Consider the following 1,085,982-nt stretch of genomic DNA (forward strand, 5'->3'; position numbering starts at 1 on the left):
AACTCAGATTATTTATCTTTTTTCCCCACAGCACTACACAATTTATTTAAACCTAAAAAACATGGAGTAGGGAGAAAAAGAATATTGTACTGAGACAATTATAGCACAGAAACAAGAAGATACTAAAACATCATTATCTAGTCACATTCTGTTTGAACACAACAATGATTTGCAAGTATTTTTTGTACAATTATATCAACACTTTCTTGGAAATTCCAGGAATTAGTTTTTCCTATTCTAATAAATCCATACTAAAAAGAGGAGAAAGTGTTTGCCTTTAGATCACAGAAAATTTGGTGTTGAGTAAAATAGTAGGAAATAAATCAAAATTGACTACAGAATACTTTGGGGATTCTTTTATTTTTTTCCAATTTGAAAATTTTTATATTTAATGCTAGAAAGAGTACTTTGGGGAAGCTGTCATGGACTGAGTTGAACCTGCTGCTGTTACTCATACCTTGCTGCAGTTGTGCCAGCTTCATAAAAAAAAGAAAGTGCTAACTAGAGCAAAGTATGATGGGATTTGAAGTTCAGATTGCAGCACTTTCTGTTCCAGTTGCTGCTTCTGGGATCTCAGGTGTTGGCTCTTTTCTGCAGGCAATGGCTGCAGAATGTGTGGGAGTCAGGCAGCTGCTGGTTTGGTGCTCTGGTTTATGCTGTTTGTTGTTTTGGGCTATTTTTCCCTATATGTTTCACTGTACTTCTTCTGCAAATAGGCTAAGCTAAGGTAATCATGTATTGTATTATTAGGTTAATTAGATTATTAGCTCAGGTAATTATACATTGTGATTACATCTTATATTAAATTCTTATCGCTCTATCTCAGCCCTGAGTTGTGTGTGTTACTCTTGTGTGCTGGGGGAGCAGGCAAGCTAGATCTTGTGCTAAAACATTACCAGTGCACAGAGTAGAGAGTTATTCTTATATTTGAGCCATGACCATGAAGTATAGGATCCATTCATATTCACTGGTTGTGCTTTCACCAGTTCATGTTAGACATTGTGCTGCCTTGAATTTTGTGCATTGACAGTAGTTGTGTTACTGATACCGATCTCCAAAATATTTCATAGAATCATCACAGAATGAAAAAGTAGTTTGGCTGGAAGGGATCTTCACACCTACTCCAAGCACTCTGCCATGAGCAGGGATGCCTCTCAAGTAGATTTGTTTGCACAAGGACTCATTCAACATGGCTTTGAACAAGTCCATGGAGGGGGCATCTACAACTTGTCTGGGCAGCCTATTCCAGTGTCTCACCACCCTTATACTGAAAAACTTTCTAAGATCCAGTCTAAACCTACTCTCCCACACCTTAAAACCATTCCCCCTTTTGAATAGACTAGACTAGACTAGACTAGACTAGACTAGACTAGACTAGACTAGAATAGAATAGAATAGAATAGAATAAAATAGAATAGAATAGCATTATCCGGGTTGGAAGAGACCTTAGAGACCAAGGAGTTCAACGTATCATCCAACACTATCTAATCAACTAAACTATGGCACCAATTTCCCCCAAAATCTCTGCTTAAACACCTCCAGTGATGGCGACTCCACTACCTCCCCGGGCAGCCCATTCTAATGGTCAATCATTGTTTCTATGAAGAAATTCTTCCTAACATCTATGCTAAACCTCCCCTGGTGCAGCTTGAGACTGTGTCCTCTTGCTCAGGTGCTGGTTGCATGGGAGAAGAGACCAACCCCCACCTGGCTACAAGCACCTTTCAGGTAGTTGTAGACAGCAATAAGATCTCCCCTGAACCTCCTCCAAGCTCCCTCAGCCTCTTCTCATAGGGCTTGTGCTCCATACCCCTCACCAGCTTTGTTGCCTTCCTCTGGATATGTTACAGCAACTCAACATCTTTCCTAAACTGAGGGGCCCATAACTGGACACAGGACTCAAGGTGTCGACTATCCAGTTCAGTGTACAGGGCTCCTTATGGCCACACTATTCCTGATGGAGGTCAGGATGCCATTGGCCTTCTTGGCCACCTGAGCACACTGCTGGCTCATGTTCAGCCTACTATCAACCACTACCCCCAGGTCCCTTCCGGCCTGGCCGCTCTCCAGCCACTCTGACCCCAGCCTGTAGCACTGCATGGGGTTGTTGTGGCCAATGTGCAGAACCCAGCACTTGGATGTATTAAATCTCATGCTGTTGGACTCTGCCCATCTGTCCAGCCTGTCGAGGTCCCTCTGTCGAGGTCCCTCTCTACCCTCCAGCAGATCAACTCCTGCCGCCAGCTTGGTGTCGTCCTCAAATTTACTGATGATCGACTCAATGCCCTCATGCAGATCATCAATAAAGATATGGAACAGGATTGCACCCAACACTGATCCCTGGGGGACACCACTAGTGACTGGCCGCCAGCTGGATGTGGCACCATTCACCACCACTCTCTGGGCTCAGCCATCCAGCCAGTTCCTAACCCAGCACAGAGTGCTCCTATCCAAGCCACAGGCTGACAGCTTGGCCAGCAGTTTGCTATGGGGCACAGTGTCAAAGGCCTTGCTGAAGTCCAGGTAGACTACATCCACAGCCTTCCCCACATCCACCAGGCAGTCACCTGATCATAGAAGGAGATCAGGTTGGTGAGGCAGGACCTGCCCTTCCTAGATCCATGCTTCCTGGACCTGATTCCTTGGCCATCCTGTAAGTGCTGTGTGATTCCACTCAAGATGACCTGTTCCATAATCTTGCCTGGCACTGAGGTCAGGCTGACAGGCCTATAATTCCCTGGCTAATCCAACTGGCCCTTCTTGTGGATGGGCATCACGTTGGCCAGCTTCCAGTCATCTGGGATCTCTCCAGTGAGCCAGGACTGCTGAAAAATGATGGAGAGTGTCTTGGCCAGCTCATCTGCCAGCTCTCTCAGCACCCTAGGATGGATCCCATCCGGTCCCATGGATTTGTGGGAATCCAAGTGGCTGAGCAGTTCTAACTGCTTCCTACTGGATTACAGGGGAACTATACTGCTCCCTGACTCCATCTGCCAGCTCAGGAGGCCAGCTGTCTGAAAGACAACCTACATTGCTATTAAAGATTGAGGCAAAAAAGGTGTTAAATACCTCTGCCTTTTCCTCACCTTTTGTTACAATATTCCCCTCCATGTCCACCAAGGAGTGGAGGTTGTCCTTGCCCCTCCTTTTGCCATTAATATATTCATAAAAACATTTTTTGTTGTCCTTCACAGCAGTGGCCAGTCTAAGCTCTAAATGAGTTTTTGCCTCTCTAATTTTTTTCCTACGTGACCTAGCAGCATCCTCAAACATTCCATGGGTTGCCTCACCTTTCTTCCAAACATGATACACCCTCTTTTTTTCCCCTTAATTCATTTAGAAGTTCATTGCCTATCCAGGCTGTCTGTCTGCCCTGCCGGCTCATCTTCTGGCACATGGGCACAGCCTGTTCCTGCACCTCCAAGTTTTCTTTCTTGGAGTAAGTCTAGCCCTCCTGGACCCCTTTGTTTTTAAAGGCTGTTTCCCAAGCTACATTCTGAGTTAGTTCCTTGAGTAACCAGAAGTCCTTCCTCTGGAAGTCCAGAGTGGAGGTTTTGTTGCTGTCCCTCTTAGCTTGACTGCATATTGGAAACTCGATTATTTTGTGGTCACTGGACCCCAGACAGCCTCCAACCACATCTCCCACCAGCCCTTTTCTATTGGTAAAAGGAAGGTCAAGCAAAGCCTTACCCCTGGTAGACTCACACAGCGGCTGGGATAAGAAGCTATCCTCCATACACTCTAAGAACCTTCTAGACTGCCTCCTCTCTGCTGTGTTGAGTTTCCAGCAGATATCAGGCAGGTTGAAATCGCCCATAAGATCTTGATCTTGAGACAGCCTCTAGCTGCCTGTAGAATAATTCATCAACTTCTTCATCCTGGTTGGGTGGTCTATAACAGACTCCAACCAGGATGTCTCCTTTGTTGGTTTTCCTTCTAATTCTCACCCACAGGCACTCAACCTGGTCATCCCTGATCTCTATTTCCATAGAATCTAGTACTTCCCTGATGTGCAGGGCCACCCCTCCACCCCTTCTCCCTCACCTGTCTCTCCTGAAGAGTGTGTAGCCATCAGTTACAGTGCTCCAGTCATGTGAGTTGTCCCACCACGTCTCTGTGATGGCAACTACATCATAACTTTCTTGCTGTAATAAGGCTTCCAGCTCCTCTTGTTTGTTACCCATGCTTCGTGCAATAGTGTACATTAACTTTAGCTGGGCTACTGGTTTCACCCCAGACTCCTTTCTGGGGGGACTAGTTTCAGCCCCTTCTCCATTTAAAAGGGGCTTAAACTATCCTACTGATAGACACCCCTACAAAAAGTCCCTCATTAGCATTCCTAATGGCTCCCCTCCACTACTGGAAGGCTACTAGAAGGTCCCTTTAGTGTCTTCTTCAGCTTGAAAAACCCCAGCTCCCTCATCCTATCCTCATAGCAGAGGTGTTTCAGCCTATGGATCATCTTTGTGGCCCTCTTCTGGACTCGCTCCAACAGTTCCATGTCCTTCCTATGGTGGGGACACCATAGTATGCAGTATTGTAGATGGGGTCCCTCAAGAGCAGAGTAAAGGAGAAGAATCACTTTGCTTGAACTTCTGGCTGCACTCCTCTTGATGCAGCCTAGGATACAGTATGCCTTTTGGACTGCATGAGCACACTGTCAGCTCATATTGAGCTTCTCATCTTCACATATCTACTCTGAGCTCACTTCTATGCCCAGCATGTATTTGTGCCTCATATTGGCCTGACTCAGATGCAGAACCTTGCACTTTGACTTGTTGAACCTCATGCAGTTTGCACTGGCTTACTTCTAAAGCCCAAACTGCACACAGTTCCTATGCTGGAAAAATCATAAAGCCATTGCATTCCAGCACCATAGAAATGTTGGAGGAAATAAACTTATAAAAACTACTTCAAAGTCACAGTCAGAGTAAATTGCCCCTGAGTCAGCCGAGTTATGGAATTCTCTGATAATGGGTGTTGCACAAACTTCCTTGAGTAACCTGCTTCAGTGCTGTAATATCCACTTGGTGAAAGTCTTCCCTAATGTACAGCCTGAACCTCCTACATCCCTCCTTGTTGCTGTTACTTTTTCTGTATCATCTGATACTAGAGAGAAGCTCATCACTCATCTTTGTAGTTATCCTTCAGTTAGTTATAATGTTTCTTTAGATCATCCTCAGTTCATCTTATCTGGGTTAAAGAAACCAAATTCCCTCACCCCTCCTGAGTCATGACCTACTTACTAGATTTCAGTTAGACTTTCTTGAGTTTCACCTCAGCTCAGTACGGAGGGCCAAAACTTGATGAAATATTCCAGATGCAGTTTCACCAGTAGCAAGCAGAGTACAAAAGTACAAGATCTACAGAGTAGATCAATGTTCCTTGGCCATGAACAAGCTCAGCACACAATTTGCGCTTCCATGACAAGAGTGAATTGTTGGTTCATGCTCAGTTCAGGTTCCTTTTCAGCATGGCTGCTTCTCAATCACCTGGCCGCCCAGAGCTATTGTACTTGTCACGCAAAACTCCATGGTTCCCCCTGTTGAATTTTATAAGGGATTTTTGCTGGTCCAGTCCTCTAGTTTATCAGGACTTGCCCTTTGTTACAGTAATTGCACCCTCTAATTAAAATTTGCTGAGGCTACACTCTGAAATCATCCAGGTCTTTGATGAATATGCTAAACAATAAGGGCTCCAGTATCAACCTCTGGGATATTCTTCTAGGTGCTGACCACCATCCAAATATCAAACCATTAATTATTGCCCTCTGAACCTGACTAAACCAGAATAAAATTAGGGAGGCTAAGGCCCAGCTGGAACTGAAGCTGGCCACCTCAGTCAAAGACAATAAAAAGCATTTTTATAAATATATTAACAATAAGAAGAGGGGCAGGAAGAACCTGAACTCCCTAGTGGACCTGGAGGGGAACACAGTTACTGAGGATGAGGATAAAGCTGAGGTCCTGAACACCTTCTTTGCCTCAATGTTTAACAGCAAGGCAGGAGTTCAGGACGAGTGGTCTCCGGAGCTGGGCGTTGGGGTCGGGGAGCAGAGTAATACCCTGGAAATCCATGAGGGGTTAGTTCGGGACCTGCTGAGCCACTTGGATATCCACAAGTCCATGGGACCAGACGGGATCCATCCTAGGGTGCTGAGAGAGCTGGCGGATGTGCTAGCTAGGCCACTCTCCATCATTTTCCTCCAGTCCTGGCTCACCGGTGAGGTCCCAGATGACTGGAAACTGGCCAACGTGGTCCCCATCCACAAGAAGGGTTGGATGGAGGAACCTGGAAACTACAGGCCGGTCAGCCTGACCTCAGTGCCAGGGAAAGTGATGGAGCAGATAATCCTGCCGGCAATAACTGCGCACCTGAAGGATGGCCAAGGGCTCAGGTCCAGCCAACATGGATTCAGGAAGGGCAGGTCCTGCCTCTCCAACCTGATCTCTTTCTGTGATCAGGTGACCCGCCTGGTGGATGTGGGGAGGCCTGTGGATGTGGTCTACCTGGACTTCAGCAAGGCCTTTGACACCATCCCCCACAGCAAACTGCTGACTAAGCTGTCAGCCCGTGGATTGGACCATTACACTCTGTGCTGGGTTAGGAACTGGCTGGAGGGCCGGGCCCAGAGAGTGGTGGTGAATGGTGCCACATCCAGCTGGAGGCCAGTCACCAGTGGTGTCCCCCAGGGATCAGTGCTGGGCCCTGTCCTCTTCAACATATTCGTTGATGATCTGGATGAAGGGGTAGAGTCAGTCATCAGCAAGTTTGCAGATGACACAAAGTTAGGGGCAGATGTTAGTCAGTTAGAGGGTAGAAAGGCTCTGCAGAGGGACCTCGACTGACTGGACAGATGGGCAGAGTCCAATGGGATGGCTTTCAACAAGTCCAAGTGCCGAGTGCTGCACTTTGGCTACGGCAATCCCATGCAGAGCTATAGGCTGGGGTCGGAGTGGCTGGTGAGCTCCCAAACAGAGAGGGACCTGGGGGTGCTGATCGACAGCCACCTGAATATGAGCCAGCAGTGTGCCCAGGTGGCCAGGAGGGCCAATAGCATTCTGGCCTGCATTAGGAATAGTGTGGCCAGCAGGAGCAGGGAGGTCATAGTGCCCCTGTACTCTGCTTTGGTTAGGCCGCACCTTGAGTACTGTGTCCAGTTCTGGGCTCCTCAGTTTAAGAAGGACATTGAGACACTTGAGCGTGTCCAGAGAAGGGCAACAAGGCTGGTGAGAGGCCTTGAACACAAGCCCTATGAGGAGAGGCTGAGGGAGCTGGGATTGTTTAGCCTGGAGAAGAGGAGGCTCAGGGGTGACCTCATTGCCCTCTACAACTACCTGAAAGGTGGTTGTAGCCAGGAGGGGGTTGGCCTCTTCTCCCAGGCAACCAGCACCAGAACAAGGGGACACAGTCTCAAGCTGCGCCAGGGGAGGTTCAGACTCAAGGTGAGGAGGAAGTTCTTCACCGAGCGAGTCATTCGGCATTGGAACGGGTTGCCCAGGGAGGTGGTTGAGTCATCGACCCTGGAGGCGTTCAAGGGGAGATTGGACGTGGCACTTGGTGCCATGGTCTAGTCATGGGGTCTGTGTTGATAGGTTGGACTCGATGATCCTAGAGGTCCTTTCCAACCTAAGTGATACTGTGATACTGTGATATGCCAGTTCAACTCTGTTATTTCCTGTATTCTTCAAAGCCTTAAATTAAAGCTAGTTGATGGGGAAAGAAATTACATGTGGGTGCTTTTCTGCCATTCCTACTCTGAATAGCACCCATTTAACATAAAACAGTTAAAACCAGGCCCTTTTTTTTTTTGTTGTTGAAGCTAATGGAAAATGTGTAAGCAAATGGCTGTAGAACGGAAGCAATCATCTTATTGTGACTAAACAAGCCACTGCTTCTTTGCCAAGCTGTGATAAAAGAAACACATTAGATCAAACCACCAGTTAAACCACAGGTCCTTGATGGTGATTTTCTTATGCACAGTTTCATAGTGGTTTAAGCTAATGGATTTTACTTACCAAATGGATTCTAAGGTGTGCACTTTGCCAGTTACCACCACTCAGCTGCTGAATAGCAATCAAATAACACAAGGTAATTAAATAATTTTTTGAACTTGTAAGTACATCATGTGTATGGATAGATGTTGACCTCACTACTAACAATTTTATTCAGAAGATCAGGTAAAGCTGTTTTAGTTGATGCCTTGGCATGCTGAACCAAGATTAGGAGGGCCTGAAAGTAGAGAATGCTGTCTTTGGAGGGTTTTCATGAAAAACTTAAATTCTAGATGTGGCATTCTACAGATTTAAATCAGAATCATGGAATCATAAATTCGAGACATAATCAGAGTATGGCAGTATTCATGTAATGGCAGAATTTGCATACAAGTATTTTAGAAACAGTGTTACTTGCTATATACTTAGGGCCATAGATATTGTGATACATGCCTTTGGGGGCAGGGGGCGGGGGAAAGTATGCCAATAACTTCTTTTCAATAATAACAGCATTTTTTGTTTCCTCTCCTGACATTATTAGGATATATTTAAGGAGAGTAAACAATAAATTTTTAACATAACTTAAGATGAATATTGAAAACATGTTCCAGCTTTCTACAGCTGCTGACTATAAAAGCTGTCACACAGGAGTGCTATAATTATGTCTTAGGAGTGTAATACTGTTAGATATTTTGATAATTCCATTCAATTGTGAATGACATGATTGGTTTGCTCACTAGAGTTGGAGCCTTGGAGAGGGAATGTAACTCCAAGATTTAATTGCTGGATAGACTTGGCCAAAAGAATTAAGCTGTAGTTATCACAGCACACTTGTCTTGCTTTTAGAGGACCCATTTAATCTAACTAAACAGCCAGTAAAATCCTTATCCTTATCCTCCTTATCCTCCCACCTGCTCATTTAGGACCCAAAGATGGAAAGGAAGGTAGGAAAGTATTGCATGCATGCTGTGTTTTTGTTCCTGAACCTACTTTTGATCTTCTACTGAAATAATCTTGCTAGTTTACAAGGATTGGATTTGGCACTTACATAATTTTTTGGGGGTTTAATTTATTTTATATTTTTAAAGAGCTACTACTCTATTTTTAAGTAAATAGCCTTAAAATGTTCTTGAGCTAACTTTTTCTTTGTACAACTGTTATTGATATTTTGATGCTTTAGAAGTTTTGCCAGTAGAGTTCACAGAGTTAAGCTGATTCTTATGCAAAGGGTAGTTTCAGGCAAGCTGGAATGAGCATCATAACACAAATATTTTGAGTCTGTAGCTTCAATTTGGGAAATCTGTTGAACAGGCTTCTACATGCAATCTGTAGGAATTGCTGTTGAAACTGATCTGAGAAGTTGAGTGCGTTAGATATTTTGCAGCACTTTAGCAAAACTAAAAAAAAAAAAAATTAAAAAATCCCTCAGCACATTCATTTGTTATTATATTATGAAAAAGATCACTGTCTGCTAGTCTTACTGGTTCTACTGTGCCATCTGTGCTTGTAAAAGTAATAATAAGCAACAAATTGCATATGCCATCTGTAGTCAGATCTTTAATAACAATTAGGTAATAATAATCCCCATGAAATCACTTGTTAACTGTGAAAATTGATTAAATGTAATTATTTTGTATAATAAACTCTAATCAATGCTTTACAATTCTGATAATGTCTTTCCCCCTTTTCTTTCTGTAGTAAATGCCCCAGCATGTTTGAGCAGCTGCGTAAGAAAATTACTGATTTTCCTGTGTTAAAGACTGATTTCCTACCCAATCGAAATCCAAGACATGCTCTGCTAGCTTTAGAATTAGTTTTTACTTTTTTTTTTCTCCTGAACAAGGTACAGTGTAAATATAAAGGAACATTTGGCAAAAGTCATTACTTCAGAACAGCTCCCTATAAGTTTAAAGATGAACAAGTAGAAAGTGCATTGCAGTGCACCACAGTATGAATGTTTTGTAGCAAAGGTGTTTCCCCACAGAACTGGTGATAAGAAATAATAAAGAATCAACAAACTACCTGTTTTAGAAGGTAGTTTGTTGATTCCCTTTTTTTTCTTATCAGCAGACATACAAGGTAGTTTGTTGATCTGATTACAGATCCAATCCTAAAGCTCCAGTTTTGCAAGGACTTCGATTCTAAATCAAGTGAGGTAGTCCATCATTTGATTAATGCCAGTATGTGCCTGAATTTCCAATTCAAAGTTGAATTTCAGTGATCTAATGACTTGAATCTTCACAGTCATACTTAATTCTGCACAGATGAGTAGGGTTTTATTTTCCTATGGCATATTCAGTTGCATAAACCTAAGCTCAAGCAACAGCATTTGTGAGATGAGGAACTACATCTGAACAGCAAATTGTGGAATGTATGTCTCAGGAAAAAAACAAACAAACTAACTAACAAAAAAAACCAAAAAAACAATGACCTGAGAAGTGTTCAGACATGCCTCCCCAGGAACATGGCAAGCTATATATTTATATAATAGACTACGGCAGTTGGAAAAAAGGACTCTTTGTTTAGTTACTATAACAATATTAATCTGTTCTGAATGACTAATGTAATTAAATCACATACACAGATGTAAAAACGTCTTCTGGATTTTCAGGTTGTTTTCAGGTCGGGTTGTTTTGTTCTGTTTTGTTTGGTTTGGTTTTTTATTCTCTCTGAGTTTATAGTCTTGCAACTGGCCTCCCTAATTTGTACCAAATTTGTGCATAGATCATGAACTAGGTGGAGTATGAGGAAGACATTACTCTTAATATGCTTATGGTGAGTACTTTTTTTTTTTTTTTCAGAAACAGATATACACAGAAAAGCTTATTCTTATTTACTATTCTGTAGAGACCCAAAAAGATATTTAATGTTTTTGCAATGTATTATTTATGTGTCTTAAGAAGTAAATTTTTTTTTTCACCCAGGGCAAATGATGGCTAAATATATAAACGATCTGCATATATTACTTGCCTGAAATTCTAATTCAACAGAAATCACATTTACTTCTTCTTTCCGGAAAGTAATCACTTGATCTTAAAGTGATCCTAAATTTCATTTATGGCTGCACTTGCGTTTTGAGTCTATTTCAGGCTGACTTTCAACTTCCGAATTTTAAACAAGTTTTTCTGGAAGAGATGTTCCATGTATATTTAAAAATGAGGAGATTCACAGCCCATCTGTTTTACATTTTCCTAGTATGTCCCATGAGTGTTTTAAATTCACAGGGCTTCCAGTATTATTCTGCATACACTATTTTCAAATAAATACTTTGGGCATACAGATGTCATATAAATGTTAATACAATGATATAATTCCCTGTGTTTTTCAATTCAGGGCAAATATTTCTTACACTGTGTTTAATAATGGTTGTACTTAGTGTTATTTATTTATTTGCTGTATTTTCATGGATGTGCTAAATAAAGGAAGTCAAGGAAAAATACTTATCAAACATTTTATATTTTACTTTTCTCTGTAATTTTTGTTTTAAAATAGATATAAAGACTGCTGCTTGTGGCTTAAACTCAATCTCAGAAATTAACTACCTTACAGGTTTGTTATATTCCCAGCATTTTTATCCTAATGTAAATATAACTGTCAAAAAAGAAAATATGCAGAAACAATTATAACCTACAGCAAAGATTGCACACTTGTGTAATCTCATTCTTCTCTTGATAATATGCAGAATATTGTGTTACCCAAAAAATGGAGATAGACACAAAAGTATTTGAAGAAGCATGAAAGGTTTTTCTGAGTTTTCTTAGCTCAACTGAAATGAAGGTACCAGACCACAGCATAGTTTTGATATCAACATATTTAAAATAGCTTGCCTGTTTTCTTGTTGTACCTAAAGTGATTTGCCTTATACAGCCTTCTAGGAACAAAAGGAAAGAATGGATGATTTCCTGTATTGCTAAACCCTCTATTTCAGCAAGCTGACATGAGAATATATGAGCCCCATCCCCAACAGCATAAGACAGGATAATTAGTAGTATACCTGACAGGAGTAGGAGAAGGTTAAAGTAATAGACCTACATTTTCATAGAGCACAGCCAGTGCTATCGATGGTAACACAGACAGCGTGTCCATCAGCAACTGTACAGTACTTAAAGTTTAACAGATAGAAAGGAGCCAATTTACAGGTAAAGACCTGTCATGGTGACAGGCAAACACTTTGCACAGAAACTCAGCCACTTGATTCTCTTGGTCTGTAATTGCAGTGTGAAAGATGCATTTTCCCAAGTAGATCCACAGTTTAGAACAGTATGTGATGCACATTATTGCTTTACTTTGCAAGATGGTTAATTTCAGAAGGAGTGAAGAAGTTCCCAGCAAACATAATTTATTAGGATAGTTTCTTATGGTATGATTTACATAGCCAGACTATCCATTATGGAGGGGTTTGAGAGGTGGTTCTCAGTTTTGACAGCTTTATTGTTGTTTTACATTAACATAAATAGCATAAATACTGAAACACTGATGACATTTTCAGACTATAAGTGTTACAAAGCAATAGTTAATAATATTGTGGGTACCTACTTGGCTTTAATTTTGTAAACTTAAATCTTTATTCTCTTAATATGGTGGATTGGAAGACATTACAGCTCATTCTTTTCACCTAAAGTCATTATGAATGTGTTGGAAGGACTCTTTAAACACCTGTCTGTGGGCTGCACAAGCAAGCAGGTTTTGACCTGAGAGAAGACAAGACATGAATTGGTGTGTTTTTTGGTTTTTAGCACAGAGGAAAGGAGGGGTAGGATAAGCAGACTGAGCCAGAATTTGGCAGAATAGAGTGGAATAAACCAGGCATGAAACTGCATAATGCCTAGTCCAGTAACAAACCTCTGGCCAGCAATGGGAAGCTACAGTGGAAGTTTTCTACTTTACCACTGTTTCCCACCATGGAAAAGAGCAAGAAGAGTTTTCTGTGATAGCACGAAGGGCTCATTTGATATTGTCAAGCAGGTCAGTGTATGCATAAAATCTCTGACCTGCTTTTTTGTGTGCCAAGACACCAGCCTAGGCTCTTGGCAAGGGACAGTAGCTGGTACCATATACTGCTAGAATGTGTAGAGGCTAATAGGGGTCTGTGTCAGCTGGAAAGGCTATACCACAACCATTCCAAAAAGCTAAAGGGAGATGGTTGGTGATAAAAATTCCTGAGAGGGAGTAAAAGGGACTTCAGGCAGAAGACTCTAAAAGGTTCAAAAGGAGAATGCCTTCCTTAAAATAAGCTTAAGAAGGATGATAATATGATTCCTCAGAACTGCAAGAAGGGAGAAACAAAAAGTGAATTTTGAGGCTGTTTTTTCTGGGCTATTTTCCTTTTTCTGTTTAGTTTTCAACTAGTTTTGGAAGTCAATTCATGAGGAAAAGAATCTATAAAATTATGGTACTTAAATTGTTGCATTAATCTCAGGTAATAAATTCATAACCCTTGTAGAGAATGGTAAAACATCAAAGTCAAGACAGTAATCATAGCTACAGCTGTCAGGAATCTGTCCCAGATTTCCCCATCAATGTTTACAACAGAGTACTAGGTTACTCTGGTGTGGCCACTGCCAGCTGGTAGTGTAGGAGAGAAAACCTTTGTCTTATCCCTGAATGTTCAGCTGCAGTTTGCACGAAATGTAGTTCTTGATGATGACTGAGATCACAACGTCACACTGGCACACATCAGAAAATTAGTGCAAAACATGACTATGTAGGGAAGGCAAAACCAAACAGATAAACTTAAAGTGTCCAGGCTCAACCATACACTAAATCAACAACTATTGGAAGATCAGTTGAAAGCAATTTTTTATGAAATAAGCATCAGTCAAAGTACTTTTATTCATATGTTATTGTGTAAAATGCAAAGTATTCCCTGCCTGAGGAGTCAGATGGAGAAAAAGGTGACTTTTAGGACAGAATCATCTGCCATGAATTTGTCTGTTGAAGCTTTAAAGACTAAATACTTTTCCAAAATTGTACAGGTACAGTTGGCTCCTTTTCTTTATTGCCTCCCTTTTGCCAAAATCAGAATCTCAGATGGTACATATCTACCTCAAATCCACATTAAAAAAATAATTATTCACGCACTCCTGGACTTCCACTCCTTCTCTACCAGCTTTACCTTGTTTCTCCACCTTCTTCTTCACAAAACTAACATATAATTAATTTGCTTCTTACACATCTATTGGAAAAGTAAAGTTTATTTTGTAGGAGTTGTGCATGATAAATAACACACCAGTTCTGGGAGATTTTATGGTAACCAGTGCATTGCAAAAAATGCAGATGTTTTGATTCAAAACCTTGGGGAAGCCAAAAATCCCAAAGGCATTTATGAAGTTTAGAAATAAGGCTTAAGTGAAAGTTATACTTAGAATTGCTTTATGAATCAGGATGACACCAAATCTGATCAATACTATTCAGGAGAGAGTGGCCCAAGAGACAGAGCTGAACCCATGCAAATGATGGTGATTCACAAGGAAATCTGAGAAGAGTGACACAAAAATTGCTATGTCTCCAGCAATTAGCCAATGTTTCAGGGCTCTCTGTGTTAAGAGAAACTGATGTTGAAGTCAGATACTTGTTTTACACAATCCTTTGCATCAGCAGAAAATTTTCATATGGGCAATCCTCCTAAATTGTGCAGCAAATTCAGTAGGCTGCAGTTGCTTTGTCACCTGTTGTAAGTCTTTCTCCACTTCCACCACAAGATTTTTAATGTTTTTCAGGAGTTTATTGAACTGCTTTTACATTCTTTGTGCACATTTTGTGCTGACTGTCTCACCAGCAACCAGTCACAAAATGACAGGATGGTTTGTGTTGAAAAGGACTTTAAACATCATCCAGTCCTCCTTTTTGCTTTTCTCTTGGTGTGCACTCTGTCTGCACTCAACATGTTTCTGCTGCTTATTTTTCACATTTTACACATTTACAACTAACCAGTCCTTCTTACTTCACAGCACCAAATGGTATTTGTTGAATTGTATTAGCTAGTCCTTGCCTACTGTTCTGCAGTAGCCTCCATTACTTCAACTATTCTCAACCTAAGGGGAATGTAATTGCCCCCTCACGTAGACTGGAAGGAAGTATGAAATTGAAGTATAACCACACAAATGAGTACACTGGCAGATTTGGCACAAATTCCAGGTAAAAGCTTATTAACACAAAAAGAAATTCTTCAGCTGCAGGGACAGAGTGGAAGGGCTGAATTTCAAATGGTACAGACTTCAAATCTATTAAAATCTGCTTGACTCATGCACACTAGTGAAAATGCAGGCCTGTACCTATACAAGAAGAAATGCATGGCTTTACCTCAGATACAGACTTCACAACAGAATCACTGAATCACAAAATGGTAGCGTCTGGAAGGAACTGCTGGAGAGAACTTAGTCCAACCTCCCCCGATAAAGCACGTTCACCTAGTTCAGGTTGCACTGGAACATGTCCTTAAGGTCAAGTGAAACTTTTTGTGTCCTATCACTGGGCACCACTCAAAAGAGCCCAGCCCCATTCTCATGACCTCCACCTTTTAGATATTTATATGCATTCATAAGATCCCCCAGTCTTCTCTTCTGCAGGTTAAACATTCACAGGTGCCTCAGTCTTTCCTTGTAAGAGAGATGCTCCAGTCCCCTCATCATCTTTGTTACCCCCTAATTGGACTCTCTCCAGTAGTTCCCTGTCCCTTTTGAACTGGGGAGCCCAGAACTGGACACAATGCTCCAGGTGAGACCTCACCAGGGCAGAGCAGAGAGAGAGAAGAACCTTCATCGATTTGCTGGTCACATTCTTCTTAATGGACCCCAGAATACCATTGGCCTTCTTGGTCACAAGGACACATTGCTGGCTTGTGGTGAACTTGTTGCCCACCAGCACTCACAGGTCCTTCTCCACAGAGTTCTTTTCAGTGTTTTATGATAAATGTTGACCATGATTCAACACTTAGGAGAGAAAAAGGTTGTGACAAAAGATGTGCCAGTTGTTCCTCTTCTATAAAAAGAGCATATATTAATTTCTTGTTAATTTAGTCCTGCTGGCCAACTTCATGTAAACAATGCTTTCTTCCACTGTCTGAAAGGTCATGTGACAGAAAGAGCTGGTATGCACTCTGTAATCTAGATTTTCCCCATGCCCTACAAAAAACATCATGCTTGCAGATATATACTTCTCTATGTAGGTTGCAGAGCACTTTCCCATTATTATTATAGCAGGGAAAATCAGCTCTTACAGTATGATGGTTGTCAGAATCAGGGCATTCATTTCACTGATTTGGCAATTTATGCCAAATTCCTTCCTCTGCATTAGTGTTTTGATTTGAAGCAACATTGTAGTCCTCAAAGACTGTGTCCTTGATCGTCCCTTTGTATTCATTTGATTTGCGAAGTGGTTTTGCTGCACAAGTGAAATTCCTTTCGGCAGAATGAAAGCTTTAATCTTGGTTCTAGATGCATATCTTCATATTAAAACCACAAGGAATGGTCTCCACTAGGAATGGTCCAGAGTGATAAAGGAGAAAAAAAACCCAAAACTATAGATGGAGAAGCCTGGAGGCTGCCTAGCAACACACCTACAGAATGTGACTTCTCTCTGGAGAGCCCCTGATTCCAGGTGAAACCCATCACAGTTATCTCTGCACAGAAGTTTCACAGATTCATCCTTTGAATCCTGTCAGTTACCTCTGAGGACCTACAAAGAGCATTTCACTATTGGGGTTTACATTGTGGTTTTCTTCCCTCTTGTCATTCATGTTTTATATTCTGATTTTGAAATTGTATGTTTCCTTATCCTCTGGATAAGACAAAATCTTACACAAAATTCAAACAAGAATAATTACAAGATTCATCAAGCTAATGACATTCAGGCCAAGCTGTAAAATAAAATCAGTGTCAGTTGCAGCCTTTCATAATCTGTTTACTTCCTGACTGTGTCATGCTATTAAAATGCTTCATCTCCAAGTAATCTTGTTGGCCTTTGCATTTATGCTATGGCTGACAGGATTAGCTCCAAGAAGCACTTACATATTACCTGCGATATAAACAAGTAGATTAGCAGATGGTGCTTTGGACTGAGACTATTACTTCCTCTGTAATTTATGTATTGGATTCCAGGAGCAGAACATATCTTCTTGTAGAGGTAAAACATTTGTCACACATGCAGACATTCTGGAAAGAACTTACTCCTCTTAGATGCCTTTTCAAAACTTTTCTGTGAGGAAAATCTCTACTCCCTTGAATTTTCAGCAACAGACTATTTGAACAGCTGGTGCCACTGTAGCTGGTCCAGCAGTGAGCTCCAAAAAGTGCAAGGAAATAGGAAGGCAACAAGCTGACGTGGTTTTCACCCACTCTGTTTGTCTAGCAGAAATGTAGGGCCTTTTCCACATTCTGAATTTTATCCTTCTAGAAAGTAAACTTTTCTTAAAACCTTAACTGTCCATGAACAATACAATCCAGAAATTCAGGAAGCTACTGTTTTGCTAGAGATCACAGCATATACTTACTAAATTTGGGAGATACAAGACATTGGTTATGTGATACATCATACATGATATTGTAAATATGTAGGCACAGTGAACCATATCTTCCATGCATCCATTCACGTAACTTGATAAAGAAATCTTATGCATATACAAATGTATATGTGTGTGTATATATGTGTGTGTATATATATACATGTAAACTAGAGAGGATATTCTGCTAAGGAGCTCTTTTTTATTAGTCTGGTACTCCTTTTCAGCTAAATTTTCTCTGTAATTTACTATGTAAGTTGATATCCTTGACACTTGCATAATCAGTATGCCTCTCACTCCAGTCATTCTAGTCATACTATTATACATTCATTAAAAGTTTTCTCTCATTCTTTTCCTTATGTTTACCAGCAAAGGTATATTCTTCAACTTAAGATACTAGGTGACAAGGTCGGCTTTCTAAAGCAGGATAATTTTTTTCTTTCCTGCAGTGCTACGCATTCACCCTTTTGTCACTTCCTTGGCTTAAACTGCTGAGGTTCTTTTGAGATCCATTTTCACCTCCTGTTTAAATCATATGACTGCTGGTTGAAATCCAGCTTGGGTCAGTAATTCTGCCATATATGTGAAACAAGTTCTTGGCCCAAGTTGATTATTTCTGTTGAAGAGGGTGTCACGATATAGGGGAACAATCGCAGTTCCTTTGGCATTCTTCCTACCATCTTCCCTGCAGACTTTAGTACAGAGGTGTACAGGATGATCCCTTGAAATGAGGACTGAGAATTGTAGACTGAGAAGTGCAATACCTTTATAAAAGCCCTGCAGAAAAACTTTAAAAGCCTTTCATTGCAAAAGTGAGAGAATCTACAGACTAATAACAAGTCCAAATTTTTATTTTCTTACAGTTGCAATTCTATTTTAAAATTTAATTTTATAAATGAAAATAGCGACTTGTTGACTGTGATGAATCTTTAAGAGAAATAAGAACTAATAGAAAAGAAAAATAATTACTTTAAATCCACTAATATTAGCAATGGCCCTCTCTCTTAATGTTTTCTTTCTTGCTTTAAAAAAAATATATTCTTTGTCCTACACTGATGTCTTTGTTCCAATCAGGTACAGTGGCAAGCAATGTCTAATTGATTTTTGTCAAGCAGGTGATTAGATTAGTAAATGCTGACAAGCTCCATTGTGTGACCATTTTTAACCTGGAGGGGGTCTTTACACTTAGAGGACATTTTAATCTTGATAGCACATGCCTAGGCATCAGGGAGCCCTTTCTGTCAGGTTCACACCTCAAATTAAGCCTGGAGGCTTTTTTTTTCTTCTTCTTTTAACGTGTGTTTCCAGTACATGTTTTAATTTTATCCCCCGGTGTATAGTTTTGTCGTTGTGAAACCTGGTGTTGTCTTTTGCTAAAGGTGAGGCCAATGTCAGGCCATGATTGTGGCAGTGTGCAGCAAGAGGACAGCTGGCATTTGCCGCTCACCACTCACCCCTTTGGGAATATGGATGTGGATGTTCTTGTGACAATATACGATGGGACCGGTCCTGCACCTGGTTTCCACAGCTGCCAGCATGATGTGCTCGGGCTGCCACACTGCTTTAGAGCACCCTGCACTAAGAGCCATCCTAAAGAGTTAACACAAACAGCCTTGTGGTCCCTTAGTTGAGATGAAGGGTCTTGCTTCCCAGAAAGAACACTGCTGTGTTGTCATGCTCCGCAGTGCAGCAAGGTGCAGTCTGTTTGATATCTGGGAAGCATGATAGTGCCAGGGGTGGGAAAGAATGGAGGCTTCCCTGCAGTAGCTCAATCCCTGGCTTGTCCACGCTGCAGGCTCAGGGTCGCCCAAAGATGTGCTGGATCTGCTGTACTACTGGGAAGGCATTTCACCATCTCCTTTCCAACCCAGCTAACTGGAGGACGTTTAATGCAGAGGAAAAAGCAAGTTTTACAGTATCAAGGGTTTCCTGCCATCAACCAGCCAGCAACCATATACCCAAGAGGGCCTCTGATGCATTTCTGTGAAAATGCAGGAGCTTAAGTGGAGCTGATAATCTGCCCCTTTGCGTGACACTCCAGAAGTTATCTGGATACTCACTAACTCCAAAAACAACATGGGATCCTAATAAATAAATAATGAAATAAGCCTTGTACCATTTATAAGTAATGAAAATGGAATATGCCTGATAATGTGAACCCATCACTAAGCAATAATGCTTTAAAAAGACACAATCAGAGTCAATAGGCCAGAAACCTGAACTTTAATTCTGGTCTCTCTTTATAAGAGCATGTAGATCTCATAATATGAACTTACATGTTTGGAACAGCCTCATTTTTCTATAACAACTAAAGCAGCGTTGGTTTTATAAGGAAATAAAGAAAATATGTCAATATTAGCATTTCTGCAGTCACGAGCTTTCCTGCAGAATAATTAATAAGGCATAAATCAGCAAATGATAGAGCACTATAAGACATACAAGTAAAATGTCTTTTCATATTTTGAAGGACATCAGGCTACTCACTACAACTGTAATTTCATACTTCAAGCCATGTACATTTATGCATTTTGAATCTGATTCATGAAAGAAGCAGTGAGGTCTTACGGCTTTATGAAAGACAGACACTTCAGCTGCTGCCTTCTTCTGAATCTGCTCTGTGTGCAATGGGCTTGATATTCTGACACCTTGTAAGAGCAGCAGAATCTGCAGATGAAATATAAAGACCAAAAATATAAATTGCAAACACTTTGGGAATATGTGATTAATTATTTAGCAGATGAAATAGACAGCACAGATGTATGCTTCTACTACCTAATGGCCTGAACTTTATGGTGGAGTCAAAATTTGAGACTGAAAATTGGATTAATTTGGATGTGAATATTTATTTAAAAGAAATTACTAGATTGGTCTTAGGGGTAAGATAATTTTGGAAGATACAGAAAGCATTTTATAATATTTTATTTGATTTCCAGAGGTCTATTTGAAAACAGAGTTTATTTTCTTATGTTACATATTGTAATAAAAGGCCTTAGAAGCAAACAGATTATGTTTAATTGCTTCTTACTTTTAAAAGTAACTTTAAAGTAGCAATATAAGGAACTATTCAACTGTTGCAGAGGGATAAGTAAACATCTCATCAAATACGGATTTCAAGATGCATTTTTCCCTATTTTTACACTTAGAAAGCTGAAAAAAAAGAAAAAGCAATTCTCTCCTCACACAACTTCTTTGTTGAAAATAAATATGAATATCTTGCATGCAAGGAATCATTCTTTCAGTAATTCTGCTGAGAAATAGAGATTCTGAATAGGCATGGTTTCCTGGCTGTAGTGGTAGCAGAGCTATTAAAACAAATGTGATCAATGTTCAATAAAGTTTTAAGCAGGATCACTAATGACAAAGAATGTCAAATAGCCATTAAATTTCTGAAAATTAAAACCATCTGTCCATTACCTTCTCACTGAATCTAGCTCAACATGTCATTTTAAAGTGTTCTGTCAAGCTACATCCGTCACTTTTCATTATACTACTTCTTCAACATCCAGAGATATGGCAGGCACTGCCTGGAGCTGTGCCTGCCCTGGCTCAGCTTTTCTACAGCTTTTTGAATGCCCAACTTCCCATCAATATTTTTAGTTCATTTTAGAGGCCTGATCCTGCAAATCCTAGGCATACATTTCAATTTTAAGGGCTTTAATAAACTCCTACTCTGACAATTTCCTAAGCAAACTCTCATTGACTTCCCAGGAGGCTTGGCTGACTGACAACTCATAAAGCAAAGTAAAAGCTTTACCCAATTAGTAAACTACATAGGGTTTAGTCCACTTTTTTTCAGTGTAACTAATAAGAGCTATTTACCTGAATAAGGGAAGAAAATATATGACATCAAGTCATAATTCTGCAGGCATTTGTTACAACACCTATGGCTTACAGTTTGAATAATGTAATTTGAAAACATTGTTTTAATCTTAAAAAGTGTCATACTTTAAAAAAATATTAAGGAAGACATATATGAGGGGATTGAGAGCACCCTTAGTAAGTTTGCAGATGACACTAAATTGAGTGGGAGTGTTGATCTTTCTGAGGGTAGGAGGGCTCTACAGAAGGATCTGGAGAGATTGGATCAATGGGCTGAGGTCAGCTGCAAGAAGTTTAACAAGGGCTAGCGCCAGGTGCTGCACTTGGGTCAAAACAACCTCAGGGAATGCTGCAGACTTGGAGTGCAGTGTCTGGAAAGCTGCCTGGCAGAAAAGGATCTGGGAGTGGTGGTGGACTGCTATGTGAATATCAGCCAGTAGTGTGCCCAGGTAGCCAAGAAGACCAACAGCATCTTGGCCTGCATAAAAAATAGCGTGTCCAGCAAGAATAATGAAGTGGTTGTGCCCTTCTTAGCACTGGTGAGGCCACAGCATGGGTACTGTGTTCAGCTTTGGATGATACAGTATGAGAGAGACATTGAGCTGCTAGAGCATTTCCAGAAAAGGACAACAAAGGTGAGGAGGGGTCTGGAAAACAGGAAACACTGAGGGAGCTGGGATTGTTTAGTATGGAGAAGAGAAGGCTGAGGGGTGACCTTAGTGCTGGCTACAGCTACCTGAAGGGAGGCTGTAGTGGGAGGGATGTTGGCCTCTTCTCTCAAGTAACTAGAGGTAGAACAAGAGGAAATGGCCTCAAGTTGTACCAGGGGTGGCTTAGATTGGATATTTGGAAAAAATTCTTTACTGAAAGAGTGGTCAGACATTGGAACAAGCTGCCCAGGAAAATGGTGGCGTCACCATCCCTGAAGGTGTTAAAAACAATGTAGATATGGCACTTCAGGATATGGTTTAGCAGTCATGGAAGTGTTTGACTTGATGATCCTATAGGTCTTTTCCAACATTAATGATTCTATGATTCTATACTTTTCTATCTTCAGAAGAAAAAAGGCTATTGTGTCAAAAGGCCTGAAATATCTTACATGACAAAAGGGAAGCAAGCCACAATGAGACATGTCATGTTAGAAATGCCTAATTGCTATGCAAGAAGTATTCTTGTTGCAATATTTTGGTATCTCTGCAATATTTCTCTTGTTTAAGCAGAGAAAGAAGTATTCTCCTTGCCTGTGTACAACAAGCAAGTTTTCCTGCTTCTGATGGATTTTGAATGGATGAATAAATTATGGAAAACAAACCTATTTTAAATATGCATGTATTCAAATGAAGATTAATTGGATTACAGCTGTAAGTCATATACACCTCCTGTATTTGCCATATGACTTTTTAATTATTTTTTAAAAATATGTTGGTTTGGCAAAATCGTTGCAAGTTTTTGGCTAGTAAAGTCACATTTCTCATGTGAGTTTCCTTGAAAGAGAAAGCCTACAATGAATCAAAAGAAGCATGGACAGCAGATCAAGACAGGTGATTCTGCCGCTCCACTCCGGCAAGACCTTACTTGGAGTGCCATATCTACCTATGGGACCCGCAACAGAAGAGTGACAGACCTGCCGCAGCAGCTCTAGAGGATGGCCACAAAGCAGATCAGAGGGTTGGAGAACCTCTTCTAGAAAGACAGGCTGAAAGAATTGGTGCTGTTCAGCCTGCAGAATAGAGGGCTCTAGAGACACCTTATAGCTTAATTTCAGTGGCCTACAGGAAGTCTGGGGAAGGACAGTTTAGAAGGGCTTGTAGCAATAGGATAAAGGGCAATAGTTTTAAACTGGAACAGGGTAGATTTAGGTTGGGCATAAGGAGGAACTTTACCATGGCAGTGATAAAATATTGGAATGGGTTGTCCAGGGATGTGCTTGAGGCCCTGGCTCTGGAGACATTCAAGATCAAACTTGATGTGGCCCTGGGCAGCCTAACCTATTTGGAGGTGTCCCTGCTCACTGCAGTGGGGTTGGACAAGATGGCACTTGAGCATCTCTTTCAACCTAATACAGTCTGTTAATCTGTGAATATAAAAGATAAATAGTTCAAATGTTATTTATCAAAAGTTTGTAATTTTAGATTTGATACTGGTGAGAAAATAATTATTTTAACAGCATATAGGAGCAATTACTCCTAACTGAAAGTCAGGGTGTTTCATCAACTTTAAAAATCATTAGTGAAATTAATTGAAAGTCAGGTTGCTGCATTTTTTGTTGCCAGTTTAAGCACCATAGACTAGCCTCAATCATACCACAACACACTGAATTATTTTGTACAGTAGTATAATTCAGAAACTTTCAAGACCTCAAAACTATAAAATTTTCCTGTGTGAATTATTTTAGACTAGTAAGCACTTCAAAAAAATCACATACAAGCTCCAGGTAAGAAGTCAGTGTGGTCTTTCCAGTCATAAAACAAACTTGAGTAGTATATCTGATGATCTATGCAGATTGGAAGCAGCCTGCTTCCAGTTTGCATATGGAAAGTTTGCAAAGGAAACTGTAGGAATTTAAGGATTATTAAAATGTGCTAGAAACAGTGTTTGATCCAAATTATAATATCAGTTAACTGAAGAAGAAAAACAAAACAAACCAAACCAAAAAGCAACTGACAATTTACAGGAAAAAACTTTCTGTTCTGGGGTTGGTGGCACTGAAATGCCCCTCCATTGCTGCTGGCTTTTTGCATTGTTTTGCTAGTACATTTCAAGTCCTTGAATAAAAACTAGTTTGCTCTGTTACTGCTTCTTGCCAAGAGTAAGGATCTGCTAGTTCACATACTATGAATTTAGTAAAAACAATGTTAGGCAATGAAACCTAGCGATGGATATTTTAGACACACCTTCTTTCATTCTTTTCCTTGTCCTTTTTGGATGCAGTAGCATTAATGTTTATTTTCAATATAAATCAAAGCATTATCACATTATGACCTCAAAGACAGTTAACCAGACAAAGACTGGGTAAGGAATATTGTGCATTTCAAGTATTCAATCAGTACAAGGCAATAAAATAATGAGAATTACCCTTAGCCACAGACCAGCAAGTAGTAGTATTTGAGAATCCACCAAAAGAATCTTGCAAATTCCTTATTTAGTATCTTTTAAGTATTTGACCATTACAATCATTCATGAGGTACACAGGCTATATCTTTATAAAGCTCAGGTCATCACCATAAAAGAGGAAGTGGTCAGTAATCTGCTATGCCGCTTAGACACACACAGGTCTATGGGGCCGGATGGGCTACACCTAAGGGTGCTAAGAGAGTTAGCAGATGTGCTTACCAAGCCACTTTCCATTATTTACTTGAAGTCCTGGCTAACTGGGAAGGTCCCAAGGGACTGGAGAGTAGCAAATATAACATCCATCTCCAAGAAAGGAAGAAAGGAGGATCCAGGAAACTATAGACCTGAGAGTCTGACCTCAGTACCAAGGAAGGTCATGGAGCAGATCATCCCAAGTGCCATTACACAACATAGAGAGAACAACCAGAGGATCAGGCTCAGTCAGCATGGGCTTATGAAGGGCAGATCCTGCCTGACCAACCTGATCTCTTTCCATGACAGGATGACCCAACTGCTGGATGAGGGAAAGGCCGTGGATACTGTCTAAATAGACTTTTGAGAAGCCTTTGACTTAGCTGTTTCCCACAGAATTCTTGTGGACAGATGGGCTGCTTGTGGCTTGGATGAGCACACACTCTGCTGGATAAAGCACTGGCTGGGCAAATGGGCCCAAAGAGTGGTGGTCAATGGAGGCAAATCCAGCTGGTAGCTGGTCACCAGTGGTGTTCCTCTGGGCTCAGTGTTGGGACCACTTCTGTTTAACATCTTTATAGATAACCTTGATGAAGACATAGAGTGTGTCATCATGCAGATGACATCAAGTTAGGTGAGAGTGTTGATCTGCATGAGGGTAGGGAGGTTCTACAGAGGGACTTGGATATATTAGATCAATGGGCCAACGTTAATGGCCCACTGCCATCGCCAACAAGGCCAAATGCCAGGTCCTGCACTTGGCTCACAACAACTCCAAGCAACACTACAGGTTTGGGGAAGTGTGTCTGGAAAGCTGTCTGGCAGAAAGGGACCTGGGGGTGTTAATCAACAAGCAGCTGAATATGAGCAAGCAGTGTGCCCAGGTGGCCAAGAAAGCCAATAGCATCCTGGCTTGTATCAGAAGTGCTGTGTCCAGCAGCAGTAGGGAGGTGATTGTCCCCTTATACTCCGCTCTGGTGAGGCCACACCTCAAGTATTGTGGCCAGTTTTGGGCACACCAGTACAGGAGAGATGTGGAGGTGCTGGAGCAAATGCAGAGGAGGGCAATGAACCTGGTGAAGGGCCTGGAGAGTAAATCTTATGAGTAATGATTGAAGGAGCTGGGGCTGTTCAGTTTGGAAAAGAGGAGACTGAGGAGAGACCTCATTGTTCTCCACAACTACCTGAAAGGATGTTGTAGAGAGGCAGTGCTGGTCTCTTCTCAGAGGTATTAATGACAGAACAAGAGGGAATGGTCTAAAGCTATGACTGGGTAGGATTAGAATGCACATTAGGAAGAAGTTTTTCACAGAAAGAGTGGTCAGGCATTGGAATGTGCTGCCTAGGGAGGTGGTTGAATCGCCAACCCTGGATGAGTTTAAAGGTTGTTTAGAGGTGGTACTTGGGGATATGGTTTAGGGGTGAACTTTTTAGAGTAGGGTTGATGATTGGACTTGGTGAGGTCTTTTCCAACCTGAATGTTTTTGTGATTCTGTGACTTTCTAATTTCTGGTACGCTCACCTATTTGACAAGAGCCAACAGTTTTTTGAACAAAACAGGAAAACAAAAAATTCAAAAAGAGGCTTACAGACTGCAACAATCCATGATGGTAATTTAGACTGGCCATCCATATACAATGGATTGGATGACCCATAATTATCTTAATCATAACTTCTGAGATGGATGTTACTGTGCCAATGAAGGACTCAGAGTGTTTTTTCTCACTTCATCATTCAGTTGCAGCCTTCCCATGTCTCGCTGTGACTGGTCATGTCATTAGCTATTTTAACAAAGACATGTCATGAATAAATGCTGTAAATCTTGCCTCAGTGAGTGTCCAACGGGAATGTAATGGTGGGGCTTCACAAAACAATAGATCAGTAGAAACAGCAGTAACATAATGGACACAACAAGATGGGTTATTTCTGTAGGTTAAGTAGCATGAATATGCAGAACACTAGGCTGTTTCAAGATTTTATGTATTGACAGGTTTTGCAAGAATAAATCTAGGGTGTTTGGTTAGCATGGAGAAAACACTATGATTTGGGAAGTGTGGAAGAAAGCACAGAAATAATTTTCAAACCAACTCAAAAGAGGCAATACAAAAGTGAACATCTTCAGCGTGGACCGCAAAAGTGAGTTTAATAAAGGCTGTCTATCAAAAGCACCACACAATATACAGCAAAGAAAGCTATGTACACAAATTGCCTACTAACAGTGTCTTTATCTTGTATTTAGAGAGGCCCATAAAGGGAGTGTGAAATAGCTGCATTCCTAATTTAGGCATCCCTGATAATCCCATAATTACACAAGACGAATTCAGAACCTTATGCCTCTTAACAATGCAGGACTGGCTGCAATTTCACCCTGCAGGGAGAGAGACACAGAAATGTAGAGATCAGTTAAGACCTCAGCATACAATGTCCACTTCTGCTGTGTTCAGAGGCTGATCCTTCTCCCTAGGTTTTGTCCCACACTATGGGCAGATCATGCTGCCTTCTGAAGCTGAAACACACTAAACATGTCACTATGACATGAGTCTGCTACTAAGAAGGACATCGAAACACTTGAACGTGTCCAGGGAAGGGTAACAAGGCTGGTGAGAGGCCTTGAGCACAAGCCCTATGAGGAGAGGCTGAGGGAGCTGGGATTGTTCAGCCTGGAGAAGAGGAGGTTCAGGGGTGACCTCATTGCTCTCTACAACTACCTGAAAGGTGGTTGTAGCCGGGAAGGGGTTGATCTCTTCTCCCAGGCAATCAGCACCAGAACAAGGGGACACAGTCTCAAGCTGCACTAGGGGAGGTTTAGACTCAAGGTGAGGAGAAAGTTCTTCACCGAGCGAGTCATTCGTCATTGGAATGGGCTGCCCAGGGAGGTGGTTGAGTCACTGTCCCTGGAGGTGTTCAAGAGATTGGACGTGGCACTTGGTGCCATGGTCTAGTCATGAGGTCTGTGTTGATAGGTTGGACTCAATGATCCTCGAGGTCTCTTCCAACCTTAGTTATACTGTGATACTGTGATATGTCAGCACTGTCATTATGTATAACCACCACTCTTTACTTCTCTTGCCTGTGTTGGATGATGTCTTTGAGGTTCTTTGAAAGCCACTGGTGCTCAAACTTGTTCTTTTTTGCATCTCAGAATATTCACTTCTTTAACTTTCACAACCAAGAGGTACACAGGATTCAGGTGAGAACAGCTTTCTGTTGTTTGTTTAGAAATACACACTTCACTCATGAATTTCCATCTCTGTTCTAATAAAAGCACTTCTCCAGGTGAATTAAAATTGATTGCATCAATATTCATAGACAAAGAAAAAATGTTAGTTTATACATAACAGGATTGCATATACTTGTTTGCAAATAGATTTTCCTAAGTATTAACACAGTTCTTCTTGAGAAGATAAAATCAGCACACTCTTTTATCTCTCTTCTATAATGCAAATCAGAATATCTTACATTCCTTTTAAGCATTTCCATTGATGTGTACCCCATTACCATGGTCATCACTGTGTTATGCAATCCTTGGCAGCATGGCAGGCATAAAATTGTTTTCATGCTCATGTTTCATACAGAAAACTGATGTTAAAAGACTTGTTGAAGCATGTTCTGAATATCTGGACCAGAATAAGCAATTAAAGTCAAACCTTCCACTTTCACTGTCAGTGATATCTCCACAGTTTTAATTGCATCTAGTATCTTTGACAAAAACTCAGCTTTCTCCCCACCACTTTATTTTACCAAGGGAAAAAGAAATAAAAATCACTTTTAGCCTGATATCCTACCGAAGGCAAAGTTACCAAACTCTATAGTTTTTCATAGAACCATAGAATTGTTAGGGTTGGAAAGGACCTCAAGGATCATCTAGTTCCAACCCCCCTGCCATGGGTAGGGACACCTCACACTAAATTAGATTGCTCAGAGCCATATCCAGCCTAGCCTTAAAGACCTCCAGGGATGGGGCTTCCACCACCTCCCTGGGCAACCTGTTGCAGAGTCTCACCACCCTCATGGTGAAAAACTTCTTCCTAACACCCAATCTGAATCTACCCATTTCTATTTTTTTTCCATGCCCCCTAATCCTATAATTACCTGACACCCTAAAAGTCCCTTACCAGCTTTCTTTTCAGCCCCCTTAAGATACTGGAAGGCCACAATAAGGTCTCTTCAGAGCTTTCTCTTCTCCAGACAGAATAGCCCCAACTCCTTCAGTCTGTCCTCATAAGGAGAGGCACTCCAGCCCTCTGATCATCCTCATGGCCCTTCTCTGGACATGTTCCAGGACGTCCAGATCCTTCCTCTAATAGTGGTTCCAGAACTGGATGCAGTGCTCCAGGTGGGGTCTCACCAGAGTGGAGTAGAGGGGAGAATCACCTCCCTTGACCTGCTGGTTATGCTTCTCTTGATACAGCCCAAGAACCATCTTTTTTGTTGAGCAGTCTTTTTCCAGAGCCAATAAGCCAGAGGTATTGTACTGGGAAGTACAAGGGAAAAGTGTGCAGGTATTTTGGTATGCATAAGAAATGTCAGAAGATCATAGAATGGTTTGGGTTGGAATGGGCCTTGAAAGAACCACAGAATCACAGAAACATTCAGGTTGGAAAAGACCCTCAGGATTACCAAGTCCAACCAATAACCCTACTCTGCAAAGTTTGCCCCCAAACCATAACCCCAAGCACCACTTCAAAACAACCTTTAAACATATCCAGGGTTGGTGAGTCAACCATCTCCCTGGACAGCACATTCAAATGGCTGACCACTCTTTCTGTGATTTTTTTTTTTTCCTAATGTCCAGTCTAAACCTACCCAGTCATAGCTTTAGGCCATTCCCCAATTCCCCTAAAGTTCCAAACCCCATGCCATAGTCAGTGTCGCCTTTCACTAGACCAGGTTGTTACAATCTAGTCTTGAACACTTCCACAGATGGGGCATCCATAACCCCTCTGTACCGCCTATTCCAGTGTCTCACCACCCTCACAGTGAAGAACATCTTCCTTATATCTAATTTAAATCTACCCTCTTTCAGTTTAAAGCCATTACCCTTTGTCTTATCACTACATGCCCTAGTAAAATGTCCCTCTCCAGCTTTCTTGTAGGTCCACTGGAAGGCTGCTATAACGTTTCCTTGGAGCCTTTTATAGGCTGAATAACTCCAACTCTTTCCCCCTGACCATCTTCATGGCTTTCTTCTGAACTTCAATATGTCAGTTTTTCTTATGTTGGAGGGCCCGGAGGGGCACTAGTTTTTAACACATTTATCATAAAATTGCAGAAACAGGATTCACCATTGTAAATACAGTAATTATTGAATCTTCTTTTCTTTCATAATAAGCTTATCAGATATTGCAAGAACCTTTCTTGAACCAAATGCAGTACTCCTTGAGGTCTCTGACAAGTGACAGGAATTTATAGATTGATACCTGACATCTTTCAGTCACAGCAGAATCCATTTTTCCCAAGAGCTGTTCCAGATAGTGGTCCATGAATAGTTTATTGGACAGAAATATCTAACACAAATGGCCATGCTTAATCTAATAGAATAAAATAGCTGGATTTTGTTTCAATTTTTGTCATCCACAAATTTTTCAAATTATAAAGAGTCATTTAAATTGAGACAAAAATAAAGAGGTCAATATTCTTTCAGAAAAATAATTGGGATTTTATAAACAAAATAATCTTAACCATATAAAAACTTGGTTCCCTTAGCTCTTATCTTCTTTAATCACAGACTTACATATTTTTTGACATGATGGGCTTAATAGAACATAGATTGCTTATACAAGCTAATATGAATTCAACTACATGGGCTCCAATGAACAGATGTTCTTTACTCTGCAGTGTTGATGAGAATGCTCATCAATAAGTGGATAGATTTATTCCTGAAAATTGCATTCTGATGTTTATTGAAAATAATTAAAGCAAGATAGTTATTTTAATTTTGAGGGCTTGTTTGTTTGTGTGGTAGAGATTCCATATAAAAGTCTGGTTTCCTTTTTCTGGCATTAAATGAAGTTGTTCAAAATGTGCCTGCTGCGCAGTGACAGACTATTGCAATATGCTTCTAATGAAGGAGTTAAATACATTAAATAACCTTTTGACAGCTTTTTGTCGGCAGTGGTGGTTGGATAGGTGTTTGGTTTTGTTTATCTTTTTTAACTTATTCAGATCAAATTGTCAAAAAAACACCCAAAACTGAACAAACCCTGAGCCTATGAAATCCATTCATGAAAAAACCCTACATAATATAGTTTAAGGAAAAGACAAACAGTGCTTTTAAAGATAATTTTACAAATGGTCACATTGACATTTCTTTTTTACTTGACAGAAATAGTCCATTTAGAATGTATTACAGAAAATGTTTGACCTGTGAACTAAACCGAACATGCTGTAAAAATAGTGGGATCTTTAATAATGTAAATTAGAAAGCCCGAATATTTTGTTGCACAGGGGTCAGCTGGAAACCCTGTAATCTAATTACTCTTCTGTTTCATTTATGTGCACAGACATTTGCTCCTATAACAGGGAAGACTGTTTCTTTTGGCAGCAGCCACTATGTGGAAGCCTCCAGTATTTGCAGGCTGATAATAGGACTAATGTGCTGGCGCCCTGACAGAGGGCACAGGAGGGCATGCTATTAGATAAGTGTTTCTGCTACATTACCCAGACAGCATTGCCCTTCACAGAATGTTCCAGCCATTGTGCAGTTTGATATCACACAGCTATAGAATGTTAATGCCAACATAATTATGTATTTTGGCTTCCTTTTTGGCAATAGTCTGTACTTAAGCAAAATTTAGTACCATCTTATATGCTCCTACAGCTGGATAATTAAAGGGCATTTCAGTTTTCAGAACAGGGAACTAATGATATGAAGATCAGTGGCTATTTAAAGTTATTCTCTGTGCTTAGGGAGTCTTGATGATTAGGTCTGTTTTCAGGGACAAAACATTTAGTAACAAAAGAATGACAGTTAGTGCAATTTACCCAAATTTATTTCTCCTGGGTTAATGCATATGTCACATAGGCTTCCTCATATTTACACACCCACCCCCCCCAAAGAAAACTTGCTCTTAAGCAGAATTTGCAGGTGCACAGCTTTAGCTTGAATGTGTGACAAATGTTATGTAACAGAGCTCCAGGAAACAGAGAATTAAGACTGTATTTTAAAAAAAATGACAAGGACTGGTAGTGAAGGAAGAATGAGATGCTTGCTTTTGCCCCAAAGGAATATGATGTTCTCACTGATCAATTTAAGGAAGTCTCTTTGCAGTACCAGGATATCTTAAAATGAGATAAATCTGCAAAGAGGTGAAAGTATTAATTTGATTTATGGACTGCCTTTCTGACTTGTCCTCATGAGCATTCAGCAAGAAAGTTATTTTTGATTCTTATCTATTGGTGAATATCAGTACAGAGATGTCCACAGAACACAGCTGAGAACTGTGTGCATATTAACATGCTGTGAGCAAAACACAGTCACTTTGCACAGTCATTTTGCACAAAATTCTGCATAGAGTCTTGTTTGCAATGGATCTTGAAGTAACTCTTTATCATGCGGAGCTATAAGAATCAGTATATTATAGCTGGTATCCTCAGCTGTTCAGTCCTGCAGAGAATGAAATGAATGCAATTCTGCCACCTTCTTCATTCTTCTGATACGTGATTTTTTGATACACAGATTCAGTAAGGTATAACTCATCAAGTAAGGTATACCTAACCAAAAATTCTTTCATTCAGTGCTGTGCTTATTTGGCAAAATTATGTCATCAGCTCTAAAAACAAAAAATAAAGTATTATATAACTATATAACAAGAAGCCATGCTCACTAATTTCCTTTGACAGGGGGAAGAAGTGAGTGATCTCCCCATTCTGTGATGGGTAAAGCCTACTAGGAAAGCACAGCAGAAATGGAAACAAAGTCACCAGCCAGTAAACTCTAATGAAATGCTGTTTCTGAATATTATTATATCAGCTTGGATCAGGCTTACTAGTAGTCACCATTAATAAAGGAAAGGTGTCCATTATTGTAAATTATTCACCTATGCTTCTGGGAACATAACAAAAAACAAACAGTATCATTAACTAGGGACCACACAGTGTCTCATTTTTAAAGTTTTGTCTTGTCTTTTTCAAAAGAAGCTACACTTCCATGCTGCTATGGCTTGAAGAGGGAAAGGAGCTGTGCAAAGTGACAAGGGTTGTTGCAGTCTTAGAAGCCACAGGAGGGTCTCCTGTTTCCTTCCAACACCTCTCCCACTCCTGTTCTTCCCTGCTGCTCTCCCCCAGTAAATCTGGTAGCAAGTACAACTCTCTGAGCAGATGGGTAGTAAATACAGAGCTGGAGATTATGTCTGACAATAAAAATAAAAGTGTCTGACTCATCATTATGAGTTATATTGTCTAAAGACCTCGTACCGGACTTCTATTTTAAATGCCTACATTTTCTAAGTGTGAGCTTTTTTTTTCCTGACTAACCTTTTAAGAAAGTGCAGTGTTTGGAGATACCTACCTTCCAGAGTGCCAAATGATACCATATAAGGGTCTGTTTTATAGATGGAGCCAAGAGCACTCCTTCTCAAGGCAGGCCCCTCACTGCAGCCCCACAGTGGGCACTGGTTCCCTGGTCCCCAAGCAGCATTCCAGCCCTTGGCTCACACTTTTATCTGCTCCAGCAACTCAGTGCACACAAGTGTGAGGCAGTACACCTGCAAAAGCAGTTGGTCCCTATAAATTTTACAAGTGCAAATTCTTACACTTACGTGCTCCACTGCTGCTGCCACTGCTGCTGCTGCTACTGCTGCTGCACCATTAGCAGTGTTTATTCTCAACAATCACAGGCAGGTTCAAATGTAAAAAAAATAACACATTTATGAGTGAATGCTCAACTCAGTGCCAAATATTCTGCCACAATGCCATTATTAGAGCTCCCCACCTTGCACCATTCTACACCAATGCTAACAGTGCTTGTGCTGAATAAGTCTTCAGCAAGAGTGGCTTGCAAGTTTTTTTCTAGTACTCATAAGGTGGGAGGTATCACCAGCCAACAGAGATTTTTGGTTTGTGTTTACTGAAAATACAAAGTCTGTTAACCTTGGCAGAAAACAATAAGATCTATCCCCAAACCCAACGAAATGTGACACACACAACTCTCAAAAACTCGGCAGCATTTCATAATGAGGCATGTCATTGCATTTGAGGTTTCTGAGCAGTTTTGTCTTGTTTTCTTTACTGACTTGGCATTTTTCTAACGCTATGTGCAGATGACAACACTAGACGAATTTAAAGGCTATATGACTTAAAAGTTGCACAATGTAGTTTTTTTCTGGCCTGATAGCCACAAGCAGAATTGAGAACAGGAATAAGTCTTTCATAAGAGTAGAATTCATACCTGCCAGCCAGCAGAAACTGGAACCAGCTTGTTCCTGGATTTATTTTTCTAATTGGATACAGTTTGAGCAGATGCTTGTAAAAAGCCATTATGAGGAGAGGCTGAGGGAGCTGGGGTTGCTTAGCCTGGAGAAGAGGAAGCTCAGGGGAGACCTTATTGCTGTCTACAACTACTGTCTCTTCTCCCAGGCAACCAGCACCAGAACAAGAGGACACAGTCTCAAGCTGCTCCAGGGGAGGTTTAGGCTGGATGTCAGGAAGTTCATAGAAATAGTGATTGGCCATTGGAGTGGGCTGCCCAGGGAGGTGGTAGAGACATCATCACAGGAGGTGTTTAGGAAGTGACTTGATGGGGTGCTTGGTGCCATGGTTTATTTGATTAGATAGTGTTGGATGATAGGTTGGACTTGATCACCTCAAAGATCTCTTTCAATCTGGCTAATTCTATTCTGTTCTATTCTATAGTAGTTAATTAGAAGGACATTGTGAGGCATTTAAATGCTGCTACAAACAGAAATTTAAAGGGCTAAATTCAGACTTTTAATAGACAAAATGGTTGTAAAAGCGATGAATACATTTCTCCATACAATTCTTTCCTTTTTGAAGAGAAAGTGAAATCTAGACAAAATCAGTAATAAATATCAGCAATATTCCGCTTTCTCCTCTGCTGAATGTTGAGCCACTGAAAGCATCTGGGATGTGTCAAACACCTTCATCTATTGAAGTGTCTTTGCACCATCTTTTTCTGCCATATAAAAACTGTTTCATCATTCCATTTATAACAGTAGTAGACTTGGCTCAGTCTCTGTAAGTTTTTTTGTCCCCTTCGTCCTTATTATTCTTAGCTCTCTTTCTCTGTGATTAAACCTTAGTAACTTTTAACTGAGAAGTTCAGTTTCAACCTCCTGTCACTGTTTTCCTCTTCTGCTCTTTCTCTAACTCTTGTTGCTCAGTGTGCTCTGCTGTCCTGACTTCTCCTTGTTGTTCATAGTTCTTGCTTCATTTTTCTGCCCTTCACATGATCATAGGGCTTAGGCCACTGTGGCTCCAGTCTTCTATCTGCACCAGTGCTCTCAATGACATCTGTGCGGCTTGTGAGGTCTCCAGCTGAAGGAATTGCCTACATATTCAAACATCTTTCTGCTTTCAGTAGCTACTTTGTCAAGGCCTTCTCCTTGACTTGTAAGCTTTTTGTTAGCTCTTCAGAGGCCCCTTCCAACTCCTGCCATTCTGTGGTTCTGTGGGACTTCTGAACCGCCATGCTATCTTCTCTTCTTCACAGTTGGATATTGTTCTTTTAGTTCATATTCTATCTCCATAGTAAAATAACCACAATATATTTTTCTCATTTGCAAACCTGCTTAAATTAAAAACAAGTTAAAAATAATAATATATTTTTTAAATTGCTTCAGAACTGCAAAAGGTATCACAGAGATAAACACTCCAACATAGCGCCTATAAAGCATGTTTACCATAGCATTGAATTGCAAACAACAAAGGGTATTCAGCTTATCTCAAAAGGCTATTTGTAATCTATTCCTCCTCAAAACTCTCTCCTCTGCTGCTGATACAGGTTTTAAATTCTTGTATGACCAAAAAAACATAGTTTTGCACACTTTTATTTCAATGACTTTTGCACATTTGGATTTTGTGTTTGGCTCAATCTTATTACATCAAAATTAGGACAGACTGGCACTGTTTCAGAAGGCAGAAACCAATAGCTGAGAGCTGATAAGAAGCAGCTTCTTAAAACTACCTCCTACCTGCTCCTGAGTTTGTGAGCACTATCTTCCTGTTCCATTTTGAAATCAAACAGCTTTAGAGAGCCAATCATTTAAGCTAACCTCTTTGCCTTTCTACTGGATCAGAAGAGATAGAAGGAGAGAATCTCATCTAGATTTAGCAATCCCATGTTCTGTAGGTATGAATGAGTGCCACTGGGAACAAGCCACCATTCCCAGTTGGCCCTCACCCTTGAGGTTTCATTTTCATGGGCATGCAGGAGCAAGCTGGAGAAGGCTGATGTGCAGATCTGGTTTTGGTGCAGAATTAGGATATGGCAAGAGCACATAGCCCAGCTCAGAAACATGGAAATGCTCTCAGATTTGGGAATGTAGGTGTAACTGCAGCCATGAGATTGTCTCAACTGAGGTGCAGAGAATCTTGGCAACCCCAGGATTATAGCTGCTATTTTCTATCCTTCCCTCCAAGTTTCTTTTACTTGTTCAGGGAGTTCTAGCTATGCTGCAATATGGAAAGAGTTCCTTCTGATCTCCAGCCTCCCACAGGAAGAGTCAAGAAAAAAAATAAAAAATGGTCAGCAGACACACCTGAAGGTCATCATGGATATACTTGTCTATCTAAGCTCCCAGGGAATGACAGGGTTGCTTGATGACCATCAATTATTAGAACATGTAAAGAAGGTCAGAGAAACCCTGGAATATCTGCTTCACTAAATAAAACACATCAACAGGCTGAAACCCAATATTATGTGCGGAGAGTCAGGACTTGTGTGACTATCACAGCTGAACCCAGACAAAGTGAACCAGACAGCAGTTTAAATAAAAAAGGGAGAAAAGAGAAAATCAAGCATAATCTTCTTCTGGGAAACAATAAGCTTACTTTATTACATTTTGTGCAAGTGACCTTGTAGAATATTTCTGTATTTCAGAGAGTAACATTCTATGTCATAAAAACAGTTGGGAAAAGAACAAAGGAGAAGGAATTAAGTCTTGCCTGGGGTAAACAGTTACTACTGAAGCTGTGCCAGTTCATACTATGACTTTGGTAAAATTTTCTTGTTATCAACAAACAAAAATAAAAATAAACAAACAAAGCACCACCAAAACTTGGGCTGAAAAAGCCCAGCTCCACAACAGTGAGCCTAGTACACCAATACAAAGCTGATCTGCAGAGCACTCAGATTTATTCCGTAGGGAGCAACCTTTGCTGACCAAGGCACAGATTGCATGACCTAAAGTGCCTTTTCCATTTATTTCGGTGATGCACAGTTATTTTAGCAGCTTCGTTTCTTTTCTCCTCCGCCGGGTAATAGCATTAGCGGCAGAGGAAACCAGGGCTCTCCGGCGGCTGCAAAAATAGCCTGATGAGGCATTCGAGGCACGTAACCCAGAACCTCCCGCCGGCCAAGGGGCGAGCTGGGAGAGACAGGAATTTAGGGTGGGCTGTCACCCCTTGTGAGGCAGCCGTCGCTGGAGGCTGCCTCCGCGATCCCTCGGGCCGGGCGAGGGGCGGGCCCCGAGCCTCATGTGCGCTTGTTTACTACGGGCTGCTGCCCGGTTTGTTGCCTGACTGTTGTGCTCCCACTCATTCTCTCGCCTGTTTGTTTATTCTGCAGCATTTACGGATCTCCCTTTGGGGATCTAAGGAATCGCATTAAGGACTCGTCTATCTTATCACGGGAGACAAGCTTTGTACTCCGGAGGCTCTCTCCGGCAGGCCCCCGGAGCCGACGAGAGGCTCGGGGAGAGGCAAGACGAGATGGCAGGCAGCGTTAAACGCCGCTCACTTTAACTCTTTCCTTGCGGAAGACTTCTCGAGCAGAGATAAAACAATATCCCCCTCCACCCCCGTTCTAATTTCAGGCTGAAGTAGCCTAGGAAAACTCGGCAGGGAGGCTTTAAAGGCGGGTGAATCAGGGTGACTGCCAAAGGCACAATCCTAAAAAGTAATACAGGAATGCTTCAGCTGTGTATGTGAGGAGCCTGTATTTCAGACCCTGCCACCACCCCAAGACTCTTTCCATCTTTGAAAGGAGACAGTTCTTCATGCACTGATTGCTGTTACAAAGCCGAAGGGAATGAAACCTGCAAACCTCCTTCGGTACAATGCCACTCCCAAGCCCAGAATAAAGTCAAGGCTGGACCTTTTCCTGTTGTAAATCTGCTTATCTCCTGATTTACACTTAAGAGAAATGTATATATGGGCTAGCGTACAGACTGCACCATCTCATCCTTATACACTACTTTTATCAGGATATGGGAGATTATGTGAGTAGTTCACGCGCTCATGCAAACATGCAGCAGTGCAATTACAGGCTAGAGTGTACAACGCAAACAGCCACCAGCAGAATGGGCAGAGGGCAAATACATGTTTTAGCTCTTGGCTCTTTTCTAGAGTACTAATAACACAGCAGTCATCCAGCTGAAACAATGGAAAGAAGTGTGTGATTCACCTCTGCGTGACTGAGACAGTTGGGACTAGTCAGTCTGGAGAAGAGAAGGTTCCAAGGAGAGCTTATTGTGGCCTTCCAGTATCTTAAGGGGGCCTACAAGAAAGCTGGTGAAGGATTTTTTAGGGTGTCAGGTAATGATAGGACTAGAGGGAATGGGAAAAAAATAGAAATGGGTAGATTCAGATTGGATGTTAGAAAGAAATCCTTCACCATGAGGGTGGTGAGACACTGGAACAGGTTGCCCAGGGAAGTGGTAGGAACCTCATCCCTGGAGGTTTTTAAGGCCAGGCTGGATGTGGCTCTTAGCAACCTAATCTAGTGTGAGATGTCCCTGCCCATGGCAGGGGAGTTGGAACTAGATGATCCTTGAGGTCCTTTCCAACTCTAACAATTCTGTGATTCTATGTGTCATATTCTTCCCTTTCTGAAACCAGAAGGGCCCAAAGTATCCTAGGAATCCTTCTGTGCATAACAGAAGTCTCTCTCTTTGGACTATGAAATAAGCTCCCTTCTTCTACCTGTGGATTTCCTTTGAACAGCCCAGGCCTGAAAAACTGCTGAATTCTCTGCAACAGCTTTGTAGTGATTGTAAATGCACAAGACAAAAGATCCTTCAAAAATATCCTACCTTACTAGCTGTTTAAATAAAAAAAATTAAAAGGGGCTGAAATATCAGGAGAGATGTTTCCATATAAAACAGAACTCATCTTTTAGTGTATAATTTCTACAAAGCTAAAATAGCTTGCTTGTTTAAAAATGTATTTTAGTTGACAACATAAAGGGCAAGAAACAGAAAGCCCACTGCAGAAATCAGCAGTGTCCTGTAACAGTACTGTGATCAGACCACCACAGCTCTAACATTAGTGCAGGGAAGACACTTGTCTGTCTGCAGAACCTCTCCAGTCCCCAAGTATGGCTAGGAACAAGGGCCCTGTGGATGCTTTGCTTTGTTCCTAAATTGTATTTTTAGACAGCATAAAGCATGGCATAATAAGGGAAGCTGTGCTGAAGGACATGACGGTTCCCTAGCTGAGTGAACACTACCCTTTACTATTACAAGACACCAGGAAGATTGCTGATTTGCAGCCCTTTCCTACTGCAACCTTAAGCAAACAGATTTTGATTAGATCAATGATGATCAAAGTTACTTTGTGCAGGGAGGACTTTCGGTTCCTTTAATCGTGATGAATCCACTGCCTCAGAAAGAAAAACAGAAAAGAGAAAGTCAGGGGATTTTTGCCAACCCTAATCATTTGGAATAGTTTTGTTGTTCTCTTTGGTTCAAAACGCTGGGTCCTGTCACAATAGCTCTTTGATATCGGACACTGATATTGATCTGGGTGCATCTGTCTTGCTCAGCAGCTGATAATGACAGCACACGTGATTTCCTGTTATTGAAGCCCCACAGACATTTCTGGAGCCAGAGCTTGGCAGCTCCGGGGATCATTTCCCATCAGCAGCCTAGTGTCTGATGCTGTCATTGCCTTTCAGACGATGTAAGGAGGATAACGCTGCAGCCCTGCTGAGTTGTAAACAACTTGTTTACCTCCTTCTTGGTGTAATCTGTCCCTGATTCTATCCGCTCCTGTGGCATCAACAGAGCATTAAAACACCCCGAGCTCATAAGTTGATGCACAGAAAACAACCCAAGGAGCCTTTCAAGGCTCTTACTTTGTAGGGCACAGAAGGTTATTTATACCTGTTGTTTCCAGTCAGCCAAAGCAGTCCTGCTTTTGCATGTGGTTAGCTTTGATGAAAGCTAGTTTTTGACCTTCATTCTGCTGGCATGAAAGTGTAAGTAGTGTGGGCCCTATACTGCAGAAGGCTGGTTTGAGGGGCAAATTTCCTGTAGATTTTGACCAAGGAGGGAAATGTAAAAACATTTAGAGAGTCTTGAGTCTGTCCCTTCCATACTCCAGACCAGGACTTTGAAACAACTGCCTAAGACCTTGACCCAGAAACAACTTCACTGGCAGTGAATGGGGAGTAATAGGGCTCCAGTATGAATGTGCTCAATTTGTATGGGAGATGCAGAGCAGCTCTCAAATGTCTCAGAGAGAAAGATCCTGCTCCCCTTGAAATCCAGGGCAACTCTCCAAGCAGATTTGGGGATTTTAAGAAGTGATGGATGTTTGTGGAGCCCAGATTCAAAGTTGGCTGTAGTTCATATTGCCCTAAGCTCATTCATATGAGACACTCCTGTACCCATGCAGGTGGAAACTCCCTGTCAGCCTCACATCTGCAGAGCACAGAGGCACAATAATAGGCAACTCTTCGGGGGCATGCTCTTTAATAGTGATTTGGCATTACTTTTGAAAACTTGTTCTGGGAAGTAGTTGCTCTTAACATAAAAATATATTTCCTTGTGTTTTATAGTACCTGCTTGTACAGTTTGGTGAAAATATTAAAATGCTACAGAATAAAGACCAAACAGTTACTTCTAGTGCTCATGCTTAAAAATAGAAACTTGAGTTTGATAAAAACTGGCTTCTGTCACCCTCAGGCACAACAATGTTGAGGCTTTTTGATATCCAAATAGAACTGGAGCTGTTGTAAGATCATGATGGTGTATTTAGCAGAATAACCTGAACAGGGTGATAATTCAGGTAACCTCATTTAGGTATTGCCTAATCTAGGGCAGAAGCTCCTGGGAGAGGGTGTGTGTTGGAGGGGAGGATGAAGAAGCAACTCATCTGCCTCAACAGAATTGACTAGATTCACCAGTCTGTCAAAAGGAAGAGGGGGAAACTGACAGAGAATGCTAGTGTCCAAGGCATGGGCACATTCCTAGGACCACCTGTGCAAGCTCAAGAGGGTGGTCCAACCCTTTGTTAGGCATCAGCCTCTAATGTTGATTAAGATCTTGTACTGGATAAATACTATTTTTACCTCTTCTCTTTAAGCTTGGTCACTGTTTTAGCTGGTTTGACACTGAAAAGGAAAAGCATTGAAGTCCTTGTCCCAGTAACTAGGGAACTCGACTGTGAATGAAATAGATATAAATCCTTGTCTCCACTTGGTTTTTTGTCCTGTGTTCAAGTAATAGGTGCAAAAGGTGGTACCTTCTGGTGGTTGCAATCACCTGCAGGACTACTCAGGTTGAAACATGTGCATTGCTGACTAAACCTGGCTCACAATAGATATCTCACTGATAGGACAGGACTTACCTTCTAATGAAAAGAGTCACTCACAGGGCTCAATCAGGCCTGGAAATGAATAGACTGAGCTGCAGACTGGGCATTAGATGAGTTTTAGACAGCACAGAAAACAGAAGTGTAAGAAACTGTATGAACCTCATGAATTTTGACAAGGCCGAGTGCAGAGTCCTACACCTGGTCAGAGAATCCCAAATGTGAATACAAGGTACATGATGAGTGGATTGAAAAAAGCCATGTGGAGAAGGACTTGGGGGTATTTGTGAATGAAAAGCTGGACATGAGCCAGAAATATGCACTTGAAGCCCAGAAAGCCAGTTGTATCCTGTCCCCCAGCAGGTCAAAGGAAGTGATTATGCCCCTCTACTCTACTCTGGTGAGATCCCACCTGGAGTGCTGCATCTAGCTCTGTGGTCTCTGGTATAAGAAAGATGTGGATCTGTTGCAGTGAATTCAGAGGGCCACAAAAATGCTCAGATGGCTAGAGCACCTCTCCCATGAGAACAGAGAGAGTTGAGGTTGTTCATCCTTGAGAACAGAAGGCTTCAGGGGAGACTATATGCCAGCATTCTAGTAGTAGAAGGGGCCTGTAGAAAGATGGAAAGGGACTCTTTATCAAGGACCATAGTGACAGGATGAGGGGTAGTGGTTTCAAAGTGAAAGTGGGTAGATTCAGATTGGATGTAAGGAAGAAATATTTTACAATGACCACGATGAAACATTGCAAGAGATTGCCAAAGAAGTTGTGACTGTCTCATCCCTGGACATGATCAAGGCCAGGCTGGATGGGGCTTTCAGCAGCCTGATCTAGTGGAAGGTGTCCATGCCCATCACAGCAGGGTTGGAACTAAATGATCTTTAAGGTCCCTTCCAACTCAAGCTAGTCTATGAAACAGAATTTCCCACTTTTTTTTTTTTTTTTTTTTTTTCATTCAAATATGTTCATTCATGGCCTCTTCATTATAACCAACATGGAACATTGAGGGCTACTTCAAACTCAACTGATTGTCCACAGTTAACTTCTGTGTCACCTGGCCAACAGAAGAGGAAGATATCTTCCTCTGATTACAGTTTGTATACTAAACTGATCTATGACTGACAGTGTGATGTATTTAGTTCTTGTAGAACTAATGTGGCTAGAAAACTCTTTTCACATTGCCTCTATCCTGTTTCCATTATGTTCATATGTTCATAAAAATATCCCAGAAAGCACTGTGAGGCTCAAGGTAGAAAAGTACAGGCAGTAATATTTTCAGAAAGTTCAGAGTCATATGATTCCTAAAAGCATTCTGCAGAAGCTTCTAGATAGTAAATCATTATTTAGTCAGGCTATGAACAGTGAAAACAATATATTTCTCCTTTTGTTGTACATAATAACACATTTTTTTACTCCATGCTTTGTCTGCTTCTGTGGAAGAAAGGAAACATATGCAGCCCTTAAATTCTGTTTTTCATTGTGGTTTGTAGTGATATGGTTGGGAGAGGTACATAATTAATGATAGGAAATTGCAGAATAGGTCTAGGTCACTTTATGCATAAATTTGAGGTCTAGAAGTTGTACATTTCATGCTGTCTGGCTTATAACACTTTATTGATTTTTCACTCAGAAGAAAAAAGAGAGAGAAGGTCTTTAATAGATCTTTATATCCTCAGTCTATTCTAAATCCGCCTTTGTTCTGATCTTCCTGTGATTCCCACGCTTTCATGGCAACAGCAAAGTCCACTAACTTGCAGTGCTTTCATAACACAATGACTCAAAAAACAACAGCAATTTTAATCTCATGAAAAAATATTTGCCAGAAAAGTCAGAGACTTGTAGCCCACAAAGGCAGGAGAGGATGGATAGGGATGTCTCCTTTAACCTTTCATCTGATACATAAGCGAAAGCCCAGTATCATCTGCTTTCTCCACCTTTCAGTATCCTCACAAGGAGAACTGCAGTGCAGTGTAGATGTTTATTTAACACACCCACAGCAATAATGCTGTGTAGCGAACTGTTTTAGATACAGATAAAAAAAAAAATTCACAATGAGATCAAGGTAGAAACAGATCCCAGTGAGCTGATTACAGGATCTGAAGAGACAGAAAACAACCCAGCCACTGACCATTGCAGGATAGGAGCAAAACTTTATACCTCTGCAGCAGTTTCTGACTCAGAGGGGACAGCTAGCATCAGGTTGCTGATGCAAACACAGCATGAATACCAGCAGTAATGCTTGGTTGCATGGGAAAGAGAGGAGACCATCTAATGAAAATCTCTTAGTCTCCTTATGGATCCAACCATTAAAGGATGAGTTTTTCTATATTTAAGTAATAGATGTATTTCAAATTAAATAGATCTATTTTGGAAATAAGCAGTTATCAGGGAGAGTGTTGGTACGATCACTTCTTTGACAGAATGATGTCAAGCCTTGGTCTATCCATAGGTCAGTATTTAAATAATTGTTTATTTTTACTTAATTCATGTAAATAAACAAAGGATTTTAATGGACTACAGGAAACTAATGACAGCAACTGAATGGAAAACTACTGGTTTAGAGATTAGAAAACTTTTTTTCTATTCTATCTCTTTTAGAGAAATGGAAGTAAAATACCATAAAAGGTAACAGCAGTTCCTCAGCAATTGCATTGTTACAGTAAGAAGACTAAAGGAAGGAGACTGGAGATAAACTGGGTCACACTGTAGTCTAGCAATGTCAGTGTTATTTGCCAATGCTCCTCCTAGGAGAATGAAACAGGAGTTACCTGGCACAGCAGTTCCACTGTTACTTGCAATACAGTCTGTACCAGAGTCTCTGGGATGGACGATGGGATCTAAGAGGCTGGATTGCAATCCCTTCTGCAGTGTGCATTTTGGTATGATACATTGCTTTAAATGAAACCCAAGATTTCAACCTCCTGTCAGGTACATAAATTCCTATTATGTTTCCCATTAATTTTTGTTTACTTTCTTTGACCCAGTGTTGCTTTGTCCATGCCTATACTGCTACATAAAAGGTGGCTGACATAGATTTACCTTTCTGAGTAGTTTGTACTTCTCCTCCTGCCACCAGCTATCTCAGAGTAGGCTTTCCAGATCCCTACTAAATATCTCTAATTGGTCACTTCCCATGTTTTTCTAAATATGATTCTCATCAGAATGTGGTCTTTGTTAGACAACGATGAAATACTGTAGTCTGGCAATCTGTTTCAGTAGAAGTCAATCCATTCTCTTCTCCCAAACAGACCCTCTTAGGTAGAAAAGGAGGTTTAATGCACATCACTCAGGGTTGGGTTTTATAGCCATCCACAGCAGGGTGCATTTCTGTGAGAAATAGATGTAAGAGGTACTAAGCATAGGAAGATGGTTCAGAGATGACCAGTGGTCAGAGTTTCTTCGGTCTCAGAAATGAGACTTAAGAGCCACCTGTGGAGGGGCACTTTATTGTAGTTGAGTCCCACCTCAGATAGTACTGAAAGGAGATCAAGAAAAGGAAGCAAATGAGAAAATACGGAGACTGTGATGATGATGAAACTGTGCTGATCTGGGAAAATATGAGACTTGATGGTAATATTTTATACAAAGCAGATAAATAGCTACTAAGCACATGGCTGCAGAGAGAGGAGGCAGTGGCGAGCAGCTCAGCTCTGGGTGCTCAGCCAGGCCTGCTCACTGATGGGAAAAAAAAACAAACAAAAAGGCAGTGTGGAGAGGGTGGTTACTGAAAGATGGCTACTACTCGAACAAAGGCTAGTAGAAGAGCAGCGGACACCCAAACAGAGGCCACTCACAAGCATGCAGATGTTCAGGCAGGTGGCTGCAGTGAGTGCTGGAGCCTGGCACTCGATATGGAGGATGGAAGGAACAACACCTGTGTTAGGTGTGAGCAGATCAGGGATCTGATGAACATGGTGGCCGAACTAAAAGAAGAGGTGGAAAGGCTAAGAGCTATAAGAGACGGCAAAAGGAAAATTTACTATTTCCATAATCTAACCTCTACAAAACCAGAACAGGGGATAACTCTTAGTGGAACAGGGAGTTTGGTACCCTCCCATCAGCAAGCCTCTCAGCCTCCCTGTAGTAACCTACATGAGTAGGGCCAATGGGAACAGGTCTCAGCCCGATGGAACAAATGCAAACGGAGCAAGCCTGCTACATTGAGAACCCAGTGCGTGGCTGAAGAGAAGAGGCAGCTTGAGGAGCTCAGCTCTGGGAGTTTGCTTTTGGCTTTGCTTCCCTTGCTTTTCAGGTGGTAAAGGGCTGGTGGCTCGGGACCTCCTGAAGAGGGGAGGAGGGGCAGCGGCCTCGGGTTGCCTACGTGCTGAGGGCAGTGACATAGCTGGGGGAGGGGTTGCCGCAGAAACCGCTCGCCAACCAAACAGAACCCAGCACGTGGCTGAGGAGAGAGGAGGCAGCTTGAGGAGCGCAGCTCAGCGCAGCTCAGCCAGGCCTGCTCACTGACGGTGGGGGGGGGGGGGGAAAGCCAGGTGGAGAGGGTGGTTACTGCAAGATGGTTACTACTAGAGCAAAGGCTAATAGGAGAACAGTGGGCACCCAAACAGAGACCACTCACAAGCATGCAGATGTTCAGGTAGGTGGCTGCAGTGAGTGCTGGAACCTGGCACTCCATATGGAGGATGGAAGGAACAACACCTGTGTTAGGTGTGAGCAGATCAGGGATCTGACAAGCATGGTGGCCAAACTAAAAGAAGAGGTGGAAAGGCTAAGAATTATAAGAGACAGTGAAAGGAAAATTGATTTTTCCCGTAATCTAACCTCTTCAAAACCAGAACAGGGGGTAACTCTTAGTGGAACAGGGAGTTTGATACCTTCCCAGCAGCAAGCCTCTCAACCTCCCTGTAGTAACCTACATGAGCAGGGCCAATGGGAACAGGTCTCTGCCAGATGGAAGAAATGCAAACAGAGAAAGTCTGCTACTTTGAGCAGCACACTGCCTACAGTGCAATTACAGAGCAGGTATGAGGCTCTGCAGGAGGAACAGGTCATTGGTAAGTGTCGTGGATATGCCCTCAGAAATGCGCGGCAGATCCATCACTGAAAATATAAGTTTATTTATATATGTACAAACTCTGTAACGGGGTATTTACAATCACCCTTCACAGGTATCAATATTCGGCTAGTGGAACTATCTTTACAGAGTGTTATGTATGGGCATTTAAATCAAAATGATTCACAGAACTTATAATCAAAACTGAGTCAGAGAGTGGTGGGGGAGGGGTTGGTCAGTGACCGGTAACCCTCCACCCGGAGCAATATAAACATTCCTCGCTCGGAGGGGGGCAGTGGCAGGTCAGCAACGCTGGTTCACATGGTCTACCAGGTTTTCTCCTACAGTGATGGATCACGCAGCGGTTGATCCCACGGAGTGCTGTCCACGGCACCGCACGCAGCTGGGTGACGGTGGCAAAAGGACCACGAGGACTCCCAAAGCACTGGCTGGCACGCACACACACACACACAGGCTCCAACGCCAAGGTGGGGGGGCTCATTTACCAAACGACCCCTATTTACCATTTGCCCCAATGAATACTGGTCCAATAAGCATCTGTTGCTAACGCAAACATTAACTAATGAACTACCACCTACCAAATATGGCCTGAGTATATGCTATACCCAGGGAAACAAACATATATCCTGCCTCTAGTACTGCAGGGGTGAGACCACGCCCAGGTAGGCTGTTTACCTAGACTCAGTGGCACCAGGATCCCCCCTGATGCCTCCAGAAAGGAGGGGGAACAACGGAGGGTTAACACATAGAGAAATATATCCTACCCAAATGTTTGGGGCACAATCCTGATCATAAGCATCCTTCACTACAGTAAGGTCGAGGACTCAAGAAGGTCAGAAGCTGCCCCAATGACAGGTTGCCACAGGCCAGACATCAAAACTAATCTGGAAAAGAAACCTCATAAGGTCATTGTTATAGGAGACTCCCTACTGAAGGGAGCAGAGGGCCCTATATGCAGACCAAACCCATTTCATAGAGAGGTCTGCTGCCTCCCTGGTGCCCAAGTAAAAGTCATGGTAGATAAAATTCCCAAACTCATGAGTCCTTCAGACTACTACCCACTGCTGGTCTTTCAGGAGGGTAGTGACGATACAACAATGACAGGCTCACAATCAATTAAAAGAGACTTCAGAACCTTAGGGCAACTGCTAAAGGGATCAGGAGCTCAAGTTGTGTTCTCTGCTATCCCTCTAATGTCAGCAGTGGAGGAGGGAACATTGAGGAAGAGCCAACAGGTCAATTCATGGCTCCGGGGCTGGTGCCATCGACAGGGCTTTGGGTTCTACAATCATGGCTTGGATTACAAGGCACCAGAGCTGAAAACAACTTATGGGATGCACTTGTCTCAGAGGGGGAAAAGTATCCTGGGGCAGGAATTGGCAGGGCTCATTGATAGGGCTTTAAACTAGATTTGAAGGCGGAAGGAGTTAATAGACTCCTGCTGGCCAGTGACAAACAAATGGGCAGCTCACCAGAGGCAGAGGGATGGAGAGCTAATAAGGGCTCTCAACTTGCTGCCCTGGGGCAAGCTACGAATGATGCACCAGGACATTCTGTGGAAACCAAGGGGAATTGGCAGAAGAGCACAACAGGGCCAGCCCAGATGAAGTGCCTCTATGCAAATGCATGCAGCTTGGGCAACAAACAGGATGAATTAAGGGCCACTGTGCTGCTGGGATGCCATGACATAGTAGCTATTACTGAAACTTGGTGGGATGATTCCCATGACTGCAATGTAGTGATAGATGGGTAGAAGCTCTTTAGGAAGGATAGGCAGGGAAAGAGAGGAGATGTTGCCCTCTATGTCAATAACCAGCTGGAATCAGTGGAGCTCCAACTGGGGAGGGATGATGAGCTGGTTGAGAGTGTATGGGTTAAAATTAAAGGCAAGACATGGGAAGGAGATATTACTGTGGGGGTCTCCTACAAGCCACCTGACCAGCAGAATCAAGCAGATGAGGCCCTCCACAGGCAAATAGAAGCGGCTTCCAGGTCACAAGCCCTGGTCCTCAGGGGTGATTTCAACCACCCGGACATCTGCTGGAGGGACAACACAGCAAGGCACCAGCAATCCAGGATGTTCCTGGATTGCATAGAAGACAACTTCCTCCTCCAAATGGTAGAGGAACCAACAAGAAATGGTGCTATGCTGGACCTTGTTCTCACCAACAGGGAAGGGCTGGTAAGCAATGGGAGGCTCATAGACGGCCTTGGCTGCAGTGACCATGAAGCAGTTGAATTTAATATCCTCAGGGCAATCAGGAGGAAGTATTCCAAGCTTACAACCCTAGACTTTAAGCGTGCAGACTTTGATCGCTTCAGGGATCTGCTAGCCAAAGTGTCGTGGGATGAAGCCCTAGAGGGAAGAGGGACCCAGGACAGCTGGTCAGAATTCAAGGACCACCTCCTCTGTGTCCAGGACCAATGTATACCAACAAAGAGAAAAGCAGGTAAGAATGCTAGGAGGCCTGCCTGGATGGGCAAGGAGCTACTGGACACACTATTACTTAAAAGGAAACTCTACAGGAAGTGGAGGAAAGGACAGCTAGAACAGGGGGTATATAAGGAAGCTGCCTGAGCAGCAAGAGACCTGGTTAGGAAAGCCAAAGCAGAGTTTGAATTGAATCTAGCCAGGGAGGTTAAAGGAAACACTAAGAACTTCTACAGGTATTTTAATGGGAAGAAGAAGACTAGGGAAGGTGTGGGCCTCCTCAGAAAGGAAATTGGTGATATGGTCACAAGTGATGAGGAAAACGCTGAGGTTTTCAACAACTTCTTTACCTCAGTCTTCACTGTGAGGGCCTCTAGCCACACTCCTGGTGTCATGGAAGACAATGCCAGGGACAGGGAGGAAGAACTGCCCATTGTAAGTGCAGATCAGGTTTGTGATCACCTGAAGAACCTGAAAGTGTTCAAGTCCATGGGACCCGACGGGATACACCCACGGGTACTGAGAGAACTGGCAGATGAGGTTGCTAAACCCCTCTCCATTATATTTCAAAAGTTATGGCAGTCTGGGGAAGTCCCCACAGACTGGAAAAGGGGAAACATCACTCCCATTTTCAAAAAGGGTAAGAAGGAGGAACCAGGGAACTACAGGCCAGTCAGTCTCACCTCTGTGCCTGGAAAGATCATGGAGCAGATCCTCCTGGAGTCACTACTCGCTCAAAAGAATAGTGAAGAGGTGATTGGGAACAGTCAGCATGGCTTTGCCAAGGGCAAATCCTGCCTGACCAACCTGGTGGCCTTCTATGAGCAGGTGACAAAATTAATAGATGAGGGGCGAGCAACTGATGTCATTTACCTGGACCTGAGCAAAGCCTTCGACACTGTCCCGCACCACATCCTGGTCTCCAAACTGGTGACACATGGGTTTGATGGGTGGACCACTAGATGGATAAGGAACTGGCTTGATGGCCGCACCCAAAGAGTGGCTGTCAATGGCTCCATGTCCCAGTGGAGGCCAAGGACAAGTGGAGTCCCTCAGGGATCAGTCCTGGGACCTGTCTTGTTCAACATCTTTGTGGGTGACATGGACAGTGGCATTGAGTGCACCCTCAGCAAGTTTGCTGATGACACCAAGCTGTGTGGTGCAGCAGACGTGCTGGAGGGTAGGGAGGCCATCCAGAGGGACCTTGACAGGCTGGAGAGGTGGGCACAAGCAAACCTCATGAAGTTCAATAAGAGCAAGTGCAGGGTCCTGCATCTGGGTTGAGGCAATCCCAGGCACAAATACAGGCTGGGCAGTGACTGGCTGGAAAGCAGCCCTGAGGAGAGAGACTTGGGGGTGCTGGTGGACGAGAAGCAAAACATGAGCTCTCAGTGTGCACTTGCAGCCCAGAAAGCCAATAAGATCCTGGGCTGCATCAAGAGAAGTGTGGCCAGCAGGTCAAGGGAGGTAATTCTTCCCCTCTGCTCGGCTCTGGTGAGACCCCACCTGGAGTATTGCATCCAGTTTTGGAGCCCCTATTACAAGAGGGATATGGACGTGCTGGAAGGTGTCCAGAGAAGAGCCACAAGGATGATCAGAGGGCTGGAGCACCTCTCCTATGAGGACAGACTGAGGGAGTTGGGGCTGTTCAGTCTGGAGAAGAGAAGGCTCCGAGGTGACCTAATTGTGGCCTCCAGTATCTGAAGGGGGCCTACAAGAAGGCTGGGGAGGGACTTCTTAGGATATCAGGGAGTGATAGGACTAGGGGGAATGGAATGAAGCTGGAGGTGGGGAGATTCAGGCTGGATGTGAGGAGGAAGTTCTTCACCATGAGAGTGGCGAAGCCCTGTAATGGGTTGTCCAGGGAGGTGGTTGAGGCCCTGTCCCTGGAGGTGTTTAAGACCAGGCTGGCTGAGGCTCTGTCCAGCCTGATCTAGTGTGGGGTGTCCCTGCCCATGGCAGGGGGGTTGGAACTAGATGCTCCTTGTGGTCCCTTCCAACCCTGACTGATACTATGATACTAAGATCATGTAAACAGTATGGGTTGCTGAATGTCAGCGTGAGACAATGGGCATATTCAGTTCATATGAGGTATGTTGCCAGATTCACAGACAATCATTTGGGTGATTGAGAATCATTAAAAATACATCAATACTGGCATATTATTTTTTTTTTAACCATCTTTAAATAAACGAGATTTGTATTTCTCTTTCAGTGTGTTTACAGGCTTCCCTGACAAGATCAGTGAGTACTATAAGTCTTGTAAATCTGACTAAGACAAAAGAATTATAAATGAAATATTAGAGAAGAATTATTTTATTGTCATTTGTTGCTTTATCCACATTAAGTAATCAATAAATGCAGAAAATGCATGCGATATGAAAATTTTAGTTAAACCCTTATACTGAAGTCTTTTATTTGAGTCATAGAGATTACCTCCTGTAATACCAGATGTACAAGAGAACAGGTCCACTGAATACAAAGGACTGTTCTAAGACTTTAATTCAAAACAGAACTGGTAGTATATGAGGTTTTTAACTACAAGTTTTTAACTTTCATATACAAGTTAATAAACATAAACACTAGAGGTATGGAATCTTGTTTGTTCTGCATTCTTCATCTACTCTCATATTACCAGACTTTTTGCAATAGATTGTAACTACAGCAACATTCTTTAATGGATAAATAGCATATGAGCAAATGGGCTGAGATGACTTTGCAGAAATAAGCTCAAGTAGAATAGTTTGTCAGTTTAACTTCTCCTTATATAAATATATATGCCTCTTTTGCAATGGAAGAATTCAGGACTGGAAGTCATGTGTCATTTTATCTCCATAGTAAGTACATTTTATTTGTTTTGAGTGTTCACAACTTCATTTCTGTGACATTATTAAAAAACATATGCTCTACTATTGGGTAGGAAAAAAGGAAAAAATGCTTTATTTAACAGATATTCATTTACAGAATGTTTTCTGTCCTATATTTTGTCCTATTTGAAAGTCATTTTTTTACCAACTTGAATATGAACCAGTTTTACATGCACATTTTTATTAGCTACTTAAATATCACAGATAACAAGTGATAAAATATTTACGTTCTGCAGATTATGCAAACTAAGTGACTGCTTCTGTTGCTGTTGAAGTTAATGGGAGTTTTACACAGACACCAGTGGGGACAGGATCTGGCCTTCAGGAACTTGAAAATATAATCAAAGTAAATATGTGCCCTTCATTTTCAAATAAAACTGTGATTAAGCTATGGTTGTTTCTGTGCTGATAGGAGTCTTCGAATGAAATCAGAGCAGCAATTTTTCAAGCAATTGGTGTAACTTTACTCTAAAAGCAAATTCTGTAGCAATTTTTTAATGCTGAATGGACTGAGACCACAACAGCAAGAGATTTCATTAAATAGCCACAGGACAAGAGTCTCTGATCAACCTGCTACAGAATCTGAAGGAAGGAAGGGAACATGACTTTTCAGAAATTACAGACATCACATTGCCTCCAACCGTAATTAGATCCAATACAAGTAGCACAGAATAATCTGTGCTACATTATTATTTCTTTGGAGAGGCATCCAAGTTGCATGACATTTAGTCTTTGTCACACCACCCTTTCTGAAGTTGTCAAACTAGAAAATGGTGCCTCTGGCAATCAGTGGTATGCTAGTAAATAAAACAATTGTTGAAGCCATCCCTGGTGTCACAAGTTGGACAGTGGAAAGTGCATAACGAATACTTTGTCAAATTTATCCTTTTTCTTAAAGATTATTTTACACTTAACTTCACCATTAATAAAAAAATGGCATGTAAAATTCTGAATTTAACCTACATTTTACCATTTCCCCAAGGAGATATTTTCAGATGGGAAAACATGCCTGTGTAATTTTGGCTGTTATAAGATGTAAATATTAAAGTCTATATTTCCAGCTAAAGAAATGTGATTTGGTTACAATAGAAAGCTCTCTTGATATATTTTGCATCCCACAGTTGTCAGTCGTTTTTACAGCAATCAGGTCTCCATGGAAGATGGATGAGTCTGCCCTGAAAATGCCCACATTTAATCAGGCTGGCTATGAGAAATTGTCTTTCAGATTCATTTGCAGGCATGTTACATATAGCATGAGTAAATACGAACCAATTTCTGTCACCGGAGGCTGTGCCACAAACCCTCTAATTAGAAAATGCAGTACTGACAGCTTCTAACTCAGCCCAGGAAGGAAAGAGTGGAGGAGTGGCTGGATGAGGACCATAGGCCAGGGAAGAAGTGAGAAGTGGCATGAGGTTGTGCTGAGTCAATATATCCCCACAGCAGGTTAAAACAGACATTTTCCCTTTTCTTTTAGGGAGGTTCTGAGTCACAAAGAACCTACTCTTCTATTTCATCTATTGTGTATCATATTGCTTGGAGGAGGATGAAAATTAAAAAGGAAGATGAGAGGTAATTTGGAAGAGAGGAACCATATCAAAATATTTCCTGCACAAGCTTAACATCTAACCCATCTCTTTGTGCTACTCTAATTGACTTAATTTCCTACAAGAGGTTATGATAGAGGAAAATGTTCTTCTGCAGAAATACATACTGAGAGTAGAGGTGGTAGGAGGCTGGCATGGAAATCCTATAGCTCAAAAACATTTATATCCTCAGTTAAGTTACCCATCCATCAAGCTTACAGAGAGGGATTTGGCTTCAAGTATCAAGAGTAGATGTTGTGAAGAAAGAAAAAAATCCATTCTTTGCATCTGGATGGTCTTGGGGAAAAATGTATCCTAAAATTAAAAGTCAGATGTAGTATATGTGGTATTCATTACCGCATGATATGACTGTTATTAACAAGGTATTATTCATTGACAGTTTAGCTAGTGCAGATAACTGAATGGGCATAATATAATTTTGCTTGGGTTTCTTGGGAGTTTGACTTAGTTCAACTTAGTATTACACAATATTCTCATTAAAAATTAGCACTTCATAAAATATGCATGCATGAAATGAATTAAAAACCATCTGAGACATCACAGAACATAGGGTGAAAATATTAATGAGCAGAATTGCTTCTCTTTTGCTGGTCAGTTTTCAGCCTAGTCTCTCTTTTAAAATTTTTATGAATGACTTGAAATTAGACACTAAATTGCAACCTGTGGGAAAAAAAATAATAGGTGAAATGATAAGTTGATTAACTGCTAACTTACAACAAGTTACAGTTACAGAACAACCTGGTTTGCTTATGAGGGGGAGACAAACAAAGTGATAGTTTAAATACTCTTCAAAGACTTCAGAACAACAGGAGGTCTATGATCTTCCTTCTTATTTGCATTTACATTCATCAAGTTAGAAAAAAACTCCAGGGAAATATCCAGTTATTATTCCCCAATCCCAGCTCCAGGTTAATATCCAGTCATTATTTCCAGTTCTGTGGCAGGACAAATGGTATGTGCAGGTACCTGGCAGGTGTAATGGAGTCTTCCCTAGGTTCTCTTTCTCCCTGAGCCCCTGGGGCTCTTTCTCCAGAGTTACTCCTCAGTGTCTCCACTCCAGCCTTTATTGTTTCAAGAGACTCTTCCTTCCCAGGTGTACAACTTGCCCATTCTGGATTGCAGAAGATGCCTGTTTGTCTATCCTTCCAGTCTGTCTAGGTCCCTCTGGATGACAGCCCTACCATGGGACATATTGAATGGTCCCCTCATTTTCATGTAATCTGTTCATACCCCTTATCATCTGCATAAGGCCACTGATAATGACATTAAGCAGCACAGGTACAAGGATAGGTCCCTGCCATAACTACTTTGTTGCATCCTCCAGGGCCAAGTGCAGCCTATTGGCCATGACCCTCTAAACCAGACAATTCTTCCAGAAGTTTTCCTGCCAGCAGAGCAATCTTGGTACAGGGTTAAGAGAAGCTACAGATCCATGCTGAGTATGCCAGCTGGTCCTGTCACCTCAACTGTTCAAACCTGCCCTTATGTGGCATAACACTGTGCTACACTAACTAACACATTTGGCTTCTCAGCATCACTCTAATTTTTCAAAGACAACTTCCTGTTTTGCCACCCTACCTAAGATGATGATGGCCAAGCCTTAGCTGGGGTAAATTTCAGGGGAGATCTTATTGCTGTCTACAACTACCTGAAAGGTGGTTGTAGCCAGGAGGGGGTGTTCTCTTCTCCCAGGCAATCAGCACCAGAACAAGAGGACACAGTCTCAAGCTGCACCAGGGGAGGTTTAGGCTCGAGGTGAGGAGAAAGTTCTTCACTGAGAGAGTTGTTCGCCATTGGAATGTGCTGCCCAGGGAGGTGGTGGAGTCACCATCCCTGGAGGTGTTCAAAATGGGACTGGACATGGCACTTGGTGCCATGTTTCAGTAGTCATGAGGTCTTGGGTGACAGGTTGGACTTGATGATCCTTGAGGTCTCTTCCAACCTCATTGATTCTATGATTCTATGAAATGTTGAGGTAATCAGATCAGTTGGATCTATTCACTCCACATTGGGCAATGAAACTAAACAAAGTAGGAGATGCAATCTGAAATATCATGAAAGGTGAAATTCAGAGAGTTGCCAAGTATCAGTGGGTTATCCAAGACAGCCAACAGTGGTTTAAGGTATCAATCATGAAAAATGAAAAGCCTTTATGCATAACTTTATGCATAACTTTATGCATCTCTATATGAATGAATATAAATTTGCATGCATGTATTTAGCATATGTATTATTTAGTAGGATTATTTCCTTAGGTTGATTTGATTTGCCAAGCATTTTGGTACTTTTCTTTCTGCAAAGCTTTTATTGTGATTGTATATGTAGAGTCATAATGCTTGGTAAGTCTTAAGGATTATAAAAGGTGAAAGCTTTTAAAGGTTAAGAAGCCTATCATAAGGATGTTTTAAGCTCCTGTTGATCACAGGAAATTTAAACTAATCTCTTTGTTTACATTAGCCAAAAGTGAAAATATAGTACTTTATAAAATGCAGAATAAAATAATAAAGGAGAGAACACAGTTAAGATGTCTGTGTGGCAGGAAAATCATGAACAGCAGAGTGTGAGAGGGGTGGGGAGAAACAGGAGAATGATGACTGTTTTCCAGACTAGAATACTACTAAAATAATCCAAATTAGAATTAAGGAGGCACTTTTCTATACATGATTTTTCATGATGGTTAAAAATCTCTTTCCTTTGTTGAAAAAATGATATGCTTTTTCAGGGGACAGGATGCAAGAGTGATTACTAGCAATTCCCACTCCCTTCCAGCATGCAGACATATACATTGATTATTCCTGCTGGTTTTACTAGCAGTGATGTGCATAAAGCCCCATACATCAACCTGCAATGATATCCTGAAGAAATGTTTTTATTACTGACACACTGAAGAATGTTCAGTGAATTCACTTACACCTGCTCTCTTTGATGCTGTCCTCCTTTATAGAGATTTCTAAATCAATTGAAAAGAATCCTTAGATCAAAGAAGGACGTGTGCAGTTGTGGTCTTCATAAACTATATGGAGAAATAGTTACCAAAGTCCACTCCAGAACAGTTAGACAGAGAGCCTTGCACACATCCACTGAATTTATTCACACGTTTATTTAGCAAACAATTTTGAATATTGTCTAAAGCAAATTAATAAACCATATTTGTATCACTTTAAAAAAAAAAATAATTTGGGAAAGAGCCTGATTTGCTGCCTCATCTTTTCTACTTATATTTCATTCTGAAGTCTTGAAATATTGCCTTATGTACCCCTATTAATCTTTCCCTCTTTTTTTCCCCTTGTCTTTTCTTTCTCTCCCTTTTGTCTCTTTCTCACTTTTTTATCTCTTCCTCCCTTTCTCTCTTTCTTTCTTCATGACCAGAAAGAAAAGCCAATCTGTATCGTGCTAATTGTCATGAGAGCATTACAGTTGTTTCCCTGGTTTTGCTCCCCATCCCTGCTATAGCTTGGTACTCCCATCCACCTGGTGCTACATGAATAGCTTGGCCTATGGGGACCTTTCTGTCTGGGACAGTACCATTCTGTCCAGACAGGGAGAGATGGGATTTTTTTATTTCTTAGAAATAAAAGGGAAGGGAAAAAAAGACAGACCTTACTGCAGCCCTTCACTTATGATTCCTCCTCAGGAATTCTAATTCCAGCTGCACACTCCAAAGGGGCAATTGCAATGATTATTCCAGGCATAAATCATCATTCAATAGCTTTGTGTTCACACACCAGCTCTGTAGAAATGTCTTTCTTTTCTTTCTTTTTTTTTTTTTTTTCTTTTTTTTTTTCCCCTCACTTTCATATATTGTTCTGTACTATTTACTAGCAAATTGTTATCTAACACAACAATTGTTTGGGGAGGGAATCAGAATTAGTAAATTCTTAATTTTAAAATAATTGCTGATTTGAGTAGTACCTTTGAGAAAATGTGGACAGCACGGCTGTCAAGTAATAGCAATTATTTACATACTGAATGAATGCATTTGTATTTTACCCTTATGGAAGGGCATTTTACTTATCCACTATTCTCTTTCTCCAGGAATATTCTCTGCAGTTTTACAGCTATGTTGTGACTGTTGCTGTGAGAACAATTTCATTTTACAAGGGGCGTGTTTCTTAAAAATATTTGTCAAAATATGTCCCCTAATTTCTGAAAAGCAAGACCCAAAGGTGAGATAGAACTCATTGCTTTGCTCAATATAAAGGTAACACAGGCCGTGCCTTAATCTCTGCTTTGTTACAGGGCTGCATCCAATGTCTCAGCTCAGAGTCTTCCTAATTACTAGTTGTTAATCACCTACACTTTGTTCCATTTATATAAAGTGGACACCAGGAACTTCATCGTGCAGATGTTTTGTCTAATCAGAATGCTGAAGCTACAACTTTGTGTAAACAAAGATTATTTTCTTGAACTAAACTTGTTCATATCCATAGTTATCACACATATATCCTTGATATACCACATGGTCTTCATTTGCCTATAATCAAATATCTATAAAACTAAAAATAAAATCCTGTGGTAAGCACTTCTACCAACTGCATTTCACAGATTAAAACTCAAAGAGTAGATAATTCTTATGTTGTTGTTTATTAAATTGAAAAATATCACTGCACATTGAAGAGTCCACTGGTGTGTATGTATCTATATATAGTAATAGAAGTAATGGGTTTTCCTGAATAGCAATGCAATGTATCACATCTGATAGAAAAATGTGTCCAATAAACCTAGTTAGCTCAGTATAAATTAAGAACATATTCAGGAAGACAAATGAATTTCTCATCCTCATGTGGACATTATTTTAAAGTTTATTAAACTGAGCTAGGCATTCAATGAATAACAGAATGGGAGGGGGTGGAAAGGACCTCTGCAGAACATCTAGTTCAACCACCCTGTTAATGCAGGTACAAGTTGCACAGGAATGCATCCAAGTGGGTTTTTTAAGTCTCCAGAGGAGACTCCACAAGCTCTCTGCGCATCCTGTTCCAGTGCTCTCTCACCCTCAAAGATACCCTTCTTGGAGAAGGAAGCAAGTGTGCTCTATCCACTTTTCATTCCCTCCTCTCCTCCCCATTGCCACTGCCCACACTGGGCTCTGCACTCCTGGGGGTGGAAAGCAGCTGAACTGCTTCACAGTCCATCCCCACCCATCCCTCCTGTTCAAACCTGCACCCAGCTCTCTATTAAAGTGCTGCCTCTGTAGACAGTGGCAGACACTCTCTGCTTCCCTACTGATTGGCCAAGACTTTTATTAGACCTAAGACTACACATGCAAGCTGCCAGGCTTCCAAAATACCAGCTGTTTACCTGATGATCTTGCCAGAACTGAAGCTCAGTGAAGGTGAAGTGTATAAAAAACTTGGAGGGTTTTGGCCTTAAATCACACACCAGAGGTCACAGAGGTGATCTGTGTCAGAACATGTATGGGCACATAGCTCTCCAAAGTATGGGGCTCCCTAATTACTGGAATGTCCTGCTTTTTACAGGCATTGCACATTTATTTTATGCAAAACTCTAATGACTTTTTCAGTCAAAGTGAATCGTCTGCACTGGTGCCTCATTACAGTCCATCCCTTGTTCACTCTTTGTCACTGCAGCTCCCACTATGCCCATGCCTTGTTTTTTACAACTTGTGTACAGGAAACCATGAATATGGGGAGTCTGGACTTGGGAGAGAGTCCCCATGCATGAGATATTGCCTGTGGAATCCTCTGGCTAATCTGTGGTCACTTACCTGGTTTATACATTGGTTTGCTTATACAGAAGAGAAACCTGCAACCTCCTGTTGCCTAGGAGAAGATGGCACTGGGAAAGCAACCAAAGATCTGGATGCACAGTACCTAACATCTGCTAACATTATGAGCATTCATTGGTTGATAATATTAGTTTGCATCATTATTTCCTTTTTCATTTGACATAAAATATACTTTTTACAGCTAGTTGCTGCTCTTTCCAGGAAATTGCATGTGTCTTCAGATGCCTATCACAGTTCCTTACAGATCTGTGTGCTAACAATTGTTTTTCCATATTACAAAGGAAAATTTAACAGTATAGTAATCCCAGAGATTGCAGACATCACTATTTTAGCTCTTTTTCAATACACAGAAATCCAGTGCCAGGAAAGAAAAACAGCCCAAGCATACCCTTCTAACACTGAAATACATTCTCCATACTCAGGCTAGATTATTATTTGCACATGAGCATGGTCCCAAATTTGTCATTCAGTCATGCTGTTTAGTGGCAAATCCACATGAATCCTTAGGCAAAGTTCAAGTCATCCCAGCTAAGGAATCTCAGGACTTTGTTGCCTTTAAGCATGAACATATTTGGGACATGGACCAGCAGAAACTTCCACTGCTTTCCTAGTATTCTTTCATGCTCCTCCTGCTTTTGGGAGTTGTCACAACTTCATAATCTTTCAGACAATGCCAATCTCTGTCACTGCATTTGGAAACATGCTGAACTTCATGAGGTACCCATCAGCCCATTTCTCCAGCCTGACAAGGTTCTTCTCAATGGCAGTGTGATACTCTCATGTATCAGCCATTCCTCTCTTTCTTGTGCAATCTGCACACTTGGTGAGGGTATGTTCTGTCCCATCACCCAGATGGAGATGTTAAACAGGACTGGACCTGGTATTGACCCCTGAGATACATTGCTGGTTACCAGTCCCCAGATATTGCTGTTGTGAGTGTACTGCTGACTTGTGACTCTGCAACTGTTGTGCAAATTCCTATGTGAACCAAGTCCACCTGAGTTTTGAAGTTCTCTATACACACCTTAACGATGCATAAATAGTTGTGAGGAGGTGGTGAAAAATGAACCTAAAGAACACTATGCTCCAGACTCTCTCCTATTCCCTTATCACCCTTTCCACAACAATCCCAGGCACTCTCACTTTTTGCTGGCAGATGCCCACAATGAATTCCAGCTGTCTGCTTTCCTGTTGTGCCTATGGCACTGGAAAATCCCACCACCCCCCCCCTCCCCTTTCTTCCTCTTACAAAAGATCTTTCACCCTGTCACCTGACCCTGCCAAGCAGCTGTTCTTTGGGAGTTTTTTGTTGTTGGTTGGGGTTTATTTTCCCTGTCATTTCCTGCCCTATCCTCTTCTTGTTGGAGAAAACAACAGAAAACTTACTCAAAAAAAGTTGGTGGTAAGCAACCGTCCCAAGTAGTTGAAAGGGAATCACAGTCCTTGAGGAAATGGCCTGGATTTTGGATTGTCCCCTTCTTCTGGCTCAGGAAAAAATCAGCAATGAAGACAATGGTAACAATAAGAGCAATAATAACAAAAATTACCTGTGTTTTATCTAAAAGAGAGTATTTGTGCATTTGTCAAATTACCATCATTAATCCTTCCTCCAGTTGGGTCTGCTATTTCTTGTGCTGTTCATGGTTACAGCAGCATTGTTGTGGTGGTTTGAGCCTTAACTGGGAGTTAGAGCTCAGATGGGGGCAAGGCTGAGAATCTCTCCCCCACTCTCCCCTCCTCCCTCCCAACAGAGAGGGGAGAAAAGGAAGGAGCAAATCCACCAAACAATAATTTGGAGTCATCTTGGAAGTAGAGAGGTAAAGAGTTGTCTTTAAACAATAAATATATATGCATATAACAGTAACAGGAAAGGTTCAAAAGGCCAAGGGACAAGGATGGATGGGAGTGGGACAAATAAAAAGAGAATAATACAAAACCAGTCTTTCTCTGAGAAGGCACGGAGGCAGCAGGGAGAAAGATCAGGTCTGACCACATGGCAGAGGAGCAGGAGGGCAGCTGCAGTAGCTCTCATCCAGCACAGGCAGGAGCCAAAAGGAGAGCTAACAGCTATGATGTCCTGCTTTTTATACCCTAGCTGGGCAGGGAGCGGGGAGTGGAACAGACTCAGCTTCCCAGGGGGGAAATGCCCTGCAGGGAGGGTAAAGTACCTGCAAGCCCTCCACCCTGCTTTGTTTTTTTGTTCCCAGAATGGGTGTTAACCCACCACAATTGTGCTGGTACAAATGTAAAGTTGGTTTTCAGAAACAGGAAGGAAAATAAATTGCATGACCAGCTTTAGGAACTTATTTTTCTCAGGTTGCTAAACCTGTCTGAATCATACTTTTCTGCTAGAAATTATAAATGATGAAATTTCATCATGTTGTTCTAATTGCATATTGAATTGAATAACTGTCCCAGGGCTAAGAACTACAAATTTCTTTCAGGATCCTGAAAATGTATTCCTCTCTTTTAAAAGGAACACTAAATAACTATGATATTTGAGAAAGGTGTGAGTGCATGTCTGCTTTCAATTTTGCTTTAAATGACAAGTTTGAAAACTCAGTTTACAGCAGCTACAAATGGATATTTTACTAGAAGTCTGGTTGTAAATAGCCTTGAGACATGAATTCTCATACAGAACTGCAATGCAGACCTGGACTCTGTTTTGCATTAAAAAGTCCTATCTGTGGTAGTATTCATGCCTATAACCTTTGCTGTCAACTGCAGCACCTTTTCATAATGTCTGTCAAAAACAACCAGTGACACATGAGGTAACTAGCCATGCCTACTGCATTCTGCAAGGTATACTTTGGCCCCTGACCAGTTTCACTACTAGGCACGCAGATGTAATGTGCTTGCCTACACCTGCTACATGGCAATTTGAAAACTCCAAGTCTTGAATTTTATTCAACTATCATTTGCTGATATAACTCCATCCACTGGAGTGATGTAATGTCATGACACTGTTCTCTCCGGCAAATTGAAATGCCCCCCTACATTTCTGCTTCCAGCTGAAATTATCCTCTATTTAACAATGAATTATGGAACAGTATTTAAGAGCTCAAGCGTCATTCCCATCACATGTTCACAAAGGAGAATTCATCTTTGTAGTTATTGCAGATTTATTGTTGTGAAATAAATGCCAAATCTAGACATTTCAACCACAAGTGTCATAATACTTGTGGTAAATAATGGGGGGAAAACAATAAATTGTAACAAAACACAGAGCACCACCCTTACTACTTTGTAATTCCATAAAGGTGTTGCTAATCACATTTATTACTGTAATGTTCCTGCTAGAAATTAGAGCCTATTCACCATAGTTATGTAAATTTGTATTTTATTTTGATAAATACAATGCTGGTATAATATGGGCTGGTACAATATGTGAAATTACCATTCTTGGTTTGTACTTTGATACAAGGAGAGAACCTAATAACAACCATTTCAGTTTTTCCTGGGGGAAGCAAAATCTTGAAGCTAAAGAAGGCATGAACATGATGGACTGCTTTAAGACTAGGACAGTTTTCTGGTTTTAATTAAAAAAAAGGAAATCTCTCTTTTCCCTTACCCCAAGGAAATTTGCATATTAAAAAGCTACAGAGATTAGGTTTATATTTATTCTTTATGGCTATGAGGTGGAGGAGAGGGTAGTTATTGTTCAGCACTGACATCAGCCTTAAGACTCCAGACCTTTACAATAGAATTAGACGTTCGTGTTGCATAATGAGATTCATTATAATTGACATGTATAATTCCAATCATGTTCGGTGTTGATTCAGCCTTTTGTTGTTAAGACAGCCTGTTATTACAGACTGAACTAACCTTATTCACATAAAACGATTAAAACAAAACATCTTCAAAGGTTGTTGGTTTGAGGTTTTCTTTTTCTTAAATGAATGCAAGGTACCCCTTCTCTCCCCACGCCCACCTCCCCTGCAGCATTTCCTCAGTGAAGCCAGAAAATCCGATGTGTAGCACAGGGCAATCTTTCCTCAATGAGAAAAATGCTTTGAGAACAGTGATCATCTGTTCTCAAAAGATGATCCCACTGGACAGCTTCTTGAATGTTCTCCCTACATTATACTGTAGGAAACTACACTATAATAAATATATAAATTAATAAAGGCAGAAATGGGTCTCCAGTATTCCCAGAGTTGAGAAGCATGTCAATTAGTAAAGATTATCAAGGTTGTTAATGTTCATAAAGTGCCAATCAAGGTCACTCAGGGGTACTAATTCACTAAAATATGACAAAATCAGAAAGCTTGACCTTTGCAGCTGTTCTACCTTCCCTCCTCACCCCCCCACCCCCCCCCCCCCCCCCCGAAAAATAATTAAAAGTTAGCTGCACAGTAACACAAGTTAGGGTTTTTTGCTACTAATTTGATTGAAATTATATTGATTTACAAAGGAGACCAAGATGCCTAAACAAATGGTTCACAGAATCACAGAATGGCTGGGGTTGGAAGGGACCTCTGAAGGTCATATGGTCCAACCCCCCTGCTTAAAGACAAGACACCTAGATCCCATTTTTCAGGACCATGTCCAGATAGCTTTTGAATATTTGCAAGGATGGCTACTCTACAGCCTCACTGGGCCATCTGCACCAATGCTTGGTTGCCATCACAGAGAAAAAGGTGTTTCCTGATGTTCAGAGTGGACCTTCTAAATTTCAGGTGAAACCTCTTGCCTTTGTCATGTCCCACATTTTAGTGCCTACCAGGACACTCATTAAAACCTCATTGACTTCATCTGTAAAACCAATATTGAGGGCATTCATCTGGCCAAAGACATACATTGGAGACTCCATCATCCTTCCTGGCATAATAGAGTAAAATAGGTATTTCTATGGAGACATTCATCCCATTTTTAAAAAGACATCTAAAATAGGTCAGACAAATCACATCCACAAAACAACCATTAGCTCCACTGACTTTCAAGGAAATCTAAGCTGACTTCTTGTAACTATAGCTATCTGTATGGGAGCACAGTTCTTTGAAGACCATATGTATACTGGCAAAGTCATGGGGACATGTGAACAAGCAGTGATGTTCAAATATTGCTAGACCAGGAATGTAATTTTCCCTGCTGTTTTGAAAGATTCACAAATTAGATGTTCCCTCCTTTGTCCCACGTTCCACATATGCAAACTGCTCTGGTCACAGCAGAGCACACACCTTGGAATTACAGTCTATCTCAAAAGCATAAATGACCACATAACTATGCCTGTCATTTTGGAGACACTAATAAAGGGAAATCAGGCTAGAAGCAGAAGGGTCATATGGCAGTACTTACTTCTCCCACAATACAGTTGATAGAATTTCATTTCACTGAGCTACAAATTAAAATTGGCTTGAAGGGAAATATCAGCATCATACAAAGTTCAGTCAACAGCTCTAGTGGCTCAGGAGAGGTGTACCAGAGAGATTTTGATGAGACCTATATTGAACATTACAATGAAAGGAAAATGTATCTGCCACTAATGCAGTCTGTCTGATTGCCAGTTAACTGAATTCATCACCTGCTGCCACCCCCTTGCCATGGGTGTACTACCAAGAAATGACATCCAAGTCTAAAGGAATGGTTGTGAGGAGGCAAATCAGGAATGACTTTCAGCTCAAAGCCCACATGAGACTCAGGCCAGGAGAGGAGGAGAAGACATAAAGGAAGTCAAGCAGGAGAAGTCTGGTACCTGCCAGAGGCATATCTTACAAAAGGTGGTACTTGCCAGGGGCCATTTCAGCTTACCTGAGGTAGATGGTCTCCTACACAGCTCTGGTGCTTGCTGAAGTGACTCCTCAAATGTCATTGCTGCTCACATGTTGGTTGTTCTGACTGAATAATCTCTTCAGTATATCCAGTGAGTTTAGGGGGAAATTAAAAAGTAAATCTGAAATAAATAAAGCTTGGAGATAGGGTGATGGCCAAGACTATAAAGAAAAGTCTCATCCTGATGGCTAACTACCAATGTACTCTTTGACTTCTTATGTTAGTTCTGTTTTATTTGGATGATGCTGTGGCTTTCTGCAGAAAGCCCTCACTGCAGAATCTCAGCTTTCATGAAAGAAGCTGCTTAATGAGCTCTAGCATAGGCAAGTCCCAGCACCTTCTGCATGGGCGGTCTTGTTATTGGTTAAAAACTTCCATGGATATTTTTATCAGCATTGGGACACATAATTCTTTCAGTCATGGATTTCAAAACCTACGAAATTACATTGCAACTTTTCTTCAATGAGGAAGCCAAATGAAAGGGAATAGGTAGGACCAGCAGACAGGATTTATAGGACTCACTTCCTTCTAGAGCAGCAGTGAGGAGCAAGAGTGTTGATGACAACACCAACATGAGGCGACTGACTCCCTGCATGGGCTGGGATTTAGTACAAATGCAGACAGCCTTAGCCATCTAAGTGCCCACTATAGTCAATGGAGATTCAGAGCTTGATTTAGTTGCCCTTTGTAATTCATGAGGTATTTGAACCATCCTCGCAACATGATAAGGACCTACTGCATGGTCTTCTGAAGTAGCAGCTGGAGGGTAAGAGAAATACATTAGGGCATCTCATATGGCACTGGATGTCTATATTTAAACAAGAGACTACCACTTTTGGTTGTCATTGACTGTAGTCTGAGACGGTGACTGGTAGGCAAAAATCAAAAGATACATTGCAAGCCCCTAAATGAAGTTGTCTGCAATTAACTAAACTCAGGTTTAAGGCATCTATCTTCTAGTTATCTTTTTGTGTTTTAAATGGGAGTTCTAGAAAATCATTTCTCTTTGAGATCTTCATCTCTATGCCAAATCTGATAAAATCAGCCAATGGATGCTAGTGTGAACAGGTTGTTTCCTCTGTATTACAACTCCCACATAGATAACAGATTATTATCATCTAGTTTTCAATCATTCCACAAATTCCAAGGCATCCTGATACTTTTCAACAATGGCAGACAGTTCAAGAAGTCTGGAACTCATGTAACTTGTGAACATCTCTAAGTACTGCCACAAGTACAGATTACTTTCTCAAGAACACAGCTACTGTGGCCACAAAGATGTTTGAAAGACTGGAAGAAAAGAAATAGCATGATAAATAATAAAAATAACTAAACTCATAGCACCAAAATAAAGAAAAACCAACAAAACAACAAAACAAAGAAAAAAAATCCAAAAAAAAAGAAAAAGAAAAAAAAGAAAAAAAATCACATGCTTGACAACATATCAACAGTAAGGCAGTTATCTAATTGTTAAACACACAGAGAACCAGAGTAATTCCTCAAAGACCACTGAAAATTATGTTACTACAGGTAATCAAGAAGCTCTTTCTTCTAATTTTGTCTGACAGAAGATTTACTTCGTAGGAAAGAAAGTAGTCCTTGTAGTCAGTTTTCTTCACAATCAGCAACACTTCAGCAGACTAGATAAAGCTTCTGGGCTACCAATTAAGATATATTAAAATGTTGCCCTGTTAAGCTTTCTTGTGTATATATGTGTGTGTGAAATGAGACACATAAGTACTCTTTTTTCTGCTGTTACTTTCTTTAAAAATAGGATTTTTTTTTAAATAATATAAATTAATCAAAAATTAGTTGATGTGCATAATAAACATTTAAGGGTTAAATTGCTGAGATCACCTTCAGTAAACTAGCCACACCAATGAAACACCCATATTTGTAATATGAGGTGTTACATACTGAAAAGTACACTTCTCTAAGTTTATAGAAAATTAAAAGTTTTATAGAAAGAAATGAGTAAAAAAAAAAGGTCTTGTTTAGAACAAAGGCATCAGAAAATTCACTATTGTCAAATAAAGTCAGTAACACTAGAGAAATGTAATTGAGAAGAGGGAAAGAGAATGTCAAGGAGGTAAAAAATATTATGCACAATTTTACTATAACTAGCTGAGGTACTTTGGCACTCTGGTATGCTATATCATACCTGCTTATAAAACTATTATCTTTGCTGTCAAATGTTACCTAAAGCCTGTATTAGCAAATATTTACAAGTGCAAGTATTTACATCTATAGTTTTATCTATTAGATTAACAAACCGAAGTTTGAGGCAACTTTGTTGATCTATTATATTTCTTCTTCAGCTTCAACTAAAACAATTATAAACCACCATGTTCAACTTGTCATCATGAATCCATCCCCATGTTTTTAAATTTTTTACTTTATTACAGAACCCAAAATTCACAGTTTGCTTATTCTAATTAAATCCTCTCAAATGCTAGAGAAGAGTTTGACTAACATAAAAACCTGTTAGAAGATTAATAGTAGGAAAGTATGAACACTGACTGATGAAAGTGATCATATTCTGCTGCCTATGTATCTGGGTGCATGTAAGTTAGTAGAGTTCTCTATTGACAATGTTTTCTCCCTATTTCCAGTGCTGTTCCTATCAATCAAATAGCAGTTCTTGAGAGGGAGTCTTTTAGACTCATTAGCTGAATTATACATATAATCATGCATATACAATACAGCTTTTTTAATCATTCTCATAAGCTTATGTTTCCAGTACACTGGGGAAGTCTTATGCTGTGGAGTCCCCTGGTACAGTTGCTTAAGTGCTCTGAGATACAATGAAATAAACAAGAGTCCCTTACACAGTGAAATATTGAAGATTGTGGTTTGTTTTCTTTGTTTGGTTATGAGTAGATACCAGATCTTTCCACAGGTACAACTTCCTTTAATAAACAAGCCCTGCACATTCCAGTGGGAGTAAAGTACAGGTACATTCATTTTGAATGTACTCCTAGAGGTGACCAATTCAGAATCTCTCTTTCAGTGAACAAATACCTCAGTTATGCAAGGTTATGGATAACCTTAAAAGGTGCTGATGGAATTTGAGGTCATATAGTACCTTATGGGTTTCTTTTCCTTTATTTAAAAGCATGCCATTTATGAAGATGCAGTTTAGGAACACAACAATATTTGTCTGACTGACAAGGAGCTTACTGCAAGAGGTAGTATGTATGACTTCGAGCCTTCAAACCAAAAATATTTACCTACAAACAAATAAAACTATATATATGAGGAAGGGAAAAAAAAAAAAAAAAAAAAAAAAAAAAGAAAAAAATACCATACATTCCGTTCCTGATGAGCACATAATGAGTTTTAGGGCCTTAAAATGGTCCTTTCCCTAATGACGCCCTAAAATATGAACAGCATTCATTGCTGTTTGATGATAATAGTGACCTTATAATAGTTTCCATGGAAAGAATTCTGAGATCATAAACAGTGACGAAGTGAGTTTGTTAGTTACCAAACATACACATTCCAAAGGTACATGACATTTAATTCTAATCTATTTTTAGAAATCATAGGAAAATGAAGACAAATTAACTTTTTCCAGAAGAAGCGCGTACATTGCATTTCCAAATACAATTACAGACGAGAACTTCTAATTGGCTATTATTAGAAGTCAAGTCATTTCTATTACACACTCTAACCTCTTCTCCAAAACAGGGTGTTTAAAAGGCAGCATTTATGATGGACTCAGTGAACTAAGTGTCTGAGTCAGACGACCTGAATTCCTCTAAGCCCCTGTGCTTAGTATTTTGTGTTAGATGACACTAGGCTAATACTCATTCAGCACCTTAGTTAGGCTTTCTGAAATCTGTTTCATATTATAGTGCAATGCTTCCTCACATACAGAGACCAGAAAGAATAGTGCTGGGTCTGTGACTCTCATCTTTGACATAAAGGTATATTTACTATATATTGAAGACTCTCTGATCCCTGTATTGTGACCTTGTAGAGCAATGTGCTCTGCTCCACAGAGAGTACCTGAAACAAAAGAACTGCTTCCATATTTAAGACAAAACCTTGACACAAGTGAGAGCAATTTTTCATACACTGTCTTTACAGGTGGTGGAGAAATACTGAATAAAAGTGTGATTCTCGTTCTCTTCACTGTAGAGTTCTTTAGCTATTTGTTGAAGAAATTCTCACATCTCCTAAGATCCTGTCAGTATCATCTGATAAAAGCTAAATGCAACAACTGAGCTGATCCAATGCTTTGCTTTAAACGTAAAGCAAATATTTCTGTGCCCAAAGAAGCACTCCTCTGTTTTGTCATGCCCTTTCTTTACATCCATATGCAAATCTCTCTGACTTTTTGTTTGTACACTTAGAAGTTTTGCTAGTTTAACTCTACTGGTTAGAAGCACTGGGTGAAAAAAACCTTGGCATGATTATAGGGCAGAATGCTTCTATACAGAAGTAATTACACTGGCAAAAATCCCTTTAACAAAGATAGATTTATTCCATTTGGAGGATACCCTTAAAACTACCTTTTACTTCCGTGAAATAGCTTTCTCTGGGAAGGGGAGAGCAAGGCAATGATTGGAAATTTATGCCATGCAAACCTTAGAAAGTATTGACAAGCCCACCATGGCTTCCATGCTTCAGGGAAGTTAACGTTTTTCAGCCTGATGGGCTATTGTAAAGCTATATAAGGACAAGGGGAATATGTTAGATAATGAGAAACTTATAAACCACAGTGAAAAAGGTCATATAAGTATCTAGAGAGCAGGAACTATCTTGAAGAGGAATATTTCATGGGTAAAAGCTGAAAACAGCTTTTATGGAGACAAAACTGTGTGGAGTATGTATGTGTTTTAATAACTATGTAATCTGTTTACTGGTTGAAGTAGCTGAACATGAGCCAGCCGTATGCCCAGGTGGCCAAGAGGGCCAGTGGCATCCTGGCCTGTATCAGGAATAGTGTGGCTGTCAGGAGCAGGGAGGTCATTCTGCCCCTGTACTCAGCACTGGTTAGGCCACACCTTGAGTCCTGTGTCCACTTCTGGGTCCCTTAGTTTATAAAAGATGTTGACTTGCTGGAATGTGTCCAGAAAAGGGCAACGAGGCTGGTGAGGGGTTTGGAGCACAAGCCCTATGAGGAGAGGCTGAGGGAGCTGGGGTTGCTCAGCCTGGAGAAGAGGAGGCTCAGAGCAGACCTTGTTGCTGTCTACAACTACCTGAAGGGAGGTTGTAGCCAGGTGGATTTTGGTCTCTTCTCCCAGGCAACCAGCGCCAGAACAAGAGGACACAGGCTGAAGCTGCATCAGGGGAGGTTTAGGCTGGATGTTAGGAAGAAGTTCTTCATAGAAAGAGTGGTGGGCCATTGCAATGGGCTGCCCGGGGAGGTGGTGGAGTCACCATCACTGGAGGTGTTTAGGAAGAGACTTGATGGGGTGCTTGGTGCCATGGTTTAGTTGATTAGATAGTGTTGGATGATGGGTTGAACTTGATGATCTCAGAAGTCTTTTCCAACCTGGTCTATTCTATTCTATTCTATTCTATTCTATTCTATTCTATTCTATTCTATTCTATTCTATTCTATTCTATTCTATTCTATTAATGTAGCACATAAAATCATTGGCATTTCATCCTGAACAGTGCTAGTTCTGAACCACAAAGTGTAAGTTTTAGAGAGAAGGCACATCCCCCTTTTATTCTAGAATTAAGCATAGCTGGGAAAGATATCAAAAATTGCATTATGATATAGTAGGTCAGTACAGTCTTATATGAAAAAAAAAAAAAAAAAAAAAAAAGACAGAATCTGAACCTTTCCTGAGTAAAAGTTGGAGACTCTCTGCAACCTTTCCTTCCACCTTCATGTGACATATGGAAACTTCTCCCATATCACAGAAAGGTTTAAGTTGGAAGCAACCTTAGAGATCACTTAGTTCCAATCACTCTTCCATGAGCAGAGACTCTCTACTAGACCAGGCTGCTCAAAGCCCCATCCAGCCTGGAATTGACTATTATCAGGGAGGGAGCACCTAGAACTTCTCTGGATAATCTAAATTGACTCTCAGTTTAAAACTCTTATTCTTTTTCCTAATACTACACTCCCTTATAAAGAGTTCATCCCCATCTTTCCCATCCAGTGGCACCAAGGAATACCCTGTATGTTTTTGCTAACACACTGAGAAAATCCCACTGTGGTGGTGAGAGAAAGTTCAGTTCTCCCTCCCCCACAAAGAAACCACAGCTAACTCAGTCAGTGAAGCAAAGATGAAATATGAGCTATATTTACAAGCAGGATGAAATACAGTGAATATATACACAATATACAATATCTACAATATATACAGAAATACACAGCAAAGAAAGTAATCCAGAACAAAACTCCCTCCTCCAGCCATGGGAGGGTTCCACCCCGCCCCGTACCCCCTCTCTCCCCCCACCTCCCTTTTTTTCCAAATAGGGTTAGTGAGAGAGAAAAGGTAATTATCAAGGAGGAAATTCTGTTAGGCTCAAAATGCATGCAAGAATTAGTGTTTTTCTTATCTGTTACCAAGTTTAGCTCCCGCAGCTGTTGCTCAGAAGCAGACAGGCTGAAAAGACAGAACAGACTGGAACAGAGAGAGACTCAAACTGAACTAAAACTTAAAGTTGCATTTTACCAATCTACCAATGAAATTCGTTTAGTCTTTATCTTTGTTTTCATTCTACGCCAAAATATTCAGCCAGTGTTCCAGCAACTGTCCCTTTCTTAAAGGCACAGCCTAAAATGGTCACACCCACCTATGCTACTAAATCCAGGCAGTACTTCTTTCAGGCTCATAGACTCACAGAATCATTCAGATTGGAAAAGACCCTCAAGATCAACAAGTTCAACCATCCACCCTATTCTACAATGTTCACACCTAAACCATATCTCCAAGCACCATATATAAATGACCTTTAAACACATCCAGGGTTGGTGACTCAACCACCTCCCTGGGCAGCACATTCCAATGCCTGACCACCCTGTGAAAAAAATTTTCCTAATGTCCAGTCTAAACCTACCCTGTTGCAACTTGAGGCCATTTGTTCTTGTTCTATTGTTAATTACTTGTGAGAAAAGACCAGCACCAACCTCTCTACAACATCCTTTCAGGTAGTTGTAGAGAGCAATGAGATCTCCCCTCAGGCTCCACTTTTTCAAACTAAAGAGCCCCAGCTCCTTCAGTTACTTCTCATAAGATTTATTCTCCAGGCCCTTCAACAGTTTCATTGCCCTCCTCTGCACTTGCTCCAGCACCTCCACATCTCTCCTGTACTGGTGTGCCCAAAACTGGCCACAATACTTGAGGTGTGGCTCACCAGAGCCCAGTACAAGGGAACAGTCACCTCCCTACTGCTGCTGGACATAGCATTTTTGATACAAGCCAGGATGCTATTGGCTTTCTTGGTCACCTGGGCACACTGATTGCTCATATTCAGTTGCTTGTCAATTAGCACCCCCAGGTCCCTTTCTGCCAGACAGCTTTCCAGACACACTTCCCCAAGCCTGTAGCGTTGTTTGGTGTTGATGTGAGCCAAGTGCAGGACCTGGCATTTGTCCTTGTTGAAGCTCATCCCGTTAATGTTGGCCCATTGATCCAATCTATCAAAGCCCCTCTGCAGAGCCTCCCTACCCTCATGCAGATCAACACTCCCACCTAACTTGATGTCATCTGCAAACTTATTGATGACTCTCTCTATGTCCTTATGTGGCAGTTTTAGTCTATGCCTTTAAAAGTTAGCTGCAGATTTCAAGCAGAAAAAGTGGAGAAATATAAACAATACACATTTGGGTGTAAAAAGGAAAACAAAAGATTATTTTAAACAAATTTTATTGGCCAGATGTGCGAGATGTACTCTAGCAATCTCTCACATTCTACTTCATTCCTTTCCTTCTTCTCTGGCGATTTGGATGTTTCTGCTTGGCTGGGGAGAATCTTATTGCTGCTAGCTGACCTTGCAGATAAGACTAACATTCCTTCTAATGGCTCCTTTTCTTTCTTCTATTATAGGGGGAAGGAAAAAAAAGGAGTTTTGGGGGGAGTGGGGCAGCTTCCCCGGTGGTTTTGACCAGGGGGGATTTTCTGTGCTGTTTTCTGATTGTAATTACCTGTAAAATATTGTGAATACTGTATATTTTGTACATATTAATTGTATTCCATTGTAGAGTGTAGTTTTTGCTTTGTAAATACAGCTTCCATTTGCTTCCCGACTGAGTTGTGCTTTACTTAATGTAGTGGGAAGTTCCAAACCACCACACCTTATCAAGATCACCACTAATGATGTGAAGCAGAAGTGGTCCCAACACTTGTCCCTGCTTGAGACAATATTTTGCTGTAGACACTCCAAAAGAAAACTCTAACACTCCATTAAGGGAAGGATAGGGATAAAGTGCTTCCTCATAGTTTTTGCAAGATAGAGGCTAGTTTATGTAGATTGGTGTTTTGGTGTAGTCTTATTTGTATAAGGGACAATGAAGACAGATTTCTTTGTGCTTCAGAGGATATTCAGCTCACACAATGACAGCTATTGTAGTGTAACCTAAAATGCTTTACAGTAGGGTGACATGATATGATTGCAGAATGTTTTGCTGCTGGTATTAACAAAAACATTGTATTTAATTTCCAAAACAGACACTGTAAATCATCTGTTTGAATTAACTGCTGGATTTTTCCAATAGTGGGGTAATTTCTCATCTGTGGATGCCTTTTCTACATCAATGATTTTTTTGATATATTCAAATGAGCTTAAAGTGCACTTTGGAAGAGCTCATAAAAGGAAGTAAAGTAGTTGATTTGAAGCAGTAGAAGCCCTACAATGTTTGGCTGTTAGCTTGTTTCATAAATAGTGCAGTAAACCCTGATGCTCACTCTTCTCTGAAACCTCTATAATTAAAGGGTGATGGGCCAGATTATGAATGCCTTATTCAATGCCTGCTTGTGGTACAAAGTACTCTCCAGAGTAAGTGCATCATAATTTGGGCTGCTGTTGTCAGAGTTTAGTAATAGCCTGCTATATAAAGAGGTCCTCGGAAAGTACCAAAGTGTTCAAACCATTGTAATTGCATTAATATAGCTGACAATAATCAATGGGGAATATTCTGGCATCCTCCAGTAAATTTGCTTTGTATCTGTATAAAGTTAACTCTTGTAAGTCTGTGCTGGCATTGAGAAGTGTTTCTACCTGGAAGACTTCGTGCAGACATGAAAAGTTCTAGGTATTGCTCACAAGCTTAATAATCCAAGGACTTAATTTATTGACAGCCTCTGATGAAGATGAGAGGCAGTGGCTTTTAGAGTCTTTTGTTGCTGTTGGACTTCTTTATTGTGTGTATGTTTACCAAGCATCGCATTTTCAAGGTATTTATACTCTTAAGGATACAGAAAGAGTCTGTACAAGATTTTTAATCTTGAGAATTTGACTTTACTAATCTCCTCATGTAACATTGTTTCAGTTTTTATTAAACAGAAAAGGAATATTGAAGCTTTCTTTATGTATAGCAAATAGGACTGTCTGGCTACAGTTACATAGAATAAACCAGGTTGGAAGAGACCTTCAAATCATCATGTCCAACCCATCAACCAATCCAACCCACCTAAACAACTAAACCATGGCACCAAGTACCCCATCAAGTCTCCTCCTGAACACCTCCAATGATGGTGACTCCACCACTCCCCGGGCAGCCCATTCCAATGGGCAATCACTCTCTCTGTATAGAACTTCTTCCTAACATCCAACCTAAACCTCCCCTGGCACAGCCTGGAACTGTGTCCTCTTGTTGTGGTACTGGCTGCCTGGGAGAAGAGACCAACATCCGCCTGTCTACAACTTCCCTTCAGGTAGTTGTAGGGAGCAATAAGGTCACCCCTGAGTCTCCTCTTCTCCAGGCTAAGCAACCCCAGCTCCCTCAGTCTCTCCTCATAGGGCTTGTGTTCCAAACCCCTCACCAACTTCGTTGCCCTTCTCTGGACTCGTTCCAGCAAGTCAACATTGCAATAAATAGTAGAACTTAAAAATAAACATTTACCTTTCAAGAGCTAATGACTGATACTGTTTAGTAATCCAAATAAAAGTACAATCCATTGGCTACATTTATACTAATTCTCAGTTCCTCTCTGCTTTTGAGTTATGTGCTCTGAAACCCTCTGGCTGCACATTTCTCTGATCCATGGCACATATCCTGGCATTCTTCCTTTTTTCAGTCTTTCATATAAATGGGATGCCACAACACAGTTGCCCTAGATTATCAATAGTTCTGAGCATCTGATTTACAAGTAGCTTAATTCTACCCACTCCTGTACCTGTAAAATCAAGGATCATGTGGCAGCAGACGCAGTCACTAAGCAGGTAAAGATCCCAAAATCTGCCTTTAATTTAGGCTAGTACAAGAAACATGTTAATCTACACAATGCAGTTAAATACTTGCATGCATTTGCTTATCCCAGTTTCATCAGTATTCTTAAAAATAATTTACACAAATTCTGTGCTCAGTTAGTGATTTATAATCCCTTTTCCTTTCTGTGACTTCTTTCCTTAGATGTGGTGTGTATCTGCCTCCACTTTGCAATCTGTTTCCTTCCTCCTTAGCTAATGCACTGCTCTGCTATGAAAGTATGCCTCATATTTTTATGAATCTCCACTTTCCTACCCCTGATCTGTTTTGCTCACAGTCTGACAGGTGCCATATTTTGTGTGTCCCAGATCTAGTATGTTGAATGTTTATTCTTCCAGCTGAACTGTCCATGTCACTAAGTTACAGAGCTCTAGCAGCTGGTGTGAGCCATTGGGAGCAAAACAAAGCTAAGGAAAAAGCCAGCAAATAACTGGTGTGGAAGATTAGTGGTCCAATATTGCATTCACTGTCACACATTTTGTTTAGCAACACCAATATACCCAAACAACCTCCATCTCCACATCCTGTTTTTTAATGTTCTGTAACTTCATTAGCTTCAAAAAAGTACTTGTCATTTAACTTCACACACACAAAAAAATATGAAGATATAGAGGTTTCAGTCATCAGAGTTACTTATGTGTAATTTTGACCACAGTATTTTTCAAATGGCCATCCATCTCGCAGCCAAGTTAAATATATATATATATAGAGAGAGATTGATATAGATATATATGTAATCCTTTACTTCGGTGTCTTAGATAAACTCAGTTTCTTTTAATGATGTTTTGGATGTGCAAGTGTAATGAATAGCTGAAATTCACTACTGCGATGTCCAATTTTTAGTTTAGATTTAAGAAATGCTTTCTAAAGTTGCACTTCTGACTTCTTAATTCTACACAACAGAGGATCCCCATGGCTTACTTCTCTACTAATCCCTTTAGTGCACCTAACAACAACTGAACTGCCTCCTGGTAATCATTGCAGGCCCATGCTAACACTCTGTTGCTTCCAGAAGCTTTCTGGAAGAATATTATTTGACTTACACAAAAACAATGCCAGGGGTTATTCAAGCAATTTTATAGTATAGAGGATTGTAGTTCCGTGCCCAGTAAAATTCGGTGGTATTGTCTACTGTCTTGATATAGATGTAGTCATGGTAAAACTCAATGAGTGAGATGCAGTTGTATTACACCTAGACATTAACAAACAAACAAACAAAAGAACACCAAACCCACAACAAAACAAACCAAAACACATGAGAATTACAAGTGTAATTTTTTTTTTAACTCATTAAATGTCTGTATTATACACATATGGATGAACAGTGCTCTCTGTCTGTGGGTGCTGAACACCTAATTGTATAGAATGTCACAGAGCATCTCTTAGCCCTCCATTGGTTCCTGCATATAATAAATGCAAAGGACCTGCCTGCCACCAAACTGACTTATCTTCCATAATAAAACAGAAACATCCATAATACTTATATTTAGATTTTCAAAATTGCTACCATTCTAACCCATTGTAAACTGTATCACTCCAGAAGTTGTCTTTTGGAAACTGTATCTTCCAGGACTGTTGTCTCCTTGAAGATCACTTCATTATCATTCATCTTTCAAGAAAGCAAGAGCTTGCATATTGTGCAGGTGAGAAAGAAGTGTAAGCTGTGCTAAATGAACTCAAGTTTTGCCAGGGGAGGTTTAGGCTGGATGCTAGGAAGAAATTCTTCACAGTGATTGACCATTGGAATGGGCTGCCCAGGGAGGTGGTGGAGTCACCACCACTGGAGGTGTTTAGGAAGAGACTGGATGGTGCACTTAGTGCCATGGTTTAGTTGATTAGATGTTATTGGGTGATAGGTTGGACTTGATGATCTCAAACATCTTTTCCAACATGGTTAATTTCTATTCCATTCCATTCCATTCCATTCCATTCCATTCCATTCCATTCCATTCCATTCCATTCCATTCCATTCCATTCCATTCCATTCCATTCTGTTCCGTTCTGTTCTAACAAATACAATCAAACAGGTCTCCACAATAAAAGGTTGTGGAGCAAATAACACTCCTGCCATACACAGTAAGCTCTATATTTTATGTCACTCAGTTACGCAGAAGCCTTTTCTTCAGCATTTCCTGACTTTTGAGTGCACAAAGATGTAGTTCTCCCACCCACACAGTAGAGCCTTCTTAAGATTCCAGGATGGTCTAATGGGTTGCAGAACTGATCAATATCTTCACTGTGTTAATTATATGCTCTGCTGTGAATACAGACATATATTCAACACATAACATACAACTGCATTTTTTGATAAATAGGAATTGTTCAACACATAATCTACTTCATACTGGACCAATAACATGTGTGTCAGTTGTATAAAACAGTGCTGCAGGGCTGGTGAAATGGAAAACACGAAAGTAAAAAGAACTAAATATTCTTCATTTTCATAGGAGTTTATAGGGATCCTTCTTTCCTTTTTTTTTTTTTTTTTTTTTTTTTTTTTGATTCCTTCGTTCCAAATTCCTTCCTTCTTTAATATTCTGAAATATTCCAAATTCCTTCCTTCCTTCTGAATTCCTCCTTCCTTCCTTCCTTCCTTCCTTCCTTCCTTCCTTCCTTCCTTCCTCCCTTCCTCCCTTCCTCCCTTCCTCCTTCCCTCCCTCCTTCCCTTACTCCCCAAATTCCTTCCTTCCTCCCTCCCTTCTTTCCTCCTTTCCTTTTCACTTGAAATCTGCAAAGGTGGCACTTCAAATAACCAGCACCAGTAGAATGCTAAATTATCAGTGTAGAAAGTCCTTGTTTGCTTTTTTTACAGATGCAGCTCCTAAACTAACCATGGAAGCCTGTGCAAACATAAAATAAAACTGGATGATTTTTATGTAGATTATATGTTAATCACCATCTCCACAAACAAAATAAAAATAGCTTGGAGAAAATCTTGCCCTGTTTTCAGGCTTACTAAAATTGAAGTAGTCTCAGTTCATGCTTTGACTAGCTGGCAAACATAGGTTATGAATTAGTAGGAGGATGTGTGTATGCACTGTTCAATGATAATGAGAACAGCTGAGAAACTCTTTCACTGTGAATACATGAATGAATGTAGAAATTCAAAGCCTAGCAGTAGGTCTCTTAGTTATTCTGGTCAACGAACTATTAAAGAGTTCTAGCAAGAGGGATTCTGCCATTATATAATTTTCATTTTGCTACCTCTTGCATTATTTGAAACTAGTTAGTGATGCAAGAAAGAAAATAAAAACAACTTAATGGAGAAACTGTAACAAGCCAAAGGTATAAAGTCCTCTGAGAAAAAAGTTTCAGTTTTTACTGGTGGCTTTTCTGTTGTGGTGAGTACTGAATTAGCACCAAAAAATCAAGTGGCAGAGAGAGCCCTACTGTCTGAATATCAGAATAAAACTGGAACAGTGGGGAAGTCAGAACAATTGCTACAAATAACAACTTTCTCACCAGGGTTTTAGTTGGGGATTTTTAATTTTTTTAGATTTTAGGAGGAAGGAATAAATTGTGGCCTTCCAGTATCTGAAGGGGGCCTACAGGAAGGCTGGGGAAGGACTTCTCAAGATCTCAGGTAGTGATAGGACTAGGGGGAATGGAATGAAGCTGGAGGTGGGGAGATTCAGGCTAGATGTGAGGAGGAGGTTCTTCACCATGAGAGTGGTGAAACCCTGGAATGGGTTGTCCAGGGAGGTGGTCGAGGCCCCGTCCCTGGGGGTGTTTAAGAGCAGGCTGGATGAGGCTCTGGCCAGCCTGATCTAGTGTGGGGTGTCCCTGCCCGTGGCAGGAGGGTTGGAACTAGATGATCCTTGTGGTCCCTTCCAACCCTGAATGAAACTATGAAACCTGTTCATTATGCTGCAACAATTAAAAACAAACAAGCAAACAAACAAACAGCCAAGAAAAACTTTATTTATTTTTTCCCCCCGACATCTAGGTCACAGTCCTTTTTCCTTATTTTTTCTTTCAGGACCCAATTTCATGGGCCACTTTTATACCTCAGTGTGATTATATATGAATGAAGTCCCTGTCACATTGAAAGGACAAGGTCAATACCGATGAAAAATAAACACAACAACAATCTTTGTAGAAAGGAATAATGACATTCATATTCATAATGGTAAATTTTAATCAATAGCACAAAAAGACCCAGGAACACAAAGGCTAGATAGCTAGTGGAGAAGTCCTTACTTGGTTATTCTTGATAATGATAATGACAGCATTCATTTGATTTTAAATGTCAAAATGAAACAAGTTCATGCAGACATCTTCAGGGAAGAAAAAAAAAAAAAAAAGGAGTAAAATAAATGGACTGAGTTTCATTAGAGGCCCTTAAAAACTAGAGGGGGAAAAACATTAAAGGGGACAAAGACCTGTGGATAGAGGCAAGTTAGAAAACAGGAATTCATTGCCATGAAAAGTGTTCTTTGGGACATTCAGAATGAAAGTCTGACATCTGAAATATGCTGCATGTTTTGCAATGGTGAAAGCCTCTGTTAAATCCATGCAGCATTTTCAGGTGGTTGCATGGTGAAAACTGAAAGCAGATCATAACCATTATGTACCAGATTGCATTTTTTAGCATTTGTTTTCACTGGAGCTAGTGTTCTTTCCCATAGTATTTATAGTGACAGCAGAGTTTCAGAATGAGCTGAGCTTTTACTATTGTTTTGGTTTTAGCTGCCAGGAAAAAAATGACCTCTTATAGCCTTCAGCAAGTCTGGCTTGTGTTTAGATGGATGATCAACTACATTTCAATTTAAGCGAAAATAGCTTTATGCAAAAATAGGTTGAGTGCCAGTATCCTGAACATGCAGGGAAGGAAGCTGCCCTTTCTTCATCCTATTACATGGGCAGCATAAAAGTAGGTAATAAGAACAGTCCTTGCCTTCAAGAGAGGAAAGATTGCTTCTCCTGTGGAGTGCCTCACCATAAAAATGGTGTGGGAAGGGCGTGCAATAAGAAAAGCAACTGCTCTTTTGTTTCGCCCTTCTGCAGGCACTGTGCCTGGTATGCTGCATTCATTAGGAGACTGTAGGAAACGAATACCCAGCATATATGGGAAATCTGGAGGGGCATTGTGCATCCCTCATGAGGAACAACTCCTGTTGATCCCTCAAGGTCAGTGTCCATTCAGGTGACGTCCTCCTAAAAGGCAGCTAAGTTTATTATGAAGGAATAAATGCATAAAACAGTACATGAAACAATACCTAAACCCAAGGTAATGTTAATAAGCCTGTGCAGAAGGCTTTATTTGCCTTTCTTTCTGCAGGTCATTTACTAGTTTCCTATGAGAAACAAAAGTCTGTGCAAGTAAGAAACCAAAATCTTTCACAGAGAACCTCAAAAAAGAAAAATAAATATACCCCATTGATATGTTAGCTTAGACTGAGATACAAGCAAATGTTAGGAGACGAGAAATGAAGTGTATTCTCCTCATAAATGAAAGGGAATATTAAACCAAAACATCAATAGATTGCTATTAGTGTTCTGAGTGTTTAATCAGAGCACATGCTCAAGGTATAATTCTACAGTCCCATCCACAATTGAAACATCTTTGTCATAGTCTGTTAGTTGATGATCACATTTTTGTGAACAATAAGGTAAACTTGAAAGTAAGATAGTGCAGTGAATATATTCATGTGTACAAATATGTAAGTAGTGTTGAGAATACAGGAAAATTATTTTCATGACTATATATCAACTAGTCTCACAAACTCTTTCATGAGGGACCCAAATGGATTCATCAGGCAGGCAAACTTTCTTGCAAATGATTGCCTCTTTTCTTTTGAGACATTGGAAGGCAAAATGGTACTACAGTCCTGCAGATTTATAATGTAAGCAAACCTCTTGATTCAGATTCAAACAAATGGGAAAATGGAGAAAACCAAAGGAACTCACTAAATCCCGCTGTTTGTTTTGTTGCAGCTTTAAACATAACTAAGCATCACACATAATTATTTTGTATTTTACAAAACAAAAAAAAAAAATAAAAAAGAAAAAGAAAAAGGAAAAGAGAGAGAAACTGAATGCTCACCAAGGCCACATGCTTGGTTGCCAAGCTTTAGTCTCCAGTCAAACTTTATGGCAAATTTATAAGCCATGTAATATGTTAGGGATAGCAGGTCTGCTGACATAGCCTTTTGCTATGGTACTCACAACAGCAATAAATAAACCTTCCACTTTTGATTTATGGTATCATAAGATCTTGGTCTACATTCCATCAAACTCAACGAGACTCTCTCCATAGACTTCAATGGAAACTGCACCAGGCACGTAAATGAGATGGGAGACAGTCTTGGAGAGTTTAAATCAGAACTGTTACTCATGAGGACCCAAATAGATCTGAAAGTTTTTTACTTATTCTTTCCCCTCCTCACCTCCCAACAGGCCATCTGTAAACTGATCATGAAAATTTAACACACATTTAAGGCTCATGGTTGTGTGCATGGTATATGAATCAGTCCTGGCCTCTGCCTTTGTTCAGAGGTATTTAATGGGATTTTGTAGACGAGGATTCCTACTGTTGCTATTGTCATCACAGGATGCAGAAGGAGATAAGTAGAAACAGAGTCATCAAATAGTCGTCTTTGTCATGTTTGATGCTAAAACACAATTGGCTGATTTGAGGAAATAATGAAGAGGAAAAGTACAGCTAGGTTGACCAGTTACTTTCACGCAGCCAAATTCCACTTGGGAATTTGCAAAGATAAGGCAGCCTGTCAGTGAAGCTTCCAAACAGAGTTCATTGGTAAATTATTTCCTCTTCAATTTTTAACATCCTAAGATAGACTAGCACAGTAGTTACATAATCGATGCTCCAGAGTAAAAGTGTCACCCCTCTGATAAGTTGACCAGGAACTTCAAAGCACTTTAAAAAAACTAGAAATTCTGTAGAATCTTCACATCAAGTGTTACAATGCAATGCATTTTTTACCTTTTGCAGTTAGGCTCTTACAGCTAGGTTTAATCTCACACTCTTTGTATGTCATGAAAAAACATGTTTCCTTGCTATTATTCACTTATACTTTTGTCAGAGTGCTCTGACATTCTGGTGCTGCATTTGATTTTAAAATTACTATGGTTGTTCAGGCTTTGTGGTTAAAAAGTCACTTGGGCTGAAATTTATATCATAAGATGCAGCTATTTAAAAAGGTCATGTAATGGTTGTGACTGCATGGATTTCTTTACTTTCTGACAAATTTCCCATCAAATTCACATCAACTGCAGATGAGGCTGTGCAAATAGAAGGTAATGGAATGCATGTAATGGACAAGCCAAATGTGTATTTCATATTTAACTCCATAGAATCACAGAATGCTTTGTGTTGGAAGAGACCTTCAAAGATCATCCTGTTTGACCATTTGGCCACAGACAGGGCAAAGTGCTTTACACTTCAGCACAAACAAATACTACAAAAAATTAGATAAGAATGGTTCTAACTCTTAGATTAAAAAACATGCACTTCATTTTTTTAGCTGCATAAATTGTGTGGGTGTGCATTTGGAGGCTATGCTTTTAACAGCTTTCCACTAATTTACTTTTTTAATGGCCAGATTCAAGGTATGTTTTTCTCTGCTGTGAAATGAGCACCCAGTTGTTGGCCAAATGCTACATATCTATTAAATTTATCTAATAAGAGTATGTGTTTTGGTAAATAGAGTACACGGGGAATAATTCCAGAAACACAGAGTTTCATTCTTGCCCTTTTTTCTTCTGAAATAAATTTATTTACTTGCCAGGTTTTCATAGGAATGCAAATGATTATTCCATCACTTGGCCTCCACTATTACTTTTCTTCACTCTCATAAGTATCTAATAAAATATTAACTTAGTTTGTGCCTAGGGTAAAATATACAACTGAGACATGACAGTGATCAGTGTAATCAACCTCGGTTTCCTGTTCTTGTTCTGCATTTGTAAGACCACACCTTTAGTACTGTGTTCAGTTTTTGGGCCCTTGCTACAAGAAAGAGATTGAGGTCTCTGAGCACCGTGAGAGAAGAGCAATGAAGGAATGAAGAGCCTGAAGAAGAGGTCTTAGGCAGAGTGACAGAGTGAGATGATGTTGTTTAGTCTGTAGAAGAGGAGGCTGACCAACCTGATCTCCTTCTACGATCAGGTGACCCGCCTGGTGGATGTGGGGAAGGCTGTGGATGTAGTCTACCTGGACCTCAGAAAGGCCTTTGACACCATCCCCCATAGCAAACTCCTGGCCAAGCTGTCAGCCCATGGCTTGGACGGGAGCACACTGCACTGGGTTAGGAACTGGCTGGAGGGCCGAGCCCAGAGAGTGGTGGTGAATGGTGCCACATCCAGCTGGCGACCAGTCACTAGTGGTGTGCCCCAGGGATCAGTGCTGGGCCCCATGCTCTTTAACATCTTTATTGATGATCTGCATGAGGGCATTGAGTCCATCATCAGTAAATTTGAGGACGACACCAAGCTGGGGGCAGGAGTTGATCTGCTGGAGGGTGGAGAGGCTCTGCAGAGGGACCTCGACAGGCTGGACAGATGGGCAGAATCCAACAGCATGAGATTTAATACATCCAAGCGCCGGGTTCTGCACATTGGCCACAACAACCCCATGCAGTGCTACAGGCTGGGGTCAGAGTGGCTGGAGAGCGGCCAGGCAGAGAGGGACCTGGGGGTACTGGTTGATGGTAGGCTGAACATGAGCCTGCAGTGTGCCCAGGCAGCCAAGAGGGCCAATGGCATCCTGGCCTGCATCAAGAACAGTGTGGCCAGCAGGAGCAGGGAGGTCATTCTGCCCCTGTACACTGCACTGGTTAGGCCACACCTTGAGTCCTGTGTCCAGTTCTGGGCCCCTCAGTTTAGGAAGGATGTTGACTTGCTGGAACGAGTCCAGAGAAGGGCAACAAAGTTGGTGAGGGATTTGGAACACAATCCCTATGAGGAGAGACTGAGGGAGCTGGGATTGCTTAGCCTGGAGAAGAGGAGACTCAGGGGTGACCTTATCACTCTCTACAACTACCTGAAGGGAAGTTGTAGACAGGCGGATGATGGTCTCTTCTCCCAGGCACCCAGTACCAGAACAAGAGGACACAGTCTCAGGCTGTGCCAGGGGAGGTTCAGGTTGGATGTTAGGAAGAAGTTCTATACAGAGAGAGTGATTGCCCATTGGAATGGGCTGCCCAAGGAGGTGGTGGAGTCGCCATCACTGGAGGTGTTCAGGTGGAGACTTGATGGGGTACTTGGTGCCATGGGTTAGCTGTTTGGGTGGGTTGGATTGGTTGATGGGTTGGACGCGATGATCTTGAAGGTCTCTTCCAACCTGGTTTGGTTTATTCTTTATTCTAAATAAAACGTATTGCTCTCTGCAACTCCATGAAAGAAGGTTGTAGTGTCAGTCTTTTCTCCCTAGTAACAAACTAGTAACAACAAGTAGTGGTAGGGTCAAGAGGAAATGACCTCAAGTTGCACCAGATTGCATATAAGAATAAACCTCTTAGCTGAAAAGGTTATCAAACACTGGAATAGGTTCCCCAGGGAGCTGGTTGAATTGGCCTCCCTGGAAGTGTTTAAAAGACACACAGATGTGATGCTGAGGGTCATGGGTTAGCACCAGACTTGCTAGTACTAGACAGTGGTTGGACTCCATGATCTTGAAGGTGTCTTCTAACCAAAACAATTCTATGATTCTATAATCAACTATCAAATATTAATAGCACTTTTTATTGCATTTCAATTCCATTCGTACAAACCCACGGCCGTTCTCTTCTGAATTTTTAGTAAGGCAATCAGCAGAGCAGATTTCTTTAAATGTGAGAAACTTGTTAATATAAGCAAATACCCTCTTTTTAATGAAGACAGACATGTTAATTTCCAGTGACAGGACTGTGTCATGGAACAAATTAAGTAAATTACTGTATTCAAATATGCCCCCAAAAGAAGATGTCATCTTTTGCTTATCTAGATGAGTGTGCCAATCAGCCCCTCTGTGCCAATAGTTAGCTCTTTAGTGTAATCATTGAGCAATTGTTCACCTTAGTAATCCTATTACTAAATAATAATTTAGTCTGCCCACATTTGGACCACAGCAGTGGCCTTCTTAGACAAAAAAATTGCTCATGGGTGTGAGCAGGATTTTCACGCTCGGGTCCTTTGACATCTCCATTTCATGTGTAGGGAATGAATCTTTCCTGTTAAGCAACCCACATACATATCAGTGCCCAAGCAGCCAAAGCTTGTCAGTGAGTCAATGACAACTGCCATTAAAGTACAGTCATCATCTAATTTATGCAATTACTTTTCTTATGGAACATTGGACACCAAATATTTAGTTTAAAATGTTGCAGTACAGTAGAAACCCTCAGTATTTCCTACCACCTACATTTTTAGATGATGGACAGAGTGGGGAGTGACTCTGATACAGTATTGTGTGGATCACCTGCACCTGAAAATATTTTCCATCTGTAAATACTACAGATATTCTTCTCTTTATGAAACTTTCTGCCTACACAGTTCTGTTTTACACATGCCCATGTGTGTGTTTGTATGCAGAGCTGTAAGGAGTGTTACTGTGTCAGGTGTATGCCCACTGCCCTGCGTCTGATATGGTCAGCTCAGATTCTTTCTTCCACCACTTACAGTACGGGTGGCCTCTCTGCTGGGCTTATTCCAGCTACTCCTTCACTATTTCTAGCTTATTTTCATACTTGCCTTCCCACAGTCTCACATGATCCCAGCTGAATGTTGTCACAACTGTATATACATGTGTTTGTGTGTGTGATTCAGAAAGTTGGAGCTGCATACATGGACAATAAGAGGACAGCTCTGCTGGTGGTCAGAATCTGCTAAACCTCTGCAAAGGAGTGGCCTTTTTTCACACAGATGCACTGGGCTAAGTAACTCTCCAGTTTTACCAAAGGAGTAATCCCAGCATGGAAAATGTTTATGATTGTCATTGGAAACAAAATGTTTACACTGGTTTGATATTATAATTTCAGAAATTGTAAATTCTTGAAGAAAATTAAAACATAGAAACTGTGATCAAAATAATAGATACATAAAGGATTGTTTTTGAAAGTACACTGGTACATAATGGTGCTCAGCATTATTATTATTATTATTATTATTATTATTATTATTATTATTATTACAAGTTGCTCGAAGTTTCCACTCACAATCACTTTTTTTTTTTTACAGAATGCAGTGTTCTTGACAACTCAAAGCATAGTTTTTTGTCAGACTATAATCTCAGCAAGGCAGTTTTAATACATCTTATCTGCTTACACACAAAATTCTCTTGACCACAGGACCTCTCTTAAAGCAAAATGCTCTTCTCACTGAAGAGAACATAGACCTGACATAAACAGGCACAGAAGAAATGAAAGTTTGAGGAATTTTTAAGATTTTACATTGATAGGGTTGCTTACCAGTGATGGAGAACAATTCACAGAGTGTTGCAGAAAAGGCAGTTAAAGGTTTGAGATCTGAAAGGCACTACTCAATATATTCAAATGGTTACTGTGTTGGAGGAACTGCACCCTCCTACCAAGAAACAAGCAGCACCAGATCATTAGTCTGCCTGCAGCAGGTATGTGGAAAGAATTAAGTAAAGCTGTTTGATTTTTGCCTGGTGGGAGGTTTGGGGTGGATTGCAGAATGAAGTAGATGAGACACATGAAGCTTTAGAACCCACTCCATAGATGGAGATTGCAAGTCACATACTAATTGCCTACCCACACAAACCTGGTGGCAAAGCAGAAACGTAGGTGCTGCAAGTGGGGGTGGCTGTGAATATTGAAGGATGAGAGCTCTTCCCTGGGCTCTGCACACTGGCAAGAAGTGGTTGAAGCTGAGACAGTTTTGGGGATGATTAACGTCTTCAATCCTGAAGGCAGAAGGGGTTCTGTGGTTTAATATGCCAGTGCTAAAAAGGATTTCTCTGCATTTAACCAAGCAATACATGGATATCAGTAGTAAACTGGATATATAGGAGCAAGACATTCTTCATCTTTGCTTGTATACTGTGAATTATACAGAAGAGTCTGTAAATCTACAGTCCTTTGCCATGAAATTTCTACTTAAAAAAACATCAGCATCTCAGCATGAGGTACAGGACCTGAGGAACCATAATAGAATTCTCTGGATCTTAATCTATGACTGTTTATTTTTGAGTGGCATAAGATAAAAGAACAAGTTGAAGGAAACAGTTCTGCAATCAGTGACCCCTGAACCTGTGCATTAAATTTTGTACTCATGGCCAAGATCTTGACATGTCTCAAGGTTTCATTTAAAATTTCATCTGGGCTTCCTCCTTCTCCAAAGTTGCACAATTTTTTGTATTCTGCATCTTATCACTTTGCTGTCTTCTAAGAAACTGAATTATAAAGGAGTAGTTGAGGGTTTTTCCTATAGTGTTATTTTTGAGGTGACAGAGGGACAACTTGAGTGCACTGTTGTATCTACCATTGTTATGATTTATGTTGTTTGGAACTGGTCTATTGCTGTATCTCATTTTATTTTATTTTATTTTTGTCATTTGGATTTTAGGTATCAGCCAATAATTGACCTATTTTTGACAAGATCTTTTGAACATTTTGTGTTCTCCACCACCACAGAATTGAAGTAGTTCATAATCAGACCTGACTTTGATCTTCAAAAAATCTCTACCATGGTAGAATAAAACCCTTCTGATTTACATATATGGAATGTAGATACAACAACAATAAACATAACATAATATCATATAGAAAGATGACAATTAAATCCATCTCTTTGGCTAACACCCTGGGACACTCCTCCAATCATGCAACTTTCTAGGATTCTCCTTTTTTGGGGACACACAAATGTTAAAACAAACAATTATTTTTATCCTGCTTTAACTTTGAGGGGCACCCCTGGTTTACTTAGCCATGCAAGAATGATAAAACAAAAAGCATCATATGCAAAATATAGCAGTGATGTGAGCTACTTTTCCATAACTTAATTATATTTTTTTCAGTGTGACAAATAGACCTGTAAGCTACATGAGATGTCCTTGGTATCTTACATGCACTAAAGAAAATATTTTCTGGAGAGCTGATGCTCCTTATATTCTATGCTATTTCACTAATAGCGATAGTATTCTCCATTTTCACAGTATCACAGTATCACAGTATAACTAAGGTTGGAAGAGACCTCGAGGATCATCGAGTCCAACCCATCAACACAGACCCCATGACTAGACCATGGCACCAAGTGCCACGTCCAATCTCCCCTTGAACGCCTCCAGGGTCGATGACTCAACCACCTCCCTGGGCAACCCGTTCCAATGACGAATGACTCGCTCGGTGAAGAACTTCCTCCTCACCTCGAGTCTGAACCTCCCCTGGCGCAGCTTGAGACTCTGTCCCCTTGTTCGGGTGCTGGTTGTCTTGGAGAAGAGACCAATCCCTGCCCAGCTACAACCATCCTTCAGGTAGTTGTAGACAGCAATAAAGTCTCCTCTGAGCCTCCTCTTCTCCAGGCTAAACAATCCCAGCTCCCTCAGCCTCTCCTCACAGGGCTTGTGCTCAAGGCCTATCACCAGCCTTGTTGCCCTTCTCTGGACACGTTCAAGTGTCTCAAATGTCCTTCTTAAACTGAGGGGCCCAGAAGTGGACACAGTACTCAAGGTGCAGCCTAACCAATGCAGAGTACAGGGGCACAATGACTTCCCTGCTCCTGCTGGCCACACTATTCCTAATGCAGGCCAGAATGCCATTGGCCATCTTGGCCACCTGGGCACACTGCTGGCTCATATTCAGGCGGCTGTCGATCTGAAGGTTATTCTGAGCATTTGATATCCTTACAGACAAGAAGGTAACTCATGTTTTTTCCTGCACATATATGGGGCCTCATCCAAGTCCACTGGACCATACTCCAATCCAGACATTTGTCTATTGTCATAGAAAGCTTTTAGCTGTTAACTGCAGCAACATCTGTCTCTCTTTAAAAGTTATTGTAATAGTTGTTGAGTTCCCAATAAAATAAAGCACATATTGTATTTGTTTCTTTCTTTATTCTGCTCTAATGACTTACATATTGACAATTTTTGTTTGATTTTGGGATTTTATTGGGGTTTTTATTTTTCTTTTAATTTCTACAGGAAACCTCTGGAAAGACACATGAAAAATCATCCCAGTGCTAAGTTGTTTGAATCTTTACAGTCACTTATACATCTTAAATATTAAAACATTAATCCATAATGACCCCTTCCAACTCCTGGCCAACCTGGCAGTGTCTGCTCACCTTGGCTCTATAGACTGCTTCCTTTTTTATTATTGTTTTTTTAGCCTTTTTGTTTTTTCTTTCTTCTTTACATTTACCTAGTGGGATTACTTGAGGGCTTTGGTTGTGGATGCTTCAAAATGTCATGGAGAAGGGAGTTCAGTTTTTTTTTCATTTTAAGTAGCCTAAAATGGGTTCTATTACCTGTGGAAATATTCTCACTCCTGTCACTATCAGAGAGAGGGTCTTTAAAAGTCTTTTCACTATTTACAATCTATGGTCATAACTTCACTCTCTACAGTCAAATCTTCTTGGCACCAGAAGCTGAATCAATTAATTTTTAGACTCTTGCTTTTTGACAGACACATATTCCTGTGGCATTCTTCCTATGAACCCTCTTGGAAATGTGCCCAGGATTTATTTTTTTTTATTCCTTCGAAATTTCATTCCACCCTCACTAACACAGAATTTTAATTCTTCGCTGCTGGCAGCAAGCAGTCTTGTTACAATATTGGAGAAATATGTTAAAGATACTCTTTTTTTTTAAATCACACCCTCCAAATTCTTGGTCTGTGCCAGCAGTATGAAGGGACACTGACCAAAACAGACATCATTCTTCCACCCTTAATGTTCAAGGCCAGAGACAGTGGAAGAATGCAGGTGTCTCTTCTCCCTTGACTCAGGCCAGCTCCAAAGCACAATGAGAACCAGAGCTGTGCAGTGCCCACTTTTTTGCTAACATGCATGAATGGCTCGGATGCTTCTTAACTCTTTGCAATCAAAGCTTGGTTGTCAAGCTAATCCAATTCAGATTGGTGTTCATAACAGTTTCTTCAAAATGGATGCTCAGCACTACATGTAAGAACTCAGGCAGTCTGTGCCTCATTTGTTTATTCCAGTTTATGCCTTGGATTACCTCTAGGCGAAATAGTGCCAAGCCCTTCTATAAACAAACACAGCTATTACAAGGCATTTACACAAAGGATGGAATCTGGTATTTTGCCTGAATGGTGACAAACTGCAAATGTGCCTTGAGCTCTGGGATTAAGCAGTGCCACAGCTGAAGGTGCTGTGCTGTGTGGCTGAGAGCTTCCCCTGTGAGCTCCCTTGACTACAACATCTCCATTAAATCCAGCTGCCTTGAGGGGCACAGGAAAAGTTTTGTTAGAGCTGTAGAACCAACATCTTGAAGCAATTTTGAGCTACCAGCAGGAGCCAGGGAAAGGAGTAGGTCTCCAGTGTGGTGTTCTGTCTACCACCTAATTCTTTCAGGAGGCAAGTTGCTGCAGGCTGAATCAGTTACAGCTTTCTTGTGGCTTTCCACTTCATCTTCCATAAAAGCCAATTATATTAGGGTTTGATTCTTCACCTGGCCTTACCTGGCACCTCTCTTGCATCTACTGTTTTTGATGATGAAACATCTGTTACTCAGAGGCTTCACTACATTATTATTATTACAGTAGGTAGAGGTATTCCCCTCCCCATCTCAAATAATGGTAGAAGTGCAATACACTAAGTTCATCAAATGAAAAATCTGGTCCTTATTGGTAACATTCAGCTCTTCATGATGCATCACACAAATAAATGTATTAGAGTTCCATACAGTTTTTTGGCAGTGCTGCCCACATGCTAGTTGAACTAGTAGCAATGAAGATCCCTATCAGTACTCAGAAAGGTGTAGACAGAGGTATTACAGTTTGGGTTTTTCATTTGATGATTTAACTAAGGTGATGGTGATACTTGGTGATGATCTTTCTATTTATAGAGATTTATTGGATTTCTTCCTCTTTATCCTTATCAGTCTTATCTTGTGTCTCTAAGATGGTCTTACACCCACTTCTTTGTGTGTTATTGATCTAAAGAGATGTGTAGGCACTTTCTCAGTAGTGGTATTGAATTCTGGCCCTTGTCCTAATGTATTCCGGGAAGTGTGCATTCCTCACTGTCAGAAATGTTCAACAAACATGATTCCTGCCACCTTCACTCACAGAAGAAGCACTGGATAAAAATGCTTGCCTTTTATAACAAGGGTTTTTATTTTTCATCAGCAAATACAGCTTGTACTCCTGAAAACTTAGACATATTAAGGAAACTCACCCCTTTAAGTATTTGCATTATGCATAATATTCTTAGTCTTCCAGAGGGTAGTCTCAGATAACATTATCATTTTCATCCACTAAATGGAACAAAATATAGAAAGAGAGTTTAGCTGTGTCTTGATTCAGTATACAACATGCTGGAGGACAAATAGTGCTGGTCTTTACAGTAACTGTTTATCAGATCACTTTCTTATTCTTTTCACTTTTACTTTAGTGTTGAAATAATGTAGTCTGCTTTGAGGAGCCTTACAAAAGCCATGGCATTTACATAACCTCTTAGCCATCCTGCCTAAAAAATTTAGAATATGGGGTGCAGGGTTTTCTTTATTCATACATTTTCCAGATTCACCATCTACATGGCTCAGGTCAGATTCATTAGCTACCAAAAGCAACTGTCTGGAAAATCTGTGTTCTTATTACTCAATGAATGATAGGGGGGATTCCTTGCTGTGGTGGGTTGAAATTACCCCCAAAATAAAATCGCCAGACCAGCTCAGTTGGAAGCAAATGAGGCTATATTTACAAAATAAACTACAATCTAGAAATACGAGATGCAATGAGTATGTACAAAATAAACATTTTTTACATGTATCTACAATTTATAAACAACACAAGGACCCCCTGGACAAACCCAGGGGACTACCAACATCTTCTATGCCTCTGCCCCCTTCCTCTCTGTACAAAGGAAAAGAGAAGAGAAAACAGAGAGTAGCTTGTTAGTATTTAGCCACAACAAGAATGCAGCCAAGGTCAGGAGCAGCCAAGCAAAAGCTACCAGCTAGTATCAGCCAGAGCTAGGAACTAAGAGACAAAGTTAGTTTACACAACTAACTTTATGTTAGTTATCAGACCAATGGGATTATTTAGACCTTATCATTATTTTTTTTCTTTTGCACCAAATGGTAATTTATTTACATTCTATCATTTTCTACTCAAGATCTGTGGAAAATTTCCTAGGCATCAGCCTAAAACTGCCACACTTGCAAAGGCAGTCTTAGAGAAGCTTGAAGGCTTATTTTGTATGCCAGCCTAGAAATTTAATTCTGCCTAACATTGATGTTTCATAAATTATAGGTAAAGATGAAAAGACACAACTGGGTTCTGAGTTTCACTGCTCTTTGATTTTTAGAATGTGTTTACTTTTGTTCCTCATGACTTACTGCTGCTCTGTATTTGGCTCAAAATAATTATTTTGTTTTGAGTTGTGGAATGGATAACAGTCATTCTTAACTATTTCACTTCTTGTCTATGATTTTTTTATAGTTAGTTACTTTGTTTTGTTGTGGGTTTTTGGTTTGGTTTGATTTGGTTTGGTTAAGACCTGACATTTTAAAATGGAATTAGCCCTAAATTTGTTAAGGCTATAAGTCTACTTGCTACTCTAGTCGAATATCAATATCCTTTTGAGAAGGAATAGTTTCACTTAATATAGCCATATAGTGCACCTGGTTTTTAAGCCAATCCTGCAAATTGTTCAGCATCTGCCTGTTGCTCTGGCTTTTTTGTATTCACAAAGCAGATGCATTTTCCAGCTCTAGAGAAGAATATAAGATGTTTCCACTAAGAAACAGGGTTTTTTTTGAGTGATGAGACAGGTCAGACTGTGAGCAGCAGTCCATTGCCTTTTCCCCCCACCATTTCTGACTCCCCTAAGCCTGGATTAAAGGATACATGCATTAAAAATCAGTATTGCTTCACCAGGTAATGGTGCATAATTGTGTCCTGCAAAGGGAAGGGCATTCAGCTCCCCTGACTGAGATATTTGACTTTCATGTCCTTTTTACTTGCCTTGTGATACACACCTCAATAAGAAAGTGTCAGTTTATTTCAATGTAACCTTCAACTGCATCCAAAAGGATGAGTTATTTACCTGAAGCAAGTATGTATCTAAACCTAAGTAGATACCTTTCTCTAGCTCCCACCTTGGACATTTGATTCTAATTAATCTGTTAATTAAACACCCTTCTCTCTCTACTAACATCACTTCCTTTAGTCACAGTTTCACCAGACAATGAAGAAAAGCACATCCAGATCTGGTCCTCCCCAATACTGCTCTTAAACTAGGATTTATTTACATTTCATTTAAGTTTTGTGAATAATCTTCTTAAAAACAAACAAAAAACCCCATCATTTATTTCTGTGAAAACATAACAGTTATTAGTTTGGTTATCACTAACAATGTAGGAAGTACTGATCAGGATACAAAGAATCCCCCTATTTTCTTACAGTTAATAGTAGCAAGCAAATAACTTCCAAAATTTTTCCAGCTTTTTTTCTGGGATGAATGTCTTGTTCTTATCTCTTGTTTTCTTTTTCAATTATATGCTAATTATTGACTACAGACTGTATAAAGTTTTAAAGAAATTAATAGAAAGTACCAGTGCACTATGTTAAGGTAAGTGTTGCAGGGCAGGGAGAAAGAAAAACAATGACAAAAGACAATTAGAAAAGAAAAAAAACTATGGGAGAAGACACAAAAAGGAGTCTAGTGAAAGAAAAGAAACAGAAAGGTATTAGTAAACTAAAAGAGACGAAGGGAGATTGGTTGGGAGTGAAGAAATAGCACATTTCTCTCTGAAAGAAAAGCAGAACCCTGCAACAGTATTTAACCATTCAGATTGGAACTTGCTGCCTTTGAACTATGACTTTCTATCCAGTAAGTGAGAACTTATTATAAAAAGTATCAGCAAAGAAGCTTTTTATTATTCTTGAGATGCTCTTTAAAGATAACAATCACAAGTAATTAATTACTTAAGCATAATTAGCTATAAAATAAATAAACCAGATTATAGCAATCTAAAGAGGCATAAAAATTGCAGGAATGTCATATTAATTTTATTATATTATTTAGTTAGCTGTCAAAATAACAGGACATTTCCCTATTGATTTATTAAAATATTATTTTGAATAGAAGTTGTATTCTGAAGCATGTTCTTCTTCCACAAAAATACAGGAAAGACTGACACTGTTAAATGACTAATTCAAATACAGTTTCATGTAGAAAGTGAAGTGCTTTTTATCTCAGTTTGAAAATCATTTCCATGACTTAATCATAGAACACCAAAACAAATCTGATTTTATACACAGTTGCTCTTCAAATTATTAAGCTCAAAGCCACATGCCACCTTCATTTTTGAAAACTATTTGTTCCCTAAGAAGAATACTTGCTTCCTGATCCACTCAGACTTTTATTATGTCTCTAAAAATGCAACAGTAAGGTCCATAAGTCCCCAAGCTCCCCCATAAACTCCCTGTAGAAGTTAAGGAAAAGCAATTAATTGAAAGGGAGTAAATTTGGGGGTGGGAGGAAGTGGTGATGCATCTAGAATAGAATAGAATAGAATAGAATAGAATAGAATAGAATAGAATAGAATAGACCAGGTTGGAAGAGACCTTCAAGATCATTGCATCAAACATATCACCCAACCCACCTAATCAACTAAACCATGCAACCAAGCACCCTATCAAGTCTCCTCCTGAATGGTGACTCCACCACCTCCCCAGGCAGCCCATTCCAGTGGGCAATCACTCTCTCTGTGTAGAACTTCTTCCTAACATCCAGCCTAAACCTCCCCTGATGCAGCCTGAGACTGCGTCCTCTTGTTCTAGTGCTGGCTGCCTGGGAGAATGTATGCACATGTCTTCACTCCTGTGAGAGCACACTCATTTCACAAACAATTTAACAGTGTGAACAACCAACCCACAGTCTAGAAGGCTATTCTTTCTCATTGAAATACATGTATATTAAAAACATATTAAATACTGTGTCAGGAAGGACATTCTGTCTTGACAGTGATGTTGTAGTACTGAAAGAGAGGTAATGGGTTACTTGGAAAACATCTGTTAAAAAAACTAACACAAAGTGAAGACAGGCTAAATATCTGAATCATCATCATCATCATCATAGCATCACAGAATGGTTTCATTTTGAAGGTACCTTAAACATCATCCTGTTCCAACCCCCCAGCCATGCAGGGACACCTTCCACTAGACCAGGTTGCTTAAGGCCCCATCCAGCCTGGCCTTGAACACACCCAGGGAGGGGGCATCCACAACTTCCCTGGGCAACCTGTTCCAGTTTCTCACCACCCTCACTGTAAAGAATTTCTTCCTAATTTCCAGTCTAAATCTACCCTCTTCCAGCTTGAAGCACAAGCCCTTGTAAAATGTCTCTCCCCAGCTTTCTTGTAGGTCCCTTTCAGGAACTCGAAGGTCCCTGTGCAGTCTCCCCAGAGCCTTCTCTTCTCCAAGTTGAACAGCTCTAACTTGAAACCTGTCTCCATAGGAAAAGTGCTCCAGCCCTGATATCATCTTTATGGCTCTCCTCTGGACCTGCTTCAACAGTTCAATGTCCTTCTTGTGCTGGGTGCCCCAGAACTGGACACAGTACTCCAGGTGTGGTCTCACAAAAGCAGAATAGAGAGGGCCATTTGGCCTTGGATTCAGCCTTGTTGAACTTCATGAAGTGGGCATGGATCCACCTCTCAAACCTATCCATGGCCCTCTGGATGGCATCCTTTTCCTCCAGTGTGTTAGCCAGACACATAGATTGTTGTCATCCTCAAACTTGCTGAGGGTGCACTCAATTCCACTGTCCATATCACAGACAAAGCTGTGCCTGAGGTATACCACTTGTTTCTGGTCTCCATTACTACATAATAGTACTGACTAAAATCCTGTCTCTCTAATACTAATTAACTTATGCAATGTATGATGTCTCTTTTATGGAGGCACAGATTTTGGAGTGTTTTAAAACACAGACATCTTTCTCTGCCTTGTAACACACTGATCTGATCCAGCGAAGCACTCAAATACATTCCTAAGCTTCATAGGTTTTTGCTACTCATTTGATTCAGGCCAGAGCTTTCAACACCTACAAGGGCAGACCTTGAGTAAGCTTTAAAAATGTCTCCTCCTACAACCAACAAAACATAGAACAAAAGCTGATTTGGAAGTCTTCATAGTGATTTGACCATACTTCCTGTGATAGTCTCACAACAGCCATACCATCAATCATTTGGAGACAGAATTGATGGCTGGCAGATGTTTCCCCCTTGGCTATCCTCCCTGTCCATTTTGTGGTCCTATAATGTGAGAGATGGAGATTGTCATCTCTTAACAGTAGAGCAGTCCCCTGTAATTCAGATCATTGATCTCTTCTTATTCTTAAGTTTAGCTTTGCTCCCAGTGAAAACAATGGCAAAGTAAAGATGAAGATAATGAACCACACATATTTGTCAGGATATATGCAGAAGATGAACAAGAGTTCAGGACTCTAAAGGACTCTTGGTTTCCAGTTTTTAACAACAGACATAAAGCCAATGTAATTTTTGTGACTGACTTAACATAAAAACCCAAGATTTTACTCTTCCATTTAGATGTGACTGAACAAGAGGTGGTTACAGTTAACTTGGAAAATTGCAGAGCTGCCGTAAATTTGGGTTGTCTTCTTGTGAAATCTGAAATAGTTGGCTCAGAGTGGTAATGAGATCTTAGTAAAACCTGAATGAAAACATCCTACTAAACTAGTACAATAAAGAAAGGACACAGATGAAGTCTCAAAACACTGATAACCTATTTAGGGCTATAGCAGGACATGTGGTGGCAAGGCTGGACTTGGAAACACTGGGAAGATGCCTAGCCAAGGATCAAGTACTGAAGTAAGGAGGAGGACAGGGCAGGAAGAAGACATTCTTAGATTCAGGCTGGGGGGGAACACACCCCAGTGGGTAAAAAGTTCTCTTCTACCTCCTCCTGCAGCAGGGTTCTCCCTCAGATCCAAGGGGTGTTGTGCATTTACAAATGGGAAGGAGAGGGGAAAGGACAGTCACCATTCTGAACCAAACTCAAGGATGGGACATGCAGAGGGCTACAGTCACCTGAAGGAATTTGTCTCCAGCTGTGAAGTTCACAGCCAAGTGGAATTATCTGTACTTTTCCCTTTGACTGGAAGTGACAAAGCAGCACAATGGAAGTGCTGTGAAATATGTGGACTGTTTTTAAATAAAACCTATCAAACAGTTTCAACATAATGTCTGGAATCTTTTACAATGGCTCCATAATTAATTCAGAGTATCTTTGATGAAGTTAATGTATTCTTGCTGATGTAACTAACAGCAAATTTGGTTCCCTGTGGACATGTCTCACATACATTCACCCTATTTGCTTCTGCTCCGCCCCATCTCCTCTGAAATGATGGATTTTCAAATTGAAAACATCTCTCCTCATGGTGTCATCACAAGAACCATAATGTGCACACGTTGGATTGCCAAGCATTGCTTAGCAACGGGACCCTATGTTCTGCCAACTTTCTTTTCATGCTGTCAATCTGAATTTAACTGAACTTGCTGTGTTGTGTTTCAGAAGACTGACTACATGTCAGAAACGTGACTGATGAATGTTCCAAATACACAAACAAAAACTGGTGCTGACCCTCTCTGTTTATTAGACTGCGTGAATTTCAAGAAGTTCCTTTACATTCAAGTTATTCAAAACCAATTTTTTTACAATCATGACAATTAATCTCAATAAATCCTCATCAACCACTAACCAATTGGAAAGTATAATTAGATACTGAATTTTGAAAGTACATCAAAGAGAACTATATGACCCATCCCTCTATGGCTTTTACTGGTCAAGGACCACTAAAAATCTAAAAATCATCAGTCATTTATCACATGATCAAAGTGTTGACACTTCTGCACATTTTTGTTTGCAAAATCAGCTATTCACTGACAATATTGTCCCTTAAAATGGTCTGTATGGACTTTGACTGAATTTTTTTTGAGAACCTGATGATGCTTCTCATGTCACCATGAGCAGAAGACTTCTTTTGGCAATGCTTAGAGAGCTGCAAAACTGGATGGAGAGGAAGATATCCTGGTGGTTAGGACACCAGTTTTGCAAAATTGTATTCACTGCCCATGAGTGCAGTCTTGTTGAACAGCTCCAGTTCTACCTTTCAACTTCAACACATTTCAGAAACGAAGAATGCTTTTGGCTTAAAATCACGTGGTTGGATCCTTTGTTAGTAAAGTAAATTGGTTTAACCTATTCTCAGCCAAATTTCATTAGTTGGAGATCTAAATATTTGGTTGTGAAACATTTTATCTGAGACATAAAATTACCATTTATATATTTACCATTTTTATATCACTTAGATTTTTCAATTTGTCTTATGGAAAATGCCTCTCAAATATTTTTTAGGATGAAAAATATGAACACAAGACATGTATGTAAGAAAGTTTTCACTGCAATCTGCGGCACAGAAAAAAAAACACAAACCAAAACAAACCCAACAACAACAAAAGAAGTGTTAATCCCATTGCTTCTATCATAATTATTAAATGTTTCCAGATTTTTGTTTCACATGTTATCACTAAAAAAATACAGCTACCACAAAAGGAGAATGACATTAAGTATAAAGACACCAGTAGCATACTCAGATTTAGATGTCATACATCAATTCAGTCAGTTAATTATTGAGGATGTGTCATTTGAAATGCTCTACAGTGTGCAAAAACCCATATGGGGTTTCAAGTATGGCAAAAGGACCAAGTAAGTCTTGTGCTTTTCTGAAGATGCCACTGGGACCCAGTCAGGATTCCAGGAAGCAGATGTTTAAGCTGAAATGAAGGATCCCTAGATAGCTGCAGTGAAGATATCTACAGTGGACTTCCACAATTAAGATTCAGCACTGCATCTAGATTCCTATGTTTATCTATACACATTTACCTGTACATGGTTATCTATGTGCAATTCAGAACCTTCCTATAAGACTGAAGTAATATCAAATAGATTTGAAGGGATCAATACAGAGATTCTCCAAAGAATCATGAGCTTAATGAGAAGATTTTGAATGCATAAGGAAGTTGTTCTTGTTGAGTAGAAAATTTCTCCCAAAGTATGTTCCCAAGGCCCATATTAGCCACAAATAAAATATACCTAAGACAACCACTGTTACCTGCTGAACTAATTTTTTTTCTTTGGACTGTATCTAGACACAAAATAGGAATACAGATAAAGAACTTCTGAGAAAGAATGGTTAGAAAACATCTACTAGGTCTATTCTTAACCTATCTGTCCTAGTAACTACATAGCTGCTTAGAGGCTGGGTAAGCTTTTTGGGTGGGCAGGAACCAGTGTACAAGAAACAGGTTAGTTGTTCCTGCTATAAGCCATGAAAATTAAGATGGAGCTTAGGTAAATTCATTGGCATACTAACATGTTCCTATATTGTCCATTGCTTCAAAATGTAGCAATTTGTTATTTTGATAAGTAGATCTTTGTCCTTCATCATCCCTTGCTCACTCTTAATTTCCTGGAGCTCCTTCTGCAAATATAACAATTGCTTGGGCTTTCCCCTTTCCCAGTTGTATTTCTCCAGGACTAATATTTTTGTGGATATTACTTCACAGGAACAAGTCACTGTGCTTTCAAGTGCAATAATGATAATGGTAATTGTGTAACTGAAGAAAATGTGTTTGTACATGGAACATAAGAGCTGCAATACTTATGTGCCGAGGGTACAGGCTATTGAGAGGAAGAAATCATGATCTCACTGAATTCCTGAGTTCTTTTCCAGTCTTACAGCTTTCTGGAAAACCACCATCATAAAAACCCATACCTGTGTCTCTTCAAAGACCTGTTTCAGCTCTTAACATCTATAAACTTGTACAGACCAATCAGTGGTGAGATAAGAAATTATGTTAGAAGGAGATGCATGGAATTTTTGTTGGGATTTTTTTAATCCTTACTTTGAAAACTTTCCACTATATGCACTGAATGTTCATTAGATTTCCACCTGAGAGCAACCTGAGTTGAAAACTTATTTTAACTCCTCTTATGCTACCACCTCACTCTAGCTGTGCTCAAGCTTCTTAATCATGTTGGGGTTTAGTAGAAAAATTCTCTAGGCATCTGATTGTCCTAAATTACATGCTGTATGTAGGTAGGCATCTAGGTGTCTTGACACTTTAAGCAAGCAAGAATATCTACTCCATGCAAAGGTATCCCATGGTATAGGATATATTCTGTGAAGCATCCAATGTACACAGCACAGGATGGTATGTGTTTATTTCTGAGACATCTACCACTCTTTCCAGGTTGACTGCAATTGGCCAGTTCATTCAGAGTTCATTATGTAGAGACTGCCAGGTAATGTGATCACATAAGCTCTATTTCCTTAGGAAACCTCTATTTCCTTAGTTATTTAATATTGTAGATGTGAACCTGAATAGAATCCTCATGTCTTGAGGTTGAATATTCCTGGAACTTCTTCAAATCTGGATCCGCATCTTAGACTCACAGTCAGCTCACAGCTTTGTAACAAGCCAAACAGAAACTCAGAGACTGAATATTTCCTAATTTGGGGAACATTTTTGCTTATGACAAATGTGTGACTCAGAGCTGTTTCTAGTTAATTAGGGGAGTGGAGAATGTTATCATTTCTTTCATCCAATCATGTAATGTCCAGATAGAAGCACAGAGCCTCTGCTTTTCCTGTAATTGATACATACAGAAAAACTTTATTTATAAAGCTCAAAAGTAATGTAAATGGTATCTCAAGAACAGATAAAACCAGATCAATATTCTTAAATGTTGCTTACTATTGCTGACCCAAGCATATGCCAGCAGGATAACAAACCACTTGTGAATCCATCAAAAGCTGAATTAATGCAACATTTCAACTGCATGGCAAAGGCTCAAAAAATCAAGAAAAAAGGAAAAACCCTGTGTGGGAAATTCATACTTGCCTCTGGTATAAATATATGACGCAGTAAAGGGTGCCTTCTTTCAACAATCCCCTACACACATACATGCAAACACCTCTTGTTCATTCCAGTAGCTTGCTGTCATTCTAATTTAAAGTGACATCCCAAAACACACCTACACTGTAGCCTCTGCACTGAGTGAAGCACTAAGCTAGCTTCAATAAACTAGTTTGCCTACCTAGATCCATCTTCTTGCAGAAGATCTGCTAGACTAATTGGAATTTAAAACCACTGTCAAGACTTCAGGAACCCATGCTGGAGGTGGGGTCTGCAGTGCTACACCTCCACTTACCTCCCCTGAGGTCATATACTCATCAAATGTCTTGGAGCAGGCCTGCTGCAACTATATGCACAAAACCCCTTCTCTCTTGCACCTTTTTCCTGATCCCACACTTACCAAGGCACTCATTTTTCCTGTCTCTGCTGCTTTATCAGGTGTTCTGAGTGAGGAGAAAGTCTTGAGCTTGAACTTTGACAGTAACTGTGAATGGGGCTCTTCCAATCTCAGGTACACAGGTAGAAAGCACTGGTGACAAAAGGACTAAAACTAATTTCTGACCTCCTGAGAGATATTTACAGAGTTTTCTAAACATAAGCTGTCCTTAGATTCCCAGTTCTACACAAATTCTCCATGAAATATTCTCCAGGGCTTAGATAACACATTTTTTTATGCCAAATCTTTAGGTCTTTAAATCTTCGTCGTATCTTTCACTAAAATTCTTTTTCTAGCCCGAAAAGCTGTTGACTTTATAAGTACTGTTTGGACCCTTGATGCATCTCTTTGTGTGACAAATTGGAGTAATTTTGCTTTTAAAGGGTAAGCTAATTGGTACAAGAGGTCTCTTTACTCTCCCAATTGCATTAGCTGAGTCTGATAGTGGCAGGAGCTATATATACAAGATTTTTATTCTGGGGCTATATTTGGCTATATTTGAATAGGAGTAAACTGAATATTTTCTGTGCATAATTACAATTCATATCTTATGCTGTTTGTCTTCTCATAAATGGCATTCAGATATATGGATATAATAGCTTACTGGCAAGCCAATAGTATCAATTATCCTTAAAGAGATGAACACTGGTTGAATTAGTAGCTCAGTCATCATACATGCCCTTGACTGTGTCAGCTTATAAAGAAAGAACACAGAATGCAATCATATAAGAGCTTTTTGGCCTGACTGGAATTTACAGTCCATGGAAGAGGCACTGCTTAAACTTCTCTTTTTCATACACAAATATTTTACTAAGTGTTTAAATTTATGTTGTTGGGGAGAAAATAATACTACTACTTGAGAACATTCATATAAGCTGATTTTGTGTTTGTTTTACTTTGAGACACAAATATGATAAAACACAAATTTACCTGAAATGTAGAAGATAGCCAGCCTTTTAGGGGAATACATAGTAATTGGTTTTGGCTGTGAATGGACTCAGAGGACTGGACTAGCTCTTTTTACAACTCTTACATAAGTTAGTAGCTTTCAAACAGTTCTCCAAACTGCTTCAGCAATCATATCTTGTTCATGTGATAAATTTTTATCGCTACCACTGGCAGCTGAAGTGTTTATGTATTTTCCATGTTTTTTTATATTAACATGCTTTTTAACTTCTGCTGGAAGTGTAGTGTCCTCTTTAAGCAGTTATCTGTTCAAAGCACTTTTTAATTTCTACTCTGAAATGCTCAAACATCCATGCATAACTATATAGCAAAAACCCCCTGATTCAGAGCACAGCTCTCTCATGCAGCAGAAAGAGGCACCTGCATTGAATGAGACAGATTCTAAAATTCTACTAACCTAATCAGATGAATTATGGCTTTATTGTGCAGATGGCTCTGTCTGGTTTATTTCTTCTCTGCAAGAGGTGCAGTTTTTTGCTAGTGCAAGGTAACTGAAGTTGTACTAAAAATGCAGAAAATAAAATGTACAATTCTTCCTACTAGAGATGTTAAAATAGATACAGGGTATAAGAATTCAGCAAGCATTTGTAGTATCCCTGTGGATAACATCACAAGGATGCTGTTCCATAGCTTTTTATAGCATGAAATGTAGGAGTTATGCATGCTTTTATTAGCCTTTTCCCAGGAAGAAGCACTGTTCAATAGAGCTTGGAATTAACCAGAGTAATTTTTTTAAGGAGTCATGCTTTAGAAACATGGAATCATAGAATAGTTTAGGTCTGAAATGAATGTTACAATTACTGAGCCCAAACACTAACCTAGCACTGCCAAGTCCACTGCTAAGCCATGTCACTAAGTGCCATATCATATCTTTTAAATAATTTAGGGATGGTGACTCAATCACTGCCCTGGGTAGTCTGTTTCAATACTTGATAACCCTTTTGATGAAGAAATTTTTCCATTTCCTCTTCTCCTATTGCTTGTTACTTGGGAAAAGAGACAAACACCCACCTAGCTGTGACCTCCTTTCAGGTAGTTGTAGAGAGTGATAAGGTCACCTCTGAACCTCCTTATCTCCAGGCTTAACAACCCTATTTTCCTCACTACTCCTCATAAGACTTGTGCTCTAAACACTTCACCAGTTTCACTGCCCTTCTTTGAACATGCTCCAGCAGCTCAGTGTCTTTCTTACACTTAGGGGCCCCAAACTGAACACCATATTCAAGGTGCAGTCTCACCAGTGCCAGGAACAAGGGCACAATCACTTCCCTACTTCTGCACACCACACTATTCCTGATACAGACCAGGACGCTCTTGACTTCTTGGCAACCTGGGCACACTGCTGGCTCATATTCAACCAGCTGATAACCAATACCTCCAGGGTTTTTTTTTGCCAGGCAGCTTTCCAGTCACTCTTCCCCAACGCTGCAGTGTTCCACGGGGTTGTTGTGATCCAAGCGTGGGAGTTGGCACTTGGCCTCGTTGAACCTCATACCACTGGCCTTATCCCAATGATCCAGCTTATACAGATCCCGCTGGGCCTTACTGCCCAACTTGGTGTCGTCTGTAAAGTTACTGAGTATGCTGTCATTCTCTACAAAATATTCATGCACTGACTCATACTATAAATACAATCATTTACATGCACAAATAAATGTAGCGTGAAAACCAAGAGTGCAATTTCACCATTTTACCAACTGGTCTGTTTTGTACTGGTGTAATAAACTAGACCTCACTGAAATTTTCAGTTAATATTTCTGAAAAAAAACACAATAGCAGCTTTTATTTTCCCCCTTCTCTCTGAAAGCAGGAGCAATTTTATATAGTGTAATAAAATGGAAGCATTTGATACCTATGAGGACCATTCCTGTGTTGAACTATTAAGACTTTTGCACACACAAACTATTAACCAAATTAAGGGTAGCTGAAGTTCTTGAAATCCGTTTAGCAAAATGTCACCCTATTTTTAAAATACTTTCAAATATGTAATAGCCTTGTTGGTTTGTGCTAAATTCACTGGTAATCGTCCCCATTTTTGCCATTGCTTTCTCCTAGTTTCATTTTTCAACTGGTTGTCTCTTTGTATGAGCTTGGATCATTCCTCTTTAAGGCATTATTTCTGATGTCACTGACATGGGAACAGCTTAGCTTCCTTCGTTTCTTTTAAGTCACAGAACTGTAAGCTTAGCTTTTGATGTGATCTAGAAAAAACTCACAAAACTGCACTGACTTAATGAATATTTTTGTAAGCACATTTGCTTTTTCAAGGTAAGTTGCTGCATTTTTAATTTGTGCTTTCCTACTTCAGCACAGATCACATGTTTATAATCCTCTGAGCAGTGACCAGATTGCTATTGGCACATGTTGATGCTGTTTTAAAAATCTGGTAGCAAATGCTCTACATTGTGTCTGAATTCTGCTCACAGTGAGGAGCTCAGCATCACTCTGAGCGCTTATCACACAGCAGTTAATAAAAAAAATAAATAATTCTTAAATATGGAGATTGAACAATGAGCAAGAGCCCCACTTGAGAAAAAAGGCTTTCTTCACTGGATAAGCACCACTAGCAATACTGAGGGACAAAATTAACTCAGAAGAGATGAAGCACTGGATGATTTTGTCACATAAAAGGGAGTCAAGAGCGCTGCGTCAGCTTCTCTGTGTAGGTGTTGTAGGTGGTGTTGTTACAGAGAGAGAAGTGAGGTCAGAGCTGGCTGTGTCGTAGCAGAGGATGACTAAGGTGAGTAGAGGAGGGGCTCCCCATTGCATTTGGCTCAGCAAGGAATGAGGACAGCAAGTTTTTACAGTTCTGTGGGATGTTGCATCTTCTGCAAAAGAAAAAGCCTAGCAACTCCTCACAGAAACCTTTAGGAAATGAATGGAGGGAAGTGTGTTTGGTGTGTGGGAGGTTATGTGAGGAGCTGTGGGGGAACAAGGAGAAGGGAGTCTGAGGCAGGCAACATGAATCACAGCACCCACCATGAAGAACGTGAAAAGGCAGTAAGCAAGCCTAAAACTACACATGAATATTCACAGGGAGGAGGTGGAGGAAAGAAGCTGAATGACTAAAGTACAAGTGTTTAAGATTTGCCAAGTACAGTGTGCCTTGCCTCAGCCTTAAGATTTCAATTTTTGTCATGAGTTTCAAAGCTCAGTATCTTAATCTGCCCACATCTTGCACAGCTGCATGATACTCACACAGGACTATCTAGAGCATGCCTGTGGAAGCATTTCTCCAAGCGAGTAACATTGAACAAATGGACAGCTCCTTCTGAGTGTTCACCATTATTATTCCCATCTTCTGTGGCTGGAAATGGGCTCACTTAAAAGAGAGGTGCAGCAGTCGGATGGCAAAGTGATCGTGTGAGAAAATGCATCTCTTTTTGTAAAACAGTGAGTGAGCTGTGCCTACTAGGTATGTCTTCACCCACCTACAAGAGGCTCTTAGTGGCCAGAATAGCTTAGACAATCAAAAGCAGATTTCAAAGTCTTCGAGGCTTTCACCTTCCTGGTTGCTTATTCATCATTTCAACCAGATGGATGGAAGGTGAAAGCTCTTACAATCCAAATGTTACTGTTCAAGAGGGTTTTGTGAAATGAACTGGGGCACTCAGCCAAGCTCCAAGTGAAAATGTGTCAGCAGTGCAGTTGACAACTGAGCTGTTAAACTTAGTTGCCAGTGACTGCAGTGGATTTTGCTTCATAGTGCTCTTTTTGCTGAGATAAAAAAAATAATTTAAAAATTTGCTGAAGCACAAAATATCTGTCTACAGAGATCAACAGCTTTCACTGTTCAAGATCAGAACATAAATAGTAAACAACTCTATAGGAATTACACCTGTTGCAATACACAGAACAGAAACCTCATATACCATTTGCTGATAGAGGTAACCATGCCTCTGTATAAAGTATTTTTACTGTTGCATGCAACTGTTATTCAGAAATCACTTTTTTAAAGCCTGATGCGCTAACCTTTAACAGGACTGTTGCAATGCTACAGTCCAAGCTGGAATCAGGAAGGAAGTTGGATGTTTTAATTTGTACATGGCTTGCATGTACTCTACTTCATCTTACTATGTCAAATGCTACTTAGAATAGGGACATGTTGCAAGTAATTTGACAGGTACCATCCACAACCAAAACTATGATGTAACAGAGAATCAGGCCATTATTCCTGGACAGTCCAATTTTACACTATCTTCAGAAAAACAAGGAAAATGTTTGGAAACAGAAATTGATAGGAGTGAATTCAAGAGATGCTAGAACATTCTATTCGGTTCACTAAAATTACACACTTTTGTGGGATAATGCATAACATTTAATGTTGACATAATTTTGGCCATTTTTAAAAGTACACTACCCTGACCAGTCATAAATTAAGAATTATTGCAAAACAATAATTTGTCCACAGTTACTTCATCTTATTTGTCATGACTGTTGTCAATGGGTTAAACCTAATAATCATACATAAAAATCTGATGTCTGTAATAAATGTCATTAGGATACTATGGAAATGTTGTAGTATAGACAGACAGAAGTAGTTCACTCCTTTGTTGATAACTTGCAATTAATAACTCAGTTAACAACTCCAGCTGACACAGAGATTGAAGTTTTCATTAAAAAAAAAAAAAAAAAAAAAAAAAAAAAAAAACCCACACCACAAACCTTTTTTTTCCAGAAAGTTAGCAGCATTTGTCTCAAATGTTGTTGAATCAGATCAATACTGTAGAGCAGGTCGGTCCCATGCTTCATTATTTCTTCACTGCCTGCATACCAGGGCTTCCTTCACATGGAAGCCAGAGCATTAGAGGTGACTGACATGAATTCAGATCTTACCTTGACAGGAATCTGGATGCAGCCAAACTGACCTCAGAGCTGGGACTCATTCCCAGGTCCCTCGGTACAAGCACAGACCATGTTAGCTCTCACTTAGATTCTTTGGATTTCTTATTTTTGTCATTCTTCCACATGCTTTGCTGCTTCATTAAGACATTTCCCCAAATTGTTTTTGGCATATTCATTGTCCCTTGTGGTAATCTGTTCTAGCACTTTATTTGTACAACAGTTCAGACTTGACTGCACATTGCCACTTACAAATACAAGAGTGGATATATACGGGTTCTTTCTCTTGTGTGCATGAGCCTAATAGCTGCACTTTCATGTGGATTCCTCTGAGATTCACTCTGGCTTTTTCAAGAGTAAATCACACTCTCTGCATAATCATCATAGCCATCTATTTGGAGTATTTCAGCACAATTACAAAAAACACATATTGTACATTTCTGTGTTCTCAGTAATGCTATTCAGTCCTTATCCTTCTTTCTTGAACTCCAACTGTCTCTCCCTGCTGAAGCCATGCCCCCCCCCCCCCCCCCCTTTTTTTCTTTTTCACCTCTACATGGCAGAATTTTCTAAATCCTTATCAGAGGAGGACATTTGTGAGCTAAGAACATCTTACTCTGTACACACCATGATTTGTTCACCAAGGGATGTAAATCAGAAAGTCATTATGAACTTGCTACCAGGATGGATCTTAGAATAGTACTTTCTTCTCAGTAGAAATCTCATCAATGCACATTTCAGTAAAGTCTTAGCAAATCTGTTTGTGTTTACAATGAATCTTAGCTAGGTTCTTTTTTATTGCCAGTAAACAAGAATATGCAAAGTAGAAGTTAGGCAACATGCTACCCAGTATAATTTGCAAGTCACAAGCATTGTAATTAGACACACACACACCCCCCATATAGACATATATACACAGAGAGAGGCACACTGCCTAAAACTAATTACAAAATGGCATTATTGACTCCAAGAGCTCTGGGCTGAGAATAGTTGACAAAGGTAGTGAAGCATAAAAAGTTCTCTGGTAGGACTCCAGTATTGTTATACTGAGGAAGTCTATTGCCTTCATCTCCTTAAGGAAGATACTGTTTATAGACATATGGACACAAGGTCTCAGACACCACTGAAAGAAATGAGATGTAGTAGCAAGCCACCAGTAACTGATACTCTGATAGCAAACTCAGATTGCAATGTGAGGACATAAGGAATCCAAGACAAATGACTGATGGGTAAAACTCTACCATCTTCAGGGGCTTTCAAGATATGGAAACTCTGAAGTTATGCATGAACTCTCAAATGAAGATATTGTTTGCTAACATGAAAACAGTCCAAATAAGGATACATTTATTTTGATTTTCCTTTCTTACAGACCCTCTAGACCTCAGTGCCAACTGGTTTTCAAGTATCCTACCAGCATGTTTGCTCACTGCAGCTCTGAACCATTCATTGACTACAAGGTATTGAGTTAAATCTCCCTCATCCTTTAACTTAAACTCCTATTGTTTGCAGTTCTCAGTGTTCCAAATGTTCTCAGTGTTTGCAGTTTTGGCACTGTTTGTACTGATTGCACTTTAAGGACAATAGTCATGTTTTGTGAAATTACAGAGCACTTTAATTTTTGCCTGTCAGCTAAAGTGCTGTGGTTTCCACAACCTATGTGCAGCAAATACCTACCCAATGGCAGACTAAGCATTCATTCCGGTAGTCTCACATGCTGAAATGGTCTGTGCCTTTCAGTCTAAAGATCCACAATATTTAGAATATACGAGAGCACACAGAGCATATACAACATGTCCTATAGACTGATACTCCCCACCGCCCTGACAAAAATATCCTCAGAGCAGAGCAAAACCCACAAATTTTCACCCTTCTTCAAAGCCAGTGAAAAAGATGTTCTTCATGCTGTGTCCTGGCAACCAAAACAGGGCTCAGGATGTCTTGACAGCTTCTTTTTCCCTGCTTGCAAAGTTTTGGCAGCCTTTTCTTCCTTTACTCTCACAGCTGTTGTGTAGAAAACAAACAGTAATCATTTGAATTTGGCAATATTCAGCTATCTCAAGGCTAATGTCTGCCACCTACTTCTGAATTTCTCAAGGGTACACTGGTCTCACGTCACCTCTGCCTAGACTGCAGATGGAAACAAGCAAAGCATCCTCAGTGAGAAATTTTTCACCTTCAGTTGTAGATGGTAAATAGAGTTTTCCAGGTAAAGAAAGAAAAGGATGATGATATCAACTATGTTCTCATATTTAACCACAAAAGGCAAATCCATCCAGTTCTCACTGGATTCTTAGAAACTCCACTGTGCTACTACAGGAAGTTTTCCTGTTCATCCTTTCTTCATCTTGATAATTCTTCTAAGATATTTGGTCTCACAGAACAACAGAGAAGAAATCCTTTTTTTCTGCACTCTGTGAAAAGCAAAAGTCCTTGCATTTCCTTTTACACAGTGAGAACCACTAGTCATGCAAAGCCATGAAGAATTCCCTGAGGACTTGTAAACTTCAGAGCCTTTTAAATAATGTTGCACATGCTCATTGGAGAGGCCCTTTAATAAGCATCTAGGGCTGCAAGTTTCCACATGGATGATTCATGTCTCAGTAGTGAATGGAAATGCTGAGGCTACTTAGGATACCTGGTGGCAAAGTTGAGAATGTATACTGTTTACTCGTGAATGTTGATTGTTCAGATACTTTTGCAAGGGGGAAAACAAACAGATTCCAAAAGGAAGTACACTATAAGAGTTAGAAAACTTTCTAAAGGATTTTACCATCCTCTTTTTGGCTAATATCTCCTAGCTGCTATACTGCATAGCTTGAGAAAAAATCCACAAGAGTGATGGTGAGGAGTATAGAATATATCTACATATAATGTTTAATTCATACTTAGGAAAAATTATACTTTGAGGAAGCAATGCTCTATAGAGAATGAGAGTCAGTACTTCTCTAAAGCAACCTCTTTATGACAATTTGTTCAAAACTGTTACTTCAAAAAATCTCTTTAAGATATTAATCTCTTTGTGATGTCAAATTTGAGAATAGAGACTGAAATATATTTGCAAGTAAATCTACATAGTTTTCAGAGAGTAGCCACAGTGGACATAATTTTGCATATCTTGATACCTTCTGTAGACTTCAAGACCCTGGTTCTGTGATGCAAACACAAGAATCTAGTGGCAACTGAGATATCCAGGGTAGTCCTGCCTAGCCTCCTGTGTGGTCTGCCAGATCAGATTCAGATGGGACTTCCATATGCCCTGTGTCTTCCAGCCTGATGCAGATAGATCAGAACAAAAGGCATTATGTCCTGTGTTTAGGCAACTGAGTCAGACTGCCTAGGTTTAGGAAAAGAAATTATATAACACAAGAGTCAGATATTTTTAGTTGTTTTGCTATTTATAATTCATATGTAAATAGCTACCTGAAGAAACACAGTAGAGAAGAAACAGGTTCATAATCTGTATTGTAGTTAATTTATTTTTAAAACATTACTATCCATTATGATTACCTTTAAATAAAGAAACAATAACGACTGAAAGTATGATGCCAATAAGGTATCATTAAGCCTGAAGAATATTTCTGCTGCTACTAAAGTGAGTGTCAAGAGCCATCTTTGCCCTGAAAGGCCACCTGCTTTTAGTTTTTTATTGGTTTAATCCTTCTAGATCTTACCAGAGTAGTACTCCCTGAGAATAAAACACTTGCTTCATTTCAGTCTGAAGGTGAGGTTGAAATAATTTGTTTTTAAACCTCTCAGTCTCATCTATAATTAATGGTATGACCCTGACTACAGAGCTTGAACAGTGTATATACATATTCAGCTGCAGTTCTGCTTTTTACTGTTGTTGTTTTTTGGTAACTAGTCAGTTCCTTAAGCTTTTACCTTTGAATACAAAAGATTACTTCTAGAGATTGCGTGTTTGTTTTCTTTTCAGTATTTTTATTATTTTCATCTTCTAGGATCAGCAGTGAATGGATTTTTGATATTTCAAGCTATTTGTTAACACAGTCTCTAAAATCAGAATATGGAGATTAATTATTTTTTTTTTTCAGGAAGAATATATGCCAACATCTCTTCTTCCATCTTACAAATTTTCTGGAAAATAGGTGGTCTGGCAAAGCACTGCCAGAGGGCTATTTCTCTCATGGTAGCTGTACCAGAACACAAAAACGATAGTCTTGTCACTCTGTAAGTCACAGAGGAAATTAAGACCTTGTAGCATATGCAATTAAACTAATGCTTGATGGTTGGAAGGAACTACACTGCAATTAGATTATTGTTGTATATGTTTGAATAGGATGAACTGAGCTGGGAAAATAGCAAATGGGCATGGCATGAGCCTATACTTATGGGGTTCCCTGGAAGACAGAATTGATCCTGCCAAAAAGGAATATAATATTTTTCCTTTATTTATAAACAATATAGCAATGTTAATAAATATATTAATAACCTTTATTAATATGAAAATTGCCAAAACATATCAAAAGGTTCCATGTACAGTTGAATATATTTACAATGACAATATACAGTATTTGGACAACTACAACAATTTAACAATTTTATGTAAACCAGGAAGAATATGACAGAAAGATAATACCCCGGGGAAAGAAATTACGCTTGACCACAGTAGGGGGGAGACTGAACAACTATGCCAAAGAGGCAGTTAATTAATTACCTGAACTACCTGAAAGGTGGTTGTAGCCAGGAAGGGGTTGGCCTCTTCTCCCAGGCAACCAGCACCAGAACAAGGGGACAGAGTCTCAAGCTGTGCCAGGGGAGGTTTAGACTCGAGGTGAGGAGGAAGTTCTTCACCGAGCGAGTCATTTGTCATTGGAACGGGTTGCCCAGGGAGGTGGTTGAGTCATCGACCCTGGAGGCGTTCAAGAGGAGATTGGATGTGGCACTTGGTGCCATGGTCTAGTCATGGGGTCTGTGTTGATGGGTTGGACTCGATGATCCTCAAGGTCCTTTCCAACCTAAGTGATACTGTGATACTGTGAATTACTCACAACAAGTTGTACCCAGATAGGGTGTATTAGAGGCTTTGGGGCACTCTCATGTGCCAGGCACATCAGGTTGCCAGCAGAAATGCCACATGGTCTTCTATAGCTGGTCTGGCTTCAGCAGACAGGCTGTTAATGACAGTTCTTCACGATGGGCAATTGCTTTGTCCTGGGTGAATTAAGGCAAGGGGAGGCAGACTTGTTTCTGATTCCTAAGCTCGTGGGTTCTCCCCTCACACACCCCCCCCACACCCCCCCCACTGCCCTTAGAAAACAAGTACGGGGCATTGGAGGTTGAGGGTGAAGTGATTCTGATACTGGAGGACACACCATCTAGGGTTTTCCCTGTGGCAAAACAGCCTAAGTTTAAACAGCCTAAGGTTAAACAGCCTTCCCCCGATATCAGGACTTGCTCCCTTAAAAAAAAGAGCAGGGTAATTGTTATTGGTAATTCCCTCCTGAAGGGAACAGAGGGCCCCATATGTTGGCCAGACCCTACTCACAGGGAGGTTTGTTGCCTTCTGGGAGCTATGGTTGGAGATGCTACCAGAAGACTGCCTCGTATGGTGCAGCCTTCTGGCTATTATCCCTTGATAGTTATGCAGTTAGGGAATGATGATGTTGCAACCAGAACTCCCAGGGCTATCAAAGATGACTTCAGGGCCCTGGGAGATCTGGTTGAGGGGTCAGGTGAACAAATAATTTTTTTGTCTATACCCTTAGTTGCAGGAGGGAATACCATAAGGAACAGGTCAGCAGCTGCAGTCAGCAAGTGGCTTAGAGGCTGGTGCAGTCAAAATAATTTTGGGTTTTTCGATCTTGAAAACCTTTCTACTGCAGCAGGCCAGCTGGCAACAGATGGAGTATATCTGTCCCAGAGGAGGGGTAAGATCAGAGTGTACAAGAATGGCCTATCCCTCAAAGGGAAAAAGATTCTAGGAAGGGAATTGGCAGGTCTCATAGATAGGGTTTTAAACTAGTTTCGAAGGGGGAAGGGGCTGAAAACAGTCCCCCCAGGCAGGAGTCTGGGGGTGATAAGCCAGAGCCAGAGGTGAAACCAGCAGCCCGGATGAAGTGCATGTACACTAATGCATGAAGCATGGACAACAAACGAGAGGAGCTGGAAGCCTTGCTGCAGCAGGAAAGTTATGATGTAGTTGCCATCACAGAGACGTGGTGGGACGACACACATGACTGGAGCCCTGCAAATGATGGCTACAGGCTCTTCAGGAGAGACAGGCAAGGAAGAAGGGGTGGAGGGGTGGCCCTTTACATCAGGGAGGCACTAGATGCCATTGAGCTGGAGATCAGGGACCATCAGGTTGAGTGCCTGTGGGTGAGAATTAGAGGGAAGGCCAACAGGGCTGACATCCTGCTTGGAGTCTGTTATAGACCACTCAGCCAGGAGGAAGATGTTGATGATTCATTCTATAGGCAGCTTAAGGCTGTCTCAAGATCACCTGACCTTGTTCTCATGGGTGATTTCAACTTGCCTGATATCTGCTAGGATCTTAACACAGCAGAGAGGAGGCAATCTAGGAGGTTCTTAGAATGCATGGAGGACAGCTTCTTATTCTAGGTGCTGTGTGAGCCTACCAGGGGTAAGGCTATGCTTGACCTCCTCTTCACCAATAGGGAAGGGCTGGTGGGTGATGTAGTGGTCGGAGGGTGTTTAGGGGCCAGTGACAATGAGATAATTGAATTCTCAGTATTCAGTCAAGCTAAGAGGGGCAGCAAGAAGACCTCCACTCTGGACTTCCGGAGAGCAGACTTCAGGCTACTCAAGGAACTAATTCAGAGGGTTCCTTGGGGTAAAGCCCTTAAAAACAAAGGGGTCCAGAAGAGCTGGACCTACTTCAAGGAAGAATTGTTGAAGGCACAGGGACAGGCTATGCCAATGTGCTGGAAGATGAGCTGCCGGGACAGACGGCCAGCCTGGATGGGTAATGAACTTCTAAAAGAACTAAGGGAAAAAAAGAGGGTGTATCATCTTTGGAAGAAAGGTGAGGCAACCCATGACAAATTTAAGGATGTTGCTAGGTCTTGTAGGAAGAAAATTAGGGAGGCAAAAGTGCATTTGGAGCTTAGACTGACCTCTGCTGTGAAGGACAACAAGAAGTCCTTCTATAAATACATTAATAGCAAGAGGAAGGGCAAGGACAACCTCCACTCCTTGGTGGACACAGAGGGGAACATTGTATCAAAGGATAAGGAAAAGACAGAGATACTTAACACCTTCTTTGCCTCAATTTTTACTAGCAGGACAGAACGTCTTCCACACAGCTGGCCTGCAGAGATGGCAGAAGGATCCAGGGAGCAGCATAGTTTTTCTCTGTTCCAGAATGGGGGAGTTGGTGGTCTGCTCAGCCGCCTGGATCCCCACAAGTCCATGGGACCAGATGGGATCCATCCTAGGGTGCTGAGAGAGCTGTCAGAGGAGCTGGCCAAGCCACTCTCCATCATTTTTCAACAGTCCTGGCTCACTGAATAGGTACCAGAAAACTGGAAGCTGGCCAGCATGGTGCCCATCCACAAGAAGGGCCAGTTGGATGAGCCAGGGAATTATAAGCCTGTCAGCCTGACCTCAGTGCCAGGCAAGATTATGGAACAAGTCATCTTGAATGCAATAACACAGCACTTACTGGATGGCCAAGGGATCAGGCGAAGCCAGCATGGATTTAGGAAGGGCAGGTCCTGCCTGACCAACCTGATCTCCTTCTATGATCAGGTGACCCACCTGGTGGATGTGGGGAGGCCAGTGGATGTAGTTTACCTGGACTTCAGCAAGGCCTTCGACACCGTCCCCCACAGCAAACTCCTGGCCAAGCTGTCAGCCCATGGCTTGGACGGGAGCACTCTGAGCTGGGTTAGGAACTGGCTGGAGGGCCGAGCCCAGAGAGTGGTGGTGAATGGTGCCACATCCAGCTCACGGTGGGTCACTAGTGGTGTGCCCCAGGGATCAGTGCTGGGCCCCATGCTCTTTAGCATCTTCCTTGATGATCTGCATGAGGGCATTGAGTCCATCATCAGTAAATTTGCAGATGATACCAAGCTGGGGTCAGGAGTTGATCTGCTGGAGGGTAGAGAGGCTCTGCAGAGGGACCTCGACAGGCTGGACAGATGGGCAGAATCCAACGGCATGAGATTTAACACATCCAAGTGCCGGGTTCTGCACATTGGCCACAACAACCCCATGCAGTGCTACAGGCTGGGGTCAGAGTGGCTGGGGAGCGGCCAGGCAGAGAGGGACCTGGGGGTGCTGGTTGATGGTAGGCTGAACATGAGCCTGTAGTGTGCCCAGGTGGCCAGGAGGGCCAATGGCATCCTGGCCTGCATTAAGAACAGTGTGGCCAGCAGGAGCAGGGAGGTCATTCTGCCCCTGTACACTGCCCTGGTTAGGCCACACCTCGAGTCCTGTGTCCAGTTCTGGGCCCCTCAGTTTAGGAAGGACGTTGACTTGCTTGAATGTGTCCAGAGAAGGGCAACAAAGTTGGTGAGGGGCTTGGAACACAAGCCCTTTGAGGAGAGGCTGAGGGAGCTGGGGTTGCTTAGCCTGGAGAGGAGGAGACTCAGGGGTGACCTTATTGCTCTCTACAACTACCTGAAGGGGGGTTGCAGACAGGCAGAGGTTGGTCTCTTCTCCCAGGCAGCCAGCACCAGAACAAGAGGACACAGTCTTGGGCTGTGCCAGGGGAGGTTCAGGCTGGAGGTCAGGAGGAAGTTTTACACAGAGAGTGATTGCCCATTGGAATGGACTGCCCGGGGAGGTGGTGGAGTCACCATCATTGGAGGTGTTCAGGAGGAGACTTGACAGGGTGCTTGGTTGCATGGGTTAGTTGATTAGGTAGTGTTGGATGATAGGCTGGACGCGATGATCTTGAAGGTCTCTTCCAACCTGGTCTGGTCTATTCTATTCTATTCTATTCTATTCTATTCTATTCTATTCTATTCTATTCTATTCTATTCTATTCTATTCTATTCTATTCTATTCTCTGGTAGCTTGTGGTGTGTATCCTTGTGGCTTTATCCCAGGCACTGGACCAGGCAACTCAAGGCTATGCAACTTGAAGCAGTTTCAGTCCAGACAAGGTCCATGCAGGTAGCAGAATCACTTTCTCAGACACCCTGATTTGACACATTTTTTTCCAAAGTTTCTTCCAAACTGGCAATTTCTCTTTTTCTTCTCAAAACAGAGAGCGATGAGACAACAATTTCCTTCTATAAAGAAGCAGAATGGGATTGTTGTGCTGTCTTCAGCAATGAGTAAGGAAGGTCCTGTCCCTATTACAACAAAAATTCAATTGAGAATCATGAGTTTTCACAGCTGTATCCTAGGAGATACATGACACTAGTATAAACTTTTTATATGCATTTGATGAGGTAGGGAAAACTAAGCCCTCATTTATTAAGATAAAGATAGAGTGAAGGTGATCCTAAATGTCATGCTTGGATCTTTTTAAATGCTCTTAATTTGACTGTAATAAATTAATGTAATTCTCTAATTCTGATGTAGCCCAAGGGCCTTTCAACTCTCAACAAAGCTTGAAAGAATATAGCAAAAAATTGCTATTATTATCTCAGTTGCCCTAGGGAAAACAAGTTAAAGGGGGGGTAATTAGTTATTATACATATGTGCATGTAATTAGATATTTAGTGTGATATGTAAACTCTGTCTGATAATTCTACTGGAAAACAAAACAGTATTCAAAGATGAACACGTAATGTCAGAAGTTACACACATTTTCTTTCTCAGAGACCAAGGGTTTGAAGTGGTTTAAAGATAAAGACTTACCATATTTTCCTGTTGTTTTACGCAAGGTAACTCCAAAAGACCACTAAATATCAACATAGGCATATTTTCACAGGTTTATTAGTGATTTGCTCATGGAATCACTGTCTTCTTATGATTAGTAATACAATGATAGGAAATAAATCAAATGTTTTGCCCTTTGAAACAGAAAACAAATTGTGTGGAATGTATTTTGTCTCTCTTAAATAGAAAAAGCTTTAAACACCAACATCCACATAGTGAAGGTCAAGCATGAAGCATGACTCAAACAATAGTGTTGTTCAATTACTTATAAAAATCACTGAAATCCAGAAGTTCAGACAGAACACTTTTGAATTATGCTTTGGGGACAAAAAAAAAAAAAAAAAAAAAACCAAAAAAAAAAAAAACCCACAAGTAATACAAGGTTGAAACTCTTATCTAAAAAGAAATACAGAAAGAAATTAAAATGTGTTACCAACACCTATTTTGTATTTCAAAGCACCAGGACCTAGATGTGTGGTCATTAAATTGCTATCACACATTCATTTCCAGGTGTTCTTACAACACATTCATTATTTTTGCTTGCAGAAAACTAACATAATGATTTCCCATGTATGGACAAATTGTTGTATAGAGAAACATCTAGTCAATGAAACCATGTATTTTGATGAGTATTTGTTACTCAGCTTTGAAAATAAAATGCTTAGTTTTACCTCTGTAAATGATGCTCAACTTTGTAAGACAGCATCATCTGCTGCACCCACTCTCAAACCAGGGCATGCTCTAGAGGTCAGATCTTCAGGTTAACTTTCCTGTCCTCTTCAGTGCATTAGACTTGCCAGTTGCTACTGTTCATTAAATCACTTTTTTTCAAAATTGAAAAGATAGCAATACACATTGGTATGGAAATGGAGACCCAGTCTACTTTTCCAAGGACTGATGCTTCTGCTTTCTAAGGCAAAAGGAACATTTTACAAGCCTAAGCAGCACAGATTCAATCTCAGGGTCATCCTGTTCATAAAATTCCTAACCTGATCATGCTCTTCCCAGGATATTTGCTTGCTCTTTCTACAGATGTTGTTAAAGGGGAGAAAGGATCATCACAGGAAAATGAGAAAAGATAAAAGATAAGGGAGAAGAGATGGAGAAACAAAGATGAAAATACCATAAATTTAAAGTAAATGTATGGTTTTTCACTTGGCTAATTGTACACTGACTTATTGCTGTCAACTAAATAAGCAATTGGGAGAATACACACACATATATATGTATAGCTATAGATATAAATAGATAGGTTTCTAAAAAAGTTAGAACTATTTTCACATTCCTTCTGACATATCTGTGAGAGACTAAATCTTATCTCTCTTGATGTGACTCAACAAAGATAAAATCACCTTTGCTGCTTGCCCAGACAATAGCTGATGTGTATTGGGCAGTTGTCACTGGATAACGACTCTCTGGAAGGTGCATAGATAAAATTGCTCATCAGACTGCAGCTGCCCTGGAAATAACGGGCAGAAGCCACTGCTATCGATATTCCCTGGAATATACATACCTAAAAACTGTATAAAATATCTGAGCAACTACTGGCTCAGGAGAAGGAAAAGACCTGGACAATGCCACTGAGAAGGAAAACAGGAGAGAAGGAAAAGACTGGGGCCATGCTGCTCTGAAGAAAAACAAAGAAAAATACCAGGAGAGAAAATGACAGAGACATCACCATGGAGCCTGGAAGAAAGACCAGGAGGAACCCTACTTCCATGTCCTAAGTTCCGCCTGCTGCAACTCATGGAGCTGAAGAGGCTGCTCAGAGAAGGGCTTGGACTTGGACTTTGGGATGTCTCCCTCCCCTCTGCCAGTGGAGGACAGTGCAGCCAACATGGATAACCTGTCCTCCATGCCAAAGCGGCAGCAGCCTTCCTCCACTAAACCAAATTGCCTTGGGTGTGAGGGGTGTGGTAATATAATTCCTTTCATCTTTTCTCTCCCTCTTCTCCCTCTCCCTCTCTATTTTCTCTCTCTCCCCTTCTGATACATCCACTTTATTGTGTAATAAATAGCCTTGCTGTTGATATTTTGGCCTCATTTGTGCCTCTAATTTCATGACACAGGAATATTCACAAGAACTGAGTCTCTTTCCCTCTCTGGACTGAGACAATATCATAGCTAGATATCTTCTTTTTCCTCCTAATGAGGCTAAAAATGCTTGGATGGGGGAGGGGGCTTAGGTAAGCACATTGTAATTACTCCACTAGATTAAATTTCTTATAGATTGAGTCTTTTCTCAGAAGAATGAAATATAGTCATGATATCTCATCACAGTCTCTATCCATATCACAATGAATAATCTCATTATCCTCTGTACCCAATTTCCTTTCATGACAGATCCCCATCTTAGGCTGGTTGGTATAATCCTGTTGAAGGATCAGATCTATGTCTATATTAGATTTGCAAATGTCCTATAGCAGAACTAGATCTAGATTTATAGCATCTTGAAATAGGTATTATAAATTTAAAACATTAAAAATGTATTGCATTTAATTGTGATCTGCCATACATCACAGAACTGTAACTTCTGTGACTTCATGTAAGTAATTTTTTATTAGCACCAATACAAATTAAATGAAAATCAGGCCAATATATGACCAATACTTCACCTGTATTGGTCATTTTCTTGCCATGCTCAAACTTATGTTTTGCATACATAGCATGTAGTACATTTAAATTTGAGGATCTCAGTGCACTTCATGCAGACTAATGGATAATACTTCACAAGACATATATCGAGTAAGGATTACTGCTACTGATATTTATCATCTATTGAAGGTTACAGCAGATTTGGGTTTATTGATTGATGTGATATATTGCTTTCTCTCTCAATCTCAGAAACTGAATTGATGTCTTCATTGGCAGTTGATGTGGTTTAATGAGCAGTGAAAAGGCATTCTGTATTTTTATATTTCTCTTTTCTGTGTTTAAACAACAAATATTGGTGGCATGCTCCCTCACTGTGCACATGACAATACCACACAGGGAAGATGCAGAAGCCCCAAAGAAATACATCTATAAGCTGTTTTCAAGGTCTTCCATTTAGACTACCTTCCACCACCCCTATTCATGACATCTGCAGGGAGGAGTTATTGGTAAGGCAGCTGTCAATGAGACCACCGGCAGTTCTGGCATTCAGCCAGCGGTGGGAGGGCCCACAACAGCAGCACCAGCACCTAAGACGGTGGCCACATTGGCAATGCCAGCAGCTAAGATGGTGGCCCCGGCTACACAGGCAGACATTAACGAGACAAAAAGACTTCCTTCCACAGCAGCAGGACCGGGGGTGAGCTCTGCAGCAGCTGCCGGGTCTCAAAGCCTACCTGCCAAAGCTGCTTCCTTCCAAACTCCCTCTGCTTCTGCAAAGCCTACTGTAAATTCAAACACAGCCCCAGTTAAACAAATTGCACCTTTGGATAAAAGGGGCAGGCACAAGGCAGGGGAACAGCAAGAAAAGCGGGAACAGCAAGATCCCTCTGCTGGTGATGGACCTTCTGTTAAAAAGGATCCTTATGAAAATTGAGAGAAAGTTTGCCTTAAAGATACAGGTGAATTACTGTGACCATCAGTGGATAGTGGAAATACAGGACAGGATACAGGCTCTGGTAGGTCAGGAGCCAATGGAGGTGCTTCTGAACTTAATGAGGTCCTTAGGAGAGTTTCATTGGGATTATGGGGACAGCAGCCTCAAGAGGAGGAGTCTGATGAAGAAGACAATCAGGATGACATCCAAACAGCAAATGCCCCCAGACAGGGGAGAAAGGATTACATTAGAGGAGAGAATGAGCCAATTCTGACATGGTTTGGCAGGTGTTACCATACAGGCAGACCAGCTTTAATAGTGGGAGACAAGTTGGCATCTCAGTTTAGAGTCCTCTCAAAAGATAGCAGAATAGATAGACATCTAGGTAGATATCTTGGTAAGATTTGTCTGTGGACTTGCTGGAACGAGCCCAGAGAAGGGCAATGAAGTTGGTGAGGGGTTTGGAACACAAGCCCTATGAGGAAAGACTGAGGAAGCTGGGGTTGCTTAGCCTGGAGAAGAGGAGACTCAGGGGTGATCTTATCACTCTTTACAACTACCTGAAGGGAGGTTGTAGACAGGCAGATGATGGTCTCTTCTCCCAGGCAGCCAGTACCAGAACAAGAGGACACAGTCTCAGGCTGCACCAGGGGAGGTTTAGGTTGGATGTTAGGAAGAAGTTTTACACAGAGAGAGTGATTGCCCATTGGAATGGGCTGCCCAAGGAGGTGGTGGAGTCGCTGTCATTGGAGGTGTTCAGGAGGAGACTTGATGGGGTGCTTGGTGCCATGGTTTAGTTGTTTAGGTGGGTTGGATTGGTTGATGGGTTGGACGCGATGATCTTGAAGGTCTCTTCCAACCTGGTTTGGTTTATTCTAAAAATAAAGGTTTTTTATTCTAGACATGCCTTCTACTGGCAGCTTTTATGAGGTGCCCATCCAGAGATGACCTTCCATGGAACCCTAAGCCTTGGAACACCATGGATGAGGGAATTAAGCATTTGAGAGAGTTTGCTGTGAGAGAAGTGATGTATGGAGACCGTGGCATTCTGAATCCTGATGAAATTCCTGTGGGAACAAGTCTTGCCAAAAAGCTCCTGAAACTTGCTCCTCCTAATTATGCTACTATTTTGGCAAGCAGAATTGTGGCAAGAAATTTTGGGGGAACACCTCCTGCTGTTGGCCATTTCACTGAACAGGTGAGACAACTGGAGGATAGTCTCACACGTTTCATTGGTTTTAGCCACTGAAACTCTGTCTGGTGAGATAAAGAATTGCATGAAAGAGCTGAAGCAGGAACTTTAAACTTCCATATCTAACTTGGCAGAAGGAGATAATTTCAATTTTTCTTCTTCCAGATGGATACAAGTTTCAGCTGTTAGAAACAAGCATCCTCCAAGGAGGCCATTCCAAAACAGACCATAGAGACAATCACGTGGGAGTATTTGGATAACTTTGCATGATCAGTTTGGTGAACATGAACAGATGGGATGGTCAAGCAACTTCTGATCTTTTCAGGAGACTGAGGGAACTGCAGAGTGGCAGAACCCAAGGTGGCAATACCAGAAGGGTAGCTGTTACTTCCTCCGTTTCTCAGAACAACTCTAATAGCTCCAACAGTGATTCCAACTCTGACCCTAGACACTGTGTTAACTGCACATGCAGATGTATTCCCCATAATTAGGGGTGCCCTGCCTCCGTCCAGGGGCAGGAGAGGGATAATAGAGATAAGAGAATCTATTGGGATGTGTACATCCAGTGGCCTGCCACTTCAAAATTTCACAAGTACAGGGCCTTAGTTGACACAGGAGCTCAGTGCACCATAATGCCATCAAATTATCAGGGAAATTGAATCTGTCTATTAGACCTGAGCTCTCTGATGAATCTGCAGTTGTGGGTCAACATGAGATAGAGGACATAAAGTTGCCAGTTGCTTCTCAGACTGTACATCACAGACAATACAGAACCAACCATGACTCTTTTTTGCCCATTCAGAATCTGATTCATCAGTTGGAGAGTCAGAAGGTCATCAGCAAAACTCATTCACCTTTCAACAGTCCAGTGTGGCCTGTGTGAAAGCAGAATGGAGACTGGCTTCTGACAGTTGACTTCCGATCCCTGAATGAAGTAACTCCACCTATGAGTGCAGCAGTACCAGACATGATGGAACTCCAGTATGAGCTGGAATCCAAAGAGGCCAAATGGTATGCTACCATAGACATTGCTAATGCATTTTTCTCTATTCCTATAGTGGAGAAATGCAGGCCTCAGTTTGCTTTCACCTGGAGAGGAATCCAGTACATTTTTCACAGATTGCCTTGACTGGAATCACCAAGGTGAGATATTCTTAGCTCAATGGGCTCATGATTCGTCAGAACATCAAGGCAAAGATGAAACCTACCAGTGGGCTTGTGACAGATCCATAGACATTTCCATGACTGCGACATTTGTGCCGCTATTAAGCAGGCAAAATGAATCAAGCCCTTTTGGTACAGTGGCAAGTGGTCCAAGTACAATTATGGTGAGGCCTGACAGATTCACTATATCACTCTACCTCGTTCTTGATTTGGTAAATATGTGCTTACTATGGTAGAGGCAAGCACTGGATGGTTGGAAATTTATCCAGTTCCTCATGCAACTGCATGCAACACCATTCTTAGTCTGGAGAGACAAATCCTGTGGAGACACGAAACTCCAGAGGGGATTGAGTCAGACAACAGAACTCATTTCAAAAACAATCTTTTGAAAAACTGTGCCTAAGAACATGGCATTGAGTGGGTATTCCATATCCCCTACTATGCACCAGCTGCAGAAAAGATTGAATGCTACAATGGTTTGCTGAAGCCACGGGGGTGGATCTTTGAAAAACTGGGATGAACATCTAGCACGAGCAACCTGGCTGGTAAATACGAGAGGTTCAGTAAATTGAGCTGGACCTGCACACTCAGATCTGCTACAGAAAGTAGAAGGTGATAGAGTTCCTGTTGTTAGAGAAAAGAATCTGTTGGGCAAAACTGTTTGGGTATTTTATCATTCAGGAGAGGCCAAACCTGTCTGAGGGGTGGTTTCTGCTGAAGGTCCTGGTGACACTTGCTAGGTAATGCAAGAGAATGGTGAAATTCAATGTATTCCACAAAGGAATCTAACTTTAGCTGAGAGAGTTTAACTTCAGAGTGTTGTACCGATACATCACACCCAAAAGAACCCACGGGGAATCTATGGTGCATGAACCCTATGAACCCTGAAAGCCCTGAGTCACCTGAGAGTCCCTGTTCCTTTTCTTTGCCTCATCTGCAGAGAGACAAACGGTTTTCTGTTTTCTTGTTTCTTGGTTTTTGGACTTCTGAATCATCTACATCTGAGGACAGCCAGAATGGACTGTGAACCTTATTTACTCATTATTGTAGATAGTGTTTTAGATTAGATGGATAGCATTAGCAGCCAATGAAATTGTTTAGAAGGGGTGGATTCTGTTAGTTTTAGGCTATGCCTTTAAAATTTAGCTGCAGATTTCAAGAAGTAGAAAAATAGAAATAAATCACTATTGAGTGTAAAAAGGAAAACAAAAACTTATTCTAAACAAATTCATTGGAAAAATGTCTGGGATAAGAGAAGCTGTATCATAACAATTGTTCATATTTCACTTCCATTCCCATTCCTTTTCTCTTCTGATCTTGCCTGTTATTGCTTCGCTGGGGAGAAGATAACGCACTTCTGGCTGGCCTTGAGATAAGCATAACACTGCTTTCTCTCAACTCCTCTCTCTCTCAGTACAGGGTGTTTTGGAAAGGTTGGGGGAGGGGTGGGGCAGTGGAGCAGCTTCCCTGGTCTTTTTGACATGGGGGGTTTCCGTGTCGTTTGCTAATTGTAAATATCTGTATAATATTGTAAATACTGTGTATTTTGCACATATTCATTGTATTCCATTGTAGAGTGTAGTTTTTGCTTGTAAATACAGTTTCATTTACTTCTAACTGAGTTAGTCTGGCTAAAAAGTCAATGCTGGAGGGAAACTTCAACACACCACACCTTATTTTTCTGTTACCTCCCACACAGTATCCACAGCATCTAAAGACACCTTAGCAGCACCACATGGCCGTGACCTCTCTCTGCCTACCACCGGCATCATTCACATAAGAATCACAGTCCTTCTCAGTCTGAAGACAGGATGACAAAGTAGTTTTCTAACCATGCTTGTCTATGGATTTTGTACTGGTTTGCCACTGAGACATTAAGCTTAGCAACGTGTCTCTATTAAATAGGTAGTGACAGAAGAGCAGGACCAAAGTGTGCACTAACGCTAGTTGTAGAAACATCTGTCAGTTGTGAATACCTCCCTAGCTTTCCCATAAGTAAGATGATTTCAGCTGGCCTGGTGCATGTCAGCTAGCATCATTTGAAAACATGACATTTCCTTTATAGCTCTTTCATTTGTAAATTGATAGATTTATCATGTCTTTAAAAACTACTGCTTCAGCAAAGACAGGGATGACAAGTGACTTCAGCTTGTATCATCACTGTAGCACAAGTATTAGCCTGGTCCTTTGCTTAGAGCCATCTTAAGGCATCAGCTAACACACAAGCCCACTCACCATCTCTGTTGATATGATATTTGCATAGTATGCCTGGACTCCACATGGTGACTTCTTCTGATGGAGAATTATCCCTCATATATGCATGGATCTTGCAACAAACCTAGCACCCTGTGTTTGCAAATGCAAAACTGTCACAGATAAAAGTAGGAGATTTCTCTCCATGCAGAATCAAGACTTGTTTTAAAGTCTGTGGTGAGCTGACCACTGTCAGCAACTAAGTCTCACATGGATGCTTATTCACTCCTCCTCTTCTCCTCTTCCCCATTGGGATGAAAAAGGAAATAGGAAGAATAAAAGAAAGCTTGTGGCTTGAGATACAGAAATAAGTGAAGGAAAGAGGGAGGAAAATAAGTCATGCAAAGAAAATTGCTCACTGATTTTCACAAGTAGATTAATGCTCAGCCAGTCTCTGGGCAATGGCTACAGACCACAACAACCACCCTCCTCCTCCTAGTTATTATTGCTGAGCATGAGGTTAAATAGTACGGAGCATCCTTTTGTCCAGTTTGGGTGTGCCTTCGGCACATTCCCAGCCAAGTCGTTGTGGGGGCGGAGTGCAGAAATAAAAAAAAATTAATGCTGTGCTCAGCAACAGTTAGAATGTTGATGTGTTTTCCATACTTTTTAGTCACTAAGTATCTTTACAACAGTCTCATCCCAAGAATTAAGAGGTGAGAACATGTCTGTTTCCAACTCTTTTGAACTGTGTGTCTGGTTGTCACAGGTGATTACCTGAGGGCAACACTTCATGTATGATAATTTCACCACAGATTTAAAAGACATCTCCCAATTTGGAGAATGAAACTAGTGGTCTAATGAGCATACCAAGTTGAGGGTTCCAACAAAAGTACTGCCTCTTTGGATTAAGTTTGCTTTGGTAAGTGTACCATCTTCCTCATGTCCTAGAGGCAACTGTCTTGGTCCAGAGAGGGAAAGAGACTCAGTTGTTTGAATATTCCCATGCTATGAAATTAGAGGCACAAACAAGGCCAAAATATCAACAGTTAGACTATTTATTATACAAACAAAGTGGATGGATCAGAAATGGAGAGAGAGAGAAAATATAGAGGGAGAGAGAGAAGAGGGAGAGAGAAGAGGAAAGGAATTATATTACCACACCCCTCACCCCCCAAGACAGTTTGAGTCTGTGGAGGAAAGGTACTGCAGTTTTGGATGTAGAGGAGATGTTGGGTCTGTAGAGTAGGGGTGCTGTAGCTTTGGCTGTAGAAGAGATGTTGTCCTCTGAGCAGCCTCTTCAGCTCCATGAGTTGCAGCAGGCGGAACTTAGGACACGGAGAGAGGGTTCCTCTTGGTCTGCTTCTTCCAGGCTCCATGGTGATGTCTCTGTCATTTTTTCTCTCCTGGTATTCTCTCCAGTATTTTTCTTCAGAGCAGCATTGCCCCGGGCTTTTCCTTCTCTCCTGTTTTCCTTCTCAGTGACATTGTCCTTTTCCTGTGTTTTTCCTCTGTTGAGCCAGTACTTGCTCAGCAATTTTTATACAGTTTTTAGGTCAGTTGGCCTCTGCCCATTTCCAGGACAGCTGCAGTCCAGTGAGCAATCATTATCCTTTGTTGGGGCACATCTCAGTTCATGATACAATCACAAGGTGATTTGCATCCAGGAATGGTCCTGTTGGGTGGAGATGATCTTGTATGCATATTACTGAAGGTATTGATGGCTGTGGCCTCGGTCCATTGTTGTCAGGCCAGCTGTAGTCCAAGCAAGCAGAAAAGGTGATTTTATCTTTGTTGAGTCACATCAGAAGAGACAAGTCTCTCACAGCAACATGGGAAGGAGAATGGTTAATTTGGTAATCTATGCTCAAGTGACAGACAGCTTTATAAACTGCTATAAAGCTCCTTCATACATATAGAAACCACTAAGTACTTCTTCCCAGAATATTCCTTTTTAATTTGGATAGAAAAGTACAAGGAAACCAAACCAAAAAAACCCAGACACCCCCCCCTCCCCTGACACACACACAAAAAGGAAGAAAAAACCCAACCAAACAAAAAATCTCGTAATTTCTGAATCCAAACATGACAACATGATATATGAACCAATCCATTGATATCCTGTTTCCTACTCTCAGTTTGCACATGAAAAGAAAAGAATAGTTGAAGCCAGGTCACACACTGAACAATTACAATTACTTCACATTTCAGTTGTGAACTTTAAAAAATGAACCATTCTACAGAGGAACTTCCAAGAGTCACATATCTCTCTGATGCAACCAGAGTCTTTTAGACACATACCATCCCTTTAACTTTGAAAAAGCTGATGACAGTAAAAAAAATTAATGCAATTAATCAATTTTTCTATTCTATCATTTACTACTTGATCAATGTTTTGGATCTAAATGAGAAACACCTTTTAAAAATTTTACAGTATTAAAGATATTCATTAGCAACTACATACAGTGGTTGGGACATAATACAGGATGTAATTTACCATATGGTTCAACAAAGTTCCCTGACATCTCAAACTATTTTATCTGCACTATCCCAAATGTGCATTTCCCAGAAGACTGTGATGGCCTATGAAGATTGTCTCTTGTTACACACATGCTCTCAAATAGCTTGATTTGTGTGCCAGTCAGGCTTCTCTTCCCTCAGAACAGCTTCAGATTGCCCTGGGACCAAAGCTGTGTCTATCCTTAGCTTCTCATTGACTTTCAGAACAAGTGGTATCAATTGGTTTTCTATTGTTGTAGGCATCCCTGGTGTACAGAAACCACAAAAAAGCAAGTTAAAAAGCCAGCACTTTAATCAGGAAAAATTGCTTCAGTTTGTGGTTGCCAATGTATGGACTTCTATGACCGTTCTAGGCTGTGCCTTTGAGAAAGGGACAGTGCTAGAACACTCTGGCTGAATATTTTGAAAACATTCAGATATTCTAAACAAATTTCATTGGTAGATCAGTAAAATGCAACTTTAAGTTTTAGTTCAGTTTGAGTCTGTCTCTGTTCCAGTCTGTTGTGCATTTCCAGCCTGTCTGCTTCTGAGAAACTAGCCAGAGCTGACCTTGAGATAAGAGAAACTAATCCCTGCATGTGCTTTTGAAGCCTAATAAAATTTCATCCTTATTAATTACCTTTTCTCTCTAGCCCTTTTTGGGAAAAAAGGGAGATAGGGGGAGAGAGGGGAGTACAGGGGGGGAACCCTCCTCTGTCCGGAGGAGGGAGTTTTGTTCTGTATTGCTTTCTATGCTGTATATTTCTGTATATATTGTAAATACTGTATATATTGTGTATACATTCACTGCATTTCATCTTGCTTGTAAATATAGCATATCCTTTGCTTCTCCGACTGAGCTAGCTGTGGTTTCTTTCTTTGTGGGGGAGGGAGAGCTAGGCCTTCTCTCCCCACCACAACTTCTTGATAAGAACTTCTATGGTAACTCAAATCCTCTCTGACATTTTCTAATGACAATATTTAAAAGTCGAGGTTGACACATGTTAAGATAGAAGCAACAAAAAATCTACTTAGGTCTCCTGAATATTAATTTGTCTTTAGATAAATAGGAAATTAAATTCCATACAGCTGTCAAGTTGGTAAATTCTACCAATAAAATAGCCAAATGTTTTCTAGATCCACTTAACTGTGAATATGATTGATTAACACTTTTTTTCTGAGACCTTCTTTCTACCATTTCCTCCTTTTGTGGGAATAGCAGAGAAAAAATGCTGCTATTGCATCTGTTTTATCAGGAAAGACTGAGACACCTGGGTCTGTTTAGCCTGCAGAAGAGAATACTGAGAGTGGACCTTGTAAGAGCTTATAAATATCTAAAGGGCAGGTGTCAAGAGGATGGGGCTGGACTCTTTCAAGTAGTGCCAGGTGAGAGAATAAGGAGCAACAGGAGCAAACTGGAACACAAGAGGCTCCATCTGAACAAGAGGAATGATGGAATGACTCACATGACTGGAGCGCTGCAATTGACGGCTACAGGCTCTTCAGGAGAGACAGGCAAGGAAGAAGGGGTGGAGAGGTGGCCCTGTACATCAGGGAGGCACTAGATGCCATTGAGCTAGAGATCAGGGACAATTGGGTTGAGTGCTTGTGGGTGAGAATTAGAGGGAAGACCAGCAGGGCAGACAACCTGGTTGGAGTCTTTTATAGACCACTCAGCCAGGAGGAAGATGTTGATGATTCATTCTATAGGCAGCTTAAGGCTGTCTCAAGATCACCTGACCTTGTTCTCATGGGTGACTTCAACCTGCCTGACATCTGCTGGGATCTCAACACAGAAGAGAGGAGGCAGTCTAGGACGTTCCTAAAGTGCATGGAGGACAGGGAAGGGCTGGTGGGTGATATGGTGGTTGGAGGGTGTTTAGGGGTCAGTGACCATGAGATAATTGAATTTTCAGTATTCGATCAAGCTAAGAGGGGCAGGAAGAAGACCTCCACTCTGGACATCTGGAGGGTGGACTTCAGGTAACTCAAGGAATTAACTCAGAAGGTTCATTGGGATAAAGCCCTTAAAAACAAAGGGGTCCAGGAGATCTGGACCTACTTCAAGGAAGACCTGTTGAAGGCGCAGGAACAGGCTGTGCCACTGTGCTGGAAGATGAGCCACCGGGGCAGACGGCCAGCCTGGATGGTTAATGAACTTCTAAAAGACCTAAGGGAAAAAAAGAGGGTGTATTACCTTTGGAAGAAAGGTGAGGCAACCCATAGAATGTTTAAGGATGTTGCTAGGTCTTGTAGGAAGAAAATTAGGGAGGCAAAAGCACATTTGGAGCTTAGACTGGCCTCTGCTGTAAAGGACAAGAAGTCCTTCTATAAACATATTAATAGCGAGAGGAAGGGCAAGGAGAACCTCCACTTGTTGATGGATACAGAGGGGAATGTTGTAACAAAGGATGAGGAAAAGGCAGAGATACTTAACACCTTCTTTGCCTCAATTTTTACTAGCAGGACAGAATGTCTTCCAGACAGCTGGCCTGCAGGGCTGGCAGAAGGATCCAGGGAGCAGCATAGTTTTCCTCAGTTCCAGCAGGTGGTAGTGAGAGATCTCCTCAGCCGCTTGGATCCCTACAAGTCCATGGGACCAGATGGGATCCATCCTAGGGTGCTGACAGAGATAGCAGATGAGCTGGCCAAGCCACTCCCCATCATTTTTCAACAGTTCTGGCTCACTGGAGACATCCCAGAAGAATGGAAGCTGGCCAACATGGTGCCCATCCACAAGAAGGGCCAGTTGGATGAGCCAGGGAATTATAGGCCTGTCAGCCTGACCTCAGTGCCAGGCAAGATTATGGAACAGGTTATCTTGAGTGCAATCACACAGCACTTACAGGATGGCCAAGGGATCAGGCGAAGCCAACATGGATTTAGGAAGGGCAGGTCCTGCCTGACCAACCTGATCTCCTTCTATGATCAGGTGACCCACCTGGTGGATGTGGGGAGGCCTGTGGATGTAGTCTACCTGGACCTCAGAAAGGCCTTTGACACTGTTCCCCACAGCCAACTCCTGGCCAAGCTGTCAGCCCATGGCTTGGATGGGAGCACACTGCGATGGGTTAGGAACTGGCTGGAGGGCCAAGCCCAGAGAGTGGTGGTGAATGGTGCCACATCCAGCTCACGGTGGGTCACTAGTGGTGTGCCCCAAGGATCAGTGCTGGGCCCCATGCTCTTTAGCATCTTCCTTGATGATCTGCATGAGGGCATTGAGTCCATCATCAGTAAATTTGTGGACGACACCAAGCTGGGGTCAGGAGTTGATCTGCTGGAGGGTAGAGAGGCTCTGCAGAGGGACCTCGACAGGCTGGACAGATGGGCAGAGTCCAACAGCATGAGATTTGATACATCCAAGTGCCGGGTTCATTGGCCACAACAACCCCATGCAGTGCTACAGGCTAGGGTCAGAGTGGCTGGAGAGTGGCCAGGTAGAGAGGGCTCTAGGGGTGCTGGTTGATGGTAGGCTGAACATGAGCCTGCAGTGTGCCCAGGTGGCCAGGAGGGCCAATGGCATCCTGGCCTGCATCAGGAACAGTGTGGCCAGCAGGAGCAGGGAGGTCATTCTGCCCCTGTACACTGCACTGGTTAGGCCACACCTCGAGTCCTGTGTCCAGTTCTGGGCCCCTCAGTTTAGGAAGGATGTTGACTTGCTGGAGCAAGAGAGAAGGGGAACGAAGTTGGTGAGGGGCTTGGAAGACAAGACTTGTGAGGAGAGACTGAGGGAGCTGCGGTTGCTTAGCCTGGAGAAGAGGAGACTCAGGGGTGACCTTATTGCTCTCTACAACTACCTTAAGGGAGGTTGTAGACAGGCAGAGGTTGGTTTCTTCTCCCAGGCAACCAACACCAGAACAAGAGGACACAGTCTCAGGCTGCGCCAGGGGAGGTTTAACCTGGAGCTTAGGAGGAAGTTTTACACAGAAAGAGTGATTGGCCATTGGAATGGGCTGCTTGAGAAGGTGGTGGAGTCGCCATCACTGGAGGTTTCATAGTTTCATAGTTTCATAGTTTCATAGTTTCATAGTTTCATTCAGGGTTGGAAGGGACCACAAGGATCATCTAGTTCCAACCCCCCTGCCATGGGCAGGGACACCCCACACTAGATCAGGCTGGCCAGAGCCTCATCCAGCCTGGGCTTAAACACCCCCAGGGACGGGGCCTCGACCACCTCCCTGGACAACCCATTCCAGGGCTTCACCACTCTCATGGTGAAGAACCTCCTCCTCACATCTAGCCTGAATCTCCCCAGCTCCAGCTTCATTCCATTCCCCCTAGTCCTATCACTACCTGATATCCTGAGAAGTCCTTCCCCAGCCTTCCTGTAGGCCCCCTTCAGATACTGGAAGGCGACAATTAGGTCTCCTCGGAGCCTTCTCTTCTGCAGACTGAACAGCCCCAACTCCCTCAGTCTGTCCTCATAGGAGAGGTGCTCCAGCCCTCTGATCATCCTCGTGGCCCTTCTCTGGACACGTTCCAGCACCTCCACATCCCTCTTGTAATAGGGGCTCCAGAACTGGACACAGTACTCCAGGTGGGGTCTCACCAGGGCTGAGTAGAGGGGGAGGATCACCTCCCTCGACCTGCTAGCCACACTTCTCCTGATGCAGCCCAGGATCTGATTGGCTTTGCGGGCTGCAAGTGCACACTGAGAGCTCATGTTGAGCTTTTTGTCCACCAGCACCCCCAAGTCTCTCTCCTCAGGGCTATCCTCCAGCCAGTCACTGCCCAGCCTGTTCAGGAGGAGACTTGATAGGATGCTTGGTTGCATGGTTTAGTTGATTAGGTGGTGTTGGGTGATAGGTTGGACATGATGATCTTGAAGGTCTCTTCCAACCTGGCCTATTCTATTATTATTCTATTATTATTACTGCAACAAGCTGTTCAGAGAGGCTATGGAGATATTTTAAACCTATGTGACCCTGTGCAACCTGCTCTAGGTGAACCTGAATTGGCAGGAGCCTTAGACTAGATGATCTCCAGAGGTCCCTTCCAATCTCTACCATTCCATGATATTTCCTCAGACTGGTTGTCTTTTATGAATTCACCAAAAACTTCATGAGTGCATGGAAAAAAGAAAAGAAGGATAGTATATTATTTAAAGAAGTCTAGAGAACTCATTTTTGTGTATTTTTTTTTCGCTTTAGACAAGGTCATTTTCCCAAGTTCTAACTCAGCTGATCCTTTTTACAGCATGAGGATTTCAGAGGCCTGTTAAGCAGCAGAAGGCTTCTGAAAGGTTATGTTCTCAAGTGGAAGAGGAAGAGACAATCTCAGAAATCAGGCACTAGGTAGATTTTTTTGTGCCAAGAACTCTAATGTTCATACACTCTATGGGAATTGAAAGCAATGAGGCTTGAGGCAAGGAATTGTTTGCTTGGAGGGGGAAGTTGGCTTCTGATGTGCCATCTCCATTCTCAGAAGAGTGAATATGACATTTGAGGGAAGGCTGTTTATTAGTGCATCTCATACCTGGACAACATGTCTTATGACAGTGTTTTCTGTTTATGTTTATTTCTATTACACTAATAATTAGCTGTATGAGCTAGCAGAGACTAGTTTATTCTCAACTGTTCTAGCTTTTACTGCTATCTTTTTATTTGTGCAGGAGAGCTACAGTCCAACCAGTGGTGCTCTGCAGATGTAGATAAGTTAAAAGTTCGTTATTTTGACTTTCAGACCATTTTCAAGGCTAAATTCTTGTGTTTAAATATTAGTGAGATTCCATGACTGAATCATGTGAGTCAGATTCTTACATAATCAAGTAGATTAATGTGCTGCTTAATTCTATTGACTATTATGGGATTTTTATGGCCATCACCGATTAGATTTAGAAATCTACATTGAAACAAGTTTTTTTTAGGGACATAGTTTCATCATAGTTTTCAAAATATGTAATGAATCTAGGCTGGGGTCACTAAGGGAAGAGCAATGGATTTGGGGTGTAATTTTCCAAAGAGGCTAAGTCCCAGGATATATTATTGCAAGGTTCACAGTAAATGACTTTTTTTTTCCAAAGCCTCAGCTGCTGAAATGGAGGAATAGGAACGCATAGGAATATCACCTCTCATTTTAAATAACTCACTTCCTAGAAATCATAATTACAGAAAAATTGCGAAATCAGAACCATGTTACTTCTCAGGACTTACACAACCAGAAGGAAATGTAAAAAATAAGGCATTCACTTGTTTAAGTCTGAAGATATTTAATCCTCCATATTACTTTTGCAAGAGTGACTCATGATTTTTAACTTATGCAACTAGTAACCCTTATTTTCAAAGCCAGAGTTTTGAATATCAGAAATTACTTAGGCATTGCATTTATACACATTCTGTTTCAACCTTTTTTTTTTTTTTTTTGTCTCTGGGTTACCTTGGCAGAATTCCTCCTTTTGCTATTAATTTACATGGGAGATTCGTATCTAGATTTTCTCAGTTAGTCCAAAACCACTAAAGCTTTAGGACACTCCTGCACTGTTCTGTCATTTTATTCACTTTTAACTCCTCAATCCTCCACCCAGGTAGTTACCTATGGAAAGAGTCACAGATCAAAGGGTCATTGTACTCTGAGAAATTCAATACCCTTTGATCACTTGAGAGTTGTTTTTCTCTGGCCATCCTCCCCCTCTCCCACATTCCCCCTTACACACATACAGTTTATTACAAGCAGATGTCAGCTAGTGCATCTGCCACTTTCCTTCTCAAATGGTTTGCAGAACTACATCTGCTCAGTATGAGCTAGCCACCTCTGAGAGTCTCTGCCTGTCCACTTCTACTGTATGTTTTCAACCTTGTCCACTTCCTATATCTCACATGTCTCTGCCTCTTCCATTTGCTTCCCTTCTTCATCTTCCTGCCCTCTGTATCTGTTGTAAGATGCCATTTTTTTCATACTCCCTATTTATTCTCATTTTAAAAATTGCTGAGTAAGAAGGAGGCTTAACATTTGGTAATTGTAGATAAGGACAGAGAGATTAAATGATTTCCCCAAGGCCACATAGAAATTGTGTGGCAGGAAGGTGAATTGATTTTAGCTCTCTCTGACTCAACAGACTCATAAAAGGAGCCTTATTTGAAAAATATATTTTAAATATCAAATCAAAGTTTGAATCTAAATGAAAACAGCTTCAATTACAGGGCTGCTTTTATCTGATAGCTTCATCTTAGCAGTATTAGGCACATGGGCTGTGTCTAGACTTACCAGGTGGGGCATGCCACAGAGCCTGTCTGACTCATATGCCTGGCTTTTCCTCCCTTTAGTCTCATTTACAACATGGCTGAGGCACACAACCAGGCCCATGAGCTGAGGGTGTAATAGATGTAAACATACAGGGGTGACTCTCAAAGATTAAGCTGGCCAAAAACTCTCTGAAAAGTACAAAGTTCTCAGTGACCTGATCTGTGTCGATCTAATATTTGAAACAAGACCAAAACTTACTCCAATTTTAACAAAGATTTTATTTTTTAAACTATAACAGTTCATTTGTGTTAAGACAAACCAGCATTTTACCTGAGGTTTCATTGGTATGGCCTTTAGGTAGAATGCATGTGTTTACTTATATCAAATTTCTTAAAATAGTGATAAAAAAGTTGTTTACTTGTGCTCCTCAAAACAGTCTAAATGTTGCTTTCTGCCATACTCCAAGCCATAATGTCATTATCCTTGGCACAGAGCTACTAGAAATTTTGTCAGCCTGTCCACAAAAATTAGCTCTGCAATACGATTGAATACTAGGGGCTAAGCAAATGTTTTAGCCTGACACAGGGTGCCTCTGTTCTTGCAGCCACCAGAGAAGGTTCTCTTAGAAAAAACAACAGCAACACAAGTTTATGATTCACTTTCAGACTTTGTCCACCTAAATGACTTGTTTGTGCACTATGGAAGGAAAACAAGAGATTCCAGAAACTCGCACACACAGCATGTCCTTGTTTATACCTTTTAACCATATAATAAATGCACAGATAAATATATGAAGGAAGGGCTAGATGATCTCTCAGTGAAGCTTTTCAAGTTAACCATCTTCTATACTGAAGAAGCACAGTGTGCTATAAATGAAGGTTAATGAATTAATATTAAAATGCAACAGAAAGAAAGTGTTATGGGGGTTTCATCTTTATTTTTAAATCATGAAACCTGATCTGAACTGAAAGTATGATTACAACTTTGAGTTGGTTCAGGGAAAAGAATAAGAAAAGCCAGGAAGTCAAGACTTTTTTTTTTTTTCCTCAGAGTTTTCTAGTTTAAGGTGGTTGTGCAGCTTACCAAAGTTTGAAAAGAAGTTTAAACATCTGTTTGTCTCCAATTTCCAACTTGCTGTGCAAAGAAAGCCTCTTGTATGCATCAGTGTCCTGTAAATCTATATATCCTTCTTTAATTCAGGTTAGTCCTCTTTTGTACTCAGTCTATCTCTGACATATCTTTGTTTTTATGTTATCTTCCCTGTCATATAATGTTTCAGTGAGCAATACCCATTCACTCAAAGAGACTAGGTACAGGAAAAGATAATTGAGGATCTATAGAAGACTTAGATCCAGACTAGGGTATCATGAGAGGCTGAACTCTGTATTTGCAAACTCTTTATGATAGTTCTAGTGAAGTTGAAGGAATCTTTGTTGGAAAAAAAAATCCCAAAGAATAGTAGGGGTGTATCTATGCAGTCTTTACAGAAGCCCCTACTTAATTCAAGGGTACAATAAGCTTCAGAAAATGCAAGAGGCAAGAGGAAAACATGCAAGTTAAATTGCTTTAACACTTCTGGAATATCAAAAGACATTATTGGTCAATTTATTTTGAAGTATTGAAAAATAATCAAGTAATAAACCAATATCAATTCATCAGTACAAACTAACACACTAGTCTAATTTTCTTCTTTGCTAGAGCAACTTGCTTATTGCGTAAGGAATAAACTGAGAATTAACTAAAGAAGGCATATGTGATTCAACTTGTCTCTAATTTCAGGCTGTTTATAGGAAGAAATGTGTGAAATACGCTTTGGTTAAACCCATAAGTCTGGTGCACATCACTTGGAGAGAAAGCAGAATTTTGGGCAATTACAAACTGCTTCCTAGTCAACTGTCTAGAGAACAACAAAATAGTGCCCTCCCCTGTGTGCTCTGAACCTAGTTACATTCAGTATTTTAATGTACTGCTTTGAGCAGGTGCCAAATTTTCTTGTGGCATCATTTTTACTGTCTAGTAAAGTAGTGCTAATGCATATGCTGTCTCACCAGAAAACAAACAAACAAACAAACACAAAGATGTTAGCTGCTTAAAAGGTCTCAAGAACATTGTCCAGTTAAGTACAAAGGATCTTCTTTCATTTGCTTTCAAAGGCAGCTATTTTTCATTTGCTAGTGAAAACCATGGGCACTTTTATTAGAACAACTTTACTATGCATCTGAGCTGCAGATATTTAAACCCGGAAAGCTAGATTCAATCGCTTCATAATGAAATGGAATATACTTCTAGATTTCTTAGATATTTTCTAAAGAGAGAATAAAAAAGCAGTTCGAGGTGAATTATATAAATTAATGACAGAAATTACTTCAAATTGCTGGATGAAATTCAATGAATACAAGTGTACAGATTATACTGAGGAAACACAACTCCTCTCTACAAATACAAAATAAGAAATATGTTTAATTACCATGTTGCAAAAAGAAAAAAAAAAAGTGATTAAGAAATAAAATCTATGACTCTTGCAGAAAAGAGAACTATTAGTTCTATTTTAAGGACTAGTTAGACAAACCTCCTTCAGGAAGTGTTTGGGTATTTGCTGCTTCAAAGGAGGATGCTAAAATACTTGTTGAGGTAATTTTGAGTTCTGCATTCTTTAGATACAGTAAATAAACTAAGAGAAATACAGAGTATGAATCAAAACCTTTCTTATTCACAGAGAGGCTTTTCATAAGAGACAAGAGGGCATGGTATTAATCTGAGGGAGAGTAGGTTTAGATTGCATTTTAAGAAGTCCTTCAGTACGAGGGTGATGGGGCTCTGGAATAGGCTGCCTAGGAAGGTTGTAGATGCCTCCTCCCTGAAGCTGTTTAATGCCAGGTTGTATGAGGACTTGAGCAGTCAAGTCTAGTTGAGAGGCATCCCTGGCCATGGCAGGGAGATTGCAGTAGATGATCTCTAAGGTCCCTTTCAACCTAAGCCATTCTGTTATTGCATGATTCCATGTTGAAAGTCTATGGCAATAAGTCAGGGATGGGATGCAAATCTGCTAAGTCATAATCTGAAATTGAAGCACAATTTTTTTTAAAAAAACAATCTGGGTGTTTACCCAAAGATTATCAAGAGTAATCTTCCCCTTCAGACAACCTCCATTTGCACAACTGGCCTGGCTTCCTTTCCTAAGGGAAAGCCTAGCAAGTCCTGTCTCCTCTCACACCTGTGACCTCCTTTTAGATATTCAGTGAGGAGGCTTTCTGCCCTGCTGTAGACCTACTAGGCCTGACTGTCTCACAGGTTCCTGCATGATAATAGAGAAATTGCTTTGCATTTTGTACCATGCTAACCTCAAGGTGCATTTGGGATTAGCTGGGAGAGTCAAGGGGGCAGCTCAGGGCACTGTCATGGGCAGACACAGACCCCAGTGTTCAGAACATGCTCTATTTGGGTTACAAGAATACTCTGTTAAACTTAAAAATCTATGTCACTCAGAAACTTCCTGTTCAGACAAAGGCTAAACCAGTTATGTAAGAAGGTGTTAAATGTACATGGAAAAATTATGCTTTTCCAAGAAGCCAGGCAGTGATTACATTTGCTAAATCTGCAGTCATTTTCCAGTAACAAATAAATAAAGACAGCACATTCTGTGAAAAAATAATAATGTTGAATTAAAGGAGGCAATTGCCATTTCAAATCAATAAAATGTAGTTCCTGTTAAATAAAATGTAGTTCATGTTAAAAAAACCCAAAGGTTTGTCCAAAGAAAGCAACAGCTAAGCTATTTGTTTTTATGTTCACTTGGATCCTCAGATCTCTTCCAGACAGACTTGTGGATAGTTAGGTTTGCTTATGAAAAATCTACTCTTTACTCCATCAGCTATATCTAAAGCATTCTGTTTTCAGATGAAGTTGCCCTTCAGACATTTTTTTGTTTAAAATAGGTGGGTGTACAGCCTAATGGATAAAAACAGAAGGCTAAAGTGGCACAAGTGGCATTCTCAGGTAATTCTTTCAAATATATAGACTCATATTGAAGCAATGAATCTTAAAAAAAAAAAATAAAAGTCAATAAACATTAAATATGTAAACCCATTTTGTCTTCCTTCTTCCTGTTGTGTTTGACACTATTCCAGACGAAGATTGCTAATGTTTACACAAGGTTCCTGAGAATTCTAAATACCACCCCAACCTCTTTTAAAAAAATAAAATTGTTTGTTTCAGGGTAAAAAAAAAAATGTCTCTAACATTGGTCTTCCTCTGTATCAGGTTTGTGTGACACAGTGCATAATTTAACTATTTTAATTAGTTTCTAGGACCGCATCCGTCATTGAGAACATTCTGCCCCTAGACCTCCAGGTAACTACTAAAACATACTTTGCATAATGATTCTGTACTTTTAGTTCTGTCTTCTCAATAAGGAAGTTAATTGGGCAGGAAGGGGGAGACTTGGCAGACAATAGTACACAGTCATCTACACCCAACTGACAACTATGTTAATAAGCTTTTTAAAAAATGTGTTGCATGTCACTAACTTGACATAGAACAGCTGTGTCCAGACAGAGAACACTGAAAAGGACCACCTGGCAAATGATATATTCTTTATGGATAACAACTAGTCTTTGAAAGACCAGAGATGTCACTTTTTCTGCTTTGTTGAAGATTGATGACCACCTATTGAATGAGAATTTGCTTTTAAATTGGAAAGCATTTATTCAGCTACTGAATATCCTTATCCTTGAGTATGGCATAGGTAGATTTAAATCAGAGGATATCTTCAGTTATGTTTCTCTGCATAACCAGTATAGTTTGAAGATGTTGGTTTGTTTCATTTTTTCCTCGGTGGGATTAGTTATCTAAAGTTATCTTCTTGTGGACAGATCAATGCAAATTGCCATTTTTTCGTGTAGCATTTCTTATCAATTACAGTGATGATCAAAATACTGCTAAAAAGACATCTGAAGTTGGCCTGAAAAACAAAGGTCCTGACGATTCCCAGCAAATGGCTTCTTCTCATGACAGGAGGCCTGAAGATTTTAATTCAGGACAAAAGTTGCTTTTGTGAACTTCAATGAACAACCTTGATGGAAAAAGAGGTTAGCTGAAATCCTGTCTTAAGAAACCCACAGTAGTATGCTGAAAATGAGCAGCAGATGATCCAGACCAAATGTCCTTAGGTTCTGCAACCTACATAAAACCCTCTTTTCTTATATGTAGTAAAGATCTTGTTATTAATTCCCCCTTTCCTCTTGCATTTATGTTTCCATAGGCAAGGGGAACGTTATTGTAATTTCCCCTTTTGATATTGTCTTTGTGCTTTCTATTGTATTGTCTGCCTGGAGTATCTCTCTTCTTACTTTCCTTCAAACCAGGCTACAAAGCAGCATACTACTTTGACTTTCTTTATACAATTAATTTATAACTTTGTGTGTTTCATAGTTCAAAATTTGATCAGGAAGCACTGCACTCTTATTAAATAGTAAGGGTGAAAGATAGTCCATTTTCAATGCACTAGTTCACCCCTTTTTAGAGCAGCGAGTGTTTATCTAGTGCCACAACATAGTCCATTAAGGAACATGTAAATGTTCTCTCATTTTGCTTCTCCTTCTCAGAAGGGAGAAAGGAAAGCATACTCATGAGAATAATTTATTTTCGTAGAACTTCAAGATTTGCTAGTTTCCCTAGGGCTATGTTTTTCTCTTTAGAATACATCTGCTAGATGTTACAGGGCCCTAATCCTTAATAACTATAATGAGCAATTATTTTCATTAATCTGAAACTAAAATCATATTTATAAATATCCAGCTCATACAGGACAAGGCTAATGCTGAGCCCATACTATAGTCATACTATTAACTAGTATAACACTATAGCAAGGTTATAACAGGCCTTAAGAGCTTATTTCTGTTTGCCTGTGACATCCAAATACAAACACCCATTCCAGCACTTATACTTACTTTGTTTTTCTAGTAAAGTAATGCGATCTTCTTTTATTATTCACTGCATTTTCTGGTCTACATTAAAAGAGGCCTTTTGTCTGTTCACTGATTAACAGAACTGGACTGTAAACTAAGAAGTTTACATTTTGCATATTACACTTCTCAGTAATGTAAAGTCATTACAGATTGATACTGCCACTGTAGTTCAGCTGCTAAACAATCAACCAAGAACATCAACAAACCCATGATATAAACAGAAGTTAAATAGAACAATATAAACTGAAGATTTCAGAACACCCTGTTTTAGTTAAGAAACAAATCACCTTTTGCAATTAAAACTAGCTATGGCCTTCTTAGGTGATTTTCATTTAAAAGGAGGGCAGACTTGGACCAAAGCACAGGTAATCGTCCAAACATCTGCATGCTGAGTTTTCTATTCACACATGCATGTACTGCTAATGTGCACACAGTAGGACTGAAAAAAAGCATTAGGACTGAAAAAAACAAAACTTTCTGGTCTCCAACCTTTGCATAATTATTCCAGCTAGAAAATGCAGCCTGCGTTTTCAGGGCAATTTAGATTGGTTTATACCTAATAAAGACATGTCCAGGAGTTACTGGACTTTGCAACTTACATATGTTTCACTGGAAAACTGCAAAATGGTGTGGAAAATTTGGTTTTAAATGGATATATCCATAGCTAATGGGATAATTCTCAGTCTGGAGACAAAAGCTTTCTTTTGTTACAAATTAAGGACAAGCAAAACAATATATTATTACCATACGTTAGTGAGGTTAAGTACAATGACCACCTTTACTGTAACAGGCATGATCAACATTTATTAAGGAGTTAAAAAAAAGAGTAGGAATCTTTGTAAAATGTTTTTATCTGTGGGCCTGAATAAACCATGGAGTAAGAGGATTAGAAAAAATAAGGGAAAATTTGGTATGGTGAGGGCATTCTGACTGTTGGCTCTGGCATTCTGACTGAAGAATATGCAAGAACAGATATTGTTTATTAAAAATTACTATTGATCTTTTATATTTGTTTTATTACAAGTTTTATTACAAGTTACCTTCATACTCACAAGATACATTCATAAGTATGTGTATAAGATGCCAAAAAAAAGAATATTACTTGTACTACAATGGGTAGCAGCATGTTGGCAAAAAAATAAATAAAAAAAAATATGTATTTAATTAGTCTCTACACTCTGGTGGCAGCATTTTGTGTGTATGTGGTAGTGGTATGTCTGGGTTATAAGAGAGGCAGGAGAGGTGATGATCTTATAGAAAGTTACACCTTTAACAGACTTTCAAAACTAGAGTGCATTGTGCTCCCTAAGGGCATACAAAGAACCCTGGGCTACTTGAATTTAGATACTAACTCAAGCAGATGTCATGCAGACACCATTTCTTTGAGGGATCAGGAAACTGCCTATGCCTGAAACCTGTGTTAAGCAGGGGGCTCAACATACAGAAATTAATGCAACATATGGCCAGAATATTTTAATGACTCCTTTAAGCCTTAACTTATGTGGATGTAAATGCAGTAGGAATATTTTGACCAAAGGCATTAGAGTAAACCTCTAGTTCAAACATACTTGGCTGTATGCATACTACTGAAGTAAGCAGTGTCAGCTGTCATTTCTTTGTGTAGGGGGAGCCACTGGAGACCTAAGCCTATCTGGAAACTTTTGATGCCAGATATGCATACAGGATCTCTCCTGTGTCAAAGTAAGCACTTCTGTGTCTGGATGATGTGGTTCTGGAGAAGACGCAATAGAAATGTAATAGAGGTCTTAGCTCCTGTGTTTGCTTCCCAGAGTATGTTCAAGTTAAAGTCACGTGAGGCTCTGGCACCATCTCAGCATTCAGAAATGGGGCAAAAGAGGGAAGGAAATTAAGTACTGTTGGATAACGGAGCTTATCAGGTAGTCAAATAGATGGTGCTGAGATTCTAGTTCATATGACCAGTATGGAGTTCATTACTAGGAGGCTGAGGGTTTAGCTATAGAGATAGGCAGCTACAGAGGAGGCAGATGGCCCAAGGCCAAAGATCTGGCTGTGGGTGGGAGTCTATAAAAGGGGGACCATTATCAGAGACTTAGTGGAAGCCTAGGCATGCACACAGCATGTGCACACATTGATCAGTCCTTCTCCCAGCAACTAGTCCAACAGCAGCACATTCTCTAGCAGCCATTCCCAACAACAGCAACTGTTCCACTGCCAGTCGTGGATAGTGACTGACCCTGCTGGCATGCCAATCATGAGGCTGGCCCACACCAAGGTTGCCAGGATCTCCAGTGTCTACTCAAGCCCACAAATGCATACATGTACAATAGTTGAGGTACATTGTCATTCAGCTATCATTATTCACCTTTAAAGACCAACAATATCATATTCCTCTGTGATTCTTGAGCCTCAGCACAGCTCACTAAAGTCCGTTTCCAAATGGCAATGCTACAGTTGTCTACTAAGATTTGCCATGCTTTCAGTTCCTGCTCAGTTCTGCTCCCTAGTGAAATTATTTGATGCAATGTGGGTTGCCTATCAGCTATGGGCCACACCTCTGGACTCTGCTATTTCTTGTTCATTTGTACTGGGAGGGTAGTGAGGCAGGCGTACTCAGAAGTATAAATTGTTCTTTCTGTGCAAACAAACCTACAGGAATAGACACCATAGCTCATGGTGCTCATGAGTCACTCTTTTTTGATGGGTGCTGATTTCAAGTGTGGGATTGTATCAAGGAAACTGCTTTGCTTTTATTCTGTTAAAAGAGTATAACTACCACACTTAGCATTCTCAAAGCTCTGTAAAAGGCAATCTTTGCAATATTCCCAGGTGGAAGGCAAGTATAATTGACCCTTTTTCAAAAGTTGTAGAGGCCAGGACATATAAGTCATTTGCCCAAGTGCTAAAGGTAAGTTGGTATATGAATCCAGAAGGCTCTTATGCCAATTTGATAATGGACTGGACAAATTGCTTCTTAAGCTGTTTCCCAATCACCCAAATAAAACCAAGTAGGACAGTTAAAATAGCAAGAATAGTACAGAATGTGGGCCCAGATGAACTTCCAAATTCAAAAGCAATGCCTGCCTTCATATTAGGGGATGTTTGGGTCCAGAGCATAGAGCGCAGCACAGCTCAGTTTTATGTCTTGGTCTGATTTGCTGGTAAGGTGCTGTTGCATTTTAGCAAGAACATAATGTTAAGAAAATGGCATCAAATGGTTTGCAATTTTATAATTCTGCCCTGCAGAAATTGCTACCCCAATTCCCACCCACCACCATTTTCCTTCACTTCTTTCCTCAGGTCTCCTAGATCATCCTTCCCAGTTATTTACTCTGTTCTTAATCTCTCTGCTACTTACCTTTTCCCTTCCCCAAGAAACTCTTTCTCAACATCACCCACTTCCTTTAAACCACTATCTCAGGTGCCCATTTCCTCCTCTCGCCTTCTGCCCATTTGGGAAACATCCATCTGCTTCCCTGCATGAAGTATCACATACCTCTCCCATCACTGCAAGCACCTGACAGTACACAGACACACTGCGCCAACCCCAGGGTCTGGGTGGTGCTTCTGCTTATTTGTCTGCCTCATTGTTGGCATGTCTCTCCATTTGTATTTCTACAAACAGGGTCAGATTATCTGGGGACAGAAGGGGTAAAGGACCATTGACTTTGTCTGTAATTGTTACAAACTCATAAGAGGGTGCTGGGGAGTGCAAAGTAAACCCTATTGCATGTGTGGCTTTGGTTTTGCTGGGGAAAAGGCAAATGAGGTCGAACAAAATAAAAACTTGGCCATCTTGACCTATTTTTAATTAAAACTGATAATATCTTTCTCTGCAGCATGACTCTGCATACACATGTCATTCTATTTTAGAACCAGAAGAGATCATTTTGTCCTTACAACTACTTTATGTAAGTTTATGTATTTAATGCCAAAGCAGATTCATTTAAATTTACCATTTACTTGCATGCTAATCTTGACAAATCATAATACACAGGAGTCATAAGAAAACACTGTGGAAAGATTAAAATCCACATTAAGGTTACACAGAATTTCACAGAATGTTTTGGAGTTTTCCTCTATTTTTATACACCTAAGAAGGATAACTTCATTTTTTAAGGTGCCAAGATGTGTGATATATGAGATATCTTACAAGAATACATACCTGTATGTGTGCATACATGATTGTGCATCTGTATGTGTATATTTGTACAAATACAGTTAGTCATGAAAATTATCCTGTTTTCAAAGTCTACATTGTTAGTATTGAATAGTTCATTTTAGAAACATCTCCTTCACAAAAAGTGAAGTAATTTATCTTTCAGTAGAGTCTTTTCAGCTTTCTCATTTAATTATGAAACTGAAACCTCTCTCTTTCCAGATATTATGTTGGCAAGGAGTATCTATTCACTGTGTCCCAGGCAAACATCCTATGCCTGAATCAACAAACAGGTTTGGAAGGGATGATTGCTAATAAAAGGTCAGTGTATCCTTTGACAACAGAGTGGCTGGTTTATAGCTAGCCAAGCTTGTTAGTGACTGAATGACAACCTGCATTGCCAAAGCAATAGTTTTCATTGGCACAGTTTTATTTTTTTTTAAACATTGTTAAGAAAAAATCAAGATCCTGAACACTGTCATATTTTATATTATTTTAAGGAAAGGGTACTAATTATCTCCGCTTTTATTCTTTTCCATGTTTTTTCTCTCTTCCAGTAATCTCTTAATTAATGGTTTATTTGGCCTAGCTTTGCAAGACATTTGCAAAAGGAAAGCTAAACAGGTTAAAGAAAGTATTTCTGAGAAGTTATAACTCACTGGAAACAAACTTCACGGCTTCCTCTGTAAGTGCTTCTCAGGAAAGAGACAAACTGACTTTCTGAATGTGAAACCTGAACCTGGATTAATGAGAACAGTTCTAGGAGGGGACCTAGGTATGCCTATGAATAGGTCACTGAGAATCTCTTTAACATATCAATTGAAAAAAGTGAACACACAGCTGAGCCGCAGGATCCCCTTCACTGGAATGGCTATCAATACCATATTATACATCAAGGGGATGTTTGGGTCTAGGGTACTGTAGGAGGATTTCTCTTTCACCTTTGCTTGAAACTTCTTGGTTTGGAATTGTATTGCGGAAGCCAGGCCCCCACTGCCACAGGGTGCTTCTGGTAACAGGAACACAGAACTCTGAGAAGATGGATGGTTGGACATCGACTGGCCACGCAATTGTTGTCATATTAAGTAACTGGAATACAACTCAGGTGCTTCAGTAACCTGAGGACCTTCAGTAGCTCCCCTTTGAAGCCACCAGACTGGAGAGGAAAGAAAGGGGGGGGAAGGGGGGGGGGGGGGGGGGGAAGCGGGATATAAAATATGCAAGAAAGAAAAGCAGAAAAGGGGGTACTATGCAGATGCACTGGCCATAAGAGCATGGAAGGGATCTGGAAGTTAGAGAGACTGCTTTTAAGTAATCAAAAGTTGAGAATGTTGGTTTGTTTTGTTTTGTTTTTTAAAAAAAGGGAAGAAGAAGAAGAAGAAGGAAAAAAAGGCCAAGTTTCACAGAATTATTTTAAGTCTGCTTTCAGATTTAGGTGATTCAAATAATTTAAAGCTTCTTGCTCTGCTTTACACATTGATAGTTGGCACTGCAGACTGATCCATTCAGAGGGCTGTTTTTCATTCTTCAGACAGCAAGTTTATAGTAAACAGGACAACCTTTTCCATAGTGAGGGCTATTTAATTGCAACATATCAGTAACAGATAAGCACCTACACAGAGATTACTATGCTCAAAACATTGTGGAAGCATTAACTAATTATGTTGTGTATTATTACCTCACTTTTGCACATGAGGACATTGGACAGAGAAAGGAAATACCACACCCAAGATGACAAAGTTCGACGGGTTCATAAGCCTTTTGACCCTACTACCTCTGCATTTTACAGATCTGTTTACTAAAAATACGGAACATTTTTGTTTATGAAAGATGAGGATTAATAATTCACCTGGAACATTAGGTCCTTTGTACCTGTGTACAGTAGCATTCGTTGTAAGTGCCTGAACTTTTTACAGAGAACTGACAAAGTTTAAATTGGCACGAAATGCCTCAGGTCATACTGGAGTCGTGCATGACCTCCAACTTGTAAATACACGTACATGCTGAAGGTACTTGCAGGATGATGTTATAGACAGAGAGAAAACTTTGATCAAAGTGTGTTCCCTGTCCCATGCAGTAATGGCAATTACCTGCTAAGTCACTCCGTGATCTGTACTTGGTGAGAATTAGCTGTGCATGCCTTGTAGATAAAGAAAATTATGAGTTTAAACACGCAGTATCCTTCTGCCTTCATCTTCCATCTTTTTTATTGAATTACATGCAGATACCAATAACAATATCTACTTCTACTTCTATTTACCTGTGATAAACTTTCACTTGTATTGCTGTCATGGTATGATTTCCCCATTCAAACTGTAAGAACATTGAAACAAACTGCTTTATTTTATTACCACATACTTTTCCACAAATAAATCAGCTTAGATCAAAATAACAGGATTTACTTCTGTTTTCTGTCTACTTTGCTCAGGTGTTTGCTTTCCTAAGTTCTTAAAGGTCTACAGTAGGGTTAATGATTTGTGTATTATTCATTCTTCAAGATGCCAATATATTCTAGTCAAACAAGGACTTTACATGTGTGTACATATATTGGTTTGTGTTCATATACTCTCCAAATGATATTACTTCGGTGACTAACAAGTGATGCCAAAAAGAACATTTGTATTATGGAAAAAAAAAAAAAAAAAAAAAAAGTATTTTCTTCATCATCTTTTCTCATCATATTAAAAGCATCTTTTCTCTAAACCTTTTGCTGCTTCTCTTCAGAAATTCCACTTTCCTACCATCTGGAATTTGCCACTTCACCTGAACTCAGATGCTGCAAACATACTTGAAGTCACTCCTAAGTTCTAGGGCCTTTCCAAAATTAGTAGCTTTTAATAGACCTTCTTGCATGTTCTATGCTTTATTCCTTGACCTCTTGAAACCAGATAGATGCTATAGACACATATTATTATATTGCATGTGGGAGTTTTTATCAGATTCACTCTTTCTGTCTTCCATGTAATTTTTTTTGTTCCTCTGGTTTTTTACTATAGTTAGCAACATAGAAATGAATTCTTACCTCCTGTACTTTAACTGTTAGCTAATCATTGGCAGGTGATGAATCCAGTAGTATGATGGCAATATTTTATCAGTAATAATTACTCACATCATTATTTATGCATCACAAAATGCTATTCCAAGGATCTTTCTTAACATCATAGACTTCACCTGTATAACTTTGGTAATAGATTTTCTGGAAACAATCCCATATTTAATCTGTAAAGAAATAGCAGTCCCATGTGAATCATGGCATCTTGACCATCATCTTGTGTTTTGTATACATGCACACATGCACAAACACATATTTATACACATACATGTATAAAAGCCTTTTGATTGTTTATGTTCTTCTCTAAGTATCACAGTATCACTAAGGTTGGAAGAGACCTCAAAGATCATCGAGTCCAACCTGTCACCACAGACCTCAGGACTAGACCATGGCACCAAATGCCATGTCCAATCCCCTCTTGAATACCTCCAGGGATGGCAACTCCACCACCTCCCTGGGCAGCCCATTCCAATGACAAATGACTCTCTCGGTGAAGAATTTTCTCCTCACCTCGAGCCTAAATTTCCCCTGGCGCAGCTTGAGACTGTGTGCCCTTGTTCTGGTGCTGGTTGCCTGGGAGAAGAGACCAACCGCTTCCTGGCTACAACCACCTGTTCCTGGAATCAAAGGACTACATAGGCACTTCAGCTTTTATTTCTGACACAAAATTGCACAGGCAGATGCCATGACCTAAATATTTCCTATGATTTTTAGAATCCCTTAATCAAATAACATTTTAAAGTCCTTTTCTTTATTAGTTACCCAGTGTATGAGCCAGTCACATGATTTGGAGACCTGACCTAAGACTTTGGCCTCTTTGGGGTGAGATACACAGTGATGGAATTACTGCTGTGTCTGAATTTAAGGGTATTCTTTAGGATTTTTAGGAAGTACTTGGGACTGAGCAGCTGCACTCTGGCTGTACTCAGGGAAATAACTTCATTTTCCCTTCTATGTCTGTTTTTCACATAGAGCCAGCTCCAATGTTGCCTGTATGCTGGAGAGAAAGCTTGGGTTTTCTTACTGTCTCAGGGATGAAGAGCCAGAGGAAATCCTTGAAGAGCAAGGTTTGTTTTTTTTCCCCCCACTGATCATGTTGGGAAGAGGGAAGGAGGCACTGAGTGGAAGTGATGCTGCTGACAGCCACCTCATACAGTAGCAACTACTGTTCTGCACATCCTGTTCTCAGTCTCAGTGACAACAAAAGAAGACTCACACAGGCAGAGGAGGAGGAGAAGGAGTTATGAGTAAAACAAATCTCCATCAGGGTAGGCATGCTTGAGTACATTTGAAATTTGCTTCCCTAAACAAGTGTGAGCCTCTGGCAGAAGAGCAGATGGGAAATAAGGATTTATTTTTTTATTATTGCATATTCACAGATTGTATTGCGTTGGAAGGAACCCTCAAAGGTCATCTTGTCCAACCCCACTACAGTCAGCAGGGACACCTACAACTAGATCAGGCTGCCCAGGGCCATATCAAGTCTGACCTTCAATTTCTTCAGGGACAGGACCTCTCTGGGCAACCTGTTCCAGAATTTCACCATTACAAAGAACTTCTTCCTAATGTCCAACCAAAATCTACCCTGTTCCATTTTCAAACCATTGCCCCTCATCCTGTCACCACAGACCCTCCCTTTTCTTCCTGTTGGTCCCCTTCAGATATTGAAATGTAGCTCTAAGGTCTCCCTGGAGTCCTCTCCTCCCCAGGCTGAACAGCCGACAGTCTCCCAGTCTGACTTCAGAGGAGAGGGGCTCCAGCCATGATGGTGTTAGATTGATGGCTGGACTCAATGATCTCAGAGCTCTTTTACAACCACAAGAATTTTATGATGATACAAGGAGGTGCCTATACTTGTTTTTGGCTGAGGTTTCATCTTTCTGCACTGTGACACTGTTTTGTGGGGTTAGTTCGTTCAGCTGTAGAAATAGCATTGAAATTATTTAACTGTATTGAACTGCAGTTAACATTATTTAATATGGAAATAGTGTGAAACATTATTTAATGTGGAAATAATGTGAATTTTTAAAACTGCATTTATTAACTACTACTCCCTATAGGAACAGCCCAGATGTGACTAACTAAGACACAGAGAAAGGAGTATGTGACACATTATGTGATAATAAGGGTGTTAGTGGAAACTAAGGCATCCTGGCTCACTAGATTTCCTCAGTGAACTTAGTCTCATTTTAGCACTTCTGTTAATGGTTGCATCCAGTGAGAAATTTTAGGCATCTGAATTTTCAACATCTGTACCTGAGGTAGATAATGAGAGCAATCCTGTAAAATGAAACTCTCAGAATTGTGTGGGCATTCCTGACTCACAGTTCCTCTCACCAGATACTAACATCTACCTCTGGTCAGATCAGTTGCACTCAAAAATGCCCTTTTACTTTGAGAAAGCGCCTCAAAGCTGAGAGGCACTTTATACAGAAGCTCAAGATCCATGGCAGGTGGGGTGAAAATAATTTCTCTTTGGAAAGGGAAAGGTGATTATGGTGTCCCATCCCATCCTTCTGTTAGACTATGTGTGTATGGGCCATGAAGTCACCTAAAAGTCCTCTGCTGCATACTGGAAAGAAATCCTAAAGTGTGGTATAAGAAAATTGGTTGGACTTGGTGATTCCGAGGATCTTTTCCAACCTGAATGTTTCTGTGACTTCTGTGAAAATGAGTGGGAAGAAAATCCAGTATCTCCCAGGATCTAAAATGTCTCAGCTATGAATTTGAAGATACACATGAGATCATTCCTAACCTTTAGTAATGCCCTATCTGCAACAGCACTTGTCTGGCAGGTCTGAATGATTTATTCCACAGAGTAAATAGTGAGATTGTGACTATAACCTACAAGCATGTTGTAACCTGCAGTGAGATGCTGGAGCTCAGAGTAGGCCAATCTCAGATTCAAGTAAAGTTGATAGAGTGCATTAGGAAATTAGAGGTTCTGGCTAGCAGAAGAAAAGTTAGAAGACTGACTTTCATGAGAGCTTTTCAATCCTGGCATGCATGCACATCCACACAGAAGGTTCTCTCACTATAAAATCCGACTATTACTGATTACATACAAGGGACTCAGAAGTGGAACTGTCTGAATACTGAAGTAGATGTTTGTTTGCTGTCCATAATCAGATTAAAAAAAAAATAAAAAAATTAAAAAAAAAAAAAAAAGTTCCAATTATTACTGGAATTGTTAATTAAAAAGTCAAATAACATCCACACCAATATAACTGTGGTACATGACTGTCTCTGATGATAAAGGTGCAGTTGCTTGAACTTTTTAGTTTTACAGGTGATTTCAGTGGAAACAATGGGAGCATATTCATGTTCATAATACTTGTCCATTATATTTGATTTTTTTAGTCATAGTGGCAGAAATTGTACCTAATTATTTTTTTTAAAAAGACATGCAATTAATCTTTCACTTATTAAAAATTCATTGAAGTAACATTATTTTTTTTGTATCAGATACATCATGCTCTCTATTTCATAAACAATATCCAATTGCTTTGCCACATTTCTGTTTATTGTATGCCTGTCAATATAAAAAGAAGTAAACCTCAACTGCTCAGTGTACATGAGAAGCAAGTAAACTCTGTAACACCCAGACGTAGAAGTCATTCACTTTTTAATGAGTTGTACATGGTGGAAGGATGCACTCTGAAAACGATGACATTCTTAACCCTTGACAACAGCATATTGGCGTTCTGTCCTAGCTACACATGCTGGTTGTTGTAAATGACAGTCTCCTTTCAATATGGAAGCAAGTGGTCTTGCGTGCAGGGGATTTATATGGAAAAGGGAATATATGTTAACTTTTACTTTTTCCATCTACATACGCATGTATTTCAATGGACTCACATTGATTTTTGTGCAAATATTTGCCTTCCACAAGGAGCTGTAGACTGAGTAATCTTTGCTCAGGAAACTGACCTGAGTTTAATAAAGGGAAATACAATGTTATGGAAGCACCTACATGGAGCTATATCAAAAGTAAGCCAGAAATGGATCAGTGCCGAAAGAAGACTAGGCTCCTAATTTTGAGTTCTCTACTTTAGCAGATTGGATAAAACTTCATTTTATGTGTTTCCAAGTAAAGTCAGTATTTTTTTTAACTAGTTAAAACATCTCAAACACACTGTAGTATCTCTTCTACATTTCAGCAAAACACTTCATTTATTTAAAAAAAAAAAAAAAATCTGTTCTCATGTAAAATAGATCAGATGAAGATATGAAAACAGAAATTCATCTAGATTTAGATTATTCTAGTGAATGCCAGTGTCCTAGCACTAGAACACAAAAAATGGAGAAATGCAGTGAACAAATCATGCTATGAGTCCCTCTGAATGGTGCACATGATGTAACTACAGATAGACATTTTCTGTTCTGAATGGTGTACGTGCTGTAATTACAGCTAGACTTTTTCTCACCTGAATTATTGTGGTGGGTTGAAATTATCCCCCAACCAATTTGGAGAAAAATTACCTCCTAAATAAAATTGCCAGACCAGCTCAGTTGGAAGCAAATGAATTTATGTTTACAAGATAAACTACAATCTAGAAATATGAAATGCAATGAATATGTACAAAATATAAAATTTTTACATGTATTTACAATTTATAAACAACACAAGAACCCCCCTGGACAAGGGAAAAGATAAAACATAAGAGAAAAGAAGAGAGCATCTTGTACTTAGCCACAACAAGAATGCAGCCAAGGTCAGGAACAGCCAAGCTAAAGCTACCAGTTAGTATAAACTAGAACTAGGAACTGAGAAAGAGAGAAAGTTAGTTTATACAACTAACTTTATGTTAGCTATCAGACCAATGGGATTATTCAGACTGTATCATTATTTTTTCTTTTCCATCGAATGGTAATTTATTTACATTCTACTTTCTACTCAAGATCTGTAGAAAATTTCCTAGGCATCAGCTTAGAACTGCCACAATTATTAATATAATTTAGCTCATTTGGATTGGTCAGTTTCCATGCAGAGATTACCAATGTCCTTTTTGTTTTAGTCAGGTTTGGTCCAGACAAGTGTGCCCCCAAAAAATAATCAAGTTTTCAATACTAGGTCACCTGTTATTTGACTGGCCATTCCTGTAAAGAAATAATTTGATTTCATCATTTACAAAGGTTTAAAACTCAAAACAAGAATTCTTCCTTTAACGTAGCTTTATAGCTCAGGCTGAAGGTTCCCAATCTCTTGTGTAACAGCAGATCTCAAGTGAGTAAGAGGCTAGAAACAAATGCAATTCACATTTGCTATTCAGATGGAAGTGTAGTTATGTGACTGTAGCTTGTAAATGCTGAATTCCTGAGGAGCAGCAGAGAGAACAGGCCTCTTTGAGGCCACAGAAGGAAATTAACTAATCTTATTTGAGGGTACTTGCAAAAAACAGAAAAATAATTCCACACAGCAGGACACCCATAATCCAGCCAAACAAGACCTACTGAGTATAGTGTGAGGGTCTAGATAAATACTAGCCTTGAGAAATGGAGCATTCCTGGGAAATATGCAAGGCATATTATGCTGCTGCAGGTAATCTGTTCCCATATGTCTGCTTCATACCATAGCTACAAAACATGTATCTCTGTTTCCATGAACCCACTCATAAAGGTTTTTGCTTGGCTGATTTTTCAAGTTATTGATAGTCAAGGCACTTGGGAGAAAGGTTTATGTCAGTGATACACATGATGTATCATCAAAGAGTTCTGTTCATCTTTTCTCCTTGTAGCAGTTTGGCTGGGTGCCCTCTGCTGTGTTCATATGAGGGGGTACTTCCTGTGTCCAAAAGTCCAGCCCAGTGGGTGGACACAAGAACCTAGGTATTTCATCCCATAATTCCCTGTGCCACTATAAGATCCAGCATGGGTTCTGGCACTTCCTCTTTCTTCCCTCTCTGCCACCCAATAATTTGGGGGAGATGTCTCCTGGCCTTGGGCCTGGCTAGGCCCAAGGCCGGGGGATGGGAGTCTCCGATCTGGCCAGCTGAGACCAGCCTAGCAGTGGAGTTGGGGGTGGGGGGAAGAAGGAAGCCTGGGGGTCTTGGGTGCACCCTCAGGTGGGGATGGGATGTTTCTGGATCTGCTTTGGGATTTCTTTTGTCACTGCGCTTCTGGCTCTCTGTAAATACTCACCACTTTCCATTTAAACTTTCCATCACTTTTGCAATCCATTTGTCTGAGTTGTTATTTTTGCCCGTGGTGGGGAGGAGGTCTGCCTCAACCCATCACACTCCTTTACAATGTCTAAGTGCCAAGCACATAAGCAGAACCATTTTGATAATATAGATATAACAGGTATGTAAGCACTATATGAATCAGCTATTAAAATAAAATTGCAAACTGCTTGCTATGATATGGATTTGTAAATCTTTCTCTGCATAAGACACTCCTCTAAAAATTGTGGAGGCTGTCTGTCTCTTTTAATTGTTATCATTTTTATGCATACTTTAAGCAGATCTGCATCTCAGTCATATCTGTGCTCCCTGAGCTGTTATATCTAGAATTATGTACATTAGGCTTTTGGTTTTTTTTCCAGAGGGAAGCCATTCCTAGAGAAAAAAAAAAAAAACAGACACGCAAAAAAAGACCACAAAAAATCAAAACACAAAAATCAAAACAAGTGAGGGGGGAACACCAGAGAGTACTGGCCTCTTGCTGTTTTGTTTTGTTGTTTTGATTTTGGTTTCATTGGTGGGTTTGTTTGTTTGTTTGTTGGGGTGTTGGGTGTTTTTTGGCTGATCTCTTATCTCTTCAGGGGATTCTGTGGGAATTATATTAATTTTAAAAGTCATACCCTCAATACCCTATTGCAGCTCTTACATGCAATTTCCTTTTGGAATTCAGGAATACAAAATAACCTGATTATTAGTGATTATTGCCCCAATAACTTTCGGAAGTCAATTTTATAACATGTATACTACAGCATTCCACACAGATCAAAGCAAAGAAACGGTTCTAATTGGGGTTTGAGATCAAATACATCAAGCTTTACATTCACTGAGCTACATGTGGCTTAAATTATCTGTATTGTACAACCTAAGACTGTATATTTTTTTTCTGTACAGTAAATAGAGCACATGTGGTTTGGAATGTGTCTGCTGTAGGTGTTAGCTCTTATACTAACCAACAGGATCACCTGAATGCACCATCAAAGGTCTAATAAAAATCTGTTGTGATACCCAGATTCAGACCTGATGTGGACAGACACCAGTTCACTGATTTCAGTGAGGTCTGTGTGTGTGTGTGTGTATGTGTGTGTTAAAAGTAATGTGTAACCTTTCATATGTGGCCTTCAATACACGTAGACAAAGAAACAACACAGCACAGAATAAATCCTTACCTCTCATTAATCTGATTACTTTGGATTTACATTAGAAGAACAGGTATGTTCTGCCTGCATAGATATTTAAATTGCAAAATTCCACCCCTTTTTTTGCTTAAGACACTTTTTCATTTTTTTTCCACAAGAAATACAAAGTTCACACCTAGATATGTGTGGGATTTTATATAAACTACAATAAAATAAATATATTCAAGCCTCATTTCTAAGGACTATGAAATTTTTTCTTTATATTAATGGAAAGAGAGGGAGAAAAAATTATTTTATTGTATTTCACTGACATTTATAAAACATACTGCAAGAAGACAAAAAGAGATCACTTTGAGAGAACTGGATACCAAAAGATGTTTGAACTACTCAAATAAATTAACACTCCTATTTCAATATTTTTTATGGTTATTTGTGCTCTCTCAAAAACATATCAATTCACCCACAATGTTGCAAAGTCATTTTCAAATACTCAAAATGAGTAATATTTCAAATGTTACAGGAAACTGTTGATTACTAAAGTGCAGCAGGATGTAAAGCCTGGCATAGCCAGAATATATGAGTGCATTTAACTAGTTTTCTCACTTTCCAGCACTTTTGGCACCAATAAATCTGAAGGCACACTTGCTAGAGAGCTGTCACTAACTCGTCTCACAGCAACAGCCTTCACAGCTGACTATAGTGAAATCTTTGTCAAAGCTTATACTGATGCATGTTTCTTGATGCAGCACTGCTTGGAAAGAAGCACAACAGCAATAGGAAAGTTTGGGATGTTTTTGATGAGGGAATGCAGAAGGGATACACAGCTGTAGCAGGACATCTGCTAGTGCAGCAGGGTAACATGAATGCAAGAAAGAAATTCCTCATTTTACCATGGTGCATTATGCAGGAATTAACTGTACAACCAGCAATGTTAAAGCACAAAATAGTATTCTAAGTCAAGCTATAAACTGTTCTGCTATGATTAAAATTACTTTTTTAAGGCCAAATAAATGCTGAAATCTTTCCTGGAAAGAGTGCAATTTTTATGTGTTATAATTTCTGAGCTAGGAAATAAAACTGGCAAATACTAATTTTCCAGTACTTTCTGCAATTTGAGATGGAGGAGGTTATTATGTAGGAGGCTGGTGTATTTGAAACAAGTGCTCCCAGCAAGCAGGCTTGATTTTTCAAACTGATCACTCCCAATTAGCTACTATCAGTAGAAATGGAGGAGAAATATCTGAATAGCCTACAAACCGCTGAGCCCTTCTGTGCCCTTGGACCTGAACTGAGGGAACACTTTGGCATTACAGCTGAGCTTTAGAGATCCTTCCCAAAGGAGTGGATTTAAACATCTGACCAACTCAACCACTTTCATGAATTAGGTCTGTGCAAAGGGGCTTCAGTGGTGGTTTCACTTAATACAACCTTCAGGTTGTTTCTCCCCTCTAGAATAAACCTTTATTTAGAATAAACCAAACCAGGTTGGAAGAGACCTTCAAGATCATCGTGTCCAACCCATCAACCAATCCAACCCACCCAAACAGCTAACCCATGGCAACAAGTACCCCATCAAGTACTGGCAACACTCAGCTAAATAATCCTTTCCAACTATGTAGACACACAAGAGTCAATAGTGGACCTCAGGCTGAAAAAAAGGAAATGGTAGTTGCTGTCTTTGACTCTGTCTATGCTGTCCAGTTAAAGAGTGATCAATCCACAGTACTAAACTCAAATGGTCTGGGCTGACTTGTGCCCTTGCTGTGTAAGGCTTTCTCCCTGTGTATCAGGCTGACTTCTTTCACACAGCACACTAATTGGCCCAGCATCCCTTCAGGCTCTTGAATGGTGTCACTGGTGCTCAAAGGCATGAATATTTTTCTAAACGTGTCTATTAATTTCAAGCTTTCTAAAAGGGGGTGAAGGTTTTTTTGCAGTCTGAGAGTGAATGGAACTTCGGGTAGGTGTTATGTTGCAGCCACTGCTCTGAGGGCAGCTGCTGGGCAGAGTGCATGATTCCTTAGCTAACCAATTCCTTAGCATTCTGCATAGAGCAAAACAATAACATTGCATGTGTGCCAAGAACGACATCTTCACACTGGCACCCTTTGATTGGAGCATGCTGCACAAGCCACCTTCTTGGCATGCTGGCACCTCTTTTGGGAAAAGATTTTAGCTTATATATGTGGTTGGATTTTACTGGTTAAGGGATTGATAACAAAGTATGAAAAAACAGCCACTCTGGGCAAGTTACTTCAGTTAGGGCTTTGGTTAGAGCTGCTAGGGACTTCTGCTTCTATTACTTCACTACTTCTTCTGGCTAGGGCCTCGGTTTAGGGATGCTGTGAGGGATATGCTCAGGACTTCTGTTAGCTGCTTCATCTGTTAAGAGCTTCTGGGACTTCTGCTGTAAGTGGGACTCTGCGACTCAGTAATGCTAGGGATCCTACAGTGCAGTAATAAAGGACTTCAGAGAAGAATTCAGAGATTCTATGCTCTCTGCATTTCTGGAATCTCATTGATATACTACAATGGGGCTCATGCCATCATTTGTCACCTAATGGCCCCCAAATCAGGAGAAGAACAATAGTGTTGCACAATCCAGAGTGTGGCAGGAGGATGTACAGAGTTCTTTGAGACATCTGGAATGATGCTGAGGGACAAACTGGTCAAAAATGCTTTTGTTAGGTAACCCTTGGAGCACAGTGACTGTTGTCTTGGGAGATCTATCTGGAGAGGTCCAAATCAGACCTAGTGGATGAGCTGACAACCCATCTGGATGCTCAAAAAGCCTGTGCTTGAGTGCACTGCTTAGGCTGCTTTTATTCACTAAATTTACTTTATTTGGTAAGGAGCTAATTGTAGAAGGGAACTATATATGTAATATAATTTAGTATATGTAATGCTTTCTAAGGAAGGAAAAAGGTCTTTTCAGTGCCAGGCAGGTGAAAATGTTTGGAATCTATGTCCTAAGAATGAAGGCAGAAAGTTTTCTACTGCTTGCTCACCAGGGACTTATTCCATCTCTGGAAATACTTCTGTTAATGCATTCTTCTGTAATTCATTTTTGCATGTATTTTCCACATTTTCTCCTCTATTTTATTTTGTTACCAAAGATTACTTACATGGAAACAGAAATATTTTGAAGGTTTCTGCTCTTCCTACATCATTTTTTTCACTTAAACTCTTTGACTACCTAAGTTAGCTTGCTTTTGAGACAAGAGCATTCCTCACAACTGTCTGACAAAGAACAAGATGGCTCGGTTGTAACAAGGATGTCTTCAGAGGAGGAGAAGCTGTATTCTAGGCAGCAGTAACATCAATCCCAGTATCAGCTTGGCTTTTTCTGCATGTCTAAACCTTAGAGCTCAAAGGGCATTTGAAATTCAGTATAATTTGTCCAACCAGTTTCAGCACACTTACCAGGCAGTGCAGACAGGTTTGGGAGTTTCCTGTTTCTGCTCCCTTCTGCTGCAGCTGGAGAGAGGCCAAAGCAGTACACAGTTAGGTGGGGGAAGCAAGGGAAGAGAAAAGAGAGACAGTCTGCATGTGTATCTGTTTATATCTAGTTCTGCTCTCCACAGGGTTAATTTTGTATCCCATACTGAATTTTTCCAGCCTCATTCCCCTGCTCAGGCAGAATCACATCTGCCCCTCTTTTCTCTTGTTCCTTAGCAAATGACATGAGAAATGGTTATGCTCTTTTCCTAACACCTACTTCTTAGCTCATATTGTACTGAAAAGCATTTAGTTTTCTTTGCATTTTCTAAAGTGAAGATTGAAAAGTAGTAAGTGTACTAGGTCAAACACAGTTGGGAGCAAACAACAGTGCAGATATGGGTGGCATCCAGAAAACCTGCAGGAGTCATAATCAGACCACCTACCTACCTTATGCGTCAAGACTGCTGCAACATATAAATTCAAGACAGCAGTGTGCAGCTCCTACAGCCTTCTGTCCAGAGCTGCCTACTGTACGTCACTCAAATATATTGTAGTGGTTTGGGAGACCAATTCTCCCACCACAGGCAAAAGAAAGACTCAGACAAAATGGATTGCAAAAATGGCAGAAAGTTTAAAAGGCAAAAAAAAAGGAAGTTTTACAGAAAACCACAAGCATCGTGACAAAGTGAGGGAGACCCCAGAACATAATCAAGAATGTCCCATCCCGACCTGGGGGTACACCCACCCACCCCCACCCCAGGGCTCTTTCTTCCCCTCCCAAACCAGCCTGAGCCTGGGCAAGCCCAAGGGAGGCAGCTCACACCATTTTACCTAGACAGCGGTGAGGGACAAAAGAGAGCAAGGACCCCCACGCGGATGTTTTATAGAGGAGCAGGGAATTATGGGTGAAATACCTGTCTTCCTGTGACCACCCACTGGGCTGGGTGCCCTTTTGGGACCTCCCAGGCATGGCCTGTGCAGTGGCATCTGGGCCGGCACCCAGTCTAAACCACCACATATATGATTCTAGGCTAGGCTTAATACAGCTGTTTCATACATAGCCCTCTAAATTTTTACAGGTGTTGAGTTTGTCTTTGATTGTATACAAGATAAAACACATGAAGCTGGCCAAGGCACTCTCCATCATTTTTCATCAGTTCTGGCTCACTGGAGAGGTCCCAGACAACTGGAAGCTGGCCACTGTGGTGCCCATCCATAAGAAGGGCCAGTTGGATGAGCCAGGGAATTATAGGCCTGTCAGCCTGACCTCAGTGCCAGGCAAGATTGTGGAACAGGTCATCTTGAGTGCAATCACACAGCACCTACAGGATGGCCAAGGGATCAGGCCCAGCTAGCATGGATTTAGGAAGGGCAGGTCGTGCCTGACCAACCTGATCTCATTCTATGATCAGGTGACTGCCTGGTGGATGTGGGGAGGCCTGTGGGTGTAGTCTACCTGGACCTCAGCAAGGCCTTTGATATCATCCCCCACAGTAAATTCCTGGCCAAGCTGTCAGCCCATGGCTTGGATGGGAGCACACTGCATTGGGTTAGGAACTGGCTGGAGGGCCAAGCCCAGAGAGTGGTGGCCAGTCACTAGTGGTGTGCCCCAGGATCAGTGCTGGGCCCCATGCTCTTTAACATCTTTATTGATGATCTGGATGAGGGCATTGAGTCCATCATCAGTAAATTTGCGGATGATACCAAGCTGGGGGCAGGAGTTGATCTGCTGGAGGGTGGAGAGGCTCTGCAGAGGGACCTTGACAGGCTGAACAGAGGGGCAGAGTCCAGCGGTATGAGATTTAACACATCCAAGTGCCAGGTTCTGCACATTGGCCACAACAACCCCATGCAGTGCTACAGGCTGGGGTCAGAGTGGCTGGAGAGCAGCCAGGTAGAGAGGGACCTGGGGTGCTGGTCGATGGTAGGCTGAACGTGAGCCTGCAGTATGCCCCAGCAGCCATGAGGGCCAATGGCATCCTGGCCTGCATCAGGAGCAGTGTGGCCAGCAGGAGCAGGGAGGTCATTCTGTCCCTGTACACTGCACTGGTTAGGCTGCACCTCGAGTCCTGTGTCCAGTTTTGGGCCCCTCAGTTTAGGAAGGATGTTGACTTGCTGGATCGAGTCCAGAGAAGGGCAACGAAGATGGTGTGGGGTTTGGAGCACAAGCCCTATGAGGAGAGGCTGAGGGAGCTGGGGTTGCTTAGCCTGGAGAAGAGGAGACTCAGGGGTGACCTTATTGCTCTCTACAACTACCTGAAGGGAAGTTGTAGACAGGCGGATGTTGGTCTCTTCTCCCAGGCAGCCAGCACCAGAACTAGAGGACACAGTCTCAGGCTGCGCCAGAGGAGGTTTAAGTTGGATGTTAGGAAGAAGTTCTATACAGAGAGAGTGATTGCCCATTGGAATGGGCTGCCCGGGGAGGTTGTGGAGTCGCCATCATTGGAGGTGTTCAGGAGGAGACTTGATGGTGTGCTTGGTGCCGTGGTTTAGTTGTTTAGGTGGGTTGGATTGGTTGATGGCTTGGACACGATGATCTTGAAGGTCTCTTCCAACCTGGTCTGGTCTATTCTATTCTATTCTATTCTATTCTATTCTATTCTATTCTATTCTATTCTATTCTATTCTAATGGTCCAGTTTATCCTTCCATTTTTTTTCTCTTGTTTCCTTCCCCCCCCTTTTTTTTTTTACAGCAATGAAATGAAAAACAACCAAAAACACCCCTTAGCTTGCTTTGTTGCAAAGAAAACTTAGACAACTAAGGGGTGATCAGTTTTCTTATTTCTGATTGTTCCTTTTTTTTTTTTTCTTCTTTTCTGTTAGTTATGTGTAATCTTCAACTTTGTTTACAGACTTTTTAAAAATTAAGACACTTGCTTTTAATTGGAGACATTTACTGGTTCTGTTTTAGAAATGTGACCATATCTACTAGTAGTTTATTTTAAGAATTTTTAAGCACATGTCTCTTCAGCAAATCCTGCTACCTAGGTATTTAACCTAGGCTAATTGAATCGACTACCTTTAAACTCAATGAAAAAAAATAACCATGTCCAAAGAACACTGATCTCTCTTTACTGATTACAGAAATAATAGAAGAGTCTCTAGTAGGTGTGGTGGTTTAAGCCTTAACTGGGAGTTAAGTGCTCAGATGGGGGCAAGGCTGAGAATCTCTCCCCCAGTTGGCCCCTCCTCCCTCCCAAAAGAGAGGGAAAAAAAAGGAAGGAGCAAATCCACCAAACAATAATTTGGAGTTGGCTTGGAAGTAGAGAGGTAAAGAGTTTTCTTTAAACAAAATATATATATATAAAACAAGTAAGGGTCACAAGGGCAATGAACGAGGATGGATGGGAGGGGGACAAAGAAGTATAGAACAAAACCAGTCTCTCTCTGAAGAGGTGCAGAGGCAGCAGGGAGAAGGATCAGGCCCGACCACATGGCAGAGGAGCAGGAAAGCAGCTGCAGTAGCTGCAATGTTCTGTTTTTTATACCCTAGCTGGGCAGGGTGGGGGGGAGTGGAACAGACTCAGTTTCCCAGGGGGAAAATGCCCTGCAGGGAGGGCAAAGTACCCGCAAGCCCTCCACCCTGTTTTGGTTTTGTTTTCAGAATGGGCATTAACCCACCACACTAGGCTATAAACCAAATGTGCAGTGGGCTAAAAGAGATTGCTCACTTAATAAAAACAAGGCAGCGGGGGAAAAAAGAAGGTTGTTTTCTGAAGAAAGGCTTTCATTTAAAATAGTTGCACAGAATCTGACTGCATTATTACTACTCATGCATACATTTCATTAGGAATAAACAGTCTTGTAGGAATAAATAGTTTCAGGGAAGAGATATGTACAAAAGCCCAACAAAGATCTATTATACTCCTGAGATGTTTGACTACACACAGAGCTGTTTCTTCTGAAAAATGACCCTCATATTCTCTTTTCTCTTACAATACAAGATAGCAGTTCTAAATGGGACCACAGCAATTTGAAAGGTAGAAAGATTGGCACAGGATAGTTCATCCTGAAGTTTGGTAGTCATGCCAGATATCAGAATTGCTCAGGTGGTTCATTGCCCCCATAAGCAGTACAATCAGCCTGAGAAAGACTTTTTACAGGATAAAAATTTGTGCAGCAAGTGCAAGAGTTTCTTTACTGTTATCATTTTCTTGATGTGCATCTGGCTTTGACCCTACCTTCCTTCATATTCTTCCCTCTGCAGTCTTGCCATAAATATTGGGTCCCTGACAGTAAAGATATCTGCCTGACCTCTGTGTTGAGAAGATCCCTCCATGTCACTTTCTAGCAGTTCCCATCTCTGTGCCATTTGCACTGCATCTTTCATTGCGCAAAAAACTGTGAAGCAGAAATGACAAATGATACTTGGGCAATGAGATTCTAAAGGAACTAAGGTTAAAAAAGAGGGTGTATCATCTTTGGAAGGAAGGTGAGGTAACCCATAGAATGTTTAAGGAAATTGCTAGGTCATGTAGGAAAAAAAATAGAGAGGCAAAAGCCCATTTGGAACTTAGGCTAGTCTCTGCTGGGAAGGACAACAAAAAAATCCTTCCATAAATATGTTAATAGCAAGACGAGGGGCAAGGACAACCTCCACTCTTTAGTGGACACAGATGGAAACATGGTAGCAAAAGATGAGGAAAAGGCAGAGGTACTTAACACCTTCTTTGCCTCAATTTTTACTAGCAGGACAGATTGTCTTCCAGACAACTGGCTTCCTGAGCTGGCAGACGGAGGCAGAGAGCAGTATAGTTCCCCTGTAGGAAGTAGTTAGAGATCTCCTTAGCCGCTTGGATCCCCACAAGTCCATGGGACCAGGTGGAATCCATCCCAGGGTGCCGAGAGAGCTGGCAGATGAGCTGGCCAAGCCACTCTCCATCATTTTTCAACAGTCCTGGCTCACTGGAGAGGTCCCAGAAGACTGGAATCTGGCCAATGTGATGCCCATCCACAAGAAGGGCCAGTTGGACGAGCCAGGAAAGGACAGACCTGTCAGCCTGACCTCAGTACCAGGCAAGATTATGGAACAGGTCATCCTGAGTGTGATCACTCATCACTTAGAGGATGGCCAAGGGATCAGGCCCAGCCAGCATAGATTTAAGAGGGGCAGGTCCTGACCAACCTGATCTCCGTCTATGATCAGGTGACCTGACTAGTGGATACGAGGAAGGCGGTGGATGTGGTCTACCTGGACTTCAGGAAGGCCTTTCACACCGTCCCCCACAGCAAACTGCTGGCCAAGCTGTCACCCTGTAGCTTGGATGGGAGCACTCTGTGCTTGGTCAGGAACTGGCTGGAGGGCTGAGCCCAGAGAGTGGTGGTGAATGGTGCCACATCCAGCTGGTGGCCAGTCACTAGTGGTGCCCTCAAGGATCAGTGATGGGCCCCATGCTCTTTAATATCTTCCTTGATGATCTGGATGAGGGCATTGAGTCCTTCATCAGTAAATTTGCAGATGATACCTAGCTGGGGCAGGAGTTGATCTGCTAGAGGGCAGGTGAGGTCTGAAGAGGGACCTCGACAGGCTGGACAGATGGGCAGAGTCCAACAGCATGAGATATAATACATCAAAGTGCCGGGTTCTACACATTGGCCACAACCACCCCACACAGTGCTACAGGCTGGAGTCAGAGTGGCTGGAGAGAGGCCAGGCAGAAAGGGCCCTAGGGGTACTGGTTGACAGTAGGCTGAACATGAGCCAGCAGTGTGCCCAGGTGGCCAAGAGGGCCAATGGCATCCTAGCCTATATCAGGAACAGTTTGGCCAGCAGGAGCAGGGAAGTCAGACTGGATGTTAGGAAGAAATTCTTCATAGAGAGAGTGATTTGCCATTGAAATGGGCTGCCCGGTGAGGTGGTAGAGTCACCATCATTGGAGGTGTTTAGGAGGAGACTTGATGGGGTGCTTGGTGCCATGGTTTAGTTGATTAGGTGGTGTTGGATGATGGGTTGGGCTTGATGATCTTGAAGGTCTCTTCCAACCTGGTCTGGTCTATTCTATTCTATTCTATTCTATTCTATTCTATTCTATTCTATTCTATTCTATTCTACTTCAGGAAAAACTCAGGACCCTAAAGCTTGCCTAATTATTCATACTCAGTTCAGGGTTAACTCTTGTACTATTCTTGCCTACCCCACTATCACAACTTCTGATCCCAGAAACCCTAAATGTATTGAAGCATTATTACAGAATGAAACAAGATGGCTCAGCATCCTGTCAACCTGGGTCTTAAAACTGACCAATGTAGAAGAATTCACTTTTTTTGGGGGGGAAGTTATTCCAATGTCTAACTGTTCTAATTGTAAATAATTTTCTTCTGGATTCCAGTTGGAATCTCCCCAGAGGTAACCTGTACCCATTACCCCTTGTCCTTTCCATGAGACTCCATGTAAAAAGGGAGTCTCCATCATCCTGGTAGCCCCTGTTTATGTACTGGTGTGTGACAACAAGGCATCCCCTAAGCCTTCCCCAGACTGAACAAACCCTCTTCTCTCAGCCTTTCCTCATGTGGCAGATCTTCCGGTCCTCTAATCATTCTTGTGGCTCTTCTCTGGACACTTTCCAGCCTGTCCACATCTTGTTTGTACAGCAGGGACCAAAACTGCACACAGTACTCCAGGTATGGTTTGAGAAGCATTGAGTAGAGTGGGACAATGAGTCCTTTATCTGCTGGAATGCCCTTGTTGATGTAGCCCAGCAACCTGTTCGCTTTCTTTGCTACTGTAGCACACTGTTCACTCAGGCTGAGCTTGTTGTACACCAAGACCCTCAGGTCTGCTCTCTATCCAGGTGGATCCCAGTCTGAACTGCACTCCAGGGTTATGCATTCCCAGGTGCAAGATCCTACATTTGTCTCCATTGAACTTCATATGGTTCTTGTTAGCCCGCTTACTCTGTCTGGCCAGGTCTTCCAGAAGGATGGCTCTCTCTTCTGAAGTGTCAACCGTCCCACTCATTTTGGAGCTGTCTGCAAGTTTCATGAGAGTGCTCTTGATCCCAATATCCAGATCACCTTTGAAGATATTAAACAGCTTTGGGCCCAATACCAATCTCTGGGGGACCCAAATTGTGACTGATTCTGAGATTGAGACAGAATTATTTACTATCACCTGTACATTCTGTCAGCCAGCTCCTCACCCACTGCAGAGACCACCTATCTAGGCCATAACATGTCAGTTTCTCTAGAAGGAGGTTGTGGGGGACCATGTCAAAAGCCTCAGAATGGTCCAGATAGACAATCACAGGATCAAGTTTGTTTCCCTGACAGCAACATAATCTGCAATGGAATGCACCTCATTCACGATACTTTATTTCACATACCATGTGAAGCATAAAAAAGGGTGCAGTGTCTTTAAATACCATGTAGTGAACATCTTAGGGTCAAATAAACATGAATTACAGAAGAAATCATATAAACTACATGCGCTTTTGTGGTTTAGAGTTAATGATTTCATTTCCAGCAGAAGAATTGATTCTGCATATTTGATTTATGGTTAACTGAGCTCAATAGCATTGATTTAGTTATTGAGCATGATATGTGCCACTGCAGTTATTGTTTCCCTGAAATAACTTGTTTTGATATATATACACATTGATTAATTTTTTACTATTTTAATAGCACCAGTCATTATGGTACTGGCAGGACATATGCAAGCACAATATATTGGCCATTATTTCCTGAGCTGGTGATATGACATGACTCAGAGTTACAGATGCTGTGCATTTTACTGTTCTCTATCATAAAAGTCATCAGTCAGCACACACTGCTACATTGAATTATCACTATTTCTGAAAATAAAACTAAAATCACCTTCATTACTTCCTGATACAGACAGTTAATACAATGTGATAGAGCAGGGAAGAAAGCTTGACATTCTCAAAAAGAAGGTGTTCTCACCCTCTTGCAGGACACATTGGGTAATGCTTCAAAATCCCAGATCTTCACTGGTTTTCTGTAAACATCCTCCTCCCCGGCCCTACTACTGCCAGGGGATCGATCCTTTGGACATCCACATGTTCTTTATTCATGTCCCTTTGCCTTCTCAGAGTCTGTGTATTGAGGTGTGATTTTCACAGGCTCTTACATAGCATTGTGGACAGTGCCAAGAAACAAACTCTCAATGTTGGTATCTTTTCATTATGTTCTCATTACTGTACCTAGTATGAAGGGCAATCATCTTATTCAGGTATTCCAAGACTTGATTTTTTCATATCACCAGCTTTTGCAGTCATTTTCCTCACAGAAGGTGGAACCATCAGATATGGTCCCTTTTCAGATGAGTCTCCAAACTGATGAGCCTTGTGATATTCTGTGGACGGCTCTCTGCAAATTTGCTGTCTTGTACTTTTTAAAATTAATAGCCTGTAGAATTTCCTTGATTTGCTGTTTTTTGTTTTGTTTTGCAAAGTTACAGGTTTTATTAAAAATTATATCTTTTCTTTTTGTGCTATTGTGCACCTGCCCTTTTATTTGCTGCAAACAAGCATTTGCTCTTGTTATCTGACTCGGGGTGTAGTTTTCGTTTGCTGCACCTTAGCTGTTCAACACTTTCACTTTAAAGAATGCAATCTTCCCTGAAAATCTTCACTTCTACCTGCTCTGAGCAATATCATGTCATGTCCATTTCTCACAAAGAATGCTTTACTTTGATTCTATTGCCAGTTCTAATGATTTTAATTTGGTCTCTAATTATTCCCTGGAATAATTGTTTCAATTCATCTCTCTCAGCTTTAACACAAGCGTGGTTTAACACTCAGTGATCCTGCTTGGCAGCCACCTTTTAGTAAAGAAACATAGAATCATAGAATCATTAGGGTTGGAAGAGACCTCAAGGATCATCCAGTTCCAATCCTCCACCATGGGCAGAGGCACCTCACACTATATCAGGTTGCTCAGAACCACATCCAGCCTGGCCTTAAAAACTTCCAGGGATGTGGCTTCTACCACCTCCCTGGGCAGCCTGTTCCAGTGCCTCACCACCCTGATTGTGAAGAACTTCTTCATAACATCCATTCTGCATCTACCCATTTCTAGTTTTGTTCCATTCCCCCTAGTCTTATCACATGCAATATTCCTACAGGAATCCAAGTGCTTTTAAATTTTATAATGATTTTAGGAACATCTATCCTCTTTCATGTTCCCAGGGTCAAAAGGTATAGCTTGCCACCATGCTGGGCCTGCCTTAAATATGTACATGACATATTTGTGGACTTTATAAACATGCTTTCTTTTCAAGGCAGTTTCACTTGATCTGCCCCTCTGAGTTGTTTTTAAACATTAAGGAATAATTGTGTAACATAAGAGTGCTCATTTAGTGAGAACTTTATATCTTGTTTTTCCCAAGCTTTGATGGACTGAGATTACAAAAGATTATGGACTACTCACATAGCATGAAAAACTCTGCTTACTATTGCAACACTATGGAACACTGAACTACTTACATTGTTATAGATGGGAATACCATAATGAATTGAATTAACTATAGCTTGCTAACTTTGTCAGTGCACATTTCTAGAGCTGTAGCTAATGCTTTAAGTTTGACATGGAATAAACAATTTTGAGGTACAAATGGGAATTGAATTTATGCAGCTGTTAGAAAGCATTGTGTTGCAATTTAGAGACAAAATGGACTCTTCTTTTTCGTTGCTTTTTATCTGGAAAGTGGTTTCATCTTTCAAAAACAGGGAGACTTTTGCCTTAAGGGTGTTTTCCTTTGCAAGATTTAAGAAGACACAAAATTCTTTTACTTTAAATTATAAATTAGCAACACATGCCAATCAAATATATATGAAAAACAGTGACACCCTTATGCAGAGCTATGCGAAAGATACAGCTAAGAGTATTGATACATATACATAAATTTTAAGAAATAATTTTGTCCTTATAATCATTCTAAGGCAGATGTCATTAGATTCATATTAATTCTATAATCTTTACAAATATTTTTTACAAAAGTTGAAAATCTGTTTAGAAACATTTTCCAACATCATCAAAGGGAAAAATTATACTATCTGGGTTTGTTTGCTTGTTGCTTTTTGTTTGTTTGTTTCTTAATAGCTTGATTGCAGTTTTTAATTTACTCTGTTGATAAACCCTGTTGTCAAACATACCCAATGGGAATTTCAACCAGATACTTACTTCAGTACAGGTTTGTGAGGATGTGATAGGTCAAGTCAAATAGATTATAGCAAGAAATAATATTGGATTAATGACACCTGTTCTCATAGATGAATTCCCTGTTTGCTTCTCAGGGATCAAGGTAAATTAATCACCTCTTACACATTCTAGACATCTCTACTAGTTCTTTTCAAGGGAAGACAAGAGTCAACGTGTCAATATTTGATTGCTTCATTGCTGCTGAATGTTTCTCTTTTTGAAGACAGAATAATAGGACAGTTGTAAGTACATAAATAAGCATTTGTGCCTGCTGCCTTACCAAAACTCTTCATTAAACCTGCTCTTGGACCTACAGAAACAAACACTCTGCCTTTGAGTGGTTTTCTGCCTGTTATTACACTCCATAGCAAGTGATCTTCTCATAAGGCACACTTATAATGTACACTTTCCCACACCCCATCAACACTCAAGAAATCAGTCAGAAATGTCAGACATGGGGTACTTTACAGGTTGCAGTAGTCCTGACCTTCTTTTCCAAACCTCTGTCAGAGAGAAGCTACATCCTGAACAACAAATACAGCTTTCAGTCTCTTTCCAAGAAAAGTGAAACACTGAAACTAATAATTAGAACCCAGTTCAACAACTAGTGAAATATTGGAACACACATGCTTTTAAGAAGCATTTAGATTATAACTGCTGTGGTACAAGGACCATCTCTTTGTTCTGTGTTCTGACTTTCATCATTGTGAAGTTCCAGCCCATAATAAGAGTCTGTAGACTCTGTTGTGACAGGTAATTGCTGTCATAATGACAGTGCTAGAATTGTCCCATTGACCTTCCTCAGAACAAATACAGATAATACACTACTCCAGCCTTTCAGAAGGGGTAGTGTCAAGGGTAGTCAACTCTTATGAAAGGAAGTCAAAAACTAGTCCAAGAGGAAAAAGAAGTGTGTAAATGGAGATGCACAGGCCAATTAAAAGAGGAAGAAAAGACAATATCTTTTCTTGGTTTTTATAAGTCTTTTCCATATGTAAGAGCAAGCATGATGACCACAGAGTTGGCCCAGTATTGCAGAAGAGTGGTAAGCATGCAAATATTTCCAGAGAATTGTTCACAGACTGAGCAATGGCTGCTACTTAAAGGAATCCTCCATTAATCTTTAAATTTCACTTTTGCAGTAACCAACTGGAAATGCTCTCATATACATCTCCTTGGTGAATATCTGGATTTACAAGAGCAAATTCTTCTACTTTCTTGGGAGCTTTCTGGTTGACCAGGAAAATTTCAGACCCATCATGTTGGGACATATCTATTATTTTGACTAGTTTTTCTCTTTGTGGTAATCTCTCCCATTCTTCTGCTTTCAATTCTTTAGTTATCTTTGTAAAACATGCCTTCTCTCCAGTGGGAAGATTTCAATTCTCTCTCTCAGCTTTCTGCTTATGTAATAATTTTGCCCTAGACTCTCATACTTCATCTTTCCATTTATGTCTGTTGCTACTGTAGCAGAGAAGCCTCTTTGCCTATTTTCTTACACTAATGTGCAGGAGGCTTTCCCAATATTCATAACCTTCCTTCTTTCCACATCAGATTCAAAAACTTGCTTCTGTCTTTAAGGTTATATATCGTTCTGTCCTGTGGCAAGCCTGATTTTACTTTTTCCCCCATCTTTTCTCACTATTTCACTTTCTTAGTGTCTTTCATGTCTGCATTTCAGCTTATCCATGTTACTTTATCATATGTTACAATTTATTCTAAATTCATCTGGACAGGAATTTTATATTCCTATAGTTGTAAACTGCTCTTTACAGATATAGGTAAAAGCAGTGCAAATATTTATTAATATTAACTATTGCTTCCTCTACACCTGCATGACCAAAGTCTTCCGCATTGGTAATACTAGTAGGTTCTGTTCCTCTTACAAGCTGAAAAGAAAACTAGTTCATGATCAAAATTTTTGCTCTACAACTCTTCAAAATCTTAACTTTTGATTTTATCCTGAAATGGAGCCTTAGCTTTTGATACTAGCTTTACAAAGTTTAAATCCTAGTTGTGTTCAGATACCACTTAACTCAACTTTTCCCTGTAATTAATATTTTTATGTTCTAAATTTATACAGAGAATGTGACTTTTTGAGCAGCCCAGCAATATAGTTCTTTCACGTAATCCCTAACTGCTCTTTAAGTAACAATTTCCAAATCCTTTTTTATTGTGTCTAATGTCAATGTATTAAATTAAAAAAAAAAAAAAAAAAAAAAAAAAGTATGGAAACAGTTACATCTGTTAAAAAAGAAAACATTTTTTTTTTACAATGGGTCCTTTTAGAAAAGAAGGTTTCCTCAAGCAGTCAGTGAAAAATGAATATGTAAACATTTTCCATTTAATAATATTTGTTTACTTTCATGTATTTGTGTATAAACAGACATGTCTGGGATAAGCTTACAGTATGCCTGCAAGTTTTATCCTGAAATGTATGGATCTAGTCTGAGGATGTCTAACATCAAGAGAATAGTCTTGCAGCCAAAATGACATCTCTAGCTATCTTTCTAAATTTATATTTGGATAATACCTATGCCCCCTTGAATCTGGCAGAGAGTTTTCTGAGTGGGCATACTGCCACCCCAACAGATGGTCACAGACGAAGGCATGCCAGAGAACCAGTATGTGCATCACGTTTGAGTATTAAGTGAAGGATTTCCATCCAAGAATGTCAAAACAGCAGCCAGTGCAGAACATCTGAGCCTATGGTTAAGGGGGTATGCTGACTATTCCCTCTGAGAGATGGATAAACTTTCAAAATTATTATTTTATTTTTTAAAGAATAAGAGAGATAACCTACTCCAGCTATGCGAATAGAAGGCAAGAGAAGCATCCAACGAAATACTCATCTTTAACAGCTCCCTACACATCAAGTACTTGAAATCTCCCCAAGTATAAGTAAAAACAGACTTCCATGGCATGGCTCAATTTCCTGGTGAATAGTCTGACTGACAGCAGAAATTAGACCCGCAGGTTATACATCATGGTAGCCCACATCACCTTTCTGTTAAACACAGCTTAGTCCTGTTCAGGGCATATTACACACCATGTCAATTCAAACTGGCACACACTGGTGAATGATACCGAGTTCATGCCAAGAAGGTTTAGTACATCCATAAGTGAATTGCACTGGGAAAATTAAAACTACTAGTGCAAAAAGAGTAATTCTAGACTATATATTCTGCATCTTTCTGTCCATTTCTTATACTGACCTGTAGTAGAAGTAAAGCCCTGAAAGAAAAGAAGGAAACATATTGCATAACTTCAATTGTGTCAGGGTTAGCATTTATTTTCAGAAAATAAAAATATTGCTAAAAAACAAGTTTGTATCATAGTATCAGTCAGGGTTGGAAGGGACCACAAGGATCATCTAGTTCCAACCCCCCTGCCATGGGTACTCTTCTAAGGATCATATTATGAAGGTAAAAGCTGTTTCTGTTTGGGGCAAAAAGTATTAAGAGTGTTTTCATATTCTTGTTCCAGAACTGGAAAACTAATTTATGCTTTTTTATTTATAAGTCAAATGGAATATGTGTGTAGGAGAAGACCCTGAGTACTAGGATGAGAAGCAGCTGCCATTAATTACTATGGAAGCCTATAACCACTGGGGAAGAAGGATTACTGTGCATCTTCTCAAGCTACCAATCCTTCATGCTGCCTGGCTTGTTTTACCTGGTATCTCTGGCTTTTTAAGCTTTATCTACACAGGAATATCTTGCTGATCTATTAATTTCAATCTAGGTGTGGCAGCTCAACCCCTGTAATCTGCTCATTCTTCTTGGTTACCCAACAATCTAATTTCCTTGATAACTGCAATGTCAGTGAAGATTCATGATTATGCATCCTAATTGCAAGCCCTTTACTGAAAAAATCCCAGTGACACTGGTTCTGAAAAAATAATTGTTCTGATTTTTCTTGCTATTAGCCATACCATTGGTACATATAGTTATGCAAAATCTATGGCAGAAGGTTAGGGTAAAAAACTGCCTGGTTGCCATTATTTTTGCCAATTATAATTTCTGAACTACTAAAGCATAGTAGAAAACAACACTGCTGAATGTCATCATCAGCATAGTCATTGTGAAGAACTGGATAGAGCATTAGGTCTGCTGAGAGCAACTATTTCTAGCTAACAAAGAGCAGAGGTAAAGGGCTACTGCTTTCTCAATGCTAGCCTAAACATTTAAACAAGAACAGGATTCAAGGTTTAAACCATAGGAGGCCTCTGGAGTATGATAAAAAACCTAACCAATCAACCAACCAAACCCAACAAAGCACTCGCCAACTCCTTCATATCAGATATCTTTTCTGATACCCACAGGGTTAAAGTTAGGGGTTCTTACTAAAATAGACATCCTATAGGACAATTCTGTAATGTGTGATCTCTGTACCGTGCAAGTTAAGGGAAAATTGATATTAAATTTTGTCCCATTGTCAAGGTCCGGAGACATTAGATGTCTCGGTCCAGAGACACAGTTCTTTTAAATATTCCCGTGTTGTGAAATTAAAGGCACAAACGAGGCCAAAGTATCAACAGCTAGACTATTTATTAGATAAATAAATAAAGGGAGAGAGAGATGAGAGATAGAAGAGAGAGAGAAGAGGAAAGGAATTATATTACCACACCCCTCATCCCCCCCAAGACAGTTAAAGTCTGTGGAGGAAAGGTGCTGCAGGAGATGTTGGGTTTGTAGAGAAACGGTGTTGAGGCTTTTGCTGGAGAACAGCTGTGGTCCTCTGGGGAGATGTTGGGTTGATACAGGAACGGTGCTGAGGCTCCTCTGGGCAGCTTGGGTCTGTAGAGAAAGGGTGCTGAGGATTTGGCTGGAGCTGTGGTCCTCCAGGCAGCTTCTTTTCTCCGGAGCAGCATTGTCCCGGCTTTGCCCTTTCAGCGGCCTGGCCCGTCTCCTGTGTTTTCCTTCATCTCCATTTTTCTCCCCGTTTTTCTCCTCTGTTTCTCTCTCCTGTTTCTCTCCTCTGTTTCTCTCCTCTGTTTCTCTCTACAAACCAGTAGTTGCTCCAGTCTTTTATACAGTTTTTAGTCCTTAGGTATGTATTCAAATATTGTCCCTCAGGAATTCCAGTGGCAGGAAATAATCCTTAGGTTCTGTGTACTGCTGTGTGTTTGGGCAAGATCCTGGCTGGAGGCGGGGGGGATTCTCCGTCTACCCCGTCTCCATCCAGACAAGGCTGAGGAAACAGGTGGTAAAATCCATTGTATCACCCTGCCCAGGGTACTTGATGGGTGGAGGTCTTGCCCTAAAGGTGTGATGGCTGGGTCCTTGGGTCCATTGTTGTAGTCCCGTGTTATCATGATGCAATCACAAGCTGATTTGCATCCAAGATTGGTGGACAGGATTCTTCCCACCTTCTTTCCAGTGGCTCTGCTATCACTTTATCTTTGTTGACTCACATAGAGAGAGACATTAGACTCTCACACCACCTCATCAATCAAAGATAAAAGGAAGAAAGAAAAGAAAGTAAAGAAGTTTTAAACAATTTTTAGAATGGACAAGTTTTGATTGGCTAACAGCACAAATCGGTTGTACACCATCATTAGACACAAACTGCATATTGGACACTACATGTTGAATCACTGTATACAACAGGGATTTATACAAGATTGACAATGCTAACAAAATATAACAAAATTAAACCAGGTAATTACACAAGGTGAAAGCATCCTTGTTCCTCCTGGAAGCCAGGAGAACAAACAAACCCATACCCCCACCCCCCCCACCCCGTCAGTCCTTCAGTTTGGAATTGAAGTGAGAGCTTCAGTCCAGATCTGAATGTCTGCGGGGTTATGGAAAGTACAGTCCTTGAAGAGATGTCTTCTGTGATGCAAAACTTGAGAAGTCTTCCATATTGTAGCAAGACAAGTCCTTCTGACAATACATCAGGTAGTCTTCAGCATTAGAACTTAAATTTGGCATTAGAACTTAAATAAGAAACACAACCTTGAAACATACAAAACTGGTATTTCCAGGTTACCATTCAGAGCAACCTTCTCAGGTGATAATTACTTTGAATGGGCCTGTAAGTATCGTTGATTGTTTCAGGTTCTCTCAAAGCCAAGCTAAACACAAACAAAAGCCTTTTTCCAAACGAAGTACAATTTTTTTGGTGATCTCCTGACTCATGCTTCACCCCCCAATTCACCACTGGGAAGTGAAGCCCTTAGTTGCCCTTGGGGCCATATCCCTCCCCTCACCAAATGGTCCCACCAAGAGGGGAGCAGTGACCTCAACCCTCTTTTTAGGCTCGGGCCAACATTGCACAATGATTTGCAATTGTCTTGTGGCTACCCCATCAACCACTTCTTTTGGAATACCTTTCTTCTGGCCCATCCCCCACCAATATTGCCGGGTATTCAAGTGTTCCCTGCCCCTAGCCAGGTGCCTACTAGGAATACGGTGCATCTGGCCCTGGGGGCTTGGTGGGTGAGTCATTTTCACATGTCTCAAGCTTCTAGTTTGAGGTTTGTTAATTTCCTCAGGTATACTATACTGCCTGGCATAATCTAATAACTCCCTCCCCACGTCTTGCCATGTCCTGGAAGAAAGTGGGGTATTAGCTATTTCTTTTTGGAGCTGGATACATCTTATTTTAAGCAAGTCAGGGAGACCCCTGATCAAAGGAGTCATTCTGTTTGCATCCACCAGGAGAGAAAGGGGAGATTCAAAATTATGTCTTAGTTCCCTTTCATAAATCATCTGCAGGCATGCAGCCTTTTGCACATTCTCCATTATCTGATTCATCCCTCCCTGCAGAGTTAGGGGTTCACCCCTCTCCTTTGGATCAAACCCCCCTGCCCAATAGGCAGCCCTCTGAGTAAGACTCCAGGGTCCACTTCTGTTTTTTGTAGTTAGAAAAACATTATCACCCCAATAGCCCATGGCTTCAGCTTCTGTTAACAGAATCTGATCACCTCCAGTTTTTGAAACTCGCCAGACATATTCCACCTCAGATTCCTCAGCAGAGCGTGCAAATTCTGCATGAATTTTGGCCAATTCAGTGTAGGAGAAAGGCGTTTCTTTGGTTGTGATAGTGGGGGTAACCTCCCCATCCTCATATAAAACTTCAGTTTTAATGAGAGGTCTGATAGCGCAGCAGCTTCCTTAGCCACTGTCAATTCTGGCCGAGGGCACATAGGGGCAGACTCCAAGTAATTCACACCCTCTTTTGAGTCCAAATACGAATTTTGCCTCCTCTCCCTTTCCAATTGAGTTTTAAGATCTGCCACTACGTCTTTCAAAGTGGCAACATGGCTTTGTAGTGACAAAACTAAGTCCTGCAAAGAGGAAATAGTTTTATTCTCCTGCTCATGCCATTCCTCTTTCTTCTTCACTGAGGCAGCTAAACAGGCACCTAAAACCGCACAAACAAAACCTTTGCCTTTCCCGGCTTTTGCTCTTGCATCTTTCTGCAGGGCCACAATTCTATCAGCCACACTCTGGAAATTATGCCAATTTTCACGGGCCCAGTCAAGTACCTGTACAGATGGGCGGGCACCGTGAACTTCTAAAAGGTTAAAAAGCCTCTCACTCCGGGCCATCTCTTTTGTTTCACAAAGCATTTCTTAATAGGGCACCAAGTTTCACAGGGAAGTCAGATCAAAACACTGTTTGTACCAGCAAAATCTTCCCTGGAAAAACGTACACTTTTAAAAGGCTTACTCCAAAATAATCTTCTCCAGGAAAAATGCACAATAGATTTCTCAGGAGAGGTCACACACAAGAAAAAACAACAACAACCTGGGCTTCTCAAGGAAGTCACACTATTTCCCTGAGAGAACCCACACTTGCAAAAGCTTCTCAGCTTTTGTACCTCAAATTTTATGTTACACCAGGACAACAACCTTGTGATTCTTAGGGAAGAGTCACTCTGTTTCCCTGAGAGAACACACACCGGCAGAAGTTTCTCAACTTTTGCTTCAATACTGGGCTTCTCAGGAAAGCCACACTTTCCCCGAGAGGATACACACTTTACAAATATCACCAACACTGGGTTTCCTAAAAGAGGGTACTGAGAATTCTCGGGGAGGTCACACTATACAGTCAACATTTGTACCCCAGATAATCTTCCCCGGGAAAGCACACACATTTAAAGCAGGATACAGAGGATTCTCAAGGAGGTCACACTATAAAACCAACAGTTGTACCCCAGATAATCTTCCCCGAGAAAGCACACACATTTAAACCTTTTGAGAACTCCCACACAGTCTCTCTGAAAATTTCGCTTCGTCCTCCTCCGGCCACTTCCCTCTCGGGTGAGTGAAAACGCGAATCTGCACTCCACTCTCGCTTCGTACTAAAGAGTACGTCTCAGGCACACACACACATTTCAGGGTTCTCAGAAATGGAATAATTTTGCTGTGGTACTTTTCACTGCATGGGAATCCTGCCGACTACGCCAATTAAATGTCAAGGTCCAGAGACATTAGATGTCTCGGTCCAGAGACACAGTTCTTTTAAATATTTCCGTGTTGTGAAATTAAAGGCACAAACGAGGCCAAAGTGTCAACAGCTAGACTATTTATTAGATAAATAAATAAAGGGAGAGAGAGACGAGAGATAGAAGAGAGAGAGAAGAGGAAAGGAATTATATTACCACACCCCTCATCCCCCCCAAGACAGTTAAAGTCTGTGGAGGAAAGGTGCTGCAGGAGATGTTGGGTTTGTAGAGAAACGGTGTTGAGGCTTTTGCTGGAGAACAGCTGTGGTCCTCTGGGGAGATGTTGGGTTGATACAGGAACGGTGCTGAGGCTCCTCTGGGCAGCCTGGGTCTGTAGAGAAAGGGTGCTGAGGATTTGGCTGGAGCTGTGGTCCTCCGGGCAGCTTCTTTTCTCCGGAGCAGCATTGTCCTGGCTTTCCCTTCTCAGCGGCCTGGCCTGTCTCCTGTGTTTTCCTTCATCTCCGTTTTTCTCCCCGTTTTTCTCCTCTGTTTCTCTCTCCTGTTTCTCTCCTCTGTTTCTCTCTACAAACCAGTAGTTGCTCCAGTCTTTTATACAGTTTTTAGTCCTTAGGTATGTATTCAAATATTGTCCCTCAGGAATTCCAGTGGCAGGAAATAATCCTTAGGTTCTGTGTACTGCTGTGTGTTTGGGCAAGTTCCTGGCTGGAGGCGGGGGGGATTCTCCGTCTACCCCGTCTCCATCCAGACAAGGCTGAGGAAACAGGTGGTAAAATCCATTGTATCACCCTGCCCAGGGTACTTGATGGGTGGAGGTCTTGCCCTAAAGGTGTGATGGCTGGGTCCTTGGGTCCATTGTTGTAGTCCCGTGTTATCATGATGCAATCACAAGCTGATTTGCATCCAAGATTGGTGGACAGGATTCTTTCCACCTTCTTTCCAGTGGCTCTGCTATCACTTTATCTTTGTTGACTCACATAGAGAGAGACATTAGACTCTCACACCCATGCAAGAAAAAGTGTTCCAAACCAACTGCTTGCATAAGTCTCTTCTGCATCCAGAGTGATGCAGGCATTTTTCATCTCTTCCACATTATCTGAAAAAGCACACTTTCACAGCTCTGCTTTCACAGTTGTCTGCAAACATGGCCACCTAAGTTTCTAAAACAGCTCTTCAGCTGCTTTTCTTCCATCCCTTCTCCTCCTCTCCCCTACACTCCATGATGTTTTCAATGCCCTTTACACGATGACTCTTGCACTGATTGAGGAATGGCAATTAAAATGGCAAGGTAACTGCAAACACAAGTACCCATTCTAACTCCTGTTCCTTGGGAACTTTTACATTACAGTTTAAAGAGTCATTTACAGATACATATGAAAGTAGTTAATAAAAGTACCGATTTCATTGAAGCACTTCATCCCAACAGCCACTCCAGGAAGGAGACTGACTTTTAGCCAGGGTGCACATGGGATTTTTCAGCTGAGCTCTGTCATGACACACAGCATACTGTTAACCAGGTCTGCTTTCATTATGTTTCATGAGCTGCTCAAGTGCAGCATCTTTTTAATGTGATGACAGTTTTCACTTCTATAGATTTGGAATGCTATTTCTATGGTTGCAGATGTGCTAATTTCCATATTTACTCTCCTGAGATAGTTAAACATTTGGAAAATTCTGTTGATTAGATGGGATCATGGGAAAGCAATAACATAAGCTGTCTTTCTGCAGGGAGATATTTATTACCCAAAAAACGTAAAAAGGTTCAAAGAAGGTTTTCAAGTCTCCCTCTGAACAGAAAGAAACAGAAGTCGTTTTTCTTTCAGTTACTCTGTCAAATAGCACATGATTTCTGTTCAAAGTCTTTTCTTTGCAGCAGTTTCTTTAGAAACTTGAATTTGAATATTCACATTATATGAAAATCAGGGGCAGGTAGCATTTGTCCAGTGTCCCACTGTTGAAGAGAAGGGTGAGAACTGTTTGTGTGGTCTTCTAAAAGAAGAGAGTGACAGAAGCAAGACAAATATGAAGCCATGAGAACTGAGACAAATATGAATCCTTGGGAACTGAGATTTAAGGAGAACTCTGTGCTGGGTTGAGTGTGACAGCCTGTATGTAACGTTTCCATACCATCCAGAATCGCTGGGGATGTAGGATTTGATTGCCCCGACAAATGCTCTGTTGCTAGATTCCCACATTGAGAAAACAATGTTGAGAAGCTTGTTGAGGGCAGGCATTTTGCATGGGGTTCTGACTACAGTCTCTGTGTTCATATCAGACCAATCTGCTTTATGGATGGTAGAGTTTGCTAACGAAAGCTCTCCAGTTCCTCATAACAAGCATGTAATCAGAGCTCCTTTTCTGCTCATATTCTTTTCTGACACTCTTTCAGCCTTTTCTTGCTCTCCTTTTAAATGGTGCCTAGCTCCACAGGTGCTTCTACATCCAGATTTACTTTGATATACCAGCATCCACATCCTGCTGACTCCAGCCTAGGCAGGACTGAATGAAAAATTCTCAAAAGCAGAGTATTTCCAAAATAGCACAGGTCAAAGCACATGGGAACTCATTAATGAATTGTATAAAAAGTAGGGTTTCTGGGTAGCATGTGGCAGTTGTACACTGTTATCTGTGAATCTTTCCAAGTTCTTTTCACCAATTGACACATTTTTCATTTTTTTTTTCACATCTCTACTCAAAACTGAACACCTTCAAATAAGAAGACTCTTGAAAAAAGCAAACCTTGGAGGGTCAAGAGCTGATACTAGCCTTCTGAAGCTCTGCCCTGAGATTTGACTTTTGATAAGGACATTGTCCTCGAGGTACCCCTTGTCATTTGTGTAGTGACCTAATGTTGAAAAGAGCTACTCCAGAGAAGTGCCTCTTTCTGGAGGAAAAGTCTGAAAGAAGAAAAATAATATGACATAGAGTGCACTGAGCTGCAAAGGGTGATTTCAGGAGTTGTGTTTATGTTCCTGAGGGTCTCAGAAAACCGGGGAAAGGCATAATTGAGAAACTCTAACTGCTCTCTTACTTGTTGTAATGGTGGTTCATTTTTTACACAAAGAATACAAAGATCTGATACAATTGTAAGAAACTGGTTATAATATTTGGCTTATGCAAGGGGAATTACTGGGGACTGTGGGGCTCGATCGTTGGGCCTGGATCGTTGGGCTGATTGGTTGGTTATTGTGTGGGGTATTGGGGAAGAAAGGTGAGGTGCCAACATGTCTAAAGACTGGTCAGGTCAAAAGTGCAGGTTTTGTCTCAGTCTTGATGGAGAGGGGTGGGAGCGTGTTGGGGAATATATGAATATGTACATTTTAATATATGAATATGTATGTTTGCCATCTATATAAGTTCACCTCGTGTTGTTGGGGTGTGCCTCTAGCAAACTCGCTATGCGCCCAGTGCTGTGTTGCCTTTATTTTATAATAAACTGGTTATAAATTTTCAGCAGTGAGTTCGTTTTTCACACAATGGAAGTGCACATCTCTTTATCTTGCTTTCATTTGTTAGATCAAAAATGAACCAGAATCCCTACTGCAGCCTACTTTCTTGGTTTTACAGTAAATACCTCCACTGATTTTTCAAGCAGTTGGTAACACCCTCAAGTAAAACAATTATGGAACAGATACAGGATATGTACTGTGTAGTATCCATAAGGGGCTGTAAATGGTACCATATCTATCCTTTAAGAGAGTGGATCTGTGTAAAGATTCAAATAGCTTCTGTAAGGTTTTCCTTGTTTTGCTTTTCACCTTTCAGGATTTTCTGATTTCAGTAAACACTCACAGAACCATAAACCTGCAAATCCCTGCAAAGTCAAAAAGATCAGTTGCAATGATTTAACTTATGAGCTGACACATTTCTGTTGGAAATTGTCCTTTTTAAAAATGAAAACCATGGAAAAGTACAATTACTTTTCAGTTTGCAGCAAATGCCACTATTCTCTGTGTTTGAGGGGGTTTGCAGCTGAATCTGATCAAGAACTTTCCTGGACAATATGCTTGTTTACTGATCAAATTGTTTACATGAATTCTTCACTCTTTCCTTTTAAGTGCTAACACTTCTTTTTCACTACATTGTATCTGTGCTTTATTTATAGGGGGAGGGGGGGAGGGAAATAAAACCCAGATGAGAAACTTTATTGACTATTTTTGGTCTCTTTCCCAAATCCTTCTGGTTGCTAGTTTCTGAGCCATTTATAGTGTGACCTATTCACAGCACAGAATCACAATATCTAAATCCTGATATGTGAAAGAAAAAAATAAAATCACTTCTAAATGATTAGAGTACCACATAGCCTGAGGGTGAGGAACATAGTATGGATTCAGTGATTGAAGGGATAAGAAAGGTTCTTCTGGATTAATATGTAGTGTATATTTGTTCTTCCAGTATTATATGCCACTTGTCTGAACTGTTTGATACTGTGAATTAGCTGGGATTTTTAATTTCATGAATAATTCACAACTCACTGAAGTGATTCCAGAAACTCATAACACCTTATTCTACATTTGTATCAGTGCTCAACACTGAAGGGAATATTGGTTTGTTTCTAGAAAGTGTTGTGATATCTTGGAGAGTAAGTGTAGCTCAGCTAAACTCTGATAAAAATTCCTATGTGCTTACATGCATTTTCTTCCCTCTAATCTTCTGTATAACCCACAGGTAAACATCTTTTTTAACCATGACACCTAGTCCAAAGTTATTACACAGTTTGTGCCCAGGATTTAGTCACCTGTTATGTATTTCAATTCATTTTCTTGAGTGACCAGAATTTTACCTTCCTGGCACCAAATAGTCAGGTACTGTAGTAACTAGATTAGGGTTTACGTATCCCATCTGAAAATAAATCAAAATTCAAAAGATACTTCTGTGACCTTTCCTGTAGACATCTAAGAGAACAAGAGACCCAAGTAAGAAGGCAGCATAAAGAAAGAAAATTATCCTGAAATGGAAGTTGTGCCACAGAGTGGGCCAAAATTTTATCTCAAATAATGATGATCAGAGCTAGAAGGGAACATATCTTCAGAAACTTGAATAATGTTTCAAGGCCTTCATTCATGAGATATAGAAAATCCATGATGCTTCAGAGGAAGAGGACATTAGATTCATGCAGAACAGGACAGGAAGCATCTGAAATGAAAACTTAATAAATGTAGCTGCAGACCAAAGAGAGAACCCTAGAAATGTGCAGCCTCACAAATCTTATTTATCCACTATCGCGGACCACTCCCAGAGTAGGGAAGCAGAAATGTGCTAACTTAGAACTCCAAACTGATGGCTTCAGGGAGCACAGATGGGGCTTATCCTCATATGTTGTGACAGATCAGTTCCCCACCACAGACGACTTGCTAAGTTCACAGTAGGTCTCAGAAGTCTGAAAGTGAGAGAGTCATCCTTCAGCATTCAAAGGAAGACTTGTTTTTAGCTGTACGTGGAGGAAGAAACATGTATGTCCTTCTGCTACAGTATCTGCAAATCAGGGTCGATGCAAAATGTACAGAGGCCAGATTATCTGCATTTCGCTGAATCACATTTAAGTCACCAAAAGGAAGATAAAATGCAACTGAATTGGAATGGCAGCATTTCTTGCTCTTTTTGCACCAGTACTGAAACAAAGTACCGAAATAAAGGTTTTAGTCCAACATATCTAGCTAAATATCAGAGATAGTTTGACTCAGGACTCCTTAGTTATTCTTATCTCATTGTTATGAATAGCCTTTTGACTGTTTTCTGTACAGTCCCCTGTGTTTGGGGGCCTTTCAGAAATAAAAATAGTTTTAATATGATGTTAACACAGTAAAATAAGGTGTTCATGGAATTATTTGCCTTTGAAGGGTATAAACAAATTAGATGCTACTTGGCATAATAAATATCCATACTGGTGGTAGATGGTTGAGTTTCAGGGTCCGTGTAAATTATCCAATTAATTAGGACTTAGGTCACATTTTTAGTCAAAGCAGACATGTTTGCTTAAAAATTTCAGAAATACTAGAAGAAATCTACCTATAGCACCACAAAGCTGTTCATTTGAGATAATAAGATTGACTCAAACTAGAAGACAGTTGAACTATTATGCCTTTTAAAATAAAGAATTAGAAACTCATGAACCCAGATGTGGCTTCATATGTATCAGAGAGACACAATTTGGTTTGACTGACAGGGAACGGAGCATCTCTCTGCTTCTGACTCTAAAAAGTTAAATAAGCCCCTAGAATAGCATTCACTGCAGGCTTTCACTGTGTCTAAGACAGTGATAATGATGAGAATAATACGTTTCCCTGGTAGGGTTCCACTTAGAACACAGTGTTCTGTTCTTGTCCGTTCAGATTAAACAAGATATTGTAGGATTTGAAAAGTATAGAGGGAAAGTGCAGTGAACTATAAAGATGGAATTGTACAAAAACAAGTAAATGTGTGTGTCTTAGAGGTTCAGGGAAAGCTAAATAGATAACATCTTGAGCATATGTATGATAAATCTGACAGATGTGATGATATAGCTCCTGCAGCCATGTGTGAATGTACCTGTCCATAACAGTGTTCTATAAATACAATAGACAGAAACTGAATAAAATTATGTTTAGGGTTACCTAAATTCCTATTTTAATATAATGTTTTCAGTGAATTACTAAATGAGCCATTCAGATATACAGTTTTATGGGTTTGATTTTGCAGACATACATTATACACTTGCCCCATGAATGTATTGGAGCACACTTTTCCCAAGGCTTTGACAGTTTCCAAGAACAATACCATCGAAAAGCATGTTTTTCCTCTATTTAGAAAATAATTTTAGTCATTTTACTGCCAATCTCTAGTCTTTTTCATGCACTTCAGAGTGAAGGCTTGAAATGCATTTGGGTTGTTCTGCTGTCTTTTGCTATCCCCAAGAAAACTTTCAGTGTCATAAAAAGAATTGAGGAACCTTTGATCTTACGAGGACTGTACGCAGTTGATAAGGATAGAGATGGAGTTCAACAGCTTTGGATAGACTGAAGAGTCCGTTTTCACCAAGCTTATCATCACAAATGCTCCCCATGGTGAAACTGATTTATTTTTTTTTTTGAGCAATGTAACCTTTGGCCTTGCTAGTAGACTTTTACCTGCAAGGAGGGCTGCTGCTTTCATCTGCAAAGGGCAGTTTGTGGTATGGAGAGTGAACTCCCATTGCTTCCTTCTTCGGCAGCCTCCAAGTGAGGAGGAAAATTATGCCAGATGAAGGGTACATGAGGATCAAATGGGAGTCTCAGACCAGAAGACCTGCACCTAGAGATGCCAGCTGGGGGTGGGAAACAGAGATGCAGTGAGAAGCAGGGAGGAAGAGTGGGAGCAGGTGGCAAAAGATGGGCCAAAAAGGTGTCTGATTTGAAGAGAAAAAAATTGATATGAACAGGAGCTGTGTTGAATGGCCACTGGGTAGGAGAACACAAATGAAGACATACTGTTTGCACAGGAAGGTTTGCCTGGAGCACACTCTTTTTCAGAGCTATAAACCAAGCACAGAGGACATCTCTGCAGCATGTGGCAAATCTCATTCTTCTATTGCATGCTAGTCTAATCAGCTGTGTAAAAGCCATTATAGACTTAGAGTTGGCACTATCTTTTTCATTAGACAGTACAACAGAAACCTGGAGAGTCAGGAGTCTGAACCCTGCTTAGTAAATCCCAGATAAGAAGCTAGTATCAATCTCTCTGATTAGATATCTGTGGGAAAGGGCTGCTCTTTCCTGTGTGTTGGGGTTTTTTTAAATTTGCTTAGTTTTAGGTTAAAAAGAAAAAAAAAAAAAAAAAGAAAAGAAAAAAAGGAAAAGTACACCTTTTAAAGAACATTAAGCTTGCAAAGTCAACTCAAAGACTGAGAAAGACCAGAAGTAGTATTGCTTGTGTAGACTGAATTTTATAAAATCTTTTAATTAGAGGATCACATATCATCCTCTACAGAGCCCTTGTCTCAGTCAGGATGGACATGATATGTGGATGAACCAGGATGTGTGGGGATTGAGTTATGGTGCCATTAGTGTCTGAGCGTGGATTCAGGCCATCCTAATTGCAAAGCAAAGTACATGCATTTGAAACACTTGCTCTGTGAGCTTAAAGACATTCAGTGATGAAGGTTAAAGGGTGAAGATTAAGCCAGCAATAGGTAGTAGATACCATTACTTAACAGCAAATATTCCCATATTTGAATTAAATTAATGGTGTATGTTTCAGGTTTATCTACAGACCACCTTCCCAACCATTATTAACTGTCTCGTTTGTAGAGTCCCACAAGCAATTGTTGCAGTGGAGACCTTCTAAGATTATATCCCATTATACACAACAGCAAATGTCTATTAAGTCACTAATTGACAAGACCTGCATCCAAATTGTTCATTTCTCTCAAATGAGCTGTTTTACCTAACACAACCAGAAATCTTTACTTGAGATCTGCATGTATAAAACACATTTTCTTTTTGAAAGAGAATACTGAACTCCATGAGCTGAGTTTAGCTTCCAGTTACTCTTTTTTCTTTTAATTAAAAATAATCAGAAATTAAAAGAAGACCCAGGAAGAATATATAAAGTAGTTTCCATTTTCTGCCCCTTCCTATCCACCCAGCTTTATTCACAACTACAGCTGGTGCAAAGCCCAAACAAATATTGCTGCAGAGAAATATATCCATTTTATTGGAGTAGCTTGTGTGATTTCTCATAAATGCTTTACAATAATGACAGCCACAGCTCGGAAGCTATCATGATCTTTTTCCCTGGAGAGCAATATGTGAACCATACTTAGTGTTTAACCTTTTCTGAGAGGGCAATTGAAGCTGGAGTCAGGCATAATCAAGAACTAGAGGAAGGAAACTATAAAATCAAAAATGTTTTTCAGAAGTTGTCATTCAAATACCTTTTGTCAGTGGGTCCTTTTCTTCATCTTGGTGGGGATCATGGGGCTGGAGAGAGGGACACTGTTCTACATGAATTTCCATATTGACCAGATAGTTACTTCAGCAGCCTCCCTTTGGAGTGAGAATATGAGTTTTGTACACACACACGCCCTCCACCTGCATGTGTCCACAGTGCTACAGCACATTAAGTATCTGCTCATGCATTTGGCCTTCCAACAGCAAAGTCTTTGGCAGCTCTTGCAACTTATATCAGTACATGCAGTTTGAAACCAGTCATATATGTGCAAAACACCCATGGACATCTCTAAACTTGAAAGAGCTAACTCATACTCTAAAAGAGTGATTCTAGATTCATTTGCAGTATTCTGCATTACACTATGCTAATGGTAGTATGTCTTTAATGATAAAGAGCACATACAACTTTCTAATCTGAACAGAGATCCTTTATTAACTCACTACTGAGTATAAGCCTTTGTGTCTAGATCAAAGTGTTGCTGCAGCAGCCAGATACATGTGAAATACTTCTAATGGCCACTGCTAGTGTATTTTACCCTCTCAAAAATCAGAGCTCTTACTATATGTTTAGCATGTTACAAATACATATCTCACATCTAATTTGACAATAAATTTGTTGTAGTCATTGTACTGGGATTTATTTGTTGTTTGTTTTTTGTTTGTTTTGTTGTTGTGTTGTTTTTGTTGTGTGTGTGCTTTTTTTTTTCCCCTTAAGTGCTAGGGAGGTAAATGAGAACATAATTACATTGTCAAAGTCAATAATAGCAAGCAGCCTCTGTCAGGTCTTGCTGTGCTCAGCACTGTTTCACAGGAACTGCTGGGGAGCTCTTCCGCCACCAATCCATTTGGCTCCATTTAAGAACCAAGTACAGGAAGGTAGTTATTGTACAAGATTAGTTTCCTGTATGCTGCAAATTGGCGGTAGCAGAAAAACACAGGATGAATTTATTAGCTTGCAAGGTCAGCTAATAAAAAGAAAACTGTAACTTGGACTTTTGTTTATTTTAAGTTGAATCGCTTATTAGACTTCCTGCAAAATCTAAGCTACTTAACTCCTGCATTTCCAGACTGCAAAATCATCACATAAAAAAGTAAAAAAAATGCTTTAATACAAAAAAGTCTCCTCTGGATGTTCATAAAATGTACAGACCTTGAGATCCATGGGTAGCTGTATCAGCTTTGTTTTGTTATTACTGCAGAAAGAATGTGATGATAAATATTTCATTTGTTCAATGAGCACTAGTATGAAACTTTAGGAGAGACTGATATTGCTGATGAGATTGAGATTTTTACCTAAAAACATTTCTTACCAAAGTTCAAGTGGAAAAAAAAGAAAACACAATTTTTGGACAAAATATAGTACTTGAAGATGATAATAATATCATGATGTTCGTGGAGACCAGCATAGGAATTAAGTCTGCTAAATTTGTGCCTTCTCCTGCCACAGACTGGGTGTACTGATAATAGAGTACCACCGTTTCAGAAAGTAAAGTGACACTGTGTTTACAACAGCAGAAAATTTGGGTCAGTTCAGCTTGAGTTTTCACTAGGCTCTGAATACACACACACCCATGTACACACACACTCTCATTCGCACAAGTGGAGACCTGGATAAAAAGAGAGATTTTGAACTCTGCTGTAATGCCTGTACAATAAACTTATTTTAGATTAGTAGCCAGAAAGTCACAGTACTTAAATTGTTTAACAGAATGCTTTTCTAAAAGCTCCTAAATGTGTTAGGTAGTCATAGTAGTTAAGAGCTCAACTCAGTTTAAAGCACTTAGAAATATGTGAGGCACCCATTCACATGCCCTAGGGGAAAGATTTAGGCTGAAGCCCTTAGGTACACTAATGCCTGCATTTTTCAGCAGCCCAGCATCTGACCTGTACTCTTCACTGAGGCGTAGTTTCATACTAGCCTTTGCTTTCTGGATGTTAACATCAAAGTAACACAGAAAACAAAGCCAGACATTTTCCTGGGAGTAGGAACCATCCCCTTTTCTGACTAGGGAAAACTAGGATTTAAGTTGCTTATGCTACTGTCCATCCGTCTCTCTGTTGGGTTCCTTCTCTTAGGGAAAGAAACAGTATCAAAATGCAGGAGGACAAAGGCAGAAATTCCTCCATCCTGTTTAAAACCACTCTTTTCTAGGCTGACTTCCTACAGCTTGTGAAGGCACACAGTTTACCTCTAAGGCAGATGGGCAGCTCCATTGCTCAGGCAGCCTCATTCAGCATCACCATCCAGCTGCATGGAGTGGACCTTCTGTGCATCCAAGTGTCAGTTCATGCCTTGCCTGACCTCAATGTCTGAAAAATGCCCACTTCATAGTGACACTGGCTTTCACTCAGGGAAAGGAAACCCAGATGTGAGCCACATCATCAGGGAAATAGGAGTTTGATGTGCAATATAGAACAGGCAAGCAAGTAAATTGGGGCTCACCCCCAGGAACTCCACTAAACTTCCAGAGATAGTCCTCGTTCACGACCTCTGTAGTTCAGTGGTGAGGCTTCCCTACCTCACTTAGAGGTGCCCCGAGTTGCCTTCCTCACCTGAGCCAGGCCCAGGGATCCAGCACTCTTAAATTGGGACTGGAATAGATTTCATCCTTTTCCCAGTATTATCCTCCTTCCCCTTAGACCCTCTACTTCCATGGAGGCAAGGCAAGTGAATGGTTATTTTCCAGTCTAAGCCTGGATACTCAGCAATACAAGCAGTACAGGCAGTAAGAGAATAAACAAGAGACTGTTCCTGGCACTGTTTATGCATTTCCTAATTAAGTGTCATCAAGAATCTCAGGAGCAGAGGCAGGAACGCAGCCCCTCCCTTCTCCCAGAGCAGTACCTTCATGGTTACAGTCTCAGGTTCCTTGTTGTTTATTAATCTCTCCCTTTGGCTCCTACAGTCCTAAGCTGTCTCAACCCTGAAGCCCCAGTCATGCCTCTTGCACTTTGTTGCCCACCCTGTATGATTTAATCATGAAGACTTCAACATGCAGTTTCAGATTTGCCAATCTCCTGCAGCAAATGAGTCAGACCTAGTGTGGAATGCAGATCTGTGGAAAGAAGTGACCAAAAATGTAGATTTCTGAAATGTCTCAAGCCACCTCCAAAAGCAGCAAGAAAGAGAAATGCAAACTTTCTTGAGAGAAAGGAGTGTAATGTATGGCATCAGATGGGGGGGCTAGAGCAATTTGCAATACATAAGACTTCAGTGCTCAGTCTCAATTACTTTTAGTCAGCAGAGGCAAATTCTGTGCCCTTAGCATTATCATGCTGTAAAACTAAAGATTAAATGTCATGGTGTCAAAACCAAACACTGACACAGTGATTCAAACTGTTCCACAGACCAAAAGTGCCAGCCACTGGGGGTTTCTCATGTGGAATCAGCAACTACCTTAATTCAGAATCCAAAAATTGCAGTCCAGCAAAATTCAACTTTTTTTTTTGTCCAAGTCATCTCTAGGAAGAAAAAAAAAAAAAAAAAAGAAAAGAAAAAGCCAAACAAAACCCACAATGACAGCAAAATCACACACACAAAAAACCCCACCAACACAAAACAAAGAAAAAAAAACCACAAAAACTGGAAATACTGTTTAGCAGCACATAGTTACCATAGATCAGATGTAAATGCACTGATTTGATACAATTATTCACCAATTCCAGTTTGTATGACCTGATGATCTGGTCTTCAGGTCCTAGGACATTGAACACCCTGATGCCCTCTGGAAGATCTTGAATAAGTCACAATGTGTCAAGAAGATTTCATCAAAAGAGATGTTGAGGGTTACATTTTTAGTGTAAAGTAAGCAGATTTAGGGGCAGTGGTAAATAAGGACAGTCAAGAAATCAGAGAAAATTTTCATTTTAATATGGGTCACATTAAGAGGATTATTGAAAAGTGTTTTGCAGATGCTGGTCTTGCACCAGAAAGCTTTTACTTACATACTTAGCTCTGCTCACTGAGGTTGCAGAACAAAACAAACAAAAATTCTAGTTGAGAGTTAACTCTCAGAATGGAAGTGGCCCACAACCTGCTGTCCACCAGAAATGCATGACTGCAATATGGAAGGCAAGAGGAAAGGTCTGTTTCTCTCCATCTCTCAAAGGGGGTACCTTGGAGCAAGTGTGCCCTTCCTTCCCCCATTCTCTCTCAGAGACAAGTGAGATGGAACTAAGGCATATATTATTTTAACCTGTAATTTGATCTGGGTAAGGCTTACCATATCACTGAGCTGGTCAATGGCATGAAGTAGGTAGGGTTGGTCTTCCTGGAGCCATGGTGTGCAACAAAGTAATTCCTTGTTTGGGTGTGAAGAATTGTTGAAAGTCTGTCTCCATCAGGAAAGAGAATCACAACAGAAGTGGTCCTGCCTCATCACTTTGGATAGTCAACTAATTGTGAGCAAGCCACAGTATGATGCTAAGCAAGTAAGAAAAGCAGGGAAGAGTATGTGTTCACCTGAATGACAGTTACAACATGCTTCCTTTCTACTGTTTCATTATCTTAGTCTTTACAGCTAAAGTAGGTGAAAACACAAGCTCTGAGGGAGCAAGAATTTAATTCAGTTTTTAATCCTAACATAACCTGCCTTTTAAATTACAAGCTAAATCCAAGTTTTATCAATCTCTGTCCCACAGTCTTGATGAGATTTTTCACATTCCTTTGCCAGCCAGTTTAATTAGAATTTTAAAGCTTTCATGTTCAAAGTGTCCACTTTGAACTGATGGGGTCAGCAGAGTTCAAAAGAAAGGATGAAAACCTCCAAAGACTGAAACAGAAACAAGCCTCAAACCTTAATCCAGCTTCATAAATGCTGAGAAATTTTGGATCTGGAGACAGAGATTGCAGTGTGACTTTGTAGGCAGAAGGGAAAATTATGTTTTTCACATCACAGGGCATCTCTGCATGTTGTGAAGCTGGTCAACCTATCCACAAATTCTGAGCCAGCAGAGCTGCTCCAGAAATACAGAGTCTGAAGAAGAGAATGTTATCACTTCTCTTGCTTGCTTAGTCCACCACTAGCCTGAACATTTACACCTGGAGAATTTTTGTTAGCATTACTGATGTATAAGTATTTATGTGGGGTGGCTGAATATAGGGGATCGTACCAGGCATCATATGTAAGAAATATTGGTGCTATCTTCTTGTTTGTAATTATAACTAGTCAAATTAGGAAAAAAAACTAACAAACAAACAAAAAAATTTATATACATATATATATTAAAAAATATAATATATATAAAACACATAAAAAGAAAAAGAAATAATTAAACCAAAACAAAACACCAAACAAACAAAACCAAAATATTAATACAAAAATAATCTTTTACAATGTAGTGCATGTTCAGTGACTTGTTTGCTCATACTTACCCAAACTGTTGAAAGTGGCATCTTTGTTTTTGAAATTCCTTGCATTTATAGAGTAATAAGGGATATGATAAATGCAAGTGGCAGCATTTCTAATATTAATCAAAGAATACAATACAAAGATTTATTTCTACCCAGTAGTGCAGAAACACAGAGCTAAGTGAATAAAAGAATGAACACACACACACAGAGTGGATAACACTCTTCCCTCCAGGCGAGATTAGATGTCTGGTTAAACTGTTCTGCATGAAGTCCAGAATACATAGCTGTGCACACACATACAAAGAAAACACTTTCCCCATCCTAGCAAAGAGGGGGCTGAACCGTACCAACAGGGTCTGAGTCACCACCCAAGACAGTCAGGTTTGGGAGATTTCTACCTATTTGCAATTTACAATTCCCGCCAAATAGAACTGGATATACCTCATGTTTACCCCAAACAAAATTACATGAAGCAAAGTGTTGTTGGTACGTAAAGACTAATATGTTACATCAGTATATACTTTCTGTAAACACTGCTGTAGAAGCACATGTTACAGTAGAAGTGCACAGCTACCCCCCAGCACCTGGGGTCAGAGCAAGTTTAGTCAGGATTATTGTGCTTATACCAAGGCTTTGTAACTCTTCCTGGCAGAGCTGTATTCATTATATATAACACTTGTTGCTGCCACTGGTGTTTATCTAGCTGGAGTCCATAGTGGTACCTGACTAAAGAATAGGAGAATAGCCGTAGTAAGGTCATCTATCTGAAGATGGAGAGCACCTGGAACATTGCAGTACAACTACAGTGATCACAGTTTTCCTAAACAGAGAGCATACCAACTTCCCTAGCTTGTGGAAAGGAGGATACCCAGAGGAGTGTGTCTTTTAGCCCTGAAAACATGCACAACAGCCAAAGCCAAACAAAAGGAATTGAAAGGCTAAGGCAAGATGTTGACTGAAGGAGAGATTGAGGAATATCTGCAGCAGAGGAAGATTGTCAGAACTTTTGTCACAATCTGGACTAGTCACATAAAACCAATAAAAGGAATAAGGAAAAAAAGTAAATGTTATGGGAGAAGGGGATATGTTTTCCTCCCTTTGGATCTGTTATTCTCCCATTCCTTCTCATGTATTTTTTTTTAAGAGGTTGTTCTATTCATGTAATATCACAGATGTAAATTTAAATAAAAATTCAAATCAAAATAAGATTCTAGTAACTGATCTATAGTGCTCTATGGAGAAATCTACAGCAAGTTGGCCCCTAAAAATACTACAGAGAGCTGTGTCTCATGCTCACAAGCATTGGCCAATCAACGTAAACCTTGAGGAATCTTTTCTAGGTATTTGTGTATGAGAACATTCACGTAAGAGAGACAAAGAGCAGGAATGTGTTGCCATTAGATACCTCACTGTGTCCTGATGAATCCAATGTGTGAAGGTAGCACTTATTCTGCACTCCAGAAGGCATGCTGTGTTGTTTCACTGCTGGAATTGTTTTATCTCTCTTATCAGAGCATATGTTAATAGCTTTATGCTACTTACACTGAGAGCTGGAAATTGCTGAGAACTTCAAAGCTCCAAGTAAGAATGGTAGATGCCCCAGAAACACCCTACAGAGAGATTTAGCTCCTAGCTGCATTTTTACCTTTAGACTGTTTTTTCAAGCACTTACTATTTTCCCCTCAACCTGCAGAGACATCTATTTTCAGCAACATCTCCAGTGCAGGGGGAAAAATGTGCTATTCATCGTCACTTACAGTAATTAACTGAGAGTAAAATCTGTTTCTGAAATAACATCAAATTACTAGAGCAGAATAGCATATTAGCTTACACACATCACAGTGCTGAATGAAGGTGTTCAACATCGGTAGTAAAGCTCCTTATACGCTTGCTTTGTAAATCACAATAATGAAAGAAATGATTTGTACAGTACCTTTGGCAGCTTTTGTGTTTTCTGTCATATATTCCACCTCTTTATTCCTGTCACAGAATACTGTATTTATATTATGAAAGCCCTTAGAATAATGAAATGCATCAGGAAAAATCAGTAAATACAATTAAAAATTACACAGTTGCATTAGAGCACTTTCTTAATGAATGAAATAACGTGATCTACAATGGCATATTTCTTTTTCCCTTTTGTTTTCAGTGTTTATTGTTTCTTGATTACCCATTTCAAAAATTGTTCCCAGGATGAAAAGGAAAAAGAAAACACACAAAAATCTTCTTCAAAAAGTGATGAATTTATGAGAAGTTACAACCCCTCCAAGAGATTTCATGGAAACAGGGCAGGCTAACAATGTCAGCTGATGTGATATGGAAAAAGAATAGCTAATGATTCCAATTCTGACAAGTTTTAGGAAAAAAAAAAAGGAGGCATATGAAGGGCATTGTGCAAGGGCATTACCTGTGACTGTGGTGGATGGGATGACCTCACAATGCAGCATCCTTGCACAGACAGCACAGACTTCATTAGATCAGGAAAACGTATCTCTTCTCAGGTAGCCTATATTTCTGTTCCCTTAGTTGCCTTTCACAATCTCTTGGTTTGGCTTTATCTTTGAGGGCATAGGGAAGGGGGGAAATCTACCATGTTGAAAGGGGTGAACTGCCATCTCTGCTGAGGTCATGCTATTTTACCAGAAACCTTGTTTGACCAGGGTCAGCAGCAGAAACAACTTGCTCTTTTTCTAGGAAATGCCTATATAAATTATCAGATGAATTCTACTGGGCCCAGATTCAGGCTGTCCATATTGATGCTATAAAGAAAATGTCAAAACAGGATGTGATACAGTGGAGGGATGAATAACAAGTAAAAAGAAAAGGGTTGCAGACATGCCCTCAGGTAAATCTATATCTAATAATTGATCTCCACCTATAAAAATCTGTATGTCCGCCACACTCAATAGCATAAATTCATGACACCACTGCCTTTTGGAAGCACCATATAATTCTAGGCCATTCCACTGGAAAATTATGAGGTGGCCTGGAAAAGGCTGGCAGAAGAGAGACAGGAACAGGTAAGGGTGTGGAAGGGCTGCTCTGCGAGGGGGAGTCAAATTGCCCATGAACTCTCAGACTGGAAATGAGGCATAAGATTATGACAGAAGTCTTAGGAGACAGGAGTGGCATAAAGTATTGAAGAGGGAATGAGGTAGTACAGAAGTTATTGTTTCTTTAAAACTTATCAGTTTGGTTGTGTTGGTTTTATTTTTTTCCTTTTTTTTTGTTGTTGTTGTTGTTTGATTGCTTGCTTTTTTCATGTAGCATGTAATGAAACTATGGGACTTTTTGCCACTGCAGGTGGTACAAAGCTAAAAATGTACACAGCTTTAAAACTGGCTTTACAGATTCACAGAAGAAAATCTATTGTGAAGAAGAGGTAGGATGTGCCAGGTGGACTTTAGCCCACTGCTGATGAAAAGCATAGCTAAGGAGCATTCATTACACTCTGCTTGTTCTTATACCCTCCCCTCATCATCAGTTACTGGACCACATCAGAGAGAAGATAGGGAGTCTATTAGCCCCCTATTGTCTGTCTCAGTATAGCTCACATCTTGACATTAACTGTATTTATAATGTAGGAGCTCAGATCCAGTGAGTGCCTGTATGAGTAAAGACATTGCTTGCACTGTGTAAACTACTGGGAAGCAAGGTTTTACCTAAAAGCCCCCTTCTTTGGTTCCCATAGCATCAGAAGTTAGTGGTAGTGAAAAATATCTGTATATATACCACATATATTCAGCATGTATCTATATGCCATTTGTACTTTTGTCTCAGAGCAGCCAATCAATGTGTATGTAGCTGCAGGCTAAGCACTGATGCCTCTAGTCCATCAAGCTACATCATGTAAGTGAGCAATGAGTATTAGAAGACAGTAGGTGATGTAGTCACAACAAAGCAAGGAAAAGGATATGTGTAAGAGCTATGGAGCATCATTTTGAGGAAGGCAAATATTTGATGAGAGTTTGAGGATTTACACATTCCATCTTGGAGTGTGTAAATAATTTCCATTACTAATTTCTTTTTGTGAGTTGGAGAGTTGATTGTTGAATTAGTGTATTTTCATTGGTATTGATACTACTATTACTAAGAAAACAGGACCAAATCCTAAGAATTTATCACCAAAACATTGGCTAATTTGAGTACATTTAGCTTAATCAATTATCAGTGCTCTGCTCCCATCTGTTTTAAATAATTTTGAGATTTATTGTGTTTATCAGCATAGAAAGAAATTTCATGCAAGTGTAAAATAACTAAGAAAAAAATAAAGTTCAGAACTTTAGAAAAGTGTATGTACTTTATTTTGTCCAAATAATTAGTTTGACAGATCTCAGATAAAAAAAAAAAAAAAAAGCTTAGCAATTTCCATGTTCAGCTCAATTTTCTCTGAAATTAAAAAGCACCAGAATACAGCTGAGAAAATAAGATCTGGCTAGTTGTAATTTGTTTACATTTTATTTATGTGGTTCAGCTGCAAAACAGTTTTAATGCTATCCATCACTAATGAACCTTTGTACTAAGAGTAGGGAGTTTATGAGGACTAAATCCTGCAAATAATATTGGACTTCATAACTAAGTCAGCACAGTAGGGCTAAAAGCCTTTATTGGATCTTAGTCACAAAAGGTTTATACTATATTGCTGATATCTTCCATTTAACTTAATCATTTTTATGAACACAAGCCAAGCCCCTACTGCAAACTCCCACCAAAGAGCTTAGCAGTCTAAATGATACTTCTCTGAAGCTTCAGAATGTCTCTTCTGGAGGAAACATACTAAATCAGAGCAACATAACTCTCTTGGTTTCTTATTTGCTTTAGAAGGTATTTGTCTACACTCTTCTTTGCTGGACTTGTATTCATAAACAAAGACATTACTGAAAAGTATCTGTCATTCATTCATGCTGCCACAGCCTGCACTGTCTGTAGGTAACTCTGTAAGTACAATGTCATTTGTGTTTCCTCAGGGCAAGAAGTTTGGTAACAAGGTTTTGTAACCTAGATGACTGTATCACTTTTATTTTCTATAGACTCCACTCTGGCACTTTTTGTTGTTGCAGGTGTCAATAGTTATCTCCCAGTTTATGACAGCAGTTGGCCATTATAAGTAGTTTTTACTTACCCAAGCACTCCTTTACTTAAATCCTTGTGTGGGAATCTGACAGGACACCATCCATATCTGTACTGGAGAATTAAACACATCATGAACTCTACTATGTCATTGAGACCAACTGGCCTACAGCTGATCATGTTCAAACATCTGAATGCTCTTGGCTTTCAGAAGAGTCTGCTCATACCCAGACTGCCTATGGGAAATTATCTCAGCCCTATAACACCCAAACAGCCTATGGGAAATTACCTCAGCCCCTTAATGCTCCTGAGAAGTGTCCAGAGACTGGGAGAGTGTCAGTTGATTGAAGCCGGAAGTAGGATAGGAGGCACTCTAGCAATTCACCAGGACAAGAAGGTTCCAGATTACCAATAAAGACATGGATTTCAGTTGCTCTAAGCTTGCACCTCAGTTCTCTGTCAGGTATTTTGGTGGTACTTTGCTGGAATATTTTGAACCTGAAAACAATGTAGATAAGGTGTTCAGTTGCACTAGTAGTGGTAAGAGATAGCAGGAAGCAGGAGCATAGAGGCACCAAAAAAAATAATAAAGATGGTCTTTCCACACTGACAATAAACACATTAAGCCTTGTTAAACTAATTGTCAATAGCAACACTGCCAGCTTAGAGCCTCTTGGTAGTATAGTTAAAAGCATCAACATGCTTTAACTTGCATGAGGGTGCAGGAATGCATCTCTCAGGAGCTACAATGCATTTAGTTAACAAAGGGAATACCCCATGCAGTGCACCACTAAAGAGATTTCATTCCCTTTTGACAGACAAGGAGAAAAAAAATGTGTACACTATTGTGAATCAAATCTTCACAGAAGTATTCATTTTAACCAGCTTTTTTTGTTGCAATCTTCTTCAACACTGGAAGTGTCTTCTGACAGTAGCAAAACTGCTCCTGCATTTATTAATTAATGATAGTGCAAAGGAAAGTAATAAAAAATTCTATGAAGCCATTCATTCTGACTATCCCACATGCGGCAAGACAGCCTTTCCCACTGTGATAAAATTAACTGTTACACAGAAACGTATAAACAGTGTGAACTACAATCAATAACATCCTCATCTGCCAGCAGCACTGCCAAGTGACAGTCAATCTAGCCAGCACTGGGAATGACCACTCAGATTACTTTCATCAGATTGACTCCTGGTGATCAATATCAAATATTTAACATTGTAGCTCCTGCTTTGCTCAAGCATTAAGCGCAAAGACTGAGACCAGTTTTGCTGTGTGGTGCTTTTCATTGCTGGATTTATTTCATCATGAGCACACATTACTGCTTCCCAAAATATCCAAAGTTTGATTCTTACATTCTACAAGTTTTACAGGGAAAGAGGTGGTAAAATCTCTAAAAAATGGTTTGTGTGAGTATTATTATCATATACTCCCAAACCCTGACATCTGCTTTTGCAGGCACTGTGAGTAGCCTGCTTTGTTTGTTTGGTTTGGTTTTTTAATAGTAATCTCATTACCTTTTCTACTGATCAGGGCAGTCTGAGTCTGCCCAGCTGATTAGCTATTATTATGTTGAAATACTTTGTAATCCTCTCTGATCTCTTCTTAGCAATGATGCCAGGGCAGTGATACTCTTGTTTGAATATGTTCAAACATGCAATCATTGGAACAGAGCAGCATGCTTACCAGTTTTCTGTTTTGATTTCTCTATGTCCAAAATCACAGGCCAGTCTAGAAAACAGTATTTTCTACTTTTGACTTCCCACTGGTCAAGGCTGGGGTGCTGCTCCAGAGCTACCTGCAGCAGGCAGGGAGGACACTCAGAACTTCCTATGTCTCTGGTCCTCAGCTGCCCATATTTCCTTTCTTAGGCCAACAACATGTGGGAGATGCTACTCATTTATTTATTATTGGTGTGGAGCTGTGCTCTTGGATCCCATATGTGGGAAGCAAGCTCTGATTCCCAAATCTTCAGTGTTTACATTTCTTACACTTCTGTGGCTCAGAATAAGTAAGCCAGAAGCTGTCCTGCCTTGAAATTACTGTTGGGTAGTTCCATCTTAGGTTTTATTTTAGCCACAACAGACAAAAGATGCAACACAAAGACAAGAAAACAAACAAAAATTAATATTAAATGTAGGATGATGAAAACACTGCCAAATTCTGCTTTAGTAAATCAGCACAGATGCATTGCTGTTTACATCATCTAAGCAGAAGAATGGAAACTGCTGACAAAATGGGGGCTCAGAGGCACACGAGTCACCACTCATTGAATTTCCATACTCTTGTGACCTAGCAACTTTGCTAGGGCATTCAGCAGAAGATGCTGCTTAAGATGTTTGTTTTTTTTTTTCTTTCAAATAAATGAATTCTTGCATTCCAAGTGTATACAGACTTCCAGATAGCTTTCTAATAGCAAAGAAACAATTCAGACTACCAGCTTGAGAGAGTCAACCTGTATCACAGGCTTAAACTACTTGCCAGGGAGATCTGCTAGGGCAAAACAGTCTCCTAAGTGAAGCAGTGGAAATTTGATGCCTTGACACATCACAATCTACCCTGTAAAAAACACTAGAACATGCATAAGAGGAAACAATCTTGCTTTTCACAGGGAGATAAGTTCAAACATTGAGCTGCTGAGATACTTTGGAGACAAGTGTGATGTGAGGTCTAAAATAAACAGAACACTTCAGGCACTATCAGTAATGAACTGTAGAGAGACAATAGAGCTCTATCCTGTAAAATACTGAACAGTGTAAATTCTTGATTAAGAGAATATAGAGCATTTTCTAGGGAAAAATAAAAACATCTCCACAATAAAAACAAAATAAACAAAGCAAAACATCAAAGTAATGACTTAGGTAAGCATACTGCTGAAAATAACTAAAGAGCAACCACATAAATTGAAAATCCACCACCAAAGCAGAATCTCATTTAAAAAGACACTCTTTCTTTTTAGTACGTGTCAGTTGCCTCCATAGATAAAATTCAATTTTCCTTAACTTCCAGCATGTAATTTCAAATTGAATGTATGGTCAGTATGAATATATTTTAATACCTCACTTTAACCAACTTGTAAAAATTCTTTCAAGATGCAGCGTTTGCTCATATTTGGTCTCAGAGTTCACCATTAATAGGCCTGACACTATGTACCTCAAAAAAAGTCTTCTATTGCAGAAGTTGGAACAAACATTCCAGCCATTTAAACAAATTAAGTGAATAGAATTTGAAGGCAGAGTAGTGGAATGGCTCCTGAAGTCCTTCCTTACCCATAGTTTGTGGAATTTCTCCATATAAAGAATTTGTCCTAAAATTGAGAAATCCATACCAACTCCTGTTATTTTCTAATCCTTCAGTAATGTTTATGGTTGCCTGAAAAGCCCTTCAATAATATCAATTTAGCTGCAACTAAATGTGATATCAGTAACTTAAGAGCTAATATACACACAGGAGAGATATCCTTTTCCATGTGTTCTGCTTTGTCATAATTTTTCTTCAGATAAGAGCAACCTTTCTTCACTCAAATTTATCAGTGATTCTTTACTTAAATGTCTACTTCCTGTCCTAAACTTTGGCACATAAAAAGCTTATTTTTCCAACTTAAAATTATAACATAACTGTGAGCATTTCATGTAGTAAATAGAAGCAGCAGTTACACTTCTTCAGTGCATCACTCATAAAAAAACAGAGAAGTTAGCAATTCCCTGATAGGAAGCAAGACACTGGAAGTATTTCTGAGATCCTTTCAACTGCAATGCATATGGATACAAGTCTTTACATTTCTATGACATCATAGCAACAAATTGAAATAGCCCCTGAAATCTTTCAGCCTTGCTAAATTGGTTTAAGCTGTCCCCTTCTTCCCTGTCTCAAACCATAGTTCCCAGCCTTTCACTAAAGCTGAATAGAATAGACCAGGTTGGAAGAGACCTTCAAGATCATCGCATCCAAACTATCAACCAATCCAACCCACCTAATCAATTAAACCATGGCACCAAGCACCCCATCAAGTCTCCTCCTGAACACCTCCAATGATGGTGACTCCACCACCTCCCCAGGCAGCCCATTCCAATGGGCAATCACTCTCTCTGTATAGAACTTCTTCCTAACATCCAGCCTAAACCTCCCCTGGCACAGTCTGAGACTGTGTCCTCTTGACTGTGCCTACATGACTGTTTCTGTGATCACATGGGACTGGAGTTGCATCAGTAGCATCAGGACACCTATCAGTAACAGTTGTGTATTTCCATGACTTGAGACATCCATGGCTATGGGGAGGAGGAAATCTCAAGGATTTTTTAAATTTTTTTTTAATTGAAAGAACACTAACATCATGCTTGACACACATAATGCCTCATCCAAAAAGGTGTATCATTCTAGCTATGCCTGAAGCTGGGAAGGTAATTCTTCTCATTTCTCATCACAATCAATTGATCTATTGGAACAATAGTGGATGAAAACACTTTTGTTATCTTTGTAGAAAACAAATCCCAAACCCCCCAAAAGTTATTTACTCTATTTTCACATTTCACAGGATCACCAACATTGGAAGAGACCTCAAAGATCATCAAGTCCAACCTGTCACCACAGACCTCATGACAAGACCACAGAACCAACTGCCACATTCAATCCCCTCTTGAACACCTCCAGGGATGCTGACTCCACCACCTCCCTGGGCAGCCCATTCCAATGGCAAACAACTCTCTCAGTGAAGAACTTTCTCCTTACCTTGAGCCTAAACTTCCCCTGGCGCAGCTTGAGACTGTGTCCTCTTGTTCTGGTGCTGGTTGCAAGAGAGAAGATACCAACACAACTACCCTTCAGGGAGTTGTAGACAGCAATGAGGTCTCCCCTGAGCCTCCCCTTCTCCAGGCTAAACAATCCCAGCTCCCTCAGCCTCTCCTTGTCGGGTTTGTGCTCAAGGCCTCTCACCAGCCTTGTTGACCTTCCCTGGACTCATTCAAGTGTCTCGATGTCCTTCTTAAACTAAGGGGCCCAGAACTGGACACAGGACTCGAGGTGTGGCCTAACCAGTGCAGAGTACAGGGGCACAATGACTTCCCTGCTCCTGCTGGCCACACTATTCGTGATGAAGGCCAGGATGCCACTGGCCTTCTTGGCCACTTGGGCACACTGCTGGCTCATGTTCAGGCAGCTGGCAATCAGCAGCCCCAGGTCCCTCTCTGCCTGGCTGCTCTCCAGCCACTCTGACCCAAGTCTGTAGCTCTGCATGGGGTTGTTGTGGCCAAAGTGCAGCAGCCGGCACTTGGAGTTGTTGGATGTCATCTGGATGGACTCTGCCCATCTGTCCAGTCAGTCAAGGTCCCTCTGCAGAGCCCTTATGCCCTCTAACAGATCAACATCTGCTCCTAACTTGGTGTCATCTGCAAATCTGCTGATGACTGACTCAATCCCTCATCCAGATAATCAATGAAGATGTTAAAGAGGACAGGGCCCAGCACTGATCCCTGGGGCACACCACTACTGACTGGCCACCAGCTGGATGTGGCACCATTCACCACCACTCTCTGGGCTTGGCCCTCCAGCCAGTTCCTAACCCAGCACAGAGTGCTGCTGTCCAAGCCCCAAGCTGACAGCCTGGCCAGGAGTTTGCTGTGGGGGACGGTGTCAAAGGCCTTGCTGAAGTCCAGGTAGACTACAACCACAGGCCTCCCCACATCCACCAGGTGGGTCACCTGATCATAGAAAGAGATCAGGTTGGAGAGGCAGGATCTGCCCCTCCTAAATCCATGCTGGCTGGGCCTGAGCCCTTGGCCATCCTTCAGGTGCGCAGTTATTGCCACCAGGATAATCTGCTCCATCACTTTCCCTGGCACTGAGGTCAGGCTGACCGGCCTGTAGTTTCCAGGTTCTTCCATCCGACCCTTCTTGTGGATGGGGACCACATTGGCCAGTTTCCAGTCATCTGGGACCTCACCAGTGAGCCAGGACTGGAGGAAAATGATGGAGAGCAGCTTGGCCAGCTCATCTGCCAGCTCTCTCAGCACCCTAGGATGGATCCCAACCGGTCCCATTGACTTGTGAGTGTCCAATTGGATCAGCAGGTCTCGAACTAATTCCTCATGGATTTCCGGGGCATTACACTGCTCCCTGACCCCATCACCCAGCTCAGGAGGCCACTTGTCCTGAACTCCTCCTGCCTTGCTCTTAAAAATTGAGGCAAAGAAGGTATTCAGGACTTCAGCCTTGTCCTCATCTTCAGTTACAGTGTTCCCCTCCAGGTACAATAAGGAGTGGAGGTCCTTCTTGCCCTTCTTTTTAGCATTAATACATTTGTAAAAATGCTTTTTGTTATCTTTCACAGAGGTGGCCAGCTTCAGTTCCAACTGGGCCTTTGCCTCTCTAATTTTTCTCTTACATAATCTAACAACATCCTTAAACATATCAGGAGAAGCCTTTCCCTCCCTCCAAAATCTCAGCTTTTGGTTTTGGTTTTTTTTTTTTGGACTCACTTGAGACTAATTTTATCAGACACTGGAACAGGCTGCCCAGGGAAGTAGTGAAGTCACCACCCCTGGAGTGTATAAAAGATACTTGGATGAGGTGCTTAGGGACATGACCCAGCAGTTGTGTATAGGGAGATGCTAGGTTATGGTTGGACTTGTAGATCTTAAGGTCTTTTCCAACCAGATGATTCCGCGATTTTGTAATTTTAATCATCTGCTCCATTTATATGCAGGCCTCTATCTAATAGTCTGCTGTAACCAAAAGAGACTCTTCCATATACATTTCAATACATCTTATGGAAGTCACTTCTACTTCATCTGTGCAAAATCACTTCTCTACTCCTTCCACAAAGTGATCATTTCTTCCTTTAATGAGGATATTTTGGCTTCTCACCACAATGTGACCACTGGAAGAAATCAACCATCAGAAAACACAGAAATTGTGCTTCAGCCCAGTCTCAGATCCCTGTCGTTCCTACCATTCTTCATTGCACAGGACTGATTTATCCCAGGTGTTATGTGTACAGCCAGCAACAAGTATTGATCCCATACAGCAAGATTTTAGCCTGTCCTAGCCATATGGAAGGTGTCAATCTCCACTTATCAGCTGAGCATGGAGGGAACCTAATTGCAGGTCTCCTGGGCAATATGTTTCTAGTTTCAGCAATTACGTGATTATTTCTGTATAAATTCTGCAAAGAAATATAACAATTTGGGGTTTAAAAGGAGTTACATAAAATGTAAATGACTCTAAACTTGCTGTCATCAAATATACAAACCTTGCTTTCAAGCCATAATGTGACTTTGGTAAATGAAATTATATGAAAATAGCTTGTTCAAATAATTCAGACATTGCTTTGAGTAAGCACTCTGGCATGTCCCTGACTTATCGCCATTTCTCACATCTCTATAGCCAGATGCTTCAGCCTTCAAGCAGCATGTCAATATAAAAACTGGAAGATTCTGAGCATATATTTTTATGCATAGTTTTTTACCACTGTCCCCTCTCACCCTCCCCATGTCATTGTCTGAGGATGCCGGAGGGTCTATTTCTCTCTCCAGTTGCACCTGGATCTCCATATTTAGAGAGGAGCTGCAGTTCTGCTCTAGCCATGAGATACTGAGCCAGCAGAGATTTCCAGAGAGCTCCAGTAAATATCTTAAAACATCCTGAGTCTGACAGAAGAACCTGTCAAAACTCTGCCTTGCACACAGTGCTCACTCACTTCACAGCTGACCCACAGCTACCTGGATATAGCTCTTTTTCATAGAATCACATCATGGCTTGAGTTTATGGGACCTTAAAGACCATCTAATTCCAACTCCACTGCTATGGACAGGGACACCTCCCAGTAGACCAGGTTGCTCAAAGCCTCCTCCAGCCTGGTCTTAAACACTTCCAGGGATGAGGTGTCCACAACTTCTCTGGGCAACCCATCCCAGTGTGTCACCATCCTCAGCATAAATAAATTTTATTCTAAATCAACCCTGCTCTAGTTTAAAACCATTGCCTCTTGTCCTATCAACACATGCCCATATAAGTAGTCCCTCTACAGCTTTCCTGTAGCCCCCTTTCAGATACTGGAAGACCACTATAAAGTCTTCCCAGAGCCATCTCTTCTCCAGGCTAAACAGATTCAACTCATTCAACCTGTCCTCGTAGGAGAGGTACTCCAGCCCTCTGATGATACTTTTATCCCTCTTCTGGACCCTCTCTAGCATATCCATGCCTTTATTGTGTTGGAGGCTCCAGACTTGGATGCAGTACTTTACATGGAGTCTCACAAGAGTGGAGTCCCTTGACCTGCTGGCCATGTATCTTTTGATGCACCCCAGGATACAGCTGGCTTTCTGTGCTGGCAATGTACATTTTCTAGCTCAATGAGTATTTTTCTGACTGTTTGCTATTTATGTAGCCTTTAAAAATGGGGGGGGGGAAGGCAGGAAAGGGGTTCCTTGCTTGCATGAAACTTTTTGTATAGATTACAAAGCAGAATTGTGAAACATTGTGTTTTAAGCAGCCATGGAACATGAAGCCAAATGCATGATTCTTTTTTTCAAAGCATTCAATTCACTGTAGTCTTCAGACAAGAACAACCTTATTTCTTTTGAGTTTGGTAGTCATTTTTTGTTAAAGGGATTTCTCAAGGCTGAATTTTGCACTTAGATCAACATTTAATCAACACATATTGCTTAGCATTGCAGTATGAATATCTGATCATTTGACTGACTAATCTAACCTTCTCTTTCCCTGTGCAAGACTGAAATAAGGGACATCTTTTAAAACAGGGGAAGGCTAGTTCTTTGAAAGGCCCAGCTCAGGAGAAAAGGCCAGTGACTTAGCATACAAGACTGGCAGCCACTCTAAGTCACTCAGATGGAGCTTTGGAGGACACCCCCACCTGAAGGAGGTGTAACATCCTCCATACCATAAGCAGACAGGTATAGCAGCAGCACACAAGATATGTTGATTCTGTTTCTTGGCAGCCTATAAACCCTTGCTGGTGGCTGGGAGGAGAGAGAGCCACCTCTTACCCCACCTTCTTACTCTTCTCTACAGTAAAATACCCAATCATTGCTGGCACTTAGCACAGATGTACATAAGAGCAAGCTTCTGCATTATCCTTTTGCCGTCTCCTCTGTATGCTGCAACATCAACTGGAGCATCTCTTTTATGAGGGAAAGGCAGAGAGACATGGATCTGTTTAGAGAATAGAATAATCCAAGTTGGAAGAGACCTTTGAGAACACTGAGTCCAACCTATCATCCAACACTATCTAATCAACTAAACCATGGCACCAAACACCCCATCAAGTCTCTTCCTAAATACCTCCAGTGATGGTGACTCCACCACCTCCCTGGGCAGCAGGTGGGTTGGACTAGAGGTTCCTTGCAACCCCTACCAATTTGTGCTTGTATAATTCTCACACATCTAGTTTAACCTTCCTAATTCTGTGGCCCTGGCTCAGTCATGCAGCCATGAGGTGTTTCTCTTTACCTGTGTCTGTAAACAGGACACTTCCTTTCCCCAAAAAATGACTGAGACATACTTAATATATGCAAATCATGCTGAGTTCATAGAGAGCAAGGTATAGTTTAACAATACATCTACACAAACATCTATTTTACACTGCATATTGACTTATTTAACTTTTCCATTCAATGCTAGAGTTCATATAATTTACTATTGAACAATTCAGTTTTGCCTGCTGGGGGCCAGATGCCCACCAAAACCACTCTATCACCTTTTTAGGTGACAGGGGAGAGCGAAAATATAACAAGAGGTCTATGGGTCAAGACAGAAGCAATTTAATGGAGAAAAAAATGAAAGCAAAGGCCACATGTGGAAGCAATACCAAATAAAGATATTACTCTTTACTTCCTATCATCAGAGATTGTCTGGCCACTCCCCAGGAAGCAGAGCTTCAGTATACATAGTTGTTGCTCCGGAGGGCAGAAGCCATCAACGAGCACCCCGCACACTTCCTTCTTTCACTTAGCTTATATATCTGAGCTGACATCATATGGTATGGAATACCTTTTTGGTCAGTTTGGATCAGCAGGACTGGCCACGACCCCTCCCAAGATCTTGCCCATCCCTCAACCAGTGTACTGTTTGGGGAAGGGAATGTTGGAAAAGCTCAGCCTTAGCACTGTGCAAGTACTGCTCAGCAGTAACCAAAACACTGGTGTGTTACAGAACTAACTCCAGCTCAGGCAACCTCAGAACACTGTCTGTGGAATTTCTTTCACCCAGATGATGAACCAGACATGCATTATAAAGTATTTTAAAAAATTGCCCGACTCCCATATGCGCTCCTCTGTACAGGCACATAGAATCACAGAATTGTACACACAGGAAGGGATTTCTGCAGATCATTCAGTGCAACCCTCAAGAGTTTTTAATATCTCAAAGGACAGATTTTCCTGTAGTCAGGAACCTCCTCCAACTGCCATGATCTCTCAAAGATGACAGAGAGGGGCTTCGTAATGACACCAAACAACTTCACAAGTACCCTTGCATGCTTCCCATCTGGTCCCATGGACTTGTGTGTTTTCAATTGGTTTAAAGGCTCCCTGTCTGTGTATCTTTTTTTGTATTTCACTCCTGCAGACTCTGCAAAGAAAGGAAGCAAATGCTTCTTCACTATTCCTTCTAACACATAACTAGGAGGCCAGAGGTGTAAATGGGTTCAAAAATCAATTAAAAAAAGTCATGGAATAAAAATCCATCAGGGCTGTTCCATGCTGAGATGATGACACCATCACTTGAAACCAGGCAGTCCTTATTCCAAAGTTTTTCAATCAATTGGATACCAAACACATAGTATCTCACAGTATGGCCACAATACTGCTTTTCCTTGTGCATTTGTGCCCAGTCACCATTTTTATTGTCTCACACTGAGGAAGAATAGATCTGAATGACTGCCACACTATCAGACAAGGTCCAGGGCTAAAGGTCTTTTTTTCAGTCAAATCCTTGTAATTTTGGCCAGTAAGAAAGACGGAGACAGTTTTTATAGCAAGGCCTGTTGCAACAGGTAGATTTAGATGAGATATAAGGATGACATGTTTTACAACAAGGGTGGTAAAACACTAGAACAGGCTGCCCAGAGAGGTGGTAGAAGCCCTATCCCTGGAAACATTCAAGGTCAGGTTGGATGGGACTCTTAGCAACCCAATCTAGTTGAAGATGTCCCTGCTCACTGCAGAGGTGTTTGACTAGATGACCTTTAAAAATCCCACCTAACTCAAGCCATTCTATGACTCTATGAAATTCTTAACCAGTATGTTTAATGGTTTTTTTTTCTCTGCAATTTAAAGCAAAAGATTTAAAGTTTTAACTTCTAGTGACAGCCAGTGTGTTACAAGTAGGCAGCCAGCCATACAGCAACACAGGCCTAGGTGTGAATGCCTGGTCACTCAGATGAGCAATGTTAAAAATGCAGTTGTTTACCAGCGTGTTACATGCTAACTAGACTAGAGCAGCCAGCAGTAAACTGAAAACTTTAAGAATCAGTTTTAAACAGCCAACAAACTCTACTTGCGGCACCTAGAAACACTGGAGCTGACTACAGTTAGCTGTAGCCTCTTCCACCACTTTCTCCTAACCTGGCAGGGTTTCTCAAGTAAGTGTTATCAGCCATTAGAGTTCTAGGTAGTTTTAGATTGATTTTGAGTGTTTAAAGCTATTTGTTGTTTCCTGACCTCAGCAAAACTGCACAGGATTTAAATGCATCTCCAATTCAAAATATAGTCATACCCTCAGCAACAAGTGGGGAACTCTACTCATCTCAAAGCTAGTGGTTTTATGAGAATTGCTGAAAGTAAAATATGAGATTGTGGCTAATACACATAATTATCTGAAGCCATAGTGACCTTTGTGGAAAGCTGCTGTGAAGAATAAAGAAGCATTATATAAGCTGTGTATCCTTAAGAGAAGGCAAAGGTACACAATGGCATCAAAGCCCATTAATTATTAATAGATCCTGTCACAAAGAGAACCTTTGCTGTTAAACGACTAATTCAGTCCATTGAGTTTTTTTTATCTGTAAAATTCTAATTTAGAAGTAATTTTCATACAAAAAGACCTATTACTTCTGATTTTCAGGAGTTTTTTAATGTGCGTATTTAAGATCTCATGAATATTCTGAGTGCTTCACATGTGGAGGTCAGCAAGGGACTGTGCTAGCACTGCCCTCTTTAATATGTATATTAGCCACTGGTGGTTGGGGAAATTGCTAAGTGTACAGCATAAGCAATTTGCTGAAGCTACAACTCTCTGCTGCCCTGTCATCAAATGCAGATGAAACAAGGCTTTTCTTTCCCCTGAAAAATAGACTCTTTCTGAGACTAGAAGTCAGTCCAACTAAGGAACAAGTATTAGAAAGCTGCAAAGAAAATGTGAGTGAAGAAAGTACACTGAAAAACAGGAAAAACAGTATTAGTGTTAGTCAGTTAGCTATATGTTGTTTATTCTCTTCAGTATAGGTTTCATTACAACATTGATGGAATACAAATGGACACAAAATTCATGTAAATTTATGTAAATGCATATATAAATGAGTTTCAGCCCTCAGGCTCCTGGCAAGTTGCCACAGTGGCTCTGAGTGGAGCAGAGACTTTCCACCACTGTATACTCTGAGAGGTGTTATTGTGAATTAGAGTGTGGTTTTCTGAGAAACATTAGTAGCTTTATCAGCTTCTACATGGAGTTTGCCAGAGGCGAAAGAAATACCACTTTGTGAACTTTTGGCTTCTTATCTGAGTTAGTAATAGCACTGAGCCTAGAAATAGCTCATGTGTGACCATTACAAACTATTTTTCTTTCACTCTCTCAGCAGAATTTATAGTTACTATGAGACAGAAACACACAGCTCACGAACATGATAAACTTCACCAGCATTTGTTTGGAATCTGTAATAGCCATGAACTCAGAAACAGCCAGTTCACGACCATTATAAACTCCTTCGGCTTCTTGGTAGAGACTTTCTAATAGCCACGAGTACAGAAATAGCTGTTCACAACCATTAAGATCTTTGTCAATATATTCATCGGGAATATAATGGTTGCAAGCCCACGAACAGCTAGTTCACAATTTTCAGACCTTATTTTTTTTTTACTTGTCCATACTCAAACATAGTTGTGTAGTCAATAATTTGCCAGTAAAAAATAATGGCAACATGCAGTCTTACTTAGCCATTCAGGGATAATGGAACAGAATAAAAAGTAATATGTTAAGGTAAATGACAGGACTGGACTCAGGTAGCTTTCCAAAGCTTGTGGCTTATATCTGATGATTTTCTATCTATCGGCCATGGTATTCAGCTCCATTGAATTGGTGTTTATGAAATCTAGTTCCATCTCCATTCACTAAGGGAAAGAACACCTCACAGGAGGTGTTGAGGACAATACCAAGAGCAAGGATGAGAGGCACTGGATGGAAAGTGTGATGAGATGTTCAGGGACAAAGCTTTTCTTGTTTTTCTACATAAAGGAATATGAAACCTCTGTGGCCTGTCCACAAAAAATACTTAATAGCCAGGTCCATACAGGTACTTTTGTATTTTTCTAACTGAAGATGTACTAAGTCCAGCTGGTTGTCTGTTGACCACATAGCCAGGTTAAGATAGCTAACATGGTAGCTGACAGTCTGCAGACTCCCACCTCAGCCTGTAACAACTTGGACAAACAAGCCTATGACTCAGCTATAACATGACAGGAAGGAAATATGCTCACACTCCTCTTCTATCATTACAGGACACCTGTTCCTTGCAAAAGAATGTCTTCCCCTTCAGAAGTCTCCTACAGCAATTGTGGGAGGTGTTCAGGATCCTCACAGATACTTTCCTAGAAACTTTGTATACTTAAAGGTGCTTACATGACAGCTGAGTATCATTTGCAAGTTTTGCCAAAGGAGAAAAAAAAAATGACAATTCTGATTTGCAAAATAGACAGGAAGCATGGAAGCACTGTTCTCCTGTCACCCTCTCCACAGCCTCTGGCTCCACACCTTTTCCTTCAAATTCCCCTAGAGCGCTCTCCTACGTAACTGATCACCCAAGGCTCTCATTTGAAAACATCTCTCTTATCAGAGAGAGATTTTCTGGGAGTGGAAATTCTGTCCTTTATCCCAGCTCACCACAAAAACAGTATCACAGTATAACTTCGGCTGGAAAGGACCTCGAGGATCATCTAGTCCAACCTATCAACACAGACCCCCCACCTGGCTACAGCCAACACCCATGGGTGATATTGGAGGAGTCATCAATCATTGCCCTAACAACCAGGGGGCCACCAGGCCCCCCGGCCTTTGTTGTCACCACAACCATCACCCAGTGTGCACCATGAGGACTCACCAGTGATGAGAGGAGCATCCCTCAGTCCAGAAGGGCCCAGCTTAAGGCTTCTGCTTTTCCTGGAAGGAATTAAATAGGGGAGTGGGTGGGGAGGGCCAATTGGCCACACCTGGGGTGGGAGGAGACTCCAATGAAGTCCAGGTGGCATTTGAGGGTAAAAAGGGGCAGGTGAGGGACTTTGAGGTGTCAGATAATGATAAGGCTAGGGGGAATGGGGGGGGAGGGGGAAGTAGAAATGGGTAGATTCAGATTACATGTTAGGAAGAAATTCTTCACCATGAGAGTGGTGAAGCCCTGGAATGGGTTGTCCCCACTGACTAGGGGCAACAAAACAGACAGGTATAGGTGGCACAGGAGGAAGCATTTAAGTATTTACATGCTCTTCTCTTCACTGCTTTGGGGAATTTATTATTTCTTTTAATAAGAAATGTTTGTGTAAATCAGCCCCTCTGGGGTCATGTGGTTGTAGTCTTGGGACTTAATTCTGTTCCCACTGAAGTCAGTGACCAAATCTCTATTGATTTCAAATGAAGCAGGCCTGGGCTCACTGGTGTTTTCTCTTTATTTCCCACTAAGAAAATGTTTTCTTTAAAGCTGTGGTATCACATGATGCAACTCGCTGTAAAAATGATGCTTTCAGTGTGTATAGAGGTACAGAAACAGAGGAGTGATTTTTTTCAGTGATAATGGTAACTCTCTATTACATAGTGAGCCAGGGAGATGAATCACCACATGACAGAAAGCCTCTGGAGAAAGCATGTACTAACACATCAGGCTTCAGAGAAGAGATCATGTTCCAGCAATTAAACATAAGAGGAATCAACAATTTAAATTAATTTTGCCTGAGTTTTCAGTGTTTAAAAATCCCCAGCCTTTTGGAAGGAAGAGGACAGTTGGGGCTTTCAAGGAAATAAAAGATTGAATGGGCAAACTGGCAGGAAAACAATAAGAGAAAGAAATGCCAAAGAGTGTTGTTATGGTGGTGCTGGGAAAGGATATTAGTCTTAGGAGAAGAGAGGAGGTGATCAAGGGCCTGATCCTACAAATCTTTATTTGCTTATGTGAATGATCTCATTGATCTTAGCTGGACTCTGTGCCTGGCAAGCTATATGTGGAATCACATCACAGAGTATTAAAGAGCAAATGCTGCCTCATTTGTTGCCTAACCTGCAAGCACTTAGCCAGAGGGAGAGATCAGGGGGTGGAGGGAAGAGGGGGTATCAGAATAAGAAGAGAAAGAGCTGGAGTGATCTTGCTTGGGTATTAACAGAGTGATGTCATTCATGCCACCTTGTCCCGCCTTGATCTAAAAGAAAGGGGAGATCCAGGTACTCTAAGAATGTATTTTTGAAATTGAATGCAGTCCCTGGCTTGAGTTTACTTCAACTAAGTCTTCGCCCAAGGAAAGGTCTGACAATAAAGTTGTGAAAGCTCTCATAAAATAAGAAATATTGACAGAAATATTGATAGAAATGTTGATAGATATGTATCTAACGTGGTCTAAAAGCCTTACTGACATATCATACTAGGCCGTGACGTATTGATGAAACTGCTAAAAATATCTACTGAAGAAATAAACCTGTCAAAAGTAAACATTTTTTGTTAAATATTCATTTATTTCATTTCCTTTGTTCTCAATACAGTTCCTGTGCAGTCCCAAATCCTCAAAACTTATTTGAAAGCCTGATTCCTACTGAAACTAATAGGAGTTAAGCACTTTGTTGTTTGGGTCATGAATTTTGTATTTATTTTATATTTATTTAATATTATAAATTTAACAATACCTATTTTCTCCTTCATCCACATTTTGATTGTTTATTTTTCTGTGCCCTGATAGCACATTGATAATAGATATTTTTATACAGGAGCTATCAAGAGTGTTTTCCAGTAAAAAAGATTTTTCACTTCCAAGAGCTTTGGACTTAGTAATAAGTTCCACACATATTAGTTACTGCCAGGAAAAAAACCCACGACAACCAACCAACCAACCAAAAAAAAGTTATTATGGCAATAGTTTTTAAGTGCTAAGGTAGTCCTATCCTTCATGGCATAAAAGGTTACTTTACCAGCCCTTAGAGAGAAAGCAAAATGATAGGTGCAGTGTCTTCTATTCTATTACATAACCTGCTGCCAATCACAGAGCAGCTTAATTGCCTCAGCAAGAAAGCTGATGCTTTTAGCTCTAGCATTATTGACAGTGATGTTTTTCAGAAAAGTTTAGGGAAAGGATTTCTTGAAAATTAAAAGAAGAATAAAGCTATACAGAGGGTTTTTTTAAAAAAATTAATATGTAAAGTTGCTTAATTTGACTACAAGATTGGCTGTGCAAAAAGCTTCCTATGCTGAGGCACTTGCAATCATTTGCCAATGCACAATCAGAAGAAAAGCAGATAGAATAGAACTGTAAAATCTATTTATAAGTTTTGGAAATAAACAATCATAGAATCATGGAATGCATCAGGTTGGAAGGGACCTTTAATGGTTATCTAGTTCAACGCCCCTGCAGTAAGCAGGGACATCTTTAACTTGATCAGGCTGCTCAGAGCTCCATCAGGCCTGACCTTGAATATCTCCAGTGATGGGGCCTGCACCACCTCCCTGGGCAATCTGTTCCAGTGTTCCACCACCCACATACTAAAGAACTTCTTCCAAATGTCCAGTCTAAATTTAATCCTGTTAGGTTACAATATTCATTTCTATTCCTTTCCCTGATGTAGTCAGGTAGGAAGGTGGACAGAAAAAGAGGAAAAAATGCGTAGTTGACAATAGTGATTTCTTTTAAAGTCCTGAGGAGTATAAACCAATTTTGTTTTTACCCCCCACATGTCAATTTAGTTTCAGTGAGAAATAGCTCAATAATGACATCATGCCAGAGAAGTCTGTCCTTTCACCACTCAAAGCATAGTTTAATCTGTCTAAGGCCATAAGGATCAAGTCTATTTTTAATAAACATAATGCTAAATAACTTTCTTCGCTTTAATTGAGCTCATTGAACTAATCACTAAAGATAGGAGATCAAGGTACAGCTCCTTAAGAACTATGACTGTAATAAATATTCACAATATGGCAATATTTTCTAAAATATAAAAGTAAATATTACTGATTTTGATTCTCTGCTGGTTTTGCACTAATGTAATTCAACGGCCTAACTAGACTTTCCCCACATTTAGTCTAGCACCAGTAAGACCATAAACAGATTTGCTTATTCCTCATTCTGTAGAAAATACCTGGCTTTTCATAATGGTGGAATGTTTTTTTTTTAAACCAATATTTTTGTGGACAAACATTTTTCCTTAAATATTTAAGGATATACTGGGAAAAGCAATATGAAACTCTATGACACCATCCTCACTAAGTTCCCAGAGTAATATATCATATAATTTTCCTCACTAAGTTCCCACCTAATTTTCTGTTATTAGTGTGAATAATTATTTGGATGTATTTTTCATTATCAGGTTTTGGCTATTCAGATTCAAGAATCGATTTTTCACATAGTTTTTCTTCTCTTCATCAAAAACTCTTGCATGTGGTGCTTTTTTCTTAAGCTGTATTTTTGACATTTTCTCCACCTTACCTATCTATCTTCCCTTCAAAATCTTCTTCAAAGGCTCTGTAAGACACTTGCTCGTGAGTCCTCCAATTTATCCAAGGGTACCCACTACACAAATACAGGACAATATGTACTTGCAAAAATGCCCTGGTACTACTAAGTAGGGTTCAGGGTAGAGGAATGGTAAGAGATGAGGTAGAGACACAGTACAGAGCAGCTTGCTGTTTAATTTCTGTGAAGATGTAACATGGCATTCAGAGAGAGATAGGGGTTCAGGAACTCTAGCTGTGGTCAGGATTGATATCACATTCAACACCAGCTGGCGGCACGGAACCAAGCTCCAACACAAGTAGGCACATCAGTAGCACCTCTACCTTTTCTGCTGAATAAAAGGCAGATGATCAAAACAGTGAGCTACACATATGCAGAAGAGTTGCACATTGCCAGTCATATTTCAGGTGAGATGAAGTATAAAATTGTAGATTGTGCCAAAAAAGCAAGTAAGAAAATTGTGTTTTGACGATCAGTATAGTGACCCACTGTGCACATAAGACAAGTGCTGAGAATATCAACATTGGCTGGTGAAAACTTGGTCAGATACCTGAAAATTTGCTATTCCATATGCCTAGAGGGGCCCCCAGTGTGGTGGTGACTGGCACCTTCTCAAACTGTTTGAAGATCAGTTGACTAAGTACTAAATCCTTCTTTGAGACATAATCAAATCCCTGCTCATGTGTCCCTCCTTGACTACTTAGAGGAGGAAATTATGGTCTACAGGTTTGTTTTCTTTTTAACAGCCAGGTGGTTAGAACATTCCGCTTTGCAGTAGAAGATTTGGTACTCTCAGACCCTACTTAATCGATACAGTTACTCACACTTACTAAAAGAAGCTCAATGAATGAAATGACGCAGAAAGAGTTACAATGAACAGGAATCCCCACCTCAAATTAACAATGTCTCATTCACTCTGTGTGCTATACAAATCTGGAATATATTTTGGAAATACCTACCATGTGTCAGTTTCAGCTGAAGTTTATAATGTAAATAGGCATAAGAACATCTGGCAAATAACCCAAATTACATCTTTCCACTGCAGTTTCATTAGAAAACAGATATATTAGAAAACTAATCTGCTAGGAGGTGCGGAACAAACTGACACTCATCTTGAAGCTCTTACAATGCTTGAATTAGAGAATTTATTATTATCCTAACACATTTAAAGTCAATCAAGTACGTATCTGAACTCTAGAACAAATTATTATCACTGTGTCACTTCTTGAAATATGTTAATTATCTAGTAAGGATCTATTTGGAGACTTATTGCATAGATAGATATGTACTATATGCCTGATCTGAAGGCTTTCACCTGTCATTTAAGATAAGATTAATCTCTTGAATATCAATATGTGACTGCAGGGTCATGAATCTGAATTAAATGATTCTAAGGCAAGCTCATAATAAAATTAAATGCCAACTTCTTTTTTTTTTTTTTTTTTTTTTTTTTTTTAGGCTAAAATGATATATAGACTTTGCTGTCAGTTCTGATATTTGTTTTATCAGTAATAAACAACCCCTATCACAAGAAGTCTGGCAGCTCACACTTTGCATCAGCCTAACACCTGTGGGCAGGGTGCACCTATTTTCAAAGTAGTTTTCAAAGAAAGTAGCTTATAGCACATGTGACAAAGAGGGATAGGGAATTAAAATCTTGCAGGGATCTACAAGATCTGGGAACATTAGAGAGACCAGAAAGCATGTGCTCTACAGTGGAATTACAGGTACCCAACAAGCTAAATATTCAATGTGAAATCCTGACCCTAGTCAAGGCAACAGCAAAACTCCTTTAAAGTGCAAGATTTTTCCTCATCTCACTACAAGTATCTTTGAGGCCAACTTTGTATGATGATGTACACCCAGAAGTAATGACTATTCACAGGGACTGACAGAGTTATGACTTGATTTCAATTCAGGCATATCTGATGTATCTCTTCATACCTCACAGGAGAGGAGATACTCTGTACATGTGGGAACAAATCCTTCATTGGCTAACAGTAAATTCTGGCTTCCTTATCATGCTATTTTTTAAGTATCAAGACAGAAGAATAAAGACTTAAAGGAAGGAAAATCCCCTGCCCTCATATCTTCCATGCATCCTCCTCTACCCAGGAGCAATGAAAGAAGTTCTTTTAGTAATCTGCACAAAACAACTTTCCCAAGAACCTATATTTTGAATTTTCCTTTGACTAAGTGGAAAAAGAATCAATGAGACAATTTTTGTCATTGGTTACTAGTCTCCTAATTTAACAATAAATCATAGGACAGTGGCACAGTAAGGAACAAGGAAATAAAGCAGCCCTGCAAGAAAAACAAGCAATAAAACATTTCTATTGATTTTGTAAAACAGTCCCAGTTGTTCTTGGGACCTGATTCAGGGTCGATTGTGAGTTATGGGAAAGAGAAAAAAGGACAAAGTCCTAGTAGGAGATAGAAATATGCTTCAAATTAGAGTCTAGGAGAGAAAAAAATTAAAAGGGCAAAAATATTATGCAAGCTGAGAAATCATACTTTTTATTTAATGGAGAAATACAATGCATCACTGACATTCATTGTGGATTAAGCCAGAAGGATTCTATAGATATCAATTCAAAATCACAGAGAACTAAGTTTATTTTTTTCCCCACTGGGTTAAAAAATTTCCTAGCAATATCATAATTTCAAGCTAACTCTCTCCTGAAAATCTTCTTCAAATGAGGTACATTTTTTTCCTGCATTCCTACTCTCATATTTTCACCTGCTCTTATTTCCCAAATGTTCTGTGTTATCTCTCTGTGTTAAATCTTTTTCTCCCTACCTCATCTGGGGATTTATATTCACAAACACAGAAGCTTTCACTTATAACAAGGTGTCTAGTGTGGAATATTTATTAACAGAGGAAGATCTCAGGTAGAACAAGCCAGAACACAGTAGTAGAAACTGTTTGGACCAATCATCAGCAAAACATCTCTCTCAGTCACTACTAGAACAACTTTTTAGCACCTCTTCCTCTACAAAATTACCCCCAGTTACAGACCTTGCTAAAATACTAGAATATAGTAAACTACAGTAAAATAATATATAGTAAATATAGTATATATAGACTATAGTAAAATATAGTACAATAATATATAGTAAATATAGTATATATAGAATATAGTAAACTATAGTAAAATAATAACCTAGGTATCACGCAAAGTAACTATGCAATACCCATATGTCCTCACATGGTTAAGATCTCATTTGCCTTACAACAAAATGTTAATTCTGTTATGCTTCTGCAGGGGGTTGGCTAACTTGACCTGGAAATTCTGTAACAAAAAAAACACTCTGCTCCAGCAGTGGCAACAGCTTTAGAGTTTTAGGCTGTTTCCCATCACAGCAGCATCGGAGCACTCTTGTCAAATCAGTCACATTAGGAAAATAAATTTCCTGTGAACCACACAGTTGCAGCTGCTATTTTTTTCTCCTTGATGTTTTGAGAGCTAGCTTTGCTAGCTTTTGGTGATGACTTGCATATTTCTTGGGGCTTGAAAAATAAGTCTTCATAGAATTCCTTCAAGAATTCCTGCAATAGTTTAAAGCACCAGACCATACACATCTTTGGAAACCACCAAAGAAATTCTTTCAAGAACTTCTAAGATAGATGAAATAACTTTGCAGACACTGTTTTGCTCTGAATTCCAACTACATAACAGTGATCCTAAAGCATTAGGCTGTGTATCTTTGATCTTTTTTAGCCTTTACAATATCATTGCTCTCATTCTATTACTCATAAAAATTACAAAACTTATTATGAGTCCTTGGAAACTCTTGATTTCTACAAGAGCTAGACAAACCTGTTCATACAGAGAGAAAAAAAGCAATTCAGATCTTCACAGAAGCTTTCCAAAAGGATTTTGCTAAGGTTTAAGTACAGAACAAAAATGTAATCTAAACTCCTTTAATAGAGCTTAGTATATTCAAGAGTTTTAAGACAGCATTAGAAATAGTCTGAGTTAACAATATCCATACCAGTTTAGCAAAACATAATTAGCAATGGCAGTGTGTGCCTAGCTTAACTTTAGTAATGGTAACATGAAATAAGATGTCTGGAAAGCATCAGTAGTGAGAACATTCAGATTTTTTTAAGCTGAGTGAGAGCTTTCAATGTGTGAAGGCCAGAAAGCACCTCTGATTGTAAACAAAGGAGAGTTCTGTCCCCTTTGACACTGTAACTGTGTTCCTCATTAGATTCCCATCTACACAGGCCTTAAAACCTTCTTGAAACTCAAATGCTGAACTGAGGATAAGTTAGGTAGAAAGATTTCTAAATGTCATGTAACTGAGGCGATTTCCAGGATAAATAGTACTTAATTATTCACACAATTATAGATCTAATATGTTCCATATTACTATTATATATACTAATAACATCTAGCCTGCACTGTATTACTTTTTATTTGCTTATTTATTCATGCATTTGAAACTTGAAACAAATTTATTTTCATCTCTCACTATGAGAATATGTTTCATCAACAGTATTTCTTTGAAACCTCTTTGTTTCCAGTTACATCTATGGTTCAGCATAAGCACTCTCTTTATTAAGGAAAGAATTTGAGACTCTAGCTAACACTATTAATTGAAAGAGACTTTGTTTGCAGCGATGCTCTGTATTTAAAATAATTTAAAAATATTAGAGAAGGAACACTAAGTCTTCAGTCCTCCAAAAACATGTTTGCTGTGCTGCTGGTAAAGAAAAGTGAAAAACAACCCAAGATTCAAAGGTCATTACATCCAGAGGAAAAAAAAACACCTTGGTGTTTGAGTCACCATCAAATCCACTTTATCCCAAGACAGACATTAAGAAATAGATAAAGAAGCAGATGCAGAAACAGTTATGGAAAACAACTGTTTTCTGCGTCTCAAATAGTTACAGACTGATTACCTAGTTTAAATTAAAATGTAAAGAAATATAAGAGAATAATGATTACGTATGCCTGTAGTTAAGATCCACTCAAATGAATTTTTTTTGTTCCTCATTTCAAATACTACCAGATGCTCCCATGCACACTATTCTTAGGATGAAACTCACTCTCAGAAGAAAATCTTGTTACGGCAAACACTCCTGTTGATGTTATAGTCAAATTTACATTTACCCCACCATAGATACCTGTGATCTGCAATTTAATCAGAGTGATAATTTTGACACTTGTCCTGAAGCGGCTGTCTCCATCTAACTTTGAGATTTATTAATGTCCCTTTCAAGTGCAGTCATCTCACTGTAAACAGAAACTTGCTAGGGACTGTTTCTGTGTTTAATACAAACAAGTTATTAACCCCATGGGGAGAGAATTTTCCCTCCTTCCTGATGTTCAAAGAATTCAGCTCTCTTTTTACAAGTAAAAATCTGCATCTCCTGTAAACATCTAAGTTGATAATTGTATTTTATACAAACATATAAATTACAGCATGAGGTGGCTCATTATGTGCTGCTGATTGAGAGTGGATGTAACACTAGACAAAGAACTATTCGGAGACAGTAGGTTTGAAGGTTTTCTTAATCTGGACTTCAGAGAGCATCATACTGTACTTCACATTCTCCTATGCCAAGCAGTCATGGCTATGATGGTGATCATTTCTTTCACTATGAACCTAGAAAATGTTCTTTATTATATATTTCCTAAATATAGGTCAGTCAGGTGCAACAAACAAGGCCCACAGGCTCCTACAGCAAAACCGGCTCTTTGTTAAAGCTGGACCCCAAGAAAGGAAGACCTGTTCCCAGCAGGCATCAGCTCTCAATTTATGTGATCAATGCTGAAAACACAGCTGTAGCCTTGATGTGCTTTGCCTTTTGTCGTCACCTTAAAAATCTGTACTTACATCAGTTGTAAGAAATTCCGCTTCATCTGCTGCTGAACGTCACAGTATCACAGTATAACTAAGGTTGGAAGAGACCTCGAGGATCATCGAGTCCAACCTATCAACACAGAACCCATGACTACACCATGGCACCAAGTGCCACGTCCAATCTCCTCTTGAACGCCTCCAGGGATGGTGACTCCACCACCTCCCTGGGCAGCACATTCCAATGACGAACAACTCGCTCGGTGAAGAACTTTCTCCTCACCTCGAGTCTAAACCTCCCCTGGCGCAGCTTGAGACTGTGTCCCCTTGTTCTGGTGCTGGTTGCCTGGGAGAAGAGGCCAACCCCTTCCCGGCTACAACCACCCTTCAGGTAGTTGTAGAGGGCAATGAGGTCACCCCTGAGCCTCCTCTTCTCCAGGCTAAACAATCCCAGCTCCCTCAGCCTCTCCTCATAGGGCTTGTGTTCAAGGCCTCTCACCAGCCTTGTTGCCCTTCTCTGGACATGTTCAAGTGTTTCGATGTCCTTCTTAAACTGAGGGGCCCAGAACTGCTCACAGGACTCAAGGTGTGGCCTAATCAATGCAGAGTACAGGGGCACAATGACCTCGCTGCTCCTGCTGGCCACACTATTCCGAATGCAGGCCAGGATGCCATTGGCCTTCTTGGCCACCTGGGCACACTGCTGGCTCATGTTCAGGTGGCTGTCAATCAGTACTCCCAGGTCCCTCTCTGTTTGGGAGCTCTCCAGCCACTCCACAAAGACATTACACAGTTGTGTTCACTTCAGACTCCACTGAATACAAAAACTAAATCCACATAACTTAGATATTTATTGTCTCTAATGGCAAAGCAGTGGCAAATAGTTTGTTGTTTCCCTGTTCCTGGACACTTGGTTCCCGTCTTTGCAAACTCACCTGGTTTTCAGCTGCATCTCCGTGCCCTCTCAGCTCTGCCAACTGAAAGAGCTATTGAGCTGCTTTGGGCTGTGCTCTGATAACCAGAATGATCAGGGGGATTTATCATTATCCTTTTTTAAAAATATAGTTTTGAAGAGAGATTTTGATCATTTTAATGTCCCACTTTGCAACATGTCCACAAATAGTAGTATCAGCACAGCTAAGAAAGTAGTAGAAGAACAGTCAGAGGGAAGAAGAAGAGGGACAGGAAAAATCAGAACACCTTAAATTGGCTCTCAGAGTACAGCTTTGTTCAGTAGGATGAGGCAAGTGATTTGCTGCAGGTAGAAAGAAAGCCTGCACTCGTTCACCATGTCTGCACACTCATGCTGTCACTTAGCGTGTGCCAGCTCTGCCGTTTGTCCAAATGAGGGAGTCAGCTTAAAGAGAAAGGTAAGGGAATTATGCTTATGAGTGGGACAAGAAATACAAAGATGTGGGAAAGAGGGCAGGAAAATAACACCTCCCTTATGAGGAAAGGCTGAGGGATCTGGGTCTCTTCAGCTCAGAGGACACTGAGGGGTGACCTCATTAATGTTTATAAATATATGAAAGGCAAGTGTTGGGAGGGCAGAGCAAGGCTCCTCTCAGTTATGTCCAGTGATAGGACAAGGGGAAATTGGTACAATCTGGAACACAGGAAGTTCCAGGTAAACATAAGGAAACACTTTTTCACTGTGAGGGTGATGGAATACTGGAACAGGATGCCCAGAGAAGCTGGGGAGTCTTCTTCACTGGAGACATTTAAAACCCACCTGGACATGTCTGACCTGCTCTAGGTGGTACTGATCTGGCAGGGGGGTTGGAGTAAATGAACTTTTGAGGTGTCTTCCAATTCCTAACAGTCTGTGATTCTGTGAGAAGGAAAAGGGTGAAATATGATGGCCTCTTTAGGGGTAGCAGTTATTCCCTTGGTTCATCTGTGTCAAGAAAATTTGACACTATTATTTGAAAAAATCACAGCACTAGTAGTAAGATAACCATTGCAACAATAAAAATTATTCACTTGCAGTCAGGCATCTGGAAATGTGCGCGGTTACTAAGCAAAACTCCCCTGATGAACATACAGATGTGCATTCACACTGCTGGCACTTCAGCAAGTGGAGAAGAGGGGCTGCACCCCAAACTGGCCAGACTGTAGTTTGTAGCAGAGGATGCAACAAAGCTGCAAATATATCCATTGTCTGACATAATTTTTAAATCCATCTTAGAAGCAATTTTGTGCCATTAAGCCATCTTTCTTGCAGACATTCCCAGCATATAGCCTGCATTGCCTTCAACTCCTACCTTTCATTTAAACCAGCAGTATTTGTTGCGAAAGGTTCCAAAGCAAGAGCAAATAGTAGGATGCTGTTGCTAGAAATCACTGCAATGCTGCTGTTCAGACAGGTTTTGTTTCCTTGTCATTCCCTACATGATTCAAAATAAGAATAGAACAGGTTCTTCCCTTTGTGATAGTAACAGCCTTGCATAGGAAAAAGGAGTAAGAAGCCTGAAATCACTGTCTTCTCACTGCTAAGATGATATTATCATAGATAAGTTACTGAAATCCCACTTTGATGCATACCTGCCACTATATAAAAATACACTTCTGTCTGATTTCTGTCACATTATAGAAGAGACTGGTTTCCATTGGCATACTCTTCCCACCCACCCACCCCCCACCCCCCACCCCCCACCCCCCACCCCCCCCCGCTTTCTTGAATTGGAGTTAACCTCTAATGGAACACATGGACTTAAGAAAACCAAAACAGATGACACAATCCAGGCAGCCTGAGAAATTAAACTGAAGCTTTGTTTTCAAAAAGAAGCAAGGTAAACAGCAGTAGGGCCAGCTAATTGCTGCATTCTTTAGCATAACTGTGCAACATAGCTTTCCCTATTGGCAAAACTGCATATGGGTCTGGAGTTCCTCATCTACAGCTTATTAATGATAAATCTGGGAGTCATTCCCTAAAGCATTGTCTCATCCTGTCATTGGGCTCGATTCTGAGGGCATAACCCAATTTTCTACTCAATTCTGTGAACCCAGGGGTGCCCAGCACTTTTCTGAGTAGGGCCATAAGCTGGATAATGTGCAATCATTTTACTGCAAACAACTCTGCCTTCTGATATTATTATTATTATTGTTGTTGTTGTTATTCCTTTAAAAATAGCATTTTCTCCCTGGAAAAAGTTTTTTAAAAATCACCAATAATTTCTTCCATTAGAAAGAATTTCTTTGCTCTCTTTCCTTTGTCAGCACACACCTGACTGCTGCTGTGGCTGACACCAATCGCCTTTGTTCTGTTTACTTTAAAGAATAAGCCATTGCTGTTTGATTTAGTTTTTCATTTTTAATGTGTAAGCACTCTCTTGATCCTGCATTCCAAAGAAAAGGAGCTGAGTTCCTTTAAATATAATGCAGGGTGCCTCTGAAGCCAGAGTTGTAGATGTAAATCACCCTAAAAAAAAATTAAAAAAAATCAACAAACCAACAAACAAAACATGTGAGCACCAAGTTCTCCTGGCAGCATTAATTTAACAGGTGTATCTCAGCCCAGCCAGTCACTTTTCATTTAACTGTCATTACAGTTTATGCTTCTAGATGCATTGAACTAGTATAGCTTTTTATTCTAAAGGTCAGCCACCCATACCAAAGCTTAAAAAGATATTTAATGCAAACAAAACATGAAACCAGAGGTGGCTTTCATCAGACCTGACTTGAACTAGCTAGGCAAGATGAGGTTCATTAATAGACAGGTTCTAAACTTCGAAGAAAAAAATCACAGAATCACAGATACATTCAGGTTGGAAAAGACTGTCAGGATCACCAAGTCCAACAGGTGACCCTACTCTACCAGGTTCACCCCTAAACCATATCCCCAGGTACCACATCCAAATGGCCTTCAAACACATCCAGGGTTGGTGCCTCAACCACCTCTCTGGGTAGCACATTCCAATGCCTGAGCACTCTTTCCATTAAAATTTTTTTCCAACTATCCAGTCTAAACCTACCCAGTCACAGCTTGTGGCCATTCCCTCTTGTTCTATCACTAATTACCTGCTGGACACAGCATTTATAATACAAGCCAGGATGCCACTGGCTTTCTTGGGCACCTTGGCATACTGCTGGCTCATATTCAGCTGCTTGTTGATTAGAACCCCCAGGTCCCTTTCTGCTAGACAGCTTTCCAGCCACACTTCCCCAAGCGTCCAGCATTGCTTAGGGTTGTTGTGATCCAAGTGCAGGACCTGGCACTTGGCCTTGTTGAAGCTCATATCATTAACATTGGCCCATTGACCCAATCTATCCAAGTCCCTCTGTAGAGCCCCCTTACCCTCAGGAAGATTAACACTCCTACCTAACTTGATGTCATCTGCAACATTCTTGTCAGCACCTTAGTAATTGCAAAAGATATAAAGAGCTATGTTGTCCTTTATGCTTGTATTAATTTAAAGAACTAATGCTATCACAGTTACACAATGAAGATTTGAATATGTGTACATGAAAACAAAACCCTTTGAAGAATAAGACTTAACATTTAATTCCCAAGGGAGAAAAGGACCCTGATCTTCTTTCAGGAAACGGAGGACAGTTGATCATGGGGGCAGAAGATGGTTTAAAATTATCAATTATGAACACACAATCCCAGGTCCTTGATCTCAAAGGCACTCTCCAAGTCCTTCTACTGGAGGTGCCTAATGAAGCTGTGATGGGTAGTCCAGGATTTAATGTCCAGAGAGTAATGTTCAGTGCAGAGCCCTGCTATCTGAGACTGCTGGATCCTTCCCTTGTATCACTGACAGAGGAAGAAAAATGATCTGCAATGACTAAGTTAGGTGTCAGTAGATGATATTTCTTCTCTGCTTGAAATAGTCCAGTGCAGAGCCACAAAAATGATTAAGGGAGTGCAACATCTTCCTTACGGGGAGAGACTGAGGGAGCTGGAGCTCTTTAGCTTGAAGAAGAGGAAACTGAGGGGTAACCTCATTAATGTTTATAAATATGTAAAGGGTGAGTGCCAGGAGGATGGAGTCAGGCTCTTCTCAGTGATGACCAATGACAGGACAAGGAACAATAGGTAGAAGTGGAGGCATAGGAAGTTCCATGTAAACATGAGGGGATTTTTTTTTTTACAGTGAGGGTGATGGAACACTGGAACAGGCTGCCATGGGAGGTTCTGGAGTCTCCTTTTGTGGAGATATTCAAAACCTGCCTGGATGTGTTCCTGTGTGATCTGGTATAGGTGTTCCTGCTCTGGCATGGGGGGGGTTGGATGATCTTTTAAGGTCTCTTCCAACCTCCAACATTCTGTGATTCTGTGATGCCTCTAGACAGCTCACATAAAACCAGTCAAAAAGTTAAAAAAAAAATCTCTCTTTCTTGTTCTTTTCTTTCTCATTTTTGGAGGGAGGAAGCACAATAACACTGCCCAAAATCTGGGGAACCCACTAGGCAGGAATTTTCCTTCTCTGTCCAGACTGCTTGAATTTTTTGCTGCCAGATGAACAAAGCAGCTGCTATGTCCAAGAGGATTGAAAGCAAGGTAACAAATGTGAAATTAAATAGGATTTTAGTTTGATTTGGTTTTGTACAGGACCAAACTACAGCAACAGCTGCTCATGATGTAAACACAGTTCTCTTTAGTATGGAAACCACCCAAACAAGTTGTTTGAATTGTTTGATTCTCAGCAAGGGTAAGGCGTTTATATAAATCCTACACTTCATCTGGAATAGCAACACAGCAACACCTTAATCCAAATGACATGAGGCCTAATCTTTCAGACTCTTTGTGCAAAGACTTCCTGATTAATTCCTTGCATCAGAAACAGTATAATCACCTATTTTTAAGTGCATTCATCTGATGCAAATATTTACAGTTCTTCATTACACAGTGCCAGTCCTTGGATCTCTTAACAGATTTCATGATACCCTGCCCACATAGTGATCCCGGAAAAAACTTTAGGGATATGTAGGAATTGCTGACATGTATCTGACTATGATAAGGTAAAAGGGAACAATTTTTCAGGTAGGCTTTCGAGTACTTTACAGTTCCAGAAAGCAGAAATTGCAAACTGTCCTTCCAAAGAAGAGAATGGTCTGAAAAAAACTGGTATCAAACCAAACCACACTGATCATGGGAAATTTGACTGTGTATCATGAGTCACCCATATCTAACCTTCAAAATTTTCAGTCTGGTTTATATACCACAAAGCATAAAAATCCAAGCAAACAACAACAGATTTTTTTTTTCCTCTTATTTTTCATGTCACTTAGTAGTTTAAGTCTAGGGTCAATATATTTTATTGTCTTTTTCTGGGGTAAACAAAGAGCTCAGCTAAAATTTCCTTAATTTTTCATGTTTTGTGAGAATGAAAAAATAAAATAAAATAAATTCCAGTTGGAAGCTTGGCTTTGAGGAGTCTATTGTTTTTCTTCTCAGGGAATGCTGAACGATGTGAAATTTTGCTATCAACTGAAAAGCCATTTCAAGTGAAAAGCAACTTCCAGTGTAAAAAAATCATCAGTTCCCTTTTGAATGCAGATTTTCAGAATGTTTACACAAAAATTCTGTGCATTTCAAGACACATTCATACTTCTCCATCTCGTTAAACAAGGCTATGTAGAGGCTTAACTTTAAGTGTTTGTTCAAGTGTTTTGCTGCAGAGGACCCTCTGAGTCCTTGATGGAAGAAGGCATTGTTGTGGGGATTTCAGACCTCGAGGCAGGAAGGAAATTGCACATGTGTCACCTTGCGAAGGACAGAAAATAACACTGTCTTTTTCGGGAAATACAAAAGAGAGTTTTTCCTTGGATTCTAAACAGACAAATTAATGGTCATCAGCAAAGGCAAGGGGAGAATAACAAAATATATAGAGAAAGGGGATAACAGAAGAATAGCTGTCTTCTTAGAGGCTTTACTGAAATGCTTTTAACAATTGCCTTTGGATAAAGAAGAATTCCTGAATGATTTTGCAAAACAAAGTAGAACTGCAAATGAAAGCAACACTCAGGCAACCAAAGAAGATGTTTCCCAACTCAAACCTAGTAAAACAAAAAAACAGGGGGGGTCGGGAGGAACTGTGGGGATGAGGAATGTGTGACTATAAAAGAAAATAAATAGGATGAGTTTTTTAGAGGTAAGGAAATGTCTTGTAAAGGTGAAAAGGCAGTTTTATTTCCTGATGTTTCAGTGGTACATCTATACTTTCAGTGTTCCACACCCTAACTTGGTGTGGTTTGTAAAAGATTTGTCCTTGCACTTCACTGCTGCTATTTTGAATACCAGTAGCAGTGTTTTTCTCCAACCTAAGATATCTATATTCGCTGCTCTTACTGAACAAAGCCAGAGGACAAAATTGGTGACCCATTTCCATCAGCTCACCTAGAGCTGTATACAGAAACCTAAGACTATCTGCAATGCCTTTAAACTTGTTCCCTCCATGCATCTGAGATGTCTGCACTTCATCTGAACTGCTGTGGGCTACCCTCCTATCTATTGCTCAGCCTTGTTTTGTTGGGGGCTTTCTGCCACCTACACTACATGCTCTTGGGAACATGGACTCACTTCTTTGTTACTTTCTGAAACCCTTATCCAGTCAGTAAAACCCCTGGTCCATCCCTACATGTAACATCTGGGTTGTTTTTTCATTTGGGATTTCTGAGTGAGCAATTGCGCAATGTTTGGATGACTTCCATTTTTGCACCCAACTCTACATATTTCCTCTGAGGACTGGCCATCCTGATGGTCCTTGCCTCATCCAAGATTACCTCATTTAGAGGCGTTGTGCAAACAGCTTTAGTCTAGCATTGTGGGGCATAAGCTGTGCTTACTTGCACATAAATGCCACGAATAAAGACAGTGAGTGTCTGAATCATAACTATTCAAGTACCCGACAAAATGCCTTTTACTGAAGACCCTTACATTAATAATTTTCCTGTAGTCATGGAAGACTATGGGGAGAGCCACTCAGAGAAGGGCATCAGTCAGAACACCTTTCAGGCTAGTCATTTCTGCTGATCTCCTGCCCGCTAAATGTATTAAGCACACCAGGCCATAGGCTTTCAACTGGAAAATAGCCAGGACCTCAGCAGTGATCATTGCAGGGCATTGTCAATGAAGTTCCCCAAAAATGTGCCCAAAAAGTATGTGGCAATCCCTGATATCTCAGCTTGGAGTTCAACAAAAGGGGGTGCAGCCTGACTCAACCAGGAAAGACTTGCTGCATTCAAACATTGTTATAGAAAGTTCCACAAAAACAATTGAAAAGAAATATATTTATTGCCCATATTCCAGAAAGCTGACTGAATAAGCAATGGATGTTACTTGCCATAGGACAGATAAAATTATCTGCCAGAATAAGAATTTAGTCATGGTTTAACTACATTAATTCAAGAGATCCAGACCTGGCACTCAGAGGCTTCAGTTCCACAAACACTTTGGTCTGGTGCTGAGGCCAAAAGAAGCAATCCCATTCTCCCATCACCTTCATTTTTTTCTGGCTCAACATTGCTCTCTTCCTTGTTCTGGCATCAGAAGGTGCCTGTCAATGCAGTGGACCAGAGGGGAATGGACTCGTGTTTGAGGCAGCCAAGACACTTTTCCTGGCATAGTGTTCTCTTGGATGAGTTTCCCTGGCCACAGCACTGTACAGCTGCATGAAACCTTGTGGTGGCACCAGGGATGGCATGGTATCAAGGGGCCAAGGGGGAAATATGCACAGGGGCAAGGAGAAAGCAGGACTGCTTATTCCAATGGCAGTGCCCTCTGCTAACTTAACTTGTTTGAGAATGACTGTGGCATCATTTTGTCTTGCTTTAGCCTGCAAATTCACTGACCTGTTTTGGAAGTGCATCCTCCACAGTGCTGTTCTATAAATGGGTAAGAGGATGGTACTTACACAGGATATTTATTGAAGCAACTGCATAGAGCTTACACAATGAAAATACACAGAACATGCAAAGAGTATGCAGCATCAAAAGAAGTGTGGCCAACAGGTTGAGAGGTGAGTCTGCTGCTTTGCTCTGGCAAGACCTGTGTCTAGCTCTGGAGTCCTCAACACAGGAAGGATGTGGACCTGATGGAGAGGGAACAGAGAAGTGCCACAAAGATGGTTGGGTGGCTGGAACACCTCTCCTGAGAGGACAAGATGAGGGAGCTGGGCTTGTTCAGCCTGGAGAAGAGAAGGTGCTAGGAAGACCTACTAGAGACCTTCCAGTACCTCAAGAGGGCCTACAAGAAGCCTGAAGAGGGACTGTTAACAAAGGTCTGTAGTGATAGGATGAGGGGCAGTGTTTTTAAAGCAGCAAAGAAGAGATTTATATTGGATATTAGGAGCAAGTTCTTTACCATGAGGATGGTGGAACACTGGAACAGGTTGCCCAGGGAGGTGGTTTAGGCCCCATCCTTCGAAATATTCAAGGTCAGGCTTGACAAGGCTGTGAGCAGCCTGTTCTAGTGGAGGATGTCCCTGCTCACTGCAGGGAGTTTGGATTAGATAGCCTTTGGAGTTGCCTTCCAAAACAAACCATTCTATCATTCTATACATGTATTAGACAGTTTTATTATTGGGTTTAACTATGCTAATGCTGAATACCCAAATTTGGAACTCAAAAAAGCTGCATTTTACAAAACACTGGCATAACAATGTGTGATCCAGAAAGGGAAATGGACCTAAGTTAGGACTGATCATTTAGTTCTCTCCTAATCCATGGCTACCAAGAGATACAGAAGAACTGCTGTTGAAAAAGGCCTATTGAAAAATACATGCCAAAATAATCTAATTTTAACAAAATGTTTAAATACAGAATATTTGTTTTTCTCAGTTAAATTCTGAGTAGTCTTTAATAAGGGGGGGGGAGGGGAAGTAATATTTTTCTGGGACCACAAAGTAGCAGTTCAGCTGCTGGCAAGAGTCCCTGTAGAGTACACAGAAGAAGAGTGAGGAATTAGGCTTGTGCTATTTTAAAAAGCTGCTTTCATTGACTGGAATTTTGTTCAGTAGACTGCAGTATGTTAACAACAGGAGAGTATTTGACATTTTTTTGCAGTTCTTAGAACTTTCATATTTCCTAGCGCCACTCAGACTAAATATTAAGTATTGCCTCAGTGACGCTGTTTGTTCTGTGCAGAGGATGGACTGATCTTTTAACATCCAACTACCTTGGCACACTCTTGGGTTTACACACTGCTATTTGAATCTTTCATGACACCAAATGCCATGTTGCAGGTGGCTCCAAGTGAGAATAAAGGTGTGGTTTCTCTTCATTAACACCTTTCCAGACAGTGGGACTTTTTTTACTTCACTCCTGAGTGCAGGAAAGTAGCATGAGAAGAACATCTCCAGTGCTTTCACTTCTACTTCCTGTCTCCTCCTCTTTTCTCCCTATACCTTTTTCTTTCTCTCAGCCATGGCTTACTGAGCTCCCCTCTTCCAACAAAGCTTTCTGCTTTTCTCCTTCTTATAATAACATGGTCCACCTTACCCCTATCAATTCTCTCTGTCCCCACAATCCTGATTACAACCAAGACTCATCCTAGCTCCCTACAACATCCTCCTGGAGAATGGTGACATGGTTGGGGGACAAGCATAAGTATCCACTTCCAATTGATCCCCATCACGCTGACAAGGTAGAGGACTGTGCAGGATACAACTTACAGACACAAAGGTGTCTATAAGATGTATCCTACCAAAGACCAAAGAGGACAGAGGTCAGGAGAAAGGCAATGAATGTGTGCCATGTGGCAGTAAATTTGCATTGCAAAGGCTACACAGAAATGGGAAAGGGGTAAGGGGAAGAATTGTTGCTATTGTTTAGGATTTTTTGTGCCTTCTAACTGTTTTTTGTTTTCCCTTGTAGGGAGGAAGTACAATATAAGGCTGACTATTAACTGACAAGTAGGCACACCAAATCTGCTTCTTGTCCCCTCAGGCAGTGGTCCCTAACTCTTGGCTCAGAGACAACATGTTGAGCATCAGATTCCTCAGCATTACTTGGAGCTATCCGGGAAAGAAGAGTACAGCATCAGACATCATTTGTGCTGAATTACTTCTTTAATATATTGCTCAGTGCTGGTGGAAGCTGGGATTCTCTGCTTGGCCGAAAGACATGAGAAAGAGAAAAAAAGACAACGTGGAAGAGGAGTTGGGACAGTGTGACCGTTTGAGGCTGTGCCTTTAAGAAAAGGGACATTGTGACTGAATGTTTTATAAACAAAGGACAGGTCTAAACTAATTTAATTGGTGGATTGGTAGAGTGCAGCTTTAAGTTTGAATGCGACTGAGACTTTCCTCAGTTTCGATTCTGCCCTCCTCCCTTTCCAGCTGGTCTGCTCATGGGCTCTCTGTCAGACTGACCTTGGATAGATAAGGCCTCTACTAACATATTCTGCTTTAATTAACAATTGCTCTCTTTCTCTCTGTCTAACCCTCTTTGGGGAAAAAGGGGAGAAAAGGGTGGTACAGGGGGGGAACCCTCCTCAGCAGAGGAGGGAATTTCATTCCTGTATTACTTTGTTGTATATTTCTGTGTATATATTGTAAATACTGTAAATTGTGTGTGTATTCCCCTGCATTTCCTAAACTGCTTTGTAAATATAGCACATTCTCTTGCTCATCCGGCTGTGCTTAGCTGTGGTTTCTTTCCCTTCACTTACAGGGGGGGGAGAAGGCTGGGGCCTTCCCCTCAACCCTCGACAGACAGTCTTGCTTGGTACCTGAAACGTCATCTTTTTCACTGAAGCAAACCCTGAGAAAGAAGACTGGGCAATTGTTTGCTTTCAGTGCCTTCCACCAACTCCTTTCTTGGGTTCATGAGAAGATAAATATAATCTCTGCACTACTTATAAGATCCTGGTGCCAAGGTGCATTTTATGGAGTAACTAGGAAAGTCATGGCTTTGTTTATAACAAAACCCAAGCAAATGTAATACACCAAACAAACAAAAGCCTGGAAACGTAAGAAAGTAATTCAGAGAACACAGAGCTATTCACCCTGTTTGGGGTGATTGCTTTCTTTAATTTATAAAGAATAATTTAAAATACTCTGGAATTTGGACTACCCACACACATCTATTTATGTTTTGAGTAGTAAAGAAAATTATCCACAAAACACTAGTTAGGTTGCAACGTACTGCTGAACTATAGCCGCTGATAGGACAAATTCCCACTGACTAACGCTGAAGTGATTTCCCTCCTATATTCAACTGTAATAATGATGCTGGAAAGAAATTATCTGTTTCTCTGGTGTAAACATCAGCAGCAGTAACATTTATTCAGCAGAAAAGAAGGGCTGTCCAAGGAATGAAGACAGATATACAAGTTGGCTTCACAGATAAAGTAATCCCAGTCAGCCAGACTTGAAGTCAAACATGCATTTATGGACAGTATTGATAGCAAACATGTACCTGACACTCTCCAGATTCAGATTATGAAGGTTATACACAGATGAGTTAATCCTTTTCACTGCACAACCTGATTGTGGCTAAGTGAGAGATGATCTATCTTAAGGGATATTAACTTTGAATCTCCACTTTGCGTTCAAGGGCTAAGATCTTGTATAGATCACATCTCCTACATGGAAAAGGAGGAGAAATACTTTTACCAGCTTCTTGCATCTGACAGAATTAGGTCAATGGCTCTCTTCTTGAGCGTAATAGTTTACCTCAGGTTTACCCTAGTCCACTGACAATGTGCTCTCCTTCCTACTGAGTGACATTTTAATACCCCACAAGTTTCATGCTTCTCTTAATGTGCTGTGAGACGAGTACCTGCAGCAGCACAGCTTGCCTTGCAAGTTGTCAAGGCTACCCTGAAAAGTCTTCTCTCCTTTTCTCTGCTTCATGTATCCTTTTCTTGGTATGCAAATGTCAGCAGTTGTAACCTACTGTAGGGAGGCATCTGGCAGTGATGGCTGCCACAAAGGAGGAGGCTTTTGCTGAAGATGCTCTGCCAGCAGCGTTATGCAGACTCCCCTTCTCAATTCACATTTTCTTGGCACCTACACCCCTGTCTGACTGACTTTTAAATGGGCAAAAAGTCAAACCAACAGATGGGCTGAGTGGCAGGCAACCAAGACACTATGAATGTACATTGTCTCAGTGTGGAGAGTCAAATTGCCAGTCAGGAATATCCAAGTAGCTGCCTGTCACAGAGCTATGTGACGACAGCGCAGAGATATGCCATGAATAACCAAGTTTGAATGTCTACAGCAGCATTTGTAGACAGAAAAAGTACAGTAAAGTGGTGTTGCAGCTGACCACACTTGGGAGGAATCCAGGAAGGAATCTAGGAATTAACTGCAATGGAGAAAGGCCAGTCCAGTGAAAGAACAGCTTTCTTCTCACAAAGGGACTGTCACCATCCTCCATCATGATACCTTCTGGAATCCCAGCAGAAGAATTTATACAGAACAAGGCAAGCAGCAGACAAAACTTTATCTTTTGTCTCCCAGGAGCCCTCTAAAATTAGTACAAAACCCCCAATGCATTACCTGTGTTTTTATTAAATGGCTCAATAAGCTTTGTACAGCATGCATTGGCCTCTGCATGCATGGTGTGAGCAGACTAGCCTAGCCAGTCTAGTTACCAAGGAAACAGGTTTTAAACTTAAAACTTAGGTAGTCAGAATGACAAAGAGATCTTAACAGTTTTTTGGAATGTGTCTGTCTTCTGAAGAGGCAATGCGGAATTTGGCTTTCAAAATCCTCTTAACTCTGGTCACAGGGCCAGTGGAAAATGGCGTTGCATTGTTCACCCTAACTCACTTGGTCTAAGAGAAGAGAAAATAGAATATATAACAAAATGTCATTATGCACCATTGTCTAGTGCTCTATCTTAAAATAAATCAAATCAGGGTGTTAATTAGACAAGGATTTCCTTTCTTTGAGGGAGAAAATCAATCACATTTTTTTTCTGTCCTGAAATGAGGAGATTTATTTTTTTTAACATAAATCTTTTAAGCTCTAGTGCTATGGCTTTATAGGAAGAGGAAATTGATCTCAGCCATTCCCTGACAGAGTGGCAATGAACAAAAAGTGCCTTTCTTACAGAATGCAGTCATTAGTTCCTTCTCTTAATTTGGCCTTGAATGCATCTGACTGAATTATTAAAATAATTTAATCCCAAAATAACAGTTTGTAGGACAAACTTAATTAAGTTCCAGGACTTCATGGAATAACAACATGCCCTTGTGGCCAGAAGAGCCAGTGGTATCCTGGGGTGTATCAAGAAAAGTGTGTCCAGCAGGTCTAAGGAGGCTCTTCTACCTCTCTGCTCTGCCCTGGTGGAATACTGCATCCATTTTTGGGTTCCCCAGTTCAAGAAGGACCGAGAACTGCTGGAGAGAATCCAACAGAGAGCCATGAGGATGATTAGGGGACTTGAGCATCTCCCCTATGAAGAGAGACTGAGAGACCTGGGGCTGTTTATTCTTGAGAAGACTGAGAGTGGATCTCATCAGTGTGTGTAAATATCTGAGAGGTGGGGGTCAAGTGGAGGGGGGAAAGCTCTTTTCTGTGGTGCACAGTAATAAGACAAGAAATAACGGAGACAAGCTTGAACATAGAAAATTTCACCTCAACATGAGAAGAAAGTTCTTTACAGTGATGGTGACAGAGCACTGGAACAGGCTGCCCAGTGGAGTCTGTTTCTCTGGAGACTTTCAAAATCCTCCTTGATGCATTCCTGTGCAGACTACCCTAAGTGATCCTGCTTTGGCAGGGGTGTTGGACCCAATGATCTCTGGAGGACCCTTGCAACCTCTAATATACTGTGATACTGTGACTGAGGAATCAAAAACCATGTTCTACACTTATTGCTCTGTATCAACTCCTATGCTTAAATAACCATGTGAGGGCCATTGTAAGCCCCTGCACTATGCTGGTCATCTCACCTCCCCTACTCTCCTCCACCTGACCAGCTTCCCAAGTCCAGGCAGTGACAGGTTGCTACTGTTCACTGCCTGCCACACTGCCCCAGCCACTGCTTCCTTCCTTAAAAGCAGCAACAAAACCTGCACTGTGTGCTGAATCACTTTCCATTTTCTCATTTCACAGCCCCTCCAGAGTATACAAACTGGGCAAGAAAAGCTTGAAAAAATAATTTGGTGCATGTAAAGGGAAAAAAAAAAAAAGAGAGAGAGAGAGAGAGAGAGAAAAGGAACTCTGCTGCAGTGTCATCTCATCATTTGGAAATACAAAAAAAAAAAAAGAAAAAAAGAAATAAGTAAAGTTACATCCTCTGTAGGACAGTGCAGCGAAAGTTGTGAAATTATGGCTTGACTTCCACTTTATTTGATCAACCTGTCTACACTGCCAAAATCCTCAATTTCCTTTCTCTGCTTTTTGCAGTAGTGTAACAATATTAATGCAGATTGAGATCTTCAGCATTATTTCTTTAAAATTTCTCAGGTTATGATATCCTGGCAGTTTAGAAATACAGGGGAGGGGCTTCATTTATTAATGCTGACACTGCATCTACTCCTTTTGAGGGGCCTTTGGTGCCAGCAGTGGTCAGTGGTAAATAACTCACATAAATACACTCTTTTAAACAAAGCTTGAGAGGAAATTACAGTGGGCTTAATACAATGCTCAGTCATAACTAAGCAATTCTACCAACTTCAATGGGGCTGCATAAAAATAACTGCTAGCAAAACTTGGCTCAGAAACTTAAAAAAAAAAAAAAAAAAAAAAGGAAAAAATAAAATAATCTCTAAACCACAACAAGCATGAGCTTCATTTTGCAAAGAATTACTTAATTCACCAATGCATCAATGATAAAAACAAACCTCCCCCATTCCCCAGTCAACAACAAAAAAAAAAGAACTAGGAAAGCAAAATTGCCTACGCAGGGTAAACAACACACAAATAAACTAGAACAGGAAAAATACATTAATGAATCTTCTGTTAAGAGGTAAACAAAATGCTTTCTTCTTGCCAAGGAGGCATGCATCAAAATCAAACAGGGGATCCCAGAAGTGGAGCACAGCGTAGCAGCCAATAAAGCCTCTTTAGTGCTGCAAATGAAGCAGACACGATCTGAGCGATTGCTGCACTGCACAGTCAGTGAAGGGGTGAGTGGAGGGGCCAGTGGCCTGCTCAGTGAGGGGAAGCTGTGTGAGCAGCCCAGCCAGAGGAGCTGCCAGGGGCCACTCCACCCCAGCAGCTGCCTTTGAGGATGGGGCTAAAAACCCTCAAGGGTCCTGCTCTGGCCCTTTCAGTAGAGAGAACACAATGATGGAAAGAATTGTCCAAGGCTGAGATTGATGTTTTGTGACATTCCCCACTGGTGTGGCTGGTTGGAGTGGGAGCAATTTGAACAGAGCCTGGCAGATGATTCATCCATCCCATTAGCTCTTCCTGTCCCAGCAGCTAGGGAGGACAGCATACATTTCTACACTGCTTTTGTACCCACAGCTGTAAAGGCTATGGTGTTTCCCACATAATGAAGCACATGGCTCTGTGCTTATCTGGAGGCTTTTATTTCTTCCATAAAAGGGTCCTGGAAAACCTGAAATGCAAAAGGAAATAAATGCCAAGAAAAATATATCTCAATTCTTGTTTCCTTGAGTCAGGGTTCAAAAAGAGCTTTGTAGAGCTCTTGCCCTCACTACATCTCAGCCATATGGATTAATGTGACACTTCAAGCAGATGCACTAACAGAGGTGCACAGCTGGTGGTTCAAGCACTGAGGCAGGAAGATGAAGTCTTCAGTGACTGACAAAAGATGGAGATTCATTGATATTTCTGTTTTCATTCAAGGGACAATATTTTTCTGCCTTGCGGATCTTCTGTGCTAGAGGACAAGTAAAATAGTCACCCACTCACCAGCAAAACAAGACAAATAACGTCCTTCAAATATATTTCAACTGGTGCACTGACATATCAAGCTATATTTGAATGCACACAAAACTTGAGATTTCTTGTTTGGTAACAAATATAATTAGGCCTTTGTCACTGTAAGTGATAAGAATGGAGTGCTGCTTCTGCAGAAGAGGACAACTGGAGCATTAAACTTAACAGCATGGGAGAACTTCACCCACAGTGCAATGATGCATCTCACACACCAAGAAGGTACATTGTTGCTTTATACATCAAATTGAGAACAACACAGGGGGAAATGACAGAATTGCTGGAGCTTAGGGACAGGCAGTTCAATGACTGGAGTTGGTAAAGGCAAGGCCAAACAGAAATTAGGTTCTTCCAAACACAGCCCCTGGATATTTCTCCTAACCTGCATGTGTGTAAATGAATGAAGGTCACAGATATAACCCAGCAATGGAATTCTCCAAGTACATCACATAACAATTGTGTCTGTTAACTACCAGAGGAAGGTTTCCAGTATGAAAATTATGCTGTCTTGAATTCCTTTGCAGTACCACTTTTCTGATTCTGAAGGCACTGGACTACATCTGCTCAATTAGAAACCTCATTTTCTTTATTCCTTTAGAAACAGAAAAATCCTGGGGTGTTCCTTATGAGAAATACAGACAAATTTAGTAAAGTAATGAAATGTTTGTATTGCCCAAGTATTTCCTGAGAAATAGCAAAACGATTATTTGATTGAAATAAAGCAGAATCTGCATCAAAGGCAGAGACGGAAAATACTAATCCTCTTTTGTGAAGTTTGTTACTAAGAATAGACACTGCTCTAACTAGAAATACTTCAATATTTGTTCTTTAGATAAATAAGGTTAAATTTTAACCTTTACTCTTCTGAAGCCCTTAGAGAAACATTCATTTATCTGCAGCTGAAATTAATATTGGATTGCTTTGATGATTCATTGGCTAAAGGCAGAAACTAGACACGAAAATTCCTCTCTGCTTGCATTGACACAATGAAGAGGTGCCAACAAAAAGTCATTTAAAAGCAGATTAGCCTTGAGAAAATGGGCAGTCATTGTTGTGTTTGATGTTCTAAGAAAAAAAATATGTTCTTTGTGTATGCCACTTACGAATCAAGATATTTATACAGAACAACTTGATAGACACGATAAATAACTGGCTCTAATTGTATTTCCTGAGGTACTGCTCAAAAGCTATGTTATACCACAACACAGAAAGGCCTTGGAAGGACATAAGGTCCAAAAACCAAAATATCGAAAATATACAAACAACTTCACAAATGACTCTGAGTCAGAGATTCAATTGTAGTAAATCACCATGAATGCAGTGGTGGCCTATTCTTAATCTGTGGCCACGGAGAGCCCCAGGGTTTATCTTTGTGCAACAGCTTGTGATATTTAGACTGCAAATTGGCAGCACTGAAAGAGCAGTCTGTGGGTATGTTATAGGTAATCCAGGTGACCCTGCTAAGGGCAACCTCAGTGTAAACTTACTTTCCAGTGCCTCTGTTTATACCCTGATTCCATGGCAAGTGCAAGATAACTTGAAGTAATCACTGCTCCACAGGGAAGGGGTAAACATCTCACAGCTATCTCTAGGTCAGATTAAGTAAAATGATAGCTATGACAGTGTAGTTACTGTATCCATTAATTCTCCCCTGTCTCTGTAGCTTATTTAAGCATATACACATTTACATGAACGATGACAGCTTCACCTAGGTTTATCACACTGCTGAAGTAATGGCATAGAATACCACTCACTGAATTTTCTGGTCCTTATGCAGAACGGCAATACCTGTCCAAAAGGTTTGATAAGAACCTGGCTGTTTTTTTTGATTCATCATGTTGAATGTGGAGTTTAATCTGCAGTTCAGTAAGAGGACTCTTGAGCAAATGACATGAATTTTATCTGAGAGTACCAGTCTCACTAGTTCCCTTCTCTTTGATAACTGCACTTAAACCAGGTCAACTGTCAATAAAGAACTAATGATACATAAAATATATTTTTTCCCAGGAGTAACTTCTTTGTCAGATAGGGTCATAATGTATTGTAGCACCCACACTTAGACCTTGGAGACCTCACAGGAGATAACTGGGAGACCTTTCCAGACATTTAGTGTACAAATTTGACCAAAAAGCCATTATGCCTGGGTGAGAGGAAAGTTTTAAAAATAATTAGGATCACATATTAACTCTATTGCTTTAGGGTCAGACTTTTCACATATAAATATTCTAGTGGAGATGAAGTATATCCCTTTATACATGTTTCATCATTTGATCAGCTATTTTAAATTAAGGGTAAACTTAAGGTTAATTTTGGGGGGAAAAATATAAGTTATATTATAAGATATAAGTCTGGAACCTTTTGCTTGGACAAAAATTCCATAATGGAATTTGTCCAAGGTAAAATGGTAGGCCTGGATGTTCACCTCTGAACTACAGATCACTCAGGCTAACAAATGAATGGGAAAGTAATAACTGCATTGTTTGGTACACCCACATTTTCAGAGACGAATCTTTATGTAATGAGAAGGGAAACTATTTTTAGGAGCAGTAGCAGAAATTTCAAAGGTTAAGACAGAATAAAATATTAATGTTTCATTCCTGTCAAATGTGGGAGTTCAATTTGACTGGTCCTTCGGCAGCAAGCATTTTTCCAGGTAAGGGAATCCTGTTCACTTTTTTAGGCCCTCCTCGTATTTGCACTAATGGTTGTTTCAAGGTGTGTCTAATTTCATCTTCTGACTCCTCCATTTACAATATGTAAGCATAGTCTGATGTTTATATCTTCTTCCTTGTGTAATAGCGAGTATTTTCACAGTAGTGCTCCTCACCCTCTACATGTACCTTCTACATTCAGTTCAGCACTTACTGAGGCATTTTTACAATTGTGTTTATTACTCACTTTAAGCAGAAGGGAAAAGAGAAGATGCAAAGAAGTCCTGTAAAGCGATACTGAGGATGAAGCAGACTTTTCAAAAACCTTTGGCAGCCACATGTTCAACACACAAAACTGTGTTGCCTAATAATATGGAAAAAAAAATGAGGCAGTGATTCATATGAAGCAATATTATGTATCATATCTATCTCACAGGTTTATCCGTCCCTAGCTCAAACATTGTAAAACATGTTTAGTTTCATATATAGACTGGACACATCACAATAATAAATTTTTTAAATGTTGAATCTCCACAGTGATCTATATCTTCAAAAGTGAATGCTGAAATTTTCTGTCCCTATTATTTTACTATGCCATTAAGATACTTCAGGCAAGTCCTGTTTCCAGAAGTCCAATTTCCACTAAATGCCACAAATTGTACCAGTAAATAAGAAATATCTGTCATCAACTGTAAGTTAAATATTTAGGGCTCCTAAAAAGCAAACTACCCATTCATTAAATACAATCTCTGTGTGCAGAGTCTTTCACAGACTTATCCCCCAGGAAAAGCCAAGTGCAAGTCAGGTGAGTCTTGCAGGCCATCTTCATGTCTCTGCAAGAGCTGGCTAAAGACAAAAAAGCCATCTGGGAATGACTGAAGCAACAGTAATATACTGAAATATTTGGTAGGTGATTTGTCTCCCACAAAGCATGAAGGTGTGCATCTCTGGCCAAATCTGTTCCTTTTGTACTCTTCAGCAAAGGCTCTCTCAAGAGAATACTCCAGGTTGCATTTCCTCACTCTGAATAATGGCAAATGAGTACAGAACTACCATAGCAAAGATTGGAATCCTTTCTTCTTGCCATAGTTTTTGACAACAAAAAGTTGAGCAAGTTGAACAGTAGGAATAGGTGTCAAAGAAGGCAACTTGTTTGTCCTGCATTCATTATTTAAAGGCTATTGAAAGATGACGTCTTCTGTCATGCTCTGCAGGGACACTCTGAAGAATTTGGGAATGCTTCTAAGCTTTAGGGCACAGCTAAGTGCTCAAGATAACTTCATTCCTTGGAATGGAGTAGAAAATTTTCTAGGCATAGCCTAAAGCTACCACACATGCATCAGAGACACCTAGACCTGTACCACAAAATATAAACCAAGGTTCCCAAGAAGGCTTGAAGTCATAGACTGCTTTGAACTCTTTAAGTATAGTCACTGGACAAGGACTTAAGAGCACCATTCTGAGGTCAGTGCAAATGTCAACCTGTTTGGATACAGTCTACATTACACCACCCTGCGCTGCAGGTGGGCCAAATGTTCAGTGGTTTCCTTTATCATCTGATTATCCAAAGATGAAGCCACCAGAGCATCTGACATCAGCCTTCAAGACATTTTATCAAACATTAAACATTTTTTTGTGGTATCATACCCTATTGACAGCAGAAAAGGAGAAGATACTTTTGGATACTTGTGTTTCTCCACAGTGATTTCAGACTAAAGCCATTGCTCTTTTTCTTCAAGGATGTAGGTAGTGTAAAATTCAGAGACTCCCATTTTGTCTCTCCTACCAAAGCCTGCAGGGAAGACGGTCAAGACAGATGAGAGGAGGAGCTAACTGTTCTGCCCTGAGCAGCATATGTATTATTTGTGACTATGTCTGAACTCTGTGGCTTACATGAACACTCCAGCAGTCACAAACAGGACTGCTCTTCAGGCCATTTTCAGAGAAAGAAACTCAGCTTACCATAATAACAAAGTTTTGTCTTCTTAAGATAAAGTTGTACGAGTATGGTCTTTCAACCATGCCCACAACATAAGGTAACCATGAAAGCATCAACCCATTTAATGGTAGATGTTACCAGGTAAGTATGACTTAGAGCATGATTTACAGAGACATCATGTCTCCCCCTGTGCTCTTCTCCTGAGTTGGGGGCCACTGGATGACGAATGAAGGCACAAACCCCGCTGCCGTATAGCAGTAAGATTCCAGAAATGCAGAGACCAGAGAATCGCAGATGTCCTCCCAGAATTCCCTTATTGCTGTGTTGCAGAATTCCTAGCATTACAGAGTACCAGAAGCCCTTAACAGATGAAGTAGCTAACAGAAGTCCCAAGCATATCCCTAGCAACATCCCTATGCTGAGGTCCTAGCTGAATCCCTAACCAAAGATAACTCTTGCTGAGAGTGGCTGTTTTTTATACTTTGTTATCAATTGCTTAACCAGTGAAATCCAAACACATATATAAGCTAAACTCTTCTCCCAGTAAGAAGTGCCAGCATGTCAAGGATGTGGCTTCTACAGCATGTTCCAATCAAAGAGTGCCAGCATGAGGATGTTGTTCTTGGCAGACAGGGAACGTTATTGGTTTGCGCTATGCAGCATGCTAAGGAATTGGTCAGCTAAGGAATCACACACTCTGCACGCATCCAGAAGCTGCCCTCTGAACAGTGGCTGCAACACTCCTGCATTAGCAGGACTTGCATGGTATGAACAATGACATGCCACTCAGAGACTCCAACTTAAGCAAAGGAGATCTCAGCAAGACTCTGCTATGAAATGGACATCAAGCTTTTTATAAACCTACTGTTTTTATTCCCTGCCCATCATCACCACAGTTCCTGTCATAAGTCAATGACTCTCACACAGGTCATTTATCTTGGTGCAAAGAGCACTGGAACAGGATCATTTACACAAGAGTAAGTAACCCCATGGTGTGTATGACTGCGCATGGGAACCCCTAACCAATGGATGCATTAAGTTCCTGTCTGTCTTGTACCAGTGTATACTATGACTATACAACATGTACAGGGCAAGTCAGTTCTCACTAAATATGCTGTCAGAAGGACTCCTTTAGTCTTTCACTTGCTTTTCAAATAGGAATTAAAAATTAAGACCAAGTTCTGCTTTTATTTCCTCAAATACAGAAACTTCACCTTTATAATGCAGGTCTTTTTATTCTTAAATAAGACTTAAAATTATTTCATGATTTTTCAGAAGTTTTAAAAGGAAAGCAGGTAAGTACATGCAAAGCAGTAGGATGTATTGAGAATAAGTATGTTTCTATTTAAAAGAGAATAAACTGATTTTATGTAAGCAACCAGAAAACCACCTCACTTCTAGAGAAAACAGGCACACAAATACTTTACTCCTTTCATAAATAATGTATTTTATTGCATATGGCTATTAAGGAGAGCATCCATGATCAATACAGACTAAATACAATACACTACTCTGGTTCCATTTATTCTGGTCTCCAGCAGCATCACATTTATCCTTATATACAGCGTGTACATTGGAAGACACAGCAAGATAAGTTAAGTCTCTTGTCATATCACAATAGCAAGAAATATATTTAACATCTTGATATCCAGAAACAGTATGTACCCAAAAAGAAAACACTGCTTAATAACTGTTAAGGTTATATAGCAAAAAATATTTTAAATTTAAGGTAAGTCAGGCAAAATGTACAAAGACCCAATATACATTGTGAAGTTTTAGCAAACATAACATTTATACATTTTGGTTCCATTCTGTAAACTAAATTAAGAATGTAAGTATTGCATATGCCTTTGTGAAATATACAGGATAGAGAAGAATTGACTATATTGTCAAGTTTCTGTTTTAAAGTTGCTATAAGCAGTTTAGCCACTTCTTTCAGTGGCTTAATTGGTACAGAGGGCTACTTCTAATCTGAAGTTCAAAACACTGAATTCAGCAGGTACTACACTCAGTGCTGAGGGGGCATCAGGCAGAAAATGTCAAGGGTATTTGTTTTTTTAGTTCCAGATTTGAACAAGACATTTTAGAATGTCTTAGAAGCATTTAAAGTATTATTTAAAAATAAAACCAAACCCAAACTCAGACTATTTGAATGTATTTTAGATCTAATATTGTATTAGTCTATGCATTGCTATGATTTAAACCCCCCAAATTACACTGAAAAATAAGTGTGTCATGGGGTCGGGAAAGAATTAGTTTACATTCATCTTTGTCTTGTAATACAATCCTCAGTTCTAAGAATTCAGCATGTAGGAAGACCACACTGCCATTCATTACGTTTGTAAGACACTGATTCTTGTCTTCCTCAGAAAAAAAAAAAAATCAAACCCAAAAGATAATGCATTGTTAATAGTGAAGTACACATTCCACCAAGCACAATGATTAAAAAACAAAAACAAAACAAAAAACCACCATGAAAAAACAACCTCTTGCATAACTCAAATAACTTAGTAATACTTACATGTCTGTCAGAGCAGGCACTGGGAAGGTACCATTAAAATGTAAATGAACTCCTCAAAAAATTTATTGAAGGAGAATCAAGGTGCCATGACATTCTGCTAGTCTGGTGCAACAGTTTTATGTGACATCTGTGACAGTAGCTGCCACATCACTTGTATATTCAGGCTACTGGAAATGTAATGCATGGGTAGCCTTGAAAAGAACTTAGGGTAAGTGATTGCAATGGTTCTTCTTCCCTGTCATAATGCCTACAGCTGCAATGGTGCTTTCCTGATAAAAGGCAAATATCAAGAGTTTCTAAATGGCAAGATAATACTGTGTTAATATTAGCGCTTGAATCTGCCTGATCCCCAGTATCATCCCTGCATTCCTAGCATGCCTATGTGGATTTTTGGTTGCAAGAACTGCAGCAAGAAGAGGGTTATCTGACAAAACCAAGCTTGTACATAGGAGAAAAGGCTTTTGCAATCTGAATCACCTACTTAAACACCTACATAGAGAGGATTAAACAAGTGTGTCAAAGGTACAGAGAGAGACCCCCAATACAGTTTGATGTTTTCAACTTACTTTGCTTCAGTTACACATTTTGTATTTCTTTACTATGAATTATCTGTCCAAGTCCAATTCACAGAGTTTCGTCCCATTCTAGACTCTTCAGCGCCCTGGTTAGGCTTTGTCTGAGAAGTAAACCCTGTGGCTAGTGATTCACAACCCAGCAGCAGCTGTATGCGTTGCAAGTTCAGTAAGGCTGACGACTGCTCTTGAGAGACTCAGCGTAGAGATAGAGGAGGTCCTGTCGTACACCAACACCACAAATCCAGCTTTACTTTGAACTGAGGTAGTACTGTGGTAGGCTTGAAATTATGCCAGTAAATACCAGATCTTACTGCTCCAGCAGGTGTTACAGAATCCCTTAATATGCTGAAAAACAAATACAGTTCTCTGCAGAAAAAAGAAATGAAGGCATTGCCCCTTAAGAGGCCAGCATAAAAGTTCCTATGACCTAAAGAGCATCTCCAATTTCCGTCAAAACAGCAGCAAAATGATACCGTAGATGCCATGGATAGGCAGTAAGTTAGGCAGGTTGCTTTCCCTTCCTCCCAATTTTGTTGCACAGTTTAGTCCAAAACAGTTAAGTAACTGTCCAGACCAACAATAACAACAACAACAAAAAAGTAAACCTTAAGCAGCTTCAGTTACAAAAAAAAAAAAAACAAAAAAAAAAAAACACAAAACCAACAACAACAAAACAAAACCAACCAAACAAAAGGAATATGCTGAGCAGCTTCTTTGAATGTTGTACTCTGTTGTTTGAGGTCATGGTGAGAAAACTAACTCCTTCACTCTGAAAAAAAAAATGAAAGTTGGTCAATAAAAGCTGCAAAAAAACCACCTTATCATATTTATGATTTAAACAATACATAAAATGCCACAGAGAAGTTACTCAGAATGGATTTGCATTAAGGGAAAAAAAAAAAAAAAAGAAAAGGCCATGTAATAACTGCTTTTATATTTGTATACATTATAAGGTATTGCAGTGAGAGTAGAGGGAGTACTGAATCCAATACCACCTCCTGGTTCTTACAACTTTTCAGCTGTGGTTCTTCAGATGAGTAAACCAGAGGAGTCAGAACTGGTTAGAAAACCCAACACAAAATTTCCCTAGTTCAAGTTGTGATCATGACCATTTGCATAGTTGGAAAGGAAAAGGGCTTGCAGAAAGTAGGTACAAACTCAACTGGTTTTTTAGTCAGTTATGTGTTATCAAAAGCTGTCTATTTACAGACATTTAAAAACAAAGTTCTTGAGACTGTATCTTCTTTAGGGAAAAAGTTCGCTAAAAACATAACCAGAGTATAGAAAGGACCTTCTTCCAATCTAGTTATTTAATTTACTAAGTAACTATTATTCCAGAAGTTAAAAAGTGGGTAAACATGCAAATGGAAGAAATCTCCACATTACTGACTACAAAACTGCTTTAAACAGTGAAGGCAAATTAATGCAGACCCATCCTAACTTAAACCATGCGGTTGTCTCTTTTCATATGACAGGAGGACAGGGAACTGTTCAAGCATACATGGGCTGCAAATCTGGTTAGGGGACTAGAACATCTCTCTTATGAAGAAAAGCTGAGGGATTTAGTTTTTTTTAGCCTAGAGAAGAGATGACTGAGGGGTGATCTTATTAATGGTTATACAAAAATGGTGGGTGGCAGGAGGATGGGGCTAGTCTTTTTTCAGTGATGCCCAGGGACAGGAGAAGAGGTAATGAGCACAAAATTGAACCTAAGAAGTTCCATCTGAACATGAGGAGTAACTTCTTTACTCTGAGGGTGGTAGAGCACTGGAACATGCTGCCCAGAGAGGCTGTGGAGTCTTCGTCTCTGCTGTCATTCAAAACCTGCCTGGACACTGTCCTGTACAGCTTGCTCTGGCAGGGGGGGTTGGACTAGATGATCTCCAGATGTACTTCCTAACCTCTATCATTCTGTGATTCTGCATTTTTTCACTGCAAAGAATTAATGGATAGTATGTGCCACCACCATAAAAGTACATTATTACACCAATTAACTCAGTCATTAAGATGGTTTGTTGACAGTCATTAAAGCAAAAAAAAATACATCAACTTTTCTTTAGCATGTTGCTTATCACATAGATTTCTCCTGTTTGCTATATTCAGAAAGCAGTGATGCACATACAGTAGTGATTAAAACATCAAGACTGTAAATGTAACATGACAAAACATCAACACCTCATTTTGAAATGTGCCAACTACGTGGTAAATCCTGATACGACGTCAGCCTGCAGCACTACATTCATACTAAGTGCTATAAATAGTGTCTCTTTCATCACAGAATTGTCAGGGTTGGAAGGGACCTCAAGGATCGTCTAGTTCCACCCCCTGTGCCATGGGCAGGGACACTTTCCACTAGATCAGGTTGCTCAGAGCCACATCCAGCCTGACCTTAAAAATCTGTTCTGGCATCTCACTGCCCTTATAGTGAAGAAGTCTAATCTAAATCTCCCCTCCTCTAGCTTGGATCCATACTCCTCTTCCTACCACTGCTGGACACCTTAAAAAGTCCCTCACCAGCTCTCCTGTAGGCCCCCTTCAGACACTGGAAGCCCACAATAAGGTCTTCTCAAAGCTTTCTCTTCTCCAAACTGACCAACCCTGTCTTCATAGGAGAGGTGCTCCAGCCCTCTAATCCCCCTTGTGCCCCTTCTCTGGATACATTCCAGCATTTCCAGATCTTTCTTGTAATAGGAACTCCAGAAATGGACAGAGTACTCCAGGTGGGGTCATATTATTGCATTTTGGATTTTTGTGGCAAATTCACATTATTTCAGCTCTTTATGCTTTTTGATATACATATAAGATTCCATAATTATATTGAAAGTAGTATTCAAAATTAACCATTTTTTGTATTTCATATAGTAGTTCACAGCAAATTGTTTTGTTCTATGTTGTTGTCCCCAAGTTAACAAATTAGATTAAAATTTAGTTTGAAGAGGTATCACACAAGTTTTCCTACAATTGAAGTTCTTTAGAACACAAAATCGAAGTTTGACATACCTCGCATATATGTGAGAATTGCTTAATTGCTACTGAATCTCTCAAAGCTAAGGTTTCCTTAAGGAATTAGTCCTGTTGGGAGTCAATTTGAGCCACTATATGACCAGATACTTAGGATTAATTTTTTTCATGACACATCTTGAAATTAATTAATAGCTTGCCAAGACCAAAAGTAGAGCATCTCATTGCTCCCACTCATTGACATTTATTTGCTGACACTCTTCTGATCAGAAACCGTCTCAAATCTATCCATTCACTCTTCAAAAAAACATCTTTCATTAGTTGGGCTGGGAAGGTTTTGAACTTGAATTGGCTTAAGATGCAGTCAAGTGATCCTTGAAACCGCCACCACCATCCAGTAACACTGCATGGGAGAACATGTGGCAGGAGGGATGGCTCTCAGCAGGAAGCAGAGATCCCTGGTTTGGCAAAAAGCCATTTAAACCACTTTGTTCCCACTTTTTGTTTGGGAAGCAAGACAAATGCATCATGTAGGCAAACAAAGAAGCACTTGAGTATTTACATGCTGACTCTGTATTACTACTTTCCTCCTCCAAATGGAAATCAATGTTAAAAGTTTAGGTTCCCAAAAATGATCACGATAAAGTCAAACAAACCCCCAAAACAACCAACCAAACAAGCAAAATACGGAAAAAAAATCATGCATTCAGATAGGGAAATCAAAGGAATGTACTTTTGTACACTGAAAGAACACCTGTATGTTTCCAGAACTACATCAGCCTAGGGTGGTCATCAGGGAGGATTATCAGCAGGTGAGTAAAACTGCTGTTGTTATTACAGCACAATAGGTACTTTCCAGACAGAATTAAACTGGAGCAGGTGAAGTAGCCAATGCTTCAAAGCATTTACAAACTGGCTTCATAGGGTTTTGTAGTGGGAGTGTTAGCACAAACCTAAGAGTCTACGATTCAAAAAACTTGTCATCCAATGAGACTAGAATGCTGACCTCTAACTGAAAACCTACCTAACTCAAACAAAGTCTTCAATAATGAAACAATTTCCCCTGACTTCAATAAGCTTTGAAACATGTTTTGAATAACATCTGAATCAAGAAAGGAAAAATAATTACTGCTGCCACTTGTTCCATATAATAGCAATACTATCTTCAGAGGAAGCCTTCTTGCAAGGAAGTTGCAAGTTTCACGCTGAAGTAAAATAAAATAAACCAATGATTACACCTGACTTATCTCAGATCAACATTCTACTTATACAGCAAATCATACCAGTGCACATTGTATTTATACAGGAACTGAACAAAATCCCTATAGGACACGAATCTACTCTTTGAGAAACTTATTCCCCAGGGGCACACACATCTCAATAAATAAAGCCTGCCACTGTGACAATACTGAAGTTTCCTCTTGGTTTGGGGTTTTATTAAGAAAAGCATCTGTGATTACTGCTGAGTTTCCAAAACTCAAAGTCATCCAATTCCACTGGTTTCTTGCCAAATAAACCAGATAATAAACACACACAAATTGCTAGGAAAATACCAAATACAAAAAGATTTGATAAATATACTGTGAAGAGAGTACAATGGTTAGTCAATTAAAGAAGATCTAGTTTGCTTATTAATTTTCAAAGTCAGTAAGCAATGAATAAAAATTTTCTTAATTCCTAAAAATAACTCTCATCTGCTAACAAGCATGCAGACAGAAACAGCTATTCATGTGGTTCATGGCAAAACACATTGCTGGTTATTCATGAAGAGCAAATTTATTCCACTGGCAGCACAACTGCCAGAGTAGATCAGGCATTGGACACAGAACCCCCAGCTCTGCCATGGGCTTCTGCCCTGACTTCAGGCACATCACTCTATGGCTTTGTCCCTTTGTTTCCCCTTCTCATACTGCCTGCCAAATCAATTAGGGCTCTGATCCTGCTAAATAACTTTTCCTGGAAGACCCATCCTACTGAAACAACCAGATCTGGAGTTTAACACCACATGCATCTTGTGGGCATCAGGCCAGGCCATTAGACGGTTTAACCCAAAGAACCAAATCCCAATTGCAGGGTAGGCCTTTGGCCTTCTCAACACCTGGGAGGTGGGGAGTGGCAGCAGGGGTCCTGATAGCAACAAATTCACATTGATCTGGCACCAATGACAATGAGACACGGACTAACCGCAGTCTGCAAGGGCTTCTTTATGGGAGGGATCGTAGGATGTACATGCACACATGATAAGGCCACAAATCTGGCCAAGCATCCTCATGCAAATGCCAGGGTGCTACCAGGGAAGTGCACAGTAGGACTCAAAACATTGACCCGACTCTTGTTAAGCAATGTAATGAATAGTACATATGAAGAACAAACACAGGTAAACTTGCTATAGGTAGCAGAATAATTTATGGTGCTGTGCTATGTCGCTCCACAAGTAATTCCAGGGAATATGAGCTCCTACCCAAACCAGCCAAGCTTAGCCATCATGACAGAGCTTATGCACTCACCCTTACAACACCACCGCACAGGAAAACAAAGCTGTAAGCTCTAACAGTTTACAAAGCCCATGAATAATATCCATCCACAGCAAAATGTTTCCACATTTGGTGGGAAAACCAAGTTAAACCATGAAATGAAAGAGGCATGTTGTTATTATGTTTTTAAACAAGTCATTGTTGATCATAATTGGAGACATGCTGCCCCAAGAAACAAGGCTCTTTTGGTATGTTATTCCACTATAAACCAGTACATAATGTTATTTAGATATGCCTCTGTTGTTTTATGAATTTAGAAAAGCAAGCATCCAGTCAACATAAACCAAAACAAAAATCACTGCATTTATTCAAAACAGTAAACAGGGATTTTGCAGCCACAGTTACCTACATTAAAATGAGTTTTATATTACTTTTAATTCATGTAAAATAGCTAAAAATCGTAACGTCCTTAACTGCATGTAGAGAACCATGCAGAAAGATATTCTCTTCTAAAGTGGAAAACAAAACACAAAATTGTCTGGAAAAGGATGCTGTGTGGCAACAGCTGCAAGTACTTTTTTTTTCTTTTGTACTAACACACACCCGAGAGGCTAAAATGCATATCTCATGCCACTGTCAGATGTCCAATTTATAATAAGCATCAACCTTTGTCCAAAGGTACTAAAAATCAAAGTAATCTCTATTTGAAATATTTGCATGACTAACACTTTTATCTCCAATCTTACACTCGAGTTTAAGCAGCTGAGTCTACAGTAAGAGTAGAGAGGATGAAGAGGGCTATGCTTAGTTTACTTCAGAATCTGATATAATTTGTGTTTTATATCATTTTGTCAAGGTTATTCTAGAATTTTTAGTATGAATAACTAAACATTAAAATGCAATTATGTGGAAAATAAGGAATTAAATTTACAAATGTCATTATAATGAATTTATAGCTCAAGGTCCAGAAATACGTTTCCCATATCAATTACAAGAAAAATAGGCACTTCAAATTTAAGCAACTAGACATGCTCATGTTTCCAGGATTAATTTAATACAGTTGCTATTATATCTCTTAATTTCAGAACCATAATAACTGTGTACTATTAAATAAGTTTGCATAGATGTGATTTAATCTCATGATTAAGAATAAATTAGACCAAAAAACCCTTCAGCACAGTACTATCTGAAATTTGTTCAACTCTCTTCTCCCTTGCAGGCTGAGTATACAACTGTTCAAAAACATTGTATGAAATTACACAAAATCAAGCTGTTTTCTCTGAGCAGACAAAATGCTAGGAAAAAAAAATGTTTAGTCCTTTTGGCCTTCCATTGGGATGTTGTAAGAGGGATAGAAACACACATAGAAGCAGATGTGGGAACTACATCGAAAATTTGCCACTGAAAAGATTAGAGCATGGCAGCCAGCCAAAGAGCCATTCAACAGTTCACATGCAGAAGATTTAACCATCGTAGAACAAGTCATGTTCTTGGTTGATGACCATTATCATGCAACTGGAATTGCATACCACCTTATAACCATCACACCCTTAAGTAGTGCAGATTCTAAACACAGCACTGCAAACATAGATTCAGATAGGTGGTTGCCTTGATTTTTACAACTCCTTTCATCACATTGTGAGAGTACAGTTCTCCCCAGGAACAGACTGACAGCAATAACTCCAGTGACACCACTCTGTATGTAAAATGATGCTGGAGCAGCAAGGGAGGAAGGAATTGGTGACATACACTGAAGTACCTACCAACTCCATCTTCAGAAATAGAACAAACCCAACTGAATTAACGTCTGCCGTTACAGCATACACTAGACAATACTCAGCTAACTTATGCCATCCCCAATGTATACCTCTCCATCTCTGACCTACTCACCCTACTCACTCCTTATAGTCAAGAAGAAAAAACAAGCACTTGTAAGCAACAACTCTTCCATCATTTCAGTTAGGATCAGATGATTAACAGTTATGAAAGATGTTGAAGTCTGTGAGGTGTATGACTTAGTAACCATTTTAGGTGCAGAGATCATATCCTGGGAAGTTGGCTTGGTTGGGACGTCAAAGGAGTATTTATCCCTCTTCTCACATATATCAGTTGTCATTAACAAGGGCAACGAGGTCTGACAAGAAAGAAGAGCTCTTTTAAGAGTTTGCTATTATCACACAGCTGCCAGCTGAAATGCATCAATTTTGGTGGACCTATTTCAGCTAAGTTAACAGTAAGGGGAGGTGGGGGAAGATATAATCAGACTTCCAGTTAGATCCACAAGGGAGAACCTAACTGTCATTCTAGGTATCAATGGTCAATATCAAAGTCCAATAGCTTCTTCTGAGCCACTAGTTTACCTCCATCCACGTGCCTGGACACATAGCAGCTTTCTGCTAAATTAATACTATAGAAAACAACAATCATTCAGAGAGCTCCCTAAATTCTAGCTTCTAAAGATTTACCTGTCAAGGACCTCCTGTAGCTCACCTTCTTTCATGAAAACCCTGGAGTCTCACAGGGTTCAAGAAAATTATTTCCTTCAACTTGTTCTGAACCTGCCACATTAGCTTAATCCACCCAATAAAGCTAAAGCCTTAGTTCCATGCACAGTCCATACAAATGCTGTCTCTCCTTTACTCTCTATATATTGAGATCTATAGGAACAGGAACTGCAATTCCCATATATGTATGTTTCCTATCTTCAATCTGAGAACACAATGAAAAGGCTCAAAACCAACTTGCCCCAGCATTTCTACAGAACCCTGCAAAACTAGGATGAAAAGCCTGGCACCAGCTGGCCAACTCTTTCACCAGGATTCTTGGGAGAAGAAAAATTATGCTGTAAGGAACCTGTAAAGGTAACCTCAGTAGGATGACAGATTTCAGATTGGGTTTTCCTTTGTGTTATTTGTTTGTTTGATTTGTTTTGTGGGGGGGATTGTTTGAGGGGGTTTGTGTCCAAGTTTAAAAAAAAAAAAAAAAATCAGATTAGGATCCTTTTCTCACACTGAAAGAAGAATGAACTGATGCATTTCAGGTAATATTACTTAGAAAAATGTAGGAACAGTTTACTTTTTCATTTTTGTATCTCTTGCAGTATCATTACCAAATCATTAAATGGCTACATATTTCACTTCAGCTATTAATCTTCTTGCATATACTGTTCCTTCTGTTCTTTTAAAACTATGTCTCATATTTCAGAGCTGACAATACAGTAGCACGAATCAGGTTAAGTCCTTAACCTTTTTGCTCTATTAATTCCACTTAAACAATGACTCAAACTTCTATTTACAAAAATTTGGATTAAAAAAACAAACAAACAAACAAACAAAAAGTTGCAGTCAGCATAAATTCACAAAGGGCAAATCATGCTTGACCAATCTGATAGCCTTCTATGATTCTGTGACCAGTTGGGTAGATGAGGGAAGAGCAGTGGATATTGCCTACCTCGATTTTGGTAAGGCTTTTTTACACTGTCTCCCATAATATCCTCCTAGGTAAACTTGGAAAATGTGGGTTAGGTAAGTGGACAGCAAGAAAGACTGAGAACTGGCTGAATGACAGAGTACTGAGGGTTGTGATTAATAGTGAAGGGTCTAGCTGGCAGCCTGTAGCTAGTGATGTTCCCCAGAAATCAGTACTGGGTCCAGTCTTGTTCAACATATTCACTAACAACCTGGATGAAGGGACAAAGTGTACTTCCAGTGATTTTGCTGATGATGTAAAACTGAGAAGAGTGACTGTCACACCAGTAGACTGTGCTGCATTTCAGCAAGACCTGGACAGTCTGGAGAGTTGGGGAGGGACGAGCCTCATGAAGTGTCTTGAACCTGAGGAGAAATAACTCAAAGCATCACTACAGGTTGGGGGTTGACCTGCTAAAAAGCAGCTCTGTGGAGAAGGACCTGGGAGTGCTGGTGGACAACACATTCACCACGTGGTCACCTTCATGGCCAAGAAAGCCAGTGGTATTCTGGGGTACATAGAGAAGAGTGTGGCCAGCAGGTCAAGAGAGGTTCTCCTCCCCCTCTACTCTGCCTTTGTAAGGCCACCCCTGGAGTCCAGTTCTGGGCTCCCTATTCAAGGAAGACAGGGTACTACTGGAGAGAGTCCATTGGAGGGCCATGGGAATTACTAGGGGACCAGAGCATCTCTCTTACAATGAGAGGCTGAGAGACTTGGGTCTCTTTAGCCTGGAAAAGAGAAGATTGAGAGGGCATCTTATAAATACATACAAATGTGTAAAGGGGCTGGGCAACGGGTACAAACTTGAACTTAAGGAGAAGCTTCTTTATTTTGAGGGTGGCAGAGCACTAGAACATGCTGTGCAGAGAGGCTGTGGAGTCTCCTTCTCTGGAGACCTTAAAAATCTGCGTGAACACATTCCCGTGTAACCTTATCTAGGCGTACCTGCATTAGCAGGGAGGTTGGACTAGATGATATCCAGAGGTCACTTCCAAACCCTACCATTCTATGATTCTATGTTCTTAGCCTTTTCTCAGATACATCATGGGGCTACAATCATCTCTATATTTATAAAGTACTCCTAACCAGCTCATTAATGATCAGGAGCCAAGCTCTCCTTAACTTCCTTGGGAATGCAGGCTTGTGACCCACAGCTATGCTTGGCACAGTGGATGCTTGTCACATGTCTGAAAGCCAGAATCCCAAATTTAGTGAGGTGTTCTGTCCCTGTTGATTTCAACACCTTCATCCACTTGAGCCTTACTACTTATCACCCTACAACAACTGATTCTCCTTGAAAACAGTCACTCCTTCTCTAATGCAATCCCCTAGCAGAAATTTCCAACTATCCCTTCAATAAACAAATGTCCAAGTAATCAAAGCAAAACCATGTCTCAAAAGAACATGACTTACAGACTTCTTATTTACAAGCTAGACTGCACACTCCTTTGCATGAAATGAATTTTTTGTGAAATGCTAAAAAAATAAATAAAAATTTTGCTGCATTTTAAACCAACAGAGGCACCTGTAACCTCCTACTCTGAATTTAATCTCAAGATGAATTAGCATTTCTTTCTAAAGTTGATATGATTGTATTGCATACAGAAGTTAGTATTATGTTAAGACATGAAAAGAGATGTATTTTGTTACACAGGCATCACATTTACCATTCACAGATCATTATTGGAGGCTGACTGATACTCTTCTGAAGAGTAGAGGCAAAAAGCTTAGTAAACTGTTTAGGAAAGTAGAATTTATTAGTGTTTAAAATGTATCTTCTGAGAACACCATCTTCAAAACTGGAAGCTGGTCATGAAATTACTTGATTGCACACAGCATACAATTAACTCCTTTGTCTTACTCACACTTTACTTCCTTTCTCAAGCAAAATTGTACTGAATGAATGAAATTGCTCTCAGCTCCACTGGATGTGCCTTGAATCATCCCCATCTAATAGTTTATTGCAGAAATAAAGTGAAGCAAGCCCACAAGCTCTCCAAGACCAAACAGATACCAAAGCTTCACTTTTAAGAAAGGCAGAAAAAAGTGAATGCAAACTGACAAGTTTTACCTATCCTAATGAACAAGAGTATCTGAGACATGCAATGAATTTCACCTTAGAAATTTTTTCATCCACAAGACCTGCAATACAAAATGCTACCTTCCCCAAGAAAAACAATAAAATTTGCTGAAATATGAAAACCACCACGCTTTCATGGTACTTTTCTTAAAAAATACCTTTTTTTTTTTTACAAGACTAAAAACATTAGCATAGTTTACATGTGATACTGCCAACTCCAGATCAAGATGCATTTCCTTTCATAATTACAAGAGCTCTGAGTAAATATTTATGCAAACAGAGCTGCACTCTACTATTTCACCAGTTCTCTTTTTCCCTCCTCTCCCAAATGCCCTGACATAGGTGTCTTTGTTTTGGTTTATTGTATGGCTCCCCTGATTTGTTGCCAGTAAATACACTTATAAGCAACCAATGATGCTTAATTATCTTAAAAGGCTTACCAGTAGCTCCTAACATTTCAGAAAACTACATTTGACTTACAGCATTTTATCTGACCACGCAACTATAAAACTGACACTCGTCTTTTTGAAATTGTATTATGTTGCTGGAACTGATTCTATAAAACAGATTAAAAACCATTTTTATCACTTAAGATGAGATACATAAGAATTTGGCTCAAGTCCCATGATGCTCAACAGAGAATTCCCCTAGACTTCAGGCAGACTTTCCAGTATACAAGGACCTCCATGTATTTTCTCCCACTGCCAGCATCCCAGCTCTTGAAAGCTGCTTAGGCTATCTAAAATAGGTGTGCTGAATACTTCAAGATGTCATATCAAGGAACTATAAATTCCTGTAGAATATCATGCCTTATAAAGTTAAGATGCTGATCTGAGAAGGATGCTATGTGAAGAATGGAAAAGGAAAGACCACAGACAATACAGATGAAGAAATAGTTTGCAAAATACCAGTTATTTCCCCCATGACATCTGTGCCTTTTAAGCCCAAGTTCACTTCTAAGTGCTAAGGGCCTGATACCACTGCATACTTCATGTATTGTGATTGACCAGGAAATCTATTGAAAAGCGTTCAGTCAACAGGGCAGCAGCTGCATAGCTAGAGAAAACACAAATCCCTTTTAATTTCACATTTACTGAACAAGCACAATACATCAACTAACTAGAGTACAGTCCAGGTCAGGCAGGAGTACTTAGCCAGGCCAGCTGATCCACATATGAATATTAGTCATTTAAAGTCCTTCTGCTTAAAAAAAGACTCCACACAGCAAGACTGATCTCACAAACCACAGACCTCTGGAAGTTATATGTTGCATTTATGCCAAGTCTATAGGCTCTCTCTACAGTCAGGCAAGACAGGTTTGTGTCAGCCTCCAAATCTGGCTTTGATCAGCCTCTTCAATAGTTAAAAGGCAGTTGTATCCTTGCAGTGACTATGGAAGCCAGATCCTTATGTTTCAGTAGGCTCCTAATAAGATGTCGACTAAGATATTGACAGACTGGGCCAAACCTCTCAGTTCTAGGTAAAGTGCAAGAACACTGGCTAGATGAGAATGCTCATCATATATGTGGAAAGCTAAAAGAAGAATATCACAGTATCACAGTATAACTAAGCTTGGAAGAGACCTCAAGGGTCATCAAGTCCAACCTGTCACCACAGACCTCATGACTAGACCATGGCACCAAGTGCCATGTCGAATCTCCTCTTGAACACCTCCAGGGATGGTGACTCCACCGTCTCCCTGGGCAGCCCATTCCAATGACTAATGACAGTGAAGAACTTTCTCCTCGCCTTGAGCCTAAACTTCCCCTGGCACAGCTTGAGAGTGTGTCCTCTTGTTCTGGTGCTGGTTGTCTGGGAGAAGAGACCAACCCCTTCCTGGCTACAACCACCTTTCAGTTAGGAAATATTTGAGACACTTGGGAGACACAGAAGGCATTAAGTAGCTTTACTCAGAACACTGACATTAAGGTCCTCCAAGATTTTGAAGTCTTATGGTCATCCTGTGGCTTCAGACAAAGACATTTCTGCCTTTTGATTATACTCTTCTGTCCATTAGACATAGGAGCCCTGCACAGCTGAATTCCAAAAGACCTGTTAGGAAGAACATAGACAAACGGTCTCTCTGCAAATAGTCCCATCCTGTCTGTGCTAAACAATCCCACCAAAACTTTTCCAAAGCAATCAAGACGCCTGTTTCTGAGGAGGAAAAACCAAGCAGCAGACCCTTGAAGCACTGATAAAAGGCACAATTTTGACAATGTTTTCCACTTTGATAGAATAGAATAGAACAGAACAGAACAGAATAGATCAGGTTGGAAGAGACCTTCAAGATCATCGCGTCCAACCCATCAACCAATCCAACCCACCTAAACAACTAACCCATGGCACCAAGCACCCCATCAAGTCTCCTCCTGAAAACCTCCAATGACAGCGACTCCACCACCTCCCCAGGCAGCCCATTCCAATGGGCAATCACTCTCTCTTCTTCCTAACATCCAACTTAAACCTCCCCTGGTGCAGCCTGAGACCCAGCACCCTCAGTCTCTCCTCATAGGGCTTGTGTTCCAAACCCCTCACCATCTTCGTTGCCCTTCTCTGGACTCGTTCCAGCAAGTCAACATCCTTCCTAAACTGAGGGGCCCAGAACTGGACACAGTACTCGAGGTGCAGCCTAACCAGTGCAGTGTACAGGGGCACAATGACCTCCCTGCTCCTGCTGGCCACACTGTTCTTGATGCAGGCCAGGATGCCATTGGCCCTCTTGGCTGCCTGGGCACACTGCAGGCTCATGTTCAGCCTACCATCGACCAGTACCCTCAGGTCCCTCTCCACCTGGCTGCTCTCCAGCCACTCTGACCCCAGCCTGTAGCACTGCATGGGGTTGTTGTGGCCAATGTATAGAACCCGGCACTTGGATGTGTTAAATCTCATGCCGTTGGCCTCTGCCCATCAGTCCAGCCTGTTGAGGTCCCTCTGCAGAGCCTCTCTACCTTCCAGCAGATCAACTCCTGCCCCCAGCTTGGTGTCATCAGCAAATTTACTGATGATGGACTCAATGCTCTCATCCAGATCACCAATAAAGATGTTAAAGAGCACAGGGCCCAGCACTGATCCTTGGGGCACACCACTAATGACTGGCCGCCAGCTGGATGTGGCACCATTCACTACCACTCTCTGGGCTCGGCCCTCCAGCCAGTTCCTAACCCATCGCAGTGTGCTCCTGTCTAAGCCATGGGCTGACAGCTTGGCCAGGAGTTTGCTGTGGCGGACAGTGTCAAAGGCCTTGCTGAGGTCCAGGTAGACTACATCCACAGGCCTCCCCACATCCACCAGGTGGGTCACCTGATCATGGAATGAGATCAGGTTGGTCAGGCAGGACCTGCCCTTCCTAAACCCATGCTGGCTAGGCCTGATCCCTTGGCCTCAGCCTCTCTAACTGTCATCAGAAAAGTCCCTTAAATAAATAAAGCCGAATTGAATTTAGGTTTTGAGATGAGAGACCACAGATACACTTTCCTATACAGCAGGAATAAGACTTAGGCAAAATCATTTATCCATTCCCATAAAGCACATAAAATAAATCCAGCATGAACTGTCTGTAAATGACTGGTTTCTCCACTTCACAGCTTTCCAAATAACAGTACATGGACTACTTTATATTGTATCAGGTCCTTACTTCCAGTAGCTATTTTATATTAAAGTATATTGAAAAAAATAATCAACATGAATTTATTAATAATTATTATTATTACTATCCCAGAAAGATATTATGTGGTCACAAATGACCTGAAAAGGGACCCAAGACAATCCACAAAAACAAAAATGGTTCCAACCCTCCCTCTATTAGTACCTCATCACTGCTATGAAAAATGTTAGAAACCTTTGTCAAATTAAAAGTTACCACATTACAGAAGCAGAGAAGTTTAAGATTGGTGCCAAGACAAATACATATACCAGAAAAACAAAATCAGGAGAAAAAACCCCAAACAACTCCAGTAGCATCCGATCCAATGAAGAAACAGAATTTCAGACTTAAAAGACAGATGGCAATGCTGATCATTCCAACAGTTACAGTCATAGCCCCACCATACTGTATCCTGTACTAATAAGGGTACCACTTATTTGTAGTGTTTTTCCTAAACTAAATCATGGAATTTGAGGAAGTGTTTCTTGTTCCTGGATTAACGGACAATTACCAAATATTATTCTTTTAGTATGGTGCTTTTTGTTAACTGCTTCGCAAGCTTTTATGTATCAAATACACTTTATTCCCTTCTTCCAGGTACTTTGACGCAAATAACGAGTTAATGTATTTTGAGAAATACCAAAATGTGAAATGCTTCTTTGACTACAGAAGCAGAATTAGGATCTCACTCAGGTATAGACACACAAAGACACATGTACACTAATGAGTAAGATCAAGTCACTTCACAGCACAATAAAATAATGTGTTTCTATGATTAAGTAAAATGTTACCAAGAAGAAATTTAATATGCAATACAAGACTTATTGGTCTATTGTTTTACCATGGGGTCAGAGTGGCTGGAGAGCTCCCAAATAGAGAGGGACCTGGAGGTACTGATCGACAGCCGCCTGAACATGAGCCAGCAGTGTGCCCAGGTGGCCAAGAAGGCCAATGGCATCCTGGCCTGCATTAGGAATAGTGTGGCCAGCAGGAGCAGGGAAGTCATTGTGCCTCTGTACTCTGCATTGGTTAGGCCACACCTTGAGTACTGTGTCCAGTTCTGGGCCCCTCAGTTTAAGAAGGACAGAGAAGGGCAACAAGGCTGGTGAGAGGCCTTGAGCACAAGCCCTATGAGGAGAGGCTGAGGGAGCTGAGATTGTTTAGCCTGGAGAAGAGGAGGCTCAGGGGTGACCTCATTGCCCTCTACAACTACCTGAAAGGTGGTTGTAGACAGGAAGGGGTTGGTCTCTTCTCCCAGGCAATCAGCACCAGAACAAGGGGACACAGTCTCAAGCTGCGCCAGGGGAGGTTTAGACTCGAGGTGAGAAGAAAGTTCCTCACCAAGTGAGTTGTTTGTCACTGGAACGGGCTGCCCAGGGAGGCGGTGAAGTCACTGTCCCTGGAGGTGTTCAAGAGGGGATTGGACGTGGCACTTGGTGCCATGGTCTAGTCATGGGGTCTGTGTTGATAGGTTGGACTCGATGATCCTCGAGGTCTCTTCCAACCTTAGTGATACTGTGATACTACTGTGATCTTCAGCAGAACTGAATAGAACCTTGCCTCCAGGTTGGAATGAAGATTTGGATGCTCAGGCAGCCCTTTATAAAGCATATGGGATAATGACTCAAGAAGACAAGCAAAAAATCAGTGCCTGGTAAAGAGGCTAGGATCTAAAGCAAACTAACAGGAAAGACTAAGAACATGTTCAGATACTCAAATAAGTACAGGATGTATACACTTCATTCCATTCAGGGTAGAGGGTTTAAAGTTGTCTCCTACACATCAGTTCTCAAAAGAACTCATTATTTCCCAGGTATGTGTTATACAGTCTCAGCATCTGGTTTTTGTCTGTCTTTTTTTTTTTTTTAAAAACAGCTTTTCCTATGCGTAATTAAGGAATCAGAATATGCTGCACTGTAATGATAAGGAAATTATTAGTAAATCTCAATACAATTATACTCTTTGGCAAAATAAAAATAAGTAGAATACAAGTGTGAGTCTACTTGACCAAAAATATCATGTCAATAACTTTCACTATGTTTCTTAAAATAGTATGGTTGAAATATTATCACCTTCCAAAAGTCACACCAACCAATCTATGAGTACAAAGAAAATGGAAAACAAGTTAAAGCTTGCCATGTTTGTGACCAATGAAGCAGACTCAATAACATCCCACCTGCACAAGAGTAAATGACCTCCTGCAATGACTCAATCAAACAGGAGCATGGTATCTAAACATCCTACATAGCTGATTAACAACACGGGCCAGCTCCTTCTACATTCAGACACACCAGCTTGACATGCTCACTCAAGCTGCAAGATCTCAGTCTATTGTTTCCACTTGCTAGCATAGTCAATTATACATTTATTAAAATGAAAGTCCATCAATTTATCTCCTAGAGGACTGAGTATTAGTTCTACTAAAAAATCAATAACAAGTAGTCCAGCTATTTCACTACCATCAAGTTCTCACTTCTTTTATTTTTTATTTTTAATAACAGATGGACCATCTCATGTTACCATATCTTAGAAAGCCTCTGTTTTATTGTCACTTCAGGATTCATACTAATAGGACCGGGACTATAAATCACTTAACAGTGCTGAAATATACTGGTACATTTGTATCTGGAAATCATCCTATTGGCTAACATTCAACAACTGAATATTACCAATTTATTGATTTAGAATCCATGCAATCTATTTATTTAAAAATACATCACTTACGGTTAAAGTTAAAATCTTACCTTGACAGAACTTTCATTTGACATTTAAAACAAAACTGTAGTAAGTTACCTTTCTGTATCTATGCAAAGAAATCAATATTAGGCAAGCAGTGGTGTATGTTAGCATCTCTCTCATGTTCGCTAGACTATTGAGATTATAAAGCTACAAGTGCTAAACATTTTAAATTTATGGTAAATTCTCTCAAGCCTGAGGATCATATATTTATATGTTGATGCCTAATGCTTCTCCACATAGTCATTTCTTGACAGCTATTGTTCAGATCATGAGCGCTAGTTCTGTAACTTCACCACTGATGGAATTATGTACCCTTGCACTAAATTACACAAGATTGATTCCAAATCCAAAAAGCAATGTTCAAAGTTCTATGCTACATTAAAACTAAGTAGTTGTAAAAAAATTATTATAAAGCGATTTTTCAAAGTTCACAGTTAATATTAATCATTATGTCTAATCTTGAACAATAGTTTCTATACAAGAGTGTTATAACAAATGCATGTGGGGTTTTTTGTTGGTGGTGTTTTTTTTACATTAAACAGTATTATTATATATTTTATTAATTTGGCAGAAATCATTGCTTAAGACTGAAACTTGTTGCAAAAGATTCAAGTGCACCCTCCTGTAAACTTTTCCAAATGTTTACATTGTAAGTTATTACAGCACAGCAGAGTGCAGCTGTCTTGAACAAGAATTTTACCTGCACCTTTCAGATCCAAATCTCGTAATTCCTTTGCAAGAAGCCTTTAGAATAGAATAGAATAAACCAGGTTGGAAGAGACCTTCAAGATCATTGCGTCCAACCTATCATCCAACACTACCTAATCAACTAACCCATGCAACCAAGCACCCTGTCAAGTCTCCTCCTGAACACCTCCAGCGATGGCGATTCCACCACCTCCCCGGGCAGTCCATTCCAATGGGCAATCACTCTCTCTGTGTAAAACTTCCTCCTGACCTCCAGCCTGAACCTCCCCTGGTGCAGCCTGAGACTTTGTCCTCTTGTTCTGGTGCTGGCTGCCTGGGAGAAGAGACCAACCTCTGCTTGAGTATCAATGAAAATTTTGGTTAGATACATCACCTGACATTTCGCCTGTCTTTTAAAGTAAACTATAATCACTCAAGGGAGTTTTGGACAAAGAAAAAAAACCACAATACGAGAAAAAAATGGTGATGTGTACAGGAGAAATAATTTAAGCACTGCTCAGTAATTCAGGCTCTGGAGAGTCCACAGTACATGACATAGTCAAGTTGATGATATAAACTGGGTTTGCACTAACTAGAAAGTTCTTTGTCAATTCTATTCTTATTTCTTGTAAATAATCCTAAAATTTAGCATTATTAGTTACTGCAAATAAGTTCCTAAACCCTCCATTACCTCCATCAGTGAAGGTTTTCTTGTTCCTGAGCAACTATTCAATACTATTGTCTCCTGCATAACAGTTAAACCTAAATCTCCAACCAAAAGAGACTGTCAGATGACTTCTTCCATCAACTTTGCGCCTTCTGCTGAGCAAAGGCCTAGATTCAAAGAAAAAAAAATAATTCTGATGCCATTCATTGTACAATGCAACCCAGCTTAATAAGGGGTTAAACTAGACATTGGAATTGTCTTCAATGCTTTTAAAATAATATACTGCCTAGGAGGACACAATGCAAGAGGCAAATCTAAAACTGCTTAGATCTTATTTAATTTACATGATTTTCCTGCTGTTAGTGGAATGATGTATTGATTTTTCTCTGACTGAGAAGTCCTCCGTCTCAAGTTGCACTTACAATGTTATTCTTATGTCTACTTTAAAGCATCTGTAGACCAGATTTGGAAATAGAGACCAAATGGAACAATGAGTTACATACCTTGCACTCATCATCACAGCACATATCAAACAAATTTTACTAAAGCATCATTTGGCAAACCTGGAAAATTCTCCACTGTGTCCTACTGTTTCTAAGAAACTTCTGCTGTTTCTGGTATCAGCAAGATTGCTATTTTGGTATAACACTAAAAGCTCCAGTCCCTCCATTTCTGACCCCTTCAAACAAAAACAAGCTGCTCAACAATGTCTAATCCGTGCGTCATGTAATCCTGCTTAATACTCTACAAACTCTGGGTAATATTTGGGTAGTTTTTAAATTTAGCAAAGAACATCCTGGCCTACTTCAGAGATACCCTTGCCTTGGGTAGCGTCCCCTAGAAACATTGTCCATGCTCATTTCAAACGAAAGCAAACATATAAATGCGTGAGAGAAATGAACAAAAGATAAAATAGGAGATTCTGGTCTAATGATGCAATGAAAACATATACTGTACAAATAAAATTATTGCAAAGGGAATGTGTTATGCAAGCACCAACACACACTGCTCATAAACAATTAAAGAGACATTGCTTTGGACCCGTTAATCAGCACAACACAGAGCACTGTCAAAGTATGACTGACCTCCAGCTTCCAGTGAGGGCAGACTCTCCTGCAGAGGACTGTAGCATGGTCAACTAAATCATGCAATCCTTCCTCCCATCCGCATAGAGCAATTTATATTAAGTCAGCTATCACTCCACTGGCGAAACAGAAAACCCCTTCTTTGAGACATGGTTCGCTTTCTGCAGCATCATTATCTTAAAAGTGGCTCACACTGCTAACACTGACAAAGGTCTAAATTAAATTCCACTATAATTCTTCAATGTATCATTCTGTCCTCCCAAAAATCTCTCAGACCCTTGCCGAAGGACAAATATGTTCCTATTTTGTTTAGGCTGTCAGGCAGACAGTCTCCGATCATTAGCCTCTTGTCAAGAGTGATGCTGGGGTAGATTACTAGTGCGTAGTGCTTGTAACGGCAGGTGCGTGGCCCTGGGGCTGCCATCTGCCAGGAAGGAAGTGTTCTCCTCTAGGATGCTGAAGAGATTGACAAATAATGTAAACAAAACACTGAATCGTTCCTAATCTATGGAATCAGGCTATTGCATTACTCTCAAGCAACATACATGTTACCATCAAAGCTGGGGGCTTAGTTTGCTGGTTTTTTTCCCCCTCTTAAACTATTTCTACAATTGATGTAGCGAGATAAAAAAACCCTTTATTGAACTGAGATAGGCAAATCTGGATATAAATGCAAACAAGAAGCCACCCTAGTAATAAATACTATTTTGGAAAGTACTTTGCCACTGTTGGCTTGTAATGTACCTCTTTCCCAAAGTATATTGCTCTTCACTATGTGCAGGAACTGTACACATGGGGTTTTTAATTACTACTTTCGATACACCCATATACAATTTTGGGCCACCATCACAGATAACAAAAAATTGAGACCATCTATTTTGAAATAAATAAACTGAGAGAAAAATCAGATAGTAACAGAATTCCAAATACTGTCTTTGGCCTTTTGCATTGATCTGCAAAAGGGATATCTCATTATGAAACATCTTCCATAAACAATGCTAGTTTAGGGGCCCATTTTTGCACCTCAGCTACCAAGCAACAGCACAATGCCATGCAAATGTGAACACACCAGACCAGTTGCTGTGGTGTTACCCATACTTCAGAAAAGGTATCTATTATTGTTTAACTGGACGCAGAGAAGTGAATACAGACCACTGCCATCTCTGAGTGAGCCTCAGATGTTAGTATATGCATTAGCACTTTAACACCTTGTGATACGTACTTTTCAGGCAAGTCTCTTTGTAAAGTTGTAAGCAATCCTTATACACTAATTTCTCTGTGGTTTGGATCAGATTTATAATACTCAAGCCTTAAAAGCTTGCTTTAAGCACAAACACCTATAACTAAGGGATTCATCCTACCTCAATTAGTGTGGAAACTGCAAATACCACCTAAACCAGTAATCCTAATAGGAGATGCAGGGGGAAATTCATGCTACTTTGTAACTTGCATTTAAAAGACAAGGGAGCAGTCACCCTTGCTGGCTGTGTTTACTGCTGCTGGCTCCAGAGAGCGCCTGGCGGACTGACTAACCCAAGATGCCCATGTTGTATAGCTGAAGGCAGTTGAGACAAACAAGTGTAAAAAAACCACCAACCAAATGAGCAAACAAACAAACAAAACAAAACACAACAACAAAGGCCCAACAAAAGTTTTCCTTTGGAAAGGCTGCAAGGAGCAAAAGCAGCCTTTTTAATAACTGGCAGCAAGGACACTACCCAGTTTTTCCATTTTAAGAAATTACAACAAAAAACAAAAAGCTGTGAAATCCTGATAATGACACACCCTAATTTATCAAATCACTTTAAATTGCTATTACACACACTGTGCCAACATAAAACTCTCACAAATCCTGCTGTAGTATGACTAATACACAACACACCTAGACACAAAACACAGATGTCCAGTACCTCAGAAAATTAAGGGGGGAAAAATTAGACCCAAGATACAGTCATTTACTTGTTTAAAAAACAAACATATCAATGGTGCTTTAGAGAAAACCTGAATTAAACAGAAATAACGGTATGTACATATGTTGTCACTTAAATGCCAAATAGGAAGGAAAGTTAGGTTACATTGACTCTAGCTTAATTCTTTTCTATGGATGCTGCTGTGTTTCAACTTTTAAACCACTTCAACATTCCAAGGCAATTTGCGCTATTAAAAAATAATGGTAAATCACATACAAAGAAACCTATATTATTCTCTCCTTATTAAAAAACCCAACTACCGCCCTATAAAACATGTCCTAATACTCCTTCTGTTCAAACATTCCTTTATTCATTTTACTTACAAGTAAACATTAGTCTCTGTAGCTACCTTGAAAGAAATCAAGTAATCAGAAGTAATCATCAACATAAGCATTTCCTCTGCCTCAAGCAATGACTGTACTGGTTCATTTTAGAACAACTCCACCATTCAACTTGGTCTATAGCAATTTATCTTAAGTAACTCAAGAGTAACCATGACATTGTTTCTATGAGCAGTATAGCTAAACATAAAGCACAAAGCCAAATAAAAGTCTAATAGATGTAACATTTTAATATTTGATCAGCTTGTAAAAAACTGACATGCATATAATCAACATAATTTAAAATATCAAAGGCTTCACTTAATCTTAGATAACTTCAGTTTACATTTTGTGTTCCACAGAGTGGCACCACTAAGTTCAGACCTAACAATTTTGGTTTGGGCAGCTGTTAAAATGTAATCTAAGAGACAAGAATTGAGTTTCAAGACGTTGTAAGAGAAAACCTTGAAATAAGCATAAGAGTTAAAAAAAAAAATTACATCTATGTAATGTATTAAAAGTAGTTCAGTCCTTTCTGCTGTTAATTTTTATACTCTCACAGAACTTAGCAATATGAAAAACTGCAACTAATTTATTGAAAAAAAAAAAGACTTTAAAAGATGCATAAATTTCTAACATAGCACATAGTTCTTGTAATACTTTTGTAATTTTAAAATCAATGCAAATTTTGTTAGACAAACATTCTCATGCTACTCTGAGAACCAAAACTTTATGGCAGTTGACATACTAGAGGGGAAAAAACCCAACCAAACCAAAAAAAAAAAAAAAAAACCACCACAAAACTACCCACCCTTAATATTATTCATTGTTCAAAATAATCCCAAAGAAAGAAATTAGTGTGATGTCTTCAATAATCTAAAACGCCATCAGAAAGACACAGGAAGAGATTTCTTAAAATAGGCTTTTTATTGTTTATGTGCAATCATAAAACCCTCACAAAAGTAAAAGCTAATTGACAAGGCAGGGGGCATTATTATCAAAAATCACCTTACTATGAACTTAAGTAGCTGCATTACAGATGATGACTTCTTTAAATAAATCAAGACATAAGAAGCTAACACAGGAGGAAAACAACCCTCAGGGTGTTTTTTCACCATGAGACTAGTATCTGTTCATTTTAGAAAAATAGACCAACTACTAGAAACATTTATAAGTTACAGAGCATTTCATTAATGGAAAAGAAAACAAAACTCAACTCCATTGTTTTCAATTAAGTAAAATTCCCTATTAAACAACCACCAAATTTAATGGGAATTTTAATTAAGGATTTCAGGATTATACATAAAGAGCAAAACTTTAACCCTACCAAAACAGGCACAGAGCTCCCATTTGACTTCACTAGAACTCAGATCCACAATAAAAAGTCACATCATCATTGGATATAATCTGTCATAAATATACTGGAATAAATAATTTGCACTCTGAGAAAAATGAGTGTGTTTCCATAAATAATGAAAGCCATACACAGCTCATACGTTTTTAAGCAAACAAGCAGTCATAATTTAAGAACAAAGGCTAATTATCATCAAGTAACAACTTTCAACCAACCAGTAACAGTATTATTTTATTTACACATCAAATGAAGGCAAGTGTTTCTCCAATTCTTAAATATTTGCAGACTTTCAGAACACAGTAAAACTAAACAAACTGATAATTTCAAGCAATCTTTTAATTGTTCTGTTTTTGACAGCAGTTGTGGATGCACTTGCTTGTTCTTGCCATGACAGCATAATATGGACAGAGATCTCCAAAAGCACAGCACTCCCTGCAGCAGAGGCAAGTTACTGATATCACAGAGGCAAGCTACACGTGAAAACCAACTACCTTTAGATGATACAAGTAACTCCCCTTAAAACACTTATCCACAAGAAAAGACATCTACCGCCACACAATGTAAACTGTTAACTTTTTAACATGTATTTTACACAAATCAAAATAGCAACTTACTGAGAAAGTAATTACCCATATCTCTGAGATTCTCCTAGTCTAAATATTAAATGTATGTGAATTCTCTATTGTTTTAAAATTGCCAGAAACCCCATGTGGTTTTTGAGAAGTTTTGAAAACATGAAGTTTTTCTAATAATAGTTAAAAAGAAAATTTGGGGGGGGGAAAGTGCAAACAGCTAATTAAACAATGCCAATTCTATATAAGCTTTCATGTGTAAACCATTATTTTTGACAAAATTAGATTCTCTCAAATCTACCTGAATTATTCCTGTGTTAAAATAACCTTGCTTATGCTCAAAATACAGTTTTCTTTAAATTGTGTATGTGTTCCTCTGTAGCACATTAAATGCTTAGTAGTGTCCCAAGTCACAAGGTTTGAAATTCAAACACACTGGCACAATTCTTGGTTGATATTTTTAAGCACTGGCAGAGGCCCTTCTGTAAACAAACGATGTGAAATCTCAATTAAAACCAAAAGAGAAACTAGGAAATTTGCAAAAAGTTAATGACTTCATTCGATTTACACCAATAAAGCCCTTTGTGGTATATTCCTCCATCCCTATGCTATGACTTTTCCAGTTTGCCTGCCACAAGTGCAATGAACCTGCAACCTCGTTTTTGGTACCTAACACTTCAGGCTGCTGACTGATGATGTTTGTGTGCGGTTTTCCCTACAGCCTTAGCTTGATCTTGGCGGCATTAATCCCGTAACCCTGAGCATGCCCGGGAGGCATCCATCGCACACACTCAGGGAAACAGGATGGTGGAGATAGCAGACTCGTCTTCTACAAAGAGACAAAGTCTCTATGAGTTTCTCCGCACCACCTCTTAATGTAGTTTGTGTTTAAAAGCCTACGGGAGAGCAGAAAAATAAATTTGCATGCAGATTAAATATTAAAATAAGGCAAGCCGCCCTTTGACAAACATAGAGCAGAGCTGAACCATCTCCCCCATGTGCCGTGCACCACGCTACCACAGCTGTTTATTGCACCGTTCTTTTGTTTACTGGAAGGAAAGGCCAGCGGTCAGCTCCCCTTCCTTCAAAGATCGACTGCTCTTCCATTCCTGCTTTTTGCCCGGATGGTGACTGCGGTCCCATCCGCTCCAGGTTTTCTTGGCCCTCCCTCCCCCTGCTGTAGGGTCAGGAGTTTGGGGAATGTTGTGGAAGTAGCTCTTTCCCAACACGAGGCTTAGTTTGTAGTTGGGGCTATTGGTGGCTCAAGAAAAACTCCCCAGTTTTAAGAACTCAATTTTGTAAAGCAAGGGGCGCAATGGTTTGTCGGTGCCTGGGGGTTGCAATCCCACAGCTGGGCGAGGAGAGCAGGCACTAATGCACACCAGTCTCTCTGAAGCCACAGGGATCCTGAAAACGACCCCAGCAAAACTAAAAGCAATAGCCAAGTAACACTCAGCTCTCAACCTTTCCAAGTAATTCAGTATATGAGTTCAAACTCTGACATTTCATTCAACAATCCTCTCGTCTTAATTAGGTTCAAAGCTTGCTCTGCAATCGATGGGTCTCTCATCTTTTCCATCTTCCTGTACTTCCTATCAAAAGAAAAAAATTCTTCTTCAAAATCAACTAGCTACTGAGAGAACAGAAGAAAAACAAACCTGCAACTGACTCTTGGAAACTCTCTGTTTGCTTATTATTGATACCCTCTATCAGCACTGGGAACACAGGAACAAAAACTACTCACTCTCCAAGCAACTGCTTTTAGGTGGGTATGCCATTTCACCCAGGCAGCCCCATAAACATCTATTACAGTTATATATGCATAAGGGGGTTTAAGTACCATGCCTTGCATAAATTCATGAGCAAAGAGAATCCCTACAGTGTCTCATCATTAACTTTTAAGCTTTGACAGACTGGATGTTCTGTGCCCTCCTCAACCAGCGCTTAGCTCTATAAAAATGCTCACTCTCCAAGAGGAGGCAGGTTGCTACTGGGGGTTTGTGTGTATTTCTTTATTTTTGCTTTGGGGTTTTTTAACAACATGACTAGCACCTCAACAAAGGAACAACTGCGTAATTAATACATACATTCTCTCTCACACTAAGTTTCAGATTTCTTTGGTTTCCTTTTGAACACTAAGCACTTGCAATCTATACAAAAGCAAGGCAGACAACTGGAACTGTGCTGCCAACTGGAACATAGTTACACACCACGATGGGGTGGGCCTTTCAAGTGAAATGTGTGATACAGCATGCCACAGCTCATGCACATCGTGACTTGGGGGGGGGGGGGAAAATCACTTTTTTTTTTTAAATTTACATTCCATGCTCAACATGATTTACTGTTAAACTTTTGCAAGAGGTATTTCAAAACCAAGACATTATATTTATCCTCAATTTGATATAATTAACCTTCCCAGATAAAGACCCAAGCATTTTTATTTGTTTTTTGGTAATCTGACATCCTCAGACCAACAATCCTGCTTTTTAACTCAATCATTCTACATTTAAAAATAGTATTTAAAAGCTATATTAACATAAACTATTTTAGTCACATTTTCCAAACATGTCCCAAAATCTTACATAAACTCTGAAATACAGCCCAAACGTAATAGCCATGTAAACATTAGCTTCTATTGGGGTACCCAGAAGTATACACTCATAATAGCATGGTAAAATTCAAATGTGAGGAAATATTCCAAAATTAAACTTTTTCTCATGCTAAGAGCCAGCAAGTCCCTCCAAGATTGTTTATTTCAGGACATACTGGGATAAAGAGATTTTTAAGGAAGTGAGGAAGCAAAGTGCCCTACTCAACACAACACAGCCCCGTGGTGAAAAACAAACACTAGGCACAAAAAGGCATGGCAGGCACTGTCAGATGTAGCTACTCACCTTTCACAGCACTTGCTTCTTTCAGGTTGTGAGACAGAAAGTCTATGCTGGCATAGGTGCTCATCTCTACTACGTTGATGCCCCCGTTGAGGACACGACTGGCTTTCAACCTGGCTTTGTCACAGTTTGCCAAGGTCCCGTCCACCACGTCAATGGCGATGTAGTTGAGGCCGTTCTGGAAGCCAGCCGAGGTCTCCCGGCACATGGGGCTGCTACCCTGCTCTTCCTCCAGACCTTCACTTTTCCTGAGGGACACATTCTCCACCGAAGCCGAGTTGTGCCGTTTGGGGTTGTGTGCAAAGGAAGGGGACACGGGGGTCACAGTGGTGGTGGAAGAGAAAGTTTCCGAGCTGTGCCTCCTGCGCCCCTGGGGATCTGCCCGGATGACCTTGGCCCCCCGGTTTGGGTCTGGGGGAGGGCTAGAGAGAATGAAAGCTTCCACTCCAGAAAGGGTAAGCCTCTTCACCCCAGCTGTGGGGCTAGTGACCCGGGCACTTTCTGGCTTCTGAACAATGGGCTGGGGTGGTGTAGTGGCCATGCCAAAGGTCATTTCGGTGTAATCCCCACCGTCAGATGGGCTGGACGAACAAGCCACCACCACAGCTGCCTTCATGTAACGCCCGTCTGGCTGGCTGGTGCTGGAGGAAGAGCCTGGCGAGAGCGCTTCCAGGGAGCCCACCGAGACTGTGCCCGACTGGGAAGGAGACTGTGACCCGAAGTCAATGTTCATGTAGTCAGAGAGAGGGGAGCGCCTCTGCCCCGTGCCAGAGCCCAGGGAGGAAGCCGGGCTGTCCGCAGGTAGAGAGGGGGGAGAATAGACGGCAGCATCCCCGAAGTCGATGTTGATGTATTCGCCAGGGCTCTTGGGCTCAGGCGGCAGAGGGTGCTCATTCATGCTGGGCAGCATCGTCCGCAAGGTTTCCAAAGAGAGGCGGCTGGGCCGGGCCACCCGCTGGCACCGCTGGCTCAGGAAGCTCTCAGTCCGACTGTGCCGCAGAGGCGAAGGCACCGTGTGGCTGGAGGTGAAGATGTCAGCAGGTGACTGGCCTGCTCCGCACACCGCCTCCTCCGGGATCATCCTCCCTGGGGAGTTCATGAAGACGTACTGGTCGCTGTCCTTTGCCGGCCCCTGGCTCTTGTAAGAGCGCGGTAAGGAGCTGTACGAATAGCAGCCGGACTTGGGGGGCTCGCCAGACCCGTGCCCCGTAGGGGAGAAAAATAAGTCCGGGGGGGTGAGGGAGGGAACCTGAGGCCCATGCTGGGGTTCCCGAGGGGACATATTGATATAGTCGCCATTATTTAGCCGCCCGTCTGAGCTCTCCACGGACAGCTTGGAGCCACACCACATCCTCATGTACCCGTTATCGTCAGGAGAGCTCTCCCCGGGTGAGCTAGTCTTGTAGCTGCTCCCGTTCCCAGGGGACCCACCACCTACCTCCGCCCGGGGCTGCAGGATCTGCTTTGGGGCGGACACGCTGGTGGGGCTCATGGGCATGTAGTCATCGCCGCCCCGACTTCCCTGCCCTAAGGCTGCAGCCACGCCGGGGGTCATGGGCATGTAGCCATCATCATCTCCTCCTTCTCCTCCTCCCCCCCCTGTCGGCGGTCCCAGGTTGGTGCTGCTGCTGCCAGAGCTGCGGTGGGAACCGATCTCGATATCCCCGTAGTCCTCTGGGTAGGGGGTGTAGGTGAATTTGGGGGAAGCCCCGGTTTGGCAGGAGGAAAAGAGGCGGCCGGCGCTGCCGGCGAAGGTGGCGCGCATCAGCGTGTACTCGTCGAGGGAGGCGGAGGAGACCTGCGGCTGGGCGTGCCGCTGCCGGCACGGGGTGGTCAGGGAGTAGGTCCGCTTCCGATGGCCCCTGTCGGCCGCGGCGTCGGGACAGGGCCGGTAGCACAGGCGGCCGCTCGGAGGCCTCTCCATCGCCATGTAGCCGTAGAGGTCGGTGCTGCCCCCGGGGTCTCGAACCGGAGGCGTCTCAGGCACCGACTCGGGGGTGTTGCTGCGGTTGCTGGCAGTGGAAAAGGACGAGAAGGGCCGCAGGTCGCCGCCCGGACTAGAGCCATACTCGTCGAAGGACATAAAGCCGGCGTCACTGGGAGAGCCGGAGACAGAGGCACTGCCACTGGATGGGCGCTGCGGGTGATGAGGGTGGACAGGCTCGGAGCCGAGGCCGCTGCTGGAGGAGAGGCTGATGGGGCTAGTGGCGGAGGGGGGCGAGTGAGACGTGGGCATGGACATGGAGCGACTGTTCTGCAGGCCGCCGCCAGCCAGCACCGGCAGTAGCTTCCCCGCTTGCCGGCCTCCGCTAAGCGTGTGTGAGCGGCTGAGGGGTGTCCTCACGGGGCCGGGGCTCATGGGGCTGCCAGCCACCGAGCCCACCCGGCAGCCGTCGCCCTCGCTGGCCGTTCGCACTCGGCACGGCGTGCACTTGGTACCGGCGGCAAGGCTGTCGGTGCGCGAGCGCCGGAGGAGGCCGGTCTGGCTGGGAGGCAGGTTGACCAGGTGGTGGTGCCGGCGGCCGGGCACGGTGGTGGGGTGAGTGGCAGAGGCGCCACTGCCGCCGACGCCTCCAGCCCCCCCGGAAGAGGATGAGGATGAGGACTGGCTCTTGCTGCGGGGCCGGAATTCGTAAAGCTCCTTCAGTGCCTTCATGGCCTCCAGGATGGTCTCATGGATGTTCTGAGCCACCACCGAATCGTCTGCCTGCATCCAGAGCTCGCCGGGACCGGTGGCTGCCGAACGCCCCACCTCGATGAAGAAGAAGCTGTCGGAGTGTCCGCAGCGGCGGATGTTCATCAGCTGCAGTGTGACCGAGGGCAGCTCACAGTTGAGGCGCACGAACCCGATGGTGCGGGCCGAGAGGCAGAGCCGATGAACGCCTGTGAGGTTTTTGCTCTGCCCCAAGCCCTTGGGCTTCAGTGTCACCTGCCAGACCTCTCGGTAGGCAGCAGCGGCCGGCGTGATCAGCCCATAGTTGAGGTCCTCGCCGGCGGCAGCCAGGGAGGCGGCGGCCGCGCTGCAGGAGGCGGAGAAGGGGGAGGCGAGGTGGCGGTGTGGGGACCCCTGGCAGGCCGCTGCCTTGCCCTCATTCAGCAGGTCAGTGAAAGCCTGGTACCAGCCCTCCTGCTCTTGCTCGTTCTCGGCCGCCACAGCGAAGTACTCGTCCTTGGTGTAGAGGGCGATGAGATACTTGTGCTTGGCGTCCGCCCGCTTGTTGATGTTGAGGCAGGAGTCCAAGGCGATCACCCGTTTGGGCGCCCCGGACTTGTTCCTCCATTTCTTCTCGTTCTCATAGTACTCTAGCCGGGCGCCCCCCGCCTCCTCCCCACCGCTTGGACCCCGCAGCACGAAAAAGCGCTTGTGGCCGTGTTTCTGTTTGCGCAGGTACCCGCACTTCCTCACGCCTTGGTTGTTGTTGTTGTTGTTGTTGAGGTTGGGGCCGGGCGGGGAGCTCAGGGGGGCCAGCACGGCGGGGCTCGCCATCCCCGACCCCACGCCGGCAATGCTGCCCGGCTCCTCTCGCTGCTGCCGCCGAACGATGCTGCGGGCCGAGTGCCACGAGGAAAAAAAATAGAAGAAAATGAAGATAAGCGGGGAAAAAAATATATATAAAACAGAGGAGAAGAAGAAGCGGGTAAAATAAAGTTATTCCTTCGCAGGAAGAGCGCGGCTGCCCGAAGCTGCAGCGGGGTTCTCCGCCGTCGCCTCTAAGCAGCGGATGCTGCCGGCGGCCGCCCGGCGTCCTCTCCGCTTCGGTTACCGGCGCCGCCGCTGCCGCCGCTTCCCAGCCGCTGCTGCTGCCGGTGCCGGCGGGAGTTTCGCCGTAAGTAACACATCGCGAACCGAGTGCCCCAACTAAAGAGCAAAACAACACGTGACCGCCGCCTTACCGAGACGCTCACACACCGAGACGGGGCGGAGCGCGGCCACAGCCGGCACCGCCCCGCATTGGTCGCTGCACCGCGCGAAGGACAGCCCACTCGGCCAATGTGAGGGCGGGGCGTGCCATCGGGAGCGAAGCAGCGCAACGCCGTTGGGAGATGGGAGCCTCGCCCTCCACCCCTGTCCCGCCCCTCCGCGGCGGGCGCGTTCCCGCCCACAGCCTCCGGTCCCCCTCAGGCGCAGCGGGTCCCGCCTCGCTCCCCCCGCAACATAGCCACCGCTGCCGTCCGCATACACAGCCTGGAACGTGCCGGGAGTACGGGCATGGGGGGGACACCTAGTACACCCGGCGAGCCCTCGTACTGTCCCTTGTCATCCATCGCAGCCTTGGCGGGCGGGACACGGGGCTGGGGTCACCAGCGGAGCTCTCCGCGGCCATCAGGTGCTGCCGACCTACCTTAAGCGACTCCCCCCTCCCCCAGAGCGGAGCTTCCGGGCGTGCGAGTGCGCCAGCCTTCCCTCCGCACACCCACACACAAGTGTGTGCGTCAGCCCTGCCCGCACACGCACGCACGGCGGTTCCCACCCTGCCATACGCGCACTCTTCCACCTCGTGTGTCAGCCTGCGCCCATGACCCCCTCCTTGCTCCCGAAACACTTCGGGTGTCACTGCGTTCGCCCCTGTCGTGTCGAGTGCTCCCCTCCGCCGCTTCCCTGGGGGCCTGGCTGCTCCCGCTCCCCTCAGTGGCTATTGACGTGAGGCGCGGAAATGCCACCCAGGGAGGGCGGGCAGCCGGCCCAGGGGGGGAGGGGAATTGTCACTATTACTCCGTTCTAATTAATTTCTCCGGGTGTTTCGCGTTAGCGGCGAATAAGGGCAGTGTCCGCGTTTCTTTTAGAAATGAACCTCGCCCCGCCGAGGGGGATCACAGCACGGCGAGGCAATTAAGGAGCGAATGGCTCCCGTCCCGCCTCCCACCGCCGGGCTGCCCGCTCCCAGTCACGCTCTTTCATGCGGCGTGCAGGGTCTTTCCCGGGGGGGTGGTGGTGGCGGGGACGTAGAGCGAAAGGTGTTAGCCTTTTAGCCTTGTTTACCGGCGACTGCTGCGCGCGGGGATCAACGGTCGCCTTTCTCTCCCTGCCGCTGGGAGGTGAAGGGCGAAGGGGAGGGGGCACGACTCACCGCCGCGGGGCGGGGGAAGGGGCCCCGGCAGGCGTTGGGCGGCCTTGCCAGTCTCTGTTTTTCCCTGTGCTGCGGGAACGGGGGACGGAAGGGGGAGTGCCGGGGGCCCGGGAGAGGGCTCCGTAGCGACGATTCCCGGCTGCGGCCCCGTGGTGAGGGCTCTTCATGAAACGTACAGCGCTCAGCGCGGCGTGGTGCAGGGAGGGCACCAATAATAAAAGCCGGGAATGAAGGGATAAGGCTGCGCTGAGAATGTCGAGCCCGGGCTGTTTCTAATTTCAGCCACAGCTTTTCCCCCTCCGAGAAGCCTTCCTTTTGCACATGCCCAGGAGAAGTGAGACTGGGGTCATGCAAACAGCCAGCCGCGCTTGCCGCTCCCTCCGCCCGACTTAGGCCGTCGGGACACGTTTTCATTTGTCGGCTTGTGACGAAGCTGAAGCAGCCGGGTTTGCGCGTAAAACCAAGGGGGTAAAGAACTACAGACCAAAGGAAGAATGGGGGAAAACACGAAAGTGATGCGGTGTCTGGAGCTTCCGCCATGCGGGGCCGTGGCTGAGGCCAGAGCCGGGGGTGGGCGCTCCCCGTGTTGGTGGCGGGGCCGTCCGTAGCTCCCACGTACCGCTGCCCTTTCACGGCTCCGTCTTGCCCGAAATTCTCCGCGGTTTGGGTCATAATAACCTATTTAGAAGTCAACAGCTGTAAATGGGCGGGGGGTTGGGGGGGGTGTATTTTGGGAGGGGGGGGGGGGGAAGGGGGGAGTTTTGGCTTGGGGTTTTTTGTTGGTGGTGGTTTTGTTTGGGTTTTTTGAGTAGGGGGAGCAGGAGAGAATTAATTCGAGATCTGAGGCGCCGACGTCTCCGCAGGAGCAGGCAGGATACCGGTGACCTTTAGGTACCTGTGTGACTCCTACAAAAAAAACGATGCTTGCAGGCTTTACTCTCCTGGTATTCATTGATTTCTGCATCTAGATGCATGCATAGATTCAGTAATCGTAAAATTCAGATTGTATGTAATGGTTGCATGACAGATCTCTGAGGAAAGTTTCATGTGAAAACGCAGGAATTGTTGATTTGCTGCCTGTGAGGGGCCAGACTGTCTGCTGGACTCGCACTACTGAAGACAAGAAGCATTAGTTACCTGAACGATTTCTGACCATTCACAGCGTGCTGGGCCGAGAAGCACCAAGTCTTTTGTGTAGAAACTCCTTGGATATTTGGAAAGATTTTTCCAAATACATTTGGTGACTTTGAACGAGCATTCTTAGATCTGACCTGTAAACAAGACAAATACTAATTAACCTACTTAGTATTTCCATATATATTATTCTCGGCTGTGTGGGCAATACACATTTGATATACCTGGCTAATAGCAGTAGATTTGAGATTGCAACACTTTATATGACAAAGGCATTAGACTAGAATTCAAGGTTTGAGTTTGTATTTTTTATTTCTGTATTGGCATTGCTATAAAGAGCACTGGTCAATTAATAACAAGTATTTTTTCCATAACTATGTTGGGGTTTGTTTTTTTCATGCATAGCTGGGATACGGAGCACAAGAAGTAGGACTCAGGTGTGCATAAAATTCAGGTTAAAAGGTGCTATTGTTTCATGACCAACACTGTAGAACGAATGACCTCAATTTACATAGGTGGTGTGTCTTACTCAGAGTTTTTCTCTGAACTCTTCAGAGAATGGCTTTTCAAAACTGTATCCCTTCTGGAAAATTCTCCTGGTCATCTCAATGTAATTACAGGGGTATTTAATTAAAATAAATGCATGAACACCACTCATCCATCCCACCTCTGTGCCTCAGTTCACTGTTTCTACAGGCTGGCATGTCATATGCTTCAGCTATTCCTATGCATTGTGTAGCATATTAGTTTTCATTTCTGAAACAAGTGGGTTTTCAGCAAATCAGCGGGCTGTGAATTTGGACAGTTGAAGCACAGCACATGGTCTCTTGATCCACCAAGTAATTTCAAGCAGAATGTAGGGATGGACAAATAGGGACAGCAGCATCTTCAGTAACTGCAATAGATTAGACAGGGGATGTTCGCTTAAATCATCTCTGTAGAATAATTCTGTCATGAAAGAAAAATGATTTCATTCTACCTCTCCCGTTCCTTCTATTGTATCACCCTGCCCCATGTCTGTTTCACCACATTTGTCTTTGAGTTTGAGGTCTCTGCTGGAAATGCTTTTCTAATATATGAAGTAGACCAAGAAAATACTGCTAATATTAGTGTCTTTTCCGCCTGCTGAACTGTGCTTTTGCCAGTATGCCTTGCTTCAGTCATCTCATTTTCCTCCAATAAAAATAAACTGTGCTGAGTAATGGTCAGATTTACCAAAACATACTATGTGTTGTGAGGGGCATACCTCCATCCACCCTAAACTGGCAGAGACATGCCTAGAAAATTAGAGAACTTGCTCATGAGAATTATTAAATTTAGTCCAGATATAGCAAATGCATTTTTGCTGGCACAGAACACTACTGATTTTATGTTTCCATGCTTCAAGTACTTGGACTTCATTACCTATGGGGGGGAAGTGTCATTATTTCATTTATGTATGAATATTTAAACTTCATATTTTGCTTTTTAACTGTATGGATGGATGATAATCACTGGCCAGTAACACCATTTTGTAGGCAATGAGATTCTCAAGCCCTTGGTGAATATTGCTTGGGAAGACTCTGCCTGAATAATGGTCAAATGGTTAGATAAAAATTGTATCTGTAGGGCCATGCAACTGGTTTTAGTTACATGTGGAATCTTGATTCTACAAGCCAAACAGACACAGGATCCAGCAGGTTTTTTTTCCCTCACATTAAGAGGATTGAAGCATCAGGCTACTCAAAACGCTGAGAGACTGGATGCATGAGCAGATTGAATTTCAGAATTTGTCATATTCTGTAGAACTACAATTTTGTTTGTTGTTAGTCTAAATCTCATTTTGAAATATTTCAGTTTCAGGATAAGGAGTAACAGTTCAAAGGGATGGGCTTGATGTTTGGCTTGGCTCTTGCGTTCTACCTGTTGCCAGGATCACAGAGCTGATGGTAGTGAAGCCATGGGAAAAAAAGTGTACACCAAGATTATGTGCGTCAGCAACACTTTCTTACACTATCAAGAGTACAGTTATCTGTTCCAACAAAATAGAGTGATTTATATTTTGATGTCCTTGAACTTCTACACAAACAGGTGAAGTCAGTTTATTCCCTTGTACATTTATTTGCATACTTCTGATACAGTGTCATTCTGGTTATACATTTCATAATCTTACTGTAAGAGGACGTGAACTCTCATCAACTCCTTTCCCTCTAACCTTTCTCAGTTCCTTTGAATGCTAATGTACCATGACTGTGCAACTACTCAGTTGTGAAGTCTGTGCAACCCATCTTTCCAGATAGCTTTATGAAAGAGTCTATTGATGCTACTCTTAGTAACTCGTAGCAACGTGCTTTATCCCTCTATAGCAAAAGTAACATTGAGGGGATGTTGTTGCCCTTCCTCCTTAAATCGGGGCTACCAACTTTCTTGTAATCCCCTACTGCCAGTCCTTTGGAAATAATTATGGATGGCTTCGTACATGAGGGAAAGATACTCTGATGTCACAGACTGCAAAAATACTTCTTAAATAAAGATAACCTGCTTGAGTGAATATTGCACCTGCAGGTTTCCAGAGAATTTTAGATTACACACATTTGGGTTATGGTTAAACAATTCTGTGCATATTCAGTGATTATTTATAATCAGTGAAACACTGATGTTACTAACTTGTAAATTTTCCTATGGGAGGGAAATAAAGCTGAGGAAAATCTGGAGCATGCCACATTTCCAGTTTGGGGGGTTTTGTCATTTGGGGTTTTGTCTTCTGGGTTTGGGGGTGGGGTGGGGGGTGTTTTTTGTGGTTTGGGTTTTGTATTTTTTTGTGTGTGTGTGGTTTTGTTTGTTTGTTTGTTTGTTGGGGTGTGTGTGTGGGAGGTGTGTGTTTGTTTGTTTTTGACAACGACTTCGATGTTTTTCTGCATTCTGATAATTTCCTCTTCAAAAATTGCGTTTCAGCGGCACGTCCAGAACCCTGTAGTCCATACGCATGCCAGTATTTTGGGAAAATACTTAGCAAATAGGAAGACGGTACTTCGTCTGACGAGTGTACCCCAGAATGTCCGCTTGGGGAGCACGCCTCGATTCTGCAGCGTGTCTTCAGGCGGGCCGGTGCTCCGGGCTGCAGGGTAGCGCCAGGCGGGGCATCCTGGGACTAGGCGGGGGGCGTTCCTTAGATCAGCGCGCCCCGGCTTCTGCTGCACCCGGGACTTAGACGCCGCCCAGCAGCATACAAGCGGCGGAGAGAGCCTCTCTAATTGCTTTTTTGTGGGCACCGAGTATTAGCCGTCCCCCCTGGAAACCACTCTGCTTTTGTCAGCGCTCCCGGACGCAGCCCTGGGGGGTGGCGGACCGGGGGTAGGGTGAGGGGACCAGCGCCGTGGCGCTTCCCACCCAACCTACCAGGAGCGGGCGCCGCACTGTCGCGTGCTGCCACCCGCTGGCCACTCCGACTCCGGCGCCTGCGCTGGTGAGCGGGAAGGTTGAAGCGGAGGGGGCGGGAAGGTGCGGCGGGGCCGGGCGCTGGGCGCTTTTCCGAGCGGCAGGAGTCATCAAATAGCTTTTAAATTGTGGCGGAGAAGTGCTGTCTTACTGCTTCTGGCGTGATCCCGACTCTGGAAAATATTGTTTGTTTAAAGGAAAAAGCTGGATAGACTGTAATGCATCCTGATTTGGGAAAAAAGGGTTCGCTAAGAGGCAGGGCCAAGTATTTGAAGCAGTGGTCAAAGTCTGGACCTATCTTGTGTATGAGAAGAGCATGTAAATATCTTAGGAATCATTGAAAACAATCTCCTGTGTTGTTTTGGGTTTTTTGAGAGAGTTTGTAATGTACCTGCCTGACCTGCTTGATTGCCATGACCTGGGGTGGTTTAAGGTATTTCTGTGCAAGAAGGGACCTATGGTAGAATTCAGTACTTCTTTGATGCAATATTTACAGAATATTTGCAAAGGCCTGTTTACCCAAACACAACAGGACTCAGCAGGGCAGAGTTTGGGGAATTTTTTTTTTTTGTTTGGATTGGTTTAGGTTTTTTATGGTCTGATTTTTCAAACTCTGTTTCTTTCAAGGTAGCATTCTGTTTGAAAACCTATCCCTTCGCTGTTTCTTCTCGCCTAGGAAGGATGCTCCTGCCTCTTTCTCACTGCTGGGTGTTCCCCAGCAAAACAATCCCAGGCATTCAGAGTTCCCCTCTTCCCTTCAATTCATTTGGTAACTTGCTTTTGTTTCAGAGGGCCTTTGCATCTGAATTAGGTAGTAACGCTTTTTCTTCTAGCTTAAAAAAAACCAAGCCGCCACCACCACCACCAACAACAACAAAAAAAACCTTCAGAAGTTTCCTGTAGCTTACTCTCATTTATTTTGACATCAGGACAGTTTTCCTAACAGCAGGCGTGATGCAGTCCTGAAATAGATTGTCAAGGGATTTTTATGGAGTCCCCATCACTGGAGCACTTTAAGCTGTGCAAATATTTATTTGGGGTGGCACAAGTACAGTTGTCCTGACTCAGAGCAGTGTGATAGTCTAGCTGATCTCATGTTTACTTCCAGTCTTGTTTTACTGGATTGCTAGGATATATACACCTTATAAATATCCCTAGGTTTATTAATGCTGAAAGGGAAAGCTGAAAATTGTCCTTTTTTCTTATTATTATTTTCTTTTACTGTTTAATTATTTGATTGTGAAAATTAAAGAGTATAAAACTATTGTTATGAATTGTCACTCAGTGTTTAGGATAAGCTGTTGGTACAAATCCTACTCTGGCAAAACTTGAACATGTCCAGAGAAGGGCAACAAGGCTGGTGAGAGGACTTGAGCACAAGCCCTATGAGGAGAGGCTTAGGGAGCTGGGAATGTCTAGCCTGGAGAGGAGGAGGCTCAGGGGAGACCTCATTGCTCTCTACAACTACCTGAAAGGTGGTTGTAGCCAGGAAGGGGTTGGTCTCTTCTCCCAGGAATCAGCACCAGAACAAGGGGACACAGTCTCAAGCTGCACCAGGGGAAGTTTAGGCTTGAGGTGAAGGGAAAGTTTTACACTGAGAGAGTCATTTGTCATTGGAATGTGCTGCCCAGGGAGGCGGTGGAGTCACCATCCCTGGAAGTGTTCAAGAGGGGATTGGACGTGGCACTTGGTGCCATGGTCTAGTCATGAGGTCTGTGGTGACAGATTGGACTCGATGATCTTTGAGGTCTCTTCCAACTTTGTTGATACTGTGATACTGTGATTTACTGGTGTTATTTAATCACCCACAAGACCACTGGGAAAATGAGCAGACATTTGTCAGTACAGGGGAAAATCTTCCCTGCTTTTTCCAGTGTACGTCTTCAATGGAAGTTTTATGTACACAAAAAGACGAAGCTTTGCCTTCAGATGGGCTGACTGCTTTCTAAGAGAATCATCATTCATCTGCATTATTTAGACAATGTCTGGGAAACTCACTGGAGTCTCAGGCTGGCATTGTGCTAGGCATTATATAGATGAGTAATTAATGGTAGGCCTCCTGTTTTTCTTAATGTATATATTGTGTATACACAATGAATTGAGGAAGAGTGCTGATGTGGGGAACCAAATGGGAGGAAGGCAATTCTGCAGTCCCATGAAGAGTGTGGCTCACAAGCAGCAGTTTCAGATTGCTAGTTGCCTAGCTGTTGGACATTGAAGGCACGCTCAGCATTTAAAGAACTGAAAAGTGTCAGCCTTGAAAAGGCAGCACGTATTCTGAAGGAAGAGGTGGAGTATCATTTTCAATAGATTTTTTTGAAGGATATTTTTTCAGACATGCAATTTGGATGCAACCATTAGTTTCAGGAACATTAAGCATCACAAAAAAGTTATTACAAAACCGTTGGCACTAGAAATCTATGCAGTTTCATGTGCCTACAAGAGATCGAATAAAACTTGCCAGCCAAGGGGTGCCATGGCTCAAACACCACCCCCACTGGCATGGATGGCTGGGTTGTGGGGGCAAAAGGAGGAGTGGGTATCTCCAAGATCCACGTTGTTGCAAGCACTATCATGACAGGAGACAATTTATATGTCTAAATAATAATAAAAATAACTTGCTAAAAGAAATAACTGCCATGGAAGCTCCACCCCCCAAAAAAATATCCTAGAATTGCATGTTTTACTGAGTGCTCATGGACATTAAACAAAATGGACCACAAAGTCAAATACAAGCAAAGAGTGTGCTTTCAATTAAACTGCTGAATTAGCAAAGGAACAGCATCTGTAACAGTAGAGAATGTGCTAATCACAGCAAATTAACACATTTTTTTATTTCATCTGTAGAAGTTAATCATACAAGAAGGGAATGTTTCTGGGTGTCTCACTTCATTCCTACAGACTTTTCTTCTGAGAGGCTTTTTGCTGACTTGTAAAGTCTTCTGTGGCTACGGAAGTAAAGGTGAATAACTCCAAATGCAAGAGTTACGGTCGTCTCTTGAAAGCAGCTCTCATGGAAGTGAATCAGTGAACTAAGATTCAGTCCCTATGTTATGCTGATGACCAAACCAAAGCAAACTTTGTCTTCGGCTGGAGTTGTGGAAGAATCTGGAGGAAGCCTCAAAAGTGAAACCTGCTAGGGGCGTCTTTTTCTTACATTCTCCAATTATCTGAAAGGACTTTTCATTTCTGGTACAAAGTGTTGTGAATTTGTTTGCTAACAAAAGCTTCTTCTTTCCTGATGAACTTGTATCTGGTGAGAGATCCCTGGGCTGCACTATAGTTTGGCCTTTGATTTACCTTTTCCAGCCAACAGTTTCCTCTGGAAAAATTTCCTGAGGTGTCCCTCTTTGTGACAAAAAAACTTCTTTGTTTTGTTTAGAAACACAATAAGTGTGCTAAATATGTAACTGTATTGCAGTCATACAAATTATGCCAATGCAATTTATTGGTTTTGGAGAGATCAGATAGTTTTAAAGTCAATGATTGGCTGTCAAGTTGTTAATTGAACATTGGCTGAAAGATACCTATGTGTGAGTGATCTAGATATCCTTGCAGAATAATCAGGTTTTTTAATAACAACCGTTGTCTGCCACCCTCCTCTGTTGGCTGTATTTAAAAGAAACACCAACAAGTTAAAACTCACACGTGCCAAAACATTCACACTATGACATCCCTTCATTACCAGTCCTTTAGACTGGTAATACAGAAGTAATTTTACAACCCAGCTAAATGACTTACTGATTTCCGTTGCTTTTTTTTTCCTTTCAGCTGGGGAAAAGGAAGCAGATTGTTCATTTTCTCACTTTTGAGGGCCATCTATAATTAATTTAAATTTTCTTTTTCTATGTTCAACTTTGTAACCCTGCTGCACACACACACTAAACTAGCACATTACTTTCAACAGATATCTTACCTGCAGTTGGATATCAGTAGTTTTAAAAATCCTGAAGTCTTACAAACAATTCCCTTTGAATTGTTTCAGCAAAACTTAGGAAGATACAAAACTGAAGAGTTTTGAAAACAACCCTACAACATTGACAATATTTTGTTTCAAGTTCATTAGTTTCAGTGCGTTAATTTCTGTCCCTCGTAATTCATGTTTTTTTGGTGTTGTATAGAACAGGGGTACTTGTCATAAATGCATCAGCTGTACTCTTCCAGTAGTTTTGTTGTTTCTGTAGAAAAACATTGCAATCCACAAACCTTCTTTTCTCCCTACAAGCTCATTCTATTTTATTGTTTTTCTTGGATAAATTTTATACTTTTTCTCAGGCTTCTTCAGTCACTCAAGAATAAATATTCACAGTTCAAGTTGTATTTGTTATAGCAACATGGATTTTAAATCAAACTTTAGTGAGTTCAGTGATCTGATGTCCTCTGCAGGGCAAACAACTTGTGATTGAAATAGATTATATTTAAGTCTTCCTTTACAGACCGCAAGTAGTCATTAAGTTATATCTGTAAGTTATGGGATAAGTGGAGAGATGCTGTAAACTCAGCTGGACTGAATCTCTCTGCATATTTGGAAAGGTGGTGTTCATCTCAGCTAAGCATGGGTGTCTAAAAGTTGGATGACTAATGCATTTTCCCCTCTAGAATTCCTCCATAGTAGTAGAGTTACTCATCCTTTCCTCACATAGATCTGAAGTCTGACAGTGAGTTTATTTCCAATATAGTAAATCCATGTTCCTGTTACTATTGGAGGTGATAATACATAGCCATATGATGTGGATGTTAATTTGTACAATTGCAACTACTAATTCTTTTTTTTTTACAAAGAATCAGGACATTAACTTTGTACCAGGCAGTTTTATGTTCAGATGCCATCTATTCTCAACATTCAGCTTCATGCCAGTTAGGGCATCTTTAACCTTTCTGTAGGCAATGCAAAATTATAGTGCCAGCATAGCCTCAATATTGTGTGCTCTGCTCGTTTAACAAAAGCATTGAACTTATTTCTGAAGAAATCTTCAAGATATGTTTAATACTTCATATATTAATTTCTGTGCAGTTACTACATTAATGATCACAAAACAATCACCTAAATAAAAAGTTGTGCCATATTTCCATTAGAAAATTAGCTGTTCCTCCCCACTTGCTGTAAAGAAACTCTAGCTGTCTTTTAGATGGTTGAAGTGAATACATGTGTTTGATTGCTTGCCTGTAAGGATAAAATGTGACTGCTTTGGAATTTATCAAAAGACTTCAGGAAACATTTGGGGCATTATGGAGCAAAACCCTGCTGATTTTGTTGAGAAGCAGAAAACTGGAAGACATTTGTGCTTATTACTCTTGGAGTGCTGTGGCTGCTGTGGGACAGACACTTAGCCAGCAAGGGAAACTGGAGGGGGGAGCAAAATGGAGGCATTTCATTTTTTTGCTGTCTTTCCTCACAGATGGTCTGTTGATGAAAGAAGAAAGAAGGAAGCTGCTGGCTGTTGGGTCGTTGTTTTAGAAAGGCAGAATTGCAGACTATTTAAAAGAGGGATTAAAAACAGAATCCCATGGTAATGTTAGGGTGGTAGTGAAGATGCTGAGACTCAGGGACATTATTCATCAGTGCTTTATTTATAACCCACCCATTTTATCCCTTTTCATCTATACTGATCTTCAGCTTGTCATTGATTATTACATTAGGTGATTTTTTGACTCCTTCAGTCTTCCTGCCCCCATATTAGTCCTACTCCATATTTGCCTCTCAGTTCCCAATCTGCAATTGTCCTTGCATTAACTGTGAAATTTTTGCCCTTGCTTCTTCTTGACACTTAACTCCGTTTGGCTCATGTCTCACCAATTTTTGCTGTAGAGTCTTCTGCACCAACCAGCTGATTGACAAACTCCTGATTTTACTCATCTGATACAGGATCATGAGTCAGATTAGTGAGGAAAGGCTGAAGGACCATTAGTTAGTCACCAGAGATGCTTTGCATCCTTAGGTGTGTGGGTATATGCCCGTGTTGCAGGGCAGCATGAGGGATGCTGCCTCACAACATGACCTGATGCACCAATCTGATTCCCCATCACATTGATAGCCATTACTGTTTTATCTGCAGGCACTGAGTAATACTAACAGATCTCTCCGATCATTTATCTTCAGATTTATCTCATATTCCCTACAGCAGCCTATCTAAGCCTATGAGGATAGCAAACCACAAGCCGTTTCTTCAAACTTGAGGTCTGACTCCATACAGAAATTAAACCTAAAGGGAGCATCCTCTTTTCCATCTGAAACCCCAGCACTGGAGACTGGAGAAAACTAAGAGATTCGGGTCCTGGTGCTGGCTGATTGCAAACTCATGTAGATTTTCAAATCAGCATCAAAGTGCTTTTGGTGTTCTCCTTCCCAAAAAACAAGAGTAGAGTGAGACCTACAGATATTCTTTATGATCTTTCCCTTTTAAAGTATTCCAGGAAATGAAAATTAATGGAAAATTAGTGTCTTTCTCTGATGCTTCTGGAGAAGGAACACTGGAAGAAGAGGGGGAAACTGGGGAGGTGGGTTTGTGGACAAATGACTCTGTCTCCCATGCCAATTATGTCTGCCCCAGAGGGGACCAGGGAAGCATTCCACCTCTTACACAGCAAATCCCTGGGGACCAGGAAACAGGAAAATAAGCAAGACATTGTCAGCATGGGTTTCCCATTAGACATCTCAAAAACTTCAGTGCTGTCTCAAGCTTCTTGATTCACACAGAGATTTTGCATTGTGCTTAATAAAATAAAATAATTTTTGAAAAACCCAAACAAAAACAAAAGTGAAAACACCAGAAAGGCTAGCAACACTGTGTGATCTTACTTCAAATAATGTATGCAAAGTCTTACTTTCTCAAACACAGCAAGAAAAAACTCCCTGCTGCATTTCTGTGACTTATTTATACAGATGTACATAACCCTTGCTAAACATTCCTCCATCCACTCTGTTTGCAATATATCCCAGAGATACGGTTCTATTTGTGCAGTCCAAAATAATGTGTGTTGCCTAAATCTAGAAAGTTGTCTAAATCTGTTGTCATAATTTCTTTCCTTTTGTATTTTGCATAATTTAGAGATACTACTAGAATTTAGCTTATGTATTTTTGTCATGCCATAGAAAGAAGCATTCAATAACACTGTCTCAGACATAAAAGGATCTCTGTAGCACCAAATACTTGGTAAGTTTTAGTTAATGATTTCACGTTGAATTTCTAAGCTATACAGCTTAATGTCATTTAATGTGTATTTTCATGGGTTTGTTCTGGTGTAAATATTTTAATCAGCATGTCACATGATACCAGTGCTTAACAGAAATCTGAAAGCCATTGTTTTGTCAATAGAGTTACCTTTATTAAGCAAATAAAACGGTCCAAATTCTTACCTCATAGAAGTACTATGCAGTTTGTGATATGTAACCTATTTGCATAAGGTTCTATTGACTGTCAGTAATTATGTTACCATTTTCTATTTCCTTGTAGATGAGTCCCGTATCAGCTGTCCCATTCTTTCACATGGAATCAAGGTCAAGTTAACTCATATACAGTTACCCTGGTCATCCTGTTTATGCTGTTGAAATACTAACATTGCATTAGGTTTTTCAGGCCTCCTAGGCTTCTCAAGTATGCCAAAACTTTTTGCCAATGAGCTTCATTACAAGATTCCTTTTAAAAGCTGGAATTCAAGTTGTCTGATACTGCCACTTAAAAAGCCCAAAACATTAATAGATATTGTTTACCATCCACTTAGGAGAATGTCAGAAGAGATCATACTTTGGCAATGCAGACTCTTTTTTCATAGAATCATAGAATCAATAAGGTTGGAAAAGACCTCAAAGACCATCAAGTCCAACCTGTCACCAAAGACCTCATGACCACTTAAACAATGGCACGAAGTGCCACATCCAATCCCCTCTTGAACGCCTCCAGGGATGGTGACTCCACCACCTCCCTGAGCAGCAGATTCCAACAGCTAACAACTCTCTCTGTGAAGAACTTTCTCCTCACCTCGAGCCTTTCTAGATGCAAACCCGAAATACTCAGTGAATGCTTTTTTCTTTTCCATGGCTAGCAATAGCACTTTTCATCACTTGCGTTTCTATTGTACTGAATAGTTCTACAGAAATTCAGAATAAAACAGACATGTTCTTGTTGTCTTTATCCCTAGATATATTTAGTTTGCATAACAATGTACTGCATTTATTAATTTATTAACTGTATGAATTTATGACTGTTGGCTTTCAGTTTTTCTTAATTACAATTATTATCTATAATTATGTTTTAACCATTCTATTATGTGTATATACACATACACGTGTATATATACTAATATACTAATGTACTGCTGTGTGTACTAATTATAATACACATACTAATCAGCACTGAATTCTGCATGCATATCTTTAATTAGATCATTGTCATGCACTTTTTGGCAAATGCAAGTTGTAAGTTTAGTGAGAAATCACTTTCACAAGTCAGGATGAAGCATAACGCAGTATGATAACATTTTTCTTTGTGACAGAAATTTCAGTCTTTAAGTTTTAGAGGATCTAGGGCATTACGGGAACCAGCGAAAGGAGCTTTAGCACATGTAATTGTATTAGAAGCCTTTTTATAGAGGCAGTGTTTCTTTCTTTATAGGTATTTGTTCTTGGTCACAGAAGTTACATGGGGTGGAAATCATCTCACCTTTCTTGATAACATAGATATCTACATCTAAGCTAGTGATTCCCTAGGGTGACCATGCCTCTGTCTATAGAGAAAACCAGACATTTTAGACCAGTGAATATGACCTATTTTAAATGGCAACATTAGAGTGGTATGAATCATGCCATAAAGTGCTTTTTCTCTCTCTTTTTATCTTTTTTTTTTTTTTTTTTTCCTTTCCACAGACAATAAAAGGAGCCTGGGGTGATTAGGCCTGATCTAGTTCTTTGTCCTGCAGACTTCTGCATCTGGCCATGCATACTGCATTTTTCTTTCCTAACTGGAAAAAAAAAAAAAAAGAAAAAAAAAAAAGAAAAAGAAAGAAAGCAAGCAGTTGGTTATATAATGATGAGAGGGGAAAAAGCAGCTCAGCCCTCTGAATCTTCAAGATGCAAAAATTATTTAAAACCATTCATTTTCTATATCAAAACTGCAAGGTAGGCTGAGATTCTATAAGGACATTCTTTATTTTTTGCAGTTAAATTTGATGAAAGAATTTCACCTTCTTAAAAGATTTTCATTGAAGTAATGATATAAGTAGATATTTAAGGTTACTGGATATTGAACGAATCTGACAATAACTGAAGACAGCATTGTTTAATTCAGGTAACCATTAATTGAACTAATTTAATATCTTTTTTTTTTACTACACTTGGAAATACTAATCTTTAAGTTTTGAAGGATTTCAGATGTGTTCAAAACTTAAAGTTTCAAGTGAATTTGTTTCTTTCTACAGTAAAACATGATGTTGCTGATCCATAAAAGAGCCATCTGAAGTGATACGGTGTCACTGATTTCAAATAACTTCTCTTAATCAGTTGGACTGAATATTTCAACCTGATGATGTGGTGCTAATAGCTAGCTAGGTACACAAATTGCTTCAACAATGTATTGGTTGGTGGGTGAAGAATTTCTTTTTGCATTTGAGAAAAAGTTCTGCTCTAATGATGAAAAGACAGGAAATTCTCAAAAGAAACTGTTTTTTGTTACAACAATTTTAGAATTCACTCTTGGGTTCACCAAAATATTTTTTATAATAGTCAATGCAGCTATTAAGCATATAATTTGAACAAAGGCTACACTTCTTGGATCATCAGATAGGAGGCTTCTAGAAATTGCAATACATTACAAATAATATTTAAGTGACATTTTGGTGTTAGAAAATACTTTTCCTATTGATGTTTACTCCTCTGCTCTAGGAATTGAAAAACATATCAAGTAAAATAATTTAATTAAGGCATTTGCAGTATTGACCAGTTTCCTATTTTTATGCAGGCTATGCTAACAAAACCTGTGGACAAGCCAAAATTTTCTCATCTGTCACCATAGACAGGAAATCAAGACATGCCGGCCTTTAAAATGGATGCCTCAAAGGATTAACCATGCACAGCATTGGAGATTCTTGTGGGGTATCTCAAATAGTCAAGGATTTCAATCAAGCGTGTGTTGTTTGTTACAAATTATGCAGCTATGCCAAATACTTGAATACCTCTGGTATCTTTTGAAGCGTAAAGCATTATGTCAAGGGCTGCACACCTATTCAAGTGATGTAGATATCAAAAGTAATTGAATTTGTTGGTGCATTTAAAAAGTGCAGAATTCTTTTGTTTATACAACTATCTAGTGACTCGTGATTCTCTCAGTATTGGCTGCACTTACGCTGGAGCTTTCATGTGATAATGATCATACTGACTCTTCCAGTGAGTACACTAAGAGCTAATACATTTTAAAATTAATGCACAGTCATGTCTTATAAAGACCCATTCTTTTATATCTAATACACAACATTTCTACCATAGTAGATGCTTTGTCAAATGTTACAAATTACATATACATCACCATTTTACACAGAGTCTTCAAAAAGACTTTTGCACATGTGTGGCCTCAAGGAAACACTTTTAATTTCTTTTAGTAAAAATACTTTCTCCATCATTCTGAATTTAAAAACCTCCTTTAAATAATACCATTTGCTCCAGAAGACTTGCAACCTGACTATCTACATCACAGTGTTAGTGCAGGCATTGAACATGAAGGAATTAGAGTGCTCCTGCCTTTCAGAGTTCACAGAATCACTGAATTGCCTAGATTGGAAAAGACCTTTAAGATTGTCAAGTCCAATCAACTCAGGAGCATTTTAGGGGTGTTGTGTGCATCAGAGTGTCTGATCACTTTTTGATCTTTCATCCAAATGATATATTCCTGACTGAGTTGACTTTGGGTCAACATCACCATAAATTCACAGCAGTTCTTGAATTTGTGTCTTCTGATGGGTAGCAAGTTGCCCATCCATCTCTGACTGTATATAACACATATGGTCTTCATACTAATGTGATCTTCCTTGAAGAGCTAGCATCTAACATCGCTGTTGGTTTCTTTCAGAATAGAAATAATTTTTCTGGCTTATTTTCCTTATGCCTTCAGCTTTGGACTGAATTGCTACAAAATAAATCAACCGACTGACTAAAAAAATATTTTAATAACTATACAGAGATTCTTAGCATTATTTTGTCTTTGATGACTTCAGAATCTGTTTATTTAACAAATGACTTTATGCTGACCTACAGGTATTAGAAAGGAACTCTTCAGGCAAAGATAGTACTCTATTTTGGAATGGATATTGTGCAATTAAGGAAAGAGCAATATTTTATTATTCTTGGCACAGAGGTGATTTCTTGGGCAATGACTACCTGTTCCTTTTTATCTTTCCCACCCATGTCACATTGCAGCAATGATGGCTGCAGGTGCCTACACTGAATGAACACCTGTTCAATCTATGCAAGAAGGAAAGGAAATCAAGGGATGGTGTGTTTAGTGATTTTGTGTACATAACATAGCGATAAAAAGATGGAGAAATGGAAAGAAATCTGAATTTAGCATGATTAAGAGGAGTCAGAGTAGAAGTCATGACCTTTCCTAAACAGCTTTTGCAGGAAACAGCAGGTAAGTCTAAATATGACTTTTTTCAAAGATAAACCCCTGGTCCCTGTGTCTGTCAACATTTCTTTAACAATGCAGCTACTGAGGTAGCACCTCTTAAGAGTAGTTTCCATGTGCAAGTTTGCCCTTCCACATTAGAAAGAAACAAATTACATGTGCTTGGTGTGAGACCCCTTAAACTCATTCACCTGCATTTCTACAGTTCCACAGAATATTTTTTCCCTGCTCTCCTGCCCTAATTTATGCATTCTGAGATTATTTTTTTAAACATTTTGTGATTATATAAAAATATTTTTAGAATTTAATAAAATCTCTGTGTATGATATATTAAAACCTCCATGTATACAAATTTCCCTACTTCTGCCCTAACATGCCTGGCTGTTGCTTTCCTGGTCAGATGAAGGAGTGCATTATTATTACTGTTTTACTACTCAAAATATCTCTGCTGTGAAAGAATCTAAATAACACAGAAAAAATAATTCTCACAAGGTAAATATTTCCAATCAAGCATCTAGTTTTTGAGTATTTTTAATGCACAATCTAAAATCACCCCACTTGGTTTGATATAAATGAACATTTTCTTTTTAGTTAAGAATCCAGTGAAAGACTTCCTCAACAGTGGAAACATGAGTATATGGGCACGCTAAGTCTTTTGGACAGACAAGAATAATCATAGCACTATTATTTTCTATATTTGGCCTTAAAGAAAAAAAACACAGCATTAAATAGCCCAGTGTTTCTAAAAATGTAGGTTTCTTGGATCTACCCATCCCATCATTCTAATATTAGTACATTTCCCATGGTCATTCTATGTCTTTGCTACATCATAGAAAAATGTTGCCTTCTGTTAGGTGCAGTCTGAAGTGAGAATAGCTTTGTTGCTCACATTAATAACCTAAACACAATTAATTTAAACTCATCAATAAATGTCTGTGCATTGCCAACTTATATAAGCCAGACAGTTTTTCAGTTGTTGCACTCCCTCACAATAATCCCGACTGTTTTTCTTGTGAATTTCTTTCTGCAGTAATGGTTACCAAATGAGAATTGCAAGCCTTCATATGAAAATGAATGAGTATATTTCACTGTGCCAAGCAAAATTCTTGTGACATGTTCCATACTTACAGTTGCAAGGCAATTTCTCCATTTAAGGCTCTTGAAAGTTAATATTCCCAAACCCTGTTGAAACTGCTAGCTGTCCTTGTTCTGCATCACTACTGAGCCTTGTCATTTCATGCATTGGTTTAATCAGTTGTCTCTGCTAAGCTTCAGCTGCCCACATGTCCCTGTCCTTAAAGATATACAAATATCACCAGGAACCTTCCAGTGGTCATCCGTGCTTCTTGTCTGATGCCCAGCAGTCCTTTGAAAACTGAGTTCACTTCAAATATTGTGATAAAATGAGATAAATTGTGGTAAACATTCCACTGCATTCTGGTGGGATCTTTCACAATAAGAAGCATGGAAAAAACCAAAGGGGCAAAAAATAAACTCTGGAATCTTCCAAGGATGCAAAGCAGCAATGTTGTAACATTTATGTAGATGCAGCAATTCCAAAGCAGTGTGTAGACATGATTATTTCCAATGGATATTACATCATCAAGGATAATGGATGCTCTGGACATACTGCTCCCTGTCTCAGAGGACTTGTCATAGAGACAGATGTCCACAGTGAATTTCAGTTGTATGTAGAATTTAGGCCACAAAAAGGGATTACAGAGACTAGGACTTTGCTGATAAAATATATATATATATATATATATATATACACACACACACACACACTATTCTTGCTTAAAAACATGCCAAAATGGAAACACAGGCAAGTATTGGATACATAAATTTTACCACAGTTAATTCAGCAAGGTCAGCCCTGTGCCCTTGCATGGGATTGACCTTCTAAAATTCACCTCAGCACCAAATTAAAGCACCTTGACTATGTTTTTTTATCACAGGAAAGCTGACACATGTTGGTTTCTCTGACATAAAAAAAAAAAAAAAAAAGAAAGAAAGAAAGAAAAAAAAAGGTAATGTTTTTAAGACCAAAACAATGGAACCGTCATCTCCACTGAGGTATTTCTGCAAAACCATGCTACCTATGTTCTTCTATGCATTCACTATTGGATTACAACATGATCAGTAACCATGGTATAGATACAACATTGCATTAATGTGGCTGCTAGTGGCTTTCAGCAGGACTGGTCTTAAGAATGGCGTAGTATAAAATACGGTAAATATGAATTTAAACAGACATGGAGGTTGGCATAACAAGGACTCTTGGCAGCTGTGCAAATGCCAGTGAGGTGCTTTGTCTTGCATCCTTGTTTTACTGGTAAAAGCCCTAGAGGAAACTCATCGTGGCACAGAACTGGTACAGCTTATTTTCACTTTTGCACTGGTGTATATTACATAGGTAAAGCGTTTTTCTTGCTCATACAGGCTTTTCCTAGGAATTACTTGGGAAGGCTATTCTGGCAAATCTTTCCTGGCATGGATTTAGCCCTTAATTTGTCCCAGAGCAAACTTTCGTGTGAGAGAGTAAGAGTGACATTTTCCATTTATTTTAAATATATTACTACCAGGTCAAAAATTAAAAACATCCTCCTTTACCAAGTAGGTACACAACATGGATAGACACTACAGTAACTATACTGGCTTCAAAGGTAATTAAATGTACCTCGGTGCAGCTTTCCCCTATAGACAAACCCAGAAGTGCCAACCCCATCAATCATTGTCTCACTCACCTCCCTGACCTATCTTTAAAACTAGATAAAAAGCTGATCAGCTCCTCTCCATTTCAATTTTGTGCTCCCCAGCCTAAAGATCTTTTTAAGTCCTAGCTTCTGGCATAATGCCTTTCAGTCACTGGTCAGATTCAGCAGTGGCAGCTGCTAGCAGAAAATCCTCCTATTCAAGAGATGACCTTATGTGCTCCAAAGGCTGCTTTCTCATTCTGTGTAAATAATTTCTTCATGTTCAATGCCTGCACTAACAATGTGATGTAGATAGTCAGGTTGCAAGTCTTCTGGAGCAAATGGTATTATTTAAAAGAGGTTTTATACTTTAAATTCAAAATGATGGAGAAAGTATTTTTACTAAAAGAAATTAACAGCATTTCACACATTGCATCCAAATTTTCTTTTTTCAGTCAATGCCACAGTATCTATGCTGATTCCCGTGTGAAGGACCCACTGTAAAAATCTTATAATGCCTTGTGAATAATTTTAGCAATTCCCTCCCATGCAAATCTCTTCCAATGCAAATATTGCATAAGGGTAGCACAGTGCACTTAAACATGAACAAGACATAAACCAATTTCATTCAGATTATGTTTGTGTCATAAATAAGGCTCTGTATCCACTCAGTTCAAATCAGCCTCCTTAAGCAGGCTTGCACTCGTTAAATCCTGTCTATGACCTCAGGCACCCTGTTCTAAATGCAAGACTCTTGCATGTGAAGAGAGGAGCTTGGAAAATAACACTGAGCTGAGTTAAGGCTAAATCTGTTTGGATTCATTGCAGCTATGACCAGACTGTCTTTGTAAATAACACTTATTTGCATATACTTTAAGAACTGTCAGTTTTGCATATGGAAAACAGAATTATGAGAATATGGAAAATGCATTCATTTTTGGGTGACTCACAGCCACCACTTCATATTTTACAGAAGATACACAATCAGTGCATGCCTACTAGCATCACTACATTTCTTCTGTGCCTTTTTTTCCCCCACATGGTTCTTTTTGGGTTTTTTTGCTCACCATACTAGCTTGAGTAGATTTTACATATTCAGTGCTCCATGTGTGCATATGTCTGAGATGACTACTATCACTGAGTGGCAAGCCAATATTCGGGCACATTTTGATTTTTTTTAACTTTTTTTTTTTTTTTTAAGAACTTTAGGAATTTTCCAGCAGCATGAAGTATGGCAAAGTAAAAAAAAAAATAAAAAGTAAGTTGCATACAGGAAGGTGACTGTGTTTAAATAGATGTTTACAGATAGTTTTCTTCACTAAAGCATACTTGATAGGTAACAGTTTTTCTAGATACTAACCTGATTTTACTTCTGTTTGGAAAGGTTCTATAGTGTCAACTACAGGGGAGTTTCCTACTTAGGCTTTACTAAGGAGCCCCATTAAGGTGCTATAGCTAGAAATTTTCTGTGGTTCTGCTGCTACAATTAAGAGATTTGACTGATACACAGGACTGACTCAGGTGTGAGTACGTATGCTGGCATGGCTGTAATGTTTCATGCTCAGTCATCTCTTTGAGTCTAGCTTTCTCCTCTCTTTTGAGTTTACTCACTCCACTGCAAGGCTGGTCACTCGTGTTCCTCAGTTTAAGACTACTTTGTGGTCTTCCATGTCTGTCTGTGGAGACTGAAATTACTATCATCCGTAGTCATGTATTGACAGGTTGTATTAACCAAGCCAGTTTTACCTAAGAAAGATTAAGGAAGGTAATAGGGGAAAACAGAGAGGTGCGTCTCCTGAGAGGATACAGAGGATCTAGGAGATTAAAACATTATCAGAGTGTGCTGCTGTTTGCAAAACAAAGTCTCTTATAAGCAGTGTCATGACCTGTGCAACAACTGCTCAGCCAGAAAACGTTCATCCAAGCCAGGAGTTAGGTGAGTCAAATGCAAGTGTGCATGTTACCCTGTTGATTCAAAACCTGACAGTTTATTTGCAGTTTACCTCTGTCAAAAGTTTGTGCTGAGCTCACTGACTCTGTGTAGGAATCCTTGTCTGGATGCAAATCACCTTGTGATTCTATCAAGAACTGAGATATGTCCCAACAAAGGTTAAGATCTGATCACCAGACAGTAACTGCCCATGGAGGGGATGGTGAAAAGACCCTCTGGATGTCCAACAAAAGATAAGATTGTTGTGAACAACCCACCCGATGTGCCAGCCCTGCCCACCAGATAGCATGCCTGGCAGACACATATGCATTAATGTGACTAGGGTGTTGGACAGGAGGAAGCTGCAATTAAAAGACCTGAATAAAAGACACTGAGGTATACCAGCTTTTGTAGAGGAAACATCACCATGCAGTCTAGAAGCGGCAGCAGTAGCTGCTGCTCAGGCACCCTCTCTCCACCACCACCATCAAAGAAGGACCATGCCATACCTTAAGTTTTGCCTGATGTAAGGAGAAAAGAAGAACTGGAGAAGAACTCCACTGAGAAATAAATACTATGTGCTGGAGGCTGCTCAGAGAAGAGAAATGCATCATGGATACTCTCTCCATCCCCTCCTCAGGCCGAGGATAGCACAAGTTGACAAGGACAAATGCTGGGACATCTCTCCCTCCTCCTCTCCTTCAAGCCAAGGCAGCAGCACCTTTCCACAGACCTCCTCCAACCAAAGAAAGTGTTTTGGGGGTGTGTGATAATAAAATTCCTTTCCTCCTCTCCTCTTCTCTTTCTCCATTTGTTTTTCTCCCTCTCTCTCTGTTCCATTTACTTTATCCTTTAATATGTAGCCTCACTTTTGATATTTGACCTTGTATGTGCCTTAATTTCACAACATGGAAATGTTTTTAAAAAACGTAGTCTCTCTCCTCCTCCATACCAAGACACTCTGCTGTAGACTGACTGAGGATCATTCACATGTTCTGTGCTGCCATTCTACCAAGGTGGTTCTAACAATGGTCAGGGAAAATAGGAGTGGAGGACCAAACAGCTATGAGTGCAACCTTTTTAAAAGCTCCCTCTAAATTTTTAATTGCAAGAACAGGATGAAATGGACATCACCTGAATGTGTAGAAGTCCTAAATCACATTGTGCAGTTAGCATACAAATTCCAACTCTGCTTTTGCTTCAGAGTGGTGCTTGCATGTAGGACATATGTATACTGGTGCAGATAAACCAGTTTTTATTATCTTAACCTAAGGGCTGACACCCATTGAAACAATGAGAGATTTTTTTAGGCCAAATTTAATAGGCATATAGTTCAGTTCTAAGTGTAAACTTAGACAAGTGAGTCTAGCATTAAGAGTAAACTGGCAACTCAGATAATGCTTCTTACTGGAAAAACTAATATATGGACAGGATGGATTAAGTTGCCAAGGAAGATGAACTAGATGAGTGTCTCTGGGAAATGTCAATATAAATTTTGTTCTGTGCTTTGTATTTCAGCAATTTACTAAGAAACAGACCTTTTACACTATTGGTCTTATTATGACAACATACCAACCTTTTCAGAAAGAGGATCCATTAGATCTGTTATGCTGGTAAGGTCCTGAAAGAAAAAGAAGAGTTAAAAAAATACGTGATCATTGTGTAAATGCAGTTTGATTGTCTACGTCACCACACATACCACTTGTTTGCCACCTGGAATGCTGGAGAGCAATCCTCAGGCTCCTTAATGCTAACAATTCTCAGAAGAAAGTTGAGAAAAAAAATTATTTTCCTCTTAAACGTCATCAAGCAAACTGCATAAAAGTGCCTTAAAGTAGGGTGCCACTAGAAGACCTGTGGTGATTCATGCTGGAACAACTTAAGCATGTCGGTGCCCCCAGCTTTCTTTCTGTGGAGGGTATCATGCTCACAGTAAAAACTGTGTTTGCTTCCCAGGCACAGCAGCTCACAGTCCACCGTGTTACATTTAACTGGTACTGATGGCCACTTAAGGCAGTAAGCCAAGCTTGAGGCTGTGGAAGCTGAAGAGCAAGACACAGCACTTGTTCTCTCAGGTCCATGAAGGGGAAACAGTTTCTTCCACAACAGCAAAGCGGCCAACAGGAGCAATATACAATTGTAAGTTGCCCCAGCTGTGCTCTTTTTAAAGCACTCTTCTATTTGCTGCTATTTTGCATTTTCAGCTGATATCACATACTTTTTTCAAATGATACTGTGTAAACACAGCTACTGCTATTGCTGTTGGTGCAGCCATACCCAAGCCAGAATGTAGGTCTGGTACTCTTCTCTCAGTGTAACCATAGCAATGTGAAGCTGTGCATCTCAGACTTAGCAGAAGGTATGTTAATACCTCTTTCCAAGGGAATCAGCTGATGAGCCATGAAGAACAACCAGCCTTGTATCCATTACACAATATGTTTTGATTAAAAGACGCTACAGAAATGACCACTGCTATGAAAAAGTTTCTGTAGAACACGGTTACTCTGTTGCCTGGATAGTGACCTCTGAGCAGACATATTTAGCATGTTTCAGGTGATTTCTCCCTCATTCATTATGAAGACAGAGTGCTCCCCACTCAGTTCCCAGGATAGGAACATCACATATTTCTTCTCTCCACATTTAGGAGAAGGAGAAAATTTTAGCTAGGGGTCCTTACCAGTCATTACTTCAGAGAATGCAGTGGTGCCATTCCTTGAAACACAGGCAGACAGAAAAATCCCAACCTTCTTAAAACTCAGGTAGGCTTCAGTCAGTTAATTTATTTCAGTTCACTCTAATAGATTGGAAATCTATGTAGATGAAGAAAAGACTTCTGGCAGAGGTCCTGTTGCCTTCAGGAGAAAGTCTCACTCATCAAAACTGAAGTCTGAAACTCCTCACATGCTTAGGGAAAGTTGCTATTACTACATCAAAGACACAGTACCATAACTACTTCAAGCTAGTTTGAAAAGTCTTAGCCACTGGTGGAGCAAGTTCTTCCCCCTCACCCTTGGCTACGCCTGTCTGTGTCCCCTGTCATGTTGGCACACAAGATGATATGGATCAGTTTGCTAAGCTCAATAAATACTGATCTCACCAAAAATAAAAGGTTGTGTTTCAGCTGGATCAGAGGAGGAGACATGAATGCATTTTTAGGACAAAATCACCACTTTTGTGAACAGCACAGTCATAGATCACCACCCCAATAGAATGAGTGATTAATAACTTTATATTCAAATAAATATGGTCTGCTGTGGTTAAAAGTTATTTTGGACACTTTTAAAAAAGAGACTCTATGTATCCAAGTTGCTTTTTATAAGTTCCATGCTTTCTACTATGACAATTAGAGAACTTGTAAGATTTTCCAGAGACTGCTAGTGTTGGAAATATTCTAAGTCTTGGAATATTGATGGCATTGTTTCACAATAATAAATACTATGCCTTCTCTTTATTATATCACTCAGTGAAGGAGATGTGATTTAAATCATGCAGATTTATGATAATAACTGTTGAACTACTCAGAAAAAAAAACCAAAGTGAGATTCAGGCTGACTTTTATGGATTTGTGCTGGCTTTATGCTAATTATCAGCAATAACCTTATAATTAACAATTGTTAAACTATTCTCAGATCAATATTGAGTTCCTAATTATATTGGTAATTTTTCTGCCTTGCATATCTGGTGCCAGAAGAGTACTTCTTTGGCACTGATAGATGAGAATTTCATCTTAGGAGTTAGGCTTGTCCTTTTGGCCTTGAATAAGGCTGGACAAAAATATATTAAATCAATAACATACTGCTCAAAGGTACCATTACTTCACAAGGAAAATGTTTAAATACGTTTTAATTACTGTTTTACTGTCTGAACATTGTTCAGATTCTCATCTGTTAGTCATTGTTGTGCTTAATACTGTTTGTTCTGTGGCTTAGAAACTTGTCTGACATGTAGTATACTTGAGCACACGTGTCTGAGTTAATTTTTCTCACTGTAAAAATGGACAGCATAGACCTGGGAATGGAAAGCCTGCATGTGTCTTCCTGTGAAGATCCTCTGCAATCACAAAAAGCTCATCACAATTCTTTGGTAGCAATATTACCCATTTTACTTTGGTATTCTTCTTCAAAACTGTTTAGGTTATTAACCAACTTATCCCTAATAGAATATTGTATTTTTTTTTTCAATGGTCCTGATAGCTGTTTGATTTAATGAAATGGTGACTTGTAGCATATTGTTCCATTTCCCTGGGAAGACACTGCAATATTTGTTTTATATAATGAACACAAAAATTTCTAGTTACAAGAGACTTTTAGGTGAAGTTTGAAGTTTGAAGAACTGTAGCAATAGCAAGGCCTAAGTTTCTTAATTGAGATTAAAAGAGAATGCATTCATCAACATTTTTTTAATTATTATTATTGTTATACCTTTGTCATAAATAACTTGTGAATTGTTCAAAGCAGTGCAGTCCATCCAGCTTCATAGTATCATAGTATCCGTCAGGGTTGGAAGGGACCACAAGGATCATCTAGTTCCAAGCCCCCTGCCATAGGCAGGGACACCCCACACTAGATCAGGCTGCCCAGAGCCTCGTCCAGCCTGCTCTTAAACACCCCCAGGGACGGGGCCTCAACCACCTCCCTGGACAACCCATTCCAGTGCTTCACCACTCTCATGGTGAAGAACTTCCTCCTCACCTCCAGCCTGAATCTCCCCACCTCCAGCTTCATTCCATTCCCCCTAGTCCTATCACTACCTGAGATCCTGAGAAGATATCAAGCTTGCATCAAGTTGCATATCTGTTGAAAAACAATGCTGATAAAGTCTATCAACTGATGACATATGGCCCCTCTTTCCTCATATGAGGATGACCTTTTCATTGGTAAATTATAATATGCTAGTGTAATGGGTTGGGGCAAACCCCCCCTCCCCACCACAGGCAGAAACAACGACTCAGGCAAAGGGATTGCAAAAGTGATGGAAAGTTTAAATAGAAAACCAATTTAAAAGCAAACAACAATAAAAGCTTTACAGAGAACCACAAGCACCGTGACAAAGAGAGAAAATCCCACAACATACCCAAGAACGTCCCATCCCCACCTGGGAGTACACCCTAACCCCCCCAGGGCTCTCTTCTTCCCCCCCCAACCCAGCCTTGGGCCTGGGCAGGCCCAATGGAGGCGGCTCACGCCATTTTACCTAGGTTGCAGCTGGGTATGAAAGAGGAAGTGAAGACCCCGCATGGACATTTTATAGGGGAGCAGGGCATTATGGGATTGAATACCTGGTCTTCTGTGACCACTCCCCTAGGCTGGGCCCACCCCTTGGGACCTCCCAGGTGTTGTCTGTGCAGTGGCATGCGGACCAGCACCCAGCCTAAACCACCACAGCCAGGATTGGTGAAGGCATAATGGGCTATTACATTTCAAACTGACTTTTAAATTAGTTATTTCCTTTACACTTTCAATCATTTAATAACTAACCACTTAAATCTTCAAGTGATCATTTGTATTTCATTGTCCTTCCTTTCCAGAACCATGTAATAAATAATTAGAACACAATCTTCTTTGCGACTCCTTTCGTTTTAAAATACCTGTTATTATGCATGTAATCAGAAGTAGGGTGGGATAATTTTAATTTTACAGAACTAAAATGTAATTACATTTCATAGTTCAAATGAACTAATAAAAGGAACACTATGACTAGTTTTACAAAAAGATTCCTTTAAATTACTCTGGAATAAAAGACATCTGTATTTTGTTTTATATTTTATTCTGTAATTTGTTTTAGAATATATTAGACATATTAAAAATATTTTAATGTTTATTTTGTCTTAGTAATAAGACTGCTGCTATAAACTACAGAAAATAAGTTACAAACATAATGCGTATCTCATAAATATATTCAAAAATATGACATTAATGTTTTTTTGAGTGTTGAAACTAGAACTAGTTGCAATTTCACATTTATGCAATGGAAGCATTTTGTTGAAAGCATGGTCTAGTTTCAAAATTAATGCAAAATGATTTTTTAATATAATTAGCATACATGCTTGCAAAGGTTCAGATAAAATTAGAATTCAGTAGAGATGAAAAACTACTTAACATGCACAAAAAGAGACCCACAATTAGAGACTGGGAAAGGGGTAGGCACAATAGTGGGAATACATAATTCAGAATGTCACTTAGCAATCTACTTTGGAATAATATTAGCTGTACATTGATTCTCCTGTTTGGCAACTCAGAACATACTGTAGCTCAAAACAGGAAAATAAATGGTAGAACACGTAGTTCTGTTTGGCAGGATGGCAAAAACTGCAACATTTTCTGACTGTTTCAAGAGAGATCCCTATCAAAACAAATAAGAATGCTTTCACCTGGTTTTCTCTCAAATACCACAATTTACCTATGCACAAAATTCGGTGCAAATTTCTTAAAGCCCTTAACATATCTGCCCTGACATTTTAGTTCATTAAGTGAAAAGTAATGCACCTTAACATGGACTGCTTTGAAACAGAAAAATAAAATGTCAAACAAACAAGCCAAAGCAGAAGCAGAAAGTTAAGCATGCACATTGCAGAAATTTTAAGTCTTTTCAAGGAGAGAAAAAAAGAGATGCTATTAATTTGTTCTTAGCTTAGAGTTTTATTCAGATGTTTCTTCATGGCTTTGAGAGGAGAGTTGAGGAGGATAAAGAAATACACTGTGGAATATGTGGAAAATACAGCAGAAAGGATAGTATGTGTGACTTGAACATTTACATGAAACTGGCAGACAGTGACAGAAGAGTCAATTGACAAGAGCAGAGGTCAGCATAAAACAAATCAGTATTAAAGCCCTGAAGCATGGAGAAAAGTGTCTACTCACTAAATAAAATTGTTTACTTAGTTTTGATTTATGTCTGCTACATTGTGAATTTTAGTTACAGTTAGCTGCATTAGATAATATTTGTCTTCAATACAAACCTTATTACTAAATTAAAGTACCTGATTTTCAAAACAAGCTTTTAGGAAGTGTATTAGGTATCATAGGACTAATAAGTAACTATACTGTTATTAAAATTAATCTAATCTAATGTACTCCCTATGTCTAATAGTAATTTAGTTCATTGTTACACTCTCAAAAGCTAAAATAAAAACTGGACTTATCAAAAACACGTTTAAGAAAGACAAGTCTGGAAAAACCCCAAACATATTATATTAGCTTCAAGCTTTTCCTCTTGTTCACAAGTAGCAATTCAGTTACTTGATTGTTGACAGCAAGTGAAGTGGCTGATCATTAACCTTCCTGGACACTATTAGACACTGAAAATATCTTGAATCCTAATTAGTCTCTTCAGGTACCAACATCTGAGAGCTCTTTAATTTCTTGCAACCATTCCATGTCAAACTGCTCTAGAGCAGCTGTTCTGGCCAGAGCTGGTCATTACAGAGCTCGTTGTTTCTGCTTCTTGCCCACAGCTTATCATAGAATTAGCTCTGCTAGTATCCAAACTAACATTTGAAGAAGTTAAAGAGCGCTCATACAAGTCCTTCCGCTGACAGTGTGTGATGGTTTAACCCATGCACATCAACAAAAGCTCAGCTGAACCCAGTCAGAGAAGTGACTGAAGCTGTATTTTACAAGCAATAATAGAATGCAATAATGGAATGCAATGAATATGTATAGAGTATACAGTATTTACAATATATACAGGTATTTACAAAAGGCAAATAGCACAGAAATCCTCCTTGGGCAGGAGGACACTACCCTGCTCCCCCCGGCCTCTTCCCTCCCTTTATCCTCTGGTTAATTAGAAGAAAAGAGAAGAGGAGAGATGTTAGGGGAATTTCAGTTAGTTCAAAAGCTTCGTTAGAAAAGCTAGTAATGCTTATCTCTAGTTTGGTGATAAAGAGTCCTTCAGTGAAGCAGACAGCATGCCAGCAGAAAAATAGAAGAGAATGGGATGAGAGAAGAATATAAGATCGTAAAACTACATCCTATTCATCTAACCAATGAAATTAGTTTAGAATTATCTTTCCTGTTTTCCTTTTTACACTCAACTATTCAGCTAGAGAATTTGCAGCTATCTTTCTTAAAGGTACGGCCTAAACTGTCACACAGTGGTACAATGGTGGTAAGTCAGGGCCCTGCTGGCTCTAGCACAGTAAACTCCTGAAGTTTATAGTCTGAAATTTGCATTTTGCATATGGGATCAACTTACTAATGTAATAATTAACAAAGTAATGTAAATAGGGATGGATTCTGTATTTTGGATTCTGGATAATGGCTGAGAGAAGTATCATACAGGACCCTTTGTCTTATTTTTTTCAAACCTGTGAATAGATGAGAATATAATGAACACCCTTTTTCAGACACATGTTTCAGACATTGAACAGGTAGGACACACCTCACAGACTTTCAGAAAGGTATAAAACAAATTCCAGCATTTAGAAAGTGTTTCTTCAGCAGACTGTCTGATGTGACTGTGTCTGCTGGTACTCAGAGAGATATTCACGCATGGACTTATCTCTATAAAATAGCACGTCCATGGCAAAACAAATTGCATGAGTATTCCTCATCCACTACAGTGCAAAGCCACTTAAACAAATTTAAACTAGTTTTCTACTGAAGCAAATGAAACATATTAATATAGTCAGTTCTAATATTTCTGAACATTAACTTCGAGTAAAGCTTTCTGACAACGGGAAATGGCAACTTTTAAAAATCATTCGATGGAAATTCAGTATTGGTTATCCAGTCTGCAAATGATCATTTCTTATAGTTCACTGCAGAAATGTGAAAACCAGCAGTGTTGTAGCAATAGCTAAAAGTAGGGAGTTTACATCCTTGGCAGTTCCACCTTTACTTTTAGGGATATCAGAGGTGACGGTTGTTTTCAGCAATGATTATATGATGCAGTAGACCTGCTTAGTGTAAGCAGGTGGCGAAGCATTTGGTTGATGTGAGATACAAGAAATCAAAGTGTTTAGTGAATGAAGAAACAAATGAAAGAACAAGCATAATATTGTTATCTGATTTGCTGTTAGAAAATAAAATGCAGAACTTCACCTACCATGAACATTTTATGGAATTAATATTAATGTTATGAAGAAAAGTAGGGTGGATTTGCATTATGTATTTTACTTGTCCCTGGAGCACAGAGACTGACACAGACTTGTGACTGCATTAACTATAGCCAGATTTTAATTGAAGATGATTGATTGTTGAGCACTCTGTTAATTAACCTCTTTATTCTTTATTTTCCTACAGAATCTGAAATGCCCTTTCAAAATGCCTTTTCAAACTTAACCATCAAAAAATATGGACATGATCCTCATTCACAAAAGATGCCTTGTAATAGCAATCCAGGAAACAGAAAAGAACAAATGGCAAATATAGTACAACTGACTTTGGGTTCAGAAATAGTTTAATGAAAAGAAAAATTAATATTTAAATAAGTCTAGTTACTTGTCATTTCAAATCTAGAGGCCCAGTTCTCAGGCCATAAGGGATTGGTCTTCATAATACAGAGGTAAACCTGTGCTCCATTTCAATAAAAAAAGACAATAAATTATTTTTTTTTAAATAATGCATGGGATAATTGGGGCTTTTTCTTCCCACAGCAAAAGGCAACCAGCTTTGTTTCCTTTCAGCTTTTATTTCTCCCCTTTATCTTGGATTTAAAATTAAACAAGCGTTGAACAACAAAGTAAAATTTCTTCATTGTTTGCTGACAGATTTGTACAATGTATCTGATTTCCCCTCTTGGCATAATACAGAGGTCAGATTTCTGAAGTGAATGATTGAAATTATTTGCTTGGGATAAGAGAGAATGCTTGCTTCCTAATGCAGAACATCCTCTTTCTAGAGCACACACTTCTCAAACTGTTGCATGTACTGTGAAGGAACCCTTTGCACACAGTGACACAGAGAATGAGAGTAAACCTTCTCTAGTTGATAGTCACCACAAGCAGCTGTTCTACATCTAATCAGGCACCACTCCATCACTCTCTTGATGCCCCACAAATTATATATTTGAAGCAACTTGAAAGTGACTAATGCAAATTTCAGTACCTTTATTTTACAGTGCAAAACAGATCATGATTCACAGAAAACCAGAAGGAAAACAAGGCAGTTAAAATGATTTACTTGGTTTTGGGTGGCACACTGTACCATTCAGACTGAGATTTAGAGCAAGATTAATCTAAACACTGAAGTCATCTCAACACTGGAAGACTAAGCCAAATTATTTCTCTGTGCTTCCTCAGTGTGTGTCCAGGAAAAGAGACAGACAGCACCAGACGGTGATCATCCCATCTTAACATGGTTGTCAGAAGTAGTGTGATGAATTTCTTCCTAACAAGTCTATCTCTTTTCACTGACTACAGAAGCACAAACTAGACATCTTACTTTATAGGCTACAATTAGGCAAGATTAAGGCTACTCAGCTGCTTCAAAGTCAAAAAGCATCTATTTTCCTCTTACATACTTCATGGGAAGTGTAGATAGCCAAATCAGGAAAGGATGAACAAAGCTCAATGAGTTGTTCAGTATTTCTTCTTATACTCATCTCTCAACGCATGCCCCATCCATCATTTACTGCACACTATCTGAATGCTGCACTGAATACAGAATCACTCATTTTCTTGTGGGCTTTTACAGGGTGCTCTCATTCTACTACTCCATTTCTCTGCAAATATTAATGAATTTATCTTCCCAAACACACTGGTGGTATTATCTTCCTCTTCTATGTTGTGAGTGGAAATACTGAAAAAAAGTAAAAATGGTTGGCTAATATTGGTTCCCCCACACCCCATACTTTCCAGATGGATTCTTTTGAGTACTTGGTGGCTTTAGGCCTTCATAAGGTCAGAGTACAGCTCCTTTTCACTTCTGCTGCAATTATTGGTACTTAGCATTCAGCTGAATAGTCTTTAGATGTTTTAAAATGGATACCCAGAAAAATGAAGAAACAGTAGGTATCCAAATGCCAAATCTGAGGTTCTCTGCCATATTCATGACACATTTTCCATTGTTTGCAGCTAAGGAGACTCAGGCCTTTTCATGGTTCAGCTTTGAATAATTCCCTGTCTGAATGCACTTCCTGTATTTCCCTTCCTGCCTGGGAAATCCATGGCTTTTTGGGCTGCTCACTGCTGGATGCTTCATATATCCTCAGACATAAACAGCTACAATCCAAGCCATGTCCCAGGCTCATTACTGATGTGAACAAGTTCTGTATGCCTAGATGGAGTGGCAAGTGTATATTGTACTGGGTTTAGAAAGGCCCCACTGACAACTTAAATAAAGAGGCCCATAACAAAACCCTTGAGCTTTGGATGCCTGGTCATTACACAGAATCACACAGAATCACAGAATGGTAAGGGTTGGAAGAGACCTCTGAAAATCATCTAGCCCAACCCCCCAGCTAGAGCAGGGTCACCTGGAGTAAATCATGCAGGAACATGTCCAGGAGGGTTTTGAATACCTCCAGAGATAGAGACTCCACAGCCTCTCTGCGCAGTCTGTTCCAGTGCTCTGCTACTCTCAAAGTGAAGAATTTTTTCCTTTGTTTACACGGAACCTCCTATGTTCCAGTTCATGTCCATTTCCCCTTGTCCTATCACTGGACATTGCTGAAGCTTCTTTCCTTAAAAGAAGTTCACCAGGGTAACTATGTCTTGGACCTCCACAGGAGGTCACAGAGATCAAATCATGATGTGCTTCATGGCACAAACCACCATTATGCTTAAGGAGCTGTGCCTGAGCACTGTGGGCATAAAACTCTCAGCAACAGAAGTTACTCCTTGATACTTTTAATTATCAGAAATACTCCTCCAAGGCTGTGAAGTGAGAGGAGGCCCTGAGGCAAGACAGAATGACCTGCCAATATTTGGCTGAAGGATGTGACTCTTCTTTTCCACAGTTCTGCCTGCATAATGTCAAATAAATAAAAGAGCTACATGCTCTTCTATTAATTTGTTATGAAAGCAGTGGTGGTAAGGTTGTAGCTGGGATGGGCTAAAGAAACAAGAGCAACAGAGTTTGAAAAAAGAAATTTTATTTGCTATTAATTATGAAATAATTTCAAATAAATTTTAAATAAGTCACCTTGTAAATCATACTTGCAATTCAAAACCATTTTTCTCCTCTGTCAAAAAGCTCAGCTCTTAAAAAATAATGTAAGAAAAGTGGTAGGGTTTTTTGTTTTGTTTTGTCTGAAAGGATTCTTGCCAGAAAATATTTTTTTGCTGCTGTTGCAACCTGCCCAGGCTGCACATCAAGGGTACACCAACTGAATATGTTAGCTGAATAAGCTTTATTCTTTGAGTGAATTTCAGTTGCTCTGTTAAAATGAACCAGACTGTTGCACTAAAGGATAACAGGGAAAAAAAGTTATAGGCAAAGTTTAGAATATTAGTCAGTAATGACATACTCTGATTTTAATCAAAGCTAAATCAAGATAAGCACAGTCATCATGTCTTGTAAATTGAATAAAAATTTAATAGAATATTCAGTATTGACAAGCCAGTGGATTTCCAGAGTTAAATGTGGGATTAATAAGAGTCTATCAATCTTCATTTTCCACCTGACCAACTATTGAAAAAAAAAATTATCATCCTCATTGATAATTTTTACCATTTACATTTTTTAGTTTGCACAAACTGCTTGTGTGTTGCTACATTTCTGCTTTTAATGGGAAATTTTTCTGTAGGAAATTGTGCAAAAAATAGATTTAACATTGCACTGTTTCTGTCTTCACAAGTCTTTCTTTATCTCTGCGTCCATTAGCTGGCTGTTTGGATTAATTTCAGTCTGTGTCTTGGACCATCAAGGTCTTTAAATGAAGTTCTGCCTCTGTACGTGAAAAGACTTCTTAATTCAGAGTTTCACATTGTACAGAGATTAACAGTAGAAGGTTATTCACAGTGCAAGGTTGTTAAGAGAATGTTTAATATTATTTTAATGACAGCAGAATCCCATGGAATCCCATTTTGGTATGACATTATTAGGAATGGAAATATTCAACTAATTCCATGCTTTTTCCTAGAATAACCAACAATAAATTACTGCAAATCAGTATGCATTTTAAGCTCATTTTCAGCTAGCAATTGATGATTTTGTGGTCTATTAGAGGCTGTGGTTGCTCAGTGTAAGCACTGAGAGGTGAATGCACTTTACCAATGGAAGCTAATAATAGTGTTGCTATTATTTCACAGAAATCTTTTTCCAGTTCTAATGCAATCATCACAGATTTGGAAGTTTGGAGTTCAAGCCTAGTGCTGAGTAGGCTAATTTTCTAAAATCTGATGAATAGCAGATCCCCTCACGCTTCAGCAGTGTAATCCAGGGAGGAGGAGAATGGGGGAATCAGAAAGGCTCTATCAACTGATTTGGTTTGTAAGGTGATAAGTTCTGGATCTAACTGGGGCTTACAATTAGCCACTCTGTGCTTTGTAATAATGTTCAGCAAAATGTCTTTGCCCTCAGAATTCAGTTGACCTCATGTATAGCCCAGGACCATCTTTTCCCCTGCCTTGCCAACAGGAACCCACATGGATACTAACCTGAGCAGACCTGTGACTAGGAAACCCTTCCAAGATCCCTTACAACACCTGTGCTGGAGGATGGTTCCAAAATTAAAACATGTGAGGTGTAAACAAAATGCCATGACTGTTTATAAAGGAGTCATAAGTCTAAGCTCTTAATCAGTACCTACGCTGAGAACACCATAGATTTAGAGGAGTCAACTAATACATTAAGACCATACACCTACACATACCAAAGCCGCCAATGCCCAGGTAATACTTTCCCTGTAAGATTTCCATATCTCACAATGGTTCTCAGTTCTTATTCTTACATATTTCTTGCAAGATTGATCTAGATGCTCAAATATGTGCTTCTTTAAAAATAATGATTTTAGATTTCCACTGGAAAAATAAAGGGATGATTTACTCTTGAAGGACAGAATTATTTCACTTTTGTAACTAATCTATGCTTATCCCTAGGAGCCACGTTTTAACAGCACATTGTTTATTTACATTCCCTGCTATTGCACAGTATCAGCAGTGTATCCTGTAGGATGATCATATAGATGAGCCTCTGGCAACTATCACTGATTTTTTAATCTTCCTACTGTCCAGCCCTACTCAGACAAGAGCTGTACTGTAGTTCCAGACTTCATTTTCCCTGGTGGCAAAACCAATTTAACAGATTTCCACACTTTCCTGCCCTGGTTACTCATTCTTTCCCTTGTACAACAATTTATCACCTTCTCAGCTGTGCTAGTGTTGCAGGACAATATGTGTTCAGTGCCATGGTCTAAATTAGATTAGTGAAATAATACGAGTTGAAAAGATATATTTTTTTCAGGAGGACTTTTCTTAGCTTGGAACATTTTGTTGATCCTATTGAGTAAAATCTTATCAATGACTCTGCTGGCAGAACTGAGGAGATAAATATCTGTAAGGTGATGGAAGCAAGCAACTAGAGAGGAAAACATTGTCAGAGAGAAAATTATTCATGAACCTCCATCCTTACACACTGTATGTTTTAGTTCCTCCTCTGGAGAAACTGAACTCCTGTTTTCTATGATACAGAAGCCCTGCAGTGCAAAGAAATCCTGAAAACAAATTTAGCCATAATTATGAAATCCACAGATATCACAGAGCTCTAAAAATTCCCAGAAATTTCTGGACTTTTTATTCAGATGAGAAAATTGTTATTTAGTTCCTAACTTTTTTTTCTATTCATCTTTCTGCTTGGGTTCTGATTTTTTTAATCTCTGTTAGAATTAGGTTTGAACTTTCCATTTGAAAAAAACTATGTTTCTGATTCAAAACAAGTTTTTGCCATCATACAAAACATTTTTTTGCCTGGCTTCTTTTTAAACTAAGAGAGTGACATAACTGACACAGAACAGACAAAATCTTGAGTAAGTGTCTGGCACTGCTGCACTCATAGGTGGTGTCACTTCATTTAGGGCTCGGTAGTCTACCGTCAGATGCCAGTCTCCATTCTGCTTCCGCACAGGCCACACTGGGCTGTTGAAAGGTGAATGAGTTTTGCTGACGACTTTCTGACTTTCCAACTGACGAATCAGATTCTGAATGGGCAACAAAGAGTCACGGTTGGTTCTGTATTGTCTGTGATGCACAGTCTGAGAAGCAACCGGCAATTTAATGTCCTGTATCTTATGTTGTCCCACAACTGCAGATTCATCAGAAAGTTCAGGTCTGGCAGACAGCTTCAATTTTTGTCCATCAATTTCTATAGAAGCTACTCCAAAAGCCCATTTGTAACCTCTAGGGTCTTTGAAACGCCCTTCTCTCAGAAAATCAATTCCCAAAATACAAGGTGCATCAGGTCCGGTCACAACTGTATGCTTCCTCCATTGTTTACCAGTTAAACTTATATTAACCTCTACCTTACTTAACTCTTGAGATCCACCAGTGACTCCCAGAATAGTTATAGACTCTGATCCCTGATAATTTGATGGTATTATGGTGCACTGAGCTCCTGTGTCAACCAAGGCCCTGTACTTCCGAAATTGTGAAGTGCCAGGCCACTGGATGTACACATCCCAATAGATTCTATTATCTCTGTTATCCCTCTCCTCCCCCTGGCGGGAGGCAGGGCACCCCTAGTTATGGGGAACATGCGCACATGTGCATTGCACATAGTTTGCAGGGTTATAACTTTGCATGTTATAACTGGAGCCACTGTTGGAGCCATAAGAGTCGTTCTGGGGAACTGTGGAAGTAACAGCTACCCTTCTGGTATTGCTACCGCGGGTTCTGCCACTTTGCAATTCCCTCAGTCTCCTGAAAAGATTAGAAGTTGGTTGGCCATCCCAGCGGTTCATGTTCTCACCAAACTGATCACGCAGTTATCCAAATAGATCTACGTGATTGCCTTGGTGGTCTGTTTTGGAATGACCTGTTTTGGAATGACCTGTTCTGGAATGACCTCCTTGGAGGACGTGTATTCCTCACAGATGAGACTTGTACCCACCTGGAGGAAGAATTGAAATTATCCCTTTGTGCCAATTGGGATATGGAATCTTTCAGATCCTTCATGCAATTCTCGATTTTTCCAGACAGAGTTTCAATGGCTGAAACCAAAGAACCACGTGTCATGCTATCCTCCAATTGTCTCATTTGATCACTGAATTGGCCAGCCGTGGGAGAAGCTCCACCATAACTTCTTGACACAATTCTGCTTGCCAGAATGTTTGCATAATTAGAAGGAGCAAGTTTGATGATCTTTTTAGCAAGACCAATACCCACAGGAATGTCATCAGGATTCAGAGTTTCATGTTCACCATAGAGTAGCTCTCTAACAGCAAATTCTCTCAAGCGCTTAATTCCCTCATCTATGGTAGTCCAGGGTTTAGGATTCCATGGAAGATCATCTCGGGAAGGGTATCTCAGGGCAACCGCTATTAAAAGGCGTATCCACAGATTAACCTTACCAAGAGCTTCGCCTAGATGCCTATCTATTCCATTATTCCTTGAGAGAGTTCCTAACTGAGCTGCTGACTTGTCTCCAACTGTTAGAGCTGAAGCACCTGTATCATAACACCTACTAAGCCAAGCTAGAACTGGCTCCTTATCTGCCCTGGTGAAATCTTTACGGACATTTTGCAATTCCTCCCGTGGAGAAGAACAGTCCGAAATATCATCTTCATCTTCGTCTCCCTGAATTCTTTGTCCATATAATCCTGCTGTCATTCTCCTAAGGATCTCTTTAAGCTGAGAACCACCTTTGCCAGCTGCTTTCCTAACTTCATCTCTATCCTGCTTTGATCTCACTAGGTTAGCTAGATCTTTAGAACAAACCTTCTCTTCCTCCTGAGCAGGATCTTTTAGAGTAGAGGGCCCCTCACCAGGATCAGTCTCCACCTCTTCTTCTCCATCTTGGGCCTTTCCACTTCTAGTCTTTAAAGGAGCCACCTTAACTGGAGCTGTGTTTGAATTTACAGCCACCTTAATGGAAGCTGACAGGTCCTGAGATAAATCAGCTGCTGGGGCAGTGACTTCCGGTCCCACCGAGGGAGTGGGTGGAAGTGACGTTGCTCCGTTAATGGCCGACGGAGAAGAAGAAGAAGGAGAAGGAGTGGGAGAAGGAGTAGGTGCCATGTTGATACCAGCCGATGCCCTTGGCTGCTTGCCAGAATCAGCAAAGTCATTTAGAGCTGCCTTACCAATTAACTTTTTAGCCTTCTTTTTAACTGACTTGGATTCTGCACACTCTTCGTCACTAGATGTCTCTGGGACTGATCGAGAGCCACGGCATTTTCTTTTTGATCTAGTTTTAATAACAAAACACGCCCTGGACACCTTTTTCTCTCGCCGTAAAGAGAACAGTAAATATGCGATTACCATCACCAGCAACAGATTTATACACATCAAATAAATCACTTTTGGATCCCAGGCATCACCTAAAGTTACTTTCTCCTCAGGCGGAATCTTAAAACCCTTTATCTCAATTGGGAGAGTGGTGGAGGTAACATTCCTGTATCTCACTGGCCATAAGATATTAATACATTTTCCATGCCATAATTTAACTCTATACATAACCCACATATAAATTGTCCGCACCAAATATTTACCCAGGTAATCTAAAATCAAACCCAAACAATATCTGTAAATCAGAGCCCCAAAGATTGAAAAGAATAATCGCTCCACAAACCACAATACCTTCATGTTTGCTAATTCAGCTGGAAAACACTAAATCAATCAAATAATAAATTAAACTAATTATCAGCCCCACGTTGGGCGCCAATAAAAAAAAAATGTGGTGGGTGGAAGGGTAAGGCCAAGAAGCCTCCTCCCTTCCCCCTTGTAAAGTAAAGGGAAAGAAACTTGAAGGGAAAGGGAAAAAAAAAAACTCACCGCTGAATTAGCAAAGCAGTGGAGCTGTATATTTTACAAAGCAATGTAGGATATGCAGGGGAATATATACAAATTTACAATATTTACAATATATACAAAGATATACAATAAAGTAACACAGAAATGAGAGTTCCCCCCTCAGCAGAGGGGGTTCCCCACCTCCGCTCTCCCCTCTCTCCCCCCTATTCCCCAGAGTAGGTTAGGAAAGAGAGAGAAAGAGAAAAAAAAGTTAGAAGCAGTTTGTGTTAATTGGAAAGGAGTTAATAGAGGCCTTATATCTTACCGGTTTCAAGGCCAAAGTCTTGGCAGAAAGCCCAGCACAGAAAGCTGCTGCCCAAAGAAGAGGCGGAAGCAAGACTGAAGATAAAAGTGCCGGAGTGCCCAGGATACTCCTCGTGCACTTCCAGTTCAGAAGGTGCTTCCTCCCACTTCACCAATGAAATTAGTTTAGATTATTCTTTCCGTTTACCAACTTCCGTCCACCATATTCCCTTTCTTAAGGGGACAGGCTCAACCGGCCACAGCTTTCTTCTGAGTTATCTTCATGTTCTTTAAGAAAAGAAAACATAACCTTGCTTCTTCTCCTTCATAAACCCCACTGTATTTGGGAGAAGTTTATGAGAAGAACCACTTTTTCTAAGCTACAGTGTTTGATGTTTTATTTTGAACTTGATGTAAGAATGGGTCCTCTGCAATTGTTTTACTGCTGCTTTGAGAGAGTTTATATTTTGTAGGAGGTTGGATCGTATCAAATAACCATGTTTTTTCCCCTGTGATACTTTTTAATTATCGCTTAACTATAAAACTGAATGAGGAATTAGATGGGCAGTGGAATGACAGAGAGTTCAACATAAACATTCCAAATAAAAAATAAACTCACTTGGGAGTGGAGGAAAACAAGTACATATGCAACCCATTTTATAATTCAGGACAGTCTTGAACATTGCAGGTATTGCTTCAGATTGGCAGACCTAAAGCCAGAAAAAGGCAGGTTACTGGAACTCCCCAGCTTTAGGATTTGTATGAAGACCAGTTGTTTGGATTTTTTTTACTTTAATACTGAGCTTTACAGTCTGATTTGTAATTATGACAACAGTTCCATAGGTCTAATGTAAAAAAGCCTTTCATTTCCAAGTATGGCTCGGAAGATGTCATTTCACAATATGCTGTCCCTAACTACTCATTCCTTCCTCTCCATATTGTACCGCCTCCACCGTTGTGTTGACACAACTGTTTGTGGAACTGCAATCTAAAATGGATTACTGAACTGATTTGGATTAAAAGTAGCATTTTCTTTGGAGGGGACAGGGTGTGGGAATGAACAACTGGGAGCAGAAAAGGGCTGAGGATGAGATGGAGGGAGGAGAAAGTACGGGAAATCAAATAAACTGGTCTCACAATTGAAGTTGAGTTATTGTGAAACTGTGAATTTGTACTCCCTAACCCTGGTCTTAATCATCCACACAGATGATTTGTTAACTCACTCCCCAACTCTGCACTGGCCTGTCACATCTTGCTTGTCTGAGCCAATTCTTATATAAAAAGGACTAACCTGAAGCAATGTGGATACAGGTCAGTGGAGTCATGTGGACTTCAAGGCAGTTACTCATTGGGGTCAGAGTGGCTGGACAGTGGCCAGGAAGAAAGAGACCTGGGCATACTGGTCAATAGTAGGCTGAATATGTGTGAGCAATGTGCCCAGGTGGCCAAGAAGGCCAATGGCATCCTGGCCTGCATCAGAAATAGTGCGGCCTGCAGGAGGAGGGAGGCTATTCTGCCCCTGTACTCAGCACTGGTTAGGTCACACCTTGTGTCCTGTGTCCAGTTCTGGGCCCCTCAGTTTAGGAAAGATGTTGAGTTGCTGGAATGTGTCCAGAGAAGGGCAACGAGGCTGATGAGGGGTTTGAAGCACAGGCCCTATGAGGAGTGGCTAAGGGAGCTGGGGTTGCTTAGCCTGGAGAGAAGGAGGCTCAGGGGAGACCTTATTACTGTCTACAACTACCTGAAGGGAGGTTGCAGCCGGGGGGGGTTAGTCTCTTCTCCCAGCCAACCAGCACCAGAACAAGAGGACACAGTGTCAAGCTGCACCAGGGGAGGTTTAGGCTGGATGTTCTGAAGAAGTTCTTCATAGAAAGAGGGATTTGCCATTGGAATGGGCTGCCCAGGGAGGTGGTGGAGTCACCATCACTGGAAGTGTTTAGGAAGAGACTGGATGAGGCGCTTGTTTCATAGTTTCATAGTTTCATTCAGGGTTGGAAGGGACCACAAGGATCATCTAGTTCCAAGCCCCCTGCCATGGGCAGGGACACCCCACACTAGATCAGGCTGGACAGAGCCTCATCCAGCCTGCTCTTAAACACGCCCAGGGACGGGGCCTCGACCACCTCCCTTGACAACACATTCCAGGGTTTCACCACTCTCATGGTGAAGAACCTCCTCCTCACATCCAGCCTGAATCTCCCCACCTCCAGCTTCATTCCATTCTCCCTAGTCCTATCACTACCTGAGATCCTGAGAAGTCCTTCCCCAGCCTTCCTGTAGGCCCCCTTCAGATACTGGAAGGCCACAATTAGGTCACCTCGGAGCCTTCTCTTCTGCAGACTGAACAGCCCCAACTCCTTCAGTCTGTCCTCACAGGAGAGGTGCTCCAGCCCTCTGATCATCCTTGTGGCCCTTCTCTGGACACGTTCCAGCACCTCCACATCCCTCTTGTAATAGGGGCTCCAGAACTGGACACAGTACTCCAGGTGGGGTCTCACCAGGGCTGAGTAGAGGGGGAGGATCACCTCCCTCGACCTGCTAGCCACACTTCTCCTGATGCAGCCCAGGATCTGATTGGCTTTGCGGGCTGCAAGTGCACACTGAGAGCTCATGTTGAGCTTTTTGTCCATCAGCACCCCCAAGTCTCTCTCCTCAGGGCTACTTTCCAGCCAGTCACTGCCCAGCCTGTATTAGTGCCTGGGATTGCCTCGACCCAGATGCAGGACCCTGCACTTGCTCTTATTGAACTTCATGAGGTTGGCTTGTGCCCACCTCTCCAGCCTGTCAAGGTCCCTCTGGATGGCCTCCCTTCCCTCCAGCGTGTTTGCTGCACCACACAGCTTGGTGTCATCAGCAAACTTGCTGAGGGTGCACTCAATGCCACTGTCCATGTCCCCCACAAGGATGTTGAACAAGACAGGTCCCAGGACTGATCCCTGAGGGACTCCGCTTGTCACTGGCCTCCACTGGGACATGGAGCCATTGACAGCCACTCTTTGGGTGCGGCCATCAAGGCAGTTCCTTATCCATCTAGTGGTCCACCCATCAAACCCATGTGTCACCAGTTTGGAGACCAGGATGTGGTGCGGGACAGTGTCGAAGGCTTTGCTCAGGTCCAGGTAAATGACATCAGTTGCTCGCCCCTCATCTATTAATTTTGTCACCTGCTCATAGAAGGCCACCAGGTTGGTCAGGCAGGATTTGCCCTTGGCAAAGCCATGCTGACTGTTCCCAATCACCTCTTCACTATTCTTTTGAGCGAGTAGTGACTCCAGGAGGATCTGCTCCATGATCTTTCCAGGCACAGAGGTGAGACTGACTGGCCTGTAGTTCCCTGGTTCCTCCTTCTTACCCTTTTTCAAGATGGGGGCAATGTTTCCCCTTTTCCAGTCTGTGGGGACTTCCCCAGATTGCCATGACTTTTGAAATATAATAGAGAGGGGTTTAGCAACCTCATCTGCCAGTTCTCTCAGTACCCGTGGGTGTATCCCATCGGGTCCCATGGACTTGAACACTTTCAGGTTCTTCAGATGATCACGAACCTGATCTGCACTTACAATGGGCAGTTCTTCCTCCCCGTCCCTGGCTTTGACTTCCATAACATCAGGAGTGTGGCTAGAGGCCCTTGCAGTGAAGACTGAGGTAAAGAAGTTATTAAGTACCTCAGGCTTTTCCTCATCACTTGTGACCATGTCACCATTTTCCTTTCTGAGGATGTGTTAGGTGATGGGTTGGACCTGATGATCTCAAAGGTCTTTTCCAACCTGGTTAATTCTATTCTATTCTATTCCATTCCATTCCATTCCATTCCATTCCATTCCGTTGTGTTCTATCCCATCCCCCTTTTGCTATGCAATGTTGAGAGACCTGACTGCTCAGGTCAGGTCCTTTGCTTTCAGCAGGCTTTAGGTCAGGATGCAGAAACTGGCATGCCAAAACAAGTTATTCATACTTGAATTTCACACAAAGAGATGTAAGCAACACAAATACACTTATAGCCTCTCTGTATGTTTTGCTTAAAATAGATCTTGAACTAAAGAAATTCAGAGACTGAATTAGAAACTGACTCAATGAAAAGATGATTCTGTCTTGTAAAAAGTCACCATGATTACCCAGTGATCTGGAATAATAATTTAGTGACATCAGTATGTCAAGTAAACAATTCCACAACCAAACACTGGAGTGACCCACATGTAATTCTCTTATTTATAGTACAAGTATTAACAGCACATAAAACTGCAATTAAATATACTAGCTGAGTTGACACAGGTTGATCAAATAGCAGCTAAAATAATTGCTAGTATATCCTCAGCTTACATAATGCTTTTGTCATATCTTAAAATATTATTTCATGTGTTTATGTAATCTTTCTCCTAAGGAACAGCCATTTCCCAGGTGCCCTATTAATTCACATAAATAAAAGCCAAAGTAGTTTGCTAACTTGGAACAGTAGGGATATAGTTACAATTTTTGTTATCAGAACACACTTAAGATTATGGCTAGAAGCAAAGTGACTGCTGAGCAGAAAAAAAAAATATGAACTTATGTCCTCTTGAGAAGAAAATTAGCACCAAGTTCTTGTTTCCTAATTTCTACTAATTTTTCTTTTACTAGCTCTCACCCCACAATCTAGCCTGTTGTGTGCAGAGATATAATCAAGTACAATATCTAAGTTACCATATCACAGTCATGTTTGATGGAGAAAAATTAGTAAATATTCATGATTTCTCTGAATGTCATGCCTGTGAACAGTTGATAGAATCATGAGCAGTGTTTGTGAGCAATGATATTCAAATACTTAACTCTGCTTAAGCAAAGGTTATTTTTCAACAAGGATAAGATTGTCACTCTCATAGACCAATTAGTGCCCTGTGCCTTCTCCTTTGCCAAAGGTGCTAAACAATTCTGCACATACTGTGGCTCCTGTATGGAATATTTGATGGTAGATGACCCCTTAGAAATAATTAATTAAGAAATAATTACCAGAGGGCAATAGGATCCCATGGTGTGGGACACTAAATCTTGTCTCTCTTGATGTGACTCAACAAAGATAAAATCACCTTTGCTGCTTGCCCAGACAATAGCTGATGTGTATTGGGCAGATGCCACTGGATAATGACTCTCTGGAATGTGCATAGACAAGATCATCTCTGCCTATCAGCTATCCCGGAAAGGGAGAATGGTGCAAAGGATAAAGATTGCTCACCACACTGCAGCTGCTTTGGAAATAATGAGCAGAGGCCATTGGTATAGATTCTCTCTGGAATATGCATATTCACCACATGGACACATATCTAAAAAACTGTATAAATGATCTGAGCAACTACTGACTCAGTAGAAGGAAAAGATAGGGGCAATGCTGCTCTGAAGAAAAATGAAGAGAATACCAGGAGACAAAAGGACATACACAGGAGAAAAGACATCACCGTGTAGCCTTGAGGCAGCAGACCAGGAGGAAACCTCTCTCTGTGTCCTAAGTTCCACCTGCTGCAACTCACGGAGCTGAAGAGGCTGCTCAGAGAAGGACTTGGACATGGACTTGGACTTTGGGCTTGCTCTCCCCTCCTCCAGTGGAGGATAGCACAGCCAACAAAGATGACCTTTCCTCTACGCGAAAGGTGCAGCAGCCTTCCTCCACAGACACAGCATCTCCCCCGTGCCAAAGCAGCAGCGCCCTCTCTCTACAGACCCAAACTGTCTTGGGGGGTGAGGGGTGTGGTAATATAATTCCTTTCCTCTTCTCTCTCTCTCTCTCTCTATTTTCTCTCTCTCTCCTTCTGATCCATCCACTTTACTCTGTTAATAAATAGCCTTGATGTTGATGTTTTGGCCTTGTTTGTGTCTCTAATTTCATAACATAGGAATATTTCAAAGAAAGAACTAAGTCTCTTTCCCTCTCTGGACTGAGACACATGGTGTGTAAGCTGCCTCCTTCATCAGAGGCAGAGCAATGTCACTGTGAAATTCCTTCTGATCATAGATGGCATTATCTTGTTAAGAAAAATCATGGCTTTTCTTGTATTACAATTTTCTTGTATTCCAATTTCCCCCGCAGGCCCTGGATAGTTAAATAGGAAAGCCAGAATTTGCAATAAGAACCTCACAATTCAGTCAGAATGGAAAAGAAAATGCAGTGAACATATCTGTATATGTTGTGTGAGGAGACACAGTGTTCAAAGAGTGTGATTTACCTGACTCTTAGAAATGAAAGAAACAAAGCAGGATATTTTCCAAATTCTGGAACAGGAAGCCTTGCAATGTCTTGTGACAAGCAATTTCTGGAGCATGGTTTCACACTATGAAGCATTTATTTGCAAGATTTTCAGTTCCATGTTCAACCTCACAGCATGGTGCCACAAAAAATTTTTCAGCAGAGATAAAGGTCTAGTCTCATCCACACACCACAGTGCAGGGTGGCAGAAGGAAAAAGGAAAATGAGTGTCTAAAGCCAGTGTTCTCATCGAATGCTTTATGTTATTAAACAGCATCTCGAATGTGTTCCTTTTCAGACACTCACATTAAACAAATCAAAAGACTACAAGACACAAGCTATGCTAAAAAAAAAAAAAAAAAATGAGGACTTTTTGATAACAGTTCAGACTAAATTGCCAAAGACCAACACACATTAGTCCAAAAAAATATATAAAATTTAGCTCCAGGAGTTGTTTTTCTATTTTCTAAAGGTAAGGTGTGTTAACAAAGGAGTACCAAGATTATTCTTTATGGATTTTGGCCTGTCTCAGGCATGACATTTTGGTTTAATTAGCTTTTATGATGTATAGATATCAGTTTCTTCTTGTAGGCATTGAAAAACACTGTAGGAAAGTTGTGGGTTCCATAAATTATGCAAAGGAATTAAAACCTGAAAAACATTACTGGCAAGCCTGACAATAGTTTTTATAGCTAAAGGTATTGCAGACAGCGGTGGAAGCTACTGTGAAATAAATTAATTGTTTTGGGGAGATATCTGGGAGAAATTGTGGTTTCTTATGCATGGAAAAAGACTGAGAACTATTTCTAAAATACCTAGAAGCTGTGGATTTAAGCCATTTTTCCAGCAACTTCATAACTAATAAGATTTATACAATGCATAAGATGTCCTGTGTTTCTGAATTTGTAGCTGGACAAAATATCATCAAGACTGTCCAAATACATATATTTTGCCTCAAAATTTACCCACAAAGTAGTGCTACTTGTTGGATTGAGATTAAAAGTTATATTTAAAAAATCCAGCATATTGAGTAGGGACCACCATAACACCTCTTCAGGTCTCACTGAAAAACTCACCACAATTTTATTAGTCCTTAAGAACAGTATTCTAAGTTTCCCCAGCATGAGTCATGAAGCTGAGTAGGCACTTATGTAAGACAGCTTTCAGTAGGCATGGAATGACACAAAATGGGTCATTTTAGGTATAAAAACTTAGGACCATTTAATGAAATGCTATGTTGTTTGTTCTCAACAGCTTCCATAAGTATTAAGGGTTGCCTGTACCTCACAAACTAGGACTTGTTTTGTTAAAAGTGATGTTTATTAATTTTATAGCTAGATTACTGCATATTACTTAGCGATACTGTGGTACTGTGATACTAAAATCCATTTAAAGTAAATTGCCAGATACTAATAAGGGTCCAAGAGACCAAAGAAAACAAGATGCTCAAGGACAAGATTTCTGGCTCATGTAAATTGTAATAATTTCTAGGTTTCACAGAAGGCATGTTAATCTGTACCTGCTAAAGCCTTCATTCTGTAAGCACATAGATGCAAACAACACTTTAGTAAATCTGTTTTTTTCCCCTGAGGATCTACATACAGATTCCTGTTCACCACAACCACAATGTTATCAAGAATGGGGAAAACAAAGTCATAAATCATCTGGAATCAGAGATCTGGAACTTCAACTAGGGAATTTTTTTCCCATATTTTGTTGCACTTGAGGGCTTGCTGATGGAGAATATATTTTCCAGGCTTCAAATAGGAGCTTGGCAGTTTCTATCTCAACAGCAGCACTTTGGCTAAGATTCCCTGACAGAAGCAACATCATTACTGTGGAGCACATAGCCCTCAGAAGCCAAACCACCATGCTCCCTTCTTCATGGATAATGAATTTTCTTTTGAAAAGTGACAGACTGACAAAACTGTAAATCCAGATAAACAGTGAGCTTATGGAAAAGTAAGTATTTTTCAATGCTTTTACAAATCAGTCTGAAAGAAGGTGGTACCCGTGTATGTCACCAAGGACTAATTCCTGACCGGTAAATAATCCAGAAGTACGGTAGATGGTAGAAATGAAATCACCTTCATGTCTGAAATAGCTTGTGATACAAAGAAATGAGATGGATAGGCTAAACTGTTACAAAATTAATGTATCTAAAAGTACATATGTTTCATATGTTAGGTAACTTCAGGAGGGCCTCGGGAGTATGTTGACAAAGTCTGCAACTTCAATGGAGAAGGAGAGAGAAAGCTAAATTGGCCTGAAATATGAGGGTAAGTGCCTACATTTTGTGCTCTCAAACTTAGCATATAAGGAAACCTGATCTAGTTGGGGATGTCCCTGCTTACCCAGGGGGGGGACTGACCTAGATGACCTCTAGAGGCCTCTTCCAGCCATTATATTCTATGAGTCTACAGAAAAAAAAAAAACCAACAAACAAACATAGGGGCAAGAAGAGACTGCAGTGAACCCAAACTTTTAGAATCAGATATTTTACAGACTGCCCCATGCCCTTTTATTATGAAAGTTCATGGCAAGGGTTGTGGACAATTTACCACAGCCTTTCATCACACAGTCTGTGAATGGCATAATTTTAATCTACTGATGATTACCATCTTAAAGTGTTTTATTTTACAGAAAGCTTATTGGACTACTTTCAACTGTCCTGAAATAAATTTTCAGTTATGGCTTAAGGTCACAGTTTTGAATCATGGTTTCCATGAAGGGGAATATTTATACAAGAAAGAGTAAAACTCTCTTTCTAACCAGCTTCTTCCTGATCATCAACAAGTTTGTAGCAGCCATACTAGGGATTTTGTTTGTTGCCTTTGGATCTAGGCAGCTATTTTAATGCTATTGCTTATATTGTTAATAATTTTTAATAGCAGTTTGGTCAATTATTCTTTAAAAGGTGTCTTAACCATTTACAGGATGAGTTGATCAGAGAAAGCTTTTTCTCTCTTCTTTCTTTGTTAAAAATTGACAAAAATTATTGAGAGAGAGTAAACTCTAGTGAGTATTTCTATGTTGTGCTATCAATATTTCCTTTCATATTTGGTACAAAAACTAATTCTAGATCCTTAATTTAGTTATCCTGAGGTAGATTTTAGAAGGAAAAAGTCTGTGGATTTGAGAAATGGTAAGTAAAAATATATAACCAAAATTCAGTTAACTAGTACCAACATTACACTGCACACAGGAGCTGGTAGGGTACACTGCATTCTGCATATGGTTGCCTGGCATGTGTCAGTGTCTTCAAGGTCATCACATGAGAGGCATCGGTTTCCACTGAGCATGAGGGCTACTGTTACAGCAAGCTTAAATCAGGAATGTTTGTCCTCCCTCTGTTCCTAGCAGTGTTTAAAGCACTTGTGCCTATCTCATAAGATCTTTCTGGCCTAAGGACTTTTGCTGTTTTACAGTCCAGGGTACAGTGTGTGCTGTACTCTGGCATATCTACTATCTGTAATTCACATACAGTTGAGATATGAATCATTCCATAGTAATTCAATTACTTATCACATTACAGATTGTCCCATGCCTTTAGATTCTTTTCTACCCATGTTAGAATAACTAAATCTTTTTGCGTACTACTTCTATAAAACCTAAACCCTGAAGATATATTGTCTTAGTTGCCTTATATATTTTGCATCAAACTATGGCATAACAATAGTAAAAATAGAAATTATTCATCCTTTTTTTGCAAATTGACACCCTGCTCTCCCTGGATATATCCAAATATTTAAGAGTCAAAATGATCTTGATGAATTTTGAGTTTGAACTCTGAAACAAAATCATCTTACAAATTCGTAAATTATTGGATATTGCCATTCAAATCACACAGCCTGTTTCTTAGGCTCCAACAAAGGTCCATTTATCATTTGAACTCAAAGATCTTTCCACTGCTTAGCTATAATAATATATTCTGCATGATTTTTGGGACAATCACTGAAGCAGAATAAATTCCACTATTTGCAATAAAAAAGAAAACCCCAACTCTGTCCTATTTTCATGTCATCAATAGAAAGAAGTCAATGGACTACTTTTCAGTGATTCTTACCACCTAGCAACACCCAGTCCCACTGGACATGTTGGAATGATCCTGCATTGAAGTGAAAACATGACTTTAGAAGTGTGAATTCTCAGTACTAAATTTAGAAGATCTGGAAAAGGCAAGCATGTTGCTAGGAACACAGCTAGGTGTGTGTATATGTTGGGTTTGTAAGGGATCTGTTGTAATATCATTGTTGATGTATCTTGGAGAATTTGGGGACTATGCCATACATACGGACATGCTTGTCTGATAATAGAATCATTGAGGAACATAAAAATGTACTTATATGTTAGTGATTTCATGTACCAAAAGAGGTTTGTTTTGATATGCATTTGTCTTTCTTTTATACTAGAGATGTGATATACAACCAAGCACATCACAGGTATTCAGAGAAGTTTCCCTCCACAGTGTCACATGGTTAAAGAGACACAGAGGGCCACCACCCAGAGCACCTTGCCTGCTGCATGGGCGACAGTGTCCTATGGACCAACCACTGGCATAGAATTGTAGAATCATTTAAATTGGAAAAGACCTTTAAAATCACAGAGTCAAATCATTAACCTAGCACTGCCACATCCACCACTAAACCATGTCCCTAAGCACCATGTCCTTTAAATACCTCCAGAGATGGTGACTCAATCACTTTCTGGAGCAGTCTGTTCCAATGTTTGAAAACTCTTTTGGTAAAGCAGCTTTTCTTAATGTCCAATCTAAACTTCCTCTGGCACAACTTAAGACTGTTTCTTCTTATCCTATCACTTGTTACATAGGAGAAGAGACCAACACCCACTTCACTATGACCTACTTTAAGGTAGTTGTAAAAAGCAGAAGGTCTCCACTAAGCCTCTTTTTCTCAAGGCTAAACAACCCGTTACCTCAGCTGCTCCTCACAAGACTTGTTCTTTAGACCTTTCACTAGCTTTTTTGCCTGTCTTCCACCTCGATGTCATTCTCTTTGTGAGGGCACCAAAATTAAAAATGGTATTTGAGATGCATCCTCACAAGTACCAAATATAAGGGGGCAATTACTTTCCTAGTCCTGCTGGCCACACTATTTTTTTATATGAGCCAGGGTGCACTTGGCTTTCTGGGCCACTCGAGCACACTACTAGCTTATGTTCAGTCATTTGTTGCCCAACACTTCCAGGTCCTTTTATGCTTGAGAGTTTTCTGACCACTGTTTCCCAGGCCTATAGTATTGCATGGGGTCATTGTGACCCAAGTGCAGGAGCTGGAACTTGGCCTTGTTGAACCTCATACCACTGACCTCAGCCCATTGACCTAGCCTCTCCAGATCCCTCTGCAGAGCCTTCCTACCCTCAAGTAGAACAACACTCCCATCCAACTTGATGTTGTCTGCAAATTTACAGATGGTGCACTCAATCCCCTTGTCCAGATCATTGGTAAAGATATTAAACAGAACTAACTAAAAGACTGAGCCCTGAAGATCACCATTTGTGATCAGCCATCAGCTGGATTTAACTCCATTCACCACCACTCTTTGGGCACAGACATCCAGCCAATTTTTTACTTAATGAAGCATATGCCCATTCAAGCCATAGGCAGCCAGTTTCTTCAGGATGATGGCGTGGGAAACAGTGTCAAAATGCTTTACTACATAACATTTACATCCTTTCTTCATCCACTAAGTGAGTCACCTTGTCATAGGAGATCAGGTTAGTGAAACAGGACCTGTGTCTCATAAACCTGTGCTGACTGGTACTGATCACCTGGATATTCTTTGTGTACCTGATGACACTCACTATGATCTGCTCTAAAACTTTATGTGGTACCAAGGGCACTAACAGGCCTGCAGTTCCCCAGAAACTCCTTCCAGCCCTTCCTGTAGATGAGCGTCACATTTGATAACTTCTGGTCAACTGTGACCTCCCCTGTTAACCAGGCCTGCTGATAAATGATGGACAGTGACCCGTCAGGCTCCTCTGTGAGCTTCCTCAGTACTCTTGCATGAATCACACCTGGCCCCATAGAGTTACATGTGTATAAGTGGTGTAGCAGGTCAGCAAGCATTTCCCTTTAGATTGTGAGGGCTTTATTCTACTCTGTGCCCAGAGAGTGGTGGTGAATGGTGCCACATCCAGCTGGAGGCCAGTAACTAGTGGTGTCCCCCAGGGATCACTTCTGGGCCCCATCCTATTCAATATCTTTATTGATGATCTTGGTGAGGGGATTGGGTCTGTCATCAGCAAATTTGCAGATGACACCAACTTGGGAGCAGGTGTTGATCTGTTAGAGGGTGGAAGAGCTCTGCAGAGGGACCTTGACAGGCTGGACAGATGGGCAGAGTCCAACATGATGGCATTCAACAAGTCCAAGTGCCAGGTGCTGCACTTAGATCACAACAACCCCATGCAGCGTTAAGGCTGGGGTCAGGGTGGCTAGAGAGCAGCCAGGCAGAAAGGGACCTGGGGGTATTGATTGATAGTAGGCTAAACATGAGCCAGCAGCAGTGCCCAGGTGGCCAAGAAGGCCAATGGCATCCTGGCCTGCATTAGGAATAGCATGGCCAGCAGGAGCAGGGAGGTCGTTGTGCCCCTGTACTCAGCACTTGTTAGGCTACACCTTGATTACTGTGTCCAATTCTGGGCTCCTCAGTTTAAGAAGGATATTGAGACACTTGAACGTGTCCAGAGAATGGCAATGAGGCTGGGGAGAGGCCTTGAGTACAAGCCCTATAAGGAGAGGCTGAGGGAGCTGGGATTGTTTAGTCTTGAGAAGAGGAGGCTCAGGGGAGACCTTATTGCTCTCTACAACTACCTGAAGGGAGGTTGTAGCCAGCTGAGGGTTGGTCTCTTCTCCCAGACAACCAGCACCAGAACAAGAGGAAACAGTCTCAAACTGTGCCCCAGGAAGTTTAGGCTTGAGATGAGGAGAAAGTTCTTCATAGAGAGAGTTATTGGCCATTGGAATGGGCTGCCCAGGGAGGTGGTGGAGTCATTGTCCCTGGAGGTGTTCAAGAGGGGATTGGACGTGGCACTTGGTGCCATGGTTTAGTAGTCATGAGGTGTTGGGTAATTAGTTAGACTTGATGATCTTTGAGGTCTTTTCCAACCTTATTGATTCTATAATTCCCTGTCACTGTCTTGGGGAGGGGGCTCCTGGAGAACAACTGGTGGTCTTATTCAAGATTGAGGCAGAGAAGGCATTGAGTGCCTCAGCCTTTTCATCATCCTTGGTCATTAGATTTCCCACCACATCTAGTAAAGGGTGGAGATTTTTCTTAGCTCTCCTTCTGTTTCAGATATATTCATAGAAACATGATGTTATGAATGTTATTGTTTTTCAGGGTGCTATTGAGGGATGCTTAAAGAAAAATACAATCATCAGGCACAGTCAGTGAGGCTTCACAAAGGGAAAGTCCTGTATAACTAATTTGATATCCTTCTCTGATACAGTCACTCACCTAGTGAATGAGAGGAAGGTGATGGATGTAATTTTTCTGGATTTTAGTGAGGATGTAATCCCTTACAGCATCCTTCTGGACAAGTTGTCACTGTGGGATGAGCAGATTCACAGTGCACTGGATGAATAACTTATTAAAGGGCAGAACCCAAAGGATTGTAGTAAATGGGGCTACATACAGTTGACAATTGGTCACCAATGGTGTTCCTCAAGGTTCAGTTCTAGAGTCAGTTCTGTTCAATATATTTATCAATAACCTGGATGCAGGAGTTGAATGTACCATTTTCAAGTTTGCTGGTAATACCAAACTGGGAGGTGATGTTGACTCTTGAGGAACAAGAGGCCTTGCAGAGGCATCTAGGTAGATTGGACTGTTGAGCAATAGTTAATGGGATGAAATTTAACAAGTCTGAATTCTGTATCCTGCACCCAGGATGGAGTAACACCAAATACAAATATAAATTGTGAGGGAGTGGCTGGACAGAAGCCTTGCAGAAAGAGATCTGGGGGTGCTGCTTGGCAGCAGGCTCAACATGAGTCAGCAGTGTGCCCTGGCAGCCAAGAGGGCAAACTGTAACCTGGGGAGCATTAAACACAGAATAACCATCCAGTAAAAGAAAAACCTGATTATCCTACTCTATTCAGTGTTGGTGTGACCTCATCTTGAGTAGTGTGCAGTTCTGGGCCCCATAATTTAAGAATGATGGGAAGGTCCTTGAATGTGTCCAGAAGAGGGCAACAAAGCTGGTGGGAGGACTGGAAGGAATGTCCTGTGAGAAGCAGGTAAGAACTCTAGTTTGGAGAAAAGGAAACTGAGGAGAATCCTTATTGCTCTCTACAGCTTTCTGAAGAGCAGAATTGGAGAGAGAGATGTGGGAATATATCACTCTTCTCTCTGGTACCCAATGACAGGATTTGCGGAAATGGTTCAAAGCTGCACCAGGGGATGTTTAAACTTGACTTTAGGAAGGATTTCTTTATCGAGAAGGTTATCAAACACTGGAACAGTCTTCCCAGAGAGATGGTTGATATACCAAGATGTCATTGTTTATGAGGCATTTGGGCAATTCCCTTAATCACAGAATCACAGAATTTCAGGGGCTGGAAGGGACCTCAAAAGATCATCTAGTCCAACCCCTCTGCCAGAGCAGGATCACCTACACCAGGAATGCATCCAGGCAAGTTTTGAATATCTCTAGAGAGGGAGACTCCACAACCCCCCTGGGCAGCCTGTTCCAGTGTTCTGTCACCTTCACAGTGAAAAAAAAATTCCTCATATTTACATTAAACTTCCTATGCCTCAACTTCTACCCATTGCCCCTTGTCCTGTCATTGGGCGCCATTAAGAAGAGCCTGACTCCATCCTCTCAGGACTCACCCTTTACCTATTTATAAACATTGATGGGGTCACTTTCCAGTCTTCTTTTATCCAAGGTAAAGAGCCCCCCTCAGTCTCATCTCATATGGAGAATGTTCCACTCCCTTAATGATCCTCATGGCTCTGTGCTGGATTCTTTCAAGTAGCTCACTGTCTTTCTTGAAACGAGGGCCCCATAACTAGAAACAATATTCCAGATGCAGCCTCACTAGGGCAGAGTAGAGGGGGAGGGGAACCTCTCTCGACCTACTGGTTGCACCCCCTCTAATCCACCCCAGAATGGGTTTTAACTTTTGGTCAACCCTGAATTGGTCAGGAAGTTGGACTACATGATCATTGTAAGTCCATTCCATTTGAAATTATTCTAGTCTAGTCCAGCCTAGTCTGAAAATGCAATGTAGACATATGGTTCTGGAATAACAACAGATCTCAGCAAGAGAAAATCCAGTACTTCCCCTTTGCATTACACCAACTGCTGATAGAGGAGTAATACAAATATTAAAAAGAACTTGATTAAAAAAAAAACAAAAAAAACCCCAACTATTCTAAGCTGTGCCCTTCCTTTGTGTAACACATCTGACACACATATTTGGGCACCCTTACACACTGCAGCCAAGTCATCTGTAAATATTGTAGTCGCTCCCTGTTTATCAGAAGAAAACTTTTGTTCCACAACCTCATGTATACATGTGTGCAGAAAATAGGCAGAGAGTAAACAAGTGACTTGAACAAATCTAGCCAATCATAATCATTAAGTAAAGATATTCTCACTGCGATATCACTGGAAGCTGAGTTGAGTATATGTATATATATATGTGTGTGTGTGTATCTATCTACGTGTAACTAATCAGTGACTAGCAAATAGGAGCTCACTATACATGGAATGCATATGAATTTTCATACATGTATTGCTATTGTAGTCAAGAATTTTACATTTTAGTTTAAGATCTACAGTTCACATTAAGTATAGAGATACTTCAAAAGTAAGCTGGTGAAAAAAATAAACAGAAATTTATTTTATTTATTTCTTTTAGACAACATGAGAATGTAAAGTTTCTACCACACGTTTTGCACCAGCATGTACCATTTCTGCTGTGCATTGACTCACAAATTCCACCATTTGCATTTTTTTTTTGGTAAACTAATAAAAGGTCAATGAGCTGTGATAGTTTCCAGTTCAAACAGACTGAATGCATTTACGTACAAGTCGTAACCATGGCTTTCATGAGCTGCTTTATCAGTAGGAGTTAACAAGGAGAGACGTGGTTTTCCTGTGCAGGGCCAGCATTCCACTCATACCAGCACAGAGTCATGCTACTGAGGTTACGGACATCCCTTCTGATGTTTCAAAGCTTCAAATCGAGATATGGTTGGCAGGCAGCAAAAGTCCAAGCAGTATAAAAGGCATAGAGCACTGATACAGGAGCTTAAATTAAAAAAGGTTTTCATTCCATTGTATTAACCCTCCCTTTTCACAGTGGTTTCATGGAGCTCCTTTTTTCTGCAGACTCTTCTGCAGCAAAACTGAGAAGGCATTAAGTTTGTGTACTATCTGTATCTTCAGGTTTAAAATTAATGACATCATAGTGTTAAAATCAGGAATAGTTGCAATGTACAGGTATGGATTTACATTGAAGCAGTAGGGAAGATCATTTTGCAAGGAAGTTTCACCTATAATCCAACCACATGGTGCTAAAGATCAAATAAATCTGTTAAAAGCAATTTATGCAAGACAAATATAGTATTACTTGGAGAAAATATACACTTGGACTACTGACAATCTTCAAGGAAGCCTGCATTTAGGGAGTACACCTGTGTGTGGCTTTATTCCACAACACTCAGTTACTTGGTAATTTTTAGTTCCTTTTCCTCTCTGTTCTGCACAAATATTTTCCCTGCAGTGAGCATTGTGTACACATTTTGTATATTGTTTTAATTGTAAGTACTTGGCTGTTACTCAGTGCACAGTGATAGTAGCATCAGAAACAAATTGAGAAGGCCACCTTCCATCTCAGGGGAAAAAAAAAAAGGTACAAAATCAAGCAATAAATATGAGCTGAAATAAATTCTGCAGACCCTGAATATACTACTTGTACAAAATCAAGCAAGTTACCTGGGGATTCAACAGTCCATTCCCCTTAAATTCAAAAAGAAGTTATCTAATATGTCAAAATATTAAGTAAGTATACTTTCTAAACCTGCTGTCTTCATTCTGGAATGCTGACAATAAAATCAGGAAGGAAAACAAAAATTAAAGGGTGTATATAATTGTCACGATACAAGAAAGCCAAAAAGAATGAGGACAACTTGAAATTAGTGAAATACATAGGACTGTCAAAACATAATCTAGATTTTAGGAAGAGAGGGAAAGGTGCTTCAAGTGCAGAGTAAGAGATTCTTTTAACAAAGGAAATAAGACAGTAGTCATGTTGCCTGCAATGAGCAGCGCCTAATTAAATTAAAGGTTCCTTCCCTGTTTTCTCTAGGAAGTGAAAACAGAATGCCAAATCCCTGTCATCACTGTCTGATTTTACATGCAGTAAACAAAACTTTAGCTTACATATAATGCTTAATGTCCTTAGGCCTCAAAAGCGGCGCCAGGAGACAATATAGTTCTTTGCACTTTTTGGACGACATCGGCCTTTTCCTGTAGTCCCTGACCCATACAAGATTCCTGCTTGTGCCAAAATGTCAAATGCTGATTCTGAGGCCCAACCAAAACCAAGTGTGAGCACCTGAGCACAGATTAAGGCCTCTCTTGTTAACAGGGCAACGCGTGTGAGAGGTAAAACATTTGCCTGGGAAAGCAAAAATTTTCTTTCTGTCATATAGACAAAGTACCAGTGGCCAGATAATACCTTAAATAAAAATAATAAGATGCTAAATGCTCAGAGCTGAAACAAGATTAATACTGTATTTTGCAGGGGGGAAGAGCTAGAAAAGGGCTGTAGAAGGCTTTTAAGCCTTGACTTCTAGCAAACAATTGGCAGTGAATGTCTAACAATTTATATGAGGGAATAAAAATACTCATTGTGTGTGTATGTGTGTTGGCTTTGAATACCATGGTCACCCTCCAGCTAAGGAGCCATTTACATCTGTCAGCCAGCAGCCAGACACCAGCGGGGAGTTGGCAGGGCACTTATGGGCTTATTGTGTGTGAGTCCAGCCAGGGAGCAGAGCCAAGACTCCCACTCGGGCTCTCCCTAGCAGCCAGAAGCAGTAGCTCCCCTTAGCAAGCTGAAAATGGCCTCCCTACCTGCTGAGGGAGAGCAGAAAGGTGAGAAGCTCAAGATAGTTCAGATGTATGCTCCTTCCTGCACAGCCTACCACATGGCTTCTGTGACCGTTAGCATATGATCTGCTAGGAGCGCTTTAACAAAATCTAGTAGATTTCATTCAAAACTTTTCACTACCTCAAAGTCTCAGCCTATTACTTACAAGGTTTGGTGTATTACTATAGTTCTGATGCATAAAGAAAAAAAAAAATATCAGATGTGTCCTCTTCTGCTACTGTTCCAGCAGAAAAAAGTTCAACAAAACAACAACCAAAAACTTCAATATCTGGTGGATTTAAAAATAAAAAATATTTGTGGACAAGAACAGCTCTTGTCCTAGGGCAAAGCCAAAAAACATGTCTTGTAAGCTACAGCAGAGGTAAACAAGTACCTGAAAGGAAAAAGATGCTCAGCTCAGCCCACGTGGTGCAATGACTCTACCAGGCAGTTTACTTTGATTCATTTTCTTCCAGGGTGAGACAGAAAGTTGCTGGATACAAGCTTTGCTGTGCTCAACAACATGTGGTTTGGTAAAGGGGAGCACATGGTGAGGTACCGCAATTGCCACAGGCCCAGCGAGGGAATGTAGAGGAAATCAATCAAGGGAATAGGGAAAAATAGATGGAGAGATGGAGATTTCTTCCACTGAGCATGGGAGATAACGCTGGTAAAGACTAACTTATTCTCTCTCCTGAGATCACCCAAGGCAGCCACACAATGTGCATGAGGTAGTGTTGGTGAAGAAAGCTCCTCAGCAAGCAAGAGCCAATTGACCAGAGCCCAATGGAGGCAACGCAGCCCAGCTACCGCACCCAGGGAATTTTAGAAAAACCTTGCTTTTATCTACCTGTAAATAATGTTTAGATGTTACCCACAGTCACAGGAATGCAACTCATTTACATGTCTAGGAACAGAAGCAATCATAGCCTCGGATATATGTTATCATAGTATCAGTCAGGGTTGGAAGGGACCACAAGGATCATCTAGTTCCAACCCCCCTGCCATGGGCAGGGACACCCCACACTGGATCAGGCTGGCCAGAGCCAGAGCCAGGCTAGCCAGAGCCATGTTGTATGTGTTATACCCACAAATATAAAGCCCCCAGGGTCCAGCTCAAATGCATTTTGTCAGCAGAAAACATTCACAGTGATGGAAGCACCTCCTTCAATACACAATCACAGATCCTAAGCAATCAGAAGATTATGGCACGTGCCATTTTGTAATTCAGATGTGTGACCTTTTTAACAACTCAGCAGGGTTAAACTTTCATTTTGCAAGAGGAGGATAAAATGGTGGCAGAAAGTCCATAATTAGTACTCTCTCTTTTGTGTCATTCAGATTTTATTTTTGCTCTCATTTTCCTCAGTCTCCAGGAAAATGTCTTTCAAGCTCAAATGTCCTGCCAGACAATATTTTACTGTCCTGTTCATTTTATTCATGTAAGTCTTTTGTAAGCAGGAAATTAACAGTAATTTTTAAAACTATCTAGGAAATGAGGTGAAGAGGAGTGGTCCACAGCTGAAATTTTCATTGCCTGGAAAGGATTTTTGTATCTAGGAATGAAAGAAAAGAGAGGCTGAGAGAGATGGGGCTGCTTATCCTGGAGAAGAGAAGGCTCAGGGGAGACCTTATTGCTGTCTACAACTACCTGAAGGGAGGTTGTAGACAGGTGGGGGTTGGTCTCTTCTCCCAGGCAACCAGCACCAGAACAAGAGGACACAGTCTCAAGCTGTGCCAGAGGAGGTTCAGGCTGGATATTAGGAAGAAGTTCTTCATAGAAAGAGTGATTTGCCATTGGAATGGGCTGCCTAGGGAGGTGGTGGAGTCACCATCACTGGAAGTGTTTAGGAAGAGACTGGATGGGGCACTTAGTGCCATGGTTAGATAGTGTTGGATGATAGGTTGGACTCGATGATCTCAAAGGTCTTTTCCAATCTGGTTAATTCTATTCTATTCTAAAGAAAAAACATTTATATTTCAAGACCATTAGTAGAGAAATACAAAGTTTTAATTATTTTTTAATTATTATTTAGTATTGTAAATTACAGCAGTCAGGAGTCATGAGTCAAGCAAAAACTAATGAGATTGTCTTCAACGTAATATTTTACATGTGATAAATTTGAAATTCTTTGTATTTATATCTGGTAAGTTTTTATAACAGTGATGGCTATGAAACTTCTATTAAAACTAGGTAATCTTCTATGTAAGGGAAATTGTGTTAAAGAAAAGCATAATGTTATGAAGCTGTGCAAACTCAAGTATTATTTAAAGTGTTGGAATTATGGAATAAGTTCAGTACAAGAAAATTATTTGTGTTAAGAGATCTCGGATCTTTCATCACCAAAAATGCTGATGTTTGGTTTTAAAGTCCAGAAAGTTTCATGTTTAATGTTTTGGCTTTATTCTATAAAACAATTTTGAGAAGGATACACTGAAAAAAAAAATGTTTGAGCTCAAATATTATCATAGAATCATTGTGATTAATAAAGAGCATGGTGATTTAATTTAGTGACTACATTACTCAGTAATTTCGTAATTTCGGTAGTGGATGACATTAGCAAGTGAATACATGGGAGCAGATGAGTGACAATACAGTGAATAAGGAAAGAAGGAATGAGTGGTGGGTGTGATATGAAAGGGCATAGCCCAGAACTGCTGTCTTACAGCCTTAACACTACTTCCCATGAAAAGACAAAAAGAAGAAGGAGAACACTTGAGTCAGCTGCAAGTTCAGATTTTTTCAAGCTTTCACTGCCTTATAGACATTCTACATAGACACATGAACATCTCCATCTCCAGCAGAATAAATTTACAACACAACTCCTATCCCAGCCATTTCAGCTGGGATAGATGAGGCAGTTTGCACCCACAGCTCTCATAGCAGGGACTGAGTAGGATAGACACCTAAATTACGTCTGTTTACAGTTTGTCCTATAGTCATAAGCAGAAACTCATACTAGTTTTATGTTAAAGCTAGTCATATGTTAATATGTCATACTGGAAATTAGGGCAGTGGAGGATTGGATGCCAATTCCATTTTTAAACTCTTCTGTTGTGGTTGAAACTTTAAGCAGGATGGGCAGGTGGAACAATGGCCACTTCCCAGTTAAATCTTTTTCTAAACATGAGTCAAAACCCAGATTTAAACAGTCTTCAACTGAAGTCAATAACACTGAGGTCTATTTAATAAGTTTCAGGCTCTTTTCTGACTGAGAGATTGTTGCATATTGCTAACAAAGGCAACAACCACTTATGAATGATTTGAAGCCAGCTTCTAAAAGATCCTCTGAAACACAACTCCTCTGGACAGCTAGTGGGAGGAAACCTTGTTTGTTCTATAGCAGGCATTCCCATATGAAATCTGACTTTTATTTCTAGTATCATTTACCTATAGCATAGCTTACTTGGTACTGTACCAGAGTGTATCTGACCAGTATTTGAAAACAACATGGTGTACTGCAACTGTCCAGTTCTTTCACTGATTTTCAAAGTAGTGAAAACTAAATTTGTTATCGTAGACCTGTTTCTTCTATACTCTTAACAACTTGAAGTAGAATACAGGTTCATTTTTAGCTTAAGGTTACATAAAAATACCAAAACTACTTAAATGATCCAGGAAATCCACTGTAAACACCTTCCTCTTTTGCATCCAGGTCTAACTTAATGAGGTTTCAAGTCTTCAAGACACTTTAGAGAGTGAAATTTCTGTATGAATGTAGGCAATTATGCCTAATGAGTTTTAAAATCAAAAGGAGACAAACATTTAGCTAAAAGCACTTTTGGATAAGACTGTCTATTAATGCCAATGACAAGACCTGTAGTTTGGTTTATCTCCTTCTGTTGCTGCTTGCAAGATTTCCATAGGTAAAGGGGAATCTGATGAATGTACAGGGTGGCGCAGAAAACCACTATCCACAGAATGTTCCTTTAAGCAAGGACAAATCACAAAGATTGTCTTTTGCTCCCATTTTTTTGGTAGCAGAACACAGAACTACTTCATAGGAAATACACAGAGAGGGAAAGACCTTTTGTCAGAACAAAGGGAGAACAATGAATGATACCTACTCAGCTACTCTTGGAAAAAAGGGTTAATTGTGAATTGAAACAAATATCAGACTAAGCAGCCAGTTATGACAGAGAAGTATTGTATTCTGCCACATAAAAGAGGAAAAATAATTTTTGAATTATGACAATAAATTAAAAAGATATGCTATTCAGAACAAAAGATAAAATGGCAACATAAGCTGTCTAATTTTGAAAATAGAGATTAAAACAGAATCTGACAAAACCCCTCACAATAAAACAGTGAGGAAAACTGCAAATGTTAAATGTTTTGTACTACCACTAAGATTTATGTATGCTAGGGCAGTATTACTGCACAGGGGTAAAGTGAGGATGAAATCACAGCTGCTCCATCTCCGTTGCCTCATCAGTGGTCTTCAGTAACAGTGATTGCAGACATCTCTGCAGAAAAGCAGAGAGAAAAACATGGGGAGTTATTTTCCTTACATTGGTCAACAGTGAAACTAAAACCCTTAAATCTTTTTATTTTACTGATTTTTATTACCTCATTACATCACCGGTGCTTACAATAGAGAACACTGTGTAAAGGGTAGTTTCTCTCTGGGAACAACACTCTTACTCAGGTAAAGTGTTTTTGTAAGAAAGCCAGTCTTGCACTCATACCATGTTACAATGCATCCTGGTCAAAGCAAATGGAAACACACCGTAAAAAGTAAGAAAAAAAATCTATTCTACTACTTGCTCTTCTCTATAAGTAAGAGAACAGAGTACGAAATAACTCTCCTGGTGACGCACAATTCAGTATGGTTGAAGTGTTATAATGTGTTACTTGAGTCATAACTGACATGGTGCCAGCCTTACATTTGGTAGAGCAAACAGAGATCAGCTTTAAATTTCCGTGCTGTTATGCAACCGTGCTATTACTTAAAGGACTACTTGTACTCAAACAAAAAAGGCCATCTACCTTCCTGTTCCAGTGCTGATAAAATTGTCTCTACTACAGACCCATTTCCATACACACACACACACACACGGTTAAAATCACAAATCCACTTCGCTATTTTAACTGCCCTAAGGAAGCCCTCACTTCTTGGCCTTTGAGGATTTTCTCTTGTTTTTACAGAGGTTTGAGACTTAGGGTTGCTGCAGCTAGTGAGGAAAGAGGTGACCACATAGCCCAGTTGACTACACACTTTAATTCTCTTCTAATCTCTACAGTCAGCAGGACATACACACTAAGATGTAAGAAAGCAGCAATCACATTTGCTGCTGCTATTTTCTGAAAAGCTGATGCCATTATAACTTGGCTCTCACTTTCATTAATCAGTCATTAGCACAGTCATTGTATTTACCCAGTCTCTACTGGCTTTGTGGGAGGTATCTTCTAATAGTATATAGGGTACAGAAAAAATACTTTGAGTAATGTTGCTTGGAAGATTGTTAGCAAACAAAACTGCCACATTACTACTGGAAGTTGGGCTCCAGGTTTCACTGGGCAACAAGTTGCCTTTCAATCTAGAAATGACGGATTCCAGGGTCTTACCTCTAAGACAGCCCAGGAAATGGTTGCACCAAGATCTCACCAACACAGTCAGAAGGAAGGCCATTGGCTTGGAAGCAAACAGAGGAACAAGCCATGACAGCTGTGAGAGAAGCAGAAGCAACACAATTTGATATCACCTCCAGTCTTGCCCTTCAGGTAATCTCTGTAGACCCAAGGCTCCTGTCGTAGTTTGGGCTGGGTGCCCTCTGCTACGGGGGTGTTTCCTGCATCCAGAAGTCCAGCCCAGTGGGTGGACACAGGAAATTATGTATTTCTACCATAACCCCTTGCACCACTATAAATTTTACGGCGGGGTCTGGCACTTCCTCTTTTCTTTCCTCTCCAACACCCGGTAACTGGGGGAGAGATCTCCCAACCATGGGCCTGGTCAGGCCCAAGGCCACGGGGGGATGGGCAGTCTCAGATCTGGCCAGCTGAGAGTAGCCTAGCAGTGGGGGGGGAAGGAGGAGCCCTGGGGGTTTTGGGTGCACCCTTAGGTGGGGATGGGACTGTTTTGGGGTTTCTCTTGTCACTGTGTTTCTAGCTCTCTGTGCGCACTCACTTTTCTCTATTTAAACTTTCCATCACTTTTGCAATCTGTTTTGTTTGAGTCGTTATTTCTGCGCGTGGTGGGGAGGGGGTCTGCCCCAACCCATTACAGCTCTTCATCTCCCATAAACTGAAAAGGGAAGAAGGTTGGTGGCAGGGAATGTGGGCAAAGGGCCTGAACTTGACTGCCCTAAGGCATGTGCCACTCCAGCAGTGACATGATACTGCTTGTACAGCCCCTGGAAATGTACTCCCTAGAGGGTTGTTCTCTGTCTTTCCACCTCACCACATGTTCCTTCATGCAAGCAGAGAGAACACTTGTGATGCCTTCTTTTCTCAAGGAATCCAAGGAAATTTGTGCCTCACCTTCTCCAGCAGGATAGCAGAGAGCACATAAAGAGAAGTTAGTCAAATAATAGTATCTCTTTGTGTCACAGCATCTTAAGCTCATTTATGTCCTTTTTTTTTTTTTTTTTTCAGTCCAAAGACTGGTAGGAAAAATTTCTTCTGATATCATTGTATCATGGGGCTTTTGCTGTTTTTCAGCTTTCAATGGACTGTGACTTTCACCTGGTTCCTCTTCTGACAAGCTTACTAAGGGACATCTGACTCTGGGAAAATTCTGCTATTGTACTGGTATCTGTGGACTATTCTACAGCTTCTCCATCAGCACAGGTTTTCCCTCTCATTTAGTTTTTCTGTGTGTCTGCTTGTCTAAGCAAGTCAACTGCAATAATTTCTCCGTCTATCTTCTTCCCCAGCCTTTTTTACTAGTTGCCTGTGATTCAGACTAGAAGACTTCCATCCTACCAAATGTGTGAGGGTTGGCAGTAAGAACATAATCTCCCCTTTCTCAGATCCTAAGCCAAGATGTGAAGCTATCAGATTAATTCAGAGTTTCTTTCAGAGATTGTTGCTATTGATCTTCATGAAAGCAATCATCTACCTTTCCTTCACCTTGCAGTGAATAAAGAAGAAGGGGCTATCACAGAAATGGCAGGGCTAGAGACCAAGCATGTAATACAGAGAAGAGAATTGCTCTTGGTTTATCATTAAGGACACAACAGACCGTATCTGGATTCCAGTCCTTTCTCCAAGATTTGGTTTTGCATTTTAAATAAAGTAGCCATTTAGGACACACAGAAATTGTCCTGAAAACAGGAGCAAAAGATCCTGTGCTCTCAGTGCTATGCCCACTGAGATGAATTATCATGTGTGTCTCCCTCTCATTCTCCACTAATGCTAAAATCTCTTATGTACAGGAACAAAGATTTAATTAGTGAAGGAGAGAAACTGGTAGATAATGACATGTTCAATTTGGAGATGTTGATCTGAGGGCACTGACATGGGTTTTGCTTTTCCTGGATAAAGGATCTGAACACTAAATTATGAAAGAAGTGGACTGCTTCCTCCAGGTTTTTAAGAAGTGGAAACAATAACATTGCTTGAGGAGCCCAGTCCTGTGTGTATGATGTAGGTGTGTTCTGATAATACTTTAGGATCCCCTGCATAGTTACACACAGTCAAGATGAGAAGCTAGATTCCAATCACACTTGTGAGAAGTGAAGTGTTCAGAAAGGGTGACTGGGAAATGCACAGTTTCCATCAAGGAGCTTTCAAGACAAGGCAATACCTAAATGGGAACCCAAATTACAAGTTTGGTCCTAACATTTGACTTTTTTCAGGTTCTGATCCCTCAGTCCTGTCTTCCATCATAGTCTGACTTATAATAGTGCCTTATTTTGACTCATCATAAGAACTGAAAGTTTCTACCATGCTTACTGTTGGCCAGTTTTGTCTGTGATAATGAATTGCATAGTAAGTACAAAACAGCAGTGAGACCCACTTCTTGCTGTAAGAAACAGGTCAGATGGCCATCACATAAAGAAGACCAATAAATACCCCTGTCACCCAGCCCTAGCATCTGTCCAGGAAATCCTTGGTTCCAAAATACATCTCATCCTCACAGGAAGGAGGCAACTTTAAATTCTACTTCTGCTTCCCTTCAGAACTGAGACCTCTCTATTTGATAATGCAATACCCTCCTCTTTTTGTGTCACACTCAGGCATCTGTTACAAAGTCCATGATTTCAAAATGCCGTGTGGCTGGATGGTTGTCTTTTCCCTCCAAAACTTTCCTACATAAGGACAGAGCAGAAATGGAGTGCTCTGATATGATTTAAAGGTCAGAAATTATCAGCTCTGTGTGGATAGCTGAATGCTTTCTTGCCTGGACAGTCCATCATGCTGCACATACAGAGCAGTGCCATGGTTACTCTTCTACTTCAGGCTACCTCTGGTGTTTAGCATTTGTCAGCTTGAAATAATCCAGTTATTTAGTTACCCAGTTATCATCATGTTTCCACAAGGGATCTCACAGACCAGCAGTACAGCCTTCCCTTCTCTCTTGCCCTCCCAAGCATGTGATCTGCAGTGCCCTGAGATGTCCCTGTCACATAGCCACATGCGTGCATATCAGACACATGACTTCTTGCAACCTGGACCACTGCCACCCATCGTTTGACCCAGTTCATGGTATCTCATACTCCATCCTGGAAGTAATTGTGCAGTTTGCTCACATTCCTGTGCTTAAGCATGTGGACAGAATATATTTCACGAGATGTGACATGCACAATTTCTACTGTACAAGATATGTGTACATATTAAAATAAAGCTGTCTGTAAGATTTTGTGTGTACCTGTCTGGGGATAACTGCACACAGAACCAGAATTTGATCTTAGGGCAAAAGTAAAAGGAGCATTGCCCTCTAGACATTTTGAAAAATATGACTCTTAATAAAGTGATGATAGTCCTATTTTTAATTTGCCTTCTGTGTCTGCTCAGTAATGATTTTTAATAATGATTTATTTGCCCCAGCTTTTTACTGTGCTCTTCCTGCTAACAGTAATGGCAAAAAGCATTGGTCCTAAAATGTAATGCTTTATAAATGTCTTCTGGAGAGAAATATCAAAAAGTGGCTTGGGTTAGTTGGATATTTTTGGCTATCTCATTTCTGCTTGGCTCAAGGCATACTTATTAGACATTTTCACATTCATATCCCTGGCAGTGGAGGAGCCATACATTCAAAAATCTGGCACATGCACAAAGATGTGCACCAACATTCATGAAACATTTCCTAAGGTTGTAGTTGCTTGAATTTCAGCTCCTTAATTAGCAGAGTGCCTCCGAGAAGGCGTTTTCAGGGTTCTTTTTTCAGTTGACTGTTCTATCTGCAAGGCTTCTCCTAAGATTAGATTTACTGTGGGGTCTGACCTGGTATATCCATGGATTTCTACAGAGTTTTCTTTTACCACTCAGAATTTTTGTCCTGGTTGAGGAAGATTCTATTAACCAGCAGTCATTTTTGATGCAAAAGTCAGGTATGAAGTAAAGCCAGCACAGCCAGGACCTGTATACCTTACTCCATGTAGTATGCAGTCAGTAGCTTGTTAACAGTGAATCTAATACTGTGGAAAGCTGGTTGTCTTGGTGCATGCGTACGGATATTCAGGAGGTCTGGTGTGACCCAAAGGCATCGTCCTTCGGGTTCTTGTTCTGCATAGGTGAGCAGATAAATTTGTCTTGGCGACAAATACAGAAGCCTTCCCTGATTCCACCATCCTTCAAAGGTTTTGTCTAGACAAGAGAATGTTTTTGGCATAATTATTCTCTTACATTTTAATTTTGCATGTAAATAAATTAGAACTGTGGTGTTACAATTTTGAGCAGACCATGCTACTTGTAGAGACCTGAACCAAACTCTCAGAGGCCACTGGAAAAATAAAAGAAGCAAAAATACTGACAAGTATGGTATCTTGTAAGGAAAAAAAAAGCTGCCATTTTTTTAAACACACTACTAATTAGTATAGATACTGAAAGCTGATGAAGAAATATGATTCTCTTCTGCAATACCATGCCTCTGAACTGACTGACAGCAACTGGATACATACTCTCATTTTTACTTTGGAAATTATTTGTCACCCTTTTTAACAGAAGAAAGTTTTCTACACTTAAAGCAGTGGCTGATTCTAAGGAAATAAGAGGAAAAGGGGTTGTTATTTCCAGCCTGCCATTCATCTCCTTTTGTACATCATGCGTGGTTCAGTTGTGTGTGGTGCCAAATAAGGGCCCCAAAGTGGAGTGAGAAATTAATATAGAATAAAAAGATATACTTTTTCTGGGTGTTTTTCAGGGTTATCAGTTTCTCAGCCTGATTCACTGTGCAGCTGTACAATGGGAAAGCATACGGATAGGGAGATATGACATGTGAACTCTCTCTGCCACAAAAACAAATGTTCATCTAAAAGGGGCCTTAGTTGATTTATCATTCAAGCAAGTAAACTAGTTCATTACATTGGATGTATTGTAATCAAAGTATTAAAAAATATATCTGTATCTCCCATAGTAAATACACAAACCTGCAAACTCAAACTTGATTTATATTTTGCTTAGTACAAATACATCTGACATAATCATCTAGCTTTGTAGATGTGCTTGAAACAACTCTGCATGCTCTAAATGGCTTTAGGAATGTAGAAATACAGAAATTGTTAGTAGAATTGCTGACATCAGGATTATATGAGTAATCAAAATCTTAACATAGTGTAAGTATTTTCATGCTATTCCTATATTGTAGAATGACTCCTCTATAAGGAGACTCTAATTTGGAATAGATATTATTTCATTTTAGGATATTTAGCCTGCTTTGTAAATGGAGTCATTATTCTGGAACGTGCTCATTTACATTTTGGATTCATGCCTGCAGAATGGCTCAGAGGAATAATTATTTTGGAAAAGCTATTCTGATCGATTTCTGCATCTGAGGCCCTGCAGACCATATGTGTCACCAAAGGCAGTCCAGAATTCCACAAATTACTAATTGAGGTCTTTGACTTGAAAGGCTTCAACACTATTTGATCTAATATTTGAATTAACTATTTGTAGTGAAAAAAAAATACAATTATTACACTTTTGGGACACTATTTATAAGCCAGCTAAACACAGTATGCAATTATTAAATGCCTAGGGTAGGAATTCAGTGCAGTGCAGAGGAAATGTGTTCGTTTACAATATGCCATTAGGGTCTTGATGATTCCCAAGAAAAACACTTTGTGCTGTGACACACTGGATATTCACTGCTAAACTATAAAACTCAATTCATCTGGCCCTGCCATGTAGGTACAAGAGTTTTATGAAACTGGTCAGCAAGCTGAGAAGTCCAAACCAAGCACAGCACCCACAGGATGCCTGACCAAAACTCCATGGTGGAAATGTCCACCAACACAGCACCAGAAATTGGGAACTTCCTGGTGACAGTAATGTGTCATCTACAAGAATAGTCACAACCCTGTATCTCTGTCACGAAACAAGAACAGTTGGATGACTGCTAGCTTATTTGTGCTCCTGGAAAATGATAAGACTTTGTAAACAGTATATCTCTGCATTGCTAAGACGGTTCACATTGTTTCTTCCCACAGGAAAAAAAAAAAAAAAAAAAAAAAAAGGAAAAAAAAAATCCACACACAAACAAACAAGGTAGCTTATGCCCGGAGCAAAAATCTCCTGAGATAACTCTTCATTCACTGGGATGGAAGAAACACTTGGACTACAGGATTGGTTGTTTCTGTTAAGTTTCTGGTAAGTCCACTGTCCCAGTGGACTTACCAGAAACTCAAGATCTACAGCAGTAGGAAGGAGAAATCAGAACCTATTCATTAGTTGTTCCATAATAGATTTAAAAATATAAACTTGCAAGGTCACTTACATAAAGCCTGCAATACCATATGCTCAACACATTCCAGAACACCAAACACATGAATCACTGCAGTTATATTCATAAAAATACTCTTCTACTCCCCCAGCACATCACACAATGATGCAGCTACAGGGATTTTTTTTTCAGGTGCCAGCTGATTTAAGAGGTTCCTGCATTTGCTGCTTATTCCTGCCCCGTAGCTATAATTGATCATCCTCAGTTATGCTGGTTTAATTCTGTGAAGATATGCCAGCCATCACACCAGGTTTAAAAAAAAAATAATAATAAAAAAAACCCAACCAAAAAACCCTCCACCAATACCTTTTGCATCATGTTTTTAGAAAAATCTTGGGTTATTTCAGTGGCGTAGCTGCTGCTTCAGTACTGCTGAGAGGGCACTGACTGCTCAATGATGGGAATGAACAGCCGAAGGTGGGAAAGATAAGAGCTCTTAAATCAGCTTTGCAATCAGAGACAACAGATTGATCAAGCTGGATTCCAAGAGAATAGTGAGAACAGGTACATAACCAGAAAATGACTTTCTGTCACAAGAAAATGTCTTTGTCAATGACATTTGCATTATTTTTTTAAAAACTAAAGAAAATCAGTAGCTATGCAATAATATATCTGCTTACCAGTGACAGATATACAAATGTCCCAAGTCATAAGGGGGAGAGATATGTGAGTTGGGCTGGGACCAGTGGCCCTCTATCTTTAATTATTAGACCATCTGAAAAGTCTTAAAAAATTAAATAAATAGCAAAACACATTTTATTAATTTTTTTTAACTTGAACTCTACTGCAATGTAATCTTACCCTAGCCCTTTTTAAAAGCTTTCTGTGTATCTTCTCTGTCTGTCTGTGTGTGTGTGTGTGTATATACACACACAGACACATATATAGTAATAAAGTAATAAATGGTACAGATCTTTCTCTGTGTTTGCATTGTTTGCACAAGCATTCAGACTCAAAAAACCTATGGTTTTTTTTTCCTCATTTTCACTGGAGTAAGACAAGAAACCCTCAGTAGAACTGACAGAATTCAGTCGTTCTTAAACAAGCTCTGCTGAAAGATGAGGCAAGGCCTACATGCGCTGGTATTTAAAATGTAACTGACTTACTAATCAATACAGAAGAACTCTCATTTGTTCCATAAAGTGAATTCAATTTGCTTAAGACAGTTATGGTGTTCTGAATATTGAATGCTAGAACAGATGTGTTTGTGAGGAAGATGGAACGCAACCATGACCAGTTTGTTTGATGGAAGTTTTTTCAAGAAGATATCACATCTTCAAGAAGAGTTTATTTATCTGGGACAAAAATAGGAAAAAATCCTGTATGGCTTTTGCAGGGCTCTCAAGATGTTGCTACATATTGTTTTGTGAAAGTAGAAATGTGAAAAAACCTCTCCTCTGAAAACTTAGAAGATACAAGGAGAAAAAGCTAAGATATTCACAAAATAAATTCCACTTTGACTTTTCACTGGAATACATTTTTTCAATTCTACTGCTTTTATGTTTCAAACAGCAGGAATTCTGGGAATGATTATTTTATTTTTCTACCTTTGGAAGGACTAACAGTTTTTCTGTAATAATGTGCTTGAGAATATTGACTCTAGAATAAGAACTTGATTATGCATACAGTGGCCATTTTCTTCTGTTTACGATGAGGGCTCACAAGGCCTGTTTCAGCGAACAGAGTAGAAACAACAAGATGCCATTTGCTCACTGGCAGCATTGTGGGCTCGCAGTAACTCCTGGGCATGACACAGATGAGAGTGGCTGATGTGATTAAACTTAGCCTTCTGCCCTGCTGCTCCCAAGACTTGGTCTTGTTCATCTGTCTGAGAAGACAAAGGGGACACCTTACTGCTATCTGCAGCTGCTTCTTGAAAGGGTACAAAGAAGGTGGACCCAACTCTTTCCAGAGAGGTAAGGTGGAAGGAGGAAAAGGATGAGCACAAGCTGTAAGATTGACAGTTCCACCATGGGGGTGGTCAGACACAGGAACAGGAGCACAGGGAGTCTGAGGACAGTCCATCCATGGAGATACCCAAAATTTGACAAAGCAAAGTTCTGATCTTGCTGTTCTTACTTTGAGCAGGTGAGTTTGGGAGACACTACATCCAGTGCCCTGTCTTGTTCTTTAACTTCCAATTCTGTACAGAAAACAGATCCAACTGTGAAAACAGCTTTGAAGCACTGTTCAGTGGTGCTAGGTACCTGCCACTTGCTTTGATTTAGTTGAGAAGTTTAGGCAGTGAACTGAGGCAGTTCAGTGCTGAACCGATGAGTGGGCTCAAGTTCAAGGAACTGATATGGCATCAGAGATGAATAATTGCTTCGGGCCATCTTGTTTGGTCTTGTGCCTTCTGTTGTTTTCCCTTTGTAAAGTTAAAGCTACTGTCTGGGCTTTTATTACTGTGACTGCCTCAAAGTCCTCTTTTCTGGCCTTGACAAGAACCACTAACATCTGTTCACAATGTTGTTGCAGAGATGGCTTTGATTTATCACTACAACATCCTCCTCAGTTCTTCAATCCAATACAGCTTCTGCTTTCTCCATTGCATCATTCACTAAGCGCTTGCTTTCAAATCTCATCTATAGAGAAATCACTTGCACCACTACTGAACTGCAGTTTCCTTCAGGATGGAGCTCCAGCAGTGTATAAGACTAAACATCAGATTTAGGAGACAAAATGAAAAGTTAGAGTGTAAATAATTTTAAATAAGATGGATCTCTATAGGCTGAGTGTAATAGCCAAATAGGAACTGAAAAGGTTCTGAAAAAGATTGTATTATTACTTTCTGACATATTACAATTTCTCACTGCCTTTTGAGATTTACCCAAATGAGTGGGTGGTTTAAAAGCCTTTCATAAAAAGTGTTGTGGTGTTGTGCTACTTCTACAGAGAAACACTTTACTTGGCTCTTACAGGAAGCCACTGACTGAGCCATGTGTGACTGCTGGATGGATACAGTACTATGCAGTGGCAGTAAGTTTATCAGAATCTATCCTTAAACATAAAATTCTCAATAGAATAGAATAGAATAGAATAGAATAGAATAGAATAGAATAGAATAGAATAGAATAGAATAGAATAGAATAGAATAGAATAGAATAGAATAGAATAGAATTAACCAGGCTGGAAAAGACCTTCAAGATTGAGTCCAACCTATCACCCAATACCATCTAATCAACTAACCATGGCACCAAGCGCCCCATCCAGTCTCTTCTTAAACACCTCCAATGATGGTGACTCCACCACCTCCCTGGGCAGCACATTCCAAAGGCAAATCACTCTTTCTATGAAGAACTTCTTCCTAACATCCAGCCTGAACCGCCCCAGGCACAGTTTGAGACTGTTTCCTCTTGTTCTGGTGCTGGTTGCCTGGGAGAAGAGACCAACCCCTACCTGGCTACAACCTCTCTTCAGGTAGTTGTAGAATGCAATAAGGTCTCCTCTGAGCCTCCTCTTCTCCAGGCTAAGCAACCGCAGCTCCCTTAGCCTCTCCTCATAGGACTTGTGCTCCAAATCCCTCACCAGCCTCATTGCCCTTCTCTGGACACATTCAAGTGTCTCGATGTCCTTCTTATACACAGGGGCCCAGAACTGGACCCAGGACTCAAGGTGTGGCCTAACCAGTGCTGAGGCACAATGGCTTCCCTGCTCCTGCTGGCCACACTATTCCTGATACAGGCCAGGATGCCAGTGGCCTTCTTGGCCACCTGGGCACACTGCTGACTCATGTTTAGCCTACTATCAACCAGTACCCCCAGGTCCCTTTCTGCCTGGCCGCTCTCCAGCCACTCTGTCCTCAGCACTGCATAGAGTTGTTGTGGCCAATGTGTAGAACCCGGCACTTAGATATGTTAAATCTCATGCTATTGGACTCTGCCCATCTGTCCAGCTTGACAAGGTCCCTCTGCAGAGCTCTCCAACCCTCTAACAGATCAACTCCTGCCCCTAGCTTGCTGTCATCTGCAAATTTACTGATGCTGGACTCAATCCCCTCATCCAGATCATCGATAAACATATTAAAGAGCATGTAGCCCAGCACTGATCCCTGGGGCACACCACTACTGATTGGCTGCCAGCTGGATGTGGCACCATTCACCACCACTCTCTGGGCTCGGCCCTCCAGCCAGTTCCTGACCCAATGCAGTGTGCTCCCATCCAAGCCATGGGCTGACAGCTTGGCCAGGTATTTGCTATGGGGGACAGTGTCAAAGGCCTTGCTGAAGTCCAGGTAGACTACATCCACAGCCTTCCCCACATCCACCAGGTGGGTTACCCAATCATAGAAGGAGATCAGGTTGGAGAGGCAAGACCTGCCCTTCCTAAATCTATGCTGGCTCGGCCTGATGCTTTGGCCATCCTCTAAGTGTTGTGTGATTGCACTCAAGATGACCTGTTCCATAATCTTGCCTGACACCGAGGTCAGCCTGACAGGTCTGTAATTCCCTGGTTCATCCACCCAGCCCTTCTTGTGAATGGGCATCATGTTGGCCAGTTTCCAGTCATCTGGTTGAGCCAGGACTGTTGAAAAGCAATGGAGAGATATAAATACTCTCCACTCACACCCTGCTTTGGTTTTAAAAACTAAATATTTCTTTCAGCAACACAGCTTATAACTGAGACAAAAAGGACAATAGCAGCTTCCAGTTCCATACAATGACACTCCTTATTGGACCTGGAGGGGAACGCTGTAACTGAAGATGAGGAAAAGGCTGAGCTCCTGAACACCTTCTTTGCCTCAATTTTTAGCAGCAAGGCAAGAGCAGTGTAATGCCTTGGAAATCCATGAGGAATTAGTTTGGGACCTGCTGAGTCACTTGGACACTCACAAGTCCATGGGACCACATGGGATCCATCCTAGGGTGCTGAGAGAGCCGGCAGATGAGCTGGCCAAGGCGCTCTCCATCATTTTTCAACAGTCCTGGCTCACCAGTGAGGTCCCAGGTGACTGGAAGCTGGCCAGCATGGTCCCCATCCACAAGAAGGGTTGGATGGTGGAACCTGGGAACTACAGGCCAGTCAGCCTGACCTCAGTGCCAGGGAAAATAATGGAGCAGATTATCTTGGTGGCAATAACTGTGCAACTGAAGGATGGCCAAGGGATCAGGTCCAGCCAGCATGGATTTAGGAAGGGCAGATCCTGCCTATCCAATCTGATCTCCTTCTATGATCAGGTGGCCCGTCTGGTGGATGTGGGGAGGCCTGTGGATGTGGTCTACCTGGACCTCAGCAAGGCCTTTGACACTGTTCCCCTATAGCAAAATCCTGGCCAAGCTGTCAGCCCATGGCTTGGACAACAGCACTCTGTGCTGGGTCAGGAGCTGGCTGGAGGGCCGAGCCCAGAGAGTGGTGGTGAATGGTGCCACATCCAGCTGGCAGCCAGTCACCAGTGGCACCCCCAGGGATCAGTGCTGGGCCCCGTCCACTTTGGCATCTTCATTGATGATCTGGATGAGGGGGTTGAGTCAGTCATCAGCAAGTTTGCAGATGACACCAAGTTAGGAGCAGATGTTAGTCAGTTAGAGGGTGGAAAGGCTCTGCAGAGGGACCTCGACAGACTGGACAGATGGGCAGAGTCCATCCAGATGACATTCAACAACTCCAAGTGCTGGGTGCTGCACTTTGGCCACAGCAACCCCATGCAGAGCTACAGGCAGGGGTTGGAGTGGCTGGAGAGTTGCCAGGCAGAGAGGGACCTGGGGGTGCTGATTGACAGCTGCCTAAACATGAGCCAGCAGTGTGCCCAGGTGGCCAAGAAGGCCAATGGCATCCTGGCCTGCTTTAGGAATAGTGTGGCCAGCAGGAGCAGGGAAGTCATTGTGCCCCTGGGCTCAGCACTGGTTAGACCACACCTTGAGTATTGTGTCCAGTTCTTGGCCCCTCAGTTTAAGAAGGATATTGAGACACTTGAACGTGTCCAGACAATGGCAATGAAACTGGGGAGAGGCCTTGAGCACAAGTCCTATGAGGAGAGGCTGAGGGAGCTGGGATTGTTTAGCCTGGAGAAGAGGAGGCTCAGGGGTGACCTCATTGCTCTCTACAGCTACCTGAAAAGTGGTTGTAGCTGGGAAGGGGTTGGCCTCTTCTCCCAGGCAACCAGCACCAGAACAAGGGGACACAGTCTCAAGCTACGCCAGGGGAAGTCTAGGCTCGAGATGAGGAGAAAGTTCTTTACCGAGAGAGTCATTTGTCATTGGAATGTGCTGCCCAGGGAGGTGGTGGAGTCGCCGTCCCTGGAGGTGTTCAAGAGGGGATTGGATGTGGCACTTGGTGCCATGGTTTAGTCATGAGGTCTGTGGTGATAGGTTGGACTCGATGATCCTCGAGGTCTCTTCCAACCTTAGTTATACTGTGATACTGTGATACCACGATACACGTATGCATGTGTGAATTTCTGTGTTCATTATGTACTCATAGAGAAACTTGACAAAGCATTAATTTTGTATATAGTATTTCAGTGCCATGCTTGATATAGTCTTGCATTTGGCTACAATTCAAGATGTAGCTTGATATTTATATGCTATTTTACATTGAAATATTATTGCATGCTTTTAGATTTACAAAACCATAGCCTTGCCAGGAAATTCTTACTCGTTAAACTATTTTGAGACATATCAGTTAAAAGGCTTAAGACCTGAATTTTGTGCTCAAATTGACTTAAATGGATACTGCATACAAGTATTCAGACGCAAACTTTGGCCTTAATTTTGATTTAATTGTTTAGCATGGTTAGAATTACATACTTAAAAACCCAGGGTGATTAATGGGACTGGTGACAGTTTGTGAACTTCTAACATTTCTCTGATGCTTGGAAAAAGCTCTAAATTTCTTTCTCTGACACATTATACAAACAATAACTTAAATCCCCACATGGTTTACATTTCTCTCAAATGCAGATGATGTAAGAGTTTTAATGAAAAATTTCTTCTTTCCTATTTCCTATTTCTTCTTTCTTAGTTCCTTCTTTCACTTTTTCTTGCCCACCAGTTAAGCAATTGAAACATTCCCAGTGTTCAGAATCAAACAATTCTAGTATTGCATAGAAAATAGGAAATATATGTGATTTTTTTTTTTCCCTCAGAGAATTTTTTTGCAGCTCTTCAGTAAAACTATGTGGAAAATATTTACTATTTTCTAACTGACCTGGAAACTTGAGCCAGAAGAGTAAAGACATTTGGTCAGTAGCTGCTCCTGGCAGCCATTACAAAAGGAAGGCCATTGAAATCCCCTCCAGGAATCCAAACTATAACTTAGTAAAATAAATATGTTTGTCACCCTAAACATTCCAGAAAACACTGAAAATATGAACTGGGAGTAAATCGATGCATTGTTCCTTTACTGACTGCGCAGACAGCCTGAAATAAAGCCTGGAGCGACAGGAGTGACAAGATTATGGTAGAGTGCTAAGTCAAAATCCTTGATATGGTCATTTACATCTCAGTATCAATTGAATTGTAACTGTTTATCATTTTAGCAGCAGCATCCCACTAATGTGCATATATTAGGATTCTAAACCAGTTGTCAGCCTTCTCTGTGTGAAGATTGCCATAACCTCCCCCAAACCTGAAAAATACAACACATTGATTTTTGTATCACTCAGAAGTCTAGCCGCAGAGGCCTTGTTGCATAAACTGCTAATTAACACAGAACAAAAGGCCAGTCTCTGCCCTAAGGAGCCTGCAGTTTAATTATGATTGGAGTCAGCATGTAAATACCAACAGAAAATAAATGAGCATAAGGGTTCACTTAAGATTTCTCCAGGGAAGCAGGTTTAAGAGATGTCCATCTTCTTTCATCTCAGCTGCTTCTTTCTAGAATTGAAAGCACTGTTAGTAATTTTAGCACAAGGCTGGGGGATGCTATTAGCTTGGATCATTTCACTTTTCAGGGCTGGAGTGCAACGTTGTGGAGCACTGTATCAGCAAACCTGATGGGACACCATGTAGTGTCCCATGAGCAGCTGGTGCTTCAGCCTGGAGCTGCTGGTGCAATGGAACTGCTACCTTTGGGATTGCAATGGGGCACCACTGCCAAAGAGCACAGCAACACAGCAGGTTCAGAAAGGTCAACTCAATAAGCAGCAGCGTCAATGTGCTGGCTCCAGGGAAAGAGTCTCAGTGTTGTGTTTAGAGTGAAATAGCAACAGTGAAAGTACAGGCTACTGGCTTCAACTATAACAGGTAATGAAGGTCAAGAGTCTTTGATAAAGAAAAGGTGGGAGTCAGCATTGCCTGACTACAGATATGAAGAAAACTGGGACAGCCTGAAAGATGAAGCCTAGTCAGTTAGGTATTGGATGCACATTAAGCATTGTCAGCACAAAGTCTTGCTATTGTAAAGTTAAATGGGCAAGAGCTGAAATTCTGTTGTATTTCACAGAATCACAGAATTGTCAGGGTTGGAAGGGACCCCAAGGACCATCTAGTTCCAACCACCCTTCCATGGACAGGGACACCTTCCGCTAGATCAGGCTGCCCATAGTCACATTCAGCCTTGGCCTTAAAAACATACCAGGGTGTGGCTTCCACCACCTGCCTGGGCAACCTGTTCCAGTATCTCACCACCCTTACGGTGAAGAACTTCCTAATGCCTAATCTAAATACACTCTCCTCTGGCTTGGATCCATTCCCCCTAGTCCTATCACTACCTGACAACCTAAAAAATCCCTCACCAGCTTTTGTGTAGGCCCCCTTCAGATATTTGAAGGCCACAATAAGATCTCCTCAGACCCTTCTCTCCTCCAAACTGAACAATCCCAACTCTCTCAGCCTGTCCTCATAGGAGAGGTGCTCTGGTGCTCCAGCCCTCTGATCATCCTCATGGCCCATCTAAAAGCTATGAATATGCAATATTCAATTGGAACGTCTGAAGTCAAACAGCAGCAGAACAGGACAAATGTTAGCATTCTGTTATACAGCAAACTGCACCTATGTTACAATGGGCTGGCTGTGGGACAGAATGCCTACCTTGTTCTTTTACTATTATACGCATAAAAAGGCAGCATTGTCTTTTCATTATAGCATGAGTTAAAAGGTAGTTGTTATCACAGTGAAATTTTCCTGCAGGCTTTATACCTACAGTAGCTATTATAAAAGGTAGAAAGAAGTCTTCTCTAACTGTATTACCTATACACTCCAGCTGTGCCTTAGTGAATCTCCCATGTAATCGCTTTGCTTTCTTCAGCTTATAAAAAAGCTTCTGTAGACCACCATGAACTTATGGTACATGGCAGCATTAAATTGGTTTGTAAAGATTTAGTTGAATTCCCTGGATTAAAATTAATTTTGAATGCTCTTAATGAGGTGAGCTCTCTTATTGAAGGCTGATATTCCTGCAGGCTTTATAAAATGCAGGCCTTCTTCTAGGATGCAGAGATATTCTCTGTCAGGTTGCTAAAGGATATCACACACCAATGGCAATTACTACTGTCCCTTTTGTGATCACATACGATATCATAAAATCAGTCCCAGACTTCCTTATTTAATTGCCTGCTTTCTTTTCATCTTAAGTACAGACCAAAAGAAATGCATTTAGCTCACCGCTGTAAAATAGTGCACATTTTCTTACTGTTATATCTTTGAAATATTGCACATGGCAGCAAGTATTTAGAGAATTTAATGAATGGCAGAGACTTGTAATCTGCCTTATCCTGGGGATATTTATTGGCACAAAGCTTTGAAGGTATTGTGCTTCAATGGTGTTGAAGAGATAAGACAAGTTTCTGCTGGTGGATGTGAATGTGAGCAGTCCTGCCACTTCAACAGTGTGATATGTCTCCTAACATGGATGCAGAAGGACCATGAAATTGGTGTGCAACTCAAACATTTTCATACTTCTCATTAGACTGTTTTGAATGTAGAGAGAAGATAATAACATTTTGCAGTAACTTTGATCTGACAGGTTATACAGGTCCTGGACTTCAGTGTGATCTTGGACAAATTGCTTCATGGAGTGGATAAATTACAGATTTATGCCTCAGTTTACCCAGGATGGGTAGAAATTATAGACATCCTGCCATCTTCACTGAAAATGGCTGAAGACTCCTGGCGGAGGTCCTCAGAAATTATGAAATATTTAGTATTGTTGCACAACTCAAAATTAATATGACACATCTACACTTTTCACAAAGTAAAGAAAAATGTCAGAACTCCTGAGCAAGCTCAGTGACAAAGACACTTCCAAAATCGCCTATGTGATGTCCCATAAGCCACTCCCCATAGAGGAGATATGAGAGGTAAGGAGTAGAGAAAGAAGGGAAAAATTGTGAGAGAAGGGAAGCAGAAAGGAGTAAATTGAGACCTGCTGCATGCTCCTCCAGCATGGCCCAAAGTTGAAATTCAAGGCAATGCATCTCTAGCTCAAGTGGCTGGCATCAGATTGCGGCAAAGCAGTCAGCACTGCACCTCCTTTTCACCTGGCTTCATTGTGCATCTGTTAATGAGTGCTTCCAGTAAGCCACGTTCCCTGACATCCTGTGCTCACCTACTAGTCAATCACCAGTGCAGAAAGCCCATGGTACCACCACATACTACCAATTGCATGCTGACCTCCTTCTCACAACAGCACTGTACTGGGACCTAGAGAATGATTTCAAGGAACCACTTCTTTTCCCCTTTTTTTTTCTCTACTAATGGACACAGGTGCTAAGCAGGCATTTTGCTCTTCTCACTATGCCTGAGCTGCCAGTTTCTTCCAAGGAGGCACCTTGTGGGTCTGCCCTTGCGGTAGTCAAGCAGGAAGAAGTTTGGGTGCCTCTGGTCTCCAGGCAGCAGAATGTCAGTGGCAGTGCCTACACAAAACAAAACACAAACAAAAACAAACAAACAAAAAAACAAACAAACAACAAAGCAAAAGGAAAGACATTTTTGTTAAGACACTTTCACACCTCGTCTGTTAAAAGTTATTGAATAGCGGTTAATATTTATCTGTAATGAGCTCTGGACTAAGAGATAAACCCTTCTTTTTACCCATTTGGTTTAGCAACAAAAAAATGGGAAGAGTACACCCCCAGTAATAAAGATACAAGCTTTTAAAGTCAGTAACCACTCTGTTTTGCAGAGAATGAATGAATCAGAAGCTCAATGAAATTTCAGGGGAAGTAGTCCTCATCCATAGCTGGATAATCTCACTAATGCCTGGAAAAAGAAAACCTCTGTATCCTGAGTATTTCCTTCCATATTCCTCCCTAGACAAATTCATATATCTGTTCCCTAGCATATGTTGCCACTAAAATGTCAGTCATTGTTCTTATGCTAGAGAGGATTCAGAGGCAAAAACATTTTAAAAAAGGAAAAGACAACCAAAACCTTCAATGATTGGGTCACCATTTCCTCTCTGTTAGCTGCAGAAGGCAGAGGGGAAGAGCTCACCTTAAAGGCTGTCACTGCCAGACTATTTGAGATTGCTATTCTAAGGACCTGCTTGCTGAGTGACTTGGATAGGCAGTCACTCACCCACACTCATCAAAACAAGACAGTTTAAAGCCAAAACAGGCTAAAGAGTGCTAGCACAAGTGAATTTGCAGAGGGGACAGTGGTTAGGATGCCCAAGCATTTTCACTGTAGCATTGTTGCTGTCAGCAGAGGATGTGTGGCCAATCTCTCAAAGCTGAAATCTGTGGGGAACGGACAGTCTTTCAAGGCTATTTCTATTACTGAACCTCACTGTTCTCAGCCTGATGGTGCCTAACAATCTGGCACCCCGGGGGTGTGAGAGAGGAATGAATACAATTAATTCCTCTTGGTGGTATTTTCATAAGAGAGTCATTGCACAGAACATGAATGTATATTTTTGGGAAAGCCCAGAAGAGAAAATATGAATGCTAATAGTTAACTTGGCTAATGAAAACAGAAATGATACTTCTCAGTCTAATTTCAGTGTGGTTAACTAGGGACAGAGCACAAGCTAAAATATGCCTGCACCAAGAAAGTAATTCTGTGTTTCATATACCATATGAACCAGGAACTGATATCTATCTAGACCAATCTTTTGAGGAACTTTGCAGCTGAAACAGCTGAGGAGCTTCTCTAAGATTTTTTATTTGTTTATTTACACACCATTTATCTTGCACTTAATATCGCATTCAGAGCCTAGCTGTGCTTAGGGGCATTCAGATGCTTGACTGCAAGAGGAGCACTTGTGAGGGAACATAGGTCCTTAATCCTGTGTCTCTATAGTCCAGGCACAGCTTTAATTGCATTACTACAGAAGGAATAGCCAAAAGATACATTAGGCAAACTGTATGAGAATATGTAGTATCTTTAATTAAAGCGGCCATTAAAAAACAGACAGCTTTTTGGATGGGTATGCCTTCTTCTGTCCTGAAATAAAAATTATTTTATTGCCCTCAATATATGTTGTGTCAAGATTGGATAGTCATGGGAAACTGTTTCTGCCACATTTGATCAACCACACATCAGTTTACAGACAGAATCACCAGAGAAGAGTGCAGGAGGAGAGGTGGAGTGCCTAGGCGTGTCCCTCATCTCTTCTGCCAATGTTTCTCCCAAGAACACAAGTGCAATTCCCAATGTATGTATGTTTAAACTTCATTATATACCTGGCATCTCTGAAGGTGACTTTTCTTTGCAGTTTAAAGAAAAAAAAAAAAAAAAGAAAGAAAAGCAATATTGCTAATTCTATGGTATAAAGCAAGTGTTAACTTGGTATGTATGGTGACTTTGCTAAGAGAAACACAGGGGTCTATTGTACAGGCTTACAAAGTCTGATTTGATTCTAGCCTTCGAATCCCACCTTACCCACTACAAAGGGCCTATCCCATGAATTTATGCAGTTTATCTTTTATCCAAATTAACTGGTCAGCCTCTTCCATGACTAGCTGTATGATTGTACTACACACAGAAAGACTCTCAAACATATGTTGAAATTTGAAATGTTCATAGGTTACAATCTTACATCAAAGCCCCTCCCTTCTCACAGTGTGCATATAAGGAATCTTCCAGATCTGGTGGTCCAGTGTATAGGGGACCTCCTGTTATACAGACTAATGTACTCCACCTTGCCTACTAGGACAGAAGAGAATTAAGTCCAACTGAAAGACACTGAAAGCTACCATCAGGTATAGGTGTGCTTGGAGGCAATGCATACACTAAACATTGTACATTCAATACACACTGAAGCAGCAATTAAACACACCTTTGGTCAGTGGCAGCTGTAGTGCTAAGAAAAGGCCCAACAAAGCAAGAGCAAAACCAAAGCTATGTGAACCAATAGGTTTCCCAGGGGCTTGCTTGCTGAAACAGGATCTGGTAGTACTGATTTATTTTACAGTTGGGTGTCAAACAGTAAGAGAAGGAGTACAATTCCAGGAATAGTAGGGAAATCCATTAGTGTGTGCTGTCTCAAGAAAGTGCTTTTTAGGGTAAATAATGTTTCTAGGGGAAAGTACTAACAAAAAGGCTGTGCCTGAATTCCTGAAAATGAAAGCTGCCTCCTTTGTATTACAATTTTCAGCAGAGCAGAACTTGGATTTATTTATATTTGTTTGTTTAGTTAGTTAGTTGGTTATTTTAGTGTTAAATATTTAAAAAGCAATCCACAGTCAGCTACTTCTAATATAAAACTGTTCTGTGATTTCCAAGTACCAGTGTTGGATGCTTGAACCAACAAGCTAACCAAAGTTTCCATGGCAAACAGAAAAAATTCACAGGCAGGTATGGATAGATTTTTTTTTTTCAACTCATTTTGCTTCAGCAAATCTGAAGGGACTGTGCACCAGAAACACCTCAGTTTTTCAAGTCCCTGTACAGCACACTGCTGGCATGGCAGCATTTTTTTCATCAGGTTAATTTTGAATGTGACCAGGGAGATGACACTGTAAAGATTTTACAATTTTTCATTACAAAATTGTGTAAGTATATCAACAGCCACATGATGAACAAAGTAATCAGACATGACTTTGTTTACACAATACGTACAGTAACAAAAAAGTCATGTAAGGAAAGAGCTACCTCCCTTCAACCTACTAGAAAACAGTGTATCTTGAGCTACCTCTCCCTGTGCTTTCATGAAGACCATCGTATCACCGTTACCTTTATCAGAATTACCTGCAGAAAACTGTTGTTGGACATTGAGCATTGCAAATTGTACAGCATGCTTAGGACAGAAACTCAAATGTAAGAATAATACAGCATATGCACATGGATGGAGATGCAGTCATGGATGAAGGAATAACTTGGAATTTTCCACTTGAGCTTTACTTCCTTCCCTTCCAAGACCACATCTGCCAGGCTGCCTGTTGCCTGCAGTGTTGCAGGGTTCATGGGCAAGGCAGAGCCTGACAGCTGGTGCTGCATGGTGGGGCCACGGCCAGTTGCCTGAACGTGTTAGCATAATTAAGGTTTAATCCACAATAAGGCAGCAAGTTGTGCTTTACCTGATCAACTGATTAACTTTTGTTTCTGAAGGACCATCTCTGATCACATAAGGCACTCAGATGACTTTGTGGGGACCAAGAAACTCTGATATTTGTTTCTGTAGGAAACAAAGTAAGATGCCCATATTTGGAAAAAAAAAAACAAAAAACAAACCATATTGTAAATTACCAAGGAGAGGATGAAGGAATAGCTTGAAAGCAGAGAACCTTGTACACAGTCTTGTATAATTAGTATTGATATGACCAAACTGTTACAAAGAGACATGAAAAGAACATGTGAAATGGTTCAGAAACCACACACAGACTAGTTTGTCCAATGTTAACATACAACTGCACCCTGCAGAGCTGTTTCTGCCTTTTCCCCTGTCCTCCAGACATTTTGCTCTACTGCATCTGGATAATGAACACTAAAGAGAGGTCATGAGAGTTAAGTTTATAAGTGTCCTGGCTGCTGTCCAGCCTGCTCTCACAAGCCCCCCTCTCCTAACAGAGAGGGGAGGAAAAGTAGCACAAAAAAACCCCTCTGGGTTGAGATAAGGAGTTCAATAAGATGATAAAATGCACAATTACCTTAGACTATTTGCAGAAAAGCACAGCAAAATGCAGGAGCTGCAGCAGAAGTCAGCAACCTCCCTCACCCCCCAACCTGCAGCCAGCCCAGCAGAAAAAACCAACAGACCAAAACCCAAAACCTGAAGCAGCAGCTGGAACAGGAAGTCTCACATGTTACAATCTGAATTTCAAGCCCCATGATACTTTGCTACAGCCAGCACTTTCATTTTGAAGCTGGCATGACAGCAGCATGATATTGAATATCAGCAGCAGATTAAACTCAACCCATGACGATAAACAGAGGAGATGTTAAAACAAAATGAAAAGGTATGTTTAAAAGATAAAGGTTAAAAGAGCATTTTAAATACCTACAAGGAAAAAAAAAATACAGAAATTAATCAAAATGGGTTTTTTTAAACTCTAATTCTCTTCCTGATGGTAAGCAGTATTCTGTTCACTGAGACTGCTCAGAGATTATGAGCTTACTTATAAGTTTATTGTAACTCAAGCAATAGGAACAAGCAAATGTCTTTAGTCTTATTAAAAGTGGTGATGACAATATAAATTTTATTCCTTTAATTTAAAAAGTATTTCCAAGGACATCTAAAATAATTTAGTTAAATTCAGAAGAACAACTTGAAAGATTACATCTGAGTGACAGGACAACTCTTGAGCAGTTTCAACTCCAAAGTCTGCAATGTTGATTTGGACCTTCCTTGAATTATTTGAGGACTAATTCCAGGATTAGTATGGTTTCACATGGTGCAATCAAGATCAGAACCTAGTCAGAGGTTACTCAAAGGACTGCTACCTCAAATGACTGTTTAATAAACATGAGCATATTTCCTTTTTGTCTCATTGACAATATCATGGATTGACATGAACAGCATTAAAACTGACCAGTAACATTGCCAGCATTTTTCTAAAAACACCTTTTTTTGTTGTTGTTGTGATTTGGTTTGAATTATTTTTTTCTCATAGGACATAGTTTAATATCGGTGGGTGAAAAGCTGCTCCTCAAAAGGTATTGTGGCTGTTTTTCAATGAGAACCTATACTGATGTATTTCAGCTGCTGTTCATCAGAGAGCATCACCTGTGGTGATAGGTGTCTTTTTAAATTTGGCCCAATTTCAGTTACTTCCAACTAAAAATCAGGGAGTGTGACATTACTCAACCACATTATTTGTAGTTTAATCATAAAAGTTCACCTGTCTGCTGTTGCGCTGGGCTGGCATTCAAACTTCTGCCCGTTGCAAAACATGTTGTCGTTTACTAGAAATATATGAATTGAAGAGACACGCAATTTAAATTATTGAAAATATATCATAAAGAAAAAAAAAATATGTCTGACATGGGTTTTATATTATGTCATATTTGCCTTCGGCTGAAAAAGCACAAATTCCTAAAGATATTTGTGAATCTCCACACACACTTCCCAAATTTCAGTTGTTTTTAAAGAAAGTAACAGAAAAACAGGTTCATCATTTAGATGCATCAGGTAAAGAAAAATAGAGTTTTCTAGAATATTTTATATTATTGTGAAAATGTGCAGAGAAACATCACAGTTACTTTTCAGCCATTTTTTAAAAGCTATGTTTTTCTTTTCAGATTTTAACCCTTAATCTACGCTGTCTATACTTTGTGTATGACCAGTTTCATAGGCTATGCAGCAATCAGTTAGATTTTGCTGTACGAAAAGCCAATTTAACTAAGTCATTTTATGTTACTCTGGTTAAACCAGACCGTGTATCCTGTCTATGTATCCCCATATTTCATGATATAAAGGTTATTTTAAACATTATATACAATTATTATGACAACTGAGAATGGTGTAACGTTTGAGTTAGGAATCAACGTACTTTATTTGCTTATTATACAAAAGAAATGAAAATACACTTTTTAAAGTTGTTGTAAGAATTTAAGTAATTTTAATGTCAAAAGACAACATTACTTTTCTAGAGCAATTTTCAGGATAAAAGATTTTCTTAACAATCTTAGTTAACATAAGAACTTTGTAATTGAAAAAATCTCTTCTTCAGAGGACTGCAGAAGACAGTGCTCTCCATTACTACCTCTGGGTCTGACCACGGAATATGAAATATTGAGAGAATAGAGCTTCTCAGAAACTATAGATGGCACTTTTCACATTGTCTATAATCTTCTAGGAAGAATACTAAAATAATGGGAGAACAGACTCCTGCTAAAACAACCAGTAGAGAACTATATCTAACCTTATCCCATCCTTCATTAAGACCCATAGAATGAACCACAAAATGTATTCATTCTCATATATATCTATTGTAATCTGCTTGATAATGCTGGATGTAAACAGGCTTAACAAGGATAATAATTTTATTCTTTTTTTTTTTTTTTACTTTTTCCTTGAACTCTATAAAATAATTTCTCACCCTTTTAAAAAGGACTTAAATTCTTCTGTTACCCTTAATGGATCATTTTTGAAAGTAGGTCACTTGGTGAGTACTGATAACAGCAACATTTTTTGGATGGTAAAATTGTTGTAAATGCTGTACAACTGAGGTCAATGGGGGGGAAAAAAAAATATATGTTTATCTCTGAGACTACACTTGTTATCAGATTAGTGATTTCTTCCCAACTCCCAGTTTCAGATATGTGCTGCAGCCAGCTCTGCTGTGAGGTGAAGTGTGGGAAAAAAATAATTCATCTTCCTTGATTCAGAAAGAAGGGTTTGGGGATGGAAGAGAGTCCAAGGAACCAAAATCCTGAGATCCCATGAAACACTTGGTGAACTCCAGGTGTCCTCCAAACCTATTCAGTAACCTATTCAGTATTCCTAAGGTTTCCATTGTCATCTCCAAGCTGCCAGAGAGTATATCCATCAGTTCCTGCTAAGCTCATCTGATTCAGATGTGGGTCATAATTTTCTTTGAAATACTCTTAAACAAAGCAGCCCATTGCTAATTCTAACAGACTCTTATGGGAAGGAATTGACCAGTTGCCCAAGCTCAATAGAAGGCAAAAAGCTTCCGAGCTCAGTAAAGGGTTTCCATACCTCTGCACATTCTCTGAAGACACAAAACCGGGCAGAGCAAAATACTTGGTTTGTATAGGTTTCCAGCTCTTCCAGATCCAGTTCCAGGTCTTAGAATCCAACAGATACCATCCTCTAACCTTACTGCCCTTCTGGCACAGGAATTGTTTGACACCACAACATAGTTCCACTGTCTTGTTTCTCACCCTGAGCCAGCAAATGTTTTGGGAAAAGGTTAAAGAAAACCCAGAATGAACAGCTGCAGAGTAATGTAACCACGGGGGAAATATTTACTGAACCTCCACTAACTGGTAGCCCTCTTATGCCATAATACACCATAGATGTGTACATTTCTTATCCTGTCTAATTAACTATGAATGGTCCTATTAACTCTATAAAAGTCTAACCATTTTTCAAATCCTACTAAGCCTTTTGTGTCAATTATCTTCTAGCAGTCAGTCCTAATAGATAATTGTATATTGCATAAAAAGCATTTCCTTTAAACCATGTTCAAACACGTTGGTTCCCAATTTCACAGGTCATCTCCTTTCTCTCATATGATGGGAACCATAAAAGGAATCTCCCAGTTTACATTGTTTCTCCATTTCCAATATTTTATATCTCTATCTTAGTCCCTTTTACTCATCTCATTCCTAGCATGAAGTATCTCACATTCTCACCATTTAGAGTTTTCTGAATAATCCTTGTGATTTTAGCTCATTGACAAGCAAATTCAGGCTTTGTTTTTATTTGCTTTGTTGTTCTTAGATGTGACTACCATCATTTAGCACACTCTCAGGTTACAGAGACATATTCTTCTCCATCTCCTTGTCTATCTTAGCATTGTTTGATTTCTATTACTGATGTTACATTAGAAGCAGAGATATTCATTCCAGTTATGATTGTAAAAAAACATTTTCCCTGTGTGTTGACATTCACTTGTGATTTCAACAATCCCTAGAAGCTCTATTTAATCCAAAATGCATAGCATTATTTGTCATACATAGCTACAATTACCAAAAAAAACAAAACAATTGTGTCAGGCTCCAATTGTCTTGGTTTGAGGCCAGGCAGATCCTCTCTTGCCCCTGAGAGGGGCAAAAGAATGACACTCACACAAATGGATTGTTAATTGATGGAAAGTTTAAATGGAAAAGCAATTAGTGTTTTACAGAAGCTGCAAGCATAGTGATAAAAAATACCCCAAAGTGTACAGAGTCTCTTCAGGCACACCCAAAGGTCCCCAACATTTCCCATCTTCCCACCTGAGGGTACACCCAAAACCCCCAGGGCTCTTTCTTCCCCCCCCACTGCTAGGCTAGGCCATGTCTGAGACTGCCACCCCCCCGCTTCTTCTCCTGGCATTACGCCTATCCTGAGATACTCCCATACTGTTACCAGATAGGGAGCATCTCCCACATGAGCAGAGAGGGAAGAAAGAGGAAGAGAATGACTTTACAGATTGATTTATAGGGCACAGGATATTACAGGTATGAAATACACTATTTCCTGTGTCCACCTCCTGGGCTGGACACTTGGGACACCGGAGGTGTAACTGATATGGCAGGAACAGGAGGGATCCAGCCTAAACTGCTGCACACCACCCCTTATTTCGTACTATAATTCCTGCACCCAAAACATATCATCAAATTGGACATCTTCAGATGATATGTATAGGAAAGTCTATGTCTTCATCTGGGCATCCTGCCAAACAGTCTCTTATTCAGACTCAGGTAATGGTTCATTCCAGTTCTCCCTTTTCTGATGGAACCTCCCAGTGACTCAGAGCTCATTCTTCTGCACCGTGAGCTCTTCATGGATTCAGTGGACATCCTAGTCACCTGGAAAAACCTAATAACTTCTCAATCAAACCTTTATTCCCATCCACAACTACTCAGCAGCATGTTTCCATCCCTCAGGGCAAGCAAGTCAGAACAATCAGGCTCTTCAACTCCTTTTCCACCCCTCCAGGAAACAGCACACTGAGACTTCCATAAACTGCATGGACCTTTCCCAAGCCCAGTGCTGACCACTTGCAGCCATGGCCCCAAGCTACACGATGCTCACCATAACCAGGCATAGCCACATCTGGCTACACAGCTCTTCCCCAGGAGCGGGAATGGCTGCACTACAACCCACCAAAAAGAGAGACACCATTTTTGGAACACATCTGAAAGTCAGGGGAAAGGTCACAACTGCTGCCACTGTCACCTGATAAATGTAACAGAAGAGCCACCATCCCCTCTGCTGTGCAGATCCCTCGGGCCACACAAGTGGCTTTTCCAGCCAAAGCCATAACTCACTCCCTGAACCTTGGGAGCAGCTTTCAGCTAAAGCCACCGCTCACCATCTTGGATTGTGGGAGCCACCACTCGCCCACCTGCTGCGATTAGCTCCCCTCGCCACAGGACAAGCCAACTGTGGTCTGCTTGCAACTGCCACCTCCCCCACTCTGCTCCCTGACACTCATCACTCTGCACAGAACAAAAGGGGAAGGGGCAGGCACTGCATTCTTAAGCTTTTCCCCCCTGACAGTGACTACAGAACCACCCCTGCTGCCTTAAAATGGCAAGAGGGATTCCACGCCACAGCTACGCACCAGGTGTCCCCCTGCAACATGTAAAACGCCCACACCATTTCCCCAACAAAACCCAACAATGCCAGATTTCCATTTTAACTTTTCCATCTCTGCACTTCTCCAAGCAGTAACCATCCTCTGCTACCAATAATCTGTCCTGGTTTGAAGCCAGGCTGATCCTTTCTTGCCCTTGAGAGAGCACTTTGGGTCTCAGGACTGTGTGCTTCTCTGTTAAGGCTGCTTTGGCATTTTTCAACAAAACATTTTTATTTTAGAATTCAACTTTTATTTCAAATGGGTTTATTTCAAAGTTTCTGCCATTCTAGAGAAACCTTTCTATATGTCTTAAAATCAGGTGAAACTACAACAAAAAAAGAGTGTTTCCGTGATAAGGAGAGAATGTAGAGTTGAAGATCTTCCACAGGATGGTCAGTACAGAGGTTCAAGACTGTATGTGCCTGAATCTTCTGTCTAGAAGGAGCACCTGGAACTTCAGCAAAAAAGTTAAAAGGATCCAAACTGCTCAAATATCAACTTTTTATATAAAATGAAATTATCTTTTTTCAGTCCCATGCTGTGGAAGCTGCTGTTGTGCTGAGACTTTTACCAACAGACCTTTTTTTCTCTGCAAAGACAGTGCTTATTTGCCCTTTTAACGTAACAGGTGTCACACTATTTTATAATTCCCTTTTTTTGTTACTGCTCCAATTAATTTACAGGTTACTGAAGAACTGATTTCTCTGGTTTTGATCTCGTGACCATCCTTTGTGACATTTTTCAAAGAGAAATGCAGCATGTACTGCTGTCACATTATTTGGTACAGAAACTGATTTTAGTGCTTTGCTTCATGTTTCTACCCTTCCTTTCTCATGCACTTCAGGACTGTTACCCCAAACTTAATCACAGAGTTGTGTTAAACTTTATTTATTAACTTTATTTATTTGCAAAAAGTACAGAAATTTTTCCCAGCTACCTTCTTTTTTTTTCTATTAGTGATACATTTTGCTAGATACTAATTTTTACATGCATTGGGGACCAAAGTGACAGTTTATTTTTCAATTGGTTTTGCTTTGTAGCTATCGAAAAGAGAACTGATGTTGAGATATGTGAGCTCCTGGCCATATGCTTAAGAGAAGTCTATGTGACGAAACAAACTGCGGTACAGCTGGCAGCAGTGAGTCTGGTCCCTAAACAAGACTCAGCAGCAGGGATGCAAAAAGTCTGCCCCAGACATGTGATGCTATTTGCAGGAAGTGCCCTGAAAGGAAAGGGTGGGAGGAAATGCCCTGAGAGGAAAGGGTGGGAGGAGGGCAACCCAATGCTGAGGGCCCAGGGATTACATGACAACAGACATGTATGTCCCATGCCACCAGTTGTCTGGAGGTGGTCAAATGTTGATGAAGATGAGTCTATTATAACATTAAATTGCTTTTGGTAACAGCCATGTGAACAGTATGCATAATCATAACAAAAAGCAACTTGAAGAGGAAGTTTACTGCTGTGAAAAACCGAGATACACCATGCCTTTTCAGATACCTAGGCAGTACTTTACAAATACATCTAGTGTATGGACTATGCAGACTCCTAAAGCCTCCAAACACTCTGAGTCTACACACTGAGGAACACTGAAGAAATATTCCCAACAGTTTCTGTAATTTTACTTGATAAAGCATGATAGAAGCTGCTATTTTTGGCACCTGTTTATTACACAAGGCACTTCTATCTTTCCAAGGATGCTGTCACTTGCTGCGAGGCCTCCATGAGTGTGGGCTCAGCAGATTTCCCCTGCACCTTGTGCCTGTTAACATTGCATTATTCCAGTTTTTAGCACTTGTGTATGATATCTGATGCATTGCTACTGTTCAGCTCTGACATGTCAGGGTAGTTCTGTATGGAAAGAGGCTTTGAGGAAAACTCTTTGGGTGAGCAATACCATGTGCCCTCCACATCATGTCAGGCTTTTGTCTCATAGCAGTCTCCTCTAGCTCTCAAGAAACATTTGCCCTCCACCTTGACAGATTTTGGCAAAACATGTCTTTACTGTCACAGTTCTGGTGGCTGTTCTCTCATTTCTGTCTCAAACACACTCATACACCCACACAAAAGCTGAATTTTATCCTTATAGAATGGAATTGATGAATCACAGAATCACAGAATGACAGGTTGGAAGGGATCCCAAGGATCAGCTGATCCAACCTTTCTAGATCATAGCATAGTTTAAATGACAGGGCCCAGCACCCTGTCAAGCCAAGTTTTAAAACTGTCCGGTGTAGGGGAATCCACTATTTCCCTTCATCTTCACTGGTGGTTGGCTTGCTGACCTTACTCTTGAAGGTGGTAGTACTAAAATGAAGATGGTAGAAGATGAGCTTCTGGATGTTGTGTACATTATATGTTAAGCAGCACATAGCCTGAGTACTTGAACTTAAGCAGCCTAATCAGCCAATCAGACTTGGGGGTGCTGGTGGACAAAAAGCTCAACATGAGCTCTCAGTGTGCACTTGCAGCCCGCAAAGCCAATCAGATCCTGGGCTGCATCAGGAGAAGTGTGGCTAGCAGGTCGAGGGAGGTGATCCTCCCCCTCTACTCAGCCCTGGTGAGACCCCACCTGGAGTACTGTGTCCAGTTCTGGAGCCCCTATTACAAGAGGGATGTGGAGGTGCTGGAACGTGTCCAGAGAAGGGCCACGAGGATGATCAGAGGGCTGGAGCACCTCTCCTATGAGGACAGACTGAAGGAGTTGGGGCTGTACAGTCTGCAGAAGAGAAGGCTCCGAGGTGACCTAATTGTCGCCTTCCAGTATCTGAAGGGGGCCTACAGGAAGGCTGGGGAAGGGCTTCTCAGGATATCAGGTAGTGATAGGACTAGGGGGAATGGAATGAAGCTGGAGGTGGGGAGATTCAGGCTGGATGTGAGGAGGAGGTTCTTCACCATGAGAGTGGTGAAACCCTGGAATGGGTTGTCCAGGGAGGTGGTCGAGGCCCCGTCCCTGGGGGTGTTTAAGAGCAGGCTGGATGAGGCTCTGTCCAGCCTGATCTAGTGTGGGGTGTCCCTGCCCATGGCAGGGGGGTTGGAACTAGATGATCCTTGTGGTCCCTTCCAACCCTGAATGAAACTATGAAACTATGAAGTTTTGGAGTTGCAAGTCATAATGCAATTTGATAGGAACATACGAGCCTCTAACTTCTAACCTTTTCAGGTGCAACCATACCTAAACACCCTATAAATAGCATCTGGTATGTTGCAAGTGGACTCAGATTCTGGATGCTACCTACTTCTACACCAGCTGGGTGTACTAATTTTCTACATCTGCAGTGCTAGTGGGCTTTCTCAGATGCAGACCTTCTGTCTGTGCTTTTCTTGGTTTTCCAGGCTCAGGAGCACATGTGGTTGTCTGCCAGAGCAAAATCTGCTATTTTCTTTGCCCCAGTTCCTTTCGCATGAACCTCTCATGCCAGAGGCGTACAAGTCTCAGCTTTATTTCCAGATTAAACCTGGATTCCAGATTAAACCTGAGAAGAAAGAAACCTAAATTTAACTGGAATTTTATGACTACTGAAAATCTTCATATATACATATATACACAGTCTTAAAATCCTGATATGAAGCACCAAAGTATTGCTCAAATTCTCATAGTCTGGCTTTCACTTCTTCTCTAAGGCAGGACCTCAGAGCTTTGAGGACAAGTTCTTTCTGTTCACTCTCTGCAACCACTTGTGGAAGATGTGCTATTACTCTGTTTGCTCATTTATTCCCTTGCACAGTCTGGATAACATGCTGTGGCCAGAAGTGAGCACTAGTTTGCTACAGTGTTAAGCATGGAAAATAAAACAGGTGGAATTAAATTTTTGGGAGAAAAACCTGGAGAATACTGTGACATGAACAAGAATCCCTTTTGTCTTGTCGAAATAATCAGATGGAAATAAAAAAAAAAAAAAAAAACAAAAACAAACCCAAAACCTAGAATGAATGAAACTTTTTTCTTATTTCCAAGTAAGGTAATTAAAAACAACAAAGAGGTAATGACCAGAAAAAATGGCATGGGAAAAAAATAAATTTATCATTACTTTTTCAGACATCCAAGATGTGGAATCTAAGGTTCAATTTCCTCCTCCATCTGAAATAATTTGAACCTTTTCTTCTCACTAGACAGAAAATGCTTAAATGCTCACTGGTACAGAGAGAATGAACTCTTGGGTGCATTAGAAGGAATTTATGCATGGTTTCAAATAACACTTTCAGTGCATGTTTCAGGATACCATATCAATAGGAAAGCTTCATGTATAGAGACTGAGAAGATATAACCTACCTCAGAGAGTTCAAACACACTGCATGTGAGGCCAGAGGTCTAGGTAGAAATCCACTTAAGCAGAGAAAAGAGCAAGACCTAGGCCTTCTGGGTTGTCAGCAAAAATTCTTACTCTTGGGGCAAGGGTGAAAATCAAACATGCACTTTTTTTCCTTTTTGCAAATAAATAATTCGTTACAAGAATCAAAACTCTCTTTTCATGCTTACATACAATCTTAACTGTTTTTCTCTCTCTACTTTTTTTTTCCACATGAAATTTCTCCCTAAGTTATTGAGAAATGAATACAAAATGAGCTCTTATGCCAAATTGGGCATTAGCTATTTGTGCAACTGTTTCCTTAAATACTGATCCTTTCTGGGAACACCAGGACCCTATAAACTACAATGGTAAGATCAGGGCTGCCAGAAAGTCCCAAGCAAGTGACATTTCACTGTTTATGGGTTCTGGGTGATGATTACTAGGGTGTATATTCTCATGAATGTCTGCTAGTTGTTGCTTGAAGACTGGGCACTTCTACTCATTCGTTGACTAAACACAGCATGAGTCATTAACCTTTATATTTACACATACACACATATGTACATACACATACGCATATATATACACACATATATCCTGAACATCTGGGATTCTAAAGACTTTTAAGCTACAAACATTAATAATTAATTCACTCTGGCAGCTACCCCATGCTATTTCCTTCTAAGTCTTTCATAACCTCTCCTAAATACCTCCTCCTTGCCTTTCTCATCAATGGGAATTGTTCTGTGGGCACACCCACTAGCCAGCACACACGCACGCTCACAGACGCAAACTGCAAACACACGCAGATTAAACTGAAATGGCAAATAGGCCATTCAAGAAGACTGTCATGGAAATAAATTTCCAGGGCACAGAGCAAGTAATTGTATACTGAAAAAACAAAGAGTTGTGCTTTTACGTTGGCTGTGGTGTCCCAGTTCTCTTTGTTCAGTAAGACAAACACACACATACAAGAAGTCAGAGAGAGTGAAATAACTTGTGAAATATTTGTCAATTCATTTTATTCATTAGAGAAAATAATTAAATTATTAATTTTAAATGTGGAAATATTTTTCTTGGGGGGAAAAAAATAGAAAAAATAAACAAGCAGGCACCTGACCAGCTCTGATAAATGTCAGCTGAGGGCTTAGATCAAACATTAAACTTTCAAGTGTCTTGTTTTGCCTAAGGTGCTAATGCATATTCAGCACAGATTAGGAACAGCAGACTTAAAGGTATGTGGGTACTTGACTCTTATGCTATCATGGACTCATATACTTTAAAAAATTGTTTTAATTGGAAATTAAAAGCCTAAAACCAACTTTAAAACACCTTATCTCACCCTGAAGGGCGTCTTCATGCTAACTTTAGCAGGGTAATTGGTCTTCCTGCCAATAAAAGCCAAACAGTGTATCTCCATGATCAAGAGCTGTAATGCATACACCACATTTTCAGAAGATCCAAGAAGAAAAGGGTTGGTCCCAGGAGGAAGGACGTTGCTTTAAGCATGGGTCTAATTGCTTCACTATGGAATGTGAAAGGGATGTGAAAGGCCAGTGCTGGAGTCTGTATCTTGCTCACCACTCCAAGGTCTGGATTGCCCTCTAGCCTCAGCTTCTCTGTATCCTCAAGCACTTATAATTGTTCTTACATGAGTTTCTTCTCCAAACTGCTGAGCCATGTGTGCTTGGACAGCTATGTTCAGAAGCTCTCAGCTCTGAGTGGGATGGATCCAGAGAGAATGTAAGTCTCCTTCCATAGGCAGTTCATCCTGTCTCTATTTAGTGTCTGGAAGAGACTGGCATTACAAGGTTGTGGTTAGCATACATGAATAATTCCTTCTATTTTATTAGATTGAATTCCTCATTCTTTTTTAACTGGCAAACACATTAAAAGGAAGAAAATGACAGTTGTGCAGAGGAAAGCTGACACTGTGTTTTAGCCTGTTTTACTGATGTTGTAGGTTTATATTTGAGTATTAATAATTGCTGTTATTTATAATTTCTTTGAAAAATAGACAAGCCTTTCCTGTCTCACAGGAGGGCAGTGGCATCTAATGAATTCTTGTGTTGTATTTTCAGCTGCAGGTTAAGATGCTGCATCTAATGGACAAACTTTCAAACTTTTTCTGGAATTGTGAATGTTCTTATGGACCATTGTTCAAAGAGCACCCTAGGGCTGTGACAGTAAATGGACACAGAAAGTGTAGATGCGGATGGAAGGAAACTGTCAGCTTTTCTTTTGCCAAAAGCAAAGCTTCTTGTCTTTGCTTTATACATCCAGATGTTATCGCTTATATCTTTCTCTAATGGGTCACAATGGATACACTGTTTTAGATTCCAGGTTCTTCTACTAGGATATATTTTCTCTGGTTGCCATTCTCACAGTTAGCTGTTAGATGGAAGGAAACACAGTTTTGTTTAACCTGTCTTACATCTAGTCTGTGCATCACCACAGATTCACACCATACACCTACACTCTTTTTTCACTTTTTATGTTAGGTAACTACTTGAGTCTACTCTAAGCATTAACTCAAAGGATCAGGGAGAGCAGTGCTTATTTCTACATAGGAGTGAGGAATTTGACAGCCATTAAGAACATCTGTAGCTGTGCTTCTAGCCCCTTCCTGACACACAAATTTGTGCTGCCTATGATTGCCTGGAGGGACAGGAAAGCCTCCACAGCACACACTCCATTCACGTCTGGTCTGGTAGGTTTCAGTGCATTCTCTATGTTGGCCATAGCAAGAGACATGAAGACTGATAGGCAATTTCGGTAATTGCACGTTTCCGTGGAACTATTAGCCAGTGAGTAGGATTCCTGCTGTTACAAATATAACAGGGGAAAGAAGCATGCTGTCAAAATGAGTTAAACACAACTCTGGTTTAATTAGCAAAGTGGGACTGCACTGCAACTATCCAAGTCTTTTGACTGAGTATGCACTTTAAGCTGCATGATCTAAAATAGGAAAAGGTCCCTTCACTTGTGCAAACGAACATGCAGGCCCCAGCTGGAAAGAGCAGAAATATGCTACCTCTGCCAGACTGCTCAGAGGCCATATTTTACTAATCCTTACCTCAAACCCACAAGAAGAGCAACAAAGATGCCTTGAGAAGGGAGCTTACTGCTGTTGGCCATGATTAGTCCTAAAGCCCTGACTGTAAAGGTATGGAGCCTCTCTAGGCAGTCCCTTTGGTCGAGAGCCCCCCCCAGGGAAGATTCATGCATTAGTGACTTGGGAAAAAGTCAAGTCCTGACACGAAAAATAATGGATTATGCAAGCAACTCTGCCTTTGCCTACAGCCTGCTACTGCTATTCCTTGGAAGAAGGACTCTGCCCATCACTGTCTTCTGGTTCTTACTTTACTTTGTGCCTAACTGAAGCTTTGGATTTTGTTCTTCATTAGGAATAAAACAGTACCAAAGGCAGAACGCATTCATCAAATATTTATATAGGATCTTCTCTAAGACTTGAACTGAGTTTATAGAAGTTGTGGGGGAATAAGTTATCCAATAATTTACTCTGGTACACTCTGATTTTATAACACAGAGTTTTGTACTGTGCCCTATCAGGTAGCACGTAATTCAGGGATAATAAGCATATGCTCTGCTACCTCTTGCGTCCATCAGACTGCATTACCACTATTCAAAATCTGAATAGCAAAATGTATAAGATATATAAAGAGCAGAACATTTTGAGGATATTATTGATAGAAAGACAGGGTGCTCAAGACAACAAAGGAAAAGGGTCAGATGAAATGAAACTTTAGTCGTGTGAGCAATTCAGATTAAAACAAAATCAGCCCTTCCCTCTATTTCACCACTTCATGGAGACCAGTTAAGGAGGCACAGTGTGCAAACATTCCTGAATATCATCCATCACCTGGCTAATCTGCCTGCCAACATGCCCAGCCATACCTTTCCACTAGCTGTTTCCTCTCTTCCTACCTGCCCTCTCTACTCTGATTAGATCCCTTCTTCAGCACAGTGGAGAGGGTGGTAAGAAGAAAATTTAATAAAAAATGTAAGGAATTTTTTCCTAATAGACTACAGATGTGTTAATTTACAGGTATAGTTGATGGTGATTTTTCACAGCTGTGCTTTTTATCACTATCATCACAAAGGTGAATGCCAGTGTTTCCATTTGAAACAGTTGTCTTCCTGATTTTCTATTTTAGAATATCCTGATCCATTCTAGGACTCATCTTTCAGATATACACAAGGACAGGAATTTTTTTAGATCACTAATAGTTTAGGAAACAATACCATCAGCAGCAAGAAAAAACAACTCTTCCTGAAGTATGTGATATTAGCTTCTGCCTGGAAAAGAAAATTCCATTTTAGTCTGACAACATTTTAAATCTTTCCTTTTTCTCTGTAGCACAGTATGTTCACCATTTGTTTTCTCACCTTATCTCCAACCAGGTTATCTGAAACAATAGCTAGGAAATGGTTAATATTAAACTACAAATTCAAAAATGCTCTTGCACTTGAAGCATATTGGGTGTGATAAAGGGTCTGGAAGGAATCAGAGGAGGCTCAGATGCACAAATGGTTATGTCAATATACTCCCACACTTCAGAGAAGCATCTAGTTATGTAGAATATTCTTTTGTAGACTCACTTACTTCCATTCCATAGACATTGATAACATCCTACATTTCAGCATAGGAAATAACACAAGTGTTACAAACAGAAAAAGAAGGATGCCAAGCACAGTATTTCTGTTTGCATGACTTAATGTAGATAAACTAAACTAAACAATTGACAGAACCCTGGAAGAGGTTGTCCAGGGATGTTGTGGAGTCTCCCTCTCTGGAGATATTCGAAATCCACCTGGATGTGTTCCTACATGAGCTGGTATAGGTGATCCTGCTCTGGCAGGGGAGTTTGACTAGATCTTTTGCGGTCCCTTCCAGTCCCTGACATTCTGTGATTCTGTGAAACTATAGGAATCTAAGTGAACTAAAGCTTAATTTCTTATTGACTAATTAATTACAGGAATCCCCACTGCCTTTATAAGCTAGTGGCTTCCCCCACAGTTGTGGTACAAGATCCTCAGAAAAGAGCTCAGGGAGGAGTGGGTAGCAGGCAGAGCTATACTGTGAATATGTTCCTTATGCTGTTCCAAATGGGAGAAGAAAAACAAGGACACAAAAGATGACTCGTTCTAGCACAGCAAGGCACTGATAACACAGGGGATTTAAAATAAAATTTGTTTCAATTTGTCTCTCCTATAACTCTGTAAATCAACCAGGACTACCTAGATGCCAGAAATTACCTCTTTGTGTTCTTTCCAGTTCGAGTCCTTGAGCCTCATTTGCTACAGTGCCACAGTTCATGTCTGGCTGGACTTTGCTGGTAGCTTCTTGCAATGCCTACAGCTGTCAAGGATCTCTTCACTCCAGGTACTACTGTTACTAGGGCATCTACCCTTCTGAACTCTGAACTGACATTTTACACTTTCTTGTTTTGTAGAAGACCACTCAGGCATGGTTAATGCCTTCTTACTTTATTCAAATCTCTGGCTATTTGGTTTCCTGTCACCTTTTTGCTAGCCCAAGGACTTTTATCGTATGGGATTTGATGATTGATTTAGGATTAAACATTTCAATTGTAAATAACTTTTATCAGGTATTTCAGAAGATTTTTGGTGCCTGATAGTCTGCAAAATCTCATCCATGATTCATCTTGAAATATTTGACTATCTTGTTTCCAAAGAAATTAATTGAAAGAGAAAAACAAAACAAAAATCTCATATTATCATCACACAATGAATGTAAAGAGACACATGAAACCTGAATATTTGTGTATTTGAAGTAGATAAAACTCTTGATTTATGCTCCTGTTAATCCCTCAGGTTGTGAAGAACAAAGTTAGATGTGATCACACAGCTGAACCTCAGGCAAACGCCTTGTGATAATTCATTGATGCTTATCCAACTGGAAGATGCAAAGTAGTGAAGAGGAAATGCCAGACACTGGAAATTGGAAAGCTTTCAATTAATTTTTGAAAAATTATAGTTCTATGTCAAAGGTTTGCTTTTAAAATATATGTTATTATGGTTTGTACACTGTCTTTTAAAGAGAGAAAACAAATCAATCTGAACTGCAGCCCATGTTACATTTTGGTGGAATAAAAAAATCCAGTCCATTTTTTCCTACTTTGCTTAGTTCCAAATCTATTGTTTAAGGAGAAAATTTTTTAAAGCATGTAGATCTAATGGGATGACTTTACTGTCCCAAATTACTTGGATTACTTCTACTCAATCTTTTCAATAGTGTAGGACTTGTGAGAGGCATCTTCTAAGACTGTACACTGCCAAATGGAAGAAAAAGGTCCTCTCCATGCAGCTAAGAAGGCAGACTTGCCATCAACCTTGGTCTTTTTGGATACTGTAGGAGTCATCCAGCTGCAGCGCAACATGGCAGGTTCAAGTGAGGCAGCCTACAAGACATGGCCTTATTACTGACCTATAGATGCTTCCACGTTCCCAGCATCATATATCAACTTTTAAACTGAGGTGAGTCAGATGTAAAAATGCACCCCCCATACTTGAGTTCTTTAGAAGAGTGTGCTGATTTGAGCTTTACCTGGAGTCCAAAAACAAAGTAAAAGCCCAAATGAAAACAGATTTACATTTCCTCCCCCTGTCCCATTTCCCTCTAGGTAAAGCAAATTAGACAAGAGGAAGAAGAGGTAAAAGTCATGAAACAAAGTGCTCTGGAATTGGTTAGGAAGTAAAGAAAGCAATTTTTAAATTGAAATAAATAAATCAGTAACAGGGGAGGCTACAAAGGTATAGGGCAAGGATAATAGAAAAAAATATACAAAACCAGGCCCAGCAGGCATAAGATTCCCTTGCTGTAAGCACATTCAGTCCCTTAGATGTGTGGATGCAGTCCCAATGGGGACCCCTCCTCCTGGGAGGGGGGAAAAAACAAGTCTCTGGGAGGGGGAAAACTAAATCTTTCTCTTCCTGCCCACCTGTATCAAGTTTCTTTTGTCCACCTGGGGGCTGGGTTCCTTTCAACCCCCATCAAGGATGGGTGTAACCCAGCACAAAGAGAATGTAGGCATGGAAACTAGACTAGAAATGCTGTAAGTATTGCACCAACCTACAGTGTCATATCTCAGCTACAAGTTCAGGACACCGATGTGAAAATCTTTGCTTGCTTCTCCTCACCCTCTGAAGGCTGAGAAGAGTGTGTGAGGTAATGTCTACATAGATGCTGTGTCTTGAAACAGTTGTGCAGTTCTGGAAAGACTTCCCTGTTTTCCTCTGTTTCAGAATCTATTCAGGCGGCAAAATGATTTTTGATGTGCACAAGTTAAATTCCCTTTGGTGGAAACTAAAATTAAATCACCACTTCTGAAGTGCTACAATGCTCCACGAGGACAGTGGTTTTTGAGCCAGGGTGTGGGCCACATTGCCATCAAGTGCTACATAAAATATCTATGCTGTGAGGGAGTTTCTTGACTCGTCCACAGATCCCACAATGTCACAAAGCATCTCTCTTGCCATGCAAAGGAACAAGTGCCATCTCTGGCTTTCTATTTATCAATAACTGCTATACCTCAGCTGTTCTTGCAAATGACTCTTCATCTTCTACAGAGGCATCTTTGGATTTGCTATCTTCCCCCTTGGTTACCAGCCCAAACTTTTTACTATTTCCCTTTCTAAATTGCAATTTTTGTCTTGTCTGTCAAACTATCAGACACCTGCCCATTCTCCTAGAAGATTCACAGAGACTTGAGAAAAATAACATCTCTCAATAAACTGTGAGACAAACAGGCTACCACTTACGCAACTGAATAACAAAGTGTCGGTATCAGCAGGTTGTTAGGAATGTTGCATGAAATTCAAGAACAGAAAAGTAGTTTTTCTGATGGAAATAATGACACTGAGGGGACAGGATAGCACTGTAACTAAAGATGAGGAGAAGGCTGAGCTCCTGAACACCTTCTTTGCCTCAATTTTCAACAATAAGGCAGGAGGAGTTCAGGACAAATGGCCTCCTGAGCTGGGTGATGGGGCCAGGGAGCACTGTAATGCCTCGGAAATCCACGAGGAATTAGTTCGGGACTTGCTGAGCCACTTGGATCCCCACAAGTTCATGGGACCGGATGGGATTGATCCTAGGGTGCTGAGACAGCTGGCAGATGAGCTGGCCAAGCTGCTATCCATCATTTTTCAACAGTCCTGGCTCACCAGTGAGGTCCCAGATGACTGGAAGCTGGCCAATATGGTCCCCATCCACAAGAAGGGTCGGATGGAGGAACCTGGAAACTACAGGCCAGTCAGCCTGACCTCAGTGCCAGGGAAAGTGATGGAGCAGATTATCCTGGCGGCAATAGCTGCACACCTGAAGGATGGCCAAGGGCTCAGGTCCAGCCAACATGGATTTAGGAAGGGCAGATCCTGCCTCTCCAACCTGATCTCCTTCTATGATCAGGTGACCCGTCTGGTAGACGTGGGGAGGCCTGTGGATGTGGTCTACCTGGACTTCAGCAAGGCCTTTGACACTGTTCCCCCATAGCAAACTCCTGGCCAAGCTCTCAGCCCATGGCTTGGACAGCAGCACTCTGTGCTGGGTTAGGAACTGGCTAGAGGGCCAAGGCCAGAGAGTGGTGGTGAATGGTGCCACATCCAGCTGGCAGCCAGTCAGTAGTGGTGTCCCCCAGGGATCAGTGCTGGGCCCTGTCCTCTTCAACATCTTCATTGATGATATGGACGAGGGAGTCAAGTCAGTCATCAGCAAGTTTGCAGATGACACCAAATTAGGAGCAGATGTTAGTCAGTTAGAGGGTGGAAAGGCTCTGCAGAGGGACCTCGACAGACTGGACAGATGGGCAGAGTCCAACCAGATGACATTCAAAAAATCCAAGTGCCGAGTGCTGCACTTTGGCCACAGCAACCCCATGCAGAGCTACAGTCTGGGGTCAGAGTGGCTGGAGAGTCACCAGGCAGAGAGGGACCTGGGGGTACTGATTGACAGCCACTTGAACATGAGCCAGCATTGTGCCCAGGTGGCAAAGAGGACCAGTGGCATCCTGGCATGCATAAAGAATAGTGTGGCGATCAGGAGCAGGGAAGTCATTGTGCCCCTGGGCTCAGCACTGGTTAGGCCACACCTTGAGTACTGTGTCCAGTTCTGGGCCCCTCAGTTTAAGAAGGACATTGAGACACTTGAATGTGTCCAGAGAAGAGCCATGAGGCTGGTGAGAGGCCTTGAGCACAAGCCCTGTGAGGAGAGGCTGAGGGAGCTGGGATTGTTTAGCCTGGAGAAGAGGAGGCTCAGGGGAGACCTCATTGCTCTCTACAACTACCTGAAAAGTGGTTGTGGCCAGGAGGAGGTTGGTCTCTTCTCCCAGGCAACCAGAACCAGAACAAGAGGACAGAGTCTCAAGCTGCACCAGGGGAAGTTTAGGCTCGAGGTGAGGAGAAAGTTCTTCACTGAGAGAGTTGTTAGTCATTGGAATGTGCTACCCAGGGAGGTGGTGGAGTCGCCGTCCCTGGAGGTGTTCAGGAGGGGATTGGACGTGGCACTTGGTGCCATGGTTTAGTCATGAGGTCTGTGTTGACAGGTTGGACTTGATGATCTTTGAGGTCTCTTCCAACCTTGGTGATTCTGTGATTCTGTGAAATAGCACAGGCAGCACTGATTCTGTGATTCTGTGATTCTGCTCCTGTTCCTGCCTGCAGTTATGAGACTGAAAATTAGATGCTGAAAGGTTTCTCTGTATTTACAAGACAAGAATTCTACTGGAGTAGCAACTGGTGACCTCTTCTCCCCATTTTTCTTCCACAGTCTCACACCAAAATAAAGAAGTTTTGCTTATGTAGAAACTTTCAGGCCTTGGCTTTCATAGAAATCCATTATATAAACAAATAGCCAGTGAACTTTTAAAGAAAATTCCTTCCAGGAACACAGCATCAGCTGGTTTGTTCTATGTTTGAGCAGGCAGCCTGTACACAGAGGATAATTTGTGGATCTTGAATTCATCAGTGCCAACTATTGGGGAATGATCACTTCCCTAGTCTTGCCGGCCACACTGTTTCTGACACAAGCCAGGATGCTGTTGTCCTTGTTGACCACCTAGGCACACTGCTGGCTCATATTCAGCAGTTTGTTGATGCACATTCCCAGGTTCTTTTCCATCAGACAGTTTTCCAGACACTCTTCTCCAACACTATAGCATTGCATAGAGTTGTTGTGACCCAGGTGACCCTGAGAACTATGGGAATGACAGGGACAGGCTTTTTAGCATGGTCTGTTGTGATACAAGGATGCCAGTCTCTTCCCCTTGGTGTCAAGCTACAGGACTAGACAAAATGATTTCACACTGTGCCAAGGGAGGTTTAGGATAGATATTAGGAAGTATTTCTTCACAGAGAGGGTTATCAAACATTGGAATGGTCTGCCCAGGGCAATGGTGGAGTCACCATCCCTGGAGGTGTTTATGCAGCATGTGAACCTGGCACTTAGGGATATGGTTTAGTGTTGTCTCTTCACTACTACACTGAGGGTTGGACTGGATGATCTTTTAAGTCTCTTCCAATGGGATGTATTCTGTGGTTCTGTAATTCTGCAATGATTTTAAACTAAAAGAGGGTACAATTAGACTAGATATCTATAAGCAGGAAATTTTTTACAATGAGGATAGTTAAATGCTGGAAAAATTTGCCCTGAGAAGTGGTAGATGCCCCATCCCTTGAAATATTCAAGGTCAGGTTGGCTTTGAGAAACCTGGTCCAGTTAAAGATGTGACTATGATTCTGTGATTCATGTGCAGGACCCAGCACTTAGCCTTGCTCAGCCTCATATAAATTGACTTCAGCCCATTGTTCCAGCCTGTCTTGCAGAGCCTTCCTAACCTCAAGCAGATCAACACTCCCACCCAATTTGATATCTGCAAACTCACTGAGGGTGCTCTCAATCCCTTTGTCCAGATCATTGATAAGGATATTAAACAGAACTGACTCCAGTACTGAGCCCTGGGGATCACCACTTGGGACCAGCCATCAACTGGATTTAACTCCATTCACTACCACTCTTTGGGTACGGCTGTCCAGACAGTTTTTTACCTGGTGAAGAGGACTTCTGTCTTAGCTATGAGCAGCAAGTTTCTCCAAGGAAATGATGTGGTAAACAGTACCAAATTCTTCACTGAAGTCCAGGTAGACACATCTGCAGACTGTCCTTCACCCACTAAGCATGTCATCTTGTCACAGAAGATCTGGTTAGTCAAGCAGGATGTGCTTTTCATAAACCCATGTTGACTGGATCTCATCTTCTGGTTGTCCTGTATGTGCCATTTGATGGCATTCAGATGATCTTGGAACACTTGAATTCTTGAAGCATCTTGCTACTTTATTTTTCTCTGTTGCAGAGGTTAACTGCCCCCTGCAGACTGTCAAAGTGTTGAACGTGGCATGGAGGGTACCCACAGTACCTAGTGGGCTATTGAGACCTTGGTTTCACTTGCCTCTCAGAGGAGTTTGTCAGGGTAGAAAAGGGTCTGTTCCAGCTCTCTAGAAAGCAATGACCATGACATCTTGAAAAAGGTGGGGAGGATTTCCATAGGAAACTGCACCCTCAGAGGCAGAGAAGGACTGACAAAACTGTTTTCATCTCACCCAAGAGCCTTCTCATGAAGGTGGGCCACAGAAGTGTCTTTGTCCTTCATTTGCCTGCCCATCCTAATGTTGATGTAAACAGAATGATCAAGAAGCCACCTCCAAGGATAGAATAGAATAGAATAGAATAGAATAGAATAGAATAGAATAGAATAGAATAGAATAGAATAGAATAGAATAGAATAGAATTAACCAGGTTGGAAAAGACCTTCAAGATCATCAATCCAACCTATCACCCAGCACCATCTAATCAACTGAACCATGGCACAAAGCGCCTGATCCAGTCTTCTCTTAAACACCTCCAGTGATGGTGACTCCACCATCTCCCTGGGCAGCCCATTCCAATGGCAAATCACTCTTTTTATGAAGAACTTCTAACATCCAGCCTAAACCTCCCCTGGTGCAGCTTGAGACTGTGTCCTCTTGTTCTGGTGCTGGTTGCCTGGAAGAAGACATCAACCCCCACCTGGCTACAACCTCCCTTCAGGTAGTTGTAGACAGCAATACGGTCTCCCCTGAGCCTCCTCTTCTCCAGGCTAAGCAACCCTGTGACCGTTTTAGGCTGTGCCTTTAAGAAAGGGACAGTTACTGTGCTGGAACACTCTGGCTGAATGTTTTGAAAACATTCAGATATTCTAAACGAATTTCATTGGTAGATAGATAAAATGCAACTTTAAGTTTTAGTTCAGTTTGAGTCTCTCTCAGTTCCAGTCTGTTCTGTCTTTTCAGCCTGTCTGCTTCTGAGCAACAGCTGCGGGAGCTGTTGACCTTGAGATAAGAAAACTAATCCTTGCATGCGCTTTTGAGCCTAACAGAATTTCCTCCTTAATAATTACCTCTTCTCTCTCTCTAACCCCTTTTTGGAAAAAAGGGAGGTGGGGGAAGAGAGGGGGTACAGGGCGGGGAACTCTCCTCTGGCCGGAGGAGGGAGTTTTGTTCTGTATTACTTTCTTTGCTGTGTATTTCTGTATATATTGTAGATATTGTGTATATATTCACTGCATTTCATCCTGCTTGTAAATATAGCTTTAATTCATCTTTGCTCCTCCGAATGAATTAGCCGAGGTTTCTTTGTGGGGGAGGGAGAAACTTTCTCTCGCCACCACAAATCCCATCTCCCTCAGCCTCTCCTCACAGGGCTTGTGCTCCAAACCCCTCACCAGCTTTGTTGCCCTTCTCTGGGCACATTTCAGCAAGTCAACATCTTTCCTAAACTGAGGGACCCAGAACTGGACCTAGGACTCAAGGTGTGGCCTGACCAGTTCTGAGCCCAGGGGCGCAATGACTTCCCTGCTCCTGCTGGCCACACTATTCCTGATACAGGCCAGGATGCCATTGGCCCTCTTGGCTGCCTGGGCACACTGCTGTCTCATGTTCAGCCTACCATCAACCAGTACCCCCAGGTCCCTATCTGCCTGGCTGCTCTCCAGCCACTCTGACCCCAGCCCGTAGCACTGCATGGGGTTGCTGTGGCCAGTGTGCAGAACCTGGCACTTGGATGTGTTAAATCTCATGCTATTGGACTCTGCCCATCTGTCCAGCCTGTCAAGGTCCCTCTGCACAGCTCTCCAACCCTCTAACAAATCAGCATCTGCCCCCAGCTTGGTGTCATCTGCAAGCTTACTGATGCTGGACTCAATCCCCTCATCCAGATCATCAGTAAAGATATTGAACAGGATGGAGCCCAGCACTGATCCCTGGGGGACACCACTAGTGACTGGCTGCCAGCTGGATGTGGCACCATTCACCACCACTCTCTGGGCTTAGCCCTCCAGCCAGTTCCTAACCCAGCACAGAGTGCTGCTGTCCAAGCCGCAGGCTGACAGCTTGGCCAGGAATTTGCTGTGCAGTTCACTGCTTCAGGCACAGAGGAACACCTCAGGCTCAGAGGAACACCTCAGGCTCAGAGGAAGGAGAAGTGAAATACAATTCAGAGCTGGTGCAACGGGGATTATTCCATATGCTTAAAAATGCCAGGAGCTCAGGAGCAGCACTGGCAACAACAGCAGCATCTGCACCTTTCTTCAGCGCTTTGAGCCCAGGTTCATGGGAAGAGAAGGAGTTGGAGGAGAAATGCAGTTGAATAGAGACATTCACACATGCAATGGCAAGTAGACAGCCTGATGGAGGGAAAGCAAGCTCTGGACAGCACAGTGATTGCTTTCCTCTCTGTTCAGCAGGCACAGTTACAGTCACTGTGCTTGCCTTTTGACTTGGTCATATCAGTTCGTACCAGTGTTATCTCCACACTGGCAGCAGTGGTCACTGCTGTCTCCATTTTCTTCTCCATCCCCTCTTCCTCCTCTCTCTTTCTGCCCTTATTTCTAAGCAGTTTCAGCCACATTTAATTTCTCACCCTCTTCCATGTTGACCTCAGAAGTGATGGGACCTCCTCTCAGCTCAGGAGATGAAGTCATCAATGATAACACATTTCTGCTTAGCTACAGGTATTTCACCTTGGTATAAAACTCTAGGCCATCCTGAAATGTGCAGCACTTTTTTTTGCTGGAGAAAGGAGTGTGAATTGTAGGTACCAATGGCCCATCAATAGCAAGGGAAGAGCGTGGTAGTGGTTCCTTGAATAGTTGTGTCATTGAAGAAAGCTTGGCACTGAAGTGCTTAATGTGTGAGAGGGAAAGCACAGTTTCTGGGACGTCAGCTTGGAGCAAGGAACAGGGTTAGCTTGTAAGGCTGGAAGGGCTCAGTCTAATCGAGCATTTGCAGCAAAAGCCTATGCACAGAGGAAATGGGAGGATTTTTCTTACCATTTGAAAGACATGAAGGAGGAGTAAGAGAGTTTTGTCTGACATGGGAGGACATGGGAGCACTTGGATGTGTTAAATCTCATGCCGTTGGATTCTGCCCATTTGTCCAGCCTGTCGAGGTCCCTCTGCAGAGCCTCTCTACCCTCCAGCAGATCAACTCCTGCCCCCAGCTTGGTGTTGTCCGCAAATTTACTGATGATGGACTCAATCCCCTCATGCAGATCATCAATGAAGATGTTAAAGAACATGGGGTCCAGCACTGATCCTTGGGGCACACCACTAGTGCCTGGCTGCCAGCTGGATGTGGCACCATTCACCACCACTCTCTGGGCTCGGCCCTCCAGCCAGTTCTTAACCTTCCTAATCTTCCTGCTGAGGAGTCCTTTCCCATCAGTCAGGGTGAGTTAGCTCTACTATGCCAACGTTTACCCATTTTCCCATCCCCAAGCAGCTTCAACTAATAGAGCCTTCAACAAGCTTCCCTCCCACTACTGTCTGCTGCCAGCTCCCTGCAGTGCCACATGCAAGCAAACCACCCTCAAGTCCCCCATCTCATGTCAGATCTTTGCTGAGCATCAAAAAACACACCCACTCACAGCCTCTTTCACCTGAGCAGCATACATATTCAGGCTGCTACAGCTCCTAAAGCAGCTACTCCAGGAAAGATCTATGAGGGCAGGAGACTCACCTCAGTGGAGAGTGGGGGTTGGTTCCTGAGAATTATTGAGTTAAAACACATACTGATAGGCAGAAAAAGTCACAGGAAGCAGCAAAAGCAGACTACAATGTAGCTAGAGTAACCATATATGCAGTAAAGAGGTAGTGCATTGACCACTACCAGTGAGCAGCTGAAGCTGCCCCAAGGCTATGGAAATCGCCTGTAGCCTCTTCTGGAGGAAAAGGAAGATGAAGCAGACCTAAAACTCATTTGGTCATTTTGTTTCTTTGGTAAGTTTCGGTTTTGGTTTTCTTCTTCTTCTTTACACTTTCTGGTTTCCATTATGAAGTTTAATTTCTGGAAAAGATTTTGGATACTCTCCATCAATAAAGGAACATAAAGCATCTAAAGCATGCATGTCATCCCAGGTGTCTTGTGTGCAGAGTGTAATAGGTTGTGTACAGTTTTTCTGAAGAAACTGTTTCTCACAGTTTCAGTCAAAAATGTGTTTTCCAACAGCTCTGCATGACACAGCAGGGACTCAAAATTTGGGGGGCACTGTCATCAAGACTATGAGCAACCTCACAGTGTGTTTGGCAAATGCACATGACTTACATATGTAGTAAGAGCCTTCCTGCATCAAGGGGGCATTGACATCCTTGCTGGTGTAGTCCTCACCACAGAGTCATGATCCAGTGATTCAGGGATATGCAGCAGCTCTGCAGCACCCAACTGCCCTGAATGACCCTTTTAGTTGAAAAGATGGTGCTAGCACTTCAATGACTTTACAGCCAGAGCTGCAGAAGGAATGAGTATTGTGAGTCCTTGAGGTGAATCCAGGAAGGTGGTGGAGTCACTATCACTGAGGTGTTTAGGAAGAGACTTGATGGGGTGCTTGGTGCCATGGTTTAGTTGATTAGATAGTGTTGGATGATAGGCTGGACTCGATGATCTCAAAGGTCTTTTCCAACCTGGTTAATTCCATTCTATTCTATTCTATTCTATTCTATTCTATTCTATTCTATTCTATTCTATTCTATTCTATTCATCAAAGCATCTTGGCCTGCCATGGGTCTAAACAACAATCGGTGGTAACCCTTACAGTTTAGGTGATTGTAGTTGCTATGCACTGGGAAGCAAATGAGCAAGAAGGGCCCTGTCCTCCCTGCCCAGCCAGACACAGAGTTTTGCAACCCTCGAAACTGTAAAGATCTCAGCGATTTTGCTGATGTCACCTGTATGCTCTATATGAATGAAGCAACTGTGGAGAACGGTCTTGGAGAACTTCACTGCACCCTGCCCATGGTGGACTTGTCCACCCCACAGTGGTCAGACAGATCAGGATTTTGAGTTTGTAAGGCTCCATAGGGATCCAGTTGCTATTCTGAATACAGATATGAGCTTGCAAAATTTCATGTCAAGATGGTAAGGTCCTAGCACCACTTCACGAGAGACAGTCTTGGTGGTACACCAATGCAGTGCAAAGTTTCATACCTGTTACTGGTCATCCCAATGGTCATGCAGTCCTGGTAATTTCAACATCAAGAAAGCCTAGGTAAAGTAATCAGAGCAGACACATAAATTTTGGTGTGCAAGTTTCAGTTGTCCTTCTGGAATACCTGCTGAAGCCACAAGACTCACTCCTTGCCTGTAGCACAGTGCAGCAGACACGGCAGGCTATGAGGAGGGAGGTGGATGGAGCTGCAGGTGGTGTCAGGCAGTGATACTTTCATGTATTTGACATGACACAGATAATAGCAGTGAGGAAGCTGCCATGAGCAGTGGCATGAATCTGCATGAGACAGTTCCTTAAGGAACCTAAGATTTAGGAAGATCCTAAATGGATTTCCTTTAGACAGAGGCACATGTGCAGAAGGGGCATTCAACCAGAATGAACTATATTCCAAGTAAACTCCGAACTGCCTGTAATGGATGTAACACAAAAGCATTGACTGCTTAGCATTGACTGCTTCTCTCTACCAATCCAGTCTTATTACTGAAATTAATTAGCTAATGTAGCCACAACTTGACTCTATTCCATCAGCACCACGAAAGGAAAAGGTATATTTGAGCTTTCAGGTACACTTGTATGAGAACAAGTATAAACTGGGTATTGATAAGTCATATCTGGAAATTAGAAGGTTTTTACTCTTCAGTGCAGTGAGATCCTCAAACAGCTTGCCAATAGGAGCTTTGACAGAAAACAGTAACTATGATTAGTTGGAGGTAAACAGGTAAAGGAGGATAGAAGTTGTGACTGACTGTAGCAGCATGATACCAAATTCCATACAGTGCCATGTGCAGCTGAGAAAATCCTGGGGTCCACTTTGGAGTTGTCTACCCTGGCCCATAGCCACGGAGGTACTTAGGGGAAGCAAGTATACTCAGGATCCTTCAGTTGCCTGGGAAGACAGCCTGCAGGTCTTAGACAGCTGAACTAGCAGGAGGAAGCCTCTGGAAAACATATGTGCATTCTGAAGTTGAGGTGGTGTGTGGGTGCCACAGAGTGTCATTGCAACTCTGTTCTTTCTGTTAGTCTACAGTGTTGATAGACCATGAAGAGGAGAACAAAGCAGAAGCAGACTGCTCAGCTGTGTCTCTGTAACCAGGATGTCTTAGTAGTTGACAGAAGTACGGTTTCAAGAGTGGAGTTTGATGAGTTGTTTGTGAAAGCAATTATGTGATGTAGTTTATTTTTAGTTCCCTTAAATCAGTAGGGAAAGTTTTCTTTGATTCTAATAGGTTTTAGTGCAATCCCAGCATAAGTGTATGCATTACAAAAGAAAACAAAGAGTAAACATCCTTGGATATTTGGTTATTACAGCTACCTTTCTGAAATGTAGTATCTAATTAAATCTTTTCAGTGGTGCACAGTAATAAGACAAGGAACAACAGATTCAAACTTGAACATAGACGATTTCACCTCAACATGAGGAGAAACTTCTTTACAGTGAGGGTGAGGGAGCACTGGAACAGGCTGCCCAGAGAGGTTGTGGAGTCCCCTTTTCTGGGGACTTTCAAAACCCACCTGGATGCATTCTTATGCAGACTACCATAAATGATCCTGCTTTGGCAGGGGGGTTGGACCCAATGATCTCTGGAGGTCCCTTCCAACCTTTAATATACTGTGAAACATATCTTTACTATGCATATTTTTGATAAAAATAGTTCTTGATTTTCATCAATCTTCATTTTCTGAGGGCTGACAGAAGGAAATCTATCCATACTTGGGTAGATTTTCCTAACTTACTAAAAGCAGCTGTCACCAGCATCTGAAACTGCTGCTCTGCTTTGTACACTCTCAAGACAATATTTAGTCTTCTCTGTACCATGCTACAGCTTATTATGTGCAGCATCTTAGCTGTCTTCACTAATGAATGCACTTGACACCTTCCTAGATTCATTGAGTCACAGACAATGAAAGCCCATTATATAATCTAATTCAATCTTTTGTATATATGTGTATATAAATTACAGAGATGGTGCTTGTCAGGAAGCTTTCAAGTTACACTTCAGTCTCTTTCATTTTATCTTTTTTGTCAATTGTCCATGCACTGCAGAACTAACTCTGTTTGCATGCACACTATTAACATATTTCCAGTTTGAGCCTTTGGGTCTAATCTTGCAAAACCTTCCTACATAGTTCTTACTCTTATTTAGAAAAATGTGAATTATTTTCATTGGCAGATTTTTAAATTTGTTCTTTAACAGAACAGTTTTCTGCTAATTAGAGAGGAAAGAGCTCCATCTAGCTGTTTTGGGTCCCAAGGTGGAGGATGGCATGAATTTATGCCAAAGGAACACAGAAATATTAAAAGAAAGACAGAACATATCCATTCCTGACATCTCATAACTCTGTTTTGGAAAAAAAACCCCACCTCTCTCCAGACACTTTATCAGTACCATATTAATAGTAAAACAATACCAAGAATAATAAACAAAACCATTTTAAGAAGGTATTTGGAGGCAAGGGGAATCTTTCCAACCACAAATGCACATAATTCACTTTAATTTTAAGGCATAATTATCCCCAGAAGAATATGTAGAATGAATTGGAGCAAACCAATCCTCAGCTCATTTTGTTTGAAGTCTTTTGTTGCATCACCTATTCTGCACTAATAAACATCAACTGCACAGTGAATAGTTTTCAAATTATTCAGCAGAAGTTATTAATGTTTCATTATTATTTCGATTGCAGCAGTGCCTGAAGGTTTTGATGGGGAATTGAAACCCCACTGTATGAACAAGTAAGCACAGAGCTTGGCTGTGTGGAGTTGTGACCAGAGTTTATGCACACAATCTCAGTCTAACTTTAAACTAACAGGAGTGCTGTTACTATGGAGCTATGGCAGCACAACTCTCAGCTTGGGTTATGCAAACCACCTGAGAAGCTGAATAAATAATTGTAAACACAGCTTGCACTGGACTCTGTGCTGCCTCTGCTATTTGATGGGCCATATGAAAGGTAGCTTTTTCAAAGCATGTTCAGTGATATCTCTGACTGGAGGATGAGCATATTCACTGGTCCAACAGCTGGAGCAAGATGCTATGAGTCTCTTCCAGTCTGTAGCTGCTGTTTCTTGTGCTGGTGATCCCCACCACTGTCACAGAAGAAATCAGGTGGAAACCCATGCACTTTGCACTTGAGCATGTTAATGTGAATCCACTGCCATCAGCACTGTAAATATGAATGGGAACAGTCAAGGTGTGGGCACATGTTATCATAGAATCAATCAGGTTGGAAAAGACCTCAGAGACCATCAAATCCAACCTATCACCCAACATCTCGTGACTAACTAAACTATAGCTTCAAGTGCTGTGTCCAGTCCCCTTTTGAACACGTCCAGGGATGGTGACTCCACCACCTCCCAGGGCAGCACAATCCAATGGCCAACAACTCTTTCTGTGAAGAACTTTCTCTCACCTCGAGCCTAAACTTCCTTTGGTGCAGCCCCTCAGTTTAAGAAGGACATTGAGACACTTGAACATGTTCAGAGAAGTGCAACAAGGCTGGTGAGAGGTCTGGAGCACAACCCCTATGAGGAGAGGCTGAGGAAGCTGGGGTTCATTAGCCTGGAGAAGAGAAGGCTCAGGGGAGACCTTATTGCTGTCTATAACTACCTGAAGGGAGGTTGTAGACAAGCTGGTCTCTTCTCCCAGGCAACCAGCACCAGAACAAGAGGACACAGTCTCAAGCTGCACCAAGGGAGGTTTAGGCTGGATGTTAGGAGGAAATTCTTCATCAAGAAAGTGATTTGTTATTGGAATGGGCTGCCCGGGGAGGTTGTGGAGTCACCATCATTGGAGGTGTTTAGGCAGAGACTGAATGGGGTGTTTGGTGCCATGGTTTAGTTGATTAGATAGTGTGGATGATAGGTTGGACACGATGTTCTCAAAGATCTCTTCCAACCTGGTCTATTCTATTCTATTCTATTCTATTCTATTCTATTCTATTCTATTCCATTCCATTCCATTCCATTCCATTCCATTCCATTCCATTCTATTCTATTCCACTCTACCACCTCCCTGGGCAACCTGTACCAGTGTCTCATTACCCTCATGTTGAAGAACTTCTTCCTAACATCCAATCTACCCACTTCTAGCAAGATTAGAAGTGGGTAGATTCAGATTGGATGTTATCAAAGTGTTCCAGAGCATTAAACATGGCACTGACTTTTTTTTTATTCTCCCCACACCCACCCCCCCACCTCCCCACCCCCCGGTATGTATACACGCACAAATTCCTGTCATCAATGTAGCTGTTGTTGACAGTGAAATAAACAGGAAACTTGTGAATGCAAGTGTTGCAGCACTGAGACATAGGAAAATGCAGGCAATACAAGGAGAAGCTCCTAATAGCTCAAGAAGGCAGAGATGGCAAGGATTAGTCATCTGCTAACAAGAAACACTTATAGAGGAGTTTTCTAAGCTTCAACACAGTAAGATTCATTTCAGATTTGTGCAGGAGATGAAGGAAGGACACAGATGGAAGATGGTGAGTGATTGAGAGAGAACATCTGTCTTCTGTAGCACCAAACAAATGTACAGAACTCTGAAACTTCATCGGAGGATTCAGGCAGTTCTAGTGACTTTGCTTACTTGCCTCTAAAAAAAATACAAGTCTTCATCTGGCCCTGAGTGAAATTTAAGTGTATTACATAAAATTCAGTTTGCCACGCAGTCTCTCCCTTTCCCAGGAATCTTGAACTTTGTTTCTGCATTAGATCTCAAATATACTCCTCTTTAGCATATAAATTATCTATTTTCCCTTCTCACAATGAGTGCGAATCTTCCAATATTGAGAACCATGCCATGAAAGGCGATTGTAAAAGATTGTTTAAACCTTAAAGGAATATTTTCAAAACTTTTAGGGCCCTCTATGAGACACTCTGTAAGGTAATAGTACCTTCAGTAAACTCTCTGCCATGGCCACTTCTCCATCCAGTGGAAGTACAATAAAATCTGGTTTTGTGTAAGAGTATGAGAGTGTTCACACATGTTACAGACAGGACTTTGCATAAAGCATTATATTAAAGTGTTTTCTGCTTCTTCTCTAAGCAACTAAAGGATTAAAAATGTACAAAGGGATTATACAAATTATCTTACTCTCCCTTTGGAAAAGGTTTGAAATTGCTAAGAAACATTTGGTAGTTTATATGTGAATTCTCCCTTGGTGGTATTCATATGCTTCATGTGGGCCAGAAGAAATGGAATTTAAATCGTAAAAGAAACATCCTGGCTTACATGAGGTGGGTTTCTATGGCATCTGGATGCAATAGGGATAAATTATATCCACTTTGGTGCCTTCTAATAAACATTCAGAACAGCACTAGCATTATTTTCATTCCCATATATGTCCTGTTTGAAGTGTGATGGCAACCCTATGAATAGTGCAGCTATTGCAACACTCCCCACCCCAGAAACTACAGCTGGGAGGAAGCTGCTCATCATACATAATGTGCCTGTACAACTCTTACAAGTCTCTTGCTACTTGCAATTTGTATGCAAGTGAAGAGTTATGGAATTGTTTCAAGAACAGGAGATGGCTTTCCTGAGCTAAACCAGTTACTTCTCATTTCCTAAAGTCAATTACTCTTCAACTGCATTGCTGAAATGTTTCAGGCAACATGGTGCTTCTAGATAATGGTGTTTGCTCTGGCCAGTATGTATGCCAGTAATGTCCTAATAACAGTGCTACTAATTTCCTCTGCCACACGCCTCTGCCATTGATTTCTAAGTCCTATCTTGTCACACAGTGCTTCCAGAAATGCTTTATACATAAAAGGAACTATTTAAAAGAAACCACGGGCATACTTTTAACTATCTGGTTAAATTTCATTCATGTGAGTAAATCTGAAAACTGCACGTAAACCTGTAAACTGAGGACTTACAGAATGGAACTAGGTTCCAATTTTCCTAAACACATAGAATGGTTTGGTTGAGAGGGACCTCTAGAGGTCTAGTCCAATCCCCCCTGCCATGAGCAGGGACATCCTCCACTAGATCAGGTTGCTCATAGTCTTGTTGAGCCTGACCTTCAATATCTCCAGGGATGGGCCCTCAATTACCTCCCTGGGCAGCCTGTTCCAGTACCCTCATGGTAAAGATCTTGTTCCTAATATCCAATCTAAATCTCTTCTTCTCTAACTTGAAACCATTGTCCCTTGTCCTAACACTATAGGCCTATGTAAACAGTCCCTCTCCAGCTTTCTTGTAGGTCCTTTTTCTGGTACTGAAAGGTTGCTATTAGGTATCCCCAGAGCCTTCTCTTCTCCAGGCTGAACAACCCCAGCTCCCTCAGCCTGTCCTCATAGAGAGGTGTTCCAGTCTCCTTATCATTTTTGTGGCCCTCCTCTAGACCTGCTTCATCAGGTCCATGTCTTTTCTGTGTTGAGGACTCCAGAGCTGGATGCCCTAGTACTCCAGGTGAAGTCTTACCAGAGCAGAGTGGCAGAATCACCTCTTCAAATCTGCTGGCCATGCTTTTTTTGCTTTTGTGATGCAGCTGTGCTAGTTTGAGCTTCAACTGGAGTTAAAAAGCTCAAATGATAACAGATTGAGATTCCTCCCCCTCCCTTTTCCAAGTAAGGTTAAAAAAAAAAAAAAAAAAAAAAAAAAAAGGTAGGGGGAAAGAAGAGGTAAATTCACAAAAGAAATAGTTTGCAAGTAGAAGAGGTATATATTTTTAAACTATATATATATATATATCAATAACAGGGAGGGTTCACAAAGGTAAGGGATAAGGATAAATAGGAAAATAACCAAAACCAAGCCTGGATGTCCTTGTATTCCCTGGATGTAAGCGGATTTGATTCTTTAGAAAGCGTGGGTGCAGCTTGGAAAGAAGGCCCTGAACACGTGGTCAGTGCAGGAAGCAGCAGATGATCTCTCTTGAACAGGCAAGGCAAGAAAGAAAAGGAAGTAAAAGACATCTGCCCTTTTTAGGCTTGCTGGACAGGAAGGGGGAGTGGAATAGACCACCTTTGACCCAGGGGACCCCTTCTCCTGGGAGGGGGAAAACCAAGTCTCTCTCTGCCCACTTGGATCACGTTTCTTTTGTCCACCTGGGAGCTGGGTTCTTTCAGTCCCCATCAAGGATGGGTGTAACCCAGCACAGCAGCCTAGGATGTGATTTGCCCTCTGAGCTGCAAGTGCATACTGTTGGCTCATGTCCATTTTCATAGCTATTTCTAACACTCTAAACAAGTTGTATTGATCTTAGAAATATACAATGGTCCAGGCTGGAAGGGACCTCCAAAAGTCATCTAATCTGACCTCCCCACAGTCATCAGGGACATCCCCAACTAGTCCATGCTGCCCAGGGCCTTGTTGAGCCTCACTTTGAATATTTCCAGGGAAGGGGCCTCAACCACCTCCCCGGGCGACCTGTTCCAGTGTTCCACCACCATCATAGTAAAGAACCTGTTCCTGATATCAAATTTAAATCTGCCCTTCTCTAGTTTGAAGCCATTGCCTCTTGTCCTGTCACTACATGCCCTTGTAAACAGTCTCTCTCCATCATTCCTGTGGGCACTCTTCAGGTACTGGAAGGCCACTATTAGGTCTCCCCAGAGCCATCTCTTTTCCAGGCTGAACAACCCCAGCTCTCTCAGCCTGTCCTCATAGCAGAGGTGCTCCAACCCCCTGATCATTTTCATGGCCCTCCTCTGGACCCTCTCCATCATGTCCATGTCCTTCCTCTATGTATGGATCCAGACCTGGACCCAGTACTCCAGGTGAGGTCTCACCAGAGCAAAGTGGCAGAATCAAATCTCTGGATCTGCTAGCCATGCATCTTTTGATGTGATTTGCCTTCTGGGCTGCAAGCACACACTGTCATGCCCAGCTTCCCATCCATCAGCATCCCCAAGTCCTTTTCCACAGGGCTGCTTTCTAACACCTCATCCCCCAGCCTGTATTGAAAGTGAGGATTGTTCCAGTCAAGGTGCAGAACTCTGTACTTGCTCTTGTTAAACCTCATGAGGCTCACCTCTCCAACTTGTCCATGTCTCTCTGGATGACATCACTTCCTTCTGGTGTATCAACACCACCACTCATCTTGGTGTCATCTGCAAACTTGCTGATGGTGCGCTCCGTCCTACTGTCTATATCATTGATAAAAATATTAAATGGCACAGGTCCCACTACAGACACCTGAGGGACACCACTTGTCACTGCTCTCCATCTGGACTTCAAGCCATTGAGCACTAACCTCTGGGTGTGACTATCCAGCCAATTCCTTATTCACTCAACAGTCCTCCCATCAAACCCACATCTCTCCAAGTTGGTGAGTAGGATGTTGTGGAGAATCACATCAAAGGCCTTGCGTACATCCAGATAGATCATATCCACAGGTCATCCCTTATTCACTGACACAGTCACTTTATCACAGAGAGCCACAAGGTTAGTTAAGCAGGATTTGCCCCTAGTGAAGCCATGCTGGCTCTCTTGAGTCACCTCTCTGTCCTCCATGTGCCTCAAGCATGGCATCTAGGGGGATCTGTTCCATGATCTTCCCAGGCACAGAGGTGAGGCTGACAGGTCGGTAGTTCCCAAGGTCCTCCTTTCTACCCTTTTTAAAAATGGGTGTGACATTTCCTTTCTTCCAGTCCCCAGGGACTTCACCAGACTGCCAGGACTTCTCAAATATCATGGAGAGTAGCCTGGCAACCGTATCAGCTAATTCCCTCAGGATTCTGGGATACATTTCGTCAGGTCCCATGGACTTGTATATCTTCAGGTTCCTCAGTTGATCATGCACCTTGTCTTCACTTACAGTGGGAGGGACCATGTCACCCTGATCTCCAACTTGTGGTCCATCAACATGAGAGCAATGAGGAGAGGGGTTGCCAGTGAAGACTGGCCTGCATCAAGAACAGTGTGGCCATCAGGACCAGGGAGGTCATTCTGCCCCTGTACACTGCACTGGTTAGGCTGCACCTCGAGTACTGTGTCCAGTTCTGGGCCCCTCAGTTTAGGAAGGATGTTGACTTGCTGGAACAAGTCCAGAGAAGGGCAATGAAGTTGGTGAGGGGTCTGGAACACAAGCCCTATGAGGAGAGACTGAGGGAGCTGGGGTTGCTTAGCCTGGAGAAGAGGAGACTCAGGGGTGACCTTATTACTCTCTACAAATACCTGAAGGGAGGTTGTAGACAGGCGGATGTTGGTCTCTTCTCCCAGGCAGCCAGTACCAGAACAAGAGGAACAGTCTCAAGCTGCACCAGGGGAGGTTTAGGTTGGATGTTAGGAAGAAGTTCTATACAGAGAGAGTGATTGCCCATTGGAATGGGCTGCCTGGGGAGGTGGTGGAGTCACCGTCATTGGAGGTTTTCAGGAGGAGACTTGATGGGGTGCTTGGTGCCATGGGTTAGTTGTTTAGGTGGTTTGGATTGGTTGATGGGTTGGATGCGATGATCTTAAAGGTCTCTTCCAACCTGGTCTAGTCTATGTATTCTAAAAATGTTGTTGAGAATCTCAGCCTTCTCTTCATCCGTTGACACAAGTTCCCTACTGTTGCTCATTGAGGATGGGGGGAGGTGTATTCTTTAACCTTCCTTTTCTGGTTAATGTACCTGTAGAAGCATTTCTTGTTTTTCTTTACATCCCTTGCCAAGTTCAGTTTCAGCTGTGCCTTGGCCTTCCTGACCTCATCCCTACACAGCCAGGCAACATCCCTAGACTCTTCCCAGGATGCTTGTCCCTTCTTCCATTTCTTGTGTAGCCCCAGCTTGCCCTTTAGTTTGACCAGCAGGTCACAGCTCAACCATGGTGGTCTCTTGCCCTCCTTGCCCAATTTCATACATGTGGGGATTGAGATCTTTTTTGCTGTATGGAGAGCATCCTTAAAGATCTGCCAGCTCTGTTTCAATCCCTTGTCTCTGAGGGCTGCTTCCCACAGGGTCCTATTTGCTAACTCCTTGAAAAGCTGGAATTTTGCTTTCCTAAAATTTAGAGTCCTAACTGTGCTTCTTATGGGCTTCATACTCCTTAGGACAGTGAACTGCACTAGCATTTGTTATCGTTATGCTGTATCTGTCAGGTATTTCCACTTCTAGTCTGACTTAAATGCATCTTTGCATGTATTTGCCTTTGAAAGCAGATAGACAGCACAAAAAGATAGACACTAGATACAGAGTCTCTTGCAAATTAGCAAAGTGTATTTACAAAATGAGTAATTGTTATCGCAAAGGATAAGAGTGATTTTAAATCTTTACAGTATCACAGTATAACTAAGGTTGGAAGAGACCTCGAGGATCATTGAGTCCAACCTATCACCACAGACCTCGTGACTAGACCATGGCACCAAGTGCCATGTCCACTCCCCTCGTGAACACCTCCAGGGATGGTGACTCCACCACCTCCCTGGGCAGCACATTCCAATGACGAACAACTCACTCAGTGAAGAACTTTCTCCTCACCTCGAGTCTAAACCGCCCTTGACACAGCTTGAGACCGTGTCCCCGTGTTCTGGTGCTGGTTGCCTGGGAGAAGAGACCAACCCCTTCCCTTTCAGGTAGTTGTAGAGGGCAATGAGGTCACCCCTGAGCCTCCTCTTCTCCAGGCTAAACAATTCCAGCTCCCTCAGCCTCTCCTCATAGGGCTTGTGCTCAAGGCCTCTCACCAGCCTTGTTGCCCTTCTCTGGACAAGTTCAAGAGTCTTGATGTCTTTCTTAAACTGAGGGGCCCAGAACTGGACACAGTACTCAAGGTGCGGCCTAACCAATGCAGAGTACAGAGGCACAATGACTTCCCTGCTCCTGCTGGCCACACTATTCTTAATGCAGGCCAGAAATTAAATCAAGGATGATCAGGTTCATTCCAAATTCTGTGACAATTCTAAATCTTGAAGAACTCTTGTAAAAAGTGTAGCTCTTTGGAACCCATTTTTATCTTCCATTGCATTAGTGATATTTTATAAGGATACAAATATTTAAAGCCCTTTCTATCATCCAGTTACATGTAAATGCAATAAAATATTCAGATGGGAGTATCACTTTAAGATGGCATTGTATCCACCCAAAAAGTGTGTTTAGATTGAAGGAAGCCCTTTGGCTTCATGGCAGTGATATAAGATTCTTATGCCCAACATGGGTCACAGAGCAGATGGAGTCTGTGTGAGTCATGCTTATACACACCTGGGGTTTTTAGAAGGCTCAGAAATGCAAGGTAGATGTGGCAGACGGATGCAAGGTCTCACAAAAAGTGTGTGGTTTATTATATCCTTTTAGCCGTTATGGACTCAGGTTTATCAGTCCACAATGTATTGTTAAGCACATCTACTTTCATAAGGTCCCTAATTAATTAGCTGCATAATATGAATATTATCCCTGTCAAGCACACAGCTTCCCCCTTCTAATACATAGTCTCAAAAAAAGGCAAATCAGTCCACTAAGATATAATGTTTTCAATATGGTTCATGAGTATTTTCCCTCCAGGCTGGCAAAAACTACTTCATCCAAAGAGGTCAGTTTAGGAGATGCTGCAAATGAGCACATCACATTGACTTAAAACATCTAGCATACTAAAATAGCTAAAATGACCAAGGGTTATTTGGGGAAAGTTTTTGTTTTATATTCTGGGAGGCACATACTTTGTTCAGCTGTCTCCCTCAAAATTCACAGCCCCCTCACCTTTGTTTCAAAACTGGAGTAGACAAGGACTCTTCCCCTGTCAGACGTAGCAAGGAAGAGTGGTGGCAGAAGTCTGCTTTTCCTGCCTGGAAACTATAGAGGTAGGGGATAGCTCTGGGATGTGTGATATACAAGACCAAAAGTGTACTCCAGTTCTGGCCAAAATCAGTCCACAAGGGTATGATATGTACAGATTCAGTCAGATGCATCAGGTAGAAAGAATAACAACTCACATTTTCTCCTGTAATAGGGACACTTGGCTGCCAGCTGGTGCATATCACAGCCGTAAGGCTCAGATTAGCTCCCAAGTAGCCTTGCTCACAGAGGTGAGCATCCTTTTCCAGTCTGCTCTCTCATTTCTGCCTTCTTTCTCTGATATGTGAAGTGTTGTGACCTGAGTAATAGGCCCCAAAGCAAAGACCTCTAGATGAACATCCTGACCAAACGTTTGCTATTATTAGAATCCACTTATTAGTGGAATATGTATCTATTAATCATTAGTGGGGATGAGACATCATAAGAATGTATTTAACTTTTCTTGTTTAGTAGACTATCAAGGCCATGTAAGCTTATGCCTGGCTTTATTTGGACATGATGATCTTGAAGGTCCCTTCCAACCTGGTTTATTCTATTCTTCATATCCTTGAATCATCAAGGTCCTGCAGGCAGATGGCCCTGCTTCGTAGACTGTCAAGACCATATTTGGGAGATTGACAAGGCCATGTAGCCAGGTGTTTAGGCCCTTGTGGTAGGTTGAGAGACCAATTCTCCCACCACGAGCAAAAGAAGAGACTCAGACAAACAGATTGCAAAAAATGGTGGAAAGTTTAAATGAAAAAACAATGAAAGTTTTACAGAGAACCACAAGCACCATGACAAAAAAGAGATCCTAAAACATACCCAAGAGCATCTCACCCCCACCTGGGGGTACACCCAAAACTCCCAGGGCTCTTTCTTCCCCCTCCAACCCGGCCTTGGGCCTAGCCAGGCCCAAGAGAGGCAGCTCACCCCATTACCTAGGCAGCGGTGAGGAAAGAAAGAGGCAGAGAGGATCCCTCGCTGATGTTTTATAGGGGAGCAGGGCATTATGGGATGAAATACCTGGCTTCCTGTGCCCACCCACTGGGCTGGACCCTTCTGGGACATGCCTAAACCACCACAGCCCTGTTGGGAAGGATGTGGTCAAAACCAAACAGACAGACACACCTTCTTAGTTCCTCCCTGAGCCCTGGCCAGACTATATAAACAATCTAACATGAGAACCAAACCAGATATTCCAATGCTTGAAATTACGCGTTGTTTATTCAACAATATAAAAGCTGGACCCTCTTACAGCAAACTTGGAAGTTTCACCTACAAGTGGGCACACTGCCAGTTGCCAGGAAAGATTCTCTAAATCCTCACTGCAACCAGGGCTCCCCAGCAATTGCTGATCTGGATAATAGTAAAGTATTGGGGCAACTGAGGCTCAACAGGGCTCTGGGCAAACTGATCTAGTTGAGGATGTCCCTGCTTAAGGCAGGAGAGGCCTTTACAGGTCCCTTCCAACCCAAACCTTTCCATGATTCTAATTGCCAATGTATCTTTCTTATTCACTATCGCTAACCTTATGTAGTAATGAATAGGTGCATCACCTTGATGTATTTTAACTTTCCTCTATTATCATTATATCGCTTGTTCTTTTACTGTTCTATATGTTTAATTCTTAAAGTCGGTGTCTGTGTCCTTTATACTAACCTATCAACTGGCAATACATAAATCAGCATCATGGACAGGATTCAAAATATGAATTGTGTGAAGGCTGGGATTGATGTTTAAGCAAAGGTAAAATCTCATGATGTTTTTGTAGAGCAACCTCTTGATGTTTAGCAGAGAGAGAACCTCTGAGCCAATTAAGAATCTTTTCTATATTTCTGTTTGGAATCCCACCATTCATCAATACAGTTTTGTCACTCATGGACCTCTTTTCAAGAAAAAGATCTGCATAAGCCTCACAACATCCCAAAGATAATCCAATGGCAAGGATAGGCCCTAGGGAAAAACAGGGCTTTTCAGGGCACCTCCATCCACTGTATTTTCCAGTGGGCAGCTGGAGTGGCTTTCTACCCAGCTCATAGTCATTTGCAGCCCGCTCTGATTTTATATGCTTTTCTTTTCCCAAGCACTTGGCTTGGGTCTGCCAGTTCAACTCCAGTTCAACTCAAATCCAGACATCAAAAGGTGAAGTGTACAACCTCTGAGCCCTGCTGGGGTCTCAGCTTAAAAGTCTGAGAAGTACTGTTTGATCTGTCTCTTAGTAGTTTCTTCTTTCTTCCCCAGAATCTAAAGTTGTATCTTGAGTTTCAGCTAACAAAATTTTGAAATGTCAAAGTTACCTTCTAAATATTAATAGGCTGTTGAGAAGGTCTTGCCAGTTACCACTTCTTGGACTGATTTTGCAGTGTGTAATACATTATCAGCTTCATAGTGGCAGTTCCTTAAGAATAGATCTCATTTGCCAGGAAGGCAATATATCCAAATGAACATGATATTTAAAACAATTACCTACCTTGCCCATTTCTTTCTGAGGACAACAGTCTCCAACCCCAGTCTGTCTTGTACTGACTGTAACTTAATATATGTTAACTTTTTGTCCAGTAAAAAAAAAATATGTCAAGAGTATAACCCATGATGCATTAGTTTTGCTTGACTGAGCAAAAACTACCTGAAAATTAACTGAAATAGTAAAGATACTGGTTCCTTGAAGAAAGGATGGCAGGTGGGAAAGCAGCAGGATTAGAAGGGGCAGTTATGGTCAGATAAATGTCTGCAAAACTCTAAAAAGGGAGAAGAAAATATACTCAACCTAATAGCCTAGTCTCACCCGCTCCTTATTGACCTTTCTGGATATCTACTGGCAGAAGCTGCTCAAATTAAATGGCCCATTAACATAAACACTTCAAATAGGTCTTTAGTAATTTAGTTATTTTGACTGATATGGTCTTAGAGCATCCACATAGGCCACTCTGGTACCTGACTGGCAAGACAGAACTAAGGAATGGTATGTTCCCACTGTGTAGCAAACTTTCCCACTGGTACATCCTAACCCAGAAAAAAATATCTGTCCCTAGGTTATCACGAATTCCTGAAAGAGCACTGAAGGGAGTGTGATATGCTACTATAACAGCCCATAGTGTGAAGTTATGTAATCCAGAAACGGGTTTTCAAAAGGTCTTCAAAAGATTTCCTAGTTCAATTAATTTATTCATTCCCCTGTGCCCCATCCATCCTGTCCCATCCCATCTCATCCTGTCCCCCCAGTCCCAAGTCTGTTCCTGGCTGGTGTTTTTCTAATCTACTTTATAAAATCCCCAGATGATTCAGATTCCAGCACTTTTCCATTGCTTCTCTGGCCATACCATTACAGTGTATTTCCTACTGTCTCATTTGTCTCCCTTACCACAGTTTAAGATCATTGCTTCTTGCTTTATCAGCCATCAGCTTGGAAAATACATAAGTTTAGCTCGTTTTTAGGAATTTGATAACTATTAAATTATTTCCCTCCATCTGCTTCTTTCTAGACTAAACAACCTTAGCACGGTCAATCTTTTTTCATGGGTCATGTTTTTTGGACCTTTACTCATTCCTGTTGCACTCTTTCAAATTCCTTCAAACTGGTTCATATCTTTCCAGAAGTACAGTGCCAAACCTTGACTTTCTAATATCTGATGTTCAGGTTTGGTTTGTATGAGTAAACCACATTTAAATGATAAGTAGTGTCTAAGCCTAATAATTTAGTAAAATTTGCATCATAACACAAAATGTTTCAAAAATGGAAATGGAAAATAGAAAATTGATTTTACTTTTACCAGTACTGAAGTTTCTGGTATATGTCTGGAATGTGTGTTTTATATATATGTACTTGTACACTTTCCTACCAATTACTACAAACATCTATAACTGAGGCCATAGCTGCTGTTGTTCTTCCTGTAACCAATCTGGATCTGTAAATAAATGTTTGAAAAGATTAAAGATTAACTTCACAGCAATGAGAACTTTGGCAGATCTCACTGACTGTTCACATATGTAACTATATCCAAAAGGACAGCTTCCATTACTGCTGTCTGAAAGAAATCAACTCTAAGTTATCACATAATTTTCTTTCCAATAATCTTATTTTGCCTTGCTGGATTAAAAAACAAGCTAACAAACACAAACAAACAAGCAGGATTACAACGCTGGATTTCAGCAGGGCCAACTTTGGCCTTTTCAGGCAATTGCTAAGGGAAATATCATGGGACAGGGTACTAGAAGGCAAAGGGGCCCAAGACGGTTAACATTCAAGGACCTCTTCTTACAAGCTTAACATCAGAGCATCCCAAAGAGTAAGAAATCAAGAAAGAGAGCCAGGAGCCCTGTGAAGTAGGGAACTGCTAAACAAACTCAGGCGGAAGAAGAGAGTCCACAGATCATGGAAGGAGGGGCTGGCAACTTGGGAGGAATATCAGACAGTTGTGAGAGGATGTAGGGAGGCTACTAGGAAGGCTAAGGCCTCCTTGGAGTTCAGCCTTGTGAGAGAGGTCAAGGACAACAGAAAGGGCTTCTTCAAATACGTTGCAAGAAAAGCTAAAACCAGATGCAATGTAGGCCTACTGCTGAATGAGGTGGGTGCTTAGGTAACAGTGGACATAGAGAAGGCAGAGCTGCTAAATGCTTTCTTTATCTCTGTCTATATTGCTGGAGGCTGTCCTCGGGAGCCCAAGGCCCTAGAGGCCCCAGAGAAAGGCAGGACAAATGAGAAATTTTCCTTGGTTGGTGAGGACTGGGTTAGGGAACATTTAAGTCATCTGGACATCCATTAATCCATGGGTCCTGATGGGATGCACCCAAGGGTGCTGAGTGAGCTGGCAGAAGTCACTGCCAGACCACTCTCCATCATCTTTGGTAAGTGATGGTGGACAGGAGAAGTGCCTGGGGATGGAAAGAGGGAAAATATCACTCCAGTCTTCAAAAAGGGTAAGAAGGAGGATCCAGGTAACTATAGACCTGTCAGCCTCACCTTCATCCCTGGAAAAGTAATGGAGCAACTTGTCCTCAGTACTGTCCTTAGGCATATTTAATGACAAGAGGTTCATTAGGAGCAGTCAATATGGTTTTACCAAGGGGAAGTCATGTTTGACCAACCTGATAGCCTTTTGTGAGGACATAACCAGGTGGCTAGATGATGGTAGAGCAGTGGATGTGGTTTATCTTTATTTAGAACCTTTATTTAGAATAAACCAAACCAGGTTGGAAGAGACCTTCAAGATCATCGCGTCCAACCCATCAACCAATCCAACCCACCTAAACAGCTAACCCATGGCATCTTGATTTCAGTAAGGCACTGAACACTGTCTTCCACAGCATCCTTGCAGCTAAGATGAGGCAGTGTGGTCTGGAGGATCAGGTAGTGAGGTGGATAGTGAATTGGTTGAGGAAAGAAGTCAGAGAGTTGTGGTCAATGGGATGAAGTCTAGTTGGAGGCCTGTAACTAGTGGAGTCCCTCAGGGGTCAGTACTGGGACCAGTGCTGTTCAATATATTCATCGATGACCTGAATGGGGTCACAGAGTAGACTGTCAGCAAGTTTGATGATGACACCAAGCTGCATGGAGTGGCTGACTAGAAGGTTGTGATGCCATTCAGGGAGACACAGACAGGCTGGAGAGCTGGGCAGGGAGAAATTTAATGAAGTTCAACAAGGCCATGTGTAGAGTCGTGCACCTGGGAAAGAACAACCCCATGTACCAGTGTAGGCTGGGGACTGACCTGTTGGAGAGCCATGAAGGGGAAAAGGACCTGGGGGTCCTAGTGGATGGAAGGTTGACCGTAAGCCAGCAATGTGGTCGTGTGGCCAAGAAGGCCAATGCCATTCTGGGCTGTATTAGAAGGAGTGTGGACAATAGGTTGAGAGAGGTTCTCCTCCATCTCTATTCTGCCCTGGTGAGGCCACATCTGGAATATTGTGTCCAGTTCTGGGCCCCTCAGTTCAAGGACAGGGAACTGCTTGAATGAAACTGCTTGAACGAGTCCAGCACAGAGCCATGAAAATGATTAAGAGAGTGGAACATCTTCCTTACAAGGACGGACTGAGGAAGCTGGGGCTCCTCAGCTTGGAGGAGAGGAGACTCAGGGGTGACCTCATTCATGTTTATCAATATGTAAAGGGTGATTGCCAAGAGGATGCAGCCAGGCTCTTCTCGACAATAGCCAGTGACAGGACAAGGAGCAATGGCTGGAAGTTGAGGCATAGGAAGTTCCATGGAAACAAGAGGAAGAATTATTTCATTGTGAGGGTCACAAAACACTCAAACAGACTGCCCAGGGGGGTTGTGGAGTTTCCTTCTCTGGAGATATTCAAGACCCGCCTGGATGAGTTCCTATGTGATCTGGTATAGGTGATCCTGCTCTGGCAGGGGGTTTGGACTGGATGGTCTCTTGAGGTCCCTTCCAGCCCCTGACATTCTGTGGTTCTGTGAACAAACCCCACCAAATTAAATACCTGATTTTGGTTTGGTTAAAGTTTTTGTTGCTTCCAATTAAAAATTATATTGATTACCAAAATGCATATTTTCCTCTTCTAACTTTAGAAAGCAATAACATCTCTCTGAATGGTCAGGGAATAATGGAAAGGACCTAAAGTCATAATTTCAACAGCTAATATGCTTGCCACTATCAAAGAAGAAAATACATAATGGGTATGCAGGACTATGTGTACTTTTCCTTTCACGTGTAGTGGGTGGAAATTCTCAATTACAAAATTACTAAAATTACATCAGACTGTAACAGTTTGTTCCTTTCACAATTTGTTTTCTGAAGTTCTCATTCCTACATGTGTGCTGCTTATAGAATGTCAATCTTGTTTGTCAAAGTGTGCTGTTCATGTAATGAATACAGTTTCTCCTCTTACCATTTTAGTTTTGTGGAATAAATTGCTATGCAATAATGTTTTATAGACCAGTAATAACCACTTATCCTTTAAAAGCTCTTAAGGCTATGGCTGCACTCCACAATGCAGTGCCAGCTTCAGATCTATGTTCTGTCGTTAACTGATTCTCAATAGCCAGTTTGCTAGCAAGCCAGCAAATTAAAAAGACAGTGCTTTCTGATCACTGGACCACTGTGCAGCATAGACATTTTCTTCCAAGTCTACCCCGAAAACTGGTGCAGGTGATCTACAACAGTCCTTGAGACAGTATGTCTAAAATACTCTCAGGCACCAGATACCTACCTCCATACCCCCAGTTTCATCAAAAATCCACACATTCCCCAATATGAATCTACTCTATAGAAGTCACTAGAAAGAGGTTCAAGATGGAACCCAGACGAATGAGATTTGGGAGAACGAATATGAGAGAAAATGTCTTCAGTATCATCTCATCATCTCATGCTAGAGATTCCTTTTCTTAAAAGAAAGCCAACAACAGTTATAAAATTATTGTCCTTAAGAAGAAATGAAGATCTTGAGTCTTTATTTACCAGAATATTTACAACCAGCTGGGGAGGAAAAAGAAGAAGGCAAACAAATATAAACTGTGCTGAAAACTTCAAGTAATGACAGTATCTAATCAGAACTACAGCTTGTGCTGACAGATTTTTTTAAATTATTATTATTTTATTAGGATTGCATAGATTATACATGGGTATTAAGAAGGTAAATTTGAGGAATAAGAGTGGAAATTATATTGATAATAAGGTAACTTCTCCTCACATGTATGTCATACTGATAACTGACCTTCACTAATGGAAGAAGAAAAGATTATGTTTTTCTTAAATTGCTTCAGACCTTATTTGAAGATTACCAAGAAAAAGTAAACAACCTTCTGATTTTTCATGTATGCCATTTCTTTTATTTTTTGATGACTTCAACCAAACCCATTATCAGAATCCTTCAGGGTAGATGGAGTGGAACAGAAATGTTTCAAGGAAGAGGCAGCCAAAGATTATATGGGAAAAAGGAAACATCAATCCTTTCAAAATTTAGTATGCACTTAGGCTTTGTTAATTTTCCTCATTTTCTGAGGAAAAGGATCAAAATCAGAAAGTAGACTTAATAAAAATCATCCTCCCGGAAAAGCAAAAAAGAAAAAACACCAAAACCACAAACCAAACAGAGGCATCATGGGTTAAAGTAAACTTCTGGCACTAGAAGTTGGCAGATGTTGTAAGAAGGACTCCAGTTCTGAATGACAGCTGGAGGACAACGGTGCTCAAGCAGGGGTAAATCTGGTCAGCATTTTTGTTGATTTGAAAAATGCAGTCAGTAAGTTTTAAGATTGGTTCATGTTAACCATACTTCCTACATGACTTCAGCTGCAAGCCATATAAATTTGAGTGGAGGTCTGACTGTGTCACGATTGACATACCTGGTGGCAGAAGTCAATGTGACTTCAAAAGCTTGTTTAAATCTGGTGGACTAGACCAGCAGAGGAAGCGCTGGTTAGGAGGGTTGTGGCTTGTCATAGCTCTTGCTTGCCCCCACTTAAATTGTGTTCATTCCTGTTTCTTTCTCTGTCTTTCTATTGGGCTCCATTAAGAATATAGAAATTATGTGGGAATACAGCACATCATTAACCCTCTAACAAAAAAAAAAACCAACAAACCAAAAAAAACTGAACAAACTCAAACCACAAACATCACAGTTGTACAGCCATTGCCTTCTAATCCACAAAGCTTTCATGAGATATTTTCAGAAGATATTAGTAGTTGAACTGATTTCTGAACAGTACAGTTCTTCTTGGAAACAGAAATTAGCATCATAGGTGCCAAGCCTGTCTTACAGGTAAGCCCCCAGATCATGTGCAGCAGGGCAGGGCTAGGGGGTTATAGATAGAATAGATAGAATAAACCAGGTTGGAAGAGACCTTCAAGATCATCACGTCCAACCCATCATCCATCCCATCTAATCAACTAAACCATGCAACCAAGCACCCTATCAAGCCTCCTCCTAAACACCTCCAATCATGGCGATTCCACCACCTCCCCGGGCAGCACATTCCAATGGGCAATTACTCTCTCTGTGAAGAATTTGTTCCTAACATGCTGTCAGAACCTCCCCTGGTGCAACTTGAGTCTGTGTCCTCTTGTTCTGGTGCTGATTGCCTGGGAGAAGAGACCAACATCCACCTGGCTACAACCTCCCTTCAGGTAGCTGTAGACAGCAAGAAGGTCTCTCCTGAGCCTCCTCTTCTCCAGGCTAAGCAACCCCAGCTCCCGCAGCCTCTCCTTGTAGGGCTTGTGCTCCAAACCCCTCCCCAGCTTTGTTGCCCTTCTCTGGACACGTTCCAGCAAGTCAACATCTTTCCTAAATTGAGGGGCCCAGAACTGGACACAGGACTCGAGGTGTGGCCTAACCAATGTAGTGTACAGGGGCACAATGACCTCCCTGCTTCTGCTGGCCACACTATTCCTGATACAGGCCAGGATGCCATTGGCCTTCTTGGCCACCTGGGCACACTGCAGGCTCATGTTCAGCCTACTGTCAACCAGTACCCCCAGGTCCCTTTCTGCCTGGCCTCTCTCCAGCCACTCTGACCCCAGCCTGTAGCACTGTATGGGGTCGTTGTGGCCAATCTGTAGAACCCTGAACTTGGATGTGTTAAATCTCATACTGTTGGACTCTGCCCATCTGTCCAGCTTGTCAAGGTCCCTCTGCAGAGCTCTCCAACCCTCTAACAGATCAACACCTGCCCCCAGCTTGGTGTTGTCCACAAATTTACTGATGATAGACTCAATCCCCTCATGCAGATAATCAATAAACATATTAAAGAGGATGGGTCTGAGCACTGATCCCTGAGGGACACCACTAGTGACTGGCTGCCTGCTGGATGTGGCATCATTCACCACCACTCTCTGGGCTCGGCCCTCCAGCCAGTTCCTGACACAGCACAGAGTGCTGCTGTCCAAGCCACAAGATGACAGCTTGGCCAGGAGTTTGCTGTGGGGGACAGTGTCAAAGGCCTTGCTGAAGTCCAGGTAGACTACATCCACAGGCCTCCCCACATCCACCAGACAGGTCACCTGCTCATAGAAGGAGATCAGGTTGGTCAGGCAGGACCTGCCCCTCCTAAATCCATGCTTGCTGGGCCTGATCCCTTGGCCATCCTGTAAGTGCTGAGTTATTGCACTCAAGATGACCTGTTCCATAATCTTGCCTGGCACTGAGGTCAGGCTGACAGGTCTGTCATTCCCTGGCTCGTCCAACGAGCCCTTCTTGTGGATGGGCATCACGTTGGCCAGCTTCCAGTTGTCTGGGACCTCTCCACTGAGACAGGACTGAATGGGATATGGTATCCTGACAAACTTCAGCAAGAGGAAACAGCTCACATCTCCTGAGAGAGGAAAAGAAGCATCTTCCTTTCTGTGAGAACTCCAGGGAAACCTCAAGGGGGTTACAGTGTACATCCAAAGATTGGCATGCTGTAGCCCCCTGGAGCAAATGCGAAAAGTCTGACTTTTGACTTGCTATTTCAGGGTTCCCAGACACATGCTGAAGCACGATGCTATTATCAGCCACTTTACAACAGCAGAGGAACAGGATTTCTAAAGGCGCTAGAGCATTACCATGATCAGTAGTACTATAGCTATCCCCCCACACTGCATACAGGACAATTTCATGTGTACGTTTTGATAGTTTCATGTGCAGATGAACAGTCCAATGACCACATGTACACAGGTGCAAACATAGAACACAAAGCTTCACAAAAAGAAATACATCCTAGAAAATATTGGCCCAAGATTATGCAGAGTGCCTCTAAAGGAGTTCTTGCAATGTACAGAGGAATAATTTAAGAGGTTATTCTTCTCAGCTGGCTGCCCACACAGCCAGGAGTTACTGCCCAAAAGCGAAAACTTACTGCACTTTCAGTGAATACACCAGGCTATGACCTATGTAGCTGAGAGAAGGGTATATCACCCTTCCTGCTGCCTCTGCTGCTGGGGTAATAGTGTCTGATGGAAAAATGGAGCAGGTATTTTAAGTCATGGCTACATGAATAACCAAAGTTCATCTTGAGGTACACTGAGGAAGGCCAAACTAGAAGACCAATGTATTTTCTTTTTTTTCTGCCCTACACCCTTGCCTGTGGAGTCTGGGAAGTTCAGAATGAATTGATCCAGTAAAGTCTTTAACAGTGATAGATGTATGGAATGGAGGAATATAATTAATATCTTCTGTAATTAGCTAGGAGAAGGAAAGCAGATAACAATAGATAAATCACCTCCCAGGCATTAAAGGGAAATCTCTTTTTTTGGAGTGTCTTCCAGCTTTTACATTTCTCTGGAACATTCATAGTATAGTCAGGGTTGGAAGGGACCACAAGGATCACCTAGTTCCAAGCCCCCTGCCATGGGCAGGGACACCCCACACTAGATCAGGCTGGACAGAGCCTCATCCAGCCTGCTCTTAAACACCTCCAGGGACGGGGCCATAACCACCTCCCTGGACAACCCATTCCAGTGCTTCACCACTCTCATGGTGAAGAACTTCCTCCTCACATCCTGCCTGAATCTCCCCACCTCCAGCTTCATTCCATTCCCCCTAGTCCTATCACTACCTGAGATCCTGAGAAGTCCCTCCCCAGACTTCTTGTAGGCCCCCTTCAGATACTGGAAGGCCACAATTAGGTCACCTTGGAGCCTTCTCTTCTCCAGACTGAACAGCCCCAACTCCTTCAGTCTGTCTTCATAGGAGAGGTGCTCCAGCCCTCTGATCATCCTCATGGCCCTTCTCTGGACACCTTCCAGCACATCCATGTCCCTGTAATCCCTTGTAATAGGGGCTCCAGAACTGGACACAGTACTCCAGGTGGGGTCTCACCAGGGCTGAGTAGAGGGGGAGGATCACCTCCCTTGACCTGCTGGCCACACTTCTCTTGATGCAGCCCAGGATCTGATTGGCTTTGCGGGCTGCAAGTGCACACTGAGAGCTCATGTTGAGCTTTTTGTCCACCAGCACCCCCAAGTCTCTCTCCTCAGGGCTGCTTTCCAGCCAGTCACTGCCCAGCCTGTATTTGTGCCTGGGATTGCCTCGACCCAGATGCAGGACCCTGCACTTGGTCTTGTTGAACCTCATGAGGTTGGCTTGTGCCCATCTCTCCAGCCTGTCAAGGTCCCTCTGGATGGCCTCCCTTCCCTCCAGCGTGTCTGCTGCACCACACAGCTTGGTGTCATCAGCAAACTTGCTGAGGGTGCACTCAATGCCACTGTCCATGTCACCCACAAAGATGTTGAACAAGACTGGTCCTAGGACTGATCCCTGAGGGACTCCACTTGTCACTGGCCCCCACTAGGACATGGACCCATTGACAGCCACTCTTTGGGTGCGGCCATCAAGCCAGTTCCTTATCCATTTAGTTGTCCACCCATCAAACCCATGTGTCACCAGTTTGGAGACCAGGATGTGGTGCAGGACAGTGTTGAAGGCTTTGCCCAGGTCCAGGTAAATGACATCAGTTGCTCGCCCCTCATCTATTAATGTTGTCACCTGTTCATAGAAGGCCACCATTCAACACATCTCTCTTTCTGACAGTACTGTTTTAAATACAGAAATGCTCTAAACTAGAGCCAGAACCTCAGGAGATCCAGCAGACATAACACAGGTCCCATTTACATGCCCCTGATTGTAGTCAGTTCTGTAGTTCAAGTTTCTTATCTCTATGAGTGTAACTGCAAATTAGCACAATATGTTCTTTAGCCAACCATGTCAGCAAACCCCACATTGCTTGCCAAATAATTATCTTCAAAGTCACCTTTGGAGGCTTTTATGTATAGTACTGTATGTTTTTAAAATAAATTTTTTATATATTCTGAATCTAAGCAATGATTAATCACCAGCTGATAGAGTTAAAAAACACCCTCATGTGAATACACACACCAAAATAGCTTGCTTTGCAGAAGCAGGGTGATGCCTAGGTGAAAATGAGAGGTGAGAGCATTATTTTTCATGGAAGATACTGTCAGAAATAAGAAAGAACCTTTTCTGAGTGTGACAGCTGACAGACAGAAACCACCTCTCAAAACACAGGCAACATACAAAGGAAAGGCAACACACAAAACAAAGGCAACACACAAGACTAGTCAGAACTGAGACAGTGATAGTGTCTAAGGTGATAGTAATGCAGGTAACATCAAAAGAACTCAATTTGGCACAAACCAGGATTTTTTCCTGATATTTATTGTTCAAGCAAAGGGAAACCTTGAGAAAATGCTTCACATGTTGCATGAAACATTTCATTTGACTCAATTCTCTATCAGATGCTGGTAATCCATGAAAAGGAAGGGGGAAAAAAAAGATGACTTGGAGTCACAACACTTGCAGGAGGCTTCAGAAAAATCAACAGTTATTAGGGTATGTACTTTGTGGGAGGACAAGTACATAGAACCCAGCCTTACCCAAATCCATACCAGTACAACCAGGTTAGAGAGTCAAAACAGAATGCTTTTAATGCATTGGGTTGTTTTTCTTTCAGGTTATATCAAGAATTCACCTGCCTTGTGCCAGGTGACTAAGGTGTTTCACAGGATCACAGGATGTTAAGGGTTATAAGGGACCTCTGATGATCATCAAATCCAACCCCCCCTGCCAGAGCAGGACCATAGAATCCAGTGCAGGTCGCACAGGAATGCATCCAGATGTGTCTTGAAAGTCTCCAGAGAAGGAGACTCCACAATCTCTCTGAGGAGCCTGCTCCAGTGCTCCATGACTCTTACAGTAAAGTCATGCTGAGGTGGAACCTCTTGTGCTGTAGTTTGTATCCATGGCCCCTTGTCCTGTCACAGGGCACAACTGAGAAGAGTCTGTCCCTTCCCTCTTGACACCCAGCCCTCAGATATTTATAAACATTTATTAGATCTCCTCTCAGTCTTCTCTTCACCACACTAAAAAGCTCCATGTCACACATAAGTGATGTAGCCCCAGATGACTTCAGTCCAGGAAGGGAAATTAATACAAATCTGCAGCAAGTTCCCTAGAGGCTCCACTTTCATGAGATTTGCCACAACCAAAAAGAAGCAACAGAAATTAAACCAAGACTTTCCTGGTTGTCCTTTTTTTCTTTCTTTCTTTTTTTTTTTTTCCCCAATGAATTTTGACCTGACTTGAGCAGCATTCCCAAGACAACTGCACCCACACATCATGCACCAGGTGTCTGTCAAGAAAACAATATGATCCCCCACTTCTCCATGGAGCCTGAAGATAAGCATTGCCAGGTTGGGTATGGCATGGGAGGGAGCAGGACAGGTACCAGCTGATGGAGGAATGAGTGTGATGTATTGCATGAGGCCTTGTGTGAGCACATAGAGCAGCAGCCAGCAAGCACCACAGGTGACAGTTTATGCTGAGAATGTGGGCCTGGAAGGAAGCCCAGAAGTTGGCTTTGAAAATTTGCATGGTGTGCTGCTGGAGGGTACTCCTAACAGCAAGTCACAGAAACTGGTTCCCCTGTCCAATTCCTTTCAAATTTATGGCAACAAGGATCTCATAGCAGTTTGTCCTGTTACCAGAAACATTCTGCACAACACTGAATAATAACTAACCCTTGGAGACAAGCAGGACAACAGAGCAAAGCCTGGAGCATGCATGAGTAAGATCTGTGCTCCCCAGGACTGTTACAAATAACCAGCTCACCAGTTGCCTTTGCTTAGGTAAATGTCACATGTGCTAAATAAAGGCTGTGACTAATTGATTTCTACTGGGAAGGAATGAGGAAAAACAATTGTTTTGTTGTTGTTTTTATTTTTAATACATCCAATTACTGTAGACTAGCAACAGTTGCTAGGACAAGCTGTTCCAGTTTCATTCCTGGTGCCAGGGAAACAGGCCATTTTAAGGAGTGGTTCATATGGGCAAAGAAACAGAAATACCCAAAAAGCTGAAGTGCCAATATACAGCAAAGTATGTTTAAGCAAGCTGGCAAACTGCTTGGGATAAAAGCATCTGAGGTGAAATATTGTAAATTTATTGTAGTTCTGAAGTTGCAAACAGTATTTGAAAGTCCAGCAGAACATCAGTGGGACTTATCTAAGGGGGTTTCCACAGAGATCTATCTTGTGCTGATCACAGCTAAAATTGTTGAAGAGTTTTCAGGTCTACCCTAAATTTTCTCTAGGCATGACCTAGTTACCACAAACACTAGGAAATTATTTCATGTATGGAATTCAGTTGGAAAGATACAGAGCCCTGCCAGACCAGCTTCTTTACTCTGTGAAGCAACAAGAAAATTCATGCTAAAGGAGTCCTGCTACTGTACCACATCTCCCTCCCCCTTCTGCCACATCCCCCCTTCCCCACTGCTTTAGGGCTTCATTTGGAATTTTATTTTAAACAGAGCCTCTGTGCACAAAACAAGAATCACTTAGTGCTGGCCTTAGGCTCTGGATGGAAAAAGGTGATTTGTATCCCAGAGCACTTTCAGCAGATGCACAAGCAGAACCATAGCTATGTATGAGTTTAGTCATAATAACCATGAACCTGTATCAATCATGAATAATAATATTGGACAATGGATTTCATTACTTCTTGAGTTCAGAATAGCTGTCTCAAGCCAAATTTCTCTTTCTCTGAGATTTGAGAAATTATTTAGGCAAAGTTCCGCTGCTAAAGTAATCAACCATGTACTTATCTCAATAACCTTTTAGAGTCAACAGAAGTTCAAGGAGTCTGCCGTGTTATAATTCTTTAAGAAGACAGCCACAGATTATTGGCAATATTGTCAGCTCCAGCTATTTCAGAAACCACTCTTCTCTCTTCATCTTTTCAACTACAAATCCCCCACCCTTCTGGCTTCTTGATGTCTGTTTGGCATGAAGACAGTGCCCTTCCACAAGAGAAAGACAGACAAACCCAATGAAATTAAATCACCCTGTGAAAAATTTGCAGTGAGTCTCCTTCTGGTGAAATATTTCTATTCCACTGGGAGTTGCAGACTATTTGCTGTACCTTCTTCTCTGTAAATAAGTTTTAACTTTCAGTCTCCATCTTCCATGGAACACCACATGGAGTTTTGCAGGACTATGCAGTGAAGTATCTGAACTGAAACCTGTGGTCACTTCCTACCTGAAAACAATTCAGTTCTAATTGTGATTTTTTTTCCCTTGAAAATCCAGTTTTCCATCTGAAACAATCCTGAAAATGTGTGACTAGTCATCAACCTGTCCTTTTAAGGTTGTTTTTTTGATTGTTTTTGTTTTGGTTTGGTTTGGTTGGTTGGTTGTTGTTGTTGCTGTTGTTTTGGGGTTTTTTCTTTCTTTTTTTGTGCTTTGTTTTGATTTTGATTGATTGTGTTTGTGTTCGTTTTCTAACTTAGATAAGTTCTTTACAGTTAAATCATATCCTATTTGTTCTGTGTAGTACTAAGAACATCCATGGTTCTCCATAATAAACACTTTACTTTTTAGATTAGAAGTGTGGATATCTTAAATTCTGAGCAAAGACCCCTCCAACACAACAGAACAAATCCTTCTTTCACATAATGACATATGCCAGCTAATTAGCCACATGGGACACTGAACACTGCAGGGGACACAGATGGCAATTTGGGGCTGGTAGTCCTACAGCAATGGAACAGCACATTGTTTGTTGGCAGAATATATTGCTAGTTTTGTGCTGATGTCTGTGAAGCAATCATGGAAGCTCTTGGTCTTGATAGTTAGAGCTTTTGTCACAATAGATTCTTATGAACTTATTTATCATTACTTTCTTAAAAAGTTGAGCTTTATGATAAGAAAAAGTAAATAAACTACATCTGCATAGGGTACAATGGCAAGATTTTAATATTCTTCAGTTTGCAGATCTGGACAGGTACTCAGGCTACTTTCTAGCTCTATTTTGCAAAGCAACGCACAATTTACTTTCCTTACCCTTTCATCCACATAAAGGAGAGAACATGTGGGATAAGTATATTCTCCAACTATGACAGCAGATTAGATCATCAGGAAATCATGCTGCAGGTTACACTATTATATGCACCAATGCAGCTTATCTATTAATTTCTTGATAGTATCACAAAAAAACCATGAATGTTTATGTTAACATTTTGGGACAGTGGTGGGTTAACGCAAATCCTGAAAACAAAGGGGGGAAGGGCTTTCGAGTGCTTTGCCCTCCCTGCAGGGCATTTTCCCCCTGGGAAACTGAGTCTGCTCCACTACCCCCTCCCTGCCCAGCTAGGGTATAAAAGGGAGGGCATTGCAGCCATTAGGTCTCTTTTTTGGCTCCTGCCTCTCCTGGACAAAAGCTACTGCTGCTGCCTTCCTGCTCCTCTGCCACATGGTCAGGCCTAATCCTTCTCCCTGCTGCCTCCGTGCCTCTTCAGAGAGAGAGACTGGTTTTGTATTCTTGGGTTTTTTTCCCCCTTCCCATCCATCCTTGTTCCTTGCCCTTGTGAACCTTACCTGTTATTGTTGTATATCTGAAGGGGGCCTACAGGAAGGCTGGGGAGGGACTTCTCAGGATCTTAGGTAGTGATAGGACTAGGGGGAATGGAATGAAGCTGGAGGTGGGGAGATTCAGGCAGGAGGTGAGGAGGAGGTTCTTCACCATGAGAGTGGTGAAGCACTGGAATGGGTTGTCCAGGGAGGTGGTTGAGGCCCCGTCCCTGGAGGTGTTTAAGAGCAGGCTGGCCTGATCTAGTGTGGAGTGTCCCTGCCCATGGCAGGGGGCTTGGAACTAGATGATCCTTGTGGTCCCTTCCAACCCTGACTGATACTATGATACTATGATACTGTGATACTATGATATATATATATATATATATATATATATATATATAGTGTAAAGAAAACTCTTTACCTCTCTACTTCCAAACCGACTTGGTGGATTTGCTCCTTCCCTTCTTTTTTCCCTCTCTGTTGGGAGGGAGGAGCGGATGAGAGATTCTCAGCCTTGCCACCATCTGAGCTATTAACTCTCAGTTAAGGCTCAAACCACTACAGGGACCAATCCTTCTAATCCCTATCATCAATTAACTATGGCTAAGTAATCAGAATCCCTCACAGAATAGGACTATACTGAAGCTGTCATTCCTAAATCAACCCTTTTTGGATGTATTTCAAATTTAGTTCAAAAATCATCATAGAGCTGGCACCATCCCAAGGATCTTTTGCTGATGGCACACTTGTAAATTGGTCATAATCACTCTGATAGGCAAAACTGGGAGAGATGAGCTCCAAGCTCATCCTTGTTCAGGTATTAGATGCTGATCTCTGCCATTCTAGGAATAGTGGAAAGCGAGAAAATCTACACTGACTGGAAGCATTCCTTGAAGACTTTGCATCCATTTTTAGAGCTAAAGAATGACTCAAGAATTTCTCTGCAGCAAAACATCCTTCTCCCACTTGCTTTTGAACCCCAGTGCACTTTCATGGTTTATGACTTTGCTGGGAAACTAAACAGGGCCATGCTGGTAGGCTCCCTTGCATGGTTTAGTTCCTCCTGGCCACTATTCAGATATGATTCAGAGGAAAACATAGATGAAGTTCTACTTCCAGTAGAGACAATAGGTAAGAACAGCTTATTTGGTTGAGAGAAGAAAGCTTTCAGCTCTATCCTTTCACTGCCACTTGCTTAGCAGGCCAGAGAGAGGACTCTATTTTTCAGTGAGATACATGTATCCTTAAGGACTGGCCCACTCCAGATCAAACTGAACAAATTTGACAGGAAATAGCATACTCACTAGTTTGTTCTAAGTGTTTGTTCTAAGTGCATGATACTGTAGTTTGCCTCTTAGCCTGTTCCTAAACATAAAAATCCTTTTGCTTTCTGTCCCAGAGCCCTAGAAGTAGAGTATTCACATTGCAAGCCTCAGTCTAGTCTTGCCCCCAAGCCAGAGCATGCATTACTCCCTTTAATACCACTTTGTACTTCTCTGCCCGGCTTCTCCCTTCTGGAAATACTTCTCATAATCTCTTTGCATCACTCTCATGATATTCTTCCAGACTTTCTCTCACTTTCTGGAGATTTTCTCCAAGCTTCCATTCTTCCGTACCTCCTCTCACATCCTTTCATCCTTTTATCTGGCTTCCATTTTATTATTCCGGTAGAGAGATTATTCCAGAGCCACAAGATGACAACAACTTCCCTTTGAGATTGTGTTCCCCAGAATATCCTGTTAATAATCCCTCAGTCAGAAGCCTAATAACATTGGCTCTTAAGAGCTAGCACACTTGAGTACAATCACAATCTCACATTACATTGCCACTGCAAGACTGGAAGATATGCCCTAGGAAAGAAGAAACAGTTTACTTTCTTCAGGAGATTATATGCTTAACAGCATATGGGAGGAGTGGGGGGATGGGGGGAGGGGGGAAGCACCAAAGCCAGATATAGCATAAAACTACTGCTGTACTCATAAAAAAGGAGAAAATGTTGTTAAATTTGTTTCAATGAGGTGTTTTTATGGCATGCTTTTTTTCCTGCAGAACAAAAAGAAAGCTAGTTTTCCTGGAGCTCTAAGCCATAAAAATTACCTGCTTCCTCACACCAGAACCCAGAGACTCACATAAATGGTTGATGAGTGTGTTCCAAAAGCTGTGAAAGTGGTTTGGTTAAATATTTTGGATTTGATTAACAGAACCAATTTTAAATTTAAGATAAACAGGTGCAAACACCACAGAAATTTTACCTGCTTACACAGGTTTTGGATTAAGTACTCTTTAAGGAACACTTTATAGGACAGCAGATAAGTCACTCAAGCAATAGATTAGGGTAAAATTCGTATTTGAAGACAGGAAGACAAGGAAAAGGTATTTGTATATAATTTGCCACTACTGGGAATTTCCAAGAGGGGATATTCCTGAAATGTTATTACTAGAGCATGAAACTTTGTGGACATAAATTTTAGGCCTCACAGGTGTATAAGGAAAAAAAATAACTTCTCTGGATTTGACAAATCCCATGTCTAGAGGGGAAACTTCATTGATAATTAATTTTGTATTCTTACTGTTGCAGGAAACAGACGTAGAAAGATGTATTCGAGACCTAATAGCAATGTAAAAATTCCAAGGGAAATGGTCACTCTTTATAGTACATCTCACTCCCTTTCAACATGCAACTGCTTTTCAAATTCCAGAGGCTAAATATATTAGTGAAATGTCATATGCTTATAGATCTTGTTACCTTTATTCAGCACCCAGTTCTTCCCACCTCCCTTTCCTCCGTCATTATTGCTTAGTTCGTACAGTACATCCAGGACACAGACCTCATTTCCCAATGGTGCTGAAAACAACTTGGAACACAATTAGCCTTGTCAAGTCCTTTAGTGGTATGCCATACAGGGCTGCCAGCTTTCCAAGCAATTCAATAATCCCTAGAGCACTGCTGCAGGGTCTGCAATTAACAGAGGTGTTTACATGTCTGAAAATGTACCAGGCTAAAAATAGAAGCAATTTTCTTAGTATCCTGTGATGCTGGATTTGTTCTTTTCTCTTTCTTTCCATTTGCCAGATTGACAAATAAAGCATGTTTGCTTAATTTCTTCAACTGATGTAGAAGATCAACAACAACAAAAGAACAACATCACAGTTCTGTGGAGGAAAACAAATTCCAAATCAAAGAGAAAAACACCCAGGAGTATTAGCAAATCAGTCTTTTCTGTAGCATAGAGCACAATTCCAAACTAGGATATCCAAAAGAAAAGGTCAAAGATGGTGCTTGTCATCCCCACATAGGCATTTTTGGTTTGAAGGCAAGGGTCTGCTTCTATGCAGGGAATGGTGAGAGACACATGCAAATATCAGGAGTGCTTCTGAGCTTCTGGTGCAGTAAGGCAAGTAAGTAGATTCATATTTCTTTCTCTTGGTGTGGATCATGTGAGATAAAGACTTCCCTTGAAAAGAGCAGAGTGAAAAAAATACTACTCCAGGAGTTCCTCAAAGATTGGCATCTCTGAAAGCAGCACTTAAATTTTTTGTGCTCTTTTCTGAAGACTGGTTTGCAGAAGGCTAGGGACAGTCATTTTTTCCTCCCACCCCTTCTAAAGCAACACAACTATTGGGATCCACAAACACAAACCCTGATGCTCAGCAAGAGGACAAGTAAATTAATTCATCTCCTGAAGACATAATCATTCCCACTGCTTGGCTGTTGTTTCAGACTATTTGCATTTGTTCTCCCTAGAGCAAATAACGTCTAGCAGTACACCCTGGATTGGGTGTACATAATTTGGTCTGTGGCACTTAGTCTTAAGATCAGTTACTGAACCTCTTTTCTTTTGCAGCAGACTCAGCCAGACTCCATGACTAGCTGTTTAATGGTCACTGTTGTGCTGAGCACTGCTCCTATAAACATCAGGTTAGGTTTTTTCCACTTGAAGCCAAAGCTCTGAAACACTTAGAAAACTTGTGCCTACTTAATGCCATAGAATAAACCTGATCATCAGGAATTTCATGAAAACTGCAAATTTGGTTAACTTAAAAATGCATGCAGTGTACATATCAGAACCAATGCACTTGCAACATCTACAAACTCCTAAAATGAGCAAAAAGCCATAGGTAATACTAGCATGAGACAGTACCAGTTGCATTGGGATAACAGTTCAATTAAGTCTCCATTCAGCTCCATGCCAGCACAAGGCCTAGTGTGGTGCAGTTTGTGTCAGCTCTAAACCAGGGCTTGTTCAGAGCCTTATGCTGCATAACTTGAATGTTACCTATCCTGGGACAGTGTAGTCAGATCTGGGTTGATCATAGGAGCTGCTTGTTTCAGGATATGGGCCCATTTCAGCACCTACAGACTTGTCAGCTTTGCAACTTTGACGTTATTTATATTAGGTATTTCAACATCATAGATCTTAAATGAGTTGATTCTTTTACTTCTGTGTTTGTGAAATCCACAAAAGACCACCAAAGGACTACGAACCCAGATTCTTCCAGAAAATGTTACAGAATCACCTAATGTCTTAATATGCTGCATTTAGCATTTGACACTCAAAACTGACTTTGAGGAGTAAGTACATGTCAGTGAGTTACTATAGGTCATTTCACAGTTATATATATTGAAGATCACAGGGTGCTCCTGTCAGCACAAAATTAATGTCTTGTATTTCAGATAGTAGATAATCCCTACACACATTCTGAAAGGCATAATCATCTTGGAAAATTGAAACCTTAAAGGGGGAGCAGAAGTGGCAGGTATTCCTTTAGTCACAGAAATAAAGGAAAATCAGGAAAGCAAAGTGAACAGATGTATTTTTCCCTATGAACTCATTGCTTCCAAATGTCCAAGGCACAAGCCTTAGAGTGCTTTACTACATGGGGCAAATTCCTAGTGAAGTCAGCGTAAATTTTATCCCTGTAAACTGTTAATGGAAAGAGCTCTTATTTTACCTCCAAATCACAATCCATCCTCTATCTGTTAAAGTCATCACTTCATCTTTCCCTGAAACCCAGCGCAACTACTCACAGTATAACATGATATAAAACTGTATTATCTGTGGACTCTTTTACCCTGTGATGCCATTGATAAAATGCCTGTCTGACTTTTGATTCCAGATTTCAGCATGGGCAGTCATTTTCTCTTGGCCTCAGGTATTTATCAAACTTATCACAAATGGCCTAGTATCAGAAGGTTGTTTTGTTCTTCTAAGTTGAGAAAAAAGAGGAATTTGTAGTTTCTCTATCAGTCTTTGGCAAAACAGCCAAGCTGTGAAACAAAAGTGCTTTCTGATACTTCATAAGCCAGTGCTTTTTCTGCTCTTTTTACTCTCCCAAAACCTGCCTCCTGTGTGATGACACTAAAGCAGCAAACCTCTGCAGGTTTGTTCTTGACTAAACTCTCCATCAATGAATCATCTTTCTAGGTAGTACCTATGGATAGGAGACATGAACTTGACCAGCAAGACTGGAACAAATTAAGACTATGAAGATTTAAAAATATGGTACAGAGAGATCTCACATTTCAACAGGTCAACTCTGTAAAATGACACCATCTTAACCCATGATTTGTGTCACTCAGCAGCTACTTCTTAATTGGGAGAATGCTTCATCCATAAAATGGACTCACCTCTTGATGAACATACAAGGTCTGATTATTCACTATGATAGCTAACGTGACCAGCTTTCCAACATGAGTGTAAAATTCTTCTCTTCATATGAGAATGTTATTTTTATGTTGGCCTTCTTTCCTTTCTACAGGACTGCATATGGAACATGCACTGTGACACAGTTAAAATGTGGTGTAAGAGGCACACCAACACCGTGTAGCTGATCAACAGCTGGGCTTCATATTGTGCATGAGCTGTGGGCATTGTAAATGGATTTAAGACAGCCCCATGAAGAAAAGTTTTTTCTTCCTTTATTTTAATCTCTGTAATTTCTTCTCCTTTCACACAGCTTAGTAGATATTTATTGTGGCTGTAATGTTTTTTCTTTATCTAAATATATCATCAAGAGGATCACAGAGTCTTTCATCTCTCTGTCTCCAAAATCTGAAATACGTCTTTCATTTACTGAGTGCCAATCATAAGAATGGTATCTTGCCACCAAAAATATTTGATACTCAAATATAATTACTACATGAAAAGCTTACTAAAGGAGTCATTGGTGACCTATAAATGGTAGACAGCTCTGGAACAAAAATGTGGCTGTTTAGCCATTATGGCAAAGATCAGTAGTTCACAACTGTGGAAATACTGAGGTAACTCAGCTTTCTTAGATGGAAGTGTAGCGTAAAGGAATGGGAACTTAATCCCACATTTATAACCCCTGGCTGAAGGCATAGACATATGTCCTCTTCCAAATCCATCTAGGTCAGCTGAAGATAAAATCAGGTCTCCTTCCCTTCCAGCTATTTGGTAATCTCAGCACAACCAGCATTAGGGGTGTCTTCCTATACCCCCCCAACCCAGGGCTGTCTTAGGAATTTGAGGGTTTGAATACAGTATAGACTTTTGAATGTCTTTGCCCTGACTTTTACAGTTCTATGTAGCTACAATCACCTGTATGCCTTGTGACACTATATCATATCTGCCGTTAATGTGGCCAGTCAGATTCAGTGTGTATCTCATGTAAAAACACAAAAAGCTGGTACAGAAGGTCTGACACTTCCCAGAGTTCAGCTGGAAAATTCTATATTAAGGAATATTTACAAGTAAATATGAACAGTATAAATCACTGCTGTGTTTATTTCAGTCTTGATAGAATTGAATTTAAACTGTAAAATCATCTAGGCTGTCCCAGTGTTGTCACTTGGCAGGGAGGAACTGGACTGAGCTGGACCCCAGAATTATATCCCTCAGGAGGCTTTTGAACTTATCTTTGTAAATATGTCCCTATTTATTTATTCATTATTTGGTTTTGGTTTTTTCTAAAGCTATTCACGCTTAGGGAAGCTGTGTATTTATTTAAGGCTATGATAAATGAAGCTGAACAGTCTTACCTATGAACCATATTCACTGGAGAAGCTCCTAGAAGAATGTACTTTTAAATATGATATTGTGTGAGAAGTGGTGTAACAACTGTGTATGTTTCAATCCCCTTTAGATTTTATTTCTGCTAAGGTCAGATTCCCATGCATGATGTGTACTTGTTCAAAGTTCAGTAATTTATAGATAGCAAATACGTTCAAGATTTATCGTACTGTTTTTGACCTTATTGAAATTCCTGTTGTAGGCACCGAACATACAGAGCAAGCCATTTGACTCGCAATCTATCTCAGTGTTTCAAAAAGGGTGCTTTGCAAATTGGCAGGGACATAGTTTGTTCTTGTCTAAGTTTTTAGATTTTAGTGCTGAACAATAACCAGAATTGTAGGAGTGTACATTTCAAAATCATTTTGTGCTGAATAAGGATCAAACATTTACTCCTCCACTAGTTTTAAAATTGAAGTTATCTGTAATGTAGTGTATTATCTCTTACTATATGAATAGAAACTCCTGAATATTTACAATATAATAGCTCTTGGGAGATAGATGTGAAATTATTAATAGTAGATAGTATAATTCATTTGGTCTTCTTTTTAGGAATTTAAGTAGAGCTAATTCTGTGTGAGAGCAGGTGCTGCAATACTTTTCTGGAGTGCTGGCAGCATGGCACTCAAGATCATTCTGGTACAAAATTGCCTCTTCAAACCCTACAAAATCTACTTGAGAGAAATAGGTTAAAATCTCTTTCTTTGTTACACCATTATAAGCCATTACTACCTTACCTGAAAAGCCAGCTTCTAATATTACATGCAAAGGTAATCTGTGCTCACCTTGCCCTCCAGTCTGCATGCTGCTGTGTATTATTTAAAAAAATATAATTGTGCTCTCTATTTTGTAACTATTACCATGTGCTACCATCATGTGAATAATGGATTGCCTAAGTAGCAGATTTCTGGGAGACACTAAGCCTCAGATGGCAGAGCATCACATGTGCACATTTTTTTTCTATAAATATCTTACTCATCAGGGCCTCAGAATATATGCCATGTTAGAATGGTTGGTTCTTCTATTGCCATATTAGAATGGTTCTTCTATTCGTGGCCTAATTCTCATAGAAAGTTCCTTGTCTCTTCAGAGGTGGACTGTATTGCCATTCTCCTCATTCTCCTTTGTTGGTCTTGATCCTTTTCATGTGTGCCTTGAATTCTTCCATGCCTTCAAGTTAAGTTTCTCATTCTGTGTATCTGCTTAGCAGTAAATTTCTCCAAATCATGACTGTAAAAGTACTGGGGAGACTTGAGCTTTAATCTCTCTCTTGTTGAAACATACCAAATAGTAATAGAAAGATATTACATGACTTCATCCCTAGAAATATGTCTGACAAATTCTGAATAACTGTGCAGTACCTGGAATTCCTATAAGGGGTTTTCTTAATATTTCAATGCTTGCAGTATCGTGTAAGCCTGAGGCTAAGACTGTCCATTTTTTTGCAAAGCCTGATCCTTTCTCTCCACTGTCACCAATTTAGCCTAATGTAAATTCTTCTATTAACAGACACTGGCATATAGAAATATGCCCCCTTCTTTCAGAGATAAAGCTCTATGGCAACAAACTCAAAGATATGTAGACAATGATATAAATTATCCTTAAGAGTAGTAAGAAACATTTAGACTAGGCTCAGCCATTGTCAGTTTCTCCACCATCAGCTGAGCAGTAATCCTCTGTGTGTGTAATCTTGTAGCAAATGTGAGGTAATTGGATTTAATTGAGCCTGCAGTAATAAAGAGTTAAAATAAGCTGAATTATCTTGCATTTGCTGCAGACTAAGAACATACAAAGGCAGCTACCACAGCAGTTGATGTGTGGTAGGCTGTTAAGCACTGTAAACTAACATCGTTGTATGCCTGACTGCTGTGGTAGCTCTCAAAACCCACAGATAAGATTACCTGCTGTGGTACCAGTTATACCAATAGGAGAGGGAAAAAAACACCAGACACATTAAAAAGTTAGCCCTGAAGCAGATCTGAGTATGAGATTGCACCACTGCACTACCCTGCACAGGCAAGGGAGCAAGAGCTGAGGGCAGTGGCAAGCCAGGCAGGGTTCTCACCCACCCAAATGCAGACGCACAGCCACCAGCAGCCCCGGGACAGTCACTGGGATCAGGCACAGCCATAGAAATGGGAATGGACTGAAGTAAACCTTAGATGTCAATTCAGCCAGGAGGGTTCAAATCAGCAAGGCTGGGCACAGGCACAATATATCAAGCACCACTGCCCAGCTCTGAGCAGAAAAGTGGTCCCTCAGGCAGTAAAGGCCCCCAAGGAGGATTCTCACAGCCTCTCACTGCTAACAGGCCCCAAATTTCTTCACAAACATTTGCTAAACTAATCATGGTTGGAAAGATAGCAAACCCTCGATGCACTTGGTCCATGAAGCTTGAAAAGTATATGGAAACTGTGAACTAAAACCTACATAGACAGCAGAGAAGCAGAATGGGACAGGAAAAGGAAGGCACTTTGTATGTCATTTCCTTGAATAACTGCAGACTCAGGGATTCAGGGAGAAAAGTTGAAAACAGGTATGCAAACAATGTAGGGACATCTAGAGCACTGCAAACAATTCAGAATAAAATGGAAAAAAGGTCTGCAGACTATCGAATCTCAGATTTTGAGATCCCACAGGAAGTATCAGAGAGGCAAAGAAATACAGTGTCTTCAAAGATTGCACTGTGTCCACAACAAACTACGTTTTCTTCCTTTCTCCATGCTTTCTGGGAAATGCAAGCTTTCAATTTTCATTACACTTATTTTCTTAATATCACACATACACATTATCTTAAATGCTCTTTCCCAAGTGTAATCACAAACATGTAAATAAACACTTAGGTACATATTCCTATCAGCAAGCAAAATAAGCAGTAGAGGAGGCATTACCAGCAAGGAATGGTTCTGGTCTTTGTACTCCAACCCTGCTTGGAGACTATCTGCATCTCCAGCACAAACTGGGACAGCTTTAGATTCACAGTAACCTGAATCTGGCTATCTGGGGCTGAGATATATCCTAAAACCAGTATAATCTGTACTCAAACACATGGGACTAGGTATTTTCTTGTGTCAGGGAGTCCTTTACATATGCTATTTTCAAGTTCATGGCTGACTTAGGTGCTTTTTTCTCTTGGACCAGCATATATATCCAAGGAAACTGAAGAGAGACCAGGTTGCTCCCTCACTCCATTTCTTGTAAAGAACTGCAGTATCCAGACAGGCTGTAAAGTTACTCTTCTGTCAGTTAACCTTGTGTGGTGATTTGGCCCTGGCTGGGGGCCTGATGCCCATCAAAGCCTCTTTATCACTTCCCTTCTTAGGTGGACAGGAGAGAAGGAAAATATAACAAAGGCCTGTGAGTCCAGATAGAAGCAATTTAATAGGATAAAAAGCAAAAGCAAAGGCCACATGCAGAAGCAAGAGCAAAGAAAGATGTCATTCTCTATTCCCATCAGCAGACAGTGTCTGGCCACTACCCAAGAAGCAGGGATTTAGTACATATAGTGGTTGCTCCAGATGACAGCCACCATCAATGAATGCCCCTCACTTCCTTCTTTCCCTTAGATTTTATATCTGAGCTGACATCAGTTTTGGTCAGTTTTGGTCAGGTGGCCCAGCTGTGCCCCCTGCCCCCTCCCAGTGTCTTGCCTATCCCTCAGCCTACTATTGGTCAGAGGAATGTTGGAAAAGCACAGCCTTGGTGCTGTGCAAGCACTGGTCAGCAGTAGGCAAAACACCAGCATGTTATAAAACTAATTTCATCTCAGCCAAACCCCACACACCTTGACTTAACAGACAGCCTGTTCATGGCTGCAAGTGGATGAGGAAGAAGGGATACCTCTGATGGAGTGACATGATGACAAACTACCTGTGGCACTGTGAGATTTCACCATATACCAGCAGGTCAGAGCTCACTCAAAAGCTCTTCTTCAGCTAGCCCTCACCATCTGAACAGGGATGGTAAAAATGGCTACATAATTTCTCTTGCAAAATAGCCCCATTTCTCCCAGCTGCATAGTTTGGGATTTTTTTGGCACCTGGCACGGCTGGTGGCCAAACACACACACCCTGGTCTGTGAGCTGCCAAATGGCTCACAGCTTAGCTGCACTAGCCAGACAGGCTCCATAGTCTGTCTAGACCTCTGCACAGCAAAAGTCTTTCAGAGCCACTTAGTTAACTGTGCAGGGGTCCAACAGAGGAACTTAGAAGAAGTCACACAGCTCCACAGTCTTTACAACCTTCCGAGATGCAGCAAGATAGCTGAAATCCCAAATGGCATCTGCCTTAAGCTTGGTATTCCATTAGCAAGTGGTCTATTAATTATACCCCAAAGACTAGTTGTAGCAGCAGTATCCAGTCTCTCTAGCTAAAGTAATAAAAATAACCTAATCACTTCTCTGATTTTCCCACTCAGAAAGCTGCTGTGCATTAACTCAATCCATCATACAAAAGATTTAATTTTATTTCTGCATTTCAGTCCTAAGAGGAGGCTGTCAAGCTTTTATGATTAAAAAAAAAATAATTACCTTCTTTGACAGTGGTCCCACTTAAATGGATCTTTTACAGAGACATCTTGGGTATATTTTTCCTTTCTTTCACCCTGACAACAATAAATGAAGCATTTCTCTGCCCATTACTCCCTCCTTCCTTCAAATTTGTGTTTAGGGGGGAGAAAACCCCACAACTGACCATATATGTTATCTCTCATCTCTTATGAGCAGTTGTTTGTTCAGTTAGAACTTGATACAAAGCTAATCAAAATCAGTATGCTTTATGACCTGCCTTATTTAACTTTTAGGTAAGGTGACACCAAAAGTCAGCATCAGTGTAACATTTTGTTAGAGTGGTCAGTAGTTGGTGTTTCACATCAATAAATGATTTTTTAATTCTTTTTTTCCCAATACCAGATGGGACTGGTATTAACACCTGCTAGGAAGCTAACCTGGCACTTTCTAAGATACTATTCTTAACAAGAATTCCTACTGTAGGATTTGTAAACTTCCAACTGTATGTACGAATTACTTCACATTGAGTGGGCACTTGATGCTTATTTTTTTGTGGAAAATATAGTATCTTTTTTAAAAGTTCAAAAACTGTTCTTAAATATAGAGGTTCACACATGCCACCATCTATCTAAGCGGGGATGAGTGACTTATGTGTAAAATTCAGTACAAAAATTCATTCCGTATAGTTAAGTTATGAGTCTTTGGAAAATGGTGATATCACAGGCTTAGAAATCTATAGCTAGTCATCTACTAATTGCACCCTTCCCGTACATGTTCTAGGTGGAATCTGCAGAGGGCAGAGCAAGACTTCAGTTTTACTTTAGCAAAGTAGGAGCAAACTGGAGCTGGAGCAGTGAGGTCAGGGAAAGGACTCTAGGGTGAAGGAGGAAGGGTGCTATGGGAAGGAGAAAGAGGCAGCAGAAGGACCTTGGGAGGTAACACAGGGATAACAAGATTGTGAAGGGATATTTGGACCTGGATGAAGACTGGAGCAACCAGAAGAGAGGTAGAAAAGTGGAAACAGGCAGTTTGGAGAATGGACCCTGAGAAGAAGAAGGAAATGAAGATCATTAGGAAAATAAATAAAAAACAGGAAGCCATCTTTAAAAGAAAGGCCAGATGAAGAGTCCATGGGCTATCCTTTCACATCAGACTACCAGTGCATTTTCCAGCAAGTAACAAAGCAGCAACAGAAATAACACATTTGACTGCCAAAATGTTGCAAGTACCTATTGAAATCACTACATATAAGAGGAACACTCCTGTGTCAGTAAAACAGAAAAGCATTCTCCAGTATGGGGCTCAAATACATGCTTCAAATCATATGCAAGTTTCAGACTTTAGTGATCTCTTGACTTACCTCAAAGATTTTTTCATATCACCTCTGCTTCCTGCAGATCTCCAAAGCTGGTGAAGGTTCTTTCCCCTTTGCTAGAATTAGAAAGATAGTACAGGGGAGCAGCAGACCAGCATTCAGCCTACATTTCTCTATAGACACCCACCTCTAATGTATTATGCGGATTGTTTCAAGAGAACCTTGCAGCTACACAGGTGTCCAAGGAACCATTTAATACATTATAAAAGTCTCAGAATCTGACACGGGAGAATTTGGGCTATTACTGCTGTTCTTACACCAGCACACAGCATCCATTCTGTACAGCTTGACACTATCAATTTCAGTGAGTGCAAAGAGGAGAATAGACTAGAAAAGAATAAATCAGGTTGAAAGAGACCTTCAAGATCATCAAGTCCAACCTATCACCCAACACTACATGATCAACTAAACCATGGCACCAAACACCCCATCCAGTCTCCTCCTAAACACATCCAGTGATGGTGACTCCACCACCTCCCTGGACAGCACATTCCAATGGGCAAATCACTCTCTTTTAGAAGAATTTCTTCCTAACATCCTGTCAGAACCTCCCCTGGTGCAGCTTGAGACTGCGTCCTCTTGTTCTGGTGCTGGCTGCCTGTGAGAACAGACCAACCCCCACCTGGCTACAACCTCCCTTCAGATAGTTGTAGACAGCAAGAAGGTCTCCCCTGAGCCTCCTCTTCTCCAGACTAAGCAAACCCAGCTCCCTCAGCCTCTCCTCATAGGGCTTGTGTTCCAACTTTGTTGCCCTTCTCTGGACTCATTCCAGCAAGTCAACATCCTTCCTAAACTGAGGGACCCAGAACTGGACACAGGACTCAAGGTGTGGCCTAACCAGTACTGAGTACAGGGGCATAATGACCTCCCTGCTTCTGCTGGCCACACTATTCCTGATACAGGCCAGGATGCCATTGGCCTTCTTGGCCTCCTGGGCACACTGCAGGCTCATGTTCAGCCTACTGTCAACCAGTACCCCCAGGTCCCTTTCTGCCTGGCTGTTCTCCAGCCACTCTGACCCCAGCCTGTAGCACTGCATGGGGTTGTTGTGGCCAATGTGTAGAACCCAGCACTTGGATGTGTGAAATCTCATACTGTTGGATTCTGCCCATCTGTCCAGCTTGTCAAGGTCCCTCTGCAGAGCTCTTCGACCCTCTAACAGATTAACACCTGCCCCCAGCTTGGTGTCATCTGCAAATTTACTGATGATGCACTCAATCCCCTCATCCAGATCACCAATAAAGATGTTAAAGAGGATGGGGCCCAGCACTGATCCCTGGGGGACACCTCTAGTGACTGGCTGCCAGCTGGATGTGGCACCATTCACCACCACTCTCTGGGCTCGGCCATCCAGCCAGTTCCTGACACAGCACAGAGTGCTCCTGTCCAAGCCACGGACTGGCAGCTTGGCCAGGAATTTGCTGTGGAGAACAGTGTCAAAGACCTTGCTGAAGTCTGGGTAGACTACATCCACAGCCCTCCCCACATCCACCAGGTGGGTCACCTGATCATAGGAGATCAGGTTGGTCAGGCAGGACCTGTCCTTCCTGAAACCATGTTTGCTGGCCCTGATCCCTTGGCCATCCTCTAAATGTTGTGTGATTGCACTCAGGATGACCTGTTCCACAATCCTGCCTGGCACTGAGGTCAGGTTGACAGGTCTGTAATTCCCTGGCTCATCCAACTGTCCCTTCTTGTCAATAGGCATCATGTTGGCCAGCTTCCAGTCATCTGGGATCTCTCCAATGTGCCAGGAGTGTTGAAAAACGATGGAGAGTGGCTTGGCCAGCTCATCTGCCAGCTATCTCAGTACCCTAGGATGGATCCCATCCAGTCCCATGGACTTGTGGGGATCCAAGTGGATAAGAAGATCTCTAACTACTTACTCCTGGATCACAGGGGAACTATACTGCTCCCTGCATCCATCTGGCAGCTCAGGCCAGTTGTCTGGAAGACAACCTGTCCTGCTATACCCTTAACCTGTCATCTATACCCTTAGTTGCAGGAGGGAATACCATAAGGAACAGGTCAGGAGCTGAAGTCAACAAGTGGCTTAGAGGCTGGTGCAATCAAAAGAATTTTGGGTTTTTCGATCTTGAAAACCTTTCTACTGCAGCAGGCCAGCTGACAACAGATGGAGTACATCTGTCCCAGAGAAGGGGTAAGATCAGAGTGTACAAGAATGGCCTATCCCTCAAAGGGAAAAAGATTCTAGGAAGGGAATTGGCAGGTCTCATAGATAGGGCTTTAAACTAGTTTTGAAGGGGGAAAGGGATGAAACCAGTCCCCCCAGGCTGGGGTCTGGGAGTGATAAGCCAGAGCCAGAGGTGAAACCAGCAGCCCAGCTGAAGTGCATGTACACTAATGCACGAAGCATGGGCAACAAACAAGAGGAGCTGGAAGCCTTGCTGCAGCAGGAAAGTTATGATGTAGTTGCCATCACAGAGACGTGGTGGGATGACTCACATGACTGGAGCGCTGCAATTGATGGCTACAGGCTCTTCAGGAGAGACAGGCAAGGAAGAAGGGGTGGAGGGGTGGCCCTGTACATCAGGGAGGCACTAGATGCCATTGAGCTGGAGATCAGGGACGATCGGGTTGAGTGCCTGTGGGTGAGAATTAGAGGGAAGGCCAACAGGGCTGACATCCTGGTTGGAGTCTCTTCTAGACCACCCAACCAGGAAGAGGATGTTGATGAGTCATTCTATAGGCATCTTATGGCTGTCTCAAGATCGCCTGACCTTGTTCTCATGGGCAACTTCAACTTGCCTGATATCTGCTGGGATCTTAACATAGCAGAGAGGAGGCAATCTAGGAGGTTCTTAGAATGCATGGAGGACAGCTTCTTATCCCAGGTGCTGCGAGAGCCTACAAGGGGCAAGGCTATGCTTGACCTCCTCTTCACCAATAGGGAAGGGCTGGTGGGTGATGTGGTGGTCGGAGGGTGTTTAGGGGCCAGTGACCACAGATAATTGAATTCTCAGTATTCAGTCAAGCTAAGAGGGGTAGCAAGAAGACCTCCACTCTGGATTTCCGGAGGGCGGACTTCAGGTTACTCAAGGAACTAATTCAGAGGGTTCCTTGGGATAAAGCCCTTAAAAACAAAGGGGTCCAGGAGAGCTGGTCCTACTTCAAGGAAGAATTGTTGAAGGCTCAGGGACAGGCTGTGCCAATGCGCCAGAAGATGAGCCGCCGGGGCAGACGGCCAGCCTGGATGGTTCATGAACTTTTAATGGAACTGAGGGAAAAAAAGAGGGTGTATCACCTTTGGAAGAGAGGGGAGGCAACCCATGAAAAATTTAAGGATGTTGCTAGGTCTTGTAGGAAGAAAATTAGGGAGGCAAAAGCACATTTGGAGCTTAGTCTGGCCTCTGCTGTGAAGGACAACAAAAAGTCCTTCTATAAATACATTAATAGCAAGAGGAAGGGCAAGGACAACCTCCACTCCTTGGTGGACACGGAGGGGAACGTTGTGATAAGGGATGAGGAAAAGGCAGAGATACTTAACATCTTCTTTGCCTCAACTTTTACTAGCAGGACAGAATGTCTTCCAGACAGCTGGCCTGCAGAGATGGCAGAAGGAGCCAGGGAGCAGCATAGTTTTCCACTGTTCCAAAATGGGGTAGTTGGTGATCTGCTCAGCCGCCTGGATCCCCACAAGTCCATGGGACCAGATGGGATCCATCCTAGTGTGCTGAGAGAGCTGTCAGAGGAGCTGGCCAAGCTGCTCTCCATCATTTTTCAGCAGTCCTGGCTCACTGGAGATGTCCCAGAGGACTGGAAGCTGGCCAGCATGGTGCCCATCCACAAGAAGGGCCGGCTGGATGAGCCAGGGAATTACAGGCCTGTCAGCCTGACCTCAGTGCCAGGCAAGATCATGGAACAGGTCATCCTGAGTGCAATCACAGAGCACTTAGAGGATGGCCAAGGGATCAGGCTCAGCCAGCATGGATTTAGGAAAGGCAGGTCCTGCCTGAGCAACCTGATCTCCTTCTACGAGCAGGTGACCCGCCTGGTGGATGTGGGGAGGCCAGTGGATGTAGTTTACCCAGACTTCAGCAAGGCCTTTGACACCGTCCCCCATTGCAAACTCCTGGCCAAGCTGTCAGCCCATGGCTTGGACAGCAGCACTCTGAGCTGGGTTAGGAACTGGCTGGATGGCCGGGCCCAGAGAGTGGTGGTGAATGGTGTCACATCCAGCTGGCGGCCAGTCAGTAGTGGAGTCCCCCAGGAATCAGTGCTGGGCCCCATCCTCTTTAACATCTTTATTGATGATCTGGATGAGGGCATTGAGTCTATCATCAGTAAATTTGCTGATGACACCAAGCTGGGGACAGGATTTGATCTGCTAGAGGGTAGAGAGCCTTTACAGAGAGACCTCGACAGGCTGGACAGATGGGCAGAATCCAACGGCATGAGATTTAACAGATCCAAGTGCCGGGTTCTGCACATCGGCCACAACAACCCCATGCAGTGCTACAGGCTGGGGTCAGAGTGGCTGGAGAGCAGCCAGGCAGAGAGGGACCTGGGGGTGCTGGTTGATGGTAGGATGAACATGAGCCTGCAGTGTGCCCAGGTGGCCAGAAGGGCCAATGGTATCCTGGCCTGCATTAAGAACAGTGTGGCCAGCAGGAGCAGGGAGGTCATTCTGCCCCTGTACACTGCACTGGTTAGGCCACACCTCGAGTACTGTGTCCAGTTCTGGGTCCCTCAGTTTAGGAAGGACGTTGACTTGCTGGAACGAGTCCAGAGAAGGGCAATGAAGTTGGTGAGGGGCTTGGAACACAAGCCCTATGAGGAGAGACTGAGGGAGCTGGGGCTGCTTAGCCTGGAGAGGAGGAGACTCAGGGGTGACCTTATTGCTCTCTACAACTACCTGAAGGGGGGTTGTAAACAGGCAGAGGTTGGTCTCTTCTCCCAGGCAACCAGTACCAGAACAAGAGGACACAGTCTCAGGCTGTGCCAGGGGAGGTTCAGGCTGGAGGTCAGGAGGAAGTTTTACACAGAGAGAGTGATTGCCTATTGGAAGGGACTGCCCGGGGAGGTGGTGGAATTGCCATCACTGGAGGTGTTCAGGAGGAGACTTGACAGGGTGCTTGGTTACATGGGTTAGTTGATTAGGTGGTGTTGGGTGATAGGTTGTACACGATGATCTTGAAGGTCTCTTCCAACCTGGTCTATTCTATTCTATTCTATTCTATTCTATTCTATTCTATTCTATTCTAATAAAATTTGAGGCAAAGAAGGTGTTAATTACCTCTGCCTTTTCCTCATCTTTTGTTACCATATTTCCATCTGTGTCCACCAAGGAGTGGAGGTTGTCCTTGCCCCTCCTCTTTCTATTAATATATTTATAGAAGTATTTTTTGTTGTCCTTCACAACAGCAGCCGGTCTAAGCTCTAAGTGGGCTTTTGCCTCTAAATTTTTTCCTACATGACCTTGCAACATTGTTAAACATTCCATGGGTTGCCTCACCTTTCTTCCAATGATGATACACCCTCTTTTTTTCCCTTAATTCATCTAGAAGTTCATTGCCCATCCAGGCAAGTAGCAGCAGTTACTGTTTCTGGTGCAGCACCTGGGACTTACACTTCAAGTCTGATCTGTGACACAGAAATAAATGAAATAACAGGCAAATATGCATTAAGAAAGAGCAAAGGACAGTACTCATTACAGCATTATTGAGAGAGTAGTTTATGTGACAACAGTGAACTGTCTTCACATTAAGTGCCTGACATACTCAAAGGAATTTTGCTGTTGAAGACTAATTGTCATGGTAAAATATAGGTGTGCCACCAAAAAGCATAGAATATTGTGTATATATAGTGCATCTATAATAAGAAACTTATCTCCACTATTTCAATTGTTGTGCTGGTTTGGACGGAGATAGAGTTAATTTTTTTTTAAATAGCTGCCATGAGCTATGTTTCAAATGTGTGCTGGAAGCTGGAGGGATGTTTTAGTTATTGCTGGGTAGTGCTTCCACAGAGTCAAGGCCTTTTCCACTCTCACACCACCCCTCCAGTGAACAGAATGGGGATGCACAAGAGGCTGGGACGGGACACAGCTGGAACAGTTGACCCCAGCTGACCAAAGGGACATTCCACACCATATTACATCACGCTCAGCATATAAAGCTGGGAGAATGTGATAGTTTCAGGCTGTGCCTTTAAGAAAGATAGCTGCAAATTCTCTAGCTGCACAGTTGAGTGTAAAAAGGAAAACAAGAAAGATAATTCTAAACAAATTTCATTAGTAGATAAGTGTGAGGTAGTTTTATGATCTCACATTCTTTTCTCATTCCATCTTCTTCCCTCTGGCTGCTGGCATGTCTGCTTCACAAAGAAGGAGTAATCTAACAACCTTGAAATAAGCATTACTAGCTTTCTAACAACGCTGTTGAACTAACTGAAATCCCCCTAATGTCTCTCCTTTTCTCTTTTCTTCTAATTAACCAGAGGAAAAAGGGAGGGGAGAGGTTGGGGGGTGGGAGGGAGGCGGTGTGCCAGTGTCCTCCTGCCCAAGGAGGATTTCTGTGCTATTTTCTTTTTGTAAATACCTGTATAATATTGTAAATACTGTATATTTTGTACATATTCATTGCATTCAATTATTGCTTGTAAAATACAGCTCCTTCATACACTTCCCAGACTGAGTTCAGGCGAGCTTTTGTTGATGTAGTTCGGTTAAACCATCACAGGGAAGAAGGAAAGGGAAAACATTAGAGTTTTGTCTTCTCAAGTAACCTTCACACATGATGGAGTGCTGCTTTCCTGGAGGTAGCTGAACACCTGCCTGCCAATGGGCAGTAGCACGTCAATTTCTTGGTTTACTTTGCTTGTGTGCACAGATTTTGCTTTACCTGTTAAAGTGTCTTTATTTCCACCCATGTGTTTTCTTACTTTTACCCTTCAATTTTCTCCCTCACCCCGCTGACGGTGAGTGAGTGAATGGTTGTGTGGAGCTTTGTTGCTGATGACAATAGCATAGAAAGCCTCATTGCAGAACTTTATTTATCTGGCATGTGAAACCCTATTTCTACACCAAATAATTACATCTAAAAAACCCTGGCTTAAAGACAGTGGTACTTATAATATTAATTATAGTGCATTGCCAAGCAACCAAGGCAATGTTCATATAAGCAGCTAGATAAGCAACAAAGCATAACCATTGAAGGAAAACCCTCTTAAGAAATGACAACATGTTACCCTACAACAGAATTCCCAGCATAGCTACATACTAGGAAGAAAAGCAGAAATCCTATGTGATGGCTATATTGCTCTCTGCTTTCAGTCTAGTCTTAGCCCAGTTTTTATAACCTATCTCCAGAGATATCACTCAAGATCTTTTCTAGTGCCTAACCAAATAGTTACAATTTTATTTTATTACCAAGTGACATTTGCAATGCATTGGAGAGCCACAGAACTAGAGTGAATGGGAGGAATCAAGGAAGCAGTCACTATGAGGGAGTCAAATCAACCTTTGAGGCTTAGGAAGTTCCTTTAGGTCTGTAGGTAATTACTAATAAAAGACATTTATATTATAACATGCTTTAAGTGATGATTCTTGCATGCAGCTACTCTGATACAGGGTAATACCACAGAGATTTTTTTTTTTCATATATATTACAAGCAAATGCAATTAAACATGGCAGCAACATTACTGTAAAATACCACAGAATCACAGAAGAGCTGAGGTTGGAAGAGACTTCTTGAAATCATGTAGTCCAGCTCCACTTCTGAAGCAGAGCCAGATAGAGCTGGTTGTCCAGAACTCTGCCCAGTAAGATTTTAAATATTTGCAAGGATGGAGACTCCACAGCCTCTCTGGGAAGCTCATTCCTGTGTTTGATCACTCTCACAGCAGAAATCTTGTGTGTGTTTGTGTTTGCAAATGATTTATTTTTTTTTTAATTTGTCCCCATTGCCTCCTGTCACTAGGTACTGCTGAAAAGATTCTGGCTTGCACTTACTCGTGAAGAGTTATATACACTGATAAAATCCCCTTCAGCCTTCTCTTCTCCCGGCTGAACAATACTAGCTCAGTCAGCCTTTCAACGTAAGAGAGATGTTTCTGTCCCCTCATCATCCTTGTGGCTGTTTGCTGGACACTTTGTAGTATGTTCATGTCTCTTTTACTTGGGACCCCTGAACTGGGTCCAGTACTTTAGATGTGGCCTCACCAGCACAGAAAGAATCATCTCTGTCAACCTGCTGGCAATGCTTTTACTCACACTATCCTGCTGGCCTTTACCACAAGGGCACAATTCTGGCTCTCATTCATCTTGTTGGTCCTCACATACTTTCCTAAAAAACTGCCTTCCAGCTGGTTGAGTCCCAACATACACTGGTGTGTAGGGTTATTCCTCTACATATGCGGGATTTGTCTTTTCTTTTGTTGAACTTCATGAGGTTCCTCTTTTCCCAGTTCCTCAGCCTATCCAAGTGTACCAGCATAACATAGTCTGCTCCCACAAGCAAGACCCCCCACACAAAGATCAGGAGGGAGAGTAACATAAAAACCTCTGGGTTGAGATAAGGAGTTTAATGAGATTTACGATGCACACTTACCTTAGCCTATTTCACAGAAAAGCACAGTACAAACAGAAGCAGCAGCAGAAGCCAGAAAGAGGGCAACTCCCCCACTCACCAAACCCGTGGCCAGCCCACCGGAAAAGACCAACACCCCAAAACCAGAAACTGGAAGCAGCAAAGGGAAACAGGAAGCTTCTCACATTACAATCTGATCTACAAGCCCCATGATACTTTGCTCCAACCAGCACTGTCATTTTAAGGCTGGCATTATGTCAGCATAGTATTGTGTATTCACCAGCAGATTCAATTGGCTAAACCCATGACACCAGGTCCCTCTGACTGGTGTATCCTCCACTCTTCCCAGTTTTGTGCTGCTTGCAAACTCACTGTGAGTGCACTCTGCTCCATTGTTCAGGTCATTAATGAAGATGTTAAACGTTACTGGTCTCACTATTGACCAATACACTTGGAGTATACTCCAAGTGGTCTGCTTCAAACTGTGTTTCATGCCACTAATTGCAATCCTCTTAGTCTGGTCATTCAGCCAGTTTTCAATAGTTTTCATCTATTCTGTACCTTGTCAGCTTGTCTATGAGGACACAATGTCAAAAGCCTTACTAAACTCACATTAAACAACATTCACTTTTCCACGATCCTCCCATCTTGTTCTGTCATTGCAAAAGACTATCAGCTTTGTTAAACATGATTCCCCTTTGTAAATCCTTGCCAACCAATCCTGATGATCTTTTTGTTATTCATATGTGCAGAAATAGTTTTTCAGGATTAGCTGCTCTGCCATGTTCCCAGGGATTAAGGTGGGGCTGAACAACCTGCGGATCCACAGATCCTTCTTGCCTTTCTTGAACATAAGAGTAACATTTGCTTTCTTCCAGTCCTCAGAAACATTCCCCAAGCATCAGGAGCTTCTTTTATATATTAATATAATATAATATAATATAATATAATATAATATAATATAATATAATATAATATAATATAATATAATATAATATAATATAATATAATATAATATAATATAATATAATATAATATAATATAATATAATATAATATAATATAATATAATATAATATAATATTTACTTATACCAAATGTTGGCTAGATACTCAAAGCTACATAGATGTTTTTTATTATAATTACTAAGCCAATACAATAAATAGTATTGGAATAGCTGAGAAGGGGGTGCAAATAATCTCTTTTTCTGTAGATTGGTAATTTGATATTCTATTGAGTAAGGCCTCAGTCACCAGGAGACAGGCTGCCACAAACCTTAAAGACAAATCACGGAAGTCTGAGAAGATGAGTAAGCTTTCAGAGGCAAGAGCTGAGTTCCTCTGCATTGGGAAAATAGTGAGAACTTTTTCAATCATTTGATATGATAAATAAAAAGATTTTTTGTTGTTGCTGCTGCTGTTACAAACTTTCCTCTCCTTCATTTATTTTCATAGGCTAGATTCAGATCTCTATTCACTCATTAGTCTCAACACCTTGCAAATCAAGGGAGCGCTGCCCAGCAAGGCTGCAGAAATCTAACCCAGTGTACCAGAAATTCACATTCTCCAGTCATGTACCAAGAGGCATATTTGTGAAAATGAAAATTTTGAGTATATTATTCTGATATTTCATAGCAGTAAATCCAGAAAGTTATTTTCAATCTTATAAAATTATTTTCCTGTCCCACAGCCTGAGCTACAGGGTTACTACCCTACTACAACCCCACTGATTTCACCTGATGTTCTCCAAGGCACTAGAGTCAGGTCACATAAATCAAACTGCAAGATCAAAGCCAGTACTAAAAAGACTCAGGCTATCAATTATGATGGAGTATAATAAATGGAAGACCCAGTGACATTTCATTTTATATCACACATGTAATTGTCAGGGCTCAGTGACACAACACTATCAAGAAGTGATGTGGCTGTTCTGAAACACACAGCTTCTTTACTATTCTCTCTTGTGAGCTGCTACATCTCTCTAAAGCCCTGGCCTTCTTTCTGAGATGTTGTTTCTTCTCTCAGCATAAAAAGAGGTTTGTAGACTGCCCTTCTAATTAGCAAAGCAAGCCACAGATGTTCTTGAAAGAGAATTAAACTCCTTAAATAAGCCTCCGCTTGCTGAAAACATACTTCACTTGGAAAGGCTGCAGGAGAAATGTGCCACATCTTGGTTGTTTATAAGCAGCTCTCCATTCATTCTCATCTCTGGGGCCTGATGTGACAACAATACTGTAGGCTCCTCACCATTCTCTAGTCACCTTTTGTGCTCTTGCTCCCAAGGTCTTCTCTCACCACTTTTGAAGCTCAAGTCTGTGCTTGGCTGGGTCTACCCCAGGCCACACTAAGTTCTCCTCACAGAGTTGGGAAGTGCCTCATCTCACATTAAATTTGTTAATTGCAGAACAAGTTACTATTAATATGTGTCAAGCTGTTACAAGATGGCTGTCAACTGATAGTGGATTCTGAGATGTCCAGTCATTTCAAAGAGCATTGAAGTCTTTTTAGAGAAATAATGGTAGTGGCAAATTCAGGGCGAAAAGGAGCATATGCTTAACACAGATGGTATGTATTAAAACACTTATACAGTTGAATCCACTTTTAGAGTCTACAAATATAGCCACCTTTTACATATACTGCAAGAAAGTCAGATTCCCAGGTTTCCATTTGTACATCAGAACAGTTATATTATAGCCAGGCGTCATGCACACAATGAAATCGTTCGGCTTAAAAACAAAACCAGATTGCTATAATAGGATCCCATTGTATCTGTGAAATTAATCTGTCTTAATACCAAAGAATAGCATCTGTTTTTAATGGAACAAAAATACCTCAGCCAGTAGAGCAAATAGCACTGTAAAATTTCCAGACTTTCCACAGAAGGGATTCCTTCATAAAGGTGATTTAGGTTTTCCATATTTCCACACTGAATACTGTGATTCAGACATTTCCTAGGAGCAACTAATTGAATTGGCTTTGTTTTGACAGAATGAGATTTAAAAACAAAAACCAAACAAACAAAACCCCAAAATCAAACAAGCAAACAAAAAAAAAAAACCCCAAACATACAAAGAGAACTTTAGTTTAAAGCTGCAAAGGTAAAGGGCTCATGAAACAAAGCACAGCAAATTAGATATTGAAAGCATGTCTTCTCTGCTTCCTTTGCAACACCTTTTACGAAAGCATATAACTATGCCATAGGTCCTTGATAGCTATTCCTTATTTTGAGCATCATTACAACCATAGAACTGATGAGGTTCTAAGAGACCTTTGAGATCATCAAGTCCAACTGCTCACTTAGAGCTCACAATTCCAACTCTACTGCTAAGCCCCTACCACTAAACATGTCCCTAGATGCCACATCCACGTGTCTCTTAAATACTTCCAGGAATGGTGACTCTACCACTTCCCTGAGCAGTCTGCTCCGATGCCTAATAACCCTTTCTGTGAAGAAGTTCTTCCTAATATCCAACTTGAACCACCTCTGACATAACTTGAGGCTGTAAGTTAATTACAGGCACATCCTGATGCATATGTATAACCCTAGGATGACATTAGTTCTCATCTGACCACAGTCCATGCCATCTTCAGAAGAAAGGCTTCATCACTGTGAGTAGTAACTGACTACTAAGTTTGACAGACATTTACTGGAAGACATATTACTAAGATTTTTTACCTGGTTTTCATGTATAAGAAACATTGTGCTATGGTTCCTGCACACCATATGACAAGCAACTGAAATTAGGTCCCTCAGCTGGGAAGTAGGAACATTATATAGTGACCCTGCTTCTGTAAAAACTGTCAGACATAACATTACTTTTAGGTGTTGTCCCACTGAAGTCAGTTAGATTATGGCAATTGTTCTGTCATGCACAAATGTTTGCAGGGTTGAAGAGTGCTAATAATGGCAGGAAAATTGAGGAGCTTTGAGGATGGAAGTAATTTTAAGGGACAGCTTAAATGAAAGTATCTTGAAACCAGTAAACTATTTTTACATATTTTCATTTCAAATGAAATATACAATTGGTTTTCGAATAGACTGCACGTCTTACAAACCAGCAGCACTTCCTACTCCAGGCACTTGCAAAAATGTTAATGCTTTATGAGTGTGGAGTTATTTCTAAACATTTTTGACTGCCTGAGATATTTTGTTCTTGAAAATGGAAATGAATTAAGCCATGTGTTCAAACAGGCATTTCAAAGACATATTGAAACAATTAGTATCAAACAAAAGGTTCACTAAAAAAAAAAAGGCTCAGGAAGAGCCAGTAAGTATAAAAATGAAAACCACTTAAACACAAAGTTAATGGAGCCAATGTTTTATCATCACTATTAGACAATCTGAAGAAACTTAAACAACTGCTTCCTTTTACTGCCATTGTTGATGGCTTGACTAACCTCCCCTGTGACATTGGTTTTACCAGCTCTCCTCTCCTTTCCCTTATTCTGTCCCCAAGCCTTTGTCTCTGGAGTGAAATGTTATATTGTACCACACAGGGACACTTATCCTGGAACTGGTTTACCCTGGCTTCTTCACAGGCAATACAAGTGCAATTGGAAAAACATCCCAGAATGAAAGTATTCATGCCATTATGAAATAATTCAGATAAAGTTACACCACTAATTACATGGAAAATATTTTTCACTTCTGTATGCCAGGCTTGAATATTGTCAATTCTTCTTCTGGAACCAGTTCCCTAGATTGGGTTTTACTTCACCTGTTTTTAGATGGTCTTACCTCCCTTCATATGTAATTTAAAATAAATAAATAAATAACTGTCAGAGTACCAACAGGTGTCCCCTATTATCAACTTGAGTACAGTTTTCAGATTACATATCTCATCTTCAGTCAGTCTGTTTCTATGCACAGCTGTAGGGTTAAAGATAATGACTAACTTAGAGTTAGTGTCTGCATGGGAATCATACCAGGTTTAAAATCCTGGAATTTAGGAGAGACTGGAAAGCATTCTAGAGGCCTGTTCTAAAATAGGCATCAAGGACTCAATTCAGCTGTTTCAGACATAACCATCCATTTCAGATGCACGCAGGTATCTGAGACATCTCTGTGGCCTGGAAGATATAATACAGACCAGTTTGTCCTACTTGTTTCAGGAGAGGCAACTGTAGGCCAGATGGCACAGCCTAGGGCATCTCAACTGGCATTAGATGCCTATGTTTAGACAGCTGAATCATGCCCTGAGCAACGTGTCTGCTGAATTTCTCTCTGGATCCCGTTGACTAAACCTCTATTGACATTAGTGGGAGTTTAGGCAAGTGGCCCATATGTGACATCTACATGATGTAACAACAATCTAAGCATCTTAGACTCAAACTGAATCTCACCTATCACTTTTGGATGAGATTCATTTTGTCCCTCAAAACTAATCTTGAATGCTAAGATTGTATTGTATTCTGTGAATCTCAGAATCACAGAATGTTAGGGGTTGGAAGGGCCCTCCAGAGATCATTGAGTCCAAACCCCCAGCCAAAACAGGGACTTATAGAGCAGGCTGCACAGAAACACATCCATGTGGGTTTTGAAATTCTCCAGAGAAGGAGACTCCATGACCTCTCTGGGCAAGCCTGTTCCAGTGTTCTGTCATCCTCACAGTAAAGAAGTGCCTCCTTGTGTTGAGGTGTTCTAGCTTGTACCTGTTGTTCCTTGTCCTGTCACTGAGCACCACCAAAGAGATACTGGCACCTTCATCTTAATATCCACCCCTCAGACTTCTCTTCTCAAGACTAAACAGCCCCACTTCTCTCAGTCTTTCTTTGCAGGAGAGATGTTCAAGTCCCACAATCATCTTTGTATCTCTCTGTTGGACTCTCTCCAGCAGATGGCTGTCTCTCTTGAATTGGAATGCCCAAAACTGGACACAGTATTCCAGATGTGCTCTCACCAGGGCAGAATAGAGGGGGAGAACCTCCCTAGAATTTAATAATTTTGTCTGTAGGCTCTGTATTTTTCCTTTCTTGACCTTGACATGCTATCCTTCCCTCTAGTCCAACAGAATCATAGAATCATTGAGGTTAGAAAATACTTTTAAGATCCTTGTGCCAAACCATTAATCTAGCACTCCTAAGTCCACCCCTAAACCATGTCCTTAAGCACCATGTCTACCCACCTCCAGGGATGTTGACTCCACCATTGCCAGGGGCAGCCTGTTTCATTGCTTAACAACCCTTTTAGTGAAGAGATTTTTTTCTAATGTCCAATCTAAAACTCCCTTGGCACACCTCGAGGCCATTTCCTCTCATCCTATCACCTGTTACTTAGAAATGAGACTGACCACAACCTTGCTTCAACTTCCTTTCAGGCAGTCGTAGAGAACTGTAAGGTCTCCTTGAGCCTCCTTTTCTCCAGGGTAAATAACCTCAGTACCCTCAGGTACTCCTCGTAAGACTTGTGTTCTAGACAATTCACAACCTTCATTGCTCTTCTTTGGACACTATCCAGCACCTCTACATCTTTCTTGTAATGAGGTATTTGAAATGCAGCCTCAGCAGTGCTGAATACAAGGGGACTTCCCTAGTCTTGCTGGCCACAGTATTTTGATACAAGCCAGGATGGCCAGGTGGCCAGGAAGGCCACACTATTGGCTCATATTCAGTCAGCTGTTAATGCATGCTTCCAGGTCCTTTTCTCCTGGGCATCTTTCTAGCCACTATTCCTCAAGCCTGTAGTGTTTCATGGGGTTCTTGTGACAAAAGTGCAGGACTCAGCACTTGGCTTTGTTGTACCTCATACAGTTGGCCTTGGCCCATCAATCCAGACTGTCCAGATTCCTCAGGAGATCCTTCCTACCCTCAAGAAGATCAGCACTCCCTCCCAACTTATTGTCATCTGCAGACTTAATTAGGGTGCACTTGATCCCCTTGTCCACGTCATTGATAAAGATATTAAACAGAACTGACCCCAGTGCTGAGCCTTGGGGAGCATCACCTGGGACCAGCCAGCAACTGGATTTAGCACCATTCACCATTACTCTTTGGGTCAGAATATCCAGCCAGTTTCTCACCCAGTGAAGAGTACACCAAATATATCTGAGAAAAAACTTTGTCTTTGCCACTTTCTGTCATGTGATCTGTTCAAATTACAGCTCCAAATAGGTCGTTAAAGAATAAAACAGAATCTGCATAGGTGTGAAACATTAGGACATGGACTCTGCTTCTTTAACTAGACTGGGGTCAATGCCCACAAATGAAGAAGATGTGGTGAAGTCTGGGAGCTGCACAGACATTCTGTTGTTGATATAAACGTGTGGCTTTCGTGACGAATCATGACATCCAAAAGAATAGTAAACATTACATTTTTTTGAGCTAAGCTGTCTGAAGTAAGTCACAATTTGAGGGAAGAGCAGATAAATGTGGTGCTGACCACTCTCCTGCAGGTGTCTGTGCTTGGGATTTTCCATGTACCAACTGGTATCCACCTTGCTTTCAAAACCTGTCCCTTCACCTTACAACTCTAAAATCAGCAGAGACAATGTTTTGCTGTTGCCTTGCCTTCTGGCTGCTTATCAGCACCAGGCTCTTCACCTCTGTAAATATGCTTTCACTCGATTAAAAAGCATTCTTTCTTACTTTCATTAATTCCTTAGTTAAGCACCTCTAACCTCCATTCCATTATACATGTAAAGAAACACTAACCCATATACATATAGTAGAAAGATACATTAAACCAGTAAAGCCTAAAAAGGCATTGTTTCCTCTGTTCTTTCACCAAAATGGTGTCGGGGTTTTTTGTTTGTTTTTTATATATATAAAACCATGTAGTAAGTTTTGTGCATATGCATATGCGAAAATTTAATCACATCACAACTGTTATATGAAATGAAAGATATCATTCCATGTGTTTGCAAAATCACATTTTTCAACACCTTATAGAATCATAAAATTATTTCAGTTGGAAAAGATGCCTAACATCATCCTTGAATAGGTTCACCTTCTTATCAGAATGCGGCTCAGCACCTGCAAGATTTCTCTCAAAAAAATTTCATTGCTGAAAGGATCCTTAGCTGAGCAATGGCAGGTTAAAAAGAACACAAATTGAAATGCAATAGTTGTTGTTTCTAATCAGCTTTGACATTAAGGAGTGAATTTTATTCTCTTTCCTAGCAGCTGGCAGTTTCACCTTGTGACTTTGTGTCTTAAACACTTAGCAGAACAGAATGGCAGCTTTACTTGTGAAGTTATTGTAAATGTTATTCATAACAGGCTAATTTGTTGTTGTTCTGCTAAACTGGAACTCTTGTTTCTCAAGGGCATTTTTCATTGTGATTGTGAACTGTTGCATTCGCATTTTGTTTGGTTAATCTAGCGAGCACTGTAACCTGACTTGTCCTCTTTGAGAGACTAGTGTGATCATAACTCAGCCCTGAAGGGTGGAGTTACAGTCTAAAGTCTCTCAGAAAAGAAAAATAGATGGTATTTACCCTGGGCAAAATGACTGATATTATACCACTGAAGTATCAAGGAAGCTCAGTATCAAGGAAGTAATGAAGAAAAGACTCCTGGTATAAAGAAAAACAAAACAATACAAACCAAAAACAAAAACAAATAAAAAATCCCAAATAACAAAAAAAGCTGAAAACCAACCAACAAACAACAAAACACCTCTTGACCATGATAATTCTAAATGGGTGAACATACCAATGCAAGCAGAAAGGCACAAAGGGCTTGTGAAGATGTTATAAATATCCTAAGAGGAGTTCTGTGATTTGAAACTGCCTGCAAAAACTCTCCTGCTAAGCAAAGCTGCTCCCTTTGCAAAGTCTCAGTGCCAGTGAGAATAAATCTATAATCTTTATACCAAAAAGGGGCTGCTACTTAGAGATTTCATGGAACTACATAAAACTAACTTGTGTAGCATTGTGTCTGTGTAGCATTGTGTCTGTGTACCATGTGACTGTATGTTATAGAAGGAAGAAATGAAACAGAGGCTTTAATAGAACCAGAACAAATGATGGAGCAAGAAAGACATGGCTATGGAACAGGGAGCTACACCCAAAGCTGAAGAATCAGTTCCTAATGCCAGAGAATGTGCTGGATGAGAGTCTTCTCCAGCCCTCCCTTATTTCAATGGGTGTTTTTCCTTTGTGAAGGGTTTTTTTGGTCCACTTCATCTGAAGTCACACAGCAGCAGCTCATCTGCCAACGTGGGTGGCCCTCTGTGCTCTTTCACACTAAAAAACTGAGACTATCTACTGGGTGTTGTGAACCAGCAAGACAGGCATGATTGTTCTCACACTCGCTAAAAAAAAAGTGACTGCTAAATAACTAAGCATACTGACTTTAAGCTGAAATAGCAAAGAATAATAGCAGGTATTCATTTAACCTTAACTGCTTCTGAGCCCAAGGATTTGGCACTGAAAAAATCATAAATTATGTTTATGTTCTGTGACAGACATTTCAGGAGCATTCAGACTGCACGTAGAAGTGAGCTAACTAATGCAGGCTAGCTACTAAAGTTTAGAAATAAGCTGCTTGCTCTTCACTCCCCCATCAGAGCCAAGGGCTTGACAAAGTCTTTTTGTGTGTTTGTCTAGGCTCCAGACAACAGCAGCACATTACATGAGAGCCTTCATGTAACATAACTGGTTTCAGCTGGCATGTGGAAAAGTGCCTTGAAAATATAATTCCCAATACTTTATTTTCCCAGCTAAGGATAACAGAAGTGACAATGATTACATAAAATTAATGTGATATTTATAACCAGCCCATTAACTAATCTAATTAGCAGCCTCGTGCATGTGCTTCTTGCACACTTCCAGCCTCTTTCCCAGGCTGCAGCTAGAGTCCAATTCAGGTAGGATGGGTTTGGTGTAAAGAGTAATTTCATGCCTAAATTCAGTTAATTCAAGCCCAAGTACCCTCCACTCCCCAGTTTGTCTTCAGCCTGGTGTGGATGTGAAGCAGGTTTGAGCTCACAAAGTGGTTAGAGCCACACTCAGATAGCAGTGTGGGAGTATCTACTCATTTGTGGGTTTAAATCAGCTTTTTCTTCATATAGCTCCAGGTTCACTGTGACATAGAGATCTATTTTTCATGCTGCAATCATTCCTGTGACTGTTAAAGCAGCAGGAGAGAACAGTTCAGTCTTCACTGAAATAATTTTAGAGTGGTTTTGTATGGAGCCTGATCATCCTGTCTTTTCTAATCAGCATTTCATTATCTAGGACAATTTTCGACCAAACTGGATTTATTTGGTTAAATGCCTGATGCTTTCCATCTTTCTGAGTTCACATCTACTAGGCTGTGCCTCACTGCTCAGCTGCATAGCCCAACTAGTTTTTCAGTACTAGAAAAAGGATTCAACTGTTCAGAATAAAGTTGCACTTGGTGAAATAACATGTCGAGTAAAAGCAAATTTTCTTTGTTTAATGACCTGTTTTAGATGTAGTGTCTTTTACTGAGATGGTATCCTTGCAGTGAGAATAAGATTTTACAAAGATACAGGTTGGTTTTTTTACCATCCAACATACTGAAGATCCAGAAATCTCTTCCAGTCTTATGCTCCTTAACAAACAAATCTGTCTCCTATGCTCCAGGATGCAGACTTTTTCTGTGACACCAGCATGGGCTCCTTCACTTCACTTGGCTTCTCTTTTTGGCATATATGACAAAGCTTAGCAGTTTCATTAGTGCAAAACACAGATACAGAATGAAGCACTGTTCAAGCTGTTTGCCTTTCAAATTTCCAGGAAATCTGAGCTCTATTAGTTTTAGCTACTTTGCTCTACCACTCAGTGTTTCATGCAGGTAACACTTGCTTCCAGATAGTGCCTGTTATTTTGGTTTGTTTTCTTTCTTTTCTTCTTTTTGTTTTAAACACTCTGAGCCTGGGTCTCTGGCAAATATCTGTTTTGTCTAGTATCTGGCTAAAAATTAGCACTGTTAGCTTCTGGATAATGGGGGACAACTAGTTTCAGTGGTGTATGCTAAGGATTCTTAAAGGTATAGCTAAATTCACTTGATCAGACCTCTTCTTTAGTCAGATTGACCCTCCCCAAAAAATGAACCTTACAATTGTAGAAGTCATGATACTGTATTTTATAGTCATTAGGTTTCCACAGATAGTAAAAAGGTAATTTTATGTAGTAGCTTTTGAGTTAGTAAGCAGTTCTAGGGAATATATAAGGATAACTTAATATTTTACATATCAGTGTGTAAATGTGTCTCTTGCAGAAACATATTTAGTACATTCCTGGACTGAAGAAAGTGTCCAAACTCAAGACAGAGGGCTTGGCTTTGTAGGTTATCTCTTTGTCAGAGTGAAGGTGGACACTAGCAGGGCTTAATAGGCATATTCTGGTTAATTTGTTCTCTCTTTTTTAATTAGTTGCTGTAAGTCATTTAAAATGTTGCCAATATTCCCTTTCATGAGAAACTCACACATTTAAGTTATGACAGTGAATGGGCCCAAAGAAATGGTAGGAGCTCCCCTTGTGATCATGTCAATACTGGGAGAGTCTTGGGGAAAGTTTCTAAATGTGGCCATACTGATTTTAAATGATAACAAAATTCTCTGCTTTATGGAAGCTACTTGGATTCAAGGGGCTGGAGTTGCTCCCTAGATCTGCTACAGTTTCTAATACTGATGCATGGTAAATGGCCTTTGCCAGGCATGTCCTCAGTGCTGTTGTTTCATTCAATGACAATGAGATGCAGTACAAGTGCATAGGACTACACCACAAGGGGATACAGGGCTCAGCTGGGCATGAAAGTCTGTATGGGGAATTACCTCCTCTCGGAGACTTAAGCAAAAAAAAGGAGTACACTTTCTGAATGGGAGGAGGTACAAATGCAATAAAAATGCATCCAGTCCTTACAGATGTATCCTTCATGTAAGATTCAGGACATGATACTCAGTGAAATCAAGCAGGCAGTGTGTGTGGTTTCATTTTATGTATTTATCTTGATGGGTTATTTATTCTCAGTTTGCCTGTATTTCTTCTGCAATGGATAAGTGCCGGGTTCTGCACATTGGCCACAACAACCCCACGCAGTGCTACAGGCTGGGGTCAGAGTGGCTGGAGAGCAGCCAGGCAGAGAGGGACCTGGGGGTGCTGGTTGATGGTAGGATGAACATGAGCCTGCAGTGTGCCCAGGCAGCCAAGAGGGCCAATGGCATCCTGGCCTGCATTAAGAACAGTGTGGCCAGCAGGAGCAGGGAGGTCATTCTGCCCCTGTACACTGCACTGGTTAGGCCACACCTCGAGTCCTGTGTCCAGTTCTGGGCCCCTCAGTTTAGGAAGGATGTTGACTTGCTGGAACGAGTCCAGAGAAGGGCAACGAAGTTGGTGAGGGGCTTGGAACACAAGCCCTATGAGGAGAGACTGAGGGAGCTGGGGCTGCTTAGCCTGGAAAGGAGGAGACTCAGGGGTGACCTTATTGCTCTCTACAACTACTTGAAGGGGGGTTGTAAACAGGCAGAGGTTGGTCTCTTCTCCCAGGCAGCCAGCACCAGAACAAGAGGACACAGTCTCAGGCTGTGCCAGGGGAAGTTCAGGCTGGAGGTCAGGAGGAAGTTTTACACGGAGAGAGTGATTGCCCATTGGAATGGGCTGCCTGGGGAGGTGGTGGAGTCGCCGTCACTGGAGGTGTTCAGGAGGAGACTTGACAGGGTGCTTGGTTACATGGGTTAGTTGATTGGGTGGTGTTGGGTGATAGGTTGGACGCGATGATCTTGAAGGTCTCTTCCAACCTGGTTTATTCTATTCTATTCTATTCTATACTGCATTCTTGTACAAGCATCTCTCTTCTATGCATCTTGGCATTGGAAGGGTAATCTTCTCTTTCCCACAAGATTTGACTGCAAATTCTGATTCATAGCATGACATGTGGCTGGATGTTAACTACTTCTCAGTGATTCTCTCAAAGTTATAGCCTTACAACATACACTTCACTACCAAATAACTATAATTGTCACTGAGATAAGAACATTTTCACTTCTTCACCTTTTTCTCACCTACTATATCCTTATTTACCAGACTTCAACCAGTTCCTCAAAATCATGGGCATCTGCACAACCAAAATATGAAGTCTCTTATGCACATATTCAGGTGGTTCAAGGTGGAGAGCTCATTTTCTGTTAAGCCTAGTCCATGGTTGGTTGGGGGTTTTTTGTGTTGTTTCCTGCCCCCAGTGTTAGAGTTCAGCTTCATATATAGGGTCTGCCTTATCTCACTGAGACATAGATGCATCCTGCACCTGAGAGCCACTGAAACTACATCCAGATATCCAGATGCATCCATGTGCACCATGTACATATACAAGTAAGACACTGGAAAGGACCATTTCAGTATCCTTCCCACATATCCCCAGATTCAGGGATATTACATGAGCTTCAGAGGTCTGGTTCTACCCAGGAAAGGAAGATCAAGGCAAAAATAGGTGTCTGCTCTTACAAGCCTGGTATAGAAATTGCCAATGTAGAGTGAGGAACAACTGTAGAGCTCCTAAGTCTGGAGGGCCTAAAGGCAGTGGAAAGACCCTGAGAAATGGCCTTAAATTACAGCATTTCCTGTAGCTACTGTGGTTTATGCCCAGACATGTGTCAGTGGCTGAAACACAGTCAGCGTTGGAGTGAGCACACCTTTCCCTGCCTCTCCTGCTTTTTTACTTCTTAGAAGACTCAGGAGTCTCTTATTCTGAACCTCTAGCACTAAGGTAATAAAATAAAGATCAATGATTAACTACACATGCTAAGCTTTACCTACTGGAGCATTTAAAAATGCTGAGAGTGCAATTTCTCAGCCTGTGGATTGAAGCAGTTAGTGGGGAGGGGGTGCAGAAGCAGCAGAGCAAGCACAAAGCGACGTAGTAGGAGTAGGAATTGTGATCCCCTCAGCAAGATGCAGTAGTCACGCTATACTGAAGGTGTCACACCCTGGTGGGAAAGCTAGATCCCAGGTGCGCAGTAAAGACACCACAGGCTCCAGTCAGCTCACCTCTCAGTGTTTGTTGCTTTGTTTTCATTTTTCTTTTCTAGAAAGCTGACAAGAAAAGAAGGCCTGGGTTTTGCAACCTGGGTGCCAGTTCTGAAAAAAGAAAATCAGCCTGTGGAAGGACTGATAACACACTACAATATCACTGATCAAATCAAGGCAATGCTAGAAGAGTGAGATCAAAGTTGGAGGGTCTTCACAGAATATTTTGATTTTTCAGAGTACTATTATTCCCTATTCCTGAATCTATTCAATTTACTCTCTTGTCATGTTTCCTGCTCTACATTCAACTAGAAACCAGAGTTCCCCTTCTAACAAGGAAAAGTATCGTGGTAATTAGGGGCTCAGGAAAGCTGTGGTACCAGAACTGTGGTCTAAAGCAGCAAGTCTGTGGGATCCTACTGACTCAGGCATCAGATATTGCTTCTGAACCTGAAACCCATTTCTATAAACCACAATGCTGTCCTGGTTCAAGGGTCTTTGAAGTACACAGACTTTTATATTCCATTTATAATGCACTCAGAGAGAAGCAGTTAAAAGATTATAGGGTATATATTGTACAAAAATGGAATCAGAAAGCACAGATAATACTGAAGTACATATTGAAGGTACTGCAGTTGAAGTCACAGGTACAATTAGCATGCTGAGATTGGAAGGGACCTCTGGAGGCCACTTTGTCCATGTGTTAGCTGTATTGTAGGAACTACCTTAGAAACATTCAAAAAAAGGGCCTCACTTTTATAGGTGATGGCAATAAATTAATGATGTTAGATATCTTTCATGGGAGTTTGAAAAAGTGCAAGCAATTACACGTGCGTGAAGAGTAAGGTAAGGTAACTACAGAGACCTTAAAATAGTCATATAAGGCAGTGATAAGAGAGTTGCCACATTAGAGCTCATTTTGGTGGACAAACAAATGTTCACTACCAATTTGGAATATTCACACTTGCCTGTATATTAATGACCATTAGAATCACACAATGGCAGTGGTTGGAAAGGACCTCTAGACATCATCTAGTTCAATTCCCCTGCAAACACAGCTGTGTTCCAGTCCCCATATTACCTTTGTGGCCCTCCACTGGAATGTCTCCAGTAGTTCCTTGTCTCTTTAACTGGGGAGCCCAGAACTGGACACAATACCACAGATGTATCCTCACCAGGGCAGAGAAAAGGGAGAGGAGAACTTCCCTCAACCTACTAACCACACTCTTCTCAATGCACCCCAGAATACCATTGTCTTTCTTGGCCATGAGGGCACTGTGGTGGCTTGTGATGAACTTGTTGTCCACTAGTGCTCCCAGGTCCCTCTCTGCAGAGCTGCTTTCCAGCAGGTCAGCCCCTAATCTGTACTGATGCATGGGGTTATTCCTCCTCAGGTGTAGAACATTTGCTGTTATTGAACTTCCTGAGGTTCATCTCTGCTCAACTCTCCAGTCTGTCCAGGTCTTTCTGAATGGCAGCTCAGCCTTCCCAGTTTTGTATTATCAGAAAACTTGCTGAGAGTACACTCTGTTCCCTCATCTGGATCCTTGATGTATATGTTGAACAAGACAAGAGTCAGTCTAGACCCATGGGGAACACTGCTAGCCACAGGCCTCCAACTAGACTCTGCCTTCTGTGCACAGCCAGTTTACAAACCACCTCACTTCCACCCATCTAACCCAATGATCATGACTGGGTTAAATGTATTTGACCACAGCACTGCTATGAGCCAGCATTATATTTTGGTAAGATTTAAGTAGGGGTTTTTTTTGGTGTTTAAACTACATTGCAACATTATAAACTGGAATGTATAGAGAAAGCAAGAAATGCTTTAATAAAGCACACAAGGAAACATTCAAGAACTAATTCTTGGATGCTAAATTAAAAATTGTGATTTGGCAACCATGAAAAATGCAATGGGTTAGAAAAACATGCAGAGTGATAATGAAATCCTCAAAATCAGTGTTTAGCAACTGAGAGGGGAAGGAAAATGGCAGCGATTATAAGTTTTAGCTTTAAAAAAGAAGGAAACAGAAGAAGCTGAAGGCATAAGTGAAATCATAGAAACACAGAATTACAGAATTGTTGGAAAAGACCTAACACCACCACAGCCATCAAACCATGTCCTGAAGTGCCGTATTTGTGGTTGTTTTTTAACACCTCCAGGGATGGTGACTTTACTACCTCCCTGGGCAGCCTGGTTCAATGCCTGGCAGTGTCACCATTCACATTGAATGATCAATAACATTTAAAATTTCAGCAGATCTTTTAAAGAAGAACAAATTAGAAACAAAATCAGGTCCATTATGATAGTGAACAGTAAGTAGGGGTAGTAAAAAAACAACAGAACTCTTGATTCAGTTCTTTGTAGGATATTTGAGAAGAAGAATTGAAATATTCTGCTGACAGATTTGCCATTCACAGTAAAAAATGAGCAACAGTATCTGCTTTGTTTAAACACTGTGAGTCAATAAAGTGCATGCTAATTCATGTCAGTGGTCAAGATGCAGGGGTGTGAGTTTCTAACCCCAGCCAGGATTTACAGAATCACAGAAACACTCAGGTTGGAAAAGACCCTCAGGATCACCAAGTCCAACCCATAACCCTACTCTGCAAAGTTCACCCTTAAACCATATCTCCAAGCACCATGTCTAAACAAATTTAAACACATCCAGGGTTGGTGACTCAACCACCTCCCTGCAGCCCATTTCAATGCCTGACCACTCCTTCTGTGAAAATTTTTTTCCTAATGTCCAGTCTAAACCTACCCAGGCATAGCTTGAGGCCATTCCCTCTTGTTCTATCACTAATTACCTGTGAAAAGTGACCCCCACCAGCCTCTCTACAATGTCCTTTCAGGCAGTTGTACAGAGCGATAAGGTCTCCCTTCAGCCTTCTCTTTTTCAAACTAACCATCCCCAGCTCCTTCAGTCACTCTTCATAAAGTTTATTCTCCAGGCCCTTCAACAGCTTTGTTGCCCTCCTCTGCATCTGCTCCAGCACCTCCACATCTTGTATTGAGTTGCCCCAAACTGGACACAGTACTTAAGGTGTGACCTCACCAGAGCTGAGTACAAGGGGACAATCACCTCCCTACTCCTGCTGGACACAGCATATCTGATACAAGCCAGGATGCCGTTGACTTTCTTGGCTACCTGGGCACACTGCTGGCTCATATTCAGTTGCATGTTGATTAGAACCCCCACGTCCCTTTCTGCCAGACAGCTTTCCAGACACACTGCCCCAAGCCTGTAGTGTTGCTTGGAGTTGTTGTGAGCCAAGTGCAGGACTTGGCATTTGGCCTTGTTGAAGCTCATCCCATTAATGTTGGCCCATTGATCCAATCTATCCAAGTCCCTCTGTAGAGCTTCCCTACCCTTGTGCAGATCAACACTCTCACCTAACTTGGTGTCATCTGCAAACTTGCTAATGACAGTCTCTATATGTTCATCAAGGTCATCGATAAAGATGTTAAGCAGAAGTGGTCCCAACACCAAACCCTGAGGAACACCACTGGTGACCATCTGCCACCTGAATTTACCTCCATTGACCACCACTCTTTGGGCCTATTTGTCCAGCTGGTGTTTTATCCAGCAGAGTGCTCATCTCATCCAAGCCATGAGCAGGCAGTTTGTGCATGAGAATTCTGTGGGAAACAGTGTTGAAGGCTTTTTGAAAATCTTGGTAGACAATATCCACAGCCTTTCCCTCATCCAACAGTTGGGTCATCCTGTCATAGAAGAAGATCAGGTTGGTCAGGCAGGACCTGCCCTTCATAAACCCATGCTGACTGGGCCTGATTCCCTGGTTGTTCTCTATATGGTGTGTAATAGCGCTTGAGATGATCTGTTCCATGACCTTCCCTGGTGTGTAGTGGGTAATTCAATGGGAAGAGCATCACAGTGAGAGAAATACTCATCATGTTCCTACATTTAATATTGTTGGTTAGAATAATGTAATCATAAAATAGTTTGTGTTGGCAGGTGTGACAGTTTAGGCTGTGCCTTTAAGCTAGGAGCTACAGTTGGGTGTAAAAAGGAAAACAGATTATTCTACATAAATTTCATTGGTAGATGCGTGGGATGTAGCTTTGCAATCTTACATTCTGTTCTCATTCCATTCTCTCTCTGCTGGCATGCATGTTTGCAAGGCTGGAAAGAGGACCCTTATCAGCTAACCTTGAGATAAGCATTACTAAATTCTTAACGACGCTTTTGCACTAACTGAAATTTCCCTAACATCTCTCCTTTTCTCTTGTCTTCTAATTAACCATAGGAAAAAGGGGAGGGAAGAAGTTAGGGGGGAGCGAGGCAGAATCCTGTCCAAGGAAGATTTCTGTGCTACCTGATTTTTGTAAAAACTTTTATAAAATTGTAAATATTGTGCATTGTAAATATTGTGTGTTTTGTACATATTCATTGTATTCCATCATTGCTTGTAAAATACAGCTTTTTTTCTATTTTGCTTCCCCGACTGAGTTCAGCCAAGCTTTTGTTGATGTAGGTAGGCTAAACCACCACAGCAGGGACCTGAGGGGGCTCCTCATACTCCCCTGCTCGAAGCAGGGACAACTATGAAGTCAGACCAGCTTGCCCAGCCGTCCCACCCTCCCTGGGCAGCCTGTCCCTCTGCCTGCTCCCCTGGCCTGCCTGTCCTCACAGAGGAGAGGTTTCACTATCCAGCCTGAACACCTCTCATTTCAGCTCATGCCTGCTATACCCTGTTGCCCTGTCACCATAGCTGTGAAGAACCCTGCTGACCCCTCTCCATCCCCTCCCAGTAGGCACTGGAGTGGCTGTGAGGTGCCCCTAGCACCATCTCTGCCCTAGGTTGAACAAGCCTCACTGTCCTATGCTCAGATTCCAGCCCTGAGTGTCACAGGGGTGAACTCATTCCAGGTTATTGGCACCTTTCCTGCATTGGAAGGCACCACATTGGCCATAGTATCCAGATGTTCAGTGAGTGCTGGGCAGCAGGGACAACCTCTGCTGTGAGCTCCTAGTGGTGCCTCTGTTGTTGTGGCCTCAGATGTTGCTGGTCATGTCTGCTGCCAAGGCTCCTGCCCAGCTCACTGCCTCAGAGCCCTTTCCCCAGAGCTGCTCCCCAGGAAGTCTGTTCTCAAGCTGTGTCTTTGCAAAAGACTCTTCCTTCCCAGGTGCATCACTTTGCATTTGGTTTCTTGAGTTTTATGAGGTTCCTGTTGGCCAATCCCTTCAACCTGGCTGGAGAACTAGTCCAATTGGCATTATCTCCATACCCGATCAAAGTGTACTCCACAACCTTCTCCAGGTCACCAGTAACAATATTAAGTAGCACAGGTTCCAGGATAGACCCTGTGGTACCTACCCTATTGCATGCTCCAGGCAGAAAATGATCCACTGATCCTGACCCTCTGAATCTGACCATTGAACTGGTTTCTTACCAGTCTATGCTATGGCCTCAGATAGGTCACTAACAGCAATTTAGGACTGACTGTTTGATATTTCATGCTACATTGGCAGTGCAGATACAACATACTCAGCAGAGGCATGCTCTGACCAGAGGATTTTTTTTTCCCATTTTCTCACATACTTCTCTGTCAGGTTACAGAGGTTGGAACCATTTTGTCCAGAATGCAAGTACTTGAGCAGAAGTCCAAGTCTTTTCACATAATGTGCCTAAAAGTCATTCAAAGGACATTCATGATGAAAGACAATGATTCTAGTAGCTGTGTGGCACTAAAACTTGGTATTAGTAAGATGGAAGGGAACAGAAATTGATGGGAAAAGAGAAAGACGATGGATGCTTGCCTCTTTAGAGGTATTTTTGATGCAGAGCATGTGAGTAGTTCACTTCCATCTACAGATTGTCATCACAGCACCTTCAAACAATGTTTTATTATTTTTACTTTTTCCACCATTGACTCTGGGTCCCGTTCTGTTTTTCTTCAGTCCATGAGCATTCCTTTGAGTAATGGCCTTCAATGGACTAGATTTATAGTCAGTGACCTACAAGTCATGTGATGGAAAATTCATTATGGTTTGGGATTAGTTGTTAATCTTTGGGATTATTAAAACTATACCACTTGGACATTCTTCTTTTGTTTTAATTGCCTGTGTTATGAACAAAGGGCACAGCCAACCTAGCATCTGGTGTATGTATATAATTTCTTATGAGCACTGACAGACAAATAAATACGACCTATTTTCAAAGTGACCTTCTCCTTCCATCCATATTAGAATGTTCTGACAAAATTCGTAATTGACTGAAGTCTTTTTATAGCAGCAATGATCATACTGACCAGGGACAGAGTTTCCAGGCTACCCTGTCTCTACTCAGTTTCTTGACATAGCCATGGCTCTAGTTGGGCTACACATGATCAGGGCATGATCCGCCTTTACTCTGGCAAAGTGCAAATACTCTGCAGTCTCCACTGTGGGGGGTTGACTTCACAGCGGATAGCATTTCTAACTGGAAATAACAATGCTTTGGAAGTATCTAGTAAACCCCCAGATGGCCATATGTCCTGTTATTCACAGAATGAAATGGAGATTAAGCCATCAGCAGTAGTCTACAGACAAATTGTTTCTAAATCTAGAAAAATCCTGATTTTTCTCTCTTAATACATTACTAAATTGTATTGACTTTTAGTGTATTTTATGGTTCTCACTTCAGCCTATGGTAAGAAAAAACCTCATAGATTCATAACAAAGACTTAAACTGCACTATGAGCTTCCTGGCAACAGCACCAATTGAATGGCCTCTTGCTACTTGACTATAACACAAACCTCCTTGAGTTCCTGTGAGCAATGAAATTCCTTCTTGCCTTTTTGTTCCTGAAAGATTGAATAGTGTAACAGGAACCTCAGCAATCTGCCACAACAAAACAAAACACAGAAGAGCTATCAGCTTGCAATTTTAACCTGTTTTTGTTTGTATCTAAGGACCACGATTGCTCCCCTGTCTAACAGGGTACTAAAGCAGAAAGGAAATCTTGAGGCATTAAGAAAAGCCACCCTTCTTTGGCAACACACCAGCATGAGACATAACTGAGTGCAGTCATTTGTGAAATAATTAATGCTCACAGTGGCTTGGTCAATGTGATAGTTTGAATGACAAATGTCACTGCATTCCTAATGTACTCTTAGTGACCTACACGTAGACACATATCAAATAACATGTATGAAAAAACAGGCACTTCACCAGCCTTCAGCTACCTAGGTACAGGGGATAAAAGCAGAGCAGGAAAAGTGCCTTGAATGCTAGGTGTGATTGATTTCAGGTTAACACTGCAGTGTGAGTTGCTATATAGAAGTAGCATTATCATATGGTCTGTTAAGATGCTTCAGCTTTTCAGAATGAGTATTTTTATACAGCTGTAAAGTACTGGCAGTAATTGGCAATGACTGTAGACACAATGACAGCAGTGGGTGTGATCATGGCCTCAGTTTGAAGAAGTTGGGCTCTAGCTCTGCTCCTGGCCCACAGTCTCTGAGTATCTTTGCCACAGCTCCTCCACCTGTGAAACAAGGATGATCAATCACATTAGGAAAGCCTGGAGCAAATGGCATTATGTAAGGTTGAAAGCTTGGCATTTGATGACATTTTTCTGTTTATAGTGTACTTTGATGTGTCCACTGAGAAAGGGCAAAAGCAGCAGGTAAGGAAGAAAGACAGATGCTTTCTCAGGACACCCAGATGGCAGTATGTACTGTGTCAAAGACTGCAAGAGAACGTATATTTCCTGCTTCACCAGAAAATGATTCATCCAAGCAATTTTTGCTCCATGATCTTTAACTGAAGCCCATTTTGCTTACAACGTAAGAAAATTACATCTCTCACTGAGTATAATCAGTTATTTAGGGAGCACATCCCAAAAATTAATGCATGTGTGACTTCTTACAATTCATATCCATAAAGTAGTGAATAGCAAGCCAGGAAAAGGCCTACAAAGCTGAAAGATTAAAAGGAGTTCTTAGAAAGCACATGGACTTTTCCAGACACAAAAAAAAATTAAAGCGGGAAGCTTTTCACAGAGAAACCCGTGATGACAAGCAAAACATAAGAAGCTGTTTAGTTGTACCAAGAAAGTTAATATTAAAAGCCTCACTCCAAACAAGGCTGTGGGTTTTTTTAAACAAAGGCTTTTGGTGTTTGCCCTTGCTATTTAAACCTTTTCCAAGCAGACCAAGAAGACAAAAAATTAATTCAGTCATAAGTTTAGAGATTTCCCTTTGAAAAGGAGCAGACTTTGTGTATATGTCACAGTGCAACATCAGAGAAGAAAGCCTTACTCAGCACCATGATCCTTGCTTTACTGTAAAAAAAAAGCAAAGCTATCTTTGCATCTTTTTCTAGAGTATTTTACTGCTCTTATTCTTCCAGTCAGCTGCTCTTGTTACCTTGTTGCATAAAATATCTTGTGCCTATCATTCCCAAAATTAACTTCTAAGCATGAGGATATGTCCCTCCGATTGAAGAACAGACATTACACCACTCTGAACTAAAAACAGAGCAGTAGACATTATGTGGCATTGTGGTGTTTGTCTCTGAACAGTCTGTAGAAGCAAAGGACAGAGAGAGACAGCTGTTTGGGCTTTGGGCTAACACATGGGACACATGGAAGAGAACTGGGCTTTGTGGGACTTCTAACCATTATACTGATAAGAGAGCAAAGGTCAGAATAGATGGTGGCTGAAAAGGAACAGATCTCTTTAGTTTACTTTCCTTTCATCAGGAAAGCACACTGTGCAATCAGGCACGGCTTTCAACAATGGACTGGCTAGAGATGAGTCACTACAATGAATAATCTTTTTTAATCTCTATGAAAAACATCCTGTTAGTGTTGCCATATTCTAGGAATTGTTATAACAGGACCAGCAAAAGGATTAAGTGCTTAAACCTGTTCCACCAGTACAGGTTTAGTGCAGCAGAATCTGTCAGTAATGACCCTGTACTTCCCACTACAACAAGAGAATATTCCTATTCTGTGTTTCTTTTCCTGCAACATGCCCTCCAGCACCCACCAATGAGTATTAAAAAAACTAAAATCTAGATCAATTCACAGCATATGCTGAGGATTGAATAAGGATCACAAGGTCACGCTAGAGCCTGTTCTCAATGCCTTCACTGAAAGCATTACATTCTGCCAACAAATCTTCCAGAGATTAAGAATCCTGTAGACCTGACACTCTCCTTTCTGTGCTTTGAAGCAAAGTGCTGTACCTCATTCAAAAGGTGAGTGATTCTAGGAAGTGATTAAAATATGTAAAATATTCTTTGTAGCATAAGGTTGAAGCCTGTGCTTTCAATACCAAATGCAAAAAGGCTGTCAGCTATAGAGAGTGAAAAAGCTATGCAGCTACCTGACGGGAACGATTAGTCTCATGAGCGATGAAAATTGCTAGAGGAGGTAGATGACTGCTTTGTTTTCCCCACAATACTTAAAATGGCAAGAGCTTGCTAAAATATTTAGTGTTAATAAAAACTGATGACAAGCACTTACTGGTCTCCTTTCCAGAAGTGAGAGTTCAAGAAGACTGCCTCCATTCACTGGCTCTGTCACATTAAGGTATCCAAAAGATCTGGAGGTGATACAAGATAGAACCCAAGGAGACAGCCTCAATTAATATCTAAATAAATTGACATGGCTTTATCAGCAACAGGTGGCCTGGCAGCGCTTGTTTGGAACCCTTCCTTTCAAATACATCACAGGGATTTTTCAAGGTGCGTAAGCCTCACAAGCTCTGCCCCTATGTACTAACACTGACCTGAGCAGAAGTAGAGTTGGATGACACCAGCTGTGCTTGCCCAGTGGGGCAGGTGTTCTGTTTGTAGGCCATGAACCTTGGCCATACCCCAGCCCAAGAGAAATTTTTCCCCATAATGCATGCACCAGTCCTAACTCAGTGACTGTCCCATCATGAACATGCTGGATCTCGCTACCAACTTGTCTACCCTTTCCTGTGCCTCTGGGATTTTTCTCTAAAGAAGGTAGGGTGGAGAGGAAACAGCCTGCACCTCTATCTCCCTTCATCGTGCAGCTGAGTTCGAACTAAAATTTGCACTTTCATCTCTCCAATGTTTGGCACATCTCCCACTTCCATACAGTAATTAAAAACTACAGAGCAGGACTTCTTAGCTCACATACATTAGGTTCACCGTTCTGTCAGCTGAACTTTAGTAACATTTTGGACAAATGGTACAGTTCTTAGATGCAAAATATATATAAAATAACTGTTGATCTTATATATGTGTGTATATATATATATATATACACGTATGTATAAGTATATAATCCATAATAAAAATCCCACCACAACATGGAAGAGTAATATCAGAGAATAGAAAACTATAGATATAGACAACAACTTTGCATTTCTTTTCAGTAAGTGCTAACACAGTTTAGGATGGAAAGCATCTGTCCTTCCAGCTCAGGCAACCCAGCCAAAGAACTATGCAAATTTGTCAGGCCTTAACACTTAAAATTTATTTTCCACCAACATTTTTATTGGTTATTAAGAACTCTCCAAACTGAAGTATTTTATGGTTGATTTACACCCAATTTACTAAGTCACTTCTCTATTAAAATGGAAGAGGTTTTAGCCCCCTCTTTGAAACTGTGAGTTTCCAACTTCTGTTCTTGGAGAAAGGAAAGCTAGGGTGGATTGAGGAGGATGCTTGTAAGAGTCCACACATCAGGACATCTGGTCATCCAGAGCATCCTCTCCTAGCCATTTTTTCTCCTTCTATATTGACTCTTCCTGGAGCCCAAAGAATAAAAGAGTAAGTGATGTGCCCTCTTTCCTGAAAACAAAATATTTCCTGACAGTTCATCATAGTTTGCTTTGGAGGCTCTACTTTGAATACCATCCATTAGTGATGTTTTGCCTCCTCCAGGAAAGTGACTGAGAAGGCAGAAAGCAACTCACATTAGGTGTCCCCTCTAATGTTATTTGACATCTTATATACAATACCCACAAAACTGATCCAGCTATCATTTTAAAACTACTGCAACTCTGGATTCTATATAATGTTGTATACAGCAAAAAGTCTAACAAATGCAATGAAATATTAAAAAATAAAACAAATATTTCTTTTTTTCACCATTGTTCAGCAATGCCAGACAGTTTGGGACAGACCATGACCTAGCAGAGCCAGTCACGGTCCATGGACTGGCTTCTTTTCCAACGGCATGTATTCTCATTTCCATTTTTTTCTGCCTGCAAAATGGGAACAAAAGCTTTTATCTGCAATTGCAAACAATTTAGAAATATATGAACAAAAAAATCTTGCATATCAGTTTATTCTAAGTAATGGTTGAAGACAGTTACTACTGAACTACTATGGGTTTACTTTAAAACTATATATATACACACACACCCCAATTTGAGTTTGAGGCTATTCATACATTAGTATCCAAAGCACTTTCTTATATAAAGTGTGGGGGGAAATGTTTGTTGCAAGTCTATGCAACCATATAAAATTAGATTAATTCCATTAAAATGATAAGGGTGTCCTTTACTGAATCTTAGCACCTCACAGGAGAGTTGGCTGCACGTGAAAGGAGGGAGGTGATCTTACACATTCCCTCTCCTAGTACTTGCTGCCACATGATGAGTTAATATTTGATTAGACAGTGCTGTATCTATGACACCTGTTCACCAGAGAGACTAGGCCAACAACTGATGTAATCTACCTTATTATATACTTAATGATAGAGGAGAAGTGCTGCCTTTTCAGCTTCCCACGTCTGCTTTTCATTTCCTCTCCTACACATTCCTGAGGGGTCATGTTCAGTGCTTTGCAAGAGCAAACAAACAACTACAAATTTTCTCTCTCTCCTCTCTGTGAGTCTCTGCAATTTGCCTGAAAAGGGGACAAAAAGTTAAAACATTTCCACTGTATTCTGAGTTTCTGGAAAGAAATATATTTCTTGTTAATAGCTATTAATATAGATGTGATGGCTGTATTTCCCTGACTACAACAGATCAGTACAGAACATACCAAAAAACACATTGATACTAAAGCTACTCTGAACAACTGTTGACACAATGTGAATAATCTGGAGAAATGTGGCTTTTTCTCCAGTTTCCATTTTGGATGTTTCCCTCTCATTTTAATGAGGTTACCATCTTTCCCTGAAGTAAGATTTGCCTTTGAATAGAGGAGGTAGCTGCAGTATATTTTTACTGGAATGCCAACATACCTTTTCTATGTGTTTTTTTAATTGGGAAAGTGAGGCCTGAGTATAAGCCAGAGTGTATCCTTCACTGCCCTGGGCTAGTCCTTCTCTTCAGTTGAGGAACAATACTAAAAGGCTCTGATAGTATCAGCTTTCAACAGAGATGATTGACAATTTCCAATTGCTGATCAAGAGTGGCCAAAAAAAAACCCAACCCGCTGCTAAAAAGCTGTAGTCAGCCTATGTGGAAATGAAAGCAAATGGTGGTTTCAGTTGTAGATGTGCCTGCTGAGCTATGTCTCCAGCCACTTCTGTCTGGTACACACCATCTTACCTGTCAGAGTTCCCACAGACATCAACCATGCTATGATAATAGAAGGTACAGCTCAACATAACTACAGAATGATACTTACTGAGAAGACTCCCCTGGGAAGCAGTGTCATGGCCAGTATCCACAGATACATTTCTGAATGTGGTACACAGAAACAATTCTGGACAAGGAATTTATGTGATCACATTTCGAGTCCCTGTGATTTGGTTGCCACTTTGATCCTATCTCACAAACAGGTTCACAACCAAAATTAGGATGGAAAAAATGCTGCTATAATTATTTAGAGGAAATAGGAAGAGGGAACGTCTTCCACTGCCAGCTACTATGCCAACAAAGATAATAAAAGCTTTGGCAGAAGGCAGCACTGGGCATGCGCTAGCACTCTCCACTTTGAGCCTCTTCCAGGAACTGATGGTGAGAAATAACCACTCTGGTGCAAGACTGAGAGGTACATTTTAGAGAAAGCATACAGTTGAGTTACACCAATTTAAAAGCTGAGCAGTTAGAATAATAAAAAGGTTTGATCAATGCTCTTTAAACTGTTTTACAAGGATGTTCTCCTCTGTCCAGGCCCTTTTACATGCTTATTTACTACAGTATAACTATACTTCATGGAGCTGAGATGACAAATGAAGCCTGCCATAATTCTGCATGAAATGTAACATGTTTTGTTAGGCAAGACAGGAGCTGACAGAGCATCAAATGATCATGTTTCATCTATAACTTTCACTCTGTCAAGTCTTGTGTCCTCTGCACACCAATTATAATAAATATAGCTGACTGCATACAGCCAGAGGAAAATGAAGGCAGCTCTCTAACATATGTAAAACTAAGATTCATACACTTGTAAATCTTTTGATTGTTTACATAAAAGCAATGTTCTGTTCTCTCTGGTTTGAAGGCAATAAGCTAGACAGGAATATATCTTTACAAACCAACACTGAAATATAAGTAACAATATTCAGCTCTGAGTAACAGCCTCTTACAGTGGGAGCTGAAGACAGAGGGTGCTGTCAGCAAGCCTGGCTGAGTGAATTATCTTTACAATAGGAAGCATTTCCAAGCTGATGAGGAGTAGTAGTGATCTATCCTCCCACAGGTATTAACTCCTCAAGCAACACAACAAATGTATTATTTGCTAGAGAGAAATAAACAAAAAACCCACATCTCTCTCCTTGCATTTTTTTGGAAGGACTTCTTTCTGGCACTCTGAAGGAAGAGAATGGTTTAAAATATTAATACTTTCAGGAAATTACATTTTGAGGTTGTTCTGACTGTTCGTACATCTCTCACAAAGAACGTCATGCATCTTGTTCAGCTGTTAGTGCTAAAAGTAAATTTGGATATTAAATTGTATTTACAATTGTGCTGTATAGATCCCTCCAAAATTGTAAACTCACAGTTAACACCAAGTTCATACTAAATTAACTACACTGTAACCTACTGATGGGTGGAACTATTTCTCTCTCTCCACACTCTTACCTAGTTCTGAAAACAGAGAGGCTAAATGGTTCCATGAGCCCCCCAGATACCTCTTAATAATGATTAATTACATCCCAGACCATCACTGGTTTCAGCATTAGCCTGAGGCTGATGTACATATTTAAGGACCCATACTGGCCTATCAGTGTTCTGCGCGATCTAATTCTGAATACGAAGTTCATATGAAAGATTATTTCTATATGAAGAGGAAGAAATGCAGTGGGCAGCACATTGCTGCTACTACATGAACAGGAAAGGAAGCTCCACTGCAGCCTCAGGAAAAACGCTGCTGGACTCCAGAAGTTACAGCCATGACCAATCATCATCACTAGAGCAAGGGATGGCAATACTGGCACATGACAAGATACTTGTGATCTCAAATTGTCAGGAGTCTTTTATTGTGTCAGGTGCCATATTTTCTGTCTACTGCAATCAGTGGGCACTCTGGGACCCACATACCTGGTCCTGCATTTTATATGTTTGTCACAGGATCATAGAATGGTTTGGGTTGGAAGGAACCTTAAAGATCATCTAGTTTCAACCCACCTGCCATGGGCAGGGTCATCTTCCACTAGATCAGATTGCTCAAAGCTCCCTTCACCTTGGCCTCTAATGCCTCCATTGATGGAACGTTCCTCAGCTTCTCTGAATAATCTGTTTCAGTGTCTCATCACTCTCCTAGAAATTATTTTTTTCTTTATAGCTAATCTAAATCTACCCTCACTGAGTTTGAAACTGCTAACCATTGTCCTCTCACTACATCCCCTGATGTCCCTCACCATATTTCTTACAAGCTCCCTTTGAGTACTGAAATGGTGCAATAAGGTCTCCCTAGTCTTCTCTTCTTGAGGCTAAACAACCCCAACACTCACAGCCTTGTGTAGTTAGTATAGACTACTCAAAACTTGTCAGACATGAAAGGTAGGAAAGCAATTCTCAAAAGTCAACAGCTTTCTGATTTCAGTTTTCTGAGGGCCCAGTTATAGGGATACTGTTCTCAGGATGCTTGTTTTGTACAAAAAGAAAAAAGAGCGGGGCAGGGGGGAGGGAAGAGAGGGGAAAAAAAGCTGTATTTCATCAAGGAAGTTACTACTATGGAGGGGATAAAAGATGTACTTATCTGTCAGAAAAGACACACAAGTTGAATGATTTGTTTCAAAATACATATTTGATTATTTCACTACATCGCATAGACTTTATGTATTTACCAAACGCTGCTCCATTCCTATTTCAGAAGGAAAATTGCTGATGACTAGAATAGGTCAGAAAAGTGAGAGAGAGAGATACTTGGGAAAACAGAGAACTGTCAGGCTGCTTTACATTTTAGTGGATTAGAGCACAAGGCACTTGTTAGTGCAAAGTTGTCATGACCATCTGACCATAAAGAGAGCAAGGGCACCACCTGCTGTCTTAGAAACATATTTACTTGAGTCAAGAAAATTTCAAGTACTGCACTCAAAACCAGTTTGTCCTACTAAACATACTGTGCTTCTTTGGGGAAGCTTTCTCCTGAACTTTAAGCTTAAGCAAGACAATTAACAAATCACGTGTTCGCAGTTGCCTCTTCACGCAATGATCTGCACTGTAGCAACAGTGCTGCCCATAAGTAAGTGAAGATTGGATACTTAGAGAACTCTCTAAGTTGGAAAGGGTTTCACACTTCTACTCTGGTTTAGCACATGGGCCCTTCCTCCCTCAGGGCATCAAAATTTGGTGGTCACAACATTTTCAGTAGATTTAATTGGTATTTGATAACCACCAAAATCTTTACTTATTGAATTAGCATTTTTAGCATGACAGTGGTTTAGATTGTTTTATGTGCAGGAGGTTATGGAATAAATAAGTACTACTAGGTAAGTAAAACACCAAGCCACAGTTCAAAGGCTTCTTGAAAGTAATTAAAGGAGCTTATTTCCAAAATGCTCCTAGTTGAGAAAACACAGGTTAGCCCACACCCACTGAAAGAAGCAGTGACTTCACTAGCAAAAGGAACTGTTTCATTATGCATGGGTTTGATTTAAATGTACATGCAGGACTTTATAAATCCAATTGCCATGCAGTTCTGAGACAATTCAAACCAAGCAAATTAAATCCTCATTTGACCGCAACGAATGTCTGCTTAATTATTCCAAGCTGCCACAAGGAATCACCCTATAGTCCTCTCCTCTTATTCTAAATAGCAAGTGGCAGTTTGGAAAAACCTGAATCAGGCTGAAGAGACGTAACCAGACTCTTGTATTTTATAGGTTGACTTTTGTGAGCACTGTTTATTTATAAATAAAATTACTATCTGTCAAAACTTCCATGACAGTTAAGAACCAGCGCTAAAGGAAAGGGAGAGCTTCCATCCAGGGGCCCTCATCCACTGTCCTCGGGGAACTTAAGTAAAAGTTCAGAATGGCAGTAGCAGCAGCAGCCTCTTCACAAATGTGGCAAAACAACAAGAAACATTAAGAAATTGTGTGCTTTTGCCAAGGGTAAAGATATCATGGCCCATTTCCTTTTCAGACGACGAGACTCAAGCTTCAGCTTGCCCCCTTCAAGCAAAATTATGGCACTTAAATTTGTATCCTGTATAATTCAGTTCTGATTTGTGCATGAAAAATTCAAGGCAAGAGTGAAAAACACATATAACTTGATTGCTGCCTATGAGTCATCAAACATATTTCAGTAACACATGCATAACCCACGTTCTGTCTATCATTACCGGTCCTTACGAGGTACCAATAGAGGTGTCAATACTGTATCCTCTTTCCCCTTGTTGAAGATGCTTTGTACATCTAAAAGATGTGCAAAACAAAAGTAATCTAAGATTGCATCAAGCTTGTGCATTTATTGGTGGCTGGTTAAAAAAATTAATTCATTGCTGTAAATGAATGCTAATAACAAATTAGTAAAATCTTTTCTTGTTGCTTTTTTTTTCTTTTTTTACACAAATAGTTTTATTACAAACTTGAATTCTTAAGAAATACACATGTAAGGAATTACACAAAGGCCTTGCCGTGGTATTTGCATGGTAAAAGTCTGTAAAACACTTCTAGGCACAAATGTGCTCAAACAATGGTATAATTGCATAGAAATTCTTTAGAAATAGCTGAGAGGCCACTTTGAGGAATTTTTTTGGTTTTTGGTACAATATTAACAAAATTAAGGCCTTATACTTTTCAAAATCATCAAGTCATTCAGTGTGTGAGTAGTGTTTAAAACCCTGAAAAATATTAAATACACAGTAAGACTAGAAGCTCAAAGCAGGATTTACTATAATAAACACAAATAGCTATTAACCTGGATTCAGTCTCTGCAGCTTCAGCATTGAAATGGCCTACACAAAATGAACATTTCACATCATATTTTGGCATTTAACATGGAATTTAGGACACTGGAAAGAAGAAAACTTCTGTAAGCTTCTTTTTGAAATGGTAAACTCGGAGCTTGATTTGCCCGATGACTGATATCTATATAAATTACTAAAATATTTATATATAATATTTTTTCTTGACCATTGCTGGATCATTCTTTATTCCACAGGAAAGTTTGTTCTACTACATGAAGAAGCTGCATAGTACCAACATAGCAGAAACACTTCCTTGCCTATTTGGGAAATCAATTTGGCAATGTCTTCCAGATGTAGTCCCATTAAAAGCGATAGCACTAAAGACTACAAACAGAAGCAAAGGTTTGCAGGATGGCACTCTATGTTGTGAAGAAGATGGTTCTGTGTTGCTTAACCACAGTCTGTAATCCCAAAACTCCTTTTTTTTTTTTTTTACATTAGCATTGCTTTGTACAGGAACAATAAGTACATACCCAAGAGTCTGGGATTTTGAGACACCTAGATAACAGTAACAACAAACTTATCTGGGGAAAAAAAATGAATCTAAATATATAATACAAGGATGAGAAAGGGGGGTCAAACAGTATAAGGCAGAACTGCATGCCTCCTAGCACCTTTGCATTTTTTTCTGGATAAACGCTGACTTTTTGTTCTATCAGTGCATTGCATTTATATAAAAATACATACATTTTGATCAAAAGTGCCACTTGGCATGTCAACATTTGAAGCTTATCTTTGTTGTCTCTTTTCTTCTTCAGCAAGGACAGGGCCAGTAAAGCAGTGTGTGTTAGTTATGCAAGTTCCTAAAAGGCACTTTACTGTTTTCATATTGGACAACAATGAGGTACATATATGTCTAGGCTTCATTGCTGTCAAACGAATAGCACCATATTGTGTGAAATTAGTTGAAATTCAAAAGTCATTATGTTTTTCTCATACAGACTTGACAACGGCTAACGTTTGAGCGTAGATCCCCTGCTTTCAAAGTTGAGGGAGTTGGTTTCCTGTTCAAAAAAAGAAAGAAACAGAAGTAATGAAAAAACCCATTGACAATTGTTGATATCAACAGTTGGGTTTCAGGCTTGTAGTTGACAGCACAAATTCTGCACGCGGCCAAATGCCTCTTTAAGCTGTGCTGAATCAAGGAGGTGGCCCTAAGTTCTCCCACATACATTCACCTTCAAAGTTTGACCACGAGCTATCACAAGATTAGTTTTAAATATTCCAGTTACATCAAAATTCAATTCTGTCACAAGGCTGAACACTTCTTTAACCAGAAGACACTACCTGTTGAATCAACAGTTTGAAAACATGCTGGAATTAGGGTAGTAAGAAAACCATTAATGCAAAAAGACTGACGATGTTTGACCATTCATGACTTTCTGCTAACTCTCATGACTTCTCAGAAAACTGAAAAGCCAGTGAAGGAAATTATGTGATGTAGTACAGAAAGACAAATCAAAACCTTTAGCCTCTAAGCTATCACAAGGAATTACTCCTTGCAACTGTAAATGAAGATTTCAGATAAAAGTGTGCTTAGATTTAACACCTTTCTCTAGAAAGGATTACGTGTTTAGAGGAAACTGAAGTGTATTTTTGAATTATCATAGTAGGGCAGGCATCCTGATCTGGATTATTTTATTAATTCAAGATACAATTTGTAGCCAGAAAAGGGAATGGAGTTTATGTGTCTCGGGGCAGGACTTAATGAATACTAACAACTAAAGCACTGACTCCTCTAAATTTTCCTCTGATCAGCTTTCCTCTTTCCTAGGGAGCCAGTGCTTACACCAGCACTGGAAAATGGGCTCTTTCAGTAGTAGCTTTTCTGGTTGACAGGATTATCACAGCCCCAGTGATAATCAGTCCCAGTGCTGAATTGTTCTGCCTACTTAGGTGACAACTATCTCACAGAGAGTCAAAAGTGGCTAAACAGCCTGCTTCATTCTGACTGAGACAGGCTAGGGAGCATTCACAGATCTAGATGACACAAAAAGATGAAGGCTACCAGACTAAAAGTACCAGGAGTGGCAGCCTGGACCACAGTGGAAGAAGATGTCTGCCTGCACTTCAAAGGAATGTCTGCTAATCAGGTAAGCTATGCAGACCTGGGAACTGGTCTTTATGATAACATATTATTAAAATTCATATGGAACAAATTAGACTGTGTTGAGAAATACTTATGTGCAGGAGACCAGAACAAAGCCCACTATCACTTAATTCCTGAAATTAGAACCTCAGCAGCACTGAAGAAATGCCTAAGGCCTCTGTCTTCAGCTGCATTTTATTCAGACATGCTTCCTCCAACATTAGGGAAGGTAAATAATTGTTAACTCACTTAGTTCACCACCTGCACTAATTTCAAGTGGTTCTATTATGTGCTAACATATACCAGGGGGAATGTTACATTCTAACTTAATTTCAATCAGTATGTCAGCCTATGCCAGTTACAACTCAGTGAATACAATCAAATATAGTGGAAATGCAAACATTGTTAAGATTATTCTGAAAAGCAAAATACTAGGTACAAATGACACATTGTAAACACTAACAGAAGAGACATCCATTAATTCCTCCAAAGCTATTATATTTTATCCTTTTTGTTACAAAAATAATTAACTGCATATACTTAACCAGGCTGGGGCACAGCCAATACTTGAACCATGTATTACATTCAAACAATACATCTCTTATTCAGTGACGAGACTTGACTGAGTCTTAACTACTGATAAATAAATCATGAACTTACTTGAACATCTCATTCCTTTCTATAGTGGCAAGCCAGAAGCTGTAAGCATTTGCATAATAATTGCAGGTGCCCCGACCATGGCATTCAATGAAGGGAGCACTTCGAAACTCCTCTAGGCAGGAACCAGGAGACGCCAGGGCCTGGCCAGAACCCTCCGCACCAGCACTGGTGTGCTAGAAAAATGCAAAAACATCAGTCAGAGAGAGACTCTGTGCCCTTTCTGCCATAACACCTATTTACTCTCTTGCATAAATATTTCTTCACATTCCTCTCCTTGTCCTCTGTTGTGCCCATCTGCTGTTTTGCCCCTCAGCTCAAGGAGGAGCAGGTGGCCAAGAAGGCCAATGGCATCCTGGCCTGCATTAGGAATAGTGTGGCCAGCAGGAGCAGGGAAGTCATTGTGCCCCTGTACTCTGCTCTGGTTAGGCCGCACCTTGAGTACTGTGTCCAGTTCTGGGCCCCTCAGTTTAGGAAGGACATCGAGACACTTGAATGTGTCCAGAGAAGGGCCTCTTCTCCCAGGCAACCAGCACCAGAACAAGGGGACACAGTCTCAAGCTGCGCCAGGGGAGGTTCAGACTCGAGGTGAGGAGGAAGTTCTTCACCGAGCGAGTCATTCGGCATTGGAATGGGTTGCCCAGGGAGGTGGTTGAGTCATCGACCCTGGAGGCGTTCAAGGGGAGATTGGACGTGGCACTTGGTGCCATGGTCTAGTCATGGGGTCTGTGGTGTCAGGTTGGACTCGATGATCCTCGGGGTCCTTTCCAACCTAAGTGATACTGTGTGTGATACTGTGTGTGAACAAGGCTGGTGAGAGGCCTTGAGCACAAGCCCTGTGAGGTGAGGCTGAGGGAGCTGGGATTGTTTAGCCTGGAGAAGAGGAGGCTCAGGGGTGACCTCATTGCTCTCTACAACTACCTGAAAGGAGGTTGTAGCCAGGAAGGGGTCGGTCTCTCCTCTCTAGCAACCAGCACCAGAGCAAGGGGACACAGTCTCAAGTTGCACGAGGGGAAGTTTAGGCTCGAGGTGAGGAGAAAGTTCTTCACCAAGAGAGTCATTCATCATTGGAATGGGCTGCCTGGGGTGGTGGTGGAGTCACCATCCCTGGAGGTGTTCAAGAGGGGACTGGATGTGGCACTTGGTGCCATGGTCTAGTCTGTGGTGACAGGTAGAACTCAATGATCTTTGAGGTCTCTTCCAGCCTTAGTGATGTTGTGATACTGCTGCTGCTGCTGTGAAAGTGGAGTGGAAGGTCTCCAGCAGTGGCACTATTTTCTCTTGCTTAATGGCAGCACAAGTGAGCAGCAACAGCAGCTGCAGGGCAGCTGTTTGCACATAAATCCTTCAGGACCTCTATGTGAGCAACAGGCCATGGCCAGCTCAACCCAATTCTTGCTCCACACCATAGTGGCATCTCTCCCTCTAGTGCTGATAGCTCTAGATCCATGCTGCTTCTCAGACCATGCCCAGACCTTGCCTGGGCAAGCGGCTGTTGATGTAAGTGGTGAATTTGACAGGAAGCATGTTAATAACTAACCACTACAGCATACTCCAGAGTGGCTCTTGCAGGCTACTCCTTAGTTCTATTTATGTCACTAGCGTATAAAGCTGAAGAAGCTAGGAAAAAAAGGTCAGAAATACCATTTGAAAACTGCAGGTTTATTCATATAAAATGGAAAGAGGACAGGTACTGACACGCTACCACTTTAGGAAGCTACTGCAACATAGATGCAGAAGGACAATGGAAAATTATGCTTATTTTCTCATTTATTCAGCAAGCTGTGTGCATTTCTTCAAAAGTGAACTAATAGTTGCTATTGCATTGTTTTCATTTAGTAATTAGCCAGAATCTTTTTGAAGTCACCAGAAAGGGTAGAGGTCTAATGCCCTCCTAAGACCTAAAGCAGCATAGTCAGGTATTAACTTTCCCAGAGCAGAGCTTAGATCAGACACCTGAAACAAATGCTTTTCTCAGCTCAGGTTCTGTACCAGCCCACTTACCATGACAAAAGAGTAACCAATCCAAAGTGAACTCCAGCCTTCAGGACACTGTGGTATTTGAATTGTTTGACTGTGAACGGCTATTACCATAGCAGGCGCTTCACACACAGAGCATCTAGAAAGATCAAGACATGAATAAACTACATGTACTTGGTGAATAATACTTCTCTTTTTCCAAAAGTTACTTCCTTTAAGGAATCTTAAATTAGAAAATGTGACCTTCAAAAACAAAGGAAAATCAAAATGTTTCATTTAGAACGACAAAAAAACCCAAACAAACAAACAAAACCAACCACAACAGGTTCCCCTTCCCTTTTTATTTAGGGACAGCTTAACTATTAAGTCTTACTCCTCTAAGTAACCAGAGAAGGCAGATCTTTTATCTGAATATTTAAATGTATTTGTCTTTTTCTAGTCCCATTTGTACTGTAGTTTCTAAAAAAAGCTCATGTCATGAACATGAGAGGCAAATAGCCAAACACTGTGACTCTGACTACTTGAAGGTGGTCTGCTGTGACCAGAGACAAATAACAGCAATTCATCATCCTAAACATAGCCCTGAGAGACTTCCAGAGAGAAAGCTATCCCTCTGGAAAATATCTTATAAAGGTGATCATTGCTAATATAATACAATGCACTCTTCTCTATGCATTTTCCTTCAAAATGGCTTTTATTTATATTTGTGGGTCTTCATCTCCTGTAAGGGATTTCCAGCAAAGTAACCTGAACAATGAACTTGAAAGCAACTCTTCAGAAAACTATGCAGCACCTATGCATTATCTTTTATTTTTGATAAATTTATTGTGTCTCAGAACTACTGCATAGTCCAATGACCAACCATGACTTCACAGGAGAATCATAAAAAAATTAGTCAGACTGGAATTTTAATATGGGAGCTCTTCATAGCAAATTTGGTAGATATAATCCATTTTTTCTTGTACAACTCCTAAACTGGCAGTACAACTCCTAAATTGCATTTAGCAGTAATGAAAATGATTCAAAAAAGCTAGTTAGAACTAAACTCTGATTTCTATCATCAGAGCAGTGAAAAGAATCAAGTACAAAATGGATTAAGTTGGATTCTGAAAAATGCATAGAAGCAAAGAAATTCAGAATGAAAGCCCTCTATTTCTGACTTGTGAAGACTGCTTTCATGTGTACTGCCTTCATCTCTATTGCAGAACAAGACAGTTATTTTAAGAAACACATCAGTGAAAGAGTAAGTTAAAAGAAGAACATAAAGCTGCCTCTATTCTTGGAGTTCTGCTTTGCTTCAAGAGATTTCTGGTATTTCAGCCTTACACAAAAAGAAGTCTCATGATCCAAGGCAGCAAGTGAACTTCTACACCTTTTCAACTTTTGGACAGGGAAAACTGTTGGTTTAAAAGTCTCAACTAATAAAATAAGTTGCAAGAACAATCTTCTCAGATTCATTGCTGGTTTGCCAAAAAAAAAAAAATAAAGAAAAAAAAAATAGGTGTATTACAATGATCTCACTCTGTGTTATGTCTAAAAGGAGAAAAACCCACATATGTAAATATATGTATTTAAATATGCACATGTACACTTTCATGGTGCAGAACCTACTATATATGCATAACCCACGGCAAAACCTTGTCACGCACCTGCTCAAGCAAGAGTTTCAAACGTGGTTGTTAAAGGTTATTTTGTACACCCGATTAGGGGTGGCATAGAAGGAGCATGAACTTAAAGACTGATCATTTGAATTTCTCTGAAAGCCCCTTCCATTCACATCTAATGAAGAACCACAAAAGTAAGAATCAACCAATTCAAAAATATAGATCAGGAAGAGCTGACAGATTAGAAGCAATGTCAAGAATCATAGTAATGCCTGTATCTAATGATTATGTTGTGTTATTTAAGTTAAGTCAGAGACTGCCTTTTCAGATTCTTATCTAATGAGAGCAGTACAGTTCACCACATTCTTGCTCACAATTCTGCCTTCAGCACTGGACATAGTATGGCAAGATGGTTCTTGCTAATGGCCTTAAAATTTAAAATGGACCAAAAGTTCAATATTCTGGATTGATGCAGAACAGTTAGAGCTGGTAAGTGCCACACTTTATGTTAGCTGAGAATCTGGAATTATTAAGAAATCAATTCTGCAATTGTGGCCTTTGATTATGCCCTTGTATTCAAGCAGTATGCTCAAAACAATGGAAGAAACCTGGCAGTCAACTGTACAATAAACAATGCTACCATTTTCAAACAACAGGAAACTGAGCTTCTAAAATTCTTCTAGCTAAGGCTAGTAAAAAGTAAACAAAACAAAACAACCAAAAACACAACCGAAGAATTGTTCTGGACAAGAATTGTGAATAAATTCAAAACTATCTCTCCTTCAAAGTACATCGTTTGGGTCCCCCCCTCATATGAATTTATTTTTGATGGAAGTCCAAACTGAAAACATTCACACACTGAAACATTTCATCAGAAGAACTCAAACTCTATATTTAAAAGCAGAAAATAAAATTAAAAAACCCCAAAACATAACAACACAAAAAACCCCAACAAATAACAACAAAATACATACTCAAAAGTCTTTCCCAAACAAAACCAAAAGAAGAAGAAGAAAAACAAAATAAAACAAAATAGTACCATAGTAATTTTTCACATCCTTATTCATTTTACAAACACAGCAGAATGGAAACCATACCTGCTGATGAATGGTCTGATATTATCACCAGTGATAGGAGCCATACTCATTGGCATGGGTTCAGGAGTCGACAGCCAGTAGGAATAGTCGTTCCTTGATGCAAAGTTACACACGTTGTTGATATTGCAGAATAAGAAAGGCATGGTACTAAATTTACGGAGACAGCTTCCTGCCGTGCCTGAAATGTTAAGTGAAAGGTTAATTGCTAATCCATTTTTGTTAAGCTGTTGCCAACGACCAAACAAATACTACCAGAAACAGCTATAAAGCAGATGACACTTGGTCTGGAAGGCCCAGCTGTCTCAGAGGATGTCTCCTAGCTCCATAAGGAAGTAAAAGGGCAATGCATGAGTCTTGCCTATTATGGAATAACTTAGGTGGGAATAGATGTCTAGAAGCCCTTTATCCTAACCTTCTGATGGCTAGATCAGGTTACTTGTGCCCATAGCTAGCTGAGTTTTGCATATCTCCAAAGACAGAGATTAAACAGACTCTCTGAGGTCCCATCCCAATGCCTGAGCATCAGCATGGTAAAAAAGCTTTTCTTTACGTTTAACTGCACTATATGTTATATTTGTCTCTACTGCTTCTTCTGTCACTTCTGAGAGGAGTTTGGCTTCGGACAGCAATAAACACCTCCCCTAACTTTCTGTTGAGGCTGAGAAAGTCCAGTTCCACCAGATTGTCCAGATGCCACTGGCCATCTCAGTAGCTGTTGCATTCACTGCGGCATAGCAACATCTTCCTTGTTCTGGGAGACCCAGGTCTGGGCACAATATACCAACTGTAGTCTCACAACTACCAAAATGAGACTCTTCCCTCTATCTGCTGGTTGCATTTTTGCCAAGGAAGCCCAATAGGTTGGGCAATGTAGAATGGGGTAGTTGCAAGGGCACACAGTTACCTCCCGTTCATTGTTGCTCACCAGGAGTGCCAGGTCCTTTTCTGCAAAGCAGCTTTCTAGTAGCTTATACTGCTGCTACTGGAAATATGTCAGTCCACCACTTGTTCTGTTGCATGAGGTTATTTCACTTTAGATGTACCCCTTTGTATTTGACTTTACTGAACTACTTCAGGTAGGGAATCAACCATTTCTCCCAGTCTGGCATCACTCACAATCTTGCTGAGAGTACACTCTATCCTATCACCCAAGCCACTTATAAATTAATTAAACAGATTTGGCCTAGTACTACTTCCTGAGGGACATGCCTAATCAACAACCACAAGTCAGACTGTACATCTAATCACATCCCCCAAAGCCCAATGCACCCACCAAATTTCCACTCAGTTTATCATCTACTTAGCCAGCCCATATCTCACTGATCTGACTGCAGAGATACTAAGGATGACAATGCCAAAGGTTTTGGTAAGGACTTCCTTAAATAAACTGACACTGTTTTCACTCTACAACAAACCATTACTTGTACCAATCTAGAAGGCATAATAAAGCACCAGCTAGCCAAGAATAATTAACAGAGGCTTGTTTACTACAGTTCTACAAATGAAAGAAACAATGGGGTTATAATGAATTCTAATTTGTTTTCTACTTACCCAGATCTTGGCCATGTGCTCTTTCATTGCCTTGTACATAAAGCAAGGAGTAGCCATGGTAAATAAGCCTTGTTCCAAATGGACATGATGGTTCTTCAGTGGTTTGACTGTGTCTGGTAACAAGGAAGCCATGAGCAACAGATGGTGCACCTGGTGGGCCCATAGCCCCAGGCAAACCTTCAGGGCCAGGTGGACCAGGGAATCCTCTGGGGCCTACAACACAGAGAATCTCCTTGTATTTCTACAGACAGCAGCACTCCAGCTACATAACTCAAGTAAAATTAGATACATCAACATCTGATCTCCTGTTATTTTTTCTAGGAAGGGATCAAGTCTTTGAAGAACTCAAAGGCTTACCTGGAGGACCATAAGGGCCAGCTTCTCCTTTTTGCCCAGGTTTGCCATCAAACCCTGGACTACCAGGTGGTCCAGGTACACCTGAGGGTCCTGTCACCCCTGTTGAAAAACAAGGAATAGTTATTACTGGCTATTACTTAATTTTAATTCTGACTTTTTGGCTTGTTATACAGTACAGCACAGGCACACCTCAGCATAAACTAAACTTCTGCAGATTCAGAGCATCTATTTCAATACCTAGAGCACATATGTGGGTTACTGCAGTTGAAGTTATTATAGTATAGAAGATAAGAGAACTAAGCAGGTGTGCTTCTAAAATGTCTAATATTCACCTGGAATATGAAAAGGAAGGGTAGCAATCTCTTCCCTCTCTGTTTATCATATGACTCAATCAAAAATAGACCATAAAACAGTAGGGTCATGAACAGGGGGGGAAAATCCTACTCTACCATCAGTCTATTTTTGCATTATTTAAAATGTATTTCTACTGGAAAGTTAGAAACGCTCACCTTGCTGTCCTTTGGGACCTGGAAGTCCTGGGAATCCTTTGAGACCAACTGGTCCTACAGGGCCAGGTAAGCCAGGATCACCTTTAACAAGTTGAAAATCACCTGGCGGGCCTGGTGGACCTTGTAAACCTGTCAGAGTTAACAGAGGAAACCAACACATATTTAGTATTGCACAATTAAAAAAATAATTAAAAAAAAAAATCAAGAAAACAATGTTACCTTGCATTGTCATTTATATACTCAGAGAACAGAGAGAGTCTATAGCTACAGGGTATCGATGCATCTGAGACATTCTACACGCGCTGAGAAGGGTCATACCCATCAAGAAGCCAAACCTAGAGTTGACTCAGGGTAGAAGACAGCAGGTTCCAGCCATAATAGAAGAAATAGCCTGGACTGGGCCTTTACCTCTGACAAGCCTCTGGTAACACCTACATAGCTACACATGGTGCTGCTGGAAACCATATTGCTACCTCCTATATTCCCATCTCCCACCAGGCCCACAGGTGTAGCTCAGACCAGAAGCACTGCAACCAGAAGGTGCAAACAGGGAGCAGCACCTGTTGGGAGTAGCACAGGCAGTTTGTGCAGAAGTTTGCTCAGAAGCGATGCATGCTCTGCAGTTGTCACACTGCTGCCTGCTCTGCTCACCAGCAGGCTTAGGCAGCAGCTCCAGTGGTCACACCAACTAAATGATGTCTACCCAGAAGCTTGACATCTCCATTAGAAGGATCACACCTTTTAAAAGAAGAAAATGGCATACACCACTGGAACTGTAAGGATGAAACCCAAATGGAAGGACTACAGCCTTTCTGTGTGGCCATCTCCACTCAAACAGACCTCCAAAGGACTCAAACAGATGTCCACACCTTAGGCTGGGTGAACTTCCCTCAGTAAGTTTGTGGATAACAACAAGCTGAGTGGTGTAGTTAATTGTTAGAGAAAAAGGATGCCAGCCACAGGAACCTTGGCATGCTTAAGTGGACCAACGTGAATACCAGAAGTTCAAGTTCAAGGTCCTGCACCTTGGTCAGGGCAATCCTCAATATCAGTACAGAGAAATGGATTGAGAGCAGACCTGCAGAGAAGGACTTGGGGATACAGATAGCTGAAAAATTGGATATGAACCAGCAAGACATATTCTGGGCCACTTGAAAAATAGTGTGGCCAGCAGGTGGAGGGAGGTGATTCTTCACCTCTGCTCTCAAGAGACTCCACCTGGAGGAATATGTTTACAAGAAAAATGTGGACCTTTTAGAGTGAGTCCAAGAGGGCCATGAAAAGGATTAGAGGGCTAGAAAACATCTCCTATGAAAAAAAGGCTGGGATAGTTAGGGTTGTTCAGCCTGGAGGAGAGAAGGCTCCAGGGAGATCATATTGTCCCCTTACATTAATTAAAAGAGGCTTATAAGAAAGATGGAGACTTTTTACCAAGGCCTGTGGTGATAGGACAAGGGGAAATGATTTATTTATATTTTTAAAAAGGGTAGATTTACAGTGAGGGTGGTGAGACACTGGAACAGGTTGCCCAGAGAAGCTGTGGATTCCTCATCCTTGGAAATGCTTGAAGCTGGATAAGGTTTTCAATAACCTGATCTAGTGAAAGATGTCCCTGCTGATGGCAGAGGGGTTGGACTAGATGATCAATAAATGTCCCTTTCAACCCAAACCATTTTACGATTCCATGATTGTAGGATACTATTTAAAGATTATAATGATAGAACTTCATTATTGATTTTTCAGAGAAGGAGATAAATACATTCACTCTCTACTCAACATTTCAATGTAACTGGACATTCAGATGCTGGTGCCATGATATCTAGTTTCTTGTACGTTTTACATTGAATAAAAGGGATAGGGAGATGTCCATTGATTAGTCACAAATAACTAACAACAACATCTAGGGAAAAAATGGCAAGCCTTTATATAGTACCTTTAGATCCAGGAAAACCTTGATCACCTCGCTCACCCTTAAGGCCTGGGAAACCAGGAGACCCTTTTGGACCTGAAATCAAAAGAAGTATTTATATGAAAAATCAGTTAGTTCTTGACATAGAAGGATATGTGCAGAATAATCATATACAACCACATGATCATTTAAGTATTAACTGTTTGGAAGAACAAGATGCCGAGGAACAGCACTGTCACCAAAGAAATGATGACTGAAAACAAAGGTATCTTACTTTAATTAATCATATCTTTCTCCAAATTACCAGAATATTTTTTCCTATTAATAACTGCATTTATAATGCACATGGTGTTTTCCTGCATATGATGGTGACAGTAGCAGCAATTTAGTCAACAATGGAGACATACTGAGCCCATGTTTCTTCAAATATGGCTATAACATTTGCCTTCCTAGGTCTCAAGAAAATCTTGAAGATGCTGGACTGGTAATGAGTAAACAACTTATATTATATCCACCTTTTAAAGCAAGTACAAGACTAATGGGACGGAGATTGGAGTCAATACAGCTGACCAATATGATTGAGTATTGTTCCTTTATTGTTCCAGTATTGCAGGCCTATGGTGCAGGCCTGTGGTGTGAGTACAGCACAGTAAAGTAAAGCATAGAAGAAAGGAAAAGAAAGGCAGAAGTGCGTAGCAAGGGAACTTCTACAACTTATATAAACTTGGAAAGCCTTGTTGGCATGGCTTCATTGGTTCCCCATGAGTGACCACACATTGCACTATTATAGATTATTGGTCCAATTACTAATGACACAACGAGGTTTGTTGATGCAGGTGCATGTCCTGTTGTCCCAAGATAACTTTCTGTGTTTACAGCTACCAGCGTCCTGTTTTAGTTACATGCTGCAGGCACAGCACTGTTTTGCTACACTGCTAGCTGGCTCTGCACTTCTGCTGAGCATGGCCTACCACCATGTCAGGCTCTAGGCCTGCACTGCCAGATTGCTCACACTGCTCGTCGCTGGCATTGCCACATAAGACAACAGGCAAAAACCTTGAGAAAAAAATCTGTGTCCCTGTATGGTTTTGATGCAGCTTTCAATATCCTGTTCCAACAGTTTCTGACAGAGTCAACATTCCTTGAGTATCCCTTTTGAGAGAAGGAGGATATGAAAGAGGCATCATGGTACACTTCTTAGGAATAAAGTAAATTTTCTTCTCACCTGGAACACCTGGAACACCTGGAGGTCCCAGATCACCCTTTGGACCAACACCTCCTGGTAAACCAGGACTACCCTGTATAAAAGAAAATATGAAGTATGGTTAGCCTACACAGTATCACCAATGTTGGAAGATACCTCAAAGATCATCAAGTCCAATCTATCACTATTATGATGACTCTTAGGCTGTGTATTTTTGCAGACCTATGTGGGGGAAAAAAATTAAAAAAAAAAAAAGAAAGAAAGCACTAAGTTTAAGGAACAGTTATTCTCTACCATGATGAGATGAGAAGCTTCTCTTAGAGGATCAATTGCAATGCCTTGTTCTTATTTAACTTTTTGTGCCCTGCCAAGATACTAGCTCAGAATAAATTCTCACTAATAAAAAGGTTCTTATACAATATTATTATGAAAAACATCAGTAAGCACAAAAATACCAGCAAATACGAATTTCAGTGCAGCCCCAGCAGATGATTGCTACTTAAATGGGAAAATTCTAGACCACAGCAAGCTTGAAAACTTCTACATTCACATGTGGAATGAAATGAAATGTGTTCAACAGTTTATAGTCCTTTGAGTATTTTAGCCCTGTTGAAAAATAAAAATCTTCAAGGACTTAAACACTTTAAACACAATGCAAACTCCTCCCTCTGCCTTCACCATTACAAACTGTTCCTCTGAAATTAATGGTAACAAGGTAATCGTAGCCGCAATGCAAGGAAAACCAAGCTCAGACTTCAAAAGACACTCTAAAGAGTCATCCAAATGGGTACCAATTTCCTTTCCCTGTTTTTTTGCAAAAAGCTTGTAAGCAGAGTTTAGAGTTTTTCCATACTTCCTGACTCAAGGTAGAAGAAATTATTCAGCTCAAAAATGGATGCAATAGTGGGACTTCCAAAGCTGCACCAAAGAAACACCACCCTTGGAGTAATGAGGAAGGTAATAATGGAGAAACGTTTCCCGGTTTCCTTCAGTCACACATTCACAGTATGCAGGATTGTTTAAAGAAATGGCCCTCTCTTTTTATCATTACGTGTGCACTTCTCTTGCATAGAACAGCAGGGCTAACATTCATTCTGAAGACAGTCATGGGTCAGATAAAATCATTAAAAGGGTTTTTTAAATAGTTAATTTTTTAATTATAGTAACAAAATGCAAAGATTTATAAGAGGAGTTTATTGGAAGCTGTCTCTCAAAATACTTTTTCCACAACATCATTCAGATTTGTAAACTTTTTTTTAACTTCCCATCAGATATAGCTTGGCAAACAACATTTCATTTTGGATCTGTTCCAAACAAATCAGAACGGTTTCAGTTCATTAAAATGATGAAAATGTTTCTTTTATCATTTCAGCATTAAAATGCACAGATAAATCAATGGGATTTGTATTTCATAGTCTGAGATCTGCATTCACTTTTTTTGGACAGGCTGTGTCACCCACGTAACAAAACCTCCTTTCTGATATAGATTACAATGTACCTGGTGACCTGCATGAGCAATTGAGCTGTATTCGATGAAGACCTTAGAAAGCCATCTTAGTATGTATCACAAGAGGAAGTTAATACTGAAATAACTCACCAAGAGCATTTCACACTAAGTTAACAATATAACATGAAGCATTGTGATTCAAGGACAGCAAAACATTTCCTTCTGACTGAAGACATGAAATCAAAATACTTTAGCATTTTGTGTGCTTGAAAAAAAAGAGTCTTAAACTGGAATATTGACTTGTGAAAAGCTTTAGAATTTCCTGTGGTATAGAAATGTAGCACTCTGCAGGAGTTTTGCAGGTTCTTAAATTAGGGGAAAAAAAAATATATTGGAATGTAATTTTAAAATGTATTACCGTCAAAGCTAATGTAATATATTATATGATGGTAAGATAGAAAGACTTAGCCAAGTTCCTGTGTCAGAACACTGAAGTAAAGTCCTTAATGTCTTTGTGAAGTGACTCCTGGATGCAGCAAAGGATGCAGATCTTTGTGTAATCAAGAATAACATAGACCTCAAGCGCACTATCGCTATTCTGCGTACTTCTGAGTCTTCCTTCCCTCTTTCTACATGCCAGGAATTGTTGAGTTCATACCTATCTACCTTCTTATTCCTTCTTCCATAAATTTTATTATTTTCTTAGTGGGAAAGAGGAAATTAAAAGTTAAACTACAGAGTGTGTTCTTCAATGTAGAAAACAGGCAGCAGGCATTCAGAGAGAAAAATTAGAGAAGACCAACTATTCTGTGTGACTGTTGTCCTTTTCTACCTAATTCTCCCTAAAATACAGTGAAGGGCTGCTCTTCGACCAGGAAAAATGATTAATATGTGACAACAATGTATTAAGGACATTGTCTGTTTGTATTTCTCAATCAGCAACTATATATCATCACTGACAGTATGAAAGTGCATTTTATTTGAAAGGTTTCATAACAAAACCAAACAGTTCAGGTATTTTCAGAAGGCAATTTATCGTGAAATATTAAACCTTTAAAATTAACTACTAATGCATTTGCAGGATTTATGGATGTACTGCAGCCATCCTGTAGCGTTAATACACCGTAAATTATATTCTGGGTGTTGTATGTTACCACTCACTATCTATAAATTTCTAATAAGGTCATTAGCTTGCTGGAGCTTATTCGTGGGCAGGCTTTAAAAGGAGAGAATTGAAATGTTTTCAGGCTGAATTTACATCAGCAGCAGTGAGTCCAAAAGCACTTTGAGCATAAAGTATCATTATTTTTAATGAGAAAAATCTATGATTAATATAGCCATTAATTACAAACAGCTTTCAGCAAATCTGGAGTGTACTGAAAGTAACTTACTGGCAGACCCTGGAAACCCGGATCACCTTTGACTCCTGGGCTCCCAGGAGTCCCAGGCCAGCCACTGCTTCCCTGCTCTCCTTTGTCCCCTTTCAGACCTGGGGGCCCTGGGGGCCCTGTTGGACCAGGTAAACCTGCAAAACAGAATATGAGATAATTTAGCAGCAAAATTTGTTCAGAGCAGTACCTGATGAAGGAGTTGAGCTGGCTCAATCTACAGAAGGGCAAAGCCAAAGTAATTATTGTAGTAACATCATGAAACTAAGTAGGAGAATCTGTTGCAGGGAGGTCCATATGATTCCCCATCTGACTGAAGACCTATCATTCATCTGGCTGATGGAAATCAATGGAGGATTTTCTATATGTGCAGAACAAACAGATGGTGCATTCACAGGTGTGAATGTGTTAGAGAAACACTGCAACTCTGCTCTACTCTACTCCTCGGCCTCTAGCACAGGGACAATGCCAAAGCTAAGGTCACATTAGGCTATTTTTAAATGTATTAACATTCCAATAAGTGAGAAAACATCATCATGGTTGCCTCAAAACAGTCAATAAAGTCCAAAGGGAAACGCGTGGAAACAGGAGACAAACTTCTCAATGATAGGAAAACTATTGAACAAACCAGCTGCTTGAGGACAACAAAATCAGCCTATTCTAGAATATAATGCCAAATGGTCTATGAAAGGGAGATTTTCCCTGATCTCTGAGATGATGATAATCAAGGATATGCAATATTGGTAACATTATTAATTAATTAAGTGAACTTTGATTAATAGCAGTAGAATAACACTAAAGATAAAGAATTACCTGGATGGCCAGGTTGGCCTTGGGGTCCTCTGTCTCCTTTAGGGCCTTCAATTGCACTTCCTGGTAGGCCAGGAAGACCTTGGTTGCCCTTAGGGCCTGGTGGACCAGCATATCCTGGTTCTCCTTTTAGACCTGGGATCCCTGGACTTCCCGGGGATCCGGGAAAACCCACATCACCTTTCGCACCTAAGATTTGAAAGAATTCCCAAAAAGTCATTAGACAAAGGATAAACAATCACTGAGACACTCAGCACCCCTCTCTTTCACAAGGAATGTAAAGCCCCCAAACCCTTACTCCATTATAACTCTTATTGTCATATTGCTTGACAAAAGGACCTGCTGCTGGAGAAAAATGAATTATTTTAATTTTTCACTAAGATCTAGATTTTAGCACTTAGTACTTACTTTCAGGCTTGCACAGATTAGTTAATATTTATGATTCAGTCAAATATTAGATCATGATTTGGCAAAAAGAATATAGGTTAGCTGGTATAAGTATACTAGTAAGAGCAATAAAATGTATGAAGAGCATTACACTTGGTTCTTTGCCTAAAGATGATGGCAAAGGGGATGGTCATTAAATCCTGGGGTGGTTTGGGGTTGGTTTTTTTCTTTTTGATCTACGATACCTTTGGAACACAAATTATGTCAGTTGTGTATCTATTTACTTTAGATATTTTGTAATGAGCTGTGCTGGCAAAATGAGACAGATGGGAAAAGTGCTCTAGCATTTTACATGCCCTACTGAGGTGTCATTAGAAAATTTGCTTATTAAAATGAGTTCTCTAATATTATAGATTTCTCAGCAATCTAAAGATTGTTATTACTCTTAGGTAGTAAACAAAAGAGATGCAGAAATTCTGGTTTATTACTTTTGATTATCCACACAAATGTCCTGTATGATTCTATAAGAATGACTGAGTGAGGTAGGATGTCACGTTAATTTCACAGATGGACTAGTTGAATCTTTTTTGTTTTCGACATGTTTAAAAGTGAAAGTTTCTTTAATTGTACAAAATTTCCTTCAGAACAGTCGTGAAGAAATATCAAACTGCTGCTTATCTATTGCAGTCTAGTGTCTAGGACATACTTATTTCATAAAATGGAGCATGGTGCATCACAGACACGTTGAACAAGCACTGACTCAAGCCAGTTAAGTGGTTCTCATGCCACAGTGTAGTGACACACTTTGCAAAGACCACAAGAAGTCTAGAAATTGTGATAGTTACGCGCCTGTATCCAAACTATTAAGTCCTGAGTCCAGGTAATAGCAGTTTTCAGTAAGATTTCATCAGGTCTTTGCTGTCCTTTGTATTTTACACCATGCTCCTGTGCATAGCTTAGACATGCCCTATAGAAAGCATTTAAGCAATGAATAAAATTGCACTTGGACTGCACAGACTCAGGTAAAATAATAATGGTAGTATCCTGGCGACAAATCTACTACCCTAGCTGACTGCAGAATACACAACCTCACTAGACTTTGATTCTTGGGAAATTAGTAGGAAACCAGAAATCCTTGGAGTCAAAAGCACAGCACACAAATATGGGAGTTATTTATATTACCTCATCACAGCATAGCTTGCAGTAAATTCCACACTACATATAATTACCTATTTTAGGGAATATCTAACTCATGTCCAAGATGCTGCCACTGTAACAGAAATTAGTATTTGAGCCTCTCAGAGTTTCTGTCTGCTTTGAAAAGGTATAGCATGTAAAAAAATGAAGCAGGAACTGTGTCTGAATTATAAAATTACATTTACACCATGTTGGGAGGGAGGTTTGCTGCATGCTTAGAGAAGTATTTTACCTTTATCTCCTTTTGCACCAGGAAATCCTGGAAGACCTCTACCTGGAACACCTGTAATATAAAGGCAGCTAAAAATTAGAAGATGGGACTGCACTTAAATTAAATCTGTAATAAACAAACCTCTATTAAGCAAATTTTAAAAAATAATCTAAATAAATGGTTTATGCAAATGGTCTTGAGGGCTGCAACTGTCTATGCTGTGTATTAGCATTATATCTAGCACAATGGGTTCTTGTATCATGAAAAACGCTACCCTAAGAAAAAAGGCAGCCTCTCCATAATTGCACAGCTAAGCTGGAAAAGGGAACTTATTCCAAAACATGCCAATTCTTCAAAGCATTGCCAGATTCTGTGAAATAAATTCTTTCAAGATTCACTGATTAAACACAATTGCTCATCTAAACAATCAGTTTTACAATGATGGTTGATAGTCAATAGTTTACAAGACACCATACAAACTTTATTTTCCAAGGTTCTGTCTAAAGTACCTCAAATTGAGCAGACCCCTCTACCAGCTACTTTTGTGAAGCCTGTGCAGTTCCATACCATATAAAATTAATATATCAGTCACAGTACCTTGTTCACCCTTTGCACCATCTGCACCTGGAATCCCATCATAACCTGGTTCACCCTTCTGTCCAATGGAACCAGCAGGACCTGGTACACCAGGTTCACCTGAAAATGCATTGCCATTTTTATTTCACCTATGAATCATGCAACTCTATTTTTATTTCCTTATTTTTTTATTTTTACACATCTTTTTTTCCCTTTAAAGAAAAGCGTAAGCTTTTGCTCCCACAGAGACCAAGCAGATATTGCATGATGACTTCAGTGTGACTTTTCTCTGAGATTACTTCTGAATTAAATCAGCGTTAAACAGGTTTTACAGATTTTGACATTGCTATTATGAATCACAGTATGTTACAGTGCAGGAACTCCAGCAAAGGCTTGTAAATAGCACAGGCCATTGTCCAATGAGATCGGATTAAAGGAACATGGAATGAAAGAACAGTTTAGGTTGTAAAGGACCCTTAAGATCATTGAGGCCAGCCATTATCTAATTCTACCAAGTCTGGTGCTAAACCCTTAGCACCACATCTATTCATCTTCTGAACACCTCCAGGGATTCAAGCACCCCCCGGGAAGCCTATTCAAGTGTTTGATAACCCTTTCAGAGAAGAAGTTTCTTCCAATATCCAGTCTAAACCTGTCCTGGTACACTGCACTAGTTAGGCTGCACCTTAAGTACTGTGTCCAGTTCTGGGCCCCTCAGTTTAGGAAGGAGTTGAGTTGTTGGAACATGTCCAGAGAAGGGCAACAAAGTTGGTGAGGGGTTTGGAACACAAGCCCTACGAGGAGAGACTGAGGGAGCTGGGATTGCTTAGCCTGGAGAAGAGGAGACTCAGGGGTGACCTTATTGCTCTCTACAACTACCTGAAGGGAGGTTGTAGACAGGCGGATGTTGGTCTCTTCTCCCAGGCAGCCAGCACCAGAACAAGAGGACACAGTCTCAGGCTGCACCAGGGGAGGTTTAGGTTGGATGTTAGGAAGAAGTTCTATACAGAGAGAGTGACTGCCCATTGGAATGGGCTGCCTGGGGAGGTGGTGGAGTCATTGGAGGTTTTCAAGAGGAGACTTGATGGGGTGCTTGGTGCCATGGGTTAGTTGTTTAGGTAGGTTGGATTGGTTGATGGGTTGGACGCTATGATCTTGAAGGTCTCTTCCAACCTGGTTTATTCTATTCTATTCATTTCTACTCATTAACTTGAGGCCATTTCCTCACATGCTATCACTTGATATTAGGGTAAAGAGAACAACAACCACCTCACTACAACCTCCTTTCAGGTAGTTGTAGAGAGTGATAAGGTCTCCTATCAGCCTCCTTTCCTCCAGACTAAACAAACCCAGTTCTCTCAGTCACTCCTCAGAAGACCTGTTCTCCTGACTGTTGTTGTCATACTCTGGACCCATTCCATCATACCAGTCTCTTGCAGTGAGGGTCCCAAAAACTGAACATAGTATTTAAGGTGCGACCTCGCCAGTACTGAGTACGTGGGGACACTTTCCTGGTACTGCTTGTCACACCATTCCTACATGTGTGAGATGATGTGTCCTGCAGACAGTAATCAGTAATCTAAGAACACAGGGTTCCAAGCTCAAAAATGTTGTTATAATGGTAACAGATTTACTCTCCTCCCTACTCTATATCCTCTCTAAAGCCATGCTAATGTGCTGATTCAGGTTCAAAACCAACTTTATTCTTTTCAAATTAACTCAGTAACAACAGAATTAACAGCTACAGCAACAGCTAGTTTTGTGGAAGGTGGTAAAATCTTTTCCACTAACAGAACTAAAGAAATAATTAGCACCACAATACACTGACTCATTGGGAAACAACATTGTCTGGTTTTGCTTATGAAATGCATGAAATGAACAAATGTACCAGGAAATATCTGAGCCAAAATGAATGCAGAATGCCACAGCATTTGTTTTAGTTGCTGCCTGGAGGTGAACAATACTAGAAACAGCATCTGGTGCTTTGGGGCTTTTTTTTTTTTAATACCTGGTTCTCCTTTTAAACCCGGAATGCCACTTAAGCCAGGAAGTCCTTTTTCACCCTTTTCTCCATGACGGCCAGGGCTCCCTAAGGAAGGAAGAGGATAAGGGTGTACATGTGGGATATTTGGTGTAAGTTCCACATTAATTTTTCACTGTAATTTCTGTTTCATCAAAGCATAAACACTTGCCTGGAAATCCTGCCATGCCAGGGGATCCTTTGGGACCTGGAGCACCTGGCATTCCAGGCATTCCTGCACTGCCCTTTTCACCCTTATCTCCTGATAAACCTGGACTACCAGTTCTTCCTGGTTCTCCCTAGAAGAAGCAGCGCACATTATAACATCCACACATCAATTCTGAAACAGCTTTTTCTGTTTGCACCATTAGACGTCACCTCTCAAACCATCAGACATGAAGAGTTTCATTCTTTTTCTATTTAGAAATAAAGTAATTTGGTATTAAACTCTGCTATTATAATTATTGACTTTTCCTGCAATTGCTAACACCTACATATGAAAATTGGTAGTTTTCTATCCATTACTATGATGGTTTCTACAAAGTCTATTTCCAAATAAGCTTCTTAACTTACTTATTACACTTAATCATCTTCAAAAAAAATCCTCTTCTTTTGTTTTTAATGTCTTCAGCAAGTTTGTTACCAGATTAATAAGTTTTATGTTTAAATTTTTTACTTATAAATTCATGATTACTGTCATTGTATAGCTAGGAAAAGGAACGTGAAAAAATGAGAGTTTTATTAGAATCCTATTAGAGATTAAGTTAACTTCACAGACCATTAATACAGTTCTCTTTTCAGATATATCTGAGCATGGTACCGTTTTTTGGTTGGTTTTTTTTTTTTTAGCATTCCAGTAGCTCTGTAAAAGTATGAAACACTATTTCAGTACAATTATTTGCTCTATTTCTAAGAAGCCTTTTTCACTTTATTTACTTAGTGTTTTTAAAATTTTTCCCCTTGCCCACATTTTTAGTGCCATAAATTAGCCTATTCTGAAGAGACAGGATAAGAACAAACTCTGCAGATAATTGTTCCATCAAACAGAATGCAACTAAGCCTGCACATATGCAGATCTTCCAAGTTTCTCTAATGTATTTAAATGAGCACAACAGAAAAGGTAATAAAATAGCTCAAAGGCCAACAGCATCTTTTCAAATTAAGTATTTGCAGAGACAGACTATTAAATCCTATAGAGCGTAAATACCTTCTCACCAGGAGCTCCTGGAACACCAGTTCCAGGAAAACCTGGTGCTCCTTTGTCTCCTTTTTCACCTTTTTGCCCAGGGAACCCTGGTGTGCCTGGTGAACCTGGTACTCCTGGAAGACCCTTTTCTCCAGGTGTTCCTAGCAAGCGAAAAGGAAAAATGGGTGTATCAGAACTAGTGGTAAGCTAGCGGTGTTGACAATGATTTTTCAGTGTTGCCTTAGTTATTCAGAGCAAGAAAAGCGTCATTTGATATTCACTTTCTAAATGGAACATTTTACAGGAATATAAGCTTACAAAAGAGAAGCTCATAGTCTTGGGTTCAGAGCAAACAGCAGTCTTGCTAAAAATATTAATTGAATAAAAGTTTGTTTGAATACTCTCTAACAGGACCACAGAGACAAAGGGACCTCTGCTGTACCAAAAAATTCTGTCCCTTTTTACTGCTTCAGTCCTTCACCTTTGATTTCCCATATATGCTAAGCACAAGACCATCTGAATGGAGAAAAAGTTTCTGTGTTGAGACATAGGCTCCCTCCACAATGACATTCTTCCCAGATCACTAGTTTACAATCAATATGCAGTACCAAACTTCTTAGAAGAGGGAAAGCACGCAGGAAATTTAATGCAGTTCACACACTAGTAGAGACAGACAAAGAGGTATCACTTGAAAGACTGACTGCCTGCAAGAAATGTACAAAACCTACACGTCCAACTAAAGGACCTGCACATAGGAACCTTGGAAACCATTCTATTATTTGTATGTCACAATGGAACTGAGAGGGCAATGTCCCAAAACTCTAAAGTTCAGACTCTGCAAATAGTGCGATCTTTTAGTGGATGTACACCAACAAATATTCCATACAGGTCTCTCATAATATTACATAATAACTTGAGGAAACCCTTCAGAGCAATCAGTACCTGGCAAGCCCATTTCACCAACTGATCCTTTTTGCCCTGGAACTCCTGGATCCCCAGGGTACCCTGGGGGACCCTGATCACCTTTTGGTCCTACAGACAGCAGAGAAAAAAAAATTAGTCCAATTAATGAGGTTTAAAATACCTGATGAACAGTCTGTTGCTAATCTTTAGATATACCTGGATGTCCTGGAGTACCAGGTTCACCATCCCTTCCTGGAATTCCTGGCTCTCCATAATCCCCACGCAACCCTTTTTCTCCTGTTGGTCCATGGTCCCCTGGACACCAAGAAAACAAACACAGTAAGACCAGTCTTATCAAATTTTACTGAAATGTCATACAATAATCCTTCTAGTCCATTTTGGAACACTGTTGCTTCTCTGTGCTGAACAAGGAAATGGCTGAATTCAAGCTTCATATATTGTACAGTAGTCACACTTGAGTAAAACACAACTGTCCAGTCACTAAACCAGAGTTGAAGAAAGACTACAAACTACAGGTGCCTGTGGAAATTACAAGGCAAAAGAAATTTCTTCAAAAGAAATTGCAAGGGAACACGTATTTAAGCTGATGAGTTACTTCAGAAGTGCCAGACAGTATCAGGTGTTAGCAGAAGTCATTGATTTCACTGTTCTGCTATCTAAAAAGGTACATGTGAACAACCAGCTCACAGCCAGAAATTTGCTGTTTCCTCAGTTCTATCTAATGTGAAAGTATCTTCATAATTGTGGAAGGCTCCACCTCTTATTCTGCAGTGTGCTCCTTCTCCAGCTTTAGGATCCTCACTTTTTGGTCATAATCCCTTCTGTTAATGTTGCATATAGGTGCAGAGCAAAAGGTTAGTGAAGATAGCTCACTGAATGTCTTTTAGTAAGTAGATTTGATTAAAAACATCCCAAGATGTCAAAACCAATCTTTTCACTAAACACCACTGACAATCTCCCATAAAAATTAGTCTTTAGGCATGATCTGTGTTTTAGGAGCTTTTTAAAACATTACTGTTATATTCATGCCTAGAGAGATGAAGGCAGCTAACAGATCAAAGTTATACTCCCTACTTTCTGTGCTGGTAATATGTGTTTCTGGGTTGAAGAGGATGGGATGGGCAGAATAACAGCAGAGATTTTCAGAATGGGGTCTGTCTGTAACCTACCCTTCCAGGCTGTGTGAGCCAGGCCAATCTGCAGACTGTGTGTAGTCGGGAAAAGGTAGAGCATACAAGTTTGCAAGCGTGCATTAGTAGTGCTGAAGAGATGAAGAAGTTAGAAACCAAATAAATTAACCATTTGAATTTCTCATCAAAGGCTTCTTTATTGGCATGTAACCATGTGCCTAATTTGGATTTCTGGAAAGGAAATAAAACTAATTATCAATCAGTCAACCTACAGGCCAATAGTAGATAAGAAAATCATGAAAAACAACCTATGTGGATTTGCTTTAAGGCTTTCGATACCACCATTTATATTGAGATCAGAAACAAATGAGAAAAATGAATCTAGATGAAATCTTTGTAAACTGGAAGCCTCATCACATACAAAAGTGCATCTCAGCTTAGAGGCAGATGCCCTTCATACTTGCTTCTACTCTACCTTGCAGTCTCTGGCTGCCCAAGTTGGGGAGGCACTGCAAGTCGATATGCCTAGGTTTCTCTGAGACCCTGCTTGGGCACACAAGCCCACATCTAATTCCAACAAGTAGTCAGGACAAGGAGAAAGAGGTACTTAGACTGGGAAAATCTTCTGTTCCCACAGCTCGAATACATCATAGTATAGTTATTGGTGATTCACTGTCAAACTGGAAAGGAGTCTCAAGTACTCTGTTCTGGGTGCAGGACACACTGAATAAATGCACAGATGACACTAAGCTGGAAAGGGTTCAAAAGAGGGTAGTATTAGACTGCATTGGGCTTTTGAAGAGTTGGAGTAAAGGCTGAAAATCGACATAAGGAAATTTAAAAAATGTAACAAGCCATATATATGGTAAGGAAAAAGTCAAAAGCATGCATAGAAAATTCAAAACAATTGCATAGACAGCAATTCAGAAGGAAAGGACTAAGGATCATGACTAGTCACAAACTGAGTCAACTGTTGAATCACGAAAGGGAGATTTCTTCCTAGCAGGGCATGAGTTGAAGTACTTCTTTTAGCAAAGTGCACTATAACCAGGCTGCTGCCAAATTGAGAAGTCAGCAAAGGTAACAAGAATAATAATTATTTCAGAAAACATGATATACAATGAAAGAGTGAAGGTCATGGTTGAGGGGAATGGAAGACCATGATCACTGGAGCTCCTTTCTAAGCCCTACACTTTTGTTTTACCTAAACCAGTTATTGTTTATTTAAAAGCTCTTACTGGTTTTTTTTGCTAAGAAGTAAATAAAAATTTTTAACAGGACAAAAAATAAAACCAAAAGCCAGGAGAAAACACCTGCATAATTTGCTGTGTGAAATTCATTAATTTATTTTTTAAAAATGTTGTCTAAGACTAAGATACAACTGAACTCAAAGCATTGCTGATTGTATGAGTGTTAACTACACTTATCCAGCAGTCAGAGACTATAGTTACCTTTTTCTCCTTGATCTCCCTTTTGGCCTTTGAGACTAACCATGTCCATGGTGTCCATCGTTCCAGGTTTTCCTGGGAGACCAGCTTCACCTTTATCTCCTTTGACACCAGGATCTCCCTGGGGTCCAACTACACCTTTGGAACCTTGGCTACCTACAAAAGGAGAGCATAGAATATTTCAATGGCACATAAAACTTAGCAAAAATTTAGTAGATGGCAACAAATTAAATTGACTGTTTATTCAAAATTTGAACACCAAATATCATGCTCCAGAAGATCTCATTTATCTCCTGTGAAGCACTTTTTATACCAGGGATTCACAGTAGCTGTCAAAAAAGTTGACATGTTTTTCCTGCTTCATCACCATTAATTTTAGACTCTCAAAATAACAAGGATAGGAGTTTGGCAGTAATAGCAGGCATTATTTGAAGAATTTTATTAAGACCTTCTAGATGGATTTTTGTAATTCTAAGCACAGCATTTTCTTGGAGTAATATCATCCTTACACCTAGCAAACTGTGACAGTTTTAGGCTGTGCCTTCAAGAAAGGTCAGCTACTGGCCGCTCTAGCTGAATGTTTTGGTGTAAAAAGGAAAACAAAGATAATTCTAAACGAATTTTATAGGTAGATTAGCAGCAATGTAACTTAAAGGATTTTTAGTTTTAGTTCAGTCTGTTTCAGTCAGTCTGGACAGCTGTTTTCTTTCTTCTGTGCTTGGCACTGACCTTGGACTAATGAGATAAGAAACTAATTCTTTTTTTCTTCCCTTAACAACTGCTTTGAACTAACAGAATCTCCCTTAATATCCTTTTCTCTCTCTTTAATCCTTTTTGGGAAAAAAGGAGGAAGGGGGGAAAGGTGGTTTTGGGGGGAACCCTCCTCCATCGAAGCGGGGGGGAATTTTCTGTGTTATGTTCTTTCCTGTATATTTTTGTACATATTGTAAATACTGTATATTGTGTATATGTTCATTGCATTTCATTCTGCTTGTAAATACAGCCCTTTCCCATTTTGCTTCTCTGACTGAGCTAGCTGTGGTTTGTGTGTGGGGGGAGAACTGAACTTCTCTCACTACCACATAAACCCTTACCTTATGGAAGTACACACCAAAAATCCTGGCCCAAATACATGACTGCTCTCAGGACATGACTTTCTAAATTACACTATTAATAACTTACAGGGAAGTTATTTGGTATAAAATATCACTTAGACCAATCATAATCCTTATATTTGGTTATCTCTAGACTTGTTTCTGCCCGGAAATAGGCATATTTTACGATTTTTATTTTGAGAAAAATCTCTCTTACCTTTCTCACCAGGCAACCCTCGATCTCCAACTGGTCCAGGAGTTCCTGGCAATCCAGGAGTTCCCATAACTCCCATTTCTCCTTTGGGTCCTGAAACCGAAGGGAAAGAGTGAATAACAAAAATAAAGCAGGAGCATAAAGAGGTAAAAGAAACAGAATTTACTCCCTATCATATTAGTAACTGCACCACTTAAGGAAAAATGGGACAACAAAAATAATTACGAAAACCAGAATAAAACAGTTTGTAATGAGTTTTTGACAGAGTCTTATGACCCCCTATTACTTTAACAATGCTGTTATTAATGAAGGCATTATTAAAACCACCTTCTGTCGCTGCAGCAGCGCAAAACAATCACCTTTCATTATTACACTTCTAATGGCTAGCTCCTGCAAGTTGCTGGATTTGATCCTCTGAAGGACTTGAGCAGCAGTTCAGTTACATGTGCACAGAGCTACTTCACTGATGTCAGCCCATGTGTTTTCCCAAGCTTGGGCTCTTTGATGGATTAATTCCTAACCAAGTGAAAGGGCATTGCTACCACAACTTAATAAAACAGTTGTCAAAGATGCTGCTTTCGGAGGAAGAAGGTGGTTACCTGATGATCCTTTAAGTCCAATGGCCCCCTGTGGACCTGGCAGACCGGGTAGCCCCACAGACCCTGGTACCCCAGGCTGACCCTGGCTACCTTTATCTCCTTTTGGACCTGGCATATCTAGACCTGGGATACCAGGAAATCCTCTTTCTCCTTTTACTCCCGGAAATCCTAGGAAAAACAGAAGATAAAGGATTAGTCCTTAATGGACACAGGGAACACCTTTAACAAAAATATCTGATTATGTCCACCCACAGTTCAGAAATTACATGGCATGTAGAACAAAGACTCAAAGCCAGACAGTAGAAATAGTTCTCATTTTCTAAGTGAGGTGTTGATCTGGTATATATTACCCACTGATGACCACATAAAATGGCAGGTTGTTTTCTCAGGAGGCTTCACCCTGTGGTTTGGACTAGATGGAGGAGGCCTGTTGACATGTCCCTTCCATGTACCCCCACTACAAAATAGTTCACAAGCAACACTTTCACCAGTATCAATATCCATTTGAGCCAAAAGTCTACTCCTAAGCACCATCATGGAAGCATTTTTCTCTCACCTGGTGGTCCCTGAGGTCCTGGCTGCCCAGCAGGTCCTGGTGACCCCTGCGGGCCCATCCCTGGTGCACCTGGAGGGCCTTGCAAGCCCTGCAGTCCTGGGAGGCCAGGGTCACCTGCAGGGAGACAAACACAGACTGAGTGTCCTCCAATGATATTTGAAATAGTGTTTGCTGAAGATGATAAACCAGGTGCTTCAAAAGAACTTGGCTAACAAGATCTCATTTCAGCCTCTCACACCTCCTGCCTGGGACTGGAGGAAGGGCATGGTATCGTTTTGTACTGATGGTTGTTAGGAGAAAACAAGGGGAAGGAAAAAAGGGCAATACCCTGAGATATCAGTAGGGTATCTCTGGTGACTGATTTTTTGCAGTATCTGTGGGGGATCTGTGTGACTTTGAAAAATAAGTAGAAATATAAAGCTGTATTTTTCCTGTGATGTTACCTCTGAATCCTTGTTGACCAGGTATGCCTGGAAAGCCTTGCTCGCCCCGTAAACCAGGCAGTCCTGGATTTCCCTTTTCTCCAGGGATGCCAGCTGGGCCTGGGGTACCTGGTAATCCTTTAGGGCCAGGGAGACCTATACCAGGTTCACCCTAGGCAAAGAAACACAATAGACTGTGAATTAACATATCAATACCAAGGATTCATTCACTGACTGCATGTAAATCACACAGAGGCAGACTTACACAAGAATTCCATCCATCTATTTTGTCCCTTTGTATGCACAGTGGGAAACATAAGAAGAAGGACAGTTGGATCAACTTTTTTTTTTTTTTTTTAAATAACAGGATCTTTGCACACATTCCTGTTGACATAGGAAGTCATAAATAACAGTATCAGCACATGATACCTACTTTTTGACCTTGTAAACCCGGTACACCTGGCAAACCGTCCAAGCCAGGGGTTCCTGGAGTCCCTGGCAGACCAGGTGAGCCAGGCTGACCTGGGAAACCTATAAAAGAACACAAAATAGAACTCACATCATGTCTGTGTTCTCTGCTGTCTCTTCAAGACTGACAACTATTCACATCCTCACAGGGATGTGTTTGTAAAGGTCTGTGTAGTCTTTGATGTCAAACTTCTAGGGATGCCAACATCCAAATGTCTCAAGAGATATTCAAACACTACATAGCATTTGGCTTCTGATGAGAAACAACCACCCAGAAGAAATAAACACTGAATGTCTCCTCTTACATGACATGAGAGTTGAGCCTTGTGTGTTGATGTCACTGAAAAACATCCTGTCTGCAAAACTGAGTTCCTAAGTCTTCAGAAAAATGAAACTTAATGTGTAGGGCGTGAGAGTGAGGGATGCACAACAAAATGCATATGTGAATCAACATCTTTTGTTCAGCATGTGTCAAATGACATGTCCTGCATGTCCCACTGTGCACTGCACACAGGTTTCTATGCCACAGCTGGCCCATGCACTGTGCCTTGAGAATTAAGGAAGGAATACATAAGACATCCTACAAATCACTTAAAGACAGCACTCACACAACACCAGCACACACACAATAAACTGAGATGAAACTCCTTTCCCAGTCAAAGGTCTCGGAGAGTGAGAAATCTAGGTTTTAGGCTAAGCCCCAGGCAAGTCATTGGGCAGAGATGAATTCAAGGAAGGATCCCTAGAAGAAATATATTTGATACGTCTTTCATTTCCTGTTGGCATCAAACAAGCATACAGCAATCCTTTTCTAGATACAGTGAGGTTCATCCCACACCAGGCTTAGAGTAACTAGAGGTAGCCTTGGGTAAATCTCCTTATTAAGTCTTTCTGAATTTCACAGTTCATTGATGTGTGGAACCATAATAAATTAAATAATAATGAAAGCACTCAGGAATTTTATGGATGGAAGTGGCTGTTAAAAGCTCAGTCATCTAGTTTTAAATGAATAACAGCATTATGAAATACATCTCCTGAAGTCCAAACCTAAAAATATGAACATTTAGAGTTCCCCTGCATTATGTGCACACCTGGACAATAACCATGTAGTGAAGACTAAACTTATGCTGAGTAAGCTGGTATTCTAACCTAACTGCTCTCAGCCACCTCAACACTACAGATCTGCTATCGCTGGCCCAAAAATACTATAGTTACATCAGTGTGATTTTTTGACCCACCACACACAATGTTTCATCTCTCAAAAAGATATCTCATCTCTCAGAAAGATTATATCATCTCTCAGCACTTCAGTTGCTGAGAGGTAAGATTGTTGTACCATAACACATCACTGCAAAAAGCAGTGGTTCCTCAGCTACACCTCCCAAATCCCATTCAGCCAGGGCTGAATTATAATGCAGGCCTCCATCCTGTGAGAGACTAGATCTTGTCTCTCTTGATGTGACTCAACAAAGATAAAATCACCTTCGCTGCTTACCCAGGCAATAACTGATGTGTATTGGGCAGACCACTGGAACAACTCTCTGGAAGGTGCATAGATAAAGATTGCTCAGCAGACTGCAGCTGCCCTGGAAATAACGGGCAGAGGCCACTGCTATCGATATTCTCTAGAATATACATACCTAAAAACTGTATAAAAGATCTGAGCAACTACTGGCTCAGAAGAAGGAAAACAAGAGAGAAGGAAAAGCCCAGGGCAATGCTGCTCTGAAGAAAAAGGGAGAGAATACCAGGAGAGAAAAAGGACAGAGACATCACCATGTAGCCTAGAAGAAGCAGACCAAGAGGAACCCTCTCTCTGTGTCCTAAGTTCTGCCTGCTACAACTCATGGAGCTGAAGAGGCTGCTCAGAGGACAGCACAGCCAACAAGGACAACATCTACTCTGTGCCAAAGCTGCAGCAGCCTTCCTCCACAGACTCAAAATGTCTTGGGGGGTGAGGGGTGTGGTAATATAATTCCTTTCCTCTTCTCTCTCCCTCTCTGTTTTCTCTCTCTCCCTCTCTGTTTTCTCTCTCTCCCCTTCTGATCCATCCACTTTATTCTGTTAATAAATAGCCTTGCTATTGATATTCTGTCCTCATTTGTGCCTCTAATTTCATAACACAAGAATATTCAAAAGAACTGAGTCTCTTTCCCCTCTCTGGACCGAGACGCATCCACACTCCAGTTATACCAGTTCTGTTAGATGGATAACTTTATCTTACCTTTGGGTCCTGGAGGTCCAGGGAACCCTATACCTGGCTGCCCAACAGCACCTTTTTCTCCTGGCAGGCCAGGTCTACCTGGAAGCCCGGGATTCCCTTTGTCACCTTTGCAAGTGAAAACAAGACAAACGTTAACACAAAGATCAGCTTCTGGGGAACGGAGTCATTATAATCATCAGACATAGATTAATAGGACTACTATACCTTGGGGTCCAGGGAAACCAGGTGGCCCAGGAAGGCCATCTGCCCCAGGAGGTCCAGGAAGTGGTATAGTTCGTCCTGATTCACCCTTTGCTCCTGTTAATATAAAGATTGATCAACTGTAACAACTGCTGAAACTAAACAACAGTGTTTCACCTAGCCAGCAATATTAGTCCATCCATACCATTACAACTGACTGGTTATGAAATTTTTTGTAAAAGATTCATAGAAAACAGAGGTGAACCTAAACCATCCTAGCTAACTCTTCATGAAAAACACCCTCAAAGATTTGCAATTATACTGATGAAAGCTAATTCTGATTAAATTAGAAAGTCTTTTTATTTCAATCTTAAATTTGGGTGAACCACTTAAAAGATTTATTTTTTTTAAAGCATACTATAGCATTACCTGGAAGGCCTGGTAAACCTGGAGTTCCATCAAAGCCTCTGTCTCCTTTGTCACCAGGTAATCCGGCAGCGCCTATGCCAGGAGGGCCAGGAAAACCTCTTTCACCACGTACTCCAGGGAACCCAGGTTGGCCAGGGGGACCACGTTCTCCTTTCAAGCCAGCTGTACCCTAATTTTTGGAAAGTATAAGTGTACTTCTTTCCTAACTGGTGACACAGAACACATCCTCCTCTCTCTTTCAATCTTTTGTAATTTGGATTTAGCACAAGTGTCTGTAAAGCTGAAGAAAGTGGATTTTTTTCAATCACTGATTTCAATGGAAATAGAATTGAGTGCAGTGCAGCTAAATGGACCACACAGGCTTATGCTCTCAGTGGTGGATCTGGGAGGAGACCCACATTCAGCTCCATATCCCTATCAAAGAACTCTCTATCAGTGCAAGATCTCGAAGCATTAGTTTGTACTCTCCCACAGAAGAGGTGTAGGCTAGAACAGAGTTGAAATTTGTTTTACAATCTCTACTTTGATACCTACATTCCTTCAATCATCTTGAGATAACAGCTACATCATCCACACTAGTGGATTTCTCACTATCAAGCTGTGAGAAAGGAACAAAACTATTGTTTTGCAGGGAAAGAACCCTTTTTCTATAGTCTGAAAGTAATAAGCCATGCTGATAACATCTAAGTCACAGAAATGTAGAATTGTTGTGGTTGGAAAAGACCTTTAAGATTGAGTCCAACCATCATGACATGTAAAAAGAAAGGAGCAAAACCTGACTCTGATATAATAGTTTGTTGTCAAAGGGCCATCTTCCTCACTAGTTCCAGGGCAACTGGAGTCTTCCTCTGAGGAACAATAAACTACTCAAGGTAAGAAAAGGTGTGGAACAACAAATGAGGGCAATAAATACAAAGCATGCGAATGCTGATCTGAAAGACAGAATGTATAGGACAGTATATAAACATAAACAAATACACTGCAGGACAGTATGTAAACATAAAGAAACACACATACCGGTGCTCCTTTTGGACCCTGGAGACCTGGCAATCCATCTTTCCCTGGTCTTCCTTCTCTTCCTGGAGTACCTGGTTGTCCTGGGAAACCAGGATCTCCCTTTTCACCTTTCAGGATAGAATCATAAGTAAAATCTCCTGGTTCTCCTTTTGCTCCAGGGCTGCCTATAAGTCCTGGAGTGCCGGGGGGTCCCTGAAATTTCATAAATTCAGATGTCATCAGTTGCCCTACCAACCCTTCAAACAACACAAAAGAAAACAGATTTTCAGAAATTAAAGAACAGATCCAAATCAAGTAAACCATTAAGTTTTTAAGGAGGTCAAATGAGAATATTTTCTAGGACACACCAGTGTGTCACTAGTGTGAAAAAGGAATTAATGTATACCCTCTTGCTTTGACCATTTTGTCATTTATGGTATCACAGCTATATATTTTTTGATGGTGCGTATAAACTTACACCACTTAAACAAGAACCACAGGCCACAACACCTAAAATCTGCTCTGAGTTTTAAATGGACTACACACTGGATTTCAGTTACATGTATTTATACAGTATCAGCATCAAGGTAAATGAGACTTTTTAAAATGGCATCTTCACGGTGAAAGTGTCTGCCCCAACTTTTAAAGACGGAATCCTTTAACACTGTGGATCCTATTTCCCTGACACAAATGCAACAAAAGTAGCTCCACGTTTTCATGATAATTTACAGTACCATCAAAAGTAGTACAAATACAGGAAAATAACACACTTCAGTATGCAAAGACAAACTTACAAGCTTAAATTGCTTATACAAGCCCCACCCATGATTTTCTTTCCCTCAAAGTGTTTTCAATCAACTGTAATATTAATCAAATTTATAGATTGCCTATAAAATCAATTTATTTTTTTTTTACAAAACTCAAACATTATTTGCACAAGAGCTAAGGCTAACTGGAGGCTGAAAGCCTCTCCCTGAATAGCTTATTTCTGACATTCAGCTGACAAATGCACACATCTCATTACTGATGACCATTTATTTTGCACAATTAAGAATCATAGTCAGCTGGCACCATCGGAATGCTGCACACATGCTCTTCTGATAAGAAATTATCTACCTAATAATATACTCACAGGATTTCCAGAAATCCGAAGTTTACTACATATTTTCTAGCATTTAGGTAACTTTTCTCATAGCAAAAGTCCTTCTAATTTCAAGTGAACTAGAGCCATTAAGGAGTCAAGCACAAACTTCATGGGCAATGTCCACTGCTTATGGCCATTATGTGACCACCACTTAAACCTGAACCAGGACACTGTCAAAGGTAATCTTTCCATTACCTTTGGTGAGCCCTGGATCAGATTCTTTTGTTCTGGCATGTCTCTAAAAAAATGTGAGCTTACAAGGCTATCAAAATCTATGTTATGCTACAGCAACACATACGTTAAGGTACTTCTTGACAGCATATCCCAGTGTATGTGGGGACACTCAAGTGAACTCTCACAAGAACAAATGTGATTGTGGTAGTAGTACTGCTCATCTAGGAGTAACCTGTTAGACAAGTGCTATGTTTATGGCTGTTCTACTTCTGATATCCAGACTTACTCAATGGAGCCGAGCTACCTTGTATCAATGTAATTTACATGTGAGCATATTATGAGGATTCTATCCACCTTCACAGCCATCCTTTATTTCTTCAAAATTACTTAGCTTTCCTGATAACTAATTACATTTTATGGAACATACTGCACACATTTCCAAAAATTCAGACAAACTGCCGAAACATAATGCATGCTAATCCTAGACTGCTTACACTACACTAGATGGCACTGTGTCTCTCGCAACAGAATAGAATTAACCAGGTTGGAAAAGACCTTCGAGATCATCAAGTCCAACCCATCACCCAACACCATCTAATCAACTAAACCATGGAACCAAATGCCTTTTTCAGTCTCCTCTTAAACACCTCCACTGATGGTGACTCCACCACCTCCCTGGGCAGCCCATTCCAAAGGCAAGTAAGTCTCTCTGTGAAGAACTTCTTTCTAATATCCAGCCTAAACCTTCCCTGGCACAGCTTGAGACTATGTCCTCTTGTTCTGTTGGTGGCCGCCTGGGAGAAGAGACCAACCCCCACCTGGCAACTCCCTTCAGGTAGTTGTAGAGAGCAATAAGGGCTCCCCTGAGCCTCCTCTTCTCCAGGCTAAGCAACCCCAGCTCCCTCAGCCTCTCCTCATAGGGATTCTGCTCCAAACCCCTCACCAGCTTTGTTGCCGTTCTCTGGAGGGCAACACAACAGGCAAGAGTTATTGGAACGCTTCTCAAGATCAGGACTGACTTGTATCTGTTTCCTGCAAGGTCTTACGTTTTACCCACCTGTACTACTTACCTTGCTCAGATAGAAGGTCACAATGGGCAAACACAGAAGTATAACCTCTTTCTGACAGCTCTTTTTCCCCTTCTCATAGCTCAACCACACTGCTTCCCAGTTTATTTTGCTAGGCATAGTTCTTTAATTTTATCTAATCACTGTGTGGTCTGTTTTTAAACAGGACTGTTACACAACTACACTGATGACCACATGTCCTTTGATCACATACCTCACAGGACACACATAGCACTTGACAAGGCAATACTTACAGGCATCCCTGGAAGGCCATCAAGTCCAGGTAAACCTCTGTCACCCTTGAAACCCGATTGTCCTGGAAAACCTTGTCAGAGAGAAAACAATACAGCTCTGTTTATTACATGCTTTTACCAATAGCTTGTTCTATGTGAGTTCTTTGATCCTTCTCAATGTGTCTCATTCCATCCCTGATTTTATCAACGTAATACTGCTAAAGCCAGTGAAGTTGTCTGGACTCACGTGCTTACATATGTTTGCATTCATAAACTCAGAAGCTGATGATTTACTTGACTTAGTAATGAATTCACCTTACTATTTAGACCCATCATGTAGTCACTAAAGTGTTGAAACTACCTAAACAGCACTGATTTTTAAGAGCCACTAGAACAAACACTAGGGATAATATCACTGCTTGTATGTAGCACTTCTCTCATATGGTAGCACAAAAATTATTATTTTATCAACCACAGAATTTAATGCAAGGATTGGGAACATGTATGGGGCATAGCACACATAGGACAAATGCTTCCAATATTATTTTTCACAATCTTCTGTGAAAATATTTGAGTCACAGTTTGCAAAGACCCTCCACTGTGGCCAGTTTCTGCTTCCTTGGTAATTCTTTGTAGCTGCATTGGAAATTTGCAATTGGGCCAAACCAAGGAATATTTCATCCTCTTCAATAGTTTCACAAAAATTTGATTAATGGGACAAAATGGAATTAATTTTATAATATATGCTGCATTCTTAGATTTTAGTCCATGTATGTAATTCTCAAGTAGTTAATGAGTTTTTACCTGCTGGGCCTGGTGGCCCTTGTGGTCCTGGAAGTCCAGGAGGTCCTACTTTGTCACATAAGGCACAGGCTTCACCTTTGTCACCTGGGAAAAAAAAAAAATAATAAAAAAAAAAGCTATTTAAGAGAACTGAAAGTTGGTAGATTCTGGAGCAAATGTCAATTTAATACACTCCAACTTGAAATAAAAGATAAATAAGATACTTCCAATTATATATTTCAAAGAAAAATCATCAGCAAACTAATGTGAAAAATACTTTAAAATTTTTAAAGGAATGGTATGAAAATCAACTTCAATGTTTTCATAGGGATAATAGTCAACAGCAGAGTTAAAAGGGACCAGGCTGAAGAGGATCAAAAAGAAGAAAATAAATATGTATTGGGTATAGAAGAAATTAAAAGATTAAAGCAGAAGAAGAAGAACTTGTATAGACACTACAATTTTGCAGTTTTAGAAAAGCAGTGAGCAGAGTGAGATTAGGAAGGCTCAACTATCGTGTAAATGAGCACAGCTCTTTTTTTCATATGTCCACTTAGTCAATGCTACTAAAATGCATGGTTGACAGTCTTATTTATAAGGAATATAATTTTAGCATCATTTACACTCATGGCAATGAGTCATGAGCCATTTCTATTCCCTACTCATCTCCCCCTTTCTAATTCTCCATCTCAGAATTCGCATCTTGAATTGCCATGAACAGTTCAGTTTTCACCTAATAGAGCTATACACAACTGTTGCTTTCTTCTTACCACCTCTTTCAGCCCTGCACCATCCTTTATCACTTCCCAAAAATGTGTAGGCTAATTTAAATGTAAGTGAAGTTTGTGTCACATAGTTCAATACACAATATCCTTATTTTACTCAAGAAATATCTTCCATGTCCATTATCTATTTGTTTAACTAACTTTAAGTACACTTTCTCTGACTCCAGCCTAACTTGCTCAGCCTCCTTATATATTCAGACTCAAGAGTACAGAGCATTAGAAAGCAACCACTTCAAAATAGTATTACCTTTCTCTCCCATCTCTCCTGGAAATCCATCTCTTCCTGGAAGTCCAGGACTACCTGGTGCACCGGGTTCTCCCTGCTGGCATTGATCAATTCCATCTGCAATAAAATGCAATAAAGAATGTTGTTTGCAAATGCAAGTTTCCATTATAGAGCTGCATTTATGAATGCCCCAGCTGAACACATCTATGAAGAGTGATAAATCAGTATAGCTTTCTACTTTTCTATTTGATTTACGTTGAAACATTTAACTGAGAATCTGTATTCTGGTTCCATACATACTACTTAAGAAACCCTAGGAATTACAAAGAAAAGACAGGCTCTGCCATAACATTACAAGCAACTTTCACTATTTTTATTACATGTTTTCGCTAAGAAGAGTACTTAAAACAACAACAAAATAAAAAAGGTGGAAAATTGCTGATTTGATCCTGAAGAGAACTGAAAATATAGATCTTCTGAAGAAATTCATTCATAAGAGTTTTTTCTACCATGACTTTTGTTTTCAGTGTTTTAGGAAACTCTCTTAGGTCAAGAGTAGCTTGTTACCACCTACTTAACTTCTTCACATTGATCAAGCTTCCTGAAAACAAGAAACTGCATATATGTTAGGAGCTCAAATAAGTAACAAATAATATTTAGAAGGCTTGATATGAGAATACAAATTATGCTTCACAGGAAAATACTTAAAATGTTTGATGATATGGCATAGGTTTTGACCCATTATAATATGACATCAATTTGGCCAAAGCCAGAACCCAAAATGTTAGTGCGAAGTTTGGCAAATGACAGGGAAATGAAAACATTTTTTCCCATTCTGCATTTGAAGAAGCAGAATTAAGGAGTGGCAGAAACATGCATAAAAAAACAGGAATTGCTCTTATTTTTAGGGCAAGGTAAGATTTAGCTATTTAATTCTATATTCTAGGTGCTGAATTTTGTACTGCTTCATTGGCGAACAGAGCAACAACTAGGCATCTTCATCTTTTTTGAACTATGTGGTTTTTATTTAGGAATTCCAAGAAGAATAATGTTCCTTTCAATAGGTTAAGACCCCTTGAACTACTTTAATAGGGTTATCATCCTTTACATTGAAATTACCGTTTCAGTCAGTATCAGTATCGCCTAAAGCAAAACTTTTCCTTTGCTAAGAGTTAAAACACCAGTTGTAAGGAGCTATTGAGCACAGATCACTTTCATGTGTACTTGGTAACTTGCTTTATAGAAGAGCCATTTTTCTCTTTAAAAATGCTTTATGAGAATCTAATTATACATAGCTGTATAATGTTTTTATCATTACTATTACTATGTATTTGCTAGATTTGTATTTACCCCTATAAAGCACATGTTGAGCCAATTCTCCTGTAAGATCATTTCATTTTACAGTAAAAGCTCTTGGCAGACCAGCTTCTTAGTCTGCAGTTCTCATACCTGTTCAATCTACTACAGAGATTTGTGCAGCAGACTTGTAAATTGTGATATTTAACAGCTATCGCTTATGCTACAAACAGTAATGGTATTTGTCATTGTTTTAATTAAAAATCTACAAAAATCTCTAGGTTGGTACATTAGGAGAAAGAAGCAGCCAATATGTATTAAGGTCAATTATTTGGTTATATTGTAAGACTGAAATTTTGAAGAAACTTTAAAAACACTTGTTTAACAAAGAATCCTTGTCTTAGTAAGAAAACAAGCAGCTTGCTGTACCACGGAACAGTTTTTGCTTGGCCCAATACAATAGTATCTTTTTTTCCACAGAATAGATGTATTCCAGTTGCAGGTTTTACAATCTTTTCTTTTGGTTTGGATTTTTTTCCTTTTTTTTCTTTTTTAATATGCATGAAAAGTACATTATTTGGCTTCATTGTGAAAAGCAACCAAGTGCGTTACCTACCTGTTACGCCTGGAGGACCTGGTGGGCCAGGCAACCCTGGAGGACCTGGGAAACCATCTCTTCCAGGGGGTCCAGGTAACGGGAATCCAGGAGAACCCTTTTCACCTTTTTCACCTCTCTCTCCAGGGACACCAGGTGATCCTACCCTGTCCGGAAGTGGTCGACCTTTGTACAGAGAAAAACATATGGAAATTTGACAAGTGAAAAGACAGTAATATTATCCACACATTAGCTTCCATTAGGTTTCAGAGAGAAATGTAGACATGCAAGTGTAAAATAAAAAAAGAGATCATATTTTACCATTGGTGATTATCATCTGAGCTGGAGTGAGTATACTCACTTCAGTTAGGTCCCTAGACAAATACACTTATCCTGTACTAAGTGTCTTTCTGAGATTTATTTGAATCAACTTTTGCTGTGTGATAAATAGTGGTGACACAGAAGTTACTTCAACTATTACATTTAGAAACCATTATACATTTATCTCATAATAACCCAAATCTGAAACATACATGGAAAGGGACAACATGTCTAAGAACTTTAGTAAATAAGTATTTAACAATACTTATTGTTAAATAAGTAAATATTTATTGTTAAACATGTAAATAAGCAGATTTCAGGAATACTAAAATCAAAACTGTCTGTAGAAATAATAAGCAAACAACAGCTAATAAACAGAAGTAAAGAGACAGAAAAAAACTATTTTAAAATCTCCTTTTAATTATTTATACAGTCCCACACAGCTTCATACTTTAAGAAGCTATTTCAGTTCCCAACTAATCACTAGACTCAAATCTCAGTTTCTGCAGGGTAATGACACACTGACAGCTACCATTCTTCTTGTCTTGGAACACAAGTCTATAGAGACTGTCACAGGCTGTGGTATATCCTATCTCCTCCCCAAATTGTGAAAAAATTCCTGGAAACTATCTGACCCTAACTCACATTACTTTCATATTTAGCTCACAGTGAATGTGGAAAACATGAGCTAAGGTGGTAGTAATAATACCACTGCAGGATGTGCTGGAGTCATGTTTCCACAGATGATCTGCTTAATTTTTAATATGGATATATCATGGTTTAGTTCAAATGGATATACATATATATAAATACACACACACATATACAACAGCACTGTTGTCATAAATATATGGACATGTTGAGGCTATTTCTTTTGCATGCAAAAGAAATAACTTTTAATAGAGTCATGGAATGGTTTGGTTTGGAAGAGACCTTAAAGATCACCTATTTCCAACCCTCTTGCCATGGGCAGGGACACCTCAAGGCCTCATCCAACCTGGCCTTAAAAAACCTCCAGGGAGGCAGCATCCATGACCTCTCTGGGCAACTTGCTCCAGTAAAAACAACAACAACCAACAAACAAACAAACCAAACAACAAAAAAAACCAGGAAGCCTTCAGGAATGACTATGACTTATAACTTCTCCCTGCACACCTTGTTTTATTATATTTATGCTAACACATACGGAGCTGAAGTGTAAGCAAAACGTATTACACACACAAGCCTATGCATGTACTGATGAACATATCCACATTTTACAACTCTTCTTGTCCAATGGAGCCATACTGTCTGGACTATCTCTGATGACCTGTACACATTATCTTTTCAATTTCAGCAAGAAGTTATCAGGACTCTAAACAAAGAGTCAGGCTAGATCACATCAAAGACAAAAGAAATGCAAACTAAAGGGTGTAAAGGAACAATTAGATCCCAAGAAAGGCCACTGCCTGGGTATTCTGAAAGTCAGGCAGCAACTGTCAACAGCTAAGGAGATAGTCTATTGGGACTCTTCACGGAGAACACAGGCAAAATGTTAATAGAAATCAGTGGCCATAAATTCATACCTGGAGGTCCTGGGATTCCTTGCACACCAGGGAAACCTTTAGAAACAGAGGTTTTCAGTTAGGCAACAGTCAGCAATGCCAAAAACAGTGCACTTCTTAGCACATATTACATACCTACATATTACAAACTAGTATGCACTGAATCAAAGATTAAGTTAAACAATCTATAGATATTTGCAAACAACCTATTTAGGGAAAAGGCCCTGCTGTATGCCATAGCCTCCACTGATCTTTCTTCAATAGAGTAAAGTGTGTAATGGGAAAAACAGGAAAGAGAAGGCTTGGGTTTGTCTGTCTGCTGAGGAATTTTGTAAATTATGGAAGACACTTAAGATCAAAAGTTAAGTAGCTAAATTTTAAAGGAGTCCCAGGATTCTCTTCATATGATCCTCCTTATGCTTGAGCATATTGCAATCTTTCTTAAATAATCTGACTGGATTATTTAACTTCCATAGGAACAGATCCCAGTCCTATAACTACAACAAAATGTAATAACCTGAAAACAATTAAATAAATAACTGGAAGACTCCACTGTCATATAGAGCTCCCAAGCTCATAAAATTTTTATTTCTTTTAATAAGAAAATTAAGGATATCACTTAATCAGAAAGACAACACAAAATACATACCTTTTTCACCTTTTTGACCTTTCAGTCCAGGCAAACCTGCAAGTCCAGGTTCTCCTTTTTCACCATAGGTATCTACTGGTCCAGCATCAATAACCTGAATCACAGGACAAAGAATGGGACACTAGAAATCTTCCCCACTTTGACTTCATGGAACAGAGGCCATTTTGGTTTTGCAATAACAGTTTTGCACAGTTACAATTACAGCAATGTATTTCTTGTTACAGGCTGGTAGCTGCTGCGGAATTACTGGAAAAAAATATAATTTTCTATTTCCTATTCTACCAAAATTCTTTCATATCAGTAGTAGGATTAAGTGGAGAGCTTTATAGGACTCATTCTGAACAAGAATAACTGCAAGAAACCTCAGCATAGTCTAGGCACTCATCCATTAGATTTGTATTACCTTACAGTTTAAAATATTCTGCTCTGGCAACTTCTGCTAACACTGATCTAAGCTTGATATATAGAATACTAAAATTTACAATAAAATATTCCAAAGTATGCACAATTTTTCAAATCAAATTAGCAGATGTTGTGAACTTTCCCCCATGCTGGGGAAGCAGCGTTATTAATGATCCATTTGTTGCTGACTAATGGCATTTTTCATTTGAAGTGTTTAAAAAAGTTATAGACTGCAAAGTTCACGGACTGACTCTTTTGAACTTTCTTCTGGACACTTTGTATTGATTAACAATGCCTATCATTCTCATAGTCCAAAACATTTGAAATTCATACTGAGAGCTTCCTTCCCAAATTTCAATCACACTCAGAAAAACTGTATCCCACACTTCTGTTTCCATTAAGAAAAAATGATGACATGACTGGCAAAATAAGATATAAACATGCATAGTCTCTCTTTTTATTTTCATTATATGAGCACTCTGACTTTCATGAAATTTCCATTTTCACATAGGTTTAAAATAAAACAAGAATTTATGTTACTTACTCTTCCTGGGGGTCCTGGGAAACCTCGTTCACCTTTGTCACCCTAAATCAAAATACAATTTGCATTTTAAATCTGGACCAGATTTCCCCCTCCTCCCCCCCAAGTTAATTTCCTTAGCCAATGAACACTTAGACACAGATTCATACAACTTCCATATGATATGACCATTCCAACATATACTAGTAAGTTAGTTTGCAGGCATGTACTAGTTTACGCTATGTAAAAAGAATTTTTAGGAAAGTACATTTGTACATGTGCAGGCTGGGCAAAGAGCTTGTGAAAAAAGCCTGCATTAATCCATCCACTGAAAAGAGATCTAAAAGCAGGATGTGTTGGGTTAACACAGCCCACTCTCCCCCAACACAAAACTGAGGGAAAGCAACATAAAAACTCCAGAATTGAGATAAAAAGAGTTTTACTAAAAATGAGATAATATAATGCACGTTGGCCTACTTTTGCAGAAAAGCACAGCAAAATGCAGAAGCAGCAGTAGAAGCCAGCGACCTACCCTCCTACCGCCCCCCAGCTCACAGTCAGCCCAGCAGAAAAGCCCAACAACCCAAGCCTTGCTGCTTTCAGTTTTCAACCAGAACAGGGAGCCTCTCATGTTGCAATCTGAACTTCAAGCCCCATAATACTTTGCTCCAGCCAACACTTTAATTTTGAAGATGGCATGACACAGAATGGTATTGAATAATGGCAGCAGATTCAACTCAGCCCAGGACACAGGGATATCTAAACTACCTTAATTTTAGCTTTTCCAAGGCTCTCTGTGATGACATTACAACTCAGTAACATTCATTTAATATTGCTTTATGTGCATTCACTGCTTTAATGCATGTCTATGAACACAATATACAAGCTCTTAACTTCCTCATTCAGTGTGATAGGAAGCAAAGCTCGATTCTCCGCACCTTTATACCAGGCTCCCCGGGTCGTCCTGGAATCCCAAACCCACCAGGCAAACCCTGCATATAGGAAAGAGCAAAACAGTAAAAGACAAATATAGTTGCATCTTAGCCCAGTAGGCAGCAAAGTTTTATATTTCTCAACCAGTCACTAATTCACTGAAAGGAATAACGTTAACAATCTAGAAGGCTACAAAAGGGCAACCAGTTACATTCACAACAAAGAACTGTCTGTGTATTATATGTAAGAAACAGTACAGGAAAAACAGTAAAATACATACAGGTTCTCCTTTTGGTCCTGGCTCGCCATCTTTTCCAGGTTTTCCCTGCAAAACACCAAGTTCCACTCTGCTTAAACAGGCAGCCACATAGATGCAATTTCTAAGTACAGTGTGCGAAACACTAGAACAAAGCAATCACTATTGTAGTGCATTAATCAAAGTATACTAACCCAGCTATGTGCAGAGTACAAAGCAGGCAAACAGTAACTGTCTAGCGCATATATTACTTAACATCCTACAAGCTGCAGAATTAAACAAAATCCTGTAAATCTGTGCCCCAGATCCAGGAGTAACATACAGATTTCACAGTCAAGAAGGCTTTCAATAGTACAGGAAAATTGAATCAGAACAAAAAACCTTTTCCCTTCATAGTAATCCCTTTATATGTGTGTGTGTGTATATATATATATACACACAAAACCTTTATTCATAGACATTTGGTGGCTCTGTTTCAGCAGAAGTCTTGAAGAGTATCCCCCATCAGATTGCACAATAATATAGTAGTAAAAATAATTTCCTTAAATTGAAAGCTAGAATTTTAATTGACATGGCAGATGATAACCTAGAATCCAAGACTCCTTCAGAGCAAACTGGTTCACAATCACACCATTGTGTTAACCTAGAAAGTGGATTAGACTCCCTTGAAGTAATCAGCTGATAAGTGATAAATGATCTAAACGGACTAACCTACTTTTCAGCATTCCCTTTCTCATCCTATGGACTATGACAGGACTGGCTTCTAGGCTTGAAGCCTAATCCACTAGACCCTGGTTTTCAGGTAGTGTCACAGTGCTTAGACTGTATGTGTATCATAAGCAATATGAATATGACCCCCAATTTGACACTTCAAGTAAGACTGCATGTAGAAAACACAAGGGTTTGCTACCATCTGAGCTATGAAAGATGTAGTATGACTCATGAAGAAGCTACATGATACAGGTCAGACTAGGCATATGTAATAGACTTCCTGGCCTCAAGTGTCTACCATCAGTCTAGAAAGCAGTGAGCAAATGTATCTCAGACATTTTAATTTTTTAATCCAATCATCTTCTTTGTAAGAAAGAGTACCTTTAGGCTAAGCAGTTTTATTTTGTAGATTGAATGTAAAGCGCATTTGAAATAAATTCAAGACATTCCATTTAGCTAAAGTAATTCCTACAGAGTGATTTGGGTTTTGCTTTGTTCTTCCTTCTGTTCTTGAATTCTTAACTCCTGCTTCAGTTGGGGCCAATGGAAATCTTGTGTCTGCCTTCAGCATTAGCTATCTGAAAGCATGTTACATAGTAATATTAGCACATGTCACTACTACTACTCATGCACCTGTCCCACAGCAAAACTTAGTGAAATAGCATATTTGGTATATTTCAAAACATTAATAGGTACTAAGCTTGATTAGTTTATAGAAAAAATACAACAACTATAATTATGATATTCATAGGGTTGAGCATACTTACACGTGGACCAGGCTTTCCAGGTTCACCCTTGTCTCCTTTGAAACCTGAACCTGGCAACCCCTGGAAAATAAACACACGTCGGATTAAAAAAACCTGCCAAATTCTAAAGTAAATTTGCTTGTATCAAAGAGTATAAAGATATTCAGGGGCATTATCAGATTCTTCACAGTTTTAACAGTATTAAAAAAAAAAAAAAATTAAAATCTACACAATACTTACTGGGACTCCCTGTTCACCCTTTTCACCTGGATCACCCTAATGAAATGACATTAAAAAAAATGAGATTAGTTTAAAAAAAGCCTAACCATTATTCATTTAGGTTGGAAATAATTGAATTTTTCACATCAGCAAAAGCACATCTAGCCCTGTTCTCCACTTCAAGAACTATGCCTGATAGTATGATGTGCAGGAAGTTAGACAAACACAAAATGTGATTCCATTGAGCTATTTTATTATACTAATACATATGGCTTAGACTGCCTAATTCAATAACTGAAAAACTCCTTTAACATTCAGATTACACGAATGTGTTTCTGTATATGAAAAGGCCCAGTACAAGCTACCTAATGACATTTTTTAGAATATTTGGTGTTTACAGGACTATGTTTACCAATCCTCTTTCTTCAGAAAGTATTCTGCTGCATGCATTAATTATTTATGCATTTATCGTCCATCCTTCAAAGAAATCTCTAAAAGAGCAATCAAAATTCATTTATGAAGTCAAGGGGAGGGGAGGGAGGAGAGGGATATTAAAAATTTGCTGTAGGTGCCTTAACATTTTCTTTCTCCTGTTTTACTTTTGTTTCCTAATTACTATTGATGATATTTTAATGAAGAGTACAACATGATCAATCATTTAAGAGCTCACCTTTTCTCCCCTTATGATTTCACTCCCATTTTCTTTCACATGTGGTGCTGGTCCTGGAGGGCCTGGGGGACCCCTCACCCCTTGTTCTCCCTGTCAACACCAAATCCAGGATAGTCCATTGAAAACAGTATTGACACTGGGAACAAACATTACTAAGATGCATAACATTACAGATAACTACCACTAAAGAGAACTACTATTTACTTTAAAAAACATAGCTAAATGTTTGGGTTTTTTTTTTAAATTCTTACCTCAGAAAAAAAAATCTGTCAGGGAAAGAGTTACACACAGAGCTACAGATGACATAATTGTATAATGCATGACAGACAGAGACTGCCCTGAAGAATGATCTGTGAGTCTTCTGTTGGGGTGAAGATTGATGAATACCAAATACCAGGATCTTATCCAATTAATTATTGAAATAGCACAAAATTATTTAGTGCCTCCCTTAGGAGGAAAGATATCAGGTGCAGAAAGTTGATGCCTAAAGCAAGATGTTAGTCAAAGCTTGTTCCATCAGCTTTACAACTGTTCGTAAAGGCCAACTTCAAGATGACAACAGTGAATTATACTTTTTCTAGCATGCATGTGTCCCTAGCAGTTTCAGTACCTCATATCCTTTTATAATGCAAAAGCACTATCTTTTACAGTAAAACATGTCAGAAAAGGCTTGATACAGTTCTGTTGAGCAGTAATGCATAATAATACCATTATTTTTTGTGCTAAACACAAACCTGCAGAGTCCAGGAAAACTCCATGTATTTCTATGACCAACGCTTCTATGACCAATTTATGTTGCTCAAAAAACATAAATAAGATGGCATATAAAAAACCCAACCAGCTAAGTTACATAATTTAGATATACTCCAGAAGGCTTCTGTCAATGACACTCATTAGAAGCTTCTGGAAAAGAACTCAGATAAACAATTTACCAAATAACCCATGACTGCATGCATTCCTTGTCCCCTGAGAGGACAACACAAGGTACTTTAGCCTAGATCTCTCAGTAAGAGAAGTAACAGATTGCCTAACCTATTTTACCTCCCCTTTAGAATAGAATAGTATTAACCAGGTTAGAAAAGACCTTCAAAATCATCAAGTCCAACCTACCACCCAACACCATCTAATCAACTAAACCATGGCACCAAGCTCCTCATCCAGTCTCTTCTTAAACACCTCCACTGATGGTGACTCCACCACCTCCCTGGTTAAGAGAATAAATGGGGTCCTACAATGCATCTTTAGCTTAGTTTCATTAAAAAGTAAATCAGGCTGTGTGCCCTGAAAACTGCTCCTGGTTGAACCATAACACAGTAAAAAGGGACAGTTGAAGGATCTGCTTTTAAAGTATACACTACCAAACCAAAGGCAGACAGGCCTTCAAAGATCCTACCACAATTAATTAAATCTCATCACTTGGAACTATATTGGTTTCAAATACATCTCATGATTACTCATGATTCACAGAGTGTTTCCAGATCTGCCTACTACATACTCAATTATTTGGTACTAGTCACAGCTAGAAAACAGGATAATGACCTGAATTAATGTCAGGTATGATGAACTCACCATGAACAAAGTCTGTAACTGATAATGTGTAAGTTACAGATTTACTTCTGAAGTTAGTGATTTTCTCCACTGATTGATTCCAGCAATGGTTTTTGTGGGTTTGGTTTGTTTGTTTGCTTGTTTGTTTTAAGTATCAAGAATATTTCTGACAGTTGTCCACTAGAAGTTTTCAGGAGACTTACCTTTTCACCTTTGGGACCCTGAAAACCCAAGCCCATGTAGCCCTGAAATATAAATTACAGAGACTTAGTCTATTTTTATCAGCAGTGCATATGTGCATACACACACATATATGTGAGGGCGTTCTGTACATGACAAAAATTGAGAGGATATAAAAGACACAGTATGTGTTTTAAGTGCACATGTGAAACCACTCTCGTGGGGTTTTTAAGCCCTGCATCACATCAATTCATGAAAATAAAAAAAAAAAAAACAGACATAATGAAAATTACCAGATAATTTTATTGTTGATATGCTCTTTTTCCAACATTTTAGTGAAAATTTGGACATTATTAGATGACTTCAAATAATCACAGAATGTTGTACTACTGATTTGGTCAAGTGAGATAACATAACCCAAGAAAATTTGAAAAAGAAAAAATGTTTCAAATGTGCTTAAAAATCTCATTTCATGATGTCCATTTAGACAGAAAAACAGACCCTGAAGTGTAATAAGACCCACTCCTTTAGGACTATTAGTTTTCATATTTGGGAGGATCTGGTGTGTCAAATAAATAAACAAATAGACATAATCTTTGTAATAAAAAGAGTCTTACCTTCTCGCCTGGACGTCCTGGTGGCCCTGGGGGACCCTACAAGGCAGTACGTTTTAGCACATATATGTATACAGTATATGCATAAATCTACATGTCTTATCCTATAAAGATAACAAAACTGCAAATCTTTCCATTAAACAAAGATGTAAAAAGTCTTTTTCTACTATTGCATAACTCAAGATGTAGAATAAATAATAAAACCAAACAGAAACCAAGATATCTCATCAGACTTTGCTTTGCTGCGAGTGTTGCACTTAAGCTGCATCTAGACAAGAGACAGAGAGAAAACAAAAAAAAGTCTATGATCCTGGACTGTGAAATGGCTTTGTTGATGACTTCTTCAGTTTTGCATGCTAAACATTAGTCCTCCTATTTTTTTCATTAAAATTGTTCTTTTATAACATCAGCATGTGCAAATGCTGACTCAACCATACTACCATTTTCCTTGACGTCACTTTTAGTTTTCTTCAGAAGAGTAAGAAATCTCATACAGCTCACTTTCATAGCCAGAAACACACAGTAGACTTCCACCAGATGGAAATTACAGATTCCTGCTAGTGCTGCCTGCATCCAGTTCAGAAAGAGTCAAACTGTCAAGCAGCTGAAATGCCTTCAGCATTTGACAATTACCATAATAACAGACAGTTGATAACCTGCTTGCTACAGTACTGCTTGGTGTAGCTGCCAGAAGAGCAACCTCGAGTAATATTTTGATTTTGATCTGGCTGCTAGTTTTGTGGTTTATTTTCTATAAATTAAGTGCAGGAAGAGAGGAAAGTAAGAAAAGTACACCCATGAAAAAACATCCTGCAAGCCTGCGAGATGATGACTGTAGGAACTGCTGCAACTGAAAACCTGCCATGGTAGTCTGGGAGACTAAGCATGAAGGCTGGCACCACAGGTTCTCTTTCCCAAATTCCAACAAACAATGGCTATACACATGTTGTAGAACTTTCCTATAATGAAGCTCTGTAAGTGAAGTCCAAATCGCCATGAGAAAACACTTACTGGTTCTCCTGGAGGTCCTTGTGGCCCCATTGCTCCCTGAAAACCTGGGCTTCCAGGTGGACCCTGTGAAAAATTACAATGGCATAATTAAAAAGTGATATTTACCTGCAATTTCATGACACTGACTGAATTGTAATTGAAGCTGTCTACTATTCAAACTTCATTTAGACTTACAGGTAGTCCAGGTTGGCCAGGAAAGCCTTTATCACCTTTTAGCAAACTAGGAGGTAAAAGACCTATCACTTCACCTGGATCTCCCTACAATGAAAGAAAGAAAAAATTATACTTGAACATCCATTTAAATACATTCAAAAACCCTAACACTGAGATGAGAAGAAAGTTGGAGCCGTACAAAGTATGGAATTATTTGGAAAGCTGACTTAAAAAAAGGTCACTTGGCTCCTTCTAAATCAGCTGATACATCACAAGAAATATTGTAAGATTTTAATTGACAAATGTTCTTTAAAGACACCTGAGGAGATTCCAGTACCAAGTTTTTTCACACCCTAATTTTCTATGGTGTAATAAGTAACCAGAAAGATTTTCCCACCACTAATACAATGGCACCACACAATTGGAGCATGTGACCCAAATGCTGAGAGAAGTTTGTAATCTCACCATTTCTTTTCCAGGCTGAGATCTTCAGTCTTATAGCTAATTTTTACATAAAAGCCATTTATGTAAATGGCCTTTTTTAAATATTTTTTTTTTCAGAAAAGGAAGCTACTTTGTCAGAATTATTCTGATCATTACTTAATTCTTTATTCTCTTTAAAAATAGCAACAGATCTGATTTTTTCCTCTTTTTTTGTAAAAGGTTACAATATTTTAAGTTATTTTAATTCAGAAGTTGCCTGGGACAGACACGTTTGCAGATTTTAGTGTTTATAGTCAGTTCTTCCCATGTGCAAGGAGAAAAGGAACTGTACAACTTCATGTAGTTATGTCACTATAAATTTGACAATACAATCACACTTTTAATTAGCTTACAGTTCTAAATAATCTCTGTTCATAGAAAATAAATAAATAATGTAAATATCTGTGTTGACACTCAGTATTTCATTCTCCAGATCACAAAGTGCATTCAGATACCGAATTAGTTAGCCTCATTCTTTTCCTTTATGAAAACTGTCTAGTATGTGTTGGATTCTTCTCCTATGGTGAGCTATATGACCCTTTTCTACAAACATTATCTAGGTGAAACTATTTTGATAAATGAAATGTTAATATCAAAACCCTATCTAAATCTTTACACAGAAGTGGGTAGTCAATATACTGTTTATACATAATTAATGATATGTACTACTTTTTTTCTGTGATAATGCATGTAATACTTACACTTTTAAGACCTGCATGGAACAAACATATATTCAATTGTTATTAACTGGAGGTCACCCCACTGTCTTGATTTAGTAGGATTGCAGAAGAGAGAACAAAGGGAAACATAGCAGTACAATTTTTCAGCCATAAGTAAGAACTGCTAGTCTTTTGCAGTGTGTAGATACTGGTACCTTCATTCCAGGAGGTCCTGGAGGTCCCTGTGAAGAAAAGAAAGTAGAAAATAAAAAAAAAGACATATTTGATGTGATTGTTCCTCAGTACTGTACATTTTGTATCTTTTACTCTATATGATGTTTTTTTAGTTGCATTTGCATTTCAAGAATAAGGCCTGAAAAAAGTAAATCAAGCATGAAGGAATCTACTTACTATGCTCCCAGTCAGTCCTGGTAAACCTGGGGGACCTACTGGACCTCTTTCACCCTAAGGGGGACAGAGAAATCATTTTGTTTAGGGAACATATGCTTGAGGGATTTTTTTACTTCAACACAGAGAGGCTATCATAAACATGTAAATGTCACCTTCGTGCCGTTACATCCTGGAATGCCAGGTGGACCTGGGGGGCCATCTTGTCCAGGAATGCCCTACATGAAAAGAAAGTAAAGAAATTAGCAACATTAGCAATAATCCAGGTCAGATGTGACTATTAAAACTTTGATGTTCTTTGTAAAATTAGATGTATTTCATACATACAGGAAGGCCTGGATTTCCTGGAAAGCCTGATGCTCCTGGTGGGCCCTGCAATTAATAAAAACAACTGAAATGACAAATCCACAAAACAGCAACAAGTTGCAGCCCAAGTCACATTTCCAGTGGTGACAGTCAAAAAACAGAAACTGGACCGGGACCTTATGTACAGGTGAAAAGGAGTGCAGAGGTGCTATTTTCTCACAACAATTGTTCCCAAAATAGCAGAAGAAGATGTTAATGCATTATAAAGATGCTTTTCTCTCTTTGATACTCCACTTTAGTGTATCCATCCATTCTTATGGCCAAAAAAAAACCTAGTAGTCTTAGATAACACTTTCTCCTTGAACAGCTTTTCAGTGTAATGAATCAGGAGTTTGGCTTGGAGCATAATTTTCATCCAACCAGCTTATTTATTCATACAGAATTTCCTAATACATGTATCATGAAGCAGAAAAGATGTATGGGAATCCTGTACTCAGACTGTATTTTTGCATCTCTCAAAACTTCACAATTTCTAAGATACAGTCTGCTTGCACGCAAACACATTTGACAGGACATTCAAATTTACATTAACACTCAGGATGCCCCAGAGTATCATGAATATCATGGACTGAAATGAAGATTTCTTGATCTAAAAGAATATTCTCTCTAACAGCTCAGAAACTGCAGTTTATTCAGTAAATTCCATGTGCTGCAGCAAATTGAGAAAAAAACCCAAGATGGTGTTTTGAAAATCTGTGGACATAAGACTATTGCTAAAAAATAACATTACTGGTTATTAGAATCTTCTGTCATCATTACATTATGACATGTAAAAATGCTCAGAATGAGCTTGGCACCTCAGAAGATATGGCCCTGGCTAATATAATGTGCTAAAACATGTGTTATGCAAGTGCCACAATAAACACAAATGACAACAGGAAGGTTACAGGCATATTCAGAGTATCTTCTAGCAAAGTCAAAAGATCTTTGTCCCTGGGTTTAATTCGGCTCTGCACCTTGTGCACATTTTTCTCATGGTGGTGTCAGCTTCTCTGCTGCAGTGCTTTGAGTTTAGATGGAGATTTTTGAATGAGGTAATAAGGTTGGTTCACATTCGAGCTGGAAAACAGCTTGTTGGTATGTTAGAAAGATATTAAAGACATATTAAAACCAGTGCTGTTGATGCAGTGGTAATTACCAGGTGAAAATGCAAATGGATGAAGGCACTGACAGCCCAATGCAGAAAGAACTTCAAAGGCAAAAGCAAGAATTTTGAAATTATTGTGAATCACAAAGGGCTGTCATTAACTCAAGTTAACTCATATATAAACACATATAAACACACAGACAAAGTGAGAACTCACTCTTGTTCCCTTTGTTCCTGGCAGTCCTGGTTCTCCAGTATCACCCTGCAATGGAAAAGAGATAGCTTAATCCTTCCTATAGACAACACTTCAGGGAGATCTGAATGTTTTATGTACCAACCTTAAATTCTTACCTTAAGCCCTGGTGGGCCAGGGGGCCCTTCAGGTCCTTGCATTCCAGGAAACCCAATCACACCCTGTAGTCCCGGCAAGCCTCTTTCTCCCTGTGGAAGAAGAAAACTCATTAGTAACTAAACAACTGAAGCTGCTTCTTCAAGCAACCCACATGCTCCCCATTTCTGTGCTCAAACAGACCTGTTTGGTGGTAAGAAGCTACATAGGACAACACAACAGTTCACACTGGTATTTGAAAGGAGGATTACTATAAACAAAGAAATAGTTCTAGTTTAATAAAAGGGTGGCAGAGGCTCAGTGTAGCATAACTGAAAAGCACTCTTTGAATGTCAATGAAACTTTTTTTTTCTTTCTCCCTGGACAGGACTGTTGATAGCATGTTTATACTCCTGGGATCAGAAGGCCACTTTTGCTCTAGTAAGACCTATTTGCATTCCCATAGACATACTGCTATATCCTGGTCAGAAATCCCAACAACTAAATTCCTGAAAATCACAAATATCACTATTAAATCACTACTGTGTGAATGGCAATACCATTCCTCTTCCAATGTATTATTCATAGAGCAGGCTTGTCACTTAGTCTTGAATTTCAGGGCAGTTCAGAGACAGACGCTTTAAGATACAGGATCTTCCAAGAAGCTGAACACACAGACTTTATGTGTCATCCTTTAGGTTGTTCTTCAATCCTTGTAATGTATTTGCTGGGACAGAATCATAGGCCAGCCATGAGCTACAGGCCATTAGCAGCTCTGAGTGAGCCAGGACAGTAGACTTGAATTGGCTCACAGGTGTATCTCATTTCATGAGCATCACACCCAGTATAAAGGAGGAAGTTTGGTGGGAATAGAATAGAATAGAATAGAATAGAATAGAATAGAATAGAATAGAATAGAATAGACCAGACCAGGTTGGAAGAGACCTTCAAGATCATTGTGTCCAACCTGTCATCCATCCCACCTAATTAACTAAACCATGCAACCAAGCACCCTATCAAGTCTCCTCCTGAACACCTCCAATGATGGTGACTCCACCACCTCCCTGGGCAGCCCATTCCAATGGGCAATCACTCTCTCTGTGTAGAATTTCTTCCTAACATCCAATCTGAACCTCCCCTGGCACAGCTTGAGACTGTGTCCTCTTGTTCTGGTGCTGGTTGCCTGGGAGAAGAGCAGTAGTTTCCTGTTTAGTCTTTTTGTTTGGATTCCTTCTTATTCTGGTCACTTCCTCTCTCTTGTTCCTGTCTTTCTGGATATTGTGACTGCTGTACTTTTGCTGGGCTGAGTATAACTTTGTATATCTTATACCGATATTGTTATTAATTTGGCTATTTCATTGTATCTGTTTTGATTTCAATTTGTGGGTCTTCTCTCCTTTTCTTGATTTCCTTTCTCTGCTGGGGAGGGGTTAAATGCAGGCTAAATGTAGACATAATTGTATAGGACACCTGTGTTTTCTGTGCTGATCCTCCCCCTACAACTCCAAACGTGTTTAAATTGGATAAATCTACAGGCAGAAAATCCATCTGTGCTCTAAATTTACATGGTAGCTATTATGCATTCACCATACTTGGACTTGTAGTGAAACCAAAAGGAATACTGCCTGAATAAGGCAGCAAAATCTACACATAGAGGAGAGGGAGAAAGTCCATGTTAAAATCAGAAAACATCAAGTCAAGCAAATCAAAAGACACATTCCATGTAGGAAATAACCAGGGTCTCCCCAAGGTGGGGTTTAAAAGAGAGAAATACTTCATAACTCTCCAAAAAATGGGGGGGACTATTGGGTTAATAAAGCCTTAGTGAGCAAATGCAAAAGGGAAAATGTATACAAGTGTGGAAAACAGTTTAAAAAAACATGGCCCCTGTTTTAGAAATTCAAAATGGAGACCAATTTTCAAGGGACACCAACATGAAAATAAAATCAACAAGGTTCAAAACACACGAAAGGGAGCTGCACAAGGATTTAAGTACTTAGAGCAAAACAGTGAGAAGAGAGACTGATGCTTGTAACTAACAAAAAATTTGTATTTTAGGATGGTGACTAGCAAGACACTTTTCTGCAGTATGCTTAGGACAAAGATCCCCAGCAATGTGCTGGCAGCTTGCAGTGGTCAGCTGAGGACTGAGCACACAAGAACATCTGAGTTCTGGAGAGCTCACTCTTCAAGCAGGTATAGCATGCATCTTGCAAAGGAAAGGTAATAAAATGCAGGCAAAGGAGACTGAGTGATGACCCAGGACATAGGGCTAGTCACAGTTTCAGAAGATGAGAAGAACTGGAAGACTGGTGGAGTTACTATACAGATATTGCCTTTTGGCATCTTGAATCAGAATTTTGTTGAGATGATGAAGAGAAGATGTTGGAGGGGTCATTGACAGCAAATAAGAACAAGGCCAAGGAGGTAAGAGGAGAGAAAACCACAACTGAGATAGGAGCATGAGAAAGTTAAATCAAAATTAATTTCCTGCCAGGGCAAATTCTCCTGCTGCTGCTTCTCTCCATCATTCCCCCAAAGTAAGTTTTTCAATAGAAAGGTTCTTTCTGAGGCAAAAAATGAAGTGCCGAAATGGCATGATCTCTGCTATTTACTCCCCAGTATTCCTTCTTGTGGCTTGTGAATGGAGTTTGCTAATAACCCAAATCTGTGGCAGTGTGCTTGCTCACAAAACACAGCAAAACAAAATAAACAGGAGATCAGCTGAAGAAACTTAATTCTAGGTCACCTGTAAGAAGTACAAAGTCCAAGGTCTAAATTAACAAGGATTATTTTGAAAAAATATTCTAAGGAAGAATGCATCAGGATCCAGGTTTCTGAACAAAAGTTGAAGTAATTAAAAATCTGGAGGCTACCTGAAATGTTACAATATTAAATGTCAAAACCAGTTACTGAGATTCATAAAGCCATACTTTGGCTGGCTAATTGGCACTGCAGGGACAAGTATATTTCTGCAAAATCTGATGTGTCACTTTAGACCAGAAACTCACATTGTGACTTGTGTGCTTGCTCTTATGACCTGCTGGGAGAGAGACTAAGAGAAGAGACACTTAAGTACATGGAACAGGATTTTTCCATTGCTGAAGAAAAGCACAATGTGTGCAGATGAGAACGAGTTTATTTTGACACTCATGAAGAAATATGAGTCATGTGTAACACTGCTAATGCTTTCTGCGCTCAGGAGTTTTATCCATCTGAGGATTTCAACACACTTTGAACCACTGCACCTTGCAACACATGGAAATAGTCTTTCCTCCATTTTTAAGGAAAGATAAAAATTAGGTCTACAGACCCAAGGCTCCCTTAAGATTTTTTTCATACTGCCAAAGGGCCTTAAAGTGCCTGTAAATCACTCACTAAGGTAATGACCTCTTCAGCTTGCCAAAGAAGTTAACTCAAGGCTTGAAATAAAGAACGAACATGGGCTTTCAAGATAACTACAGTTAATTCTCTCAAGGCTCCCTTCAGCCTCCCAGACTGCCCTGAGGGGTAAAACATAGCTGTAGGAGCAGAGCTGAGACCAGCATGAGTCATTTTTAGCTAAGATACCTCCAAGCTTCCCTAGAAACCTTTTATGTTACTGACATGAACTGTTAAACCAACAAGACAAATAAATGGCTATTTGTCCAGAACTTCTGAACATCCAGACAAGCTACTGGGGAGTGTAACTCCAGAACACATGGAGGGCTGTAATGTCCTAAATATTACAGACTCATGGTTTTTTATACTGGAACTGAGATCATCTTTTTGCCTGTGATTTGCCAGAGCGAAGTAAGGTAGCAATGGTGACTGTATTTGTAACAGCTGCTAGATTCTTCTCTGCATGCAGCCTGCCACCTTATATACTTACTCTTACAAGGGAGCATGGACTTACACGCTGCTTAACCTCTACTCTGCCTTCCCATTTGATTGTACTGCAAAGTTTGGGGTAAGTTGTCCAAAGTAAGTATTGGGTAATAGCTCAAACTTGTGCAGTCTCAGGCTACGTTGTTAATGAGACCTTAATCCTCTATGCCATCCACAGCAACAGAAACTCAGAGAAGTTACGACAACCTATTCCACCAAGATCAAATAATAGACCTAGGATGGTCTCCTGGGTTCCAGTCCCTTTCTTAAGTCCTGGTACCAGTGCCAAAACCTATAAGGAACAAAGCACCATAATGAACAAAGGTCTTACTTCAGTTAGTACCAGCTTCCACCATGAGATATTTTTCTGGAATCAATAAAACTATACCAAATTACAGTAAAAATACATCATCCTCAAAGTATCTACAATGAATAAAAGAGTACAGAAACTCTACTGTTTAGAACCCGTAAAGTCCTGTGAATGCAGATCTCTACATGTCCTAATGCACAGTATACCATTGGGTGTATTAGATCACAGGGATCATTGGGTTAGCAACATTTGTAATACTGCTTTCCTACTCACAGCTACTTATTTGGAACTTCAAGCTCAGATGAAGCTATTGCTCACTATGCTGTGCAGTACAGACATGAGCATGTCCTTAAGATGCTTTGCATTTCAAGGAAATACTTGAACAGCATCTTTTCCCTGCTTGCTTACCCGGTTTCTTTCTTCACTCAGTGTTGCAGCCAAAGACCCCAACAGCTAGTGTTTGCACTAGACTTACGGTGAAACTCATTAAGCATCTACAATACATAAATTGGTAAGCATCAGATCACCACTGATGCCCCACTTATTTTTCATTCAGCACTAAGATTTCTAGCTGTGATGCATGAAGAGCACGAGACTCTGCCTGCAAGGGATATGTATTGTTCAAGTTCCAATATTCACAGCTGCAAAATCTTGGCAAGTAATATTGAAAGAGCTTCTGCTTCTTACAAATCAATTCATGAGACTCAAAAATTAAAACAGATGTAACCAAGTCATCTGTACCTCTGCTGATTCCATGTACACTGTGAGAAAACACAAAGGAGAATTCATTACTCAGCTCACAAAAATGAATATTCTGCCACTCAGCTGCTGAAAATGCGGAGGTGCTTTGTAAAAAGACAGCAAGGGCTCAGTCACTGTTGCGTTCATTTAATAACCAAGATGTCTGTGTTAGCCCAGTTTTTGTGAAATGCTTCCAAATGCCTTTGCATTAGTTCAAATTAAAAGTAATAGAATGGACTTCTAAACAGAGGTGAAGCCGTTAAGACATCTTAACAGGCTGACATCTTTTCTGGCATCTGTCCTTCTGAATTAGCCACAAAATGCTGTTTGACATATGGAACAATGCAGATTGTTGTGTGAGAGAATCACTTGAAGTAAGTAGTTTTAGAAGATACAGCTGTAATAAATAAAGTGACTCAGCAGAGGAAATAACTGCCACTACATTATAAATTATTTCCCCTGTTATTTTCTCTAGGGACTGCTGGACTGGAATATTTTAGACTTGAGAGACTGGTAACATGGAAATAAATCATCTGTTTCCAGAAGTGTGGGCTCACAGGGTGTCTGGGCCTGTACCGAATATAATGTCTTCAGACTCTCCAGAGACTCAGGCACATGGTGAATAACAATGTGCAGATCTTCCAGAAGCCATTTGAAAGATGCTTCATTTGCGTCTGTAAGCAATCACCCCACAGCTGAGGTGACAGAACAGACATGTACCTGACCTTCAGGCAAAAAGGTATAAAACTCAGTCTTAGGGAAAGATGTCAAAAAGCAGCCAAGGTGATCTACTCAGCAAAGGTGGCTCTTCTCCTTTTAAAGAGATGGTACCACCACACTCCTCTTTATACTAGCTGGTATGATTTCCTCAGTCTTTACCACACCAGTTCAGCTCACTAAATTTACTCACTTCTCTTAAGTACGTGACCTTACTCCAACTCTCAGTGAGCTCAGCAGGTGGCTTCCAAAACCAATGCATGGAGGACACAGTAATGCAGGATGAAGGGCAGAAAGACAGGTTCTCACACCAGCACACTGGAGTTTGCTAGAGTTCATCCTCTGGAGCTCCTCCTCAACTGTGCCTTCACTGCTGGAGGAGCTAATCTGGAAGCCAACAAACATTTGACCTTGCTGGAGGAGTCATCTTCAGAGCAGTGTTGCTGTTGACTCCAATGTCATTATAAGCTCAGACTTTATCTTTCAGAAACACACACGCTTCCCTCTCCCCAAAAACTAGTGTTCATTGAACTGAAATGCCACCAAGGGCATGCGTTGCAAAGCCATCCGACTCCTTTCAAGATAAAAATTAAGGATATAGTTTCCAAAATGAGAGAAATAGGGCCTGGCAGTTCAGCATTCTTTTGTATTTTAGAAAAAATCTCAAACATTGCTTTTGAAAGAGATTCATCTGAGGCATAGGTGCAACTGTTAATAAGAAAATACATCATCCAAAGCATTCATCACACCTTGATGCTCCATTATGACCTTCTAAAATCTACAGCAATGCTCAACAGCCTTGCAATGCTCTGGAGAGTTTCTACTCAGACTATCCCAAGCCATCTTAAAGATGAATACAGGGTCCGCTTTTATTCCTTCAGCTGATATAACTTTGAGCATTCATAGAATCGTTAGGGTTGGAAGGGACCTGAAGGATTATCTAGTTCCAACCCCCCTGCCATGGGCAGGACACCTCACACTAGATCAGGTTACTCAGATCCACATCCAGCCTGGCCTTAAAAACCTCCAGGGATGAGGCTTCTACCACTTCCCTGGGCAACATGTTCCAGTGTCTCACCACCCTCATGGTGAAGAATTTCTTCCTAACATCCAATCTGAATCTACCCATTTCTATTTTTATTCCAATCCCCCTAGTCCTATCACTACCTGACACCCTAAAAAGTCCCTCACCAGCTTTCTTGTAGGTCCCCTTAAGGTACTGGCCAGCAGATCCCTGACATGATCAAAGTCTGCATGCTTAAAATCCAGGGTTGCAAGCTTGGGATACGCCATCCTAGATGGCCTGAGGATCTTAAATTCTATTGCTTCATGGTCGCTGCAGCCAAGGTTATCCCTGAGCCTCACTCTGGTGACCAGCCCTTTCCTATTGGTGAGAACAAGGTCCAGCATAGCACCTTTTCTCATTGGTTCCTCTATCATTTGGAGGAGGAGGTTGTCATCTATGCATGCCAGGAACATCCTGAAATGCCGGTACCTAGCTGTGTTGTCCCTCCAGCTGTTGTCAGGGTGCCTGAAGTCCCCCATGAGGACCAGGGCCTGTGAACATGAAGCCATTTCTGTTTGGCTGTGGAGTGCCTCCTCCACTTGTCTCTGCTGGTCAGGTGGCCTGTAGCAGATCCTTACAGTAACATCACGTTCCCCTGACTTCCCCTTAATCTTCACCCATATGCTCTCAACCAGCTCATCATCCTTCCCCAGGTTGATCTCCACTGATTCCAGCTTGCCAGTGATACAGAGAGCAACACGTCCTCCCCTCCTATGCTGCCTGTCCTTCCTAAAGAACTTGTACCCATCTATTCCTATGTTCCAGTCATGGGAATCATCCCACCAAGTTTGGGTAATAGCTACTATGTTGTAGCATCCTAGCAGCGCAGTGGCCCTTAATTCATCCTGTTTGTTGCCCAAGCTGCGTGCATATGCATAGAGGCACTTCAGCTGGGCTGGCTGTGCCACCCTCTTAGGTGAATCCCCCTTGATGCCCTTGGGGTGCCCCAGTGCTTTGTCCTTGTCTTGCCTCAGGGCAACAACTGGGGAGCCCTTGCTAGCACTCCATCCCTCTGCCTCTGGTGAGCTGCCCCAATGTTTGTTCATGTCAAGTGGCTTTGAGCTGTTAGACCAGTAATTTGGCTGCACAGTGAGAAATACTACAGAGCACTCTCAAGTCGCTGCATTTCTTTCCACACACTTTTAAATACGTGTGTTACAGAATTGTAATTGGCTCAGTGTTACACTACAGAATAAACGGAGGTAGTGAATATCCAATTATTTATAACCACCAGAGGGAGCACTGGTTCTGAATATCTTTCAAGATTAAAATAAACATGTACAATAAACATCATCTGTTTGTCCTCAGCTGCACTTACCATTTTCAGTATTTTTTTGAAAGTGTGAAATGGGTATCAGTCAAAGAGAATTATTGCTATACACTCACAGGGCATGTGTCCTCAAATGCACTAAGGATGTTTAATATTACAGAATTCCCACTGCACATTCCTCTGTCTGTGCTATAGCTACACAATTCTGGACCCACACAAGTAATGGGTAATTAATTACACAAACATAACTGTGAAGACATGCACAGAATCTGTCTAGGAGCTCTGTAAAGATCTTGGGCTGCTCAGAAGTTTGGGGGCTAAGCCCTTGACAGTATGCAGAATGGAAGAGGAGGAGCAGAATGAAGGGAGTGGAGAGAGTCAGCAAAATCTGGATTCTTGCACTACCAAGAAGCATCTGAGAAAGCTCACTCATGTGGAAACGTGAGCCCAGCATTTCTGGCCTGACTAACAGAAATAACAGCCACTACAGTCTTACATCACCTACACAGCTCTGCAGTCAGAATAGCTGTAGGCTGGATGAGTCCCCAGCACAACTGTATGTATTACCAGGGCCCACTCTATGTTATATAAGGGCAATCTTGTCAACAAAGAGATACCTCAACAGCTGCTGGGGAGCACCACTCTCTAGCCATTCCCTCTCTGCCACAGTGCTAGTTGGAGACTATATTTTATGAAGAGCAACTGAAGGAGGGGGTATATAAGGAAGCTGCCTGAGCAGCAAGAGTCCTGATTAGGAAAACCAAAGCAGAGTTTGAATTGAATCTAGCCAGGGAGATTAAAGGGAACACTAAGAACTTCTACAGGTATATTAATGGGAAGAAGAAGACTAGGGAAGGTGTGGGCCCCCTCAGAAAGGAAAATGGTGACATGGTCACAAGTGATGAGGAAAAGGCTGAGGTACTTAATAACTTCTTTACCTCAGTCTTTACTGCAAGGGCCTCTAGCCACACTCCTGATGTTATGGAAGACAATGCCAGGGATGGGGAGGAAGAACTGCCCATTGTAAGTGAAGATCAGGTTTGTGATCACCTGAAGAACCTGAAAGTGTTCAAGTCCATGGGACCCGACGGGTTACACCCACGGGTGCTGAGAGAACTGGCAGATGAGGTTGCTAAACCCCTCTCTATTATATTTCAAAAGTCATGGCAGTCTGGTGAAGTCCCCACAGACTGGAAAAGGGGAAACATTGCCCCCATCTTCAAAAAGGGTAAGAAGGAGGAACCAGGGAACTCCAGGCCAGTCAGTCTCACCTCTGTGCCTGGAAAGATCATGGAGCAGATCCTCCTGGAGTCACTACTGGCGCAGAAGAACAGTGAAGAGGTGATTGGCAACAGTCAGCATGGCTTTGCCAAGGGCAAATCCTGCCTGACCAACCTGGTGGCCTTCTATGAGCAGGTGACAACATTAATAGATGAGGGGCAAGTAACTGATGTCGTTTACCTGGACCTGAGCAAAGCCTTCGACACTGTCCCGCACCACATCCCGGTCTCCAAACTGGTGAAACATGGGTTTGATGGGTGGACCACTAGATGGATAAGGAACTGGCTTGATGGCCGCACCCAAAGAGTGGCTGTCAATGGCTCCATGTCCCAGTGGAGGACAGGGACAAGCGGAGTCCCTCAGGGATCAGTCCTGGGACCTGTCTTGTTCAACATCTTTGTGGGTGACATGGACAGTGGCATTGAGTGCACCCTCAGCAAGTTTGCTGATGACACCAAGCTGTGTGGTGCAGCAGACACGCTGGAGGGAAGGGAAGCCATCCAGAAGGACCTTGACAGGCTGGAGAGGTGGGCACAAGCCAACCTCATGAAGTTCAATAAGAGCAAGTGCAGGGTCCTGCATCTGGGTCAAGGCAATCCCAGGCACAAATACAGGCTGGGCAGTGACTGGCTGGAAAGTAGCCCTGAGGAGAGAGACTTGGGGGTGCTGGTGGACAAAAAGCTCAACATGAGCTCTCAATGTGCACTTGCAGCCCGCAAAGCCAATCAGATCCTGGGCTGCATCAGAAGTGTGGCTAGCAGGTCAAGGGAGGTGATCCTCCCCCTCTACTCAGCCCTGGTGAGACCCCACCTGGAGTACTGTGTCCAGTTCTGGAGCCCCTATTACAAGAGGGATGTGGAGGTGCTGGAAGGTGTCCAGAGAAGCGCCACGAGGATGATCAGAGGGCTGGAGCACCTCTCCTATGAGGACAGACTGAAGGAGTTGGGGCTGTACAGTCTGCAGAAGAGAAGGCTCTGAGGTGACCTAATTGTGGCCTTCCAGTATCTGAAGGGGGCCTACAGGAAGGCTGGGGAAGGACTTCTCAGGATCTCAGGTAGTGATAGGACTAGGGGGAATGGAATGAAGCTGGAGGTGGGGAGATTCAGGCTAGATGTGAGGAGGAGGTTCTTCACCATGAGAGTGGTGAAGCACTGGAATGGGTTGTCCAGGGAGGTGGTCAAGGCCCCGTCCCTGGAGGTGTTTAAGAGCAGGCTGGATGAGGCTCTGTCCAGCCTGATCTAGTGTGGGGTGTCCCTGCCCATGGCAGGGGGGTTGGAACTAGATGATCCTTGTGGTCCCTTCCAACCCTGAATGATACCATGATACTATGAGGTGGGGCTGTTTAGTTTGGAAAAGAGGAGGCTGAGGGGAGACCTTATTGCTCTCTACAACTGCCTGAAAGGACATTTAGAGGCTGGTGCTGATCTCTTCTCCCAGGTAATTAATGATAGAACAACAGGGCATGGCCTCACGCTACGACTGGGTAGGTTTAGACTGGACATTAGGAAACGATTTTTCACAGAAAGAGTGGTCAGGCATTGGAATGTGCTGCGCAGGGAAGTAGTTGAGTCACCAGCCCTGGGCGTGTTTAAAGGTTGTTTGGATGTGGTGCTTGGGGATATGGTTTAGGGGTGAACTTTGTAGAGTAGGGTTAGGGGTTGGACTTGGTGATCCTGAGGGTCTCTTCCAACCTGAATGTTTCTGTGTTTCAGAGATTCCGATTCTGTGATTCTGTCAGCTCCTTCTCCATTTGCTCCCTCACTGGTGACTCTAACCTGTGAGACTCCTTCAGTTTTTCAGTGAAACCAGCTCTCAGGCTGCACTTTGAGGTGGGAACACTGAGAAGTACCCAATTACAGTACAAAAGCCAGCGTCATACTGGTTCACATACATGGAGGCAGGGGTACTGTGGTCCCCCAAAAATGGCATCTCACTCAGCTTTGTTTTTAAATTCCCTGAAAGAATTACTCTTCCTACTATGAAGGTATCCATTCCTGAGCCTCATCAATTTACAACAGTAGGGAATCTCTGCAGTTTAACCCAAAATCTCCAATAGTGAATCTATCAGTATAAGCATTCAATGAAACAGCTATTCAAGTTTATGGTTCAGGGACTAAGCCCATGCCTCTGTTTCCTAAACATGAAAGAATGCTTAGACTGAAAGCATATTTCAGTGTCGCCTCATGGCTGCACAGAGCATTCCTCAGGAAGCCGCTAAGTGCTTCCCAGGAGTATAAAAATAGAAATAACAATCTTTGACTATCTTTTTCTCTACATATCAGTCTATATCTGCTTAATTGGTATGCAAGTGGGTGGATATTCAGGGTGTCTGAATTTGATTTAAAAGATGAATAGGAAGTAAAATAAGCTGACTGTAGTAAAATATTCAAAATTCAGTCATGGCTACAGACACCACCTCCATTTAATTAGTGTCAAGCAGTTGCTTGCCTATCAGCATCATACATTTTTACTAAGCAGCTATAAGTAATGGCTCCTCTCTAATTTACCTACCCTTCATTCCTTTTCTTGCTCATATTGTAGCTATTTCCACCTTCCAACTGCTGTACTGTTTTTTTCAATCCAGATGCCCAAATTCCATTGTATTCAGAGTATCCTGAGCTAGATATACTCTTAAATTAATCTCTCAACATTTCTTTCCATTTCTGTGTTTTTGATCAATGAGCTTTTTTGTGTGATATTTTACTCCAGGGTAGGTAAATGGCACAGATTCACAAGAAGGGAGGATGCTGTGGAGGAACATACATGTACTTACAGCAAACTATTATTTAGAAGATTTGCTTGGTTTACTTCCATTAGGGGAAAAAACAAAAAAAAAAAAAAAAGGAAAAGTCACTGAAATTTACTGGGGCACCTGTTAGTCATTCCCAAAAAAGTAACATGCAACACCCCTGGTTTGAATATTTTGTAAACCAGGAGTAGTCTACCTCACATCATGTTTGAGGGCATGGTTTTTGAAGGACACGAAGTTGAAAATAAGACTAACAGAGACCCATAGCAAATAGACAAGTGAAATATATTTTCCAGCTGTGGGAGTCTGCCTGCACAAAGTGTAGCACCAAGGTATGCAGTTCATTGTGTTTAAAACTTTCTTCATTTAAAAAATAATAGAAATAATAATCCACAGAACTCATGATGTCAGAGCAAGTCACACAAACCTTTTACCAAAGGTGTGCATAGTCCATATCCAACCTTTCTTTTTTCCTTTTTTTTTCCCCCCCCACATCAGACATGGGTCAAGGAGCCCCTTCCCATCAGTTACTGTCACCTCAGAGAACCATGAGGGAAGAGGACAGCTGCATTTATGCTACTAGGGGAAAAAGAAAATTTAAAAAAAAGGAAGGAAATTCTATTACCTGGAGACAGGTTGAATCAGAAGGGTACTATATTTCCCATCCCTTCTAATCATCTGTTGAACTCATTAGGTCTGAGTAACTCTTCCTTTGTTTTATTGCACATTGTGTTAAATCACTTCCAGTGTTGAAGGTCCAAGAATATAAGGGGTAAAAAATGCTCCACACCCTTCCTTCTTCATTAGTGAAAATTATTTAGCATTTGTTTGCATTTGGCATTGTTCAAAGCTCACATTTAAAGATGAAACAGCAGAAAACAGTTAAAAAAAAGGTCTTGAACAGGTTTTTGTAATTTATTTTTGTTCAGATCCTAGACCTGGAACAAAATGTGACGTTACATGCAAGTTTTCTTCTCTTGCCAAAGGTTTGTCGTGGACATATTTACAGAATGATCTCTTCCATAAATAGTAAAAACATGGGCAGCTGGTCCTAAACAGTACAGACTGCAATAAAGTTCTCATAATGAAGTAGCTCATCTACTAAAGAGTACATGACAGACAGTGCTGTTATAGGGAGTGCTAGTCTAGCTGCTTTTTAAGTTAGGTTTGAAACGGCTTTTCTACAGTTTGAAACATTTTGAAAGCTGCACAGATATAAAATATCTTTCCACAAAAGCTATAGGAATGCTCTGGCTTCTGGTTTTTATCATGAAGATATCACAAGGCAGATAATGTTGTGCCTCAAAAGTATAAACCAGTGTTTCTTCAGTTGAATGTATAGAATCTCTTGATTACACAGATCTGCTAGAGACCAGACACCACAATAGATTTATTTTTTTTTGGTAGTACCCCCCGAGTTTTCAGCCTAAATCAACTAGGTTAACAAAGATTGTTAGTAATAATGAAGGCAACTATTTTCTTTATTTTCACACTAAGACATCAAGTTACCTGTCAGTGAAAGCCAACCAGAAGCAGGTGGTATACAGCTTAGTAGGTGTCTTTAAGGCTTGCTGGGGGTTTTGGTTGTTTTTTTCTTACGAAACAAACAAAACCCACCCCACACAGCACAGACGCGCGTTTGCAGACCTTGCCAGCTCTGATGGCATCGGTGATGCCGGAGTGCCACCCAGAGGAGAGCGCGGGAAGTGACACAGCCGTAGCCTGTGACTCCCACAAGGCGGGGACACCGCTTGCTTCCCCCTGGGGGACTGCTGGCTGTGCCCTGTGACAGGCAGGGTGCGAAGGCAGCTTTGCTGTCAAAAGTTTGCACGTCTCCTGCATCTGGAGAGCTTCCCTTTTCCAAGCACTATCTTTTCCCTTTTTTCCCATGCCCTGCCTTCAGTATAAATTCTTGGCGTTTAATAACTGGAACTTTCTAATGAGATTCTTTTGGAGGAGTTTCATGAGATTGCCTGTGTCCTTACTGGATTTCCAGCTTCCAGCTTCACCACAATTTTGGACAGAAAGTAAGTTTGAATTGAGGATTTGCAACCACATCCTTAGCTCACAAATTGCTTTAAAGGTGATAAGTCTGGCAGCTGCACTGGCTTCTCTGTTCACTGCTCCACTACACCAGCTCGGGTACTCTTCCCTTTTTCCCATCTAACTCCAATCAGAGGGCACTTTAAGCCACCCCCCTATTTTGGAGTTCCTCCCCTACATTACCACTTGTTTTGCAGTTCTGCAGAGTCTTTCAGTCTTTGCTCAGCAGTCCAGCAAACTGTTCTAACATAACTAAGGGTCATCAAACCCTCCCAAGGCTTTTGGTATTCTGCTAACTAGACATTAAATACTTTTGTTGCATCAGTTGACAGTCAGTAGCGGTGTCAAATGAGAAGAGTGAGAGGACATCCCATTTGATGTCAATGTCTGTGTTCACTCACTTGCTCAGCTCAGTATTTACTTTAACTGTGCACACTGATCTTTGACACAAGACTTGGTGAGAATTATTTTTGTTGGCATATCAAAACATTTTAAAATATTCCAGCTGAACTCGGTGGAAACTGTCATGTTTTCTTTAAGAACTACAAAATTTATGGGCAGGTTTTGCCATTCTAATTGCACTCAAATATTATAAGGGATAGAAACATAATTAACCAGATGAGAGTCTAAATTGATTTTCCCTTGGCCTTACCTTAATTTAGCTTTTTTTCTGTGCTAAAGATGATATAGGAGAACACTTTACCTGTTACTGAAAGCTAATAATGATTTTCATCATGTAAGCTGACTTCACTATGTTGTCTATAATTCAGTTTGCTTATTGTTTTGTAACAATTTTTCAGGTGTTATATTTACATGAAAGGAAATGTAAATCCATTTTAGCATCTTGAAAAGAATGCTTTCTCAGCTGTTCCTGCTTTGTTTGTGATATTAAGCTTCTTTCTTGGCTAAACTGAAGAGGTTATCCAGCTGTTCAGGAACTTGTGTGATAAAGGACTCCACTATCACTTTTTTAGCTGCTACTTCAGGTTCCTTTTTTGTAAATCCCACTTTCATGCTGATTCTTGCTGTTCTGTCTCCTTTCAGGCATATATGGTTCCAAGTTTTGCTATTGTTTCTGCTGGAAGTGATTTTGATAATCTCTGTGAAATTTGGCCCAACTTTTATGCCAGCATCACATGGCCAAATGTTTTCAATGAGGTCAATAAAAAAATAACTACTGTCACTGCAGAATTGACACAAACATTGTGACAACAGTCTCATTTTTGAAACTATCTCTCTGAAGAATATCAAATCTGCAGCTGATCAGTATCTTTGCTTATTTTATTATAGGAATGATTAGATGACTTGATGTTATCTATTAGACCTTTTCAGACTCCAGCTACAATCTTTGTTCCCACTTTGCCCATCAACTCTGTGATCAACTTTATGTACCTCTCTGGGATGTATAATCTAGCTGTGCTTTCCTCAGTGTTGTCTGTTCATAGTCTTTCCAGCTCAGGCACGAACAGGTACTGCACATTAGGTAAGTTGCTACAGCACCCACTTGAAACACTGAGCAAAATCACAGAAGAACTGATTAAAACCAAATATAAACACTAATGTGAAATAGTGACACTGCAGAATGTAAAAATGGACATTCTTGATTAAAAAATGTCTTGACACTCTTCATACATGTTGAATATCAAAAGCACAAACCTATTGGTTACTGATTTGCTCCACTGGGAACTGATTACTGTTCCCTGACATACTGTAAAGGAACCTCAGAAATACTTCATAGTTATCTGCCCCCAACAAGGGATTTTATATTGTTTTAACTCAATCTAGATTCCAAATATTTTTGCTTTATCTTTTGATACCTAAAATGACAGGAAAAGCCCTGAAGGCTCTCCCAATCAGGTAAACCTCAAACAACAAGACAAAACAAATATACACAGTTGACTGTAAGAGTCAACTTTTCATTACACTGACAAAATAGAGAAGCACAATCACTTCCAGACAGCAAAACAAGTTTTAAGACTGTATGAGTGAACAGGCCAGAAAAGACTCATCAGTGCTGCTGTTGATGGGGGACCACAGAGATGTCCTAGTGACTGTTAGGCTAAGCCAGCAACAGAGCCACCTGGGCTCCAGACTCAACACGGCACAAGAAAGCCAGTTTGTGTACTTGTGCAGCATAGTCAATTCACACAGGGAAGATATATCCATCAACAGAAACAGGAGTAATTTTTATGCATCTATAGTAATATAGATACAGTCCAGGATTAGGCAAACAAAACCAAGCCATCATAAAATGGGTTGCTAAGTTGTTTTTTTGACATCTCAAACCAACAAACAAAAAAGATCAAAAAGGAGCAGTTACAAAAGAGTTAATTCTATTATTATTTTCTATTTTCTTTTAGAATTCCCTAGTAGAGATTGTTTTGGTTTGTGGTGTGTTATTTTAAAGTGCAATATTTCACGTGCAACAATAAAATTACATTTGATACCCATGTGATTTTAACTTCTAACAGGTAATTCTGGGGCAGGGTAATCATCAGAAGGTGTTTATATTAAAGAATGAGAAATTATACTTGAGTGCATTTTAACTGATAAGTATTAGAAGATTAATCATTCCATATTAGTTACAGCAAATTTCCCGTGTTACCTCCTTTTATACATGTTTCTGATATGGAGTAAAATGCATGTAAATGTCCATGAATGAGAGAATGAACGTTCTTGGAAAAAGTCAGCACATGGAGAATTTTACTCAGCTCTATATGGTCTTTGTTTTAAGTGGTAATTAAATGCTTAACGCGGTTTTTCTACACACACTTATCTCCACAGCTGCTTAAAATTGTTCTCAAAAAGTAGGTAGCCAAAAAAGATAAACCATAGCTTCTGTCTACTTCTGAGTAACCCAATAAAATGTAGGCACGCATTCAAAACTCTAATCGGTTTAAACAGATCTCACACTTCAGTAAGGATAGAAAGAACAGCCAGTTATTAAGAAGAAAGCCAAATAAAAGTGTAAGAGGAAACAAAGCAAGCTGTCTTAGGCTAATCTATCTACTAGAAAACAGTAAGGTGTTATTTAGTATTGTATTATTTAGCAATATTATGTTTTTCTAAAATTTCTGCACCTTCTGTTTGGCAAATACTTGTTACTTGACGTTATATAGCTTAAAATAACAGCCTGATGTTCAGTGTAATAATAAAGGCATTATGGGATAAGAGCCATCTGTTGCAATTACATTCACTTTCTGAAATTTTCTGAAAGGGATGAAAACCCTTAGACTTCATCAATTACATGCTCTTGATGAAGTATGAGTCATCTTAGAGGAGTCTGGCATAGAGATGCAGTTTTCATGGAAACAGTTTAATGAGAGAACATATTGAATGTATTCTAAATATGACCATCCAAATGGCCACATTGATGAAAAGATTCTCAGATGAGAGAGAAAAATACGGCAATTTAACTCCCTCTTACATGTCTGAAATACTGTTGGGTAATATTGCTCGGGTATTTCACAGCTTTTAAGTCAAATACTATTTCCAGCACACTTTCTGGTGAGATCATTAATATGATTATTTGACCAAATGTATTTTAATTAAACCCCACCCCCAAATCATAGGGTCTGGAACTTATTCCCACATTATGGTAGGAAATTCATCTCCAGATGTTAGGAATTAAGGCATTAAAGGGTAAACCCAGCACCCACTTCCTCAGCTGCCGAAGCTCCCACAGCAGTAAACTGGTGTGATTATGCTGCTGAAAAGTGTGGGTGTATTGGAAAAGACCCTTCAGTATTTATGCACTTCTGCACAACATGGAAACCAGATCAAGAGTTTCCAGTGTAGGCAACATGTTGGCTATGGGGATAGTGCAGGGCAGAATGCGTGTGTGCTTCCCACACAAGCAGCTACATGAGAAGTGGAGAGCAGATGTTCTCTAATACAATCTCCTGGGATACTAAAAGAGCTGGGTATGGTGCCCCTCTTCTGGATCAGTCTTTATAATAAATCCTTCTCTGATTAACCAATGTTCACATGCAGGTAACAGGTACCACTACTGATGTGGATGTTAGGGGGAAGTGTGTTTAGCTCCTACGCAGTCCAGAAGCATGCAAATATTTCACTATGCACATTTAAAGCAAAAAAGTGTTTGTGAGCAGAACCCATCAGGAAGAATGTGGAGTACACTGACTTGCTAGACATGTTTGCATGAGACATGGAATTTACTATGACTTCTGTTGATATGTAGAGATATTTTTCTTTCTCCATTTTTCAAATAACCTAATCAATCTGATTATGTTTTGGCTTTTAGCATCTCAGACAAGCATCTGTTTCCTTCAAAGAGAACATTTTGAGACTGGACTATGACTATGAAAAATGGCAGCAAGAATTCTAGCAAGGAGAGTCAGGATTGCAGCTGGAAATAAATGAAGTGTAAGCTTTCATGCAATTCATTTCCCCAAACTATCATTTTAAAAAATTATCTAGTTGCAGGATGCTGGCCTGCTCTGTGAACTGAAAACTAATGGCTTACAAGAAGAGAGTTGTAACATGATATTTCTCATTCTATAATGATTCATTTGTACTTGTTACTGAAAAATAAGACCAAGGTATCAAGGAATAAATTCAGAGTTCTGAACCATTCCCAAATCTTGGCTTTATTTGTTTTTAATCTATAGCTGACATTAAATAGATATTAATGGGTCATTAAAAAAAAAAAACATCTAAAAGATGTTTTCAATCTTGACAGTTTTCATCTGCTTTGCAAATTAATCTATGCTCTGTTATCTTTACTTGGGTCTCCAATTAAGTAATTTACATTCCTTGTTCTGGAAAACACTGAGGAAAAGCAAGCAACAAACATTCTTAAAACCTCCATCTGTAAATCTGTAGCTATCACATGTGAGACAATGTAGAACACCAGATGTGTATTTATTTAACAACAAAAAAACACAACCAACCCCCAAAAACACAAAAGAAATAACCAATTTGCATTGTTCTTTCAAGCAATCTTTTGGGTGACCTGAACAATTTACCTCAAAAAATGTTCCCAGTGCAATCACAGGATGATACAACCTTTCATTTACACTCATTTAAACTTATAAGTATAAAGCATATGTGCATGCACAACAAACACACTGTAGATTAAAATCTCTACAGCCAAATTGGAAGAGATAAGGAGAGGGATTGGATGTCTACAATATTTACAAAAGCAAGTAATTTACAGGGGGAATTCATGGAATGCTTAAGTGCAACATACTGATATTTATTTTTTTCTCTTCTTGACCTGCAACATTTGCCTGTATTTAAGATGGTTATTAACCTCCTTCTTCTTATTGCAGGTCATTGCCTCCTAGGGCTAACCCTAGTCAGGGCATGTTGCTCATGATGCATCACAGCCTTCCTGGAGAGCAATCTGCACAGTGGGCTGAGGGGAGCATTTCTGAACTGAACTGCTCACATCACTTCCAGAGGTGGTCAGGATGTCAAGCCTGACACTCAGTAAAAAGAGTGGAGGTGAAGTGTAGCAAAGGCGGGAGTGCCAGGGTAGCATCCCACTCAATGGGCAAAGAGGTGAGCACCAGGATAGGGGCTTCACCTCACAGAGAGTACATTTGGCTCTTTCCTACACCTCTTGCACTCTGCTGCTGCAGACACTGAGCTGGTTGCTTTCTGGAAACCCTGCTGAAAGGTACACATTCTGGCCTTGGCAATGTCCTCAGGCATGTAAATGTTCATTGAAACCAATGGCTTACCTGCCTCCCAGGTGTGGTTTAAATAAGCAAAATAATGAAGTGGAGGGAGCTGACTTACTCACCTTTTGCCCCTTTACTCCACTGCAGTCACATTTTCCACAACCAGAACAACCCTGAAAATGAAAGAGAATTGAGAATTAATAGTCTGAACTGAGTGACAGAACATACTGCAATGGGCCTGGGATGTCAGCAGTACCACCCTGACTGTAAGGCTGGTCAGAGTGGGGAATGTTCACCTAAGCCAAACATAATACTTTGGTGTCTTTTTATGATGTATATAGTCTCAGTCACAGTCCAATAAAAGATGCCTTGAAAAAACCTGCCATAGCTTTTAATCCTAGAAAACTGTTACGTGACTTCTAAATCATTGTCTTTTAGGCCAACATTTTAAAAATAACCCAATTTTATAGAATATGCACATATTCTGTATCTAGCAATATGAGCATCTCAACGTAAAGCAAGTGGATTCTCCTCTAGGATTCCATAGTCACACTTCCAAAGCCCAATATAATATTTAAATCTAAATCAATCCAGTCACCCCCTAAGTAATTTACTTTACTACTCATGGTACATGGTTGATGCCTGGAAAAATATTGAGCCTCCCATTTCAAAATGTGACCCAGGATGACTGCTCCTACTTTTTCAGACCTGATGAGATCAGAGCTGGAGGACGCATGCTTGCAGCTCATACTGTGTCCTCCAGCATCATGTATAATGTTATCAGTTTTATCAACACATCCCTTCAATTCAGAAGAAGTCTGTTTTAATTGCATCTGGGAATGTAATTAAAAGACGTCATTGAATAGTTATAAACATCTGTTTTCTGGTTAATCTGCACATATTTTCTTCAACCTGTTATTTAGCATGCACCATTTTAGCAATTAAGTATGTTACTTATTTTTAAGTTGGCTTTTGTTCTTAAATTTAGCATTGACCAGAAGAATAGATTTGCATTTTTCAGATCTCTTTTTGTGCTCCCCAAAATGACACCATTATACTTATTTTTTCCTGTTTCTTAAACCTCAGATTAGAATAACACAAGGTGTGGAAGGTAAGAAGGTAGAGAGCACCAGGGAGCATAGCTGCATAAGATCCTATTTGCAGGCAAGTGCAGCAGCCTGATATGCCCAAAAAGACCATCTGCATTACAAAACTCTGCCTTTATTTTACAGAAGCATCATCTTCTACTACCCCTGCCTATCACCTTTGCAGGTGGACAGAAGGCTGGACAGCAATGATAGCATTATCCTCGGCTACTGAAATGTACTCCTGATTCTGAGGAAAGCGATAACATTCTGCACATACTAGGAGGAAGTATGAGGTTCTTCCTCTTGGTCCTCTGAGAAGAAGAGAGGGCCAGACTGGAATCAGCTTATGGATCAAAGGGCAACTTAAGGAAGCCAAAGGGACATTTAACTAATGAGATGAGAAACTAAGAGAGAGAAAGATGGTTACAGCAAGTACAAGAATCCATGTCTGGGTTCACTGAACTCATTATAGGTACAAACATCTCTACTAATTACTAGTCTCCCTTTACTCAATGGCAAGAAACAAACTTCTGGTCTGGAATCCATCTCACCTATTTTGGATGTTTGCTCTCAATAGAAATGAGACATTGGAGAATGAAGCAAGAGAGACTAAAGCGAGCAGAAAGGACTATAGGCTGTTCATGGAAACAAGGGGGAAAATGAGAAGAAAAGTGGATACAGAGGGCTAAAAGTTATAGACAGAATTTGACACAGCATAGCAAAAGTTCTTAATTTATTGGAAAGCATTACAAATTTAGCTGAGTATCTTCTGAACTGTGAACACAGACATCTGCATTTCTGGTAGTCATTTAGGAATGACTTAAGAAACTTACACTTACAGGTCCCAAGTGGGAAACTTCACCCTGAAGTAATAAAGATAATCATCACAAGGTAAATAAGTTGATACCATAATTCTAAACTTTTATGATTTTTAATCAGTCTCATGATACAAAAAACCAATTCATGATTTCCCACCACACCTGGCTACAGAGAATTTGACAAATGAAGAGAAAAGTTTTTTCCTATCTCCCAGACATCCTCTTTGAAACAATTCCTTCCCCCGGAACCATATGGAGCTTGGAGCAATTACTGCTGTTCTCCAAGTGCCAAAACAATGAAGGAATGGTGCTGGTCAGGAAGCATCATCTGCAGGGAATGGTGAAAAAGCAGACTCTTTACCCCTTGTCTAGAAGCCAATTACAGAACTAATCCAAAGAATATGGCCAGGTGCACTATGATACTTCATCTAGTTTGTATGGTAGGCTAGAATTTTTCTAATGGCCAGAGCTCACTTGCACCACAGGCCAGTGCCTCATATATTTAAAGACATTAATTTTATCTTACTCCTCCCACAAAGTATCAGCCAGCCCAGAAGCAGAAGCTCATTTTAGCAATACAAATTGCTTCATTTTTTGACAAGCATTTCCGTTCTGCTTCATTCTCCCAGACTGTCTGCAACTGATAAGCTTAGTGAATCACACTAGCAAATCAGTATTAAACTATAAAAAGATTACATCCCTTCAGGATTATGCATATGAATGTACTACACACATGCTGAGCATTTGACTAAAGGACAGTGATTTATTTACTATCATATTAACATGTAGTTCTAAAAAGTGCTGCTAATGAATGGAAGTCCCAACCCAGACCTCTAACTTCCATCAATCACAGTCTGAGTCTTACAAGTGCTAAAGCCCTGTGATAAGAGTTGAGAATGCTGCTAAAAGTTCCTGCAGCAGATGGAGGAAACTGTGCTCTGCATTTCAGGCTGTAAGACATCTGTCAGATCATAACTACAGACTTTTGCTGCATTTTGCCCTGGTTTTCCATGTCCAGCTACTTTCCTGGCATTTCAGAACTACTGCTTGGAACTCACACAGGAACGATTGCAGCCAGCCAGATGAGCAGTCTAGGAGGGAGAGGACTGCCGTATTTGGACATGCACCATTTCTGGAGGCTACAGAGATCTCAAAAAAAAAAAAAAAAAAAAAAAAAAAAAAAAAAAAAAAAGGCCAACTTAGTTCTTGGAAGCTCCACTCCCTAACTGAAGTGCATTTTTCAAGAAAAAAAATGTAGTTCTCTTTCCCACAACATCAGCTCAGACTCTGCTTGCTGAGCTTCAGCTGTTGAGTTGCCTACCAGCTTAGGCTAATGGCACAGGTACCAATCAAGTTCAACTATTACCCTATAAAGCACTTCTTTAAAGTAGAAATTTAGTAACATTCTCACTGTTTACTTAACTCTGTTGGTGTTAAAATCTTCGTTCCAGGGAATGTTGTCACTTCTACCCAAAATACTATGTCTTTCAAATGACTGAAAATCCTGTGAACAGTTGACTAGTGAGACTAGCACAGATAACAAAATTCTCTGACTGTTCAGTATGTTTCTGATTCACAGATGATATGCTTCAGAAGTTTAAAAAAGAAAATCATAATTATCTCATGATTCATTCATTACAAAATGACATTTTCTGCTTAGACATGACAAACTGATGATGTTTTCTGATGAAACAGCATAGATTTCCCATTCTGCATTGCTTTAGTTAAAACCCCCAGCTTGAGCTGAATTCCAATACATTTCAAGTTGAAACACACAAGAATGGCTATGCCAATGGGATTGGTGTTTGACAGTGAGAGTTATAAGTCTGAATTTCCTCTCTCCACAAAATCCACCCCTACACTTACCTAGCCTCAAAGTGGAAGGCCAAGACTTAGCTCTGTAGCAGGCACTTTTTCCTAAGCACATGTATGTACAAATCATGTAGCTGACAAGCTGGATCAATAAAGTCTGCAGTTTCACATCCCACCAAATACAGGAATAGGGAGGTGATACCAACTGCAGGACACTTATCTCACATTCCACTCATACTTTCTTCTCTCTTCAGATTGTCAAAATAGCTCCCTAGCTGTAGTACTATTCTTGTCTTTACCCTTTAGATATAACTGTATTGAATTAGCCAAACTGCTCTCTTCTACTTAAGCACCATTTGGGGAAGTTACTTCTGTATTTCAGTTAGCTTCAACATTTTTCTTAACTGACTTTGCAGTCTATTAGTAACTTAAAAAAAAAAAAAAAAGTTGCTAAATTTCTGATGCACCCTTAGCTAAAATGAAGAGGATAACAAAAGAATCCAGACAGTCTTAGCAACTTAGCAAAATTTAGTTATTTGTCTTTGTACCATTAGATTTACTTTAGATTATGGAAACAGATGGCTCCACTTGGACAGTATAAAATCCTCTTTTATTCTTAAATAAACATGCCAGGATGAAAAGCTTCATTGTTTCTATAACCATTTTGGTTTTAAATGAAAGGATAAAAATTGTGATTTGCAAGAAACAAGAACTCTCACCTATTAAAAGAACACCAAATAACAGGCCCTAGTTCTGTTTAGCCAACAGTAACAAGGTATAGATTAGTATTAACACATGTACTAACTACAAGTACATGCTTAAATGCTTTTTTTGAAAGGTTAAGTTACATATCGATATACTGGCTGACTGCTTTTAAGACATGTTTGCAAAAATGTTGGCAAAACAAACTGATTGCTCAGTGTAAGTAAATCATTCTTCTTTGCCATTATTTAAAAAAAAAAAAAAAAAAAAAAACCACCAAAAAACCACAAAACCTCAAAGTCACTCTCCTAAACACAGCTTTGCATTAAGCGTTTGAGCCAGACTTAAGAGTTGTTCTACCATACACTGTCTTCTGCCTCACAGGGTCTGAGCTTTCTGCTCCTAGACAAGGAAACCTGCTGTGCTGTGGAGCATTTAAAAGACAAAACTGACCCGCTCTCTCCCACTGAAATGATGTAGTTTCACATGGCAAACCCTTATTAGATGGGAGATGAGAAAGAGAGTATCTTCCTTTCTTAATGACAGTCCAAAGCAATGGAGTATAAAAGCATTTCTACTTGCTCTCATCCTGCCTCCACAAGCACTGAGTAGCTGAGCCTGAAACTGCACTGCTGAAGGATGACAGTAGATCTCTCAAGCACTGGCTGGTACAGAGGTACCCATATGCAAGCTAAAGACTGGATTCAAAACTCCTCACTGAACTGAACATGGGCATCTTTGAAATTCATGGAAGTAGCCATCAAGAAAAAGCAGCTTCTTTGTGAGTCCAGGTTTTATTTCCTTAGCTCATAGCAAATGAATAAAAATCAGAAAAGCCAAACTGTACTATTTAAACATTCCTGGAAAAAATGTCTTTAAAATGCTTTTGCTTTTTTTTCCTCAATAATTTTATTATTCTTTGACTTATTTGTTCACAGAATATTGTTTCAATATTTATTTTGGCAATTCTAAAATCAAATAGTCCATCAAAAAACTGCTGATAAATCCACTCACTTCTGACCAAAACACACCAGGTAATAATTTGTAAAGGTTATACTCTGTCTTTATTAGTGTTTGATCTGGAATTTAAAACTCGATTTGGAATTAGGTTCAAATTGAAATTTGAACCAATGGAACACAGAGATGTATATCATCACTAAAACACTAGCAGTGTGATGCCTAAACAGAAAACATCACTTCAAAATTAATAAAGTACTAAGCCTAGCTTGAATCATTTACACTACTATTTTTTATGACAAGTAGTATTAATTGGCAATTACAATGGAAACCTTGGTGCAAGAGCTCACACAAGACCTGCAGGAAGCAGTGTAAAGCTAGCTGAACAGACAAGCTTCACCAGGGCTGCCATCTTCTTGATGATCAGAAATGAGAAGAGTGACTTAGTGCATTGTCTCACTCTTAGTCACTCTGATAGACTCTGCTGGGACAAGGGTAACCGCTGTTAGCTATGCCTGTGCTAAGTGCCTAGCTTTGGAAATCTGTCTGAAGAGTGGGAAGTTTGTCCCTTACAGCAGTTGATACAAAGCAGGTCTGAATCTCAGTCCTCAGAAGGGGTCAGGAAAAGGAACAGTGTCATGCCCTCATTTTCAGGACTTATGGCAGAGAACAAAAACTGAGCACAGTTCTCATTTCATTTGTAAACCACTCAATTTCAGATGTCTACAGACAGATAAATCATAGAATCATAGAATCAATAAGGTTGGAAAATACTTCAGAGATCATCCAGTCCAACCTATCACCCAACACCTCATGACTAACTAAACCATGGCACCAAGTGCCACGTCCAATCCTCTTCTGAACACCTCCAGGGACAGTAACTCCACCACCTCCCTGGGCAGCACATTCCAATGCCCAATCACTCTTTCTGTAAAGAAATTTCTCCTCACCTCGAGCCTAAACTTCCCCTGGTACAGCTTGAGACTCTGTCCTCTTGTGCTTGTGCTGGTTGCCTGGGAGAAGAGACCAACCCTTTCCTGGCTACAGCCTCCTTTCACATAGTTGTAGACAGCAAGGTCTTCCCTGAGCCTCCTCTTCTCCAGGCTAAACAATCACAGATCCCTCAGCCCCTCCTCGTAGGGCTTGTGTTCGAGGTATCTCACCAGCCTCGTTGCCCTTCTCTGGACATGTTCAAGTGTCTCAATATCCTTGTTAAATTGAGGGGCCCAGAACTGTATACAGGACTCAAGGTGTGGCCTAACCAGTGCTGAGTACAGGGGCAGAATAACCTCCCTGCTCCTGCTGGCCACACTATTTCTGATGCAGGCCAGGATGCCATTGCCTTCTTGGACACCTGGGCACACTGCTGGCTCACTCATGTTCAGCCAGCTGTCAATCAGTACCCCCAGGTCCCTTTCTGCCTGGCTGCTCTCCAGCCACTCTGACCCCTGCCTGTAGCACTGCATGGGATTGTTGTGACCACAGTGCAGCACCTGGCACTTGGACTTGTTAAATGACATCATGCTGGACTCTGCCCATCTGTCCAGCCTGTCAAGGTCCCTCTGGATCTAGACAAAAGGGAACATTTTATGATTTTACAGTATCAGCAAACTCCAGTTTTTACTCCTCCCCTTCTCAAAAAAACCCACAAAACCCAAACCCCAAACAACAACAACAATGAAAACAAACAAAAACCCACCAAAAAACATTGGCAGCTTATCTGTTTGTTTCTTTGTTTTTTTCCCAGAAATCATGGGTATATATCAACTATGACTGTTCAGGGAATTCCTTGCACCAAAGGACAGCTTATTGGTTTTACAGCTTTTGCCTTCTAAGTCACGAAACTGAGTTCAGCTCTAGTCAGCAATCACTGGAAGTTTCTGTTAGGTAGTAGGCTATCTAAAGTCCTTCCTGTCATTTCCATTTTCTGTGGATCCAGTATTCACAATACAAAAAAGAAGAGTGGCATTCAAGATATCCTGTAGAATACCACTTGCCTCCGGCTGCCAGGCTAGTTAGGAATAGGTGCCCCCTAGGTCTCAGGTCATATCTGCCAGATCTGTCAGGCCTATGTAAATATCTCAAATGGTGCTAAATGCCTACATTTCAACAATGGAAATAAGTGTAACCCAATAATCTCCACAGGCTGATTAAACCTTGCATGGATAAGAACAATTAAAATACTCATTCTCCTGATGACCTACACTAGCTGTAGGTTGATGTAGGTTGAGTAGGTTAGAAGAAAGCAGAAGTGGTCCCCACTTATTTCTGTCACTGCAGAGCTGCGCTCCTGATAAATCTTGAAGGGACAGCTTTAGACCAGATAAAAAAGCTCCTGTAAAAACCTTACACAGTGGAACTTCATAGTTACTAGTATGTCAGCGCATTAACTAAGTATCCCTGTTAAGACTGAGAAAAACTTTAAGTCCCAAATTAACATATAGGTAATATCTGAAAAGAATCATAAATTAGTGTTTGAATTTTCACTACTGTGCAAGAAGAAATTTTACTAATTATAATTCAGCTCTGGTTTTATTTAAAAGCTTTGTGCAATGCTCAGAAAATCAACTGATTTTAAGAAACCCTCCATAGAATACAATCAGAAAAAAGTCCATATGCATCATGGGACATAGGAGGCTCTTTGCAGTTTTTGGCAGCAATTTTTTCTGTTTGGCAGTGGCTGAGGGTTGTTTTCTTGTTGTTGTTTTTAGCATTACCAGAATCCTACAGGATGTTCATACAAAAACTGCAGACAAACCACAGATTCTTATCAGAGATCTAGCCACCCAAGGGACTATTAAATAATTTTTACATGTTTAATATTATTTCTCTTAGAAAATATTTTGTAAATCAGCATCAGCTGGAAGTACTTCACTAAAAATATGTTAAAAAAAAAAAAAAAGACACTACACCTTCTTAGTCAAAAGAATACCAGATTGCTAGAGCCAAAATGTTTTGTTGCTGGGGCCTCATTTTTCACATTCTTTTCCAAATTCCCCAGGGGTCTGTCCTGGAGGTAGGGTCATGGGAGTTCCCTGAACGATGCTCTGTGAACATGACTTTCCTGCTGGCGATGCGAACATCATTTTCACAAAGCAATGCAAATCCAGGGGGCTTCCAGTTAGTTCACAGGAAGTATAAAGTTATTCCTGTTGTTCCATATTTGGACAAAAATGACATGTAAAGCAACTGTTTCCTCTAAGTCCTTTCTTTCACAGGAAGCTCTGGCAACAATCAAGCTATTTGCTTACTTAGTGAAATTTTCAGAATATCACATTATACCACTCAGTTCTGCACAGCTCAAAGCACGTAACTTGTTTGTGAATACTAATTGCATTAACATATAAAGCCTCTCATCATTACAATCTTCTAGAAGGTCTGTTTCCACAGATTGACAAATACTGCTTTGCCTCCAGCAAGCAGAGGGTACAGTATTTACCACCTGAGTATCAGTCCAGTCAGTGTTGTACCCTATTTAAGAACATTGCTTTCAGTTATATTTTCAAATAAGTGAAAAAAAATCCAGGTGCCAGTAGGATCCTCTGGTGTAACAGTTACTGTGTTACTTCATCAACATCTGAGGTTTAGAGCATAGCCCCTTCTGACTATCCAGAGAGGACCTTCTGACATCCAGAGACAAGCACTTTCAGGAATGCATTTCACAGGGCACAACCCTTCCTAAATTTGATTATGATAATCATTTCAAATAATCCCCATCCTAATTTTCTACTTTGTGAATGAGCAAACTGGAGCCAGGTGATACAGGTGAGAAGCTTCCATTCCTCACCTTGCTAACTTAAAAAAATCTGAGGGGAGGACAGGAAAGCCTGTTGCAGAACCACCATGGCTGTTGCAGAGTTTACCACATACCTCATATGCAAATATTTTGGAGCTTACAAAACAAACTGCTCCTCACCCTGCATGACAAAGATCCAAACACTCTGCCTTCTAACTTGCCTTTTTTGTGTAACTAGCATTAGCTGTTTCAAGGTATATAAAGTGCATATAAGCTGAAGGGAAATCAAACATCAAACTTCATTCTCATTCATGAGGTAGAGCAATTACAGTCTGAAACAAATCCTGCAAATTTGTTTTTTCTTGATGCTTTTCAGGATGGATCTACACAACCACCTCCATCACCTACAAGAGGTACAAGACTGGACCCAGCCATAGCTTGGCAAGATGGAAATGGTGTCATTACAATGGTGTTCCGTAAGTGCTGTTTCTGCCAGCAGACCAGTGATGACATCAGCCTCCTTGCTGTCCTCTTGCTGCACCCACACTGTCAGAGGCTGAACTGCTTTCTAGAAATGCCTTGTAGCTTCTCTGGCCTCTGTGCCTTTGCTGTCCAGCACACATCCCCATTTTCATAATAACAGGGCTACATATAATAAATTGGAGCATGGGTGCTTGGTGCAGGTGAAAGCCTGCCCCAGAATGGCTCTAGCAGCCAGGGAAAACACAACACTGCCAGGCAATGCAGACCCTCCCAGGCACCTCTACTTCCTAGCGCTCCCCTGACTTAGGCAGAGGCAGAACCAAGATGAGAGGAAACTGCCATGGTGGACTCCCTCCTTCTCTTACGTACAGCAGCCTTCTCCAAACAGCACTGAGGAACAGAAGAAGAGGTGGCTATCATTGCCAGACCAAACCCTCATGCCCATAGTCCAGCTTGGCCCATTGGCAGGAGGACAAAACACATCAGCATGACCACAAGCCAAGCTTCTTTGCTGGGGGACAATTTTTCCAAAGGTGAAGAATAAAAATATCCTTCCTAATGGCCATGTGCTTTTTTGCTTACAGTTGCATTTCCCACTGTGATTAGCAGGACATGAATGTGCAGCTGGTGTTTTAGGCATTAAGAGTTATACCAGTATGGCAGCCTAGCCATGGCAGTAACCACCCACAGAGCTGGCCTGCAAACACCACCATGGGCCATGAAGGGTCCGGGACAATCACTGTGGCTGAGGGGCCACTGCCTGGATGGAGAGGCTACCACTTTGCTACACTGTCCACTGCCATTGCTAAGTCTTCCCTTTAGTAACCAGTACTCACTGGGCTCCTGCAAGGCCCTTTTACACTGGGAAGCATAATGGACGAGCAAGTCTGAAGGGCAGGCACAGTCCTCCAGCAACCAAACTATCCTCAAACCTTTTCTGTAAAGCTGAAAGCAAAGGAGACGCCTCAGTAGGGATATGCAGGAAGCCAGTGAAGTGATTTTGCAAATGTTTACAGCAAGTCCATGAGTGGTGCTTTCCCTTCCCTGAGCTGATAAATGAGAACACCAACATAAATAAATTTCAAAGTAACAGCTTTAAAACAACACAACACTGGGAAGCAAAGAACTTCTTCCTCATCCATCCTTGCCTAGACTAAATAACTGGAGAGATGAAATCCTCTTAGTCGGGATGCACACCAAAGAATGCGAGAAAAGCACAAGATAAACTCAGCTTCCAGGCTTGGGCCCAGAGAAGGAATGCGGGTGACGTACAGATACTCAGTGCTGTTTAGAAAGCCATGCTACCTGAGCATGGCTTTCTTCTGGGTGGGCTCCAAGTACTGTACTTTTGCTGATGCAACTCCTAATTTCCCATTTACACCCTCTCACAGTGTGGTTCGTCACCAGCAGAGGTTGTGTGTACACACAGCTTAACACAATTACCCTGGGCTGGATCTTGCACAGGAAGCCTCCTGCCTCCAGATCACATACAGCGCATGAACAGTGTTCACTTCCGTCTTCTTTGTCCTCTGCTCCCCAAACCTGAGACAGCCCTCTCTGAGACACATTTTGCATGACTCAGGAAACTTTATTTAATAGCTTTATGTGGCTATTCAGTACCTGCAGCAAGGGCCCTGCAAATGCACTGAAAGCAGTTCCTCAGCACAGAAAGATCACTTCCACAGAGTCGCCCCTGAAGCTGTGGCTGTAGCTGTATTGCACGAATATCCCCAATGAACAACCCTGTCTGACAAGAGGTGGTGCAGCATCCTTCTACCAAGACTACTTGCTCCTATGGGGTCAGACATTTTAGTAGGGCCTGTTGTGACAGGACAATGGGGGTCAGTTTTAAGATAAAGAGGGAGATTCAGACAAGACAGAAAGAAGAAATATTTTAGACTGAGGGTTGTGAGACACTGGCCCAGGTTTATAGAGAGGTGGTAGATGCCCTGTGCCTGGAACCACTACAGGTCTGGTTGTTTGGGGCTCTCAGCAACCTGCTCTAGTTGAAGATGTCCCTGCTGACTGCAGGGGGGTTGGACTAGAGGACCTTTAAAGGACCCTCTCAACCCAAACCATTCTATGGTTCTATGGTCTATAGTCTTATCTGTCAAATGCTGCAGCTTCTGCAAGGAAAACCTTGAGGGAAGTCCCCACTTACATCCATGGCATACTGCAGGTAGACACAACTTGTCAACAGAAACCTCCCAGGAGGACTCTGACAGATGGAGTTTTAAAGACTATCAAATTTAACTAGATTGTATGTAAATTTTATTTAATGAACTTACCAGAACTGTCTAAATAATTTCTTGATTAAAACAATGCTTATTTCATGTTCTCTCATCTTCTAAAAGGAACCTCACCTGACAATTAAATAATAACTTAATAATCATGAATATAAACATATATCCTGTTCAGTATCTTTATTTCCTATTCAATATCTTTATTGATGATCTGGATGAGGGGATTGAGTCAGTCGTCAGTAAATTTGGAGGTGACACCAAGTTGGGAGCAGGTGTTGATCTGTTAGAAGGTGGAAGGGCTCTGCAGAGGGACCTTGACAGGCTGGACATATGGGCAGAGTCCAACATGATGGTATTCAACAAGTCCAAGTGCTGGGTGCTGCACTTTGGCCACAACAACCCCATGCAGAGCTACAGGCTGGGGTCAGAGTGGCTGGAGAGCAGCCAGGCAGAAAGGGACCTGGGGGTAATGATTGACAGCTGGCTGAACATGAGTGAGCCAGCAGTGTGCCCAGGTGTCCAAGAAGGCCAATGGCATCCTGGCCTGCATCAGAAATAGTGTGGCCAGCAGAAGCAGGGAGATCATTCTGCTCTGTAGTCAGCACTGGTTAGGCCATACCTTGAGTCCTGCATTCAGTTCTGGGCCCCTCAATTTAAGAAGGACATTGAGACTCTTGAATGTGTCCAGAGAAGGGCAACAAGGCTGGTGAGAGGCCTCAAGCACAAGCCCTATGAGGAGAGGCTGAGGGAGCTGGGGGTGTTTAGCCTGGAGAAGAGGAGGCTCAGGGAAGACCTTATTGCTGTCTACAACTATGTGAAAGGAGATTGTAGCCAGGAAGGGGTTGGTCTCTTCTCCCAGGCAACCAGCACCAGCACAAGAGGACACAGTCTCAAGCTGTACCAGGGGAAGTTTAGGCTCGAGTAAGGAGAAAGTTCTTCACAGACAGAGTTGGAATGTGCTGCCCAGGGAGGTGGTGGAGTCACCATCCCTGGAGGTGTTCAAGAGGGGACTGGATGTGGCACTTGGTGCCATGGTTTAGTACTCATGAGGTCTGTGGTGACAGGTTGGACTTAATGATCTTTGAGGTCTTTTCCAACCTTATTGAGTCTATGTTTCCAATTTAAAATACATTATTAATATTTCACAATACTAGATAGTAAGTAAGTAAGACAGGTAAGACAGTGATAGCATCACTCTGGCCAGCAGACTCAACAAAGAGTCATAAGGTTGTCATAATGAGCAATTAATTGGTACATCTTAAGAATCTTATGGTATTCTGGAAACAGCAGTTGCAACCACAGGAGTTCAACATCCTTGTCAAACATGGGATTTAAAAATGATGCAGTGTGTTTAGTCTACTTAGCAGCCAGACAAAATAAACACAAAATTTAATTTTATAAGCCCACTTTCCTCCCCCACAGATCTCCAAGCTCTTCCAAACAGGTTCATCCTACAGCAATATCATTGCTACAGTAAAAAAGCAGCATTTCATTGCTCTAGTGAAAGATTGCCTGTTGTTTCTAGACAGCCAGTTCTAAAAACTGCAGCATCACGAGGTAAGCCTAAAATTGGAGTAGTATTTTCTTAAGGTAAAATCTGTTTTAGGAGCATTTGCATTATAACCCTGCCACAATCTTTGGACTGGAAATCATACCAGATGTTTACCCTATGTGTTTTTCTCAAGTATTTTAACAAATTGGCAGTCAACAATCTATCTGGCTATCTTCTCCTAAGCTCCAGCTTACAACTTCAGTGCAGTTAAATTAATAAATTTTGCAATAAATTGTCAATCATTTATCTGTTTCTACTCCTAAAAAGCCATAGTGGGAACCTTTGCTTTTGCTGCTCCTGAATAGGCTGATGAATGCTGTTTTGCTCCTGCCAAGTATGTCATTGACTATGAGCTGCTTTCTCTTCAAGTCACAGCAGTATCTTTTCTCCTAAAGACTGAACACTCCAGAAACACTTCACTCAGTTCTAGTTACATTTCAAAGGACATTGCTCCATATTTAAAGACACCAGATGGCTATAACCATGGCTGTTGAAGTGTCCCAACTTGCAAGGGATACATAATGCAAATGAAAAGTTCACTAAAAAAGTGAAGACTTAACTACCGCTCAGAAGCACAAAGACTATCCAAAGGGCAAAAAAAAAATGCTTTATCTTTCATTGGCTATTGCAACAAATGATCCCAAAGGCCTCTTCAATTTTTTTCTGAGAAGACAAAGTGGTAATGCTCAGTGGCTTGACCATGTAGTGTTGTTTTTTAAGAAAGGGTCTAAATATAAGAACACAAGCAAAATTAAAAACATACCCAAACCAAACCTGTGGTAGTTTTAGGCTATGCCTTTAAAATTTAGTTACAGATTTCGAGGAGAAAAGTAGAAAAATATAAATAAATCACTATTGGGTGTAAAAAGGAAAACAAAAGATTATTCTAAACAAATTCACTGGATAAATATCTAGAATAAGATGAGCTGTACCATAACAATTCTCTCTCTTCTGATCTCTGGCTGGTTTTCGTTCACTTTGGAGAGATAATCTGCTTGTTGGCTGGCCTTGGCTAAGTCTAACCCACTAGTCTTCTCTTGGCTCCTTTCTCTCTTGAGCCGGGGGGGGGGGGGGGGGGGGCGCAGAGGAATAGCTTCCCTGGTCTCTGACCAGGGGGATTTTTCATGTTGTTTGCTAATTGTAAATATCTGTATAATATTGTAAATACTGTATATTTTGTACATGTTCATTGCATTCCATTGGAGAGTGTAGATTTTGCTTGTAAACACAGCTTCATTTGCTTCTAACAGAGCTGGTCTGGTGAAGTTAATGCTGGGGGGGAAATTTCAACCCATCACAAAATCCCAACCATGAAACCACTGGAAAAGGTCAGCCATTCAGCAGATAACTGAGAAGCAGTACCCAGTCACTGTTTCAGTTCACAACTTCCCCTTGCAGGAACTTCACATGCCTCATGGCTGAGGCAGCACCTCACATCTGGAGCAAGGTACTGGCTCTAGATACTGCACAGGCAATGCTCAAATCAAGGAAACATTTCCCTCAGTGAGCAACAGCCTCTCTCTTTCACAAACACACTTTTGTACCCATAGTTGATGATAGTTTATGAATCACTTGTACCTGACTGCAAAAAAACAGAATGAAGATGAGCTTTACCACCGCTTATTCTATGAAACGCAATTCTATGTAATTAGGAGCTATGGAGAGGTGTCTACATCTTCTGCCACCTGATAAGCAGCATTATTGCCACACTGCTATGTAAAAGCTAACAATGACTTGTATTACTTGGAGGACTCAGGGCATTGGTGTGCCTTGGGCTTATAGGGAGTGGATAGATCACACCCCTTTAGGGATGTTTCCATCTTGCTCATTCATTTGATGACCTTCAGATTTCCATGGGAAGCAAGGGTGACTTAGATGCAAATTAGGTGGTCTAAAAATCTCATACTTTGTCCTATTCAATCCACACTTGAGGCGTTCTTCTTTAAGAGCCTTATAGCATAGAGGAGTTCAGAGAAAGGCAATGCAAATCACAACATAAACACACCAGAATATTCAGACCAGCAGAAACTATAATGTTAGCTCTTCCTATACTGCCCAGAAAACATTTTCACTCAGAAATGGCTTGAATCTTTCTGCACTGCAAATAAGTATATCTATTAAAGAGCGATTTGTCACAAAATCAGTAACTAAAGACTAACCTAAATGGACTGTCAGACAGTTTGGTTTTTTTTTCCTTTCCAGTTGTGGAACTCAATTCTAGTAATGTGTCTGGTTAACTGGATTCTTCCAACATTTTTAAAATCCAGTCACAAGGAAAAGTCAGTGCTATCCACATGGACCCTAATTTCCTTGTCTGGCCCAAATGAAAAACAGACACAAATTTCTCAAACCTGTATTTTTCAAAATTGACATTTGAAAATCTAGTTTTAATAAAAATTTAAGTGTTGGAACCTTAGAGCAAAATAGAGACAGGAAATGTTATTCTGGTATGCAACATTTGCCAGACGCAAAAGGAAACAAACTTGTCAGTCCTTTCTTTTCTTTTATGCTTCTTTGTTGACTAGACAGGAAGCTGACAAAAACTGATTTTGTTTTCCCCCTCTTGTACAGCATACAGCATAAATTTTAGTGTACCACTTCAGTTACTGTCTGCATTTGGTAAATAAAAACATACTTTATGAACATACAGGGAAGTGGTTAATATCTGACAGTTTACAAAAATGACATACTAATTAAGTACAAAAAGACAAGTAAATAGCTTTCATTGCAGAAACGGAAATCACGTGATTTAGAAGAGAAGCTGAAAATCCATTCTTTTCTATGGCAGGTTCCTGAGTGATGGAAAAGCTATAGCTGAGTAAAATTAAATATTTGCCTAACCTGCATTCCACATGTAGAGGTCAGCAGAAGTGCAAACATTGATGAACATTAAGATATAGCTGTAAATGTTTTCTGAGCAGTTTATTTAAAAACAGTAAGAGGCAGCCAGATAATGTTGAGCTAGAAGGTTTCTTCCACTTACTAACAACAAGAAAGCAGAGACAAATAGGCTTCAACATCCTTCCTTGCTATTTAGAATTAAAAACAATAAAGTCTTCCATCCAGTAAAAAGCTCAATTAAAAAAAAAAAAAAAAAAGAAGAAAAGAAAAAATTCTGAAATTAATAAACATGGGTCACTCTAGAAGAAGGCTGAATATCAATTTCAGAGCTCTTTCAAAAAACATCCTGGCAATAATAAGCTCAAGGCACCCAAGGGGCAAGATGAAGGACACAACAAAGGACATCTCAGCTGCAACTCACTGAAGCCACAAATTCCAGTCTTGGTGGGACCTGCCACAGGTTTGTTCTTTCCCTTCTGCAGCCCTAGTCTTACTCTTGTGCTGTCACTGGCACACACCAAACCCGTCCTGAGATTAAACTACATGAAGACTAAATAAAACAACGTTTTTACCTAGTTTGACCAATGTGTCATTTCAGCTTTTTGGACTACAAAGTATCTTTATTCTGGGGTCAATCAAAAGAATGCTGCCACAGAGAAAGGGTAGGATGATGCGTGGTTCAATTGCCCAGGAGCAGCCTGGTACAGGGGCTTTAAGACTGACATGGGTTTCAAGTACTTTAATTATCAAAGACACTTAATGTTTTATCAGGCACTAAGACAAATTGGTAAACTGAAACATTTATAAGCTACTACTGCATACTATTGTGAAAGAAAAAGATGGAAGTTCCCAAAGTTTACCTTTAAAATTAAATATTACTGATCATATTCCCTTCTCCAATAGTGTAAATTCCACTTATCAATAAAGATACTTTCATTATTTTAGTAATACAAGTGAAAGGAGATTTGAAGCATCTAAAGTTGTGCTGGTCTAAATCATGAATGAACTTGAAGGGTACTTTCCATTTTTCTATATACTTCTGTTTCATAACTTCATTACATATTGGTTTGTAAGGTATTGTGTCCTCTTGTCCTCTTTTTTTTTTTTTCTCCATAATAGGTTGACCAACTTTATATCATTATGCATATGAACTGAATTCACACTAACAGCTAGTTGTAGTGTGACTGCAAGCTTAGCCAGGCTTCTTATTTGTAACAGAAGATCATACATTGTGGCACTACCAACAGGGCTTCATGCCATAATTTGCAAATTTCAGGGAACTCTGACAGGCATCAAAGAAGAGATTCCCAGTGCTCTTTCCTAGAGCACTCCCAGATTGTGAGCAGCTATGGAAGATATGCCATCCAGGTTGGAGCTTTGCTAAAGAAGCTAAAAATGTCTAATTACCCTGCATCTTTATCTACACTTCCTTGCATCTGCAGTACATTCCCAACACTAACATTTAAGCATACTTCTAAGAAAACTACCCTCAGGTAGTGAAAAACTACCTCAGGTCATTTACAAAAGAAATATGAAGACTTGCACAGTCCTAACTGCAAGCGTTTTGTTAGAATTAAAGATGTTTGCAAGCTATAAATCAATCTAGCTGTTTCAGAACATTCTGAGTAGATTCCTGTCTGAAAAAAATGTTTCATTACAACAAGAAATGCAAATATTGACAATTCTGAGTAACAAGTATCCTCAAAAGAAAAAACCAACCCACACCATGAATAAAAGTGATAAATGTAACCAAAACCACCCAAAGTCACATCACGAGACCGCCTTTCAATGCCAGCACATCTGCAAAAGTCACATTAAAACTCAAAGTTCAGAACATGTCATTCTCATGGCAACATCCTTAATGCACCAGATGTATTCCCAAATCACTCCCTAGAACAGACCAGACTTTGAACCACTCATCTACATAGCACAGTTTTAAATAAATAAAAACAAAAAATCCACGGTGTGAAAAGTTAAAGAAAGCTGAAGTCATTAATATCACTACATCTACTTATTGAAAGTGTGTCATTAACCAAAAGGACATCAGTGTTGCCTATACATAACCTTAAACTTTTGACTAATGCTCTAGAGATGTATTGCAAGTGTTCATTACTAGTTCATTTGTGGCAGCGTTCTTTAGACTGGAGTTACATGAGTTACATGAGTTAAAGGCAACAAGGCTGGTGAGAGGCTTTGAGCACAAGCCCTGTGAGGAGAGGCTGAGGGAGCTGGGATTGTTTAGCCTGGAAAAGAGGAGGCTCAGGGGAGACCTCATTGCTCTCTACAACTACCTGAAAGGTGGTTGTAGCCAGGAAGGGGTTGGTCTCCTCTCTAGCAACTAGCACCAGAACAAGAGGACACAGTCTCAGGCTGCACCAGAAGTTTAGACTCGAGGTGAGGAGAAAGTTCTTCACCGAGCGAGTCATTCACCATTGGAACAGGCTGCCCAGGGAGGTGGTGGAGTCACCATACTTGGAGGTGTTCAAGAAGGGATTGGATGTGGCACTTGGTGCCATGGTCTAGTCATGAGGTCTGTGGTGACAGGTTGGACTCGATGATCTTTGAGGTCTCTACCAACCTTGGTGATACTGTGATGCTGTGAGTTTATGAGTATCTTCTAGAATTATTTTTTTTTCCATTTAAAAAGTGTCATCCCCATGACTGCCATAGATGGGAAACCTGTAAACTAAATATCAAAAATTGTGGATACTATTTGAAGAAACTGAAGGGTAATATTCTTCTAAAGCCAAACCACACTTGCTTTAAGCCCAGCTCACATTTCTTGCACAGGGATAGTGGCAATTCCAGTTGCATTTGCTCATGGGTGATTTTTCTATCTGATGTAATTCAGAAGTTAAAACAGGAAAAAAAAAAGACCTAATATTAAATAATTAAATAATTTAGGGCAGATTCATTCTGTTTGATAAAGTTACCATTAGCATATTTTAAACAGACATAATGCAAGTAGAAGTCTTACAAAAGAATTAGTCTTTTAAATTCATTGGTGCTTGCTTTAGAGGAGCTATTTATTTATATAACATTTTAATAGTATTTATTATTCCTTATCTCTAAGAGTTTATTTGATCTTCAAGTAAAATAATCTGGGTTTGAAAAGTACCCTATTAAGACAAAGATAAAATATTTTGTTGAAGTCATATATATATATTAGAAAGAAGGAGAAGTTACTTTATTTAAAAATACTTTAGTAACTAAACTGTACAACTTTCAGTTGTTCTCAGAGTCATCAGAAATGGAAGATGTTACATCCCTATCAACACACATGAACAAAACTGGAAGCCCAGGAGCAAAAGTGGTCTCACCTACAAAAATCAGCTAGGTAAGCTCAGCCTATTTCTGCAGAAGTCCACATCCCAAAACCACCTTGATAGACTTGTATTTAACTCTTCCTTTACTTCTTCATGTAGCATAACTTCTACAAGCATCACCCTATGCTGACACTACTCAGAACACTCAGAGTGGAGAAAAGAAAGCAGGAAAAGGCTTTGAGACATGAGATTCAGAATTCTGGTTGACAAACACAGGGTCATGAAGAACAGCAGATGGTTGTCCCAAGGGATAGGAGAAGGACACTGGGATTTCAGAACCTACATGCATCTCCACAGGAGCACAGTGGAGGACATACATTTGCAAAACACACACAACAGCAGAATGGCTATGAGGATGGATACTGTTTGCCAAAACAGAAAATGCATCCAGACTGAAAGAAGAGACAGCTGGTTTCTCTCTTTGATGTGCATCCATAGTACCTGACTCCTTTCCACAATTCCTTCAAAAAGGATACAAATGATGCCAAGCAGGCCATGTGAATCAAAAAGCCCTTCAAGATGTTCTGAACATCTAACAGGTTTTGAGCAACTGAATGAGAATACTGCTGGAGAGGAGCAACACTTCCAGCATCTCAGTTTACAAAATAAAAGTCATGAGAAATACTGCTGGGAAAGGGGAAAACACATGCAAAGCTTAATTTAGCCACACCATTAACATTAGTATTTCACCTGTACAAATCAAAATAAGATTCATAATTGTCAAGCCTGTGGGACACTAAGCAGATCCAAGCCACTGCAGCAGATTCTTTCAACAGTGTTGCATCCAACACATTAACTAATAATATAATCAGAAATGCTGGAAAACCCAGCAATTTTGAAAAATCTTGTTACTCATTAAAGTTTAGTTGTAGCAGCATAACTTTGGACACCCATTTATTTAGTAAATATGCGTAGATTTTGTCTGATTTTCCATGTCAATGAGCTTTAAGAATCAACGAGGCATTCCAACTGGCCAAAATAAAACAAGACCACCACAAATTCTCTGATGTCCAATCTAAGATATGTCCAATCTAAGATGTGTCTTTATCATTACTTACTCCTAATGTCTGTGCATCCAACATACCAGTTTTTCTTCTCACATGTGAAAAGCTTTGCAGTCTCTGTTAAAACTAGTGCATTATGAAGTCACTGCATGTCTCCAGAGTTGACAGATCTTCTAAAATGATTCAAAATACAACAAAGTTAAGAGTTGCTTGAGTAAAGTCAGTTATTTTAACTGAAAAAAAATGGTTTTAGCTCAGAAACAGGTCATCACAGAATGGATTGAGAGAGCCTTCTTGAAATGTCCACATATTGAAAATATTAATGCTTTTACACTACTCAAATCAAGGCCTGATGTAACAGTAACTTGTATCACTTTTAAGATCATGGAATCACCACTTCATCCCTTGGAAAAACTCTATACAAAAATAGCATTTAGGGGAAGATGGAAACATTAGGCAATTAGTACCACAGAAGATTCTGCTATGCTCATTAGAACAGCAACCTTCTTCCTTTGTGCTTATTTTTCACATCCTTCCTTCCTTTCAGATGGCTGTGTGTCACCATTTTGTAAAGAAGAAAGCATCTGAATTTTACTTTTGCAAAACCTCAACTACATTATTTCCAGAATTTTCAAGCCATTGTGGAGGAGTAATGGAACTTAAAAAAAAAAATCAAAGGTCTTGCAACACTTCATTCTTACCCAGGAAAATGTTCATTCCTTTTAAAAAAATAACACAAAATACATAAAATAAATTGAAAATGCTTTGTTTCCCTTAAAAATTAATATTACTTTCAAATACAGCATGAAAGCATTCATTCTAAGGTGCAAGTCAGAGGGAATCTTGACTTGTTTTCCTCTCCTTGTAAAGCCTTTTGGTCTTTTCCATTTCAAATGCTACTTTTAATACAGGTACAACCTGTCCTGAAACATCTCCAACACTTCAATCACAAGTAAACTTCAAATGGACTCTAACAAACAAGTGTAAAAGCACAGATAGCTTTTGATTATTTCTGGTCAGAAGACACCACTGGCAGTAAAAAGCTGACCTAAAGGTAGCGTGAAAAGCTCTAGGACAAATCAAACTCGTCTTCAAATACTTAAGTTGTTCTTTTCTGAAGAATTGTTAGGCTGGCTACTTTTGCTTGCACACAGTGCTGAACAAGAGCACACCTGGGCTGACAGACACGTTGCCAACTCACTGCTCTTGGCAATTTGTGGTGTGCCCTGACTAAGGATGTCCTCTGTGGGGATTTTCACACCAGGGACAAGTCCCTGGAGACTTTATTTTGTAACTTACTTGTACAATAATATGACAGATTTGTTACACCTTGTAAAGACACACACCATTATTATTAATTTTGTTGGTCTACTCTTCCAATGCACATTGTTTATCTTTATGCTGGAGCAAGATTTCATTTGATGATCATGAATTGGCAAGTGCAGGTCTAGCAATGGAGACACCAGGCTGGGAACCTGGATAATGCACAGGAAATTCCTGAGCCTACTGCTTAGTTTGTGTGACCATTCTGAAAGAAAATTCAGTTGCAGTATAGCCTGTAATATATACATGCATCTCATAGATGTGATTTATAAATCAGCAGATTAGTTGCACAATCATAAGATTTCAGACAGCAGAGTTACAAATATTACCTTTAAAAAAAAAAAAAAAAAAAAAAAAGAGGAAAATCTATGCATGGAAAGTATTGGGGGGCCAGGGGGGAAGGAAAGGAAAAAAAGAAAAATAGTTTCACCTGTGTCTTTCAGAAAAACCACTAGAAATTTCTGAGATGACTGCTACAAGTGACAGTCACTCACAACTGCGTAGAATAGAAATATGTAAAATGTGTGCACTTTCAGAAAGTGAATCCCAATTTCCTACAACAGGAGCAGCTATAGGAAAGGCTCTTCCTTTCAAATTAATGGACAACTACAACTAACCAGTTACTGTTCCTCCTCCCAATGACAGAATCTTCTTCAAATCCAGCTCTGGAATCAGCAATCTCGTATCTGTTTTTTGTGCAAAGCCACCTGAAAGGACAAACTGTGACCATGGGACCTCAGACGTCTGCATATGTTTCAGTATACTAGGTGCAATTGTTTCCTCTTATCAACAACAGTTCATCATCACTCTCTGACATGAGAGAATTCACAGTTCTGTACTAAAATTTACTAACAAGTTTATTTCATCCCTGCTGATGATAACACTAAGTGCATTAGTGACCAGGCATGACAATCCTGACTTTTTCCTATGTGGGTGAAACCCAAATGGAAGCCACAGTAATATCTGCATTGGGTGATACAGATCGATGCTATGCAGGGTTTTGCTGAGATAGGACAGGGCTCAGATCCAGCCTGAGGATGCTTAATTCTGAAAAGAAAGATGATAGTTGAGAAATAGGGGAGTCTGTACTATCATCTCCATAACCCTTAGTATATGAAAACTAGAGTGAAAGAGTGGGGAAATGTACCCTTTACAGACTACATTATTTTTTTGTAAACCATCAACACTTTCAGGCACTATAGGATTCTCATGACTTAAAACCAACAATAAAAGTGCCAAAAATACTCATTTCCAGTTGTCTTTGTACAACTCCAATTCTCACTGAAGCTTTTCCTGCAGCTAGAACATGTATAATCTTTCGCATAATTTAGGGGGGGAATAACCACATTCACTTTTTCCTCAAAGTCATTAGTAGGGTCTTGCTCATTTTCACAATGCAAAAATGTCTCAAGACCTCTACCCTTCTGCCAGCTGTTTCACACCAATGAACATACGAAGTCTGAGAAAGAGAGAAATGGGTTTCATAGGCAAATAGGGAGAAGTTAATAATTTATTCTTGGGTCTGCACATTCTGTGCACTACATATATGCTCCACTGTATTCCTTTCCAACTGTGTGTCATATTTCCAACAAACTCCTGAATGGTTTGACATTCACCCCAAGAGGGAAGGAAGAGAAGAAGAAACTGCTGAGACTGCCTCAGTAGTTCCTTTCACTGTCAGACTTTTACAGTAGCAAGATTTCAAACCACAGGACCTTCTCAGGAAAAATATATTTTGGTCTTCAAGATCAGCCACTTTTAAAATGCAAGATGCAGTAAATTAACTTCAAACACCTACCAAGTAGAGCAGATACTTTTTAACAGGAATATGATGAAATATATGATGAGAGTAAGAATAAGAACGGCAGCTTCACACATACTTAAGAGTCATATGCAGGTCTTATGAAGGATTATCAGATTCAATTTTGAATGTTGTCTGTTTATTCTAAATAAATGGTGGCAGTATGTAAGACACTAGGCATCAAATATCATATTTTATTTACAATAGCTTCTAGAAGTACATATCCCATGATAAAATGGCTTTTAAAATAAATTCAGTTTACAGGCACAAGCTTAAGGTACTTTCAGGATTTAGAAAAATGGCACTGTATTAGAGAAGTAGATTATAAAAAGTGATTATCAGAGAAATATATTTTCTATAAAGTTTTCCCCATTCCTTAGGAAAAAATAACATTTCAGAGGTGTATGTTGAACAACTGATTTTCAGTGACTACACTGACCCCTGTAATATTTGTCATCCTATGCTCACTTCAAATTAGAAGCCTACTCTACTTCATTTTATATTTTCACTGACACCAAAACTTTTCATATACTTTTGATTTTCAAAACTTAGTCCAGGACAATGATTTAATCTCCCCTACAAAACAAAAAATAATAATAATTTAAAAAAATATTAGATTACAATTACAAAGCATTGAAAACAGGAAATGTTGTAAACTCCAACACAGTATTAACTATGCTGCTTCAAATTACATTGTTGAATTTTCCTGAACATAAGTCATCACTTGTCTACATAGTTTTGTGACTTCTAAGAGATTTGCATGAGAAACAACTTCTTTTAATGGTGAAGCCATCACTGGGCCATGTAGATCATGTAGGGGTATTTAGGATACTTCCAAACCACACCAAACATACTTGTATTTCATTACTGAAGGAATTACAGTAACAACTAGAAATAAAAAAGAAAAAAGAAAAATAATTCATCATTATACTGCCTTTGTTGCTTCAGTTGGGTACCCAGTCACTTGAGGTAGAAGATGATAACAGGGAACAATATGAAGCCTCAAAAATCCAAGATGAGATGTAAGCAACCTGCTGCACCACTTACATATACAGAAGTCTATGGGGTTGGATGGGATGTGTCCAAGGGTGCTGAGGGAGCTGGTGGAAATGCTCATCAAGCTACTTTGCATCATTTACCAGCAGTCCTGGATAACTAGGGAGGTCCCAGCTGACTGAAGATTGGCAACTGTGATGCTCATCTACAAGAAGGGCCAGAAGGAGGATCCAAAGAACTACAGACCTGTTAGTCTGACCTCTGTGCTGAGAAGAGTCATGGAGCAGATCACCTTGAATGCCATCATGAAGCACGAACAAGACAACTAGATGATCAGGCCCAGTCAGCATGAGTTCATGAAGGTCAGGTCCTGCTTGACAAACAAGATCTCCTTCTATAACAGTGTGACACACTTGGTGGATGAGGGAGAGGCTGCGGGTGTTATTTGGTCTTTACTAAAGCCTTTGACACTGTCTCCCATAGCATTCTCCTAGTAAAAATGGCTGCTCATGGCTTGGATGGGTGGATGCTTTGCTGGGTTAAAAACTGGCTGGATGGCTGGGCCCAAAGAGTAGTGGTGAATGGAGTTAAATCCAGTTGGTGGCTGGTCACAAATGGCATTTTCCAGCATTCCGTATTAGGGCCAGTTATCTTTAATATCTTTATCAATTATATGGATTAGGGTATTGAGTGCCTCCTCAGTAAATCGGCAGATCACACTAAGTTGGGAGGGTGTGTTGATCTGCTTCAAGATAGGAAGGCTCTACAGAGGGACCTGGACATGCTGGATTGATGGGCTGAAGTTAGTTGTATGAGATTCAACAAGGTCAAGTGTTAGGTCTTGCACTTGGGTCACAACAACTCCATGCAATGCTCTGGACTTGGAGAAAGCATCTGAAAAGCTGCCCAGCAAAAAAGAACCTGGACGTGTTGGCTGACAGCTGGTTGAACATGAGCCAGGAGTGTGCCCAGGTGGCCAAGAAGGCCAACAGCATCCTGGCCTTTATCAGGAATAATGTGGCCAGCAAGAGTAGGGAAATGGCCATGCCCTGGTGAGGCCATGCCTCAAACAGTGTTCAGTTTTGGGTCCTTCGCTACAAGAAAGACATTGAAGTGCTTGAGCAGGTCCAGAGAAGAGTGACAAAGCTGATGAAAGATCTGGAAAACAGACCTTAAGAGGAGCAGCTGAGAGAATTGGGGTAGTCTAGTCTGGAAAGAAGGAGGCTGAGGGGAGACATCGCTCCCTACAACTGAAAGGAGGTAGTAGTGAAGTGGATTTTGGACTTCACTCCCTAGTAACAAGTAGATAGGACAAGAGGAAACAGACTCAAGTTGTGCTAAGGAAATTTAGACTGGATATTAGAAGAAACTACTCCATGGAAAGGATTATCAAATACTGGCATAGGCTTCTCAGAAAGAGAGTTAAATCACCATCCCTGAAGGTGTTTGGAAGATGGATGGATGTGGTGCCATGGGACATGGTTTAGCACCAGACTTGGTAGTTAGATAATAAATGATCTTTAAGGTCCTTTTCAATCAAAATGCTATGACTCTATGATTGGCCAGATGGATATTCATGCCAATGGAGGCAATTTTTTTTACTTATTTTTACTTACTTTTACTTTTTTACATACATTTCAGTGAATTCCCCCAAAGACACAAATCAGATAAGCTCCCACTACCAGCATTCATTAGACAAGTGGACACTCTGCCTGTACTGTTATCAATTTACTGAAACAGTACTCTGACCTGTCCATAATGTTTCATTTACACAATTTTCTAAGAGAAGACAGAAAATATCTCTAAAAAAAAAGAAAATTAAAAAAAAAAAAAAGAAAAGAAAAGAAAAAGCAAAGCATCATTTTCTAGAGCAGCAGATTCAGCAGCAGGCTTGGGATAAACTGCTGCAACAACTAGGATGAACTCCATTCTAAACCTAGCATCATGCGTCGTGAACCAGAGTTGAATTCCATAGAGTAAGAGTGGAGTGGAGGAGATTTTAGGAGGTAAGAAGAGTTAAGAAGAAAGAGGACTCCCTTAGATAGGCCAGAAATGAGCAGAAAATTGAGACTGGGTCAAGACTCCGGTCTAAAATGAGAAGAAACACCATAAAGAGGTCTCTTTCTCCCTCCCTGGACCTTCTAGTCTGGGTGTGTGGACACACATAATAGTCTGCTACCTAACCCTAATCTGTAGTTAATTCTTTGGTTTGCTATCCAAAATCCTTCTCAGCTTGGCTTATTTTCATGAATCAGCATCTCCTATTTCTTTAAATTGAAAGTACAGAGGGAACACAAGCTGATTTTTCTTTTTGCTTCTAAATATAATATTTGCTTCTAAGTAACACAGAAAATCACTTAAAAAAATAAATGTTTGCCCTCCTCTATTGAACTGTGCTTGCCTGAAGTGTAGAATACCAAAGATTTCAGTTTTTTACAATAAGAATTACACACACTAAGCTCTGAAAAGAAATGTCATCTCAAATTACAAAGACATGTCACTGTAACAATACAGTCTTCCTTTTCCCTCTAGGGGAAACATTATCTTTATAACAAATGCATGGCTTAAAAAAACCCACCCAAAAATACAGAATCAGTGGCTCATGTAATTTAATGTAAGCTGCAGATACGTGCCAGGTCATATGCTAAGTAAATTAAGGGAACAATGTTTTGGCTCTGTCTTCTTGCTTAAATGCTCCAATACTTATGTTTTGTGCACAGTGCAGGCAGTTCTGAGAAACTGTGCTACATGGGAGGGCAAGCAGAAAGAGTGAGGAAAGAGCCTTTCAAAAGGTACTGGAGTCTTCTTCAGCCTTGGCTGGCATGTTGGCAACACAAACCTCTTGCGCTTAAGCAACATTAAAACTCTTCTCCAGTCTTTAAACAGGTCCTTACTCAGTTTAGTCACATTCACAGAATCACAGAATATTAGGAGCTGAAAGGTTCATGAAGTTTTTCTAAACTGCTTCCTAATTCCCATGCACATTCAGTCTCAAAGGTCATCATAAATTCACAGTTTTGAGCAATATGAAGAATCTGGGAGAATGGTAAATTTAGCTACAAAGAAAGAATGTATATTACTAGATGAAGGTAAGGCCCTTCTGCGAAATGCCTTTTTTAAACTTCCTGTCACTAATGTTTCTTCCTTAATTAAAATTCTATTTTTCCACACTTTTCTTTGCTGAGATTTGGAAAAAATGTAAGCCAAGGGTCAGAAAAACAGGCAGCTGGGCTCTCCATCTGGTGCGCAATCCTAGAAGAAAAACCAAGGATCTTCCAAATATTTTGTACATTTATTTTTTACTTGGTTTGAGGTACACTGAAGCAAAGTAATTTTGCTTATAACAAACTCCCATAGCATCCTTCTCTATCTCTAAAAAAATGAATAAATAATTTTTCAAAAGGTCTTCCCTCTTACATCCTCCAAAGAGGGAGATGGGGAGCACTGATGCACACTTGAATTAAATTTTATTGCCAATGTTTGAGGCAACTATAGGACATCATATACTGCCTAGCAGTCCTTCAGTTTCTCTGAAACAATATAAATTTCTCTGCAGGTATCTTGGAGCTTTGCTGATGTATATTAGCATTGAAGTTCCATGCTTCCTGTTCAGGTTAAAAAGCTAGAAAACAGTATCTGCAAAGACAATCTAAAAAGATACCAAGCCTACTGTCATGAAGAAGGATCAACTACAACTGTTCCTTATAGTGTTTGTCTGGTCTTTCTTAAAATTTACCAATTTAATGACCAACCCTAATCCTTCTATCAATTTAATGATTCTTTTCTTACCTGCAGAACAGAAAGCATCTATCCTTACTCATTTCTCAACAACTTTGTATACAATTCCATACCTGTTTTTTATCCTTTTCTCTCATTTCAGAGCAGCATATGCCTATTCATTTTTCCAGGCAGCATACACAAGCCTTCCATGGAGGACTGTATGCTAATGTCTCCCACCATCATTTGACCAGACACTCGCAGATGACTTTTTCATCATGAAGTAGATATGTTAAAATCATTACTGAATTCCCTGATATCTGCTGCTTTATCACTCAACCCTTGTTCTGTTACACAGCCACTGAACTGATTTCATACGGTTGATGCCAGCGTGAGCTCTGTGGGTGTTTATGGGTGCTTCTGCTCTGCTTAGGAGGCCAGATATACTCCTGGAGTACTTGAGAAACATTGATTGTGTATTAGTTCACGGGTATTCTTTCCCCATCTTTGAAAGAAAAGCAAAACAAAGCTGGTATTATAGTAGGTATATCCAGACTCCTACCTCACATCACTTCTCAAAGTTTACTGCTAATGTCTGTAAATTATAACACCCTACTCACCAAAGGTGAAGCTGAGACTATCTCAGTCCATCTCAGTCAAACAGTCATTGCTACCACAAAGAACCATCCTGTTCCTCGCCAAAAAAAAAAAATTAAAATATTTTTTTTTCATGGGCTAGTGAGCTGAACTGGCTCAAGGTAGGACAAACAATTATAGCAACAAGAGAAATCAGAGTACAGTGCTAGGAATAAGAAGGCAGAGCCAACTGGGCAGGTGTAACACAGAACTACACCTAGGTAGTTCTTTTAGGCTGGAAGTTCACACTTAAGCCAATAGGGCAATGGTGTAGGTCCATCAACACTTGATATTAGCACAACCATCGAAAGTAGACCGCTGACTGATCCCCTCTTACCAGCAGCACAAGCCTGCAGTGGACTGGGCTGGCGAAAGTCATTTTCCAAATCCTAACATAGAAGAGGATTTTTAAAACATCAAAATGTTTGAGCCAAATTAATTCCCTGCCCTGCCTTACCATGTAACTGGATGAATTCCCATGGCAGCACAAGAATGGGCAGAGTTCAGGAGTGGGAGTAAGCTCCTGGGAGTGGGCAGGGGCAGGAGAGAGAGGCTACTTCGTCTGATGGCTCTGAAGCTTAAAAAAAAAAATAGACTGTAAGTGCTGCCATGAGTCTGAGTCATGAGGGTCAAATGATTTTAAAATATCCATCTAATTTAAGTAGGTTCTAGCCCACTCCTTCCTTGAGATAGCTGATTCCTAATGACACATGCATTAACCACCTGAACATATAAACCTAACTCATCATGAAGTTTTAATCTCCAATTACTAAGGTACCGCTCGCTGCCTTTGATTTTCTCTTACTGTCTACAGGCACAAGGAGTGTTCTCTCCTTACTATGCTCCCAGTTCATTTTACCTCATTCTGCCATTTCCAAGTTGCCCCTACATGCAAATAATTTGGCCTCACTGCCATTTTCCGTGCAATGTGTTCCAACTCACTCAATCTCTTCACTGAAGTTCTCGAGTATTCTCCTATGCATTCTGTTTTTCTCATTGTTGTTGTACAACTTATGCTACTTAAAGGTACAACACTAATTGTTTAGCCTTGCCTCCAACAGAATTCTACCACAGCATCCTTGAGTCTACAGAAGAGTATCTACTTCAACTTCATTCTTTTAACCCTTTTCTACTTCTTCCCTTTTCAGAAATTATGAAAACTGTAGCTCCCGATCATCAACAACCATAATTCCCTAAATGACCTTCTCAAGATGTGAAAATAGACCAATAGCCTTAAAATACTCTCTAGAAACTTACTCCTTTTTTGGATTAAACTGTTAATCTGTGTTTCCCATGTTCCTGTGATAAATGCTACACAAGACATGTTAGGGCTCATTTTTTGTAGGATGTATGCTAATAAACAGGATACTAAGTGATAAAAGCTGTAAGACAAGGATACAGACTAGGAAAATACACACTCACAAAGAACAGCATTATAAAACCTCACAAAAATTGTGCCATGAATGAAAGAGCATTTTTTGTATGTCCACTCTGATTTCTCTGCCACCCCCATAAATATCCCTGGACAGCAGACATTTTATTCGTCTTATTCTAAGGACGTGTATCTAATCTATTACAAGGCATACTCAGTTCCACAGCACAAGCTGTAGTAAGCTGTTAGGTTAGCACCAAGCCAAACATTAACTCTCAAGGAAAAAAAGTCTGAGATGCTGAGGGGTAAAAAGGAGCAGCCAAGAAATGCTTGCTGCATTACACAGTGAACTGGGCAATAACATTACTTGAAGAACATGAGGGAAAGAACCTGGGAGACATGTGGAGATGGCACTTCAGGACATAGTTTAATGGTCATGGTGGTGTTAGGTTGATGGTTGGACTCAATGTTCTTAGAGGTTCTTTCCAACTGAAACAATTCTATGATTCTATGATTTTATAGTTCTATGATATAGCTCATCCTTAGATGTTCTGGTTGCACATGAGGCCTAGGTGTGAGGGTTTGATTTTTCCAGTTTTCATCCAGTTCAGTATAGCACCAAATAAACATAGCTACAAGCACCACTTGCAATAAATACATTATCCATATTAACCACTAATTAATAATATAAATAACTCTTTTGATTTGAAACATGGAAGCAGATATGTTTGGCCAGACTCAGTGTGCCAACCAAAAAAAAGCCCCATTCCTTTGACATAAGATCAGAGAATGTTGGTTAGTCAAGGAGGCTGCATGATCTTGAAGCTTATTTAGCTTTTAAATTCTCAGGCAGTCATCATCATTTGTTCCACAGTAAAGGCTCATTTAGTGAAGGGAAAAAAAAAAAAAAAGACAGACCCAATGAGAACTTACTTGCCTGTTTTTGGTTATTGAGAAGACTTTCATTGATATTCCTGGCTTGGTATATTTTTTCCACTGTACACAAAGATGACAAAGGTCATGCAATACAGCATTTAAAATTTCCCATAGAAAATAAATGAGCCATGACTCATACATGGGTACAGTACGTTCTTTACTTTTTCCCTAAAGCAAGAGATAGTACCAAGTTTTTGTTTGCAGCTGCACAAATGGAATATGAAAGATACATATTCCTGAACATATGTTTCTAAAACTTAACAGTGGAACAGTTGTGCAGTCTTCAAAGCTGAGCATACACAAGGCAGTCTGGAAGAACATCAGTAATCTTCAGCAGTAAATACCTAGTGACGCACATCTTCAACATGTCGCAATATAGAGGATTAAGACAAAAGCCATCTTCAATTAACAGTCCAATGATGGCATCTGACCATTAGTCTTCCAAGTATTAGTCGTATTTGGTCAGTATAAAAAGTTGCAACTATTAGGGCTCCCACATGCTATGTCTTCACTTTCCCCTTATCCTTCTGTCCAGGTAGATCTGTGATAATCACAGACTAGTTTTTAAAAGCCTCTAGAAACAAGAAGTGGGCCTTGGGGAGAAGGAGGGGTGAGGCTTGGCCAGCACAGCAACTGATGTGAGGTAGGGGAGCTAGGGAGGAGGAAAGTTCACTCTCAAGTGGGAGGGCTTGAGGACAGGAAGGTTTGAGGGACTTGTCTTCAATCAAGAGATGTGCAGAAAGTGTACAAAGACAGGAAAGATAATGAAGATGTTGAATCTGGAGCAGAAGTGCTAAAAGAATTATGGTACCACTGCTATTGCAGTCACCTTCCCCTCCTTCATCTGTGTTCCCACTATCACATTCCCCCCAACTCCAGTGACAGGGTCCCTTCTCAGGGAACAAGGGGACACAACAGAGGCTTATTTCTGGACCTTACTGCATTTTGTTTGAACATGGCAGCCCCTCTGGATAGAAATGATCTTATCCTGGGCAGAGAGGGCCCCCATGCCTCATACTTGCCTAAAGCTAAAGCAGTGTAGTGTGGGGGGGAAGGGGAAGCAGCACTCAACATCAAGGTTCCCAAGTGAGCTCCATCATCATGGCTGTCAGCCAGCTGGGCACTGCTGCTTCCTCTCTAATCTCTGTTACAAGTGGTTTAAGACAAAAATTTTCACATGAGAAGTTCTCTACTGTCAAATCTACCAACCTTAAACTTCAGGGGCAATTACAACCCACCTGATTTTGATGGTCCTGCTTCATTAAACATACTCAGATGCCCAGAATCACACTTATTGCACCCTGTATTAAGCTCAGTAATTAACATACTAACTTATTAACTGAAAAGGGAGGGGCAGGAATCAGGACAATGAAATAGCCTACCGTACAGGCTTAGGTAGCTTTCATTTGCTGAAGCAATTTTGTGCCTCATAAATCAAGTTGTATATTTAACCAGTTTAGGTTAATATGTATCAGGGAGCACAGCAGAGGCAAGCATTTTAATCAACTCCTAAGCTTCAACTATTCAATCTCCTGCCTTTCAGCACACACTGAGGCTCATCCTGCTGTCCTCAGGCTGGCAGAAATTACAGTACTCTGAAAGAGCCAAAGGCAGAAGTGCAAGCTCTTTTGCTCATGTAAAGTTTTGTATGGTACAGACGTGAATTAAATTGGCAAGTTAATTTAACAGAGCAGAACACAAGAGTGAAACATGGTTTGCGTCCCACTTCTGTGTGACATAGTACTGCCCCTATTAACTTCAAATTATCTCCTTTTATGGACTCCAATTTTTTGTGCTTTTCACAACTGTGACTGGATGGTGGGTTAAATGCTCGGAAGAATGCAAGAATGTTTTTTTTCTGCAGCCAACACAGAGAGGGGAATTGCTGAACTCACTGCTTCTATAAAACAGGAAACTGTATTTTGGGTGCATCTGATTCACGCTGCTTCCCACCATCACCCTTATGCAGCTCTGCCAAAGCTTTTACTTCCAATTTTCCACCTGATTGTTGTTATATTGGCACACTGTGTCAAAAGCAAAAAAAACAGTCCCCAAATTCATATGAACTATAGTTTAAAACAGGTTGTTGAGAATTTTATTTTAGAACTATGCTCCTCCCTCTGCTTTCCTATAAGCAAAACCACACTGAAAATTTGCACAGAAGTATTTTCACATCTTTTCAAAATTAAAATATCACTGACTATCAGACAAATCCAGGCATGTCAGTTCGATCCCACAGGACAAATTAACAGGACAAACACCTCTTTCTGCTTCCTTACCAGCATGAGTGGAAATAGTGCCTAGTCCAACTTGCTTAGCATTAACAGTGGCCATGCTGATGCTCTCTCCATCTATTGCTTTCACTACTGAGAAGGATACTGGGAAGGGACATGCTTCTAAGAGGAGACTTAGAGGGGACCTTATCACTCTCTACAACTACTTAAAAGGAAGTTCTAGTCAGGTGGGGGTTGGGCTCTTCTCTCAGGCAACTTGTGACAGGATAAGAGGGCATGGTATGAAGCTGCAGCAAGGGAGGTTTAGGTTAGGTATTAGAAGAAGCACTTCCTCATAGAAAGGGTGATTAGGCACTGGAATGGACTGCCCAGGGAGGCAGTGGATTCACCATCCCTGGAGGTCTTTAAGAAAAGATTGGATGTGGCGCTTGGAAGCATGGTTTAGCTAATGCTATGGTGTTAGGTCATAGACTGGACTTGCTCAGAGGTCTTTTCCAGCCTCAATAATTCTGTGATTCTGTGATTCTCCCTCCCTTGTTTCTACCTTAGATTAAATCAGAGAGAGCTGAGAATCCATTCTCACAACATCAGAGCCCAAAATTTGGAGTAGCGTGGAAAGCTTATTAAAGCTCTAGAGTGCATCTACAAAACAGTCAGAGGAAAGCCTACACAAAGGCAACTTCTTTTCTCTCCTCATCTGCTGGAGCTCTCTCTCACCTACAAAAGCAACTCTGCAGGGATTATTGCAGCCTTCAAGTTTTAACTTTCTCTGCAATTCTTTCATCTAAATACAAAGAGGAGATCAAACTACAGAGGCGAAGGGGTTCAGTGAAACAAAGAAATCATTTGCACTTAACTCAGACCATTCAGATGGAGCTCAGGCCTCAAACAATTTTTAGAAGCAGCTGCTCTTCAAAAGACTTTGCTTCTGTGAAATCCCTTTCAAGCACAAATGTCCTGTTTCTCAGTGAAATTAGGACTGTGCAAGATTCAGATTTTGATCTAAATGTGTAAATATTTTTTAACTGAGCAATTATTTGTTTAAATACTGACATTCATTTATGACTGCCTAGAAAAAGCAAATGCACTGCACTTCAGTACTGAAGTGCTCTTCTGCCCTTGGTATATACTATACTCGCTACTATATCACTTGGGATTTGTGGCAGAGTGATTAATACTTTCTCTGTACACTACTTTTTCTTGACTTTTTCCCAAAAGTATGTAGGTCCAGCAAAGAGGAATTGATGGAGGGGAAGGAGGTTGCTGAGTTTTGCTGTCCTTGGTGGCATATCTAACCAAGTCCCTGAAAATGGGAGTTGATGTTTCAACTCCACTTTGACCTACTTTGTATGTACAATAAATAACTGGAAACAACATTTACATTTCCTCCTTGTGACACACATTGTTCAAGCAAAACTAGCACAGGCCCAGACAGAAGAGGGAACCTCAGGTACCACTCATCTGTGTAAAACCTTTTCAGGGCAGGTAGGACTGCACAGGGCAGTGCTTACAGCTGCCAAGTGAAACCCTGTTCACCCCTTAGTGACATACTTCATTGCTGGAAAACTGGACAAACCACCTGGCAAGAGTCCACTGTCTGCTCCATCTATCAGTTTACACTTCAAAAAGTTGGTTCACAGCCAGGAATGAATTTCTACAGTTTACAGAGCATCACAATATATATCTCCATCTTCTGTTTCCAATGTAAAAAGAAATTTCTTTCTCTAACATATAAATCCATTTGCAGCACAAGTACATTATTAAAAATATTAAAGCCACACAAAACCATTGAAAATACAGTCCCTTTAGGAACAGTGAAAAGAGTTAATATGTTATAAACATCATAATAATAGGAAAACACACTTGAAGATATTGGTACTGGAGAAGTCATAATCTAGGCATCTACTTCCTATTAGCTATAATCAAAACTGCTCCACTGTGAAAATCAGACGTACCCTCTAAAAAAATGTATGTACTAACTCACACAGTAGGCACCCTAGACATCGGAATAAATAAAGCCTGGCCCTCAGCACACATGTATATGCACAGGCATCTCTATTGCTATGAAATTATGAATGGAAAATCAGAAGCAAAGGAGCTAAAGGCAGAGCTAATAACACAAACGTGCATTATCAGTTTGAGCCTAAGGATTTAAACTTGTGTAGGGAGAGAACAAGATTGGAATTATATTGGCATTACTTCATTTTCATACTGTTGCTTAATCTGTATATCTAAATCTCCACATAAAGCTAGACTTTGTGCTAAATAAGAAATGCCTTTACACTGCACCAGCAGGCTCTCTCCATTCTACAAAAACCGAACATCCATTTATTTCATCTAAAGGTCAAAAGTGAAATGCCTTTGGGAGATCCCATGCAACCTTAAAATAAAAGTCACATTCCTAAACTCCAAACTATCTAGAATGCAACACAATGTCATTATTATTCCTTTGAAAATGTAAAACAATTACTCACTTATATTAAAAGCAAACCTCAGTAAAAGAAAGCATCCTAAAACCCAAAGAAATACCAACAGTGAGAATTTTAAATCTTGATGTTCAAAAACCGCAAGTTTTTTTCCCTGCCATTTTATACATTAAGTCATTACATTATACATTATTTACACATTACATTAAGTCATGACACCTATAAACATTTAAAAATGATGAAATTCTAACATTTGTTCACATTGAATTAAAAGAAAGCAGTTCGTATTTAAACATTGACGATAGCCAAAGAGCCATCCCCATTAGTCCTCAAACGTTTTAGTCATTCTTACTAAACTGCATGCATGCCATGATGCCTACCTGCAATGATTCAGCAATATTTACTGACCATGTTTGCAAAATCAGAACTAGAAACTCCAATGAAGCATGAACCTTGGCTATCAGGTTTCTTCTGGCTTCCTTCTTAATTTCTTATTCTTAGCACAGCCCAAAAATTCAATGTTCAAGATCTAAACTAAAGGTTACTGAAACCACGAAGAGATTTCTAGTCTTTACATGCTTTGAAATTGTTACATGTACAAGCCATAAAACACCTGCTATAATATTACACTCAATCTTTTTAATTTTCCCCTTCCACTGTATTTCTGTTCAGCCTCTTAACAGATTGAAAACTACATACTTCTTTTTGCCCTGAGGGCTATATAAAATTACATCATGCTATTTATCCACCTTCACAGTATCAAATTACAGATAATTAGAAAAATCTCACAATACACCCTGTGTGTTTAATAAATCAATAATGCACACCAACTTTACAATTAGTTTTCAGGTGCTCACTGCTATCAGTAGACAGTTGGGGCTACCTGCTACCAACAGTGCACAGAAGGCACCATGTGTAAAAGCACGTGCCTTCTCACAGGGCCAGTGCTGATCATCTCAAAGATATTCTCTAATGAGAAACATACTTAAGTGAACTTCAAGTTCTACACATTTCATAGTAACATATGATTTTCTATTACCCCAGATAATTAAAAACAGGTTGCAAAAACCTGCATCTGTCTACATAAAGCCTAAAAATTGTTGTAGTTTGAACATTGCTTCAGCTGAATTAAGTTTTTACTATTCTCCAGTTGCTTCAACAAAGCTTTTAGGCAGTTTAAAAAATTTCATATTTGTGAGATAGAAAGTAGGTTCACAAGGAAGACCTACAGCATCTGACCTTTCCATTTTCTCACAGCAATTTTAAATGCTGGAAAGGACAATGATAAACACAACACAGTGCACTGCAGAACCCACTGATCAATTTCCAGGGAAAAAGAAAGACAATTCTTCTGTCAACTTTTCCATGTTTTCAGACATACAAGTTGTATCTGGCCGTAGTTCAGCAGAAAGACAGGAACTCTGAATAAGGACCACAGACTAAACATTGATGTTGTAATGAGTACATCAAACAGATTAAGCAGCTTGTAAACTGGAAACTGCTTGCTCATCATCAGTTACAAGGCAAAATACTCAATTACTTACAATGTTGACATCAAATCTTGTCCTTTGCTGCATACACTTTTCTTGCTTATTACAGCAAAAGCCAGTAGCCCTGTCAACATACGTAAAGTCAACTGGCTTCAGGTGAAGAAAGAAGGGTAAGACTAAAATGATAGTCAAACACACTGGGACTGGGCTGTCAGGGCACAGGAATGAGAATGAAAAGGAGGACAGGTAAGACAAATAGATAATGTAAAAGTAAAGTAACTGATACAGTTGTGTGAAAGACGATGGGCTGAGAAATCATGAAGCAAATGCAGAGTGCAGTCACTTTCATGGAGCAAAACAATAGTCTGGAGACATGGAAAGACAAATTTCCACTTCACTGTGTCTTTTGGTAAATAACTATAAAGCCTTTGAGAAAATATTTTAAATACCACCCCTTCTTCCCACTCTAAGAAAGTGATGATAGCACAATAATTTATAGCAGTAAAGAACTGGTAGCTATCACCCCAATCGCTGTAGGAGACCTACACTTCAAAACCTTTCTTTCTGGAAACAGTAAAACTAGAAATATGATAATATTTTTCCTTTTTTTGTTCAATTTCAGTTATTTCTAGAGGGTTTAGATTTACAACTTTCTCCTTCCATGCTAAGGCAAGCTAGGATATGTAAAATTAAGATGCTCTGTGAGAATTCCATGTAACCCCTGCCCTGAGCAGAGGGTTATGTGCTTCCTGAACAGCTCTCTTGCTTCCCTTGCACAGGATGAATACATTGAATTACTACTGCGCTGAAACAACCCAAGGCTTCCACACCATCTTGGCCCGGCCAAGCTCACAGCAATCTTCCTTGCAGCTTTTCTACCTAGCAAGGTACAAAGATTTTGTATTTTCTTCCTGAAAATAGGCATAAGCTGTGAGATAGCACTGCAATACTGGCCAGCACCACCATCCCTGCCAGCACCAGCCCTGCTCAGCTCAATCTAAAGAGAACACGAAATCTTAGCACTAGGATCTGCCATCATAGGGCAGGCTGCCTGAGTCCCCTTGTTCTCAGCTCTGGTGAGGCCACACCTTGAGTATTGTGTTCAGTTTTGGGCACCTCAATACAAGAAAGATGTAGAGATGCTGGAGCAAGTGCAGAGGAGGGCAACCATGCTGATGAAGGGCCTGGAGAATAAACCTTATGAAGAGCGACAGAAGGAGCTGGGGCTGTTTAGTTTGGAGAAGAGGAGGCTGAAGGAAGGCTTCATTGCTCTCTACAACTACCTGAGAGGACATTGTGGAGAGCCTGGTGTTGGTCTTTTCCCCCAGGTAGTCAGTGATAGAACAAGAGGGAACAGGCTCAAGCTGCCACTGAGTAGGTTTAGTCTGGTCATTTGGAAAAAAATTTTCACAGAAAGAGTGGACAGGCATTGGAATGTGCTGCCCAGGGAGGTGGCTGAGTCACCAACCCTGGATGTGTTTAAGAGTCATCTGGATGTGGTACTTGGGGATATAGTTTAGGGGTGAACCTTGTCAAGTAGGGTTGTGGGTTGGACTTGGTGACCCTGAGGGTCTTCTCCAACCTGAATCTTTCTGTGGTTCTGTGATTCTGTGATTGCTGCTTGGCTGCTGCAGGTATGGGAAGATGCATAGAGAGTTTAGACACACAGTAATAAAGATATTTCCTGGTTAAGACAGTTGTGTGGTGTCATGGAGAACAGGATCTAGTCCTTGTCTCTACTATGAAATCCCTAGAACATGCTGCACAAATCATTTCCATGTTGTTCACAAGCAGTTACTAATTATAAATTGTCTGTTTTCTATGTTGGGTGTTTTCTCAGGCCAAAGATCTCAAAGACTAGGCTTCAGATGAAGTTACTGTGTTAAAAGCAAACTATTGACTTGCTGGAACATGTCCAGAGAAGGGCAACTAAGCTGGTGAGGGGTTTGGAGCACAAGTCCTATGAGGAAAGGCTGAGGAAGCTGGGGTTGCTTCGCCTGGAGAGGAGGAGGCTCAGGGGAGACCTTATTGCTGTTTACAACTACCTGAAGGGAGGTTGTAGCAGGTGGGGGTTGGTCTCTTCTCCCAGGCAACCAGCACCAGAACAAGAGGACACAGTCTCCAGCTGCACCAGGGGAGGTTCTGACAGGATGTTAGGAAGAAGTTCTTCATAGAAAGAGTGATTGCCCATTGGAATGGGCTGCCCAGGGAGGTGGTGGAATCACCATCACTGGATGTGTTTAGGAAGAGACTGGATGGGGCGTTTGGTGCCATGGTTTAGTTGATTAGATGGTGTTGCATGATAGGTTGGACTCGATGATCTCAAAGGTCTTTTCCAACCTGGTTAATTCTGTTCTATTCTATTAAATGCTACTGAATACATTTTTACATTGCCCTCTATAATTCCTCTCCCAAAGAATCAGCAAATAGCTATAAAATCTTTAAGAAAGGTTCAAGCACCACTCTAGCCCAGACAGTCAGAATCATAGACTCATATAATCATTATGGTTAGAAAAGACCTTTAAGATCGAGTCCAACCATAACCCAACTACCACAACCACTAAACTATATGGGATGAACTAGCTGACCACAGCAAAACACTACCTTCTACCACCTGGTGGGTAAGATTCCAAAAATCAGTGCATGCTTCTGTAAAGCATTCAGATATTATTGTGATAAAAGCCATAGGAAGCTCCTATGAAGCTGAAAGCAGTTATTCTGCCTCCAAAGCACAACTTGATTATAAGAACATAAATGAGAAACAAGTTCAAAAAGTGAAAAGGGAAAAAACCCCAAACTCAAAACTGTCTCCTCCCTCTCACAGTGAGTACAGTCTGTTCCATGTAGTGAATGAGATGGGATACTGTGAAATCCATCAAGCAATTAAAGTCCAGTATGATGCAAATGGGGCCCCTATTTAGGTTTTGCAGAGCTTGAGTACAGGAACAGAATATTCTGTAAGAACTTTCTCTGTACAAGGATATATTAGCATTATGCCAGCATACAGACAGCAGTAAGAGGAAAGTGCATTTGGCTATATGTCATTCAAATACGTTTATTGGCCACCACTGCTCCAAACACAAACAAACAAGAGGCAGCAAGGCTGCATTTTGGGGAAGCTAGTTAATAGCTCATTGTGACCAGAAGGTCAGCCCCATTCATCCTCTTCCCCTCCTCGAGGTCTGATGGGTTAACCACACCTTGAGGCTGTGGTTAACACAGTTCCCGCAGCACAGCCCAAATCCCTGCTGCTGTTAACAGCTGTGGCCTGGCTCTGCTCCTGCACCCTCTCCTGTGCCAAAGTTGACCGTCACGCAGCCAGCTGTACCAGAAGCCAATGCTGGAAACCAGCTGAGCTGAGATGGGCTCTTGCTCACAGCAAAATGAATACTGACAATAACATACATGAGGAAAAGGAGTGGAAATGTCTCTTCTGGCAGCCCTATGGGATGTAGCCACTTTAGCATCAGCCAGCAACTCAGTCCAGCCTGCTTCCCTATCCTGTCCAGCCCTGTTTAATAAATTACCAAGCATTTACAACCAAGACCAAGTATCTTGACTCCAAATACCTCATGGTCAATCTATTCTAATTCTACTACAAAAGCTGAATTAATACTTTCTCAAAAAGGCTGCCTCTTTTTATTACTCTTAGGAAGAGCATCAAGTCTATTTCCCCACCAGATGGTTCTCAACACCAATTTCACTGCTACCTGATGTCAAAGGGGCAAGGAGATGGCAGTGGCTAGGCACATTCTTATTCTGAACACAACAAAGAAAATTATATACAAGCAAAAAATAATGTTTACAAAAGTGAAACCATATCCACACCTCACTTTATAAGCATATTTAAATTTTAATGTTTCTTCTGAACAGCTCAAATGTTGCACTTTCAAGGGGAAGAGTGCAAACTGATAGGATGCTTGCATTGCATTTCTGTCACCATTTCTGTATTTCAGCACCTGAAAATGGAGTGATGAAGTGATTTAGTCTCTGTAAGCATACTTAAGACAGGTAAAGTGTTTCAGTGCCCAACAGAAACTACAATTAGTGTGGAGAATAAAAAAACATAACCTGTTTGCTGTACCTCCTAAAATACCCAAACCCCACGTGTTAATGCCTAAAGTTTTGGTGATGAGGTAGGTTTATGTCTTTTATTCTGGAATTCCACATTTATCTCACCCATAATTCAACTGCTACTTTTGAAGCAGTTGGATCAATCACTTTCCTCTACCAGGTCAGGGTTTTTGGACTGAAAGAATTGCTTTACTGTTTGCTATCCAGCTGAGAACAGCCTGGATTCTCTATCTTGTCCAACTCTCTAAAACTAATTGTAAAAAAATAATAAATCATTTCCCCTTCATTTTCAGTCATCAGTGAGGGATGACGAGAGCAGGTAACTTACTCTCATATGATGACACTGAATTTGTATTAGTTACTTATCTAAAGCTTATCATCTGTTGGCAAGCCTTCCTTTTATTATACTGAAAAAAATTTCTGCAATCTCAATCAAATAAATTTTTATTGCATGTGGACTTTAGTAAGGCATTTGACAATGTGTCCCACAGCATCCTCCTGGAAAAAATGGCTGCTTATGACTTGGATGGGTAGACACTTGACTGGGTTAAAAACTGGCTGGATGGCTGAGCCCACAGAGTGGTGGTGAACTGAGTTACATCCAGATGGCAGCTGATAACAAGTGGTGTTCCCCTGGGCTCAGTTATTTTCTCCAATTCTCATCAATATCTTTATCAGTGATCTGGATGGGGGGATTGAATGCACACTCAGTAAATTTGCAGATGACACAAAATTGGATAGCAGTGTTGATCTGTCACAGCTTGAGTACTGTGTCCAGTTCTGGGCCCCTCAATTTAAGAAGGACATCAAAACACTTGAACATGTCCAGAGAAGGGCAAGGAGGCTGGTGAGAGGCCTCGAGCACAAGCCCTACAAGGAGAGGCAGAGGGAGCTGGGATTGTTTAGCCTGGAGAAGAGGAGGCTCACAGGAAACCTTATTACTGTTTACAACTACCTGAAGGATGGTTGTAGCCAGGAGGGGGTTGGTCTCTCCTCCCAGGCAACCAGCACCAGAACAAGAGGACACCATGTCAAGCTGTGCCAGGGGAGGTTTAGGCTCAAGGTGAGGAGAAAGTTCTTCACAGAGAGAGTTGTTAGCTGTTGGAACGTGGTGCCCAGCAAGGTGGTAAGTCACCATCCCTGGAGGTGTTCAAGAGAGGACTGGATGTGGCACTTGGTGCCATGGTTTAGTAGTCATGAGGTCTTGGGTGACAGGTTGGACTTGATGATCTTTGATGTCTTTTCCAACCTTATTGATTCTATGATTCTAAGATATGTTCTGCAGAAAGATCTAGACAGTCTGGATCCATGGGCCCAGGTCAGTTGTATGAGCTTTAACAAGGCCAAGTGACAGGGGCTGCTCTTGGGTTACAAAATCCCCATGCAATGCTACAGGCTTGGGAGAAAGTGGCTGGAAAGCTGCCTGGCAGCAAAGGACCTGGGTGTGCTGGTTGACAGCTGGCTGAACATGAGCCAGCAGTGTACCCAGGTGGCCAAGAGGGCAAATAGCATCCTGGCCTGTGTCAGGAACAGTGTAGCCAGAAGGAGAATGTAAGTGATCTTACGCCTGTAGCTGGCACTGTGTTTGGGCCTCTCACTACAAGAAGGACATTCAGATGCTAGAGCTTTGCCCAGAGAAGGGCAATGAAGCTGGTGAAGGTTCTGGAGAGCTGGTCTTATGCGAGGTGGCTGAGGAAACTAGACTCGTTTAGTGTAGAGGAGGCTGAAGGGAGACCTCATTGCTGTCTAGTGAGGTGGGTATTGGTCTCTTCTCCCCAGAATCAAGTAATAGAACAAGAGGAAATGGCCTCAAATTGTATCAGGGCGGGGTTATATTGGATATCAGGAAAAAATTATTTACTGAAAGAGTGATCAGGCATTGGAATAAGTTGTGCAGGGCAGTGGTGGAGTCACTGTCCCTGGAGGTGTTAAAAAAATGTGTAGGTAGGGCACTTTGGGACATGATTTAATGGCCATGGTGGTGTTACATCTACAGTTGGATTCAGTGATCTTAGAGGTCTTTTCCAAATGAAACAATTAATGATTCTGTAATTTTCAGGCTTTGTATGAACCCTATCACAGAGTATCACAAAATTGACTAACATCCTGCATTGAAGACCAAGAAGTTTTGTTATATCTACATTTGGGAAAGGCAGACATGGGGAAAGGCAGACACTACTCAGAGCTACCAAAGCAGCCTGTGGCAAAACAGGGACTGGAGTCTTCTCTCACACATGCAGCCAGCCACATTCATTTGCTGCTGGACTGAATAATGCCTTCAACAACTGCCTTAGTCCACAAGCTGACCGTTTCCTAGGACAGGAATCATATAAGCAGTTGATCTGCTTTATGAAGATAGAGATTCATGCTATTTGCTCAAAGAGGGTATTTAAGTGGTCAGTGGAGCTGCTCAGGGATAACTGTTCCTTCCATACACCAAATAAAAAAGGGGAAAGGGAAAGAACAGTACCAAGAAAGCCACGCTAGGACAAGCTTCTTACAAATAGGCTGGATCTGTCACTTGCAGTACTTGAACCGCTTTGCAGTTCTGCTTATAGCTGAGAGAGTGGGTGGATGTGCAGTGAGAGGGGAACCCTGGAGATGCAATTATTTCACTGGATACTTCAGACAAAAATTACAACCCTCAAAAGGTTTGTGGCACAGCAATGTATGTCCAGAGGCAATATTACAGATTTATTTCTGAAACAAACACTCTACCTTCAGACAAAACACAATGTCCATAGCTTAGTATCTCAAAAGGTTTTATGAACAAGCCAAAAAAAACCCACCAAAACCCCCAAAACCTTAGATTGTACTGTAAGAAAGTTCATAATTTAACCTGAGACTTATTAATTTAACCTGAAAAAAGAGAAAAAAAAATCTCATTTTATTTCTACCACAGAGTTGGTTGCCTATGCCAATTTTATTGGCAAGGGAAAAGAAATTCATTGGAACCTGTTTTAATTCCTTGATTATCCATCTAAATCCATAGGGTAGTCTTAGATGTGAGAAGTCTGCTTGAAATTAATTACAAAATATTTTTGATTATTACATGCAATATCACAGTATCACAGTATCACCGAGGTTGGAAGAGACCCCAAACATCATTGACTTCAACCTGTCACCACAGACCTCATGACTAAACCATGGCACCAAGTGCCACATCCAATCTCCTCCTGAACACCTCCAGGGACGGTGACTCCACCACCTCCCTGGGCAGCCCATTCCAATGACAAATGACTCTCTCACTGGAGAACTTTCTCCACACCTCGAGTCTAAACTTTCCCTGGTGCTGGCTGTCTGGGAGAAGAGACCAACCCCTTCCTGGCTACAACCTCCTTTCACATAGTTGTAGAGAGCAATGAGATCTCTCCTGAGCCTCCTCTTCCCCAGGCTAAACAATCCCAGCTCCCTCAGCCTCTCCTCATAGGGCTTGTGTTCAAGGCCTCTCACAAGCCTTGTTGCCCTTCTCTGGATACGTTCAAGAGTTTCAATGTCCTTCTTAAACTGAGGGGCCCAGAACTGGACACAGTACTCAAGGTGTGGCCAAACCAGTGCAGAGTACAGGGGCACAATGACCTCCCTGTTCCCGCTGGCCACACTATTCCTAATGCAGGCCAGGATGCCTATTGAGGATGTTCTGTTAACAGATACTTCTGAGAGTAAGTACAAACGATATACGTTTGGCACAGAAAAAAAAAAAGAAAATGCTGAAGGAGGTAAAGTGTCAGTATCATTAACTTAGAAACAAAAATTAAGATTTCAGAAACAAGTAGGTGCATAGGTACTTCATTCTGTAATAAAGTCAAAGGAGATAGGATAGGATAGGATAGGATAGGATAGGATAGGATAGGATAGAATAGAATAGAATAGAATAGAATAGAATAGAATAGAATAGAATAGAATAGAATAGAATAGAATAGAATAGAATAGAATAGAATAGAATACCAGACCAAGTTGGAAGAGACCTTCAAGATCATCGCGTCCAACCTATCATCCAACACCATCTAATCAACTAAACCAAGTACCCATCAAGTCTCCTCCTAAACACCTCCAATGACAGCAACTCCACCACCTTCCTGGGCAGCCCATTCCAATGGGCAATCATTCTCTCTGTGTAGAACTTCCTCCTAACTTCCAACCTAAACCTCCCCTGGCACAGCTTGAGATGGTGTCCTCTTGCTCTGGTGCTGGTTGCCTGGGAGAAGAGACCAACCTCCACCTGTCCACAACCTCCCTTCAGGTAGTTGTAGAGAGCAGTAAGGTCTCCCCTGAGCCTCCTCTTCTCCAAACTAAGCAACACCAGCTCCCACAGCCTCTCCTCATAGGGCTTGTGTTCCAAACTCCCCACCAACTTTGTTGCCCCTCTATGGACACATTCCAGCAAGTCAACCTCCTTCCTAAACTGAGGGGCCCAGAACTGGACACAGGACTCAAGGTGTGGCCTAACCAGTGCAGTGTACAGGGGCACAATGACTTCCCTGCTCCTGCTGGCCACACTGTTCCTGATACAGGCCAGGATGCCATTGGCCCTCTTGGCCACCTGGGCACACTGCAGGCTCATGTTCAGCCTACCATTGACCAGTACCCCCAGGTCCCTCTCTGCCTGACTGCTCTCCAGCCACTCTGACCCCAGCCTGTAGCACTGCATGGAGTTGCTGTGGCCAATGTGCAGAACCCGGCACTTGGAAGTGTTAAATCTCACATCGTTGTATTCTGCCCATCTGTCCAGCCTGTCAAGGTCTCTCTGGAAAGCCCCTCCACCCTCCAGCAGATCAACACTTGCCCCCAGCTTGGTGTCATCTGCAAATTTACTGATGATGGGCTCAATGCCCTCATCCAGATCATCAATAAAGATATTGAACAGGATGGGGCCCAGCACTGATCGCTGGGGGACACCACTAGTGAGTGGCCACCAGCTGGATGTGGCATAGTCAAAAGCCATAATATGCCAATGTGTAGACATGACACTGTACTTTGCACAGGACTGAGAACAGTACAGTGGAGTGCAGAGGAATTATAAGTTGTTTGTTTTCAAACTATTTATAATTTTACAAGGAATTCTGATAAATAAAAGTGCAGCAGTAATATTTTTATCATTACCCTTGCAATTATTTTACTCCCTAGTCTGAAACAAAAATACATATTGTACACTTTTTTGTAAATTTTTTCTCCAATATTTTTCTTTCCAGTATTTCCTGATGAGGCCTGGAAAAAGGCACACACACACACACACACACACAAAAATAAAAAATCCAGAAGTCAGCTTTTATTCCTAAACATTTTTTTGGCACAAAACACAAGCATTCCTGCATATTCTAGAACAGAGGTCCTAGATGTTGTGATCTGTACCAACTGTCTGTAACTCTCAAAGAAGAAGCAACATACCAGCTGGACACAGCCACAAAACTTTATGGGTTTCAGTCAACCTCTTAATCTCTCTTCCCTGAAAACACCTCTGGATTAAAAGACTACCAAAAAAAAGTCTTTCTAGCAGGCTACCCAGGAGTCTGTCTCTTTCACAGTGTTAAGAGTTATAATAAGGAGAAAAACAGGTGCCAAGAAATAGATCTACAGCCTTTGAAGCTAGTTTGAAGTGTACCCTTAACAGTGGGAAATATGAAATCAAACCCTGCAGAAAATGTTTCCTTGTACTCTATTGATAACATCTTGGAAGATGTCTCTGTTAATGCCTTTATTATTTTCTTAAAATTTCTCCCTGATGACTCAGCCTAGAGCCTCAGGAGATATTTTTCCCTTGCTAATTTACCTTGATCATCACTACAGGCAGTTTCTCACCTGTCAACACAGAAGCTTTTAATGGTTTCCTGGCATTAGACAATAGCATGTATTTTCACATGTTCTGTTACATTTCAATTGACTAGGTTTGTAGGGAGCTATCAGCCCATCATTACTAAGTCCCAACATTAAAATAAATATATATGATAAAAACCAAAGTGATTACAGACATGACATTGGATTTTCAGTCTAGGGAACAGGGTAACATTGGTTGAAAGGAAGGAAACAGGCATAGAACACCCCACCAAGCCCTTTTTTATTTTTTTTTTCCTCTCTGTAAATCTGTTAGTATCAAATAACCCCCAGACAACCAAGCTGATGAAATGATGCTGACTGCAACTGCTAGTCTGCTTATTCAGAGGCAACAACTCTTCAGTGACAGAAATTATTTCCCACTCCTAGCTCTTTTTTGCCCCACAAAACCACGGCATACAAATACAAGTCTAAAGAAACAGACACCTGCATAAAATCAGGCTTCTTAATGACAGACTCTGTTTTACACTAAATGGATCAATAAATACTTCCTGCAGTCAGTCAGATATTGACACATCAGCACCAAATTTGAAGTCAAATGACTAATTCCTATGAATTAACTCATTTGATATTGAGTTATCAGATTAATAATTGATACCAAGGGGAACACACAGATTGCTGCCCAAAAGCAGCAACAATTAGAAGATTGGTTAATTGTGAAGATACATCATAATTCTGCCTTTGACATGCTGTGATTCAGATTTAAAAAATGCTTTCTTGGAAGCGTCCATCTAAAACTATAAATCTTAGCACATGAAGTCTGCACTTCACACTTTCTAACACAGTAAACCAGTGACAAGAAATAGGTAACTTTATGTGCAGTGTTATAAATTCAATTTTTAGTGGTGGTGTTTTGCCCAGGTTTTACCTAACATTCCAGAAATATCATTAGGTGTCTTTAGGAACAGAAAAACACAGAAAAGAAGCTCATATTTTAAGCACATCACAACAATTCTTTTCACCAATAACTCATCCAATATGGGCAACTTCACAGAAAACTCATTTTCTATCTTCATGACTGATCTGATGTGATTTATAGATCTTTGGATTTTTAACTGTGAGATAATTTTGTAGATAACTGAATCACATTTATCAGAAAAGCAGAAGCATTATAAAAACAATACAAGATGTGACATAATCGCATATGTACCTTCCTATATCAATTGATTTCATACATTTCTCTTTAAAAATATAGATACAGATGTGCAAAGCCATGCCATGTAATTGCCCACTGCCATTGCAATGACAGCATGCATCTGAGCAAGTACTTGTCACATTTTGTTCATTAGATGTTCAGACGATAATCTATGAAGATGAATGGGCATTTACAAAAACAAAGAATTCCTTATGGGCCCTATGGCACAGGGTAACAGTCGAGATAAAATAAACCTGAGCTCAACAGAAGATAGATAGTACATGGCCTGTTTGGGCACTGCATTAAGTTCTGCATGCTGTTCTCTTTCAAAAGCTAAAATGATTCTATTTCATTTTAACCAACAAGAGGCTATTTATGGAAAGAAATTATATTGAGATTCAACAAATATAAAATACCTTCTGCTGAAATGGAGTCCTCACTTACATATCTGTCAATACACAGATGTGCCTCATATTATTCAAGTGACTAAAACTATGCACAGAGTTTTTTCATCTCTGACCCAAAACCATAATATGCTGGCTTTTATTTCAAGTTGCTCTGGAACTCTGCAGGTGCCAGTTCATGCCTTAATGTAAGTTCAATTATGCTTGATATGCATGTTTTGTGCAGTTGTGCTTTGTGCAGGCCTGGCAGCATCCAGGAACAGCATATCCGCAGGATCATGCAGACCACCTACTCTTACTGTCACATTATCAGGTCCAAGCCAGCACTAGTACCTCCTGTGGTATTGGTGAGAAAGTGTTTCAGGATGTAAGGTAAGTGTTTAGAACAAACACCTGTGCCACAAGTGGGTGTGTACAGGACTTTTGCAAAGATGGTGACACAAATGGGTGCAAGGCAAACACTTGCTAGGCTTGCTCCTTAGAGGAATTTATTTGAAGACGACACGAAGAAAAAATAATTCTTATAACAACAGCACATAGAAGTATCCTCACAAAACAACCTTCTTCATTTTTGGACTATGCAGTTTTCTGGCTTTGACCTCTCATCATCATTTTCTTTGGTCTCCATGATGTTATAGGAAAAAATCCTCCCAAATCCCTAGCATCTTCAATTACTCTAAAAGTTAATTAAATAGAGAGTAAAATCATTAGCAACTGTGAGGAAATGACTCTACACCTGACATGACAGACAGCACTGAGCTAGAATCACTGCAAGGATTGCAGTTGCTTGCCTGTACATCTCAGGGGTTACCATTTAAAGCTTTTCTATGCTCATGACATACAGAACATGCAAGATCAGAAGCTCCATTTCAACCACGCATATAATTTCTGGGAACTGTATCAAAAGTCAGCATCCAACTGTTTGTCTCACTGATGTGAGTTGGAGCACATTTTCAAAGGCATGTCCCCAGCAAGATGGATTTGTTTTTCTGCATGATTTTAACTATTATTTTGGCATTCTCAGGGGCATCATCTGAAGCACTATTTAACCCACAGACTTGAGGCACTGCTATGACATTGCTATATCTCCAACTGGGAACTCAGTTTTAAAATAGTAATATAAAGTCACAGACAGTACGATTACATTGCATAAGAATCAACATCACCAGAAGCCACGTCTGAGTCTTCTCCCAGCTAGAATTTACCAGAAACGATCAGATGAACAACTCTTTCAAAGCTGGGACTGCCAGCTGGGGGGGGGGGGGGGGGGGGGGCGCTTGCAATTGATGGCAGAGGCCAGGAGCCAGAAGCAGCACCCATGGCTGTTGTACAGCTAAGAAAAACTCTAAATGCAAGGCTTTAGCACTTGGTCCTTTCCCTCTTTTCTGACTTTTTGAATTTACAGGTTCGGGCAATCTCTTTAACCTCTGGCTTCCAGGATGTTTCTTGACATGCTTTCTACTCCAGCCCCTTGGGATCAGTTATGCAGCCTTGACTCCTCAGAATCACTATACCACTGAAAAAAAAAAATAATTATAAAAACATAGACTTCCTAGGATAATTTTAAGCTTTTTACTTTCTTTTCACTTTTATTTCTACCTCTCGCTATTCCCTGTTTCTAAATATCTAAATATTTCCATGTTGATTCAAAAAATGCAATTGTCACAAAGATACTGCCCCAGACTTCAGCTACAAAAAAAAAAAAAAAGACAATTTTAGTTAAAAAACCTCAATGTTTTCTCAGTTAAAGCTGTCCTATTACAAACATTTACATAGGTTTAGACATCCTTGCCTGTTCTTACAAACTGTTAAAAGCACACAGATAAAAAAATCTTCTGAGTTTTGGCCCTGGATACTGCATGCCTGTGCATCTTGGCTTTACAACAGCTAGAATTTATCCTTTTTTATTATACTAGCAGATAATTGTCTTATCATTTCCATAAAAGGGACAGAGCTTCAAGCACAATATGAAAATTCCTGGAATGCTTGAGTCTACCCTCACTTAATGATTTTTCCCTTAATATGTGCACTATGAATACAAGCCATTAATGCACTAATTTTTCTTCAAATTTTTGTTCTAATTCTTTACAGATCCATAAGTCCATAGCAGTGTAATTTTTCAGCCTTATTTGGGTTTCATTACAATCTTAAGATTTGTTTCAGTGCTTTTGGATTATCAAATATTTCAGCAGAAGTCTGCAGTAGACTAGAAAATAATTTTTCTTCTAGTAGATAAACAACTGTATTAAAAAGACCAAAAGCTTATCCAGTCAGGACACAGCTATCTAGTGAAAATGGGCTAATTTGTTTTATCTCTTAGCTACAACAGATATAACTGGAAAAAAAAAATTAATAAACTGCCTTTCACATTCTGGTATCTGTACACTAAAGACCCCATAACTTATCTGTTGAAATAGAACCAGCTAATAAAACAATACATTTTCCCCTAAGTTTGTGATTACTTGCATGAAAAATTGCACACTGTAATGTGAATCTCCAACATGAATGCCTATAGAAATAATCCTCACATCAGCTGTATGGCATCAGCTGTATTGATGACTTAGAACACTTTCATACAGGTTCATACCCCAGTGTTAAGACAACATTCATGTAAACAGAAGACATATGAGAGGGCACGTTGGCTGGAAGGAAGATTGAGCATCTTTGTGAAACCACAGACCTCCTATGTAGTTAGAGATTGTAAATCCCACAGCAACTGAGACAAACATGAGCAGAGAAAGGCTGGACCCTGTTTTTTAATGGTGGTAGATGAGATGTAAAATTAGTTGCACCAAATAATTTTCTTCTAGTAAATGCTAGGGAACACCACCAATCTTCTGGCACCTTCTAAAAATGTTCAACATTCAGAAAGGATTTGTGACTTTCATTTTATGTCAATTCAGACAAAGTCTGCAAACTCTGAGCAAACTCTCAAACAAAGTCTGAGCCACTTCAGCTGCTCTGCTCCCACTTTAAGAGTTAGTGTCCTCCCCTGACATGACACATTTTACCTAAAAACTGATTTCTGCTTCCCACTTGTAGCACTTGAATAGTTCTTTAAGGTATGTATTATCTACAGACAGGATAATGGATACTTTGTCCCATACTTCTATAAAAAGCTGTATCTCTTATGAATGCAAAACATTCAACTCATGAGGTTTCTAATTAATATATTCTGGTTTGTCCTATTAATCTTTGAGTACTAAACCAAATCTTGTATTTGTTTTATAGTTATGATCATTTCTTCCGCCAGTTCTCAGCCACCTTGAAAATCTTCATCTTAAAATGCTGCCTCTGTTACTGCTACTAGCAGATGAAAGCCACAAAAAGATGAAAGAGAATTATTACTTTGCAATTTGTTTACTCTGCACACTTGACAGCACTTTGTGTTTTGTCCTTTACATTGTTCTGTTAGAGATGCACACCCTTCCTCAGACACTGAAAGAGGCTGTTTGCCAACAGCAGTAAAGGTGAAGGCAGCAGGAGCACACACAGAGAGAAAAAGCAGAGGAAAGGAGGGGAACAGGATATTTAGTAGTTCTTTTCTTGGATCCACCCAAAAAACCTCTTCATCTTACATAAAATTCCATAAAAGTAAATTAATAACTTTGCTAAAAACACAATTAAACTTTTTATGAAAGTTAGCACACTGCTGGAAAATCTGAAGCCATTTATTTCAGAACATGTCTAAGAACAGCATCTTTTTGACGGGAAGGTAACATTAAAAAAAAACAACCCCCAAAAAACAAACAAACAAACAAGCAAAAACAAACAACAAAAACAAAAACGAAAACCCATCCTTTTCTGGTTGTTCTCTGGCTTCCCTCATTTAATCTTTGGCCATGTCTTTTTCATTATGTTACTGTAAGGCAATCCAGGCCAATAAAAAAAAAATAAATAAATAAAATTGGAGTTTTTCTGCAGGCTTGGAGGCAAGGCTGACTCATCTCCACCCAAGCACACTCCCAGGCTGCCAGCTCCCACAAGCACCTGATGCCTGCTACCGTGCTACAGCATCTTGTACCAGAACTCCATTGATGTCACTGAAACACCCCAACACAGGTATGAAAACAGGACTACAGTTCTCATTGGAACCCCTAAGCAGAAGTTTTCAGATGCCTGATGACTTAGCAAATCTGTGGTGAAAAGGGGTATTTCCTACCAGCTTCTCAGGGGAAGTAGGCACAATTTAAGAGGCTTCTGAAAAAATACATATTTGTAATAGTGGATCAATAAAAGTGGCAATTAGTGAATCCAGAAAAAAGTATAGCAGAAGTACAAGGGGCTGGAAGCTAAAGTGCTTTTAAATACACATTAGTGTACTTCTTTTTTCTTTACTTTTTTCAATTTAAAAAGTTAATCCAATCTTCTCCTTCCGTAAGAGTGTATGTCATAGATACTGGTTAAAAGGAGGGTTTGAAACATTTATTCAAACCTGCTTACTTATATACAGGTATTTTCCTCAATACAAAATAGAAATGTAAAGCTGAAACAGACATGGGTTGTTTTGATTTTTTTATTAAATCTTTGGTCAAGTTGTATCTGTTTGTACATGCTAGACAGTAACAAGAGATGGTGACTTTCTGCACTATTTATTTATACTCTTTATTAATAATACTTTTGCCTTTCTCTTCACTGGAAATATCTTCATATTAGAATGGCATAATGACAGCAGTTGACACATATTGGCAATCTTTTAATTTGTTCTGTATTTTCTTTTGACATTGTTAAAGACACTTCCATATAAAGACTCTTGAAAGGCTAATGCCATAAGCTTGTCTGATGCACTAAATCACCAAGAATAATTTCAGCCAGTCACAACCCAGGAGAGTGAAAAATATATCTTCCTACAAATACCACTGAAGTGCACCAGTACTTCATACCTTCAGCTAATCACTAAAGGCACAGGTTGCTATTTCAATGAGCTCATTCATGCCCAAATTCTTCCCCTTGACCAAATTTTGCAAGGTGTTACAGGCCTTCATGATGGGAAAGTCAAAGGAAATTCTGGGAAGGGAACACTACGTAACTTCTGAACTCTGATGAAGTAAGTCAATTTATTCTCATGCTGAGATTGTTGAATCTTCCTTTGTTTAGTCTAGTTCTATAAAAAGAACAATATTCATAAGCCTATCCCTGAAGAAGGTTTCTGACATTTTTAAACAATTGTTTTAGCTGCCTGCAACAGCTATCCTACATTTCTCTACGTGATCAAGGCAACTGACAGTATCCTGTATAACCTCAGGCACTATATAACCTAATTATAACCCAAGATTATATACACCAAGCGGATGAGCTGCAGTGAAACACTGCAGTAGTCTTGCAGGCATCTGATACATAGAAACACTCAGAAGTAAAAACTGCTACTTGGAATGACAATCCAGGAACACACTTGCTTGCGCTGACACTCAACAGCTGGCCCCAGGAATGCAGGTCACAGAGGTGAGTCAGGACTGACTGCTCAGGGAGACTCAGGGACCACATCCTTCAACACAGCTGGCAGCTGGTACATATTCCCAAAACGGACTTCTCTCCTGACTCCAGCTCCCTGTGCCATGGTGCTGAAGAAGAGGTGGTTAGAGGGAGCAGGGAAGCAAACAGGAAGGACAGCAGGGACAAGGACATTTCCTTAGGAACAAAGAGTCACCAAGCCTGCCCCCTCATCTCCAAAGTGCCCATGCGTTTTGCCCTGTATTGACCAAATGACTCCCACTCCTGGGGGGTGGATGGGCAACCCACAACTGCTACTTTCCCAGTAAGTGTCCCCTGCCATGGGCTAACAGGCCACCTGACTGTCCAAGCTCTCATGTCTTTCCATGGTGCACCCTTAGCTACCCCAGGTCTCACATATCTCATGTCAAACTATCTTGCTCCAAGAGGCAAGGGTAGTTCTGTACTTCTCTTATTCAGACCCTCCCACACCCCACTACTACCTGGTAGGGGGAAGCAAACTCATTTCCCATTTCCCTCTGAAGCCTTCTAAGCCTTCCAGCTCAAAATTCAGTGACAGATTGTATCACATTGGAAGGGACCCTCAAAGGTCATCTTGTCCAATCCCCCTGCAGTGAGCAGGGCCACCTGCCCAGGATCTTGAATGTCTTCAGGGGCAGGGCCTCAAACACATCCCTGGGGAACCTGTTCCAGTATTTTACCACTCTCCTTGTAAAGAACTTCCTCCTTATGTCCAATGTAAATCTACCCCACTCCAGTTTCAAACCATTGCCCCTCATCCTATCACTACAAGCCCTTTTAAATAGTCCTTCCCCAACCTTCCTGTAGGTCCCCTTCAGATACTGAAATGTAGTTAGAAGGTCTCCCTGGAGCCTTCTTCGGACTGAACAGCCCCAATTCTTTCAGCCTCTTTCCCTTCTTTCAGTCTCCAGGGACTTCACCTGATGGCCAAGACTTTTCAAATATGGAGAGTGGCTTTGCAAGTGTATCAGCCAATTCCTTCAGAACTCTGGGATGCATCTCATCAGGTCCCATAGATTTATGGTTCCTCAGGTATTCCTGAACTTAATCTTCCCTTACAGCAGGAGGGACTTTAGCCCACTGATCTGCACCTAGTGCTCCATCAACTTGGGAGTGGGACAGTGAAGACTCGGGAAGAAAAGTTATTGAGTACCTCAGCTTTCTCCTTGTCTCCATTCTCACTCCTCAGAGGGGGAATGCTTTCTTTATTTTTTCTTTGCTGGTCAATGTACCTGTAGAAGCCCTTTTTGTCACTCTTTGCACCCCTCACCAGGTTCAGCTCTAGCCATTCCCTGGCCTTCTGGACCTCATCTCTGCATAACCAGGCAGTGTTCCTATACTCCTCCCAAGTGACCTGTCTCTGCTTCCACTGCCTATACAGTTCCCTCTTGCTCTTCAATTTTGACCAGCAGGTCTTTATTCAGCCATGCCAGTCTGTTCTGTTCCTTGCCCAGTTTCTTATACATTGGGATTGAGACCTCTCGTGCTCTAAGGAAAATGTGCTTAACTTACTGGAATTCATTTGAGTCTCTCCTTCTGGCCACATTTCCTGAATTGAAGTGACCATATCTCCATTCTGAAATAAAATCTGTCAGAGTTTGTTAGGCATGCTCTTGGTATTGACAAGTCTTTAAGGACATGTAGGGACATGTTAAATGGTAGGGGATGTTAAATGGTCTAACGGGATAGGTCTCCCAGCATTGAAGACAATAGCATCTCTAAACACAAATGACTGCAGAAGACATGTGCCTGACCCAGCCTTATTTCACTAGTAAAGGAACACCCAAGTGAAGTAGTGTCAGTCATTCAGGCTCAGTCATACAACTTTTCTTCAGTCACATGCCAAAAGCCCATGTATTTTATCTGCTCTCAGTTTTCAGCTTTCTATGCCTTCATCTCAATAAACCATGGTTTTAACAGAAAAGGAACAGAATCATCATCCAGACTAGTTGCAAGCAATTTATTTTTTCACTTCTGGTGTAGGATTGCATATGTCAGACTGCAGCCCCAAACGCCATTTAAAAATAGGAGGGGTGACATGAGGAAGGTGTGAAGGTGATACAGCAGAGCTGCCTCTGCTCAGCCATGGACCAGGCACCACTCCCCAGATGGGGCTTACCCAGGGACAGGAACCTCCTGGCTTCCCACCAGTGTGTCCCCAGCTGCTTTCACATGGTCATCTGAAACAGCACTAGTGGAATCAGCATTGCCCTTGTGGAAAAAATTATGCATGCTTTTATCACTGTTTTGGCCCGCCTTCCCCTAGTAGCTGGAGTTGCTCTCAAGCTCTGGCTCTGCTCCCACTTTGCCAGCACTAAAAGTGGAAAGACATGGGTCAGGAACTTGGAGAGACTGCTAAGTCCACCACTGAGAAGTGGCAGATAGGGCATCTCCTTCATTCCCCCTGCACTATGTGGCTGCCAGTCTGTTTATGTGGAAGGAAATTCACCCCAAGGCTCAAGTGCAGCTGGGAGATCTTGCTCTGTAACTGAAAGCACAGGGACCAGTGCTGCAGTGGCATCAACAAGGTACCAAACCATGAAACCAGGATTTCCATGGCATTGCCATCTCTCAACCAAGCAGTACTAAACTTTCTTCAAAGGAAATGGCAGCCTCAAAAGTATCAGAAACGAGAGCCCCTGCAGAGATCCATCAAAACAATCTTCTTCTGTAACAGTCTGTGGGAGTAGTCCTGACCTGGAAACATCTTAATCTACTACCCTGTCTTCCATTCTGCTCTCATTATAATTTGAATCTCCTAAAATGAACATTGAAGAGTACAAAAAGCCCACGTTGGCTGTAACTAATATTTTATTTATCAGTGGTCAACATAAACACCACTGAGCTTGCAGTGCCACATTTGGATGCATTTTATAGTGCCACATTACAACCAGTGGGAGCTGCAAGGGAGCAGCTGCCTTTTGTGTACTGAGGCACATGATCCTGACACTTGCTAGTTCAAGGCTGGCTCTGCCATGTCAAATGCCTCTGAGAGCAGTCTTTCCAAATCTCCTTGTATGTATTCAATCATGGATGCAGATTTTCACTCTTCCAGCCCTGTTACACTGTAGAATGACCACCACCAACATAGCACAAGATGCTTCTGCTACATTTGCATTTACAGTCACAGTTTCCAGTCTCATTTAGCCATGCCTGAACAACCCTAATGCACTTATGAAGAAACATTTTTTTTCCTATGAGGGTGCCCACACACTGGCCCAGGTTTCCCAGTGAGGTTGAGGAGTCTCCACCTTTGAATATATTCAAACCTGGATGGACTTGGCCCCAGGCAGCCTGCTGCAGGTTGCTGTGCTCTGAGCAGGGGGTTGGACTAGATGATCTCCAAAGTGCCATCCAGCCTGAATGACTGTGTGATGAAAGTTACAGGGCGATTAAGAACATGGCATGATTGCGGCTGCATAAATATGGGGGCTTTTCTTTGCTTGTGTGTTTAAACCAGCTGATATATGCTATTTGGGGCAGGAAAGAAACAGCTTTGCTTTTTTAATTTTTTTTTTCCCCAGCAGAAAAGTGGTTGTTCCATTCAGCCTATCACAATCAGTAGCGCATACAACCTCATCAACCATGCAGTCCTCTGCTAAAACAACCACTCTAAAGGTAAACAGTGGGAACCTGCTCATCTGAAGACAATGCAAGCACTTGGGCCAGTTGTGCCAGCTCTCCAAAAGCAGAAGTCCTGCCTGGATCACACCACCCAGCCACAATTACTTAGAGGCACCAACCTGGCTCAAAGACCTCCAAAGAGAGACCCCACAACCACCACTCAATGTCTCATATGCTACTGACCAACAGCGGTCTCCCTAACTTTTTGGGTAGCTGCTAGTGACAGGCAACAACATGGAGCTAGGGACAATGCCAACAGAACTGAACTGATTGAAAGGCCACCCATGTATGGGTGAACGTTTATCTAAAGCAAGGAGCTCAACTTCCACAGCACAGCTGTGTTTGCTGGTGACACTGATGAGGAACTGTAAATCTGCAGACAGCACAGCACAGAACAATTTATTATGGGGACAACTTCATAATATAAGAGCTCCAGATTACATTTTAAGGAATCATCATTTTAATAAAACAATTTATCAAGCACAGGGCCTAAAACAGGGCCTCTTCAGAGTTTCTTTAGAAGACCTGAAATTGTCTAACTGATACTAAAGTTTGTAACTTGTTTCAATAAGCACCTCTTCCCTATGCAGTTTTCTGTCTGTGAGAGGCATGGTTTACCCAATGACTTCACATGAACATATTTCACAGACAGATATTTATACCTCTTGGGATACCAAATTCAGAACTCAAAAGTGAATAATTTACTTCAAAAGACTTTAATTAATAAAAAATATTTATATCCTGAAAGGAACACAGTTTAGTCAGCTTAATACCAAGTGATGGGTGAATCGCCCCAGAGGTGTATCACCAAGTGATTTACTACAATGACAGCAAGCCAGATACTATCTAAGTCTAGAAGCAACAGATAAGCCATCACTTCAGCACACTTTTTACTTCAGCTGATTCAAGGATGCATACCATCACCATGGTCACAGAGAACATAATTCATTATAGAACTTAGCTTCATCTGAAACTGCAGAAAAAAAAATAAGTATACCTTTCCTGTATTTGCTTCACTACAAGATCTTACATTTACAGCAGGAAGCATGACAAAAATCCATCTGCTCATGCCACTGATTAGTTTTCTCCCTTCCTGGGTTTCACTACTACAGCATAAGTCTAATCAAATAAAAGAAAGTAAGGAGACACAAAAAGATACCTCTTTCAAACTATTAACTGACCATTACTTAGAGGTACAGAAGGAACAGCACAAATACTTCAAGAACGCCAGGAGAGAGACTCCTTTAACTGAAGGACAGCGGATAGCTAATATCTCAGTGATAAAATTAGCTCCCTGAGCAAAACTTGAATACTTTCGATTTTAAATGTCTGTGGCTCAATCTGGCTCCATCGGGAAACGTGCCAAAGCTGAACTTTAACATCAGGATCCTTTCTGGTCTCCAGTCTACTGCCCATCGCGGAGGTCAAAGGCAGAAAGCACGGCGCTTCTGAGTCCAAGCAATCAACCACTTATTTATTTTCTTTCCTTTATTTTTCCCCTATATTTTTACCGTGAAAACACAACTTGATACTTTCAAAGTCCCGACTCGGTGCGCGCTTTATATTCCCTCCCAGGCCAGCGCCGTTCCTTGCCGAGTCGTGGGAGGGCGAGAGCCCAGCGGGGCCCGTCCCGCGGCGCTTGCCCGTAAGCGCCGCCAGCCCGTGGGGCTCCCGTGCCGTGCTGACTGCCCCGCTCCGGGCCGGCGAGCGGGCGCAGCCCCACGGCAGGACAGCCGGGCATCCCCGCCAAGCCCACCTGGCTGGTCCACCTTTTCGAGAGCAGGGGTCCCGCGCAATTCAAGCAGGGGCTGGGGGCTCATTGCCCCGCCCCACATGGGCACCCCATCCCGGTCCCGTCCCCGTGAGCACCCTGTCGCGCAACTCGGGGAAGCCGTCCCCCGCGTACTCACCGCGGCAGACACGGCGCTGAGCTCGGCGCTCAGCAGCAGCCCGAAGCCCAGCCAGAGCCGCATGCTGCCGCGCACCGCACCGCGCCGTCGCTCCCTGGGCGGCGGGGCGCCTGCAGCTTAGTGTGGGGCTCCGCGGGACCGGTCCCACATGCACACCTCCCCTCCGTGGCGGCCACCGCGCTTGCAATGGCTCGGGATAGAGGGACTCGCCGCGCCGTACCCGATGGGCGGTGGCAGCCCCCTCTCCTCCCCCCGGGCGGGGACCCTGAAAGGGCGCAACCTCGCCCGCGCCCCGCCGGCCACAGTTGTTCCTCCTCCTCCTCCCCCCTTCGCGGGTGGGTGGCGGGTCGGCGGCTGCGGGAGCGGAGAGGGAGGGGGGGGGGGTGGGCGGAGGCGAACTGTTTCTTTGCTCTACATTGCTGCTGCCGCCTGGGAGGGCACGGTAGCGCGGCGCGCAACGGTGCGGAGCGGGCGTGGGGCCGGGTGGCTAAAGGGGCCGGAGCAGGGGCTGGGCGCGTTGGCTCTGCCCGGCCCGTCGGACTCCGGCGACTGCCCGGTGGTGGGACTCCGCTCTCTACGCGGCGCGGGGAGCGGCGCGACTCCCGCCCCTCTTCCCCCCAGTTTAGATCGGCCCGGGCGGTGGGGCCGCTCCCTGCCCCGGCAGCAGCGCCGCCGTGCCCGGAGACCTACCCCGGGGGACCTGCATTACATGCGGGCTCTTCTCTGCCTTTGCAGGGGCGGCCGTCCGGCCGAAGGGAGTCCTGAGCCGAACCCCCAGGCAGGGAAGGAGCGAAAATGGACATCTCGCAGCTTCCCGGTGCACGTAGTTTTATTTGTCAGTAAGTAGTTCCGCTCGGTAGGCTTTTGGACAGAACTCTTTTAAAGTCGTATTGTCACCTTAAACTGCAGAGTTTTATCCCGTGTCTGTTTTGTGCGATCTTAAAACACTGCTGTGTTTACTCACCTTCCCCTGCAGGGATCTGGGGTTTCTGCTGGTCCTGATGGAAGTTGTGCTGTCAGCCGTCAAAGTGGATGCTGTAAGTAAAATGCCTTACAACTTTGACTGAGGAGAGGAAGAAAAAGTACTTTGCTTGGTACCAGAAAGTGAGGAACTGAGTTTTCCTTTTTCAAATGGCTTATCAATCGTTCTGTTAAAGGAAACAACCAACGAATAATCTGTGATCTTTACAGATTACTGCGTTCAAAAAAACGATGTGTGGCAGAGAAGTGCGAAGTTTCAGTGTCAGGTTGTTTGAAGTACTCCACTGCTACTTTTTTTTCAGAGTGGGTAATTTGTTAAAGCAATAGCAAAGCAAGGTCCACAGCTGCTTCTTTTTCATAAGAAAAGCACCAAAAATTCAGTGCTATACATAGCAGAGAGTACTTTGGAGAAGTTAACCTGCAAATGAAGTCTCTTCAGATAAGTACAGAGTACAGGACTGAGAAATTGAAACCATGGTTTGTGGCTGCATTTGTCAGCCACTAAGTGTGAGTAAGGCTCTGTGGTCATATGGGATCTTGCTTACATTTTTTCAAAAGCTTTCCTACTTAAATTTTAATCCTTCTTTCTGGAACTTCGATCTCTTTTTAAGACTTTGCACTCCTTATATATATCTGATGTGGTTATATCTTTGTGGTGAGGTAGCATAATGTATTGAGGAATGGGAAATACTAGGGGTCTTGCAGCAGGTGTTATGACGTGATGATTCAGTACTCAAGGTGCATAGAAATTGTCCATTAGTCTGCATCTGGTTGGACTCTTTCACATTTTGGCTGAGCAACAGGTGGCAGGCAGGGGACCCACAACCCCATGAGAGGGGAAGTGAGTGAAGACCTTGAGTGTCACATGCTCCTTTGCCAAGTTTTGACAGAGACATTCTGCTGAGTCACCCTAAATGAATGATACTATTACCTTACACTACTAAAACCAGAGAAGTCTGGTGGTAACACAAGTGTATTAGGCCCAATAATGAGTTTATTTGGATCATCTGACATAAAAACATGGCATTTGTGGTATGATTCTTCTTTATATGATGTTGTGTTATAATACATGTAGCATGATACCTGAGCTTTAGCTATAGCATGGGCTAATTTAGTCTCCTTCATGTTCTTGTTTGTAGACTGGAGGCTGCATCATTAATATAGAAATATACCGAAAAGGTATTAACTGAGGTGCCTCAGTGCATGCAGTCTGGTCCATAGACACTTGCAAGTCCACATGCTTGTTTTCCCAGAGTATTGTGGGAGAGGTGGCCTGCTTGCAGGTCTGATTCCTTTAACAGTTCCTAAGGTGGAGGCTGTGCAGGAGATTAAACACCTCAGTGAATGGCACTGAGGAATTTTAGTCGTGTTTCCATGAAAATTAGAGCTGCCTTGCCACCAAAATATTTACCCCATTTTTAACCCAGCACAAGTCCTTTTCCTTACCCAGCACAGGTCTTTCTGTAGTAGCGTGGAGAACCAAATTGGAAAATCATTTGTTTAAACTAATCAGTACCCCAAAAGAGAGCTAACATTAGCTTATGTCAGATCACCACTTATATTCATAGAAACCTGGGCTGGCATGACAGCTGGGGCTGGGAGAAGGGGTAGGCTTGCTTCTTGCAGTGACATCTCTGGTTGAGTGCGTTTGCGAGTTGACAAAGTAGGCTGTGTGTGGGAAGCAGCATCATCTGAGTAATTGCAGGTGGGTTGATGGAAGTCATATTCTTTATATTGTAATTTTGTTTGTCACATTGAATCTTCTACTATTTGTTATGCCAATTATTGAGTGAAAGCTATGAAGTGTTTTATTACCTTGGATAAAAAAATAAAATACTGAGAGTTATTAAAGTCTGTGGGACCAGATATTAAAAGTCATGGTTCTTCCTGTAGTGAGGCAAGCAGAACTGCTGCATTTTGACACCCGTATATATGTGAATAAGTTTCAGCTACTGGAGATAAGTGTTGTTGAGTAAGTGAAGTTGCATCTAGAAAGAAACACAAATGAGGCTGAGGAGAAAAGCAGGAAGGAATGAGAGAGAAAGAGGGGAACTCAGAGCATTTGGGTGGGTGTTTTGCCTGGTAGTCTACTGCTAGCTGTTAGGGGGCCAGATATTTGTCAACTGAGAAGGAAATGAGAGGAAGAAAAAGAAGGAGAATGTTTACGGTATCTGAGGACTGGGAAGACGAGATGGTGTCCTTTGGCTAGAGAAAAGGATGTTGGTTGCAGACTTGAAGAGAGCTAAGGAAGAAGAGTCCCTGAATGGAAATACTAGGAGAGACAGCCAAAGGGAGTGGATCAGGCCCCAGTTATCTTTAGTACTCTTTGGCATATTCTTGCTGGTGATGTTACAGGCCTCAAATAACTCTGGAGCTCTGAACTCTAGATTTAAGAATTCATGTGTCTTAAATAAAATTGTGTTAACTACCTGAAGTTTAGCCACGTTTGCAGATTTGTCGTGACTCTTTCTCAGTCTAGTCTTTCCCAAAGCACACTTCTCCTTAAGTAGTTTTTTAACATTTGATTATTTGAAAATTACTTTTTTCTTTCAAGCTATATTTGGGTGAGAAGAATGGAATCCCAGAAAAGAAGGGAATGGCTATCAGATAAAAGAAACAAAATTGCAACAGAAAAGGTTAAGATGTTTGCAAAAATAACTAGAAGTGACAGATCACAACTGACACTTTAAAGGAGAACATATTTAAAGGGATTTATTTAAAAAAGAAAACAGAGTTGAAGCACTGCATGAGATACAATTCTCTTGACTTCTGTAACATTATAAGGGGATATGTTAGGTAGAATGGCATCAAAGAACAAAGTGGGAGAAGCAATAATCATTAAAAAGGGGGGGATAAAACCAACAGTACCATATATTTCTGTCAGCTTCACAGTGAAATTGTATTGCTGACATGGATGCCTAAGTTACTGCTCTAAGCTGAAATGTGTCAGTGCTCCATGGCTATCTTACATACAAGTTTTCCAAGATGTGCCCTGTTTTATTCCATTTGGAGACTTTTCTGTGGTTGAAACAGGAGGACTTTTTACATTAACTGAGACTTGAAGAAGCCCAACTGGTGTAATCTCTCAGCCCATCCATCTGGGCATGTCCACTATGAATGTATGCACTAGGATGATAGTGTGCAAAAGGTGATCCTTTGCACATATATTACCCAGGTGATTCAGGAATGAGTTGTCAATCTGATCTATTGATTTCTCCTGCCATATTACTTTGTGCATGTAAAGTGAATCCGTCTCTTTGTGGAAATACCAGACTCTCTACCTGTGCACAGTTTCAGAAATAGCTCTGTCTAGGAGATGCTGCCCAAAACATGTTGCAGTCTTATTTTTACAACAATTTCATTTCCACACTGGCAGATGTGGCTTGTTTATGTTGGTTTAAATAAGTGTACAGTTTGTCTCATCTTTGAGTAAGAGTGCTGTTCCTCAAGAAAATGGGGCAGAATAATGATACCACTATTTGGGGGAGTCTCACAGCATAGCTGATAACTTTGTTCAAAATGTCTTTGAACCTTGGAAGAATTACTGGGTAGTTCAGAGAGGACCCTTAACTATGGTCAGTCATGGAGCTGTGAAGAAGAGGCAGCTCCATTAAAGAACTATGAGAAGTCCTGAGTGAAGGAGGTGGCCTCTGGGCAGTTATGTAAAGCAAAACCCCTCACTTTTATCAACACCAACAGCCATGCCTGGATTGGCCATGGTATTTCCATGATGAGGGTCACAGTGTGCACCATGCTGCAGGTGGACAGAAGGATGTCTACTGAAATGAGTTTTTACTTTATTTCTTCTAAGGGAGCCAGGATTTCACCTGTCAGCATCATATTACGTCAGACAGACTAAAACACTTACTGCAAGTACTGCATACATGGAAAAATGTAGTCACAGTCCATAGCTTTAAATTCCTTTTCTCTCGTCCTTTATTTTTTATACACTGTCAGTTCCAGTTATCAGTAAGAGTGTTTCCTTAAATGTCCCTTTCCCTTGTTATTCCTGAAACCTCTCATTGAAATTATTTTTTGCTGCCCTGCCTATGAAACCAATACTTACGCTAATTTCTTACTGATTAATTATTCTTTCTCGGAAGATTTATTTAAGAGATGTTTCTTCCATGTCTGAGTGGATTAACTTGGAAAGACTGCAATCAGTCATATCCTAACACTGATTCAAGCTATTAATCCAAAGACTACAGACAGATAGTGTATCTCTCTGGAGTTAATGAGAAGGAGAAGATTCTTCTGCATGTCTATGTTCTTTAGTTTCTCAATTAAAAGACACACATAGAATCTTTACTCTTTTTTGTTTGTTTTGTTTAGTTTTCATGACTAGATCAGAAGTATGTTCAATGAAAGCCTGCAATAATATATTTGGAGTAATTCTATTTTTTAGAGTTATTATATGACACATTATATAGTCATGGTGCATTTGGTAGGAGAAGAGACCAAGTTCTGTTAGTTTAAAATGTATTTCTCAGAAGTTAAAATATTGATACTGACAAGGTAAGCTATCGTGTAATAATTATCTTGTTATTTTTGTCACCTTGTTCTGGAAGTTACCAAAGTGGTTTCAAAAGTTCAGCATTGCTGTTCCTTGAGTACATCTGGGTTTTGTTGTGTAGTAATTGTACCTCAGGAAGTCTTTATGCAGCATGGTAATAAACCTACCAATTTTGTTTTAAATTTTGTGCAAAAAAAAAGTGATATATAAATCCAAATGATGTTGTCTTATCCAAATGCATTGTGGCTTATTCCATTATACTATAAGCAAACACATTTGTTACATGTATTTTAATTCAGTAGTTCTGAGCACAGTTTGTATTAGAGAATTTCTTTTTTACTGCAGTAATTAATTTCTAATTTGAGACCAGTCTATTTATTAATTCTTTGCTTTTGTTTTTCTTATTTTTTTTCCAGAAATTAGTCAAGGGGTGGGAACATTCTTTGTATTGTATTCTACTGATCCAAGAGATCCGAGACCTAGGGGGAGTTCAAAGTTAATTTAGTAGCTTACAGTTACGATATCTTCGCTTGCCAAAGAAGGCAGCTTATCTTCTCTAACCTTTTCTCCCTTAGGAAACTAGTGCCTTACGCTATTCACAGCACCTCACTTACTCCTAAGGAGCAAAAAGCACAGTGAAATTTGCAGTATTTCCTGATATTTATCAGCAGTTTAGGTTTCTTAAATGGCAGCAGCTACTTGACAACAGCAGTTGACTCTGCTCACAGTGAAACTATGTGATTTTTATCATGCCAGTATTTCTGAGTGACTAAGGACCTGCACTGCTGACTTTCACGTGCCCTTTTTTGTCTATTTGGAAGCTGAAGGCACTGATGTGAATCACAACCATGCAAAGGCAGCTCCGTTTTTCCAGACCCTAGAAATTATGTGTAGCAAGGGAAAAGCTTTCACAGAAAAGTTAACGAGCAAACTTGTGTTTGCCTGAGTAATTGCATATACTTCAACTGAATCATGGTTTCGTAGCACAGTTTCCCCTTTTCAACTGTTTAGTGGTGTTTCACAAGTCTACTGCATTTTCTGAACACACATTTCACTTTGTACAACCTGGGAATAAGAGGATGTGGACATGGCTTCCTCCAAAATACTGCAGGGTGTTGTTCCTGGGAGACAGGAGATAGTGTAGTGGGGAGGTGAGCATCCCTACAGCATGCAGCAGGTCCAGGAGTGATCACTAGCATCGGACACCGCCTTGGAGGGCTGGTCAAGGCCATGGGAATGGGGATGAGCCAGGGCCTGGCTGGGACATCGGTCCACAGGGTGGAGGTCAGGGGCCCTGTGGCCAGGCACAGGCATGGCTGACCCCAAAGCACTGATGGGCTGAGGGGGAAGCCCCACTTCTCACGGCCTTTTTCCCACACAGTTCATTTCACACCCCTCTGCAAAGGAAGGCTGCACAGCTGCACCAGGAGCTGGCCCTATGCCCAGGTGGCCAGTCCTGGGGCTCCCCTGGGGTGGAACTGGGGATCGGGGCCCAAGGAGGTGCTGCCAGCAGCAGAGGTGTTTGACAGGCCCCAGTGCAGCCAAGTCAGAGATGGAGGAGGCTGGGCAGCAGCAGCCCTGCACTCTGAAAAAGCAGGCATGCAAGCTTAAAATTCAGTGGAAATTTTAGGGAAATCAGTGGGTTTTAGGAGGGCTGGGAAAGAATTTCAGCATTGACCTGAGTCCTGTGCAGGAACTGAAAGGGTGGTGTTATTTAGCTTTTTTGTCTCATAGAGCAGACGTTCCTCAAAAAAGGACTTGTCAAGAATGGAAACATATTTCAACATAAATTACCAATTAGTTTTATTATTTTTTTAGACATGAGTTTAGAAGAACATCTAAATCAGTTTGGTTACCAAGGATGTATACTTACTGGGATATTTCAGGCATCCTATTTATTCATAAATGATCCCAACCTTTATTTTGAAGTAGCTTTCTGAAGTGTATAAAGATCATTCAGATAAATGGGGCTTGGCTTATTTTTGGCAGGTCTTAGCTGCAGGTTGTGCCTACAACTCCTCACATGGATGGAGCCTAGTAATACATTCTTTAACTATACTTTTCCTTTGTATTTCACCAGCCTTTTAAAGGTTCTTTGCTGATCAAAATTACCTTCCAACTGTATAATGTGGAATGGCTGTGGACAAAAAGGAGATGTAAGGCAAAGTGGAGTATTTTTGAAACAGCACAAACCCTTCCATTTGTCCTGTTCTGCAAATGTGAGGGGGAGTTGCGGTGTTGGTTGGTTGGTTTGGGTTTCTTTCAGGTTTAAGCCTTATCCCAAAGTGGAGCTCTGGGCTGGTGACTCTGTAGGTCTGATGTGGTTCCTGGAGCTTGTATGCTGGTTGTTGGTGGCTCCTGGAGCTTGTGTGCCAGCTGTTAGTGGTTCCTAGAGCTGGGTACTGGCTGTTGGTGCCCAATGTAGCAGACAGAGCAGCACAGCTGCCCTTCTGTGCATCCTTGGAAGGCTGCAGCTTCTGGCTCAGCTGGAAACTGACCTCTTTGCTGCATGCTCTGGTCTTCTGCATAAACACAGGCTTTGAAACAAACCTGCCTTTCATCAGGGATAAACAAAAGAAAAAAGAATGAGGGAAAGTATCTGTGCAAATAAGCAATTCACTGCAAGTCTCTGTTGTCACATCCTGCTCACACCTGTTGTGTCTTGCAGCCATGAGGAGCAGAGTAATTTCTTAAGGTATGGGCACAAAACTAGGAAACCTTAGCAGACTTTCCATGTCTCACTTGTGTGCATCTCATTCTCGGCAGTGTTGACTCCTAATACTCTGCCTATGCAATCCCTGGGCATTCTGTAAACAGATGAGGGAAGACATTTTTACATTTGAGCTGCAACCTCACTGACCGCTATAATTGATGTTAGCCTCCTGGTCCAAGTCTCAGAGCACTCTGAACACATGTGCAGAGACCTCAGGGAGCAACTCTGGGAGGAGAGTGGAGCTACTCATCAGGGCTGCCAGCATGTCCTGGTCTGAGCCATGACTAAGGGAGTGGGCAGAAAGGAATGCCGCTTCTGCGCAGGGCTGGGAATAGCCGCTGGGGCTGCAGAGCATGGGAAGCCTGCATATCTCTCTGAGACAGCAGCCAGAGAAACAGTCTCCTGGAAATGACCCAAACATCTCTCCATGACACTTGGAAAATCTTAAGTGATGCTGGCTGGAAGAAGGAAACGAACAGGGAAGTTTAAGCATTTCCTCTGCAGTGTGGGGCTGAAGCTGGGTTTCCTCCAGGTGCTTTGCAGGTGTGTGGTAAGAGTAGGCATCAAGGGATAGCTATAAAGTTGTGCAAATCTTCTGTCCTCCATAGGTGCCCATGAGGTAGCCAGCATGTGTTATCTCTTAAGTCAATAAAGTGCATGGGCTGCTTTCTCTCTGGCTGTGTCCCTTACAGTAAAGTCCAGAGTCCCAGATGTATTCTCTGCCCTTGTGGTCAATTGGCACAGTCTGTACATGTCTATAACAGTAATTAGCCTTGGTTATTAGCCTCCATAGTTTCCAGAACAGGATGTCCCCTCTGAGACTGCCTGTGTTCCATACATCATGCTGACTCTTGCACCATGGCCAAAAATGTCTTCGCTAAAGCAAAGCAAGTGAAAGCATCTTTGCACAGGCAACAGGAATGCATGGGACCTTTCTAACAGTGAAATGGTACAGATGGTCAAGCTGTGGGGCACAGAGCTGCTTAACATATTAACGTAGATATGGAGCATGCATGCCTCAGGCTGTGACAGATCAACTGTCTGGAAATCAGGGCTCATGCTTATTTCTCACATGCATCAGTGTATTGGTAGTCCTGAGTAGGGATGAAATAGAATTCCACTGTTTTACAGTGAGATGCAGAAAATGTCAATATTTTGAATACTTGCAGCTTGCTTTGCATTAGTATTGCAGTGTCACCAACTCATATAAGAAACTTATTCCAAGGAAAACCAAAATGCCTCCTGACAGCTTTGTTTTAAGCTTTATGTCTTGTTTCATGGCACTATCGTGCCCTATTTGTTAGTATCTACATCATGTGATTAAAATAAAGGACAAGAATAAGCACATAAATAGATTAAAATGGAAATAGGCCAGAAATTAAATTGCAAAAGCAGAGGCATCAAAGTAACATGGTTTTGTCATTCCACTAGTTGTCTTTGTTGTGCCTAAGTGTTAGGAAAAATAGTCCTTCCGAAGGAAAGCATAGCATATGTAGCAGTTGGCTACGTGCTTGTTTTCGGGTGGCTTTTGCTGCGCTCCCAAACTGCACTTTGGTTTTGGAGAGTTACAAACACTGCAGTGCACATCCTTCAACTGCCTGTTTCTCCTGAGAGACCCACATGGAGTGGTCAGATGAGTGGAATGGCAAAAACATGCTTTTAGTCAATGATAGTGTCAGTCATGCAGTGTCAGCTTCCAATCCAGATCTTTCTTACTTTCCTATTCCAGACCATGCCTATGGCAGGAATTTTGATTCCTTTAGTGCATCACAGCCTTTTTTGCCTTATTTATGAAGCCATTAATAATACCTCAATGAAGGAGGAAAAAAAAATCCTTCTATAAAATAGTCTGTTTATTTTTTTCCCCAGTCACAAGGAATAGGGAGGGGACGTCCTGGGATTCCATCCTTTCAATGACCAGTGACTAAGGAGATCAGTACCCATTTCTGATGAGTAAATGGATTTAATTAGACTATACAGTACAGTACTATTTCCACACATCAAACTATCCTTGTCAAGGGATTATTTAAATAAATTTCTATGGCTGATGGACTAGGGAACAATCTGGATAAAACTGTATTTCTCTTTAACGTTGATTTCCTTTTATGAATTTATGCCATGATATTAAGATCCAAACATCTTCCCCCATCTGTCCAATGCATGCTCTGACCAATGCTGATCTGATTATTTTTCTGTGCAAGAGAGGAACCATTAAACTTTCATTCTTGTTACTTGTTCAGAATAATCCTGTTTGTGCCTTCAAGGGGATAAAATAGTGGCTGTTCTTGATAAGGTATGTTCTGTAGTCTAAAACGTTAAAAACATCAAGAAAATGTTACCTCTGCTTTCACAACTCTAATCTCTTGCATATTGTTCCCTAAGGACGCAGTACTGCGTAGGGTCATCATTGAGTAGATAGATGATTAGTGAGGTAGCTTGAGACTAGGTCATAAATCACTTTGAAGAATGGAACTGTAGTCTTGAGTTTGTCTCAGTAAGGAATCCCTATGAGCCCTACAGCAACATGCTTGCATGATCCTGCACCGCTTAACAGGTATGCAGGGCTTCATGCTTTGAATCAACAGGTCTGTTGTTTTTTTTCCCAAGGAAAAGCATACAGCAGGTACTGTGACCAAATCACAGACAGTCAGAAATAATCATGCTGGCATGTTGGGAACTCTCTGTATAAAATCCAGTTTCCATGAGGTGGACTCCAGACTTGTCAGCTGCTTCACTGCAAGTATACTATCTCAAATCAGAGATGATGCAATTTATACTATTTTGTCGAGATGTTTAGTTTTAATTTAATGATTTGCACATAGTTATGTATCATTCACTGTCTTCCATAAAGCCAGTAACATGTGTAAACAGAGAGGAACTGAAGTACAGCCATCATTTGTTATGAGTGAGAAGTAGACTGAGGTCTAACCCGGCCACGTACTCTTAGCCTGAAGGTTACCAGTCTTTCATTAGGCTTTAAAAAATGTTCCATTAAGACAAGTGCACATAATGTCATAGACTAGCATAATTAATTTGGGGAGATTATCTCCTCCTGAGAAGGACAAGCTTTAAAGGGATATGAAAATGCATGTGCCAAGTAGTTTCATTGCTTACCCTGCAGATAGAGAGATTATAGTGCTGCATGCAGAAAATGGGCAGCCTCATGGAAATCCATTCTTGTATGCACATGTGTCAACTCCCCATTTATTTATATACAGAAGAAACAGGATTTTTTTGTTTAAAGAAGGGGACTGTCCTAAGACTATCCAACTCCCATCTCAAGAGCCCCCACTGTTAGCAGCTTTTCTGTAAGCATAAATTAATTTTTTTCTTTAAGGAAAGTTCTGTTCCCCAGTAGCTGAGAAGCCAGGCCTGGGATTATTCTGTTGTCTTTTTGTGGTTTGATTGCCTTGAAGTTGTTTCAGCTGCAGAAATCTTGCTCTTCAATCTCAGAATTTCTATTGTGTCTTCCTACTTCAAGCTTTGCCTAGTGTCTGTTTTCCTACGAAGAACATGGAGAAAATAGTGAATTAAAATAAAATTTTATGCAAGGTCGCTGCTTCTTTCTGTCTGTCTAGACCAGCAATGTGTTACTGTAGCTTGAAGAAATGTGGTGGGTTTTTTTCCTGCCACTGAAGACCTGAATGCAGTTTTAGATAGTCTGATTAGCATTTCCTTAGTAACATCAGCTGTCCCTTGCATCTTTCAAGTGAGTGATGTACAGAAAGACTGTGCTCCAGAGGACAAGCAGGAAAGAGTTTTGACCTTTTGATCTGATCATCTGTTCCTAAAATCTCTGCATGTCCAACAGCAGCAAGACAAATACCAGAAAACTTAGAGACCCAAGAAATGACAAAGCTGTAGCATTTCACAAGCAAAAGCAGAGGGCAGTTCCCTAAGGGGTCCAGCTGCAAGACAGAGCTTGTAACAGGCTGTGGGAGACCTAGAAATGCTGGCTGCTGTAGACCTAGAAATGCTGGCTGCTGTAGACCCATGTAGCTCTCCTCCTTCAAGCATAAGTGTCAAACTGTCCATCAGTGTTTGCAACAACAGAGCCACACAGAGTGTCTTAAAACATAACCCCAAACATGAGAGCTGTAGCTGGCTAACTAGCAAGTGCAAGCAAGTCAGGACTTGCTGCCTGTCCATCCCTGTAGTGTTGGTCTTCCTGCAGCCATGGTGCAGCTAAGCCATGCCCCAATCCATGCCATGCAGAAGGTGTGTATTGCCTGACCAAGCATGTAGGCGAGAATCAGGTACTTCTGCCAGTTAGTAGATAAGCAGGCTGTTAATTGTTTTCTCCTCCTTAGCATTCAGTATGCACATCTGTGCTGCATTTGCATTCCATTATCTGTAACACCTCTTAGCTTTGTAAACAAGAGGGAAAGAAATGTTACATCCTTCCACACTCATGGCAGCATCACAGTATCACAGTATAACCAAGGCTGGAAGAGACCCCGAGGATCATTGAGTCCAACCTATCAACACAGACCCCATGACTAGACCATGGCACCAAGTGCCAAGTCCAATCTCCTCTTGAACACCTCCAGGGACGATGACTCCACCACCTCCCTGGGCAACCCGTTCCAATGATGAACGACTCGCTCGGTGAAGAACTTCTTCCTTACCTCGAGTCTAAACCTCCCCTGGCGCAGCTTGAGACTCTGTCCCCTTGTTCTGGTGCTGGTTGCCTGGGAGAAGAGACCAACCCCCTCCTGGCTACAACCTCCTTTCAGGTAGTTGTAGAGGGCAATGAGGTCACCCCTGAGCCTCCTCTTCTCCAGGCTAAACAATCCCAGCTCCCTCAGCCTCTCCTCATAGGACTTGTGTTCAAGGCCTCTCACCAGCCTTGTTGCCCTTCTCTGGACATGTTCAAGTGTCTCAATGTCCTTCTTAAACTGAGGGGCCCAGAACTGGACACAGTACTCAAGGTGCAGCCTAACCAATGCAGAGTACAGGGGCACAATGACTTCCCTGCTCCTGCTGGCCACACTATTCCTAATGCAGGCCAGGATGCCATTGGCCTTCTTGGCCACCTGGGCACACTGTTGGCTCATGTTTAGGCGGCTGTCAATCAGCACCCCCAGGTCCCTCTCTGGGAGCTCTCCAGCCATTCCGACCCCAGCCTATAGCTCTGCATGGGATTGCCGTAGCCAAAGTGCAGCACTCGGCACTTGGACTTGTTGAATGCTATCCCATTGGATTCTGCCCATCTGTCCAGTTGGTCGAGGTCCCTCTGCAGAGCCTTTCTACCCTCTAACTGACTAACATCTGCTCCTAACTTGGTGTCATCTGCAAACTTGCTGATGACTGACTCAACCCCCTCATCCAGATCATCAATGAAGATGTTAAAGAGGGTGGGGCCCAGCACTGATCCCTGGGGGACGCCACTGGTGACTGGCCTCCAGCTGGATGTGGCACCATTCACCACCACTCTCTGGGCTCGGCCCTCCAGCCAGTTCCTAACCCAGCACAGAGTGTTGCTGTCCAAGCCATGAGCTGACAGCTTGGCCAGCAGTTTGCTGTGGGGGACGGTGTTAAAGGCCTTGCTGAAGTCCAGGTAGACTACATCCACAGGCCTCCCCACGTCCGCCAGATGGGTCACCTGATCATAGAAGGAGATCAGGTTGGAGAGGCAGGACCTGCCCTTCCTAAATCCATGTTGGCTGGACCTGAGCCCTTGGCCATCCTTCAGGTGCGCAGTTATTGCCGCCAGGACAATCTGCTCCATCACTTTCCCTGGCACTGAGGTCAGGCTGACTGGCCTGTGGTTTCCAGGTTCCTCCATCCGACTTTTCTTATGGATGGGGACCACATTGGCCAGTTTCCAGTCACCTGGGACCTCACTGGTGAGCCAGGACTGGAGGAATATGATGGAGAGATGCTCCATCATCCAAAATGATGGAGCATGCTATTGCCTGCTGGTTTCCAACATTACAGGTTACTGATCTGACTACCTTGCTAAGGTAAAAGTTACTGTGTTTCTGCATGTAGAATTTTCCTAACGACTTCCTCTAGCAAATTATACAAATACAGTGCAACCCATGTTATTCAGGCCAGATACAGTACCCCAAGGTGGTTTGTTGAAACTTGCTTTTTTAATCTCTGTGCTGTATTGCAACATGCTTTGTTAGACATGCCTCAAAAGATCATGTTTCCAAAGAGTATGTTCAGTAAACTTTGTAAAGACTTAGCAGTGTGAGGTCTTGGTATATTATCTTGCAGATTCTGTCTAACTTTTAAGGACATGTGACTAGTTGCTTTGAATCTGAATAACTAAGGCTGAAGAGCACAGTATTTTCCTGGCATAACTGTTTTGTAATGATTAACTCCAGTGTTATGAGAGCCATGTCGTGCCACCAGCTTTTAATCAGAACAGCATGTTGTCTTCAACAGAAAAGCTAATTTAAATTGGTGCTATCAAATGGTCCAATGTTTTCAGTCAGCTTTTAAACTGGGATTGCAGCATATTTGAGAAACCTCCTATAAATCAGTGAATCTGAGCACACTTTGGATCAGGCCATAAGCATTTGACCTTTTGTGTTGGTTGCTGGGAGATGCCACAGAACACAATAGGATTGACTGAATTTAATGTTCAGGGTAACAATTAATAGAAACACTGCCTCTGTATGCTGACAGTGGGGTTTCATGTTAATTGTTACTGAAGTTCTGCTTTCCAAGCCTCCCTCGGGTAGTAATAAGTGACTTAATACATCTTTGGGCTTTCCTGGTTTTGTATGTCATATCTCTCTGAGCTGAGAAGTGCTTCATTACAAGCAGGTTCAACTTTTATTTTCTATGAACTAGAAGTTCTGAATGGAGCCCTGTAAGAGTGAGTCAGAATGTGTCCCCAGACTAGTCACCTACATTTGTTGCCAACCGGTAAAGTTATGTCTGGGGTTTGACTTAAATAATGGTCGTGTGAGCAGACAACTGAAAATTTTATCTATTTCAGGCCCATGACACTCCACCACAATTATACTTTCTTATGTAAGACTTACAGCACTAAATTGTTCAATCTTTTATCTCTTGTCCTTGCCTATCGTTTGAAAGTACGGATTCAGTTTGATAGAGTGCACTTGATACATGTGGTGTATTGGTGTAAAGAAAACCATGGAAGGTATAAAACAAGATTAATATTTTTAATGTAGGCTGTGAGAATTTCCTGAATTGAATTAATCTTTGAATTGCAGTGCTGGTTTTAGGGAAACTTTCCATCTGTATTTTTAGTTTTTCCAGTGTTGTAGCCTGTCACAGTCCTTGCTAAGTTGTTCCAGTAGTTGATTTCTCTTAAAATAAACAAACACAGATGTTAGACCACATGGATCTAGCTTTAAAATCTCTCAGCTTTTGTTTTACCTTTGCAAGGTAGATGAAAGAGCTCAGCATTACTGTTTTCATTATGTAGATATATGTAGCTTGTTGCATTTAACCCATTTTGGAGCATTACTGGGCCTGACATGGAGCTGGGAGGCAGCATGTCAATCGTGTATGTTACCATTGCTGATGACAGTGGTGTCTGGTGAAACAATTGTTTTAAACTCCTATCCTCACTTTCTCACGAAGCTATATAGATTAGCAATTTGTCATTAAAGAAGCCCTTTTTTTGAGTCTTTGATCATATGGCCTTTCTCCAAGTCCTCTTCCATTCATACTTGAAATTGTCAGTCACAAGTGGACCAGACATTTTATTAGTCTTAACTAAGAAAATTGCTCAACTTCCTTATTTCTGTTCCGTCCTACTCGGTTTATGTGGCCAAATGTTGCATTATTTCTTTACACAGAAGTGTGGTACTGGGACTTCTAACGTGTCTAAGTGCCAGGCTCTACACATTGGCCACAACTGCCCCATGCATTTAGAACAGAATAGAGAAGAATTAAGCAGGTTGGAAACAACCTTCAAGATCATCAAGTCCAACCTATCACCCAACACCATCTAATCAACTGAACCATGGCACCAAGTGCCTCATTCAGTCTCTTCCTAAACACCTCCAGTGATGGTGACTCTATCACCTCCCTGGGCGGCACATTCCAATGGCCAATCACTGTTTCTGTGAAGAACTTCTTCCTAACATCCAGCCTGAACCTCCCCTGGTGCAGCTTGAGATGGTGTCCTCTTGTTCTGGTGCTGGTTGCCTGGGAAAAGAGACCAACCTCCACCTGTCTACAACCTCCCTTCGGGTAGTTGTAGACAGCAATAAGGTCTCCCCTGAGCCTCCTCTTCTCCAGGCTAAGCAACGCCAGCTCCCACAGCCTCTCTTCATAGGGCTTGTGCTCCAAACCCCTCACCAACTTTGTTGCCCTTCTCTGGACACATTCCAGCGAGTCAACATCCTTCCTAAACTGAGGGGCCCAGAACTGGACACAGGACTGAAGGTGTGGCCTAACCAGTGCAGTGTACAGGGGCACAATGACTTCCCTGCTCCTGCTGGCCACACTATTCCTGATGCAGGCCAGGATGCCATTGGCCCTCCTGGCCGCCTGGACACACTGCAGGCTCATGTTCAGCCTACCATCAACCACTACCCCCAGTTCCTTCTCTGCCTGGCCACTGTCCAGCCACTCTGACCCCATCCTGTAGCACTGCATGGGGTTGTTGTGGCCAATGTGCATAATCTGGCACTTGAATGTGTTAAATCTCATGCCGTTGGAGTTTGCCCTTCTGTCCAGCCTGTCGAGGTCTCTCTGCAAAGCCCATCTACCTATTAGCATTTAATCTAGATTCTACTTTATTTTATAGTGCTCCATCTTCATGACATCAATCAATTTCTTCAGTGAAAATGTTATATGTGTTCTTCCATGTAACTTACATTACTGCTAAATAGCACTGGCTGAAGAATTAATCATTGTGGGGTGTCACCGAAACCCCATTTCTCTTTAAATGAAATTTCATCTGACATTTTATAAGGTGGTAATTTTACATGATTCATAATCAGAATACCATGCAGCATCAAGTCAGAGAGTGACAAAGTTAAATTATCTTTGTTACTCTATGAGGACAGTTTCAAGAATAGATTTTTCTTATAGTTCTAGGTATTTTTTAATTATATAAACCTGTAACTGAATGTAAGAAATATGCAAAGTAAAGCAAATCAGAAAAATGAGCCTAGTTTTTAAATCACAGCCAGCTGAGGAAAAATGAGCCTTCCTTTCTATTTCTTCTTCTGTAGAACCTGTGGACCAGGTTATCCACTGATGCCATGTAATCCCCTAGTGATGGTTATTGGATTTTGCAGATGTAACTGAAAGGCAGCTGTGTTCCCGTACATATGTTGGTATATAAAGACCACCAGAAGCATTCTTGTCTTCATGATAATTGCAGAATTGCTTCCATTTTGTCATCCACCCATGATGCTATCTAATTTTATGTTCCCTGGCTGCTAGCTGTTAGCTTCATTAACCTTACGGGATAGAATGTTCCCACATTTATGATTCTCATGTGAAAAATGCTTCCTGACGGCTGGAATTTGTTTTTGTTTAATTTCTACCTTTGCCCTCTTGTCCTATTATGTGTACTAAGGCCAAAAATAGTAACTTCAGTTTGGTGTGCCTGCTCCTTACAGTGTAATGAATTCCAGTTAATCTCTTACCTTTTCTTTCTTTGAAGATAGTTGTGGTGATTTTAAATGATTTAACCAACAATCCTACTTATTTTCACTTAGGTCCCTTATGCTGTTACATTTAATAATAAATTGTTCTGAAATGAGGAAATTCAGATATGTATCATTCATCAGGTGGCCTATTTCCATGAATGTAACATTGCCCTGATGTTGTTAACTTCATTGTCTTATTTGGCATGAGGAGTAGGGCCACAGTGCCTTTACTGTGGGCCATTAACTTGACATTTATAAGGTTAAAATTTCAGCAGTACATGCAGTTTTACTCTGCATGGTGGCCAAGTCCTTAACCTGAATCTACTTCAGCTAGCCATGATGATCACTTTCAAATTTGTAATGGTGGAAAGTATGAATTTAATCCCTATTCACAAATAAAAGGTATTTTTTTCCCTTTTTGGGGTTATACAGAGCCTCTTCTATACATACACACTATACCACTCACAGCAGAACTTTCCATCTAGCACAGGTCAGAAGTAGAAGTACTACCGCAAAGACAGCTGCAAACTCCACAGGAACAGGAGCCGATGGGGGGGGGGTGGGGGGGATTGTTACCTTTTCTTTATAGCTCTGATTTTATAAAAAGGTTGGATATCAGTCTGTCAAGAGCTGCTGATATAAATGAAAGATCAGTACATAAGAGTGTGTATCGTCTTTGTATGGATGCAGATTAATTTGAAATTCTAGGTGGTTTTGCAACAGAGTGCATTGTACTCTGGGAAGCCTCCAGTAATTTCTTAGTCAGAAAAGCTAACACAATATTTCAATTAACTTCTTTAAGATTATGTAAAGTTCTTTAAGTTAAGGTCATCTAGAGTTTGGTGGGTTTGTCTCTTTTCTTTCTATTGTTTAATTTGTTGTTTCCTAATACTGGTTTCACAGGGTGAAAAGAGAAACTCAAACTGTGATGCTTGATACCTAGGAAGAGAAGTCAAAGAGAACTGTTTACACTTGGTTGCAAACAATTCTCTCCAGTTAGACATTTTAATTAAGTTTATAAAGGATGACAATGGCAATAGGAAGAGATTGCATGTTACCTAACTGGGATGTTTGATAACATAATGCAAAGAAACAAGCAGTGTGTTTAGAAAACGCAGCCAGACTGAAAGGATGGAATTACTGTTACTATTCACCAGCAAGTATTATGTTTTAAAGTCCATCTCTCTAGACACAATTGATTTGAGGGCTGTTTCATCTGTTGACTTCACAGCTTTCAAGACCAAGAGTTTGTTTGATGGTCTCTGCCTTGTAAGAATGTCATGCAACCAAGTTTTTCTGTCTTTGGAAATAGTTATTGAAGCGTATATTGAAACATAGGTGCCTTTGAACTCAGGAAGAAGCACATGGTAAAGGCAGTTTGGGCTTTACTGATTATTTAAAGCCTATTCATTCACCTTGTGGCTGAGATCCTATTTTCTATATCGAGATGGTATTTTCTGAAAGGTTCTCTTGCTTCAGACAAAGTTAGTGGTTTTCTGACAGGTTTTCTTGCTTGGGACAAAGTTAGCAGGTTAATCAAACTAAGTTTCCCCTGTGTGTACATGCCTGTATAACATATGTCATTCATTCTACATAGAAAATAATTCCCACTGTGAATTTCTTTAATTATACTCAACCCACAAAATCTAGTATCTTTCAAAGTCGCCTTTTAGGGAATTCAATCTATTAAAGAATACCATACAGACAGATAATTCCAGATTTCTTCTTTTGCAGAAATAACTCTAGGTCACACATTTTCTGAAAAGAAGGTTGTACTACCAAAAATAAGTATTTACTGAGTCAAGCATTCCAGTGCTAGGTTCTCCAGGGAGGTGTCCCAACAAACAGAAGGAAGCCTTCCTTCAAGTACTGTACATTTAATGGTTATGATAGGAACTGCTGGAAAATTTGTTGCAGAAACTAATTCCATGCTTAGAACAGTAAAGTGAAGCTTCCCAAGTAAAATAAAACTTTAGCAGGCGTACTTTCCTAATCCTTGCATTTTTTTCACACTTCTGCATCTATGCTACAGAAGACATCCATCACTCCTTTTGCTTGCTGCTCCACATCACCAGGAAAAGTGAACAAAAGATGTTGTGCAGCTGAAATCCCTGTTGCCTACTTGCTTGATGCAAACTGACCTGATAAACTCAGTAATACAAGGTTTTCCCCTTCATAACGGCCAAAGTGCTGGCAAGAGTGAAAGTCTAATGTGAGATGCTGCAAATAAGTAATTTTTTTTATGGCTTGGCTTCCCCTCACCTGGCATTACTCATGGAAAGGCTCCACAGTAGGTCTAGACTGCCAGGGAGGAGGTACCCAGTGGGCATGTCTGAGCCTGTTGCATGGCAGGTGTCTAGGGAGGCATGACAGCTGGACCTGTTGTCCTCTGGTGATGTCTGTGTCCCTTCCCTGGTTGCACAGGCAGTGAAGCGTATCAAACAGGCCCTTCTGATGTGTCTCAGCAGCACACCTGATCTTCCATGTATCCTTAGCCCCTTGTTGTTTAGAAAGTACTGTTGGCTCGTGCATGTTAGATGGACTCAGTTCTTTGCCTCCAAGCACATTAACTCCCCAGGCACTTTTATTTTTTTGCTGCAATGGTTTTGTTTGTAATGAACCTGCAGGGCACAGCTTAGCCTGTGTACACCTGTAACAAGAAACATCTTCCACCTCCTAAAATGTATCTCAGAGCCAAGCTGCCCACTCTATCTGCCAGCAGCTATCACCCTCTGCCACAGCCTCTACTGAGTCTTTGGCTCAGCCCTTGCCCAGTGCCAGGGAACAGGGAGCTGGGGGGTTCTCCCCAACAAGGACATGTGGGTGACCCTGGTCCACACTCCATGGTGATCCAGGGTCAAGTGGAGGAGAAAGCATGCCTGCTGAGGTGAAGCGCCACACGCCACGTGTTTCTGCTTGGCTCAAGATCCTGCTCCATAGTCAGCAGGGAAGCAGGGAAGTGCCTCCACACAAAGAGACACTTGGGAGGATAAGTACAGAGTGGTTCTTGTAATAATTTTTAAGCCCGAGTGCATCTCAACATGGTGTTTCTTTTTTTGCTAAAGGGAGATCAGGAGACAGGAAGGTTAAAGAAAGCCAGTTTATAAAAACACTGAGAAAATGAATTACAAAAAAAGCAGTAAGAGAAGGAATAACGGTGCTTTGTTTATTCTTTCCCTTTGAGCTTCATGGACATATAATAGATTTCTACTTCTTGGTCCTACTTTCTTTTTCCTCCCCTGCTCTCTGTCTTGCTTCATCTTTTTCTGTGACCATTAGCACTGTGGGAGCCTACCACCCGCAGTGCCCATTCATTGCTTCTCCAAAGAGGCCCAAGAATGCATCCACCCCACACAGGCTAACCTGGACTCAGAGGGCAGCATGATGTTGTAGCCTGAAGGCAGTTACTATTTGTATAGGAACATGACATTGCAGGAAAAGAGTTTAGTCATGCTCAATTTTGCTTCTGGTATTGCAAAAGCAGCACATCAGTCGTGGAGTCATGCAGATTGGATGGAGATAATTATATTAAATTGCTCCATAGAAGCTTTTTTGAGAGTGTTGCAAGTAGAAAACCATTTTTTTTTTAATGAGAAATTGATTCATATAAGACTACATGGAGGATTTATTTTATCTTTAAGAGTTCATGTCACTTTCTTCCTTGAGAAAACTGAGATTCCCTGTAGCGTTTCCTCACCATTTCTTCCTCTAGACATTTTCCTTCTTCAGCCTGGAAAAAACAAGATGCATGAGTAGTAAGAAATATGCAGAGAACCCAATTCCTTCTTCCTCTCTACTTTTCTGTGTTTCCTGTGACTATCTTCAGTAGTTTGATTAAGAACTTCTCATTCAGATAAGTGCTTTCCGTTTAAAGGTCCAGGGACCCCAGCCTTTCTGGATGAGAGGCAGTTTCTTTTTCCAGATGTCTTATTTATCACATACAGGGCAAGTGCTCCTTAAATCTGATGCTGAAGACTGGTATAATTTGAAGGTATATGAGGCAATGCTTGTGCTTCCCTGAACTCAGTCCAGCTTGTTTTCTCCTGCCTTATGTTTTATGGAGACCACCAGAACACTCCTGCTCAGAGCAGGGAGTTATCTTGCTTCATCACTGAGGACGACAACTGAGTTCCTAGTGTCACAACACTGTTATTTATTTTCCCTGCTGGGACTTCATCACACTTTTAACCAACACTAGTTAAAAACATCTGTTATACAAATTCCTTTGGAAAATTCCATATACAGCAAGCATAGAGATAAGAGATAAGTTTAAAGCTACTTTGCATACTTCTACTTAGAAAAAGCAGCAGTACAGAACCTGATGTGACTTTCTTTTTTTTTTAAGTGCCGTCAAGATTGAGTGTAGCATTCAAATGATTTTTTTTTTTTCTAATGTGTTCCTTGACATTTTAGGGTTTCTTAATTCTGCTTTCTGTGGCACATCACATTTTACCCTCCACCTCAGTTTTGCTGGTAACAGTTGCCTCATCTTTGTGACAGTTATATAGTATGAATATCCTAATTTATCTGCTATATTGAGGCTTTCCAGTGTGCAGGTCTCAGGAATAGCACTGATAAATTTTTTTCATGGGTCAGCACAAGTGAGGGAACTCCAGATCCCTAATACTAAAGCTCAGCTTGCAAACAGACTTGTTTGACCTCTGCTTCATGAACTGGGCTCTGTTAAGGAGCCAAATGTTTGTGACTGTTTTCTTAGTCCAAATGTACATAACTTCCGTTTTCACAGAATGGTCATTCTACTGCAGTCTGCTGTGCAATTCCCAGAACATTTATTTTATGAACTAGCCATGCAGGCACACTGAAAGTGATATGCATGTGCTGGCTGAGATGGTGGCTTCCGGCTCTTCTCCCTTGAGTTGTTGTCTACATGCAGGCAAAATCAAAACTAGCCATTTCTGTTACTGCCCCTTAGCATGGACATACTGCAATTAAGCCCAAAGGGTATCTGTAGCTCTGACAGGATGCTGAAGCTAGGGCATTATGGGAGAGAGTCTAGTAGGAGGATGAAAGAAGTGATTGCACAGGTTGAATTTGTAAATTTAAACTAGTTTATTAATTCAAATAATAGATACACACACTTGTGAAAGAAGAGTTTTTCCATTGTTCAAGCCAGTCTACAAATATCTGAAGGATGGCTGTCAGGAGGATGAAGCCAGTCTCTTTTCAGTGATGCCCAATGATGGGACATGGGATAGTGGACGTAAACTCAATCACAGGAAATTCTGCCTGGGTATGACAAAAAGCCTTTTTACTGTGAAGATGATGGAGCACTTGAACAGACTGCCCAGAGACGTTGTGGAGTCTCCTCTAGAGAATTTCCTGTGTTCCTGTGTGATCTGCTCTAAGTGGTTTTGCTTTGCAGGTGGGTTGGACTCAACAATCTCAAAAGGTCCTTTCCAACCCCTGGCATTCTATGAACCACTTTAAGTAGCATTAGTGTAACATTCGAGCTCAGTTACTTTCAGTGCAGTAGCTCCCAGTTTCCCAGTACAACTCTCCATCTACCTGCTGACAGACATGTAGAGAGCAGGAAGGATGGCGAGAACCATTCTTGCCATTATTTAGTTAGAAAACTAAGTCCTGGAAACCTCTCTACAGTCTTTGATTTTCTAATTTTAGAATATGGTACACTTAGAGAGAACATATTTAGCTTTGCTATTTTTGAGTAATGGAAGAAAATTATATTATGTCCCTACATACCCCTCGTGTCTGCTCACATTTATCAAGTAAAGAATGACAAATATGCTAACTTGTTTTGTCATAACAAGATAAGTGGTAATGGTGCTGTTCTCTAGCCCAGGCAACCCACATTTATTTGATATTCAGCCACCCTGGAAAGTTCATTTTGCTGTCGGCTGTTCACCAGGGATCAGTTACAGAGATAACAACAGAGGCCTGGAAGCTCTTGGCAGTATTCACCTTGTTGCAGATGAGCAAGCAAGTGAAGAATGTTCTTTTTTTTTTTTTTTTCTTTCTGCAATGCTAGCCAGGAACCTGCTCCACACTGCTCATGATACCTCCTCTTTTCCTCATGCAGTAGGTGTTGCCGTGTCCTAAAGAAAGGAAGCAGTTGAATGCCAAGACAAGTTCAGGAAATGATTTTAGTGAAACAAGGCAGAAGTCCTCCATAGAAAGGTGATACCCTCCACAAGATAGTGATTCCAAAACTGCTTTTTATAACACATTGATGCTCCTCTGCAAAATTTTGACTAGCAATCTGATGCAGCAGGCTGTGCTACAGCAACGATGTCTACAGCCTCCAGCTGCACTTGGGAGATAGTTGCAACAGCCTTGCTGGTTTTCGTGGCTTGCAGTGCTATCAGTCCAACCCACAACTTTATCAGATCTCCCTAGCATAGTGGAGCTGGGCAAGCTTCCCTGAGGCAGAGGTGTCTGAGAGCATGGGCGCCTTGAGTCTGTATGGAAGCATAGAAATGAAAGCAAAACATATTTCAAAAATATTTAATAAATGTTTTGGAAAAATATCTGAAAACCATTTTTTTCCATGCTCAGGAAGAAGAAATTAATAACTTAAGAGATCTGTCATTTTTATACCACAGGTTTCTATGTTTCATATTTTACATAGAAAGTATGTTGCATACATAGAAAGTAGGTAGGGCTAAAACATGTAGTCAGAGCTGGGGAAAGCCATCCTTCTTTGGAATCGAGTTTACATTTTTGTTTTAATTTAAAAAAAAAAATAGCACCAATGTAAATAATCTCTCCCCACGTCATCTTCTTCGATTAAAGGCTCTTAGGTGTATTACAGTATCACAGTATCACTAAGGTCGGAAGAGACCTCGAGGATCATCAAGTCCAACCTGTCACCACAGACCTCATGACTAGACAATGGCACAAAGTGCCACGTCCAATCCCCTCTTGAACGCCTCCAGGGACAGTGACTCCACCACCTCCCTGGGCAGCCCGTTCCAATGACGAATGACTCTCTTGGTGAAGAACTTTCTCCTCACCTCAAGCCTAAACTTCCCCTGGTGCAGCTTGAGACTGTGTCCCCTTGTTCTGGTGCTGGTTGCCTGGGAGAAGAGACCAACCCCTTCCTGGCTACAACCTCCTTTCAGGTAGTTGTAGACAGCAAGGTTACTGTTGTTGCTGTTTTCTGCCATGCACAATGATTTCTGCTATTTTCAAGACCAGGAATTTCAAAAACACAGTAGCAGAAAGCAAGTAAATGCATTCTTAGTACTATATTGAACTTTCAGCTTAAGAATTGCAAGAAGAAATGTGAAGTGCTGTTAAAAACCAGCATACTGGAAATGTGTGGTAGTACTGATCTTGATCAGTTCCTCAGGTGGTACAGTTTGCAGCTAGAGTTATTTAGTTAAGATGGGCATTTGCTCTGCTGTGAGCAAATGCAAAGTACATGTCTTGAGGTCAAGGACTGAACCACGCCACAGAATACATGCCACAGGTACCACATTATAGAAACAGTTTCTCTAGTGTGAAGCAAGGTTACTGACATACTGACACAGTTTCAGCACCACAAATGAAAAATAATTGATGCCCTTGGAGTTACTGTAGAAATATAATCAAGAAGGATGATTTTATTGAAGCTGAAATATTATGGCCAGGCTGCAGATGTGAGACAAGGTGCAATGGGATGGTAGGGGTCAGTAACAGTTTGGCTCACTAACTCAGCACCTCCTGTGACGTCAAGCACTCTTTGCCTGATTTTTGAAAGCTGTCTAAGCAGCACCTTTATTCAGCTTTTGAAGAAAAGTCACAGAGTCAAAATGTAGATGGTGTGAAAAACACTATCAATGTCTTTCCTAGACAGCAAATATTTTATTAGTGTGTTCTTCACTCAAAGGAATGGATAGTCCATCTGTTAGAGGCCAAAGAAGTTTTATTATGGGAAGGCATAAAATTCTACATGTGTTCACAGATGGTTCTCCAAAAAGAAGAAATGTCTCTGGAATTTCAGTTTTCACTGTAGTTTCTTTCCCAGAAGGAAAATAGAAAAATTATTTTTTAAGAAGTAGCATATCTGAATTAATATGGAGAATAAATTATCATGGTTCATATGATCTCTCTCAAAACCAACAACTCAGTCAAAACCATGTAATGTCTGAGAATGCAGTTGAATAATATTTTTACAGCATTTAATATCTACAAGTAAGCTTATTATTACAATGCAATGGACAGTGTTGTATTGTGCCATCTCAGTTGGATCCTTTTAGTTGCCTAGCTAAGTGTAAGGCTGTATTTAAACAATCTGTACCTAGGTCTACAATCCAGCTAGCTGTGGATTCTATATATACACTTTGTTGACAAAAGCTTCTATGATAGATAAAGCCAGGAACGCAAAGCCTGCACTCTTGCAAATTTGTGTATTTCGCATAGACATACTCCACTAGCAGCAGTATAATTTGGCAACGTGATTTCAGTAGCAGCATTTTCTGGCTGAACTATCCGGGTGATAAGTTTCACTTCACCATGTCCAACTATGCATGAGATACTGAAACCTCTAGACTTGATACCTGCTCGCGTGCATTGTTCCTTTGAGGTCCGTATCTGCCCACATCATTCAGATGTCTAACCCAACAGGCAATTCAACATGAAAGAAACCTCTCTGTCAAGAAGCAGTACAGGTCAGAGTAAATTTTAGCTCTCCTTAGCAACAAAAAAACCCACCCTGCAGAGCCAAACAAACTGCCCTAGTCTGAGCCTCCACCCAGAAATCTGGCAATCTAAATTACGTTCTCTTATTGAGCAGTACTTCCCTCCACAGGAACAATGAATCAAACGAAAGGGCCTAAATAAATAAATCTTTACACTTCCCTGTTCTTTTTACCTCACAGTTAATCATACGTCATATTGGAAAAGCTAAGTAATCCACAGCAGGAGGCAAAACTGTCATCACAGAGCACATTCACAGTATCGGCCATCCCTGAGGTGGTGATGGCTGTGGTGGCTTATCATTTTCCCTACCCATATTGTCTCACCCCCCAGGAGCTAGGTGCTCAGGTCTTACAGTAGATGGGCACTGTCTGCAGCTGAACCTGCCCTGACCCTAATCCCTGCACATATTCTGCTGCCCTGAGCTCCACTACTGGTTTTGCCATCAATCACTGCTGCTGCTGCTAGCTGGGAATGTTGCACTGACAGCTAACTTCCGGATTACTCTCTTCTCTGGTCTCTCCAGCCACCACACACCTGTCCCTTTGGTGTTTCTAGTCCTTTACAGAAAGTACAGCAGTGCAGGGATCCACACAGAGCCCCAGCCATGCAGAGCAGGCTTACTGAATTGGCTTCTTTGTTTCCTAAAGGAATAGAAAGAAAAAAAAAATCTGCTTGAAATCTTTTTCCCCACATAGACACATTTTCCCCTTCTCAGGACCTAAGCAGTTTATTGGGACCACTGATCACCCTAGAGAGGGTAGCCAAGTTGTCCCAAACATGTTTGTGTGTACCATTTTCTACACTCCCTTGCCTAGCAGCTTTTAATACAAAGGTCCAGAGTACTAGAAAATAGATGTTTAAGTAAGCTTGATAATGTCTGGTCCATTATTCCCTCACTAGTGGGTGCTAACAAATTATGTTTCTCCTGTAGTCTGTGGAGGACACTCTTTGTCCACAGGACTTCTTGGGGAAGGGCTACTCTCCAGACCACCTACTTTCACAGGAGAAACTATCTGAGTTTGCCCAAGCTCCCATCACTACATGAGGAGTTTTGAGTTATGAAATGCCTGGTTAGCACCTTCACGACAGGAGTTTTCTAAGTTACTGAGTTTTGTGTTCTCATGCCACGCTTTCAGTGTTACACAAGGTCCAGAGGAGAAGAATTGCCACCAAACAGATCAAGTTTCCAGCTGGAAAGGAAGTTCGGAAATTGCCACAGAAGTCCTGCTGGTGTAGGATTTCTGGTACCATTTTGCAGAGCGTCAAATAGTCCAGATAAGCTTCCAACAAGTACTCTTCATTTTTGGGTGCTTATCTTTAACTCCAGATCTTTTTTAAGTTTGCCTCTCATGTATTTCAAGTCTTTGTCTAAAGACTGCCTCTAAATGAGATAACTAAAATTTCTTTGTGTCTTCTCAGAGAACCCATGTTTATTTATGATCCCCAGAGAGAAGGCAAAATAAATCCTGCTGTCACTTGTAGAAGTATTACCAAATGACATTATTTATATTAGATTTAGGCATAAGTCCCTATTTCCAGGGGCAGTGTGTCCTAGAATAGTGTAAAAAGGATGTTTTTCTTTCCTTTCTATCTTTGAAGCATGAATAACATAGACAGTCGCATCTTTTCTTTATGATCTCAGAGGGCAATCACTGAAGGCTGAAGTAATGTAAAGGTTTTTATTTAAATGTCTTTTTTTCAAAAGTGTAAAGAGCAAATTGCTGATAAAATACCTTCTTTTCACCAGAAAAAAAAAATCTATCAGAGGAGATTTTCTAGCTTATCATTGCCTATAGCATTCTTGTCCCTAACACCAGCAACCACCCCACCCTTCTGGTACGTAGACAGCAGTTCCCTCCAGTGCGCTGAAACATAGAGGTCTCTCTGTCTTTTCTCTTATTTCCTTCCTTCAAACTCTCCCTTCACATTTCAGTGATGTAAAACAGCCAAGATAAGAAATAACTGTCTCTTCCCAGAGGAGACTGGACGGATGTGCAATTCAGAAGAACAATTCCTTTTTTCCTACTGTCTTCCTGGAACAAAGTGGAGGGAAGTGAGAAGTAAGTTAACCTCCCTTTTGCCAGCTGTGCCAGCTACTCCTACCAAAACAAAGAAAAGTGTGTCAGTGCTCTATTTCTCTCCTCCTGAAGGCACAGAACTATTTTTAAAAAGCTAAGAAAGGAAACAAGGGTGGCTAGTGACTTGATTTTTAGCATCTGGATTAAAGTGTTGTCTTCAATCATGTAAGCCATGTTTCATCTGGGTCCCCTGTCACTGTTAGAAAATGACAAGAGTGATTTATACTATTACCACCATGGACTAATAATCACATTTGTTGTGGTTTTGTACAAAGACTAGCATATTGGGGTTTGGGTCTGCAGGGGTTAAGTACATTTTTGAGGAGGAGAGTTTCTGTTACTGTGAGTTTTTGAGTAGCTTTGTACATGATTTTTGTATTATTGTTGTGGCTTAATGAGGAAAACACAAGAATTAATGTTTACTTGGTTACTTAAAGATAACAAAAACATTAGAAGCAGAAAAATCTTTCTCATTTGCCATGGGATCCTAGATCACACATTAGCAGGAATTCACAGCCAAGAACATCACACTTTGTGATGTTCTCCAGTATGCAACAAGAGGTTCAGTTCCCATGATTAAGGGATATGGTTGGATTTAATGGGACAACTGACTTCAGACCTACTGGCTATTTGCACTGGAAGGTAGTTCTTGGGAATGAGTAAGAAACAGCAAGGCATTTGAAAGTCATAAGAATTTCTGGGAAGTTTGTAACTATAGATACCCTTTCTCAGTAAATATAGGAGAGGAAATCCCTAGAGAGTTTTTTTTTTCATTATCATGCCAAGGTCTTCACAGTTTGTTTTTGTCATGCCCATATTCTTAATAGCATGCCCAGGTGCATCAGTGGTGACCTAGACTCCAAAATCTGACTTATGTATAATTGCAGCATCAGAGGAATACCAATAGGAAGAAGCATTCTCCTAATCTACTAAAGCTACTATTCTGTGAAACAGTGGACAACAGGAATCACTAATGCTACCATGTTAGGTTTAGTGTTAGTATGACTGTAGTGTACTTTAGAGAGACCTAGGTGTGGTACAAAGAGAAGGAAAGAGCAAGTATGCACATAAGGCAAGTAATAGGCATCAGTCAAAGGAGTCTGGGGAAACTGAAATACTATGCTTATTTCTGATAAGAACTGCAGAATAAATGTTGTAAATGAATGGTTGGTGCCATGAAAACTGGGAGCTGTAGAGAATGGTCCAACGGTGCTAAAAGGTTGTACTTCAGCAGCAAAATTTAAATTGAAGCAAAGGTAGCAGCTGATGTGGGATATCCTGCTACCAAGAAGCAAGTAACTGAGTGGAACCCAGTTCAGCAGAAGAAACAGAAGTGTAAGGAGAAAGAGACAGAAAAAAATGCTATTCAACCTCACAGATGGAAAATGAATTACACTTGTGTGTGTGTAAGTATACACTAAGGAAATAAAGAGGATGAGGTTTGGAGTAAATGCCTCCCAAGACTTGTTTCAGCATCTTTCCAATTCAGTTAGACCGGTTCCAGAATCCGATGACTAGGGAAACCTTCTTACCTTCCAGGATACAAAAGGGAGGAGATTACAAACTAAGCAATATAAACAGAGTGAGAGTTTTCTGAAGACTGTTGCTCATCTCATTAGACAGAGTAATGAGGTTCTAGTTATGCAGCTTGCACAGTCAGTGCTCAGACCCTCAAATAAGCACCTAGTGAGATCTTTCTGTGAACACAAGCTGTTGCTAAAATAGTGTGATTGGACTCAAAACCTCAATACTGATCTAGAGTGTGCCAGTACTGTCAACTTTTAATGAAAAAGACCTGCCTTTCAAAAACCAACTGGAATAATTTATTGAAGGCTGGGAAAAAAAGGACACAGAAGGAAAGATGTAGTGAAGATGCAGCAGTGAAGCTTTTTTACCATGCTTTCAGCACTTCAAGCATTGAGTGTCCTTTATAAAAGTAAACAGTGAAAGAGGATTCTGCTAAGAAGGGAAACATAGCAGAGTTCTTCCAGAAACTTACTGCATTTGAGATCTATGCTGCTCACAAAATATGGTGTAGATACTGACTTTTCCATGATCAGTGAAAAAGCAAACAAACAAAAGACAAATGTGTGATTTTTCTGTTACCTTCCAGTGCTTGAACATGAAGCTGTGGCTTTGTGTGGGAGAGCAAAGAGCCCTCAGAGAGCAATCTTGACAGTGGTCGAACCATACCTGTGGTAGTGATTCACTGGCATCCTGATTCCTCAGTCAACATGTGGAGAGTTTTTTTTCTCCACCAGGCTTTGGAGTTCAGCATAGCCTTGAATCTTATATCAGTAAAAGCCACTGGGTTTTTGTGTTTCAGAGCTTAGACCACTCCCCTGATAAGGTGGTACCTGACACTGTCAGACTAATTTCTGATCTCTAATATGAAGATCAATTCCAAGCAGAGGCATGAGATATGATCTGTGAAGTCCAAGGGAGGGAAGCAAGGAGGTATAGCTTACCAAAACAAAAATAAATTTTCATTTGTTTGTTTTGAGCAATATTTTGGCTCTTTAGCATGAACATTTCAGACTCAGGTTGTTTCTACACCATTGATGATAGAGTGTTTCTAAGATCCATTCTTGAACTTTGAGTATTGTCTGAAAATCAACATTTTGAGCAGACATCATCTATGAGGAGTGTCATAGAAAGCTGCTTTATGCAAAGCTGAATACATACATCCAGTCCAGTCATTGCAGATTTCTAATCTAGAGTTCTAATTTCTGGATTTCTAATTCAGAGTTACTCTTCCTGAGTTAGGTGGGGTGTACAGTTTATAAAGGAAACATGTTCTAACTAAACCACTAGTTACCAGTTCTTAAGACCTTGATGAGCCCTCTGGGGGCTGTCTTAGCCCTTCTGAGTCAAGCCCATCTCACTTCTGATACAGTTAACTATATGCGTGTTCTTTACTTTTATCTTTGTCTATTTTCTACTCCTTACTGCCAAAGCATGAGCATTTTTTGATTTTTGTAGATCTAATTGCAAAAAGACAACCATATAATGAAAGAGGATGTGAAAGAGAAGCCAAATGGCATCACTTAAGTCAGTTTAAAGAAGCTTGATATTTGGTTGTTTATAATCTCCGTATGTTAGTTGTTTGTACTGTGATAAGAGCATTTTTTTGGTGTGGAGACTGAGCCACAGGAGTTATTGCAGCAATGCAGACAGTGTTTGTCTGTTGGTTAGGGAAATGGACTGGAAGGCAGGAAGGTCTTGGGTCCTAGACCAAGCTGAACCCGGTGACTCATCACACAACTCTGGGAAAGTGCATTTAACTCATTCTGCAACATTGCGGAGATCTGGCTGCTGATCTGACCCAAACCAGGTTGTAAATCAAAAGTCAGTGGTGCATGTGGGAAAGATGAGCCCTTTTTCCTTATTCTGGGTAAATGTGAATTCTACATTATCTTCTGAGCCAACATTTCACTGTGTGGATGTAGTAATGTTCTTGTATAGTCAGATGGATATTTTGAAGGAAACTTAACTTCCTCCCCCCAAAAAAATTTCCATGCCTCCCATGTAGAAGCAAGTATGAAGGATGAAAAAATATCCAAAGTAAAGACTATCTGTTATTTATTTTTTTATTAACCAGGAGAACTTAATTTGACCATTCCAAATTTCAGGTTTTAACATCTACAGTTGTGAACACACAAAATAAACATTATATTGAACTATAAATTTTGTCTTCTGAGTAGGTAGCTAGACCAGCTTTTTGGTAGAAGTGGGAACGGAAATATGTAAGTTTTATGAGCAGGAATTATAATACTTCTCCTATTTGAATTTTTCAGGTGTTTCTCATGCATGTCAGGATTTGCAAAAATCAAAACACAACAATAAAGACAGCTTTTGCAAGTCCTTTGTTTTATCCTATGAGAAATTATATTAAGATATTTGGCCAATCAGAAGTATAGGAGTGAGAAGAGATTATTGCTAATGTCAACTATCAGTTTTTATGTCCACAAAGAAGAGGTCCATTTTTTCTGAACACCATCTGTATTTTAGATTACCTGTCTTGACCCTCTTTCAGGCAACAAAACTTTCATCACAGAGGTCTGCATATAGTCCTGATATGACAGATCCTTTAGTATATCTTCTTTTTCTGATATGCCCCTTCTAACAATCTGCTTTACCCAAGGTTTACCAGTGGTGACACTGATCAGCTTGAGGCTTCAAGGCAAAGGATCAGGGAGGAGGTTAAGTTTTGAAATCCAAACTGGAAAGTGAAATGGGTCAGTAAGAAAGCTAGTTCTCATGGGCTGGCTTTTTTATTTTTTTGTTGTCTGAAATAGAAAGGAAGTGGTGGGTGTTGCATCTGACCAAGCAGTTAGCAGTAAACACTTTCATCATCAAATTCAGTTCTTCCAGATTGCAGATCCCATATCCATTTTTCTTACTTTTAAGGAAATACTATTCCAGTCCCAAGAAGCAGTTCTGAAAAATTGCATAGCAGATTTCCACATTTAATATTTCCCTCACAGTCATTTGTCTAACAGCCAACTCAAAACCAAGCCAGGGCATTACACTGACCTAGACTTACCCATCAGCACAGATGATAAAAGCACTGTCAGTCAATCTGTGCCATCCCTGATAAACCTGTGCAAACCCATTCTTTTCAAATCTTGCTCTCAGTAATAGCTCCATACTTCTAGTTCTTGGTATGTATTTCTAATTGCAATTTAGTAAATAATTCTGTACTTAAGAACTTAAACTCAAGTCTCTTTCTGTGCTATATTTGATTCTGCGGGCACAGCAGGATTAAAAAAGGCCATTAAAAACTCACCAACCTCACCCCTCCAAGGGAACAACAACAAAAAAATCCTCCCTGGATCTCGGAATGTGTAAGAAGCAGGTCAGCAGGTTACAGCTGTAAACAGCTGTTCTTTAGAGGAAAACTAACTAATTCAGTGTATAAATGCAGTTGGTGCACAATCAATGATTTTCAACTAATTGTAGAAAACATGAAACTAGAACAAAATCTGGGTGCTTATGCTTGCATTTTGGGAAACCTTGGCAGCATTGCACTGCACTGAATAGATTCAGATGACAGCCTTGCAAACAGCTGTGCGGCTGGTTTCTGTCAGTCCCCTTCCCACAAGCAGGGCTAATGCAATGGCATTGCTGCTGGTTCAACAGCAAAAATCTTTACTGCATGGGCAGGTTGGCTTGTTCTTAGTGTAATAAGTGCAGATGAGTTTTCAGAAATACTGAATTCTGAATTTCAGAAATCTGAAATATAATTTAGCAGCTTTTAAGATTTACCCATCACTAAGAATAATATGTTCTTAAGCAAGTTTCCTGAGTCTGGCAGTTTACGTAGGTGAGTAAACTAGACAGGTCAAATAACTGGCGTGCTTTATAAATAGACTAAAAAAAAATCATCTCCATATATAGAATAGTATCCAGACTTTCTATTGTTTGAAGCAAATGATATCATTATTTGGATGTCTTTCCAGAACTGAAAATGACTAGACTTCGGAAACTAAAAGTAGTTAAATATAGAAATCGCTACTTTAATGAGTGGATGCTGTGTTTCATTATTATGCTACTAGTATGCGAACAAATGCCCTTCTGTTCTTAGGGATGGGAAGGAGGATTTTGTTCCAGTAATATAAGATACTGGACAAAAGCCAAATTCAGATTAAGGGCTGACAGTATCTCTACCCTCATTCCTTTATGGAAAAAAAAAAATTATCCACTGCATATGTGAGGTGATAACACTGTCCACTAACTTGTGCTTTCCCTATCCCTTTCAGATAGAGACTGCCACGTTGGGTGCTAGTTGAAAGTCTGTTGTCTCATAGGAAAAGTTAATAGACTAATATAATACGCGTCTCGAAAAGCATGCTTTTGCAAAGATGGAATCAATTTATCAAGATACCAAAACAAATTTTGATCTTCCAGTATAGAGTTTCCTTTAGCTACTTATGTATCTTCTACCTTCCTCTCAGATTTAGCTAAAAATTCAGTATTCAGTATTCAGTATCACTAAGGTTGGAAGAGACCTCAAAGATCATCGAGTCCAACCTGTCCCTCTTGAACAAAGAGTCAATTGACATGAAGTCATCTAAATTTAGGTATCTACATATCTCAGACATACACAAGATGTCTGAGTTCTTATTATAATCAAGGAAGCCCATGGTCTTACCTTAACTGGTAGTAATAAGAAATGTATCTTTGCTTACCTTTAATATTACATTTCCAGCTTCAAACTCTTCCTAGACTCATATGTGTGGGGTTTTCCTGTAAGCAAACTTAATAATGAAGTTGCTAAAAATGAAAATAGAATGTTCATGAGCAACACTTCTGTTGTCCTTCTGTAATCACTGTGGGCCATAGATGTCAGCTCATGACTGTATAAAGTTTACCTCTTTGAAAGACTCAAGATCTCTTATCCAACCATTGCTGCGTGCTCTTCTTTCTCAAAGAGCTTAGTTTGCCTGCAGCATCACCTCTCCCTTGCTAGTTGTGGTGGGTTACTTTCTACTACTTTCTGTTCAAGATGTGTGGAAAATTTTCCAGGCACAGCCTGGAACTACCACACTAGTGCATGTTCAAGCATTAGTTGGTGATTAAGACAAAAATCATCATTCTTTTAGGCAGCTCAGTCACCTCTCTCAAATAGGGGAGTGCCAGGGAGCATTGTTCTTCCTTGTCTGGATGTAATTCTGTTCCAGGAAAGGCCTTCTGCATCTTGACTCTCCTTCATCTTTAGCTCTTGAGAGCTGGAGCACGTTGACACAGAGACCCATGCCTTATTTGCTAGGATCCCCTTTCCCATGGTATTACCAATTCTTCAAAAGTAAGGAGGAGTGCTGATTTTTTCTATAGTGGTGACTTATCGTTTGGCAAGCACTTTAACTAGATTTTCTTATTCTGCTCCTTTTCTAAGGATAATGTGAGGGGGAAAAAAGGCAAAATACAGCTGAATCCAACTTAATTACCTGTAATTTATAACACTCCCCAGTCACTGACTTCGAGACAGTAAACTATGTCATGTTTTACACTTCTTGCTCAGAAGACGATTGTTTGCAAACAACCTCGTGTTGGGCAAGTGGGCAGGGCCCCTGGACAGTTACTCAAATATCGGTACTTTAGGAAGCTATCAAGATTTACTCTCCAAGTGAACCTCTTAAAAGACCACAATTTTAATTATTATTTTTTTTCTTACGCCTGCTATATCACACAGCCCCTTCTGGATTCCATCTACTTTGCTGGGTAAATATGTGTTTGGATGAAAGCCACAACATTAGAAATGCTTTTATGAAAATGTGAAGAGTAAGTTCACACTGTATCATGCCTGGCATCTGCAGTTATTACGAGGCAGTGTCTCACGACTGCAAAGAGAGAACTTTTCAATTTGAAGAGGGGATGGTAAATAATAACTAAAAGAAAGTGAACATGTGCAACTGTGAAGTTTCACTTCCAAATGAAACTATGTAGCCTTCAAATCAAGGCCACATGCCAGAAAGTTCATATAATCAAGATCCACAAGCCAGCCCATAAGAGGAAAGTCTTTTATAACTTCATTCTGAGAGGTACAGAATTCATGTTTCCCATTGCTGGCTTCACCATACTTGCCAAGACACACTTGAGAAGGCAAGCTTCTGTCTGTTGGCGTTTCATCAGCATCAGAGATTTTGTATTCTCTTGCTCTTCTTTCACTCGCATCAAGTACTCCATACAAGCATCCAAGGCCCTGGGAGAGGTGCTGCTTTTGGATACACCTCTGTTGTCATGCCCTTCAGGACTCAGAACCAAAGCAAGCTGCTGGCTTTCTTGGAAACTGGAAACCTGCCTCCCAGTTTCCTTTATACACTCCATTGTAAGAGGGAGGTGGCATGTGAAACTCCACACCAGTTGATAAATCATAATTGATTGTCACGAGCATTGCTGTTCTCATGTGTGGCAACTTAGGCTGCGTGCCTCCTGCTACCGGCACATAAGTTATGCCTCCAATGTCCCAAGTGTCCAACCCAGTAGGTGGGCACAGGAAACAGCGTATTTCTACCCATAAATCCTGCGCCCTATAAATTTGCCTGCAAAGTCATCCTCTTCCTCTTTCTTCCCTCTCTGCTCCTGTGGGAGCTGCTCCCTACCAGGTAACGGTGCAGGAGTATCTCAAGGCCTCTTAGGCCTGGGCTAGGCCCAATGCCAGGAGGAGAAGGGAAGGGGCAGGCAGGGGCAGTCAGTCTCAGACCTGGCCACCCTGAGGCTAGCCTAATGGGGGGGGGGTGGGGGGGTGAGAAGGAGCCCTGGGGGTTTTGGGTATACCCTCAGATGGGGAGAAGGGAAGTGTTGAGGGGCCTTTGGGTGTGCTGTAAGGGACTCTGTATGCTTTGGGATATCTTTGCCACTATGCTTTGTAGTGTCTGTAAAACACCAATTGCTTTTCCATTTAAACTTTCCATCACTCTCCAATCCATTTGTGTGAGTGTCATTCTTTTGTCCCTCTCGGGGCAAGAGAGGATCTGTCCGGCTCTAAACCAGGACATCATTCCACTGGGAAGACTGTTTTAGGCAGCTTTCTTAGTATGGCTTGTGGTAAGTCTCTTTGCATTGCTCCTGGGACCAAGTTCCTCCTCCAGGTTGTTTTTTTTTTTCATTGAGGGATATGTAAATACATGGCGTCCCTACTTTCGATGGGAAGTGTAAACATTCATATGATATCGAGGTCATGCACTAAATCATTCCAGTTGCCATGCATCCAGTCTAGAAAAGGTTCTGGCTCCAATTCAGATATGAAAGAAAGAATTATTTCTTAGCAAAGTAATTCTCAGAACAGTTGGAGAGAGGATCCACACCCACATCTTTTCCTTCCTTTCTGAATGTGCCAATTTCTCTTTCTCTTTCCTTTGCCAGTTAAGGTCTTGACAGTGGTCTTGCTGTCCAGTGCACTGGTAGCTCCTGGACTGCAAGCAGGTGGTTTCAGATGACTGGGTTCTTTCTTTGTCATTGTAACTCTGGAGCCAGCCTTTTCCAGACCAAGCCTGGTGCTGTGCAGTTCAGGACTGCACCACTGACAGCATCTTCCATGCTTGTTTTGAATGGATGTTTATACATGTTTCTAGAGAAGTAAGTTTGGCATCCAGACAACAAATGTTTTCAGCTCTAAGGAGTCGAAATGCTGATTTTGAGCAAACACAACTGTTCAGTCACATATGAAACTACTGAAGTTCCCATCTGCCTGGTTGATCAACAGCAGGAGTACCCTGTCACACTCCCACTCTATTTTTGTTTTTCTCATTTATTTTGAGGAAAACAAAATAGTAATATTTCTAAGTCTGGGCTTTATAAACTGAATTTCAAATGAGCATGAGTTTCAAAGGTCAAAACAGAGGTGGAAACAGAGATGTGGGGTGGGCTGGTCTCCCAGGCAGTGACCCAGAGGGCTGCCTCACAGGCATGCCAGGAACCCCCTTGGGGCTTCCAGGCTGAAGTCTGACATGAAGCATCCAAATGTGCTGCTCATTGCCATACTGCAGAAGCATGTGGTATGTCAGCACACCCAGTCATAGTTCAGCTTTTCAGCAAGCTGCCAAACCTTCTACAACCTGTCCTGGTAGCTGCCTCGGAAGAGCCACTGCAGCTGATGGAGAGAACAGATTAAGGCTTGTCAGGGCAGAAGTTAATGCACAACTTTTTCAAAGAGAATGTCAGTGTACAGAGTCTTTTGATTTCATGTTGCAATATTTTAATTATAATTTCCGTATTTTTTTGAGCTGTATGTAAGGAAATGGCTTATATTTCCTGCTCTTTCTGTACTCATAGAGCTGTACTTTTGAGGTCTATCCTCTGGTGGCCTTTGTTCTTTGCCAGAATACCAATCCTTGAAGTGAAGGTACTTGAATGGGCACGCATAGATAACATTTACACAAACATGGCCAAGATTAGTAATAAATAAATCATTAATGTTTGGAAATGTTTAAAAATAACTACATATATGTTTCGGGGGGAGGGGGGTGGTGTTAAGATTTTGGCTGACAGAAACTGCATTTAAATTATCTTGTGTATGAGATGTATAAGTACAGAAGTAATAGTGTTCAGGGACAAATTATGAGAAAGCAAGAGGGGAAAAAAGAAAGATGTTGTATTCAGACACTGACATTTTATGCTTGCTATTTCACATACATAAAAAATGAAAAAATATTTCCAGTAGGCAAATATACAAGCTTTGCAAACATAGATGGCACTTATATGTTTTCTCTTGCTTGTGTTTAAATAGCGTTCACTTTGAACATCAATCTTATATTCATTCCTTCACAGTGACCCAATGATATTAAAAAGAGAGCTGGAAAAAAATCCCTCTTTTCCTTTTCCATTTATTGCTTTGTCTTCTTTCTCTGTCCATTACAACCTAGTTCACAGCCAGTTGGTTAAAGCTTTTCTAGGAGTAGGAGCATGTTAGATTTTCTTTGACAGAGAACTGCATTTAGGTCTTCCCATTTTCCAAGACTGTGATGACTGCTGTGCTATTGTGTACAATGAATGGGGCAGAGTAAAGCTACTTCACTCAGTCTTCCTCTGCCTCATCATCTTCTCCAGATTTATTTTTAAACTAAATGAGCTGTAACCATATTTTCCAGAAGCTCAGGCACTGTGAGTTAGACATATTCATATGGGCCTCTGTGCAGATACCCAAGTATGCCCAGCAGGAGCAGGGAAGTCATTGTGCCCCTGTACTGGTTAGCCCACACCTTGAGTACTGTGTCCAGGTCTGGGCCCCTCAATTTAAGAAGGACATCGAGACACTCGAACGTGTCCAGAGAAGGGCAACGAGGCTGGTGAGAGGCCTCAAGCACAAGCCCTATGAGGAGAGGCTGAGGGAGCTGGGATTGTTTAACCTGGAGAAGAGGAGGCTCAGGGGAGACGTCATTGCTCTCTACAACTACCTGAAAAGTGGTTGTAGCCAGCTGGGGGTTGGTCTCTCCTCCCAGACAACCAGCACCAGAACAAGAGGACAGAGTCTCAAGCCATGCCAGGGGAGGTTTAGGCTCAAGGTGAGGAGAATGTTCTTCACGGTGAGAGTTGTTAACCATTGGAATGGGCTGCCCAGGGAGGTGGTGGAGTCACTGTTCCTGGAGTTGTTCAAGAGGGAATTGGATGTGGCATTCGGTGCCATGGTTTAGTAGTCATGAGGTCTTGGGTGACAGGTCGGAATTGATGATCTTTGAGGTCTCTTCCAACCTTAATGATTCTGTGATGCCATGGTTCTATGATTCTAAGCTGGTAAATAAGAGGGCAGAGAGCAAATGGCAGATATTCATTTGTTCTGTACTGCTCTGTCCTGGTGTCTGCAAGGTCTGCTCAAGACATGCCCAGCTTTGAACACTGTGGACCTATGCAAATCTCTGCCACCTGGCCATGGAGCTGGAGGTTTGTCTCCAGCCCTTCATGTGTGGTAGTTTCTGCCTGGTTTTGAGATCCCAGAGCAAGCTGGCTGGAACCCATATGGCTGAGGCAACACATACTTGTATGCATGACCAGAAACAAGACTGTCCTCCTGCCAGCAGGAGATCAAGGTGGCCAGTACATTTTTCTGCCTCCAGAATGAAATGGAAGCTTTGTAGTGGGGTCTTAAACAACAAATCCAACTTTCCTCTTTTAGACTGGAGGTGTTAGACAGAACTTAATGACGTTTGCTGATTAAAGAACACATCTCTAAGAACCTAATAATACTTTAATTGGCAAAGCACTGCAGGAAACGCTAAATTACAGTTCTATTTCTCACTGTTAATATTGCTACAAAGTTACTATAAAGAATTCTTATAAATCACACACAAGGGCTATTGAGTTGCAAATCTGTTTTCTTTCCTCCTGCAGTTGGTATTTAGGTTAAGCCTATCCTGCCACACAAATTTATTCCTTCTTCCCCAACCTCCTACAGCAAGCCTTTCAGGAACATGCCTCATGGAGAGAGCTATGGGCACTTCCAAAGGGGCTTCTACATTGTCCATGGCAGATTTTAAACTGTGCTTTTTGTATCCTAATTATTGACTGATACATGTCTGTTTGATTTCCCTTCATCTCAGTTGCATGCCTATGCTTATGATTGTTTCTGAGGAAGTTTTACAAGGATCCTTACCATATTTATTTTTTAACATTAACAAGCTTTTAAACACAGTGTTTTATACTGTAATTTCCCAGTAATGAATGCCATCAAGAAAATACTAAGTGCACATAGATAATAAAGTAGAAAATGCCATATTTTACTAAAAGCTCTTCATGTCATCCCACAAGCAGTCAAAAAATGAAGAAGTGAAAATCAAGCAATAGGGATACATTTATTAATGCTGGTCTCAAATGTTTTCCCATTCTTTACCTTTGGGGAATCTTCCACATTTTTCTCTTCATTATCTGAAGAATTTATGTGCATAGAAGGATGTAAAATAAGAAAATTTTTTAAAAAAATTATAAACTTCCTAAAATTGTGGAAGAAAACAATTGTGTCCCCACATTAGCTGCTGGTATTGTTACAGCATGCACATTAAAATGTTGGATGGTGGATAGTACACAAACAATAGACCTTGAACTTCTTCCAGTTGAAATAAGCATAAACAGGCTTTTTTTTTTTTTTTTTCCCCACAAGGGGACAAATATCTTGCTATAGTTCTGATTCATACTCTATTTTTTTCCATAGCAACAGTTTTACAAATTTAGAATAACACTGTTAATTAAGAAAGGAATAAACTCATTGTTCTCCTTGTTGTTTACTCAGTAAGCTAAGTGAAAAATTGTGTGATAAAATTACTGCTTCTGTCAATCTCTTACTGTTAGACTGGGATATACTGTTATTTACAGGTCCAAATAAACCAGGTCTTTACAGCACTGCTTAGCACATTTGTCCTCAATGAAGACGTGTTCTGCTGAGAATTATGTTCTCACAAGCCATGCATCTACTCAGTGTCCATAAAACTGAATAGAATTCCTCTTAATTTCTGAAAAAGAATTGAGAGGAAAACTCGGTGAAATGAAGGAACCTGAGAAAGAGATGCACATTTCATCTGCAGATAAGGTCATAAGAAAAAAAAAAACCACAAAAAAAACATCAACATGGAGATACCCAACCAGGATGAGGAGGCTGATGAGTTGTTCTACAAGCTACTGGAGGCTGTCTCAAGATCATCAGATCTTGTCCTTGTTGGTGACTTCAACCTCCCAGATATCTGCTGGGAACTTAATTCAGCAGGGAGGAGGCAGTCCAGAAGATTCCTGGAGTGAATGGAGGACTGCTTCCTGACACAGCTGTTAAGCGAGCCTACCAGGGGACAGGCTCTGCTTGACCTGCTGTTCTCCAATAGGGAAGGGCTGGTGGGAGACGTGATCGTGGGAGGCTGCCTAGGGTGTAGTGACCACGAGATAGTGAAGTTTTCAATATGCAGGGAGATAGGGAGGAGCACCAACAGAACCTTCACCTTGGACTTCCGAAGGGCGAACTTCAGCCTATTTAAGAAACTTGTCTGCAAAGTCCCCTGGGTACCAGCCCTCATGAACCAAGGGGTTCAGGAGGGTTGGACCTACTTCAAACAGGAGCTCTTGAAGGCACAGGAGTTGGCAGTTCCCATGTGCCGTAAGGCAAGCCGGCAGGGAAGGCGACCGGCCTGGATGAGCAAGCAGCTCCTGGAGGATTTAAGGGGGAAAAAGAGGCTGTATCACCTTTGGAAGGAGGGGAAGGCTTCTCGAGGTATGTTCAAGGAAGCTGTTAGATTATGTAGGAATAAAATTAGGGAGGCTAAGGCCCAGCTGGAACTGAAGCTGGCCACCTCTGTGAAAGATAATAAAAAGCATGTTTACAAATATATTAACAATAAGAAGAAGGGCAGGAAGAACCTGCACTCCCTATTGGACCTGGAGGGGAACACAGTGACTAAAGGCGAGGAGAAAGCTGAGGTCCTGAACAACTTCTTTGCCTCAATTTTTAACAGCAAGGCAGGAGGAGTTCAGGACGAGTGGCCTCCGGAGCTGGGCGATGGGGTCGGGGAGCAGTGTAATGCCCCGGAAATCCATGAGGAATTAGTTCGGGACCTGCTGAGCCACTTGGACACTCACAAGTCCATGGGACCGGATGGGATCCATCCTAGGGTGCTGAGAGAGCTGGCAGATGTGCTAGCTAGGCCACTCTCCATCATTTTCCTCCAGTCATGGCTCACTGGTGAGGTCCCAGATGACTGGAAACTGGCCAACGTGGTCCCCATCCACAAGAAGGGTCGGATGGAGGAACCTGGAAACTACAGGCCAGTCAGCCTGACCTCAGTGCCAGAGAAAGTGATGGAGCAGATTATCCTGCCGGCAATAACTGCGCACCTGAAGGATGGCCAAGGGCTCGGGTCCAGCCAACATGGATTTAGGAAGGGCAGGTCCTGCCTCTCCAACCTGATCTCTTTCTATGATCAGGTGACCCATCTGGTGGACATGGGGAGGCCTGTGGATGTGGTCTACCTGGACTTCAGCAAGGCCTTTGACACCGTTCCCCACAACAAACTGCTGGCTAAGCTGTCAGCTCATGGCTTGGACAGCAACACTCTGTGCTGGGTTAGGAACTGGCTGGAGGGCCGAGCCCAGAGAGTGGTGGTGAATGGTGCCACATCCAGCTGGAGGCCAGTCACCAGTGGCATCCCCCAGGGATCAGTGCTGGGCCCCGTCCTCTTCAACATCTTCATCGATGATCTGGATGAGGGGGTTGAGTCAGTCATCAGCAAGTTTGCAGATGACACCAAGTTAGGAGCAGATGTTAGTCAGTTAGAGGGTGGAAAGGCTCTGCAGAGGGACCTTGACCGACTGGACAGATGGGCAGAGTCCAATTGGATGGCATTCAACAAGTCCAAGTGCCGAGTGCTGCACTTTGGCCACAGCAATCCCTTGCAGAGCTACAGGCTGGGGTCGGAGTGGCTGGAGAGCTCCCAAACAGAGAGGGACCTGGGGGTGCTGATCGACAGCCACCTGAATATGAGCCAACATTGTGCCCAGGTGGCCAGGAGGGCCAATAGCATCCTGGCCTGCATTAGGAATAGTGTGGCCAGCAGGAGCAGGGAAGTCATTGTGCCCCTGTACTCTGCTCTGGTTAGGCCGCACCTTGAGTACTGTGTCCAGTTCTGGGCCCCTCAGTTTAAGAAGGACATTGAAACACTTGAGCGTGTCCAGAGAAGGGCAACGAGGCTGGGGAGAGGCCTCAAGCACAAGCCCTATGAAGAGAGGCTGAGGGAGCTGGGATTGTTTAGCCTGGAGAAGAGGAGGCTCAGGGGTGACCTCATTGCCCTCTACAACTACCTGAAAGGTGGTTGTAGCCAGGAGGGGGTTGGCCTCTTCTCCCAGGCAACCAGCACCAGAACAAGAGGACACAGTCTCAAGCTGCGCCAGGGGAGGTTTAGACTCGAGGTGAGGAGGAAGTTCTTCACCGAGCGAGTCATTCGGCATTGGAACGGGTTGCCCAGGGAGGTGGTTGAGTCATCGACCCTGGAGGTGTTCAAGGGGAGATTGGACGTGGCACTTGGTGCCATGGTCTAGTCATGGGGTCTGTGTTGATAGGTTGGACTCGATGATCCTCGAGGTCCTTTCCAACCTAAGTGATACTGTGATACTGTGATACTGAGTTTGTGGCCATCCAAGTATTTAACTAAAAATGGACCAGTCTGAGCAAGCTGCTGGAGTTTCTAAAACTGTCTTGGCTTATTATTTCCTCTAAACAATAGCCTCAACATAAAGCAGACTTCCCAGCATGGCATAGAACACTGTTACACCTGTGAATTAATTTCCTGAATCAAAAACCTAACCTTTCAGTACTTAGGGGCATGGTTTCAGTCCTGTGAACTTCTTTTATCAGTATGAAAACATACTTGTTTCATTAAATTTGAGAATTAAATATAAAGCTGAAACAAAAGTATTTCAATATTTAAAAATAGTTGCAAATGTGATGCAATAGATGCAAATGTGAACCCTCTCAGGACAAGCATAAGAGCTTGTTTTGGGAGCTGCTTGTCATAAAATTGAGAGGCTGTTATACATATATGACCAAAGGAGTATGTGGACAATGCCTGCTACCTGCTCTATATGTTTTATCCATTTGTTTCCCAAGGAGGAATCTAAAGCCTGGAGCTATGTTTTGAGGTTCTTGGTAGCATAATGGCAGAAACAGATACCTGAGAAATGTGATCCAGCAGCCTCAGGTGTTGAGCAAGGGATCGCTTAGAGCTACATGAAAAGTGCTAAGTATGGCAGTTTTGGTTCCTCTCTGTGTTTCAGCTCCTTGATTTAGGGATAAAGGCAGAAATGGCAACATCACTGCCTGTTTAAGCAGAAGCATAGCAGTTCAGAGCACCCATCTTTTTTTGGGGACTTCTTTATACTTCTGTCACCTCTTTTCCAAGAAATGATGTGCTCAAGCTATGAAGGAGGAGGAAGGGTGAAGGGACCATTCATTCCTGCTGCTGAGCAGCTAAACAGAGTTCTTGGAGCCTGTAGGGGTGCAAGTGACATGGGTCCTGACTCGTCGTTCTACTGCTGCAGTGGCTTGAGGTTTTGTCTAGGGAGTGGTGCATATGAAAATAAGCAGGTACCCTGAATGAGGCCTGTGATTCCAAGGTGTCCTTTCAGTAGCCATTAGACTTCAGTAATCCATCTTTTTCTTCTAGGTCTATTAATTATTTGCTGTGGGGGAAACCACGTTCAGAAATAGTGATAAGAAATCCCCTCCTCCTTTCCCACCTTACATACTAGGCTGCTGGGGCACTTTCAGGGAGTCAGTAGCCTGGGCTTAGGTGGACCACAGGCTGTCCTTCACAGTATTTCTAATTATTAAGTTACAGTTGTAGAAGTTGCACTACAGCATGCACAGCATCTCTGCTGTTCAGGTTTCTGGACAAGACTGGCTGTGGTTGCTGCATTTTGTGCAGGCAGTGTGCGCTATGTGTAATCTGAGCTGGCCTGCCTGTTGACGTCCATCCAAGTATTTGCATGGAGTGATGTGTATTTTGTGATCCATGTATTTGCAGCCCAGACCAAGGTGGTTCTGGACAGGCTGGAGAGATGTAACTGCAGCTGTCTACTTACTCAAGGTCTGACTTCCTGGTCACAGTGGTTGGTTGCTAGCAAATTTTAGGTGTCTCCAGAATAGGCAGGCATTGAAGAGGAGAGGACAGGAGTTTGGCTTATGATTTTGAACATGATACCTATGTATTCCTTTATGTCTACCCATAAGTATTTTAAAATACAGCAACGATTTAGAGCATGCATAGAAGGATGTGTTTCATTGTGACCTAGGGCTTAGTCCATGTCCCCAAAGAATCCAAGCAGCTGTGCTTCTGTGATATGATATGTTGCATGTGTCAGAAAGATGTGTGAGATACTGCTCAGCATGGAGCTGCAATGTTTTTAAAATGTGGAAGGAAATTAATAGAGTAACATTATATTTATTGATGCTGATCTCCGAGAACTGGAAAACCACTCATAACTGTTTCTAGGTGTTATGATTGTAAGGAGATTATTAATATTCAATAGGTGGAATGATTAATAAAAAATATTAATAACTTTATTAATTAAAAACCACCATGGAAAATATTAATAAAACCTATTTACTAGTTCAAAATATTCAGTTGTGGAAAAGATACCTCACCAGCAGGAACATGTAATAATTTAAACAATATGAGCAAAAATCCAGAAACAAAAACCATCAATTTAAACTGTAAAGAAAAAAGAGAACATCAGCAACATGCCAGAGATTGCCCATGGGGGAGGTGGGGGGGTGGGGGGTGGAACTCCAGAATTCTCTAAGACAACAGACCTTTAACAGATGCTTATAAAAATTGTATTTCATAATTACTCACTGATCGTGGTACCCTGCAGCACGCATGGGGATTTAAACAAAACCAAAATGGCATCGACCACGTGAAAGCTGCAGGAACACAGTTTCACTTTCTGTTGGCTTCTGCAGCTTGTCGCTAAGGCACATACAGGGTTTATCTCTGAAGGCTTTGTAGGTGAAAACTTTGTAGAAAAGAGGTCGCTGCTGAAGCTTGCAGGGCTTGTCAGCTTTGTAGCTTTGCCTGTTTGGAGAGGTTCTTCAGTTGCAATCTTCGCAGTGGTACTCGTTGCTTCTTCCAATAAAACGAAACTGTCCCAGGGACTCTCAGCTCCTCCTGGGTTTCATCTCTCAGCCAAGCATGATAGATCTGTTCTGTTCCTGGGCTTTACAACTCTATACAGTGAGGTGTCTTGCAATCTGTCTGAGTAAACTGAAGCACAGCTCAGATTCCAGGCAAGGCTTGTGACTTCTCCCAGAGCTTGAACAATTGCGAGGCAAGGCACTGGCTCTTTGGGATGGTATTTATAGATTTCACAAGTCAATGATGGCCAGTGACAACAAAGATTAAGAGATAAAATCCTGACACTTCAACCTGTAGAATGAGTTTTCTCCAAACATGGCCAAAGGCACACACACTTTTTGTCCCTTCAGGACACTAGGCATAGCTTACCGAGTTTTATACTGAAAATCATAGATCTGATTGTGGTTTTGTCATGAGTAAGTTCCCAGCAAGTCTGCTGATCAAAGATTATTGTGCTGTGACAGGTATTGTAGCTGGTACCTTTCAACTTTAATTTTATGTGTATTCTGATTTGTAGGGTGGAAAGAAATACACAGGACCATGTGGAGGCAGAGACTGCAGTGGAGGTTGTCAGTGTTTCCCTGAAAAAGGAAGCCGTGTAAGTAACACTTTTCTACAAAACATTCTTGGTGGTACCAGTTCAATGCTGTTTGCTACAGATGGATTTTCATCACACTACTAAGATTATTCAAATAATTATTTTTTTCAGGAAAAAAGGTGGGTTTTTTTCATCATATTTTCTCAAGATCTTGTAGATTTGGAAAAATGCTTTGTTATAAAATATAGCAGATTCTTCTCTTAAAGATCAGGGACAATATACCTAACAGCCACAACAAGATGATCCAATATGAATTTTAGGGATGCTGTATGCTAGAACATAGTTGGGTTGTGTCACAATGCTAAATCAATATAGACAAAATCACTCAGTAATGTCCTTGAACTCTTTCCAACAGAATCTGATGAAAAGTTATGCCATACATGTGATTTCCATTAAAGCAAAAGGGAACTAGGCCTTCAAACCCTGAAATCCCTGTTAGAATGGAACTGCTTGGTACTTCTAGGGTTAGATTGTTGCTGATAGTTTGTTCTTTGTTTTGAGGAATAGCAAGGAATGAGACAAAGGAAAGGAAATAGGGTGGAGGGATTAGCCACCTGCCACAAAGAGCTCTGAGAAATAGGGCAGTTCCTATCCTGTGTGGCTTGGAACCCTGTCTGGCAGGCACCTTTTGTACTGCTTGGTCTTCTGCAGCTGAGACAGTGACTCAGCCTTTTCCATCCCATCCACCCATCTCAAAGAATAGGTTAGGCAAGAGATGTGGTAGGTCATATGCTCATTCTGCTATCACAGTCCTCATAAGGTTTTTCAGTTCTCTGCCTTCCCTCCACACAGCAGGCTGTCAGTTCCCATTCCCATTGCATTCCTCAAGCTTGACTCCACGTCTGAACAGAGGAAGAGGTGGCAGGAAAGTCACAGTGTAGGTGGGAGGCAAAGAACACTCTTGTTTACAGCAGAAGTCCTGATGTCTCTGTGGAAGTCAGATGATCCTGGGGTTACCGTGCCATGAGGACTGTAATGGTTGTATTCCCATCCCCTGATCATGATCAACTTATGTCTGCTTTCCATCATAACAACCTAATGGCATATTGTTGAAGCTGAGGACAAACAAGCCCTCCCTGGAGTCAAAGCTTCTGGTGGGGCTCTCTCCAGCTGTTACTGCCTTACCCTCATCATCCAGCACATGAAGGTTGATGAGTGCCTTCTGCCACTTCCCTTCAAGGGCACTGAAAGTCAAAAACTAATACTGTGTGAAATGGCTTCAAGTATGACATTACAATGTCTTTTTTGAGTGCCTTTTATTTTCCTAAAAACAAAGTATGGGTGTACTTGTTCTCCACTAGAACTCGTGAAGATATCTATTGCAAGACTCCAAATCTTTGTGATTGAAATATTTTTTACCTTTCTTATTGACTTAATAACCTTTCATTTCAAGTTGCCAAGACCGCAGGACAAAAGACATGGCTAAAGATTGCATAGATTATAAAAGCTGAAAACATTAAAATTACCAGAGTATAGAACCAGTCAAGTGCCACTGACAAGGAGCTACCTGTGAGTTGCTTAGTATCTAGCCTAGAAGATGAGGTCAAATTACATGCAGTTGCTTGCTACCCTCACTCTGATTTATCTCAGGGAAGTAAGTAACCCCAGTAACAAATCACACTGGTCTCTCTTTAAATAGATGCCAAAAAAAAAAGAGAAAAGGGGAATGTTACAAAACATAAATTATGTTTTGTTACTTGTGGTTAATTGTGGACAATGTGAAGGAGTATTGGGGAAAGTGATGTAAAGAATTTTATAACACTTCAAAAACTGTATCTGAACTCTCTGAAACGATACACCTGGTTCTGAGTCAGCATACACTGCGTGCAGTTTTTGTCTGCTAGTCTTTTCAGATGTCACAACCTGTGTTAAACATCTGGTTTAATGAAGAAGATTGCCCTTTAGAGACCAGTCAAATTTGGCATAGCTTCTGGTCTCATGCTAATCCTCAATGGGAATATTTATTTTCACAAAGCCTCTGTATAATCTGGCACGACACACATTTTCTGTTCGAGGTGACTCATTACATGGACAATAGACATATTGCGTGTTTGCACTTGCAAGAGTGCCTGAAGCAGTCTGTCAGTGCCTGCTTCTGCAGTGACTCTCCAGCTCAGGAGAACAGACCTGCCATTAGCAGGACATTTGGAACTCAGGTGGGAGCAGCAAGGATCTGCAGGCACCTGTGGGCCCTAAAAGACCTGCCTCAAAACCATGCAAACAAAAGCACTTTCTTTGGATTACTGCTTCTGAATTCATATCAGAAACTGTTGAATGAAGTAAATTTGTTGGAATAGTAAATAAAATTGCAATCTGTGGAAGCAGAAGAGTTCTGAAGAATGCCTACTTTTTATTTACATGTGTTTCTACTTAATTTTCTGCCATTGCTTTGGTTACAGTCTTGAGTCTTTCTTTGTTAGCTTAATGCAGTGGCTTTTGTTTTTGAAAGAAGCATTTTTACAGAATATGCCCACTGATGACTTCTGGGGGGCTCTGTGCTAGAGGCAGAGGCACTGGATGGGTATGTGAGGATTCAGCCAGGTTTTGATAACTTCTGTGAAGCCTCCAGATGCAGGACAGTTGGAAGCCCTATGCTTCTGTCTATTTTGCTCTTGATTCAGGACTGATGAAGCTAGGCATGAAAGTATAGGAAAGCTGTATCATGTTCCATACAGGCAGTTTCTAGGGACAGAAAACCACCCAGCATTAGAATAGAATAGAATAGAATAGAATAGAATAGAATAGAATAGAATAGACCAGACCAGACCAGACCAGACCAGGTTGGAAGAGACCTTCAAGATCATTGCATCCAACCCATCATCTGACACCATCTAGTCAACTAAACCATGCAACCAAGCACCCCATCAAGTCTCCTAAACACCTCCAATGATGGCGACTTCACCACCTCCCTGGGCAGCCCATTCCAATGGCCAATCACTCTCTTTATGAAGAATTTCTTCCTAACATCCAGCCTAAACCTCCCCTGGTGCAGCTTGAAACTGTGTCTTCTTGTTCTGGTGCTGGTTGCCTAGGAGAAGAGACCAACCTCCACCTGTCTACAACCTCCCTTCAGGTAGTTGTAGAGAGCAATAAGGTATCCCCTGAGCCTTCTATTCTCCAGGCTAAGCAATCCCAGCTCCCTCAGCCTCTCTTCATAGGGCTTGTAAATTAGTGCAGGTACTTAGCTGGCCTTCTGGAAGAAGATACGGTTTAAATTTTTCCTCCACTCGGGTTTGTTTTTTTTTGTTTGGTTTGGTTTGGGTTTTTTTTGGCTGGGCTCAGCCCTGCAGCTTTCCCTGGGTTCAGACACAGCTTGATGAAATCCAATGGGGACAGGAAAATGAAACAGCAGAAGCTTCATTTGGCTGGTGTAGCAGCGGGGGAGCTGCTGCAGCACGGCAAAGTCAGCAGCTAACCTGCAACCCTCCTGCCTCTACTCATCAGAGCTGCTCCCAGGATCCTTGTGAAAGGCACTTTCTGCCTCATTCCAAGGAGTAAAACACATAAAATTCAACATTCCAAGAATCATAAAACATTGCTGATAAGCACATTGGCAATCTGTAGCAAACGCTGAGCTGTTACTAATAGAAGTTCCTCTAAAGGAGTGTCTTTCTTGGGCCGCACATGATCATCTTGAAGTTCCCACCTCCTGTTACACTTTCAAGTTCACACCTTCAGACAAAGAGTAAAGAGAATTTCTTCCATAAGCTACGTTTTTCCCTAGTGCCTAATGACACTCTAGTTTTGCTCTTTTTTTCACTGCAGTCTAGTTATTTTACTTAGACCGAGCTGCATATTTACTGTTAGCTGGATATGAGCATCCAGCCTGTCTAACTGTACCTTGCTATAAGGCAGGAGGTTGGAGCTGGGGCTACAGGAACCACGCTTAGGGATCAACCTCACCCTCATATTCCCTTCTTACAGCTGGCAAGAAGCTCAGCCAGGTTACAGTGAGAATCAAAGCTCCTTCAGGGTTGTCCAAATCTACATGAAAAGAAACAATGGTGTAAGCCTTGGTAGAGAGCACAGGGTGAAAAGGAAAGGCAACAGACTCATCTCCCTAAGATGAGACAGACTTATCTTCTCATTTATTTCTAAGACAACTACTTCTAAGTTGTTCTTCTAAGACAACAGATACATCCTCTCCCTAAGCTAGATGTGGAGAAAATACTGTAAGGAGTACCCAGGTGCCTGGTTAAGAGGGAAAGGAGAAAAGGGAAGCATTGGTATGGTACTGAAATTCTGGTTTGAACAGACAAGAAACTCCAGACTAAATGAAAAATGCATTAAAATCTTCTGTTTCCTTTTTCCTGTAGTTTTTTATTGCAGCTCCTGAAAAACCACACATTGGGTAGAGTACAATATATGCACCTTTAAATTTTGTTAAATATTAATGCACTTGAGTAGGAAACAACAGCTCCTTTCAGTACAATGTCCAACTGTTTGGCCTACTGAGATTTATAATCAACCCCACTTCATTATCAACTCAGAAGGCTTTGTAGAAAGTGGAAATCAGTAGAAATCTTTTTCATCTTTCCACAGAGTGAGAAAATGCACTCTGCTGAAATTTCACTTTGTACTTTCTCTTTGAGTCAAGCATCTAAAGGTGCTCAAGCCATTTAACCATTGTTTTTGCAGGGTGCTGGACTAATGGAAACTGTGAAATTAAAAGGCAGCTTCAAGTCCCTCCATAAAGGCCCTTTTTTGGGAATGCCTAAGCATTTCTTTTTAAGCAAGGCTGACATGACAGTTCACTGCAATTCCTTTACAGATAGCTCTTATATTGCTTTTACTAATGTGGTGACTGAGGGTAAGCTATTACCAATTCACCTGTAATCATTTCTGTCTGCTTTTTGGTTCTATACTACTGTGTGGTCTTTTCTTGGAAGTATTTTCCACACAAAATTATATGTTAACATATAAGTTATCTCTAGAAGATGGTTTTCCTCATTATTACAAAAATAAACAAAATAAATGCAACAATGTAGTCTAAAGTCAATTCCATTCTTCTGTCTTAGAGGTATGTTGAAATCAAATAAAAGCATTTTATTAATTGGTGGTGTGACTTTGAACGCCATAATTATTTGGCTTCTAAACAAGTGAAATGGCAGTAGTTTCTTTGTAATTCTTGGTTACTGTAAGTTGATCGAGCTGGCAAACTCTTGATGATTTGCTCTATTTTTACAAAATAGAATTTAAGAAGTGTCTTTCTAAATTAGACCAATAGTTCATCTATCCCACTATTCTGTGTCCAATAGTGACAGCAGGAAATGCTATTTAGGGGGAGCGCAGAGGTCTGACAACTTTCCACAGTCCATTTCCACTGGAACCAAGATCCCATTATTACAGACTTGATGTACTTATCACAGAATCATAGAATCAACCAGCTTGGAAGAGACCTCCAAGATCATACAGTCTGCCCTATCACCCAGCACTATCCAAACAACTAGACCATGGCACTAAGTGCCTCATCCAGTCTTTTCTTGAAGATCTCCAGGGACAGCAACTCCACCACCTGCCTGGGCAGCCCATTCCAATGGCAAATCAGTCTTTCTGTGAAGAACTTCTTCCTAGTATCCAGCCTGAACACACCCTGGCACAACTCGAGACTGTGTCCCCTTGTTCTGTTGCTTGTTGCCTGGCAGAAGAGACTGACCGCCACCTGTCTACAACCTCCCTTCAGGTAGTTGTAGACAGTAATGAGGTTTTCCCTGAGCCTCCTGTTCTCCAGGCTAAGCAACCCCAGTTCCCTCAGCCTCTCTTCATAGGACATGTGCTCCAGGCCCCTTACCAGTTTTGACACCCTTCTCTTCACACATTCCAGTACCTCAACATCTCTCTTGAATTGAGGGGCCCAGAGCTGGACACAGTACTCAAGGTGTGGCCTAAACAGTGCTGAGTACAGGGGAAGAATAACCTCCCTTGTCCTGCTAGCCACACTATTCCTGATGCAGGCCAGGGTGTCACTGGCCTTCTTGACCACCTGGGCACACAGCCTACTATCTGCCAGCATCCCCAGGTCTCTTTCTGCCTGGCTGCTCTCCAGCCACTCTGTCCCCAGCCTATAGTGCTGCTTGCAGTTGTTGTGGCAAACTGTAGAACCCTGCACTTAGCCTTATTAAATCTCATCCCATTGGCCTCTGCCCACCCATCCAGCCTGTCAGGGTCCCTCTGCAGGGCCCTCCTACCCTCCAACAGATCGACACCTGCTCCCAACTTGGTGTCATCTGCAAATCATCAATAAAAATATTGAACAGGATTGGGCTCAGTGGGGGACACCACTAGTGACTGGCTGCCAGCTGGATGTGGCACCATTCACCTCCACTCTCTGGGCTCTGCCCTCCAGCCAGTTCCTAACCAAACGCAGAGTGCTGCTGTCCAAACCACAAGGTGACAGCTTGGCCAGGAGTTTGCAGTGGGGAACGGTGTCAAAGGCCTTGTTGAGGTCCAGGTAGACTGCATACACAGCCTTCCCCACATCCACCAGGTGGGTCACCTGATCATAGAAGAAGATCAGGGTGGTCAGGCAGGACCTGCCCTTCCTAAATCCATGCTAGCTGGGCCTGATCCCTTGGCCATCCTGTAAGTGCTTTGTCATTGTACTCAAGATGACCTGTTCCATAGTCTTGCCTGGCACTGAGATCAGGCTGACAGATCTGTCATTTCCCAGTTCCTCCTTCTGGCCCTTCTTGTGGATGGACATCCCTTTGGCCAGTTTCCAGTCATCTGGGATCTCTCCAGTGAGCTAGAACTGTTGAAAAATGATGGAGAATGGCTTGGCCAGTTAATCTGCCAGCTCTCTCAGCACCCTAGGATGGATCCCATCTAGTCCCATGGACTTGTGAGGATCCAAGTGTCTCAGCAGGTCCCTTACTACTTCCTCCTGGATTACAGGGGGACTGTACTGCTCCCTGATTCCATCTGCCATCTCAGGAGGCCACTTGTCCTGAAGACAACCTGTCCCACTATTGAAGATTGCAACAAAGAAGGTATTAAGTACCTCTGCCTTTTCCTCATCTTCTGTTACTATATTCCCCTCTGCATCCAATAAAGAGTGGAGGTTGTCCTTGCCTCTTCTTTTGCCATTAATATATTTATAGAAACATTTTTTATTCTCCTTTGCAGCAGTGACCAGTCTAAGTTCTAAATGGGCTTTTGCCTCTCTAATTTTTTCCTTGCATGACCTAGCAACATCCTTAAACTCTTCCAGGGAAACCTCCTCTTTTTTCCAAAGGTAATACGTCCTCTTTTTTCCTTTAATTCCTTTAGAAACTCCTTGCCTATCCAGTCCGGCTGTCTCACTCATTGGCTAGTCTTCTGGCACATTGGCACAGCCTGTTCCTGTGCCTTCAAGAGTTCTTTCTTGAAGTAAGTCCAGCGTTCCTGAACCCCTTTGTTTTTAAGGGCTGCTTCCCAAGGAACTTTCCAAATTAGTTCTTTAAATAAGCTGAAGTCTGCCCTTTGGAAGTCCAGTGTGGAGGATTTGTTGATGCCCCTCCTGGTTTCACCATACATTGAAAACTCTCTTACGTCATGGTCACTGGACCCCAGACAGCCTCCAACCACATCTCCCACCAGCCCTTCTCTATTGGTATTTATTGTGCTCCATCAGTGTCTGTGTTTATCCCTGAATTTATCTAATCCTGTTTTTAAGCCTTGGTAACTGAGTCTTCACAACAACTGAAATGATACAAAATCCCTGTCTGACCCATTCTAACCCAGTCTCCTTCTGCCTAGAATTATAGAATCACTTTAGTTTGGAAAAGACCCTTAAGATCATCAAGGCCAACCATCAGCCTAACACTGCCAAATCCACAACTAAACCATGTCTGTAAATGCCACAACTACACATCTTTTTCAATACCTCCAGGAATGATGACTCGATCACTTTCCTGGGCAGCCAACTGTAATGCTTGACAATCATTTTGGTGAAGAATTTTTTCCTAATACCTAACCTAAACCTGCCTGACACAACTTGAGACTATTCCCTCTTGCCCTGTTTCATGTTACTTCATCAAGTACACTCTATTTCTAGTACTGTAAGATCTGGAAAGGAGCAGTTTTGCATTTGCCTTGTTCGCTATTTTCCTAATTTTGTAAAACTCACATCCTCCCTCTCAGCTTTACCCTGTCCAAAGGAAAGTTTGCAGTCTTTTTAGGTTCTCTTTTGAAGGCAACACTCCAACACTTAGTCCTTTTATTCTTCTCTTTCTTCTGTGAGAGATCAGACTATGCACAACACACAGGATTGTGGGTGCACAAAGGTCTTAGCAACAAAATGACACCCTTTGTTTTCTTCTCAATACCATTCCTTATGCCCTCCAGCACCAAAGCCTATCTGCCCACCCAGTTTAGTGAGGTCCTCTGAATCTCCCAGCATGGGAGATCATCAGATCTCCTCATCCTCCATCACCAACATGACATCAAACAACCTGGGAGAGGTTAGCATCATCTATAGACTTGGATGTTTCATGGTTCAGTCCTTTATCTAGCTCACTGTTGAAGTCTCCACTAAACCATTTCCAGCACCCATGTCTGAGAGAGAACTCACTGCTGTTGCATCTCCATTTTAAAATGTGACCATTAAACACTATTCTTTTAATCTTATCCTGTAACAGCATTCAGAAAGAAAGCATCTCTCTTCCAACCCCATGGTAATTTATTTTAGAAAGCTTTGATGATGTACTTTGTCAAAGCCATTTTGAAAATCCATATATAGTATGGTCACTGGGGCCTGCTTTATCCTGTTTATCCATGTGTTCAGTTATTGTATTCCTTGATACAAGGATTGTTGTACTTCCTGGCCAGGAAGAAAAGTCAGACAAACTGTCCCACAGTTTGTCTTTCCCATATGGGAGCTTGGTTGGTAGCTGCCTGCTGGTACAGTGGCAGTTTGTAATGATGGATTACACACCTGGCCAGAAGTTCTACAATTTCATATTTTAGTTCTTTCAGAAATCCCAAGTGAATGTCACCGACTCTTGGTCACTTAGTAACACCTGCCTTATCTGCTTTATCTACTACTTCCTTTATATTTACCTAAAATCAGTCTGGCTCAAAGAATAGTCTGGTTTTAGGACTTGCTTAAACACCTTCAGCAGTTAAGAATTCAGTAAGTTTCTCTGCTATTGCCTTATCATCCCCACATGACACTTATAAGTGGTTGGCGTCATGGTACTGCTATTTCCCCTGATGGCTTCTTGCTTTCCTTTAAACAACTTTTTGCTATCAGCTTGAAGATGTGCAAAATATTCACAGTCTTTTTTAGCCATCCTAGCTGCCATTTGCTCTTCATCTTTTTTTTTAAATGGGATTTCCTGTTCATTTCAGTAATGTTTAAAATACTAACCTTTTTACTTACCATAACCTCTTTAGCTTCTTTTATGAGCTATGCAGGGTTTTTTCTGAACTGACTTACTTCCTTTTTGATATGTGATAAGAAGTCTACCAGGACTTTTCATACAGTCTTTTTTAAAAGCCTCCAGGTTGATTGAGGCTTCTTGCCTTTTTGACTGCATTTTAATTTTTTTACTATTTGAATGATTTTTATGTATTTCCTCCTCTTGAAATTGAGTATCTGTGTGATATATTTGTTTGGCTTATTCCATTCCACTACAACACTAAATTTAGTTACATTGTGAAGTTATTACAGTGCAACTCTGCTACTAGTACTTCTTAAAGAAGGTGCTGTGCAGCACTCAACACTAAGCCCAGAGCAGTGTCCTTTCTCATAGGTCCGAGGGCTCACCAAGCTAAGAACCAGTTAGCTACTGTGTCCAAAAATTTTTATCTCCTTACCTCATTTGGATGAGTCTTTGTGCCTAATATTACTATCTGGCCTGTTTTTGCAATTTCATGGAATCATAGAATGGCTTAGGCTGGAAGGGACCTTACAGATCATCTACTCCAACCTCCTTGCCATGGTCAGGGATGCCTATCAAATAGACTTGGACTAGTTCACTTCTCTAATTTCACTGAGTATTTCATGATCTGTGTCTTTAACAGAGTCATCCTAAATACAAACCAAGCCCTACCTTTCTGTTACTTCCACCCACAAGGATTCCCTAATGGTCTTCTCTGCCCCCAGTATTTTTTTCCCTTCTTTCACTTTGATTTAGCCTTCACATGTTGTGCTACTGCTCCAGCTTTAGCATGTATCCTATCATTCCTGTAGACAGCCTAATAATGTGTTATACCACCAGTTATCCTCCTTTCCCCAGTATGAGGCACCTGTTCTACCAGGTATGTCATTTGTTGCTAAACACTAAGATTCCATAATCCCATTTTTCAGATCTCTACTATTGCTGTGGAAGCACTTAAAAATGTTTCCCATTCTCTGCTGCAAGCACCAGTCAAATGGGATTGTAAATGTACCACATCCTGGAAAGCCTTGCCTGTTTACCTGTTTCTCTCCAGCTCAGACATTCCTGTCTCTAGAGAAAAAAATTCAGGACTTCTGTTAGGACCAGTAGTGGCAGACACAAAACCTGCCTCCTGGGTCAGCAATAGCATTTCTTGCACTCTGCAACAGAGTTATTGCTGCTCTGTTGCTCAGATTCACAGAACCACAAAAATGTTCAGGTTTGAAAAGACCCTCAGGATCACCAAGTCCAACCAATAACCTTACTTAACAGGGTTCACCCCTAAACCATATCCTCAAGCATCACATCCAAATGACCTTTGAACACATCCAGGGTTGGTGACTAAACCACCTCCCTGGGCAGCACATTCCAGTGCTTCACCACTCTTTCTGTGAATTTTTTTTTTTCCTAATGTCCAGTCTAAACCTACCCAGTGTCAGCTTGAGGTCATTCCCTCTCGTTCTATCACTAATTGCCTGAGAAGAGACCAGCACCATCCTCTCCACAACATCCTTTCAGGTAGTACAGAGCAATGAGGTTCCCCCTCAGCCTCCTCTTTTTCAAACTAACCATCCCCAACTCCTTCAGTTGTTCCTCATAAGGTTTATTCTCCAGGCCCTTCACCAGCTTCATTGCCCTCCTCTGCACTCGCTCCAGCACCTCCACATCTCTCTTGTATTGAGGTGCCCAAAACTGGACACAATACTTGAGGTGTGGCTCACCACTGCCTAGTAGAGGGGGACAATTACCTCCATACTCCTGCTAGACACAGCACTTCTAATAGAAGCCAGGATGCCATTGGTTTTCTTGACCACCTGGGCACACTGCTGGCTCATATTCAGACATTTGCTAGTTAGAACCCTCAGATTTCTTTCTGCCAGACAGCTTTCCAGCCACACTTCCCCAAGCCTGTAGTGTTGCTTGGGGGTTGTTGTGACCCAAGTGCAGGACCTGGCATATGGCCTCGTTGAAGCTTATCCCATTGACGTTGGCCCATTGATCCAATCTATCCAAGACCCTCTGTAGAGCCTCCCTACCCTTGTGCAGATGAGCCTGCACCCTGAGCTTATAATTTGTTAGCTCTTAAAATTTTATTTTAGGATGTCTTCACCTTTGAGAGGTGCTCTACTCATGTTAAACTAAGTAGCAAGAAAGAGGATCTGGCCTAACTGACACGTACCTAGGAGTCATGGTGAGATGGCAAGCTGACCTAAGCCTCTCTATATAGGCTGATGCAAGCTCTTCTGTTGTGCAAGATCTTCCATTGTAAGGATCAATGAACCACCTTGCCAGTTCATACACCCTTCAGACATCCTCAGTAAGCCACTCAGCAAACATCCAAACATGAACCCACCAGCAGCAGAAACCCCAATGACCACACAAGCCAGAAATTCACAAAACCTGCATGCTTTGCAGTGGCTTGTCTTTCTCTTTTTGTTATTACCTTCCTGAGACAGAAATGGTTTTCATAGTTTCATAGTTTCATTCAGGGTTGGAAGGGACCACAAGGATCATCTAGTTCCAACCCCCCTGCCATGGGCAGGGACACCCCACACTAGATCAGGCTGGCCAGAGCCTCATCCAGCCTGCTCTTAAACACCCCCAGGGACGGGGCCTCGACCACCTCCCTGGACAACACATTCCAGGGTTTCACCACTCTCATGGTGAAGAACCTCCTCCTCACATCCAGCCTGAATCTCCCCACTTCCAGCTTCATTCCGTTCCCCCTAGTCCTATCACTACCTGAGATCCTGAGAAGTCCTTCCCCAGCCTTCCTGTAGGCCCCCTTCAGATACTGGAAGGCGACAATTAGGTCTCCTTGGAGCCTTCTCTTCTGCAGACTGTACAGCCCCAACTCCTTCAGTCTGTCCTCATAGGAGAGGTGCTCCAGCCCTCTGATCATCCTTGTGGCCCTTCTCTGGACACGTTCCAGCACCTCCACATCCCTCTTGTAATAGGGGCTCCAGAACTGGACACAGTACTCCAGGTGGGGTCTCACCAGGGCTGAGTAGAGGGGGAGGATCACCTCCCTCGACCTGCTAGCCACACTTCTCCTGATGCAGCCCAGGATCTGATTGGCTTTGCGGGCTGCAAGTGCACACTGAGAGCTCATGTTGAGCTTTTTGTCCACCAGCACCCCCAAGTCTCTCTCCTCAGGGCTACCCTCCAGCAAGTCACTGCCCAGCCTGTATTTGTGCCTGGGATTGCCTCGACCCAGATGAAGGACCCTGCACTTGCTCTTATTGAACTTCATGAGGTTGGCTTGTGCCCACCTCTCCAGCCTGTCAAGGTCCCTCTGGATGGCCTCCCTTCCCTCCAGCGTGTCTGCTGCACCACACAGCTTGGTGTCATCAGCAAACTTGCTGAGGGTGCACTCAATGCCACTGTCCATGTCCCCCACAAAGATGTTGAATAAGACAGGTCCCAGGACTGATCCCTGAGGGACTCCACTTGTCATTGGCCTCCACTGGGACATGGAGCCATTGACAGCCACTCTTTGGGTGCGGCCATCAAGCCAGTTCCTTATCCATCTAGTGGTCCACCCATCAAACCCATGTGTCACCAGTTTGGAGACCAGGATGTGGTGTGGGACAGTGTCGAAGGCTTTGCTCAGGTCCAGGTAAACGACATCAGTTGCTCGCCCCTCATCTATTAATTTTGTCACCTGCTCATAGAAGGCCACCAGGTTGGTCAGGCAGGATTTGCCCTTGGCAAAGCCATGCTGACTGTTCCCAATCACCTCTTCACTATTCTTTTGAGCGAGTAGTGACTCCAGGAGGATCTGTTCCATGATCTTTCCAGGCACAGAGGTGAGACTGACTGGCCTGTAGTTCCCTGGTTCCTCCTTCTTGCCCTTTTTGAAGATGGGGGCAATGTTTCCCCTTTTCCAGTCTGTGGGGACTTCACCAGACTGCCAGGACTTTTGAAATATAATAGAGAGGGGTTTAGCAACCTCATCTGCCAGTTCTCTCAGCACTCGTGGGTGTAACCCGTCGGGTCCCATGGACTTGAACACTTTCAGGTTCTTCAGATGATCACGAAGTGTCCTCATTTTCTCTCCAGTGTTCACCACATACAAAGCTTTGGGAATGAACTTGATCATGTATCTTCTGAAGTATTGTCAGATTCTACACTAGAATGGATATGGAGTACCGAAAAAAGGTGCTTCAAAATTTCATATTGTTTCACAGGCCAAGGTTAAGTCTCTGAAAACTTTCAGGAAGAGGAGCTGCTCTCAGAGGGAAGGTTTTTGTGGTGGTGGCAGATTTGAAAGCAAGGTACCAATGATACTAATGAGCATTATGCATAGCAAGATGGCACTCTTAATTATTCCAATATTGTAGTCAAGTCTGTTATGGTACATTAAGATTTAGTTCATTTTTTCTCTAGTCAAGGCAATAGTGGAGAGTAGCTTAATGGTGACTGCAAAACACAGGTAAAGAAGGTTGTTACCATAAAAAAATGTTTAACAGATGCAGAGCAAAATTCTGCTTTCAAATGCAAGAGTGCAGTTCCCTTTTACACATGTTTGAGGATACAGTTTCAAATGCATGCTTTTCTTTATGTTTATACTTTGAAAACATTACCTTACAACATCTTGTCAGTATACTTAAGTCCCTGAAGTCTTCATATTGTTCTATAGGCATCTAAATCTTGGGCTTAAGGCTCAACTGCATGAAGTGTTATCAGTAAATAAGCCCATAATCTTTAGATAGCTACCAAAGGCAAGCAAGATGCAGGTTTGCTTGATAGAACTTGAACTTGTGTCAGTCTGAAACTTAATGCCTAGTCTGTGATCTGATGTTTCATTTAGTAAACATTGCTTAACCTGGGCTATGTTGACTATCAATCAACCACATAGCTGGATACTTGTGTTGGTTTCTAATTGCTGTTCTTTAGTGCATTTGTCCTGACATTTTTTTGAGTGAAATATGCATGTTTCCTCTTTTTTTAAAGCTCTGTTTATACATGTTTAATCAACATCAGATATCTTTGAACTGGTGGAAGGAGTTTAGATAACTTTCCCATGAGCAAAAAGCAACAAATCCTCTTTCCATTTAAGCATTCTACACAAAATCTGAGATTTAGGAACAGTCAGTAAAAGGTTTTCCTCAGACTCAGTTTCAATAAAAAAAACCTGTAAAATATGTATTAAAAAAAAAAATCAGGGTGTTTTGTTTCAATACATGGAGGAATGCAATTAACTTTGCACACCACAATCACTTTTTCATTTATAAATGTTCAAAATATTGTAAAGAATGTTTAAAAGATAAAGTAAGTCAAATGAAGTCTTTCTTTCAAGTCAAACTATATATGCACATTGACTGATTTTTCCCCTCCTTTTTATTCTTCCTTCTTTTGCAGAAGATTTCTTCTTCAGCAAGATATTAAATGTTTGATTCCATAAGTAACTTTTTAAAACTGTGTTTGTAATCTGAAGGGCTGCAGCATTGTTAAGCCCATCCCATGCTAAGAAATCACACTTCCTTTCTTTTGATTCAGCCCTGAAAGCAAAATTCCTCCAAACTTCTTTCAAATCAGTGGTACAGGAGAAAAGAATGGTACTTAAGTGAAAGGTAGTCAGAAGGAGGCATCCACTTTTTTACTTCCATTTTCAACTTCACCTTTTAAAATTTTCCTGGATTGGTATCTGTTATGTTCAGAAAAATAAGTGCAGGTATGCAGGATTCATACATATACTGCACTTTCTTTCTGGAGCCCTCTGACCGAGGTTAGATCTGTGCAGATAATTCTCCTGCAGGGTTACGTCAAAAACCTTTGCAATCTCAGCTGGCGTGACACAAGAACAATTCAGTAGTGTTGGGTAAAGCTCAAGAATTAGTGTAATCAATCAAAATGAATACTACAGCTGTAGCTTAAACAAAATTATGACTGAAAAAAATGGGCTGGATTAACTGTTATTTGCAATGTGGATTCAGCTCTTGTGTTTGAAATGAAACCATTTGATGCCTTTTGCATTACCTATGTATCCCATTGATTTATGGACAAGTTACACTCAAACAAGAAGACAAATCTTATGGCAGTTTGGTAATAAATTGAGGAGGCATTTCACTGGTATTTTAGGAATTTATTTTGAGGGCAGAATTTTTAATGGTGCATTTGACCATCTGCAAATCACAAATCTGAATGAAAATGGGGGGGGGGGGGGGGAAGGGAAATCACAGTAAGGTATCCAAATATCCAAAACCATTTTATTGCAGAAAATAAAATAAAACTTAAAATGTAACTGTAGATAATTTAACTGCAGTGAAGAAATAATACAAAGGGTTGGAGATGAGCAGTGCAAAGTTGATCACAATAACTGATGCTGGGATACAAAGCCTTTGGATGTAATTCATAACGATTTCAAAGCATTACCATACCTTTTTACTTAAACAATTTTTGTTCCTTCCTGTCTTCCTGTGAAGTACCAAAAGTATATTTTACCTTATTTAGAAAATAAGTGCTTGCAGTTAAGCAATTTCATGCCTATCTAATAATCTCTATTCTTTTCACTCATTCTGGTTCCACTCATTCTGGTTGGTAGTGTCTGCACAGCACAGTACTTTCTCATGCATGATTTATATTTCTGTTTGGTTTTCACGTACAACTTACACTTCATTATGAAAATGAAATGCGCTGTCAGGATTGTTTCCATACAAATATATTGCCCATTCGATTAGAGCTTCAGGCTTTGAATTCTGACAGTCAGACTCTGCAACTACTGTGCAAAAATATCTTTTGGCCTTGTTTTGCAATTTCTGCTTACTGGGAGCAATAGTTTAAAGAACATGCAGGCGGTGGATGATAGCTTTTGCTCTGTAACTGGGTAGCTCACACAGGCATCCAAGGGGAATAATCCAGGTCATCTTTTAGCACTTAAATTACACTCTAGAGATGGTAAATGATTTCTCATGACATGTATCTAAGGCTTTACAAGTTTCTCAAATGGTGCTTGTTTCTATTTTCTGCATTTTTGTCACATGGGAGCAAGTAACATTGACCCATTTTCTTTTTGTCTGCTTTGGTAAGTAACAAACTATTAGTGGAATCCTTTGAGTCTGACCTGGAGAGACCAGGAATGTGGGAATGAGGAGGCTGTCGTCAAGAAAAGCATCTGCAGAGGCAGACTGAGATGGTTCTCAGCATTTTCTTACTCACACTTAAGAGAATAAATGCTCCTTATTTACCTCAGTTTGTACATAGGGTTTTCAGCATCTTTGCATAGTGAACAGGGCTATTGAGGTGTATGTAATTAGTTCCATTACACTGATCTGGAAAATGGTGACAAGCATTAAAATGTCTTACAATTGCTTATTCAATTTGGGAGTGTGTAGAAGAAAGATCTTGAAGGATAGAAATCTCTGTTTTAGGTGTGGAGAACACCTCTAGACAAGGAATAAGCTGCAAGCCCAAACAAATAAAATATCCATGCAGCATTTTTTCTCCCACAAGCTAAAATTATTTTTCTGTAAAAAGATTATATTCTGTCGGAATCCTTAGTAATCTGTTGAATTTTTGTCTGTCTAGTACTGTCATAGATGCTCAGTGAAGAAAAGATCTTTGGGGTTTTTAGTATGGGTCATAGCTTCTCAACAAAATTCTGTGTGTAAGCGTTGCTTGTTTTATTAGTTAGAAAAACTGATTTTTGCTACTATAGTATCACTGGTTAAAGAGAGATTGTCAATCCTTATAACTTCTTATAAAAGCACCTGTATTTGCCCCTAGGGATGTTGGCAGGGCATACTACCAGTGTACGAGCAAAAATGAAAGTTCTTGTGATCACAATCCTCCCCAGTACACACACTGCTTCACTCCATTTAGGATACAGCAGCCAATGTAGTCTTTCTATCCAGTTTAATTAGGACTTGCATATGCCTAATATTCTCTTCTGATCAAAATGCCCCTTTTTTCCTTATAGATCACCTCTCACTTTTGGCTGTTTCTACGTATCTAGATCCTCTACTTCTTCTCTGTTATTTTTATGTCCTGATTCCAAACATGAAACATCTTTTCCTTTGCCATTTCACCAGCCTTTTTGTGTTGAAGGCTTCCCATGAGAGACTTCCCTTCTTGGTAGGCTGGAACAGGAATGAGAGAAGCTTTTTTTTTTGTGAGATGAACCCCTCATAATGCAGGATGTCATGGTGTTCACAGTTGGCTGTGATTGGCGGTATTAGGATGTAAACTCCTTGGGGTGACAGCTGTTTGCCTGTGGCTCTTTTTATGGTGCCAAGAGCACCGCTAGCACTTCCATGTCAGCAGCAGAGATAGCAGCACATAGAGGGGCACAGTAGCCGCTTCTTTCTAGTGAGCAGGGACTCCAGCAGCACAGGCCCAAAGGCACTGCACTACAGTGTGGATGACAAAGCCATGTATGCTCAGTATTCCAGTAGTTAATGTGGGTTTATGGACAGAGCATATTTTCCACAGGAAACTCTTCAGTACAAATACAACTGTTCTGCTGCTGCAGAGTATCCCTTACTGTGAGACTAACTCCCTTTCCATTACAGATCATCCTCCTCCATGTCCTTGGCACAGATTTATGGTGCAACAGCACTCTGCACCCTTTTCCACAGCTTTTCCTATACTCTATTTATATTTACTACGGACTTTGCATGGTGACAGAGATTATAGGGACCATTCCCCCACCATCAGTGTGTACTGCAGACTGGGACAGGCTAAGTTACATGATCTCAGCTTCATCCTTCTTCCACCCTTCTGCACAGAACAAGACTGCAGGATAATGGAAGGGTGGGCTCCTCCTGTGTGACAAGGGACAGCTGCTGGTGCTGTCCCCTGCAGCTCCTCCTCCTTAGCCCCGGGCAAGGGGCAGGCAGAGGCAGAGCTAAATGTGCAGACTGAGGACAGATACATTTGCTTTTCTTGTTTTAACAAAGCTTTGCAAACCAAACTGTGGAGTTTGTACTCTGCTAGCTCATACTTGGTGCTGCCAGCAAGGTCTTGACTGAACTGTACAGCGGCAAGCATGTAAAAATGCTCAGGATTGCCTGAGCCACAGCTCCCTGTGCAGGTCCTCTCTCTCCTTCTCAGCTGGATTATTTCTTTCAAACAGTTGCAGAGTTGGTTTTGCTAAATGACATAAGGTTATAATAAATCAAGTGAGAAGATCTGTGCTGTGCTTCCTACTGTACAGGAGAGGTCGATATGCTTAAATTACTTCCTCTGTACATCAGCTATATATGTATAAAATCTCTGAAGTCATGTGTAACTGCCAAGATCCTATGGTGTGGTTTGAAACATCCATGCAGAAAGCTCTCAAACACTGCAGATGTGCTGTGAAATGTAAATGTAAAATGGAAGAAGGCAGTTTACCCAATTCCACAGCAGCATCAGAATTAGAGAAGTTAAAGAGAGATCCAGAAAGCAGCGGAACAGAGAGGGTCAGAAGGACTAGATAGCTTTCTCAAGGGGAGACAGAGTTTTATCATCAAAGAAGATGGGAGAAAAACATTTTGTCCCCTGAGAGAGCAACAGAGCAGCCTGAGGAGACAACACATCTAAGAAAACTACTTGGTGAATTGTAGAGCCATCTGAAAAATGTCACCTTAACATATGGCTGCTGCTCACAGCAGACTCTTGGCCACCACAGAAAAATCTGCTTAAGAAATGAGCTGTTCCTGCCCCTATAGGCAAAAAATACAGAGGAGAGTAAGTAGACCATGTAGATCTGTAGATCCAGGACCATGCAAGGGTCCATGCACAGAGCAAGGAGCTGGAGGCCTTCAGGCCCTGATGCCTCCTTATTTGCTCAGCGTGTAGCAAGAGTGCTGGGACAACAGCAGTCCTTGCCTCTCTCTCCTTTTCTTTTTCCCCACATACTGCCCAGCACAGTTCATCCAAGGTGCTAGGTGTCTTTTTTTGACAATTGTCAATTGTCATTCCCAGGAACAATACTTAGCTCTTACCACTCCACAGCCAAGGCAGGTGCAGCCCTGATTCCACTGCTGGCCTTGGCACTGCTGCTGTTGGCATCTTGATGGGGATCTACTCACTCCTGCCCCTGTAGAACACTTTTTTTTGGGACCTGACAGGCATGTAGTGGCATATTTTCTATCTTGCACAGCAGCTCAAGCATCTCTTAAGAAGGGGAACGGTATGTGGTGGAGTGACATTGTTAAAGATGCAGGGCACCTCCATGAGATCAAGTACCTCCAGAGCCTGATCTGCAGTGGTAACTTCAGTCAAGTGTGCTAGAGAACAGGCTTGCTTCTCTTACTTGCTGAGACACCAATCTTCCTGCATTGTGCCACTGAAGCCACCTGAGCCACTAAATACCTGGAATCAGAAAACAGGTGTGTTTGGGTTAGTCTGGATCCCCGGTTACCACCAAGGCCAAACACGATAGGATTACTTCATAAAGAAGCACCTGTGGGAAGGATCAGAGTGACCTTAACACTGCCCCAAGGATCCAACAGTGACAACTTAGCTAGACATTTCAGCCTGTGCTCCATCATTGTACATACTGAGCAGAACAAGAAACATGCATAGTGATGGAAGTCCTCCCCCTCAGGAAAAGGAGACCTTCATAGTTTCATAGTTTCATAGTTTCATTCAGGGTTGGAAGGGACCACAAGGATCATCTAGTTCCAACCCCCCTGCCACGGGCAGGGACACCCCACACTAGATCAGGCTGGCCAGAGCCTCATCCAGCCTGCTCTTAAACACCCCCAGAGACGGGGCCTCAACCACCTCCCTGGACAACACATTCCAGGGTTTCACCACTCTCATGGTGAAGAACCTCCTCCTCACATCTAGCCTGAATCTGCCCACCTCCAGCTTCATTCCATTCCCCCTAGTCCTATCACTACCTGAGATCTTGAGAAGTCCTTCCCCAGCCTTCCTGTAGGCCCCCTTCAGATACTGGAAGGCCACAATTAGGTCACCTCGGAGCCTTCTCTTCTGCAGACTGAACAGCCCCAACTCCTTCAGTCTGTCCTCATAGGAGAGGTGCTCCAGCCCTCTGCTCATCCTTGTGGCCCTGCTCTGGACACGTTCCAGCACCTCCACATCCCTCTTGTAATAGGGGCTCCAGAACTGGACACAGTACTCCAGGTGGGGTCTCACCAGGGCTGAGTAGAGGGGGAGGATCACCTCCCTCGACCTGCTGGCCACACTTCTCCTGATGCAGCCCAGGATCTGATTGACTTTGCGGGCTGCAAGTGCACATTGAGAGCTCATGTTGAGCTTTTTGTCCACCAGCACCCCCAAGTCTCTCTCCTCAGGGCTACTTTCCAGCCAGTCACTGCCCAGCCTGTATTTGTGCCTGGGATTGCCTTGACCCAGATGCAGGACCCTGCACTTGCTCTTATTGAACTTCATGAGGTTGGCTTGTGCCCACCTCTCCAGCCTGTCAAGGTCCCTCTGGATGGCCTCCCTTCCCTCCAGCGTGTCTGCTGCACCACACAGCTTGGTGTCATCAGCAAACTTGCTGAGGGTGCACTCAATGCCACTGTCCATGTCACCCACAAAGATGTTGAATAAGACAGGTCCCAGGACTGATCCCTGAGGGACTCCGCTTGTCATTGGCCTCCACTGGGACATGGAGCCGTTGACAGCCACTCTTTGGGTGCGGCCATCAAGCCGGTTCTTTATCCATCTAGTGGTCCACCCATCAAACCCATGTGTCACCAGTTTGGAGACCAGGATGTGGTGCATCTCCCTCCACAGTATGTACAGTCCTCACTGGAGGAACACACAGATCTCCTACCACAGGAGTAGTCTCCTCTTTAATAAAGTATGTATATAGCCATGCACGTTGCTGTCACAGTAATAGTTTTATTAAGTAATAATTTCTGCTAACCAGTACTGATTATATCAGTCATATATACATGTCATTATCAAAAATCCTCTAAATAATTTCCTTGTGTCCTGCCTGAGTATGAGAGCTGTCCCTTCATGTTTACTGAAACTAAATAAATGCTAGATACCATTCACAGTAAGTACACTTAAAAAAAAAAAAAAAAATTTATCTGCTTAAAAAGCTCCAACACATCATATGCATACACACATCGTATTGTCTGCTTAGTCTGTGAGCTTGGTGCATTTACACAGCTGCAGTGTGGGTTGCTGTTTACTCTCCCCATCTCAGACATTGTGTTCTGCCTTTTCCCTTTAAGGATTTTCCTTCTCTATCTATTCTTAGTCCTAGGCAGGGACCTATCCTGATTTATATACATTGTGTAACTTAACTGTCTTCAAAGATGTTCTGTGAACACCGACTGGCTGAATAAATTGTCCTGCAATGAGGCATAGCTGTAAAGCTAAACATGTTCCTGCCTCTGTGTACTCAATCAACAGGAGTCCTTTCTGTGGGATAAACATACTTCTCTGCCATGTATTTAGAAATCACTGGAAGACTCTTACAGCCATTTGTGAATCCTTTGCTTCAAGAAGAGGTTTTTCTATGCAGAGATCTTTCATACTGTAAAATATTCCTAGTGCTTTAAATGAAATTCTGTTTAAAGTCTTGGAAAGTGTACACAATTAGAGCTGCCTAGCTGTTATCCATGCCTGACTGAGTGTAATTACTTTCTCAATTCAGTTAAAAGCATTCTCATAATGACATTCAATACCCAGTATTAGTTTAAAATCTATCCAGGTAGTCTGTTTATTGAAACATCTGGCATAGTTTTCAGAAAGAAGATTGGTCAGCTTGTGTTTTCTCAAGTATTATAATCTATTCTTACCATTAATTTAAATACAAGTCCAACTTGTGCTTACCCCTTAAACAACCATTTAGTTCAAAGGAGAACTTCCTCAAAATTCACCCGGTAGGAAAGCAAGTCAGCCCCAGAGTCTATGAATTAGCCAGATTCTTTAAGCAAGTCCCTGATACCCTTGGAGCATGTGTTGCCAATGAATCCCTTTAGCTGCAGGCACATATGAAAAGTTACGGGAGGTATCCCACCCCAGCTGTGCGCTTGAACTGATCACAGCAATTTCCGCCAGACACAATTTGATGAAGCCTGCAAGGACATTTCTAGTTTGATGACTTGTTATCATGGTTACTGGTCTGGTTAGCTTCCAGAACTGAAATTTGGCGAGAAGTAAGGTTTGGCTTTTAAAGAGCTAACTAAGCATCTAAGAATTCACAAAAGTTGCAAGGCATGTTTCACAAGAGAGCAGAAACATCACAGGAGGATTTTACTGTGTTTGACCAGGGGAAGACCCAGGTGTTTTAAATCAAAGCTGCAACAGTAATGAAGACATTCCAGAGGGTCCAGAAAGGAAATGCTTAAGCTTCCAGCTTACCCTTCTGTGAGAACCTTTCAGTTTCTTTTAATGGAAATAGGAAATGGACATCTTTGCTTAAATTTGACTTTCAGAGGGGAATTGAGATTAAACCATGCAGAGACATTAATCTACTATTCTCCAAAGCAAAACAGCATCAAGACTTCCTCCTTGGAAGTGCCTCTTTCCATGGGTACAAAGTTTTGGCATAATCAAGCAGAAGTTTCCCTGAATTGGTTAGGATGAGCTGGAAGAAGGAGAGGATGGTTGTCAGAAAAAATGTAGAAGTGTACATAGCGATATGTAAACTAAGCAAAAGGCAAGGCTTTCAAAGAAGCCACTAATATTTAGATACTGAAGTGTTGTGAGGTAAGCAGAGACAAAGCAAAGAAAACCTCAGCAACGAACTGTTATTAAGAACGAGTGATTGAAAGAAACATTTTGTCTTTTAGCACATAAGTTTTTTCCCTGGGAGAGGAAATATTGCACAACCCATAAACACTCCAGGATGCAGGAGCATTGGCCAGCTGATGACTGATAAATTTCATTTACTTCCTATCTGACTTCTGAATATTCAGTCAAATGAATACGCTAAGAATAAATTTTGATGGGGCTGTGAAACAATCTCCTGCTTTGTTTATGACCCTGAAACTTAGGCCAGCTTAGTCTATGGCCAGTGCCTACACCTTTGTACCATGGCGTGGTGATTGTAATGTTCTGTTGTCTCTCACCAGCTTTTAGCCTGTCATTTGTGCTTCTCCAGGTTCTTTTACAGCCAGAGTCAGATGTGTCCCTGCAATGATGTAATCTCCTCTGTTGCTGTTGGTGTGACAGGTATTTTTACTCCTTTATGGTAGTAGATTTGGAGCACAAGTATTATGAACTGCATGTTTGCTTTCCATTATGTGCTGCTACATGTGTTCCTCGAACCACTTCAGGACACTGTTTCTTCCATCACTAAACTGCAAGATTTTTTTCTGTGCTTTGCCCCTCACCTGCAGGTTGGGATGTTACATATCTAAACTAGATGAGATGTGTAGGGCTAGCCCACTTGCACTTCTTCCTCTGTGTCTTTAACATGAGTCTTTAGACTGTGAAATCAGTGTCTTGATATTCAAAGTGGTTGGGCTGTGAGTCACTTGAGTTGTTATTTAGGGCTTATAGATGAAAGCACAAATTTAGGTACAAAATTCTGACCTGCTTGTCACTCATTAGGATCATAGAGTGCTTTGGGTTGGAAGGGGCCTCCAAAGGTCATGTAATTCATCCCCCCCTGCAGTGAGCAGGGACATCCTCCACTAGGCCAATCTGATCAGAACCCTGTCAAGCCTGATCTTGAATATCTCCAAGGATGGGACCTCAGCTACGTCCCTGGGCAACATGTTCCAGTGTTTCACTACCCTCATCATAAAGAGCTTGCTCGTAACATCCAATCTAAATATAGTTTTCTCTAGTTTAAAACCACTGTCCCTCATCCTATTACTACAGGCCTTTGTAAACAATCATTCTCCAGCTTTCTTGTAGGCCCCTTCAGGTACTGTAAGGCCACTCTTAGGTCTCCCTAGAGCCTTCTCCAGGTAGAACAACCTCAGTTCTCTCAGCCTGTCCTCATGGATAAGGTGTTCCAGCCCCCTGATCATTTTTGTAGCACTCATCTGGATCTGCTCCCTCCTATGTAATCTAGGAGCATGTGGTTTTAAACTGTTCAAAATTACAACTATTCCAACTGTTCTTCCCTTTATGCATTATTTTCTACTTATAGTACAGCCAGCTTCATGCCCATTTGGTCATAAAATCCCTCACAAGTTGTCCCTTTTTTCTTCCCCCCAAAACAAAAAATCAGCCTCTTTCTATGCTGGTTCTCTGAGTCCCCATCTTCTGTGCCACCAGGCCCCATCTTTCCTCTCGGACCTCCACTGCCAATCATTTTTACAACTTTGCTGGCAGCCTACACCAACCACTTCATCTATCCTCCCATCTACCTGGGCATACTTCATGTTTCCAAAAGCTGATTGAGGAGGGACAGGAAACCTGCTATCAGTTTTCATATCTATCCTGGACTGGTTTGGAAGAGGAGATATAGGAATGATTCTTCCAAAGCTCCTCAACTTTGGGGTGGCACCCATCTATGGGTACCAACCCGGGTCTCTGTGGGGTTGATACCACTCCACACAAGTGACCAGCAGGGATGTGCTACAGACCCAGCCACACGCTAAAGCAACAAGATCTTCTTTATGTTTCAACTGCTGAAAGCAAAAGGTCTTGCTGCATGTATGCAACTTTTCAAAGGTTTATAACTTGCCCAAGTTTCACACAAAGGTCAAAAGTTGCTTTCCTAACACAAAATCTTTTTCCTTAATAAAACATGAAGGGATGTACCTAGCATCCAGGATGGACCTATACTATGATCAAGCACAGACAGATGGTGTGGGCAGTGCAGTAAGGTTAAAGATGCTTTGATTCTTCAGATGTTCATGTTTACCCTCATGTTAGAAAACTTAACAGGAGCATTTCTCATCTGAAACTGATAACTGGCAATGTGCTCAGCTCACTGTTTTCTGGAAAGCATGCTACAGAGAAGAAGCAGATCAAGTAGACTAACAGGTAATACCAATTTACAGGGTTTAGCGTTCAGGATTATCATGTATTTAATTCCATGCACCATACCTTTTTCAGATACCACCACTCCAATACATTCTTTCCACATTAGATTTGAAAAATTAAAAGGGAAGAAGTAGCAGGATTCATGTCCTGGATGGTACAGAGTGGTTTTGCACAGTTGTTTCTTTGGAGAGAAGAGATGTGAATCATGTGCACTGGGAACAAATGAGCAATGCAAACAGCTGCTGCCATTGAAAACTATAAGTAAAACAATACAAAACAAACAAATAACTGAAGCAAAATAAACAAATAGAAAAACAACCTGCTTGTCTTCAATATTTTCTCCTTTTACATTTTTAGCCAGATGTCATGTGAGTATTTTGGTACCACTTTCATGAACCCTCTCTTCAAGTATTACAGAAAGCTGAGAGATGGAAAGAGTATAAATGTACATGCATTTCCCAGAGGAACTGCATTTGCCAACCAGAGCATAGGAACAAAGTGAGTTAAAAGTCAGTGCAGAGAAATTCCTCTGAGCATTTTGATGATGAGAAGATTTGTAGGGCTTTACTGTAAGATCTATCAAATATTTTAGACTGGTTTCTTAGTGTCATGGCATGATTTCTTTTCAGAGCAAAGTTCAGAAAAATTTGAATGATTACGTATAATTTTTTTTTTACATGTCATGGCTCGTTCAAATATGTATATGTATACTTCTTTTTTCAGAAATGATAGATGGCCAAGTTGTCTGACCTCTCAAGAAAGGAAATTCGGAGGACAGTTTAGTAATATTTTCTTTCATTCTCAATGTGGAATAAGATCAAAAAATATGTATTTTAAATTCTGTTACTAGTCTTATCTTTTCTAAACCATAAGGTACTGGCAAAATAACAGCACAAGTAAACATGGCTCTTGATGCACCACATTAAAAAATGGCTTTTGTTTATGAAAACTTTTTTGTGTTGTAGAAACTTGTGGGAATAATGTTGTATTAATGGTAGGATGTTGACCTTTTCCAGCTATGGAAGATAGTCTCAGAACAGGATCCAGGAAAAACAAACACAAAAACTACTTAACTCCTTAGTTGTGTGCCTGAAACTTTGTGAGGAAGCATTATTTAAACTTAGGCTATTGTACTTGGAGATTGTTTCATTACATTAAAGTGCCACACACGCATACAACCGTTTTGGGTAAGCACAAAGTTACCAAGAGCTTAAGGGAACAAATAACTTCTATGAAAAAGAATATTGTTGTAATTTCATATAATATATGTAAAAATATGCAGTCCTCTGCTATTGTCTGTGTTTTGTCTACATTTATTTATAGTCTCCCAGGTCAAAAGTAGGGCAAATTTTCTCCAGATTTTAGGGTACATGGTGTAGTTCAGCTGAACAAGAAGTTGTACTGAGAAAAAGAGTGAAAAAAAATATGTTCCCTGTTACTCTGGACTTGAGCTCACGCTCCTCTCATAGGATAAAAATGTCCTCTCTGATTTCTTAAGTGCAAACCCCTGTAACTCAGGGGAACAACTTGTGCATGTGACCTGGTATGCTGGAGTGTAGCAGCTTGCCTTTTAGAGTGCTCTATGCCCAGTAAACAAACAATAGAAGCATCATTTGCAAGTAGGTTGGTTTTTCTTCCACAAATAGATTCGATTTCCATGTTGTCTTTAGACAACATGTAAGTACTGCCATTTAATTACCTGAAGTGCACTTTTTTACTATTCTGGAGTTCCCAGGCCTAACAGGACACAATGTACTTCAATACCCATATTGCTTGTCTGTACCAAACCTCAGTATCAGTTTTGTGTAGCATGGCAGTGTGTGAGAAGTTGCTACCGAAAAGCTGAAGGAATAAGTGTTTCTCTATTACATATATTGTATAAAGTTGTCCTTGCTCCTGAGATGGTTTGGCAGCCAACTCATGAAGCAGCAGGTAATCCTACAGCTCACAGCTGACCCTGCTGCCATGAATCAGCACTGATTTTGGCTCAGCTATACATACTTCTGATAGTTCAGTAATTACTGCATGAGCATCTCAGTTGTGCCCGCAGCCAATGCATACGCAGTAACGTGGTGCAGGAGTTTCTGTAACCTCCAAGTAAGCTGTCCTACTTGTAGCTTTGGGCTCTCAGGAAATGCTTCCCTTCTTGTCTTAGTCACAGACTCCTGGTCTGTTGAAAGGGAAACCATATAAAATGCATCTCTTAAGAGCTCAGTTCATTTTAGTTACCTAAGCAAAAACGGATTTTTTAAAGTGTTCAACTCTTGAGTTCTGTCCATGGTGTGCTAATTTTTGGTCATCATACTTACTTACTAAGAAGTAAGTAACTGGGAGTTAAGGGCTACTTAGGGAACTTGTAGGGCTAGGGTTTAGTACTGAGTGTCTTTGGGAGCTATGTTATTGTCTTTTAGTTAATACCGCTGTGGATGAGGTTCTCAACCTTAGTAAAGAAAATACTAATTCCCTCCCTCAGCCTTCTTGTTTAATAAAGTGAAGGCTTTCTATGTTGTTATTCAATGTGCGTAGAGAGTGACTCTTACATGGAGGCCTTGATCTCTTAGAAACTCTGTAGATAATACAATTAATTAGCACTTACTACATTTGACAGGGCTTTTTTTCTTATGTCCCAATAAATTGTAAAGTATGCTACTTCTGCTACTGTTGTCAGCTGAGATATGTATTAACTTTCTCCTCTAAGCCTCCAATGATGGAGACTCCACAGCCTTACCCAGCAAGCTTGTCAATGTATCTGAAGTGCATGTGCTGGTTATCTGCTATTACAACCCACTTGGCCTTTCCTACAGCAGTCTAGGAAGAGCTGACTCACTCATTTATTACTTGTAGGTAAAGTTTCTTGTATTACTAATTATTCTTTGGATTTTTCCTCTGTACTCTTGAAATGCAGTGTTCAGAACTAGACTTAGACTATGTGGCCAAGAGCATATTAATACTGAGAAGAACACAGGGATTGCTTCGTGTGTCTTATGAGGTACATATGCGGTACTCAAACCCTCAGATATGAGAGCACTCATTAGATGAGGAAAATGCAATTTGCACCTTGGGTTATTCTGGCATCTCTTCAAATTTGAATCTAGTATTAGACAACTGTGTATGGATCTGAATATTGTAAGATCAATATTTAGTATAACTTCTATTGTCAATTAACTGCTGTTAGTGAGAACTATACATAAAGAATTTAAGCCTGAGGAAGTGGAGAATTATCTCATGGACGATAGGACTATCTATGTAATAAATACTTTACTGAAAGGGTTGTGAGGCACCAAAACAGGCAGCCCAGTGAAGTGATGGAGTCACCCTCCCTGGAGGGATTTGAAAGATGTGCAGATTTGGTGCTGAGGGACATGGTTTAGTAGTACCCTGGTAGTGCTCAGTTAACAGTTAAACTTTATGATCTGAAAGGTCTCTTCCAAGCAAAATGATTCTATGATTCTGTGATTGTCAGACAGTATGGCAGTTCTCTTCTGTTGCTAGAAGGTTTCTTCTGTCCCCAGTCACAACTGCACACCATCCAGGAGGCCCTGAATATTTCTGGAAAAGTGCCAGAAACTACACTCTGTGGTTGGTAATAGGTGGGGAGCATGAGAAGAATGTGACATTCACCAGGAGTTGCAGAAATCTGTGTATACCCCTTTGGCTTTTAATGTAATTTCCCTTATCAAAGTTTCAAAGGAATGCTTGCACAACAGTGTGTCTTGTTTTGATAGCTAAGTAGTAAATCAGAGTAAGGAGATATTAATGTATGTGGCCATCTGCAATTGCACAGCACTGCATGGATCCATGATGGTTTCTACACATGGAGTATGATATCTCCTCAACTCCCTATGATTCCAGAAAGTGAGAAAAGCCTGTTGAGGACTGCCTTTTCAAAGCCAGTCAAAACAAAGTAAAAATAGCTGGGATCTTAATCAACCCCTGCCAGTTGGCAAAAATGACTGGGCATGATGTGCTGAGGTCAAAATTTTTCTGGAACATATCAGCAAGTGAGAAGTTCATCTGCAATGTAACTATGCCAATGAATAGCCAAAACATAACACTAGGAAAACTCAGTAGACGTACAGCTCTCTCATTTGTTAGCAGCTATTTTTCCAGCATGCTAAGAACTGTTGGTGTTGTGGGGTTGTGGGAAGGTTTCAGGACAGGGGCTTGGTTGGAATAGTTTTAGTATGATGAGGGCTGTCTTTTAGCTAATCAGTTTTAAGAGTGGAATTTTATCTCTACTGGGAGGTGAGCTCATTCGCCTCTATCAATCTCAAATTAATGTTTATTAAAAAAAAAAGTAAAAGTAGGATGCATTCTTCTTGATGGCTTATTCTTACAAAAAACAACTGCTTTTTACCACCCAGTGTCTCTTGAAAATTAGCTGTGTTTTGATTTTGGTATGTTTGGAGCTTTCTTCTGCCAAAGCAAAAAATGCAAGCCCTCAGATTAGCTCTTTGTGTTTCTGGCTGGTTTTCAGTGACAGATTTTAGAGCATCTCACAGACCATAAAAATTTTATCAAAGTACTCCAGCCACGTTCTTCTTGTTTTCTTTCTTTTAAGGCCAGGTTATTGAGTGGAAGTAAATGAATTAAAGACCCTGTTTTATTGACTCGTGAGGTTCACTAAAATGTGTCTGGATGTCCATGCCACCAGGCAAGGAATTCCCCAAGTCTGCCTGGTGTTTTCTTACCTACCGTGCTTTCATTGCCTGTTTTTCTCCTGACTATCCCTATGCCAACCCCACCCTTTTGTTGTAGATGGTGCTTCTCTCCGGGAATGTGCACCTGATGAACCTGAAGATGCTTTTCTTGCCAAGTGGCTTTTTGGCAACAGGATTTCGGAAGGGTGTGAGAGTGGATAGTGAAGGAGGCAAGAGGAGAAAGGTTGTGAATGTGATTTGTCTAGGAACGGGCAGCAGATGGCTGGGACTAAGGCCAGAAGAGAAGATGAGCAGTGGGAAGCAGGAGCTGGGCAGTAGAGGAAAGCAGTCTAAGCACATCAGGGCTCAGAGTTGCACAAGAGGAAGATAGCTTGAGTCTGTTCTGTGTAAATGTTTATGCTGTAGACATGATCCTCACTAAGCTGTTGTGAAGCAGAAGTTCCCTGTTTGAACAAAGTTGCTGGAAATGGAGGGGATCAGGGTATTGTCAGTGTAATGTTTTGTTTGAGGGCCAAGTTAGACTACCAGGCATAGCCTAAAACCACCACAAATGCCCAGCTCACTTACCATGGACAGCCAGTGTGCTGTTTGAATAGACACTTCAGTGCCATCTCAGACTCTCTTGTGCATCTCAGACACACTTGCTATAGCACTCTGTCAATGGTGTCAGTGAGGGAACAAGGGGACCTTTTCTACCACATCACTTAAGGGGAGAAGGGACAAGGAGTTGGGGCAGAGAGGCATGAAGATTATTTAATCACCTCTTGAGATTGGTTGCTCAGCAGCAAATGGCCTTTCCTTCTGATGTACTCTTATTAAAAGATGTTTCTGCTAAACTAAAATGAATCTGGTTCTTAAGTCAACCTTTGGAAGATTTTCAGCAAACCACTTTAAAAATGCAGTGAACTTAACAATGTAAATCTTACTTTCATAAATAAACTGGATCATGATTTTCCAAAGCTGTTCTAGTAATGCATTTTTTAAGGCTTCCTGGGTGAGAGAGAGAGGACTGACAGTGTGCACTGGGATCCAGTACTCTTTTCCTCCGTTTTCCCAGATGGCAGGAAGACTGCTGGCAGTGGATGGGCTGAGGATGGAAGTGCGTGCTTCTGTGAGGTAGAAAAAGTGACTCATCCATCTTCCTCCTTGAATACTGTCTAGGAAGGACAGCACAAGCTGGTTTTGTGTGTCCATCCTTTTCTACAGAGACCTTTCTGTAAAGGAAGTGTGGCTGGTCTCTGCTAGTCAGAAAGTGCTCGTGTCACCAGCGGTGACAAAGCTTGCACCATGGAAATGCTGCCTATCCTACTGACTCCTTGAAAGGGAAATTCCATATTCAAGTGTTGGCAATCTTCTCCCTTCTGCTCTGGGCTGATCCTGTACTTCAAGATCAGACATAAATATGATAAGGAGAAGGGTTTCTTAAGAAGGTAACTACATAGGAGACGTATTTTATTGGTGTTTCAGACGGAGCTAATACATACTGGAAGCACTAATAAAATAAGGAAATTCAAAAGTAATGGTAGTGTCACTCTGTAAGATACACTGTAGATTTTACTCCAGTGATTTTGCTTTCTTTTTAATTAGGAAATTGCCAGTAAGAGGCTTAAATGTGCAATTAAGTTTGTAGAAATACTCATTATAAAGAAATGCTAAACCTCTTGAACTTACAAACATTAAGATAATAATACAGTTTGTTCTAAAAGAGCATAATGAAGGAATTCAGCGAATGGGAATTACATAAACTTCCATTGGTGTTGAAGGACGTGATCTATAAATTAGGAGATTGAGAGTAAACAGGAAATTCCACAGAACAATTTCAGGATAAAGAAACTATAGCAGCAGATGGAAAGATGTTTCTGCTGGAAAATTTTGGAAGTTGGTTTTGATAGCATCTACCTTTTTTAAAAAAAGAAACAACCAATCTGTGTCTGGGGTTTAGTTGTGAATTTCAGCTGTGCTTCAGCAGAGCAATGCTAGTGCCAACTAGAGCAAAATGCTGCACAACTCTTGTCAAAAGTTCTTGTTCCCATACACAGATCACTTTTTTTTTTTTTAACTCTGCATTTAGTCACATTGCCAACTTTGTGGCCATGACATGTATGAAAAGCACCCTAAATATGCTAATACATGGACAAGCATCTTTGATTTGTTCATGTTTTCCTTATGGCTAGAGCAAGATAATGAATAAATGGAAACTTTTCTTTATAAAGAAAAACAATTGAAACATTTATGCATAATGTACTTTATGTACTGTAAGGGAGATGTGGATCACTTTGATGATATGGGTCAGGCTTAATGATAACTCCTCATGACAACTGCATAACAAGACTTAGTCCTCTCATTTCAGCAGCTTTTCAACCTCCCAACAAAATGCAATTTGTTTTCTACAAGGATATTCCCAGAGTTGTATTCATACTCAATTAAAGTAGACCCTTTCAATACTGAAGAAAAAAAAAAACCCTGAACAAAAATGTTCATGTCCACAGATTACTACTATTTTCTTAGCAAGTACTTTGTAAAATAACAGAAAGTACACAAAAACAACAGGAGAGGGACTAATTAGCAAATAGTTTGAATGCTTGAGATAAGGAATCATAATGGCTAGTAGGAAAGAAGAAACCTCACGTTTAAGATAGTTTCTCAGCAAGCTGCATAATAATGTCCAAACATACTTCCTTTTGGCACATGTCGTTATACACAGACAAAGAAACAGGAAAATCGTTTTTTTAGTTCCCTGTGTCAGAAGCATACACTGATGGAGATTTCAGCCATAAAAGTACATTATTCTTACTAAAAAGGAAAAAAAAAATAGCCTTGGTTTTGTGCAGAGCACTGGAGTTGAAAAGGATGCTTTGATGGATCAGGTTCTGGTTTTTCAGAAGCCAACATTGGGCTTCTCAGTTATTCGCAAATCTAAATATAGAACGCTGCCCATATCACATTTCTCTCCCTGGAGGTGGACCTCCAGAGAGTGGAGCTCAGCAGGAGCACAATTAAGTATGATGAGCAAATGCAAAAGAACTGTGGTTCCCTTCCTCTGCAGAAACAGACACCTGCATGCTAGACATGCTAGCTTTCTGCATGCCTCCGTGCATGTTTGTGTGTGTGTGCACACGCAAAACTGCTTGCTCATGCTTTTACTAAACAAATCACTCTTCCAGCTACTATGAGTTTACTGTGAAAAGAATTCTTGCTCATAATTTTAGTGGTTTTCTCTATGATACAAAATAAATTAAAAGGCATAGACTTCTTTAATGAATGTTCCAAATTAGTATGACAGTGTTACAGTTATTCTACTAACATTCAGACAGAAATTGGACCCTAATCTGAAAAGAGGCTTTTAGTCACTAAAGTAATGCAAATAATGAGAAAAAGAGATGGTTTTGCTGCTGCAGAATATGCTGCCTATTGAAGCAACAGAAGCAGAGAGACTGGAAGAAAGGAGATTATACCCACTGATGCAGCTGAAAATGCTTTCCCGGTGTTAAGAAAAGCCATGATGGAGCTGAGAATTAAACTACTCAGACCTTCAGAGTGTTAGCATATTATCTAAGTGATGAAATCACAGTAGTGTTCTTAATTTCTGCTTGATTCCATGTAACTGTTTGGTACCACCTGTTTTGTTAGACTGATATTTAAATTGAAGACACCACAGATCCTTTTGCAGCTAGCCCTGAAGTGCCAATGGCCATACAAGTTCTCTTCCTCCATCTTCACAACCTTCATGCTCTCCCAGTAGAGTGGCACAACACTGGAAGGGAAAGCAGGAGACAGGGAACACCTGTGTCTCATCCTGATATGCAGTAAGGAAACAGATGAGATGAGTTGGGCATCTGTGCTGTGTCCTTCTCTGTAGCCCAAACTGAAAAGGAAAAGCCAAATTCTGTCCTATATGTATAAGGACTTCCTTCGAAGACCAACAGCAATCAAGACCTCCCCACTCCTCTGTGAAAATTGCAGAGCATTCAATGTGAGAAATCTGATTTCTTGCCTTGTTGAGACATATTTTAAATATCCTGGCTGGATTGCTCAGCAGGGATGCTGACGCCACCCTAAATAAAAATACGCAAGCAGTCTGGCTATGATGCCACATTAATCTCAACAAGGATATTCTTCAAGTGCTGCTGAACATTAAACCTATCACAAGAGCTCATGTAGGAGGAGATGATTATGCAGTAGCAACTTTGTTTAACATTTCTTCACGTCTGTGGCTAACGATGAGTTCTTGAGTGTGCTAGACACTACTAGAAAAGGGAAGGATTTTGCATCTCCTGGCACCACATGTTATATACCAGCAGAAAAAAGCAAAGATTTATTTTTGCTTGCTGAATGAGAGAGAGAATGAAGTGCTGAGAGCTCTGTAACATTTCATACTGTCTTAGATGCAAAGGGCCAGATGAATATAGTTGGAAAGAATGTGTTTATACAAGAATCATATTTATCTCAGAGGCTTGGGTCCTAACATTAGATGAAGCATAGAGTGAAAAAGCTGAGCATATAATAACTCAGCAAAATTCCTGCTCCTGCCATGTATTTGAGTAAGCTTCAATTACTTATTTTTAGAGGATATTTTCAGAAGAGCTTACATAGAGTTTGTTTGCAGTAAGCATTTGCATATGGATTGAGAGGCAAATGCTCACTAAGAAAGCATTGTTTTCCAACTTTGCTCAACTTGCCTTGGACAAACAGTCACAAGCAGTACTCTTTAAATACATGCATTTGAGGCTCAAAAAAAAAAATCACCCAGCTTTTGGACAAAGCTAGGGCTTGGTCTCAACCTTGCACTACATTGCAGGTTGTTGATAGCACAATCTGGATGGATTCTTTGGGGATCTCAGAGTACATTCCCATGCTCTTTGACTTCATTGATTTAATGGTAAATGGCACATTCTTGGAATGCTTTCAGTGGAAGAATTCTATATAATATGAATAGGAATAAGCATGTGAAATAGTTCTTATTTTAGGCAGAGCTGTTATTCCCTCTTGTTATATTAGTGTGGTTTCTTTCATTCCCATGTTATTCCTAAAGCTTGTTATTGTGAGAGATTTTGAGCTATGAGAAACAGGAGTTAAACTAACTTTTTCTCTAAACTGCTTTCTAAGAAAAAAAAAGAGAGAGACTGGACATTTTCCCACTGCACATCTGTTAGATGTTAGGCCCAAATTTGTTCCCAGTTCAACTGCACTGGTCTAGTACTGGAGTGGTGTAATTGAGTTTAGTGCACTTAGATGGAGATGACAAGGCAATACAGTTTATTGCAACATACTTACTGTTTAAATAGCAGTGATGGCAGTGTATTGAAAGCTAAAAGAATCCCAAATTAAGAAAATCTTATAGTGAAAGGCAGAAAATCTATGAATTATAGATTATAATATTAAAAAACCCCACCAAGCTGTAAATGGCCAGAAACTGACCCAGAGAGAACCTTATTCTAGCAGACTTCCACCATCAATCTCTCTTTGCAGCAAGGACCTTTTCTGCAGCCACTGCTGCAAGACAGTTAATCTCTTATTCCATATTCAGTCTGTACTACATTTTGAATAACCTGTGCCAGTAATTCATTCAGAAAGAAATACAACTAAATCTGAGTTTGCAGCATGTATACCTGCATTTCAATTCACATGAGGATCAGTGAAATAGAAATTAAATGGCAAGGTTAGTGTGGAAGCTATTACCTCCTTCAGTCATCAAGGCGATGTTAGAAGCTACACTGTTGGTAAGAAGATGAAAAATAAGGAAGACTATATTTCTGCTCAGTCCCCTTTTGGAAAACTGCAGCCAAGGAAAGGGGAATTAAAGCTGCTCTGTAAAAACAGCTGAAGAGATTCCCTACAACATCAGGAAATCTTCAGCTGGAATAAGGCCAGGACAGCCAGCCTGGTGACACTGACTCCATTCAAAGCATAGCAGGTGTAAAAGGCAGGAGACAGCAAGATCAAAATATGCTGTCCTCCAGCACAAAAGCAAAGAAATTGCTCTCAGGGGTAGTGTATGGCAGAGCAAATGATAACAGAGGCAGTTTTGCTGACCTGAAATATTTTCAAGACTTGTGATACTTTATTTCTAAATAAAGCAAAATTGAGAAAATGTTTTAAATAACTGAGATGGAAAACTGCATTTAGAAAAAGAAGTACAGGCATGGCAGTGCAGTTGTGCCCTAGGCTTGAACCTGAGATTCCCATGTCTCCTTTAAGTGCTGTAGCCCTTTGCTAGCACTGGGGTTGGCACCTTCTCTCACTTTGACCAACTCCCTATTTGGAATTGGGAATTCTGTCCCATTTCCCACCTTCCCACCCCACAATGTGTTCTAAATTCATCCATTCAAATAATTCTGACAGATTGGTGTTTTCTGATAAAAAACATTCCACAAAATAACCCTAAACATCTCTGGATTTCAGGCTGCTTGATTTCAGAGCTGAAGTCTCTCTGGACTGCCCTCAGAGTGGGTGGCTTGTGTGGCTTTATGTTTCCAGCTTTGTTTAGCCCTGCAGATTTAGAAAAGCTGCAAGTATGCAGTGGTTAAGCTTGTGTTTCACTTTGTTTTTGCGCAGCAAGAAGTGTGATGAGCTCTTATATGGCCTACTTGGGACCTGTAGGACTAGTAGCACTTAATTGTTCAGATTTTTTTGGCATTCATGTCCAGCCTTCAAACAGTGCTTCATGACCAGGACTAACTGCAGCTTATTCATCCCTTTACCATCCATGGGCATAACATTTCACTCTGAGTAGTGCTGCTGAGAGCACACTGTATTCCTGTTAATATTACATGACAGTTTGAGATTATCTGGAAACCTCTTCTCTCAGACTTTTTGTTCATCTATACCGATATTTGTTTAGAGATATGTTTTACAGTGTATTTGCTTACAAATATGTCAGAAAATTGTTTGCCAATAAAAACTGGATAAAAATATGTAGTGTGTGCTTATCAGTTGCCAGTAATTTTTTTCTATCCACTTTTAAAAATTATTTTACAAATAAATAATAATGCAAAATTTAATATATTTCAATGATAAAAGCTACATCATTTATTTGGGTACATTTACTTTACTCTGGCTACCCCTTAATCAAAATAAGCTAACAAACCCCCAACTTATTTTCTCCATTCAGACCAGTAGAGTGCACCATTTGGACCTCATTTTCAGAGTCTTTTCTCATGGGAATTTCTCACTCGTGTTGTGGATACTCTGTCTGAGCAACAGCTAAACAATCAGGCAAAACCACAATGATTGTTGCAGGCATCTGATTATAATTGCTAGCAAAAGTTCTTATTCCTCTATCTATAGCTCCAAATATTTAACTAATAGCACCACATACAAACATTATGGTGATTATTTTGGTGGATATAGGCAGTAGGCAGCACAGACAAATCCTAAAGCACGTCTTTGAGAATAACTCAAAAATACTTTGCTGTGACTGCAGCTTGTAAACAATTTTGCAGGAGGCAGAGCAGAGCATGCAAACAGCGATGGAAAACTATCTGAACTAATTAAACCAAGTTATCGTGAATGGTCTTTCTGTGAAGATAGCGAGGAGGGAATAGACTGGAGTGGTGTAGGATAACTTAAACAAGGAGCTCTGTCTTTCATGCTTGTGATAGTAAGTGGCCTTGGGACATTCATTTTTCATAGTATTTATGGTTATTTTTTGGTGTTTTGGTGTTCATGCAAGGGATTAAAATTAATCTCTTATATTGTTACATGCATTTTACATAACTTTGAAAAGAAAACTGAGTACTACACATACACTGTTCATTTTTTGGTGTTTGTGGAGCTACTGTAGATAAATAACATGGAGATAGAGAGTCTTCTTTGCTTGAGAAGGTGGGCAGCACTTACCAGGATTGTGGATGTACAAGTACTGCACACTACCCTATTCATAGAACATAGAATCATTAGGCTTTGAAAACACCTCTAAGATCATCAGGTTCTACCATCAACCCAACTCTACCATGATCACTAAATCATGTCCTGAAGTGCCATGTCTATAAATTTTTTTAGCACCTCCAGTGATGGTGACTCCACTGGTTCTCTGGGCATCTTGTTCCAAGGCCTGACTGCTCTTTCAGTAAAGAAATTTTTCCTAGTATCCAATCTAAACCTCCCATGGCTCAACTTGAGCTATTCTCAGTAGAATGGCACCAAAGAGCCCTTTAGGCATGGCAGATAAACAGTCCCCACAAAGGAAAATCTCTCATGTTCACCCCTTGCCTTCACCCTCCCCAGAGGAAATTCACTCAAAAGAAGGTGGTGCAGAGATGGCTGTGTTGTATGTGTCATTTCTACCTCCCAAAGAAAGATGAGGAAACTTCTCTGGCAGATGCTGTGAGAAGCAGCTAGCAGTTGGGAATAACTTCATTTGAGCTGTCCTGTTAAATAGACAACATCAAAAATTGCTGGTATGTTTTTTTAGAGTTTGACTGTCCCATCGAATTCCTGTGGTCCTTAGGAAGGATGATGAGGAGAGTAGGTGCTCTGCACAGCACCCATCTCTCCCTAAAATAAATTTATGAGCTTCGCAAAGAAATTGACATAGACTTAGTTTAACCAGAAGCAGCTCAAGTTTTGCATTTTTTTAGGCTGAAACAGCAGTGCACTGACATATAAACAGTGGCTTCCTCACTTCTGGGGTCACAGCCCCACCAGGAAAGCCTGTTGGTGGCTCTTCCATGTGCTGCTGCAAATCAGGAATATTCATTAGTGTTGCAAGAGCCTTTGCAAAACAAAATATAATCTTAAGAGAAAGAAATCCAAGTAAAATATTTGAAGTGTTCATGCCACAGCCTTACTCCAAATAATTATTTAGTGTTGTACCATTCAAGTCACCTGAAGGTTAAATAGGAGTATTTAAACAGAGGAACTTTTAAGTACTAAAAATTGCTTTGCAAATTTTCCCATGGGCCTCCAACAGCTCTCAGTCATTACTTAGAAAAAAATAAGTAGTCACTGTGGCTGTTGACAGATGACCTCAAGTGAGGCTTTGGCAATCATATATATAGCATATATCGTATCATACCACATAACATATCATATTATCATATTGTATCATATCATATACACTATTAAAGTTATCTGAAAAAGGTAGGCATATTTTGGGCCATACTTTGAAGGTCATGAAATGCCCATTTTTCAAGTCTCACTTAGTCCATTCAGTGGCTTCTTGTGTACCCATGGACTGTAATTTGCTGATAGTCAGTTTTGCTATGAGGACATGCTGGAGCAATTCTCAGATTTCGTTGACTTGTGTCCACTTAAAAAGGGCCTGCAAGGTGCCTGTTTGATAGTTGTGTGTGTCTAAAGCATAGTGCTTCAATCCTCGCTGTGTAACACGTCTGATGTGGAACAAGGCATACTGATTATAGGTAGAATCAGATCTTTTCAATAATGCTTTTTGACTCCTTTCCCAAAATTTAAGATAACTATGTCATAAGTTCTCTAAATCTGGAACTGATACTGATACAGTTTACTGAACATGCACATTTGTGTTAGATTTTGGGGAAAAAAAGTGCTTAATAATGTAAAGGCATTTTAAATGGACTCTTGCATATTTACTACTTAATCACAGAGATTTAACTGATATTTTTTACTATGAATCTTTGGGATGGTACAAGAAGTCCTGCTGCTGGGTGGCATCAGTTGTTTTAAATTTCTGGATGTTTTTTCAGTTACAAGGATGGAAACGTGCCTTCTTTTATTTTTCTTTTTCCCTCCCAGATTTTTGCATATTAGGATCTGAATTTATTGGTGAAAGCTAAGTGTAGAGGGGACTTCCACAGAAATCTCGTAACTACTTTGCATAAAATAAAGAAAATTATTTGAATTTCTGTTACAATGTGAAATGTAAGACATCCATATCTCAGAGTCTAGACAGGCCCTTGTAAATGACTAGCATTGATTGGGAAATTATAATAATAGTTTTATTGAATGCTGAAAGGAAGTAGTGTAGATATTGGTTTTTCTGTCCACAGTCTATCATAGTTAATAATGCAAATGCTTTCTCTGTGATGCTTCATGAAAATTCTTCCTGACTTGCATAATCCCCTTGGAGCTGCTAAATTCTATTCTCTTATAATGCATAGAATGGTAGGGGTTGGAAGGGACCTCTGTAGATCATCGAGCCCAGCCCCCCTGCCAAAGCAGGTTCACCTAGGGTAAGTCACACAGGAATATGTCCAGGCAGGTTTTGAAAGTCTTCAGAGGAGACTCCACAACCTCTCTGGGCAGCCTGTTCCGGCACTCCATCACCTTCACAGTGAAGAAGTTTTTCCAGATATCTAGGTGGAACTTCCTGTGTTCCTCGTCTTCTCAAGGTATCTAATGTGTAGAAACTAGATAGGTATAATCATCAAGAATCACCAGCACTTAAAAGGATATGCAAATATTTATGGAACTAGTGTTTCATTAGCCCAACCAGCATAACTAAAAATAAGTTTTCATTGATTTTTAATGCAGTGCTTGTTACTGCAAACTTACACTCTGAAAACTCTTTCAGCCTTATTAAGATGAATTCATTTATAGCCTTTTTTTCATACTTGTGTTGCAAAGTCTGTTGTGGGTTTCTTTCTTGTTTGGAGGTGGCATGTGGAATAGAAAGAGAATATTGCCCTAACTCAAAAATATTCAGAGAAAGCTGAGTATCTCTATAACCTTTCTCTCTCTGACTCGTTTTTTTCCAAGTCTCTTGCAGTTATTTCTCATGCCACAACGTGAAAAAAAAATAAAATTCAGGCCATGTTCAGAAGAAAGTAATCTTGTTCTCACAAGTGCTCACTGATATCTTGCTACGGAAACAAGTAACAGCAGAAGCTTCTACAGTCTGGTTCAGAACCACAAGGTCTGCATAAAGCAGTAGAGTCAGTGAGTGGCAGGTCTGGCAGGGTTACAGCTGAAGTTAGTAAAGCACCACAGAACCAGAAGCATCGCTTTTCCCATAATTACCACACACATCTAAACTTCAGAGATACTGAAGAATTCACACATACACAAATATGACTGCAACAAGCACACAGCTACTATATCCACAGGCAGATAGCTATAAACTTCCTTCTTGGGTTTTGTTTATAATAATTGTAACTTTACCTGAATAATTCAGTGTTGAACAGTAAGGAAGTATATACACCACTTTGTATCAGTAACTGTCCCCACTTAATGATTTTAAAGAAACTGGAGTGTTTTATGGCTTGTGTTAGACACAGGGATCTGAAGACAACCAAAGGAAGAATGCACACTGACAGAGAAAAATTCTGCAAACATCATGGAGAGGAAAAAAAAATCTAAGACACAGACCTAGTGAACAGCTAAATTGCAGGATCTTAAGGAGGATTTTGCACATCAGCTGTATTGTCGTATTTCACAGAATCACAGGATGGCTGATGTAGGAAGGGATCTCTTAAGACCATGTGGTTCAACCATCCCTGCTCAAGCAAGGTCAGCTAGAGCTGGTAGCATGTGATTAGCCTTGGTTATTGTCCAGGTAATTTTGGGGTTATCAGTCTCTAGGCTTAGTGACTCATTTAGCCATCTACATTATCACAGTCTGTGTTGAGCACAGTAGTGCTCAATAATGATGTTGTTCAGTTTTCTCCAGGACCTATCCAACAAATGCATACAAAATTTCCAGTAGCTTTTGAAATCAACATTTGAGATTATAAATGGGATTTCTCCTTGAACAGCTGTGGGACTGCCTGCTGCTGATGTTCTCCAGAACATCCTTTCCCATGAGTGATGAGTTTTTGGAATCTGCAGAAAATGTGTAGGCACTCTTGGCCCATGTTATTACTACCTCAAACTGAGTATACCAGAAAAACTAGATGCGTGTGGAAACCTATACCTTCCTCTTCAAGTTTGTACTCCACTCTTCAGAATCGTTATCAACAAGAGAGACTTTTTTTCTGATAGGTGATGTAGAACCGTTTCCTTCAAGACTCAAAAGGGAAATATTTTTATTCTCCTTCTTCCTGACTTCAAAGGGGGGGGGGGAAATTTTAAAAACCCCAGAAACTTGTGTGGGATCACAGAGATATGCCAAGTAATAAGTTGCTGTAATACTTCCCCGGATCATTTAGCTTCCCTAGATCTTTTAGCTTGATCTAGTATTGTCAACTTATGAAAATCTTTTGTGCATCTAGGCATGCAAAAGATAGGAAACTTAACTGTGTTCTATAAAAGACAACTAATGATCATTTTTGTTATTTCTATTTTCTACCCAAAGATGACAAGACTTTTCATAGATTACTTAGTTTATTTGTTGGTTTTGGAGAGAAATCCAACATGGTGCCAGACTCAGTTTAAGGACTGTCAAAGTGATTGTGTTAGAATATTTGTGATGTCACCACACATTTAACTTCATTTAACTTCAGAGCTGTCTCAACAGAAGGCTTCATCAGAGTCCCAGTTGCTAAAATTTCTACAGTAGCCACATTGATGCTAACCTCAATTAGCAAATCTTGTAGAGAAAACAACCGTGCAAACTCCTTTCAGATGATCTCACAACACCTCACTACTCTTGAGACCCATCTGTCAAGAAGTGTTAGGAGAAAAAAAGATGTCTCTTACTCTCATTCAACAATGATTCTTCATATTGCCGCACACAGCTGCCTTAAAGGCTCCCCCATCATTCCTAATGGTTCAGAGCCAATCATCTGGCCTTGCTGGGAACTCAAACATTGTCCCAAACCCTAAATTCCCATGACCGGAGTGTGAGGGTGTCTAAGGTCTGCACCGAGCCCTTTGTACATGTTTCTGGAGTGTGTATTCTGGGCTCTCATGTGGAGAGGGTCTCTCAGAATACAACTTACTAAAAAAGTCACAGTGTCTCTAAGAGAATTAAATTCTTTATACAGTTAAAGCAGCCAGTAGTAACTTATATTTGCATTATCAAGTCAGTTTGGATAGCTGTTCCCACCACAAAAAATAGTTATGCTTTTGTTTAAACGGAAGAGGAGCACAGAATGGAAAAATTGGCATATGATAGACTGAACTCTGGCAGTGGTTTCAATTTTCACGTACTCTTAAACTCTTGGAGCCTAATGAGCTTAACATTTTGGCCAGTTGCACAATTTTGAAATTTCAGCAATGAATGGTTTTTGGACAGGAAAAAAATGTTCTCACAAATATGAAAAGTGAACAGATGTTACTATTGGTGCTTCCAACGCCTACTGACAGAAAACATCTGTATTGAACTTCCTGAATTTTAGGATCTTGAGAACACTCCCACACACCACTGAAAGCCATTTGAAAGCAATTGGGCTGGCAGATCTATGACTGAATGTTCTAACCCGAGCAGGTGCTGCTTGTTGTCTTGCTTGAGGAGCCCAGCCAGCCAAGAATCAACAGCTCTCTGACCCCGTGTTATGCAAGTTTTTAGCATTTCGTGTGAACTGTGATTTAAAAGAAGTCATTGAAAGTGTTCAAATTAATTGAATGAACACAATGCAATTGAAATAAATTATTTTGGTGTGGATATTAGCAGATTAGGATTGCACTGCATTGTATAGTGCCCTGGAAAGTGTCTGGCTATTTTAATCATGTCAAAATCCATGCTGAAAAAACAGAATTTTCTCCTGTTTTGAAAACATACTCGTTGTGCTAACACTGTGTGAGGCATGTGCCATCTTTCGAAGTGCTCAGTCAAACCTTTGATAAAGTACCATGGTCAAAGTCTACTTTGTTACATGAGCATGATACATCAACTGTCACAGAATAACTGGGAGTTCCCTGATTCCTCGTGCTACACACCCATCATCTCGGTATTTTTCTGGTTGTAAGAGCAAATTTGGCAAGATAATTTTCCTCTCTGGTGAATTTTTGGTTGGCTATCAACCTAGCCTTCTCTACTCAATTAGTAATGAATGTTTTGCAAGAATAAATCAATATCATTCTAGTGTTCTGTCAGTTAGCTCATGATCTCATTAGCTCATGATCTCAACTTCAAGTTGATTCAAAGTAACACCTCTGAGTTATTTATTTTAGTTAACTCTTTTTAAAAGACAGTATTTAGTTGGAAACCTGGGGAACAATATTTGCATGCATAGAGGCAGGGCTTTTCTGGTGTTATGGTTGTCTTAGGCTGGTACTTTTAAGTTTAACCAACATACACTGAGTAGCTCCATTAGTTGCACATTCATGCACACTAATCCAAAGCATTTGCCTAGATTGCACAGTGTCAGGCCATCCCCAGCTCTGCTAGCACTGATATCTGAAGAGTTCCCCATGATCCCCTTACATCTTGCCACAGTCTCATAGTTGTGATAGAAACTGAACTAAGAAGCTACGTGGAAGCACTAGTATTTATGTGGCTCCTTGCAGACTAAAGAAACATGTATCTGAGTAGCCAAAAAGGAAGCAAGATAGGGGCCAGCTGATGTACTTGGAATAAATGGATATACTTTTGAGCACACAGCGTCAGCATCTGATCACCTTTTTTTTCCTTTTTTTTTAATAATGCTGAAACATTTCTAACTTCCAAGAAAATCCTACTGGTTTACACCACCAATTGCAACAATTCTGGAATAACTGCCTGCCAAGTTTAGTAATTTTATTTCATTTACATCCAGCTCCTTTTTTGTGCAGCATCATTTTCATGCTGATGTTTCGAGTCTTAATTCCAACTGCTAAATCCAAAATTCTAGGACTTGATCTTTTGGGGTATTGCCTTCTTGCACAGATTAGAAAGAAGTGATATGGAGGTCAGCATTTGAGCTTCCTTTATAGACAGATAATAAAAATAAGCACATTCAGGGTGCCTTTGTTTGACCTAGTTTAAATATTTGTGTTAAGATATATCATGCCATAAGATGTCACCCTGGCCTCCTGGGAGCTTTGGGTGACTACTGCATGTAGATGTGTACATCTGTTCAGTAAATACAGTCCTTGGGGGGGGGGAAATACGCCTTTCAAGTCATTACAAGTCTTACCATGTACTTCAGTAGGGCATGCTTACCGGATAGATTTGCCAATATGTATCGCAGTTCTGATCCTAGATTTCCCAATTTGTTTGGGCAGCCATACTTCAGAGAAGCTGCTTTGGACATTCAGAGCTATCCCCTTAGTGAGTCTACAAAGAAAACCACCATTCCCTCTGCCTACTTTTTCCTTCCCGGATCTTCTCCCCATTCCATTCCCTTTTCCTCTACTCAATAACCTTTTGAAGATTTAGTATGGAAATCCTTGTGAGGTTTTGTCTAGACTTATCTTTTCTGCTGTGGTCCCAGTATTCATCTTTATACTGCAGCTCTGCAGAGCACAGAAAGCATTTCTGACATATATTCCTATGGTTTTTGTGGCATGAAGAAACTTCAACTGATTCTTTGGATTACTTGCCCTACATTCCAGCATATATTTTCTTTTACGCATGTTTTGTCTTCTTGGGTGACAAAACAAGTTTCTGGAAGATCACAAATTAAAGCAAACCGTGGGAACAGAAAACAGTACAAAATTATTTCATTTACTGTCTAGAGAAAAGGGCTGTGGGTTCTGGTAAAGAGAACCCTTTCAGAGTTCTGTTTTCTTTTCTTTCTTTTGCTCTTTTTCTTTTTTTCTTTTCTTTTTTTTTTTTTTAATGAAGATTTAATGTTTATTCCTTCCTCTGTTATTAAAAAAAAAAAAAAAAGGCTGAAAAACTCTTCTGCAGGCTGAATCACTGCTCTGGAATTAAGTTAATGTCATTTGGTCACTGCTGTCCTGAGAGAAAATGTCACATGTTCAGACAGTGTAGTTGAAAGACCAGCAAATTGTTACCATGCCACTAGGTTGAACTAGCTTCACTTTTTAGTTATTTTTAACTTAAAGCTAATTTTGTAAATTTTTTGTCTACTTTTTCGTATAAACTGGGGGGGAAGGAGAAGCTTTTTAACAAATGAGAAGTAAAGTGGTTCTTATCTGAGAAAACAAGCTGGAATGTAAAACTCAGTTAAAGAGCTTTCTCTGAAGTAGCAAAAGAAAAAAAATTAGAAATAACCATTAGCTGTGCCCTTTCCTTTTAAAGCCTGCTGACTCTTTCAGTGCTACTCTGTGTTTAAGAATTGAATATCACACAGATGAAGGCACATTAAAAAGGTTTGCTTTATTTGCTTATCAACATTCAGGTTAGATCACAGAAATCCATTCCTTCCTAATGCTTGTAATCATGTGATGGCAGAAGCTGATGCCTGCCCTACAGTAAAATTCAGACTCAGAAGATACAGGCCTATGCCATTAAATGTAATTTTAGTGTATAATAAGTTTAGAAACTAGTAAGTTTTTCTCATTCCTCTCAAAAGACCAAGTCCTTCTACTACACAAAATAAAGGGTGAGCAACCTAACACAGGCTCTTCAGAAGCCATGTAGCTCAGTTGCATGATGGATTTCATCCCATCCCATTTGCACTTTCCCAGTTTTTCTAACTGCCAAACATTTTGCAGGAAACCTTCTGCTTTTGTTGCCTTAGACCTCACACAAAGACATTTTGACCCTACCTGAACTCCTTATCAGATTTCCTGAAGGTTGCAGCATGGTCTGAGGGAGTGCACCTGCAGTGGTCCGGGCTTTGTGCAGCAGCAATGGCTGGTGCCATCTAGTGAGAAGCTTCTGAATGCTCACTGCAATTTGCGACTGATCATCTGTCCTGAAGATGCAGAAATAAAGAGACAACTTAGTTTAACAACTAAGCCTGTACAGCATTCAGGTTTTTTTCTCCCAGGTATTTTTTTTCTCCTAGTAGCTAGCATTAGCTATGTTTTGTCCCTGTATTTATATTAACTACTGTTCCACAAATTGTTCTGACCTACTTTTCTCAGGTGGAACCATTCAAACTATGTTATAAATGTTCAGCATAATGCTGCCAGTGCCTTCTGCATCTTGGTAGATGTAGTGCTCATCAACGACCAAAGCTGTACCTAATGAAGCTTTGAAAGCAAGTTGTTATAAACTTGGTTTATTCCAGTAACTACTGAGAACTGCAGGTAAACAAAGGGTTCACCTTAGTAGAGGTAGCAGGAAAGGAAGACTATGCATGTATCACTGCCACAGAGAAATTATGCAAAAATAACCACTTAAAACCCATAGAGTCTTAAACCTGGTTTGGAATTGGTTCTGTAAATAGTTAGAGGGCATCATGCACAAGCTTTCTGGCACCTGCCCATACTGGGCAGGATGGGGCCTCCAGAAGCAGCCACTGACTCAAAATGAACTAGTTAATCCTCCATGTGGTCTGCTTTTCTCTGTATCTCATCCCAAAACTGTGCAACTCCATGGCTGAAGTTCTATCCATGAATACCTGGATTTACCATCCAGGTGCTATGCCTATCCCAGTGCACATAAATGCCAGGTGATATGCCTATACCCATCTGACTTCATCTGCCACAAAAAGGTTCTTGAAGTTGCTCTGTTTAGTTTATATTTTTTGGGGGGTGGGGGATCACTAAGGTTGCACAATTTTTAGTTGGGCTCGGTAACTGCTTTATTATAGTCCTGCACCACATCCTGGTCTCCAAACTGGTGACACATGGGTTTGATGGGTGGACCACTAAATGGATAAAGAACTGGCTTGATGGCCGCACCCAAAGAGTGGCTGTCAATGGCTCCATGTCCCAGTGGAGGCCAGTGACAAGCGGAGTCCCTCAGGGACCAGTCCTGGGACCCATCTTGTTCAACATCTTTGTGGGTGACATGGACAGTGGCATTGAGTGCACCCTCAGCAAATTTGCTGATGACACCAAGCTGTGTGGTGCAGCAGACACGCTGGAGGGAAGGGATGCCATCCAGAGGGACCTTGACAGGCTGGAGAGGTGGGCACAAGCCAACCTCATGAGGTTCAACAAGACCAAATGTAGGGTCCTGCATCTGGATCCCAGGCACAAATACAGGCTGGGCAGTGACTGGCTGGAAAGCAGCCCTGAGGAGAGAGACTTGGGGGTGCTGGTGGACAAAAAGCTCAGCATGAGCTCTCAGTGTGCTCTTGCAGCCCTCAAAGCCAATCAGATCCTGGGCTGCATCAAGAGAAGTGTGGCCAGCAGGTCGAGGGAGGTGATTCTCTCCCTCTACTCAGCTCTGGTGAGACCCCACCTGGAGTACTGTGTCCAGTTCTGGAGCCCCTATTACAAGAGGGATGTGGAGGTGCTGGAACGTGTCCAGAGCAGGGCCATGAGGATGATCAGAGGGCTGGAGCACCTCTCCTGTGAGGACAGACTGAAGGAGTTGGGGCTGTTCAGTCTGGAGAAGAGAGGGCTCCGAGGTGACCTAATTGTGGCCTTCCAGTATCTGAAGGGGGCCTACAAGAAGGCTGGGGAAGGACTTCTCAGGATCTCAGGTAGTGATAGGACTAGGGGGAATGGAATGAAGCTGGAGGTGGGGAGATTCAGGCAGGATGTGAGGAGGAAGTTCTTCACCATGAGAGTGGTGAAGCCCTGGAATGGGTTGTCCAGGGAGGTGGTCAAAGCCCCGTCCCTGGAGGTGTTTAAGAGCAGGCTGGATGAGGCTCTGTCCAGCCTGATCTAGTGTGGGGTGTCCCTGCCCATGGCAGGGGGGTTGGAACTAGATGATCCTTGTGGTCCCTTCCAACCCTGACCGATACTATACTATGATGCTATGATACTGTTATCCCTACCCCCATGGAAGATGCCTCAGAAAATCATAAATTCCATCCTCCTTATTTTGCCAGCATTACATTTAAGAACTTTTCTGTTTCTTTTGTGTATGTCTGTGGGGATGCCTGTTCCTGGGTTAGCACTTTTAATCAGCTCAGAAGTTGCTCTTTGTAACTGACTTTATTCCCTGAGGAGTTACTCTCTGTTCATCTTGCTGGTCTCCCTGTACTGGGACTGCATCAAGGTACTTGCTGTTGCATTCTTTCCCCATCTGTTCTTACAGGGACTGTTGCAGACTGACCCCTCTTGCAAAAACTCCCAGCTCCTGCTCATCTGTCATGGTCAGATCACCCTTCCCACAGGAAGTGAACTTGTCCTTTCACCAGTGACCTTTTTGAAATGTCAGGGAATTAACCTCCTTTCTTCTTGTCCACTATTAAATAAATAATGGCCTGCAAGGATCATTGTCATGTGGGGAATACTGAATCATCACATTCCATATACCAGAAGCAGTTGTAAAATGGAAGTCTGTAATGAAATGTGGAGAAATGGGCTCAAGACAGTGAAGCTCTGCAGTAATTCTCATTCTGCCTCCTCTTTATTGCAAATCGACAGTGGTTTCCTTTCTGCATATCTCCATGCTAGTAGATGAATTTCTCACCAATTGGTGAAGATCTTCTTCCATTTTAAAACCATTGGAGCAGGTACTGTCATTTATCATATCTTTATTTGTATAACACCTCAAACAATTGCTTGCTCTTAAAATTACTGCACCCTCCTGTGTCGGTTTACTTTCCACACTGTAAATTTAGCAGTAAATTAGAAGGAAGAATGTATTGCAGCGTGGCATCTCTTTCATTGAAGTGATCATAAGAGAACTGGAAATCAAAGTTCAGGCTGCAAAGCACAAGCATTTCCTATGGATTTATAAGTCTGTCCAGGACCTTCATAAGTCCACTGGGACTAATTGGCAAATGTAGTTATCAAATTTCGTCACAACTCTGACAGCATTTTCTTTCATGCACATCACTGGACAAGCGACAATGTATATACAACATTGCAAATATTTTCTGGGAAGATTTCCTCCAGGCTTCCTAAATTTCTGACCTTTGCTCCTTTCTGTAAATAGCTTTTGCACATGGCTGGGCTGGCCTCATAAATTGTGCAAGACCTCATCCAGTCAGCTGAAGTTGCAGGAAGAACAAAGCAGGGACTGCCTGTTTAGGAGTGTACCCTGATGGGAGCTTTGTAATTCATCTGAACAGTCACAGAAGTTTTGTACAAGAACAAAGAAAGAGTTTCTTGTTAGTCTTCAAGATATTCCATCAGCCCACTTTTTCCTTTTCTTTTTTTCATGTGCTCCCTCTGAGGCAATAACATGCCACTCATACTTAGGTAACCCTCTTCACACCGGCCTATAAATGCAGTGATGGGTAACATGGAGTAATCGTACCATGCTCTGGATTTGGGAGAGTTCCAGTTAACACCAGCAAAATGAGAGGCCTTCTGCTGGAAAGCACCATGGGACAGAGCACGTTTGTGCATTGCTATATTGTTTAAGAAAAGGGAGCACCAGCATAAGTAGTTTGTGAGTTGTATAAAATCTGACAGATAGGGATAACGTGTTTCCCTTGGCTTGTTTATTTGTTCATTTGCTGTTTGTTTTTTTTTAACTGGAAACTTAATCCAGACACAATTTCACAGCTTTGGAGAATTTTGTAGATTTTCTGACCCTCCAGGAGCACAGGCAGCGCAGTACCATGCATGGCATGTTTCATACAGGGGAATTCAGGGCTCTAATAATTGAGTCATGCTTTATTTGGCTAAACCTTTGAAACTGATTGTCTCTGCTCAAGTATCCTCAGTGACCTTTGCAAAAGAGAGAATGTTCTTAGGTCATTTCCTAATGAAAAAGGGACATACTTCTTCAACAAAGGATCTAACATAAAGAAAGCAGAGTAAAAGCTGACAAGTCTGAGTTAATGAATGTTAACAAAGTTAATTCAGTTTTCAAGCTAATGTACTAATTGGCTGAAGAATTACACAAACATTGTCATGATATTAATTACTTACCCAGCTGTGACTCTATCCTTGTACTCTATCCTTGTGCTAAACTGGTCCCAAAATGATCAATTCTCTTGTCTTTATTGCAAATAGTATTAAATAAACCCTGTGTCTCAACAAATGAATGATCAAATAATTGTCAGGAAATCATGGGGAAGGGGTGCTGTTTGGAATGGAATGTTTCCCATTCATTGTTTACTGTTTCTTCCACATCAGGTAGGAAAATGGGACTGGAAGTATGAGAGTGACATTTGATGTACGAATTAGAGAGAGAGCCTTGTTCCATATAGTGCTTCCTTTGAGGTATTGCAGCTCTGCATGGCCCCTGCAGAAAGTCAGGCATGTATTTGACAATTCTGACCCTAACCAGTATTTTATCAGAACTCAAAATTAAATGTTTTACATGCATTCTGCCTGCAACCTGCTGCCCACAAAAGGGGTGTGAATAAGCACTAAAGAGAAGGTTTGCAATTCTTAGGTGGATGAGTAGCTTTGGGGATTTGTTTGACTTCTTTTGGCTTCCAAATACTTCAAAAAACAAAGCATTTTTTTCTGTGCAGAATCCATGATTTCCATGAATCTGGAGCAAACTAAAATCTCTACAACTGAATTGGACTACATTTTCTGTGGGTTTTTGTGGGTGTGTAGGATAGATTTTTTAAAGGTTCCTTTCCATATATGTGTGTATGTGGAGGAACAAACTAGCTTAAGTGTTTAATTAAGTTTTAAGGCCTTATAGCAAGATAGAAATATTTTATATTAATATTTCCACAATGAAATAAAAAGCACATATTTTGCATTTTTTTCTAAATTAATGCAATATCTATTATTCCCCATAACAGGCAGTTTCATGGTATATGCTCGTTGAGCTTGTTTGAGCCGTAGGTTAAAAAAAATTATGTCAAAAAATACTATTTTTCCCTGATAATTGGTACTCACACTGATGACTGTTGGGTGAGATTTAAATCACTATCCTCATGCTTCTTATCAGCATCTTTCTACTTGAGTAAGGTAACTAAGAAGAGTATGTCTTCTGTGAATGTCTTTAGTGCTGCTTCATAGGGTGACTTTCAGAGATTCACTGATTTTTTAAAACAAACTGACAGCTATTGGTATAGAGGAAAATGCAATAGCCAGCTCTGGCTGGCATAATGAAATGAGCAGCCATTTGTTCAGAGGTGTCTGCTAAAGCAAATTATATTACATTTTATATGTATTTATATAAACTTTGTTGCTTCTCAGTTTGTTAACTTGTAAAGTCATTGACCTTCTATCACTAATAATCCACATGAGCAGGCTTGATATAGAAGGGTTGCTATAAAAAGTTGCATTTGGTTGCAAGCAGAGGAGAGTCTCTTTCACACTGACAGCTCACACTTAAATGCATGGTGTCCTTTGGCTATGCTCCTGAGCCATATGTTTTGTCGAATTAATCATAGTAGTAAGGAAAACAAACAAACAAAAACATACTGTCAGACTGTCAGAGATCTATCCTGATGGCTTATCCTGAGGAACTCCATGTAATTCATTCTTCACACTGGCTCATTTCTAGTCTACTTCCAAGAAGAAAAAAAGAAGCAGCACTGGTTTTTCTACTTTCTATGACTATGTCAGCTTCTCAGTATGGACTCGCTTGATATAATAGAGTAAGATTTAAAATACAAAACCCAGCAGCCATTGCAACAGTCATTTTCCACAAAAGCTATGTGGAAAAATTGTTTTGTTTTAAAAAACAGAAGTAAGCTGTGTTTCAGTCATAGTGTTTTGGTTTCAGATTTTTTGTATCAAGACAAGTGCAGCATAGATAAATGTTAATTATAGATAGATGCTGACAGTGAACTTTTTGTGTCACAAATTGCCCTGTCTTCCAATATGAGAATAAAATGAATTCTGCCTAGTATCAGTAAGTCATTGTTCAGTATCTTTACTGCAAATTCCTAAATATGAAGAAATCAGGTTATCTTCAAGTTCATTTCTGTAAGTTCCCACACTGCCTTCCTTCACTTCTCCCACCTCAATGGAATTAAATGAAGTTGGCTATTATTCTTTGTGGACAGGGATAGCATTCATCTTCCTGCTCTTTCTTTCCAGGCATGGGCAACGCTGTAAGTATTTTCTCCTAAAACAAGGTGTTGGTTTTGTGGTTGTTTTTTTTATCAGCTTGTTTGTATAAATATATATCTGTTTGTTCATGACTTGCTGTAATTCTTGGTTTGTGAGACACTAATGCTGTTGAAGACTGGTTTGTGAAAAATAGAATTGTGTTTTAGAAATAATTCATTAGAATTAACTGAATTAGAACATCTTGGTAAATGGTGATTTGTGGCATCGAAGTATATTTCTCCAGAAAGGATTGCTGTGATTTACTGTGAGCGTCATTGGTACGCTGCGCACTGCAGAGCATGCAAAACATATGTGCATTTGGTGACACTACGTCTGGAACAGGTTTCAAATACTTTGGTTCACACATCTCAGACATATTGTCACAACTCATTATTTAAACCACCACTCTACCACTCTGTGATTTCGAAATGATTTTTTTCCCCCTGTTGAGCCTTGTGATGTTGGCAGTAAATGGGATTATTTTTAAACAATGTTTGAAGTGGCCTGAAGAGCCGAACCAGCCCTGGAAGGGAGTCTTGCGTGCAACTCTTCAACCTATGCAGATGCATGCCCCCTGAATCATTTTCAGGCTCCACTGCTAAATAGAAAATATCATCCCCAAAGAGGCAGAAATTCCTGCCATTAAATACTAGGATCCATTTGTAAGAAATACAGCCACCAAGTAGATTTCACAGTAAAGCATATTTTCCTTGTTTGAAGTGTAGTTGGTTATGTTGTAGGTCAGTGAGAATCACTCTTGAGAAGTCATATTCCGAAGAAGACACTTTTTCATAGAGTAGCCATGAATACTCAGGTAGTGAATATTGATTTGAATGTTAATTTCCATGTATCGATTTTGTCACACACAGTGCAGTCACTGTTGCTGGAGTTTCTCTGCATGGTGATTCCAGATGATGTTCATCAAAAAGTTTGGCCTACTGGAACAGAAAGAGATCCTGTGTTTATTTTCTCTTCAAGAGATTGACTTCACTGTAGCAGTGATAACTAATCCAGCTTCACACATCACAACTGTTCCTAAATAAATGCTTTTTTATTCTTTTCATCAGGGCCAGCCAGGACTCCTTGGATCACAGGGATTCACTGGACCACCAGGATTGATGGGGATCCCAGGACTGCAAGGTCCCAAAGGTCACAAAGGTGAAAGAGGACATCCAGGAATAAGTGGACCCAAAGGAGAAGTGGTAACTTTTGAATATCAGATGTTTTGGCTAATGAGCAAAGTGCTGGCAGAACATCATTTTAATTGTGCTGTTTCACTCTAGGGACAAAGAGGAGTCACTGGATTCCCTGGGGCAGATGGCATTCCTGTAAGTAGCCAGTTACCTCATCTATAAGAAATCAATAACTGCAAATATTGTAGGCTAGTTTAAAACCTTTCTACTTTGATTAAAATCTCTGGGTTAAATCCAGCCTCTTCCACATACACACATTTAAGCTAAGGACATATACTGAAGTGAGTGCAACTGCAGGTACACAAGAGAGCAGAATCTGTGCTCCCTCTGATTCCCACAGATAATTAAGGTCCATTTGCTTTGTCCTATGGAGAAATCCCCTTGTAAGTGGGACAAAAAAGGATGGAAATTTCCTGTGTGTCCCTGGAGGACATTCAGCTAAGCATCGTCTTTAGTAGGAAAGAGCTGTGAGGTAAGTGCTTTGCACATCTTAAACTTGTGAGCAAAGGACACCAGTGGGTCATTCCTTAAGTATTTCAAACTTGCAAAGCACACAGGAAGACCAATGATTTTAAGAATGCTAACCATTATTATTTGCTTTCTATCTCATGTGGCATGCTTGAGATAGTCTTTAAAAACTTACTGAGCATGAAACAGTGTCAAACTTTGAACAAATTGACCAGGTCCATGAAACTGAAACATTCAAAGAGGAAAAACGGGTAAAGTTCACAGCACAGTATTTTCCCAGCTTACACTTCTTTACATCTTGTGTCATAAAATAACAAAGAAATCTGAGTCACTGGAATCCCTGGACAGAGTTCCCAGGCTTGGGTTTCCTTTGTAGTGCTTCCTGACACAGGGCCCTGTTCTGCAGCCCACGCATCCACATCCACTATGTTTTCACCCTTTCTTTGTTTCCAGAAGATCTCCCTATTGAGTTCCAGGGCTTTCTCTCTCACAGTCCTCCTCCTCTCTTTTAAAGGAAAAGCAGAAGACCCTCTTTTCCATTCCTATTAAGGATCTTGTTCATCTCACCACGTCATACTGAGTTTTCTCTAAGCACTGTAATGTCTTGGGAAGGAGAGTAAATCACTCCCCTGTGAAACTCCATATTGCTGTATCTGGACCAAGGCTTCTCTTACTTGAGCAAGTTTGCTTCTTCAGCCCTACATTCCCAACCGCTGTGAGAAGTAATGCCTTCAGACAGTAGTTGAACCTGCATACTTATTGTGTGCCCTGTGCTTAAGCTCCCTTACCCTTTTCACTCACTTACACTCTCCAATCAGTTTTCTTAGGCCAAGACTTAATGCTGACCATTAGAAGGCATCAGACAGATAGGCATATATACAAACTGTAATGGTAGAGTGGTGAGATGTGGGACTGGAGGCTAATGGGATGAAGGCAAGTCTGAATCTCTTCTGGGATAAGGAATGCCAGTATATGATACTTTCATATTAAAGATATGAACAGATTTATTTTTCTTCTAAGTAAGGGAGCTGAAGCAAAGGAAAAAACAGTTGGTTTAGATAAAGAAGGGAGAAATGGTTTATGTTGGTTTCTGGTTTTTCTGGCTGTGCCCCCTGGAACAAAGAGCTGCTCAGAGGTGTCTTTGCTTCTCATCAGTCCCAGTGCAAAACAGAAGCAACAACATTTAAGGTGAATGTGGGTACAGTGATGGAAATCCAATTTGAGACAAGAGTAACTGCCTTAGAGGCCCAGTGTGGAAGCTCTGCAGTGCCCCTGGCTCCCTACTGTTTCCTTCTCATCTTCATACTTACAGCCTCATCACAACACTCAGCCTAGCTCCAAAAGCATCTCTGCCTGTTTTAACAGCTTGGAAACTGTTCAAAGCCAGCAAGAAACCTTTCTTCCCACTCTTCCAGTGTGAAGCACTGAAATGCTTAACAATCCCAGTTCTTGGTGGCTCCCTGCACAGCAGCCTCATCTGGCTTAGTTCTCTGTCTAACAGAGCCTGCATTGAACACAGCTTTCCTACCCTTTCTGAAAGGTCCTTCGCTACTCATTTTTTCATGCTGTCTGGGGCATCTGGTTCAAGCTGCAACTATATTAAAAAAAAAAAGCACTGTCTGTTTCTGTCTTTGAAAATCTGAGTTTCCCATGGATCCAAGCCTTGGGCTTAATGTGAGAATGTCTAAATACTGTGTGACTACAGGAAAAGGAAAACTAGAAACAGATGGGTAGATAAACACTTTTTTTTAATTTCTTTTTTTTTAAAACTTTTTTTTTCTTCTCAACAGGGTCATCCAGGGCAACCAGGACCAAGGGGGAAACCAGGTCATGATGGCTGTAATGGGACAGTAGGTGACCCTGGTGACTCGGGGACTCCCGGATTCTCTGGTTTTCCTGGCACCATTGTAAGTAGCTGACAGCAAACGAGTACCTGAAGCTAAGGTCATTGCTGAAGTGTCATTCACATGTGTGTTGTAAGCAAATGGGACATCTTTTATTGGAGCTCCCTTTTGGCCCAGCAGAGCGTACTTACCATGGACACACTGCACTATGCTTAGTTATTAGATTTCAACTAGGGCTATACCTGTCGCATAGGTCTTCCAGCTTTATCCAGAAGCAATAAATAATATTAAACTCATAATTCCTGATGAAAGTAAGCTTTTCCTACTCTGCCCAAGGCCAAAGTATTGGCTTTCCATGGTGTGATACTTAGGATCATGCTGAGGTGACCAGTGTGGCTCCTGAATTTCCCAGGGCCTGTGTCAGCTCTGGGGAGCTGCAGCTGCTGCTCTAGCTAGGAGGTGCTGACCTGTAATGCCATTCTTAGGGAATGGGGGATTCTTCTTGTGGAATCAGAAATTCATTTTTTTACATGCTGTGAGAGTTTACACTTTGGTTTTAAACCATTAAAATCTCTGCTTCTGAACAGTGGTATGTGTATACTCATGAAAACTCCAACAAATATTTTTTGTTACTGACAGCTGTTTACGTGCTAACATAAATGTTGTGAAAGCTTACCTCTATTATTTTGGTACCCTCCAGGGAGTCCAAGGGCCAAAAGGCCAGAAGGGGGAGCCCTATATATTGCCGCCGGACATTGCAAGCCAATACAGGGTATGTCTCTAAATCCTGAGAGTTACTCATGCTCAGCACAGTTTTACTAGCAGACAATGGAGAGTTATTTTTTCTTACACTTGGACAGACAAGTCCCAAGAGGCCTATTTCAGCACTATGCAAGCTGTGCAAAGGCAGCTTCTTTCTCTGGTTACAGCAAAGTCTATCTGATATCCAGGGGGAAAAAAATCTCTGCTCACTTATTTGCAAGAAGTTGCAGCATACAGGTTGATTGCAGAGGCACTGAAGATGTTGTAGTTTTAGTATTACCGTCTTTGTGTAATTACTACCTTTGTGTCATGCATGCCAAAATCATTCCTTTGTCATATTTTTGTCCATTGAATGATTGTAATTAATATTAGCATCCTTTCTATATAATTTTCATGCAGAAGTTTGGTTGACTTGGGATAAAAAGTGCTTCAATATATTAGTTAGTCAGTAAACCCCAAGTATTTCTATGGGTGCTTTTGCTGTACCAATCCTTCAAAATTGTTTTGCAATCACTTTTATCACTTTCTCCTATAAAGATTCTTGTATAATTTGAAGGTATCAGATAAAGAAAAGGGTTTGCATGTGCTGTTAGAATATAAATTGTGACAAATTTATGTACAAAGCCACATCTGAGCTGTTCTTGGCACAGAGGGGATCTGCTGACATTGTTCGTGTATATTTTGTGCCAGTGATGAATACAAAAATACGTTTTTCATTGACATATTTATAAGCTGCCTGTATTTTTAATGGAATCTTCCTTTACTTTCAGAAACTCTTTAAATCTGCCCTTGTTGGTATCTAGGAATGGTTAAGGAATAACTAAATAATGATAAAGAATTGCTCAAGTATATTGTAGCCAAAGATACCAACACCTGTATTCATTTCATAAAGTACTTGGTTCCCTGAAGTAGTCTGTTAACTAAATTCAAATTAATTAGAATAGTTCAGATGCTATTCAAAATGATTGAAGGTGTTTGGACTAAATACTGTGTTATTTATGGGCATTGCAAAGTCTTTGTGCTAGAACATTTTTTGATCGAATTTCCAAAAACATTTCAACATGTACTGCAGTTAAAATATGTGGTCAGTGAAAACAGTGTGTTCTAAATGCTTTTAGTGACTCAGAAGAGAATCAAAATGATTCTGTAATCCTCATGCAACTCAGGAAAAATGAGCTTGTACATTTTGGCTAATGGTGTAGCCCTAATTTAAGCCACTGGCTAAATAGGATATTTCAGAAAAAAAAAAGAAAGAATTAAACTTGGTGTGTTCTCCATGTCAGCCTTGTAAATTGGATCCCCAGCAAACTTTATACCCTCCTACTCTCTTGTGTACAGCTGTACTACATACAGAAAACACAAGATCTGTGTGCCCCATGTTCAGTGATATCAACACCTGTATTGAATGCATCTGTATATAAGGATTTGTGTAGCGTTGATGTTATGATTAGCTTTCAGAGTGAGAGAGAAAAGTGGAGTGAGGAAAAAGATTTTATTCAATTTTATATGTAGTATTTACTGCATTTTTTGCCTTTTTTTTTTTTTTTTTTTTTTTTTTTTTTTTTTTTAGGGAGATCCTGGTGATCCAGGGCTCAATGGCTTTCAAGTAAGTACTATTGCAGCAAATGTAATAAATTCTCAGTAGTAACTGATATCAGGACAACATTAACTGATGGTTTGTTTCTTATTTATTTAAAGGGATCTCCAGGGGCTCTGGGTATTCAGGGACCTGTTGGTCCAAGAGGAGAGCGAGGAAGACCAGTAAGTATATTTGAAATATGTTCTGTAGAGAATGAACCTAATAGATAAATTATCTCAGCAAGTTCTATTATGTTGGTTTGTAACCTAGCAAAAGGATAATAAAACCAGGTTAGAAATAGCAAGTGCATGTGTCCTTGGCTGCAAAACCTTTTAAAACTCACTGTGAGACACTGATTCTACAAGGATGAATATTGCAAAAAGAGATATAGTTTCTTTCAGCCCATGTTGCCAGAGGCTTTTAATTTGTATTATATTTCTTTAACCTCCTTGAAAGTGCCATGTTTGTAAAAATTATTCAGTGCTGACCAGTCTACATCCCCCTACATTGATTTGTCAAAAATATCAGGATCTAAATATGATGTCTTTTCTGCTCATAAAAGACGTGTATATTAACTCTTCACAATTTCCTACAGAAGACTGAACAGATGGAATAGAATAGAATTAACCAGGTTGGAAAAGACCTTTGAGATCCTCAAGTCCAACCTATCACCCAACACCATCCAATAAACTAAACCATGGCACCAAGTGCCTCATCCAGTCTCTTCTTAAACACCTCCAGTGATAGTGACTGCACCACCACCCTGGGCAGCCCATTCCAGTGGCCAATCACTCTTTCTGTGAAGAACTTCTTCCTAACATCCAGCCTAAACTTCCCCTGGTGCAGCTTGAGACTGTGTCCTCTTGTGCTGGTGCTGGTTGCCTGGGAGAAGAGACCAACTTCAGGTAGTTGTAGACAGCAATAAGGTCTCCCCTGCTAGATAACATTCTTCATTACTCTTTAGAATACAATCTTATTTTAAAACTATTTTCTTTTTTTTTTTTCCAAAACCAACATTTACAGCATTGATGTATAGAACTGTTTCTGAATAGTTTTGGGGGAAGATTGTATTCTCTCCAGATGCCATTTTCTACATACCTTGTTACCATGATTAATAGTTTTATGGGTGAGAAGCAGTTGTTCGAATTCAATATATTTTGGGGTTTTTTTATGATTGCTTTATAGCATTTGCTTTTTTGTTTGTTCTACCAAAATTCACTTCAGACCTGTTCTAGATCACTGATCTGAGGGGGAAAGAAATTAATTCAAAGCTTCTTACACAGAACTTCTACAGCTGTTTTCAGGGACACCTCCCTCAAGAAAGGTAATTTCTAGGATGAAAACAATGGCATGCTAAGCCTTTCCAAAGGTAGTTTTCTGCAGTGGCCTGTTTTATCATCTGGAGTAAGCTGCACTTTGTCTCTCTGCACTGGCCCTCCTGAGGGGAAAACACTTTGGTCCTTTAATTAATCTTTCTCTAGAGTGAACCCACAAAGTTCATGAGCTTCACATAGAAGCCCAGCCTGCAGTTACTCATATTCCCAGATATGTGTCGTGGATGTTAGGAGTGCTGGGAACCATACATTTTCTGAGCTCCATGACTATATCTTTCTGGTTGCCATCTTGGCAGCATCTCTTTTGAGCACTCTTACAGAATGAATGGATCCCCACCATCTTTAGCTCTTAACAAAATACTATCTTTACTGTCCCTGAAGATGTGACTTGCTTCTATGAGGAACCAGGGAACATGGCTCCCCCAGGACCCTGCAGGGCCTCCAGGCAGTGGGATGCCCTGCACAGTGCACCTGCCCAATATATTAGACAACAGTTCACAGGCTACTTGACGAACCAAAACTGATTCAAAAATATTCTTTCAAGACAAGTCTACTGTTCATGCACACAAACGTACATAGCAGAGATGCCTAACAAGTTCAGGTTTCACCTGAATGTTGCTATCTTTTCCTTGCAGGTTGAGGATTGATCTTGCATAATCCAGTTACATCCCCTTTGGGGCTTAGTAGATGGATTGCAGGTCTTTCTCTTTTCTATGCCTCTTGTTCACTATCTTCTGTGAACAGCTCATATTTCTTATTCACCTCACCTTTTCCTCATTTGACAGCTTTTAATGTGTTTAGCCCTTTGGAGCCTCTTAACTACCTCAGCTGACTGAAGCAAGATAGATTGTCTCTCCAATTAATGGCTTTCCTACTACCCTTCTTGTTAGACTCTGGCAGCTTTTATCCCCCTAATAGTTTCATTTCCCACCATCTTCCTTGGATTTCACTCTGTACATACCAAATAGGTAATCTGAGATGCATATAGTAGTTCAACTCCCTTTACAGATGAATGCAGTACCAAGACACCAGTTCAGTGAAGTAATTAAAGATATACTTAACTTTAGGTATGATCTTAAAATCAAGATCCAAAACCACAAGTTCTTACTACTTGAAAAAAAAAAATAATAATGGTGGTTTCTTCAGGCCTGTGCTTGGGAACTGCTACTCTGTTAGGAAGGATTACTGTGTGACTTAGCAGGGTGTTTTTCAGAACAGTAGGCACAGCTAATGTAGTGAGGATAATACATTGAATGCTGAGGAATACATTACATTCTAAATATGTGCTTCTGTTTCAACATAAAGTAACTGACCTCCTGCATGCATTGATTGGAAAGCAACAAGTAACTTGCTCTCCCCTGTTGTGCTTCCCCAGGGACCACCAGGGCCCCCAGGAGCACAAGGACCACAAGTAAGTCTTTGTGTCACAGTTGTTTATGTTGATTTTGTGTTGCTGAAGTTTATCCAAGACCCACTTCAAGGCAGTAAAATAAAGAACCACAGGCTGTACCAAAGGCTGTGTAGCACAAGACCTTCTGTGCTGGCTGCATACCATGAGAAGTTAATCTTACACTGGGATCGCCTGCCCTGAAAAGATTAAACCAGTTCTAGAGCCAGATTTAATTTGCTACTGTAGTCACAGTAGCTTCCCATGAACAGAGAATCCTTGCAGTCTTTACAATATTCAATTATATTTCCATATCAAAAATAGATAAGCTCATTGTTCCAGCCCACTTAGGTATTTTTATTTAAGATTCGGTGCTATCAAAAACTTAAAAAAGAAATGCTTGATCTTTTCACAACATTAGTCAGTGAATGCCTCAGGTTGTGTTGTAAGAAGCACTGGTAGCAGGAGATTTTAATTACAGTTGTCTTTCTGAAGGTTTAGGACTATAAAAATATTTTTAAGTCTGTAAAAATACTTTGAGATAAACCTGGACTACTATTTGATTGCAGTTCTTTAGTGGTGTCCTGCAGACTCGTAAGCCTGAGAAGGCCTTGAAGCATGTTTATATTTAAATTTTCCATTAGAAAACTGAGTTGTACACTTGGTAAATCTTGACCTATATTTTTTTTGCAGGGCAACAGAGGCCTTGGTTTCTATGGAGAAAAAGGTGAACAGGTAAAGGAAAACTAATGAATTAATATCAGCACTAAAGGACAGTTTGATGTTGTTTGCTGTTAAGAAGGAACATATTTTAAATACTTAATTTGTGATTGTATTACGTAACTGTAAGAGAAAAACAAACAAGTTTGTTAGATTTGACAGTAATTATCATCACCATAAGGGATGTCATAGCTGAACTAACTTCTACATGTCTAGATCTAGCTGTGCCCTCCTTTGCGCCAACACAGAGATAACACTTCTGAAGTTTGTAAAGCCAGACCACTTTATATGAAGCGATAACCTTTTCGGTCATTCTGGAAACATAGAGGGCAAGAGCGAGTATTGCCTATGTGTTAATCCCAGCACAAAATAAATTTATCTTGCCATCAATTTATCAGAAATTTGGAACCATACTCATAGAAGGGACAAACCTGCGTTACTCTTTTTGTGGCAGTTTCTTGAACCCTGTGCTGATCAACAGATTGACAAGGTAATGCAAGTACTTATTGCTAGTAAATGTACCCTTATGCTTTTGTTCCAGGGCCCCCCAGGTCCTCCAGGTCCACCAGGGCTTCCTACAAGAGAACTGATGGGTGTCCCTTCTGATAAACACAAGGTAACACAGCATATTTTGCCAAAATGCATAAGGAAATAAGAACTCTGCAAATGCCAAATTTAACATACTGTGCAAATGTCCTTTTACATATAGTACTTTAATATATAAAAAGAGAAATCTGCCTCTTTTCCATAGCTTGGATCATGAAGTATTTATTGAAACTAGGGTGGCTGAAGTCATTCAGAAAGCACTTCTCACAGCCTAGAGATGCTTTAGGCAAACTTGTTCTTTTTTTTAACTGTGCAGCTACTGGCCATCACACATCCTCTCATTTTACAAGCAGAAACACCTGCTGAGAAATCATCCATTATCTTATTTTTCATAATAGTGAGTGAAATTTTCTTCCTAGAAAAGAAGCATTTTTTAAGGGTAGCTATCTGAATTACTGTGTTTGGTTATATAATATCTATATGGCACAGATATTTGTAAACTTTTTCATCTGTATTGGAGAAAACCTCAGCAGCAAGGGGCAGTTTCTTGCTGAGAGCAGAGGTACTCATGCCCTGTATGCACGTATTCTATATCAGACACCAACCTCCAGACCAGTGGTTTTTCACTCCACTATTGAAGTTAGGAAATTCATGTGGCTCATGCAATTTCTGCAGTAAGATAGGTTAATTGGTATGATACTGAAAGATGGAAAATGCCTTTAACAAGTCTGCAGTCTGCAGTAGGCAACATACATGTTGGGATTTCCATGACTGAGCAGAGATGCCCACATACTAGCTACTTATCTGGAGAGCCTTTCTATTCAGTGGAGATACCATCAATATAGTGACTAGGCTTTAAGCTATGGTTTGTTTCATCCTAACAAGAGCTCTTTCTTGCTTTTGATCAGACTGATTGTAGATAATCAGTAGGTAAAAATGGGAGAAGTGCATGTATTTGTAGGCATAACTCAGACACTCACCACCCATACATCTCATGAACAAGCCCGGAAACAACCTCAGGTGTATGCATTCCCAGAAACCTTTTTAAAAGCTGACGTAAAAACTTCTTATGAAAGCATGCATTTCATGTAACAAGAGTATAAATAATGAACAGCACAAAGGTGGTGGTGTGTTTTTCTCTTGATCAACTTTTTTCACTTTATGTTGTAGAAAACTTACTGAAACGTAAATGGGAATGTCTATCATGTCTGAATACTTTTTCTTTATTGTTAGGGTGAAAGAGGAGATCCTGGACAAAAGGGAGAAGCTGGAATTCCAGTAAGTCAAGTGGAGAAAAATAATGACAAACAATAATATTGGAGTTAATACTGGTGCATTCTTCATTGAAATGATGCAATATACAAAGCAACATAAACGGAGACATCAGTTCTGATGCTTTAGAAAAACTAAATAGCATAACACCTAATAACTCTGCAGTTCAGTCAGTTGTTCTTGTACTGGTTTACCAAAACGAGAATTTCCCTCACACACTTTTTGATTTTAGCTTTAACTATTAATAAATATCATTATTGCTGCTGATCTGCTGATCTATGTTTAAAAATTCCAGTAAACTGCACTAAATAAGTATATATGGAAGTTTCCTCTGTCCTATTCAATCTGCTCTCTAGGACATGCAGACTTTTGGGTCTCATTGATCAGTAAGCCTGTTTGTTGAGTAAGCAGACAGTAATCCCATGTGTTGCTGTATCGTTTAGAGCTGTCAACCAGGCTTGAATGAATGTGGTTTAGTTAACTCACAGACAACCTCTAGTCTGTCTAAATAGCTTTGCCATTGAGTGGTTCTTTTTTACTGCTGAGAGTGGTTTAAAATGCAGTCTTTACCAATTAGGGATGCCTCACTGAGCATTTTGCAGAGCTTTATTTTCTCAGATGGTCTGGTCAGCTTCTCTGCAAGGTTATGGGAGAAGGTCACAGTGTGAGCCCTGATGCCCTCCATGTGCAGTTATTATCCAGCTCTTCAACTGTTGGTCATATTTTGCACATGCAGAATTTTGTTGGCTGCGTGAGGATAACCATGGATTTTGTGCTGATGTAGCAAAAGGGTCTGTGTTTATTTCTGAGTTTTTTGCTAGTGAGATGGATAGCAACATGCCTGTGTTTGCCAAGTATCTCGGTCTGGGCATCAATTGAGTTGGTTAATTAGTTGTATAGTTGAACAATTGCTTTGGCTCTTCTTCAGAGTTGCTTTGGCTCTTCTTCAGAGTTACAGAAGAAAATAAAGGAGGAGGAGATGATAAGAGGGAAACCCTATCCTCTCCCTAATAGCCTGTGATGGCTATTGTAAAGAAGGAAGCATGTTACACTTCATTTTAAGGACAAGAGTTCTTTCACATGCAGCTATTATTAGATCCTTCATGTGTTATACTGATGTCTTCTTCCTGTTTGGCTTCCCTAAAACAGTATTACAAATTTTTGTCACATAATGAAGAAATATGTTGAATTGACATGTAATGTTTCCTAGGGTGTACTTCTCTTTCCTCCTGAAAAAGGTGAAGAAGGGGTAATGGGCTACCCAGGACAAAGGGTAAGTCAGTCATTAAAGGTAAAATTCACCCAACTGAATGTGTAAATCCAAGATGAGAATTTGATTTCAGGAACAAAACCCAGATTAACTAACTATAGAAACAATAGTTCTACAGCCTGTCAGGTTGTGGCCAGCTCAGAACTTTCTGATAGAGAAAAGTGAAAAGGCCATTTTGAAGTGGTAGTGGGAGAAGGGCCCCCCGAGACTCACAGGTATGCCTGTGCCATCATCGGGAAGTCTTGTGCACCTCTTACCTAAAGCTGTGCTCACTAACTGTAGTTACTGTCCTGATCCACAAGAGACCGTATTTCACTGCTTCCATCTTAGCTCTCTTCAGAGTACTGTTTACAAACACGAGTTTGGCTCTGGTTACTTGTGACCCCAGAAAGAAAGCTAATTTAAGTATTACTAATATGTAGCACCTACAGATGCTTCCTTTGAGACAGTGTTTCTTAAGTGCTTAAACAGAGGAAGAACAGTACTCAGCATATATTAAAAAAAAGCCCTCAGTTGTCTTCAAAATCCTCACAATCAGTTTAGTAAGCATTGATTAAAAGATAGAAATCAAACACCAGATTGGATTTGAAACCCATGCTCTTTGCACCATAAATGAATGTCATTGATAAAGTATCTGAACTCTAACTGATAGTGTTAAGAGTTTCAAGCTGACAGATTTATTTTATCTAAGAAATAACAATGATTCGTAACCATTAGGATGTTATGATGTCACTTTGTTTTGCTCATTTTATTGTGTCTGCAATAGGGACTGCCTGGCATCAATGGTTTTCCAGGACTCAGTGGAGAAAGAGTGAGTATTTCATACAGGACTGTTGTTTTTAACGCATATGTAGACAATCTGTCTGAAAAGTAAACTCTAGAGGAAAAGTGCTGCCTGTAATTACACCAGCTGTAGTCTAACCAATATCATATGGATTCATCCATCATTGTGATTTTGTGTCAGTTATTCTTCTCATCAGTGGTGGGGGGGGGGGGAAAGAAGTTAAAAAAAAAAGGGCCTGTAATTAAAGTTGAAGTCTACTTTGCATAAAACATGACCATGTTTTGAGAGCACCATGATTTCTGTAATTTTCTATCTACATGCAGAAACTTAGTTTTTTGAATAACTTTCTGCAGATGTGGTTGAGATGTATGGTTATCTTGTTTATGACAAAAGGAGAAGGAAACAGATAAATATCCCAGTTAAATATGTGTCTCTGTGGGAACACACACAAATATTTAAAATAGCATTCTCTCAGACAGAGAAGATCTCATACTTTTGGTCTGGTCTCAGAAAAGGGCTTCTTCAGTCAGTATTAAGAAATTACTTCCATGAGGCATTGTGGAAGCTATGGGATGAGTGACTTTTCCATGCATCTCCATCCTTAGTTGTTTAAGGATTGCCACCCAGACATCATAATAATAACGTGGAACAGCTGGGACATGAAAGTACGTGAAATGTACAAAATCATATTTGCACAGCTGTCTGGTCCAATCACACAACCATGTGGTGTGAAAGGGACTATGTGATTGGTGATAGGTACCTGGAGAGGCAGATGCAAAACACATTAAAGTCTACTAAAAACCTTAACATAGGTTCGTGCTCCAGTCAGAAACGGTCAGAGTCGCCTTCTTACTGAGAATGAATCTTGGCAACAATTTTAGTGAAAGGTGCATTGTTTTGATTGGACTGTCATTGCAGAACATGTATATGGGGGGGATGTCCTACTTAGCGTGGTGTTGTGACCTCCTTTTTGTTGATATTTAAATGAAAAAGGAAGGAAGGAAGGAAGGAAGGAAGGAAGGAAGGAAGGAAGGAAGGAAGGAAGGAAGGAAGGAAGGAAGGAAGGAAGGAAGGAAGGAAGGAAGGAAGGAAGGAAGGAAGGAAGGAAGGAAGGAAGGAAGGAAGGAAGGAAGGAAGGAAGGAAGGAAGGAAGGAAGGAAGGAAGGAAGGAAGGAAGGAAGGAAGGAAGGAAGGAAGGAAGGAAGGAAGGGAGGAAGGGAGGAAGGGAGGAAGGGAGGAAGGGAGGGAGGGAGGGAGGGAGGGAGGGAGGGAGGAAGGGGGGAAGGGAGGAAGGGAGGAAGGGAGGGAGGGAGGGAGGGAGGGAGGGAGGGAGGGAGGGAGGGAGGGAGGACGACTAAGTCCCGTTTGCACACAAATGAAGCCGCGGTGAACTAGGAAGCTGTCGGCTTCAGTTTTAGGACTCCAGCTCCACCTAGTGTAAGGAAATTTTACACCTCATACTCAAGAGGCTCCTCATCGTAGAGAGGTCTCTGAAGCGGGAAGCTTAGTTCGTGGCAGCTTGCTGAAAGCTGTGGTATTTGTACTGCTTCAAAACTGCACCAAGTGACTTACAGAGCTGGTTATTAGCATTCGGGTTACGTGTAGGAGTTGTGCTCCCTGTGATACTTGGGAGATGCTAGATTTTAAAAGTGATGGATAACAGTCTAACAGTGTGAATTGCTGAGTAAAGCATACAGAAGAGGCATCTCTGAAATCTGTCCTTTGCTCTGTGCACCCCCAGCAGCTGAACTGCGCTCTCACATGACAGCACGTACCATGGTTTTCCACACAGGTTTTAATCCATGTGCTTTGGATCTCAGACCTTTAAAAGAATGAAATGGGCAGGATCTTAAATATTACATTTACTGGATTGAGGATGGAGAGTTTTCTCTGGGATATGGCATGCCAGGTGGTGGGAGAATTTGATGAAGGCACCTTCAGGGCTGGTCCTAAGTTGTTGTCTTTTAGCCAAACAGATTCCAGCCACCTGGAAAATGGCAAAAAGGACCTGTGCACTTCAGTGCTATTTCACTGCTTGCTGTTGACATTCGAGTGAAAATATGTCCACTTGTAATGATTCAGGCTTGTTTAGTCTTGTTGGAGCAGGTCGGTGTATTCTGGCTGCCTGGCCCATGTATCTCAGGGTCAGCTAGCATGAAGGGGATCCCCTATCTTGCCTATCCTGCAGCCTCCACAGGGTGGTGTCAATGTAGGTGCTTCTTCCATCTGCAACACTGCTAGGGGTGACAGATCCTGGGCCACAGCAGGTCCCTCTGGCCTTGATGGGACTTAGGTTTGGTCAAAGAGATGGAACATCAGAAAATGAGGAGAATTGATGGGACACAAATTACTACAGCCCAGGAAGACAAACTGCTCAGCTCTGTTACATAATTTTCACATGAACATCAGAGCAAGCCAGCTGCTACAGATCAAATAATTTTATTCCCTTTCTGATAAAGAATAATTCAATCATTTTTATTTGTATTACAGGGTTTTCCAGGATTAGATGGACAACCAGGTGGCTATGGTCCTAGTGGAAGCAAGGTACTGTTCAACTTTCTTTTTCTAGAAGCAGTAACCCAATAGTAATTTAGGGTTGGTTTTTTTCTTTTCTGCCATGTGATATCATTTGTATACATCACCATTGTAGAATCAGCTATCTGCTTTATTAACTTGAAATCTCCAAAATTTCTTAAAAGTCATGTCAATGGTTTTGAAAGCTTTTCCTTTGTGTTTCATGGGCATACTTCCCATTTTAAAAGAAGTTTTCAAGATTCACGTGCTTAGATGTAATACTTCAACTTCTGTTAATAGGGGGAGCCGGGCGAGATGGGTCCTCCAGGACCAGTCTCCTATTTTCCATCCCGCATCCCAAGGAAAGGTGAGTTTTGCACAGATTGCTTATTGTTTGCTACCTTCGACACAGACCAAAAGCATGAAATTCTGAGAGTGAGCTCCTTAAAAACCTGTAGCTTGCTAAACTGTTCCAGGTCTAATCACTTTCCCAGAGACTGCTCTGATCACCTTTTTGCAGACAGGTGCCTTCTTTATCTCTCCTACAGAAGCTGGCTTGCTATACAAATGGCATCCGTGCATATTCCTATGATCAGAGGGAAGAAGCAAGAAAAAAAGTGTTTGACTTTGTTGTCCAGTAAAAGATAATGGAAGAGTCTGTCTTCTGCATCCTGTTTCAGAGACTCTGATAAAGTGCAGCAATGGCATCACAGCAGAGAACATTCCTATAATTCATATTTATAAAGAATAAAGAACAACAAATAGCTATAGGATAGCTATAGGGCAGGCAGCTCTTCAGCATGGATTCAGCAGTGCCTTTCCCATTTGACAAAGATGTACTCATGGGGAAGGAAGCAATTAGTGGTCATGAGGTGTTGGGTGACAGGTTGGACTTGATGATCTTTGAGGTCTCTTCCAGCCTTATTGATTCTATGATTCTATGATTCTAAGAAAGAAGCTTTTCTGGTTTTTTTTCTTTTTTTTTTCTTTTCTTTTCTTTTTAACGGACAAATTTCCGTTGTGGTCTTTTCACTAGGCTTGTAGCAGCCACTGTGAGCTGTCCTGCAGAGCTGTGGTCGCTCTGGCTGGCCAGACTAGAAGCACATAAAAGGTGATACCCATTTGCCAAGACCAAAACTATTCTAGGGAAGGTGCCAGCAAACAGCAGATAATCACATGCTATTGCCCCAGCCTGCTTCCTCATACCATTGAGTTTACGGGTCTTGTTGAAAGCCAGAAAGTCTAACAATGAATGTTTTCCTTCCTCCCAGAAAAGGGGGAAAGGAGGCCCAAAACATTGTTCAGATCATGCTGAACACCTTGCCAGGCTTTTAGGAGCAGAAAGACCATAGAAAGAGAGAGAGAGAGCAAAAGAGACAGGGAACTGGACACACCATATATGTTAAAATGGCAACTTATGGTAGGAAAAGGAAGGACTGTCCTCAGAGAGCTGGTCTTCTGTACTTCCCACAAGCAATGTAATGCTAGCAGCATATTAGTAAGAGAGATAAGCCCAGAAACTCCATACAATTCCTGTGACAGGCCATGCACAGCTCACAGGTATTTGAGCTTCAGAAAAATCTTCCAGATGCATTTCTTTGTTTGGACCGAGGCAACATATGGTAGCAGATTCCTGTATTTCTAGAGCCACCTTTGAGAAACAATTGCAAATTCTAATATTCTGAAGCCCTGAAGTTCCTAATTTACTATTTGAAGAATTTAGCAATCTGCAGTGTATCACAAACACCTTCATACTAAAATACATGTATTGTGGAACTGGGGATATCTTTCAGGTGCAAGAGGGGATCCAGGCTTTCCGGGTGCTTCTGGACTACAAGGAGACCGAGGAGAGCAAGGAGAACGTGGTCTTCCTGGTCTTCCTGGATTCTCTGATGGTAATATCCCAACAACACATTTTCCAACAGCTTAACTTTATAGTGAATTTTAACTGATACAGGGTCAGGGTAGCAGATTTCCATGTGCAAACCATGAAACATGCAGTGCAAAGCAGTAGATATGGCTCTGAGGGACATGGGTTAACACTAGACTTGGTAGAGTTAAATAAATAATAAATTGATGATCTTAAAGGTCTTTCCCAACCAAAAAGTTTCTGTGACTCTGATTACTGGCTCGGGGGTGGGAAATGAGAGGAGTATTTTCTTTCAGCCTCAATGAGGCCCTGGAGAAATAACTGAAGCAGAGATGATGACAGAGCCTTGCTTCCATAACTGCTATTGATTTGCTCAAGTGAAAAGTGCAACCTACCATTTTGGCTCTGTGCTAAATATTTTCATTTTTGCTTGCTTGCTAAGTGTATTTTTGAGTATTCCCTTCTGCTACATTCCAGCTCTTTCAGCAGAGTTGTTAAGAAACTGTCCTGACCTTCTTCCCTGGTTTTGTTTCAGCGGATGGAGATAAGCCAGGCTTACCTGGAGAAATGGGACCAAAAGGCGAAAAAGGTGAATTAGGATCCCCTGCTTATCAGATGGGCCCACCTGGGTTTCCGGGAAAGCATGGTGAACCAGGACTCCGTGGTCCACCTGGCCCTGCTGGATCCCCTGGTAAGTGCATGAAGATAGATGATGAGAACTTACAGGCATATCTTTGAATATTTGAATGATAGCTGCTGGCAAGGCAAAGCGAGAAAGTGGGTTGAGGGAATGAAACAAAACAGGTGGCGAGGAGGGGAGATAACAACTGGCTGGGTTAGACAGTAAATAACATCAGGGTCAACAAAAGGGCAAATGCAGTGCAGCTCAAAGGAAGAGGGAAGGAAGAAAAGAAAATTAAATCTGCAGTCGATTAATTTACATTTTTATTTAATTAAACTTCTAGGTGCTCTTTTTGGATTAAAAGGACAGGAAGGAACACCAGGTAGATTTGGCTTGCAAGGTTTCCCTGGGCCAAGAGGACAAAAAGGACCTAAAGGTAAGTTATGAAAAATAACTCAATAGGTGATCTGCTGTTAAGTGTTGCTTGAAGCTCCAATTGTGGTCAGTCTTGAGTTTATTGTGGTGTGCCCCAATGATCAGTGCTGGGCCCCATCCTCTTTAACATCTTCATTGATGATCTGGAGGAGGGCATTGAGTCCATCATCAGTAAATTTGCAGACGACACCAAGCTGGGGGCAGGAGTTGATCTGCTGGAGGGTAGAGAGGCTCTGCAGAGGGACCTCAACAGGCTGGACAGGTGGGCAGAATCCAAGGGCATGAGATTTAACACATCCAAGTGCCGGGTTCTGCACATTGGCCACAACAACCCCATGCAGAGCTACAGGCTGGGGTCAGAGTGGCTGGAGAGCTGCCAGGCAGAGATGGAGTTGATGGTAGGCTGAACATGAGTCTGCAGTGTGCCCAGGCAGCCAAGAGGGCCAATGGCATCCTGGCCTGCATCAGGAACAGTGTGGCCAGCAGAAGCAGGGAAGTCATTCTGCCCCTGTACGCTTCACTGTTAGGCTGCACCTCGAGTATTGTGTCCAGTTCTGGGCCCCTCAGTTTAGGAAGGATGTTGACTTGCTGGAACATGTCCAGAGAAGTGCAACAAAGTTGGTGAGGGGTTTGGAACACAAGCCCTATGAGGAGAGACTGAGGGAGCTGGGGTTGCTCAGCCTGGAGAAGAGGAGACTCAGGGGTGACATTATTGCTGTCTACAACTACCTGAAGGGAGGTTGTAGCCAGGTGGGGGTTGGTCTCTTCTCCCAGGCAACCAGCACCAGAACAAGAGGACACAGTCTCAAGCTGTGCCAGGGGAGGTTTAGACTGGAGGTTAGGAGGAAGTTTTACACAGAGAGAGTGATTGCCCATTGGAATGGGCTGCCTGGGGAGGTGGTGGAGTCACTGTCACTGGATGTGTTTGGGAGGAGACTTCATAGGGTGCTTGGTTGCATGGTTTAGTTGATTAGGTGGTGTTGGATGATAGTTTGGACGCGATGATCTTGAAGGTCTCTTCCAACCTGGTCTATTCTATTCTATTCTATTCTATTCTATTCTATTCTAGTCTATTCAACATGCCCATGGACCAAAAAAAAATAATCTAGGGCTAACACAATAGTGAAACATTGTGTTAGTTTCTTACAAGGAAAAAAACATAGAAGTACTTTTCTGAAGTATTGGAGAAACTACTCAAGTATTCCCAAGACTGCATATAAAATGGATACAGCTGAAAGTCTATCTTTTGTGTCAGGACATTCTTTCTTCTCTTTCCAATCCTTTCCTTAGGCGAAGAAGGGGATTGCAGTACGTGCCTTCTGAGTGAAGAAATGAGAAGGGGCTCTACTGGCCCTCCTGGCCCTCCAGGCTTTCCAGGAACCCCTGGCCTGCCTGGGAGAAAAGGAGAACCTGGTGATCAAGGACCACATGGTAATCCTGGCTACCCTGGAGCAAAAGTGAGATACTTGTTTCTTTATTGCATAGTTATATATGCCTGCTAGGGAAATAAAAAAACAAACACCATTCTCTATGGAAAACTTCTGTGCCACTTCAACGGCTTTTGGATTGCTATGTACAAAATTCCCAAAGGCAGAAATTGCTAGGATTGAGGGGAAAATAGGATGTTTTGGGAAGAGCAAAAAATTTCCACATAATCCAAAGTCCACTTCACATTTAAACAAAGCTGTTTCAGCAGAATCAATCAGCTCTAATACTGACTATGATCTGACCGTCCAGATGGGCAATAATTCCAGTAGTAACTTAAAGTTGCTGCTAATAAGATACATATGTCAGACTGGTGAAATGTGAAGTTCCTAAAAACCACTATTCAATAATCCCATGAAAAGGGCTTTGCTTGTAGTTGCTTGCTTGTTGTTTGTACTGTAAGGTGCACTATGTGGAATGCCAACTGCGTCACAGTTCCTTACAGTCAAAACTGACTTAAAGGAGTCACATTTCTCAAGATTTTAGAAAAAAAATTTTGTAAAGCTGACCCAAAACTGATTTTGTTTATGCAAAGATGTCAGAGCAAAGATACTGTTTTCAGTTAGTGCCTTAAATTCTTCTGAACATCATAAAACCCAAACTCACTTATAAGTAAGTTACGCATAAGGACAATAAGTATATTTGATCTAGATCAGATCTATATTAGACTAATGAAGATAAAATTTGTCCCAAGCAAAGACTATTTTTCCTGTGGAGAAAGAGAAATTAGAAATAGCTTCAAAGGGTTTTGAAGGCACCCATGTGCTAAACCACACTAAACATCTAAACCATGGGAAAAAAAATAGCAATGCAAACATTATACTATCAATGGAGCTCGTTCCTGCAGTTACACGGTCAGTGAAATAATTCAGTACTATTTAAGTTCCTGACATTTCTTTTGGCCTCCAAAAAGCTATGTCTGAAAGAAACTTTACCACGGTGTATAGATGTGACTTCACTAACCATTAAAATGCACTTTACAAATATGCCCAGGCAAAACCCCACAACAGTGTTGTGAATCACAGTCCACTGCAAGCTATAAGGCTGTTCTCTGTTGTAGTGGAGAGCAGGAGGGCCTGCAGGTCAATGTAACCCTGAGTTTTGTTTCCATGGTGCTGAAGAGTTGCTTGCAGCATTTTCTTTAGTGGCTAACCCTGGCTAATCTATTGTGTTTTCTCCAATGCAATTCTGCAGCTAAGGCCACCTTCAGGACTCAAGCTCATGGAAACCACAGCTCTCCTAGTGCTATCCTCAGGCAGAAGCTCCCCTGCCATGCCACATGGTCCTCATTAGAGCATCTTAATGAAGGTTCAGGTGCAAAATTAGGGTTACTGAAGAGGAAGTCATTCAAAGAAAGTAACAGGAAAGCAGTAAATTTAAGGAGGCCTTTTAAAGCAGGACAGTTGAAATGCAAATCTTGATATTTATTTCTCAAGTGGTTCTGTTTCTTTTCTTCAGGGATTTTCAGGTCTTGATGGATTTCCTGGACCAAAAGGAGAAAAGGGAGATTCTTTACACATAACTACTAAAGGTAAAAAATCATATCACATGTATTTTGCTATAATTGACTATTGTGTCTTTCATGAGAGATGGGTCTTAATGCAAAGTGTTATGTAGGCACCAAAGGAATCCGAGGAGATCCTGGACAGCCTGGTATCAGAGGTCAAGATGGTTTCCCAGGCAGAGATGGATTAGATGGTTTACCAGGACAACCTGGTCTTCCGGTAGGTAGCAAATACAGCTAAACCAGTTGCACCACACTCAATTAGTAGTGCATTTAATTCTGAGGGGTTCTGATCACCAAGCTATCCTTCTTTCACGGATAATGATGCATAACTAGACCAGATTTGACGGTTATTTATATATTAAACATCAGATTTACTCTCAGGGTTTTCAGTACAATCTTTCATCTTTATTTCCAGTTTATTTAAACAGCTAACTAGTAATGTAGAGCCCATATAGGCCAGCTTGTTACTACTGGTTACTTTATGATAATTAATGGTTTATTAGTTACTCCTAGCATTGTGTGAGACTGTGTGACTGAACTTCAAAAGCTTTATTACAACTGAGTTAAAGGAAAGCAAAATTTACTGCAACTTTGCACCTTCAAAATGTTGGTTGTGTTGTCATGTACATGCTTGACAGCACCTCACCTAACTGCAGCCAGATAGAAGTTAGGGATGTAGTAGTTTGTTTTCTAAGTGCCTACAGAAGGCAAAAGAAAAAGTTAAACACCTTGCAAGAAGAATTCATCTCCCCCATTACAAATGCTGTTTTGGATCACTGGGATTCTCTTACATCATATTTGAAGATGGGCCAGAGCCCTACTGTCCAATGTGGACCACTGCTTTTTACTACCAATGAAGACAGTACTTTACTTCTGAGATGGAAATGTTTTATAGTGATGTTTTTAAGATGTTGATTAATTAGTTTAGAAATATAACTAGAGGAACAGACAGAGAAAAAACAATTCTATGTCAGCTTTTTTCAAGGTCTCAGAATTAGATGTCACACCAGAACATCTGGTTTGGTTTCCTCAAAAACCATTTGCAGCTTTGCAGAAAGGGTAGTAAGCCTCTCCACAGCAGTGATTCAAATTGCTCAAGAGCTGCTCATGGGCCAGCTTTTCTCAACACCTGAGAAATTTTACTGTCTCATGTTATTCATCAAAGTATTTCAATGGTTTGTTTCTCAGCAAAGTCAGGAGTGACCACCTCCATTCACTTTCCACAGGGTGATGGTATCAGAGGTTTCCCTGGTGATCCTGGTTATCCAGGTGAATTAGGCCCAAAGGGCTTTCCAGGAGAAGCAGGCCTGCCAGGTGAAGGATTTCCTGGTCAAAAAGGGTACCGGGGTCCTCCTGGTGACCGTGGACAAGATGGAAACCCAGGACCTCCAGGTCTGCCTGGTCTGCCAGGGGAGCCTGGCCAACTAGGTAATAGACGTCACTTTTTCTTACATCAGAGCTATGGAAGATCATTACTGATTTGTGTGCAGTATCTGTACAGCACACTGCTCAAAAAGCAGTGCTTGGTGGGGGGGAGTTATGTGGGTAAAAAGGGATTGCTTCTATTAGTTGTCCAGTAGTCTTACAGAAAGAAATACTTAGAAGGCCCAGTAGCTTCATGTCAGAAATCAAAAAGACATTCATTTATGCTATTTCAATGCATTATGTTAGAACCAGCAAGTAACATCCTTCAGGTTTCAAGCCATTGGAGGCAGTGAAGCAGTGTCTTGCCACTGGAGTGCACACAAATGCTTTTCTCCAGTCTTCCCTCTCCAATGTAACCTTCCAACTGACCAGAGGAAGAAAATACAATGTATCCATCCTTCAGAGCTCTTCATAGTATCTGCAGCTTCCTGAGGCTCTTGCAGCATGAGAACATCAGGGCTACGTTTGCAGGAGCTCAGATTTTTATTGCTCAACTTCGAGATGCCTGGCCAAATACTCAAGCCAGAGAAGGCACCTGCCAACCCTACACAGTGCATGGGACACACAACTTTCTAACTTACAGGGTTAGTTTTCAGGCCTGGATTAATTAATGTATGGATAGAGAGTTCCAGTATATTATAGCAAAATGGTTAGTGTTGCATGTGTGTATATGTAAGAGAATACATTATCTGCTGGTGTAACAGGCATTTTGGTTAGAATTGAGATAATTTTACAAGTTTTGTCTTTTAAATAACAACTCTGTTTCCCCATTCTTTGTTCAAAGACTGTGGGCAGGTCACTGAAGACTTCTCTAGAGGAGATACAAGTGAGCCAATATGGTCAGGTACTCTACCAACAAATGCTCTTATGGATTGATACTTTCTTTCTTATGACTGCTTTGGATACTCATGCTTGTAAACTGTTTGAAACTTACTTCACAAATAGCCATGTCCATACTTTAGGTAGCTCTCAAATAATTTAATAAAATTGAACATATTCTAAAATTATTGCAGTTTTAGCTCTGCAGTTCATACATTCTTTATTTCGATGCTTCTGGATGTTTATTGTGACAAAATGATTACTTTGCAGTCCATAACAACAGTTCCAAAAGTTAGGTGCCCAAGAAAATTTAACCAACTTTAAAAAAAAAAAAAACCAACAAATTTTTCAATGCAATTTAGCATATAAAGGAAAAAAAAAACCCCTTCATTTGTAACATAAATTAACTTGGTTGCTTCAGCAGTATAAATCACCCACAAGGAAACAAGGTGTCTCCCTGAAAAATAGTCACCCATGAGGTCAGACTGCCCTTCCCACGGCAGTCTAACTGGAGCAAATACCACAGCCCCTGTAAAATAGGCAGATTAGCAGCTCTTGTGGTAAAACTTACCTGGAGTGCTCCCCTGAAAATGTCAACCACCAGCATTTATTTATGTATTTATTTTTAATGAAGAACAAAATGTTTTTTAAATGAGGGGTTTGCCTGTTAATTTCATTCACCTGATTTTATGGTGTTAGCTACAATCACAGAGCTTATGAGAGGCAGCCTATGAGCATGGAGGGTGTAACTAATCTTCTTTGTTTGCAGGTGCAGGCTGTGTGAGGCCACCAAAGGGATCTCAAGGGAAACCAGGACTGCCAGGAGCCACCGGTATCATTTTGCCTTCACTTCTGTTTCAACTATGTTCAGCTCTCCAGGTTCATTACAGCTGAGCCTTAGCAGGCAACAAGTTTTAGGAGTGACAGTGGAGGGCAGTGTTAACTTGAAACCAGCGGAGAGATCTAAGCAGCATACAGTCCAGGTGGCTGCATTATTCCTTTGATAATGTGTGTCATCCATGAAGCAGAAGACAGGAAGGACAACCCATTTGCTACTCTCCACATGTGAGAGCATATATAGAGTCTACAAGTTTGTGGGAGCATATATTGAGGTCTCTCAGAGTTGACTGGATACCACACAAGGAAAATCCATCCTCTGAGATGATAAATCATTGCAATGGAGGACTGTCTGACTATTCCTCCTCATGTTACTGAGTGCCTTCAGCAAGTGTGAGGCTAAAGACTGACCAAGTCTCAACACAGCTTGGTGTATTGGGTGCGCCAGGTTGTTTGATGTAATACAGTTGTGCATGGCTGCTTATAGCACACCTTCCTTGCAGAGCTGGTCTGGTGATCCTGGGCCCTTCCACTGAGGGTTCTGCACTTCCTTCCAAAAGGAAGAGAAAGATAAGGTGGAGGTAGAATCTGAAGGACTGTGTGAGATGGAATTGAGAGAAACACAGATAAGGTGTGCTGAGTGGTCATAACAACTGACCTTGAAGATGGACCTCTGATCAGTACTGGTAGTTCCTGTAAGCTTATCTACTCCCAGCCTGACAAATAAAGCTGTTTTTCAATAAATCCTTCTCACTTACAGCTGGTAAAGGTACTGACAAAAAGCATAAATGGATCCCTCAGAGTTTGGGAAATGTGAAATTCCATGCACCCTGTGCTTTAACCAAGGTCAAAGATCTGGGCTATAAAATTTAAGATCAAGCTTTTTTTCTCCAGCACAAATTTTATTACGGTATGCATGGATTGATTTATCCACATACTGATGGAACTTAAAAGGAAACTTTTTATCTCTCTTAAAAGTTTGTGTATCTTTAACCTATTTTTCCTTAGTCCTAATGCCTGTGCTTCTGAAAGGTTTCTTTGCCATCTTTGTAATTTTTTTCCTGAGTATGACGATGTATTTTTTTTCATTCACATGAGCTTGAGGGTTTTTCTTTCAGTGAATACAGGCAGATTTAGTTCCTAGCGGTAAGACTGCTGTAACACAAAGTGATACTGGGTTTGTGTGCTTTGTATTATGTACTCTTAAACAGCTCCCTCTGTTGCTTACATTTTTCAGTAGTTTTAAGATGGTTTTGCATCCCTTCAAAAACTGGGAAAGGCCCCTTACTCAGCCTAGGGCAGAACTGTGTTCAGAGCCACCTTTCAACTCAAGCCTGTTCTGGAACTGGAAACCTGGGAGGAACAGAACACATATTACTACTTTTTGCAGCCTCTTGTTGCCATAGTTGTGTCAATTGAGTTTCCTGCAGCATCACTCCTACCCACAGTCTCTGGATTGACACAAAAGCACCAACACCTCCTTTACCCTCTTTTAATTATCTGCTTGGAGTGATGTGGGGTTTGTCCTGAAGATTTCCTTCCACCTTCTATTGCAGCCAGAAGGGAGCTTTGCTAGAGACAATCAAGCCTCTCAGTGTCCTAGATCTTGATGGCACTCAGTATATTAAGCAAGGATTCATCTTTATAGTCTCACACCCTCATATTCATGTGTTCATTTGAAATTCCTGGCCACATACACAGCCCATCTTAAGTTATATCCTTGTTATTCTGTAGTTTCAAAGACATACATGATCACTGTTGAAAAAAGGTTTAAGTTGTTTACTGTTCCGAACATATAGCTGAAGCACTTGCAAGCTGAACACTGGCCTACAGTAAGAACATTTTCCTACTGCTCTTTGGCACAATATGTTAACATCTGCTAACATCACATAATGAGTTACTGAAATAGTGGCAAGCAGTGGTTGCACTCTCCATCTGCCACCCTCTTTCTCTAACACGGCTTTTTAATTAGTGCAATACTGAACAGAATGAATGAAAGTTATTGCAGATGGGAAACAACACCAAGATGCTATTTAGGTAAGAGGCACATTAGAATTTTACATTGAGACCTGAAAGCCTAGGATTTTTCCTTTTAATTGCTTTCTGAGAAGTTATTGTTTATGTAAGAGAGAGAACAATAGTTCTGCACAGCACTGGGAAAATGCTATTCACGTTGCATTGGCTGTTTATGTGCACCTTATGTGTGGCCTTTTTAAAGGTTTCTTTCTCCTCTTCACAAACAACTGCTGAAATTGGGGAGGGGGGGGGAACCAAAACAGTTAATCAAAATTCAAAAAAATAAAGTAGCAAAATTTGACTATTATTTTCCTTGGCTTGTCATGGTTAAAGGTGGAGAGAAGCTTGTTTTCGGTGTAATAAATAAATTACTTGTAGTTCATGGTGATGCTAAGCAACAACATTTAAAATGTTAAAGCTGTTGTTGACCTTCAGGCTTGGAGCTGGGAACTCAGAGTTGAGGAGCTGGGGAGGTGTGGGGAAACAAAGCAATCACAGGAATTATTTTCAAAGGCCTTTAACAAAAAAAATCTTGATCTTGGCATACAAAGAATTAATGAGACTCACATAATAAAACTATGGCATGAAATTAATTCATAAATAAATAAATAATTCACTTTTATAAATATAACAAAAGAACCCTAGTAAATGTTTGCATATTTTGAGGTGTTAAGAAACAGCAGTATTTGTTCTTACCTAAATGTCAAATACTGTATCACAAGGAAGTGATGTCTCATTGTAGCTGTTAGGAGGTAACTCAGTATGAACATAAGTTCACTTTGTCAGGGCACAGCTCTTCTTTTGCTACCAAAACTATAGACCTATACTGTTACAAATAAGTAGGCTACTTAATTTGTATTCGGTTTCTAGGATGATTAGAGCTAACCTTTAGCCTTACATTTCTATTTTGTGATTATTTAAACCAGACTGCTCTTTTTCTGTGATCAGTTTAGCAAGGAAGGGAAAACTTAGTTCCTCATACAGCATCTTATTTGTGCCTGTTTCTGTTGAGCATTCTTCTAAGACATTGCCTTTTGACCTTAAGATGAAAGCCTTAATTTACAAAAGCATTACAATCTCCAAAAGTGTATGAGACTAATTATTTTCACCCTAATAGTCTCTATACCATTTGTCTTTAAGTCAGGTTAATCCATGTTTCCAAGAGCTCTGAGCCCAGATTTTTGGTCCATGTCTTGGGATCTTGATCAAGTACTGCTAAAGAGCTGCAGAATAGTCTCATTAAATTGAAAAGTGAAGTTTCATCTCTGCATCTGGAAACACATCATGATGATACTTACCACTGCCTTTTCTTATGGTATGTGCACCTTCCTATTTTGTTTGTTCAGATCACACTTTGTTATTTTCTTTAATATAGGTGCAAAAGGAGCAAGAGGATTCCCAGGTGATCCAGGCCCAATGGGATTTCCAGGGCTAAATGGTACACGAGGTGATCCAGGACGGGAAGGACTCCCAGGTCCTCCAGGTATCTTGAAATAATTAGTTGTTCTCTGGATACTTTTGACCTCTCTACTGCAGTCAATGAAACTCAAATGCTTGATTGCAGATACATTTTCACTTACCTTCCCTTCCACGTGCAGACAATAAACTATTATACAAAACTGCTACTTTTCAAATCCAAAAGGATTTTTTGCAAATTCTATAATGATGACAAGTAACATAGACACTTATTTAAAAAAAAAAATCTGGTTTATATTGCAAAATTACAAATGTAACAGTAAAAAAACATGAAGCTCACGTAGGAATAAATTCACTAACAAGAGGTGGTCGAGGCCCCGTCCCTGGGGGTGTTTAAGAGCAGGCTGGATGAGGCTCTGTCCAGCCTGATCTAGTGTGGGGTGTCCCTGCCCATGGCAGGGGGGTTGGAACTAGATGATCCTTGTGGTCCCTTCCAACCCTGAATGAAACTATGAAACTATGAAACTATAAGATATTCCAGATTCCAAATGGAATATATTCAAAATGATGATGCAGAAAGGAAGAAAATACTGTTACTAGTATTTTTATTTAACTCTTTGCAGCATTAGTATAAATTATACTGGACATATCCACAGCAAAGTACTAGCTACTCATCTTGCCCATAGCTCTCTGTGTTTGCTAGTGTTCAGTGCCTGTCATATTTCATGCTAGTCTATAATTGTACAGATTAAATCCCAGAGCTTCTATCTCTCTCCAGAAGTTCCTGGATGTCCAAGACACATCAATTAATTGCATGTATAGTTGATCCATTTGTAGATCATAAGTCAGATGAGTGCTACTGCACATACATACAAGGTGCACTGGGTATGTTTATGGATCATCAGTCAGTTCAGCAAGAGTTGCTGCCAGAAACTACCACTTCCCTGTGGTTGACCAGGTTAATTTGGTTAGAGATAAAGGCAATGAGGTTTTTTTCTGTAGCACAATTCAGAAGCTATTGATGCAACATCATTTAGGAGCTCTTTAGAAATTCTCCCATCTGTCTCGTTTCCATGTCCTAAATCCTCACAGATACTGAACTACTGCAGACTTTCCCAAATCCAGCCCAAGTGCTGCTTTTCCCTAAGGTACACCTAGGGAAAAGCTCTAGGTGCTCTAGGTGCACCTACAGCATCTGTAATAGCAAAAGAAAAAGCAAAAGAAGAGGTGATGCATATCCTGATCAAAAGGCAAGGGACACATCATAAAGAACGACTCTGTGCAGCATAGAGCAGTATGATGAATGTGTATTTTCCCTTCTAAGTTCTGTACAGTGCTCTAAATGCTAAATTAGGGCTCCCACACCATATGGCTCCAGGCCACAGGGTGGTCAGCACTTTGACCAATTTTGTGCAGTCTTCCATATTGTCTTTCACCAGGGCTTGGACTTAACTTCCAGTCCAGGTTCAATTTCCAGTGTACAAGAAGCCTTTCCCCTGTCATCTGCCAACAGAGTGGGTGATGGGAACTGTGTCAAAATCATTGCACAGAAGTAACTGTACTTGGAGCTGTCACCCAGTAATACAAAAGGCACTGGGGTGGTGCATCTAGGATTTGAAGTTTGACATCTGTTTGAACACTGCCATACCTTGTTCCTGTTTTATTTACAGGTTTTACTGGACCCAGGGGAGACAGGGGCCCGAATGGTCTACCAGGATTGCAGGGACACCCAGGCCTTACAGGAAAATCCGGTGCTCCAGGAGCAGCAGGGTTGAAGGGCCTTCCTGGTGATGTTTTAGGAGCACCAGCAGGTCCCCGAGGGGATGCTGGGCTTCCTGGATTCCCAGGGTTGAAAGGCATGCCAGGAGATCAAGGAGTACCGGGAATTAGAGGTAACAGCTGCCTCACATGAAGAAGTGTTTGTGCAAACACTGCTAAAATGTTGCCAAATTGTAAATGTGTAAGAGTAGTAAGAGATTGTATTAGTATGTATTGGAGGCACTCATGACCCCAGCATCAAATCCCAGTGTCTGTTGGTATTTCATCCCTTCCCCATCTACCTCAACTGTTACCAGTATTACCTAGCTCATCCAACACCTTCTGGAGATACATTGTTTATGACCAGCGCTCCTTCACACTGCACTACAACTAGTGTTGCCACTTAGACTACTATCCCCTCAGAATATAAAGCTGAAGTCTGCATTCTGTTTCCAAGAAAACTCACCTTACATGACCTCAGTTATAAAGCACCCTTAACTGCAGTCAAGGCGATGGACCTACACTGACATAAAACCCAAATAAAGGGAAGCAGATCCACTTGGCTTGGATTTTAAGTGCCATGTACTTTTGAGGTCTTGAACACTGCATGCCTCTTTAATCTGAAGGCAACGCAGGCATTACCTTTTAAATCTTGACACATCTTATATCATAGAGATGTAAGTTTTCACCAAGTGCACTAAGTCATATAGAATTGGGGCCATTTTGCATCAGAATTTTTATAAATCTTATAACAATGCCTTGAAACAACCTCACCTGAAAATTTCTGGAATGTAACACAAAAACAGAACCCATAATTTCCTTTAAATGTTTCCACTCCTGCCTGTCATGTTTTGGAAAAGATACAGAACATTATTCCAGTGGTTCAGTCTGCTGCTTGATTTGATTGTTATGAAATCAATGTGATAAAGAGAAAGATCAGGAATTACAGAATTATTTGTGTTAAAAGCAGAAGCGACTTACTCATAGAATGGTTTGGTTGGAAGGGACCTTAAAAGTCAGGTAGTTCCAACTTCCTGCCATGGGCAGGGACACCTTCCACTAGCCCAGGTTGCCCAAGGCCTCATTGAACCTGGCCTTGAACACCTCCAGGAAGGGGGCATCCATAGCCTCCCTAAGCAACTTGTTGCAGTGTCTAACCACCATCACTGTAAAGAATTTCTTTCTAATATCAAGTCTAAATCTGCCCTCCTCAAACTTGAAGCCATTCCATCTCATCTTATCACAAGCGCTTGTAAAATGTTCCTTCCCAGCTTTCTTATAGGCCCCCTTCAGGTACTAGAGGGCCACTATAAAGATTCCCCAAAACCTTCTCTTCTCCAGGCTGAACAGCCCCAACTCTCACAGCTTGTCCCCATAGGACAGGTGCTCCAGCTCTCCGTCTCCATGGACCTCCTCTGGACCTGCTCTAGTAGTTTGATGTCCCTCTTGTGCTGGGGGCACCAGAACTGGATGCAGTACTCCAGGTGGGCTCTCACAAGAGCAGACTAGAGAGGAAGAATCACCTCCCTCATCCTGATGGTCACACTTTTTGATGCAGCCCAGGATACAGTTGGCCTTTTGGGCTGCAAGTGCACATTCCCAGCTCACGTTGAGTTTTTTTGTCAAGTGGCATCCCCAAGTCCTTTTCCTCAAGACTGCTCTTGAGCCACTCCTTACCCAGCCTATATTTGTGCCTGGGATTGCCCGATCCATGTGTAGGACCTTGCACTCAGCCTTGTTGAACTTCATGAGGTTTGCTTGGGCCCACCTCTCAAGCCTGTCCAAGTCCCTCCAGTGTGTAATAAGACCACACAGCTTGGTGTCATCTGCAAACATGCTAAGGGTGCAATCAATTCTACTGCATGTATTTCCGTCTGGTGACAAATTGTTTCCAATTTGTATTAATTTGAAAGAGCCAGTCAACCTTTCCAATGCAAATATTGAGATCAGTATTGGTAATGTCAATTATTTTAAAACTAATGAGCAATCTTGTCATTTGCCTTTCCTCTTCTCACTGAATTTTCAGAGGTAAAATATACCCTGAAAGACTAAAGCATGCACAGAAGTGATATGTAATGGTAAGCTCTCTAGGTATTTATGCCCTCTAATGTGTGATTATGGTATTTTAGGAGCGGATGGTAGACCAGGTTTGCCAGGAGCCAAAGGAGATCCAGGGCCACAAGGTCTCCCTGGTTTGATGGGGCTGCCAGGCACACCGGGAACACATGGATTCCCAGGACTACCAGGAAACCCTGGGCCTGGTGGCAGGCCTGGCCCTCAAGGACCTCTTGGTGAGGAAGTATTGCTTTTTTGTGTTACTCCTCTTGCCAGTTCATTGTATTGTTTCCATAGTGGAATGTTAAGCTTGGGATAGTGGCATATGCCATGCTTTAATGCCCAGCCAAGCAAATGACAGCAGTAGTGCAGACAGTGACTGCAAATTATGCTGATACCACAGTAGAAGTAGGGGGGGATGATGGTCCTCACTATCACAGCTGCTGCTTTTCTTTCTGTAGCCACCTACTCAGTCAGGTCAGAGCTTGCTGGTGGCAACCTAAGAGAAGGGAGCTACCAAATGGGAGTAGTCTTATGGAAAAGGGTCTTAATTCTTAAATTTAAGAGGAGGGAAAGGACCTGTAGGGAGTGGGTATAGAACCAAGACAATAGTGAGACTGGTTTGTTTTGATGAGCTGCTTTGTCTTTATACTAATTTCTGCAGTTCTTTGCTGAAAAATAAACCTAGTTGTCCCTGTCCCTCCACACCATCTCCTCAACATGAAGCTTGTAGGATAGTAGTTTTCTTCTTCTTGAGCTACTTTGTATGAAATCATCATGTATGTCATGTCCAAATGCTTTCTAAAAAAAATCTCCATTTGCCTTTTCACATGGCAGGTCCACCTGGTGTTAGGGGAGAAGACGGTGAGCAAGGTTTTCCTGGCCCTGTGGGCCTGAAAGGTCTGGCTGGTGACAAAGGTGATACAGGTTTCCCAGGATTACAAGGGATACGTGGTGTGACTGGTCCCCCTGGCATAAGTGGAATGGATGGCTTTCCCGGAGATAAAGGTGAGCTCTGGGCAGTTGCTTTGAAAATAGTAACATTGCTTAAAGCTGTTTTGTGCTGAGATGAACAGGACATGTTCTCTGCTGGGCAGAAGTGTTAGGGTCATGTGAATAATATATTCTCTGTGTTGTGTTTGGCAGAATGCTAGCTTGTGACATGCAGCCCTATTTAGAAGAGCAATGGTTGTTTTATTTTTCCTTTTAAAGTTTGTACAGCATCTATACTCTTCTCTCTGCAGAAGGCTTTCCCTTGTGCTAGTCCCACTGAGTGTCAGTGCAACTGTTTCCTCAAACTTTAAAGTTTTTTAAAGCTGAGAGGTGTGTAGTGAGCAATATCAGACACAAGACCTTGATGCAGACTTTTATCAGAATGCTAATTTAACACAAAGAAAAGAGGAGTATGGAAATTCTTAGTGAGAAAGTGCCATCCAGTCCTAGGCCCATAATTTGTACCTCTTACATGGAACTAGGTACTTTTCTGTAGTTTATCTGTAAGAGTGTTTGAACTCATCTTTCAGAAAAAGACATAAAGTTCTGGTCATTTCCACATCTCTTGACCAGTGGGGCATTTCAGTTTACCCACCCCTGCTCTTCTTTGCATCCCAGAGAGCCTGAGTGGCTGATCTTGAGACACAGATTACCCTAGGCATCAAGACACCCAAAAATAAGTACTGCTGCACTGAAATTTTGGTAGTGTTTCAGTCATGCATTGCTGGTTTACATTTACTTGGTTTGCAGAAATCTGAAAGAGGTAACAGTTCTCTTTGCTTTCTTTCTTTAAAGGCTCAAGAGGTTCACCTGGTATTGATGGTTTCAAAGGCATGACAGGCCTAAAAGGAAGACCAGGCATCAAGGGATTCAAAGGAGAATTTGGCCTGCATGGGGCTCAGGGTGATAAAGGCTCACAGGGTGCACGTGGCTTTAAAGGTATTTGCTTATGAGTGGTATTAGTGTGTTTGCTTTTCACATCTGGAGAACTATTTTACATGAACACAAAGGAGAGACATTTGTCACATGGTAAATTTAGCTCAGATATTCCTCCACCTATTTCACACATGAGTCTCTGGCCCAGAGGCCTGGATTTTAGGCTTAGTGAAACGTTACTTTGTGAATCTTTACACGTTTGAGGTTGGAGAGAGGTATCTCATTTTTCAGCTCAGCTCAGATAATGCCACCCCAAGCATGTGCAGAACTCAACAGAGCCTCTTCCCAGAAGTGTTTAAGGTATTTGAGGAAAAAGATTGATTTTGTTCCAGTTGCACTGTAAAGGCACTGAAATACTCAGAAAACTGAGCAATGAAGCAGTTAAGTTGATGAAAACTGTCACTCAGTCCTCTTCTCTTTTCATAGAATTATCTTTAAATACAGGCAAACACAAGGCCAATGCATTCTTTCTAGGGATCCTGAGATAAATACTAAAGGAAAAACATTCTGCAATTCAAAGGTTGCAAAACAGTGCACAGTAATTCAGGAGAGGTCTAAGCAAAAGACAAGTGTGAAAACAGCCCTTGCAAAGAAAAGTGCAAATGCTCCTCTTGGTGCAACACAGTGCATGATTGTAGGTGACAAGTTTGGATGGCCTGTCTCTGCATCCCACAGAGAACTAAAGACCATCATACAGTCTATTTAGATCTTTTCTTCAGGCTATTATTTACTGATGTCATCAGTAACCTTCAGATCAAGAAAAGGAACAAAATAACTGGTAACAAATCCAAACACTTTCAGTAGCCCAAGACTTTTGACTGAGAGTTTCCCTTTCATTGGAGCTAACCTACATTTCTGTGCTTTTTCCTGTGTTCTTTTTGATTTTTTTATAAATACATGTTATCTAACTGTTCTGCTGGGAGGTAGATTTATCTGTTGCAGAGGAGCCTGGGTCTGGTTCCCCAATACTGTGTGTCCAAGTCAGTTTTCATGTTTTCTTATGCTTGACTATTCTGCTGACACGGTGTATTGACACAGGTAACGTCTTCTGCAAGTGGATGTTCCAGAGTTTATGCAAGATTATCTCTTAATCCCTTTTTGCTAATGTTATGCTTCCATTCACTTTTTCCAACACAGTGCCACTGACTAGCATTTTGTAATGTGGCCTTTAGGTGACCGTGGAGATCAAGGCCCCCCAGGAGAACCCCCAAAGATCAAGCCCAGCATGATGATGGAAGTAAAAGGTGAAAAAGGAGATGCTGGAGAAAGGGGAACAAAGGGATTCTTTGGCATAAAAGGTCAGTGTAAAACAAAGTGAGCACATTCAGGACTTTTCATTGCTGTATTTTCTTAGTTACCACATTAAATATTACCTGCTTACCATACCACTGTGCTGCAGCCCCCACCAGCAAAGTTTCTGACAGTGAAAGCTGAGCTCCTGGTTGCCTTTCACAAAGCCCCTACCAAGGAAATCTTTGCTTGGTTATGTCATGTGTGTGTGCTGCCTTTTGGTACTGGTGCATCATGGTGCCACGCTCACAGAAGGCCACTAGCAGGACAAGCAACTGCACATCAGCTTTCCCGGCTTTAATAGCTGAAGTTGTCTTTGTTTTTCTTCTTCCTTGCCTGCAGGTAGCAAGGGAATGCCGGGTGTTCCTGGAAAGACAGGAACACCAGGGTCCCCTGGGCATCCCAGCTATGTGGCCGGTGCAAAAGGGGACATTGGTGCGAAAGGGCTGACAGGTCTAAAAGGGTATCCTGGTCCAGCTGGCTCTCCTGGCATCAGAGGCTTCCCTGGTATCACAGGAGGGAGGGTGAGTTCCTGCCCAGGATGGAATAAGGGTGGCCTTAAGCTTCTCTAGGGAATAGATAAAAATTATATAAAAAAATGAAAAAAAAAAATTTTTTTTGCTTGATTCATCCAATGTTCATTAACCAGTGTCCTTTCTTTTCTCATTGGGAGACATTTATATTTCTAATGCCAGGTTTTTGCCCATAAGGATCCAGACAGTTCCTTCTAGGCCCTTGGTCCTGTTGCCATAGCTGTTGGTAGAAGTTATTCTCAAAGCGGAGATTACTCTTCCCTTTCTCACAGTGACTCTGTGAAATAAATTCTTACAAAAGGCCTGACAGTAGACTTGCAGACATCTCTTACTTAAGAGAACCAAAAACTATGTTTCTTTCTCAGATAGCTTTGCCCTTAGATTCCACTAGGACTTTTTTCCTAACCAAGGACTGCAGAACTGTTGTTGTTTAACCCCAACTAGCAACTAAGCACCACACAGCTGCTTTCTCACTCCCTACCCCCACAGGATGGAAAAGAATTGGAAGGGTAAAAGTGAGAAAAATTGTGTGTTGAGATAGGAACAATTTAGTAATAATAATAATAATCATAGATTATAACAAAAAGAGAAATAACAGAGAGAGGGAAATAAACCTCAGAAAGACAAGGATGCAAATGAAAACAGTTGTTTGCTACTGACCAACCAATGCCCAGCCAGTCCTCAAGCAGCAACCTGCTGGCTAACCTTCACCCTATCTTGTTGCTGAGCATGACATCATATGTTACTGGAATATCTCTTTGGTCATTTAGGGTCCACTATCCTTGCTGTGTCCCCTTCCCAACTTCTTGTACATCCCCAGGCTGCTCACTGGTAGGGTGATGTGAGAGGCAGAAAAGGCCTTGATGCTGTTTAAGAACTGCTCAGCAACAATGAAAACATCCCTGTGTTATCAACACTGTTTCCAGCACACATCAAAAACATAGCCCTATACTAGCTACTTTGGAGAAAAGTAACTTTATCTCAGCTAAAACAGCACAAGGAGTGTAAAAGGATGGTCTGGATTTCAAACTTGTCTTTGCAAAAATGACTTGTCCCTTGGTTTGTACTGCCTTGGTGACTGTAATTACAGAAATTCAAAAATGTAATAGTCTTTTTCAATATTTCCAAACTATGCTGCTTGGAACATAGTATAAATCCTTTTCCTCATTAACTGATACCTGTTTTCAATCGTATTATAGGGAGAAAAGGGTCTTCCAGGAATTGCAGGCCATTTTGGTACACCTGGCTCACACGGTGAAATAGGTGAGCTTGTTATCTTATCTGAGTGCAATTTGTATTCATTCACCATCAAATGCTCAGCCTTGATATCTGAAGAGGTTTAGGCGGTCTCTAAAGAGTCTTCATACAGTCTTACAGAATGATGCTGTAGATGTGAAAAGTTTAATACTGTTGATTTCATGCATTGTGTACTGTTCATGGATAAATCTATCTATGGCAGAGAGGGGCGGCTGTTCTGGAAACTTTGTGGTTTTCATTCTTTAACTTATTCCTGGTTTATTTTGCCTTGCATTTCCTTCAAAACAGCAGGAAATACTACTTAAATTGAAGCCTCATGTATTCATTTTTGCTTGAAATAGGTGATCGGGGAGATACTATAAACTTACCAGGAAGGCCAGGCCTTAAAGGAGAAGTTGGTGTGCCAGGCTTAACAGGTATTAATTTCACAGTTACTCTGGATGTATTAGTTTTCACATACTTAAGCCCACAGAGGAAGGAAGGGGGAGCTTACCATGGACTTTTGATAGCCGTTGAACCTGTCCTCTCATGATATGTCCTGAAGAGGTTCATCTTTTCATTATTGATTTTTTTTTAACTGAAATGTCTTCCTCGAGTATGTGCTATGGTTACCTCTTCAACTGAAAGTAGTTATAGCAGAAACCATCAATCACTTGCAACCTCAGCACTCATTCCCATCTAATTTTTTTGCCATTGGTGACAAAAGGAGTAATATCAGACCATGATTTTAGAACGTGGGATAGCAGAGTTCTGTTGATTTTGAATTGGGTTGACTAGGTAATGTATTAAAATTTCCCAGCACATGCAACATACTTGAACATCAGTGTCATAGTCCACATAATTTAAGGAATATTTAGAAAAACAAATATAATGATGGTTTGGCTAGCATGCTGTAGACTGGTCATTCTCCTAGGTTATGCAAACACTCTATGATGAGAAGAATGGCTCTTTGTGGCAAGACCAGGACCCATTCAGTAGCCATCTTCACATTATGTGTGTTAGCTTAGGGTCATACTAAGGTTAATTAAAAAACATACTGGTTTTGTGGTTTTTCAGGCACAAGAGGAAGCATAGGACAAAAAGGTGAAGGTGGTGATCCTGGTTTCCCTGGCATTGAAGGCCTCAAGGGCACACAGGGTGTCCCTGGCTCTGTGGGACAGGAAGGTAAAATGTTCTTATTAACACTCCAAAGAATAAAACTGTTTTAAAAGAGAAAGAAAAGAAAACAATATTTTCTCTCAAAAGAAAGAAGGTAATTAAGTTGTTTATATGTTGATCATTCTGTAAGTTGATAAAGAGCAGTGAAAAGGATGTGGAACTTACAGTAGACCCCATTAAGAAGCAATTTCAAAACCCTACCTCTGCTTCATACTAGTCTTTGCTTTTTTATAGCAATTTCATGTCTGGTCAAAGTGTTTTATTGCTGGCATACTCAAGTACCCTAATGCTGTCACAATACCACAAGGATGTGGCTTCTCAGTGCTCTTTTGTGCCATATATTATAATCCATTTCTCTCATGACCCAGTTACTCTGGAGCCTTTGAACCAGGCCCATTGGCCAGCTCTACAAGAGAAACCAAAGTCAGGTTCAGCCCTGGCTGGATCATAAACTTGGGGCTTAAGAAAATGTCTTATTGCAGAAGGATCATGAAAATCTCTTTCAGAGCAGTTGCTTGACATTTCTTGTATAACTACAGAGCTTAGAACTCCAGCCAAGACTGGAGCAATTTTGGTAGGTACCTTACTGTGAAACAGTCCTTGCTTGATCACCTTTCCAGTTGGAAAGGCAAAACAGATGCAGCAGAAGGGAAAACTAAAGTGCGTATATATTTAATTACTTACTGTAACTGGCAAGTTACAATAAGTTACTGGCAAGTAAAATTAGCATTTGAGTATAGGAGAAGCACACTGTACTTCTGAAGTTGTCAGAATCCTGGAGTATGTAATTAATTGTTTTGTTCTACCTTTGTTCTCTTCAATTGGATGAGCAGTACAGTGTCATACAATGATATTAGGAGGGAAATGCCTTCATTTTACTACCTGGGAGAATGAAGGTAGCAGAAGCCTGTGTTTTGCTGTTGGTTTTAAGGACTCTCATAAGCAATGATTCACCGTTGTCGCACAGGTTTGCCAGGGCTCGTCGGACCCCCAGGGCAACAAGGAAGCTCTGGGACACCTGGATCAAAAGGTGAAAAGGGAACTCCTGGCTGGCCTGGCTTACCTGGACAAGCAGGTATTCAGCTTCAGCTGTTCAATTGTGTCAGAGTGAGCGCTTGCTTTTGTTCTGTTGGGGTGAAGAAGAAGAAAGGGACCTTTTTGCAGTTCAGAATGGCAAAAGTTCCCTCTAGTAAACGTTTATTCCTCATAAAGTCCAGGTGCAGTAGTGAAGGCCCATGTTGCTCATTTCTGATTTATGGCTTCTGAAGGACTGGTGTCTGCTGAGTTCACTTCAACCGCTTGATGAACTCCCTCAACTGTATTCTTGTACAGTTTGCTGGAAACATTCACATTTTTCATGATAGCTGGGAATAAACCCCCCCAAAAAAATGTTTAAGATGCAGCAGGAGTAATGAAATGCAGTGTTAGAATATTATAATGTGGCATTAGATAGCAAACAACATACTTGTCCTACACCATCATCAAAAACTGCAAATTGTTCCAGTGTCTGCTGTTAAGGAGAAATGACTTACGGCTCAGACAGAATTCTGCTATCAAAACACAAGCAATAGCCTAAAGAGAAGCTGTTTGTATCATAGGATACAGAATCTCATTGGTTGACACATAATTCCTTAATTTACTAAGAGTAAAGGGTTTTTCTACAGTACAGTGAGAAACTGCCTTGCTTTTAGTAAGGTTCATCTATCTGAATGTGCATCAAATTTAAGTTAATACAGTTACGAAGACCGCCTTTATAGACAGTGAAGAGAGAGAAAGTCACTTATTTTTGTGAAGGCTGAGTTGTCCCCCAGAGCTCTGGCCACTGATTAGAGATATCTGTCTAGCTTCAACATCATGCTTAACACTTTGACAGGTAGAAATATTAACTTAGCAGCAGCAGTAACTCCAGTAGCTATTAGATATTTTGTTAGGGTTTTGTTGCTTTTTTATATGACACAGAGGGAATTCCTCCTGATGAGAGCTTCATTATAATCACATTTAGACCCTACAATTATGCTAGAATTGTCTTGGTTTGAGGATTTTGGAAAACTAAATGGTTATTAAGAAAATTGTGACAGCAAGACTGGAACTAATGGCATGATACCAGACAGATCAGAGACACTTAAAAAACAAAAATGCCACGTTGAGCATATTGGATAATAAGAAAACTTGCCAATCAGAAAACCATGTTGTGGTGTTATTGTAATGAATTAATTTGCATACAATACAGAAGATTTTAACACAGAGTAGTATTTAAAATCATCATTTGAGGGGGGTTTTGCCTCAGAATGTATACAGACTCATAGAAACTATTTTGATAATCATTAATGCAATTTTAAAACAGGCTTGCCTGGCTTAAGAGGAATCGGTGGACTGCATGGTTTACCAGGCTCTAAGGGCTTACCAGGATCACCAGGTAAGTGAGATTTCTGGCTGTTCATAGGTACAACATTGTACTGGCTGCAAGTCTGGTCAGTGAGATCTTTGCAATATGGCCTTCTTAACTGAGTCATCCAAAGCGCAGCATGGAATTTGCTTTATTATTTCAGGCAAACAACTTCATAGACTATGTTCTGCCTCACACATGTGCTAGCACACAACTTCAATTTATATTTTCACGAGCCAGCAAGGTGCTCTTGTGGCCAGGAAGGCCAATGCCATTCTGGGGTGGATTAGAAGGGGTGTGACCAGTAGGTCGAGAGAGGTTCTTCTCCCCCTCTACTCTGCCCTGGTGAGGCTGCATCTGGAATATTTTTTCCAGTTGTGGGCCTCTCAGTTCAAGAAAGACAGTGAGCTACTTGAAAGAATCCAGCACAGAGCCAGGAGGATGATTAAGGCAGTAGAACATCTTCCATATGAGAAGAGACTGAGGGAGACGAGGCTCTTTAGCTTGGAGGAGACTGAGAGGTGACCTCATCAATAGTTTACAAATATGTAAAGGGTGAGTGTGAGTCCTGAGAGGATGGAGTCAGACTTTTCTCAGTGGTGCCCAATGACAGGAGAAGGGGCAATGGGTGGAAGTTGAGGCATAGGAAGTTTCATGTAAATATGAAGAAAGATTTTTTCACTGTGAGGGTGACAGAACACTGGAACAGGCTGCCCAGGGGGGTTGTGAAGTCTCCCTCTATGGAGATATTTAAAACTCGCCTGGATGCATTCCTGCTCTGGCAGGGAGGTTGGACCAGATGATCTTTCGAGGTCCTTTCTAGCCCCTGAAATTCTGTCATTCTGTGATAATTTCTTTCCTCTTACAAAGTTAAATCCTCAAGACGTTTTTGTTGCTGTTGTTGTTTTTTCCCCATTATGAGCCAATTTTTCAATTAACCTCACGTACCAATAAATCCACTTCATGTATTTAGTAAATCCACATGCTCTATAGGTGTAGGTTAGCATGCTGATACATTGTTACATGTGGAAACATTTCGGCTTTCCTCCTAATTTTGAACAATTCTGCAACAGGTCCAGATGGCTACGGCTCTGCAGGGATGCCAGGTGTAGTGGGTGACAAAGGGGAACCAGGAGAACCAAGCAGAGTGGAAGGCAGCCGAGGACCTCCGGGTCAGAAAGGAGACAGAGGTGTTCCAGGTTTGTATTCCGGAGAACAAGATCTCCTTACTATTTATTTCAGCTGTAGGTGTTACGGTGTAGACAGCTCCTGATGTGGGAAAGGTCACTGTTTGGAGCTAGTGCTGCAGCTCACCCAGCCCTTCTTCAGAAGCAGCAATATCTATTGCCCAATGCCAGACAAGCCAACCCCTCCAGGACAGCCTGGGTCCTTCCCTGTGGTAGCAGCATCTTGTAGCACCCACTGAGCAAATGCCAGAGGCTGCTCTCAGCCATCATCTCCCCAGATATTTTTAATGAGGCCTCTGCTACACAAATGCTATGAATTTTCTTTCTTTCTTTTTTGTTGAAAAATCCATCCCTTCTTACCTTTCTTCTGAAAGCCTCACTGTTCATCAACCTGTGATTGTCCCACTGATCCTCCTGGGCTCTAATCCATGCACAGCAGTTTACTTGTACCATTGCCTCTTGTCTAATAGAAGTGTACAATCTTCTGGCTCAAACCCACCTTGTTGTAGCAGGCTGTGCTTATCTCAGGATGGTTCACCACCAGTTTTCCATCAGGGAGCAACTATACTGACATTGTGGATGAAACAACTAATCACAGGGTATTTTTAGAAAGTTTTCCAAAATTTTGGCTCCGAAAGAACTAAGAACTGGCATAGATAAAAAAAACCTTACTGCCTTTTGCTTACTTGGTTCAATTGCTCATTCCTAGTCTTTTGTATTAGACTTTGCTGTTACTAACATGCTGTGCCACTTTAAACATGACTCAGAGATTCATTATCAAGCCCTGGATGAAACAACAATTCCACTTACCCCATTCATGTTTGTCTGTCAGAACTGATTTATTTAAAAACAAAGCTTCGCAAGCAAAAGAAATGTTGTGGTTTCCTGACAACTTGAATGTACTTGAAAGAATAATCTGTCATTGGCAGATTTTTGACCATTTAATACTTTTACCTGTAGCGAACTTTGTGGATTCAAACTTTTGGTTTTAACTGACCCCCAAAAATTCTAAGTGTCTGTGATCCCTGACTCCACAGGACACAGAAAGAGCAACACTGCTTTCTTGCCTGCTTCAATAGAACTGTGATATTTTGAGTACTTCCTCTCTTGAATCAATAGCTTGAATCAGCCTGGAAGAAACAAGTTTATCAGCATTTCACACCATGAGATATAATTAGCTGTCCTGAGCACTTTAACGCAGAATTAGTATTTGATTGTTTTAAGAAAAAAACTCCACAATATCATTGGAAAAAAAGAAAACAAAAATCAGTGGGAACTGAAGCTGGTTTCCATTTTGAAACTTCCATTCTTTATAGTTAGTCTGAGTCTGTATAACTGTAGTTGAGCATTTTCTTTGCAGTACTGATTATTTCTTCTCTTCCTTTCAGGAATCCCAGGACCCTTTGGTCTTCCTGGGCAGGATGGATTTCCAGGGCCTCCTGGGATTTCAAATATATCGGGATATCCTGGTGATAAAGGCTCCCCAGGTCTAGACGGAGTGCCAGGTAATTCGTGCCTTTCTCCCCTCAGGCAGCAGCAGAAGATTAAGTGTTGGGTCAGCAGCAGCAGTTATTGTTATTTCTGTGTTGATTCAGAAAAAGATCCCAGTATAATTGTTGGACAGAACTCATGGTATGCAAGATAATAGGGACAAACCCCTTGAAAGCAAAAGCCACTTCCTCCAGGTTGTCTTGATGGTTTGATTTTCATACAAATAATGGATTTAATCATCCAGAATTCTGTGAACAACTGAGGTCTTTGAAAGATTTGCAAGTCTACAGAGTATTTTCTTAATAATTTACAAATTTCTCCTATGTGAAATTACTGTCCAAAGTGAGTTACATTGGGAAGCATTAGCTTTGCTCTGTAAAGTCCATGCTGTAAGCCTGCCTCTCTCACACATATGAAGAACCACTCTGTCTCTCTCTGTTTAAAGGCCTGATATACTTGTTTATTGAACTCTACAGTCATTTCAAACTGTAGTACCATGGTGAAGAGCTTGTAGAAGAAGTGATAGAAGAAGTTGCAGGTGTCACATTACCATCTTTACACCATGCATGGAAGTTTTTATGTAAACTCAGCAAAAAAAAACCTTAGCAATGTTACAAAATGTTACAAATGCCTTACAACTGGGAAACCAGTTGAAAACCAACAAAATGCCTCAGTCTCCAAACAGAGAGGGAAACACCTAACTCTGCATATGAATTCCCACTCTCCAGGTAATCATTGGATTTAAAAGTAATAATAGAAGCAGTTGGGAGAGTGGGAATAGAAACACCATCTCCCAGCCAAAATGGTACTTTGCCACATGCCTCTCCTATTCTTATCCACACGTGATCCAACTTCATCAGGCAGCCCCACTCAAAATCCTAGTTATTAAATCCCTCTCTCCTTGGAAACAGGGTCCAAATGTTGTCTTAGACAGCAGAGGTAACCAAAGAGAAACATGCCAGGTTTAGCTTCAGAAAATTTGTAATTCTGGCAAAAGAAGATGTTCCCAGAATTCTCAAGACAGTGTGAAGTAGTTTGTATCCAGATGTTCAATTGAAGCAGTAAGATACATGGAACAGGAAGTTACTGGTTTATTTAGCACCTGGCACTGAGTCAGATACTCTTTGCTCTCTGATTTCTCCCTAGTTACTTGGAGAATTTAGGATGAAGCAAAGAGGCACCTAGTTAAGTGGGGCATTTGCTGGGCAGGAATAGCTCAGTGAAGGCTGTATCTCAGCAGACACCCCACTTCTGCCCAAATCTTGCTTGAGATAACACTATGCTTTGTGGGAGCTGCATGCTCTATTTCCTCTGCCACTGCAGCAGAAGGGTATGCCAGCCTGAGAGCAGGAGCTGGAGTGCTGAATAAGTCCATTGGGGAGCTAAGCATCAGCTCTCTGCTTAAATTAAGGAAATAAAACCTAATGGGATACGATTATGTAGCATCGTTATTTTCCCCTGTGCCCAAGTCTTAAGTATAAAGAGATTACAACCTGTATGTGCTCTAAACAGGCTATCCAGGACTACAGGGGCAACCTGGAATACCTGCTTCACCAGGAAGCAAAGGAGAAAGTGGACTAACAGGTGTGACAGGAGAAATTGGCCAAAAAGGAAGTAGAGGTGATCCTGGATTACCAGGAAGACCTGGTGTTCCTGGGTACCCTGGACCAAAAGGTAAGGATGGGAAACGCTGATCTTGGCTGGGGGGCAAGAGAACTTCTTATGCCACAATACCTTTAATAATATGATTTTTGTACTCACTTGATCTTTGTTGAACTGTAATAATGCCACCTGGCATTTTGTCTTAAAGGTCGTAAGGGTGAACAAGGTGTCATCGGCTTTATGGGCACAGTGGGATTTCCAGGTGACCTGGGACCTATTGGACCCAAGGGAGACAGAGGAGTAACTGGTGAGTAAGTGAAGTCAGATGCCTGACTCCTTTCTAAATTACTCATTTTGCAGCTCCACAGAGCTGATCTAACTGGCCCTGCCCTAGCATGAGGTTGGGTTAGATGAACTCTGGAGTCTCCTGCAACCCACATGACCATGGCAAATGTTAGTGGACAAATGCCTGAATTTAACACGGGTAGTCAACTGTTTGCCTTTATGAATTTATTTTGTATGAGGTGCCAACTCCAAAATCAGAGCCACTTTAGGGGTTAGAAAAAAAAATATTTCTTGATCTAAATAATCTTACAGAATAGATGTATTGGATATTTAGAACTATCTTTAAAATCTTTCACTCTATCTAATCCATCATACTTTTGTGCCCACCAAACAATGAAGCCAGACCTCAGAGACCTGCTGGCTGCATAGGGAGAACTTTCCAGGTTCCTGCATCATAAATGAGGGAGCCAGTAGCATCATTCATTTCCTTCTGCTTACTGCATGCTGTCCAGAGAAAACAATCTCTATACTCATACACGTTCCCCCAGTATAATAAATGCAGCTCCTGTACTGAGGGTGGTGAAACCACAGTCCCTCTCTCATATATGTAGTCATGTAACATCAACCTATCTGTAGATGATGGCATATTAAATAAAATATGGGTTGTTTTTTTAATCAAACTATTTCATCTTGCTTCTAATCACAGGCTTTCAGGGCCCTCCAGGCTCTCCTGGTCTGCCCCCTATTCCTTCAAGGCTGGTTGCTGAGCAAGGTTCACCAGGCCCCCGTGGAAATATAGGACCTCAAGGAAGCCCAGGAGATATGGGACCTCAGGGTCCACCAGGTGATCCAGGTAGGAATCACACACTTGGAATGAAAGCTTAGTTCCCATTAGCAGAATGAGGCCACCAGAGCATTGCTTGGCTCTCTTCTACTTTAAATTCTGTAAGTCATAAAGGAGAGTCAAATTTTGGTCTTTCAAAGCTAGGGCTTGGCTTTCCTTCTCCTCCTAGCACTCAGAAATTAAGCAGAACTTTGACATTACTCACATAATCAAAGCAATACCAAATTTCTTTGGTGGAAATGTTCTGTCAATCCAGGGAATGTAGTGTTGTTGATGTGTGGACCTGATGAAGTGCACCTCTTGCTACTTGCCTTATCAGAGATGCATGGTGGTGGCAAGAGTAAAAGATTAGGGCTGTGGGACTTGTGTAGTCTTGATCCCATCAGTCAGCGTTCTTTGCCTGAGCAAGAACCATAGGATCTTGCCTATAGCATAAAATGGTAAACCTGGTAGATAGGACCAACCATGTGCATGTTGATACCACTCCAATCACTGTGCTTGTAATCATTATTGATACAAGGTTTCAGAGGCTCACCTGGACAACCAGGACCCCCGGGCAGGGGTGGCATTCCAGCTCCTCCTGGCTCTAGAGGTGAACAAGGAGCATCAGGGTTTCAGGGTCCAGTGGGATTTGAAGGTAAGAGATGTCACACAGCACTTCTTCCCTCTTTCCCTTTTCACTGCCATAAATTGTTCTGTGGTTATGATGTCGCTGGGTAGGTAGGAGGGGGAGAGGGAAAAGTTTCTGTCTTCAAAGCTTCTTCAAAAGCTAACTTTTAACAGTTACTGAAAGCAGTATTTTTTGAATGCATTTCGACAGATGTGGGTGTCAATCCACTCGTGTGAGTGAGTTTGTTTTGATCTGAGTGTACTGATCTGGACCCCTCAATTAAAAAGTACATTGAGACACTTTAATGTGTCCAGAGAAGGGCAACAAGGCTGCCGAGATGCCTCGAGCACAAGCCCTATGAGGAGAGGCTGGGGTTGTTTAGCCTGGAGAAGAGGAGGCTCAGGGGAGACCTTATTGCTGTCTACAACTACCGGAAGGGAGGTTGTAGCCAGGAGGGGGTTGGTCTCTTCTCCCAGGCAACCAGCACCAGAACAAGAGGACACAGTCTCAAGCTGCACCAGATGAAGTTTAGGCTTGAGGTGAGGAGAAAGTTCTTCACAGAGAGAGTTGTTAGCCATTGGAATGGGCTGCCCAGAGAGGTGGTGGAGTCCTGTCCCTGGAGGTGTTCAAGAGGGGATTGGACGTGGCACTTGGTGCCATGGTTTAGTAGTCATGAGGTCTTGGGTGACAGGTCGGACTTGATGATCTTTGAGGTCTTTTCCAACCATATTGATTCTAGGATTCTATTTCTGTATTGGTTTTCTCTTAAGTATTTCAGCCTCATGTTCTACTAACAGTCATGGGACTGGGCAGGTGATATTCAGGTGGATGATGTTGAGGGAAATGTATTTGCAAAAGAAATACCTATGTCCTTTCCCAATCAAAGAGCAGAATGATTACTACCTTAATTAGCTACACTTAGCTAATTAGCTTACACTGAAAAAACATATTTGCAGAGCATAGTTTTAATCATATGAAGCAAAAAACACTAGTTAATTTTCGACTAATACAATGTTTTAAAGTAAAGATATGCTCATCTGTACAGTACAAAGTATGCTTAAGTTTATCAGAACTTTTTATGTGACTCCCTTGCTCTGAGTGAAATACATCATCTTAGAAACCAGGGAGCCTGATCCAGCACAAATCTACTTCAAAAGCTATAATCTAGAACAGCAGCTCCTTCATGGATAACTTACCATAGTTCCAGCGCAAGCCCTATGAGGAGAGGCTGAGGGAGCTGGGGTTGCTTAGCCTGGAGGAGGCCCAGGGGAGATCTTATTGCTCTCTACAATTACCTGAAGGGTGGGGATTGGTCTCTTCTCCCAGGTAAGAACAAGAGGACACGGTCTCCAGCTGTGCAAGGAGAAGTTTAGGCTTGATCTTAGAAAGAAGTTCTTCACAGAAAGAGTGATTGCCCATTGGAATGGGCTGCTTAGGGAGGTGGTGGGGTCAGCGTCCCTGGAAGTGTTTAAGAAAAGACTGGATGAGGCACTCAGTACCATAGTTTAGTTGAGTAGTTAGGGTTGGGTAATCAGTTGGACTTGATGATCTTGGAGGTCTCTTCCAACCTGGCTGATTCTGTGCTTCTCTGATCAGCAGTTTGGCTGGGATGTTAGCAAGCCTCAGAGCATTTTTATGACAAACTAAACCGTATTATTTCTTTCTTATTATTTCTTTTCTAAGGTCAGCCAGGCCGCCCTGGCAGCCCTGGGTTGCCCGGCATGCCGGGTCGCAGCATTAGCATGGGCTACCTGCTGGTGAAGCACAGCCAGTCTGATCAAGAGCCAATGTGCCCAGTTGGCATGAACAAACTCTGGAGTGGATACAGCCTACTGTACTTTGAAGGGCAAGAGAAAGCACACAACCAGGATTTAGGTACGTGCAGGTATTGCTGACAGCAGCCTAAATGCCATTTCTCTGGCACAAATAAATAAATAGAAGTTGAAGAAAGCTGGAATGAGAAGATTAAAACTGTATGTCTGCCAAGTGTCCCTGAGAATGCTTCTACAAGTCATTAGTGCTGTTCAGCTGGTTCTGTAAAGCCAGTGAATGTTGTTCTGGAACACAGGGGTTTACTGGCACTTGCTTGGGAAGGAGCAGGAAACTAAAAATGTGCACTGTCTTCTGAGAGAATGATTGCCATAATTTCCTTTGTATTTTCTAAATTCGAACAGGGCTGGCTGGCTCCTGCTTGGCTCGTTTCAGTACTATGCCGTTCCTCTACTGCAACCCTGGTGATATTTGTTACTATGCGAGTCGAAATGATAAATCCTACTGGCTCTCAACTACAGCACCTCTTCCAATGATGCCTGTGGCAGAAGATGACATTAAGCCATATATCAGTCGCTGCTCAGTTTGTGAGGCCCCAGCTGTGGCAATCGCCGTCCACAGCCAAGAAGCTTCTATTCCTCACTGCCCTGAAGGCTGGCGCAGTTTATGGATTGGATATTCCTTCCTTATGGTATTTGTTCTCTATTTTGTGCGGCACTGGGGTTTATGTTTGAGTCTTAGATACTAGGAAGGGGTCTCTGGTTTAGAGAATTTTTTGTCAGGATAGCCACTGTAGTCTTCATGCACAAAGTAGTGCTTTGGAGCAGAACATAGGGACAGCTGTGGATTAACCGAAAGAATTGTACTGAGGTGCAACAGCATTTTCCCAGCTAAGGACTGGGAGTTAGTTATGTACATCACTCTTAGGAAGCTGATTTGGAGATAAACACAAAATTGTTCCTCTTCTTTTGGAAATTTAACTTCATTGATATTTGGTTGAAGATTCAGAATCCAAAGTCTTTTGCTTTGTCAGGAGAGAGAGAGAGCGCGAGAGCGCGCGCGCGCCTCTTGTTGGTTTTAAAATTAAAACTTTACTGTTGTATCTCCAGTGGCAACAAGAGCTGAGCTGTGTATCCCATGGCTGTATATCCCACAGCTTACAGAGTTTCCTAGATCTTGTGATCTCACAAAGAGGATGTTACAGGAAAACTTAGTGATAGGTGTGCAGTGGAAAACCTACCAAAGAGCCTGGCCTGCTTTCCTTGCAAGACTGTACAGAGGGATCATGTAAGCACTGGAAGGATTGACATGATAAAAAGCAGCTAGTGAATGTGTTAGTGAACAATCTGACAGATGCTCATTTTTCTGCCTTGCTTGACATACATGAGAGTCAAAACCTGCAACAGTATGCCATGTTTTTAACTCATTAAAGACTGAACTGAATGCTAAAAGAAAGAGGGTTAGGAAAAAAAACTCTGGCTGAAAATGTCATGAAAGAACAACAGTCAATCTTCGTAACAACCATTTGTTTGTTAAAAGCCAGGGGTTTTTGTTTTGGGGGGTTTGGGGTTTTTTTTTTCAGAAAATGTTAAGGGAAATCTGATTTTCCTCATTTAGTTACAGAAAAATTAAAATGTTTTGAGAGGATAGGTCAAATGTTTGACCAGTCTTACATCTGACCTTTCTTTTTACTTCTATAAAAAGCCCTGATACCAATCTCATAGTTACTTCACAAGAATTCCAAGGATCAGTTAAATGTTTGCAAAGAAGCTCTGTGTAAACACTAAGCATTGTTAAGAACAAAGTTGTCACCTTAGCAAGAACCTTTTGCCAGGGTAAAGTCTGCCAGCACCGTGGAACACACAGTGAGAAGAGTTCACATTTTCCCTGCTAGCATTCAAAGCAAATGAAATGTGTGGTGTACAGAGTTTTGCTTCTCAGGCAGTTATGGAAGAAGTACAGTACACTTACCTCGGTTATCTTAGAGTACATATTGGTTTACTTCCTTGGCTTAAATTTGTTAGCCCCTTCCACTGAGTATGGTACAATCATGACAGGAGTCATCATGGACTCCTGCCTAAACAGCCATAGAAGACATTAACATTTCATATAGCAAGGGCACTCCACTCTCATGCATCCCAGAAAGGTGGCATGGCATAAGCACTACAGCAGGATAAAGGGCCATGACCAAGAGGAGAGATGAGAGGCATACACCACCAGTGCTCATGCTGAGGCTGTCGAGTGGAGTCTGCTCCCAAACCAGGGCTCAAATAGCATGTGCAGTTTTCACTAACTACTGTTCAGCTCCAACTGCAAAGGCCTCTAAGCTATGTGGGGAGCTATATGCTGCTTCTTACTAACTTTATTCTTGCAGAGGGATGACAGAAAGGATTGGCTCCTGAACTTCATAGTTTAGCAAATTTTGCAAGTTCGTAAGACGGCTGGTGGGGATTTTGGGGGGAGATAGTTGGTTGGTTGCTGTTTGGGGTCTTTCATTCAAGTGTGGTTTTTTTTTAAATGGCTATTTAAAGGTCAGCAATATCTACCACTAGCCAGAGATCAGAGTCCTTTACTCTGTTAAAAGGTGGCCACTTCTGTTACTCATTTATACGAACACAGTGGGCCTCTCGCAGCATAAACCCAGCCAGCCTGTGCTTTCTTACTATGGTGTTTATTAAAACATAGGCAGGCAAACATATTCATCATGCCCAGACTTCTCTCTGCATTTATCAACCTGATTTCCCTGCTGTTTTCTTTTATATTGCAAAGTCCTTCCGTTTCTTAACAGAAAATTCAACAGCTTCACTTAAAAATGCAGCTGTATGGCTCATAAAGGGCCAGCAGAAATGCTTCCTTTGTTAGTGATGCCTTTGACAGAGAAAGTGACACTGAGTTCATTACCACAGTGTATGTCAAAGGTAATAGCTGAGGTATAAAGATGCTTGATTTTGGTGTGATTTACTGTCAAAGAAAATGTCATAGACAGACCTAGCTATTTCTGCAGAAGCTAATTTTGTTTCCACAGTGCTCCTCCTGTGCAATGCCGAGTAAGACAGACTTCATAATAAGGGAAATTCCAGTTAGATATACGGTGGAAAGTTCTCAGTGAGGGTAATCAAAACAGTGGAACAGGCTGCCCAGAGAGTTTGTGGAAACTCCATCCTTGGAGGTATTAACAACTTGACAGTGCCCTGGAGCGACTGAGGGCAACTTTGGAGTCAGCCCTGCTTTGAGCAGAGGACTGGCTGAAGTGACCTCCGATGAGCTCTTCCCACCTAAATAATTCTCCAGTTCTAGGACTTCCAACAGTGAAAAGTCTTAACTATAGAAAAGATGTTTGTCAGAAAAGGTTAAAGTGGTATCAACATACGAGCTAGTTTCTTTGTACAGCTAAAGCATGGTGAAACCCTTAAGCCTTACAGAGTTGCAGGATTAGCTGACTATGCTCTGGAGATAAGAATTAAGAGCAATTGCAGTAGTTTTTCTTTTTTTCCCTGTGTAAGTTTTTGACAGTATTGCCTGAGGTTGCACTCTGAATGCTGCCCTCCTTGTCTCGTTTAGCACACTGCTGCTGGTGATGAAGGTGGAGGACAGTCACTGGTTTCCCCAGGGAGCTGCCTGGAAGATTTCAGAGCGACTCCTTTCATCGAATGCAATGGTGCACGTGGAACCTGTCACTACTTTGCAAATAAATACAGTTTCTGGCTCACTACGATTGACCAGCCCTTCCAGAGCAAGCCCTCGGCAGATACACTCAAGGCAGGACTCATCCGAAGCCATATCAGCAGATGTCAAGTCTGTATGAAAAATTTATAGAAGTCTTTCACAGTATAAGGAATCTGCTTATCATGTAGCTCTTATACAGTGAAACCCTCTATTTGAATAAGTCATGTTGGTGCTTTTTTAACTTATTACCTCACCTCAACAGCTGAATGGAAAAATTCTTTTTAAAAGTGTCTGGAAAAGCAAGTAAGTGTAACACAAATGAAGTCTAACTCATGGATCTAGTGCTGTGTTCTCCTAGTATATAGCATATATACAATTTTGGCTACTCTAACGTTATGTCATTTGCCAAATGATGCAAATACTCACAGCCTTGAAACACCAGAAAAAAAAACCCATCTTCCAATAATAAATGGTTACCTTGGTCAGATACATACATTCTTTGAAGTAAATGTAGCAGGTATCTTTTCTATTTACTCTGTTTATTACAAGAGCAGACACTAACAGCTGCAGTTCCATAAATTAACACAGGGTGATCAAAGTGCTAAACCCTTGCAAAGTACTGAAAATATACTCTAGAAAGTGCCATGTCCAGCACAGAAATCTAACTTTGATTTTAGTATTTTATGCTTGGGCGTTTCAAACACACCAAAACAATAATCTTTTCAGTGCATTTGTTGGGTTTGGTTTGGTTTTTTTTCCAAGCCTCAGCATGCTTCAGCACTTAACCACTGGCAATAGCAAAGCAGCCCACAGGTCTCCCAAAGATAGTGACCACAAAATACAACTCTTTCTGTTTTGGTTAGGAGAGTATATGATGATGGTCAGCATTTTATTTTACAAGCTTGATGATTCTTTTATAGACACACTCCAGGCCAAAGGTCTCTTGCTCCACAGCAGTGACACAGAGTGGTTTTTGCATTGCAGATTGTCCCCTCAGCAGCAAAGCCACTCATCATGAACAGATTTTAACCATATACTGCTGGAGCAGCTATTAGATACAGGGTAGGTTTTGCAGGGGAGCATATTGGTCAATGACCTTAAAACAACTTCCAGACCTGCCAGTTGTCTGTCTGAAGGCAAGCTGTCCTGGCAGAGGACATGCGGCAAGCGGATGACCACCATCCCAATTTACACACAGCCATGTCTACAAAAGCAAAGGGGAAGGAAGCAAGCTATTCATTTAACATCATCATTTCCCATAGAGAACCATGCCATTGCCTGCCAGGCTTGATAAATGGCCAGAATGGCTACCTATTTCCTTCTGTAGAAAGAAGCAATTTAGCCTGAATTTGTTTGTCACTACTGCAAGACAGGGGGAGAAAGAAAGAATCATCTGCACCTTTCCTATTCACATAGTCCAATTCTATACCTGAATGCTTAAAACTGAGCACAGAGACTTTTATAGCAACAACAGTTGATTTTTCAACAGTTCACCCCACCCCTGCTTCAGGCGCTTCTTGGCTTTTGTAATTGCATTCCATGCTCACTGTATCGTAAATAAAACCTGGATTTTTTTTCTACACCTCTATTTGTTGGTGATTTACATTTTGTAAAAGGGATTTTTCTACACAGTGTGTGTGGTCTGCTCTTGAGTGACTTCCTTTGCACCTGAGGAATTAGAAAAATCACTACCAGAAAGCTCCTTCCACTGAAATTTATCTGTTAAGAAGAATGATTTAAGCCAAGAAATTGTGATGTTGCAGATTAAAGCAACATGTTATTCATACTCTTACAACATTCAGGAAGCCAACATTAACCAAACTTGACAAGCATTACCCCCTCAAAAAACACAAACAAAAAAACTAAGTTGAAGTTCTTCAGTTAACACACCGTCGAACCTGTATTAGTTGTACATATAATTAGATATGTACACAAACAGGGAAATTACCTGACCTTGAAGAGTTCTCTAGCCATGCTGTTGCTTTTTAAAGGTAGCCCTGAAACAAATTAATCACACCAGTATTTGTTTCAGCTAAACAAATTGTTCTGAATTGAAAATGTTGCAAAGAGCACGAGCCAGACCTGTGCTGTATTTTTGCCAGTTCTTTTAAATTACAGTGGACAGTGACAAACAGCCAAGAATCAGCAGTCACCTCTTCCCTGGGTTGCCAGCCATCAGTGGTTGTGAGATGGGCACACACTTATCACCTGCAATTTTTACAGTGGACAACTCTGGCAACGCAGCCCTTTCAGCATTGAAAAAGAATTCACACGGATCTTACAGAAATCTGCAAAAACAATTACGGCCACAACAGCAGTAAACTGTTTGGGTTTTCATGGCTATCATATTGCCTCATCTTCCTGCACAGCTCATTCTTTTAAAGTATTTTTTGCATGTAGAACTTCAGCACATGGATCTTTCTCCAACACCTGCTTTGCTTCTTCATTTTGTCTTGCACAAACTGTCCTTAAAATGTTTGTTCAGCATGGCAGTGGCACAGTGATGAGTTGAGCGCACAGGCATGGTGCAGGAAGGAAAAACCAAGTTACAAAATCTCACAAGGTGCCAAGCAGATTTGAAGTTCTGTACTTTGCTTGTGTACGTCATGTGCCTCAGGTCTGTGTACTCATATCCTTGTTTCTCAAAAGCCTGAGTAATCATTGTTTGAGAAGGGGAGGGAGCTCATGCGTGCAAACACGTGGAACACTTGGAGCAGCCAGAGGATTTCACCTGGTGAGCTAACTCAGAGAACTGTATGGAGGGGAACTGACTTACACAAACAGCTTCTTAGCTGCAAGTTTACATCCTCTCCTATGAAGAAAGGCTGAGAGTGTTAGGGTTGTTCAGCCTGGAGAAGAGAAGGGTCTGGGGAGACCTTGTTGTGGCTTTTCAATAAATAAAGGCAGCTTATAAGCAAGATGAAAAGAGACTTTATACAAAAGTATGTAGTGACAGGAAACAGGGCAGCTGATTTCAAACAAAAGAGGATAGATTTCAATTGGACAAAAGGAGGACATCTGTTATGAAGAGGGTAGCAAGACACTGGGACAGGTTGCCCAGAAAAGTTGGGGATGCCCCATCCCTGCAAGTGTTCAAGGTCAGGTTAGAGGGGGATTTGAGGAGCCTAATCTAGTGAAAGACATCCTGCCCACAGCAGGAGGGTTGCTGTAGATGATCTTTTAAGATCCCTTCCAACACAAACCATTCCATGATTCAGTCATCCCACTTCCAAGAAATTAAAATATTTCTATATGGGAAAAACTCAGTGACAGCAAAACAAAACTGCCTTTTTACTGAACTATAGTGCCCCAGCCTCAGATGTGAAAAAACAACAAGTGGTTTGCCTGGGTTTGGAGCAGAAGATTTGACTTGGTCAAAGTGTGCCGTTTGCTTCCTACACTTTCATGTTTGAAAACAAACTGAAGTATAACATGAAGCTGAGCCTGGAGAATCTACAGATCATATTCCCCTTCTGTAGGCAATAGTGCATCAGTCTGTAACAGCTCAGATATGGTGAAGTCAGGATAGCAACATCAGTTGACACCATTTCCTCAGAATGTATCAACTAGACCAGTCAAGTTCATTCACACCCTACCAGACTGGGCTTGTTCACAGCTACTGGCAATAGAAAACCAGTAAATAACAAATTGAAAACATGACCCTGCAATAGAAGGTATCAGATTGCTGCCAGAAGAGGGGCAGAGGTCACTGCTTATGTTCTGATGGCACCCCAATGCATCAGTATGGAAGTTGTAGCAGTTAATAGCAGCCCCTCTACCCATGCATGGGCCAATAGCAACCTCAGTCTTGCACTATCATCCCAAAGGGCAGGAAGCAGCATGGCGCCTTTCAAACTAGCCTGGCACAGACCCTCACCTGCTTGCCTTGCCATCCCTCCCTCCCCATCAGGTCACAGCCTGGCTGAGCTATCACCTCAGACACAGGCAAGCCTGTAGCTCACATTCACACAGCATGGCAAAAAATATAACCCTTTGGATTTCACTGTTCAAACACTTCACATAATCCAGACAAACGTAACAGGGAGAGAGAAGAAGAAAATAAATACTTGTGAAACAAGGTTTTCCCCAGGGGCAGAGAAGACAGAGCACCTGGGTCCCTGCTTTTGCCCTGCATTGATAGTCCTGGCAGGAAAGGGTTTCCCTTGGCTCCAGCAGCACAGCCATGACCAGCCTGGCTCCAGGTTGCACACCAAGGTTAATAATGGGGAAAACAACCTCACAGTGGGATGCAGAAGAGCTAGTATCAAACAGATGCATAGCACAGCCACTGCTAATGCCTGCATTAACAGGCCCAGCTAGCACTGGCCCAGCTGGACTAGTGGCCCAGCCTACAAGTGCTCTGCTAAAAGTACATCGATTGCTAGATTGTGAGTCTGTTAAGACAACAAGAGCTAGAATAAGTATACATCAGGACAGCTCCCCTGCTGCTAGTCCTCACCCTGCAGATTCACTGCTCCTCCCCATTAATAAGCCAAGCTGAATTGTTCTGGTGAAATTACATAAGACAGGGAGGGTAAGTGCCTTAGCGGGGCTGGGATGTCAGGATACACTTACTGGAGCAACATGGAAATCAATGAATTCATGTTATGATACCTTAGTAAGCACAAGAGCAGGTCATAGTGTATAGCTCCTCTAGGTCATGAAAAAAAAAAAACAAAAACCCAACCAAAATAAAATAAACATAAAAAAACCAAAGCACTGCTAACAGAGGAAACAATCAGTAGTGTTTGAGTGTGGAGGATTGAATTGTGCTCTCTAATAATGCTTGCAGACATGCACAGGCACTGCCGTGGCAGAGCATCAACACTGGGCTGTAAAAATGGAGCTCAGCTACAGCAGAGTTTAAATTACCAGTAAAACTAAAAAAAAAAAAGAAAAATCAATGTCCAGAAACCTTCAAGATTTGTTTCAAGGCACAATCTGACTTCAGAAAGTAGTAAAAAAATGGGGATAGCAAGCACACCAAGCAATCCTGATCTCCTGACCTCATCAATTGTTCCCATGTATTACACAGCCTCCAGGTTCTGCTGTACAACTTGACAATTTCTCACAGGCTGGCAGAGTGACAATTTGTCATAACTCAGACATTCCTCAAAGAACAAGAGCCAGCAACACTACAAAACCACAAAAGACTATGCCAGAGAAGTGTTGCCCTATGGACAAAAGCACAGCATGCATGACTGGCTCCTGCAGCAAATCTTTTAATGAAAAAACACAAGTTGGAGCTTTAGGAAAGACTGCAAATTCTTTAAGATCTCATAATAATGACATGTTGGTACAACTGAATTGCAAATATTTATCCCTTAAGAAGTGCTAGATGGTAAATTTACAAGTATTTTCCCAATTCTGTACCTTCCAAATGACCAGCCCCAAAGCATCTCCCAAAAGCCTGACCTTGCAACCAGTGCATGCTGGAGGGTCAGTTGTCAACAGATGCAGCAAAGCCAATGGTGGATCCCTCACACATGTTGGGAAATGGCTTTGGTTCCAAACAAGACTAAGGTTGTAGCCTGTCTCTTCCCAGGCCTGAGGGAAGAGTAGATACTGGTCTTGGAATTTTGTTAATAGCTAGAAGGCTTTTACTTGTGTACAGTTTTAGATACCACAGAGCAGGTGCAGTTAAGTCTCTGACACATTGGTAGGTGTTAAACTGCAAACCCCAAGGAAATCCCAAGGATGACAACCCTTAGTAGGGCTTACAGCAGTAGGCCAAGGGGTAATGGTTTTAAACTAAAGGAAGGTATGTTTAGACTACATATAGGGAAGAAATTTTTTATGATGAGGATAGTGAAACATCGGAACTGGTTGCCTAGAGAGGCGGTAGATGCCCCATCCTGAGGATTAATGTCAGTTTGACCTCCTGACTACTGGAGGTACTGGTACTTTTCTCTTGAGACATTCTTCTCCACTATGTGTGCTGTGCATAAATTTGAAGGCAGAAAACAAAGCTACTACTCTGCAGCAAGTTGTTCAAGAGGATGTAGTTTGGAGAAAAAAGAAAAAAGTCTTAAATATACTTAGCAATCATTCAACTCATTATTCATGTACAAATTGTCTCCCTGGGTACTACATAGTATCATTTGGGTGGGACAGAGAAAGGCAATGACAGAGCATAGGAACAACCAACTCTAGTTTTGGAAAACTAGGCCAGAAGCATCCACAGGAAGGTGAAGGAGTTCCCACATAACAACTTGCATAACTGGAAACATGAGGTGAATCTTTGGGGATTTTGTTTGTTTGGAGGAGGATCTATTCTTTCTATTAGTTGTAGGAGGTGTTTTGTGTTGGGGTGTGTTTGGTTGGTTGTTTTAAAAACTAGCAATTCCTTGCTGTGGTCACAGTGCAAGCTCCTGCCTTCTTTGTAGCCAAGAGGGTAGGCAAACTCCAGGAGCAGTATTGAATATTAGCCCCTATATTTTCATTGCATTTCATTCCTCAGGAGAGGAACCTTGTACTTCATTAGTGCTTCTTCCTGTGTCTTTCTAGTCCACATAAAACAGTTTCTCTTCCCTTCCTCCTGCATTATCTATTTTCACATCAGAAATTGCCAGTTCTCGCTTCCTTCCAGGTAGATGACAATGTCATACATAGCTGCTAAAAATCAAAGCTGCAGCCTGGGCACAGCTCTGGGGTAGCTGGGAGGGAGACATAACACAGGTATTCAACATCATGGTATCCTATAGGCATCATATGGTGGCCTCTACAAAATGCAGAAAAAATAGAAAACTGCTTCCTTCCCCCAGAAAAACCCTTTGGTATCCCCATTAAAACATTACAAGGGTAAAATGAAAAGAAAAAGAAAAGGGGAAAAAAAGTCCTCCTGTGACTTGCAGCAAGAGCTGTGACACTGGCTATTAATATATGAAAGCCCACTATAGAAGGTGAATTCACATAAATAATGTCTCCAAATGAACAGTACATAGCCAAAGTGATTTTAATAGTTGAACTTCTGAGTCTTACACTGTCAAATCTGACATTCAAGGACTGTAATTGATTTCTTAGCTACAAATATAAATTATACCTTGATTTTCTTTATTTTTCTTGAGAATAAAAAAGTATTGCATTCATTCTTCCAAAGTTAGAGTCACAAGGGGAAAGATGACAATCACATGAAGGCTGTTGAGAGTACACAAAGAGATCATCTACATGCAACATGAAATGGCGAGTCCTTAAAAAAAGGGAATCAGACTCCTTCAAAACTGGTCAAATGATTGTCGCTAACAATTGTACTAACACACCATTTCTCTTCAGAGACCAAGAAAACTGGCAAGTCTTCGTCCATAATTTCATTCACATTCCCATTTTCATTCCCAGAGCCTCCCAGGAACCTTTAAAAGGTCACAAGATTTGTTGTTTGTGGTTTTTTTCCACACACACCATTTTAGTCTATTTTTTCTTTGTCATTTCCTTCCTGGTGAACTGTAAGCACTTATTACTCCTCAGTTTGTTGGAGTGAACAAACACTCCCCTTTGCTGACATCATGTAAATGGTTCAGGCACAACATCCAGATTTTGTCCTTTTTGCTGGCTTGTAGTCTGTGATGTCTACAGTTTGCGATGGCCCCTCCGCTTTCTGCCGTACAATTATCGGCACTACCATCTCAAACACGGTTTCAAAGAGGTAGTCCACCTTGTATCCTGTTTTTGCACTGGTCTCAAAGCACATTTTCTCAGCTGCTGGCACATCCTTCTCGTCTATCATTTTGTATTTCAGTATCTTTTTATAGAGCGCAATCGCATCCTCTGCACGGACTTGTTTTCGCACTTTGGAGCCACAGCCAGCAACAGACTTCTCAGGTCTATTTTCATCTGGTGGTAAAGCACAGTCATCGGTGAGGTCAACTTTATTTCCAACAATAGCAAAAATGCAGTCTGCACTCGCACTGTCTGTCAGTGACAAGAATCTTTCTTCCAGCTCTGTCAGGCTTTGGAGGCTGTTCACATCATACGTGAGGATCACAGCAGCTGCTCCTCTGCAGTACATAGACCCGAGGCCATGAAACTGCTCCCGACCTGGCAAAGGTTTAAACACAACAATACATTAGTGTGCTGGAAGCTACATTCACTGAGTAAAAGGAGTTTAAGGAGTTTTAAGCCAATTTCACAAGTTTGGATGAAGCAGTGAAGCATTTTCAATTTTTTTTTTCCCTTTTGCTTTTCCTTAAGAGTGCAACAGAGCCACAGAATAGCTCAGCGCATGGCTTGCTCAATTTCAGAGCAGGGAACCTGTGAAGATGAGTGAGCAAGCAACCATAACACGGCATGCACAGTTGCAGAAAGAAAAAAGAAAGTCTGCTCTGTATTAAACTGCATGCTAGCCTATGTCACAGTGTTAACTACCCTGCTTGCATCCACAGACAGCCAATTCCACCTACTTAGAAAATAAGATCTACTCTTTCAAATTCTGCTAGAATGTATTACCCCTATAAATTCAGTACACACTTTCAAGTACATCCAGTTCAAAAATCTGGATCAAAGTTAGCAACCCATTTCTTCCTGGGTTTTGAAGGATTTTGTAAGCAGTTGAGTCCTCTGCTACATGCCCACAATTCTCAGGAACATTGGCTTCAGAGGAAAAGACTTCTTGTCTTTGACGCTGCCGTACAGAATTAGTACCGATATGCATCTGCCCCACTGGAAGTATTCATGGGGTTTTTTGAGTATTAAACACACACAATAAAGAGAACCCTAACTATAGTTGTGATGGAGCAGATTATCCTGGCGGCAATAACTGCGCACCTGGGGGATGGCCAAGGGCTCAGGTCCAGCCAACATGGATTTAGGAAGGGCGGGTCCTGCCTCTCCAACCTGATCTCCTTCTATGATCAGGTGACCCGCCTGGTGGGTGTGGGGAGGCCTGTGGATGTGGTCTACCTGGACTTCAGCAAGGCCTTTGACACTGTCCCCCACAACTAACTGCTGGCTAAGCTGTCAGCTTGTGCCTTGGACCACTACACTCTGTGCTGGGTTAGGAACTGGCTGGAGCCCAGAGAGTGGTGGTGAATGGTGCCACATCCATCTAGCAGCCAGTCAGCAGTGGCGTCCCCCAGGGATCAGTGCCGGGCCCTGTCCTCTTTAACATCTTCATTGATGATCTGGATGAGGGGTTGAGTCAGTCATCAGCAAGTTTGCAGATGACACCAAGTTAGGAGCAGATGTTAGTCAGTTAGAGGGTAGAAAGGGCTCTGCAGAGGGACCTCAACTGACTGGACAGATGGGCAGAGTCCAATGGGATGGCGTTCAACAAGTCCAAGTGCCGAGTGCTGCACTTTGGCTATGGCAATCCCATGCAGAGCTACAGGCTGGGGTCGGAGTGGCTGGAGAGCTCCCAAACAGAGAGGGATCTCAGGGTGCTGATCGACAGCTGCCTGAATATGAGCCAGCAGTGTGCCCAGGTGGCCAAGAGGGCCAATGGCATCCTGGCCTGCATTAGGAATAGTGTGGCCAGCAGGACCAGGGAAGTCATTGTGCCCCTGTACTCTGCATTGGTCAGGCCGCACCTTGAGTACTGTGTCCAGTTCTGGGGCCCTCAGTTTAAGAAGGACATTGAAACACGAACATGTCCAGAGAAGGGCAACAAGGCTGGTGAGAGGCCTTGAACACAAGCCCTATGAGGAGAGGCTGAGGGAGCTGGGATTGTTTAGCCTGGAGAAGAGAAGGCTCAGGGGTGACCTCATTGCCCTCTACAACTACCTGAAAGGTGGTTGTAGCCGGGAGGGGGTTGGTCTCTTCTCCCAGGCAACCAGCACCAGAACAAGGGGACACAGTCTCAAGCTGCGCCAGGGGAGGTTTAGACTCGAGGTGAGGAGAAAGTTCTTCACCGAGTGAGTTGTTCGTCATTGGAACAGGCTGCCTGGGGAGGTGGTGGAGTCACCATCCCTGGAGGTGTTCAAGAGGGGATTGGATGTGGCACTTGGTGCCATGGTCTAGTTATGGGGTCTGTGTTGATAGGTTGGACTCGATGATCCTCGAGGTCTCTTCCAACCTTAGTTATACTGTGATACTAATTCTAAGAGTAGTTTAGGTTGACCGTCACTCAACAACCAACAGTTCAAACGTTTCTTCTTCCTTGTCATTCAGCATCTACCAGCACTTCCAATTACACCTTGATAATCTCTTTTACATTTGTTTCTCAGAAGACAAAACTGACCCTTCTTTAAATTCTGAGAAGTGATTAAGTAGTCCCAAAGGATTAAGGGAAATTAGAAGACAGAGAGTGTTTCCTCTTCCTATCAAGAGCTGCAATTTCCCCCAAATATCTGCTACATGTAGAATTTGCTGCAGCACATTCACTTTATTCCCCAAAGCTTGACTTAGAAAAAGATAAAACACCCTCATCAGAATCAGCCTTAGGTCATGACAGAAGTATGAATGAAAGAAGAAAAGTATATATATTAAATAATAAATAATTTTAAAAACCCCTCTTCTTGATATTTAAGAACCACCATATTTTTTTCAAGTCTTTTTTCACAGTCTCTTTGCACAGAGCCTCCATTTATAGAAAAACCTGAAAATGGTTTGGTTACATTAATTTTCTGCACAATGTTACTGACCACCATGAGCATCAGGAAATCCCTGTAAATGACTGTGAAACAAGAAAGGCAGAAGAAATTCATGATGGAAAATACAGGTCAGTGTGTGTGTTGGGAAAACACATCTGCACATGAATACACACTCTTTGTAAGTAACTTATATACCTGACTAGAGGCAGGCTTTAACTTAAGACAGATCATTGAGTCACCATCATAAGTCCTTTGACAGACTTCTGGACTCTAGTCCGTAGTAGCCAGAAGATTGACAAAGTGTCATCAGAAAAACAAAACCGGAAAACATCAAGCTAGAACAAGAAATACGAAGTTCACCATACCTTTAACACTGAGTGAAATTCCAGTAACTGACAGAGAACTAGAGTTGAAAAGCTGCAGTGTGCACTGTAAAGAAGTATAAATGGAAGCTGGTGAAGATACTCAGAAACATGCAGAACTTTTGCATGAGGCTAAAAATGTGGCATCTCTCAGGCTAGCGAATAACAAAGAGATGTCTATAAATTCAGGCCTAACACTAAGAAAGTAACCCAGGAACAACTATTCACACTCTCTCATAAGACAGAAAATTAAGATTACACGTGGAAAAGAATAATGCCTGTACCTTAAGAACTTTCCTGCACAATGTATAATTGGCAATAAACGTTATATGACATTGCAAAGATCAACAGTTCAATCAATGGCATTCACAAAGGCATTAGGCAGTTTATGGACAATTACTTCTGTGTAATTTTGTATAACTTCCAATTTGTCTTCCCCCAGCAAAAGAAATTCTTTAACCAGTGATGTGGTAGGTAGGAGAAGTGGTAAAAAAAGAAGGAGGAGAAAAAGATATGCTCTTGTTCAGGTATGCTGGGCTACAGAGACCAGGATATACAGGAGGGAGGAGGTCAGTGTGCTTTTATACTTTTTCCTCCCATCTCACATTCAGAGTTGTGCTCTCAGCTGCACTGCAACTGAGATGTTAAAAGCCTCCAGTTTTTCAGAAGTTTGTACTGTGACCTACTTTGTTTTCATCTGAACCCTGATTATACTGTGGTCTGGAAACCACAATGGAACATATATCCTCCTCCATACACCCACTTCAGATGCCTAAGCCATAAAACCCAGCTCCCAGAATCATTTGCTGCAGGAACTGGAGTACTATAACAATACTATTACTTATTTTATATAATCTGTATGCTAATCTAATCTTGCACAGCATAATATAAACGATGACACTTTTACACTCTAACTACAAACTGGCTACTTTACAACTAATCCATTGTTGAAAAGGGGAAAGAGCAGTAAGAAGAATTTACCCTGCATAAGGGATTAATTATGTCAGAGGAATTATTCCTCACCCACACAGAGCACAATCTACATGAAGAAAAAATGCATAATTTATTTTGACAGCACAGTTTCCCTGTACAGATCTCTCCTGGCACTTAAGGGTTGGAAAAAAACAAGATGTTGGGAAAAAAAAAAAAAACCAACAAACTACACAAGGTATTTTTACCTGTCTCCAAGATGTCAGGCAAAATTGTAGCAGGAATTACAGTGAACAACTTGCTGCATAAGAATAGCCACTCCTTCCTAATGGCAAGTTATTCCTTCTCTGGACCCATCTGGTCCCACTCCAACCACGTATGTCTTTACACAGTTAGCTAAATTAATCCTGAATCCAAGAATTAAACAATTTCCCCCTTTCAAAAAACAAAGGTAACAGGGAAGAGTGCCAAAGCTATCAAATAATTGGCAATCAAAGAAGTTGCAAGAGCAGCTAAACCAACTACAAAGACACAACAGCAGGGAAATGTCTTTACACCAAGCAACTAAATTTCACTTTTATTTTTCATTCCATCTTTATATTTTGCCTTATTTACAGCAGGTCAACAAGCCTACAGCCATATCTGCAACACCATTAGCTTTTCAAAGGCTCTTCCAGCAAATATATGAAACCCACTGTTGTAGACCCACTCAAGAGTCTACTTGAGAGCAGTATAGCCAACAAATATTTTCCAAGTCCTATGACAGTTGTCATAAACTAGTCTAAGAAAGAGGAGAAAAGCAGACCTCACAAGATGTCAGCCTAATAACTGAGCAAGGCTGAGACCTAGGCAGCCTTTGAGGCCTAGGCAGCCCATGTGAACACTGGATGGGACCACAGCCTGACCAATGAGCCTCTTCCCTTCCCTCCTGTGGGATCTACTGACTGCAACAGTACTAGCCTTTGCCCCAGGCACCTTCTTGGAGCTCTCCTCCTGCCCGCTGTTCCCAAGGATGGCATACTAGGCAGCCTGGAAACCTTCTGTTGATGTTTACAAGAACAAAAAATTTCCTCCACCTAGATTTGAATCTTCCTTACCTATAACCTCTTCAAAGGCTTGCACCACAATTGCTTAAGTAGCATAACTTCACACATGGGTACCCTTTCAAGAAATACTCTGCCTGAAGAGAAAGTTTTAAATCTCTCTGTGTTGAGCACATACAAGAAAGAATGCAAAACAGACTGTTACTTTAAGTCTTGAAAGAATAAGCCACCACAAATACAGGTGTACCACAAAGGTCTTCCAGAAAGTACTGCAAAAAATAATCTTGTTACTCTGGTATCACAGTCTGAGCAGGGTCCCAAATTCTGAGTTCTTGAAATAAATGTTTTGTGGAGAGGTGCATGAAGGTAAGCAATAAAAGCACACTAAGATTGCATTAGGCTATAAACCAGGTATCTTCCAAGGATTTTCACTGTAATTTAAACTGGATTGTCATCTGAATAATAGAGAAAAATTAACACAAACACAAGATATCAGCTAGGCACACAAGCAGAGATTGGAACTGTGCCGTCAGGAAAGAGCAAAAACCAGAAAGAGAAGAGAAAGTACAACACTCCTGACACAGTACAGAAATCAGTATTAGAAAGAAATGAGAGACTCAGTTGCAGTGGATGAAGGTTCAAAGGGTGACCCTGATGGTCTTCAGTTAACTCAGCGGGAACATCCACATGATCACCAGAGTAGACAAAGAAGCTCCTTTTTAAGGAACAGCATTTCCTTCTGCTTGCAGATAAAGCAGCAAAGTTCTGACCCTTTAAAGGACATTTGGGGAAATAATTTTGCTGGGAACTGAGACTTCTGTTTGTGCACCAAGATATATGCTGACTATCAAAGAACAAACAATAAAGGTCCCTGAAAGTCCCCTGCTCATGCATGAATCAGGCTGTAAAGTTATGATAACTGATGAACTCAGAGTTCTTCACTACTTTGCTCAAGATTGATATTTATCCCTTGTAGGAGGCTTTAATCACATTTCCCTTGAAGTCAGGAGCTTTATTAAGAATGCAACTATGCCTGGGGGTTACTTGGGGATAAAAATAAAGCTCTCCAACCCAAATTATTAACACGGACAACATAAGTAGGAATTAGTGGAAGCAAATGAGTCAGAAAGTACTGGAGAGCTCCTTTTTTACACATCTGAATACCTGATTTCCCTGATGTATTAAAAAAATGCCAACATTTGGTTTTCCTCCAAAAAAATTCCCAATAGTAAAAGTGTCCCTGGGAAAGAATTTAAAGTAGAGGTACTTAGAGGTACTTAACACCTTCTTTGCCTCAATTTTCAATCGCAGGATAGGTTGTCTTCCTGACAACTGGCCTTCTGAGCTGGCAGATGGAGTCAGGGAGCAGTAGAGTTCCCCTGTAATCCAGGAGGAAGTAGTTAGAGACCTACTCAGCCACTTGGATCCCCACAAGTCCATAGGACTGGAGGGGATCCATCCGGGGGGTGCTGAGAGAGCTGGCAGATGAGCTGGCCAAGCCACTCTCCATCTTTTTTCATGGATCATGGGAGAGGTCCCAGATGACTAGAAGCTGGCCAATGTGGTGCCCATCCACAAGAAGGGCCAGTTGGATGAGCCAGGGAATTATAGGCCTGTCAGCCTGACCTCAGTGCCAGGCAAGATCATGGAACAGGTCATCTTGAGTGCAATCACACAGCACTTACAGGATGGCCAAGGGATCAGGCCCAGCCAACATGGATTTAGGGTCAGGCAGGTCCTGTCTGACCAACCTGATCTCCTTCTATGATCAGGTGACCCGCCTGGTGGATGTAGTCTACCTGGATGTCAGCAAGGCCTTTGACACCATCCCCCACAGCAAACTCCTGGCCAAGCTGTCAGCCCGTGGCTTGGACAGCAGCACTCTGTGCTGGGTTAGGAACTGGCTAGAGGGCTGAGCCCAGAGAGTGGTGGTGAATGGTGCCACATGCAGCTGGCAGCCAGTCAGTAGTGGTGTGCCCCAGGGATCAGTGCTCAGCCCCATCCTGTTCAATATCTTCATTGATGATCTGGATGAGGGGATTGAGTTCATTATCAGTAAGTTTGCAGATGACACCAAGCTGGGAGCAGGAGCTGATCTGTTATAGGGTAGGAGAGCTCTGCAGAGGGACCTTGACAGGCTGGACAGATGGGCAGAGTCCAAGCGCATGAGATTTAACACATCTAAATGCCGGGTTGTACACACTGGCCACAACAACCCCATGCAGAGCTGCAGGCTGGGGTCAGAGTGGCTGGACAGGAGCCACCAGTGTGCCCAGGTGGACAAGAAGGCCAACGGCATCCTGGCCTGTATCAGGAATAGTGTGGCCAACATGAGCAGGGAGGTCATTCTGCCCCTGTCCTCAGCACTGGTTAGACCACACCTTGAGTCCTGTGTCCAGTTCTGGGCCCCTCAGCTTAGGAAAGATATTGACTTGCTGGAACATGGCCAGAGAAGGGCAACAAAGCTGGTGAGGGGTTTGGAGCACAAGCCCTATGAGGAGAGGCTGAGGGAGCTGGGGTTGCTTAGCCTGGAGAAGAGGAGGCTCAGGGGAGACCTTATTGCTGTCTACAACTACCTGAAGGGAGGTTGTAGCCAGGTGGGGGTTGGTCTCTTCCCCCACGCAACCAGCACCAGAACAAGAGGACACAGTCTCAAGCTGCACCAGAGGAGGTTTAGGCTGGAGGTTAGGAAGAAATTCTTCATGGAAAGAGTGATTGGGCATTGGAATGGGCTGCCCAGGGAGGTGGTGGAGTCACCATCACAGGAGGTGTTTAGGAAGAGACTGGATGAAGCACTTGGTGCCATGGTTTAGTTGATTAGATGGTGTTGGGTGATAGGGTGGACTTGAGGATCTCAAAGGTCTTTTCCAACCTGGTTAATTCTATTCTATTCTAGAAAGAGTTACACATGGAAGAATACAACAGCCACATGGATTAAGAGAACAACAAACAAAGGAATCGTTTTTAATCAAGCTCTCCAATGGAAAAAATATCAAAAACAGTCAGTCAAGAATATGAAGTTAGTGTAATATATGAGTGGGACAAGCTTACTTTATTTTTAAATGCAATTCACTCTCAATTCTTAATTATTTCTACATCATAATATATATTTAAAATGACAAAAGAGACTGTTTCTTCCTTTAAATCTTTGCACTTTGCCTTAATGAGCAAATAATTGGAGTTTTGAATGAGTGAAATTTCCAAGATGACATAAATGTAACCACTCAAAAAATGTAAATCAGTTTGGACTTGCAAAGCTCATTCTGCAAAGCTGCTGTTCAGTGTGAGCAAGAAAGTCACACAAACATGAGAAATCCTTCCTTTTTTGCTTAGGCAAATGGGAAATCATTACCATAGAGAGCCCCATCCTTTAGAAATCTTTCATTATTGTACTAGAAATATCACACCCTCTCTCTATTACACTTGGACACAAAAATCCATGGCTAGAAAGACTGGAACTTCTCCACTGCACAATCATTATCTCTGAATTACTTAAACCCCCTTAGATCTGCTCTTAAAAAAAATGGGGGTTATTAAAATACACTTTTACAGTAGAAACAATTAACACAACTTCAGCCAGAGATCACTATATTCAAAAGGGGCAAGTCTTAAATTCAGAGGAATCTACGATGTATTTAAACCGTCTGCCACAGACAAAAAAAGCCTTACAAAACTGTAAACAGTGAAGCAGATGTTTTCTAACACTCTTCATGACATTTGAACAAAAGGCAGATTGCGAGAGTTCAGTGTGCTGCTCTACAAGGAAAACGTAACCTTATTTTCCTGATCTGGAAATGCCATTATATTATACTACTATAATACAGTTTCCACTGAATTAACACACAGAAATCTTATACAATCTACTGGCAGACTATAGACTAGAATTCAACCAAATATTTAAACATTCCACTCAACAGATCTGATTTTTGTCTGAACGGGTTGTTAAGTTACTTGACAAAATTAAACTGGTTATCTAATTGGAGGCAGAGAAAGGTTTTGATGAAATAGGAAATGCCTTGGCACTACAATCACAAATTTATGAACTGTGTAAATAGAATACTAAAGACAGGTTTATTTTTGTTTAGAAGCCTACTGAACTATTGTCAGTGATCCAGCTGTGTCTGTGATAATACATATCCCAAAATATACATAAACTGTGTTATTAGAGAACCTAAATTTTGACAGAAATCAAAAAGAGGAAAATACACTGCGATAAGCAATGGAAGGGACATTCGGAAGGACAAAGTCCTAAACAAAATTTTACAAGGGAGCAGAAATCTTATATTTTATCTTCAGAACGCAACCACTTGTCCTCTACAAACTTATTCTGGAATATTTAACAGATACTAATATATACTCCATGAAATATGAGAAGGAGCAGGATAGCATTCAGGAAAAACTGCATGAGATGATTCGCATTACCACGCACCAAGGCCTTACTAAGGATTCTGTCTCTGATGCACTATGGAAGGGAAAAAGTAAAAACCCGTCTTCCTTTCCATTCCTTTACATAACAAAGCCAATATTCTTTCAGGCATCTAAATTAGCTATTAACATCCCACCAAGAGAAGACAACCAGCCCCTGGAAGGCTAGTCCTCACCAGCAACTACCAGTGTGCCTTACAAAAAGCAACACATTGGACTAAGATCTCAAAGGTCTTTTCCAACCTGGTTAATTCTGTTCTATTCTATACTTCCTTTGCTTTAGATAAGAGCACTGAATCTACAAATCATTTATTTCTGTCCCCTACTACTTTCACATGAAAAGCAAACAAAACTGGACATGGAAACAGATATGGAAAGTAGGCCAGAAAAGGGGGGGGGGGAAGAAAGTTTTTAAAGAGCATAAAGATGAACTACAGAGGAAAAAAACCCCACATCACACCTTGTTTTCTATATGAGTTTTTTTTTCTCATTTTGCTTTTTTTAAACTAAAAAGACAGCATATATGAATTCAATGTTTTAAGTTGTAATCACCACCAGTATAGCTGGGAGAGAAATCAACTCAGAATCTTTACAAACAAAAAGAATCACTAGAAGGCATCTGAATTATTTTTTTTTAAAGGCCATTTATTTACTGGAAATGGAAAGTCTACTATGCACTATACCTAAAATTAGTAATGCACTTAATTAAAAAAATCCCCACATATATCCAGATTTCTTTTAGTCTACTTCTTTCCCCTCCCCTTTAAGTGCAATAACTGAACTAAAAATAACCAATACACCATATAAGCTTTGCAGAACACGTTTTACCAGAGAGCAACAAATATGAAGTAAAAAATTCTGCCCTAAAATTCTAGCCACTCTACCTACCTCTTGAAAGATGAGCATTGCCTTAAGAGGATTAATAGCTTGTCTAATAGTAATCCCCTCTGTATTTCTTTACAAATTCAAGCTTATTCTCAGTTTACAGCCTTTTCAAAACAGAAGTCACCTAACAGCCAACTAAAATAAATGACAGCAGCAACTATTATTAATCTGCTTCTCCTTTTATGGTTTTCATCAGTAAAAAGCACTCATGACTTTGTTTAGCCTGTGTTCCCTTTTTTCTTTTTTGCTATATTCACCCAGAGGGATTATAGCACAACCCGTTCAAGACAGCCATGACCAGCTGGGAGAACAACACCCATAGTGCCCACATCCTTTCTGAGAACCGCTTTTCCTCATGGTACTTGAACTACACCAATAGGTCAAGCAGTTTCAACTGACCCTTTAATTGCTATTAAAACACCAATTCAATTGACATTCCAAAAGCAATACTTTGGCGCAGTTCACATAAAACAATTCTTCCAAAGAGGTTCACTTAAATGAGTCTTTTATCGTTATGACAAACAGCATGCTGAGAAGTTACGCAAGAGCAATGTCGGCATGGTGTACTGCACATCACATGCCAAACTCTGTAAGACGTGGTTAATGAGCTGCAGGATCATCTGAGCTTTATCAGAAGACGACAGCTTGTGACGATACATTCTTCTTCAGCCAAAGGGCACGCAAACCCCTGCTTAACAGAATTGACAAAACAGAAAAGAATGGGATTATTTTACTGTATTATTACTTTTATTTCATGTGATAACAAGGTTATTTTTCAAGCATGTAGAGGTAAAACCTTCAAAATAAATTTCTAGTCTCAACACTTCTCTGATGTGCTGAAGAAATGACTCAAAAGACACGCAGCCTTAACTCACAGCACAACTTTAAAGAACTCACAAATGAAACATGGGGGGGAAAATGCTGTGCTTTTTTGATAGTTAGCAGTGTGATAGTTCACAGAGAAATGTGCTTTTCAGTTAAAAGTTTCACTTTCTAAAGACAGCTGAAAAACTAGAAAGCAGATGCCTAGCAGTTTATGCTGGTGTTGATCAACCTGTTGCTAGATCCTGCAGAGCATGCTGAGTCACAGAGGTATCTATAAAAGCTGATTACTACAGATGAAACACTCTCACCCATATTTCAAACTTGCCTCCCTCAGTCATCTTGTCAAATCCTGAATTATTCAGCCATGAACTACTTTAGAGATTCCAAGAAAGTTTTTTAATCCAGTCTAGTTTATCAATTTTCATTCCATAACTGTCAGTGAAGGCTTCCTTTACTGGTTCCCAAAGACATACCTGTCAGGCACACTCAAGGGAAGGAAAAGATCAAGCTAACAAAAGAAGAGGGAGAAGGGGGGGAACCCAAAAGAACAAAATAATTCACAGAGCAAGACCAGAGATCAAGTGTAATCTTCATTCAAGTCTGGTCTCCTGTGTAATAAAGATGACAGAATTTCACTCTGCCCTCATCTTGTATCTGAGGAATTTTTGTTACATAAAGCAGTTAATATCCCACAATTTACCTTGTTGTATTCCAGCTTTCAGACTCTGAATTTTGATAGACTCTTACCTTAAAAACAAACAAGAAAACAGCGCAAACCCCAAAACACTGCAAACCCAAAAAGTAAGTAACACTACATTCCCCCAAATCCAGAAAAACTCCACACTTCTCCCTAAAGCATAATCCTGTATGACTTAACCTCCTTCTTATTAGGCCAGAGAAATCAACATTTTTTCCACATTCAGGCTCTTCACCTCTGGCAGATTCCTCTAAACTATTAACCATACCTGTAACTCTTTTCTCCAATCTTTCTTTCCATATTATCCTATCACCAAAACAGTAGAAGAGTCTCACTGAAGCTCTACATTCACTTAAATTCTTCACTACTTTCATCCTTCCCTACACTTGGTATACTTTTCAGAACAGCTCACAGGCTCAGGGTCACATTAAGTACCAATAGCTCAGTTTGTCATCTACAACTCAAAGGACCTTGCAAAATACATATTATTGTCCAAATGAATGTAGCTTAACCTGTTACCAGCACTCCATACCATTAGTCTGTCCCATTTGCAACCTTACACATTTGTTCAGTCTGCATATTTCTAGCTGAAATAATCTTTTTATAAAGAAGCTTATAAACTGAGTGTCTTAGTACTAAATGCATATTCATGGTACATATTATCAGTGATGTCTTCACCAGACAAAGAAGCTACACAACTTCTATATAAAGGAGAAGAAATGCTATCAGAGAAGATCCCTATTATCTGCAAGATTTAGCCCATGAACTAGCTTCCACCTTTCTGGGACAAAACAGTACCTGGAATCTGTTCTGTTGCATACATACAAAACTATTTTACTTGCTGGCAAGAACAAATCAGAACTTACCATCTGACAATGAAGTTAAGCCTGAGCGTCTAAACTCTCAAAATTTTAATTTCAAAATCAAAGCTCCAATAAAAACATCAATTTTATTCCACCAGTATGCTTTCTGTACAAAATTTTTATTTGATCACGTAATGCCTAGTAATACAAAACATTACATCATAGAAAACCCACTCCTAAACACACTACATAGCATGTTTTTACCAACAAAAACTTTGGCTAGACTTTAACTGGCTCTACAATTTCACAATTTCATTTACCTAGGTAAGACTTATTGTTTTCAAATCACCTATTTCATTTGCTTTTCTTGATAGAGTGTGTTTACTCGCAAGATAAGGAAACAACCCAAGAAGCTTCAAGAACCTTGTAAAAACTGAACAGAACTGACCTTAGCCCTGCCAAACCAGCAACCATATCTTGAGTGCATCTGCAACACAAACTGGTAAAAAGTAAAAAAACAAACAAAAAACCCCTAACGACAACAAAACCACCACCAAACAAACCACCAAACCAAAACACCAGTATTTATCTATTTCCCTCTGAAATCTCACAGTTGTGTAGGAAAAAGTCTGGCAAAAGAAATGAGGGTATGCCAGATTTATGGGGCATTATCATTCTGTCTACGAGCAAATGCTCCACCAGAACTTCAAATTAAATCTAGCACCAACACTAACTGTACTGAAAAGGTAAGACTGCAGGTTGCTTGGGAGTAAAATTTATGAAGATCCTGCATGCAGGTATTAAAATGAGAGGAGTGCAAGGATTAATTTAGAAGTTTAAATGTAAGTAAAATGTAAGCATTGATGTAAAATTCCTCTGAAACTGTTATTTAAAAAGAAGTGGCATTTGGCACATGACCTTCTTGAGGAAAGATATGATTGGAATCACACCATGAGGGGGGGAAAAAAAACACTCTTCAGATTTACTTTGGAAGAGTTCTACAGGAAGCAATAGCACTGAACACTTAACTGCAGCAGCAGAGCTTGATGGTCAAATACTGCTCAGCGGTGGGTAACAAAGAGGCCAGTTACAGGACAGGGCTGTAAAACAACCTTGCCTACGTGAGACACTCACCTTTGGGTTGTGCAAGAAGCCTTTTGGTTGTAATGCCTGCTGGAACACCAATCCATCTCCTCAAAGAAAAGTCTCTCCTCCAGAAAAGCAATTCATTTTCCACAGGATGAGTTAAAAAAGCAGCTGCTTTTTCTTTCCACTACCTGAAAACTGATACTTTTTCCTTAAATTTACAATTTCTTTCCACAAGGGAACAGGCCCTGCAGATGAGTTCCCTCCTCCACACAATTGTTAAGTAGAGGCTGTTGCCAAGTCCTTATCTTCAGTGCCATTCAGAAAGGGGATTTTCAAAATCCTACACTCCCTCCCAAAGTTTGCTCTTCAAACCGAGAAGCAGGTCCTTCACTGAGGCAGGAATGTACAGCCAGGTTTATTTTAGCACAGTTTGACCAGCACTGCAGGGCGAGGAGGTCACTCCACACATACTGGATGTTTTATATTGCTCAATGACAAACTGACAGTTAACTTGGCTTCCAAGTCACTCAAGCAAACATTGATTCAGGTGTGTGATTTTTAAAAGATAAAAAAAGTAAGTCCAGAGATGGGTAGGGTTAATTGAGACTGCCCTCCTAAACGTGTCTCCATAAGCACTCTGAAATGCTCCCACTCCACAGCCATTCCTGCCAGGTCTTAGAGAAGTTAGCAACTCAGTGTCTGCCCGCTCCCTCACAGACGAGAAATGCTTCCTGTTTTCCTTTATTTTTATACCTATTTTAAGTTTACTTGGGCTTTTCAACTTCTTCATTGGATACTTTGCTTTTGCCTTAGATACTGTGGCCGGTTGACGTTGCCCCCTTAAGAAAGGGAACATGGTGGACGGAAGTTGGTAAACGGAAGGAATAGTCTAAACTAATTTCATTGGACGAGTGGGAGGAAGCACTTCTGAGCTGGGACTATACTGGACATTTCCAGCACTTCTCAGTCAGTCTTGCTTCCGCCTCTTCTTCAGGCAACAGCTTTCCTGTGCTGGGCTTTCTGCCAAGGCCTCGGCCTTGAAAACCAGATAACAGGCCTGTATACTAACTCCCTTCCATCCCACCACATTTTTTTTATTGGCGCCCAACGTGGGGCAGATAATTAGTTTAATTTATTACTTGATTGATTTAGTGTTTTCTAGCTGAATTAGCAAACATGAAGGTATTGTGGTTTGTGGAGCGATTATTCTTTTCAATTTTTGGGGCTCTGGTTTACAGGTATTGTTTGGGTTTGATTTTGGATTACCTGGGTAAATATTTGGTGCGGACAATTTATATGTGGGTTATGTATAAAGTTAAATTATGGTATGGAAAATGTATTAATTTCCTATGGCCAGTGAGATACAGGAATGTTACCTCCACCACTCTCCCAATTGAGATAAAGAGTTTTAAGATTCCGCCTGAGGAGACAGTAACTTTAGGTGATGCCTGGGATCCGAAGGTGATTTACTTGGTGTGTATAATTCTGCTGCTGGTGATAACTAATGTGAATTCTCTGTATTCCTGGCGTCGGGAGAAAAAGGTGTCCAGGGCATGTTTTGTTATTAAAACTAGATCAAAAAGAAAACGCCGTGGCTCTCGGTCAGTCCCAGAGTCATCTAGTGACGAGGACTGTGGAGAACCCGTGTCAGTTAAAAAGAAGGCTAAAAAGTTAATTGGTAAAGCAGCTCTAAATGACTTTTCTGCTGATTCTGGCAAGCAGCCAAGGGCATCGGCTGGTATCAACATGGCACCTACTCCTTCTCCTTCTTCTTCTTCTCCGTCGGCCATTAACGGAGCAACGTCACTTCCACCCACTCCCTCAGTGGGACCGGAAGTCACTGCCCCAGCAGCTGATTTATCTCAGGACCTGTCAGCTTCCATTAAGGTGGCTGTAAATTCAAACACAGCTCCAGTTAAGGTGGCTCCTTTAAAGACTAGAGCTGGAAAGGGCAAAGATGGAGAAGAAGAGGAGGAGACTGATCCTGGTGAGGGGCCCTCTACTGTAAAAGATCCTGCTCAGGAGGAAGAGAAGGTTTGTTTTAAAGATCTAGCTAACCTAGTGAGATCAAAGCAGGATAGAGATGAAGCTAGGAAAGCAGCTGGCAAAGGTGGTTCTCAGCTTAAAGAGATCCTTAGGAGAATGACAGCAGGATTTTACGGGCAAAGAATTCAGGGAGATGAAGATGAAGATGATATTACGGACTGTTCGTCACCACGGGAGGAATTGAGAAATGTCCGTAAAGATTTCACCAGGGCAGATAAGGAGCCAGTTCTAGCTTGGCTTAGTAGGTGTTATGATACAGGTGCTTCAGCTCTAACAGTTGGAGACAAGTCAGCAGCTCAGTTAGGAACTCTCTCAAGGGACAATGGAATAGATAGACATCTAGGCGAAGCTCTCGGTAAGGTTAATCTGTGGATACGCCTCTTAATAGCGGTTGCCCTGAGATATCCTTCCCGAGATGATCTCCCATGGAATCCTAAACCCTGGACTACCATAGATGAGGGAATTAAGCGCTTGAGGGAATTTGCTGTTAGAGAGCTACTCTATGGTGAACATGAAACTCTGAATCCTGATGACATTCCTGTGGGTATTGGTCTTGCTAAAAAGATCATCAAACTTGCTCCTTCTAATTATGCAAACATTCTGGCAAGCAGAATTGTGTCAAGAAGTTATGGTGGAGCTTCTCCCACGGTTGGCCAATTCAGTGATCAAATGAGACAATTAGAGGATAGCATGACACGTGGTTCTTTGGTTTCGGCCATTAAAACGATGTCTGGTGATATTCAGAATTGCATTAGAGAGTTAAAAGATGAATTTAGAAATTCCATATCCCAATTGGCACAAAGGGATAATTTCAATTCTTCCTCCAGGTGGGTACAAGTCTCATCTGTGAGGAATACACGTCCTCCAAGGAGGTCATTCCAAAACAGGACATTCCAAAACAGGTCATTCCAAAACAGACCACCAAGGCAATCACGTAGAACTATTTGGATAACTCTGCGTGATCAGTTTGGTGAGAACATGAACCGCTGGGATGGCCAACCAACTTCTAATCTTTTCAGGAGACTGAGGGAATTGCAAAGTGGCAGAACCCGAGGTAGCAATACCAGAAGGGTAGCTGTTACTTCCACAGTTCCCCAGAACGACTCTTATGGCTCCAACAGTGGCTCCAGTCATAACATGCAAAGTTATAACCCTGCACAATATGTGCAATGCACATGTGCGCATGTTCCCCATAACTAGGGGTGCCCTGCCTCCCGCCAGGGGGAGGAGAGGGATAACAGAGATAATAGAATCTATTGGGATGTGTACATCCAGTGGCCTGGCACTTCACAATTTCGGAAGTACAGGGCCTTGGTTGACACAGGAGCTCAGTGCACCATAATACCATCAAATTATCAGGGATCAGAGTCTATAACTATTCTGGGAGTCACTGGTGGATCTCAAGAGTTAAGTAAGGTAGAGGTTAATATAAGTCTAACTGGTAAACAATGGAGGAAGCATACAGTTGTGACCGGACCTGATGCACCTTGTATTTTGGGAATTGATTTTCTGAGAGAAGGGCGTTTCAAAGACCCTAGAGGTTACAAATGGGCTTTTGGAGTAGCTTCAATAGAAATTGATGGACAAAAATTGAAGCTGTCTGCCAGACCTGAACTTTCTGATGAATCTGCAGTTGTGGGACAACATAAGATCCAGGACATTAAATTGCCGGTTGCTTCTCAGACTGTGCATCACAGACAATACAGAACCAACCGTGACTCTTTGTTGCCCATTCAGAATCTGATTCGTCAGTTGGAAAGTCAGAAAGTCGTCAGCAAAACTCATTCACCTTTCAACAGTCCAGTGTGGCCTGTGCGGAAGCAGAATGGAGACTGGCGTCTGACGGTAGACTACCGAGCCCTAAACGAAGTAACACCACCTATGAGTGCAGCAGTACCAGACATGATGGAGCTACAGTATGAGCTGGAATCCAAAGAGGCCAAATGGTATGCTACCATAGACATTGCTAATGCATTTTTCTCTATTCCTATAGCAGAGGAATGCAGGCCTCAGTTTGCTTTCACCTGGAGAGGAATCCAGTACACCTTCAACAGGCTGCCAATGGGCTGGATCCACAGCTCAAGCATCTGTCATGCAGTGATCCACGATGCTCTGGAGAAAGGAGGTGCTCCAGAACACATCCAGTTCATCGATGATATCATTGTCTGGGGTAAAACTGCTGAGGAAGTCTTTAAGAAAGGTAACAAAATCATTGACATTCTTCTGAATGCAGGTTTTGCCATCAAGCGAGACAAGGTGAAAGGACCTACCACAGAGATTCAGTTTCTGGGAGTGCGGTGGCAGGATGGACGTCGACACATTCCAGTGGATGTCGTAAATAGAGTCTCTACCATGGCAAGTCCCACAAACAAACAAGAGACCCTACGTTTCTTGGGGATAGTGGGATTTTGGAGACTACACATTCCTGGATACAGTCAGATTGTGAAACCTCTGTATGATGTAACTCGAAAGAGAAACCATTTCCACTGGGGACCTGAACAGCAAGCAGCCTTTGACCAGATAAAGCAAGAGGTGATTCAAGCAATGGGTCTGGGACCTGTCCGAGATGGTCCAGACATTAAGAACATTTTGTACACGGCTGCAAGTGACAATGGTCCAACCTGGTGCTTGTGGCAAAGAGCTCCAGGTGAGACACGTGGACGACCTCTTGGTTTCTGGAGCCGAGGTTACAGAGGTTCAGAGGCTAACTATACTCCAACAGAGAAAGAAATTTTAGCTGCCTATGAAGGAGTAAAAGCATCTTCTGAAGTGATTGGAACTGAATCGCAACTTCTTCTAGCTCCCAGATTACCAGTTTTGAATTGGATGTTCAAAGGCAAAGGATCCACACCACATCATGCCACAGACTCAACATGGTCTAAGTGGATGGCTCTGATAACACAGAGAGCTCGAATGGGAAATCTTGAAAGACCTGGTCTAGTGGAGGTGATCTCAAGTTGGCCTGAAGGTATCAACTGTGCCAAACCTCCAGAGGAGAAGGTAACTCGTGCTGAGGAAGCTCCTCCTTACAATGACCTCTCTGATGATGAAAAGAAATATGCTTTGTTCACAGACGGTTCCTGTCGTCTTGTTGGAAACAAGCGAAGGTGGAAGTCTGCAGTGTGGAGTCCAACACGCCGAGTTGCAGAGGCGAAAGACGGAGAAGGAGAATCCAGTCAGTTCGCAGAGGTAAAAGCTGTCCAGCTAGCTCTCGACGTAGCTGAACGTGAGAGATGGCCAAAGCTTTATCTCTACACCGACTCATGGATGGTAGCCAATGCTCTATGGGGTTGGCTAAAGAACTGGAAAAAGAGTGGTTGGCAGAGGAAAGGAAAACCCATTTGGGCAGCCAGCCTGTGGCAGGACATTGCTGACCGAATCGAGAGAATTCCAGTGAAAGTGAGACACATCGATGCTCACATTCCTAAGAGCAAAGCTACTGAGGAACAGCAACACAACCGTCAGGCAGATCTAGCTGCAAGAGTTTCTCAAGTAGACATGGACTCTAATCTTGATCTCGACTGGAAACACCGAGGTGAGATATTCTTAGCTCGGTGGGCTCATGATTCGTCAGGACATCAAGGCAGAGATGCAACATACCAATGGGCTCGTGACAGATCCATAGACATTTCCATGGATGCTATCACACAAGTCATCCATGACTGTGACATTTGTGCTGCTATTAAGCAGGCAAAACGACTTAAGCCCTTGTGGTATGGTGACAGATGGTCCAAGTACAAGTATGGTGAAGCTTGGCAGATTGACTACATCACTCTACCACGTTCTCGTTCTGGTAAGCAGTACGTGCTTACTATGGTAGAGGCAAACACTGGATGGTTGGAAACTTATCCAGTTCCACATGCGACTGCACGCAACACCATTCTCGGTCTGGAGAGACAGATCCTGTGGAGACACGGAACTCCAGAGAGGATTGAGTCAGACAACGGAACTCATTTCAAGAACAACCTTGTAAAGAGCTGGGCAAAAGAGCACGGTATTGAGTGGATATTCCACATTCCCTACTATGCACCAGCTTCAGGGAAGATTGAACGCTACAACGGTTTGTTGAAGACCACTCTCAAAGCCATGGGAGGTGGATCTTTGAAAAACTGGGAAAAACATTTAGCACAAGCAACCTGGCTGGTAAATAGTAGAGGTTCAGTGAACCGAGCTGGACCTGCACATTCAGATTTGCTACGGAAAGTAGAAGGTGATAGAGTTCCTGTTGTTAGAGAAAAGAATCTGTTAGGTAAAACTGTTTGGGTATTTTCACCCTCAGGAGAGGCTAAACCTGTCCGAGGGGTGGTTTCAGCTGAAGGTCCGGGTCACACTTATTGGGTAATGCAAGAGAATGGTGAAATTCAGTGTATTCCACAAAGAAATTTAACTTTAGCTGAAAGAGGTTAATTTCAAACTGTTGTACAGCTACATCGCGTCCAAAGGAAGAATCAACGAGGAATCTACGGTGCACGAACCCTGAGATCCCTGAGAGCCCTGAGTCAACTAAGAGACCCTGAGATATCCCTGTTTCCCTTTTCTTCGCTTCATCGGTGAAGAAATGAACTGTTTTCCATTTTTCTCATTTTCTGATTTTCTTGGACTTTTGAATCATCTACATCTGAGCATAGCCGGAATGGACTATGAACTTTACTCACGAACTGTAAATATCGTTTTGGATTGGATGGACAGTATGAACAGCCAATGAAATTGTTTAGAAGGGGTGGACTGTGGCCGGTTGACGTTGCCCCCTTAAGAAAGGGAACATGGTGGACGGAAGTTGGTAAACGGAAGGAATAGTCTAAACTAATTTCATTGGACGAGTGGGAGGAAGCACTTCTGAGCTGGGACTATACTGGACATTTCCAGCACTTCTCAGTCAGTCTTGCTTCCGCCTCTTCTTCAGGCAACAGCTTTCCTGTGCTGGGCTTTCTGCCAAGGCCTCGGCCTTGAAAACCAGATAACAGGCCTGTATACTAACTCCCTTCCATCCCACCACAGATACTCATTAACAACTTATTAAAAAAAAAAAACAAACATAGAATTTTTTTTGCAGAAGGGTAACTACAGGCATGGCAAGTCAGTTAGTACAATCTACCACACCATTTTTGGAGTTGGAAAAAAACATTAATTTAATAAACCTTTTAATTAACAACTATGACATTTTAAAGAAGATAAACAGTTCATTGTTAGTGATTGCAAATCCTCTTTGGATTAAGTTTTGCCTTCAACTATAAATGAAATTAAATAATCTAATGTATTAGAAACGCTATTCTTTTTGCACATTACCACTCATACTCCAAATACAAAAGATGTATTTCTGCCTCCTGGCTGTCAGTTTATAAATGCCTTCTTCGCCAAGTATTGGAAACCAAACCACCAGCTATACACTTTTGTGCACATGTACCCACAGAGAATCGTAATATTGACAACATAGTAAATTAGCCTTCTCTTTCACAGACCTACAGGACAGCTTCATTTACAAGAATATTAGATATGACACTACCTATTTTCCATCAGCCCCCCTTCAATGACACTACTTTCCATCCTGCTGTCAATACTTAAGAAGCATTAGCAGAAGCGACCTGCTGACAGAGCCCAGTGCTGCCCCTCTCACAGTGCTCTACTTCTGGGCCATCCCATGACACCAGCCAAGGTGTTTCACACACTGCAAAAAGTAGTCTTCAGATATTTTCAGGAATCTGCAGAGTGCTTTTACCACAGCACCAAAACCAACACTTTTTTAGCCTTCAGTAATAGCCTGGAAGACTGTGAGGCCAATTTGGTCACACATCCCCAAGAATGAACCTTCCCACCCTTCCCCACCAGCAAAGATGATCTTCTCCCACAACAGCAGAATGGCTTTGTTTTCAGTACAGGCAGCGGGGCTCTATACTGGCCATGGTTCCTTTAGGAGATAAAACTAATTACAAAGCCCCTATATAGATAGTACCTTGAGCACCATTTCCATAAATCTTTTATGCTACTAGTGCCTTTCCAGGTTGATTAGGAGTAGGTGACAGCAGGTGGAGGACTAGAAACAGTTACAAATTACCTAGCTTTTACAAATCAGAAGCTAGTGCAAGACAGCAGCTGAATACTGCTGTGAATAGTCATCACTATTCACCATTGAAGGAAAAAAAAAAAGGGGGGGGGGGGGGGGGGGGGCGGAACAAATCACAACATTCATGTTCTGAAAAACAAAAAATGGGTTTTACAAAGGAAGAATCGAGAGCTGGAAGGTTGTCTTGCCAGAAGTGACCTTCTGTGTCACATGTTTCAAACAGGATAAATTATTCTTGCACGCGCAAACAGAGGTGTCGGAAAGACCTTAGGAAGCCATGGTTAGCAGGCACCCATAAATGGTCTGCCCTGGCAGATACTTGATCCATGTCTCTTATTTAAGGTTAAAAACTTACGGTGAAATGGAACTCAGTAGTATGTAACTATAAGTTAGCTCCCAATTTGTGACAGTGAGTTTGACTTTAAACCAGACTTCAGGAGCAATTTGAAAAATGTTTAAACTTTGCTAAATTGGTAGAATTAAAGCCCATGGATCTCACAAACTGAATGGAAAAATCTACTTTTCTGGGTTTTAATGCAAAACTCACATTAGTAACATGGGACATAAACCTAGGCCCTCTCAATAGACAGCTATTTTTATGATTTGTTTCAATATTGGCTCATTTATAGGTAGGTTCTCAACTATGAATACACACAATTCATTCATGTATAATTTATCCTCAACAAAAATATAACTGCTTCTACTCCTTACCAAAAACCATCAGTTTCTATTCTATGGAAGTCCTCTTCACTGGATGCTTCTGGATAATTGCTATCTGTAAAGAGCAGGAGGAAGTTCTGCTGATCTGGTGGGCAGCCTTCAGCAAGTACCAAAAATGAGAGACTGTGTCAGACAAGCTGCTGCCCGGGCTTTACAGGAATGCACTTAAAATTTTTTCACTTCAACTCTGATAGTTTTATCACAGGACACAAGGCTTGTGTTTTCAGAACTTGCTCTGGCTAAGATGAGCATGTGGTTTTCACATTTCCAGCACTACTTCACCCTTTTAATTTCACTTCTGGCTTCTCAGTCTGTGCTCTTAAAAGTGCATTTAGTATTCACTGTTTAGAAGCATTCATTTGGGCATTGAAGAAAAACACTAAACAGCCATGGTAAAAATCAATTTCACCTTGTTAATGTTCTCCAACCTGGCACAAAGGAGAAAATTATAAATAACTCAGTTATGAACTTTCTACATAGAATAAGAAACAAAGACCAATGTTACCACTGTGCAGTATCTATCCATTCAACCCTCATGCTGAGGGAAAGCTGCTTACAGAAAGGGAACTGCCTGTAGATTTGCATGCCTTTCATAATTAAGGCAATGAGGTAGCATCTCTAAACCACAAAATACTCTGCCACTAAAAAGAGGATAGACAGTAACTATTCCATTTGCACTGGTCTTCCAAGGCTTGAAGTGGTGGTGGTGGGAGGGGAAGACATTGCGCATGACAGTGTAGAAAGGGCACACAATGCTAGAACAGGAAAGGAGGTAAGGGAAATAATACAAATGTGAAGCATGCAGCTATCTGCTGTGGGAGAGGAATCTCATGTCCTGAAGACAGTCTGACAGGAATTCCTCATCATAAAAATAAGTAACCACACTGGCAGGGGTTGGAGGAGACAAGCAGTTTGAAACACTTTTAGTTTCACAAAGTTAGGGATTTCATTATTGATAAGCAACAGACTGTATCAGACAAAAAAACAAGGAACCAAACAAAATATGCATCTCCCGTTATACCAGTGTGGGGAAGGTTGTATTACTTTTAAGCACTTAAGTTACCTGCTGCAACCCACAAGATTTGACAATCCCTTTTATGAAGCTTGGAAGGATCCTTGTGGTCCCTTCCAACCCTGAATGATACTATGATACATTGGAATGTGCTGCCCAGGGAGGTGGTGGGATCGCCTTCCCTGGAGGTGTTCAAGAGGGGATTGAACGTGGCACTTGATGCCACGGTCTAGTCATGGGGTCTGTGGTGACAGGTTGGACTCTATGATCTTTGAGGTCTCTTCCAACCTTAGTGATACTGTGATACTGTGTGATACTGTGACAACTCAGCTACAATTCAGTGTTTTCTCTCTCTCTCTTTATTTTTTTTTTTTTTTTAACTGTAAACCACTACAGATTCTGGTCATTTCCCCCTTTTCTGAATGAACCAAAATCTTCATATGTTTTTTTGAGAGCGAATGACAGAAAACGTAAACAAATAATTAATAATAATAAAAAAAAACCTCTGAAACACAACTCAGAGCCTTATTTCCAACTTCAACAACTGAGAACAATGACAGATTCGTACATCCAGATCAGAGACAACCCACACACACACACCCCTCCAATGAAGAACAAACTGAACTTCTGAGGACTTTGACAACATACACATTAGACCATCATGAAGTCCATCACTAAAGAAACCTGCACAACCAGAAAGGGAAGTCAGTCAGCCTGATGCTACAAACTAGATTGAATCATACTGATATTCAACAAAATTGATGAAAAAGCAAAAGCTGGAATATGCAGTTTCATCTTTCTGGTTTATCTATAATACAGTAATAAATTCAAGCTACATGGATCATTAAACCATCAGCAGCATTCTTCCATGAATGGCTACTTAGTGGCTTTTTCGAAATCAGTTCCAATTCCAGTCTGCTTCCTAAGAGATGGACAGATATAACAGAAAATTAAAAGCACATCTGATGATTTATCTCCTTTTTAAAAACAACATTAAGAAGTTCCCTTCTAGATTTGTTTGTGGGCTTTTTTCCACACCTGGGCAGGTTAGAAGAATTTGGAAATCTTTTATACTTATTGAATTGACTGTCCTAAAGAACACTATCCTGATTCTCCTGTGGTGAAGGATGGCAAGCTACTTACATTGAGAATTAAATTCAGATTAAGAGGGGGAAAAAAACAACAAACACATTTCTTTGGACCACCTCTGCTTTCAGCAGTTCCATTTGCATAAGCTAAGTTTAATAGTCATGTTCAAATGCTAAATATGAAGCTGTAGGTAATATGGCAGGTGCAAGAAAAGGAAATTATCACAAGTTTGATGCCATCTGATCAAATCCCAGGATGTTCTGTCCAGTATTCACCTGGAAGAAAGCAAATCATTCAGACTTGGGAGAGAAAACTATTCCTTCTATTCCAGAGTCTTTAATGGCTCCGAATATATCCACCACAGACTCAGCGTCTTTCTGGACAGAGACCCAAACAAAGGATACTTGTGTGAGTATTTTGCAATAGTACAACGTGACTCAGATGAGGAATTACTAAATGTACCTTCAGTTCAGGCAGTGAACACTGCCAATGGAGAAATCGCTTCAAAGTTCACATGGCTAGTGCCATCTTTACCAGATAGTAATGGCAGAGGAGCAAACTAACATACAATATAGAATGTGATTGCAGTATCAAGTAATGATACTTAAACTAACCTAAATTTCAGAAGCAGCTTAGCCAAGGCACTGTGAAGTTGGCTATGAGGCCCCATGGCTTTGACATCTGTGCACCACAGTGTGCACTGCAAGATAAAGCAAGTATGAGCCACACATAAGCGTAATTGTAAAACCATACAGCTAACAGCTAGTTACCTGCCCTGTGCTTGTATTTAAAGCACCTGCTGTGACCTTCCTTCTGAAGGAAGGAGTACTAGTTCATTGCACAGTCAACAGAAAAAGACATCACAACACCGACTGCCCAAGTTCAGGCACCTAAACATACAATACTTTTTTAAGTAGCTATTTGTTTTTCATTACACAGTGTGCCTGGTACCCCAGAAATAACCAGAACTAAGTCAACATGAGTTCTCTGTACACATTCACCTCTATGTTACAGCGAATGAAGCTTTTTGCTGCTCTGTGCAATACTATTTATTCAGCCAAAGAAAGAACTACCGGGGAAAAAAAGTATCCCATTTCATTCCCGAGTTTTTCCCCTCAAGCTCAAACTGTTGCAAAAGTGGTCATTCACACACAAAAGCACTTTATTTTAGCAGCAGTGAACTTGCTACCTTTGACTTCAAGTGTCTACCATATTTTTAAGCTGTGGAACACTGAAAATAGAACTCCTCCCTTCAGATCTTTCTCCAGGTAATTCTTCATATTTTTAATCATTTCCCAAGTTATTCTGCTCTTTTCAGGAAGCATTCATTGCAGAAAAAAAAGTAATCTGCTGTACTGTTTCACAACAACAAAACCATGCTAAACCTTTATCCTGCCTCTGAACCTACTTCAGAGGCTTTAGAGGCAGGCCTTGCAAGTAGTGAACTCTCTTCAGGGGTTTTCCCCACATACACAAGAGATTTTTCTCAACAGCTAGCCATAAAGTCCCTTTGAATCTCTGCTCTTACAATTTCCTTTTCAAGATGCCAGCATTATAACTGCACACAGCAATCCCAGAGACACCACACTATTTGTATATAAGGCACTGGTCCTCAGCTGCCATTGTTTTACATGCAGCAGTTGTGAACCACTAACACACAGAGGCCAACAAATCACCCCCAAGCTGTGATTCACGAGCAACAAAAAAACTACTCTCATAATTTCCATCTAATACCTTTTCATGTTCCTGCCCTTGAGCACAGGTACACTCCCAGCAGCCTTCTTCACTTAATGGTCCTGATGCCTCAGACACTTTTTGAGGTGACGTCACTTACACACTTCCAACAAGCAACCTCCTCAGTTAAAGATACCTCAACACATACTTGGCAATACTCACCCTCAACTGCTGCTGTCACCATTTCATCTGGTTCAGAAAGGCTTTCCCATATGTCTCATGGTCCTCTTTCACTTTGACTAACCTACCTAACCATTTAATCTGCAGCTTCTTTCCCCTTTTTGTAGTCTTCTACTTCCAAAAGTCAAAAACATCTGAATATCAGAGTAGCTGCTACCAGTCATCATCTATAGACTAGAATAGAATTAACCAGGTTGGAAGAGACCTTTGAGATCACTGAGTCCAACCTATCATCTATGAGGAAAACACATCACTACTCCTACTCCTTCTTTGTTCTGTTTCAATATGATGGAGGACCATGCCTCCTCCCTACCTACAGCAGATTTGTTTATTTGTCACCACACAGAGAAATATCTGCCTCCAGCTTTACGTCTACATCCTACCTGGGCTGATATCATACTCCAAGGACTGAGTCACACCTTATCACAGATTTCACCTGAGAACTTTACTGAGCCACCCTCTTTCCAGGAGAAAAACACATCCAGAAGGAAGTGTACAACAACACAGATAAATTCAGGGGGGAAGAAAAGAAAAGAAAACAAGAGAAACAAAAAAAAGAAGGAGGAAAAAAAACACCCAACCACCACACTCAAGCCTAACTAAGTGAGGGAAGAACCTAACACATCTTACTAGCTAAACATTCACACCTACCCTGAGAAAGCTCGACACAGGCAATTGCTCACAATGCTGCCACAGAAAAACTCCTGGTGATCAGAAACTGCGAGTACTTCGCATATGGCTCACCAGCGCCAATCCACCAGATATCAGCAAACTAGTCACCAGAGATGTAAGCGCTCATTACACAGATACTCTACAGCTGACCCAAGCCACAGAAAAGCCGTTTCCAGGCTACCTTTCTCTCTTTTATGCCTATTAGTTCTGACAAGTGAAAAGGCACTTAAAAACACCAAGAAAACACCCTGTAGGTGCAAACTACAGAGGATGAGGGTGTAAAAATATGAACTGAGAGTTGAATATTCACAGAATAAAACAGTCATAGAATCAAACAATCAAATTCTTGCATGCAGGCAGGTAGCTCAAGATGAGATGAAAGAAAAGAAGGGAAGTTCACTTTCCTAGCTGACCTTCATCTTTTCCATAACTGTTGGTAAGTTCAAAACTCAGCCTCTTTCTTAAAATACAATTATAGGATCATGAAGTGAACATTATTAAGTACTTGTCATTAACTTTGCAGTTGACTGCTCTAATGCTAAGCCAGCAACACAGGGGACATGACTACCATTCAGAAACCTTGTTGCTGGGGGCACCACTGTCTGTCAGATGAACAAATGCTAACTTAAAGAGACTGAAATCTAACACAAGAACAAGTTTTTCCTTTGGAAATACCAAGGCATCATAAAAGATGCCTGAACATCCAAAAGACTCCCACAACATTGTTAGCTGCAGCCACCACACATTATTCCAGGCTTAAATGTGGAGCAGGACCCAGAACATCAGCATGTGTTTGCACTGCCTAAGATAAAAGGCTATGTGCTAGCTTGGAGCTGCATGTCATCAACACCTAGCAGGAAGTTTTCAGTTACTCTACAGTTGCTGTCAGCACTGCCTAGAAGATATATACACACACACACATATACATAGGTTTGACATCCTGAGTCTCCAACTTCCAATCTTTTCACCTTCTTCTGGCTAGTGCTGTCACTGACTTTCCCTGGTCCAGAAAAATACTACTACATACTCCTACGAAGGTCTCAAAGCACACGCTCAAAAGTTTAAGAGACTAGGACTCTATCCAGAAGACTGGTCCTTTAAAACATGCTTAAAGTTTACTGTTTCTGGTTTTTATATAGTTTATGCACTTCATTAAAAAATTGCTTTGAAGTGATCCAAATGGGAAACAAGAAAATATAATTCGTAGCATCAGAATGTAAAAAGTCAAGAAATACTTTTCTGAACCAAGAATACAACAGCAATCATGCTGAATCAGACACAAGATCATCTATCCAAGCCTCTGACAATGGAGAAACAGTAAAAAAGCAGATGCCTATGGAAAAAAAAAAAAAAAAAAAAGGAGCATTAAAACATGGCAGGCACATACTACTTCTCCAAAGAGTTCTTCCATCTGTGACTTCTTTGTCTCCTTGTGTTGAATGCAATTTCCAAATAACTTTTCTCATAATCATCTGGCTGGGAAACTGGAAATGCTGAATTATTTGCCGTGAGCATTTGCATGAAAAGGTAATCAAATCAACCAACTTTTGCACACCCCTTTTACAAGACTTGCAGGAAAGAACATCAAAGAGTCAGACTAGACTAAGGAGCCGATTTTTCCAAGATAAGGAGAGTGTGAATATACAGCCAAGAGTCCTCCTTGGAATGCCTGATTTGCACTTCAGACCTAACTTAGTAGAACAGGTCAGGTGTGCACTTCTGTGATTTACTGAGAGATAACAATACTGACACATTGATTTTAAGCACCTGACAAGCAAATTTAATTCTCCCACCCGGGGGCGGGGGGGTATTGAGATTTTTCTGAATAACAGAGTGGGAAGTAAGGCAAAAATCAAGAGTGATGAGTAAAAATTATACATTTTAAATAATTCAGACGATCAGCAGTTAAATTGATGTACCACTAATATCCACACATACTTAATTTTTAATCCATCGCTGCCATAGATCAGATCCCGCAAAAATGAAACTTTGTTACAGAAGCAAAGCTTGAGTGTATCCATGTTTACATCGGTACAGCCAACTGCTTTACCCCTACCAGAATAAAAAGTAATCATCCAAACTGAACTCAAAGTAAAGCAACAGGAGGCTTCTATGGAGATAAGCATCTCCAAAATAAAGCTGAGAAGCAAGGATAAAAATAAACATTCACATTCTAAATACAATATGAATTAAGAAAAATTTAAAAGTACATGAATTCCAGTTAACCTTACCCAATTGTCCATTTTACCAGCATGCTAGTGTAGTAGCTATCGTCAAGCATTTCCTCCTTTCCCAGGCCAGATCTTCAACATCTCTACATTGTACACTGTGTGAAGTACTACTGAGTTATTAAGACAGACAGCTTGAGTTGGTTCTCAGTACTTAGGTAGGGAAGGTGGGTGCACACACCAAACTGTGCTTTTGCCATGCTGTTGTGCTAAAGAAATTTCAATATCCTGGAAGATCTTTTATTTCCGGATTCCTCTATATATCCATATACAGGAGGTTAGAGAAAACAATGTATTTGATGACCCTGTAACCACTTCACAAGAATTCAGCAGTATGTAACATCAGGTTAATAAATGGACAAGAGAGCTAAATTTTAAATCCTCCTTACTACAAAAATTACAAGTTTACTTGGTACCCATTTGGTGGGAGATAAGACAGTGACACCATAGGAGATAAGAGAAAGACCAAGGACTGCAGACACATGGCCAGCAAAAGTGTAAGGTCCACACAAAAGAAAATACTATTTAAAAAAAAAAAAAACACCACACACCACCACAATACTGCAAGCTTTTAAATACCCTTTTTTACTTAATATCAGAGTTGCAGTGTCCACAAGATCTTCTCCTCCTTCACCAGGACAGGAGAAGACATATGTGCCCTGGGAGCTGCCGTTTCTCAGAAGATTAACAAGAGGCACTACTGAACCAGAGCTCATAAGCCCCAACACAGTCTAGCCCAGTCTTGGCACTTCCATCATTCTGCAGGGAGGAAGATCAACAGGGAGACAGTGCAAGAGTCTGCACCTGCCTCTGAAATGCAAAAGAGGGCTACTGCAATCAACATTAACTCCAACAACAGAGAAGAACAAGGACGGCTGTCATGCTGCCCTCAGTACAACACCACTTTTCAGCTGGCACTCTGAGAACAACTTCAGCAGTCCTGCTCAGACTCAGGAAGCAGTGGGAGCTTCTACTGCAGTGCTACATGAACCACAGCATCAGCAATGGACCCGCTTCAGGGAGAAGAGCAAATTCCAGCTCTTGGAAAGCAATGAGCTCTGAATGCTTGCACTGTCTCAAGGCAGGTATTGTCTGGGTGATTCCCCAAGCACGTGGCGCTTTCTAGATCACACATAAAGCTGGAGAATGAGTCCTCCAGTAATACTCAATAAAATAGGACCCTAAAACCAGAAGACAAAGCCTGGGAGGGTCTTATTTTGTAATGTATGATTTAAAAAAAAAAAAAAAGGCAGAAGGTTGTAAGGGAAAACTGCAGAAGATCAAGATAATTCTTCTGCTGAAATAGAGCCAACTGCTAATCTCTGGCTTGATAGAAACAAGCAGCAGTTGCAAGAGAATCTCCACAGTAAAACACTTCACTTCTAAAACTGAAGTAGAATTTTTTAACAAATACTGCAAATGACATGGAAAATATATCTAAAACAGAGCCACTGACAGAAAGCTTTCACCATTGTCCTAGATTAAGAAATGCAAGAAGTGAAAGCTCTTAAACATCTCCTTTTCCCCTTCCAAAAAGTGCTTCTGCACAACTTCTCAGCAGTTTCATTCCACTCTTCCTCGTTCTCAATTTGTGATGCAGAAACAACCATTACGATTGTGACATGAAGTGACACAGCAAATGAACTTCCCTCCCAAATGTCACCCAGGGGTAACTGGAATATTACATGATGCTGCAGCTCCCCAAGTTTCTCAAGAGCATTAACTCTGCATTCTTCATGCTGCCACTAACAAATTTTGAAAAAATTCCACTAAACATGAAAATAAGAAAAATTTTGAACAACATCTTTCTCCCACAAACGACTTAATAGGCAAGAGCACTCAAAGACCTCACTTTTCAGGGTAGTCTGGCCCTCTACGTGACAGAGCAGAGCTTCCTGGTGTAACAACCAAGAGCAAACTATTCATATGACCAAGACCACAAGCCACTTCTGCAGTCAATGTCCTCCCACTTCCTCCATCCCAAGACTCCAAACCACAACCCTCAGTCCCTCCTGCATCCCGAAGATGCTGTCTGTCGCAATACAGCAGGCCAGACAACTCATTGCTGCCATCCCAGACAAAAACTGCCTGCAGCCTAAGCTCTCTGGACATTAAACCCTTATGCGTTGGCTCTTATCAATGCGGCAAAAGTGCGAGTCAGGACTGAAGGGTTCACCAGCTGCGTGCATGTCAAGGTCTGAGTTTGACACTAGCTGATATCGACTGGACCTCTGACGGCGTGTAGAGAAATGAACAAAAGTTGTAACCTCTAACTCCTATCTGAATTTGCAGTCAGTAGCCACCGACTCAGACAAAAGCACAGAAATGGGCATCTTCTCTGGGCATTCATGTTTTTGTAAAGTGAAGCAAAATATACAAGAGGTTGGCAGCTGGGAGGCCCCTTTTGGTCCTTCATAAATGCGTTTCTCTTCAGACTTTGTTCTACTGCCAAACCATTTGTTTTGGGCGATTGACTTTACATAGAGCTCTGAGGACTGAGCGCCCAAGGAAGATTTCCCGGTCCGGGATCCCCGCGCCGGAGCCAAGCGGGCTTCACCTCTCCATCCCCTGTGCCAAGCTCCTGGGACAGGCGAACCTATCGCGATCGAGGTCACCCGACCTAGCTCTTATATTAGAACAGAGAAAAGAACCAGAGAAAAGAAAATCATACACACGGAGACCAAACCACGGACGCTGTAGCCGGGCAGTCCCCGCGCGAGACGGCGGAGGCGCAAGGACCGAAGGAGCGGGGCAGCGGCAGCCGGCCGGCGAACAGCCCGCGAGTTTCTTGAAGAAGCTTCCCGTCGGGAAACACCGGGAGCCGGCGGGGCCGGACGCCCCGCGCCTCCAGGCCGCCCTGCACCGCGCCAGGGAGAGGGGCCGCGCCGCGGGCCTCACCTGCCGTGTCCCAGATGGAGATGTTGTAGGGACCCCACTGCTTCAGGTAGAAGGCGCCGCCGACAGTGCTGACCGTCTCCTGGAAGCGCCTCTCCATGTAGCGGTGCAGCAGGGAGGTCTTGCCCACGTTCATGTCCCCTAGCAGCACCACCTTCCCGTCCGGCTTCTTCATCGCTGCTCGGTGCGGCTCGTCCTGCCGGCTGCCACCCGCCCGCCCACCCGCCTCCTTCTCCCGGGCGCCCGCCGGCCCGCTCCGCCAAGCACGGCGGAGCCCCGGAAGCGGCGGGACGAGGAACGAGAGCCGCCCTCCGCCAGCAGCACAAACTTCTGGTACTCCGCCGCGATCCAGCTCCAGCTCAGGCTCCTCCTATCCCCAGCCTGGCCCCCCTCCTGCCCCCGCCCCCTCCGCCGGCGCCACGGGGAGGAGACGCCGGTCGGGAGGCGGCTGGCGCTCTGCGAATACCACCGCCCCCCGGGCCTTCGTCTGAGCGCTGCCCCGGCGGAGCTGGGAGTTGCTGGCGGGCTGCTGGGAAGTTGCCGCCCGCGGGCGTTGCGAGAGCCGAGCTCGGCCAGGCTGAGCTTTCGGGTGTGGGGTGCTGATGCCCCAAGCTGCCAATCTTTCGAGCTGGCGACAGCAAAGTCACCGGCTTCGCAGCTCTTCTATGAGCGCCGGGGGAAAGCTCACTCCTCCCGCTCCTCTCCCAAGGCGTACATGGAGTGGCAGAATGTGGCTCCAAAATAGGGATATCCCGCGGAGCTGTGACAGTTGCCAGACAAACGCTTTTGCCTTGGTGAAAGGTAGGTTTTTCAGGAGGAGGCATCAGGGATTATTTTACCAGTGGCAGATCTACTCATAAGCAGCTGCCCAGATGCTGTAACTCATCTTAATTCCAGTTCAGGTGTCAGGATTGCAATCATTTATGTTACCTTGAGGTCTAGCCTATCCTTTTGGCTTTGGTTGTCTTCATGCTAAACAAATCCAGAAAACATTTGGATAGGATATTAAGATGCCAGAAAGTTTAGGCAAGGAAAGGGATAATGAGTGGATCAAGTAACAGTTAAACAAATGTTAAGGTATTTTTGAGAGAAGTTACCAGTTTTCTCTCCCTCTCCACTTGAAAGCACTCAGATAGCAGCATGTTTCATAACAAACAGCCATACTGACTCTTGCATGTCTCATGTTGAAACTGTTAGGATTTCTTTCACCAGTCTAGGTGTCACAGTTCATAAATGCTTAGATTTTTTTTTTAATTTACTTACTGAAAAGGAATTAGCTGTGTGACAGATTGGTTGTGTACTTTTTTTAAGCCATGCCCACTTAAATTTGCTTATTCCACTGTTACTGCCCAGATTGGTGGTTTTGCAGCTGTACCTGGTGATACATAATTTCAGTTCAGAATCAGATGCCTACCAGATATTGAAGTATTGGGGATACCTGAAGACAGACAATGTTAAATTACTTGGAAAAATGTGTGCAGCCTTCACCTCTGATTCCCATCTCAGTCCCAGAGCTGGGAAGAAGAAATTCATTTAATCAAAGTGCTTCTCTGAGAGAGTGCAAACCAAGTAGGTTTCTTCTGGGTGCCTGGTATGAATGTATAAAAAGATAAGATGTTCTCTTTGCAAATTTCCATGTGCAATATAAGTTGCACCTTCTGGAATGGCAGGCACCACATCAGTGAAAAGAGTAATTTTCTATCAAAAAGTGTAGACCATGAAAATCTGAACCAGTAAAAGGACCCTCAAGTGTACCTCTTTTCACCTTATGCATTGATTTACTGTCCACACAATAAAAGAAATACCTAAAAGCTTCAGTAGGATTATTGATTTGCAGCAGTGCTTCTGTTACCAAATCATAGTAGTTAAAGCACTTTCAACAGTTGTTTCTGTATTTTACCAAGATTCTGCTGTACTTGAGTTATTTTCATGTACTAGTGAAACATAGATCTTTCTTCTAGTGTCCAAAATGGATATCAATAGTTTCTTACAGTGATATAGGCAAGCTAGTACACAAAACATTTTTCAGTTATAGGGTGAAAACGCAGCTGGGATTTTAGGTTTTGTTAATAAGTAACACACACTATAAAAAGGGAGCACAGCTCCCTTCACAAATATTTTTTCTACAGTTTCTTGAAACAGATACCCACAGCCTCACACTTTTGAGTATGTGCACTTCCAGCTAGCAGAGGTCAGTGAGACAGGGGACTCTCCTGGAAGTGTCACCAGCCAACTTTCACTGATGGCAATGTATTACTTTTGTATTTTAACTATAGCCTAGCTAAATGAGATGAGAAATCCATCAGGCCTAGTGTTCATTTGGCCCTGGTACCACAGCTAAATGCTCTGACACAGGGGTGTGCATTTATCTGCTTCTATGCACCTCCCATTCACCACTTGCATAAAGAATGATCTCTGTTCCAGGGTAATCTACTCCTACTAATGGTATGCAATAAAATGGGAGACTACTGTGCGTTGTTTCTGGTCCTTGGGAGAATTCAGGAAAATGGTGGCATGGGCCCAGGTATATGGAAGGACTCCTGAAGCAAGCCCATAAATACCAGCCTGTGAAGTTTTCAGCAGTCTGAGCTTCCACTGACCTCAAGAGAACATGTTTGCTCAGCACAGTGCAGTGTTTGGTTATTGCTGCTGCCGTCTCCATGTAGGAATGACCTCCAATCTGCAGTGTACAATTTAAGTCGCCTGTTGTTCAAGTCAAATGGCTCATGATAGTCTACAATGCAATATAGATAATAACAGAGTGCATGTGAAAATATTTGGGAAAACATTAAGCCTGTAATTTGCTCTCTAGCCCTCAGATGCATAGGCCTGTTGCAAGATAATTTCCCCAGATCATTGAGTTGTCTGTAGCAGATCTCCAGCGCAGCAAGTATGGGCATGAAGGAGGTCAAAAGTTGCTTGATAGGAAGGGACATGGAATACTTTACTGTTTGGGTAGCACAGGCTGCACAGATTGTCTGGGTTCACATGTTACTCACTTTAGAGCATCTGAGGACACAATTTAATTACAGTGAGGTTGGTTGTTAGCCTTCCTGACAGCATGGTGATGTGGTCACCATGGTCAGTCTCAAAAGTGTTCTGGAATTCTGACATTTGGGCTAGCTTATGGAGGCAATATGAAGTTTCCCACCAATTTCCGTGCTACAGTAAAACCCCTCAAGAATGGGAATGTCAGCCTTGTACCCCTCCAGAACAGGAATGTCAGCCAAAATCCTAAGCCAATAATGACTGTACTGGCATCAGACTAACTCAACCTTTCTCGTCTTCTACAGTGTAAAAGCTGCCTAATTTTGCAGGAGAAAATTAGAGCCTGTTTATTTACTTTCTTGCCAGCCTTCCCTCGCTATTTTTATATATTGTTCTGTCTGTGGGCCCCGTTTGATCTCCAGACTAACAGTATTTTGTAAGTCCACACGGGATAAAATATTTGTCACGGAGCAGGGTAGATTTTTGCTGAGCCAATCCTTTGGAGACAAATTGAGCAAGTGGTTGAAGGTGTGCTAATTGCTGCCCCAAATGTGTCACTTTGGTTTTGAGCACTTCATTCCATCTTTGTAGGATGTTAAACTTCCATGACCAGAGGATCACTTTCTGGAGATATCACAGGGGACCTCAGTAGGACTATTGATAATGGTAAAAGAGGTACAAACTACTGAAAGAAATACTCTGCTTTTTAAACAGCATTTAAAATAGAGGCATGTGCTTCAGTTATCCAGTGAATTCTAGAGAAGACCTTACAAACAAAACAGACGGGCAATGAAGGAGACTTATTCATCATCCTCAAAACATACTGGCATTCCAGTGGTTTATTTGTTGGACCTCTTTGCAAGGAATGAGTCACTGTAAAAGCTGTGAACAGGTAGCAGTCTGAAGCATGGCAATTTCTGGCTTTGTTTTTGTGTATTGCCTTCCTTTATGACTTCTTTTTCCTAAATGAGTGTGCATGCTCATTAAACAGAAACATTTGTATTCATCACATTCCAGACAGCCCTAACTACAGCACACTCTCAAGGCACTCTCTTTTAGGCTACAGAGCCTGAAACATCATGTTGCCACTTCTCTGCCTATTTATCCTTACATAGACTAGGTTCTTCCTCTTCAGCCTACAAACAGTCCACAACCTAGAAGCCCTAAGCAAGGGAAACTGTCCTACACATCAAATCATAAGTTTATCTGCTTTCTCTAGGGTTCCATTCCTTTCTCCTCCTTTTCCTACTCCTTTCCTTGTTTTGGCACTGGCTTCTGCTTGACCCTTCTCTGAGCCAATTGAGATGGATGAGCTCATGAAAAAAACTAGCTGAAATGACAGTAGTTTTCTGGTAGTTTTATGATAAGCACTTGTGTAGAGGAGATCTTATGAGACACTCTATGGTTGGGACCACTGGGCTTTAGCTGGGCAGCTTGGTTGCTCATGCCAGGTGAGATGCACAGGCCTTTGCTTCCCCTTGGCAGGTGTCCCTGCTCTGACCCCTCTCCAAACCTTGCAGCTCTTGCAGTACCCGAGTTGTAGGACTGTTTTCTTTCATCAGGATTGAACAAGTGTATCACTATATTACTTCTGCCTGGTAGATATCCAAATCACAGCTCACTGAAAATAAGATGGGTAAATAAACCAGCTTCAGAAATCCTTATCAGGGAATAGCCTGACCTGGATGATTACAATCTGCCCTGGACACGATGATCTTGAAGGTCTCTTCCAACCTGGTTTATTCTATGTATTCTATTCTATGTATGTATCTGAAAAGAAGGTTTGAGATGGGAACCATGAGGCAAACTGAGCTGTACATACAGTCACTGAGCTGTTGTAGAGCTGATCCTACAGATGCTAGAGATACAGAAGAAAATAGGGGCTCAGGAGGAACTCTCCACCCATGACTTCTATATGAAGTTAATTTAGCCTTCACTGCTCAACTCTGAGTCAAGTTTTCAAACCAGCATTCTTCAGCAAGGAGTCTGAGTTTCTGAACAGCTGGCAGCTGGCAATGTGTGGAGGGAGTAGCCCTGTTGTGTCCATGCCACAAGCCAGCCAGCTCATCTCTGTCTTCACTAGTACTGCCAATTCACCAAAATCATCCAGGTCCTCCAATACTTTGTACTCATCTAGACTGATATATTTTACTGTATAAAGGAATCAGTGCTTTAGTTTTTCTAGACTTTCTGATATGTGAAAGAACAAAAGACTTTTTTTTGTCCTGAATTTCAGGGTGCTTAGTGTGGATGTACTCACCAAATGATATGGAAATACAGGAGTAAGGGCTTGACTGGAAAGTAAGCAATTGTGATTCAAAGTGGTCACAAAGCAAGAAGTTCTGGTAAGTGAAAAATGTGAGTTTCACATTGATTTATTTTTTATAACTGCATCATTTTACAGTCTAATCAGACTCTATTAACACATGACAACCCAAGGCTATCCTACTGTTCTATCACATTCCTGGAGTTTAATAGAACACTGTGCATAGATATATATAGAAGTCTATATGCCTACAGCAAGTTACAGGATTGTGGCATATAAAAATATTTTTTACTCTTCCCAGCATCATGAAAGGGTTGGGGCAAATTAGCTGGTATTAAAACACATTTGCTTTAGTCTTTATAAACTCCAAAAGGTTATTGTTTGTGTCCAGTGGACTGCAGCACCCCACAAATGGGAATCTGCCTGCAGGTTTGGCAGAGTCAGATGGCACGATTCTAGTGACTTGTGAGCCCAAGGGAATACAATTTGTAACTTTTAAAAGTGAAGTTATTTCATGACACAGGCTTGTGCCAACTGGAAGTACTGTATTTTTATTTGCAAGGTCAATACTGTTGTCATGAGAATGATTAAAAAAGTAACACATATAGAACAGAGTTGTTTTCAGCAGAGCCCACTTCATCACTACTGACATTCATGCGTATCAAGTATCTTCTGCATTTTATACCCTATTTTTAAGGAATTTCTCTCAGCTGTGAGCCATAGCTATTCCCTATGAAGAAATTCATGTTGTGCCAAGCCTGCCAGCATTTTTCCTGGTCAGAAAGAAAAGGCCATTATAGAGTGTCACAGACAACTTCGCCTCAGGGCAAAATCTCATCCAGTCAGGAATTGCACTTTGTCCTGCCTCTAGCCATGTTGCTACACTTTTATTTCACCTTTTGGCTGGACAAGTCATTGTGATCCCCTTTTTTACCTTCCTCTTTGAAGTCCTCCCCACCCATACTGTCAGTATGCACAGCAAAGGGGCACTTCTCCTCTGGGCGCTTGCTAAAGGTCAAATGAATTTGATTGAATTAGACAGCAAAGAAAAGCTGTCCTCTTTTTATCCCTTTACAGAAAGATAACATTGTGACCTTTAAAGAGTAAACTGATCACTGCAAAATGAAATTTATCAGAATGATTTCTCCTAAAATTGTGAAATCCTTCACAGGCTCTTCCTTCATGCACCTATGTTTGGCCCTTGGGTGAAAGATGCACCAGTTATTGGTGCATAATAGAACATATTTTGAAAGGAAGTATAAATGCAACTAGGAGTATGAAGACAGTCATGATCTACTTACATGTGTGAAGATGGAGATTAAGAGAAGAAAGGATGATCAAAGCAGAATTTAGAATATGCAAATAAAAGTGATACTGGCATGTTTTTGGAGAGTAGTACCAGAAATTTTTACATAAGTTTGTAGTCTTCAAATTAGAAACTTACTGTATAAAATTTTGAAGTCCTTTCTTAGTCCTAGTTTAGAGACAGAAAAAAGGATGCTATGATGATTTTACTAGTAACAGTAACATCTGTAAAAAAATCTTTCTCTCCTAGAATATGAAAGAGGATTTGAGAACTGCTTTCTAAAATGAATAAAGCGATAAAAAGAGTATTTCCGACCTGAGTTGATAGGTATTTAGGTATTCACTGTACTATACAATATATCTAGGCCCTAAATCCTACTAAAACAAGTCTACATTTTATTAAAATTATCTCAAACACAGCATAAGGGCAACATCATTATATCTGCCATAGTGTAATATCCTGTAGAGAGTTTACACAGAGATGGTGCATTCAGAATTTCCTATTTTTCTGTGTCTTTAAGCATGTATCTATGAATAAAGTGCACCACTCTGCAGTGCACCTCTTTACATCACAGTAGTTCTGGGAATCCATTTCTGCGTCATTCTTTCAAGTGCATTTTCAATGTCACTATTTAGAAATCTGCTGTTGATAGATCTTACGAAACTACTCTGTTTTGCTTTTGCCCTTTCTTCTTTAATAACCACATTTTTCATCATTACTCACCTTGGGTACTCCTCCAGAATTCTTATTGAGATCAGTGGAACTATTCATAGCCAAAGTATGAATAAGCATGATGGGATTTGACCTTCAGCCACTTTAAAAAAAAAATAAAATTTCTCCCATCTAATTATGTAGACATAATCCTGCTCTAAATTCAAGTGCAAAAATGCTTTGAAATTGCCTCTGACAAACAGTGTCTGCTGTTCACAGCTGAAACTGAAACTTTCTCTCCTGGTATAATACAACTACCCTCTATGGAGTTCTGTTATGGAAAAAAAAAATGATGTGACTGATGCTTGCTGAAGCAGTATACACTTTAGCACTGTGTTTCTAGAATTGCTATGAATTACATGCTACTGTTCTGACATCTTTCCAGACTGTAGATGCTGCTGTGTTTCTTGGGAGCCTGGGAAGTTACCTAGAAATGGGTAGACAACGGAGATAGGAATCAATACAGCTGACCAATATGATCGAGTATTGTTCCTTTATTGTTCCAGTGTTGCAGGCCGATGGTGCAGGCCTATGGAGCAGGCCTGTAGTGCAAGTATAGCACAGTAAAGTGAAGAAGAAACAGGAGATAGGAAAGGCAGAAGTGCGTAGCAAGGCAACTGCTACAACTTATGTAAACTCAGAGTGCCCTGTTGGCATAGCTCCATTGGTTCCCTCTGAGTGACCACACATTGCACTATTACAGATTATTGGTCCAACTACTAATGACACAACGAGGTTGTTGATGCAGGTGCATGTCCTGTTGTCCCAAGATAACTTTCTACATTTATAGCTACCAGTGCCTTGTTTTAGTTACATGCTGCAGACACAGCACTGTTTTGCTACACTGCTAGCTGGCTCTGCATTTATGCTGAGCATGGCCTACCATCATGTCAGGCTCTAGGCCTGCACTGCCAGATTGCTCACACTGCTCGTCGCTGGCATTGCCACAGAAATGAAACCTGTTGCTGATGATTCCCTTTATAAAAGCAAGCTGCTGAAGTAATTGCCTGGTCTGGCTTCAGCTCTGAAAATACTATTTGAAAAATTTCTTGCTTGCTTTTTCCACTTTAAATAGCAAATGGGAGGTAATCGTAACTGCAGATTTCTGTGCTGATTTGCACTTAGGCCAGCTTCACTGAAACATTGCTCAAATTGCTTATGGGGAAAAAAAATCAGTTCTGTATTTGGTCTGACACATAACTGATCAGTTCCAGCAGCTCTGAGTATAAGGTATCCCAATCTTTCTTCACACCCGGGTTAAGAAACTCTTAAAGCAGAGAGAAAATCTGGAATCATAAAGGATGGAAGAAGGAAAATGCTCAAGGAAAATGTTTCTCTTTATGATGAGATTTATTTTTCTTTTCATAGAATGTGCATTGCATGTATCCTTTTATCATACTGAGTAAACAGCTTCTGTGAGATAGAGGAAGTTGCAGAAATTATTAATGCTTGTTGATATTTTATCTAAATCCCTAAGTTAAACAGAAGTGCTGGGTTAAACTCATTCTGGATTTAATATGATATAATCTATTTGATTTCAAACGCTTGTGTCAAAGCTGCTTTAGTTAAGGAGTAAAAATAACAGGGTAAAGAGCACTTTTAGAAATCCTGGTGATGTTAAGGTAAGATTATTATTGGAGTGAGCATGTTCCTATTTAATTCAAATAAAGAAGCTTGTAATTCTCTGAAGCTCGGATAAGATCACTATAAAATAACGTGGCTGCTATTCTTAAATAAAAGAAGGAGAAAATTAATTTACTATAGACAAATGAAACTGAATTGAAAAAATAATTGAAATTAAAAGGTGAAACAAAAGGGTGGCTGTCCAAAAGACAAGAGAAGAGGATACAAAGTGTAAAGCTTCATTATAGAATACATACATGGAAAAATAGAATGGGACAGAGTAGAAGAAAAATAAATAGAAATACCCATTCTGGTTGGAAGGCATTGGTGACTGTAGAAAGTTTTCCATTCTCAGTGAAATGGCAAGTAGGGACCTGATTATATAGCCTGTTGCTGGTCAGCTGAGTGCTGAAGTATTTTCTTTGTTCTCAGGAATACTATTAACAGTTAAAAGCATATGTAAATGATGCCTTTGCTAAAATTCTTCAACAAAGATGGATGGACTTGAATATAAATTCTGTTATGGGGATTTCATTAAGGTTATAAATTAGCTAACTTCTGAACATACCAAAGATGGGCAGCAGCAAAAGGAAATAAAAAACAATGGAGTACAAATGGAGAAATCACAGGGAACACTTCCTAGCTGTGTTCTTCAGAGAACGTAGAAAGAAACCCATCCATTTCAGCAAGCATCAGGTCAAAGCCTGTGTTTTCATAAAGATGGAATGCAAGTTCACAATGTGCCTGTATTTATTGTAAGTACATCTTGCAACCATCAAAGAGAAAAGATTGGCAACAAACCTTTGTACAAAGTCACAAAAGCTGTGACAACTTGAAACTCAAAGCCTTACAAGGGGTAATGGTTTCAAACTTGAAAGAAGGTAGATTGAGGTTAGATATAAGGAAGTTCTTCATTGTGGAAGTGGTAAGACACTGCAACAGGTCACCCAGAGAGACTGGGGAGGCTCCATCTCTGGAAGTGTTCAAGGCCAGATTGGATGAGGCTTTGAGCAGCCTGCTCTAGAGGAAGGTGTCTCTGCCCATAGCAGGGGACTTGGAACTAGATTATCTTTAAGGTCCCTTCCAACCCAAATCTTTCTGTGGTTCTATGAAGGAATTAATCTGTGCGTTTTTTTCAGTGAATCCTTACTTTGCAGAACGTTTTGTCTCCTGCAGACTGCAGGGGAGTTGGACAAGATGACCTTTGAGGGTTCCTTCCAACCCAATACAATCTGTGCATCTGTGAATATTTGCCTTGAGGAGGCCAGAAGTTAAATACAAGGCTAGGCTAATGGAAATCATGAAGTCCACCACCACTAGTTCTCAGACACTTGCAACATTTACCAGGAAAGAGGTCCTGTATACTTGCTCTCTTTCACCCTTGAATCCTTCTCACCTCTGTGGAAGGAATAGTTTTATGAGGCAGACCCCAAACTACTGCAGTTACCTATAAATATAAACTGAAATTTGGGTCAGCTTGTCTTAAAGCATTAATAAAAAAAAACCATGGCATTTCAGGAGTTGAAAATGACAGCTTATTTGTCCATTCTGTGGGACACCCTGATTTCAAGATGTGGTCAGTATAGGAGGTGACTGCAGAAAGGGGCTGCTAAGGATTCCCAAATCCTGGGCTAACTCACCCTCTATTATGAATTAGAACCACATGAGGGCTAACAACTCTGCATGGCTTTATTTTTCAAGCTTTTGAATAACAAGCCGTAGGTGCTGTCTTGCTTCTCCATCATCAGTTGTGAAGGATCATAAAACTTACAGTGATGTGATCCAGATAATTAAATGGAAAGCAGAAATCAAGTAGTGTGGATTTCAGGATACAGTATAATCTACACTAGAACTAACCCCCCAAAAAGTAGAGATAGTAGTTATTATAGAAATTAAGATTTTTGCCCAAAACTGCACAACTGTATCAAAACTTACACAAGAATAGATATTTAGCTTTAAACTGTCTTGAACAATCTAATAGCAGTGGTTACTTATTATTCTGGTCTTTGTAGCTTCCTCCCATCTGGTCTTCTACTTCTGAGAGATTTTTCTGTTCAGCTTTTTTATTAGGTCTCACTGGCGAGGCAAGTAGTTGCTTGTGCCCCATTTGCTACATGCTGGAAATAAAATTGAACCACAAGAGGCTACAGAAATAAGTGGTTCATATTTTCACCATGCTAAAATAAACATTAACTCTGAGCCCTCAAATGTGTTCAGGAGATCTGACCCAGAATTTATCAGGCACTTGTAATAAATGTTAACTATTAACCAGCAAATGAAGGCTAGTTTGGTCACATTCTGAGATCAGCCATTGCCAAGCGATGAAAAAATTCAGGACCTTGCAAACTGGGTTTCTGATTGCGGGGTAGGGGGAGAAGTCCTAAGCAAGGAGAAGATTACCATTAATTGTTTGTGCATATTAATTGCATTAACATAATATGATAACAAATGTAGCAGTAAAAGTAACTGCTCACCAGGGTGTAGTCAGGGGCTAATAGTCCAGCACCCAGTTTTGACATCATTCATCTGAATTAGCACAGTTGTTTTCTAGCCATCTTTACAGTCTGCCTTTTTTCAGAAAACAAACACACAAAAACAGGCTGTGGTGGGCTCTTAAGACCTCAGCTCTCCATGGAAGGCATCCTGTGAGAAGGAATTCATCAAAAAGTAATGGAGAGACTATTAATCTTGATTATCCAAGTGTAATCTGGACATGCTCCAGCAACTCACTGTCTTTCTTGTAGTGAGGGGCCCAAAACTAAGCACTTTTTTGAGGTGCAGCCTCACCAGTGATGAGTACCAGAAGCAATATTTTTGATGCAAGTCAGCATGCTTTTGGCCTTCTGGTCAACCTGGGTGCACTGACCAATACCTCTGGGTCCTTTTGATGCAGTTATGGAGGACAGTGGTGATGATCTTAGGCAGACTTACCCAACCCAACTTACCCAAGCCTATTTTGCCCAGCAAAGAACTTGGGAAGGTCTTGTATCCAAAGTATAAAAGATAAAAGACAGGAGTAACAGACAGGAAACTGTTAGCTACCTGAAAGAAGGGGTTGCAGTGAGAATCATAGAATGGTCTGGGTTGGAAGGGACCTCTAGAGGTCACCTAGTCCCTCTGCAGTAAGTAGGGGCATCCTCAACTACATCAGGTTGCCCAGAGTCCTGTCGAGCCTCACCTTTAACACCTCCAGGGATGGGGCCTCAACTACCTCTCTGGGCAACCTGTTCCAGTGTTCCACTGTCCTCATGCTAAAGAACTTGTTCACAACATTCAATCTAAATCTGCTCTTCTCTAGTTTGAAGCCATTGTCCCTCGTCCTATCAATACAAGGTGGGTGAGGTGGGTGTCGGTCTCTTCTCCCAAGTGAAAAGCAATAGTATGAGAGGAAATGGCCTCAGGCTGTGCCAGCATTGGAACAGACTGCACAGGGAACTAATGGAATCACCATCCCTGGAGGTTGTCAGATGTGTAGACTGTGGTTCTTCAGGACATGGTTTGCTGGTGGACTTGGCAGTGTTATGTTTACAACTGGACTCAACAGTCTCAAAGATCTTTTCCAACCTAAATAATTTTATGATTCTATGAAACTGCTGAGATTGGAAACTGCTGTTTCCAAAGCACATAGGACCTTTGCACCTTTACCATAGATGCAAAGTAGGTACACTGCCAGTAGCTTCATGAATCAGTCTGCCTAAGACCATCACCTCCATCCTCTACAACTGCATCAAAAGGACCTGGAGATGTTGGTCGGTGGCCAGCTGAATATGAGCCAGCAGTGCGCTCAGGCACCCAAGAAGGCCAAAAGCATCCTGACATACATCAAAAATAGTGTGTTCAGCAAGACTAGAAAAGAGATTGTCCTCCTGTACTCATCCCTGCTGAGGCTACACCTTGAATACTGTGTTCAGATTTGGGCCCCTCACTACAATAAAGACACTGAGGTGCTAGAGCACGTCCAGAGAAGGGCAACAAAGCTGGTGTCTAGAGAACAAGTCTTATGAGTAGTGGCTAAGGGAATTGGAGTTGTATAGGCTGGAGGAAAGGAGAAGACCTTCTCACTGTCTTACAATTACCTGAAAGGTTGTAGTAAGGTGGGTGTCATTCTATTCTCCCAAGTAACAGGACAAAAGGAAACAGCTTGAAGTTGCACCAAAGGAGGTTTAGACTGGACATTAGGAAAATTTTCTTCACCAAAAGGGTTGTCAAGCACTGGAACAGGCTGCCCTGGGAAGTGGTGGAGTTACTATCCTTGGAGGTATTTAAAAGACATGCAGATGTGGCACTTAATGACATAATTTAGTGGTGAACTGGGTAGTGCTGGGCTAACAGATTCAAGGATCTTAAAAGTCTTTTCCAATCTAAACGATTCTATGAATCTGTAATCTGAACTGAGCCATGGATACATGGTGTACATTGTCCTAAAAGCAGCCTTCTGCTTGTTTTCAGCCTGTGAGTCATATTTGTCCCTCATAGTTCATGGGCCCATCATAGGCTGTACAGTCAATGAAGAGAGGTGTTTCCAAACACCTTCTATAGGACACCGTGTCAGCTGAGGTAGGTGTCCCCAGGGTGAATTATTTCACATTTATTAACAACAAAGTTCATCTTTTGTGTTACTCCTCCACTTAAATCCAGTTAAGATTCTCTGAATTTCTACTTTGTCTTTTTCTGGACATGGGTAAAGAAAAGAACTTGAAGCAGGAGGAATAATTGCCAGAAGTAAAAGCTAAGCAAATAGGATGAATGTTTGGGTTCCCTCTGTGATCAGTGGAGATAAATGGGAATCTCACCACAGCAATTTACTTCACATAGCACCTTCTTAGACAAAGTGTAGTAAGATGGCCAGTGTTAGAGAACATAACCCTATATGTTGTACCATTTGTGAGAGCTACCTCATTCATCTCTGTTCTTTAACTGACCTTTCATTTTTCTACCAAACCACGTCACATCTAACACAGAAACTTGAAACAACCTATTAGCTTTTTGTCATGATGCAATGCAGGGTTCATTTCTAACACACTTTCCACTCATCAGCTGTATTTTTGTTCCATAAAAATACCTTGGCTGTCCCAGTCTGATGCTTAATCAAGCAGTGTCACCTTGGAAATCTGCCACTTTGGTTACAGTTCTCCTGTGCTCCTAAGCAGGGGGGAAAAAAGCTAGCATAGTTTAGCCAGACTTTCAAGAGGCTTTTACAAGACTGGCTATATGAGGTTACAAAAGATACTGAGTAGTTGTGGGCCAAGTCTGGCAAACATAGTAGCATTTTGGTTGATATCTGATGTGCTTTATTTCACAGACTCATGGAATGTTAAGGGCTGGAAGGGACCTCAGAAGATCATCCAGTCCACCTCCCTGCTAGAGCAGGATCACCTATACCAGATCACACAGCAATGCATCTGGGCAGGTTTTGAATACCTCCAGAGAGGGAGACTCCACAATGCCCCTGGGCAGCCTGTTCCAGTGTTCTGTCACCCTCACAGTGAATTTTTTTTCTTCATATTTCCATGGAACTTCCTGTGCTTCAACTTCCACCCAAGGCTGATGACCACTCTAGAATTAGAATAAACCAGGTTGGAAAACACCTTTGAGGTCATCAAGTCCAACGTATCACCCAACACAATCTAAGCAACTAAACCATGGCACCAAGCACCCCAGCCAGTCTCTTTTTAAACACTTCCAGTGATGGTGACTCCACCACCTCCCTGGGCAGCCCATTCCAATGGCCCATCATTATTTCTGTGAAGAATTTCTCCTAACATCCAGCCTAAACCTCCCCTGGCGAAGCTTGAGACTGTGTCCTCTTGTTCTGGTGCTGGTTACCTGGGGGAAGAGACCAACACCCACCTGGCTACAACCTCCCTTCAGGTAGTTGTAGACAGCAATAAGGTCTCCCCTGAGCCTCCTCTTCTCCAGGCTAAGCAACCCCAGCTCCCTCAGCCTCTCCTCATAGGGCTTGTGCTCCAAACCCCTCACGAGCTTTATTGCCCTTCTCTGGACACATTCCAGCAACTCAACATCTTTCCTAAACTGAGGGGCCCAGAACTGGACACAGGACTCAAGGTGTGGCCTAACCAGTGCGGTGTACAGGGGAAGAATGACCTCCCTGCTCCTGCTGGCCACACTATTCATGTTACAGACCAGGATGCCAGTGACCTTCTTGGCCACCTGGGCACACTGCTGGTTCATGTCCAGCCACTCCAACCCCAGTCTGTAGCACTGCATGGAGTTGTTGTGGCCAATGTGTAGAACCTGGCATTTAGATGTGTTATTCTCATGCCGTTGGACTCTGCCCATCTGTCCAGCCTGTCAAGATCTCTCTGCAGAGCTCTCCTACCTCTAACAGATCAACTCCTGCCCCCAGCTTGGTGTCATCTGCAGATTTACTGATGATGGACTCAATATCCTCATCCAGATCATCAATAAAGATATTAAAGAGGATGGGTCTGAGCACTGATCCCTGAGGGACACCACTACTGACTGGCTGCCAGCTGGATGTGGCACCATTCACCACCACTCTCTGGACTTGGCCCTCCAGCCAGTTCCTAACCCAGCACAGAGTGCTGATGTCCAAGCCACGGGCTGACAGTTTGGCCCGGAGTTTGCTGTGGGGGATGGTGTCAAAAGTCTTGCTGAACTGCAGGTAGACTGCATCCACAGTCTTCCCCACATCTACCAGGCAGGTCACCTGCTCATAGAAGGAGATCAGGTTGGTCAGGCAGGACCTGCCTGACCCTAAATCCATGTTGGCTGGGCCTCATCGCTTGGTCATCCGGTAGGTCCTGTGTGATTGTACTCAAGATGACCTGTTCCATAATCTTGCCTGGCACTGAGGTCAGGCTGACAGGTCTGTAATTCACTGCTTCATCCAACTGGCCCTTCTTGTGGATGGGCATCACATTGGCCAGCTTCCAGTCATCTGGGACATCTCCAGTGAGCCAAGACTATTGAAAAATGATGGAGAGCATCTTGGCCAGCTCATTTGCCAGCTCCTTCAGCACCCTAGGATGGATTCCATTCGGTCCCATGGACTCGTGGACATCCAAGTGGCTAAGGAGGTCTGCAACTACTTCCTCCTGGATTACAGGGGAACTATGCTGCTCCCTGACTCCACCTGCCAGCTCAGGGTCCAGTTGTTTGGAAGACAACCTATCTTGCTATTAAAGATTGAGGCAAAGAAGGTGTTAAGTACCTCTGCCTTTTCCTTATCTTTTGTTACAATATTCCCCTCCATGTCCACTAAGGAGTGGAGGTTGTCTTTCCCCTCCTTTTAGAATGGAATGGAATGGAATGGAATGGAATGGAATGGAATGGAATGGAATGGAATGGAATGGAATGGAATGGAATGGAATGAACCAGGTTGGAAGAGACCTTCAAAATCATCGCGTCCAACCCATCAACCAATCCAACCCACCTAATCAACTAAGCCATGGCACCAAGCACCCCATCAAGTCTCCTCCTGAATATCTCCAATGATGGTGACTCCTCCACCTCCCCGGGCAGCCCATTCCAATGGGCAATCACTCTGTCTATACAGAACTTCTTCCTAACATCCAGCCTAAACCTCCCCTGGCACAGCCTGAGGCTGTGTCCTCTTGTTCTGGTGCTGGCTGCCTGGGAGAAGAGACCAACCTCTGCCTGTCTACAACCTCCCTTCAGGTAGTTGTAGACAGCAATAAGGTCACCCCTGAGTCTCCTCCAGGCTAAGCAACCCCAGCTCCTTCAGCCTCTCCTCATAGGGGCTTTTGTGGCAATCATAGCAATAGGTGGTGTGAGCAATCTGGCAATATAAGCTTAGAGCCTGACATAGTGGTAGGCCATGCTTAGCATAAGTGTAGAAGTAGCTAGCAGTTTAGCAAAATAGTGCTGTGCTAGCAGCATGTAATTAAAGCAAGGTACTGGTAGATATATATATCTATGGATATATATATATATATGGAATAACAGGAAGCACATGTCGATCAACAACCTCGCATGATATTAGTAGTTTAACCAATAACGTATAACAGTAGGGTGTGTGGACACCTGTGGGGAACCAAGGAACTTATGCCAACTATGCTCTATGAGTCTATATAAGCTGTAGATGTTCCTTAATAAACTGAACAATACTTAAGATCATATTGGTTGCCCGTATTGATTCCATACTCTGTCATCAACATCCTTTTGTCATTAATATATTTATAAATGCATTTTTTGGTGTCCTTCACAGGAGTGGCCAGTCTAAGCTTTAAATGGGCTTTTGACTCTCTATTTTTTTTCCCTACATGAACTAGCAACATCCTTAAACATTTCAAGGGTTACCTCACCTTCCTTCCAAAGATGATACACCCTCTTTTCTTCCCTTAATTTGCCCAGAACTTCATTGCCCAGCCAGGCTGGCTGTCTACCCATTGCCCTTTGTCCTGTCACTGGGCATCACCAAGAGCTTGACTCCATTCTCTTTGTACTCAACCTTTACATATCTATAAACATGAATGAGGTCACCCCTAAGTCTCCTCTTCAAGCTGAAGAGCCCCAGCTCCCTCAGTCTCTCCTCATAACAAAGATGTTCTGCTTCCTTAATCATTTTTTTTTGTGGCTCTGTACTGGACTCTTTCAAGCAATTCCTGTCCTTCTTGAACTGTGGCGCTCAGAACTGGACACAATATTTCAGATGCAGCCTCACCAGGGCAGAGTAGAGGGGGAGGAAAATCTCTTTCCTTTGAAGCTCCATGTTTCCTTTTGTAACTTTCAGAGGCTTTTGTTTTAAAACAAAACAATGAGATGGTAATTCAGAATTAACTCAAAATTTGCATAATGCCATTATTTCATGATTGAATGCTCAAGGTCATCTCTTTGACATTTTTTTCAGTAAGTATGATGAAGAAAAAAATCCTTTCCATTTGACCCAAATTATGTCAGAAAGAGGAAAGCTGAGTCAATGTATCTTACTACTGCTAGCACAGCAGAAGCTGTGGGTGGGAGTTATGATAGCCTTAACTACTTGGAGCCATAGTCATGTATTCAGCTGCCACGCAGGCATACCCATAGAGGCGTTTCTATTTTGGCTAAGAAAATGAGGATTTCACAGTGTTGCATCAACTTCCTCTTGATTCATCAGAAAATGAAATCAGGAGCTCTCTGCTTACACGTACCATCCCTCATAGACACTTTACAATTCACAGGAATTGGTCCAAAATGCTGAGAGTTGAGTGATTGTGACCCTTGCATCCTCTGTGATGATGTGAAACTATATCCTTCTACCCATTAAATGGTTCAGAAGGAATTTGAGTTTCTGCAGTTCTGTGGGATTTGTAGTGATTATCCAGAGAAGATACTCTTTGGAAGACATTCTGGAAGAATCTACAGCCTAAGCTGGTATCTAGTCTCATATGACAGTACATAGGGGTTTTGTAGATTTGTTTTATCATGTCTAGAAACATGAACTACTCCAGTCACAACAAGACCAAGGCAGCACCGGGGCAGCACACCATGTGGAGTGGCACATCCCCCCCTTGCCCCCCCGAGCCAGCTTTTCTCTCCTGAGAGGCTGGCACTGCATGGGCAGAGACTGCTGCAGCGGCACATTTAAATGCCAAGCAGACAAGCCAGGGCAGATCTGCAACTGCAGCACACAGAGGCAGCACCGGGACTGTAATGGCGGTGCTTTCACCAGAGGGAGGGAGGTGCTGAGTCACCTGGGCTCGTTCCTGAATTGTTCTCCAGTTAGGTCCGCTGGCCAGGGATAGGGATGGTGGCAACTTGCTGCAAAGCTGTTTTCAAGAGATCTGTGTCGACCCAGACTGAGGTCGAACTTAAGCAGGCAGGTGTCCAGGAGACTGGCTGCAGAAAGTGCTGAAGCCTGGCACCTGAAATGGAGGAGAGTGGGGGTAACACCAGCATTAGCTGTGAGCATCTTGATTATCTGCTTAATCTGGTGGCTGAACTGAAGGAAGAAGTTGTTAGACTTAGGACTGTACGGGAATGTGAAAGGGAGTTGGATTTGAGGAGCCAGGCTCTGCAGGCTCCCCTAGCAGAGGGAAGTGACCCAAGAAGCAGCAGGGAACGGATAGAGATCCCTGTTAGAAGAAACAAGGCAAAACCCTCATGGCTCCCCTCACCTTCCCAGCTGCCCTTGCAAAACAAATATGGGGCACTGGAAGTTGAGGGTGAGGTGAATGAGAAGACAGAAGACACACCATTGGAGGTGTTGCCTAAAGCCAAACAGCCCACCCCCTGCATCAGGACTTGTTCCCTTAAAAAAAAAAAAAAAGAGGAGGGTAATTGTTATTGGTGATTTCCTTCTGAGGGGAGCAGAGGGCCCCATATGTTAGTCAGATCCTTCCCACAGGGAAGTCTGCTGCCTCTCTTGGGGCCTGGGTCAGAGATGTTACCAGAAAGCTGCCTAGTCTGGTACAGTCCTCTGATTACTATCCCTTAACAGTCACGCAGCTGGGGAGCAATGATGTTGCAACCAGAGGTTGCAGGACTTCAAGGCTCTGGGAAGACTGGTTGAGGGGTCAGGGGCACAGGTAATTTTTTCATCAATACCCTTAGTTGCAGGAAGGAATACTGAAAAGAATAGGACAGCAGTTGTAATGAACAAGTGGCTCAGAAGCTGGTGCCACCAACAGAGTTTTGTTTTTTTCAGTCTTGGGGAACTTTCTATGGCACCATTGGCCCTCCTGGCCACCTGGGCACACTGCAGGCTCATGTTCAGCCTACTATCAACCAGCACCCCCAGGTCCCTCTCTGCCTGGCCACTCTCCAGCCACTCTGACCCCAGCCTGTAGCACTGCATGGGGTTGTTGTGGCCAATGTGCAGAACCCAGCACTTGGATGTGTTAAATCTCATGCCGTTGGATTCTGCCCATCTGTCCAGCCTGTCGAGGTCTCTCTGCAGGGCCTCTCTACCCTCCAGCAGATCAACTCTTGCCCCCAGCTTGGTGTCGTCCGCAAATTTACCAATGATCAACTCAATTACCTCATCCAGATCATCAATAAAGATGTTAAAGAGGATGAGGCCCAGCACTGATCCCTGGGGCACACCACTAGTGACTGGCTGCCAGCTGGATGTGGCACCATTCACCACCACTCTCTGGACTTGGCCCTCCAGCCAGTTCCTAACCCAGTACAGAGTGCTGCTGTCCAAGCCATGGGCTGAGAGCTTGGCCAGGAGTTTGCTATGGGGGACGGTGTCAAAGGCCTTGCTGAGGTCCAGGTAGACTACATCCACAGGCCTCCCCACACCCACCAGGCAGGTCACCTGATCATAGAAGGAGATAATGTTGGTCAGGCAGGACCTGCCCTTCCTAAATCCATGTTGGCTGGGCCTGATCCCTTGGCCATCCTGTAAGTGCTGTGTTATTGCATTCAAGATGACTTGTTCTATAATCTTTCCTGGCACTGACGTCAGGTTGACAGGTCTCTAATTCCCTGGCTTATCCAACCAGCCCTTCTTGTGGATGGGCACCATGTTGGCCAGCTTCCAGTCTTCTGGGACCTCTCCAGTGAGCCAGGACTGCTGAAAAATGATGGAGAGCGGCTTGGCCAGCTCATCTTCCATCTCTGTCAGCACCCTAGGATAGATCCCATCTGGTCCCGTGGACTTGTGGGGATCCAAGAGGCTGAGGAGATCTCTAAATACCCCATCCTGGAACCGAGGAAAACTATGCTGCTCCGTGGCTCATTCTGCCAGCTCTGCAGGCCAGCTGTGTGGAAGTCATTCTGTCCTGCTAGTAAAAATTGAGGCAAAGAGGGTGTTAAGTGCCTCTGCCTTTTCCTCATCCTTTGTTACAACGTTCCCTTCCATGTCCACCAAGGAGTTGAGGTTGTCTCTGCCCTTCCTCTTGCTATTAATGTATAGAAGGACTTTTTGTTGTCCTTCACAGCAGAGGCCAGTCTGAGCTCCAAATGTGCTTTTGCCTCCCTAATTTTCTTCCTACAAGACCTAGCAACATCCTTAAGTTTTTCATGGGTTTCTTCCAAAGATGATACACCCTCTTTTTTTCCCTTAGTTCTTTTAGAAGTTCATTACCCATCCAGGCTGGCCGTCTGCCCCAGCAGCTCATCTTCCGGCACATTGGCACAGCCTGTTCCTGTGCCTTCAAGAGTTCTTCCTTGAAGTAGGTCCAGCTTTCCTGGACCCCTTTGTTTTTAAGGGCTGTTTCCCAAGGAACCTCTGAGTTAGTTCCATGAGTAGCCTGAAGTCTGCCCTCCAGAATTCCAGAGTGGAGGTCTTCTTGCTACCCCTCTTAGCTTGACTGAATACTGAGAATTCAATTATCTCATGGTCACTGGCCCCTAAACACCCTCTGACCACTACATCACCCACCAGCCCTTCCCTATTGGTGAAGAGGAGGTCAAGCATAGCCTTACCCCTGGTAGGCTCACGCAGCACCTGGGATAAGAAGCTGTCCTCCATGCATTCTAAGAACCTCCTAGACTGCCTCCTCTCTGCTGTGTTGAGATCCCAGCAGATGTCAGGCAGGTTGGAGTTGCCCATGAGAACAAGGTCAGGCGATGTTGAGACAGCCTTAACTGCCTTAACATCAACATCTTCATCCTGGTTGGGTGGTCTATAACAGACTCCAACCAGGATGTCTGCCCTGCCGGTCTTCCCTCTAATTCTTACCCACAAACACTCAACCCGACCATCCCTGATCTCCAGCTCATTGGCATCTAGTGCCTCCCTGATGTACAGGGCCACCCCTCCACCCCTTCTTCTTTGCCTGTCTCTCCTGAAGAGCCTGTAGCTGTCAATTGCAGCACTCCAGTTATGCAAGTCATCCCACCACGTCTCTGTGATGGCAACTACATCATAACTTTCCTGCTGCAACAAGGCTTCCAGCTCCTCTTTTTTGTTGCCCATGCTTCGTGCATTAGTGTACATGCACTTCAGCTGAGCTGCTGGTTTCACCTCTGGCTCTAGCTTATCATCCCCAGACTCATGCCTGGGGGGACTGGTTTCAGCCCCTTCCCCCTTCGAATCTAGTTTAAAGCCCTACTTCCCTGAGCAGCCTGTTCCAATGCGTGACAACCCTTTTGGTCAAGAAATTTTTCCTGATGTCCAATCAAAACCACCCCTGGCACGACATGAGGGCATTTTCTCTCATTCAAACACTTGTTATTTAGAAGAAATTGTCCCCCACCTTTCTACAACCTCTTTTCAGGTATGTAAACCTCCTTTTTCTCCAGGCTGTACAACCCGAGTTCCCTCAGCTGCTCCTCATAAGACCTGTTTTCCAGGCCCTCCACCTGTTTGTTGCCCTTCCATGGACACACTCCAGCACCTCAATGTCTTTGTTTTAGTGAATGGCCCAAAACTGAACACAGAATTTGAGGTGTGGCATCACCAGTGCCAAGTACAGGGGTACAATCACTTCCCTGCTCCTGCTGGCCACACTATTCCTGATACAGGCCAGGATGCTGTTGGCTTTATTGTGCACCTGAGCACACTGCTGGGTCATGTTCAACTGGCTGTCAACGTACACCTCCAGGTCCTTTTGGTACAGTTTTAGAGGACAGAGGTGATGATCTTAGGCAGACTAATTCATGAAGCTACTGGCAGGGTACCTACTTTTCACCTATGGTGCAGGTGGAAAGGTCCTTTGTGCTTTGGAAACAGCAGTTTCCGCTCTCAGCAGTTTCATAGAATCATAAGGTAACGTAGTTCTGTTGTGCACAGAGCTGGAGGATTTGGCCTGCGAGGTGCTGGTGCGCCACGACGGGGCTTCGCAAGGCGCCGGCAGGTGGCAGCACGGGACCCGCGCCGGCGGGCTCGGGGCCGGGCCCAGGTGGTTTTCATCCCGGGAGCCACTAGCGACCACCCAGTGCTCGGTTCTTCGCCTCGTTTGCCAGGTTCTCAGCTATGGTGGTCTGTTAGCTGTTTCTGAGGTTCTGCTCTTTCCAACCTTCTTGATCCCCGCAATTCGCACTGCTGCCACGGGCGTCAGCCAGGCTGCCTGCGCTCCTCTCATGTTCCTCCTCGCAGAATCATTCACAGCCCAGTACGAGGTCTCAGGTGTAAAGTAGCTTTTGGGCAATTCAGGCTACAACGGTAATCTTGTCGAGGGCCCGCATCATGAGCCCGTCCATCTTGCCATCTGGGAAGAATCCCTGGAAAGAGCCTTTCGCTGTCCTGGTGAGTCCATGTGCTTGTTGAATTAATGGGAAAGCGAATAAGGAGAAATGACGCAGACTAGCCTGCAGCTAATATCCAGTTTCATCTTTCTTCTGAAAACCAGGTGACCAGCAGCTGAAGTCTTGCAGCTAAGGGTGTAGTGTGTGCCATGAGCCAAAGAAAAAAGTGGACATCACTATAGGGGCAAGCATACAATTCCCATGGAAATTAAATGGCCGTAGAAATCATAAGTAGTAGAAAATCTGGTTTTAGTGTTTTAAGTTGCAATCCCATTACCTTTCAGTGTTCTGTTGCAAAGCAGTACCTTTGGCAGAGCAACTATCCGTGTGGAGGGTGCCACCCCCTCAAGGACCCGATGAGCCTTCCGAGCAGGCGCTCTCTCTCTAAATGGATTTGCAGAGGTTCCAGCCCCACCTTGTGGAGAAGGGCATCGGGAACGGATTCGGGTAAGCCGACATATGGTTATTGATGTTCCCCAGCAGCTAATAAGTAACTAGCTTGAAAGAGACAAGGGAAGCCCCTTGGCTCTGAGGGCCCAGGAGATTGGCTGTCTCTAAGGATTTCCTCACTACTCTTTGCTCTCTGCTTAACCTGAAAGGTCATGTACCTAATAATCATGTGGCTGCAATAAGAAAGCATCTCTATAGTGATGGATTAACAATCTTACATTCAGAAGATGCTGGCAAATGAAGGAACTGATGATCAGCTTCAGCAGTTGCCTTTTCAACAGCCTTGCTCCTAGAGAGGGGGACCAAGACCTGCCAACAGTCCATGTCAGGGGCTCCTACCACTGCAGCTGCTCAGAGGGTCTCACATCAGGGGACTGGTAGCCCTGGCTGGTGGTGGCCCTAGGGAAGTTCAGTGCTGGTCTGGGCAATGGTGAGATGTGGACCTGGGAAGCAGGGGCTGCATGTCTTTCCTTGAACACATCCCCACTATGCCAGAGGAGGACTGCAGCTCTCTTAATTCCTCTCCCTCTAATTCAGGGAACAATGTCATTAAACCACAGTAATGTGGCACATAAGGACCAGCATTTATCCTGTTTGGATACAATTCTGCTACCACTTCTCTGAATGTGAATGATCCGATCCACAAATTAAACTGAAATCTTACCACAACAAGAAATACTTGACAACAGCTAATGATTCAGGCAGCAGAGATTACCCAGGTTGTTCATCATCTGGAAAAACTCTGCTGCTAACAACTGTGAACAAACTGTGGTAGAGATGGAGAGTCTGTTCCCCTGAATAGTCACAGCATGAATTGAAAAATAATTTGTATTGCAGTCACACTGCACCGAAATGCTGACATGCTCAGGATATTGCTGTTCATGTTCCCTGTCACAGGTCATAGTCTACCACTGCAGTAATCAAGAATAACCCTGAACCTGGAAAAGAAATTGTTTAGGGGCCACTGCTGAACTGAAAGAGACAAAAGAAGATATATTATTTTTTATACCATTTATAAAATGGTCCCTTGATACATTATTTCCCAGAATAATCTGGTACCATTAGTCAGAAAAGTGCCATTAAGTCAGCAACACAAATGAGCAGCCCAGTTGAAATGACTTCCCATGATCTCTGAACTGGAAGAAGCATTGGCAGAAGGCAATAATCAGCTGATGGTAAAGGATTCATCATAAATACAACCACCATGCAGTGTGTGCAAGTGTCCAGAGCCCATCACCATAGTTCCGTGGTTGTCATGACAGCCTGGAGGCTGCTGCCACCTGGGGATTTACCGGCTAGTGTGAGACCCCTCTTCACACCAGTTGGAAATGCCACAGGAAGAGTGCTAAGTGCAGTCTCTTGGGAGCTAGATGCAAACAGCCACCTTTTTATTTACAGCATTGAAATTAGAATGTTTTCCTTCTTCAGCCACTTTTTTTCTGCTCTGCTTTTACAGTAAGTTCTCTGTTATGGAATACACTTCCCAAGCACACTTCATCTAAAAAAAGCAATAGGAATGTCATTGTATTCAGAAAATGTTTGCAGGCCCAGTCAGGTGCTGTTAGGATCATGCTCACTTTCCTGGAAAACTTGTTTGCTATTTATGTCTGATGTGCATAGAGGCTGACAGCATCCCTTAAACACATGAAAATAAATAAATTCCTTTAAAGTGCAATCTGGGGCTCTCTGGAAAATGGACTGGGACCTCTGTCCATGCCTTTTCTCCAGCCTGCCCTTTTCTCCTTGCACTGTTAAACCACAGAAGAGCAGCATAGCTGGTACAGAGCACAGCTCTGCTAGTTCTGTGTGCCTAATGCCAGTTAAAAAGCTCTTTGTGTGGAGGAAATTCTCTACTAGCCATCTCCAGATGCACTGCGGCCCTTTGTTACAGCCTGAGCTGTGCAAAGTGGTCAGAGCAGAACAGAAAATCAAGTTGTAGCAGCATGTGTCCTGAAAGCTGCAGAGCTGTATCCTATTGGACAGGCACTGCCTTGTCTGCAGGAATCATCAAGACCTTCACCCAATTCTGTACCTTTGGGAAGAGAAATTCACCTCTCATTACTGTGTACAGTCTGCAGGTGTACTGGATTAGGCTGCTGAGAGTGAAAGTCATCAAGACATCTTCCAAGTTTTTCATCTCCATATTTCCCATTTTCCAAGTCTCAATGCGGTGTCAGTGTATCAGGCACAGTATAGTGTTGTAAGCCATTAGAAATAAAGCAGCAAAATAACTAGCTGAAAAGTAGCCTTACTTTCAAGGAGCCAGTGTCTGATACCATTTGCAGTATTTATAAATGTTAATACAACCTGAATAGTTTCAATGTAACAACTATGGTTGGAAAATTGTAGTCAAATATCCTAAAAGTTATATAATTTTTATATGGGGCATTTTGGAGCCTGTAGAGTTGCATTGATATGAGAATAAAAGCAATACTGAAGTCTGTGTGAAATGAAATTTTGCACAAGCTTTTTTCAGAAAGTTAAAAAAATAAATAAATAATCTACTTTTATCCATATCGGAAATGGATAATCGAACTTTTTCAGCCTGGAGGCAGTCTGAGTCTTTTAATGGTCATATATCACAGTGTCACAGTATCACAGTATAACTAAAGTTGGAAATTACCTCAAGGATCGAGTCCAACCTATCAACACAGACCCCATGACTAGACCATGGCACCAAGTGCCACGTCCAATCTCCTCTTGAACACCTCCAGGGATGGTGACTCCACCACCTCCCCAGGCAGCCCGTTCCAATGACGAACAACTCACTCGGTGAAGAACTTTCTCCTCACCTCGAGTCTAAACCTCCCCTGGTGCAGCTTGAGACTGTGTCCCCTTGTTCTGGTGCTGGTTGCCTGGGAGAAGAGGCCAACCCCCTCCTGGCTACAACCACCTTTCAGGTAGTTGTAGAGGGCAATGAGGTCACCCCTGAGCCTTCTCTTCTCCAGGCTAAACAATCCCAGCTCCCTCAGCCTCTCTTCATAGGGCTTGTGTTCAAGGCCTCTCACCAGCCTTGTTGCCCTTCTCTGGACACGTTCAAGTGTTTTGATGTCCTTCTTAAACTGAGGGGCCCAGAGCTGGACACAGTACTCAAGGTGCGGCCTGACCAAAGCAGAGTACAGGGGCACAATGACCTCCCTGCTCCTGCTGGCCACACTATTCCTAGTGCAGGCCAGGATGCCATTGGCCCTCTTGGCCACCTGGGCACACTGCTGGCTCATATTCAGGCGGCTGTCGATCAGCACCCCCAGGTCCCTCTCTGTTTGGGAGCTCACCAGCCACTCTGACCCCAGCCTATAGCTCTGCATGGGATTGCTGTAGCCAAAGTGCAGCACTCGGCACTTGGACTTGTTGAATGCCATCCCATTGGACTCTGCCCATCTGTCCAGTCGGTCAAGGTCCCTCTGCAGAGCCTTTCAACCCTCTAACTGACTAACATCTGCCCCTAACTTGGTGTCATCTGCAAACTTGCTGATGACTGACTCGACCCCCTCATCCAGATCATCAATGAAGATGTTAAAGAGGACGGGGCCCAGCACTGATCCCTGGGGCACACCACTAGTGATTGGCTGCCAGCTGGATGTGGCACCATTCACCACCACTCTCTGGCCTTGGCCCTCCAGCCAGTTCCTAACCCAGCACAAAGTGTAGTGGTCCAAGCCACGAGCTGACAGCTTAGCCAGCAGTTTGCTGTGGGGGACAGTATCAAAGGCCTTGCTGAAGTCCAGGTAGACCACATCCACAGGCCTCCCCATGTCCACCAGACGGGTCACCTGATCATAGAAGGAGATCAGGTTGGAGAGGCAGGACCTGCCCTTCCTAAATCCATGTTGGCTGGACCTGAGTCCTTGGCCATCCTTCAGGTGCGCAGTTATTGCCGCCAGGATAATCTGCTCCATCACTTTCCCTGGCACTGAGGTCAGGCTGACTGGCCTGTAGTTTCCAGGTTCCTCCATCTGACCCTTCTTGTGGATGGGGACCACATTGGCCAGTTTCCAGTCATCTGGGACCTCACCTGTGAGCCAGGACTGGAGGAAAATGATGGAGAGTGGCTTGGCCAGCTCATCTGCCAGCTCTCTCAGCACCCTAGGATGGATCCCATCCGGTCCCATGGACTTGTGAGTGTCCAAGTGGCTCAGCAGGTCCCGAACTAATTCCTCACATATATTCCTCATATATATTATTGTGTATATTAACACAATAATACTCCACTGATTTAAATTTCCTTTACCAATTAAATGCACACACTCCAACCACAAGATTATTGAAGGTTAGGGTATCAAACATGGACACCTAAAACTAGAGTCCTATATTAAAAGGTGTTGGAAGAGCCCATGAGATAGTTGGTGCCTTCAGCCTAATTGCTGAGGCTATTAAAGCACTTCCCACCAGGCCAAGCCTGTGGCTGTCAGGGCAGTATTCTGCAAGACACTCTGTCTGATTATTCATTTCTAGCTTTGCTCACTTCCTAGACCAATATTATGTTCATTAAAGAGCAGAAATGATGAGCTTTGAAGTTATTTTCCTTTAAAACTGTACAGCAAAAGTTCAGGAGAAAAAGTGTATGTGTGTTTTCTGTGGTAAGGGAATTCTGATCCAGGGTATATACAGTCTTTTAATCTAATTATGAGTGGGGCTATAAAAGAAAAACTGACCCTGTGTAAAGCATGTGCATTAATCAAACCCTGTGCGACCTAAGCCATGGTAGGAGTAACAGAGAGCAGCAACAAGGCAAAATGTATTTTAATTTATGCTGGTCAAAAAATTGTGTTCCATATCTGTTTGGTAAAATCATACGTGCCAGCTTCTGAAGGCAAAATGAATGATACTGTTACAAACATATTTAATTTGTTTTTCATTTCTCCTGTAGTTTCCAGTCTTTCAAACATCTTGTTGAATCCCCCAAAGCTACATATATAACAAATTTTTGATAGTTGAGGTTACAGATTTGTTCATGTGTCTGAGATAGGGTTCCAGGATGTCTCTATTAATTTTCACAGGAGCAGTCCTCTGCAGTCTGTCCTGCTCTGCTGAACACTCCCAATTTTAATTCATTCAGCTGGCATTTTAAGCTGAAGGCATTACCAAAAAAAGGGTTGTTGTGAAGTCTTCATTAGCTTATTGTGAATATGCTGTCCTGGCCAAAACCTTAGGGGTTGTTATTCATACTCCTTCACTATTCCATCCCTCAGTTCATGCCTCTGATAAACAGGATAAAGAAGCCCTTATCTTCAGCAATTTATTTGAAAGTCTAAGAAGTGGTGGAAACAGGCAAATCATATTTTGCTTGCATATGTTTCACAGACTTTAACAGATGTGTTAGTAATACTGAATGTGGTTCTGGAACATATTTCTTGGTTAGACACCTCTCCCTCAGCTACGGAAACAATTCACCTTCAGAAAGCTGCTGTGTTTCCAAGGGCTGAAGTACAGTAGTGTGCAGAATGATAAAACGAAGACCTGGTCTTTAACAGGACACAACTGAGGTTAAGGAAGTGTCAAACCAAGTTAGACCTATTACTCTCATCCTTGTAAGGAAACATTTCTACCAGAAGCTGTGAAAGAAGGCTCCCACTGATATCTTCTCTAGTCAACATCAGTTGCCAGTTTGGAGGCGGAGGTTAGGTAAATTTAACTGCCTCCACAGGGTGTGGAAAGATTACCAGTGACAGACCCTGTAGCTCCCATCATGTGACATTTTCACGGTGCTATAAGGTGTAAAAGACAGGGGGAAAAAAGAATAAATAAATAAAAGAAAACCCTAGGTTGTTTCTACACTGCAAGAGTTCTCCTACGCTCCCCACCCCTCCAAAAATGTGACACTGTATTTTTCTGATCAAACAGGCTTCTTTAACAAACCATTTTAGGAGTGTGCTCTGGAAAATCCCAAGCATTTCTTTTGCACTACCTCAGCTTTCCAAGGAATGAAGAACAGATTTTTTTTCCCTGGCTCATTTAATTGAATCCGGACATTTCCTAGAAAGTGTAAAAAGAAGCATCTGTGTCCCCAGCCAACCTCAGAGGACCACCTGGTCAGTGCAACTGTTCCATGAATAGGATTGCCTGCATGGTTCTGCTTAACTCCTGTTACCACCAGCCCCTAAAAAATAACTGTGTCAAACCTACAGAGAAAAGAAAAAAAAACCAAAACCAAACAAACGAAAAACTAGAGAAAGTTTTGTCAGGAATGAGATTTTGACCATGTTTTTCCACAGTGTTACCTTATAGATTGCTTTCTTCTCCCTCTATGGCAGTATTGCCGTCCTTCGAGTCTGCGTTTTACGTGCTGGATCAGGCATTAGGGTTTCTATTTTATATGCCACTGGCCAAATGTTCAAGTCAACATACGCATAATGGCACGCTCACAGCTTTTTTCCAGGGTCTTATATGTCAGGAGGTATAAAGCATGAGCAACTGCAACCAGCTGCACTCCCATCCTACTCCTTGGACCCCAGAAAAAATGCAGAACTTGAAACTGAGCAAATGGATGTACTCAGGGATTTGGATGAAGAAGCTGAATCTATCTTCGTTCTATGACATAATTGAATAAAATAATACTGTAGACGGGTCTTGCAGCATAGCTGGGTGAAATGAAGTTGGGGAAAGAAACTGCATGTATCCAACCTGAAATAATTATTCAGATATGTAACATTTTGTTAATTGATTATACACACATTTTAGGATAATTAGTTAATTCTATTTTTAACTCTGGCTGATGACAGTACACAAGAAACTTTTATGTCTGCTGGTCACTTGAACAATTCAGATTTAACTTCATGTCAGGCTGCTTCCTTTCTCTTGCAGGTTTTGATTAATGATAGAGCATTCCTACAACCCTGTGATTTTCAAGTTTCTTTTACACCCTGTTGTGCAAAAGTTCAGCTACTAAATTATTTGTCTGGGTTTCTTTCTCCCTTCCTTTATACATTTGCTGCAAAACAGGCACAAAATTAGTCAGAATTTTTCCTTACAAAAGATGATAAATTGATCTTAAATCATAAATATCTCAGTATCTTGACATGTTTGCTGATTTCTGGTCCTAGTAATGAGACTATGATCACTGGCTGGTATTTCTTTGGAATTTCTTCATCATGGGTTCAGTGTTAGCAATATTTCTGTTCTTCAGGATAATGCAAAAATAAAACATAGCTTAACTGGTATTCCTAGGGCTAGAGTTAAGAGTCAGGGTTAGGGTTTCAGCTCAGCATGGCATAATAAATGTGAGATGTTCACTTATATATATTTATTAACAGGTCAGCTGTTCCATTCTTTATCACTCCTGGAAGAGAGCCATCCAGTGCTGATGGTCACTGTAGAAGTCTATCATCACAAGTCATTCTGTCACTCTTGTGCCTTCATAATTGTGTTCTACTTTAGTTACCTGTGAAGAGGGATGTCCAAGTTTGGTAAACACCGAAATATTGCCACCAACCCACAGTCATCCACAGCAGTTGGTTGTAGAGGAAACAGAGGAATTGTCTCTCTTAGCTGCCTAACATGTCACAGGTATTCATTTTAAGATGACACACATCAGATCTGATGGTACATTTCCCTGGTCATTGATTATAAAGGGAACCTACAGTCTAAGGCTGAGTACTTTACTTTCAAACCCCTAAATTAAATCAAAGTTCTACCACTGCCTTTCAACCTTTACAGGGAATGCACCTGCCAAGAGGTTTTGGACATGCACTTAAACAAACACTCTCTAGCCTTGCACAGCCAGTGGTGTAAGCTCAAATCTGCTTCTGCCTACAGCCCAAAATGGAGAAATCTGTATCCATATTTCCTCACAGGGCATTTGTATTGAGGGGACCTGGCAAAGACACTACAGTCACCAAAAAAGTTTGTAGTCTGTCCACACACACCCCCAGAAGAGAACCAGCATAACTCTGCTTCAAGTGTTTCAGTTCTGAGTTTGTTGTAGCTAAAATGCAGATGATGTGAGTAGCTACACTAATCTACAGATTGCTGTAGCCCAGCCAAAACAAGAAACTTTGTTCTCCCTGGCTAAGGGAAGGCACAGAAAGCTACTGAAATGCTTATAGCCTGAATCACCACAGGTATTTGGTCCAGTGCAGGGGAGTCAGAGACCTAAAAGGACCAACACTTCTTAGCACAAATCACAAATTCTGCTTGAAAGAAAGTAAGAAGAGATCCAGTGTATGTGGTTCAGCAAGTGGTAAAAATACAGAAGCCAAACAAAGAACAAAAATATACCTTGTAGAAAGCTTTGAAAACCTAAATAACAATTTCTCTCTCTTTCTTTTTTTTTTTTTTTTTTTTTCCCCCTACAGGCTCTGGGCAAGACCCAAAGCCCTGGATGATGGATTAGTATCTGTCCCAGCAAGGTAACCCCAACATCGCTCCATGGAGTTAACTTCAGAACATGTGTACATGCATTCATGAAGCACCATCTGTAGCTAGCAAGCATGACCAAGAGATTAAAATCATGGGCCAGCAAACACAGGAATTTGGGGTAAGGGCATGCTGATGATGACGTATATATATATCCAGCAGCCCAGGAAGGCATGCTCCTGTCCTTGGAGAACTTAGATTCTCAACTCTGACTTTGTAAGTTTTTAGCCTTGCTCTTAACTTTGAGCATATTAACACTTTCCCACCCCACCTTGGAAATCAGTTTGCACACTTGAGTTTATACAGCTGTGTACGTCTGTGCAGGTCCTGTCCTGAGAAAGTGCCTAAGGTGAAGTGGAAAAAGGCAATGAAATGCGTCCCCTCTTACTTTTATGTTAACCGTCAATAAAGTTCACATCTCTCTATTTGCCCTTTTAACATAAAGGATGCTTTTTTCAACCTATATGAGCACATTCACACCAGCATGGAATTACATGCCTGTATTGTGTTGGAAAGAGTATTTCACAGACATAGAAAGCCACCATCTGTGCATTTACCTATTCACTACTTGCAAACCATCTTGTGGTACTATGCTGAAGGCTCCTAGCAGCAAGGGAAGCACGCTTGAGTGTGGGTTACAGCCCTAGAAAAGTTTCTCCTTATTAAATGCTCACCCAGCTACAACCAAGGACCTAGAAGCTCTTAAATTTCTTTATGGAGAGTGGATTGCAACAATGCTTTTTAGTTCATCTTTCAGGCACACTTACTGGTCACAGGCCTTACCTGTTTCCTCTTTAAAGAAATGGGACCTCAGCATTCAGCTGCCATATGACTAGAGAATCTTCACCCCTGTGGAGATTCTTTAGCAGTCCCTTGCCCATAGCTCATTATGAGCATTTTCTCACTTCTGCCACCTGTAGTTAAGGAAGTTAGTCACACAGACTTGCAGATACTCAAAAAATAATTTATTTATGTTTTAACTAAAGCAAACATTGGCAAAACTGTGAAAAAGCTTAAAACTAAGCATTATCCTTCCAATTTAATCTTTTCTTTTCAGATGGTGTGGCACGCATTCAAGGATGGATAAAGAAGGGATAAGGAGATGCTCTGTGATGAATAAAGGCACCAAATGAGTTCATAAACACAAAAACTGGACCATTTTCAAAAAAAGTCAGGTGCACAGTGAGTGGAAGCTTTTCCAAGTCTCATCCTTATACTGCAGCAAGCAGATGTTGTACATCTATGTCTGAGCAGCCAGCTGTCTTCTTATCAGTATTAAGTGTTCATCTGACATTAAAGGGATAGGCAGAATTAAAACAGAGTTCAGAAAACTGAGCAGCTTTTTTGAAACTTGCCATACCTGCAATTTTTTCCCAAAGGTATTAGTGAACATTTTATAAGTTAGAAGGATCATGAGAAGAGCAGCCATGGACACAGAAAGAGCTCAATAATATATAAATAATCTCAAACAATAAATGTGGAAAACACATACAAAAATGACAACTTACAATTTCGAGAGGTGAGTATAGAAATACAAGAACAAGACAGAAGTGGTTGCCAAAGGCCTCTGAATGGAGTCCCGTTAAACTCTTCCCCTTCCTTGGTTTTGTGATCTGCTTTGTAAAGTAGTTAGAGCTTCACTCTGTACAGTAGAGCTTCACTCTGTACAACTACCTGAAAGGACACTGTGGAGAGACTGGTGCTGGTCTCTTCTCACAGGTAATTAGTGATAGAACAAGAGGGAATGGCCTCAAGCTACAACTGGGTAGGTTTAGACTGGACATGAGGAAAAAAGTCTTCACAGAAAGGGTGGTCAGGCATTGGAACAGGCTGCCCAGGGTGGTGGCTGAGTCACCAACCCTGGTTTAAAGGTTGTTTAGATGGTGCTTGGGAATATGACTGCACTGGTTAGGCCACACCTTGAGTACTGTGTCCAATTCTGGGCCCCTTAGTTTAGTAAAGATGTTGACTTGCTGGAACGTGTCCAGAGAAGGGCAACCCCTGGGTCTCTTCTCCCAGGCAACCAGCACCAGAACAAGAGGACACAGTCTCAAGCTGCACCAGGGGAGGTTTAGTCTGGAGGTTAGGAAGAAATTCTACACAGAGAGAGTGATTGCCCATTGGAATGGGCTGCCTGGGGAGGTGGTGGAGTCACCATCATTGGAGATGTTTAGGAGGAGGCTTGATAAGGTGCTTGATTGCATGGTTTAGTTGATTAGGTGGTGGTGGATAATAGGTTGGATGCGATGATCTTGAAGGTCTCTTCCAACCTGGTTAATTCTATTCAATTCTATTCTATTCTATTCTATTCTATTCTATTCTATTCTATTCTATTCTATTCTATTCTATTCTATTCTATGGTTTAGGGGTGAACTTTGCAGAGTAGGGTTATTGGTTGGACTTGGTGATCCTGAGTGTCTTTTCCAACCTGAGTATTTCTGTGATTCTGTGATTCAAATACCATGTCTGATAGCTCAAAAAATCACACTGTTCTTACATTCCAAGTATAGACAGATTACTTGATATAATATGTCACAGATCAAAGAGCACTGGGGTCCAGACACCCACTGTCTCCATCCTGACAACATACTCAAGAAAAGATAGATGTTTGTGCTCCTTTTCCTTCCCTGAGGCTCTTTTCCAGACAAGGAAGATCTAGGTACATGAGAAAGGAGGAAGCAGTGATGTACTCCAACAGGTCCCCCTGGCTGAAAATCTGCTCAGTGGAAAAAGATGGTCAACAGCCATCGGAATACAAGCCAGCAGTGTGCTCAGGTGCCCAAGAAGGCCAACAGCATCCTAGCCTCTGTCAGGAACAGTGTGGCCAGCAGGACCATGGATGTGATCGTGCCCCTGTTTACTTGGCACTGGTGAGATTGCATTTCGAATACCGTGTTCAGTTTTGGGCCACTCACTACAAGAAAGACATTGAGGTGCTGGAGGATATCCAAAGAAGGGCAACAAAATTGGCGTGGTGTATAGAACAAGAATATTATGAGAAGTGGCTGAGGGAACTGGAGTTGTATAGCCTGGAGAAAAGGAGGCTCATGGAAACCTCCTGAAAGGGTGTTAGTCTATTCTCCCAAATAATAAATGATAGGACGAGAGGAATTGGCCCCAAATTGTACCAGGGGAGGTTTAGATTGCATGTTAGGGAAAATTTCTTGACCGAAAGGGTTGTCAGGAACTGGAACAGGCTGTCCGGAGATGTGGTGGAGTCACCATCCTTAGAATTGTTTAAAAGATATGTAGACATGGGGCTTAGGGACATGGTTTAGTGATGGATTTGGCAATGTCAGGTTAATGGATGAACTCAATGATCTTAAAGGTCCCTTCCAACCAAAACAATTCCATGATTTTATGTGGGTAATCAGTGACTATTAATACAGGATTTCCACTCAAGTGCACCTGAACTACAGTTTTGAAATCATGGTCAAGAAAAAATCGAAGCCCTACCATGAAAGACTGTGCAATGTCTTTTCAAATATAAGTACATAATTCTTTTATTCATCCAGAACTTGAATCAGTAGATTGACTTTTAGATTAATGGGATAAATTTTAAATGGCAAGAGTTAGGTGAAAATAATATCATTGTAATTGATGTTTGGTTCAAAATTTCATTTATTTGATATTAAGGGGGAAAAGAAAGCTGAGATGAGATGAGCAGCTCTGACAAAAGACCTTTGCTGGGAAACCCCTTAGGTTCCAGGGCTAATGGTTTGTAGCAGAAATGGTGCTGAGTGGTTGGGGGGAAAGCTCAATAGAAGACTTTTTTATCCTGCAAATAATCAAAGTGGCCTGTGCATGAACTGCATTTATTTGGACACCACTACCTTAGTCAGACACCACAGTTTTTCTCTAGCCAGCTAAATACAGCAGCAAAAATTGTAGTTCTAATCTAAGTAAGTTTCTGATTATGAGTCCCACATTCTATATATGACCTTCATTCTTTGATCTGTCCTGGTAATAGAAACATGACATCTGAATTCATGCTCTACTTTTGGTCATTAGGTATATTTAGGGGAAATAATGGTCAGACCATTACTTTTCAGTGTAAGGTTTTCAAAACTTTTTCCAGTGCAAGACTTCTCCTTTGTATTTAACTTATCTCACACTCCTTGAAATCACCTGTGGTGTTCCAGAGATGCTCAGAACATGGACAGAAAATCAGAAATTTAGAGTGCATATATTGTGCCTTTCAAAGCTTTGCAGCAAAAATCTTGAAACTTTTGTGCTACAGGTGTGCTGGAAGTACTATCACCTCCATGCTGACTAATAATCCCTTCTTGATTCTCTGCATCTTGATTCTCCACCACCTCCTTGGGCAGCCTGTTCCAACACATGATCACTCTTTCAGTAAAGAAAATTTTCCTAATGTCCAGTCTAAACCTCTCCTGGCACAACTTAAGCCCATTTCATCTTGTTCTACCACTAGTTATTTGGGAGAAAAGACCAACAGCAGCCTCACTACAACCTCCTTTCAGGTAGTTGTAGAAAGCATTAAGATGCCTCCTTATCCTTCTCTTTTCCAGACTAAATAGACCCAGTTCTCTCAGCCACTCCTCATACAACATGCCCTCCAAACCCCTCACCAGCCTCGCTGCTCTTCGCTGGACACCCTCCAGGATCTCAATGTCTTTCCTGTACTGTAGCACCCAGAACTGAACACAGTACTCAAGCTGTGGCCTCACCAGGGCTGAGTACAGGGGCACAACCATATCCCTGCTCCTGCTGGACACACCAGTTTTGATACAGGTCAGGATGCAAGGAATTTGAAGATAAGTTTCAGTCTGAAGGTGGTGCCCAGCTTATAAATCTGACTGACCATCAGACGACTTGTACTGTCAATAATTACAAGGGTTTAAGATGACAAAGGGCATAACAATGACAAAATCTTGTTGGATAGACGGCAAAGCACAGTTATATATATATGGGTTACAAGATAGGAATCACTTGTCTTTCGAGGTCTCTGCAACTTGCCAGGATGCTCTGTGTTTGCATGACACAGGGTGTCCCTGCCCATGGCAGGGGGGTTGGAACTAGATGATCCTTGTGCTCCCTTCCAACCCTGAATGATACTATGATACTATGAACAGTGGCCTATACATCAGTCACTTTGCCCCTCTGGGGGATGTAAGAGGCTCAGAAGTCCAGGCCCAGAAATTCATCTCCTGGAGGGACCTAATTATAACTCATGTAAAGGTGCACTGTTATGTACTGGAGATGGTCCTGTGGTCCATAAAATCCCACGCTGACAGCTACTGGTTTTGTGGAGAAACATTTCTGTGGCACACTTCCAAGGGACACTGACAGCCAGATTTTTGCCCATAGCAGATGGAATTAACAGACTTTAGTTGTAAACAGAAGCCTAACAACAGCAAGAAAGGACATGGCTGTGTAGAAACAGTAACATAGACAGAGCTGCTGCTGCTCTTAAGGCAGATGTGCATCACAAATACTTTGTGAAGGGAATGTAGAGTGAGCACTGAGGGACCAAGAAACTTCTCATGAACTGTAAGTCAGTTATCTATGCATATATCCTCCTGTGTTAGCCAATGGCATCTCTTTTTAATATCAACTTTTAAGTACTCACGTTTTCACACATCTGATGTTGAACTGTGCATCTGAACATGTAGCACTTCCAGAAATGCTTTGTAGTCCTCTTACGTTCTACTGTGTTCTAATAGTTAAATGTTCTAATAGTTAAATTTTTGTAATCCTTGTGCAATATACCAAAAGGATTTGTAACCTCGTTAGTGAACCCTGCAAAGAGAGACAAAAATGAGCTCTGATAATGCTATTGCAGGTCTGCATGGACGTTTTTTTTCCTACCTTTTAGGTTGAGTAGTGTATAAAAGAGGAAAGTGTCTTTTGTCTTGTAAATGAGTGAGCTATGGATGTCAGTGCTGGAGCTAGAAAATTTGGTTTTAGCCTTCCCTATATGGTCAACATCTACTCCACCCATATAAAGTGCCAGGGTTGTCATGTCACATCTTTTCAATTGATAATGTTTAAGGCAGACGTACCAAGCCAATCTTACCAAAGACTCCTGTGTTCTACAGCTCCCATCCATAGCCTCACAGTCAAGTCTATGCACACATTAGTAAGCCTGGCAGAGAGCCGCTGAACAGGTGAAATTCTTGGGCTTCCTTGGAGAAGGTGATGCCATGATTATGTCCTTCGTTGTGCCTACCATATGAAACAAGCAAGCATATGAGCCACATTTGGGACATTTGAGGAGGCTTGCACTGATGGATACATTACACTCAGCTGTCCCAACCATCTGGTGTGTTTCAGTGTGGCCAAACAGGTTCATAGTTTTCCCCTGCCAACACAGTTACTAGAGAGATGTGTGTGGTTCCTCTGGCTTTGGGGAACCTTAGGAATCTGGGTATGTTCCAAATAAACTCAACAAAGTTTTAGAAGTACCTTAGCAGCAGCACGAGTGTGTCTTTGACTGACTGGCTGGGTAGGTGTCTAATTCAGGATGAGCTTGGTAGTCCTCCAGGCCCCAATAACTCTAAGGACTTGATCTCCATTGCTTGAAATGGAAGTTTAGGTATGTGGTTCACAGGCAGTTACCTACATTTAGCAGCTAAATTTAGATGTCTACTATCTGGAACAGAATTACATTCCATATTTCCCGTTACAGCTCACGACCTGGCAAAAATACTCAGACAGAAACATCTCCTGAAATTCTTTGACCTCCTTTATTTCCACTTTTTCCACTACTCTAAAACAGTTCTCACACACCTCCATAATTAGGTCACCTTTGTCCTCTGTTACTTTGACCTCAAATTCTGGACCTTTTTACTCATACTGAGTAGTCTACATACCTTTCTGTAACAGACCCAAGATTTTGGAAGCCCAGAAAAAGCAGAATTTGTATCTCCATACTCTGCACACATGAGATGTTCATAGGTAAATGTATCAATAGGGGCCCTTTGCATCTTTGAGATCCTAGAACCACTGAGTAGTAGTTAAGATTAATCTTATGGACTTTAAACAAGTCTGAGCAGCCTTGTACCCTCAAAAAAATTAATACATTCTAGCTCTATAGGACAAAAAACAGGGAAGGAGAAGGGCACAGAGACAGGGCACCTCTGAGCAGCATCAAGAAAAACTAATAACCTCAAGCACCTTAAACCTGATAAACAGCATTTTTGCCATCAAATATTTACCTTCATGAAATAATGTGACGCTTTTGAAAAGTGACTGAGTCACTTTGTGTAATCACAACGAGCTGCAACAGAGCAGCAGCTTTAATAAACTCAGCCTAAGGGGGAGAGAAGGTGGTCCCCTTTCTGATAAAGACCTGATGTCTTAGCCTTGACCCACAGAAGGATAGTTAAGCCCAAATAAGCAGCACTTCTTTTTCCCTGGTGAATTTGAAAAAGGTGATTTTGAACCCAGTAAACAAAGGGTGGATTAAGATAGTGTGCACAGCTGCAAATGAAAGATACCACATTTTACCTCAACAGAACATCACTGTTTTCCTAACTAGCAAACTCCTCTCTGCTCTGAAGTATTATAAAAGTGTTCTTCCTGATAGAAAATCAAGAGTTATTAATTTTTAATTCCCAATGCTTCACCTCCCTGCTACATTTTCTTTGTAGAGACTGCTCTGAATGCCTGAGTGGAAGGGCAACCTGTTAAATCCTTTTTAGACTGCTACAACCTTAAAACGTGCTGCTTCACTTGCCAGGATAGAGGCAGGAGTACGTACTGAAGGCCTCAGGGAGGTGACTTTTTGTCTAGGCAAGGAAAATCTTTCTGTTTCTTGTGACAGGTGAACTGATAAGTGGCTGGATGGGGACTGCTAGCTAAAGCAATGGAAGGTGGATGCTTGCCATGCCAATATATCTCAGAGACCAGATGGAGTTTTTAGTGAGAAAAACATGTATTTTATTACTCCCTAGGAGTGGATCGAGTAAGTTCAGTGATAATCTGGTTTCCATATAACAGGAGGATAGCTTCACAGCCACTTAGAAGGCAGTGCCTTAAAAAGACTTTTTTACAGCAGGTAACTTGTCAGCTGACAACTGGGCTGAATATGGCTTACAGACTATTTCTTTGGTCCTCTGCCATCATGCACAGAAGCCGCTCCCCTGTGGCACATATAGTTTATCACATGGAAATACACAATGATCCGGTAGAATTGTGTGAGGCTCATCACCCAGAAGTGGTGCCTGCTCCACTGAAAGGTGTTCCCTCACATTCAACATAGTGATGGGACCCTCACTTTTGCAAAATAAAACACAGCAGGGACCAAAGCAAGCTCTGCAGTGGGAACAAAGAGGTGCAAAAGTTAACAGTACTAGTCTGAGGGAGTGAGATGAATAATTAAAGAATGGGCAAGGTATGAGGAATGTCCTGGAGTACTTATTTGTAGAATAGGGATATAAAGAGAGCTTTTAGCCCTTCTCTCCCTGCATGGTGTTGAAGATATGGTTAGCATGATAGAAGATCAGCCAGCACTGAAGGGTAAAGACCATGGTATTGCTCATCTGAGCTCTGCATCTCTAGCTGAGGTCTGGCCCCAGCAGCAAAAGGCATTCCAGCCCATTATCACTCAGTCACCCATTCCCTCCACCACAGAGCCAATGGTTGGCATGGTTAAATCTTCTAAGGTGTCTGGAGTTTGCTAATCACACCTTTCCTTTTTTTCTATCAGGGTCCTGCCTAGGTGAAATTTCATGAAGCACAAGTTGTCTGCTTTACTGCCAGCAGAAGCCACTTCTTTTGCAGGGAGAATGGAAGCGGAAGGCCACTATGCACAGCCTCAGTACATAGCAGGGTGAGGCTGGAGCCAGACAGCACCCAGCACTGAGCCAGAGTGGCCAGCAAGGGCAGGAAACAAAGAGTGAGCAGGTGCAGAGCTAAAGACTCTAGAGCTGAGGAGCACCAGCAGGCTGGCCTCAGAGTGGTAAGACTTTCCTCTAAATGCACAGGCATGTAGAGACCTCTCCCCTTCAGTCTCTGAGAGTTTAATCTTTTTTTCATCTGTGAATGTGACTCGAGTTTGCTGGAAGATACTGAAAGACAGGGAGAGTGCAGGAGGGGTGGGCTGCTACTAAGTGGTGACCCTGGCATTGGCTGCCTGAACTCTTTCAATGAAAAACCAGAGGTGCTCAGGTGCTAAAGAGCTAACTGCTTCTCTTCTTCCCTGGCCGTGCATCCTCTTTCTTAGCATGTGACATTTGGCATACCTAGTTCTGGTGAACCATCTGTCAAGGCTCTCCTTTCCAGCCCTCCTGATCTTTGATGCACCCTCATTAACTACTCTTCATGAAAAATGCACTATTAGGAGAACAGGATTAATTGATGTGGCATGCCTTTCTGGGAAATGACAATGAAGGACAGAAAGTGGAAATCTGGGATTGGAAAGTTTACTTTACTTCACATGAAAAGGACAAGCTTCTTTATGGAAAACCACTGGCCAAATGAAGCAATGTAAGATTGCCATAGGCTATTTGGGCTGGGCTGCCAAAAATAGGTACTATTTTAACTATCATGATAGAACTAAAGCAATGCAACTTCCCTGCTGTCTCAACTTCTTAACATGTCTATAGTTATATTTGTATAAAGGTGCTTTATACTGGGATAGCTATTCCCATACAGCAAGGAAAATAATCATTCTGATGCATTATCTTTATAGTGACATAGTTACATCTACTCTCTACCCTATTTGGGCTTTTATTTTTACATGACCTTCTCTTCCCCCAATGGGATTAATTATACCAGCAAAACTTGCAGAGCTGGCCTTAGCACAAAGAAAATGAATTGTTGCTGCCCATACTCTCATACAGCTGTGGCAACAACAGGAAGAAATAATACACATGCATATATGCTGACTTTCACATAGGGGATCCTGTAATCAAACTCAAGTACACATATTAAATTTTAACACCTGTATATTGAATAGCAGGCATATTAAGTAACAGACTGTATTTTCCATACATGAGATCTCAGGAATATGTAACATGAACAGCTCTCACAGGGAGGAAAGAGAACTACAGCATTTTCCTTTAGGCAACTCCAGTAGCAACTGAAGGCAAAGTCATCACCCGTGGCATTACAGCAATTTGAGCCTGACTACAAATGCAAGGCTTAAGGGCTTGTGAGGAAAGCAACTACAAAGTCTCCAGAAAAAAATGGGGACACAACTACTAAAGTTGATATGGTGGATCTGTGAGATGACTAGCAACATATTATGGGGGGGAGGGGGACGTGGGGGGGAAAGGAAGCAAGAAACTTTGCAGCACTCAAATCCCTTTGTAGTTATAGCATGTACTCTTCTTCCAGCAGTCATGTTCAATATATACCACATTTCCAAGACTGAACCGAATTGTGTCACTTAAGGTAAAACCAACTGATCCTTTAAAAATCTGTCCATCATACTGAGTGTCTCTCTTAAATGTGAACAAAGCTGAGCTTTGAGCAATGGGTTGACTTTTGTACATGTACAATGAGTAAGACAATGCCCAGGCAAAGCCTCCAGGCTCAGCTACAACACAACTAATATAAAACATCAGGTAGCCATTGAACAGTGGTATAAATGAGCAGTGTATTAAATGACAATAGCATTGCTCTAAATTGTGTAAGTTAATGTATTTGGCAGCTGCTACCTTTTGCCACCAAAGGACAAAACAAAAGCAGTTTTATAGAAAACAGTGTAACTCCATAGTTATTTACTTTCTTAGAATTACATTATTCTGTATTGAAAAGGACACCATATGTTTTAGCTTTTTGGAAGTTGTTTAAGAGATGTACAAGTTTATACATTTTTCTTACATTAGATATCAGGAATTTGTTTGAAGTTGGACAAGTCCAAAAAAATCATCTTCACTTCTACTATATTTTTATCACCTGCTCTAAGAACCACAGAATCATCTAGGTAAACATTCAAATGAAACTAAGACTTTCCAATTTTTTCATCCTTTTCCATGATGAAAAGTACTTCCAGATTCTGATTTCAGCAACAAAGAAATCTTTGGTCATATGTTATGGGCAATTTCAGTTCAGGCTAATTCCGAGTTCTTCCATAACCTCAGACCACACAAACACTTAAACCTTCTGTTGCAGTTATTGAGATGTGTATGTTAGAATAGATGCCTATAATATTTATTATAATGGTGATTCCAGTATGTGCTGACAATTGAGTGGACAATGCAATCAAAGGATGTTGCAAGAGCTGCTATTGCCACCTGCTGTCCACATTCACCTTGGAATGGCTTGGGTAGGCAGGGTTGCACAAGAAGTTACCAAATGGGTGGCAAGGACTGAGACATACATGGTGAGTAAGTACAAAGTGATCAGGAGCAAAAAAAGCAAAAACATTGTAAACAAGGATTCAGCAGGAACCTGCAGAAGAAACCACACAATGGTCCAGAGCAGTCACTATTTTGGGATCTCTACCTAGGGACATTTTATCTTCCAGTCCATACCTTACTCCATCTACGTATATAAATTCTGTTCCCTGCAAGCATCAGCTGTCAGTTACTGCTGCCTTTGAGTACTAAGTCAAACCTCCAGGCTCTTGCCTACCTTGGCAGTAGCAGGACATTCTCAGGTTGGCCACTGATGTCTAGCCTTCCTTTGTGTAACAGGGAAGAAAGAGGTTGAAGTAATTATTCTGATAACGAGGAGGCCATGTTGTGATGATAGCACAGCTAGAAAAGGGTTAAAATGCTGAAACAGAAGGCTGAGCTCAAGAGCTATGGAAAGATGAACAAGACCCTGAGGAAGAAGTAGGGGTCAGCAATATACAAGATATGTTTTTCGTTCAGCCAGAAATACCTGATGGGATTAAAACTGCATTTTCATTGTCCTTCCCACCCTCTCTCTTCCAGACTTCATCAGTACTGGATTTACAGGAAATCTACACATTCTTGATCCCTCCAGTCGGAATCAAAACATGAGTGGGGTGTTCAACAACATAACTTTCCTTTCTGGGTTAAAACTCAAGCAAAAAAGAAGAATGTGATTGTTTAATCTGTGATTAATGTGATTGTTTGTTTAATGTGATTGTGGTTGTTTAATCTACCTTTTGGGTTGCCACACAGTCAGATAATCAAAGGGCAAACAAGCATTATTTGTGCTGACTGAAAATGGCCAATTTTACTGAGCTGGTATTGCCTTTACAATCATACTACATGCTAGACCCTACAGAAGAGTAACTTTTCAAGAAACAAGTCAATACCTGACAGTGAACTTATTAGATATCCAATTCCTGCTCCAGTACCTGGGTTACTGTCCAGTCTGGGTTATTAAAAGCTCAGGTTGTCTGTCTTGCAGTTTGCTGCTTAAGTGACACTTCGGTAACAAAGGGCAAAAATCTCTCCTCCTTGGGTTTGGTCCAGGTAAAACTGGCAGATTTGTTTGATCAAAGGTTAAATATAACACAAAACAGTAAAGGAAAATGTTGCTTGTCTCCATCCCTTCAAAATACTAACTGAAACATGTTACTGCTGAGGTTAGAAGCTTTTGTGAGTTAATGACACTCTTGCTTGAAATACCCAGGAGCCTAGAGCAGAAATTACAGCTGTTTTGAGCTTCCATGCTTCAGATTTTTCCTAGGTGACACTGTATTTTGATTTATTGTTCTAGATGAAGTAGGTGCCATGGGACTAGAGGTGATTATCAGCTGGTATTTCGATCAGCTCTCGTATGTTTTAAAGAAAACATTAGAAGATTGCTGCTCTAAAATGATATATCTAAGGTAGAAATAGCAGAATAAGCTTAAAAATTAATTACACTTGTAAATCCTGGGGTTTGCTCAGAAGTGCCTGGAGAGGTGAGGGGCATAAAGAGATTTCAAATGCTGGGTGCAATAAATAGCACTTCCTAGGAGTTTTTAATCGCTGCCAATTAAAAGGGCAGAGAAGGCTGCCTTCCGTGACAGCCAGGTCAAGCAACCCCGTCTCTACTTCTCCCGTCCCAGCCCGGGCTCTGCCACACGATCACACGGCCCGCGCGGCCACACCACAGGTGCGCATCTTGCGCGCTCGCCCCGCTCCTTACCCCACCGCGAGGGCGGCGCAAGACCTGAGGGCGACAGGCCCAAAGCCGCCAGAAAAGGTCGAGGCCCCCGGCAGCCGAGGTCGTTACCTCAGCGTGACCCCCTCGCGCAGGCTCCGCGCCGCTATTGGCTGCCGCTGGGGGGTGAGGGGGAGGCTGCTGAGCGCCGCGGGGAGGCGCGGAGCAGTGTCGGGCGGACTGCCGCGCCCGCGTAGGCCTGCTCGGGCCGACTCGGCCCGGCCCTGCCCGGCCCTGCCCTGCCCTACCCGGCGCAGAGCCGGAAGCCGCGGCCGCGCCGATGAGTTGGGTGCGCCGCTTGCCTGCGCGCTTGGTGGGGGGTGTCAGGAGCCTCGCGGTGTGGCTAGGTAAGAGAAGAGCGCGGCCGCAGCCCCTGCCTTTTCTCCAGGGAGGATGTGGGGATGGGGCTCTATCACTGCTGGCACCCTGGCTGCGCTGGCCTTGACTGCAGCCCTCTGGTTGCGGTGTGATGAAGGTATAAACATCTCTGCGCCGGGCTCTGGCGGGGAGGGGGTGGGGCCTGCTCCTGGGGGAAGGCGGGCAAGTGGGCGCCGAACGGCGGCAGGCTTGTTCGGTGTCAGGTTTGTTCGGTGTCGTGGGAAGCCCTCCGAGGGGCCACGGAAGCCCATGGGCGGGCGTCCGTCCGAGAGGGTGTTCCCCATGGAAAGAAAGGCCTTTAGCTGAGGGCCTTGGCCGGGTTGCACAGCTGGGCCGGGCGTGAGAGAGCCGGTGGCGGGCTCCCATGACAGCGAGGTGGGCTTGCCACCGGCACCCCAAAGCTCCCGCTTGGTGAACGGTTTCGGAGCAAAACCAAAGAGAAAGGGCAGGGGCCGGAGCGGCGTACGAGCTTCTGTAGGGCCTGGGGATGGCCTGGGACAATGAAACCCACCCCTGCCTGCAGTGGGGGGCCGACCGGGCAGCTCACCTGCCTTACGAAGGGATGGCCGGATGTACATACAAACCCGACCACCAGCGTCTTCGCAGAGGTCCGCTGAGAGCAGGGGCTGCCTGATCCAACGACAGCCTCTGGGAGGCGCCCTGTCTGCCAGCGGCAGCGTGGGCTTTTGCGGCGGCCTTACAGGGGGCGAGCCGAGTCGCCTCCGCCCGGGCTTCCCCTGCACCGCAGGTACCACTGGTACGTGCGTGCGGGAACCTGGCTGCCTGCCCCGCGTCTAAGCGACGCGGCGGCCTTGGGGAAGGGCAAGGGTGTTGTTGCCCGTGCTGGCACGGGGCGGCGGTGTTCCAGGGTGAGGTAGGGCTCAAAGCAGAGTCGCGGGCTCTAGCCTGAGCTGCAGCGTCCTGCGTGTGTGTGCACGGATCGCGCTCCACTGCGGCGGGGAGGGAGGAGGATGGGAGGGAGGGAGGCGCACTGTGATGAACAGGGCCTCCAAGTCCAGCCAGCGCCGTCGTCCTGCTGCTCCCGGAGGAGCCCGGGGCGGGGGAGCGGCCGCCGCCGCCGCCGCGCACGAATGACTGCCTGAGCGAGGTGGTGACGCGTCTTGCCCTGTGGAAGGGGGCCGCGGCTGTGCGCCGGAATCCCAATTGTTGTTTTTTTAAGTCATCATTGTTTTCGGTGGGAGCGAGCCAGTGGGGAAGGTGGCGTTTGGGGTTTTTGTTGTTTGCTTGTTGATTTGGTTTAACTCCCCTCCCTCATTGCAGGTGCCCGCAGCGCAAAGCGGTGCCTGGAAACTTTTGTTTGCGTGTGTGCAGGCTGCGAGTGGCGTGGGCCCGGGCTGTGATGCGGGGCCCGGGGCCCTGCTAACCGCCGCTTTCTGTCGCAGCGGCCGGGGCTGGCGGAGGCGCCCCCTGGGAGAGCCGAGTGTGGGCATTAAATCCCCCCTCCTCCCCGCCGCCCTCCTCCGCCCCCCTCCGTCCCTCCCTCGCTCTCCCCCTCCCTCTCTCCCTCGCTCCCTCCCTCCCTTTCCCCGGTGCGCGGCCATTGCAGTGACCCCGGCCGGCCAAGGATGATCACGAACACGCGGGGTTTCCTGTGGTCGGACCTGGAGACGCGGGCGCTGCTGGAGATCTGGGGCGAGGCGGACGTGCAGTCGGCGCTGGACGGCAACTTTAGGAACAGCCATGTGTACCGGGACGTGGCCTGCCGCCTGGCCGAGTTGGGCTTCGAGCGCACCCCCGAACAGTGCCGCATCCGCATCAAGGGCCTCAAGCGCCAGTACTACCAGGCCCGGGACGGGCTGAAGAAGAACGGGCACGCCCGCAAGATATGCAAGTACTACGATGAGATGGACCGGATCCTCAGCTGTCGCGGGGGGCCCGACGGTGCCCCAGAGCCGCTCGCCCCACCTCCCGACGGCGCCCAGCCCGCGGGGCCGCTGGCCGGGCCGCCCACGCCGGGCACGCCGCACAACAGCCGCGAGGTGGACGCCGAGCTGGACGAGGACGCCGAGCTGGAGTCCCCCCGCGACAACTTCACGGAGGACTCCGGGGAATGCTCCTCCTACGCCGACCACCCCATCAAGGTGGAGTGCCCCCCCTTCGCCATCCCCGTACCGCCGAGCGACGGTGAGTAGCCGGCGGGCTCCCGGCGCCGGGTGTCCTCTCCTCACCCCGTGCTCTCGCAGCCCAACTGCCTGTGCCTCTCGGGCTAGTGTGCTTCTAGTGGCTTCTGCCATATCCTCCTCCCTCCCGCCCCGTCCTCTGCGCTCGGAAATCCGCCCATGTGCCCCCGCCCTCCTGCCTGCACCTTGCTCGTCCCCGAGAGCTTCTGCCCCCTCAACCGCGAACGCTGCCTGGAAGGGGAGCGGGCTGCTGCGGGGGCCGGGAGATGCTGGGGTACAGACCGCAGTGAGTTTATGTCGGTACTTATCATTGGGAAACCAATGGAAAACTAGCGCAAAGACGATCAAAACAGTGTCAGGTAGTGCTATACAAGAAAACAGGCATCCTTACTGCTGGAGGATTTTCCCATTTCCTACAGAGCTGTGTGCAGTTTTGTTAAGCTGAATTAAAACAACGACAATCTGCTTATTGCAGATGGGCCAGAAAGCTAGGGGAGAGGTTTTGTAATTTATTGCTTGTGTTGTTTCAGAAGCCCCACTTATAACTTCAGCGGGCTTGTGGACAGAAACAGCCTTTAGATAAATTCTGCCCTTTCCTTGCCCGTTCTTGGCTCTCAGATCCGTATGTGGGGTTTTTTTTTGGGGGGGGGGAGGAGGGGCAATGTTATTTGTTTGTTTTAAATCCAGATTAATGCTGTGGGTTTAATACAAATATGAACCTGTCTTTAGAAGTTGACATCACTGAGGGATCAGCCAATTGGTTGACATTTAACCAAGCTTCTTTTTACACACAAACTCCATCAAAGAGTTGTTTACACTAATGTGTTTTTGAAATGCAAATCCAGAATGCCAACAGACTGAAACTCAATTTAGATTAATGTAATTACCTGCAATACACAAATGAGGCTATACTATTTAATAGCTTTCACTTAAACCTTTTTAGAAGATCAAAAAGACTCCTATTGTTGAGGTTTAGTACTACAATTAAAAGATGCCTTTGCATGATTTTCTTGTTACTTTTATAACCTTGTAGAAGCTTGTGGTTTTGCTTCGGTATTCTGATATAGAAGTGTCTGAAATAATTACCGTTTACATTGAAAAAGTATAACAACTTTGTGATGCATTGAGTGCACATCTCAAAGGGATAATTTTTACTGCTTTCTTCTTAGAAAATTGTTTTTCTTCAGAAACATTATTGTCTCATCTTGTTTTAGGCTTTAAAGAAATCAGTGCTCCAACTATTACTCCACCTCTCAGTCAGCCTAAAAGATCAAAAAAACGCCATGCAAATTTAACATTGGATAAAATGATGGAAAAATTCCTGCAGCAGAGTGTGGATACAGAAGAGAAGTTTTACAGATATGAAGAGCAGAGGCTCAAAATAGAGGACAAGCGTCGAGAAGCTGAGCATGCTCGAGAAATCCAGATGTTACAGATGTTGGGACAGATGTTGGCAGGAATTTCATCTACGGTATCACAAAGGTCACAATCTATACCAGCAAGTCCACCTCAGAGAGCAAACCATCGTTCATATGGGGATAACTTTAATTATAATGCTATGACAGCAGCACTTTCTCCACCGATAGGTACTTCCTTCTATAGCATAAATAAAAGCTAGGGTTTTTTTTAACTTCTGTGTGAAAACACTGGTGATAAGTAGCTTTTGAAAATAAAAGCTAATTTGAATTACTTAATATTGTGGTGAAGGTGTCTGTCTCACATAAAATGATACTAACTCGTCATTTCTACAATTATACTCATCATTTAATATAGATAAATTAGTTACAGCATATTTTAATGAGCAGAATCACATCTTTTGAACCCTATAGGAGAAGTTTTATGTATAAAAATCAAGTAGCACGCTTGCCAAAAGCTATCTGAAAACGTTAGGTACCTTCTAGCAGAAATTCTGCTGCTGTTGAAGTTAACAAGCCTGACTCAGTATATGAAGTTAGGCTATGCATGTGTTTTTTCAGACTTGGGAAAAGAGTGGAGTTTTGCCTACACTGAAGTAAGTCAATCAAGCATCCTTAAAATTAATTTCATTACATTCAAATTTTGGATCTTCTGACTAAACATACTGTCACAGTAGGTGTGGTAGAAGATGAAAACGTTTGCATGTATTTTTTTTCTTCTGCACCAGTTCATTTATAAATTCTTCAGGTATCTGAATTTAATGTAAAGATAAAGGCAAAGCAACAACTCTAGGATTGGCATTTCTGCACAGACTTTTCCTTCCATACCTTACGTGTGGTGCAAAAGCTGGTAATTGGATAGAGGTGTTCATTAAGATACTTCTTGGAATCTGTGGTTCCGTGTCCTTTATCATTATCTCTTTGCACATAGAGGTAGACTGCATGGGCAGGAGCAAAACAGGGATTGGTGCTGAAAACAGAGTTGACTTGGGGCTCAGTAGTGTAGGCCTGACTTGTGGAAATGAAGCAAGACTTGTTCTGATTTCATTCCAAATTTCACACTGCTCAGAAGAAGAAAGTGTTGCTTGAAAATTAAAAAAGCAACAACAACAAAACAAACCCAACCAAACACCAAAACACAACACCTAGCCTCTGTGTTGAGTATTCAGCATGCCAGATCCTGAACGGTGTTCTGTGATTCCACAGAGGATTTGTGAGCCTTTTCAGTTCTGTGTTGCGTACTGTGTTTCCCTGTAGAATGTGTGTGGGATTGGAGTAAGGTTTGCTGTGAGTTTAGGCTAGTTTACTTGGTTGTGTTTTTTCTTGACTGGATAGTTGGTCTGTAGTATTTAGTAATAGCAGACTTTTGCGTGTAAGTTACACCAGATGTATGGATTCCACGTTTTAAATGTAGTTTTCAATTTAAAGGAAACATTAAGTGCTTTAGACTCGGGGGAAGAGGGGTGATGGTACCTACAAGGCCTTAGCATTACTTCTGAAAGGGATTTTACTGAAAACAGTCATCTGTAAAGTCCTGAAACTAAAGTTTGAATTTTCTTGCTGGATTTCGTCCTGTAGGTACACGGTCATACTACGCTGTGCAAAAATGCATTATGTATATATATTTAACTGTAGCAAGAGGAATTTGAGATTCTAACCTTTCACTTGGTGAAGGTGTAACAGTGTTTATAATAAAATGTGACTATAATGCTTCAGGCAGCACATCTTTTAAGGAATTAAGTTCTCAATTGATTATTGCTAAGTATGCCTTAGTGAGTCTTTAGGTAAGTGGGGCTCTGTTAAGAACTAATTTTTTGCATAATTCTTTGCCTTCTCCCCATTTATTATACAATCACTTTATATTTACATACAAACAAAAAACAGCAACAAAGAAACCTTAACATTGTACTTTGAAGGTTAATAAGCTATATGATACATCTGTTTCTTGTATGGTTAAAAACCACTGAGTGTATGAACTGTGATTTAAAGAAAATAATCCACCCTATTTGCAGGGGAGATGAGAATTTTGTTCGCCTCTGGGTCACTGCAACACTGTTTTGGCCATAATCCAAAACAGGGTGGTTTTTTTATTTTTCTTTCATTGTGGTGGGTTTTGTTTGGTTGTTTTTTGTGTGTGTTTTGTGTTTTTTCTCCCCTCAGTAGAAATAGGAAGCCTGTATTACAGAAGGATTTCAAAAGCAAAAGATCAGCTAGGAGTATTTATAATCACTGAATACTAAACCATTTTATTACTGAGGATTAGTATGTCTGGTTTAGGTTTATATTCAAGAAGACTGGAGGAAAAAAAAGATGCTTTATGTTGATTGCACATAAATGCAGAGTTTTCTTATTACATTTTCCCCTATTGTTATGGCCATTGTTTTGTCCTCCTCCTCTAGATTTTGGAGTTGGGATTACTAACTTTTATACAGCTGAAAACAAGGGAGTTATTTTTTACATAATTATTGTATTACTGTATCACAGTTTCCTTGAAACCTTTCTTGAAGATCTGAAAAAAAGACTAGTGTTCAAATAACAGAATTGAGCCTTAATGAGGAATTTTGTTGAAATACAAGAACATAATCTTTTAGTGTATTTGCTGCAATTTATATTTAATGCATTGTTGATAGAAGTACTGACCTTCTAATTTGTCTTGTGTTAGGTAAATGCTTGAATTCTTTCATGGCAATTACAGAAATACTTTTTTCTTTCCAAGTCTTTGTAGCCTTTTGAAATAGCACATTGAATATGTAGCCTTTTTAGAGTGCAGATGTTTTAATATGTAGCTTGACGTAGCTTTGCATTAGAGATCTATAGTTGTGTTACAGCTTAAAATTGTGTGATATTTGTAAAGTTTGCACCTAGTGCACGGGATTAGTTTTGCAGAAAGACTTTCATTATAGTTTGTAACAGCCTGCCAAAATAAAAAAGTAGTGAGATAGGCCCTAATTCTGCTTAAAGGTGGAAGTCTTTAAGAAGTGGAAAGTGAAACAGTGTACATTTCAAATGTGGGTTTAGTTGCTCTGTGCTTTCTCTGTGTCTGAAGTGTGTGCCAAGTGCTCCTCTTTCAGTTGCGCTTAATTATGGGGGTGATTGCAGGCTGCACTAAGAAGATATTTCTAGTTACAAAATGTTCATATAGCTATACTAAGCTGTTGCTTTTTATTGTACCTGAGCCCTAAATTAGGATTGTGAGCAGTCAGTGGGAATATTATCTGCATCAGACTCTACTTTTAAAATTATCACCTTCCCTAGTTACTATTTTAAAGGCCTTTAGGTGCTGAAGCATTTGGTTTTTAGAAGTATGTCACTTTGTATATGAGTAATTTTATTGGTGTTTATGAGTGCTTAAAAGAAATGCTGAGTGTAGTTTAAGAAAGACCATACTTTAATGCTTATTTTCTTCTTTTCAGTTATAGAGAGATCTTTTTCACTGCACAGAACACATTCTCTAAAGGATATGGAGAATATTTTTCAACTGGTGCGCAATGTTATCCCTCCTCTAACAGGGAAAAGACATAAAGGTCAAGATGGACGTATAGGCATTGTTGGAGGATGTCAAGAGTAAGTTAAACAGAAGTTTGATTTTTGTTTTTGAGAGAGTTTGAGGATGTCTTAAGTACTTGTAGAAGCTGTTGAAACTCACCTTACGTTTAAAACATGAGTGCGTTTCAGAGAGATTTACTAGTCCACCATCATGACCGTGCATACTTACGGAAGAACGTATTTTCCTGCAGTTATGTTGCAAAATTTTGGTAGGGAATGTGGTTGAAACTTAGAATGCTTTGTGTGTCTGTATCTGCCTTCCTGGTATTTATTCATCCATCAAAATCTTCCAATTCAATGTTAGTCTCTTCCCATTACATTATGGAATTAAAAAATAAGTGAAATGGAGAGAGACAGTGGCACATCCCATAGTCTTTATATTTTGGTAGCTTGGGAACTAGGAATAGACTATTTGCTTACTGCTGCTTTTTATTTTGACAAATTGTGGTGTTTGCTAGATTCTGCCAGTACATTGTTTTATGTTCTAGAATAATAGAAATGGCATGTTTCAAGGGAAAAAGAGATAAAGTGTATATCAGTTAATTGATGTATTCACCTATAAGTAAAACAGGCTCTGTTATTTTCTTGGTCATGTTCAGTAATCTGTACAATACTTTGAGCCACTTGACCTTCCTGTTTTTCATCTCTTTTGAAATAGAGACAGCATCTTGCTTCTGTAAAAGAGATTGGCTGTTGGACATCTGCCATTAAAAAACACTCTAAAAAGAGCAAAAAAGATGCTGTCTTATATAGCTGTGGTGTTCAGCCAGGATTAAGGTTTCCTGTAGGTCTAAAGATCTTAGATTCTTACCTCTTGGCAGAAATGGGCATCTCTGGAGGGCCATTCTGTCCATATTGCTCATAAAGAGAATTTAGGGCAACTGGAATCAGGTTTTAGGCGTTTTGGTGAAGCATCAAAAACCAGATGGGATTGATTCAGGTCATGGGTCCCATATTTGGCTTGACAACAATACTCAGTTCTTGTTTTGTTTATCTTGAAGCTTTTAAGTTGGTTGTCTGAGAAGAGTTTTAAGGCATGATCTTTATAAATTTTTTTAATGAAAGGATCAGGTGGCAAAGGTGAAATCCTGCACTGCTGAAATCAAAGCAAGGCTTGAGACTGGCTTCAGTATAGGAAGATTTTTATCTCTATTCCACAGCAAACAAAAGAGAAAGCTTTTTTAAAAATTTGCTCTGGAATTTGGGACTTCATTATGGCAGGCTGATTTCCAGATTATCTAGTCTCATGATTTAGTTTCCTAACCTAAATTTTATTTCATTCTAGATACACTGGAGCACCGTATTTTGCTGCAATTACAGCTCTTAAAGTGGTATGTGTTCTTCTATATGAATTCAGAATGAACTTTTCATCATTTTTACTGGCTGTGTACCATTTTTAAAAAGCATTTGTTCTGTGCTGCATATGAAACTTGAGTTCTAAAAGGTCTTCTATTTAACAAAGAAAATCTTTAGTCCTGGATTTGTAGAAATACTTTGTAGATACATGTCATCTGCTATGGTTTATGTAAATACTTTTTCTGTATAAGGTAAAGTTAGACATGTCAAAAATTGAAAATTTCTGAGGGGGGAACTGTTTTATTAGAGAATTGGATAAGGCATTTCAAAACTTGATGATATGTTTTCTCCAAAATTGAACAATAAAATAACTTCAGATTAATGTTTAAAATTACATTTTTCAGTGCTGCAGTCAGTTCTTCAGATTTTTTTTTTCTGGACTTGATAAGTGTCTTGAATGAAGTAACTTTCTTTCAACACTTAGAACTTCAGGCTAGTAAAATTCTTACATGCTGTAAATCTAAAAACCAGTGGTTGAATTTCATGTCATTTTTAATAGCGCTTTTTATTTCCATCATGATCTTTAGCAAAAGTATTTTCTGAGCTTATTTTTAGCCAGTTAATATGCCACAAAACTACTGCAGATAATGTAAATACAGTGGTGGTTATTAAAGTGTATCATGTGTGCATGACTGGTTTACATACACTTTTCAGTACTCTATAGTGTGTCTGTATTTCCATTCATTGTGTGTGGTTTTTCTTTTGGAAGATTTGTTTCCATAGGTGGTAACCAATCTGGGTATTTCTGTGACCAACCTCCCAACCCCTGATGCAGACCATCAAGGATTTAAAAATTGTATTATTTAATGGTCTTACATAAGATTTAAAGGCCACTCAGCTTTCTGTTCCCAATGTGCAAGTACAGTAGTATACTCAGAGGTCACCTATTGAAGTAATTTGGTCTCGGATGATTAGATCTGCATATGAGTCATAGAATCAAATATCTACATGTAACGTTTCAAGCGATTCATAGTAGTAAAGCAGAGGAGACACTTTCTTAACCTTGGGAAATTTCAATATGTGGGAGACAGGATCAGGCTTTCTGGTCACTACTTACATGATTTTTATGTGTATATCTGATTTTTTGAGTTGATAGCAGAAGCTCGAGGCTAAACTCCTCAGCTTTAATGGTTGTTTAACTTAAGTGGTGGTGTTGAAGTTGTCCTGGCCTTTATCTGGTACAGGTTTGGCCCACTGAGCAAAAAATGGTAGATTGCCATGGCTATATTTTGCAAGTATAGTACAGTAGTATTTTTTTCTTTCTAAGACAAGCTGTCTCCTGTTCAGCTGTGTTCTTTTGCCTTTATTATTCTATGTGTGATATTTTAGTGTTAGCTTATTTGCAAATGAGAATCATTTCTCAAGTGAGTAAAGTTAAAGATCTGTGTTTTCAGTCCTCTTGTCACTGAGAACAGAAAAGAAATACATGGGAAGCTAGTTACAAAAAAAAAATCTTTGAAACATTGCATGATAGTCAATGCCAAAATATGAAAAATAATAACAGTTTGCTTTAACTACTGAGAAGTAAGAATTCAGGTGAATCATTCACTGAGTAAACTTTGGAATCATAAAGGTTATTCTTAATAATTTGATAATTCTGTTTGCAAATTTTGTTTTTTAGGGTGCAGATTTATCCCATGTGTTTTGTACCAAAGATGCAGCAACAGTAATCAAATCATATAGTCCAGAGCTGATTGTTCATCCAGTTCTGTAAGTGACTTACATTTTCATTTAAATGAGCAAGTCAGAATTGCTAGTTTGAACATTTCAGTCTGACAGTTATTAGTTTGCATTTTTGTGTTTTGGGATCTTTTTGTTGTTTAATTTTTCCAAGTTACAGGATGGGCGAAGTGGAGTTGACAAAAACTCCAGGGTTTGTCCTTTCATTGCAGGCAGCTAGGTATTTAATATAGGACCACTGTGATTTATTTTTTCATGACTATCCAAGCACAAATTTTTTAAAAGCAAAGATACTGCTTTCTGCTACTTGCTGACATGTGTTCTGTGATCGTATTGCATTTAACAGGAGTAAAATCCAGAACGAAGAATCACTGCAGGTCAGCATTTTAGAATCTGCATTTGAAAGGCTATTAGTAGAGTATTTTCTATTGCTTCTTCAGTCCTGGAAGTATTTAATAGTGGTCTGCCTTTTTTTTTTTTTCCCCTCTCCAACTATGTATTTACACAAAATTACTGGGCAAGAGAGATACTGATTCTCGTTTGTCTTCATAAGTATGTTGCATTAGATTCCTAGGAATAAGTGGATGCTCTAAAATACAAAGTTCATTAACAGGAAGATGAAACGTATAATAAGCATTGGTCCTAATTGGGAAAATTGGTGTATGCTTCCCTGAGTTTGTGTTATGAAATACATGACTGATTGGTGAACTTCTGTAGGATAAATTGTTTCAATTAGGTGTTATGATGGTTTACTATGGACAGTGCAAATGAGGATTAAGATGTGTGCCTTAGGTATTCATCCCTGAGCTTAGCTTGTGTGTCAGTCTGTGGGTATATGTACCAAAGCTGTGATTAAGTTAGAAAAAGCTTAATCTAAAGTAATGTTTGTCAGATATTGCTGTTAGGATTTATGACAGTAGAAATACTTTGGTGTCTGAGAAGAAGAATATAATCTCCATTATGGGGACACCAGCAGTTGGAAGCTATGAATTTATAACATTGTAAAGATGGGTTTCATTCTTTTTGGTGTAGAGAGAGGTGGTCAGAAAGAAGTCAGTTAGATACCAAGGACTGTGTTTTGTTGGCTTTTTTCAAATATAGAAGAAACATGAATTTGTGGATTTTAGACAGGGAAAATGTGATCTTTGAAAGGAAGTGGAAGATACAAGGGTAGGGTTTTTAGCCTCTAAAATGCAAAAAAATACATGTTCAGTTGATGTTCTGTCTGATAATCATATGATAACAAATGAGATGGAGAATCTTAATGGCAGTACTAACTTTTAACTTCAACTAGGATACAGTGGATATCTGTCTCCTATGGGAAGGAGTTGTTGACCTGGAGTAGGGAGAAGCAGTTTTCGTCTACACAGGGTTCTTGATGTGTATGGCAATGGAATAGTTTAATAGGGGACACAGAAGCTGCACGGCGGGGAAAAAAAAAGAGCACGTAAAGAGTAAAATCCAAGTGCATGGAGGACCAGATTATGCCTACTAAATAAGGGTATTTTTTTACATACACAGATTTTTAGTGTCTTCTGTGGAGTTGCGATCTCAATGAAAACCCTGATTTTTTTCGTTTTCACAAAGAGAACTTAGGATGTTTAACTTCATCTCTGTTTATAAATTCCTGTAGACATACAAAGTACAGTGATTCTAAACATTTGCATATCCATATAGCCTTAAGTTTGAAACTCAGTGTTTAATACTTTTATTACATCTCTGATTAATTTGACCCAAGCAGCTGTCAAATTGCATGAAACAACAGATCTGTAAATATTGTTTATATGGCATTCAAAATGAAGAAAAAAAAGTGCAAATATCAGAATGTTCAGATTTTGTTTGTTAATTTTTTTCTCATCTTTTTATCTCTTCTGCTTCATTTGAGGAAAAGAGAAAACAGTCTTTTCGATTAGAATGGAAAAAATCTTGACTGACTCTATTGAGCCCAGGTTTTATTCAAATTTACACAAACAGCCTATTTTTCTCGTCAGGCCCTTTGTCGTAGTGTCACACTCTTCATATGATCTTTTATATGTTGCAAAGCCATTTGAGTTCTGCAGGCACGGCCGACTGCTCTTGATTCAGAGCCTGGTCTCTTAAACAGTCTTTGTACTTTCTCCCTGGCCGCACTTCACGCATGGAAGAACCTCCGGGTAAAACCCACCCAGCAGCTACGTCATTGTTTTCTTTTGTGTCTCTCCTTAAAACTTTGCTTTGTTATGATTTCTCCATGACCCTTCAGAGTAACTAGGTAGCTGTTGTACCACTCTCTTATTATGCTAATCATAATTATGGCCCAGTGTACTCCTCAATTCACTGTTTGAACAACTTGGCACTTTGCCAGGGTTCAGCTGCCATTTTGTACTGCCAGGAATCTGACATTTTATCACCTCCTCTGTGATTTGGCTGCCAATACCTTTCCCTACTGCCTTCACCTCATAGGAGATCACCACAGGGAAAGAACATGTTCTTTTTTAGCTGCTGCCCCCTGAATGCAAGGGCTCTTCTAGCTTGTTAGAGCTGCTGTTAAGGATCTTTGAAGTCATGACTAGCTAAGGTTGTGTTTCAGGTCCTTGACAAATGTCTGTTGCATTGAGGATGCAAGGAATGTTATGTGAGAAAGCTTGAGTAGGATTGTAGAATGAGGGTTATGAAAACAGGCATCCATCTTGCAGGATTGCCAGGGCAATTCCATGTGGCCCTAGCTGCATGCCATTTTGGGTTTCTTTTTAGTGTAACAAGCCAACGCTGGATACACTCCTAATGCAACTTTGCCTGTGGTTTTTGTCTTGTGGCTTCATTCCCTATTCCTAAGTGTGAAGGTGAAAGAGTTGAGAGTGCATGTGGCAGTCTGGGATCTGGAAAGATGAAACTTCCCACACCTGGCTTTGTGCTTCCTGACCACCTAAGCTGAATAATGGTATCAGGGCCATGAATTGCTAATGTTATCAATGGTACTATTCAGGGATTCTGTCCAATGTGTCATGGCCCTTTCTAAAAAGCCTTGGTATTAATTAAATTAATAATTAGAAACTGGCAGCTAACCAGTTCAATATTTTTGCTGGCTGACTTTTTGCTTTCCTGTGGAGAAGTGAAAAATGTATATTGCAAAAGTCAGTCTTTTGAATAGTGGTGTATACAGAGTGTTGGTCACAGCTGCCTTGCTCTTGTCACCACTGCCCTCATTTTGTGCTACATTTTTCCATTTTCTCAGCTAACGTGCTCCTGCTCTACACTACACACAAACACTTGCATTTTAGTAAGTTTTTCTATATATATTTTCTGTGTGGATTTCTGCTGCAAATGTGTACATACTTCCTTGTTAACTTTCTAGAGAGCAGATCTTGGGTTTTTTTTACATTCTTCATGTTAATTCCCTGGCACAGGTCAGGTTGAATTGACTTCTTGAATAATTGTGTTGAGGAAGTTTGTCTGGTCATAATAGGTGAGTGATCACAGAATTGAATGAGATACATAAACCCAGCTGGTTATATTTTAAAAGAAGAGAGAATAAATCTGCTGGTTTAGAGTCCCCTTTTGCAAAGACTTTTTCATAATCTTACAGAACTTTTTTGTCTCTGTAGGCTAGGAAACATGGAGATACTATTGAGCAAGCCAATTATAACCTGGTTGTCAGAGAATTTATAGAGTCAACAGTTATATACTCCTCGATCTTGAGAATTTTATCAGAGAAATAGAATCCCATGTCAAATCACTCATTTTGTGTGTCTTTTGAAGATCTCACTCCAATATCTCCAAAAAATCGTCCTTGAACTAGGTATGAATTTAGAACTAATACTTTCCTCCCAGATGATTGTATTTATGAGTCTGTATAGACTAGGAAGGATTGATAGAATTACTGAAAGTCTTACAGTTCATTGCAGAGTTCAAGGTTTGGGTTGGATTTTGAAAAATATTTTTCTTTTTGGTTTGGGATAAAAATAATTAGGGAGAAAACTGAGACAGACCTGGTTGTGGAGGCTAGTTACCATTCATTTTCACAGAAACATTCATTCAGGTTGGAAAAGAACCTCAGGATCGCAGAGTTCAACTGATAGCCCTACTCTTTAAGGCTCACCTTTAAACCATATCCCCAAGCGCCATATCCAAACGAACCTTAAACATCCAGGGTTGGCGACTCAAAACACCTCCCTGGGCAGCCCATTCCTGTGCCACACTGCTCTTTCTGTGAAAAAAATTTCCCTAATGTCCAGTCTAATGAAGAAGCTTAGCTTAGTTCAGGGTTGCTGGAACATATTTTACTGATTTTACTGCATTTTCTCTGGTTTGATGATTTGAACAAATCATGAAAATTAATCATGGACAGCAAGCTCCTTATATAAGGTATTTGAGCACTTTTAACTAGTGCTCGGTCTCTTAAATAATGCACAGGAACAGTCTTAAGATTTTTGACCATTTCTAGTTTATGATGTGTAGAGATGTACAAATAGTAGTCCTTTGTGGGAGGAAGCTGATACATTTTAGTTGTGTGTAGTAAGGGCAGCTATCAAACACTTCTGTGTAATGAGGGACTAACCTCTTTTGAATCAGCTGCTGGAAAAAGTGCGAGAATTCTTACCACCAGGGAAAGTCAAGGAAAAGCACAAGTTGCTCCAATTACCAGAAAGATGCCTCCCAAGTGATTTGGCTGCTGGATCCCCATTATACCTGCAGAGAAGATGCAGGCATAAACTGTAATATTTTTCCCAAATGTCATTCAGACAGCAGCCTAGCTGGGAAAAACATTGGAAATGTTTGTGTTTGGTTTTTTTTTAATCCCGTAACAATTTACAGAGAGATCAAGTTCAGTTTGTATGTGTATTTAAACTGCCTCTAATCGTGTTGCGCCGTGCCATAGCCAAAACTTCCTTGTGGACCTGTTTCCTGTGTCCAGCTTTCCTGGCAAAAAGTTGCTGCTTCTTTGCTGTATGCTGCAGGGTAAATAAGGCAGGAGTTGTATTCACCCTGTATTACAGGGCCTTTCCTTGCTGTTGTAGCAGACATGCTTATCTCAGATAATACTAACAGAGGTTTTGCCACCTCCTCAATGAGAGAAGTGGCCAAAGATTTTTAGCATTGGTGTGAGGACTGCTGATGTTCTTGCTGCTTTCTTCATATGTCAAAAACAGAAGGATGGTTTTACTCCACTTAGATCCTGGCCAAATGCATCTGTCTGAACTTGCCATACTGTTGGGTTTTGACACCAGGATTAGATTTCTTCAGCATTTAATCTTTCTTGGGTTTAAGTTAAGGCAGGCATGCTTTGGATTTGCTCTTGCATTATTCTTATTGCTATTATTGTGATGATGATGATATTTTAGGGTCTTTTTTTTTCAGCTGACAGTCAGTGAAGTTTAGACTGAGACTTGTCTTGTTTTCTCGTGTCCACATCTGATTTGTAGTACTGAAGCCTTCTGGGTGTTGATTCAACCCTCATCTGTGCCTTAAGAGATGAATGTAAGCTAGAGATACTGCTGTGGTAAAAGCTTGACAGTTTGTTTTAACATTAACAAAAAAAAAAAAAAAGCATTGATTTTTCCTAGGGACATTTTAAGTCTGTTTCTTTCCCAGGGAAATTACATTGTCAACTTCATTATGTCACAGGTTTCGGTTGATTGCAGTCCATTTATTTGACAGATTCTACTTATCAGGTCAGTTCACAGGAAGTAGTAATAGGTCAAGACCAATTCCATGAACTCTGAAAATATGAGGTCAAGACATTTGGTTATCATTGTACTTTTTGGGGCGATTACCATAACACACATTTGTAATGAGACTGAGATCAAAATGTACTGCAGCTGCTCTAAATATTGGGTTATATCTAAATGTATGTTGCAAAATGATTGTGGTGATACCTCTGATGTCTTTATAAGGCCAGATAAGGTGAACCTTGAGTGCTGTTGTCATGTCCATGAGAAATCTCAGAAAATAGAGTCAAGCAATAGCTGCTCCTTTGGGCTCTTTCTGACAGGCTGTGAGAGGCTCTTCTCTGTGTAAGACAAGTGACCCCATTTGTATAATGTGTTAAGGTTCATTATTAAAAAGGTCATTGTTGGCTCTGATGCCTATAGTGTGCTGACAGTCCAATTCCTGGTGAAAGAGAACATCTGATATCTGAGTGAGAGTCTGGTGTGGAAAACATTGTGGAGTTTGTCATTATTATGACATAAAAACTATGATACAGTAAATGCAGCACTATTCCTAATGCATACCTCAACAGTTCATTCACAGTGTTGCTGCTTTGAAGGCAGATTGTGGAGCAAGTAAAGATTGTGGTACCTCCATGTTAAGAGCAGTCTCTTGCTATGAACTTGTGGTACCAGTGCTTCTCCTGGATGATGGATTGCTGTTCTTGCTATTGTGTTGTTAATACTCAGATGAAGCCTACTAGGTTTGCTTCTGGTATCTAAATTAACTTATTCAGTGCCTGAAAAGGAGCACTTGATTTGAATAGTAGTCAATCCCTCTCTTATTACAGTCTTGGTTTTTCTTTCATTTTCTTCCCTGTCATTTAATCAATGGTACCAGGAAAATAAAGTACTATCTCCCCAGATTAAAACTTCTTGAAAGATCTTTCAGCAGCCTGGTAGGTGAAAATGACCATTTTGTTTTCTAAACTTGTTGGGGAGGGGGTTTGTGTGCATTTTACTCTATGGCGCTTAATTTACTAAATAAATCTCCTTTTTCGTCTCTGATTGCACCCAGCCAAATTCATACAACTGGTTTGCCTCTTGGAATAGAGAATTAGTTTAGTTTTATGATCTGAATATTTTTTTTTTTTTCACTGTTGGTTTTGCTTTAAATGTCTTTGACCTAACCATTCCAGAATAATCTCTCTATTTTATTTACCCAGTTTCCAGTAACAACCTCACCCAAGGTTTACCACAATAGTTAATAATTAGCTTTCTGAGATAACTACTTAAATTCTAGAACTACACATTATGTCCTGTCTCTTGCTCTTTTGATGTGCTGTATAACATGACAGGACCTAAATGTCAGCAGGTCTAACATTTGATTCACATTAATGTAATTACTTGCAATGCTTGGACAAACAAAACTGAAACTCTTTCATCCTCAGATCAGAGACTTTTTCCCATCTTTGAAGATAAGACTCTAAGTTGGCTTTTGAAACTGCCCGCTTAAAGTGGCTTTCCCTGAGTTTACCTAACAGATCTATGAAATGCTTCATTTTAATGCATTTGGAGTTGCCTCAGTCATACCAAGTGTGCACAGATAATGAGAGAACTTGAAAAATAGTGCCTCCAGGGAGAAGCCATCAGTCAGCAGTCTTGTTTGTATCTCATTGTCCTTCTCTAGCAGGAGGTCCCACTGATTGGTGTTTTGTGGTGTCCAAGCCACATTTCTGATTACCAAGGTGGTTCCAGCTCTGATTAAAACACATATGAAGAGTTGTAGTCCTGCTGCCTCCTCTCTATGCTGCCATTCATGCTTATATAGTATTTCTGTGGCTCCTGGTTATACCCATGCTGGCTTTGGTTCTCATTTTCCTGTTTCCATGTACAGTTTGACAAGCCTGCACCTTATCATTGTTGTTCCTTTTCTTCCTCTGGAAAGCAATGACAGTGACTGTCATTCATCCTGAATGAGGAAAGCTGCTGTTTAGGGCTTTCTGTTATAATTTAAAGCTATTGCCTTGGTGCTTTTGATCATTTGGTGAAAGACAGCCTATGAATAAAATGCAGTGTACAGCAAAATCGTCTTCTTTTGGAGGGTTGGGGGTATGAGTTGGATTTCAGGCCCTAGCTGTCTAGTGTCTTCCCACTCTGGGTGGGTGACCATCCTAGAGTGGATTTTCAAGGAATTGGCAACTGCCAAATATCTGTTACAGGCTGCTCTAGAAGATTTTAAGAAACTGTGGGTGGTATTGAGGCAATAGCCTCCATCTCTTTTCAGCCGTTTTTGTTGTGTTTGGTTATTTCATCAAGCTTTCACAAAGATGAGGATTTCCAGAATTGTGTCATTGTGTGCTAGTGAAATACAGAAAAGTCCTGAAGAGCAAAAAGGCTGACTTAGAAGTTTGTTTTCTGTACCAGCTTTTCAAAACTGAAAGGTGTTACGAAAGACCATGAAGTTGTACATTAAGAGGCAACAGTGAGACTACACAGTACTGAATCCAGCAATTACTGCCATGAGTGCCATAACCAGAGCAGTGCTGTGTTCATACGTGTAAATGTTGCATATAGACTGTAGCTGTTGAGAATTAGAAGAGTTTTTGTCTTTACGCTAAATCCAGTGGTCAGGAACATTCAAGGTGACATCCTTTCCTGAAGAGAGCTATTTGTTGAACACTTATACCCTGTCATCTATAAAATACTACTTTGGTATCTGTGTGTGGGAATAAATTGTAAGAGGTCACAACAGCTCACACTTTCAGAGAAGCTGTAGATACAGTGTATTTGTAAGGTGTCCTTAGCTGCATAACCACAGCTGTGGTAAACATCCAGTATCTTAAAGTGAATTTGGCATGGTACTTCTCTGAGGCAGTATTTGTTCTTTTTCTTTTATGAAGAATCACAATTCATCAGTTATTTTACAGCTTGTTTTTATAGCTGATTTTGCAATGTAGTAGTTATTATCATCATTTTCAGTGCCTTGGTCCTTCATATGCCTTGGGTTGCTTCTTCTGTGAAGTTGCAAAGGAGTTATGTGAAGGTAATGTTTGTAAAATGCTTTGAAGATGAAAAGCTCCACGGTAGGCTTTTATTATTACCAGAGGCAAAGTGAGCTGGAGTGGCTTAATGTTGGACCGTTCATTTCCCAGGAGATGGGTTTGTTTTGAAGAGCATGCATTATCAGTTGGGTTGGAGACAAAATTGTCTTATGTCAATACTTTCTACCTTGAGATTATTTGCAGGAGGTACTTGTAGAACAGAGCAGTTATGGTACCTATGTATGGCACTGTTGTTAGCTTACCTTTAGTGGAAGATATATTTGATGAATTTTGCTTCTACTATCTAAAGGTATTTTGCATTTAGTCAATTCAAACATCCATAAGTATATAGCATGGTATGGTTATAGATGTATGATTCATATGAGATAGGAATTTGAGAATTACTATATATTTTACATGCATACTGCTCTTTTAGAGATTAAATCAGTTCCAGCATGTAAATAAAAAGGTGGTCTGCATTCAGAAATGGTGACCTTTTATTAGAGTTCGGTTCACAGTTTTTCACATCCAATCTACCCATATAAAAGAACTGTCTTTTTTAAATAGTGCTTTAAATATTTCTTGAACAATTTTTATTTCCAATCTGTTTCTACATAATAAACTGATAGGGGGTTCTATAGGGACAAAAATGGGGGAAAGTGAGCTGTCTGACAATTCTCAGGCTACTACAATTCTCAGTTTCCTTGTGAGTTAGAGGAGAAGGCAAGGAGCTGTGTCATTCAAATGAAAATTCAACTTCAGCTTGCTAACCGAGAAATGCGTCAGGGACACCGATGTCCTCACGTGGTTCCTTGTCTCCCTTGCCCTTGCAGTGGGTCATCGCTTCTACCCAGCAGCCTTATTCTGACAGAGCTGTTCTGTGGTGTCAGCACAAGGCACCTTTGGGGAATCAGCGGTGCTGCAGCCAGGGATTTCTGAAGCAGCTTTTGTTGGTGGAGGGACTGCTGGGTCTTGGCCAGGCACGAGGCACTTGCGTTCCTGTGGCCTTGAGTGGGCGCCTCGCTCCCTGCAGCTGCAAAAGCTTTGGGCTCCTGCCTGGCACTTGCAGAAATCGTCGTGAAATTTGCTGATTCTGCCAGACGCAGGCTAAACACTTGTTCCCAAGTGGTGTGTCCCATCAGTACAGCTGTTGATTATGAAAAACATGCATGGGCTTTCATCTGTCTTAATAGACCTTTGTTGAAGTAGTGCAAGCTCAAAATATTCCAAGTCATGCTATTGAATAATACTCCCTTGCTTTGCCTATAGGGCTATTATTCCTCCATGCGTTGGTTAAAATGTTCATTTATTGTTGTCACTTATGTTAGAGGCAGGAAGGGAGGCTGAGTTTTCCCTGATACTGTCAGTAAGGATTAACTGATATTGTTGGACAGTGCTTTCAAAATATTCTGACCTATTTCCACAACAAAACTGATCAGAACAAAATAAACAGTTCTGGTCAGCAACTAAATGCTGTATTGTGGCAGCTCTATTAGGCAGTGGGTTTCTCATCATATTTCCAATGTCGACAAAACCTGAGTGCTACAGAAATCTTAAGCATTGCAAGCAGATAATACCCTTAGTGAGTAGCTTAACTCTTCTGTTGCCTTTTGGGGAAAGGGGACAGTTTGACCATAATTCAGTTGAAAAAATGCTTAAAAAGCAACTGAAAAAAAAAAGCATATGAGTAGATTTGTCATTTTGCCATGCAGGGTAATAAATAATTGCATCATTTCCAGCAAGCCATAGTATATCTGTGAGATGGTGGATTTCTCTCCAAGGTGTAATCTCTGCAAAGAAACATTAAAGGGGGAATTGTGACTAAAAGAATTGTTGGTTTCCTGCTTAGGTCTTTATTTTTTATTTTCTAACTACTATAGTGGATGCTTGCAATTATCTCCTAATTTTTATGTGGTATCCCCTAAGGAATCAATAAAGGGCAAAGTTTCATTATAGCTATTTGCACAACCATTCCATATTTTCTGCATCATAAGGCTTTGATAGTTTGGAGGGTAAACTTCTCAGATACTCAAAATATATCTTTGTCTTACATCTTCAACTCAGATTCTGAGAATACTAAAATGAAATCTTTTTAAACTTGCCTTTTTTTTTCCCCAATTCCATTTAGTGATAGTCCCAATGCTGTCCATGAGGTGGAAAAATGGTTGCCACGGCTGCACTCAGTTGTCATAGGACCTGGCTTAGGTAGAGATGAAGTTCTGCTTGAGAATGCTAAGGTAATGTGTGTACTGATACTTTATTCTGTGTCTTCATGTTGAGTTTTACTAACCAATTTCCTATCTTCTGTATAACTACACAAATGTTTTTGATAGGTTACTAAGCAATAAATTTAATAAAACATTGTTGGCTGTTAGTCACAGTCTTCATTATTGTACTGTAAGCATCATTCTGAATTTTAGGTACTCTTGTGGTTGCTTTCATTTGTTTTTGTTTTGATTGTGAAAGCTGCTAATTAAGATCTAGGTGTTGGCATCTCTAGATGAAGGACTCTGTGTTTTCTTAGGTGCAAAGCACCTGCACTGTGTGCATATAAATATGATTGTGAGCTCCTTATTTTTCAGAATCATATTTGACAACTTGTATCAGAAGAGCTACCAAAGAACAGGGACTGTGTCCCTTTGTAGTAAGTAATAGTCTTAATTATAAAATGTTGCAGATTTCTACTCTGGATAAAGAGATTAATCCTATTTTCTTCCAAGCCTTAGTAGAGAGCAGAAAACAGAAGCTTAGATAGTTCTGTACTCTTAAATAATGTGTACTTAGGCTGTCATCCAGATAATGTCTTGAATTGCTGTCAACACATCTTTGTAGATTCAAAGTATCTTTCAGTCTAATGCAAATCTAATTTTGTACAATTAATGTTTTTTCCTGTGAAGTATTACAGAATTAATCAGTGGCACTAACAAGTGGAGTTAATATAATTTACAGATATGTTGACAGTGACACGTGAAATTGAAAAACAGGGGAAGCAAGAGGCAGGAGACCACCCTATCCAAGTAGTTTAGAATACCTTGAGAGCTACAGAGAGTGATGGTTTTTTTCTTAATTTTTTTTTAAACTAGGATTTTATTAAAGGAAGTTGCTGTTGGAGCTTCTCGCTTCTTTCATTCTCCTGCTTCCAAAAAATGTTTAGTTTATCACAGAGGCACAGAACTGATAAAGAGCATGTATTCAGAAAGAAAGAAAAAATAAATTTATTACAGTTGATCAAGAAACCAAATTCTATTCTGAATGAAAAATTTCAGTAGATGTTATGTTCATTTTTTTTCAGAGAAATGCTTTTTCTTTCTTGGTTTTTAGGAAAACAACTTTAAACAAAAGAAAACAAGAATTCATTTAGAACATCTACGATACCTAACATGAGTTGGTCTATATGAGAATGCTGCCTGAGTTTTATGAAGATGTCAGTGTGGTTATCTGTATTATCAAAGTATCAAGAAGTGTCCTTGATTTTTATATATTTGTTTTAATTTTTAAACTTCTTTTTTTTCATTGCTTAAAAAAAAAATTGTTTTCTTAGTGAATTACAAGCATGCTTTTCCTTCAAGCCTGGCTGTCCCATGTGAAGAAATAAATTCAGCCAATAAGACATTTAAAATCTACTTCATGCTCAAACCTCAGGCCACATTCATATGAGCTGTGGATCTGACCTTATTAATTTCAGGTCACATTAAAGCTCAAGTTCTTTGTCCTCACTGTAATTATGTAAGTGTTCATTAGTTATCCAGTGTTGGGTTTTTAACATGTAATTGGGGACAAATGAATGCTGTTTGCATGCTCAAGGAAGACTGGTGCTTCTCTGTGCTGAGGAAAGGCTGAGTCTCCCTCTTGCTTCAATAGCAACTTTGAGCTTTGTATCACTCTTCACCTTCAAGAAAAAAAAGCAAGTGATGATAGCATTGCTATTTTAAACTTTTATAGGAGGCTGCCTTGGTATATAATTTTCTGTTTTCCCTTTAAGCTAACCTCGACATGCTGTCCTGTGAATTCAGGGCTGAGACGCAGATTTCTGGTCAGGGTTTTGTATCAGAGTGGCAGTGACAATGGGAGAGGGCTTCCCCTCTTCCTCCTCCTACCCCATTAAAGTGCTGAGGCATAGTGGTCTGTCACCTCTCTGATGCTGTTCTTATATCAGTTCTTGTTAGTATTGTGCCAGCACATTGCCAGTAAACATCCATGTCCAAACAACTGTGTTTGGGCTGGTTTTCTCTTCTGAGCATTGAAAAATGGACTACTAATGCAGTAACCTGCAATTTCTGGTGTACAGCCCATGATCATTGTTTTGTTGTGGAATAGCTTGATTATTTGTTGACTAGATGGTGTATGTTCTCTCTCCAGACCAAAGAATGCTTTGCTTTGTCAGCATCTTTAGGACATCACCTGCCTCCCTCATGCTTAATGCCTGCAGTGTGTGCGCTGTGGCATTTCAGTTCCTTTCAACTGACCACCACTCTCTGGACTCTATTTTGTAACCAGTTCCTAATCCATCTCACTGTCTGTTTTTCTATCCCACATTTCCTGAGCTTACTCACAAGGATGCTATGGGAGACGTGTCAAAAGCCTTACTAAGGTCAAGGTAGACTACATCCACTGGTCTCCTTGCATCTACCCATTCAGTTATGACATCATAGAAGGCTATCAGATTAGTCCAGCATGATTTCCCTTTGGTAAAACCATGCTCACTGCTCCTGATCATCATCTTCTCTTCCAAGTGCCTAGAGATGATCTGTCATCAACCTCTTCTGAAGACTACATGACCCTAATTCCATGAGGCTTGTGTTCAAGACCCTTTGCCAGCTTCACCAACTCTGGAGCAAATAAATAATCTAAGCTATTTCTCCTAAAGAGAAAGGAACAAACTCAGCAGAATTACATCCCTATTATACTTACTTGCCACAGTGTTGGAAGTAGAGGAATTTCTGCCTGTACCATCAAGAGCTGTTCCTCAAGTTTGTGGGAGAACCCAATTTCTCTTCTGCGGGGTGATGAGTGCAGCTTCTGGGAGGACTTTGGAAGGAAGATTATATTTCTTGTGTAGCGCTCTGCAGCAGGAGATGTTGTCTAATGCTCCAGGATGTTCTGCATTCTACTGCTGCCTAGCAGTCAGGCAGCTAGAGGCTTAGTGATGTCCTTTATCAGTTTCCAGTCTCTTGTTCTCTCCATTCTCTTATTCCTTTTGTTATGAATGGGATGTTCCTGTCAAATTTCCTACTCAGAGGTTGGTGAATCTTTAATGGGTACATTACTGGCTTATTTTCTGATACAGAATTCTTGGTGAAATAGCAGTTACCATTGTGATCAGGTAGAGGAAAACATTCTTGTTTTCCACCTCCAGTGACATCATCTTAAGGTTGTATGAAAATGTCTTGGCTGTAATTAATGTCTTGCAAAGAATGGGAGAGTTTTGGGCCATTTTAATGGATCACCTTCATTGAGTGTGCCCCAAAAGAGCCCATTTGAAATTTTCTCTTTCAGATGGATTCTTAGTCCCACCTCAACTGAGGCATCAGCCCTTCTGTGTTTATTTTAGGTTAGTTGGACTAATTCCCCCTTTCAAGCTCCATGCCTTCAGGATTTAGCAACACTTCACAGCCTTAATAAATTGTCAGAATGGGACTAGGTGCTTCACTACACTTATCTGCACTAGTTTTTACAAGATCAAGAGGACTACAGAATACAAAGCCACCTTTTGTGGTCATAGCAGTCCATTAAATGCTAAATCTGCCTCTAAGGGCCTTGAGAAGCATTTTCCTTCTGATACCTGAGCAGCCACCTGGGTACCATTTGTACCTAGTATAAGACACCTGAGAAGCATCCCTGGCTAATGCTGCGGTTGATAGATTAGTAGTATTCTCTGTGGTACCTGGCACAATGCACAAATATGAGCAACAGGACATTTTAATGTTTGGAATCTCTGCACATGTCAAGCAGTGTGTGTCATGCATTTGCCTCCTGCCCTGTTTATATTCTGTGGAAAGTCCTCTGGGGAGGGTCTTGCTGTGGGGATTTAACAATTCATAGACAACTTTTCCAACCTGGTTAATTCTGTTCTAGTCTAGTCTATTCTGTTCTATTCTAACTGAAGTAGCAGTGAGGACACACTACCTTCTGTTCTCAATACTCAGCTAGGAGGAGGAGAGGTAAATGTGGTCTTGTGCCTGCAGTACTGCAGAGGCAAAAAATGAAGGGCAATGTGTGTGCACCCACTGTGAGAATGTGTGTCTGACTTGTATTTTTCTCAGCCCTCAACCAAACCCTGGTGTTGATGCATATACCACAAGTAGTATCCAGTGGAAAGCTACTCCTACTAGCCAAGCCTCATTGTTTGCAAAGAGCTTGATGAGAGTCAGAATTTGTGGGCATCTTCACTTGTTAGCAGTTGCCAACAGTCCTTTCTCTGTGATGGTGGTGCTGGTATGGATAAAGCTGCTCAAGGCATAGAGATCCTTTTGGTTGTGCTAAGAACTGTTAGTATTCTGTGGTTTCCCTACAAATATCTTGATTAGGAAAACAGTGTTTGAAAATACCCTAAAAGGACCTTAAATACATGTTTATGCAGCTTGCAGGCAGAATTTATTTTCTAATATATGCAATGGATCTTGATGAAAGTCATTCACAGTGAAGTGGGATGTCTATTTGCTTTCTGTGTGTAGGCTTATATTGTTGTTTGACTTTATTTTGATACTTAAGGTATTTTGCTTACCAATGCTTTTGTCAACTCTTTCTAGAGCAGCGTTCAGCTAGAAACCCTAAAAGAAAAAAATGAGTGATGAATTCAGAGTTCCTTTTAGGTCTGTGTTGATTTGTTTTAAGATAAAAATGCCATCAGCTGACCATAAATAACTTAAGCAAAATTTAACATCCGTATAATCAACCATAAATGGGAAACCTCGTAGGGTTTGCTTTGTAAGTGCAGGCATTCAGTGGATGAGACAACATGAGAAAACTTACTGCCTTTATTTATTCTGAGTCAAGTTTTTTACTTTAGATGTTAGTAAACAGGATTATTACTTAACCTGGATTTGGATATTTAGGCAGTGCAAAAATTTAGTTTAAGTGGTATCTGCTTGTGATCATTAAACTAAAAAAGGAGTTCTCGTTTGTTTTTTGTAGGACAGTATTTTAGAGGCTTTTGCTTTGTTTTCTTTGTCTTACCTCCAGGCATTACTTTTGGTTATGTTACTTTTATAAACATGTAGCATATGCTTACAGCAGATATTAAGAAACTGTATAGCTGCAGTTTTCCTCCAAGCCTGAGAGAAAATTATCTACTTTGAATTGAAAAAGGAAGTCTAGAAGTAGATTATTCTCTTTTTCTGTGGTAGACTAGAACAGTTTTGATTAGGTGCCATGTACAGCATCTTCAGCTTGGCTAGTTTTAACAACAGCTTTAACATTTCGAAGGCACTTAATGAGTGTGATCATGTACTAGGGTACTCTTTAGAGTTCTTACCACCCTTTGCCTGGTTTAAGTGAAGTATTTTCCTGTGCACCTGAAAATCTCTTTTGCAAGACAGGGACTGGCGTCAGAGGACAAAAGACACAGTTAGTTGAACTGCCTATAAACGATGAAATAAGATACTTGTTTCAAAGAAAAGCTATTTGTCTCTGTTTTGTGACTCTTTGCTGTAGTACTGAGTGGTGTTTAGTTGGAGAGCTTAGCAGGGTGATTAATGAGCTAGTGATAGTTACATGTACGGGAATATATACAGTAAAACACTCAGGCAATTAGGATAGCTAATGGTGATTTACATACTGTCCACAAAGAGATTTTGACATTGCTGAATTTTGAAAAGAGGATGAGTTCTTGAATCAGTTTGTGAAAGAACTCTGAAACTTGCTTTCAGTAAACTGCATATAAAAAAACCCCAAGCAACAAAGGAAAACAGGTTACCTACAATACGGCTCTCGGGTGAAGAATCTCAAACAGTGGAACTCCATTTTAAACATGTCTCAAAACTTCCTGTATCAAGTGGTCTGTATTTAGGGCAACTTATCCTCACTGCCAGCCCTAACTGTAGCCTTGAGCAGACTGTGCTTGGGATATTTGCCTACCTCTAGCTGTGCAAGATTACAAACTTCTGCTTGCCAAGCCCATTTTCCAAATATCTCTGCTACAGAGCTGCATCCTGACCTCTATTTCAGCTGAGTCTGCTAATGCTGCATTTATCCAGACTTGAAGTGAGGAATGCAGAAATGCTTCCGAGGGCTTTCAGTTCCTATTTGTAGGAATTGATTTGCAGTGTGTTGGGGTGGAACTTGTTTCTCCTGGGCACCTTGAGGAGGGAGGTGTGCAGAAATGCCAGCTGCAGCATTTATAGGGAAATTTTGGCTATTTCTTTCTCCTTTCTCTCTGCTTCAGAGAAAACTATGGGTTCAGGCTTGTTGGGTGAGAGCACATCCATGTGGAAAATACAAGCAGTTATAGGTGACATTTTACCTGCAGTTTCTGATCCTAGCTTTCAGTAGAGAGTTCTTTGTAAAAACGAGTGCCACTCCTTTTTTGATTATTAAAGGTTGTATGAGACATAACCAGTATGAAGTTGTATGCATTTGTGTGTCTCTTCCAAACCAGAGGATGTAATTACATACTTGGCATGTGCAGGTTGCAGCAGAATGCACTTTTGAGTCCGCCAAAGGCAAGATTATACAGCTTCCTAAAATGTTTAAATGTCATCATGGTCAATGCTATCTATTATGATGGCATGCTGAAGCTTTATCTTCTTTTTGAGCACATGGATAATGAGTTTTGCCAAGAGTAGGTCAAGACATGACTTCTGAAGACACCTAAGAAATACAGTATTTATTGATGTATCAGTGAAGAAAGCTTTGCCTGCAGTATTTTTCCTTTGCAGAGTAGAAAGATGACAATGTGGTGCATCCTTAGTGAAAATTAATTACTGTTGTGGGACAGATTTTGCTTTATATATGCTGCTATTGTGGTTTTGTGTTTATTTAATTAAAATCCAATCTTTCATTACAACCACTGGCTCCAATTTCCTGATTCTTCCCTTTGCGAACACCAAATGTCAACTATTGTGTAGTTAAACCAGTTCATCAGGAAAAACACACGGAGTGGTATAACTAATAATACATTAAAAGTAACTGCAGATGTTCTGCTGCCAATCTACGTTAATTAAGGAAGCTGACAAGGATTATATCTAAGTTGGGTGTAGGCAAAACTGTACATAACTGTATTTTCCAAAGAGCTGTGGAGAATCAGCTTGTGTGCTGTCATATGCAAATGTGTGTAAATAGGATCTGTGTGTTATTGCTGGCTTGTGGACTTGGGTGGGGACGACGTATAATATATTCTTTGCATTCTGAGATATCCACTGGATGTATCTTGGAGCTCGCATCTCCAAAACCCTAGTGTACAGTTTGACAGGAAGGCATGATGTCTTCGGTTTACCATTGATACTTGTATGTGTTACTCTTCAGTTATGTGATTGGTGTTTGAATTTCAGGTCTTGTCTTATTAACACTTCTTAATATTTTCAATTGGCAATGTTTTAAGTCCTTTTCCATATAAATAACTGTTACATGGGATAAAACTGAGCAGGCTGTTCCTGATCACACAATACCATAGGTATTGGTGTTAAAGTAGAGTCAATCTGAGCTGTATTAATTCTGCAAATTAACAGTAAAGGTTCTTGCATATGCTTAAAGTACTAACCAGGAAAGTCCATGCCAAATACTGAGATACAGATTCAGCTGAAAACTGACTTTTGCCAGGATGTTGCCGCTATTTCTGTAAAGACTACTTATGCAAGCAGATGTTGGGGTTTGTTTGTATACACTATGCACAGCAATAGAGGGTTTAAAAGTGGATGTCATCTTGTGTAATTCTTAATGTCTCAAAAAGCAGTACAATGTCTGCGATAGCTGAGAAAGGCATGTATATTTGTGGTGATTCTTCCCATACTAAATGCAATATCCGAGCTCTATGGGATGAATTGCTCTCCAATGGGGAGCCATTTGACCTTTAAATGGCAACAGGTGACATGGGTCCTGTCCAGAATCAATATGAAACAGAAGTTCTCCAATTAATGTTGTGTCCTTCAAATGGGTGGTTGTTTTAAGGGATACTGTTACCTCTGTTACTGCTGTATTATGATTGCCAGATTACACCCTCCCTCCCCAGAACTTCCTCCCTGAGGTTCTTTTTCTGACTCCAAGCAATTTCTGTCAGGTTTTCAAAAAGGAAAAGGAAAGGAAAATAATTAGGGTAGGTTTTTTTTCATTTGTTTGGTGGTTGGTTTTTTTTTTTTTAGGTTATTTGTTTGTTTGTCTGTGTTTGGTTTTTTTTGTCAGAAACAAGCTTTGTAAGTAAGACAAAGGACTTTGTATTCCCTGATCATTTGTTCTAGAATGAGAGAAAGAAAAAGCAAAGATCACTCAGTATCTTAGATTAGAAACTGATACCTCAGAGATTTTGTACACAATAAAAGTTGCTTGGCCAATAGATTTTACTTGGCAAAGTGAAGTTTCTCCTCACAGCAGAGGTAGAATGTCTCAAAATTGTGGAGGATGTGCTGGAGAGGTAGGAACTCAAAACATTATCTGGAAGAGATGCCTTATTCCTCTGGAATGCACGAGTGATCCAGTCTCCCAGAAGGTGTTTACCTATATGTATATTTTCATGCTTTGTAGCTTCCACCGTTTTGTTTTGTTTGGGGTTTTTTGTGGGTTTGGTTTGGTCAGTTGGTTTGGTTTGGTGTTTGGTTGGGTTTTTTTTCTTTCACATTTGACATTCTCTTTGGTGGAGAGTGGATCTTCAGGATTCTTTTATGTAGCCTGTTGTTAAACAGATAATGTGTAGACAAAAAAGGGAAGTCTTAAACAGTAGTCAAGATGACAGTTAAGAGGAAATCTGAAAAGGGTCCAGACAGAAACAGCAACAGCCAAATGGCCAAACCTTAACTGTTTTGAGAACAGAACTTTGGCAAAATTAGTTTCCTGGATTGCTCATGATGCATTTAAGAGAACAGTTTGGAAGATACAGACTTCTGATATCTGCTCTCTTCCTTCAGACTTGAAGTTTCATGAAAGACAAACTTACTAAAGTTAATATACTAGAATAACTTGGTGATTCATATTAGTGGGAAGTGGAGCGGTAATCATTTCAAGTGTACTGAAGGAGTTTGGTTGCCAATGTATGAAAATAATTAAAACCAGTTAGAAAGTGAGGTTGCAGTAGATGATATTTGTATCCTCAAAAATTGGGGAGGATTATCTGAATGCTTTCTTATATCTTGCTCATTGTTTCTCTAATGAGAAGAGCTTAGTATGGTTCAAAAATAATTGGACAATTAGATACATATGGAAAAAAAACACACCATAAATGTAGTTGCTAGACCTACAACCTTATTTTATTATAACCAAGTGAGTCAAATTAAATGTAATTGTTAATGAACTTAACACAGCAGGGGTAAAGCAATACATCTGTGAAATAAAGCTGAGGTGTGCACATCTGTGCAGATTAACATTAATGAATACAGAAATAACTCTGTCTCGTTATTTCTTAAAAAGCTTGGAAAGTAAGACTTTCTGGTCTTTCAGTATGCTGCAGCTAATTCTGGGTATATTTTAAGATTACATCCTGGCACAACTGTTAAATATACTTACAAATTTGACTAATTCAGTAGCAGCCGAAACAGTATGATTTGTGTAAAACTTGAGATTGGTTCAATATTACTTAAGTAGCTGAATATAAGAGACTTGTGGTGTTCCCTTGGAATCCCAAGGAGCATGGACACTTGGCAGTCTGTGACACACAGCCCATACTTGAGACCTGTGCAAGCATGTGTGTATTATGAAAGGTTTTTATTCTGTAGTAGCTTCTAGTGTAGCTCCAGCTGTGTGTTGGGACAAGTCCTCAGGCTTGGAGCAGTGGATAGTATTTCAGTCTCATGCTTCCAGCATGCAAACAGTGCCCAAACAGAGAAAAGTAGTATTGGGCTGAAGCACACTGCTAAATTGTGGTCATCCATTTGAAAACAGAGGGAGAGATTTCTATTGATCTTAGAAGCAGCAGAATCAGGTAGAAGTGAGATCATGAAGTTATGCATATTCTATAATTAATAGTTTGCAGGAAGCAAGCTGGGCGGCGTTTGTTTTGACCACAACACAAGAACAGATAGACATTCGATACCCTGAACATTAATTAAAAACTGGCTTGCTTTATTAATCCTTACATAATGTCTTGCTAACCTGTGGAGCTCAGTGCCGTACAAATAGCTAATCTGAAGAGCTCAATAACATTCAAAAATAATTAGACTTTTGGATGGATACCATTCTCTGTTATCTTCTACAGGAAAAAAAGATAAAACTCCCTAGCTTCAAAGGCAAGTTGGTAATGACCAACATTCAAAAAACTTGACTGTCAGCCATTGCTCATTAAAAAAGCTCAAGCCTGAGTCATTTTCACTGCTCAGGAAGAGGGAACAAGGGCAGGCAGTCTGCTAGTAGATGCTGCTTGCTGAAAAAAATCTGCAAATATTCTGTTGTCTGGGTCACCTCAGTTTTGCTTTGAAAAGTATAATGCCTCCAGGACCATGAGTGAAGTGACATCTTATGTACTATTTGTCTTGGAATGTTTGTATGTAAACTGAAATACTGCAGGGGGGCTATCATCAGAAAGGCAACTAAAATTAGTACTGTAGTTAGTGATTGACTTCTATCATGGCAATACTCATTGGGATTTTTCTTTCTTTTTCATTGGAAATGTATGCTTACCATGTGTGGCTTACTTTAGCATGGCATGCCTCCTACAGCAGGGAAAGTGAGTGAGATTGTGCCCTTCTATTTTTGCGTATCAACACCAAGGCATCAGTTATGGAAATCCTGTTGACACTGCTTATACTTGAACAAAGGAGAGAATAATGTGATTGTAAAATTACTGGTTGATATGAAAACGTTTTACCTTAGCTTACAGACTATAACAGACTGGTTTGTGGTTTGGGTTTTTTCTATCTTGCTTTGTGAAAACAGCTTTCATGATCAGATTTATTGTATGGGTTTGGTTTGGATCTTAGAGGATTTAAATTATCAAGCATCTTAAAGTTATTTGTTTTTCTTTGGTGTGTTTTTTTTTCTCAGGTTATTATAGAAAAATCAAAAGTGAAAGGAATTCCTATCATTATTGATGCTGTAAGTATTTTCTTGATCCAGTCAGTGATTTCACATTTAGGCCACAAGGATGATCAGAGGGCTGGAGCACCTCTCCTATGAGGACAGACTGAAGGAGTTGGGACTGTTCAGTCTGGAGAAGAGAAGGCTCCGAGGTGACCTCATTGTGGCCTTCCAGTATCTGAAGGGGGCCTACGGGAAGGCTGGGGAGGGACTTCTCAGGATCTCAGGTAGTGATAGGACTAGGGGGAATGGAATAAAGCTGGAGGTGGGCAGATTCAGGCTGGATGTGAGGAGGAGGTTCTTCACCATGAGAGTGGTGAAGCACTGGAATGAGTTGTCCGGGGAGGTGGTCGAGGCCCTGTCCCTGGAGGTGTTTAAGAGCAGGCTGGATGAGGCTCTGGCCAGGCTGATCTAGTGTGGGGTGTCCCTGCCCATGGCAGGGGGGTTGGAACTAGATGATCCTTGTGGTCCCTTCCAGCCCTGACTGATACTATGATACTACTATGAATCTCTTCAGTAAATGTTCTTCTTACTGTTTCTTTGCAGGATGGACTGTGGCTCATTTCCCAGCAGCCTTCTCTTATTCAGGGCTACCAGCGAGCTATTCTTACCCCAAACTATATGGAATTTAGCAGACTGTATGAAGCCATGGTGAGCTGTTTTCCTTACTGATATTTACATGAATACAAGTTTAGTCTTTTTAGTCTTTAAACAGCTTATTTCTGGCTTAAACATTACGTGCCACTTCTTGTATGTGAAAGAAGCAGTCTCTTAATTTTTATTCCATGGGATAATTGCCACAACAGTGAATATTCTTAAACAGCTCTATTTAAAAGACTCTTGGTTGTGCATTTCCTTGTCACTGCAGTGGCTATAGTTAAAAAAAACCCAAACTCTAGAATGACTGATGCTGCTGCATTCCCCACCCCCATTTTTTTAACTCACATATGTATGCTGAAGTAGCATGTGTTAGGATATGTTGTTCTAGTAGTAAAATACGTGCTGTGTGTGAAATTCTTGTGTTGTAGCTTAGAGATCCTGTAGACAGTAGTGATCATCATGGATGTGTATTAAGACTCAGCCAAGCCATGGGGAATTTAACAATTGTTCAGAAGGGAGAAAGAGATCTTATTTCAGATGGAGAGAAAGGTAAGTGAAGCCTTTTGCTTTTAGCAATGTGATTTTTGCTTTGAGTCATCGTCCAGCGGTTGGACTATATACTAATTGTTTGCCTGTGTTCCCCCTGATCATGCAGGGGTGGGATGGCTGTCTTTGCAGATCACCTTTAGGTGATTTCTGTAAATTGATATTTACTTGCTGAAAAAAATTGCTGATTTTATTTGTTGTTTAAACAGCTAATAATTTGTTTTGCATTACACAGGAAATTAATCTTTTTAATCTTTGTGAACTGTTTTAAAATCCTTAGCTGAGACGGTGTATGTAAGTGGAGATGTCATTGGTAAATTAAAGCAGAACAGTATTGCTGTTTAAGCATACGTTGGGGGGTGTGGGTGTGTTAAAAATGAAGGCATCTTGAGGTTCACAAGCTTCTTGGTTCCTTGATGCTGTTCACCATGGATCTGTAGATTAGCATGCAGATACATGACTTGCACATTAGCCCTGACAGTTTAAAAGAGAAGCAAAACAAATTAACTCTAGATTGCCATCACAGCTTTTTTAAACAGTCACTCATTATTATGGTTAAAGTATACTTAATAGAACACATGCTTTTTTCATAGAGTTAATTTACTGGGATCAGTATAAAATTAATTTGTGAGTGCCTTCATTGCATTTTGGCTGTGTGGTCTTACTTCACATACATAGCAAGCAGCAGCTCAGCTTCTAGTTTGCTTGAAATATTAATCTCAGATAAATGTTCATGCTGTTTCAGAATTGGTTTGTACATACAGGCAATTTTTCATTATTGGGAGCCAGGGGAGTCTTTTTTAAGCAGATGTAAAATGACAACTGGGTTGTGCAGAGTCACCTTCCACATACCCCCTATTAGTACAGATCCTACAGCAGACTGAAGCAAGCTGGAGTCTGGAAGCAATACAGTTCTGTGTGGTGAAGCACTCTGGTTAGTCATGTAGTACCAAAGCTGCTCTGCATGCAATCTGCTGTCATGCTTGCACCCATAGCAGGCTTGATTTGTGACCTGGGACAGTCAGACCAGGTTTAAGGGAGGATGAACTCTGCCAGCAGATAAAATACCCTGGCTCCAGTTTATGCCTGCTGGAGAGCTTTAGAGCACTGTAGTGTATCTTCTTTCTTTCTTACTGTTTATGATAATAATATTCTTTTTATACAGAAATGTTGGGAAAACTGGGTGAGCATTTTAGACTGACCACATTAACAGCTCTTCTTTGAGCTGTTACTCTTGAGATAAAAGTACTCCCACAGATTCACAAAAATAAGAAACAACTGAAATTCTTTCCAATTTCAATCATTAATGTTCAGGTGTGGCACAGGTTTGGTGTGTCTTGTGTGCTTGAGGGCCTTTACGTGGTTTATTTGGGGTTTTTCCTCACGTTCCAATTTAATTCTTTTCTCCTTAGTTAAGTGGCCTTTTGATTTGAAATAAAAAGAGTTTTGTGACTTTACAGTCTTTGTTTGATGTCCAGCTATCAACTGGTTTCTTTTCTTGCCTTCATTCTAGCACTGATTCTTTCTCTCTCCAGATGACAGACATTTCGGGTAGCAATGCTGCACTGTTAGAAAGCAGTTGTTAGGTTTAGTACAGGTTATAATGTTGGTTACAAACACTCTTTTTAGGGTTTGTGTTGCTTGCAAGGAGGTTCTTGTGAATTTTGCAGAAACTGTAGACTTCAGCTTTCTTATAACAAGAATGTTCCGTGGGCGATACAATCAGTGAAGTTTTTAAAAGCCTCTCAAATGCCATGACATTGGGAAAGGAGATTTTACTGTCTGCTGTGTGCCCCAACACAGAACATGTTGTCATGTCACTGACCTTGAATTCTGTCCCAGATTTTTCACTCCTAACTACTTCTTTTCTTCACCTATCTGTTCTTTTGAGTCTGTGTTTTGTTGTGATGTGTTTGGTTTTTTGTTTTGGGTGGTTTTTTCAGCTAAGACACACACAGATGATGATTCTAGCATGAGGGAAATCCCAATAATTAGATCAGGCCAGTCTTTTCTGGAAACAATCAAATACCATGAGAAAAAAAACTATACTCATCTTGTGTTTTATTTTTCAAGTCATGATTGCAGTGCTTAAGCTGTACCTGTTTGTAGGCTTTACCTCCTTGAGATGATCTGCTCAGTGCAATGACATGTAGTTTCCATATCTCTCTTTCTTTGGGAATATACTGAATTTGTGGGGTGGTGTGTTTTGGGGTTGTTTTTTGGGGCGGGGAGGAGCAGGGTGGAGAGGAAGGAAAAAGGAAGTCTCAGTGTTCTCCATGGAAATCAGAAATTGCAAACTGAACTTTGTAGCTTTAGTGTTTTGTGCTCAGTTGTTGTGCAAGGAAGGCTTTTTGAAGATACTGAAATTTGCAGCAAGGAAGACTGACTTAGTGAATACTTCATAGCTTAGAGTGATTGTAGTGTTTGTTTTCACAGTACTTCTATTCGTGAGTCTGTAGGAAATTCAGTAGGCAATTTACTACTTGTATGTAAAAACAAAACCAGTTTTGGATGGTTTGATAGTGAGCTTGGAAGTACAGGTGTTGGTGGAGGATTACAGTCAGTACCTAGGTCTGTAAACAGGCAGGCACAATATATTCTGACTGAAGGTGAAGCTTAGTAAATTCAGATTTGTCCTGGCTTAGAGCCGGACAGTTCCTCTCTTGCCCTGACACCGACAAAATAGTGACACTCACACAAATGGATTGGAGAGTGATGGAAAGCTTAAATGAAAAAGCAATTGGTGTTTTACAGAAACTACAAAGCATAGTGGCAAAGATATCCCAAAGCATACAGAGTCCCTTACACCACACCCAAAGGCACCCCCCAACACTTCCCTTCTCCCCACCTGGTGGTCTACCAAAAACACCCCCCAGGGCTCTTTCTTCCCCCTCCCCCACTGTTAGGCTAGTCTCAGGCTGGCCAGGTCTGAGACTCCCCCCACCCCTTTCTCCTCCTGGCATTAGGCCCAGACAGGCCTAAGAGGCCTTGAGATACTACCCTACCGTTACCCTATAGGGAGCATCTCCCATGAGAGCAGAGAGGGAAGAAAGAGGAAGAGAAAGACTTTGCAGATGGATTTATAAGGCACAGGATTTATGGGTAGAAATACACTGTTTCCTGTGTCCACCTACTGGGTTGGACACTCAGGAAAAGGTGTAACTTAAGTGGCAGTAACAGGAGGCACCCAGCCTAAACTGCCCCAATATTAAAAACAAGGCAGTCTTTTTATTAATAAAAAAATTACCTATGAGAATAACATACCTAGAACTTTCAAAGGTTGCCAAACAAATGTTTGGATGCCGTCTGAGGTTTGTTTTTAAAGATCAGATTAGGTGATGCAGGTGATACCTCATGACCTTGAAATCCATACTGAACTACATACATGGCCTCTGTGAAGTCAGCAGCAGCCCTTCACTTCAAAGGAGGTTTTTCTGAAGTTCTTCTCAATTTCAGTTATGAGCTGCCAGCTGCCCTGTAAAGGTAATCACCAGGATTAAAATTAAGTTTTATATACTCTTTTTCTCTTTCCTTTTGCGATTTCACATTATAGCTTGGTCTACAGTTGTTGATTCCCTGCTCTACAAAGATGAGCTTCACCATGCTCTTGGTAGGTGATATCAGTGCCATCACTGACCAGGGTAGGAATGAGTATTCAGCCTGTGGGTGAAAGGTAAGTCAGCTTTAATTCACTGTGGCACAGCTCTCTAAGGTTTTCTTTTTATTATTCTTTGACAAACTGGTCAATAATAAAGTGTGGTTATACCAATCTTGGTTCCTAACATGTTTAAAGTTTAGTTAGGTCCTTGAAGTAGAAGATTCAGATTTTTGTTTGTAACTAATGAGTTTTTCTGTATTTTCCATAGCGCCTGTGTTGTCCTATTCTCCCTTCCAAAAGGCAGACTTTGAGTAACCAGCCTGCTGCTTCCTTTGACTACTTTTACCTGGAGCCAGTAGCCAAACTTAGTTTCTCTCCAGCTGTAGCTATGGTCAAGAGAAGCAATGAGGCATGTGAGAGGGATTATTAAGTACTGAATACAGGGTAAAAAGCTGACTCTTGCCATAAATCCCTAAGCAGTATTTCTGATTTCTGCCATTCATTGCCTGTGCCCACTGGAAAGGAAGCGCTTGTTAGTCCCTGCCTCTCTCAGCTAAAAGCTCTTACAGTGACAAGCTGAGCTGCCCAACTGATTTTACCTAGGCTTTTAACTGAGAGGCAGCACCTTTGTCTCCAGTCCTGCTTCTGCAGAATGGGCAAAACAGGGAGGTTGTGGTTCCTGTCCTTTGTGTCCCTGTGCTGTCCTTTGCACATGTAGTTCAGCTTGCTGTCTCCCTGGCACCACTCACCTGTCATGGCATCCATCCCATGGCTACTCTACCTATACAAGAACAGCAATGTAAAATTTGGATGATTTTCCTTTTGTAAATTGTCTCACAATTGTCTCACTCAAGGACCTACCTAAGTTTTAAAAGTGTGATTAGGGAGTATAAGAATATAAGCACCTTTATATAGAAGCCAGCTTACATTTTCCACATCAGTTAAGTGATTTCTCCAGCCAAAGTCATTAATCTTAGTTTCCCTGTCTGTGTGCACTCTGGGAGTCCACAGTATCCAGCCATGTGCTTTTGTGAACTAACTTGCAAAAGGGAGAAAGATAGGTTTCTTGCTATATGAGTATGGGCCAGGTCAGAGATGTGTATCAGTAAGAGATGCAGCAATGATCTAAACCTGAACCTTGCATTTGGTGGAGCAAAATGGTCCTTGATAGCTACTTTGTCTTGCATAGAAAATGGAATTCTTAAGCCTTTTAATTAAACAAGAGTATTTGCTGTACTGTGGGGTAGCTGATGTTAGCTGATCCAATCCGTCTGGATCATACCAGAAATAAGAATGGTTGTACCTTTCATACATGGATTGCCAAGGACATTGGGACCAGAGCAGTAGTCCTGCTCAGTAAGAGGAAAACCAAGTACAAAGAGCTTGTTGAGGTTGTCTGAGATTCAAGAATTAAATTCTAATGTCCAGGCTGTCTTTTGGTCTGCAGTGTCAGTAAATGTGATGGTTTCACATAGGCTCTTCAGCCTTCTTCATCATTATCAGTATTACATGTTTAGCCTTGGCAACCTATCCCAGATTTCACATTCTCTGCTCCAAATACAAACATGAAGAATGAATCCCTGAGTGTTTGGGTGTTTTTCACTACAGTGTGAACACTGTTAGTCAAGAACACACAGGCATACATTGCTTTGTAAACTCTATGGGCCTTTGGTTTTCTAACTGTAATGTGTCTAGGAACTATTGCTGTAAGTAGGGCTGCCTGTGTACTGCCATGTCAAAATCTGTGTTTCAGTTAACTCACAGCAGTTGATCACAGCAAAACTGCAAAGTTCTTTCCCCCCTTCCCCCCCCCCCACTTCAAAGAGAGGACAGCTATTTTCAGTTACATAACAGACTGTTTTTAAATTAATCATACAATACCTGTAAATGGGTCATTTGTCTGGGCTTTGATCTGCCAGCACAGTCAGGGCTGGGAGTTCTTTCAGCTTAAAACATGATGGTGATGGTATAGTTAAGTATGACACCATGCTCTGAATGCTTACCCAAATGCTAATGCTCACCTTATCTTCAAGGAGTGTTGAAAAGACAGTGATGGTAACTTATTTTATAGCCTGAAATATATTGAACATAGAGCTACTAAATGACTTGGCCATAGTCACCCAGCAAGTATGGGGCAGAATTTTGTGTGGAGTTTAAAACTTCCTAATTTTTGCTTCTCCAATATTCTGTGAGTATGTGACAGCCTTCATTTTTTTGTTTCTGTTGAACCCGTAGTTTAGTTCAGATTTTTTTTCCATGGGATTAGAAGAAATCAGTGTGACTATGTGAGGGAGGTGATGTATTTGCTGCATACAACTCTACAATATTTATATGCATTTTAATGGCTGAGATATTGTTGAAATTATCACCCTGTGTAATAAAGATACCAGCTTTGGTTTCCCAAACCTATTAAAAAACAAACCAAGACACCCTGCCCCAGCAGACAATTTGAGTGGCATTAGTTGTGTGTTTCCATCTCTTAAGGTCTATCAGTTGAACTACCAGATGAACCTCTCCATTAGTTTGACTGAGACTGGTGTCAAACTAATTGACTGACCTCAAGTGGCCTGTGCTGCTGCCTTTCAACATTGACACATTGCGGTGATTTCTGTCTTTACAGTTTCTCTGTTGTCCAATGTCTTGGTCTCCTCAGCTATTCCAAGAGCCATATTTTCTAGGCTTTCTGATGCAGGTGTTCATCCCTAGTTGAATGTGGCATAGCCTCGATGAGCGATGGACTGAAAAGTACTTTGTCCTTATAGAAATACTTTGTTCTGCAACTCTCTGAGGGATAGAACTTCCCCCCCTTCTCGGCATCATCGCTGACTATTCAGTCATACCCATCTAATTGAAGTCTTGTAATGTTGTCACTGGTTGTCACTGCTCAGTGCAGCACATAAGGATGTCACCCCTGTGATCCTTGAAAGAGCTGCTTGAGCTGTCTTCACAGCGGGTCACAGACATTTAGTGGGGGATGTTGGATTGCAGGAGTGGGAGGGTGGCAGTTTTATTTTTGTTGTTCTAGAAGAGAGCTGGAAAAAGCTTCAGGAAGACTTTGTCCTTTGTGGATTTGGCAGTATGTCAGCATGTCTTGATGGTAGTGTGGGATTCCTGCTTTTATTTTAAAAGCTTCTAACAGTGACTATACTTCAGAGGAGTTTTTCATTCCTTTCCCCATTGCCTGTTGTGCTGTTTGTCATCCTTTTATTTTGAGATGTTCTTTGAGGAACTGAGCCTCTATGCAAGAAGCCCAAGTGTTATACTTTTTCCCTCACTCACTCAAGTGAATTTCCAGTAATTCTGCTGCTTTGAAGGCATTGCGCGGATTTGTTTTTCAGCATCTCTTTGCAGCGTACGGAGGTCTACTTTCTGTTGTTGCCTGTGAGGTAGTCTGCACATACTTGAGACCTACTTTTTTAAAAAAAATACTAACAAAAGATCACTTTTTTATTTTCCTGTAGCAGGATATTACAATTGGCCTAGTTTGAGGAGATCTTGCTTTCCTGTATAGCTCAAAACTGACTGGAAGGTTGTGGGGCTACAAATAGTGGCAGATGGTGACATACAGTTAATAAGCAGGGGCTTGTGCTCAGCTGTCAGTCAGAAGGCCCCAAAGCTTTTGAACAGAGGATTTCCATCCTGCCTCCTGCCAGGAGTTCAAGCCCTCAAAGTGAAAATCCTGTGAGATACCATCTTCAAAGTAGCAGAATTAGAGGTAATTTCTCCAAAGCACTGTATTTTTTGAAAGAAGGGAAATAACCCATGCCACCTAAAAGGGCATGCCTTCTTCAAATAGCTAACTCAGAAGAGCATTACACTTGTGAAATTTGACATTAACTACTGCTCCCTGAGAAACACATCCAGAATCCTAATTTGGGGAGGAGGGGGGAGGGGAGAAGAGTGATTGGGAAAATTAACTGCTGGCAAGGCTGCAGCAGTGTCTGCCGCGTTCCTGGTGACTGATGAATCTTTGCCCTCTCAGTGGCAGCAAAAATGCACAACTCGCAAGCCCAGCAATTACTGCTGGAAAAATCAGTAGGACATAGAAGTGAAGTACAGGTCTTTGCTGCAGCAAGTAACAAAAAAGCAGAAATGAACTATGCTCATGAATGGGAAAGGTCCTACTTGCATTACAGATCTTTTTTACCTCTTATTATTTAAGATGTCCTTCAATTCTGTGCAGATTTTTTCCCATTATTTTGCAAGAGAAAAATAGCTTTTAAAAATGCAGCTAGTACTCCTTCTAAAACAGTTCAGCTTTTCTGTTTGTGTATCTTGGAGAAACCCAACCCAAATGACTAGAGAAAATTGAGGTAAGAGCTGTTGTCCAAGCAGTGTCTTTCTTTATACTTTGCTTGTGCACCTGGCGTGCTCAGGAGTGCACAAACCATCATGTTCTTAGTCCTGAACCTCAGCAGCTCTGCACTAGCTGACTGGAGGTGCTGAGGATCACTACTTGGTCACAAGTGATTCTCCCATCTCCTCCATTCTCCTAGGAGAGGGAAATAGATTTCTCCTGGTTGGTTTGTTTGTTTTTCTCAGAGCTGAGCATGAAAGAAAGCTGGGGGTAGACACGTACATACAAAGGGAGTTTGGTAGCAGAATCAGTGCTGTTTTCTTTGTGTGCCTTATGTGTCCTTCAGGATTCCTGCTTGGGCTTGTTGAGAGTGGAGAGCAAAGGAGTTATATTTGTTGAAATCATTTGCATGTTCTTCATAAAACTTCACAAAGAAATCAGTTTGACCAGGGCCCTTTGTATGTTCAAATAGAAATGCAGTATCGGGTATTGTGACAGAGCTTATCCAGTGACACTACTGACAGAAACATCCAGGGATGCTGAGGACGCTGTTGATCGACGAAAAAAGAGACGCCTCTGCATGTGGTTTTTACAAAGCCTAGGGAAAAGGCTGTATTCAGTAAAATATCTTTCTGATAGGCATGGCAGAAGATTTTGAGATTTTAGTTCTGTTTTGCAGTTGCTCTTTGCAAAACACCTTCATTTACATGTGAAAACCGAAGGTCAGAGTCTCTGGAGAGTGGTGTTTGTGCCATGGTGTTGTGGAGGGACAGGATCCAGGCTCATCCTAGCAGCATGGGTTCATGTGAGTCACAGTGACTGAATCTTCTGTGCAGACCAATCAAGTGGGGAAAGCCAATATACATTGTGCAGGCTGAAAAGCAATTAGAAAAGTATCTTTTAAATGTAATGTGTTTAAGATGGCATATTTGCGTCTATGCTGCTGTCTGTGATAATCCAGCACCTGTTGATTGCTGGGTGCCTGAGAGGTTAACCCTCACATTGCAAACAGCAGAAAAATGCAGATGATTCTTTCTTGTTTGTTTGTCTGTCCATAGTACTTGTATGCAGTCACGAAGGAAGCAGCCGGAGATGTGGTGGACAGGGGGACCTCCTGTCTGGTTCTCTTGGAGTCTTAGCACACTGGGCATTTCTTGCTGGAGCAGAAAAAACAAATGGGTATGAATATTAATTAATAATATCTTAATTGAGTCTGTGGGTGTGTTCTTCTATGGCAACTGGTGTAGGCCTGTTACAGAAACCTCTAAGTGAAACTGGAGTCGTGGAGACCAAGGCATTCATGTCGTTGTAAGAAATCTACATACTAGTTACAATTGTAATAAGACAAACTCTTCAGTAATCTAGCATCTCTTAAGTCTGAAGCAGAAAGGTGTGAACCTGCACTGGTTTTAAAGGATGCATGTTTTCAAAAATTCTGTGTTGGCAGAAAGTAGGAAGAAAATTAAGTGTTAGTCACCATCAGTAACATCTTTATAAATCAGAAAAACGTGTCATTTAGCTTTGTTCTTACAATGTGGTGAATCCTCTTGTGTTGTATCTAAGTAATTCCATGGAGCAGGTAAGTTGGACCTTGCACATAAAAGGGTGTTTCAGAGAGGGTAACCATTTTAAGGCCAAATGGCAGTTCAGTTTGGTCATAGCCGAAGCAGCCATGTGACTGCAGGTGTTGGCTCTTCTGTTAACTTATGCCAGTTCCTGTCTGGTCCATGTAGCCACATTGTCCTCCTGTGAAAGTCGCTGCTTTAAAGTTGAAAGGTAGATTGGCACAAACTGTTAAGGACTAACAATCCCCCTTCCGAAAAACAAATGATCTATTGAAGCTTAAGGAGTGAAGATCATCTGTAGTCGTTCGGTTACACATACACACCTTCAAATGTCTGTAGGAGTTAACTGGTCTGTACTTTCCTTGTGGTGAGAGCACTGCACTATGATCCCTTGGGAAGAAGGAGGGAACAGTTGAACCAGACTTCAAAATTCTGAAACCTATCATCCCCTGGATGAAAAATGAAACTAAGATTGTGTATCTGAAGTTGCAGCAGGAGGAATTCTGTTTTGCTTCATTAAGAGGGTGACTTCCTTTTTGCATGGTATTAAATGGTTTGAAAGATTAGCAAATGCAGCAGGTGTACTTCAGGCTCTCCTGATTCAGCCTCCTGTGACTTTTCCAAACAGCTTGCTCAAATCCTTTATTTTATAGATGAAGAAAATGTGGGAGAATATAATGGCCATTAGCAATACTTTGTGTCTTCTGTGGTGGTGGTGGTAAGATGATCCTTCTCAAAACACCTGTTCTATCAGTCCTGTTTTTATCTCAAGTGTTTCAGGAAATGAGGAGATTTTTGGGTTCCATTAATCAGGACATCAGCTTGTGGACTGCACTGCAGGCACCTCAGTCAGTCCTTCCATGCTTTTGCCAGGCTCTGAAGTTTCAAAAGGGGCCTGTGCAGAGCAGGATTTTGAAACACTTGAGTTTGTACCAGCTTTTAGGGGTGCTAATGGCACAGTAGGGAGGGTTCTTCTGTTAAGTGGACAGGATGCTATTGTGATTCCTTTGGAGTCAGGCAGTAACCTAAGAAATAGGAGCTCTAACTGACTTGAGGCCAGAAGCCCACAGCCTTTAGAACAGGATAGACCAGGTTGGAAGAGACCTTCGAGATTGTGTCCAACCTATCATCCAGTACCATCTAATCAACTAAACCATGGCACCAAGCACCCCAGCCAGTCTCTTTTTAAACACTTCCAGTGATGGTGACTCCACCACCTCCCCAGGCAGCCCATTCCAATGGCAAATCACTCTCTCTATGAAGAATTTCTTCCCAATATCCACCCTAAACCTCCCCTGGTGCAGCTTGAGACTGTGTCCTCTTGTTCTGGTGCCGGTTGCCTATAAGAAGAGACCAACCCCCACCTGGCTACAACCTCCTTTCAGGTAGTTGTAGACAGCAACAAAGTCTCCCCTGAGCCTCCTCCAAGCTAAGCAACCCCAGCTCCCTCAGCCTCTCCTCATAGGGCTTGTGCTCCAAACCCCTCATCAGCTTTGTTGCCCTTCTCTGGACACGTTCCAGCAAGTCAACATCTTTCCTAGACTGAGGGGCCCAGAACTGGACACAGGACTCAAGCTGTGGCCTAACCAGTGCTGAGTAAAGGGGCAGAATGACCTCCCTGCTCCTGCTGGCCACACTGTTCCTGATACAGGCTAGGATGCCATTACCCTTCTTGGCCACCTGAGCACACTGCTGGCTCATGTTCAGCCTGCTGTCAACCAATACCCCCAGCTCCCTTTCTGCCTGGCTGCTCTCCAGCCACTTGACCCCAGCCTGTAGCACTTCATGGGGTTGTGGTGTTCAATGTGCAGAACCCAGCACTTAGATGTGTTAAATCTCATGCCGCTGGACTCTGCCCATCTGTCCAGCCTGTCGAGGTCCCTCTGCAGAGCTCTCCAACCCTCTAACAGATCAACTCCTGCCCCAGCTTGGTGTCATCTGCAAACTTTACTGATGATTGACTCAATCCCCTCATTCAGATCATCAATGAAGATGTTAAAGAGGATGGGGCCCAGCACTGATCCCTGGGGCACACCACTAGTGACTGGCTGCCAGCTGGATGTGGCACCATTCACCATCACTCTCTGGGCACAGCCCTCCAGCCAGTTCCTAACCCAGCACAGAGTGTTGCTGTCCAAGCCATGGGCTGACAGCTTGGCCAGGAGTTTGCTGTGGGGGATGGTGTCAAAGGCTTTGCTGAAGTCCAGGTAGATTACATCCACAGCCCTCCCCCCATCCACCAGATGGGTCACCAGATCATAGATGGAGATCAGGTTGGTCAGGCAGGACCTGCCTGACCCTTAATCCATGTTGGCTGGGCCTGATCCCTTGGCCATCCTGTAGGTGCTGTGTGATTGCACTCAAGATGACCTGTTCCATAATCTCGCCAGGCACTGAGGTCAGGCTGACAGGTCTGTAATTCCCTGGCTCCTCCTTCCAGCCCTTCTTGTGGATGGGCATCGGGTTGGCCAGCTTCCAGTCATCAGGGACCTCTCCAGTGAGCCAGGACTGTTGAAAAATGATGGAGAGTGGCTTGGCCAGCTCATCTGCCAGCTCTCTCAGCACCCTAGGATGGATCCCATCCTGTCCCATGGACTTGTGGGGATCCAAGTGGCTGAGTAGGTCTCTAACTAATTCCTCCTGGATCACAGGGGAACTATACTGCTCCCTGACTCCATCTGCCAGCTCAGGAGGCTAGTTGTCTGGAAGACAACCTATCCTGCTATTAAAATTTGAGGCAAAGAAGGTGTTAAGCACCTCTGCCTTTTCCTCATCTTTTGTTACAATATTCCCCTCCATGTTCACTAAGGAGTGGAGGTTGTCCTTGCCGCTCCTCTTGCCATTAATATATTTGTAGAAGGATTTTTTGTTGTCCTTCACAGCAGTGGCCTGCCTAAGCTCTAAATGAGCTTTTGCCTCTCTAATTTTTTTCCTACATAACCTAGCAACATCCTTAAACATTCCATGGGTTACCTCTCCTTCCTTCCAAAGATGATACACCCTCTTTTTTTCCCTTAATTCCATTAGAAGTTCATTGCCATCCAGGCTGGCTGTCTGCCCCGGCGGCTCATCTTCCGGCACATTGGCACAGCCTGGTCCTGAGCCTTCAAGATTTCTTTCTTGAAGTAGGCCCAGCCCTCCTGTACCCCTTTGTTTTTAAGGGCTGTTTCCCAAGGAACCTTCTGAGTTAGTCCCTTAAGTAACCTGAAGTCTGCCCTCCAGAAGTCCAGAGTGGAGGTTTTGTTGCTGCCCCTCTTAGCTTGGCTGCATGTTGAAAATTCAGTGTTTGAAAAAAGGAGGTCAAGCAGAGCCTCACCCCTGGTAGGCTCACAAAGCAGCTGGGATAAGAAGCTATCTTCCAGATACTCTAAGAACCTCCTAGACTGCCTCCCCTCTGCTGAGTTCCCAGCAGATATCAGGCAGGTTAAAGTTGCCCATAATAACAAGGTCTGGTGGTCTTGAGACAGCCTCTAGCTGCCTATAGAATAATTCATCAACCTCTTCATCCTGGTTGGGTGGTCTATAACAGACTCCAACCAGGATGTCTGCTTTGTTGGTCTTCCCTCTAATTTTCACCCACAGGCACTCAACCTGATCATCCCTGATCTCTAGTTCCATGGCATCTAGAGCCTCCCTGATGTACAGGGCCACCCCTCCACCCCTTCTCCCTCACCTGTCTCTCCTGAGGAGTCTGTAGCCATCAATTACAGTGCTCCAGTTATGAGTCATCCTACTGCGTTTCTGTGATGGCAACTACATCATAACTTTCCTGCTGTAACAAGGCTGCCAGCTCCTCATTTGTTGTCCATGCTTCATGCATTATTGTTTCAGAGTCTTGGGGCATACAGAATTGACTCTCAAGATGACTTCAGTATTCAGTCCTACACCTTGATGGGTGCATGAAGTTGATGCTTTTAAGGAAAAGATACTCAAAGCTATCCTGGTAGTTCTACCCAGTTGTAAACTTGTGTTCTGCTTTGCCTGTGTTTTGCATCATGATCCTTCACAAACGTGGAATCAGTAGGTCCTCACCAACTGACAAGCAGCTCTGACCCAGCCATGCCTGAGCTTTGTGAAGTTTTTAACTAGCCAGCAGCTGGAGCCCTGGGCTGGCTGCTGATTTTTTTCTGTGCTTGTTTCCCTCTGCTCTGGTGCTGTAAGACAGCAGAACCAGATCCTGGGCCCAGGCATTGAGAAGATACTTTGGAAGTGGCAGCACTGTGCGGTCTCCTCTGGAGGAGGTTCAGCACTTGAAGACTGGGGCTGGGTACATTCTCTTAGGCTTTTCATAAGCATATAGGAGGCATTAAGAGAATGTGCCTTAATTTCTTCTGTGGTCTGTAGCTGTCAGTGTACCCACTCAGTCACACTGTGCCATGGAAATGTTTTAAAAGAAAAAAGAAACCCCCATTCAAAGATTCAGCCAAAGGTGCTGTACAGTGGGAGAGTCCAGTGCACACGGATGTTTGCCCACGAAGCCTTCCAGACAATGTTGACAAACATTTATGAGTGCAAAGATTATCATAGTATCATAGTATCATTCAGGGTTGGAAGGGACCACAAGGATCATCTAGTTCCAACCCCCCTGCCATGGGCAGGGACACCCCACACTAGATCAGGCTGCCCAGAGCCTCATCCAGCCTGCTCTTAAACACCTCCAGGGACGGGGCCTCGACCACCTCCCTGGACAACCCATTCCAGGGTTTCACCACTCTCATGGTGAAGAACCTCCTCCTCACATCTAGCCTGAATCTCCCCACCTCCAGCTTCATTCCATTCCCCTTAGTCCTGTCACTACCTGAGATCCTGAGAAGTCCTTCCCCAGCCTTCCTGTAGGTCCCCTTCAGATACTGGAAGGCCACAACTAGGTCACCTCGGAGCCTTCTCTTCTGCAGACTGAACAGCCCCAACTCCTTCAGTCTGTCCTCATAGGAGAGGTGCTCCAGCCCTCTGATCATCCTCATGGCCCTTCTCTGGACACGTTCCAGCACCTCCACATCCCTCTTGTAATAGGGGCTCCAGAACTGGACACAGTACTCCAGGTGGGGTCTCACCAGGGCTGAGTAGAGGGGGAGGATCACCTCCCTCGACCTGCTGGCCACACTTCTCCTGATGCAGCCCAGGATCTGATTGGCTTTGCGGGCTGCAAGTGCACATTGAGAGCTCATGTTCTTGTCCACAAGCACCCCCAAGTCTCTCTCCTCAGGGCTACTTTCCAGCCAGTCACTACCCTGGGATTGCCTCGACCCAGATGCAGGACCCTGCACTTGCTCTTATTGAACTTCATGAGGTTGGCTTGTGCCCACCTCTCCAGCCTGTCAAGGTCCCTCTGGATGGCCTCCCTTCCCTCCAGCACCTTATGAATTAGACGAGAATGTTCAGGGTTTGTTTATAACGATGATTTTATTTATTTCCTTCTAGTCAAAACCCCTTCCTGGTGGCTGCATTTGGCGCTTGCTCTCTCACGAGGCAGTGTAATCACCAAGCCTTTCAAAAATTTGGACGTTCAATGACTGCCTCTGACATGGTTTCAGAAGTCGGAACAGCTTTTAACAAACTCTTTGAAACCTGAAGCCAAAGCAGCAGAGAAGAAGGAAAGGAAGAACAATGACTGCGAGAGTAATTGCATTTACCATAGAATCGACCTAAGTAATGCACCCCTTCAGGAGCTGTAGCAGCATTGGTATGCTAGGTAGATGATTCCTTTTAATTTTATTTTTAAGAATAGAAAGATATGGTTAATGTAGATATTTTTTAAGAGTTTGGAATACAGAACTGTTTGGGCTGAAGTAAGATGTAGTTGCAGATCTGTAATAATATAATAAAGCTAAACTGAAAGTATTCCTCTGTTCTTTTTGATAGTTATTGAGCAATAACTGAAACATGGACAGCAAAAATAAAAACATAAATGCACTTGATACTTAAAAATTCTTCCACCAGCTCAACTGAAATACTTGGATTGCACCAAGGTTGTCATGTTTCCATTCTTAGACCCTCTGTCTAGAATTAGCTATTGCACTTCATTTTTTTTATATTTTTGCCATGCTAGTTTGATAAGCAGCAAAAAGCAAGCCTCTTTGGAAAGGGAATGCATGAGAGTTGCTGTAGGTTTTTGAATGTAATTAGTTGCCTTTTCCCATTCCCAGTCCCAGAGGCAGCATTTGTGATGATGAGGCTCCCCTCCCTGCCAAGTCTGGGGTTTGGGGTCGTGTTTTCTTTTTAGAAAGGTTCCTCCACTGCAGAATAAGGATGTACTGTAGGTTATCTTAGCATTAAACAGTAATGACACTTACCTGAATAAAACATGTTTTCTATTCCTTTAGCTGGCCTTGACTCATGCAGAACTCAGTATGATGAACTTCGAAATTGTCATTTGGAGCGGTACTAGGCAGGGTAAAGAAGCTTAGTGCTGCCTAACTTGACTTGGCTAAACACTCAGTGATCATGAAGGAGTGAATTGCTTTTAAAGCTCACAGCGCCTGCTGAGTGGAGCTCTTGAGATCAGCGTATAGATGCAGAGGTAGCTAACTACTGACCAGCAGGCATATGAATTGAAGGAACAAAATGCAGCCAGCAGCACATACTTGAATCTCCCAGCGTTGTGCAGGCAGCTGTATGCTGCAAGTCAAAGGCAGCAATAGAAAAATGGTGGTTGCTGTGAGAGCTCCAAGTGCAGCACTTGGGTTTAGGGACTTTCTGCTTGATCCTGAGCACGACAGATGGGACTTCTACTGTTGGGTCATGACTGGCTGGCTGGCTGGCAGGGCAGATGAGTGTTGGGTATAAAGGGAAATTTGGGTGGGATTTTGCATAATATCACTGCTCAAATGTTTGAAAACTCAGTCAAATTCCATAGGCATTGAACCAATCTGGAGAGAGGGACAAGTTCATGTGAAATACATTTACCTGGCTACTGCCCTTGACCCTGTAATTGAACTCCTGGTGTATATACTCCTTAAAGCACAGGAACAAGCATATAATGTGTCTAGTTATTGCAACAGATGTTGTATTTATTGCAAACACTCTTCCAGTGATCTAGCTCTAGACTGGAGTGTGGTGTCATGCATACTAGTCAGGCTTGCAATAGCTGCCCAAGAAAGCACCTGGAATCAGAACGGCAGCTCCAACTATTTCCCTTCAGTCCTTATAGCTGATATTTCTGGATGCACTGTGACTACTACCTCACCCCAATGCATTTTGTTTGTTTGTTTTTCTTTTTAAACCAGCTGCCTATTTTTAAAATAGGTTTTTTAATGTTTGTTTTGTCTATGAGGGTTCACAGGCTTTTTAGATTAGAGCAAAGTCTACTGATAAGAGAGGGGGTTTTGGTGTTTAACTTCAGCAGTTTTGTAAACTGTCTGGGTCTTTGGGGAAGCTAAGCTACTATTGTTTAACCCCCCCCCAAAACTGCTTTGGAAGCCTGACTCCTTTTAAATGAAATCAGAAAATTAAAAGTGATTTTAAAACAGCTACTAGATTTCTTCTAGAAATGAACATGCTGGGTTTGTATTTAGAACATCAGTGGTATTGTAATCTAACTGGCGTTTGTAGGCAAAGTCAATCAATTAACAGATCTCGGTACCAATTTCAACCTGTCCTGCTGGTTTTCAAATCTACACAAGTTGTAACTCTGTTACTCACTAATGTATACAAATTGTTACAATTTTTGAACATTCTGGAAATGTAGCAGTTTGTTTTGGTAGGAAATAAAAATAGTAACAAATGAATTACGTGTACTTTGTTTGGTGTGCTCCACTCATTTCCCACAGAAGCCAAGCTGACTCTTCACCGTTCTTTTTAGTTTACCAAAGCAGCACAGGCACTGGCACATTTGAAATACCCACAGTGCCAAATAAGCATCTGGCAGAGTGCTAATGAAGACCCCTTCCGTCAGGTTCAGGAGTACCAACAACCACGAAGGGAGCGGAGAAACAGCTGCACATTTTGTTCTCGACAGTGTAAAAGGAAGCCTTTATCTTTTTTAACTGATTACTTGTGTGAATTATATTTTCAGATTAAACTCCTTGTGGATGAACCCATGGTCTTGGTTTTGTTTTCATAAATTCTTGGAAGTAAAGTGTGCCAGTAGGTAAGTACAAGCCCCACGCAAGCTCGGCCTTTACCCCTGGTGTAAAGCAGTGTCCTCTGCAGCTACTCACAGCCACGCTATCCAGGGAATTATTTTTTTAAACACAAACATGGCAAAAAAATGCAACTGACCAGGCAGTAACTAAACATGCTAATTTTATCTTCCCCCTTCTGATGGAGAGAGCCTGAGCATGCTGCACTTCCAGTGCTAGGGAAAGCTCAATGTATTCTGCGCAGAAGCAAACTGAAAAGATACCAAGTACCAAGGTAACAGGGTACCTGTGATGGGGTTCTGCCCATCCTGAAAGCGGCAGGGGAGAGAGGGCTTGTGAGAGCCTTGCCCTCCCCAGAGCGGGGCTTTTCCCTTGGGAAACAGTCTGTTCCGCTCCCCCTCCCTATCCAGCAAGCCTATAAAAAGGAAGCCACTGCAGCCATTTGCTCTCTTTATTTTGCTTCTGCCTTGCCTGGACAAGAGGACTGAGTTGCTGCTGCTTTCCTGTTTCTCTGCCACGTGGTCAGGCCTGGTGTTTTCTCCCTGCTGCATCTTCAAAGGACTGCTGGTTTTGTGTATATATTCTCCCGCTCTGTCGTTGTTCCTTTACCTTGTGAACCCTTCCTGTTACTGTTATTTTTTAATATATTATTTTTATTTTTTAAAGAAAACTTTTACCTCTCTACTTCCAAACCGACTCCAAATTATTTTTCAGTAGATTTACCTCCTCCTTTTTTTTCCTTATTTCCCTTTCTTTCCTTCTTTTTGTTAGAGGTGGGGGAGGGGGAAGCAGGGGAGGGATTGCCCCACCATCTGAGTTCTTAAATCCCAGTTAAGGCTCAAACCACCACAGTACTGCACCCCTGCAGTTAAAGATTTTGCAGCACTAAGCCAGCAATGCTGCAATAAGGAAATATCTCAAGTCTCAATACCTCTTTTGGTGTCTCAGGCGAATGCAAGTGTTTAAACTAGTTGGGCATAAAACTGTTTTCACCCTTAAAGCCAGGCCTAAGTTCTTGCCTCTGTCTTCACTGTTTCAATTCTTGGAGCCAGCTCAGCAAAGCAGGGTGCAGGGTCAGTCAGGCATCAACTGGGGGCATCAGCCTCAGCTGGCACACTTCCTGCAAAAGAAGATACTACTGCATGTGTCAGACACCAGAGCTGCTTCCCTACTGCCCTATATTTTGGATGCTTCCACCACCTGCATTGCCTACACACCTGCTGTGAGTCCTGTATTTATTTACCTAGTAGTAGTGTGGAGGGTTTTGCTCAGATTATCATTTATCTTCATTTGCCACTCCATCCCAACAAGTTTATTTGGAAACAATATTTACAACTGTTGCCAAAGCAACTGGAATACAGAAAACATCTCCACAGATAACTTTATTTCTCAGTCTGCTGCTCTGCTTCCCCTCCTTCCTTGATTTCCCAAGTTGAAACAGCAGCTCTGTCCTGTAAGAAATAGTAAGTGGGTCAGTCTCAGCAGTCTGGCTCACAGAAGTACCATATATTTGTAGATACTTGGAGGCACAGGTTTTAAACGAGCTTCACACAGCAAAACTATTAACCCAGCTAGGTAAGCGAGATGGCACTGCCCTCTTGCAGGAATGCCACTGTTACTAACAATTCTTTCCAGTTAAGGAAACTCAAACACAACAGAAACGTCACCTCCTAAGGAGAAGGTGCTGCAGCAGTGTGAAGCTTCTCTCCCATGAGGAGCTTCTGTGGAACTCCGGTAACTGCATTTCCATTTTTACATGGCTCACATACATGAAAAACCGCTGTGAGGGCCAACAAGTGAGAATGTGTTGCCTAATGTATTTGATCCCCCCAGCTTGTAGGATAGCAGCCTGTTGCTGCAAACATGACAGCGGCACCTTAACTTCTGAAAGAATATTGCTGTCCAACTGAGCATTTATGACTCTTAAGATCTAGCTAGTTGACTGCAATAACACAGCATCACAGGATATTAGAGGCCAAAATGGACCTCTGGAGATCTTTGAGTTCACCTGCCCTACCAGAATCTAGTGCAGGTCGCATGGGTACGCATCCAGATGGCTCTTGAAAGTCTCCAGCGAAGGAGACTCCACAACCTCTCTGGGGAGCCTGTTCCAGTGCTCTGTGATACATACAGTGAAGAAGTTCCTCCTCACATTGAGGTGGAGCCTCCTGTGCTGTAGTTTATATCCAGTGCCCCTTGTGCTATCATAGGGCACAAGGGAGGAGAAGCAGTCCTTACTTGACACCCAGCCCTCATATATTTATATACATTTATTAGATACCCTCTCAGTCTTCTCCAGACTAAAAAGCCCCAGGTCTCTCAGCCTCTCCTCCTAAAGTAGTGCTCCAGTCCTTTAGTCATCCTTGTAGTTCTCTGTTGGACTCTCAGGTAGATCCCAGTCCCTCTTGAACTGGGGTGCCCAGAAGTGGATGCGATATTCCAGGTTGAAATATGACAATGTTATGTGAGCTCTGACTCATGAAAATGAGTCTAGAACAGTGTTGAATGTTCTTCAAAGTGGTAACAGTTGTAGCATGAATACCTAATTACTACATTTCATTTAAGTAGCACAGATCAGCTTGCATTTGAAGCATGCTGTATTAACATGAAAAGACTGGTGGATATTCTAATCTGTTGCAAGTTCTGTAGCTTCAGAGAACCAGAACACTGTCTGCATGGAGCAGCACCTACAAGCCAAAGGAGAAATCACCCTTTCTACAAAGCTGATTTTTAAGGGAATTAAATTATTATAGTGTGCCCCAAATTGCTACTCCCTTTCTGGAGTGCCCAGCCCCAAACCAGGGCTTCCTAGTCGACTGCACTGAGTGGAGATGAGGCTTCTGTATTTCCTCTGTTCTGCTGCTTTTCCCCCTGCACATGTACTGAAGAAGCTGCTGGCTGAGTTCACCCACACCTGACAGAGGCAGAGCACATTAATGGATGTGTTAACCGTGTGCATATCATGGAGCTCATGAAAGTTTCATGGAAATCAAAGACTGAGTAGAAAAGAGAAATTCAAATTACTTCCACAAGTGCTTATTAGGCAAGCACAGCTGCTAGGCACTGTGTTACCCTGGCAGTTCTGGCAATAGCCAGCCTAGGGCAACTGGCCAAACCAAGCCGAGCACACTTGTGCTGAGCATGAGGGTGGCAAGAGCTCTGCTTTGGGCAAGGCCCTATCTTGCCATGTGTGTGCTCTGACAAATCTGTGTGAAGAACTGCAGAGCTGCATTGCTCAGTTTGCAGGACTCTTCTGGGGATTTGCAACATCTGGGTGATCTTCACAGCACACCTTCAGATAATTCCTCAGCATCAGCAAAAAAAAGCAGGCGTTCAGATGCACGCAGTGCGCGCTCACACATGCACGCAGTGCGTGCTCACACATGCACATGTGTTTCATCTTCAGGAGCAGGCTATTCTGGGCCAATCAGGAGACAAATTATTCCAAGTTTCAGATACTTTTAAAAGCTCCAGCAATAAATGGAATGGATGGAATCCTGTCCGAGGCTAATTTCTCAGAAGTTATTAACTGTCCATAAATCCCTCTAAAAGCAAATCAAAACAAATCTTCAAAAGGGTGAAGGTGGAGCTGCAGCTGTTCTGCAAAACAGATCAAAAGGGAGCCATCTTCTCCAAGAGTTTGTTTCAGTCCAGTTGTTTGGATTTGCAAGCTTTCTTGACAGATAAGTGAGGATTTAGCTATGTACAAACACGTTTAGGAAGCAGATGTTCTAACTTAGCACAGTCCTCCTTTGCTTTCACAGCTGTAACTCACCCACTGCTGTGCTTTGGTCCTCACCCCAGTTGGATCAGCACACTCACTTTCGTCTGACATCTTGAGACAGCTGACCACACTTCATACTTGCTTTTAGAGGTGTGTTGACAAATGACAACTCTCATGTTCAGCAATAAAAGAGGGTGTGTGCTGTCACCCCCTAATGTCATTGTGCCTTATATCCTCCCATTGGTAAAACAATGTAAGGAGACTGCACAAGGCTCAGTTCCAAGTGAGGGAAAAATGAGCAATGGGAACTGGAGGGAGAGAAGGGGAAAGACATTGGAGAAAAAGTGGAGGATTATTCTGCATGTAACCCAAGAGGGGCTGGAACAGAGGTGACAAAGGCAGTGAAGCAAGAAGAACTAATACAGCACCTGGAACCAGGGGAAGACAGTAAGCTAGTGAGCAGGAGACACTGATGGAAAAGGAAAAGAGCTGTGGCATTAGGCAGAGGCTAAAAGCAGAAAGCAGGGTGGAAAGAAGTGGTACAGGAATCAGGGAATGTGCTTATGGCTTAGGAGTAGACGGGAATGGAAATGCTAATGATGGAAAAAAGTCTCTCTCAGGAGGACTTGGGGGAATGTAGAAACAGTAAACAGAAGGCATTGCTTTCATAAGTCTTATCAGTTTACTTTCCAGTTCTTCTGCAGCCTGTTCAAAAGATTGCACACATTACTCAGGCCTCTCCTTCTGGATTGAACCTGGGCAACTTAGGGATTCCTGAATATTCCCATATTTTCAGTGTCTAAATAGCACAACCTTAGTAACTGAAGAAATAGGGGCAGCTTGCATGGAGGCAGGAGGCTGAGGGGGAGCAGAAGAGAAAGCCAGCAGCACAGCCAGGCAAGGACTTCCATCTCCTGCTACTGCAGTTGTACAGGGGACAGGGCACAAAACAAAGCTGCTGAAGGGGCAGAAGTGCAAGAATAAATGCTGCCTTAACGTAGTAACTCTGGGCCTCATAAAGAAGGTCACTGTCCTCTACCTGTATGTGGATTCCAAAGGCAGCAAGGTCGCCACGCAGACTGTCACAAGCCTCTAGGAGTGGTTTTCTCTCCCGCATTAACTGCTGCCTCTTTTCCTTTTGTTCCTGTTTCAGTCCTTTGGCTCCCATGGCACCCTCCACTGGCACAGTGTTGTCTGCTTCTGGAAGAGCGAGTGCGTAATGACGGACCTTGGCTCGGAACCTTACGAGCTCATCAATGACATTAGAGAGCACAGCAGAGTTGTCTCCTCCCAGAGCCACCTAGAAATCAAACAGGTTGTCTTACAATCTGAGAATGGTTTTACAAAATCCACCCCAACTCCAGAGGCCTTGTCACCTCTCTTGCTTTTCAATCTTCTATAAATTGGTATGATTAAAATGTCACAATCTTATTAATGCTGGACAAAAAGTTACAGTGCAATCATACTTTGAAGCAGTTCAGCATATTCCTACACAGGAAAAGGCTAATTTGGAGCAGGGAACACAAGAAATTTCTACTCTAAGTGACAGAGCACTGGAACAGGCTGCCCAAAAGATTGTGGAGTCTCCTCCTCTAAAGACTTTCAAGACCCATCTGGATGCGTTCCTGTGTGACCTGCCGCAGTTGATCCTGCTTTGCATGGGTGTTGGTCTCCATTATCTCCAAATGTCCTTTCCAACCACTACCCATTCTATGATTCTAGGCTAACATAACATGCTGCATAACCCAACAGTGGAACCCATCCCCATGGGAAATTTCCAAGATGCCAGCAACGTGCATAAATTAAGAAGGGATTGGACACGTTCATGAAGGCCTGGCAACATCCTTACGATACAGCTAGGGAGGCCCGGCCACCAACTCAGACAGATCCTCAGCTGTAAACATCTACAGAGCTATAGCACATCAGCCCCTCTCTCTGCCTCTGAGCTCCTTCAGGAAACAAGGATTTTGGCTGTAAGTCTAGACTACTCTTTCTTCTTCTTGCATCTACAGAAAACCTCCCAATCCATTGATCCGATTTGCCTTATCCAAAGTTTAATTTACCCAAGAAGACCAGTCTGGGCCTTTGACTAAACTGGTCTAGTGGAAGGCATCTCTGCCCATGGCAGGGTGTTTGGAACTAGACCATCTTTAAGGTTGTCTACTCAACCCAAACCATTCTATGATTCATTCTATGACCAAGCAGCAGCCATTGCACACAATGGGCATTTTCTGGCTGCTGCCTGGCCCTTTCCTTCCCTCAGCCAGCTCCAAGCTTCTGCAGCCTCCTCTGTCTTCACAGATATCTTGCTGGTCAACACCAAAAGAAGGGAACAACCTCACTCCTCCCAGATGGTCTTGCTCTGACTTCTGCCAGGACAGAGGCTCAGGGACTAGCAGAAGAGGAAGGCCACTCCTTAGCACTGGCACAGGCAGGCTGCTGGTCTCACTCTCAGCAGAGAAAGTCTCTCTGTTCCTCATTACAGGCAAACTCCTCTGGGGGAGGGAAGAGACAAACCCCCAACAAACAAGAAAACTGCAGTACTTTATCACTAAGACACATGAGGGGGAGCAGACAATGAAGCAATGAAATGTAAAGCACACCAAGGCTGGGGGCAAAGTTGCTGGCAGTGACGCTCAACTGGGAGCAGAAGAGCAGCTGAGTAATTAAAGCCAGAGGGGACTTTATTTAGTCACTGAACAGCAGGATGGAAATGAAAGGGAGTAGTTTCAGAGGTCACTGACTCAAGCAAACAAAGAGGAGGAGAAGGAGATGAAGGGGTAAGCTATTGGAGTGTGAGATGCTCAGTGCTAACCACAGTCCTAAAAGGCAAATTCCCCACAATTTCGAAACATGTAAACATAGTAAAGGAGTTTGAGATTGAAGAAGGTAATAAATCTAAATTCCAGAAATGCTCCATTGTAACCTAGGACACATAAGAGAGCAGAATAAATGCTTTAATACAGAAGGGAGATGAAAGACAAATGATGGGGGGGGCAAGAAACACACCCCTACAAACACCACTGCCAAAGTTCAAACCAGACACCTACTCATGACACAAGGCAAGATCCTGCAGAAGGAGGGGCAGCTACAGGAGATGACAGGATTCAATCTCCATGTAAAACACAGTGTAGCCTCTCTGACGTGATCTACAGTTTCTTCCCCTACAGTACCAACCGATGCAAACAGCTTGTAAGGAATTTTATATGGAAATTTAGACCTTGCCTACTCCACAGATGGTCACCTGTTTGCCCCAGCTGCACTTGCAGTACAGCAGAGAGGAAGACCTCATGTTTGCTCTTCAGCTCTAAAAGGCACAATGGTTTCCACCCATCATCTCTTCAGACAAATCCATTTTACCTGCCTGTGGCTGTCCAACTCCTTTCTCTTGCCAAGGCAGAGAGAGACAGGCAGTCTTATTTTACACAACCCATCCCTTTGTTGTGCCTCTCACTCCATCGACTGCTGCAGAAGCACAGGCAGCTATAAAGTTATAGACTATAAAGTTAATTACCTGAGATTAATCCCATTCCAAGAGTGTTCCGTATGTAAACATCCAAATGAAGAGAGGCCAGCCACAGCCCTCCATAGCCTCTACATTAAATTGTCAGCACAGTGACAGCCAGGCAGCTAGCCCTCTCCCAGACCACCCACAGGCCAGGGCCCCCAGTACTCCGGGACTGCTCCTGGCTAAGAGGCAAGAAAGGTTGGATGCTGAGCTGTTGTGGCTTGTCTTGAGGTCAGAGAACACTCCCTATATCATTTTAGTTCCTGGTGTGTGCTAGCAGCCCACAGACCTTTACGATGAAGATTTTGATTTACTCATTTGATGGAAGCTGAAAGAGCAGAGGGACAGATTCTGATGTGCTACTCCTTCCTGCCTACCTCACACTCGGTGTCTTCTGCTGACCCAGAGAAACTAGCACAGCATACAAATGAGAGAAGTGTTCAGACACTTGTTTCAGCAAAAATAAAGGTGCAGCAGGCACCTGCATACAGACAGGCCAGAATCAGGAGGAATTACTTTGCCATGCAATTTACAGACCAATAGAAGTGTTTAATACAACACTAAAATGTAACACGCAAAACCATGGGGTATGAGGAGCAGCAGAAAGCCAAATCACATCCAACTGCTGGTTTGTGGAAAAATACACAAATAGGCAAAGTAAATAAATGCATTTATTGCTACACTGCCTGACTTTCAACAGATGAAGAACATTGCTTAATTTTTTTATCCTCTTCTCCCCATACCCAACAGAAATTTTTGCAGAACAGTTTCTTTAAAGAAAGTTTTCCACTTCTTGAAAGTGGAAACTTCTTCTCCAGATTTGAGCAAAACGGAGCACAGGACAGCCTGTTAAGTCTCCAACACACTGTGTCATTTCAATGCTCCCCTTCCTAACATCAGAGTATTGCCTCATATTTATTACTCTCTTGCTTGTGCAGTGCTTTGTTTTGAGCTTTTCTCTCCCTTTTGTTCCCTCCTCATTCCTACCTTGCCAAACACTAGAGGATATGTAAGGTACTCCAATGATGAGTCCCCTCACCACCCTCCCCTCCTCACACCTCACCACAGCTCAAGGCAGAAGAGCTCTTTTCCCCACACCCTGGCTTTCCGCAGAGGAGCTGGACCTCAGCTCCTGCTATGCAGTGAGGTCACAACTACAAATACTCACACGGCTGTCAGTCAACCTGGGTGCAACCATCAGAAACGAGTGGAAAAACCAGGGGGAAAGCCAGACACACAACAGAACCACCTTAAAGGCTTCCAGTGGTAACTTTTTTCTTGTTTCATTCCTCAGACTTCTACTTCCACAGCACAATTGCTGTAGAAATCACAAAAGAGTATCTCCAAGAAAAAAGCCTACACTTTGTTCCACCTGCTCACATGCTCTCCTAAGACATCACAGCAAAAAGTGCAAGCAGTGCAGGAAGGTTTACTGAAGCCATAAATAACCCTGCTACATCTGATGCCTTTAGAAAGCATTCTATAAAACACAACACTGGTGCTGCCACCACATCAGAGCACGCAGAAGAGATGTTTCATACCTGTCTTTCTCCAAAGGACATCCCAAGGGCATTAAAGAAGCCTTCTATATAGGAAATAATGCTTCCATACACAACAGAACTTCTAGGAGATCCAGCATCCTGTTTAAAAAACACTCAAAAGAGATTGTCCAGTCAATACATATTACAGAATTCAGCATCGCTCTGTAGCCTAGTCCACAAGGGAAATATTACTGATTGTATAGACCTGCCTCCACCAGCAACACCTGCCCAAATGGGAGCTTTTAGAGATATAAAAGCACCTCATAACACAGAGGGAAAAGCTTTAAGCAAAGGGGGGAGGGAAAGAGTTTATTACCAGCATGTAGAGCAAGGAGAAGAGATGTGTGAAGCTGCTATGCATTACGTGTGTGAAGTAAATGCGACCTAAAAATAGCACTTCTGGGTATGAAAGTGCTGTGTATATAAAAACAAAACAAAAGAACAAAATCCCAGCTGCAAGGGCACCTATAAAATAAATGATTAAAAAACCCCAAATCCTTTTTGAGTGTGTTATTGATTTAAACAACGTGAAGGCTGCTTTGAGATAGCTTAGGGCATTTTGTCATGCCCCAGTAGCACCAGCAACCACCAGCAGCAGTGATAAAAGAGTGGGTTTAAGATTGCTTGTATTTCTTTTCTCTATATTCATTTCACACACACCAAAAATAAATAAAATTAAGATTAAATGACAGACTGAGAAGCAACTTAGGGGACTAACCCTTGCCTAAAAAAAGAGTGATGACATACACAACCAAATTAGCAGGCGGTACTGGATTTTATCCAACATCCCCATTAGGACCTGAGATAAGAAATAACCTAAAATGTGCAAAAGATGTGAGCTAGAAGAAGCTGAGGGAAAGGGACAGGAATGTTTCAACTAAGGAGGGAATGGTGAGCTTAAAGAGAGGAGTGAGTAGTTATATTTACGTCAGTTTACTCACAGTCCTTAAGGAAAACACCACAGCACACAGTCAGTAAGAGTAATGCTCAGACTGCTGCACTGCACCCAGAAAAGCACAACCAGAAATCTCTGTCAATGGCCCCACAAATACCCCCCCAGTTCTCAATAAAAGGATTGACAGAAGGAATTCAGGGAAAAATAGCAATGGCTGGCAAAATGAGGCTACTTGTACTGAGGAGTGGTAGTGCTGCTACAGATCCCTGCTGCAAACTGGCTCAGGTAAGGGATTTGCTGAGAGTCGTTTTATAAAGATAAAGCTAAGGACAGAATTTAAAGCCAGTGCTGAAACACAACCATAAGAAGGCAGGATTTCTAAACCTACAGGCTAATTCTCTCTTAAAATCAGTTATCACTACATACCCAACATCTCTTGTACATTGTGGATGTGATGACACAAGCAATCAAGGAGCACAGCAACAAGGCTGAGCTGCTCGCTCGGAGCAAGAAAAGGGAGCTGTTGGGAGAAGACCCAGAAGTGCTTCAGACTGTGCTTACAGCTCAGGTCTTGTCCTTACCGGAGGCCTCCTTCGTGTCAGCACCAACAGATCTTAACAAGGTCTCAATTTGCCAAAAGCCATCTGAAGATGGACTCATGCAGGCATGCTGAGGCCACAATTACAGTTTGCTGACCGCAGAAGGCACTTGGTCCCCAAAGCTGAACTCACAATCGTAACTGCCCGGTGCGCCTGGGACTGCCTGCCAAAGCCCCCGATGGAAACCACTATTTCCCAATTTAGGTTGACTTCTGTGCATGAGTATTAAGCAAAGAAGCAGGGTAAGAACATAAAACCAGCATTAAAATTAGCAGCATGCCACAATGGCTTCAGGCTTCTCAAAAACCTTAGGTATACATAATGTAAAGCAGCAGGAAAGAAACATCTTTTGGACACAACAAAGCACAAAACAACAGCCCCACACAATTCCTGCGATACGGTCAGGACAAATGGGCACCATTAAGGTCAACAATTTATGGAGCTCTGTTTCTGCTGGTTTCTTGTGTGAACAATAAACTAATCTGTCTGCATTAAACAGTAGGACAGTGGACAGCTGTCATTTTCTGATCCCTGTATCCTAATGGGTTACCTTAGTAACAGCCTTAAGCTGTCTGTTGCCATGGTGAATGAGGTCCATAATTGCTGCAACAGCCCTGGAGGTGTCAAAGTCATCTGCAAAAGCAGCCTTCACGGTTACTTTTGTGTTGGCCAGCCTTTAAGAAGAAAAAGTAATGTTTCAGATAAGACAAACAAGATGCCAGCAGTACGCTGAATTCATCAGCTATTCAGCTAGAGGGAAGTCATCAAAAGGACACTGTCATTTCCTTCCCAGCTCTCCTAAGATGGGCTGTGCTGCAGCGATCAGGGAGAATACATCTTTCAGCTCCAAAGAGAAAACTTGATGCATGTCAAAATCCAAAGTGCTACATCCCTTCAATAAATACATGGTTAATCACAGGAGCCAACAACAGCAGAGCAAGGCCTGCCTTCATCATTTCAAAACAGATGGAAAATGAGGTTAATATTTAACACATTAAAGATTTTGCTGAGCTCTTCCCAGCAGCCTTTTTTTCATGCTAACAGCACACTGCTCTTCCAAAGCCACATCACACACATCGCTCCCATGCCTGGCAAGAGAGCTGACCTGGAGTCAGCCAGGAGTCCCGTTGGCAGGATCTGCCTCAGAAGCAGGTGCTGCTTCCTCATTTTCTGGGTGAGCCCAATCCCAGTCATGAGCATCCATTCAGATGGAAAGGTTTGGTGGGACAGTTCACCTAACAGTGCCAAAAGTCATTGAGCAACCATCACTCCTGCTGCAGCCACTGTGAGTGGGAGGACAAGGACAGCAGCAGGAATAAACCCTGAGCTGCAAACAGCCGTTGGAGGTGTGCTCTTGTACACAGCCAGGCAAAGCAGACCTCCAAAGCACTGACTCCAGAATGTAATTTCATGATAAAGCTCAGGGCACAGGGCTACCTGGGGAACCTCAAGCTATCCTAGCACCTCTGGGGCTTTCCTGAACCTTATTTTGCCTGTATCCAACTGCTTTTGCCTGAAACACCTGCCTCCCTTCAGGACTGCTGCCCTAACTCAGTCCTCCCAACACTGCTCCCTCCAAGCTTCCTCCATTCTGCTGAATATCTACCATTTCCCTAATTAAGAGCTCTGTTTCATTTTGGTTGTTTTCACATCTACTGATACACAAGTGCCCTCCCACATGTCCCCTACTGACAATCCATTTCAACTTCCCACAAGCTTCATGTCTCTCAGTCTTATCTCTCACCAACAGGTCTCCTGCAGCCTCCTGCTGAGGGACTTATATTAACCAGTTGTGGCATTTGGCAAAAGCAGCCCAACTTCCTCATAACACACTCCAGTGCCCCTTGCAAGCCTTATTTGGTGCAGCCACAAGCTCCCTGATAGCAAGATGCTCACACCACAAGGAAGTTGCCTCTCACTTCTACAGCACAGGCCATTCCTCCTCTGATCCCATGTCCTGGAGCTGCCTGCATACACATGCTTCAGGATGCTCAACACCCCTCCTACGCTGACTCCAGAACATTGTGCTCATCTTCTCAGCTTTGCACCCAATGACAGAGAGCCTTTCTCTCCTGGATGATGACCTGAGTTTCCTAATAGATTCCAAAGATTCTTCTTGTCACTGTCAGGGCCACAACAACTATAAAAGAACAGTGTGGCCAGCAGGAGCAGGGAGGTCATTCTGCCCCTGTACACTGCACTGGTTAGGCCACACCTCGAGTCCTGTGTCCAGTTCTGGGCCCCTCAGTTTAGGAAGGATGTTGACTTACTGGAATGAGTCCAGAGAAGGGCAACGAAGTTGGTGAGAGGCTTGGAACACAAGCCCTATGAGGAGAGACTGAGGGAGCTGGGGCTGCTTAGCCTGGAGAGGAGGAGACTCAGGGGTGACCTTATTGCTCTCTACAACTACCGGAAGGGGGGTTGTAGACAGGCAGAGGTTGGTCTCTTCTCCCAGGCAGCCAGCACCAGAACAAGAGGACACAGTCTCAGGCTGCACCAGGGGAAGTTCAGGCTGGAGGTCAGGAGGAAGTTTTACACAGAGAGAGTGATTGCCCATTGGAATGGGCTGCCCGGGGAGGTGGTGGAGTCGCCGTCACTGGAGGTGTTCAGGAGGAGACTTGACAGGGTGCTTGGTTGCATGGGTTAGTTGATTAGGTGGTGTTGGGTGATAGGTTGGACGTGATGATCTTGAAGGTCTCTTCCAACCTGGTTTATTCTATTCTATTCTATTCTATTCTAATTTCTTCTTTCCCTATGACATCTCTGCCCCTTGCCAATTTCTTAGTAATCCCTTCTGTCCTCTGCTGCATGCCACAATGCCAGCCAGCTTGACTACATGCTCACATGGCCAAAAGTGTATTAATTTCCAGTTGTCCTCTTTCTTCTTCACTTGCTAATGCACAGTTCTACTTATGAACTGGACAGCCTCACAACTTCGGTCACAGCTTCACCCCTTCAGGAGGGGAAGATGCCTATGTGAGTACAGACATGCTGTACTAACTTGGTGAACTCAATCTTTTCACAGTATCACCAAGGCTGGAAGAGACCTCAAAGATCATCAAGTCCAACCTGTCACCACAGACCTCATGACTAGACCATGGCACCAAGTGCCACATCCAATCCCCTCTTGAACACCTCCATGGATGGTGACTCCACCACCTCCCTGGGCAGCCCATTCCAATGGCTAAGAACTCTCTCAGTGAAGAACTTTCTCCTCACCTCAAGCCTAAACTTCCCCCTGGCGCAGCTGGAGACTCTGTCCTCTTCTGGTGCTGGTTGCTAGAGAGAAGAGACCAACCCCTTCCTGGCTACAACCTCCCTTCAGGTAGTTGTAGAGAGCAATGAGGTCTCCCCTGAGCCTCCTCTTCTCCAGGCTAAACAATCCCAGCTCCCTCAGCCTCTCCTCAAAGGGCTTGTGCTCAAAGCCTCTCACCAGCCTTGTTGCCCTTCTCTGGACACATTCAAGTGACCAGAAGTTTCCAACCAGAACAGCTCTACAATTCCATAAATAACAAGGATTTAAAAAATACAATGAACTAAATGTAGCAGACTGCCTACAAAAAGGAGGGAAAAAAAGCTGCCTTTGGTGAAGCCTGACAGGAACAATTGCTTCCATATTCTCCTCCTTAAACAGATCTCTACAATGTTCAGCCCTCTGAGCCTGTTGGCAAACTATTGCTCAAGCAATCACAATCTTTAAAATACAGGAGATGTACTTACCTTTCCCACAGTATGTCTTCTCTAACAGGGTCACATAGCAGCTCTCCTTTTATATAAGCATTTGCATCTCTAATAAATGAGGAGATTGCCTGAAGAAGGTGTTTTGCATCATCCATGCTCTTGTCACTAAATTCTACTGCTAAGGAAAAAAAAACCTGGGGGTTATGACAAAGAGGTACAGTACTTCTCTTTCACCAACCAGAAAGACTGCATTAGCTCCCTCCACTAACATGGCACACAGACAGACACTGCATTCAGTGGGACTTTCACTTTGGCAAGCAATTGGTTTTGGAAACTATCATTGTCCACTTCTACTGGCTTAGGGTTAAACAGGTTCCTCTCGCCTTTCCTACATCCTCAGAAGTGCAGGTGCTGAACTAGCTCCCTGTCATTTTACTGTGAGCTGCCATAAGAAGCAATTTTTTCACTTCACAGAATATACATGGTTGGAAGAGACCACAAAGATCATCCAGTCCAACCCTCGACCCAGCACTAAACCATATCCCTAAGTGCCACATCCACATGCTGCTTGAACACCCCCAGGGATGGTGACTCCACCACTGCCCTGGGGAGACCATTCCAATGCTTGATAACCCTTTCAGTGAAAAAATATTTCCTAATATCCAGCCTAAACCATTTCCCCTGGCACACCTTATGCACATTTTCTCTGGTCCTGTCACTTGTCATCAAGGAGAAGAGGCTTGTTCCTTGTAGGTCATGTGCTCCAGGCCCTTCACCAGCCTCTCTACCTTTCTCTGGACACACTCCAGCATCTCAATATCCTTCCTATACAGAGAGACCCAGAACTGAACACTGTCCTGGTGGACACAGCATTTCTAATACAAGCCAGGATGCCACTGGCTTTCTTAATCACCTGGGCATGCTGCTGATTCATGTTCAGTCAACTATCAACCAAGACCCGCAGGTCCCTCTCCAAGTTGCAGTTTTCCAGCCATACATCCCCATGTTTGTAGCTTTCCATGGGGTTGGTGTGACCCAGGCTCAGAATTTGGCACTACTACCTTATTGAACTTCATACAATCAGCCTTGGCCCAATGACATAACTTGTCTTGATCTCGCTGTAAAAGCTTTCCTACCCTCTAGCAGATCCACACACCCACCCTTGGTGTCATCTGCAGACTTACTGAGGGTGCATTCAGTCCCTTTCTCCAGGTCGTTAATAAAGGTATTTCAGAGGTCAGATCCCAGCATTTAACCCTGGGAAACACCACCAGTGACTGGGCACCAGCCAGATTTAACTCCACTCACCACCACTCTTTGGGCCCATCCATCCATCCCATTCAGAGTGCACTTGTGCAAGCCTTGTACCATGAGATTCTGAAGGAGAATGCTGGGGGACACAGTGTCAAAGGCTTTACTAAAGTCCAGGTAGACAATGTCCACAGCCCTTCCCTCATGCACGAGGCAGGTCACGTGTTGTAGAAGATCAGATTAGTAAGACTGGACCTGCCTTTGATAAATCCATGCTGACTGGGCCTCATCACCTGGTTGTCTTGTATGTGCCATGTGATATCACTCATGATGACCTGCTCCATAACCTTTCCTGGAACCAAGGCCTTGCAGGCCTGTAGCTCTCTGGATCATCCTTTTGGCCCTTCTTGTAGATGGGTGTCGCATTAGCTACCCACCAGTCAACTGGGACCTCCAATAACACACAATTTTCTGTAGAAGAGTACTTGGACCCCACACAAGACAGCTCACCTGACTGTGGTGCAGGTTGTGTCCACCAAGGCCAGGCCTAATTTTAAACACATTCCTTCCCACAACATTACGAAGTTGCTTACCTGAATCAAAGCCCCATTCACAGCCAGTGCAGCATTGCTTCACTGTTTTATGCCTGACCTCTGTGCTAAGGTACATACAAACTATAACCTGCAACACATTCCGAACCTCTTCAGCACTGAGCCTGGCCTGTAGCTTCCACAGTAATCTCACCCTGGCTCCTACATGTTACAGCCAACTGTGCGGTAACACTGCCCAGACATGGCTCTTTAAAGCAGGCAGTCTGAGCAAGGGGACAGATCTCAGAGGGCAGGAACAGAGCAGCCAGATGTAAAACCTGATCTTGGCCCCATTAGCCTAAATCCCAAAGAAGCCTAACTGTTTTAACAGACATTCTGTAGGCTTTAACCCAGTGTAACTAAGGCACAAATCTGAACCTGTATTTGCCAGATTTTCCATTTCTGTGTAATTAAAAATCTGTGTTACTGCCTGATGAACACTGGTTTTAAATTTAAAAGATGAGTAAAACTTAAAAGACCCACGTACAGACTTTCAGAAAACAGTGAAATATCAAAAGAGATCATTTATATCCACTAAGATTATTCCACTGATTACCCTGGTTACAGGAACTCCATGAGAATACTTGATGAAAGTTTATCCCCATGAAGCCTGCTTTGATTAAAGCCATTCTTCTTCCCCAGATCACAGCATTCTCCTGAACTACCGCCTGCAGGCACTGCAAACCCACAGCATTACACATGCAAGCCCCGCTCTATAAACCTTCACCGTACTCCCTCCTCCTTCTATTCTTTGCCACTGAGGGCATCACCAAGTCACAGAACATATACTTAGACCCAACAGATAACTAAAGATCAGAGACACCAAAACCTTACAGCTCACCCAGGTTCACAAAACCATTGGAGTGGTTCTGGTGAGCAGGAAAGTTTTGTGGGAACAAAACCCCACTGCCTGCAGCGGGCTTGCAGACCATCAGTCTAACTGCATAAAACAAAGCCACTGCTGAGGAGATGCAAGAGGAGAAGTGGTACCTCACAATGGGGTCCCACAGGCCTTCAGAGGCAGCATCTCTCCTTTTAAGCTGCACCCAGAAGTAGCCTGGCAGGCATATTGCTGTTGGGGCACCATGTTGTTACATATGGCATCTATGAAAGACCTTTACCCAGCAGCCCCAGCTGCACTGAAAGGTGGTGATTCAGGTCAAGAAGAGGACAGTCAGAGGCATCAGCCAAAGCATAAGGCCTGGATCACCACCACTGCCACCACCTTTGCCCCACCAGCTTGAGCAGGTAGAACGGGCAACAGAGCTGAGGGGCTCTCTGCAAAAACTGTGGAAGAGTGATGTCCTGCATCAAAGTCCCTTCCTTCTGAATTTTCTCCTCCTCCTTATGAGTAAGGCATCGAGCTTTACCCTCTCTTTGACCATGGTCATCATGGGAGGAGGCCTCCACTAGCACAAAACACATGTACTTCCCTGGACATGGCCCTCCAGTCCTTGCCCATCTGTGGTTGGAGTAATTTGTAGTCGTGCTTCTCCCCAAGTGCCTATCAGCATGCACATAGGCCCAGACCACAAAAAAGGCCCATTCCACACCCAAGATCTGCATAAAATGGAGCACCAAGCATGAGCCACATTCCCAACTGTCAGACACTGCCCTCATTTGTCTGCCTATGAAGATCTTTTACAGGCTTTCTCCAACAAGCATGGTAACATCACCCAATCCCCAAACCTGGATTTAAGCAAGTACATACGGCTCTTCGTCACAAGCAGGGATGGTGGGAACCATCACTAACAGGTTTAAGCTATGAAATTCTTTTTAGGAACAAAGAGAATGTGCTAAGTGTCTCACTTATAAAAATATTTAGGAAACAGCAAGATGTGGAGGGCAGTACAGTTATCTTTGGTCTAAAGGGAATTGATAGCAGCTATCTGAACTGCCAGGCTACACAGTAAATACCTGGCTCTAACTCTTTAACCGGACAACAAATAACCACACTCTGACGTACCACCACCATATCCTTTCATCAAACCTACCTATATAGGCACAGGTAGCCCTCTGTTTTTATCAGAGGCAGGTGTTAAACCTAGAACTTAAAAAAAAAAGTCACATCCTTCTTGCAGAGGTTTACAATGCAGCCAACTGACCTGCAGGCAGTGTAGCTCCTTGCCTCAAGGGAACTCAAAAATTGCTGTCCAGTCAGCTTTTGTTTGCAGGACAAATATCATAGAATCACAGAAACATTCAGGTTGGAAAAGACCCCCAGGATCATCAAGTCCAACTATTGACCCTACTTTACAAAGCTCACCCCTAAACCATATCCCCAAGCACCACATACAAATGACCTTTAAACACATCCAGTGTTGGTGACTCAACAACCTCCCTGGGCAGCACATTCCAATGCCTGACCACTCTTCCTGTGAAATTTTTTTCCTGATGTCCAGTCTAAACCTACCCTGCTGCAGTTTGAGGCCGTTCCCTCTTGTTCTCACAGGTAATTAGCAATACAAGAGACCAGCACCAACCTCTCCACAACATCCTTTCAGGTAGTTGTAGAGAGCAATGAGGTCTCCCCTCAGCCTCCTCTTCTCCAAACTAAACAGCCCCAGCTTCCTTAGTCACTCTTGATAAGATTTATTCTCCAGGCCCTTCACCACCTTCGTTGCCCTCCTCTGCACTCACTCCAGAGGAGTCCTGTATTGAGGTGCCCAAAACTGAACACAATACTCAAGGTGTGGCCTCACTAGATCTGAGTACAAGGGAACAATCACGTCCTTACTCCTGCTGGACACAGCATTTCTGATACAAGCCAGGATGCAATTGGCTTTCTTAGCCACCTGGGCAAACTGCTGGCTCATATTCAGACATTTGCTAATCAAAACCTCCAGGTCCCTTTCTGCCAGACAGCTTTCCAGCCACACTTCTCCAAGCCTGTAGCATTGCTTGGGGTTGCTGCGGCCAACGTGCAGGACCTGGCACTCGGCCTTGCTTGCTGAAGCTCATATATAGGATAGTGGTGTAGGTATTAGCCTTTTTAGTTCTTTTTTTTTTAAATACATATTTGTTCAAGACTTCCAAGTGTCCCCAGCTGCAGCCCAAGAACCATTTATGTGTGCACAAAGTAGTTCAAAGAAGCGTCTGTCTTCTGGAAACACGGCATGGACAAGGAAGCTGACAAAATCTCCCACGCCTCTTCCCACCAGCCGTGTTTGCCAGACTAAGATGATCATTAGGTTATCAAGTGCTGGGGTAAGCAAGCTGCACTGTACCACAGAACTGCCTGAACACTCAGTAACTCCATGGGACAAAAAATGATAACACAGCAGGAAGATAAGAAGTTATTAGCAAGCCCTTGTCATACCCTACAGGAATATATGGCAAAGCTCTACCTAGGTATGTCTCTTAAAACAGCTGATTGTGATTGAAATACAAACAAATGCAATAAATGCAAAGTAGAGATGGAGGTAACTCATTAATTGCAAGTGCAATTATCTGAGAGTCACAATTAGCTGCAGCTCAGGAAGACATTTAGATGAATGGTTACACACTACATTTGGTAAAGATGCTTTTCTAAGGGACAGCTGGAGAGCAGCCCCACAGCGCATCACCAACCCTTGCAGCCACTGGAGGGTAACTGCAAGGTAGCACAAGGAGAGCCCACTCCACCACCATACCTCTGCATTACTGGCTTGGGAAGCATGTGTGGAAAGCCATTCATATCTCAACCCCATGGGAAAGGATTCTCAGGGCCAAGGAAGCAGAGCAGACCTGGCAGATCTTTAAAGACACTGTTCTTAGAGTGCGAGAGTTCTTGATCCCCATGTGTAAGAAATCAGGTAAGTAAGGGAAGACACCAGCATGGCTAAATAGAGACCTGCTGGTCAAAATAAAGAGCAAAAAAGAACTGCACAAGCAGTAGAAGCAGAGAGAGGTAATGTGGGAGGAGTATAGGGACACTGCCCTGTTGTGTGGAGATGAGATCAGGAAGGCCAAGGCACAGCTAGAGCTGAACCTGGCAAGGGATGCAAAGAATAATAAAAAGGGTTTCTACAGGTACACCAACTAGCAAATAAAAGGCTCAATGTCCAGATGGTGACAAGTGGTATCCCACAAGGGGACATACTGGGACCAGAGCTGTTCAGCATCTTCATCGGTGATGCAGACAGTGAGACTGCGTGCACCCTCAGCAAGTTTGCAGGTGATACCAAGCTGAGTGGTGTGGGTGATAAGACTGCAGGATAGGATGCCATTCACAGGGACCTGGATAGGCTGGGAAAGTAGGCTGAGGAGAATCTTATGAAGTTCAACAAGGCAAAGTGCAAGGTCCTGCATGTATGTCAGGGCAATTCTAGATATCAACACAGGCTGGGGGATGAGAGCAGCCCTGCAGAAAAAGACTTGGGGGTACTGGTGGATGAGAAGCTGGACATGAGCCAACAGTGTGCACTTGCAGCCTGGAAGGCCAATGGCATCCTGGGCGTGGCAGGTTTAGGCTATGCCTTTAAAATTTAGCTGCAGACGTTGAGCAGAAAAGTAGAAAAAACAGGTGTTAAAAGGAAAACAGAAGATTATTCTAAACAAATTCATTGGACAAAGTCTGGGCTACAGAAGCTGTACCGTAACAATCTTTCACATTTCCCTTCCCATGCTTTTTCTTTTCTCTGGCTTGGCTGTTCTGCTTCTGTTTCAGAGACAGTATCTCTTCTAGCTGGCCTTGAAGATATGAACTAACATTCCTTCCTCTCAACTCCTCTTTTCTTCTGGTACAGTGAGGGAAGAGGTTGGGAGGGGGCAGTGGAGCAGCTCCCCTGGTCTCTGGGGGAACCAGAGGAGAGCCAGGGAGGTTTCTATGTTGTTTGCCAATTGTAAATACCTGTATAATATTGTAAATGCTGTAGATTTTGTACATATTCATTGCATTCCATTGCAGAGTGTAGTTTTTGCTTGTAAATACAGCTTTCATTTGCTTCCAACTGAGTTAGTCATGCTAAGTTAATACTGATGGGAAACGTCAACCCACCACACCGGGCTGCATCAAAAGAAGCATGTCCAGCATATCGAGAGAGGTTATTCTGCCACTCAGCTCTGGTGGGACCTCACCTGAAGTACTGTGTCCAGCTACAGAAACCTCAACACTACAGGGACATAGACCTGCTGGAGTGGACCTAGAGGAAGGCTACAAAGATGATCAGAGGGCTGGAGTACCTTCCTACAAAGACAGGCTGAAAGAATTGGGGCTGTTCAGCCTGAGAAGAGAAGGCTGCAGGAAGAACTTACTACATTTCACTATCTGAAGGGGACCTACAGGAAGTCTACGAGGGACTGTAAAGAAGGGCTTGCAGTGACTGGATCAGGGGCAGTGGTTCCAAACAGGACAAGGATACATTTAGGCTGGACATAAGGAAGAAGTTCTTAACAAAGAGAGTGGTAAAATACCGGAATAGGTTGCCCAGGGATATGGTTGAGGCCTGGTCCCTGGAGACATGCAAGATCAGACCTGATGTGGCCCTGGGCAGCCTCATCTAGTTGGAGGTGTCCCTGCTCACTACAGAGGGGTTGGACAAGATGATCTTTGTAGGTCCCTTCCAACCTGATGCAATCTGTGAATCTTTAAACTAGGGTTTATTTGCCTTACCTGAGCTGTATCTGCTGCGCAAACAAAACATCCTGAATTCATCCGATGAAGACTTCTTCAGGAAATCCTGAAATCCACCCACAAAAGTAGAGAGCTTTAGCATTACTTCAAAAGATTTCTTCAGGAGTTGTTCCACTCCCTTACACTAGTTTCACAGCATGTTTCAGACAAAGTAACATGACAAATAACCCATTTTTTGTAGCTTAAGATGGGCATGAAACTTTAAAATACAGCACTGGTTTAAAGTCTAAACTAAATCAAACTCAATTCAAGATCATCGTGCCCAACCTATTATTGAACACCACCTAATCAACTAAACCATGGCACCAAGCACCCTGTCAAGTCTCCTCCTGAACACCTCCAGTGATGGTGACTCCACCACCTCCTCAGGCAGCCCATTCCAACGGGCAATCACTCTCGCTGTGTAAAACTTCCTCCTAACCTCCAGCCTAAACCTCCCCTGGCACAGCCTGAGACTGTGTCCTCTTGTTCAGGTGCTGGTGGCCTGGGAGAAGAGACCAACCTCCACCTGTCTACAACCTCCCTTAAGGTAGTTGTAGAGAGCAATAAGGTCACCCCTAAGTCTCCTCTTCTCCAGGCTAAGCAACCCCAGCTCCCTCAGTCTCTCCTCACAGGGCTTGTGTTCCAAGCCCCTCACAAATTTTGTTGCCCTTCTGTGGACACGCTCCAGCAAGTCAACATCCTTCCTAAACTGAGAGGCCCAGAACTGTGGGCTGGGGTTGTGCAGGGGAGGTTCAGGTTGGATGTCAGGAAGGATTTCTCTCCTAGGGGAGTGGTCAGGCATCAGAGCGGGCTGCCCAGGGTGGGTGGTGGAGTCCCCATCCCTGGAGGTGTTTGAGAAATGTGTGGATGTGGTGCTTAGGGACGTGGTCAATGGTTGGCCTCAACGATCTTGGAGGTCTTTTCCAATCAGAACAATCCTATGTGTGATGGAAAACAGGAAGTGAATAAAAATAGTTTTTTAATAGTTAGAATATATCTGCATTCATTATGAAACCTCATTAATTTCACCCTAATAATTTTCTAGCTTTACAAATAATTTACTACAGTAAATAGCAAATTACCATTATTACTGGCACAATTAGTTTAGAAGCATATTATAAAGAGCTCTTTCAATGCTAGGAAGGAATGCTGATAAAACATTCAATCAGTCCCAGCTCTGCTCTCAGCAGTGTCCACACTCTAGCAGACTGACTGGCAGTGCTGCATGCTTGCCTCTTTTTATTTTCAATTTGCAAATTGGTGATGGTAAGTTTGTAACATTCAAAGTGCCACTGAAAAAAACTATTGTAAGAAATCAGCCTAAGTGAGAAAATCTGCAAAGTGCCATTTGCTTAAAGCTGCACATTTTGAAATTTAGCTTCTGCTATCAGAATAAATCAGTCTGAACACTGAAGGGAGCAGAGTATCAGCAATGTGCTGTCTCAGGTGAAAACAGAAATAGCTCAGGCAATCAGGGCAAACTAAACCAAGAAACAGGCAGTGATCCTGTTTGGTTTGGTGAGCGGGGCTTTTGCTGGTGGTTTGGCATTGTTTGTGTTGGCTTATTTTTAAAATAAACTGAGTGCACCCAATGTACTCAAAAGCCTTACACTAACATACAGGGGTAAAGCAAAAGATGAATGAAGGGCAGAAATAAATCTCAGAAAGTCCATCCAAACCGGGAAAAAAACAATTCTGCATTTCATTAAAAACAGAGGAAAGATGAAGTATCACAGCTCTTTCAAAGCAGGTTTCTCAGCCATGCATTACTGCAATGTGCTAGGCTTATGGGTTAGAATTACTAGCTATTTATTAAAAAAAAACCAACAAACACTGGGAGAAGGGGACAAGGGGGAGGGAAAACAGGGAACAGAGCACAGAGGGTGCAGGACAGCCATGTTCAGGTGATGGCCTGGAATGCAGGTGGCCACTGGCAGGACCACGAGAAGGCCCTGGATGCATTACTCTTTCAGAGCAGGCATAAGAACTTCCATGCAGGGCTTAATCTTCAAGACACAGGAAGGCTGTACGGAAAGAAATTTGATTTGCTCAACTAAAAATTGCCTATAGGGAAGGGTTAGCTGCTAGCAGTGTCTAAGGGCTAAAGAAATTTGAAGGGGAGACCCACAAAGTGAAGGGCTTGAAGTTTTTGTTTTCAGAACATGAGTAAGTCTCATCACAGACACAGGGGGGAACATTTCCATATGACATTTTTAACTGCATACATTGCATTCATGGTCATTTCTTCACCCTCTCCATGTCTGACTGAGGCTCAAAACTTTCTGTCCAAATTGTGAGCTACAGGTAATTCTCCTGGAGGAGACAGGGCTTAACTGTACCCAGACAGCATCAGGAGAATTAAGAATAAAGCAGCTCATATTGAACTGCTTTTTACAGAGATTTTAATTAAGTCTTCTGAGAGGGCAAAGCGGAACATATGTGCTGAAACAGCTTCTCAATCTCTCTCTAAAGGAAGGAAATTACCCATTTCTTAGCAATAGCTGTCAGCCATCACAGGAGCCACCCTAGCACCAAGTACAGCCGTATCAGACATGCCTTGCATAGAGACCCTGCTCTGGGCTACACCAAAACCTTTAGGACACAGTAAAACAGGACATATCCATGTGGTTTAGGGGTACCAAAAGACAAAGCTCTCTGTGTATCAGCAAGGCTGCCATATAAAAATAAAGAAGAATATGATAGACTGCTGACACAGTGCAGTTGCAGGACACCCAACAGCTTTCTGACAAAACCACTGATGCTATGTCCCACTTTATCTAAAGCAGAACAACAAAAAATATCCACTCTCTTCTAAGTCCCAAACCCACATACACTAGTAAGAGAAGACAGAGGAATAAAAATCCATCACTACAGAACCAAATCATTTCGGTTAGAAAAGAGCCCGAGATCGAAGTCTAACCAAAAATCCATAAAGCAGAAGTCTTGTACTGGGCAGAAATGTGGTCCCTATGAACACCCTCAGCAAAACCCATGTTGCAAGCAAACTTTTGACTCCAAGCAGGTTTCCTACACCCTGATTAAGAATAACACGTGTACCAGCAGTAGAGAAACACCCAGCTTCAGGTCTGCTGCTGAAGTGTAAGCAGGCACTCTGATGCTTTCTCGAAAGAGGGCTGTCATTAATATTTACATGTTACAAACATACATTGCTTCAGTTCACAGAAACAGATTACCTTAATTGTTATGTAGTTTTTTAATGACTTGGACATCTTTTCTTTACTTCCTTTAACATGCAAATGCCCTGGAACAACAACAACAACAAAAAATTAATCAGGATAAATGAGTTTGCTTCTGAATGGGGAGCGAATGAGAAAGACTGCACTGAGGCGCTGGAAACACTGGAGGCAGCATATGCTGGGATGGATGTGTGCCAACCATGTCAATGCAACATGTTTTTCAGCAGCTTTGCCTACAGTCCTGCTCATCTCTCCATCCTCAGCTTTCGATGGATGAATTTTGAAACCCAGGAAAAGAAAGTGTGTTAAAAAACAAATACAAACACCCACAGAAAAATAGCAACAACAAAATCCTACCAGAGGGATACTAAGGGAAAATGGGGGGGTGGAGGGGGGACAAAACCACAGCAAAACAGACAAAAACCAAACAAGCAAACAAAAAAGCCCCAAACCCCCTCCCTGCTCAGAATTTATAATAGAATAGAATAGGATAGAATTCAGCAGGTTGGGAAAGACCTTTGAGATCATCAAGTCCAATCTCACATCCAACACTGTCTAATCAACTAAACCATGGCACCAAGCACCCCATCCAGTATCTTCCTAAACACCTCCAGTGATGGTGACTCCACCACCTCCCTGGGCAGCACATTCCAATGGCAAATGACTCTTTCTGTGAAGAATTTCTTCTTCCTCACCTCCAGCCTAAACCTTCCCTGGTGTAGCTTGAGACTGCGTCCTCTTGTTCTGGTGCTGGTTGCCTGGAACAAGAGACCAACCCCCACCTGGCTACAACCTCCCTTCAGGGAGTTGTACACAGCAAGAAGGTCTCCCCTGAGTGTCCACTTCGCCAGGCTAAGCAACCCCAGCTCCCTCAGCCTCTCCTCGTAGGGCTTGTGCTCCAAACCCCTCATCAGCTTTGTTGCCCTTCTCTGGACACGCTCCAGCAAGTCAACATCCTTCCTAAACTGAGGGGCCCAGAACTGGACACAGGACTCAAGGTGTGGCCTAACCAGTGCTGAGTAAAGGGGCAGAATGACCTCCCTGCTCCTGCTGGCCACACTGTTCCTGATACAGGCCAGGATGCCATTACCCTTCTTGGCCACCTGAGCACACTGCTGGCTCATGTTCAGCCTACTATCAACCAGCACCCCCAGCTCCCTTTCAGCCTGGCTGCTCTCCAGCCACTCTGACCCCAGCCTGTAGCACTGCATGGGCTTGCTGTGGCCAATGTGCAGAACCCAGCACTTGGATGTGTTAAATCTCATGCCCTTGGATTCTGCCCATCTGTCCAGCCTGTCAAGGTCCCTCTGCAAAGCCTCTCTACCCTCTAACAGATCAACTCCTGACCCCAGCTGGGTGTCATCTGCAACTTTACTGATGATCCAGATCATCAATAAAGATAAGGAATAGGATGGGGCCCAGCACTGATCCCTGGGGCACACCACTAGTGACTGGCTGCCAGCTGGATGTGGCACCATTCACCATCACTCTCTGGGCACAGCCCTCCAGCCAGTTCCTAACCCAGCACAGAGTGCTGCTGTCCAAGCCACAGGATGACAGCTTGGCCAGGAGTTTACTGTGGGGGATGGTGTCAAAGGCCTTCCTGAAGTCTAGGTAGAGTACATCCACAGCCTTTCACACATCCACCAGGCAGTCACCTGATCATAGGAGATCAGGTTGGTCAGGCAGGACCTGCCTGACCCTAAATCCATGTTGGCTGGGCCTGATCCCTTGGCCATCCTGTAGGTGCTGTGTGATTGCACTCAAGATGACCTGTTCCATAATCTTGCCTGGCACTGAGGTCAGGCTGACAGGCCTCTAATTCCCTGGCTCATCCAACTGGCCCTTCTTGTGGATGGGCATCACATTGGCCAGCTTCCAGTCATCAGGGACCTCTCCAGTGAGCCAGGACTGTTGAAAAATGGTGGAGAGTGGCTTGGCGAGCTCATCTGCCAGCTCTCTCAGCACCCTAGGATGGATCCCATCCCGTCCCATGGACTTGTGGGGATCCAAGTGGCTGAGCAGGTCTCTAACTAATTCCTCCTGGATCACAGGGGAACTATACTGCTCCCTGCCTCCATCTGCCAGCTCAGGAGGCCAGTTGTCTGGAAGACAACCTATCCTGCTATTAAAATTTGAGGCAAACGAAGTGTTGAGTACCAATGCCTTTCCCTCATCTTTTGTTACAATATTCCCCTCCATGTTCACTAAGGAGTGGAGGTTGTCCTTGCCCCTCCTCTTGCCATTAATATATTTATAAAAGCATTTTTTTGTTGTCCTTCACAGCAGTGGCCAGTCTAAGCTCTAAATGAGTTTTTGCCTCTCTAATTTTTTTCCTACATAACCTAGCAACATCCTCAAACATTTCATGGGTTACCTCTCCTTCCTTCCAAAGATGATACACCCTCTTTTTTTCCCTTAATTCCATTAGAAGTTCATTGCCATCCAGGCTGGCCGTCTGCCCCGGCGGCTCATCTTCCGGCACATTGGCATAGCCTGGTCCTGAGCCTTCAAGAGTTCTTCCTTGAAGTAGGTCCAGCCCTCCTGTACCCCTTTGTTTTTAAGGGCTGTTTCCCAAGTTACCTTCTGAGTTACTTCCTTAAGTAACCTGAAGTCTGTTCTCCGGAAGTCCAGAGTGGAGGTTTTGTTGCTGCCCCTTTTAGCTTGGCTGCATGTTGAAAACTCAATTATCTCATGGTCACTGGACCCCAGGCAGCCTCCAACCACCACATCTCCCATCAGCCTTTCTCTGTTTGTAAAAAGAAGGTCAACAAAGCATTACTCCTGGTAGGCTCACACAACAGCTCTGATAAGAAGCTATCCTCCATACACTCTATGAATCTTCTAGACTGCCTTCTCTCTGCTGTGTTAAGTTCCCAGGCAGGTTAAAGTCACCCATAAGAACAAGGTCTGGTGATCTTGAGACAGCCTCTAGCTGCCTATAGAATAATTCATCAACCTCTTCATTCTGGTTGGGTGGTCTATAACAGACTCCAACAAGAATGTCTGCCTTATTGACCTTCCCTCTAATTCTCACCCACAGGCACTCAACTTGATCATCCTTGATCTCTAGTTCCATGACATCTAGAGTCTCCCTGATGTGCAGGGCCACCCCTCCACCCCTTCTCCCTCACCTGTCTCTCCTAAAGAGCCTGTAGCCATCAATTGCAGCGCTCCAGTCATGTGAGTCGTCCCACCAGTCTGTGATGGCAACTACATCGTAACTTTCCTGCTGCAACAAGGCTTCCAGCTCCTCTTGCTTGTTACCCATGCTATGTGCATTAGTGTACATGTACACTTTAGCTGGGCTGCTGATGTCACCCGACTCCAGCTTACCACCCCTAGACTCCTGTCTGGGGGACTGGTTTCAGCCCTCAATAAACTGATAAAAACAAGCCAGCAAGCAAACTTCACAGAGAAGTACCTTATCTGTTACTCTTGGTTTTTCATAAGTATTTTAAGACCTTCAAAGATTTTCCAGTGAGGGATGTAGGGAGGGATGTAGGGAGGGATGTAGGGAGGGATGTAGGGATGCCCAACTGAGTTGGCTTATTTTAAAACACAATCTCTGAACATTACTAGAGCTTTCAACAGGTCCGCAGTGCTGTAGCACAGGAAAAAGGCAGTGACCGTCTCCATTTAATTTAGAAAAGTACATGGATTCTGGCTTCAGGACAACCCTGGGCTTTGTCCCTGCTTGGCCACAGCATCATCACTGAGGGAAAAACATCAATTATTCACAGCACTGCAGAGGTGCCAAACACGCAGCCAACAAAAGACTACTCAGCAGCATCATTTCAGAAATGCCATTAAAAGCTTGGCTTGTCATCAGAAGCTATTGGTTTCTCCTAATAAAGGAGTCATCCTATAAGTTTTCGACACCCACAACTAACACACCATTTTCAGACACTTCATAACCTGCAGAATCCAGAACTTAGTCATTTGTAGAGGCAGATTTTTAAGCATGAACTTTTTCGACTCAGGGGTGACCTTATTGCTCTCTACAACTACCTGAAGGGGGGTTGTAGACAGGCAGAGGTTGGTCTCTTCTCCCAGGCAGCCAGCACCAGAACAAGAGGACACAGTCTCAGGCTGCACCAGGGGAAGCTCAGGCTGGAGGTCAGGAGGAAGTTTTACACAGAGAGAGTGATTGCCCACTGGAATGGACTGCCCGGGGAGGTGGTGGAGTCGCCGTCACTGGAGGTGTTCAGGAGGAGACTTGACAGGGTGCTTGGTTACATGGGTTAGTTGATTAGGCGGTGTTGGGTGATAGGTTGGACGTGATGATCTTGAAGGTCTCTTCCAACCTGGTTTATTCTATTCTATTCTATTCTATTCTACTCTTGAATACCACATTACCGCTCCGCATTCTTTCAGATTTGGCAGTCTAGCACTACCAATGCCTCAGAGTGCTCCTCAAGGACAACATATGATTGCACTTCTGCTTATTCAGGTGGTGGCAGAGGTGGCATTTCTTGCTCGGCAGCCCAAGCAGCTGTCTCAGTTGTGTGCTACTCTCTGCACAGCGCTGCTTTTGCGCCCTTGCCTGGAATGCCCGCTCTTCCACAAGCAGGAAAAAAAATATCCCCATTATACTCATCTGGATACAAAAGCAACACACTCAGACCTGATAAAAGGATGTGAAAAACTATTTCTGACAATGGTTCAAAGCACCAGGGATTCACCATATGAAGGCTACCTCTGGTCCTACTGCAACCACTAGAAACTTAAGTTTTCACACTACACTCTACAGAGAGCAGGAAGAAATCAAGCGATCTAGGGATAAAGAACCAGTTGTAGCAGAAATCTATGATCCACCCAACATATCGTATTTGTCCTGACATCTAGCAGGTGAGTCTATTTTCACCACCCTGTCATTAAACTCACAGAATCATTTAAGTTGGAGAAGAACTTTAAGATCAAGTCCAACCATTAACCTCGCACTGCCAAGTCCACCACTAAACCACGTCTCTAAGCATCATGTCTACGTATCTTTTAAATACCTCTAGGCATGGTGACTCCACCATTTCCCTAGGCAGCCTGTTCCAGTGCTTGACAACCCTATCACTGCAGAAATTTTTTCTCTAATAACCAATCTAAACCTCTTCTGGTGCAACTTGAGGTCATATCCTCTTGTCCTATTGCCTGTTACTTTGGAGAGAAAAAACTACTTCCACCTTGCTACAACCTCTTTTCAGGTACTTGTAGAGAGCAGTTAGGTTAGGGCACTCAATAAGAACATTCAGGCTATTAGAGACACTGGAAACTTATAGCTCCTGTCTCAAGTAAATCCCACAGAAAAACTCCCAGGAAAAGGGGAAGAGCCTGGGTATGGGTGTTGTTTTGTTGTTGTTTTTTTTATCTTTTACAAAGCTGCCAAAATATTTACTTATTTAACTTCAGGTAGTCAAGCCTAAAATAGTTTGTGTTTTCCTAATAAGGTACAGGTAACATTTGAATTTGAAATAATATTCCTCCTCAAGAATTTCAGCACTTGATTTCATTAAAGAATCACAAAATGCAAGGATTTTCATAACTTCAGCTTGGCGCTCTTCCCAGAGTACAAGCAGTCTAAAAATAAAGTTCTTATAAGAAGATTTATTCCCAGTGCAGGGATTTTCTTCCTCCAATGGGGATTGCTCCTCCAGTTCTGAGCCTGCTAAAATTCTGAAGTCTGGTACCAGAATAAATTGTTTCTGAAGCTGATTAATATGCCCTAAATAATTCACACTATCATCCTCCAGCAACAATTTTTGACTTAATGAATGTAATCTGTCAGCTCCTACAGAACCTCAGTGTACAAATTTCCCTTGGAACTAAGTTCTCCCCCCAAGAAAAATGGACTCCTCTCAATTAGTTAGTTTCAAATAAATATTTCCCCTATAGTTTCAATTCCAAGCTTGGAAAGTCAGATTCAGAGTTTCTCAGCAGAAGGCTCCACCTCGCAGTAACCAGTGCATCCCAGTGGAAGAGCAGAGAATTCCCCAGCACTTCAGGAGCTAAGCATACCCTGGAGGACGCATCAGCCTCTGGACAATTGCTATTGATTTATTACAGGCTCTACACTGGGAAATGAAACTAGAATTCAACATTCACTCTGCACAGTACAAATGCACATTAAAATAAAAACAAAACAAAACTCACAAAAAACCCTCAGAAAGACCAAGTAATTCCCAGAGCACAGCACAGTCTTTACTGCATCTCTTACTCAGGAAGTATCTCAAGAGTCCACCAAGAAGACATCTTGCACAAAGTACTGCTAAGCCAAAAGAGAGCCTACAGACTTGAACCTGATTGACTTCAGCTGACCATCCAGAACCACCATGACTGCAATAGGGAGAACAAATGTCAAGGTTTTTCCATCAACAGAAAAGTGCTAGTACCATTGGACAATGGTGTAGGGCAAAGCACTGTACCAGCAAAACTTCACTGAAGCACTGCTGTGCAAGGAGCAGCTCTCCAAAACATCAGGCAGTCTCATATGCTGGAGACCAAGGAAGCAATAGACACGGTGGTACAGTTTGTAAGACAAAGACACAGCCAGCAAGGTCAATTTTGGAAGAAGAGACACAAGGTCTATGCTATCCATGGTCTACACCAATACCAAGTCATTCACACTCCAGGAAAGCAGAAAGACACTGGTCAGAGCACTAGATAGAGTAAAGGGATCACAGTGACAGGACCTTAATGTCTCCACGTTTCTACAGAGTCAAAGGCGGAATGACTTGGTCTTTATGTAATCCACAGATGTCACAGCCAGGTGGCCAAGGCGGCCAATGGCATCCTGGCCTTTATCAGAATACTGCGGCTGGTGGGGCAAGGGAATTCATTCTGCCCCTGTACTCAGCACTGGTTAAGCCACACCTTGAGTACTGTGTCCAGTTCTGGGCCCCTCAATTTAGGAAAGATGTTGACTTGCTGGAATGTGTCCAGAGAAGGGCAACAAAGCTGCTGAGGGGTTTGGAACACAAGCCCTATGAGGAGAGGCTGAGTGAACTAGGGTTGCTAAGCCTGGAGAAGAGGAGGCTCAGGGGAGACCTTATTGCTGTCTACAACTACCTGAAAGGCGGTTGTAGCCCGGTGGGGGTTGGTCTCTTCTCCCAGGCAACCAGAACAAGAGGACACAGTCTCAAGCCTCACAGGGGAAAGTTCAAGCTTGATCTTAGAAAGAAGTTCTTCATAGAAAGAGTGACTGCCCACTGGAATGGGCTGCCCAGGGAGGTGGTGAATTCAACATCCCTGGAGGTGTTTAGGAAGAGACTGGATGAGGCCCTTAGTACCATGGTCTAGTTGATTAGATAGGGTTGGGTGATCAGTTGGACTTGATGATCTTGGAGGACTCTTCCAACCTGCTTGATTCTGTGATCTCCTTATCTCTAGCCACCAGTAATCTCACTGCCCATACTCAACCAGAGAAGATCAAAGCATCTGACTCACTTGCTCTTCACCATCAGTCTTGTTTCCTCATTACTATTACTAGCTGTAATGCTACTGGTGGGGAAAAAAAATGTGTCGGTTTAGGACAAATACAGAAACACATGGAAAAAGGACTACAAAAATTATGAGGGCTGGAGCACCTCTCTTACAAAGACAGGCTGAAAGGATTGGGGCTGTCCAACCTGGAGAGGAAAAGGCTTCAGGGAGGCCTTATAACTACATTTTAATAATCTGAAGGGGACCTACAGGAAAGCTGGGGAGGGACTGTTTCGAAAGGCTTGTAGTGATAGGATGAGGGGCAATGGTTTGAAACTGGACCAGGGTAGATTCAGGTTGGATGTGAGGAAGAAGTTCTTCACAAGTAGAGTGGTAAAATACTAGAACAGGTTGCCCAGGGATGTGGTTGAGGCCCAGTCTCTGGAGACATTCAGAATCAGACTTCATGTGGCTCTGGGCAGCCTGATCTAGTAGGAGGTGTCCGTGCTGACCAAGATGACCTTTGATTGGTCCCTTCCAACCTGATGCAATCTGTGAAAACACCAACCATTTTCACCTTCTTGCTGCTGGACTGCTACAGTTGCAATACAATTTAAAAAGAAAGCCTATCACAGTGTATCCTCAATTTTTGAGGAAACTCAAATGGAACTGAATGAGATTCTACAGGAAAAACTTTTCCACATTTTTAATCTGAAAGAGCAAACACTGCACATGGGCAGTGCATATACTGTTACTCTTTGGAGATCTTCCCAGAAGAAATTCAGGACTATTTCACTGTGACTGCTTTATTAATAAAGGCACTCACTCTACAGTTTCCAGATTCATTCTCATTTATGTTTCTTCACTCAGTGAAGACAGGAACTTGGTCACTGTCAAAGAGCATCTGTTTTCATACCATACAAGAACCAGAACTAAAAAAAACTGTTATATCTGTACAGGCCTCCCAGGTGATTAATATTTTACTTACCAGAATGCAAAAAGTAATTCCCCCATTGCTCACATTGATGATAGACCTCACACTGTGCAATTTCGTTTTCATGATGAGGGAATGCAAGATCTATTCCACCGGTATGGATGTCCAGCTGCTTTCCAAACACTGCACTGTACAAATATTTTCCTGATCAGTAAGTAGAACACCACAAAGCTTTTGTAAAAAGAAATGCAGAAAATAAGATGAAACAGTGTTAAGTTTAATGAGAAGACTTTACACAGATCTTGCATACCAAAACTGCAACAGACCTTGTATGGACAAGACCCATACTTCCCCACAATTAATTCCCCTTAGTAGGAGCAATTATTTTTCTAACTTAAAGAATGGCAACCAGGACACCTCCTCCCCTTGTTCTGCTACAGTTTCAGTATCAGACAGCTGCCTTCATCTGCAAACTTATCAATTTTGAAGTGATGAATACTTCTGTAAATACTGCATCACTGTTATCTTGTACCTTTTCTGTAAGAATTCAGGCAATACTGTACAGTCATGACAGAAAATGCTTTGTCCTAAAAGTTCCTAAAAGGAAGCATCAGTGTCTCTGATCTCCCAAGGTCATTCCTTTCATCCCAACTGCACTGTAAAGGTCACCTGCAGGCTTCCATGGCACAGGCCTCTGCACATATTGGTGGTTGTAAGGTACAACAAATGAGGCAATAAGACAGACCTAGTCACTTTCTGGTTAACCATCAGAAGTCAAGGCTTTATCCACTGCTCCACTAAGTCCCTGCTAGGCCAAGCTGGGCAAGGGAGTAACTTTATTTTGCCCATCTGTTAAACCAAGTCAACACTTACCTACTCACAGGGAGGTAAATCAATTCTACCTGCCCAGCAACCAGGGACACTCAGGCTCCACACACAGGTGCATGTGTACTTGTGCAGACACACACAGCCTTCCCATGTGTCAAGTTAACAAGCTGATCCTGGTAGCTGGCTAAATATTAATACTTTTGTCCCTTTTGGGACAAAACACCCTGATAACACCCTGGCTCAGAAAGGCTCTGCAGAAGCCATTGGGGCACTGGAAGAAAAGAAAATGAAGAGAGAACAGAAGAAAGACCAGCTGCTTCCATTTCCCAAGCTCATGACCATCTGTTCTTAAACCCATCTCATGCATTTCATTGTGCCATCTATGGAGGAGTATTAGTCACTCGTCATTTCCTCCAACTAAATCATTACGAGCTGAGGAGAGGGGAGAGATGAATCTGCAAATGGGTAGGAGGAGAAGCCCATCTCACCACAAGGGAAACTCCAGAGAGGAGATCAGACCTAAATCATAGCATGTGGTTCTCTCCTCCATGGCTGTGTTAGAGACCAACACCCTTCTCATTCAATTTCACCAGGCACACTTCAAAGGCTTCTCAAAATTAGTTCACCTAGCTGGCTTAAGGTGCTTTGAAATCTCTGGCAAAACAGACAGGTAAGTAGGTATTGCTTAAAATGGGCCTTGGACAGCTGAATCGGACAGTAAAATATTTTAGGTAACTTAACCAAAATAAGGTCTCCACTTTCCACAGTCCAAGATTATGATGATTATGCTCTGCATGGGTCAACTCTTATTTACATAGCAGAAGCCTCATCCAGCCACAGTAAACTAAGAAAGAAATGCAGACTATAAGCAGTGCTCTGTTAGCAGACAGGTCCTTCTGCAATTGGCATTCCTTACCTGTGCACTTCTGTCACAGGTTGCACTTCAAATACAGCAGGGTTTTGTGCACTTCAGTTGCTTTAAGAACTGTTTCACAGTGCTGAAACAATTTACAGATGGCAAAATCACTCTTATAAACCTTTTTACAATCAGGCAGTAATGAGTAACAACCTTGGGTTCACCAGCAAAGTATATGAAAGAGAAACCTAAAGCACCTGTTCCATCCACTTTTAGATTGGGTTGAAAAGTTAAACTGGGTCAGATCTAAATAATTTGTTATTAGTTTCAAAAAAACCATCTCAGACTAATCAAAACTAAGCACCACTACCAATATTCCAGCAGAGAAGATTCAAAGTCTCTTTAAAAAAAAAAAACAGAATAAAGCAGGTTGGAAAAGACCTTCAAGATCATTGAGTCCAACTTATCACCCAACACCATCTAATCAACTAAACCATGGCACTACGTGCCCCAATCCAGTCTCTTTATAAACATTTCCAGTGATGGTGACTCCACCACCTCCCTGGGCAGCACATTCCAATGGCCAATCACTCTTTCTATGAAGAACTTCTTCCTAACATCCAGCCTAAACCTCCCCTGGTGCAGCTTGAGACTGTGTCCTCTTGTTCTGGTTCTGGTTGCACGGGAGAGAAGACCAATCCCCACCTGTCTACAACTTCCCTTCAGGGAGTTGTAGACAGCAAGAAGGTTTTCCCGAGCCTCCTCTTCTCCAAGCTAAGCAACCCCAGCTCCCTCAGCCTCTCCTCATAGGGCTTGTGCTCCAAACCCCTCACCAACTTTATTGCCCTTCTCTGGACACGTTCCAGCACATCAACATCCTTCCTAAACTGGGGGGCCCAGAACTGGACACAGTACTCAAGGTGTGGCCTAACCAGTGCTGAGTACAGGGGCACAATGACTTCCCTGGTCCCGCTGGCCACATTATTCCTGATACAGGCCAGGATGCCATTAATACAGTGCAGAACAATGTATGTGGATAAAACAAAACTCAAAAATTGAGAGCAGATAAATCAAACCAAGTACAAGCAAAATGCTGCTACACACTATTCACATGGTGCCCACAGAAATTAGACAAACACAATTCAGAATATTTAACATTGTGGCTGACTTTTGAAAGAATGCTTACTAACACTTAGATGATGAGCACGAACATCCACAGCTGTTGGTAAGATAAGGCCAGTAAGATCTCATACACTCACTGGAGTCAGGATGGAATCCCATACCCTGCCCTACTGACACAGCACTACTTGCTGGACTACGTCTGATGGAGGCTGCAGAAAGCAAATGAAAGAGATACCACAACTTTGACTACAACTGTGGTTACTCAGCTGAAGTTAAAAGACTTGTTAATTTAAACTATGTGATCGTCCACATCATATTTGAAATACACATGTTGATCTCAAGAGAAGATCCAAAACATAGCAAGACAGCTATGTCATTAAGTGGAGCTGACTTTTTCTGGGCCACATATGACATCCCAAATTGCACAAAAGTATTTTCAATAACTCTGGTGTTTTCTACCGATCAGAAAAGACACTTTCAATACTGATGCTACCATTGTTCTGTAACCTAAAAACAGCACTAGATGTAAAATCCAGGAAATCTGACCTTGATATTGTAGAACACTCAATGTGCCATCCAGGTCTTCCTTTTCCCCAGGGAGAAGTCCAAGATAGCTCTTGAGGTTTGGCAGCCTTCCACAGAGCAAAATCTTTACCATGTTGTTTATCAGTATCAACTGCCAAGAAGAGGTGATTTGTTAATGGGATGTCTCAAAGAAAAAAAGGAAACAATACAAGGGAGCAAATGAAAGCAAGTGGAAATGTGTGTTTAGTGAACTCGTCTGATTTTGATCACTTTAACTCAACTTCTTTTCCTGCAACTTTCTCCCTTCCCCCTTATACAGGGCTTCTAGTTTCTCAACCAAGTGTTTGAAAAGTAGTATCATAGAACACACAACAGTTTGGCTTGGAAAGGACCTAGATAAAGACCATCTAGTCTAATCCCCCTGAAGTTAGCAGGGACATCTTTAAGTAGATCGGGTTGCTCAGAGCCCTGTCCCACCTGACCTTGAATGCTTCCAGGGATGGAGCATCTACCACCTCTCCAGACTACCTGTTCCATCATTTCATCATCCTTACTGTAAATTCTTTCTTTACATCTAGTCTAAATCTACACTCTTTAAAACCATAACCCTTCTCCTGTTGCAACAGGCCCTGCTAAAAAGACTGTTCTCATCTTTTGTGCACGGGCTCACTTTAAGTAGTAAAAGGCCACAGTAAGGTCTCCCTGGAGACTTCTTTTCTCCATGGTGTTGAATGTGTTGTATTAGGTTTCTGCAGGCTAAAAAGATGGATTCAAGATTTAATACATCCTTATCCTTTTAGTCACAGTATCACAGTATCACTTAGGTTGGAAAGGACCTCGAGGATCATCGAGTCCAACCTATCAACACAGACCCCACGACTAGACCATGGCACCAAGTGCCACGTCCAATCTCCCCTTGAACGCCTCCAGGGTCAATGACTCAACCACCTCCCTTGTCCTTGTGGATGATTCACTTAGTTCCTTATTAGCCAGTTTCTGAGGACAAAAGGACTGCACTACAGCACAAAAAGGTAACAGAAAACAACCCAAACTAACAAAACAACCACCAACAGCAGACCTGACTTTTTTTTTTTTTGCCTTGGGACAGAGTTTCTGGTTCAGATTCTACAAACCAAAAACAGCATGGAGATGAGAATCAAAATTATCTTGGACAGCAGCAATCTTCCAGTATTGTTTTCACCAATGGTTTCTCCTCCTCAGCTGTATTTGCTGCTCCCTTCGCTGCATAGACAAAGATGCAATCCTTGTTGCCACAGTACAGGAGAGAGCATGGTTAGTCCCTGATGGCTCCTAACCCCCAGCTGGAAATACCTCACTCCCTGGCAGAAGCTAAAGAACAGAGATTTGGACTCTGCATTTTATTGCTGACAAAAACGCAACGTTGCATTTGTGCGATGCAGAAAAACACCTACTTGGCTTGAAGGGATCCAGCTTGGCAAGCAACTCACACTCTCTGAAGCTCCCTTATCTAACTTCACTCATCTATTTTATCAGCAGTTGATGCCAGATGTTCCTCATTTTCCGCTGCTTATTTCAGATCACTAACAAAACCACGGTATATCGCTAAGTCTGAACCAACTCCAAGAGCCTTCCAGTATCAACACATTTTAATGATGCTTCATAGATACTTTTGGAGATCAACTAGATAGTTGCTTTTCTTGAGCCACCCTGCTTGTACTTTATTGACATCACACAGGGTTGGGCTTTATTCAGAATGTCATGTAATATTAAGGAAAGCACATTATGAAAATCCATTACACCTGCTTCATCATTCAGAAGTGATAATAAAGGGACAGAGGTATATCCCTGGTTTTATCCACTGAACATTCATCTTGGCTCTTTCACTAGTTTGTTGAGTTCTGGCTGACCGATACCTGTTGACTACATCCCTCTTCTGCCTTTTTTTTTTTTTTTTGAGTATACTGCTACCAAAAAAAAAAAAAAAAAAACCAGGAAAAAGCACCCCACAAAACAAACCAACCCCTCCCAAAACAACTCACCACTCTTCAGCTTCCTGAGGGGCCTTGCAGAGGGACCTGGACAGGCTGGACAGATGGGCAGAATCCAACGGCATGAGATTTAACACATCCAAGTGCCGGGTTCTGCACATTGGCCACAACAACCCCATGCAGTGCTACAGGCTGGGGTCAGAGTGGCTGGAGAGCAGCCAGGCAGAGAGGGACCTGGGGGTGCTGGTTGATGGTAGGCTGAACATGAGCCTGCAGTGTGCCTAGGCAGCCAGGAGGGCCAATGGCATCCTGGCCTGCATCAAGAACAGTGTGGCCAGCAGGAGCAGGGAGGTCATTCTCCCCCTGTACACTGCATTGGTTAGGCCACACCTTGAGTCCTGTGTCCAGTTCTGGGCCCCTCAGTTTAGGAAGGATATTGACTTGCTGGAACGAGTCCAGGGAAGGGCAACAAAGTTGGTGAGGGGTTTGGAACACAAGCCCTATGAGGAGAGGCTGAGGGAACTGGGGTTGCTTAGCCTGGAGAGGGGAGACTCAGGGGTGACCTTATTGCTCTCTACAACTACCTGAAGGGAAGTTGTAGACAGGTGGAGGTTGGTCTCTTCTCCCAGGCAACCAGCACCAGAACAAGACGACACAGTCTCAAGCTGTGCCAGGGGAGGTTTAGGCTGGAGGTCACAAAGAAGTTCTACACAGAGAGAGTGATTGCCGATTGGAATGGGCTGCCTGGGGCGGTGGTGGAGTCACCATCACTGGAGGTGTTCAGGAGGAGACTTGATGGGGTGCTTGGTGCCATGGTTTAGTTGATTAGGTGGTGTTGGTTGATAGGTTGGACACAATGATCTTGAAGATCTCTTCCAACCTGGTTTATTCTACTCTATTCTATTCTATTCTACTCTACTCTCTACTCTACTCTATTCTATTCTGATTATAAGCAAAACAACACTCAAAATCTTCAGAAATAACAGTACCCATTGCCTCTTGTCCTGTCACCAGGTACCACTAAGAAGATTCTGGCTTCATCTTCTTTCCTCCCCCATCAGGTATTTGTATAAATTGAGCCTTCTCTTCTCCAGGCCAAGTAGTCCCAACTCTCTCAGCCTGTCCTCATATGAAAGATGCTCCAGTAACTCCATCATATTCATGGCTCCCTCCAGTATGCTCATGTCTCTCTTATACTGCTGAGTACAGCACTGGATCCAGCACTCTAAGAATGTATCACTAGTGCTGAGTTTAGAAGAAGGATCACTTTCCTTGACCTGCTGACAGTGTTCTTCCCAGAGGAGCCCTAAACACTGTTGGCTGCCTCAGCAGTCAGTAACTGCCTCTAAATAACTGTTGACAAAACACATTCCCCCTGACCTGTAATGCTGAAACAACTCCTGAGCAGAGCTGTGACAAGCTTCTGGCTGCAATTCACCTGAGCACTGGCCTGCCAGGCATTATCAGTAATTGCAAACAGACTTTTTTTCCAATGAAGAAATATTGAACCTCAGCATGCAAAAGGATACAGCAGACCTGAATCAAACGCTCCAATGCAGAGATCTGATAAGATCCAACTTACAGAAACTACCAAGGCTCAACAGCCCTGCTCAGCAGCTGCACAGCTGCTGCAGGAAACACGCAGCCCTGGCTATCAGCATGCTCTCGCACAGCCTCAAGAGACTGCTCCCTCATACAAATGGGCTGCTTAAGTAGGGTGGCAACTACTGAAAGAGGCAAATTCATGCAGTTATGCATCAGAGGAATGCAACTGCCCAAGCAATAACATGATAAATGAAGTTTCCCTACACTTACACTTGACTATCTCACTCTACTGCATCCAGTTCTGAAGCCCCTATTACAAGAAGAATTTGTCCAAAGAAGGGCCACAAGGATGATCAGAGGACTAGAGCACCTCTCCTATGATGACACACTGAGAGAGTTGGGGCTGTTCAGTCTGGAGAAGAGAAGGCTCTGAGGAAACCTTATTGTGGCCTTCCAGTATATTAAGGGGGCCTACAAGAAAGCTGGTGAGGGACTTTTTAGGGTGTCAGGTAACGATAGAACTAGGGGGAGTGGAACAAAAGTAGAGATGGGTAGATTCAGATTGGAAGTTAGGAAGAAATTCTTCACCATGAGGGTGGTGAGGTACTGGAACAGGTTTCCCAGGGAGGTGGTGGAAGCCCCATCCCTGGAGGTTTTTGAGGCCCGGATGGACATAGCTCTGAGCAACCTGATCTAGTGTGAGGTGTCCCCGCCCGTGGCAGGTGGATTGGAACTAGATGATCCTTGAGGTCCCTTCCAAGCCTAACAATTCTATGATTCTGTGATGGCTAGTGCAACGGCTGAGACAAGCACCTTGCTATGAAGTTTGTATGTACCAATCCCAAGTATTTAAATCAAATTGATTAAGAATCCTAATCATTCTAAGGTACCAAACAAAGGTATAGAGGGAACCAAGTATGAAAAGACACCAAGTTTCCTATTGCACTGGGCAACAGCACATGCCTAAAACAATCACCAGAGCAACGTAGTCTTAATAAACCAAAAAGTTGTCTATACACAAGAGGTGACAAAACTATCAGATTGTTGAATGGAAGTTTACACATGGATAAATCACAAGTTCAAGCAATGAATTAATACAAACAAGGTGGTATCACGAACTTACCTGATTCATCTTGAGTATCAGGATAAATAGCAGTTAATACTCCATATCTTTTCCCCCAAGATTCAACATCAAAATAAACATTGCCTAGTAGAAAAGAAACAGTAGGTTTTTAGTAAGGATGGGGAACATTCTAAAGGAAATATTCCCCTGAAAGCAAAACAAAATGCCCTTCAACTCCCATTTTACATTTTGATAATGAAATTCAAAGATATTGCAAAATTTTCAGCAAATGTTTCCATGTTACCAGCCTTTCAATTAGCCTCACTGCATGTGCTCATTCTACACAAAGGATAACTTCATATTCTGAGGATCTCCCCAGGTTCTTCTCTGCCCATGCATGCATGTGCAACCCCCTCTCTGACTGCAACACAGCCTACTGCTGCTGCAATTATAAACACACTTGAATCCTTCCACCACACCAGCTCTGCTAGAAAACCCCAAAACAAAACAAACAGCAAAAATCCATACATTGTCCTTTACAGGCAAATCTTTTACAGCAATTAGCAGATACTCTTTTTTAGAGTTAAATGATTCCCCCAGCTCTCTTGTAGAAGCCAGGCCAGGACTTCCCCAGAAGATCTTAGTAGTTCCTTGTAGTAAACAATTACATTCATGAGCTACATTTATCTTAGAAATTGAGTGGTAATTCCTATGGCCACTCATGTCATCACAAACACGTTGCTCACACCCTGTGTGTTAATCAACAGAAGGAAAGCTTGGCACAGAGTATCTCATCTGATCCCAAAACAGGATAACCAAGTGTGAAGGGTTAAGGCCAACCCCCTCCCCACCACGGGCAAAAATGAAACTCAGACAAACAGATTGCAAAAGTTGTGGAAAGTTTAAATTGAAAGCTGTGAATGTTTACAGAGAGCCAGAAGTGCAGCGACAAAGGAGATCCCAAAGCACACCCAGAAATATCCCATCCCCACCTGGGGGTACACTCACAACCCCCAGGGCTCCTTCTTCCCCCATCCCCCCCCCCACTGCTAGGCTAATCTCAGCTGGCCAGATCTGAGACTGCCCATCCCCCCGGCCTTGGGCCAGGAGACACCCCCAAGTTACCAAGTGGTGGCGAGGGAAGAAAAAAGCCAGTGCCAGGATCCCCGCTGAGATCTTATAGGGGAGCAGGGTATTATGGGATGAAAGACCTGGCTTCCTGTGTCCACCCACTGGGCTGGACTCCTTCGGGACACGGGAAGCGTCCATCATATGAACACAGCAGGGGGCACCCAGCCCAAACTGCTACACCAAGATTTCCTGTACATGTGCTGAACAAGGAGTTGCCCTGCTCTAAAAGTCTTACCTTGTGAGGTTGCGTAAGCTTGCCCACTGGCAATTATTGTTTTTATAAAGGCAATGATCTGAGGGATATTGTCAGTCACTCTCATATACACTGTAGGAGGAAGGACCTTAAAGAAAGAGTAACATCTCATTGGCCTGTACGAAACACATTGCTGACAAGTCCCTTCACTCAGACTTTAAAGAACATTTTCTTCAATTTTACCTTAAAAATAAAAATTTGCAAGTATAAAAAGGTTAAAGCAGCATCTAAGATAATGTATAAAAAAAAAAAAAGTCCACTGCTTTTGTTTCAGTGGCTTACTCCCTGCTTCTGACAACCATTTTGGACAAGAAGCAAAGACACCTGAAGTCAATGAAATAATATCTGATGTTTCCTATGCTTTAGTGCAGACGGCTTCTGTGTTATAGTAAATATGTATTCTCTGTGAACCAAGGATCCATAGGGGGAAAAAAAATAATTGTGCTGCCAAAGAAATTTAACTTGATCATTCCAAAGTCAGGGTTTGCTTTCCCCCCAATTTTCTTACTTGGAAGGTGCGCGGTATCTTTCCAGAAGAATGAAAAAGTAAACCAGCACTCAGTTTCAAAGGAACACTTCATCACACAAGCAATCAATACAATTTCCAAACTATCAAAATAGGATTCTTTACCAAAATAATTGCTTATCTGTACCTTTAAGGCAGCCATATCTTGTTTAAAGTCTTCTTCATATATACGAGCAAGAGCTACAGGTGATATATTCATCTGAAAAAAAGAGAAGCAGATTAGTAAATCAGAAATCAAAGTAATAATATAAAATACTGTGATCTTTATCAGACAGTTAATAGATAACTAGAAGACTTACAGAGCCCCCAAGGTAAAGACTCAGAAAGGCTTATTAATCTAACATTCATGGGAAGGAGATGTAAGTTATAACTTAAAAGCAGTATTTCATTTACACTTCTGAATTGCCAGATGTTAACAACTATCTTTTAAGAGAAACCAAGCAATGATTAAAATAATGAACTCCTTCCTTCTCTCATTTTCCTCTGGCAAGGGTCTTCCATTTCCAGTGACAAAATATACTACACAGGACATGAAATTCATTCAACTTATTGGCAGGGGACACAGATACCACCTACATGTCAGAAAGACAGATCAGAGACTTGCAGGATGAGACAGGACATTAATTTTCAGTGATTAAGAAAAATAAGCTATTTCAGTTGATCACAGTTACTCATCCATCTCAGTATAATCAAAGGAAACAAACTGAAAGTCCCACACTTTGCCAAGTACGGCACTTCTCAAGCATTTTCTCTGCATCTCTCATTCATGGGGCAAGGGACATGAACAGGGATCCTCCCAGAGGTAATCAGAAATTGCAACCCAAAATGAAAGAGACAACTTGCACACAATGAGATACTTGATCCCAGATATTCAGAAGAGGCCCGCAATTGAAAGACAGCAAAAAGTGCTCTAGCAAGCAAAAGCATGATACCTAAGTGTTTCAAACACACACTTTTATATCTTCTCTAAGGAGAACCTACAGGTGAGAAGACAACATACAGTCATTCTCTCCAGCTTGCAGATAATTCAATCATTAAGAAAACAAATCCAGGTTCATCACTTCAAATTCACTATGGGAGCACCTTGAAGGGGTCTGCTTTTCAGACCACAAGTCAAGCTCCTCAACGAGGCAGGACAAGACCAGATGCTTGTCCAGCAACGAAATGAGGAAGATGGCCAGCATTGAGAAACAAAGGCACGCTTCTGCCTAACGACCAGAGAAGAGTGCTCTTCCAGACCTCAATAACCAGCTTCATCTCTGTAGACAGCTCAGCTGCTTCTTCAATCAGCAGAGAGACAAAGGTGACTATAGGAGGAACATATGAATATTCCTCCTATTTAGACAGATGTCCAAAGCAAAGACACTTGTCTCACTCTCAAGACTACTGAGGGTGTGTGGTACACTCATCCCAGACCAGATATTCAACTTTCAGGTTTTCCCTAGATGAATCCCACCAGAGGATTTTGCTTAAGCCCGTTGATCCTACTACTGTAATGCTTCAGGTACAGAGGTCTCAACAACAAAATCAGGCTTCTGAGGTAAAGACCTTGGCCATCCAAACAAAATGTGCAGAGCAGAGCAAGCACTTCAAGAAGTCACCAAAAAACCCACAAAAAAGAGGACATTACTTCATAGAATCAAAGAAAGCAGTAAATGAACACAAATTCTTTTAAGCCAATGTGTCATTTTCCACTCTTCAAATATAAAATCTCTATAATGTTATAACAATAAAGAAAAATGTTACAATGCACATATGTTGACTTGGAACTTGATTTGGGGTTTAGGTTTTGTTTTAAGATGAAGATGTTTTGTTTTAAGATGAAGAGTTCAGTTTAAGAGAAAACTGCAAGGAAATGGATTAAGGGAATAAACCTATTTCTACAGGAGTAGTATACCAGTATTCATGTGAATGTAGTGCCCCATATTTAACTGCAAAAGTAACTGCTTACTTAAAAATTAAATAAAACTGACAGCTGTCAAATTCTCTAGCTCCAAGAAACTAGCTTAAAGCCTGCAATTGCAATCTGATCCAACACGTTCACTTATAGAATAGAATAGAATTAAGCAGGTTGGAAAAGACCTTTGAGATCATTGAGTTCAACCTATCATCCAACACTATCTAATCAACTAAACCATGGCACAAAGTGCCCCATCCAGTCTCTTCCTAAACACCTCCAGTGACGGTGACTCCACTACCTCCCTGGGCAGCCCATTCCAATGGCCAATCACTCTTTCTATGAAGAACTTCTTCCTAACATCCAGCCTAAACCTCCCCTGGTGCAGCTTGAGACTGTGTCCTCTTGTTCTGGTGCTGGATCCTGAAAACTTTGAGTTACAGAATCTAAAAACAAAACAAAAAAATCACAATGCAGAGTAAAACAAAGAATGCATTCCCAACATTTTGGGGTACAAAATGTCTTAATAAGTAAGTATATAATCAGCCAGTTAAAAAGGTCCTATTGAAATCAGCTGAGAACTGCTTACAGCCCCAGTTTTACCAAGACTTGTGCCTATACATTTACCATCAGTCCTGCATAACTCAGGAGGTCCCGGCTGACCAGAAATCGGCAAACATGACACCCATCTACAAGAAGGGCTTGAAAGAAGGACTTGGGAAACCACAGACCTGTCAGTCTGACCCTGGTGCCAGGGAAGGTCATGGAGCAGATCACCTCGAATGCTTTTTATGTAGCAAGGGCAGGGCAACCAGGTGATCAGGCCCAGCCAGCACGAGGTCGTGAAGGGCAGGTGTGAGACCCCAAGTGTTTGGGTTGTCTCCATCAGCACTGCTGAAGGTTCTGTGCGCACACAGCACTATGCACAGCTCTGGAGGAGGGAAAACAGGGGGTTCCGGGGAAACAGGAGGGTGCAGGGGACCAGAGGAAGCCGCACTGATCCTACTGCCACTCTGCTCCACTCTGGCTACTCTGCACGGCCCTGTGCCTCTCTTCCCAAAACTGCTCCATTCTGCCTGCTCTGCACGCCCCGTGCTTTGGCAACCTCAAGTGCCAGAGGGAAGCAGCAAGAGCCAGCAGCCATGTGGCACTGCCCTGCTTCTCCTTCACTCTGCTCTGCCTATTCCACCCAGCCCCACACCTCTCCGTTCCCACCACTACCTTCATGCCTAGAGGGTTCTGTGGTAGGCAGCCTGCACCACCAGCCCCACACTGTTCAGTTTCCACCGCTGCCTGTGTCCCAGAGAAAAGCCACGTGGCACAACCCTGCTTCACACTGCCAGCAGCCTAGGCAAGACCACGTGGCATGGCTTTGCACCCCCACCAAGAAACTTGGAACTGCTCCTGAGACAACATCATGATTTTTAAGCCAGGGAAATGGTGATATCCCCTCTCCTTGATATGCACTTTTTCCCCCCACTGTTTTTCCTTCCCATTTTCCCTCTGCTCCTGTCCAGTCTAATAACCCCAGTTCAACAGCTGTTTGGCATCATTTCACCTTTATTTATTCCAAGGGAATTATTTGAACCTTAGCATGACCACTCCTCACCCCCTGCTGACCAAGATTAATAGAGGGTAACTGGGTCATGACAGCAGATCCTCCTTGACAAATACGATTTCCTTGTATGACAAGGTGTTGTTCTTAGTGGACGAGAGAAAGGCCGTGAATGTTGTTTATCTGGACTTTAGTAAAGCCTTTAACACCATTTCCTACAGCATCCTCCTGCAGAAACTGGCTGCTTATGGCTTGGATGGGTGGATACTTCGCTGGATTAAAAATTGGCTGGAAGGCTGAGTGCAAAGAGTGGTGGTAAATGGAGTTAAATCCAGTTGGTGGCCAGTCACAATTTGTGATCTCCATCACTCAGTATTGAGGCCAGTTCTGTTCAGTATCTTTATCTGGATGAAGTGATTGAGTGCACCCTCAGTAAATTTGCAGACAACACTAACTTGTGTAGGAGTGTTAATCTGTTTGAAATTAGAAAGGCCCTACAAAGGGACCTGGACAGGCTGGATCAATGAGCCAAGATCAATGGGATGAGGTCTAACAAGGCCAAGCACCAGGTCTGCACTTGGGCCACAACAACCCATACAATGCTTGGGGCACAGTGGCTGGAAAGCTGCCTAGCAGAGAAGGATCTGGGTGTGCTGGTTGACAGCTGGCTGAACAAGAGCCAGCAGTGTACCCAGGAGGTCAAGATGGTCAACAGCATCCTGGCCTGAGTCAGACATACTGTCACCAGTAGGAGCAGGGAAGTGATTATGCCCCTGTACATGGCACCACTGAGGCTGCATCTCAAATACTGTGTTTAGTTTTGGGTGCCTCACTACTAGAAGGACGTTGCGGTGCCAGAGCATGTCCAGAGAAGGGCAATGAAACTGGTGAAGGGTCTAGAGGACCTGAGGGAATTTGGGGTTGTTTAGTCTTGAGAAGTGGAAGATGCCAGGAAATCTCATTGCTCTCTGCAACCACCTGAAAGGAGGCTGTAATGAGGCAGGTATTGGTCTCTTCTCTCTAGTATCACATGATAGAACAAGAGGAAAAGGCCTGAAATCGCACCAGGGAGGTTTAGACTGGAAAATAATTCTTTACTGAAAGAGCAGTCAGGCGTTGCAATAGGCTGCCCAGGGAGCTGGTGGAGTCACCATCTCTAGAGGTTTTCAGAAAATGTGTGAAGATGGCATTTCGGGACATGGTTTAATGGCCATGGTGGTAACTAGGTCAACAGCTGGATTTGATGATCTTAGAGGTCTTTCCAACAGAAACAATTCTATGATTCTATACTCTATGACAGCTTTCATTTAGATTATGAACTTCGACAAGATTGATCAAGCTTTCCAAGGTGCTGATATTGCAGACAGATGGTGCCTGGCACCTTTCAGAAACCTTGCATGTGGCAGCACTACCTGTACTGCACCTTTAATGATCAATGACACGATGCTTCTCCAGAACTCAGTCAAAAGCCTCCTGGCTGCACAGTTTTGGGTTACTTTTGGGATAAGACACCCTTCAGTGATGAGGAGTTTTTTGTTCCCCACTGGCCTCCAAGGCAGGGGTGGGGGCAGGAGCATCCTGGCTATAGGGGCTGTAATGCAGCTTCCTTGCCTCTCACCTTTACACAACTATGCACCCATTTACCCCCACTCATCCCTCGACACCCATCCCCCCAGACTCCCAGCTCTATTACAGTCACAGTAGGGGACCAGAAATCTCAGCATTTGTTATCTACTTATTAAAACAAACAAACCTCAAACGACAGAAAACACAAAACCCCAAACAACAACCAGGGGAAAACCAAACCAAACCAACCACCCACACAAATAACCAAACCACTAAACCCAAAATAATTTTCTTACACACAAAGCTGTAGAAAATACCAAAGGTATGTATCAAATACTGAAGCAAACACCTACCTCATTGGCTCTTTTGATTATCTTGTCATCTACATCTGTGATCCCCATCACCATGATAACTTCAATTCCAAAAAACTTTGTTATTATCCTTCGAATTATATCAAACCTAACATAAGAGCTGGAAAAGGAAACATAGGAGCTTTTAAACATCAGTAGGCAAGAATAAACTTAAACAAAAATAACTAATAGCACCAGCAGGCACATGGACAACACTCAAGGAAAACGCTCTTCAGTGCATTAAGCATTTTTCCAAAACCAGTTATCACCTGCACAAAAGTCAAGCAGATTTCCCTTGAACTGGCCTACCCTCTTCTGGCATTAGTGACACATTACATCAAGTTTCCTAAGCACTTTCTTTTGTTACACCTCTTTATCCAGGCACCTACGTGCATCGGAAGCTACGTGTGAGCAGCAAGACTCTCAAAGCAAACAGTACAAAGTAAGACACACAGACCATTTATTCTTAGAAGATACAAAGCCTGAGGGATGCGTTTCAACAGGTGTTCAAAAGTCACAGGGTGGATGAACAGAGAGGAAGAAAATAGGATTCAAATGAACTCTGCTTAGGGTTAAGAAACAACTACAGCTACCTGCCACAAATAAACTTACATTCATACAGCACAAGAGATTTATTTTTTTTTTATACCAAAGAGCTGCTCTGTGGGTTATTTTGGTTTACCTACACTGAAGAATTAATTCTCACAATTATTCAGGTTCTTTGTGAAAACCCAGAGTAGTTGATGCTGGTAGATTGATGTGTCTACAACCGGTACAGGACTGTGGCAGTCGTTTCTGCTGCTCACATTCTCCACCTCAAATTCTCAAAATACACTTTGACTGAGTAAACCCTAATTATTAGATGAGCTATTACAAGATGACTACAGGCCCCAAGTCTGCCTTCCAAAGTGATTAGACTCCTCAGCATGCACTGGCTTTGGAGAAAACAGAGCCCAAAAGTAGACTCACAGACCTACAGGTTCCCATTTCACCCATGGCACAAACTGCCACTTCTGTGGCCATCAGGACAAAAAAGTGCACACAAATACTAGAAACAGACATGCATCCTTCTCCTTGGCTACCAGAACCACAGAGCATTACGGCTCAGATTTATGTACGTGTAATATCTTGATGACAAAAATACTTGTTTGCACTATGCCCACGTTGAAAAAGGCTTTTTGAAAGCCTTGCTGCCAGAGGGATGGTTTTTAATGAACACCAGCTCACTGGGAGTAAGATTTGTCTAATGTGGTGACATGATTCCATAAGAATATCAACTTTGTCTTTGGACTCTGAACAGAGAAGCAATGCTAGCTTGATACTAGATTTAACAGCCCTGCAGTCATAGCTTCCAGAGCAGACACATTCCCTACTGTTCCACCTCCTCTGATCTTCCAACTGAACTGATGGAAGAAACACAGCAAGAGCCAGAGCAGATCTCCTGACACTTCAGAGAGCAGGGCCCTTATCACTTGATGACTGAAAAAAAACAAACAGCAGTCAAAATCAGGGGGTTGGCAGAGCAGGCACAAGGAAATGAATGAAACTTCATCTCATGACAAGTTTTTACTCTAATTTCCAAGCATTCAGCCAGGAACTTGGATGCTAACACCAGTGTGACCAATGCAAGTCTCAGAACTGAGGGAAAAGATGGCATAATCACAAAAAATATATATATATATATATTTATACAGAATATTTATATATTCTATATATATATGGTTGGGAGAGACCTCAAATATCTTCAACCCAGTACTGAAGGGTCAGCAGTAGACCATGTCCCTAAGTACCAGGTCTACATGCCACTCCAATGTCTGATAATCCAGTGACAAAATATTTCCTAATATTCAGGCTCAGCCATTTTCCCTGGCATAGCTTGAAACCATCGCCTCTTGTCCTGCCACTTGTCATCAAGGAGAAGAGGCTGGACCTCTCCTCACTCCAACCTCCCTTCAGGTAGTTTAGAGAGCTATAAGGCCTCAGCCTCCTCTTCTCCAGACTGAACAACACCAGCTCCCTCAGATGCTCCCATGTGATTTTGTTTCTTTCTATAGAATGTTTTGGATGTTATATTGAGGCATACAGACCTAGTTCTGAAGACACTAGAGAAAGTTGGATTATTTGAAGAAATAACAAATAACAATAAATCCTTGTGGAGAGGAATGAGGAAAGAAGAGTAATTCCATTAATTTCAAATTCTTCTTAAGGATCTCAAGGTCATTTCCATTGTTCATTTCTGCATGGTGGCTCACCACAGGTCAAGTGCAAGAAGGAAGGAAAAAAATGAATTTTAGTGATAAGACACCAAGAGTATGCCAGAGTACAATGGTATTTCACAAGGGTAGCATGGCAACAACACCCATCACTCCACCTGACTTCATGCTCTTTCCTGTCGCATCTCCTAGCCTGTTGACCCCCATAAGCATCACGCATTTCAGCTGTACCTAACAAAGCTGTACCTGGGAAAAATCAAGAACCAAGAGTGATCCACCATTCTGAACAAATCAGCTGAGCAACACACATCACCACTGACATGTGCAAGGCCACAGACACTGGGAAGGAACAGCCAGCTCTTCACCACTGAAAGGTTTAACTGATCAGAAAACAGAGAGAGAGGTCTTCAGTGCAGGCATCCTGACACACAACAGAGCTACAGGAACAACACATGAAGTTGATGAAGAGGCTGCAGAAAGAGTACATAACACATCTACTTATCAGCATGATACATGGCTCCAAAGGCAGTATTTAGCCCTAGCTATTCTTTCTGAAATCAGCAAGCCAAGAGGTCAAATCCAAGTGGGCCAAGAGGGCCAATGGCATCCTGGCCTGGATCAGGAATAGTGTGGCCAGCAGGAGCAGGGAAGTCATTCTGACCCTGTACTCAGCACTGGTTAGTCTACACTACGAGTCCTGTCTAGTTCTGGACCCCTCAATTTAAGGATATTGGTGAGAGGTCTGGAGCACAAGCCCTGTGAGGAGAGGCTGAGGGAACTGGGGTTGTTTAGCCTGGAGAAGAGGAGGCTCAGGGGAGATCTTACTGCTCTCTACAACTGCCTGAAGTGAGGTTGTAGACAGGTGGGAGTTGGTCTCTTCTGCCCAGCGGCCAGCGCCAGAACAGGAGGACACACTCTCAGGCTGCACCAGGGGAAATTTGGGCTCGGGCTGAGGAGAGAGCTCTTCACAGAAAGAGTAATTGCCCATTGGAGTGTGCTGCCCAGGGAGGTGGTGGAGTCGCCATCCCTGGAGGTGTTCAAGAAGGACTGGATGTGGTACTTGAGGCCATGGTTTAGTTAGTCATGAGGTTGGACTGGATGATCTCTGAGGTCTCTTCCAACCTTATTGATTCTATGACTATCTAAATGGCAAATCTCCTCATCAGAAAGCTTGAAATTAAGTTTTGAGAACAGAAGGGTAAAGAGAACAGGAAAAGAACAAGCAAGTCATTCCTACTTTGTGCTATAATCAGAAGAGACTGAAGACAGGAGAACTAGGAGACCCACTGACAAAAACAAACATTCAAAAACCAAAGAGAGCTGCAAGGCCAAAAGATTAAATTCCCCACCTCTGCAAACTTTGTGCTGTAGATCCACTATAACCCTTAGGATGGGAACACTTCTGCAATTTCCTCCCTTGTTATTCCATGTCAGGGAATACAAGCCCTACTGTACTAGGGAACCCCAACTGAGTGTTGAAGGAAATAAATTTAGTAGCATCTTTTTATACAGTTGCTCTTAAATGACAAATCTGAATTGTTATTTCAAGGTGAAGTATTATAATAACTGTCAATTTAAATACAAATTGCTATGATTTATTTTTTTAAATATTAAAATTCCCCTGAAGGTAGTAAGTACAAACAAAAATAATTCAGGGCATCATTTTCTTGATTTTTAAATCACCAGTAAAAAGCCAGGTTAGCTTTCTGCTAAGACTGAACAGAAGCAAAGCAGAAAGACACCACCACATACACACAACAGCGTGGCAGTGTTTAAGGAGTGGTTGCTAACAGTATTTGTACATGTTTGGCATTTTAAAACTTCCCTTTTAACAGAAAGAAGGTGTAGTTGTGCCATACTGTGACAGCTCAACACCCAGCAAAATTTAACATAACATTTTGAATGAAGTTGAAATGGGACCAGAAGCTGTAAAAATGCCTGCATTGAAAGAGTATTCAAATACACAGCATCTGATCCTCACACAGATGGGAATTGTCTGGGCAACCCATGCTTTTCCAAGGAGCCCATGCATCTTGTGCTTTATCTAAGAATAAAGAGAGACGAGCTCAAGAGCGGCTGAACTGCTGCAACTCCCCGCAGCCTCACAGGAGACCACAGGCACCTCTCAGGTCTTCTCATCAGGTGCATTGTTTTAAAACAAGAATCAGCAACCTTCTCTGGTGTAGTTAAAGTACTTTTTCAATGTTAATTGTAATAAAACTGGTTTATTATTGTCACTATCCTAATGACCTGTGAAGAAAATGCTGTACTGTTTTGGATAGGTTGTTTGGTTTGGTTTTTTAAACATGGTAAGCATGCAAAAAGGCCTTTAAGGTGCCTGGGCTTTCTAAGACTTAAGAACAGATGTGTTTATCTCTTAACTTTAAAAGAATTTTTTTCACGGGCAACCCTGAACAGCAATTCGTTGCTGCTGACACAATGAACTAAATTAGAAACAAAACTACCATTTCACATAAGCTTTCACAGGAAGCTCCACTATAGGACCCCAATTCCACCACACAAGAGGTCACATCAGGACAATATGATTTGAGGCAATTCACCCTGCCTAGCAAGAGAAGTGCTCGGGTTTAATACTTTTCTCCCCGTTATTTTGACCCTGTCCGAGACGAGCTGCACCAGCAGCCCCTCCTGATCTTCCTGAGGCCAAGAGGGGAAAATAAAACAATAAACAGAATTTTGCCCTTTGCACGGACCAGATGGCAAGGTGCTGGTGCCCTCGGAGAGGCTCCCAGCGGGGTCTCTCACCCATGCTGTGCTCACGCAGGACAGGACTTCCTCACTGAGTCGAGACGCGACTCACCTGGCATGCCCGAGGTGTGCATGGTCGTACACCGTCGGCCCGCAGCTGTACCTGCAGAGAAGGAAAACAAACGGCGCCCGTCATTCCCAGTCAGGCCGGCGGCGGCCCGGCCCCCTAGCAGACCCACGCCCACCCGTCCGCCGCAAGGCGCTACCAGGTCGCCACTCCTTCCGTGGCCAGTATGAGCGGCCCCTTGCTCCTGCTCCGGCTGTTGTACGCCACGATACCGCTGTCCCAGCCAGCCGGCGGCACCCACTCCCGCCGCCGTGCCGCGCTGCAACGCCGCCGAGCCGCCACCTTCCCCTCGCCGCGGCAGGGGCCGCGCAGCCAGGCCGCCGCTGCCACCGCTCCGCGAAGCATGGCCACAACCCCCAACCGCAGGCAGGCCGTCAGGCGGGCGGGGAACCGGCGGCTCCGCCTCTCTCCGCGGGGAGAAGGCGAGGGGGACCGGCACAACCCCCTGCGCCTGTCGCCGCTACACCCGCACCGCCTGTACCGGGAAACAGCAAGCGAGCGGGGTAGCTACAGCCGGAGCGGCAGGAAGAGGAGGTGCCTGCAGACAGGAGGCGCGGCTAAGGCGTCCCTGCTTCTCGTCGGGCAGCGGCGTGGTTTCTGCAGCCGTTCCTTCCGAGCCGGCGGACGGGCGTTCCTCGGAGCAGCCTCATGTGAGTCCGACGGACTGGGGAGTCTGGGGGTGCGGGGGTGGGGCAGTACCGCACTTGACTTCAGCCAAAATCACGCTCACTCAGCTTTGTGCCTCAGTGTAGCTGTGGCAGTGCGCGGTTATTCTTAAAAGAGTTTTCTAGTGGGGCTGTTTGTAGGAAGTGCGCGATAATTTACTGAGATGGTCTCCGCTGCGTCAAGTCGATTTGGTCAGACGGGAGTGAATCTTATTTTGTCCTGCCTTTTGGGTCAGGTAACAGCAGGCAGCCTTTTAAGACTCCGAAATAAAAACGTGATTTGACATTACCAAGCAGAACTTAATAAATCAGAGTTTCAAAATACACTTCTGCACAGCCCCCTTACTGTCACCCCTCACTCCTACCCAATCTGGATGTTTCCCAAAATGACAATAACTGCTGCTAGGTAGTGGGTGAGGAGCCCTGGGCTGTAGCCGAGGTGCCTTGGCCTGCGGACAGCTATCAAGGCCTGCTTCCTTTCCAGTGTCAGGACAAGCAAAGGACATGTGTTTTCTGAGGATGCTTTTCTCCTCTTATTGTGAGTTTACTATTTTTTTTTCCTCCCCCTTTCTTTCAGAGCATACTGAGGAAATGGAGCTTAACTACCTGTAGTGTCTTCATCCACTTTGGAAATTATGAGCTACTTAACTAGAGTGAATAACAATATATTGGAACAGACATATGGGTGCCAAAAGTATTTTTTTAACTAGCATGTTGCTTCCAAAATTAACCATAAGCAGGTACCAAGGAAAGAAGTGAGAACTGTACAAGCATATATAATATTTTCCTGGCTACTCTCCCAGTTTCTAACCAGAATACATCCTCAGCTGAATGCTTTGGGGTTCCCCCCTTGTGTTGGTCACCTTCCCTCAGGAGATTTACTCAGCCATTAGTTTCCCTGGCTCCTCTGAGCCCACATTAACTCCAGCTTTTGGCAAGGAGTGCTGCCATTTGGTCCACAGCCATTTTTAGGAAGCATGCCCTTGATACGTTCAAGTTGAGGCCTACTAGCTCCAGTTGTGCACACCCTTGCTCTTATATGAAGAGATAGTGGAACTATTGGTTCCAGCAAATGCTGTCTGCCCCACTCCCAGCTGCCTTCATCTATACAAGCCTTTAAGCAGGCTGTTGAGAGCAAAGCTCTTACAGGTCTCCCAGAACACTGTTACTTGCCTGATAAAGCATCTGCTTGGCAACTAGGAGGAAGGTAATACTGAGTGCTTGCTTCACTTTAGAGGGTATCAGATAGAAAGCCTTGCCAGTGACAAAGACTTCTCTTTTTTTGCTTAATATGCACTTTCCACAAAGTTTTCCAATTAATAGTTTTTCTTATCAATTAAGAAACCTGTTTTATGAGCTTTCTAATTTGAGACTAGTTAGGATGAAACTGAAGATAGCATCCAATAACTTCTGTAAATGTTTGCTTTATATGTTTCTCAAGAAGCTTCACAAGCCAATTATTTCAGTTTCCATGTTTTTGCCTGTTAAGAGATTTCATTAACTCTGTTGTCTCTTTGTTTTGCAGAGTGCCAAGCACTTTCACAGAGTCCAAATCAATACTAAGTTACAGTGGATGTTTTTTAGCCTTAATTCCAGGTTTAGCTATCAAGGATGAAACTGCCAACAGATCAGAAGAATGCAGGAGCTTTTTCTTTCCCCAGTGGCTTCAGAAGTGTGTGTGCTGTCCAGACTGGCCTTTAGCATGTAGTCCAGAAACCTCCATGTCCTGATATAAAACATTTTCTGAGGTTAGGAAAGGCCACAATTATTAAAAGCTTGAAATAAAAAGTTAACGTCGTTCACACTTGAAATTTGTTTACATGCAATAAAATAAATTGAATGGAACAGTGGAAAGTATTCTACAATCACTCAAAGAATATAATTTCAAGTTAAAAGTGATACTGATGAATCGGAGCCATCATTTATGTGTTTTAAAAATATCAACATTCCTGGAAGCAATCAGTCCATGGCTGTAAGCACACCTGGGCTTAGGCAACCTATAACTATCCCCCTTTCTGATACCTTTATTCCTGACCTGGGCCATGTGGAATGAGATGATATACATCTACCATCCAGGCAGAAAAGCAGCAAAGTACTTTCTGCCTGCATCAGAAGATGTAGCTCTGCCTCCACCTGGAGCAGCAGATGCCCTTAGAGGTTGCTAGCAGCTGCAGCCAAGGTACACCAAATTGATGGCAGTCCTGGTCTGTACTCCTGTTACTTCTGTGTTTTCTGCTGAATAGCTCAGAAGAGATGTGGTCTGCAGAGTGGTACCTCTCTCAGTCAAAACCCCACTGGGATGTGTCTGAGCTTCAGATAAAATGTTTGAAGACGCATATTGCCCATGTACCTAGTATTGTCAGGTCATTGGCCATTTTTTTCCCAAGAGCCATTAAGGATAAAACTTACCTTTTTCTTAAATAAAACCTGAAACTCTTAAAGAGGTGATTCCTGAACGTCTTATAATGGGTTTACGTACATTTTTCTCCTTTATCTGCATGTGCAAGAAGGCAATGTTTGCCCTGGGGGCTTGATTAAAAGGAAAGATCTGGTAGATGCACAGCTGTGTGCTCTCCACCATCAGCTCCACAACACCTCTGTAGTGGGCAGGGAGCATTCTGGGGGTGTTCTGGCTTACCTGGCTTCTCCTGTATTTTTCCAGTTTCCAGTGCCAGGATTACCTAAAACATTTGTTCACAGAGGTAAGATCAGTGGGCACATTGCAGAGCATGTTTTGTATCTAAGTGAATAAATTAAGTAAAAAAATATTTTTCCCTTTATTATCAGGAAATACATGCTTTGTAAGGTTTTACAGTTTCTCCTTATTGCTAAACATGCTGCATTGTTCTTCTAAAATGAAACCACACTCTCTTACAACTGCTGTCAGAGGAGAAAGGCTGCATTTGTTGTGTTACCAAGAGCACACTTCTAGTAACTGTGGCGCTTCTTGTCAGATTCTAGTTCAAAAACCTGGCAAGGAAGCTGACCCTAACAAAATAAGTGAGGAAAAATGTTGTAAAGACAAAACTAGAAACCAAAAGCAAAGATGAGCTAAATCTACTAGAGTGGACTGAATTTCTATTGGCACTCTGTAGTAGTCTGTAGTAACAGACACATTTTGACTTATGCTTCCAAATCCTTTTATTTTTACAAAACATAGGTTCTTATAATTTCAAGAATCTTGTTTGATTTCCAAAATGAGGGGGGGAAAAATGTCTCAGTCTTATTTACAAATGCTTGACTCAGGAATATTGTAAATGTTGAGTGGCCATTGCCCCAGATATTCACAAACTAAAGAGAATGTTTTATAAAAGAGATTCTGGGGAAATTGTAAAAGAAGTTTAATTGATGGGCATAAAGAACAAAAACTTTCCTGTTCTTATCAAAAGCCTACTAGGCTGGACACTGAGTTTGTAACATCATCTGCTTTTGTTCAGACGATGTACCTGCTCTAACGAACGCTGCTTGGTTTTCATCAGAAATATTTAGATTCACAGATTGCATTGGGTTGAAATGGACCCTCAAAAGTCATCTTGTCCAACGCCCCTGCAGTAAGCAAGGACACCTTGAGCTAGATTAGGCTGCCCAGGGCCACGTGAAGTCTCATTTTGAATGTGTCCACAGACAAGGCTGGGTAACCTGTTACAGTATTTTACCACTGTCATTGTGAAGAATTTCCTCCTTTTGTCTAACCTAAATCTGCCCTGCTCCAGTTTAAAACCATTGCTTCATGTCCTATCACTACAAGCCCATCTTAACAGTCCCTCCCCAGCCTTTCTGTAGGTTGTCTTCAGATAGTGAAATATAAGTTTTTCCTGGAGCCTTCTCTTTTCCAGGCTGAACAGTCTCAAGTCATAGAATCAATAAGGTTAGAAAAGACCTCAGAGATCATCAAGCCCAACCTATTACCTAACACCTCATAACAAAGAAACCATGGCTTCAAGTGCCACGTCCTGTCCCTTTTTGAATGCCTCCAGGGATGGTGACTGCACTACTTCCTGGGCAGCACACTCCAATGGGCAATAATTCTTTCTGTGAAGAGCTTTCTCCTCACCTCGAGCCTAAACTTCCCCTGGCACAGCTTGAGACTGTGTCCTCTTGTTCTGGTGCTGGTTGTCTGGGAGAAGGAACCAACTCCCACCTGTCTACAACCTCCTTTCATATATTCAGAGAGAGCAGTAAGGTCTCCCCGAGGCTCCTCCAGGCTAAACAATCCCAGCTCCCTCAGTCTCTCCACAGAGAGCTTGTGCTCGGAGCCTCTCCCCAGCCTCGCCCTTCTGTGGGCATGTTCAAGTGTCTCAATGTCCTTCTTAAATTGAGGGCCCCAGAACTGGACACAGTACTCAAGGTGTGGCCTAACCAGTGCCAAGTACAGGGGCAGAATGGCTTCCCTGCTCCTGCTGGACACACTGTTTCTGATACAGGCCAGGATGCCATTGGTGCTCTTGGCCACCTATGCACACTGCTGGCTCATGTTCCGCCAGTATTTCAGCCCGTCTTTGTAGGAAGGTGCTCCAGCCCTCTGATCATCTTTGTGGCCCTCCTCTGGACCCACTGCAGCAGGTCAATGTCCCTCTTATGTTGAGGTTCCCATAGCTGGACACAGTACTCCAGGTGAGGTCCCACCAAAAGCACAGTGGCATAATCGCCTCTCTCATTATGCTGGCCATACTTCTTTTGATGCAGCCCAGGATGCCATTGGCTTTCCAGGCTGCAAGCGCACACTGTTGCCTCATGTCCAGCTTCTCATCCACCAGTACCTCCAAGTACTTCTATGCAGGGCTGCTCTCAATTTCATCATCCCCCAGCTTGCGCCGATATTTAGGATTGCCCTGACCTACTTGCACCTTGCACTTTGCCTTGTTGAACTTCATAAGATTCTCCTCAGCCTACTTCTCCACCCTATCCAGGTGCCTGTGGATGGCATCCCATCCTTCAGTCTTATCACCCACACCACTCAGCTTGGTATCACCTGCAAACTTGCTGAGGGTGCACTCAATCTCACTGCATCACTGATAAAGATACAGAATGGCACTGGTCCTGTGCCACAGAAACAAGCCTGAGGGTTGTTGGTATAAATTTGGTCACAGGCCAGATTGGTGTCTTTGGAAGTGGTTTCCAACTGTTCAGGTGCATTTCTTTGGAAAATGTTACAGGAATGTGGAGTTCATGAAATAAGCTCCCCTTGATCACTCTTGACTTGATGCTGGGACAGCTCAATGTCCTTCTGCCTTGGCCTTCCACTAAAATGCACAATTACTAGTTCCAGTTGGAATTTTTCGCTCACCTTTAATATCAGTGCTGTTTCAGCTAACTAGGTGCAGCAGTTGCAAGAAAAAGATGGCAGGAATCAGAAAACAGGTGTGAAAGGAGGCAGTGAGTGCAACACCTTCAGGGCAAGAAGAGGAACAGATAAGAAGCTCAATTCACCGAAATACCCATTTTCTTAAGTAGAACTTGACTTTAGGACTGGAAAAAAAAAAGGACAGTAAGTTTTGAATGGCAGGCTTATGTTAGGTAAGTGCTTGGGGAATTCTTTGGCCTTTCTTATGGGAAGAAGTAAAAAGATCAGCTCAGCTAGATTTACTTTCCAGATTTTAGAATTCATTAATCCCACACAATTTGCTGATGTGAACAGGTATTTCTGGACCAGATATCTGTAAACATTATACACTGTCTGCTGGTCTTCATACTCAGAGGCCTCAGCTCTGCTCATCTTGCCTATCAGCCTTTTGCAGTTGTGTTTCAAAACCTTCAACCATAAGCAACATGAGTAGACTTGTAAAATTCTATTATCAACACCCAAGTAAGTACAAATTTAGCCTCATAAAGTATAAACATACAAGCAAAAGAAAAAACACCAAACCCAACCCCCAAATATACATAACTGTAAAAGATAAGGATTAAGCTATTAAATGGTGCAGAAACAGCAGTTCATTAGAGGTAACTCAACACATTCATCTGTACCTAGAGAGTGTAATGACTAGCAACCAGGAGACACTATCTTTCCTAATAAATATACAGCTGCAGTCATTACATAGTATTTCACATAGCAATATCCATCTAAGGCAGAGAAAGGAGGCAGCCAGACTTCCTTGTGCCAGCTATTCCCAGATACTCAGTATCTGCATTTGTGCAACATGGTAGGACGTTTGAGATTTTGTGTTCCTCATTAAGAATTCTGAATTTGATGAGCTGGAACAAACATTATGACTGGAATAACTATAATTAGTAGAATATTTATACATTGTATGAAGTGCATGTTCTATAATATCAAATGCATACACATAATATGTATGTTACACAGGAGTTGTGCACAAATTGTTGATCCTAATTATAAACTCCCTTAATTCCCATTGCTGTGAGTTTAGCTCTTTAGTACAGTAAAGAACTTTGGAAAACTCCAGAGATTTGAAGTCCTAAACAGGAAATATTTCTTGTAATGAAAAGAGCTTAGAAGCAGAAGGAAGAGAGTTAGAAACTCTATCCTTCATGAAGTACAGAAAATAAGACAATTAAACCCAGGCTTTTCCTTCTTTGACATACAATCATTCATTACATTTCTACTTGTGAGTGCTCTGCAAGAGTAAGGAAAAGCCCCCTAATATGAAGCATAGGGGGATCTGAAACGCCATTCAAAATCTCCAATTTCTCACCTACTGTGGTTCCGAGGCAGAGGCTAAAATAAAAAGATAGCAGAGGAGAATGAAAAGGAGAAATAGGCAATAGGCATCAACTCCACACCTTCCAAAAGTTTCCAACCCATTACCCCCCTATCCCACTTCCTAAATAAAAAATAACTGACATGCTGCTGAGCCTAGACTGGCATGCAGAGGGTAAATATTCCTGGGTACAAGTATATTTGATTGCAGTACTATACAAAGCACCAAGAATCATTTCCTAAAACTGTGAAAGGAGAACTTCAAAGCATATACCAAATGCATTCTCAGAGGAGCTCAGTCCCATCCTTTCCACAGACTTGTGCAAAGTCCAATGACTTTTTTTCCTATCACTCTGTGGCAACATGAGAGGCTAACAGAAGATGATCTAGTAGATGGCACTTTTGAAACACAGATGAAACCAAGCTCTCTATCCTCAGTATATCCAAGCCTATCAATAGTTTTGAGTAAATTACTGAAGATTAGCAGGCCACAATTACATTTGTACCTTTCTGATTTTTTTTTCTCTTTTTTTGTCTATGAGGAGGATGATAGAAGTTCTTGTTTCATAAATTAGCAGGTACTTTTACAAACTGATAGCTTATTTGTGTGTGTAATTACTACTGTGTGTAGAATGGTAGCTTTTTTGTTGTTTGGTTTTTTGGGGGTTGTTTTGTGTTTGGGTTTTTTCGGGGTTTTGTTTGGGGTTGGTTTTTTCTCCCCCCCCCCCCCCCCCCAAGAATGACTCTTTGGGGCTCATTTGAATCCTTTTCAGATGTCTCTACTGAGTCATACTTACTGACTCTGGTTCTGGTCGTTAGCCAGGGGACTGTTAACTACCTTTAATTGCTGACAGTGGCTCAGCTTCTTCAAAGCAAAGGTAAAACAGGCTTTTAAGTACCAAGGTGGTGCCAACAATTTAGAATAGGTGTTCCCAGGTTAGTAGTGCCAATACATAACTCTCTCGGTGCCACCGTAAAACCGAGGGCACAGGTCCAGAAACACTGGCTTGAAGCACTGCCTAGAAGCCGTAGTACCTGGCGCAATTTACATACATTAAAGATCTCAGGTTTTCGAAGTCTGCATCAGCAAGTACAGCAAATGAAACAGAAAATGAGGAGAAGAAAACAGCAGAGAACTTACAGTGTCTTCAGAAAATGAGCAACTGCCCTCTGAAGTCTGCCTGAAACAGAGTGGCAGGGTCGATTAAAAAATGGTAGTCTACGATATTATCTCCACTCCTCAGAAGCATTTTGGTGCTGGTTCCCACTGGAGAGATTGGTAAATAGCTGCTTGTGCTCCCCTGGAAACCCCACTCAGTCATCCAGACACCAAGCTGATGACAGCAGAAAAATAGGGTTAAGATGCTGAGGTCCTTAGTCAGGCCACCGCTCCCTCTCTTCTCTACAACAAGGAGCTGAACATTAATGCCTCAATAAGCAACGACTGTACCAGCAAGTCTGAGCGTTTAGAAACGATGAGTCAGTCTCCCCTAAATTAGGGGATTGCCAGTGACGTCTTTATTTAAAAAAAAAAAAAAAAAAAAGGAAAGAAAGAAAGAAGGGAAGGCAGAAAGCGTGCGTTGTTTTGCGTCGCTGGAGTTAGGGTAGGTTTTCCAGGTCTGCCTTCTGCCTTCCCAGTTCCTCGTTACCCGACACCGCCGATGTTGGCGCGATCGGGTGTCTGTGGGCTCAGGGGACTTCCAGAGAGGAAACGTCAGGTAAAAGAAAACACACCTCCCTGCTGAGGGACGAGCTAAAAACGCCCGCACTGACATGACTTCACTCCGCCGGCTCGGAGCCCGCCCTGCGCAGCGGAGGGCTGTGCCGCCGCCACCGCCTCCCTTCAGCGCCCGCCCCGCCTCCGCTGCCGTCGAGAGTGAGCTCAACGCGCGGGGTGGGGGTTCAGTCACACTGCTCGAGTCGGGACGGGGGTAGGGTCGAGCAGGGTGAAGAAAGGGTCGCTGTCGGCCCTATCTTCGCCCCTTCACGCACCCTGTGTGCGTGCTGCAGTTCGGCGCCCCGACGGAGGCGAAGGGGGGAAGGACGGGAGGGATTCAGACGCCTTCCTAGGCTCAAAGGAGTCTGAGGAGAGACTGATGCCCCCATGCCCTCATATCGGCGTGTAACGGACTGGCTGGCGGCAGGATAGCTGCCGAGTACGAACAGCTATGGCAGCAACTTAAGGAGAAAAAGACAAGCTGCTGCCGCCCTGACCCAGACTCGGCAAAGGTGACCGAGAACAGGGTCCTTCACCCGACGCCGTCTCGGGTCACCCTGGCGGGAAGAACTCGAGCGGCACGGCAGTTTCTTCTCACTGGAGGCGCTCAGAGGCCTCTGTGCCGGGCGCCCAGGCATGGCAGCTACTCCATACCGTGGCCTCTAGCCCACCCCGCACAAGACCCACTAATTCTTCCCTGGCCACCGCCTGCCGCAGCCCGCTGCACGGGGAACGGGAACCGCGGCGAGCCAGCCCGCCCGCATGCGCTGCCCCCAGGCCCTCTGGGAAACGTAGTCGAATTCTACCAGCTGCCGGCGAGTCCATTTTCTCCTCGCTCTGCGGAGAAGTGCGCATGCGCATGCCCTCCCCCCTTCACGTTAACGCCCCTTCTGCCGCGGCCGGTATCCCGGGTAGCGTTGTCATCGCGGCGCCCGCCCTCCCTCCCACCTAGCGGAGATTGGTCGAGGGAACGGCGGGGCGGGATACGAGGGAAGAGGTGATTGGCTGGGGCGGGTGTCACCCGCCGCGGGGATGATTGATGCTGTTGCCCGCTGAGGAGGGAGGCAGCGTTTCTCTTCAGCGTCCGGCGCCGCGCCGGGTACAGCCCTGCCCCCCAAGCGGGATGGTGGTGCACCCCCTGCCGTGGCGCTGCACGGTTCTTAGTGCGCCCCCCGTCCTTTCTAGGAAAGTCTTCGGAGTTGCTCCTTTCGGGGTGAGCGCAGCCTCCGCCACCAGCTGGCAGAAAGCGAGACACTCTCTCCAAAGTCTGTGCCCTACCGTAAAAGCATCTAACTTCCCCTGCTCGTAAGCTCCGGCAGCCCGCCGACGCCACACCGCACACTGTTCCCTCAGCCTCCCCGTCGGCCGCTCTTCTGGCAGCGTCCAGGCAACTTCACTGGAGCCTCCGCCTTTCCTCTCTCTCCCCCCCCCCCCCCCCCCCCCCCCCCCCGCTTCAACCCCCCCAGCTCGGCCGCGGGGGCTTTCTCCTCACGCCTACGCCGGCACCGAGCCGCCCACCACCCCCTCGCTACGACCGCATCCCTGCTGCCTTCCCCCCCGAACGTGAGTAAGGGGAGGAGGAACGATGAATATGCAGAGAGGCTCATCCCGCCGCGGTTCCGGGAGGGGGAGGGGGAGAGTGTGTGTGCGCGGTGTGTGTGTGCCGTGTGTGTGTATACAGCGCTGGGAGGGGTGCGCATGCGCCATGCGTGGCGGGGCCGAATGTTTCCCAAGTGTTTGAAACTGGTATTTGGGTTTTCCACGTTGGATCAAGTGCGGCGTATGGGAGCGAGGAGGCTGCGTTAATATCACCGGAGAGCAGCGGCGGCGACGGCGGTGAGGAGAGCGGGGAAAGGGGGAGCGGAGGAGAAGCGGAGCAGAGCGGCGCTGGCGCATACAGAGGGGCTGCCGCTGCTCCTGACAGACACTTTACAGAGCACATTTTGTTTCCAGATTGTTTCGGAGGAGCTGGCTTAAGCCCCCCTCCTTTCTCCTCCTCCTCCCTCTTCCCCCCTCCCTTCACACACACAAATCCCTCTGATTGTTCCTACCACCTCCTTCGTGAATTACCCACAACGACAGCCATTCAATCAGCTGCTGCTGGCTGTAGGGGACTAGCGGAGGGTGTGTGTCTCTCTCCCTCTGTTTCATACAAGAGGAGTCAGATGTAGCTTTTCTCGGTTTTTTTGGGGGGGAGCTACGGAGAGAGGTGGGCAGGGAGTGAGCCGTTCATTGGGGTTACCGTCTTTGGAGGGAGCAGCACTTGCTTTCGCACAGACAGAGGTGTGGGGAAGGATATTTTTTTTTCTTTGCCGGATGAAAATGTTGAGTCCTGCAAACGGAGACCAGCTTCACCTAGTGAACTATGTGGAAGATTATCTGGACTCCATCGAGTCTATGCCCTTCGATCTGCAGAGAAATGTCTCCTTGATGAGGGAAATAGACGCCAAATATCAAGGTAAGTGCTTTCTATATGTGTGTGTGTATGTCCGTGTGTGTGATATGAGGCTCGGGGGGGAGGTTGTCTTTCCTTTTCTTCAGAGCTCAGCCTCGGCTCCGTTTGCCCCTCTGCACCCCACAGGGATGGTAGTTTTATTTTCGGGAGGTGAAAGGAGGGAGAAAGACAGGAGAAGAGATCCGAGGAGAGAGAGGGGCTGATCTGCAGCGTTAGCTCTTGTCATGGGGCGGAACAAAAGGTCTCCAGCTTCTCTTATTAAGCAAGGACTCTGCTTTTCTGTGTAAATTGCTGGCCAAGAAGGCGGGGGCAGGGAAGTGGGGTGTGCAGTGCACAAAGGGGGGGCCGTCCTCGGCCGTGGGGCTGAGGTGGAGGGGTTTCGGGGTACGGAAGAAAGTGCTGGGTGGACAGAGAGAGATTACAGCACAACATTTAGGAATGTACAGTATTCATTATGGCTGTAGTAGGGGAGAGAGGCAGCTAGTGAGGGAGGGAGGGAAGGAGGGAGGGAGGAGAGGGGGGCTAGACGAGAGTGGGGGGCAGGGTGTGCTTTCTTCGCTTCGTCCTCGGTGGGTTTCGTTTCACCCCGTGAAACAGCCCTGCTTCGTGATGCAGGGGGGACAGGACTGGCGTGTGCGGTGTGTGGCGTGCGTGTGGGGGCATACGGTCAGGTTTACGGATATGCTGAAGGCTGAAGCGTCCCCTTCCTCCCTCTCTCTCTCTCCCTCCCCCGTGCTGCCGGCACTCGGGGCACGCCGTCCCCATGCCCCACGGGCGGAGAGAAGAAGCCAGTTTGTGCAGGGCACGGGGCAGCTTTGTCACTTGCTCGCTGGTGTCCGCTCGGGAAGGGGGGAGGGGACGGCTTTATTGGGTACTGCCGACAACAGTGACAGCCGGGGTGCCGGGCCGGGAGGACCCCTTCTCCCTCGCCCCTCCCGTGCATGGGCCATTAGGGGTAGTGGGTAGCGAGCCCTGCGGTTCCCCCAGCCGATCGTTAGGCAGCCCGCCACGGGGTCTGGCGGCTCCCAGGGGAAGAGGCTGGAGGAAACTTCCTCGGGAGGCCGCGGACTGGCGGGCGGGGAGGGCAGGGCGGGCAGTACGCCTCTAGCGCGCTGTAAGAACATTCCACATTGGCAAGGGGCGCCTCCGCGCTTTGCTGGGGACTCGGCGTTGTTGCGGCTTTTATGGACGTCCCTCGTTAGCATATCGCAGCTCGGCCCGCCTCCCGAAGGGCTGATAGGGGGAAAGCCTCTCCACGGGCCGGCCACGGCCCGCCTCCTCTCGCCGATTGGTTATTGGGCCAGGCTGTTCCGCCTTGTGGCCCGCCTCCTCGTGACGTTCGAGAAGCAACTTTTCTGTGGGTTGATTTGAATATCTCGGCCTGCCCCGGCCTGTGGGTTCTGATTGGCCGGGGCCGTGGCAGCGGGCAGGCCAACCTTGGGTATTCAGAGTGTGACTGACATGTCTCGGTATGAAGGACGCAGTTCTTCCCGCCGCCTCTTGCTCGTGAATGGCGCGACCGTGCTAGAGGGGGCGGGCACAAGCTCGGGTTACCCGCAGCCATTGGCTGCTGCTTTATTATTTTAGTCTTATGGTTAGTTCTGGTTCCGATTTGGAACACAGGGCCAACGGGGGCGGGCTCTCCCCGTCGGCGCTTCTGATAGGCACAAAAGTGGGCGGGTCGCTCCTTCTCTCCGCCCTGTTGCCCTCCGCCTCCTTCCCCTCCCGCTCCCCTGTTACTCTGCGAACTGGGGGAACCACTGCCGGTTTCCTGCCGGAGAACAATAGCTGCGCCGTCACTTCCGGGGGCGTCGCCGCTGCGCCGGTTGCTAGGAGATAGCAGTCTCCTTGGCCTGGAGGGACTAGGTCTCTTGTCGGTCGGCCGGCCAGTGGGGGAATGTTGTTCAAGGCTGGGACCGGCCACCACTGTGACGGTGATGCCTGGGACCCTCCCTTCCCTGTGCTTCCTTCCCAGGCCATGGAGCACGCGGGTTGCTGGGTCTGTCGTGGGGCGGAGCTGCCGGGGCGGGACGAGCCCAGCTCTGCGGCGGGGGCGGGGGCTGACGGACGGCCCTGAAAGCGGCGGGTGGCGTCGCAGAATGGGGCGGGTTTTGGCCGTGCCCGGCACGCTGTCGGCGCGGCTGAGGCGGTCTCTGCTGGTTATCGTCCCGCCGGCTGGCATCCCGATGTGGTTTCTGGTGCTCGGGAGGTGTCGGCTGTCCAGCGCTGTTCACCTCGGCAGTGGTATGGGAGCCCCTTCACCAGGGTGCGTGGGCATGTAGCCCTGTAATCGGTGGTGTCTCCCCTTTTGTGAGGGCTATGAAGGCGTTCTGAGAATAAAGCTTTGACAACATACGGCACCTTTTTTCTTTCTTTCTTTTTGTTTGTTTTCGTTATTTGAATGGTCTTTGTGTTGCTGGGGGTGTGCATTCACAGCTGGGAAGCAATTGCGTAATACGCAATCGTGCAAAACTCGCTTTCTGATCTTTCGGTTACAGCACGCCAGTGAAAAACAGTTTTCTGCAGTTCCTATAAACGCAGCCTCCTTGGGGCGGGCAACTTCAACTGAGCATGCCGGTATGAGCAAGGGTGCTGCAGTCCTCTTCCAACAGCTGTCAAGCTGTTTCTTTTAGCCGGTGCTCCTTGAATAACATGATTCTGACACTCAAGCTAAGAAAACATTTCTGCTTGCTTGCAGTTGTGAGAAAGCATCGCTCACACGACGTCTTACATACTAGCTGTGTAAGTGCCCTAGGACACATGTGACAGGGCTTTGCAGAGTTAAAGATCATTGCAGCCAGGTATTCCTCCTGCATAATACAGCTGTTTCAGGAGGTGGTATGGCGCTGTATGTAGTGTTGGTGTGTATATGCAGTGCTAGAATTGAAGTTTCTGTAATGCTAGCTTAAGTCATTAAGTTGCCAATTATTTTGTGGTATTGAATGCCTGCTTCTCAGATTGAGATGGGTTGAACTGATGACATCAGTCAAGTGCTGAAACTTTAGAATAGAAAACTCATGCATTTCTGCCATTAGAAATACTTCAGACTGGATTTTTATTCTTCCCAAATGCTTCATCTGATGTACATCTGGGTGTTTTTTTGGTGTTGACAGCTGTTTGGGTGAGAAAACTTGCATAAACTTTCCATGTGAATTTAGGAACATATCTGTGTATTTAAAATGGTCTATCCAGCCAAGACAAAACCTACATCACAGGATAACTATTAGTTGCATATATATAATTCTCTTAGTAAACAAACAGAGTTTGAAAAAGTTTTGGTAGTACTATTTGCATGTATAAGAGATTTTAGGTTGTGTTTGAGGTTAGATTTTCTATATCAGTGTATTTTGCTGCTCTAGGGCAAAATCTTCTAACCTGAAAAAAAAAATAAAGAGAGAAATCAGAGCAGAAAGGAGAAACAGGAAAAACATTCTACGTGTTTTTGAGGACTTGGTATGGGAATGCTGAGTGTCTTCTATCTTTGAGTTTATTTGAGTATTGTAGTGAAACTCAAAAGCTTAGAAATAAGTTTCTAGAACCATTCCTGAAATTTTAAATACTTCGGTGCACTGTTGAAACAATCCTTGAAGTACAATTCAAGATCTAATGTATCTTCATTTGTTGCCATTTTAATTCAAAAGTTCTAACTCCTCTGTTGTTGTATATAATTTCCTAACTTTATCTCTTCCTCTGCAGTAAACATTTAATGGAGATTCTGTTTCTGTGTTTCAAAAAGTAAGCAGCATATGTTTTACAGAAAGTAAAAATTCTCCAGACTTCTTGGATATTGTAATTCTAATTCTGTAGTCCTAGCCATTTAAGTGGACTCACATCTTCAGCAAAAGTTACTGAGCAGTACTGGATGAAATTTGCCGTAGATTAGAGTCTTAGCCCTGTGTATTTGGAAATCTTCTGTATCAGCTGTCGATTATGGTAGTGATTAGTAAGTAACTCAGCATCTGATTTCTCACTGGTTTGTGCTTTCTTTCTCTCCCACTCTCTCTCTCCCACTCTCAGTCATTCACTAAAAATATTAATGTTGTTACATAGAAAATACCCAGGAGAACAACCTATTCATTTCCCCTATCTTTTCACAATTAATGTTGGAACTTTTGCTGGTGTGTGTTTGTTTAGTTAGTGTGGTTTAATTGCTGATAAGTTTAAAGGGAAGAATTGTCAACATGCATACAATTATATGTAGTCATTTTTTCCTTCTAAATCAGCATTTGCATTCTATTCCCATGGGACTGGCTAGAAGAGAAGTAATCCACTGGAGTCAGGAGCCTCCTGTCAGATACCAGCAGCTTCAGGGAATCTGCCTTTGCTCAGCTTTGTGAATTACAAAATGGTGTTGCTGAATGGAAAGAACAATACAGGAAGGCTTTGTTCTGCCATTCTTGCTGTTGAAAATATTTATAGTTTTTTTTGTTTCTTCCTTGCAGAGATTCTGAAGGACCTGGATGATTACTATGAAAAATTTAAACGAGAGACAGATGCCGTGCAGAAGAGAAGAATGTTGCACTGCATACAGAGAGCCTTGATTCGGAGTCAGGAACTAGGAGATGAGAAGATCCAAATCGTCAGTCAGATGGTGGAGCTCGTTGAGAACAGAACGAGGCAAGTGGATAGCCACGTGGAACTGTTTGAAACTTGTCAAGAACCTAATGATACCACTGGAAACAGTGGGAAAGCCAGCCAAGACAAGTCAAAGAACGAGACAATCACACAGGCTGAAAAGCCCAACAACAAGAGATCCAGGCGGCAAAGGAACAATGAGAATCGAGAAAATGCTTCAAATAATCACGATCATGATGACATCACCTCAGGAACTCCAAAGGAGAAGAAAGCAAAAACATCCAAGAAGAAGAAACGCTCCAAGGCCAAAGCAGAAAGGGAAGCTTCTCCCCCAGACCTTCCTATTGACCCTAATGAGCCAACATATTGCTTGTGCAACCAAGTCTCCTATGGAGAAATGATAGGATGTGATAACGACGAGTGCCCCATTGAGTGGTTTCACTTTTCCTGTGTGGGACTCAATCATAAACCGAAGGGCAAATGGTATTGCCCCAAATGTAGAGGAGAAAACGAGAAAACTATGGACAAGGCATTGGAGAAGTCTAAAAAAGAAAGGGCCTACAACAGGTAGTTTGTGGACTTTGCATAGCAAAGAGAAGTAAAACCACCAAACCAGTGTATTTATTGTCAGTGTCACCTTTGTTGAGGTGAAAGGATTGTAAAATGTATATTTTTAAAGCAGGTTTAAAACTGAACCATTCCTGTTATAGGGACGGCAATAAGCAATTTTGTTTTTATTTGGTAAACTGTAACAAGAATGTGGTCTGTGGACCAATGTATTCCAAAAGTAAAGTTACAAGAGTTTAAACTGAATATTTGGGTGGGTCTTAAAAGATAAATTACTACTTCTTTTTTCCTTCTTCTTTGTTTTTTAGTGCTGCTAGCACTTTTCTCATTAAAATTTTGATGACAAATATCTCTGCAATGTACCTTTGTTTTCTTTAATGAAAAATGTTACTTAACCTTTTGAGCAAAAATTGTTAAATAGTTTCTCCATCTGGTTGTATCTGAATAAAGCTGCAATACATCACAAATGTAACTTCTTTCTCTGAGAAGCATTGCAAGAGGGAACAAAAGGAGGGTATACAATTTGGTTCCTGCTACAAAGTGTCAGTATAACACTTCAACAGCAAATGTTTAAATAGGCTTAGAGGATTATTTAAATTACCAACAAAAAAATAAATCAGTGGTTCAATTTTACACAATAAATATTTTATATGCTGGCCAAGTACCACAAGGGCCATTTTAAAATGACCGAATATGTTTTATATTTAACCAGGAAGTGGTTTAGGAATGACACTTAACATAAACAAAGCTTTATACTGTCGCAGATAGTAGAGCAGCAGTGTTTAATTTGTTTAAGTTGTATAAATGTACATTTTTAAGTGAAGTTGCACTTACTGTATTATACTTGGAAATGCAGCCAAATGCCATTGTGTAACCAATGTGCATTTCCTGCTGTGTGTATGAAAATTGTACAGCTGTGATACTAAGAAATAAATGAAACAACTTTGACAGTTTGCTTTTAGCAATCATGTTTAATGATCATTCATGTAGCTTAAGAAAAAAGAAAAATTGTCTTTAACTTTGAAAGCTCCACCAAGCTGCTGCTAGGAAGCCTGAAACTGTTGTAGTGGTAACCAAATTACAGTGTTGATAATGAATCTTCATAGACTGTATAGCCGGCAAGGTCGTAGGTGAGCCAAAATAGCATTTAACTTTCCATTCAGCTCTGCTCTTTTTGTGCTTGCAGTCATTCCCAGGCCCAGGCCTTTATCTAAAAATCAATAGTATAGAGCTGGTGTAGTTCAGTTGTTTTCATGGTTTTACAATATGGACATAAATTATTTGATGTTTGTTATCAGCAGAAAGACCTTCTGTGTTACAGCATTTTCACAGTATTATTGCAGCCATTCCAGGGCAGGCATTTTTATTCTTCATGGTCGCTTCATACTAAAGCCTACTACCTATTGCCAAGGTGCTATGCATTAGATTAGGTACCCCAAGCATGTGTCACTTAGCTTTATAGCAAGTCCTGGTCGGACTGTTTCGTTAGCCTGTGTGATTGGAATGGTTGATGTTCTGGTTGAGCTAATTTTGCCTCCTTGTCCTGCTCTGGGCCTTCATTGCAAGTAAGGAGGGAATAGGACCAGCAATAGGAAAGCCATAGAAGTGAAATCAGGTGGGTCAGACCAGAGACTAATACAAATATGGGAGTCCAGAGTTGTTTCTTGTAATGGAACACAGCATTCTCTGAGAATTTATAACTCTTGTTTTGCCTCCCGAACAGTGAAACCATGCCACTGACATGATGCTGCTGATGTATTCCAGCAGGTCTTTTTGTTGGAAGCAGGGAAGACAAGATTTTGGATGAACTTGAGGCAGATGATGTGGCTCAGTGTTTTTTAAAGATTTACTGAAAAACCCCAAGGTGTGCCAAATCATGTTGAATGTGTGTTCCCTGGCAGGCAGACACACACACAGTGACAAGCAGAAGTCCTGTTTTTTCTTTGCAAATATGTCCACAGAGTGCATGTCCATGTATGTTTCTAGTTGGTACACAGCCACATTGCACCCAACTATCTGTGCCCTGGGCAAATGACCTGCTCCTGAGTGGTTTAGAGTTGATGTGTAATTATTCACTTTTCTCTTTACTGTCTAAAGCCTTCTTGTTTCCATTGCACTGTACACACTGGTCTGTCTTGCTCCTGCCTCCACTTGTGGTTGTTGTAGCTAATCCCAATGTTTCTGGTCTTCTCTGCCCGAGCCGTTCCGCTGTCCTCCCATCAGCCTGTGCTGAGAACATTGATACTTGGGAGGATTGTAGTAGTGAAACCCCAGTGGAACTTTGTAAAGGATCCAGGGCTGATGGCTTCACACTGAGTTTTTTTTCATACAATGCCTGCATTGGTTCTGCAGGGTGTTTTGAACATGAGAAGCCCAAAGAAAACCACAAAGGTGCAAAGAAGCATCATAAGAAAGTTCATTTAAAAGATGGGTTGGTAAAGTGATATTTATACTGCCCTTAAACAAATGTGTTTCCAGCTACTGAAGGCTGGCTGTGATCTCCTGTATTTCAGTCTGTTGTAGAAGACAGCTGCTGATCTGCAGAGCAGCTCAACGCTAGATCCTTTTCCACATTTTTCCAAGAGTTATATTCCCAACTCACCCTGTAACAGGCTGCAGTGTTGTTCTGATGCTTGACCCCAAGGCTTGACTGGACCAGCGCAGTACCATTTGACAGATCTAGTATCAGTTGAGAAGTGAAATTAATTACTTCGGAGATTTCAAGGGAGTCTACTGTGGCACTAAGCTCTTTGCTGATGGAAGTGAAGTCATGTCATGTTAAAACTCACACGCTGCCAAGTGCTGTGGGCTGTAAAAAACTTCGTCCTGGCTTTGGTATCTTGTCTAAAATGCTGTCTTTACAAATCCTTTCTTAGTTATTTGCAGTGAAATTAATGGGCCAGAGGAACTGCCATGATTTGAGCTAGTTTTCCTCATTTCTTTGTGATAGATCAGCTAATTTGCAAGCTTCCTTACAGTGCCTGGCAGGGAGACAGTGCTGTCATTTGGGGAGATCATGTGCAGGTCTAAGAAAACATCTGAATCTCTGTGTGATCTTTCCCTCTGAGGCTGCCAACAAAAGGGCTGACTGAGAGGAATGGTCTCTAGGAGCTGAGCTAAAGCTTTTTAGCTCACAGAAGGCTGTGTTGCAATTCAGCAAGGCCCTGCACCTGGGGAGGAATAACATCATACACCAGTACAGATTAGGGGTTGGCCTGCTGGAAAGCAGCTCTATGGAGAAGGACTTCGGAGTCCTGCTGGACAATAAGTTATTCACAGGACAGCAACATGCTCTTGTGGCAAAGAAGGTCAATGATATCCTGGGCTGCATTAAGAAGAATGTGTCCAGCAGGTCAAGGGATGTTTTTCCTCTCTACTCTGCCCTGAGGAGACCACATCTGGAGTATTGTGCCCAGTCCTGGGCTCCCCAGTTCAAGAGGGACAGGGAAATACTGGAGAGAGCCTAGTGGAGGGCAATGAGGATGATAAGGGAGTGGAACATCTTACAAGGAAAGGCTGAGAGATCTGGGACTGTTTAGCCTGGAGAAGATTGAAGGGGGTTGCTATTAATGTTTACAAATATCTGAAGGTTGGTTGTCAAGAAGGAGACAGTCTCTTTTCAGTGGTGCCCGGTAATAGGATGAGGGGCAATGGACACAAACTGGAACACAGTTGGTTCCACCTTAACATGAGGACACACTTCTTTACTCTGAGGGTAACAGAGCACTGGAACAGGCTGCCTGCAGAGGTTGTGGAGTCTTCTCTGGAGCCTTTCAAAACCTGCCTGGATGCATTCCTGTGCGACTTGCCCTAAATGAATGTGATATGGCAGAGGGGCTGGACTCGATAATCTCCAGAGGTTCTTTCCAACCCCCTACCATTCTATGATTCTAACTCATTTCCCCCATGCTAGTGAGCAGCTATGAGATATGGTAGCATTAATATAGGATATAAAAGTCAGCAGGTAAGCAGCAGGAATTGCAAACTTCTTGAAGTTATCACTGAAAACATTCAGGCAACTGTAGTTACTGCTGATCTGTGATAGGTGTCACAAGTAAGTCTATACTGTGTTGCTTGAACACTTGAGCTGATGAAGTGACTGACTGACTACTGAAAAACACCATTTCAGTGTTCAAGGCAATGGACCTGGCAGCAGACCTTACACATGTAATGTCCCTGTCCAGATTGTTCTGCAGTAGGGTAGCTGGCAGTGAAGAGCTGGTGCTGAAGGCACAAGTTAGAGAAAGTACAAGGCAACAGAGAGGGAGCCCTTTGGGTGCTCAATTGCAGAATGCTCCCCACAGGACAGAGAGAACCACTATGAGCCTGAAACACCAGAGCAAAGCATGCCAATTAAGCAGAACTGCTATCTCCATTAAGCAGCAGCAGCCCTGGCCATGTGTATCATTAGGTTTAAATAAGTTCCTTACTAATTAAGCACAGTTGTTGATAAACTGTGTCCTAATTTCTTGAAGCATACTGAGTAAGTACAATTGAATCAGACAGTATGCTTCGTCTCATTTTTTGATTGGATATTTTAGTTCATCTTTGTAATTACAATGAAAGAGATAAGATACTAAGGAGACTCTCACAAAGTATAATTTAAAAAAGCTTCCTATCATAGAAATGTTTCAAAACAAATGTCAGTATCCTTGGACTGCTTTCTGTTTTTTTAGTTAGACTTAGTATCATCCTTATGACCTAATTGTGTGCATAAAAGAGTGTACTTCCGTATCCATATCCATATCTCAAAAGAGCTAATAATTTCTCACTTTCAAGTATCAAAAGTAGTGTAAACATTCAATGTAATGTAACAAAACCCAACCAAACTGACAAAAACCCAAGCAAAACCACAAGCTAATAGTGCTTCACAGAGCTTCTTACTTTCCCTGGTGTTATTCAAATCCCAGATGTAAGAAGTAGGAGAAATGATGCACCAAGGAAGAACATCAAAGCAAACAATATCTATATAAACAAAGTATGTATAGGGAGTGCTTAGAGATGATATTAAGGTTTTCTTCTGAATTCAGGGTGCTTAGACTACTTTCCCCAGTAAGCATTTCTTGTTGGTAGTCAAGAAACAGCTAAGGTACCTCTGTCCCCTTTCACAGCAGGGGAGCTGTGTTAGTGGCCAGGACAGGGGTGTGGAGGACTGGTGGCTCTCCTCAGTTGCAGGCTTTTGCCTGTTAATGTGTGAAGCCTGATTAATAGGTGAAATTAATCTTTCAGTTCACTTTATAGGCAGCTTTGCCAATGGTGGTTACCATCCCTTGTCCTGGCATGTGTTACTGGTCCCTCTGCAGGACCTTACCACTCTTGCTGCTCCCCTAGAAGAAGTCAAAAGGTGCTTGATACCAAGAGGTACCAGTGTTTAAATTTCCACCTCTTACTTGAGAAATGTAAGTAAATAGTGTGGCTGAACATCCTTGAGAAGTACTGCTGGCTTTGCTGCCCTGAGTAACTTGGTATTTCAGCTAACCAATTTTAAAGACTTTGCATACTATACAGCTAACAAGATCACAGATTCTGACATGCTGCAGTTACAAAGTGTGTGGAAGTAATCCTGGTCAGATGGATAGACACTTTGTGCAAAAATTCCTTTCAGTTGTTGGAGTGAAAATCCAATCTCTTCCAAATTTTAGGCAACTAGTGAAGCAGGGACCAAAGATGTGTCTGAAATTGCAGAATTCCTTGCAATACAGTAATTTGTATGACAGTTTTGTGTGCGCTGTGTGCTTGTGCACTGCGCTTGTCCCCCAAGAAAGTTTTAAGGCAATTCCTCAGATTGCTTGTCATATGTAGTTGCATGGGTATTGGCAGAAAAAGTTCATTTCTAAGCATCTTCAAGTCATTACTTTTATTTTCAATAGCTTACTTGACAAGTCAGCCTCTCTCTATGGCCACTGTCTGAGGCTGAGGGCTGGAAGGGACTTGCTGGGAGCTGCAGAGGATGCAGGCAGTAGGTGTCTTCATGTTGGTGGTATGTCACTTGTCTGTATGGGTGCTCACTGAACTGGGTCTGAACTTCTTCTGCTTCATGCTTTCGGGAAAGGATCAGGACACAAAGCAAATGGAGTGATCTCTTGCATCTGGCTTGCTGACAAGTCAGGTAAGGCCCTAAGAAATTAACATATCTAGGGCTGGTAACAACATTACTAAACAAACAAAAAAACCCAAACAGTTTGTGTATATATATTTAAAATCAACTTGGGTCTTTTACGTTTAAGACAGGTACACTCTTTACACTCCTATTCTTTGGAAGAATTAATGCAATTTAAATTACTGTTGATCCCTCAGTGTTATACATCCTGAACTCCCTCATCATCATACAATACACTTTGCTAATTTGATTTCTTATTTTCCCCAAAATAAATCAAACTAGAAAAAAGAGAAGGCTTTTAGTGGTAAGGATGAGAAACCCAAGCGAATTGCGCATAAACTATTTACCGGCATACAGAAAGGAATGTTTTGCTATGTTAATTAAAAGATATATATCAGGGCACTTTTCTTTGTGCCAGCCTCTCTTTCCTTGAGATTTGCATGGTTTCATCTGAAATAAAATGCTCTGTTCTCATAATAGCTTCTTCAGCCTTATAACTTTGGGAATAGACAATTTATTGCAAGCCATATCAGTAAAAGTTGAATTGTTAGATGCACCTTCCAAGCAGTGATTTTCTTCAACAACTCAAAGATTAAGGGCAATTCTTTCAGAAAATTCCCTTGAGCCTGAATGCTTTAGTTTGTAGGTGTCCCTGGAGGACATTGAAGGTAGAAGGAAAGTAATGTAACATGTCTAAAACTTTAATCAAGCCTAATCTACAGCCGCATTTACTTAAAAATTTTGATCATGATTAGATCAGTTTGGTTTAGTATCTCTGCAGAAGAGAAATATGATTGTTTGGATGCCCTGATTTTGCATTTCTGTGCTTTATCAAGATTTGATCTATTTTGTGGTTTGTCTCAGTTTTTTTATCCATTGACCCTATTCTGTTTGGAACAGAGACAGCTCCAAGAAGACAAAAGTAGTATTTTTAAATTAAAATTACTGATACTGCCCTAAATCCTTGTTATCCACACTCATAAAAAAAAAAAAAATATATAAAAATATATATAACGTAATTATTATCTAAATAATACAATAATTATATATTTATATAATATATAAATATATATAGTGTATAATACAGAAGGTGTCATGAAAGCTCCTTTATGCTGACCCTTAGAATCAACCTGAAAAAAACTTTACAAAAGGAAGAGAGGGACTTGTGAAGCGTGGAAATAAGGCTACAATATCAAGATAAACAGCTAGACTTTTGATATCAAATGTAATCCTTCCTGGGCCACAAAAGTTCAAAGTAGTTCTAGATAAATAGCTTCAGGGGAGATAGAGCATCAGATTTCCCCAAAAGATAAACACAGTGTGTGTGACACTTCTGATAGTTTTGATGAAAGGACAGGAGTTTGTTGTAAGTGTTACCAAGGTGTCCTATCATCTACAGATGATATTTTACAGAGGGCAGCGCTGGCCAGGAGGTAGCACCTATGTCCATGAAGGTTTCAGGGTAAGCCAAAGAACCTTCTTTGTGCAAGTCATAGGTGAAGGGTCCATTTACCATGTTCAGCAGAGCAGAAGTGGGCAAACTTGCATTTGACCTCAAGTCCTGTCAAGTCATAGCTAAGCGAGTTTCTGAAAACCCACAAATGCTAACTTCTATGTGTAAACTGTCAGTGTTTCCCACAAGGAACTGAGGCAAACATCAAATGCTTGTATTTCAGAAAATATTTCAGGCATTAAGCGAGATTCGTTATCTAATGCTACTAGCATGTAAAAGGTGAAAACAAAGGAACTTATGAAGGACTAGTTGAAAAGCTCTGAACCTTTTCAACAAAACTCAGGAAGAAAGTGTATTTTTATTTCTGAAATTGATGTAAATCTTATTTTAGTTGTTTCATCTGACTTTAGGAGGGTTCATTGGCTAATCCTTTCTAATGCAGGGCTTTTAAGGATTGATTTCTTGCTTGGAGTAAAAACCAGAGGCAGAGACTCAGATGTTATCAGTGCAGGTTGCTCCATTTTATACTGCACTATCATCTGTTCTTTCTGAACAGCAGAGATTTCCTCCAGTGAAAATACAGGTAAGGTATCTCTGCTCCATACCAAAGCAGCTGCTGGGGGCTGTTTTGTTAGCACCTTGCACATGCTGGTCGACAAGGGGATTTTGTCTCCAAGGTCCCTGTACTTACCCTAATGGAAACCCCTTAGGACACGTCCCCTTGACAGATAGACAAGAATCTTACACCCAATCTTTTTTGCACTCTTTTTTTTTTTTTCCCCTTTTGTGGGGGGAACTGTCAGAGGGGTGTAACATGCATGAGTGGATGTGCTCCATTCTTTGCAATATACTGAATGAATCTTTGAAAGATTATTCAATTACTTCTACTGGACAGTCTGTGGTAGTGTATGCACGCCGTGGACTGAGAAGTTCTGTACATGCTTGCAATACAAGGTGACAGCAGTAACTATAGAGCCGCCTCTCCTTGTCCAGCACTGCTGGAACTTGGACAGGCTTTCGGGTACTGGGTTACATTTTGGCTATGGATGCTCAAAGAATTGCTATAAGATTAAGATTCCCAGTAGCCAGCTATCTGAAGGGAATTTCCCTTCAGGGAAGTGTGAACATTTCTCATTTCACACACTCCCAAATAATTTTAAGTAAACTGGGATGATCAAGAAGGTGATCACAGGACAGAGGTGAAAGGATGGTACATAAATTATGCCAGGTGTGCAGATGACATTTTGTGTGTAGCATGATTGGGAAAGTTGGTTTATATGATCATCTTTAAAACAAAACAAAACAACCAACCAACCAACCAAAAACCAGCATCAACAACAACAACAACAACAAAAGCCCTAAAGGGACATTCTGGGGAGCTGTGAGTGGCTCAGCTTCACTTTAGTCCCAGGGAGAATCATGGAACACACTTCTGGGCACATGAAAGTGAATGAGAGCCTTGGTTTTACCAAAGACAAATTAAACCTGATCAACCTCTTGGCCTTCTGTGATAAAATGCCCAGATTTGTGAATGAGAGAACACTAGATCTCATTTACTTCAGCTTTAACCAAGTGGATGCTGTTCATGCAAACTTTAGCAAGACTTTCAAACTTGTCTCCCATAATATTCATGCATATAAATTGGGAATTTGCAGTCTGTATGCATGGGCAACTGTATGGGTAAACAGCTTTTGGACGGTTGGGCTCAGGGGGTCATAATTAATGGGTCATATGCCTTCCTTCTGGGAGCTGGTAATGAGTGGAACACTGCAGGTGTGTCCAGTGACCTATCCTGTTTAACATAATTTTCATTACTTGAAGGATTTGTGTGCTCTCTTGTCAAGGTTACACCAAACTGGGGTGGAGATATTAGTCATTAGGTGCAATGCTGGAGCTGCTATCTGTCAGGACCTATACAGGTTGGGGCGGGGGCATCAGGAACCTTGTGCAGTTCAGCGAGGACTGTTGAATGCACCTCTCCAGAAGTTCCTGGGGAAACACCTGCTAACTCTTATTTCAGTGGTTAGAATTCACTGAAGCACTGAGCTTGTTGCTTCTTCTGTGGGGATCAGCACTGTAATGGAAAAGTAAATAAGCAGAATAACCCTATTAAACCATCCTTAACACATGCTGACAGAAGTCTACAGCTCTGGAATCTTGCAGGGTGATAATGTTTCTTTTTCTTGAAAAAAGGTGTTCCATGGTGATTTCTTTTCTGTCAGATACAAATGGATGAAAATATATCACTAGCTTTTCTAGCCCTTTTCCTTAGCTGGGGTGCAGGAGAAGGGAGTCCCTGAATTATATAGTTTATCTGAAAGTTTATGTTTTGTTTTGCTGTGCTTCAGGCAAGTTCCCAGCTCCCCACATCTTATTTCTGATCAATTTTGGACAAATCCAAAACCTGACATCTGGTTTTGGCTGCTTGTTTGTATTAGTGCTTTAGCAGCTGGGTATGAACAGAGCTGTTTGAAATGTTCACAGTGGTAGAAAAATATCTGACAGTGAAACACTTCACAATTCTGAGTTTCCTAAATAAACTTCTGCAGCAATGGGATTTTCTGAGCTTAGCTGTCTATGTGACCAGAATAATGTGGAACTTGTCTTTTTGAGGTGGTGTTTTCATAATTGCAGTTTTATTTCTATATATCCTGTAACTCAGTAACAGGAGATTCACAGTGAAGATATTATATTTATCAAAAAGGAAGATGACATTTTTGATGTAAAGGTTGAAAAAAATCAGGAAAAACTGTGCACAGGCCTATATTGTGGGTCAGGAGCTGGTGCCTTTGTCACCTTTCCCTCTACGCAAGGCATGAAATCCCACGCTGGTGTGGCTGTATTTGCTTCTGCTGTGATGCCTGGAAGTGTGCACCTGGGCATAGCAGTCGTTCCACACCTACCCAAAATATATTGATGTTGTAGGTTCTGGGGAGAAGTGAAGGTTTCTTACAGAACTGAACCTGGTCCAAGATATATATATGGGATGTCATCTGCCTCAGGGCACAGACTTCATATCCTGGGACCTTGATGTAAAAGACTCAAGGGCTGACTAATATATGGCCACAGCCGTGTGCCAAACTGAGAAGAAGAGGGTGTCCCAACAATAAGTTTGCTGACCCACAGCACAGGCAAGTTTGGGACAGTTTTGGGAAAAGGCTCTCTTTAGCAGACTGTTGCTGGACATTATGCCCCTCCTTGCCTCAGGATCCCAGAGGGGAGGTACAAGTGGCAGGCAAAGTCATGGAGCCGAAAGGAACTTTAATCGTGTTATAAAAATAGCAGCTGCGAGCCTTGTGGCAGAGCGGCATGAGCCAAAGATCAAATGAGCTAGTCCCTGTCTCCTCGCATGCCCCAGGAGGTCATGGGGCAGAGCCTTCCACAGGGTCATGAGGGCCTGCCCAGTCCAGAGGGCATGCAGACCATCAGTGAGTGTTTTTCTTGATGACGGTAGTGTGCCTGTGAAACCACAGTTTATCAATTTGCTACAATTTATCTGCTTATGCTAACAGAGAACTTTTTCTGCAGCTTCTGAATTTATTTAGCTCAAAGCAAGAGCAACAAGCTATCATGTATATACTGGAAGTCTACTGTAAGAAGCAAGAGTGAAGATAAACATAAATGAACCCAAAGAACAGGTGCTGCTGAAGAAGACTGGTAATTGGGACTAAACTCTCATTCACATGCAGAAGCACAGATTTCCACAGATTTTGCATCTCCCATCTCTGACTGTCTACATGCACAGTGTCTTATCACCCTTACCACCCTTCCCATGCTTCCACGCTCAGTTCTGCTGCCAGATGAACCCCTACAGCTTTTACCAAAGACAGATGGAATTTCACATGCTTTTTACATATTTTAAGTCAGTAAGTCTTGTTTTCACAAGATCCAGTACAACTGGGGAGTTCATTTTGTTGTAATAGCAAAGCTTGATTTGTCCTAAGGTTTCCCCGATCCAAATATTGCCAAGCTTTGATGAGGCACATTAAATTACTCCATATGATTTCCTCTGTCAGTATAGAATGTCTTACCCACAATAACTGGGTAAGTGTAGATTTGCCAGTCATACCACGAGGAAAGTATAAAACAGTTGCTAAACACACCAACAAGGAAAATAAATTGGTGTCTCTAAGTTGGAATTGCTGGATAATATGTTTTAAATATGAATATAATAGGATGGCAGCTATTTAAAAAAAAATATTTACAAAAAGGCAGAAGCAAAGAGTGAAGTCAAGGCAGATAGATACCTTCAGGCATTCACATCAAAAAACTTGTTTCTGCTTCTGTGTCCTGTTACTCACTAGAGCAAAGATCCATTTATGCTCACCTGCCTTACAGCAGATTAACTTCCAGTATCAGCATTGAAACCTCTCCAGTTATTACTGCTTTGTGATCCAAGACTTGGATTTTCTACCCTGAAAGACACTGACTTGCCCTGAGCCACTGTGTTCAGGCATCCCCATTCTTTTTCCCATTACACCATCCAAAGGATCCTAGCCACCCCTTTGCAGTGGTTTTTGCCCTGCAGTTTGCAGCTCAGTTCTAGACTTCTGCTAAAACCAGACTTGTTTGCCTTCCAGACCCTTGGAAATCCTCATTTACACAGATGGGAGAATCTGGAGACACCTGAAAGGAAAAGCTTTAGCTGACCCTAGTCCCTTCTCATGGGGCTGCCCACATTTCCTTTGTAGGAGACAGATGAGTAAGCATAGGTGAAATACGGTGACTCCAAGTAAGCAGAGTAGAAGTTGTATTACACATTTGCTTTTCACTGCCTCACCAGACCTTGTGTTTATTTTGCAGATGATGATCTGATCCTCTTAGCAGGAGAGCAAGGGAATGGCATTAGTAGCTAGGGTAGCAATACTAGCAGCTAGGGTTGTCTCAACTCCCTGTTGTCCCGGAATGAGGCCTGCAACATTGTATGCCACTCAGCCTTAGGGAAGCTATAAAACATAGAGACAGCTAGCAGCTAGTGGCAAAGAAAGAGATGGAAAGAAAGACAGATTGAAAAAACAGTTCTCTATGAGTGGCAAGTTTTAGAAGGCTGCTGCAGCAGGACTGTCAGAGCAGCCTGAGCAAACCCTGCTAATTTCAGCCTCCACCCAAACCTTCATGGTACACACCTCTGCCACATGAGAGGCTCCTTCATTGATTAAAGAGCAGTCCTTATATTGCAGTATCGCAGCACATTAGAGGTTGGAAGGGACCTCCAGAGAAGTTTAGGCTCGAGGTGAGGAGAAAGTTCTTCACCGAGAGAGTTCTTAGCCATTGGAATGGGCTGTCCAGGGAGGTGGTGGAGTCACCATCCCTGGAGGTGTTCAAGAGGAGATTGGACGTGGAACTTGGTGCCATGGTCTAGTCATGAGGTCTGTGGTGACAGGTTGGACTCGATGATCCTCGGGGTCTCTTCCAACTTTGGTGATACTGTGATACTGTGATTTTAGGAAGGCGCTGTGGAGCTCCAGAGAGAGTGCTGGATGCTGTACATTTCTGAGTGCTCACCTGGCTCTTCTCTGGGCTTATGAGGCTGCTGTCTTTTGCTGGTTCCATTGCTCTGTGCAGCTCAGTTGCCTTAGTGAATTGTACCTTTCATCCGCACTGGCTTCATGTAGACACAGCAGCTATGGAGGAATATACCAGCAGGAAAAAAAGAAATCATTTAAACAGCCTGCCAAAGTGGATTTCCAGCCCCTTTTCTCTGCTCATTGCTGAGTACTGTGCACCCAAAGAGCTACCTACTGGTCTTCCGTGGAGCTGTGATATATGATGCACAGAGTAAGGAGGTGGAGGCCAGTAGCTGTAGTACCACTGGGGTGCTGGTGTCACATGGGACTTCTGCAAGCTGGGATAATTGCCATCTCAGATGTGCACACGTGTGGTCAGCCTATTTTGGCTGGTAAGCTGTTTAATTACAAGCCATCTTTCCATGGCACAGAAGACACCGTTTTGAGAAGTGAAAATTCAGTCCGTGGTACATGTGAAACACCAGCAAGCTGTCAAGCCAGAGCCCTTTAGAGAAATAGCAGACATGGAGAAGTTTTGCTGAGGTCTTGTGACAACCTCAATTTTCTAAATACAGCTCCTCCAGCTCCTGCTTCCCTCACTTCTGCATGGAGGGTACAGCTCAGCTGGCTTTGGCCTCTTTAATCAGATATCTTCAAGTGACCTATAGTCTTTTATGAACCATATCTTTACTTTTCAGGCTGGGAAGCATGGAGACAGGCCAGAAGGAAAGCTAACTGACACTTCTCTTCCCTTAATGCCAGCATTCAGCTCTCACCTCTCCTTTCTGTGTCCACAAAGCAATGACAATCTGCAAGTTTGTAATTACCAGCCCAATGGGCATGAGCTACTAGTGCATTCCTGTAAATTGTTTTGCTCTGAACTAAGTATTATTTACATTTTTCCTTTCTTAGAAACAAGCAATTCAGCAAACAGGCAGTATTAAAAGGAGAGCTTTAACAAAATGTGTACAGGCTGGGGTCTGAACAGCCAGGCTCCCCTTCGAATAGTGATGTTCTTGTCCAGCTCTGCTCAAGCAGCTTCTTTCAAGTCTCTACCTCTTTTTTCCCTCTTCAATATTAAAAAAACCCAACCAACAAACCAACCAAACAAACCAACCCCACACCACCAAACAACAAACCAGCCAAACAAAAAAAGACCCCAACAAAAAACAACCAACCAAGCAGCCACGGTGTTAGGACAAATAAAATTCACTGGTTTTAGAAAACTTGAAAAAATATCAATACTTGCTTTTAAAGACCAAGAATTTATTAACTGAGAACTTCTGGGTGATCGGGAAAACTAAGTTCATTACCTTGTCACTATGTAAAAGCGAAGGCTGAAGTACAGAGGAGGTATCAATGTGTTCAGGGTGACACGGAAAGTTGATTGGAGACCATAGATGGAGCAAGCTGGGAATTCATAGCACATTCAGAGGAGGGCAGAGTAGAATATGGCTTTTATTTTACCAGCAGAAATAGTTTTAAACGGGTGTGGTGTAACATTTCCCCTTCACTTTTAAGTCTGGCTAAAATACATACATCTATTTTTCAACTGAAAACAATTTAGCAGGCAGAACACTTGTGGAAAGGCTTCGCTGGCAGCTGTAGGGAGTCATGCCCTGTCCCTCAGGCTAGGGACAGTTTCCTCCATGCATGCTGCCCAGCCATTGCCTGCCCTTCTCATGCATCAGTGGCTGGGCTGTGAGCAACCACACTGTGGCACCTGGGGAAACCATATTGCTGCTTCAGTTATTTATCATCTTGCCTCAAGATTGATCTGCTGGTCCCTACTTGGACACTTCTAGAGCTTTGCTTTTTATTACAGCTCCTCTGGAACTTTTTATTTGCCTCATTCATATTCTTGGGAAAGATGCTACATTAAAACAGATTCTGTAAATTCCATGGATAATGTACAGCTTCAGTGGCATGGCCTGAAGCTTTTATTGGCAACTGTTATCTCTTAACTACAGATTCTTTTTTGTACACAACTCCTTCCCACTAGCTCCTTTATGGAGAGGTTATTGCTGATGCAATAATTTTGTCAAATACCTGTTTATGATTTTGTTCCTTGAGACTGTAAGAGAAGGAAAGTCACTGCCCAAGAAGGGCATTCAGAGCCAAGTGCCCAGCTTGGAAGTGTGCTTCAATTTTGGTACAGGAGGAGGGTGAAGCAGGAATTGCTGGAGGACATTCTCCAGTTTGTGCTGTGTAGAATTTGTGGCCTGAGGGATTTCCTCTGGTGCTACTTTTATAATCAGCATATGGGAAGGTGTTTGGTGTTTGACAGCAAACACCCTAAATGCCCGTGACTGCAATTAGTGATTACTAGATGCAGCCCTGCTGTTTGCTACTGCTGCAGAGGCATGACAAAGAGCCTGATTCCTACTTCCACGGTGAGTTGCTTTACATTTCTGACTGCACTGGGGGACCTGCCAACAACAGGCAAGGAAAAGGTACTGTCAGTCTGACACAATCCAAACAGTGGACTTGTGATGATTCATTAGCCTGATCACAAAGTGCAAAAACTCAGGCGACCACAGCAGGGGTTCACTTCAATCACCAGTAAACTTTATTACAGTATCACAGTATCACAGTATAACTTAGGTTGGAAAGGACCTCAAGGATCATCGAGTCCAACCTATCAACACAGACCCCATGACTAGACCATGGCACCAAGTGCCACGTCCAATCTCCTCTTGAACGCCTCCAGGGACGGTGACTCAACCACCTCCCTGGGCAGCCCGTTCCAATGACAAATGACTCGCTCGATGAAGAATTTCCTCCTCACCTCGAGTCTAAACCTCCCCTGGCGCAGCTTGAGACTGTGTCCCCTTGTTCTGGTGCTGGTTGCCTGGGAGAAGAGGCCAACCCCTTCCTGGCTACAACCACCCTTCAGGTAGTTGTAGAGGGCAATGAGGTCACCCCTGAGCCTCCTCTTCTCCAGGCTAAACAATCCCAGCTCCCTCAGCCTCTCCTCATAGGGCTTGTGTTCAAGGCCTCTCACTAGCCTTGTTGCCCTTCCCTGGACATGTTCAAGTGTCTCAATTTCCTTCTTAAACTGAGGGGCCCAGAACTGGACACAGGACTCAAGGTGCGGTCTAACCAAAGCAGAGTACAGGGGCAGAATGACTTCCCTGCTCCTGCTGGCCACACTATTCCTAATGCAGGCCAGGATGCCATTGGCCCTCCTGGCCACCTGGGCACACTGCTGGCTCATATTCAGGTATTTTTACAGCTGTTACTTTCTTGTGGGATTTATTTGTGCTTACATTTTTCTGACTAGATTTCTCAATTGTTCCCATTCCTGAAAAGAGTTTTTGTAGAGGTTTACACCCTTGGGCTTGAGGGAGCATTTTCCATACCTATGCAACCAATCAGTCCTCCCTGTGAGGGCTTCTGGGCTGGCACAGGGGTGGTGATCTTGCAGGAGGACTCACCATGGATTTGTCTCCTTAGGTCCCACTGGGCAATCAGGTTGGTGGTCAACCATCCTTCTGAAAGATGTTTTCTTGCAGAAACAGCATATTGTCTGACATGTAACTGCACCCTTCAGCCTTCTATGTCTGATGTTTTGGCACTGTCTCCCACAGCATTCTCTTTCAGAAACTCAAAGCACAGGGCTCAGGAATTGCACTCTTCAGTGGATTAAAAGCTGTGTGGATGGCTGGGCCCAAAGAGTAGTGTTGAATAGATTTAAATCTGGATGGCGGCTGGTCTGGCTGTTCCCCAGGGTTGAGTACTGGGGCCTGTCCTCTTTAACATCTTTATTAGTGATTCGGACAATGGGGTTGAGTGCATTCTCAGTAAGTTTGCAGATGACATCAATCTGGGTAGCTGTGTTGATCTGCTAGAGGGTAGAGAAGCTTTATGGTGGGATCAAGACAGGTTAGATCAGTGGTCCAAGGTTAATTATATGAAGTTCAACAAGGCCAAGTACCAGGTCCTTGGGTCACAGCAACATCATGGGAAGATACAGCATGGGGATGTGTGGTTGAAAAGCTGTAACTTGGAGAGAGACCTGGGGTACTGTTTAATAGTTGACTGAATATGGGTCAGCAGTGTGCCAAGGTGGCCAAGAAAGCCAGTGGCATCCTGGCTTGTATTAGAAATGTTGTGGCCAGCAGGAACAGGGAAGTGATCGTCCCCCTGTGCTTGGCACCTTGAATTTTGCATTCAGTTCTGGGCCACTGACTACAAGAAGAACATGGAAGTGCTGGAGTGTGTCCAGAGAAGGGCAACAAGGCTTTTGAAGGACCTGGAGCACATGGCCTGTGAGGAACATCTGAGGGAGCTGGGGTTCAGTCTGGAGAAGAGAAGGCTGAGGGGAGACCTCATCACTCTCTACAGCTACCTAAAGGGACATTGGAGCAAGGAGGCATGTTGTAGAAAAGATGTTTTAATTACCTCGAGCAATGTTTTCAGGACAAGATGTTAGCAGGTGAAGATGCTTATTACGTTATACAGCAAAGTTATATAGTCTATCAGAAGGCACATGTGTGACATCTCAATTGGTCATTTTCTACTGGCATGTGTGTAATTAAGGCATACAACAGGTCAAGATAACAAACCAGTATTTTAACACATCCAACCAGGTTCTGCTCAGTTTCTCTCCTTCAGTTCCAAGGTGTTTACATTATTCTCAGAGTCAAAGACAAAACATAGCCCTCTCTAATTCGAGCAAAGGCAAATCTTCATAGCCTTCCAAAGCTATCAGAAAACAACCCTCTTCCCACAGAGGGGGCCATCTTCTCTCTGTTGGCAAGTGACAGGACCAGAGAAAACAGGCACAAGCTGTGCTGGGGAAATGGTTTAGGCTGGATATTAGGAAATATTCTTCATTGAAAGGGTTATCAGACACTGGAATGGTCTGCCCAGGGCAGCAGTGGAGTCACCATCTCTGGAGGAGTTTAAACAGTGTGTTGATCTGGCACTTAGAGAGGCAGTTGATCTTGAAGGTCTATTCCAACCAAATATATTCTGTGATTCGTGTAACAGGGCCCTGGGTTGCACTCAGCAGATGATTCAGCTCTAGGTGGATCTGACTCTTGAGGAAAGTACACTTGAAGCCAGTGCTCTAGAATTCTGAGGCTTTGGACTCTTGGGAAGCATCAAACTTGCACGGCAAGCCTGCAGCATCTCTGTTGGCAGTGCAAGGCAACGATATGCATGCAAACTGCTGGTCACATTATAAGGGCTTTTCCTTGGCTTCAGAAAAGCTTTATAAATGAACCATAGAGAAAAACTGATGTAATTTTCCAGAGCTCACTGTGTATAAAGGTGGCATTTACCCAGAGGAGCACTGTTTCCACAGCATACAGAGATCTGGAATGTGCTGTTAGATTGATCCTTTGTAGCTGAAAATTACCATTACTGCTCAATTGCATATAGGCATTTTAAATTATTAATGGGATCCCTACCTCAGGGCAAACATTGTAGATTCACAGTCTGAGATTTTTAAGAGCTCTTTGATTGCTCACAACTAGGGCTGTTAAATACAGTTATTTGCTTTATACATCTTAAATGGATCAATATCAGCTGAAGAAACATCAGGGGGATAGACAGTGAGAGCAAAGGAGTAAAGCTACTGCCAGTATCCCTTGGGTCTTAAGGGATTTCTAAATCTGACCATGGTTTTGTCCTTCAATTGAACTTCCTGCAGAGCAATTTGGGAACTGGCCCCAGACCCACATTTGCCCCTTACAGTTGTGGATATCCCATGAGCTGTTTTCCAGAGTATCAAAAGTCTGCAGCCAGGAAAGAGACAACCACACATCCACATATGGCTGTTGCAGGATGTATGCTGACCTGGGCAGTCCCACCAGCTCTTGGTTACCCAGAGGACTTGGTTTGTGCTTCACTCCTACAGGAAGCTGTATTTCATTCCTGGATCTGAATGTCTTCTTTTTGAAAATTCAGGCTGATGTGGAAGAAGCTGCTTTGCCTTTTCCTTCCCTTCTTTTGCAACTGTCTTGAGGTAAGGTTTCACAAAGTGGCACTTGGGGTAAGGTTTCATAAAGTGGCATGAGCCAATGTAATGGCTCCCTGCTGCCAAAACGGTATGGTTCCCACCTCAACCCCTGGCCAGAGTTGCTACCAGCACCTTGGCTAGGTATGCCAAGCATCAGCCTCCTCCCTGAACAAAAGCATGGGACAGATTTTGCTATTTATGTAGGTAAATGGTCATGGAAGAGGGTCTGAAAAGGTGTTAGCCATGCAAGGGAGGTGGTGGGATGTTGTTGCCCGCAGGAGAAAAGTGCAGCTCACTCCCTTTTCTCAGCCATGTGGAGATGTGCTGGCTCAGCTGGGTGTAAAACTTCAAGTGTAGACCACAAGTGCTTCTCAGCACTCAGGGCAGAGTGCTCGGGCTGCCAAACACTTCAAAATGTGTGTGGGTACCCAGCATCCATGTTCACAGGAGAAATTCAAGGAAGAATTTCAAGACCTCCTTTTTGGCAAGACCTCCTTTTTTGCTATTACAAACCCAGTCATGCAAGAAGAAAAGCTCTTCTTAAAACAGAAAGGACCCATAAGCAGAGTTGTCCTGCTTTGAAAAGTATTTAGTTTATGTCCAGAGTTTGAAATATGGTTCATTTTAATTCTTTTAAGTAAAGCAAAAAACAACCAAACAAAACATTTATTTCATGGATCCCACTGAAAAGAGAGACCAACTCAGCTGTATATTTTTTAATCTGGTTTTAACCTATGATGAATTAACCTGTACCACTATTTATTCCATTCAGTCTTTATGCCACCCTGTTGCCTTCTGACTTTCCAACAATGTCAGAAAAGTTTGTCACTGAAGTACTGAAGACGGTGATTTAGTATGCCCTATAGCAAAAAGAGCAAAGATGAGCCTTCTACCATTTTGGAGAGAACTCTTATATTTGATGCCTCATTTGCCACAAACACTATATTAATACAAGCATGTTTCAAAACATGTTAATCACACACCTAGAGTCACAGCACACTAAGTAGCCTTTCTAGTGCCAGTAGTTCAGAGCATTTAGAAATGAATGCTGGTAGTATTCAGAAATGTGATACAATATATTCACAACTTCCAAAAAATAAATCAAATAATTCCATCAATCCTAACGCCACCAAAGATGTGGTCAGATATAACATACCCAAATGTATTTAGGAATTGAGAGTGGGAATGAATTAAGATAGGAATAGATTGGACAGAGTTTCAGAGTTAGCATCTGAACTGCATATTAAGTGAATTCTGTGGTACATTGTAGTGGGATCCATGCACAGTGAACAAGTACAGAGTAAAGTTCAAAGGTAGTAAAAAAATACTAAACCACAACAACAACATTGCTTTTGATGGAATTAGCTTTTCAGAAACTTTTAGGGGGTAAAATATCACACTGGCAAGGCATGATTATTCCAAATTCTCCAAGAAAGAAAAGCACAAGGGATGTTGATACCACAACATGTTTTTGAAGACCGAAAACTCAAATGTGATCACTGAAGACATATTTAGCTAGACTCGACATTCAGGCCCAGAAGGCTAGGCCAAGTCATTTAAAAGTCCAGGGCTTCATTTTTAGCCAGACATTCCTGTATTGCAAATGCACAGATGCTGTTCAAAGTTGACCTTGAAAGAATTACATGGCGGTAATATTGTAACATGAATCTATCTTCAGGAGTTGTTACACAGTTCTGATTTTTTCTAGTTTTTCTGAGTTCAGAAGTGATGGTGTAGCAATTTGTTAGCACTACAGTGCGAAAGCTATCTGGCATAAGGCAGGAAAATCCAAAGCTGCGATATTTCAGCCATTTATTAGAGCTTCAAAAATAGCTAGCAAAAATCCCCCAAACCAAAGAAAGTCCTTAAACACTTTGAACATATCAGAGTTGATAGTGTGGATATCAAAGTCAGCAAGGGCAGGCTATTAACTATCATCAAGTCAGGTATTGCAAACACTTTTTCAGATGTCGATATGATTCAAATCCTTCAGTGGCATAAATCAACCTGATTAGAGTCAAGTAGGTAATAAAAGATCTCCTTAAACCATGAAACCCCTGCTATCCATCAGAAAAGTTTGCAAGTGCCATGGGCAGGCTTCCAGAACTTCTTTGCCAGGCAAAGCCTAAGCAGAGGGCAAAACACATGCAGGTTCAATCAGTGAAGATTTCCATATGTATCAAGATTCCCATTTTGTGTGCCCTTTGCTTCTTTATTATTTCATAAAGCATTGTACATATTCTACTCAGCTGTGGCAAAGCAGCAGATTTTTGCTGGAGAGACTGTCAGAGGAAATACTTCTCCTTTGGCTATCATGTGATATTACTAGCTCATGCAATTGCCAGATGAATTCTGGACGCATGCATCCCTTCACTTAGTGTCCTCCAACACACACTGAACCTTCTGCACTGTTAGTTTGTCCCAGGCTATCCTGTTCAGCAGTTTGCTGTTTCTGTAAGGAACATCACCATCTCCTGGCTCATTATGAGATCACTTTGTTACTAGACAAATCTCAATATGGAAATAAACCTAAGTTTATCTGACGACAGTGAAATGTTAGTAAGTATAAAGTGTCAGCCCACTTACAAAAGACTACACCTGCCCCCCATCCCATGTTTTAGTTGATCTCTTTTTCCCTTTAGAGTAGCTTTATGTATTCTCCTTATAGCAGTCTTCCAGTACTTAAATGGGGCTTGCAGGAAAGATGGGGGGAGACTCTTTATCAGGGAGTGTAGTGACAGGATGAGAGGTAAGAGCTTCAGACTGAAAGAGGGTAGATCTACATTTTAAATAAGGAAGAGGTTTTTCACTGTGAGGCTGGTGAGGCTCTGGAACAGATTACCCAGAGAAGGTGTGATGTCCTCTCCCTGGAACCTTTCAAGGCCAGGTTGTATGGAACTTTGAGCAACCTGATTCAGTGGAAGGTGTCCCTGCCCATGGCATGGGGGTTGGAACTAGATAATCTTTAAATTTCCTTCCAGCCTAAGCCTTTCTATGATTCTTCAGCTGTTCTCCCTGCTTGTCACTGCTTTATTTCTAACAACATTTTTTTGGTGAGAAGTCTTGACCTTTTCTTTTTTATTCCTGTTTGCATGTCAACATTTTATGGTTGCTCTTGAGGTGCCAAAGCATGCTGCCCTACACTGCCATTTGCTATAATACATGTGTTTTTTTTTAATATATGAGAATATTAATGAAGCATTTAAAAAATCTGTGTAGTCTGAGTATAGTGTCCTTGATCTACCAGTTTGCCCTCATCTATTTACCCCTTCTCTCAAGAGTCGAGTCATTTGAACCATCAGCTGACTTTCACATATAGAGAAGGAGCCCTCTGGGACAGCATGGTTTGGTTTATCTTCCCAGACATGATAGGGACCTTTTTTGTGAGCTGCATGAAAATTTGCCACTTAGACACTCTAAAATACCCAACTTTTGACATCTTTCCATTTGCGTGGTTCATGTGATGCCCTCAGTATCTGCAGGGGCCACACATGACTGCGGTACCATGGACATCTGACCTGACAGGCCAAGCGCCAGGGGATTCTCTCACAGAGTGTTGGTGTTTAACTTCCGTCAGAGAGGCATGCTTTAGGAGGAACTGAAAAACTAATAAACCTAACATCACAATGAGCTTCATTCTTTCATTTCAACTGTTTTCTGCCAGCCCAGTCTTGATCTCCCTTGGCAATTTTTTTTTCCCTTCAGATTTCTCTTTCTAAATTTGGTGCAATAATAGGCTACCAAAGGCCTAAGTGGCAAGCTGTACTACTCCAGCCCTGACCTTTAAAATTCAGTGCTGACGTAATTTGAAGATAGTAAACAAAAAAGTTGAAACCATTGGATGTGAGGGCGATCTGGCTGCGACATCTGTCATCCCATTGATTCAGACGATCTGGTTGGCTAGGCGGGTGTCCCCTTCCTCCCTCACCGCTTCATGTGCGTCCCTCCCAAAGCTGCGCGCTCGGTCGAAGAGGATGACCTTCCCTGATAGACACGGTACCGTTCATCGGTCAAGGGGATATGGTAGCTGCGCTCCCTTTTTTTGGATAGGTTGGACGCGATGATCTTGAAGGTCTCTTCCAACTTGGTCTATTCTATTCTATTCTATTCTATTCTATTCTATTTTTTATTTAAAGGGATTTTTGTCCCTTTTGGGCAGTAATCAATCCTACTAAAGTGATTAAAAATTGAAGGAGCTGCATGTCTCTGTCTTACATTTGGTACTGAGTTCAGAGGCAAGTTCTGCAGCCCTTAGAGTAGGCTGCAGAAGAAGCAACAGGCAAAAATAGAAAGGAGAGGATAAGCTGGTCTGTCTGTGCTGTGAAATGCACAGGGCTAACATCAGTTTCCTTGTTCTCTTGGTAGCTTCATCCAAGTGGAGAGTAGCTCAAGAAATCCCTCACGCTTCAAGTGCTCCCCCTTACCGCTGGTCAGGTGATGGACCACAGCCATGTTTGCTAGCTCACTGCTACATGCCAGCCAGATCCAGGAACAACAGTGTGTGATAGACTGGGGATGCCACATTTAGTCTGGGCTAGAAATATTCAGAGCTTTTGCCTAATCAAGAGCTGGTCTCCCTATTCCGTGCTGAGTGAAACACTGGAGGAGAAGGACCGCCAGTCTCTGTGTCCTGCACACAAGCTGTATGAAGAAACAAGCCTTGTCCCTTCCTTTATTCTGACTTCCCAGGCAACATATGAGGGAGGTGGGCCTGCAGAAAAGTCCAGTTAGTAGGTAACACATTTCATTATCTTGGACCAAGCAACCCTTGGACTGATGACACTGTGAAGTTGCAGCAGATATTTCTCAGGGATACCCTTCCAGGTCCCTGTCTCAGCCCTCTCACATGTCTTTCTTTCTGCTGGACAGAAGATGGGGGGTTGACTGATCTTTCATGTGCACAAATACAAGCTTCCATGGTATGTCTGCACTCAGAGTGTGTACAGGGCTGCCCTGGAGTCAATGAACTGGTGCTCCTTCAGGTGCTGCCTTTGGGGTTTCATGGCAGAAGGGTGTCAGGGCCACTTCTGGCTGGAGTAATTTGGGCTAACAGCAGAGAAGTCCTGTGGCTCTAACAAGTCCATCTCACAGCCCAGGCCTCAGCTTCTGTGTTTCCAACTTTCCCTCTTCCTCCTCTTCCCCAATTCTCCTGCTCTGCTCCAGTCATGTGAAGGAATTATCCATCAGGATGCTGACCCACATGGTGATAACTGCACTGTTCCAACATCTGTTGGTGAGCAGACAGCTACCATCTGCTTCAGGTTTTTAGAGCTTTTCTAGGTGAGTTATCTGGATGGCTTTCAATTAAAATCTGCAACTTGACCCCATTAAGGTGATATATCTCCCCATATATAAAACCATTTTACAAATGGTACAGTAAAAGGCACACAAGTGACACATTTAAACCAACTCTACCTTCATTTCAGGTAGGTTATGGAGAAATGCTAGGTTTTTTTTTCTAGGCAGAGGCTACCCTCTTTTCCTTAACAAAGTTGTGTGCTTCTATCACCTGCAGAGTAGCATACAATGAGACTCCTTGTGGTGCTTTCCAGTATGGAACTGCACAGTGCAGAGTCTCCACAAAGTAGTATGAATGGTCCTCCTCCCTCTGAGAGGATGAGACTATTTCTCCTTGCAAACTCAGTGAGCAGGCACCCTTGTCTTCCCTGAAAGGCACAGTAGTACACACCGTGTACCTTAGTGAGGTACAGCCTTCTTAAAGGAGGTTTTGTCCCACCTAAAGTTTTTATGTGCAAAGCCCAAAAGGAAGTCACCAGCCTTAGCAAGGTTTTGCTGATGTAATGCCACTTCTCATCTATCCCAGTGAAAGCAATCTTGTACCAAGTATTTGTATAGAGACTTCATTATTTGAGAAAGGCCACTTCCATGTAGTTTCCTAGTAACTGATGGAAGTTTATATTGTGGACAATTTTTGATGCAGACTGGTCATCTTCTGAAAGTCAGAGCAGGCCAGTGGATAGTTCTCTTAGTTTCTTGACATAAGTTGCACCCGTTAACTGTGAAAGACATTTTAAAGAGTATAGATGTTTTAGTGAAAGTGGTTTTGCCCATGTTGCAGTGCATCATATTGGCTAGGAAACACAAGACTGCTCTGAGCAGATTGGCCACTTTAGAGCATGGTGCATTTTTAGAGCAGCAGCTGCCCAGGAGTGCTCCTATAGGTAAGCATCCACTTTGGAGGGAAGTGGGAAGCAGTACATCTTTTTTCCAAGTATGTACAAACCCATATTCTCCAGAGACACTGCAATACAGCTTGTGATAGACCACTTGTTACTTTGTAACTATTCCAGCAGCAATTAAAAAACAAAGAAGAAGAAGAAGAAAAATACTATCACCAGTCTGTCATAGTTCAAATAGTTACAGGGAAGGTCAAAATGGATTATAGCACAAAAGACATTTTCATTTTAGGTTATATAAAAAAAAGGGTAATTCAGGTATTAGGTCACAAGAAAGAATAGTTAAAGCATGTTATGTTCTCAAATCTTCATGTTATATGTAGTTTTAAGTGTGGTTTAACAAAATATATGGAGGATATAAAAATTTTGGAGGCTTTAGTTGGGAGAAATTTGAAAGAAAAAACAAACAACATTAGGCCAAGGTTAGGTACAATAGCACTCAGTACCTTTCCTTAGCAAAAAGAGAGCATCAAGAGATCAGTATATTAGGATGAGTGAAAATGGATTATTGTGTAATGTTTAATTTTACATTGGGCAGAACTACGAACATTCAGGATGCCATCTCTGACCCAGCGAAGGAGCCTTTTCACTCTTGCTGTCTGCCTGCAGGTATTTTCCTTATCTGTGGAGATAGACCCTGGCCAGCCTTACCCTCACAGATTGAGGGAGGACCTTGCTGACACTAAACATTTCTATGATTTCTGACCATCTTAGAAAAAGACAAAGGTGTAACATTCATACCTTTGAAGCAGATTGTAAAAGACAATGCTGAAGATTAGGTTTGCTGTATTTGTAGGTCTTTGTTTCTTGATCCCTGTGTACAATGTGTTCAGGGTAGAACTTGTATGGTTAATCAAATCATCTTTATTAATAAGAAAAGGGAAATGTAAGAATTGGAGCTGGAGGTGGGGAGATTCAGGCTAGATGTGAGGAGGAGGTTCTTCACCATGAGAGTGGTGAAACCCTGGAATGTGTTGTCCAGGGAGGTGGTCGAGGCCCCGTCCCTGGGGGTGTTTAAGAGCAGGCTGGATGAGGCTGTGGCCAGCCTGATCTAGTGTGGGGTGTCCCTGCCCGTGGCAGGGGGGTTGGAACTAGATGATCCTTGTGGTCCCTTCCAACCCTGAATGAAACTATGAAACTATGAAACTATGAAGTGTGCCCAGGTGGCCAAGAAGGACAATGGCATCCTGGCCTGTATAGTGTGGCCAGCAGGAGCAGGGAGGTCATTGTGCCCCTGTACTCAGCACTGGTTAGATCACACCTTGAGTCCTGTGTCCAGTTCTGCATCCCTCAGTTTAGGAAAGATGTTGACTTGCTGGAATGTGTACAGAGAAGGGCAACAAAGCTGGTGAGGGGTTTGGAGCACAAGCCCTATGAGGAGAGGATGTGGGAGCTGGGGTTGCTTAGCCTGGAGAGGAGGCTCAGGGGAGACCTCATTGCTGTCTACAACTACCTGAAGGAAGGTTGTAACCAGGTGGGGGTTGGTCTCTTCTCCCAGGCAACCAGCACCAGAACAAGAGGACATAGTCTCAGGCTACGCCAGGGGAGGTTTAGGCTGGATGTTAGGAAGAAGTTCTTCATAAAAAGAGTGATTTGCCATTGGAATGGGCTGCCCAGGGAGGTGGTGGAGTCACCATCCCTGGAGGTGTTCAAGAGGGGATTTGATGTGGCACTTGATGCCATGGTTTAGTAGTCATGAAGCATTGGGTGACAGGTTGGACTTGATGATCTTTGAGGTCTTTTCCAACCCTATTCTATTCTATTCTATTCTATTCTATTCTATTCTATTCTATTCTATTCTATTCTATTCTATTCCATTCCATTCCATTCCATTCCATTCCAGTTCTCCTTTAGGAAAAACCTTTCTGTCTGAAAGAAGCAAATGTCCTGTTTGTGTCTTGACCTTTTAAGATAAGGGGAAAGGAATGTATGCTTGTTATTTTAGTGTAGCTGGAAGTCTTGTTATCTTTAAACCATATATTATGCCAGTTGTGTTAGAATGAGCTAACTGGTACAGCTCTGAGTATTGTATCTTTTATGGGATACATCAGACTGTTACAGAACAGGGCTACTGTAGATTTCTTGTTACTTGTCCATAGACATGGATGTGAAAGCTTTGACGGGATGTGTTGTTACCAGGGTGGATACAATCTCATATGAAAATTGGATTGTTGATTTTATTGATTACTTTTGCTAAATAGTTAATTTTACCTTGCTTGCTTTTACATATGCAAAGAATGTTAGAAAGGTTGATCAAAAGTGTGGTTTTATTAGAAAAAGAAAAAGGGGCAGTTGTAGGAGAAGGGTTGGTTTTGGATAGCTTTGGAACAGCTATGTTTTGCCCTTGAGTTAGGAATGCACACCTTATCAGTAATTGGGAGAAAGAAAGAGGGAAATGTAGGGGAAGATTCCCCCTTATTTGAGTTAGAGAAGGCCATGTTTAATCTTCGACTTAGAAAATAACGTAAGCATCTTGTAACTGAAGAGAAAGACTTGGCAGAATTTGGTTGGATGTGTTAAAATATTGTTTTGTTATTTTAACCTATTGTATGCCTTAATTACATGCACACCAGTAGAAAATAACCAATCAAGATGTGACACATGCTTTCTAAAAGAACATATAACTTTGCTGTGTAACCTAATAAACGTCTTCACCTGGTAACATCTTGGCCTGGAAGCTGTGCTTGTAGTGCCTTCAGGGTGATTGAACACCTACACCCATAAGAAAGTGCTAAAATACACTAGACCTCACCCCCATACCCTGTACCATTCCCAGCTCCTAGCTGCATGGTACAGTTTTTCCACCTGAGGACTCATGTGAAACAGCTGCTGAAGTGTCCTGAGCCATAGGATGCCCACATGTACAGTTTGCTAGAGGGTACATCAAAGTCTCAACCAACCTGGCCTTGAACAGTTGCAAGGTAGTCTGTTCCAGTGTCTCACCAGTCTTGCAGAAAATAACTTTTTCTTAATATCTAATTCAAATCTCCCTTTTTTCAGTCTAAAGCCATTAACTCTTATCCTGTTACTGTACAGCCTTGTAAAAAGCCCCTCTTGCTATCCTGTAAAGTGTTCTTCCTGGAGACTTCTCTTCCCCATGTTGAACAACCCTAACTCTCTCAGCCTGTCTTCATAGGAGAGTTGCTTCAGGCTTCTCAGCGTCTTCATGGCCCTCCTCTGGACTTGCTCAAACAGATTCTTCTTGTTTTGAAATCCCCAGAACTGGATTCAGTACTCCTTGTGGACTCTCACAAGACTAGAAGGGGAGAATCACCTCCCTTGACCTGCTGGCCACATTTCTTTAGATGCAGCCCAGGATATTGTTTGCCTTCTGGGCTGCAAATGCACATTTCTGGGTTGTGTTGATCTTCTTGTCAACCAATAGCCCCAAGTCTTTCTCTGCTTTCAATCCACTCATCACCCAGCCTGTGTTTGTGCTTGAGGTGGAGGTGTCAGATCCCTGTAATATGTCACCTGATAGTGAGGTGAGGTGTTCTTGTGCAAGGATAGAGTTGTCTTACATGGTACCTCTTTTTAAAATGGCTAGTACAGAGATTATGGAAATGAGTTGACCTTCTGGAAGACAGTGTGGTTGTCAGGCTAATGAGAAAGAGAAGTAGGAGACACATGGATGAAGAGGATATGCATGGAAGAATCAATGTGTATTTTGTAGGGGGAGCAATTCTGTTTAATTGGGTGCATTTAATCAAATAAATTCTTTCAAAGCTTCTTGATAAGACCCTTTATCCAAGATGATTGAAGAAATGGGGATATAAGAAAGTTTTTAAAGTAGCTTTTAAAGTAGGGAATAAAAGTAGGGATAAAGAAGCATCTGGAAACAGAATATGAGTGAAGTCAGAGGTAAATTTATGTTGTGACCTACATGGTCGTATGCAGGAGTAGGGAAGTTATCATGCCCCTGTACTCAGCACTGGTGAGGCTGCAGCTTGAGTACTGTGTACTGTTTTGTCTGCCACAGTACAAGAGAGACATTTAGGTGCTGGAGCAGATCCAGGGAAGGGTAACAAATCTGGTGAGGGGTCTAGAGAACATGTGTTATAAGGAGTGGCTGAGGGAGTTGAGATTGTTTAGAGAAGAGGATGTTGAGAGGATACCTTATTGCTTTCTACAACTATCTGAAAGGTAGGTATTGCTCTGTCAAGTAACTAGCAATAGGACAAGAGGAAATGGCCTCAGACTGTGCCAGATGAGGTTTAGATTGGATATTAAGAAAAATTTCTCTACCAAAAGAGTGAAACAAACTGCTTAGGGAAGTACTGGAGTCACCACCCTTGGAGGTGTTCAAAAAGCCTGTATAAGTGGCACTCCAGGACATGTTTTTTTGGGAATGGTGGTGTTGGGTTAACAGTTGGACTTGATAACCTTAGAAGCTTTTTCCAACCTTAATGATTCTATGATTAATCAAAACACTTTCTTACCTGGTGTAGGAAGAGAAGCATTCACTGTGAGGTGAGAGGGTTTGTTAGCATATACAAAATTACCCAGGTTTGTCTGAACTGAAGGCAGCTGCAGAGAGTTACAGAAAGATCTCATGGTAGGGATTAACTGAAAATGCAGTCAGAGATGAAATTTAGTGTTCTTACATTCAAGATAATTCACATAGGGAAAACAATCTTAACTACATACATATATATGACAGGGGGCTTTCCATTTCTTCTAACCACATAAGAAAGATCCAGTAGTGCTTGAGAACATCAGTTCAGTGTTAAGTAGTAAAGAGATTCTTGGTAATTACTAGGGAAAAAAGAGAGCACAAATCGGTGTGCATCACTACACTATAAATTTATGATGTGCCTTCTTTTCATAGACTGTCATTTCACCTCAGAAGTTTATAGTCAAAATGAAAAAGAGGTGCAGAGAATAACTAGAATTTGCTGTATAGATCTGCTTCATAAAAAAAGTACTGAAGAGAATATGAGTCTTCTGCTTGGAAAACAGATGACTGAGGAGAATTATGACACAGCTCTAAAAAATTGTGAGCTGCATTAGAAAATTAATTCACTCTTTTTCACAGAACCAGGGGTCCTCAAGTGAAACAGTCAGAGACAGCAAAGAAAACAGAGTACTATTTCACACGGTGTATATTGAACTTGTGGAGCTCATTGGCAAGGGATGTTGTAAAAGCTGAAATTCAGGTTTAAAAATAATTTAGCAAACCAGTTGAGGGGAGGATGTAAAGGGCTATGGAAAACTAGCATGCAGATACATGCTCTGGCTGGGTCAGTGAGCTGGGAAGGATCTGGCATCAAGCTATGGCTGCAGAGAGGGGGCTGCTTCAGCAGGAACGTTGCCAGGATCTTGGGGCATGAGTTGTCCCTTCTGCCTAGCACTTGTTGTTGGACCCCATCTGGGTCTTGTCGACAGTGTGACACCCCTCAATGCAGAAAGACATCAATAACCTGGGCTAAACTCACCAGTGCAATGCTCAGGGCTGGAACACTGTTCCATGAGCAAAGGCTGGGGCAGACATGACTTCGGGGGCACCTCACAGCCACCACAATGCCTACTGAGAGGAGATGGAGAGGAGCCATCCAGGCCCTTCCCAGACATATGTGGCAGAGCAAAAAGGTATGGCAGGCATGAACTGAAACAAGAGAGGGTCAGGCTGGCTACTGAAATCTCTCCTCCATGAGGACAGGCAAGCTAGGAGGCAGGCAGAGCAACAGGCTGCCCATGGAGGCTGGGCAGGCTCCATCCTTTTTGGGTCTCAAGACCTTTCTGGGCAAAGTCCTAAGCAACCTTGTCTGAGCAAGCTGGCCCTTCTTCTAGCAGGGGTGCACAAGAGATGTCCAGCCTGAATTACCTAGTGATCCCACCTTCTTGCTAATCCTCTGAACCTAATTCATAGAATCATAGAATCAGTAAGGTTAGAAAAGACCTCAGAGATCATCAAGTCCAACCTGTCACCCAACATCTCATGACTAATTAACCATGGCTTCAAGTGCCACGTCCAATCCCCTCTTGAACACCTCCAGGGATGGTGACTCCACCACCTCCCTGGGCAGCACATTCCAATGGCCAGTCACTCTTTCTGTGAAGAGCTTTCTTCTCACCTCAAGCCTAAACTTCCCCTGGTGCAGCTTGAGATTGTGTCCCCTTGTTCTGGTGCTGGTTGCCTGGGAGAAGAGACCAACCCCTTCCTGGCTACAACCTCCCTTCAGGTAGTTGTAGACAGCAATAAGGTCTCCCCTGAACCTCCTCTTCTCCAGGCTAAACAATCCCAGCTCCCTCAGCCTCTCCTCATAGGGCTTGTGCTCAAGGCCTCTCACCAGCCTTGTTGCCCTTCTCTGGACACGTTCAAGTGTCTCAATTTCCTTCTTAAATTGAGGGCCCTGGAACTGGACACAGTACTCAAAGTGTGGCCTAACCAGTGCTGAGTACAGGGGGCACAATGACCTCCCTGCTCCTGCTGGCCACACTATTTCTGATGCAGGCCAGGATGCCATTGGCCTTCTTGGCCACCTAGGCACACTGCTGGCTCAAGTCCAGCCAGCTGTCAACCACTACCCCCAGGTCCCTTTCTGCCTGTCTGCTCTCCAGCCACTCTGACCCCATCCTGTAGCATTGCATGGGGTTGTTGTGGCCGAAGTGCAGCACTTGGCACTTGGACTTGTTGAATGCCATCATGTTGCACTCTGCCTATCTGTCCAGCCTATGAAGGTCCCTCTGGAGCGCTCTTCTGCCCTCTAACAGATCAACATCTGCTCCCAACTTGGTGGTGTCTGCAAACTTACTGATGATGGACTCCATCCCCTTATCCAGATCATCAATAAAGATATTGAACAGATTTGGGCCCGACACTGATCCCTGGGGGACACCACTAGTGACTGGCTGCCAGCTGGATGTGGCACCATTCACCACCACCCTCTGGGCTCGGCCCTCCAGCCAGTTCCTAACCCAGCACAGAGTGCTGCTGTCCAAGCCACAGGATGACAGCTTGGCCAGGAGTTTGCTGTGGGGGATGGTGTCAAAGGCCTTGCTGAAGTCCAGGTAGACTACATCCACAGGCCTCCCCACATCCGCCAGGCGGGTCACCTGATCATAGGAGATCAGGTTGGTCAGGCAGGATCTGCCCTTCCTAAATCCATGCTGGCTGGGCCTGAGCCCTTGGCCATCCTGCAGGTGCACTGTGATTGCCCTCATGATGATCCACTCCATAATCTTGCCTGGCACTGAGGTCAGGCTGACAGGCCTGTACTTTCCAGGTTCCTCCTTCCAGCCCTTCTTGTGGATGGGCATCACATTAGTTTCCAGTCATCTGGGACCACTCCAGTGAGCCAGGACCGGTGGTAAACGATGGAGAGCAGCTTGGCCAGCTCATCTGCCAGCTCTCTCAGCACCCTAGGATAGATCCCATCTGGTCCCATGGACTTGTGAGTATCCAAGTGGCTCAGCAAGTCCCTAATTACTTCCTCATGGATTTCAGCAGCATTATACTGTTCCCTGACCCCATCTGCCAGTTCAGGAGGCCAGTTATCCTGAAGTCCTCCTGCCTTACTGTTGAAAATGGAGGCAAAGAAGATGTTTAGTACTTCAGTCTTTTCCTCATCTTTAGTTACAATATTCCCCTCCCAGTCCAATAAGGAGTGGAGGTTCTTCTTGCCCATCTTTTTAGCATTAATATATTCATAAAAATGCTTTTTATCGTCCTTCACAGAAGTGGCCAGCTTGAGTTCTAGCTGGGGTTTTACCTCTCTAATCTTTCTCCTACATGATCTAACAACATCCTTAATTTTATCATGAGTTGCTTCTTCCCCTTTCCAAATGTGATACACCCTATTTTTTCTCTTAATCCTTCAGGTAGAAATTGTTAGAGGTCAGAAAGCTGTACTGAGAAAAAGGCAATGCTGGATAAGATTGTCCCTGAGTCACAATCAGTGAACTTGTTTATCATTTTTGTGGGTCTTGCATCTGGGGAGGAATAACAGCAGGTGCTGGTACAGGTTAGGGGCTGCCCTGCTGAAGAGCAGCTCCATGGAGAAAGACCTTGGAGTGTTGGCAGACAGCAAGTTTGCCATGGGACAGCAATGTGCCCTTGTGGCCAAGAGAGCCAACGGCATCCTGGGGTGCGTCAAGAAAAGTGTGTCCAGCAGGTCTAGAGAGATTCTCTTCCCCCTCTACTCTGCCCTGGTGAGACCAAACCTGGAATACTGTGTCCAGTTTTGGGCTTCCCAGTTCAAGAGTGACAGGAATCTGCTTGAGAGAGTGCAATGGAGAGCCACAAGGATGATCAGGGGACTTGGGCATGTTTCCTATGAAGAGAGACTGAGAAACCTGGGGCTGTATAGTCTTGAGAAGAGAAGACTGAGAGGGGATCTGATCAATGTCTCTAAATATCTGAGGGGTGGGTGTCAAGTGGATGGGGCCAATCTCTTTCCAGCGGTGCACAGTAATAAGACAAGGAACAACAGGTACAAACTTGAACATAGAAGATTTCACCTCAACTTGAGGAGAAGCTTCTTTACAGTGAGGGTGATGGAACTCTGGAACAGACTGCCCAGGGATGTTGTGTAGTCTCCTCTGGAGAATTTCAAGATCCACCTGGATGCATTCCTGTAAGGACTATCCTAGGTGATCCTGCTTTGGCAGGGGGGTTGGACCCAATGATCTCTGGAGGTCCCTTTCAACATTCTGTGATTCTGTGAAATAATAATAGACAATAATAAAACACAAATTTAATTATAAATGACAGAATCACAGAATGTTAGGGGCTGGAAGGGACCTCAAAAGATCATCTAGTTCAAGCCCCACTGCCAGAGCAGGATCACCTATACCAGATCACATAGGAACGCACCCAGGTGGGTCTTGAGTATCTCCAGAGAGGGAGACTCCACAAGGCCCCTGGGCAGCCCCGTGGGTAGCAGTGTTCTGTCACCCTCACGGTGAAAAAATTTTTCTCATGTAAATGGGATTCTGGAGCCCATGTGAAGAAGTTCTGAAGCCTGAGAGTGACCTGAGCCTTATGGCAAAACTAAACTGTAACCACACTCAACTCAGAACTTCTCTACAAAGCTATTGCAAGAAAAAGAACATAGTTTAAGGCATCCACTCCATCTTGTGCATCCTTGGCTGGTGCCTTTCACAATTTGCTATTACATGGCCAGTCACGCCTGCCCCATAGCTACAGAGGTGCCAATGAAAAGTTTCACCACCCTGCACAGTCCTGAATGCACTCAGTGATGTGTAAGGCAGAAAGAAAACTATCTCAGACCTATGACCTGTGCTCAGTTTGTTGGGTTTGCAGCTGAAAAGACCTAGCTCAGATGTTTTCCAGAGTGTCCTGAGCTACTGGATCTGTAGTGCAGCAAGTGCAGATCTGGGAAGGTCATTTTCATCTGTTTTCAGCCTGGAATCAATTTTTGATACTGAAAAAGTCTGAAAGAGTCTGGCAGCCACAGTGAAAGAGCTGTTGGTCATTTTGAAGTCCATGGTGATGTTTCATAAAGGTCTAATGTGCTGAGAGTGTGCCAGTGGCTCCCAGCACCGGCACAGGTTGCAGTGCACCTTCTGGTGTAGAGCAGTCACTATTTGAATTGTACATAGGGAAGGGTGTGAGAGGTATTCCCAGCTCTTGAATATAGAGAAGTCTTTAGAGTTCTCAGTGACACTTCTCTTTTTAGCTTCTTCTGGTAGAAGAAGGAGAAACCATCTCTTCCATCAAGTACTAGCCAGATGCTCAAAACAGTATTGCTTTGCTCATGTAATAGGGCTCTCTAAGACAGCTCTGTTTTCACGAGCCATTTCAGGATGATGCATAGTCAGTTTTAACCCCAGGCAGATTTTTGCACAACTAAGGCTTTCACACGCAGAGAAGAAAACATAGGTGGCATTGCACCTGAAATCTAGACCTAGGGCTGCCATCAGTTATATCTTAGTCAATGCCTTGTTCCGCTTTGTGTAAGAGCTGAGGAACAAGCTTAAAGCATCTTATTTTTCTATCCCTATGCAGCTATGCCTGACTCCCTAGGGCAAAACTTTACACTATCAAGTTAATTGGTATAGATGTTTCCAGAGTTTGGTACTACAAATCAAGCAAGAAATTCATTTCAGAGCACAGGAGCCCTGTACTTTCCCTCTCAAGTCAATTCCAAATGCTCTGCTCTACAAGTTTCTCTTCTTTTAAATTACACTTCTCCCATGGTAGTAAATAAATTTGTTTCAAGCACACATGCTTCTCTTCTTTTCAATTACAGTATCCTCTCAAGTAATTTAATTTCTTTCAAGTCTTCAATTCACATCCAACTTTCTCTCCAACAAATGTATGCATCAGGTAGCAGAAATACATCCCAGGCTCTATCTTTACAAAGGGGATTTTTAGAAGGTGGGTTTTGTCTCTGTTATCTCTGAATTGCCTGAAACCTTTTATGGGTTCAGCAAGAGGTACTCAGACCAAATAACACATGTGAAAGCTGCACAGATGGGCTTTTGTTTGAACCATCTCCTTTGGTTCCAGCAGCTGCCATATTCCAGCCACGGGAGTGATGGGAGCACTGAGTGTCTGAGCTCCAGACATTTAGGTTGAAATGTATTCATTTTAATCTGCAGCAAAAGCTGACATGGCAGTGAAACCCTATGAAGGCTCCATCACTAGCTTTCAGGGCTTATGTTTATCTCGCTCCTGTCCTCACAGTGTGAGAAGGTGTGCTGAAGGATGGGACTTTAGATGCGCATCAAGGATGAATGGAGGGCTGAAAGAACTGGGTGTTAAGGACTGACACAGGGCTGAGGCTGGAATGACCTGTGCAGGTTCTGTATAGAGGTGTACATGAAAGCCTGGAGGGCAAAGCAATCTGCCAATATGTGTACTCTATCATTCCTGTGAATAAATACAAGACTGAGGTGACCATTTGGGTACCTTTTACATGTACAATACTAAGAATTTAAAAATGAAACATGGAGAAATATGGATATAAACTCATTACAGTAGAAGCTGACCTAGCTCACACACATAATGATAAGGGCCTCAGACCGTCAGGCAACGCATGGTCCTCACTTACTATAGCCAAGAGATACATGGTTGGACTCTGGCAGATGTGTAAATCCATCTAGCTGAGTTAGTAGCTGGCTTAACAGGCAAAAATATTTCTCTGATGCCTTACTACAGCCACCTGTCAGAAGATGGGTAGAGCAGCCAGTAGTCCATGAGATCCCCAAGGATCTTTCTTCTGCCTTTGCTCATTTAATCACAGCAGTGAGAAAAGAGGATTCTTTTTTTCACAAGAGCCATATAAGGGTTATGAAAGTGAGAAAGACTTCCTCAGCCACCTGTCCAGAGTCCTGATTTCTTTGGTTTGCACCTATGGACTCAGGTGCTGTGATGTATTTTTGCTTCTGCCCAGCCCCAAGTCCCTGCAGATCACTGGGCATTCAGGTCCTACTCTCTTGCAAGGTGCCAGGCAGGTTAACTTCAGCACCCCTGATGAAGAGCCATTACTGATTCCTGATTGCCATGGGAAATAGATGTTCACACTTGCTCTCATTTTTGACATTAAAATAGAAAGCACACTTCTGTCTTCAGCCTGCTCAGAAAACTGCAGTTCATTTCTCTCTGGATTTGGCTTTTATGTGCGCCCCAGCTGACACTTACTTGGTTTGATTATTGACTCTGTGTTAGATGAGATTGTGCCTTTTTTCTTTTTTCCCTTCCCATGTCACTGTAGTGGCAGTTCATTCAGTAGCTGCCTAATTCAATAGCTCTGTCCCAGGACCTGGCACCATGTTCGTTCTGTCTCTTTGCCAACACATTGCTATTTCTTTCCTCACAAAGACATGTTTTCCTAACACCCAAATAGTGCAGGGAGGCCTGTGTGTTCCCATAGCCCATAGGCTCTAAAGTATAGCAAATGACTGTTTAGAAAAAGCACTCTGTGGTCCCCTGTGCCAGCCAAAATGCACTCCTTGGCATGATGCCATTCCCTTTTACAGTACAAAGAAGTCACAGGGAGAAGGTTCTCAAGAGGAGACCAGAGCTCATGTGCACATTGGAAATGTAGGTGCAGCTGGAGACTAACTCAACTGGTATGCTCAATATGTGAGACAAAAACTTCCCACATTTTAAACACTACACAAGGCACACGCTGAGCTCCCCTTCCTGCACTCTGTGATGATTAAAATCCTTCAGAGATCCATAAATCACTGAAACTCACTTCTAGCCATTTGGAGAAGGCAAAAACCTTGTGTGGGAGTGCACAGATCAAGCAAAGTGTTTGCTGAGGCCTCATTAAATGCCTTCCCGAATTTATCTTTGTCCTGCATTTTACTTACGTGTCAAACATCGTTCCTTGCAACCCTCTCCCTATTTACTCCCCTCACCATTTGAGAAGGTACTTTGATTTCACTGTACCTCCACAGCTCCCTGAAAGCTTTAGAGGTGGAAGTTGCAGGAGTAACTGGAGCTTGCTTCTGACCTACTTCTGACCTTACTCTTGCCTGTCAGCCCCTGGCTCTGCTGAGTAGAGGAACTATTCTTTCTTAGCAGCCCAAGGAAGGGCTGAGGTAAATATCCCATTTGCTGTATGCAACTTTGAAGAAGCAGCTGTGCTGCATCGTGCTAGGAAAAGCCACATGTCTCTGCTCACCCTTGTGCACAGACACTCCAAAAGGACCACGAAACAAAGTACCTGCTGAAAGGCTTCTCTCAATGTTATAGGTGGCTATCCTCTATTTCAGTCCTGTTTGATACTGTTAACCCTTTTTGAGTGGGAAATTGGATGTGGAGTCTACTTCTTGCTCCAGCCTTCCTGCAGGGTTTAGGGTTCCACAAAGAAGTGAATATCCAGCATGCACCAGGACTGAGATCTCCTTCCCATCAGCTGGCCTCCTGTGAGCCCTGCACCTCCAAAGATGTGCAGTTTGGGATTTATTTCCCAAGTATTGTTTTCACTTGTTTTGTTCTGGGGGGTGCTGTTTTGGTTTCTTTTTTCTAACAGATTTGGAATAATTAGGTTTGGTTTCCCGCTTCACCTTCTCTTTTAGGGTATTGCCCATGTTCTGGCAGAATCAGAGGTCTGGAGGAGGATAGGAACAGAGATGGACTTATGGCTGCAGACAAGAAAAGTGTGAGGAAGGATGGATAGACCATTTGTGTTGACTGCGAGACTGGAAGTAGGTCTGAAAATGAGATCTGAGATAAGGTAAAGGAAGGAAAGGAAGGAAATTTTTCAGTCTGACATACTACAGGAGCAGGGTGTGAAGGAGGCCTGTTCTTAAATGTATAATAAAACAACCTTTTCTTGCAGATAATCATAACAGAATGCAATCAGCATTATTCATATTAACTGATATTTTCAAAAATGTTTCTATATAATAGGAGAAGAAAAGACTGTGTTGCAGTTACTGCCACCAGATGTTGGAGCTGCTGCTGTGTGCTGTGGCATTTGATCCCATCATGCCATAGAATGGCCTTGCTGGACTTCACTGTCCCCCACAGCAAACTCCTGGCCAAGCTGTCACCCCATGGCTTGGACGGGAGCACACTGCGATGGGTTAGGAACTGGCTGGATGGCCGAGCCCAGAGAGTGGTGGTGAATGGTGCCACATCCAGCTGGCAGCCAGTCACTAGTGGAGTCCCCCAGGGATCAGTGCTGGGCCCCATCTTCTTTAACATCTATATTGATGATCTGGATGAGGGTATTGAGTCCATCATCAGTAAATTTGCAGATGACACCCTGCTGGGGGCAGGAGTTGATCTGCTGGAGGGTAGAGAGGCTCTGCAGAGGGACCTCGACAGGCTGGACAGATGGGCAGAATCCAAGGGCATGAGATTTAACACATCCAAGTGCCGGGTTCTGCACATTGGCCACAACAACCCCATGCAGTGCTACAGGCTGGGGTCAGAGTGGCTGGAGAGCGGTCAGGCAGAGAGGGACCTGGGAGTACTGGTTGATGGCAGGCTGGACATGAGCCTGCAGTGTGCCCAGGTGGCCAGGAGGGCCAATGGCATCCTGGCCTGCATCAAGAACAGTGTGGCCAGCAGGAGCAGGGAGGTCATTCTGCCCCTGTACACTGCACTGGTTAGGCCACACCTCGAGTACTGTGTCCAGTTCTGGGCCCTTCAGTTCAGGAAGGAGGTTGACTTGCTGGAACATGTACAGAGAAGGGAAACAAAGTTGGTGAGGGGTTTGGAACACAAGCCCTATGAGGAGAGGCTGAAGGAGCTGGGGTTGCTTATCCTGGAGAGGGGAGACTCAGGGGTGACCTTATCACTCTCTATAACTCCCTGAAGGGAGGTTGTAGCCAGGTGGGGATTGGTCTCTTCTCCCAGACAACCAGCACTAGAACAAGAGGACACAGTCTCAGGCTGTGCCAGGGGAGGTTTAGGCTGGAGGTTAGGAAGAAATTCTATACAGAGAGTGATTGCCCATTGGAATGGGCTGCCCGGGGACGTGGTGGAGTCACCATGGCTGGAGGTGTTCAGGAGGAGACTTGACAGGGTGCTTGGTTGCATGGGTTAGTTGATGTGACCAGTTGACACTGTCCCCTTAAGAAAGGGAATATGGTGGACGGAAGTTGATAAACGAAAAGAAGGATCTAAACTAATTTCATTGGTAAAGTGGGAGGAAGCACCTTCTGAACTGGGAGTGCAGGAGGGTATCCTGGGCATTCCGGCATTTTATCTTCAGTCTTGCTTCCGCTCCTCCGCAGGGCAGCAGCTTTCTGTGCTGGGCTTTCGGCCAAGGCTTTGGCCTTCAAACTGACAAACCTGATAAGGCCTGTATTAACTGCTTTCTAATTAACACTGCTTCTAACCTTTTTTTCTCTTTCTCTCTCTTTCTAACCTGCTCTGGGGAAAAGGGGGAGAGAGGGGGAGAGCGGAGGTGGGGAACCCCCTCAGCAGAAGGGGGGGAACTCTCATTTCTGTGCTACTCTGTTGTATATCTTTGTATATATTGTAAATATTGTAAATTTGTATATATTCCCCTGCATATCCTACATTGCTTTGTAAATATACAGCTCCACTGCTTTGCTAATTCAGCTGTGAGTTTTTTTTTCCCTTTCCCTTCAATTTTCTTTCCCTTTACTTTACAGGGGGGAGGGAGGAGGCTTTTGGGCCTTACCCTTCCAACCCTACGACAGTTGATTAGGTGGTGTTGGATGATAGGTTGGACGCGATGATCTTGAAGGTCTCTTCCAACCTGGTTAATTCTACTCTATTAAAAAAAAAAAAGAAAAAAAAAAAAGATTCCCAGATTATATTCTTAATTTATTAGTGTTGCTGCTGCTGTTGTCATCATCATTTCTGGAATAGAAGGATTTCACCTCTCTAGATGCCATTTAAGCACTCAACTGAAAACAGTCAGGTTTTGTCTCAGAGTACATGTAAGAGTACACTTCTAGGACAAGAGATGACTGGCAGATACAGATAGATAGTACAAGAGGGGCGATGCTGGTCAGCATGATAGGTTTTATTATCAACCCACCAGTGGCCCCCCAAAAACCAACCACATAGGGAAAGGGGATTTTTTTTTTTTTTTTTTTTTTAAGGTTTTAAAGGCAGTTTTTCAAGGGAGCAAAAAGATCACATCTTAGTAGATATGAAAGAGGAGTTTCTCCAAGCATGGCAGCTCGTACAGGAAAAGCAAGAATGTGTTTGCTTTAAAATTTAGTGAGCAGGTGAAGAAGCTGGCAGGACAGCCCTTGCAGAGTCAGCAAGCTCAGACTGTGCTGAGCAATGCATGGTAAGGGTCTGGAAATAAAGGAAAGGCCTTGGAAATTATAGGAAATTGCATGTATTGGACATGTAGTGAAGGAGAGGCCATGGGGAGAGGAGACCCAAAGAAGTCAGGCAGGCTTCATGAGGGTGACCAAGAAGCATGCACTGCACAAACTTTTAATGCACAAAATTTGCTGGTCTGAGTTATGGGCCCACCTGTGAGGAGGAGCTGGGCAGCTCCCACCCTTACAGGGGGATGCCCTCAGCATTGTACTGACGGTGAGTATCAAAGAAGATGCTGCAATGCTGAAAGGCAATGAATGCTTGAAGAAAGTTCGGATAGCAGCAAGTATCCTGTTGTGTAAACACACTGAGTAACCTTCTCACACTGATAGCAGGGGTCACACAGGGCAGGACACACAGGCCTATGAAGAGGTAGGGATGCAGGAGAGAAGCCCAACCTGCCCTGATGCTCCCTGAACTAGCACAGCACACCTACAGCATCTTGACGAGGCCTCAACTTCCCAACAACTTTTCCAGGTGGCATTTGCCAGGACCCTGAGGACTTTCCTGTCCTGATCTCCTGAACTCCGCATGAAATTCACACTTACTTGTGTATGAGTACTTTGTGTATCTGTCAGACACTTCAATGGTGCACTGCACAAGCTGGCAGATCACTTGACTGTTTAAAAAACCTCTGGTACCCATTAGTCCCCCATAGACCTTTGCTCCTGGCCATCAGGAGCTGGCATTTGCAGTTCCTCAAGCCAACATTGTGCTTAGATTGGGCAAATTTATTTGCTCCTTAAGAAAAAGGGAAGCCAAACATAACCAAACACTTGTGTCAGGTAAAACGGGCACTGTGTGTCTTTTGCATCAGGTGTAGACTTTGGCCCTTTGAAAGTAAATGGCTGTGAAAAATGTAACTGCTCCAATTCTTGACAGATTGTGTCTTACCACCCATAGCAGACTTTGGCCTTTTTATTTACTTTTTCTTTTTTCCTTTTTTTTTTTTTTTTTAACCCTTGCTGCTCCTTCTGCTGCTCTCAGAAGTAATATACCAGAAGATAGAAATTGGAGAGCATGTGCATAAACTGGTGTCAAGCATTGTCCTGGAATGCCATTAAACTAAATACAATTCCTGGGAGCATTTATCTTCATTTAAAAATAGTTTTGCTTTATGCATATTTCAGCTTTTGCAATTTTAAGTGGTTTTGCTGTCAGAACCAGGCTGATGATATAATATGACTGAATTTATTCAGTAACCATATAAATTGCCTACATTCAGTATATATTAATTTTGAGCCTAGCGTCTGAATTTATGTAGCCTGGGAGCTGTGCAGTATTTCATCTCTACTGAAATCCTTCAACGTGATTCCAGTACTTGTGAAGTAAGGTCAGGGGACATAGGACAGCTAAAGGATGGGTCACATTATTCATAATAATTTAAAAGCTCATTAACAATAATACAATTCTTGTTGCCATCTGTGGCAAAGAGGTTGCTACTTCATGCTCAGGCTAAGTATTTTCATCACCTCATTTCACTGCTTGGCCTGTGTTCCTCTTCTCATTCCTGAAATCTCTGGGTTTGCCGTTGCTGGATCTCATCTCATCACTGGATTTTTTGATATATTTTTCTGTACTGGAAAAGTTCTGGTGAGTCCTTGAGAATCTGCATCTTAAACAGCTGCCTGTACTGAGGATGCTACCTTTCTACTCCTTTTGCCTAGTTTGTTGGTCATTTTCTGACCTACATAGAACATTCACAGAATCATTAAGGTTGGAAAAGCCCTTCAAGATCAAGTCCAACTTGTTTCGGGATGTGGCAATTGGTTTCCTGTTTACTGTCTTTAGACTCACACTACCCAGCTGCCCTGCCAAGAGGTCACTGGTGTGTATTCCAGTTATTTCACTTTGCAGATTGGGTCTGAGGGATGATCTTATTCTCCTGTCTTTGGCTTCATCAGGATTATTCCTTCAGCTGTTCTGCCTTTTGCTATCGAGGTCATGGCAGGCTTAACCTCAGGCAGAGTACCAAAGACCTAATAAATAGGGCTTATTTTTTTTTACCATGCTAACCTGGTTACAAGATTCCAGATGGTGCATGTCTGACTGGGGGTTGTGCAGTGTTGCTCTGAGCAGCATCTCAACACCGTGAGGAAAATGAGGCAGCTGATGTGCCCACAGAGACTGCATCATTCCCAGCAAGTGAGGCATGGTACCGGGTGGGGGGGATGCAGGTCACAGTGTGGAGAGGGCTCTGCCAGGAGCCATGGCCATTCTGCCACTGCCCCTTTTCCTTCATCTGATACTGTACAGAGCAGGATGTGACCTCTACTTTGAAATTAGCCTTTCAGAGCAAAATTCACCCTGCACAGTGGCTTCCAGGATCTTGGTCTTGGCACATATCATAGCTGCATTGACTGCAGATCACAACAGGCAGTGCTCAGGTGATCATCAGCTCCCCTCAGCCCTTGCTGTCCTCATGCCTCATGAAGATAGCATAGGCTGGACCACAGCCACAAAGTGATGCAGCAGGGCCCTCGCTGAGACACCACAAAATCAGGACTGCATGTTGAAAAAGGGAGAACATGTTCAGCATGAAGTTGAAAGACCCTTATACTTGATGCTGTAGTAGCCATTTTGGAGATGCACGTATACAAAATTACATGCAGTAGTGAAGCAATATAAGCTTCATTAAGGCATGCTGCACACCTAAATATGCATGGAAGTCCTGCCCTACAGCTATGGCAATCTCTAGTAGAATTGTTTGATGTATCTTTTTGGCAGACCAGTGTAAGTTTCCCTCAACTCATGCCCTGAAGTTCACTTTCCAACCAGTGTAACAAGGTTCATTTTGTTCCTAAATTTCCTAAAGTTATGGAAATATTTAGCAGAGAAAGCCCTTTATCAAGGGTTACACAAACTTTGCTACCCTGTTCCTCCTGCAGACAGCATGGCAGGTCTAGCATAGCAGCTGTGCCCTGCTGATGGGCGGGCATGACCTGCATTAGCAAAAGGCAGCTATGCACGTGCCTTGAAAATACTAAGGGGGGCGCTGCCTCGGCAGATCCGATCCTCAATGCTTTCGAGATCACGTGGGGCATGGTGATGCCTTAGCTCCAACGCAGTAGTTGGTGTATTTCTGTCTCTTCTAGAAGCGTCAACTGCCAGAGGCCACAGGACAACTGCCTCTAGTGACAGACACAGCCCTGCTCACGTACACCACACAAGAGTGGGTTTGCACTCAAAAGCAGCGTCGATTCCCCCCTGCCTGCACAAAAGCAATTTCTTTACACAAATGCTGTACTTGGGTGCTGTCAGCAATGCCAAATGTAGCTGCAGGACGATGGTCTAAGAGTGAAAATCTTTCTGACAGTGACTGCTTACAGTATGACAGCGTCCAGCCCATCAGCTAATGGAGAATGTGTCTGTGATTTATCAATAATTTCAGCTGAAAGTGCGGATTTTTAATATTAATTGTAAATACAGTCCAATAAATAAATCTTTAGGCACTTTAGCATCTATGCTATATATTTAAAAGCCCTGAAGTTTTTATACTCCCTAGAATATACAGAATTTTCTGGTTGGACATCTTATTGTCAGGAGTGTTGTTTGATCCTAGGAACTGCCATTTAAGTGCTTCTTTGCCTCATGCATGTACTTTTTGCTTGGTTCTTCTTACATTGATTTTTATACTTTGTCTTCTTTGGCACTGATTTTTGGAAAGTATGCTTTGTTACACGTCAAATATAACATAGAATCAGCTGAGATTCCATGTGCTCTATGCCTGGTGTCATTAAGGATGTATCTAACTTCCAACCCTTTATAGAAACACTGGGAATAAAATAAAAGCAAGCAATCTCTTACCCCAAACAAAACTCGGCAAAACCCACAGACTATTAAGTTTGTGGTTGTCACAGGAAAGTACACACATCTTTGGTGAGAACAAGCTGCCAGCTAGCGCCAATGAACAATGCTTGACCTTTTGCTAACATCATCTATTAATATGTGGTATTTCCTCTGTAGTAAGGTTACATCCTGCCTTTGCAGGAAGAGAAACTCAGACTAACTTATTTTTGCTCTTAATCTTACAATTCTAGCCTGGTAAGAAGAAATACGATTAATGCTCTGCAGCTTGGTATCGTGTTCAGCTTTAGGTATTAGGTTATTTTCCTTGTGCAACACTGCTCAGATTAATGATCAAGCAAAGGGACTTGTCTTCAAGTGTCAAACGTGTGTCTTCCCTGCTTGCACTTCAGCCAGTTGAGGCTAATTCCTACTGATCTGGAAATGATTATCAACTCCTGTAAGTGCATCTGAGTCTCAGAGGAGAACACAGAAGTTACTTATTAAAACTTGTGCTTTTTGGAGGGAGAGAGGATGCCTTTTATGCCTGTACCGAAGCAGCATTCATTATGCCTTTTTTTTTGGGGGGTGGTGGTGGTGATGCTATTTATAGAAAAAGTACCATTTTCTATAACCTGAACCTTGAGTGTGGCAAAGCTTTCAATATGGATACTCCAAGAGCATGGTACTGTTCTGAACTATTGTAGTGTGTTTTTAAACACAGTATTACAGCCAGATATGCTTTTAAAAATAAACCATCTGCTTTAAACCAGGGTTCTTTTGATCTTTGCCTGTAAACAGCGAGGCACCACTTTGAGACAGGAATCTCTGGGAACGGAAGGAGAGGTGTGAAATATCTGGGAGTCATTAAGCAGCGCAGCAGACATGTAGTTACAAGTTGCCAGGAATGGTAAACCCTACTGCCTTGTGGATCTGCATACCCCAGGCCAGCAGCAGTAACGAAACGGGACGCCCTTGGGGTGCTATCTTCCACCACTGCTCCCAGGTCTGCCCAGCACAGGAAGCTTCCCCTGCCCTTCCTCTCATTTTGGTCTTGTAGAAATGCAACGCTGCTTCATCCCCAACTCACTTGCTCCCTAACCAAGGCATCCAGGACTTCCTCCTTGGAGCATCAAGAAATTAATTTTGGCTGCATTTTTACATGAAGCAATACTTGAGAGTTAAACAAGAAATTTCACTTATTATCAGGTAGTAACCCCCTGAATATATCAGGATATGAAGGTGACAAGAAGGAAACTGCAGTATGCATCACATCTAGTGGCACAAGCAAGGGAGGAGTCATCCAGTTGCCTTACCTTCTGCTGCTAACGCCCCCACATGCCCAGGAGATCAAGGGATGTAAAGGACATGCTGCACTGACTATGCTGGCATGAAACAGTGAGAGTGCATTCGGGTTTGGGTTGTTCGTTGCTGTTGTTTCTTCACCCACCTGCTGGAAGTGTGTAGCATTCCTTGACAGGAAAACCGGTTGGACACAACTTAAGTGAACTGCACAAGGCTGTGTGCTATAGTGTGTGCTACTGGCAACAGTTTGTACTGTAGGTTGGCTCTGGCATGCGGCACAGCAGGGAGCCCTTCTCCATTCAGTTTGCTTTGTGCTCAGGACTTACTTCGATGATTTGTGAGGTGGCTCTTGCGGATGCATTACATTTGTATTCAGAATGGCAGAAGCTCCTCAGTGATTTATAACATGGCTATAAATATTAAAAGAGTTCAATTTCAGACTGCAGAAGGATGTAATTTGTTAAATAGGTGTAGTAGAAGAGACTTGAGAGTCTTGCTAGCTTGTGGAATGTGGGTCTGCAAAAGGATCAGGATTTGATCAGTTGCAAGACTGACATTCAGGCAAGCTCGCAGGATCTGAAAGGTCTTGCAGTGGGTGTTGAGGTTGAGCAGCATCTAATAGTAATTGAATCCCAATCTTAATCTAACTGCACTACAGATCTCTTTCACAATTGTGCTGAAGTTTAGACTAGTACTTTATTTAGAATGAATGGATCTATTTGAGCAAAAACATCTACATAAGCCAGAGAGAAATCAATGGAAATTTAACATGAAATCGTGTCTCAGCCAAAGAGATAACGAGGGGGACAATGAGAATAACTGGTTAGTATATTCCATACGAAATGTATGGTGCTGCAGTTCCGTTAAGTCTAGGTGGATGGAAAGCAAAACTTTTAAGAAAACTCACTTCCTCTCAGGGTGGAATGGGCTTGTAACACTGCCACACACCTCAGTGCATATCCACCAACCTCAACCACGCTGTGAGTCCCTGTTTAATGTTCTACTGACGATTTAAGGAATAATTTAAACCCAAGACTTTAGATGGCCTTTGCTCCAAGTCCAGGTATTTTTTCAAAAAGCACCTGGTAAAGACACAGGCCTAGAATTCTTATAATAGAAGTTATTTGGTGCTTTAAAAACTATACATCTCAGCTGCTAGCTGAGGTGCTGTCACAGGCTTCTGTCTTTTGAAGCATTAGCTGTAAAGGAAGCTACCCAGCAAACCCAGTCTGACTACATCATCAGGCCTTCACTGCCCTTCTACACTTCACTATAATTTTTATAATTAGCTTCCATGGGGCCTGACAACAGATAAAGCCCTTGAAATCTGTCTCTCTGCTAGCATGGGGCCGAGCACACATATGCATGGAAGTGCTTTTCCAAATAAAGCAGCAAATTCTCCCTTTGAATTTGAAATAATGCCTTCCAACATTATTTTTCAGGTGAGAAGAGGTAAAAGGCAAGGGAACAAAACCCAAATGTACACAGATTAAAAAAAAAAAAAAACAGTCTTTTGAACACTGTATAGATCTGGTCATGCTAAAACTATGGACCTAAAAGTTATGCACCATCAGAACAGACACATGCAGACTTAGTTGCTAGCCAAAGAAACCCCTTCAGGAATCACTTTGAAGTCACACATGTAAGATAGGAGTGCTTACTGTAACTGTGAGTTGCTTTATTTGAAGAAGCACAGGAAAGCATTTGCAGCAAGCTTGGCAAACACTAAGAAGGTCCCCAAACCCAATGCTACAACACATTTATGGTAATCTCATGTTAGTATGACGGCAATAGCACACGTGCCTCTGGACACAGCATCAGCAAATTAAATTGGCCAAGAACAGGCCCCAGATGCTGCTGTCCAAGCACAAGCACAGGTGTGGCAGAAGAGCCTGTTTCAGGTGAGATTCAGCTTTCATTAATGGTCTCATTTGCCTCCAAAATACATAGGAGTTTTGTTGGTCTGGCCAACTATTTGCAAAGGGACCGGACAATTTTCCAATCACTGCTTTCAACTTGAATACACTGAATATCTTGTATGTAGATAGTGAATCATAAAGAGTGCAGAGTCTCAAATACCAGCTTCTCTGTAGTTGAGCATTTTGCCTGAAAATACTCAAAGGGGACCATAACTTTCATGAAAATCAGCCAGCCAGTATTTTAACCCATTTTTAGAGTTCAGGACTGATACAACCTTCCAACACAGAGCATCCAGTATGTGATTCTGTAATTCAGTCAAGGAGAGCTTATTGGGCTGTTACCATTTGCTTCTGCATACTGATAAAATCAAGAAATTCCACAGTTACAATGACAAAGATTATGGAGAAATGTGATATAAAAATTAGTACAGATTTGCTCAATCACCAATAAAATAATAATGTCTACACAAAATATTCAGATACAATGTAATATGGTTTTTTATTTAAATCCAATTTGTAAAGGTCCCTTTTTGAACAAAACAAGAACCAAAAAACCCCAAAACAACTCAACACAATTCAGAAGGCTTACCTCATTTACCGTATCCTTCCCCACTCTTCACTAATCAGAACACAAAGCAGCAACTTATATTATTAGTGCTCATATAGTGCACTTACATGGATTTTGGACTTGTGTATTAAGCTTTAAATACAATGTATTTTCCGTGAGCATAGCCCAAAGAATTCACAACATTACATTTCAAAGCATATGTTAAAGAAACCAGGACAATAAATGTATATCCAAGACAGTCAAACTCAAATATTTTGACTTGGCAAACTCTATAACAAGTAACAGCTATTTTAAACTGCGTACAAAGCAGAACGGTGCCAACATGCCTCCAGTCTGTGAGCTATGGTAAAATATCAAGCACACATATAAAGGAGAGAAGCCAAAGAAAAACTGCCACAAATTCAGAACTAACCTGAGGCACACACCCAACAAAGGCAGCCCACTTTCCCACTCTATAATGCAAGGAGTCCAACAACAATGAAAAGCACTTCTACGCTACGGGAAGTCAAACAGTCACTTCTTCCAATTTAGTCTCTGCGTTTTTAAACAACTCGTTCAAAAAATTTAAAGATGCACATCTAATTATACCAAAGAAATGTACAAACTAGAAAGTCAGAGAAGCTCCAGAAGATTGCCACTTTCAACCTTGCATAGTGATAGCTGGCATTGATATTGCTACCATAGCTTCAGCAGAAGATAGGGAAAAGAAAAACCGTTACTTCTAAGTGATGCACATAAAGTAGTATTTTCTTCACAAAATTCAGTTAAAACATTGTTTTAATAAAAGGGAAAACAGCTCTAAAAAGGGATAGTGTTCACAGGCTTAGAAATAAAAAAAATACAAAATCAGAACAACCCATAATAAAAACAGAACAGAACAAACCAAACAACATTCCATCGTAACAGCACCTATTTCATCACTAAATAAGCCCCATACATGCAACAAACTACAACTATTGTATAAGGCTATCAAATTAAGGGTTTACTTTTCATATAAACAAAGTGTAAAAATAGCAATAAGTTGCAATCTTCAAATTTAATGCTATGTGAGGATTTCATCCCCCTGGGATCATTTGGTAGCAATGTCAATATGTGTTCGACACAAAGGTCATTAATCTAGGAACCATGATACAAATACATTGTGCCTAGGACAGTGTTGTCATATCTCTGTTCGACCTTGACAGAATTGGAATGCTCAACAACACTACTCAGTTCAGGGATGCTTTCAGCAGTATCCCCAAACCCATGATAGTGTCCATAGTGTAAAGTGTCTCCAGGATCTTCCACCCATGAGGGTCGGGTAGAAACACAGCTGCTGGGGCTTCCATTCAGATGCAGAGATCCACACATATCGGTGGAATTATTCATGGCTTTTTCTGGTTCCTCGGTGCTGTTACTGCTATGGATTCGATGCCTACTGGGCGAAGTTATTCCAGGAATTATTCCATTAGGTGTTAATGTTAAACACTCCTCACGCCTGACATCCATTCCACTGAGCTGTTGTGCGGCGGTGAAATCCAAATGTCCATTGATGGCACATCCATTTGTCAGTGCATTCAATATGGGGCTACTGCTATTCATATCTGCATTAAGAAATACACCTGTCACCAACAATTAAGAATAAATTGAAATACATCAAAATGTCTCCACTATATTCTGCTTATATAAAATATGTTTCCATACATGGCTTTGCAAATAATCTACCCTTTTTTATTTATAACAATATAGGTAGTTCAAAGTCATAACATCTGACTGGTAAGCTTGTAGTGTGGATTCTTACGTTGACAATGCAACTATCCAACTACATTCAGTGTGTAAATATGTCTATATTAATCTTTGCAAGGACAGTATTGTTTCTCAGAGTTTTCTTCATTTAACTGTATGAAATAAAACTGTAGCAGACAACATTCTGGGCAGTGCTTTGAAAGGTGGATTAAAAGGCATCTTTCCACCTTAACCGTAACGCCCTCTTGCAATGAAAGATTAGGTACATACGAGACCTGAGGACCTGTGAGAGGGCAAAAGGCTAGGTTTTGGGTTTCTTTTTTTGTTTTGTCTGGGTTTTTTTTCTTCTTTTTTTCAGCTGTAATTTATCTGTGGCTGCTCCTCCCCCCCCCCCCCACTTCTTTCTAGTGGTAACTCTCATAGGATAGTATCCAGCAAAATAGGTCAAATGAAGACGTTTGGTTAATGGTTGGACTCAACCTTAAAGGTCTTTTCCAGCCAAAATGATTATATGACTCCCAATTATGTTTGAGTGGTAATATAAAATGTTCCAAAGTTCCTTTACCAGCAAGTACTTCAATTTATCTAGCAACTTGCTAGGTAACATACCAGGCAGGTTTGTATTTATTGGTTAAGTTTATAATAGCATCTGTACAATCCATATGCAAAATGCCATACAAGAGCAACAGCAGGGTGCACAGAAGGCTACAAAAGACTAGTAGCAGGAAACAAAATGTGTATGCAAAACCCACTGACAACTGTTTTAAGGCAATTTCTCCATTAAGTTTAGTAATTAGTACATTAGTTTTTATTTCTATAACAAATTTCAACAGTATGTCTGAAGCATGTTTTTGCAGTGGTACTCAAAGTACCACGATATATTCTGCCTTAAAAACACCTACTGGTAAAGGACATCGAAAATTTACATCTATATTGGTAAAGATGAGCAAGGCAAACATAAAGCTACAGACCTATATGGTGACATCTAAAGATTTTATATTCTGCTCTGAGCCTTGGATATGTGCACATATGTTTATGTATACATGAATGCATAAACTTACATGCAGAATAGGATTGCATTTACTGTGCATTTCCAATTCAAGTCGGGAAGTCTGTTGCCAACTTCCCCCATTTGTAAAACATTGGGCTCCTGTGTAAGTGACACATAATGAGTACCACTGTTTGACAAGGAAGAATTGCAAGTTCTGGTTCTCTTTTGCATGGATATTATTTAAAATATGAGTTATGATACTGACACTTCACACACAGCAACACATAATGCCGAGAAACACATTCCATTTGTAACTCATTGAATGAACTGGGCTTTCCTGTTTAGTTCCTACACAAGTTTAAAATAGCCACATGATCTAAACTAAGTAACCACAAATTCTTACTGAAAGTGGGGAAAAAAAAAATTTCCAAACCCAGCAAGACAGCAAAGCTATTATTTCAGTGATAAAAATGCACCAAAAGAATTTAATCTAATATTTATTAACTGAAAAGTGCAAAATTTTAACTGTTTAAAAACAGATCCTTATAGGCTGGGCTTTGCCAATTTAATATGATGGTACTACTGCTAGTATGTAAAACTAGGTAATGAATAATTCTAATAATAATTATAAGGTGTTATTATTTGTTAAAAATTAGCACCTATAGTAATAGAGTATATTTATCAAAGACAATCATTTTTCCATAAATAAGCACACTTTCTAATTTTGAAGTACTGGTTTTTTTATATATATATATGTATGTATACATATTTATTTTTAATATATTAAAATATCTATCAATTATAATTCCCTTTGGCGAATCTGATCCGTGGTACAAAGCACAAACATGGTTTATCACAGAAAAACTTAAAGTAAGGAATCAATTTTTGAAGGTAATAATGCATTATCATTTCCACGCCTCCAGTTACAAAGCGCGTGGAAAAAGCTGACCCAAAACAGTTTTAAGCAAAACGCTGTACATGTCCTGGGCTTACCAAAAGCATTTCAACTAAGCAGCCCTTAAAAAACTTAAGAGCATTAATATCCATTAACACTAGTAACATTTTTGACAGTTTCATGAAGATCAGTAGGAAACACAAAAATTGTTTTCCAAGGTACTTCAGATGCAAATACTAGTTTATGATCTTTTTATGTCCAGCCTTATCTACATTTAAAAATCCCACAGCAGGATCTTGCACTTCAGTCACTGTGTCTGAACAGACTCTGGACACACAGCATATATCTAGACTATTCTTCATAGTATCTGAACTATTTTGAATATAGTTGCATCATAGCATGTTAATTTTCAAAGCCACATAAGCACTAGAATGTGTTTCCCTATCAAGCCTTCTTATTAACAATTAAATCTATTTAATGAAAATTAAATGAACAGAATAAATAACCTAGAATGAATAACCTAGATAAATTCTAAATTTCCTTTAACCTGAAATTATACCAACTAAAAGCAAGGCACAATGTAATACAAGCCTCAAGTTAAAAAAGTTGAAACAGCCACTGTGGATCTCTGTTTATCTGCAATAGTAATAAATCGTCTCTTTCACCATTACAAAGTATTGTGTGAAACAGGTGATTTTAGATACCTAATAAATCCCCAATATAATGGGTCTTAAAGCAATACAATAGTTTCCAAGACTCCAGACAACAATGTGCAAAAATAAAGGACTAAGTTTTATACTTAAATTAAAAATAAAATGCATATTGGTTCTTGCAACGACAAGGAGTTTGCATTGCAGAAACAGTGTATATTTCAATTTCTTTGGGTCCAACAGAAGAATTCTCCTGTTGTTTGGTGTCTTCAACCATTTGAGTGTTGTTGTAGTTAACAGGAAACTGTCCACTCCCACCTGATACAACAGCAAACTCTCTATCAATGTGCATATTGTCAGCATCGTCCTCAACTCCTCCATTCATCTCTGGTATTAAGCCATCAAAGCTGTAAGCTGATTACAAAAAAAAAAAGGAAAGTCAGGTTTAGTCACTTGTGCAAACTTGAAAACACAGCCAACAAATAGATGAGTACTTTTGTTATTAAAGCAAAAGCTTTTGACAAAGAATTTGGCTTGTTTTCTAAAAATACTAGGTCCAAAGATGTACTGATGACTTTTCATCATTCAGCTCTACTGTTTACAGAGCACCTGAAGCACCCTAACACACCTTTTACATTGATGTGATAGTTATTACTGCTGCTGCTACCTTTGAGGGCAGACATGTCAGATTAGAAATTTCACTTTCTGTAGTTGGAATGCTTATCTTCATTACTATAAAAAGCTTCAAGCAAACAGAGCAAACCTTTCAGCTTTGTTTGCAAAGGTCTTCGAAAGTCATACTGGTAAAAAAGGTCACAAAAATTTCTACCAGTATGCCTACTCTGCTCCTCCAAGAACTCTGTAATTGCTTAGATCTTGTTCAATTCAAACATATTGTCTAACGAGTTGCTCAGTCTAACTTAACCACTGGACCAACTGCTCATGATGAAAGGTAATGCAGACATGGCTATTTCACAGTAACATGTGCACGAACAGCTAGCCCAGTGTCACTCCCACAGGCTGTGAGCAAATACAACATATGAAGCTATTTTATGAAACTAAGAGATGAGTAGTTATGAACAATCAGAAGAAACAGCTCTTCAAAACCAAATATATTATCTTTGACTTCAAGCAGTGCCTCCCTGTAACAGAACACGAATGCACTGAAGACATCTTTATGTAGCTGTTACAGGCATCTGCATACCATTTAATTTTCTCATTCTATGTAGCTATTTATGGACGTTATTCCTGAAAAGTAGTCTTGCATTTACTTTCATAGGTACCCTTCTCCATCATGCAATTGTTTCGTTTAGACCCACTGCATAAAGTAACACAGATTTATAGAATCATTTCAGTTGGAAGGGACCTTTAAGGTCATCCAGTTCCAACCCTCCTGCCATGGGCAGGGATACCTTGCACTCAACCAGGTTGCTCAAGGTCTCATCCAACCTGGCCTTAAACACCTCCAGGGAGGGGGCATCCACAACCTCCATGGCCAACATATCCCAGTGCCTCACCACCCTCACTTTAGAGAAATTCTTCCTAATATCCAGTGTGAGTCTGCCCTGCTCTAGTTTAAAGCCATTCCCTCTTTTCCTATCACTAGAAGCCCTTGTAAACCCAGTCTTCTTGTAGGCCCTGTTTGGGTACTGAAAGGTTACCATATCCTGTTTCTGATTGGCTATGGAATACCTCGTTAAGACCTGTTATCCTAGTACAGTTCAAATGGTAGCTGTTTAGCAAGTACTAAAGCAAATACTACAGAGCATCAATACTGATGTAATTTATGTTGTCCATGTCATGTTTAGAAACATCGCATGGGTTTAAATTTCCCTCTTGTTATCTGGAATTAAGTACTCCTTGAACCCATTTTATTTGGCTTACTGGAAGTTACATCTGTTAGAACAATATACACCTTTAACTGTGAAAAGCATCTTTAATTAAGACCTTTGAATTCCCTTTCTTGATGCTAGACATAGGAGAAAGATACAAAGTTTTGAATGCACAACGCTGTGTTCTTAGTATGAATTTACTGGAATGACCAACAGAAAGGAAGCAGAATATATTCCTTATGTTATTCAATGTGTTTATAAGACATAAAAGAAAAAATTTCATATAGCCACCAAAAAAAATTTATTTGAGGTTGTACTATCACACCATTGCTGGCAGAGGAAGAAGCAGTCTCCTCTGTGCTGAACAGGACTCCTTAAAGCTCATTCTATTCTTCCATCCTCATGTGAGGTGTCAGTTGGAATGTGATTCTGGAAACTCAAGGTATGTTAACCTAATGTCACAGACATAATCCCTCTTGATTTGAGAAACCTTTTTGCATTAAGTTTCTTTCATCCGTCTTACCTAGCAAACAGTTTTTGAACTGTGAAGGAGAAGGAATCAAGGAAGGACTAGAAGCCAATTTCAGCATCTACTCCTCCACATATTATTCTTGGCATATGTAACTTTAGCACTTTCTGGAAATAGAAACTTCTGAACACACCAAGATGGTGACAGGGAGAATTAGGATCTTGTGGCACGGAGTAACTGTATTCATCTGCTTTTCGTGTTAATATGCAACTTACACTTGTACACGAGTTTGTCAACAGTGCTCAACATTTACTCTGAAGAGCCTAAAATGTTTATTTTCTTTTCTTGGCAACAGTTATCATCCCACCCCTGTTACCTCTAGGGGTCTTACCTTCTGTTCTAGCCTTCTTCACTCCAGCACACTCTGTATCTTCAAAGGATCTCTTGCGTCTTGTCCCACCAGTGAATGAATTGGGACCTGCATTCTGATGAACCCCATTTAAGGTACCATTGCTATAGAAATGATTCAGGTGACAGTTCTGGAGGTTCAAGAGAAACTGGGCACATTCTTGGAAGCCCTGGGTATGTGCAAGGTCTGCTGCTGTCAGGCCACTGGCATTTCTCAAGCTGTACAATACAAAGAAACTGAATTACACTCATTCATCAGGCTAGCTTGTTGCTGCTGCTGCCCTTACTGACTATCTATCTGTTGGTGATGAGAGAAAACATACACTTAGCAAATTTCTATCAAGAAATTAGTTATCAATCTTAATTTTATAACTAACATATCTGGCTTCTAAGTGAGATTTGGGAGACAATACACTTTAAAATAAAATCAATACACTATGTGCCCTAAAAAAACCCCATCTTCCTATTTAAACTTCTCAAAATGCTTTATTCTAAAGTAGTCTGAAGCATCTGGTATTTACATAAACTTCAGACTAACTCAAGCCTTGAATTTTCCCATCTTCTGCAGTTTATACTGCAATCTATTGCTTTAACTTGAGCAAAAGATTAAATACTCAAAATAAACTTAACATGACTTGGCAATTGTCCATGGCATTCCAGTTTCTAAAGTAACATCATCATCATCACTATTCTTCCTAACAATAAAATATATACATATATAGAAAAAGATAGATAGATAGATAGATCAAGACGCTATACTTAGTTATGCTTTGCTTATACTTTTTTCCTGGTTTGTTTCTCATTTCAAAGTGTGTGACATCATAAGTGCTGAAACTTGCTTTCTTATTTGAACCAAGGCTTCTCCATGCACAAGAGAATGGTACTGTTTTGAATCTTTTAATGTGTCAAGGAGATTAGAAATGAGATCAGGTAAGTGATGTAGAGGTTAAATTTGAAGGAGTGCTTAGAAATACAGAATAACTTTGTAAGTGCATTAAAGTGGAGACAAGAGGGCTAGAAATGACAAAACTAGACTGTGAAGTGAAAGATGCCAATAAATCTTTCCTAAGCTTTTAATGCATTTCCAGACAGATGTAACTTGTCAGAAAATAGAATTTTTATCTCTTAGCTTCAGCAGTTTAGACAAGTCCATTACTTAAAAATTCAGAAACAGACTAGCCAGCAGAATATGAATTCAGAAGATTAACAGACCTGATTCTATTGAAATTTATATGGAATTGAAAACAACTCACTCCAGCTCACACAGAGAACAAAGTCCAGTTTTCCTTCCTAGATCACTGCAGTTTATTTGCTATAGAAATGAGACCAGAAAGAACTTCAGAAAGTATTACAGAAAAACTAACTTCATTAATGGATACGGCTCAATGACATGAAATTTCGAAGAATAAGTCAAAATACTACAGAATCAGAAAAAACTGTTAGGCTAGTTCAGGCTAATTTCATTCCATGCTACTATATTCCAAGTTGGTATTTACTTGGACTATTAGTGAAAATCCAAGGAATAGCAGCCAAGAGTGGTCTAGAAAATAAGACTTTAGAAGACTGTAAAAATCTAGTTAGTCAAAGGACACAGACCTATCAGTTTCAAATACCTAAAAGATAGCTGCAAAGAGAGTAATCACTTCTGTGTGACAAGTGTAAGCAGTATATTAATGGGACTAATATAAACAAAGGGTATTTGAAATTAAGTATTAGGATAATCTTCAGAGTATAGAACTTGCTGAATCTTCAGAGTGTTGTCTTTCTGCCCTTTCTGTTCCCATTTTAAGAGCAGATTCTGGTTTCAGAAATTCCGCTAAGTAATGACAGTCCTTTTCCAAACAAGACAGACTGGTGAGTTCCTGGCTAGCTAACACTCAATGCTCTTCTAGTAGCTCTGATTGCATAGTAAATGGACACAATAACTTAATACAACTACAACTTAAATTACAACATACCATTTTGGTCAAAAAGAATAGCTCAGTTCTCTGAATTCCCTTTTAAATCTGTGAACCACAAAAGGACAGTAAAGGAAATCTAACCAAGAACAAATTAAAGTTACGCAAAGATAAAACAATATGGTACTGCTTGACCACCTAATTTAATAAAACTTCAAGGAGTAAGTAATTACGGAGTAACAACTCTGCTTTGAAGAATGGCTTGTAATACAGACTACAGTTAAGGCAGCAATTCCTGAAGGAATGTTGATTTAAGTTGATAGAAGCACCTGGAGACGTAGTAAAATGCAAGTGTGTAAGGCTACATGACCAAACTCTGGGAAAAAGAAAACATTTCTAAGAAATAAAGTAAATAAACCTTAAATTAGCATTTGTTAGATTTAAATGTAATAACCTTTTCTATTTTTAGATCTATCAACTTCCCACCTTTTCCTGAACAGCTTACTTTTAACAGGTACACAAAGCTGTACTTGCTCTACACGTGCCCTGGAATCACTGCACAGGTTTTTATGGTACTCAAACATATGGATATAATAGAAAATGCTCAGGGGGCTGGAACACCTCTCCTATAATGACAGGCTGAGGGAGTTGTTCAACCTGAGAAGTTTCTAGGGAGACTCAAGAGTGGCCTTCCAGTACCTGAAGGGGGCCTATGAGAAGGCTGGAAAGCGACTGTTTACAAAGGCCTGTAGTGACAGGACAAGGATCAATGGTTTTAAATTAGAGAAGAGTAGATTCAGGTTGGATATTAGGAGGAAGTTCTCTACCATGAGGGCAGTGGAATACTGGGAACAGGTTACTCAGGGAGGTAGTTGAGGCCCCACTCTTGGGAGATATTCAAGGTCAAGCTCAACAGGATTCTGGGCAACCTGATCTAATGGAAGACATCCCTGCTCGCTGCAGGGGGGTTGGACTAGATGACCTTTGGAGGTCCTTTCCAACCCAAACCAGTCAATAACATTCTTGGTTCTCAGGGTTTCAAGATGTCTCTCTTAAAAATCTGAGTTTGAATTTAGCCTACTAATTCCAAGAGAACTTCCTGTGTTCAGACGTTAGTAATGAAAAAAAAGAGGAAAATAAAGGTCCAATCAAATAAAGGGAGATTACAGGATCTCAGTGACAATAGGAATTGGCTGGCTAACTGCTATAAAAGAAAACACAGCTGTTCCCTCTACTCCTTCAGTTGGAACATTAATTTGTGTATCTTTTCTATATCCAGTTGTCAGTTTCTATTAATTTAATCAAAGCTTGATTATTCTGGGACTTTCAAATCCTTTGAAATTTCAGTTAAATAGGCTTGCATTCCAGTATTAATGAGGAGAGAAGATGACAAAATTGGTATAAAGTCCCACATGCTCAAAAACAGAATAGATGAAAAAGACCCAATTCTTCAGCTGATGCAAAATCCATCACTGGCAACAGAAAAGCAAGCGAGACCTAGCTGTGCTATAGTAGATCATAGCAAAATGCAAGTAATTCAAGAAAAAAAAGGCTAACAATTAGCCATATGTAGAAAACAGGAAAGAGAATACTCTTAAAAAAAAGTATCACAGCAGTTTCCCTTCTATCCACTTCCAAATTGTATAAAAACACTGTCATTACTGTAGATTCTGAGTAACAGAAAACTGTCATCTTAACACAGTACTTCTGGAGCACCTGAATGGATTAAATACCAGGACCTCGAAGTTCTGGTCGACAACAGGATGACCATAAGCCAGCAATAGGCCTTTGTGGACAAAAAGGCTGTTAGTGTCCTAGGGTGAATCAAGGAGATTGTGGCAAGCAGGTGGACAGAAGTTCTCCTCCCCCATTAATATATGTTTGTAAATGTCTGAGTGCTGGCTGGGTGTCAGGAGGGAGGAGACAGGCTCTTCTCAGTTGCACCCTGTGATGGGGGGGTGATGCATATAGACTGCAGTACAGGAGGTTCCACCTTGGCATGAGGAAGAACTTCTTCCCTGTGAAGGTCACAGAGCACTGGAGCAGGCTTCCCCAGAAGGGTTGTGGAGTCTCCTTCTCTGCAGACTTTCAGGACCCATCTGGATGCGTTCCTGTGCAACCTGTGCTAGATTCGATGGTCTTGCTCTGGCAGGGGGGTTGGACTCAATGCTGCGGAGGTCCCTTCCGACCCCTAACATCCTGTGCCCTCAGCCCTGGTTAAGGCCTCATTTGGTGCTCCCCCATTCAAGGACATAGAACTGCTTGAGAGTGCACAGCAAAGAGCTACAAAGATAATTAGGGGACTAGAACATCTGTCTTATGAAGAAAAACTGAGGGATTTTGGCCTTTTTTTAGCCTGGAGGAGACTGAAGGGGAATCTCAATGTTTATACATTCTTAAAAGCTGGGTGTCAGGAAGATGGGGCCAGCCTTTTTTCAGTGGTACCCAGGGACAGGAACACAAACTTGAACACAGGAAAGTGTCTAAACATAAGGAAGAACTTCTTTACTCTGAGAGTAGTTAGCTCTGAAGCACTGGAACAGGCTGCCAAGAGATGTGGTGGAGTCTCTGTCTCTGAAGTCACTGAAAGCCTGCCTGGGTGCCTGTGCAATCTGTTCTAGGTGAACCTGCTCTGGCAGGGAAGTTGGATTAGATGATCTGCAGAGGTTCCCTTCCACCTCCTACCATTCTGTGATTCCATGACATCTACTAGACTTTTCTTTAAAAGCACTAATCTGAGGCTGGGGTAGAATTACCCCTGTTACAGCAGTAGTTACAAGGAAATGGGAACACATCTATTACTAGGTCTGCAATATTTATGGACTACTCCAAATGTTGCTAGTCTGAAAATGAAGGATCTACCTCAAAATAGTCTATAAGCTAAGAATATAGAAGCCATTAGTATAAAGAGACTCCATTACAGGACTGAAAGTAAAAATCATTCACTGCCCCAACGACACATAAAGCAAAGAGCAGTTCAATCTCTTACGTGCAATCCCTCTGCCAGCCCTTGGTTACGAACTTCAATTATATATAAAAGATTAAATGAAAAAAAGGAGCAGCAACTGAAGATTCATTTAGCTACTAAGTAAACTATATATGACATGGCCTGCATGGTTAAAAAAAAAATAAAAATCACAAGCAGGAAACTCAAATCCAAATCACTATATTTACGTAAATTTCCAAGTACTTCAATTACTAGAGATGCTCCTTATAAAAGCGTTTCTCTTCATTTCTCACAGCTGACTATATAAAGAAAAAGGATTTAACTAGGTAGAGGATATTACATTTCAAAATAAATTCCAAGACCTGAGCTGTGAAAAAAAAGGGAGGGGGGAGCAAGAGAGGGGGAAAGAAAGTGTAAAGCATTGGACAACATAGATGGAAATAACTCAAAATTTCATGTCTCTTGGCAGGGGGGGAATAATTTATATTTTTTCAGCCATCTTCTGATTTTTTTGTAAGTTAAAAACCCTTCAGTACTAGTTTTGATCCTTTACCCTAAACAACTTGAAATAGCAGAAGGTGCAAAGCTCAGAATACACAGTTTGGTATTAAATCTTTAGGCAAGCTGCCCTTTCGCTACTGGTAACGATACAGCAAGTGTGACAGCTCTATTTCTGTAACTGCATTACTCAGAATTTAAAAATGAGTAAGGAAATTTCCTGCCAGTTTTGTGGGTAGGGTTGGTTGTTTTGGTTGGGGTTTTTTGTGATTTTGTTTTTTTGGGGGAGTTGTTTTTTGTTTTTTCTTTTCTCTTCCAATAAAGATGCTGAACATGAGAACAAACATGTTTCTTTTCAGAGTTTTTTTCTGATCTAGGCTATCCTTCTGAAATATGATTAGGCAAATAATAAGCCACATAGATTTGTATTTTTCAAAGACAATTTTACAAGGGAAGAAGGTACAAGTAAGGAAGGTGTGGAAGAATGGAAAGGAAGTCATATTGAAGAAACGAAAATCAGGCTAGGTCTTGAAGCGTTACATGCATTTTTATAATTAATCAGTCTTTTATTAAATAATATTCATTAACTTGGTACAGTATTTTCTAAAAGTTGACCTAGTTGCTGTTGAAACAGACTGCTGTGCTCAAAAAAGTAAATTTCCTCTGTCTTCAGTAAAAAAAAAAAACAACAAACCAAACCAAAAACGAAGCAGAAAATGAAGGTGTCTCCGAAGGTGATCAGTCCAGCTACAGGAACAAATGGAAAAACTGAAGAAAGGACACCGAAAACTGAAGCTCTGAAAATACAATTCCCTTTTTGGAACCTCCGCCTGACAAGAACATACATGAAAGCTTGAAATGACAAACAGGAAAAAAATTCCTTACTTAACCTTACCCAGAACTAAATGCAGTTTTGGAAAGTGGTCAGAAAGTCCATTCACTCTACATTTAGAAAACACATACCCTGCATCATTTCCAAAGCAATACAAGTACTTGAAAATCAAGAGTCCTGTTAAGATTCTTTCACTTGGCAGTAGTTCTTCTGCTTTATAGTTTATTCACTCTTCCCACATAATCCTTATCACTAGAAACAAATGAGAATTATACAGCTTCTTCTTACTACCTTCATTGCCTTGCCTTCATTTCCTTTATTGCCTTGCTGTAGGATAACTCCAAGAGTTGAGAATGATAAAGACGTGGTGCTTTCCTCAAAGTACAGAAGTATGAGATGCTAACTCCAAAGCAGAAGAAGAAAGACAAAAGCAACTGGAAAGATGTATTTTCATATTACAAAGTTATTCTAAATAGAAAAAAATCCATCACAAAACTGGAAGAAAGCCTGGACATTGATGGGTAGATGTAGGTGATCTTGGAAGTTTCTTGACAGATTACATTTAACACTTGAATTGTTCTGTAGTGACAGGTGTTTTATAAATAAACTAAAAATGTGTACTGTTTAATAAAGAGTTTAAGCTATAACTTTTATATATACACTTATTCTACAGTGCTTAAAACACTCTCATAACACTTTTGTCTTCTTTCATCAAACAACGGCCACAGGCAGTCTTCCAAACTGACTAATCTTGGCATGAAGAAGACCTTCATTGAAGAAAAAAAAAAGTTTTTCTCCCTTAGGTTGACAATCAAAATTCCCATTTTAAAGGTCCTGTTCATCTGAAAGTACTGATACCAAATTACAGAATTTATGAAGAGGACGCTGATGAAGCACATATTTAGATTTCCTTCTTCTGAAATGCTTTTCAAAAGGCTCTAACTGTACTTAACTTGCTGTTTAAAACCAAAGGAGATGAATGTTGTCTGACACAAGAGGATTGTTGTACAGAAAGAATAAGTTAACTTGCAGTTCAGCTTTGGTTTAGGAGGATGTTTCTATTATTTCAGCCTAGCCACAATTTGTTGTAAGTTCACTGAAGGAAAAAACAATCTGAGGCAAACTATTCAGGACACTCCCAGTATGCTTAAGTTACAGAAAGTAAAAAATGAAACAAAAGCAAATCAAAACAAGCAAAATAAAATAAAATGAAACTTAGAATTGTGTAAATGTAACTACCGTGGTTTGAAAGACTTACTTCAAGAGAAGTTACAAAATTTACTCTTAGAAGGCTGTGTAGGAAGAAGAGATGAAGACTTGGGCTTCTCACACTGAATTAACATTTATAAGGAATGACTTAGAAAGAACTTCATTCTTAGTTGATTCAATAGTTTGGATTTTTTATACTTATTAGAGGGGGAAAGCAAGTACATTTCTTTGTTTCTTTAACACAGAAATACATTTGAAATAATACTACCACTTATAATGTCACATACCTTGAAAAACAAAACAAATGTTTGCTACAAAAAGTCAACAGTAAATATTTTTGAAAAAGCCATTCATACATAAAAAAATTCCCCTGTTTAATTTGAAATAGTGATTACATCACCTATATCTTACTGTGTTTTTGTTAATGCCATGCGACAATCTCAGAAAATAAACCACAGTTTTTGTACATCAATGTAATATCTGTTAAAAACCACTGATCTCAACTTAACTATTGTTAGTTTACAAATAAAAATGTAGATAATTGTAAATTAGGGTAAGCAAAGCATGCAAATCTATAGATTCTATATCTGAATTCCTAGATTAGCATTAAAACCAATCACCGCAACAAATACCTCAACAGTATGCCTTGTGTGCAGAAAGGAAGCGATACTGAACATTCAATGCCACAACTGTAAGGTTTTCGGAGAAGCACCTGTGGCAGTTTCAGCAGTTTCTATATGGAATGCTCCCCCTTTCTAGGATTACTTGAAAAAATCAAGTCAATTCGAATTACGTAGCTGTAAAACATTGACATGTGTAGTTTTTACAGTTTCAGAATCTTCTGTTTGATTTAAACGGGCAATGGTGCATAAACAGGAAACTTATATCATAAGGGATCACATATTTGCAGGCAACATTAAGATTAAAAGTTACATTAACATACATACAGTGCTGTAGCACGTTATTCAATATGTAAGCCATTATCATGTGACCACCTTAACAACAAGATACTAAGCCTTTTATGCCTTTAAAGCATTATTACGTTCATCCTGAAACCGATTTGCCAGTTCTTCACTGAAATTTATATAGACTGGATTAAAATTACCGGTCAACTCATGGCTTCAATTACTTTAAATTTAGTAGGCTGTATCTCCAAAGAATTAGTAACTATTCCTATACAAAAATTAGCAGATACAAGGATTAAAACAAAACAAAGGAAGAAAGAGAGAAAAAAAAAAATGTAATTAAAAAAAAAAATAATCAGAACACTAAAATGCCCACAGTGAGAGAGAAAAAAAACACGTTTCCTATACAAACATCAGTATACTAGTCTAAAATTTCTAAAGCACAATTATTTTAAAACACTACACTTTAAGTGTTTTAACCCTTTGGTGTCCAAATACAAAAGTTGGGAAATCGTTTAGAACTTTTTTTTTTTTTCCAGAGCCCAAGAGGAAAATACTCTTAACTAAACAGATGTCTGTCACTGCTGGGAAGAGCTATTGAAATACATGCTAGAATGACATACTGGGCATCTATAAAAGCACAAGTTGGTGCCAAGTTTTTATTTCACAACAAAACATATGGCAGCTGAAGTTATTTCAGATTTGTTTAAAACAATGGTACATTTTCTCAGAACGTCCTCCAAAATCTGTAAGAGTTGAATATACTGGAAAGAAGGAAGCTCTTCTCTTCAAAGCCACTTTTTTTCAAATAAAAACCAAGGTCCACTATGATTTATGCGGTCTAATGAGCTCCTAGATACTTCAACTCACAACTGAGCAAATGCTGGCAGAAGAATGATCTCATTAACCATAGCAAGCAACATCAGAATTACTACAGCATCACCATCAAGCAGTGATTTGTTTCAATATCTGTATTTCTTAAAGCATATAAATTGGAATACTTCCAACAGTGGACTTCAATTTTCAGTATCTCTTGTATAAATGATTCACAAGTCAACTCCTGCCTCAACAATATAGACCGGTCTGACTTTGCTTCTGACTATGCAAGAAATGATTTCTAGACACAACTTACTAAAAGGAAGGTATAAAAGATGGTGGTAACTCTTAAAACAACAATCTGATTGCAAGACAGCGTAACAGAAAAGACCTTCCCTATTAAAATGAGTATTTCCTAGATTACTAGCAAAAATTAAGTCCCTTGTTTTCGTGCTGCAGCCACTTTCAGTCCAAAGATAATGTAAGAGTTACTTTGCTAGTCAACTTTATAGAAATGATTCATGTTTCAAGAAACAGACCAGGAAACATAGATAATGTTGCTTAGTGAGGAAAGCACTATAACAGACAATTAAGGAAAGGTTCAACACAGACTCTGACTTGAAAAGATGGAACAGCCCTGCAACACAGAGTCTGCAAAGACACCTCTTAGTAGGCAATAACATCATGTTATCTCTCCTAAATATACCAAATGAAAACCACCAGTAGCCTAGAATTAGAAAAGCAAAGAAGGTTTCTATCAAACATGCCATGTGTGGAAGATAGTTTGAGATCTTTAGTACATGAAACATGTGCAGTAAGAGCACAGCAATAAAACTAGAGAAAAGAGATAATTTAATTTTGAAGCATTTATGCGCCAAAAGTTTGGGAGGAAAAAAGAAAAAAAGAACTAAAGGTATTAGATGGATTTATTATTTCACCATAATAAGCGTGGAGAGGGAGACTATCAAACTACAGAAAACTTTTTCTTGTGACAAAAGTAATTTGATGCTCCTGCTTAAGCAGACTGAAGATCTTCTGGATTAAGAAACTGCTGAAGTGCATAAAGCCACTTTAGATGAGCTTCACACAAGACTTTCTTCAACTTGTATTTTCCTCCATTTAAAAGAAAAAAAATTATTTGCCATATACAAGCAACACTAGGCAAAACACAAAGAAAACAGAGGCTGAAACAGAAGAGTATCGTTTTTCCTAAATTAAAGCTGCCAAAGCTCTTCTAGAGTTTACGCCTCCATGCAACAAGGTATAGCTGGTAATCTGTAGCACGCAACACACATTAGCAAACTTTTCTGACCAACCTGAACATGTTCTGCACCATGCCACAGCTTTTTAATGTTTTTTTGTCCAGGTTCAAAGGTTTTAGTTGAACAATGACCAACTTTTCAGTAAAGACACTATCTAGAACGGCAAACAAATTCCAAATCACAAATTCCAACACAGCAGAAACTAAATCAAATGTGTTGCAATTAATAATTCTTTCATCACATACCCAGTCTGAATGTATTGGCAAATCAAGCACTCACACGTATCCTCATCACCATCCATGTCAGGACTAACCATCAGCACTAATCAGAATACTGAATTTGGGAATACACTGCACCCTCATGTCTTCCACCATATCTAACTTTTGCTCTGGCCAAATTCTGTTTTATAACACTTCGGTTTCTCCATCTAACCTAACCATACCCAGGTGTCAGTTGCTGCTAACAGCTTATCTTACAGAAAATAATAGCCTGTCTGAAGGGAAGGTGCACAATGAACATCAGCACAGTATCGTATGTGAAGGCAGATCACTCCCAACAAAAACAAAATCCTAACATTCCTGTCAGAAAGCTAAGCTATCCTCATTTAGAAGTCTTGGTAACACTTCAGTGTTCCTTATCCAGATCTGTTCAACTGAAGCTGGGAAACAGTGCTATTAAATCACAGATGCATAAGCTCCCCTACTGAGCTGACCCATACCCTGTGAACTTTGTGTTCCAGAAAGGTCACAAAATACAAAGAATTTATTCATAAAAAGTACAACCACTTACACTCTTCTCTATTTCCGAACTCACATCAGCAACTATTGTTATTCCATCCCCGCTACTAACAAGCCACTCTCAAACTGAACAGGAACTCAGTGTAAGAGTTTGCCTCAACTACTCAAACAGCTGTAACTGAAAACTATCCTTTTTTGTCCTGGTTTACTCTTAAGACTGAGCCTGCCTCTTCCACTTTTTGATTTATCAGTTATCCATAACACATGTCCCGCTTCAGTATTTCCAAACCTTTCCTCAAGACTAAATCCAGACTACCACTTTAGTTCATAGTCACAAGCATAAAATCAAACATGGAAGAAATCAGTAAGCTTTACTTGTAATTATTTTGTGGAGAATTAGAGTTTCACCACTGAAATATACAGACAACTCTGACTTTGCCTTTCTGAAAGGATTTACCTAATGAAGAAATATTTCCAACATCTGCAGCCTCCACACTGCAGAACAGTCACTACATGAATACTACACTGACAACTCTTAAAATGCTTGTAATATATACAATGACAAAATGCTTGCTATATACAATGAAAGAATACAATTCCCTCAACAATACTGCACTATCTAGTAATGCAGCAACAGCAGTTAATTCAGAAGTTTAACTGCTATTTGGACATCACACAATCACGTTTTGAAAGAATAGTAATGTATGAAGTGGCCTGAGAGTTTGTAAAGTACAGGATTATAGAAATATTACTAACACACTAATTAATGGGCAATAACCACAACAACAAAAATAGTAAGAACCTGAAGGGTTATTCTCAAGATGAGGTTAAGGACCTTAAGAAACTAGGATGTTGATTCATCTACATTGAATCAATACAGTAGTACAGCTTCTGAAGTAAAAAGGTGACACATTAATGGCACATGACAAGAATGTTAACAACAGAAATGGACTGCAGTTCAATATTGTTTGACAGTTATGGTAACTAGGTATGAAAAGCAAGGAAATTTTAAGAGTCTACAAATATTTACTAAGATATTTTTAAAATCAGGAAGAAATCTAGAAACTAAGGGAAGAGATCTATGAGCCCTCAGGCCCTTCCTTCAAGAGAATAGGCCATGCAAGTTTCCTCGCCCTTCTGGAAAGATAATGCGGATTTACACCACCAAGTAATAGCTGACTTTTGTGTTATCATCATGAAATCTACCCATTATCCTTCCGTCTCTTCAATAAATGTGACTGTATTTAAAAAAGTCAAGACATCTCAGAGATATCGTAGGAGTGGTCACAATAAAACATGTGAAACAGACTTCACCTCAAACAGAAATTATTACAAGCATGTCACAAAGGACTAGTCCAGTGGCATTAAAACAAAAATCCGTACTTGAGAAGTTTCTGTCATGGAAGATGGAAGTTGTGAAGATAATGATTTTATTTTTTAAAACAATATGAGAAATTAATTTGCAAGGAATAACCAAAACTAAGCCACTGCCAAAGAACAAGAATAAAGTTTTTGCTAAAAACCAAAACCAGGACATTTTTGGCATTATAGAAATGGAAGTGAAGGAGTGAATTTACGCATTCAAATGAATGCAAGACAGCTTTAATGAGAAAGTGGCTTAAGTGTCTGCCTAAACTAGATCAACAACATGATATGAATCTGTCATCTGGTAGAAACAGATGTACTAGTATATTTATCCCAGCACGTCACTTATTCTCCTCAAGCCTGGAAACCAGAGTGTGAGAAACCAGAAAGGATCCTTGTCTTGTAGCATCCCATCATGGTATGCAAACCAATCTTTCCGAAAACCGTAAGTTTTCTGGCAGGGAAGTTGACAGTTTTCTATGCTACTATTCAAGCATCTTGATGATAAAGCCCAGAAGCAAGCAAGTATTGCCATTCAACTGAATAGGTGCATATCCTGCCCCACAAGCTAACACTTCCCTTTATATTGGGATAAGAAGAGTGTTTGAAACTTCTCTCATAGCTTTACATCAGTCCCTAAGGAACACGCAGCTGCTCAATGACAGTTGCGGAAGCATTTTTGCTCAGAAATAAGTAGACATAATACACAACTGCATGAAAATGGACATAGAACAGAAGAGAATTCAAATCAATAAGATTAACAGCTGCATCTGCTCATGATTTTTCTTTTTATTTGACAGTGTCCTCTGTTTATAGTTGAATTTTGTATTTATATATATGCTGTAATGCAATCTATGTAACTATATTAAGACCCATTTCAAAAATGGTGTGAAAAAGTAAAACAAAACATGGCACCAAGAAGGCTTTTCCTCCATTAAGAGCTGTGGACACTTGTTTGTCACCACAATAAATAATACACAGTTAACCATACATAAATTGCATAATTATGCTTTTTAGTGAAAACCCAGCAGTTATTATGGATACTTTAAAAGGTACTATCCACATTAAAAAGTCAGTTACACAGCAAACCTTTTCACTCATATGAGGACATTGTGACCACCTGCTTCCCCCTCTTCAAGGGTCCATGAATACCATAGTTAGTGGAGCAACCATTTTTATGGCTGTAGGACATACTGTGCACAGAAAATGCTTCAGCTAAAATGAGAAGGTAAATACCACAAAAAAAATCAAAATATTTTCACTAGGGTACAAGTATTATTTTAAAGTATTACTCAAAATTTACACAGGAATAGAGACCCAAATTCTCTCTCATCAATTAGGAAAACAATGCAACAACTTAGTGAAATTTAGAGACTGCAACATACTATATTTCTATGTAAAAGCAATATACTACCAAGCCTGAAATTAAGTAAACTAATACAATTCAAATAAGGCAGTTTTATTCAAACTAAAATTCCTCCTTCTATCTTTACTAGACCTACTGCAAATATTCTTTGGTTTCCAATATAACCAAAGGGGTGAATAAAATAGGAATAAGGTAAACATTGATGTCAGACTATACTAGTCCAAGTTACTTCATTTTTAACAGCACTATTTCAGTAATCACTTTGATAGAAAGCACATTTCTTCCAATATTACACTACTGATTACTAGTGTAATAGAGAAAACTTTACATCCCTGTTCTACTTCCTATTTAAAGAGATAGGGAAGCTGCAGTATTTGATGTATACTGTAAATATTAAGTATAAGCAGTGTATTTGAAGATTTGGAGTCTTTGCATCTTTGAAGATTTGCATCTCCATGTAACTTGATTTTGATACATTAACTGTATGAAGAAAGAGGAAAAAGTTAGATTAGAAGATCAAATCTCCACTAAAAAGGGCCATATCCACCACCAGTACAGATCAGAACTTTAGTTCCAGATAGTGCTTAGTTCTGTATTTAATAAAATTCTTGCCTTGGTCCTATATATAGTTGATTCCAATTTCCAAAAATATATACAAACTAGGGCTTGAGTATATGGCTACAAACCCCATACTTATCATCTAAGTGAAGCCATAAAATAAAGGAGCATCTACATAATGTTACAGACATCAGGAGATTAATGTAATCATTATAGATATGGGGCTAGTTTTCAAACCTAGATAAACCAAAATTAATCAACATCAAAACTGTACACATGGATTTTGCCTAATTCAACATACTGGGCGTAGAAACTACATTCTATGGAAAAAATTCCTCACTCAGTCACTAGCTAGCTTGCCCAGGTGCTAGGGCCAAGTCTAAATTCTCTAAATGACTAAACATGGGTTGTCTCCACCAGCCTATTGCATTTGCATCCCTGGTCTGGTATTTCATTACCTATACAACTTGTGACAAGTCTATCCTATTAAAACACAGATGGAATTCCAAGTTAGAAAACTGAGAATTTAAATTATCTCCTGTTCACTAAAACTGCTATAAACCTACGCTACTTCTGCTGCAGGGAGTTTTGGTCAAAGGCAGATATCACTCTCACAAGTTTTACAGAAATGTTTTGCCTATGGCTTGCAAATACGATGTTTAAAAAGCAAAATTTAAGTTCCGTAAGTTAAAAGTTGCAGCCTTAATCTTGCCTGTTACTCAGCTACATATTTTTAAGGTCCTATGGATGTTACACATTCTCTTCTTTACAGCAGACTCTTAACTGACTCATTTCACATTGTTTATGCAGTTCCACAATTCCTCTTTTGGTAGGATGCTTTGTAAAAATCAGAGAATTACATACTAATTGATGATGATAATTAAGGTTTGCTCAATTCCACTGTAAATTTAAACCCAAGTTTATCTTAAGATATCTGAATGTGAGTGCAAAACAGGATTTTATAAATATAAGAGACTGATTTTATGAACTGATTAATCAAGACAACTGCCTAAGTTATTTCCATATCATTTGTCTATGAAGCAGTCTCTCCATATAAAGCAATTTGTTCATCACTATTCACTTAAAAGGTACTCTGCTTCCTGAATACTCTATGTTATTATTGAAAGAGTTAAATTTTATGGACAAATAGATTTGTCAGGGCAGTGTTACAAAAACAGTAAGATGGAAACCAAAGGGTAAAACAAGAAATTAACTACATGATTCTTATTTCACTTACAACTTAGAAGTTTCATATTGCAGGTTAAAATACAGTAACTAATTACCATTTAAGATAAAGGTATTTCTCATTAAAACAAATTGCTAAAGTATTTACATTATTATAAGCCATAGAGCTTATACTCAACATTTCTAGGTGAAAACTGCATCCATTTTGTCCATGCTGTAAGTTGCAAAAGTTTGTGAGATTTTCTGAATGTTTTTGGAGTACATAAACCTTTAAAGAAAAAAGTTAACAGGGCAAATATACAATATACTAACAAACAGTATTTAACTAACTGTGAAGAGTGTGTGAGATGCAATTTTGCACATAGTGTTGCTTTTGCATTGTTTTCTTTATTCACCAGTGCAAGGTATAAATTTATTGTAAAATTAACTACAGACTAGATAAACTGTACAACTTGAGGTCATCTGACAGAAATGTAATCATTTATTTTACTATATATAAGATATAAATGCAGTATTAACATAGCACACTGGTATAACTTAAATAAAACAATTACTAGACATGCAAACATCGTGGGCTTCATTAAAATTGAACATGTCTAGCTGTCTTTTTATCAAGTGCCTGCTGTTTTGGTTTTTCTTTCTGACATTAGTATATCTAGGTTCACTGGTCTAAGTTAGTTAGCTTAACACACAACAATCAACAACAACAAAAAAATACCTCACTTACTCTATTTGCGCACCATGAGCCACAAGGGCACTTATGGAATCCATACTACCAGACCGTGCTGCTTTATGAATAGGAGTTTCACCAACATAATCCTGTAAAGACAAACTACATTTTGTCAAGCATAATCTTTATAAAATTTAGAAAGCAGATACATAAAAGCAACATTTATTAGCTAGCCAATGCATCAGGTACTTTGAAGTTTGCAGTGGGCAGTCATGTACATTGTGTTCAACAAAACATCATGCTGAAGGCAGTTAACTCATGAGATAAACCTTATCCAATAACCAGGCAATCAGCATGGTCATATTCAGCCGAAGTTGGTAAAGCCTCCAATAACATACACCACAGTGACAGATTATTCTAACACCTTCATTTTCTAGCCCTTTTGTTTCCCAGTGTTGGACTGAGCAAGGCATCTTGAATTCAGAAGTATCATGGCTGAATTTCTGGGACTATGCTACTTTCAGACCTTGCTGACATGCGGTACTACACTGCACCATAAGTATTTGACAGGTGAGGAGTATGTATGTGTAACTGCTGTAAGAGAAATATGCCCAGAGTTCATAGGAAAGGTCAGACCCCTCCTGACATACACACTTTGACTTACGTCCTATATGCTTCTCTTTTTCTATCTTTATTTGTTTACATTCTATCATGCTAAAATAGCACAGCAAATCACTTAGGTCTTCATACTACATGCAAACATACTTGCAGCAGTCTACTGCTTTTCAGGCAACTCCTCTGTACAGACTATCTTCCTCAGGTAACAAGAATCTACAGCAACTTTACAAATGCAGCTGGCAAGCAGGTGGTAAATTCCATGCATCAAAACCTACAAGCTCCTGCTCAAACTCAGTACTTTTAATTAACCATCAGTATCAAGAAGCACAGAGAAGAATCTGTAATGACATATGTACTTGAAGTAGGAAGTAAATGTTCAGTTACTCATTTTTCATATTACTTATCACAGTCTTCAACTCTCAATGCATAGGAAGTTTGTGGAATGTTTTAATTTTTCTTTCTTCACTATCCTTTCCCTTTCTGCATTTTTGACAGACATTTGTCAGCTCCACTAACGCTAAACATGTTCTAACCGTACATGCCTCCTTTGTGTTTCCCCATTCCTTTTATTACATTATCAGCAATAGCTATTAAAGTAACACAGCACTTTCACTGACTCACCAGTTTTCACACGACACTGTTCACACCTAGGTCTACAGTAATGGTTACCATTTGGCTCTATTTGAAATGTGAATGTATTTAAAGTATGATCATACTACGTCATGATAGACGGCAGTGTTCTGAATTGTCTGCCAAAAATTTGTGAATCTTTTAGACTATATAAATGTAACTTGAAGATTAATATCGGACTATGTGCTATACACTCAGTTTTCTACTTGCCAAATATTTCACATGGCAAAATATATTTCCAGCAAGTTACAAATCCACTGAGAGTAAATCAGTTTAGCAATGCTTAAAGATATATATTCAGCCACACCTGGCTCCCCCAGGAGGGAACAATACTGTTACCAGACGAAATTTACCTTCTTACAGACTAAGGAAAATTGCTGAAGCTGACACAAAGCTAGAATTTCCCCTATTTGCAAATTTCCTTGAAGCTACAGGAAGACAGAAGTATTTAACAGAGAACACAATTAAATTATTATTTATTCATGGAAATTCATTTGAGACAGATTTATGTATGAAGGCTTTCTCTGTAGTATAACACACCTTCTTCCTATCATGGAAGCTGTCCACAATTCATTATTTAGTTATTATTTCCTCCTCCCTGCCTCCCCCCCCGCCCTTGTTATGGAGGTGAAAGTGCAGATAAGAAGCAATTTGTCTTTTCTATTTAGCATTAGTATTTACAGACCCAAACCTAATTAAAAGGATAATCACTCCATATAGTTTAGGGGAAGTTAACTTAGCTAGCCATACACATGACTAAGAGGACAAAAGCCACTACTAGCTTCATAAACCTAACACATTAGCCACAGTAAGATCTAGAGAACAGAATTAGTAAGTATTGCTGTGGGAAAATACTAGGAGGATTGAAACAGACCTTTGCAAAAGCAACCCTCACCACTGCAGTACAAGAATAAGCTATGTTTATAGTGGCAAAAAATGCTGTCACTGACCACCAGAAAGTTCAGTATCTCTGAAGAGAACATATCTGAGAACAGCTTCTTTCAGTCACTGCCCCAGAGAAGTCTGTCTCTTCTACAAAGCTAAGGAATTGAGAAAAAACTTACAGAATGACAGAATATAGAGATTAATACTTAGATAGCATTTGGTTTCACTAAAGCACCTAAATTTTAGTCATTGCTAATGTCACCTTTGGAAGTTCTCCTACAGGACTACACTTTTTGTGTTGAAATAGTTTGTACATTAGTTGCCTAGCTCTACAAAGGAATTATCTCCGAGTTATGTGCTGGAACAAAAGGGAGGAAAAAACAAAAAACCAACCAACTCTTCCCACTGAGTTCACTTATTTTTCAATTATGTCCAAAATGAAGTACACAGAGGAAAATAAAGTACTCTATGAGTCTCAGAACAATTCTGTTTTGATTCAACAACAGTAATGGATGCCACCAAACAAAACAAGCAACATAAAACAGAAGTTTTCCCGAGAAGTTTCTAAGAGCTAATTGTTAGATGTGATTGTAAAGTTTTGCCACGACATTTTCATGCATAAGACACCTTCCTATCTTTTTTTTTTCTGGCCATGCAGAGCAAAGTAAGTTGTTTTATTTTGAGGGGCCCTACAAATACCTAATTATCCTTGATAATACCTCATGATCTTTCAAATTGTCCACAGTTCTCATATATACTTTAATAGTTTGATATAATGAAATGTCATTATTGTTTTGCCATTTCAGATCTACAGGAGAATGTTTCAAGGTCCCATTTACTCTTCTGATAAAGGAATACTGCACCAACAGCTCAAACTCATCTCACAGTCCAGAATCCACGTGGCAAATAAATGAGCAAAGACCACTTGAGTTTTATTAATTTAGCATCAAGACAACACAAGTTTCTTCACTCGTTTTCGTGGCTTGTCATTTTGCGCATAGTGCTCTTAAGAGCCATGAGGTATCATAGGCACATTTATTTTTGCAACTCACTGACACTCAGATGCCTTCCTCCTTTCCCTTGGAGGAGCATGGCTACTCTTTCGCAAAGACAAGGGCAGTCTTCTCTAGCTTGAGGTCACAGCTACATCACCTTTGACTTCCATTTGATTTTACTCTTAGAAGTATTTAGCTTCCATCCTTATTCCCTTTTCTGTTTATGTGGCTAAGAGTCTTGCTTTTTTGGCTAAGGTTTGTTTTTCTCAGTAAATCTCTCTCAGCATGATTAATCAATTTGCTTTCCCTCACTATGTTGCTTAACCTCAAAGGACATTTCTGCTACTGATAGAGTATTTTTTTCAAACTCTCTCATTCCCAAGCTTCTTTTAGATGTGGTTATTTTTCCACTTCAGCCTAGAGCTATTATTGAATCTATTTTCCCTCTTTTTTGGCATCGAAATTTCTGGTGGCTTTAGGATCTTCAAGTTGAACTTAGAGCAGATTTCCTGTTTTGTTTTCCAAGTTCCATGTCTCTGGATATGATTCAGTTAATTTCACTGGTACCTTTGTATCATTTACAAAGAAGGATTACTTACCTGAAAATACTTATTTTTAAAACAAAAAGCTAAAAAGCTCCACATACATTTACACTGAAAGCTTTCAGCTATGTGTACTGGCTTTAGCTGGGATAGAGTCAATTTTTTTTTTCATAGTAGCAGGTATGGTGCGGTACTTTGGATTTGTACTAAGAACATTGTTGATAATATGAGATATTTGAGCTCCAGTGCACTAGGGGTACACAAGCAACTGGAAGTTGACACAACTGGAACACCTAACCCAAAAATGATTACTGGAATATCCCACATTATACGACAACATACTTAACAAGAAAAGCTTGGGGCGGGGGGGGAGCTGTTGCTGCTTGGGTCTGGCTGGGCATCCATCAGCTAGTGGTGAGCAATTGTGAGAATTTTTCATTGTGGTGTGTGTGTTTTTTAACTTAATTTTTTATTTATTTTGTCATCCATTGATTTGCTTGGATTTGCTTTTCTTTGTTTTCTTTTTTAGCCTATTAAATAATCTTTATCTTAGCCCATGGCTTTTCTCATTTTTCCTTTCCAATGATCTCCCTCAACCCCCTGGGGCCTGTATGGTGCTAAGATAAAACCACTATTTTACCCAACAAGAAATAAAAGGTAACCCCATTCTTTAACTCAACTGACTGAATTTCAAGTTGTATCACCTGACCACATTTACAAAAGCTGTTTAGACCCAGTATCCTACCCTTTTTAAAGCCAAGAAATAAAAGCTGGAGAACACAAAGTATTTTTCCTCATTCTTTACTAAAAGTGCTTTGAATTCACAATAGTTTCCCCTGAATTTTGAGTGCAGATGATAACTGATGAAGTATTTTACCCAGACTTAGTCCAAATTATTGTTTGAAGTACAAAACTATAACATACTAAGGAAATAAGTGTTTTCTTCCTTCCTACCAAGAATATCAGTGTTTACAGTTCTTAATAGCATGGGTAGTCTAACCCTCCTAAATCTATTTGCCATCACTGCCACAGGATATGAACTGGCTGGATGAAAAGTAAGATGGCATAATCTCTAAGGATGCAGTATTTCTCATCGTTTCTCCTTAAGACAGGCCACACAAAACTGAGGGTTTTTTTAGCCGGTCAACACAGGCAACATACAATAGAAATGTTTCCTAGGCTGATGCTAGGAAGAAAGTATATTTAAATGAAATACTAGGCTTTTTAATCAAAAAAGCACTCATGGATTACCTGATGTTAACAGCTTGAAATCAATCTGCATTGTGGCAAGTATATATGAAAAAAACAACCTCAGGGAAAGCAGCAGTGTAATTGCTTTGAACTGTTACAGTGAACTAGGCAGGTAAGCAGATGCAGGTCTTGAATAATATGATTGAAAACTATTAGCAGGTACTACCCATTTGGGGGGGGGGGAACAGTAGAACTTTCTCTGGAGGTCACTGCTGGATAGGAACAGGTGGATCATTGCTTGGCAGTTTGGCTTTGTTCTGTTAACTTTTATAGTGATCCTGGGCAGGAAAGAACTGCCCACAGATCATGAAGAGAGATAGATGATTCAAGCCAGCACGTATAGTTATTACAGAAAGAGGGCTGAGCATCACAGCATATACTCACAGAACTTATTTGTGGGGCAAGGTGCAGTTGGGACAAGCTGTTGCCCAAGAAAAATCCTGGACAACTGTCACCAGCACTAAGATAATGCATTTTCAAGTTTTCCTAAACTTCAGGGCAGACATGGGCTGAAATACAATACCTCAGGGCAGGTATGAGAAAGCATGCATGCAAATTCTATGAAGTTCCGGAGGTTTACGGTAAGATTGAGAGACTTGAGTGGATTCCTTTTCGGAAGCTATCCTTTTCTTTTTCCAGAGATGATGGGTTAGTCTGTAGCAAATAACCAGGAATCAGTTTGGAAGGAAAGTTTTACTAGTTTAAATATCAAGTATTCCCAGATCTTTCTCAGCATGTGTTTTGTATCCAGTGTGTCCATGGAACACTTGTCCTCACACAAGCATTAGTCAGTGACTATATCTGTTTGAAGTACAGCTTCAGTCAGCGAGCTGGAAGGAACAAACAAAATACACATCAGGAAATAGTGCTCCAAAAGCTCAAAAGTGTGAGTGGAAGCCCTAGATGATTACTTGGAAGTGCTTGGAAGTTAGGTAAGGAACCAAGCTCATTTATTAAGGAGTTCAAATCAAACAAGAATAGTAGAATTTGACTGCAAGTCAATAAACAGTTGGAAGGAAATGGGAAGAGCAAAGCATGCACCATGCTTTACATAGCCATGTATGAACAATTCCAAATATCCGTGGGATGAGTTTGCTGCTGTAGGTACCACCGAGGTACACAAACTTTCAGAGCTCATGCATGTGAAACCAGTGTGGCAGACCAGCTGCATCCTAACAAAGAATTTAAGAAACGTTTTTGTCTCTATTACCATTTTAATTAACAAGAGCTACCCTCCTGTCATTGAACTAAAATACCTCTTCCTGTATGTTCGATCAGTATTTTGTGAAGGCAAAGAAGTTCTTACATTCAGGTGCAATCTGAGCCTACCATTAACACCACACAAGACTTCCACAGTGTCAACTCTCATCCGTATTACTGTCCTCTGCCTGTCAATACCTAAATCTGCCCTTAGAAGTCTACAGGATACTAGCATCACTATCTGGTCAAAAACTTCAGAAAACTACAACTTTTCCTCCTATGGAGGACCCCAGACCTATTATTTGGATTTGGTCTGGTGACAGGCCATTGATTTATAATGACTCCTGAATTATTGACTAGTCTTGGCAACTTCATTAAGCTGGAATGATTTTCCTGCCTGCTTTTAATGGCATATTATACTGTCTTGTGCTTGCCTTTACAGTCATCTGAATGTTGCCCTCTGCCATTGGAGGGATCTCTCTGCACTCTTCTCATCTTCTTTTGTGGGCTAGCTGCTACTTTCTTCTTTGCTCTAACCTCACTCACTAGAAGTTCCAGGACATCAAGCTTGCTCTTCAACTTCATTTCAACCTCACTGGTCAGTTCTTCTCTTTATCCTCCTAGTTGGAAACTTTCATTCTTCTCATTCATTCATTTTCATTCATTCTTCTCTTCTCATTTAGCAGATATTTGTACATCTTTACTCTGTGCATGCCATGTTTCCTCTCTAATCCCCATTTCTTTATATTCTTACCTGGTCTCCAGATGCATTTACAGTTCTTGTATTTTCTCTTCTGAAGATTCTACCACTATGCAGCAATAACTTATTGCGTAAGTTATGTTTGTCAGGTATCAAGGAGAAGATGCGATCTATAGCCTCTGCATCCAGTCACCTTCATTGTTTCTACAATTCTCCTGGTGTCTCACAGCTGTTCTCAATGCACCAGCCTTCTTTTCTGAAAACTCAACACAAACTTCCCCATTTCTTATTTTTGCATAGCTTAAAAAAATAAATAACCAAACTCTAGAAATGCAAATGTTCAAATTCTTCAGCAGACTTAACTCTATTGCACAGAACAGTCTGGCCCTTAAATATTTTAATAAAAGTATGATACAAGATTTAACATACCAGACATTTTATGGATACTGTGCTATACTATAGCTTTAAGTAAATGCATGTGCTGTAGTATTAATTACTCTCATAGAATACTACAAACAGTAATTTTCAGTGCTGTTATAAAGGCACATATTACGCATGCCCAGCATATAGGATAGATCCACTCAGTACTGCGAATGGTTTCTCAAAAACCATGTTAGTTTTAAGCACTTGAGTTTGTTACTGTGCCAGAGTACAATAGTTCTTTACAGGAGTTTTGCTCTATTAATACACTCTCGGCTAAGAAATAAGTCATTATCCATACTAACAGCAGAAGTAATGGAAAAGTATTTTTTAAAAATTAAATTAAAAAATTTTAAAAAACCCTAATTCTTTCTTTCTTAGTGAAGTACACGTTTCTGACCTATTTGCAGTAAGTTTCTAGAAAAGCTTTGGAAATACTCTAAAAAGGGTTACAGAATGAAACCAGTTGCACTATAAAATACACCATGGCAGACCTAACTAGTTAGAGGTATGACCAAACCATCAAGTACTGCAAAGGTCTCACAGTTCTGTAGGTCATGGTGAATTTTTCAATTCTTAATGTATATAAATGAGAATTGTGTTCCTCACTAGTCCTTTCTTTGCCCTAGAGGCATTACAATACCAGAGTGTTTGCTAATGCTGCCAACACCAGTGCAAACCATTTTGTTCACAAGTAGCAAGATGTCCAACTCCTAAAATCAATGTACTCCAAACCTTTAGTGGCCTAAAGGACACTTATTAATCCTATAACTACTATAATGAAAAAGGTCTTTAACTGATAGTGAAGTCATTTAAACTTCAGCTGATATTAAAAATAATGTATCTGTATGTGAATGTAAGGACCATATATGTAGTAAAAGGGGACTGACACTCTCCTTACAAAACTAGATGCAGACATGAAATACACGTGAATCCATACCTGTTTGTTTATGTTGGCCCCCACTTGAATCAACCAATTCAGGCACTGTGGATGTCCTCCGAAAGCAGCAATGTGGGCTGGTGTTTGAGCAAAACGTGTTGTACTGGCATTTACAGAAGCTCCAGCTCTTACTAACTGCATCAGGCACTCCAGCTACAAAGACATGAAGGAGTACATGAAAAAAACATTACACAGGTGTGTTATGACAATTGGCCCATGCTAAAATGAAGATACACACACATAAACCCTAGAACAGCTAAACTTACTAACAGGACTATATGGAAGCAAAACAAGAAAGAATATGAACATTAGGATTTTCCTCCTTTGGCCTTACCTGCAAAGTATCTTTTTGGAATGGGGGAAAAGAGGGCATAAATATCTCAGATGTAACAAAGAAGATACTTGGTCTGCTTTTGTTTAGGAGGAGAAGAGAAAAGGAAACAAAAAAAAGGCTCTGACCGAGCAAAGCTGCAAATATGATACTGAACAGATATTATTAGATAATGTTTGCCAAAACAAGACCGTTGTTTGGAGATACATAGATGAATTCTCAGGGAAGTTTAGAGAAAAGTAAACCAGGAAAAAACAAGGAAGATTTTAAGTTTCTTTAACATTTTCTGTAACGGAAACATATTTCTAAGGAAAATTACTTCTGTTAGCTGAAGACCTGTAAAACATGAGATGCTGCATGTTTGTGACAACACCAAAAGAAATAATTTTTCTGGAAAATAAATTTTTAAAATGCAGTATTTTGTCACACTACATTATTTTATTTCCTGAGCATACTAACCAGAAATGTCAGATATCCAGTTACTATTTTTAAATGTTCATAACATCACATTTGTAGAAGCTAGGAAAACCACAGCCACAATGACCTCAACTTTCAAAAATAGTAAAGAAGGGGGGGAAAAAAAAAGCTCCTTTCCTGTCACACAGTAACATTGCCTTTTTGTTTGATAGGAAAAGGAATGCATTATGCTAAAACTAACAATTTAGTCTAGGCTTCCATTTATTGTGGTTAGAAAACAAACAGCAGCGTACACACACAACAGTAAAACGAAACCCACCGTGCTGACTCGGGGCACTGGTTCATATAAAACAAAAACCTAAGGGTCAGTCTCTCACAGTTAATGTTTGCTACCCACATCATGGCTATGGAATAGTCTGTCCATAAAAGAGAAATTAAAAAGCATCAGAAAGTCAGGCAGCAGCATGATTCATTATGTTCTTCTCTACTGCTGTCTGTCAGTCCTTTTTTTTTTTGTTTTTTTTGTGAACCTGTAAACTCCTGATCTTGCTGGATTACTTACAGAAGTTGAAAGTACCAACCGCTGTAGAGACATATTTTGTATTAATTTTGCAAATACACTGTGAATTTCAATTGCTTCCTCCCCCATACAGTTCAAGCAAACACATACAAACTTTATTCTTTAGGATATACAAAGTACTTTTTTGGATGGTAACGCACTTGACACTGGACATAAAAGTACCATTAACTCACTAATTACAGGAAGTAAATGCACAAAGGTGAGGGTAAGTGAAATATTGCAATATTAGTGAGTGATTCTACCTCCATAAAACTCCAACATTACTAGACACAAAGTACCTTTTCAAAAGCAAACAAGTGCTTTTACTAACAAAAATATTTAATGACAGACTACCCAAATACATTTTGTATTGTCTTAGAATTTCCTTGGTGTTCACATGCTAGCAACCCTAATATTGCTGCTAATCCCTAATAATTGTAACACAGTTGTTAATAAGCAAAGTGATGGAAAGAAACTGCAACACCAAGAGATTCCTCTACTATAAATGGGGGAGGGGGAAATCAGACAGTTTTTAAACAAAAATACTTTTAATAGAATTAATTTGAAAACAGTCTCAGACAAGCACTATAACTTCAGGAAAGTGTATTTCCTGCACAGAAACTGGGCTAAAACAATTTCCAGAATCAGACTGGCATTATGGCCCATCACTTGAAAGGGAAAAAACATTTTAAGTTGCACCAGTGTCATCTTGCACTGTTTGAAGCTGTTTTGTAAGAGAGCTGCATGTCATTAGCGGTGCTCCCTGGGGCTCAGTATTGGGGCCAGTTCTCTTCAATAGCGTTATCAATGACCTGGATGAGGGGATTGAGTGCTGCCTTGGTAAATTTGCAGATTACACTAAATTGGGTAGGAGTGTTGATCTGCTTGAGGGTAGGAAGGCAGTGCAAAGGGACCTGGACAGGCTGGATCAATGGGCAGAATAAAGGCCAAGAGACAAGTGCTGCACTTGTTTCACACCAACCACACACAACACTACAGGATTGGGGTAGAGTGGCTGGAAAGCTGCCCAGCACCAGAAAACCTAGGCATGCTGGCTGACGGCCGTCTGAACGTGAGCCAGCAGTGTGCTCAAGTGGCCAAGAAAGCCAACAGCATCCTGGCCTGTCTCAGGAACAGTGTAGCCAGCAGGTATAGGGAAGTGATTGTGCCCCTGTACTTGCCACAGTGAGGCTGCACCTTGAATACTGCATTCAGTTTTGGGCCCCTCACTACAAGAAAAAGAGCTGAGATGCTGCTGTGTGTCCAGAGCGGGGCAACAAAGCTGGTGAAGGCCCTGGAGAACATGTCTTATGAGGAGCACCTGAGAGAACTGTTTAGTCTGGAGAAGAGGTGGCTGAGGGGAGACCTCACTGCTTTCTACACTTCCCTGAAAGGTTTTAGTGAGCTGGAGGCCAGTCTCTTCTCCCTAGTATCCAGTGACAGAATGAGAGGAAATGGCATGACATTGTACCAGGTGAGGTTTAGATTGGGTTTTGGGAAATACTTCTTTATTGAAAGGGTGGTCAGGCACCGGAATGGGTTGCCCAGGGAAGAGGAGGAGTCACCTTCTCTGGAGTTATAGAAAAAAGTGTAAATATGGCACTTCAAACCCATCTGTGAACCCAACATCACCATGGTCACCAAACCATGTCCTGATGACCTTAGAGGCCTCTTCCAGCCAGAACAATTCTGTAATCCTGTCTCTAGAATTTCATGTTTATATGTTGGTGTTTTTTTCTTGTATGCAATTCTTCCCCTCTCCCCCACTGTCTCTTGCAGGATGTTTCATCCCATTAAAAGCTTAAGTGTGTGTCTTCTGAATCATAACTGTCAGAAAGATCTGCATTATGAACAGATGAATTACTTGCATGGATAGAAAGTCACATAAAATCCAATACCTCACCTGATTATTTATGCTTGAGCTCAGGACACACAAGTCCCCCCTCCATTAAATATTTTTTTAGAATATATTTTCCATCATATCGTTTTATTTAAAACAGAAGTTGAACTGATTTAATTAAGAAGAAAGACAGGCCTCCACATAGGTCATTATACTGGCAAAATTCCAAGGAAGAGACAGGCATTTTTATCTGTAATACTTTTGTTCCAAAAGAAACAGAATGTACTTACGACTGTTTTGCTTCCTATAATGTAAACAGTCAAATGGTAAAATCAAAAGTAGGAGAAGAGCACAAGCAAATATATGTGGATAGAGAAAATAAATATACACCTATAAGCAATTAAAAAGAACATTTAAATCAAGGTTGGTGGAAGATGAAGTAAATTAACAGACTTTGGTAATTTTTTATGCGAGTCCTACATTTTATGCCTCTGGTAGCTTTCTGGATTGTTAACAATTTTACATTCTGACTGATCTTCTCAGAAATCTACAGAATGCCAGGGCAATTTAGGGTACTATATAATTAACTGTAATTGGAATACAGCAATTCTAATGGGAATTAATTTCCATCTCAGAATACAATTGCTTCTCTAGTCATGGAATGTCCTGTAAATTCAAAGTCCACCACCGATACTCAACACAGCAAGTACCTTTGAGCTTGCTACTGTCTCTAGACAGAGGTCCATGCTGTCATTAAAACCTGGTATTGCAACACTAGAAACCATTACAACACCAGAAGGCCTAGTCTTAAGACTTCATCTTTGTTGATACTATTGTTGTATCAGTATTCCCCTCCAAAAGAGAGCTTTTTCCTCATTCACATATTCATTGCTAACAACTTGACTGCTGCTGCTACTGTCTTATTGTGGCACAACTACAATCGCATACAAGAATGTAGGCCTACATAGTTTTATTCTAAAATGATTTTGTACTGTCCTTTGATACAGATGAGGGCTTTCTTCTATGTAGAAACTGAGCAATAGGTAAGGAGAAAAAAACATCTCCCTCTTGCTGAAGTTCCCCAACCCTAGACCTGGTACGCCAAGTGTATGCACCTGTGTATGTACACACAGGAACTTGTTTAGATTGTGCTGCTTACAAGAAGTTGTTCCACAAGGACCTTTTCTGGAAAGGAACTGTATCCATTTTGTCATTTTAACCTCCTACAGAGCTGCAGCTCAAACTAATACATCTGGTGGACCGTGCTGCTAAATGTCAGGACAGACATGAAGTTCTGTCACCACCACTTTATTACTTTCAGGGAAAGAAAAATAAATGAATGAAATCCCACAAAAATCGGAGCGGGGGGGTGTGGGGAGAGTGAGGTAGTGGAAAGATTCCTGTTGAGTATTAATGAACATTTCAAAAATTAACATTTTAAAGCTCTGATACTTTGAGAAAAAGAATGAACTTCTTCATTTGAAATTTTGATGAGTTCGGGGGGAAAAAAATGCCATAAATAAGAATATAAGGCATGCATATGAATGTCCATTGTTTCACTGTTGGCAATCGTTTATTAACTGGTAAAAGTATAACTATGCCACACAAAACACAAAGTAAAGTTTGGGATCCGATTACATTAATGTAGTTTTTCCAAGCCTTCTGTGTAGTCCAGCTCAGAAAAAGGAACACTACCTAGTAAGACTATAAAACATGCAGATAACTTCCTTAAGTCAAAACTGCCTTGGCTTTGTCACAAGGTTTCCAAGAAAGTACATATACACAAAATTTATAAAACCTATTTATAGCCCAAGTCATCTTCTTAAGTCTCATTTCACTTGACAGGCTTTTTCCCCCCCTTTATATGAAGCAACAAAACCAGCCATCCAATTTTTCTGATACCTAAGCATGAACATGACAAATTATGAATACAGTATCTTGCAAACTGACTTGTTCCCTTTGTTAGCTGTTTCCACAAGTCTCTTCAACAGAAAGTAGAACATACACAAAAGTCACATAACCTGGCATGGTTAGTAGAAAGGTAAAGATGCTTAAAGAAAAAAATCACAATACAACTCTCACACTTCCAAGACAAAAAGCAAGACTGCCACACGCAGAGAAATTTCTCTTCATACCAAAGAGGAATTTTTTTGAGATTGGAAAAAGGTTAACAGAAGGCTGTTGACACCAAATTAGGATCTTCACATTTTCCATGAGCATACTTGCAAGGTAAAACTCAAGGCATTCATAGTAGTCTAGACTATTAGCACAGATAAAAGGCTGCTTGAGGTTTTGTTTTTTAAGAACTACTTCACTGAGTTTCAAACATGTTTCTCAAACAAGCACGGCTGATAGCACTTTACATATAGAAACGATATCTTGAGTACATTAATTTTCGTTCTCCGGAACACAAACAATAAACAAACAAATATATTGGAAATGGGACGGAGAACAAAAAAAAACCACAAAACCCAACCCTTTAACTCCGACAAATCGATGAGAAAAAAAACCCAACAAAACAAACGACAATACGAACTGGGACTCCCTAGGCTGAAATTCTGCTAAATTAGAAACGGGTAAGGCCTACATAAAAACAGTAAGTTAAAATACCACTCATCTTAAGACATTAAAGTTCGCGCAGCTACTTATGTTTGGATGTTTTCTGCATTGCAACGATGCCAATGCAGCTAATGCCGTACTCGTATCTGCGCGCATACAAACCACATTTGTTTTTCATGCTGAAGGCAACAGAGTAGTGCTTTACAGGCACAAGCATCTTCGTCCTGAACTCCTAATGAGCCGGTAGTCATAACACAGGCACCACAACAAAGCAGTCTCCAGGTGTGGAGCCAGAGGACAATAAGGACCATGCCTAGACTCTGCAGACAAAGCATGCAGCACGACGACAGGGTGGGTTAGAAGGGACGCTTGGAACGGACCGACGCCTGGGCGCCCTCTCTTGCCTCAGCAGGTCGGCGCCCGCCGGGAAGGTCCGGAGAGGGTCAGCGTGGGAGGAGCCCCCTGCCCCTTCTCCTCCCCATTGGCTCCCGCCGCCCTGTGCCGGTGACACGGGTGCCTTTTGAAAGCCCAGCTGTGAGACCCAGGGCCGCTTCTGTCAGCCAGTTTACCGGCAAGGCAGCGGAAAAGAGGAGCCGCTCCCACTGCCGGAAAGAGGATGAAAGATTTGGAGAGGACAGGTGCCACCAGCCCTGTAATCTTCCCCGCCACCCCCGGATGACCGCGGGGGAAGAAGAGAAGCTTTGGCCTCCCGCGCGATCCCCTCAAGAACAACGCACGGCAGGACAGGGCAGGCAGCGCGGCGGCCGCTTCCCGGCAGAGCGCGCGCAAAGGGCTAAGATGGCGCCGCGTTGCGCGCGAGCGGGACTCGCGCCTTCCTTCCCCTTCACAACCCCACACCCCCCCGCGACTCCCGCCGACCGAGCCGGGCCCCACCTTGCCGAAGTGCGCGGCCCAATGGATGGGCGTCCAGCCGTAGAAGGAATCCTCAGCCGCCAAGTCAGAGCGGGGCGAACTCTGGAGCAGAGCGCACAAGGCGGGCAGGTCCCCATCGCGGCAGGCGCGGTGCAGGGGGAAGCGCAGGGTCAGAAGCTCCTCGCTGGAGAAACCCGCCTCCGGCCCGGCTCCCAGCGACATGGCGAGCGGGAGGGCACGCAGGGGAAGGAGAAAGCGGCGGTAAGGGTGGCAAAGGGAGGGGGAATAGGAAAGGAGGGAGCGGGAGAGGGGGGAGGGAGAAGAAGAGAAGAAGCGGGAGAAGGGTAACGCGCTGCCTACACGGGAAGCGACGGCGACTGCGGCTGCCGCTAGCTGCCCGAGCACAAAGGAAGCGAGGCGGGCCCGCACGCGCCGCTCCGCCCCTCGCGGGCGGGCCCGGGCGCCCCTCGGGGCGCTGAGGAGGGAGGGAGGGCAGAAGGGGAGCGTCTGCGGAGTAGGCGCGAGGTGGGGTGCGGCGGGAAGCGCGCGATTGCCCGCTCGCCTCCGCCCCGCGGCTCTTTTCTTTCCCTTTGCCCGAGGCGTCAGGACTGTAGCAGCCGCCTGAGGAGACTGGTTTGGCAGCAGCCTCCGAGGCAGGGCGGGAGTGGCCTCTTCAAGGCCGGCGCCAGCGGGTTTGCTAGTGAAAGCTAGTCGGCGCGGCGGTGTTTTGCTCTGCCGCAGGGTTATCGAGCGTTCCCGAGCCGTTGCGGGGTGGGGGAATCCTGGACGATGAATGCGCTGGTAGTTTCCAGCGCGCCGAGTTGATCTTTCCGGTAGGGTTATTAATTCTTCACAGCGTCTGTGCAGTTAGTAGTAGTTAAGGAGACAGGGTGTTCGTCTGTGTAATAGCATGCACAGAAGCAGACTTGATGGAAGCAAGCTATACTTCGTCCACACATCAAATAATGTTGTTTGCCTGAGCAGACTCAACTCAAAAAGGTCTGGTCTTGTATGTAATACTTGCTTGAAGCCCTGAACTAGTGTCTGAATATTCCACTGTGGTGTTTTCATGCATCATGTAACTGCTTTCAAGCCGACTTAAGCACTTGGAGATCACTGGGTTTGCTGCTGCATGATGCATTGCATACCAAAGGGTAAGCTTAGTTGTGTCAAATTAAAATGATGATGCCACATACTTAATTTCAACTAGAATGACTCCACAAAAGCTAGGAAGCTTTTGTTGGTTACCCCTAATTTCTATCAAAAGTATTTCACAGAATCACAGAAGTTAAGGGCCGGAAGGGACCTCGAAAGATCATCTAGTCCAACCCCCCTGCCAGAGCAGGATCGCCTAGGAACGCATCCAGGTGGGTTTTGAGTATCTCCAGAGATGGAGATTCCACAACTCTTCTGGGCAGCCTGTTCCTCAACTTCCACCCAGTGCCCCTTGTCCTGTCATTGGGCATCACCGAGAAGAGCCTGACTCCATCCTCTTGGCGCTCGCTCTTTACATATTTATAAATGTTAATGAGGTCACCCCTCAGTCTCCTCTAAGATAAAGAGCCCCAGCTCCCTCAGTCTCTTCTCATAAGGAAGGTGTTACACTTTCTTAGTCATTTTTGTGGCTTTGTGTTGGGCTCTCTCAGGTAGTTTGCTGTCCTTGAACTGTGTGGCTCAAAACTGGACACCATATTCCAGATGCAGCCTCACCAGCCACACCCCTTCTAATACACCTCAGAATGGCCACAAGAGCACATTGCTGGCTCATGGTCATCCTTCCATCCACTGGGACCCCTGGGTTCTTTTCCCCTTCACTGCTCTCCAACAGATCAGTCCCCAACCTACACCGATACATGAGGTGGTTTTTTCCCAGGTGCAAGACTCCACACTTGTCCTTGTTGGAGTTCATTAATTATATTGATGGTAAGTGCTTGCATGTATCTGAGTACATCCATTTGCCCCTGAAAATTAAGGGATATTCCTTTTTAAATATACACCCTTAATCAACATCGAAATTATAGAATCATCAAGGCTGGAAAAGACCTCTAGGATCATCAAGTCTATCACAACACCACCATGCCCACTAAAACATGTCACAAAGTTCCACGGCTGCATGGTTTTTGAACACATCCCAGGGATGATGACTCCACCACTATCCTGGGCAAAGAAAGTACAAAATAATCTCTTTTAACATACCTGGAGACCTAGGCATTTTAAAAACTTTAACATTAGGTTAAGTTGATCATTAAGGTATGCAATACCTTTTCCGTAATATAGGAGTTCTAATTTCTCAGTCAGTATGTTGTTTTTCTCTCTTGTAGAAGAGAAAGCAGTAACTGGGGAAAACACAATGTTTATAACTGATTCTGGATTCAGTATTGTCCATGGGAAATGTCTGTTTTCTGGTGGGTAGAAACTAGTATCTGAGATAATTTACTTGGTTTCAACTGATATTTTAATTACTTTTCTGATTGAACTGGTGGTGAGATGTATGAAGATTGCAATTTTTCTTTCTAATTTTTTGTTTGGGGGGGGTGGAAGAGAGGGAATGGATATGAGTTTGAACTCTTAGACTAACAAGGCTTTCAACTTTTGCTGAAATTGTCATTGATCTTGGGTTTATATGCTACTCACAGGAAGTATTTATTATGGTTCCATAGATGTTCCTCACATTTATACGGCTTCTTTGGATTCTGGCAAGTGTATAGGCACGATATCCAATCCTCAGAGATAAGACTTCCACAGAAATTAAAACACCTACCCGCAAGCAGAGAGAACTGCACCCTGGAACACAGCCCATCATAAAAAATGGTCTTGAGATATGCTTTCCACAGCAAATCACATCAAATAGTCTTGTGCATACATAAAATCTTAGAAAGGGAATTAGACATACAGCACATGGAGTAATATTTTAGTCTTTAGTGAAGTGATTAACGAATTCATTTGCTGTGGATAGGTGCTGATACCAAGTGGGTGCTTGGTTGGATTGTACTGCTCTCAGGCAGAGAAGGAGCTTTCCAGAAAGCTGTTGCAACAGCAAATAGAAGATTTGGCTTAAGATTTTCCTTAAAGTATCGCAGTGATAGTCAAAGCTAGAAACGGTGGATTTAGACTGTGAAAATTACAGCAAAACAAAATACCTTTCTTGAGTTCTCAAAGTTCTGTTTCGACCTGGAGAGTCAAATAACATGGCTCTGTGTGCTTAGAAGAAACAGCACAAGTCTGGTATCCAGAACTATCACTCTTAACTATGAATTTATAAAAATTGTTGAATCTATGTTTTTATAGCACTATCAAGATAGCGAATATAAAAGATAGAAAGCGTGTTTTCAGAAATTTTCAGTTTGACCATAGCTGTCTTCTTCATTGTGTCCTTAATTAAACTGTAGAGGTTTGTTTCATTAGGGATTTTATCTGCAAAATGGGAATAATTAAATCCTGTGAGTGGAGGTCAGAAGCTCAAAGTCCTTTGAGGTAAAAATATAGCACTATGCTGTTAATATACAGGTGAGGAGTTTAAACAGTAAGAGTCACTATGGCTAATATTTGCATTCTCTAGATAGTATTATACCTTCACCAAAATAAAGTAGTACTTAGGTTCCTATAAAGCTGCAAAATTATAAATCTCAGAATATTGTTTAAAGGAGGCTGAATCGCAAATAAGCTCTCTTACAGATGGTGACACAGAAGCTCGAGAAAGCTAAAGGCTTTGGCCAGGGGAGGGAGTACTTTCAGCAACAGTCACTTTTCGGTTCATTTCCTTGCCCTATGACAAACCTGCTCATCTTATGTTGAATCTGGCCTTTGTTTTCACAAGTGCTAAGAGTTTAGCATCCTAGATGCATCTCTTTCTGGCTTATGTGGAATTATCTATAGTTAGGCAGATGCTAACACTTTACATCAGCATGCCTTGTTTGGGGATTAAATAATGAAAGTTCTGTATGATAGAATGGTTAAAGAAAGAAAACCCAAACCAGACAGAGAGCCTCAATCCACAGTTTATGATATAAAAATGGTTACTACTGGAATGTCTGGCATTAATGGATGCGGTTTGTTAGATTGAAAACAGACAAACTGTTCTTGATAACGTCGTGTATAAGCAGCAACATAGTTGCTCACATGCTGTTTGTAGCTATCATAAGAAAGAATAAATATTAAAAACATGGGGATTATATTGAAGATAAATAAGAATTAAATATTCCTGAACTTGAGAAGACTAATATTTAAAATTTCCACCTGTTTTTATCTCTTACTGGGACACAGAAATTACTGTTCCAAATAACGGCAGGGTCTGTCTTGTTTCCTCATAGACACTGTCTTTACCTTCTAGCATTCCCTGCAACATAGACAAGTGCAGTTGTATTCCTTTTAGGAAGGGGGAAGGAGAATGCAGAGAAGGGAAGGGGCTGTAACAATGCCATGCAGGAATTCTTCATTTGGAGCTGAACCTTGGCATCTTAAGATTTGTGACTGGGGATCCTTGTTAGGAGATCAATATTTTTAATTTTTTTGCTAGTGATCAACACCAAAAGTTCCAAAATAGGCAAACTCTCCATTTGAGACTGATGCCATAATCAGTATGTAGCTGACATGTGACTTGGAGAGTCACATCTGTGTCTATTTTTTAAATTGTGAATCATGTGATTGTTTAGCCTGGAGAAGAGGAGGCTCAGGGGTGACCTCATTGCCCTCTACAACTACCTGAAAGGTGGTTGTAGCCAGGAAGGGGTTGGCCTCTTCTCCCAGGCAGCCAGCACCAGAACAAGGGGACACAGTCTCAAGCTGTGCCAGGGGAGGTTTAGACTCGAGGTGAGGAGGAAGTTCTTCATCGAGCGAGTCATTCGTCATTGTAACGGGTTGCCCAGGGAGGTGGTGGAGTCACCGTCCCTGGAGGCGTTCAAGAGGAGATTGGATGTGGCACTTGGTGCCATGGTCTAGTCATGAGGTCTGTGTTGATAGGTTGGACTCGATGATCCTCGAGGTCCTTTCCAACCTAAGTTATACTGTGATACTGTTATTATCCAGGTAACTATAAAAATGTATATGGTTTAATATTCTGCTTTTCCATTGACTTCCTTGATATATTTTGGGCCTTATAGATTAATTTGTTTTAAGACAAAGTAAATTAAATTTTAATTTTAAGTGTTTTCTTTAACTGCTGTCATGTGTGAAACTGAGGACATGGAATTCTGGTTTTACGTTCTTATAACGTTTCAATGTTTTGGTACTCTTACCACTATTGTGCTTAGTTTCTGTACAAAGTAATAAAAATCATTAAGATATTTTTTACAACCTTTCTGTTTAAAAAAAAAAAAATAAATCTGTTACTTGGTTCTGACTTGTTTCTAGACAAAAGGTTTGGTTTCATTAACAAACACAGCTGCTATTATGGTCTGTTTGCACATAGGTTACATCAGGAAATTGGCAGTCAGGTTAAACTGTAATTTACAGTGTTTTATGGGGAAAAAGAGTACTATATAATATTTGTGTTTTATGAACTGAAATTCTTTAGTCAGGTGCAATAAATAGTATGTTTACAGTATTGTTTACACACACACACAAATATAATCCAATTTTTTTTTACAAATGAGAAAATTTCACCTACTAAATTTAGTAGCTCATATTTTGCAGACCTATTTGCATTCATTTTGTCCTTCATTCTATTCCTGGTCTTTAAGGGAACTGAGAGGCTTGGTTTCTGTTTCTGTTAGATCAAGGAGGTAGATGTCATGTTTCATTGGGGTGTTTAGCAGAACTATATTTCCCCTAAGAAGGAAACAGAGAAAGACACAGGAGAGTTTATAGGCACAGCAGGGTAGAAGAAGAGATTGGTTGTTTTTTAGCTAAGTTTCCTTTTATGTTCTCTTTTGGCTAAAGGCTGAGGAAAAAAAAACAAAACTGTAAATGAGGACTTATTGAATTTCAGTAGAGTCTAACAAGTATAAATTTAGAAACTAAATACATTATTTTAAAGTTGTGTTTTGTAAAACAGAATTTACTGGCTTACATAACTGTAATGTACTCTGCTTCTTCTCTGTGCCTTCCTGCCACAAATAAGTTATGTTTTCCCATTTTTCCTTTCAGACAGGTTGAATATGGAACATTTTATAGTAACGTGTACAGAACAAAGATTTTTTATTTTGTTAAAATAGTGCTGTAGAATTTAATTAAATACATAATTAATTCAAATTCTTCCATTCTTGTTGTAGCAAGCTTGCATTAGTTACAATTAGGGCTTTATTTAGTTGCCCATACGTACATGTCTTGTGCCATTTGAGATGCCCAAGAGTATCCTTCCTCCCTGTTGTCAGCTGCTGCTGCAGAAAGGTATCAGTTTACATAGGTCCTCTGCTGTTATCTGCACAGAGCAACAGATAGCATAGCAGTCTAAAGAGTTCTGAGCCTGTGTTTGGTGTCTCTGTTCTGACAAATGAATTCTCCTACATAAATGTCATTTGCATGGATGTGCCCAGTTGCATAAACCGTTCCTCACATTTTGTATGCTCCCCAGTCCCTGAAAAATGTGTCTTTGGAGGAGGTTGTCGCAGACTTGCTGACTGCCTCCTGAATTATGCCTGAATCCATTTCTGGGTCTGTGGGATATTATGGTAGCTACTTGTGTTTAGTTTTGTTTTCCTATCTAGAATCTTTGGGGGAGAGGTTGCAAAAAGACAAATGTATTAAAGCATACATTTATTTATTAATTATTTATGTGTTTGTTTATTTCTGAAACAGTGACCTGTGATGAAAATATAACCTTTCTTTAGATGTCTTGAATTTTCTTTGGCAATGATGGGAACTTCCCATCATTTTCCTAGTGTAAATAGAGGCTGACTAATCATTTCAAGGGACTTTAGGTTTGCTTTCTATTTTTGGTTAAATTTAAAAAGTGAATCATGTACCACTTGACGAATGTTGATTTTGTCCGGATTTTTTGCTGTATTCACCTTTCTTCACTGAAGACTGAGTGCTCTGTTGCAATCATTCCTAAAAGAGGAAGTAATTAGGAGAAACAACTGAAATATTTTGTAAAAATTAATTTAATAAGCTTAAAAGCATTAATACTCAACTGGTAGAACAAAGTTTGCACAGTACGTGAGGCCTCTGAAGGCACAAAGATCAGAAACTTAATAGCAGTAGCTGCTGACATGGAAAAAATGCCATGAATGGAAAACCAGTAAACTGAAAGTTGTTTATCCTCTTTTCCAGTCCTCAGTTCTCAGAGTTTTGTCTGGCAAGGAAAGCAGGGAATCTGTCTGACTTTCAAATAATTTTTGATGTATTACTCCATTGCAGGCTAGTAGCAAAGAGCAGCTGTGCCCTGTAGCCAAAGCCAACTTCTGTCTTTCCCATCCCCCATTTCTGACTGCCTTCCCTGGGGAGAGCGATCTCACTACTAAATAAACCAGGGTTGGGTTGCAGGACGAACCAAGATTTCATTAGACAAATATTTATTCATGCATAAAGAAGCCCTTTTTAAAAACTTCATTGCTTAGGAGACGATGTGATTTTGTGAGTAATAAATAAAACCAGATTTGTTATGCTACAGTTGTAAAGCTGCCATCTTTTATGAGCCTGGGAAGAGTGACCTTGTTCATCATAAGACTTTGTCAATTCTGCCTCCATGCAACTATTCTCTTCTTGATCATGTGAGCCATCTGGACCAGGCTTAACTGAGAGGTCTAGTACCTAAAAAGTAAGTTAATTATAGTTGTTGAATTTTTGACAAGCTACCCTTCTTTTCTCCACATGCCTTACCAGTTTTAAGTGAAAACTGACATTTATTGAGAGGCAAAATACCCATATTACGGTAAAAAATTATCCTGTAAGAAATCAATACCAAACCATTACCATTTCCATTTTCCATTTATATTTAGTCCAAACCACAGCAATAAAAAGGTCTTTCAATGCCCTCAGCTTCAAATTCAAAAGTAGGTGTTCTCAGCAGAGCTGCAGGACTGCCAAAAGTTCGTATCTCCACTTGGCTTTACATTTAAGATTAATGTAAATCTGACCTCCTGACTACTTGCGTTTGGTAGATAACTCATATCTGAAAAATCACACGAATGTGTGTAGGAGTCTTGCTCAAGTTTCTATTTAAATAATTGGCATTCTGACTCCCTGAATTCCTTCTGATATTTCATTAGAGATGCTGTCTTCCTACGCTGTCTTGCAGTGGTGAGTAGTTGCCATGTTGTAGTCCACCGTCCAGCAATGAGGGAAGTGACATGTTCATGTCATTTGTGTTGTGCTCTGAGGTATGTAGAGTTCTAAGGAATGCAAAGCATATAATGAAAATGTCAGTGCTCTCACACCCTGAGGAAGAAAGACTACCATGTGGCACTGCATGTCATGACTGGGAATTCATAACTGCTGGTACGGAATCTGTGTAGTTGAGTATGACAGATCTTTCACACCAAAACAGACTTTCACATGTTAACAACCACATTACCCATAATTACTCTGTGTACTGTTTTGTGTTGCGCTTAGATGGAATCTTGAAGTGGTAAATTTGTGTAGTATTTATTCAAATGTTAAATGAAACAACAACCAAATCCATAGCTTGATTGCATCTACATGGATGTAGAGTTAATAAATCATGTAATAATTTTACAGTTCAATAACCTTAAATCTTTCCATGAAAAAAACTCAGCATTTAATAAAGGAGAAAACACCATATCCTCTTAGCTAGTGTTTGGGGAGGTTTAGTCCTCAATCATTTAATAAAGAGCATGCTCCTCCCGAGACTGTGATTTAATAAAGCAATTGTAGCACAATCTTTTTGTCAAAGAGAATGGTGCCTGGTGTTTCAGTTGCTCATGAAGGATCTTGAAAAGACCACACAGCCTTCATTATCAGATTAGATTTCTGTTTTAGCTAGCATCCTGTGAAAGGAGCCATCTTGTGGTTGTCTCTTTTGCAAATGTTCCTGAAATATTGCCTTGAAAAGAGGAAGTTAAAGACACATCTATGCTTCTGTGATATTTTTTCTTACACTTGTTTAGAAATGTTATCTTTTGAGTAAGATGTGACCTCATACATCTTTTCACTCAGAGAATTTTTTTTCAGTCAGGCTTCTGATTCTACCAAATTTTCAGAATTAAAACACCACATCTCTCTATTCATAGAGGATTAAACCTGACATGTTTAGTCTGTGTCCCCTACTAGTTAATCCACCCCAATGTTTTCTAGTCCTCTGAGCTCTTGCTTAGAGCTCTAATCTGCACTCTAAATTTTGCTTCAAACTGCAATCAGCAGCATATCCTCTGAAATGTGACTTTTAGTAGAACTGTTTTCTAAATGAATACTAAGTGATTTGTGAAAATAGAATCTACATGAAAAAGTAATCTCTGGGAGCTCTGTACATTCCATGCATGAAACTGAAGCATTTTCATCCTTTCCTTCTGGGCTTCAAACTTGACTTAGAGGCACAAAGTTTAGATAATACATCAGTGTGATTTCTTCACCTCTTTGCTGATACACAATGACATTTAGCAGGTTTAGAGTTTGATTAATCCACACGATCCTGAGTAGGTGTCAGCAAACCTATGTTAGCTCACTGATGCTTGTTCAATTTAATTAAGTATTATTTTTTTTTTTAGGCAAACTTAGCTAAACCAAAGTTACATATAAACACAAGCCTTTCATAATTTGTAAAGTCCTATTTGCTTAATAATACTAAATATGGTATATATGATTCCACTTGGATAGATATCTGTCTACTGCAATTGTTAGTAACTAAATGTAACATCAAGACCAAGGATCACTATAATTTTCTGCAAGTATAGAAAACTGTTATAAACTTGATTGGATTGCTATGTGTCTAGAATATTGATTGAAGGCAAAAATTATTAAATGTATAGTTTCTGGTAAATTTTTTCACATATTACAACTAACAAATAAGCAAAGTCTTATTTCAGAATGCACCGTTTGAGGTTTATTGTATTTGAGTGTGAGGAAAGACTGTTCAAGAAAAAATGCAAATCTGGTTTGGGGTTTGAAGTGAGACTAACGCTTATTTCTACTGCAATGGGAGGTAGACTTTGAGAGAAGGAGAGCTAGGATTAGTAATAGTTTTTACTACAGCTGGTTTGGGAAACCAACACAGAAACTTATTTTGGGAAATTATTTGAGCCATTGGATTAAAATTAGACCTGACAGAATTTTCGATCAGAAAATACCAGTTAACTGGGGAAAAATCCAACTCTTTGACTGAAAATGTGTGCGTGTGTATTAATTCGGAATATGCTTTCTTTACCTTAAAGCAGGCAGTGTAACATTTTAAAGTTAAAATCTGATTTCTTTAAAATTGTCAAAATAGCTCAAAACATCAAAATAGACAGGGAATAGAATAGAATAGAATAGACCAGACCAGGTTGGAAGAGACCTTCAAGATCATCGCATCCAACCTATCATCCAACATCACCTAAACAACTAAACCCATGGCACCAAGCACCCTATCAAGTCTCCTCCTGAACACCTCCAATGATGGTGACCCCACCACCTCCCCGGGCAGCCCATTCCAATGGGCAATCACTCACTCTGTATAGAACTTCTTCCTAACAGCCAGCCTAAACCTCCCCTGGCACAGTTTGAGACTGTGTCCCCTTGTTCTGGTGCTGGTTGCCTGGGAGAAGAGACCAACCTCTGCCTGTCTACAACGTCCTTTCAGGTAGTTGTGGAGAGCAATAAGGTCACCCCTGAGTCTTCCCCAGGCTAAGCAACCCCAGCTCCCTCAGTCTTTCCTCATTGGGCTTGTGTTTGCCCTTGTTTGTGTTGCCCTTCTCTGGACATGTTCCAGCAAGTCAACATCCTTCCTAAAGTGAAGGGCCCAGAACTGGACACAGGACTCAAGGTGTGGCCTAATCAGTGCAGTGTACAGGGGCAGAATGACCTCCCTGCTCCTGCTGGCCACACTGTTCCTGATGCAGGCCAGGATGCCATTGGCCCTCCTGGCCGCCTGGGCACACTGCAGGCTCATGTTCAGCTTAGCATCAACCAGTACCCCCAGGTCCCTCTCTGCCTGGCCACTCTCCAGCCACTCTGACCCCAGCCTGTAGCACTGCATGGGGTTGTTGTGGCCAATGTGCAGAACCCGGCACTTGGATGTGTTAAATCTCATGCCATTGGACTCTGTCCATCTGTCCAGCCTGTTGAGGTCCCTCTGCAAAGCCTCTCTACCCTCCAGCAGATCAACTCCTGCCCCCAGGAGGGTGTCATCTGCAAATTTACTGATGATGGACTCAATCCCCTCATCCAGATCATCAATATAGATGTTAAGGAGCATGGGGCCCAGCATTGATCCTTGGGGCACCACTGGTGGCTGGCCGCCAGCTGGATGTGGCACCATTCACCACCACTCTCTGGGCTATTCCCTCCAGCCAGTTCCTAACCCATCGCAGTGTGCTCCCGTCCAAGCCATGTGCTGCCAGCTCGGCCAGGAGTTTGCTATGGGGGACAGTGTCAAAGGCCTTGCTGAAGTCCAGGTAGACTACATCCACAGGCCTCCCCACATCCACCAGGCGGCTCACCTGATCATAGAAGGAGATCAGGTTGGTGAGGCAGGACCTGCCCTTCCTAAATCCATGCTGGCTGGGCCTGATCCCTTGGCCATCCTGTAAGTGCTGTGTGATTGCACTCAAGATGACCTGTTCCATAGTCTTGCCTGGCACTGAGGTCAGGTTGGCAGGCCTGTACTTTCCAGGTTCCTCCATCCGGCCCTTCTTGTGGATGGGCACCATATTGGCCAGCTTCCAGTCATCAGGGACCTCTCCAGTGAGCCAGGACTGCTAAAAAGTGATGGAGAGTGGTTTGGCCAGCTCCTCTGCCAGCTCTCTCAGCACCCTAGAATGGATCCTGTCTGGGATGTTTTTAAATTGTTAAACAAGTTGCTTAAGTTACTTTTTATTTTTAAGATTGTACTGATAGTTTTACATTTTCTGTCCAATTAAAAAGACTTTAAAAAACTTTCTCAAGATGGAAAAAATATTTCAAATGTTTCTCAAAATGTGAGGTGACATTGCGCTGTCTGAGGGAATTACTCCCTTGGACAAAACACCATGGCTGCACAGAACGTAAGTAGAGAAATCAAAAGTATCACAACATTCAAGATTTTGGCATCATCTTTCTGTAAGACTGTATCTGAACTCATGTAAATAACAATAATTCTCAGGCAGAAGTGTTGATATTTACTGTTTATTTTAATTACTGTACTTTATGTTGCATTTAGTAAAGGAGACACTATCTGTGTAATGAAAGAAATAGGAGAGGATTCAGTTAAGGAGAGAAGGACTTCTCTCAATAGGATAGAAGTCAGTTAAAGGCAAGTGAATGAAAATATATTCCTTCCTGCAGTGATGCTGGTATGACAGAGATGATTATTCTGAGCATTAGAATAAGAGAGGCAAAATATACATGGGATCATTTTTTGAGAGAATCTGCTGCTGTATAGGAGAGTAAGTCTTTAAATGTACAGGATTCTGAAAAATAATTGATAAAATATGACAACTAAAATGATAGCAGTTGCATAGTTAACTTCCCTCATTTCCCTACCTGTTAGGATGCAAAAAGTCTTTAAAAAATTGAATCTCTCTGCATCTCTGAAGGCAGTCATCCCAGTTATCAGGAACCACAGCCTGACCTCTATTTCTGCATGTTCAAGAGGGAATTGAAGCAAAAGCTTACTTTTTTAATGTTTGCATAAAAATATGGATTTACTTTCATGGAACTAAAATCAAGCATAGATCCCAGACATGTAATTGTCTCTTTTTATTCTTTTTACGTTAAGAAGCATACAAGTCAATAATTTTGGCAATGATAATGTATTCTGAAGAGAATAAATATGCACTCTAAGAAATGTGGAATGTAATGAAGTTAAAAGAGGATCAAATGTGAAAACGGACTGGTTAGAAGAGAGTCCATTTTTAAATGTTACATTCCCTTTAATGTCTAAACTCTGTGAAAACTGTTTAAAAGTGTCAGTGTATCTTCACTTAAGAGAATTGTACTGAGTTTATTAGAATTACCTGGATTCAACTTCCAGAAATTTCTTGTTGCTAGGTGAATTTGTAGTCATAGATATGTTTTTACCTAGGTCAGCACTTCCATATTAATAAAGAAAAAGTAGAGTAAGATTTTTCCTTGGGTATAAATCAGTGCCATCCACTGCTTATGGAAGCTTATAACAGATCAGCCTTAAAGGTAGTTTGTGGACAGTTTTTTGTTTCTATTAATGAGGATTGCACTGTGTTTGCAATCTTTTTTTTAATTTTTTTTTTTTTAAGCAGTAAGAAAAGCATTTTTAAACTGAATTGAGGAATAGTTAAATGGCAGAATCTGGAAGAGAATGTTGTAATGCTCTCATCTGGAAATTTATTCAAACATGAAACTTTTTGTCTCCCTGCTGCTTTTTCCACTTTGGCATGTTGTATGAGCGTCTGATTTGCTTGATTGAAACCTTTTGCTTCAATAGTAAACTACTGGTTTGCTAAAATAAAATCCTTTTGATACAGAGGGAGCTTTTATACATCTGTGCAGGAATATGAGGTCTATTTCTGCACTGAAGAGCTTTTAGATGTCATATGCATGGTACTGAATATACAGTGTGAGAGTCTGGTATAATCAGTGATGCTTCCTGTGAATTCACCTGCAGAAGAGTCTTGTCCCTTTTTTCTTTCTTTTACTCTGGTATTATAAAAAGTGAATAGTTTTCCCCTTTTTATTAAATTTTAAACTTAATCTTGAGAAGCCCAGTGTATTTTTTACCATGTCCAGTAGATGTTAGACATTATCTAAAGCAACTAAACACTGCTAAAAGCCTTTTGAACACCTCCAGTTCTTGCAGGCAGTAGCTTAGAGAGGCTGAGTGAGCTGGGATTGTTTAGCCTCGAGAAGAGGAGGCTCAGGGGAGACCTTATTTCTGTCTACAGCTACCTGAAGGGTGGTTCTAGCCAGGAGGGAGTTGGTCTCTTCTCTCAAGCAACCAGCACCAGAACAAGAGGACAGAGTCTCAAGCTGCGCCAGGGGAAGTTTAGGCTGGAGGTGAGGAGAAAGCTCTTCACAGAGAGTTGCTGGCCATTGGAATGTGATGCCCAGGGAGGTGGTAGAGGCACCATCCCTGGAGGTGTTCAAGAGGGGATTGGATGTGCCACTTGGTGCCATGGTTTAGTCATAAGGTCTGTGGTAACAGGTTGGACTTGATGATCTTTGAAGTCTCTTCCAACCTTGGTGATTCTGCGATTCTGTGATTCTGTGATCAGTGTCATCTCTTCTGAAATATCTAAGTCCACTTCTGCAATATCTAAGTCCACTTCTTATCTAATTGGAATGAAGTGAATTTTCACTGATCCTGCCGAAATAAATACAAAAGCTTCAAACTAAAACACTAACTTTATTAATTAGATTGGTAATTTTGCTAGATAAATCTATGCCAGCTAGTTGGCTGAACTGAAGAACTGGTTACAACCCAAATTCAGCTATGTAACTGTTACAGTGAAGATCTTGCGTTATGTGCAGCCACAGTACACATTTTCCTCTATCTGCTAAGCATATTGTAATGCACTTTTTTTTTTTTCCTTAATAACAGAGTTCTGAGCAGAATGCACCAAGTCTAAACAGTGGCCTGAAACTAAAAGCTTTAGGCAGTGCAAACCAGCATGACTCTTTTCTACACAGAGTGATTGGCCATTGGAATGGGCTGCCTGGGGAGGTGGTGGAGTCACCATTGCTGGAGGTGTTTAGGAAGAGACTGGATGGGGCACTGGATGCCATGGTTTAGTTGATTAGATGGTGTTGGATGATAGGTTGGACACGATGATCTTGAAGGTCTCTTTCAACCTGGTCTATTCTATTCTATTCTATTCTATTCTATTCTATTCTATTCTATTCTATTCTATTCTACTCTACTCTACTCTACTCTACTCTACTCTACTCTACTCTACTCTACTCTATTCTAATTAACCTGGAAGCATTTTCATGTAATAGTTTCTATTCTTCAACAGCAGTAGCAACATTCTTATATCAAAATCTAGTATCCTGACATGCCTATATTCTTTTATTGATCAGACTTTCTTTCACAGATGCACAGAGATTTTAGGCAGAAAATAATGTGTGTTTTATTTAATTTTGGTGCTGCCATTCTGAAAAAGTTTGTGAAATTAGACCTAGCAAGCTTTATGGAACATCTTACAAGGATGAAAACCATTATTTCTATAAGCATAAAGTAATTGTGTAACCCCAAAGGAATGGCAGTGTGTTATTTTAAGCAATCAAGATATGAGAGACTGTCTGATATCATATGTTGGTATGAAAGTTAATGCTGAAAACTTTAGCCATGCCAAGTTTTAAAATGACAGATAGTGCTGTGTCTAAAATGAGTTACCTTTTTAGAAGCACACATCAGTTTCTTCTTGCATAGGGAATAACTGCTTATCACAGTAATTAAATAGATGGCAAAACTTGCAAATCAACATTGACTTTCAAGCATTTGATGAGCTAAGAAGTATCTGAGTAATTAGGATAGCAGCCTGCATTATGGTAGAAAAGGTTTGGTTCATCTGCCGTTAGAGATTTCTTATGTTATCCTGGATAAGACATAGGGTCCAAATCCACAAAGACTTCTTGCTCCTACTGATAGCAGCTGAAACTCACTTTGAATAGCTGTTGCTGTCTTTAAAAGTTTATTAATTCTGCACCTAGGCCCATATTCACTGGGAAAATTAAATCTAGGAGAACTGCTGGGACTCCATGATTCTCCAAGATTTGTGAGGGTAAGTAGAAGTAGAGCTACTGCAAAAGCTGGGGCATAGAAATACATAAAGAAAACCTTATAAGTTTATTTAATGCATCAGTAATGAAAAATCTTTGATACAAGGGCTCTAATATATTCATAGTGTAAGGCACATTATCACTGAAAACAACAAAAAAAGAACAAGCAAGCAAACAAAAGTATATGCTACAAATCTGCTGTAGGTTTGAGAAATGCTTTGGGATTTTGTTTTTCTCAATTAAATACTTGGGAAATAAAGCTCTCTGTGTGGATGAGAGCCATTTGGCTCAAATAATCCAAAATTTGGTGCTATGAGCAAAATGATATTGAAAGGGTTCCAGGCAGTTGTGATACATACAGTTCTACAGTATAATAGTTCTTTGCTTTCCACAAGTGTAACATTATGTGAAATTTTGGCAGTATGAAGACACATTTATTAACATGCTTTCTTAGCTTAATGCAATTATGATTTGCATTTAAGTTTCATAAACCATAACCTAAATATTTACTTGCTCCTCTGTATGTCAGAATCAAGCAGGAATATTTTTCACTTCTAAAAATCATATTTGTGATTTTTTTTATGCGTGGCATTGGACTTGTGAATTCCTGCTTTTTTTTTTTACCAGATAATAGCTATTTTCTAAAGGAAATACCACTGTCACGGACAGGTTTTGTGTACTAAGTTCCATTATTCAAGTTTAATTCAGCAGTATAGATTTGGGACATGCTTAGCTATTTCCTATTAGCTATTGAGTGTTAGCTCAATTGTATTCAGGATTTCCATGATTTTACTGCCAGGCATTTCAACTGAGAGTAACTCAGTTTTCCCCTGTGTCTAATATTATTGGAAAGAACCCATAACTGTCAAGAGTTTGTATGATGCTTTATGAATTCTTTTTTTTCTTGCATAACTGATGTAATTCTTATGCAATATATGTGCTACAGTGTTACCTGGACTTTACACTGGCCTACTGCTGGAAATGTAAATGGGAAACCCTATTACTCAGAACCATGTATTTATCAGACCAAGTATGTCAAGAGTAGAAGCAGCGAGGGTGCTGACTCATAATTGGTGAAGCTCACCTAGTGATGGCTGTGACACTTACTGCTCTCAGCTGTCCTTCCCATCCCATGACATGCAGTTTTCCACCCTGAGTGTAGAGGTGGTTAAGCTGCTCACATAGCAGCTGCTGAATTTCTGTACTTGGCAGCCAAGCATATTAAGGTAACCCCAAACACTTTTTGGCTTACCTTAATACATTGCTCTGCCAATGGTAGTATTTCAACAGTGACTCTTCAACTAAGACATGGTTGCATGGATCCATAAGTGCCTGTGGAAAGTGAGACAGGACTTTTATCAATGTCTCAAAAGAATCAAGATGTTGGATGGAGGAACTTAAGAAGAAACTTACCTACTTTGAGGGTGACAAGAGCGCTGGAATAGGCTGCCCAGAGAGGTTGTGGAGAGTCCTTCTCTGGAGACCTTCAAAACCTTCCTGGATGAGTTCCTGTGCAACCTGATCTAGGTGTACCTGTGTTAGCAGGGGTGTTGGACTAGATGATCTCCAGAGGTCACTTCCATCCCCTACCATTCTATGATTTCCATGAGAAAACAGTTGTATTGTGTTCTATGCTGAAAAGCTCAGGAGCATTTCCAGGCTCTTTAGTGTGAGAATGTGTGGTAGCCTTAACCCAGCTACAGATTTGGATGAAATATAAATCCTGGACAAGTCACCTCTGATTATGCATCAGAACTCTTAGAGTGGGAGTCAGCTTCAGATTGAGAGCTAAGGAGATGTCTGTAGTGTATATTTCTACATGCAAGTCACATGCTTAATGCACAAAAGGTTAAGCTGATACAGTCAATGGTGCTTTGAGACCAGTTCTGTATTTTACTGGATTATACTCTCTCCTTCTATTGACCATTCCAGGAATAACAGTCTATGAATCATATTAATCTCTTTATTTCTGAAGGTACTAGTGACTCCTTGATGATCTCTGCCTCTGTGCTTCCTTTGTCATTGTTTCTCTTTCCCATTTGTTGGTAAGATTTCTGAAGTCTGTTTGGGATGTAACTGTCAGAGACTTCATGTTCTCCTTCAGGAATCTCATGAGTGTTAGTGAATTCAATGTTTTTGCTATACATTATGGACTCAGCTTCAAGTGTGGCTCAGCATGCTAAGGCTATGAGTAGAAAACAGGCAACCAGCATCATCTGGTGTCCTTCTACGAATAAACTGTCAAGTGTTTTCACCAAATTAGTAAGACACTTTAAGAGTACATAATGGCTTGCTTGTTTCTCTGTCTTTCATCCATGTGGAAAGGCATTATCTTATTAATCATTCATCTGTGCCATGCCTCTAGTGTTCTCTTTAAGAGCACAGCTGTTGTCTTGGTCTAAGTTATAGTTAGTCCTTTGTGATTCATTTTATCCTTTGGTCACTTTGTTTGCTACGGGATTGCCTGTATAGCCAGAGCACTTACAATTTTCTCCCAATTTTGTCATCATTTTAATACTAAAAGAATTCTCCATAGGTCTGTGAAATGTCCCTTTATGCTGACCATCCTTACACTTCCCTGCCAATACTTTCCAGGATTTTTCATTATTTTGTCTTTTAAATGCTGTTCTTCACAAGTGTGTCTGAAATTAAAAAGAAACATTGTTCAGAAAGAAAAGGGCTTCTGGTAAAACAGATGTCACTTGCAGGACTGTAGATCCCCTTCCTTTGGCAACTGAGACAGATTCTGGCTAACTTATCAGTGGGCATCCTGCCCTCTCAACAGATGGCCAGAAGTGTGCAGAGCCAAAAGCCCATCTTTAGACGTGGAATATGTTGAATAGTGTATGTCTAGACACAAATGTTGAACGAGGTTTTTAGGCTGAACTTTTGTGCCTAGAAACAATCTAGAAAAAAGGGCAGCTTTTTAATAAAGGAACATTCTGTGTCAACATATGGCTGCTTTGGTGTTTAGAGCAGCTGATAGTTACAGGAGAGGGAGATCATTAAGTGATCAGCATATTAGAAGACTCACTCCAGTTTTGGTTTCTTTCCATTGGAAATATCTACTAAGTTTCACAAAATTAGTTGAGGAAGTTAGGGAAATCTGCACTACAGTTGCTCAGATAAACTTATGTAGCCTTAGAGCATAATTTCACATATATTTTAGTAGAAAATTGAACTTGTTTTCTTACAGCTTTGTCGTATTTGCCAACAACTGTAAGAATGAGACACTTTTATTGTCACAAAATACAGAAGTTTTCACATGGATGAGTGAGAAGAGTTTTTGTGGCTTCTTACAGTCACACGTGGGAACACCACTAGTTCTCAGGATGTTTTTAAGGGAAAGGCAGTGACCTACACTATTGTAGTTGGACAAGGAAATGTGTATTGCAACGAGGTGTATGCATATAATTAGGTCAAGACTTTTGCCCTACATTTTCCTACAGCTAGGAATGCTCACTGGTACACAGTCTGTATACATGCCTTTGCTCACATCTGTTGAACTCTTACTTGTCTGAACTTCAATATCAAGCAGATTTAAATCAATTGCCTGGCATGTTAGATAAATAGATAGATAACTGTTAGAGATAGCCTCTATTACAAGAGGGATATGGACGTGCTGGAAGGTGTCCAGAGAAGGGCCACAAGGATGATCAGAGGGCTGGAGCACCTCTCCTATGAGGACAGATTGAAGGAGTTGGGGCTGTTCAGTCTGCAGAAGAGAAGGCTCCGAGGTGACCTAATTGTGGCCTTCCAGTATCTGAAGGGGGCCTACAGGAAGGCTGGGGAGGGACTTCTCAGGATATCAGGTAGTGATAGGACTAGGGGGAATGGAATGAAGCTGGAGGTGGGGAGATTCAGGCTGGATGTGAGGAGGAAGTTCTTCACCATGAGAGTGGTGAAGCCCTGGAATGGGTTGTCCAGGGAGGTGGCTGAGGCCCCATCCCTGGGGGTGTTTAAGACCAGGCTGGATGAGGCTCTGGCCAGCCTGATCTAGTGTGGGGTGTCCCTGCCCATGGCAGGGGGGTTGGAACTAGATGATCCTTGTGGTCCCTTCCAACCCTGAATGATACTATGACACTATGATAAAGGCAGAGCAAACTGTGATAAAACACATATAATGCAAATATATGGGGCAATACTGAGAAATCAATGGAGATTTATATGTGTCAAGGCAACTCAGCTACAGAATTTGTATGATTTTTGCATGGGTGTAAGGGAGGAGCTGACTTAAGTTTTGGAGGAAAACAGAGGCACGGATTAATGAGCTGAGGGAAGGACACAGATGAGAACTGAAGGAACTTGTTGGCTGCTTTACCATGCAAAGAATGTTACAGGTGCTTGCATGCCCTGGAGCATGAGCCAGTACAAAACAGAGGCAACAGAAAGTCTGAAGTCTGTATCATCAATGTATTCAGACAGCTTCTGACGATTGTTTCTGTGTGTTAAAGGGGAAAATTCACGTTTAGGTAGTTTATGCTCTGGCAGAAACAATACCATATGCAACAAGAATTTGGTAGTATATGCACCTTCCCATAGAGGCTTGGCTAGAGACTGTTGAGGTGATTCACTTACAAGCTGTAATAAACAGCTATCACATAGTAATTATTTTCACTCAATACCATGACACTTTTGGTGATCGACAGCTGAAAAGTCATCTATCACATTGGTATTCACCTATACTTTTTGAATCCAATTCCATCCTGCTTTAACATTGATTCCCCCTTACACCTTTTGCTACAATTCCTGAGTAATTTAGATTCTGTCATTTTATAGAGGGGCCAAAATTGTACACCCTGTTGGGTTTTTTAACTTGATTGTCTATGGATGTGTAATTTAACTGCACATGTGTGCTTCTATACTTGATGATGATAAGGTCAGCCACTGAGTGAGCTCACTAGTGGCATGCATTCAGTAGCACTCCTCGTAGGCTGCTTCATAAAAGCATGGGGTTTTTTTTTCAGTTCCTTTTATGTTGTACTGGTGCAAAGTGCCTCATGAACTCAGCACCAGCTTTCTGCTATTTACCAACCTGTTTTCTGTTCTCTTTTAGCTCAGCTAAAAATTACTCTGACTAAATACTAGCTGATACATAGTCTCACGAGCAATGTGAGATTTGCTTATTAATAGTATTTTATTTAAATAATGAAATTTACAATGGTGTTGAATTATGGTGCTTGCTTCAGAAGTGTTTTCAAGTTCCTTGTCTTTCTAATATTTAAAGCGCGTGCTGCGGGTGTGAGGAAGGGGAGGACATAGCCTAACTCACTGGGTGGAAAAAGTACATCTTTGTGTTAGCACTGTGAGAGAGGCCTAATCAGGGAGCTAATCAAGAAGCTGTACAAGCCAAAGGCTCTCTGAGATCGACAGGCCTGGTATGAGGCTATTGTGTAATGTTTTAGAGCTGAGGCATTGTGTTTGCTATTCTGACGGAGCCCTGCATGAATTATGAATGGGAAAGTGGAAGCCAACGCCAGTTCCTGTTAATGTTTTGTTGTTGCTTTTTTGTTTGTTTGGTTGGTTTGTTTTCTTTTCTTTTCTGTATGAGAGTCTGTTAGCGATTTGGCATGCACCCCAAAGTCCTGCTGTCACATGGGCTTGTTTCCTGACCATATCTCTGCCATGATGTTTTCACCATCCTTTGTTCATCATTCTCTCCTGGCTCATCTGCTGCACCTGTGTGCTTTTGAACTGCTTTACGCATCTGCAAGAGTTTGTCAGACTCCGGGCAATAATTGTTCTCCCTTGGGAAATCTGTGTTTCCATACTGTATGAAGCAATCTGCCTGAAAGCATGGCTTTGAACAATAAAGTGTGTACACACAAAGACCTTAGTGAGCTCTCAAGTAAATCTCTGGAACAAATCCACGGGGGTGCTACCTGGGTGACTTATGATTGAGGAGTCTTATTACACAATGCAACAATCACCTGCTACCAGTTCGGAATCCATCTAGTTTTTAAGGGGTTGGTGAATTTGTATTATTTTATGTTATGCAAGAAAGGAAGAGCTTTCATTCTTACTTCATGCTCTAAGTTAAATACTACTTTCATTATCAGAGAAATTAATGGGATTAATTTAGAGAAAAAATAATCTCATAGCCATTCGTACTATTGCCAGGTCATTAGAAGGAATCTCACCACACTGATTTTTGGTAGTTACAGCACACACATCACAAGCTGCAGATGCAGGTGCATACTGAGAAGTGTTTTATACACTGGGCTGTAGGCCAAGTTGAGAGCTGAAAGTATTCACCATTCTTGTTGAAGCTTAGCTACTGTGTAACACGGGAAACTTGAGCAGAATCTGAACTGCTATACTTTCAATTTGGGGATAATAGGGAGAATGGCCATTTCAAAAATGTATGGTTCAGGTTTGCGGTAGTCCTGCATAGAAAATAAACTGTCCATCTTTGAGTCTGGATATGTAAGAGTAGTGCTCACAGGCCCCTGCTTGTGTTCCCTACATAAAAGCTTTTTGCTTATCAAGTCATACAGTCATTCAGTTAGCAAAAGTGTCATGTCAATGAACAAATATTAATACACTTATGTGTGTTACCATGGTTAATTCTACATACTTAGCACAGAACTACTGGGGAAATGAGGAGATTGTTGGGATAGTAAGTTTGTATTCCACATCTAATGCATAATTCAGAATTTTACTTTTTTGTTTGTAAATAGAGCAGTTGGGACCCAGGGTGGACTTGAGAGAGCCAGCAGGCGCTGCTGTCAGTTCAGTCTTGAGTTTTGGCTCAGGTTAGGGGATGCAGGATTGCTAACCTTCGTGATTCTGCTGCGACATTTGTCATTTTCCTTAAAACTTTAGTCCTTTGTTAGACTTCAACAAAGCATTCAATGCTGTTTACCATGGCATTTTAAACAAACTGGCAAGATACAGATTGGATGGGTGGTCTGTGAGATGGGTAGGAAATTGTCTAACCAGTTCCACTCAGGCTTTTACTCAGGCTGGAAGCCTGTCACAAGTGGGATCCCCTAGGGTTTGAGACTGGGCCTCAGGCTGTTCAACATAGTGATCTGCATGAGGGAATTGAAAGCACCCTTACCAAGTTTGCTGATGACACCAAACTGGGCAGTGAGGTAGATGCATCAGAAGGGAGAGCCATTTTACACAGAGACTGAATGAGTGAACAAGCAAGACCAGTATGAGGTTTAGCAAAGTGAAGAAACTGAACATGAGTCAGCAATGTGCTGCTGCAGCAACCCAGGCAAAGAAAATCCTGGGCTGTATCTGCAGAGACTTTACTATCAGAGATAGAGATGTGATCATTCCACTCTACTGAGCTCTTGTCCAGGCACTCCTGGAGCACTGTATCCAGTTCTAGTCTCCTTGATTCAACATGATGGCATTCAACATCTCCTTGGTTCCACCATGATGGCATTCAACAAGTCCAAGTGCCAGGTGCTGCACTTCGGTCACAACAACCCCATGCAGTGCTACAGGCTTGGGTCGGAGTGGCTGGAGAGCTGCCAAACAGAAAGGGACCTGGGGGTACTGATTGACAGCTGGCTGAACATGAGCCAGCAGTGTACCCAGGTGACCAAGAAGACCAATGGCATCCTGGCCTGCATTAGGAATAGTGTGCCCAGCGGGAGCAGGGAAGTCATTGTGCCCCTGTACTCTGCTTTGGTTAGGCCACACCTTGAGTCCTGTGTCCAGTTCTGGGCCCCTCAGTTTAAGAAGGACATCAAAACACTTGAACGTGTCCAGACAAGGGCATGGTGAGAGGCCTTGAACACAAGCCCTATGAAGAGTGGCTGAGGGAGCTGGGATTGTTTAGCCTGGAGAAGAGGAGGCTCAGGGGAGACCTCATTGCCCTCTACAACTACCTGAAGGGTGGTTGTAGCCAGGAGGGGGTTGGTCTCTTCTCCCAGGCAACCAGCACCAGAACAAGAGGACACAGTCTCAAGTTGCACCAGGGGATGTTTAGGCTGGAGGTTAGGAGAAAGTTCTTCACAGAGGGAGTTGCTGGCCATTGGAATGGGCTGCTCAGGGAGGTGATGGAGTCACTGTCCCTGGAGGTGTTCAAGAGGGGATTGGACATGGCACTTGGTGCCATGGTTTAGTAGGCATGAGGTCTTGGGTGGCAGGTTGGACTCAAAGATCTTTGAGGTAATTTCCAACCTTGTTGATTCTATGATTCTGTGATTCAGGAAAGACACAAATAGACTGGAGAGAGTCTGAAGGATGGCCACAAAGATGATCAAAGGTCTGACGGAGTTAGGTCTATTCTCCGTGGAGAACAGAAGGCTCAGGGGGACATGAGAGTATTCCAGATGCTTAAATGGTGGCTACAAAGAGGACAGAGGTTCCCTCTTCAGAAGTAGCTATGTTGAGAGGACAAGGGGCAATGGGTACAAGTTGAACTGGGAGAGGTTTCATCTTGATATAAGAAAGATATTTTTTACAGTGAGAATAGCCATTTACTGGAGCAGCCTTCCCAGTAATGTGGTAGAGTCCTTGTCACTGGAGGTTTTCAAGATGTGACCAAATGGATGATAGATGATCTCAGCAAGGCTCCCTTTCCACACAAAAGGTTGGGCCAGATGATCTCTTGAGACCATTTCCAACACGAGCTGTTCTGTGATTCTGTGACTGTTTGAAAACCTGTCTTCTTTTAAATAAAATTAAAGATTTTAGCCATAGATTTTGGAAGCAAGCTCCTGAAAATGTTAAAAATAATGTGGAGGGTAAATAAAAGGAGCAGAGAATGAACTGGAAAGTGAATCCAAAACTTTCTGCAAATCACCCCTCTTTCTGTTTGAATCAGTTCAGAACTTGTAAAGACATGGAGTGTTCCATATTGTAAAAGTCTCTCTTTGCTACAGTTGGTTGTTATTAATGCTTACTGAGAAGATAACTGAACTGATACCCCAAGTGACCTGCTAAGTTATTTCCTAAACTTTGGAGTTTATATTCTTTAGCACCAAAGGAAAATTTTTTTCCAGTCTTTTCAGAAATGTTCATACATTTCTAGGTCTTCTGCTCTCAGTTTGGCTATATTTCTCCTCTGTTACATTTCTATTATCCTACTGTATTACTAACCATTTAATTTTAGGAAACTCCATCTTTCTGTAATGGCCTTAGTTTCTGGATTCTTAGCTTTATGAATGTATCTCATCTTTCATTGGAAACAAAGTATCTACGCATTTCAGTTTCAAAGGAAATGCTTGAAAATATGACTGGAGCACACTCTAGAGGCTCAAAAATTCAATGGCATATAAATAACTCCAAATTTATTCATATTTCAAATCTTGTGATTTTAAAGCCAATCTCATGATTTTTTATACGCTTTTCCCATTTATGATGATCTGAAGCACGATTTGTGAATACTATGGATTTCCTTATCTGCCTTTCCTCCGGAGAACTATCTTTTATTACTCTTAATCTGCTGACAGGGGGCTGGGTTTTGTATGTTCTGCTGAGTCTTACATCTAGGTCAAAGATTATTGAAACTCTGCCAGTTTATAGAGATGCCGTGACTATTTCTGGAGTGTTTTGCAAATGACATTCATCTTGGTAGTTTTATAAAAGGTTTATGCCTGAAAGGGACTAAGTGCTGCAGTTGATAAAATTATTTAGAGGACCAAGACACAAAGTATATATACACTAAAAAAATTCTAAACAGGCCTGTGGATACCAGGAAGTTGTAATAAACTTATTATGCCAGCTAAAAGGGGTTACTACCACATATGGAGGCTTGTGTTCTCTTCTGTTTTACGTCTTGTCACATGACTAGGAAACTTGCATGAAGAAGAGGAAGAGCAAATTTCATAAACCCCCTGACATATGTTGCTTTGAATCATCCAAGTTTGAGCATGTGTCTCCACTTTGAAGATTTTTATTTTTTTTTTTAAATCTGTATAATATCTCCAACAATATGTGCAGGTTTTCAAGTGCAGCAAAAAGGACTAGTGTATTTTTTGGACTGCTGAGACTTTAGGATTATGTTTAGTAATGGGTTCACATTACTGACTTGAAGGACGGTGCAGATAGGGCTCTATGTTCAGCTGAGTGACCTAGACAGCTGAATGTTGTCACTGTATCTTAGCAGCAATTTGTAAAATCATTCAAGCTTCTTCTAAGCTGCCAAACAGGCAGCTATCAACACTGTCACATTTTTGTTATTATTTTCAGGTATTCATTAAACCTACATGTTGCCTGCTTGGACTCTGCTGACCATATATTATTTTATGCTGACATTCTAGAGCCTCAAAGATGAATCAGACTCAGGCATCCCTGTCTGGGTGTGAAGGCCACGTCCAGTAATCTCAAGACCTTTCTTTTTTTAAACTGCAGTTGCTGTCTGCATTCCCACTTCTCTGGCTGGTCATTGCTTCATTGCACTGAAAATACACCCTCCAGTCCTAGATTGGTTATGCTGCTTATTGGAAGACTTCAGGGCAGAAACAGGAACAACCTGTAGCAACCCTCTTGGGTACAGCTTGCAGGGATGTGCTGCCCTGGAACAAAGCCACTTGGCACACTTTTCAATCAGAACCCTGCATGTGCTCAAGACCTTGTGATGTGGCCAAGGCAGCTGAGGGATGTGCTGATTCAGTGTGTTCATTCTGGGGCAGGGATTTCCAAACTATCCTGTGAGCTAACATTTGCATTTGGAACAGGTGGGGTGTGGTGGTTTGGTTTTGTTTGTTTTCTTCTTTAGCTGGTACAGAGCCTTTACATTTTAGAAATGGTTTGAGTGACTGTTTAGGCCCTCAAACTGCTGTCATCATAGTTACCAACCTATAGCGGAAACCACACAGCTGGAAGTCAGGGATAAAAGGACAGACCCAACTGGACCAAATCCATAAGCATTTATTCCTCTTACATGAGGCACAGCTGAGAACATGTCTGAGCCACTACACCAAAATAAAACCGTTAATAATTATTAAGAGAAGGGAATGCCATGGCAATAAAAAACAGTGGGAACAAAAAGCCCAAGGTGTTTTATTCAAAAGAAGGAATGTTCCACATATATCCAGGACAGACTGGATGATGCATCCAAGCAGATTTACTTTCCCTAAACATTATAACAGTAAAACTTCTGATTGAAAAATGCAACATGATTCTGTCTTAAAAGTTGAGAAAGCTAAAATATTTTCATTTGAAAAATCAAAGGAAATTTAAAAAACCTTCTGGTAAAAAGGGAGATTTCAAGGGAAATTTGTACTTGGTCAATGTCACACTTTCCTGTCAGAAGACACTTTTACCGGTCTTACTGGTTAGTTTTAAAGAGCGAAGTTTGTCTCCCAACCAAAACATCTAATTTCTATTAAACATCTTTTTAAAAAGTGGTTGAGGTGTTCATTGTCATTTGATCCTTGCTGGCATTCTGTATCCCTTAAAATCCTAAACTTGGCCAAACTCTGGATAGAGAAATGGTTTTGACAGTCCTTACTACTGATTTCTATGTGCAGGTAGTGAAATCCCTCTGGGAAGAAGAACTTGTTCTAACAATAACTACCAATAAGGAAAAAAAAAAAAAGAAAAAAAAAGAGAGGGGGAAATAAAAAAAGGAAACCCCCCACAACGGATAAGTAAAGTAAATATGAAGGAGGGAGAGAGCATCAAGCAAGAGAAAAGGAAATAATGTGCCATGTGACCAGAGTCAGAGAGGGAAAGATCATACTTGGGGTTTGATCCTGAGCCTTCTCTCCATTTACTGGTTTTGGTGCCTAGCACTGAATGCTGGGTGAAACACCTAAGACAATTTATATATATTACCATATTACCTTCTAACTAAATAAAATTACTTAATAGCTATACATATGACAGTATATTCTTAGGGAAGACATCACTCATATTTGTATCTTTCAGTGAGTTTGCTACAACCCTATGGCTTTCATATCTCCAAAAATTGTTCCTGATTCTGCAAATGCAAATAAAGGCGTGGAGTAGTTTCTGCTTGCACTGTAGCCTTCATGCATGCAAACAGTACTGCCATATATATATATATATAGCTATAGGCTAGGGAGAAGTCAGCATGAAATGTGCTTGTTTCTTACCTGCAATTTAAAAAATAACATTTGTTCAAATATGACTGGCTATAAGTGTCATTCCTTCTTTTAACATTAGTTGAATGGTTAAAAAAATAACAGGTTTATTTTAGTTTTGTTTATCATTATTATTGTTAGTTATCCTTTATATAAAGATTTTTTTTAAAGTTCTTACTATTTATTTACTCTAGATTAGCCTTCAGATACAGTTAGAACCATAGAATCATAGAATCTTGAGGTTAGAAGAGACCTTTGAGATTATCAAGTCCAACTGCTCACCTAGAGCTCACAATCCCAGCTCTACTGCTAAGCCACTACCACTAAACCATGTCCCTAAGCACCACATCCACACCTCTTTTAAATACCTCCAGGGATGGTGACTACACTAAGCTCCTGGGCAGCCTGTTATCTTTGACTCCTTGCACAGATGCCTTTGTCCATTGCTAAAATTGAGAAGGACAAATTGTACTACAACAAATTAAGAAAATCATGCAATGGCTACATTGTTTTGAGCTACTGTTATGCACATGTATGTGTCAAATCAGTCCATGTGGATTGATGAAAATCATACTGCCTAAATAAAATTTACATGGATACAGCAGTCTGAACTCTGCAGTTAAAGCTGGGGAGACCCTTTCATGGATGGGAATGTGACAGGAAGCAGGAGTTGCTTCTGGTAAAGACATATAATGAAGTTAACTCCCATTCATGGGAGCTCATCTTACTGGTAAGGGGAGGCACTGTAAAAGTCATTATTAAGAGACAGAGATAAGAACACCAGTGACCTCAGCACAGTGTGTTTTACAGCTTTTGTGATTTTATTAGCTATATGGATGAGGTCACTTCTGAATGCAAATTCTCATCCTGGAAAATCATAAGCAGTCGCTGTAATTGTTTTAGTCTTTCTAGATTTGAGTGACCAAAGTGAAAGCCTATTTTATGTCTTCATTTTAAGATCAGAAGTGAGAGTGATGATTATTTAGTCTGACACATCCATAATATAGGCCACATCCTAGGTCACAGTCGTGGAGGTTCCATCTGATAACTGGCTGCTGTCTCATCTACTTATTCAGTATAGAGCAATAAAATGCCTTGAGCTTATTCCTATATAGGGTTGGGTTTTATTTAATGTCAGGGTAATTGCTATGAATTCCCATCCGCAAATACCATCACAAGGAAGGATTAGCTTTTTTCCCCTAAAACTAATTGATTACTGATATTTCATTTATAGCCATGATTCTAGTTCAGATTGTGTTTTAGACCTTCATTTGGACTTAGTGGTATTTTTTTCCATTCCTATGTTTGATATACAGAAGATTTTGTATTAAATCATTGGGCTTGAAAGGACATCAAAGTTCATCTAGTGCATCCTCCTGTTGCCAGGCAGGAACATGCGTAGATGTATCGCTTTTGACAGGTACTTTTCTCATGTTTACTTAAAGGTTGATAACAGTGCTGGGGTTATGGCACCTCTTCAGAAAAGCTGTAAAGACATTTCCCAGTGCCCAATCTGAATTTGCCTTGCTGCAGTTTAAACCTGTTCTTTCTCATTTTTTGCACCACAGATGTGGAAAACACATTATTTCCATATGGTTTGCAGCAGACTTTTTATGTATTTGAAGATTTGCCCCATATTTTCACGTAGGTCATATATTTTGTGAACTGTGCTGTGTTTCTGCCTTGTATTCTTACTTTCCATTTGCTGGTATCAGTAGTTTCACTAGCACATGTATCTGTTGTTATTCTTATCATTCCTTTTTGCCTCAAGTACTTAAAGTTAAAATCTTCACAGTGAATGACTTCTTGATAGTGAATCATCAAAACTTGCTTTTATATTTTAGCTAGATTATTTTGTTCATTCATTGGTTGGCACATAAGATTTCTAAAGTCAGTACATCAAAAAATTTTGCTAAGTCATTGGAATTTAAATATTTCAGTAGTATTTTTAAATACTGCTTTCTGTTTTCATCTTTCCAATATAAAAACTCTCTGCAGCTGAAAAGGAGGTAGGTAACATTTGCATTTGACTCTGGTTTTGTGATGTCAGACTGCACAATTTTGTGCAGGCACTGTTGATCTGAGGGAAACATCTCTGGGCAGCAGGGCTATGTATTTTGTGCTTCAGAAAGCTATAGCTTTGAATTAGTTTAAATAGAGGTGCTACTGCCTAGCAGGGAGTCTGACTAGTTTGTTCCTAGAAGATGGCTCATCATGCAGTAAGAGGCTAATATAATATTTTCCCTCCACTCCCCTCTCTCTCTCTTCCTCATTGATGGGGAATAACAGAAGGCATATAGAGTTTTAGTTGAGACACACAAATGATTTACTACTCTATTGCAGAGATTTCAGATGACACCAAAAGGGACTGGGGTGAGGGGATTTTACCAACTGCATAAGATCCCATGAGCCTCACAAATCCCAGCAATGCCCACTTCTGTCATGCAGCAAGTAGAATGGTGTAGGATGGATGGATGGACGGATGGATGGATGGGCGGGTGGATGGATCTGTCTATCTATATCATATAAATACATAATCTTTTTTTTTTATATATATATGTGTATATATATATATATATATATGTATGTATGATTCAGCTCAAACCATTTACACAGTGATACTCTCCTTCCATGCCCAGCTTCCAACACTGAAACATCTATGCTCCCTGCAAGGCAGACCTGGATCATTTCACTTCGCATGATCCCAAAGTATAATCATGGAATAACTTGTGTCTGAGGAGACCTCTGGAGGTCTTTAGTCCAGCCTCTGACTCAAAGCAATGCTTATGCAGGGCTTCCTCTAATTGGGTGTTGAATAATTACAAACTTCTGGTCTGATCTCCTCAACATGAGGTAAATGCAGACAGTTCTATTCTAGGGTGTGTAGGGCCAGCTTTCTCAGCTTCTCCTTTTGTGTGATATGCTTAACCTTCTGACCATCTTCATGACCTTATGTTGGACAGGATCCAGACCTCCAGCAAGTCTTCAGTACTGGGGAGCCCAGGACAGGAAGCAATATTTCAGATTTAGCCCCTCAAGTGGGAAGAATGGCCTTTCAAGAAATAGGGCAAAAAATAGAATAGAATAGAATAGAATTAACCAGGTTGGAAGAGACCTTCAAGATCATCGAGTCCAACCTATCATCCAACTAATCAAATAAACCATGGCACCAAGCACCCCATCCAGTCTCTTCCTAAACACCTCCAGTGATGGTGACTCCACCACCTCCCTGGGCAGCCCATTCCAATGGGCAATCACTCTCTCTGTGTAGAACTTCTTCCTAACATCCAGCCTAAACCTCCCCTGGTGCGGCTTGAGACTCTGTCCTCTTGTTCTGGTGCTGGTTGCCTGGGAGAAGAGACCAACCCCCACCTGGCTACAACCTCCCTTCAGGTAGTTGTAGACAGCAATAAGGTCTCCCCTGAGCCTCCTCTTCTCCAGGCTAAGCAACCCCAGCTCCCTCAGCCTCTCCTCACAGGGCTTGTGCTCCAAACCCCTCACCAGCTTTGTTGCCCTTCTCTGGACACATTCCAGCAAGTCAACATCTTTCCTAAACTGAGGGGCCCAGAACTGGACACAGTACTCAGGTTGTGGTCTAACCGGTGCTGAGCACAGGGGCAGAGTGACTCGTCTGCAATCACTTCCCTTGAAATCACTTGCCTTAGCCAGCTGTCTACACTCTAACACTGAGTGCTCAAGGCTGCAGTGGGTTAATGAGGCTGATACAGAGTTTCTGGATGGGTTTAAAGCTCTTTTTTCAGCCCCTGCCCCCCCATTTTGCTTCAGGTTGCTTACATGAGTTTTCTTTGGAACAAGTAATATTTTTACTTGCTCTCTATGCATACAGCTTTTATTTAAAGAGTTCAGCATCAATTTGAATGCTGCTCTCGACAGTCCTTTTCACTCCTTTGTGCTAGCAGTGCCACACACTTCCTGTGTCTTTAAACAGATTGTGGTAACTAATGACCACGCTGGACATGGATTCATTTGCAGGCTTTAATCACTTAAAGCCTTTAAAGAAGAAGCTTTCTGCATATTCCCTTTTCTTCTAGAGGGTGTTTCAATATTGTTAACTAAATATTCACATTATTTGCAGCATTCCTGCTGTCAGTGTATTAATATCTCCCTGCCTGAGCAGAAAGCTGATGCTGTGGTTGGCAAACTCATCTGTGTTTTCAGAGCTCAACTGGCTGTAATGGAGGGGCAGTTTCCGTTTCATCTAAGCACATCCTGTGCTCGTGAAATAACTCAATCATGAACATATGTTACAGGAAAAACAGTTGCAGCACATAGGGGATTTTTCATTTATTCTTAGACTAATGGATTAAGGGCAATGTCAAAGTTCATGGTCTAAAAGCAAATATTATTTGGCAGCCATTTTTAGGTCCTTTAACTTGAAATAAGATCTTTCATGGCTGGAAGTGATGATCAAAATATATACAGCTGTAATTTACAGTAAACAAATGCTTTATTGAAGCTAAATTTACTTATGTGAGATACTGGTGTTTACAAACCTAGTAAAAAAGACCCATTTGACTATAAAAAAGCTGAATTCTTTCAAAGTTTGTTTGCTTAGAGTTTTTTGAACCTTTTGTTTCCTTTTGGAAGAGGAAACTAAATTATATCCAGCTTTGCAGTCCTGAAGGCATGATGAGTCATCATTTATCTTTCTTATTCCCTGTGGCGATTTTGCTGCACATTATTTATATATCTATCTATATTTATTTATTTTTTAGAATGAACCATGCCATAAGTAATACACCCTACAATGTACTTTAAAATGAAACAAATAATCCATTTTGTGCTTTGCAAATCAAAATACACAGAGTCATAAATATAAATGACATGGGCTGAAATATTTGTCTTCTTATAGAATAATAGCTGGTCCTCAAACAATTCTGCTGTGTCTTTTTGACAAGTAAAGTCCTTCTCCATGTGAACAAAATTGCCAACTTTGTCACACAATATTGAATCATGTTTCATTACTACTACAGAGGATCTGCCCTTATAGTTGTTTAGGCAAACATCTGAGTGTATCAGGGAGTAAATGAAAACTGAGGGCACCTTGTAGTTGTTATGAAGTCAAATGCATTACGGACTGGTTTTGTTCAATGCTTAAATAAGTATATATTGTGTTGGACTACTCGATTGATAATTCTCACCAGTTGGAGCCTTCAAAGGCTTAAGCCTTTAAAGAAACTTGGATATTAGCTGAAAGAGGTAAAGATTTCAAGAAAATGCGGAATTCATTACTATTTTTGCTACTTATTTTGTAAGTATGAAAAAGTTTTACCTCTGGTCCAAAAACTTTTGCATTTACTAAATTAATAATTTGTTGCAACTTCTGTATACAAACCAACTTTTATTGATATCAATGTTCAAAATCTGGAGGGATTATGAACAACATTTCCTGTGCATTGAAATCAAGAGAAGAGAATGAGGAAAATCTCTATAAAAGTTCCCCTTGGAGTTCTCTCCATTGACTTTTAATTTGCAAAAATGAAAACAGCGAGGTAAGGAGTCTGGAAAACCTACAGTCTTCCTGTATCAGTGTTTCTTTCCTCATTTTGCACTTCCTCCATATACAGCTGAGTCTCTGGATCCAGTCTTTACACAGCAGGAAAGTGCAGTGGTGCATGATCAGTCTTCTATAGCAACAGAGAAACATTGTTCCAGGAGAGATACTAAGTGCAGATTCTGAGATCTGCTCTCCTACTGGAGCCAGTCAGCAGTCTAGTTTCACTGTTAGGGAAATAGCAACAGTAGCAATGTCTCTAACTTTTTATTTGCCATTTAAAAACATTATGAATGACAGGAAACAGCAGTGTTTGCCTTTTCTCTTCAAATACTTCACGCTTGTATAGAAGATGTTCAAAAGACTTATTTTTATGTTGGTTTGAGGAAAGGGAGTGTAGTTGCACAGCCATGAGAGGGGCTGATTGCATTTTTCTCCTAGCTGGTTTAGAAAACAAACCAAGCTTCAGATTAACTTCTGAACAGCTTTAATAACAAGAACAAGAAGTTGAAACTGGCACAGACTGTTTGTGAAAGATCTGCATTCTGGTGGCCCAACCTTACCTGCACAATATTGGTTGAGTTGTCTGAGTTTAGAATCAAAGATGGATGAATCCCAGTGAAAGTCTGTGTCCATGAAGATTTCCATGATCAATACCACAGCTTAGGAAAGTGCTCCCAAGAAAATAGGTTGTTACCTTTTAAATATTATTCACCGACAGATTTCATAGAATGATTTATTCTCATCAACAGAAGTTGCAGGCAGAAGTTGCCACAGATGAAATTTGTCTGCTGCAATATCTATTGAATAAAAGATAATATAAGATTTCATACTTTAAGTTTTAAATAGTACTTTTCCTTTGATTTGTACTGAAATATAGGATAGAAAAAAGAGCCAGAAGTGGGCTTTGAATATTTTTGTCGCTCCTATCTCATGTAAAACTTCTACTTAGTTCATATAAACTTATGATTATTCATATAAACCTATTAGTTCATATAAGAAGGAAGCAAGAAGGTAAGAAGGAAGAACCAGGGAACTACAGGCCAGTCAGTCTCACCTCTGTGCCTGGAAAGATCATGGAGCAGATCCTCCTGGAGCCACTACTGACTCAGAAGAATAGTGAAGAGGTGATTGGGAACAGTCAGCATGGCTTCACAGTATCACACAGTATAACTAAGGTTGAAAGAGACCTCGAGTATCATCGAGTCCAACCTATCAACACAGACCCCATGACTAGACCATGGCACCAAATGCCACGTCCAATCCCCTCCTGAACGCCTCCAGGGACGATGACTCCACCACCTCCCTGGGCAGCACATTCCAATGATGAACAACTCGCTCGGTGAAGAACTTCCTCCTCACCAAGAGTCTAAACCTCCCCTGGTGCAGCTTGAGACTGTGTCCCCTTGTTCTGGTGCTGGTTGCCTGGGAGAAGAGACCAACCCCCTCCCGGCTACAACCACCTTTCAGGTAGTTGTAGAGGGCAATGAGGTCTCCCCTAAGCCTTCTCTTCTCCAGGCTAAACAATCCCAGCTTCCTCAGCCCCTCCTCATAGGGCTTGTGTTCAAGGCCTCTCACCAGCCTTGTTGCCCTTCTCTGGACACGTTCAAGTGTTTCGATGTCCTTCTTAAACTGAGGGGCCCAGAACTGGACACAGTACTCAAGGTGTGGCCTAACCAAAGCAGAGTACAGGGGCACAATGACTTCCCTGCTCCTGCTGGCCACACTATTCCTAATGCAGGCCAGGATGCCATTGGCCCTCTTGGCCACCTGGGCACACTGCTGGCTCATATTCAGGCGGCTGTCGATCAGCACCCCCAGGTCCCTCTCTGTTTGGGAGCTCTCCAGCCACTCCAACCCCAGCCTGTAGCTCTGCATGGGGTTGCCGTGGCCAAAGTGCAGCACTCGGCACTTGGACTTGTTGAATGCCATCCCATTGGACTCTGCCCATCTGTCCAGTCGGTCAAGGTCCCTCTGCAGAGCCTTTCCACCCTCTAACTGACTAACATCTGCTCCTAACTTGGTGTCATCTGCAAACTTGCTGATGACTGACTTGACCCCCTCATCCAGATCATCAATGAAGATGTTAAAGAGGATGGGGCCCAGCACTGATCCCTGGAGAACACCACTAGTGACTGGCCGCCAGCTGGATGTGGCACCATTCACCACCACACTCTGGGCTTGGCCCCCCAGCCAGTTCCTAACCCAGCACAGAGTGTTGCTGTCCAAGCCATGAGCTGACAGCTTAGATAGCAGTTTGCTGTGTGGGACGGTGTCAAAGGCCTTGCTGAAGTCCAGGTAGACCACATCCACAGGCCTCCCCACATCCACCAGACGGGTCACCTGATCATAGAAGGAGATCAGGTTGGAGAGGCAGGATCTGCCCTTCCTAAATTCATGTTGGCTGGACCTGAGCCCTTGGCCATCCTTCAGGTGCGCAATTATTGCCGCCAGGATGATCTGCTCCATCACTTTACCTGGCACTGAGGTCAGGCTGACTGGCCTGTAGTTTCCGGGTCCCTCCATCCGACCTTTCTTATGGATGGGGACCACATTGGCCAGTTTCCAGTCACCTGGGACCTCACTGGTGAGCCAGGACTGGAGGAAAATGATGGAGAGCGGCTTGGCCAGCTCATCTGCCAGCTCTCTCAGCACCCTAGGATGGATCCCATCCGGTCCCATAGACTTGTGAGTGTCCAAGTGGCTCAGTAGGTCCCGAATTAATTCCTCATGGATCACCAAGGGCAAATCCTGCCTGACCAACCTGGTGGCCTTCTTTGAACAGGTGACAATATTAATAGATGAGGGGCAAGCAACTGATGTCATTTACCTGGACCTGAGCAAAGCCTTCGACACTGTCCCGCACCACATCCTGATCTCCAAACTGGTGACACATGGGTTTGATGGGTGGACCACTAGATGGATAAGGAACTGGCTTGATGGCCGCACCCAAAGAGTGGCTGTCAATGGATCCATGTCCCAGTGTAGGCCAATGACAAGTGGAGTCCCTCAGGGATCAGTCCTGGGACCTGTCTTGTTCAACATCTTTGTGGGTGACATGGACAGTGGCATTGAGTGCACCCTCAGCAAGTTTGCTGATGACACCAAGCTGTGTGGTGCAGCAGACACGCTGGAGGGAAGGGAGGCCATCCAGAGGGACCTTGACAGGCTGGAGAGGTGGGCACAAGCCAACCTCATGAGGTTCAACAAGACCAAGTGCAGGGTCCTGCATCTGGGTTGAGGCAATCCCAGGCACAAATCCTGGCTGGGCAGTGACTGGCTGGAAAGCAACCCTGAGGAGAGAGACTTGGGGGGTGCTGGTGGAGGAGGAGCTCAACATGAGCTCTCAATGTGCACTTGCATCCCAGAAGACCAATCAGATCCTGGGCTGCATCAAGAGAAGTGTGGCCAGCAGGTCAAGGGAGATGATTCTCCCCCTCTACTCACCTCTGGTGAGACCCCACCTGGAGTACTGCATCCAGTTCTGGAGCCCCTATGACAAGAGGGATATGGACGTGCTGGAAGGTGTCCAGAGAAGGGCCACAAGGATGATCAGAGGGCTGGAGCACCTCTCCTATGAGGACAGACTGAAGGAGTTGGGGCTGTTCAGTCTGCAGAAGAGAAGGCTCCGAGGTGACCTAATTGTGGCCTTCCAGTATCTGAAGGGGGCCTACAGGAAGGCTGGGGAAGGACTTCTCAGGATCTCAGGTAGTGATAGGACTAGGGGGAATGGAATGAAGCTGGAGGTGGGGAGATTCAGGCTGGATGTGAGGAGGAGGTTCTTCACCATGAGAGTGGTGAAGCCCTGGAATGGGTTGTCCAGGGAGGTGGTTGAGGCCCCATCCCTGGATGGCACTTGGATGAGGCTCTGTCCAGCCTGATCTAGTGTGGGGTGTCCCTGCCCATGGCAGGGGGGTTGGAACTAGATGATCCTTGTGGTCCCTTCCAACCCTGACTGATTCTATGATTCTGTGATAAAGTCCAATATCAAAGTTCTTTCTCACACAAATTCTCACAAAGTAAAGAAGGACTTGATCAATAGACACAAATATGTATTCTCATATGTAATGATGATAAGCTAATTATTATTAGTTCAGACAGTCCTGTGAGCTTGGCTGGGACAAAATTATGAAAAAACAATAGGAGTTTGAATCACAAGGGCTATACTCAATGTCAGCCTTTCCCCCCCCTGCCCCCCCCCCCCGCTTTGTCTCATTTCCTAGTGCATAGTTGGAAGGTTAAATAGATAGATCAAGTTATTTTGGTGGCACTGCTTCTTCCCAGTGGCATTAAGCCGTGACATTCAATCCACAGCAGCAGAGCTAAGCAGCACTTGAAGATCTCTTTGTACGTTCGTTATGTCAGACATCAAACTGGAAGGCTCAAATTTAGGTCTGGTCCCACACATTTTATTAAATTTAAAGATGATGTCAATACTGTTTTGAGTTACACATCAACTATAAATTGGCTATGAAACATACTGAACATTAAACTCTACCTCATTGCCTCACTGGATGTGATTAGGCAGTGAATGTAATTTACATATTGAGCAGTGGAAAAATTCTTCTTTGTGCTAACAAGGATACATTAAACAATGTCTCCAGCCAGTTTCCTTCCCTTAATATCCTTTGCTTCTTAAGTTATTGTTCAATACACTTCCTGATCCTAAATTAGTGCAGGTAGTATTGATTTAGTACTGTCTGGCACTGACGTAGTGATTGCACATGTTTGTTTTTCTCTGACTGACACGTGTGATAAGAATCTTTTAATTTCTGAACTGAACAGTGTAAAACTTGTTTTGCTGTTGAACTGAATATGCAAATAATTACGAGGAAAATAGGCAATGCTCCCAGGAAAGCCTCTGGTTTACTCCAATTAGTAAAGATGGAACTTCTCTTACACAGTTTTTCTTATGGTCTGTTTCTCTGATCAGATAGAGATTATTAATAGAGATGGGGCCAAACATTCTCCATATGGAAAAGTAACCAGATATAGAGTCGATCCGTTATATCAGTTACTGATTAATGTAATACAAGCTTATAAATATCATCACATCAAGTCATGTAACATGCTGAAAATACATAGAAATCTGCAGTGCTTTCAAGGTTCCCTAGATAATCCAAGGTAAAAACTGAAAGACTTATTTTGCTTCATTCAAAAAGAGACTTTATCTTACCTATTCAAAGTCTTTCCTTTTGCAGCTTTATCTGATAAGGAGCTGGAACACCCCTTCTGGAAACTGGCTGAAAGATGTGTCAGCATTGACTGCAGAGCTGTCTTCAAAATGTGATTTACATAAATACAGAAACTCTACATTGGGAGTATAGCAAACATGGACAAACAAAAAGGAGACAAAAATGTCAGGCAGTCTTCAGTCCAGGGTTCTCAGAGTGCTTTATAGTTCAGTTCATGTATTTAAAAGCAGGAATATCCTATTTCTTTGTTGGAAACATCGTTTCACACAAGGCCCTTAGTAATGAAAGCCTGACAATCTCCTTACAAGGGGCATTGTATACGGGTAAAAACTTCAGTGGCATTACACCTAAAATATGCCAGGAGAATATGGCATAAATCTTCAGTATTCAAGGCCTCTAGAAAAACCTTGTCTTCTGAGCTGCTTGTCAAGTGACTACTTTGTAATTTCACTTGGCCAAAATTAAAAGCACTGAAAGTGAAAATCACTGCAAACAGGCCTATAAAATTTGTGAAAAACTACACAAAATCGGGGTTCTTAAACACTGGGAGGGTAAAGAGAAAAAGGCAGAGAGCTGAGCCAAATAACCATCTGTTGGGTGGCTGCCATTTTGATCATTACAAAAGAGAGCAGCCAGAGGTGCCTGGAGATTCTGGCGTGAAGAATGAAATTCCAGCTACTGGCGTCTCCTTGTGTCCTGTCTGACAGGGATCAGCTTCCCCAGCTGGCTTTCCATGCTTCTCTTGGTACACCTGTGCACACCCTTTAGTCTAGGGAGGTAAAGCTTCAATAAGATAGGTAAGCCTTCAACAGGGCTAGAGCTGGAAGAGTTTATTTAGTATTCAGTTTCTTTCAAAAGAAGCATGAGGAGAACATCTTCCTGCTAAATGGGAGTGTCAGAAGTAAATTTGAAATGAACCAGTGATGATACAAATATCTGCAACCTAAGTGGATATAATGAGGGCTGGTGCAGATGCTAACTGTATGGCAGATGGTGACATTTATTAACTCTAACATTTATTGACTCTAACATTTATTGACAGTAATGTTTATTGATGGATCATTAAAAGGCTTCTATCACCTTGGCACTTCAATACCTACTGCATAGGAAACTGATACAGTCCACAAATTGTACTGTAGGACTAAAAATAAAAGCTCCATCAGCTCATGTGGTCTATTGCAAAAATAGTCCAGAGAGCTCTTGAAAGCTTGATGGAGCTGATAGATGTT

At 41.5% G+C, this 1,085,982-nt stretch overlaps 8 protein-coding genes and 3 long non-coding RNA genes across 28 annotated transcripts; 5 read left to right on the top strand and 6 right to left on the bottom strand.

Moving 5' to 3' along the window:
* Positions 1 to 243,395: 243,395 nt before the first annotated feature.
* IRS2 (insulin receptor substrate 2) lies at positions 243,396 to 276,051 on the bottom strand. Of its 2 annotated transcripts, none has more exons than XM_068170213.1 (2): positions 272,075 to 276,051; positions 243,396 to 245,926 (listed from the first exon to the last, which is right to left on the bottom strand). In XM_068170213.1, exons 1-2 carry the CDS (start codon positions 275,556 to 275,558, stop codon positions 245,922 to 245,924), a joined length of 3,489 nt encoding a protein of 1,162 aa, XP_068026314.1. In that variant the 5' UTR covers positions 275,559 to 276,051; the 3' UTR covers positions 243,396 to 245,921. The 2 variants fall into 2 exon arrangements, with proteins under 2 accessions (XP_068026314.1, XP_068026256.1); XM_068170155.1 differs by lacking the exon at positions 243,396 to 245,926 and adding an exon at positions 268,159 to 270,772.
* Positions 276,052 to 281,499: 5,448 nt separating this feature from the next.
* Positions 281,500 to 324,546, top strand: LOC137459177 (uncharacterized). Of its 3 annotated transcripts, XR_010992207.1 has the most exons (6): positions 281,500 to 281,719; positions 284,539 to 288,845; positions 289,146 to 289,189; positions 290,555 to 290,806; positions 291,645 to 293,309; positions 324,461 to 324,546. It is a non-coding gene; the product is annotated as an uncharacterized lncRNA (long non-coding RNA). The 3 variants fall into 3 exon arrangements; XR_010992171.1 differs by having other exon boundaries at positions 284,539 to 289,189; XR_010992234.1 differs by having other exon boundaries at positions 288,785 to 289,189.
* A 143,797-nt stretch (positions 324,547 to 468,343) lies between these two features.
* Positions 468,344 to 602,281, bottom strand: COL4A1 (collagen type IV alpha 1 chain). Its single transcript, XM_068170400.1, has 52 exons — positions 602,055 to 602,281; positions 542,233 to 542,283; positions 522,442 to 522,531; positions 522,308 to 522,352; positions 520,965 to 521,009; positions 520,793 to 520,855; positions 520,641 to 520,694; positions 520,445 to 520,471; positions 519,109 to 519,192; positions 518,935 to 518,997; positions 517,927 to 517,962; positions 517,333 to 517,374; positions 515,582 to 515,671; positions 514,933 to 514,968; positions 514,714 to 514,773; positions 513,260 to 513,304; positions 512,985 to 513,038; positions 512,071 to 512,112; positions 511,125 to 511,218; positions 510,497 to 510,532; positions 508,632 to 508,796; positions 506,741 to 506,836; positions 505,730 to 505,813; positions 504,947 to 505,017; positions 502,329 to 502,520; positions 501,312 to 501,480; positions 500,907 to 500,999; positions 500,703 to 500,807; positions 498,444 to 498,541; positions 498,032 to 498,182; positions 497,589 to 497,702; positions 497,033 to 497,200; positions 496,437 to 496,526; positions 495,129 to 495,281; positions 492,743 to 492,841; positions 492,566 to 492,655; positions 491,645 to 491,784; positions 490,610 to 490,736; positions 490,426 to 490,506; positions 488,439 to 488,537; positions 487,863 to 487,913; positions 486,050 to 486,235; positions 485,240 to 485,373; positions 482,423 to 482,495; positions 481,222 to 481,293; positions 479,289 to 479,417; positions 478,780 to 478,878; positions 478,423 to 478,635; positions 476,872 to 477,049; positions 474,195 to 474,309; positions 472,194 to 472,366; positions 468,344 to 470,448 (listed from the first exon to the last, which is right to left on the bottom strand). Exons 1-52 carry the CDS (start codon positions 602,115 to 602,117, stop codon positions 470,367 to 470,369), a joined length of 5,010 nt encoding a protein of 1,669 aa, XP_068026501.1. The 5' UTR covers positions 602,118 to 602,281; the 3' UTR covers positions 468,344 to 470,366.
* A 134-nt stretch (positions 602,282 to 602,415) lies between these two features.
* On the top strand, positions 602,416 to 755,415 carry COL4A2 (collagen type IV alpha 2 chain). The gene is made up of 48 exons (XM_068170371.1): positions 602,416 to 602,514; positions 602,790 to 602,893; positions 603,031 to 603,091; positions 649,215 to 649,295; positions 702,975 to 703,109; positions 703,191 to 703,235; positions 705,359 to 705,475; positions 706,113 to 706,184; positions 707,745 to 707,780; positions 707,873 to 707,935; positions 710,463 to 710,498; positions 711,168 to 711,209; positions 711,736 to 711,810; positions 712,974 to 713,018; positions 714,223 to 714,285; positions 715,049 to 715,093; positions 717,557 to 717,610; positions 717,881 to 717,947; positions 719,374 to 719,475; positions 719,986 to 720,141; positions 720,416 to 720,508; positions 721,798 to 721,964; positions 723,451 to 723,523; positions 723,610 to 723,716; positions 724,726 to 724,927; positions 725,709 to 725,768; positions 726,513 to 726,575; positions 729,972 to 730,079; positions 731,683 to 731,904; positions 733,900 to 734,061; positions 734,663 to 734,833; positions 735,614 to 735,757; positions 736,927 to 737,052; positions 737,387 to 737,568; positions 738,777 to 738,840; positions 739,176 to 739,250; positions 739,891 to 739,998; positions 740,960 to 741,067; positions 742,337 to 742,408; positions 743,452 to 743,577; positions 744,954 to 745,070; positions 746,569 to 746,730; positions 746,867 to 746,965; positions 747,650 to 747,796; positions 748,308 to 748,424; positions 750,081 to 750,272; positions 750,572 to 750,858; positions 753,729 to 755,415. Exons 2-48 carry the CDS (start codon positions 602,850 to 602,852, stop codon positions 753,981 to 753,983), a joined length of 5,148 nt encoding a protein of 1,715 aa, XP_068026472.1. The 5' UTR covers positions 602,416 to 602,514; positions 602,790 to 602,849; the 3' UTR covers positions 753,984 to 755,415.
* Positions 755,416 to 760,765: 5,350 nt separating this feature from the next.
* Positions 760,766 to 794,402, bottom strand: RAB20 (RAB20, member RAS oncogene family). The gene is made up of 2 exons (XM_068170450.1): positions 794,056 to 794,402; positions 760,766 to 761,867 (listed from the first exon to the last, which is right to left on the bottom strand). Exons 1-2 carry the CDS (start codon positions 794,225 to 794,227, stop codon positions 761,347 to 761,349), a joined length of 693 nt encoding a protein of 230 aa, XP_068026551.1. The 5' UTR covers positions 794,228 to 794,402; the 3' UTR covers positions 760,766 to 761,346.
* Positions 794,403 to 794,659: 257 nt separating this feature from the next.
* Positions 794,660 to 825,991, top strand: LOC137460818 (uncharacterized). 2 transcript variants are annotated; one of them, XR_010993100.1, is made up of 4 exons: positions 794,660 to 794,853; positions 799,277 to 799,385; positions 817,355 to 817,517; positions 825,815 to 825,991. It is a non-coding gene; the product is annotated as an uncharacterized lncRNA (long non-coding RNA). The 2 variants fall into 2 exon arrangements; XR_010993124.1 differs by lacking the exons at positions 817,355 to 817,517; positions 825,815 to 825,991 and adding an exon at positions 808,249 to 808,796.
* Positions 825,992 to 826,837: 846 nt separating this feature from the next.
* On the bottom strand, positions 826,838 to 840,135 carry LOC137460644 (uncharacterized). 3 transcript variants are annotated; one of them, XR_010993050.1, is made up of 4 exons: positions 839,839 to 840,135; positions 831,916 to 832,064; positions 831,469 to 831,638; positions 826,838 to 827,162 (listed from the first exon to the last, which is right to left on the bottom strand). It is a non-coding gene; the product is annotated as an uncharacterized lncRNA (long non-coding RNA). The 3 variants fall into 3 exon arrangements; XR_010992994.1 differs by lacking the exon at positions 839,839 to 840,135 and adding an exon at positions 838,986 to 839,314; XR_010993024.1 differs by lacking the exon at positions 839,839 to 840,135 and adding an exon at positions 837,423 to 838,105.
* On the top strand, positions 839,070 to 889,588 carry NAXD (NAD(P)HX dehydratase). 5 transcript variants are annotated; one of them, XM_068170527.1, is made up of 12 exons: positions 839,179 to 839,260; positions 840,859 to 841,436; positions 842,647 to 843,018; positions 846,261 to 846,411; positions 847,679 to 847,724; positions 849,371 to 849,459; positions 860,229 to 860,337; positions 871,223 to 871,273; positions 871,802 to 871,906; positions 872,284 to 872,404; positions 881,355 to 881,475; positions 887,283 to 889,588. In XM_068170527.1, the coding sequence occupies exons 2-12, from the start codon at positions 840,878 to 840,880 to the stop codon at positions 887,431 to 887,433; spliced, it is 1,875 nt and encodes a 624-aa protein (XP_068026628.1). In that variant the 5' UTR covers positions 839,179 to 839,260; positions 840,859 to 840,877; the 3' UTR covers positions 887,434 to 889,588. The 5 variants fall into 5 exon arrangements, with proteins under 5 accessions (XP_068026780.1, XP_068026628.1, XP_068026750.1 ...); XM_068170608.1 differs by lacking the exons at positions 839,179 to 839,260; positions 840,859 to 841,436 and adding an exon at positions 841,577 to 841,718; XM_068170679.1 differs by lacking the exons at positions 840,859 to 841,436; positions 842,647 to 843,018 and having other exon boundaries at positions 839,070 to 839,260.
* Positions 889,589 to 889,683: 95 nt separating this feature from the next.
* Positions 889,684 to 943,708, bottom strand: CARS2 (cysteinyl-tRNA synthetase 2, mitochondrial). Of its 5 annotated transcripts, XR_010992794.1 has the most exons (16): positions 943,247 to 943,704; positions 943,093 to 943,143; positions 938,062 to 938,179; positions 932,818 to 932,889; positions 932,147 to 932,252; positions 930,841 to 930,924; positions 926,224 to 926,353; positions 922,926 to 923,059; positions 914,522 to 914,589; positions 911,325 to 911,391; positions 903,930 to 904,068; positions 900,760 to 900,883; positions 898,716 to 898,814; positions 894,706 to 894,966; positions 891,186 to 891,393; positions 889,684 to 891,062 (listed from the first exon to the last, which is right to left on the bottom strand). XR_010992794.1 is itself a non-coding variant. In XM_068170761.1 (15 exons), the coding sequence occupies exons 1-15, from the start codon at positions 943,450 to 943,452 to the stop codon at positions 891,325 to 891,327; spliced, it is 1,725 nt and encodes a 574-aa protein (XP_068026862.1). In that variant the 5' UTR covers positions 943,453 to 943,708; the 3' UTR covers positions 889,684 to 891,324. The 5 variants fall into 5 exon arrangements, 4 of the variants coding, with proteins under 4 accessions (XP_068026862.1, XP_068026808.1, XP_068026936.1 ...); XM_068170761.1 differs by having other exon boundaries at positions 889,684 to 891,393; positions 903,930 to 904,065; positions 943,247 to 943,708; XM_068170707.1 differs by having other exon boundaries at positions 889,684 to 891,393.
* Positions 943,709 to 953,758: 10,050 nt separating this feature from the next.
* ING1 (inhibitor of growth family member 1) lies at positions 953,759 to 960,682 on the top strand. 3 transcript variants are annotated; one of them, XM_068170967.1, is made up of 2 exons: positions 953,759 to 954,608; positions 959,048 to 960,682. In XM_068170967.1, exons 1-2 carry the CDS (start codon positions 954,467 to 954,469, stop codon positions 959,749 to 959,751), a joined length of 846 nt encoding a protein of 281 aa, XP_068027068.1. In that variant the 5' UTR covers positions 953,759 to 954,466; the 3' UTR covers positions 959,752 to 960,682. The 3 variants fall into 3 exon arrangements, with proteins under 3 accessions (XP_068027068.1, XP_068027130.1, XP_068027094.1); XM_068171029.1 differs by lacking the exon at positions 953,759 to 954,608 and adding an exon at positions 956,795 to 956,871; XM_068170993.1 differs by lacking the exon at positions 953,759 to 954,608 and adding an exon at positions 957,326 to 957,347.
* Positions 960,683 to 1,008,192: 47,510 nt separating this feature from the next.
* Positions 1,008,193 to 1,046,632, bottom strand: ANKRD10 (ankyrin repeat domain 10). Of its 2 annotated transcripts, none has more exons than XM_068171124.1 (6): positions 1,046,286 to 1,046,632; positions 1,039,686 to 1,039,838; positions 1,031,562 to 1,031,653; positions 1,015,240 to 1,015,475; positions 1,012,866 to 1,012,961; positions 1,008,193 to 1,009,869 (listed from the first exon to the last, which is right to left on the bottom strand). In XM_068171124.1, the coding sequence occupies exons 1-6, from the start codon at positions 1,046,484 to 1,046,486 to the stop codon at positions 1,009,403 to 1,009,405; spliced, it is 1,245 nt and encodes a 414-aa protein (XP_068027225.1). In that variant the 5' UTR covers positions 1,046,487 to 1,046,632; the 3' UTR covers positions 1,008,193 to 1,009,402. The 2 variants fall into 2 exon arrangements, with proteins under 2 accessions (XP_068027225.1, XP_068027178.1); XM_068171077.1 differs by having other exon boundaries at positions 1,008,193 to 1,009,887.
* Positions 1,046,633 to 1,085,982: the final 39,350 nt, after the last annotated feature.

Source organism: Melanerpes formicivorus, unplaced genomic scaffold, assembly GCF_026170545.1.
Source record: "Melanerpes formicivorus ecotype bairdi unplaced genomic scaffold, bMelFor1.0.p_v2 SCAF_1, whole genome shotgun sequence".
Classification (NCBI taxonomy): Eukaryota; Metazoa; Chordata; class Aves; order Piciformes; family Picidae; genus Melanerpes; species Melanerpes formicivorus.

Excerpts from the sequence above, each read along its gene's own strand:
- IRS2 (XM_068170155.1), bottom strand. The coding sequence starts at position 275,558 with ATGGCGAGCCCCGCCGTGCTGGCCCCCCTGAGCTCCCCGCCCGGCCCC. Across the intron at positions 270,773-272,074 it reads AGAAGCAAGTGCTGTGAAAG|GAAGTACAGGAAGATGGAAA; the intron begins GTGAGTAGCTAC and ends TTCTTTTGATAG.
- COL4A1 (XM_068170400.1), bottom strand. The coding sequence starts at position 602,117 with ATGCGGCTCTGGCTGGGCTTCGGGCTGCTGCTGAGCGCCGAGCTCAGC. Across the intron at positions 542,284-602,054 it reads TCAGCGCCGTGTCTGCCGCG|GGTTGTTCTGGTTGTGGAAA; the intron begins GTGAGTACGCGG and ends TTTCATTTTCAG. Across the intron at positions 470,449-472,193 it reads GAAAGGAATGAGATGTTCAA|GAAACCAACTCCCTCAACTT; the intron begins GTAAGTTCATGA and ends TTTTTTGAACAG.
- COL4A2 (XM_068170371.1), top strand. The coding sequence starts at position 602,850 with ATGGACATCTCGCAGCTTCCCGGTGCACGTAGTTTTATTTGTCA. Across the intron at positions 713,019-714,222 it reads AGGGAGAAGCTGGAATTCCA|GGTGTACTTCTCTTTCCTCC; the intron begins GTAAGTCAAGTG and ends AATGTTTCCTAG. Across the intron at positions 725,769-726,512 it reads AAGTGAGCCAATATGGTCAG|GTGCAGGCTGTGTGAGGCCA; the intron begins GTACTCTACCAA and ends CTTTGTTTGCAG.
- RAB20 (XM_068170450.1), bottom strand. The coding sequence starts at position 794,227 with ATGAAGAAGCCGGACGGGAAGGTGGTGCTGCTAGGGGACATGAACGTG. Across the intron at positions 761,868-794,055 it reads CTCCATCTGGGACACGGCAG|GTCGGGAGCAGTTTCATGGC; the intron begins GTGAGGCCCGCG and ends AACCTTTGCCAG.
- NAXD (XM_068170527.1), top strand. The coding sequence starts at position 840,878 with ATGATCACGAACACGCGGGGTTTCCTGTGGTCGGACCTGGAGACGCGG. Across the intron at positions 846,412-847,678 it reads ATTGTTGGAGGATGTCAAGA|ATACACTGGAGCACCGTATT; the intron begins GTAAGTTAAACA and ends ATTTCATTCTAG. Across the intron at positions 849,460-860,228 it reads CTGATTGTTCATCCAGTTCT|TGATAGTCCCAATGCTGTCC; the intron begins GTAAGTGACTTA and ends AATTCCATTTAG.
- CARS2 (XM_068170707.1), bottom strand. The coding sequence starts at position 943,452 with ATGCTTCGCGGAGCGGTGGCAGCGGCGGCCTGGCTGCGCGGCCCCTGC. Across the intron at positions 932,253-932,817 it reads AAGATATGGCTGCCTTAAAG|GTCCTTCCTCCTACAGTGTA; the intron begins GTACAGATAAGC and ends TCTTTCTTTAAG. Across the intron at positions 891,394-894,705 it reads CCTTTGGAATCCACATACAG|GACAGAGCTGCTGTTTCAAC; the intron begins GTAGAGGACAGT and ends TATTTCTTACAG.
- ING1 (XM_068170967.1), top strand. The coding sequence starts at position 954,467 with ATGAAAATGTTGAGTCCTGCAAACGGAGACCAGCTTCACCTAGTGAAC. Across the intron at positions 954,609-959,047 it reads AATAGACGCCAAATATCAAG|AGATTCTGAAGGACCTGGAT; the intron begins GTAAGTGCTTTC and ends TCTTCCTTGCAG.
- ANKRD10 (XM_068171077.1), bottom strand. The coding sequence starts at position 1,046,486 with ATGTCGCTGGGAGCCGGGCCGGAGGCGGGTTTCTCCAGCGAGGAGCTT. Across the intron at positions 1,012,962-1,015,239 it reads GAAGAAGGCTAGAACAGAAG|CTTACAGCTTTGATGGCTTA; the intron begins GTAAGACCCCTA and ends TTTTGTAATCAG. Across the intron at positions 1,009,888-1,012,865 it reads AGAGTTTGCTGTTGTATCAG|GTGTATTTCTTAATGCAGAT; the intron begins GTGGGAGTGGAC and ends TGTTGGTGACAG.